At 34.7% G+C, this 1,153,433-nt stretch overlaps 1 protein-coding gene and 2 long non-coding RNA genes across 5 annotated transcripts in view; 2 read left to right on the top strand and 1 right to left on the bottom strand.

The window, feature by feature from the left end:
- NOVA1 (NOVA alternative splicing regulator 1) overlaps positions 1-148,057 on the bottom strand; it is a 156,120-nt gene extending 8,063 nt beyond the window's left edge. The window contains exons 1-4 of one of the 3 annotated variants that reach the window (XM_021099190.1): positions 147,140-148,057; positions 145,268-145,411; positions 31,052-31,218; positions 20,145-20,216 (exon numbers count right to left, since the gene is read on the bottom strand). In XM_021099190.1, the coding sequence (XP_020954849.1) occupies positions 20,145-20,216; positions 31,052-31,218; positions 145,268-145,411; positions 147,140-147,275 (519 nt within the window). In that variant the 5' untranslated portion in view covers positions 147,276-148,057. Of the gene's footprint in view, positions 1-20,144; positions 20,217-31,051; positions 31,219-145,267; positions 145,412-146,433; positions 147,027-147,139 lie in introns of those variants that run through there. The other 2 variants (XM_021099192.1, XM_021099191.1) reach the window with 2 other exon arrangements.
- Positions 148,255-173,275, top strand: LOC102166401. Its single transcript, XR_001305691.2, has 3 exons — positions 148,255-148,639; positions 164,355-164,430; positions 168,167-173,275. It is a non-coding gene; the product is annotated as an uncharacterized LOC102166401 (long non-coding RNA).
- On the top strand, positions 181,533-841,661 carry LOC106504458. Its single transcript, XR_002345877.1, has 11 exons — positions 181,533-181,803; positions 227,877-227,955; positions 361,569-361,671; positions 383,408-383,522; positions 404,774-404,861; positions 576,827-576,897; positions 635,492-635,568; positions 644,008-644,140; positions 710,568-710,622; positions 824,593-824,690; positions 841,547-841,661. It is a non-coding gene; the product is annotated as an uncharacterized LOC106504458 (long non-coding RNA).

The raw sequence follows: 1,153,433 nt of genomic DNA, 5'->3' as shown, positions 1-1,153,433 counted from the left end.
GCAAATGTGTACACAGTACTTACATCATTTACATAAGCACATTAGCTTGCCTTTCCTTTAAAATTTTTCCATTTAGTCATTTTTCTTTCTTTTAAATATTCAAAAAATTCTGAAATAATGTATATTTCAGAAGTGGTATGTAAACTTTCAATAAATGTAACTAAACATCTTCCAAAAAGTATGTATCTTTGAAAATTTATTCACATCATCTACTTTTATATTAAAGATGTCTCTACATAGTAAATATATTCCCTGAATTTTAGTTTTAACTATTTAAAATAATTTTATATAAAATACTGTCAGCCATATTTGCTGTTTTACCAAATACTGATGTAGTCCCCAAATTTTGTTGTTATAACTGACATCTGTCCACATATAACTAAATAAAAGTGTTAAGAGAAGACATTAGTGACTGCATATTAGTACTTGTAAGATGTAGCAATTTTAAATAATTCTGCTTAAAATAAATGATCTTAGAAATTATAAAATCAAAGAAAATGTAAGTTATTAACCAAATTTAATAAATACTTAGTATCCTAGCCAAAGAATGTCACACAACTTTTATTTCTGACACAAGGACATGAAAGATCTCTTAGTTTATAATGTCTTTGTTCCCTGAAAAATTTAAAATAATTCATATTTATTTGCACACCTAATATTAATCTAATATGGACACAGGAAGGAGACCCTCTGAAAAAGAGAAGTTGTGACAAAAAGAAAAATAAATTCATTTGTATAAAATCTCAGAAAGAGTAGTGTTATATTTCCATTTTATGTGTCAGATCAGAGCCAAAAAGAAAGTGAGACACAAGTGTGGAAGCTTGGAGACGGCAGCAAATGAATACTGGGTGTGGGTCAGAGAAAGAAGTGTGGAGAATTATGTGAGGTAGCCTATTTGCTTACTTCTTAGATATAGTTATCTAGCATTTACCCAAAAGGAAAGCCTATGCATTGACAGTATTTGTTTCCCCAATGAAATGACAAATTGCAAATTTTAACTGTATCTATGACTTCTTCATTTCATTAGTGAAGTCTATTAACACACTGACTTACATAATTTTATATATATATATATATATATATATATATATCTCCTTATTTCTAAAGAATTGAAAGAAAAACTGGATCTTGAAACAGCATACAACTATTTAGTGTTAACATGTATTAGCTAAATCAGATATATTCTTGACAGTTAGAAACCAGCTTCCCCTTCAGAGCTCTGACCTATAGTTGCTACCATCCACCCAATCTTTCATGGAATGCTTTCTGAGTGGCCCAGGCCCTGTGAGGAGAGCTAGAGATAAAGGACACATGTGGCACTGTTCCTGCCTTTAAGGTACTTTCAGATTAGTTGTAGAAAACCGATGTATAAATGTACCAGTGAAGTAAAGTTAAGTGCTGGTACAGAAATATATAAAGGGTACAAAGCAGACAGAAAGCCTAAATGGAAGGAACAGTGGTAGGAAAATCTTTCAGAGATGATGACCATATTTCTTTTTTGTATTATCAGTATCTTATTCTTTACTATCAGACATTCTCATGAGGTTGCTCTGTTATCCTTGTGTTGGAGAGTTACTGTTCAAATGTAAACTCATTTCAGTAGTGAGATCTGCTTGAATGTCAATATTATTTTTATTTTTATTTTGCTTTTTAGGTCCACACCCACCGCATATGGAGATTCCCAGGCTAGGGGTCTAATAGGAGCTATAGCTGCCAGCCACAGCCACAGCCACAGCCATGCAGGATCCGAGCCATGTCTGTGGCCTATACCACAGCTCGCAGCAATGCCAGATCCTTAGCCCACTGAGCGAGGCAAGGGATCGAACCTGCAACCTCATGGTTCTTAGTCGGATTCATTTCCACTGCACCAAGACAACAGAAACTCCCTAATGACAGTATTATTTTAAATTAAAAGATTTTACTTTAGTTTTCCTTATTCTTAGATTTAGAATTGTTATATTAAATAAACATGAGGTAATAATTGCACTAATTTTGCTAGCATCAACTTTTCAGAAAAAAAAGTAATGAAGTGACTTTTCTTCATTTGCAACACAAAAGAAGAACCTCTATGGGAATACTCTGAAAATAGTTAAAAATACCAAATGGATAGCCTTTAATATTGATCTGATTAAAAGTAAGCATTTAAATAACACATTTACTCCTTTGCCAAATAAAAACTCCAACTCATTACGGTCTTAAAATGGTATAAGAGTTTTTGTAGGCCTCCTATTTCTTCATTATCATGGTAGGAATATTACTGAACTATTTCGTAAAGCCATATCTTAAAGTAAATGCAAAACAAGTTCTATTATAATTTAAGATAGATCAATTAATAGTATGAACTATTTTATTTAAGACTGCCATATTACACACTAGATATGTATTGCTTTACATTTTTAAAGCAATCCCTATACCTGTTATTTCATTCAGTTAGCTGACATTGGCCTTCCTTCTAGCAAGAAACACCAAGTCTAAAGTCTAGCAAGTCTAGCCAGTTTTCCATCAGGAAATACCCTCTCTAATTCTTAGTGCATGTACTTTAGTTAAGTCTGACAACTAACCAATACCTCTAGAAATGGAAACATGACGTAAGTCTGCATATCACACTTTCCACACCTCTGGCAGATATGGATTTAGAACTGAGCACATGATTCAAGATAGTCCAGTAAGAGTTAACCTAGTCCAGTAAGAGTTAAGCTGAAGAATCTGTAAAATTGTTGGGATAGAAGTAACTGTATGCCTAATTTAGTAGAACACAAGCCTGATATTACTAGTGCTATCTTGCCACTATATAGAAAGAGGAAGAACTTGACTGAAAAAAGTTAAATAAAAGGACACTTCAGAAATAGAGAGAGGTTTCTGATAGTGTTCTGGCATCTGAATCTGTCTAAAGCCAGGACAGAATCAATATAATTTCCCTTTTTTTCTGGGGGAGGGGGTTTAAGACACTTTGAGTTGGACTTCAATGATTTGTAATCGACAAAATAGTATCTTTGAAAATACATTCTTATCATATCATGTAGTTATTTGCCTTTCTAAGAGAAATACTGACATTTTAAGTATCTCTTAATGCTCCAAAAGTCAAGATGTGTAATTCAGGTAAAGGGACACAAGTGGATTATTTAATGTATCTTTTACTAAGATTTATACCCTACATGATCTAATAGGATAAATCCCCTTCATTTCCCTAATGTATTATAGCTAAGGCTACTTTATTAATTAGTTTATTAGGCACCATTTATCAGTGTCTAATGGAGATGCATGTGTCATTGGGGGGATCGACTCTTAACTGCTAACCAAAGTAAACTGAAAAAGTGTATCTTGTCTTGTGATTACCGATTGTATATAAATAACTTCTCTTTTACAAAAAGTACCACTTTGACAACATATGTACAGTGGAGCTAAATGAATATAAGTATCCAAAAAGAATTTAAAAAGCAGCTCTTCCTAGCCTGTTTAATCTACTTAATTTTGATAACCAAATCCCAGGCAATACAGTTTTCATAAGCATGCCTTAATATCTATCATAAAATACCATGCTGTTTTTTCTCATATATCCTTACTCCCATCCACTGCCAACACAGGTTTTAAACCTGGAAGCCATCTGTGCTTTCTATTCCTCCCTAGATTTCTACATCCTGTTATGCACTGTTGATTTTTTCCCTGAAATGCTTCCTGCCAGTCCTACTGTTTTAGCCTATCTAAAGTAATGTGTAGTATAACAAAAAGAATCTAGAAGGGGCAGTTAGGACATACAGGATTTCACTCTGGCTCTTTGTGTGACCTCTGTCAAATCACTTCAGTTTCATCAGCACCTATAAAATCAGACAACTTGATAAGATTGTGGGTGAGTTTTTATTTTAGTATTATTAAAAAAAAAAAAAACATACTCAACAGCCTTCAGTGATCCCTCTCCAACAACCCACTAAATTGTCTAGACTCCTTATACAGACTTTCCAAATTCTCCACACCCTGTATCCAACTTGTCTTCCCAGTTTCATCTTCTATGACTAGATCCTAGGCTGAATCCGAACTTAATCTGCTAGTTCCTGAATATACTCTATATTAGTTGTTTTTCTAGGTCTTTGCCTTTGTTCATTCATTTGTTCCAAATGACTAAAATGTTACCTACATGCCCACACTGCTTTTCCCTCTGAACTTATACACTTTTGCTTATTGAAATCTTCATTTTTTTTGTCTTTTCTAGGGCTGCACCCACGGCATATGGAGGTTCCCAGGCTAGGGGGTCTAATAGGAGCTGTAGCCACCAGCCTACACCACAGCCACAGCAACGTGGAATTCGAGCCGTGCCTACAAACCACACCACAGCTCACGGCAACGCCGGATCCCCAACCCACTGGGCGAGGTGAGGGATCGAACCCACAACCCATGGTTTCTAGTTGGATACGTTAACCACTGAACCATGATGGGAAATCCTTTTTTTTGTTGTTGTTGTTGTTGACTTATTGAAATCTTAAATAGCTTGCAAGAGCAGGTTGAATGTAATATGCTTTGTAAACTCAATCCTGGTTCTCTAAAACCATAAGTGTTAAAAGTAATTTTCCATATTTTTTATTACATTACTCATTCTATAATATCCTTTTACATATTTGAGTGCAACAATATTTATCTTACAAATGTTATCTTCCGAAGACCAGTAGTCTTACTTAATTTTACATTTTCTCTTAACACTTGGTTGAAGTAATCGGTTAGATAGCTGTTTTAAAAAAAGCAAAAAAAATGGATTTATGTAAGAATTAAATAATAAACTATTTGAAAGATTCCATCATGGTCACATAGGTGTCTGTGTGTGTATAAAATATGACTCTGGGTTCTTAAAACAAACATAAATTTATCTCTAAAATCTAAAATTCAAAGATTATATTACAACCACACCTAAACCTACAAAAAGAAATATACAGATATTTTAATCTTGTCATAAAATAACTGAAATCAGTAACACAGAAGCAAGGTGATTTAAAAGTCCACTAAGGCACAGGGAACTATATCCAATCACTTGTGATGGAACATGATGGAAGGTAATATGAGAAAAAGAAAATATATATATATAAAACTAGGTCACTTTGCTGTACAGAAGAAATTTACAGTACATTATAAATCAACTGTAATAAATTTTTAAAAATCCAATAAGATTGTAATAATTAAATATGCACTCTATGCCTTTTTCTTAACTTTTCATCAATGTATTATGTTTTTCTTGTGTTATTTTGTTGTTTCTCATTCATTAAGCTTGTGGCTAGGCTTCTTTAGCCATAAAAACAAGTGGTCAGACTGAAAAACGTGCTCAGACTAAAGGTCTAGAATACAAACATGTTAGTATTTATTTGATTAAGTGATAAATGGATCAATTAATAAGACGACGAATGACAGTATCTACTGAATCAGAATCACAGTTCATAACTGGTACAATTACCTCCCACACCTTTTCTTGCTTCAAGCAATCCCATTTCTACCTCAAAATAATTGACTTTAAAAAGTTTTGTGGAAATTGTACTTCCATTTTTTATCTTCTTCCAAAGGGCTATACTTTATATTTCCCTCTGGCTGTAAGATATGGCAGAGAATGACAAGACAGTATATTTCTTTTTTGTGTCTCTTTGGAACAAGACAGAAAATGAATGATCATCACCACAAAATTTCTAAAAGCAAATAAGTTTAAGTGAACTATTCTTTTTAACGTAATATATTTTTCACTTGGCCCCTTGAAGCATTATTCAAAGTTTATCCCCCTCCCGCCCCCCCCTTTGGTGACTGCTGCATATTTAAAAAAATATATCATATTACATTTCATAGAGGGATCCACTTAGGAATAAGAAAAATAGGAGAAATCTGTTCTTTATAGGTTAAGAAGAAGAGAAAAAAGTATTTCAAACTATGTCTACTATGTTGGGGTGACAAGCACTCTAGACATAATTATACCAAAAAAAGAATAATCCTAGAAGTCAAGTAATTATGAAGAAACCATGAGAGCTGTAAATGATAAAATACTATAGGGACACTTACTATTTACAAATAAAATAATTTGGGGAATTATCTTCTTAATGATTATTTTGATTTTACTAAATTGAGGATAAATTTCTGGCAGTCTTATTTGTCATCACCATCCATGTGTCAATTTATCAAAGAGATCTTTGAAACTAGCTATTATTACTATTACTTTAAACCCACTCGTCTTGGCTCAGCTCTTTCAGGGCATATATAGTAAGATGTTATGTTCACCATTCTTAATGCTGATTAATGAAATAACGGTATTTTAAATATCTGGGCTTTTTATATGAAAACCAATACTTTCACTTAATATTTTAAACATTGTAATAGTCAATTTAAAAAGTGAAAAACAGCTTTGAACATGAAAGTAGGGTCTATGTTCATTGAAGCAGATGATGAAAAGGGGGTGAAAGGTAAGGCCAGAGGGAATCAAGAATTCTATTTTGAATATATTTAGTTTGAAATGCCTACCAAGCATCCAAGTGAAGATGTCAAGTAGGTGACTGGCTATGGGCCTGAAGATCAGAAGAAATTTGAGAGTTAATACAGAGATAGTATTTAAAGTCAGACAAATGGACAAAGTATTCTAGTGGAAACTAAAAGTGAACAAACACTTCACCAAAGAGTGAACCCCTAGTGTGTAGGACAAGAAAATATTTAACTTCTAAAATAACAACATTCAAAGTAGACCAGCAAAATTTATCACCAAATTAAACCAAATGTAAATGAGAGAATGGTTTATTAATTTCTTTCTTTTAAACATTATTTAGCAGTGTATATTAGCTCTTGGAAATCACCTTGTAGAATTCATTAAGTTATAAAATGAGCATAATCTTTAACTTAGTTTCTCTCCTTCTGTGATCCTTCTGGGAAATACTCCAAAACATGGTAAAGTCATACACACAGAACAGTGTAAAGACACTATATGAAACTATAAAATAATGTGGAAAATATCTATACAAAATTTAAAAATACATGTAAGTGTATTTGTAGAATTTGAATTAAACAGTGTAAAATAAAATGCAGATAAAACTGAAATAAATAAAATAACAGATTTGGTTTCAGATGAGCTACTTTTTCCTTACTATGTAAACCTTGCCTTATTTTAATTTTTAAAAAGCAATGTAACAGAAGGAAATGGAAAAATTATCATCAACTTAGGCTGCTGAATAAATAAATTTTGCAAAAACAGAATAAGCAATTGATTTAAAATAAATTTAGTACATTTCTGATATTCAATGGACAGTTATTTACTGAATGCTAGGTAGTGTTCCAGATGGTGGAGCTACAGAGTTAAATAAAAAGGATAAGATCTTGCTTTCATGAAGCTTCCAGTCATGTGGCATAATGAACAAGATAAAATATTTAAAAGCGAATAAAATGAGTTGACAAGTGATAGAAAAGCAGATTTAGAAAGCATTTTTAAGTTTTAAAACAAGAACACTTTAAATAATAGTTTTAATAAATAAGAATCATGTAATTATGCCAAATGCCTGTTTAGGAAAACCACAAAGTTAATTTAGGAATAGAAAGCTATTTAAAAGTCTGAGTTTGTTCACAGATAATTTAATATTCTATAATGTAAGCAAACCAATTTGAAAAGTTATTATTGAAAGTAAATGTCTCAACTGTGTCTGAAAATTAATCTCTATTTAAACTTATGTAAGTTGGTAATTAATTATTAAGAAAACTTCCACAATTTGGGTTCTTTTGCTTTTATAAGTAATTGATTAAGCTGTATTTACCACTAAATTAAGTATTATTATTATTAGTTAATGTCAGATTGATGTGCTATATTTTTTCATGATTTAAAATATTATTAAAATCAAATTATAGTTGCTTGTAGGTATTTTATATTTGCTAATCAAGCTACTTCAACATTTTTTATATTTTACTTTCACCAACAGTTTTTCTGAAGGTAATATTTTGTCAAAAATAATAGGTGTTTGCATTTCAGTATCTTACTAATAAAGGGAAGTTGATAATTTATTACTGAAAATGACTGTCATTAAGAAATAAAAATGCTCTGAATTATTATTATATTAATACTTGGAATAAACAAACACATACTAACATATAAAAAGCTTCAGAGTAATAACACCTGCAATTTAACAAAATGTATTAGTAGTCAAAAAACTAAGTTCTTTTCCTATATGTGGATTGAAACAGTTCACTTCTAATATTTAATGAATCACAAGTGAGAATACATTAATTTTATAACTATTATTTGGCTAAAAGCAATTTAAAGTTAGTGAATGAAAGAGATCATTTCCTTTTCCAAAAACATTTTAAAAGAATAATTGAAGGACTGTATTATCTAATTTAAGAAAAAAATAGCTAAACCAAAGACCACTAAAATAAATTACAAGGTACTAGGTTCAGAAGAAAAGGCAAGAAAGACCAACCAGAATATTACCCAAATCAAAGATAAAAAAATTAGAAAAAAACAATAAAGAGAAACAATTGTTTACAGTGAGCAGGAATCAAACTATTTAATCTGGCAAAACTCTTCTTACCTGAGAGAATATGTGAAGACATATTTTTAAGCATTTTAATTAAATTAATCAATTTATTTATTTTTGGCCATGCCCCCAGCGTGAGGAAGTTCCCAGGCCAAGACTTGATCCAGTGCCACAGCAGTGATAGAACTGAACCTTAACCTGCTAGACCACAAGGGAACTCCTCTAAGCATTTGGAAAATGAAATTAAAATGTTGAAAATAAACTTGATAACTACCCAGTTCTCCTAATTTTTTTTCTTTGCTTTTTAGGGCTGCACCTGTGGCATATGGAAGTCCCCAGGCTAGGGGTCAAATCAGAGCTGCAGCTGCTGCCCTGTGCCACAGCCACAGCAACACAGGATCTGAGTTGCATCCGGGACCTTCAGCACAGCTGGAACGTAGGATCCTTAACCTACTGAGTGAGAGTGGCCAGGGATTGAACACACATCCTCATGGATACTAGTCAGGTTCCTAACCCGCTGAGCCACAAAAGACACTGCCCAATTCTCCTATTTTATGTTTTCCATTTTATATGGCTTTATTTGAAAGATCAAAAAAAATCTGCTGAAGTGTGTATATATACATACATGGACCAAGACTAGTGCTGGTTACATAAAGGCATGTATAACTTGCCTCTGTCTTGAGAAAATGCTGTATGTGAGAACTACCAGGTCTATGATTGAAGGGAGGATGCTGATGAAACAAACCACCTTTACCAAATAGACAGTCAAGAAAGAAATATTGCATGCAAATCTGCCTACTTACCAGCCAATACTAGACAAAGTACTATGCATTTTTACTAGTGCCTTAGCCATACATGAGACGTAAAATAAGGAACATTCCATATTTCAATAACTCTCTTTCCCTGAAGTGTACCAATCTGAAAACCTGAAAAGCCCTAGGCTTTCCATAACTACAAATATATCTTCATATGAAATCATACCTTTAGAGGGGATTTTGGAAGGTCACATAACCTAACCCATTATTTACTTATCAAATGGTGTGTTATAATTCTAACCTGAAAATATTAATGGTGTGCTGCTTTTGGAAGTAATTCTTAACTTGCCTTTAGGGAGATTCTCTGATGCCCATTCCTGGGTATGAAGGACACACCATCCATAGAACAGCACACTAACAAACTCAGAAGTCTGCAGTGGAATGGGTATGGTTAGGAAGCTCTCCTCTAGCCCCTTGCCGTAATTTGTGTCAAGAATACTGCTAAACAATCTTAAAAAATACTAATGTAATCTGCATATGTAAAGATCTCCAAGGTAAGAGAACCTCTAACTGTATTTGGTAATAATAGTCAAGAGACTACAATGCTATCTGAAAAGACAATCACTTTTTGTGTAATATTTCTTCTTAGATTTAAATTGTATTAATTAGTAAACCTTTACTATTCTCAGTGATAAAAGTAACACTTGCCCTTCAACTTGTATACAAATGAAGTAATTTTTCTTTAATTTAGTGTGTGTCAATATTCAAAGTGTGCTATTTCATTTTAAAAAGTCTGGAAGTTTGTGAAGAGATAGTACTATACACAATTACATAGCTATCATTTTTAATAAACTACTGTGCATTTTTCGCATAGTAAATGGCATGTCCCAGATATCAAGAGGCTTCATGAAACATTTCTTTAACTCTTCAAATACAGATGCCTAAAGACATGTCAGCTCTATTAAATAAGAATCTCCACAGGAAATTTTGATGTGAGGCCAGAATTGAGAACCTTTGATATATTAATTAACAAAGAACAAAGAAAAAATTACAAATATTACATAATTTAATTTGGCATAACTTTAACTATAAAACAACTGCCATATCCTTTGGCAGTTAATAAGTGTCTCTTCTAGTCCTGAAGCCTCTCTTGTGACCCTTCTTGGCATTCCTCAAAAAACATCCCCAAACTAGGAAATATATGTTCAAATAGATATCTAATGTAGAAGAAAGTCCAATCTTTGTCAATCTTTTGGATAGTTCTCACTTTACATTCCTTAAAACATTGCATGTATCACAAGTGGAGTCATTTTTTTTTTCATCTTGTTTTATATTCTTTCAGTTAACATTTTAAAAACAAAGCAAAAATACGAAAAGTTAATAATGTTCATATTCCTTGTCATCACCCTGATGATATATGAATACAAGATATTTTTTGACTATTGAAAATAAGGCCCTGTATTTCTTAGTAACTTAACTTTCTTTAGTTACTATATTATGGACACTATTCTAGTCCAATTTATATGGCTCTAACTCATTATTTTTAATAGCTTTGCTGCATAGTATTCTGTAATGCCATATTTATTCAACTACCTTTTTAAAGATTGCTTTCCAACTTTTGCCACTGTGAATGATACTGCAATATATGTCTTTGTTTTAGTATTTTTTACATTGTTTTTATATTTCTATGTATTGGGGTATCACATCCTACTGGGTAGATTCTCAATAGCTATGTTATAGCATTTCTTAACGTCGACGCTGTATGAGAATGATCATTTCCCACATCCTTGCCAGTACTTTTAATTTATAAGCATGCACAGACACAGGTTAATTTCTGTATACCTCTATGTGTATTATCACACACATAAAACTGTCTATCTGGTAAAAAACATAATCTTGTGAGGTTGACTCAAATTTTTATGACAACTAGTAAGGATAAACATACTTTCATATGTTTACTGGATATTTCCTTTTCCACTTTCTATAATTTCCCTTTTATAATCTTTACCTATTTTTTTCTCCTGAGTTTTTGTTTTAGTATCAGTCTAGGAGTCCTCTGTATAGAAGAGTTTTGAATTCATTGTCATATGTCTTCAACATATTTTTTCCAAGGATATCATCTTTTGCTTATTAATGGTATATTCTACTATATCAAAATATAAAATATTTATATATTTAAATGTTTTGACCTATTCTTTTATGTTTCAGATTTCTTTCTAAGTCATCCTTACTTTATTTGACACACTACAATTTTATCAAATATCCTTACAGTTTCAATCTTTAATGCATTAAGATTTACTTTTACATATTGTACAAGGTGGAGGTCAAATTTATTTTCTTTCAGGTGGATAGTCAAGTATGCCAAAACCATTTATTAAATAAAACAACCTTTTTGAAAATGAATAAAATTACACTTAAATATTACCCTGGACTAGGCAGTGTTCTAAATTCTTTTTATGTACTGATTCATTTAAGAATCATGACAACCTTAAGAAGGTAGGCACTGTTATCATTCATTTTACAATGAGAAAACACATGGTGAAGTTAAGGATGTTTCCATCAATTGGAAATTAGGAAGTGGCAAATTTAATTGCAGTTTTCTTTCTCGTTGTTGTTGTTTGTTTGTTTTGCTTTTTAGGGGTGCACCTGTGGCATACGGAAGATCCCAGGTTAGGGTTCTAATCGAAGCTGCAGCTGTGGGCCTATGTCAGTCACAGCAACTCGGGATTCGAGCCACATCTGCCACCTACACCACAGCTCAAGGCAACACCAGATCCTTAACCCACTGAGCGAGGCCAGGGATCAAACCTGCATCCTCATGGATACTAGTCAGGTTTGTAACCCACTGAGCCACTACGGGAACACCAGGATTACAGTTTTCTTAATCCCTAAATTACACTACTTTTTAAATGTACGAGTGAATACAGTAAGTTCTCATATATGCTTGGATCTATTTCTGAAATCTCCTTTGTGTTTCACTGACCAATTACATTTGCTTGTGTTAATACAAAATTGCTTTTATGATGATAGGTTTATAGTAAGTATAGTAATATTGAGTGAGGTACTTAATCTTATATATGTATTATTATCTTGGTAACTATTTTATTAGTTATGGTAATTCTCATGCATTTATTTTTCTTGAATATTAAAATCATCTTGTCTTCTTTTACTCTCCCATAAATCTGGAAAAAAATGGAATAAAATGAAAACTGCAATAGATTAAAAGGATTGATAGTTCTATTATATTAAATATTCCCTTCCAAAATTATTGTTAAGTCTATTTATTAAGGGAATGTTTTATGCTCTAATATGAAAATTTCACATTCTTTTAATATGGATTCTGTGTTTTGGTTTAATTTATTCCTGGGAATTTCTGAAGTTTGATATGCATGCATCCTACATTGAGACATAAGAAATTCCACTCAAATATCAGCAATGTAAGGTTCATCCCAACAGTAATAAGTAAATCTAATGTGCATAAGAGTCAATAAATTCATTTAAAAAGAACATTTGAATTTCACACATTTTACAGGACTTTCTTAAATACACTTCTAAAGAACTCTAACCTCGCATGACGCACGACACTGAAGGAAATAAAAATTAATTTTTATATTTTGTTGGATAATTATGAAAATATCTGAGATAAGAGCCTGATTTTTTTTCTGCAAAAAGCAAAAGAACTTTCAAACTGCTCTGAATGCTATAAAGAGTAAAACAGAAGTCCATCAAAGAAAGCTTTATCCCTTTAACTTAACCTCTTTATACAATCAAAAGTATTCCCTTTCCTACTGGTTTACATTTTTTAGAGCGCTTCTATCCAAGATTTCATTCGAAAAAGAGATTTTCAAAAATAAAAAATGAGTTTTAAAACATAAAGCCTATAAGCCTTCCAAAAATATGTCATTCAACAAATATTGAGAACCTATTAACACTACATGATAATACTTCTAATATATCAAAGAATAAAACAAAGATCTTTGTTCTCATGTAACTTACTTTCTAGGAAAGCAAGACTGACAATACACGATAAATTTAAAACCCAAAATAAATAGTATTCTATAAGGCAATGGAAAAACAATACAGCAATATAAAGGGAATGAGGAGAACTAGGAGAAGGGGCGGGCCAGGTTGCAATGTCATGGTCAGGTATACCTTTCTCAATAGGTTATTGAGAAGGAGAATTATGAACAAAGATTGATGGCTATAAAGTTGTTAGCCAAGCAGATCTCTGAGATAAAAGAATTTCATTCAGAGAGGCAAGAGCATGCCTAGAGCATGCTTAATGTCTGCAAGGAAACACAAGCAAGTGAATTTGGCTGAGGCAGAGTAAGGAGGCAAGTTGTAGGAAATGAAGTGAAAGTGGTAATATGGTAAGTGCCAGATTTGGTAAGTTAGTGGATGTTATTTGGGGGATACTGGCTGTCACAGAGTGCAACTGTAAACTATCACAGATGTAGGTAAAGAAATTTTTTAAAAACTGACAATTTTTTTTTTTGGCTACACCCATGGCATGTGGAAGTTCCCAGGCCAGAGATCGAATCCACACCACAGCAGTGACCCCTGCCACAGCAGTGACAATGTCAGATCCTTAACCACTGAGCCACCAGGAACTCCAAAAACCAATGAGTATTCTAAAAGAAATATTCAGTCTGTTCAGTGGAAACAGACTTTGGGGAGAAAATGTACACGAAAGGGAAAACTACATGAAGGCTACTGTAATAATTCAGGCTTGGGTTAGGGTAGCAGTAGATGTAATGAGAAATGGTCAATATTCTCTCTATATTTTAATGATAGAGTCAACACTACTTATAGGAACTGGACGTAGGGTATGAAAGAAAAGAGATGAAGACCAATCTAAGATTTCTGATTTGAGCAAGTAGATGTATGGGATTGCTTCAACTGAGATGGTAAAGGTATCAGATGGATCAGGTTTGGGGTATTTTTTTGAGTTCCGAATTAAAGATGTCCCTTTGATATGCAAGCGGAAATGCTGAGTGGGAAACTGAATATAGTCTGTAGTTTCACTCTGAGACCTAGGTTAGAGATAACTGTGAACCTAAGTTACATGGAATCTGAATATTATAAAATTTTAGGGGACATCTTTGGGAAATACTACATTCAAAATTATAAACATAAAATTAGGTGGTGGTCCTAGTAATAAGCCTGTGTAAGGTGAGGAATCTTAAGGCTTAAGCTTCATTGGTTCATAGTAAACCTGTCTCTCACTGGAAACATAAATTCTGCATGTCATGTCAGAATATAGAAGCCCAGGTATCAGGAGGAGAAAGTATATACCCAGAAGGAGTTTCAAGTACTAAGACCTGGATCACTCCAACATTTAGAAAGGATGAGGGGAAGACAAAGCAAAGGATTTTGAGATGAAGTACAAGGCATGATACTGGAGGAAAACCAAGGGTGTCCAATTATATTCTGGAAGCCAAGTAAATAAAGTATACCGAGAAAGTGAAAGCGATAAATTATACAAACACTGATGATAGGTCAGGTTACATGTGGACTGAGAAAAGACAAGTGGAATTAGCTATGTGGTCATCACTGATGTCCCTAGCAAACACTGTTTTGGTAGAATGGTGGAGGCAAAAACCTGACAGGAGTGAATTTAAGAAAAAAATGGGAAGGAGTTCCTGCCATGAGGCAGTGGGTTAAAAATCCAACTGCAGCAGCTTGAGTCACTGCAGAGGTGCAGGTTTGACTCCCAGCACAGTGCAGTGGGTTAAAGGACCCAGTGTTGCTGAAGCTGTGGTGTAGGTCACAGCTGTGGCTTGGATTTAATCCTTGGTCCAGGAACTTCATATGCCATGAGTGCAGCCATAATATTTAAAAAAAGAAAAGAGGACAGAAATTGGAAAAAAGAAAGTAAAGACTTTTGTGAACTTTGATACAAAGAGGTATAAGAAATAGAACATTAGGTGGTAAGGGAAGTGGGATTCAATTTTGTTTCTGGAGCTCCCTGGTGGCCTCATGGTTAAAGATATGGCATTGTCACTGCTGTGTCTAGGGTTCAATCCTTGACCCAGAACTTCTGCATGCATGAACACAGCAAAAAATAAAAAACTAAAATAAAAATAGTTCTCTTTTGTCCTTTAAAGTGGGGGAAAACAATTTATGTATCCTATGGGAATGATCCTACAGAGATAAAAAACTTGACAGATAAAGGAAATAGAAAGCAGAACTTCTGAAGACACATCCTTGAGTAAAGCAAAATAATGAGGTTTAATGTGCAACTGAAATGACTGGTTTTAGATAGGAGCAAGGGAAGTTTATCAATAATAATAGATGAGAGGAAGAATATGTGGGTATAAATGGCATTGATATGCCTCTGTGGAAGTTTTCTTCTGACTGCTTCCATTTCTCTCAGTGAAATAGGAAGAAAGGTCATCAGCAAGAAGCGAGGATGGAGTAAGAGCTATCTGGGTCAATTCTCAGGTGGCCCCAAGATCTCTGCTTCCCTGGCGTTATACTTTGTAAAATGCCCTCCATTTAAATGTGAGTGGAAACTGTGATGTGATTCTAATCAACAGAATATGGCAAAGGGATGGAATGGCACTACTCTGATAAAGTTATATTGTGTGGCAAAGGAGGTGAGAAATCATTCTGTGTTTAGGTTCAATAAGATCCCATCTTGCTAGCACACACTGGAGAGATTTTCTTGCTGGCTCTGCAAGAAGCAAATAGCCCAAATGAAATGCCTGTAGAGATTGTCACACAGAGGGAACCTGAGCAGCCGCTAGAATCTGAGCTTCTCCTCTTGCCAACAGCCAGTGAGAAGTCAGGATACTCAGTCATACAGCTTCAAAAAACTGAATCAACCTGGATGATGAACTTAAATCAGATTAGTCTCCAGTCAATCTTCTGGATGAGACCACACCCCAGTCAATACTTTGATTGCTGTCCTGTGAGAGTATAAGCAGATGACTCAGCTAACAGTGCCAGGACTCTTCATCCATAAAAACTATAAAATGATAAAGGTGTGCTGTTCAAGCAAATAAATTTGTGGTAATCTGTTATACAGCAACAGAAAATTAATACAGGGGTTGAAAGAACAGAACTTATGAAATAGTCATCTAGAGAGTAAAAAAAAAAAAAAAAAATGACTGGGCTTATGACTGCCTGACAGAATTAAGGGTTCATTTGAGACCTATGGTCATGAAATCAAAGAGGGACCAGAGTTTTGTTTTTGTTTCTCTGTAACTATAGCAAGGGTGCTATATATGAGTTAACCTATTTTCATTTGTTTCATATATTTTGATAGATAATTTCAGATTTACTGGTACATAAATAAATATTTATGAAGCATATATTTCTGAATTATCCTTTTTATTCTTTTCTTTTCTTGAACTTTGAGAAGAATCCCAGGAGAGCTAACAATCAGGAACCTAAAATTAAGACTGGAATTTAATTTTTGACACCATTGACTGATTATCAAAACCATTTTGTTGAATTACTATTGAGGTAACTTAGAAATGATCAAATCCAAATGATTCTGGCTTTTTATCTTTTTAAAGTTTGAAAACTAATTAAAGAATCTAATTCTATTTATATCTTTATATTTGCTTCTTATTTAAATTTCCACGTGTGAAAAATGACAAACTTGCACAGTGCAATATGCAGTGCATGCAAAGAAGTGTAAGTTATAAAAATATTAGCCCTACTAACTTTTCTTTAATAGGGAAATAATAGTAATTTATTAGTTAACAAGTAACTTAGTACTCTGACTAGAGAACAAAATAACTGTAGAGTAGTTTATCTTAAAAAGCATACACTTTTGATTACAGAAATATCATAGCATTGAAAAAGCAATATGAGTATCATAATCTTTCTTTAAGGATAAAGTTCAGTTTTATTAAGCCGTTTTAAGCTATATTTCTTACCATCTTAAAGAATAATACTTTTCATTATCATTTGAAAGAAATTTTAGAAAAAAATATCTAAATAAACAAAACCCTAACATTTATATGGTGAATAGTACATTCTAGAATAGTACCGTTCTAAGAATAGTTAATGAATTTATTATCTGAATCTCACAGAAGGGGAAACAGGCCCAATTTATTCAGCAAGGGGCAGAGCAAGGATTTAATCATAGGCAATTTGGCTCCAGTCCGGACATTTAATCACCTTTCTATAAGAATTCTCATATGACAGTCCTTTAGTTTTCCAGGGGGAAATCCTTACAGATCCATAACACTACAGTTATAGTCTGTCAGACTTATCTGAAAAAAGTCTGATCTGTGGAAACATGAGGGTAGGAAAGTAAAATTTGGCATGTACTGAAATATTATAATCATTTTTAAAAGAACAGAAAATAGCTGTAAATGTTAAAGTTGCAGATAATACTTATTCATTAATGTATTTTCTGTGAGTTTTATTTTTGGGTTTTCTAAATATTAATAGTCCCTTACTTCCTTATATCACATTATTTTATAACACAAACTATTTATTCTGGAAAGAAAACTCAGTCATAACTCATGTGGCCATTATTGATGAAAATAACACAAATAGTTTTCTAAATGTGCTTTACACTGGTTTATAAAAAGTCACATGGAAAGTTTACAGTTACTTTTAACAGGATATCAGACTAGCTATAATACAAACAATAATTTGAAATATAAAATGGAATAATTCTCTGGCTTTAAAACCATTTCTGCCAGTTATGTAATTGGAGACATATCTGCTAAATTTCTGGGTAAGAATAAAGTAAACTTAAACCAGAAATGAAAGTTATATTTCTATAGATTTAAAAGTCTTTTAAAGTACAAGAGTTAAGATGATCACTTTAGAACTTATTTTTCTATCTTGGTTATTCTTAAGATATAAGTCAATATAGTAAAGCTGAATTAATTAAGACTATCCACAAGAAACAACTGTGAACTATCTAAAGACTGAATGAACAACAAAAACCAAATTATCTTCTCTCTTACAACATTAATAGAATCTACTGGGAAATACTATAGGGAATGAAATAATTACAAACTACTAATAACAGGAAGATGAAAGATAACTACAATTCCTTCAGTGAATTTAAGGATTTTGTTTTGTTCTTTTATATCTTGCCTCATGTTATCCAGGAGATGTCAAGCTTGTTTGTATGAGAACAGAAGAAAACAAAGTATAAACAACATATATTTAACAAACGTAACTGAAAAGAGTGGTCAGAGTATAAAACAACAAACGACTTGTTATTTCAAATGATAGAAATACTAGATTTTACAGAGGTGGAGGTAGTAACACATCTAGAGGGTAAAAATATTAAATTTCAACAAATAACCTTTTAAAGAAATTATTTTATAAAAATGCACATTCACATAAAAAATGAAAGAAAATACAAATCTAACTCAAAAGACAAAATTATTGAGATGGTTTTTCTTTCTAGACTCAGGATTTTTTACTTTTTATGTTGTGAAGAATCATTTGTTTTGTTTTTATTACTGCTATACTCATTTGCCTTCTTTTTATTTGGAAAAGAATGATGAAGTATGAAAGAAACATTAAAAACATAAAGTCAGCTGTTTTCACAATATTTTTCTATATATATATAATTAAACTTCATACAGGAGATAAGGTATGAGTGAAATGTATATACAATTTTTAACTTCATGCTTCACTAATATAAGCTCGGTTCTCACTTTATGTAGTACCATTACCTTCAAAGAGAAGTGCTGAGTTTCATCACTAGAGATGTTCACTTTTTTAACAAATTTATTAGGGCTAAAATTTGAGCATTATAAAGTATTTTTGTTTGAAGGAAACATGACTGCATAAAATAAAAATCAAGCTCTTATTATAGAATAACAGCCTAAATTTTTGTTTTGTTTTGAGTCATTCAAAATTTTTTCTTGAGGTTGCAAAAGTGCTAGAATTGATAAATGAGCAAAATAATTCTGATAGCCTTATATTAGATCATATTCAAAAACCACATTTAATATATTTAGCAAAAATAGTTCAAAGTTAATAATTTATTAACCACCTATACGAAAATATATTAAAAATAAGCTCTTATTTAATATTTAAATAATCCCATGAGGGCTTATACTGGTAAAAAAGTAGAAATATTAAAGAAAATAACATTTCTCACCTAAATGAAGCTCAACTCAGACAAAATGAAAACGTGTTTAATCATTTTAATAAATATAATTTTGAACATTTGTCATGTTAAAGTACAGCAAGGCTCTGTATTACATAAAATATTTTAGATGATTTCCTGAAATGTGCCAAAATAACTACATTTTAGAAGAATGTCCTACAAATGTTCAGTACCAAAACAAACATCAAATCAAACTAAGGTATATTTCTAATCGCAAAGTTTGCCACTGCAGCAAATAAAATGCTACTATTAAATTGTAAGAAATACCATTTCCTGAGTTGTTAAATAACATTAAAATTATCACAAATACCAATTTTCAGCTACTTTTAGAATGCTAGAAATGCTTTTCACTGAAAGTTTAAAATTGTTACACAGTAAGGCATATCTGAAATAAAAAGTAACTAAAAATGCATTCACATTTAAAGATACACCTTTGCTCAATAAGTCATATTTATGCATTTATTTTTACATATATGATATTCTTAACTTATATACCAAGAACCCTAGGGGGAAACAGAAAGGGAGAGTATAAACACCAACTTAATAAATAACCCCTAGAGCTCCATAAAGTTGTAATTTTAAGGGGAAGTTCCAAAATTCTAGTAGTCTACCATCTGAATATATTTTTGTTATCTAAAGCTAAAAATGCATATAAATTTTCAGGAATAATTGATATTTCTTTCCCAGGTTTCTGGAATCTGACCATGGTGCACATATGTGAATGAAAGAATACATCCTTAACCCACCATTATCTTTTTCTCCAGTATGCAGGCAATCACCCGTGAAAAGTATGGTGTAGATGACAGGATGATACTGTACCTGATTAGCTCTGGAGGTGGTCATGGGATCAGATGGAGAGGACTTGGTGGTAGTTGGGGAAGATGGCAATGTCTGGGAATAAAGCAGTTCAGGAGCAAATCAACCTTTATAAGCCTTAAACTGATTATTTAAACAAAACAAAATAAAATAAAATGTAATAGAACGAGAACAAAATCCTGTGAACAAATTTTTCTCCTATTCATTCAAATTTAATGGATTTAAGATCAATTAAGTAACTAATGCATGTAAATATGCATGCATAAGCATGTAAAAATAAACTCATGACTTGAAATCATGATGGTGACTGATAAAAATTCACATGAGTATTAAAGGTATCCTGACCATATTCATGAATAGTAGTCTCTTTTCTTTCCCTCTTGTTTTCTTGGGGGAAAAGAGATCTCAAACAAAAATTCAGGAAATTTAATGAGTAAAACTGAAAGTCATTTTCCTATCAATGAATACAGTCGGGGATTGAAAGAAGTGGTGAAATGAGGTTTACTTTGGCATAAAAGTATCCACCTACTTAATATGTTGAACATCACCAACAAGTTGATTCCACATGAATTTAGGGTTCCATACTTAAAAGCAATTAAATTTGCAGTTCTGAGTTCTTAATATCATATTATCTTCTAAAATATTAATTTTAATAAATTTAGAGCCCGTCTGAAAATGTAAACATTAACCTCATATTAATAAACAAGTAACTAACAGCATTTTAACAACTTGCCATAATAATTTATCATTTATGCTAAACACTAAACATTTATATAGATGAGGGGTATAATAGATTGTAGCATCATCAGCCTGTGTTGAAAATAAGCACAAAAAATTAGGAGTCAAATTTGTTGTTCATTTCATTTCTAAACCATATACATACTATATACTACATATAAGATACATCATATGAAACCATAATATACTTGATGAACAATTCATTAAGATAGTTTTAAAACATCTCATGTCTAACAGAATAACCTTAAAGTGTGTGTAAGATACTAAGATTTTATCTTTTTTAAAAGCTATATTTTTACCCAGCAAATATCATCGCTTAAGTAGCACCCTCAATATATAATATTTCTTAAGAGATAAAATGGGGTAGTTTTATAGTATAGGCAAAATTCCATACAGATATTATGTTTTATATTAATATATATCCATCAAAATTACTCATATATGAGCAAAAGCATAACTTTAAAGGTTCAGCAATGTCAGGAAAAGCAGATGAAAACACTTAATACAGTTACATGTATGCATTTAATATTTCAAAAGCTCTAATTTGGTTAGAATAAAGCATTTACGAGTAAAAGAAAGGATAAAAATTTCACAGGCTCTTGCTTAACTCACTGTTCTCAAGTAACAAAGTAAGACTGGTTCTAACATCAGATCATGTTTTAAATAGTCCACTCCTCTGCTGATTCTTAAATTAAAACCTAAGATACTTGGAAGAAAATTATACTTAATGTTGAGTCATACCAAGATTTTTGTTAAATCATATTTTAAAAGGGGAAAGAAGCTACATTCAGAAGTAAAACCTCATAAAAAATAAAAAAAAAACTTTGAATCCTCTGTTTTCTATTTTTGCTATTTGTAATAAATTCATTTTATAAAGTCATTTGTCCAGAGAGAGTTTCATTCTCAGTAATTAATAATTATCCTAATATCTTATTTTCCATGTAATTCTATGCAGAAACATATGCTATTGACTTTGTGTTACTCTATGTACCCTGAATTGAAGAGTAAAGGTTTTATTTTCCCACCTCTGGTTACAATTGCTACTGTACATATTTCAATGGAGTAGTTAAGATATCTTTAGTAATCACAGGTTAATTATGAGGTCACTGACTAAATAGATGTGAAATAAATCTAGGGGCCATTTATTCCAATATAGGTTAGAATTCAAGTTCATTGACCTACAGAAGCATGAGGTTTGTGTGCTGGGCTCTTCTATTTCCATCAGGATAAAATCAATTTGAAGTATCACAAGTTCATTATGACATCCATTATGCCCGGTACATGAATTTTCTTGAAATATTGCAAAGGACTATGTGAAAAAAGTAGTAATATCATGTGACTCAGAATTTGTGGTCACTCAGATTAATATTAACTTCTGTCAATTTACTTAATAACCTTCTTTTTACTTAGTTCATATATGAAATATTGGGCATATATTAATAATTTATACAACTTGTAGTCAATGTTGTCCTTAATTCTAATGCTGTTTCTCTCTCACAGAAATAAAAAGAATAATTCTAAATTTCTGGGACACAATATGTTTAAAGTCACTAAGGATTTGTTATTAAATACCATATTCTGATAAGTAAAAGTTTAATTTTTTTTTTCTTTTTAGGGCCTCACCCACGGCATATGGAGGTTCCCAGGCTAGGGGTCTAATTGGAGCTACAGCTGCCGGCCTACACCACAGCCACAGCAATGACAGATCTGAGCCACATCTGAGACATACACCACAGCTCATGGCAACGCTGGATCCTTAACCCACTAAGCAAGGCCAGGGATCGAACCTGCAACCTCATGGTTCCTAGTCGGATTCATTTCCACTGCACCATGACGGGAACTCCCAAAGTTTAATATTTTAAATAAAATGAGAGAAAATTATATAAATTTGAGCTTTAAGGGATAAGATTATTGAAATGTCATAGTAAATTGTAGCTAAATATATTTTCTTGCTTAAATTCCTAAAATTAATAAACATGTAATGAAGTAAAAAACATGATGAGTTATCTATTATTTATCTATTAATCATATATTATGCTCAAACACAAAAGCCTCCCTCCTTTACAAATTTAACTTATGGCAATAACTAGAATCCAGAAAGTTTGCATTTCAGTTGTTTTTTAAAATATTAGTTGTAAAAATTGTTCTAATATATGAGAACTGCGAATACGTTAAAGTAAGGCCATTACTTTGAAAGAGTCTATTAATTAGATTAAAAAATAGCTTTGATGGTTATTCTCAACCACACAAACAGAACAGAAAAATTCATAAGAAACACTTCAATGTATAATATATTTGTTTCTCTGGTATCCTATAAATACATTTATTCCTATTTACTATGCAGACTGAAAGTTTAAGTGGTTTCAAGAAAAAATCATTCAGTAAAATTTCTGATATATATCTTGACGGTGTAAGTAAATAAATATCTATATAGCAATAATATATTAAAATATTTGTATAAATAACATTTAAAAAGGATATATACTGTTAAAAACTCTTTGTATACTTATCAGATAGTGATTATGAAGCACACAGGTATTTTTTCACAGAATTTTATCTTTATTTTTTGGGTTTTTTTTTTTGTTTTTTTTTTTTTGTCTTTTTGCCATTTCTTGGGCCGCTCCTGCGGCATATGGAGGTTCCCAGGCTAGGGGTCTAATCGGAGCTGTAGCTGCCAGCCTACGCCAGAGCCACAGCAACGCAGGATCCGAGCCGCGTCTGCGACCTACACCACAGCTCATAGCAACGCCGGTACCTTGACCCACCGAGCAAAGGCAGGGATCGAACCCGCAACCTCATGGTTCCTAGTCGGATTCGTTAACCACTGCGCCACGACGGGAACTCCAGAATTTTATCTTTAAATATAAAAGTATAACATTTTTATTTATAGCATGAATGTCTATTTAAGAATTCTGCCTTAAATGTCGAAGGCTAAATTACTGCAAAAAATTTTGAAGTAGTTTATAATTTTAAAATAGTGGATCCTTTGGAATATAAAGTAGCTTTCTTAAAAAAAAAATTCAGGATTTGTTAATAGTCAATCAAAAGTAAATTTTACTAGGTTTTTGGAAAATAAGAACTAAAAAGTGATTACAAACTATGAAATGGATTCTTGTTAACAAGTGACAGTTTTAGAATATAATTATAAATAAACCCCATAATAAATAAACTTACCTTCAAGCAAATCTACAGTAACAGACTGTCGAGGTCTATTATATGCATAGCAAAATAGCAATGAATGACAAATTTCAAATGTAATTTGGAATCTATTATAGCTAATTGAGTGACATTACTCAAGTAATCATCTTCCCAAACCTCTGCTTTGAGTTCTATTAAATAAATATGAATACTGCTCTACAAAAAAATTAATAAACTATTTAAATATGTAATTGTCACCTCTAGTTTCACATCCTGACAAGTATCCTACCCTTCTTGTTTGAAATATATGGAACCGCAAAGCCCTAATACAAACTCATGTTCAATTTCTAAAAGGTCTTTTCCAATTGATTACTACTCCATAGCTTGCTTTCCTCATAATTGCTATTCTAATCTTTATCCTTCTCTCCAACCATTGAATCCCATGTGTATTATCTACCTTTCAATTGATAGTTTTTAATCACTTGAAAGAAATCATAATTTTCAAAAATAAGCCTACTTATCTACAAATGACTATTTCAACCTCTTCGGCTTTTAAAGCCACTCCCCCCCCCCCCCCCATATTCTCATTCTTTTCACTGTAGACAAAATCGTGATCTCCCACTCAGACTTCCTACTCTTCATGGGTTAGGACCTTAACACCCTAGACTGTTATCTTTCCATCACTCCTATGTCATTTTGTTCCCTTTAATAATCTTATCTGTATATTGCATCTACAATTTCAAGATTCTTTTTATTCTTTAACACAAGCCATTCACTCTTGAGTTGCAGGGGTTATGTGAGTCTCTTATCTAACTTATATTTTTATCCTTTATACTCCAAATTTCAAGTCAGCAGTTTCCACATTTCACATCATTTTTTTTTTTTACCTAACCAAGCTCTTTATCTTTACGAAATAATATTGCTAAGAAATAATGACTCTGATCTCAGTATACAATTGAAACTAACTTTTTAAATCTTCAGTGATTTCCCATCAAAAAATAGTTACCCTCAAATTCTTCTTTGGCTATATGATCTTTTTACCCTCTTTCCTTATACTTCCCTTATTTTCTTACAGGGAGTATTACTAATTTCCTTTTTATTTTTATGCTTAATAAATAAGGAGTACTTCTAAGCACCAGGCATAGATCTACTCAGTTAATACTCAAAATATCCTTAGGAAATAGATGATTATTACTTTCCCCATGTTATAGGTAAGATGCTGAGATACACTGAAGCAAAACAGCTTGTCCAAATGTTTACAACTGGTAAATTAAAGAGCTAGGATGAACCCTGTCAGCTCTGTTTCACTTAACCACCATACTATAAAGCTTCTGACTTTTTTTTTTAGTAACTGATTCTTTATCTCATTTGTTTGCTTTTTTTCTCTCCTACAGTGAAGGTGTTAGTGAAATTATCACCTGTACTGCGATTAAGGATCTATATTTTCAGTTTTAAATTCTCACTTATGCTTCAGTCAAAGACTACTTCAAGGAAAAAAAATCTACCTATAATTTATTCAACTTTCCTGAAACAAATATACAAAAAATATTACCTCAAATAGGTGCCTGACTAAAATTCACTAGATGCTTTCTAGAATTCAGTATTTTGCTAGGCTCAAAACCATATATAGTCACTTTTTATTCTTTCCTCACCATTTTAGAAATAGAATCAAATGTCTCAAAGTCTTAAAGATTCCACTTTGAAATATCTTTCAATTTTAAGCATTTGTCTAAACCACCAAAGGAGATTATGTTCTTCATCTTGTTCCCAAAATATTGCCTAGTCTCTTAACTTCACCCTGAAATAAAACTTTCTATTTCCAATGAGGTTCTCTTCTTGGAAATGCTTATTCAAGACTCTGAAAAGTACCAGAAGAGAGAAATGTATTGGATTTTGTTTTATCAGCATTACTCAAACTTTGAGGCCATATAGTTCAGTGTTAAGATCAATTACCAGTTACATATCCCTGGGTAAGTTACTCAATTCCTCCAAGCATCAGCTTCTATAAGTAAAACATGGACTCAGTGCTCTATTATGTGCCTCAGAGGAATTTTGTGAGGATGGCTGAAAGGTGATAACACATGCGAAGTGCATGGCACAACTGCTAGCATAGAAACAGAATAAGCGCTATATAGCATTTTTGCCACTATTACTGATCCTTCATTCTCTACCACAATTTTTTTTTTCCTGACCAAGATTAACATCTTCTGGGTTTGCTAGTATTACTTAAAAGAAGTTTTTTAAAAAATCTTATAAACCTTCATATCTAAAGATCTGCATAGTAGGTCACATAGTAGTTATCATAAGCCTTTTTTTCTCCTACCAATAGCTGTTCCTACAAATACTCTAAGAATCTGTGTGGATTTTTATCATGGAAGCAAACAAAGGGTAAAGGGACCTCCTTTTTTTCTTCCCCCACAACTTTCCAGGGAAATTAAAAGGGCTCTTTTGGGAAATATTAGGAAGAATCCATAGCCTATAGGATGCCCCTTGGCCAGACATCCAAGACTCTCTGCCACCCGGTTCCACCCAACTTCATGTAACATTATTTTCTCTAGACTACAACACCCACATCCACTTCAAGAAAATCTCTTTATTATTCAACAATTATGATATCTTTTTCCTCAAACCCATATTGCATCATATGCCTAAAATAACTTTTTCTTCTTTTTTATCCTCTAATTAGGCAATTTCTGTACAATCTTCAAGGTCTGATTCAAGTTTTCACCTATTTCACAAGACCAAATGTTACTCTAGCCTACATTTCTTTCACACTCCTCTGAACTTTTATAGCACATTGTTTATATTGTAGTTTTGGTGAGTAAATACAGTATTATACTTTTATTAGTTATTTTAAACATTTATTATCTCTCACAAACTAGTTTGACAGAGCAAGGACTACAATTTAATATATTTCACAATTTGCTATGAAGGCATTCAATACATTTATGATTGAATGAATAATGAATAAATTATGTGCTAATTTTGCCAATTTTTCACAATGAAAGTAAAATTCTTTGAGCTAAATGAAATTTTTCGTATCTTAATTTTTTAAATTTTATTTAAAAAAAATTTTTATTTTTATTCTTTCCTCACCATTTTAGAAATAGAATCAAATGATTTAAGTGTCTTTAACCACTTCTTAATGTAGCTCTTTTAAAAAAATACATTTGAAAAAATACATTTGAGTCAAAAAAGAAAGAGATGTTGAAATTGTGTAATAGACAAATGCTATTAATACTATTGATATGTTGTTTCTATCATGTTTTGGAGTTCATTATATTGACTCATAAGGTATAAACAACAATACTTTGAGGGGGATTTGAGGGACTTACAAGAGGAAGAATTTCAAAAATCCCATGAGGAAAAAAAAAGTAAAAAATACAAAATTCAGAACATAAAAGGTAGAAATGAAAATATGTATACCAAAAAATCTGGGCTAAGACATGCTCCAGGAATGAGTTCAAAGTTTCAGTCAATAAAGATCATTGAATGTCTCTGCCATTTGTGTGTCCTGAAAATAAGACATAGAATGTTCTTACGTTGCAATTAATATGTTTAATTTTGGTTTATTGGCTCTTGCTGCATATCTGTTCCTCAGTACACTGACTTGTGAAACAAGCACAGTGGTATTATGCACCTTATGATAATCTAATATTTAGGCTATAGAACAGAGGTTATATACTTTTATTATTCAATAAATATTATTATTATTGTCATTGTGAATACATAAAACATTGGAGTCCCTCTATATTAGCAAATAAATATTTGATTTAAATAAAACAAACAAAAAAGCACATTTGAGAATAAAGAACAGAATAGTTCACAACATCTAATAGCTAAAGTTGGATGTAAGGCTGTCATGCTAGATTTCATCATTATATATGAAAGACTTGTGAGACCAGTATGTACTACTTTCCTAAGAAATTACACTTGGTTAAGAATTCAGTCAATGATGTTTCAGTTGAGGAATATATTATGGTTCCTGCAATTTGCAATTTAGTCAATAACCAATTGTTATCTAGATTACATAATTCAGAGATTAATATTTTATAAAAGTCATAATATATGGTATAAAATTATCCTTTTTTTTTTTTTTTTTTTTTTTTTTTGGTCACAGCATGCAGAATTTCCTGGGCCAGGGATCAAACCCCTACCACAGCAGTAACGAGAGCCACTGCAGTAACAATGCTGGATCCTTAACCTTCTAAGCCACTAAGGAACTCTAAAAGTTATAAATTTTTATTTGTTTAAAACTAACTCTGACTTCCTATTTTAAGTCCAAGTTACACAGAAATTATTCTTTAGTAAGCAAAATCTTAAATTAACCATAAAAACAATAAACAGTAAATATGTAGTAACAAACATTAAGAGAATAAAATTTCCTTAATGTTTGTTATTATATATCCAACATTAATTCATTTCTATGAAGAAATTACATTTTCCAGCTCCAGTAATTTTTAAAACTCTATTTTACTCTGTGTAACTGTAACTAGAAGAAAAAGCTAAAAAAATGCTTTAAAGAAATTATTTTAAAGACTACCTTTAAGACTGAGGCCCAAAGGGAATGTAAATGTTATTAGCTAAGGGAAAGACTACCATTTTAAAGAAATTTTATTATGATTCTATGTACTAAAATATAAATCATATATAAACATTACATAAAATATATTTTTAATCTGTTCTAGTATTAAATGATTTATTTTAGATGTAATTATTTTCTACTGGATTACCAACATAATTTTTCAGAAATAAAATCATGGTAATTTAAATTTATACTTGACTATTTAGACAATGATCCAAAAAAAGTATTATACTGTAGAAGAGGATCCCTAGAAAGTTAGAGAACCCCAAATTTAGAACATAAATAACTCTGCTGAACTACAGTATCTTGGAAATATGCTCATCTCTCCTCTGGATTTTTTCAAGTAAATTTTTCAAATATTTTACTTACAAGAAACTTTAAGTATTAAATATATTGCCCTATTATATTTAATGTACTTTCAATAAAAATTTTAAAATTATACTCTATTTCACATTATGATTATGAAATATTAATAACAATTTTAATTTCATGAATATCTACAAAGCTTACAAATGAAGGCAAATACACAAAATTCAATCACTTTTTTTTCACCAATTATCTTGAATTTAGAAAACATTATCTGAACAAGTCAAATAAAAATAGAAATGAATCAGATATTTTAAAATACTAGTTTTCATAAATCTGTACTGCCACTGGATATATGACAACCTATAAATCTCATATTGCCATAGACAAATTAACATTTTTAACAATGACTCATAGACTGTTATTTGATGGAACTAGGTATATATATTCTAAAAATAATAAATATTCATTCATATCATTGTCCTGAATGTATTGTCAATGATCTAGTATAGTACTCTAAGAATATTTTATGTTTTACCTTAAAAAAAAAAATCAAGGTATTCACTGATATTCCTAAATGTTTGAACTTACAAGTTACAAAAGAAAAAGGAGAAGTAATAGGCTGGATTAAGGCAGAAAAATCAATAGACCCTACACTTTAGTACCAATTCTGCAAATTCTTAGCCCCAGGTGATTTTAACTAAGAGGTCTTTAAACTCATACTTTTTGAATTTATATAAAGTCATTGTACTACTTCCAAGGCATCAGTTTTTAAATCATTTTCTATATTCACTTAGCATAAATAAAAACTTCAAAATTGAAAGGTCTGTGAAGAATAAAAATATCTACTGATGTTTAGAACTTTAAAATATTTACATTCTGCTGTGTATAAATTAAAAGGTACTTCCTTGAAAAGTTATAAAAGGTTATAAACTGAACCATTTTGACACTGACAAAGAGTTTAAAAGAAATGGTTTTATATGGAATAATAGTCACCTACTCATGATTTAAACATGGAAGGACTTTTTAAAATGATAATCAAAAGAACATTGAATATTAGCCTATAATTTGATAATATATTACCTAATTATTAATTTCTACATCTGCATTTGACCAAATAGTCTTATATTTATATATGTATATAAATGAATTATATTTCATAACAATGTCTGATGTAAAATATTTTTTCAATTCAGAAACATGAAATTAATAAGATTTTGAGCTACTTTCAAATTTATTACAATGAACATAAATATTCTGTAACTTAAATACTCTGAGAATTAATGAATAATACATTTCTTTTGAAACAGTCTATTGATAACATCACAAAATAAGAAGCTAGTTATAAAAGGGCAAATGCAGAAACAATCATAAACACAAAGCATCAAATAAATTTGATGATTTAAAAGTGATTAAGGGGATGAATCCACCATATTTAATATTAAAGAATGTCATTTTTCTCTGACATTATGTCAGCCATTATTCAGCCTTAAAAACTCACATTGTCTTTTCTCAAATAAAATTTTTTTACAGAAAAGCCCACACATTAAAAATGAACAGTGGCCCTTTATGGCATATATATAAATACTACACAACTTATACAGAACATAACAGCTGATTTGTAACAAAGGACTGTTTGCTAGATACAAAAATTTACTTATACATATTTGTTGACTAAAAAAATGCTGAACATGACAATTAAATTAACAAAACAGGAGTTATGCATAATACCTACACTGAAGACTAAAAATATTACTAAAAATATGCTGTTAGGAATTTTGAGAATGAGAATATTGTTTTAATTTTTACACTTTATTTTAAAAGTGATATAATTTTAAATAGATTAAATTCCTACAAAATGATCAAATTTGTTTCTAATTTTTTTAAAGGGCACCACAAAAGAAATGAGTCACATAATTGCTCCTCAGTATAACACTAATAAATGAGAAATTCAATCAATCAATAAATCAACTGATCAATTAAAGAGACTCTGATAGTCTTTAAATAAATATATGACAACACTCTTATGTTTTAAATATTCTTATGGAAAAAAATTTCATATGCTAAAAAATACAGCTTCTTTAATATGGAATTCATACTACACTGCGGATTTTTGTCTTTGATTTCCCAACTAAACACTCACTTGTTTGATGCGATCTGGGTTAACGGTGGTCTGGGGTTGTAGAATGCTGACTGGTTCTGTCTTGGCCACATTTTGGGGCATTTCCCGAATTTTTTCTGCAATGAATCCATGAACTGCATTCAGTGCTTCAACTGTTCCCTGGATCAAGCACACTCGTTCAGTAGTACCTGTGAATAAAAGATTAATTTTCAGAAAACTTCCCTTTTTACTTTATATTTTTTTCAAAAAGCTATAAAAAGGATGATATACTAATGCCAATAAAATAATGTAAAATGTAGACTCTCAAAAAGGGCCAGCAGAGCCAGAAATCTTTAGAAGTTTTGAATGTATCATTCATTTACTGACATAACCAATACTTACTGAGCACTTATAAAAGAACTTAGGGTTAGAAACTGGCAATACACAGATAAAGATTTATGCATCCAGCTTTTAAAGAGCATACTCTTAGGAGTGAAAAATAGGCATTAAGGCAGACAATTAGAGGATATTATAATACGAAACATAATGGAAGTATCCACATAGAAGGCACACATGGATGGTCTATAGTAAAAAGAGCATTTTTACATTGGTGAAAAGGGATCTTAGAAAGTTTACCTAGTAGGTAAATTTCTGAATTTTTAGCACCCTTCATTCACTTAACCAGTTCTTCTTTTAATCACAGCAACAATGCCATCTGACATTTTATATTTGTTTATTTTTTAATTTTTCTCTTAGAAGGCAAGCTCTAAGAGGACACTGAATTAGTCTATTCTGTTTTGTGGTGTAGTTTCCCCAAAGCTTAGAGCAGTCCTTGGCACATAATAGGTAATGATAAATATTTATTGGATAAATGAATCAACGCTGCCTTTATTGATTATGCAATTTTAATAAGATAGAGTATCATAATTAAAAAATTAAACTATTTTAATTTGAAATTCATGAATAATTGATAAAGATATTAATAGTATTTACTTCAAATCTAATGAACAAAATGTAGACATATGATGTGAGACATGACTAAAATGAAACTTTATGAAAATGAAATGAAAACCCATTTTATACTTCATAGGTATATCTGAAGGCAATAAAAATAAATGATTGGTTTTTCAGACTATTTTGAGCCTCACTGCAGCAGCCTGATATTAAACTGTAATCTTCTACTCAGCAGTCCAACACAATAAACCTATAAACTTTTCAGAAGTAAGTATTCCTTAACTAAACACTTATTAACAAGTCAAAAGAATGGTTTTCACTTTACAAAATATTTTTAACCAATATGAAAACTTTCAAGTATTTAAAACATTTCCTTTTTGTGCTACAGTTTCAAAATTCTAAGCCATTCTACAAAATATTCTTAAAGTGCATTTTGAAGGAGAAAAGTGTAAAACTACACACATTAAAAAAATTGCAGGGAGTTCCCGTCGTGGCGCAGTGGTTAACGAATCCGAGTAGGAACCATGAGGTTGCGGGTTCGATCCCTGCCCTTGCTCAGTGGGTTGAGGATCCGGCGTTGCCGTGAGCTGTGGTGTAGGTCACAGACGCGGCTCGGATCCCGCGTTGCTGTAGCTCTGGCGTAGGCTGGAGGCTACAGCTCCGATTAGACCCCTAGCCTGGGAACCTCCCATATGCCGTAGGAGCGGCCCAAGAAATGGCAAAAAGACAAAAAAAAAAAAAAAATTCCAGGGCATTTATACTGCTTTAAGAATTAACTGCCATATAAATCATTTTTCTAGTAGTCTTAAATTTTTAAAAGAATAGTAAAAGATTACCATTCTTACCATTAGAAAAGAGACTTACGATCACAAGAATTTGGAGCAGAAATTAAATAATATATATGAATATACCTAAATTAAATATTCCTGTTTTAAACAATGAAGATGCAGGTTTATGAAAAGCTGCATTTCCTAATTTGTACAAAATATTTCAATAGACAGCGAGGATGTCTTTTGAAATATGGGTGGAGAGAGTCTGAAAATCATGGCATGAGTTTGAAAGCTGAATATTTTCTGTTTCTCCTAATCAGCTTTTCTCATCCTTGTCTATTCTGATGTATCTCTGCTTCTATTCTTGGGTAAAATGATCTAGTTTATAGGGACATCCCTAGGGAGTCTTTACAAGGTTGTATTAATTGTCCAATAAATGACTAGAAAGAATGAGAACTGATCAATGTAGCTCATGTAAAGTGTTCTCATCTAAATCAGAAGGCAAAACAAAGCAGATTCCTGCTTTTGGAGACAACAACAGTGTGCTCTTTTGGGGACATCAAGATAGGAAAGGAAATCAGTCAAACCTCAACAGAATTTTTTTAAAAATAAAATATGGCACTAAGTAAAGGAACTATACATATTGCTTTTAAAATGCCAATTCAATAGATACATATGGGTCAGACAACACAGTAACCTCAATACTCTTCAGACTGTATAGACTAACAGGCAGTAAATGGAAATCACTGAGCCATAAAGAAATAGGATTGTCTAAAACTAAATTTCACATAGCACATATGAGACAATTTGGAGATGGTTTAGAGGTCCAAAGCTGTAGTAAATATTCCTAGGAGATTAAATAATATCACTACCATTAGAACTAATATACAAAAAATGGTAAGAAAAAGGGAAACTGTAATTCAACTTATGGGAATTGCTGCAATCCTCAGAAGAGATGCTGTCATATTCTTCCATTGAACTATAATGGCCTTTTCCCTCAGGTAACACAAAACTATAATTTTTAGGAGAAAGTCACAAAGAAGGAAGACTGTCAGGTATATGACCAAACTGTGTTACAAAAATGAGCCTATAAATCATAAAAGTTGCAGTTTTTGTCATTTTACATGCTTTTAGGATCCATTAGTGTCTAAACTAAACTACCAGTTATTTATCATTTTATTTGTTTAACAGTAGCATTTACTTCTCTTTGCAAGAGACTAGCAAAAAAGCTGGAAAATTACATAAAAGTACATGCTTGTATTTTTTATAATGTAAAGATACAGCTGTTTAAGACACCATTAATTTAAATTTGTACTTTTAAGGGAGAAATTAGAAAAACTCTAACAAGTTGGGTCAAACATAGGCAGTGAAATTTGAAATGTCTATTTCACATGCAATATCATAAACTGAATAAGCATTTTTCTAGAATTAGGTACAATTATCAGATTCCACAGCAAAATTCTGATATAACTTTAATAAAATATACTCATTCTGTGCTACTGTAACCTTGGACAAGTCACTTAAACTGTTCCTGCTCCTACTTAAGGCATTCTTTCACCTGTGCAGTGGATCCCATCCCCTTTTAAACTTCCAAATCCAGTTTGTCCAGGGATCATAATTTTTCCTTTTCTATTAGATCATTTAAATCAACAGAAAAACATGCTATAATTTCTTCAATTGTTACAGATTTTTCCTTTATGACAGAAATAGAAAATTATCCTTTGGAAAAGCAAATTAAGTAACTGATTTAGGCAAAGATCATAAAACCAAAGACAGAAGATTAATGGTAAAATTTCGGTGGTAACATCAGGCAGTCAGCAACTGACATCACTGATCAACATTAGCATAAGTAAGAGTGTGAAAATCAAACATATGTCTCGACGTGATGCAATATGAGGTAGCAGAGGGCACCAACTAGAAAGTATCCCAAAAGCGCTGAACCTAAATCCAATTAAACATTAGCATAACATTTCATTTTACAAATAATACTGAAAACAGAGAAATTAAGTGACACCACAAGAAAGCAAAGACAGAAGTCAGGGATGTAAGATAATCTACAGGGCAATTAATCTAGATTCATCAATATAGGAAAGATTCTTCTTTACACTTAAAGAGCCTGAAGAGATACAATGATCAAATGTGAATTAGAATTTGACTGGATCCAAATTTGAACAACTTCTATTTTAAACATAACTGTGGCAATCTCTTAAGAACTGGGTACTAGATATATCAAAGAATTACTGTTAATTTTAATAGATAAGGTTATGGCATCAGATTGTGTAAAAAAAAATGACTTTTTTCTCAGATTGTGTAAGAAAATGCCTCTTCTCTTTCTCTCTCTCTCTCAGATGCATGCTGAAGTATATACAGCTAAAATGCCTAGGACTTGCTTCAAAATAATTTTGCAACAACCACAAAAAAAGTGAGCATATGAATTAGGTATGCCAAAATTTTAATATGGATAAATATTAAGGTTATAAGGAGGTTCATTCTGCTATGTATGTATGAACATTTTTTTTCTTCTTACAGCTGCACCTTTGTCATATAAAAGTTCCTGGGCCAGAGGCTGAATCAGGGCCGCCAAGTGCAGCCTACAGGACAGCCAAGGCAACACTGGATCCAAGCCTTATCTGCATCCTACACCACAGCCTGTGGCAACACCAGGTCCTTAACCCACTGAGGGGGTCCAGGGATCAAACCAACATCCTCAGAGAGACAACATCAGGTCCTTAACCTGCTGAGCTACAACTGTAACTCTTGAAATTTTTATAATAAATGAAAAATATTTCAAAGCCCTCCCTGACCACATACCCCCTCCTCTAGTTACGGCTCAGTTTCCTCATCCCCCAAATCTCCTTGGATGATATATTTTCTACTTCCTTACCACCTATTCCTTTTTTCTTGACTCTATTCCAATACAGCCTTTGTCTCACCACTCCACTGAAACCACTCCTCACAGCCATACCTTGGTAAACCCAATTTTCATGTTTCTACATTGTCTGACCCTTCAGCAGCATTTGACATAGTTATCTATTCTGTTCTAAAGTCACTTCACTTGGCTTTTGGGATACCATATGGCCTTATTTAATTCAATGCATTCATTGACAAAAATCTACTGATTCCCCACTAAATGTTGTGTTATTCTTGATATATCAAAGACCAGACAAACCCACTTGCATGGAGTTCTTATTCTAGTTCATGCAGATACTATAGAGAAAATAAACAGAATATTATAGAAAGAATATGAAACAAAATTACTTACTACGGAGAAAATTTCAGTACAATACCAGGATAAACAAACAAAAAATAAAGTATAAAAGAGACCTTGTCTGGCATGTTCACTACTGTATCCTCAGTGTCTAGAAGAGCGCCTGGCATACTGCAGATGCTCAAGAAGCATTATTTAAATAAATAAATAACTCTTGAGTCTAATTTTCTTGTCTAAATACTGAAAACATGATTGATTTTAAGACCTTTTTGCCTATAGAAGGTCTATAAAACCAGTTAAACTTCTTTAGGATCTTAATATGAGTCAATGTATGTAAAAATGAGATCTATTTTGGGACATTATTTTAAAAACTAGAATAAGTCACAAATTATAATGTCAATAAAAAGAATACTTGGTTTTAAAAGAAGCTTTTTTTTTTTTGGTCTTTTTAGGGCTGCACCTGCGGCATATGGAAGTTCCCAGGCTAGAGGTCTAATTGGATCTGTTGCCGCTGGCCTTCACCACACCCACAGCAAGGTGGGATCTGAGCCACATCTGCGACCTACACCACGGCTCACAGCAACGCCAGATCCTTAACCCACTGAACGAGGCCAGGGATCGAACCAGCAACCTCATGGTTCCTAGTTGGATTCATCTCTGCTGCGCCATGACAGGAACTCCCTTAAAAGGAGCTTTGAGGGGAGTTCTTTTGTGGTGCAGCAGTTAAAGATCTAGAATTGTCACTGCAGAGGCTTTGGATGCTGCTGTGGCACAGGTTTGATTCCTGGCCTGGGAACTGCCACATGCTGAGGGTGTGGCCAAAAAAGCCAAAATAAATAAATAAGCAAGCTCTGAGAAATAGGAAAAATAATAAATAGCTCAATGTTTTTCTTTTATTCCTAGGATAGAAAAGAATTTAAAACTCAAAAAATGTAACCTAAGAGAATAAAAGAAGGGAAAAAAGGAATACTTTCTACTGTAGTGTAAAATACAGCTTGAAATTTTTTAGATACCTGACACCTATTTCAACCACAATGAGTCAAGTTTGGAATAATGGGCATATACTAATGATCTGATCCCCCGAGTTCCAACTGTCAAGTATAATGAAAATTAGCAAACAATTTGTTTGCATGTAAGAAAATTCATCAGTTTACACTACTACTAAAAACATAACTCAGTATCTTATGATAAGAATGCAAATATATAATTCTTTAGGAATTAGCAGTGTCAGAAATTTGGTTGACATAACTCTCCCGGACTTCAAGCAATATTACAAATCCACAGTCATCAAGACAGTGTGGTACTGGTATCAAAACAGACAGACAGACCAATGGAACAGAAGAGAGAACCCAGAAATAAACCCTGACACTTATGGTCAATTAATCTTTGACAAAAGAGGCAAGAACATAAAATGGGAAAAAGACAGTCTATTCAGCAAGCATTGCTGGGAAACCTGGACAGCTTCAGGCAAATCAATGAAACTAGAACACACCCTCACACCATGCATTAAGATAAACTCAAAATGGCTGAAAGACTTAAATATAAGACAAGGCACCATCAGACTCCTGGAAGAGAACATAGGCAAAACATTCTCTGACATCAACCTTACAAACGTTTTCTCAGGCCAGTCTCCCAAAGGAACAGAAATCAAAGCAAAAATAAACCAATAGGACCTAATTAAACTGACAAGCTTTTGCACAGCAATGGAAACCAAAAAGAAAACAAAAAGACAACTTACAGAACAGGAGAAAATAGTGTCTAATGATGCAACTGACAAGGGCTTAATCTCTAAAATATACAAGCAACTTACACAACTCAGCAGCAAAAAAGCCAATCACTCAACCAAAAAATGGGCAAAAGACCTGAATAGACTGTTCTCCAAGGAAGATGTACAGATGGCCAATAAGCACATGAAAAAATGCTCAATATCACTGATTATCAGAGAAATGCAAATCAAAACTACCATGAGATACCACCTCACACCAGTCAGAATGCCATCATTAATAAGTCCACAAATAACAAAGGCTGGGCAGTGTGTGGAGAAAAGGGAACCCTCCTGCACTGTTGGTGGGAATGTAAGCTGGTACAGCCACTATGGAGAACGGTATGGAGGTACCTTAGAAATCTATACATAGAACTACCATATGACCCAGCAATCCCACTCTTGGGTATATATCCGGACAAAACTTTCCTTGAAAAAGACACATGCACCCACATGTTCATTGCAGCACTATTCACAATAGCCAAGACATGGAAACAACCCAAATGTCCATCGACAGATGACTAGATTAGGAAGATGTGGTATATATACACAATGGAATACTACTCAACTGTAGCATGCCATTTGCAGCAACATGGATGGAACTAGAGACTCTCATACTGAGTGAAGTAAATCATAAAGAGAAAGACAAATACCATATGATATCACTTATACCTGGTATCTACAATACAGAACAAATGAATGTTTCCACAGAAAAGAAAATCATGGACTTGGAGAATAGACTTGTGGTTGCCTGGGGAGAGGGGAGGAAGTGGGATGGGTTGGGAGCTTGGGATGTAAACTATTGCTTTTGGAATGGATTAACAATGAGATCCTGCTGCATAGCACTGAGAGCTCTGTCTAGATACTTACAGTGAAGCATGACAATGGGAGAAAAATTTATGTATACATGTATGCGTAACTGGGTCCCCATGCTGTACAGTGGAAAAAAAATTGTGTTGGGGTAAATAACAATTAAAAAAAAGAAATATGGTTGAGTACCAGCAAAATATCTAAAAATGAAAAATTAATATGAAAAATCTAGTAGAAAATTAATAATTCTAGGACCACTTATAAGCAACATTTTCAGCCTCAAAAAGAACTTAGAAAATGGAAGTGCCAATTAATGTTGCAATAGGCAAAAACCAAGGTTTAAAGTAAAATATGATATATAATTTTTATAGTATAAGCTAACAGTTACTTATGGCAGTGAGAAATCACTAATCATTAATATTCTAAATGGACAGGATTTCTTTCAACATAACATCTAGTTTCTATCATTTTAAGAAATATCTCTCAATTTGTTATATTTTTTCAAATATATTTAACATTTCCATAATACATGGGCAAAAGTATATAGTTCTGGACAGTAATAAAGTGGCAAACTCAGGATTTCTTTGGGTACATGTGTCTATTTATCCTTACACAAATAGTGCTCTCTGGTATTTGTTCTTTTAGTTTTCATATTCTTCCCTTACTGCTACTTATTTTCTTAGTATATCTGATTCAAGCAGGCTCCTCTCTTCTACTTTGCTGCTTCTAATCTTCAATGGCTGGATAACCAGCTAAGCAGATTGCTGAAACTATATAAACTGGCTACATAACTTACATTCAGAACAGATTCCTAGTGAAAACTATAGGTGATGTTTGATGTCTGTGAAATCTAATCTGGCTTTTTATCCCTTTATTTCTGGATGTGAGGTCAGTATCAACAGGTAAAATATTCCTTTAAATGCTTTCTTAAGGTTTAAAATTGCATGGAAGCATTTTTATTTTTATTTTATTTTTTTAAGGCCACACCCGCAGCATATGGAGGTTCCCAGGCTAGAGATCCAATCCGAGCTACAACTGCTGGCCTACGCCACAACCACAGCCACATCAGATCTGAGACATGTCTGCGACCTACAACACAGCTCACAGCAACGCTGGATCCTTTAACCCACCAAGCGAGGCCAGGGATCGAACCCACAACCTCATGGTTCCTAGTCGGATTCATTTCTGCTGAGCCACAATGGGAAGTCCCACTTTCATTTTTAAAAACTAAAACAGAGCATATCACTTTTTTAATGAATAAAGCAACTGACAGTCATTCTTTCAATATTCTCAGTCTATGATCATGGTTATCTAATTACATGAATGTCTTGGTGGTTTAAAAAAGCATAAACATTAGCTAATTAGCTTTCCTTTAACTATTTAAAATATAGAGTATCGATCATTAATAACAACATGTATTACAAATTTCAGGTCAGAATGAGATGTAAATTTTTTAAAAAGAGGAGAATAAGAGTATATATATATTACCTAAGTTAAAATACATATCTTTAATGTTTTATTAATGTTATTATGTATTATACAATATGTTATTTATAGCTCATTTAATGCTAACAATAGTCAGGGCAGACAATATTTTCTTCATCTTACAGGCAAAAAAGTATAAGCAATTGGGCCAAGGACACATAACTAACAAATGCAGAGAGAAGTAAGGTTTTGTCAAATACTATATTCTTTCCATTACAACACAAACCTTCTGAAAATGTAATGTTAGGCCAGCTAACAAATTACATCCTTTTGAGAAAGTCACATATATTTCAGCTTGATGATGGAAAAATAATTTTCACCCAAGCTTGATAATTTTTTTAAATGCATTGAGTCATACTATTAATATCACTTCACAGATTTATTTCTAATATGGCATAAAATGAAAGAAAAGATTGATCCTTCTTGCAGAGAATGGACCACCATAGGAGATGGTTAATAATTATGTGGGCTCTTAGCAAATTTTTTAGAACAAATTTTCAGATCAACAAAGGCACTTAGGAAAACTGCCATAAAGAGTAAGTTCAATTTGTAATTTCAGCTTTTATACCACTGTACAGTTTTGCACATTTGATGAAGCTTCCTCCTACCCTACAATTATTAAGGGAAAAATATACTATTTCAAGAAAAGGTTTTTTGGGGTTTTTTTTTTTTTTTTTTTTTAAAGGAAATCATAGGAATTGACATCTCATGATACAAAGTAGTAACTGCTTTTCTTTTTCAGGTGAAAAAGAACCATGTCTTTACTTCCAAACTATAAAAATTTGCAGGGGCCATTATATTCCCAATCCAATATAGTGAAGTTTGAACCTCTGTTTATAGAGCATTCTTTAACATTAAAACATACTCAAGCCAAAGGATGAAAGTATACTTTTCAATATTCATATTCTTCAAAGAACTTAAGATGAGAGAATGAATCTCAGAGCAGATATCCAGCTTCTCACTCACTCAATTTTTGTCCTATGCATGCAAAATGGCACACTCATACACATTTAAATAGCTATCCCCACAAAGTAACAACAGGAGTTTAGGAGACTCTAAATTCTGAAGAGTAGTAAGGTTTGAAAGCGGATATATCTGAAAATTCTAAACAATTGTGATTCATTTCTAGTTTTTAACTTCTAAGTTCACACAAAATATCCTACCAATAGTTATGATGATGACTAGTTGTTCATTTACCTTTAGCACAGGTTTATTTTACATTTAGAATTATAGCAATTCTAGTTTGGTATTATTACCTTCAGTTTATTTTTTTGCTTTTTAGGGCCACACGCACGGTATATGGAAATTCCCTAGCCAGGGGTCTAATACCAGCCAATACCACAGGCACAGCAACATGGGATCCGAGCCATGTTTGGAACCTATACCACAGCTCAAGGCAATGCCAGACAGATCCTTAACCCACTAAGCAGGGCCAAGGCTCAAACTTGCATCCTCTGAGCAACAATGGGAACTTCCAATATTGTTACATTTTAACTTCCATAATGGATTGATTATAGGAATATAAAATTACCATGACTAAATTTTATTTAAAATGTAAAATAGACTTCTTGACTTTGCCTCCACTCCCAATCAGTGTCAACATTTTTGACACTAACTTTTACTCTTAAACTTCTGCTATGAGAAAAATGGTGCTTGGAATTTTTCTAGCTATTCTTATGGACTAGTAGGAATTCAATTGCAAAATTTTGTGGACCACACTTGGAAGCTGGAAACACAACTTGCAACAAATGTGATATAAAATCAAGCTCAGAAACTCAAAGTGTGACCACTGGTGGCATGCAGAGCTAATCAAACCCATTCGAAAATAAGGAGCAAAACACACCACTGACATCCAGCATGGTAACAAATCTCAAGTTCACTGTTGCAATAAGCTGATAACAGAGGATGAACATCTCTGGTGATAGCCTCATTCCTATCAAAGGACCTAAGTTATCAACTTTAGACCCAATACAGATTAATGCATTAGCTAAGTTTAAGTGGTGACTTGACTTCATATTTTCTTTAAAAAGCAGAGTTATTTAGAAAATATCTCCATTTTTATCATGAGTTCATAAGTCCGATATGAAAGCAAAGCCCATATCTGCATAGATTTTAAGAGAGAATGAATTATTCAAGTCAATGAATCATAACAACTGTCATACTGTTGATCACATGCACTATATCAAAGAAACAGAGAAGAAACACAAAGAATTGTGACCCATAAGCTTGCTGAGGGAAGGTAAATTTTTAGTTTAGGGAAGTAATAAAAATTTGAAGAGTATACATAATCATTTTAAAAATTGTTTAATTAAACATATTTAAAAGGTATTGATTGTGGCACAGTTTTATACATGTTGAGGTAATATAAAATGACAAAATATTATAAATTATAGTAAGTTATACATAAAATTTGGCATTTAAATCATTTTTAACTTAGTTAATTTATTAATTTTTTTAACAGGCAGGGTGGTTCTTTTTTCATTTTTAAAAGTTTTATTGAAGTATGTCCAAGACATGTTTCTTTGAAAACTCCATCTTGTCCTTCTTTACTTTATCCCATCTTCTTGTCTTACTTTATCCCATCTTCCTGCTTGGAAAAACAGTCACAGTGGTGGTAAATGACTTAAGCTTAAGAACAAAGACCTTTAGGAATAAGTGACTTTAGGAATAAGTGACCTTTAGGAATAAGTGACTTAAGCTTAAGAACTGTTATGTGCCTAGAGGTCAGAGTAAGAGCTTAACCTTTTACCACCTAAATGGCTTTTTAAATAGTAAAAGAACTTATATAACAGTAAACAAACCCTGTATCATCCACCCATAGCCACTCCTCACTTGATCTCATCTAAAGAGCACAATAAAAGCAGTGTGGTTTCTTGAGGCAGGGCTCTTGGTCCCTGAGACCTTGAGTCCCCCAGTTCCCACCTTTACTTAAGATAAATGTCTCTGTGTCTTGTTTTATGTTAACTTTTTTTCCTTAAGTTCCACACAACCCGTTCTTCAGCCCCATCCTGCTGAGCTGGCCCCGGCAGAAGTACAGTTGATTTACGATGTCATGATAATTTCTGCTACACAACAAAGTGTTTGAGTTATACATATACACATCTCTATTCTTTTTCAGATTTTTTTCCCACATAGATTATCAGAGAATACTGGACAGAGTTCTCTGTGTTATACAGCAGGTCCCTGTTGGCCGGTCATTCCATATACCAGTGTGCATATGCTGATCCCAAAGTCCTAGTCCACCTGCTCCCCAAACCTGTCTCTTTCGTAACCAAAAGTTTGTTTTCAAAGTCTGTGAGTCTGTTTCCATTCTGCAAATATATTCATTTGTATCCTTTTTTTTAGATCCTACAAAAAATGATATCATATATGATGTTTGTCTTTCACTAATTTCATTTAGCATGATAATCTTCAGGTCCATCTATGTTGCTGCAAAATGGTATTATTTCCTTCTGTAGTATGGCTGAGCAATATTTCATTGTACCACATTTTCTTTATCCATTCCTCACTGACAGACATTTAGGTTACTTCCACATCTTGGCTGTTGTAAACAGTGCAGCAATGAATACCGGGGTGCATGTATCTTCTCAAATTATGGCTTTCTCTGGATAGATGCCGAGGAATGGAATTGCTGGATCAATTTAGTCCTATTATTAATTTTTTGAGGAACATCTATATTGTTTGTACCAATTTACATTCCCACCACTTTTCTCTGCACACTTTCCAGCATTTACTGTTTGTACACCTTTTGATGATGGCCATTTTGACTGGTATAAGGTGGTACCTTATTATAGTTTGATTTGCATTTCTCAAATAGCGATGTTAAGTATATTTTCACATGTTTTTTGGACATCTGTATGTTTTCTTTGGAGAAATGTCTATTTAGGTATTCTGCCCAACCTCTGATCAGGGTTTTTTTTTTTTTTAATATTGAGCTAAAGGAAGTGTTTGTATATACTGGAGATTAATCCCTTGTCAACTTCTTCATTTGCAAATATTTCTGCCCATTCTGTGGGTTTTTTCATTTTGCTTATGGTTTCCTTTGCTGTGTAAAAACTTTTAAGTTTAATTCGGTCCCATTTGTTTATCATACAATTCAGTGGCAATAATTACATGCACAAGGTTGTGTAAATATTATCCTATTGATTCCCCAAAATTATTTTATCACCCTAGAGAATCTTGTAATCCTTAAGAACTAAATCCCATGTCTTCCCTACATGCCCTAGTAACCTCTAATCTTTGTTTCTTTGAATTTGCCTATTGTAGATATTTTACATAATTTGAATCATACAGTATTTGTCCTTTTATATCAGGATTATTTCACTAAGCATAATATTTTCTTCCTTCATGCTGAAGTATATATCAGCACTTAACTCCTTTCTATGGCTGAATAATTTTCCACTGAGTATATAGTAAACATTTTGTTTACCCATTTATCTATTTATGGACACTTGGGTTGTTTCCACCTTTCCACTATTGTGAATAATGCTGCAATCAACATTCGTGTACAAAGATCTGCTTAGGTGTCTGCTTTCAGTTCTTTGGGGTATATATTTAGGAGTATAACTTCTGGGTAATACAGTAATTCTATATGTAGCTTTTTGAGGAGTAACTACACTGTTTTCCAGAGCAGCTACACCACCTTACATTCCCACCACCAGTATAGAAGAGCTCCAATTTTTCTTTCTCAATAACACTTGCTATTATTATTTTTAATAATAGGCATCCTAACAAATGTGAGGCAATACTTCATTGTAGTTTTGACTTGTATTTCTCTAATGACTAATGATGTTGGGTATATTTTCACTGCTTACTGGTCATTTGTATATTTTCTGTGGAACAGTATCTATTCATACCCTTTGTCCATATTTTTCTTTTGGTTGTTTGTTTTTTGCTGTTGAGTTTTATGGAAGTTCTGTACATATTCTAGATATTAAAACCTTATATATACAACTTCAAAAACCTTCAGATATATGGGCTTATTTCTGCTCTCTAAATTATGCTCCATTAGTTTATATGAATATTTTTATGTTACTACACTGTTTGATTAATGAAGCTTTGTAGTAATTTTTGAAATCAGTTAGTGTGAGTCTAACTTTGCTCTTTGTAAAGACTGCTTTGGCTATTTAGGGCCCCTTGCATTTCCATATGAATTTGAGGACTGGGTTTTCCATTTCTAAAAAAAATGTTGCTGGAATTTAAATAGGTATTTAAATGCATCTGTAGATTGCTTTTGGTGGTACCGTGATCTTAAAAATACTGCCTTTTTACCTACAAACATGGGATGCTTTTCCATTTAGGTCTTCTTTGGTCTTTCATCTCCTGCATTAAATTACTTCTAGGTATTTTTTTTTAATATATATAATGATTTTTATTTTTTTCTATTATAGCTGGTTTACAGCAATCTGTCAATTTTCTACTGTACAGCATGGTGACCCAGTTACACATACATGTATACATTCTTTTTTCTCACATTATCATGCTCCATCATAAGTGACTAGACATAGTTCCTGGTGCTACACAGCAAGACCTCATTGTTAATCCATTCCAAAGGCAAGGGTCTGTATTAACCCCAAGCTCCAAATCCATCTCATCCACCACCCCCCCACCTTTGGCAACCACAAGTCTATTCTCCAAGTCCATGATTTTCTTTTCTGTGGAAAGGTTCATTTGTGCCATATATTAGATTCCAGATATAAATGATATCACATGGTATTTGTCTTTCTCTTTCTCACTTACTTCACTCAGTGTGAGAGTCTCTAGTTCCATTCATGTTGCTGCAAATGGCATTACTTTGCTCTTTTTTTATGGCTCAGTAGAATTCCATTGTGTATATACACACCACATCTTCCTAATCCAATCATCTGCAGGTGTTTTTTTGTTTTGTTTTGTTTTGTTTTTTTTAAGATGCTACTGCAAATGAAATTGCTTTCTTAATTACTTTTGTGGATTGTTCATTGCTGGTGTATATAAATTCACAGATTTTTGTGTTGATCCTGTATCCTACAACATTCCTGAATTTGTTTATTAGTCCAAGTGGTTTCCTTATATATTCTTTAGGGTTTTCTACAAATGAGATCACGTCATCTATAAAGAGAAATAATTTTACTTCTTCCGTTCCAATCTGAATACCTTTTAAAATTTTCCTGCTCAACTATTCTGGCAAGAACTACAAGTACAATGTTAAATAGTAGTAGTGAAAGCAGGTATGTTTGTTTTGTTCTTGATCTTATTAGGGGGAAAGCTTTCAGTTTCATTACTGAGTGTGATGTTAGATATGAATTCCATAAATGCCCTTTATCACTCTGGAAAAAAATGGCAACACTTTATCAGGAAATAAAATACATACCTACCATAAATACATTTTGCTAATCTATACTCTCCTTGTGTATTATAGCTTTCTATGACCATGATGCAGAGAATAAGTAGCAAAATATCTTATTCAAATAGCTTTAGCATGTCACAATATATTCAGAGAAATATGACTTTGAGCCTGAAGCTTGTGAGACTCAGAAGTTCCCCAAAGTTCTTCTGTTCACTTGTCAGAAGTTTTTATATTCTCTGATGTGAAGAGACAATGGAGTAACTTATCACTTCATTTTTTCAATATCAAATATTAGAGAGTTATAAACTAAAGAATATCAGAGTATTTAAGAGTTATAAGAGCTAAAAGTGATATATGAAAATAGATAATAATCTAACACCATTTCAAGTGCAGCTCACAACTGGTAGCTACTGTTCAGATGAGTTTCTGAGACACTATGAACTAAATTTAATTGACTTGACTATTGTACTCTTAGTTTTAAAAATATGTCTCAGAAAATGGCAAGACTGTGTGTCTATAATAATTTTCTGTAGCTCTAGTTCTTGTTTCATATAACCCTCCCTCTTATCTTTGTCTCCATTATTTTGAATTATTAAAATATTGTGGATAATGCCTGTCAGCTGGAAGAATCCCACACTGGATGTTACCTGTAGCAGAAAGTAACCGTCATGCACTGTCAGAGTACTGCAGAACTTCTCATTGGTTTAAACATCCTGACCCTCTGGCTAGTCCTCCTGAGTTACAATCTACTTGAACACAGATCCTTGGAAACCTGGTCACCTACTGGCCTCTGATCCATGTGATAACAGATGACTGGCTCTCTGTCATCCTGTGGCCTCCTTTCCTTTAGAAGCAATCTCTGGGTCTTTGGTTTCCTGTCCAATGACTGGCATCCTGCCCTCACTCATTAACCTACCCATGTGAATAAGTCCTTGAATATCCTTCTTAGTTCACTTGAATCAACAACTGTACTCTTGACCAGCAGCTACCATAACACCTCAGTATCTCAGTATTCCTGCTCCTCCCCCATCAAAGACCACAACATCATTTTAAGGAATAGGAAAGAAAGGCCAATGGTATCATACCTTTAAAATAGTAAGCTGGACTATAACTTTAACTGTTCATCTTCCTAAAGGAGACTACCATTCTTCATATTCCTACATATCTAAGTTGCCAGCAGATGTCTAAATCTCTTAGTTACCATAATCAGATTATTATGCTCATAGTCTTCTCTACATCTCTGAATATGACCCAATCCCTATCCTCTGTCCTTATAGACCTCTTATTGTCACTTCTGTTACCTCGTTTCAACATATGCTCCAAATCCCAAACCCCCTTTATCAATGTTCCTTTTAATCTCAGCTCTTGATAAAATATGCTGTTTCCTACCTCTTCACGCCCTGTGCAGTCCTATCAACTAAGGCATTTTTTTTTTCTCTCTCAAATCCTAGGTTCCTTTGGCCACAAACTATTTAGATATTTTCCTTGCTCCATTTTGCCATTCACTTGCCCTCTTCTTTTCCTTTCAAAGTTTTGGCAACAAAGGCTGAACAGGGGTACAGGTATAAAGGTAGACAGTGAATCAAATGATAAACTTTTCAGTCAACAGGTAAGCATGATAGGGATAGCAGTAAATTATAGCAATGAAGAAAAACAGCAAGTGCCATACTACTACGTCATTTTACCTTCCTCTCCAAGTAGTAGCCTCAGTTAACCATTTCCTCCTTAAGGAAATATTTTTATCTTCTGGCTTTCTTGTTGTTACTCTCTTTGTCACAAAAGTAATTCAATTCCATGGCTGTAAATGCCATAAAAATATAATACGAACTAATTAACTTTCTACTGACACCTCCTGGTCCAAGTCATTGCTGTCTGTAAACAGGACCATACAATAGCCTGCTTCACTTCTTGCACCTCTATAATCCACTTCTTGTTTCAAGTAATTCCTTAAACATAGAAATCATATGTAATTTATCTGTTTTAAAACAATGTAATGTATTCTCAGTTTCGAGTTAAATCTAAATCTTTTACACTGGCTTTCAAAATCCATCACAATCTGGCCTCTGCTTAATTCTCAGTCCTCATCTCATATTACTCTGTTTCTTCACTCTAGGGAGCTGGGTCTTTTTTAGTATCTGGAAAGTGCCAAGCCTGTTCTCACTTAGGCCTTTTTTTCCCTACTGATGTCTATACTAAGAACACTTATCCTCTGGCTTTTCCCAGAGCAGCCTCTTTCTCATAATTAAGACCCTGGTTCAATGAGACCTCATCAGAGAAGTCCTCCTTAACACTATGAAATAGCTTGCTCTCAATCACTATCTACCACTTCATGTCTCTTTACTTTCTTCATGACTCTATCACTTTCTGAAATTAAAGTTTGTCATAATTTGTTTACTCCATTGTTTGTCTCTCCCTTATGGAACAAAATGCCCAAGAAGGCAGAAACCTTGATTATTTTGTTCCCAGCTGTATCCTCAGCTCAGTAGTTAGCAAACTGCTCATAAAGAATTAATTTAATGAATAGCCTTGGATAAGCAACATTACAATAAGACTTTATTAAAACAGCTACGTTATATTAAAATCTACTGAAAATGTCAAAAGAAGAGGAGAAATATATATATAAAGTATTCAACAGATTAACTATCAATAACACCAGGTAAACCAAGGACTATTATTTGACTATTTTATTTTAATAAGGATCATTATTGCATAATGTTTCCTAATGAAATCTACTAATGAATATATGTACCAAACAGTTCTATTTTAAAATATTATTTTCTTTCTACTAATCCCTTTAGAAATACAAGGGATGGAAGCTCAGCACAGTGCCTTCCTAATTATATGCTGATTATTCCTTCAAAAGTATGCACAACTTAACAGAGTAATTTTACAAAGGGTTTTACAAGGGGAAAAGATCCAAGTAAACCAATTCCCTACACTGGAGTAAGAAGTACAGTGAAACCACTTAATTACATTTAATCACAATATGCTAAAATATCAAGAATTTCACAACATTGCTACAGAGCAAAGCATAACATTTTAGCTTTGGCATCTACAAAATGTCAATAACTACACACTACTAAGAAAATAAATGTTTATCGATTAAATTATTTGACCGAAATCTGTTAGATTACATTAAAACTAAATCAAAGTTGTAATATATTGAATCATGACCATTTCTGTTTAAAAATTCTAAACAACATGAACTTAAATAGAGTTCACCTCTATTCAAGTGATGAAAAAAGAAGTGTTAATATGGGATACTTCTAAAGGACTGTGAAAACATTATTTATTTACTCAGTGATTCTTTAATAGGCCCAAAGAAACACTGATTTTATAAAGATCTATCATCAACTGAAATATTCTGAAAAGAAAATAAATGACAATTATTACATTAACACAAATAATTTTACCTAGAGTAAAATTATCACTACTCTTTTCCTTCTGTCAAGTCTGGATTATAGACATTTACATATGTTATGAGAAGGTACAGTGTATTACCAAGTTGAAATATCACAGAAACATAAATGAACACAACACAAATTTGACATTAAGAGTAAATTTGTCTGAATAGTTCACAAAGAATCTTATTTCTGAATAAGACCTATAAAAGACCCCTAAAGGTTAACCTTAGGAATATTATAAAATAATTTATATGAATTAATTTAAAAGGAATAAATATTTTGGAAATTTATTCTCCAGTCTTACTAATCATCTGAGCATATTTAAAATTAGAGGCCAACAATATAAAACCATAATAAAACACCAAATCAAAACTACAATGAGGTGCCAAAGAAGACATATGGATGGCCAGTAGGCACATGAAAAGATGATCAACAGCACTAATTAGAAAAATGCAAATCAAGACTATATTGAAGTACCACCTCACATTGGTCAGAATTGTCATCATTAATAAGTCTACAAATAACAAATGCTGGAGGTCTGGAGAAAAGGGAGCCCTCCTACACTGCTGGTGGAAATGTAAGTTGGTACAATCACTACGGAAAACTGTGCAGGTTCCTCAGAAAATTAAATATAGAACTACCATATGACCCAGAAATCCCACTCCTAGGCATATATTCAGAAAACACTATTAATTCAATAAAATGCATGTACTAGGTTCTACATTCACAGCAGCACTGTTCACAATAGCCATGTCATGGAAACCTAAATGTCCATTGACAGATGAATGCATTAAGAAGATGTGATACATATATACAATGGAATACTACTCAGCCATAAAAAGAACAGACTAATACCATACACAACAACATGGATGGAACTAGAATTTATCATACTAAGTGAATAAGTCAGAAAGACAAATACCATATGATAACATGTATATGTGGAATCTAAAATATGGCACAAATGAACCTATCCTACAAAACACAAACAAACTCACAGACACAGAGAACAGACTTGTGGCTGCCAAGAGGGAAAGGGGAAAGAGTAGAAGGTGCAAACTATTACATTTAGGATGGATAAAGAATAAGGTCCTACTGTACAGCAAAGGGACTACAACCAATCTCCTGGATAGACCACGATAGAAAATATTTTTTAAAAAAGTATATATGTATGACTAAGTCACTTTGCTGTACAGCAGAAATTGGTACATTATAGATCAACTACACTTTAATAATAAAAACTATAATAAAACAATATGACTGTGTAAGATATAGCAAATTGATTTTTCTTACTTTTAATAATGTAGGGGAGAAAATCCCTACTGACAGGAAACTATTAAGCTACAGGCTACTATCTATAAGTGACTCTAAAAAGAAAAATAATAAAGTTAAATGGAAACTCCAAGGATAACATTAGTATGCAGCCTATAAAAAAATTTACAAGGACTGTGACTACTTTTAGTCTAGAGAAACATACATGGACATTAAGTACTCCTGTGTTCTTAAGATGTCATGTTAGCAGAAGAGATATCCACAACCAATCTATTCCAAGATTGTTGAATTTATGGAAATCCAGGTACAGCTCCCTTTCTATTGTGTATTAAATGGCTACTGTGTGGAGAAATAAATTCAATTATGTGTTATTCACAGTTCTACAACCATAGCAGAACATCATCTTATTAAGCTAGAGTCTGTTCCAACACGGTCTCAAAGTTCAGACTTATAATCCTCAAAGTTATTGTATTTGGTAACACTATATAGAGGTATGGTAATACTATATAATTACTACACCACATAATTATCAATGTCTACTTGACTATTTCCCCGGTAATTTTATCTATTTTCACATAGATCCATCTCTGTTTCTAACTCTTTTCTTAGATGCTCAAACTGCACTCATCCCTTTACCTCTGATAGATAATAGATAACTCTATTTATCTTTCAAGTGTCTGACCAGTCATCAGTTTTCCACAGTGCTACCTGATTTCCATAGCTCCTCGTATGTGTACTCACTGCCTCTGTACCTCCTTAGAATAGCAATTATCATTGATTATTACATTTGTGTATTCACTAGCCTGCCCGGCTCACAAGAATATGAGCGCTTTGTTTATATGTTTATAAATGTTCATCCTTACACCCACAGCATCCTGACATAGTTGTGTGTGTCAAATACTTAATAAATACTTATGAATTAATAACTGACTCTATGGATGTAGAAATAGATGGCAAATATTAGCTCAATAAAACTTTACTGAGTGAGTCACACTTAATCTGAGTTCTACATCATAGGAAGCAAATATTTGTCAGCAGATGCAGTGTTAGAAGGGGGCATTTCAAGAAGAGAGAATTACATGTGTAAAGGTATGCAAGTTTGAGAAATAAGGGACTGTCAGAACCATGATGTCCTACGTAAACAGTTCCATACAGTTGGGAAAAAAAGTTCCATGGAAATATGGAAAGAGGTGAAGGTGAAAAAATAGTAAGAATGCAGGACATATGAAAAAATAGATATTATTATTATGAGTTGAATAATATGACTGTATTGGTAAAAATTTTGAAGTTGCCACTTAAAATTTAGGAATTGAGAGAAGTATTTTTTTAAAAGAAAAAAAAAAAACAGTTGTGTTATACAATCACCCCATTCTAAGATAAGTTGAAGAAAAAGATGTAACATTTTTTAAAGTATTAAAACCCCCAAATGCTAGTCTAGCACTTCTCTAAGTATATTTTACATAACACTTGCCCTACAATATGCTCCATGAAAAAAAATAAAGGAATCTCTGGTCAAATGCTTTTGAGGGGAAATACTGCACATAATATCCTCCTCTCTGAATAATTCACAACGCATATGAGCATATTAAATAAAGTCCTAAAATAAACACCATTTAACATTTTTTATAAATAAGTATAATTACTCATGACACGTTTTTGCACGTAAAACCTATTAACACTCTGCCCAAGCAGTATTTTATACAAAATATCCTAAAACTAAAATGTCACAAATAAGATTCATGTTTAAAAAACTCACAGTTTTAAGAAGGTAGCAATTCACTATTATTTGCAGAACATAAAGCTAATGTGTTAAAAAGAAAGATATAATATCACCTTAAGGTTGGGAAAAAAGTCTCCATTACCATTGTCTTGAGATGATTAAAACAGTATCATTCCTATACAGTCTATCTGAGGCCAGAGAAAATAAAGATGCTATATAATGACATACAATTGTACAAGAGCTATGCATGAGGGGCCAGATGTGGATTCAATTGCCTATGAATGGATATACAAGGCCCATATGCAAAAACATGTATGTGTACAACATACAACATTAACGGTTGATGTATGCCAATTATTGATTCTTTTTAAAGAAAAATTCACTGGAAGTATGCTTAACTAAAACCAACCAACAGATCTGATTTGAATTTAGACATAATTTTTTAGTATAGGGAAAGAAAGGCCAAATAATTCTATTTTCTTATTGTACAGCTAGGAAGTCAATTTTTAAATTATTATTTTATTAAGAAAAAGATACAGGTATTATTGGTAAATAATCAAGATACTTTCCTTTTTGTATTCAAAGTTCTTCATTCTTAGCCTTAGCAAACTTCCAGCAAAACCGAAATTATATTTGATACAATCAATTTTTTTTTTTATTTTATTTTTTTGCTTTTTAGGGTCATACCTGTGTTATATGTTACTTCCCTGGCTAGGCAGTGAATTGGAGCTGCAGTTGCTGGCCAACACCACAGTTCACAGCAATGCGGGACCCCTTAACCTACTGAGCAAGGCCAGGGATTGACCCTGCATTTTTATGGATACTAGTTGGGTTTGCTTCCACTGAGCTACAACTAGAACTCTGATACAACATATTTTAAAGTTTAATAATTGTTAAATCAGAACAAAATATTCACTAAGCTATTCTAAGACTTTTCAGCCATTAAAGTAACCAAAACTTTACTTGAAGCCCTTAACTGTAATGAATTCAAAGTATTCAATCATTTTTTTCTCATGTTTCTCATTAATAAAAACGAAAATAAAGGAAAATGGGGAGTTCCCATTGTGGCCCAGTGGAAACAAATCCGACTAGTATCCATGAGGACACAGGTTCAGTCCCTGGCCTCACTCAATGGGTCAGGGATCCAGCAGTAGCCATGAGCAATGGTGTAGGTTGCAGACAGAGTTCTGATCCAGCGTTGCTGTGGCTGTGGCGTAGGCCATCAGCTGCAGCTCCAATTTGACCCCTAGCCTGAGAAATTCCATATGCCATAGGTGTGGCCCTAAAAAAAAAAAAAAAAAAAAAAAAAAAAAGAGAGAGAGAGAGAGAAGTTGGTATTACAAAAGAACAATTTTGGCAAGGGCTGAAAAACATGTAAAAATATTTCAGATTAAAACAAAATGAGAAATTTAAAATAATTACATTAGCAGCTCACAGAAACAGAATGAACTAAATTTTTTCAATACCACTAATATAATAAAAATATACATTGTTTTTACCATTGCTCAATTTTAACAGAAACCAACTAGTTCCTTCTGCTTTTTTTCTCTTTCATCATTCTGCTTTTCTTTTACAGAACCTGCTGCTGGACTGAATTTTCTTTGCTTTACTAGTCAAGGATACTATATGGACTGTGTTCCATCTTAGAACATGAGCCTTTCTATATTTGTAAGTTTTTTGCTAACATGTCATGGAATGTAAAACCTATGGGACTTTGGGACCTTAATTTAAGCCCGTGGTGCTAAAGATGCAGCTGTTCATCTCTAAGTAATCATTCCAGCTATTAAAGGCATAGTAAAGAAAAAAAAATTAAATCCATTTTTCCATTTTTCATTGTTTTTAAGTACACAAGTCAGATTTACATAGTATTACGTTTTAACCTGCTAAGAACATTTTCAAGAGAAGACATTTAGAATATGTCTTACATGAAAATATAAATTTTGTTATGTGCTATACACATTACTGGCTTTAAAAATAATATGTTAACAGAATATTTTTTTTAAAAACTCACTATGCATACTTGACTACAAATGTAGAGTTAATTACACTGCAGAAAATGGAGAATTAAAGATTGGTTCACTCATTTAAAAATTTATGGAATATCAAAGTACAAATATAAACAACTGTGTTTCATAACTAGTTCTGAAAACAAGTTTCTTGGTAAACTTTAAAAAAACCTCATCATCTCACCTTACGTGAAATATGATATGTACAATTATTCTGACTTCAAGTTTTGAGCTATAGTTCTTATAACATTTTAGAACTATAAGAAAAATCATTTAGTTTTAATATAAAGTGCTATGCTAAAGAATGTTCTTTCTGGCTGTTTTTTGCCCTAACTGAGGATCAATCAAGAATTTAAGTCAGAGTTCCTGTGGTGGCTCAGTGGTTAACGAATCCGACTAGGAACCATGAGGTTGTGGGTTCAATCCCTGGCCCCGCTCAGTGGGTTAAGCATCCGGTGTTGCCGTGAGCTGTGGTGTAGGTCACAGAGGTGGCTCAGATCTGGCATTGCTGTGGCTCTGGCATAGGCCAGCGGCTACAGCTCTGATTAGACCCCTAGCCTGGGAATCTCCATATGCATGGGTGCGGCCCTAGAAGAGACCAAAAAAACACAAAAAAAAAAAAAAAAAAAAAAAAAAAAAAGAATTTAAGTCACATTTCTTGTCATGTCTACTTAGTCTTCCTTGGTTTCTCATCAACAATGTATACATACATTTCCATACAGGTGCTTCAAAACAGAGTTTAACTAACATATAATTTATTACTTCTGTAGATTCAAAACAAATTTAGAAGGCTAAATCAAACTGGGAGAATTTGTAATATATGTGATAATTGCTAGATTGATATCTAGTACTTACTCTATAAGATACGAAGTGCTTTAAAAAACCCTTAAGAAAAAGATAAACATCAACCAAGAACAAAATGAGCTGGAGTATAATGGCCATTTTACTCACTCTCTCATATGCACACACACCCTCACAGGCACATTCACATACACGCATGTCCAATTACACCAAACAAAGAAAGGAAAGCCAAAGGAAGGGAAGGGGTGAGGAGAGAATGACAATAATAAAATTCAAAAAAGGCAGATCAAACGACAATCACGTACCACTATAAAGCTCTGAGTGGCAAATAATTACTTAATTTGGCATGCATACATATAAACAAATACTATGATTTCACCCTGATCTGATTACAGGCTGAAAACAATAAGTTTCCTAATAAACTTTAAAAATCCTCAATATCTTTTAGTGGAGGGCCATTTAATAACAATTGTCAAAAGTATTATGACCCAGTAATCTCATTTAAAAAAATTTTTTTTTTAATTCACATGAAACAACTGGAAAAGCATACCAAAGCAAATGCTGAATTGTTCATCAAAGCACTTTTTCCTAACACTAAAAAAATTAAATCAAACTTGGTACCTCTTTAATAACATGCTTTAAAATAGCTGTTCAGGAGTTCCCACTGTGGCTCAGCAGTAATGAACTGGACTTGCATCCATGAGGATTTGGGTTTGATCCCTGGCCTCACTCAGTAGGTTAAAGATCCAGCATTGCAGGTGAGCTGTGGTATAGGTCGCAGACGCGACTCGGATCCTACATTGCTGTGGCCATGGTGTAGGCTGGCAGGTGCTGATCTGATTCGACCCCTAGCCTGGGAACTTCCATATGACATGGGGGTGGTCCTAAAAAATTTTTTTAAATTAAGAAAAAAAGATTTGTTCAATGTGTAGTGAGGGTAAATCTCTATGCTCAAATTAAGGAATTGTAAAACATGAAATTTTCTTAACCAGAACTTTATAGAAGGCATAATAACCATTTAAAAATCTAGATAAATGTGTAAGTTACTCATTACTTAAAAACAGCACTGTACCATAACTCATTCATAATATTTTAGTTGACTTTTCTAATGTTCAATTGAGTTTTCCTATGTCAGGTGAATGTCACTTACCTCATGGTCCACGGCACTGTCCATAACTTCAACATGCAGCTTACATGTGGGCACCACAAAAATATTCAACAGACTTTATTTCCATTAACTAGGTATCTATTTTAATTGTACTGGAATTGGGCATTTTTATACACATTATTTACACAACATGTGGAAACCTGAGTAATAAGAAATATATTTCTAATTTTTCCATGGTGCTTTCATATCAAACACTTCATCATATGTTTTTTTCTTAAAACCTTTAAGGCAATCTTATTGGCCTAGAATCAGGAAAAATTCTTGAATAAGGAAGATGTGCATTCTTACCAAAGCAGGTCCTCCTCATCATGTGCAGCCCCTATATACCAGCATGACACTATGCTTTTGTAAAATCTTACCTATGCTATTCATTATTTATACAATTCATTCAAGATCTTCCCTTAAGAGCAGTGACCTTGCATGACTTTTTATTGCTGTATCCCCAGTGCTTTGAAGTGTGCTCTATACACAGTATTTGTCCAATAAGTAACCGCTGAATGAACACGTGACAATGAATGGAATGGAAAAATTAAAACGCAGTTCCAAGCTCAGAAGAAAACAGAGGCTTTTAAGCAGCAAACAGAAGTACGGGAGGGAGGGAGCTAGAACACAAGATAGGGTAGTTTTTTGAACCCTGCGCAAGAGGGAAAAGGGAATTAACCCCTTGCATCCTCCCTTCCTCTACCTATAGGAAGTAGTAAACAGTTGAAAAATGGGCTTCTCATCCTGGGTGGTAACACTAACTAGAGGAACTTTGGATTGAAAGTCAGGGAGTTCTGGAGTAGCTATGCTTAGGGAAAACAGATAATTATAGGCATACTGAAGAAAGGCCTGTGGAGATTCTACTCAGGTGAAAAGGTAAGCTTATATATATAAAGATAAGTATAGAACCAAGACATCTTTATATATTTGAGGAAAATAACAACAGCTGAATAGTGTTTAAATTATACATCACATATGAATGAGATAAAGAGTAAGTGAGGTTTCTTTAATTCATCTCTATGAAGCACAATCTCATTGTATTAAAAATATACATATAAAACACACACATATATATGCATGAAAAAGCAAGAAATAATATATCTGTACCAAATTTAAAGAGTAATTATTTCTGAACAGTATGATTAGGTCTAATTTTTTATTTTTGCTCAATTGTATTTTAAAATCTTATCCTAATATAGCATAATATTCATGTGTCCTTGAAATCCCTAATAATATTAAAAAAATAAAATGACACTAGTGTAAATAATTAAAACATAGTGCTTCAAATACATGGAAGTTCTCGGGCCAGGGTTTGACATATGCCACATCTGTGTTGACATGGGATCCTTTAATCCACTGTGCCAGGCTGGGGATTGAATCCACACCTCTATAAGACCCAAGTTGCTGCAGCTGGATTCTTAACCCACTGAGCCACAGTAGGAACTCCTTCAGTGGGCTTTTAGAAGAATCTTAGCTGGTGTCCATAAAAGGAAGCAAATTCAACATCTAAGACAGATTTAGGGAACAAATTTGCTGTAAGAAATCCAAGAGATGATTGTATACAATATCTCAAGATAGGATTCATACAGAATATGGCATTGAATTAGGCAGGATCTTAAAAAAATGAGTCCATCTTGGATACTCACTGATATATATGAAAAGAATAGCAGGCAGAGAGCCTCAAACATTACATTCAAGAGTCTGAATTTAATGGTAGACAATGCAAATATAAGTATTTGAGCAGGAAAAATGGAGTAATAACTGTAAAACTTGCATAAGATATATGGAGAAAACTGAGAATGCTGATAGGGAGATTAAGAAAGTATTCAGTAATCCAGGTAAGAACAATGCAAATTACAGTCCCAGTGGGATGGAACAGATGCAAAATATATTTTAGAGGTAAAATTGTCTAAGGTTAGCAATTGATTGGATACTATAAGCAATTAAAAAAAAAAACCTAAAAATTAACCCCAAAGTTCTAAATCTTCTTGATCAGGATGATGGTAATGCTGCTGTCAGAAGAAAGCATAAGAAAGGAAGAATAAGATGGAGAAATTAAGTTTAGCTGGGTCTGCTGTGAATTTAATACATTCTCTAGATATAAAGATTAAAGATACATAGTTTTAGTGCTGGTGGTTGAAGGGTTTTATTTTTGCATATATGCTACTTAGTAAGAGCTTACAATATAGATGGAAGAGGACAGGATCAAGGCTAAATCTTTAGGAAACATGAACAAATAGAAGATTTAGAAGACAATGCAGAAAGAGGTAAAGCAGAACAAGGAGCTCCAGAAACATCCACTGAAAGCAGGAAAATACAGAAAGAAGATTAACTGTTTTGCCTTGATGTTTGATTCATTGAATGTTATTTTATTAACTTCCTACCCTGGGCCACATGAAAGAAATATAAGCTAAGCACATAATGACCTCTGTCCTCAAATAGCTCATAATCCACTTATAATCTAGTTAACTTCCCTCAGTAGTCTTGGTTGCTGGTTTTAGAATAAGATGACAGTTAAACAATAAAAGATAATAAGATTATCCACTGTTTCCAGACACCATTTCCTGGATACAAGAAATGTGAAGATCTCAGTTAATAATATAAAATGATAGATGTAAACAAAGGGAAGATTAGAATGAAATAATTGATAGAAGAAAAGTTCAAAATTATATAGATCAAAGATTCATTTTCTTTTACAAAGCTCCCACACAGTCGGCAGAAAGAAAAAAATACTAGAGAAGGTGAGTAGTATTTAAAAGCATAGATTAAGAATAAAGAAAAAAATCTAAATCAAGAGACAGCATCCACTGCTTTATCTAAACATGAACAACAAACTAATGGCAAAGCAAACTTGTGGACTTAAAGGTTTTAAATGATTCCATTAAAAATCCTCTGTTTCTTGTTACTCACACAAATACAAAATAAAGGACTACTTGGCAGAGTTATTATAGATTTATAGTTGTTCTTGAACAATGTGGCGGTCAGAGGAAGTGAACCTCCACACTGTCAAAAATTCGAGTATAACCAGTCAGTCCTCTGTAACCACAGTTTCACATCTGTGGATGTAACCAACTCTGGATTCTGTAGTACTGTAGCACTTACTTACCGAAAAAAAAATCCTCAGATAAGTGGGTTGTATTTTACATTTCATTAAGAAGACTGTAAACAGTTTTGACAAAATTACATTTTAAAATAAACATAATTTTCAAATGGCATTTCACATTAATGTATAATTATACATAGGACAAAACAGACTGGTTACCATTGGTTCAATGGTTCAATAAACAGATTATACACAGAACTATCATTTTCAGAATAAAAAAATCTAAAAGAAAATATTGTACTATCTTGCAAATATACATTTAATTAATGTTATAATATCATCCATAAGATCAAAGTCCCATGAAACTAGCATTGAGCAAAGTGCTTAGTATGTTGGAGATGCTTAATAAATACCATTGAATACATCAGTGAGAAAAGAAAGTCTCATTACAATTTATCTTTACCTAACAAAATGGTTAACACCTACAATTCTGTGCAATATGTATAGCTAAGTTGCACAGATACACAGAAAAGTATGCTAAATTAATACTATTATTATTCCAAAAAATGAGGTATTTTAAAGATTATCTGATGAAACAGCAGAAAATATACTTAGGGAAAAAGGCATACAGACCCAATAATTTCTCAATCATATGATGGTCAGTTGATAACTAAAACACATCATGCATCTATTCTGATGCAACCTCAGATACTCCTTAGATATTAATATAGTTGACACAAATTTATAGATGGAATATCCACTTAAAAAAGAGTTTCTCAAAGATATTGACAGGTTTTTAAGGTTATTTGTGAGAGAAGAGGGAAATGGAAATGGGGAAAGAGAGGGAAGATGGGAGGTGGAGAAAAACTTTTATGAGAGAAGATTTCATAGTCTTAGTAGTCTATGTTACATAGGTATAATCATCAAACAGAATTGTTTATTGGCTCTGAACATTTAGTTTAAAAATGCACACCACAAATTCTTGAGGGAAATAAACTAAATAAACCTAGCATTTCTCAAACTTGCTTAACTATAGAACACCTTTTCATGGAAGATCTCATTATGTTCCAACAGCTGTTGCACAGACTGGGACAGTCTGTACAATATAATGTAAAGACATTTAAATATATATATATATATATATATATACCAAAGCCTAAATGTGAATAGATACTTTGCTTCAAATCTATCTCACTAGGAAGTTACTTATCCTAGAATTACCAAAATATTTAGTTAAGATTACTTTGGGAAACTGTTTGGGGGGTGGGGGGATGTGCTGGGGGTGTGGGATGGAAATCCTAAAAAATTGGATTGTGATGATCATTGTACAACTATAAATAAAATAAATTATTGAGTAATAAGAAATCAAAATTAAAAAATGAAAAAAGATTTCTTTGGGAAATTGCTTTCAAGGTCAAGTATGTAAGCTGATGACAGTCAGTCCTGTTATTTTAATTATTTAGGAATGCTTTTCATACTTTTTCACAGAAGTACTTCTAACTATAAAGGATCAAGAAGTTATTAAAGTTGAACTGAAAAGGGCTTAATCTCCAAAATATACAAACACACTATACAACGCAACAACAACAAAAAGCAAACAACCTAACCGAAAAATGTGCAGAAGACCTAAATAGACATTTCTCCAAAGACGCATGGATGGTCAGTAGGTACATGAAAAGATGCTCAACCTTACTAATTATTAGAGAAATACAAATCAAGACTACAGTGAAGTATTACCTCATGATGTCCAAGTACCAATGGCCATAGTGAAAAAGAGAGAAAAAAAAATGCTGGAGAGGGTGTGGAGAAAAAGAAACACTCCTACACTGCTAGTGGGAATGTAAGTTGGTACAACCACTATGGAAAATAGCATGGCAGTACCTCAGAAAACTAAAAGTAGAACTACTGCTGTGGTCAGCAATCCCGCTTTTAGGCATATATCCTGACGAAACTGTAATTCAAAAAGACACATGTACTCCAATGTTCATAGCAGCACTATTCGCAATTGGCATGTCATGGAAACAACCTAAACGTCCACTGACAACTGAATGCATTAAGGTGTTACACATGTATTCAACGGAATACTACTCAGCCATATAAAAAAGAAGAAAATAATGCCATTTACAGCAACATGGATATAACTAGAGATTTTCACACTAACTGAAGTAAGTCAGAAAGAGAAGGACAAATACCATATTATATTACTTATATGTGGAATCTAAAATATGGCACAAATGAAACTATCTACAAAACAGAAACAGACTGGTGGTTGCTAAGGGGGAGGGGAAGGGAGTGGGATTAACTGGGAGTTTGGAATTAGTTGATGCAAACTATTACATTTAGAATGGATAAACAATAAGGTCCTACTGTATAACACAGGGAACTATATCCAATCTTCTGGGACAGAACATGATGAAAAATAATATAGAAAAAGAATGTATATATAATGTATGACTGAGATACCTTACTGTAGAGTAGAAATTGGCACAACTTCTGCTACACTAAATTGCCTATACTTTAATGAAAAATTAGGAAAAAAATTAAAAATTTAAAAAATAAAAAAGAAGTTAAAGTTGATATATAAGGGAAGAAGGCAAGTCTGAGGAAATAATCTGAAGCAGGGATCAGCAGTCCAAATTTACCTTACTGCCTATTTTGTGAATAAAGTTTTACTGAGACAGATCATATTCATTTCTAGTTATCTTCAATATTATAATGTGATATTAAAATATTTGAGATTTCTATTGGTAGTGATATCATAGATACCACGAAAGATATTATGGCTATGGCCCATACTCACAATTGATAGAAATCCTAAATTTCAAGTAGATATTAAGGAAAATAAAAATGCAATTTTTCACCGACAAGGGTTAAAAACCTTTGCTTTAGAGGATTGTGAAAAGATAAATGACACTTTTAAATAGGGTATCAGAACAGCTTGGAAAATGTAAAGCTACAAAGAAAAACACACTTAATTTTTAATTAATGAAAAATTAAAATAAAAGATATAAAATTAAATATTTTAATTCATGAGATAACCCATAGCCATTAGCCCAAGTTCCAAAAATCCTCATTTCTGTTTCCTTAAATCCACCGATGGCCACCAACCAACCACTTGTAACAATTTTCTAAATAAAGCTAGTTTTTATACTTTATAAATAACTGATTATTCCAACTGCAAATTTTTGCTCAGAAGTCATGAATAAGGTGCCAAAGCAATGCAAATTTCATTTGCCACAATAACTCATTCACTGTATCAGATAAGCAAAATAAATATAGGTGATTAGTATACTGTAAAATATGACATTCATTACAAATGTTTATATAGGGATAAATTACACAGATAACATTTTTAAAGTGCAATAAATAGCATGTATTAGGATATAATTAAATTATTAAATTTGCAGTGTTTTAAATCATGCAATATTAATTGCGTAAAAGACATTACAAACTTCACCATATTTCTTAATACCCATACTAAAGGTTTTAAATACTACAAAAAAACTATAATATACTTGCAATGAATATGACATTATAACAAATGAATTTACATAATACTCTCTAGACATGTTATGATTTATGACGCAGAGAAATATGTGTATGTAGTTCTTAAAGAAGATTTTATTCAAAGAGGCATCAAATACACAACTTCCAGTTTATATACTACACAGAAGATAGTCAAGTATATTTTAAAATATAATCACCTCATGTTAAATTCAAAGATTTATAACACTCTTTTCCATCTACTTTTATCTACATCTAATGTTTGAGTCTTATGAAAGATACTTTTTAAATGACCAATATTAAATGTAAGAGCTACTACTGTAATAGCCAGTAATGTCCACTACATATATAAAGTATACACAAAGACTAAACAATACAGATAGGTCTAAACTATCCATCGGTACAATCAATACAGTACTTTGGGATATTCACATAATTTTTTTTTTGCACTTTGCCTCCTATATTTTAGCAATTAACAGAAAATGATCCTATAATTCTCTTTATGATAATGATTTACAATTTAGTCAGAAGGGTATTTTATATTTGTTTTAAAACATAATAAGTTCAAATTTCTTCAAAGTCTAATAAAGGATATTCAATTTTAAAATTTTTTTAAGGAATTAGAAAAATTCTACAGTAATTTTCTAAAAATAAGATAGTATTTAAAAAGTATTAAATGTTACAACTGGAATTAAATTTAACTTTTTAAACAAAGCAAGAACACACTTGATTAACCAATCGGCAGCCCTTTTAAAAAATTAACATATTAATGTAGGAATTTGATTTTTAAAAATCATTTGGAAGCACGCTTGAGAAAAACTTGTTGTTATGGAAACAGCCAGTGTAAACGGCAATAAATCCAGAAGAAAATGTCAGTGCCTCTGAACAATGAATGAACACAAAAAGCTACTTCTGAAATAAAACATAATGGAAGAAAAGTACAATGTCATTTAAAATGTTTTAAAAATTTCAACTCCCTTCTATACATTTTACTCAATAAATGATATGATATTCTGCATTGCTTTTAGCCAAAATATTCTAACAATTTATTAATGTAATACTCAATAGAGAATTAAAATATTTAAGAGACTGCTCTAAATTAATACTACTGTCAATCATTTATTTTTAAAAATCTAAGCAAAACAGCTTTAAATCTGAAAATTAATGGAATCAGGATCAATTAAATATTAAATATGAAACCAAATTATATTATACCAAAATCTTAGAGCTAAAAATTTATGTTATCAGTTTAAGTACAGACAACAATGTATATATTTGAACCTTAGATTATTTATATTTTGACAAAAATAAAACCTTCATACCTACTCTGCTAAACACACTTTTTCATGCATAATATCCATAAGGAAAAACTGATTCACATGTTCACGGTTATGGTAAATATGTATTCTCACAGATTAGTATTTTATATCATTACAACAAAATGTTCAGGTTAAATAAAAGAATGTAATTCTCCAAAGACAATCATTAACTTGTTAATATACAACTAAGGAGTTAAAATGTTTAAAAAGGTGATGTTATTTATTTATAAATAGGTAATATTTAAGATTCTTTCATTATGAATAAAGGAATGTGTGTAGGTTTATAAGCACTACCTTGCCTTTTTCTTTCAAAGAATATCAAATTAAAATCAAAGCTTCCACAGAAAAATGTAAATGGGTTTTATACAAGTATGTGCTTGCTACTTAAAAACTGTCTGGTTATATTTTTTTTACCAGTTTAAATAAAGTATTTCAAAGAGCTTTAGCTGAAGAAAATCTATTCTATTACTTAAAAATAAATATGAATCGAGACAAGGGCATTATAAACTACCCCTATTTGCCTTAATTATCAATCCCCTATTATACTTCCCTGTAACTGCAAAAGCAAACTCACATCCCAACACTATATTTCTTTCATTTTCTTCTTATATTATCCTACTCTATCTTGAAATATTATTCTACTATTATTTTCATGTTTCTAATCTTTCCACTTATATCTAATAACTTCCTCCCTTTTTCTTTCCAACTATCTACTTATTCTTCTAATGTCTCTACAAACTTCTAAATAGTACTCCAAAAATAGCCAATAAAAAACAAAAATGGGTGTGTTTATTTGCTTAAAGCTATGAAAACAATCTCAAGAGAAGTTCTTATTTTATTCCTTATGTCGTTGATGGGTTCAACATTTTTGAAAACTGGCTGGTTCACTGGGCCTTTGCTTACAGCTCTAGTCCACACAGATTATGATGTGTTTCCTGGAATAGGGCAGTATAATTGCTCCGAACTTACATTTTTTTAAAGGAAAAATTATCTAAATCTAAAAGTTGCTAAAGTCAGGTGATGCTATTCAAGAAATTCCCTGAAATGTTCTACTCAAAATTGATAATAATTGTACAATATAAGCAGTACTTTCTCTCCTATTGTTCGTTAGAAGGATCCATTTGCCAGGTACAAGATACATACTCAATTATTATTCATAAATTATTCATCAACTGTATAAATGGAGATTCCATGTAAATTAGCTAATAAATGACTTGGCTCCAAGATTGGCATGTAAACTTTGTTACTAATCTATTGAAAGTTATCAGTATGTATACACTTCTATCATGGTGACTTTAACATTTTTATAAAAATATGACATCCTGGACATGCATCCTTTTTCTATTAAATGTATGATAAGGAATAAACAAAAGAAAAAAGAAATGTTGGTTAAATTATTTAGTTTTCTATGGTAAATACTAAATGCTTTATCTGTAAAGTACAACAAATCATGGCCATTTCTTGAAACATTTTACGAAGTCTATACTTTTCCCTTCTTACCTCAATAAATTTCTACAGATTATTTTATTTACTATTTACTAGGTTAAGCTTTCAAAGCTATATCCATGTAACCATCTCCCAGACTGTGAAAGCATGCACTGAAAGTTGTCTTCTTATGCCCCACTCCAATACCACCTGCTCTACCAAAGGGAGCACTATCCTGATTCCTTTTTTTTTAAATTATTTTTTTATTTATTTAGGCCAAAGCTTGCAATGGCTTCCCCTAGCCTGGGAACCTCCATATGCTGCAGGTGTAGCCATAAAAAGCCAAAAGAAAAAAAAACCTAAATGTACTATTTATTTAAATAAATGTGGATGTTTTCAAAAATCTTAATACTATCATCATAAATAATAATTTTCCCAAATAACAAATATCATACACAACAAATACTAAGAATCACTAAAATGTTTTCAAAAGTCAAATAAATGCTGCTTTCTTGAAATATGATCAAAATTGAGTAATTGAGTTTTCTCTTGTGATTCCAAATTCCAGTTGAAAAATATAGTCTAAACATTCTAAAATCTAGATACCTGACAAATTTCCAAATTCACAAGTATTAACTTAAAATAAAATTTAGAAATAAACAGAAAAAAAAATAACAAAAACCTCTCCAACTTCCCCTCTATAAGCAAGAGCTAGCCAAAAAGTAATTTACAATTTTTATAATCTAGGAAAAAGATAAACTATAATATTACATCATTATTCCTGATAGGAAGGCTAAACTCATTGCCAATTACATGGAACACAGAAAATTAAAAAAAAATTCCTACAGGGGTTGATCTTTTAAGTTGAAACGATGACTTAATGCTTATTTGGAAATCAGATATAATTCTATATTTTTTAAAAAGAATGTTATGCTATCAAATCTAAATAGGTAATAATTAGAATATTTTTGTATTTATCCACCCCCATCAACAACAACAAAACTGGATCTCCAGAAGAAACAAGGCTTGACATGTATTCTGGAAATAAAAGAATTATACGTATATAATAAGGTATTGTAAACAACTGGGATCTCAAATTATTCCTATAAAAATGAAACTGGGAAAGCAATTTTCAAAAGAAAAAAAAGTGAATTTGCTACTCACACTGTAGGGGTGTGGAAAAGGGAATAGGGAGCTTGACAAGAGCGAAGCCATTTTGTTGCCACCTTCCACCTTGGTGAACTTAAGAGGACTCATACAAGGGCTCTAAGAAAACCAAAGTCATTAGGACTTGAGAAACTCCGGCCTCGATTGCTCTAAAAATATTCTAAATATCTAGGTTGTACTTGAGGTTAATCATTAAAGTAACAATATAAGGCATTCTGTACAGCTATACATCTTTCTATAGCCTGTATGTAACTAAAGATTAACGTAGCATGTTAGACACGTAAGCAAGCACTATAAACGTATCTCCCCCTTTCTGTTCGGGGTGCATGACTGGGAAGTGATTCCCTGTGGACCCGGCTGCGTAAGCTGTTCTCCATCTTCCTTGAGCGTCCTCTGAGGTGATTTCTGGGAATTCTACAATACCAAAGGGACACACACTATATTCTACCTATATTAAAGAGTTAAAGGTTTATCTTTTGAGAAAATAATCTGGCAAAACAAGTTAGGAGCTTTAAGTTTTCTTATTATTTGGCAAACTAATCCTCCTTTTAGGAATCCATACAAAAAAACAGTCAGAAATACAAACATGTATATGTGAAGGAGTTCATAAATATTATAACAAAAATATTCTGAACAACTTTAACTTTCAACAAGAGATAAATAGTTAAAAATTATGTTCGATAAAATACTATGCATCTTATGATATGTGAATGAATCAAATGGTAATTTCCTGTGAGAATCACAAATGTTTATAGAGAAAGGGATAAGAAGCTGATGTTTCTTATTAAGAAGACAGCCAAAACTTCACCAGTATTTGTGTTGGGATTATAAGAAACGCTAATTTTCATTTACAGATTTCAATGCTGTCTAAATTTTCTATACATAAGTACACTATTAAATAACCATAATAATCATAATAAAAGCCTTTTAAAAGAACTGCCATTGTTTTTATAAATTAGATCACAAATGTCAGTTTATTTTACACAGCTCTTGTTTACTAATAACCACCTCTTTTACCACTTTTATGATGTAACAATTTGAAATTTCACTGTATTTCTTGCTTTAGAATAAAAATTGGCACAAAAAGATTAAATTTCATCTTTTCATTTGGAAATGAGGAACTATTGCTAAGATTTCTCATCTGTAAGTAAGTTACATTCTTTTTCAAGTTTGAAATCTAACATTCTATAGTTCTATGGGGTATCTATGAAAATAAATATGTACATTCAATAGTGAAATAATTTTTATTGAAATTTTGTAATGGGAAACTAACATACAAAAAACATTTTCTCCTGTAGGATATTACTTTATTTTAATGCTATATGCTTTATTCATGTCTTTCCATATAAAATTAATAGTTACATAATTTCTTAGAACATGTTATATTTAACCCAACATGACTATATAATGGAAAAATTTAGAAAGCAAAAGACACTGTCATTCCCAAGCAACCGGATAAGAATTTTCAGTTATGTTTACAAATGCAACAATCATATTACAATTTGTGAACTAAACTCTAAGTTAGATTCTGGAGGATAGCAGGAGACACCATGAGCAAAAGCAGATTGAGTATGTTCAGAGCAAGTGAGGATAAACAGTGAGAAAATCATCACAGTAGTAAAAAATAATGTGCATTAGAGAATAAAGAGGACAGATTAAGAAAAGATAGAAGAGGACCAGTTTATAAAGGGCTTTGAAAATAAGATAAAGAACACTAAATCTGATATATAAGTTCTTAGATGCATGACATCATTCAAGTTTGTTTTTTAAAAAAATCAGACTGTTAACACATATGCAGAAGGATTAGGAAAAACAAGTTCAAATAATTGAAGGAGAAAGAGGAATCATAAGTAACTCCTGCAATGATTGAACTAATGTGTCTTATTGATATGTACTCTGATATGTTTTCTTAGTAACGCTAATGGATATGCAAAACTCAATTTCTCTCCTCCTGGGTTCCTTGTGAATAATGAGAGGTATTGGTAAAATTCAGAGCCACAAAATCAACCTATGACTAGGAAAACAAAAGCTTTGTGACCTTAAGAGGAGGACCAGAAAATCAGCAGGAAAATAACTTAGGAAAACATATTTTCTAAAACATATGACAAATAGGAAAATGTTTTTTCTTAATTTATGTCCTAGCAGAATAATCTTGAAGAAAATCATAGTAAATAATCCATAAATTCAGGAAGAATGGGTAAAATTTCTCTTTATATATATATATAGTCAGTTCACATCATTTGCCATTTGCTGCAGTTATGATCGACACAGCAGTCTACACACTAACTTGGTGAACACTGAAATATAACTCCTAGAGCAAATACAGGTTTAGGTTCCTCTGAGCCTCTGGTCACATTTTCATCAGTCTCCAATGTATAACTTTGTTTCATCTGTGTTACTATTTAGTGACACCTCATTTAGTACATTTTGCTGACTCATTAACATTCAAATCATGGCCAATGGCCCTATGAGTCATTCCTGAATAAAAATTACCTATCACATATATTTTTTAAATAAAGCACATCACAACCTTCCCACAATTAGGTACGTTAGAGAGCTTAGACAGCAAGCAGTTCAACATTATGCTTAGGGGCCATTTCAAACAACAAAATCATGAACAAAATGCAAGAAAATATGAAAAATGTCTCCCTAAACTGAAAAGTACACTTGGTTAGAGTATGAGAGGCAAAACAAGAAGGCAAACCACAGCCTCATTTGACTTAAGCTGTAGATAAGCGCCAGGTGATCCCAGTTTTTCATCACCCCACCCAAGTCTTTGAACAATATCAAGACCCTGATATTTTACAAATAGATTTTAGTGGATGAGCAAATTTGCAAATATGGAACGCATGAATAATGAGGATTGACTGTGTTTAATGGAAAACTTGTAAGACCTTGATTTAATTGCTATTTTTTAAATAATTAGATACATAACCAAGAGTAAGACACAAACTTTCTTATCTGAAAAACTGAAAGGCTCTCCAAGTTTATTGACTCTTTCAGCTCAAACACTGTATAACTGCATGATGTATGGTTTACAGTTTCCTATACATTGTAAATCAAATATAATAGAAAAAATAAAAATCTTACCAAAAAAAAAAAAATTTCCTATAATGAGATTTTCAAACGTGCTCTGACAAGTTAATGTTAGACTTTAGGGTAGAGAACCTTAAAGTCTAACTTTAGATTTGGTAAATTTTATGCATATTAAAAAATAAATTGAACAAAGTTTGGTCTCAAAGTAATTCTGAGGAAAGTAGTCAAAAATACTAATCTTCCAAGAATAGGATCTGAAAATCAATGCCCATTTGAGATAGTTCAGCATGAAAATTTTGGATCATTAGCTGAAAAACGTGTAAAGAAAAAAGTGATATGCCTTCTAAATTTCCTAGTGGTAGAATTAGGTTCAAACTGCCAAGTTTGTAAACAAGCTTACCTTGAAGATACTGAAAGTTTGGACCATCTCAATAATGTGGGTCACAATTTTTTTTGTTTCCCAGTGCATGTAAAAGTTACACTACACTTTAGTCAATATCTTAAGTGTGCAACAGCATTATGCAAATACCTTATTGCTAACCATCATCCAAGCCTTCAGCTTGTTGTAATCTTTTTGCAATAGTAATACCAAAGACCATTAGATCACAGATCGCCCTAACCTATAAGCTTGAAATACTGTGAAAATTACCAAAATGTGACAAAGAGACTCAAAGTGAGCAATTGGCGCTAGGAAAATAGCACCAACATTCTTCAATACAGGTTGCTACAAGCTGTAGGAAAAAATGCAGTACCTGCGAGGCACAATAAAACATGGTACACTTGTACATTCACAGTTGCTAGGGCATTATGCTGTTCCCTATAACTTGTTCCCCTACAACTTAAACCTCTTTCATGTATTCAGATAACAAGTCTCAAGAGTATAACTGCTCAGCAGATATTTTACTTAACTGTCCTCCTAGGGGCTTAGATCAAATATGACTCCCAGAAGGGTGATCAGAAGCCCTTGGAAGACAGAACTCAGCCAAGCTCTTCATTCAAGCCATTCTAGTTAAATATGTTATTAACCTAAGCGCAGTGAGGTGTTGGCAATCACACATACACCACTGTGGCCAGCAGGGAGATTAGGACAATGTGATTTTTCATTGCCACTTGGTCTAGAGACTTTAGAATAATCAGTCATAATCTGAAAAATACACAAAAGTGTTTGTCTTCCCCTAAGTAGAAGAGTGAGACCATAGCGTACAAACAATAACAAGATTGGGCTAAATGGAATCATAGTAGTATCCAGAAAGTAATTCTTACTCTACTGCCTGCTCACTCCTAAAATCAGAAGCTTCTATAAAGTTTCTGAGAATTCATAGACTAAAATTTTTCAGTGGTTAACAGTCAAGTTGAAAGTGATGGTTGTAGTCTGGGTTACACCGGCCAGATACTCTGTGGAGAAGAGCTGAGAGAGATTAATATTTCCTCTCTCCACTCCTGGTCTGCTGGTATCTAAGGCATTCTCTTCTACAGCAAGAGTTGTTTTCCTTCCATAGCCCATAATTCTCTGCAGCATAATAAATCTTTACAGAAATCACTTCACCATTTTCCTGATTCTCCCTACATCTTTATCATACCACATGGTCTAGACTCAACCCTAGATGGCTCACCAGAAATGTGTCTAAAACATCAATGTTCAGCAGTATCCTCAAAAGGAGGGAAGGAGGTATGTGTGTATATATATATATATATATAGTCTATTTGGCAGGACTAGACAGGTCTGGTATCCCTATCTATGTGTCTCAGAGTCCCTTTTTTGCCTGGCCATTATTTGTCAGGCTTCCTTGGCCTTGTCTTTTGGCCCTGTTCTGAACCATAGATGAATACTAGGCCCTGGTCAATGGGGTATCTAGGTGGCTGTGGTTCTTATCTGGGCAGCACAGGTCTCATCAGCTTGTTGATTCTACTGACGTTCATCTTCAGAGAGTCCTTATTCATGGGCACCCACATATATCATGAACAGCAAGTATAGGTCTTGAAAAATCGGTGGCCATAGGGTTAATTTCCACAGAAACTGGGAAATGTTTATCTAATTGTTACACTGCCAGACCCCATAGCCATTGAAAATGTAATAAACTTTGGGGTGTGTTTTTCCAGAGTACCACAGATCATGACTTTACCCAATGAACAAAAGGTCCCTTTTTTTTTTTTTTGGCCACACCACTGCATGTGGAAATTCTGGATCAGGGATCAAAATTGTGCCAGAGCAGTGACCCAAGCCACTGCAGTGACATTGTGGGATCCTTCACCCCACTGCACCAGAAGAGAACTCCAACAGATGGCACATTTTCACACGTTTTAAGTAATTTTCTTTAGGACTACACAGCTGCCATGGCATAGTACACCCTACTGGATTTTAACATAATCTGTCAACTAGCCCTAGGCATTCTCTGGAACCACAAAAGACCAAAGCCCCTCAAGGTGTCCAAGCTTCCAGTACAAACTCTGTATCTCAGATAGCTACATTCTGAAAGTGACCAGCAATTTTTCCATGCAGCTGACATATCTCTGATTTTCTTTTTCTTTTCTTTTTCTTTTTGTCTCTTTAGGGCCACACTTGCAGCATATAGAAGTTCCCTGGCTAGGGGTCAAATCAGAGCTGTAGCTGCCAGCCTACATTATAGCCACAGCGAAGCGGGATCTGAGCCACATCTGTGACTTACACCACAGCTCACACATGGCAATACCGGATCCTTAACCCACTGACTAAGGCCAGGGATAGAACCCGCATCCTCATGGACACTAGTTGTGTCTGTTACTGCTGATCCACGATGGGAACTCCTGATTTTCTTAAATAACATAAAATCTATGGTTAATCATGCATTTGCAAGAGCACATTTTCTTAAAAGTAGATTTGCCTGTAAGTTATTTTTGATATCTTGAAGGCAACAGGTGTTACTGAAAAATAGTGATAAGTTGCTTTTGGTTCCATTCCCTTTTATTCCACATTCAGGGTAAATTTTAAACATACAATTTCATCACCCAATATCAGTGCTAATTTTGGATACAATGTAGCTGATTATAAAGGAATATGAGAGTAATTTCTTTTATGGTTCATTTTTTAAAAAGAGAGTAAGATATATATATTTTTGCTAACAAATTTAAATGATTTTCCATTTCTTTAAGAATTTCATAAATAGTTCTAGAGCTTTTGAACAAATGTAGGTATTTTTGGTCTAGTTTTACAGTTATCTCACTTAAAAATTATGCCAAGAATTTTTTTTATTTCCTCCTTCGAGAAGATATTAAGTATTTACTCTGGTTTCTAAGCAACATCAGCTTTGAAACTGTAAGAAGAATGTTTGAATACAAAAGCAACTGAACCAAATGTGTTATACTTTTGGAATTTAGTAATTGATGAAAAACAGAACCATGTTAGTCATCAATAACTCCACCCAATTTTCAGAGTTAAAAATACATTCTCATATTTAATATTTCTCAAATTTGAGTTGTCTACTGAGTATATTTGGGTTGATTTCTCAATTAATACTGTAAAAAAGTTTAATCTCTCATATGTTAGCATATTATGAGGAAATCTAACCACTGAGTATATATTAGCCAACAGCATTTCTTTAAAACTGAAATTTAACTTAAAAAAAGAGAACTGTCTAACATTGCCAATATGTAAAATAATTAAACTAAAATTTCCAGATAAATGCTGTCTTATAATTTAAAATTTTTTGATAACACTTTGCATTTTAGAATTTCAAGTTAAATAATGTGTATTATTGTGAATAACTACCATATTCAAATTAACCCTGAGTCAGTCCCCTGCTCTTGAAACAAATATATAAACATTTTTTTAATAGGCTTGAGAGCAGAAAAAGAGTAGAGACAAAAATGTTGGAAAAACAATGAGGGAGGCAGATTTAGATATGAGATGACTTATAAGCATAGTTTAAGTATAGTCAAGAGATTTTTTAAGATACTGATATGAACTCAAGAGAGTGAGCTTTAGACCACTTGAATATCAGAGGTTGCCAAGTACATGTTAATCCAGTAATAAAAATATGAAGTTACTAAAATGGAAGCCCATGGAACTATTTTTTAACAAAAAATGTTGTTTTAAATTTATTGATCTGTGCTGGTGTCTATGAGATATAACTGTCGTGAGTTAACCATCATACTTTGATCCCAGGTGATTGTTAATCAGCTATACATTTACTGAGAGATGCAAATAATTAAGGTAGTGTGAGTAGAAGGAGGAAGGAGGGAATGTGGATTTAATTATAAGCAGGAATGATAGTATAGTGGGAGAATGTACCTTTACTTTCAAATAACTTTACAAATAACTTTCAGATATGTAACTGTAATATGAAGTGTCTCATAGTCATTTAGTGTGTGATAAGACAGAAGCGTTTTTACAAAGATTGTCACATATCCTTTCCTGAATCTTGTTTTTTTCTTCATTGTCAATATAGTAATGGGTCATTCGAATCTTAAAACAAGACACCAAATGCCCAAATAAACTTCTTTTTTATATAGGAAATGGATGAAAAGTTAGCAAAGTTATTTGTTGATTCTAGAAAAAAGCTCTTACAGGAATTGGCCACATCTGTTTCATTGTTTGCAGCTGAGATATCCAACACAAAACAAGTTGGCTGGTAATAAAAGTACAATAATTGTTAATGTAAAACAGACAGATGTTTTTCTTATTACACAGTAAGTGGACAGATGTATTTTGGTAAAAGATTTGAAATTTTTAACAAAATTAAGCTGCTCTTGGGTCTTAGAATTTCAATGTGTTACTTTGAAATCAAGTATGTGGTAACTCATGTAAATATTTTATCTTTCCCAAAATGTAAATGTGATATGACTTTTTGTTATTTTTTTGGATTATACCTTAAAGTACTCATGGGACTAATTATAGTTAATTACATTTGAGATAATATTTCTGGTAACAAAATAATTACTAATGTACTACTCAGTTTGTAATATCCCTTTTAGACTATAAAATATTGACAATGTTTTCATTTCATGGATTTTTAAAAATACTTCCTCCACATTCAAGTTTTCACCTTTTATGCAATGACTGCCTGAGTTACGTATGTCCTTGTATGTCTTTTTGGCTCTATCATATATGTAAAACCAAAGAAAACATTTTCACTTGATTGATTCCTTCAAATTTTACATGGGAAGAAGTGTTCCAAACACACCTTGAAGAACTTATTGCATATTCTAGAACATTCTTTATTGCCATTCCAGAAGATGACCTATGATTGCTAGGTCATGTTGACTGTTTTGGTAAATGATTGAAAAAGGTCCTCCATGGAAAAAGGTCCATGGAGTTCCCTGGTGGCCTAGTGGTTAAAGGATTTGGCACTGTCACTGCGGTGCATCAGGCTCAATCCCTGGCCTAGAACTTCTGCATGCTGCAGGCGAGGCCAAAAAAAAAAAGGAAGGAAAAAAATCACATCTTCCTGTGATTTTGACAGATCTAAAACATGTATTATTTTAATATCTGACATTGCAAGATAATACACTCATTACATCACATTCCCATCACATAAGAAAGCAACAGCCAGAAAAACTTTAAATGAAGTATCTTATTCAAAAAAAAACCCACGAAGAAAATGAAGCTCCAATCAAAGTAAGTTTCTGAGTAGCTCATTTGATAGCCAAGCAAGGAAAGCACTTCCCAATGATGAGTAAATTAAGACTTGTCCAGAGAAACTTTGATTCAAGGAGTTAATGCCAGTTGTTTATTCAAGGAATGAATGTGACTTATGAATAATCTTCTATTAATAGTTGTGTGGAAAACTACAAGCAGGAATATTTTCAAAAAAATGAGAAAACAAGAATTCCTAAGTGCTGCAGAATCTGTTAGGATGAGTTACAACTGATGGTGGCAAAATTATGTGTGGGACAGAAAGAGACTTAGTTGCACAAATTTAAAAGCTTGCAAAGATGTTAAGGCATTCAGAACCTATGGTTATTCACTGTACTATTAAATCAGCAAAAACCTTTGTAAAATATATTTGAATCTATTATGTGTTACCAAACCAGTAGTTTCCAAGGTAAACGTCACTCTAATAGACTTAATCAGTCAATTCTATGAATTTTTGTCAGAAATAAAACATGAATATTCTGATTTTCCCTACCACCTAACAGTTCCATAATTCAGCAGCGATAAAGTTTATTGTGAGTATTGAGCTCAGGCCAAGCTGGAAATTTTTTTGAACGAGAACAATGACTGACTCTCAACCCATTACCAACACTAAATAGCTCTGAAAATTAGTTTTTGCTGTGGATGCGATAATGTTCATAATGAATTGAACTCAAGATACCACACAAAACAACATTTATGAGCAAGACTTAAATTGCAATAAAGTTATTTATACAACTAAGTTTTTAAATCACAAATATCTATCTTCCATGCTACCAATAATTAAAATAAGAAGTGAGAGCTCAATTCCATACCCATTTGCAGCAGGCGTATTTTCTGAGTCCAAACTACAGTTTCTACAGCATTTTTCCTTTTTCAATCCAGTGCAAAGAGATTTCCATATTTCAAAATCTACTTAGCTATGCATTTGAGGTATTTCCACCTCATCTTTAATTAGCAATGATTAATCTGTAATATAATGACACGCTAAAAGCAATTTTAAAGGAACAATCTATTAGAATTCTATTAAATGCCTCTTAAGTAATGGATATGCCCCCAAATTATCACACACTCCTACATTAATAGCAGTATTTGGCAGTACCTATCATGTGGAAACATTTTGTTTTCAAAAATAAAATACATAAAATATCATTCAAGATTGACATTAATAGATGGAAATTTAATGATGTGACAGGAATGCTGGCTTTGAGCCCTGATTAAGAAAAATGTTATTTTCTTCCTCATCCCAAATTTCATTCTTTTCACTTGAGCTCTATGTTCCATTGATGCTGGTGTTGTTACTAAGAGCAGTATTGTTACAGTTTGAATTTTGTCAAATAAAATTATAGAAATCTTTTCTCTCTTATTATATAGTACCTACATCATATCACTGATTTTACTTCTTGGTCTGCAAAGCCTAAAATATTTGCTTTCTAATTCATTACAGAAAAAGTTTGCCGACCCCTGTTCTAACATGCCTTCTTTCATTTTCTAGGGTTTTAAATAAATATTTCCATGCTACATCTTTGATTAACTATTATCTAAGACAAAAAAGACAAAGATTAAATTGAAAAGAAAGCATAATTTATAAAAGAATAAAATTATGCAAACACTGACTACTTAAAACTAAACCAAAACAAAGACAAACCTGATATACAGGGGAAAGCACCAATCTATTATCATGTAATGCAAACAAAAAAACCCAAATGCTCAGCCCAAGCCAAAAAAAACAAAATAAACAAAAAAAAAACCCACATTTTTTGAGATGTGGTTCGTGAGTCTTTTTGTTTCTGTTTCCTTCTCATAAATCCTTTGAACTATATATCATTTTAACTTTTTTATATAATTTTACATTGATACTAATTTTGCTAAAATTATTTTATAGCTTTCATATGTTAGGAAAACATTTCCAGTAAATTGATTTTAAGGCAAGCAATAAATACATCATTTAAAAAAATCTTTTCAAAAAAAGTATTCATGAATTACCCATATATAAAAGAGATCATTAAAGTAATTTTTAAAAGATTCTGCTTCCTAGATCTTACTAATTGGTACACATTAACAATTAAGCTCTCTATTGGTGGTAGGAAGGGGATGCAGAAAAAAACATAAAACTATGACCATTAGCTGTAATAAATAATAGCATGCAAAGCTTTTTCTTCTAAACATCATCCTCTCTAAACTTCCTCAAGGCAAGAATTCTGACTATAATGACATAAGCAATAACCATAATAACCAACAACATTTGCTGAATATTTTGTGCCAGACAAGTACCATGATAAGGTATTTGTATGTACACATTCATCTGAGAAAGAATGTTAACAATTTTTATTAAACACCATCACTAAAGGAAATACATTACTTTACAAGGCATCTTTTCATTTTTTGCATGGGTATAGAAGCTAAAATAGTATTTCTTACATAAATCAATACCAAATCTATCTTTAACTTCAAAGAAAATCTCTTTTTCAGACTGCTTTTAATTATGTTTATTGATAAAATTTGTTTCCACCCCACAGTCAACAATTAACTCAGGATGTAACATAAACTTAACTTCTAGAAGACAACTAGACATTAGCAAAAGTTACTTAAGACACAAAAAGCATGAAACAAAAATAAAACATTCATAAAGTGGACTTTATAAAAATTAAAATTTTATGCTCCTTGTTGGACACAAGTAAATAAAAAGGCAAGCCATAACATAGAAAAACATATCCAGTCTAGATACTCATGTTGCAACAGAAGAAAGGGTGGGGGAAAAAAACTGTAATTGCAATGTATACATCTAAGGATAACCTGACCCCCTTGCTGTACAGTGGGAAAATAAAATTAAAAAAAAATAAAAAAATAAAAAAAAAAGAAAAACATATCCACATATATCTCACAAAGGACTTGTATCTAGAATATGTAAAGAACTCTTGTAACTTAGTAAGACGGAAACAAACAACCCAGTATGAATGGTCAAAAGATCTGAAGATCGTTCACAAAAGAAAATATACAGCAATGGTCAATAAGCACAAGAAAACTCATTAGGGAAATGCAAATTAAAACCACAATAAGAAAAACTACACACAAATTATAATAGCTAAAATGTAAAAAGACGGACACCTCCAAATACTGGTAAAGATATAAACCAACTAAAATGCTCATGCACTGGTGGCAGGAATGTAAAATGGCACAACTCCTTTGGAAGACAGTAGGGTAGGTTCTTGTAAAATTAACATTCCATATGATCTAGAGATTCTATTCCTAAGTATTTAGGCATGAGAAATGAAAACATGTCTACAGATAGACTTGAACTCAAATGCTCACAATAATTTTATTCTTAAGTGTCAAAAAATGAAAACAATTTAAGCATCCATCAACAGGGGAATGAATTTTAAAAAACTACCTATTCGGACAATGAACAGTCCTCAACAATACAAAAGAATAAATTACTTATACATGCAACAACAAGGATGAATATCAAAAATATCATGCAGAGCAAAAAAGCCAGACACAAGTCTATTTATTTTATGATTCCATTTAAATAAAGCCTTAGAAAAGTCTAATTAATTTTATAGTGACAGAAAACAGACCAGTAACTGTCAGTGGCAAAAGAGGATGAAGAAGAAAGGATTTATGAGGTGAGGGGGGAAAGGAGGGTTGTCTGGCTAGCAGCACTATGGAATTTTTGGCATGACGGAAATATACCATATCTTGACAAGTGAGACCCATATGATGATAATTACATGGGCTTACAAGACTCATGTATGTAAGGCAGGTGGACAAATTTTTAAATCACCCTTATAAAACATGTCTTACAAGACTTTCAGATATACTGAGGGCAGAAAATATTTCATTTTGATATCCATCTCTCATGTACTTAGTATACATTTGCTGAGAAATTTCTTCAAGCACATGTCAATCATTATGTTTAAACTCCTCACTAAAGAATTCTTTATTTCATTTTTTCCAGATAAAGATTTACCAAAAAAATTACTATATAATATGATATTTTTAGATCATCCTTCATGCTATATGATTCAGAATTCTTTTTAGAATGTCTATTTCTTCTCTCCTGGCTAAGTAGTGGATATATACTATAGTAGATAACTTTGGTTTCTAACAAACTATTTATCATTTGGATATTGATTTACCTATTTCAACTTCTCACATTAATGACAGCCTATCTACATTATAATAAAGCCTTTCAAATGAAATCAGAGCTACAGCTTATAAAATAAAAATAAGGCAAACAATTCCTTCAACCCCAAATACATCTGACAAAATCTGGGAGCTGTCTTAACTTTTCTCTTATCTCGTATATCCAACCAGTGAAAAAATCTTTGGTGATTCTATTTCATTATCATTTTTTATCTATATTCCTTTCTTCCTTTCTATCTCTCCTTATATTTCTAGTTTAACAGGCACTTTTATATTAATGCACTGATAACCTGTTTCTAACTATCCAACTGCCTTCAGTAAAGTTCTCCATGCTACCACTGGACTAATCTTTTAAAAATGTGAATCTCTTGATGATAAACCCAGAATTAATATCACCAACGGTCTGTCTATGTCTATTGGAAGAAGTAAAAATTCAAGAACAACCTACAATACAGCTTCTAATCTCTACTTATTTCTTCCTGACCAGACCTAAATTCTCACTGTAATTTTCTACATGCAATTCTCTCAAAATCTTCCCATATTCAACCATTTTTCATGACTTGGTTCATGCTACCTGTATTTATGATGAAATCCTTATATGAATTTCTGTTCAAATGTTGATTTCTTCTTTTCTATTTCTTCTATTTTCCTCCGAGCAAAATTAACTTTCTTTTTATTACTATATGCTTTTTGAGATTAAGAATCCTATATTCTTTGTTTTTACATGTATACTACCTAGCACAATGCTTACGACTTAGTAAACATGCAACAAATGTTCCTTTAAAATCTTGATGGAATGGATAATTTGCCTGTGACAATGTAAATTTTAAAAATTGACTCAGAAATTAAATAACCAAAGAAATTTAAAAGTCTGCCAAAAATTGTACTGAAATAAGCTCTGAGCATGAATTGCTTTATATAGTCTCTCAAACTTTAAATGAGTATACAATTAATTATCAAGCTATAAAAACTATTCTAGTCTATAGAGAAATACAATACCTTTAAATTCATTTTATTAACTAGCAAACTGTGACATTCCAGTGGAAAAGGAAGTCATACACAAAACTAATCACACAAAAATGAACCACATTTACTGACATGAATATTTAAAAAATCATAAAGTACTGATAACTTAAGTTTAGCAATGTATTAAAAAACAGATACACTATAGTCAAGTACAACCTAATTCAGAAATGCAAATTCAGGTTAACATTGGGTTGTGCATACATACAACAAATATGTCAAAGGAATGGGGGATGGGAAGACATTATGAACAAATAATTTACCATGACTGGAAAAAATGCCTATCCTAAACCAACGGCAAATATGATAAATAAAACAAAAATATTTTGGGCATTTGCATTAAAAATTGAAAGTAGTAATAAGGTAGAAGTAGAAACAAGAAGCATAAAGTTACTACTGTAAAATAGAGAAACAATTATGATTACTTATTGATTTTATGACTGTGTAGGAAATAAACTAAGAACAATTAAACTTAATATAAATGTTCAATAAAATAGACAAAAGTAAAGGAGTATAGAAAATTAAGAATTTTCCCACATGTGGTAGGTTGAATTATGGCCTCTTAAACAGTACCCACATCCTAAGTCCTAGCATTATGAAGCTTCCCTCATTTGGCAAAGCAAACTTGCAGATGTGATTAAATTAAAGATCTAGAGATGGGGAGGTTATCCTAGATTATTTAGAGGGGCCCTAATCATAATCAAAAGAGTCCTTTTAAGAGGTAGACAATGTCAAAGGGGGATGTAGATGTGATGGCAGAGGAAAGAGGATATAGATGTGATTCAAGGAAGGAATCATAAGCAAGGAAAGCAGGCAGCCTCCAGAAACTAGAAAGGGCAAGGAAAAGGATTCTCCTTTACAGTTTCCAAAGGAACCAGTCCTGCAAACACCTTGATTTTAGTCCAGTAAAAGTGATTTTGGACTTCTGGTCTCCCAAACTATAAGAGACTAAATCTGTGTTGTTCCAAGACACAAAATTTGTGGTAATTGTTATAGCGACCACAGAAAACCAACTGTATGGAACTACAGCAATCAGTTACATATATAAATGAAAAAAAGATTTAAAAAGTAACTAGGAATGATCTTAAATAAAAGCTCTCTGCACATCTATACAGAGAAAAACTACTGAGAAAAGAAAAATGGTATCAGTTCCTATATGAAATCCTATATAAGAATATCTTGTCTAAACAATTTAATAGTTTTAACTCAATTTCACTAAAATAAAAAACAAGGATGGCTTATTTGGGAAGGATACTGGGGCAAAATGATTCTAGGTTCACAAGGAAAAGAAATACAATAATATACCAGGATAGTTTTTAAAATAAGGCATAATAGAATCATACAGTTACTACCCTAGTAGATAATTCAAAATAAAGAGATACTACAAAACAATAAGTAAAACAAAAACAGAACAATGGACCAGAATAAGTAACTCTTATTCCCCAAACCCTCAAATACATACAAATTTATCTTTACTCAAAAATGACATGGCTGGCATAACTTGAGAACATACAGTGAGAACTTTTCCTCCAAAATATCTTAAAATAAATTCTATATAAATGAGAGAGTTGCAACACAAAATTGAAATCACCGTGAGTGTAAATCTAAACTGAATAAAAAAAGTTATTTTAAGAAAAACATGAAGAGCAAAGAGAAAGACTGACAGAGATGACCATAAAACACTTTAAAAATTTTATACGTGAAAATAATTATAATTGTTTTATAGTTTTTTGGGGGGATGGGGTGGGAACAGATAGGAGGAAATGGGCCAAAACTTTAAAAGCACAAAATTATCAGAAATTGGAAAATATGATTAGAAACAGACATATGCATACATTACTACTAGGACTGTAAGTGAATTTCAATTTTCTGAGGTATAATTTAATAATGAAAATTCAAATTTTTAAAAATACTGCACATACTTCTATGACCCAATAAATCCATTATTCTATGTTCAGTATTTTAACACATTAGAACAATCATAAGTGAACACAGAAACTTAAACAGTAATTTGTATTATGTTTATATTAAAAAAATTAAAACAAGTCTACAGTAAGGGATTGATTAAATATATCATAACAAATGCCTAAGATGGGATATTTTGTAGACATTAAAAACATCATGCTTGTGAAGAATATGTATCATCATGGTGCAATATTTATTGAAAAAAGGTAAAAAGCTCTCTATGCAGTATGATCTCTATTTTATAAATAAATGCGTATTAAGACTAGAAGCCTAGAAATACATTAACAAGAACTATTTTATTTTTAAAACTTTCCCAAACTCATACAAACAAATGATAATTTTACATTCAAAAACATTTTAATTAGAATATAGGAAAATGGAAGATGAAATTTTTCTTTTCCTTCTAAAAGTAATGAAAAAGTCATATAAGAAAAATGTATTTGACTCCATGAAAATATGAATTTCTTCACATAAAAAATGCCATAAACGAAAAAAGACAACTGACAAAAGGAAAAAGAAAACTGACATAAGTGTATGGGACAAATGGCTGATATCCTTATTTATAATATGTATTCATTTGACAAAATCTATTACTTTTGTTTAACAATATCTATCCCCAGAGGGCATAACAGTAAACAAATCAGAGCAGATACTTGCCTCCATGGTTCTTTCATTCTCCTTGGAAAGGACAGGCAATAAGTCATGAATAACTGCAAACACTGTTAAGTGCTAAGAAGACTATAAAAGGCTGGGGAAACAAACAGAAAAATCCAAAAGGAAAAAAAAAAGAAAAGAAAAGGAGTTCCCACTGTGGCTCAAGGGGATCTTCTGTGTCCCTTCAGCACCAGGACTCAGGCTCCATCCCCACCAGGCACAGTGTGTTAAAGGATCCAGCACTGCTGCACCTGCAGAGTAGATTGCAACTACTACTCCAATGTGATTCCTGGCCAAGGAACTCCCTATGTCCCAAGATGGCCAAAAAAGAAAAAACTAAAAACAAAACAAGCAAACAAAAAAACCCCAAAAACCCAGAGGCAGTAACATGACAAAAAATAGAAAAGGGTAAGTGGGATGTTACATTAGAAAGTTGAGAACAGCACCTCTAAGGAGGAAACATTTGAACTGAAACATGAATAATAAGACAACCATATAAAAGGTTGGAGGAAGAGGGATCCAGAAAATGAATAATCCTAAATGCAAAGGCCAGGAGGCAGGCCAATGCTGGCCTGTTTGAGAAGTGGCTGAAATGCCTTGTGCATAAAGGGCAGTGGGGAGACTGAAATAAGATGTAATCAAGAAGTTTCTAAGTCAAATAAATCATGTTAGGATTTTTAAATCATCATAGGGCATTAACACGGTCTTTTAAAACAATAAGGAAAATATCAACATCTCCTACCCAAAGAAGGCTAGAAACTATTTACAACTGAAAAAATATGACTGATCAACACACACATTAAAATTTCAAACTAGCTATTAATCAAAGATAAGCAAATAAAAATAGCAAGATATAATTTTCTACCTTTCAAATTGGCAAGCCATCGCAAGTCATTATTTATACACAATGACAGTGAGGTGAGAAAATGATAAAAGATTGTTACCTATGCTAGTAAAAATGAGCAAAAACCTAAATAATCAAAAATAGAGGTGTAATTTAAGTGCATTATGATACATTTTTGCCATAGAAAGTTTATGCCCATTAAATTGTATTTTCAAAGACTAATGTTTAATAATTATGTATGTCTGATATTGTTGATTACACCATTTCTAAACCATTTGCTCCTCCAAATCATCCCACTTCTCATTTCTACTGCAAAAACCTCTAAGCTACCATAATTTCTCAAACGACTAAATTTTTTAATAATTACCTCTTTCTAGCCCCTCACTCTTTCCCCTGTTAATCTTCTATACAGCAATAAGAGTGATTACCTCAATGTTAAGAATCATAACATTCAAGTGCCTGGGATCTTCACATTTTAACTGGAATAAAATGTCCCTTACTGTGGCTGGCTTTGTCTGGCCCATAGTATCTCACCTTCTGCTACACTCTCTTCCCCTAACATGTTTAATACACACAGCATTTCTCTCTGTTCGCTGAACCTGCCAACTTCATTCAGATCCAAAGACTAATTTCCTTGCTATTCTTGATAGGAATGTATATTTCCTCCTCCTAATCATTTAGAGCTCAATTTAAATATCCCTTCTTTGAAGAGGTTTCCTCTTGCTATCCTAGATAAAACCTCAATACTTTTTATAACATGCACTTAGTTCCTTCACAGTATTTTTGCCTATCTAAAAGTATGTGTTTATTTAGTGTTATATGTCTTCCTTTTCAATAAGAATATAAGCTCCATGACAGCAGAGACCTTCTGTGTTCCCAGCATACCAGTGTCTAGAGCACAGTACTACAAAATAAACACTTTTTCAATGAATGAATGAATGAAGGATGAGAAAAGAATATTATATAAATAACAGAATGTTAATTATATTAAATTTACTAAGTGACACACAAATCATGAACAGATATCATAAAATATGTAGGATATAAAAGCAACATAAGCCAATGTTAATATAAATATGGGCAAATCTAGAAAATAAATTATCAAACACATATAGGCTTCAAATTTTATTTTTATATAAGCCAAAAGAAAATTAAAGTGACTTGATAATTTATCATTTTCAAAGAAATAATCAAGACACTAAAATAGTAAAAAGGGAATTTATAAAATTAAGCTCTTATGTATATACATGTATATGTTTGTAGATAAATGACAAAGACATACACATAACACTAAAATAAAGAGAGGAATGAAAAGAAAATAAGATTATACCAATCAAAATCTTCAAAAGTACATACTAAAAACAGTAGTTTAAGAGGACACATTTAAAAGGTCATTTTATTTCTATGTAACGCCAATAAACATTCACTCAAATAATTTTATGAAATACTAAAAAACCAGCATAAACCCATATTCAAATTCAATCTGATCTGAAATGACAGTACCTTCAAAATGAAAAATTTCAGAAACCAGTGATTATCTTCAAAGACTCTAAGAAGAAAAGGCAATGGGGAAAATGAAGCTATCTATAAAGTTTTAGCAATAGGAAGCACTAAAATAATCTACAGTAGAATGACTTTCTCAGGAGGCCACTGTATTTTATTAGGAAAAATCAGATCCACAGTGGGACTGATGGTTGGGTTGAAGACTTTTACAAGACTTCAAAAGAAGCTTGCTTCCCATTTGTATTACATATTTCTAAAAGAGCTAGGAAGGGACTAATGAAAAAAAAAAAAAAAACTAACCCATTAGTTGCCTTCTGCTAAAATTATTTTCTCAAAATGGCATATAACCTCATATTTCTAAAAGGGGATCAAAACAAGCACATGAAAAGATGTTCAACATTGGTAATTATTAGAGAAATGCAAATCAAAACTACTATGAGGTACCACCTCAAACCTGTCAGAATGGCCATCATTAACAAGCCCACAAATAACAAATGCTGGAATGGGTGTGGAGAAAAGGGTACCCTCCTGCACTGTTGGTGGGAACGTAAATTGGTACAACCACTACAGGAAATATGGAGGTACCTCAGAAAACTAAATATAGAACTACTATATGATCCAGCAATCCCATTCTTGGGCATATATCCGGACAAAACTTTCTTGAAAATGATACATGCATCCATATATTCATTGCAGCACTATTCACAATAGCCAAGACATGGAATCAACCCAAATGTCCATCGACAGATGATTGGATCAGGAAGATGTGGTATATATACACAATGGAATACTACTCAGCCATAAAAGAACAAAATAATGCCTTTTCCAGCAACAAAAATGGAACTAGAAACTCTCATACTAAGTGAAGTAAGTCAGAAAGAGAAAGACAAATACCTTATGATATCACTTATATCTGGAATCTAATATATGGCACAAATGAACCTTTCCACAGAAAAGAAAATCATGGACTTGGAGAACAGACTTGTGGTTGCCTAGGGGGAGGGGGAGGGAGTGAGACAATGGAAGCCTGGGGTTCATAGATGTGAACTATTTCATTTGGAATGGATAAGCAATGAGATCCCGCTGAATAGCATAGGGAACTATATGTAGTCATTTAGGATGGAGCAAGATGGAGGATAATGTGAGAAAAAGAATGTATATCTATGTGTGACCGGGGCACTTTGCTGTACAGTGACAGAACACTATAAACCAACTATAATGGAAAAAATTAAAATCATGAAAAAAATGGGATCAAAGATAAAAAGACTGAACAACACGGTGTATAAGTTATAATAGGAACTTACAAACTAGCATATATATACTAACAAATGGCCAGGAACATTTGTTTTCCCATAATTATTATCAAGCCAAGTGTTCTTAATAGATTGTTTTTCAGAATTCATTTACTACACTTTTGTAGTAGTATTACCTTTAATAGGAATATCACTTAGTTGGGATAATGTGTGACTGATTTTAAAATTGGCATTAGTCTGTGTTTTAGCATTCCATTCAGTGTTTTTAAGAGTTAAATACCAAGAATCAACTACCCAACTACCTCACAATAAATTGAGTGAAATTGGAAAGGACTCTTTGAGAATATTCTCCATGACAAGCACAAATGTGAATAATATGTAGTTTCTACCTGTGAGGAAAATGTAATATAACCAGAAAGACAAAACTAGTACACAAACCTTGGTAAGTGATAAATAATGCACTAAAGTTTTATCAATAAACACAGAAAGAAGCACACTGATTCAAGACATCTTAAAAGCAAAACAATTAGAATCTGGAAATAAACAGGATGATATTCAAATCAAAAGAGAGCAGAGAGCAATAATATTTTGACCCTACAAGTTTATGGTGAAGCCATAGCAAGAATGATTGAGGCTGTAAGGCAGAATGAGAATGGAGAACTAAAGATTTGGTTTGATTTCAGTCATGCTGAATCTGTCATGGCTGGCAGCAGAGTGGGAAAATGTGGAGTTAAAATTTCAAAGAGAAGCATAAAAATAAATATCAATTAATGGCCAATTTTCTTATTACTTGCATTTATTTCTGTAACATGAGTAAGGTATTTTGCATTGGGGCACTAAGAGTAAGTACAAAATAAAGAAGTAGGTTTCTGATAAATTTTAGCGTTCACTACTATTTAATTTTTAACATTTTACTTGACCCACTAAAAGAGGGTTTCTAAATTAAAGTCTTAGACAATATCACAATTTAAAAATAGGAAGACCCACTTAAAAGGAAAAAAACAATAACAGTTAAAATAGAAATATATTTCAGGTAATATGTTTTGAAAAATTATATTTTAAGAATTTTCTTATTTGATAAGTGGTGTCTATACATACCAGATGCTTCCTAAAAAACTCCTCTGGATTTTAATTTTCACAAGTATGCTCATAAAAACTTAGAAAACAGAATTTTGTTCTTTATAATATCAAACTTCCATCACATAGGATATATTCATCTTTAAGTGAAAAATACAAGAATAATTACTTTTACTAATTTTGCAAAGTAAATAGAATGTTTGAATTACTGCAATGGTCAGGAAAAGGATAAACTAACAGGAATAAATGGTTTCTTAATACCTACAAATAAGACTCACCTGTTCATATTTTATTTGTTGCTTCTTAGGAAAACAAAGATACAAAAGTCTATTGGTGTAAGAAATAAGACATCACACAAGTTATCATATTTATCACAATTTCCCACATCTATACTGTTCAAAATTCAACTGACCCTGAGATCTATCATATTTACCATTTCACCTAATATAAACCGTCAGGGCATCCAATCACCGAGATTCCTAAGCTAGTAAGTATTAATTGATAAGAATCTTAAGTATTAAAATATCACCAGCTATGTTAGTGAAACTTAGTAAATACAGTAAAAATCTTTCCTTGAAATTTTATATGAGATAGTTCATATTTAAATAACTATGTGGAAACAAGTAAAAAATTAGTGGAATATTTTACTGAAAATTGATTTGTCTTCTCTCAAATTTTAATGATCCAATTTGAAGAGAAAACTTTTTTTTGTATTTTACTTCATAGTATACTATCTATACACATTTGGAACTTTTTAGGAAAAAAAATCTTAAAAGGAATTTTTCATTTAGCTTTACTTACAATGTCATTTTGATACTGTATGTATCTAATGCCTGACTATACATATTAAAGAATCTTATTTTTGGCTAAATTTCAACAATAAAGATTGCGTTAAATTTTTATGTTGATGAATGGATAAATTCATTGCTCCATTCCAAATTGTTTAAGTCAACTGTTGTACAGCAATCACTCAAAACAACAACAGAATAAAATCTGACTGAAACAGCCCTTTATTTCCAACAAAAACGACTTAAAATTACTTTTCTATTATAGGAATACTCTCTGTCATAACCAATGTTCTTAGTAACCAATAGCTTGATTTTTCACAATTTCTGAGCATACCTGGTTATACAATCTGAAAACTTGATGAACTTAAAAAAGAAAAGAAAATCCTATGATGAAAAGAAATTGTAATTTTTTTTAAAACTTTCAACTTGAACCTGGTTATCCTTATTTAATAATCCCTGATTCCATCAACTACAATAAAACAAATGTGAAAAATAAACAAGTGGAAGAGAATTGGAAGATCAACTAAACTAAAACAGAACTAAAACCTAAAATGAACTTGTCTAAGAATGAAAGAAGGATAATACCAGTGAGTTAAAGAAAATCAGAGGCATAAAAAATAATTCTTGCACACTCAAATATTTTTGGATTAAGAATAGAAATAAATAAAAATAGAAGTATTAATTATTCAACAATAATATTATAAACTTCAATCTCAGTGTTCAGAAGAGATTCATTAATTCAACAAGTAATGTACTCAATACATAACAGAAGCACAGTAAGGAACTCACCAACGAATAAATTAGTGATTGTCTCAAACTGCTCACAATCTAGTCAGGAAGAAAGACATATTTATATGTAATATAATAACACTTTAAACAAAGTATTGGTGAGAACACAGAACGCACCAGAGAAAAGCATTTATTCTAACTGCCCAGATGCATAAAGACTATACCTAAACTGAGCATGAGGACTGGGTGAGAGTCCACCAGGAGGAAACAATAGAAAGGACATTACAAACTCACAGAATAGTCTAAGACAAGGCATGAAAATACAGAAATGGATGCACTTTCATATATGATGCCAGCTACCCGTAATGGCCTCAGTGCAGGTGATGTAATAGGATATTCCTGTTTTCTCATTTCCAGCTAAGGACCCAAAGCTGAGAAGAATAGGTTTAAAGTACCAGAGCTGAGGCGAAAGATCATCTATGCAACACTTGGAAAGACTGTGGCTATAATCTGCTCATGCATCCTTTAGTCTATCAATTACATAACAAACTAAACATCTGTTGGAGGAGGTGAGTTTATAAACTGAGGTAGAAATTGAACAATGATTCGCTCAGAGTTTCACCTACGCCCTTTAGAAAACAAGACACTTAAAGGAATGTTACAGGACTTAGATCTGTAAAAGAAAAAAACCTAAAGTCAAAAAGGCAAGATGATCTTAGTCTGGGCTACTAACTTGGAAACTGCCAGGAGTTCCATTCTAGAGTTTGCAGAGTAAAGAATTATATTTTCCTATAAGAAAGACAAGGATCCCTGGGAAAGGAACTAAAACTTAGCCATTTTTAAAAGAATTCTACCCAGAAGACTACAAAAGGAACAAATAACCCCAGAAAAACGAGGCTGGAGGTAGATTATAAAGTCAAAAGAGGAAAAATAAAGGAATCATTAGATTACAACAGGGTTATTCCCAGATAGTAGGAATCTCTGATAAACCCAAAAAAGCAAGAGAAATAAATCATTCAGAATTCTAACACACCTTTACTATCAATTAGTTCTTCTCTATTTCTAATATCAAAACTATGGAAGACCCAGGAGCAGCACAGTGATTAGGGAGGAAAAATAAGGGAGAATTAATACAAAAGTCTATTAGTTGACATGTCCTGTTCCCCCTTCCCACTCAGATTCTTAAGCTTGCTTTGAGTAAGGCTGATAAGGGAGAAATTTTACCTTGGATAAGCATTTGGAATTTTAATTTATTAGCCTGTTTGTTTATCACCTGAAAATTAAGTCTATTTTGTAATGCCACAGAGTAAGGAAAAAAAGGAATGAGAGAAAACAGAACAAGAGAGAGAGAAAAGAAAATCGCAAGTAGAAGAATAAGAGGAAGATGAAGAGGGACAAGAGCAAGGGCATAACAGAGAAAGGATAAAGACACTTGAACAGCATTTATAAAAAAAAGAAAAAATAATATTCACAGTGAGCTTTTGGAACAGTAACAGAAAAGAACAAAGTAACTTTCTGCTTGCACCCTGGTGAGTCCATTTCTTTTAATAAATGGTGGGCAAAGTTTTCTGATTATAAGACCATAATTTTCATTTAATTATTGTGACGCTTGAAACCTATTCTATAAATAAAGAATTAAAATTATTTTAAAGGAGTACTAATCATACTATTATTCATATACTGTGAGTTTGTTTAGGGAAAAGTTAGATCTATTTATAAAATGTTCACTCATGTCCTGAGTGGTGGAAACTCTGTTAAGCACTGGGGAAAAAAAGTTAAATGCAGATTCCATCCTCAATGAATTTATAGAGGAAAGAGATAAGTGTAAAGGCAGTTACATTACAACTGTTAGAACAGGAACAAGCAAAGCCTACAGGATCATATACAAAGGTCATCTGAAAAAAGTATAAAGGATTAAGAAGTAGGAAACACCTCAGTTAAGGAGAAAGTAAAGTGAGGTGAAAGATAAGGCTGAGTTACACAGATGACAGTAGCCTAGAGGGATAAAGGGGGATTGGAGTGGTTGGAAAGACTGTTGCAGGCAGACAAAGGCCTCCAAAAAGCATTCTGGGAACTGTAAAATGTTCAGTATCAATCAATCAATCTATCTATCAATACATGTAGTCTGCAAGGAAAGAAAAAGTTGAAGCAAGGAGGAGCCAGATCACATGCCTAGACAGGGAATTTGGATTTTTTTCGTAAGAACAATGGAGGCCAATGAAAGGTTTTAGTAAAACTCACTTTTCATATACTGCATATCTAGTATATGCTAAGCACTCTTTCACATGTGTTATTGTTTTTTTCCTCACAACAACCCTGTGAGGTAGGTGTAATGATTTCCAATTAACAGATTTAAAAAAAAAAAAAAAACAACTTAAATTTGTTAAGTAAGTTAACACTTAATTAAACAGCTAGGAAGTGGCAATCAGGATTCCTATCATGCTTCAGAAAATACATTAGGAAGATGATGTACAGAGACACACACACACAAACACACACACACACATTATACCCACAACACATAGAAATTTCAGAGTTAAAGAAAACGTTTAGAGTAATAATACTTGCTAATTCAGTATTAAAGATAAAAAAGATCTGTGCCATTAATATTTCCTATGCAAACTTAAATACTTAAAATTTTCAAATAATTTCATTAAGACTGAGAAATATATATAAACATTAAATATTACAAATATATATAGTATCAAATTTGTCACAACATAATTTTGCCTAAACATAATAATCAAATCAAAATTATGGTAAAACATAATTTTTAACAATCTGTTTGGGATGAATATAAAAATATGTCTCTAATTTAAAAGACAGATTATGTAGTTTGTAAAACTGAGGAGAGTACCTAAGAATTTAAAAATATGTATTGAAACTCTAAAAAGTATGTTCTTTAAAATGTGCTTAAATTAAATAAAATCTACATTCAAAGTATACTCCTTTGTCTCTTATTTTCTCACCAACTTCACTTATTTCTTTAGCTAGTCTTAAAATTTCTTTTTAAAGTCTCTAATTGAAAGCTAGATGATGGTAGAACATTATTGCTAGACATCTAAGTATATAAAATTCTTTAGAAATTCTTATTAAATATGTATGATTCATTTTTCCTATTTAAAAAAATTATGATGGAGGAGGATGAAAAAATAAAGGTTTCATTAAGATTAATTACCTTTTATCTAGTATTTATTTCTGAATTCCAAAATTATTATGAGACTATAAATTAAGTAATAAGCCTGACCATAATTTGGTCCTTCAGAATATAATGAGCCCTCCTATGGAAAACAAACAAATAGAGATATGAGGTTATCTATAAGATATTTTATGCAATGAGGATAATTTCTTAATAAACTAATGTTTCCAATTTATGACTGTACTGAAACACCAACATCATTTTGGTGTAAAAGTTCATTAAAATCAAATATTACATAAAAATACAAGTATCCATCTAATTCCCTTTGCCAAATACTATACACTGGGAGTATATTAAAGTATAAGTTCCATATGAATCTATTAAGTTGTTAAACTTCATCATGGACAAAAGGTCTAATACCTAACAATAAAGTATCTTGTATAACTGAAAAATACACACTCAGATATGGACCACAGGTGTAGTTTGTAACTTTTAGCCAAAACATTAAAATAGTATATAAAACATATGGTCTATTATATCAAATATGATTGCTTCAGTTAATAAGATGAATGATAATAAGTAATACTTAAAATTACACTGTAGAAAATGCAAAGGAATCAATTACAGCAAATTGAATATTTCTTACACTGATAAAATACCCTCTGCTAGAGATATATAAGTATATTATACCTAAACTACATTCTTTAAAATAAAGTTTACTTTATTAGTATTTTTACTACTGAGTCAAGTATTAAGTCTATGCAAATGAGGGGGAAAATCTTAAAAAGCTAGTTTTTTGGGTAACATTTAAGTAAGTTCTGCTCTGAATGTAAATAAAGCCTATTTTTTTCTAATCTACTTGGTGTTCCCTGATGAGAATCATATTGTATTTATTCCCAAAAAAAAAAAAACAATTTTCAAAACAGTAGGGATAATAACTCCATTACAAAATTAGAGACAACTGAAAATCTTTGGAGGAAATGAGACCTCCCCTCTTTTGGATTCTAAAATATCATCGCTTGGTATATAATTAGTACAAATAATACTCTAATTACAACAAAATCACTTTCACTAAAATATCTTAGTTATATAATGCAAGGTACAATTCTGAAACACTCAGAATTCTACCACTGAGTTAAACAGAAAATACTTAAAAGGTCTTTAGAAAATAATTTCTTCTGCCCACCTCACTTTACAAGTAAAAAAACTATGGCCAAGAGAGGCTTTTATCTGCTTTCATTGAGAATCTATAGGTACAGAGACAAATACAAATACCATTTAAGTTATGACACAAACTTTAAAGTTAACTAAGACAAATAACACCATATTTTATAAGACTAAGACTTTTTAAAGACTAAGACTCAAACTTCTTTCCACAGAAATGTGGATAGATGCACACACACACAACGCACACACACAAAGATAAGTAGTAAACCACACTATTGACTAAAAAAGCAAAACAATGAAATATAACATCCATAACATATTGTTTAAAAATAGACATGGTGGTTCCTAAGGTTATTTTCCTATTTTATATGGCATAACCATGCCAAACTATTACAAAAGCAGCACTCTTGTAAAACTGCTTTTACAAAAGGAAAAATAAAATTATTAAATAATGGGAAAGACAGACCAAAATACACTAAATGGAAGTTAAAATATTTACTGTTTCTTCTCTCCCATGCTTTGAAAAAAAATTTCAAACTCAATACTCCTAAAACAAAGAATCAAAACTACATTCACCATAAACTGGCTTTGTTGCAAAACTTTTACCAAAAGAAGAGGGACCAGGGAATAAAACAATGTAAGCAAAGCTAATTAGAATATTCTACTTTAAAAACTCAGCTCTAAAATCTTATATAATATTTTTTTGGTTATTTGAAAAATATTTAAAAACAAGTTGATTCTTTTAAGTTGCATTAAAAGTGAAGTATTTATAAAAGCATTTTAGTTACACTTGTTTTTAAACTAAAATAATTTCCAAGGAGTGCATTCATTTCTTTGTTATTTAATCAGTACCAATCACAAATTAGATGACCTTAAAATAAAATTTAGAGCCAGGGACAGCAGCACTAAGTTTAACTGACCTCAATACATTTTTAAATGATGCTTCTCATTTATTCGTTATTTTCTCTTATTGGGTTTTCCAGTCTAGGGCGGGTACACAAGAAACTTACAGTCTATGTAGCACTCCTAGTCAGTTTCACTCTGCAGATGGCACAGTGGAGAAATACCTTCTGTACAGGACCATGTACAATTTCTTCTACAGCTGTCAGCACCTAGGGGAAAGTGCGCTGTTAAACAGTTGCTGCGTTCCACCTCAGAAGTAGCTGCAATTCGGTGGTGGGTGAAGTGATTCCTGTACATATATACAGGGATGAAAAGTACTATAGAAAATGAAAATATTTAACAACAAAAGTGGCTGTCTGAAAACTGTGCCACAACAAAACATTATACATCATTCAGTCACAGGAGCCCTACACAATTAAAACTACCATTCATTTAAAAATTGAATGTTAAGAGAGAAGGAAACAATAGAAATACAGTTATCGAGTTCACAATATAACTATAAATTAATATAAAAACATGTTAAAAATTAAGCCCAAACATTATATACTGATTCATAACATTTCTATAGTAATTTACCTAAAACCAAGCAAATGTTTACAGTAAGATTTTTCACTCTGTTGAGCCAATTTAATACTTTCGTTTTAGATAACAATTCAAGGGGTAAAAAAGAAAATAGGTAGGTATCAAAACTGAAGTATAAGTAACACAAAAATACCTAAAAAGAACTGTAAAACAACTGTAATTATTTCATATTAAAATTTTTATAATATAACCAGTCCTCAACAACTAGCAATGATTAAATTATTTTTCATATAATAGAGCTTTAAAAGTGATTTCACTTTAAAATAACTTCTCCAAAGTTACAGCAAGTTAGAATCTAAATACAGTCTTCATCCTTAGCCCATATAAACAATGAATTAACCCATTATATGTAACTTAAATTCATTAATACAGAAGATTAATACTATATCCTTTTACTATGACAACAACATCCTTTCCACATGATTTATCTTTGATGGAATCAGAAGATAAAATCCAAAAATTATTCTCTGAGAAGTATCACTAGGCTAGGAGGTACTATCTTTCTAATCGTCCATCTCTAGGAATAACTACTATATTTATGTTAATCTGAAAAGGTAACTGATTACATTATTTAAAAATATCAAAGTTAGGTTCCTGAAGCAGACTGAGGATGCTTTGATGTGAAGTCCAACAAATCTGACCATTAAGAAGTGTCCCATCCATCAAACTTAATATGAATCTCACTTTCTATAATAGAATTTATTTATTTTGGCATATATTCAGTGAAGTTAGAGACAGCTGAGAGTTCCTTTCAGCTTTCTTAAATTCTTTCTAGAATAAGGCATAATGTAAATGAATATTACTTCCTTTAAGTGACAAGAGGTCATAAATGAAGAAAAAAGTACAGTTTTCCAGTCTCTTTACTAAGAGAGGGCGTAGATAAGGGATTCCCAATTTGGGGTCTATGCATTGGAATTAGGAAACTACAAATTCTGCAAAATTGCACACTAAAATAATGACATATTACACAGATGCCTAAGTGCATTTTTCTAGGGGAAATGGGCAATTTTCAGGTTCTCAAAAGGCTCCATGACTTTCCAAAAAAGTTTAAGGAACTAGTGGTAAATGATATAAAGATACCCAAATAAACAATAATCATTTAAATTCAATGACCAAATCTGAGCTGCTCATTCTGTAAAAGGAGTAAAACAGGAGTTCCCATGGTGGCGCAATGGTTAACAAATCCGACTAAGAACCATGAGGTTGCGGGTTCAGTCCCTGCCCTTGCTCAGTGTGTTAACGATCCGGCGTTGCCGTGAGCTGTGGTGTAGGTTGCAGATGCGGCTCAGATCCCGTGTTGCTGTGGCTCTGGTGCAGGCCGGTGGCTACAGCTCCGATTGGACCCCTAGCCTGGGAACCTCCACATGCCGCGGGAGCGGCCCAAGAAATAGCAAAAAGACAAAAAAAAAAAAAAAATGGGAGTAAAACATAGCGATGTTCCAACCACTGAACGAGATAACCCATTTAAGGCACATAATACTAACCTATTATTATCAGTAATAGTGATAATTATTTAAAAGAGCAATGTCAAACAAACAGAACTTCTTATGGGATCTCATCTTTGTTTACTGCTACATAACTTCGTAATATATTACTTTTACTTAGCTATGTCTTCTATTTCTATTTAGGTGTGTCTACTAGAAAAGACTAACATCACAAGCTACATATTTCTGTACTATTTTAGATTCAAAAATGCTAAATACAAGTTTTGGAACACTGCTACATACTCCTAGAGTCTACAGTTACTCAAAAGCCACACTGGTCCCTTCTATGACACTGCTTGCTTGGAAAAGTTTCAGATATTAAAAACATTTGGCTTCAGTTGTTTATATAAAATAATTTTTCTTCCTTTATCAGTCTCACCTTTCAAACAAACAAAAAAAAATCTGTATTAAAAATTTATCTGGAGTTCCCATCATGGCTCAGCAGAAACAAATCTGACTAGGAACCATGAGGTTGTGGGTTCGATCCCTGGTCTTGCTCAGTGGGTTAAGGCTCTGGCATTGCCATGAGCTGTGGTGTAGGTCACAGATGCAGCTCGAATCCCATGTTGCTGTGGTTGTGGCGTAGGCCAGCAGCTGTAGCTCTGATTCGACCCCTAGCCTGAGAAACTCCATATGCTGTGGGTGTGGCCCTAAAAAGCAAAAAAAAAAAAAAAAAAAAAAAAAATTAAGAATCTGTCAAGTATTCAAAGACAAATACCATATGATATCACTTATAACTGGAACCTAATATCCAGCACAAATGAACATCTCCTCAGAAAAGAAAATCATGGACTTGGAGAAGAGACTTGTGGTTGCCTGATGGAAGGGGGAGGGAGTGGGAGGGATCGGGAGCTTGGGCTTATCAGACACAACCTAGAATAGATTTACAAGGAGATCCCGCTGAATAGCATTGAGAACTATGTCTAGATACTCATGTTGCAACAGAAGAAATGGTGGGGGAAAAACTGTAATTGTAATGTATACATGTAAGGATAACCTGACCCCCTTGCTGTACAGTGGGAAAAGAAAAAAAAAAAAAGAATCTGTCAAGTATTCACATTCTCTGAAAAAGCTAAACAAATAATATTTTTACTTTTTTCTATCATTTTCTCTACTCATTTCAATTTAGTTTTTCGAAGGTAAAACAAATACTCATATGTGCACATCTTCTAAAAAGAAACCTTGAGTTACAACATGTAGATTACCCTTACCTTTAAAATGAATCACAATATTATAAACAGCATTACAAAACAGTGTTTATGGAGCTCGTTAAGATTGTGGTAACATTTAAATACCCATCGAAAACTGACAAATGAACTGTTACTATATATTAATGATGCTCAGTAAAGAAACAGGTTTGCAAATATATTTGAAATAATAGCATACAATGCAATTATATAGTTGGTTCCTAATCACTTCAAAGGTAGTTGGTTTCCAATCACTTCAAAGGTAAAGAACTTTTTCTAGAGTCTCCTCATGATAGCAGTTATATTTTATGTAATCACACCTAATAAAATATACAACAATAAGAACAAACAGTACAGGCTTTAAGTAAAGTTATAGAGGGAGAGAGAAGCATATTAAGAATTCAGAGTACTGCAATGAAAAGGACATGAGTGGAATACAGAGCACATGGAGTGGTCAGTGAGGAGAAAGACAAGAGGCACAGGCCCAATTATGTTAAGGAATTTTTGAATATTTTATTCCAAAGAGTAGCACTTTGAGAAGCACTTTATAAAAATAATTTCAACAGCAGCATATAAGATGAACTAGAGGTGTGGATGGTTCAATTGGGATGGCAACAATGAGAATATATAATTAGGAAAAATAAAATATCCATAAAAAATTTTTAAAGTATACTAATAATGTAAAACACTAGAAGGGTAAAAACTGTAAATAAGTCAAACTTCTAAATAAGTTTGAATATAGAAACTAGCATTCATTCATTCATTGATTCATCCACTCAACAGCAACAACAAAAACATCATTTGTCTCTTATGGATCAGATCCTGTTTTAGGCACTGAACAAAGGAGCCAATGACTGGCTCTCTTGAAGATTATATGCTAATGGATAAGACAGACAATAAACAAACTATTAAATATACAATACAGTGTATGAAAATGATTCTTGAATGAACTAAAAGTAGAGCAAGTTGCGGGAAAAGAGTTAACAAATATACTCTTTTCACAGAGTGTACATAGAAAACCCAAGGAAGCAGCATTATATGAATGAAGAATGAAGTGGCATAAGTCCTCAAACTATATGGTAAGAATACTGCAGACAGAACAGTAAGAGCAAAGCCCGGAGACAGGAGCAAGTGCCCAAATTTCAACCTGGGGTTATATCATTCAGGGCCTTGTAGATCATAATATAAGGACTTTGGATTCTTTTAAACTGTTAGAGAAAGCCGCCATAATATTTTGACTAGGGAAGTGACATAACCTGTTGAACCTTTTAAAAGGATCACCCAGCTGTTTTGGAACTGATGGTAGCCAGCAACAATGGAAACACTAATAAGACTATGAAAAAAATGTCCATAAGAGAATATCAGGTAGGACTTTTCCTGTTGCCAGGGATTGGCATTAGAACCCAAGACTGAAAAATAACAAGGAATCACCAATCAAATATTCCACATTCAAAGACAGCCTGAAAAAGTGAGAGGCAATTATTCTTCACAACTGAAATATCTTTACTGTCTTCAGTTCCTCGTTACCCTGGAATTGCCCAATTTGAATGAGTCAATCATCAGAGTTTGCTTCACTGACTTAATGCAGTTGGTCCAAAAGATTGGCAAGAAGGGAAGACTGGTACCTTATCCCTCAGCTGGGCTTCAGCCATGTTTTGACTTGTTTATTATCATCCCATACCCACTGCCCCTGCTCATGCCCATCCTGGAGAGAGATAAAAAGACATGGGTTGAAAAATAAGGTAGAGAGAACCGGAGTTACTATTCGTAACAACAAAGAGTGTGACCATCAAACAGCTGGACTTGAGCCTCCAGACAATGGGGATCCAGCAGCCAGAAGCTGTGGGCATACTAGTGGGTTAGAAACTGAGAAAGAAACATAACAAGACACACTAGATAACGTGACACTGTAAAAATATCTTACCCCCTCCAAAAAAGTTTCAAGCATGTTCCTCATCAGAGAATAGTATTTGTCTCTCTTTCCCAACAGAAGGCATTAGGTCTAGTCAGTGTTATTCGGGTGACCCGAAATAGAAAAAAAAAAAAAAAAAAAAAAAAAAAGAGGAGGAAAAAAGCACCACCTAAGTAGAAGAGTCTTTTCCCTTTCTCTCTCTTCTAGGCAACTGCACCCAGGTGGAAAAGCAGGAATATAAATGAAGGAGCAAATGGCTAGAATGGCTAGATCCAACTCTTTCCACACTACAGTCTTCTAGAGGAACCGAACTGGCACTGAATAGAAGGGGAAAAGCTGAGTTTTGAAATAGCCTATGAGGTTAAAATTCAAACTAGGCAGATTTAACTGTCTTTAATAAAGTTAGATTAGGAGTTCCCGTCGTGGCGCAGTGGTTAACGAATCCGACTAGGAACCATGAGGTTGCGGGTTCGGTCCCTGCCCTTGCTCAGTGGGTTAACGATCCGGCGTTGCCGTGAGCTGTGGTGTAGATTGCAGACGCGGCTCGGATCCCGCGTTGCTGTGGCTCTGGCGTAGGCCGGTGACTACAGCTCCGATTGGACCCCTAGCCTGGGAACCTCCACATGCCGCGGGAGCGGCCCAAGAAATAGCAACAACAACAACAACAACAACAACAAAAAAAAAAGACAAAAAATAAAAAATAAAAAAATAAAGTTAGATTAAACTGATTGTCTGGAGTGTCCAGCAAGCTTTGACATTTCCTTGAGATGAGTTAAGAAACAAACAAAAAACTGATTTCACCAATCACATCACAAGTCATAATGGAGAAAAATAAAAGCACTTCATGTTTGCATTTTCACTTAATTTTCCACCTCGAGTCATACACTATTATGAAATGGTTAACGGTAACTAGCTAGTAAGTGATTCTTACTTTTCATCCCTCTAAAATATTCTACAATTATCAGACTGAACACCACATTATCATATTCTTATTTCTTCTTTTTAAGAACAACTAGTAATTATATAACTATGGGAGTTTTTTTAATAAGGAATTCCTTAGAGTTCCCTGTATAAAAGTTATAGAAGTATTTTGAACATTTGTAAATAATACTAGGTCTTACTACAAATACTTAGAAATTTAAGTATTTTATACATTTGTAGAGAGTACTGGGTTGTATAGAAGCTAAAAAGTAAAATCTCCTAAATGAGACATCAAAATTAGAAAATTGCAAAACAAAAAAGGTTCTAGGAAAGAAAAAAGCAAAAAAGAACAAAACAAGTTAGAAGGTTTATTGTTTTAAAGGAACACTTTCAAAATTCATATTGGATAACTTAAAACACAATTTTACGTTGCTGTGGCTGTGGCATAGGCTGGCAGCTGTAACTCCAATTCAGCTCCAGGCCTGGGAACTTCCATATGCCACAGGTGTGGCCCTAAAAAGCCAAAAAAAAAAAAACAAAAAAAAAAACCACCATTTTAAAGAATATTCTCCCTTGATATAAGGCTTAATAACTTTGGACTTTCCCCTAAACTTAATCATGCTCTTTCCATTTGTTTAATATTTATATTAAAATTTAACAGGAATTCTCTGAAAACTCAGGTATATCTTTTTAAATAAATTAAAGTATCAGTATTTTACATAACTAAATAATATATATTATCTTTGTTTAAATGTCACACTTTTAGAGGATACAGGATCCTACTACACTGATGCTTATAACTCTTTATTAATGGTACCATTCATTTTACAATCACTGATCATCTTAAATTATGTCATGTATATAACATTTTATCAGTCAGTTCTTTTCAGAGATATAACATAATGAAGAGAAAGTAATACAAGTAAAAATTATAAAACTAAGTTTTATATTTATACCTTTTTCTAGTCTACCTTTTAATAGGATATAAGAATAACTATCAGTTATAAGTAAATTGGAAAGTGTAAGGAAAATCATACAAACTCAACTCATTCAAACCTACATGTTAATTCACTGTTAGTAAATAATGCCAACCAAACTGTCAAAACAATAATGAAGAAGAACAAAGCTGGAAAACTGACACTATCAGACTTTAAGACTTATTATAAAGATAACATTCAAGACAGTATGATATCAATGAAAGAACAGAAAAACTGAATAATAGAATAGAGCCAAGAAATAAACTCACACAAATATAATCAACTCATCTTTAACAAAGAAGCAAACAAAATTCAACAGAGAAAGGATAACTTTTCAACAAATGGTACAGGCCTAATTGAACATCCATGTCCAAAAAAAACAAAAACAAAAACAAAAACTTAGACACAGACAACAACCCTTTTATAAAAATGAGCTCAATATAGATCAACAGATAAAGCTGTAAAACTCCCAGAATATAACAGAGGAGAAAAATCTAGGTGACCTTAGAAATGATAATAACCTTTCAGAAAACATAATACTAAAAACAAAATCCATGTAAAGAAAAAAATTCATCAGTTGGTCTTCATTAAACTTAAAAACTTATGTTCTCAAAAGAAAAAAAAAAAAGCCCGTTAAAAGAAAACTACAGATAGGGAGAAAATATTTAGAAAACATATACCTGATAAAGGATTAGTAAGCTAAACATACAAAGAACTCAAATTCACCAATTATAAAACCAATAACTCAGTTAAAAAATGGGCAAAAGATAAAATGATGACATATGAGCATATGAAAAGATGCTCAACAGCAATCATATGTGTATCAGTTTGCTGTGGCTGCCATAACCAAGTAGGACAAACTAGATGATTTAAACAATATATATTCATCATCTCACAGTTTTGAAGCCCAGAGTCTGAAATCAAGGTGCTGGCAGGGCTGGTTCCTTCTGAGGGCTGTGAGGGAAGTTTCAGATGCCCGGCCTTAATCCCTGGCTTATAGACAGCAGTCTTCATGTTTTCATGGCATTCTCCGTCTATGCATATCTGTGTCCAAACTTTCCCTTTTTATAAGGCTACTAGTCATACTGGATTAGGACCCCCTGTAGTAACCTCACTTTAACTTAACTCTAAAGATTCTATCTCCATATAAGGTCATAAGGTCACATTGTAAGGTACGAGGGAGTTAGAAATTCAAGATTTGAATTTGGGGGGGACATAACACTATGCCATTAGGAAACTGCAAATTAAAACAATGAGATAACACTACATACCTAGCAGAATGACTAAAATCCCAAACACTGACAACACTCAATGTTAGTGAGGATGTAAAGCAACAGGAATTCTTATGCACTACTAGTGGAATAAAAATGGTATAGCACTGGGAACTATATCTAGTCACTTATGATGGAGCATCATGGAGGATAATGTGAGAACAAGAATGTATACATATATGTGGGACTGGGTCACCTTTCTATACAGTAGAAAATTGGCAGAACACTGTAAACCAGCTATAATGGAAAAAATAAAAATCATTTAAATTTTTTTTTTTTTTTTTTTTGTCTTTTGTCTTTTGTTGTTGTTGTTGCTATTTCTTGGGCCACTCCCGCGGCATATGGAGGTTCCCAGGCTAGGGGTCGAATCGGAGCTGTAGCCACCGGCCTACCCCAGAGCCACAGCCACGCAGGATCCGAGCCGCGTCTGCAATCTACACCACAGCTCACGGCAACGCCGGATCGTTAACCCACTGAGCAAGGGCAGGGACCGAACCGGCAACCTCATGGTTCCTAGTCGGATTCGTTAATCACTGCGCCACGACGGGAACTCCTAAAATTTTTTAAAAAAGAAAATGGTACAGCCATTTTGGAAAACAGTTTGGCAATTTCTTTGAAACTAAACATACTTTTACCAAATGACCCAGATATCACATTTTTTGGTATTTACCCAAATGAGCTGAAAACTAATGTCCACAAAAATACCTATACATAAATATTTATAGCAGCTTTAATCAAAATTGTTAAAACATGGAAGCAGCCAAGATGTTCTTCAACAGATGAATGAATACACAGTTATATAACCATATGATGGAATATTATTCAGTGATAAAAAATGAGGCATCATGCCACAAAAAGACATAAAGAAAGCTTAAATGAATATTACAAAATGAAAAAAGCTAATCTGAAAAGGCTACATATTATATGATTCCAAGTATATGACATTCTGAAAAAGGCAAAACTATAGAGACAGTTAAAAGATTAATGGTTGCCAGAGATGGGTAAGGAGGAAAGGATGGATGAAGGTGGAACATGGGATATTTAGGGCAGTGAAGTTGTTATTACAACAATGCAATGATGGATACATGTCACTATCAGATGTGAAAACACTAAAAGTGAATCTTAATGGACTATGAAACTCTGACTTGAAACTATGGACTTCGGTTAATAATAATGCATCAATTATAACAATTGTACCACACTATGGACTTCATTAATAACAATGAATCAATTATAATAACTGTACCACAGTAATGTAAGATATTAATAGGAGAAACTGTATCCTGGGAGGCAGAAGTAGGGACAAAAATGTGTACAATCAAGACTCAATATCCATGGGAAATGAGTTGCAGGATCCCCACAGATAACAAAATCCAGGGATGCTCAAGTCCCTTATATAACACCATGAAGTAATTGCATATAACCTATGCATATCCTCCCGTATGCTGAACCATCTCCAGATTACTTATAATACCTAATATAATGTAAATTCTACATAAATAGTCATTAGAACACAGAAAATTCAGGTTTTTCTTTTGGGAACTTTCAGGGATTTTTTTTCCCAAGTATCTTCAATCCTTGGTTACTTAAATGTAAGGCTGCAGAATCTGTGGATACAAAGGGTCAATTGTATGTAGCAACTCCCTTGGATTTTCTATGTTTTTCTGTAAGACCAAAACTGCTCTAAAAAGTGAAGTCTATTAATTTTAAAAAGTAGTTGTTCTATTAATAAGGTCAATAAGTTTAAAAAAAAAAAAAGTAAAAGGTTTAGATAATTACCTGGAAACAGAAATAGGCCCCCAAAATCTAAGACCAAATGAAGACATTAATTTTTCTTTTCTTTTTTTTTTTTTCTTTGTAGGGTCGCACCTGTGGCATATGGAGGTTCACAGGCTAGAGGTCGAATCAGAGCTACAGCTGCAAGCCTACACCACAGCCACAGCAATTCCAGATCCTTAATCCACTGAGCGAGGCCAGAGATCTAAGCTGCAACTTCATGCTAATTGGATTCGTTTCTGCCGTGCCATGACAGGAAATCCTATTTTTTTGGCAATAGTCATGGAAAGTAAGTTATAAAAAAGAGACAGTTTTTTGTTTGTTTATTTTTTTTGTCTTTTTGCCTTTTCTAGGGCCACTCCCGCAGCATATGGAAGTTCCCATGCTAGGGGCTGAATCAGAGCTGTAGCCGCTGGCCTACCCCAGAGCCACAGCAACTCAGGATCTGAGCCGTGTCTGTGATCTACACACCACAGCTCACGGCAACGCAGGATCCTTAACCCACTGAGCAAGGCCAGGGGTCGAACCCGCAACCTCATGGTTTCTAGTCAGATTCGTTAACCACTGAGCCACGACAGGAACTCCAAGAGATAAAGTTTTACCGGATTTTAAAATACGGTGACTTGAGTGCAATGAAGGAAGTGGTAACATTGTTATAATGGGTGATAAGCAAATGAGTTTATCAAGGTAAAGTCTTTCTGTTCTTTATTTTTCCATTGACATTCTTCTATAAAGCTACCTTTTTGTGGCTTTACCAAAAACAAAAACATATTTTCAATTTGAAGGTTTTTTTTTTTTTTTTTTTTTTTTTTTAGGCTACCTGCACACAGTTACAGAGTACAACAGGAATTTCCTATTTTCAAAATAATAAATATGCAGCAACCCAAACTTGCTTTCCTCACATGCAAGTAACATTTCAAATTTCTAGGATCACAGGGAATATTAAGCTATAGTTTATAAAGGCAAATTCTTGCCAAAAAAGTCAATAAAATTGTAATCTATATATAGGAAAGTTATAAACTGGGAAACCAGTTTTAAATAGGCCAAGACATCTTGTTAGGTTTAACAATGTGCTATTTTAATTTCAGAAACCCAGATAATGCCATGGCTATAGCAGTATCAAGGGTTTAAGAATACTGTGGTTTTTTTTCTTTTTTAGTATTTATGCTATACTTAAAACATTTGTAAAATTCCACAGCCTATCTGAATGATATTAGAATGGAACTAGGTAATATTGTTTCAGCAAACTGAAAGAGAAAAATTCTAACAAAAAGAATTCAAGGATAAGTTTTCCTCCCTGCCTACATACTCTGCATCTTACTTGGATACAAAAGAAAATTTATAGGAACAAGGACATTTTAAGTTTACTATGAAATGAATTTTCACCAAGAGAACAGTTTTCTACCCTTTAAAGTTAAAAAAGTGGTTATTTTTCTAAAGTGTGTAGATCTTCCATATTCCTGTGCAATCATTATTCTAATTTTATATTCCTCAGTATTATTTATGATCTAACGTATGTTTTCTAAAATGAGAAATAACCACCAGTCTTAAGAAAATATAAAATATCCTAGTAGCTGTGTAAACATAATTATAAAGTTTGCTTTGGAAGTAAATAATGAAGAATTCATTCTTATTAAATACTGTACTGACTACTGTATCTCTGGGAAGGATACTGAATGTTCATTTTTTCAAATATGGGACAACTATAAATTTTAATATCATTTTTATATGATGTAGACAGGTTTCTATTAGAGATCCTCTTATTATCAATTGCTGTTAACGTTTCCAAATTTAAATATCTATGAATGATATTCAAGAGAGATGATATACCATGTTTAAACTTTATAATAATATTAAAGTAAAAAATGCTTTGTCATAATTCTAAGGCCATCTCTCCACTTTAAGTTTGACAAAAATTTACATGAATTTCTCAGAACTCCTTAGGATATCTATAATACAATTTGTCATATTTAATAACACATGACCTTAAATAATAATTTCCTCAAATGAAAAAGAATGAATATTATAGTTTCTTCTACCACAAAGTTGTAGAAATTTACATTGAAATCATTCATTGTAATAATTTAGTAAAGTAAAAACTTTATTGAATGAGGAAATAGAAATTTACTGTCTATGGCATGTAAAGACACGGGGCAAAGACTGCTAACCAAAGCAATTTTCTATAAGCTCCTGAGATTTGGGGGAGATAAAATCAAGTAACAGCAGTCTTTCCCCAATTCACTGGAAATTAGATTAAGGGATGAAATTGACTAATTTTGAGATTTATCTCATTTTTAACATTTGATAATTCCTACTAGTTGCTTATATTAGAATATTCTATTAGTATAACATGGTAGTTAAGGAGTTCCCATCGTGGCACAGTGGTTAACGAATCTGACTAGGAACCATGAGGTTGCAGGTTCGATCCACGGCCTTGCTCAGTGGGTTAAGGATCTGGCATTGCCATGAGCTGTGGTGTAGGTCGCAGACACAGCTCGGATCCTGCGTTGCTATGGCTCTGGCATAGGCCGGTGGCTACAGCTCTGATTAGACCCCTCGCCTGGGAACCTCCATGTGCCACGGGAGTGGCCCTAGAAAAGGCAAAAAGACAAAAAAAAAAAAAGAAAAAAAAAGGTAGTTAAGAGGACAGACCTTGGGGGAAGCCTGTGAGCAAATCCTATCTTTGTCGCTAATTTTACAGAAAAAAAATTTACATGCATATATATGCATATATTTACATACATACATAAGTACATACACACATATATGCATATATACACATAACACATACACTACATACACATATTTGGTCACACACATACATATATATATACCATCACATACATGTCTTGGGCAAATCAATCTCATGTGCTGCCTTTTCTTCACAAAATATTGTGTGAATTAAGCTGATATTTGCAAAGCATGTAGTTATATTGTTCCTGGCTCATAGTAAGTTCCATATAACTATTAGATATTATTATTATTACCACTGCTGCTACTACTACTGTTAAGTTTAATATACCAATATTCCCAGTATCCTAAAGAATATAATTTCCACATGCTCTACCACTTTAAGTTGAATAATTTTTATGACTACCACCAATGAAAAAGATGAAAAAGTACATGGAATTTTGAAATATACTTGGGAATTATAGGAGTAAAGAAAGAAGTGAGAGCAGGGAATTATCTTTTGTCACAAAATATTTTGAACTCTCTTGAATTTAAAAATCTATTTGCATGTCATATGAGATTTGTGAGTAGAGATAACAGAAATGCATCCTATCTCAAACCCTCTATACTCTTTAGTAGCAGCAGCTGACACAGAAGAATAATTTCCTGCTTCACTGTGCTGACAGTACATCACCTAGATTCAGAAATTATATTCTCAGCAGGAAAGCAATAGGTTTCTGTCTACACTGAAAAAAATAGGGCAGAAAGATTACACAAAATAGAAATAATTTATTATTATTACAAAAGAAAAAATCAAAATTTATTGAGGAAGATTTATTTTTAATTGATGACATTCAAAGTAGAATTCATTTTATTTTAAATTTCAAGTGTTTGGCCATAATATTTTTTAAAGAAATAAAAGTTTTGTTTATTTATAATATTTCAAACAAATATTATTCCTAAAATTTTTAAACAAAGGAAACATTTTAGTAAGATCAACTAAAATTTATTAATCCCGATTTTAATTATACTAAGTGTATAAGAACACGTGGCCTAGTTCAGACAGTAAATGTCATTTAAAGCTTTTACTTAGAAGAAACATGTTAAGTGGTAATTAATAGTTTATAATCAATTTGAGTAAGAAGTAATTTTTTTGTTGTTTGTTTTTTTTTCTTTTTGCCTTTTCTAGGGCTGCTCCCACGGCATATGGAGGTTCCCAGGCTAAGGGTCTAATTGGAGCTGTAGCTGCCGGCCTACGCCAGAGCCACAGCAACTCGGGATCCGAGCTGTGTCTGCGACCTACACCACAGCTCATGGCAATGCCAGATCCTTAACCCACTGAGCAAGGCCGTGGATCGAACCTGCAACCTCATGGTTCCTAGTCAGATCCGTTAACCACTAAGCCACGACAGGAACTCCAGAAGTAATGATTTTTAAATGTGTGGCTGGTGTGTGTGATGTGTACATATGTAGCATTGAAAATCATGACCAATTTCTCCTCCTTAATTAAAATGTAGAACTTAAAGTCTATATTCAGATTACTTTAATGTATATCTAGTTTAGATATATGAAAATCTATCCATTTGTTTTATTTAAAGTGACTTTTACACTGCATGTTAAAGTAGTTCTAGAGGTCATGAAGAAGTAATGTAAACTTCTGGTGTATAATGATAAATTACCAACATCAGATTCTAGAAATAAGTCTGCAGATTCAAATCTTTCTACCATTTACTAGCCATGTGATATTGGGCAACTTACAAGTTTGTTCCCTTATCTGCAAAATGAGGATAATAGCATGTGTCCTATTGGGATCTGCAGTGGGATTTGTTTGAAGAATAAAAGATGTGGTACATATATACAATGGAACACTACTCAGCCATAAAAAAGACAAACTAATACCATTTGCAGCAACATGGGTGGATCTAGAGACTCTCATACTAAGTAAAGTAAGCAGAAAGAAAAAGATAAATACCATATGATATCACTTATTTGTGGAATCTAAAATATGGAACAGATGATCCTACCTAAAAACAATAAACAAACACAAAAACAGAAACAGATCATGGCCAAGAAGAGCAGGCTTAGGGTTCCCAAGGTGGGAAAGGGAAGGGAGTAGATGGATGGGCATTTTGGAGGCTTTTTGGATGCAAATTGTTATATTTGGAATGGAAGGGCAATGGGATCCTACCGTATACCACGGGGAAATGTGTGTGACTGGGTCACTTTGTTGTATAACAGACCTTGATGAAACACTGTAAATCAACCATACTTTAATAGTAATAATAAAATAAAAAAAGAAAATCCATATTAAAATAACAGAACAAGTCCTGCACACACTAAAGCACTATAGAAAAATGCCCATTGTTGTTATTATTATTACTATTATTGTTATGGTTAAGTATAGCAAATTAAACATGCTTCTTTCTGAAACTTCATTAAAATGACCAAAACAGTATAAGACTGAAGGACAAAAAAAATGAGAGAAAACAACAAACATGAAATTTCTGGAAAACGAAAAACTCAGACTGAAGACTAGTGACTAATTTAACACAGCAGAGGATACAGAAAACTAAGTGGAGGAAAGGAGGATAACATAAGAATCAAGATAATCTACCTAATGAAACTCCAGAAAGACTGCAGTAACATTAGCACTGAATACTGAGGGATTCTCTAGAAGTTTATGTAGAGAACATTTATACACACAGGTTAACTACCTCATTCCACGCGTCCTGTTTGGCCTTTAGAAGATCACAGTGTTGGATATCTTGAACCAGAGATGTTCCTGACTTGGAACTACCAAGCACAACACCGACAGGAGTCGAGGACAAGGTTCAGTTGGACCTGAACTGATTCCTAATTGTTGGCAGGCAATTATAAACCATCCAAGAAAATTTGAAAATTCATTGGAGAATCTCTAAGACATAAGAAAATAGACATATAGATACCAATCTGGGATCTCCCTAGAGAAATTCTGGCTCTTTGCTTCATCATCCTAATGAAGCCATCTAGGAAACGAATTTTGCCTTTAGACATACAGCTTCCAACTAGATCTGTAGCACGCATTAAATCAAGGCTTTCAGAAAAGCCTCAAACATGAAAGACTAAAACAAAAATAAATAAGTAGAAAAAAAGTACTCAGAGGAAATACAATACAAAGAGCAGAAGAAATCCTACCAAAAAATTATTACCACCCTCAGAGACTTAAGATAATCATAGCCACAAAAAAAGAAGGTACTACACGAAAAAAAAACTGAGTAATTACACAGTAAGAACTTTTATAAAATAAAACCTGTTGAAATAAAACATTCAATGAAAGAGAAAGTCTAAAAAATCTTCTATTAGGCAGAATATAAAGAAAATTTAAAAAGCAGAGAAAAGCCAGAAAATTAGCATACAAATCAAGATGAACATAGGCCCTATGATCAGAGATAGAGAACAGAAAAATGAAAGAGGAGAAAGGAGCAATGCTTTCATAATTCTAAGAAAAAAAAGTATTTTATAGCCTAAAATTATACACACAAGCTAATATTCAATCAAACATGAGGATGGTCAGAGTTCCGGTCGTGGCTCAGTGGTTAACGGACCAGACTAGGATCCATGAGGATGTTGGTTCAATCCCTGGCTTCACTCAGTGGGTTAAGGATCCAGCGTTGCCGTGAGCTGTGGTGTAGGTTGTAGACACGGCTCAAGTCTGGTGTTGCTGTGGCTGTGGTGCAGCCATCGGCTACAGCTCCAATTCAACTCCTAGCCTGGGAACCTCCATATGTCAAGGGTATAGTCATAAAAATACAAAAACCAAAAAAAAAAAAAAAATGAGGATAGGATGAAGACATTTTCAAGAAAGTAACATTTTATGACTTTCATGAAGCAGCTGAAAAATATACTTCTATGAAATAAAGAAAATGGAGAATGGGGAGTGTGGGATTCAGGAAATAAAGGATCTAGCGTAGGGCAAGTCCCAATACTATCCACTATGCATCAGGTGTAGAAAGCAAGCAATCTAGATTGTAAAACAGATCATAATGAAAAGGTAGGTGTCCGCAAAAGAAAATCAAATTTGAGACAATGTTTGATACCATGTTTGAGCCCTCTAGAAATACTGATATGCATGTTACAGATCTGTTGAAACATCTAAGAAAAAAAAAGTACACAAAGTACATAAGAAATAAAACAATAAAAATGAGGTTATTACTAATTCCTCCCCCCTCCCAGAAAACAGTCTAGGAGAAAGGAAAAAAATCACAATATACTGTGTTAGCACTGATTTAATTAAACATATTGGGTAAGTATGTTGAGAAAATGGAATGATTACTGCTTAAGCATGTTGAGAATGAGATGATTATAAATGTAAGAAGAGTAAGTTCCCAACTAATAACAGTAGGCAAATTAACAGAGAAAAAGAGACAAATCAATAAAAAGCACTTCAAAAGTTTTATTTAAAAAATATGAAAATACTGTTAAGAAACAGCTTCAGGAAAGCAAAGTGACTGCCTCTGAGATGTAGGGCTTTGGAAGATGGAAGCAATGAAACAGGGGAGTGCTTTACTTGTTTTCAAGTCTTTTACTACGCCTCTTTTTTTTTAATTCTGTGCATATATTAAGTTTTAAGAATCAATTTAAGAAAGTAAATTAGATACATTTCCTACTTCTAAAATAATGTATTTCAGGGATCATTTCTATGGTTTGTTACACTGAAATATAAAATAGTAATCAAATAACATCAATTTCTAAATTTAAACATAGTAAGACCTCAATTATCCAGCACCAGCATGGTTTCACATAAGAAAATCTGGAAACAAAATTTATACCCTCAAGTAATAAAAATTTCCTTTTTCACTAATTGTTAAAATATTTTTTAAAAATTTACCCCACACATTCTTCAATGATTAAGTATCATTCCTTATCTTCTTGATGATTATGTATTATTGTTTTGGATATCCATTATCATATTCACATCAGGACCTCTGAGGTATAAAGAATATTTCCTATCTTAGATTAAGGGCCCAAGGTCTGTCTGTCTTTATGATTTTAAAAGAAGTGTAAAAAAATAAAATAAAATGATATGGTTTATTAAGGACATTAGTTAATAAAACTGATAACTTTAAAAACTACTCAGAATGCAATACATTAATGGTAAAAAAAAAAAAAAAAAAACAGCAAGCACATTGTGCTTACTCTATGTCACTATCCTAAGCAACTTCTCATATAAATTTCAACTCTGTAAGGTAGGAATTACCCATTTTACAGATGAGAAAACAAAGGCACAGAGAGGTAGTAAATGGCTGAGCTGAGATTTTGAGCATAGGCAGTGTGATCCAGAGCCTGTGATCTTCACTGCTATGTGCTACTCAACACTATAAATCAACTGAACACAATATTGTCTTTGATTATTTGTAAAACACTTTAGAATCCTGAAGGGTCTACAGTACATAACTACAAACTATCATTATCAATGTATTTGAGATATATGAAAGTGCATTCAAAATTAACAAAAAGCTAGGCACCAAAAGATATTCACCTTATAAATTCAAAATAAAATACTTTCCCCCCCAAAATTAAAAACTTGCAAAACAACACATAAGGCTCATGTAAATTAAATATTTCCATGCATGGTTTGGCATGGTTCTATTTTTTCCCTAAAAACATTACCACTATTATATCTGGTAATTTACAAAGTCAATTAAATATAAGCAATATATAAGCACAGAGGAACAAGATAAACACTGCCTTCTAAAATACTCACAATATGAAAAGCTTACTAAATTTACCTAGCTAATAACACAATATTATATCAATTCTAAGACACATATTCTTCCACATTTTTTTTCTTGGTACATAAAGTAATGGTGTATCTTACAAATATTCGTTATTCAAATTTAATGAAATATGGTAACTAATACTTTCATACTTTTACAATATATCAGGCACTATTCCACTTGTTTTCTACATATTTACTAATTTCATCCTAACAATTCAGTGAGGTAGATACTGTTACTATCCCTATTTTACACATGAGAAAATTGAAACAGATTAAGTAAACTACTGTAGCTAATGAGTGGAAGAGTGAGGATTCCAATTTCAGGACAAAGTCTAGTTCCAGAGACTAAGCTATTATGTATTATATAGCACACCCATATCACTATATACAATTTGTCCCTTTCTCTGAGACCTGCTAATTCCTAGTGCTTTTTTCCTCTTTGCAACTGCAACTGCTTTTAGCCAGAACATTTTATGTAAACCAAACCTACTGTTTCTTTGGTGGTATAAGAATAAAGGGTAAAATTAAAAGTAGAGCTATTGGTTGCTAGTGAATAAGGAGCATAAATGGGACAACTGGTCAGCATTCATTCTTCAGTTCCCTTCTCAGCTGCTTCTCACCCCTTCTCTTGCAATCCCTTAGGATATAAACCCTCAAAATACTTTCAGTTCTGATGAAAGATGTTTAGGCAGTGAATTGGCATACATACGATATGGAATAATGGAATAACTCTTCCCTAAAAACAAAGTTCCAAAGTTTTCCACTACACAGACAATTTCAAATTCATGTTTTAAGAAATTATGTACAATGCAACTTTAATGAGTAAAGAGTGTGGAAAGAAAAAAATGTTAAAACAATTTTCTACAAATCACCTTTACTAATAATTTCTTATGTAAATCCAAGCCATTCTATTTTGGTAAATAAGGAGAACTTCAAATACTACGAAAAAAGTAAAAACAAAAAATCCAGTGCTTACGTAATTCCATAACCATATGCTGCTTCACACTGCAACAATACCATTAACTGAGAGGTTAGTCTATATTTTGATAAAGTTTTTACACACACCACCACTCATTACAATTCCTTGAGACAAATACTACAATATACACATTTATACTGGGAAATTGTAGAACAGAGAGATCCTTTTATGATATAATATATAAACAACATGGTAAAGGACTATTTTAGTTACAAAAATATGTCCATAAGGCATATCTGGTTTACTGTTTCTGTGAGATAAAAATGTTAAATCATTATTATAATGTTGTATGTCGATTATACCTCTATACAAACTACATTAATGTATGTCTGCATTTATGTGAGATGAATTAAGTCCTTTTAGAAAAAGTTATTTAAAATCATGATACGACATGTCTTTAAAAACCTTCACAATGAAACATGCTTAAAGATGCCTGCATGACACAGGAGATATCTAAGCTGATTTACGCCAGGGACTTGTTTTCTTCATGTAATGAGTACATTTTAAACATTTCTTGAATCCATGTCATTACTGTGAATATCAGTAATTACACTGTGTGGCAAGGCAGCTAAAGGTGTAGATAGTATGAGATATAATTTAAGAGCTACTGAAGTCAGTTGGAGTCCTGTAACTTTAAGAAGTCCATGCTGATAAAATTCACTGTTGTTATCAGTCTTTCTGTCTCAGAAAACCCAAAATAGTTGTTTGACTTCTGCTCTCTTATCTATACTCACTCTACTTAGACTCCTGCACTTTTCTAAGAACAAAATGTTACCTTTTTAAATATCTGTGCTATTTGACTTCTTCTCTATCCCCAATATAAAACTAGCTGAACCAGTGACTGATACGTTTTTTAACTCTTACTTGTGCTGCCCTTAAAGTCTTTTAAGCAACCTTTCCACCCTCCAAGATTGCAAAAACATTCTACTTCTGTTTCTCTGATGACTTCTCTCTGTTTTGCTGTTGTTCTAGCAGAATAGTGCTTCCATGTCTGCTTCCAAAGTTCACTACTCTCTTCCCTTCATTTTTCTCCATGTTTTTCTTTCTTGTACATCTAGTTCTTTATTATTTATTGGCTCCCATGTATAAAAGACCAAAAATGCAGTGTGACATGAGGCCAAGAAACAGCAAGAGATTGAAAAGAAAGAAAGAAAAAAGGTAGGCCATGGTTCATACATTTTTGTAATCTAGCACTGAGCACAGTTCCACAGTAAGGACCGAATAATACTGTGTAGAACTGGACAAACTTCATAATACAAACTAGTCATCAACAAATGAGATTAAGTAACTTAAAACCAGGATGACCTCATTCTATTACTGGTCTTCTTTTTAATCTTCTGTAACCCTTTACTGGTGCAAAAAAAGAGAAAAAATGTGACCAAAAAAATGGAGCATGAGAATGTAAACCAAAGGTAGAGTTCTTTTTTTTTTTGTCTTTTTGCCATTACTAGGGCCACTCCTGCGGCATATGGAGGTTCCCAGGCTAGGGGTCTAATTGGAGCTGTAGCCACCGGCCTACACCAGAGCCACAGCAACACGGGATCCGAGCCGCGTCTGCAACCTACACCACAACTCACGGCAACGCCGGATCGTTAACCCACTGAGCAAGGCCAGGGACCGAACCCGCAACCTCATGGTTCCTAGTCGGATTCGTTAACCACTGCGCCACGATGGGAACGCCCAGAAGGTAGAGTTCTTAAATCAAAAAGGACATTACAAGAGTTCCCTGGTGGCTCAATGGTTAAGGATTCAGCAATGTCACTGCTGTAGCTCAGGTTCAATCCCTGGCCTAGGAACTTCCGCATGCCACAGGTGTGCCCAAAAAACCAAAACAAAACAAATATTACGAAGTGTACTTTCGTACAGGAAAAAAAAACTTATAAAAATGATCTATGATAGGAGTTTCCGTCGTGGCTCAGTGGTTAACGAATCCGACTAGGAACCATGAGGTTGCGGGTCCGATCCCTGCCCTTGCTCAGTGGGTTAAGGATCCGGCGTTGCCGTGAGCTGTGGTGTGGGTCGCAGATAATGCTCAGATCCCTAATTGCTGTGGCTGTGGTGTAGGCCAGCAGCTGTAACTGTGATTAGACCCCTAGCCTGGGAACCTCCATATGCCTCGATATAGCCCTAGAAAAAGACAAAAAATAAAATAAATTTTAAAAATGATCTATAATAGTTCTAAGGAAATATATTTTTCTCCTCTTTTTTAGGGCTGCACCTGCAGTGCATGGAAGTTTCCGGGCTGGTGGCTGAATCAGAGCTATAGTTGCTGGACTACGCCACAGCCACAGCAACACTGGATGTGAACTACATCTGCTACCTATGCTGCAGCTTGTGACAACACCAGATCCTTAACCCACTGAGCAAGGCCAGGAATCTCCCACATCTTCACGGAGACTATGTCGGGTTCTTAATCCACTAAGCCACAATGGGAACTCCAGTTCTAAGGAAATTTAAATGAGAAGAAGAAAAGATGATACAATAAAAATACGCGAAAACATGTTGCATAGTGAGGTAGAAACATGTTGCATGGTGAAAAAAAAAGAAAAAAATATAATTTGGATAACAATACTACATGAATTACATAAATAATGAAATATTCTTTCAGGATTACTGTTAAAAAAATATTAAAAATGCCCTAAGGGATGTATAAGAAAAGAGCTTAACAAAATCTTTAAAATATGATTAAAGAATTTAAGCAACACTTTTTTCTTTTTGTCTTTTTGCCTTTTCTAGGGCCACTCCCGTGGCATATGGAAGTTCCCAGGCGAGGGGTCTAATCAGAGCTGTAGCCGCTGGCCTATGCCAGAGCCACAGCAACTCGGGATCCGAGCCGCGTCTGCGACCTACACCACAGCTCACGCCAACGCCAGATCCTTAACCCACTGAGCAAGGCCAGGGGTCAAACCCGCAACCTCATGATTCCTAGTCAGATTCGATAACCACTGCGCCACGATAGGAACTCCATAATTTAAGCAACACTTAAATTAAGGTTAGATTTACAATTTCTAAAAAAGTTTTATTTACAATTTCTAAAAAACTATCATATCCATTTTTAAGGCAATTAGCAGAACTATTTTATCTTATCACAAGCTTCAAATTCCAGGTCTAATTCATTGTCACCAATATAGGGGTTACGGTTAAAAATCAACAGTATATGCAGAGTGCTTTATACTTTATATACTTTCTAGTCTGGCCCAATGGTTACAACTAAAGAACTAGGGAAAGTGATTTAACTTTTTTATGCTGTGGTTTTCTAAGGACAGACTCTACTTCACAAAGTTATTGGGCAGATTAAATAATATATACATGTCATGCTGAATATGGACATAGTAAATGGTCAATAAATATTATTATTATAATTGACATTATTTTTTTGTTACACTGACTCCCGTATTATCTATTATCTCACAATTTAGCTAATAAGGAAATCAATCCTATAATATGGCCAAGGCTCAGGAGCAAAAATCTTAATACTCAAACTAAAATAATAGATACTGAGAAACAGGACCCACCATATTCTTTCTAACTTGGTATTTCTTATTGACACTGGCAATTTGTCATTAATAAAAATTATGAGAAAATAGGTCATCATCATAAGAGAAGTATAACTTGATGTATTTAAAGTAAAGCAAAAATAATAAATCCATTTATACATTAAAAATCTTCCTTAAGAGACCAATTTTTAGACATTCTATTTTTCTTTTCCATCTCTGTGAACAAGAACCTCTGGATATATCTTCAACAGCACTTCAAAGTACCTCTCACATAGGATGAGCTGAATAAATATCCAGAAAATGAAAAAAAAAATCCATTTCATTTCCCATAAAAACAACTGCTTTCAATTCAACTCATTTTTCCCAATGAATTTCACAAAAAGATGCCAAGTTACAATCCCAAAACCAATACATTATGGTCTATATAATCTGGGTTTCATTTTTAAATATTATTTAGCCATAAAACACAGTACAATCAATTCTGGAAGTAATGTATAAATAACGCTTTCAGAAAATTTTATTAATAGTTTCACTTATTTGCCCTATCCTATGCCATTTCCATGTCTTATCTGATTTACATAGTTTGGTAGTGGTTAAAGTAACCCAATCTAGAGAACTGTTAATAAGATCACTTCTATTTTCTTTGGCTATTCTAACCTGTTTCATTTCCACTCTTCTGCCTCATTAATTTTTCATTTTCTCAAATCTATTAAATCTGAAGTAGTTTTTTCCAAATGCAAAACATCTGATGACACAGGGATTTTTTTGTTTTCTAGCATAACAAGTTATGGTTTTTTTAAAATAGTTTTCCATTTGGTAATCAATAAAGCTCTCTATACTACTGTTATCATGGAGAAAAGCCTAACAAATATGATTTCTGCCTATATTTGAAAAACCTGGCGTCTCAACAACAAAAATACTGATAAGCTGCTAAAGGAGAAAGTCAAGAAAAAAGTTCAGTAAAAAAAAGGATCTGCTGGGATCTTGAAAAAAATTGGACGATAATGTAACATTGAGAGATTTACGTTAAAGATCTATGTCTTCCTCTAAAGTTTATAGTATCTGGCCTTACATTTAGGTCTTTAATCCATTTTGAGTTTATTTTTGTGTATGGTGCTTTTCATTCTTTTACATGTAGCAGTTCAGTTTCCCCAGCACCATTTACTGAAGAGACCATTCTTCCACTGTATGCTCTTGCCTCCTTTGTTATAGATTAGTTGACATTAGGTGCTTGGGTTTCTTTCTGGGCTTTCTATCCTGTCCCAATGATCTGTATTTCTTTAACAAATGCTGGACAGTGTGTGGAGAAAGGGTACCTTCCTTCACTATTGGTGGGAATGTAAAATGGTACAATCACTATGGAAAACAGTATGGAGGTACCTCAGAAAAAAAAATATAGAACTACCATACGATCCAGCAATCCCACTCTTGGGCATACATCCAGACAAAACTTTCACTGAAAAAGATACATGCACCCCTATGCAGCACTATTAACAATAGCCAAGACATTGAAACACCCCAAATGTCTATCGACACATGAATGGATGAAAAAGATGTGGTACATATATACAATGGGATACTATTCAGGCATAAAAAAGATAAAACTAATGCCATCTGCAGCAACATGGATGGAACTAAAGATTCTAATACTAAGTAAAGTAAGCCAGAAATAAAAAGACAAATACCATATGACATCACTTACTTGTGGAATCTAAGATATGGCACAGGTAATCCTATTCACAAAACAGAAACAGATCATAGTCAAGGAGAGCAAACTTGTGGTTCCCAGGGAGTAGCGGGGAAGGAGTGGGATGAATGGGCAGTTTGGGGTTTTCAGATGCAAACTGTTACAATTGTAATGGATGGGCAATGGGACCCTACTGTACAGCACAAGGAACTGGGTTTGATTGGGTCATTTTGTTGTACAACAGAAACTGAAGAAACACTGTAAATCAACTATACTTTAATAAAAATAAAAATAAATAAAATACATCATGAATAAAAATGAAAGCATTTACCTTGAAGATGTTGATAAACTAAGATAATCTGAGCTTCTGCCTTTTTATCTTCCTGACTATAAGGATTAGAATTAAAAGTACAATGCATGTTCAAATTGGGTAGCCTAGCAAGAGAGTGCCCAAAAACCCTAATACCCAGGAGCATGCCATCACTGCAAGAGTAAAACAAAAACATTCTCTCACTCTTTGACAATTCTCCCAACATACACACTAGGAAAGCTGAGGGGAAAAAAATCTCTGGGAACTTATATGTACCATCAAGCAAGTTTTCAGCCTGAATTCACACCTCAGCAGTTCAAATAACCTCAAGCCAAGAATTTAGTTTCCGATTGTTCCAAATGGAAGTGACCTGACAAAAATTAACGCAAAGCCACCCTGAAGAAAACCATCTTTATTCCAGGTTACAAAAAATTCCCTCAGATAAATTACTAAGAAAAATTAACAACAACAAATACACAAAACACACAAGGGAGCAGGGCTGTATGTGTGAGAACCTGCAGAAACAAGAGGTGGCAGGATTATCAGATAGGGTTTAAGTAAGGAGGCTTAATATGTTTCAAGATACAAAAAGAGTCTTGAAAACTTAAGAGCAAAGATATCTGAAAAAGAATCAAACATGCTTCAAAAATGAACACTAGAATAACCTAGCAAAGTATCTTGTATATAGAATATCATAATACATTTTAATTCATTTCTTCCTCTTTTCCCTCCCTAAAACACAAGCATTGTAATTAAATGGGGAGCAGCAAATGCAACTTATTTAAAAGCCTAATTATATTATGCACTTGTGTGCACTTTATTAAATCATATTTCTTGACATCAAACCAGACAACTAAAGTATTAACAAAGACAGAAAAGTGGCTAAGAATTTTATATTTAAATGTTAAAGAATGTTTCCAACGTAATTTTTAAAATGTGTTCCTTGCAATCTTATTTTGTTTAATTTATCTAGAAAAGTTCTGTTTATCATGGAAAGTAAGAAGATAAGCCTCAGATCTAGACATGCTAATTATCAAAAACTCAAAGGAGGAAAATTAAAGATATAAAACTTGTCCATTATTGACAAATAATAATTTCAACTACTTGAAAGCATACCCTAAAGCAATTTCATAATTGAAAAGAATTAGTCTCAGTTTGTTCAAATCTTTATTTCTTCCACAGCATACCAGTTCTTCATGCTGAGCATTCCTTTCAGCATCATAAATGAAACAATCCCAAATAATTTTTAAATTCTGACTTGATACATACTTAAACAAGAACCCAGTGTTTTTGCTACTTAGTGATGATTCTGTATCTTCCATTCTTGCCTCTTTACCTTAAAGAATCTATATAAGTAAACATCAGAGAGAATAAGAGGAAACCATTTTCGCCCTCATTCAAATTATTAAATAATTTTTAAAAATTAACTAAAATAATCCATCCTCAATATCTGTGGTTATAGCACTGTAATCTGCAATTCACAAAATTGCAGCTGTCACAATGAAATTCTCATCAAAAGAGATTAAAAAAACAAAAAGGGCTATCAATTATCTCTATCATACATGTGTATGTATGTGTCTGTGCACACACACACATGCATAGATTTTAAACCAACAGACAAAAGTTCCAGAGGCGTTTTATTCCTAAAACATCTGTCTCCTGAATCACCTCTTTCAATTCTTCAGGAAGCACTTTATAACACTGTAATGTGCTAAAACAGAATCTTCCATAAGTTTTATATTAAGCAGACATTTCATCTTTTTAAAGTATTCCAAACCAGCTGTTATTCTATTAAGTTCAATGTATTGTCACTTATATTCTCCCTTGTTTAATTTTCCCAAATTCCATTAAATGTTTCTTTTCATAGATTATAAATATGCCTGGCAAAAATATTTTCCTGGGTTAATCTACTGTACTATATATGTAGAACTGGATGGGTTACAAAATTTATTCACTCTCTTCCTCTCTACAAACCTAAAGACCTGACCTAGAGACTGTCTTTTGGGAGTCCTTCTCCCCTGTGGTGTTTCAAGACAATAGAATGATCTCTATATTCTTAGGTGATGGACAAGAAGAGACTGACTTTTCACTCTTGGCTTAGATGATTTCTTAGATATACTATGCCCAAGCAGCTAGGACATAGCAGGCTTAAAAGCGAGTTCACTAAGAATATCACACAGCTACATGTATCCCATGAGAAAGCCAACACTTGGACACCTGCAATGTAGAAGAAGGCATTAATGGCCAGTCGGTATAAACCAGAGTCAGCAAAACTTAAAAGAATATTATGATCATAAGTCTAGTTAAGTACAAGTAATGTTTTTCCCATTTCTTTCCAACTAGACCCTAAACCTAAAGGAGCTGAAACAGAAATGTGTGAGGTGAGTGGTATCTCACGTCAAGCTATGCCCCTACTGAAATCTAAAGAGAGAAAGACAGAGAATGAGAAGCTATAGACCCTAGGACCCAAAGCTGTTAGGGGAAAGGAAGAACTTTAAATCAGGTATAAGATTCAAACTTCACATTACACTAGCCTAGATGATTTTTAATGACCAAAGATGAATGGAATATTATGAAATATGCCAAGATAAGGTTTTCTACTACCGTGGTAGAGTCTATACAGAGCACAGGTGCAGGTTAAACTGCCTATCATGGAAAGATAAACAGTAAGAACATTAAGAGGAAGACTAATTCAAGGTATGAATTCAAGGGTAAAACAGACCAAGAACTGTGAGCAACTAGAGAGAAGAAAAGGAAAATAAAGAGAGTAAGATCAACAGTAACTAACTGTTCTGGTTTAGGTAATTTAAAAGTCACTGGTACTAGTAACTAAAACAGAAAACAAAAATAAAGGTAGATTTATAAAGTATGAAAATAAATACAGTTTTTGACATCCTGAGTTCTTTTTCCACTCATTCATTCATATATACAACTGGATACATACTGTGAACCTACTATGTAAAAGAACCTATTAGGGATAAACTGTAAATAAGGGTGATATGGGCTTTACTGTCATGGAGCTACTAGTCTACTGTGCTAGATGAGATCTGTAATTGGAATAAGCATGGGAAGTACAGAATGCTTCCCAAGCACAAAAGGGCACCTTAACCAGAATCAGGAAACACTCCCTAAGTGATGAGATATATAAGTTGAAACCTTAATGATATATAGGAATGGTGAGTGGATGTGTGTATGTATATTTGAGAAAGTTTAATAAAGAAAAACAACCAAATATCTCCAGAAAGAAGGGTAACAAGCCAAATTATATGAACTACATAAAGGCCTTGCTTAGTGGATTGAGGATCCGGCGTTTGCCGTGAACTGTGATGTAGGTCGCAGACGCGGCTGGGATCTGGCATTGCTGTGGCATAAGCTGGCAGCTGTAGCTCCACTTAGACACCTAGCCTGGGAACCTCCATGTGCCCAGGATGCAGCCCTAGAAAGCAAAAAATGAAAAAATAAAAATAAAAGAGTTCTGATCTGAGTATATAAACAGGAATGACTTAAATCAAGGTAATAATTCAGAGAGATCTGTAGGGACAAGGACATAACTACTCCTACACTTATGGAATGATTAAAAAAAGAAACTCAACAAAATGCTTGAGAAGGGACGTGAGAAGACAAGAAGAAACACAGAATCTTACAATGTCAAGAAAGCCAAAAAAAGCAAAGTGTTAAAAGAGAGTGGTTATCAATAAGGAATATTTCAGAAAAAGTAAAAGGGGGTGATGACTAGAAAACTGAAAATTTAGCTCAGTGAAGTTTAGGAACTAAGAGGATACCAATGAACTTTAAGAGAGTTGGAAACTTCAGGAGCAGTAGAATATTGAAAAAATAGAAGCTAAGATCACCCTTTCAAGAGGAGAGGGGGAGACTCCATAAGATAATTATCAGAATCAAAGAAGAGATTTAGTCTTTTGCAATCTAAATAAGAACTACATATTTTTCTAAGCCAAGGAGAAGGATCTACTGTAAAAACAAAAAGATCCAAAAAGAGTAAGTTAATAAAAATAAGAATCTAAAAAAGGTAAAAAGAAACAAGACAAATGATAGCCTCAAAAGAGGAAGAAAGAGTTCTCTCCCTAGAGATGTAGGCAAGGATTAAAGTTGAAATTACAGAAATATGAGAGAAGTTGATGGAGGTCCTTAAAGAGAATCTAACTGTGAAGCATGTTTATTTAGAGTGTGAAGGTACTGGGGTGAATTTCTAGGCTGAAAAGACAAAAAATGTTTGAAAAGTAGGCACAGGATAGAGAGCTCAATAGAGATTAAACAAAAGGATAATAAGAAGAGCTGCCTCAATGGGAAATGTATGTTGGACTGAGTAGTAGAATAAATTGGTCCTTTATGGAGTTCCCGACGTGGCTCAGCGGTTACCGAATCCGACTAGGAACCATGAGGTTGCGGGTTCGATCCCTGGCCTTGCTCAGTGGGTTAAGGATCCAGCATTGCCGCGAGCTGTGGTACAGGCTGCAGGCGCGGCTCGGATCCCACGTTGCTGTGGCTCTGGCGTAGATGGTCTGGCCTAGACGGTGGCTACGGCTCCAATTCAACCCCTAGCCTGGGAACCTCCATATGCCGTGAGAGCAGCCCAAGAAAATGGGAAAAAGACAATAAATAAATAAATAAATAAATAAATAAATAAATAAATAAATAAATAAAATCGGTCCTTTATCTAGGGATGCTAAGCAACGTTGGAGCAAAAGTACATTAAGTGCATGATAATAAAAGTATGAGGCTGAGCTATATCAGATCTTACATTTATATTTTAAATACTGACAATTCATGAAATCAAAGATAACACTTTTTTTTTTTTTTTTGTCTTTTTGCCATTTCTTAGGCTGCTCCCACAGCATATGAAGGTTCCCAGGCTAGGGGTCTAATCAGAGCCATAGCCACCGGCCTATGCCAGAGCTACAGCAAAGTGGGATCCGAGCCGCGTCTGCGACCTACACCACAGCTCACGCCAACGCCAGATCCTTAACCCACTGAGCAAGGCCAGGGACCGAACCCGCAACCTCATGGTTCTTAGTCAGATTCATTAACTGCTGAGCCATGACGGGAACTCCCAAAGAGAACACTTTTTAAAATATTTTTGAGAACAGAAATGGATATATTTTATTTTATTTTCTTATTTTTCTATTACAGCTGATTTACAGTGTTCTGTCAATTTTCTACTGCACAGCAAGGTGACCCAGTCACACATACATGTATACATTCTTTTTTCTCCCATTTTCATGCTCCATCACAAGTGACCAGACATAGTTTCCAGTGCTATACAGCAGGATTCCACTGTTTAAGAAATGGATACATTTTAAAATTGGAAAAAGTAAAATAGTAATAATAGTGTAACACATTCACTGCTACCCTGGAAATGTCATTCATTCTTAATTTAAAATCATTTAATTCTATTGGTTTCCATATGCATCCTTTACTTTAACAGGATCTTAATGGAAAACAAATCTCACAGCTAACAGTTTTGGGTTCCAACTTTATACAGAGCCACATAAATTAGTGGTCACTTAAATTAAAACTGAAAAATATCAACGGAAAGCACTTACTTCAAATTTTAAAACTAGTGCAAGCATAATGGCTTTTTATACTAAAAAATCTTAACTATACCATCAAATAACTTCTAAGTAAAATAATTCTCTGAAAACTATAAACACCCCTTACCATTTAGGAGTTTTGGTCATTCATGTAGGTTTGAATATATAGTTACTGGAGATTTAGAAACTCCTTTTAGAATATTGTGTATAGTCCAATTTAACATAAAGGAAAGTTCAAATTACTTGACATAGATTAAATGTCCACTATAATCTAGCTCATGCCTGACTCTCCAGCATTATCTATTTTATCATTAAGAAGAGGTTTGACCTTAAATATCTTTGTATCTTCTATACACATTAAAACACCCAGCATATAATCCACTGCTAGCTACATACATGAATAAATAAATAAATGTTAATGGAACTAGAGATCTTTATGTAACTTGGTTAACATTATATTTAAAGAAAAATACAAAAAATTATTCATCAGAAAGCATATTAAAATTCCAATTTGTATTTCTTACATATATATAACTTTCATTAAACATGATCAAGTCTATATTACTTGCTTATATATATTAACCTTAAAGCTATTTTCATGAATGAAAATTAAAAGCATGATTTGAGTTAGCTAAATCAAGCACATAATAACACTTTCAAAATAAAACATCAATAAAAAAACTTTTAAAACAAGTCAACATGGGAAAACTACTTTCATTTAAAGGAAGTTTTGGGAGTTCCCATGGTGGCACAGTGGTTAATGAATCCGACTAGGAACCATGAGGTTGTGGGTTCGATCCCCAGCCTTGTTCAGTGGGTTAAGTATCCGGTGGTGCCGTGAGCTGTGGTGTAGGTTGCAGACGCAGCTAGGTTCCCACGTTGCTGTGGCTGGCAGCTACAGCTCTGATTCGACCCCTAGACTGGGAACTTCCATATGCCGCGGGTACGGCCCTAGAAAAAGATAAAAAAAAAAAAAAAGGAAATTTTTATGTTATAATATGACATAGTAACGACCATGGGCTTTGGTGAGTCAGATAAATCTATAAAAAATTTGTCTCTATCAGCTGTGTGAAAATAGTATGATATAGATATTTCCAAAATAATATTTATGAATGATATGCAGACCTACATCTCACATAAATGACCATTAATACTATGGGATAATTTAAGAAACGTATATATAAATACTAAACACATCAAAATAAAATGTTTTAAGTCACAAACCTTAAGCCTTAACTTTGAGCCAGAAAATTTAACTAAAATTTTAAACTTTAAAATGAAACCAAATACATACCCACATGTTCTTATCCCTGTAATCCAGGAGCTACAACTACCACAGGTTTCCTTTTGACAGAACAGTAACTAAACAAATTTCCTCTACTGTATCATTTATATATTTGAAAGTGTAGAGACTTACTTGGTTTTACTCTAGCCGATTATTTCCAGAGATCTTTTACCAGTAAGACATAGCGATAAAATGTATGATTAGAAGTCAAAATTGTTATTACATAATTATTTGATTAAAAACATTATATTGGTTCCATAAAGTCAATTATTTTTTTGGCTTATATGAATAATACAATTTCCTTTAATAACTGAGTACAGAATGAAAAACATAAAATAGTAAAGCAAAAACTATTTAAAGAGAGAAATGAAATTCATCAACTAGAATAATTTTTCATGGACAATACAATGAGAAGACTCATAGTTGATAAACATAAAAGTATCTCAAAATATTCTATAGAAAAATATTTACCATTCAGATGATTTAGTTTTTTTCCAGGTGTGTAATTTCTTTAATGCCTAATCCTCAAAAAAGATGTAGTTATAGCACAAAAAAAAAAAAAAAGATGTAGTTGTGATTTAGCAAAATATCCCAAATGGTTCAGCGAACATATACATAAATATCATTCAAGTGTACATACCATCTAACATGGTTTACATTTTAAACTAATTGAATCCTCAAGGATCAATGGATTTCATTTTGATATAATCCAATGAACTGGTATTATTTACAATTTTCTTAATCCTATTGCTTCAATTTTTTCTTTAAAAATCAATTATTGGAATTCCCATTGTGGCTCAGCAGTAATGAACCTGAGTAGTATCCATGAGGATGTGGGTTCGATCCTTAACTCAGTGGGTTATGGATCTGGTATTGCTGTGGCTGTGGTGCAGGCTGGCAGCTACGGCTCTGATTCCACCCCTAGCCTGGGAACTTCCATATGCCATGGGTACAGCCCTAGAAAGACAAAAAAAAAAAAAAAAAAAAAAATCAATTCTTGCAGGCATGAAAATATTTATGATACCAAAACAAATATGCTGATATTGATACTACTCAGGTACAGACTGCTTCCTACAGACCTCCCTATAACATAAAATTAAACATGAATCTAGCTTTCCGGGTGTTTTATCTCTTTAAATTATAATTTGGGAGGCTCATTCTTGTCAAGCCAATAAGTAAGAGAGGGCTACTTGTTGCCACTTTCCAGAAAGAATTTTAACACACTGAATTCACACCCAACCATTAACTTCAGTTAATTCTTTACCCAACGAAGCAGAGCAGAATTCATGTTTGCAACATTTATTATTGTTTTTAATATTTGCTTTCAGTTTTCATTTAAGGCACATATCTTGAACATAATCAGAATCATGACTGTAAGAGAATAAAATCTGACTGAAAGAGAGAAGGTAAGGATGCTTCTAAAGTTTCTGGCCTTAGAAAACTGGGGATCAAGCTGCAATTAAGATGGAGAGGACTGTGGGAGAAATAGATTTGGAGGTTTGAGAGAAAGATCAGAATATTTAAAATCATATTTAATTCTAACATATAGAGATTAGACATTCAAGTCTAATGTCATATTAGACATTCAAGTGATATCAAGTGGGCAGCTGCATCATTAGTCTAGAGTCCAGGTGAAAGGTCCAGAATGGATATAAACATTTAGCAGTCATCAAAAAATAGACGGTTATTTTATAGAAGCCACGACAATGGATAAGATCAGCAAGGGAGCCATGACAATGGGTAAGATCAGCAAGGGAGTACACATGTATAGAAAAAAGGGGAGAGTGGTCCAAGGACTGAGCCCAGAGAAATGAGAAGAAACGAGCAAGAAAAACTCAAGGCTGCAATCAGTTAGGAAGAAGTATGCTGGATGCAAAAATGAAATGTTTCAAAGAGGAGGGAGTGATCACTGCATCAAATGCTGCTGATTATATATGAAGGACTGAGAACTCACCACTGAATGATCATTGTTAAAGTCACCAGTGACCCTGACAAGAACAGTTTAACTGGAAGGATGGGAATCAAATCCTAACTGAAATGGCTATAAAAGAAAAATGGGAAGAGAGGAACTAGAGACAGTACAAGTACAGATAGGTAATTTAAAGTATTTTACTGCTAATGGCATGGTAACTAGAACAGGCAGTAGGATAAACAGAACTTTTTTTTTTTTTTTTTTTTTTTTTTTGTCTTTTTTGTTATTTCTTGGGCTGCTCCCGCGGCATATGGAGGTTCCCAGGCTAGGGGTCGAATCAGAGCCGTAGCCACCAACCTACGCCAGAGCCACAGCAACTCTTGGGATCTGAGCCGCGTCTGCAACCTACACCACAGCTCACGGCAATGCCGGATCGTTAACCCACTGAGAAAGGGCAGGGACCGAACCCACAACCTCATGTTTCCTAGTCGGATTTGTTAACCACTGCGCCACGACGGGAACTCCCAGAATTTTTTTTTTTTTTTTTAACGTTGGGGGAAATAACAGTATGGAAATAACAGGTTAAAAAAAAAAATAGAATGGGGATATCGATAACCCAAGAAAGACAAGAAAGAATTTATAAAAGATGTCTGAGTATCTAAGAGGGAATGGGAGCTAGAATTAAAGTAGAGGATTGGCCTTTATTAGAGGCAGGAACAGTTTACTAGAATAGTAAGAGAGAATATAGACTGTATAGGTACGGATGTAGTTAGATCACTAGATCTAGTAGTGAAAACTTAGAGAAATTTCTTTTAATTACTTTTCCCCCTCAGTGAAATGGGACATAAAATCATAAATCGGGATGACAGAGGATGTTTTGTAACTGATACTTAAATTTATCATATAGCCTGCTGCCTTAGTTTCAAAGAAGAGTGAAAATGTTACAAATGAGAAGGAAGCTGGGGTTATTTTCAGCTTTCACAGCCTATTTCAAATTGCTCTGTTCCCCAAAATCATATCCTAATATAAACAAGGATAAGCCTTGGTCATCTCTACCATAGACTGATACGCATTCCTCTTTCATAAACTGCCAAGTGTCAATACTACTCTCATTTAATCAGACTTCATCATTCCTACAGATTCTAAGTATCTAAAATAAGTCCACTGCTCTAAAGATTAGGTCCATGATATTTCATCATTCTGGAATTAAATTACCTTTAGCAAAGCTTCTTATTTATTTTTTCCTACAGCATTGAGTATTTTTATATATTCAAAGGTGTAATATTCTAAACATACAAAATTGATTTTACTCAATATGGTAACAGATATTCACTAATATTTTATATTTTCTGCAAAGCAACTCCCAAGTAAGTATGATCTTAATTACATTTATTGCCCTCAAGAGAACATTCACCCAAAATAAGATAATAAAAACTTGTTTTTGCTATGGTATTACATAAATCTCAAATATTTAAGATGTAAATAACATTTACTTCTTTTTTCGGCCACTCCCACAGCACACAGCAGTTACAGGCCAGCAATCAAATCTATGCCAAGCAGTGACCCAAGGCACAGCAGTGGCAACACCAGGTCCTATAACTACGAGCCCATAAGAGAAAACCCAATATTTACTTTAATATGTAAGGAATTAGAATATAGCATTGTTTTATATTGATCATAATAAAATATCATAAAAAATAATTTTACCAAAATAGCAATCAAGAATTTTTGTGATGATTCTTGAAAGGTATGAATACTTATTAAGGAATGTAAAGCAATAAACCATGACCCCTAACAGATACACTCAGTAAAACCACATCACCAAATTTTCTTGTAATTGCATGAATTAAAAGTGTTTAAGGCCTTCACAGAAGCAGTTAAAAAATTTTAAGTGGAAAAACAAGTCTTGTGATTATCACCTATATTATTAAATATCTAACTTTATCATTCAGTACACTATGACTCCTTTTGACTAGCAGGAGAAGAATTTTCAGAAGCCTTTGTATCTCGAAAAGTATCATGAAGGCAAGTATTAAATATTCTATATGCCGCCTGATTTATTCTTATTAATGCACTGATCAATATTTTTAATGTTTCGTATTTGTATATACAAGATTGAAGAAAGGACAGATTAATGAATTATGTTAATTATGTTAATTTTCAAGTCTTAATACAAATAATACAAATAACCCATATGCTTTATCCGATATTTAATATGTTCCAATATTATAAATTCATGTCCCTAGCTTTCAACTCAGTTATACGGATAAAAAAACAAACCTCTTCATACATTCAGGAGGATCACAGAACATAGTTTTAGACTATGCACACAAAAATATCCACATAGCTAAGATTGGAAGGACACCTTAGAACATCCATATATCCATGAACCAAGAGGCTGATTTGCTGAAAAATCACTCCTATATGCAACAACAAATATTACCTGTAATTACCTACTAAAAATATGAACTTACATAAAAAGGCATTTATAAACTCTGAAAGAATACACACCATAATTATCCCAAAGGGAAAGGAGAGGCTAACTGTAACATTCTCTGTATTGCCTGCATTTTTGTAATAATCAGTTTTTATGAGAAAAAATAATTTTGAAAAATATTCTTATAGTAATGTTTCCTTTTTTATAGCCCCCACTAATGTAATCTATTTTACATTAAAATCTCTGCTGTAAATTTAGTACTATTAAATGTAACAAAACACGGGAATAAGAAGGAGATGAAAAAAGATAAGTCAAAACATTTATTGTCGGGTATTCTGTGACATGTTTTTATCTTTTTTTTTGTGATATCTAGATCAACAACTTATAACTATGAAGTACTAATCACACAAATAAGAAATCAGAGGTCCAAGAAGAGAAAATGATTTGACCAAATACATACACAGCTACTTAAGTGGCAGAGCTCCAATTCAAATTCCACTCTACCTGACACCACACGTTTTCTTGGAGTCTTATATTCCACTTCACATCCCCAGAAGACATTAAAAAGTGCTGAAATTATCTGATAATTTCTTAATAAACTTCACTGTGATAAGGTATATTATCTTCATAAAAATATTGACTATAGTAAGTACCATCACAGTGATATGAATACACCTTACTAACCTTAACAAATCTCTAGAGCAGTGATAATATTTGATTTAAAAAGTGAAAGACAAATCTTACAATGCTAAATGAAGAATTTGATGATTTTATGTAAATAGTCCCATAGATAAGGCAAAATTTCAACCTCTCTTAATGTCTTAACAGTAATATGAAGATAGGAAATACATAGACAATACCAAAATTCTATTTTTAAAGAGGTCTGGTCAGTACAGAAAACTTGTTTTGATATTTCCATTCACTGAAGTACACAGTTTTGCTTTCATTGGCAAAAATGAAACTGTGGGATTTCCATATGAATAGGAAAAATTACTAACCCATCAAAAATAGCTAATTATTTTCCCAGTAATGGACTAAACATGGCAGCTAGGTGAATCTTACCTAAATTGTGAATACTGTATTTTTGGAGGCAAATTTATAAGCAGTCTCAAGCAATGAGCTACAGAATAACAGTAAACAGGTTCATCATTAACTTGCTATGTCACAAATCATTTTAACTTTCAATGTCTTATTTTCCTCACCTGTAAAACAGATATAAAAATTCTAGCTTATACTGATATTTTAAGTGTAGAGATGTAAGATTTAATTAAGGTACAATTAATAAACTACTTTTAAGTACTGCTAACTTTTATTAAGTTTTAGTTATCTAGTTTTACATTTTTAAAAACAAGACTATCACCTTTCCCATTAATGGTGACAAAGATAGTTTAAATAGGCCTGTAAAGAAATTCAGAGCGTGGTTCTTTAAAAGATACTGAATTTAGCTGACTATTACTTGAAACATTTCTTATACCCAAAATTTCTTCAAAATTTTCCTCAAACAGAATTGTATTTCTCCTGCGTATTTTAAGTAGTCAAATAATGTACATTGTCCTTACCTGTATTATTGATCCCTTTCATTTACCTAAATTATCTCCTTCACATTGAAGTTTCTACTTACATGTAATCTGCTGAATTATTTGAAGGGCTTTCAGAAAAAATTTTTGTAATACAATTTCAAAGTTGAGTATTTTATCATAAGGGGGTAATATTTTCCTGCAATTTGCTTTAAATGGTTTTATAAATAGCATATAGACATAGAACCTCAAGGCTTTTCCTAACATATACACACTTTCTAAAAATAAAAAACCATTTTCAATTCTATTTATTTTACTAAACCATTTGTTTATACCGAATACACTAGCACTATTAGTCAACAAAAATACAACATATATGATTATTATGTACATCATAATCATCTGTCAAACTATATACTACTAATTTTTAAAGTCTCATTAATTTTCACAAAATTTAGAGAGTAAGTTAGTTACTAAGAGAGATTCCAGGCAGATAATTTTAATGGCAAAAAGATTTTTTCAAGGGCTGAAAACAAGGATTTACAAAGTAAAGGGTCTGTCAGCATTCTAAGTTCCCTAGCAAGTTGACTATAAAAGTAGCAGCTTTTTACTGTAAAATTACTAATCTTAGTAATACACAACATTAAACATGTCATTGAGATATATGCCAACCTAAACTGCCACATATGGCATATCTAGCTTATTATCACAGTTTGTGTTTTCACATGTAGAGTCATTCTAGTTTTTAAATATGATGTCAAATACCAGTATAGCTAAAATGTGAGCTTTAGCTTTGAGGAACACACCTTTCCTTAAACAGCACAGGTACATACTTTAGAAGAATCAACATCAAATACTACTTTAAAGAAAACGTGGCTAAAATTTTTCAGTTGAGAAAATACACGTAAATGTAAAATAGAATATCATTTTAAAGGTAGAATCTGTAAAAGACGTTAATAAATTTAAATAAAAGACACTTTGAAACAAGTCGCAAACTTAGTTTCTTCACAAATTTTCTCATAACTGTATTGGTTCTGTAATGTATGCAGTCCTTTTATCTAACTTATTCTGTTAAGAAGTCATGTTACTATACCATGATATGCATATCGATTTTAAGGCAATTAGGCTTCCTTTTATATACAACTGGTGTTATTGAATTATGAACAGCACTTAAATAAAGATTATACAATGAATATTTTTATTTCAAATCCCCATCTGGTGCTTAATGTCACTTCAGCTGTTCAATTTTTGAATGTTTCTCTACACAACTAGCCAATAATTTCACAAATCAGTATAAATGCTAGATAGATTTTTTAATCTAATTTTCTAAATGGAAAAACAGTGACATATTTTTCACAGTCACTTTTTTAAATTCATCTGGATTTGATAGATTATCAATTAAGACTAATTCTTATATGAAATAAATATCAGTGATGGAGAATTCTGCTAAATCTCAACAATCAATTGAAATTCCAAATAAAATAATTACACAACAGAGAATCCACTAACATGAATAATGTTTCAATTTTCATTGATATAACACACACCAATGTCTCTCACATCAAAACTTTAGTGTCTGAACATCACCAAAAACTTAAAATTCACATATTAAAAATGTATATGCTGTGCAAATCATTAATTTTCTCAAATTTAAAATGAATGTATCTATTCATATACCAAGAGAACTAGATACTAGGCCTATATATTCATATAATTTAAGAAATGAGAAAATTTTATCAAATATATGAATCTAAACAGTTATTCATTAAAGTCACTAACTTTATTTTTGTGTTTGTTTGCTTTTTTTTTTCAGTGACTATCTTTAAAGGCACTTGTGTAATCAACAGGTTGAAAATGTCAACATATGTCGAAAGCAGATTTCTATCTCCAGAGCTTTCCTTCACTGACATTCGTCAATCACTAGGTCCTACACTTTTTTTCTTCTAACCTTTGGCACATAGTTGCTTAATAAAAGATAGCTTTCAGATTTATTAGCATTTCTTTTCTGTCTTGGTTACCTCCCCTTTCCCTTAGTCTTTTGCTCTCTTTCTAAACAAATTAGTCTTCCCTTTAAGTCTACTTATATAGCCAAAGGAGAAAGCCAGACTTCTGAATTTACCACTCAACTCTGCTTTTAGGTAACTCGGACAATCCTTCCTCTAAAGTACAAATATCACCATTTACATTTATATAAATACACATATTTTAATTACAGTATCACTGTCATTCATTTACAGACATAATAGATGCATTTTTCCTTAAAAATAGTTATTGCCAATAAATATCTTCAAAATGAATATTTTTCAATCAAACTTATTTCTTTTACATCTGCAATACATTTTCCCTTATCTGTACAGATATTGATAGTATCTCCCTACTCCTACCCTTTCCCTACAGCAATTCCTCTTTTTATCCCAGTAGTACCAAACTACTTTACACCCTTGAATATACCAGGAATTTTTTTACATCTTTAAGGCTATATACATCGTCTCTGCTTCAAATGACCTTCCACTCTTGTCCACCAAGAAAATTAAAATTCAACACTCAAAACTCTGCTAGTGCCTCTTTGAAGTCTTCTTTGAGGTATACCCACTTCTCTCAAGATCTAGCCACTGACAGAAGCAGTTTCAACTTCTAGATGTAATTCTATCATTATAGAGTTATTAAGCTTTAATATAACCAGGTATTTATCTTTGTTATTTCTTATTGTTCTCTTGCTTGAGAGTAAGATCTTCAGAGAATGGTATTAGTTCTAACTCCAAAGGGAACAGATAAATGTCCATCAAAATGTTAAAAATCTGGCTATGGTGGCAAGGAAGGGCAGCCAAGTCAAGAAATATTTAAAGTAATTTTAACTCATTATTCTTCATCAGCTTTTGAAAAAATAAACTGAATTCATAAAAATGTATGGGACCAATCATGAAACTAAATATATTTATCTTATATTTAACCTTAGATGTTTCATTGGTTTATTGCAGCAAAAAAAATCAATGCGTTACTATGAGAAAAATAGTATTTCACGCATTTGTCTAAATTCTGTTTAAAAATATTTAAAAGACTTTAAAGAAGACCGAATTCAATAATTTTCCTAAAATTTTAATTTCAAATAAAGTATTCAAGTTAGTCAACCTCTAAGCATATGAATTACACTCTACTACATAGTTGATGTACTTTTTCCTTAGTAAACAAGAGAAATTAATAAACCATCTTCTAAAAGTCATAATATATTTATACATGTTAACTTACTATAGGTGAAGAAAAATACATTAAAATATATTAAAGGTAAAACATTCGCTAATCATATTTTTGATAATGTAACCTTACTTCAGTAATCTTTCATTTTCAATATATCTCATGAAAAGTCTTCAGCAGACTGTTCCCTACTGAACATGTAGCCATGGGGCAATAAGTAAACTATAATGCGATATAACTATAAAGTCTCGTAATAATGATACTTTTTATTACTTTATTAGTAAATAAACATTAATTAAGCTAACATTTAAGACAGAGTATTTTAAAAGTGATCTCCATCTGGGAGATGATGGCTTTGAAGTACTCTCCATAATACTGGCTTTCAATTTTCTTCACACAGGCAAACATGCTAAATAGAAAGCAAAACTACTCTTTGTTAAAACCCATATCTGTCTTAACACTTCTGTGATTATTCCCTGTTTGAGTTTTGAATTCATTAGTTTACTTATCCTAAATACAGATTTTAGACACACACACACATCCCAAAGTAAACCAGAAATATAATAAAAAACTAAAGATTAATTGCCTTCTATAACCATTGTATTGATATTACCCCCACTAAAGTAAACCAGAAATATAATTAAAAACTAAACATTGCCTTCTACATCCATTACATTCATAGATGAAGCCTCAGACTGGTCAGTCATTCAATCACACATTCATTCATTTAAATATCAAATGGAATGATGTTTAAAACACTGGGCTGGCTATATATTGAACATACAGCAGGCAAGAAGGATGACATAAATTACTTCATACCAATGGAGCTTAATTCTATTATTCAATTGATGTAAGTAAAGACTATGACACAAGATTTTCTGTTTTAATTTAAAGCCATGAAGGAAAAACAACTTCAAACTCAAGTTAAGTACTTTTACAATTATGTTAGAAAGTAGTCCTTAAGCCTATAACGCAATGCAAAGAACATTAGAATTCTAATTAACTGAGAAGTGGACCAATTTAATGAAATGGATAGGAAAAAAAGAGAAAATAATGTTTTTAGATTAATAATTATTATATTATGTATCTTCATTTTTACTTAGATTGCCTTACAATTAGCTTCATGCTTATTTCTTAATTATAATATTTTGTCCTTTTAAAACCAACTGTCATGAATACCTAGCCAAACATGAAATTCTTAAGGAAATTTTTGTAAGTCATAAAAATATAAAAAAATGTATATATATCCCTGAAAACAGAATTTGACTTAGAAAGTCTACATATTTTTAGCAAGGTCATTGCTCCATTGAACCAAAAATGAAGAAATTTTTAAAATGAGCCAAAAAAAAGGAAGGAAGAAAAAAAAGAGAAAAAGAAGAAAAAATATATACTTTGCAAATGTAGGAAAGTAACAAAGCTCTAGAAACCAAATCACTCTGAAAACACTGCCATTTTCAAATAGTACAATTACAATAAATCAGAAAATGACCAGGCTATATTCCTGGCATTATAATCTATCATTAGAGAGAAGTGAACACTTATTTCCTCAGGGTCATATTCAAAAAAGAAAAAAAAAGGATAAAGAAAAATAAAAAGAGAGTGAAGTACCTACTAAAATTGTACCACAGATTCAGAAAACATATTTTAAAAGTTGCATGACAATTATTGGCATGTTATTCTTGGTATCTTTGTTTTCTCTACTGTTAGGTGGAGATTCTGGAAGAGATCATACCTAAGCTTCACTTCTTTTATCTAGTTCCACAATTACAAGATTTTTCCAATCCCTTTAAGTAAAATGAAAAAAAAAAGCCTCTTCAATATTTCTAAGTGTTCTCACTAAGTCACTGACAGAGATGCCACGTCATGTAATGTAAAACATTTTTTAAAACAAAACTTAAAGATGCAATAACAAAGCCTAACACTTTAGGGTAAAACACAGCCATATTTCTTTACCAAAAAAAAAAAAAATGCTTTGTAATAATTTTATATCATGATGACTATTCGACATCTGGCCTACAGGAAGCATCTGGTAAATACATATAATAATTAAAGAAAAACTTCCAGACAGATTTCATACTTAAGGATAAAAATAGGACTCTGGTTTTTTTTAAAAAAAAGACTTTTGTGACTTAAAAAATTAGTCTTAAAAAAACTCTTCAAAACTTCAAAAGGTACACTGTTTCTCAAGAAAAGTAAGAAACACTATAGCCTAAAACTTTAAAATTACTGAGTTCAGAATAAAATTCATTGGACATTATCAATATGCTGAACATCAGTAAGACATAAAACAGGTCTTGAAATAAAAAAAACTTTAATTTTAAATATCAATTACTACATGAGTGTAAGGACGGTAAAAAAAATGTATTATTTTCCACACCAAATAATCTTACCTGAATCATTTTGTTGTTAAAAAACTCAAGATACTGATTTCATTTTTCATCTGGTCCTGTCAACGATGCTATGACAGGTCCTGCAGGAAGCAGCAAAAGATCAATGATGGAGTGCAGATATTCAGTGTTTTCATGATCAAGTTTGTTATGGAAAAGGATATCCATATAGTGGTTTGAAGCTTAGCAAATGTTGAAAATATCTCAAAAAGTTTGTCAGTGTATTTTTTTCAGTGCTGTAGTCTTTAAAATGTTTATTTTTATTTAGTACTTCTTTAACAAAACTTTCTAAATGTGAAATTTTAAAGAATATTTTATATTAATGAGAATTAATAGGAAAACAACATTCCATGATGTCAAAAATGAAAAATCGTGATTGAAAAATGAAATATGTTTAAAAGTGAGGGAATGATTCTCTCTACTTCAAGAGATGATTATTTTAATCTTATTTCCCACAGTTACCATAATTACCAATAAATTACCAATTATTCATAACCTAATTAAGATAACATTTAAAACCTTTTTCTTACAAACTTCAGAATCAAGTAGTTATTGGCAACTCTGGTAAAAATTTCTTAAAGAAAAGTATATAGGATAAAAAACTTGCAAACTCCAAAACTTAATTACTTTGGGGTAACTGACAAGTTATATTCAATGGTACCAAAAAATTCAATTTAGTAAAATTAATAAAAAGTCACAATGATAAAACTGCTTCATTAAGACTCCAAATGATATTTTTAAAATTCTGAAAATCTTTTGAAATAGTATAGCACTTTGCTGGATTTAAAGACATTTTTACCGTAAGAACTATTTTTCATTCAAAGGCAAACTAATAAACAGGACTATGATAAGATATCTACATTAAATGGGAATACTATTAGAACATATGAGAAACTTCTATATGTGTCATGGAAGTATACTGTAAGTCAGTGAAATAGAAATGAAATTTAAAACAAAAGAAATAAATGACAGACTAATTATTTGTTTTTATTTAATCAAAATTTAATTTACTTGTTATAAATTATGGTAAAGAACCATTTCAACAGCACTCCTATATTAAGCTGAAACATCCTAAAAATATTTTTAACATGCTATGTCTGTCTTATTTGTTGGAATACTTCTAGACATTCAGCAAAGTTTGCCTGTCAAAGTCCCTAACATGTGAAAAAGATACAACTTAATTTTACAGATTATTTCTCCTATAAAGTAATAAATAAATGTTAATCTAAGACAATAATTTTTTAAAAACTACAATGTAGTTTCATTTATTTCTACTCACTCATGATTTGAAAATGTACTTGTGGAATAACGAACTTTAAATACTTCTTACTTAAGATTATTTTTTTTTCTTTCTATACCTAAAGCCCCCATCTCCTTTCTATGTGGATTATATCAGATTCATAGAAATCATTTTAGTTTCAAATATTTCCATATAAAAAATGGACAAATCAATGCCATATCTTTAAAGAATAGAAAATGGGAATTTCACCAACCCAAATATCAGGAAGTACTGAAAAGCACTGCTTCATTTCTTGCGTGTTGCCTTTTATACCATGACACTTCAGTCTCTGAGGGTCAGGTAATTAAGCTCCAAAGCAGCTGCAGTGCAATGTGAGACACACACTGTTGCGGTTCCCACCAGTCCAGTCCAATTACCTGTAGTATTCCAGCACTGGACAAGTGACAACCAACCTCTTCTCTCTAGTCACTTGCTCCCACTGGTCTACTGATAGATGTTAGAACAAACTAACCTCTTTTTGGAAAAGACTGCAAAGCTGAATGCACCTGCTGCAGGCTGCAATGATGAGTCCCAGAGAGATGTTTGTCAGTCAGATCTCTGCAGATGTTGTTTAACTTTATGCTAGAGCTGCATCCAAAGATGGAAATGAGATGGCAATCAAGCACAAATCTCCCACCCTCATCCCCCTAGTATTATTCTGAAAAGCTGCACTTGCTCATAAAAGTTATCCTTTAAAACAAAGCTCCACTAAAACTGGAAACAATTAAGACTAAACTCTGTGGTAAAAAAATTATTAACTAGGTGCTGAATTTCAGTTACCAAGTGACATAGCCTTGTTCGATAAATATTTGTGACAGGTAAGAGCAAAAATTAATTCTCTTAAGCCAGAACAAAAAAAGAACAGAACTATATAAAAAGACATGTTTCTGACTGGTGGTTTGTTGCTCGGTTTTCAGTGATACCACATACTGCTCAGAGTTCCCAAGACACAGATCATTTTTCCTCTTTGTATATTATACAAAACATCTTTTTTACATAAATATTGAACTACTTCACCAATTGTATTCCCTATTTTAAAACTATTCCTAAAATCCTTTGGGGGTGATATTCGCAAGGCAGTGTTGTTATACGTACTATCTTACCCTGTAATGTTCACAAATTTTAAATGAGCTATTTTTCCCAAATCCAGAAGGCTGCAAATAGAAAAATTTCATTGTGCTATATAATTCATGACAACACCAACACTGTAAATTAATGATGTTCCATAACTTACTAAATCGATAATAGAAGATATTACATCAAGATGAAATAAAAAATCAAATGAAATGAATAGCTACACTTTTTAACTCTAACTTACTCTAAAAATCTCATACCATAAAACATTTATTTTCTGAGCAAGTATAAAGATTTTATCTTTTGTAAACTACAATTTTAACATACATGTGCTAGGCCAATAACATTCTTTCACATGTTCAGATTTCACACTGTTTAAATTGAGAAATAAAGTATTAAAAATATGTAGCAAATTTTCAGGCAGATATCAAGGTGTAAGTGAAAGTTTATTATGGTTCTTCCTACAATTGAGGATATGTAGAGAAAAAAATATAAAATAACAACAGTAGTATGACAAATATAAATATCACAACTTTAATATTTAAAGAAAAACACATATGTGTGAGCAACTCTCCGACAATACTAAAACCAAAGGTATAACACAGTATGATAAACATGCTATTAAATTTAACAATATTAGAAATTACACTTTATTTTCCATTTGTTATAATTTTATTTACCTACCAATTTCACCTTAAAATATATACCAGTAATTTCTAAGATGCTTTGCATTTTAGATCAAAGCAAAGAGTATAGACTGCAACTTTTAGAAGCTATAACAAAAGTAATCACACTGTACTATCAATACGATAATAATCTTGCTTCCACAACATAAACAAATAAGTAATTTATTTTAAACTTCATCAACTCTTCTGATTTTCAAAAGAATCATCATTCTTGTACAATCCCAATCCTAAAGGTTAAATTGGCCACTGAATATTCCCCATGTCAAAACCAGCGCAGTGTGGGGTATTCTCCCTTCACTAAAAGAAAATTTAACTTACATTCTGCTTTTTCATTATTTTTAAAGATTTCACATATAAATTAAACGGTTTGTGATTTTTTTAAAAAACCTCATCTAATTTGGACAGTGATAAAATTCAGATGCAATAAATCAAGGAATAATGAGTTTAAATTTTAACTTCAGGACCAAAAAAGGAAATAATTTACACTAAATATGATCCAGTTTTACAGCCACAAATACGAAAACAGTTTAAAATAACACACAAATATATGCCAAGATTATAGTGAAGAATTCCTATTTGATATAATGAATATTTCCAGTATCATATAGTGGAATAAATAGGTACACTCTGAAGTGTTCTAAAATCTAAGGCATAAGAAAATATTTATTTTATATATTCTTTACTATTCCCAATGAATAATGTATTTGATAATTTTTTCCACATACCTGAACTATTCATTAATTAATTTTAACAGGTAAAATAAATCCATGTATTAACAAAAGCTAAAAGACATCTTCAGGTGCCAAATAAAGGAATAAAATGATACTATCCCACTGTCATCCTGAAAATGCATACAGTAATATATTTCCCAAAATGAGAAAGCTGTTTTTCGCTACAAGACAACAACTTTTGGCAACCTAATTGTAAAAAGGCTATATACACTAATAATATTAAGTTGCTCTAATTAAGTAAGAATAAAAGGTATATTCATAAACCACAGGGAATAAGTTAGTATTTTGTAAGGTTTCAATTTTCAGTAATAGATAAATGAGTTACACATCATAGCAAAAAGTAAAATGAACCTACCTGTAGATCTTTTTTTCTGACTATAGTAATTGAAAAAGGCTCTTTACAATCCTTACCTTACTATTTCCCCAAATTATTTTATTTAATATATGACATGCTAAAATGTACAATGCAATATTCAGTTCTACAAATTCTAAATCATATAAATTAATACGCAAAAAAATGTTTTCTTCTTTTCAACCATAAATATTCAAAAACTACTCAGAAAAGCAAGGTTGCTTAAGATATTTTAAATATTCAAACTGAACAAAAAAGGAAAACAGTATGGTAAATATGAGATTATATTGGCTATAAAAAAAACAATGCACATATTATTTGAGTTGAAACTTATTAAAGTGTGCCTGTACTCTGCATTATATATCCTGAAGAAAGTTTTTCTCAAATACACGAGTATTTTAAATAAACCTTCCAAAAACAAGTATATTCTGTTTCAAAATTTAGGTAATCCGAGAAAATCCATTAAATTACAACTAAAGTTCACTTTTCCCCAAATACTGTCTTACAAATAAGAAACAAACAAAAAAAATGCTTCATGAAATAAACATCGGGCATACTCATTCTAGTGGAATATAAGAGTCATAATTACATACATGAACACAAAATAGGGTTTCTGAATTATGTCATAATCCTATAAGAAAAACCTTATAACTAGATAATGTAAATCACAGTTTTTTAATTCAGTTCATTTGAGATGAGCAAGCTAAGTATCCATTAAGTACATTTGAGTAAGAGAAGTTCAAAGTAGCTCAGAGGCTATTACAGTGAGGAATACCAGGACCTTAAATACTTCCACAGGCCTATGGTCAAGTATGAATAGAAAGACTTAAAGTCTATCAGAAGAACAGAGACGTATTCTGTCTGAACAGGTAATAACATAGTTAAAACAGTATTTGAATATGAAGTATTCAGAATTATCAAAGCTTCTTATAAATTACAGGGCTTTATTTTATCCTTAAAACTGACACCATAGTGTATGATTGGTTTCCACCTGTTAGAGGCAGAGTATAAGACTTCTTTTATCCAGACATTTCAACTCACATTTGATCAGGTTACGTCACTACACATACAAAATTTTATTCAACGCATTCCAGTTTTCCATTTTTTCCAACAGATATTCTTGCTCTATATGAATAACATGCCTCAGAACTATAAATAAAATAAGCAATTTCAATGTAATAAGAAATGCACAATTAAGTGCACTAAAAACAAAAGATCTAATTCTAGTTGTATCCTTTCCAACCCTCTGAAAACAAACTATATTCAAATGAAAAAGCATTTAATTTACTATTTGGAATATCCTTGATAAACACCAATTTTGTGTAACATCCCTGCACATCTGATACTATCTCATGTATAATGCAAAAAAGCAATTTCATTTTCAACTATTGACAGCGAATTTAATTTACCTTTGAAGCTCTTTTCCTAGAATTATAATGTTATTAATTCTGCAATCAAGCTCTTTTGAATGCTTTTATTTATACTAAGGATTTTCAAATTTCACATTGATTTTTTTCATCATAACATACCTTTAAAACATACAAATGTGAATATGTTAGCAAACTTTCTTAACGCATAAGGAAAGTTTCAGAGACAAGGAAAGCCATCTACCAAACTACACTCACAGGAAACAAACTTTCGAAGGACATCATATCTAATAGATTCCATCTTAGTTGAATAAATTTAATGTTTACCAAATACACACTTAATTATATAAGTAAATGATAGTTCCAACCATTCTAAAACCTTCTCATGTAGTATAATGGTCCATTTTCTACCGCCAAGCAATTGGCTATGAAAAAGAAATCCTCCAAATGTTTTTGCTTACATTCATGCCAGATGTCTTTGCTGTACTAAAGAACTCTTACTGAATTAGATCATTGAAAGCAAATCAGCTTTTCTTTTCTTCCAAGAAAAAAGGAAGCAGTATCAGTCCCCTCAGCACTGAATAAATATTTTTTTTATGCCAATAAAGATGAAATAACCAAAAAAATGGCAGAAGCTACATCTAGGTAAAAGCAAACCAATTAATGTTTTACTAGGATGTATACTATTCAATTAAGAGATTTTAAAAGTAAGCTTAAAATCCATATATTAAGTAGCAAAATGATTTTTTAAAAGAGAAAGAAAAATAGGCACAATTATAGAGCACTTGAAATTTTAAAAGCATACTGAAAAGTACAGAAAAAAATTATACCACCTAGGAAACTTGCCATATTCCAGTGGGCTACATTACCTATAGCACCGTACAAACTGTTAACATATTTTGATCAAATACAGCTCTTAAGCAACACAAATTCTGAAGCATTATTTTACTTCTTACATAATAATATATTTCCTTGTCAGAATTACATTAAAAACACAATATTTTAAAAATCTGAAGAGGCAGCAGTTGTCCTCTTTACTTCACTCCAGGGCCAACAAACAAAGCAATGAAGCAGAAAGAGGTACATAATGGATTTAGAAGTAAATGGTCCATTCTTTAAGAAGCCTTTCTACCCCCTCTTCTGAATTCACTCTAGACTAATTGTCATTACAATTATGTCTGAAAACTTCAGAAGAACCCTATCTCCTGATGCCAGCTGTCCAGGTTTCTATCTTTAAATTTTAGAGTTTTTTTCCTAATTACAAAGAAGTATTTAGAAATATCAAAAGATTCATCTCAAAATTGGCCTAAATTATAAACACAGTATATTGATTATAGAAACAAGACATAATCAAGAGTGAAAACACTCTTAAAAATTTTCCACAAATACTCTAATACATCAAATATATAAATTATGTCTACACTATTAAGAATTCTTTCAACACAGCACACAACACAGGTAGATCTTTTCTTTCCTTCCTTGGGGATTTATCAAACAATCTCTTCATCATTGCACCTACCTGGGTAAAAATCTTTGGACTTAGACAGCTTGATGGTGGCTCCAGTTTCTTTTTGCAACTGAACAATTGTCTGTCCTCCCTTCCCAATTATGGATCCAGCAGCATAACTAGGTATGAGAACCTTTAGAAAATACTGGCCGTCTTCTGAAAAATGCAAAGAAATATACTGCGTTAATAAGATAACTTAAAACTTTGTATTCCCCCTACCCTCAAGAAAGAAAAACATCAATTAATTGGGCATACAGCTGTAGGAAATACGGGTTTTCTGGTTTTTGTTTTTTAAGAACAAAAGTGAGCCAATTACATTGAAAAATAAATATGTACGAAATGTTTCCCATTTTGTAGGATTTATACTTTCAAACTTGGAATCAAAAGCTAAACATGTTCTATTATTTTGCAGCACTGTAGAAACTGATGACTAAATTCCAGTTGTTATTCCAAACATGGAAGTCTTCCAATTCTATCTGTGGTTACTATGGTAAAACAAAATGAAATGACCATTTAACAAAAACTTCAGCGATTTATACCATGACAAACCTTCACTTAACATGTTGCAAAATGAATAAAGGACCGTAAATAGTGATGAGCTATATTCGTTTGACATCTGCAAACACACGGGGATTACAATTAGCCACTGCCTATATCCTACTTAAAGTATGCAAAACAACCATTCTCCTACCAAATAATCCACCCAAACTGTAGGGTGTATTCCAAGCTTTCAATAACTGCCAGGAAATAACTCAAAGTGATGTGGACCGGCAAATCTAACTAATCCTGGTGTATTTCTTTAGCACTCCTTAGTCTACCATGATCTCGTTTAAGCTCATTAATTAAAGGACCTTAAGAAGAATTTTGCCAATACTAAAAAGCTTAGGAGTCATTTACATCAAATACACTTAAAAGTGACCAGATAATGTTCCTTCTCCAAAAGTACCACAATTATAAAAACGGAGGGAGTGGAGGAACCAAGAATGATTGAAATGAAATGTTTTAGAAAATAAAGCCAACTCCATAAACTTTAATTTCCGTCAAACTGATCATGTCTATTTAAAGAAACACCGCGGTAAATCCAGTTTCCTTATGTGAATGAACGTTCCAAATTTTTCGGGTGTGCCATTCGCAAGACCCCCATCCGTCTCTAATGTACATGCTGTAGATAAATTCACCTCTGCCTCGATGCATTGGGTGCATTGTTAAGATGACTCCAGTGCAAATGAAGAAGCGATACCGGTTCCGTTATAACTCATCTTCCCAGGAAGCGCAGGATGTTAACTAACAAGTCACAGTACCAGACACCCCCACCCTCGTATGCACACCCCTGAAGACAAATCAATGAGCTATTTGCACCGACAATATAAGTGCTGTAAGAGCATGCACTCATCAAGATTTTGCATACTACTTGTGGCCCAAAGCAAGGGGATGAAGAGAAAAACTCTCCGGTGCCCCAGTCATTTGCTCTCCGCTACCCAAGTGCCATTTATTTATTTATTTTATCAGACTGTTAAATGCAGCGCGCATCTTCGGGCGGCCATCACCTCACTCGGGGTCATCCTCCTCCTCCTTAACGGACCCCCTTGCCCAGGTCTAGGATATTTAAATGGACAGCCTTTCGACCGATTAAATGGAAAGATAGATCTATTCCGAAAAACCGGTCGCCATTTTGATGAATGATAAACACAGAAATGGAAATGTGTAGAGGACGGCGAGGTGCGGGGCAGGTGCAGGGGAGGGGGCGCGAGGCAGGGCGCGGGAGCCGCCGGGTTCGGGCTAGAGGTGTCCGGGCCGCGGGAGGGAGGGAGGACGGCGGGAGGGAGGGAGGCAGGGGCGGGCGGCGGGGGATGGGGCCAGCGGGGAGGTGGAAGCGATACCCACCGCCCGTATTGGTCCTCTTGGTGCTGCCGGCTTCAGGGGGGGCTTCCAGCGGCCTTTTCCGCGAGTCCGGCGGGTCCAGGTCTATGGGAACCCCAGTGTGGGTCCCGTTCTGCTGGATGGGAGCTGCCGCCATCATGTTTGCAGTTCCTGCCGCTTCTACCGGGAGAAGGTTCTCCCTTTTGTTTTGGCTTTTTCTTTTCTTTTCTTTTTTTTCTTTTTTTTTTTTTTTTTTTTTTTTTTTTTGCTTTTGGGGTTTCTTAAGGTTGGTTTGTTTTTGTTTTTGTTTTTAATCGGATCAATAGAAATCTCTTTAGGAAAAAAAAGCAATGTTGCTGGTTTGTTCTCACTGGGGAGGGGGCAGGGCTGTGGAGCAGCTGCAGTGCAGTGTCAGAAAGGAGACAGGGGAATGGAGGGGTGTGAGAGACGGAGGGTGAAAGAAGGAGAAGAAAGGAGAGAGGGGGAGAGAGTGGAGAAGGGAGAGGGGCGAGTGAATGAGCGGGAGGAGGGGAGCGGGGAGGACGGGCAGAGGGAGTGGGAAAGCGCTAGGGCTGGCGGGGCGCGGGGAGAAGCTGAGGAGGAGGGGAGAGTGAGGGAAAGAGTGAATGAGCAGGAGGAGGGGAAGGAGGTGGATGCGGAGAGAGGAGCGAGCGGCGGAGGAGGGCTAGAGCCGGGAAGGAGCGCGGCGGTCCCCGCGCCGCGCTAGCGCTGCGCTCACTCCCGCTGCTGGTGCTGCCGCCGCCGCCGCTGCCAGAGCGGTTCTGCCGTTGCCTGGGCTGCTTGGCGCTGCTGCTGCTGCTGCCGCCCGGTCTCGCTCATTATTTCTCCCGCTTTGGGGGAGGGGGGGTAACGGGGAGGGAGGGGGATGGCTACGAGGGGAGGGTAGTGAGGGGTTGAGTTCGCAGACTCCCACACACTTCGCGCTCGGGTCTCTGCCTCTCAGCAGCGCCGCCGCCTCCCGACGCCGAAGCCTCAGCCTGCGGGGGCGGGCGGGCGGCGAGGAGTGGAGGGGGGGGGCGCCAAAGGGGGAAAGTGAGCGTGTCTGCGCGGGAGTGTGCGCGCGGGGACTGAGCGCGTGCGCGGGGGCGCGCGATGGCGGCGGGGGCGAGGACGGGGGCCAGGGCGCTCCTTTGGGAAGGGGAGGGGTGAAAGGTCGCCTGTCCCCGGCAACACGGCTCAGGCAAACGTAAGCGGCTTGTCGCAGAAACCGAGGGGGTCCAAGAAGCGCGCTAGGCTGGAAGGCGGGAAGCAGAGATTACTGACAGCCGTGCCAGCCAATAATATGGAAACCTGAGAAAGGCTCTTCAGGCCCCTTCCCAATCAGAAAACTTGGGTATGAGAGAGAGTGAAGGGGCGGGATGGGATCTCGGTCCAGCCGGGACTGGAGCAGCGACAATTTTGGCTAGTCTGAGAAGGGCATTCGAGTGACCGTTGACAACGTATGGGACAGCGTCAAGGCTGAGGGAAGAACCTTGACCTCATGCTTCCAGGACTTCTAGCTAGGTACATTAGTTTTTATTTTTAAGAGTTTAAAAAACATTACTTAGCATCTCACACAAGGGCTGTTTTGTACGGCGTGATTTCATCAAGAGTATTTCTCGCACTTTGTGACTTCGTCAGAGAACTTAAAAGTATTAGTCGCCGCCTTAAATCCTTTCGGAAACAAGCCAGGATATAAATAAATACAGCTAGGTACGGATTTCCCCTTCACAAGGCGCCGAGAGGCGGACAGGCAACAGCTGAGTGTGTATCCAAAACTATATACTGAACGAATTATGAATATAGGAATAAAATTCATTGTAATGTGCACAGTTTATGATTATACAGATCTTCGATATATAACGAGCCTGAACCGCAACTCAGAACACTACAGAAAAAACAATTAATGTATCTGGAATAGACGCTGAAAGTCTGAAAAGATTCCGTCTACAGATGAGTAAACTGACTCAGTGAAGTATTTTGCTCAAGGTCATACATCAAGTTGGTAGTTTAATTAAATCTCTGTGCTAGGAAGCAGAGATAGTGGAAAAGCATGAGCTTCGGCGTCCAGAATCTTGGTTTCAAGTCCTTGCGGGCATATTCTAAAAGTGTCTTGAGCAATCCCTTAACATGTTGCTGTGTAGTAAGTGCTTACCATGTGCCACTGCAATCCACTTCACATGTGGTGCTCTTTACTTGCACTATGTCATGTAGTTATTACTATCCCATTTTATGAGGCAGTTTTAGTTTAGGTATATTAATGATTTCCCCCAAAGTCACAATAGTGAAAAAACTATAGTAATAATTCAAACTGAGGTTTTCCTGATTCCAAAGTCTGTCCTCCTGAATACTGTAGTAAAGGTTCCCTCCCACTTAAAAAAAGGATTTCAGGTCTACCTCTAACAATTTTTGAATCAAATGAGATAATGTACATGGCTATCTACTATAAGATGTAAAAATGTATAAACATATTCACTAGATTTCTGTAACAAAGATGCTCCTTCACTATACTTTCTACAGCAGCACTTCAACGTGAAAAAGGCTTTAGTATGAAGCTAGCATAGAAAGAACTTCACTGTAATTTAGTAGTATTCTAACCGAAAATACTTGCATTGCTGAGGCAATAACCAAAGGGAAGAAAATAAAATTTAATTCCTGATAGAGAAGAGAATGGAAAAGAATACTAAACCTACTCTTAGCGTCCTTTACTGGAAGGAGCATTTAGGAGGCACTGAGATTTCTGGTGCTTTTAAGTAATGAAAGATAAATGACAGTCTGCTGAATGAGGAAGAGAATAAACGTTTAGTTTTGGAATAAAAGTTCATTTGGAATATGAAAAACACATTTGCCTCAAGTCAGGGGAAAAGATATACCAAGAGCTGAAAGAAAGGGAAGGCAGTTTAGTTAGTATGAATTGGTAAAGGTCTGTGAGTCTAAGTCCATAATTTTGATCTGATGTATGATGCTTTCATCACCAAAAATAAAAAGGATTTATACACAGAATTGGATTTTTCTTTAAGGGGAGGCTGTGATGAGAGGAAAAACAGGAGGTTTGGAATAATTGGAATAAGCGGTAGTCAAGGTAGCAAAAAGGCTGATGCCAGACCTTGTACAAAGTATTCTGTGAAAAATATGTAAGGACATAGTGAAGAATTAGAAAAGGGCTGGGATTTACAACTAGATTGTTTTGAAACAGTAAAAAATGGGGGAGGGGACAAAGATATTCAAAGATAACGGTAGTTCAAAGCTCTATTACTTAAAGCTTGGGCAAAGTATTCTATAGAATGTAGTTTTAAATTGCAGAAAGACTAAGTTTTAGAATTGGAAAATCTGAGGTTCACAGATTTCTAAAAATAAAAATACTTCCAAAATAGTTTAGAAAATATTTGTCATTGCCATGTGTAAGCTGAATTCAAAATGAGCCTTCTAAGTTAAATTGCCTTATAGATATAAGCTTGCTGAAATAGTCATGGCACTGTTTTCTTATGCTATTTTTGACCCTTCTCTTATTCCTTATTTAGACTTATATTTAAAGTCTAAAGACTATCCACTAGTACATGCGGCCCAGAAGCAGAAGATATGATTTTTAATATGGATAATATATCTGATAGCAACCTACCTATGATATGCCAGGAATTACAGAGACTACCCTAGTCTCTAACCTGGTCAAATATGTAAGGACCAGTCAGCTCTGAGCTCATTTGGTCTATGAAGATTATCAGAGAATATAGTCTAATTAAGCCTCTATTCGTAGTACATAATGTGATCTTTTTAAAAAAGTATGTTTCTCCATTTCTCATTGTAAATACAATATCTCTACCATTCTGATTAAATAGATAAAAGTTTTACCTGTTGTCTTCTGTGTTTGGTACCAGCTTAATAAAACTAAAGAAATAAAAAAGTAAAGCAACTCCAAGCTTATGAATAAGCTGCAATACAGCATGCTATACTTCTTATGCTACAAATAAACTGTTTGAATGAACTTTTCAAAAAATATAATAGAAACACTTGACCTTTTAATTCTCTGAAAAGAAAGTTTATTTTTTAATTAACCAAGCAATTGGCACTGCAAATTTAGTATTTTAACATCTTAAGACACAATAGAATTTGTGTGCTTTTCATTGCTAATTAGTTGATGAGTTATGAACATAACCAGCTATGATAGAAAATGATATTAATCTGAAGAACAAAATCCCCAGTCTTTATTGGCTTTCAGTGGGTATTCTTTTCCTTCCTAAATTTTAATCTTAGTTTAAAAAAAAATCTATTTTCATTAATAATGATTGGATTTCTAGAGAACGCACAGACAGTTGAGATCCAAAAATATTCCTAAACCTATTTGTCTCCATGTTCCTGCCTGTCCTACAATCAGTCCTATTGCTAAAGAACACAAATACTGAGTGTCTCTGTAGCCTTTGCTTTGGGAAAATATTTTTTGAGTTTGTGTTCTGCTAGAAGTAGGTCCTGAGTTAAGGATTCAAGTACAAGTAGTTTATTTTTGAAGTGATTTCAGAAACACAGTAGGGTCTTGAGGAAGTGAGACAGGGAATGAAAGAAAGGCAATGAAGGGTGAATTGCCAGGCAAATTATAACTGTGAGCAAACAGAGCTTAATCTCACTGGGATTTCCTGGAAAACCATTTCAAATTGTAGTCTCAGAATTATCCTACCCAAAGCAAAAGAAAACATCAACTCCCTTCAGTCATTGGTCAAGGTCTATTTCTAGGGTGCATTTATTCAATGCATGCCGGCCAATCTTATAACTGCCAGAGCTGCATCCTTTTCTGAGCACTTTCTGTGGAGACTGGAGGCTGTTCTGCCCTTATACAGGCTGGAAAGTCTGAGGAATATCCCCCACCATTATGGAAAATCAGGCCAGAGTGCTCTCAAATGGTAAGCAGTAAGAGTTGTTACTAGTATCAGAATGAAATTAGGAAAAAAGAAAATGAAAAGGCTGTTACCACAAAGAATTGTTGGGAAAGATCAAATGAATATTAAAGAATTTGGAAAGCTTAACATACTAAAAATATATATGTAATTTTCACAATCTAAATATTGTAACCGAGCATAGATGGTAAACAGCCCAACTAATTTTTTTCTATTTTTAAAAAACACATTTTTAGTTTTTTAGACAGAATCAATGTACCTATTGTGGTTATTTTTTCACTCAATGCAGCACAAAGAATATAGGACCAAATGAATACCGAAAGAGTATATCACTTAATCCTACATCCCAGGTCTTATAGAACAAGTTTTATAAATAAACATGTTGATATTGGTTGGAAATATTTTTCAAAGTTTGCACTTAATAGAAAAATAATTTATTGAAATTTATCATCTCAAAAATTTATGTGTTTAATAATGTAAATTCACTGTTGGTGGATATGTTTATGAAAGATTTTGAAAGCTCACACTATTTTATATAGAGACATAACTGTTTTATTAGCATTATTCCAAAAGTCCCTAAATCTGAATATTACCATTGCAAATGTATCATCCTAATAGATAATGAGGTATGTTAATATTATAAATAATCCTAAATTCTTTAGCACTAGGTATGTTATGAAATGCATCTTTAGACCTATACTTTAAAGACAATAAATAACTAACACTTTCCACAGGGCAATAAAAAGAGCCTTGAGATAATCAGAACATGTTTATATATAAGGTTAATCTTAGAGGAAGCTGGAGGAAGGTATTAGGGAACTTCTATCTTTGCAGCTCTTCTTTAAGACTAAACTTATTTCAAAATAAAAAAGTTAAAAACAACAACAAAAGAAATCCTTGAACTGATGATATGATTCTGACTCTTCCACTTAGTAACAGTATGACCTAGAGTAACTAATTCACCTTATATGAGTTTGTTTCCTCATCTATAAAATAGGAGAATTGGTAAATCCTATGTAAGTCTCCAAAAACAAATTTTCTGTATCAGTGTGTTTGCTACCACTCATTAAATCATACAAAAAAAATTATCAAAATCCAAGTACATATTCTGTGCCTTAAGATGTATTTTTTTTTTCTTTTTTTTAGGCTGCACCTGCAGCATATGGAAGTTCCCTGGCTAGGGGTTGATTTGGAGCTGCAGCTACTGGCTTACTCCACAGCTACAGCAATGTGGGATCCAAGCCGCATCTGTGACCTATGCTGCAGCTCCAGGCAATGCTGGATCCTTAACCCACTGAGCAAGGCCAGGGACGGAACCCTCATTCTCATGGATACTAGTAAGGTTCTTAACCTGCTGAGTCACAACAGAAACTTACTTAAAATGTATTTTTAAATCAGTTAATAATATATATTTGGGAGATGTACTTTAGGCATAATACAAAATAATATACCAAGGAAAACAATTTTAATATTGTAAAAATATATTTAATGTTTATTCTGAATACTTTTGCATTTTAAAATAATTATTAAAATCAAATACTTGAAAGTATTTTCTTGAGATCATAATTCACATTGTGATAGTTTCACTTTTTAAGCCATTTGGATGTGAAAAATTGCTCGTGTGAAAATAGAAATGGTAAAGTTGTTAAAATAGAGCAAAAAAAGAAAAAGAACAATAAAAGTAAACTAAAAAAGGCAGTAGTTTGAGGAGTTCCTTGATGGCTCAGTGGGCTAAGAATCCAGCATTGACACATATGTGGCTCAGGTTGCTGCTGTGGTGTGGCCTGGCACCAGAACTTCCATATGATTTGGGCACAGCCAAAAAAAAAAAAAAAAAAAAAGAAGCAGCAGCAGTAGTTGGGTAGTATTAATATGTTTTAGCAACTAAGTTTAAATCACTTATCTGTTGCATCCATAAAATATCTTCAACCACATACTTTATTCTGATAATGCCTAGAGTGACTCTGAGTCTCTGTTTACCCAAAATGTTCTTAGCTTGTGCTGGATTTCCCAGAGCAGTTATCAGTACCCTCAAAATTGTCTCAATTTGGGCAATGAATTATATGATTACCCTAACAGTACACAAAAGCTTTGAATTTTTGTTTTAGCCTTGCTAATTCTAAACCATAAAATCTTTTTTATTCACCAGATTCCTTTATATGGCAACTTCCCCATGTGTAATAGCAGAAATGTTTATCATAGGTCATTCTTACATTATGTTGTGGTCTAATAAAATACTACATTCTCACATCTTCTGTTCTCCATGACATTTTATTCCATAGCTAGAACTAAGACCAAAGATCAAGAACAGAGGTAGAATAGAATTTTTAAATATATCTTCACTTTATTAAATGGAAATGATCATTTTGATAGGATGACTATTGACTTAAAAGAAATGCACAATCTAAAAATTGAGAGTTAAGTTTATTTGGGTCAAAATTAGGACTTAAGCCTGGGAGGCAGCATCTCAAGTAACCCTGCTGAGGACGTGAGCAGGGAGTTAGGATATATAGAAGTTTTTGCAGCAAAGAGCAAGTAGTAGGAACAAAAGACTACTGCTAATAATGGAAAACCAAATATTGTAAGTTAAGTAATTTAGTTTTCTGTGGGAAGATGTAAAGGTCTGGGCTCACAGAAATCATTCCTTTATTATACACCTAAGCTTTCTGGGGCCAGTATCCCTGTGTTTTCATAGCTTGAGTTTCCACAGAGCTCTCTGTTAGGAGTAGCTGAAGTTTATGGCTGCTAGATGGCAGGTATTCTTTGTTTCCTTCCCGAGTTCCCTCAGGGCTCACTGGCTCACCCTTGGAGGTGCCTGCACTAGCTGATGACTGTGACATCTTTTTTTTTTTTAAATAATTCAGGTGGCGATATTTTAGATACCTCTGAAACACTACCCCAAAGAGGCAGGGGAAATAATATCAGTGTATTTGTGATACAGGTGAATGGCGCGGGGGGCGGGGGGCGGGTGTTTGAATTCAGCCATGCACACCTTTCACAGAAGTTTGCTACTGGTCTCTTGAAGGTTACTAAAGAGGTTACTAGTCATGAGGAGCGGACATCACCATTTAGGATTTTACTGTTTTTCTAGCTGTGAAGATATGCAAGAATTGGGTTCATAAAACCTTATCCTAAAAATATCTATCTGAAGATCTGTTCTGCCAGTTTTCTCAGAGCACAGACTGCCTCACTCCTGATCGCCATCCTGAGCTCTGCTCAGGTGGTATTGCAGGTCCGAAGCTGTGGTGGCTTATGATTTAATCCATGTAGAGGCTGACGGCAAGTGCCAAACTCCAGTTCACAACCCTACTAGAGAGTACTTTATGTAGCAGGATGAAGTGAGCTGAAAAATAATAAATGAGACATTAAAAATATAATAAAATAAAATTCCACAGAGAGTATTAGAGAATTACTTATGTTATGGATTGCTCAGATTTCCTGTCTGTTTAATTCTTGCTCCTCAAGCCATCATCCTTGTTGACTTCCACACAAGTGTTTAATGTCTCTGGTCAAGACTTCTTTCTATTGTAGTTTTCTACTTTCAATGTTTGTTATAGGTCAGATAATTAAAACTTCTGTTTATTTTATAACAATGTTAGTTGCGTTTATAGGTACAAAAAGAAATTATCATCCTTATATATTAAAAAAGTTACATTACTGTAATTATCCCTAGATTCTGCCTTGCTATTTAATCTTTTGGTTTCATTATGTAAACATTTCTATAGTAGCTCAGAAGTGTTTAACTGCCATATGCAATTCTAAATTATTTTATCTGTGTCATTTCATATAATTAAGAGTATGTAGAGATTATTAAAACATACTTTTTTATGGATGTATATGTTCATATGGTATAGAAAGAGGGTGTGTGTGTGTCAGTGTGTCAGTGTGTATGATAGAGGGAGACAAGAAAAGGCTGGGTATTTTGTTCTACCTAATGTCTGTAGTGGGATAAAAAAGTAAGTACATAATTTACCTTTACTTAGGCTTTTCTTCTCAATATTAAGTATTTGTGGGCTTTTAAAATTTTTACCTTCTTTTTTTGGGGGGGGGGTTAGGGCCACACCTGCTGCATATGGAGGTTCCCAGGTCTAATTGGAGCTGTTGCCACAGGCCACAAGCCACAGCCACAGCAACACAGGATCCAAGACACGTCTGCAACCTACACCACAGCTCACAGCAACACCGGATCATTAACCCTCTGAGTGAGTCCAGGGGTCAAGCCTGCAACCTCATGGTTACTTCTTGGATTCATTTCCACTGCACCACAACAGGAACTCCTTTTACCTTCTTATTATGGAAAATTTGAAATGTATTCAAAACGAGATAAAATAGTATAATGAATCCCATGTATCGTACACCTACCCTCAGAATTAAACTCCTGACCAACATTATTTCATTTATAACCTTTTTCTTAGGATAATTTGAAGCAAATTCCAACTTCCATTCCATTTTTTATCCTTAAAAATAAGGCTTTTTAAAAATATCCAAAATATCATTATTACATTGAAAATATTTACAGAAACTTCTTAATATTGTCAAATATGTGATCTGTGTTTAAATTTCTTCAATGATCTTAAAAAGTTTTTAACATTTTGTTCGAACCTCAACCTAATTAAATATTGTTTCTGGTTCATGTATCTTTTTAATTTCTTTTAATCTGTATCAGTCAAGTTTCAACTAGAGAAGCAGACCAGTAGGATATATATTTTCAAAATTTATATGCATATATACATATATGTACATACATATATATAGTAATGTTCAGGGAATTAGCTCTAGTTAAGCAAGCCCAAAGTCCACAGATGGACAGTCAAGAAGGAAAGATATAGGGGGAAGAGAGACGAATTGCAGGCCCAACTGCTTGGAATCTCTGATTTTAAGAGACATTGTTGCTTTGATGACTACCACCTGATTAAGTCAGGCCCCACATAGGGAAATCTCCCTTTTGATTAACTCAAAATTGGAACTTTAAACGCATCTCAAAATCCCTTCACAGCAGACCTGACTATTGTTTGACTGAATAACTAGGAGAGGTTGTGTGTTTGCTACAAAGTGTCTGCTGCCTCCGCTGTTCTTCAGCTCTGGCAAGAGAATATCACTTGTAGACTACACTCACTAGAAACATACTAGACAAGGAATTCTAGGAAATCTGTTTTCATATCACAAAACCATCACATCCCACTCTTTGTCAATTTGGCACACTTTAACCATATTTAATCATCAAATAAAGACAATAACAAAATAATACTTAATGATTTATCAGAATGAAAAGTGTAAGGATGAGAACATGCTATCTTTATTCCCTGGAGGAGATACAAAATCTTTACGTAATATTATTCACGCTTCTCCTGTGATATCCCATAAATTAAATACACTGAAATATAAATTAACCATTATTAACACATTATATGGTGACAGGCAAAAAACAAATGTTTAATATATATACAAATATTCAGATGAAAATAATAAATACTCATAATGATTCCAGTCTTCATTTCTGCAGATGGTCATATAGCTGATATTTCTTACACTCTCCCACCTTTCATTTTCTTCCACTACCCTTTCCATATTCCTTTGTCTTCAGCAACAACCTCAGCTGGTTTTGGTTCTTTGCTAAATGAGATGGCCCAAACCTTAATCCCTAAAGATTAAGGCTATTAGAAAAAAGCCTTAAAGGTAGGCTATTAGAAATCCTACCTGAAGAGAATTGTGGTAGTTTTCCAGTGACTTTAATCAAAGTGCATGGGAATACAAAGAGATGCCCTAGGGGATCTCCTCTATTTCAGCCATTATCCTCTTTACCTTCATTGTATAATAGCCCCTTATTTAACCTGATAGCCAGGATCTCTCCCTGTAGCCAGCATAGTAACTCTTTTCATTTCCTGTTGATTCAGAGGCCTGAAGAGGCCAAGGTAGCCAGAGGCAGCCTCAACTTCCAATTCAATGGAATCTTTATTGTGTCCCCAGCTGATGCATTCCTTGCTTTGTAGCTGACCATTACGCCAACATACCCTAAAGTAACGGGAATGTGAAAAAAAACATCTTGCTAGTCAAGAACTTTAGAAGCAATGTGGGAGGAGCTACTCTCATTTCCAGCTCTTGGATTTACAGTGTAAGGATCTAAAAATCTTGGTCATGGGAGGAATAGCACTATATGTTCAAAGATTATTTCAAGCATTACCACATCCCGAAGGATATTGTCCCAGTCTCACAAGGTGTTGCCCCCTAGCTGGCACCATAACTGAGTTATCAAAAGGGCAATCTAGGAGTTCCCGTCGTGGCGCAGTGGTTAACGAATCCGACTAGGAACCATGAGGTTGCGGGTTCGATCCCTGCCCTTGCTCAGTGGGTTAATGATCCGGCGTTGCCGTGAGCTGTGGTGTAGGTTGCAGACGCGGCTCGGATCCCGCATTGCTGTGGCCCTGGCGTAGGCCAGTGGCTACAGCTCCAATTCGACCCCTAGCCTGGGAACCTCCATATGCTGCGGGAGCGGCCCAAAGAAATAGCAAAAAGACAAAAATAAATAAATAAAATAAAAATTAAAAAATAAAATAAAATATTAAAAAAACGGCAATCTACAATGTTATTAAGCCAGCTGTTTCAGAATGATGGAGAATATAAGACCAGGGAATACCATGAATAGGATATCACATAATATAAAAATTTCATAATCTAGAAGGTCCTTTCTCAAGGTCACCTTCCTGGATTTATAGATTGATTCAGGTCCACAGTTTGGTTGAGGGGCAATGACTTTCTATTTTGGTGATTCAGGTCAGACTTCTGGACCTGGTCTCTCGACTTAGTATTTTCCACTTACAAAGATCAAGTAACAGTTCAGGAGAATTCCCCTCTCAGATTTTGACATTTTCATCCCTAAAAGTTTTGGGTCTTTTTTATATCTTTCAAGAATCCACTTAGTATGTTGAATAGATCCTATAGATTCTTGAACAAACAGAAGACAGTTAAAATAATTATTTTAATATAACTATTTATTGATTCTATCCTGTGTCATCTCTTTTTTGCTTTGGATTTTTTTTTTTTTTCTCTGCAGAATGGTCTAGGAAATTCCTAGACCAAGGATTGAACCTGTGCTAGAGCAGTAAGCCGAGCTGCAACAGTGACAATGCAGGTCCTCAACCCACTGAGCCATCAGGGAACTCTACATCCTGTGTCATTTCTGATATGGTTTTGATCGTATGCTTCTTCTATTCAGTATGAATCATATTGTCCTACTTTTCTACAAGGCTGCTTACAAGCATTTCTAATTTTACCTTGTATGATGGATATTTTTGTGTTTTTACAAATATTCTTTTTTTTTTTTTTTTGTCTTTTTGCTATTTATTTGGGCCGCGCCCGCGTCGGCAACGGCAACGCCGGATCGTTAACCCACTGAGCAAGGGCAGGGACCGAACCCACAACCTCATGGTTCCTAGTCGGATTCGTTAACCACTGCGCCACGATGGGAACTCCCCAATATTCTTGACCTTTGTTCTTTAATGTGGTTATTGGAAATAGCCTGATATTTGGAGTTCTTGCTTTTAAACTTTATGAAGTGAGATAAGATTACCATTTAATCCAGGGCTAATCTTGCCCCCATAAATGAGGCAAACCTCTTTTAGTACTCTAACTGATGCACAGTGAATTATGAGATTCTCAATTTTGAGTAGAGGGAACAGGAAATATTTTCAGCTCTGAGGGTGTACCAGTCACTGTTAACTCTAATCTTTAGGTAGCTTCTTCTAATGCATGTGCAGATTAGCATTCAGCTGAAGACTCAAGGGGACACTTCCAGATTTCCAAAGTTCTCTGTGGAGCTCTTTTCTCTCAGTAACATGCCATCCTCTAAACTTTAGCCACCCTGTTTGGTGTTTCTCCAAAGGGTAAATATAGAATTCCCACATAACCCATAATTTCCACTTCTAGGTTTCATTCTTATCAAAAAGAATTGAAAACAACTTTCAAACAAATACTTTTACATTAATGCTGATAGAAGCATTATTCAAAATAGACAAACACAGGAAGCAACTCACATCTCCATCAACTAATAAAGGGGGAAAAATGTGGTTTATGCATACAATGTGAGTTAACCATAAAAAGAAATGAAGTACTTATACATCCTATAATGCAGATGAACAACAAAAAGATTAATTATACTAAAATATAATAAATATGTTCTCATTGAACACAAAGTATATAGCCTAGATGTTCTATGAGAACATGTTTATTACATTTATCTGGCTATTCTACAATGATAGAAGAAAGAATACACACACCGCACACACCGCACAACGTGTTCAGCTTTTAATTCTTAAATGTGTTATTTAAGAAAAATGTGTATTATATTTCCTCTCAGAAATTGCATATTTCACAGTGGGTGTAGCCTTTATAATATTCTTTGAAAGAAGTACATATTCAAGTACTTCTCCCACTTTTAAGTTGGGTTATCTTTTTGTTGTTGAATAGTAGATGTTCTTTTCATATTCTGGATACTAGTCCTTTATCAGATACATGATTTGCAGATATTTTCTCCCACTGTGTAAATTGTCCTCATTTTATTGATACTATCCTTTGAAACACAAAAGTTTTAAATCTTGATGAAGTCCAACTTGTTTATTTTTTCTTGTATTTCTCCTTCTCTTGGTGTCATTTCTAAGAATTCATTGAAAATTTAAAATCGTGAAGATTTACTCCTATGTTTCCTTCTAAGTGTTTTATGGTTTCACTTATATAATTTAGGCCATCAATCCATTTTGAGTTAATTTTGCAAGTGGTGTTATGTATTCTTTTCTGTGTGGAAATTCATTGTCCCCAGCACAATATTAACTGTTCTTGTCATGTATCAAGGAAGCCAAAGGGTCATAGTTATAACTTCCCAATAACCTAAATATTTAGCAGTACTCTTTCTTAGTCAAAATTTATGTAAGTCTATTTACTGTTACCTCAGAAGGAGGTAAAGAAGGCAGACAAACATAAAGAAGGAAATGATTCTCTTTTAGACTGAATATAGTTATTAATATCCACATCAGTGATATGTTTCAGAACCTCCAAAATGCCTGGGCACTCACACAGTGACTATAATTATGGTATATAATTTTATATACTCTCTACATCACCTGTTGTCCAGGAGCCCTACCCCCCTGTGGTGCTAAGGAGTAAATATTTTAAGTGTTCCAAACTTCCTTATTAAGCATTTTCACACCTCTGCTCCATTAGCTCATCTTGTAAAATGAATGAATGATACTTCCACCAAGCTAAGTTTCATGAACACTCAGATTGCCTTTATGCACTGGCATTGATCTAACAAAATATTTTTTCCTGTTAAACTGAAGAAAAATTGTCATTTTTCTAATAACAGTTATCTGAAAACTAAAAAAATAAAAATAAAAACAGGAAAGATAGAAAAATAAAACTTTAATCCATTCCCTGTATGCTAACAACTGAAATTTAGCCATAAATTTGTTTAGTTACTGTATGTTTATGGACTACCAAGGCTAGCATCCCCTTTTCTTACTTTAAATATGCCAGTGTGGCATGTTTATTCAGGTATTGTTAGCTAGAGATAGAGTTGGGATATCCTCATAGCTAGGTAATTCATTTCTCAGTTTCATTTCCAGTTTTATTTTCTGCTCTCCATCCCTAACTCCAGTCTCAAGCTATAACTTTTAAACTTCAACCAACCTTGTGAGCCAAAACCTTATCCCTTAACTAATTCCAAAGATTCCAATTACTTATTTTATTAATACAACCTTTCACTCCATCCGTGACCCTATCATCACATCTTTATCTTTCACCTACGTGACATATCCTTTGTTGAATCATTTTTACGGGATTGGCTATGAAAGTTCTACTTTAAGTGAAACGTCTTCCTTTATCTAAATTTGTGAGTTAGGAGATATTGAGCTTTTATCTGGAGGAAAAATTCCACCTAAGAGTTTTTGAAGCATGAGTGGCTCATCCAGAATAAGAAGATAGATGTTGGTATTGAGGTGGAGAAGAAGAAAGTGATTTTACCTAAGAAACAGAATTATAAAATGTCAGAGTCTACTTGCATGCAGCTGACCTTAATGGTGAATGTGGTGATGTTGTGAAAAACCAACCACAGCATTGCAGCCTAGAAATCAGTATGTTAGGTCTCTGAGGCCAAGCCCGCACTGCACGAGTGACATCACCAAGGCAGAATTACCGAGCATTCAGTGTTCAACATAAAGGAGAAGATGACTGTAAAAATGGCATTATGGAGCATAAGGAGATAATAACTGCCATAAAGACCACCTCTCCCCACTCCATTTTTTGGACCATTACCAACTACACTTCTTCCAGATCATTGTGTATGTCTAAGGAGGAAAATAGCCCCATTTATTAAATACAACAAATGTAATTTTTTACAACCCTAGATGGTGGATATTTGGAATGTGATTTGGTTCATTTTTAGAACAAATAAAGAAGGCTACTTAGTATGGGGAGAAAATTCGTACTGGCTATATTAATAAGTCCTGGTCTTTCAAGCAGCTCTGTGGTTCTGATAGAAAATGCCATCATTCCCTGCTGGAACATCTGAGTCCTGTCAACTCTTCTGAAAGTAAGAAGCAGAGTTTTCATATTTTACTCTTTCTAAAATTCTTTTTGTATTGAACTGCCCACTAAATGCCTATTTTTCTGTCCATGAGAAATCTCTGATTTCTCAGCTTATTTGCAAAGCAGGAATGAATGACAAACACTAAGTTTAATTACTATTAAATCTTAGGACACCAGCTCTGTCTACTGGCACAAGCCTCTTTGAAAATCCCCCAAAATGCTCATGAAAGATACCATCCAGAATTCTTTCACTCTAAGTTTATAGATTGAAAACTGCTTTACCAACCATAAAAATTTTAATGAATATACATTTAAAGTAAAGATAAAGCTATTTAGTTAGACCTCCTAGGAAAATTTACTCATGTCAATATCTATGTCATTTCTATATTTTTATATTAATTTACTGTATATTATACATTTTCTTACATGCTATCTTTGTACTTCTTTTCATAATCTCAGTTTAGAATATTTAACATTACTTCTCAACTTTATGTTGTTTGAAATATCAGTTCTGTGGCTAGCTATTTCTGTGATACTGGATGAACAGTTAGTACTTAGAAAGGTACTCCATTACTAAGTAAATACTCAGTAAATAGCAGCTGTTATTATCCTATCTCTAAACCTTACCTTAAAGCAGCTCAACCCTCTGCCTCAAAGATGCCTTCCTTTTCTTGAACTCATAGCTATATAAAAGCATCCCATCTCTTAAAGTTTGTCTTTACCTATGTTTTTCTCTTTGATTAATTTTATATCATGTATCATATACAATTTAATTTCCCTTATAAAATTGTATATTCCATAAGAAAAAAAATAATTTTCTTTCTTTGTATCCAATTCAATGCTTAGCACATAGTACATACTCAATAAATATGTAATGTATAATTCAATTTTTACCCCAAAAACTAAAAAGATACAGCACACAAAAAAATTAAGTTGTTTTTATCACCTAAATGGTCTTTAATCATTTTTAAGATTTTATTGCTTCTTATAGATTGCAAGATTTTTTGCAGTTTCATTATCCAAAAGTTACAAAAATATTTTTTATTTTATTTTACAACATGTAAGAAGCAATAAAATATTATGTGTGTGAAAGCTCAGAAACATCAAGAGATTATCATCTGAACTAATTGCTAATATATACTTTATAGACTTTCAATCATTACCCATTTGTTTGCATTTATATATCATTATTAGTTATGTTTATCACAGCATAACCTTTAAAAGGAGAACAAAAAAACCACTGCAGGGAGTTTCTGCTGTAGCATAGTGGGTTAAGAACTGACTCCAGTGGCTCACGTCACTGCAGAGGCTTGGATTCAATACCCGGCCTGGCTCAGTTTGTTAAAGGATCTGGTGTTGCTGCAGTTGCGGCATAGGTCACAGCTGTGGCTCAGATTCAATCCCTGGCTTGTGAACTCTTCCATAAACAAACCAAAAAAAAAAAAAAAAAAGAGAGAGAGAGGAAGAAAATGCTCTACTCATTGGTATTCTCAAGGAAATAAATTGCCTTAACACAAGTACACAACTCTCAGGATTTTAGGGTCAAGACTTGTCCTTGGTAATATTCCCAAATCTACCACTTTATCCATGAGGAAACAGTGAACCGATTTCTTCTTTTTGAATATAGAAAAAAGCCAGCAAAATGTCCATTGCTTTCTTCTTTTTGCTGTTTTGGGCTCTTCTCATCCCTATACTCCCCTCATTGTCCCATTTTACCTCCTTCCTCTAGTTCAGCATTCTCCAGCCTTACCTCCTTCCTTTTTTACCTTCTTCACCAGATACCCACAGAGATGCAACAAGATGTTCATTATCTCAAAGCTTCCTGTACTGTCTTCATCTTAGTCACAACTAAAGGTGAGCTAAGTATTGACTGAAAAGGAGGGAAATAAATGTTAATATATGCGTATTTGTGTGCATACATATAAACATATGAATAAAATTTCTTAATATTAAGAAATGTTTGTGTTCATAAGTTATCATGGTCTATAAGTTTTAGTTCTCTTAATATCTTGTATGGATTTAGTAGCAAGGTAATACTGGCCTCATAAAATGTGTTAGAAAGTGTTGTATACTTTCTTGTCTATGGTTTGAAAGAGACTATGTATGATGGGTATTTTTTTCTTTCTGAGATGGTTGACAGAATTCATCTGTAAAAGCCATCTAAGCCTGGAGGTTTCTTTGTAGAAAGATTGTTAATTACCTTTTAGAAGCTCTAGAGCTGTTCAGACTTTTAAATTTTATTGTAATATCATATTTGGAATTGTATCTTTCAAGAAATTTGGAGTTCCCATTATTGCTCAATAGTTAACAAACCCGACTAGCATCCATGAGGGCACGGGTTCGATCCCTGGCCTCATTCAGTGGGTTAAGGATCCGGCATTGCCATGAGCTGTGGTGTAGTTTGCAGACATGGCTCAGACCTGGTGTTGGTGTGGCTGTGGTGTGGGCCAGCAGCTACAGCTCTGATTCAACCCCTATCCTGTGAACTTCAGATGCAATGAGTGTAGCCTAAGAAGATTTAAAAAAAAAGAAAGAAAGAAAGAAATTTGACTGTTTTGTTTATGTTGTTGAATTTATTGACATGAAATTGTTCATAATATTTGCTTACTATCCTGTTAATGTCCTTAGGACCTATGGTGGCGTTTCCTCTTTCACTGTTGATAATGATCATTTGTGTCTTCCTTATTTTGCTTCTTGCAAATCTACTTACAGATTTATCAGTTTTACTGATCTTTTCAAAGTATAGCTTTTGATTTCATTTATTTTTCCTGTGCCTTGTTTCATTGAGTTTCATTCTTATTTTTATTATTTCCCTTCTTATATTTTGTTTTCGTTTTATTTGCTTTATTACCTAGTTCATGAAGTGGAAACTTAAACCACTGATTTTTAGACTTTTTTTTTTTTTGCTAAAATAAATAGTTAAAATCATTAATTTCACTGTAGACACTTCATTAGCTGCATCCTGCAAATTTTTTTTTTTTTTTGTCTTTTGTTGTTGTTGTTTTGTTGTTGTTGTTGTTGCTATCTCTTGGCTGCTCCCGTGGCATATGGAGGTTCCCAGGCTAGGGGTCGAATCGGAGCTGTAGCCACCGGCCTACGCCAGAGCCACAGCAACGCGGGATCCGAGCCGCGTCTGCAACCTACACCACAGCTCACAGCAAGGCCGGATCGTTAACCCACTGAGCAAGGGCAGGGACCGAACCCACAACCTCATGGTTTCTAGTCGGATTCGTTAACCACTGCGCCACGACGGGAACTCCAGCATCCTGCAAATTTTGATATGTTGTTTTTTTATTACAGTTCAGCTGAAAATTATTTACCATGTGACTGTTTTCCTTTCACCCTTGGGTTCTTTAGACATGTGTTTCCTAATTTTCTTTACATACATGTTTCTTTAGATTTGTGTTTCTTTATTTCTAGACTTTTTAAAAATTGATTTATAAGTTACTATTATAATGAGTAGAGATATTTGTAAGATTTCAAAACCTATTGAGACTTGTTTAGTGGACCAGTATACTGTCTTGGTGAACACTCCATGTACATTTTTTTAAAAAGTATTTTTTGCAGGTGTTCCCTTACGGCTCAGTGGGTTAAGGATCCTGCATTGTTACTCCCATAGTTCCTGTTACTGCTATGGTACAGTTTTGATCCCTGGCCAAGAACTTCTACATGCCATGGTTGTAGGCAAATATATATATGTTTTCTGCAGTTCTTAGATGATGTATTTTTTTGAATGTCAATTAAGATGATTGATATCATTATTCAGATTTCCCACATCCTTAAAGATTGTCTAAATCAATGCTCTTGAAGAAAGTTATCTGTGGATAATAGAATTCTTCCATGTGCTGGATAACTAGCCACACATAGCTATTGAATACTTGGCATTTTCTATTTTATTGAATTCATTCTTTTTTTTTTTTTCTTCTCTTTTTGTCTTTTTACGGCCACACCCGTGGCATGTAGAGTTTCCCAGGGTAGGGGTCTAGTCAGAGCTGTAGCCGCCAGCCTGCACCACAGCCACAGCAATGTGGGATCTGAGCCGTGTCTGTGACCTACACCACAGCTCATGGCAATGCCAGATCCTTAACCCACTGAGCAAGGCCAGGGATCAAACCCACATCCTCATGGATGCTAGGTGGGTTCATTAAACACTGAGCCACAATAGGAACTCCAGGGTACATTTTTTATTATCTCCTTTCTTATATACAGGTTTGGTTTAACTTGTTTTGTTTCCTAGCTGCTTAAAGTAGCAACCTAGACATTTAGGCAAAAAATTTAAGAGGTGGAGATGTGTCACCTCTGGTAGAGCTATTGCATACACACTATGACGGCATTCCCTTTTCCCCTCTGCTGAGACTGGCAATGATCCATAGAGGGGAACAGAGCATCAGCCAACCTTCAACTGACATGATTTTAAAGGAGAAATAACATTTATTTTCAAAATATTTTATTTTATTTTTCATTGTTACCATGGGATAGTCTAGTTCAGAGTTTCTCAGCCTCAGCATTGTTGATGAGGCGAGGAATATTTCTTTAATGTGTCTTGTGAATTGTAGGATTTTTTTTTTATCAGCATCTCTGGCCTCTATTCACTCAGTGCCAGAAGCACCCTCTTTGGTATTGTCACAAATAGAATTGTTTCAGACATTGTCAAATGTCCCCTGGCTGAGGGCCACCAGTAATCTACCCTCACTCATATATAACCATGCATACGGAAATAAAGTGAAAGTGGAGCTCTACATCACACTATACGTGAAAATTCCAAGTGGATGAAAGGCATGTATATGAGAGACAAAACTATGAAACATTTAGAATGTCATAAGGAAGAATATCTTTATTTCTTTAGGTAGGAGAAGATTTCCTAAATAAGACATGAAAAACAAAAACAATAAAACAAAGTATTAATAAATTTGATTGTCTTCAAATTTACATCAAAACATACTTCAAAGAAAGTGAAATAAGCCACAGAGTTTAAGAAATTATTTGCTGCTCATAAAGCCAATGTGGAATTATTATCCAGATTATGTAACTCCTACTCCAAATCACCATTTAAAAAACTTTGAATTAATAAAAAAATGGACAAAATAATGAGTAATTTCACAAAAGAAGAAAATTTTTAAGTATAAATATATAGCTATGAAAATATGTTCAATCTCATTATTAATTAAGAAGATGAAAATTAAAACCACAGCGAGATAGGTCATATCCATAAGATTAAAAAGTATTAATATCTGGCAATATCAAATTTAGTAGGAATTCTTACTATCTCTTGTAGGTGTGCAAATTGGAGCAATCACTTTGAAAATAGTGTGTAGTCATCATTAGCAGATATTCAGGCTATTGACATATATTTCTTATCCTTCTCCCGAACGTGTGCTAAAATTGCACCATCCTTGTTGAAGTTATACAACCCACATCATTTTAAAGTTGGAGGCTTTAAGACCTGAGAGTGACTGACCATGGTGACTGGTAATAATCCCTAAGGAGGATACTATGGAAGACTCTACTCACTCAATCCTCTTTTTAAGATGAATAAATAACATCAGTAACTAATAAACCTTTGATTTTTTTTTCTTTTTTTTCTTTTTAGGGCCATACCTGTGGCACACAGAACTTCTTGGACTAGGAGTCAAATTGGAGCTGCAGTTGCTGGCCTATGTCACAGCCTTAGCCATGGCAATATTAGATCCAAGCCACATCTGAGACCTACACTGCATGCTGCAGCAACGCCAGATCCTTAAACCAATGAGCAATGCCAGGGATCGAAGCCGCATTCTCATGGATGCTATGTTGGGTTCTTAACCTGCTACGCTACAATGGGAACTCCCAAAGCTTTGATTTTTAACCTCTAAAATTTTAGAGGTTGTTCTGGCTCATTATGACTGTTATAGTATTACTAAGTAAAGTTGAATGTGCCTGTATTTATTAGTCAGCAATTCAAGTAATTGGAATTTGGCCTGTTGACTCTGCATGAACAAACCATTTAGAAGAATGCTTTACAAGAGTCTTTCAGCAGTAGCAAAATACTGGAAAAAAATGGACTATCTAGCAGAGAAAATTAATGAAACAGAGCCAAATATATCAATATAGATAAATCTCAGAATATATTGTTCAGTGTAAGAAGTAAGTGAGGATAGATAACAGTAAGATTCCATTTATGTTAAGTGGAAAGTGTGAAGAGTTCATGAAAGTTGTATATTGTGTTAGAATTCATACATAAATTGTAAAAATATAGAGAAACCTAGGAAATGATTAATAGAAAATTCAGGAGAGTGGTTTTTCTCTGCATAGTGGGAGAGAAAGAAAAATGTATGCAAGGAGATGCAATTGAGGGCTTTTGACTGGTAATATTTTATTTCCTAACTTGCGTGATGGATAGATGGGTGTTGATGTTACTATTATACTATAATCTCTCCTTCTACATTTTGTTTACTCTTTCCACATGGTCTATATTTCACAGACAAAAATATTTTAAAGCCATCTACAATAATTCTGATATGCAATGGCCCATAAAATAGGTTGAATCATATTTTGATACGTAGCCTACAAAGCTCTTTAAGAAAAGTCTAATTTTATTTTCCAAGGACACAGATGGAGATGAAATTGATGATATCCCAATTCTGCTTTGTTTTTTGTGAGATGTTGAGCAATTCACTTATTAGCTATTTCCACTTTTATGTTTATGGAATAGCAGTGATATACTGGTTTATTAAAATATTGATGTTTATAAAACATATACCTGAAATAGTATCATATCCTATATTAAAATATTATAGTACCATTTAAAATAATATATTAAAAATACACCTAGGTTTCTGACCTAATGGAAGTTCTTGAATGAATAATGGGAATATTGGCAATGCAGATCATCACTGGCTTGGTTATAAGTGATGATATGAAACATTTCACTTAATGGAAGTGATTAAAAATGATAGCAATTAAACAGATTTTTGACAGCTGAAAGTTCAAACACATACCAAACTATGAAAACACTTTAATAACATTTTTTGTAAGATGAAAAAATCTGTCAGGGGCATACAAATACATAGGAAGAGTGTTTTGAACAGAGTACAAAAATGCAACCTTCTTAGGATGTTAGCACTAAATGTCAAAATACCATGCTGCTAGCTTTTGGTGTTAACTTTTGAAGATGACAGGTACTATCCATACAATGTTAGATTTTCAAATGGTCATGAAAAAATTTTGTCACTGCCAAAAGCACAGCTAAATTATCAGTTTTCCAATTTTCTAAAGTACATGAGGTCTAGTATAGCACTTTCTTCAGACAGGTTATTAAAGGGAAGAGATTAAGTCAGACCTGAATGAAGCAGGTGTTAGAGTTCGGATTCCAATGTCCGTGACCACAGATGCAGTGTTTGAGGCAACATGACAATATCTGGTAGGATCTGAGTTAGAACACCATCTCTGATCTGATGGGTGGAAGAACTCCAGTAGTAATATCTAGACAACGGTCCCATTTAACATCAAAGAAAATCATCCATGTTCATAAAGAACCTCAGTGAAAGCCAGGCGTATAGTTAAAGGGCCCTGTCTCTACAAAGAGAAGTTGCAGATTAACTGGGCAGGCCGAAAGTGTTTTCTAACAAGGAAACCTACATTGGAATATAGATGTGAACCCAAAGAAGTCTACTACTCATGAAGAAAAGATATAAAATGTGGCTGTTTTCTCTAGCTGTGTTAATGTAGCTAGATGTCTGGGGGGGTTACATTAAGGGCATTTACTTTCATTCTTAACCCTTCTTGAATAGGAATAGATATTTGAATGTAGGCCAAACTAATGTAATTTCCAACTTTTGTACCATATAGAGTTAAAACTTCAAGATGAAGGACTTCTGTCCTAGCAATTGGTCAGACTGAAAAGGAAGGGACTGGTTTTAAAAGCCATTCTCTTCATTCAGCTATTTTTAGAGCTAATTGAAAACTTTCTGATTATATAAATCTTTACTGTAAGATATCATTCTCCTGGGAGTGTTTATACCCTATATTTCAGAACCGTGTTGGGTATTTTCTATTTGCCCTTCTATTTTTATTTTAACTTGTTCAAAATCATCTCTGTGTCCCAGAAGGCTGACATCTAGGAACTGGTTCAATGGACAGCCTTGCTCTCCGGCTTTTGACTGGAAAAATTGGAAGCTCCTACAACAGTTTAGAAGGCAGGAGGAGAATGACATTTGGTATTCATTTCCAGTACTAGCTAGTCTATAACAGTTCCTCTCTTCTTTATACATACATGCCACTTCACATTAAGAGATGGAACTTACTTCCGCTGTCCTTGAATCTGGGCTGGCCTATGACTAACTTTTATAAATAGAATGCAGCATAAGGACCTTCTTGGACTTCAAACCCCAGGCTAAGAGAAATGGAAGCTTCTACTGGCTGCCTCTTGGAATCATCTTCTGTGCTGTGAGAAGCTCAAGGTAAATGGAAGAACCTCAAAAATGAGAACCAACAATTTCTAGCTACTTTAAAAATTAATTGATAGCTATGTGAGCGAGTCATTGTGGTAGCCATTCTCCAATATGGCACCCAATGAAAGTCACTTTCCATTATTCACATTCTGTATGTAGTCCCACACTGCGGCAGTATTGGTTTGTATGACCAATTGAATACCACAGAGGTGATGATATGTAACTCCCAATATTAAATCATAATTGTCCTGTGACTTTCATCATGATGGACTTCTTTCAGATCACCTGGGAAGCCAGGTGTCGATGTTATGAGGACATTCAGACAGCCTGTGGAGAGGCCTTTGTGGTGAGTAATTGAGGCTTGCTTACAAATACATGGAGTGGAGTAACCAAATTTCAGATTAGTGCAATTCAGTCAATATCTTGACTCCAGCATTAGAAAAAACCCTGAGCCAGAACCACCCAACTAAGCTGCTACCAGATTCTTAACACAAAAACTGCAAGATAATACATTTTTGTGGTCATAAGTTATACTTAGCAGCTTAATTTATATATACATGTACATATATGTATATAATGTTATATATTACACAGCAGCAAATAGCTAATGCATCCATCCTAAGCATTTGCAGTTCATTTAAACCACCAGATGACTGTAGCACTGGCTGATATAAAAGGCAGGAGAGATCATCTGACCAAGATTAGCATATAGAATTGTTAAAAGTAATACAATGATTATTATTTTAAACCATCAAACTTTGGAATGTTTGTTTTGCAGCAATAGATAATCAAAATATAAATTGACACCTAGAAGTAAGGTGCTGGTGAAACAAAAATCTAAACCATGTGGCATTGACTTTGGGTCTAGGCAATGGGTATAGGCCAGAAGAGCCTCAAGGAGACAGACAATGGAGGCTGAAAAGACAGTGAGGAAATAGTTATTTGATCCTGCAGCAAAGGAGAGTTTTTACCCTGTTGTGTAGAGACAGGATGTTTGACAATGCTGTAATTTGTGGCAATATGAAAAATAGAAAATATATCTAATGAACTTGTATATGGTTAAGGAGGTTTCTAGATGGAATGTGTGCCAACTTGTTTATTTTAGGTGTATATGATCTTTAGTAGGGTGAAATGAACTAAAGAAGAAAGCATTCAATTTTCAAGCAGAATCTAGAGTACAGGTCAGCAAATATTTTCTATAATGGGCCAAATAGTAAATATTTTAGCCTTTTCAGATTGCTGAATGTTGTCTCTAGCAATTACTCATCTTTGCAGTTGTAGCAATAAAGTAGACATGGATGATACGTAAATGAATGGGATTGGCTGTGCTTCAATAAAAAAGGTTGACTGACAAAGGCTGGTGATAGTCTGGATTTGTCCTATAGGCCATAGTCAGTTAACATCTGATCTAAAGAAACACTTTCAATTAGGGATTTGCTAGAGTGGAACAGAAATTATTCTCATATTTAACCCTTTCAGCCCACAGAAAAATTTCAGAGTAAATTAAAACCTGGGGGCAAAGATCAAATCCAGGATACTTCCAGAAAAAACAGATACAGCAGGAGGATCACTTCAAGAGTACATTTGAAAGACTCTTTGTTCAACACTTAGAAAGATTAAGAATTTGCTCCTTAGACTCTCTCAGCCAAACAACAGAACTTTTAAGACTCTAAGGGCTTGCCCTGTTGACCTTCTCAGCTAGACAATAGAGTTTCCTAGAATCTTAAGGGAGTTCCTTAAGCGCTTTTGGCTAGGAAAAAAAGGGTTTTCAAGAATCTTAGAGGTATTGTCCTCATTCTAAGGCTGAAGTAGAGAGGAGTGTGCCTTCATAAGTCTGTCTTAAAATATGTTGTAGGTATATAGGAAGTTCAAAATTTTCAATAAAAATGTTAACAGCTTCGACTAAAAATGATAGAGATAGTTCAGAATGAAAAAAGACTCCTGTATTACTAATCTCTTATGAAAAGGATGCAGGCTGAGAAAACTACTTAGCTACAAACATATTCTACGTCTTATGGAAAACTAAGAATGATATAGGAGGCACAGCCGTGGAAAGCCATTCTCAGGGAGCAGAAATGAGCCCTAATGAAGGATCATTCTCTGTGCCTGGAGATGGAGGAAATGGTGAAATATTCTGTTAAATTTCAGAATTGCCATGAACTAGTATCCTGTTTTGCGTCTCTTGTTTCACCCTTTTAGAATGAAGGTTTCTATTGTGGCTGCCATGTCCCTTCCTCATTATTGTATGACTACTGTTCACAGGGCAGATAATAAACTGGGGGGGGGGGGCGCGGAGATTATTTTCTAGTTTACAGATGCTCCCGAGGAGCTTGAGGAGTCCACACCATCCATATCTGGCTTTAACATAGGTGATAAAAGCCTTGCATATGAGGTGATGCCATAAAGAAATGGGACTTTTCCTGGGGTCTTGGGAGGTTGTGATGTACTTTGTGAATTGTTATAGCCAGATGGCAGCTTCTGGAATGCTTTTCCAAATTCTTCCCCTATGTATGTCAGAAGCCCTTAGCCTCCAAGTAGGACATTTTCCTAAGGTTCTGTCATAACAAGAAGTATTTGACAATACGACATGTTTTGAGTACAACTTGAAAAATGTGGCCTTAATCAAAAGGCACTTATATTTAATGGAAGCTTTCTTTTTACGGAACTTGTTAGGTGGTTAAGTTTGGAGCAAGGAAACCTTTAAGGATTTCTGATGTATTTTTTAATTGTTCCATAAAATTAAAAAAATTGCTATCTGTCTTATATTTAGTTTCCCATCCTTTATTAACAAGCTAAGATCAATTTGCTCTTCTAATTTTTAACTTTAAACTGAGTGAATATCAACAGTTTGGTATTAAATAAGTGATTTATTAAGTTATCTACTAAAAATGATAGATCATTATATTTGTGCCAGTTAATGGTAGGTATTTCATAAAATTTTGAATACTTTTGGCAATGTTTGACTCAGAGGTTTTAAATTTTAAAGTTTAACTCCATTTCCAGGTTTGCCTAGAACAGACTCAGTTTATGCTCATTGTCTAATTATTATTATTATTATTGCCCTCTCTTATTCACAAATCTGTGCTTCTTTTGATGATAAGTTTTATGGTTACCTTATCTCAGGCAGTGGCTATATCTAAGACAAAACTATGAATATCTATATTAGAAAAGGTTATTAGAATTGCTTAAATATTTCAAAGGCTAGTTTTTGGGAGGGACCAAATAATAGGATAAAAATATCTTTAAGTGTATTTTAAATCTTAAAAAGGCTAGCATGAATTTTTAAAAGAATCTATATAAATTTAGACCTAATTGGTTTAAAATACATTTTCTCAAGTTGAAATAAGCTTAATAGTAAAACTATATTTCATAAATTGACTTTTACAACTTTTATCTATGGAATATTTCCCTATTTCTTGTAAGAAGACAAATGAGGCTTGAAACCACAAAGTAAGTTAAGAGTTCTCTTGATCAGTAGTAACATATATTAGAGGGAATGCCAGTTGTACATTAATATTTAAAAATAAGTTAATTAAATTTTGATTGAAAGCCTGTTTGTTTACATATTATGTAAATTGATTTTGAATTAAAGTTTATAGATTTAGTTGATGTTTATGTCAGTTCCCAGGTTTACTTATGCCATATAAATTTGGGTGCCTAAATAGTAGCCCCTAAATAAGTTTGAATTTGGGGGAAAGTAACAAAATAGTCAGATTAGTGATTAGGGAGTTTTTCAAAATTAAATTTTAACCTTTTTTATTCCATCAGTTTTATTCTTTTGTAATTTAAAATAAAAATAAAGATATATGTACTAACATTAAAACAATTTATATAATTTTTGTTCTCTCTTTTGGAATGCTGTTTTCCAGTCCTACCCCCTACTCATATCCATTTTCTGATCTTTACCTTGTGAGTCTTATCCCTGTGAACTGCACCACTCAGTCTCTCTTGCCCTGCATCTCAAAGGCTTATCTCTAAAATATATGAATAAATCTTAAAACTCAATTATAAGAAAAAAATCCATTTAAAAAACAGGAAAATATCTAGATACCTCACCAAAGAATATATATAGATGGCAAATAAGCATATCAAAGATACTCCATATCATAGGTCATCAGGGTAATACAAATTAAAACAATGAGATACCACTACACACCTATTAGAAAGGACAAAATCTAAAACACTGACAACAAATACTGGTGACAGTGTGGAGCAACAGTAACTCTTACTCATTGCTGGTGGAAGTAGAAAATGGTACAGTCACTTTGGAAGATATTTTGGCAGTTTTTTTTAAAACAAAGCTAAACATGGTCTTGCTACACATAACATTTCAACTTCTAGGCAATTACTTAACTGATTTGAAAAATTACATCACAAAAAATTTAGGTGAATGTTTATAGTAGCTTTATTCATAATTACTCCAAATTGTAACTAACAAAGATATCCTTCAATAGATGAATGAATAACCAAATTGTGATACATCCAATGGAATGTTATTCCAAGGTAAAATAAATGAGCTATAACCCAAGAAAAGACATGGATCATTCTTAAAAGTATATTGTTAACTGAAAGAAGATAGTTTGAAAACATTAAAACTATTATGATTCCAATTATATGATATCCTGGAAAAGTTAAAACAATAGAGACAGTGAAAATTTAGTGGTTGTCAGAAGTTCAGGAAGAGGAATGTAAAAAATATGTTTTTTATTTGATGGGGTAAAACTATCCTATGTGAGACTGTAATGATGGAAACATATTATGCATAATAGGCATTTGCCAAAAACCTATAGAACTCTATAGTACAAAGAGTGGAATTTAATGCATGAAAATATTAAAAAAATTATCTATGAGATTGGAGAATCTCAGAATGAAACGCATACTGCGACAAAAGAATCAGACTATGTTACAAATATATGGAAAAAACCTCAGTGAAGAAGCTAGGGAGGAAAGATGCTAATGCAGATAACTTTGAAAATTAGTAGAGCAAAAGCCTATAATGCTTACAGCAAAAGGAACTGCAGTTGATAGTTCACTGTACTGTAATAGATGAAGCTGTTTCCCATGGGGGTAGGAGTTAACAATGGTAATACTGGTGTGTGTGTGCATGTGTGTGTGTGTGTGTATGTGTGTGTGCTTATGTGTATTTGAATTAAACAATTAACTAAATGAACAGAGAGGTGAAAACCAGTTTTCTCACTGTTAGAATGTAGGTGATAGATAAGCAAGGAAAAGGAAGAGCTAGAATTTCCAGGTGGTAAAGGATTGGAGCTCAAGATGTCAGTATGAACTCATGTTTAGCTTAATATAGAATAGATGGTCCATACAGAAATATTCAAAGGTACGTGTATATACATAGGTTATTATACACAATTATATTTCCTTACTCTGTCAATTGAGAGGTCCTAGAAGCAATAACACCATAGTAGCAATAAGCACATCCAGCACCCAGATTTTGATTTCTAATACCATTCTCGAATAAGTGGAACCAGGGCTTCTTGGATAAATTGTTCATTCTAGGACTGGACCAGGAAATATATATGAGTCTGGAGCATCATGTAGTACTAGAAGGTAGAAAAGAAATGTTATAAACTAAATGTTTCCCCACCTCCTGCCTAAATTCGTGTATTGAAATCCAGTCCTCAATGAGATGGTATTTCGAGGTAGAGAATTTGGGAATTACTGAGGTCATGAGGGTGGAGCCCTTATCAATGGGTTTTGTGCACTTAAAAGAGGCAAGAGAGGTAGCATTTCTGCCATCTGAGTATAAAATGATAAGTTGGCAGTCTAAAACCCAGAAGAGGGTCCCAGAACACAACCATGCTTATACTCTGATCTTGGACTTTCAGCCTCAAGAACTATAAGAAATAAATTTCTGGAGTTCCTGTCATGGCTCAGTGGTTAATGAATCCAACTAGGAACCATGAGGTTGTGGGTTCGATCCCTGGCCTTGCTCAGTGGGTCAAGGATCCAGCGTTGCCATGAGCTGTGGTGTAGGTTGCAGACGCGGCTCGGATCCCATGTTGCTGTGGCCCTGGTGTAGGCCGGTGGCTACGCTCCGATTCGACCCCTAGCCTGGGAACCTCCATATGCAGCAGAAGTGGCCCTAGAAATGGCAAAAAGACAAAAAAAAAAAAAAAAAGATTCTGTTTTTTATAAGTCACCTAATCTGTGTACTTTACTATAGCAGCCTGAACTAAGACAGGAAGTATTTAAAACAAAACAATAAAATAAAATCCCACATTGATGGGTATACTGAAGGAATAACAGAGCCAAATGAAGGAATTGCAAATGGCCAAAAATGGAAAAATTTGAGTAAGAAAATAAAGAAGGATTGGATTATAAATAAAAATATTAAATACCTATGAATTTGTGATGATGTAAAAAAAAGATTGGATAAATAAATAAATGAGAGCAGACATATAATTCCTTGTAGAAGAATTACAAATAATTTATGTAGTACATTGCCTTTGTGGAAGGGGAGCATTACTTCATGGAAGGGGAGCATCCTTAAGTGTGGAGTGTGTATAGAAGACAACTTGTAAAAAGGGGTGGGAGGACTCAATGAGAAAGCCTGACAGACACAGCCTCAGTCAGGTATGATCAAAGTCGATATCAACTTCAATAATAATACCACTAATCAAGTTAATAGCATGAGCTCTTGATGTGATGTTATAAAATGGCACTTTACTTCCCTGGTTTTCCTCCTTAAAATCCATAACTCCAGTCTATCTGTGAGGGGGAAAAAAAAAGGACAAATTTCAACTGAGCTGCATTCAACAAAATACCTGACATGTATTCCTCAAAACTGTTAAGATCATCAAAAAAATAGGAAAAAATCTGAAAAACCATCACAGCCAAGAAGAGCCTAAGGAGATACAACACCTAAATACCATGTAGTATGCTGGATGGGACCCTAGAACAAAAAAGAATATAAGGTAATAACTAAGAAAACTTGAATAATGTATGGAGTTTAGTTAAGTATAGTGATTTAGCAGTGGCTCATCACTTGTAACAAACATACAGTATCTGTACAACTAATATCAGATGCTGATAATGGGGAAACTGTGTTCAGGGTACAAATGAAGTCTGTATTATCATCTCTTTTTTTCTGTTAATCTAAAATTGTTCTAAAAAGTATCATAGAGACTGGCATATAGTAGGCTGATAATACAATGTTAAGAAAAGTTAAGAGTTAAGAAAGGAAGAGGATAAAAGAAACCTCAACAATTACGACACTTTACTGTTGAAGAAAAGCTTCAATAAACTTAGAAATAGGTCATAAGTATAAATGTCTAAAGAAAGAATCATGCCAATCAGGTTTTCAATATTTTTAAAAACTTCCTTGTTGGAGTTCCCGTCTTGGCACAGTGGTTAACGAATCTGACTAGGAACCATGAGGTTGTGGGTTCGATCCCTGGCCTTGCTTAGTGGGTTAAGGATCCGGCATTGGCGTGAGCTGTGGTGTAGGTTGCAGATGCGGCTTAGATCCTGCATTGCTGTGGCTCTGGTGTAGGCCTGTGGCCACAGCTCTGATTAGACCCCTAGCCTGGGAATCTCCATATGCCGCAGGAGCAGCCCTAGAAAAGGCCAAAAGACACAAACAAACAAACAAAAAAACTTCCCTGTTGTAGGAGTTATTTTTATTCTACGATTTTGATCATTCAAACTTTTTTTTATTTTTGTACTTTTAGGGCCACACCCATAGCATATGGAGGTTCCCAGGCTAGGAGTCAAATTGGAGTTGTAGTCACTGTCCTATGCCACAGCCATAGCAATGCCAGATCCAAGCCATGTTTGTGACTAATACCAAAGCTCATGGCAACACCAGATCCTTAACCCACTGAGCAAGGACAGAGATCGAGCCTGAATCCTCATGAATGCTAGTCAGATTCATTTCGGCTGAGCCATGATGGAAACTCAGGTCATTCAAAGTTTTTACTTACACTCTGAATGCACCTATAATTCAAGCTAAATATGTGTTATATTTTACACAGTTTATTGAAGTAACTCTCTATAGCTCATAAAATAACAGTTTTAAAAGAAAGTCAAAAGACTGTGAAGCCATATTTATAACATGCTATTACATCTTTACCCCACAGATTGTCATCCAGATAAACAAAAAACAAACAAAAAATCTTTTACAGAATGGAAATAACTCAATATATAGGAATTTAAATTATTTTCCAGTTACTCAACTTCATTTTTTTTTATTTTATGTATGTATGTATGTATGTATGTATGTATTTTGTCTTATTAGGAGACAATAAGACAATATCCTGTTGCATATGGAGGTTCCCAGGCTAGGGGTAGAATCATAGCTATAGTTGCTGGCCTACACCACAGCCACAGCAATGCCAGATCTGAGCTGCATCTGTGACCTACACTACAGCACATCACAATGCTGGATCCTTAAGCCACTGAGCGAGGACAGGGATTGAACTTGTGTCCTCATGGCTGCTAGTCAGATTTGTTTGTGCTGAGCCATGATGGGAATTCCTGTCTTATGCTTTTTAAACTATTAGGTTATTCCACTGTATTTAAATGATATACTCTGTTAAATACTTACCATGATTACTTCAAACTCTCCTTGTCAAATTATTTATTCTGTAGCTCAATTAATAAATGTTTCAAATAAATTAATTGTATATTGAAAGAACACACCTAGAAATAATGATCTGCCATCTTGCATTGTAAAGATAAGCAGGTTTCTGCTAAGACTCTTAGTGCCTTGATTGCAGAAGGCTAGTTTGCTCCAGCTCAAGGGGCTGCAGGAGGAGCCAGTTGAGGGTTTCCAGTTCACATGGACAAAGGTGACCAATCCAACTGGGAGGTGAGCATGTTTGGGCTCCTCAGTACCTCCTATTGTTGCTAAAACTCGGTCTCTGTCCACAAGTGCCAAATAGAAATGTAGAGACAGAGTTTTGGGTGAAGGAGAAAAAATAGTTTTTGTTGCTTTGCTAGGCAAAAGAAGCCACAGCAGGCTAATGCCTTTAAGAATCTGACCCTCTTTGGGGTAGAAATGCAGAGAGTTTTATAGTCTAAAAGGAGAAAAACAGGGTTTCACATAAGAATCAGGATTGGGGGAGTTCCCATTGTGGCTCGGCAGTAATGAAGTACCCAAGAGGACATGGATTTGATCCCTGGGCTTGTTTAGTGGGTTAAAGATCTGGCATTGCCACAAGCTGTGGTGTACATTGCAGATGCGGCCCGCACCCCAAGTTGCTGTGGCTATGGCATAGGGCAGCAGTGCAGCTCTGATTCAGCTCCTAGCCTGGGAACTTCTATGTGTCACAGGTGCAGCCCTAAAAAGATCAAAAAAGAAAAAAAAAAAAAAAAAAAGAAAAGAAAAACAGGATTGGGGCAAACATGCACATTTTTCTTTCTTTGGGGAATCTTAGTCATTGAAGCTGACATCAAGAGCTCTCAGAGTGATCCTGGTGATGGTCTTCTGGGTTATTGCCTAGACTAACAGTACTTGTGAAAAAGCCATTTTAATCAGAAATTAGAACAAACTAGGAAAGTTCCTGAAAAACATCATGTGCTAATAATCTTTAACCCACAGGCAATTGAGCTCAGGGTGCCTAATCTTTTAGCTTACATGTGATTGTGTTTAGTGTCCAATCAAATGAAGGAGAAGCACAAGGAAGGGCTCCAAGCTGTTCAATTTTAAAATATTCATTTCTAAAAGAATAATAAGGAATATAAAATTTCTCTTAGATGTATAAGATTCCTATGTCATTATGTGTTTCCCCTGAGAGGAACCAGGATCCTGTCCCAAGGCTGTGCTATCCTTTCTTGACTGTTGCTCCCTTGTCTTTTTATCCCCTTCCTTCCCTGATCAGCACTATCTGAACGTGCCCCTTTGAACTCAAGGAAAGCTATGGAGACTGAATGAGGCCCATTTCCTAAAATCGAGAAATGGGGGACACAGAAAGGCTTCTGGGCTTAGAAGCCCCACAGGGCCCTGCTCAGTTACACTATGAAGGGAGCTACTTCAAGACATGCACCTTCCTCATCAACTGCCCTTACTCCCCACTGGCTTTTCAGTTATCCCAAATATATGATGTGGCACCCCAAAATCTACCAGAAGAGAAGGGAGATGTGTGCATCTCCATCCTCCACAATACCTCCTACTCAGTGGTAGAACCCAAGGGGGAGCTGCCCTCAGGGCTGTGGAATCCCACCTAGAATGTCAGTGACAACCTAGAATAGATTTACAAGGAGATCCTGCTGAATAGCATTGAGAACTATGTCTAGATACTCATGTTGCAACAGAAGAAAGGGTGGGGGAAAAACTGTAATTGCAATGTACACATGTAAGGATAACCTGACCCCCTTGCTGTACAGTGGGAAAATTAAAAAAAAAATAAATAAAAAAAAAAAAGAATGTCAGTGACTATCCTTGGCTTGCTCTTCAGCACACCCAACACTTTCCCAGCCACCAACATGGAAGCCTCCAGGAGCTACAGGAAGTGGAGAGAAAGCAAAGGTGAGGACCTGGGTTACACAGACACCTTCCGGAAGCAAAGCCTGCTGGGCGTGGAGCTTCCCGCCCCTGCGCTGGCAGATCGCCACAGACCACAGACCTTGTGAAGACCGAAGCCTTGGCGCCGGCGCTGCGGGCTCAAAGCTCTTCCGCGAGTATGACTGTGGCAACCCTGAGGCCGCAGCCGATAACTTTGAACACAAGGACTCCTGACTGCATCCCCACTGCATAAATTTACAAATTTCACTTTACCAGGCCCAGACAGTGCGGGCTCGTGGGAGCACCTCTGGACGCCAAACTACCTCTGGAAAGGTTTGTGCTGCCTTTCTCCTCGTTTGTTTTGTTTTAGCCCTCGATTTTTTTTTTTTTTTTTTTCTCCTTATTTGTTCTGGGTTTTCCTTTGCTCCCTGGTGAAGGGGCTGCCCGCTGTCCTCCCCTCTCAGGCTCCAGCTGGGGCCCTCCCACGGGGAGCGGTTTTCAGGTCTGCGGAGGCCTGAGAGGCCCCGACCCTGGTCCTGCCTGCAAGTCCTTTTGGTTGGAGCCAGGGACTTGGGGTTCCCATCTCGTGAGTGACAGGGTAACTGTGGTCTCCTCTTTCCTCTTTTTTTGTTTGTTTGGAATCTAAATAAAGAGACTATATGGGGGAAAAAAAAGTCACCTCCACCAGCGGGGCTTTGGAGAGAGAGAACATGGGAGGATATGACCCGTGTTATTAAGATCTCTTTGGCCAGGGTCAAGGAAATTATACTTTATTTACTGGTATTATTTTGTCTTGTTGATCAAACTACAGTATACTAAATCAGAGAATTGTCAGTGTTGTTGCTTAGTTACAATGAATTTTCCTTCTCAGTAATTCTTCAACAAGTAGAAAAGGAAACGTTTGCCTTTGGGGGGGGGGCTTTTTTTTCCTTAAAATATCGTCTCTTGAAATCAACTCTGATTATCCCTTTATATTTTTTCCCCTTTATCCATTTTTGTTTTTGCTTTTTTCTCCAATAACTGCCTTTCCTCATTCTAAAGTTAGTTCTTCTAAACTTGAATATCTTATGCCAAAATACTTTCTGGCAAGCTGCCAATGTTTTCAGCACTGATATGTGTCAGCTTTCAGGATTTTTCAGTCTGTTGGTTTGTTTCTCTTTGAATCCATCTTCTCTCCCCTTTCCACTAGTTCCTGTATTGCAAATTTCAGCTTGTTTTTTTTTTACTGTGAAGGAAGCAACATTCCCTACTTTAGCAGATAAATTAGAGAATACCTTCATCCCCAGAAGCCAGAAAGATCAAGGTACAGTCACAGGAGTTTGATCATCACCTAAACTTGGGGGCAAACAAACTGAGCAGAAAAAAGCTTGCTAGTTCCATTAAATTTTATTCTTGCACACTCAATGAACCAAGAAGATCATTTAAAATTTATCCAACTTTTTTATTATTTGCAAAAGCTCCAATTTAAAGTCTTGATTGAAGGTTTTTTAATTCTCCCACAAACCACAAAACGGAATTTTGTAGCAATAGTAGCAGTAACAACAGTGAGATCTCAGAAATTTCCCAGCTGTTTTGATGATGAAGTCAACAACTTGACATTGTAGTTCATTACTAATAGACCCCCAGGACTGCATTAGATTTGCTCATATATTTTTGTATATTTTGTATATATCCTGACATAGCTAACTAAGGTGGGTTATACTATCATAAAGGCCTAGGGGGGTATAATATCCAGTTTGTTCTTTGCCATTGTCTCATGGGTATAAACCAGTTACTATATCCTCTCTTATAATTTATTCTAGTGTTGAAGAACACTTTCCCATTAGATATTATATTTCTTATGTCTGAAGAACATTTTCTCTTAATTAGTATTTGGAGACAGCATGGCATAGTTCAGAAGCCACTATACTGAGTATTACAAGACCTGGGTTCAGATAAGAACCTTGTTATGTCATGACTCATTTATCGTACTTTTGTATTATGTAGGTTGCTTTTGTTAAGGAATAGAAGCCCCCACCCCTCCCCAGCTCATGTTGGTAGAAAATAATTTCTTGGGAGGGTATAGAGAGATATAAGGATAGCTTATTTTAAAGAAAACCTGAAAAAAATCTAAAACATATGAATTATGGTAACTTTTGGAATGCTGGTAGTAACAAGATACAGTTGTTACAATAGTGACAACAGTCTCATCAGGTGCTGCTGCTGATCATCTTCATTTCTTCTTCCCTACCCCCACACACACTACAAGAGATTCCATAAAGGATCTCTCTATTGGTCTAAATTGAAGAATATGGAGGAAAACAGATTCTCTTGATTGATCTAACCAGATTGTATTTAATGGGGAAAAAAAACCATGTCGTTGAAAGCAAAACTCAGGTGGTGTTAATAGAACAAAAAAGGTGTTAGCAAAATAACAAAATCCAAAAGGATACGGAAACATTAACACATTGCTCGCTCAGTCTTTATGCTTCCAAAGATATCACCCCATATTGTTATAGAGTTTTATATGACACATTAGAGAGGCAATAATTCAACTGCATAATTATATTTATAACTGGGGCCTTTCCCCAACCTTTCTGTCCTCTGCTTTGGGCCAGTCTCTCACCCCATCTTTACTAGCTTATTGTGGCTTCTTAACTGACTGCATGACATCTAGTTTTTTCTAATCATTTTCTTAACTGCTCCTCTGTAACTGTTAGGGTTATCTTTTTAGAATATAATTTAATCTCTTGGAAACTATCAGTATCATCTGTAAGATAATTAATACCTGTTCTTATCACCATGCTGGGCAGAGTTAGATACCTGTACTACTTAGCTATGATAGGACTTTATACATAGTTTATTTATAGTTCTTGATTCAGTGAATACTTGTTGTGACATAAGAGAAAACATCTATGTGAAACCATAAACAAAATAAATTCCAAGATAAACACATGTAGTCATGGCTGTCTTGTCACTTCTGTTTTCTAAAGGCAATTCATATCTTTTAAAAAAGACCCATATAGTATCCTCTCACTATATGTGTTTAAAGGAAAAATACCAAAATTATAAAACCTCTGTAGGTTATTCTGTGCTGTTAAAGAGTTCATACCTGGAATGAACAGTCTATAATTTAATAGGCCACTTTGATGAATTTGTATATATGCAAAACTGGCTTGAAGCTAATTTCTCTGTATAAGTGATGGGGATTTTGAATATTCTGGTGGCTACACTGGCGAGAGAGGTTTAGGGAGCCTGAGAAATAGTATGAAGAGGAAGTATGAAAGATTTTTAAGGAAAGGAGGTTATGTAACATGGAACTCCTTTTCTATAGGGGAACCTCGATTAAAACAAACAAAACAGCCAATGAGATTTTCCAAGGATGGAAATTGCTAAAAGGCTTGTAAGAATACTTGCATGCAGTATTTAATTTTAAATCTTTCAGTCTTCTATGCATTTATAGTGGGCATTGTGCCTACTCTTCCATTCTTCTCTATGTAGCAACCATTTGGTTTAGATGGAATTAGCCTTACTTCCTCCTCCATGTTATAGCAAATTGGTCTAAAAAATCAGGTAATACCATAATACCATTTAGATAGTGATTAATTTGAAAGTAATCTAGGCTTAGTCTAGTCAACATGTTTCCTGATACTTTCTGAGGTACTGTGGGTTAGTTTAGGAAAGATCCATTCAGTAGAGTCTCATGGTCTTATGGTTGTGAAAATTGCCCTGCCTGTCCTCCTGCATGTGAAGACATATTGCTCCAATTGCTGATGGTAGTTATCCTTTGCCCATATGGGGAGCTGTCCTTGGGAAGACTCTGACTGAGAATAACAGAGATTGAAAAATGGAAGAGAAAAGATAGATGAGTCTTTGATGACTTGATTTAGTCATTAAAAATCAAATGACTTACACATTGATCTTTAAGCCTCTCAAATCTTTAGTCCTTCTGGCTAGATGATCACAGAATCTGAACTGTTGAATGAAATCAAACTCTTGATTCTCCTTCTTCCAAATGTTCTTCTGCTGTGTTCTTGCTAACTTTGTTAAATGCACCTTTGTCTTTTCAGTTCTCCTCTTTGTCTTACCCATGTCTAATCCATTAGGAAATTTTGTCAGCTTTTCCATCAAAATATATCCAAAATTTCACCACTTTTTAGTATTTCCATTGCTACTGCCCTAATCTAATCCCACATGATCTCTCTCCTGGATTATAGCCATAGTGTCCCAAAGGCTCCTCTGCTTCCATTCTTGCCATCCTATTCTCTATTCATTAAACATAGTGATTCTCCGTAAATGTAACTCAGGCATGCCAGTCTCTTGTCATAACTTCCACTGTAAATAAAACCCCGCATCTTTACATTTGTGTAAGGTGCTGTCTCTCATATAGACTCCAGTTATCTTCCAGACCTCATATATTACTTTCTTGGTCTGTCACTCTGCTCAAGACACACTAGCCTCCTTTCTTTACTTCACACATGCCATGTTCAGCATCTCTGCACTTGCTGTTCCCTCTGTCTAGAACTCTGGTCTTTCAGAAGCCCACATAGCTCACTTTCATAGTTTTTAAGGTTGCTTATTAAATTCCATCTTTGTAATGAGTTTCCTTGACTTCTCTATCTAAAAGATTAACTATATCTTGTGTAATTTACTAATCCTCTCTAGTATGATCATTATGCATACATATTTATTTATTTACTTGCCTATTTTTCTCCACCAGAAAAATTCACCTCCCTAAGAACAGGGATTTTTGACTATTTTTCATTGCGAATTCCCCAATGCCTGGGCCAATAGCTAAGTATCTATTGAATGAATGTATAGCTTAGGAGTGTTTGATATTTTTTGCTTTTATTGATTACTTCCAAAAATCCTGAGGGCTACAGTTCTGATATAATACCCATTCACTGTACCCAACTCTTTAGGAAATTAAGTTAAATATTAAGGGCTTGCATTTATGGGTGCTTTGGGAAATCTGAGATAAATTATCTGTATTCCCTTATTAAAGTGATTTGGTCACAAAAGATGAACATAAGTATGAATATTTATCTGTTGCTTTGAAGTCTCCTCAGGAGCTTCCCAGATATAATATGAAACTGGTCCCCTTACTCAGAGGACAGAGAGAGACCAAGGAAAGAGGCAGACTGCTTCATATTGATAGGTGGCCAGTTTAATTAAGGACACCTTGACTCTTGTCTTGCATGGCCATAACTTGAATAGATTTCCATACTTTTCTACCACAGTCTCTTAACTGGGTTCAGTCACATATACCATCCAGATGGTCTTAATACCACATTACTATCTCAAAGTTGTGTCTTCGGGCATCTTCTAGCCTGGGGAAGCCAAGGAGAGCACACATTCCAGGGACAGGGGAGGAGTGAGGGACCTCTAATTGCCTAGGTCTAGCTCACAGGTCAGCTGGAAGTTATGTCCTCTGATGATCCACCCAACACCAGAAAAGCAGGAAACTGTAGTAGAAGTTCAGTAGGAGAAACATGAACCTTCAGAGAAGTTAATAGATAGGAAAGAAAGCAATGATTTCCAACATATGTGTGATAGGAGCTTAAGGGAGTTCATTTTAAATATTACAGGGAGTGTGGTAACCCAAAGCCAAGGCAGTTGATATTTGGGTTATGTTATTTGCATGTGTATTTTTCTATTTGTACTGTGGGATCTTGGGGAACAAGATCCTTCCACTTATCATTGCTGTAGTACTCAGAGAAGTGTTCCATAGATAGCTGTTGTGTGAATGAAATAGCAGTGGAGAAGATTTTTAGAGTTGGTAATGACAGTAACTAGATATTAGACATGTTATTTAGTCTGCCTTTGCTAGGCCTTAGTATCTTCATCTATAAAGTAAAAGTGCTGGAATTCATAATTAAGTTCTTTCCAACTATAAAATATTCTATAATTTTGTCTGCTTATGTATGAGTGGAGACATGCACATACTTTTATCTAATGGAAATAAAGATATACTTCTTAAAGATTTCCTTTGCAAATATATTTTGGTTAATATAGCTGCCATCAATTTGGCTTATGAAATAGTGTTTTCAATGATCTTTTAGCATGATAGATTAACTTTTATGTTCCTAAAGCCATTTCCTCTGAATGCTGCTGAATTCACACTTCACTAATGGCAAGGATCTGATTAGAACGAATTTCATAGTGATTCTTTGACATTTTCAAACATAGAAATGTGTGTGCTTTTCTGAATAAAAGTCAGGACATATAAATTCTAAGAGTTACTATTAAAATTCAGTCTAGAACGATAGTTATGAAAGGCTAAACTCTTGCAAAATAAACGTCCCTTACATTTTCCTGTCCCTCCATTTCTTTTACTTTCATCTCCCATAGCCTCCACATTGGGATACACTGGAACTCTTTCTCTGAGTTTTGGTCTTTCTCATCAGCCACTTCATCAGTTTTTTAGCTTCATGATTTGGTAGAACTTAAAAGTAGAGAAGCTGATAGTGTCAAACAGAGAGCATACTGCAAAAAATCAGCTCATCTAGTGGAAATCAAGGCAGAAATTTAAACCTGTCTACAGAGTCAGCATAGAAGGGAACAGAGACTTTCTATGACTTCCAAGTGACATAGGTATTAGCATTTTGTCCCCAGGTACCAAAGTAATGGATGTGAAAGGTAACAAGGAAATTTGGGGGAGCAACACAGTAACTTGACATTTGTGACTGGACCATGAGGTTCCATCATTAGGAGTAGTACTTAATTTTAGATTTGCTTTAAATGATAGAATTGGTGCTGCCTGAAGACTTTTGCCCTTGGCTGGGCCTAATTCAAAAACTAAACAACAATCTTGTTCTACAATTGGGACTCATTAACAGAAGCCAGAGAAAGTAAAGGCAGGAGGAGGAAGTAGGGAGCTAAAACTGCCTTCATTTTTAGAGAAGGGAACCAGTTAAGGAGATCCAAGAAGAAACAGTAAGAATAAAAGAAAACCCAGATAAGACTACATTGTTGAGGCTAAGGAAGGAAGTGATTTAATAAAGCATATAGTTAATTATACAGTGAATATTTTTTTAAGGCTACACTTATGGTATATGGAAGTTCCTAGGCTAGGGTCAAATTAGGGCTGCAGCTGCCAGCCTTCACCACAGCCACAACAACATGGGATCCAAGCTTCATCTGTGACCTACAACACAGCTCCCAGCAATGCCAAATTCTCAACCCACTGAGCGAGGCCAGGGATCGAATCTGCGTCCTCATGGATACTAGTTGGTTTCATTACCATTGAGCCTCAACCGGAACCCCTACAGTGAATTTTCATCTTACTCAGGGGTTTGATTCTTAATTCATGATATAAGTTGAAAATGACATAAGGTCAAAACTGTTTTATAAAAGCTACTATAAAAGTTCCTTATTAGAAGAGTTCCCTGGTGGCTTAGTGGATTAAGAATCTGGTGTTGTCACTGCTATGGTTCAGGTTGCTGCTGTGGCTGTATTTCAGTCCCTGGCCCAGGAACTTCACCATGCTGTGGGCATGGCCAAAAATAAAAAGGTGCCTTATTAGATAGTGACACAGAGTTTTTCTATAAAGATTCAGCACAAGTTTTTTTTTTTTCCCCAAATTGGAATAAATCCATAAATCCTTCCTTCCTTTATTCCTTCTTTCCTTTCCAGTGCCATAAGACATGGTTAAATTTCATGTAGGGACCATGTTAAATGTAAAAGAGTTTTCAACACTGGATTCACTCAGTGAGCAAGTAGCTTACACTATGAGAGACCTCTTGAGAAGGTGATTGGTTCAAGTATCCCATGTGATGCCTGTTTTGAAGCAGCAGTTCAATGACTAGATTAGTGCATAAATCACCTGCCTGTGTTATTTTCTTTCCTTTGTCTTTGCCCCTAAGTGTGCATTACTGAAATTTTAGAAATTCAGTGTTTTATGATGTGACTAATTCTTTTATGCTTCAGAGAGGTCAGGGAGAGTAGGGACTGGGAAAAGACCATTTTAGTGCCCACTTAGGGGATTCTAAGTGAAATTTATAGTAATATTTATAAATGATGGAGGAATGGGAGCCAATTTAAGAGACACCTAAGAGGAAGTTTTGGCTCTATTAGAAAAAGAAGCAATTATTGATGAATATTGTCAAGAGCAGCGTTTCTAAAACCTTGGTATGCCTATAAAAGTATTTGGAGGATTATTGTACAAATATAGATTCTGGACCTCATTTCAGATATTCTGAGTCAGTAATATCAAGGTGGAGACAAGAAAAGAGAACTTTAAATAAGCAAAAGATGTTTCAGATGCCAGTGTCTTCAGATCATGTGTTGAAGTACTCAGGTTCTAGACAGGGAGAGGAGAAGGGAAGACAAAGATCATTCACTGGGGTTACCTTTGACAAGAAAAGAGGTGTGTTTTTTCCTAAGGGCTAAGGGAAGGTAAAAAATTTGAGTATCAAGAAAGAGCTAAATTGAGGCAGAGTGAAGATAATGGTTTCAGTTTGAGGGCGACAAGGTGATATTTCAGGAGGCAAAGAAGAGGAGACAGGAGAGAGGGAAGAAGAAGCTTGAAAAGCATGGAAAAGGTTTGAAATACCTCCTAGAGCTGAGTGACTGTGACAAGTCTCTGAATCTGGGATGCCATGATTTCTTTGTTAAATGGTGTGACTGAGCATCATGAATTTTGAGACTCTTTCCAGCTAACAACTCAAGATTCACATATACAAGTAATCTCAGGAGTTCCTGTCATGGCTCAGTGGTTAACGAATCCGACTAGGAACCATGAGATTGCGGGTTCGATCCCTGGCCTTGCTCAGTGGGTTAAGGATCTTGTGTTGCCGTGAGCTGTGGTGTAGGTTGTAGATGCGGCTCGGATCCTGCATGGCTCTGGTGCAGGCCGGCAGCAACAGCTCCGATTCGACCCCTAGCCTGGGAACCTCCATATGCTGTGGGAGCGGCCCTAAAAAAAAAAAAAGTAATCTCAGACTTTCGTCTGCATATCATCTCTGAGGGATATGATATATCCCTGTCTTTAACAGTTATTAGAGTTTGTGTTTTTCCTAGGAAGTGCAATTCCTCCAAAGATAGTTTATTTTCATCTTGAGGAAAAATGGTTTCAACTACACTCTCTCTCCTCCTTAACCTCCCTCTTGACCCTGAGAATTATTTTCATAAGGAATGAATAGTAAATTAAAGATGAAATTTCTAAACAGCAGTAATTATCTAGTTTAAATTTAGGCAGTGTAAATTTTTATAAAACTGAGTCTTTAAGATTCTATGGCTGTGTCCTATTTCAAGAAGAAAATCAATTAGTAATTTGTAAGCCAAAGGCCAAGATTTACTTCAAAATATCTTTTTGTTTTCTCCTTATACTGGGTTTTTTTTCCCATTATAGGCATTCTTTTTCCTGTCAAATTATTTTTTAACTAGACTAGTTGGTCTTATTGATGTTACCTGTGAATCTTAGGAAACTGATGATACATGATATCCTTCTTGTACAGAGATGAAGAGATCCAGGCAAGCTTTTGGAGGACATAAGGTTAAAGAGATTGCAATACATTTTACTTTGAGCAGACTATGGTAGGTGTACCCTCTCAGATCTGAAGCCAAAGGGTAGGCTAAAATGTACAAATACAGAGCTAATATTTGGTGAATGTTTACTGTGAGTCAGGATACTATTATTGAAAGAGTGCTCAGAGGGAGTTCCTTGGTGGTTCAGCATATTGAAGATCTGGTAATTGTCACAGCTATGGCTTGGGTCACTGCTGTGGTGCAGGTTTGATCCCTGGCCCAGGAAATTCCACATGCCAAGGGAGCAGCTAAAAAGAAGAAAAAAAAAAAGGAGAGTGCTCGAAAAGGTTCCCTTGGGTATAGAAGGTGTGATGGTTAATTTTGTATGTCAACTTGGCTGAGTCATGGTAGCCAATTTTTGATCAAGTATCTGTCTAGATGTTGCTATAAAGGCATTTTTGTGTGACTAACATTTAAATCAGTAGACTTTAAGTGAAGAAAAATCATCTTCATAATGTGGCTGGGTCTTATCCAATCAGTTCAAGGCCTTAAGAGAAAATATTGAGGTCCCCTGAAGAAAAAGAAATGCTGCTTTTAGACTGCCTTTGCATTCAAGATTGCAATATTACCAGAATATCTAGCCTGACTGCCTGACCTGACTAGCCCCCATAATTACATGAGCCAGTTGCTTAAAATCTCTCTCTCACTCATTCTCTTTCTGTGTGTTCTGCTTCTCTGAAGAACTCTGGAAGGAAATTGGTGAAAGTTGGTTCTTCTTAATGGTTCAGTGGTTCACCTATTTGGAATAAAGAATATGGTTAAGACTCAATGAATAGCCCAAACTCTACCCAGGAGAATATGTATACATGCACATTTGTATAAAATTTTGAATATGTATGCAAGGTATCCAGGGAATAATAACCATTGTTCTGGGTTTGGGTGTCAAACTGATCTGTAAGTAAAACACAGTGAAGACTTTCTAGGTTGGAGGTCTCATTGAATTTTACTAATGAGGAAGGTTGTAGGGAGGAATTGAAGGCGAAAAGTACGGTAGGCAGACAAGAGATATGATTTGTGTTCTGAATTTTCTGAAAAGGCCTAAGACCTAAAAAATGCTTCTGTTGATGTGTTTTTGAAGGACACTAAAACTGCAGTGTATACTCATGCCTTGAGGCAGTTGGCTTGCCCATATAGGGTCTGAAGCCAGAAAGTTAACAGGCAGAGAGGACTTCTGAATGGCCGTTGAATTGGCATGATGATTTACCAAATTTACCCAGAAACTCAGCTATGGGGGGAAAACAGAAAATAAGTAGAAAGGCAAAGATTCCTTACAGACACTGATTTTCAATCCCAAACCATCTATAGAAGATTGTTTAAGTCACTACAAAAATCTAGAATGTGCTTGTTCCTTATTATTACATGAAAAATTCTTTTTCTCCAGATGGTTTCATGGATATTTTACAGTGAATTTTAGAGTTGATGTTCAAAGTGCTACTTTCTCAGGTAATGATCTGTGACCCATAATTATGAGCAAAGAGTGGCTGTTAGGGATTAGTACAAAGAGGACTCAAATTCTGAATAAGTTAGTAAAAATTTAATGGAGTATAACTTTAACTATAAAATAAAGCAGTACCAAATATCAAGGATTGAAAACATCAGAGACTATCAGTTAACTTGCTTTTGCCAGGTTAACTCATTTTTTACATAACTGATTTTTTATAGAAAAAGCTTATTCTGTCGTCTCAATGCATATATTTAAATTTTTTCATTGAATCATAGCAATATAATTTAACGTTGCACTGGTACCAAAAAGATTCAGATCCCTGCATGCCAAGAACTGTAAACTTAAAGGGAGAATACTATTATAGCATATTGGTATGTTTTTTGCACTCAATTTAATGCTAGTTAAGGCTCAGGTATATCTAGTAGTGCAGACTGAAGTCATAGGTAATATTTTGTTGTGGAGTGGCAAATAATGATATAAAAAGTTCTGTGTATAACATGGTGTGATGATTAATTTTATGTGTCAACTTGACTGTGCACAGTCAAGTGCCCAGATGTTTAGTCAGACACTATCCTGGGTGTTTCTGTGAGGGTATTTTTGGATGAGGTTACTTTTTTTCCTTTTTTCAGGGAAAGCTTTTTGTTTTTTAAATTTTTTTTGAATTTATTACATTTATACTTGTACAATGATCATTGCAATCCAATTTTATAGCATTTCCATTCTAAACCCCCAGCCTATCCCCCTACCCCCCAAACTATCTCCTTTGGAAACCAAGAGTTTTTCGAAGTCTGTGAGTCAGTATCTGTTCTGCAAAGAAGTTCATTGCTTTGGATGAGATTACATTTCAATGGGCAGACTGAGTAAAGCAGATCACCCTCTATAATGTGAGTGGATCTCATTCATTCATTTGAAGGCCTGACTCAAACTAAAACAGCTCTTCCAGTGTATCTAGCCAGCCTGTCTTCAGGCTGGAACTACACTATCAGCTCTTCTGAGTCTCAAGCTTGCCAACTCACCCTGAAGATATTTGGACTTGTCAGACTCCATAATTACATCAGTTCCTTATAATCTACCTCTATCTCTATTTTTATCTCTATCTGTGCATCATCCAGTGTTCTCTTGGGGCTCAGTGGGTTAAGGATCCAGTGTTGTCATTGCCATGGCTTGGGTTGCTTCGATGGTGCAAGTTTGATCCCTGGCCAGGAACTTCCACATGCTGTGGATATGGCCAAAACAAACAAACAAACAAACAAAATCATCCTATTGATTGACTTCTTCTGGAGAACTTGAATACATGTAGTATTACAATAGTTTTAGCACTTATTTTAAATTTTGGATTCTTATATTACTGTTTTTAGTAGTAGTATAACTTTTGTATTTTTGCATAACTTTTACATTTATACTATTATCTTTTCAAGTATATTAAAATTAATTTTAAAGCTAAAATTATTGGTAAAAGAGTTCCTCTTCTTGCTCATTGTGTAAGGACCCAACGTTGTATCTGTGAGGATGGGGTTTGATCCCTGGCCTTGCTCAATGGGGTAAGGATCTGGTGTTGCTGTAAGTTGCTGGCATAGGTTGCAGATGTGATTTGGATACGGTGTTGCTGTGGCTGTGGTGTAGGCTGCAGCTGTGGCTCTGATTCATCTCCTGGCCTGGGAACTTCCATATGCCACAGATGTGGCCATAAAAAGAAAAGAAAATATTGGTTAAAAAATGGAAAATTTAGAAAGAATCTAGTGATGAGATTGGTCTGGTTTAAAATGAAATCACATGTATTATGTTACAATTGCTAAACTGATGTCACTCACATTAACAAAAATATAGAAAAATAAAACATTATGCCAGAAATTCTTCCTCTAAGTCTCTAGAAATTTAAAGATACACAAATTCCTTGTAATAGAAAATGTGACAAGAAAGTTAAAGAGAAGTTATTTTTGTTTAGGATCATTTTTATGGCAATTAAAATTACTCAAATCCTCAGTGTGTTTATGCAGTGAAATTTTGAAAAGATTTCCACAGTCTCTGCCAAGTTACAACATCATTTGAAACAAAACAAAGTGAGCATAAAAATAAGGCTTTCAGATTCTTTCAGAATAAATGAAACAACTTAGTATTATTGAAAATGCATGCAAACACAATTTGAATCTGATGCTGAAAATGCATTTATTAAATGACATTCTATTATATTACAACAATTAGATTAGCAGGCAGCAAGGAAAATAAATTAGTACATTGTCTGAAAAATAAAGCTGAGAGAATACAAGAATGTGCATACAAGTTACTTGACTAATTAGTTTATAGGCCAACATATATGAAATCTTTCAATTCAACTGGAAGGAGAAAACGTTTTAGAGCTCCCCATTTGCTTGTTTTTGTGCTGAATGTGACTATAAGAGCATTTATTACTTTGTAAATCACTTGAAATAGAAGATACCTGTTTTGAAATTTTGAGGAAAAATTTAACAAAATTTAGCATGTTATCTGAACTTTAACAAATGACAACTTAATATTTCATTATAAAGATTTAAATTTAAGAGTGCATATATACACAGTTTTTAAAAATTAACACAATTTTAATTATATGCCATACTTTAAGCAAATCCATTTATATATATCATTTTACTAAATATCCTGTGAGGTAGATGTGATTGCTATTTCTAATTCACATCTGAGGAAAAAGGTTGAAGGTGAAAATGGTAAAATAGGGGAGGCAGAACTCTAGTCCCAGTTCTTTCAGACCTTAAACATTATGCTCCTAATCACTATTATATTGAATAATTTCCCAGGAGTCCTCTTTCATGTTTGTGGATTAGTCATGATCAAGTGTGTCATGAGATTGCAAGGCAGGCCATTCAGAGCTATTGCATTTAGAAACTAATTTTCTGTGTGAATCAGGATTTTCTTATAAATGTAAATAAAAATAAAATTAAAAAATTAATAGAATTTTGAGATTAAAATTACTGCGACTCATCCATAACTGTAGTTTAAAAATATAGAGGAACACTGTCATTGTTCTTAATTGCTTTATATTTACTATTTTAAATTTAAACTTACTAAATATGGTCATATTTTAATTTCTTATTCTTCTGTATACTGGAATTTAGTTAATATTTGACTTGAAAAATGACAGATTTTATACAACTCAAATGTTAATAGTTATTGTCAAATTCTGTACTGTCTTATTTTCATAACAAAAACTAGTTTACAACCAGAAAACTTCTCAAGCCCAGGTCTTCAAACTGAATTCTGGATTCTTATCAATGAACCATGCTGTTAACAGAAAATATCACCTCAGTATATCAAAAATATTTAAACAAATTTTTAAAAAGAAACCAAAGAAGATCAGCAGTTTTCGAGAAAAAGTAAATTTCCTGTCCATAAGTAATAGTATGTGAATTATTCATTAGTCAATAATTTCCTTAATCATCAAAAATAAAGATTTCTCTTATTGGTTTTTAACTTCCTATCGTGTGTGTGTGTATGCACATGCACATACATACATATACTGCATTTCCATTTTGCTGAAATCATATCTAGATAAAACTTTAAAAATTTTTTCCTTATTTGATAGATTCATTTTATGAAATTTTTGTTACCTAATTTGATGCATGTGTCATTACTTTTTCCATAGGACTGAATCAATCTCTATTTCAAAAATAGCTTCTTTTCTGTAATCTATCCTTTCACAACATTATTTGGAATTTTATACTTTTGAATGAAATTATTTTCTCGTGTTTCAATCAAAATATAAAACATTTACTCTTCAAATTGTATTTTGTCTTTTTAGGGCCACACTTACGGCACATGGAGATTCCCAGGCCAGGGGTCAAATCAGAGCCATAGCCACTGGCCTACCCCACAGCCACAGCAATGCCAGATCTAAGCCGCATCTGCAACTTATTCCATAGCTCATGGCAGCGCTGGATCCTTAACCCACTGAGCAAGGCCAGAGATTGAACCAGCATCCTCATAGACACTAGTCAGATTTGTTTACGCTGAGCCACGACGGGAACTCCTACTCTTAAAAATTTTTAATCATTAGCATGTTATGAAAATAAAACAATTTTCAGTTATTAGTAGGTATCAAATTTAAACAGCAAAATAAGTACAGCAATTTTTGTTTTTATCTTCCTAATGCTGCATGGCCAATTTCACATTCAACTATGTCAAAATTAGCTGTAACCAAAATATGCACAGCATCAATTTGCAATGGCTTGTAAATGTAGGCCTACATGTTGTGGGATTAATATTTTCCATGCACAGCGAATTAGAACATTCTTTTCAGTCATGTCAGACCTTGACACTGTCATATTCCATATGAAATTTTTGTTGTGCTTCACAACCAAGACCAAGAAATTTTTGTTGTGCTTCACAACCAAGACCAAGAAATTCACAGTTTGTGAAAAAAATGATATGATAAATGACAGAAGCTGACAAGCTCTAGCTTTAGATATCCATTTTATTTTGTTTATTTTTTTTCTTTTTGGCCACTCTGCAGCATATGGAGTTCCTGGGCCAGGGACCAGATCCGAGCTGCAGTTGTGATCTGTGCCATAGATGTGGTAATGCCAGGTCCTTTAACTCACTGCACTGGGCTGGGGATTGAACATGTGTCCTGGAGCTGCAGAGACACTGCTAATCCTATTGTGCCACAGTGGGAACTCCTAGATATCCATTTTAGAGATTACAAATTTATGATCTATGTGAAAAACATGTCTTGAAATATATAAATTAGTGGATCCAAAATTATATTTTGTTATGTAGTAGTAGAATATGCATGTCCTTTGAAATAATAAAAAATTGAATACAGATTCCTCTTTCCCTACCGTAATAGTTAACATTTCAGGAATTTAGTTATATAACTTAAGCATTTATTAATAATAAAAACTCAGTCAGACACATGCTTTGAGCAAGAAAAAAAGTATGGAAAGAGAATATCTTAGGGCTAGATAGACCAGATAATTTTTTGAGAATTTTGTTAAACCTTTAAATGGCAGTTTTTTATCATCTAAAATATGAAGTTATTAAGAGCTACTGCACAAGTTTTTGGGGATTAATTTTAAATCAGTGTAAAATTAACTGTAGAGTCCTCCTGTAAAGTAAGTTACTCTGAAAACCTTTCTTCTCAATTCTCTTTTCAATCAATGTCTTTTTTTTTCCTCAGAAATGATCTAAAATTGCATTGTTTAACATGGCAGCCATAAGCCAAATGAGGCTGTTGAGCATTTGAAATGTGGCTACTCTGAACTGAAATGTGATGTAAGTGTAAAATACATACCAGGTTTTTGAAGACTATCATAAAGAATAATGCATAATATCTTATTTAATAATTATACTTATGACATGTTTAAATGGTGCTATTTTAGATATATTAGGGTGCATAAGTATATTATTAGATGAATTTTTTGTTTCCTTTAAATTTTTTATGTACTTACACAAAAGCTTAAATTATATATGTACTTGTATTTCACATTATCTCTCTAATGAATAGTCCTGATCTAGAAATGAGAAACCTCAGGAAATCTAAAATTCTTATAAATTCTTAGTCCATTAAAGGTTTTACTGTGTTTTTATACTTTAGAATCCTTATAGAGAGGACTCCTATTTTATTACAATCTTGTAAAAAGCAAATTATAACAGCTAGCAAGCATTTTTGATTAGTCTCTTTAGAGTACAATGTGAAAAGGATTTTCTTGATTTGTCTACTATAATTTTAAAAACTAGAATAAAGTGAAAAAATTATATTGTATTCCCTATTTTCTCTGCCTTACAAGTAATGACTGCATTGGGCAGTACTCAAACACATAATCCTTACAGCTAATGGAGCCAAGTGTCTCCCAAGATTTATTGATGTCTTGACCAGGCAGATTCCTTAACCTCGGAGGATCATAGCCAATTTCTCAGAAGATAGAGTGGCAAGAGGAACTGCTAGTATTAGTGGTTTGACCAACTTTGCCACATTGTAATAAAGCATACTATCTAAAAGGCAATTCTTATGTCTTTTCTCTTAAAATCTTTGCTTTAAATCTTCAATTATTTTGTGTAGGTTTTGGAAGGCTATGTTCTTGACCAGAAGTTTCCATTGTTGCATGCAAAGCTCTCTTCTCTCCTGGTCCCTACAAATATGTAGAGCACTAAAGGGGTAACAGTTGCACTCTGCTGCATGTCTGCTATTGGGTATGCAGTCTAGGCACATTTCTCCTGGGATAACAAAAAGGTTGGAATAATATTTTCTTTGCTATTCCTCCCCTTGCAAGTCCCCCCCCCCACCCTGCCCCAATACTCCTAGTCTTTCTCTCCCTCTTGGAATTAATATTACAGTGGAGAGGCAGGTAATAAATATTTTATATATATATATATGTAAAATATTTTTATATATATATATAGAATATTAGAATATTAGATGGTGTAAACTTCTAAGAAAAAGCAAATATTGAAAGGGATATACCTGTTGGATTTTAAGTGGAGTGGCCATGGAAAACCTCATAGAGAAAGGGACATTTGAGAAAAGGTATGACAGAAATGCTGTTATCCTGTGGCCTTATTCTATGCCTTTGTAGTTTGGAATATCTCTTGTCAGAGTTTCAACCTTTGCTCCATAGACTCAGTATGAGTAAATATAGGAAAATGCTGAAAGTATAAGTAAATATGGCAAAATGCTAAGCAGGGCAGAAGACATAGATGAGGCCTGTCAAGAGGTTGAGGGAAATGCAAATGACCCCCTTGAGACAAGGGGAATGCCTTTTACTCTGCATGTATTTTATCTTCAAGCATGTTTGTGGTCTCTGGCTCAGAATTTTTCCAAACATGAATATGCTCTTAATTTAATGGATGGCCATGAGATTAGTTTAGTATGTAGTAATTAACAGCAAAAAAAGTAGAATATAAAATAATATTATTTGCTTCAGTGAGAATAGGAATTATTTTAAACACATACATGCACATTGACCTGTACATTTGCTGACATTGATATGAAACGTATTTCTTACAATGGGTGACGGATAAAAGCATTTGAAAAATACTGTGCTAAGTATGAGAATTTCTCAAATGGTGTCTCTTAAAGAGGGGTTAAGACAATGAATAAGGCAAAAAGGAAGGCATAATGGATTCTTATCACCAGGAAAAATAAAATCATAGGGCTAAATGAATACAATCAGACATTATTTACCTTATCTGTTGAATTAGAGATTAAAAACTTAATGTAATGGCTTGTTTCTCATTCTTTTTATTTTTTTTGAGTATTTTTTTATTTTTGGAAGTATAGTTGATTTACAGTATTATATTAGTTTCAGGTTTACAACATAGTGATTACTATTTTCACAGATTATACAACATTAAAAATTATTATAAAATAATGGCTATAATTCCCTTGCTATAAAATATATCCTTTTTGCTTATATATTTTATACATTGTAGTTTGTATTTCTTAATCCCATACTCCTATCTTGTGCCTTCTGCTTTTCCTCTCCCCACTGGTAACCACTAATTTATTTTCTATATCCATGAGTCTGTTTCTGTTTTGCTGGGTACCTTCATTTGTTTTATTTTTTTAGATTCCAAATATAAATTGTGTCATATAGTATTTGTGTTTCTCCATCTGACTTATTTCAGTAAGCATGATATTCTCTAAGTCCATCCACGTTCTTGAAAATGGCAAAATGAATTTCATTCTTTTTATGGTAGACTAATATTCAATCATATAAAAATTTTTCCCCGGATATATACCCAGGAATAAAATTGCTGGATCATATAGTAGTTCTATTTTAAGTTTTTGAGGAAACTCCTTAGTGTTTTCCATAATGGCTACACCATTTTACATTCCAACCAACAGTATACCAGGAAGGGTATCCTTTTCTCCACATCCTCACCAACATTTTTTATTGTAGACTTTTTTGATGATAGCCATTCTGACAAGTGTGAGGTGATAGCTCATTGTAGTTTTGATTTGCATTTCTGTAATGATTAGTGATGTCGAATATATTTTCATGTATCTGTTAGCCATCTGCATGTCTTCTTTGGAAAAATGTCTATTAAGATCTTTTGCTAATTTTTTGATAGTTTTTTCTTATGATGCTAAGATGTATGAGCTGTTTATATATTCTGGATATTAACCCTTGGTGGTTATATCATTTGCAGATATTTTCTTCCATTCTGTAGATTGTCTTTTTTTTTTTTTTTTTTTTTTTTTTTTTTTTTTTTTTAATCAGAGACAGTGTTGGAGCCTTTCTTTCTCTTTCTTTTTTTTTTGTCTTTTGTCTTTTGTTGTTGTTGTTGTTGTTGCTATTTCTTGGCCGCTCCCATGGCATATGGAGGTTCCCAGGCTAGGGGTTGAATTGGAGCTGTAGCTACCGGCCTACGCCAGAGCCACAGCAATGTGGGATCCGAGCCGTGTCTGCAACCTACACCACAGCTCACAGCAACGCCGGATCGTTAACCCACTGAGCAAGGGCAGGGACCGAACCCGCAACCTCATGGTTCCTAGTCGGATTCGTTAACCACTGCGCCACGATGGGACTCCTGTCTTTTTGTCTTGTCAGTGATTTCCTTTGCTGTGCAAAAGTTTTTCATGTTAGATTCCATTTTTAATTTTTGCTTTTATTTCTTTTGCTCTAGGATGTGAATCCAAAAAAAAATATTGCTGAAATTTATGTCAGTGAGTGTTCTGCCTAAGTCCTCTTTGAGGAGTTTTATGGTTTCAGGTATGACATTTAGGTATTTAACCCATTTTCTGTTTATTTTTAAATTTTTTTTGTCTTTTTCAGGGCTACGCTTGTGGCATATGGAGGTTCTCAGGCCAGGGGGTGAATCAGACCTGTAGCTATTGGCCTATACCACAGCCACAGCCACACCAGATCTGAGATGCATCTGTGAACTACACCACAGCTCATGGCAATGCCGGATCCCTAACCCACTGAGTGAGGCCAGGGATCAAACCTGCGTCCTCATGGATACTAGTCAGATTCAGTTCCTCTGAGCCGCGATGGGAACTTCTTGTGTTTATTTTTTGTATTTAGTTTGAGGAAATGCTCCCTTCATATTGTTTAACATGTAGCTGTCCAGTTTTCCCAGCACCACTTACTTAAGAGATTGTCTTTTCTCCGTTGGCTATTCTTCGGCCATTTTAGATTAATTGGCTGTCAGTGTGTGGTTTTATTTTTGGGCTCTCTATTCTGTTCTGCTGATTTATGTGTCTGTTTTTGTGCAAGTACCATACTGTTTTGATTATTGTAGCTTTGTATTATAGTCTGAATTCTGGGAGGGTGATACCTTCAGCTTTGTTCTTTTGTCTCAAGATTGCTTTGACAATTTGGTGTCTGTTGTGGCATATGAATTTTATTGTATTTAATTTTTAAATTTTTTATTTTATTTTATTTTATTTTTAGGGCTGCACCTGCAGCATATGGAGGTTCCCAGACTAGGGGTCTAATTGGAGCCACAGCTGCTGGCCTGTGCTACAGCCACAGCAGCATCAGATATGAGCTGCGTCTGCAACCCACACCACAGCTCATGGCAATGCTGGATCCTTAACCATATGAATTTTAGTATTATTTGTTTTAGTTCTGTAAAAATGTCATGGGTGTTTTGATAAGGATCACATTAAATCTGTGGATCGCATTTTAACAATATTAATTCTTCTAATCCAAGAGTATAGGATAACTTTCCATTTCATTGTGTCATCTTCAATTTTCTTCTTCAGTGTTTTATTGTTTTTAGACTGTAGGTCTTTCACCTCCTTGGTTAAGTTTATTCCTAGATATTTTATTCTTTTTGATGCGATTTTTTATTTTGATGTGATTGTTCATTATTGGTATACAGAAAAGCAATAGATTTCTGTATATTAATCTTTTATCCTTCAACTTTCCTAATACATTTCTTATTTCTCGTAGTTTTTACATGGATACTTTAGGGTTTTCTATGTAATATATTATGTCATCTGCAAATAGTGACAGTTTTACTTGTCCCCTTCTAATTTGAATGCATTTGATTTCATTTTCTTGTCTGGTTGCTGTGGCTAAGACTTCTAATACTGTGTTAAATACAAGTGTTAAGAGAGGGAACCATTGTATTGTTCCTTAATTTAAAAAAAGGCTTTCAGCTTTTCACTGTGGAGTATGATGCTAGCTGTGTATTTGTCATAAATGGATTTTATTATGTTAATATATGTTCCCTCTATACCTACTTTGATTAGTTTTAATCATAATTGAATGTTGAGTTTCATCATATGCTTTTTCTGTTTCTGTTGAGATGATCATGTAAATGTTGAAGCATCCTTGTATTCCTGGAATGAATCCAACTTGATCATGGTGTATGATCCTTTTTGTATTTTGTAGGATTGGATTTGCTAATATTTTGTTGAGGGATTTTGCACATATATTCATAAAAAATATTGGTCTGTAATTTTGTTCTTGTTTTTCTCTTTGGCCTTGCAGAATGAATTTGGGAGTGTTCCACCCTCTTCAATTTTTAGAATAGTTTGAGAAAGATAGATATTGGCTCTTTATAGGTTTAGTTGAATTCCTCTGTGAAACCATCTAATTTTGGACTTTTGCTGGAGGTTTTTTCTTTTTTTCTTTTCTAATCACAAATTAAGTTTTATTGCTAGTGACCAATCTGTATAAATTGTCTATATCTTCTTGATTTAGTCTTGACAGATTGTATGTTTTAAGAAATTTGTCCAGTTCTTCTAAGTTGTCCAGTTTGTTGGCATAAGATGGTTCATAGTATTCTCTTATAGTTTTTTATCCTCTGTGTTTTTATCCTCAGTTGTTATTTTTTTCTCTTTCATTTCTTATTTTGTTTATTTGAATCCTCTCTTCTTTTTGGTGAGCCTGGCTAAAGGTCTATAAAGTTTATCTTTTCAAAAAAACAGCTCTTGGTTTCATTGATCTACCTGTTGTATTTTTTGTCTCTGTTATTTTTTTCTCTCTGATCTTTATTATTTTCTTTTTTCTATTGACTTTGGGCTTTTTTTTTTAGGAAGTAGGTAGGTTGTTTATTTGAGATCTTTCTTTCTTTTTTCCTTTCCTTTTTTTTTTTTTAAGCAAGGCCTGTACTGCTGTAGCTTCTCTCTTTTGATCTTAAACTTTTGCCTCATTCCATAGATTCTGCAAAATTGTTTTCAATTTCATTAGTCTTGAAATATTTTCTGATTTCCTCATTGATGCATTAAGTTTTTTCAAAATCCCCATTGAATTTTTAGTAATATGTTGTTTAGTCTCTCCATATTTGTTCTTTTCCCATTTTTCTTTCCATGGTTGATTTTTAGCTTCCTACTATTGTGGTCAGAAAAAATGCTTAATATAATTTCTGTCCTCTTAAATTTGATGAGACTTGCTTTTTGGCCTAGATGTTATCTATCCTGGAGAACATTCCATGTGCACTTGAAAAGAATTTGTAGTCTGATGGTTTTGGATGTAATGTCCTGCAGATATCTATGGGTGATCTGCCCATTGGTATATGTAGAGTATTAAAGTTCTCCACTTTTATTGTATTATTGTCAGTCTCTCTTTATATCAGTAAGTATTTGCTTTATGTATTTAGGTAGTCCTGTATTGGATGCATCTTATGTACTCCTGTGTTGGATGCACATGTGTTAATGAGTATAATATACTCTTACATTGATCCCTTTATCATTATATAATTCCCTTCTTTGTATTTTATAGCCTTTGTTTTCTATTTTTCTCTGAGTATTGATACCTCCACTTACTTATAGTTTTGGTTTTCCAAATATTTTTTCCACCCCCTCACTTTCAGTCTCTGTGTGTCCTTAGTTCTTCAGTGAATCTCTTGTAGTCAGCATATAGACAGAGTTTGTTTTGTTTTATACAGGCAGCCATCCAATGTCATTTGATTAGAGCCTTTCACCAATTGATATTTAAAGTAATTATGGATAGATATATACTTACTGTCTTTTTTATTACTAATTTTTCAGTTGGATTTGTAGTTCTCTCAATTTCTTTTTCTTTTTTTTCTTCTCTTTTGTTTGATTTTTTTTTAATAGTAGGCTTATGTTTCTTTATTTTTTGTATATCTATTATAGGTTTTCGATTTGTGGTTACCATGAGGTTCATATATGTTGACTTGTAACTATATCTACTTGTTGTTAAAAATTTTTTATTGAAGTATAGTTAATTTACAATGTTGTGTTAGTTTCAGATGTATAGCAAAGTGATTTAGTTATATATGTGTGTGTATATTCTTCTTAAGATTTTTTCTTTTATAGGTTATTACAAAACATTGAATATAGTTCCTTGTGCTATACAGTAGGTTCTTGTTGGTTATCTGTTTTATATGTAGTACTGTGTATATTTTAATCCCAAACTCCCAATTTATCCCTCCCTGTATCTACTTGTTGAACTGGTAGTCATTTAAGTTGAAACACATTCTAAATAATCTATGTTTTTTAGTTCCCATCCCACACATTTTTTTTGATGTTGTGTTGTACATGTTCATGTTTATTCCTGAACTATTTATTGTAGTTATATTTGCTTTTATAGTGTTTGGTCTTTTAATCTTTGTGCTGGGTTATTTAAGTGTTGATCCTCAGTCCTTACTATACGTTTGCCTTTCCTAGTTGTATTTTTTTTTGGCACATGAAAGTTCCCCAGGCCAGGGATCAAACCCACACCACAGCAGCAACCTTGGCTACAGTAGTGGCAACACTGTATCCTTAACCCACTGAGCCACCAGGGAACTCAGTGGGTTAAGGGATCAAACCCCTGCCTTGGTAGCAACCTGAACCCCTGCAGTGACAGGGGTTTTCTGTAGATCCTTGCTTCTTTTCCCTACATAAGACCATTTAACATTTCCTCTTTTAGAGTAGGTTTAGTGTTGATGAACTCCTAGTTTTTGCTCATCTGTGAAGTTCTTTATCACTCCCTTTTTCTAGCTGATAATATTTCTGGGTAGAGTGTCCTGGGTTGCAGGCTTTTCTCTTTCAGCACTTTGAATATATCATGCCACTCCTTTCTGGCATGCAAAGTTTCTGCTAAGAAATTAACTGATAACCTTATGAGGATCCCTTTGGATATGACTCTTTTTCTTTTTTTTCCCCTTCTCTTGTGGCCTTTAGAATTCTCTCTTTAACTTTTGTCATTTTAATTATGATATGTCTTGGTGTGGGTCTGTTTGGATTTGTCTTGTTTGATAACCTCTGTGTTTCATACCTGGATATCTGTTTCCTTCTTCAGATTTGGAAAGTTTTCAGCCATAATTTCTTCATTAATTTTCTATCCCTTTTTATTTTCATTTTCTGGGCTCTAAAGATGTGAATATTTTCCCTAGATTGTGGATATTTTCATGCTTAATGGTATTTCAGAGATCTCCTAAACTGTTTTTTCCTAATTCAGTTATTCAGTTAACATTTTTATTAATAATGCCTTGGATTCTTTATCTGGTAAATTGTTTCTTTCTTTTCCATTTTTTTTCAGAGATTTTCTCCTGCCCTTTCAATTGGGAGCAGTTCCTCTGCCTTTTCAGTTGCTTAATTTTCTCTATCTCTATGAATTTAAGTGATACAGTACTTATAGTAGTTTTGAACTGGTGTTCTTATGTGGGAGCATCCCTTTGCAGACTGTATGTACCCATTGCCATTGGTGGGGTGGCTGGATTTGCCATGGATGAAAGTCACTTCTTTTCTTAGTGTTTTCTGGCAGCAATCAATTGGTAGGTGATGAGGCCAGAGAGGGAAGTCTAGAGCTGAAGCTGGTTGTGAGGCACGACTTCTCCACTCAGTGACTGTCATTGCCCTGTAGGGAGTGTGGTCTGATCCTGTTATTAGTGCATAAGATCTGAAGGTCAGACTGGAGCTGGCTGTTTCCTTTGAGTGCATCTTTTCTTCTCCCCCTGCACCAGGAAATCCTTGCCTCAGATGGGGGAGTGCTGAATAAGTGGGGCTCATGTGGATTCTCATTGGCTGAAGACAGAAGTCTGATCTATCTCCAGTGCTATCCTTCATTACAGGTCTTTTTTGTTACTTCCCATAGCCTCTTCTGCCCCTGTCCTGTTGTATAGCCACACTGTAGAGCTTGCAGGACCTGGTGGCCTCTCTGTATGCATCCTGAGGTGAACTGCGTTGGAGTAGCCATTGTCAGAGATCTTGGCTGCTTCTGATGTGCTGCTTAAGTAAACATCAACAATGGCTGCTCCCCTGTCCTGCTCTGTGATGAGATTGCCTCTTTGTCCCATCGTTGAGTCTTTTTTTCCAGTCATGGCTTCCTCAGATGTAGTGCTGCATTCTGAAATGAACTGAGCAATGCTGGAATGTTTGCTTGGCTTGGGCTAGGGCATGCACTGAGATGGTAGTGGGAAACCTGGCAGCTGTTAGAACAGACCTCTTGCCTCTCTGTTTTGGGAGCAGGTCAATGTGTGTGCTGCTCACAAGTATGGTCCAGGCTTCCCACCACCCTTCTGTTATTCCTAGTGGTCCTCAAGTCAGACAAGAGGACTTGTCTCCTCTTTGTAGGATGGACCACAGGAGTAGGGCATCCAATATGTGGCTCCCATCACTCACTCCTTAGTGCCGGTGTCCACCTGTGTATTCCTTTTCTTCTGAGTCTCATCACCAGGGCACAGGTTCCAACTTGATTGCTTTTTTTCCCCTTCCTACCTGATTATGTGTCTATCTTAAAGCCTTGGTTGAATTAGAGTACTCCTGCCAGTTTTCTGTGAGAATTGTTCTGCATGTAGATGTATTTTTGCTGTGTTTGTGGGGAAGGTGAGCTCTATGTCCTCTTCCTTACCATCTTGATTGATCTACCTGTTTTTTTTTGATATCCCTCATGAGTTCATATATGCATGTATACATTTGTATTTATGTGTATGTTTCTGGTTTACTGTAATGGTAACTAGAAAGACTCTGAAGAGAAAAGATAAAGAACTTATATTCTTATCTTAAAAGAAATTCAAGAAAGTTAGTGAGACTGTGATACTCTATATTCATGTCTGTGCTGACATGAAAAGACTCCCAAGGGCTGAAATGGTGGTGAAAACTACCAAATGAAGAATGCTGAATCTGTGGGAAGTTCTACAAAGGAAATATGAAATGAACATGGGAAGCTAGTAGAGACCTATGGAAAGTTCTAAAAACTGAGCTGTAGCAATACTCAGATAGGTCCCCAAACCCAGGCTGTACTCACATTTTGGAGGATTCAATCTTGGCCCTTTGATAATTCTTTCTATACTCCTTCCCTTATTAAATCTATCTCTTCTGTCAGTTAATAATTCAATACAGGTGATTCTTAAGTTTTTATCTATAAGCAGAGTTTCTCCTGAATTCCAATCCAGTATATTCAAATACCTTTTGAGCAGTTCTTCTTTGAGTATCTCTCTCATTCTGCTTTCTTCTTCCCAGCCTAAGAGCTTAAACTGAATTCAGAGGTGTCCATATATATTTGGAGAGCTAGGTCTAGCACATTAGGGACATATGTGAATGATTAAATAAAGCACCTTTTGGTCTTTCCTAATGACATACCTATCAGAAAGTCAAACTCCAGCCAGTTGCTTAAAAAAAATAAGAAGATAAAGACCTCTACAGTCAAGCTGGTGAGCCACACTCTTGCAGATCAAGAAGGGCATCCTGCGAAAAAATGGATCCATCCTTTACATCCAGCACAAGAAAGGGAGGGAAGGGAATCTTGAGGAGGTTTTCTGATAGAAGAAAAGAAGCTTGTTTCTTTAATTCAATGGTATGTGTATATATGGAGGTGCTTATGTTTTCTCTAAAGCAGTACCTATATTTTTACACTATTTCTGTGACCCTTTTTCTATTGATTAAATGCATCCTATGGAGAAACATGAACTCTTTTTAGATTAATACAGCTGCAAAGATATTGACATCTTCATTTGCATAGTTTTTATCTTTTTCATTTAGATTTACTGATGTCCTTTAGTTCTGTGAAAGTTACATTTATGATGTTATTTTTTTTTCCATTGAACAGAGCTTGAAGTTGTATCAGACTGTCAAACTCATAATCTAGAGCTTCAAACTTGACTTTCCTTATAGCCAAAATGAAGTCCAGTAACCCATGTGTATGCCCTAGGTACCAAAAGAGTAGGTTTTCCCTCAGATCTAATTGGTCATTTAATACCATATTAGAAGGAAGGCTTGGCAAAGCCAACAGGGAGCCCTTGAGCTAAAGTCTCATGTCAGAGGAATCCCACATTTTCTAGTTACAGGCTTGGTTTAATATCCCTACCAGGCTGAGTGGTTGATTGAGAATAGCCTTGAGAAACATAGACTCAGCGCAGTACAGTTGAATATCAGTACAGAGTTGAAGCCTTTGGTTAACTATGCTCCCTGTATTTGGTCTCTGAGGTATGTTCTCATGGCCTCCAACCACCACTGCTTTTCTCTGTCCAGTCAAGTCTTATGTAATATTTTTCTTAGATATATTTGATGAGAACAGAGTCTAGGACAAAATCTTGTTCCACTAAAAATGTCCTTCCAGATTGTATTGAACAATATATTTTTAGTGCTACCATTTAAACCATTAACAAGTTGTAGTAGAATTGAATGGTTTTTTTTTTCTGCATGAATATATCATCCAAGATTGTATCCAATGGATAATTGGTCTAAATTGGTATTTGTGTCTAGAAATCATGTGGTATATAGTGGGCTAAATCTGTTAAAGTAATGAAGGAAGGTATATGTTATTTATTTTTAGTGAACCCATGTTAATTCCTACTGGTCATTTGTTTCTAATTGTTCATAAATCATATTGTAAAATAATTTCTAAAACTTTCTATCAAATTAATTTCAAACTCTCTAGTATATTATAGACTCCTTTTCTTTTTAATTTAAAAAGGAATTATAACTTTTTTCCCTTATCTAGTATTTTGGTTATCTTTCTGATTATTCACAATGCCTCACAAAATTATTCAATGGTATAGAAATTTTATTTGAAAGTACATTTTATAACTTGGGGTATACTTCATCTGAGACAGAGTTTTAAAGTCATTTAGGGAAATACTTGCTTTCTTACAATCTCACATTTCTTGGGCTTCAGTTTCTTCTCACCAACATTATTTTTGCTATCTTTGACAGAGAAGATGGAAATAAAGTAAAACTTGAGTGGTATGGCTTTTTATTTGCCATGTGTTATAAAAATGTTACTCTGAAGCAACATGTTTATTTTCTCTGAACGTAACTTCAAAACCCTATTTTTTTGTGTCTTTAGAACTTTTGGCAAGCCTCATGCATTCTGATCATTGGCCTTTGATAAACCATTCTTATACTTCTTAGCTACTCTTAAATACTTGTTCTTTGTTACACTCCATTCTTCTCTCTTTTGTGCATGTTCTCTTTTGTAGATTAATTCTGCTACCTTTTGTCCCTTTCATAGTCCAGTGATTTTTGTGGCCATCAATTATGAATTATGATCATCAACTCTATGCTCTGTGTTCGTGTTCCTATGGCAAAATAGGAGACAGGAGAAGAGAAGGAGAGAGAGAGAGATTTTTTTCATCAGAATCTATAATTTCAATTTATTTCTGGATATCTGTCTTTGTCCTAATTTTCCTTCATTTAAAAAGTTGTATTCTCTATGGAAATAACCTCGTATTTCTTTTGCCATATTAATGTTAATTTTTAAACTATTTTATGTATTTTTTGATAATGTGGATTTTGATTATAGTTCTAGTAAGATTGAATTAGATTTGGTTCATTATCCAGTGAAACTGAATTATTAAATTATGGTATAAAGATAATATTTAATATGGTAGTAACAACACAGGAAAACTATATAGTTCCATGTTGCTTAGGAAGTTCTAAGAAAAATGAAGGCACAGTGAAGATGATTTAGACATACACCTGCTATTTCCATTATATTGTTAAGAAGTCAAGAATCAAAAAATTTAAACACTGATTTGTCCATGAGAATTGGGTAGTCTTTACGCTCTTCAGGAATTTGTTCATGGAAGTCAGTAGCCAGCCTCCTTGGGAACCTTTTTTTTTTTTTTTTTTCTTCAAGGGCTCATGGCATATGAAGGTTTCCAGGCTAGGGGTCAAATTGGAGCTACAGCTGCCAGCCTATGCCACAGCAAAGTGGGATCCGACCTGCATCTGTGACCTATACCACAGCTCATGGCAACACCAGATCCTTAACTCACTGAGTGAGGCCAGGGATCGAACCTGCAACCTCATGGTTCCTAGTTGGATTTGTTTCCACTGTGTCACAACGGAAACTCTGGGAACTCTTCTTAATTCCAAGCCATTGTACCTTTGCTTCTTTTTGTCTTCCCACAGTTCCAAAGGATTTAGTCTATCTATTTTCTCTAAATCTCTCTCTCTCTGTCTACTTTTTTTTTCCTACCAGGGTTCTTCCCATTGAAAGATAAGAGTTCTAGAATTAGACCTGAGGTAAAGTGAATGGCACTTACTTACACAAGTCACATAAACTTTCCAAATACTTTTCTGGACTTGGGGGATTAAATGTATTGGTTAAAAAAAAAAAAATATATATATATATATATATGTATATATATATATATATATATATAAATCACTTCAAACAAACATAAACTATTTTTATTGGATTATCCAGGAGCGTAGGCTGTACCTGAACCAAGTTGCTAGCACACAAAAATGCTAAAGAAGATTTTTAAAGTTAAAATAGTAGAAAACCAACATGTTCAGAAAGCCTGAAACTCGTATTGGCTAAGGTAGCCAAAAAGTAAGTTATGAGACTGAAAAAACTGAAAAGGGGAATGATTAAATAATTCACCTGCTGATGAGAGTTATTGATTAACCCAATTTTTTAAAAAAAACTGTATGGAGTTTGCTTTTCTTTTCTCTCTCTCTTTCTTGATCTTGCCTTGATCTTTCTTTATAAACAGTGGTAACTTGCTTAGCACAGAAGAAATGCCAAAAAATGCCCACTGGGGATCATAGAGAAAGAATAAAATGCATTTTAATTATATTATGACTTAAATCACCTAAGAATCTAAAGCTCCAGAGATGAGCACACTCTTTATAAAATGGTTTTACCCCTGAAATATTAGCTGTCATTGGTTTCATTTTTAACAGAATAGTAGTCCTTCAGTTATGTCCCAATGTCAAATAGCACTTTTGGCCTACCATTCTTTGGTCCAGAAGCTAAATTAATGTATTACATGTAAACTGTGGCACTAAATCAAAAATATTATTTAACACTTATAAACACTCCTAGTATGATATGTACTGCTATTTACAGGATCATAAAAATGAAATCTACAGTTTAACAAAATTTCATGAGACAACATACTCTTCTGCTCTGTGGATAGAGGAAAAAAATAAAACCCCAAACACATTATATCTACTTAGATTTTTTTAAAAGCTCATTAATGTACTCTTAAACTAGTGTTGTATTAAAGTTAAAATTCAGCATTAAAGAAAGTGCTCTGTTGTAAGTTTTATCCTTGTGAAGTTCATTAAATCTCCTTAATGCATCCGTTATAAGTCCTCTACATCAGGCATAAATTAGTATAAAGAGTTTTAAATCATGTTCATCCTCCTCTCAAAGTGGTTTAAAATATGCTTATGTACAGTTACTAAGTATGATCAAGTATTTTTATTGTAATAAGTAATTTAAAAAATTCCCATTATAAATTATCTAAAAACATTTTTGCTGAAAACAACTTACCATGAGTTTGAAAATGTACTTTTGCTTTTCAGATTCTTAGTCTTATATTTTGATTTAGATTTTTAATCACATATATTTCGATAGATCAAAACTTACCTCAGTCCTGACTAAGGTTATGCAGTTTAACAGAGGATAGCATTTTGTACTCTGCAAATTTTACATGATAGAACAAAAAACATGTTTGTGGATTAATGATGTAGTATTGTTTATGATTAAATTTTCAAATGAAGAGTTGCAGCATGAAGTAGTGAAAATAACACTGGAACTGGAGTTCGGAGAATTGAATCTGAACTCGTTTATGGATTGAGTAACATTGAGAAGTCATTTGCTCTCTATGAGGCTATTTTTCTCCTCAGTCTAGGGGATGATAAAATCCAACTCATAGCATCATTGAGAGGCAACTTTGCAAAAACCCACAGTTCAGTGTGAGGCTTCTAGTAGTTAGTCAATAAACGTTTGTTTATTTTTTGTTTTTATAAGAAAGAGGGAGGGTTTCATCCTCTAATGAGGTATATCAAAGCCTTAATTATCATATAACTTTAATATTTAGCAATTTAACATTAAGAGGTCTAATTTGCTCATTAAATGACAATATGAGTTTAGATTTGGGTTGACTACTGCATTTATTTGAGAGAATGACCCTAATTTTATTGTTTTACTTGGTGACAAATAAAATAATATGCATGGCCACTTCGTATAGCCAGGTTTAGTACCTAAACAAAAATCTACAGGTTTATAGAACCTCTAAAATTTTAGATGTTCTTTGTTTCAGCTGAGAAGAAAATTTTAACTTGAATTTATTTTCTTTCCAGCTAATCTAAAACAGTTCAGCAACTCTATAACTGTAAATATCTACTTTGGGGTTGCTTGGGGAATTGGTAGAAATCATATGGAAAAATCTAGCTTGTAGTTAAACATCCAGGTTTCATTTTCCTAGCTGCTGGAAGAGGAATACATTTGGGAAGCAATGTATTTAAGCTCCGGGAGATTAGGATATGGGTATGAGCCAAGACATTTTTGGTTGCTGCTTAATGATGTAACTTGTTTGTGGAATGGGACAGGCCACTGTATTGGAAGCTGGGTGATCTCAGCCCAAGGCATAGTGTTATACAGGTAGACATGTGCAAAAAGATTAATGGGAAACTAGGCTTAACAGAGTGTTGAAGTGTTAAAGAGGGAACTCAAAGACCTTGTCCCTCTGGATTGACCTTCAGGTTGAATGTAGGTAAAGCCAAGTGCACTACATGCTGTTTGCCTTGGAGTGCTCCTCAGTCACACAGAAATATAATTTTTTTCTGATTTGAACTCTTCAACGTGAAATGTTAACAAAAACATCTAGCCTAGGGTTTAAAAATGTATTCAGCAAAGAAAGTATTGAAAATATTTAATGCTTCAAATAATTTTCCCTAGCCTTTGAGATATCTTGCACTAAAAATGTCTTTTTGCTGAAGCATTTTCTAAAATATTAGTTTCCACTTTTACTTTCTGCTCCCAGGATAACTATTCCTCTGAACCAAAACAGCTCCTTTATTTTATTTTTTCCTTTTTCATTTTTTTTTCTCTTTCTGAAATAACCTGTCCTGAAGACATAAACAACTTACCTTGATGGCTTGCCAAGACTCTGTCCTGCCACAGATCTCCTCCTCATCTTTCATTTTTTACCCCAAGGAACAGTAAACATGAATCCTGACCCACCAATGCAGCCCCAGAAGTGATGAGAGATACACTGTAGCTAAATGGTAGGTAGAAATAAAAACAGTGCTTCAATTTGATAATATTAAATGTGCTGGGAAGACAGTCTCCAAGAGAAAGGATAAATAACCTACATAATGAAGAATTAGTTAGCAGTGTTATGTAAATATTGTAGCAGCATCAATGAGGAGGTAAGCAGAAGTATTTTAAGACACTATATTATACAATACACTGTGCACTGTTTCCTGGTGATAAGGTTTTTAAAGCATCTTTATAAGCTCCTCTTCTCTGTTGTGACAGGATTATTTTTGCACCTTTGGAAAGCAACTGAAAGAGGAAGCTTGGAAAAAATCCTGCCTAACAAAGCAGCCATACTCAAATAGCTTAAACTATAAGAAAGAACTGATTCAAGATATAAGAACAGATTTAAGATGTAAGATTAAAACATACGTATAAATGATATTCTCATTTTTTCAGTGCTTTTTATTCTTGTCAGTGCAGTGAAATGTGAAAATGTCAAAGGATGAAATTGTTTTTGATTATTATTCCACTAAATTTTAAATGGTCACTGAGGCAGATATTTCATGTAAAAACATCCAGAAACAATAATATTTGTAGTGGATAAAATTGTGGGTGGATAATGTAATGTACAAATTATCCAGAAGGAAATCACACTAGTTTAAGAAAATGTTTTAGCTACTGACATTAATAAATTGACCACCCAGTACACTTCAGAAAAAGCTGACAATACATTTTCTCCTCTTTCCACCCTTGAAAAGCTCAGTTTTATAATGACAGAATATTTAAATACTTTGAGACTATCTAGATTTAAAATTTTTCTTCAGAGTGTTGATTCTTGATTTGACAGTGGTGGCCAAAATCACTGAAATTATGAGTTCTAAGTCTCATATTAGACAGCTTAAGAAACATTAAAGTTTGATTTAGTGAAATGGTAAAAAGTAGAAAAAACAAAGAAATTGAAGCATCTTAGATAATCAAAAAAATGAATACTTATAATTAATCAACCCCTTTGTATAACCAAGTTTTGATTGTCTAGCTGTGTTTGTATCATTGTAGACTCTCTACAGAGAATGTTTAATTGTAGGATACCTTCTCCCTATATTCTTTCTGTTGCCATTAGTTGTTGTATACTCAGCAAAGGTAAAGACATTTTAATATTAGTTATGTTTTAGTCAAGAGGCCACCAGAACAGGGATATGTCTGGAAATAGAAGCCAGAGGCCTAAGGGCACTAATTGAAAGTAGATAAACACAGATACAATGAAAATTTTTAGGTTGAAATCAAGTTAAAAAAAAGCAAATTAGTTAAAATACAGAAATGCAGGCATAGGCTAGAATATAGGAGTTGCATCCAGGTAACCAATGGGGCAGATGAGAACAGAGTGCCTTTAGCAGTGGTGATCCGGTGTCTAGAAATGAGTCAAACCTCTGGGGACCTAGAGAACAAGGGCAATGTCAAGGGTTTATAGAAAAATATTCTTTCATATTGGAAAAGCCCTTCTTCAGATGATATTTATAATTCCAGACCTAAGAGCTGTTGAATTCAGTTTATCAGTGGCCAAGCCAGGTTAAATCAGTCTCTCAAATTGCAGCTGGGTTTCTCTTATTACGTTTTTTACTAAAAGCACTGTAAAAGACAATGAAGAGCATTTGCTTTGTAAAATCTCTCATCTCTTCCCACCATCAAGCATTTATCAGACCTGATTACAGTGTAAATACATGAACAGTTAAGGCATTACAGGAAAATCAGGAGAAAAAGGGATTGGTGAATTGCGAAAGTGGGCTAGAGGTGGTATATTTGGAATTGAGATGCCATTGAACCACCTGAGTTACACTTTAACTGAGGTAGGATATAGAATTGGAACTGGGAACAAGGTTTGAAAGTTTGTTTTCCTGAGTTATGAATTAGGATTTTGGGGATGTTTATGAGGAGCACTCTTCTTAAATCTTCAGAAATAACTGAATTTAAGGTTAATTTTACTTTATAACCCTTCTTTTCATGTTCACTGGGATCTAATTGAACAGAAGAGACACTATCAGAATAAGCCTGTTACAATAAACATTTTATGAAAGAAAACCCCAAGGAAGTGAATATGGAAACGGCTAAAGAAGATGAGATTTTTCTTAAAATCTAAATACTTACTGTAGTGTTGGGTTTTGAAATGTCGTATAAGGCAAGGACTGTTAATTAATTTGGGCCAAATTCCACACCTGCAAGATATCCATTTGTGGGAAATAAGATTTTAGAAACCTGTATTATCCATGGAATGTATGGTAACTATTTAATATTTCATTTAAGGTTTTATCTCATAAATAACATCATTTTGCTTTATGTTGTTTTACATGAAGATCATTTTAAATACAACTTACTATTAATACTTTGAAATCTAACCCATGGTTGATTGTCAGATAAATCAATCAGTCAAAGCTCTACAGAATGATTATAGCCTCAAAATGAAAAAAAAAAAAAGGTTAAAATCTAACAGACAGTGCAGAATGGAGAAAATATAGTTAATAATAGAAGACAATGTCAACCATATTTAGCTTTAAAGAAACCCATTCCTGAAGTACTTAGTGTTATCTGACTTGCTAACCTAATCTACATCTTCATTATCAGATTCCAGATTATCCTTACAAATAACTTCTTTCTTATTTGCTAATTAACATATAACTTTAGTCCTAGGAGTTTTGTTTTGAAAACATTTTCTATTAAGTGTATTATTCGTCACAATTAACCAAGTTAAATATACTAGTCAAATTATTATCTTCCCACATTTCCTTCCCAACATCTTTTTTTCTTTCTCTGCTCTGCTTATTTGGGAGCACTTTCTCTACCAGCTGAGGTTATGATGGAACTCCCACTGATTTGACTTAGAGATGTGCACGTTATGTAAGCTGGGTCAATGAGATTACTCATTGGGATTTATGTAGAGGTGTTGGGAAATAAATGTTTGTACTCGGGTGTTGCTAACCTAGGATTTGTAAGCTTAGTGTCAGTAGCACTAATACTTATAAGAATCAAATCATTTGTAAGAAAAAGTGAGGGGAAAAAATACAGATGAACAAAGATAGGGAGAACAGAAGAATGTGGGAGAGAAAGAGAGGGAGAAAGAAGGTATTAAGGTTGAGGACAAAGGAAAGGGAAAAAGAACCTACACCTGTTCTTTCTAGCAAATGGTATAAATCACCCAACTCCTTTTATCTTCCTTAAATTAGTTTGAGTTGGGATTCTGTCATTTGGCATTCTAAGTGTCCCAACTAATATGCTTTTCAAATAAATATTTCCCTAATATGAAGTGTGCCTAAGTTTTACCAACTTTAAGTTTTTGGTGTTTACTTAAAAAACTCTTGAGTGAACTGAATGGCTTAATTTTAAGATCTGTGCTTTTTAGAAATTAATTTAAACAAATAATGTTGTTGATAGTACCCGAAATTTAAGTCCTTTAGGGTCATTATTATGGAGTTTTAGGAATTGAACTAATCTAAATACACTAAACTAATTATTTCTGTTCGCCTTTTCTGTGGTCTCCAATATTCATTCAAGGATTTGTTGTGATGCTGGACTTTGCAAAGAATAATTAAAAGTCAGATATGTTTAGAATTCTAAATATGTTATATAAAAAAAATACCCTCCCTCAAAGCCCTGATCTAACCTATGTTGCAGCTTAATTTTTTTTTTTTTTTAAATTTTGTGACTACCCCACAGCATATAGAGTTCCTAGGCCAGGGAACTTGTGACCCACTCCTTAGCTGTGGCAATGCTGGGTCCTTAACCCAGTGTGCTGCGCTGGGGGTCCAACCATCAAACTTGTGTCCCAGTGCTCCAGAGATGGTGCTGATCCCATTGTGCCAGAGCAGGAACCCCAGTTGCAGCTTAATTGTGATTATTATTATTTAAATGTGCTTCTGAGGTTCAGGCAAATGAAATCATATATTTTTTTTCTAAAAAGTATATATATACTTTTTAAATCAAGTGCTTTTTAATTTTTTAATTTTTTTTTATTTTTTGCTTTTCAGGGCCACATGTGTGGCATATGGAAGTTTCCAGGCTAGGGGTTGAATTGGAGCTACAGCTGCCGGCCTACACCACAGCCACAGCCATGCAGGATCTGGGCTCCATCTGCAGCCTACACAACACCTCATGGTAATGCTGGATCCTCAACCCACTGAGCGAGGCCAGGGATTGAACCTGTGCCCTCATGGATACTAGTCCCACTGAGCAAGGCCAGGGACTGAACCTACGCCCTCATGGGTGCTAGTAGGGTTTGTAACCCACTGAGCCACAACAGGAACTCCCTTGAACTACATTTCAAACCGTAGGGATACTAGGTGGGTTTTTAACCTATTGAGCCTCAATGAGAACTCCTTAAATCAAGTACTTTTAAAAAATATGTATTTTTGTTTTTAGACGACTTTTTAGGTTCATAGAAAAATGGAATAGAAGGTACAGATGCTTTTTATATACCTGCTGCCCCCATGAATAACCAGCTTCCTTCACTATCAAAATCCTGCCCTAGGGTGATACATTTGTTAGAACTGATGAACCTAAACTGATATATCACTGTCACCCAAAGCCCATAGTTTACATTAGGGTTCACCCCTTGTGTATTATACATTGTATAGGTTTGGCAAATGAATAATAGTAGTATTGTGTATTATGTATCATACAGAATAGTTTATTTTATTATTATTATTATTTTTTTGTCTTTTTACCGTTTTCTTGGGCCGCTCCCATGGCATATGGAGGTTCCCAGGCTAGGGGTCCAATTGGAGCTGTAGGCCGGCCTATGCCAGAGCCACAGCAACGCGGGATCTGAGCCATGTCTGCGACCTACACCACAGCTCACAGCAATGCCGGATCCTGAACCCACTGAGCAAGGCCAGGGATCGAACCCACAATCTCATGGTTCCTAGTCAGATTCGTTAACCACTGAGCCACGATGGAACTCCTAGTTTATTTTTTTAAGTAAAAAAAAGTATGTAAAATTTTAATACAATTTTAAAGGTTACTTTTCATTTATAGTTATTCAAAACTATTGGCTATATTCCCTGTGTTGTGCAATATATCTTTGAGCCTTACACTCAGTAGTTAGTACCTTCTTCTCCCCAACCCCTGTATTTCCCCGTCTTCCCACCACTGGTAACCACTAGTTTGTTCTCTTTATCTGTGAATTTGCTTGTTTTTTGTTATATTCACTAGTTTTCTGTGTTTTTTAGGTTCCATGTCTGAGTAATATCATACATTATCTGTCTTTGTATGACTTATTTCACTTAGCAAAATGCCCTCCAAGTCCAACTATGTTGCTGCAAATGGCAAAGTTTCATTCTCTTTGTGGCTAAGTAGTATTCTATTTGTGTGTGTGTGTGTGTGTGTGTGTGTGTGTGTGTGTGTGTGTGTGTGTATCAAACCACATCTTCTTTATTCATTCATCTGTTGATGGACACTTGGGTTTCCATATTTTGGCTATTGTGATAATGCTTTAAAAAGGCTTTTAAAGTATATTAGGTCCCATTTGTTTCTTCCTGTTTTTTTGGTTCCTTTTCTTTAGCAGACAGATCCAAAAATTATTGCTGTGATTTATATCAAAGAGCATTTTGCTTATATTTTCCTCTAGGAGTTTTATTGTATCTGGTCTTACATTCAGGTCTTTAATCTATTTTGTGTTTATTTTTGTGTATGGTGTAGAGAATGTTTGAATTTCATTCTTTTACTTGTGGCCATCCAGTTTTCCCAGCACCACTTATTGAAGAGACTGTCTTTATTCCATTGTATATTCTTGCCTCTTTTGTCATAGATTAATTGATCATAATTGTCTGGATTAATTCTGGACTCAGCTGTCTATTCTGTTCTGTTGATCTGTCTGTTTTTGTGCTAGTGCCATCCTGCTTTTTTTACTCCAGCTTTGTAGTATACCCTAAAGTCAGGGAGTGTGATTCCTCCAGCTCTGTTCTTTCTCAAGATTGTTTTGGGTATTCAGTGTCTTTTGTGCTTCCATACAAATTTTAAAGTTCTTCTGTCTAGTTCTCTGAAAAATGCCTTTCTCAATTTGGCAGGGATTGCATTGAATCTGTAGATTGCCTTGGGTAGTATGGTCATTTTAACAATATTTATTCTTACAACCTAATAACATAGTATATCTTTTCATTTGTTTATGTCATCTATACATTCTTTCATCAGTATCTTATAGGCTTATTATTAGGTATTTAAGGTACCTAGGTTTATTCCTAAGTATTTTATTCTTTATGATGCAGTGGTAAATGGGATTGTTTCTTTCATTTATCTTTCTGATGTTTCATTGTTAGTGTATAGAAATGTAACAGATTTCTGAATATTAATTTTGTATCCTGCAGCTTTACGGAATTCACTGATCATCAGTGGTAGTTTTCTTATGGTGTCCTTAGGATTTTCTTTGTAGAGTATCATAACATCTGCAAACAGTGAGAGTTTAATTTCTTCCTTTTTAATTTGGGTCCCTTACCTCGTTTTCTTCTCTGATTGTCATTGCTGGCACTTCCAAAACTATGTCGAATAAAAGTGGTGAGAGTGGGCATCCTTGTCTTGTGCTTGATCTTGGAGGAAATGCTTTCAGCTTTACATCATCGATTAGGTGTTAGCTGTGGGTTTGTCATATATAGCCTTTGTTATGTTGAAGTATGTTTTATCTGTGAGTGCTTCCTGAAGACTTTTTATCATAAACAGATGCTGAATTTTGCCAAAATCTTTTTCTGCAATAGATGAGATGATTGTATGATCTTTATTTTCAGTGAACTTTATTTTCAATTTATTAATGTGGTTTACCACATTGATTGATTGGTGGATATTGAAGAATCCTTGCATCCTTGGAATAAATCCCACTTGATCATGGATCATGGTGTATAATTCTTTCTTTCTTTCTTTCTTTCTTTCTTTCTTTCTTTCTTTCTTTCTTTCTTTCTTTCTTTCTTTTTCTCTTTCTCTCTTTCTTTCTCTCTTTCTTTCATCTCTCTCTCTCTCTATCTATCTGGCTTTTTTAGGGTCACACCTGCAGCATATGGAAGTTCCCAGGCTAGGGGTTGAATCAGAGCTGCAGCTTCTGGCCTATGCCATAGTCACAGCAATGTCAGATCTGAGCCACATCTGCAACCTACACCAGAGCTCATGATGGTGCTGGATCCTTAACCCATTGAATGGAGCCATAGATCAAACCTGCATGCTCATAGATCCTAGTCAGGTTCGTTACTGCTAAGCCACAGCACAGAACATTTTCTTTGTTCTTCTTTCTCTTACTGCTTTAGGTGTAAGTTTAGGTTGTTTATTTGAAATTTTTCTTGTTTCCTGATGTATAAAGTTGTGTTACTGTACACTTTCTTCTTAGAATTGCTTTGCTGCACCCCATAGGTTTTGGATTATTGAATTATTGCTTTCATTTATCTTTAGGTATTTTTGAGGGCCCCTTTAATTTCTTCTTTGATGATAAGTTGTTTAGTAGAATGTTGTTTTGCTACCACGTATTTCTGTTTTTTTGAAGTTTTTTCCCGCATGTATTTGATTTCTGGTCTCATAGTGTTGTGTTCAGAAGAGATGCTTGATATTATGTCAGTTTTCTTAAATTTACTGAGACTTGTTTTGTGGCCTAGCATTTGATGTATCTTGGAGAATGTCCCATGTGCACTTGAAGAGAATATATATTCTGCTGCTTTTAGATGAAATGCTCTATAAATATAATTTAAGTCCATTTGGTATAATGTGTTAATTAGGTATTATTATGTTTCCTTTTTGAATTACTGTCTGGATGATCTGTCCTTTGATGTAACTGGGGCATTAAAGTCCTCTACTGCTTTTTTTTTTTTTTTTTTTTTTTTTTACTGTTGTTTTCTCCTTTTATGCCTGTTAATATTTGAGTTATATATTAAGGTGCTCCTACTTAGTGGATGCATATATATTTACATTTCTTCTTGGATGAATCCCTTGTTCATTATGTAGTGCTCTTCTTTGTCTTTTGTAGCAGTCGTTTTTAAAAATTAATTATTGGAGTTCCCGTTGTGGCGCAGTGGTTAACAAATCTGACTAGGAACCATGAGGTTGCGGGTTCGGTCCCTGCCCTTGTTCAGTGGGTTAACGATCCGGCGTTGCTGTGAGCTGTGGTGTAGGTTGCAGACGTGGCTCGGATTCCGAGTTGCTGTGGCTCTGGCGTAGGTCGGTGGCTACAGCTCCAATTAGACCCCTAGCCTGGGAATCTCCATATGCCGCAGGAGCGGCCCTAGAAATGGCAAAAAGCCAAAAAGCCAAAAAAAAAATTAATTATTTATTTTTGCTTTTTTTTTAAATTACTCAAATGAATTTATCACATCTGTAGTTGTATAATGATCATAACAATCTGATTTCACAGGATTTCCATCCCACAGCCCAAGCACATTGCTCCACTCCCCAAACTGTCTCCTCCAGAGACCATAAGTTTTTCAATGTCTGTGAGTCAGCATCTGTTCTGCAAAGAAGTTCAGTCTGTCCATTTTTCAGATTCCACATGTCAGTGAAAGCATTTGGTGTTGCTGTCTCATTGTCTGACTGACTTCACTTAGCATGATGATTTCTAGGTCCATCCATGTTGCTAAAAATGCCTGTATTTCATTCTTTTTAATGGCTGAGTGATATTCCATTGTGTATGTGTACCACATCTTCTGGATCCACTCCTCTGTCAATGGACATTTAGGTTGTTTCCATGTTTTGGCTATTGTAAATAGTGCTGCAATGAACACTGGAGTATATATGTCTTTGTGAGTTGTGGTTTTCTCTGGATAGATGCCCAGGAGTGGGATTGCTGGATCAAAGGGTAGTTTCATTTTTAGTTTTCTGAGGAATCTCCATACTATTTTCCACAGTGGTTGCACCAATTTACAATCCCACCCTCAGTGTACTAGGGTTCCTTTTTCTCCACACCCTCTCTAGCACTTGTTTGTAGACTTTTGGATGATGGCCATTCTGGCTGGTGTAAGGTGGTACCTCAGAGTGGTTTTGATTTGCATTTCTCAAACCATGAGTGATGTTGAACATCTTCTCATGTGTTTTTTGGCCATCTGTATGTCTTCTTTGGAGAATTGTCTGTTTAGATCTTCTGCCCAATTTTGATGGGGTTGTTTGGTTTTTTTTGGTGTGGAGGTGCAGAAGGTGTTTATAAATCTTGGAGATTAATCCCTTGTCAGTTGATTCACTTGCAAAGATTTTCTCCCCTTCTGTGGGTTTTCTTTTCATGTTGTTTAGGTTTCCTTTGCTGTGCAGAAACTTTTCAGTTTGATTAGGTCCCATTTGTTTATTTTTATTTTTATTGTCAATACTCTAAGAGGTGGATCTGAGAAGATGTTGCTGTCATTTATGTCAGAGAGTGTTTGGCCTCTAAGAATTTGATAGTGTCTGGTCTTATATGTAGGTCTTTCATCCATTTGGAGTTTATTTTTGTGTATGGTGTTAGGGAGTGTTCTAATTTCATTCTTTGACATGTGGCTGTCCAGTTTTCCCAGCACCACTTATTCAACAAGCTGTCCTTTCTCCATTGTATATCCTTGCCTCCTTTGTCATAGATGAGTTGGCTGTAGGTGCGTGGGTTGAATTCTGGGCTTTCTATCCTGTTCCACTGATCTATATGTCTGTCTTTGTGCCAGTAGTGTATGGTTTTGAAGATTGTTGCTTTGTAGTATAGTCTGAAGTCAGGGAGGCTGATTCCTCCAGCTCCCTTTTTCTTTTTCCATGTATCTTTGGCTATTCTGGGTCTTTTGTGCTTCCAAACAAACTTTAAAATATTTTGTTCAAGTTCTGTGAAAAATGTCCTTGGTCATTTGATAGGATTGCATTGAATCTGTAGATTGCCTTAGGTAGTATAGTCATTTTGATGATATTAACTCTTCCAATCCACAAGCATGGTACATCTTTCCATCTATTTGTGTCATCTTTGATTTCTTTCATCAGTGGCTTATAGTTTTCAGAATACAGGTCTTTTGTCTCTTTAGGGAGGTTTACTCCTAGGTATTTGATTCTTTTGGATGCGATGGTAAACGGGATTGCTTCCCTGATTTCTCTTTCTGACCTTTCATTGTTTGTGTATAGAAATGCTGTCGATTTCTGTGTATTAATTTTGTATCCTGTGACTTTGCCAAATTTGTGGATGAGCTCTAACAGTTTTCTGGTAGAGTCTTTAGGATTCTCTAGGTATAGTATCATGTCGTCTGCAAATAGTGATAGTTTTACTTCTTCCTTTCCAATTTGGATTCCTTTTATCTCTTTTACTTCTCTGATTGTTGTGGCTAGGACTTCCAAAACTACGTTGAAGAGTAGTGGCGAGAATGGACATCCTTGTCTTGTTCCTGATCACAGCAGGAATTCTTTCAGCTTTTCACCATTGAGAATGATGTTTGCTGTGGGTTTGTCGTATATGGCCTTTATCATGTTGAGGTAGGTTCCCGCTATGCCCACTATCTGAAGGGTTTTTATCAGAAATGGGTGTTGGATTTTGTTAAAGGCTTTTTCCGCATCTATTGAGAGGATCATATGGTTTTTATTGTTCAGTTTGTTAATGTGGTGTATCACACTGATGGATTTGCAGATATTGAAGAACCCTTGCATCCCTGGATAAATCCCACTTGATCACCATGTGCAGTCCTTTTAATGTATTGTTGGATGCGATTTGCTAGTATTTTGTTGAGGATTTTTGCATCTATATTCAACAGTGAAATTGGCCTGTAGTTTTATTTTTTTGTGGTATCTTTGTCTGGTTTTGGCATCAGGGTGATGGTGGCCTCATCAAATGAGTTTGGGAGTATCCCTTCCTCTGCAAATTTTGAAATAGTTTCAGAAGGATAGGTGTTAGCTCTTCACTAAATGTTTGATAGAATTCGCCTGTGAAGCCATCTGGTCCTGGACTTTTGTTTGTTGGAAGCTTTTTAATCACAGTTTCAATTTCAGTTCTTCTTTTCTATTTCATCTTGGTTTAGTCTTGGAAGATTGTACTTTTCTAAGAATTTGTCCATTTCTTCTAGGTTTTCCATTTTATTGGCATATAGTTGCATATAGTAGTCTCTTATGATTCTTTGTATTTCTGTGATGTCTGTCGTTACTTCTTTTTCATTTCTAATTTTATTGATTTGAGTCCTCTCTATTTTTTGCTTGATATGTCTGGCTAGGGGTTTATCAATTTTGTTGATCTTTTCAAAGAACCAGCTTTTCGTTTCATTGATCTTTTCTATGGTTTTCTTTGTTTCTATTTCATTGATTTCTGCTCTGATCATTATGATTTCTTTCCTTCTACTAACTTTAGGTCTTGTCTGTTCTTCTCTCTCAAGCTGCTTTAGATGTAAAGTTGGCTTGTTTATTTGAGCTTTTTCTTGTTTCCTGAGGTGGGCTTGTATTGCTATAAACTTTCCTGTTAGTATGGCTTTTGCTGCATCCCATAGGTTTTGGAGTGTCGTATCTTCGTTGTCATTTGCTGCTAGGTATTTTTTAGTTTCCTCTTTGATTTCTTCAGTGATCCATTGGTTGTTTAGTAGCATGTTGTTTAGGCTCCACGTGTTTGTGTTTTTTGCAGTTTTTTTCTTCTTGTTGATTTCCAGTCATATAGCATTGTGGTGGGAACAGAGGCTTGATGTGATTTCAATTTTCTTAAAGTTACCAAGGTTGGATTTGTAGCCCAGGATATGATCAATCTTAGAGAATGTTCCATGTGCACTTGAGAAGAATGTGTATTCTGTTGCTTTTGGATGAAATGTCCTATAAATATCTATTAGGTCCACCTGGTTTAATGCTTCATTCAGGGTCTGTGTTTCCTTATTGATTTTCTGTCTGGTTTATATGTCCATTGTTGTAAGTGGGGTGTTAAAGTCCCCCACTATGATTGTGTTATTGTTGATTTCTCCTTTTAAGGTTGTTAGCAGTTGCCTTATATATTGTGGTGCGTAGATATTTAAAATTGTTATATTTTCTTCTTGGATTGATCCTTTGATCATTATGTAATGTCCTTCTTTGTCCCTTAAAATATTCTTCATTTTAAAGTCTGTTTTGTCTGATATGAGTATTGCTATGCCAGCTTTCTTTTGATCCCCGTTTGCGCAAAATACTTCCTTCCATCCTCTGATTTTCAATTTGTATGTGTCCCTAGAAGTGAAGTGGATCTCTTGAAGACAGCATATATATGGGTCTTGCTTTTGTATCCATTCAGCCAGTCTGTCTTTTGGTTGGGGTCTTTAGTCCATTAACACTTAAGGTAATTATTCATATGTATGTTCTTATTGCCATTGTATTAATTGCTTTGGATTTGTTTTTGTTGCTCTTTTTCTTTCCTTCTTCTCTTGTTCTTTTCTGCCTATAGAAGTTCCTTTAGTATTTGTTGTAAGGCTGGTTTAGTGTTGCTGAATTCTCTCAACTTTTGCTTATCTGTGAAGATTTTGATTTCTCCTTCAAATCTGAACGAGAGCCTTGCTGGATAGAGTAATCTTGGTTGGAGGTTTTTGCCTTTCATCCCGTTAAGTATATCATGCCACTCCCTTCTGGCCTGCAGAGTTTCTGTTGAAAAATCTGCTGATAACTTTATTGGGGTTCACTTGCATGTTATTTGTTTCTTTTCCCTAGCTGCTTTCAAGATTTTCTCTTTGTGTTTAATTTTGGTCAGTTTGATTAGTATGTGTCTCGGGGTGTTCCTCCTTGGGTTTATTTTGTATGGTACTCATTATGCTTTCTGGATTTGAGTGAGTGATTCCTTCCCCATGTTAGGGAAGTTTTTGGCTATTATCTCTTTGAATATTTTTTCCGTCTCCTTCTCTCTCTCTTCTTCCTCTGGTACCCCTATAATGCGGATGTTGGTGCGTTTAACATTGTCCCAGAGTTCTGAGACTCTCTTCATTTCTTTTCAATCTTTTTTCTCTTTTCTCTTCTGCATCCGTAATTTCCACTAATCTGTCCTCCATCTCGCTTATTTGTTCTTCTGCCTCCTGTATTCTGCTGTTGGCTGCTTGTAGTGAATTTTTTATTTCCGTTATTGTATTTTGCATCTCTTCTTGTTTAAGTTCTATATCTTGTATCTCTTTGCTCACTGTTTCCTGTAAGTTATCCATGTTTGCCTCCAGTTTATTTCCAATGTCTTGCATCATCTTTAGCATCAACAGTCTAAAGTCTTTTTCCTGGAGGCTAAGAATCTCCTCCTTGCTTAGCTGATTTTCTAGGGTTTTTCCTTTCTCCCTCATCTGAGTTGTAGTTCTCTGTCTTTTCATTTTTATATGTTTTTGGTGTGGTGACCTTTTTACACATAATAGAGTTGTAGCCTCTGTTATTTCTGATGTCTGCCCCCTGTGGCTGAATTTGTTATGGGGGTTTTGCTGTAGGCTTCCTGATGGGAGGGGTTGATGCTTGCCCCCTGGTAGGTGGAGCTGATTCTAATCCCTCTGGCAGGTGGTGCCTAGTTTCTGGATGGGATTAGAGGCAGCTGTGTGCCTGAGGGGTCTTTAGGTAGCCTGTTTACTGAGGGGCCGGGCTGTGATCCCACCTGGGTTATTGTTTGCTCTGGGGTTTCTCAGCAGCTGGCTGATGGGTGGGACCAGATTTTCCCAAAATGGCCACCTCCAGAGAAAGGCACTGCTTCTGAATATTCCGGAGAGCTTTGCTTTCAATGTCCTTCCCTCACAACAAGCCGCATTCACCCCTGTTTTCCCAGGATGTCAAATCTGCAGTCAGGTTTGACCCAGATTCCCATGGAGACTTTGCTTTGCCCTGGGTCCCAGTGCATGTGAAAGTCTGTGTGCGCCTTTTAAGAATGGGGTCTCCATTTCCCCCAGTCCTGTTGAGCTCCTGTGCACAAGCCCCACTGGCCTTCAATGCCAGATGCTCCAGGGGCTCTTTCTCCCCATGCCAGATCCCCGCAGGTGAGGCTTTGATGCGGGGGTCAGAACTCTCACTCCTGTAGGTGAATCTCTGAACCATTTAGTTTCCAGTCTGTGGGGCTTCCCACACAGGAGGTATGGGGTTGTTTATATTGTAAAATCACCCCTCCTACCTCTTGATGTGTCCTCCCCTTTTTCTTCTGGAGTAGGGTATCTTTTTTAAGGTTTCCAGTCCATTTGGGTGAAGAGTGCTCCGTCTTTAATTGTGAATTTTGTTGTTTTTAGGAGAGAAGTCGAGCTCCAGTCCTTCTATTCCACCATCTTAATCCCCTGTAGCAGTCTTTAAAGTCCTTTTTCTCCTACTGTAAGTATTGCCACTCAATCTTTATTTTGATTTCCATTTGCATGGCATATCTTTTTCTATCCACTTATTTTCAGTCTTGTGTGTTTCTTGATCTCAAATGAGTCTTCTGGTAGGCAGAATATATATGGCTTTTGTTTGTGTATCCATTCAGCCACTGTGTGTCTTTTAGTTGGAGCATTTAGTCCATTTACATTGAAGGTAATTACTAATATGTATTGTCATTTTTTTAATTGTTTTGTATTTGTTTTTGTAAGTCTTTTTTTTTTGCCTTCTTCTTAGCTCTCTTCTCTTGTGATTTAATAGTTATTGTTAGTATTATATTTGGATTCCTTTTTCTTTTTGTGTATATATATTATAAATTTTTGATTTGCAGTCACCATGCTGTTTTGATAAATCAGCATATACATATATATGTTATTATTTTAAGTTTCTGATGTCTTAATTTCAAATACATTAAAAAAACCCTGCATTTGTACTTTGTTCTCCTCATAATTACTGTTGGTTTTTGTTTTTTTTTTTTGTATTTTTTCCTTTTTAGGGCCGCACATGCAGCATATGGAGGTTCCCAAGCTAGGGTCTAATCGGAGCTATAGCTGCCGGCCTATGCCAGAGCCAGAGCAAGCCAGATCAAGCCACGTCTGTGACCTACATCATAGCTCATGGCAATTCCGGATCCTTAACCCACTAGGCAAGGCCAGGGATTGAATCCATAGCCTCATGTTCCTAGTCATATTTCTTTCCACTGCACCACCATGGGAACTCCACAATTACTGTTTTTAATATCATATCTTACATCTAATTGTTTCGTGTATCTCATGTGCTTATTGTGGTTATAGTTAATTTTACTATCTTTGTCCTTTAACCTCCTTCCTCCTACATTTTTGTGAGCATGATTTCCTACCTTTACTTTATGTTTGCTTTTACCTGTGAGATTTTTCATTACATAATTTTCTTGTTTCATTTTTTCCATCTAGAGAAGTTCAGTTAACATTTCTTATAAAGCTTAGTTTGTTCGTGCTAACTCTTAACTTTTCCTTTTCTGTAAAGCTTTTGACTTCTCCATCATATCTGAATGACAACCATGCTGTGTAGAGTCTTCTTGGTTGTAGGTTTTCCCCTTCATCGTTTTATTTTTATTATTTATTTATTTTTTATTTTATAATGATTTTTATTTTTTCCATTATAGCTGGTTTACAGTGTTCTGTCAGTTTTTTACTCTACAGCATGGTGACCCAGTTACATATCCATGTACACATTCTTTTTTCTTGCGTTATCATGCTCCATCATAAGTGGCTTGATCTAGTAGTTCCCAGTGGATCTCATTGCTAATCCATTCCAAAGGCAATAGTTTGCATCTGTTAACCCCAATTCCCTATCCATCCCACTCCCTCCCCTTGGCAACCACAAGTCTGTTCTCCATGTCCACAATTTTCTTTTCTGTGGAAAGAGAAAATCAACAAATAACATACCAGGTAACAATCATAGGGCTAACACCTGTCTTTTCAGCAGAAACTCTGCTGAACTGAAGGAAGTGACACAATATATTTAAAATGATGTTGTGTCATTTCCTTCGGGCCTGCAGAGTTTTTGCTGAAAGACAGCTGATAGCCTTATGATTGTTCCCTTGTATGTTATTTGTTGGTTTTCTCTTGCTACTTTTAATAGTCTCACTTTACCATTAATTTTTGTCATTTTTAATTACAGTGTGTATTGGTGTGTTCATCTTTGAGTTCGTTCTGTTTGGGACTTTCTACACTTCCTGAATTTAAGTGACTCTTTCCATTTCTAGGCTAGGGAATTTTTCAGGTAATAATAGTAATAATAATTATATTTGTCTTCAAATATATTTTCAGTTCCTTTCTCTCTCATTGCTCTTCTGGGACCCCTATAAATTAAATATTAGTGTTCCTGATGTTGCCTCAGTGGCCTCTTAAACTGTTTTCATTTTTTTATCTCTTTTTTTTGTTCTACAGCAGTGATTTTTTGCTCCTCTGTCTTCCAGCTCACTGATCCATTCTTCTGTATCATTTAGTCTGCTATTAATTCCTTTTAGTATATTTTTCATTTTCCTTATTACAGTCTTCATCTTTGGTCATTCTTTATATTTTCTATCTCTTTTAAAAACTTCCAACCTCTCACTTTTTCATCCATTCTTCTCCCAAGTTCTTTGGTCATCTTTACAGTCATTCCTCGGAACTCTTTCTTGGATAGATTCCCTTGCTCATTTCACTTATTTCCTCTTCTGGTGTTATATTTGTTTCTTTGTCTAGAACATGTTCCTCTACCATTTTTTTTTTGTTTTGTTTTTTCCTGAGTTACTCTTTGTATTTTTATGTATATGGTAGATTATTTATATTTCTCAGCCTGTAGAAATGGCCCTCTAGGAGATATCCTATATGTCTCAGCAGTGTATTCTACTGTTAACACCCAAGCTATATACTCTTTGGGTTCCCCCTAAAAGGGCTGTGTTTTCCTTCTCTCATGGCAGGCTGACTATGTGGGAGTTCTGGCAAGCTTTGTTGGTCCCTAGCCTAGTTGGTTGCCAGGATCTTCCTTGTGCAGATACTGCTGGCTACTCTTTAGTGGGGCTTGGTCTTGAGGCAGCTGGTTTCAGAACTCTAGAGGGCCCCAAATCTTGTGCTGGCTCACTGATAGGTGGATTATGGGTCCAAAGTCTCTGGGGCTGTTGCCCAACTACTCGAAGGTAAACCAAGTCCTGAGGTTACTGCCAGACTCTAGAAGGCAGAGCCAGTTCCTTAGTCTGGCTGAAGGACCCAGGGATCCCAGAGCTTGTTTCAGTTCATTTTGGTGGGGGACTGCTTCCTGATTCAGTTGAATATGAGGTCCAGGGTATCCAAAAACTTGAGTTGGTCTGCTAGTATACAGGGCTAAGGCCTAGCTGGTTCCAGGGTAGAGTCTGCTCTGTGTTTCAGGATTGTAATTTTCTTACATCTTTTGTCTGTCCTCTGGTGGATGACGCTGGTCTAGAGACTAGTGCAGGCTTCCTGGAAGGAAGGGCCAGTGCCTACTCCTGGTGGGGAGCTGGTTCTTGACCCTCTGGTTGGCAAGCTGTATCTAGGGGCATGCTGTTTTGCTCAGGAGTCTTTAGGCAGCCTGTCTGCTGATGGATAGGGCTTTGTCTCTGCCTAATTTATTGTTTGGCCTATGGTATCCCATTACTGGTGCCTACAGGCTGCTGAGTAGGACCAAGCTTGGTGCTGATGAGCCAGAATGACAGCTGTCAGCAGCAGTGTTCACAGTATAGGATGTCTCCCAGTATGCCTGCCAATGTTGTCTATATCCCCATGGTGAACGTAGGCAACTCCCACCTCTCTGGGGAACTCTCCAAGACCAGCATGTAGGTTTGGCCCAGGATCTTATCAAATTACTCCTTTTTCCCTGGGTCACAAGTGTATGTGAGATTTCATGTACACCCTTTAAGAAATCTCTATTTCCCTTAGTTCTCTGGGGCTCTCAAAATTAAGCCCCACTGTCCTTCAATGCAAAATGCTCTGGGGCATGTATTGCCAGTACAGGACCCTCAGTCTGGGGAGCCTGAAGTGAGATCAGAACTCTTAGTCTTTGTGGAGAACTTCTGCAATATATTTATTCTTCAGTTTGTGGATCACCCACGTGGGGGTATAGGATTTGATTATATTACAGATCCACCCCTCCTAATCATCTCATTGTAGTTCCCTTGTTATGTCCTTAGTTGTAGAAGATCTTTTCTGGTATGTTTCAGTATTTTTCTTGGATTGTTCTTCTTCAGATAGTTGTGATTTGGGGGTGCTTGTGAGAGAAGGTGAGGTAAAGGTCTTTATACTCCACCATCTTGGCTGCTCTCCCAGAATAGTTTCATTGTCCCAAAAATTCTCTGTGCTCTTCCCATTCATCTCTCTTCCTCTCCCTCCTAGGCCCTGGCAACTATTGATTCTTTTTCTCTCCCTATAGTTTTGCCTTTTTTAGAGTATCATATACTTGGAATCATGCTATATATAGACTTTTTGGTTCACTTCTTTCACTTAGTAATATACATTAAAAAAAAAAAGAATAAAAAAAAGGTGTAGAGATTCACAAGTAGGTATTTGTGTGGACACAAATTTCAAATTTTCAACTCTTCAGTAAATACTAAGAAGCACAGTAGCTGGATCATATGGTGAGACTAAGTGTAGTATTGTAAGAGACTACTAATTTGGCTTCAAAAGTAGCTATTTTACATTCTCATCAGCAGTGAATGAAAATTTCTGTTATTCAACATCTTGCCAGCATTTGGTATTGTGTTTTAGATTTTTACCATTCTAATAGTAGATGTGTATTAATATCTCATTTTAATTTGCAGTTCTCTAATGGCATATGGTGGTGAGAATCTTGTCATATGATTATTTGCCACCAGTACATCTTCTTTGGTGAAGTGTCTGTATGGATCTTTTCCCCATTATTAATTTTTTTTATTACGGTCGAGTTCAACTACTTTTTAGCAGTATAGTAATTCATTCTTGAAATATGTTATTTCTAAAATAGATCTATGAGAAAGTGCAATATACTTCTATCAGGAATTGTAGGGTATGTATAATACATATATATATTTCCAAGTCCTGGAAATATTCTTTCTCTCCTAAGAGTTCTATGAAAGCTTATCCTATTAAGAAATAATCATTCTAATATCATTTACCTATTTAGGTGCTTTATAATTTTCAAAGCATGTCTACATAGTGTTGCCATGAAATTAAATGAGACAGCCTATTTTTACCAGCATTTATTCCCCCTATTTTTTAAAGTAGAGAAGCAGAGGTTCAAAGGTTATATTGTTTACCCAAAGTTCCAAAGTTGGTATGCAGAGATGCAACTTCACCTCAGACCTCTGACTCAGGGTCTAACTTTTAGAAGAAGTTTAAAGAGGTTTACTTTTTTCCTTTACAAGGAAGGAGAGACTACATTTCGTGAAGAATATGTAAGGTTTATTTTAGTGTTGTGAGTAGGGATTCTTCACTAAGAAGGCAATGGCAGGTTTGAAAATCACCAAATCAGTACTCACCATTTACTAAAATATGTGATTTTTATTTTTTACATAAATAAGTGGCTTGTCTTAGTTTTTCAGATGAGGCCTGTGATTATCTGCACAACACTAGCTATGCAGGTATGTCAGTTATTTAACCAAATCTTTACTAGTGCCTTTGAAAAGTATGCTTTATCACAAACATCATTTCTAAAAATACTTGTTTTTCTTCAGTGGCACATCATTCTGGTTATTGATTCCTAGACCAAGCTGACACCATTCTAATTATTATAATTTCAAAATTCATATTAAAAGAATATGTGTTCATATGCTGTAGAAATATATCAGTAGTTATAAAGAGTTAATTTCCAAATCCTTCTATTTATTTTGCCTTTGTATGAAATAATGTGTTTCTGTAACTATTTCTGTATTGCAAAATTTTAGTATTAAAATCTTCTGTTGAGGGACATTTAGGTTGTTTCCATGTCTTGGTTTTCGTAAATAGTGCTGCAGTGAACATGCAGGTGCATGTCTCTTTTTCAAGGAAAGTTTTGTCTGGATATATACCCAAGAGTGGGATTGCTGGGTCATATGGTAGTTCTATGTATAGTTTTCTGAGGTACCTTCATACTGTTTTCCATAGTGGTTGTGCCAATTTACATTCACATCATTAGTGCAGGAGGGTTCCCTTTTCTCCATACCCTCTCCAGAATTTTGTTATTTGAGGACTTATTAATGATGGCCATTCTGACTGGTGTGAGGTGGTACCTCATAGTAGTTTTGATTTGCATTTCTCTGATAATCAGTGATGCTGAGCATTTTTTCATGTGTTTGTTGGCCATCTGTATACCTTCTTTGGAGAAATGTCTCTTCAGATCTCTTGCCCATTTTTCAATTGGGTTGTTGGCTTTTTTGCTGTTGAGTTGTGTAAATTGCTTGTATATTTTAGAGATTAAGTCCTTGTCAGTTGCATCATTTGAAACTATTTTCTCCCATTCTTTAAGTTGTCTTTTTGTTTTCTTTTTTGTTTCCTTTGCTGTGTGAAAGATGGTCAGTTTGATTAGGTCTCATTGGTTTATTTTTGCTTTTATTTATGTTGCTTTGGGAGACTGACCTAAGAAAACATTTGTAAGGTTGATAATCAGAGAATGTTTTGCCTATGTTCTCTTCCAGGAGTTTGATGGTGTCTTGTCTTATATTGAAGTCTTTCAGCCATTTTGAGTTTATTTTTGTGCATGGTGTGAGGGTGTGTTCCAGTTCCATTGATTTACATGAGACTGTCCAGTTTTCCCAGCACCGCTTGCTTTTTTCCCGTTTTATGTTCTTGACTCCTTTATCAAAGATTAATTGACTGTAGTTTTCTGGGTTTATTTCAGGGTTCTCTATTCTGTCCCATTGGTCTGTATGTCCCTTTTTCTACCAGTATCACACTGTCTTGATTACTGTAGCTTTGTAATATTGCCTGAAGTTTGGGAGAGTTATGCCTCCTGCTTGGTTTTTGTTCCTCAGAATTGCCAGTTTGGACTATTGTTTTCTGGACCTGCTGAACAACCATTATCCATCATATACTGGATTATTTTTACCTCATTCCTGATTTGCATCATCTTTTTCCTGGACCCTATGCCTTTTTTGAAAATTTTTCTGTTGTCTATGTGTTTTGTTTGGGGAAATTACCATGCTAGGAATTTTGACATCAACTCTCTGTCTCTCTGTCTATGGCTCTTTTGACATTGTTGATCACTGAATTTATGCTTCTAAGATATTGAAAATATAGATAAAATTTTGTGCAGCAAAAGGTATTGAGCTGCAAAAGAAAAAAATGGGTAGGTATACAAACATAGCTATTTTTTTAATATCTTACATGACTAAACATGATATTTTGACTTCCATTTTTGAAGTGATATTTTGGCTAGGTAACAAATTATAGATTGGCATTCATTTTGCCTTAGAATTTTGAAGGCATTGCTCCAATGTCTTCAATCTTTAATATTCCTGCTGCTGAGAGTGATTTTATTCCAAAGGTTGAGTCTTTGTATGTGACTCTGTTACATCTACAAGCTTCTAGTATCTTTTCTATCTCCTTTTTATTTTGATACTTTGCAGCATTGTGCTTTATGCGTCTTTTTTTCATTGTTTTTTTCAATCTCATTTTTTAACTCAGAAACTTCGGTTTTTCAATTTTAAATCATTTTTTGGATATTGTTTCTTTGAAAATTCCTTTCTCTTTGTTTTATTCTTTATCTTTGTGGAACTCCCATTAGGAGGTTAGGTCTGCTTCTAATTTTCTTTCTTATTTTACATTTTCCATTTCTTTGTCTTTTTGTTTAAAAATAAAAACCTCTGTCTTTTTCTGTTTATTTTCTAGGAGATTAGCTTTATTTTACCTTTCAACTCTTCTATTAAATTTTTAAAATTTCTTTTTTGATAGTGGTAATATTTACCAGCTCCTATTTTGTTGATTTGTTATATATTCTTTTTTCATTTCTTCTGGATATTATTTTTTCTCTATCTCTTTTTTTGGCTATGCCTGCAGCATATGGAAATTCTTAGGCCAGGGGTCAAACCTGTACCACAGCAGCAACATAAGCCACTGCAGGAACAGTGCTCTATCCTTAATCCGCTGCTCCACAAGAGAACTCCTTGATACTATTGCCTTGATTCAATGTCTTTATGATCTCTTTGATTTCATTAGTTGCTTATATTTGTAAAGGCTATGTCTTCCTTAAAGTTCCTTTTGCTCTTTGTTTATTTTAGCCTGTTTTTCATGTTAGAGGCTTCTCTTGACTATCTAATGATGCTAAACTTAAAATTTTAAGAGTGAGGCTCTTTGAAGAGTGAAGCTGTTTGAAATTTGTATATATGGCTGAGATTTGTCATTATATAGCTGCAATATAGGATTATTAGCTAAGAAGTAGACTTTCTCATTGGAAAATCTCTAAATGTTAGCATGCATATATATATATATATATCTTTTCTCTTTGATTATTTTTTAGAGACAAAGACATCCTTATTATGAATATACTTTTGCTGAAATGTATCAATGGAATTGTGGTGCTAGATGGTACTCTTCGTCGAAAATAAACCTTTACCATCAAGTGTTTTATATATATATATATATATACATATATATATATGTATATATATATATATATATATACATGTCTTTTCTCTGTAATTATTTTTTAGAGACACAGCCTCCATTCTTTTTTCTGGGGATTTGTCTGGCTATCAGTTGATTGGGTCCACATTGTGGGTTCTCTTGTTTCACATCATAGGCTGCAGTTTTGCCTTCATCTCTGGGTCCATAACTCTTGTTCAAAGTTTCTCTAGGTTAACTTGATCTGTTCCTCCTAGGAGAGGGAGAAGCAGTTTCAGAAAGATGGAGGGGATCTAGTTTTAAACTTCTGAAGAAAATTATCCATCCAACCTCCTGTTTTCAAACTCATCTTTTGCTTGGGGCTTTAAGAGATATCTGGTGTTTCAGAATTATGAACTTTTCCAGGGTTTTGCTACCAAAATGAAATTTTCAATCAGTCAAGTTGATTCTTATTGGTATCATCCTTTTGCAGACAGTTTTAATCTTTTTTCCCCCATCTATAAGTGTATCATAACTTTTCATATGTGGTTTATAAATCACAGAGTCCCCTGAAAATTAAATTAAAAAAAGACAGTAACATTTTAGTGGTTATATTAGGCAGTAGTACTTCATTTTAGTTACCTGTCCCATCTAAATTTTTCTAGGTTTGTTTGGATTCATTTTAGAATTTAGACAAGTAAGTACTTATTGTCCAGGTTTAATGGTATTTTAATTGGACAGCAGTAATTTTTTATATAATTTTCAGATTTTATCTTAGCTCTTAAACAATCGTTATTCTGAATATACTCCTTAGCTGAAATGCATCAATAGAATTGTGGTGCTAGATGGTACTCTTTGAGCATAAACCTTTACTATCGTGTCATAATGTTACAAACTGTTATTTTTAATTTTAATTGCTTAGAGAGTTTCCATTGTGGCACAGTGGGTTAAGAATCCAGTGTTGCTGCTGCTGTGGCATAAATCATAGCTGTGGCTCAGATTCAGTCATTGGCCCTGGAACTTCTATATGCTATGGGTGTGGCCGGGGAAAAAAATTAATTGCTTAAATTTTACAGCCTGGTCACTAAACCTAAATTTCACCAGAAAAAGACCTTAGACATGTAGTTTTAAAATCAGTGGAGTAATGGGAGTTCCCATTGTGGCTCAGTGGAAATGAATCTAACTAGTATCCATGCGGATGCAGATTCAGTCCCTTACCTTGCTCAGTGGGTTAAGAATCCAGCATTGCCATAAGCTGTGGTGTAGATTGCAGACATGGCTGGGATCCTGAGTTGCTGTGGCTGTGGTGTAGGCCAGCAGCTGCAGTTCTGATTTAACCCCTAGTCTGGGAACTTTCATATGCCATGGGTGTGGCCTAAAAAGAAAAAAAAAATCAATGGAATAAGATAAGGGAGTAAGAAAATAATCCATTGTCTGATATATAGTGTAGGATTTAAAGCAATTGATAATATGAATTGAGAGTTACAACCTTCAGCAAACTCAGGAACTAGCATTTTTCATCTATTTCACTTGAATTAATCCTTTCCAAAAATACTTTGCAGCAATTCAGAGGAGCTTCCTCAGAGGACCCAGTTATGATTAGTTGTTTCTGGTCTAGTTAAATCTTGGGCATGCTTTCTTCAAAACAATCTCATTAATTGTCATAGTGCTCACAGACACAGTATTATAGGTGTGGAATAAAAACTATGATTTTACTTTGTTCAATCTGTTTTGCTTTTTAGGACCACACATGTGGCATATGGAAGTTACCAGGCTAGGGGTTGAATTGGAGCTATAGCTGCCGGCCTATGCCACAGCCATGGCCACAGCCATGCAGGATCCGAGCTGCATCTGTGACCTACACCACAGGTCATGGCAACGCCAGGGAGGCCAGGGATCGAACCCACATCCTCATGGATACTAATCAGATTCATTACTGCTGAGCCACAATGAGAACACCCATTTTGTTCAGTCTTTTAAGGCTTATCTTACTGAGGTAGTTTTATAGCTAATCTACAAAGTATATAGTCTTAAAAGCCAGCAGTGCTTTTTCTTAATAATCATTAAGTAATTAGTATTCTTTTTCCCTATTATTAATAATTGTCACACTGTTACAATAAATAAAATTTGTGTCATATATAGCTTTTAATTTATCTATATTTTCTAATATCTGAGTAAAGAGACAAAGTAATATCCAGTTTGGAGTTTGAAGTAGATAGGGAGTCAATAAAATTGAAGATTTCAGCTGATCTTGCAGAGATAAATAAGATTAAATCAGACACAGCCAGTGGAATACAAAAATGTTTAAAAGACTCTTGGACAAGCATTGCTTGTTTTCTATGCAGTACCTATTCTCCCTTTGCTTAATAACAGAGTCCAATATAGTTAAATATTTATATTTCAGCCTCCCTTGCCATTAGTGACGATTATGTGACATAATTCTGGCTGATGATATATATTCAGGGTTTCTGTGTTTTGGAGAAGAGGCTTCTGAGGAAAGGGACAGGTGTGCTTGCTTTTTTTCCCTTTTTTTTTTTTTTTTTTTTTTTTTATTTTGTCCTTTTTCCTTCCACTTTCTTCCTGCTTAGAAAATAGATATCCTGGGTGGAGTGGTCATATTTTGGTATGAGAAGAGACCCTAGAACCAGGAATACTTTCTATTAAGAAAATGTTTTTAAACACTTCTCTAAGTACACTACAGAAGAGCTGTCACATTCATTCCCTGAGTAACACACCTCTCAAATATCCTGCACTTATAACTCTTATAAACATCTTTATTACATGTGTTTTAAAATATTGCTCTAAATACATTACAGAAGAGCTATCACATCCATTCCCTGAAGTAATACAATTGTCAGAGTACCTTGTACAGGATGTTCATATGACCATTGTTAGTACATGTGTTCTTAAACATTTCTCTTAATGAATTACAGAATGGCTAACATATTCCTTCACTTAAAAAAAACCGTTCTCGGAGTTCCCATCGTGGCTCAGCAGTTGACGAATTTGAATAGCATCCATGATGATGCAGGTGAGACGCTGGCCTTGCTCTGTGGGTTAAGGATCCAGCATTGCCATGAGCTGTGGTGTAGGCCGCAGACACGGCTGGGATCCTGCATTTCTGTGGCTGTGATAATTATGCATGTGATATAAGGTATATAATAATTCAGTATTGTGATCAGTCTCCATTAGTTGTATTACCTTTTTAAGACAAACTTGATCTTAAAATCTAACAGGCTTTAAAGATAACTTTTAGAGTAACATATAGATTAATAGTAATTCAGGTGTACCAAGCTTAGCACTATGAATACATACAGGAAATGGCAGTGTTAAAGGAGTCACTGCTATCACAATCAGCTTGGCATGGTCCCTACAGAATTGTATCCCCAACATCATTAATCATTATTTGAATTAATCACATACAATAAGGTGTTTATTGGTTGATGATTTTATGTTTCTCTATCCTCTTTAGAATTGTTCTAAAGGTGGGTTTTGCTAGGGTTGGCATATTATTTATCTCAATCTAAGAATTCATTTGCTAGACTCATAGTAAACCTGGCATTTTAGTAAAAGCCATACTGTAAGCCATGCTTGTTTAAAATACTCAGTGTGTCTTCAGATGATATATGTAATAGCACTAAAAGGGACTTTTGTGGGGTAAACAAAATAAAGAGATTAGAAACTGCTATGAAAATGGAGGAAAACACAGTAAAAGGGCTAAACATTTATTTGCAGGAGAGCAAATTCTGCCATACTGGCTGATCAGTGCTATGAAGAATCATTACTTGTAGCTGTGCTAAATAAAGTATTCCTATGGTCATTCAAATTCACTTAAATAGTTTAAAAAGCCTTTTATCATCCATTTTGCTTTCTAAGACTCTTTAAAAATTCCAAATATGTGCACTTCAATTTAATTTATGTTGAGTCTATCTGACTGTATTTTAACATGTTAAATTAATTTTACCATTTAAAACAGACTTGATTATTCCTCTTCTAGCTATGACAGAATAACTGGTGGCAAAATTATTCTTCTGTTGTAAACAACCACAAAACTGAACAAAATATATAATGCACATATTTTCTGGGATTGGACTATAGACAATGCAGATTTTGAAAGGAGGAAAACCTGCCAAGTGCACCCCAGTTTCATGGTGTCTTTCTGCCTGGAGCACTTTAACTATCACAGAACATCAACAGGTTCCCCTAGCAGAGCCACAGTGTCACTAAGCTGAATAGGTAGAGATCAGAACTGGGATGGCTCAAGTGGCTGAAATTTGTTAGGAGAAGAGGAGCTTAATGGAGGGAAGCTCCAGAAATCTGCATGGGGGTCTCTGGGGCCTCACTGTTGCCTATGTGCAGGGCAAGACTCTGAGGCCTAGCAGAGAGCACCTGCTTAGGGCTGAAAGCTAAAGGGAGGTATCAGAGGTCATGCAATGCTAAGGGTGTTTGTGTTCATGGCCAGGCAGGGTAGGCAGGCCTTCATGAACACCTCAGCCTTTTAGCTGGAACTCTATGGAGGCCATGTTTTAGGAATAAATGCTGGAAAATAAAATAAAGGCCACATTCCAGAACCAAAATAGACCCTCTTTAACAAAAGCATAAAACAAACACTAAAGGAACAAGAAACTCTGCCAGAGTTGAACTGGCTAATATCAGAACTCAGTACCCTTTAAAGGAAGACAATATAATGCAAACAATTCAGCCCAAACTCATGAAGCAGTTCTGAGTGATAAAAGTAGCTTGGAACCAGGAGGAATCAGAGCTTGAACAAAGAAGTGGCCCAATGCGAGGCCTTCTTCCAGTGGAAGAAGATGATTAAAGGGCATGACACAACAGAGACCCAAGGAAGGTGACTGATAGGGAAGTGACCCGCACCAGCCATTCCATGAAGAGGATTGAGGAGAAATGACAGTTAGGTGCAACATGTGATTTTGTACGGACAATTTTACAGAGGATATTACTGGAATGGTTGATGAAACTTGAAAGGGACTTCTGAGTAAAACACATATGGCAGTTCTTGCAACTTTTCTGTGCATTTAATTTTAAGTTAAAAAAGGTGAAATAAAGACAGAGATATTTTTGAAAAAAAAAAAAAAAAGAAGGCTTACCTTTTTGATAGTACTAGATTGGATGCAAAACAATGGAATAAAATTTGCCAGCCATCAAGCTTTCTTCTTGTCTTATGCCATCATGTTATAAAATAGCATAATGTACTATGTGCACTTATTCTCAATGAATATTAATTTTAATTTTTAGGTCCTAGAAATATATTACTGTTGTATAGGTGTAAGAACCCTGGCTAATACATATAGATAGGAATATTTGCTCTAAATAGTAGTTAATAAAGGCAATAATTTATTCAGGGCTAGAACTTGGAAGCTATATAAATCTGTAACTAAAATGAAGGCTTATTTAATGACCAGCAGTATGGAAAATGAACATGTATCCTCCAATTTCATAGTGGATTGATACCCAGCTGCATATTGATGCATTGTAAGCAAAGCTGGCAAATGCTAAAGACATTTTTCTTAGAGGTTTCTAAGGCCTTGGAAGGTGTTCCAAAACTTGACTCAAGTCACTGGCAGGAAGGACAAGCTCTCAAAAACTACTTGCTGTTGCTCCAAGGGCCACTTTTTGGGTTATTGGGGCTTATCCAGAATATTCTCCTGAAGTTACCTATAAGATACACAGAGCCCTACATCACCCTTCCTGTTCAGCTTTCTCCTGCACAGAAGATCTTGTGTCACCTGACAATGTAGAGGTAATAGTGGTGGCTGAGGTGGCTGTGTGTGTGTGTGGACAGAGACTCTGTAGGATGTGGTGGAACACTGTAATTTGATTAGTATTACTGAGTCATGGTCTGCCTTTGCTAGCACATAGCAGATAGAAGCTTTGTGTCCAGGAGCCTTAAGTCCTCCCTAGATGACTTCTTAATCTTTCTTTATGTCTGAGACCTGCTACACTGTTGCCACTTATACTGTTTAAGGAGCTCTATGATTTTGATTTCCTGACTGAGTAGATGGTGATGTCATTCCTTGAAATAGCACCTTAGGAAGTAAAGAAAGTCTCTGTAATAATTGTGGATAAGGTGATTAAAAATATGTAATACTTCTGTTACAGGTATTGTGAGAACAAAGACCTTTGTGATTCTGTGTGTGTGTGTGTGTGTGTGTGTGTGTGTGAATAGCAGACACATTGAACTAATTTCTTGCTATTTAATGTTACTTTATGGAGATATCTGAAGCATTTGTCTAAATCTCGGGAAGGTCTAGTTTCTTATAATAGTTTCCTGATAGTGTTAAGCTAAAAGCTGTGACCAGTGAATGGAAGGTATCAAGTAGGAAATAAACCCCAAACCTGGTTAACAGCATAATGACATCTTACTTGAGTCTAAACTATATTGCCCTTAAGAGAGTGAGACACAAATTTTGTATGTCATAATGTATTACTGAAGATAGTTTCTAGTCTCATCTTCCAGGTATTTTTGTCTCAGTCCTTGTAGTTCTGGTAAAGCTGAAAGGTTGTATATATTAGACATTCTAGTTAGTATTAAGATCATGTATGTAACTGAGACCAAAGGTATAAGGGATTCATTCACCTTGGCGGAGAACAAGACCTGCCCTGGATTGCTTTTAGTGCTTTTTGGCTATGCTAGTAGCTTCTGCAGTGAGGTGGGGAGAAGCTCCAGAAGGTATGGTGGCAGCACCAGCAGCAGAACCCAGTTGGTGCAGGTATCATTTCCCTTGATACCTGGAAGGAGACACCTTGGCACATACTGGCAGGTATCATACACAGTGCAGGCAATGGAAGAGTGGCTTGGCTAGACATAGCAGTGCTGTCACACCGTTACCACTAATCTCTGCGGGAGTTTGAGCCAGAGAGGGAAAAATGGCTAACTACATGGTGGTTGAGAAGAGATTGTTAACGAGTACATCCTATCTCTTTCCTGATGATATTTTTCTGGTGATTTTTTTTACATGGGATTGAGGATTGTGGCTGTGCTTAGTTTTCTTCTATAGATAAAAGCTGGCTTATTATTGCTAAGCACAAGAAGTAACATAAAGTTGGAACACTTGGTATCCTCTTATTCTTTGGATACTATTGAGCTAGTTTGTGATTGAAGCCATAGGGGAAAATTGAAACAATGTCTTTAAGAGATGATATCACACATATCAGACTTGCTGACATTTCCTCCTGAAGTAGGAGCAATTCCTAACTGTGTCATTTTCCTTCCAGTATACAGTTAGATGACATTATTATTATTTTTCTGTTCTCCCAATCCTTTGTTTTCTTAATTTATGTGCACACTAAAACTATCAAATGTTTTAATATTTGAGTCACTTTAAGAAATATCAATAGCCATAGATATTTCTAAATGGTGAGGATTTTCTTCACCGAAAAAGCCTTTGGCTAGGAGGAAAAAAAAAATCCCAACTTTGTTTATCGTGCCCCAATGAAGCATAAATAGGCATGACTACTTATCTGGGTTTCCTCCTTTGAAGAAGTCACATTGTTATGACTTCTCATTGCTTTTGACATGAGAATGCACTGGTGTCAAAGAGCTAGCCAGCAGTTTTGATAAGAATCTTGTTTACTGTTAGAAAACATACCATTTCCTTAAGGTCAGGTTTTAAATTCACTATCTTTCTAAGAAATTTTGTCACAAATTCAAGCATAACAAAGTTTTTGAGTAACAAGAAGTTTGTCCCCTTTTTAAGTGTTGACTTAACTTTAAAGCGGAAGTTTAATTTCTTTTGAGAGACTAGGAAAGCCCAGTTGCAGAAAAGCTTGACAGGGAGAAATGAATTTATGAATTGGCTCACTTGGCAGATATTTTGCTCCAATGAGTAAGGCAAATCTTCTGATTTAAGGCCCTTCCATTGCTTGTGAATGCTGTTGAAAAGCAGGAGATCTTTTGGCTAAGTTTTCATTTTACGAGAGGAGAATGGGAGCTGACAAATATACACACTTTCCAATTTCAGGCAAAGTGCTACTAAAGCCTGGAGTTGAGAGTGACAGTCTTGTCATTTCATCCATTGGCAGAAATCTTTGGATATATCAAAGTAGTAAAAAAGTTTTTTGAAAGTTACCTCTGTGCTGGTGACCTTAACATCGAAATATGGATTTATTTTATTTTCTTGCTGAAATAGACAGGATCAGTGATGCAGTACTTGCCAAAGGTGACCTTATTGACTGGAGGAAATGATGTGACTAGAATTTTTCCAAAGGGTCTAGGAGAATGTTTGTTTTTTCACACAATCATGTCCTTGACTGGCAGAGAGAGTAATGGTTATTCTAATGCCATATAATATGGCAGTGCCATCTTATATAGCGATCTAGGTTTGTTTGTTTTTTAACTATCTTTTGCCTCCAAATTGCAATAGTCATAAATCTATTGAATATCTTGTATACTGCTATGTTAGAGTAAGTTGAAACTTTAAAATTATTGAAATTTACTATTCAGCCAGATTAGTTTTCTTTTAATTTCCAAAATGCAGTTCATTCATTTTATTTCAGAAAGGGACTTTTAGTTTTTTTCCTGAAAAATGGGTGAGATTTACTTCTTCACAAAGGTTTTTTTTTTTTTTTTTTTTTTTTTTTTAATATCTATCTTTCCTATATGGAGAAAATCAGTCCCTAGTGAAATAAAAAATATATATGCAAAAGTTATATATACATTCTCATGTTTACTATATTGAGGAAGGGGCTTTGGCTCTTATGAATTTTACAGAGAAGTGTAGTGACACTCACAAAAATGAAAAACTTAAATGATTTCTAAGACATTTACAGCTTTAATATCCTGTGATTTTGTTTCAGAATATAGAATCAGAACAAGACTTCCATAGCACTGAATTTTTGTTTGGTCTAATACCAAAACAAGTACGTATTGTATTGGTACAGCTGCTCTAACAAAATACCACTGACTGGGTGGCTTAAATGTTGGATTTTATTTTCTCACAGTTTGCAGGCCAGCTAGTCCATGATCAAGATGTTGGCAGGTTTGGTTTCATTCTGAGACCTCTCTGTTTGGCTTGCTGTATTCTTACCCATCCTTTCCACTATGCTTGCATGGTCGTGATGTTTCTCTGGATGTCTGAATTTCTTCTTATGACCCCAGTAAGATTAGATTAGGGCTCGCCCCCCAAAAAAGTTCCCATTTTAACTTGATCATCTCTTTAAAGATCCTATCTCTAAATGCAGTAACATCCTTAGGAACTTAACACAGGAAATTGTGGGGACGTAATTCATCTCATAATAAGTTTTCTCAGTGCAAGGTGGGGAAGGCTTTGGTAGAGAGGGAAAAAAATTGAGGTCAATTCCCTGAATAGAAAAGAAGTGCATATGTGGTATGATAAGGATGAGATATATATCTGTATATCTATATATCTAATATGAGGATGATATATATATAATAAGGGATATATATATACATATAATATGAGGATTATATATGTGTGTATATATATACACACATATATATGTAATATGAGGTCCAAGAAAGTTATAGGAGTGAATAAAATAGAGACCTTCAAGAGGGAGGGTTTAATTAGCCATGTAAAATAATGGGATGTTAGGTAAACTAGGGGTAACAGTTGTCTATTTTCTGAGAAATGTCATAATAAATAGCACATTTTAAAACAGTATTAATTTCAAAACAACTTACTTTTTCCCTTTTTTATCTAACATTATGGAGGGAATTTATAATGACATTCAGATTTCTTAAATTTCTCACTTTCTCATTTATTTAGTTTAACTGCCCTTTGGACACTCTTAAAAAAAAAATTCTCCCTAATTTCCTCCACCATCTTTAACTATTTGCTTTTTATCTTAAGCATTTACCTCTTACTTCCTGACCCTTCATCATAAAATTCCAAAGAAATCCATTTGGCAGTGGGTTCCCTCTTTAGAGGGAAATAAGAGAAAAGAGATGGCAGAACTAGAAAACTTTGGTTGGGGAGGAAGAAAACCTGATAATAATTACAAATTAATTGTTTTGGATTTTTCCATGAGGAATATAGATTTTGTAAATGTAAAGTTTGTTGCTGATCTTCCCAAGAATGGACAGAGGCTACATTAGAATGACTAGAGCTATACTGGAACTGAGGCAGTGAAAAAGAGCACAAGTTACCCTTTGAAAATGATAACTCCAGAGGGATAAACAAATAGAGCAGTAACCACAGGGAAGCTAGAGGGATATGTAGTGTACAAGCTTTTTATGATTAGAAAACTTTGAGCAGATTTGCATTCTGAAGAAAAGAGTCCATTGAGAAGGTGAGGATGTATGTTTGGGTAGGAAGAGAAAACTTGATGGATCACTGTCCTGAGAAGGAGATGAGACAAGATATAGCTAATCTGGGAAGAGCTTTGATACAGATATATTTTAAGCAAGACAATGAGGCACTTGATGTCTGGTTGAATGTATTTTTCAGGGGAGTAGGAAAAAAAATGTTTCTTTAGAGGTAGGAGGAGTAAAAGAGTGGCAAAATTTGGGGATACTTAGGGAAACCAATAAGAGAGGGAATCAAAAATTTGGGCTCTGAAGAATTTTAGTTTTGAAAGTAGAAAAGGAAATGATTTCAACAATTTTAGTGCAAGAATTGCTTCTCTGGTTCTGTAATTAGAAAATGATTGTAAAATAAATGAACAAGATGAACTACATTTTCATCATGAAGATGTATTTTCAATGTATAGTTTCTCAAATTAAATCATTTCAATTTGAAAAGCAAGGAGGTATCCTAAGGCTCAAGAGATCTCCCTCTGCTTTTTTTTCCCTTTGTTGTAAAGTACCAAATGTAGTAACATTATCTACCATAACAATTGTGAGAGCTTCTCATTTCCTTCAAGTATAGGCAAATGGAGGATGTGTGCTATATTTTATTTTTATGGTCATACTTTCAGAGAGTGTCAGCTGTTTTTAGATTGACAATAAAAATCCTTATTGCTGGGAGAATTATATTTCACAAGTTTCTTCCCTCAGTTTTTCGATTTTCCTTTGTAGAGCTGTTTGGCAAGGATACACACACATACAAACACACAGAGAGAAAGAGGGAGAGAGTGCTCCACTGGAATTTAAGCATCTAATGTCAGCAGTGGCGAGTTGGATGCAGACTGCAGAATCAAATTAATTTTTTATTCTTTTTATTGATTTTTCAGTGTTGAAAGAAATATTTCTGAAGAGTTGTTTATTTTCATAATTACTGATATGAGTAATGCTCTCCTATAAAACCCTCAAGCATGGCTATGCTTTTTTAATGTATAATTTCTTTATTTTTTGGCATAAAGGATAGTGTTAGATATGTAATGTCTTCACCTATTTAGGGTTTTTTGGAATCTCAGGCAATATACCTGAAATTACCAGTGTGTTACATCATTCCCCCATCAGTTGATCTAACCATCAGCACCTGGTTCTTGAGTGCTTGCTGTATGCTAGGTCTTAAGCTGGAGTCTTGAAGATATAGAGGTGAATGCATGCAGCTGATCCCTACTCTCATGGTGCTTATAATTTAGCCACCATTTTCTCCAAAGAATAGCTATTCAATTATATGTGTAACTCAGATTTGATATATCCAGTTAACCTGGGGAAGCAAATCAAGAGTCTTCTATGTGTCAACATAGAACCAGCCCAAATGTCCCAGGAGAAGGAATAGGGCTGTAATAATTAAAATGGCTACACTTATAAAATTGCATACACTGAGCAAGATGCTGTTCTTGGTACTTCATATAAACAGATCCCTTCTTGAACACTTTGAGGTAGGTATTGCTATTATCATTCTATAGATGGATCAAGTAAGTTGTCAGAGGTAAATTCTAATTGGTAAAGAGAGATTTCATCCAGGTACTCTGACTTCAGACACCATGCTCTTTACTGCTGTATTACTTTGGCATATTAAACACATAAAATTATTGAATGAAAATATTTACAAGTAGCAGGACAGTGCTGCTCAATTGGGTAAGATTGTTCTCTATAGGAATTTGGCAATGTCTGGAGACATTTTTGGTTGTCATTCTGCAGAAGTGTGACTTATTTGGTGAGTAGAGGCCAAGAATGCTTCTAAACATTCTACAATACACAGAAATGCCCCTATAACACAGAAGTATCTGGCTCAAAATGTAAATAGTGCTAAGGTTGAGAAACTCTGCCTGAGAGAGGACAACTTGGAAACTACCCCCCAGAGAGGAAACATGACCTCCTAGAATTACCAGATCATTTTGAGGTCTCCCGATTCCCAATCCAGTCACCTACCCCACCCCTTGTTGGTTTTGTTCCACCACAGTGCATTTCAAGGGTACCAGGTGCTGGGTTCTTGACAAATGTTCAGTAAGTGCTGTTCTTCCTTTAATGCAGGGAGAGGTCTAGGCTAGTATTAGTAGAATCTGAAGTTCATGCCCTCCCACCTACCTTTCTATTTTCTTTTTCCTTCTGATTGTCTGCAGTTCTCTCTTCACATATATGCTTTGCTATTTCTTGTGGCTACCCAGTACCCTATGTGTGTGCCCTCCTTTCTCTATAGTGCTGCCAATCTAAAATTACATTTTCTTTTCTCAGTCTTTTCATCAGAAATCTCTCAGTGAACTTTAGCTAACAATGAGGAAGAAATATGACTAATCATAATTAACCTAAATTGGAATGTTTGGTAACTACTTTACATACTGCCCCCTTATCCTTTCCTGGAATGTTTACCTTCAATTTAATGCTTATTTGAATTAGTGCGAGGAAAACATTGTAGTTGGGAAGCCTTCCTGTTGCCCTCTGAATTATACTACATGATTGTGTCATCCATAGGTAACATTTGCTTCGTAAGAAAGCACTGGTTGTTTTGCCAGTTCTCCCAGGACTAAGCAACTCTGCTTTCCTTTCCAGTCTCTCTTTAATCCAAAAACATTTTGTGTCTCTGGAAATCACTGATCAGTATGCGGTGTCTTGTTTATAATACATTCCAACAGAATATTTGCTTCCTTCTCCTGCTCCCTAAATTTACATGTTTAAGCCTTTTCCCCCACTCTAATGGTATTTGGAGGTGGTACCTTTGGGAGGTAATTAGATCTGTATGAAATCATGAATGTGAGGCCATCATGAGGGGTAGTGTCCTTATAAAAAGAGGAAAAGACCAGAGCTTACTCTATCTCTGTGAGAAGATGGCTGTCTGCAAACCAGGAAGAGGTCTCTCAATAGAACATGAGTCTGTTGGTGCTTTAATATTGGACTGCTCATTCTCCAGAAACATGAAAAATATATATCTGTCATTTAAGGCAACACAGTCTATACTTATAGCAGCTTGAGCTGACTAATACATTATCCAAGAAGTTTATTTACCTTAAGGAATAGGTAGTGGTATCTAGAGGTATCAGGAGACTGAGTTACTTACATTCCCTGGTGTATGTACCTAGGTAACTTTTGAAAGACTTTTAAGTGTCCTTTACCTGGTGAGCCACAAGTGATTAATTTCTCAATCTGTTTGTTTTCATGAGTTGTCCTGTGACTAAATAGGTGAACATTGACTTGACTTTCTGATTTCCTGGGCGAAATGTCCAAGTGAGGTGCAGCCCTGGCAGAGAAACCTCTTGTATTGGCACCGCTCTCAATGAGCTAACCAGATCCAAGAGTTAGATTTTGGGGGCAAGATCAGAGTAATGGGACCATCATCAGGGCAAATGGCTTCTTTCTGAGAAGACAGAGATTTACTTTTAGTACACCTCTTGAGTCAGTTATGTCTTAAGTATCAGGTAGTATTACTAGTATATTATTTTAGCTTTGTTTAATTTTGTTTAATTTAATTATAAATTTCAGCTGGGTTAATGTAATTAATTGTTATATTATTTTGCTTGTATGCCATGATCATCTGAATTCTCACAGATAAAATATCTTAGAGGGGATATGACATTAATATACTATTTTCTTTTAAAATTCAGTATTTGCATCTGGAACTTAGAACTGTAAGGCAGATAGATAACATGTGTTCTGTGATGCTGATGTGGAGGCTGAGAAGTTTTAAAGATAAGGAATTGCCTGCAAAAGAAAATAGTGATACCAATAAACATTGGCTGGATGAAGTTCCTGCTTCAAGTACTTAATAAATATTTGGTTTTGAATGAGATGCACAATCAATTGGTAGATGTAATGCTTTCTATACTCCTTTGAATGGCATTTCGATTACAGTTAAAGTTTTAAAACTGCTCTATTTTACTGTATACTTGAGCAAATCAGGCTTGAGCCTCAGTTTCTTCTTTTTAAAGAGAGTTTGGACAAGAGGAAATTAAGTTTTTTTTTTTCTTTCCCCCAAAACATATATGTCCCAATGTTCTATGTTTTACTTTTTATTGAAAACTTAATATCATATATAGATGTGAAGTTTTGCTAATATAATAGGCACAAAAAGTGAACTCTGTAATCATCATGCCAAAAAATACAAAGTTCCATTCATAGAGATCTCTAGGATTTATATTATGGTTATTTGACTCTTTTAACTTTTTTCTTAGCTGTTTTTCAAATGGAAGAGTATTATGTTCAATATAATCCTGCATATTAATGCATGTAAATAGGGAATAAACCCAAGCCTTTTTTTTCATACCGTGGATACTGGTTAAGCTCAGTAATCTGAGCTTTAGTACTAGTTCTGTTGTTAACTAGCTGTGAGACTTGGAGCAAGTCATTTTACCTCTCTGCTTCTTGATTCCATATGTCCAATATGATATTTGGTTTCTTTTTATTTTTTATTCTATCTATAGAAAGGTAAATGTGTGCTCATTATAGAAAATTGAAATAATAGCAAAAGGTATAAAAAGGAAGAAAAAAATTTCACACACTCATGCCTATAAACATATATATATATATGTAAACATGTGTGTGTGTGTGTGTGTGTGTATGTATATATATAGAGAGAGAGAGAGAGAAAGAGAGAGAGTGTTTTATTTTTCTTAAAAATATCTCCAGGGATATGTCAATGAATAAGGCATCTACTTTGTTAAAGGATGCCAACTATCCCAATTAATGAAGTTTAATTTCAGTAATGAAACATTTAAGATTTTTTTTGCTATTATAAACAACACTGCTCTGAATATAGCTCTATCCATAATATAATCTCTATTTAGAATGAACTCCTAAGAACAAGGTTGTTGATCAAAGAATATTTACATTTAACACTTCATGCCTGTCATCATGTTGTTCTTGACAAAGATGTTCATATTTTGCTCTTTCACCAACTCTGCCTTAGAGTACCTGTTGTCCTCACACTTGTCTACTGTAGATATTGGCAATATTTTTGCCTTGGTCAGTCTAAGACAAAAGTATCTCACTATTACTTGTTATTACACTTGTTTGAAGTATAAGATATTATTTTGAAAATATATAGTGATATGTTTATGATGGTTTGTATTTTTAACTTTAGTGGATGATGAGACTCATCTTAGATTGGAGTTTTTGGGATAGAACTTTATTTTGTTTCTTTGTAAATTACTTTCAAAGGCATATATCCTAGCAGTTTTCTTTTAATTCTTTCCAGGGTTTTAAAAATGCATTTGCTTCCTTCTGTATATGGCACACAAGTTCAAAGTCTTTTCCAAAATGTATTTTCACATTGCCTCATGGTGTCATAGCACCACATGATTAGGTTGTATTCCTAAAGAGATAATGTCATACAATCTGTACCGTGATCTGTGGAAAAAACAGATACTGCTTGCTTAAGTGCCCCTTTTTTTTTTGTTTGTTAGCCTATAAAAGCATAAAATAAAATGTTCTTTTCAGCTTTAACAATATCTAATTAGTGACATTTCCTTCACCAAAGTTTCTTTCTTTTTTATTGTCTCTAGTCAAACTGTTTTATACATCCTACAAAATGTCTTATCTTTTTTATTTCTTTTAAACTTCATTATCTTTTTGATGACACAGTAATTTTCTTTTCATTTTTATCTCCCTTTAGCTGACATCCTCACTTTGTCTTTCTTTACAACTATGCAAGTTCTTATCCATTTGTTTTGGTATCTTTTAATAGAAAACTCTATTTCTGTGAACTATATGCTATTATTTTTAGAAGTACTTAATTAAGTTCTTTAAAGGTTAGGTGAGCAGATTAAACAAAAAATGTGTAAATGTGCATGACAGCTTACTCATGGGAATCCATCAGGGAGGATTTGGGGTGAATAGTGATGAATTATATTAAACTGACATTCTATTTTTCATTAATGTCTTTCCAAGAAAGGTTCAGGGAATCTGTTATATGCTCTTTAAGTTTGAGATTCAGAAATATTTATGCATATTGAAGTAAAGTAGGCTGTTAAAGTAAACAGAAAAAAGATGAACAAAATTGAGAAATGGAAGAGTTCAGAACTCTGGAAGCATATTGGTTTCACAAACAATAATTAAGCATCTTTGCAAATAATTTTGCAGAAATTTGAGACCTATTAAAAACACATTTCCTCTGTACAGTTAGTTGTTCTGGTTTACTAAACACCTTGATCTTGTGGGAAGTATATTGTATTGAGAGCTAGGAAAATAGTATAAGTCATCACTAATCTGTATTTTTTCTTCCAGAGGTACAGTTCTGTGAGTCATCTTTTTCACTGTTTGATTCTTCTCTTTCCCTCTAATTAGGGTCATACCATTTTCAAAAGAGAAGGCAATCATATTTGTTGGTTCAGTTGGCAAATATAATGTTCCAGAAATGCACAGTTCTTATTAAATTTAAACCAAAAGAGAATATAAAGGAAAAGATAAATAGGTGTACAATCTATTTTTTTTATGATGGCACTATTTAATATATTTTGTAAGCCTCAGACCTTTTGGAATAAGGATGGAGACAGATCGGGGGGATCAAGATGGCAGAGGAGTAAGAGGTCACACTCATCTTCTCCCACAAACACATAAAAAAACCACGTCTACATGTAAAATGACTCACACAGAACATCTACTGAATGCTGGCAGAAGAACTTAAACCTCCAAAAAAGGAAAGAAACTCTTTATGTAACTGGGTAGAACAAAAGTGGAAAAAAAAGAGAGAGTGAAAAGGAATTGAGATGGGACTAGCATTCCTGAGAGGGAGCTGAGAAGGAGAAACGGAACCCACCTAACTGACAGGGAGATCAGCCGAGATGGAGGGACCTCAAAGTTGCTGAGAAAAGTGCAGTAGCTGGGCTGAGGAGGGCAAAGTTGAGTGAGAGCCGCACAGATCAACTGCACCACCGCCCTGGACCTACAGCCTAAGATGCTTGGGTGGGGGCTGGGCACTGAGACTGAGGCTCCAGAGGTCAGTTTCAAGGGGAGGACTAGGGCTGGCTGTGTGGGGATTCCTGAAAGGCTAAGGAGTGGTATGCTATGGGCTGGGGAGTGTAATGCCATGGCAGAGGGAATCCAGGAGAAGGTCTGAGCCTGTTGGAGAAGCAAGGTGCCATTGTTGGGGAGGGCGAGAGGAGGAAGGGCGGACTGCCATAGGAATCTCCCTGTGCACAAGCTCATGGGCTCTCAGAGGGCAGGATGCCTCTGGAACAGGCTATGGGTGGCGAGAAGCCACTTGCTTGACTACGGGAGACTGGGTACTTCTTGTGCCGGCTACGGGTGGCTGGGCACCTCTTGTGTGGGCTAAGGGCAGTGCGGGGGCTAAGTGTGATGTGGTGCCTCTCACGTGATCTATAGGCAGCAGGGGCAGACTGCAGTGGTATCTCAGAGGCCAGAGGGAGGCGTGGCCTACAACCACTGAGGGCCTGTGAGTGGGCTCCACCTGTGTTCCCAGTCACCTCGGGTTGCCAAAAAAAAAAAAAACCCCAAAAAACAAAAAAACAAAAAGGGGGAGTTCCTGTTTTGGCGCAATGGTTAACGATTCCGACTAGGAACCATGAGGTTGCGGGTTCGGTCCCTGCCCTTGCTCAGTGGGTTAACGATCCGGCGTTGCCGTGAGCTGTGGTGTAGGTTGCAGACGCGGCTCGGATCCTGCGTTGCTGTGGCTAAGACCAAAAAAAAAAAAAAGGGCACTGCAACCAAGCACCACACATTGGTGCTCTCACTCCTCTAGGAACACACCTGCCCTGCAGCTGCCACTGCCAAATGCTCTGGGCAGCACCCAGACACTTGACAGCTGTCCTTTACCAAGACCCTACAACTAGGAGCAGCTGGTGCAGCACCTCTTCTGTGGGCTGAGTGGGATGGGGTGCTTCTTGTGTGGTCTATAGGTGGTGGGGACAAACCACCACAGTTATCTCTGACTCCAGAGGTGGGCTTAGCCCGCCACCACTCGGGATCCCTGAATAAGAACCATTTGCAGCCCCAGCAACCTCAGAGGGCACCCCAGAGGAGGACATTGCAGTGGAACACCACTTCTTGATCTCACTCCCCTGGAGGCACACCTGCTCTGCTGCTGCCACTGTAAATGCTCTGGGAAGTTCCCAGATGCTTGATCACTTTTCCATCCAAGGAAGCTATAAGCAGGAGCAGCTGGTGCAGCACCTCCTGTGGGGTCTAAGAGGGATGAGGTGCTTCTTGCATGGTCTACAGGTGGTGGGGGCAAACCACCGCATTTACCTCTGACTTCAGAGGTGTACATGGCCTGCCACCCCTTGGGGTCCATGAACAGGTAACACTTGCAGCCCCAATCACCTCAGGGGAACCGCAGAGGAGGGCTTTGTGACCGAACACCATCTGTTGTCGCTCTCGCACATCTGGGAGCACACCAGCCCTGCTGCTGCCACTGCTGAATGCTCTGGGTGATACCCACATGCTTGATCTCTGTCACTTCCCAGGATCCTGCAACTAGGAGTAGCCTGTGAGCACCTCCTGTGTGGGCTAAGTATGATGGGGTGCTTCTTGCATGGTCTGCAGGTTGTAGGGGCAAACCACTGCAGTTATCACTGACTCCAGAGGTGGGCATGGCCTGCTACCACTAGGGTTCCCTGAACGGGCACCACTTGTGGCTCCAGTCACCTCAGAGCAGGGTGTTGCAATTGAACACTACCTGTTGTGGCTCTCACTCCCCTGGGAACTCCAGACACCCAGCTGCTGCCACTGCCAAATGCTCTAGGCATCTTGTAAATCTGCCTAAGGCTCGTTACCACTTCCCAGGGCCCTGCAACTAGGAGTAGCCTGAGCCACTTTCCTTTAGGTCCTAGCTGCTGTTAAGAGCCCAGCAACAAGACACAAACTACTAGCTCTACCCATTGCCTCCATCTCCATGGAAACACACCCAGCACACTGGATTTAACAGCTTGCTCACACTGAAGAAAGGGACAGCAAATATTAAAACTCCCACACCAAAAACACATAGTAACCCCCACAAAATACAAAGGGGTGCTCTTGCATAGAATTAGCCCTCCAAGACTACAAGTTGGCTTCCCTAAACTCTCAAAAAAAGAAAAACATAAGCAATATGAACTAGCTCAGAAACCATTCCCAGTTAAAGGAACAGGAGAATTCACACAAAGCAGCAAATAATGAAACAGACTTTTGCAGTCTGACAGACATTGAGTTCAAAAGGGAGATAGTGAAAATACTGAAGGAATTAAGGTTGAACATCAAGGAATTAAGAGTGAATATGAACAGTAATGCAATTCCTTTAGAAAGGAACTAGAAAATATAAGGAGGAACATAGGAAAATTAGAAAATTCTTTTGCAGAGACACAGACTGAGCTAAAGGCACTAAAGAGGAGAATGAAATAATGTAGAGGAATGAATTAGTGACTTGGAAGATAGACTAATGGAAATCACCCAATCTGACAGCAGACAGAAAACCAAATGAAAAAATGTGAAAACAGTATAAGAGATTTATGGGATAATATAAAGTGGGCCAAACTGTGCATAATAGGAATTACAGAAGGAGAAGAAAAAAGGGGATTGAAAATATATTTGAAGAAATTATGTCTGAAAACTTTCCCAATCTATAGGAACCTGATATCAAGATACAGCAAGCACAGAGGGCCCCAAACACATTGAACCCAAATAGGCTCACACCAAGACATATTATAATCAAAATGGCAAAAGTTAAAGAGAGGATTTTAAAGGCAACAAGGGAAAAACAAAGCATTAATTATAAAGGAACCGCTGTAAGGCTATCAGCTGATTTCTCTACAGAAACACTACAGGACAGAAGGGAGTGGCTATTTAATGTTCTGAAAGGAAAAAAATTTGCAGCCTTTTCATCAAGAATATCATTTAAAATGGAAGGGTAAATAAAGAATTTCTTCAAAAAACAAAAGCTAAAAGAGTACAGCAATACTAAACCCATTTTAAAAGAAATACTGAAAGGCCTTCTCAAAAAAAAAAAAAAAGGATGGAGGAAACCACAGTTGGAACACAGTCACTTAAATAAGGCAGAATACAGATCTAAAAGAGGAAAAAAAAATACTGTAAAGGTGATGATAAACACAAAGAACAAACATGAAGATGTTAAGAAAGGATTTCCAAGTCATAGAATATGGGGAAGGAAAGTAAGAAAATAGACTTTTTTTTTATATGCACTAATGTGTTTGAGGCTGTATGACTATCAGGCTAAAACAAGCAGATACAGCAAGCAGATACCTAAAAAAGAGGGCAAATCAAAACCAAATGTTTCAAAAAAACTAAAAAAAAGTACTCAAGCATAAAATAAATGGAAATCATCCAACCAAAAAAAGCAAGCAAGAAAGGAGAAACTAGAATCAACTGGAAAACAAGGTTTAAAATGGCAATAAATACATATTATCAATAATTACCTTAAACGTCAGTGGACTGAATGCTCCAATCAAAAGACACAGAGTGGCAGATTGGATAAAAAAGCAAAAATCTACAGTCTGCTCTCTACAAGAGACTCACCTTACAGCAAATATAGATTGAAAGTGAGGGAATGGGAAAAGATATTTCATGACAATGGACAAGACAGGAAAACAGGAGTTGCAATACTCATATCAGACAGCACAGACTTTAAAATGAAGGCCATAAAGAAAGACAAAAAGGATGCTATTTAATGGTAAAAGGATCCATGCAAGAAGAGGATATTACAATTGTCAATATATATATGCCCCTATTATAGGAGCACCTGGTTACCTACAACAAATACTAACAGACATAAAAGGAGAAATTGGTAGGAATACAATCATAGTAGGAGACTTTAACACCCCACTCACATCAAAGGACAGATCCTCTAGACAGAAATTCAATAAGGCAACAGAGATCCTAAAGGACACAATAGAAAAGTTAGATTTAATTGACATTTTTAGGACATTACATCCCAAAAAATCAGAATATACATTCTTTCTGAATGCACATGGAAGATTCTCATGGATTGATCACATACTGGGGCACAAAGCTAACCTCAAAAAATTTAAGAGTATAGAAATTATGTCAAGTATCTTCTCTGACCACAATGTCATGAAAGTAGAAATCAACCACAGGAAAAGAAATGAGGAAAAACCTACTACATGGAGACTAAACAACATGCTACTAAAAAACCAATGGGTCAATGAGGAAATCAAGAAGGAAATTTAAAAATACCTTGATACAAATGATAATGAGGACACAACAACCCAAAATCTATGGGATGCAGCAAAAGCAGTGCATGGGGGGAATTCGTATCAGAATAGGCCTTCCTCAAAAAAGAAGAAAAATCTCAAACTGACAACTTAACCCACCACCTAAATGAATTACAAAAAGAAGAACAAATGAAACCTAAAGGCAGAAGGAAGGAAATCATAAAGATCAAAGAGGAAATCATTAAAGATTCAAAATACAATGGAAAAAGTCAGTTAAACCAAGAGCTTTTTTTTTGGAAAAGGTAAACAAAATTGAAAAACCTCTGGCCAGGCCTACTAAGAAGAGGAGAGAAAAAACCCAAATAAACAAAATAAGAAATAAAAAAGGAGAAATCACAAGGACACTGCAGAAATACAAAAAACCATGAGAGAATACTATGAAAAACTGTATGCCAACAAATTTGACAACTTAGAAGAATGGAAAACTTTCTAGAGACTTACAGCCTGCCAAAACTGAATCAAGAAGAAATAGAACAACTTAACAGACCAATCACTAGAAATGAAATTGAATATGTCATAAAAACTCTCCCTACAAATGAAAGTTCCAGGACCAGATGGTTTCACAGGTGAATTCTACCAAACATATGAAGAGGAAGTTTTACGCATTTTTCTTAAACTTTTTCAAAAGGTTGAAGAAGAAGGAATACTCCCAATGACATTCTGTGATGCCACCATCACCCTAATACCAAAACCAAAGATACCACCAAAAAAGCAAACTATAGCCAATATCTTTGATGAATATAGATGCAAAAATTCTCAACAAAATTTTGGCCAACCAAATCCAACAACACATAAAAAAAGATCATACACCACAACCAAGTGGGATTCATCTCAGGTTCACAAGGATGGTTCAACATATGCAAATCAATCAACATCATACACCACATTAAGAAAAGTCAAAAGCCACATGATCATCTCAATAGATGCAGAAAAAGCCTTTGACAAAGTCCAACATCCATTCATGATCAAAACTCTTAGCAAAGTATATAGGGAACACATCTTAACATAATAAAAGCCATTTACAACAAACCCACAGCCAATATAATACTCAATGGAGAAAAGCTGAATGCCATCCCACTAAAATCTGGAACAAGACAAGAATGCCTACTCTCACCACTGCTATTCAACATAGTACTGGAAGTCCTAGCCACAGCAATCAGACAAACAAAAGAAATAAAAGGCATCCATATAGGAAGAGAAGAGATAAACTGTCACTGTATGCAGATGACATGATACTATAGATAGAAAACCCTAAGGACTCAATTGGAAAACTACTAGAACTGATCAACAAATTCAGGAAAGTAGCAGGATATAAGATTAACATTCAGAAATCAGTCGCATTTCTGTATACTAACAATGAAATATTAGAAAAGGAATACAAAAATACAATACCTTTTAAAATTGCACCTCACAAAATCAAATACCTCGGAATACACCTGACCAAGGAGGTAAAGGACTTATATGCTGAGAACTGTAAAACATTAACGAAATTAAAGAGGATTCAAAGAAATGGAAAAATAGTCTATGCTCCTAGGTTGAAAAAAATAATATTATAATAATGGCCATACTACCCAAAGCAATCTACAGATTCAATGCAATCCCTATCAAATTACCCATGACATTTTTCACAGAACTAGAACAAACAATCCAAAAATTGATATGGAACTACAAAAGACCCAGAATTGCCAAAGCAATCCTGAGGAACAAAAACCAAGCATGAGACCAAAAAACCTCCCAGACTTCAAGCAATATTACAGAGCCACAGTCATCAAGACAGTGTGTTACTGATACCAAAACAGACATACAGAACAATGAAATGGAACCGAGAAATAAACAGAAACAATGAAATGGAGCCCAGAAATTAATTGACAGCTATGGTCAATTAATCTTGGACAAAGGAGGCAAGAATGTAAAATGGGAAAAAGGCAGTCTTTTCAGCAAGAATTTCTGGGAAACCTGGACAGCTGCAGTGAAAACTAGAACACACCCTCACACCATGCACAAAAATAAACTCAAAATGGCTGAAAGACTTAAATGTAAGAGAAGACACCATCAAAATCTTAGAACATAGGTAAAACATTCTCTGATATCAACCTTACAAATATTTTCTCAGGTCATTTTCCCAAAGCAATAGAAAAAGAAAAATATGCTAATGAGACCTAATCAAACTGACAAGCCTTTTGCACAGCAAAGGGAACCATAAAAAAACCAAAAAGACCACTTAGAGAATGAGAGAAAATAGTTTTAAACAATGCAACTGACAAGGGCTTAATCTCTAAAATATATAAACAAACAACTTATACATCTCAACAGCAAAAAAGGCAAGAACCCAATTGAAAAGTGGGCAAAAGACCTGGATAGACATTTCTCCATAGAAGATATATGAATGGTCAACAAGCACATGAAAAAAAGCTCAAAATCACTGATTATTAGAGAAACACAAATCAAACTACTATGAGGTACCACCTTACACCAATCTGAATGGCCATCATTAATAAATCCACAAATAACAAAGGCTGTAGAAAGTGTGGAGAAAAGGGAATCCTCCTGCACTGTTGGTGGGAATATAAGCTGGTACAGCCACTATGGAGAAGAATATGGAGGTATCTTAGAAATCTATATGTAGAGTTACCATTTGACCCAGCAATTCCACTCTTGGGTATGTATCAGGACAAAAGTTTCCTTGAAAAAGACACATGCACCCGCATGTTCATTGCAGCACTATTCACAGTAGCCAAGACATGGAAACAAGCTAAATGTCCATTGAAAGAAGAATAGATTTGGAAAATGTGGTACATATACATAATGGAATACTACTCAGCCATAAAAAAGAATAAAATAAAAGAATAAAATATTGCAGCAAGACTGATGGAACTCGAGACTATCATACTGAGTGAAGTAAGTCAGAAAGAGAAAGACAAATACCATGTATCACTTATCTGAAATCTCTTATACGGCAGAAACAAACCTTTCCACAGAAAAGAAAATCACTGCCATGGATGATAGACTTGTGGTTGCCAAGAGGGAGGGGGAGGGAGTGGGATGGACTGGGAATTTGGGGTTAATAGATGTAGACTATTGCCTTTAGAATGCATAAGCAATAAGTTCCTGCTGTATAGCACTGGGAACTATATCTAGTCACTTAGGATGCAGCATGATAATGTGAGAAGAAAAATTGCATACAAATATGTGTGACTTGGTCACCTTGCTTTACAGTAGAAAATTGACAGAACACTGTAAACCATCTATAATCAAAAAATGAATATCATTATTAAACTACAAAAAAAAACATAAAAATAAATAAATCCATGGTGGAAAAAAAAAAAGATGGAGATGTAAATAACTGAAGTGGGAGAGAGGAAGCACAAGTGAACCCAGATATGATTTGTAACCAAATAGGGAACTGTTTATTGAGCTTGTCACCACCAGTGATAAATTGTGGAAGAACTTTGATAACATTATTGTTAAGAGTTTTAGTTCTAAATTTGGAAAGACCTTGTTTTGAAAATGGCTTTTCCATTTACTTCACCTGTCTGAGCACCAGTATTCTCACTTATAAAATGCAGATAATAATAGCACTTATCTCATAGGGTATTGAGAGAATAAAATGAAATAGCACATGTAAATTGCTTAACATGGTGACTGATACATATTAGTACTGCTGATAACAAACATTCGTTTGTTGATGTTGATCAATTTTCTAAGGACTTTTATGTACTAATTTACTAAATAGTTAATATCCTAATTCCTATACTTTTTAGGAAATAACTATGAATAATAATATGTATAATTTATTACAGTGACTCCCAAACTTTCATCTTTTATATATATTAAATATATATTTTTATGATTATATGTGAATCAAATGTATGTGCATATATATATATTTATGTGCACATATATATTTGAAAAAATTTAAAAGCAAAGAAAACCTGAAGTTCCCTAAAATAATAGAAATGCTATTGTATATCAGTTATTTAAAAAAATTTTTATTAAAGTATAGTTGACTTACAATTTTGTGTTTCAGATGTACTGCACAGTGATTCAGTTCTGCATATATATTTTTATATATACTATATACTATAATATTTATATTTCTTTCACTCTATATATGTTCTTTTTCAGCTTCTTTTCCCTTATAGGTTATTACAAAATATTGAATACAGTTCTCTTGTTGGTTATATAATTTATATATAGTAGTACATATATGTTAATTCCATCTTCCTAATTTATCTTTTCCCCCTTTATGCTTTTGGTAACCATAAATTTATTTCCTTTGTGTATCTATATCTGTTTTCTATATAAGTTCTTTTGTATCTTTTTAAAATTCTATATATAGGCAATATAATATGGTATTTATGTTTGGTTTACTTAGTATAACAATCTCTAGATTCATCCATGTTGCTGCAAACAGCATTATTTAATTATTTTTATGGCTGAGATATTCCATTGTGTGTGTGAAATATATATATCATATCTTCTTTATCCATTCTTCTGTCAATATTTAAGTTATATCTGTTCTTTATTAATTTTCATATTTAACCATCTTGATATAATATTTTCACAGCCTGAAGTAGACTTAAAGCAAGCATCTGTAAATGTTCTTCGTAAATGCTTACAATTTTCACTATTTTATCAAATATAGCTTACACCTTAATATCTTTTAAGTCAAGATAATTTTAAGATTTTATTTTTGGGAGTTCCCATCATGGTTTAGTGGGTTAAGAACCCAACTAATATCCATGAGCATGTGGGTTCCATCCCTGGCCCTGCTCATTGCCTTAAGGATCTGGCATTGTGGTGAGCTGTGGTGTAGGCTGGAGGCTACAGCTCTGATTTGACCCCTAGCCTGGGAATTTCCATATACCATATACCACTGGTGTGGCCATAAAAATAAAAATTAAAAAAAAAAAAGATTTTATTTTTGAACCAAGACATAGAAGTACTCTTGAAAGGAAACCTAATGTTTATGCAGATACTTAACTGTACTCCCTGTCACCTAGGTTTTATGATTTTAGTCTAATCCAAAGAGGCTGATAACAACAATAGATACATGCTTGAATTTAAAACAGGCATCAGGCATCTGCTTAAAAGTAAATTCAGAATCCTGAGTATAATACCCTGTATTTCTAAACCTGGAATTTATTACTATCCACCACATGTCAGTATAGATAGTTATCTAATGTGTGTTTTCAACAGTGCCCCAAAATAGTGTTATGTTTTGTTTCCACCCTGAGTCTTGATTCCAAAGAAGGTGTTAAGGTATATTTCTTTCTATCTCAACCTTCTGGAAGAATGTGGTGGTGTAATTGAAGATACATGGAGCTACTACAAATACAGCATATCTTTCCAGAGTATCACTTTACCAGATAGTAGATGTAGATGTATTAGTTTTCTAGGACTTCGATAACAAAATACCACATGCTGGGTGACTTAAGCAACAGAAATTTATTTACTTACAGTTCTGTGGGCTAGAAGTCTGAGATCAAGGTATAAGCAGAATTAGTTCCTTCCAAGTGACTCTTTCCTTAGCTTGGAGATGGCCAATACCTTCTTCCAGTATTCACTTGATATCTCTGTATTTATGCTTAGTCCCAATCTCCTCCTGTAAGTATATCAAGTCCTATTAAATTAAGGCCCACTTCAATGACTTCATTTAGCCTTAATTACTTTTTTATAGAACCTATCTCCAAATAGGTCACATTCTGAAGTACTGGATATTAGGACTTCAACATGTGAATTTTGAGGGGACACCATTCAGCCCATAACAGTAGCTAAGGAAAATAATTGTTTTTATTTAAAATTAAAATGCAAACATTATGAATAAAATACAAAATTTGCATGATTTAAAAATATACAAGTATTACACTTCTATGTTTATATATTCTATGTATTTCAAAACCTTTATCTACTTAAGTTAAAAACAGTTCATGCAAACATATGTACACTTATTTTAATTACTGCCAAACAGCACAGAACATTTCATCTAATAACTAATTTTATGTTTTTCTGTTCTAACTTCAGTGACCATATGTACTGGCTTTGTGACAAAGCATTTTGAATATATGTGGTGACATATAAAAAGAGACCTAGTAAATAGAAAAGATAATGAATAGGAGAAATATACTGAATTGGAATAATGTTCAGTGTTATTAAAATAAGTCAAATATTAGAGCAGCAATATGAGATATATTTCATTTGGATATTTTAAGGAAGTACTCACAAAATATGGATGTAAATTTGTCAGCACTTCTCCATAACAGAGTGAAAAACTAACTTTCCTGTAGGCTTGGGGAATTATTCAGAATATAAATATAGCAATTCATTTATTGACTTTGCATCCTAGGAAATATCAAGAAGAATTGTCTGATATGAGTGTAGACCTTGGGCCTGTGAAAATCAATATTTATCTCTCAGGTCAATCAATTTATTGATATTCATCTCTGTGAGAAGTCAAGTATGTGTGTAATATCACTGTGGACTGAATTTCAGCATAGAAATGTTATAATCTTGAATTGAGTGTTTCTTCCTTGAGAATCTTATCTTCTTCTAACTTTAAATGGTTTCTATAAGGTCCAAAAAAAGAGTTTATATCTATTAAATATTTTATAATTTTTGCTTCTCATACCATTTGGTAAAAGCAAAAGATATTGCCTGTAAATTGTTTAAAATGACAACATCCAGAGTAAATTCTTGCCAACTTACTTTCTCATTGTGAAATATTTATGAAGTGCATAGAAATTATTTAAAACAATGAAGTGTAATTAAAGATTTTCCTAAGAAATGATGTCATGATTTTATAATCAGTACCCGCAAGAAGGGTAGTAAGTACAGGTGAAAGCTCTTAAAAATACTTCTTTCATTTGGCAATCATAAACTGATAATTTGGAGTTCCTGTCATGGCTCAGTAGAAATGAATCTGACTAACATCCATGAGGATTCAGGTTTGATCCCTGGCCTCTGCTCAGTGAGTTAGGTATTTGGCATTCCTGTGAGCTGTGGTGTAGGTAGCAGATGCAGCTCAGAACTGACGTTGCTGTGGCTGTGGTGTAAGTTGGCAGCTGTAGCTCCAATTTGATTCCTAGCCTGGGAGTCTCCATGTGCAGTGGTTGTGGCCCTAAAAGACAAAAAAAAAAAAAAAAAAAAAAAAAAAAAAAAAATGTATAAATTGATAATGTTATAATGTAAAAAAAATACACATCACAAGCTAATGATACAAGCTTTCATAGAAAGGAGCAAATTTTCAGTACATCTATTTTAAATAGTTTTTGTTTGGCTAATAATTTTTACTTTGAAGCTGATGCCTGTCTTCATTAAGGCAACTGGTGCTTATCTTTCTTTGTATTTGTTTCCCCAATAAAGTTAAGTTGCCCTATATTTTTCATTTTATAGTAGTGAAAAAGTATTTTGCATATTTTTATATACTCTTCTTACAACTAATATGTGTCTTGCCTAAAGTACACTTGATAATGATAATGAGACATAATCATACTGATTCATTAATTACCTATTATATTTTTCTTTGCGGTGGATAGTGGCCTCAGTTCAATTGTTAACTGTAACATACCCATCAAAATTTTACTATTTCACTTTTTTCTATGAAATGATGTTAGCTGCTAGAAAATCAAAAAAAAAGTTTTATAAAAGTAAATCCACTCTTAAGAGAGTGTACATACTTGATATACCAGGAGTCATGACTATCAAGGCCTTTGTGTGAGTGCAATGAGTTTGGCTTTTTTTTTTTTTTTTTTTTTTGCATATTTCAAGTCAAGTGGCAGCGAAGACATCTACCAAGTTAAGTCAGGTCCTAAAGTTTCTCTTTTCTTGCTCTGAGCTGTGAGTCTCAACCATGGCTTATTGCCTGACTTAGCCCAACCCCTGAAGTTTGGCAATCTAAATAAAGGAAAATCAATCTTCTTGACTTAATTATCAAACTCATATCTCATTTTATCTTATTGTTTTATTGTTTTTTAATCACTAGATTTGTCCAGTCTTTTTTTTTTTTAAAACTTTTTCTATTTCACATCACATTCCAAAACCTGTATATCCATAGTTTTCCAACTCTTCTCTTTGAATGTTTTGGCAGTGATATTTTTATTGGTCTTGTAGACTAATTATAATTAACCTTCCCATATTATATCAGCAAGAATTGCTAAGAAGCTTTCCCTGACACTTCAGACAACATTATAACAATATCTGCATGACAGATGTTATACAAAATAACTGTAATTAGTTGCCCTTTTGATTCTAATCTAAAGTCTTTTTTCTTTAAGGTTGTAGACTTGGTTATTGTAGATTTAGGCTGTATCTTCTTCACAGACTAGTTCAATAAATTTAGTTAAAACATGCTACACTCATTTAAAATCTGTTTTCATTATTACTGACTTTTTAAATGGAGTTTACTGCTTTTTAGTTGATCAACTTGTTTTTCCTTTGGAACAGTCTTAGAATCCAAGAAAAGATTTTTAGAATCCAAGTGCAGAAATTCTGGTAAGTATATAATGTGCGGTAAAACACTTAAAATAGTAATGTTTGAATTCACTGGGAATAAATAAATTTTGGATGGCCATTTTTATAAAATTAATATTTATATTATTAAAATATCAGGATTTTTATAGGTCCACTTAGGTGTTAGTTCTTCAGAGTCTGACCCCTACCTCCACATTGGATGTGATTATTCACATCATTCTATTTTCTAGCTCCTTGCTATTTTCTTTCAATGAAATTATCAGTTTGTAGTCAGATGTTTATATTTTTATTTCTTCAACATTTTCCTTCTGAAACAGAGGCTTGAGCTATTGAGCTTTGCAAACTTTGTGCTTTCGTAAGATCAAAGAGCTCGGGAATCATGTATACAGGCATACCTCAGAGATGTTGTGGTCTGATTCTAGACCACTTTCAGTAATGTGAATATCTCAGTAAAGCAAGTCACATTAATTTTTTGGCTTTCCAGTGCATATAAAAGTTATGTGTACACTATATTGTAGTAGTCTGTTAAGTGTACAATAGTATTATGTGTAACAAAACAATGTACATGCCTTGATTAAAAAATACTTTAATGCTGAAAATGCTTACCATCATCTGAGCCTTTAACAAATCCTAATCTTTTTGCAGTAGTAACATCAAAAACCACTAATCGCAGATCACTGTAAAAAATATACTAATAATGTAAAAGTTGGAAATATTGCAAAAGTTATTGAAATGTGACAGAGACATGAGATGTATAGACACTGTTGGAAAAATGGTGCCAATAAATTTTCTTGATGTGGAGTTGCCATAGAACTTCAATTCGTGAAAAGTATTAATATCTGTAAGGCAAAACAAAGTGAAGTGAAATGAAATGAGGTATGCTGGAATTTTGTTCATCAGTAAATTCCAGGCCATAGTAGAATATCTGGCATGTGGTGAATGTTCAGTGAATACTTGTTGAAGGAATTAATAGTTATAGTGACGTAGAAGAAAGATGAGGAAGAGGATAAAGTGGATAAACGGAAGCTGAAGGAGGAGTATAGCTAGAGGAGGAAGACAAAAGACACTAGTTTTATGGATTCTCATTATGTACTCTTATTATTCTATCCTCATAACAAACCTATCAGATTGGTCTCATTGAAGAAAAATAGGCACAGAGGTTATGTAATGTACTTGTGGTAATAGTTACACCAAAAATTGCAGAGTTGGTTTTGAAACCAGGCAATACAACCAGAGTCTAGCGAGTTGTGTCCCATTCTGAGTAGAAAAGCTAGCATTTCCCTTAGTTGCTCATCTCACATAGAAAAATACGCCATCTTTTTTCTAAGGCAATTGGTGTATGTGAAAGTAGCTTTTTATTTATGATTTTTATTTTTTTAAAGTACACTTCTTTTATTTAAATTTTGAAAAAATTGTTATTTACCCAGTACAATTTTTTTCCTACTGTACATCATGGTGACCCACTTACACATATACATTCTTTTTTCTCACATTATCATGCTCCATCATAAGTGACTAGACAGTTCCCAGGGCTACACAGCAGGATGTCATTGCTAATCCATTCCTAGAGCAAGAATTTGCATCCGTTAACCCCAAGCTCCTGGTCCCTCCCACTCCCTCACCCTCCCCCTTGGCAACCCTAAGTCTCTTCTCCACGTCCATGATTTTCTTTTCTGTGGAAAGGTTCATTTGTGCCCTGTATTAGATTCCAGATATAAGTGATAGCATATGGTATTTGTCTTTCTCTTTCTGACTTACTTCACTCAGTATGAGAGTCTCTAGTTCCATCCATGTTGCTACAAATGGCATTATTTTGTTCTTTTTATGGCTGAGTAGTATTCCATTGTGTAGCTATACCACATCTTCCTAATCCAATCATCTGTCGATGGACATTTGGGTTGTTTCCATGTCTTGGCTGTTGTGAACAGAGCTGCAATGAACATGCAGGTGCATGTGTCTTTTTTCAGGAGAGTTTTGTCCGGATATATGATGCCCAAGCGTGGGACTGCTGGGTCATATGGTAGGTCTATGTATAGATTTCTAAGGTACCTCCATACCGTTCTCCATAGTGGCTGTACCAGCTTACATTTCCCCCAACAGAGCAGGAGGGCTCCCTTTTCTCCACACCCTGCCCAGCCTTTGTTATTTGTGGACTTGTTAATGACAGCCATTCTGACTGGTGTGAGGTGGTATCGCATGGTAGTTTTGATGTACATTTCTCTAATAGTCAGTGATGTTGAGCATTTTTTCATGTGCTTGTTGGCCGTCTGTATAACTTCCTTGGAGAAATGTCTCTTCAGGTCTTTTGCCCATTTTTTGGTTGGGTTGTTGGTTTTTCTGCTATTGAGTTGTATAAGTTGCTTGTATATTTTAGAGATTAAGCCCTTGTCAGTTGCATCATTTGACACTATTTTCTCCTATTCTGTAAGTTGTCTTTTTGTTTTCTTTTTGGTTTCCTTTGATGGGCAACAGCTTGTCAGTTTAATTAGGTCCTATTAGTTTATTTTTGCTTTCATTTCTGTTCCTTTGGGAGACTGACCTGAGAAAACGTTTGTAAGGTTGATGTCAGAGAATGTTTTGCCTATGTTCTCTTCCAGGAGTCTGATGGTGCCTTGTCTTTTATTTAAATCTTTCAGCCATTTTGAGTTTATTTTTGTGCATGTTGTGAGGGTGTGTTCTAGTTTCATTGATTTGCCTGAAGCTGTCCAGGTTTCCCAGAAATTCCTGCTGAAAAGACTTTCTTGTTCCCATTTTATGTTCTTGCCTCCTTTGTCAAAGATTAATTGACCATAAGTGTCAGGGTTTATTTCTGGGTTCTCTCTTCTGTTCCATTGGTCTGTCTGTCTGTTTTGATACCAGTACCACACTGTCTTGATGACTGTGGATTTGTAGTATTTCTTGAAGTCTGGGAGAGTTATGCCTCCTGCTTGGTTTTTGTTTCTCAGGATTGCTTTGGCAATTCTGGGTCTTTTGTGGTTCCATATCAGTTTTTGGATTGTTTGTTCTAGTTCTGTGAAAAATGTCATGGGTAATTTGATAGGGATTGCATTGAATCTGTAGATTGCTTTGGGTAGTATGGCCATTATTATAATATTATTTTTTTCAACCTAGGAGCATAGACTATTTTTCCATTTCTTTGAATCCTCTTTAATTTCGTTAATGTTTTACAGTTCTCAGCATATAAGTCCTTTACCTCCTTGGTCAGGTGTATTCCGAGGTATTTGATTTTGTGAGGTGCAATTTTAAAAGGTATTGTATTTTTGTATTCCTTTTCTAATATTTCATTGTTAGTATACAGAAATGCGACTGATTTCTGAATGTTAATCTTATATCCTGCTACTTTCCTGAATTTGTTGATCAGTTCTAGTAGTTTTCCAATTGAGTCCTTAGGGTTTTCTATCTATAGTATCATGTCATCTGCATACAGTGACAGTTTATCTCTTCTCTTCCTATATGGATGCCTTTTATTTCTTTTGTTTGTCTGATTGCTGTGGCTAGGACTTCCAGTACTATGTTGAATAGCAGTGGTGAGAGTAGGCATTCTTGTCTTGTTCCAGATTTTAGTGGGATGGCATTCAGCTTTTCTCCATTGAGTATTATATTGGCTGTGGGTTTGTTGTAAATGGCTTTTATTATGTTAAGATGTGTTCCCTATATACTTTGCTAAGAGTTTTGATCATGAATGGATGTTGGACTTTGTCAAAGGCTTTTTCTGCATCTATTGAGATGATCATGTGGCTTTTGACTTTTCTTAATGTGGTGTATGATGTTGATTGATTTGCATATGTTGAACCATCCTTGTGAACCTGAGATGAATCCCACTTGGTTGTGGTGTATGATCTTTTTTTATGTGTTGTTGGATTTGGTTGGCCAAAATTTTGTTGAGAATTTTTGCATCTATATTCATCAAAGATATTGGCCTATGGTGGTATCTTTGTCTCGTTTTGGAATTAGGGTTATGGTGCAGATCCTCTAGGCAGAAAACCAAAAAAGCAACAGAGATCCTAAATGACACAATAGAAAAATTAGACTTAATTGACATCTTCAGTACACTACATCCAAAAAAATCAGAATACACATTCTTCTCAAGTGCACGTGGAAGATTTTCACGAATTGATCACGTTTGGGGCACAAAGATAACCTCAACAAATGTAGGAATATAGAAATTATTTCAGGTATCTACTCTGACCACAATGGTATGAAACTAAAAATCAACCACAGGAAAAGAAATGAGAAAAAAACTACTACATGGAAACTAAACAACATGCTACTAAAAAACCTATGGATCTGGAGTTCCCAATGTGGCTCAGTGGTTAACGAATCCAACTAAAACCATGAGGTTGCAGGTTTGACCCCTGGCCTTGCTCAGTGGGTTAAGGATCCGGCTTTGCCGTGAGCTGTGGTGTAGGTTGCAGACGCGGCTCGGATCCCATGTTGCTGTGGCTCTGGCGTAGCCTGGCAGCTACAGCTCTGATTTGACCCGTAGCCTGGGAATCTCCATATACTACGGGAGTGGCCCAAGAAATGGCAAAAAGATTAAAAAAAAGACAAAACCCAGTGCTGCAAAAGCAGTGCTCAGAGGGAAATACATTGCAATACATGCCTTCCTCAAAAACGAAGAAGAATCTCAAATTGACAGCTTAACCCTCCAACTAAATGAACTAGAAAAAGAACAAGAAAACCTAAAGTCAGCAGAAGGAAGGAAATTATAAAGATCAAAGAGGAAGTCAATAAAATAGAGACTCAAAAAACAAGGGAAAAAAAATCAATCAAACCAAGAGCTGGTTCTTTGAAAACGTAAACAAAATTGACAAACCTCTGGATAGACTCACTCAGAAGAGGAGAGAAAGAACCCAAATAAAGGAAATAAGATATGAAAAAGGAGAAATCACAATGGACACTGCAGAAATACACAAAAAATAAGAGAATACTATCAACAATTATATGCCAACAAATTTGACAGTCTAGAGTCTTACAGCCTGCCAAAACTGAATCAAGAAGAATTAGACCAGCTGAACAGACTGGTCGTTAGAAATGAAATTGAATACATCATAAAAACACTCCCTACAAATAAAAGCCCAGCACCAGATGGTTTTCATAGGCGAATTCTACCAAACATATAAAGAGGATCTGGTAGCCATCCTCCTTAAACTTTTTCAAAAGGTTGAAGAAGGAACACTCCCAAAGACATTCTATGATGCCACCAAGTCTCTTCTTATAAGGACACTAACACCATTCATGAAATCTCTGCCCTCATGACATAATAAACTCCCAACGGCCCCATATTCTAATATCATCACATTGGGGGTTATAATTTTAGCATATGAACTTCGGAGGGAATAAAACATTCAGTCCAAAACAGAGACAAAATAAAATAATAAAAGAAGATAGGCATGGGCAAGGGAGTGTGTACCATAATGTGGTCAAGGACCCAAGAAGGAAATACTTGAGTAAATACCTGAAGGAATTGAAGGAGAGAAATTGGAGGATATCTGGGAAAGGGCATTGTGGGCAGGGGAAACGCAAGGGCAAAGGCCCTAAAGAAGCTTTGCTAGATACTGAGAAGATGTAAATATTCAACTGTAATGGGAAAGGAGAGGTCTTGCTTCCATAGTTCTTCTAGTCTAGTTAGAAAAAAGAAAAAAGGATAGTTAGAAGCGAAAAATAACATGCTGACTTTGGAGAACCAGAAATGTTCAGTGGAGCTAGAGAAGAGAGCTGAGACTCAGGGAGTAAAATGAACTCAGAGTTAAGTAGAAGAGTTCTCACTGCAGTGCAGAGAGTTAAGGATCTAGCCTTATCTCTGTGGTAGCACAGGTTCGATCCTCAGCCCAGTGCAGTGGGATAAGGGTCTAGTACTGTAGTTCGGATTTAATCCCCGGCCCAGAAACTTTCACATGTCATGAGCCAAAAAAAAGAAAAAAAGAAAAAGAAAAAGAAAAAAGAGCCAAGTAGAGATTTATGAAATTCTTTTAATGTCATGAAAATATTTAAAACAAGAAATTAGGGAGTTCCCTAGTGGCACAGCGGATTAAAGATTGGCATTGTTAGTGCAGTGGCTTGGGTTACTGCTGTGGCCTAGGTTAATGCCCTGGCCCAGGAACTTCCACATACCACAGGTATGGCCCTCCCCCCCCAAAAGAAGTTAATATGACAAAACCTCTTACTGACATGATGTGATAAGTGATTGTAGGGTAGCAAGGAAAATTAGTTATGAGACTATTGTGAGACATGTTTTCTTATCTTAGACTAATGTCTTAAAAACAGTATTGAAAAAGGCAAATTCAGAGAAAGCAAAAAGGGTTGGGAGTTTATGAAATGTGGAGGAGAGTGAAAAAAGTTAAAGATGATTGCCAGGTTTTGACTTAGACATCTGAGAAAATGGTGACATTTCTAACATAGCTAACAAAAGAGGACAACTAGATACTGTAAAAAAGATAATCGCCTTAATTTGGATGCCATGCACTTGAAGTGCCTACAGGAGATCCAACAGAAAAATAAATAGAATGAAATATTAAAATAATACCAGAAAAGGGTTCTTTGGTCAGATGTAGCTGGGAAATACTATACATTCTACCCTGCTCTTGAAGTTAGTTATTTATTCATTCAACCTGTATTTTGTAGTTCTTACTTTGTGCTATAAACTATGTTTCATTCTGGAATACATAGTAAAGATGAACATGTTTACCTGGCTTCAAGGATCTTACAGCCTAGGGAAAGCCATAAATTAAACAAATAATTATAATTGAGATTTTCATCAAATGAGGAGTATAAAGTTTTAAGACTATGGAAAACATATGGAAGCTTAAGAACCGACCCCCTCCCATATTACTGCCACATTCATGTATTTAAATATTACTATAATAAAATACCTCAGAATTATTTAGATAAGAATTTCTTAGATTTTTTTTTTTTTTTTTTTTTTTTTTTTTTGTCTTTTTGTCTTTTTAGGGCTGCACCAGCAGCATATGGCGGTTCCCATGCTAGGGGTCTAATCCGTGCTGTTGCTGCCGGCCTACGCCACAGCCACAGCAACACCAGATCTGAGCCGCGTCTGCGACCTACACCCCAGCTCACAGCAACACCGGATCCTTAACCCACTGAACGAGGCTAGGTATCGAACCCTCAACCGCATGGTTCCTATTCAGATTCGTTTCCACCACGCCATGACAGGAATTCCTCTTAGATTTTTTTTTAAGCATGGAAATTGTTTTCTTTCCAATGCAAAAATGACTATTCCATGTAAAAAGCAAATCTTGGAATGCAGTTTAGAAAACTCCCAGGAAGAAACCAAGGAAAAATGTGACAAGTAGCTGATCTTCATTGCTAGAATGCAGTTAAATTTTCTGCAAAGAAAGAACAGGATGAAAGGTGTGAAGGAAGGACATACAAGCAAGCTTGGAATACAGGAAATACAGTAGCCTGATTAGATAAGTAGCAGGCCCAGCTAAAACAATTTTTTCAGTTGGGCACTAGAAGAGAAACTATAGGTTACTCGAGTCTGACCACCCAATTTGTCTGGATTTCATACTTCACATACTAAAAATGATATTCATTTTTCTCTTTCCTCCCATTCTAGGGACACAGCAAGGCTGTCATAGCTGTGTTTAATGAATGAAAGAATGAATGAACTCTGATCTCTTTAGTATGTGTAATGAATAAAATATTATTGGTATTAATAATGAAATACAGTTATTTAACATTCGACTAGCGCAGATTGAAATTTCATTTCTAGTATCTGGAACTATGCTTTGAGTCATCAAAGGACTTTAAATAAGCTGAATGTTCAGGCTGAATATATTTTTATTATAGACTTTTCCCCCTTTTTTTGGTGTGTGAGTCAAGGATATTGAATCTAGAAATATGCCCTGGGAGGATGTGGGATTTAGTGTGTCCTATCAAATTCTTTCTTTTTCCCTGATGCTCTTGTCCTCCCAAGTACACTCTACTAAATTCCTGGCCAAAATTTTTACAAGGTAATTTATCTGGGATCAATTATATCTAGCATTCATGGATTCACTAAATAAACTAGAGTAAATCACTGTAATTAGATAATATACAATGATTAAAAACAATATTGCATTCTAATGGTTGTAGGAAGATATTAAAAATATGCTACACATAAAAATACATACAAAAATTAAATTTAGTTTAAGCTCCCATTTCTGTTTTAAAAATGCATATGTGGGAGTTCCTGTCATGGTTCAGTGGAAACGAATCTGACTAGCATCCATGAGGATGCAAGTTTGATCCCTGGCCTTGCTCAGTGGGTTGGGGATTTGGCATTGCCATGAGCTATGGTGTAGGTTGCAGACAGAGCTTAGATCCTGCGTTGCTATGGTTATGGCTATGGCTCCAATTTGACCCCTAGCCTGGGACCCTCCACATGCCATGAGTGCAGCCCTAAAAAGACTAAATAATTAAATAAATAAATAAAAATGCATATGTGCAGATACAGAGTGTTACTTCCTTATGATTAGAATTTTTCATATTTTTATTCACCTTTATTTTCAAACTTTTCTATTGCTTGTTTTAATAAACAACTAATGTTAGACCCTTTCAGACAAACAGTTTGAAGGGATACATATAATTTTATCAGTAATTGTCATTGTTAGAGTTACAAGGATGTTTGAGTTTTATTCACTTTTAGATTTATGTTTTCAAAAGTTTTTCTGACATTAGGTAAATATTCTCTTCAGTAGTCTTTCTATTACCTTTCCAAACACCCTACTCCCACTAGTTTCACTATACACTAGCAATGAATAAGCAGCATTATCCACCATTTACTAAGTTACAGTTATTCAAGTAGTTAAGTTCATCAAGAATAATCAGCTGCAGTCTGCAAATTCTGAAAGAAATGATCTAGGTGAAGAGCCCTGAGCAGTGAAACCCAGTTAATATGTGAGTATCAAGCACTTTACACATGCTCTTGTAAAGGGAGATATGAACAGAGCCTTTTTCAATGACTAATTTGGCCTTTTTGGCAAACTATATTTTGTTCTATATAAAATAATTCCTGCATGAAGAAAGTGAGACATTAAAGTGCCACTGACTTTCATCAATCTATGAAGTCTCATAACTTCACAGTAAAATTCCAGAAATTTTTAATGAACACTATGTACAAATAAGAGTGAAAAAAAGAAAGAGCATGCATGGTAGGTATGAGGTAAGGAATGCTAATTCTGTAATGAGTATAAAAAGTAAAACACCATATTAAAAGGCTAAAGACAGAGATACCAATTAGAAAGCTGCTGGAATATTCTAGGTGTGAAATGATGTCACTGCCTGCACTATAAAAGGAACTATGAAATTAAATGACAAACTAATGAGGCACCACAGTGCAGTCAGAACAAATAGTAATTTATCAGTGGCAGTGTTGAGGACAAGGAAAAACACAACAATCATCAACAGATGATTGGATTAGGAAGATGTGGTATAGCTACACAATGGAATACTACTCAGCCATAAAAAGAACAAAATAATGCCATTTGTAGCAACATGGATGGAACTAGAGACTCTCATACTGAGTGAAGTAAGTCAGAAAGAGAAAGACAAATATCATATGCTATCACTTATATCTGGAATCTAATACAGGGCACAAATGAACCTTTCCACAGAAAAGAAAATCATGGACGTGGAGAAGAGACTTGGGGTTGCCAAGGGGGAGGGTGAGGGAGTGGGAGGGACCAGGAGCTTGGGGTTAACGGATGCAAATTCTTGCTCTAGGAATGGATTAGCAATGACATCCTGCTATGTAGCACTGAGAACTATGTCTAGATAATTGCACTGAAACATGATAATGGGAGGAGAAATTATGTGTGCATGTATGTGTAACTTGGTCCCCATGCTGTGCAGTGGAAAAAAAAAACAAATGAATAAAATTAAAAAAAAAGTGAAGCATGGAAGAGATGATTTTATTCTTTGCCACATGAGCTTATACTAAGATGACCATCTGTAAATGAGGAAGAATGCTTTTTACCAAGAACCAGTTCATGCTGGCACCTTGATTTTAGACTTCCAGCCTCCAAAATAATGAAAAGTAAATATCTGTTGTTTAAGCCATCCTAGTCTCTGGTATTCTGTTACAGGAGTTGGATACGCTCCCTGGACTTCAGCTGATCTGGAGATAGCTGAGTTGTCAGGTATCAGAGTAGCCAAGTAGGACTACACGCCAAGATGAAAGTAACAGTCAAACCTTTAATCACTTAATGCTATTGCATAAGCAAGAAGCTAAACTGGAGAAAGCATGGACTCCCCTCTGTTCCATTTTCCCCATGGAAAATGCACTACTCTAGCGTCAGATATATCGGCACAGATATGGAGGTTATTTCATTGCTGAGGGAGCCATAAACAAAAGGTTCATGCATTTTATGAGTTTGGAGGGAAGATGGAATGCGGTTGGAAAAAACTTAAGACTGGGAAAGTAGTAAGTACTCATTCAGGGTGAAGAAAAGTGTCTTTGAATCCCCTTCCTCCATTTCCAATTAGGAGTTGTAGGCAGAGGAGCATGGTGAAAGCCTTGTCTGCAGATTCCTAATAAAAGAACCTTGAATGGAAGGTTCCTGGGCTAGGAACAGAGATATGCATGGCTGGCCAAGGGGGCCTGAGACCTTGAATGCAACTCCTTTCTGACCACAGTGCATTAGCCGTACACCAAGTCTGGGGTAGGCAGGACAGATTTCCCCCACAAGGCCTGCCATTTCAAGACTTTATAATTGCCTGTAAAAAAAAATGACACATGGGTTTTTAACCAGGAGCCAGACATCTCGGTTTCCCTAGAAGTTACCACTTTTAACAGCCTATATGTTACAATTTTGTGTTTTAATTATTTCTGTATAATTAAAATAAGCTTCATGGGGGCAGGGGAGTTTTCTTGTTTGGAGTGTATTACTAATGTATGGAAAAATACCCTTTTATATATAATTAACAATTATTTGTTCAGTGAAAGAATTAGTGTTATTAATACCTGCATTTTCCCCTCCCAATTAAACTAAATTTCCTTGAGGATTGAGACCTTGACACATATTTCTTTCTTTAACATGTATCTTCTTCTCATCTAAATTAAGTTGTATAGTTGTAAAAAAATATTCTTCTTTCTTTAACATGTATCTTCTTCTCATCTAAATTAAGTTGTATAGTTGTAAAAAAAATATTCTTCTCTATACATTTGTTTATTTTTTTACCCTGTATCTTAACATAACACTTTAGAATTATAATGCCTGAGTTTAAATACCACTTTATTTTAAAATTTGACATATCTTAAAACAGGTGTCCCATAGCTTCCTAGATTTTTTCTTTTCCATGTTATATATCTCTTTTCCTTTTAAACATTTATCATGTGGCAGTGAAGTTGTGGTTGGTTATTTTTACATGTCAACTTTGCTAGGGCATGTTGCCTAAATATTTGGTCAAACATTAATCTAGATGTTTCTAGAACATATTTTTAAGATGATATTTACATATAAATCATTAGACTTTAAGTAAAATTGATTGCCCCTCATAATGTGGGTAGGCCTCATCCAATCAGTTTAAGGCCTTAAGGAAAAAACTGACCTTTACCAAGGAAGAGGGAATTCTACCAGCAGATTTCCTTCAGACTTGAACAGCAGTATCAACTCTGTCCTGAATCTCCAGTCTGCCAACCTACTGTAGATTTTTCTAGTTCCCACAATTGTGTGATTATATGCGCCAGTTTCTTAAAATCACTTACTCTCTTTCTGTACATATAGATTAGCTATAGATATAAATACATGCATCCTATTCATTCTGTTCCTCTGGAGAACTTTGAGTAATACATGAGTCTTGTTCATTTTGTTTGTTTTTGTTTCTACCATATTGTTTATTTTCTTCCAAAATCACTACCATTTATCAGTGTTCCACTTATTTAATATATGACTCCCAAGCAGATATAATGCTCCACTTATGTACTTAACAATGAATGCGGGAATATTGTAGACTCCCTTGCTCAATACTGTAAATACAAATGTACACTTATTTATTCACTCCTGTTAAATCTATTATTAATTTAAAAATTTGTCTAACTTTAGCATCTGTCTTGTTCCAGGAATTGTCTTAGGAACTGTGAATGTTGAGCTGAAAGATGTAATCCGATTCCTCAAAGAACGTGAATATTTCTTTTCTATTTACAATCTTTACTATCCTGTATTTTTTAAGTTTACTTTTTATTTATTATCTTTTTTATTTTTGTCTTTTTGCCATTTATTGGGCTATTCTCGTGGCATATGGAGGTTCCCAGGCTAGGGGTCGAATTGGAGCTGTAGCTGCCAGCCTTCAGCAGAGCCACAGGAACGTGGGATCCTAGCCGTGTCTGCAGCCTACAACACAGCTCATGGCCAATGCCAGATCCTTAACCCACTGAGCAAGGCCAGGGATCAAACCTGCAACCTCATGGTTCCTAGTCAGATTCGCTAACCACTGAGCCATGACGGGAACTCCAGAAGTTTACTTTTTAAACTCAAGTATTAGACTTTATAATTATCTTCTAGAATTACTCCTTGCTCAATTTTATCTGTTGTTATAAACCTTAAAATGAAAAAAATATATTTATTTATTCTGTTATTCAGTATTTAGCTATTTTTCCAAATTGATGCACCTTTTTTTTCCATGTATACACTCATTTTTTTAAACTCAAAATTGTAAATAAGGCTTACAAGTTAAAAAATAAGCCATATAATTCTCATCATTTGAGAATAATCTCATTCTCTAACACATATCCATGTAATTTACCAACGACCTCTCCACATCTATCTTGTACAAAAAGACATCAACAAAACACTGCATTAAATACCTCATTGAAATGCAGTTTCACTATGTCTCTATAATTTAATTAATTTGGTATAATTTATTCTTAGTGAACTTAATGTGGCTCTTGGTGATTGCCACTTCCTTTTCTAGGTGTTCATGAGCCATCTGTCTAATTATATGTCTTGGAATTTTGCTCAGAATTGACGGAATGCTTCATGATGTGTAATTTGAATATGTACATTAAATTTTACATAGAAATCAGAGAAATGTTGACCTCTGTATCATTTTCTACCACTTTTCCCATTCACCATGTTCATATAGAGACATCTTACATTGGTAATGTAATTATATGCAGAATAAGGATAGTCCTGTGGTACCCAAGCCTGGAGGTATTGGTATTTGTGAACCACATATTAGTGCATTTGAAAGAACCAAAATAAGTCCTTTCACTTGCTCGCATTATCTGTTTGCCTCTTCATGTGACCTTTTTTCTTTGCTTTCTTTTCTTATTCCTCTTTTTGGGGGAAGGGGGCAGAGATTATTTCTGTCTTTCTTAGTTAACAACTAGATAATGGCTACTACCAACTACTACCAATAACTCTCAGGTTTATGTCCTCTCTGTTTCAGAAAGTAGCCTATTTTAAGCTGAAATCTCTTTTCCCATATGCTATGCAGAAGGGGTTGTTTCACTTGGTTAAGGTTTACATGTCTGGATTAATCACTTTTAAAAAGTTATATTGTATGAAAACCACTACCTTGTTAATCATGTGGATTGTAGGAGTTAGTGTTTCCAGAACTAGCAGTGATGTACAGACAATTCAGTAGCTATCAATTACACATTGTGTCTCATTTAGGTATCCTAAGGTGAGAAACTGAGGACAGCTTGGACACATGAATCCTGCAATTTTAGAATGACAGTAACTAAGGCCACCCCCTGTCATTCCTGAGCTATCTGGTCTCTCATTTACACTTTTCTCTATAAGCATATCTCATATTCTTGATGGTCTCAGAATAGTTATATACTTTGGCTATTCATGGCCTTTGTCCTTCCAGTAACATCAGGGTGCAGATGGCTTACACTTGGCAAAATGCTGACAGTGACCTGATTTAAAATGACTCTTCATTCCTAGTACTTACTTTTATTCTGAGTAGTTACTGTTTCTGAGTGTCTCACTTTATAATATTAAAGAGAGATTATTGACTTAGCTACTGGTTGCCAGTGGATTGGCTGTTTTTTGTTTTTTTGGTTTTTTCCCTTAAAAGCCCAATAAAAAGGACAAAGGCAGGACAAACATATTGACAGATGTTTTCGTTTATATAGAATGTAATTTACCTATTCATGGACACTTAAATTTACCTCTTATTATAGACATAACCATCTGGTATCTTTTATTTGCATGTGCTTTATCCTTACTAGTAAAAGAATAATATTTTCATCATAGAGGATGTAAGCATTAACTACTTATGCATATTTACTATTTAATATGAAATGATCAGCATCAAGTACTAAAATTAACCATTAAAAATACTCTACACATAACAGCCAGGTCTTTTTATTATGTTTAGTTATATTAATAACTCTATATGGACTTTATATTTTTGGATTCTCCTTAATCTTCTTGAGGCTTATTTTCCTGATCAGCAAAATGGTTATAGAAACACCTCTGTGTGAAGAACTTATCTTGTTTCTATATAAAAGATATTCAAAATATAACCCTTTCCCTTTCCCTCTGTTACAGGTATATTAGTTTCCTTTATTTAGCTTTCCCTTTTTTGTCTGCTTTGCTATAGCTATTTATAATTTTCTTATCAGAATTTATTTTTCCAGGGCTCCAATCCTTTTAAAAGACTAAGGTCATGGAATCACTCAGATCTCCTCTCTACAATTTTTGAAATCTGCTTTTCTAAAGTTCCAGATACCTGTCAGACTGTGCTGAGTGTTTTATTTCTTGGCTATTTCAAGCACGAAGATGACAAGTTGACTTTCTCCCAAGGTTCCTGTCAGTTGAATTTCATGAACCAGTTCTTTCTTTTTGGTCAAAATTAAATCCAGAGAAATAGTCTCTCATTGCTTCATCAAATTGCCAAGAAAAGAAATTTCCAGCAAAATGGTACTTCTAGCAGATGTATGATTCGACATCTCAACTTTAACCTGTCTAACCTAGTTCATTCTCACATCAGAATTCTTTCTGCCTCTCAGTCCTTTAATTCTTAGTATGGTGTAGTGCATTCTTTCTTAAGCTGGTCTGAAGATGCAATTTCATAATTTATGAGCACTTCATAGAATTGTTAAATTTCGTGTTTCAATAATACCCTAGAAGTTAGTAGAATCATATTCTGGATTATGATTTAACTTCCTGGATTCACATACATATTTATGATTTTATAGATGTCAGGTGATCACCTAATTGACCCTATTTGATATTAGTGTGATATAAAATAAGTAGGGATGCTACTAAGATGGTATCTCTTGCTATCAAAATAAGAACAATAATCATAAATGTTATTTTAAAATTATTTTATCTATTATAAATACATGATTTATCTTCTTGCAAAATAAATTTGCAAAATGACTTTTTATGAATGAAAATTTAGTTTAAGTTTTTTAGTAGATTAAAACTTTGTTTTGACCGCATCCATTGATTTGACATCATACAGTATTAATTCAGTTTTCACTGGCTAATGAAGACAGAGATGGATTTAGCAGATAAATAATACATCCTCAACAAATGAAGGCCGTTCTGCTCATTTCATGGGGATAAATGTTCTGAAGAATTTGAAGAGAAAAATGGAGGAAGGATTGAATCATCACATGGCACATATAAAATAACCAGAAGTATAACAATACATTTCATATCACCTTGATTTATTTAAAGAAAAACAAACATCCCATTAAATAATGCTAAATGTTGGTGGTGATACTGCCCATTGTTTTAATTTAGACTAAACTTTATACATTTATAATTGTGCTAGAATTGGAATAGGTATTGGAGCTTAAGTGATGAGAATAAGGAGTTCTTAGTCCCTATTCTAGTAGAGATTTTTTTTTTTTTTTTGCAAAGTCAGGAACATTATTCAAGCATGTGACTACTTTCCATGTTTCTTCTTACCCCATGATATAGTGCTCTCTCCTGAGATGATAGGTGAATAAGCAACATCTTTCTATTCCTTTACCACCACTTATACAGCTGCTCTGCTCTAAGCCCTCTAATATCAACTTTGTGTTTAATAGTTAAAGGGTTCAAATAGAAACATAGTACCCCTGAGTATAGGTTTGTTTAATAAAGAGTTTTAAAGGAGCCCATCTGTATGTGATCTCATATTGTGTGTGTGAGGATCAGGGAAGAAGGTGAGGTAAAGGTAGAGACATAAAAGATGTGGCTGGAAGAAAAGGAAGAATAGGAAGGAGAAAAGAAAGGAAAAAGAAGATGAGAAAAATAAAGGGGGAAAGAAGTGAAAAATAAAAAGAGAATGCAAATTCAATATAAAATTGAGATTAATATTGTAATCTAAAATAATTCTAAAATTACATTGTTAATTAAACCAAGATAGAATATATACTTTATTATTTTCTAACATTTTATTTTCTTACAACTCCTTGTCTTTCCTCATAATTGAAAAATATATTGCCAGTAATTCATTTCTTAAGATATTTAGATTATGAGGTGATCATTACACTTCATGGTGTGTACAGATACTAGTTAAAATTTCAAGAGTAACACATTTAGCAGTAAAGCTTAATGAAGTAAGGTGCTAATTAGATAATTATTCCTCTTCAGGACAAAAGTTTAAAAATTCAAACCATTTTATTTTTGGATAAGTTATGCTGTCTAGTAAAATTTTTCCTTAATTTATAATTTGAACCAGAATATTATGGTTCCTGAAATTTCCATATGCAATATGATTTTTAAATTTCGTAACAAATAAGAGTCTTTAGTCATTATTGCCTTGTCATTTCTTTCTTTCTTTCCCTTTCTTCCTTCCTGTCTCCCTCCTTCCCTCCCTCCCCTTTTTTCTTTCTTTCTTCCTTTCTTGGGCTGCACCTACAGCATATGAAAGTTCCCAGGCTAGGTGTCAAATCGGAGCTGCATCTGCTGGCCACAGCCACAGCCATAGCAACCAGATCTGAGCTGTGTCTGCAATTTAACCACAGCTCATGTTTGGGTCCTTTACCCACTGACTAAGGCCAGGGATTGAAACCGCATCCTAATGAATACTAGTCGGGTTCGTAACTCGCTGAGCCACGATGGAAACTTGTCATTTCTTATTTCTTATTTCACCAGAGTTAAACATTTTAAAAATTCTTTGTAGTTTTAGTCAAAATTCAAAAATATTTTTTTTGTGGGTAGAATAGACAAAATGATTATAATATATATTTTGAAGAATAATTGCAGTAGAATACCCAAGGAAATATTTAACATTGAAATTAATAAATATATGGTGACAGAACAAGTGTATCTGTGAAAATAATAGTGCATCATATAGAACCTTGTATAAAAAGCATTTACTAATAATACTGCTATCTTAAGCAGTGTAAAAAGAAAGAATATACCAAAAATAATATTTGGGAAATAGCACATTTTAACACCTCTTATTAGCTCTGTTCTGAACATTAAACTTAGGTGAGTATAAATGATTTCTATTAAGAGCACAGTCCATGTTATAATGTTGTCATGGGCTCACAGGCTATGTCTTCATTTGTTTTACAATTGATAGTTTTATAGAGAGCATGTATGTATCAAATACATGTGTGTGCACAGGGGGTGGCACGTGGGGGCTTCGTTAGGATACACACTTGTACAATTATAAATTGGAGTCATACACGAACCTACATCTACAATGTACAGGAGCAGGAGCTCCTGTTGTGGCTCAGTGAAAATGAATCTAACTAGTATCCATGAGGGTATGGGTTTGATCCCTGGTCTTGCTCAGTGGGTTAAGGATCCAGCATTGCCATGAGGTGTGGTGTAGTTGCACATGTGGCTTGGATCTTGTGTTACTGTGGTAAGGCATAGGCTTGTAGCTGGATCTCTGATTCGATTCCTGGCGTGGGAATTTCCATATGCCACAGGTATGGCCCTAAAAGGCAAAAAAAAAAAAATAAGTTAAAAAATAATAAAACATACAGGTGCAAACCACAAGCTTCATAATCAGTGACCATATCATAAGAATTTCACTTACGTGGTTTATTTGAAGTTGCACAGCAGATGGGTTTACTTAGCTGCACTAGTACATCATCACTGGTGTTCTAATGACTTAAAACTTTAACATGTATAACAGATTTTATGTGTTTAATTAAACAAGTAATTAAAATTTTACAAGCTTCAGTATCCTCATACATGTAAGATGAATAATACAACCTTCATTATTAGAACTGAAGTTTTTTGCTTTCCTTTATATCATTAGTCTACTGTTGATTCCTTCTAGTTTATTTTTTAATTTCACTTACCATTTTCTTCAACTCTATTCGGTTCTTATATCTATTAACTCTTTTAACTTCTCACTGTACTTATCCACTCTTCTCCCAAGTCCATTGATTATCTTTATTATCACCATTGAGCTCTTTATCAGGTACATTGCTTGTCTCCACTTCATTTAATTCTTTTTCTTAAATCTTGCCTTGTCCCTTCATTTTGAACTTATTCCTCTTATTTTTTCATTTTGACTAATTCTCTGTGTTTATTTCTATCTATTGGCTAACTTGGTTATGTTTCTCAGTCTTGAAATAATGTTCTTATGTAGGAGATGTCCTTTGAGGCCCAGCAGTGCACTCCTGTCTGCTCATTAAAGCGACATGTCCTAGGGGTGCCACTGATGTGAACTGTGTAGACCCTTCTGTTGTGATGGGATGAACTGCTGTGGGTAGGTGGAACTGGTCCTTGGCCTGGTTAGCTGCTGGGCTCTGCCTCATGTTGTGACTCTTGGTTTACTTGTGGGAAGGGCTGTGGCCTGGGACAGCTACTTACAGAGTCCAGGGAGTGCTAGGACTGGGAATAGTCTACTGGTTGTTGAGTCTAGGACTCAGGACATCCTAGGACTGGTGCCAGCTCACTGGTGGGACATGTAAGCCACAAGAGCTCATATGCTACAGGGAGTAATGAAAAGAGATGCTTTATAACACTATTGGCCTTGTGGTAGAATCAGCTCCCTCAAATGGCACCCACTAGTATCTATATCCTAGGTGATTCCTAATTATCTTCTCCCTCTCCAAGAAGCTTTCCAAGATAAACAAGTTGTCTAACTTAGGCTCCTTTCACGTTGCTGCCTCAGTGCTGGGTCTCAGAGCATGTTGCATGCACCATTTTAGAGCAAAGTCTTTCTGTCTTATAGCCCTCTGGCTTTCTGGTATCTAAGCCCTTCTGACTGTCAAAATGAGATGTTCTCTGGGCTTATCTTCCTGGTGCAGGGTTCCAAAGCTCGGGAGTCAATCTGGGGCTCAGACCTCTGGCTTCTTGGGGATATCTTTGGCATCGTGATTATCCTTCCTTTTGTGGGTTGCCTACTGGGGTGGGGTTTCATTCTTGAGTATACCACATCTCCACCCTTTCTACCCATCTCGTTGGTTTCTTCTTTATCTCTTTAATTTTAATTTTTATGCTATTCTTCAAGTTGTTCTTATAGTTAATTGCTCCGTAAATATATATAATTTTGCTGTGCCTGTGGGAAGAGATGAACTTAGGGTCTTCCTACTCTACCATCTTGATCACCCCCTGTGTGTACTAATGGATTATTTTATCACCAAAGAAATTATCAACTTGTGATATTTGGAATAGATCCTAGACCAGTATGCTATTCCTTATAAACTCTAGGGAGATTCCAGAAGTATTTTGTTCAGGTATTCATGCTTTTAGTGGTAAAATTAGTACAACAGACTGAAACAAAACAAACCAATGATGCACAAATGTGGAGTATAATCTGTCAGGAAACTATATTTTAGAAATAGTAACGCTGAAAAGCTAATTGCAATTGCTCAAATCTTTGCTGAGCAAAACCTTGTCTTTAAAAGAGATTTGATTGCTTGCAGAGGAAATGATGTTTAGCTTTTCAAAACTTCAATATGTTTGATTTCTGATCTAGGAAACTGTATTAAGACATACTTTAGCAGTTCAATGATTGCAACAATTCATGAAGGAATATTAAGTGGTATTAGACTGTACCTGAGTTACCACTGGCTTTAGGTTTATGAATTAGTATTCTTAGTCACCTGTGTTTTATTCGTGTAGGAAATGAAATTGTTGAAATATTGACCCAATTTAACAGATCTTTTTTGCTAATACAGTTATATCTCAGTTTTAAACAATTGTATATAAAATTTCTTAGAAGTACTGCATTTGTATTTGTGAATTGCATTCTAACTTATTTGAAATTTTTGAAGTTGGGTGGTAAATGACAAGTTATTTGTGTGTGTGTTTGTGTTTAGCCAGGATCTATTCTTGTCGTTTTACTCTTCCATACTTAAGCAAGTTGTCACTAAAATATTGAGGCAAATTGATGAATATAGAGTTGGAAGAAATTCTACTGGATACTGAACATTTATAGTTTTAACATCAGTTAAGGAAATGACTAAGTGACAAGGCAAGTTCACTATCTCTCAAGTGCAATTTTGTATATGTTAGGTGGTCTGTAAATCATGTGATACATATTACAAAGTTACTGTTTTTCAAATAATATTCTACTGCTTTCACTGTTCACCGCATTTATTGAAGTTCAGCATTTACTAACTTTATGTTTTACAGAGAAACATTGTATGTGGATCTTGGAAGTAAAATAAATGCAACAGTAGGTTTTCTTTATGCCTTTAGAAGCTTATAGTCTAATTAATAACATTTAAAGTCCCAAAACCATTTTTTTAATTTAAATTGCTACTAGTGTGGATTATTGCAGGTTACCCTCATATTCTGCTGCTTAACCAGTGAGGAGAAGATAAGTAGTAGAGAAACACATGGTATCAATAATGAAAGGATTCTTGATGAGGAGTAGATAATATACTTTACATTGAAAATAACAGAAAATTCAAGTCCAAATGGCTTTTAAAACAAAGATTTCTTGACTCCTGTAATAGAAGAATTCAAAGGTAAAGCTGGCTTTCAAAATTAATTGATCTGGAGGTACATAATGTTTTAAGGGTCTAGTTCTGTTTCTTTGCAATCTTTTGCCCTCTTCAGCATGTTGACATTATTTTCAGACACTCCTCTTTTGGTGCCTGAAGCAATGATTTCAGAATTTTTGCCTTTATACAGCCATCTTCCTCTCTATAGTATGTTATCCCAAGGTCAGTTATGGAATTCTCGGGGTACCTCTGAATCTCTGAACCAATAACTGTAACCAGGGTGGGGGAATGAGATACATATACTCTTATCACTGCATTGGGAGAGAAATTAAATTACAAAGAGGCACCGGCATCACAGATGGTAACAAGAACCTATCAGAAAGGGAAAAGAAGTATGTGCTGAAAATGAAACCAACAAGCATTGGGCTGGTCTTGAATTATATTTTATTTTATTTTTATTTTTATTTTTTGTCTTTTCTAGGGCTGCACCCCATGGCATGTGGAGGTTCCCAGGCTAGGGGTTGAATAGGAGCTATAGTCGCCAGCATACACCAGAGCCACAGCAATGTAATATCTAAGCCATATCTGCGACCTACACCACAGCTCATGGCAATGCTGGATCCTTAACCCACTGAGTGAGGCCAGGGATCAAACCCACAACCTCATGGTTCCTAGTCAGATTTGTTAACCACTGAGCCACAATGGGAACTCCTGAGTTGAATTTTAAAGAAAAGAAAAATACAGACTTGTGGAAAAGATAGAGTAGTGTACTAAAGAGAAAGAGTTATGTGGCAATCAGCATCATGGATATTATTTTAACTAGCATGTAAAGAAATAGTAGGATATTGATGAATTACATGATAAAAAGTTCTTGGATGGTTTGAAGACTAACTTAAGGATGTTAATTTTAGAAGCTGTATTCCATGGTATATATTTTGCCCCAACTGAAACTGATCATTCCCCCCACCCCCTCTAGCTTCCCTCCATGAATATGGCAGCTTGAAAAAGAGCTGTTTCAAAGATACAAGCAAAATGATCAGCATTAGCCCTTTAGTTATGTATGAGAAAAGCTATAGTCTTAGGGAAAGTGGAAGTTACCTGAATGCAGATGACATGGACTAAGAAATTAAGTATAGTTTTTCATGGTATAAATTGTGACTTTATTGATAGTTTTCTGCTCAATTACTCAACATCCATTGGAGAAAATGTCATGGCACTTACTTCATCGTGGCATAGCCATGTATTTTTGGGTTGTTGATGTTTCATAGTTAGTGATATTTTTAAAAAACTGAAAAGTGCAGAATTTACTGATGTTAGAGTGTTCTCCAGGGTGATTATATTCTTAAAACCAAACAAGGGTATAATTCTATTGAAAGGTAGGTAGGCTTTCATTGATAAGAATGTACCTTCTTCCTGTCATTTAAGATGTTCTCTTGAAATACAGATATGTTCTAAGGAGACAACTTAAACTCTGTTGAAGGGAAAAAAAATTCTTGTTACAGCACTGCAATTGTTTCATTCTGGGTTTGGAACTATAGACATGCTCAAAGTAGTCCCAGTGAAAAAGAATTGAGGACACTTTGAGACCTTTGGGATAAAATCAAGTGTACCTCTATTTGTATTATAGAGGTCCCAGAAGAAGAAGAGATAGAGTTAGGGCAAATAATTTATTTAAAGAAATAATAGCTTCAAATTCCCTAACCTGTGAAAGGGAACTGAAATATAGGTGCAAGAAGCATAGAGTTTTCTTATACTAGATGAATCCAGAGATCTACACCATGACACATTATAATTAAAAAGACAAAAATTAAAGACAATATTTATTTATTTATTTTTAAAAAAAATTTTTTATTTTCCCACTGTACAGCAAGAGGGTCAGGTTATCCTTACATGTATACATTAAAATTACGTTTTTTTTCCCCCACCCTTTGTTCTGTTGCAACATGAGTATCTAGACAAAGTTCTCAATGCTATTCAGCAGGATCTCCTTGTAAATCTATTCTAAGTTGTGTCTGATAAGCCCAAGCTCCCCATCCCTCCCACTCCCTCCCCCTCCCATCAGGCAACCACAAGTCTCTTCTCCAAGTCCATGATTTTCTTTTCTGAGGGGATGTTCATTTGTGCTGGATATTAGATTCCAGTTCTAAGTGATATCATATGGTATTTGTCTTTGTCTTTCTGGCTCATTTCACTCAGGATGAGAGTCTCTAGTTCCATCCATGTTGCTGCAAATGGCATGATGTCATTCTTTTTTATGGCTGAGTAGTATTCCATTGTGTCTATATACCACATCTTCCGAATCCAATCATCTGTCGATGGACATTTGGGTTGGTTCCATGTCCTGGCTATTGTGAATAGTGCTGCAATGAACATGCGGGTGTATGTGTCTCTTTTAAGGAGAGTTTTGTCCGGATAGATGCCCAAGAGTGGATTGTGGGGTCATATGGAAGTTCTATGTATAGATTTCTAAGGTATCTCCAAACTGTTCTCTGTAGTGGTTGTACCAGTTTACATTTTCACCAGCAGTGCAAGAGGGTTCCCTTTTCTCCACAGCCCCTCCAGCACTTGTTATTTGTGGATTTATTAATGATGGCCATTCTGACTGGTGTGAGGTGATATCTCATGGTAGTTTTGATTTGCCTTTAAAGAGAATATTTAAAAGCAGCGTTGGACACAACAATTCAAAAATCTGTGGGACACCGCAAATGCAGTTCTTAGAGGGAAATTCATAGCAATATGGGCCTTCCTCAAAAAAGGAAAAATCTCAAATCAGCAACTTAACCTACTACCTAAAAGAATTAGAAAAATAAGAACAAACAGAACCTAAAGTCATCAGAAGGAAATTATGAAGATCAGAGAAGAAATTAAAAAAATAGAGATTCAGGAGTTACCGTCGTGGCGCAGTGGTTAACGAATCCGACTAGGAACCATGAGGTTGCGGGTTCAGTCCCTGCCCTTGCTCAGTGGGTTAAGGATCCGGCGATGCCGTGAGCTGTGGTGTAGGTTGCAGACGCGGCTCGGATCCCGCGTTGCTGTGGCTCTGGCGTAGGCTGGTGGCTATAGCTCTGATTAGACCCCTAGCCTGGGAACCTCCATATGCCGTGGGAGCGGACCAAGAAATAGCAAAAAAAAAAATATATATATATAGATTCATAAAACAATTAAAAAAAAACCCCTCAATAGGGCTGTTTCTTTGAAAGGGTAGAGAGCTGTTTCTTTGAAAGGATAAATAAAAATGACAAACCTCTGGCCAGACTCACCAACAAGAGGGGAGAAAGAACTCAAACAAAATAAGATATGAAAAAGAATAAATATCAATAGATATGGCAGAATTGCAAAAAACCCAGGAGAATACTATTAAGAATTATATGCCAACAAATTTGACAACCTAGAAGAAATGGAAAACTTTCCAGAGACATACAGCCCACCAAAACTGAATCAGGAAGAAATAGATCAACTGAACAGACCGATCACTAGAAATTAAATGGAATATGTAGTAAAAATACTCCCTACATGCAGAAGTCCAGGACCAGATGGCTTCACAAATTGTACCAAACATACAAAGAAGAATTTATACCTGTCCTTCTTAAACTTTTCCAAAATGTTGATGAAGTAATACTCCCAAACACATTCTATGAAGCCACCATCACCTTAATACCAAAACTGGACAAAGATACTACCAAAAGAAAATGATAAGCCAATATCTTTGATGAATACAGACACAAAAATTTGCATCAAAATTTTAGCCAACCAAATCCAACAACATATAAAAGAGATCATACACTACAACCAAGTTGGATTTATCCTAAGTTCACAAGGGATGATTCAACATATGCAAATCAGTCATCACCACATTAACAAAAGAAAAGTAAAAAAACACATGGTCATCTCAATACATGCAGAAAAAGCATTTGACAAAATCCAGTATCCATTCATGAAAAAACTCTTATCAAAGTGGGTATAGAGGGAACATAGCTTAACATAATAAAAGCCGTTTATGAGAAACCCACAGCCAATATAATATTCAATGGAGAAAAGCTGAAAGCCTTCCCACTAAAATCTGGAACAAGACAAGGATGCCCACTCTCACCACTGTTTTTCAACATAGTGTTGGAAGTCCTAGCCACAGCAATCAGACAAACAAAAGAAAACGTGTCCAAATTGGAAGGAAGTGGTAAAATTGTCACTCTATGCAGATGACATGGTAATTTATATAGAAAATCCTAAGGACTTCGTATAAAAACTACTTGTACTGATCAGTGAATTCAGCAAAGAAGGATACACGTATAATATTCAGTAATAACTTTCATTTCTTATACTAACAATGAAATATTAGAAAATGAGTATAAAAATACAAAATTTAAAAATCTTTTAAAAATCTCACCCCCCAAAAATTAAATATCTATGAATAAACCTGACCAAGGAGGCAAAAGACTTGGAAGTTGAGAGCTATAAAACATTGATCAAGGAAATTAAAGAGGATTCAAAGAAATGGAAAGATATTCCATATACCTGGATTGAAAGAATTAATGTTTTTAAGAATAAAATGGCCATGCTATCCAAAAATATCTATATATTTAATGCAATCCCTATCAAATTACCCATGAGATTTTTTTCACAGAACTAGAAGAAACAATCCAAAAGTTTATACAGAATCATAAAAGACCCAGAATTGCCAAAGCAATCCTGAAGAACAAAAACCAAGCAGGAGGCATAACTCACCCAGAACTCAGGCAATATTCAAAGCTACAGTCATGAAGACAGTGTGGTACTGGTACCAAAACAGACAGACATACAGACCAATGAAACAGAATAGAGAGCCCAGAAATAAACCCTAACACCTATGGTCAATTAATCCTGGACAAAGGAGGCAAGAATATAAAATGGGAAATATACAATCTTTTCATCAAGTGGTACCTGGAGAACTGGACAGCTACATGTCAGTGAACTAGATCACACCCACACACCATGCACAAAATTAAACTCAAAATGGCTTAAAGACTTAAATGTGAGATAAGACACCATCAAACTCCTAGAAGAGAACATAGGCAAAACATTCTCTGACATCAACCATACAAATATTTTCTTAGGTCAGTCTCCCAAAGGAATAGAAATAAAAACAAAAATAAACCAATGAGACCTAATCAAACTTACAAACATTTGCACAGCAAAGGAAACCATAAAAAAAGACAACCTTGGAAATAGGAGAAAAAAGTTTCAAACAATGCAACTGACAAGTGCTAAATCTCCAAAAATATTCAAACAAATTACACAGCTCAACAGAAAAAAAAATGAATTGAAAAAATGGGCAGAAGACCTGAATAGATGTTTCTTCGAAAAAGACATTGGGATGGCCAATAGGAACCTGAAAAAATACTGAACATCTCTAATTATTAGAGAAATGCAAATGAAAACTACAATCAGGTACCACTTTACACAGGTCAGAATAGTCAACATTTGTAAGTCTAAAAATAGCAAATGCTAGAGAGAGTGTGGAGAAAGGGTACCTTCCTTCACTGTTGTTGGGAATGTAAATTGGTACAACCACTGTGGAAAACATTATGGAGGTACCTCAGAAAACTAAATATGAAACTACCATATAATCCAGTAATCCCATTCCTGGGCATATATCTTGACAAAACTTTAATTGAAATAGATACATGTAATCCATATGTTCTGAGCATTACTATTCACAATAGCCCAAACATGGAAACAGTGTATATTTCCACTGACGAATGAATTAAGAAGATGTCACCATATATGCAATGGAATACTACTCAGCCTCAAAAAAAGAACAAAATACTGCTATTTAGAGCAATACAGCTGTACCTGGAGACTCTCCTATTAAGTGAAGTAAGTCAGAAAGACAAGCAGTATATCATTTAAATGTGGAATTTAATATATGGCACAATCTATCTATCTGTCTATATATATAGATTGATTTGTGTGTGTGTGTGTGTGCAATCCATTCAAATGTAGCAGAATACTTATTCTTTTCAAATGCTCATGTAACATTCCTAGGATTGATCACATGCTAGTCCACAAAAGAAACCTGTGTAAATTTAAGATACCAAGAGTCTTTTCTGACCACAGCACTATGAGACCAGAAATCAAATGCAAGAAATAAAATGAAAAATACACACTTGTGGCTAAATAACATTCTACTAAACAACCAACAGATCACTGAAAACATTAAAGAGGAAATGAAAGAATACCTGGAGAAAAATGGAAACAAAAACACACAGATCCAAAATCTGCAGGATACAGAAAAGCAGTTCTAACAGTGAAGTTTATAGTGATACAAACTTACTTCAGGAAATAGGAAAAATCTCAGGTGAAAAACCTAATGTTACACCTAAAGGCACTAGAGAAAGAAGCCAAGAAACAAAACCCAAAGTTAGTAGAAGGAAAGTAATCATGAAGATTATAGAAATAAATGAATCATGAGATTATAGAAATAAAACAATAGAAAAGATGAATGAAATTAAAAGCTGGTTGTTTGAAAAGATAAACAAAATTGGAAAACCTTTAACCAGACTATCAGAAAAAAAAAGAGAGCCCAATTCAACAACACCAGAATTGAAAAAAATTACAGTTGACACCACAGAAATACTATAAATCATAAGAGACTACTACAAATAACTATGCAAATAAAATGGATAGCCTAGAAGAAATGGACAAATTCTTTGAAATGTAAATATACCAAAACTAAATAAGGAAGGAATAGAAAGTATTAATAGACTGATTATCAGTACTGAAATTAAATCAGTAATTTTAAAACTCTTGAAAAAAAGTCCAGGACCAGATGACTTCACAGGTGAATTCCACAAAGCATTTAATGGTGTTAATACTTATCCTTCTCAAACTAACCAAAATATTGCAGAGGAAGGACTATTTCTGACTCATCTATGGGGCCTCCACCACCCTGATACCCAAACCAAAGATATCAGATAAAAAGAGAATCACATTCCAGTGTCACTGGTGAGCTTATTTTTGAAATCCCTGACAAAATATTGTCAAATTGAATCCAAAAATACATCAGAAGTTTCGTATGCCATGGTTGGGTAGAATTTATTTCAGGTATGCAAGCATTTTTCAATATCTGCAAATAAATCAATGTGATAAATCATATTAACAAATGAAGAATAAAAAACATATGGATTTCTTGTCACAGCTTAGTGATTAATGAACCTGACTAGCATCCATCAGGACCCAGGTTTGATCTCTGGGCTAGCTCAGAGGGTTAAGGATCTGGCGTTGCTGTGGTTGTGGTATAGGCTGGCAGCTACAACTCCAATTCGACCCCTAGCCTGGGAACCTCCATGTACTGCAGTTGTGGCCCTAAAAATACAAAAAGACAAAAACCAAAACAAAACCAAAACAAAATACATTTGATCATTTCAAGGGATATAGAAGAGCTTTTGGCAGAACTCAATATCCATTTATGATTATCACTCTCCAGATAGGGGGCATGGAGGGAGCATACCTCCATAAAGAAGGCCGCATATGATAAGTCCATAGCTAATATTATACTTAATATTGAAAACTTAAAGCATTTCCTCCAAAATCAGGGACAACAAGTATGCCAATATTGTGACTTTTATTCAACATAACTTTGGGAGTCCTAGCTATAGTAATAATATAAGAAAGATAAATAAAATGAATCCAGATTTAAAAGGAAGAATTAAAAAATCACTATTTGCAGGTGACATGGTGATATCTTTTGCATTTCTATACACTAACAGCAAACTATTAGAAAAATTAAGGAAACTATCCCATTTACAATTTTATCCAAAGAATTAAAGCCTAGGAATAACTTAACTAAGGAGGTAAAAGATTTGCATTCATAAAACTGTAACACACTGATGGAAGATATTGGAGACTACACACACAGATTGAAATATATACCATATTCACGGATTGGAAGATTTTTTTTTTTTTTTTTTTGACATTTCTTGCACCGCTCCCACAGCATATGGAGGTTCCCAGGCTAGGGGTCGAATCGGAGCTGTAGCCACCAGCCTAAGCCAGAGCCACAGCAACGCAGGATCCAAGCCGCGTCTGCAACCTACACCACAGCTCACGGCAACGCTGGATTGTTAACCCACTGAGCAAGGGCAGGGATTGAACCCGCAACCTCATGGTTCCTAGTCAGATTCGTTAACCACTGCGCCACGATGGGAACTCCGACGGATTGGAAGATTTAATAACATTAAAATGACCATTCTACTCACAGCAATCCACAGATTCAATGTAATCCTTTATCAAAGTATCGGCATTTTTCACAGAAGTAGATCAAATAATTTTAATATTTGCACAGAAACATAAAATACCTTGAATAGCCAAAATAATCTTGTGAAAGTAAATGGAACTGGAAGAATCTTGCTCCCTGAGTTCAGAGTATATTACAAAGTTACACTAATCAAAACAGTATAGTACTGGCACAAAAATAATGGAAGTAAAAAAGCCTAACAATAAACTCCTCCTGCATTTAAGGTAGATTAATATATGGCAAAGGAGGCAAGTATATAAAATGGGAGAAAGATAGTTTCCTTAGAAAGTGGTTCTTGTAAAACTGGACAGTTTCCTATAAAACAATGATATTAGAATACTCTCCAACATATACAAAAATAAACTCAAAATAGATTAAAGACTTAGATACAGGACCAGAAATCATAAAAGTTCTAGAAGAAATCTTAGGTGTAACACACTTTGACATAAGTCATTGCAGTAACTTCTTGGATCTGTCTCCTACGGCAAAGAAAATAAAAGCAAAAATAAATGAAACATGGTTAAACTTAAAAGCTTTTTGTACAGCAAAGGAATCCTTTGACAAGACAAAAAGTAATCCTACTGAAGGGGGGAAAATATTTGTGAATTCTCTGACAGATAAGGAGTTAATATCCAATATATATGAACAGCTCATACAACTCAAAATAAGACATCAACTAATTACCAAATAAAAAAATGGGCAGAAGACTTCAACAGACATTTTCCTAAAGAATGCGTGCAGGAGTTCCTGTCGTGGCGCAGTGGTTAACGAATCCGACTAGGAACCATGAGATTGCAGGTTCGATCCCTGCCCTTGCTCAGTGGGTTAATGATCCAGCGTTGCTGTGAGCTGTGGTGTAGGTTGCAGACGTGGCTCGGATCCCGAGTGCTGTGGCTCTGGCATAGGCTGGTGGCTACAGCTCCAATTCGACCCCTAGCCTGGGAACCTCCATATGCCGCGGGAGCAGCCCAAGAAATAGCAACAACAACAACAACAACAACACCAAAAAAAAAAGAAAGAAAGAATGCGTGCAGATGGCCAATAGGCATATAAAAGATGCTCAACAGCATTAATCGTAAGATTTGTATAAATTAAAACTATGGTGAGACACACTTCACACCTGTCAGAATGGCTATCATCAAAAAGAGAAAATAGCAAATGTTGGCCAGGATGTAGAGATAAAGGAACCTTGGTACACTGTTGGTGTGAATGTAAATTGGTGTAGCTACTGTGTAGAACAACTTGGAGCTTCCTCAAGATACTAAAAATAGTATTGTGATATGACTTAGCAATGTCACGCCTGAATATTTATCCAAAAAAAGAAAGCACTAATTCAAAAAGATAATGCACCCCAGTTTTCTTAGCACTATTTATTATTTATTTATTTAAAAAATTTTTTACTGTAGTTGATTAACAATGTTTTGTCAATTTCTGCTGTACAGCAAAGTGACAGTTATACATTTATATACATTCTTTTTTTCACAATATATTTATTATACCTAAGATATTAAAGCAGCCTAAGCATCCATAAGCAGATAAGTGGATACAGATATGCATCTTTAAAAGATAAATATATAGATAAAGATATAAAATGGATATTATATGCATATATATTATATATGTATCATATGCATGTTATATATGCAATGAAATACTGCTCAGCCATAGGAAAGAATGAAATTTTGTCATTGGCAACAACATGTATGGACTTGGAAGTTATTATGCTGAATGAAATAAGTCAGAGAAAGACAAATACTGTATGATATCACTTATATGTGGAATCTAAATAAAATCCAAATTATGGGATATAACAAAAAAGAAACAACTCACAGATAACAGAGAACAAAGCAGTAGAGAGAGGAAAGAGGAAAGGGCAAGATAAGGATAGGGAATTAAAAAATTAAAATTGTTATACGTAAAATAAGTAAGCTACCAGAATGTATAGTACAACACAGGGAATATATCCTACATTTCATGACTGTACATGGAATATAACCTTTAAAAAGTGTGAATCACGTTATGCACCTGATACTTATATTTTACATTATCTATATCTCAAATAAAAAAATTTGTAATTAAATTTAATTTCAAATAATTTAGTCACAGTGGAAAATTAAAATATATTTCCAATTAAGATAAATTTTTTTTTACAATTATAAGGGTTTTTTTAATTAGCATAAAAATATTTAAAATCTAGCCTAAAGCCATTGAGAATTTTAAATAACATTCTCCTCTCAAATTTTGCTTCTTTAGAAGAACTCAGATATATTTGGCTAAAATATCTTTATTAAAAATATAGTCTTGGAGAAGTTCCCATTGTGGTGCAGCATGTGGGAACCATGAGATTGCAGGTTCGATCCCTGGCCTCGCTCAGTGGGTTAAGGATCCTGCATTGCCATGAGCTGTGCTGTAGGTTGCAGATGGCCTGGATCCCAGGTAACTGTAGCTATAATTCCGTTTGGACCCTTGGCCTGGGAACCTTGGAGTTGTTCTCTTGTGGCACAGTGGGTTAAGGATCTGGAATTGTCATTGCAGCAGCTTGGGTCACTGCTGTGGCATGAGTTCCCTCCCTGGCACAGAAACTTCCACATGCTGTGAATGGGGCCAAAAAAATGTGTATATGTGTGTGTGTGTGTGTGTGTGTGTGTGTCATATGACACACACATATACATAAAATCTTCAAATTCTTAAAGTTTATGAAAGATGTTAAAGTTGGTTTCTTATTTTTTAAGTATGCTATATATATATTTTATATATATATATATGACACACACACATACATAAAATCTTCAAATTCTTAAAGTTGTTGAAAGATGTTACATAAATTGGTTTCTTATTTTCCAAGTATGATAAAAGATCTTTAAGGTTATTTAAACTTAAAATTTTGAATATTTGAACAGCTTGAAAACATTTTATACTCACGATAACTCTTTAAAAAACAAATTTGAAGATTTATTTTGCTAAATCTTTTTGTAGTTAACTATGTTTGGGAGATGTTTGGTAAGAAAAAGTCAATAAAAGCAAACGTTGTTTACAAGTTTTATTATGGTTTCCCAAAAAGCTTGGCAGCACAGTTACTTATTTAGAGGTAAGTTTCTTCCTCTCCTCCCCTCCTCTTTCTTCCTTCCCCTCATATCCCCTTCCCTCTCTTCTTCTTTCCTCTCTCCTTTCCTCTCCTCTCTTTCATTCTTCTTCTTCCTATTGATTGAAAATTCTCTATCGTTATTGGGAAGTGAAAATGCCTGTCATAATGTTGTAGTGTGGAGCTGTCTTAGATATCTAACAGATTTTTAGCTTCTCCCATGTGGAAATGATGAGAAGCCTGTATGGTAATTTCCTTGAGGACATTGGGATTGTCCTCTTTATTTATTATATCCCTGTGCTAACACTGAGAACATAATAGACACTTTCATTATAAATTCCAGTAAAGTGACCTTATAAAGGTGATTCTGAGCCTCACTTATTGCTGCTAGTTTATGCTTATAATAAAGTTTAGGATTTCAGTATTCCTTGATTCCTTTTATAACATTATAGTCTTTCCCTTGACCATTCATTTTAGTTTTGATATTAATTATTTCTAGTACTTTTCTGACAATAACTTTTGTCTTTTAAAAAATATAACCATGCAGTTTATATTTGCATCTGGAAATAAATTTTTAAATTTTGAGGTTTTTTTGTTTTCCTTTAAAAAGTGTTAAAGTTCAGTGTTAAGTGATATTTAATTTATTTCTGTAGCAGAAGACCAATTAAGTTGTCTGTGAGACAGTATGACTAAACAGGTTCTTCAAGTGTTATATTTTTAAAATATTGATTGTGGATGAGAGAGTGGGCATTCATTCATAACTGGCCCTGGATGTCTTAGAAGGAGGGTGAGCACTGTAGTCTTGCTGATCCTCTTTGGTCAGGGAGATAAATCCTTTCTGTATTAAGCTGCAAAGAATCATGACTGACATTAGCTACATAATGGGCTCTCATCAGATTTTGGGAAGAGTTTTTATCTTCTTAATCCTCATGTAACTCCAGATGAGAGCATGATTGTTTAAAAGTTAAACTTCAAATTTATTTCCATAGATAGTTGATAATGAACAGATGTCTATTTTGTTCTTTGTTTTGTTGAAAAAAAATAATAATCTACTCCTTTTCCTAATATTAAAAAAATTCTTTTATAGTAAGGAATCATTTAAATATCAGCTCACAAATTAATGTAGTTGACAAGTTCATCACTTGCCTTTATATAAAGTCAATTTTTCAGTAACCTAGAAAAATTTGGCACATGTATGGCACTTTTGATTCAAGAATGTTGATCTGATTCCATATTTAAAATATTAGGAAACATTTTTACTTTATTAAATTTTGTTTAATATATGTGTGTTCATAGTTGTTCAGAAGGTGTAGATATGGAGATGCTTTGATTTAAATGTTGTCAGTGTATGTTCATTTGTTATTTCTGTAGCTGGAAATTCCTAGTAAAAGAATAGTAATGATTGTGGCATTTTTTTCCCCTCAGAGCCAGAGTGAATACAGGCATGGTTATTTTGGACAGCCTTTCAGATGCCAGGGTTGTCAAACACTTGGATTTCAATTTGGGATCACTAGTATGGAAAACATTTAAAGAATATGAAAGACTGGAAAATCTTAGAAAGAGGGTGAGGTGCTGAAGGAGAAACAGTTCCCATAATTTGGAATCAGGATATAGGTTAAAATTATCACAGTTAGTATAATTATAAATATGAGAATTGTGGAGAATCTTAATTATGAGAACAAGGTCACAGAAGCATGGATTGAAAATTTAGCTCTGAAATGTTGGGAAGATAGAGTCATCTGATTTCCCTTTACCTGATCGATAGCATATGCCTCTCCAAAGACACAGTTAAATTTTTATTGACATTTTAGATTATATAGATAAAATATTGGGAGAATTGTATTCACAGATACTCAATATTTCTCATAAGAATTCAGTGCTGAGAAAGATTATTGGCCTGTCTTTTCTGTATATTTTTACACCACAAAAAGGAAGATGCTTTCATTTTATTTCATAGTTTCATGATTTAGTTTCAACTGTAGTCCCCACACCAGTTTGTCAATAGCTTGCTGTTTAAACCTAGTGCTCTTGCTTCCCATTTATCTTAGTCGAAATAGAATTATTGACAGAAATGATATCTGAAGGGAAATAAAGAATGATAATTAATGTGATACCACTTTCAGTTACTAAGTAGCATGCCAGTCTTTGTTTTGGGGGAGGTACAGTATAGTAATTCCACTCAGTTTATATGAATTGGTGTAAAATTTGGGACAAGGATTCTCAATTCATAGACCTTATTAAACATAAGGATGATACTGTGTCACTTTTAAGTAGTACCTGTTGAAAATTAACACTTAATGGTGTACAGTTACTTAACAATTTCCCAAGTGAGAAACTGCTTTATCTCTTTAATTCAATTCACTTTTCCTAGAAGAATTTAATGTATGTTATTCAGTCTCTGGCTCTAAAAAAGGCAAAAGATTTACTCATTAGAAAGTAAGTGCTTTGGAGTTCCTGTCATGGCTCAGTGGTTAACGAATCCGACTAGATACCAGTTCTAAGTGATATCATATGGTATTTGTCTTTGTCTTTCTGGCTCATTTCACTCAGGATGAGAGTCTCTAGTTCCATCCATGTTGCTGCAAATGGCATGATGTCATTCTTTTTTATGGCTGAGTAGTATTCCATTGTGTCTATATACCACATCTTCCGAATCCAATCATCTGTCGATGGACATTTGGGTTGGTTCCATGTCCTGGCTATTGTGAATAGTGCTGCAATGAACATGCGGGTGTATGTGTCTCTTTTAAGGAGAGTTTTGTCCGGATAGATGCCCAAGAGTGGATTGTGGGGTCATATGGAAGTTCTATGTATAGATTTCTAAGGTATCTCCAAACTGTTCTCTGTAGTGGTTGTACCAGTTTACATTTTCACCAGCAGTGCAAGAGGGTTCCCTTTTCTCCACAGCCCCTCCAGCACTTGTTATTTGTGGATTTATGAGTGATGGCCATTCTGACTGGTGTGAGGTGATATCTCATGGTAGTTTTGATTTGCATTTCTCTTATAATCAGTGATGTTGAGCATTTTTTCATGTGTTTGTTGGCCATCTGTATATCTTCCTTGGAGAAATGTCTATTCAGGTCTTTTGCCCATTTTCCCATTGATTGATTGGCTTTTTTGCTGTTGGGTTGTATAAGTTGTTTATATATTCTAGAGATTAAGCCCTTGTCGGTTGCATCATTTGAAACTATTTTCTCCCATTCTGTAAGTTGTCTTTTTGGTTTCTTTTGGGTTTCCTTTGCTGTGCCAAAGCTTTTCAGTTTGATGAGGTCCCATGGGTTTATTTTTGCTCTAACTTCTATTGCTTTGGGAGACTGACCTGAGAAAATATTCACGATGTTGATGTCAGAGAGTGTTTTGCCTATGTTTTCTTCTAGGAGTTTGATGGTGTCCTGTCGTATATTGAAGTCTTTCAGCCATTTGGAGTTTATTTTGGTGCATGGTGTGAGGGTGTGTTCTAGTTTCATTGCTTTGCATGCAGCTGTCCAGGTTTCCCAGCAATGCTTGCTGAATAGACTTTCTTTTTCCCATTTGATGTTCTTGCCTCCCTTGTCAAAGATTAATTAATTGACCATAGGTGTCAGAGTTTATTTCTGGGTTCTCTCTTCTGTTCCATTGGTCTGTCTGTCTGTTTTGATACCAGTACCACACTGTTTTGATGACTGTGGCTTTGTAGTATTTCTTGAAGTCTGGGAGAGTGATGCCTCCTGCTTGGTTTTTGTTTCTCAGGATTGCTTTGGCGATTCTGGGTCTTTTGTGGTTCCATATAAATGTTTGGATTGTTTGTTCTAGTTCTGTGAAAAGTGTCATGGGTAATTTGATAGGGATTGCATTGAATCTGTAGATTGCTTTGGGTAGTATGGCCATTTTTACAATACTGATTTTTCCAATCCAGGAACATGGATTATCTTTCCATTTCTTTACATCTTCTTTGATTTCTTTGATTAAAGTTTTATAGTTCTCAGCACATAGGTCCTTTACCTCCTTGGTCAGGTGTATTCCGATGTATTTGATTTTGTGAGGTGCAATTTTAAAAGGTATCATATTTTTGTATTCCTTTTCTAATGTTTCATTGCTGGTATACAGAAATGCGACTGACTTCTGAATGTTAATCTTATATCCTGCTACTTTGCTGAATTTATTAATCAGTTCAAGGAGTTTTGGGGTTGAGTCCTTCGGGTTTTCTATGTATAGTATCATGTCATCTGCATACAGTGACAGCTTTATCTCTTCTCTTCCTATATGGATGCCTTTTATTTCTTTTGTTTGTCTAATTGCTGTGGCTAGGACTTCCAAAACTATGTTGAAGAGCAGTGGTGGCAGTGGGCATCCCTGCCTTGTTTCAGATTTGAGTGAGAAGGCTTTCAGTTTTTCCCCATTGAGGATTATATTTGCTGTGGGTTTGTCATAAATGGCTTTGATTATATTCAGGAATGTTCCCTCTATACCCACTTTGGCGAGGGTCTTGATCATGAATGGATGTTGGATTTTGTCAAATGCTTTTTCTGCGTCTATTGAGATGATCGTATGATTTTTTAATTTTCTTTTGTTAATGTGGTGTATGATATTGACTGATTTGCCTATGTTGAACCATCCTTGTGAACCTGGGATGAACCCTACCTGGTCATGGCGTATATTTTTTTTGATATGTTGTTGGATTCGGTTGGCTAAGATTTTGTTGAGAATTTTTGCATCTGTATTCATCAATGATATTGGCCGATAGTTTTCTTTTTTGGTGGTATCTCTGTCTGGTTTTGGAATGAGGGTGATGGTGGCCTCATAGAATGTCTTTGGGAGTATTCCTTCTTCTTCAACCTTTTGAAAGAGTTTAAGGAGGATGGGCACCAATTCCTCTTTATATGTTTGATAGAATTCACCTGTGAAGCCATCTGGTCCTGGACTTTTATTTGTAGGGAGTGACTTTATGACCTCTTCAATTTCATTTCTAGTGATCGGTCTGTTCAGTTGGTCTGTTTCTTCTTGATTCAGTTTTGGCAGGCTGTAAGATTCTAGAAAATTGTCCATTTCTTTCAGATTGTCAAACTTGTTGGCATATAGTTGTTCATAGTATTCTCTTGTGTGTTTTTTTTTTTTTTTTTTTTGTATTTCTGCTGTATCCGTTGTGATTTTTCCTTTTTCATTTATAACTTTGGTTATTTGGGTTCTTTCTCTCCTCTTTTTAGTGAGTCTGGCCAGGGGTTTGTCAATTTTGTTCACCTTTTCAAAGAACCAGCTCTTGGTTGTATTAATTTTCTCTATTGTTTTTTGAGTCTCTATTTTATTGATTTCTTCTTCTATCTTTATAGTTTCCTTCCTTCTGCTGACTTTAGGACTTTTTTGTTCTTTTTCTAATTCGTTTAGGTGGAGGGTTAAGTTGTCAATTTGAGATCTTTCTTCTTTTTTGAGAAAGGCCTGTATTGCTATAAATTTCCCTCTGAGCACTGCTTTCGCAGCATCCCATAGATTTTGAGAGGTTGTGTCTTCATTATCATTTGTCTCAGGGTATTTTTTAATTTCCTCCTTGATTTCCTCATTGACCCATTGGTTTTTTAGTAGCATGTTGTTGAGTCTCCATGTAGTAGGTTTTTTCTCTTTCCTTTTCCCATGGTTGGTTTCTAGTTTCATGGCATTGTGGTCAGAGAAGATACTTGAGATAATTTCTACGCTCCTAAATTTATTGAGGTTAGCTTTGTGTCCCAATATGTGGTCGATTCTTGAGAATGTTCCATGAGCATTTGAGAAGAATGTGTATTCTGATGTTTTTGGATGTAGTGTCCTGAAGATATCAATGAAGTCTAACTTTTCTATTGTTTCCTTTCGGATCTCTGTTGCTTTATTGGTTTTCTGTCTAGAGGATCTGTCCATTGATGTGAGGGGGGTGTTAAAGTCTCCTACTATGATTGTATTCTCATCAATATCTCCCTTTATGTCTGTTAATATTTGTTGTATGTATCTGGGTGCTCTGTATTTGGGGCAAATATGTTGATGATAGTAACATCCTCTCCTTGGATGGATCCCTTAATCATTAAGTAGTGTCCTTCTTTGTCTTTCTTTATGTCTTTTGTTTTAAAGTCTATTTTGTCTGATATGAGCGTCGCGACTCCTGCTTTTCTGTCATGTCTATTGGCGTGAAATATTTTTCCCCACCCTTTCACTTTCAATCTATATGTATCTTTTGTCCTAAGGTGAGTTTCTTGTAGGCAGCATATTGAAGGTTTTTGCCTTTTTATCCACTCAGCCACTCTGTGTCTTTTGATTGGGGCATTCAGTCCATTGACATTTAAGGTGATAATTGATAGATGATTATTTACTGCCATTTGAACCTCCTGTTCCAGTTGATTCTATGGTTCTCCATTCTTCCTTTCTTTTTTTTTTTTTTTGGTTGGATGGTCTCCTGTTATTATCTGCTTGAGTGTATTTTTTTTTTTTCATTTTTTGCAAATGCAATATTTGCTTTTGGCTTGAGGTTGCCCTGTTTTTTAAGTGTGCTAACCCCTTCCCATAATTGTGTCTTTTAGCCTGATGGTCCTGTAAGTTCAAACACTTCATTACTATATTAAAATTAATAAAAGAAACATACAAACAAACAAAAAGGGTTATTTATTTCCTAATATCCCTTGCCCACATTTTATGGTTTTGATGACTTTTTTCTTTTTTTCTTTTTAATTTTATTTTGTGTGAAGCATGTTCATGATTAAATCTGTTTGCTGGCTTATTTGAGTGACTGCTCTCTGATTGCGGTTTCATCAGTCCTAGTTCTTCCTCTTCTTCTTTTTTTTTTTTTTCTTTTCTTTTTTCCCTTTCCTTCCTTTCTTTTTGGTTTAGAGAAGCCCTTTCAATATTTCCTTTAACCTGGGTTTTGTGTTGCTGTATTCTTTAAGTTTTTGTTTGTTGGGAAAAATTTTTATTTCCTCTTCTATTTTAAATGATATTCTTGCTGGATAGAGTATTCTAGGTTGCATAATTTTTCCTTTGAGCACTTGAAATATCTCTTGCCATTCCCTCCTGGCCTGTAGTGTTTCTGTAGAGAAATCAGCTGATATTCTTATGGAGGTTCCCTTGTAGGTAACATTCTGCTTTTTTCTTGCTGCCTTTAGGATCCTCTCTTTATCACTAACTTTTGCCATTTTTATTATGATGTGTCTTGGTGTGGGTCTGTTTGGGTTCAATTTCTTTGGGGCCCTCTGTGCTTCCTGTATCTTGAACTCAGTATCCTTTAGATTTGGGAAGTTTCCAGTGATAATTTCTTCAAATATATTTTCCATTCCCTTATCTTTTTCTACTCCTTCTGGAATTCCTATTATGTGTAGATTGGCCCGCTTTATATTATCCCATAGGTCTCTTATATTGCTTTCCAGTTTTTTGATTCGGTTTTCTATCTGCTGACCTGATTTGGTGATTTCCATTATTCTATCTTCCGTATCACTGATTCGTTCTTGTGCATTATTCATTCTGGTTTTTACTGCCCTCAGTTCAGTTTGCATCTCTGCAACTGAATGTTCTGATTTTTCTTGGCTCCTCCTAATATTTTCTAGTTCCTTTCTGAGGGTATCTGCATTACTGTTCATATATTCTCTTAATTCCTTCAGTATTTTCACTATTTCTCTTTTGAACTCCAGGTCTGTCAGACTGCAGAGATCTGTTTCATTGTTGACTGTTTTAGGTGAGTTCTCCTGTTGGTTTGACTGGGGGTGGTTTCTCAGCTTCTTCATCTTGCTTGTTGTTTTCTTTCTCCTGAGGGAGTTGTACTCTCCATGACCAGGCAGTGTTTGCCTTGTCACTGCCATGGAATGTTTCCTGAGAGCTGGCGTTGTTGGTCAGTCTTTTTTGAGGCAGTGTGGCTTTTCTGGAGTGTTGATGGGGCTACCAGTGTTTCTTTGAAGCAAAGGAGGACTTCCTGAGGGCAGACAGGTCTGGGAGGTCCACACCACGATGGTAGCAGATTTCACATGGCCAGGCAGAGCTTGCTCTGGTGTTTTTAGGCTGTGGGGTTCTTGCAGGGGTTGCGGTGTTGGGCAGCTGTTCCTCAGAAGTGCAGCACCCCCTGAGGGCTGGAGAAGCTATCTGGGTCACTGAGAACCCAATAGGCTCTTCCCTAGTGCAGCCCAACTCAGAAGGTCGGCCTGAGAATGTAGGCAGATCTTTTCACAGTCTGGCCAAGCTTAGTGTAGCTTTTCGGGGCTGCTGGGGGTCCTGCAGAGAGCTGGCAGTCCTTTGCAGCTGTTCTGCAAGAGTGTGGCACCCCCTGAGAGCTTGGGCGGCTAACTGGGCCGCTGCCAACCGAAGATGCTCCTCCCCAGGGCAGCCCGACTCAGAAGGACCGTCCGAGAATTAGGCAGATCTTTTCACGGCCCGGCCAGGCTTGTTGTAGCTTTTCTGGGCTGCAGGGTTTCCTGCCTGGAGCTGGTAGTCCTATGCAGCTGATCCACTAGGGCACCCCCTGGGGGCTTGGGTGTGTAGCAGGGCCATTGGAGACTCAAGAGGCTCCTCCTTGGGGCCGCCTGACTCAGAAAAACCGTCTGAGATCTTTTCCCGACTCGCCCAGGCTTGTTGCAGCTTTTCTGGGCTGCAGGGGGTCCTGCCTGGAGCTGGCAGTCCTATGCAGGTGATCCGCTAGATCTCGGCACCCCTTGAGGGCGTGGGCGGCTAGCTGGGCCTCTGCCAACACAAGAGGCTCCTCCCCAGGGCAGCCTGACTCAGAAAGACCGTCTGAGAATTAGGCAGATGTTTTCACGGCCTGGGTAGGCTTGTTCTAGCTTTTTTGGGCTGCAGGCCTTTTCTTGGGGGCTGGTGGTGTTCGGTGCTGCTCTGTGGGGGTGAGGCCCCTCCAAAGGGCAAGCAGGCCTGTGCAGGGACAGCCCCTGTGGTGCTAGGCTTCAGGCAATTGTTGAGGCCAGCCCTCCTGGATGGCAGGCAGCCCCAGGTCCATCGAGTGGGTAGGGGGTGGTGTTGGTGGGGGGAGGGGTTGCACTGGGAAGCACAGCTTTCTGCTAGCTAGCAGACCTGTAAGCTTGCTGTGGTGTGGGAAGTATTCTATGGGGACCCACCCCTTCTCTCCCCTCCGCAGCACGGGCGCAGACCAGGCTCTTCTCCCAGGTTCCTTCTGATGCGGCTTTCCACTTCCCCGCCCCTAGAGTATTGCTCCCTTCCTCTGCGACTGCTTTGTTTTCTAGTCTCCCAGGCAGTCTCTGCCCTGTCAAGCTTGACAGACTGGTTTCTAGACCTCCCAAGCAGTCTCTGCTCCGCCCTGCCCCCCCAGCCCTTTCCTGGGGACTAACCTCCAGAGCCGAGGTCTCGGTGCCCAGCCCCCACCCAAACATCTCAATTTTTTAGTTCAGATGGTCCGTTCGGTTCTCGATCTGCTTTTCAGTACTCCAACTTACTACTGCACTCTTCTCTGCATCTGGAGATTCCTCCAGTTCGTTTGATCTTTCCCCCGAGTAGTTGACTTTCCAGGGTGTGGGATCCCTTTCTCCCCTCCGTTCCCTATCGGGAGCGCCCATCCAGCTCGGATTCAACTTCTCCCACTCTCCTCTTTTCTCTTGTTTTACCTAGTAATGTCACGAACTTCTTGCCATTATTGGAGTTTAGGTTTTTCTGCCAGCAATTGGTTGCTGTTCTGTGCGAGTCATTTATCCTGTAGATGTGCTTTTTTTATTGTGTTTGTGGGAGAGGGCAAGCATGTCCCCCTACTCGTCTGCCATCTTGTCTCCTCCCCCAGTAATAGAAATTGGAATTTAAATAATACTTAGTTCATTAATGTCCAAATACTTTCCACCATTGTTCTCCTCTTAGACAATATGAAATTAAAAAACTAGACAATTTGATTTTTTACTTAATATACCATTCTCTGATTTACATGCTATTGATTTTGTGTGTTTTTATTGTATTTTTTAACTTCAGAAGGACACTTATCAGTGTTTTATATGGCCGTTGTTCATTTTTCACTTGCTTTTGTCTTCATTTCTAAAATCACTCTTCTGCTGTTTATAATACCTCCTTTAGAATTTCTTTTGATGTGGCAGGCATACCTTGGCTTGGGTTTAAGACAGTATGCTGGAAATGTGAATCTTGTATGCAGATATATATGGAAGCATTTTTAAATAAAATTGATGACAAGCTTTTCTGGTTGAATCTGGTGAGAAACCTAGAATCTTAGTGTCTCAATGATCTTATTTTGGCTTCAATTTTCTCATTTGTAAATTGAAGCTGCAGAACAAAATCATCATTTTCTAGTCTACAATTCTCAGTCTCTTTACTATGTTAATCTATCAGTTTTCCATTAGCCATAAACAGAATGACATGCTTTTTTTTTTCCTGTTACTTTTGTTCATATATAATTCCATTATCAGTTGTTTCTCCAAAACAATAACCACAGGGTAGAACAGAAGAGGGAATGAATGAGGCTCAGAGGATCAGAGTTAGGATGTTAACACCTTGCCAGTGACTTCTGCCCTTATTCTATGTTTATAGCCTTAATTATTTGTACTGTTAGGAGGGTGGTGCCAGTGACTTCCACACTTATTGTATGTTTATAGTCTTTATTATTTGTATGGTTAGAAGGAGGATGGTGGTAACACAGCCCCTTTGTTTGATTGAACCCCACCCTTTTGAAGAGCTCATTAATATGTCTCAAACAATGCCAGTGTGTCCCTCAACACCAGGGAGCAGCATTCACATGGTTTTCTATGTGAATAGTGCTGTCTGGAACAATAGGAACTTCAAACTAACAAACAAACAAAACAAACAAAAAACCCCCCAAAAAACTATATCCTTGCTTTTGCTGCATTTTGAATGGTAGCCATTGGAGTTGTTCAGAATAGCATCCCTGGTCTCAAGTGAGAATCCACCTATCCAAAAGTAAAACCTTGCACAAATCTTTTTCTTAATGATACCAAGAAATAAATTGAGAGGAGAAAGATTATTAAAGAAGGAACAATGTTTATGTTCGAAGAGAAGCTGAAAAATTAAAAATTTTTACTTGAAGTATAGTTGATTTACAATGGTGTGTTAATTTCTGATGTACAGCAAAGTCTCAGTTATATATATATGTATATGGTATATATACATATACACTAATAGATATGTTTTGATATATATATATTCTTTTTATGTTTTCCATTATGATTTATCATAGGACATTTAGTGTAGTTCTCTGTGTTATATAGTAGGACCTTGTTATTTATCCCTTCCATATATAACAGCTTACATCTGCTAAGCTTAACTGCCTACTCTATCCCTCTCCCAGAGAAGCCAAGAAATTTTGATTCTTGCTTATGATTCTGGTTATGAGAGCTAATTTCAAGCAATCCTGAGGTGCAATCTTAAATATATAGAAAGATAATCTCTTAAAGGCATTATAACAACATTCAAAACAATGGGCATATATTACCTGGTGCATTTATTTACTCATCTTTATTAGTTCACCTAATCCCTAAAGAGAAAAAAAATTACAGGATTTCCCTTGTGTCCTAGTGCGTTAAGGATCTAGCACTGTCACTGCTGTGGCTTGGGTCGCTGCTTTGGTGGGGGTTTGATCCCTAGCCCAAGAACTTCCACATGCTGTGGGCATGGCCAAAAAACCCCAAAACAAAAATGAATAAATAAATAAACAATATTTGCCATCCCTTTCTATCTCTTGTCAAATAATTCTCCTTTTTTGAAACAGAAAAAAAAAATTGTTGATGTAACTGTGTACTCTCATTAGATGGTACAACTGTATCCATTTTTACTAACACTTTTACTGAGGGGCATTTTTTTTGTTGTTGTTGTTGTTGTTGTTGCTGCTCCTGTGACATGTCATATTTCCCAGGCTATGGATCAAATCCATGCTACAGCAGCAGTCTAAGCCACTGCAGTGACACTACTGGATCCTTAAATGGCTGAGCCACCAAGGAATTCCCTGAGGGGCATTTTTTAAAGGATGGAGAGACATTTTCAGAATCATTCTGTTTTAATTTTCTCCTATGTTGTAGAAAAACTGTTATCCTGAAAGGCTATGTTAATTATACCCTTCTTTATTTTTTATTCTACCTATAAATTTTTTTGCTATTATGGCTTTTAGAAATACTTAAGATAATAATATATGACATTGGTTTGACTCTGTTTTTTAGTTTTGTTTTGTTTTGTTTTTTTAAGGCCGTAGCCACAGCATATGGAATTTCCCAAGCTAAGGGGTTTACTTGGAACTACAGATGCCAGCCTACATCCCAGCCACGCAACACCAGATCTGAGCCAAGTCTGTGACCTACACCACAGCTTACAGCAACAGTGGCTCCCCAACCTACTGAGTGAGGCCAGGGATCAAACCTGCATCCTTATGGATACTAGTCAGATCCATTTCCACTGCTCCATAATGGGAATTCCTGTTTGACTGTGTTTTTTTCTGAAAAATTTTCATAATCTTCTATAGAAAGAGAAGAAGGAATCTGATACATTATTAGGGAAAAATAACTTTCATATTCATCCAAAATTAATATTCCCAGCTTTTGATTCCTGTAGAAGAGTAAGGCAGCTACTTTTCTACCAGCTTTCACCTGTTGCTACATACATTTGTATCTGTTTCCATCATTAATAATACCTCATATGATTTATCATTTATTTATTTGTGGGACACTTTCAATTATTTAATTTCATGTAATGTGTTTTGCCATCTGTTTCTTCTGATTGTATACTTATATTTTTCATGTGAACAGTTACATGCAGCTAAAACTCTCATTGTGAAGTTCAAGATCAATCCCACTTGGTCATGGTATATGATATTTTTAATGTATCAGTTTGCTAAAGTTTTGAGAATTTTTGCATATATATTCATCAAAGATATTGGCCTGTAATTTTCTTTTTTGGTAGTATCTTTGTCTTATTTTGGTATTAGGGTGATGTTGGCTTCATAGAATGCGTTTGGGAGTGTTGCTTCTTCAGTCTTTTGGAAAAGTTTAAGAAGGTTGGGTATAAGTTCTTCTTTGTATGTTTGGTAGAATTCAACCATGAAGCCATCTGGTTTTGGACTTTTGTTTGTAGCGAGTGTTTTTATTATGTATTCAATTTCATTTATAGTGATCTGTTCAATTGATCTATTTCTTCCTGATTAAGTTTTGGTGGGCTCTATATCGCTAGAAAATTGTCCATTTCTTCTAGGTTGTCATACACCATGACCAAGTGGGATGCATCCCAAGTTCAAAAGGATGATTCAACATATGCAAATGAATCAACATCATACACCACATTAACAAAAGAAAAGTAAAAAACCACATGGTCATCTCAATACATGCAGAAAAAGCATTTGACAAAATCCCAAATCCAAAATTTTATTCATGATAAAAACTCTTACTAAAGTGGGTATAGAGGGAACATAACATAATAGAAGTCATTTATGACAAACCCACAGCCAATATAATACCCAAAGGAAAAAGCTGAAAGCCTTCCCATTAAAATCTCGAACAAGACTAGGATGCCCACTCTCTCCACTTTTATTCAACATAGTATTGGAAGTCCTAGCCACAGCAGTCAGACAAACAAAAGAAATAAAATGTATCTGAATTGGAAGAGAAGAGGTAAAGTTGTCACTCTATGCAGATGATATGATACTATGTATAGAAAACCCCAAGGACTCCACACAGAAAGCACTTGAACTTATCAATGAATTCAGCAAAGCTGCGGGATACAAGTATAGCATTCAGAAATAAGTTGCATTTCTTTATACTAATAATGAAATATTAGAAAACAATATAAATATATAATACCTTTTAAAACCCCACCCCCCAAAATTAAATAACCATGAATAAACCTGACCAAGGAGGTGAAAGACTTTATATGTTGAGAACTATAAAACATTAATCAAGGAAATTAAAGAGGATTCAAAGAAATGGAAAGATATTCCATGCTCCCGGATTGGAAGAATTAATATCATAAAAATGGCCATACTACCCAAAGCAATCTACAGATTCAATGCAATGCCTATCAAATTATCCATGACATTTTTCACACAACTGCTACAAATAATCCAAAAATTTATATGGAATCATAAAAGACCCATAATTGCCAGAGAAATCCCAAGGAAAAAACCCACTATTGAAAACATTATTGAGGTACCTCAAAAACACTAGTTATAGAACTACCACATGACCCAGCAATCCCACTCTTGAGCATATATCAGACAAAACTTTCACTGAAAAAGATACATGCAACTCTGTGTTCACACCAGTTCTATTCATAATAGCCAAAACATGGAAACAACCTAAATGTCCATTGACAGATGAATGGATTAAGAAGAGTGATATATGTACACAATGGAATAATACTGCTTAGCCATAAAAAAGAACAAAAATAGTGTAATTTGCAGCAACATGGATGGATCCAGAGACTCTCATACTAAGTGAAGTAAGTCAGAAAGAGGAAGACAAATACCATATGATATCACTTATATCTGGAATCTGATATATGATTCAAATGAACCTGTCTACAGAAAAGAAACAAACTCATTGACTTGGAGAACAGACTTGTGGTTGCCAAGGGGGAGGCAGAGGGAATGGGATGGACTGGGAGTTTGGGGTTAGTAGATGGAAATTGCATTTTGAGTGGATAAGCAATGAAATCCTGCTGTATAGCATATCCAGTCACTTGTGATGGAACATGATGGAGGATAATGTAAGGAAAATAATGTGTGTGTGTGTGTGTGTGTGTGTGTGTGTGTGTGTGTGTGTGAGACTGGGTCACTTTGCTGTATAGCAGAAACAGAACATTGCAAATCAACTATAATAAAAAATTTAAAAAATCTCATTCAGTCTCTAGTAAACTTAGAAAAAAATACTCTTACTATGGCTAGTATTGGTGAATAAATAAAGTGAAACATGTTTTTCATGATGTATATGCATTTAATTTGGGGGGAAGACTATATGTTTTAAAGCTGCAAGTGATGAAATGTTCTCTGTTAGCTATTTCTGTTAGTTACTGTGAAATACAACATAAACTCAGATATTTGTACAAATATCTAGATTTCCTTCATCACCTTCCCAATGTTTAAATAATATTTTTGGTGACTTATGTCTCAAAGTAATCATGTAACCCTTTAGTGCTTAAATATAAAGTGGAAATAGCTCTGTGATATCTTTAAAACTCATTAGTGTTTTCCTTTTTCCAGTAACTAAAATTTAGTTATATTTTTTCAATGCTATATATGTTCCTGCCCTTATGAAATTTCACTTCTTTACTTTTATTGAAATTAGTGCTTATTATAGATGCCTAGTGAGACATTTAATGACTGCTAATCTAAGTTATATTTCTGTGTTTTAAACATTGTCAAATATAAACTATGCATACATTTTCTTTAAAGGTTGCAATATTATTTATAATAGGGCACTAAAAAAACTCTTGTTTCATAGTGTAGCAAATATTTGTTAACTATTTTCTGGTAATTTATTTCCCCCTTCTCAGTTTCCAGTAGGCTTCAATTTCCATTCAAAGGTCTTTGAAGTTTTAGAGAACCTGCTTCCACACGAGACTCCAGAAGTGGAGTATATAGGCTTAAAATAAATGTCTCATTCCATACTCCTAATCTAATTCAGGGGTGCTATGTGATTTAATCTGTTCCAATTATGATAAATAATAAGAATTCTATTGAGAAGACTGTGATTAAGATGCTCTTCTCATTATCATTAATTTTTAAAACAAGTAATATGTATTACACAGGATTATCTGATCTGGGAGGTAGGGTGAATCACACTGAGGGCCAGTACCATATGTATTAGTCAGCTTGCATTAGATTATGTTGTATAACAAACATATCTCAAATTTAATTGATATAACAACAAAAATATATTGGTTGTTCTCATTCTATGTCAGCTTCAGGCCAGTCCTGTTTAGTGACAGCTCTGCTGTTTTTCCATTTGTCATTTTATTTTTTTTTTCATTATTTTTTATTTCATTTTTTTTAATTACTCAAATGAATTTATCACATCTGTAGTTGTATAATGATCATCACAATCCAATTTTATAGGATTTCTGGATTTAGAAGCAGTCCCAACTTGAGTATTGAAGTATTTGTGGTATAAATAAGATAGCTGATAAGTGAGCTTAAACACTCAAGTACTCAAAGCATTTTCTCTATCATATATCACATCTAGGCAACTTCAGTTAGCCAAAGCAAATCACACGGCTTCACCCAAGATTAATTTGGGCAGGGTAATTAGAATGATTACGAGTACAATCAATTTGGCTTTTGTTTAGCTGGTATAACTTTCTGGAATTTTGTACCTACCAAGAGATAAAGATTATTAAAAAGTAAAGTACACAGAGTTCCCATTGTGGCTCAGTGGATTAGGGGATACAGTGTTGTCTCTATGAGGATGCAGATTTGATCCCTGGCGTCACTCAGTGGGTTAAGGATCTGGCATTGCCACAAGCTGCAGCATAGTTCACAGATGCAGTTCAAATACCAGCATTTCCATGGTGGAGGTGTAGGCCTAGGTACCTCCATATGTCACGGGAGAGGCCCTAGAAATGGCAAAAAGACCAAAAAAAAAATTTTTATATTGTTTATATTTTTGAATCTTTATTTTTTCTTCTCCAAAATGAGACGATAAGGATAGAAAATGAATAATTTCCATGAATCATTTAATATTCAAGATATTTACACAATACTTCAAATCCTAATATGTCTTCTTTAGAAGTAAATGTGTAATTGAATGAGGTCACGTTTTGTTGGAAGGTGACACTCAGTTATTTCTAGAGGAGCTTGTATAGTTAGATATGTTGGTGAGAAATTAGATATGTAGGTAAGGTGGAGAACATTAACTTGGCGCCTCTTGGGAATGCAACTTTTTAATGAAATTTTAAAGGTGATTTAAATGGCTGCCAAGATCTGAAAGCCAGTATCAATGAAAATTGTTATTCTCAGAGAAACTGCCAGAAAAAGAGTGAGGGTAGAACCCAAGATTCCAAAAGAATTTTTCTGATGATTTTTATTTTTTCCACTATAGTTTGTTTTCAGTGTTGTCAATTTTCTACTGTACAGCAAAGTGGCCCAGTCACACATACATATATACATTCTCTCTCTCACATTATCCTCCAAAATGCTCCATCATAAGTGATTAGATATAGTTCCCAGTGCTATACATCAGAATTTCATTGCTCATCCATTCCAAAGGCAATAGTTTGCATCTATTAACACCAGATTCCCAGTCTTTTCCACTCCCTCCCCCTCCTCCTTGGCAATCACAATTCTGTTCTCCAAGTCCATGTTTCCCTGCCCCCCCTGAGGAAAGGTTTATTTGTACCATATATTAGATTCCAGATATAAGTGATATCATGGTATTTGTCTTTCTCTTTCTGACTTACTTCACTTAGTATGAGAATCTGTAGTTCCATCCATGTTGCAGCAAATGACATTCTTTTTATGGCTGAGTAGTATTATTCCATTGTGTATATATACCACATTTTCGTAATCCATTCATCTGTTGATGGACATTTGGGTTGTTTCCATGTCTTGCCTATAGTGAATAGTGCAGCAGTGAATATAAGGGTGCACGTGTCTTTTTCAATGAAAGTTTTGTCTGGCTATATGCCCAAGAGTGGGATTGCTGGGTCATATGGTAGCTCTGTATTTAGTTTTCTGAGGTAACTCCATACTTTTTTCCATAGTGGTTGTACCAATTGACATCCCCACCAACAGTGTAGGAGGGTTCCCTTTTCTCCACATCCTCTCCAGGATTTATCTGTGGACTTATTAATGATGGCCATTCTGACTGGTGTGAGGTGGTATCTCATAGTAGTTTTGATTTGAATTTCTCTAATAATCAGTGATGTTGATTGTGAGCATTTTTCATGTGCTTGTTGGCCATCTGTATATCTTCTTTGGAGAAATGTCTATTTAGGTCTTTTGCCCATTTTTCCATTGGGTGATTGGCTTTTTTGCTGTTGAGTTGTATGAGTTGCTTGTGTATTCTAGAGATTAAGCCCTTGTCGGTTGCATCATTTGAAACTATTTTCTCCCATTCCATAGATTGTCTTTTTGTTTCTTCTATGATTTCTTTTGCTGTGAAAAAGCTTGTCAACTCGATTAGGTCCCATTGGTTTATTTTTGCTTTGATTTCTGTTGCTTTGGGAGACTGACTTTAGAAAACATTTGTAAAGTTGATGTCAGAGAATGTTTTGCCTATGTTCTCTTCCAGGAGTTTGATGGTGTCTTAAGTTTAAGTCTTTTAGCCATTTGGAGTTTATTTTTGTGCATGGAGTGAGGTGTGTTCCAGTTTCATTGATTTACATGTGGCTGTCCAGTTTTCCCAGCACCAATTGCTGAAAACACTGTCTTTTTCCCATTTTATATTCTTGCCTCCTTTGTCCAGGATTAATTGACCATAGGTGTCAGGGTTTATTTCTGGGTTCTCTCTTCTGTTCCATTGGTCTGTATGTCTGTTTTGGTACCAGTACCACACTGTTTTGATTACTGTGGCTTTGTAATATTTTCTCAAGCCTGGGTGAGTTATGCCTCCTGCTTTGGTTTTTGTTCCTCAGGATTGCTTTGGCAATTCTGGGTCTTTTGTGGTTCCATATACATTTTTGGATTGTTTGTTCTAGTTCTGTGAAAAATGTCCTGGGTAATTTGATAGGGATTGCATTGAATCTGTAGATTGCTTTGGGTAGTATGGCCATTTTTATGATATTATTTTTTCTAAACCAGGAGCATGGAATATCTTTCCATTTCTTTGAGTCCTCTTTAATTTCCTTGATTAATGTTTTATTGTTCTTCCAAAAGAATTTTGAGTAATTAAGTGACAAGGAGATAATTCAAGTAGTTAGTAAATATATAATAAGATTACCTTATTAGTAATCAGGAAAATGTGATTTTGGGTCATAATGAGCTATCATTATATGCATCAAATTATCAGAAATAATAAGTATTGGTTAAGAATATGAAGCACTGTGAACTTGCAGAAATTTTTGTGGATTGTAAGGTGGTGCAGCCACTGTGAAAATTGGGTTTAACATTATTTAGGAAAATTAAGCATGTATATATCATATGATTTAGCAAACCTGCTTTGTATATTCTGGAATAGACTATGTATGTACGAATTGCATATTCCTATCAGCTTTTTAAATAAGAACCCCAAGTTGGAAATAACTTGGCTGTCCATCGGAATTTTAACATTTTCATATATTCATAAGATAAAATAGTATATGATACATCCCCTAATATGGATTAACATGTGCATTATACTGAAGGAAAGAAGAAAATCAAAAGGATAGTGCAGTAGGATTTAAATTTTATGCCTTTTTAGAATGTTGAAGAATCAAACTATTATTTAGGGATTCATAAATTGCAAAACAAGAATAAATTATTCATAGGAAAGGGAATATTGCTTATCTCCAGTTGGAAGGTAGAGAAATATAGTTAGGGAGAAACAAACAGGAGGCTTTTAAGAAAGACAGTATTCTATTTCTAAAACACATGTTATAATTGTTTTCATAATTTACTTAAAAGTTTATACACATTTTGAAATATATTTTAAAATTAAAACCATTTAAAATAAAGCTATAGAGGAAAATACAAAATTTTTTGTCTATTTGCGTCTCCATTTTTTTATTTTTTCTGTTTGGAACATTTTATTGGCAATATTGGTATCCTATATATTTAGGAAAAACAGACTTTTGTCAGACTAGGTTAGCTTGAATGACAAGTATCAGTGGTCACCTGTATTTGAAATATTGTTACAGTACCTAGAAATAATAGGCATTAAAATTCATTCCATTCACTTTAACAGACCTCTGAAGATTTCATGTCCTCAGTGGAACCAGCATACTGTGGTTGTTATTTGGAAGTAAACGTAACCTCAACAGCAACAGAGAGACAATGTAGTCCTCTCATTATGCACATACTCTAGGATCATTTATTTTAAGGCTTTCAAATAAGTATGTTCCATACAGCATCCTTCAGTAAATAAGGAGCAGCAATGTTTTTCTAGTAAATCTATTTGTAATGTGAGTTACTATGTAAAACACTACATCTTAAGTTTTTGGTCCTGAAGCATACCACATCTGTACTTAATATATCTGGCTTCTTATAGATTTAAGAAGACTGTGCCAAAATTGCCTACATGCACAAATTTTACCAGAGGTTTCCAACTATTAAATACAGCCACTAAATATTTAAAAGGCAACAGCTAAATCTATAGAGGTTCCCACCTCCTCACCCCCATTTCTGAGATAGAGATATAAATATAGAAATGTTCTCGTGAATTTCAGATCATTGGGCAGTAGGGTGGGATGCATTTTGAATACTTAGAGCAAAGCTGGCACAACATGCTACCCAGAAGGTCACGGCAGTACTATTACTGAATGGACACTGAGTACATGTGGATTTGACAACTGAAGACACTGAGCTCTAGAAGATCAAGGTGGAGGCAGCTCATTTCCAGTAGGCAGATGGCTCAGTGGTGCCTTCCTCTTCACTGTCATCTCTGTTAATGTAAATCTCCATGAGGATCCTGTCAAATTGGGTCTACTCATCCTTGTGGGGAACTGCAAGTGCTCTAAGGTTTTAAATCCAAATACAGCCTTCTGAGTCCCCAATGGCAACTTCTTTGCCAGCTTGAGCCCACCAAACATCATTTAAGGCAGATGCTCCCTTAATGGCTAACTTGCTGTTGGAAACTACGTGTCATTGTTGAGGTTCTAGAGGTCCAAGCATCCATCCTGTCCACACAGGCAAAGAATGTGGTATGCATGGGGGACCACATGACGTTGTACTCATAATCCACATTTTCTTGCAAGCAGTAGAGCAGTTTGCTTTGCTTTGTTGTCCATGGTTTAATGGTCCCATCAAATGATGATGTGACAGTATGAAAATTTGATTGGATAACTGGCCCTTGGTGACCCTTGAAGATTTCCCCAATTCCTTCTTTGCTTCCCCAACAATGGAGTGTACCCTCCTCAGTGCCAATCACAAAGTTATTTTCTCCCATTGGGCAAGCCATTCTGGTAACAGCCACAAGTTTAGACTTATGGTACTCAGTAGTTTCCTGTGGAGCGGAATTTCTCTAGGCTGCAGGAATACATTTTTATCATCAGTGGAGACAGTGACAAGGTTATGAGCATTCTGGGTTCCATCAGTACTTACACAGTACATGAGATGTGTCTTTGCAGCAGCCGACAAGGATTTGTGCTCCATCAGCGTCCTTTGATGACTGCAATTATCCTATGGGATGATCCGGCTTGAGCAAGTCCCACCAACTATCGACTTGGGATGGAAATGAGAGAGCAGACTGACATCACAGAGGAATGTTGGTTATCTGAACTTCATGGAGATCAAGTATGGCAAGCTGTGTCACTATTCCAAAAGAACTGGTACTCTCCAGTACATGTTGTATCACATTCAGTGGGTTTTGAGCCCACTTCTGGAAAAACAACTCTGGGTCTTCTGACTGTCTGCTGTAAAAATAGATCCTAGCAATGAGTGAGCTAGAAGAAATGAATGTATTGGGGTGGGGGGAGGTGGAGGTGGACTTTTCTTTGTACTGCAGTGCTCATATATGGGCATCTGGTCATATCACTGTATTAATATTCTGGTCAGGGGGTGTCAGAAGAAGAAAAGAGGTAAGTTCATCACAAGTTTGCTGGCCCTTCTAATTTTGGTGTTCTCTTACCTCCCTGCTACTCTCTACTCTTTTTAGAGTTATCAATAATCTGTTCTGTGCTTTCTGATCTTGTTTTCTACTTGTTACATTCAATGATAAAGAAGTGTGCATAGTCCATCTTACCTGGAACATAAACTCCCAAACAATAAATTGATTACTTTTGTAATTAAAAATTAATTATTTTTAAAAAAAACCATAGAACTTTCTAGAGTTATTGATACTACCAGAGAGAAGGAAATTGAAGGTATGTTGTAATTAAAAAACAGTTGAAACCTTATTTTATTCAAATGACATCCGTACTGATCCAATTTGATCAAGTAAGCACTGGATCATTTTGTGGAGAAAGGGAGCAAAATATACTCTCGTGGTAAGCCCCTTCTTAACTTAAAATTATTAAATACTAGTGAGGAGGAGCACAACTGTGTCTGAACACTGAAGCCTAAGAGTTGATAAATGTGTTGTGGAGTTTGTTTTTGCAGTAAGTCCTGTGTATTAGCCAGAGTTTTCCAGGAAAAAATATTGTGAATTGTGTGTGTGGGTCAGGGGGAAGAGAGGGAAAGCGAGAGCGAGTATAAGATTTTAAGGAATTGATTTGCATGATGGTTGAAGCTGATAAATTCAAAATCTACGAGGTAGCAGGTAGGCATGAGACTTGGGAAAGTGTTGATGTTGCAGCTTAAGTCGAAGGCAGACTCCAGATGTAATTCCACCTTCCTCTGAGGATGTCAGTCTTTTTTTCTGTCAAAGCTTTGACTAATTGGTCATATGAGGGTCACCATATCTTAGAGTTAGTCTATTTTACTAAGAGTCTATGGATTTGAACATTATTCTCAACTTCGACCAGTATATAAACTAATGTTTGACCAGAAATCTGGTACTTGCCCTAGCTAAGTTGATGTAAAAAAAAAAACCATTACATTCTGGGTGAAAATGCATTATTTAAATCCTTAGGTAATTGTCTGTTTTCTGAATAGATTCATTGTAGAGATAGTTATTTGACAATCAGACGTTCAACTGACAGACTGCTTTTTTAGGAAAACAGAATTTCTCATGGATTCTCTGTCATCTTAGATTAATTTTACTGTAATTGTATTTTAAAAATTTAAATCTAGGACTAAGTATACGTGGCTTCAGTTTTCGTTTTTGAAAATTATGTATTCATACTTCCAATTAGATAGAAATAGAACTACATTACAATAAAATTAAAAATTAATATCTATTGATAATGGTTGATGCTGTTTTGCTGAAATTAAGTGTAGAATAAATAAAAATTTAGGATTGCTATTATAATCAATTTCTGCATTCTACTTTAATGATGCTTCTTAGTAGTAGAGTTAGTATTACTGACATAGTGAGTTTGCAGTTATAACTAGAATTTCTAGGTCTTTTTCAATGTTCTAAGTCAGTATGTCTGGAATATAGCCTAGTTACATATTTTTAAAATGTTTTCTCCAGATAATATATTGTTGGTGGTCTGAGTCGAAAGGATAAACTCTACAGGAATGAATAAAAAATGTGTTTGGTGTTTGAGTAATTATCAGAATCACCTGAAATACTTTGGAAAGTATTGCCAGTGCCACATGCTACCTGTACTATATCAGAATCTCAGGATGAGCTTGAGTTTTTGTTTTTGTTTTTTGTTTTGTTTTTTTAAGTCCTTAAAGGATATCATGGTAATCTAGGTAACTTTTAACTTTTTAAAAGATTACTAGTTTCATTTAGAAGCTTGTCAATAACCGGATAAGGAAAAACTACTGTTTGAGATCACTAAGGAGTGACTGAATAACAGGTGTTTTTTATATTTAAGTGGCAGAATTGATACATTATAAATTTAATACACTATACCAGTACACATTTAGGTAGGTTAGGGAGTTCTCTGTGGCACAGTGTAGAATACGGTGTTGTCACTGCTGTAACTTGGGTTACTTCTGTGGCATGGGTTTCATCCCTGGCCTGAAAACTTCCACATGCCATGGGTGTGGCCTAAATAAATAAATAAAAAATCAAGCAAGCAAGCAAGTTTTTAAAAACCAAAACAACCCCCCCAACCCATTTACTTATATACAATGAAATCACAAAATACTGGGAAAAAAAGTTTTTCCTTAATACTTATGTAGTGGGGAAGGCTTATTAAGGCATAATATAAAACTCAGAAATGACTTTAGAAGTTAAAAATGTGACTATATGACATTTAAAAATTCTATATGACAACAACACAAAAATAAACCAAGGCCATTTTGAGACTTTGAGAAGAGTATGACAAACTTAAGACCTTTGTAATTGAAAAAACCCTTAAAAATCAGTTAAAAAAAAAAAAAAAGGCAACCCAATAGGCAAACATGAAAAAGGGAGAATTGGACAACTATTAGAAGAAACTTAAATGACTGTCAGGTTTTAAGATACAAATTCACTAATAAATTTTTCAAAACCTAAATAAAGATAAATTTTTACTTATAATGATACAAATGAAAAGATTGACAATGTTCATTTTGGGGCAAAGATGCAGTAAAATGAACATTGTAATTTAACATTGGTTGAGGTATATTATCTACCTCAGTTAAATTCAGTATAATTCAATATTATTTTTTTGGAGGGTAATTGGACAGTGTCAATTTAATCTGAAAATTTTTGTAATCTTTTACCAGTATTTCTACTTTAAGAAATGAATCCTATGTAAATTCTCTCATTCTTTCCCCCCAGATTTGTAAAGTACAATGAATATACATTGTAGTATTAATTCATTTATTTGTTTATTTGTGCCTGTACTTATGGCACATGAAAGTTCCCAGGCTAGGGGTTGACTTGGAACTACAGCTGAGGCCTACACCGCAGCTATGGCAGCACTGTATCTGAGTCACATCTTTGACCTACATGCGTATTGTGTCAATGCCAGATCCTTAACCCGCTGTGTGAGGCCAGGGATCAAACCTGTATCCTCTCAGAGAGTATGTCAGGTTCTTAACCCACTGAGCCACAGTGGGAAATCCTGGTAGTGTATTTTAAAACAGTAAAAATTTTTAAAAATTTTTTATTATTTATTTATTTTTCCACTGTTCAGCATGGGAACCCAGTTACACATATATGTATACATAATTTTTCCTCCCATTGTTGTGTTGCGATGTAAGTATCTAGACATAGCTCTCAGTGCTACACAGCATGATCTCATTGTAAATCCATTCCAGGAGCGATAGTTTGCATCCCTTAACCTCAAGCTCACGATTCCTCCCACTCCCTCCTCTTCCCCTGGGCAGCCACAAGTCTATTCTCCAAGTCTATGATTTTCTTTTCTGTGGAAACGTTCATTTGTGCCCTGTATTAGATTCCAGATATAAGTGATATCATATGGTATTTGTTTCTCTTTCTGACTTATTTCACTCAGTATGAGAGTCTCTAGTTCCATCCATGTTGCTACAAATGGTATTATGTCATTCTTTTTTACAGTTGAGTAGTATTCCATTGTGTCTATGTACCACATCTTCCTAATCCAATCATCTGTCGATGGACATTTGGGTTCTTTCCATATCTTGGCTATTGTGAATAGTGCTGCAATGAACATGTGGGTGCATGTGTGTTTTTTAAGGAAGGTTTTGTCCAGATACATACCCAAGAGTTGAGCTGCTGGGTCATGTGGTAGTTCTATGTATAGATTTCTAAGGTATCTCCATACTGATCTCCATAGTGGCTGTACCAGCTTACATTCCCACCAACAGTGCAGGAGGGTTCCCTTTTCTCCACACTACCTCCAGCTCTTCTTATTTTTGGACTTATTAATGATGGCCATTCTGACTGGTGTGAGGTGGAATCTCATGGTAGTTTTGATTTGCATTTCTCTAATAATCAGTGATGTTGAACATTTTTTCATGTGCTTATTGGCCATATGTATATCTTCCTTGGAGAATGGTCTATTCAGGTCTTTTGCCCATTTTTCCGTTGGGTGATTGGCTTTTTTGCTGTTGTGTTGTATAAGTTGCTTGTGTATTCTAGAGATTAAGCCCTTGTCAGTTGCATCATTTGACACTATTTTCTCCCATTCTGTAAGTTGTCTTTTTGTTTACTTTTTGGTTTCCATTGCTGTGCAAAAGCTTTTCAGTTTGATTAGGTCCCGTTGGTTTATTTTTGCTCTTATTTCTATTGCTTTGGGAGACTGACCTAAGAAAATATTTGTAAGGTTGATAATCAGAGAATGTTTTGCCTATGTTCTCTTCCAGGAGTTTGATGGTGTCCTGTCTTATATTTAAGTCTTTCAGCCATTTTGAGTTTATTTTTGTGCATGGTGTGAGGGTGTGTTCTAGTTTGATTGCTTTGCATGCAGCTGTCCAGGTTTCCCAGCAATGCTTGCTGAATAGACTGTCTTTTTCCCATTTGATGTTCTTGCCTCCCTTGTCAAAGATTAATTGACCATAGGTATCAGGGTTTATTTCTGGGTTCTCTCTTCTGTTCCATTGGTCTGTATGTCTGTTTTGATACTAGTACCACACTGTTTTGATGACTGTGGCTTTGTAAAGTCTGGAGGAGTTATGCCTCCTGCTTGGATTTTGTTCCTCAGGATTGCTTTGGCAATTCTGGGTCTTTTGTGGTTCCATATAAATGTTTGGATTGTTTGTTCTAGTTCTGTTGAAAATGTCAGGGGTAATTTGATAGGGATTGCATTGAATCTGTAGATTGCTTTGGGTAGTATGACCATTTTCACAATATTTATTTTTCCAACCCAGGAACATGGAATATCTTTCCATTTCTTTATGTCTTCTTTAATTTCTTTGATTAAAGTTTTATTGTCCTTGGTGTATAAGTCCTTTACCTCTTAGGTCAGGTGTATTCCCAGGTATTTGATTTTTTGGGATGCAATTTTTAAAGGTATTGCATTTTTGTTTTCCTTTTTTAATATTTCATTGTTAGTCTACAGAAATGCGACTGATTTCTGAATGTTGATCTTATATCCTGTTACTTTCCTGAATTTGTTGATCAGTTCTAGTAGTTTTTGGGTTGAGTCCTTAGGGTTTTCTATGTATAGTATCATGTCATCTGCATACAGTGACAGTTTTATCTCTTCTCTTCCTATATGGATGCCTTTTATTTCTTTTGTTTGTCTTATTGCTGTGGCTAGGACTTCCAGTACTATGTTGAAGAGCAGTGGTGGCAGTGGGCATCCCTGTCTTGTTCCAGATTTGAGTAAGAAGGCTTTCAGTTTTTCTCCATTAAGTATTATATTGGCTGTGGATTTGTTGTAAATGTCTTTTATTATGTTAAGGAATGTTCCCTCTATACCCACTTTTGTGAGAGTTTTGATCATGAATGGATGTTGGACTTTTGTCAAATGATTTTTCTGCATCTGTTGAGATGATCATATGGTTTTTGACGTTTCTTTTGTTAATTTAGTGTATGACGTTGATTGATTTGTGTAAAACAGTAAAAATTATAACTAAAGTAGGTTAATCAAAAGGAAACTGGTGAAACATATTGTGGTACAACTATAAGATGGTATATAATGCAACTGTTAAGAGGTGGCTTAGAATGTTTGGATGCTTAAAAAATAGGCCAGTTGTAATTTAAATGAAAAAAATTACGGAACAGTATTTTTAGTGTTCACCTACTTTTCAAAAAACTATAAAAATATAAAATTACAGTTAGGTTGATAGATCTATTTAGATAGATAGATATGTACCAAATATTACATGTTATTATCTCTGGAGAGTAAGTTTCCAGTGGGAGTGCTTCTATTTCTACTTTATACATTTCTGTATTAAATTTTTATAGCACACATATATTAGTTTCATAAAAAAATGTAAGAGGAAAAATAGAAAAGAAAAAGATTAATGGCTTGCTGCCATCTGTGAGTGCCACAAGGCTCTGTCATCTGCCTTCATACTGTTGAAAAATGTTATCAATTATTTGGGTGAAGTCATATATGACAAGCTTATCATATTTTCAGATGGAAAAAAATTGGGAGGGATAGTTAATAACATAGCTGATTGAATCAGGTTTCAGGCTCCCTAGAACTAGAATGTTGGGTTGAAACAAATAATAAAAAATTAACAAGGGCAAATATAATTTACTCTACTTAGGTATAAAGAATTTATAAATTGAAGTTAAGATTTTGGGATATCTGCCTTGTATTTCGTGTGAAAAAATTTTTAGTTTCCATGAGCTTAGTATGAACTGAAGATATGATACTTTTGCAATTTTAGGTTATTGGGATTTAAGGAGTTTTTGTGGTACTCCCATCTGGTTGGCCCATCTGGATTATCTTGTTCTAGTAAAAGTACTGTAATTTTTAGAGAAACATTGTAAGTGGTGTGCATACAGAGGACAGGAATCAGGATGGTGAAGAGTCTGTAAACCCTGCCACAAATTAGAGCTTTTCTACTTACAGAAGACAGAATTAAGGGGAGACAGTATGACTGTATGCAAATATTTGGAGGTTGTGTTATGACAATATTTTCCTTTTTTGCTTTTGAGAACTGAAATGGTACTGATTGGAAAACCAGGGGTTCTCAGTGTGGTAAAGTGGGTTTACCACTTTGTCTCTGCTGGGGCTGGTTTTGATGCCCGGCCAGGCACCATAGATAGGCTAAGGTCATGTTCCCAGTGTTGCTGCAGCTATGGTATAGATTGCAACTGCAACTCGGATTTGATCCCTATTCCAGGATCTTCCATATGCCATATGCTGAGGGTGTAGGAAAATAAGGAAAAGGAAATCAACAAGTGAGCTCCCCTTGTGTAATAATAAGAAACTCCCAATTCCTACATAGCTGAGCAAAAACTGGATAATGTATACAGCCACTGTGCAATGTATTCTTTACTTGGGCAGGAATATTGAACCAGATATATAGATTATTTTCTTATATAAGTAGAAAAGGTAGTTAAACTTGTAAGGATTTAAAATCCATACATTTTACAGAAATAAGAATGTATATCAGAAAATAATAATTAGACCTTTACCAAATTACAAATTTAAAATTTTTCGTTCCTGAACTTTTCAAAAATAAAGAATGAAATACAGTTGGAATAAAGTTCAGAATTTTTTAATTTATGTACATATCAGGTAGGATGAATCATAATATTTGAAGAATAAGCGCTGCATGGATCAGCACTCTCTTCTGTATCCTGCTCTGCGCAGATCCGCACTGTCTTCTGTATCTCTGTATATAGGATAGTTCCTTGGACATAGTAGGGCTCAATAAATTTTTTTGTGAGAATGAAAAAGGAGGGACCTCATTATTAGAAATTAGGGATGGAGTGGCAAAAGGACAATTTACATTTGGTGATAAGGGGCGGGAGATATCCTGGAAAGGCCAGCATTAGAAATCTTGGCACATTCATAATATTAGGTAAATAATTTTACTGGAATGTGGAAAATTGTTCATTATTTTTTAAATAAATGTAAACCGTTAAATTCAGTCCATGATGGAAAATGAAAATTAGCCGAAAATTCAGTTTAAGTGCAAATTAAGAGTATCCACTTAGCCAAGAAGAGAATAAATTTTTTTTTTTTTTTTTTTTTTTTTTTTGGCTTTTTGCCGTTTTATTGGACTGCTCCCTCGGCATATGGAGGTTCCCAGGCTAGGGGTTGAATTGGAGCTGTAGCTGCTGGCCTACACCAGAGCCACAGCAACGTGGGATCCGAGCTGTGTCTGCAACCTACAAAACAACTCACGGCAACGCTGGATCCTTAACCCACTGAGTGAGGCCAGGGATCGAACCTGCAACCTCATGGTTCCTAGTCGGATTCGTTAGCCACTGAGCCATGACAGGAACTCCGAGAAGAGAAAAAATTTTAACTGTGATGATTTAGTGTTCTGTTACCTAATGTTATGTTATGGGTTTCATCCAAAGGCTGTTTAAATTAAGGGCTGGAAAATTCAGTCACTGAGTGTTCAGAAGTACAAGGTAAAGACTAAGGCACTCAGCAACCAGGGAATGTAATACAATTAAGGTAGGCCAATATTGAAGAGGATTTCACATGAATTACTGATCTATGACTTCTTATATTGGGCCTTGTTCTAAAAATATGGGGACTGGAAAGCTGAATATTCTGGGGAGAGTTGGTAATTCTAGTGTAGAGTTAGAGGGCTGTAGGTGCAGGGAATCACACAGAGTATTATACCATCATTTTAAGTGTGGGAATTGTGATACCAAGTAAGGGTGGTTGCTTGGGCAATAATGGCTCTTGGATTTGTTTTGTTTTCAGTGTGCAAAACCTTAGAGTGTCTCACTGCAAGCTTCTTGATAGTTTTTAGAAATTGTAGTATTAATCTTTAAATACAAAAGAATTTTTAATTTAGTTTCAAGTAGTCTAATTTTTACAGAGTACTGTTAACAAACTCATTACTCCAGTGATAAGATTACTCCGATTAAATATTGAAAAAAGGAAATCAGTTTAGCTGTCAGGAGAAAGTAAGAAAGCATTTGTGACCTCTTCTCAATCCTAATAAAACGATGCTGTAATAATAAAAAATAGATCATTGAGAATTTTTCTTAAAGGAACTAAGTTATACAGTGTTTTGAGTCAAAATTTGAAAATAGGGAGTTCCCGTCGTGGCGCAGTGGTTAGCAAATCCGACTAGGAACCATGAGGTTGCAGGTTCGGTCCCTGCCCTTGCTCAGTGGGTTAACGATCCGGCGTTGCCGTGAGCTGTGGTGTAGGTTGCAGACGCGGCTCGGATCCCGCGTTGCTGTGGCCTGGCGTAGGCCGGTGGCTACAGCTCCGATTCAACCCCTAGCCTGGGAACCTCCATATGCCGCGGGAGCAGCCCAAGAAATAGCAAAAAGACAAAAAAAAAAAAAAAAAAAAAAAAAAAAATTGAAAATATACTTGAATGCTCAGAGTAATAAGTATATCTTTGTTTGAAGAACATATCCAAAGTGTAGGATTTCCAGTTGAGATTTGTTAACCATTGCAGTAGAAAAAAATCAAGGAAACTAAGAACAGATGTAGCAAAAAGACTAGATATTATAAAGAGAAAAACTTTAGAAATAAAATCCCAAATATTTGTCCTCTTAACATCACCCATGTTAATTATGGTGACTTCTTGATACTCAAAATATGATCTTCAGACCAGCAGAATTGGAATTACCTGGGAACTTATGCAGAGTTCAGACCCCATACTGGACCAATGGTTTCAGGGCCCGCATTTTAATGTGATCCTTAGATATGTGCATATTTAACTTTAAGAAGAACTGCTGTAAACAGTTTATGCCTTTTGTGAGCTCCAGATCAATTTTTGTCATCTTAGAGACGAAGTTTCACCCTTCCCATTCACAGCTCGTTATTGTCTTCTTTGGGAGCTTCTAGATAGAAAACAAACACTGCAACTTGATTAACTTTTGTATTCCCAGTTCTAATACCATGTCTGGTATATTGCAGAGCCTACTAAATTTTTTTTTTTTCGTCTTTTTTTAGGGCCACACCTGTGGCATATGGAGGCTCTCAGACCAGGGGTCGAATCCAAGCTGTAACCACTGACCTAGACCACTGCCACAGCAACACCAGATCCAAGCCCCGTCTGCGACCTGTACCACAGCTTACAGCAATGCTGGATGCTTAACCAACTGAGCGAGGTTAGGGATAAAACCTGTGTCCTCATGGATGGTAGTTAGATTCATTTCCACTGAGCCATGATGGGACTCCCACTAAATGGTTTTTGAATGATTAAATAAATAAATCAGCATTTCTTTGGAGAATCTAGCCTCTGTTGCATCTTTCGTACCTTCAGAAAACTGTAGACTTCATTGTAGAAAGCAGCACAGAGCTGATAGCCCACACCATGCAGAGAAGATGATGACACATGTTGAAGGAAGTATGAGGCTCATTTTATTCTCTCTATTGAGATATCCAAAGAGAAGTAACTCATGACTTGTACTGTCACAATGTCAGACTTAGAGGACACAGTGATGGGAAGTGTGCTAGTCTTCACCATTATTACAACTGGATCTTTAGAACAATGTTCCTAATCTCTGGGATCTAATCCTGAGGCTTTTATTTTTCTTGCTTTTTAGGGCCACACCTGAGGCATATGAAAGTTCCCAGGCTATAAATGGATTTGGATCGGTAACTTCTGACCACAGCCACACACAGCCACAGCAACACCAGATCTGAGCTGCATCTGCAACCTACAGTGTACCTCATGGCAATGCTGGATCCTTAAGCCACTGAGTGAGGCCAAGGATTGAACCCTGTATACTTGTTGGGTTCATTACTGTGGAGCCAAAACAGGAACTCCCATCCTGAGGCTTTTCTTTGCCAGATGTTAATCTCTCCATCTGAGTCCCCATTTTCCTACTGTTGATATGACAGTGTTGTCACTGTTTATCTTTATGAAAAATACTGAAAATTTCTTTAAGAATTGCCACATACCCTCTCTTCTGTTGAGTTTGCATGTTTAAAAATGCTGACTATAGTTCAATAGAAGGGGCTGTTTTGTCCTAGTCAACCTAAGGATGAAGAAAAAATGCCTTTAAGGTTTAGGGAGGCAAATGGTGTTAGTTCTTAACTCTTTCAAAATGAACATTTCCCACATGTCTGAGATTCTTTCGTACAAACAATTCAGTTCCCTGACCATATTATGTATTGAATATTTTGTGTGCAATCTTTTTTACTCTTTTCAAACTCCTAATGGTCTTCATTTCAATTATAATTTTCATCCCTCTACCATCTCTGCCAGAATATAAACATTCTCAGTTAATTTTCACTTTAGGAAAAAACACATCCTTCTCATTTTCCTTTTGCCTCACTTCAAGAAACTTGACTTTGATGGAAAAGGAACTGTAATGTAGCCTCTACTAATCTATACTTCTTCATTTTTTTTTTTTTTTGTCTTTTTTGCCATTTATTGGGCCACTCTCGCGGCATATGGAGTTCCCAGGCTAGGGGTCCAATCGGAGCTGTAGCCACCGGCCTACGCCAGAGCCACAGCAATGCGGGATCCGAGCCACATCCGCAACCTACACCACAGCTCACGGCAATGCCGGATCGTCAACCCACTGGGCAAGGCCAGGGATCGAACCTGTAACCTCATGGTTCCTAGTCGGATTCGTTAACCACTAAGCCACGAAGGGAACTCCGACCTTCATTGTTTATTCAGTCTTCTGTTCGTGTCAGTCTGAGGTCTGCTTTCACATACTCCTGAAATTCTCACTATGGAACCATATGGCCTCTAGGTGCTAAATTTGGTAGACCTTTCTTAGCTCTTTTAAATACCTTTAAAGTGCCCTTCAATTTGCATCTATAATACAACTGCTTTCATTATGTTCTCAGAATTTCTTTCATCCAGTTATACCAATAGCCGCTAACTGTTTTCTTGCTACTAGTCTTGTCACCTCCAATCTATCCTGCAAAACTCTTGCCAGAATAATCTTTGAAGACATGTTTGATCATTTCAGTACTCATTAAAAAACGTTTGATGTTTTAAGGGTAAAATTTAAGTTCTTTTGGTCAATATAATTAGTCTTTTAGTGTCTGGCCCTTTCCTTATATCTCTAATCTTATCTCTCTCTTTACCACATTGCGCACCAGCACAGATGTACCAAGCTGGCAATTCTTTATATTTGTACATCCTGTTTACTGTGCAGAGTGTTCCTCTGCTCTTTCTGTGCCTGGTTAATTCTTATGTATTGTTGAGGACTCAGGTCAACTGTCACCTCTTTTGAGAAGTCTTAATTTCCATCTATTCATATAATCCATGTAGGAAGTGAAACCTTCTCGCCTTCCAAGTTGTCATGCATACTTCCATCACAATATTTTCTGTGTTTTTGTTTGTTTATTTATTTAAGGTTTTTTTCAGTAGAGGGCAGAGATCACACTTCTTTATTTCTATGTTCCTCAGTAAGTCCTTAGGACTTGGTTATGTATGGCAGGCACAGGGACAGAGAGGAATATGGCACAATTATTTAAACTAGTGTATCAAACAGAGGATAAGTTTATTGCTATCCAGTATGAAATTATGACTACTTTAGTATTTATTGTTTGCTGTTTCTAGAGGATAATCATAGTAAAGATTGATTTGTCAATGTCCTAGTTTTATTAGGACAAACCTTTGTCCTCACCTCTAACATTTTTTGTTGTATATACCACTTCCTAAACTGCCTCCAAATTTACCATACTCTGCTGCTTAATAACATACAGCAATTCTCAGTTGCCACCTGGCTTTTCAGCTTCTGTAGTTACTGTTTGCACATCATTTAATCAAACCGCTCTCATTATGCCCTAGCATGAGCCTCTGACCCAGAAACAGAATTTATTTGAATGTGTGGTATATCACTAGGTTCAGCAGCATTAACTAAAACTCAAATTAATAGTGTCCTACAATGTTTAAAATGTGAGAAGTGTATTTCTCACATTAAAGAGCTTCACTTATGAGTTGCTTAAGACACATATGGTAGTTTCATAAAATGATTAGGAACCCAGACTGTCTTCAGTTCATGACTTCCTCATTCCTATGTTTGGCCCTAGGCAGTTACTAGAGCTCTAGCTATCACAGATATCTTTTAAACTGCAGAATGGATGCAGAATACAAGAAGACAAGATGGACATGGGCCCCCTCTCAAAAAATTCTCCTAAAAGACCCATTGGACATTCTAAATAGCTCATTGACCAGAATTTACCATGCATGATATGCAAAAAAAGTTCTCTCCAACTTGACAAAAATCCTATCCTACTAATTATGTGGCTTGAGGAAGTTACTTTTTCTCTTTAAAATCCATTTTCTTCATTTCTAAAATGTGAATGACAATGTCCATATTATAGAAATTCTGTAAATATTATACCTATGCATTTGAAACTCTAGTATAGTGATAGGCACATGGCAAGCTCTCAGTAAATACTAATTGTTGTTACTGTAGAAGAGATTATTGAGATCCAGATCCAGATATATGTAGCTCTTCCAAAGCCCCAAAGCTAGTAATGATTAAACTAATACTCAAATCAAGATTTTTCTGACTCTGAGGTACCTGTTCTTTCAAATAAAATGAAATATAGCAAGGACCAGAAGTGAGAGTCCCTATTTTCCAGTTCAAACCTCTATGTCCTGAATTGCGATATCCTTTTGGTTTGAGTTTTTAGAATCCCTGAAGATGGTATTATAATGGAAAGATCTGGTTTATTTGGTTTGATTTATCAAAACACTTGCCTTATTTTCCACTTCTTTTTATGGAGGCTTGGCTGAAATCAACAGCATTAATTGAGTGTATAATTCTGGAACCATCTAAGAAAGCTAAAATCATTTAAAATTAGTTGGGGTTTAGTAACTAGGTTGAACTTTGCCTTTGTAGAGCAGTTTCCAGCTGACTCACTGCAGCTGCAACAATTGACATCATTTTGTGCCTTTCATGCAAAGACTAATTTGGCAAGCAGCACTCCCAGTGGAGTGGGTTTCAGAGCCTCAATGAATTTCAGGGCTGGAATGGACTTTAAAGGTCACGAAATCCAAACCTTAATGTAATCATCAAATTGGATTACATCAACTTTACCAAGTGGTTTTGTAACCTACACTCGAATAAGTCCAGTGACAAAAAAATAATGAACCTGTCCTTGTGGGCCAAGTTGTGTAACCCATTCTATATTTGAATAGCTCTGACTTCCTTATATTGAGCTGAAACTTGTACTAGTTCTGTCTCTAGTACAAATACAGTCCTTTTTGGACCATATAACCTTTGAAGATCACTCTCCCACCTCATCCTTAGAATTTTCTCACTGCTAAATACCTCTGATTCCTTTAACTTTTTCTCATTCACCATGGCTTTAATTTCCTTCACAATTATGAACTCACTGCTAAATCAGTTTTAGTTTGACTAGGTTCTTCTTAAAATATTCCCCTTGTTTTCCAGTAATGAATGAAATTCTGTAGTCATAGGTTCAGGGAATTGCCTAATCAAACTGTTGTGGTAAAGTAAGAAGGGAGTTGCTTGAAAAATTATGGAGAGTGTATCTTTTTGAAATATTAATTTTGTCCAGATATATGCCCAGGAGTGGGATTGCTGGATCATGTGGCAGTTCTATATTTAGTTTTCTGAGGAAGCTCCATACTGTTTTCCATAGTTGTTGTACCAGTTTACATTCCCAGCAACAGTGTAGGAGGGTTCCCTTTCCTCCACCCCCCTCTCCAACATTTGTTATTTGTAGACTTGTTAATGACCAATATGAGGTGGTACGTCATTGTAGTTTTGATTTGCATTTCTCTAATAATTAGTGATGTTGAACATTTTTTCATGTACTTGTCTTCCATCTATATGTCTTCTTTGGAAAAATGTCTATTTAGGTCCTCTGCTCATTTTTTGATTGGGATTTTTGGTTTTGTCGTTGTTGAGTTATATGAGTTTTTTGTTTATTTTGGAGATTAAGCCATTGTCAGTTTCATCATTTGCAAATATTTTCTCCCATTCTGTAGGTTGTCTTTTTATTTTTTTATGGTTTTCTTTTCTCCACTGAGTATTATATTGGTTGTGGGTTGGTCATAAATGGCTTTTATTATGTTAAGGTATGTTCCCTCTATACCTACTTTGGTAAGAGTTTTTATCATGCATGGATGTTGGATTTTGTCAAATGCTTTTTCTGCATTTATTGAGGTGATCATGTGGTTTTTGACTTTTCTTTTGTTAATGTGGTGTATGACATTAATTGATTTGTGTATGTTGAACCATCCTTGTAAACTTGGAATGAATCCTACTTGGTCGTGGTATATGATCTTTTTGATATGTTGTTGGATTCTATTGGCTCAAATTTTGTTGAGATTTTTTGAGTCTATATTCATCAAAGATATTGGCCCATAATTTTCTTTTTTGGTGGTATCTTTGTCTGGTTTTGGTATTAAGGTGATGGTGGCTTCATAGAATGTGTTTGGGAGTGTTCCTTCTTCTTCAGCCTTTTGAAAAATTTAAGGAGGATGGGTATAAGTTCCTCTTTGTATGTTTGGTAGAATTTGCCTGTGAAGCCATCTGGTCCTGGACTTTTGTGTGTAGGGAGTGTTTTTATTATGTATTCAACTTCACTTCTAGTGATCGGTCTATTCAGCTGATCTGTATATCTTCTTGATTCAGTTTTGGTGTGCTATATGTCTCTAGAAAGTTGTCCATTTTTTTAGAATGTCACATTTGTTGGCCTACAATTGTTCATGGTATTCTCTTACTTTTTTGTACTTATGCAGTATCTATTGAGATTTCTTTTTTTTCATTTCTTATTTTGTTTATTTGGGTTTTTTCTCTCTTCTTCTTGGTGAGTCTGGTCAAAGGTTTGTCATTTTTTTTTTTTGTCTCTTTTTTTTTTTTGCCTTTTCTGGAGCCCCTCCCGTGGCATATGGACGTTCCCAGGCTAGGGGTCCAATTGGAGCTGTAGCCACCGGCCTACGCCTGAGCCACAGCAGCACAGGATCTGAGCCGCATCTGTGACCTACACCATAGCTCACAGCAATCCCAGATCCTTAACCCACTGAGCAAGGCCAGGGATCAAACACGCAACCTCATGGTTCTTAGTCAGATTTGTTAACCACTGAGCCATGATGGGAACTCCTACATACCACTTCTTTATCCATTCCTCTGTATGTGGACATATAGGTTGCTTCCATATCTTGGCTGTTGTAAATAGTGCTGCAATGAACACTGGGGTTCAGGCATCTTTTCAAATTATGGTTTTCTCCAAATAGATGCCCAGAAATGGGATAGCTAGATCATGTATATGGTAGTTCTATTTTTAGCTTTTTTTGGGGGGAACATCCATACTCTTTTCCATAGTGGTTGTACCAATTTACTTTCTCACCGACAGGGTAAGAGGCTTCCCTTTTTTTCACACCTTCTTCTGATTTTATTGTTTGTAGAATTTTGATTATGGCCATTCTCTCTAGTGTAAGGTGGTACCTCAAAGTAGTTTTGATTTGCATTTCTCTAATAATTAGTGATATTAACTACTTTTTTTTATACGGATGCCTACTGGCCATCCATATGTCTTCTTTGGTGAAATATCTACTTGGCTTTTGATGATTGTAATACACCTTTTTTTTTTAAATTTCTTTTTATGGGCACACCTGTGTCATATGGAAGTCCCCAAGCTAGATTTCGAATTGGAGCTACAGCTGCTGGCCTACACCAAAATCACAGCAACATGGGATCTGACCTGCTTGTGTGATATATGCTGCAGCTTGCGGCAATGCTGGAAACTTAACTTACTGATTGAGGCCAGGGATCTAATCCACATCATCATGGATGATATGTTAGGTGCTTAACTTGCTGAACCACAACAGGAATTCTTCCTCTTCTTGACCTAATCCTTTTATCATTAAATAATGTCCTTCTTTATGTTTTTATGGCCTCTGTTTTAAAGTCTTATTTTTTCTGATATGAGTGTTGTGACTCCTATTTACATGTCATTTCCATTTACATGAAATATTTTTTGCATCCCTTCACTTTAAATTTATGCGTTTCTTTTCCTCTAAGGTGGGTCTCTTATAGGGAGTATATTGTAGGCTCTTGCTTTTTTATGAAGTGTGCTACTCTATGTCTTTTGATTGGAACATTCAGTCCATTGACATTTAAGGTAATTATTCATAGATATGTATTTGTTGATATTTTAATCCTTTGTTTTCCAGTCGATTCTTTGTTTCTTCTTTGATTTTATGTTTGTTTGTTTTTTTCAGTTTGATGATTTCCTTTTAGTTTATGCTTACATCCTCTTCATATTGGTTTTTGTGACTCTAATCTTTGTTTTTGACTTGGTTACCCTGTTTTTTAAGTATGTTAATCTTTTCCTGTATTTGCTTGCTTTCGAGTGATAGTCATATAGGCTCAAATATATTCTTAAAAAAAGAGTCTAGATTTTGTTACTCTCCTTTCCCACATTTTATGATTTTGTTTTTCTTTTTTATACCTTAATTTTTATCCTTTTGCTGTTCCTTGTGTTTATCATCACTTCCACACATTTGTTTTTTGTTATTGTTGTTTTTGACCTGTATTCTGTCTTATTTAAGTGATTACTTTCTAATTGTAATTTCCTCCATCCTATATTTTCTTACTTATTTCCTATTTAGTGGAGACCTTTCAATATTTCTTTTAGGATAGGTTTAATATTGTTATATTCTTTTAGTTTTTTTCTTGTCTGATAAATTCTTTTTTTTTTTTTCTGTTTTTTCCTTTTTAGGACTGCACTTGTGGCATATGGAGGTTCTTGGGCTACCGGTCCTACATTATAGCCACAACACCAGATCCGAGCCACATCTGAGACCTACACCACAGCTCATGGCAACATCAGATCCTTAACCCACTGAGTGAGGCCAGAGATGAAACCTGCAACCTTATGGTTCCTAGTCAGATTTGTTTCTGCTGAATCACAACAGGAACTACAGAAATTCTTTATTTCTCCTATTTTAAACGATGATCTTGCTGGTTAGAATATTATAGGTTTCAAATTTTTCCCTTTAGAACTTATTGACTATATCTTGCAACTTCCTTCTGGCCTCTTACACTTTTGTAGAGAAATCAGCTGACAGCCTTAGGGAGGGTTTCCTTGTAATTTATTCTTTGTTTTCTTTTGATGATTTTAGGATCTTCTCCTTATCTTTAACTTCCACCATTTTTATTAAATTTCTTGGGATTATAAGCCTGGGTGTGTTTGGGATCATTATGTTGCAAACTGTACATGCTTCCTGTATCTGGATATCTATTTCCTTCTTAGATTTGGGAAATTTTCAGTCATAATTTTTTCAAATACGTTTTCAATCCCCCTTTCTTTTTCTCCTCCTTCTGGGATCTCTTTTATGTATAGATTGGCCCCTTTATATTATCCCATAGATCTCTTATGTTGTTTTCTTTTTTTTCATTTTCTGTCTGCTGATCTGATTTGGTCATTTCCATTATTCTTTCTTCTAAGTCACTTATTTGTTCCTCTGCATTATTCATTCTGCTATTTAATGCCTTTATGTCAACTTTCATCTCAGCAAATGAATTTTCTAAATTTTCGTGGCTCCTCCTTATATTTTCTAGTTCCTTTTTAGAGTAATCTGCATTAGCGTTGATAGATGTTCTTACTTCCTTCCATATTTTCATTACCTCCTTTTTGAACTCTGTGTCTGTTATACTGCAGAAGTCTTTTTCATTGTTTGCTCCTTGAAGGGGATACTTCTGTTGTTTAACTGAGATTCATTCCTGTGCTTCTTCATTTTGCCTGTATTTTTCTTATTCTGTGAGTTTAGAGGAAACAATTATCTACTGTAGTCTTGTAGGGCTATTTATATGTACAAGCACCCCGGGTTGCTTTCATGGGTTTACTATTTTTTGGTGTTAGGGCTTCTTTTGGTTTGGATGCTTTTTGTCTCTTTCCTCAGTGTGTGAAGGCCCTTCCCGTCCCGCCCCTCCCCCCCAGTTGGGGATGTGCAGATGCATGGTCTGCACATGCTTCTAGGGAGTTGGAGGTGATACATGGTGCCTGCAGGTAGCACTTGTTTGCTTGGCCTTTGTCAGTGGCAGTGATCCCCAGAGAAGTGGGAGCAGGGCCCTTGGCAGTGGCAATAGATGGACATGTGCATTCCCAAGGAGGTGGATGGTAATAGGTGGACCTCTAGGTTGTGGTGCACTGACTATTTATGTGGCTCTCTCTCTTTGTCCTCCTCAGAGATGCTGCTGTGCTTTTTTCTGAAGCTCTGAGGCTCCCCCTCTGTCCTGGCTGGTGTTACAGCCAATTAGATGGCCTCCCAGTGTACAGACTCCTTTCTTCTTTCACAGCTCTCTCTCAGGAATCTGGTTCCATTCTGATTTTCTTTTCTCTTTTCTCTTTCTTTTTTCCCCCTTTCATTCTACCCAGTTATGTGGAGGTTTTCTTGCCCTTTTTGGAAGACTCAGGTATTTTGCTGGTGTTCAATAGATATGCTGTGCAAAGCATTCTTCATGTAAATTTTTTTGATGTGTTTGTGGAAGAAGTTGAGCTCCATGTTCTACTCCTCTGCCATCTTAATCCCTCTCTTCAAAACTACTTTTTTTTTTAAATTGAATCATGTTTTTTCATATATTTACAGCTTTGAAAGTTTTGAAAATTTTTAACATTATAGTATATAATATTATATAATATTAATATAGGATAATCTTTGGGCTTACCTAAATTGTGAAAATTATTTACTGGTTAGAAATATTCTGGATTGGAGATTTGTATTGAATTGAAGTATATCATCTTAATTTCTATGTATTTTCTTTAATACAAATAAAAGAGCATTAGTATTACTTTCATTTTGTATCTGGCAGGATAATTTTTTAGTATATTAACTTCTGTTAATATATTAGCTAGAAATTTATGCTACCTGGAAGTACATTCCCCTTTGTCCAGTGTGGGATTATGAGCATCACGGTAGATTTTGAGCATCTGAAGCCTCTTTCGAGATGTAAAAACATAGTATTTTTGACCTTCAGGTATTTAAGCACAAGAACTCTGGGTATAAAGTTCATGGCATAAATAATAAATTTGGAAAAAAATGCAATATTCTTTCAGAGAAAATTCCTTCTTCATTCCGTCTCTTGCAGATCAAATGAAATTTCCATTGCCTGTTGGAGAACAGAGTGGGAGTCTATGAAGGGAGGAGCACTTAGTGGTGTGTGTGTGTGTGTGTGTGTGTGTGTGTGTGTGTGTTTAGAAGAGGGGCATTTGCCTTGATTTTCTTCTTCACACTAACCAAACTACCATAATGGATCTGGTCTCAGTATTTTTTCTTTACCACATGTAATTTGGTAATAGATAATAGTGTAGAGATGGAAACTTGGTTCTCTAAGGAGGTCAGCCTGAGGCAGCCTTAGAATTTCAAATGTTTTCTGTATGTGAAAGAAAGATCTGACATAGCTAAGAGAAACGACTTTTGTGAATGCGGGGATCTCCATAAGTGGGTTGGACAGGAAAATGAATTAGAACAGTGTGAAATTAGGAAAAGGGGCCTGTCAGCAACTTGTGGAGATTGAATATTTAATATAGAATTAAATAATAGCTATTAATAGCTAATGTGTATTGTTTACAGACAGAAGGCTAAGTATTCTAGGCATTTTCTGTGTGTTATCTCACAGATACTTTACGATAATAGTATTATGTAGGCTACAGTTTATTATTTCCATTTTCCCTAAGAGGGAACCTGAAGTATGAAGAGGTTAAGCCACTCGCCTTCACTCTTACCCACTATATCTACTGCTTACTCATGAGGAGATATACATCATGGTGAGTAGATGACAATAACCTAGGATTATTTGTCTCCCCAACAAACTCCAAGATTTGTATGACTCTAAGATCCATGGAGTATTGACTTAAGCCAGTGTGGCTCTGACATGATGGAAAATATCTATATAAAAATATTAAGTTATAGAAACTTAAAGTTATGCTTCTTGTATGCTTGTACTCTCTAGAGAATGCTATATTCCAGAAAATAGTGAAGTTTCTGTAGCAGTTTGCTATTTAAAAAGATACTCACAGAGGAGCTTGATAATTGTTACTTAAAGTGGATTCTTTCACTCAGAACAATCTCTTTAGCCATACCTTCATATGAACTTGAGTTTTGAATACTATCTGTTATGTGACCTAAGATTAAATGTCACTAAAATTAAAAATTTTATATCAGATAATCATTTGGTTACAATTATCAATCCAATTTTTCTAGGTTTGGTGTAGGTTTGCTTCATTTATAAAACCTTAGTCCCTTAATTTATTTTAGATTTAAACAGAAATACATTACTTTTTTTTTTATAGTTGAATTTATATAATCCTGGTATTGAAAGCATAAAAACCAAGTGACTTTTGTGTTTTGCTAAACTTTAAGAATTTTAAGGAAATGAGTATATTTTGACATGATCAAATGTACTTTTTTCATGAAAATATGTGTATTAATATGTTTTATAGGCAAACTTTAGGTTATATGATAATTTACTTGTATAACCATTCAGATTTTAAAAGCAAAGAGTATATCTATTATAAGAGCAAATGAACGAAGTAAAATTATTTGTTTTTTGATTAGCAGGGGCAAAAAGAATAATGAAAAATAAGCTTGCTATAAGTCAGCAATGCTTTACTTCAAAAAAAAATTATTCTCATTTCCAGCAATATTAGTGAAACAAAGATTTTGAGAATGTAATTGTTATATTTCCATAGGTGAAGGAACATCTATTAAAATAACTATTTTGATACATTAAATATTATAATCCAGACCTTTTGACTTTCTGAATTATGAATCAACTTTGTGGTAAGTAAAAATATAGAGTTGGTTTCAGAATATTTAGACTAATGAAAGGAACACAGCTCAGTCATTTACACTTTCCACTGAGTGAGTGCCATAATTGAGGGCCTGTTGTATGGTAAGCTAGGCAAGGGCACTCTCTGAAATGGTAAGTAGTGGTCAGAAATTTATCTGAAAATCAAAACTTTTTATTGTTAATGGTTAGTGATATATAGAGCAGGTGTTTAAGTTTGTTTTTGGAAATAAATTCATAGATTGTCTCTTTCAGGCTTCTAAATAATATTCAGCACTTCTCTTTAAATTTGCTAAATTGCCTGTAGGAATTGTTTGTAGGAATCGCTGTCTCTTTCCAGATCTCTTCTGGAGTGGCTGGGACATTGAAAGAGCCCACCACATTATGACAGAAAATTGCAGGGCAATTTTATTATTGCAAGATCCAAACTGCAGCCTCACTTTATCAATTTTGGTATCTCTTTGCTATAACATCAATATCGTTCTTAAAAGAATTTCAGAAGATAACAAAAGAAACGTATGATATTTACACAAATGTGTATTGCAGTGTCCTCATGTCACCTTAGAAAAGTGTTGCTTCTTAATAATTTGCCACTGTAAACAAACATTATAAAATATTGTTTTTTTTCCTAGTAAAATTTTCTATGGTAGAATTTCATATATCATGTTATTTGAATACAAATAGGGCATATTAAATGTAACTATCTCATTTTAAACTGATTATAAACATTCAGAATAGTCAGAACTACTTTTTACTCTGATTTAAGATAATGTCATTCCATACGTCTTCACAGAGAATAAATACCCATATTGGAGGTTATTTCAATGAATCTCCCCCCCCCCTTATTAAAGCAAATTGAGAAAATGAGGAGTGTAATGTCTTTCTTCTAAAGTAATGCAAGATTTTACAGACCTCAGCTCAGCATAGAAACAGCATTTTGCCAGTAGGATTATTTCTAGTAAACAAAGAAGTGAACAAGTGAAAATATCCTGACTGTTGGGAATAGACATATTGGTAAATTGTAACATCGGTAGACTATGGGATTTCCCCTGTTGTGGCATAATTTACGATTTAAAATATTTGCTTTTGTTTGTGAGGAGATTTATATTGGATTTTTCCAGTTCACTTTACGAAGATCATCTGGATTTTTTTTGTACAAGTCCACTCAAATAACAAAAATAAATACATAGAGGATTTTTTATTTTCTGTAATAGAATTGAGCTAGGAAATATGTTGGGAGGCAATATGATATAATGAGGTAATGTGGCTGTATTTCCTGATACCATGCCACTAGCCACAATATTACAGGTGAAGATGTCAGTGATGGACAAGCTATGAATATCTGTGTATACACAGGAATTTGTGTGATGCATGTCCACCCTCTTCAACCCACATATGATTCTGAGAGGTGGATTCTGAAGCACTGTCCTTCCATTTTTGTATTTGTCAATCTCAAACAACAGAAACTATACTTTTTGGTGAATTCTTCTATATTACTATTAAAAGGGGAGAAATATTATCTATCTCATAATTCAAACACACTCATACAATTGCTGTGCATTTTCCTTTGTCAACAATAAATTATATAATGAAACACTTTTCCATAGGACATGGCAGAATAAAAATGTAAAGCTTTGTGAAATATGTAATAGAAAAAAATCACTTGCAAGGCTGTCTAAATTTCAAACACTGTTGTAATTATCACAGGGAGCAAATAATATACAACCCTGTTGCTTAGGTGCATTTCAATTTTTATTCAATAAATATTTTACAGTACTTGCTATATCCTAGTCAATTTATTAAATATTGAGATATACACAGAAGTAAATAATAAACTATAGGGAAGTCCCTATCTTATAGTGGAGGAAGCAGGCAAATAAAGAAATGTTATGTGATATTGCTATGCTGGAAATTTGTGCTGTGGAAATATGGAAGCTGGAGTCTGTAGCCTCTGTGACAGGATTTCTGATCACTAAAATGATATTGGATTTAGAGCTTGGAGGATGCATTATATACACTAGGTAATGTATATTGGAAAAGGTATTTCATGTGGAAGGACAGCTTCATTAAAAAACAAAACAAAAAACAGAAAAACACCAGCATTCCTGTCATGGCTCAGTGGAAATGAATCTGACTAGCATCCATGAGGACACATGTTTGATCCCTGGTCTCGCTCAGTGCGTTAAGGATACTGCATTACCGTGAGCTGTGGTGTCGGTCACAGATGCAGCTCAGATCTGGTGTTGCTATGGCTGCGTGTAGGCCGGCAGCTGTAGCTCTGATTCAACCCCTAGCCTGGGAACCTCCATGTGCCCTGGGTGCAGCCCTAAAAACAAAACAAACAAAAACACCAACTGTGAATATGCACAGTATACTTTGGGAATGACAAATAGTTAAGAGATGAGTGTTCCAGAGGAAAACGTGTATTGGCACTGACTTTTTTTTCATGGTGTCATCTATCCTGCCTGTGGATCAAATCTTTTTTTAGAAAAATATTTGGTGACTGCTGAATTTCTCTATTTGTGAGTTCTGCTTTTAAATTAATGATGTGATTAAATTATTTATGGGAAAGCACATCTATTAATTAATAGTCTTCAAAAATTAGGCTATTTTATAAGGTTAAAATAATAGAGAGTGATATTAAATATCAGTTAAAAATAGAACATTTTTATAACTGTCATTTATTTGGACTCAATAGGTAGAAACTTATGGGATTCAATACAAGTAGTGCAAATGGGGCATGAAGGCTTCAGTATATGTGTAGAATTGGAGATGCTTTCACTTTCCATTTGATGAAATTGAATTTCTCAAAATGGACTCTATGTCTTTTTAATTCAAAGATTTTCAGCAAGTAGGAGGAAAATATCCTATAATTTATGATGATGGGCTTTTTTTATTATTTTTTATTAGGTTTTGGCTCTAGCAACTATTTTTTTTCAGTCATCTCGTTAGTGGTGATCCATATAAGGAAAGCCGCCTTTCATTTTCATCTTCCTTAGCACAGCTGGTGCTTACACTACTCTGAACATCCATTGAGTCATTTCCTGCTGATAAATGTCTATATGTAATCACAATTGTCACCTATGTATGTGATACAAAACTGTCCTCTCTTTTTAAACCGAGATAGCATTTGTACCAGCCTCTAATCTTATGTACCACTTTTTCCCCTTTCAGAACCAAGCTGGCAATTCTCATCTTGAATAGCTTTAAAATTGCTCATAGCAATCAATGACAACTGAGGCATCACTAAAGAATTTCTTTTATCTCCAAGCTCCAATTTAGATCTGTCATTAAGCTTGAGTAAGCTTGAACTGTCAGAGCATTTTCCCTCATCACATGCTCTGAGCACAAAGAGTCAACTTCAAAATCAAATTTGTTCTATCTCTTACTATACTTTGTAATGGTTTTGTGTGAACAATAAACTTCACTGAAATAGTACTGTCAATCTTTAGTAACTCAGATAACTGTGGCTTTAAAAAATAGTGAAATGCTTCCAAAACTCAAGTATGACGTATGGTAAACCATTCCTTCACATCATTTGGTTTTGCTGTGGTTTAAGGGGGACGAATCCTGATATGAGGGAAAGAACACTTAACAGTAAGGAGGTATGGACTTGTTTCCTCCTTTCGCATTAAAGATTTTGTAATCTTTGTCCAGTCACTTTCTTTCTCTAGTTGTTCATTTCATTGTCTGTAACATGAGGTGAGTTTTATTAAATTAATTCTAAGGTCCCACCCATTTCTAATACTGGCCCCAATATATGTGACTTTCCACTGTGTAGTATTATTCTTTAAGAAATGGATTAGAAACAGTTACCATTAAGAGCTGGAAATTAGCAATTAATTAGCAAGTCTGTAATCCGAACCTAGTTGCAAAAAAAGCTTCAGCTTCATCTTTTGGACCAAATCAGTGTTTTGTTTGGGTTCTGTTGGTGAACAGTAGCTATCTTTTAAAGATCACAGTTTCTATCTTGAAGATCTTTTCCACTGACAGATCCTTCAGCCTCACCCACATATTTAAATGTATTGTGATTTTTCTTTGTTTTGCAGATTTCATTTTGAAACAGTTTGTGTGAATATTAGAGGTGCCAGACTGAAACTAAAGACCACAAAAATCTGTCAGAACTACACTTGCAAAGTATTCAGTAGCTCAAGTACGTTTTATAGAGTCCTTGTTCAAAATTAGAGTGATTGTTTTTTAATAATTTCTTCACAAGTTCCTAATCAGCTTGTTATATTTTTTTCTCTTACTTGTAAAGGAAAGAAGAAGGCTGTTTTAGTACCCACTTTCTTCTTTTATAAGTACTGTAGTTTTCAAATTAAACAATTTTTCTCATCTATCTTCCTGTAAAGATATGATTGTATTAGAAATATAATCCATGTCATTATTCATGACCCATTAGAGTGAGAAAATAGTTTGGTAATCTTTTTAACCTTTAAAAGGAAGATCTTAATACAAATATTCTAGTAAATAATCACTAAGTCTGTTACCATTCTGTGATTTTTCATTCCTTTTCAGTATCAGATCATAACTGTGGCATTTCTACACTTTAGCCCAGAATCCTTATCTCTTGCTTTGCTTGGAGCTTTCTCATCGCAAACCCCTTACTAGTATCACTCTTTGATATTTCTTAGCTGACAAATTAATTGAAGTTAAACCCTGATATGAGTCTTCTTTGCAATTTTGGCCATGTTTCCTTGTTCCTGATCAGGACATGTGTAGTTCCTTAGGGAATCATTTGTTAATGTTAATAGCTAACCAGTGTTTTAGGCTATTTTATCCTAGGCTGTTAATTGCCAATAGTAGTTCAGGAATTAGATACCTCTGATAATAACAGCATTTCAATAGCAATGTCTTAACCAGGTAGACTGAGGTTAAGGTTCTGGTGGTGTTACTGCAGCGGTTTGGGTAACTGTTGTGGTACAGGTTCTAACGCTGGCCTGGGAACATACACATGACATGGACATGGCCAAAAAAATTAGATTTGTTTGTAAGTAAGCACCATACATTTCTTTTAGAGGCATACTCACCTCCAGTGTGATTTTTAAATTTGTGAAGCAGTTTTTTTTTTTTGCTTTTTTAGAACTGCACCCACAGGATATGGAAGTTCCCAGGTTAGGGGTCAAATTGGAGCTATAGCCAGCCCATACCACAGCCATAGCAACAGCAGATCCTAGCCAAGGACAGGGTTAAACCCATGCACTCCTGGATACTAGTTGGGTTTGTTTCCACTGAGCCACAATGGGAACTCCTACAAAATTGTTTTGATGTCAAAAGTAAAGTACGAAATAATTTTTTCTATCTCAAACTTAAATGTGCTTTCAGACTAAAGACTGGCCATAGGCAGATAATGACCTAAAGATCTTTTACATTTGTGCATTTATATGCTGTCACTTTCTCCTTATAAGAGAATCTTAACATGTCATAAAATTAGCGTTAGACACAGATGGAAAGATATTCCATGCTATTGGATTGGAAGAATCAACATAGTCAAAACGACTATAATACTTAGGGCAATCTACAGTTTCAGCCCAATTTCTATCAAACTACTAATGGCATTTTTCAAAGAACTAGAACAAAAAAAATAATTAAATTTGCATGCAAACACAAAAGATATGATATTATCATACTAAGTGAGGTACATCAGACAGAGAATGACAAATATCATGAGACCACTAATATGTGGAATCTAATAAAGTGATACAATAGAGTTTAAAAAACAGAAATAGACTAAAAAATTTTAAAATGAAACTTATGTTTCCCAAATGGGAGACATGGATATATTAGGTGGTTGGGATTGATACATATACACTACTAGATATAAAATAGATGGGTTACAGGGACCTACTGTACAGCACAGGGAAATTTACTCAATACTGTGTAATAACCTACATGGGAAAATAATCTGGAAAGGAATGGATATCTGTATATGTATAACTGATTTATTTTGCTATATGCCTGAAATTAACTCAACTTTATAAGTTAACTATATTCCAATAAAATTTTTGTCTTATTTTTATTTAATATATTTCTTAAAATATGTTGTTATTGCTTAATATTTAATGCTAGTTTGTCATTCATTTTTCTATATACTGTATGCTATAAGAAAAAATGAATTAAAAATATATACCTGCTTTCTCTTATATGCCAAATAACTTACATTAGTCCAAAGTGACATTGATTGTTAGATCCACAATTATTATGTATCTCTAATAAAAAGCTAAAAAATTTGTTATGAAATGTCACTGAATCTAAGTTTTATACAAATGGAGAAATATTAAAATATGAAAATATGTACACCTTAGACTCAAGGGAATATAAAAATAGGACTACCATAAACAGTAGCGAAACCTCTCTAAATCATTTGAAATACTTTTAAATATGTATCTCATTTGTTTTCACAAAACCTTTATAGTATATATTAGGACAAAACATGTTTCCCCTTTAAGGACGCTGGGGAAATTAAACAAATTTGTGAAATAGAGAGAAGCTTTTAAAACTTCATTAATAGTATGAACTAGAAGCCTCCTCTCAAACTACATTTTCTTAACTTCTATTTGTGGAGTATTGGAAATATTTCAAATTGGATTCTGTACTGGAAATATTTTCTTTTTAAAATATTTTGAATTATAGTTGATTTGTAGTGTTCTGACAATTTCTGCTGTACAGCAAAGTGACCCAGATGAACATATATATGCAGTCTTCTTACATTTACCTTCCACCATGTTCTATGACAAGTGATTGGACATAGTTCCCTGTGCTATACAGCAGGATCTCATGGCTTATCCATTCTAAATGTAATAGTTTGCAACTCTTAACCCCAAACTCCCAGTCCCTCCCAATCCCTCCTCACTCCTCCTTGGCAACCACAGATCTGTTCTCCATGTCGATGAGTATGTTTCTGTTTTGTAGATAGGTTCATCTGTGCCATATTTAGATTCCACAAATAAGTGATTCATATGGTATTTGTCTTTCTCTTTCTGACTTACTTCTCTTCTTATGAGAATCTCTAGATCCATCCAAGTTACTGCAAATGGCATTATTTTGTTCTTTTTATGGCTGAGTAGTATTCCATTGTGTATGTGTACCACATATGCTTAATCCATCCATCAATGGACATTTAGATGGTTTCCATGTCTTGGCTATTGTGAATAATGCTGCAAAGAACATAGACATGCGTGTATCTTTTTGAAAGAAAGTGTTGTCTGGATAGTTGCCCAGGAGTGGGATTGCTGGCTTATATGGTAGTTCTATATTTAGTTTTCTGAGGAAACCCCATACTGTTTTTCCTAGTGGTTGTACCAATTTACATTTCCAGCAACAGTGTAGGAGGGTTCTTTTTTCTCCACACCCTCTCTAGCATTTGTTATTTGTTTTCTTATTAACAATATCCATTCTGATCTGTGTGAAGTGGTACTTCATTGATGTTTTGATATGCATGTCTATAATAATTAGGGATGTTGAACATTTTCTTATGTGCCCGTTGGCCATCTCTATGTCTTTTTGGAAAAAATGTCTACTTAGATCTTCTGCCCATTTTTTAATTGGGTTGTTTTTTTGATGCTGAGTTGTATGAGTTTTTTGTATATTTTGGAGATTAAGCTATTGTTGGTTGCAACTATTTTCGCCCACTCTGTAGGTTATCTTTTTGATGTTGTTTTAGTAAAGGTTTCCTTTGCTATGCAAAAACTTGTAAATTTGATTAGGTCCCATTGGTTTATTTTTGTTTTTATTTTATTGTTTTGGGAGACTTACTTAAGAAAACAGTTGTAAGGTTGATGTCAGAGAATGTTTTCCCTATGTTCTCTTCTAGGAGTTTGATGGTGTCTTGTCTTATGTTTAAGTGTTTAAGCCATTTTGAATTGCTTTTTGTACATGGTGTGAGGATGTGTTTTAATTTCATTGCTTTGCATTCAGCTGTCTAGTTTGCCCAGAACCACTTGATGAGGAAACTGTCTTTTTCCCATTTTATATTCTTGCTTCCTTCATCAAAGATTAATTGACCATCGTTAATGGTGTCTGGGTTTATTTCTGGGCTCCATTCTGTTCCATTGATCTGTATGTCTGTTTTTGTGCAGTACCTCACTGTCTTGAGTATGATAGCTTTGAAATAGTGTATGAAGTCTGGGAGAATTATGCCTACTGCTTGTTTTTTTGTTTTGTTTTGTTTTGTTTTTTGTCCCCTTCAGGGTTGCTTTAGCAATTCTGGGACTTTTATGGTTCCATATAAATTTTTGGATGCTTGTTGTAGTTCTGTGAAAAAATGTCATGGGTAATTTGATAGGGATTTCATTAAATCTGTAGATTGCTTTGGGTAGCACAGCCATTTTAACAATATCAATTCTTCCAATCCAAGAGCATGGGATATCTTTCCATTTCTTTGAATGCTGTTTAATTTCCTTGATTAATGTTTTGTAGTTCCCAACATATATGTCCTTAAACTCCTTGATCAGGTTTATTCCTAGAAATTTTATTTTTGGGGGTGTGATTTTAAAAAGTATTGTTTTTGTATATTCATTTTCTAAAGGTGTATTGTTAGTATATAGAAATGCAACTGATTTCTGAATGTTAATCATGTTTTCTGCTACTTCACTGAATTCATTAATCAGTTTGAGTAGTTTTTCTGTGAAGTTCTTAGGGTTTTCTCTATATAGTATCGTATCACCTGCATAGAGTAGTAATTTTACCTCTTCTCTTCCAATTTGAATACCTTTCATTTCTTTTGTTTGATTGCTGTGTCTAAGACTTCCAATACTATGTTGAACTAAAGTGGTGAGAGTGGGGATCCTTGTTTTGTTCCAGATTTTAGCAGGAAGGCTTTCAGCTTTTCTCCATTAAGTATTATATTGGCTGTGGGTTGGTCATAAATGGCTTTATTATGTAAAAATATGTTTCCTCTATACCCACTTTAATAAGAGATTTTCTCATGAATGGTTGTTGAATTTCTTCAAATGCTTTTCCTGCATCTATTGAGATGATTATGTGGTTTTTGATGTTTCTTTTGTTAATGTGGTATATGACATTGATTGAATTGCATATGTTGAACCATCCTGTGAACCTGGGATGAATCCCATTTGGTCATGGTGTATGATCTCTTATATCTGTTGTTGGATTCTGTTGGCTAAAATTTTGTTGAGAAATTTTGCGTCTATATTCATCAAAGATATTGGCCTATAATTTTCTTTTTTTGTAGCATCTCTGTCTGGTTTGGTATTAGGGTGATGATGGCGTCATAGAATGTGTTTGGGAGTTTTCCTTCTTCTTCAGCCTTTTGCAAAAGTTTAAGAAGGGTGGGTTTAAGTTCCTCTTTGTATGTTTGGTGGAGTTTGCCTGGGAGGCCTTCTAGTTCTGGACTTTTGTTTGTGGGGAGTGTTTTTATTACACATTAAATTTCCTTTCTAGTGGTGGGTCTGTTTAAATGATCAATTTATTCTTGATTTGGTTTTGGTGGGCTGTATGTCTCTAGAAAGTTGTCTTATTTGTTGGCATATCCTTATTCATAGTATTCTTTTTTTTTTGTATTTCTGTAATATCCATTGAGTTTTCTTTTTTCATTTCATATTTTATTTGGTTCTCTCTCTCTTCTTCTTGGTGAGTCTAGCCAGAGGTTTGCTAATTTTTTATACCCTTTCAAAAAACCAGATCTTGGTTTTTATTGATTTTTTTCTGTTGTTTTTTCGAATCTCCATTTTATTGATTTCCTCTCTGATCTTTATGACTTCCTTCCTTCTGCTGACTTGAGGTTTTATTTGTTCCTCTTTTTCTAATTCTTTTAGGTGGCAGGTGCAATTGTTGATTTGAGATTTTTCTTCTTTTTTGAGGAAGGCCTGTATTATTATGAACATCCCTCTAAGCACTGCTTTTGTAGTATCCCATAGATTTTGAGTAGTTGTGTTTCCATTATCATTTGTCTTGAGGTATTTTTTTAAATTCCCTTTTGATTTCCTCATTGACCCATTGGTTTTTTAGTAGCATGTTGTTTAGTCTCCATGTAGTCAGTTTTTTCTCATGTCTTTTCCTATGGTTGATTTCTAGTTTCATGCCATCGTTGTCAGAGAAGATACTTCAAATGACTTCTAAACTCTTAAATTTGTTGAGATTAGTTTTGTGCCCCAGTATGTGATCAATCCTTGAGACTGTTACATGTGCACTTGAAAAGGATGTATATTCTGATTTTGGCAGATATAATGTCCTGAAAATATCAGTTGAGTCTAACTGTTCTGTTGTGTCATTTAGGATCTCTGTTTCCTTACTGATTTTCTGTCTAGGGGATCTGTCCATTGATGTGAGTGGGGTGTTAAAGTCTCTTGCTATTGTTTTATTCCCATCACTTTATCCTTTTATGTCCTTAGTATCTGTTGCATATATTTGGGTCCTCCTATATTAGGGGCATATATATTGAGTACCATATCCTCTTCTTGAATGGATCTTTTTTATAATTAAATTATGTCCTTCTTTGTCTTTCTTTATGGCCTTTGTTTTAACATCTATTTTTGTCTGATATGAGTATTACAACTCCTGCTTACCTGGCTTGTCCATTCACATGAAATATCTTTTTCCATCCCCTCACTTTCAATTTATACGTGTCCTTTTCTCTATGGTGAGTCTCTCATAAGCAGCATATTGTAGGGTCTTCATTTTTATCCAATCTGCCACTCTGTGTCTTTTGATTGAACATTCAGTCTATTGACATTTCAGGCTAATTATTGATAAATATGTATTTACAACTATTTTATACCTTGTTTTCCAGTAGATTCTATTTTTCACCTTTTTTCTTTCTTTTTTGGGTTGGGTGATTTCCTTGTATTTTATGCTTTTGTCCTCTTCTTTTTAGGTTTTGTCAATGCATTTTTTGGTTTTGATTTGTGTTTGCCCTCTTCTTCAACCCCTTCCTGTGTCTGCTTGCTTTAACCTTACGGCATATAGGCTAAAATACATTCTAAAAAAAAAAAGAGTCTGTATTTTCTTACTTTCCCATATGTTATGATTTCGATGTTCTTTTTTTACATGTTTATCTTTTTGCTGTTCCTTGTGTTCATCATTGATTTTACAAATAGTTTTTTTTTCTTTTAGATCTGTATATTGGCTTATTTAAGTGATTATTTTCTAGATGTGATTTCCTCCATCCTATATCTTTTTAGTTCTTTCCTGTTTAGAGGGGACCTTTCAGTATTTCTTTCATGGTTATTTATTATTTCTGTATTCTTATATTTTTTGTTTGTTGGAGAAAATCTTTATTTCTCCTTCTATTTTAAATGATAATCCTGCTGGTTAGAATATTTTAGACTGCAAATTTTTCATGTTAGAACTTTGAAGTTATCCCCAAACTCTCTTCTGGTCTGTAGTATTTCTATAGAGAAATCAGCTAATAGACTTATTAGGGTTCCCTTATAATTAATTCTTTATTTTTCTCTTGCTGCCTTTAGAATCCCCTCCTTATTTTTAGCTTTTGCCTTTTTTATTATAATGTATCTTGGTGTGGGTTTGTTTGGGTCCTACTTGTTTGTGGATCTCTCGGCTACCCTTATCTTGATATCTTTTTCCTTTAGATTTGGAAAGTTTTCAGCCATAATTTCATCAAATATGTTTTCAATTCCATTTTCTTTTTCTTCACTTTCTGAAATCCCTGTTTATAGATTGGCCTGCTTTTTATTATCCCATAGATCTCTTATATTGCTTTCATATTTTTTCATTTGGTTTTCTTTCTGGTGTCCTGATTGGATGATTTACATTATTATTTCCTCTCAGTCACTTATTCATTCCTTTTTTTTTTTTTTTTTTTGTCTTTTTACAGCCACACCCACAGCATATGGAGGTTTCCAGGCTAGGGGTCAAATCAGAGCTGTAGCTCTCAGCCTATACCACAGCCACAGCAGCACTAGATCTGAGCCACATCTGTGACCTGCATCACAGCTCATGGCAATGCCTGATTCTTGACCCACTAAGCAAAGCCAGGGATTAAACCCATGTCTTCATGATTACTGGTCAGGTTCATTAACTGCAGAGCCATGACAGGAACCCCTCTGTCTTATTGATTCTGCTCTTACATGCCTTTAACTCAGCTTGTGTCTCCTATGTTCTCCTAATTTTTCCTAATTTCCCAATTTTTCTTGACTCCTCTTCATATTTTTTAGCTCCATTCTAAAGTAATCTGAATTACTGCTCCTATCTGCCTTTAATTCCTTCAGTATTTACTCTGTCATCATTTTGAACTCAATCTGTTAGACTGCAGAAGTCTGTTTCATTTTTTGCTCCTTCAGGGAGATTGTCCTGTTCTTTTAACTGCGAATGGTTTCTGAGCTTCTCATTTTGCTTCCATTTTTCATATTCTTTCAATTTAGGGAAAACAATTCCTGCTTTCTTAGAGAGCTATATATATATATGTGAGAATGTCCATGGATTGCTTGTGAGGGTTTACTATTTTTGTTGTTATGAGGGCTGCTTTGGTTTTGATGCTTGCTGTTTATTCCCTGATAGTATGTAGATTGTTATCTCCGTCAGAGTATGTGTTCCAGCGTATGGCCTGTGCTTGCTTCCAGGGAGGCAGGGCTTATAGCCAGTGCCTGGTAGCTGGGCCTTTAACAGTGGTGAGGACCTGTGGGGAGGGTCCTAGGCAGTGGAAGTGACCCTCAGGGAGGTGTAGTAACTCCCAGAGCCTTCGGCAGCAGCAACAGCAGGGCATGTACATTCCCAGGGGAGTGAGAGTAACAGGTGGCTCTTGGTTGTAGTGCCCTCCTCTGTGGCAACCCCTGAGGCTGCAAGTGATACCTTTCACAGACCCCTAGTGGTGGCAGGCTGGGCCCACCTCTGGAGTCTGAGATGGCTACAGCAGCTTCCCCCGCCCCCCACACAGCCAGTGCAAGAGATGCCATGGCATCTGTGCACTCACACATGCACAGAGAAAGATGTGCATGTCCCACAATGGCAGTCCCATTCCTCCTCCTTTCGCCCTCCCCAACAATGGTGCCCTCCTTTATAGTGTGTGTGCCCAGGCCTCCTCCTGCACTCCCCGGGCTATGGTGCTCCACTCCCTAGCCCATGGCACCCAACTCCCTAGCCCCTTCTATTGTCTCTACACAGCCAACCCTAATCCTCTCCCTTAAACTGACCTCTGGAGCTGAGTCTCAGTGTCCAGCCCCACCCAGGCATCTCAGGCTGTAGTGTCTGGGGCCAGTGTTACCAGTGGTCTGTGCATCTGTTTTTCTGCTTTTCCCTTCTCAATCTGTCTGTTGTGTTTTTCCAAATGCTTTGAGGTTCTCCCTCTGTCTCAGCTGATTTCCCCATTAGTTAGATGCCTCCCAAGGTGTGGGTTCCTTTCCTCCTTCATAGCTCCCTCTCAGGACTGCTGGTCCTGCCCAATTCCTTTTTCCCCCACTCCTTCTCTCTCTCTCTCTCCTTACCCCTCCTTTTATTGTACCCTTTTTTTTGAGGGTTTCTTGCCCTTTTTGGAGGTTTATGTTCTTCTGCCAGCATTCAGTAGATGTTCTGTGCCAATCATTCTATATGTAGGGTTTTTTTGTGTGTGTCTTTTTGCCTTTTCTTGAGCCACTCCTGCAGCATATGGAGATTCCCAGGCTAGGGGTTGAATCAGAGCTGTGGCCCCTGGCCTACACCAGAGCCACAGCAACGTGGGATCCGAGCCGTGTCTGCAACCTACACCACAGCTCACGGCAACGCCAGATCCTTAACCCACTGAGCAAGGCCAGGAACCCGCAACCTCGTGGCTTCTAGTTGGATTCGTTAACCACTGAGCCCTGACGGGAACTCTGTTTTTGTTGTTTTTTTTTGTGTTTGTGGGACAAAGTGACCACCAGGTCTTATGCCTTATTCCTCTACCATCTTGATCCCCTGGAAATATTTTCAATTTAGCTTTGGTGACACTGAGGCAGGCATATTTTAATATTTTATATATAAGTGAGAGTTTACTTCATTTGGATTTTTATCTTTTTTAGTAATATGATTATTAACATTTCAGTTAGGAGTCTTTCATTGACCATTCATTATACTCTATATTGCTATATATTAATTTTGAGGTGTTCTTTATAAGATAGTATTATTGGTATTACTATCATTTTGAAATGGATGATTCTACTATTCTGGTTTATTAGCGTATTCATACATAGTTCCCTTTGTAAAGGGAATCTAAATAGAGGGAGAAACTATTTATCTATGTGGGGAATTTCTGAAGCATGTATTACTAAAAAATTAATTCCCCATCTGAATAAATGATATTTGATTTTCATATTAGCATACTAGTTTGAACACCTGCACAAATCTACTCAAATGAAAATTAAAAAAAACCTTTCAGGTCCAAATTTTGCTTTTAGATTATAGGTGCTGATGGTCCTAGGATATACACTTATATTTGGAGGAAGCATTATGTTTAGGATGTGAAAAGATGTAATAGTAAATACTTTTATAAATAAAAAGTTTTCATGTATATTAGATTAAAATGTTAAGAGGGAAAGAAAACTAGCCCTTCTGACCAGGATGTATGTAACAAGCAAGTCACTGGTCAAATTAGTATACCGTCAAAAACACATTGACAACTCCCTAGCCCCTTTTGTTATTTCTATATGTAAGTGTTTGAATGTGTTTTAAAGAAAAGTTGATTGTTGAAGCTGATTGCTGCAGAGAATAAAACTCTAGTCAATGTTGTTTGTCTTTCCTTTGGAGAGAAGGGAAATAGAAACATGTGGGTTGTATGAGAATTTGGCTCTAAAGATAAGAATTTCTTCTTGCCTTATATGAGTATTGCTACTCCAGCTTTCATTTTATTTTTATTTGCATTGAATATCTTCTTAAATCTCCTCACCTTCAGTCTGTATGTGTCCCTATATCTGAAGTTGGTCTTTTGTAAGCATTTATGCAGGTATTATTTTTGTATTTATTCATCCAGTCTACATCTTTTGGTTGGATAAATGAATCTATTTACATTCAAATTAATTATTGTTATATATGTACTTATGTCATTTTCTTTTCTTTTGTCTTTTTGCCTTTTCTAGAGGCACTCCCATGGCATATGGAGATTCCCAGGCTAGGGGTCGAATCAGAGCTGTAGCGCCAGCCTACACCAGAGCCACGGCAATGCAGGATCCGAGCCGTGTCTGCGACCTACACCACAGCTCACGGCAATGTTGGATCCTTAACCCACTGAGCAAGGGCAGGGATCGAACCTGCACCTCATGGTTCTTAGTCGGATTCGTTAACCACTGAGCCACAATAGGAACTCCTATGTCATTTTCTTAGTTGTTTTGGATTTGTTGATGTTGGACTGTTTTCTTCCCTTCCTCTTGTTCTCTTCTCTTTCTATCTGATGACTATCTTTGATGCATTTTGATTGCTTTTTCATTTTCATTTTCTTTCTTCTTTTTTTCTAATGTGTGTTTCTATTGCTCTTTTTTAGTTAGTGGTTCCCATGAGATTTTGATATAGAATTCTGTATATTTGCAGAATTATTTTAAGTTGCTCATTTCTTAATTTCAAATGCATTTTCAATATCCTACATTTGTACTTTCTTCTCACAGTTGCTGGCTTTAATAACGTATTTGTGTGTGCATGACTTCCTGCTTTTACTGTATATTTGCTTTTACATTACTGATTTTCTTATTTCTAGTTGTAGCTTTTTCTTTTCAACTTGTATAAGCATATTTAGCATTTGTTGTAAAGTTGGTTTGGCAGTGCTGAATTCTTTTAGCTTTTGTGTGCTTGTAAAGCTTTTGGTTTCTCCATCGTACCTGAGTGAGAGCCTTACTGGGTAGCATATTCTTGGTTCTGAGTTCCTCCCCTTCATTACCTTAAATATATCTTGCCACTCCCTTCTAGTCTGCAGAGTTTCTGCTAAAAAATCAGCTTTTTAAATGGGGGTTCCCTTGTACATTATTTGTTACTTTTTCCTTTTGCTTTTTATAGTTTTTCTTAATATTTATTTTTTTTTCATTTTGATCAGTATGTGTCTCACTGTGTTTCTCCTTGGGTTTATCCTATATGGAATTGTCTGTGATATCTTAACTTGAGGGAGTATTTCCTTTTCCATATTAGGGAATTTTTCAGCTATAAACAACTATTTTCTCTGGACCACCCTTTCTCTTCTTCTGGAATTCCTATGATGCAAATAATGGTAATGTTTTTCCAGATGCCCCTTAGACTGTCTCAATTATTTTTATTCTTTTGTCTTTATTCTTTTCTGTGGCATTGATTTCCACTACTCTGTCTTCCACTTCACTTATTTGCTCTTCTGCCTCTTTTATCCTCCATTATTTTTCATTTCAGATATTGTGCTATTCATCTTAGATTGCTTTTTCTTTAAATCTTCTTGCTCTTTATTAAACATTTCCTGTAACTTTTCTATTTGTGCCTCCATTCTTTTTCTGAGGTCTTGGATCATGTTTATTATTATCACTCTAAGTTCTTTTTCAGGTAGATTGCCTATCTCCTCTTCATTTAGTTGTTTTTGCCTTATCCCTTTGTCTGAAACATATTTCTTTGTTGTCTCATATTATCTCTGTTTCTGGTCTCCTTGACAGCAAGTGTGTAGATAACAGGTGACCAGTCCTGGAGTTATGGGGATAGTGGCAGCTCACATGTACCCAGAGCACATGATGAGACCAATGGTATTAAGCTACCTCCCCTGGAGCTAGGCATGGTTGCTAGGGATGTAGCCTGTAAGTGAGGTGGCAGTGTTTCATGGTTCATGGGACTGCTCCTCTAGCAGGGGAGAGAAGCATCTTCCCTGACCCGTCCTATTACCAGGCATCTCTCTGGATTGTTCCCTGTAGCTCGCCACATCAGCAGTTGTTCCTGCAGCCCTTCCCTTTGTCAGGTGGCTCATGGGATTGCTCTCTGTAGCTATGATGGAGGTGGTGGCTACTTCTCTCTTTACCAGGCAGCAGCTTCTCAGGCTATGTCTCCTGGAGCTGGAGCAGGCAGTGTCCTGACACCTGAGGGCACACACAGGGAACAAGGCTGTAGTAGTGGTTTCGCCCCTTTTTGCACCCCAAACAATGGAGCCTGGCCTCCATGCCTATCTGGGTTTCTTCAGCTTACACCCTCAAATGTGATTGCCCTAGACTCTAGTGACTCCAGGCTATTTCTTTTCTACCAACCCGTTTCTTCCTGCACAGCTAGTACCAGTTCTCTTCTTGAATCTTATCTCCAAAGCCTGAGTTTTAGTTCCCAGCCCCTGCCCGCACAATCAGATGGTCATTTGGGGCTGGGAAGTGCAGGATGGTAGCATTGACCATTTGTGCAAGACTATTTCTGTTTTAATTTCTTCAGACTGATTGCTGTGTTCTCCTCTGAGACTCTAAGTTTCTCCCCTGTCTTATCTGATCTCCATGCCAGAGGGTTAATTTCCCAGGGTGCAGAAAATTTTCTTCTCTTCTGCTCCCTTCTAGGGACAGAGGTCCCATCCTGCTTCCTTTCTCATTTTCTCTCTCTTTTCCTTTTTTTCTTCTTTCTTACCTCTACCCAACTATGTGAAGATTTTCTTGCTGTCTCAGAATCTTTAGGTCTTTTGCCAGTGTTTAGCAAATTTCCTGTGTGAATCATCCCATATATAGATGTGTTTTTGATGTAGTTGTTGGAATAGATGAGCTTCTTGTCCCACCACTCCACCATTTTAGGAATCCCCATAAGAGAGTTATTATAAATTATGTGATCATATATTTTATACCTAATTTTAGAAAAGAAGGCCACACTTTAGAAAGTACTAAATATTTATGCTTCTTGTGAAGTAAATAAATTCATGTTTTATAATATTATGAAGTGTTTTTTATGTAACTCATGGAAGTTGCCCTATATTTATATAATTACTCTAGGTATAGTGATGTTATGTGAAAAGATTTGAACCTCTGAATCACCTACCTTTCTCATACAGCAGTTTGTTGTCCTCCTTGCCCATCATAACAGGAGACTCACATGCACAGATATATCATTTCAGGAAAAGAAAAATAATTAACTACTCAGTTGGATTTGAAATGTTCATGTGTCCAGCTCTCTGAAGAACAAAGCTATACTTTCTAAGTATGCTTAGGACTAAGTTGGCCTAAAACAATGTTCCAAGTTAGCAGTCTGATCTTTAGTTCCCTTCTCCTTGGTTCTTCCTCTCTAGAAGAAAGAACAGTTCCTCTTCCAAAAGAGAAGGAACCTACAACCAAAAGTAATTATTAGGGTATTTCAAGAGAATAGTTATTTAAGAGAGCCAATAGTACATTATCTCAGTCCAGCTCTCTTTAAAATTCCTTTGTTCTTTCTGGCTAAAGATCCCTTCTAGTAAAAAAGCCTGATCATGTTGATTCTATTGACCATTCTTTTGTTTTTTTGTTTGAGGTGGTGGGAAGAGAAAGCCTTAAGGTCTTCCAAATAATAGTCCATGTATTCAGAACTTGTGAAAACCCATGGATAAAGTAAAATGTAAAGAAATTAAAGCCCATATTACATGCAGGAATCCAAAATTTTTGAATAGAGGATGGTATCCTAAAATATTAGAGTGGAAATAATGTCTACATGAAGGGAGATAACTGACCCAGTAATTAGCGAGTACCCATTATCTTCTAGAACGTCTGCTGGATTCTTTTCCTTCAGTGATTCTATTTACCAGACTGAACTCTCTTTACTGTAGAAAGAATTGAGGCTGCAAAAAGTAAACTTATTTCTAAGGTAATTCAGGTAGTGAATGATAGTGCTTGTATTTCAAGTCTAGTCTGTCTGAATCCAAAATCCATTGCTTTTTTGATATCTCACTCCCTTTCCAGGATGTCTACATTTGTTATTTCATCATAGAATTACATGGAAGAGACTGGAAAGATAACTCTTAAATGTCAAACCATTCTCCTATAAAGTCTTTTGCCACAGCTGTGGAAATAGGGCTTTAGGGTGTATGATAAAATGTGAACCATATCCATGTAAAATATATCTTGACTCTGTTCTTTTAATTTTTTTCCTGCTGAGCCCTAGTAGAAAATTAATGTCTATTCATTTTCTGTTGATATTCTCAGTGTCTTATTTATTGTAGGATTTTCTCATGTGAGTAAAATTTCTTTCAATTGAGAGGTATATTTTAATAGGGTTAGTTCCAAAAAGATTTTCTTTTTTAACATAACTCGAGTATGTATATGTTAAATTAGTTTGGCTGCTGCCAAAATGTGATTAGTTTTTAATGAGCGGTCTACAGATTTTCTTTTTGTTTTTAACTGAAATATTGACCTCTCATTCTCTTTCTGAAAATTAGCAAAGCTCTTCTAATTTCTTTTGCATGTTGAGAGTTTGTTATGATTTGTATTCATTTTAGCACACTAAAATACAAAGCAAATCTGTTCATTTAATCTGCTGATGCCTGAACCACAGTCTCTGCAGCAAGAGATATCATGCCTTTATGTGTGCATGTGCTTGAGAGCAGTTGTTTGATTATAGTCCTTATTAATATAAATCAAAATCTACAAAGAAAGCCTCTTCTATTCCTATAATTCATATTTATATAAATAGAAAAGTAATGGGTTTTGAAAAAGGTCCAATAGGTTTGAGCTTCTAGAATTATCCCAGGAGTATAGACAGGAATGAAATATTTCAAGGTGTTTTGGAGTGGTTGTTGATAAAATATTTCCATGTTTGCTGAGTACCTCTGAGCTGGTAGATTCATGCTAATAAAGGCAGAAGCCAGGAATAGTTATAATATGCTTAATTAACTCTAAGCTTATTTAATACCATGGTCCAGATGAACTCTAGATAGGGAGGCATAATACATATAGCTCATTAAAAAATAATTTGGAATTCTCTAATCTATATTTGCATAAAGTTCAGGTCCTTGTCCTGAAGGTATTAATTATTTTCTAATATTATTGTTGAATAATGGATGCCAATGAAAAATGGTAATTAGAAGAATACTGGCTAACATAATTCAGTTTCACATAACATACTCATGCCAGTTATACTGTGCAATTTCTTTGTCTTGAGGAAACACCCCTTTAGAAGAGTGTTTTAATGAAAAACGTGTATAAATGAGATCCTAGTTGAGAGCCATTGAAAAAATAAACAAAACCTATTTGTCTTTGTTTATATAAATTGGAAAACTACTTGCTAGAGCCTTTGGGTTTCCATAGGGAACAGTTTATTTTTTACTTTGATCATATTTTAGAACTCATTTTCTTAAGGGTAATATGTGTTATTTTGAGAAGATGTATGCAGAGAATTAAAAGAATCTGATTAACTCATATTTGATGAAATCTCATATGACATACTTCTGGAATTTTATGGTGAATTGCTAAGAGTGAACAATTCCAGAAAATCAGCATTCTAGCAAAGAAGCTATAATAGCATCCTAAATAAGAAGTGGCAACTTGAGCTGAATGTGCCATAGAAACTTCTTACTTCTAATTTTATACATGGTATTTTTAAAATTTTCTTTAGCTATTTCATGTGTATATATCAGATCTATTTTATATAAAGGCAAAGGTCGGTAGCTATATCCAATATTTTGGAATGTTTACAAACAAAATAGGAAAGATGGGAAAGTGGACAGGGAAGAGATTACAAAGAGTAGGAGTAGGAGTAGGAGTAGGGAAGCCAACATTAAAAAATTTTGACCTTCCCCCCATTCTAGGCACTGTGCTGTGTGCATAACCAGTTTTACCTGATTGCCTTGGGTGAAGAGTGTGCTTTGACCCTTTTGCTATCTGCCAGGATATGAAGAGCTGACTAAGCAGGTATGGCTTGCACTGTGTCATATTTCAAATATTCATCTACTCTCCACATTGCTGGGGATTTTATAGATTATATTTCTTAATTTATCCCTTGTTTTTAGATTATTTTTATGGAGAAAAAATAAAAACAAAAAATAGTATTTAAAAAATATTTTTGTCAATTTCTTATTATAGTACCTTCAGCTCCTCTCAAAGTTTTTCCAATTACTTTATTCCCCATATTTCTAAGGTGATATATACTACTAAAATAGTGGCTATATAGAATTTCAAAGGAACTTTAAAGGCTGCTAATTATTGCAATGGCCAGGCATTCCATATACCACTGCGCATATGCCAGTCCCAAACCCCTAATCCATTTCTTTCCCCATCTGCCCCTCGTGGTAACTGTAAGTTTGTTTTCAAAATCTGTAAATCTGTTTCTTTTCTGCACATATGTTCATTTGTATCCATTTTTCAGATTCCACATACAAGTGATATCATATTTTTCTTTCTCTCTCTTACTTCATTTAATATGATAATCTCTAGGTCTATCCATGTTGCTTCAAATGGCATTATTTTATTCTTTTTTATGGATAAATAATATTCCATTGTATATTTATATCACATCTTTCTTATCCATTCCCCCATTGATGGACTTTTAGGTTGCTTCTATGTCTTGTCCATTGTAAGTAATGCTGCAGTGAACACTGGGATGAATGTATTTTTTCAAATTATGATTTTCTCTAGATAGGTGCCCAAGAGTGGATTGCAGGATCATGTGGTAATTTCTATATTTAGTTTTTTTCTTTTTTTTTTTTCAAGGAACTTCTATACTGTTTTCCATAGTGTTTGTACCGATTTACATTCCCACCAACAGCGTAGGAGGGTAGTGTAGGTCACAAGTCACAAACACGGTTCAGATCTGGCATTGCTGTGGCTGTGGTGCAGGCTGACAGCTACAGCTCCAATTCGACCCCTAGCTTTGGAACCTCCATATGCCATGGGCAAAGCCCTAAAAAGCAAAAAAAAAAAATGAGAAGACTCATCTGTAAAGGCAAACATATAGTAAATGTAGGAAATCATCCACACACAAATATGATATTAAAACCAACAGTCATGAGAAGAGGATAGTACAGATGCAGGAAATGAATAATGGAAGTGCATTTGAAATTAAAAGACCAGCAGCTTAAAACAACCTCATGGTAACCACAAACCAAAAATCTGCAATAGATGCATACACACAAATAAAAAGCAATCCATACAAACCACTAAAGATTGTCAGCAAACCATAAGAGAAGAGAAGAAAAGAGGAAGGGAACAAAAAAATACCAAAAGAAACAAATCCAAAACAAATATCAACATGGCAATGAGAACATACTAATCAATAATTAACTTATATCTAAATGGACTAAATGCTTTAGCCAAAAGACATAGACTGGCTGTACAGATAGAAAAACAATACCCATATATGTGATGTATACAAGAGGCTCACTTGTAGGGACACGTACAGTCTGAGAGTTAGGGGAAGTAAACAGATTCTCCATGCAAATAGGAATCAAAAGAACGCTGGAATAGCAATACCCCTATCAGACAAAATAGATTTTAAAATAAATAATGTTACAAGAGACAAAGAATGACATTATGTAATGATCAAAGGATCATTCCAAGAAGAAGATATAACAATTGTAAATATATATGTGTCCAGTATAGAGTACCTCAGAAAATACGGGAATTGCTAACAGCCATAAAAGGAGGGGTCAACCATAACACAACAATAGTGGGGGACTTTAGCACCCCACTTACATCCATGGAAAGATTACCCAGACAGAAAGTCAATTAGAAAACACAGACCTTAAATGATACATTAATCCAGATGGACTTAATTGATGTTTATAGAACATCTCATCTGAAAGCATCTGAATACACATCCTTCTCTAGTGCACATGGAACATTCTCCAGTATAGATCACATTCTGTGATAGATCACTGCTCTCATGTGGCAAAACTAAAGTTATGGTTGATGCTAATAAATCTCCATTTGGTCATTCTGCCCTTTGCTTAGGGACAGAGAAGCCCTTTCTTGAATCTCTGTGTTGTACTTGGGTATGTGTGTCCAGGAGTAAAGCTTCTTCATGCTCCCAATATCCTATGGGGATTTTGGTGAAAATAGCTTTATTTTCTCTTGAAACCAATTTTTCTAGAATACAGATGTGAGACTAAGACTGGGCTGAAGAATAAATCACCTACCTGTTCTTAACTGCCTCCTCCTTCTAACTTGAAATATCATTCTCAAAGAATGAAATATCATTCTTACATACCTTCTACTGTTTTATTTTATTTTGTCTTTTTAGGACTGCGCCTGTGGCCTATGGAGGTTCCCAGGCTAGGGGGTCCATTCAGAGCTGTAGCCTCTGGTCTGTGCCACAGCCACAGCAACGTCAGATCCGAGTCGCATCAGTGACCTATGCCAGAGCTCATGGCAATGCTAGATCCTTAACCCACTGACCAAGGCCAGGGATCGAACCTGAGTCCTCATGGATGCTAGTGAGATTTGTTTTCTGCTGAGCCATGGTGGGGAGCCCCACCTTGCACTTTAGAATAAAGTATATTCTAGGTAGAGATGCCAATGCATAAATCCCTGGTGGGTTCAACTACTTCTCCAGGAAATTTCAGTAGCATCTGAATCTTTATTTGAACACAGTTTATGGCTAAGCTAAATACAAGTCCCTCCTTTCTCTCCTAATATCAAGTTCATGCATTATAAAGCTGATGAACCATACCAGATCCAGTAGTTTTCTGATAGTTCCATTTAACTAATGTTATTGTTATCAAGAATTGGGGCTTGGTCTTGTAAAAATGGGCTACATGAATAAGTTCTTATAAAATTTCCTCAGTGCATTCTGTCTAGAGACATTTCACTTTAGCTTGGGACATTTCTGGCATTTTTCTTTTTTATTTTATTTTTTTTAATTTTAATTTTAATTTTTTTTTGTCTTTTTGCTATTTCTTGGGCCACTCCTGCGGCATATGGAGGTTCCCAGGCTAGGGGTCAAATTGGAGCTGTAGCCACCCACCTATACCAGAGCCACAGCAACGTGGGATCCGAGCCGCATCTGCAGCCTACACCACAGCTCACAGCAACGCCAGATCCTTAACCTGCTGAGCCAGGCCAGGGAGCGAACCCGCAACCTCATGGTTCTTTGTTGGGTTCGTTAACCACTGAGCCACGATGGGAACTCCATCTGGCATTTTTAGGTTAGGTAGAGGATACATACTCAACTTCTAGAGAGCAGTATAGGGTATAGACAGAGGAAGGTTTAGTCATTTGAGATTTAATACTGCAACAGGTTACAGGAAGATGCCTAAGTACTGAGACAGAGGTATAAAGAAAATATCTAAGGTCGAAGCTGTGTGTACTTAAAGTCATGTAGTAGGAAGCGAAGAGTTAGAGGTACTATTCTGACTAATATGAGGTTTTTTAGACAAGCACGAGGGTGGTTGTCTGTAGAGCTCAGATAAGCAACTAATCAATATGGCAAAGGGTAGCTTATTAATAGTAACAAGTAGGATTTTTGCTGGACAGTGACACATGTGAGACTGTCAGGAGTGATGAACATGAGCCAATGCACATTGAGCTCAGTAGGAAGCTTCAGAGGAGGTGTCCTTGGCAGCAATTGAAAGAAGGTCTTTTATCTGGAGAATTGAAGGCAATTTTCATTTGTTTGTTTGTTTCTTGTTTTTCTTCTTCCCAAACACAAGTTTACCTGATGATAGTATTATATAGACCTTTAAAGAAAACATAAAATTTTATGAACTTTGAGGGAAAAGACAAATCACCTTTAGGTTTAGCACATGCATTTTCTACACCCAGAGATCAAATTTAGGAATATAATAATCAAAATATATTTACCAAATGGAGCTTTTAGATGCTGGAGTGACCAGAATGGAAATTTCTTCTACCATGAAGGAAAACATGAGGTATACAGTAATATTATTGCAGGTAAAAAAGTAAACCTCATTGTATAGGTTGCATCCTCTAGTCTGCATTTACCCCCAAAGAAGAAATATACCCCTACATTTTGTATAATGTGTTGGCACTTGGGATATCTCAGATATTTCTTGGAAAATGAAATAATCTATATAAAATATCCACTGTATTCTTAGTATTGTGCTGACAGCATAGGAATAGAGAATATGTAGAAGATATTTTGTAAAATGTATCTGGAGACTTGCAGATTCTATTATTCAAAGATTTCCAGAACCATATCTCTCATCCTGTGTAGTTTTCTGCAGTGTGACTTTAACATTTTATCATAAAGATATGGAGTCTATTTCTTTTATTTTTGTTAATGTTTTCTGTAGTTTAGTTCTTTATTTCTTGAATCTGAGAAGGCACCATTACTGCTTGGCCAGTATTATGTGGGGAAACTGATGCTGTGCGTAGTTGGTGGTCAATGGGTAACTGTTTAACCTTGTAGAAGGATGATTCTGGGAAAAGTAAAAAAAAAAATCTCTTCTTTGAACATTCTAGATTCTGTGATTGGGGGTTTTCAAAGCAGGAAATATCAACTGGTTAAAGTCTGAGAGTGAGAAAAATATTTTTGGGAGAGGTCATCTTATTTCATTTGTGTCTTAATTTGAACATTGCTTTTTTACGTTTAGTGGTTTAATATACTTATTTTGATTTACATTAATGAACTAAGAGGATGCTAGCATACCTAAGAGAGATTATTTTAAGAAATCACAATTTTCTGGTAGACTAAATTCTACTTGGGTATATTAGAGTTAACAGTGTATTAACAGTAATATGAAAGTGATGACATAGGTGAATATGATCTGAAGGTTAAGAGCCAAGAGCTTTGATTCTAGTTAGATTCCAAAGAAATATAGACTTGTAAATTCTTCTCATCACAAACACATGTATCTTCTTTATGCTTTTCAACTGCATTATTAAGGTGCTTCTGGGTCATTTAAAAAAAAAAATTTGAGTCTCCACTCATGATGTATATTCATTATAGGTTTATAAGAGAAGAAGGGAAGCCCATAAAACTACTTAAGTAACCAAGGATCCAGGCCTCAAGCAGTTCTTAGTGTGCCCCCAGAAATTTTAATTGTCCCATTAGTGACAAGGGTCCATTGTCTTCTTTTCTAGTCACTCTATTGTTCCATACATTTTTCTGCTTTAATTTATGGACATTTCCTGCTTTCTTATTTTTAGCTCCTGGCCTGTGTTTTTCTCATGGTATTACTTATTTATTTCCTTGAGTCTTGTAAATTCCTTTACTCTCTGGTCCTTCTCTAATTGGTTAGATAGTCACTGCCATTTTTTATGTCACCTTAATAAGTTCAGCATAATCAAGTCAAGATACCATCTACTCTGCTGGCCAGCTTCTGACAGCTTCATTCAATAGGAAACAGTGGGTATGGACAAAACTCTGGGTCATGATCAGCTATCTAGAACTTCACTATGCAGTTCTTTTAAAATTATTCTCAGCAGGTATATTCTGACCTTAAAGTATGCTAATGGAGTATCTATTATGTGGTGGGAAAGTTAGACAGGAACATGACCCTTCAAAGAAGTGAAACTCTTAAGCCACAAATTCAGCTTTCTTTTGCTTTGCTTAATCTGGCCATTCTTACAAGGAGGCACTGAATGGTATATGAATGTATAGCATTTAAATGAATGTGCACATTATGTTGAAGTCAATAAATATTTAATAGAGCATACTGTATCCATATATTTATTTTAAATCTCTTGCCTCCTTATGTATATTTTCTTGTTGCTAACAATATAATTCAGAGATCAAAAGGATTATCTCTGAGGGTAGAATAAAATTTTTAATTATTGGCAAACTCTTTAAGGCAAGAATATTCTTATTTTAGCACATGACTCATCTGTTATAAACTGTGCATTTGCAAGAATCAGGCCACATCAGGGTAAAGGTGACATTCTTTTTTTTTTTTTTTTTTTCTTCAAGTATAAGAAAATGAAGGAAAACACCAACATTTCCATGCTGTCACTATTGACAAATTCAATACCATCTTGACGGCTGGCTCTGGCAGTTACTCAGTTAGAACTGGCTAACCAATATCCTTTTATACATCTGGGAAGAGCTCTAAGAAGAAATTAGTGATGAAAAAGGAATGAATGTGCCAGTGGAAAAGACAGGAAAGCAGGAGTTGCAATACTCATATCAGACAAAATAGACTTTAAAATGAAGGTCTTAAAGAAAGACAAAGAAGGAGACTATTTATTGGTAAAATAATCCATTCAAGAAGAGGATATTACAATCATCAATATATATGCCCTTAATATAGAAGCACCCAGATACCTACAATAAGTACTAACAGACATAAAAGGAGAAATTATGGGAATACAATCATAGTAGGAGACTTTAACACCCCACTCACATCAATGGACACATCCTCTAGATAGGAAATCAATAAGGCAACATAGATCCTAAATGACACAGTAGAAAAGTTAGACTTAATTGACATTTTTAGGACATTACATCCAAAAAAATCAGAATATACATTCTTCTCAAGTGCACATGGAACATTGTAAAGGATCGATCACACACTGAGGCACAAAACTAACCTCAACAAATTTAAGTGTATAGCAATTATTTCAAGTATCTTCTCTGACCACAATGGCATGAAAATAGAAATCAACCACAGGAAAAGAAATGAGAAAAATCCTACTACATGGAGACTAAACAACATTCTACTAAAAAACCAATGGGTCAATGAGGAAATCAAGAAGGAAATTAAAAAATACCTCAAGACAAATGATAAGACACAATCACTCAAAATCTATGAGATGCCTCAAAAGCAGTGCTTAGAAGGAAATTCATAGCAATATAGGTCTTCCTCCAAAGAATAAAAATCTCACATCATCAATTTAACCCACCACCTAAACGAATTAGAAAAAGAAGAACAAATGAAAACTAAAGTCAGCAGAACGAAGGAAGTCATAAAGATCAGAGAGGAAGTCAATAAACTAGAGATTCAAAAAACAATAGAAAAATATTAATAAAACCAAGAGCTGGTTCTTTGAAAAGGTAAATAAAAATGACAAATGTCTGGCCAGACTCACCAAGAAGAGGAGAGAGAAAACACAAACAAAATAAGAAATGAAAAAGGAGGAGTTCCCGTTGCGGTGCAGTGGGAACGAATACAACTAGCAACTATGACGTTGTGGGTTCAATCCCTGGCCTCGCTCAGTGGGTTAAGGATCCGGCATTGCCATGAGCAGTGGTATAGGTCACAGACATGGCTCGGATCCCATGTTGCTGTGGCTGTGGTGTAGGCTGGTGGCTACAACTTCGATTGGACCCCTAGCCTGGGAACCTCCATATGCTGCAAGTGTGGCCCTGAAAAGCCAAAAAAAAAAAAAAAAAAGGGAAAAGGAGAAATCAAAAGGACACTGCAGAAATACAAAAAATCATAAGAGAATACTGTGAACCATTGTATGCCAACAAATTTGACAACCTAGAAGAAATGGACAACTTTCTAGAGACTTATAGCCTACCGAAACTGAATCAAGAAGAAATACATCAACTGAACAGACTGATCACTAGAAATGAAAGTGAAGGTGTCTCATTTTATGTTATTGCCTCCTTTGTAAAAGATTAATTGACCTTAGGTGTCTGGGTTTATTTCTGCATTTTCTATTCTGTTCCATTGGTCTGAATGTCTGTTTCGGTGCCAGTACCACAATGTCTTGATTGCTGTGGCTTTGTAACATTGCCTGAAGTCTGGGAGAGTTATGCCTCCTGTTTGGTTTTTGTTCCTCAGAATTGCCAAAGCAATTCTGGGTCTTTTGTGGTTCCATATAAATTTTGGGATTGTTTGTTCTAGTTCTGTGAAAAATGTCATGGGAAATTTGATAGGGATTGCATCGAATCTGTGGATTGCTTGGAGTAGTATAACCATTTTACAATGTTAATATTTCCAACCCAAGAGCATGGAACGTCTTTCCATTTCTTTACATCTTCTTTAATTTCCTTGATTAATGTTTTATAGTTCTCAGCACATAAGTCTTTTACCTCCTTGGTCAGGTGTATACCCAGGTATTTGAATATAAAATGGGAAAAAGTCTTTTCAGCAAGAATTTCTGGGACACCTGGACAGCTACATGCAAATCAGTGAAACTTGAACACACCATCACAAAAATAAACTCAAAATGGCTGAAAGACTTAAATATAAGACAAGACACCATAAAACGCCCGGAAGAGAACATAGGCAAAACATTCTGTGACATCAACCTTACAAATGTTTTCTCAGGTCAGTCTCCCAAAGGAACAGAAATCAAAGCAAAAATAAACCAATGGGACCTAGTCAAACTGAGAAGCTTTTGCACAGCAAAGGAAACCAAAAATAAAACAAAAAGACAACTTACAGAACGGGAGAAAATAGTTTCAATTGATGCAACTGACAAAGGCCTAATCTCTAAAATATACAAGTAACTTATACAACCCAATAGCAAAAAAGCCAACAACCCAATTAAAGAATGGGCAAAAGACATAAACAGACATTTCTCCAGGGCAGATATGCAGATGGCTAACAAGCACTTGACACATTGCTCAGTATCACTGATTATTGGAGAAATGCAAATCAAAACTACCATGCGATACCACCTCACACCAGTCAGAATGGCCATCATTAATAAGTTCACAAATAGCAAAGGCTGGAAAAGGTGTGGAGAAAAGGGAACCCTCCTACACTGTTGGTGTGAATGTAAATTGGTATAACCACTATGGAAAACAGTGTGGAGGTACCTTAGAAAACTATACTTAGAACTAACATATGACCCAGCAATCCCAATCTTGGGCATTTATCTGGACAAAACTTTCCTTGAAAAAGACACATGCACCTGCATGTTCATTGCAGCACAATAGCCAAGACATAGAAACAACCTAAATGTTCCTCAACAGAAGATTGGATTAAGAAGATGTGATATATATACACAATGGAATACTATTCAGCCATAAAAAAGAACAACATAATGCCATTTGTAGCAACATGAACAGAACTAGAGCCTCTTATACTGAGTGAAGTAAGTCAGAAAGAGACAAATACCATATAATATCACTTATATCTGGAATCTAATACATGCACAAAGGAAACTTTCCATAGAAAAGAAAATCATGGACTTGGAGAACAGACTTGTGGTTGCCAAGGGGGAGGTGGAGGGAGTCTGATTAATAGATGCAAAATCTTGCCTTTGGAATGGATATACAATGGGAAATATTTCTAGCCACTCATGATGGGGAATGATAATGTGATTAAAAAAGAATGTATATATGTATATAAGGTGACTGGATCACCTTGCTATAGCATAGAAAATTGACAGAACACTGTAAACCAGATATAATGGAAAAAATAAAAATCATTATAAATGAAAAAAAAAAAGGAATGGAGATCCTGCTGTGTAGCACTGAGAACTATGTCTAGATACAATGCAGCACAACAATGGGAAAAAAAATTATGTATACCTGTATGTGTAACTGGATCCCCATGCTATACAGTGGGGAAAAAAAAGAAAATATAATATAAAAAAATAAAAATAAAAAACTAAAATAGAGAGAGAGAGGACAAGATGGTGGAGGAGTAGGGGAACACGCTCGCCCTCTCCCACAAACACAACAAAAAAAGCACATCTACAGAATAAATGACTCGCACAGAATAGCAACCAATCACTGGCAGAGGAACCTAAACTCCAGTAACGGCAAGAAGTTTGTGACATGACTGGACAGAATGGGAGAAAAGAGGAGATTGAGAGAAGGTGAATCCGAGCGGGACGGGTGCTCCCGAAAGGGAACTGCAGAGGAGAAAGGGATCCTGCACCCTGGAAAGTCACCTACACGGGGGAAAGATCAAACGAACCGGAGGAATCTCCAGATGCAGAGAAGAGTGTAGCAGTAAGTTGGAGTACGGAAAAGCCGATCAAGAACCCAATGGACCATCTGAACTACGGGCACAGTCATCAAAAATTGAGATGCCTGGGTGGGGGCTGGGCACCAAATCCTCGGCTCCAGAGGTTAGTCCCCGTGAAAGGGCCGGGGGATGCCTGGGTGGGGGCTGGGCACCGAGACCTCGCCTCCGAAGGTTAGTCCCCAAGAAAGGGCTGGGGGACGCCTGGGTGGGGGCTGGGCACCGAGACCTCGCCTCCGAAGGTTAGTCCCTAAGAAAGGGCCGGGGAATGCCTGGGTGGGGGCTGGGAACCGAGACCTCGGCTCCAGAGGTTAGTCCCTGAGAACGGGCTGGTGGGGCGGGGTGGAGCGGAAACTGCTTGGGAGGTCTAGAAACCATTTGACGGGGCAGAGACTGCCTGGGAGACTAGAAAACAAAGCTGTCGCAGAGGAAGGGAGCAATACTCTAGGGGCGGGGAAGTGGAAAGCGGCATCAGAGGGAACCTGGGAGAAGAGCCTGGTCTGCGCCCGTGCTGGGGAGGGGAGGAAAGAAGGGGTGGGTCCCCATAGAATACCCACCACGCCACAACAAGCTTACAGGCCTGCTAGCTAGCTGAAAGCTGTGCTTCCCAGTGCATCCCCTCCCCCCACCCCCGCCACCCCCTATGCTCTCGCCGGACCTGAGGCTGCCTGCCATCCAGGAGGGCTGGCCTCAACAATTGCCTGAAGCCTACCACCGCAGGGGCTGTCCCTGCACAGGCCTGCTAGCCCTTTGGAGGGGCCTCACCCCCGCAGAGCAGCACCAAACACCACCAGCCCCCTAGAAAAGGCCTGCAGCCCAGAAAAGCTAGAACAAGCCTAGCCAGGCCGTGAATAGATCTGCCTAATTCTCGGACGGTTTTTCTGAGTTGGGCTGCACTGGGGAGGAGCCTCTTGGGTTTCCAGCGGCCCTGCTACCCGCCCAAGCCCCCAGGGGGTGCCCCACTCCCATGGAATAGCTGCTCAGCACCACCAGCCCCCTGGAGGAGCCCCTGCAGCCCAGAAAAGCTGCAACAAACTTGGCCAGACTGTGAAAAGATTCGCCTACATTCTCAGGCCGTCCTTCTGAGTTGGGCTGCCCTAGGGAAGAGCATCTTGGGTTCTCAGTGACCCAGATAGCTTCTCCAGCCCCAAGGGGCTGCTGCACTCCTGAGGAACAGCTGCCCAACACCGCCAACCCTCTGCAAGAACCCCACAGCCTTAAAACACCAGAGCAAGCTCTGCATGACCAAGTGAAATCTGCTACCATCGTGGTGTGGACCTCCCAGTCCTGTCTGCCCTCAGGAAGCCCTCCTTTGCTTCAAAGAAACACTGGTAGCCCCATCAACACTCCAGAAAAGCCACACTGCCTCAAAAAAGATTGACCAACTACTCCAGCCCTCAGGAAATATTCCACGGCAGTGACAAGGCAAACACTGCCCGATAACAGAGAGTACAACTCCCTCAGGAGAAAGAAAACAACAAGCAAGATGAAGAAGCTGAGAAACCACCCCCAGTCAAACCAACAGGAGAACTCACCTAAAACAGTCAACAATGAAACAGATCTCTGCAGTCTGACAGACCTGGAGTTCAAAAGAGAACTAGTGAAAATACTGAAGGAATTAAGAGAATATATGAACAGTAATGCAGATACCCTCAGAAAGGAACTAGAAAATATAAGGAGGAGGCAGGAAAAACTAGAACATTCATTTGCAGAGATGCAAACTGAACTAAGGGCAGTAAAAACCAGAATGAATAATGCAGAAGAATGAATCAGTGATACGGAAGATAGAATAATGGAAATCACCAAATCAGGTTAGCAGATAGAAAACCGAATCAAAAAACTGGAAAGCAATATAAGAGACCTATGGGATAATATAAAGCGGGCCAATCTACACATAATAGGAATTCCAGAAGGAGTAGAAAAAGATAAGGGGATGGAAAATATATTTGAAGAAATTATCACTGGAAACTCCCCAAATCTAAAGGATACTGAGTTCAAGATACAGGAAGCACAGAGGGCCCCAAACAAACTGAAGCCAAACAGACCCACACCAAGACACATCATAATAAAAATGGCAAAAGTTAGTGATAAAGAGAGGATCCTAAAGGCAGCAAGAGAAAAGCAGAATGTTACCTACAAGGGAACCTCCATAAGAATATCAGCTGATTTCTCTACAGAAACACTACAGGCCAGGAGGGAATGGCAAGAGATATTTCAAGTGCTCAAAGGAAAAACTATGCAACCTAGAATACTCTACCCAGCAAGAATATCATTTAAAATAGAAGGGGAAATAAAATTTTTCCCAACAAACAAAAACTTAAAGAATACAGCAACACAAAACCCAGGTTAAAGGAAATATTGAAAGGGCTTCTCTAAACCAAAAAGAAAGGAAGGAAAGGGAAAAAGAAAAGAAAAAAAAAAAAAAGAAGAAGAGGAAGAACTAGGACTGATGAAACCGCAATCAGAGAGCAGTCACTCAAATAAGCCAGCAAACAGATTTAATCATGAACATGCTTCACACAAAATAAAATTAAAAAGAAAAAAAGAAAAAAGTCATCAAAACCATAAAATGTGGGCAAGGGATATTAGGAAATAAATAACCCTTTTTGTTTGTATGTTTCTTTTATTAATTTTAATATAGTAATGAAGTGTTTGAACTTACAGGACCATCAGGCTAAAAGACACAATTATGGGAAGGGGTTAGCACACTTAAAAAACAGGGCAACCTCAAGCCAAAAGCAAATATTGCATTTGCAAAAAATGAAAAAAAAAAAAAAACACTCAAGGAGATAATAACAGGAGACCATCCAACCAAAAAAAAAAAAAAAAAAAAAAGGAAGAATGGAGAACCATAGACTCAACTGGAACAGGAGGTTCAAATGGCAATAAATAATCATCTATCAATTATCACCTTAAATGTCAATGGACTGAATGCCCCAATCAAAAGACACAGAGTGGCTGAGTGGATAAAAAGGCAAAAACCTTCAATATGCTGCCTACAAGAAACTCACCTTAGGACAAAAGATACATATAGATTGAAAGTGAAAGGGTGGGGAAAAATATTTCACGCCAATAGACATGACAGAAAAGCAGGAGTCGCGACGCTCATATCAGACAAAATAGACTTTAAAACAAAAGACATCAAGAAAGACAAAGAAGGACACTACTTAATGATTAAGGGATCCATCCAAGGAGAGGATGTTACTATCATCAACATATTTGCCCCAAATACAGGAGCACCCAGATACATACAACAAATATTAACAGACATAAAGGGAGATATTGATGAGAATACAATCATAGTAGGAGACTTTAACACCCCCCTCACATCAATGGACAGATCCTCTAGACAGAAAACCAATAAAGCAACAGAGATCCGAAAGGAAACAATAGAAAAGTTAGACTTCATTGATATCTTCAGGACACTACATCCAAAAACATCAGAATACACATTCTTCTCAAATGCTCATGGAACATTCTCAAGAATCGACCACATATTGGGACACAAAGCTAACCTCAATAAATTTAGGAGCATAGAAATTATCTCAAGTATCTTCTCTGACCACAATGCCATGAAATTAGAAACCAACCATGGGAAAAGGAAAGAGAAAAAACCTACTACATGGAGACTCAACAACATGCTACTAAAAAACCAATGGGTCAATGAGGAAATCAAGGAGGAAATTAAAAAATACCCTGAGACAAATGATAATGAAGACACAACCTCTCAAAATCTATGGGATGCTGCGAAAGCAGTGCTCAGAGGGAAATTTATAGCAATACAGGCCTTTCTCAAAAAAGAAGAAAGATCCCAAATTGACAACTTAACCCTCCACCTAAACGAATTAGAAAAAGAAGAACAAAAAGTCCTAAAGTCAGCAGAAGGAAGGAAACTATAAAGATAGAAGAAGAAATCAATAAAATAGAGACTCAAAAAACAATAGAGAAAATTAATACAACCAAGAGCTGGTTCTTTGAAAAGGTGAACAAAATTGACAAACCCCTGGCCAGACTCACTAAAAAGAGGAGAGAAAGAACCCAAATAACCAAAGTTATAAATGAAAAAGGAAAAATCACAACGGACACAGCAGAAATACAAAAAAAAAAAAAAAAAAAAGACACACAAGAGAATACTATGAACAACTATATGCCAACAAGTTTGACAATCTGGAAGAAATGGACAATTTTCTAGAATCTTACAGCCTGCCAAAACTGAATCAAGAAGAAACAGACCAACTGAACAGACCGATCACTAGAAATGAAATTGAAGAGGTCATAAAGTCACTCCCTACAAATAAAAGTCCAGGACCAGATGGCTTCACAGGTGAATTCTATCAAACATATAAAGAGGAATTGGTGCCCATCCTCCTTAAACTCTTTCAAAAGGTTGAAGAAGAAGGAATACTCCCAAAGACATTCTATGATGCCACCATTACCCTCATTCCAAAACCAGACAGAGATACCACCAAAAAAGAAAACTATCGGCCAATATCATTGATGAATACAGATGCAAAAATTCTCAACAAAATCTTAGCCAACCGAATCCAACAACATACCAAAAAATTATACACCATGACCAGGTAGGGTTCATCCCAGGTTCACAAGGATGGTTCAACATATGCAAATCAATCAGCATCATACACCACATTAACAAAAAAAAGTCAAAAATCATATGATCATCTCAATAGACACAGAAAAAGCATCTGACAAAGTCCAACATCCATTCATGATCAAGACCCTTGCCAAAGTGGGTATAGAGGGAACATTCCTGAATATAATCAAAGCCATTTATGATAAACCCACAGCAAATATAATCCTCAATGGGGAAAAACTGAAAGCCTTCTCACTCAAATCTGAAACAAGGCAGGGATGCCCACTGCCACCACTGCTCTTCAACATGGTTTTGGAAGTCCTAGCCACAGCAGTTAGACAAACAAAAGAAATAAAAAGCATCCATATAGGAAGAGAAGAAATAAAACTGTCACTGTATGCAGATGACATGATACTATACATAGAAAACCCGAAGGACTCAACCCCAAAACTCCTTGAACTGATTAATAAATTCAGCAAAGTAGCAGGATATAAGATTAACATTCAGAAGTCAGTTGCATTTCTGTATACCAGCAATGAAACATTAGAAAAGGAATACAAAAATACGATACCTTTTAAAATTGCACCTCACAAAATCAAATACCTCGGAATACACCTGACCAAGGAGGTAAAGGACCTATGTGCTGAGAACTATAAAACTTTAATCAAAGAAATCAAAGAAGATGTAAAGAAATGGAAAGATATTCCATGTTCCTGGATTGGAAAAATCAACCTTGTAAAAATGGCCATACTACCCAAAGCAATCTACAGATTCAATGCAATCCCTATCAAATTACCCATGACATTTTTCACAGAACTAGAACAAACAATCCAAACATTTATATGGAACAACAAAAGACCCAGAATCGCCAAAGCAATCCTGAGAAACAAAAACCAAGCAGGAGGCATCACTCTCCCAGACTTCAAGAAATACTACAAAGCCACAGTCATCAAAACAGTGTGGTATTGGTATCAAAACAGACAGACAGAACAATGGAACAGAATAGAGAATCTGGAAATAAACCCTGACACCTATGGTCAATTAATCTTTGACAAGGGAGGCAAGAACATCAAATGGGAAAAAGAAAGTCTATTCAGCAAGCATTGCTGGGAAACCTGGACAGCTGCATGCAAAGCAATGAAACTAGAACACACCCTCACACCATGCACCAAAATAAACTCCAAATGGCTGAAAGACTTCAATATACGACAGGACACCATCAAACTCCTAGAAGAAAACATAGGCAAAACACTCTCTGACATCAACATCATGAATATTTTCTCAGGTCAGTCTCCCAAAGCAATAGAAGTTAGAGCAAAAATAAACCCATGGGACCTCATCAAACTGAAAAGCTTTGGCACAGCAAAGGAAACCCAAAAGAAACCAAAAAGACAACTTACAGAATGGGAGAAAATAGTTTCAAATGATGCAACGGACAAGGGCTTAATCTCTAGAATATATAAACAACTTATACAACCCAACAGCAAAAAAGCCAATCAATCAATGGAAAAATGGGCAAAAGACCTGAATAGACATTTCTCCAAGGAAGATATACAGATGGCCAACAAACACATGAAAAAATGCTCAACATCGCTGATTATAAGAGAAATGCAAATCAAAACTACCATGAGATATCACCTCACACCAGTCAGAATGGCCATCACTCATAAGTCCACAAATAACAAGTGCTGGAGGGGCTGTGGAGAAGGGAACCCTCCTGCACTGTTGGTGGGAATGTAAACTGGTACAGCCACTATGGAGAACAGTTTGGAGATACCTTAGAAATCTATACATAGAACTTCCATATGACCCCGCAATCCCACTCTTGGGCATCTATCCAGACAAAACTCTCCTTAAAAGAGACACGTGCACCCGCATGTTCATGGCAGCACTATTCGCAATAGCCAGGATATGGAACCAACCCAAATGTCCATCAACAGATGATTTGATTCGGAAGATGTTGTATATAGACACAATGGAATACTACTCAGCCATAAAAAAGAATGATATCATGCCATTTGCAGCAACATGGATGGAACTAGAGACTCTCATCCTGAGTGAAATGAGCCAGAAAGACAAAGACAAATACCATATGATATCACTTATAACTGGAATCTAATACCCAGCACAAATGAACATATCTTCAGAAAAGAAAATCATGGACTTGGAGAAAAGACTTGTGGCTGCCTGATGGGAGGGGCAGGGAGTGAGAGGGATCGGGAGCTTGGGCTTATCAGACACAACTTAGAATAGATATACAAGGAGATCCTGCTGAATAGCATTGAGAACTTTGTCTAGATACTCATGTTGCAACAGAAGAAAGGGTGGGGGAAAAATGTAATTGTAATGTATACATGTAAGGATAACCTGACCCCCTTGCTGTACAGTGGGAAAATAAAAAAAAATTATAAAAAAAACTAAAATAAAATAAAATACGGAAAGGAATGAATGACATATTTCATGAGATATTTTTAATAGGATTGAGTAGGATGCCAGCTTATTCTATTTTCTTCAGTCTATTTTATTTAATATCAGGAGAGTATATTACATGCATCCTAAGTACCCTTGGAAACTTTTCCTACCACCTGTCTTTGAGCTCATTCAGAAATCAAATCTGTTATATGTTAGACTCTGGGTTAAAAAGATAAAAAGAAGTCACCAAAATAAGGTGAGAATAGTCTAAAAAAAGTACAGACAGATGTAAGTCAATAACTATATTGATCAGCTACACCTGTTATGATAAAGCTCTGCCATGAATATAGTGGTGGTATAAGGATAGAGTGGGACTCAAAGTCACTTAGGAGGAATTTCATATAAGAGAGAGTTTTTGAACTGACATCTGACAGATATGTAGAATCTATTGATTGAGAACTTATTAAATATTATGTACCATGGTAAATATTTAACCTACTAATCTCTTCCTGCCCCATCAAATGTTCTAGGAGCTGGCATTATTATATTTTTACACAAATAAATATATTGTTATTCAAATAAAGTGCTATCTTAAAAAATTTAGTTCATGTCACTAATTTACGTAGCTAGTAAATGATGTTGTCAGCGTTCTGATTTGGCTCTGATGTCATAAGTGTCATTTCATAAACTTATCTAATTATGCTGTTTCTTGCTCTCTATGATGATAAGACTAACAATAACTAAAATTTTGTATGATACTTAAAATGATTTCAAAGTACTTAGCCAGCATTTTTTTTTTTTTTTTTTTTTTTTGTCTTTTTGTCTTTTTAGGGCTGCACCCGCAGCATATGGAGGTTCCCAGGCTAGGGGTCTAGTTGGAGTTGTAGCCGCTGGCCTATGCCACAGTGGTAGCAACACCAGATCTGAGCCACATCTGTGACCCACACCACAGCTCACAGCAATGCCAGATCCTTGACCCACTGAGTGAGGCCAGGGATCGAACATGTAACTTCATAGTTCCTAGTCAGATTCGTTTCTGCTGTGCCGCCATGGGAACTCCTTAGCCAGTATTTTTATTTTATTCCTTTGCATACTGAATTAGGCAAGATGAATATTACACTCCCCTGTCCATCCTACTCCTCTCATGTAAATGAGGAAAGCAAGGGTGAAATAGTTTAAATGATGTGCACAAAGTCTCGTAATTAATACTTGACAAAATAGGAACCAGAATCCTTATTATAGCCCAGACCCCTTTCCATAACACCCTGATGCTTATTGAGTTAAATGTTAAAATTTGAAAAAAATATTATAAATACTCTTCTTTTTCTTTAGGACCTAGGTTATATTATCAAAGATGGGTAGAATAGAACTTGAGATCTATAAGCTTCTCCTTACTGGTTAGGATGAAAATAGTTTGGATGGTTTTGAATCTCAAACACTTGATATTGGTGTAGGTATATACACATGTTGGGGGAGAAGGAGCTGTAATGATAAATAGGTGATCATACCATCCAAAGTGGAATAATTTTAAGAGTTAGAGGAGGTGCTCACTGGACATGATACTGAGAAATAACAAACATAAGTTGGAACAGTCCTGGGAAAATTGGAACCTATGGTCATTCTAGGGATTGGGAAGTAGGGTTTATTAAGAAGTCCTAATTATTTATGGGAGTTGCTAAGCCTTAAGCTAGTATTTAGTTTTTGACTTTGTCTTTCCTCCCAATATCCCACACATCTTGTGGGAGAGTGATTCCATACGTAGCTATTGGTTATTGGTCAAGTTTGTACCTTGCTTGCCTATTCTCTTCTCTCAAGTAGATTATAAAAGAACATGTTTCCAGCAGACCGACCCTGCATTTTGATAGTATAAAACCAAGCAATTACTTTGATTATTATATAGTTGATTTAAAGTCTACTTTTAGTGCTTATACAATTTTCTTGTACCTTTGCAAATTTATTGTAATTTCTGGATAACCAAGAACCTTAAAGCCTTTTATCCAATCTGCTCTCAAAAAAAAAAAAAAAAAAAAAAAAGAAAAAGAAAAAAGGTATCTCGATTTTTTTCAAGATCCCTATTTTAACTTCTTGATCTCTGGGTTCTTTAACATGAGAAACTAATTGTTACATGTTTGTGTCTCCTCACCAAATTCAAATGCTAAACTCCTAACCTTAAGTACCTCTGAGTGTGACTATATTGGCAGATAAGGTCTTTAGAGAAGTGATTAAATTAAAATGATGTCTTTAGGGTAGACTGTAATCCAATCTGGTTAGTATCCTTATAAGAAAAGGAGATTTGACTACATTGAGAAACACTGGAAATGTGTGCAGGTGTGAATAGAGGAAAGACCATGTGAGTCATAATGAGAAGGCAGCCATCTGCAAACCAAGCAGAGAGGTTTCAGAATGAAACAGCCCTCTTAACTCCTGGGTCTTGGATTTCTAGCCTACAAAACTGAGAAAATAATTCTTGTTGTTTAAGTCATACACTCTGTAGTATTTTGTTATAGCATCCCTAGGAAACTAATACACAAATTATCATTCATTACTACATTAGTACAGTTTGTGTACTCTTTCTTTTCATTTCTGTAGATCCACAAATTCCTTCCTAGTGGAGTTGTTGCTAGAACAGTTCTTACTCTTTCATTCCATGTTTGCAATGTTATTAGAGTATTCCCAGCAAGAGTAAAACATTCAGCAGATTCATATGTCTGTGTATTAAACAAATAGTCCTTGAGTGCTTTCTATGATCCAGGCATTTTTCTTTTCTTTTTTGCTTTTCCTTTCTTTTTTTTTTTTTTTTTTTTTTTTTTTTCTTTTTAGGGCCACGCAGATGACAAATGGAAGTTCCCAGGCTAGGGGTCAAATCAATCAGAGCTGTAGCTGCCAGCCTATACCGCAGCCACAGGAACTCAGGATCTGAGCCTCCTCTGTTACCTACACCACAGCTCACAGCAGGGCTGCATCCTCAACCCATTGAGAGAGGCCAGGGATCAAACCCGCATCCTTATATATACTAGTCAGATTCGTTTCTGCTGAGCCAAGGCAGAAATTCCAGGTTTAGGCACTTTTCAAGCACTATGGCAAATCCCAAGATGTAATTTGACTTTCAAATCATTAAAAATAACAACAATATCTAAAAATTAGTCATGTATTAGAACTTTTTTTGACACTTTTTATTACTTAGCAAATGTTTAATTTCTTTGTGGCAACTGCATTTTAAGAGAGAAAAATTCCATGCATTTAAAACAGTGTTTACCTAAAAGGTTTAAAAATTGTTCCGAAATGCATTTTCTTTAAATATAGAAATTTCTAAATTTAATGATTCTCATGTATAAAAATTAGTCTCAGGATAGTTTGTTGTTTTATATTTTAAAAAGTCAAAATTAGAGCTTTCAAAGGTTTTGTTTCAGATATTTTTCACATGGCAAGCGCTCCCTAAATGTTGTTTGACAATATTAGCATTCTGCTGTCCATTGGCATAGCTATAATATTAAAACCTTGATGAGGCTATCAATATTTTAGTAAAAATTGTTGTAAGAACATTTTTTTCCCATGTAGCTCAAGATGACAGAATAAGCCTTGTATCTATCTGGTTTGGTAAGTTTCAGGAATACAGTGATTGTTTATTGTGGACAGAATATGAGCTAATCCTTTGGTGGTCTAGTGACACTTTCACAGTTAATGTTCTTTCTTATTAACAAATGTCAGAAACTGAGATAAGGAGGGAGTTTGAGGTTGGAATTTGCCTCCTATAGGAACACATCTTTTAGCTCTTAGGGATTTAGCCACTTTTAATATTTTAATGAAGGCTTTTTGTGTGCCTATGCTACTTAATATTCCAAATTAAGGCCAATTCTCCTGATATGCACATGTAACTCCCATTATGCACCATCAAGAGAAGTGTGGTAGAAAAGCCTCTATCTCTATGGAACAGCACATGCATTTAGTATAGAAGGTCAACAATCACACTTTAACTAAGCTAAGACTACTTAATGAGAGCTTCAGTGCTTCAGTAAAAGTGTTTTACATTTTAGTAAAAGCACCAGAGTTGGATAATGATAAGTTTCAATATGTTCTCAGTCAAAGATAATTTCATAGTTATTCGAATGTCATTCTCAGGTTCCAAAGGAATAACACGTGCAATTATGATGTGAAGGTTACCGCAGTATTTTCAGAAAAGTATAGATTTAAGCTTTAATGGCTAATATAACTTGGTTAACTGCCACAGTACTTCCATTTAGGCCCAAATATCCTGAATTCACTAGCTTCTTTTCTAAAGACTGGTGATCTGCCACTAGGAGGGAGAGATTAAAAAATCTGGAAGGAAATTATTCAGCTATCTTAACTAATACTTGATTAAATTAAAAAATAACTAGGATAAGAATTGTTTAAGGGAGAAAAACTGAGCAATATATTGCAGTTTCTAGAGATGAACAAAAGAAAGTGTTGGGGCAGGATACTATTAGAGAAAATTTAATCCTTATTAAACTTCCCAGACATTTTATTTGCCGTGCAGAGCAAATAACCAGAAATATTTCTCTACTTAACATTCTGCACATTTAAGGGTGTTAGTATGGTCCTGAAAGAACTGCTTATATACATTACTGTGAAAATGGAAAGTATTAGGATATTTCATTGAAAGAAATTAAGAGCAATTAAGGAAGAGATGTAAATGTCTACCTTTCTCTTAAGAAATGTCAAATTCATATAGTCTCTAGACCAGAATTGATCTTGGATAAAACTGATGAAGATGACAACCTTCTAATGGTATATTTGAGAAACTCTAAGCTAAATATTTAGGAATCAAATTATATCCCCACAGGTACCACCCTTGTTGCTTCATTTCTAAGTTAAGCCACTGCTCCTGAGTGCTAATAAGGCCAAAACTGAAAGGAGTCCAGGAGATTACAAAGCACATAACCTTCATTTTATAATGAGTAAGTTGGAGGCTCATGGCCTTATAATGACCTATTAGTATCTTACTGTGAAGTTTATAAGATCCTTTACAAAAGATGACTGGCTATAAATGCTTTGTTAGTGGAGAGGTTGTTTAGAAGTCCAAAGAAACAGCTACTGCCTTAGGATGTGTTCCTTCATAACAAACTACCACAAAACTTAGAAGTATAAAGCTACAACCATTTTATTATGCTCATGGAATGATTCAAGGACAGAGGTTATTCAAAAGTCTCAAGGCTGAAAGAGTTTGGGTTGGAAGATCCCCTTTTAAGATTTTTCATTTACCTACCTGACACCTACACCAGAATGACAGAAGAATGGGCATAGCTAGGAATGTTAATTGGGAGGTCTACATGATTACACTCCATCATGGCAGTCTTGAAGTTAGATTTGTGACATAGTTCCTCATGGCTACACGAGCTGACCTTCCAGTAAAGATGTAAATTACATAGTTTTTTCTTTTTTTTTTTTAAATGACTTAGCTTTGAAAGTCACATAGAGTATTATGTTGGTCAATGTAGGCACAATATTGCCCAGATTCAAGGGCGAGAACATGGGTTCCTCCTATCAATGGGAAGAGTGTTAAAGAATTTATGAATATGTTTTGAAACTGCATCAGAGTGGGAGAGAATGAAGACAGTGAGGTAGTTCAAACTCGAGATGATCAGTGATATTAATCATAAACTTTCCCTATTGCTGTCTCTACTTAAAAATTTTTTATTTAGAAGAAATAAAAGCAAAAGGAAATGTCAAGTAGATGAGATCTCTGTCTTTAAAAATTTTGTTGTATTTTTTGTTAAATAATGTTTACTCCCAGGACTTAATGTGAAAAGCTGGGGTCTAGTATCTTTCTGACAATCAGAGGTAATGACTAGAAAATGAACATTGGGGCGAGAAAAAAGGGTGCATATTTCATTCATGGTGATTGTTTAAAACTGTAACTCAAGATACCTTGCCTAAATGTTATGTTGGTGTTAAGTGAAAGTATTACAGATAGATTTTTTGCCTTTCGGGCTTGAAACTTTTAACTTTTTTCCCCCTTTCTTTCTGCTGTTTACATACAAGGTTATAAATCTCACAGTTAAGACAAAGTAAATTGACATAGCTATTTAAAGAGAATAAATGCTGAATAGGACAAAGGATTCAATTTAATTAGTCAGAGTGAATTCTTTAACCCAGTCAAGATTCCTTTTATTACTTGCTTGAGTGGGTTTGGTTGATCTGTTGGCAGTATCTGCTGAACTAGGCAGGTTTCTTGAAGTAGGAAATGTGCACCTGTAGCAAGGGTCATTTAAATGGTCAGGAAAGGCTTGAATAAAATTTGGCAAGTTAAATTTTGGTGGTTCATGTTAGCTAGGCCAAAGGCCTTAAAACTGAAATGGGTCACATGCTTTTTGAGGAAGAGCTAAACTAGGGAGCTGTGGGGAGCCGTCTTGTATTGTGAATGGGAATGAGCTGTGAGAGATGAGGATGAAATTGGGAATTGAAAAAAAGAGGTAGAGAGACAGGGAGGCAGAGATTGCCAGAAGTGCAGCCAATGTGCCGAAAACAGAGGTGAAAAAATACCTGGCTCCACAGAATTGTCAACAGGAAACCTTGTCTTTCCCAATGGCTCTCTAGTCCCTGTTTTTTGCCCTTTATTAAGCATGGACAGTAACTCTCATTTCAGTGAAACACCCATACTCCAAAAATTCATTTAAAACAAATTTAAAATTGCTTGAATATGTATTCTTTGTACCAAATAGTACTAAGACTTACTGCTTATGTTCAAAACAGTATGCTTATCATTGTGGATGGAGATGAAGTTAATAAATTTGAATTAGACATTGATCTTTTTCTAATGGAGGCCACAAATTGAGAAAGGAGGTAAAATACTATGATAGTCCCTCCATTATCAATGATTTCATTTTCCATGGTTTCAGTTTCTCATGGTCAACCATTGTATGAAAATATTAAATGGAAAATTTCAGAAAGGAATAGTTCATGAATTTTAAAGTGTATGTTGTTTGGGTATTAGGATGAAATCTTGCACTTTTCTGCTCTGTATGACCACAGAATCCCCAACCACTGATGTTGTCTGCTCTTGTTATTCAATCATCAACATTGTTATGATGTCCTTGATGGTCCAGAATCACCTGAAGTAGATGATCCTTCTTATGATTTATCTTCAGAAGTTAAGTAGTAGCCTAATGCTGTGCAGACAATACCTAAGTCATTTACATCACTTCATCTCATCACATAGGCATTATTATCACCTCTCATCATCACAAAAAGAATGGTGAGTATGGTACTAAAAGATATTTTAAGAGTGAGAAAAAAGAAAGGGAGAGAGAGACCTTATTCACATAAACTTTTATTACAGTATTTTGTCATAATTGTTCTATTTTATTACTAGTTATTGTTGTTAATCTCTTACTATGTCTAATTTACAAGCTAAACTTTATCATATGTATGTGTATTTAGGGAAGAAACAGTGTATATAAGGTTAGGTACTATTCAAAGTTTTAGACATCTACTTGAGAGTCTTGAGAACATATTCCCCCCTGGATAAGTGGGACTACTGTACACAAATAACTGCACTAGAGTGTATAATATATAAGGCATCTTAAAAGGGGGCGAGTCATTCATTTGATAATGATCTAGGGACTTGAAATATATTTGTCATCAAAACATATTAAAAGACCTTTTATTGTATATCTTATATCCTAGTGGAAAGAGATGAATAAATACACATAATGTAAGTAAGTTAGCATATTATAAGGTGACTAGTACCACAGTTAAAAAAATAGAACAGGTAGAAGATATAAAGAGTATAGGGTGAAGAGAGTTACAATTTAAAATTTGGGGTCAGAGCAGGCATCATGAAAAAGGTGGTATTTACAGAAAGGCTTGATAGAGTGAGGAAGTTAGTTATGAGAACATCATAAAGATTTTAGACAGATAAGGCAGTCACTGAAAATGCCCCATAGTGGAGTATGCCTGGCATATGTGAGGGATGGAAAAGAGATGAGTGTAGCTTCACTAGAATGAACAACGGAGAAAGGAGTAAACAATGAAATTAGATAGGTAATGAAAATGATGATTCACATAGGTCTTTGAAGATTACTTTCTACTGAATTCACAAATGGTAAGAATAAAAACTTAGTGACCAGTTAGGAGGATGTTACTAAAATCAACACAGGGAAATATTGGTGTATGAGACCAGGTGAAAGCAAAAGAATTATTAAGAAGTAGTGTAATTCTAAATGACTACATGATGGATTGGAAGGATTTGTGAAAGAAAAAGACATTTAAGAGACTATTTCTTTTTTGGTCTGAGCTGCTACAAGGGTGGTATTCTTACCTCTGAGAAGGAAGGGCAATTTTGAGTGGAAGAGCAGAAGTTCAGTTTTGGGTGTGTTATGTGAAATGCCTATTAAACTTCTCCCTAGGAGTAGGAGGGATTTTGAATGTATAAAATGGGGAGGGAAGATTGTCAAATTTATACTAAAAAGGAATGGGATGAGCAATATATGAATGAGGAACAGCAAGTATTTTACTTTGACTGTTAGTAATATATATCAGTGTTTAGCAATAGGCTGCATGGATAACATAGACACTATTATACTGCATAATAGAGAGCTAGGTAAGGATTTTGCACAAGGAGTGACAAGGTGAAATGGTGCTTTAAGAGGTTAGATTGAAAAGGGTTGAATTTTATTTAAGAAAAATGGGTTAGAGATTAAGTTATGTGATATGTAAGAAAATATATATGTGTAAAATATACACATTATATATACTCTATACACTAGACCATATACAGTGTAATTCACTCATAATTCCTCATTTGATGGTTAATTTTATGTGTCAGTTTGACTGGATCATGAGGTACCCAGATATTTAGTTAAATATTATTCTGGTTGTTTCTAGAGGGTGTTTCTGCATGAGATTAACATTTTAATTGGTAGCCTGAATGAAACAGATTGCTCTCCTAATGTGGGTGAGCCACATCCACCCAATCAGTTGAAAGCCAGGACAAGAACCAAAATGCTGATCCTCCTACAAGTAAGGGGGTCTTCCTTCTGTTATTGCCTTTTACCTATGCTATTTTTTCCAGTCTTTGGACTGGAACTACATCATTGGCTATCCTGGTTTTCAGGCTTTCAGACTCAGACTAGAATTACACCGTCAACTTTCCTGGGTTTCTAGCCTGTCAACTGCAGATCTTGAGAATTATCGTCCATAATTGTGTGAGCCAATTTCATATAAGTCAGTCAGTCAGTCTCTCTCTCCCCCACCCCTGCCCTCTCCCTTCCCTCTTCCTCCCTTCCTCCTTTCCTCCCTCCTCCTCTCTCTTTGCATACACACCTAGAAACCCTATTAATTCTACCTAGATAATTCCAATACAATGTCTAGGAAATTAGGGGAAATATTAAATAAGTGTGATTTTAAAAAATAATGAAAAAGGAAAGATGTTGTAGTGGGTTGTGGCCTTGTATTAGCTGATCATTTTTAATGCCTGTTCTAGGATGGTAACTTTCTTGTGTCAAGGCTTATATTAACAGCTGATAGCTACTAGTCTTTCCTTTTATAATTGCACAAAAGCTTGCATTTTAAAGAATACGCTCTGTTTCTACGCTCATTCTAGTCATTAACTCATGATCTACTCATCTAAAATGTGCAGTGCTGAAATAAAAGAAGTGTTGCTCTCATTCAGTGTGTGACCTCTATGACACCTGCTATTACTGAGAAATTGATTTTTCTCTAGTTTATTTTGGAACCCATCTCTCTCATACCTATGTTGTATCATGGTGGCACACAGAGTTTTTTAGATAACACCCTACTTGTTTATATTTTGTCACTTTGTCATTGTCCCTAGAATATATAATACAGGCATATAGTCTGTTTTGTCCATTACCAAGTAACTGTACCTAGCACATAGTAAGTACTCAACAAATATTTGCTGATTAAAGGACTGATTGACTGACTGAATGTTGAGAATAGTGCTTTTAAATTAAGTGTAGCTTCATAAGAGTTCTCATGCTGTGAAACTTTTTAGCCCTAAGCTACTTCTGTTTTTGCATGATAAAATGTTCCTCCTGGAGATAGCAATGATGGTTCTATTTAAACATTTTCTATCAACTTCTTTGAGACCTTGAAAATTAAGAAAAGATTAATATGTTTGTTACATGTTACAAAGGGGGGAAGTAGGAGAAAGATGAGATTTGTAAAGGCATTACAAAGAACGTTTGAATAGACTTGGGATATTTATGTCAGTATTGACAAAATCTAACAAGCAGGAGATAATGATGCCAGTGATCATGAAATGGAGTATATGAGACCTATGTGAAATATTGTAGTGGAAGTATCAACGTGGTCTCATAACTGACTATAGGCAGAGGGCAAGATAATACAGAAACTAAAAAAATGAAAAACTTGTGTCGGTGATTTCAGAAAATGGTCAAGCAACAAGCAAAAACCAGGACATAATAGAAGTCATTTAAACTAGGAGTCTGAAAATAAAAATTTTTAAAAAATTAAAAAAAAAGAAAAAGGAGTTCCCATCTTGGGGCAGTGGAAACAAATCCCACTAGGAACTATGAGGTTGTAGGTTTGATCCCTGGCTTCCCTCAGTGGGTTAAGAATCCCATGTTTCTGTGAACTATGGTGTAGTTTGCAGACGCAGCTAGGATCTGGCATTGCTGTGGCTTTGATGTAGGCCGGCACCAATAGCTCTGATTTGACCCTTACCCTGGGAACCTCCATATGCCGGGGGGTACAGCCATAAAAAGCAAAACAAACAAACAAAGAAACAGCAAACAAACTAGGAGTCTGAGTTCAGCTTTGTGAATGAAATTTTGTTATGGTCTCAATAGTTTAAGCAAATGTATAGCTAGAAATAAGGATGAAGCACTAAGGTAATATATGTAGACTAGTTGGTGGGCCACAGAGAAGTAATCTTGAAAGCCTTGAGATTTAGTGAGGGATAGCTAAGCAAAAAGAAAAAAGTAATAATAAAAGAGGAGGAAATAGAGAAAAAGGGATGAGAACAGAATTTTTGGAATGCGATTAAGGAAAATGAACCTAAAAAAGACAGTAGAAGGAGTAGTTGTAGAAGGATTTTTGGGGAATCATAAGTGATAAGGTCAGGCAGCCATAATAGAGAATATCTCTAGTGGCAGATCAAATCATCTCCATAGAAGAAGTTGAAGGAAAAAAATTAAAGGAAATAATTGTATATCATTTATCTGATAAGGGTTTAGTATCCAGAATAAAGTACTCTTACAATTCAATAACTTATCAAGCAAAAAATAGAGAGGACTCAAATCAATAAAACTAGAAATGAAAAAGGAGAAGTAACAACGGACATCACAGAATTACAAAGGATTATAAGAGACTACTATAAGCAACTATACTCCAATAAAATGGAAAACCTAGAGTAAATAGAAAAATTCTTAGAAAAATACAATCTTCCAAGACTAAACCAAGATAGAATAGAAAAGAAGAATGGACCCATCACAAGAACTGAAATTGAAACAGTGATTAAAAAGCTTCCAACAAACAAAAGTCCAGGACCAGATGGCTTCACAGGTGAATTCTATCAAACATTTAGAGAAGAGCTAACACCTCTCCTTCTGAAACTATTTCAAAAAATTGCAGAGGAAGGGATACTCCCAAACTCATTCTATGAGGTCGCTGTCACCCTGGTACCAAAACCAGACAAAGACTTCACAAAGAAAGAAAACTACAGGCCAATTTCACTGATAAACATCAATGCAAAAATCCTCAACAAAATACTAGCAAACCGCATCCAACAATACATTGAAAGGACTGCACATGGTGATCAAGTGGGATTTATCCCAGGGATGCAAGGGTTCTTCAATATCTGCAAATCCATCGGTGTGATACACCACATTAACAAACTGAAGAATAATATGATCTTCTCAATAGAGGCAGAAAAAGGCAGCCTTTGACAAAATCCAACACCCATTTCTGATAAAAATCCCTTCAGATAGTGGGCATAGTGGGAACCTACCTCAACATGATAAAGGCCATATATGACAAACCCACAGCAAACATCATTCTCAATGGTGAAAAGCTGAAAGAATTCCCACTGAGATCAGGAACAAGACAAGGATGTCCATTCTCACCACTACTCTTCAACCTAGTTTTGGAAGTCCTAGCTGTAGCAATCAGAGAAGTAAAAGAGATAAAAGGAATCCAAATTGGAAAGGAAGAAGTAAAACCATCACTCTTTGCAGACGACATGATACTATACCTAGAGAATCCTAAAGACTCTACCAGAAAACTGTTAGAGCTCATCCACAAATTTGGCAAAGTTGCAGGATACAAAATCAATATACAAAAATCGACAGCATTTCTATACACTAACAATGAAAGGTCAGAAAGAGAAATCAGGGAAGCAATCCCGTTTACCATCGCATCCAAAAGAATCAAATACCTAAGAGTAAACCTCCCTAAAGAGACAAAAGACCTGTACTCTGAAAACTATAAGACACTGATGAAAGGAATTCAAAGATGACACAAATAAATGGAAAGATGTACCATGCTTGTGGATTGGAAGAGTTAATATCATCAAAATGACTATACTACCTAAGGCAATCTACAGATTCAATGCAATCCCTATGAAATGGCCAAGGACATTTTTCACAGAACTTGAACAAAATATTTTAAAGTTTGTTTGGAAGCACAAAAGACCCAGAATAGCCAAAGACATCCTGAAAAAGAAAAACGGAGCTGGAGGAATCAGGCTCCCAGACTTCAGACTAAACTACAAAGCAACAATCATGAAAACTGTATGGTATTGGCACAAAGACAGACATGTAGATCAGTGGAACAGGATAGAAAGCCCAGAATTCAACCCACGCACCTACAGCCAACTCATCTATGACAAAGGAGGCAAGGATATACAATGGAGAAAGGACAGCTTGTTCAGTAAGTGGTGCTGGGAAAACTGGACAGCCACATGGAAAAGGATGAAATTACAACACTCCCTAACACCATACACAAAAATAAACTCAAAATGGATTAAGTACCTAGATATAAGACCAGACACTATCAAACTCTTAGAGGAAAACATAGGCCAAACACTCTCTGAAATAAACAAAAGCAACATCTTCTCAGATCCACCTCTTAGAGTATTGACAATAAAAACAAAAATAAACAAATGGACCTAATCAAACTGAAAAGTTTCTGCACAGCAAAGGAAACCCTAAACAACACAAAAAGACAACCCAGAGAGTGGGAGATTATCTTTGCAAATAAAGTGACTGACAAGGGATTAATCTCCAAAATTTATAAACACCTTCTGCTGCTCCATACCAAAAGAACAACCCCATCAAAAAATGGGCAGAAGATCTAAACAGACAGTTCTCCAAAGAAGACATGCAGATGGCCGAGAAACACATGAAAAGATGTTCAGCGTCACTCATTGTTAGAGAAATGCAAATCAAAACCACTCTGAGGTACCACCTTACACCAGCCAGAATGGCCATCATTAAAAAGTCTACAGACAATAAGTGCTGGAGAGGGTGTGGAGAAAAAGGAACCCTAGTACACTGAGGGTGGGATTGTACATTGGTGCAACCACTGTGGAAAACAGTATGGAGGTTCCTCAGAAAATGAACTACCCTTTGATCCAGCAATCCCACTCCTGGCATCTATCCAGAGAAAACCACAACTCACAAAGACACATGTACTCCAATGTTCACTGCAGGACTATTTGCAATAGCCAAGACATGGAAACAACCTAAATGTCCATTGACAGAGGAGTGGATCCAGAAGATGTGGTACATATACACAATGGAATATTACCCAGCCATTAAAAAGAATGAAATACCGGCATTTTTAGTAACGTGGATGGACCTAGAAATCATCATGCTAAGTGAAGTCAGTCATACAATGAGACAGCAACACCAAATGCTTTCACTGACATGTGGAATCTGAGAAAAGGACAGACTGAACTTCTTTGCAGAACAGATGCTGACTCACAGACATTGAAATACTTATGGTCTCTGGAGGAGACAGTTTGGGGATTGGGGGGATGTGCTTGGGCTGTGGGATGGAAATCCTGTGAAATGAGTTTGTTATGATTATTATACAACTACAGATGTGATAAATTCATTTGAATAATAATTAAAAAATGCAATAACAATGGACCAAAAATATTTTTTTTCTTGAACCAATGACTAAGTTATAGTTATACCTCAAGAGAGCAATTTAAATTCTATGGCAAGTGAGGAGTAACTCCAAACTTGAGCAGTCTCAATGATCTGTGTCACACTATGGCTGACATATTCGGCTTTTTTAGCTTTCTTCTTTGCTGTTAAGTTCAAGAATTTTTTTTCAGGAGTTCCCGTCGTGGAGCAGTGGTTAACGAATCCGACTAGGAACCATGAGGTTGCGGGTTCGGTCCCTGCCCTTGCTCAGTGGGTTAACGATCCCGCGTTGCCGTGAGATGTGGTGTAGGTTGCAGACGCGGCTCGGATCCTGCGTTGCTGTGGCTCTGGCGTAGGCTGGCGGCCACAGCTCCGATTCAACCCCTAGCCTGGGAACCTCCATATGCCGCAGGAGCGGCCCAAGAAATAGCAAAAAAAAAAAAAAGAATTTTTTTTCATATGACCACTGTCAAAAAATAGGTGATCTCATCAAATTTTGGCTTAATAAGAATTATTATATTATTGTATTACATGATAAGAGCAATAGATGTCAGAGTTCCCGTCATGGCTTAGTGGTTAACAAATCCAACTAGGAAACATGAGGTTGCAGGTTGAATCCCTGGCCTTGCTCAGTGGGTTAAGTTTCCAGCATTCCCGTGAGCTGTGGTGTAGGTCACAGATGCGGCTCAGATCCTGCATTGCTGTGGCTGTGGTGTAGGCCAGTGGCTATAGCTCCAATTTGACCCCTAGCCTGGGAACCTCCATGTGCCAAAAAAAAAAAAAAAGAAATAATGATGTCAAGACTGCTCATTCTTTGCTTTTGAGGTTAGAAAGTTTTTTTGAAAAAAATAATTTTTGATTGAAATAAGGTTGATATGCAATGTTGTTTTACTTTGTAGTCAACAGAAATATATATATACTTATATTCTTTTACATTTTAGGTAATTACAAGATATTGAATATAGGTCCCTCCGCTATAAAGTAGGGCCTATGGTTTATCTGTTTTATATATAGTAGTTTGTATCTGCTCATTGCAGACTAATTTATCCCTATCTACTCTTTCTCCTTTGATAACTATTAGTTTCTATGTATATGAGTCTGTTTCTGTTTTGTAAATAATTTCATTTGTGTCATATTTTAGATTCCACATGTAAGTGATGTCATATGATATTTGTCTGACTTAGTTCACCCAATATCATCATCTCTAGGTTCATTCATGTTGCTGCAAATGGCATTATTTCATTCTTTTTTTATGGTTGAATGATAGTCCATTGTATGTATGTACCACATCTTCTTTACCCATCTAGTTTTGATTTGCATTACTCTAATAATCACTGTTGTGAAGCATATTTTCATGTGCTTTTTGGCCATCTGTCTTCTTTGGAGAAATGCCTATTTAGTTCTTCCCATTTCTTATTTAGTTGCTTGTTTTTTGATATTGAGCTGCATTAGCTGTTTGTATATTTTGGAGATTAATCCCTGGTAAGAAATTAGAGGAAACTAAAATATACCTAGAGACAAATGAAAATGAAAACATGATGATCCAAAATCTATGGGTCACAGCAAAATCAATTCCAAGAGTGAAGTTTATAGAAAAAATTATCTTAATTCAGGAAAAAAGAAAAATCTCTTGAAACAACCTAACCCTGCAACTAAAAGCAACTCGAGAAAAAAAGCAAAATCCAAAATTAGTAGAAGGAAAGAAATCATAAAGATCAGAACAGAAATAAATGAAATAGAGGTGAATAAAACAATAGAAAAAATCAATAAAACTAAAAGCTGGTTCATTAAAAAGATCAACAAAATTGATAGACTTTTAGCCAGACTCATATAGAAGAAAAAAAATGTATAGGGCTCATATCAATAGAATTAGAAATTAAAAAGGAGAAGTTACATCTTCTTGCATTAAAAGAAGGTCTGAATTGTCATAGAATGTAAAGACACTTTGTAAATATCCAAAAATGTGCACGAATTTGTATATCAATTTATATCACCAACTAGAGTCAGAGATTCTATCAGTATCACAATGACAGGGGAATTAACACTGTGCAACATTACCTACCAACAAATTACTCTATTTGGATAAATATATCTCTTAATTAACATGAGAAATTAAACACAAAACAAACTGAGGGCCCTACTTTCACTTTCATAAGTATGTATTCTTATTTTTCTCTTGATTGATGAAATATATCTTTGAGTATTTTTTTTTCGTTTTTTTCGAAAAAGAATATACTTCTTCAGAATATGTATACCCAAGAATTCCTTCTATTTCTTTTGAAAATTATAACAACTTGACTGATAAGTAACAAAGAAATGGCTTAATGATTATGGGCCCTAAGGTGGGGTCCATGTGTCTTTCCTCACATCATTTTTAAAAGACCAAGCTAGAACTACAGCAGTTAAGGACATGGCCTTTGAAAGTGAGAAATTCCAAGGCCACTGAAGAACAGCTGGAGAAATGAGGTTAACTGCTTTGAAACTGTGGTGTTTACTTGAATTTGCTTTCCCATACTTCATTATACACTCTTCTTGGAGAGATTTACAAGGCTAAAAAAGATATATAACTTAGACTTCTTTGGATATTGTTTTCTGCAAGTGAATTACCTGCATTCATATGTATTTAGGAGATAGTAATAGCTAGCAAGTAAGTACTGACAAGAGAATTTTTGTTTCAGACAGGCTGAATGTTCTACTCCCTCATTACTAATCATCTGGGTATAAGATGAATGTGGTAGTAGGTGTGGCAATAGCAGGATTTAGCTTTGTCTTTATTGCAGCTGTGGTATTGTGTTACACAAAGCCCAACAGCAACTTCCTTAACAATGCTTCTGTCAATACCTTATTCCCTTAGGTAAACACCTAATTCCCTGTAAACATCCAGTTCCCTGTATTAAGTCTCTTTCTGCTTGGTTTCATTTTCTTGAACAAAAAACCTTAACTGATACAATGATTATAATAGAGAACTGCAGGTCTAATAAGGTGGTAAATCAATTGAAACCATAAGCTAGAGGTCTTGCTTATGACCATCAAGTTGGAAAGTTACTGTGAAAGAGTCATGTTTTTGCTAAGGATGTTCCAAAGAAAGACAACTTAGGTAGTAAATCCTATGGAAAAGGATTCCTGTTAGGGAATAGTGTTTAAAAATTCACTGGTAGATTTTGATGTAGGTAGGGAGAGGGAAGTTTCCATGGGCTAGTTCTTAGTATTTTATGATAGCACCTCCTTGTGTGAAATGGCACTTCAGAGATTATAAAGTGGAATGACCTGAGAATTGTTCAGCTAGTCTTACAGACAAATTGAGCTAAATAGGATAAATATTATCTATTTTTTAGGTACAAAAAATGAGTTTCAAACAGACTTTCATAATTCATAACTAATAGAATTTGTATAAAACTCTGTTTTTTGGTTTTTAGTATATTTTATCCAGTACAATACAACCTCTCTGCATAATAATACTCTACACAACAAAATTGTTTAAAAATGTGATTTGAACTCATAGATGAAATATTAAGATATTATACAGAAATTAGAAAAAATATAAAAACTTTTGTGTCCTATATGCAAATAAATAATAAACACAATACACTTATCATTGACCTCCCAACACAGTAACTAAAACTTGCAACAGCAGGCCTAACAGTAACCTCATTTTCTGTGTCTAATAGTTTCCTGAAGTCCATATATTATTTAATTTTTGTCTTCTAAAGATACTTAATACTTAAGTCTTATTGCCATTACCCATTTTTTCCCACTCTTGGTGGTCATCTCTCTCTATTACACATCCATTTAATAAATATTCAGTTATTGAAATTTTATAATACTGAGTATCATGCAATATTAGGCTGAAGAACTTAAAGCACCAGATGGTAACATGCACAGAAAAAAAGTCATATGTTTTACGATATATATTAGCACAAATGTGTTCTTCAAGATGAGCAACAGAATAGAAGCAAAAGACATATAGATGTGCAACCCATATTAGCACAGGCTATCTAGTATGGTCAACCCAGCCTAAATGCTTTTGATTCCAAAGTTTTAAGTGACCTGCAGTTCACATTTGTTAAATCCAAAAATTATTGTAATTTACTAAAATGTAACTAAAGTCCATATATTATACTTCTATTAAAGGAAATTTGCTGTGGAGATTACTACATTTTATATTTAGAATCATTAACATTAATATCACTGAACAGTTTTGCTCCCATGTAGTGAGCATCAAATATGTGCCAGAAATGTTATGTGCTTCACATAAATTTTCAAATTCATACTTCTTAGTAATCTTATACAATATAAAAATTCACATTTGTAGATAAACATCTCAGCAAGTTTAAGAAATGTTCTTAAGAGCACATGCCTAATAAGTGATAGTGCAAAATTTAAAATTGAAAACTCTGTTCATGTGTGACTAACCCAAACAAACTCTATAGGCTCACAATGGAAGAAATCGTTATACATTACATTGAACTAGGTCATCTCTAATCTAAAATCTCTCAGCAAAAATTTCCTGAATTTCTCCTATGTTCAAGCCTTCTAGAATAGCTATGCTTTGAAGGATGAAATAAGTGAATTAAACACAAATCCTGCTATAAAGATGCTGAAGTTGGCAGGCAGGTAAGATCCACACTAACAGTGATACAAGGGAAGTAATGTGAGCTCTAAGAAACAAAGAAATATGATTATTTAGAAGTCCACAGAAGGAATTACTTAGATGAGTCAGGAATGATTATGTGGATGTGATGGCATATGAACCAGGCCTAGAGAGATGGATGAAATTTAAAGTCATATAATAATAACTGTTGGTGCGGATGTGGGGAATAGAAAACTTCTTCATTACTTGGACATGTAAAATTGTTCAGCTGCTTTGGAAAAGAGTTAGGTAGTTCCTCAAGGATTAAACATACAGTTACTATGTGAGCCAATAATTCTACTCCTAAGTATATACCCTAGAGAAATGAACACACATATCTATATGGATACTCATATGAAAGTTTTTACAGCAGCATTATTCTACTAGCCAAAAGGTAGAAATGACCCAAAAGTCCATCAGCAAACAAAGGGATAAACAAAATGTGGTCTATCTATACAATGAAATATTATTCTGCTGTAAAAGGAAATAGAGTACTTATACAAGCAACAACACAGATAAATATTGAAAATATTGTGCTTATGTGAAAGAAGCCACTCACAAAAGTTACACATATTATACAATTCCGTTCACATGAAAGTCCATAACAAGGAAATCTATATTGATAGCAGTTGCTTAGAGCTGGGGAGGGAGGTAAGTAGATAAGCGTACAATAGCTAAAGAGTTTGGGTTTTCTTCTTGAAGTGATGCAATAGAGGGAAAATATTTTCCAACATAAGAAAGAGCATAAGACCATAAAAAATAGCAGTTTTGTTTTTGCATTGCTCTATTGCTGCTACTTTTTGTATGATGTTGTTTTAACAACATAGTGTTCATAAAAACAATGTTACTCTCCAAAAACTGACATTTTTTTCTTACTTGTATTATTAGAGCATAACCAAATTTAAAATGAACATAAATTTGCCACTTATACCTTCCCTTCCATGGGAAATTATAGTACTCTCTTGAATGTTCGTTTTCTTTCGTTTTGATTTATAATTTGTGTTCTGGTATGTAAGTTTTCTATTGCCATGTAACAGATTACCATAAATTTAAAAGCTGATAATAGCCTCTTTGTATTATCTCACAGTTCTGTAGGTCAGAAGTCTAGGCAGACATAGTAGGGTTCTCTCCCTCAGTGTTTCACAAGGCCAAAATCAGGCTATCAGCCAAGCTGGATGTTTATCTGGATGCTCTAGGAAAGAATCCACTTCTAAGCTAATTCAGGTCATTGGCAAAATTCAGTTCCTTGATGTTGTAGGACTGAAGTTCCCATTTCTTTGCTGGGTGTTGATGGGGAGTTACTCTCAGCAACTAGAGGCCACACTTTAGTACATGCACATGGTTCCTTCCATTTTCAAGGCTAGTAATACAACAGCATATCTAACATTCTTATTGTGCTTTGACTATCTCTGACTTTCCTTCTGCTGCAAGGAAAAGGATCTCCTCTTTGATTAATTCAAAGTCAACTGATTAGTAACTTTAATACATTTGAAGAATCCCCTTTTCAAGTAAAGTAACCTAATCAGTATATGCTGTGTCATCATATTCACAATCCCAGGCATTAGAGTAGGAAGTCTTGCTGGTCCGTTTGTGATTTTATTTATTATACCTGGTTAAAATGAAATTTCTGTGGCCAAGTGAACTTTGGAAATGCTGTCTAAGAAATAATAAGTAGGTTTCTTTTCTCTGTAGAGAATCTCCACATGCTTCATCAGTTTAAGTATATCATGAGTTTTTAAGAAGGGACTATTCTGTGCTGGTATTTTTCAAATTGTGAACCATGGTTTATTATATCAATTTATTTCATCATGACCATCATTGTTCATAAGAAAATGAAACAAAATACTAGAATTACTCATAAAAGTTTCAAGATTTTTTTGTGAATGATTTTTCATTCAAAATGCATTTATTTATTGCTTATTGTGTGTCAGGAAGTGTTCTAAGAAGTTTACCGATATTAACACGTGTCAATAGTAATATAGGCATACCTCAGAGATATTGTAGATTCTGTTATAGACCACTGCAATAAAGCTAATACCACAATTACTGCAATAAAGCAAGTCACATGATATTATTGGTTTCCCAGTTCATATAAAAGTTATATTTACAATATATTATAGCCTGTTTAATGTGAACAGCATTATGTCTAAAAACATTATATCTAAAATATATATACCTTAATTAAAAAATGCTTTATTGCTGGAGTTCCCATCATGGCTCAGTGGTTAACGAATCCGACTAGGAACCATGAGGTTGTGGGTTCGATCCCTGGCCTTGCTAAGCGGGTTGAGGATCTGGTGTTACTGTGGCTGGGGTGTAGGCCAGCAGCTATAGCTCCGATTTGACTCCTAGCCTGGGAACCTCCATATGCCGCAGAAGCGGCTCAAGAAATGGCAAAAAGACAAAAAAAAAAAAAAACAAAAAAAAACAACACCAAAAAACTTTATTGCTAAAAGTTTTTAACCATCATCTGACTTTCAGCAGATCATAATCTTTTTTTTTTTTTAGTGGAGGGTCATGCCTGGATGTTAATGGATGCTGACTGATCAGGGTGGTAGTTGCTGAAGTTTGGGGTGGCCTCTAGTGATTATTGAAATAGGACAATAATGAAGTTTGATTGTTCATGACCAATTTCTCTGTAGCATATAATGCAGTTTGGTAGCATTTTTCCTATAGTAGAAACTTTTTCAAAATTGGAATCAACCCTCTCAAACTCTACTCCTACTTTATGGACTAAGTTTATGTAGTATTCTAAATCCTCTGTTGTCATTTCAACAGTTAAGTTCACTATCTTTTATGTGCATGGTTGTGGAGCCCTGAAACATACAATAGTAACATCAAAGATCACTGGTCACAGATCACCATAACAAATGTAATAATAATGAAAAAGTTTGAAATATTGATAATTACCAAAATGTGACACAGAGACAGGAAGTAATAAGCAAATACATTTGGAAGGACCGTGCCAACAGACTTGCTTGATACAGGGTTGCTGCAAACCTTCAATTTGTTAAAAAAGGAAATAACTTCAAAGCATAATAAAGTGCAATAAAATCAGGTATGCCTGTATTTATGGACAAAGAAATAGAGACAACAGAAAGCCTAGCCAAAAGTGAAACAGGCAGTTAATAGTGGAAGCAGGATTTAAACCTAGGCTCCATCTGGGTATCCAAGGTCCAGCTAATCTAGGACAGTGCTCTGAAGCTCTATGTTAGTGCTCTAATTTTTACTTTTATTTCATTGGATTTTTTTTGTCTAATACATTTGGAAAAATAACATTCTATGTAATATTATTCAAATATAGATTATGTTGAGATCCTTTGTTGAGTCCATCTATCAACTCTGAGAAACATGGCTTTAGAATGTTTGTTTATAGCATAATGAAATGACAAATATCACACAAATATGTAATTTCAAAATAAATTTCAGTAAATTAAAATCAAGATCGTAATATCAGCTTTTATACAAACGTTTTAGAAATCCATATAAATTATCCCTATTGTTTTAATATTTCATGGAAAGAACTCAGATTCAGATAAACTTCAGTGATTATTTAGATTTATAAAACAGACCAGGAATTTATTGAGGTAAAGAAAGTCTCATTTCCCATATTCAATTATACTCCTGGAAGTGAGAATAAAGGTATTAAATATATACCTTAGTATATTAAACAGAATGTAGACTCAATTAACTGAATTACTTGGAGAAATACAGAAGAATCTTAAAAAGACAGTGTCAAGTTAAAAAAATAGATATGGAAAAAAAATAAAGCATTTAGGTAAAGATAAAGGGCATATGTGTATGTGGATGGACAAAAATGCCACCTCTGTTTTTCAAAAAGCATGAATGTCCACAATATGATGGGCGCAGATAAGATTCAAATTTTTTAACATATTAAATTCACCACAGGTAGCAATTTAAAAATTGTATAAGTACCACATGTTTATCCCATGGAGCCTTGCCAAGTCATGGTTCTGTTTCCTTCTGTCCCCAACTTCTGTCCTTAACCTATATATCCAATACATTAATTATTTAATTCATTAAGTTTAAGACTAGTGATTGTACCACCCTGTTTGACTGGTATGTATGTTCCTTAGAAAGTCTTTTGTATAAAACATAGGTCATATTATTATCAAATTATCATTTATAGTGATCATTTCTTCTCTAAGTTAGGCATCAAGTCTTTGGTCAGGAAAATGACCTTCTATGGTAACATGGTTTCTATAAGAGTATCATTTTAAATTGCAGCTTTTGAATTTTTTGTAGACTTAAACATAAGACATGACACAATAAAACTTACAAGCTTTTTCGCAGTATAGGAAACCATAGAAAAACCAAAAAGACAACCTACAGAATAGGAGAAAATCTTTGCAAATGATGCAATTGACAAGGGCTTAATCTCCAAAATATACAGCTTATACCACTCAACAACAACATAAACAACCCAATTGAAAAATGGGCAGAAGACCTAAACAGACATTTCTCCAAAGAAGATATATGGATGACCAGTAGGCATATAAAAAGATGCTAACATCACTAATTATTAGAGATATGCAAGTCAAAGCTACAATGAGGTTTCACCTTGCAGTGGTCAGAATGATATCATTAATATGTCTACAAATAGCAAATGCTATAGAGGATGTGGAGAAAAGGAAACCCTCCTGCACTGTTGGTGGGCATGTAAATTGATACAACCACCATGGAAAACAGAATGGAGGTTCCTCAGAAAACTAAAAATTGAATTCATATCATCCAGCAGTCCCACTGTGGGAATATATCCAGACAAGGTATAATTGAAAAAGATAATGCACCCCTATGTTCATGACAGCATTATTCACACTAGTCAAGACATGGAAGCAACCTAAATATCTATCAGCAGATGAATGCATTAAGAAAAGTGAGGTATTTTTTATATATAATGGAATACTACTTATCCATAAAAAAGAACGAAATGCCATTCACAGCAACATGGATATACCTAGAGATTATCATACTGAGTGAAGTAAGTCAGAAAGAAAAAGACAAATATCATACATATATCACTGATATATGTAATCTAAAACCTGGAGCAAGGGAACCTATCTACAGAACAGAAACAGACTCACAGACTCACAGGTACAGAGAAGAGACTTGTGGTTGTCAAGGAAGAGGAGAAAGGGAGGGGGATGGACTGGGAGTTTGGTGTTAGAAGAAGCAAAGTACTACATTTAGAATGAAAAAAAAAAAAGAGGTCCTACTGTATAGCACAGGGGATTATATCCAACCTCCTTGGATAGAACGTGATGGAAAATAATATAAAAAATAGAATATATATATATATGTATAACTGAGTCACTTTGCTGTATAGTAGACTTCTCTAGGTTGTTCTCAATGATTGAGTATGGTCGGAACATTAGTGTTGGCCCTTTCTGATAGCATATTGGACTCCTCTTTTGGGCAAGTCTGGCTTGGAAGCTCCCTATCTTTCTGGCTGAGATTTTCTTAGAACTATACTGCAGTCTGAGTCTCTACTTCCCCAACCCTCCTTCTTGCCTATCTCTCTTCAGAAATACCAGAACTGCATTTCAGTATGAAGGCTTTTGCTGCCTACTCCTGCTTCCTCTCTTTTATTCTTTGAAAGTGTTTCTCCAAGTCTCTTGAAAGACTAATCCTGTCTTGGTGTCTGCATCTCAGATGACCTGAGCAAATATAATAACTTATAAGACAATTAGATGTCTTTCGGAAGATGGTGAACATGGGATTTCCATTTCCACTGAGAATAGAAGAGAAATTAATTAAATCTAAACAGGTAAAGTTACAAGGGGCATTTTTATTTTATTCATTCATTTATTTATTTTTGTTTTTTTTTAGGGCCACATCCACAGCATATGGAAGTTCCCAGGCTAGAGGTTGAATCAGAGCTGTAGCCACCAGCCTACAGCACAGCTGCAGCAGTGCCAGATCTGAGCCACGTCTGCAACTTACACCACAGCTCAGGCCAATGCCAGATCTTTAACCCACTGAGCCAGGCTATGGGTTGAACCTGCATCCTCAAGAATACTAGTCAGGTTCCTTAGCACTGGACTATGACGTGAACTCCTAAGGGGCATTTTAAAATGTAAAGTCATATAGATACTGAGATGTGATAATACTGGAAGGCAAGTTAGAAGTATACTTTTTATAGAATTTTAAGAAGAAAGCCAACATATATATATATCTCATATAATTATACTTATATATAGAACATATAATTCTATTACATTTATATGACTAAATTGTGAACATTTTCTCTGAGTAATGGCATCTTCTTTGTTGCAGCTGAATTGTGCTATTCAAACTGTGCTATTTGAACTAATTCTCCATCCCTAATTCTAGTTTTGAACAGGTTAGCTGCATTATGGGTAAAATACACTCAAGGTTGATAATCATCATTTATTGCAGTTGTTTATAAGTAAATGCATTTTGATTTTCAAATATGGAAGAAACTTGATTGTAATACATAAAATACCTGAGTTTACTGTTATTAGTCCTGTAAATATGAAAAAGTTACCTTTGCTCTAGAGGGCCCTCCTTTCAGGGTTGTAGTATACTTAGCAAATGTGTTTGTGCTTTTCCCCACTGACCCTCCAGTATTCCCCATCATTAATTTACCTGTTTCTTTATTATGAAACCTTGGCACTTGTGCCCTTTCCCTATGATCTGCCCCTGCAGTATAGCTTGCTTAACATAGTACTTCCCCTTTTTCCAACGGTATACATTCTAGAGTGGAGCTGAATTCTTCTGTAAAGGGAATAAAACGATGCCAATAAAATGCAATAAAAACAAAAACATTCGGTTGTTCGCATTCCATATTTCACATTCTACTGTTATCTTTCAACAATAATATTACAGTGTGTGAGCTTATTCAGGATATGTGATTATTTTTCAGATATTTTGCAACTCATTCTTGCCATAAAAATAGCTTAGGAAATATTTTAAATAATTTTTTTGTGAAATTACTATAATAATCAAGCATTTAATTTGTAAAGTTTTCTATTAGATAGCAATATGTACTTTTTTTCATTGTACTTAATATAATTTCGGAGAGACATTTTTCCCCCCTAATTTTTCAGTTCATTTTGAAGCTCATCCTAGATAGGTAAATGATTCTAAGGGTAATTTCATTCATTCTGATTTTTGTGAACTTCCAGGAGCCTCAGCCTCGATATCTGTTTTCTTAGGAAGACTATATTTTTATAAATGTATTAAGCATGATTCTTTTCTGAAAGCAAATATGACTACATTTATTATTCCCAGTTTGATAATAAAACCTTAAGTCATAATCTCCACATAAAGGATGTTTCCTGTCTTGGTTCTAAATAAGAGAAAATCTGCTTCCCTGTTTGCTTAACATTTGGTCATGATGCAATAAATAAAGTTTCAGCCACAAAGTGATTGTGTCTTTCTCTGCTTTTTCTTTCTATAGGTTGTGTTTCACATGAATGTGGGTAGGATGTGCTACAGCAACATGACATTTTGATTTGGCGAATATGTCAATACCGCAGAGTTCCCAGGTGAAGACATTATATTCTTGATATTCCTAGCCTAAATGCTATCATAAATGGGCCCTGTTTTGCTTTCTTGGTGATTTTTGGTAGGCAAAATTGAATTGCAGGTACCATGGAAATCTTGTTTGTTGGTTTGTTATTTTTCTTAATGGGATTTTTAGTAAAAGTGAAATCAAGGAAATATCTAAAAGGTCATTGAGGTGAGAGCAAAGCAGTATCAAAACAGATGTTATGAGTCTCATCTTCCTTATAGTATACCCATCGTAGAGATTTAGAAAACTCCAACAGCAAACATGTCTTATGCTGAAATAGTACATTATTTACCTTTACAGAGACAACATATTGATTAATTTTATTACCCAACTGGCACATATGCAGATTTACTGATAATATATATTGATATCAAATATATAAATTTGAACACTCACTTCTATAATCTTCTTGAGTTGGATATAGTTATTAGCAATCTTCTACTGTAGCAGGTAAGGGGACTATAAGGGGAGGCTGGCAAACATCTGAATGAATACCATGTCTGACTTATGACTCAGAGGGTAAGATCTTGATTCCCTTTGGCAAATACAGGAAAATGTCCTTGAGTTTTCATATCCATGTTTATTTCTGCTGCCATTTAGACTGCTGCTACAAAATAATAAATAATAAAGCTGTAAAATTAGCCTGGTGTAGTAAAAGAATGTTGGTCTACCAGGTAATATTCCTCCATTTGAATCATGGTCTTTTTCTGACTCTGTGTGACCATTGGCAAAAACTGTCACTTTTTACAGTCATAGTTTCTTCATCTGTAAAATGAAGTGCTTCTTATGAAATGGCCCTTGGCTTTAATTCTAAGTTTGAGATTCTGTGCATTTTTAATAAATTAACTCATCTTTTAGGATTTTATTAATGACAGAGGGAGCTCTACCTGCTTTGGTTACCAAAATGATCATATTATACATAATTGAGCAAGTTGATTATGGATCTGGTAAGCATTGAGAGTAACATGATTTTTCCTGAGTCTGGAATATTTATAAATAAAACCAGAGGCTGATGAACTGCTTTTTTGATTCAAGATCAAAGTTGTTTTTTTTTTTTCCTCTTTTTATGACTTTTTTGTCTCCTTTTCAGGAGGCATGGGTGTGGATTGAATGAAATATTAAGAACCCTTCCCTTTTATGTTTTTATGAAATGTTATTTGATAAATCCATATACTGGCATTGAAATAGATGGTAACCTTTCCTGGTTTCTGTTCCTTTTTTCTCTTGCCTCGCTCTCCTAGGGAAATATTTCTTTCCTAGATGACCACGTCTTTTTGTAGTGCAGAATAATTAAAATATTCAAAAACAAAGTATCACTTGCTGCCAAGGCCTCTTAAGAATGTTCAACCATATTTTAGTTGAACTTGAAGTTTTATAAATTTTTTTTTATCTCACTCCTTGTATAACACGAATATATTAATGTAGACCATGGTGTGAATGTATTAGTTTTAGTAGGAGTACTTTCAAATGCCAAGTAATTAATCTTGTGAATTCTTGATAAAAAACACTGTCATATCTATGAGAATTTGAGAATCTTGTAACCTTTCTTCCTGTTGTAAGTGTATACGCAGGTAGCTAGAAAGAATTTTCTCTACTAGCAGTAGACTTTTTTTTAAAGTGAAAAACATGCTTATCACAAGATATTTATACTTTTATCTGGGAAATACAGAAGAAATCTGTGATGTATGTGTTACTGAGCACATCTTACGTTTTTAATGCTTATATATTTCAAATTTTATATACCTTCTCCCCAGGGTTATGAGATCCTTTCTAGAGCAAGGGTAACAAAGACTTCATTTGCCTGAGGGGGCAGAGGGGGGAACCATTTATAAGAATGAGGCAATTAAGCATTTATATAACATTTTGAAATCATTCAGTATTTCCCACCATTTAATTTTCACTTCTGGAAGGCTGCTTTTTTCATACTGGCAGATTAGGATAGTTAGATCCTCATACCACCCCTCCTCACTATCGTTATTTTTTTCTCCATGAAATTTTATCTCCTTTTACAAAACTACTTTCTAAAAAAATCAAAGCTTATATTGAATTTTGCAAATTTAACAATAGAGGATTGGAATTTTTATTGAAGTATAGTTGATTTACAATGATGTCTTAATTTCAGGTGTATAGCAAAGTACTTATATATATATATATATATATTCAGTAATCATATATATGTTTCTTTTTTCAATTTCTTTTCCACTATAGGTTATTAGAAGATATTGAATATAATTCCTTGTGCTATCCAGTGGGTCCTTATTGTTTATCTCTTTTATATGGAGTATATGTATCTGTTAATCCTAAACTCTGGATGGGGATATTTTATTTAAAAGAGTTAAGATAAAATAATTAAAAATATAATTTTGTTAAAGTATTATCACATCCAATTTTATCTTGCAAATTTTGTTCATATTATCACTATATATATTCATGTTAAGAAGCAAAAAAATTAAAGAAAACTAAAACAAAACTAGGGGAAAAGAATCTACATTAAACAATAAGAACTAAACTCTTAAGTCTGTATGGGAGGGAGGGGACAGCAGGGGGAAAAAATAAATGAATAAATACAATTTTCAGTTAATCCAAAAGTCTCATTAAAATCTATAACAGTCTCTAAAATACAAAACAATTGGTAAAAATTTTTAACAAGTGTTAACACTAACTGAGTTAAAAGATGCAACTCTCCCTTGTGCTAGTTTCCCTTCCCTGTGAATATAATTAGCAATAAAATTGAAAGCAATAGAAACAAGAAAAGAAATGAAGATCTTGGAAAATTCACTAACTAAATTATCATTCTCTAACAGTTGTTTACTAGACTTTATTTGTTGTGTGGTTGTATGGTAACATTTTTTTTCCTTGCCTTCTAGTAGGTTCGGTACTGTGTTATGTTCACTTTGGCAGAACCTAGCATCTGATAGGAATTCTAATTATAAATGATAGAATAATCTTTATTATCTTAATAGCCCTGGCAAATAACAAATAACATCATTTGAGGAAGAGAAATACAGATAGAAGGATTTTAAGTGAATGAGTTTATATAGGATGGTCACAGAATCTTTTCTAAATGAATAGACTATTAAAAGAGTTGGCAAACTTATAAAAAGAGAGTGAGAGTTCTGATGAGGAAACCTGAATTTATTTCTCAGCATTGACTATATGGACATATGTCCTTGAGGAAGTTACTGAACCCCCTTGTTTTACTTAATAGTAAAATGAGAGGATATAATTAAATGACCTCAAAGCTCCTTTTCAATTTAGGTACTCTGTGAAATTATAATGGTACCTACGACTTAATGACTTGGCATTGGGGCACTATCACTTTAAGAATTTTACATGGATTTTATAATTGTCAAACAGCCCTGTGAAGCAGGCACTATTATTAGTTGGATTTTATAAGGAAACTAAATCTTAGGGATTTAAGTATCTTAAACAATGTCACATGCTTGGGTGTAGCACAGTTGAATTTTTAAATGAGGCCATCTGTCTCCTGAGTCTACTAGCATAAGGGCCATGCTCTACATCCTCTCCTTGACATTATTCACAAGCCATTCAAGACTTAGGAAGTCATAAGTGTGTGAATCCTGCATTCTTTCCAATTCCATTGCCCCTGAGTAGATGGTTATTTGCTAAATCTGGCTTTTGCTACAGTTAAGACATACTTCCTCTTCAGTAAGCATTTTCTGTCTGAGCTCACTCTTTAGTTATAATCAAGAGAGTGGTGCCTCTTCCAATGGAATATTTCTACTGAGTATTTTCCAGAGACTGCCCATGCAGTCATTTAACATGGCTTGGAGGGAAAGTTCAAGGAAACTATAAGCGAACAGTCAAGGGAGAGTCTTTTATAGCAAAATTATAGAAGTGTCTCCTTAGGTCAAAGTCAAAGTAAGGATGAATTAACTCTCAAAGCAATTTTGAAAAGGTGAAATTCAATGATATTGCAGTTGTTGGACCAGGTGTTAAAATGTTATTGGGTGTTAATTTAATTTTCATCCTGTCAACACTCATCTGAACTGTAACAGCTGCTAAACACGGTTCCACAAGAGCAAACCATCCTCACAGAGGAAACAGCTGCTAATCAATAGGGCCAATAGAAATGTATGGCTCAGCTAAGCAACCTGCACAAGGGGGAATGAATCCCATAGGGCTCTGTTTTACCTGAATGGAAAAGAATTTTAAAGATAGTGAGACTATTCAAGCAGTAAGAACAGGAGACTGAAAGTCCTGGGTTGGCATCTTATTGACTTTTCTATCTTTCTTTCTTTTTTATTCTGCATGACCTTGGATTGGACAATGCCTTAGTTTCTCTGTCTTCCCAAAGCTTTCAGAAGTATTGAGGATGTTGTTACAAGTCTTTTTCTATCTTTGCTGCTATCATCTCACAAGTCATGTACAGTACTGAGCAAAATCAGCTGCTTCTTAACAAAAACTACTCTTCCTTTAGGTTCTAACATTAAAAAGATAATAAAGATTACGTAATAGTACTTAAGAGCTGTCCTATATTGCATCCTAGGAAAGATACCAAATAGATGACTTATAACTGGGAAAGACATTTTTGATTTGAATAATTTCTCGACTACTGTATTTTTTTTTTTTTTTTGTCTTTTTGTCTTTTTTTTGTTGTTGTTGTTGTTGTTGTTGCTATTTCTTGGGCCGCTTCCACGGCATATGGAGGTTCCCAGGCTAGGGGTTGAATCGGAGCTGTAGCCACCGGCCTACGCCAGGGCCACAGCAACGCGGGATCCGAGCCGCGTCTGCAACCTACACCACAGCTCACGGCAACGCGGGATCGTTAACCCACTGAGCAAGGGCAGGGACCGAACCCGCAACCTCATGGTTCCTAGTCGGATTCGTTAACCACTGCTCCACGACGGGAACTCCGACTACTGTACTTCTAATTTAGGGTATACAATTTCCCCTTCTGTAGATTTTCAAGCAGTTGGGTAGATTTCTATGTCTATGCCAAATGCAATTTTACCCTAGAAACTAGCATTTTACTATATAACCTCTGAAGATTGATTATGCCATGCATTTAATAATTTTTCTGTAAATTAGTATGCCTCGTCCAAAACATCATCTTTGTTTATGCCTCTCAGACTTGGCTATAAATCCTTCTGGGATTATGTGGCAGTATGCCAGGGATTCTCTAAACTCTTCTAAATAGGAGAATTATAACATCCTGGAACATCAATATTATTTGAAGGTTTGGCATTTTTTAAATGAATGAAAGCAACTGGATTTAAAGGAGTAGAAAGCAAATTTTATATGGATATTAAAAAGACACATCTTTCAAATAGTTTGAATGTTGAGAAAGATTTCTTTGGCTTATATGCAAACGCTTGACAATTGTTCTCTTTTTAGGGGTCATCAGGGAAAGTTTCACTATGGCTGCTTGTCTAGTATGTTCTCCCGGAGGGGAAATCTTCCATTTTCTGGAGTTTGTTAAATGTCAAATAAAGCAAAACAATACAAAAGTAACACCTGTCCTCTGCTTAGAATTTTACAGTGCTCATACTATTCTTTTTCTTCTGCTTTCTATTTTAGAAACTCAAAGCTTTAAGGAAATATGCAGTAGAGGTTGTTTTATCCTATGTTGGAACAGTTGACTTAACGGCCTTACTGCAAACAACAGTTAGTTTGGAGAAAATACAGTAATTGTAGCTTTGGGATGATGACCTGGACTTTTAAATTTTTTGGAGATAAGGTGAGTTATTACTGAGGAAAATTCAATTGGCTATCAGGGCACATTGAAAATTTTGTATCATCCCCCAAGTAAATGTACATAAGGCAGATAAGAGGAACTGAGCCAGGCTTTTAATAGAACAATACTTTTGAAATGGCTCTTTGGAGCTCTTAGTAGAAAACAAAAGTTAATAAAGCAGGAGTCATATTTCTTAGTATTTAATTGAAACTTAGGATAAGAGCCATTATTGGTAATACTTAGTATGACAACATACTAAAAAATTCCCATTTTGTGATAGGTATTTGAAAAGCCTAAGTCTGGTGCAGGAATAGAATATCAGGAATTTTCTTTCTTTCCTCTCTCCTCTCCCCATCTCATCTTTCTTCCTCCCATTTTACCATCATTTTTCCTACTGTAAGGAAATGAATGTAGGTGGAACATTTTGATGAATAGATTTTGTACAGTTTTAGTAGAGAAATATGTATTTACAGGTTAAATTGGCTTCCTCAGTGTGTTAAAACATTATCAGAGTCATCTATAAACTGTAATCTATGGTTATAAATGAATTTTATTATGTAATTTTTTATAAAATAGATAATAGATTAATGAATATTATTATTTCCTTACTTTCACTAATTAGGTTGTTACTAAATGAGCTCAGTTAAATTTTGAAGCTTTTAATGGAAAATTGATTTAGCTTTTGTGAACCTTAAAAATATTATTTTTTTCTCTCACAGTAGTATATATGAATTCATCATCAAAATTTGATATTTAAATCAAATTAAAGGGTATTTTTGGTGGAATGATCAGCATTATAAAATATATGAAAATAAATTTTAGAACAAAGTTCGTAGAGAAATTAATGTTTCACCTTTCCTCTCACTTAAAGAGCTTATAGCTATTTACTCTCTTTTCAGTGAATTTAATATAAAAATGGAGTTTTATTTTGACCATGCTGTCTATTAACTAGTGTAGTTGTTTGAGAGAGAGAAGTAAGTTAAAAATGAGAGACATAGGAGGAGATAGGGAGCATGCTAACAACACATTCTGTAAAAACACTGGTAAGATTTAAACATGTTTTAAATTTTAATTGGTTGGTTCATATTTCCCGCAAGAACTCTGTGGGCAAGATATTGTCATCCATGACTTCACTTATTTTTATATATAACTTTTATATGAGGTTTTGGGCTTACTGTAAATTTTATGAAATAAAGTTATAAAAATATGACTTGTGCTACTATTATCATACAAATTAATACTCTTTGGCTTTTTTTACAGAGTACCTCAAAGACTTGAAACACATCACTTTGAAAATATACTAATTTATACTTATCCTTTAAGTCTATGCTTAAAATTTAGAGAGATTTATGTTTCTTCTAGATTAGGGTAGGTCTCCACTTTTCCAGCACCTAAATTGAATTATTTAGTGTTTTTGTCTTCCTCAGTGTGCCCTTGTGCATTTCACAGTACCTGTACATGGTGAATTGAATTAAGTCTAATATAAATTCTCACACATTTCTTTATATTTGTTTAAAAGAGCTTATTTGAATTTGCCCCTTGGAAGAAACCAACACAAAGAGATTAAGATTTGTTCATGATCTCTTGAATCTCTGGAATCCTCATTTACTGAGTTTTATTCTAATACTCTTCTTAAGGTAATACTATAATCCTTAAACTTAAATGTTGCCTATGGCTAATGAAACCTGAAAGTTAAGGAATATATCTAAGCGCAAGCCTAGAATTAAAAAAAAAAATTGGATCTTACACTAATCCTGCTACTAATGAGTTCAAAAAAGTTACTTATGTAAGTATGAATATAAATAATCTCTGCGTAAGTTCTTTTCTTGCTTTGTAACTCTAAAAACATTATACTGAATTATTTTAAAATATATTTCCAAAGGATATAGTTGGAACATGATTGTTGAGAGTTTATACTTTGCTTTTTCTTCAGAGTACTAATTATCACTATACACGCACACACAAACACACACACACATATATTTTTTCTTTTGTGCATATTATTCCATCCAAAGTGAAAGCTTCTTAGGAAGAGGGACTTTGTCTAGGTTTTTCGCTACTGACTTCAAACTTGGAATGGTGCTTGGAGTAGCACTGCTGCCTGGTTGGCTTTGGATATGTCGAGTGAGTAAATGAACTACGTTTGTGGGTGATCAGCAGTGGCTCCTCAGCTGAGCTTTAGTGTGTGTGTGTGTGTGTGTGTGCGTGCGCGTGTACAGGCATGTATGTGTGCAGCCATGCCTGCGGCCTTTGGAATTTCTTGGGCCCGGAATCAAACTTGCACCACAGTTGTAACCAGAGCTGTAGCAGTGACAATTCCAAATCCTCAAGCCCCTGAGCCACAAGGGAACTCCAGTTGAACCTCAGTCTTGGTGAACTCTATGACCAATCATACTTTCTGGTAATTGTTCTGGCAATATCTTCATTATGGTTTTGAATTTGATTATTTCATTGTCTTTTTTTCTGAGTGAATTAACTGTGGAATTATGTGATGGGTAGACATTAATGTGGAATCTCCCACTCTCATTGTAGGATTTTAAGGTTGTGGCATTTGTTGTTGCTTATAAGGAATGGTTTTCATAAGACAGACCAATCAAAGATGATGTCAGAAGTTCTCATCGTGGTGCAGCAGAAACTAATCCGACTCGGAACCCTGAGGTGGTGGGTTCAATCCCTGGCCTCGCTCAATGGGTTAATAATCTGGCATTGCCGTGAGCTTTAGTGTAGGTCGAAGATGTGGCTCAGCTCTGGCATTGATGTGAATGTGATGTAGGCTGGCAGCTGTAGCTCCAATTAGACCCCTATAGACCCCTAGCCTGGGAATCTCCATGCGCAGCAATTGTGGCCCTAAAAAAAAAAAAAAGATGATGGCTTGTTAAGATACAGTGTTCAAATTCAAGAGATCTATGTCCAAGTAGATTTACTTGTATAGGCCATCTACTGGTGAGGTTTACTTCAGCCTTGAATGACTGAAATGGTACAGATGCGATATACTATTTTATACAATAAAATAATAATATAATGCACTAAATGGAGATCTCTGGGAAAGATCTACTATTTTGTGGAGCAGGAGCACTTAATGTAAATGAAATAACTTACTCTAAGCTGTAATTGCTACTTATTGTACTCTAATTTTGATTTTAAATTCCAAGCCTAAGTATCTCACTCACTCTAGACCTTCTCATAGTATCAGATGGCCCTTGGTTTTCCTAAAAAATACTTCTTTCCAAGTACATTTGTTGATTAACTTTATTAAGTAAATAGGCTAAATGAATAAAGAATTAATTTCTTTGTTTTAAAAGATAGAAACTCTTGTAAGAATAATGTAAGTACAACATGTTTCTAAGAAATGATTTGGGAGTACATTTGGCACAAAATGTATTCATAGCATGTGACTGCACTGTAAATTTTGACCTATAGTAGTAGAATTTATGTTGTTTTTCAGATGCAAGGAAGAAGGAAAAAATAACTCCCTGTGATGCTATGGTAATAATAAGTTCCTAGAGGGACAGCAGGCTAAAAATAATTTATTAAAACTGCTCTCGATTTCTAAAGACATTTCTGAGTTGCATTTAGAACATAGTCATTGATTACAAAGTGTGATTTGATAAGGCAAAAGAGGCCAATTTTCCTGCAAACAAATTAAGAGATGCATATTGACTGCAGGGAAGTATGTCATCACTGAGAAATCGAAAGCAATGGGACTTTAGGAAATCAATCAGCCGTCCAGTCAAATTAGATTTTTTTCTCATACTTAGTTGCTGGCCCCCTATGTGGAATGTACATGTTTTCAGTAGATATAAAATTTTTGCTTTTACAGCAAGTCCATGTCAATAAAATGAATAGAGATATGTTATAGGTTCCAACTCACTCATATTGCATATTTTCAGAATCCTAAAAAACCCCCAGAAATCCCTTGAAATCCTACATAAATGTATATCCTTCTCCTATTAGTTTTGTCCCAGTGACCCATTTTTCTTAGCAGTCTAGCTTGGGTCCCCTTTGGGAATGTAAGAGTCTCTAATTGGAAACCAATAACCAGCTTGTCACACTTATTTTAACAATTTGTGGAATGAGAAAAAAAACAAAAACAAAACCACAACTTTTCATTACATAAAAGGACAGTAGCACTTCATTCTAGTCAATTCTACATGGGGCTGTATGCTGTAAGATCTCATGTTTATTTTTTTCCCTTAAATAATGATAGGAAAATACTTTAAAGATAAACAAGTGGTGTGATTAGTCAGATCTCAAGCATGTAATGATTCTTTTGAGCATATGTATCTGCTCACAGACCACTGTGAAACTAGATGCTAATTATTTGTTTAAGATAATAAACCAGAGAGTTTGTAATTAACAAGTGCACAAAATGCACCATGTTTCTTATCTTCAACGTGATAATAGTTTTTTCAGAAATCTTTAAAAAATATTTTTAGAGACTTAAAATATATCCCCCAAATATACCAAACTAGGGTATATTAGGAGGTTGATAAAATGGGACTAAATTGTATAGTGAATCAGTCTCAGAATACTTGAGTTAAAGTCAATTTAAGTTTCCTATAGTACTATGTACAATGCTTTGTGCTAGCTACATTGAGTATCAAAATGCATTTGGCACAGTTTTCTCTCTCAAAGAATCATAATCTAATACTCTTTTCAATTAGTATAAAATAACCTCATAAATCAGCAGTGGCACAGATTTGATTTCTTACTAGAAAAATGTCCATATTCCTTCCATAACTGATCTTGGACAGTAAAAGTAAAACTTTTTAAAATATGTTTAGTTTTTCCTTATTTTAGAAGATATTACTAAGTCCATTAAAAACAATAACATATATTGTGGGTTTATAATTACCAAAGCAATAGGTATCAATAGCGGAAAATTTGGATAGCATGGATTAGCTCAAAAAAGAAAATAAAAAACGTTCATGATTCTATCACTCAGTTCTACCACAATTGCAACATAGAAGTAAGCTCTGACTGCTATTGATACAATATATTTACAATATTTTCTCCAGTTTTGTTTTGAGATTAACAGAATGAACATATGTTACAACCTCTTTTCCTATCTCAAAAGCTTCACAATGACAGATATAAAAATTAAAAAAAAATAGTTCTCTTGTGAAGTAGCAGGTTAGGGACCTGTTGTCACTGCAGTGGCTGAGGTCGTTGCTATGGCGCAAATTTGATCACTGGCCTGGGAATTCCCACATGCCAATATATATATAAACATACAAACACATATATATCTTTCCTTCATTTCTGGAGCAGGGGCTGAGACCCCATCACACATCCTCTATGCTCTGCATCCATGCCTCTTTTGGACATTAAAGGTTGATTGATGCAGGAAAAAACAAACAAAAAAAACCCCACACATTGGTGAACAGTGGACAATATGATTATTCCCTTGAAGAAATTTAATGGCGTTATGTTGAAGAAGGAAACATGAACATAAAAATACATGGAAGGGGACAGTTCTGAAAGTTGGGGATTGCTCAGGACCATTCCTCTAACAAGATAGTGAATAATCCTCTTCACTCCCATACTAGGAGATTTATGCTCCCCGGGGACAGCAGTGAGGGTTTGGACCAATGTTTTTCCTAAAAATATACTACAAATACACATAGTTATTTTATGTGTCCAGTGTATTTTCAAAGTAAAAAAAATCATCATTGTAACATACAGATCATTGTGCAACTAACAATGTATTTGTAGTGAAAAAAAATTTCAGTGCCTAAAAAATTATGGTCGTCAGTTGCAGTACAATTAATTTAAATATATAATTACTTTTTTTGCTTTTTGAATAATTCTGCATTGAACATCCTTATAGAAAAAAATTTAATTGATTTGATTTTTATCAATGTAGCTAGTAATCAATTTTACTATAATTTTATAAAGATAAATATAACAAAATAGTAGTAAGATTTTTTAAGATATGCTTTAAATCTATAAATTAATTTAGAAAAAAATCAAACCTTTGCAATAGTTAAACTAACCATGCTTATGCATATTATTTTACTTTATTCAAGTATTTATATTATTCAGTACTTTTGAAGTTTTCTTAATTTTAACCCTGAACAAAATTTGTGTTTTCATATTTTTCATTGTTATTATTTTTGCCATTTTTAAGACAGATATATAGAAATTTTACTGTTTTGCTTATTTTTAACTATTTTTCTTAATTCTCTAATTTTAATAAATATATTTGACTATATCAATTACAATTTGTCATGTACTTCCACAGTATTGTCTGATTGCCAAGTTTTTTTTTCTCTTAACAGGCATCCTGACTCAAGCTGTATACATTTGCAATATTTGATTTTTAACCACACACTTTTCATCCTATTGACCCAGAGTGAAAATTGATACTCTTATCTGAAGGACTGTTCCCTTGAGTGTATTTAAAGCAGACCAATCTCTGTGTTTAATCTAGGTTCATCAGGAACCATTAGCCTTGATTGGTTTGTTTTTCTCCCCCTCCATCTCAAGATTTGATTCTATTGAGTTAACAACTATTCTCCCCAGAGGATGGCTACCACAAGCATGTTTCAAGTAATTCCAATATCTTGCTTATAGAAATTGAACTGATTTTTTTTCCATTTTAGTTTTATTTGAAGAAATACTGTAATAAATCCTGTATTTGTTCAGATCTTTGAAGATCCATGAGGACACTCACACACTCACATCTCTATCATGTTAGCATGCTATTTATCATAGTTTCCATTCTTCATTGTTAAATTATTCAGGCTAGTTAAAAATAATAACCATCATTTATTGAAAACTCATACATTGGTATTCAATAAATCCTCATTAATTATGATTTGATTAAGTTGGGCTTTAGCTTATTTCACAAAAGAACTAGATATATGTTTATCTTTGCAAAACATCAGAAAAATAAATTAGTAAGCATTTTATTAGTGTAAATAAAACTGTGGAAGAATTTCTAAGAACAGATGACATTTATTTTTGAATATTCTAGAATAACACATCACTCAGAAAGTAAATCAATCTGTTGAAGCCCTCACTAATTACAATCTATGAGTCCCATCACAGCTTTTATGAGTGCTTAGTTAAGTTGTGCTGCTAATATATGGAATGCATCTCTAAGTACAGTTAAACTCTCATTCAAATTTTGCTACTCTAATTCTGAGGTAGAAAAACCATTGCATTCTAATTCAAAACATATAGTTCTAGCTCTAATTTTGAATATGTGTGACGTATGACCTCAGGTAAATAATTTGCTTCTTCTGAGTCTAATTGCTTATCACTTAAATGAAAAAATTTTTTTTTCATACCTCACAGGTTACTTATGATAGTTGAATGAGCTTGAGTCAGAAAGCCTCCTTGAAAATTATAAATCAACAAAATCTAACTACTCATTACTGTGTACTAGATAACTTTTATTATAAATTCACAAGATTTTGTCTTCAGTTTTTGAATTCTGTGTGAAAGGAGAACAATTGCTTATGTTACCTTGTCTGATAATCATAATTGGTATGAAACAGCTTTGATAATTTTTTTTTGGCTATAGCATTTTGAATAATTCTCAATTTCACTTAAAATATTTGAATGACTGGGTTATTAATAAATAAATACCACTGATATCATGGGAAAATAATAAGATTCCTCATTTAAGCTCTCACTTTCCATTCTGCAAGTTAATCACATCAGCTGCTTTCAATTCTGATAGGCACACATTTTACTTTTATATTATTATAGCAGCACACATTTTATTTGTGACAGATTTTAAATTAGCAATTTTTTCTCATATAAACAAAGGGAAAACCCTGCATAAAGCAAACTCAAACTATGTCTTTATAAGAAATATAAAGTAACATAAGAATTAATACTAAACTGTCTTTAGTTAAATGATTAATTTCAGAAAACTAACCTAAGTATTGTTGAAGACTAATATTGCAAACATTTTAAATATTAAATATTAAGTCTCCTTATAAACTGAGGTACTTTTCTTTTTCACCCTAGGTAACTGGACAACAAGTGTCCATTGTTTAGGGTGGACAATCTCAAAGAGAAGAGAACAAAGGCATAGACCTAACGTTTTTGCCTTTTATGTTTTAAAGGACACTATCCAGATATAAGACAATAAAATTAGGGGAAAATACATATCACAGAAATAGTTCTTTCCCAGACCCTCCCCAGACGAGAGAAGGATTCTTAGAGCTGCAGGAAGGAGTTTAGCAAACCAGGTGCTGGTAGGGCTTTCTTATCTCTTCCTCTTTCATTGGAATTGATTCCAAACTAATGGGGACAAAGTAGAATCCTCTCATAATTTTAGGGATCTGAAATTAAGTACAGTCTGTGTTTCTAAGATTCTATGTGTCTTCCTGGCAGAAGAGACTAGAAATGAAATGGCTAAATGGTTTCTTCATGCACCAAGACTTGCAGTATAGACAGATGGTTTCTCTAGATGATACTGGTATAGCTTTGTGAATCAAAAAAAAAAAAAAAAAAAATTGGAGGAGACATGTAGAAGCGTATGTGATATGTTTCATGTGATGAAATCACTTGAAAATGTGACCCCTCAGATAATGCCCTAGTGAGGATTTTAATTCCAGAAACTAAATTGGAGGACATACCTTCGTGGATGTTACTGTAGGTAGGTGGTGATGGAGAACAGGATATCATCTTCCATTCCACCTCACACAAAAGTGACCTATTGATTTGGACACAAAAGAAAGCAAAAGATAGGAGATATCCTTGAGTCTACCTTGAATTAACAAAATAATGTTGTTGTTTCTTCTCAGGGGCAGAATGGGATTAAGATTGAAGCTAGATTGAGTTATGGAAAATAGAGAAAATTACTGTTTTCCATAGTTGAATTTGTAAATATCACACCTACAACACTAGTTTTACTGTTAAATTGATTGAGTTCTCTTCCTAACATAGAATTTACTATAGTAACTCATTTTTATGTTTATAAAAGATAAAACATAGAAAGTTAAGGACACTGGTAAATGGCGTCAAGTTTTCTCCTTGTCTTCCTTTGGCATATGCTATGTTTATCTGCAAGGGCCAGGGTGTCAGGTAGGGAGCAAGTTCCTACTTTTTTTATACTGACGTGTTTGGATGCCAAGAAGAGTTTATTTCCTCTCTATTTATCCACTTGAAAATGATTTTTTTGGGCAAAGTTCTTACTCTATTTCAGATGAGTAGAAAGAAACTTTGTTTTTTTAATTAAAAACTTTTCTAGATAATGAAGTTTTAGTTCTAGGTAATGTTTTTTTTTATTTATCATAAGATGTCTTTAACTAATGATGGCTCCTCAGTTCCCCTCAAGGAGCTTAAATGAAGCAATCTGCCTGAAATATGGATATGTGGCTGCATTTGTAAAAATAGCACACTGACACATCTATATTATTTGGGTAGAGAACTTGGAAAATTAACAAGATTTACTTATCATCCCCCATTGAATGGTATCCCTGGATGTGGTCTTTGTAGGAAAACCTTTCACTATTAGCCTTCTTTGTGTGCTGCCTTTGGCTTATTGCTTTTATATTTTATTTAATCACTATTGTATTCTGCTTCAAATTTGGTCAAGGATTAGTTAGAAAGGATGATTCTCAGTGTTTTTATGTTGAAAAGTAGGGTCACCAAAGAAAACTGTCCATAGGAAATTCTTGGATATGGTTTATGTCTGGAAGGCTCTAGAATAAAAATAAAAATGTAAACCTTTGTTCTTTCCTTTTTATGTCCAAGCTGTTTTAAATTATGTCACAAGAGGCATTTTGGATCTGTCTTTTATTGCTCTTTAGTGTACTGTGCATTCTCTAATCCAGCTCTAACACCTCATTCTTCACTTAAATAAGACACAAACATATCAAGGTATTTAATCTTAGAGTGGCATGGTAGCATTCCCCTATTTCTGTGGTGTTTGTTTGATGTAATTCTAAATCTTGGACAGGGATATTGTAAGACCTGGAAACTGTATGACTTAATTAAGCTCATTTAATTATTCACTAAAAATACTGAGAATTTTTATCCATGTAATAGAAGGCTCACCAGCCTGTTCATTTAAAAAATATCTACGGGGAGTTCCCATCGTGGCGCAGTGGTTAACGAATCCGACTAGGAACCATGAGGTTGCGGGTTCAATCCCTGCCCTTGCTCAGTGGGTTAATGATCCGGTGTTGCCGTGAGTTGTGTAGGTCGCAGACGCGGCTCGGATTCCGCGTTGCTGTGGCTCTGGCGTAGGCTGGCAGCTACAGCTCTGATTAGATCCCTTGCCTGGGAACCTCCCATATGCTGCGGGAGTGGCCCAAGAAATGGCAAAAAAAAAAAAAAAAGACAAAAAAAAAAAGTATGAAGCACATGATGTAAGAAGGACACTTGTTCTTGACATAAGGATGTAGCCGTAAAAAACATTCACTCTCTTTCTGTATCTAGATTGAACAGATAGCCGGTAATAAGGTAAAAATAGCCCAAATCATGGTAAGTATTATGAAAAAAAAATAGGGTTTTCTGATAGAGTACCTAGGTAGTTATTTCACAGTGATAGTTGGGGAATATCCTTTTGAGAAGTTAGTACGTAAGGTGAGCCCTACATATCAAGAAGGGAATAGGTATGCGAAGATTGTGTGGGAGAGCTTTGGAGGTAAAGGGAAAACTAAGTGAGTATAAATTATAGAGTACCAAAAACTTATTGGATGAGGGTTATGGCAGCCTGAGGGAAAACAGTTTAGAGAGATAGATGTAGGGTGGTATTAATGGTATCAAGGAAATTGGATTTTATTCAACAATGATTGGAAACTAGGGTAGGGTTTAACAGAGCATTAAGTGATTCGTTTGAGGATTTAAAAACACTCCTTCCTCTGTATTATAATATCAATAATGAAATAATATGATGTCTGAAATTAGCTTAAAAAACATTTAAGGAGGTGTTGGGTGGCATCAAATGAAGTTCAGGTGAAACAAGATTAGCCACTAGTTTGGTACTTGTTGAAATTAAGTGCATGGAATTCATTATACTATTACCTCTACTTTATATGTATCTGAAAATTTTCATAATACAAAATTTAAAAAATATATAAAAACATTACTTTCCCTCCAGTGCAATAAGTAATCTAGTTCTCAGTTTGGGGCCTGTAAATACCCCTCACCAAAAGGGGAAAGTTAATAGGACAGGCTGCTAGGGAGTGGTGGTAAGAAAAGTATGGACTAGATGATGATGCCATTTATTGAGATAGGAAAGAGAAGTCAGAGGATTGTAGCTTGGACAGGGCACTGGAAATCAAAGGTTCATTTTGGATGTGGTAAGGGTGAGATGTTCACTAGACATCCAATTGCAGTTATCAAGTACTTCCATGTACATATGAACCTTAAGTTCAGAGGTTAGTGCTGTAGATAGAGTTATTTGTTGACAAAAATTTGTCCTTCTTCTCTGACATTTTGACATACTTCTCATCCCATTACCTTGGGTTTGACCACATGAATGGCTTTGGCCAATAGGATGTAAACAGAGTTGAAAGTTGCTCTAAGCAAAAACTTTAAATATACTAGCATGTTTCAGTTTTGTCTGTTTTTCCTACCCTCAACCATGAGAGTAACATGTCCCAGTGATTCTCTGATCTTCAAATCTGGGATCTGAGATAAAATGATACTGAGATGCTCTTACTCAAGCTCATCAGAGTTGTAGCACATGAGTAGTGTTACTGAAAGCTACTAAGATATTATAGTCATTGTTATCCCAGCAAAGTCGACTGATACAGTTAGGAATGGAGATGTAAATTTGGAAGTCATAGGTGCATTGATTGTTTTTAAAGCTTAGTAATGTATGAGGTGATCTGAGGGAAGTGATGGTCTCCAATTATTTTTTATGCAGAGAAATGGTCTCACCAAAACAAACCAAAACAAACAAATGACCCCTTAGAAATTTATGCCTAAAATACCTTTATTTTTTGGTTGCTATAATGTTTAGGTTAGTTTCATTTCCACAATGGGCAAGTAGATACTTTAAGACAACTTTTGAAGAAGTTTTTTTTTTTTTTTGATGAATCTGTAAATCAAACAAAATATGACATGCCCTACTCAAATTATACATCGTCATAAGAGAAATTCTTAATTTTTAAAGTTTTCACAGTGAAGTTGAAATTGGAAAAACTTATCTCTGGAAATGAGTTAATCTCCCCTTGCCTAATTAGGTCACTAGCTTTGAAACATAATAAATATGATTTTAGATTATGTTGTTTCTTGGTAAAATTTTGATCACAAATGAAAAAAAAAAAAAAAAAAAAAAAAAAAAAAAAAAAAAAAAAAAAAAAAAAAAAAAAAAAAAAAAAAAAAAAAAAAAAAAAAAAAAAAAAAAAAAAAAAAAAAAAAAAAAAAAAAAAAAAAAAAAAAAAAAAAAAAAAAAAAAATTTGATCACAAACTGTATAGACTATGTTTTAATTAAATGAAACAAGGCATTTCTAACTCACTGATAAATGTCTCTTTAAAGTGCATATGAAATTATGTTGGTGGTAATTTGTTAAGTTATTATAGAAATTTTCATTTCAACGATAATATGTTAAATTTGCATTTGGTTTAGGGAAAGTGTCCTGTTATAAACTACCCACTACATCTCCATGTCCACTTTCTTTTTTCAGCTACTCCATAACATCTATACACACTTGTATTTTTCCTAATGCTGAAGGTTCCAAACAAATTGTACTCAAGGTAGGGTGGTGGGGTTAGTAGAAAATTATTCTAGAACCAAATACATTTCTTTTATAATTATGTGTTGCATTTTTTGTTACATGTTACAATTATTCTTCTGAGTGGCTTTTCAACTCTGGTTTTAAACTTGATTATTATTAACTAGTTTTTCTTTCTAAGATATCTCCTTCCCTTACTTTTATTTAAAAAACTTAGAATTCCTTTTATATGCTTGTTTCTATACAGTTTATTAAAGTGCCAGACATAATACTGAAATGTGGTCCTATACTGCTATAATCCGTCCTATCTAAATTTATTTTATTAGTAGTAGGATTTGTCTCAATTGGTTGTAATCATATGTAAACTTTTGTCATAAGTCATTTCACTGAGTTAAGGAGAGTTTTGGGGTGACGTCATGACTTGTGTATCTTTAGCTATTCAACTAGTTAACAATACAATAATTGTCATTTTTGAGCTCATACTGTGTTTCAGATATCATTCTAAAAATATTACATAACATTTATCTCTCATACAACCCTGTAAGGTAGGTTTTGGTAATATTATCATTTAATAGATGAAGGAACAGATTAAACAACATGCTCAGTGGTTTGTAGTTAGTAAACTGTAGAGCCATGATTCCAGCTCTTCTCTGTCTGTGCTAAAGCCTGCATGCTTAATTCTGATATATACCAACCTTATTAGTCTGAGTAGGCTAAGAGCTCTGTTAAACAATCTCCAAATCAGCAGCTTAACAAAGTAAAGTTTATTTCTTGCTTATGTCACAGTTCAATCAGATTATTGGCATGCGGCCTTGGAGACTCCTTCTGTCTAGAGTCTTTGTCCTTCCCTAGAGCTACAGAGTTCAGTATAGTAATCATAAGCCAGATGACTATTAAATTTGAAGGGATTAAAATAAAAATTTCAGGTCCTCAGCTATGATATCCACATTTAAAGTGCTCACTAGCTACATTTGGCTAGTAACTATTGGGGTGTTCAGATATAGAACAGTTTTATCATCACAAAAATTCTACTGGATACCTTTGTCTGCAACCTCTGGGTCTTTCTCTGAGACTTCTGTTTCAAGCCTCACAGGTGCTTTTCAGGGAGATTGTTTTGAGCCAAGCTGAGCTTTAGGATATTACTTTGTTCCACTTTCCACTGACCAGAACTCAGACAAATGGCTGCATCTCATTGCAAGGGAAACTGGGAATCATGGTTAAGCTGTGTGTCCAAGAGCAAGATGGAAATGATTGGTGAACAACCAGCTAGGTTCTGCCTCAGTGTTGCTCTAAATCTCTCTGTTTTCTAAGCATTTGCTAAGTACTTATTAACATATTGGTCTCTAAGCATCCATTATTTAAAAACCCTCACAAGAAATTTGGGTAAGTTTAGGTTATTGCTCAGTTAATTGCATTGTGTCTCTTCTTACTACCTCTGGGGAAGAGTTTTCTTTCACATTTCCTTGATGTTGGGCCTGACATGTTATTTGTTTTGGCGACTCAAATGTGAGCTAAAGCGACATTGCCATTGTTTAGACCTGTGTCTTAAGAAGGAAAGCATTTTACTGCTTAAACCTCAGATGCTTAAGAACTGCACTATGCGGAAAACATATCTCAAGATACCACTGCCCATACAACCCAGGCACTGTAATGAGGCACGTGGAGCTAACCTAGACTTAAGCACAGGTGCACCCCCCCCAGCCAACCTGCAAAACCATAGACCTATGAGTGAGAAAATATTGCTTATGAGTCTATGCCTATGTTATTTTTATGGTTTTTGTTGTATAGCAAAAGCTAATACAAATTTTTGAAGCAGAAACTATTATAAAAAATCTGCCATCCAGAATGGGTAAGTGTTCTACATCATGTGGCTTTTGAAGGTTAGAATTGAGATTCAACCTAAGGCCCTCTGATTCCAATATACATATCTTTAACCATTATGCCATGCTATGTCCAAGATAGCATATTCTTTTCACATACAAAGATAAAGAAATAAAAAAATGCCACTGTACCCTTTAAGCTCTTTGTATCCATAAACTTAATTTATATTGTATATCTGTGTACATACATACATGTAACAGTGAAGAAAGTTTTGATGTTTCCTAAAGAACATATTTTCTTCAGGTGATTTTTAGCAGGAGCTCAGGAGAGGTATTTTTAAGACTGTTCATTTTTTCATTTGTGCAGAGCGGCTTGGTTATTACTAAAGCAGCATGTGGGTGTGAAATGAGAGGTGGGCTCTTGCTAAACTATCAAGCGTAGTTGTGGGAGTTCCCATTGTGGCACCTTGGAAAGGAATCCGACTAGGAACCATGAGGTTGTGGGTTCGATCCCTGGCTTTGCTCAGTGGGTTAAAGATCCGGCATTGCTATGAGCTGTGGTGCAGATCACAGACATGGCTCGGATCTGGCATTGCTTCAGCTCTGGCATAGGCTGGCGGCTACAGCTCTAATTAGACCCCTAGCCTGGGAACCTCCCTATTCTGCAAGTGCGGCCCTAAAAAAAAAAAAAAAAAAGTGCTTGTGGATTGTGGACACTGAAAAAAAAAAAAAGTGAGCCAAATGTAAGGAAATCTTGTGATTGCAAAAGTGTTAAAGTAATTGTGAAGTTTTAGGGTAGTTGAGAAGTGCTGGCTATTGGACAATTTTCTTGCATGGTTAGGAAACGCAAAACATCTTCAAAGTGTGTAAGAAGGTATTTGCAGAACTCTGAAGTTCTTTTATTTCCTTTTGTATGATTTTTTTTTTCTTTTCAATTGTTGCTGTTATAGGTCAATGCTGTACAGCCCTATAATCATTGATGTTAATATGAATTTTATGAAATCAAATTGAATATTACCCTAATGTGACTACAGCTTTGTATTCAAAGTGTAGTCCGTAAATCAGCAGCATTGGCAGCTCCTAAGAGGTGATTAGAAATGTAAAATTATGTCCCTACCTAAAACCAACTGAATAAAAATATTTATTTTAGCAAGATTTCAAGTTTTGATGAGAGATAATAATAGAGAAAATTAAAAGTTATTATTCAGATGTCACCAAATTGCAATCCTGTTATTAACCAGGTTGGTATTTTCTTTACACGGTAGTCAGGAAATGAATTATTTACTAAGGTCAAATGGAAAGTAAGATGAGAGGAAATGGAAAAATATTAGCTATTGTATCATGTAATATATGCCTGACTACCAGTTAATGTGCAAAATAATGTGAAGAGAGGGTCTTTTTTTTTTTTTTTTTAATGGTCCAAATGTGGAAGAAAATGTCACTATTCCATGTTTTTTTTTTCAGTTTATAATGCTATCCTCAACATAGCATACTTTTTTCTTAAGTAGTATTAAATACATAAATAAGGGAAATATTATAAACTTACTTTATTTGACTAAGCCTTTAGCCAAAGCATTATTAACAAATAAATTCATTAGCTTTGAAATCAGAACGAAATTAATATGGATGTCAATAATGTGCTAATTGTCTTTCATTCCTGTTGATTTTAGGAAGATTTGGGTCATAATATACTTATAAGAATGTGACTTAGTTTTGCTATTCAATGCTTAATTCCATATCTTTATAAGCCAAAAACATATTTATAAATAATCTTCAATTTAGAATTCATATGAATTTACATAAATTATGATAGATTTCATTTTTGTTAAAATATCTGTAATGAATCTGCAGGTAAAGTGTTTAAAATCATGGAGATTATGATGAGGTCCTTGAAATGTTTTCTTTTGGTGAGGATTTTTATAAGACGAGTTGGCATATTCCTACTGAAATGGCTTTTAATTTATTGTTTATTTTTTTAATTTTTTTTTTCCATTATAGCTGTTTTACAGTGTTCTGTCAATTTTCTACTATATAGCAAGGTGACCTCGTCACACATACATATATACATTTCTTTTCTCACATTATCATGCTCTATCGTAAGTGACTAGATAGAGTTCTCAGTGTGATACAGCAGGATCTCTTTGCTTATCCATTCCAAAGGCAATATTTTGCATCTATTAACCCCAGATTCACAGTGCATCCCACTTCCTCCCCCTCCCCCTTGGCAACCACAAGTCTGTTCTCCATATCCATGATTTTCTTTTCTGTGAAAACGTTCATTTGTGCTGTGTATTAGATTCCAGATATAAGTGATATCGTATGGTATTTGTCTTTCTCTTTCTGACTTCATTTAGTATGAGAATCTCTAGTTCCATTCATGTTGCTGCAAATGGCATTATTTTGTTCTTTTTTATGGCTGAGTAGTATTCCACTGTGTATGTATGTATGTGTGTATATGTATATATACACTACATCTTCTTTATCCATTCATCTGTCAATGGACATCTTACAGAATGGGAGAAAATATGTTTTAGCTTATTTTTAATTGATTATAGTTGAGTCAAAGAATCATCTGACAAATAATAACTTCCTAATTTATACTGCTGCTTTTTCTTTCTTATTTTTATGGGGCAGTATTAGGGACATGAGTCCTGTTATTGTTAAAATATTGTATTTGTTGCACAGAGTTCTGATTCAATATCCAGACTCAGTGTGATTCTTTGCCATTATTTCTCCTGATATATTCTTGTTTTTTGTTTTACTTTCTATAGTCATTGAAATTCAGTGAACTTAAAGAAGCTACCCGTATATGAGTACACTGGGAAAGAAAAGTGTTTTTCCAAAATAAGGGTGTAGGTGTAAGCCAATAACTATTTGGGGCCATTTGCCCAAACTTGGACACTGCCTGCAACAGTGTTGTTCAAAAATATCTTAGTGTTGGAGGCCGCCTTTATTCTTCTTTAATGCCATCACTTTAATGCCTCCTGATGCCATGATTTAAGGATATCAGAAACATCCTGTTGTTTTCCGGTGGATATTCTACTGCTTATTAGTAGATAGAAGTTAATTTTTTTTCTTTTAGTGATTTGACATTTGTCTATTTAAATGAGAGACAATACAATTAAGAATGAATCTTAGATTAGATTCCAGATGTAAGTGGTATCATTGTCTTTCTCTTTCTGACTTACTTCACTTAGTATGAGAGTCTCTACTTGCATCCATGTTGCGGCAAATGACATTATTTTGTTCCTTTTTATGGCTGAGTAGTATTCCATTGTGTATATACACCAAGTTTTCTTAATCCATTCATCTTTTGATGGACATTTAGGTTGTTTCCATGTCTTGGCTATTGTGAATAGAGCCGCAATGAACATATGGGTGCATGTATCTTTTCCAATGAAAGTTTTGTCTGGATATATGCCCAAGAGTGGGATTGCTGGGTCATATGGTAGTTATATATTTAGTTTTCTGAGGTACCTCCCTACTGTTTTCCATAGTGGTTGTATCAGTTTACATTCCCACCAACAGTGCAGGAGGGTTCCCTTTTCTCCACATCCTCTCCAGCATTTATTTGTTGACTTGTTTATGATGGCCATTCTGACTGGTGTGAGGTGGTACCTCATAGCAGTTTTGATTTTCATTTCTCTAATAATTAGAGATGTTGAGCATTTTTTCATGTGTCTGTTTACCATCTGTATATCTTCTTCGGAGAAATGTCTATTCAAGTCTTTTGCCCTTTTTTCAATTGGGTTGTTGGTTTTTTTTTGCTGTTGAGTTGTATAAGTTGTTTGTATATTTTAGAGATTAAGCCCTTAATCTCATTTGAAACAATTTTCTCCCATTCCATAGGTTGTTCTTTTTTTTTTTCTCAGAAGAAATATGTAGCATAACTTCAGAGCTTAATTAATTGAATAGGCTAAATGCTAGTAGTGGGTTAAATGGTGGATCCTAAATCCAATGACAAATATCTTTGGAAAAACAGAGAAGATTTGAGACACATTGAGATACAAGATTTGAGACACATAGAAATCAATGTGACAATGAAGGTGGAGATTGGAATCATCCTTTTAAAAGCCAAGAAATGTCAAGAGTAGCTGCAGCTATCAGATACGGGAATAGTTAGGAAAGGACACTTCCTCTAGATAGAGTCGTAGGAGGGATCATGACCATGCAAACCCCTTAATTTTGAATCTCTGGCATCTGGAACTGTGAGAGATATGTGCAAGATATAGTCTTCCTGTGTGCCAAAAAGTGCATTTGGTGAGCACAGAGTTTTTTTCTCTGCCACAGTTTGTCCTTCCAGTATGAAGTGTCTGTTTTATTCTTTCTTCTAAACATAGAAGATGTTAATGACCTTTCCAGTTAAGCAGGTAACCCAAAGTTAATCTACTTACTGCCTCCAGTTTAGAGTCAATCTCTCCATGTCTGTCTGTTTATCTAATAAATTAAGATAATTTTTTACCTTAATTAACATTTTCCGATTAACTGATCAACTTCTAGTTATTCTAGATATAAACCCAAGCCCTGCTATTCTTATGAAGTATAATTTAAGCAAATTACTTACCTTCTCTGAACATATTTTCTAGTTTATAAAATAGAAATGATTAATGGTTGGTTCCAGTCACTAGCTTTAGTTATCATAAAGCTTAAATCGGATAAGGCATGAAAAATACCTGCATTTAGTTTGTGATTTGTTAGTAGACTGTCAGTTGTTAAAGACATATTGAGCACCCCAAAATATTTACTGACTACACTTCCTTGTGTATAGCAAATAAACAAGGGGATATTTCAATATTATGGTGTTTGGGGACAATAATCAGCTTTAACTTCTAGGAAGATATTTGATGAAATACACATGTAGATGATTGCTATGAGGCAATTATTTACATTCTTTATTTGAAGTGCAAAGGATATTGTGAGATACTACCTGGAGGGCCTAAAATTCTCTGTCTCTCTTGTTTTTAAATTATTTTTAGCTTTCACATACAATAAAGCAATCTACATTTTATTTTCTGGTGAGTGTGAAAATCAATATATTTGATTTTCAAACCCTAGATTTTATAATTTTCTGACATAGACCTTTCTAGGTGTATTTTTACAGCTTTTTGAAACTATTCATTAACATTATGGGCATCCACTTATTTTACGTCAGTGAAATATCTACTCTCTTTTTAAACCAGGTAGATTCACTGGCACATGCCATTTAACTCAAAGTCTGAAAACTTTTGGATACAGGGCTGAGCAGTTTTAGATCAAATTCTATATCACGATGTTTATTATATCACATGAACATCTGTGATATGGGATCCACAAAATTATTTCAATATAATAATGTCTCTGTTTTCAAGGTATCTCAAATGAAGAGAATCTTTATGGATAACATACAAAGGAAGACAGTTATATAAAGCTTTAAGAGTCACCATGTTCTTTGCATGAAGCCTTTTTAAATTTTATTTATATGTTTTTAATTTTATTATTTATTCAGTTATTATTTATTATGAGCACTGATAGGAAAGTGTTATAAGCACCAGTCCAGGAGCGGTTTTACTGTATGGCAGAAATGTGCCAGGGAGAAAAATATTAGGGGCAGAGAGATTAGCTCCCTTTGTTTCATATTTCTTAGTCATGGGAATGTGTATTAAGGAGGGGGATTGCAAAAGCCTTTGAACAAGAAGACAGGAAGAATGACATGACTGAGCAACAGAAATGGTAAGGAGGGTTTCCTGAATGATGTGATTGGAACAGCTGGGGAGATGAGGGAAGTCTGTGACGATCCATTGCAGTCACACAGTGTGTTTCTGTGAAGTTTCTTTTACTCTAAATAAGTGTAAAGTGGAAATTAAATTGTAAGCAGGTGTTAGACATAAAAGGACTTCTGGAGTTTCCGTTGTGGTTCATTGGAAATGAATCCGACTGGGAACTATGAGGTTGCAGGTTCCACCCCTGGCCTCCCTCAGTGGGTTAAGGATCTGGCATTGTCATGAGCTATGGAGTAGGTTGCAGATGTGGCCGGATCCTGTGTTGCTGTGGCTCTGGTGTAGGTTGGCAGCTACAACTCCGATTCAACCCCTAGCCTGCGACTCTCCATATACCTTGGGTGTGGCCCTAAAAAAAAAAAAAAAAAAAAGCAAAAAAAATAGGACTTCTATTTAGGTACTCTGTAAAAATATAGAAAACCTTTTCATACAACTACAATACTGAAGGAGAAGATGATACTTTCCCTGTCTATTACACATTGACTTTCACACACACACACAGAAAAAGTATTTAAACTATCATTAAATTAATTCAGACTATCATAAAATAAGTTAATAGATTTTGATAGTCTTTGATGTGGCATATTTGAGGTCAGGAAGTTTTTCTTCAGGAAGAAAACAATCCACAGTGGCTAACTTCATTTCAAAAACTCATAATTCTGGGTCATTTTAGGTAGTCATTTATACTAGCCAGTTAAGTTTAAAATTTAATAATAGCCAATACTTCCACTTTTGGAAGAGTATAGATGTTACAGCTTGTTTAAAAGTTTTTGCCTTATTAAAAAATGCTAATTATAAGTAATGGAAGTCAAATTAGTTTCCATTTCTCAAATAACTATACTGTATTTGCAAAGAATTTTAACAAAATTGAATTAATCTAAGTTGTTTTAATTGAAATTTATTTTCATAAGAGCCAACTGACAGGTGATGCTTAATTGCTTGCTTGCTTGAATTATATCCATGGGTAATATTTTACTGTTTTTAGCTGTATACATTATTTTAGCTCAGTGACAATATTTAGACATAAAATAAAACACATAAATATTTTATGTTCCTTAAATGTTTATTCCTTAAATAGATTATTACCTGTTGGGCATGCAATTAACATCTCTGATTATCTAATACTAAATCCAAATTACCTTGAATATTCTCCATTACATTTCCTGAAAAGTTTATATTTTCCTTTAGTGAGTTGGGTTGCTACATTTAGCAAATAAAATTCATCATGGAATTATATTTTCCTATATTTTTCCCTTTCCACTGTTTCCTCAATTATAATAAGATATATTTACTTTTTTGAATGGTAGAGACTTAACAGAAAAGGAAGATTCATTTTTCAAGTCAGTTTATCAAAAAGCTTCCAAGGAACAGTTATGCTTCTTCCTAGCTTTAAAAATAGAGCCCTTACATTGGACACACTTTGAATGCTCCTAGATATGGTTTCAGGTGAAATGCAGTGAGGGAAGTGGAAGGAGGTGTAGTTATCAAGGATGAATTTCATGAGGGCCTATTACATGCCTACGGCTGGTAATCTGAAAGCTTCTCCCCACCCCCCACTTCATTTAGCTTCTCTAAAATTTCTGTCTGATGCAAAGAAAAAATGAAGTCTTAGGTTATAGGACTTAGGGAGGAGGTCTGCTGAAAGATAGTGGGATAAATCCTTTAATTTCTTTGAAGTTCAAATAGGTAATTTTGTCAATTGGCATTTAATGATTAACCATTTTCTACACTAAACTGCAAGATACTTAGAAAGACTCTATTTCCAACAGGGGATCCCAATTGCTTTCTAAGCCTAATATATGATATAATCTCAGTTCTGCCATTTATTGGTTAATGATATTGGGTGAGTGTTAGTTTCCTTATCTGTGATACTAGACTGGACTAATCTACTATTAATCAAACAGAATTAACATTTCTCACTGAATTGGAGTTGAAACATGAGGGAGTTTTTAAATGAATTATGTCAGCATTTATATCAACTTTCTCATTTTTGGATTTTCTCCTTGTCTTTTCATGTCCTTGTTTCATCTACTGACTTCAAGGTTTAACTTTGAACAGATGTTTGGATATAGAATTAATAAATATATTGTGAGATTTACTTTTCTAACAGAATAGATGTTTGGCATGTAATTTAGTAGCTCTAAGTACTTCTACAAACCTCATCCTTCTCCATCTTCTTGTTCTCCTTTTTCTTCTCTTTCTTTTCTAAACTCTTATACCCCTAAATAAGAGTTTACCAGAAAGTCAGTTGTTTTTACTATCTTTGGTAAATGTTTTATTTACTTACACATTTTCATACGTTTACTGTTAACAATGGAAAAGGAGCTCTAGTAGAGCCCCTGCTATTGGAATTTACTGTTTTAGTTATTAGGTTTTTCTTTTGAAAACATTTCATTTTGATCCTTGGATACATTTTGAAAGAATGCCACATAAGAGAAATTGGAAAAGATTAGCTAGAAAGGTATTTACTATATAAATACATTACCTGCAGACTGGTTATAACTTAATAGTGTGTGGTATTTTAACTTCAGATATATAAGGTATTGCTTAGTAGTTTAGACCTAAATTATTTTGGGGATACTTATAATAGCCAAATAAAATATTTTCTGACATTGTTTATTTCTGAAGTTGTTTCATTATTTTAACTAAATGGTTTTTTTCCTAGGAACACCACTTTTCACTCTCAGATGACCACTAACGAAAAACTCATTATTCCTTAGGAGATAGTTTGTTTCACTCTCTGAAGTTTGCTTCTGGTACTTGCAGTGAATATCAGGAATATTTTTTTTTCCAAGGACAAGCCATGTTGTGGCTGACTGCAGTGTCTTTACTCATTGGGTCAGCTAGACCCACTCCACTATCCTCTATCTTAACACAAAGTTTCAAGAACTCAGCTCTAAGCAGTATTCATCATTCCCTTGAAAAAATGGATAATGTTTAAGAATAAATATGAAATTATTGTAGGGATGGATTACTTTAATGAATGAAAATGAAAAATCTCTGGCAAAGAGAACTTTATATAAATATATTTTTTTCTAAGTTTCTTTATATATATATATAAATAAAATGATATTTATTTTTTTCCATTATAACACTTTTACAGTGTTCTGTCAACTTTCCACTGTACAGCATGGTGATCCAGTGACATTGAAGGAGTATAAGTATCACAGCCACCTGCTAATGATAATTGCCCTCCCAATAAAGGCCCTTCATAAAGGCATAGATTTCTGAGGGTTTTATTATTAATTTAATTTAATTAGATAAACAGTGATAAAGAGTAAATTTTCCTTTCACATGCCTTTTTAGGTTTTGCCACCAGTTTTCACAATCTTAGTTCACTTGAGATGCAGAAATATAATTATATGGATGTTTCATTAGAAAAAAAAGGCAATCTGTTATCATATTTCAATCTCTTTATGAATGTAGAATTAAATAGAAATCGGAAATTATAATTTTGGAATTCTGCCAAAATTCTGCTCTTGCGAAAAAATATTTGGGACCTGGGTTATCTGTATGTTATTATTCACACTCATTCCACAATTACCTTTCTGTCTACCTAATTTTTCTTGAATTAACATATATTTAAAGATACTCTATTTTACCTATAATTAAATGTTTCTTTCTTAATAGCTAGCTTGCAAAGATATAGGACTGTGACCTTAGTCATTTACTTAAAAGCCTGTCTCTGAAAATGGGCATTTTAAAATACAATAGACTACCAGTTTTCAAAAATTTACTAATTCCTGGCTATTAGGATATTCCCATTACTGGAAAAAAGGTTCTTGAATGCATTTGAGGTTTTACCAGTTTGTGTCTGACAAGAAATAGCTTGGATTGGCTATGAATGGATTGGGCCCATAACCTAGATAAACATCAGATAATATGTGAGTCCTTAAGACACTTTTGAATTATGATAAAACATGTCAAGGTGTGAAGGGGCCTATCTCTATAGCCTTCGAACCACAGAGTACTAGTTTTGAAAGATTAATCTTAATAGATTTTGAATCAATTTATGCCATTCCCACATTCAATGAGACAGCAAGGTGCTTCTCTCTATTCTATTTATATTCCCTGAAGGTTAACTTTCAAAATGTGTGTGTACTTTGCATTTGGAGAGCTGTCAGATGATTTTTAAGACTAGAAAGCAGATTAGATTTTGAGATTGAATTTCCTATCCTGCAGGGAATTTACATTTACACAGAAAGTTGGGTTTCATAGAGACAAAAAATGAAAGAAATTTCAAAATTTACTCAATATTTTTGAAAGATAAATAACAGAAATTTTGTTACTAAAGCAGAGGTTGAAAAATATTTTGAAAGTTTTAAATATATTTCAGTGTAGTTTATGTTCCCTAGTTACATTGGATGTACAATTTAAAATACAAGATTTTAAATAGTCATGAAAAATATTTTGAGATACACATTTTCATGGAAATTCTTGAACTAGTTTCTATGTCTTATGTGTGAATACTTGCAGTGGCAAGCCAAATTGACTTACGGGAAAGCATTCATTTCCCGTAAGCACCTGAGCATTTGTGTGACCTATGCTTTTGGTACAGTACTAGCTTAACTAGATGTGAGAGGGTTAGATATTTTGGGAAGTATAGTTATTAGCATAATGTAGATTCTTCTGAAGCAAGGGGAAGGGAGGTGATCTAAACACAATCAAGGTCATGAAACAGCAGCTGATGTTCAAGTCAGCTAACATTTTTTTTTGATTTAGGCCACTTCGATAGAAGGATTTTTTTCCCTAAACATGCGTAACCATGCTAAGACCATTACAAGATTATATAAAGAAAGTGATCATTATACTAGCAAATATTCCTTTGTAGAACCTATTCTGTGAATGTTTATGATTACACACATAAGCAATTAAGACGGCAAATAACCCAGCTTAAAGAAAAGGCAAATTCACCGTCACAGTATGAAGTCCGTCTTTTTAATTCATGAAATTCCTTTCTGATTGACAATTCCTAGTAATGGCAGATTAGATGTTTTTTTTTTTTTCAGAAAGAAGCAGTGACAAGATAGGATGGCAAGAGTATGATTTACAAAATTTTCTTTCTGGAGCTTTTACAGTTAATAAATAAACCTAATTATAACTCACCAACAATAAATTATGACAATATAAAGTTGATGGCTGCTAAAACTCAGAAAATTTGAATTGTTTTCCAGAAGCTATTTTGGGCTACTTTATGAAGGGTGTGAAGCAGAGATCAGTCAATCAAATCAGAATGACATTCATTTATAAGACTTTTGGAAAATACCGAAGGTATGGTTTGAAGTATAGTTCTGGGGAGTTCCTGTTGTGGCTCAGTGGATTACAAACACAACTAGTATCCATAAGGATGCAGGTTTAATCTCTGGCCTTGCTTAGTGGGTTAAGGATTCAGCATTGCCTTGAGCTGTGGTGTAGGTCATAGACACAGTTTGGATCCTGTGTTGCTGTGCCTGTGGCATAGCCTGCAGCTGCAGCTCTGATTTGATCCCAGCCTGGGAACTTCCAAATCCTGCAGATGAGGCCCCAAAAGGCAATAATAGTAATAATAATAAAGTGTAGTTCAATTATAGACTTGATTTGTAGAAATGATATGGGTCAGTCTATTCATTTTTACTTCTTATCTTGTAGGTTAGACATGGTTTTATGAGGAAGTCCAGAGTTACAACTTACCATTTAAAGAATTATTAACAGAAAATTATAAGAATAGGAAAATCCTAGTTTTGTACTTCTACCCTCTAACATTGGTCATGAGAAGAAATATAATTTGTGCCATTACGTTTAGAAAATACTGCACGATTCCATCTCAGACTCATATGAAAATTAATGATCAACATAGATAGTATATCTGAGAGGGGATTTCGGATGTCCTCTGAAGACTCTTATCTTTACAAATATTTGTTTTAGAGAAAATTCACATGTTAGTTAATATAGTTGCCTAAATGATGTAGTCTGTAGTTACACACAATTTTGTTTCTAGGTCCATGTCAATACTTTTATCCTTTTCTCATAGATCCTATTTCCTAATCATTTTCATTGACCTACTCTGGACACATTCCATGGTTTCCACACTCTCAGTAGTAGGAGCATATACACTAATAGTAATCTTTTTCTGAGCAAAGCTGAATGGAATCCCACTTGTTTTCCCCTTTAGTGCAAGGACTCTGTGGGACTGTCAAGGAGAAAATAAATATTTGTTACTTTTGGTAACAAAAAAAGTATGTATGACTCAGCAACACATGGGGAGCAGATGTGTTGAGTAAGAGCCCATTCCTATGCATCAAACCTGTCACCGAGTGAGGCTATAAAAAGAGAAAAATTAGAGAAGAATAAGCTATATCCCTGATTCTGTTCAGTCTCATTGAAACTGGAAATAGTAAAATTTGAGTTTTGAATGTAACAGTGATTCTTCTCTGTATAGATGGCTGGCCAACACATACTTACATGAGCCATTCAGCTGGAAAACAGCTGTTCCTTCACCACTCCCCCCACCATGCACAAAGGCATTCTGAACACTGAGGTTTCGTTGGATGTTAAAGCACAAAGAATTCAAACGGTGGACATCTTGCTATTGAAGTTGCCAGATTTGCTTTATTATGTTGACCATCACTGCTTTTTCCATTCTAGCAAGTGAGCTGAAATCTTATCATCCTCATCTCCGAGAAATTGAACTTGTTCTGGCACTTATCACTGGAGAGAGTACTGAGCTCCCAGTTCTCCAAGTTGACCAAATATTAAAGGAATGTTCTACTAGATAGAAATGATCCCTAGCAAATTGGTCCCATCTTTTCCCAGGCAAAATTATCCCATTTTGGGATTGACAAGAAATTTATATTTGAATTAATAACTCTAAGAATTCAAATGTGGAAAGTTAACTAAAGGCCTCTGCTTAGGCAGTTAGTACCCTTCTGCCAGGTGAGGATTCCCTAGAAATAATATATTTGTGATTTCACAATGTGACTTTATTCAAGCTCATATTAGTACATTGATTCTTTTATTAGGGAATTTTTTGGCATAACATTTGTAAAATTTAATAGGAAATATATGTTCTTATCTCTTTTTAATTTGCTGGATGTATGTTCTATAAATATTAGAACTGACTGTACAGAAGGAAGAGCAATTTGAAAGGTCATATGACAAAAGCCTATTATATTATTTGTCATCTTGAAGTCTTAGAGCCAGCTTTGGTCTTCTTTGTACATGACAGAATATTACTACATTGCTTGTAACATAATATACGCAGTGTATATTTGTCAAACAACATTAACAGTTCTCTCACAGATAGCCACTATTAGAAAGAAATTTTGAAGCTTTCTCCCAAAACCTAATTCAGGAGTGTTCTCTCTTCCAAGCTATGTCTCAGTCACTTCATGAGGAAGTTTTGTTCAGTTGTAGCCTAACAGGAAAAAATTGAGAAGGCTAAATATTAAAAAGGGTATTTTTTTGTTTATTTAAGCAGATTGCAAACTTTGTCTTTATCATTAAGTTAAAAATTTAACCTGTGACCTGACATCATATAGCATTTGTTCTGTTTCAAAGTTGAAAATAGAGCAATAGCTAGATGAAATAACCATGGTGATTATATTGTGTGATGGAACATATTCACTTTTTGAAACCAATCAATAGCTGAGACATTGCTTTGATATCTGCAATGAAAATTTGATGAGGATTTTTTCTATATTTTGCAATTTAGAAAATGCTGATTAGGAGTTCCCGTCGTGGCACAGCAGAAATGAATCCAATAGGAACCCTAAGGTTGTGGGTTCAATCCCTGGCTTTACTCAGTGGTTTAAGGATCTGGCATTGCCTTGAGATGTGGTGTTAGGTCACAACACAGCTTGTATCTGGTGTTGCTGTGGCTGTGGTATAGGCTGGAAGCTGTAGCTCCGATTCGACCCCCAGCCTGGGAACCTCCATATGCTGTGGGTGCGGTCCTAAAAAGCAAAAAAAAAAAAAAAAAAGAAAAAAAAGAAAAATGCTGATTAACTCTCATTTTATTTCAGTAGGTGTCTCAACTATAGGGTAGAATTGATTAGAGTGACATTTTTCCTTTTGCTCTCCCCTCCGTGCTTTTTCTTTTCCACTTGGTTGCCAAGACTGCTTATTCACTGAAAATTGCTAACACTTAGACCTCTTGTTTGAGAATGCCTTACTGATAGACATGAGAAGGACAGATAAGTTGCTGATGACCTAACTAAACTGCATTGCAAGGAAATCTAGCAGCCAACTTTGTCAACAGCAGATACCTGAATTATTATCCTAGAAAGAGGAGTTTTTGCTTCTGAGGCCCAAAGAAGGTAAGCATTTTATAAACTCTTTATCCAAATGCAATAAAGTTAAGGTCTGTAAACCTTCCGTTAAGCTACCACCAAGGAAATTTTTGTTTTATTATTTTTTTAGGGAAAAACAACAAAACTCTTTACAAAAATAGGCTTTCCCTCCTATGTTTGTTTTTTTTACCTGTTTTTATAGTCTTCAATTTTTTTAGTTCCTTTTTAATATCTTTAGACATCCAACCTCTCTTCTCATTCATTTTTCCTCTCTCTTTTTATCTTAGGCACAAAAATCTCCAAAATTAATATCTCTCTCCCCTAATTTAATGTACCATTCCACTGGCCTTACAAATACTCCCCTTTTTTGACTATATGGAAAAGGAATGTACCTCTCGTTGTATACTGTAATACAAAATAATTGTCCTTGTACAAATTAATTACATACCAATTAATTACATACCTTGTAGAAACTGCTTATTGGTATAAATACCTGGTTCACATCAGAAGTTTTACTTGCAATTTTAACGAGTGTTTTCTTTTACTCTTAAGAATGGATACCCTTGATTTTTCACTGCCTCATTTTTAACTAAGTTTTATTGTGAGAGGTATATATTACTAAAACTTCCTGGTAAATTCACATGTGATTTCTTTTACTTTAATATTCTGTACGGTATAATGTGTATTATCACCAGTTTCCCATTTGTCATCTGTCTTATCCCAAACCAAGTCTTGCCCATGTTAAAAATTCTATAACTGCCATCATCTTGGAAATGTCATGACATTCATGGATCAATAAAATCCTTTCCCAGAGAGGATGAGAAATATATGAAAAGAGCTTACTGAATTCAAAGGGTTTCTTTTAAAGGGTCGATGGATGAATAAGAGATTTGTATGAGGATGATTTCAGAGAGAGAGTGTTGGATGAGAGTAGGATGAAACTGACAAGGTAGGTTATCATAGTGGTAGAATGGGGGAGAGAGGAAGTTCAATTTGAGATGACTACAAGGTTTTTTCATCCTAGAGATTATTTTCTTTAGAGAAATGCAGGTGAAAGGATGAAGGACTGCAAGGTACAGAGGCTCCTCAGTAGCCATCACGTCTCTGCAGTTTACTAGGCCATACCAAGATATAATGAGGTGCTTTGTATGCGCTGTGCATGAGAGAGAAAATCAGCTCACCAAATGACTTTTTTGGGGTGATGACTTACAGTCAGGGGGCAGTTTTGTGAATTTGAGGGAATGTAAGATACTGGAAGGAGCACTGTGAGTCCAGGGAATTGAATAGAAAACAAAAAAGGATTTTGATGTCCTTGCCCTCAATGTCACCCTAGAGCAAATAAGGAAAGGGAAGAATAGTATGATAAGGCTGTGACATCAGAAGGATGAGCAAAGTAATTTTACAATTATTAGTTAGAAAATCATTAAAGTCTGATGTTTAATAGGTAACTGAAATGAAGAAGGTAATCAGAATGTCAAGGTCCTTTTAAAGAGCTTAAAGATTATGAAACAAATCAAAGGTTCTGGCAGCTTCTCAGATACTTGCAGGCTGGAAAATTCACAGAGCAACAAGATGTATGGGATTTTTCTCTTTTTCTTTTCTTAAACAAAAGCAAATTTGAGCAAAAGGGTACAGTGTGTATGGTAGCAATGCTGCCAGATATGCATGATGAGAGTTTAAACTTACCCATTTACTGAAATCAAATTTAAATATTTTGGTTTATTACTTTCCATGGATTTAAGTAGGAACAATTCAGATAATTACACTTTTTCAGATAAGTAAAAAAAAGAGTCAAGGTCAACCAAAAATATAAGGTGGTCCTAAAATCCAACAAGATATTCTACAGGAGATAAAATTAATATTCTATAATTAAAAATTACAAAACACATTTTCTCCTCCTAATATATTATTGATTAATGATATTTCACAAATTAATTTCTAGATTGTTGGAAGAATTTATAAATTTAAAAATTGAGTCAAAATTTTTAGTTTCCAAGATAACATAAATATAAACAGAAATTTTTCTTTTCTGCTATCTCATCCAGTAAGTTGGAGGTTATTTTTATTTCAGAAGCAAGCCTATTGTAAGACATGAAAGCAACTTCATATCCTTTTGCTTCTTCATTAAAAATAAAGCTGTAGGAAATTTTGTTAGCATTTTAATCCAATTTGAATCAATCTACATTATAAATGAAAAGTTGCTTATTACTATGTTATATACAGCAGAAGTATTTGACTTTAATAGGTACTGTAGTATGTTTTGCTTCTTAACTTAAGTTGGGAACTACATTTCCAGAATACCTTTCTGCATATGGGTCTGGTTCAGATATGATAGCAATAGGAAGCTATGCGAAGTTGGGAAGGTATATATGGAACAGTTGCCATTACTCTCTGAAAGTCATTTTGTGGTCATATGCCATTGCAGAAAGCTGTGAAGGTGCTCAGTAGGTTTTAGTTTGTCTTTTCTTTGTGATTCTAGGTGTCTAGCTCTTCTCAACTACTGTCCTCTTGACCAACAGTGGGTCCAGGTTTACCATCAAATGTATAACTGTGGGATAACTGAGGTGGCAGCTAAACACAATTCACAACATTACATAGATCACTCTATGAACTCTTCCTTGGTGGGCTTACTCTTAAGGTTGGAAGTGCTTGGCTTAGTAGGTTGGTAGATTGGTAACTCTTTATCTGAACATACATCTGCAATATCCAGCCTTAACTTCCCTAGCTCCTCTCATAGTTCCACACGTTATATTATAATCATATAATTAAACTCATTGGTAACTCTACTTCTCTGACTATTACAGACATTACACTATTGTTCCTTGTTGGAGGTAACTATGCAGATTGCATTATTGCTTAAAATTATTTACCTCTTTCTGTATCCAAACACTTTTCCTATATTCGAAGCCACCATTACAAAGTGACTTTGTAATTACTCCCAATAGAGACAAAGCATTGTTCCCTACTTCATGTTGGGATTGGCCAGGTACTTTGTCAAATAAAATGGTGGTGGTCCTGAAAATGTATGTTTCCAGTCTTGAGAATCCATGTGTTCCTCTTTACTCCTATTGCTGTTGCATTGAATAAAACATACTCTAGAAATATTCTCACATCCCAAAGGGTCAGTCCAGATGTTTTGCAGCACACAGCCTGAAGCAGAGCAAGAACAACTGAATCACAAATATCTGAGAATGTTAAAAAATGAAACTGAGCTTTTGTGTTATGCGGTAATAGCTAAGTAATACAACAAAGAGGAATATAAGTAGTAAATTCATTGGTTACTTTTCACAGATTTAAGACAGTTGATCATTGTGGCAGATTGTGTTTTCAAAAATGGCCGTAGCAGTATTTCTGATTCTCTAGGCTCTTTCAGAATCTTACTATGCTCCTGCCAAGATTTGGAATGTATTTGCCCTTTCTTGATAGTGGGTGGCTACCACTGTAAATTATATGGGGTTGAAGGGTTGCTCTGTGATATCCAAGACTAGGTCATAAAAAAATGGTGTGACTTCTACCTAGTCCTCTGACATTGAACTTTTCAGTTCAGCAACCATGTTCCGAGGAAGCCCTAACCACATGAAAGGCCATTTGTAGATGTTCTAATCAATAGTACTTGCTAGTTTCAGCTGATAGCCAGAATCAACTTTTAAGCCTTTGCCAACGTTAGGCTTCTACCTGAAGCCACAGATGTGCACAGAGAGAAGCCATCCTTGTGATATCTTCTTTGGTTTCCTGACCTACAGAATTTGTGAGCATAATAGAGTTATGCCACAAAGCTTTGAGGCATAATAACTGAAATAATAAAAAACTATAGGCATAATTGATATCAACAATCTAGATTTGAAGATGTGACTATTCATGGCTTTGGTGGGAAGATTGATTATTCATGTTTTTCTATGTAAAATAAACAAGTATTAATTAACTTAGCTTTTCATAACTTTTTCCTAATTTACATAAAAATATTTTACTACAATATTTTGTAGCATAAACACACATAAATTATTTTCCAAAATATTTCAGGAAATTCATGCTATATTTTGTAATGTGTATGGAGTTTTAATTATTTGACACTGAGCACCCAGTAGAAAAGCCATTATTTGCCACATCACTCTCATACTTTCATGACTTATTAAATAGAAGCATATTGGGATTATATTTGTGACAATAATTTTTTTTTCTGTAGAAAATCTATCCTTTTTTGTTTGTTAGCATTAGCATAGATCATTAAATCTTACATTGACTTCTTGTACTATTTTGTGTACATCTTTACTTCTTTTATTCATTTTAAAATAATTTTTCAAAAGGATTTTATTATTTACTAAATACCTGGGGAAAACACTAATATAGACCAAACTTCCTGCTTTCTAGAATTTTTTAATGATTTTTATTTTTCCATTATAGTTTATTTACAGTATTCTGTCAATTTCTACTGTATAGCAAAGTGACCCAGTCATACACACACATATATATGTGTGTGTATATATATACATATACACACAGATATATACTTTTTCTCACATTATCCTCCATCATGTTCCACCACAAATGACTGTATACAGTTCTCTGTTCTATACAGCAAGATCTCATTGCTTATCCACTCCAAATGCAATAGTTTACATATATTAACTCCAGACTCCAGTCCATCCCACTCCCTCCCCCCCCTAGGTTTTTCTAACAAAGGGAACAATAGAATCATACTTAACTTTAATTGAAGATGCAGATGATTGTTATGAATTCATTTCCGTAGGATTTTACTTAAAATGATTTAATAAATGTATTTATAATCTATAATTATCATTTATATATTTTTTCTATGTATTGTATATCTGACACTATACTTGGATCATGTTAATTTCTGAGGTAGGAAAACAAATCTAATCACAGACTAAAGGCTTTATGAACTAGATATCATTAGATCTGTTGTAAATGGTGATAGATAAGTGATATATGATCTCACATATGTGAAATCTAAAAAAATAAAGATTTTTTTTCTGATTCTAAAGTGGCCATTTTTGAACAAGAGAGTGACATGATCAAGAAGTATCATCAGCCAAATTTGGCAGAGTGTGTACAGTGGTTTGGAATAGAAGAAACTGAGACTTCAAAGACGGTTAAAAACCTAAAAATTTCGAATAGATTTACAAGGAGATCCTGCTGAATAGCATTGAGAACTATGTCTAGACACTCATATTGCAACAAAACAAAGGGTGGGGAAAAATGTATACATATAAGAGTAACTTGACCCCAATGCTGTACAGCGGGAAAAAATAAATAAGTAAAAAACAAACAAACAAAAAACCTAACTAACTCTAGGTGATGACGAGAGGAAAGGGCATTTTACATGCAGGGAATAACAACAGCAAGCGTTAGGAATATAGAGGTGATTTAGGGACAATTTTGATGAGTAACTTGTTTGCTATAGCAAAAAAATCCAGAGGACAATGAGAGATAATACTTAAAAGTTAGTTTAGGCTAGACCACTAGGAACCTTTAATGATGTGGTACAGACTTCATAATTGTGGTGGTAAGAGTATTGATGACTTTATAACCCTACTACAAGTCCTACATGCAAAGATTATGGGATTATCAATAGTTTGGGGAAAACATTTAATATATATTTGTAGATCCTGAGATTTAAAAAATACAGAATTGTATATTTTATAGTGCTATGATGTAAAAAGATGAATAATGTTTTCCTAAGATAATAACCATACAACTTTTAAACTAAAATTTTGCAGGGATTCAAAATCCTTTCTTTTATGAAGTTGAGTTTTTTTTCAGAGTTATTAGAAAGTTGGGAGAAAAATTTGTAAGTACTGGTATTATGTACTTCCCCTGTTTCCCAACCTACCCTTCACAAGGTTACTTAAAGTCATGTGAAAATATTTGGTTCAAATAGCAAAATACTTGTTCTTCCATCACATCTTCACCCATCAGAAGTAATATGTTTTGCCTTTGACTTCTCAATCCTTTGCAATTCCTGTAACATTTCAATTTGTACCATATTAATAGGTATTTTCTCATCATAAGGCAGATATTAAATACATAATTATTTAATTATTGCTGCATTTATTGAGAGGTCAACACCTCATTTGAAGAGTTTATTTTGCATTGATTTGTATTGACTAGTTTTTTATGCCTTGATAAAACTGAACCAGTGGGGTAATGCCCAATATAACATAATTTTTTTTCATTAATATCATCACTTGTTTTTACCACTTTTAAAGTTATAAATATTTTCCAACAATTACAAAAGTATGAAGAATAATGTAATAAATACTATATATCTTTGTATTGCATATCATCTGTATATTGTCAAATCTTAACATTAACAACATTTGCATTGGCTAGGATTTTAAATAAATAAATGTTAAGTGTGGAGATATTAGATATTTTTTCTCTTTTTGACCTTATGTTTTTTTACCAGGTTTCTTGTGGTGTCCCCCATCATATTATGCAAAATTTAGAAGTATTCATTCACCCAGTGAGCCCAGAAGAGTTTGCATTCAGGTTTTGGAGCTACTTTCCTTCTTTTCTAGAAGTTTGCTCTTCAAGTTGTAGTCAGTTTGATTGTCTCAAGTTCCAGTCTGTATTTTCTTATCCCAGAAAAATCTCTGTTTTCTTTTAAGACGATATTTTCTCCTGTGTTAGTTAACTGGAATATATCCTCAGGAAAAAAAAAAAAAAGGAAAAATATTGACCTTCTGTTGTGTCTGTGTTACATCAGGATTAATAGTCCCTCCAGTTCCTGCCCATAAGAGTTCTTCAGTGATTTGAGCATATATATCATATAGCTTTAATAATTTTGGTTGGAGATCTATTCTAGTACTATCTATTATTCTGTAATGGCCAAAATCCAAGCTAAATAGCATCTATTTTAAAATTACATTTACCCTTTGCTTGTTACCTGTTGATAGGAATTGAGTATATGAACTTTTTCATGAGTTGTTTATAGGAAAAATGAAGAACTTTCTTATTAGTTCCAATATTTTGCCTTTATGTCCTCTGGTATTTGTGTGTGTGCAACTCTTTTTTTTTTCCCTATAAATAATGGCAGCTTTATGGTTCATTTATAGTCTTTTTATTTAAATGCATTTTCCTTTCTTAATAGTTTTCTAGGATGTCTCTTTTAATGTTGAGTAGATGAATACTATCACAAGTTTCTTCTCCACCTTATTTATGATTTTAAAGGTAATGCCAATCATCCATTTTCTGGCAAAGACAAAGCTTTTACAAAACTTAAAAGATTGAGCTAATACACATTATGCTCTATGACCATGATAGTTTTAAACTATAATAATAACAAAAATTAACTACAGAACCTCTCTAGAAATAATACACTTGTAAGTAATCCATGAGTCAAAGAGGAATTCAAAGCCAAAATTTTAAATTATTTTGATCAAAATATGAATGATGATACAATATATTAAATACACATAAAAGAGAGAACAGATAAATTTACTATATTACAGCTATAAAAACATTAGTACTTCAAAAATAAAGTGAAAGAATAAATATAAGAGCAGAGGACAATCAAAGAAAAACAAATGTATAATACAGAATATCAACATATATGAAATCTAGGTCTTTGAAAAAATCAGTAAAATCAATCTAACAAGACTAAGAAGAGTATAAACATAAATCACCAATATCAAGAATTAAAGAGGAAATAACCCCAATTCTTACATCAAAAAGATAATATTATTATGAATAACTATGCACTAGTAAATTTGACAGTTGCTTGTTGAAATTCTAGAAGAAATAAAAACACATCTGTATAGTCTGATATCTATGAAATAATTGTATTTCTTAAAAATCTTTCAATGTTTTCAGAAGTAACTGGCTTTTATATACATAAGGAAAGAAATAACATTAATTTTGTACAAACTAAAAGATTAGAACAATATTGCAACCATATTAGCTTGATTCAAAAGTGTGACACATTGTGAAATGAAAATTTTAGGGCAGTCATCTCTCATAAACATATACACACCTATTTGAAGATGGCATGATTGTGCGTGTATGGAGAAATTCCTAAATACTCTGTAACTAAAACTATTACAAATGTTAGGTGAATTTAGAAAGTTTGCCCAATACAAGTCAATGTAAAAAAATTCAATTTATTTCTATATTCTAGCAACAAGTAGAAAATAAAAATTCAAAATTGTAGCATTTACCATAACATAAATACATCAGATACCTGAAAATGAATATGACCGAAATACATTAAATTATAAATTTAAATTATAAATTTAATACATTAAATTATAACTTTGAAATTATACATTAAAAACTGTGAAACAACAAATGAGAAAAAATTAAGACATAAGAAAATAAAGGATGGACCAGGTTTATGTCTTGGGAGATATTATTGTAATGGTTTTTTTTTTTTTTTTTTTTTCCCTTTTTGCCTTTTCTAGGGCCACTTCCGTGGCATGTGGAGATTCTCAGGCTAGGGGTCTAATCGGAGCTGTAGCCACCGGCCTATGCCAGAGCCACAGCAACGCGGGATCTGAGCCACGTCTGCAACCTACACCACAGTTCATGGCAACGCCAGATCCTTAACCCACTGAGCAAGGCCAGGGATTGAACCCACAACCTCATGGTTCCTAGTCGGATTCGTTAACCACTGCACCATGACGGGAATTCCTATTGTAATGATTTTTAATTTGACTATAAAACCCTTTAGAATCAATGCAGTCTCTATTCTAGCAAAATTGACAGGCTGATTCTAAAATTTACATGCAAATGCAAGCTGGAAAAGTAACCATCAAAACTTGAAAAAAGAACAGTAAAACAGTAGGACTTACACTGTGGGATACAAAGACATATTTTAAAGCTATAATAATTTAAAAGATATGTTATGGGTAAAATGATAGAGGAAATATATAATGAAATAGTAGAGTGCCTAGAATCAGTCTTGTACATATACCATTACTTGATTTATTACAAAATTAACTTTCTGATTCATTGATGTTATGTTAACCCTTCCTATATTTGCTTTCTTCAGCCTGATAATCATATAGGCTCAAGCACATTCTTAAAAAAAAAAAAGCCTAGATTTTATTACTCTCCTTTCCACATTTTATGATTTTGTTGTCCTTCTTTACCTCTTCATGTTTATCCTTTTGCTGTTCCTTGTGTTTATCATTGCTTTTAAAAATAGGCTTTTTTTTTTTTCTTTTTGATCTGTATACTGGCTTATATAAGAGATTACTTTTGAGCTGTGATATCCTCCATCCTGTATTCTTCTTCTTTGCTATTTAGAGGAGAACTTTCAGTATTTCTTTTAGAATGCGTTTAGTATCTCTGTATTGTTTTAGTTTTTGTCAGAGGAAGTATTTCTCCTTTTATTTTAAAATGGTAGTTTTTCTGGGTATAGTATTCCAGTCTGCCAATTTTTTGCTTTTAGAACTTTGAATATATCTTGCCACTCTCTTCTGGCCTGTAGTGTTTCTCTGAACCTAAATTTTAAGAGTTGAAATAAGAAAGACAAACAACTTGCTTGAGAAATATGCTGGAGTTTTTCAGGCTGTGGTGTCCTGGGCGGTCTGTGCTGCTCTCTCTCTGCTTTTCCTTCTTCTGTCAGGCTGCTACACTTTCCTCCATTCCTCCATCCCAGCTGGTCTCCCCATCAGTTATGGTGCCTCCCAGGATGTGGATTCCTTTCCTCTTTCACAGTTCCTTCTCAGAAGTGCTAGTTCTGTCACAATTCCCTTATCTCTCTTTCTGTCTTTCCTATTGTTTTACCCAGTTATGTGGAGTTTGAGGTCTTCTGCTAGCATTCAGTAGCTATTCTGTGTAAATTGTTCTAAATGTAGATTTTTTTTAATATATTTGTGGGAGAAGATGAGTGCGATATCTTACTCCTCTACCATCTTCTTCACTGATGATGTGATAGTCTTTTTAGTAAGTGGTGCTATGTCAGTCAGTATATATCTAGGAAATAATATATCTCAGTATATCTTTATCTCACACCAGACACAAAAGTTAATTCTCTATAGATTGCTAATGTAAGTGTAATCAGTAAAATAATACTTTTAGAGGAAAGCATAGAACACTTTGATGGCTTTACTGTTAACCAAGGTGTCTTCAGCATGACAAAAACATTAACCATAAAAATTGGATAAATTATAAAATGTCACAATTAAAATTTTCTATTGTTTTAAAAGTACTATTAGAGGAGTTGAAAAGCAACCCATGTAGTAGGAGAAATTATTAGCAATAGGATATATGACATGTCTATTCAGAATAGATTTTTAAAAATTGGGGAGTTTCTATCATGGCACAGTAGAAAAGAATCCAACTAGGAACCATGAGGTTTCATGTTCAATCCCTGGCCTTGCTCAGTGGGTTAAGGATCTGTCATTGCTGTGAGCTGTGGTGTTGGTTGCAGACGCAGCTCAGATCTGGCGTTGCTGTGGCTGTGACGTAGGCCGACAGCTACAGCTCCGATTAGACCCCTATCCTGGGAACCTCCATATGCTGTGGATGTGGCCCTAAAAGAAAGACAAAAAAGACAATAAAGTAAATAAATAAAAATGGAAATAAGAAAGACAAACAACTCTTGAGAAATGTAAAAGTTTTGAAGAGAGATTTTATAAAAGAGGATGTCCACATGAAGATTATATTTGGAACTTCAGAATAAGAATTTATCAAGAGAATGCAAAATAAAATTCCCATCCATTAAGATTGGAAAAAATGGACTAAAAACTATCCAATAATGAAGAAGTAGTACACCTGGAATCCACACATCCTGCTAATGAAAACGTAAATTAGTATAACCACTTTAGAAAACTGTTAGGCTATATCTGCTAAAGTTCAATATGTCCATACATTATGGCTCAGCTACTTCTATGTATTTCAAAAGGAATACATACATATAATTCCCCCAAAATGTGTGCTACACATGTTCATATCATCACACATAATCATAATAAACATGTAAACTACTTAAGTACTCATTAACAGTAGAATTGACAAGTGATGCTATAGTTACACAATAGAACATTAATGATAATGAAAGGACTATGATTACACACAATATTAAAAAAAAATTCCCAATTGATCAACTTGGTCACCCTGTGTTTCAGATTAATTTTGATGTTATTTGTAGCCTAGTTATAAGTACTTTTTATCAGATTGAGAAATTCCATTTTATTCCCAATTGTTTAAATTTGGGGGGTATGTTAACTTTTTTAAACAATTTTATTTATTTATAAGGTACATACAGTGAAGCACATTCATAGGTGTGAAGCTCAAAATTTACACTTAGTTTAAAAAACTATATAAGTAATCCCTGATTATAGAAGCATAACATAATCAGGGCTCCAATAGCTTCCCTTATGCCCTTTTTATTCCACTATCCACTACCCATCACTGCTATTCTCACTTCTAACATTGTATGCTAGTATAGTCTGTTTTTGAAATTAATATAAATGAAATAATACCATACTCATTTGTGTATGACTTCTTTTACTCAATATTATGTCTATGAGATGTATCCTCATTTTTTTATGTCAGTAGTAGTATTATGTGAGAAATTAAAATCATAATTTTTCTAATACCTATCCTTGAATTCCTAGAATACTCCTAATGCAGTTCAATGTACTTTGAACATTGAAAAAGTCCGTTTTCTAATCTTAAGAATTATTTTCATCTCAAGAAGTAACATCTACCTATATTCTTTCTCATTCTGCCCTTATATGGGTTTCACATGCTGTAATGCCAATTGCATAAAGTAAATTCTCTTTTATTTGAGTCTCTGGGTCACATGTTTTTAAGGGAGAGGTTACTGTTAATTTGTCATTTTAGAGAGTTTGTATATAAAGTTGTTTTAGGTAGTAACATTTTGAGTGTGTGTGTGTAGACCAGTTTACACTAGTGGTTCCAGGGGTTCTCAATCAGGGAGTCATTGTTTCCCCAAGGGGACATTAAGGCAACATCTGGAGACACAATGGTTAAAACTCTGAGGGTGCTATAGGCATCTAGTATTTAGAGAACAACTATGCTGCTAAATATCCAGCAATGCGTAGGACAGCCTCTTACAAATACTTTTTTGGTCGAAACTGTCAGTAGTATCAAGAAAGAGAAACACTAATGTTAAACCAAGTTGATTATTTTAATGCTTATAAGTCTTTTAATGATCCAGGTTTGCAAGTTGTATTTTTTCTAGATATGTAGCCCTTATTAAATGTTCATATCCATTGCCTAACTTTGTTCTTAGTTTTATCTTTATCTTACTGTTTTTAATCTCTGCTAGAATTATAGCTCTGTTTGCTTTTTTTTTTTTTTTTTTCTTTTTAGGGCCAAACCTGTGGCGTATGGAAGTTCCTGGGCTAGGAGTATAATCAGAGCTGCAGCTGCCAGCATACACCACCACCACAGCAACACCAGATTCAAGCCATGTCTGCAACTATAGCTACTGCAGCTTGTGGCCATTTATTGTTAATATTACCTATTTATGGACTTTTACATTGACTTACGCCATGTTCCAAAAGTATGTTAATCAAACTGGTGCTTTTATATTGATTTTGTAGCTTAACATTTATGGGATCATACAATTTGATAGTTCAACTTAGAACTTGAAATCCATGTTAGTCTCAGGCCTATTTTAAATTCTTAGGTAAAGCTTTCTTCATCCAAAGTCCAAAAGGAAACATAAGTTTATTTGTGGTCTCTTTTCCTATGTGTGTGGGTGTGTGTGTCTGTGTTATCTCCACTCTTTTACTGAGTGTGAGTGCTCAGCTTTATGATTGGTGGTGATCCCTTTTATCTCTCAGAGAGCATTATCCTCATTTGAGCATTAAAATCGAAGATCCTTCATTTGTTATGGAAAGAAATGAATGGACCCCCATTCCACCTAAGCCAAATTATCAGCTTCTGTATTTCCTCCTTTACTTTTAGTTCCTTTTCCAATTTGATCCCTGAAGATTTCTCATAATTATAATTTAAGCATTGGCTGTGTGGTTAAAAGTAGGCTTTAAAATTTTATTGCCTATCTATTTCTAGATATTTGGGATCAGGTGGATTTTCAGATTACTTAAATCATCATATTGCTGGAAACAGGAGTTATTCCACCATTTAAAAGAGATATTTGCATTTTGTAAGTTATTTAAATTTCTCATTATTTTGACTCATTTTATATTTGGCTTATTACTGCCATTTTGACGGAATTTTTTATTTCATAATGTATAACTATAATAATGAAATAAAGGAAATAATATCTATGAAGTGTTTCTTGAAGTAGGAACAATTTTTTTAATATTCTGAGACAGAGTTATTGTCAGGGTTCATTTATTTTCTTATATCAAGTCAAGAATACATGTAAGTTATTTGATGTTGAGGCATTTCTTTTTTTCTTTTTTTTTTTTTAACTCTTCTGGAGATATTCTTACTGTAGTAGTCAACCCCCTCCTCAACATGAATTTCTGTCAGTCCTGGAAAATACAAACAATGCTAGATTTGTTACTAATTAACACATTTACTCAAATATTAAAAATGGAATTCTTAAAAGGGTCCAAGTTTTTTTTATTAATCACAAAAATCTAATTTCTAACGAGAATAAATGAATGAATTTAATGACTAGGCACAACTCATTAGAATATAGGAAAAATCTGGAGTTCCCGTTGTGGCGCAGTGGTTAACAAACCTGACTAGGAACCATGAAGTTGCTGGTTCGATCCCTGGCCTTGCTCAGGAGGTTAAGGATCTGGCGTTGCCGAGAGCTGTGGTATAGGTAGCAGACACGACTCGGATCCCACATTACTATGGCTGTGGCGTAGGCCGGCAGCTATAGCTCCAATTCGACCCCTAGTCTGGGAACCTCCATATGTGATGGGAGCGGCCCTAGAAAAGGCAAAAAGACAAAAAAAAAAAAAAAGAGAATATAGGAAAAATCTGAAGAAACAGGCCTTGAAAAATCAAGAAGCACAGTAATTTTAGGTATTTTGGTTTTAAGAATTATTGTTTTAACTCTAGAATTTCTAATTTTTGTTATTCAGCTTGAGTGAAATTCTTTGGGGCAAAAGACAAATTGGTATATCTTTGGTTATATGTTCGCCTCTTATCTAGTGTGGAAGCAAAGAATCTTTATGGAAAAATCTAATAAGGACTCACAAGGAAAAGACTTGTTTTCTGTATCAGTTAAGATACAGTGTCAACCATTTGGTATAACAAACCACTGAAAAAAATCTCATTATTATATAACAATAAACAATTATTTCTTGTTTATGTCTTAGTGGGTTAGCTGGGGTTTGGTTGTTCTTGGCAGGGCTTACCTGGGCTTGGTGCCAGAACAAGTATTGTTTTAACTCTGCCTCATGTGTCTCTTATTCTTCTGGAGTCTGTGCACTGCCTGGGGAACATCTCTTCTCAAGACAATTGCTGAAGGGCACAAAGAGTCCTGAAACAAGCACATTTGAAGCCTCTGTGTCATGTCTGCTAACATTCTGTTGACCAAAGCAAATAAAATAGCCAATCCCATGTCAGTGAGGTAGGGAAGGGATACTCTGCCGACTAGTGGAAGAAGCCCCAAGGATAAGAATGCAGCGGGGGGGGGAGGGGGGAATATTGAGATTGAAAATACAATTCACTCCTGCTCCCTAAATGGTAATTTGAGTGCTTTATCAAAGATCAGCAAAAAGATACGTGTCTGGGAAAAACATCGTATGTACAACATAATATCTAAGATATGACTTTAAAAGTACACTGGATAAAGAAGTCAATGTGGGAGAAACTGGGAAAGCTAGTTTCCATTAACTATATGTTAAAAGAGAAAAAAGTTTTCTGTTAAGTGATGCATGATTTAACTTTATAATGTCAGCAGGTTCCAGTTTGTTTTTTTGGTGTGGGGAAATCTGATGATAAAATTTTCAAAGATAGGGCTGAATCTAGATATCAGAATACTTTCTGTTTTGTTTTACCCATACATTTCCTGTCCTTTGAAAACACTTATCCTAAACAAACCAGATTAAAATGTACATGATTTCAAACATAGTGGGGAAAATTAATGTTATATATGGTGGGGAATTTTGTAGTACAATCTTGGATTCTCTTCACACAATAAATTTATTCACTAATTCTACACTATGTGTTAATTTTCTAATTCATAATGGTGTATATGAATATACATATACATAATTATGAATGAATATACATTCATATACACTATTTATATTTATATATACAAACATAGAGCCATTGTAAAGAAACTGCTTGTGAAAAAATGGCAGGTTGCATTAAGGTACTATGTGAGTACCTACATCTTAACAGAAGTATTTTCAAGAGTCCAGTCCTCCTATAAGCTGAAAGGAAAAAAGTTTAAGAGGAGGAGGAAGGAAGGAAGGTATAGGAAAACACTAGGGGCATATCCCTTCAAGGAGAAAGGAAAACCTTTAAATGCAACCCTTTTAAATTCACTTGAAAGGTACCTTAATTGACTGGACTCCATACGCTTGAGATCTGTTACCTAAAGTATTTCTATATTGTGCTTGCTGTCCACCGAACACCTGCCTACATACTCTTATGATGTGGTTCTTAAATATTTCTTTGTTTTCTCTCTGCTCAGTCCTCCAATATCTGGTATCTGGACCTAATGTCCAGGATAGTGTCTAGCACACTAAGTGCACTCCCTAAATTCTAAACACAGAGGGAAAACCGAAAAGAAATTCTCCATTTTAAATGTACTCTGCCCATCTGTTGAAAACTTGGATTTTTCCAGGAGTATACAACACTATATATTGTTAGACAGTGGGGGCTTGGCAATGGATTTCCACTTTAGAGATCCAGAGTTCTTGTTTGTCATGATTGTCTCCTCTTGGGCTTGTCTGCCTCTTTGCTCTTCTAAGCATGAAAGTGATATCAGCTGAATTTGATTCCAACACTTCTGAAATTAGAAGCCTTGTATTTCCCCCTTGGCTCCAAGAATAAGATTTAAATGCTGTTTCAGCCTCTTGCTGTATGGGAACCAACAGGATAGATTCTGTCTTTGCTATGGAGAATAGGCCTTGCAACCATGTGGTAAAAAACCTAAGGGGGTTGCTTGTACACTGGAATTGGCCAGTGCAGTGAGCAGCTTGCTTCATCTCTTATTGCAAACATGTTAATTCAGGCTTAGTTATGCTAAAGCCTCGAAGGCCTGCCCTTTAAAAATGAAATCTGTTCTTTCTCATAATTATTGGCTGAATGTAAATTATACTGAGGTCCTAACTAAAGCTTTGCCACAGCTGCGAGAATAGTTAAGCACAAATTAGCTAGATTAGCCTGAAAAACTGCCCATGGCATGGGGTATGTAAAACTTTGTTCACATGTGTTTTGCTTTGCAGCATGTCAAATTGCTGGCATGGTAAAGACTGTTTCTTGAATAATAATTCAGATCTCTGGATGACTGTAGTTTGGGGGTGATCCACCTGCAAAAGACTTATCAGAGAGATTTGGGGGTCCAAATCTGTAACTTATAGTGATATAGAGTTATTTGTATGTTTGAACAAATATGATCTCCTTTGTTTGAATCTCCTCCTCTGTTTGAATTGGGGTTAACAATTTTAGTAATAAATTAATCATATGAAATTTTTATTATTCAACCATTTTTGATCTACAGAACTGGCATTTTCACATGGTTCAACCTAATAGCTTTGATTTCTGAAACCACTTGATTTCTATTTTAGTGTCCTAGATATTTTAATCACTAATTTATTGATCACTTGAAGAATATGAAAAGTGGGGAAACAGGTTCATCTTGAATTCCCTTTTGAAGCCCTAAGGCTTTGGGCTACATTTTCTCTTTGATTGATGAAGTCCTTCAGAGAGGACAGGAGTCTTCATGCTCTTCTTTATATTTACTTGGCAGATGTCTTGAGGTTTAGGAACTATGTGTTTTTCCCTTTTGCTTTGTCTGGCTTCTCTCTTTCATAAAAAGTCCTTACTCTCTTTTCTCTTCTTAATTAATAGGTTTGCATTAGATAAGGAAAAAAAATTCTTCCTCAATGTTTTGCTTGGACAGAGTACTGAAGAAGAACTTAGGCTTCTCCTTCCATAAGTCCTGGAAGCCAAAATAAGCTCAAGCAGCTGCTTCTTTCTTTTGAGGCAGTCTTCTTCCCTGGCAAGAACTGCTACTGAGTCCGACAGGGCCCTCTTTTTTACTAAGGGTGTAATATTGAATAAGTTACCTAACTTATTTGAGCATAAATTTCATCATTGGTAAATTGGGGTTAAATACCACCTACCTCACAGTACTAATAGAATTATTGAATTTGTAATGTATAAGCTATGAAGCATTGTTCTCTTTTCATAGTATGTATTTAGTAGACGTTAACTCTTTCTATTGCTCTAGATTCTTCAAACCCAAGGCAAATTTCAAGTTGAGGATTATGCAGCTGCAAACTTTCTTTCTCCTTATTTTTCTATAGCTAATGGAGGTAATTAAAGGGGAAATTACAAGTTTTATCTTATGCACTCCTTCCACTAAAGGGATTGTTCCTCTAGTAGTGCAACTCTGTTTTAAGATGGTTATGTTTTGTGGCTTTGTTGTCTTCAAGAAGATTTCCTGAAAGATTTAGAGTCGGTTGTTTTATGTTAGGGAAAAGGAAATGCCAACATGAGTTTCAAAACACAAGTTCAACATTCAAAAAGAATATGGGTGATTATGCATACCAGCTATATAAAAGCACTTTGCAATATAATAAATTATCCTATAAATTGGATCTGGTAGTAATATTCCCCAAATGTTAATTAACTCAATTGTAGATATATATGTATATTTTTTCTCTGTCATTCATTTTGAAATTCTTCTTGAGGATTATTAAAAGAGAAAGAGAACTGAAAAACTTCTCAACCAGTGACTCTGATTATAGAATGTATGAGAAATGGGAATGGTTTTGATAAATTAATTTAGCGTTTTTAGAATATCTTCTATCTACTAAGAGCCCAGCACTATGTTAGGAGTACAAAGTCTCTTGCTGTTCCTTACCCTTGTCTGTACTTAGTTGATTCCAGCCCTACTGAAAAATCTCTGAGAGACCTCTGCCAGCTTTCTGGAAAGTCTGCTCAGAAGCAGAGAGCTCTCTGTTGTATATCTTGGGAACAGAAGTGTGATAGTTGGTGGTTGAATGGGGTACAGACATAGCTATAGAGCTTAGTGAACTGCAAACTGGAAATAGATCCTTTGTAATTACAATGAACTTACTTATTTGATTGCCTTCAGCTACTAGTTTTGCTTTGGCAAAAGTCTATTCTCTTTGGAAACACAAGGTTAGAAAGGAGCCTTGGAATGCAAAATGTAGGGATAGACATATCAATGAATCTAGAACATTTATTATTGTCCAGATCATATATATTTTTTTTTTCTGCAGGCTTTGGTATTCTCAGCCCATGAGAAGAATTGAAGAGAAATAAATTTTCAATTCAAGGTTTGAGAATACATTTTATACACATCATATGTAACATTACCAGAGGTGGGATTTAAACCCTCTTGGATTTTTGTAACTGGTGTCATGGTAAATGCAGTATAGGATGTCTGTGTAATTTCAAATGTTTTTTATTTATTTATTTTTCTCTGATAATGTTGGACTCTTGTTAAAAGTTTTCTTATCAAATGAATCTTTCTATAGAATTATGCTTTCTCTCCAGACTTCCCCTAGAAAACATAGCAATTGTATCACTGTAGGAGTATGATAACCAATATATACATATTTCGTTGTTACTATTGAGTATGAGACTATATCCCTTATATTTTTCAAAAATAAATTGAGGATATCCATTTTTGTTGAACACAATTATTCAACAATTGAGCAATTGTATCACTGTAGGAGTATGATAACCACATATATATATATATATATATATATATATTTCATTGTTACTACTGAGTATGAGACTATATCCCTTATATTTTTCAAAAATAAATTGAGGATATCCATTTTTGTTGAACATAATTGTTTTACAAACATGATTAACTAAATGAATGGCAAAGAAAGAAAACGTCACATGAAAAGCAGGTGTGGGAGTTCCTGGTGTTGTATAGCAGAAATGAATCCGAATAGTAACCATGAGGTTGCGGGTTCGACCCCTGGCCTCACTCAGTAGGTTAAGGATCCAGCATTGCCGTGAGCTGTGGTATAGGTCGCAGACAGGGTTTGGATCCCTAGTTGCTGTGGCTGTGGCATAGGCCAGCGGCTACAGCTCCGATTCAACCCTTAGGTTGGGAACCTCCATATGCCATGGGTGTGGCCCTAAAAAGCAAAAAGTAAATAAAATAAAAAAATAAATGCAGGTGTATATATTTTCAAGTAAAATCCTTTATACTTTAAAAGAGTTGTATCCTGGCCAAAAGATAATTCAAACAATTGCACTATTATTTAAATAACCCAATTTGGTTTTTATTTTATTTTTTGTTTTTTAATAAATTTTATTGGTGTATAGGTGACTCATAATGTTGTGTTAGTTTCAGGTGTACAGCAAAGTGAATCAGCCATATGTATACATATATACCTATTCTTTTTCATATTTTTCCCCCATATAGGCTATCATAGAGTATTGAATAAATTGACTTGATCTATGTAGTAATTTAACCTCTTCTCTTCCAATTTGGACACCTTTTATTTCTCTTATTTGTCTGCTTTCTATGATGAGGACTTCCAATACTTTATCAAACAAAAGTGGTGAGAGTGAGCATCCTTGTGTTTTTTTCAGAGTTTAGCTTTCCTCTGTTGAGTATTACATTGACTATGGGTTTGTCATAAACGGCTTTATCTAGAGAATTTTTACTATAAGTGGGTACTGAATTTTGTCAGAAGCTGTTTATGCATCTATTGAGATGATCATATGGTTTTTATTCTTCTGTTTGTTAATGTGGTCTATTACATTGTTTGCTTTGTGGATATTGAAAAATCCTTACATCCCTGAGATAATTCCCACTTGATCATGGTATATCATCCTTACAATGTATTATTGAATTCAGTTTGCTAATACACACAACTCAGTGCCAATAAAATGGACAACCTAGAAGAAATTGACAGCTTCTTAAAAGGTACAAACTTCCAAGGCTGAAACTGGAAGAAATAGAAAATATGAATAGACCAAGTTCTGAAATTGAAACTGTGATTTTAAAAACTTCCAAAATACAAAAGTCAAAGACCAGAAGTCTTCATAGCTGAATTCTATCAAACAGTTAGAGAAGATATAACACCTATCCTTCTTAAACTCTTCCAAAACAATGCAGAGGAAGGAATACTCCCAAACTCAAACTATATGGCCACCATCAGCTTGATACCAAAACCAGACAAAGACACTACAAAAAAAACTATAGACCAATATCATTGATTAATATAGATGTAAAAATATGCAACAGAATGTTACCTATCTGTTTGTTTAGATTGATCATTTTATGTATATCATCAAGTATTCCTTTGGATTCATTTTTGTCAGTCACTCTACAGAAATTCTTGTTACCATAGCTGATCCCACTTTGTGAATGCTGCACTAAATGTATACAGAAGCTTTTACATTAGATAATTTTTGCACAGTACATTTGTGAAACAATCGTACTAGAATATTCACTGTAGTTCTATTACAGAAGTGTATATTTGGATTTCATATGATTTCTATGTTTAAATTCAATACTGAGTTTCACAAATGAAATGACAATGAATACTTGTAAAGCATGAAAGGTAATCCATTATTATCACAGATTTAAAAAATAGCACTATAAGATAAATACATAAATAGCGTTAGGATTTCTAAATTTAGATTATTTTATTGCCTCAGATTTAGGCAGTAATGTAAGACCCATAGTAAACATATCTTGATAAAGAAATGTCTATTTCTATACTAGAGCTCTCATAGATCCTCATAATTCTGAAAAGAGTTTATGTGCTTTTCTCTAAATTCAAAATTTGGACAAATCAGTAGTTTCAGAAAACTGTAGATGGAATCTAAATATCCTCAGCTTTGTTTAACAATACTGAAAGGCCAAAAGACACACCTCTTGTTGGATTTGCCTGTGGTTAACATGCTAACTCCCACCTAATCCTGAGAAAAACCAATTTATAACATGTGTAACAACCAGAGTAATGCCAATGCCATGTTCACAATGAGTTCTTAGTGAAGAGTTAATGATAAAAAAATGGAGGTGTTAATGTAATGCAGATTGTATGGAGAGCCTGTGTTCTTGATGGCATTTATTTATTTAGGCAGTTGTAATCTAACCATTGCTTTTACAAATTATTAAATCTTCATCAAGAAAGAATTGTTAAAGTTTTTCTGCCAGAGGCTTTTTATTATGAGTATTCCAATTACATGAATGAGGGCTGAAAATCTAGGAACATATTTTGAATCACTTTTATAAACTAATGTACTTACATGGGTCAAATAATTCTTATTTCCTAAAAGTTCAGATTCATTATTTTAGATTGTATTTTTAAATTATTTTGTGTTAAAGCAGCTATCAAATGAACTCAATTATTTTCTTTTAGCGGATATTTGAAAATTATTGGTTGTCTCTCAAGTAAAGTAGACATATAGGCCATAATGATGTCAGTATCATTTTAGTATTTGCATGTTTCTACTCTGGATTGAGTGTTGTTTAATAGTTTTCTGAAATCATGAATTCTGCACATGATCATCACAATCATTCATATTTATTAAATGTGTCTAAATTAGCAGACTATCTAACATCTATCTATCATCATCTCTGTGTCTATACTATCTACAAACATAATTATTAATAATATGGTTATTAATAATTATTAAAAATAATAATTATTATTCTCATATGAAATATATCAAATTAATGTTGAGAGGTTACTCAAGACTAAGAACACTATCTGTGTATGACGACAACAGAAGAGATTTCTCAGATTCCACATCCACTTCCTAAATAATTAATTCAAATAAAGGCATAAAAATCTTGACTTGATGAAGGAATAAGTTGCTCTTAATATAGGATGATTAAATTAAGATCTATCTTATAAATTAATGTAAGTTTCAAAGAGATTCTGACCTACAAACAGATGATTACATAAAAGTAATTATTTTTTATTTTTTTTGTCTTTTTTTTTGTTACTCAAATGACTTGATCACATCTGTAGTTGTATAATGATCATAACAATCTGATTTCACAGGATTTCCATCCCACAGCCCAAGCACATCCCCCCAATCCCCAAACTGTCTCCTCCAGAGACCATAAGTTTTTCAGTGTCTGTGAGTCATCATCTGTTCTGCAAAGAAGTTCAGTCTGTCCTTTTCTCAGATTCCACATGTCAGTGAAAGCATTTGGTGTTGCTGTCTCATTGTATGACTGACTTCACTTAGCATGATGATTTCTAGGTCCATCCACGTTACTAAAAATGCCGGTATTTCATTCTTTTTAATGGCTGGGTAATATTCCATTGTGTATATGTACCACATCTTCTGGATCCACTCCTCTGTCAATGGACATTTAGGTTGTTTCCATGTCTTGGCTATTGCAAATAGTCCTGCAGTGAACATTGGAGTACATGTGTCTTTGTGAGTTGTGGTTTTCTCTGGATAGATGCCCAGGAGTGGGATTGCTGGATCAAAGGGTAGTTTCATTTCTAGTTTTCTGAGGAACCTCCATACTGTTTTCCACAGTGGTTGCACCAATGTACAATCCCACCCTCAGTGTACTAGGGTTCCTTTTTCTCCACACCCTCTCCAGCACTTATTGTCTGTAGACTTTTTAATGATGGCCATTCTGGCTGGTGTAAGGTGGTACCTCAGAGTGGTTTTGATTTGCATTTCTCTAACAATGAGTGACGCTGAACATCTTTTCATGTGTTTCTCGGCCATCTGCATGTCTTCTTTGGAGAACTGTCTGTTTAGATCTTCTGCCCATTTTTTGATGGGGTTGTTCTTTTGGTATGGAGCAGCGGAAGGTGTTTATAAATTTTGGAGATTAATCCCTTGTCAGTCACTTTATTTGCAAAGATAATCTCCCACTCTCTGGGTTGTCTTTTTGTGTTGTTTAGGGTTTCCTTTGCTGTGCAGAAACTTTTCAGTTTGATTAGGTCCATTTGTTTATTTTTGTTTTTATTGTCAATACTCTAAGAGGTGGATCTGAGAAGATGTTGCTTTTGTTTATTTCAGAGAGTGTTTGGCCTATGTTTTCCTCTAAGAGTTTGATAGTGTCTGGTCTTATATCTAGGTACTTAATCCATTTTGAGTTTATTTTTGTGTATGGTGTTAGGGAGTGTTCTAATTTCATCCTTTTCCATGTGGCTGTCCAGTTTTCCCAGCACCACTTACTGAACAAGCTGTCCTTTCTCCATTGTATATCCTTGCCTCCTTTGTCATAGATGAGTTGGCTGTAGGTGCGTGGGTTGAATTCTGGGCTTTCTATCCTGTTCCACTGATCTACATGTCTGTCTTTGTGCCAATACCATACAGTTTTCATGATTGTTGCTTTGTAGTTTAGTCTGAAGTCTGGGAGCCTGATTCCTCCAGCTCCGTTTTTCTTTTTCAGGATGTCTTTGGCTATTCTGGGTCTTTTGGCTTCCAAACAAACTTTAAAATATTTTGTTCAAGTTCTGTGAAAAATGTCCTTGGTCATTTGATAGGGATTGCATTGAATCTGTAGATTGCCTTAGGTAGTATAGTCATTTTGATGATATTAACTCTTCCAATCCACAAGCATGGTACATCTTTCCTTTTATTTGTGTCATCTTTGAATTCCTTTCATCAGTGTCTTATAGTTTTCAGAGTACAGGTCTTTTTGTCTCTTTAGGGAGGTTTACTCTAAGGTATTTGATTCTTTTGGATGCGATGGTAAACAGGATAGCTTCCCTAATTTCTTTTTCTACTCTTTCATTGTTAGTGTATAGAAATGCTGTCGATTTTTGTATATTGATTTTGTATCCTGCAACTTTGCCAAATTTGTGGATGAGCTCTAACAGTTTTCTGGTAGAGTCTTTAGGATTCTCTAGGTATAGCATCATGTCATCTGCAAAGAGTGATAGTTTTACTTCTTCCTTTCCAATTTGGATTCCTTTTATCTCTTTTACTTCTCTGATTGTTGTGGGTAGGACTTCCAAAACTACGTTGAAGATTAGTGGCAAGAGCAGACATCCTTGTCTTGTTCCTGATCTCAGTGGGAATTCTTTCAGCTTTTCACCATTGAGAATGATGTTTGCTGTGGGTTTGTCATATATGGCCTTTATCATGTTGAGGTAGGTTCCCACTATGCCCACTATCGGAAGGGTTTTTATTAGAAATGCGTGTTGGATTTTGTCAAAGGATTTTTCCTCATCTATTTAGAGGATCATATAGTTTTTATTCTTCAGTTTGTTAGTGTGGTGTATCACACTGATTGAAATGCAGATATTGAAGAACCCTTGCATCCCTGGGATAAATCCCACTTGATCACCATGTGCAGTCCTTTTAATGTATTGTTGGATGCAGTTTGCTAGTATTTTGTTGAGGATTTTTGCATCTATATTCAACAGTGAAATTGGCCTGTAGTTTTCTTTTTTTTGTGGTATCTTTGCCTGGTTTTGGTATTAGGGTGATGGCGGCCTCATAGAATGAGTTTGGGAGTATCCCTTCCTCTGTAATTTCTTGAAATAGTTTCAGAAGGATAGGTATTAGCTCTTCACTAAATGTTTGATAGAATTCGCCTGTGAAGCCATCTGGTCCTGGACTTTTGTTTGTTGGAAGTTTTTTAATCACAGTTTTAATTTCAGTTCTTGTGATGGGTCCATTCTTCTTTTCTATTCTATCTGGGTTTAGTCTTGGAAGATTGTACTTTTCTAAGAATTTCTACATTTACTGTAGGTTTTCCATTTTATTGGTGTATAATTGCGTATGTTAGTCTCTTATGATCCTTTGTAATTCTGTGATGTCTGTTGTTACTTCTCCTTTTTCATTTCTAATTTTATTGATTTGAGTCCTCTCTATTTTTTGCTTGATAAGTCTGGCTAGGGTTTTATCAATTTTGTTGATCTTTTCAAAGAACCAGCTTTTCATTTCATTGATCTTTTCTATGATTTTCTTTGTTTCTATTTCATTGATTTCTGCTCTGATCATTATGATTTCTTTCCTTCTACTAACTTTAGGTCTTGTCTGTCCTCTTGCAATCTGCTTTAGATTAAAGTTAGCTTGTTTATTTGAGCTTTTCTTGTTTCCTGAGGTGGGCTTGTATTGCTATAATCTTTCCTGTTGGTATGGCTTTTTCTGCATCCCATAGGTTTTGGAATGTCGTATCTTTGTTGTCATTTGTTTCTAGGTGTTTTTTAATTTCTTCTTTGATTTCTTCAGTGATCCATTGGTTGTTTAGTAGCATGTTGTTTAGTCTCCACGTGTTTGTGTTTTTTGCAGTTTTTTTCTTGTTGTTGATTTCTAGTCATATAGCTTTGTGGTGGGAAAAGATGCTTCATATGATTTCAATTTTCTTAAAGTTACTAAGGTTGGACTTGTAGCCCAGGATGTGATCAATCTTAGAGATTGCACTTGAGAAGAATGTGTATTCTGTTGCTTTTGGATGGAATGTCCTATAAATATCTATTAGGTCCACCTGGTTTAATGCTTCATTCAGGGCCTGTGTTTCCTTGTTGATTTTCTGTTTGGTTTATATGTCCATTGCTGTAAGTGGGGTGGTAACGTCCACAACTATGATTGTGATATTTTCAATTTCTCTTTTTAAGGTGGTTAGCAGTTGCCTTATATGTTGTGGTGAACCTATGTTGGGTGTGTAGATATTTAAAATTGTTATATCTTCTTAGTGAATTGATCCTTTGATCATTATGTAATGTCCTTCTTTGTCCCTTAAAATATTCTTCATTTTAACGTCTCTTTTGTCTGATATGAGTATGGCTACTCCACCTTTCTTTTGATCCCCGTTTGCATGAAATATTTTCCTCCATCCTCTCACTTTCAATTTGAATGTGTCCCTAGCAGTGAAGTGGGTCTCTTGAAGACAGCATATATATGGGTCTTGTTTTTGTATCCATTCAGCCAGTCTGTGTCTTTTGGTTGTGGCGTTCAGTCCATTCACATTTAAGGTAATTATTGATATGTATGTTCTTATTGCCATTGTATTAATTGCTTTGGATTTGTTTTTGTTGCTCTTTTTTCTTTCCTTCTTCTCTTGTTCTTTTCTGCCTATAGAAGTTCCTTTAGTATTTGCTGTAAGGCTGGTTTAGTGTTGCTGAATTCTTTCAGCTTTTGCTTATCTGTGAAGATTTTATTTTCTCCTTCAAATCTGAATGAGAGCCTTGCTGGGTAGAGTAATTTTGGTTGGAGGTTTTTCCTTTCATCACATTAAGTATATCATACCACTCCCTTTTGGCTTGCAGAGTTTCTGCTGAAAAATCTGCCAGTAACCTTATCGGGGTTCCCTTGTATGTTATTTGTTTCTTTTCCCTGGCTGCTTTCAAGATTTCCTCTTTGTCTTTAATTTTGGTCAGTTTGATTAGTATGTGTCTTGGTGTATTCGTCCTTGGGTTTATTTTATTCGTTGTGCTTCCTGGATTTGAGTGAGTGGTCCCTTTCCCATGTTAGGGAAGTTTTTGGCTATTATCTCTTGGAATATTTTTTCTGTCTCCTTCTCTGTCTCTTCTCCTTCTGACACACCTATAATACGGATGTTGGTGTGTTTCACATTGTCTCAGAGTTCTCTGAGACTCTCTTCATTTCTTTTCAATCTTTTTTCTCTTTTCTCTTGTGCATCCCTAATTTCCACTCATCTGTCCTCCACCTCGCTTATTTGTTCTTCTGCCTCCTATATTCTGCTGTTAGCTGCTTGTAGTGAATTTTTTATTTCCGTTATTGTATTTTGCATCTCTTCTTGTTTAAGTTCTATATCTTGCATCTCTTTGCTCAGTGTTTCCTGTAAATTATCCATCTTTGCCTCCAGTTTATTTCCAATGTCTTGCATCATCTTTAGCATCATCAGTCTAAAGTCTTTTTTCTGGAGGCTGAGAATCTCTTGATCACTCTGCTGTTTTTTTTTTTTTTTTTCTCCCTCATCTGAGTTATAGTTCTCTGTCTTTTCATTTTTATAGGTTTTTGGTGTGGTGATCTTTTTACAGGTAATAGAGTTGTATCCTCTCTTACTTCTGGTGTCTGCCCCCCTTGTGGCTGAAGTTGGTAAGGGGGCTTGCTGTAGGCTTCCTGATGGGAGGGACTGATGCCTACCCCCTGGTAGGTGGAGCTGATTACAATCCCTCTGGTGGGTGGCGCTTAATCTGGATGAGATTAGAGGCAGCTCTGTTCCTGGGGGTCTCATTTAGCCTGTTTACTGAATGGTAGGGCTATGATCCCACCTGGATTATTGTTTGCCCTGGGGCTTCTCAGTACTGACTGATGGGTGGGGCCATATTTTCCCAACATGGCCACCTCCAGAGAAAGGCATGCTGCTGAATATTCCTGAGAGCTTTGCTTTTAATGTCTGTCCCTCACAACAAGCCACATTCAACCCTGTTTTCCCAGGATGTCCTCTAAGAACTGCAGTCAGGTTTGACCCAGATTCCTATGGAGACTTTGCTTTGCCCTGCGTCCCAGTGCATGTGAATGTCTGTGTGCACTTTTTAAGAATGGAGTCTCCGTTTCCCACAGTCCTGTGGAGCTCCTGTACAGAAGCCTTCAATGCCAGATGCTCCAAGGGCTCTTTTTCCCAGTTCCAGATCCCCGCATGTGAGGTGTTGATGTGGGGCTCAGAACTCTCACTCCTGTAGGTTAGCCTCTGTGAACCATTTAGTTTCCAGTCTGTGGAGCTTCCCACCCTGGAGGTATGGGTTTGTTTATATCGTGAAATCGCCCCTCCTACCTCTTGATGTGTCCTCCTCTTTTTCTTCTGGAGTAAGATATCTTTTTTAAGGTTTCCAGTCCATTTGGGTGAAGAATGCTCAGCCTTTAGTTGTGAATTTTGTTGTTTTTAGGAGAGAAGTTGAGCTCCAGTCCTTCTGTTCCACCATCTTAATCCTGTCCTGTTTTCTTTCCTTTTCTTTTTGAGCCACGCCTGTGGCATGCAGCAGTTCCTGTGTTCTGACCTTCATGGCCTCTCTACATAAAAGTAATCATAAGATAAGATCATTTCAAAAAATTTTAAAACAGAAGAATAGTGGATCATTAAGGTCTATGAGAACTGGCCTACCAAATATTGGGTTCTTTCCTTGGGAGTTAGTAATTTTTTTTTATTTTCACTGATAACTAGACAAAATAATGTGAACCAAATATGTGCAGCAATAGATTAAAAAATTGTCTTTCAAATCACTAGGAATAAAAGCAAAGAAAATATGTATTGAAAAGATTATAAAATGGAATATAATGCATAACCCCACATTTATAGAAATATTTCATACATATGTAAATATAAATTAAACAGACTTTCATTTCCCTGAAAGATAATTACATTTAGGTATTTGATGGCAGATTATTATATAATTTCCTTTGTTTTTATTTTATATAGTTTCAGGAATGACTATCAATTTTATAATGTTACAAAAAATAATGAACAATTAGTGATTTGTGTTTTACTGATACCATAAAATTTAAACTAATTTTATATGCATACAATGGCATGAGTTAATACTTCTAGAAAACTTTATCTAATAGAGTATTTTAAATGACAATGTGAAAGAGATGAATTAAACCTGATTATTTTTTAATTACTTATTTTTAGTCAGTTACTTTTTAATATATAATTAAAGTGACATTTATTAAAGAAAGAAAGGTTTTTTGGGGTATTTATCATATATCCTTGTTTATAGAGAATGGTAATTGAGAGCAGTGTATCATGAAAATAGCCAAGGTGAGGGTTAAAATGGTATTACAATATAATTCATGCACTCAACATTATCTTAAAGAAGGAAAGCCCTCAAGATGTCAACAAGTTTATATTAAAAAAAAATGTTGAAAGCAAGGCCAAAGTTAGATTTTGTTTGGTTTTAGGAGTCTTTACTTATGAAAGTTTGTAAATACTAATGAACATTTGGGATATGAACATATCTCTTTATTTAACTTTAATAATTATTTTCACAGACTAATAATTAGATGAGATGTGCTTCATAGAATTTGCTATGAAGCAAATATGAAAAAAAATAAGAGGTACCAAATGTCTCTGCACTTTTGGCAAGAGCTTATTTCCAGTTATGTGCTGATTTAAGGCTTCATTAAAGCTGATTTGTCACCTGGTTGATGGTTTTTTACTAAATAGTAGGAAGCTCATCTTAGGAGAAAAGTTAATCATTTGTACTATCTGTAATTAAAATTGGATTGAGGAATCATAATGCCTTTGTTTTTGGAAGTTATATTGCAGTAGAAACTAAGATTATGTCCCAATCTTTATAGAAGTACTTTTTAATAAAAACTTTGTATGGTAATCATTTTTTACTCCAGATTTTCCTCAGAAGAGTTAAATAGAAGAAGTCATATGAGCTAAGTGTCCCAGAATCTATTTTGGTCCATGGAAATTGCATTTGTCACCCACTTTTTTCTTTCCAATACCCACCCACCACAGGCTGACTCAATAGGTGGAGCAGGTGTCACAAATTCCAGTAAGCTCATGAAACACTGAGTATTGTTCCCATTGCAAATTACTACTGAGCTTTTATTCTTCAATCCCTGTAGCAACTCAACATTGTGTCGACTAAAATTGAGTTGACTTACATAAGAATTTAAACAAAACTTATCTTGTTTTTTGCTTATTTCTTCTTGTTCTGATTAAGGTAAATGAATCAGAGGTTAAAGGAAATGGTGATATTTTTGAGTGAAGTTCAGATACAAAAAGTCTCTTAAATTTTATTTCTTTGTTATTTTGACCAAACATACACTTTCCATTTATTAGGCTTAGTAGATTCTAAAATTGAAAGCTGTTTCTTTATAATTATATCATATATTAAATTAGTCTTTCCTATATAAAGTTCTAGGGAAGGATTGGGGAAAGTCTTTGAATATCTACTTATATTTGTAGAATATATATTTTAAATTGTCTGTAATAAGTTGTGGTGAATTCAGAATTTGAAAACCATTGATTCTTTAATTTTTTTCCTACATCATTGCTTAGTATTGTCAAGCTTTATTTTTACTCATTTTAGAGGATGTGTAGTAATGTCTCATTATGTGTTTTTTTAATTAAGTTACAGTTGATTTGCAATATTGTGCCAATTTTTTGCTGCACAGCAAAATGACTTTGTTGCCTTTTTAGGGCAGCACCTGCAGCATATGGAACTTCCCAGGCTAGGGGTTAAATTGCAGCTGCAGCTACTGGCTTATGCCACAGCCATAGCAACTTGGGCTCCCATCTGCATCTGCAACCTACACCACAGCTCAGGGCAAAGCCAGATCCTTAACCCACTGAGTGAGGCCAGGGACCAAACCCATATCCTCATGAAAACTAGTCAGTTTCGTTACTGCTGAGCCACAGTGGAGCTCCCTGAATCTCCTCTTGCTTTAATCAGTCTCCTATGCTAGTGAATTATTATCTTTAATGTGAATTAAGCATTATTATAAAACTCAATTGCATAGTTAAAAAAAAGTAAATTACAAATATCTGTATGTGTAGGTAGTGCAGTTTTGCTGCTTATCTCTAAACTTGATTTTAATCCTTGAGTCAAGCCTCATTTTACTAACTAAAATTACTGAGTTTACATTGATTGTGGAAACAGCCTGGTATAGTGGAGGAAATCTGGACTCTGGAGGAAAACTCCCCTAGTTTTAAGCCTAGCCTTCCAACTCTATCGCATATTAATAAGATATATCACTGGACAAATTAAGAACAGCTAAAAGGTTCAGATATCTCATCTACAAATGGGTAAAAAGATAAATAATGCATAGGAATATTTTGAGTATTTAATGAGGTAATATATTTTAAATGCTTAATATAATATTTAGTTCATGGTTGGTATATAACTATCTCTTCTGCTTCTAATTGTCCTTTGCTGAATGTTCTAAGCAACTGTGAAATAAATATCTCAAAGCCGGCAAAAAGAGAAGAAACATAGATAATTCACATACAAAAAAGAAACAAACAAAAGTCTCTGGATGATTAACTATAGTTGTAGTAGTTGAGACAGATACTGTCTCCTCAGTCTTTTGCAACTGAGTTTGGGAGAATTATCAATGGTTCAGAAATATGTTCACCTTCAAGTGAGTGTTCCATGGTATCTGGGGTTTATATAAATGTCCAAACTCATCAAATTTTACTTATTAATATGGGTAGTTTTTATGTGTAAACAATATCTCAGTAAAGCTAAAAAACCCAGTAAATAAATATTTGAAAAAAAATGTGGTGAAACAACGTGTTATCCAGATTGTAGAACTTAGTGTTAACTCATTTTGTTGTACCAAATTTAACTAAATTTCACAGTTCTCAGTATTTATCAAAGTAGAGCAACGTCTCATGTTAAAATATAGACAAAATACTCTTCAAAATTATATTTAGTTAAGTACTTTAAAATTATAATTGTTCACAGAAACCAGCTGAAACAGAGACTGCTGTGAATCTTTATCAGTTACTTACTTCTATAACAGTGATATGTAACAAAGAGCCCCACACTCCCTTCAACTCAGTAGCTCATAACAAGCTTATTCCCACATAAAATTGCATGCCAGTTTCTGTTCAGCTGATCTAGTCTGAGCTAAACTGAGTGGCTCTCTTTCAGGCTGGGGGTTGGCTAGGTTTGGTTTCAGACTCATATATGCTCAGGTTTTGGTCTACTTAACACATCTCTCATCCTCCTTGGGCCATGACATTCTCAAAGTTAAGGAAAGAATACCAGGGTAAACCAAAAATCTCCAAGCCCATTTAAAACTTTTACTTTTTTCACTTCCACTAACATCCTTTGAACAAAGAAAGTCATATGGCCAAAGAAAAGAAGAGTAAGTTGGAAAAATATACCCTGCTCTCTCTCCTGAGAAATGTACAGCAAAGTCATGTGACAAAGGTATGGATATGCAAAGAGAGTGAAAATGTGGTTGAAAGTGATGAATGCTGGCTCAGGCTTGGGCTCATATAAAACCTCTCATATTATCCTCCATGCTCTTTATTCACCTGATGGCTGAATGCAGAGGAGACCTAGGCCTAGAATGATATCCCTGAGTTATGTAATAGAAGGAATCTGAACTCTCATTTTATATAATAGAGTCTCTAAGTAACATCACATTGGTTTATAACATCAGGGGAAAAGAAAACACTTTTATTGTGTGAATCCTCTCAGGTTTTCAGCAATGTTGGTAATATAATATTTGACTCTACAGCTTTTAAAAATCTATTTTAAATATTCAAGTACTTAAAGTTATTTTACTCATGACTCAAATAAGAGAAAGTAATCATTCTTAACAGATCCATCAAAAATGAGGTAGATGTAGTAGGGCATATATCCAGAGGCCCTTCATTTGGCAGATTGAAGGTAGAGTGTAGTTTATAGATTTAGAAGGCTGTTATTCATAATGATAGGATGGATTTCAGTGGATGCTTATGAGTATTTAAAGTTATTTCATTACACCAACATATTTGAGATAAGTGGTTGGTGAAACATTTGAAGAGCTGTAAGTGAATTTTATTTTTAATGTAATTACTCCCCCAACCAAAATTAATACATATACATGGCAAAACATTCAGATTGCTTGGAAGGATATTAAAAGCTGTCTCTTTGTCTTCATTCCAGATATAACCAGGTTAATTATTTCCTACGTAAATTCTCAAAATATTTTTCTGTGTATATACCTTGCATATGTCTTATGATTTTTTTAATGCTAATATGAATACTGACCCCTATACATTTAAGAATTGAATGATAGACCTACAACTTTTTCATCCACCGCTGTGTGACTAATGCCAGATGGTACCTTGACAATATCTGAGGTGATGCTGTGTGACAGTACCTATTGTGGCAATCAGAATTTATGCTCCAAAGATTTTATGACTTGCAGAAGATGCCAGATTTCCATCTAACCAAAAATATTGTGTTCACTCTAAATGCAATGTTAAAATATTCAGCTTTATTTTGATTTATTTCTACTTGGGAATACAATCTAGAATTTAGGGAATTGATGTTTTCTGTAGCAAAATGATACATGATTACAGTGAAATTATGTGATATCTATGAGTAGAACAAAGATGTACAATCTGAATCTAAGCTTTTCCATTCATTTTTCTGCAAGCATGTTGGGTAAGGGCATATTTCCCTTCAAGTTACAGGGTATTTTGTACTCCTGTACTTTTGCCCTAGGAACCATTTAGGGGCCTGAGAGTCAAGTTTCCTGAAGCTGAAAAACTATACTTTGTGTGAGGAGGAATTGTGAGAGGTCATTTTACCACTGAAGTCCAGATGGCTTTAAAATTTTGAAGAAGCTTGGTGTGGAGGCTGTTTGGAATCAAGGGCAGATTTGAAACCATATGGGTCTGTTTTAGTCCAGAAAAGTTAAAATTTATAAAGATGAATGATTAAAAATAAACCCACTCTTGGGCAGTGGCTCAAGGAAGAGTAATTCCTCAGAGTTTGGAATACTGAGTTCTTGGCTTTTTGTATAAAAATGTGCATCCCACCTCCCTCCTTCACTGTCTTTGGCCTCCTGTGACCCTCCATTTGACTGTTTCCTGCTTGCTTTTTCTGGATGAGGACTTTATAATTTTATTGTTTACTGTCTGTGATGCTGGGACCGTTACTGTCAGGTCTGTTGAAAGACTGCAATGAAAAGGGTCAGTGTAGTCATTTGTTTTTTATGGAACATCTTCTCTATGCCAGCAAAGCCCTAAATCATACCCTTATTCTACTAGACAAAGTGATAGACAAAATGGGTATTTAAAACATCACTCAAAATTCCTAACAGAATTGTTTGTTTTACTCTCACCTTTAATCACAAGTAGAATTATTCTTTATTAACAAATACAGTGAATCTAAGCTTTTAGCTGAGCATTTAGTGGAACATCTACCCAGTAAGCTTTGCTTATGTTGCAGACAGCCACCCTGAGGAGTGATTTGAATTTAAATGTGATTCCCTTATTAGTTTCTGCTAACTGCAAATATCCCAGGCACTTAATTAAGTGGCTGAGTGATGTATGAATGCTCACTTCTGCTTGTCATGCAGAACAAAGTGATGTATTTATATTCCATGCACAATATGAAATTTAATGACACGGGCAACAGTAATTTAGAAAACCTTTGTTTTTATTGTCCTTGTTTTTGCTTAGGCAATTTCTCCGCTTTGTCATAGTTTGGCTAGGACAATGATATAAGACTTTGTCCAAATGTTAGGTGCTAGCAGGTGACATTTTCTAATAAACCAGAGGTTCTTCTGTGCCATCTAATGACTTAAAACTGGTGGGTTTTCATTAATAGGTTATTTTGTTTTTTGTTCCTTACCCTAATTTTTAATTTACTAGCTGAGAACAATTACTTTGCATGGCTGTTTAGTCCTTGCAACACAAAGGAAAAGGTAGCTTCTGGTAGGATTTGAAATAATATATTGGGTCTCAAAGTAAACAAATAAAAAATCACCGTACTGATTTTTTTGAGCACTAGATTATGGTGAATAAAAAATGGAGGTCAAGCCTCATGATAAGTGTTTCAGGGAACGTTTTTCACCTCTGTAGAGTTTCCAAAATTATATATATATTTTTTTATTTCAGGAATCCAAAAAGCCAAGGGATTTTTTTTTTTTTAATAATTCCAGGTCAGTCCCAAAGTCAGAATCCCAGTTTCCCTATATCACAATTTCTCTGAATATCCCTTAAGCTTACATAAAACTTCAAATATCTATAAATTAAAAGTTTATGTTTTGTCATTTTAAACTAAGCTATACATATGTGTGGTCATTTGGACAGCTGTTTGACTAGTCAGATGGTGCTCTTGTGGTGCAAGGCAGAAGGAATTCATATTCTCTCTTTTTCAGCTCCTTTTTCTCCATGTGTGGGGTTGGAAGACTCCTTTAATTAGAGTCTGAACTCTTGCTTGTGGTTCTGGAAATCTTAACCTCAATTAGTCTACTCTCCTTATTTAGACACTTTCATCTGTTTCCTAATGAAGTTAGGTGGTGGTGAATTGGGTCAAAGTTGCAGCATATTAGTCTTGGTGTAAATTTTATTTTATATCCTGAATTCTGTGCCACAAGAAAGCAGCAGTGTTCATGTGAACTATAAGTCCTGACTAGATGGGGAATTGTGTGTAAAGTATGTACTCCAGCTTTTACATACCTGCACCGTCTCTTTCCTGTCAGCTCCAGTAAAAAACTACTGATGCTCACCCTAACCAAAGCAGAATGACGTCAGGCTGCTGGGAGAAAGCTGCCATACAGTCCTGTCAGAGAAGCCCTACTGCATGTTAAATTCTTGGCAATGCTATTCCTCGGTGTCTCAATAATCATAAACTATTCTGTGTAAAATGATTATTCCACTCTGAAAAATTCATATTTTTATTTGAAATTATCTCAGTCTTCATTTTCTGCCCCTTTCTTATCAAACCCCCAATTTTAGGTGTGCTGACAGTTCACTGAGCAAGGGAGTAGGGAAATACTGGCAGCAAAAATGCCAGGAGTTGTTCTGATCTCCTAATTTCTGTGCACCTGCTTATGATGGGCTTTCTCTTACTATCTCTGAAATCAAATCAGTCTAAGCCCCTTCAGCTACTCTGACCTCACCATATGTCCCTGACTGGAGGGAAGCCCAGATTGGCTGTTTGTGATCAGAGTACACATATGTTGAGGGGAAGGACCCCGGAAGGTGGCTGACAGTAATCCTCTAGCCAGTTATCCCTCTAGGGAGAAGAAAGGTGCTCCCTTGTGCCTGCTTTTATGTTACAGTTTGTAGTTAAACCTCAGCTAAAAGTGACCAGTGCCAGTGACAGCAATTTACTGTTACTCTCCAACTTTAGGATTCATTCAGCTGGTGGATCTCATCCATCTTGGTAGAGAAATATCCTCATTTTTTTCTTTCTTTCTTTTTTTATTTTCCTTCATTGTATGAAGAACAGTGTCTCTCAATATTCAACTAATCAGCAGTGACAAGTCCCGTTTGACTGCTCACTTCTCTGGTGAGGCTTCCAGCTTTTAAGCATCAAGATTAGTGAGGCTCTCTTCTGGGTGGGCCAGTTTGTTTCTCAGTGACATACGAGCATTGCCTGGGGTGTGTACTTGGTGAGGCTTGTCAGTCAAGATATAATTTTGCTCTTTTGATGGATTTTCCAACTATTTACAATAAGCTGAATAGACTGGAAATATATATTCTGTTAGATCTCTCCTCCTAACCATATTGGATTCTTTTTTATTTGGACATCTGAGCATATATAAGAGCGGAACATCAGCATTGGAAAGATGCTTAAATGTTCAGTCCATACATCCATCTGGTGCTTAAATCCTAGCCATAGTACCTCCCTAAATGTCATGTAGTATAGGTTTGAATACTTTTAGAACCAGGAGACTCATATTCTTCAAAGGCAAACCGTTGTATTTTTGGATAATGCTGTAATTAGGATGACCCTACTCCATCACACACACACACACACACACACACACACACACACACACACACACACACACACTCTCTGAGCTCTTGCCACTAAATAATCTCTTTTCTTTCCTTGAGTTGTGTAGTGGAGTTTGGAGCGTAGATGTAAAATAAAACAAGTACTAATTCTTGCTACAGCTCAGTGTCAACTTCTCATGCCAACCTATCAAGATTTTTTTTATCCTAATATGATATCCAAGATATTTATTCTCTCTGATTTGTCATCTGCAAGTATAATTCGCACATGTATACCAAGAGGCAGTAGAGACTAATACTTATGTGGCAGTGGGGGTGTCAAAAGTCTGGGTTCTAAGCCATATATATCAAACAAAAGTTAAAATACACTAGAGGGGTTCTACTTCTGGGTGATGTAGAAGATGAATCAGCAGACTGGAAGACAAAGCAATGGAACTCAACCAACAGAAGGGCAAATCAAAAAATAATTTTAAGAAATGAAGGGACCTTTGGGGCATCAAGCAGAATAAAGTGTACATTATAAGGATCCAAGAAGGAGAAGAGAGAAAGGGCCAGAACAACTATTTCAAAAAATAGTGGCTAAAAACTTTCCTAATCTGGTGAAAAAAAAAAAAAAAAAACAGATATCCAGGCCCTTTGCTGTATATCTCTAGAAAATTGTCCATTTTTTCTAGGTTGTCAAATTTGTCAGCATATAATTGTTCACAATATTCTGTAATGGTTTTTGTATTTCCACTGGGTCCATTGAGATTTCTCCTCTTTCATTTCTTATTTTGTTTGAGTTCTTTCTCTCTTCTTGGTGAGTCTGGCCAGAGGTTTGTCAATTTTGTTTATGCATTCAGAGAAACAGCTCATTGTTTTATTGATTTTTTATACTTATTTTTATTTTTGGCTTTTTAGGGAAGCACCCATGGCACATGGAAGTTCCCAGGCTAGGGGTCAAATCAGAGCCACAGCTACCAGACTACACCACACCCACAGCAACACAGGGTCTGAGCTGCAATTATGACCTACTCCACAGATCACAGCAATGCCAGATCCTTAACCCACTGAGCAAGGCCAGGGATTGGACCTGCATCCTCATGGATACTAGTCAGATTTGTTATTACTGAGCCACGATGGGAACTCTTGTACTGCTTTTTTTAATCTCTGTTTTTTTATTTCTTCTCTAATTTTTATTACTTCTTTCCTTCTGCTGACTTTAGGTTTTGTTTGTTCTTTTTCTAATTCTTTTAAGTGGTAAGTTAAGTTGTTGATTTTATCTATCTATCTATCTATCTATCTATCTATCTATCTATATATATAGAATGATTTTTGTTTTTCCATTAGAGCTGGTTTAGAGTGTTCTGTCAATTTTCTGCTGTACAGCATGGTGACCCAGTTACATATACATATATACATTCTTTTTTTCTCACATTATCATGCTCCATTGTAAGTGACTAGACATAGTTCCCATTGCTACCATTTCAAGTATCTTCTCTGACCACAATGGCATGAAACTAGAACTCAACCACAGGAAAAGAAATGAGAAAAAACTCACTACTTGGAGAGTAAACAACACCCATTGAATTTAAGGTAATTATTGCCAAATATATATTTATTGTCATTTTAAAGCTTGTTTTCCAGTTGATTCTGTGTTTCTCCTTTGTTCCTTTCTGCTTTTTGTTGGATGACTTTCTTTTATTTTATGCTTTTTTTTTTTTTTTAGGTTTTGTGAATGACTTGTTTGGTTCTGATTTGTTGTTGCCCTCTTTTTCAAGTATGATAACCCCTTCCTATATCTGCTTGCTTTAGCCTGATAGTCATATAGCCTCAAACACATTCTCAAAAGAAAAAAAAAAGCCAAGATTTTCTTACTCTCCTTCCCCACATTTTATGATTTTGATGTCCTTTTTTAACATCTTCATGTTTATCCTTTTGCTGTTCCTTTTGTTAATCATCGCTTTTGAAATAGGTTTTTTTTTTTTTTCTTTCTTTCAGATATGTATACTGGGTTATTTAAATGGTTGCTTTCCAATTGTGATTTCCTCCATCCTATGTATTCTTGCTTCTTTCCTATTTAGAGGAAATTTTTAGAAATTCTTTTAGAATGGGTTTGGTATTGCTGTACTCTTTCCAACTTTGTTGGAGAAATTTTTTATTTCTCCTTCTAGTTTAAATGATTTTCTTGCTGGGTAGAGAATATTAGGCTGCAAATTTTACTTTTCTAGAACTTTGAATATATTTTGCCACTCTCTTCTGGCCTGTGGTATTTCTATAGAGAAGTCAGCTGATAGTCTTATGGGGTTTCCCTTATAATTAACTGTTTATTTTTCTCTTACTGCCTTTAGAATCCTCTCCTTATCTTTAACTTTTGAATTTTTATTATAATATTTCATGGTGTGGGTCTGTTTCTGTGCAACTTCTTTGGGGACATCCTGTGCTTCCTATATATTTATATCTCTTTCTTTAGATTTGGAAAGTTTTCAACCATAATTTTCTTACTTTTTCCTTCTGGAATCCCTATCATGCATAGATTAGCTTGATTTATGTTACCCAGTAGATCCCTTATATTGCCTTATTTTTTTTTCATTTTGTTTTCTTCCTGTTGTCCAACATACACGAATCAGTCTTCATATACCACATTAACAAAAAAAAAGTAAAAAAAAAAGATCATTTCAGTAGATGCAGAAAAAGCATATGACAAAATCCAACATCCATTCATAATAAAAACTCTTACCAAAGTGGTATAGAGGGAAAAATAACATAATAAAAGCCATTTATGACAAACCCATAACCAGTATATACTCAATGGAGAAAAGCTGGAACTTTCCTGCTAAAATATGAAACAAGACAAGGATGCCCACTCTCACAACTTTTATTTAACAAAGTACTGTAAGCCCTAACCACAGCAATCAGGCAAATAAAGGAAATAAAAGTTATCCACATTTGAAGAGTGGTGGTAAAACTGTCACTTTATGTAGATGACGTATTATATATTGAAGAACCTAAGGACACCACACAAAGACCACTCAAATGATCAACAAATTCAGCAAATAGCAGGATACAAGATTAACATTCAGAAATCAGTTGCATTTCTGTATACTAACAATGAAATATTAGAAAAGGAATGTAAAAATATAATGCCTTTTAAAATTGTACCCCCCCCCCAATTTAAATACCTAGGAATAAACCTGACCAAGGAGGTGAAAGATTAATATTGTGAGAACTGTAAAACATAAGGAAATAGAAGAAGATTCAAAAAAAGTAACAATTTTCCATGATCCTGGGTTGGAAGAATTAATATTGTTAAAATGGCCGTACTGCCCAAAGCAGTCTATAGATTTAATGCAATCCCTATCAAATTATCCATGACATTTTTTCACAGAACTAGAACAAATAATCCAAAAATGTATATGGGACCATAAAAAATCCAGAATTGCAAAAGCAATCCAAAGGGGGAAAAAAGTCAAGTGGGGGCATAACTCTTCCAGATTTTAGACAATGTTACAAAGCTACATTAATCAAGACAGTGTTTTATTGGTACAAAAACAAACATAAAGACCACTGGGACAAAATAGAAAGCCCAGAAATAAACCCAGACACCTGTGGTCAATTTATCTTTGACAAAGGAGACAAGGATATGAAATGAGAAAAAGACAGTGTTTTCAGCAAGTGGTGCTGGGAAAACTGGACAGCTGCATGGAAATCAGTGAAACTAGAAAACACCCTGACACCATGCAACAGAATAAACTCAAAATGGCTTAAAGACTTAAACATAAGAAAAGTCACCATCAAATTCCTAGGAGAGAACACAGGCAAAACATTCTCTGACATCAACCTTACAAATGTTTTCTTAGTCTCCCAAAGCAATAGAACTAAAAACAAAATAAACCAATGGGACCTCATTGAACTAAAACCAAAATAAACCAATGGGACCTCATCGAACTTACAAGCTTTTGCACAGCAAAGGAAACCAAGAAGAAAAAATAAGACAACCTTGGGAATGGGAGAAAATAGTTTCAGACAACACAACCAACAAGGGCTTAATCTCCAAAATATGCAAACAACTCACACAACTCAACAGGAAAAAAACAAGCAACTGAATTGAAAAATGGGCAAAAGACTTGAAGAGACGTTTCTCCAAAGAAGATATACAGATGGCCAATAGGCACATGAAAAAATGCTCAGCATCTCTAAATATTAGAGAAATGTCAATCAAAACTACAGTGAGGTACCACCTCATACCAGTCAGAATGGCCGTCATTAACAAGTCAACAAATAATAAATACTAGAGAGGGTGTGGAGAAAAGGGAACATTCCTACACTCTTGGTGGGAAGGTAAATTGGCACAACCACTTTGGAAAACAATATGGATGTACCTCAGAAAACTAAAAATAGAACTATCATATGATCCAGCAATCCCATTCCTGGGCAGCTATCTGGCAACATTTTCTTTGAAGAAGATACATAATCTGTATGTTCATTGCAACAGTATTCACAATAGCCAAGACATGGAAACAACCTAAATACCCATTGACAGATGAATGGATTAAGATATGGTACATGTATACAATGGACTACTACTCAGACTTAAAGAGAATAAAATGATGCCATTTGTAGCAACATGGATGGAACTAGAGGTTCTCATACTAAGTGAGGTATGTTAGAACGAGAAAGACAAATACCATATGATAACACTTATATATGACACAAAGAACATATCTATGGAAAATAAACAAACTCATGGACATGAAGAACAGACTGTGGTTCCCAAGGAGGGTGGGAGAGAGTGGGATGGACTGGGAGTTTGGGGTTTGATAGGTGCAAACTACCACATTTGGAGTGGATAGGTAATGAGATCCTATTGTATAGCACAGGGAACTGCATCCAGTCGCTTGTGATAGAACATGATAGAAGATAATGTGAGAAAAAATGTATGTATATGTATAGCTGAGTCACTTGCTGTACAGCAGAAATTGACAGAACATTTTAAATCAACTGATAAAAATTTTAAAAAAAATTGAAGGGGAGATTAATAGTTTTTCAGTTAGCAAAAGCTGAAGAAGTTTGGCTCACAAAACCAGCCCTGTTTAATATTATAAGCACTTCTTTAAGCTGAAAAATTAGTAATTAGCAATTAGTAATTAGTCACTAATTAGTAATAGAAAAGACTACATCAAAGAAATTTTTGCACAGCAAAGGCAAACCATTTTCAAAACAAAAAGGCAACCTATTGAATGAAAGAAGATATTTGCAGTTCATATATCAAAAAAAGTGGATAATGTCCAAAATATAGAGAGAGATCATACAGGTCAACAACAACAACATAAAAACAAACATCCAGGGAGTTCTCGTCGTGGCACAGCGGAAATGAATCCAACTAGGAACCATGAGGTTGAGGATTCCATCCCTAGCCTCGCACAGTGGCTTAAGGGTCTGGTGTTGCCGTGAGGTGTAGTATATAGGTCAAAGATACGGCTCAGATTTGGCAGTCCTGTGGCTCTGGCATAGGCCGGCAGCTGTAGCTCCAATTCGACCCCAAGCCTGGGAACCTCCATATGCCGCAGGTGCAGCCCTCAAAAGACAAAAAGACAAAAACAAACAAACAGAAATCCAGATTTAAAAGTGGGCACAGAATTTGAAGGGACATTTTTCCAAAGAAGATATTGTATGTATGTAAGTACATACATATAATGGGATATTAGTCAGACATAAAATAGAATGAAATTCTGCCATTTGTGGCACATGAATGGATCTTGAAGGTTTTATGCAGGGAAAGAAAAATACTAGACAATTTCACTCACATGGAACTATCAATAAGTGGGTAAATAGGTAAATAAATAGAAGAAACTCATTACAAATACAGAGAATAGATTTACCAAAAGGTAAGGGAGTCAGGATGGGTAAAATGGGTGAAGGAAGTTAACTGTATAGTGATGGATGGTAATTTCACTTGTGATGGTGATCACTCTGTAGTGTATACATGTATTGAACCCTCTTGGTGTACATCTTTAAGTTATGTAATAAAAAGTACACTAGTAAAATATACTGTTATTATTTGTGTACCTATAGGATCAGGATTTGCTTCTTATTTTATTATAAGTATTCCTTTTATTAAGTTCCCTGTAAGTATTTTCCAGGGTATATTTTAAGCAGTGTCTACCTATTTTTCATTTTTGTAAATGGTAAGTCTACTGCCAGTCTTCCTTTTTCTGTCATTATTAGTACCTTTCTGTGGTCACCTACCATGCCAATAATCTGTTTTGCAAATGCTTTTCTTACTCCAGTAGACATTCCTTAAGCTTTTCTTCCATGAATATTGTTTTAGGATTATAATAGTTCAGAGTTGTTAAACTAACTTGACATTGTTAAATGATGAGAGGACAGGTATAACAATTTTATCTCAAGACCCAGACTTCATGTCTCTTTGGAACCTAAGATTAAGAGATGTGATTCAGTAAAACAAATATTCAGAAATGGAAAACATATTTATGGTAGCTCAGGACACACAGGTTCAAGTACTACTTGTGAAGTATGTTCATTAACCATTGGGATGTAAAACAAAGTAAGGAAACTTTATTGAACACTATGTGCCAGGTATTGCTTAAGCCTATTTCATAAAACTTATTTTGTCTGCTTTTTAAAATAGCCTCATGATGTAGAATTAAATTATGGACATTTTATACAGAAACAAACTAAAGTCCAGAGAGATTGAAGGAACTTGCCCAAGACATTTGTTTTAGTTAAGTAGGTACCAGAGTCTAGATTCAAACTAAGGTCTCCCAGATTTCTTTTGTATATTACAGACTTGGCAAAATTATGTGCATTTTATAAATGAATCAAATACTGTATGCATGTAGAAATTTTGTATTTCATAAATTAGTATCCGTTGTTAATTTCATTTCTATTAAATGCTCTAGGAGGAAGCATACTTAACATGTGAAAGATTGCAGGTAGAAGCTACTTAGAATCTAATATAAATATACCATCAATTGGTTCTCCTTTCCTGGCTTTTTAAGATAACTCTGACTTGGAAAATTAAAATAGTGGTGGTAGCAGTAGTAGTGATAATGGTGGTTGTAAATGCTTTAGAAGAAAACCATGTATATCAGAGTTTACAAGTTTAAATCCACTTTAAGTTAATTGAAACCAACTAGACTAAACATGGTAAAAGTAAGATTGTTTAGCCTTGTGCTAATTCATAAGGTGAATGACCTTATTTTAGAGTCCATCTTCTTTGAGAGAACAGATCAAAGTCAAAATTATGAATGCCTTAAAACTAAGTACAGAAGGAAATTTATCTAAGAAGGCTGAACCTTCACTAATCTAAACTTTTTGTCTGTTGGAGAGAGAAATATGTTAAAAGGTTATCCCATCTACTAGTTCAAGTATACTTTATACCCCTCACAAGTTTCTGCAGACATGTCACTAATTGATATTGGCTAAAGAAAAAGCAATACTTACAATTATGTTTCTTTTCCTCTCTTCTCATGATGAAAAGCTTCATTTCTAGGAACATGTCTGGATGTAATCCAACTGTCTAGTCTTAGTTAACATTTATATTTATATTTAATTATTTCATAATTATTTATATTTAATTATTTCATAATTATTTTAATATACAAGATTAAAGTTGCTAATATGTATCTGGTGTTAGCAAACTAGTATGACCCTAATTCATTTTTACATGGTACAGGAATAGCCTTATCTTACTCTAGGGAAGCAAGAGCTTGCTTCTCAAGATGTGGAAGAGGCTGTGGATTTTTAAATGAATTTTGTTGTTCTCCTTGCAAAGTGAAGTACCCTTTGTGTTTCAAATTCAGTCAAATTCCAAATAAAGGCCTGTGTTATTAAAACATAAACTAGGTACATTAAATTTTTGAAAAGTTGATTTGAGCAATCATCCCTTGAAATTGTGCAGTGGTTTGGAGCACTTCCAGCAAGACAGGAGCCAAGAGAAGTTTTTATAGAGCAGACAGGGAAGCAAAGTAAGGAAATTATTTGATTGGCTATAGCTTAAACAGTTACCTTATTTGGGGAAGCCTAGTTGACTATTTGTGACTGTTTGTTCTTCAGTTTTGTATTCTCGTGTACAAGGGCATTGACTTGCCTTAAGTTTAGTTTTGCTTGCATAGGTTACCAAGGCATTCGAGCCATCCAAGTTTTATGGTCTCCTAGTTAAATTACTTTAGCAGTGTGAATCTCTGGGAGGTAGACGAGGAAAGCCTAATTTCTGCTTTACAGAGCTTTATTCTTTCACTAAGAATAATGGGAGAAGGCTAGTCAACTTATACACTTTATATTTCTTTCATAAGCGTTTCAAAGTTGTTTAATCTCTAGTTTAATAGAAATGTGCTATAGGGATGTCCTGGTCCCTGCCTTGGTCAAAGTGTCTGCATTTTGTGTGCCTATGCCATGGCCAAAGAGCTGAGCTAAAGACCAGCCTCATCTTCTAAATGGAGTTTAGAGTTCTGATCCAGTGATTTCATTGCCTACCTCCATGGCTACCAATCCTGACTGACATCAGAAACACTTGTGAACCTTTCCTTTCAAAACTGAATTCAGATTCCTATTTCTTTGAGTTTATTCTGGCACTTTGTATTTTAAAGAAAAAATTCAGTTGGTTTTGTGAGTAGACACATTTTCAACCACTATCATTGTCAGAGTTGGAAGATACCATCTCCCTAACTCTCTCTCTTTCTATCCATAAATAATTTTAAACACTTATTGTACACCAGGTACCATAATGTGAAGACTAATAAGACTCTCTCCTGACCTCAAATAAGTTATAGTCTCTTTTATACCATGTGTATTATCAACCTCTCGAAGAACTTATTTTCAGCCCTTCTGAATCTGTACTGAAAGTGACCAATAGGACATACCATTTTTATGTCAGTCAAGTCCCACCACATTCCAGTTGCTCTTTTACCAAAAACAAAAGCTCTATTGAACTTTTTAAAAGAGCTCTTTCTCAACCCTTTTATCATCTTACAGTTCTCTTTATAACCATTACTGATAAATGTGTCCATTATGTATGTTTATAATTTTATTTTTACTTTTAAAGCATAATCAACTAGAGCAGTATTAGTACATCCCCTCAATCTAAGTCACTTCATATCTGCTTTGTACTTATTTACCATGGTTATCTTTTTTTTCAAATTATTTCTCTGTTGTCCATTATATATTCAAAATCTTATTGTAAACCAACACCCACCATTTCTCATACACCACAGAGTAACTGCTATCATTAACTTAACATGTCTAGTACCTATTAGGTACTCAATTAGGCATCATGCTAGTGAGTGGAGGAATGTGTTAATGAGATGTTGCATGTACAGCATGTCAAACATGAAGTAGATTTTATAGATTAACATCACTAATAATATAACCAATTCTGTACTTCAAAATATGTTTCAAATTATACTTAGTACCTATATTATACTTGGGAAAATTGATTATCAGAGTGTTAATTTTCTTTTGACTCATAGCTAATAGTTGTTCCTCTGTAATTTGAATCCAGTCTCAGGAATTCCAAGGCCTGAGTAGCAAAATGATATATCATCTTATCATATGACTAACAATTATGACAATTATCTGCTTTTAGATTCCTTGAATTCTTGGCAGCTTTTTAATACCTAGAATTACTTTCACACATCTTTGCATTGTATTAAAAAAAGACAAAAAAGGACAACTTAGGATCTAGCCATGATTGTACCTTATGAAGTAGCAAATGAAGTAGTGATTTCTTGAAGAAATAGGGGAAATCATATAAAGATGGGAGATGTTTTCTTATTTTTAATACTGTTTATTTAACAGTGTTCATTCTCTTTATTTAAAAAATATTTCTCAGTATGTATAATAAACAATGTTATACAATGAAGTCAGTAAAGTTACTTTTTCTTTGGAAATGCATGAACCCAAACTACCTTTCTTAAACTCTTAGCATACTTATTATCAAATTATTATACTGGAAATATTTATGATTAGTCAAGTGTTGTATGAATAAAATATATACATCTTTAGGTCTGTGGCCTGCTCTCTACTACCTTGTTAACTTTTCACATATTGAGTAGATACCTACATATGTTTTTAATATAATTTGAAATAGTAAAGGAAGGCCAAATATTCCTCTCCAATATTTTTTAGAAAAGAGCAGGAGAGCTATCTTCTTTTAATCATTTATGAGCAAATCTACCTGCCAAGAGGAGATGAAATGAAAACTTTTACTGACATCATTTTCAGCCTAGGTATTATACTGCTGAACCTATTCATAATGCCCATTGCTAAAGCTCAACAGATAATCAAACATACAGGCCAGTCTGGAAACAGATATTAAAATTATCATGACCTGATTATCCACTTTTCCTCATAGTCAAATGCACACACACAAACATGCACCCTTATACACATTTTCTCTCTCCATATGTACACCCCCTCCATGCTATAAAGTAATTTGCAACACAGCTCTTGCAAAGATTGGTGGAACTCACACTCTGCATAGATTTTAATGAAATATTTTATACATAGTTACATGTTTCTTCTTAACCAATTAAGAATGCCACAGTATATTCTCTACTTCATAATTCTTCCTCAGGACAACTTGTGTCCTGAAAAGCATTCGTTTTTACCATAAATTAATTTTCTACCCTATCTTATCAAGGTGTGGCTGGCTGTAACAGAACTGCTTGATAATTCATGTGACCACTTTCATTCCTGATGTAAAACACCAAATATAATATTGAATAATTTTATTTTTGCTGATTTACTGTCACCCATATTTGAGAAGTGGTACATTTGGTGTGCCTTTAGAAATAAAACTAGCCCTCTAGCATTTATTTTATTCCATAAGAACTGAAAGATTTCTGAATATTGACTTGTAAATAGATGTTCAATTTCCCTTCACTCCCGCCACTCCCTCCCTTTTTCTGTATCTTCCTCTCTTTCCCTCTCCTCCTCTTTGTCTTTTCTACCCATCCCTCACAACCTCTCAGTTCTGATTTTCTTAACTATCAAAAGCAATTTGGAGTTCCCGTCGTGGCGCAGTGGTTAACGAATCCGACTAGGAACCATGAGGTTGCAGGTTCGGTCCCTGCCCTTGCTCAGTGGGTTGACGATCCGGCGTTGCCGAGAGCTGTGGTGTAGGTTGCAGATGCGGTTCAGATCCCATGTTGCTGTGACTCTGGCGTGGGCCGGTGGCTACAGCTCCGATTCAACCCCTAGCCTGGGAACCTCCATATGCCGCGGGAGCGGCCCAAGAAATAGCAAAAAGACAAAAAAAAAAAAAAAAAAAGTAATTTGATTATCTTGAGGGAGACTTTGTCAGTCAAAATATGCTTTAATTTAACATCAAAATCTCAAAGTTATAATTGAAAGAGTATTTCCATAATTATTAACTGCTTTTCTCACAGTAAATAAAAATACAAATATAGCTTTTAACTTAAACAAAAGAACAGCTTCATGCTCAAAGACTGTTCTGTTTTCATTAAGGTTTTCAAAAACACTTGTGAAAGATGTGGTTCTAAATTTTATTTTCTAAGGAGATATATATATATATAGTCTCATTTTTCCTTGGCTAAAAATAAGAGTATATGTGTGGGAGTGTTGAAATGTAAGCTTTTCTACTCTATTTCTAGAGAATAGAGAAATAAGTATAAACTTTGGGTACGATTCTCTTTATTTTTATTTTTTTAATTTTAATAAATTGTTATTTCCCTAATACATTCTTTTTCCTTCTTTACAGCATGGTGACCCAGTTACACATACATGTATACATTCTTTTTTCTCACACTTTCATGCTCCATCACAAGTGACTAGACATAGTTCCCAGTGCTACACAGCAGGATCTTATTGCTAATCCATTCCAAAGGCAAATAGTCTGCATCTATTAACCCCAAGCTCCCAATCCATCCCACTCCCTCCCCCTCCCCCTTGGCAACCACAAGTCTATTCTCCAAGTCCATGCTTTTCAAACCTTTCCACAGAAAAGGTTCTCTTTTAAATAAGGTTAGTTTTCTTTACAGTAAGTTTATTTTATTTAGTTTTCCTGTTTAACTCATGGCTCAAAGGTAATCATGTAGGGAGTATTTAATCAGATGTCTTGTTTTTTGTTCTCCTGGCACTGAAAGTATAAATGAAGAGCTTTCTCCTGGTAATTTCTCACCGGATATTTGAGTTCTCATGAAGGAATATTCTACATTCATTTTTTTTTTTTTTGCCTTAGAAATAGTTCAGTATAACTTTTCATTGGCCCTCCAGACCAAGCAGCAGTTTTCTCATACCATTTTCAATGATTGTTTTCCCTAATTAAATTCATATTTCTTTTTCCTGTGGAGAGATTTTATAAAATGAGTCAAAAACCTTCATAAATATTTATCATTTTTTTCATGTTAGCAAATATGAACTTATTTGAATATATTTTATTCTTATTCTATTTTACCTCTTGTGTCATCTTTGAGCTATTCCACACACTATTTAATACTCATTCTGGCTGTGTCATCTCATCACCCAAAAAGCAATTGCAAGTCTTCCTCCTTTGGGAAGGCATCTCTTCCCATTCTAGCTCTCTTTGTCGCTCCTCCTTCTTCGTATCCCTTTTGTACTAGCATTCTGAAATACAGATTCTAGTTATTTTGTGTTGTTAATGTAACTCTTGAAGTAAATATTATGATTCTGAAGGACTGAATTTCCTTTCATGTTTCTCTGATCAGGGAAGCATGTGCAATAGAATATAAACACACATGGTGATTTGAGTGTTGCTACTTTTAAATTTTATAATAGTGCCTCATATAGCTAGATATATAGAAATTTTGTTATTCTGCATTATAAAATTATTTGGAATATAATTCATTCAGTTTCATAGAGAGAGGATAATTGGGCCATGGAGGAACTGATTGTTAAAATTCCTTACTTTCTCTGATTACTGCCATGCTTTTTATAATACCTATTTACTTTTAAATTGTATCTTCAAATTTTGTATTTTACATCAGTTCCAATATATCTAAAGGCTTTGCTATTTTGAAAAGTATTTGCTGCCTGGGAGTCATTACATGTAAATAAAAAGTATTTTTCCTTACATAAAATTAAAGTTACCATATACCAAGTTAAGTATGCTAACTGTAAGTTAAGTATAACTGTAAGTTAAATATGCTATACTATAATAAATCTTGAGAGTCTTCTTTATTCAGATTCAGGAGTTTTATGGAGTAAGTTGAAATCCTATTATGAGTAATAAAATACATTTATTAATTATTTCTTCTTCCACCTCTCCACATAACACTACACAATTTAACAGTTGGAATTAAGACATAGTTTCTTGGATCTTTTAGTGTCATCTATGTCAGTTGAAGTTTCAGAGAAAAGGTCCTAAATTAGATAACCATTCTTAACTTTACTCAAATTTAGACTTTTCTGAAAATTACTTCAAAAAAGTTAGCAGTTTCCTTGTAGTCACATGATATTCTGTATGTGTGCTAGTGTAAAATGAAAGATAGTACACATCCAATTTACTAACTAATTAAAACATTGTGATTCTAAGTAGTAATAATGAGAATATTTTCGTTTTAAAAACAGTTGTTTTTTGGATCTTCACTTTTTTTTTGATCTTCACATTTAATAAGAATATATAAGAAATCTCAGTTTCTGTAAGCTCTTATTCTTTAATTTATTTAGCTCCAACCTGAATTGGATCTGTATTAAGGAGAAAGAAGACGATTTTTTATGTGCAGTCTTTGCCTATCTTACTCAGACACCAAAAGGAAGGAAGTCTTGCATGTATAGAAATTTTGACCTCTAAAAATTCACTTTTCCAGATTATTTTATTTATTAAGATATTATGGGGTTGTGCAAAATCACCTACCTGAGACTGAAAAGGCTGTTGTTATGGTTTTGTCACCATACTAATATTAAGGCCAAGGTAAAATCTTTTTAAGACTCAGGTTCATAACTGTACAAGATCAATTTGAAAATTCTGTCAGAGAATATGTGTTTAGTTGTTGTGTCGGATATGATAGGGACTTGGAGCCAGGTGATCTAAAACATGCCATTTATCAATAGCAGATATATATATTTCTAAATCAGTTTTCTCTGTCTTGGAAAAAGTTCCAACACTATACTGGTATGAATGGAAATTAATTTGGTGGGAAAATAGGAGGCAAAAAATCTATTCTAATGCATCCTCAGTTAAATCTATGTTGCAGAGAGCTTTATATCATTTTTTAAAAATAGGACATTTTCTTCTTTTTATTGTTTCCCAATAGCCAACATGATAAGACTGAAGCCAGGGTAAATAAATTTTAAATACATAAGATAGAAGAGGCAATGAAGAGAAATTATAACAGAAAAAATGTTGGATTGTTGCCTGATATTGTGACAGAGTTAACTGAAATATCTTCTAGATACTAATCTTCTGCAGTATAGGATTTACAGGGTTATTACTCAAAGGAACATCCCTGTTCATTTTCTATTGACAAAATCTTTCTCTTACTTTTTATTATGGAAATTTTCAATTTCACAAACGTAGAGAGAATAGTTCAACAAACCTTCATATGTAGTGTAATAGAATATTGATTTGTTAAAACATACAGGCATTTTGGTATCATATTAACTTTTCATTCTGCAAACTCAGTGTGCATCTAGATTTTAAATTGTACATACATAAAATCAACCAATGAAACCAGGCCAATATAAGCTTTAGTAATATTTTTATTGTAGGATAGTCTCATGTTAAAGGACATAGATTGCACTGAACTATATCTAGAACTACTATTATTAATTGTTAGTTTATTACCATCACTCATTTTCTTACTAATTAACAAAAGAGAATGATTAAAAGACACAAGAGCTGAAGGTTTATTAAATGAAGCTTAGAGGATGAAAAAGTACATAGAAAAATGTAAAAGAATTTTGCTTCTGGGAAGATGGAGTAGACATAGTCTTTCCCATTACTTTCTCTGAGTATAGCTAAAAACTCTGCATATTACATATTAGAAAATATAAGACTAAGAAGAGGAGAAGGAAGGAAGACTGGCTGGGAACATAGGATCCATAATAGGTTCTCTCTGTTCTTTTGCCTCATATATCCCAGACTTGGAACAGAGGAGCTGGCAAATTGGAAACACCAATGATTATCGGCCACAAGAGAAGTGTCCCAGTGAACGCAACCCTGTTCTCTCTAGCCAAAGGGCCATGAAAATGACAACCTAGAACAGAAAAGCCATGGGCCTCATTCTCCTCAGCTCTGTGCTAACAAAGGCCATGTGGGAGTCGAGACTTCCAGTCTTATGAGCCTGTAAAGAGACATCCAACAATACACCAGGGTGGTGTCAGAGAAAGTCAAGAGTGAGATGAGATGTAAATAGCTGGTGTTATTTCCCTTATGTTCAGTAAGGAGGCTTCCTCTTCCCCTCAGTGGAGAGTCAAGGTGGTGAGCTTGAATATCCACACCACCCAGCAATAATGAGAGTGACCCTCCCTGGGGTGGGGTCAGAAGAGGCCTAATGGTGAATCTTATGCCATCATGCAGGGATAAGGGGCCATCCCTACTATGGAGTCAGTGGAGATCATTCGAGAGACTTAAATGTCCCTCCCTCACCCAGTAGTAAAGAGGAACACCTCTTTTTCAAGTGTCAGTGAATGCTGAGTAGGAAAATCAGACTTCTACCCTAACCTGGTACTAATTATATGCCTCTCTGCTTCCTTCTGTGAGAGCAGTGTACAAGAAAGTCAGTTTTATAAGGGTTATATAAGATACAGAATCTTATAAGACCAAAACATCTGGGTTTCAGTAAGAAAGTAATTCTTTGTAGCAAGAACCAGGAATATCTCAAACTGAATGAAAAAAAAAAAAGATAATCTGTAGATATCAACTCCGATAGGAAAAAATTGTTAAAATTATCTGACAAAGATTTTAAAGCAACCGTGATAAAAATGTGTCAATGAGTAATTGAAAACACACTAGAAATAAATTAAAAAAAAATAAAGCCTCAGCAAAGAAATAGAAAGTTTCAATGCTGAAAGACAAAACAGAAAGAACCAAATGGAAATTTTAGAAGTGAAAAGTAAAATAAATGAAATGAAAAGCTAAATGAATGGGTTCAGTGGAGGACTGGAGGGGACAAAGGAGAAAATCAATGAACTGGATGATAGAAAAAATAAAATGACCCAATTTTGAAAGACAGAGAGAAAATGAACTGAACAAAACATGAGAGCATGAGGAATATTAGGAACCATTAAAAAAAAAAAAGAAGAAAGAAAGAAAGAAAGAAAGAAAGAAAGAAAGAAAGAAAGAAAGAAAGAAAGAAAGAAAGAAATCATGTTATCTGAATCCCAGAAAGAGAGAAGAGGAGGACATGGTTTTAAAAAGTACTGAAAGAAAAAATAGCTGAAAAATTTCTATACTGGGCAAGAGGTGTAAACCTAAAAAATGAAAGAGTTAAGCAAACCCTGAAGATTATCCCAAACAAATCCATGCAAGACATATATATAAACTTCTGAAAACCAAACACAAAAATCTTGAAAACAGTCAGAGAAAAACAAGATGTTACCTATAGAGAAAAATCAATTAGAATGACAATTGGAGGATAGTGAAGGGAATGCAAAAGGAGGTAGGTTTTCTTAACTTCATATGAACTGGTGAAATGATGAGCTATTTTATACGTGTATGTGTATATATATACACACATGTAAATATATATCTCGGTATACATAAGCATATGTATACCAACATGTATGCATATGCATACCAAAATGTGTATTTTGGAATTTTTAGTCAATGTTATAGAGCTCTCTCGCCATGCTGAATACTACTGGATTCTAAAGTCTTTCCAAATATATTGTATTTCCATGGCTTTAATAATCTTAAGTTGTTTTAAAATTTTATGTATAAGATATTGATGGATTATGTTATATATTCATAACTTGATAAATGGAATATTTAACTCAAAAGTGAAAGAAAAGATAGCATTTTTTTAAAAAATTGAAACTGCATTTACGTCTTTATTCTGAACCTGGAACAATGAGTTTGACTGGACTATGTTTTCAAACTTTAGATCAGCCATTAGATACCATTAGAGAATTATTATGTGAATTGTCTGCTGCTTTTTCGTTTGTCTTGTTTTTGGAAGCAAGGAGTTAGGTACTATCAAAAAATGGAATCTTGAAGCAGAAGTTTGTTAAATTAATAATATTTTGCCTTCATAAGAAAAACAAAATATATTATTTTTCTAAAATTGATTCTATAGGTTCATTTATTTAGCACAGTTTTAGTTCTATTTGATTGTATATTTAAAGTTTAAAACAAAGTTGTCTATAAAATATATAACTCATTATAGAAAATGTGGAAAGTTCAGAAAAGTTTAAAGAAGCAAACCATCTTCCATATTTTCAACATCTAGAGACAGCTAATATTAGTTAATGCTTTGGCATTTTTTTTAGAAGTCTTACAATGTTATACAAAAGTGGGTTATTTAGAATTATGGATTTGGGATTTGCTAGAGATTTTTTTTTCTTGAATCCATCTAAGATGAGACTTGCTTTTGCCCCAGAATATGGCCTCTTTTGGTATATATTTAGTGTGCACTTGAAAAAGTATGTATTTTGCTGTTGTTGAGTGGTATTTTGTGAATGTCTATTTGTTGAAGTTGGTCCATAGTCTTCCATATTCTTGGTCAAGTCTTCCATATTCTTATTGATTTTATGTTAGCTTGTTCTATAAATTATTAAGGGAGGGGTATAGAAATATCCAGTTATAATTGTGGATTTGCCCATTCCTTTTTATAGTTCTGTCAGTTTTGGCTTCATGTGTTTGAAACTTTGTTATTAGATGCATAAAGCTTTGTGATTCTTATGTCCTCTTAAAAATCATCTTCTTTATTACTATTAAGTGATTTTCCTTATATATGGTAATCTTTTTTGCCCTGAAATTTACTTAGTCTGCTATTGATACAGCCTCTCTGGTTTCTAGTGCTAGCTAGATATTATGGGCTGAATTATAAGTCTATGTTATATTTAATATTTTCCTTTAAATTAATATGCTAAAATTCCAAGTCCCAATAATTCAGAACAACCCTGTATTTGTAGATGGGACCTTTACAGAGGTAATTAAGTAAAAATGAGGTCACTAGGTAGATTCTAATCTAGTATGACTTGTGTCTTTATAAGAAGAGAAAATTTGGACACACATGGGTACAGAAGTAAACCATGTGAAGACACAAGAAGAAGATGACAATACACAAGATAAAGAGAGAGAACTCAGACACCTTGATCCTGGACAGCTATCCTCCAAAACTGTGAGAAAATATATTTCTTTATTTTAGGCCATTTGGTCTGTAGTCCATTAGGCCATTTGTCTTAAAAACTAATATGCAAGGTATATCGTTTTCTATTTTAACTTTTTGACCTATTTGTGTATTTATATTTTGGTAGATAACATACAGTTAAGGATTGCTTTTTAACCAATCTGATAATCTCACCTTTTAATGGATGTTTAGCTCATCTACCTTTTGTGATTATTTATGTGGTTTGGCTGAAATCTGTCATGCTGTTAATTTTATATTTGTCACATTTTTTGTTTTTGCTTCTTTCTTCTTTCTTCATTTGGATTGAAAATTTGTATGATTTCATTTTTTCCTTGTTGGCTTTCAAATGTGACTTATTTTAATGTTTGCTCTAGGTTTTGTAGTATCTTTAACTTATTAGAGTCTAGTTTCAAGTGCTATGACTTCACAGATAATATGTCTCTTACAAAAATATACTTTCATCTTCTCCTTTATGTTCATTATAATTTTGTCATACATTTTACTTTTTCAGATTTATAAAATCATACCACACTTTAATTTTTAAAGTCAGTGATGTTTTAAAAGGTTTCTACATAACAAGTAAAATTCGTGTATGTTTACCTATGCACTTAACATTTTAAGTGCTCCTCATTCCTTTGTGTAGATTCATTTCTTAGTGTTACTGTTTTCCTTCACCTGAAGGTCTTTTTTTTTAAGTGTAGGTTCCATTGAGATGAATTCTTTCATCTTTTGTATGCCTAAAAGAATGAATTATTTTTTCATTTTCATTTTTGAAAAGTTTATTTTCGTTGTTTAATATAGGTTTCCTAACAATATTCTGAGGTGTTGCTGTCTTCTTTTTAAAAATTTTCATTAGAGATGATTTACAATGTTCTGTCAATTTCTGCTGTACAGCAAATTGACCCAGTTATACATCATATACATTTTTTTTCACATTATCCTCTATTATTGCATTCTTCTGGCAAGAAATCTGCTACCATCCCTATCTTCGACCCTCTGTGTTTCTCTGGCTGCATTTAAGATTTCTTCTTTTACATTGTGGTAAAATATACATAATGTAAAATTAACCATTTTAACCAACTTTATTTTTATTTTAATTTATTTTTTCATTATACTTTATTACAGAATATTGAATGTAATTCCTTGTGCATTACAGTAGGACTTTGTTGTTTCTTTTATTTATTTTTTTTGTATCTGTGAGTTGGATTCTTTTTTTTTATTGAGGGATAGTTGATGTACAGTAGTATATGTTTCAGGTGTACAACATAGTGATTCACAATATTTGAAGGTTATACTCCTCTTATAGTTATCGTAAACTATTGGCTATGTTCCCTGTGCTAGCTGGTATATCCTTATAGTGTACTTATTTTATACATACTAGTTTGTACCTTTTAATCCTCTACCCTTATCTTGCTCCTCCTTCTTCCCTCTCTCCACTGATATGCACTACTTTTATTTTTATATCTCTGAGTCTGTTTCTTTTTTGTTATATTTCCTGGTTTGTTTTATATTTTAGATTTCACGTAAGCTATATCATACAGTGTTTGTCTTTCTCTGTCTGACTTACTTCATTTAGCATAATACCATCCAAGTCCAAGTCCATCCCTGTTGCTGCAAATGGCAAAATTTCCATTCTTTTTTATGGCAGAATAGAATTTTATTATATATATGTACCACATCTTCTTTATCCATTCATCTATCAGTGACACTTAGGTTGCTTCCATATCTTGACTCTTGTAAACAGTGCTGCCAAAGTACATGTAGCCTTTCAAATTCATTTTATTTTCTTTGTATATTATGCAGGAGTGAGATTTCTGGGTATGATAGTTCTATAAAAACTAATTTGTGGGAGTTTCCATCATGGCTCAGCAGAAACCAATCTAACTAGTATCCATGAGGACACAGGTTCATTCCCTGGCTTCACTCACTGGGTTAAGGATCCGGCGTTGCCGTGAGCTGTGCTGTAGGTTGCAGTTGTGGCTCAGATCCTGCATTGCTGTGACTGTGACATAGGCTGGCAGCTACAGCTCCAATTAGACCTCTGGCCAGGGAACTTCCATATGTCACGGTTGTGGCCCTAAAAGGCAAAAAAAAAAAAAAAAAAAAAAAAAAAAAAAAAACCCGAAAAACAAAACTAATTTGCATCTGCTAATTCATACTCCTAATTTGTATCTTCCCCATTTCTTTTCCCTTTTGATAACCATAAATTTGTTTTCTATGAGTCTGTTTCTACTTTGTAAATAAGTTCATTTGTGTATATCTTTGTGTGTATAAGCATCTTCTTCATTCATCTTCCAGGGGACATTTAGGTTTCTTCCATGTCTTAGCTATTGTAAATAGTGCTGCTGTGAACTTTAGGGCTCATATATCTTTTTGAATTAGAGTTTTTCTGAATATATGCCCAGGTGTACAATAGCTGGATCATATAGAAATTTTATTTATTGATTTTACTAAGGAACAACCTCCATACTATTTTCCACAGAGGCAGCACCCATTTACATTACCACCAACAATGTGGGAACATTCCTTTTTCTCCACAATCTCTCCAACATTTGTTACATAGTAGATATTTTGATCATGACCATCCTGACCAGTGTTTGCTGAAAACTCATTGTAGTTTTATTTTACACTGCCCCAATAATCAGCAGTGTTGAGCATCTTTTTATGTTTCATTTGGCCATCTGTATGTCTTCTGTGAAGACATGTATATTTAGGTCTCCTGTGCATTTTTTGATTTGGTTGTTTGTTTTATTTGCTATATGCGGTGTTTTTCTATTTTGGAAATTAAGCCCTTGTCATTTGCATCATTTGCAAATATTTCCTACCAGTTCATAGATTGTCTCTTTGTTTTGTTTACAGTTGCCTTTGCTGTGAAAAAGCTTAAAGGTTTGATTAGGTCCCATTTGTTTATTTTTGCTTTTATTTCTATTCCCTTGGGAGACTGACCTAAGAAAACATTGCTTTGACTTATGTCAGAGAATGTTTTGCCTGTGTTCTCTTCTAGGAATTGTGTGATGCCCTGTCTTATATTTTAAGTTTTTGAGTCATCTGGAGTTTATTTTTGTTTTTTGGGTTTTTTTTAATGATTTTAATTTTTTCCATTATAGTGGGTTTACAGTGTTCTGTCAGTTTTCTACTGTTCAGCAAAGTGATATATTTTCTTTTTCTCTCATTATCCTCCATTGTGTTCCATCACAAGTGACTGGGTATAGTTCCCAGTGCTCTACAGCAGGGTCTTATTGCTTATTCACTCCAAATGCAATAGTTTGAATCTGTTAACCCCAAGCTTCCAGCCCATCCCACTCCCTCCCTCTTGGAAACCACAAGTCTTTTCTTCAAGTCCATGCATTTCTTTTCTGTGGAAAGATTCATTTGTGTTCTATATAAGATTCCAGATATAAGTGATATCATATGGTATTTGCCTTTCTCTTTCTGACTTACCTCACTTAGTATGAGAGTCTTTAGATCCTTCCATTGCTCCAAATGGCATTATTTTGTCCCTTTTAATGGCTGAGTAGTATTTCATTGTGTATATATATCACATCTTCTTAATCCACTCATCTTTTGATGGACATTTGGGTTGTTTCCATGTCTTGGCTATTGTGAATAGTGCTGCAATGAACATGCGAGTACATGTGTCTTTTTCAAGGAAAGTTTTGTCCAGATATATGCCCAAGAGTGGGATTGCTAGGTCATGTGGTAGTTCTACGTATAATTTTCTGAGGTACCGCCATACTGTTTTCTGTAGTGGTTGTACCAACTTACATTACCACCAACAGTGTACACTTTTCTCCACACCCTCTCCAGCATTTATTTGTTGACTTTTAATAATGGCCATTCTGACTGATGTGAGGTGGTACCTCATAGCAGATTTGATTTGCATTTCTCTAATAATTAGAAATGTTGAGCATTTTTTCATGTGCCTGTTGGCTATGTATATATCTTCTTTGGAGAAATGTCTGTTCAGGTCTTTTGCCCATTTTTCCTTTGGGTTGTTGGATTTTTTGCTGTTGAGTTGTATAAGTTGTTTGTATATTTCAAAGATTGAGTCCTTGTCAGTTGCAACTATTTTCTCCAGTTTGAAAATATTTTCTCCCATTCCACAGGTTGTCTTTTTTTTTATGGTTTCCTTTGCTTTGCAAAAGCTTGTCAGTTTGTTTAGTTTCCATTGGTTTACTTTTGCTTTTATTTCTGTTGCCTCGAGAGAGTGACCTAAGAAAACATTTATACATGTTGATGTTAGAGAATGTTTTGCCTATGTTCTTTTTTAGGAGTTTGTATGTATATTGTGTGAGGGAATGTTCTAACTTCATTGATTTACATGAGGCTGTCCATCTTTCCCAATACCACTTCCTGAAGAGACTGTTTTCTCTCCATTGTATATTCTTGCATCCTTTGTGGAAGATTAATTTACTTTAGGTATTATTGACCTTAGGTATTAATTGATCTTAGGTTTATTTATGAGCTCTCTATTTCGTTCCATTGATCTATGTCTATTTTTGTGCCAGTATCATGGGGTTTTTATTTGTTTCGCTTTGTAGTATTATCTGAAGTCTGAGAGGGTTATGCTTCCACCTGTATTCATTTTCCTCAGGATTTCTTTGGCAATTCTGGGTCTTTTTAAATTCCATATAAATTTTAGGATTATTTGTTCTATTGTGAAAAATTTTATGGGTAATTTTATAGGAAGCACATTAAATCTGGTATTGGGGTATTATGGCTGTTTTAACAATATTAATTCTCCAGTCCAAGAGCATGGTATAGCTTTCCCTTTGTTTGAATCATCTTCATTTTCCTTTTTATTGCTCAGTATATAAGCATTTTACCTCCTTTGTCAGATTTGTTCCTAAGTAATTTTTGGTATGATTTTAAAAAGGATTGTTTTTTATTTTCCCTTTCTGATATTTCATTGTTGGTGTAAATAATTGAAACAGATTTCTGCATATTAATCTGAATGTTAATCTTCTATGTTGCTATCAGTTCTAGTAGTTTTTATGTGGAGTCTTTAGGGTTTTCCATATGTAGTATCATGCCATCTGCATTTAGTGATAATTTTACAGCCTGTCCAATTTGAATACTTTTTTATTTCTCTCTCTTTCCTGATTGCTGTGGCTAGGAATTCCAATACTATGTTGAATAGAATTAATGAGTTGGGCAACCTTGTCTTCCTTAAGATTTTAGTGAGAGGACTTTAAACTTTTCACTACTGAGTATTATATTGGCTGTGGATATGAATAGCTTTTATTATGTTGAGTTATGTTCCCTCTGTACCTACTTTGGTAAGAGTTTTTTTCTTTTTTTTTAAGTCATGAACCAGTGTTGAATTTTATTAAATGCTTTTTTATGCCTCTATTGAGATGATCATGTAGTTTTTGTCTTTGGTTGATATGATGTATCACACTGATGATTTGCAGACATTGAACAATCCTTGTAACCTTAGGATGAATCACACTTGGCCGCGGCATATGTTCTTTTTTATATGTTGTTGGATTTCGTTTGCTACTATTTTGTTGAGAATTTTTCCATCTATATTCATCAAAGATATTGGTCTGTAATTTTCTCTTTTGGTACTGTCTTTGATTTTGTTATTGGAATGATCATGGCTTCATAGAGTAAAGCATCCTATCCTCTTCAGTGTTTGGGAAGAGTTTGAGAAGGGTCAATACAAGTTCCTTGTATATTTGGTGGAAATATCCAGTGAAGCCATATGGTCCTATACTTTTATTTTTAGGGTATCAGTTGTTATTTATTCTCTTTAACTGCCTATTTTATTTATTTGAGGCCTCTCTCCTTTCTTATGGATGAGCATGATTTGTCAATTTTGTTTTCTTCTTCAAAGAACTTGCTCTTAGTTTGATTTTTTCTATTTTTAGAAAATCTCTTATTTATTTTTTTCTCTGGTCTTTTTAATTGCTTTCCTTCTGTTGACTTTAGGGGTTTTTCTTTTGTTTTTCCTTTTCTAATTCTTTTAAGCGGTAGCTTAGGTTGTTTATTTGGCATTTTTTCTTATTTTTTGAGGAAGGCCTGTATTGGTATGAACTTCCTCTAAAGGACTGCTTTTATTGCATCTTGTTGATTTTTGTATGGTTGTATATTAATTGTCATTTGTGTCAAGGTATTTTAAAATTTTCTCTTTGATTTTCATTGACCCATTGGTTTTTAATTAGAATGTTATTTAGTCTCCATTTTTTCTCATTTATCTTTATGTGATTGATTTCTAGTTTCCTGCTTCTCTGGTCAGAGAAGATGCTCAAAATAATTTCTGTCCTTTTAAATTTATTCAGGATTGTTCTGTGCCCTAGTATATGATTTATCCTAGAAAATGTTCTGTATACTCTTGAAAAGAATGTGTTTTCTCATTTTTTTGTATGTGACATCCTGAAATGTCAATTAAGTCTAACTAAAGATCATTTAGGATCTTTATTGCCTTACTGAATTTCTGCCTGGAACATTTGCTACTGATGTACTGACGTGACTATAGTTTTAAGTTCTCCTACTATTATTATTTTCCCTTCCATTTCTCCTTTTACTGTATCTGTTAAAATATTTTGATGTATTTAGGTCCTTCTATATTGGGTGCATATATGTTAATAAGTTTAATATCCTCTTCTTTTATTGATCCTTTCATCATTATGTAGTGTCATTTATCTTACTCTGTGGCCTTTGTTTTAAAACCTAGTTTGTCTGATATCAGTATTGTTACCTCTGTTTTCTTGTTATTTCCATTTGCATGAAATATCTTTTTACCACCCCCTAAAGTAGGTATCTTGTAGGCATTATATTGTAAGGCTCTTGTTTTCTTATCCAATCTGCTACTCTATGTTTTTTATTTTTATTTTTGAAATTTTATTTTATTTTTTAAAGAATAAAATACATATATTTAAACACAATTATATTCACACAGATTATTTTATCATGGATCTTAAGAAAGAGATTAAGTGACTCCCTCTGGAGAAGTGGAATGGAAAATATGCTGAGACAAATAGGAAATTTATTCTATATTTTATCCCATTTTGTATGGCTTTCATCTTTACTATTTAGTACTATCTATTACATTTCAAATTTTCTTTAAAAATTAGCATTATATTAAAATTGTGTACATTATGCAACTAAAATTTATAAAGAAAGCCTTTTAACCATTAAATATTTTATATAGCATAATAAAAAGAATAACTTAACTGTTAAGAATAACAAAAATAATACACCCTCTGAATATAAGTAAAATATAAAATGCATAAATTGGTTAAAAAACAGTGTAACTATATAAATATGTCCTCACAATTTGTTACATCGTATTGATTCTTCAATAGAGGCATTACACCATTCTAGGTGATGTGATAAGACATTATAGACCTTACATTGTACCATGAAGAGAAATGGTTATTAATAATACAATTGTAGAACTGTATTATTTAATTGTACAGTTGCATTATTTAATTGTAATTATCATAAATTCTTTGATGGAGAGGAAATCAGAATCAGATCTAAGAAGACTTCAGCATTCCAAGAATGATGTCAAATGACCCCCTTCATGGTGGATTATGCACTATTTACTATGAGGTATATTTCTTATCCAGAGATTCCTTATTTGTGTATCAATTGCAGATTTTTGGTTTGCAGTTATTCTGAAGTTTTTATGTAAGAGTCTATATGTATATATGAGATTGTTTTAAGATGTTGGTCTCTTAATTGCAAGTTCATCTCCAGTGTCTTGCATTTGTACCCAACTCTTCTCATGATTTCTGATTTTGGTGGTATACTTGTGCATGGATGATTTCGTATCTTTACTGTATATGCACCTTTACTGGTGAGCCTTGTCATTTGTGGAATTTTTGTTTCCTGTTGTTGTCTTGTCTTTTCTGCCTAGAGAAGATCCTTTAGTATTTGTTGTAAGGCTGGTTTAGTGTTGCTGAATTCTTTCAGCTTTTGCTTATCTGTGAAGATTTTAATTTCTCCTTCAAATCTGAATGAGAGCCTTGCTGGGTAGAGTAATCTTGGTTGGAGGTTTTTTCCTTTCATCACATTAAGTATATCATACCACTCCCTTCTGGCCTGCAGAGTTTCTGCTGAAAAATCTGCCAGTAACCTTATCGGGGTTCCCTTGTATGTTATTTGTTTCTTTTCCCTGGCTGCTTTCAAGATTTCCTCTTTGTCTTTAATTTTGGTCAGTTTGATTAGTATGTGTCTTGGTGTATTCGTCCTTGGGTTTATTTTATATGGTACTCGTTGTGCTTCCTGGATTTGAGTGAGTGGTCCCTTTCCCATGTTAGGGAAGTTTTTGGCTATTATCTCTTGGAATATTTTTTCTGTCTCCTTCTCTGTCTCTTCTCCTTCTGACACACCTATAATATGGATGTTGGTGTGTTTCACATTGTCTCAGAGTTCTCTGAGACTCTCTTCATTTCTTTTCAATCTTTTTTCTCTTTTCTCTTGTGCATCCCTAATTTCCACTCATCTGTCCTCCACCTCGCTTATTTGTTTTTCTGCCTCCTGTATTCTGCTGTTAGCTGCTTGTAGTGAATTTTTTATTTCCGTTATTGTATTTTGCATCTCTTCTTGTTTAAGTTCTATATCTTGCATCTCTTTGCTCAGTGTTTCCTGTAAATTATCCATCTTTGCCTCCAGTTTATTTCCAATGTCTTGCATCATCTTTAGCATCATCAGTCTAAAGTCTTTTTTCTGGAGGCTGAGAATCTCTTGATCACTCTGCTGTTTTTTTTTTTTTTTTTTCTCCCTCATCTGAGTTATAGTTCTCTGTCTTTTCATTTTTATAGGTTTTTGGTGTGGTGATCTTTTTACAGGTAATAGAGTTGTATCCTCTCTTACTTCTGGTGTCTGCCCCCCTTGTGGCTGAAGTTGGTAAGGGGGCTTGCTGTAGGCTTCCTGATGGGAGGGACTGATGCCTGCCCCCTGGTAGGTGGAGCTGATTCCAATCCCTCTGGTGGGTGGGGCTTAGTCTCTGGATGGGATTAGAGGCAGCTGTGTGCCTGAGAAGTCTTTAGGTAGCCTGTTTGCTAAGGGGCAGGGCTGTAATCCCACCTGGATTGTTGTTTGCCCTGGGGCTGATCAGTACTGACTGATATTTTCCCAACATGGCCACCTCCAGAGAAAGGCATGCTGCTGAATATTCCTGAGAGCTTTGCTTTTAATGTCTGTCCCTCACAACAAGCCACATTCACCCCTGTTTTCTCAGGATGTCCTCCAATAACTGTGGTCAGGTTTGACCCAGGTTCCTATGGAGACTTTGCTTTGCCCTGGGACCCAGTGCATATGAAAGTCCATGTGCACCTTTTAAGAATGGGATCTCCATTTTACCCATCCCATGGTGCTCTTGTGCACAAGCCCCACTGGCTTTCAATGCCAGATGCTTCAGGGGCTCTTTCTTCCAGTGCCAGATGCCTGCACGTGAGGCTTTGATGTGGGGCTTAGAACTCTCACTCCTGTAGGTGAGTCTCTGTGAACCAGTTAGTTTCCAGTCTGTGGGGCTTCCCACCCAGGAGGTATGGGGTTGTTTATATCATGAAATCACCCCTCTTGCCTCTTTATGTGTCCTCCTCTTTTTCTTCTGGAGTAGGATATCTTTTTTAAGGTTTCTGGTCCATTTGGGTGAGGAATGCTCAGCCTTTAGTTGTGAATTTTGTTGTTTTTAGGAGAGAAGTTGAGCTCCAGTCCTTCTATTCCACCATCTTAATCCTCTCTCCCTCCTCCATGTTTTTTAAATGGAGCATTTAGTCCATTGGCATTTAAGGTAGTTATCAATGGATATTAATTTATTGCAAATTAAATCTTGTTTTCCAATTGATTTTTTTTCTTCTTTGGTCATTTCTTTTTAGTTTTTCTTTTTGTGGTTTGATGGTTTTCTTTTGTTTTGTGCTTGTGTTCTCTTAGTTTTGATTTTATGAATCTATTGTATGTTTTTGATTTGTGTCATCCTGTTTTTCAACTATGTTAACCCTTTCCTATTTCTACTTGCTTTAGACCTGTAATCATATAGGCCAAACATATTCTAAAAATAAATCTACATTTTCTTCCTCTCTCCCACATTTTATGATTTTGATGTCTTCTTTTACATCTTCATATTTATCAATTTGCTCTTTTTTATTGTTATCATGGCTTTCACATGAGTTTTTTTTTCATCTTTAAAATTTTTATTGAAGTATAGTTGATTGTGATATTTTCTTCTTTACAACATGGAGATTCAGTTTTACATATAAACATAACATTTATTTTTTCAGGTACTTTTCCCATATAGGTTATCACAGAATATTGAGTAGAGTTCTCAGTGCTATACAGTTTGTCCCTTTTGACCATGTATTCCATCCCATATGCAATAGTGTATTATCTGCATACTGTTTTATATAAGGTAATTACTCTGCAGTTTTGATTAATGCTTCTTTCCATTTGAGAAAACATTTCAATATCTGTTTTAGGGTAGGTTTAATATTGTGGCTTTTTGCTTTTTGCTTGTCTGAGAAACTTTTCTCTCATTTTATTCTAAATGATCATCTTCCTGGGTAGAGAGTATTTTAGGCTGAAAGCCTTTCCTTTTCAGAACTTTGAATATATCTCTCTACTTTCCTTCTATAGGGAAATCAGCTGATAGTCTCATGATGGTTCCCTTGTGACTAGCTTTTTGTTTTTCTCTTGCTGACTTTAGAATTCTCTTCCCTTAACTTTGCCATTTTAATCATAATGTGTCTTGGGGTGCACCTGATTGAATTCATCTAGTTTGGGACTCTCTTTGCTTCCTGCATGTGAATATCTGTTTTCTTCTTTAGGTTTGGAAAATTTTCAGCCAACATTTCTTCAAATAAATTTTTGATCCCTTTTTCTCTCTCTGGGATCTTTATTATGCATAGCTTGGCAAGCCTTTTTATTATCTTGTAGGTCTTATATATTTCTTTTATTTATTTGTCCATTTGTCATTACTCTGCTACTCTAACTGGGTGGTTCCCCTTATTATATCTTCCAAATCCATTATTTGTTCTGTATTATTCACTTTATTCATTGCCTTTAGCTCAGCTTTAGTCCCAGCAATTGTTTTTTAATTTTGACTCCTTTCATAATTTCTAGTTCCTTTTTACATAAATTTGTGTTACTATTGGTAGCTTTTCTTTTTTTTGTGTGTGTTTTTTTTGGAGGGGGGACACACCTGCAGCATATGGAGGTTCACAGGCTAGGGGACTAATCAGAGCTGTTAGCTGTCAGCCTACACCATGGCCACAGCAACACCAGATCCGAGCCACATCTGCGATCTACATCTGGCAATGCCAGATCCTTAACCCACTGAGCGAGGCCCAGGGTTGAACCTGAAACCTCATGGTTCCTAGGTGGATTTGTTTCCCCTGTGCCACAGTAGGAACTCCCACTATTTATAGCTTTTCTTAATTATTCAGTATTTTTATTATCTTCTTTTTGAACTTGTCATCTGGTAGACTGGAGAGTTTCATTTCACTATTTGTTCTTTCAGATAAATTCTCTGGATATTTTAGTTAGTAGTGGTTCCTCTACTTCCTCATTTTACTTTTATTTCTCTGGGTCTATAAATTGAGGAAAAATTTTATCAACTATTGTCAGGAAGGGCTCTTTTTAAGTGAGGGCATCTACATGAGTCTAATATTTTTGGTTCAAGGACTGGTCTTGTATGGATGCTGGCCACATCTTTCTTTAGTGTGTGCTGTCTTTTATCCTCTAAATAGGAGGTGTGATTTGTGTTGTAGTGACCAGAGCCTCAGATGGATATTGAGCAGGGCCACCTCTTTGCCTTGTGGTTATCACATCCCTTTCTGGGGCAGGATCTGCTCCCTAGTTGTTAGAAAAGATACAAGATATATTTTAGAACTATGGTGTGAGGTGTGAGGTTGGCAGGACTGGTGTGCTTCCACTGGGAGACAAGCTGCTGGGTATTCTTCCTCAGGAGCTGTCCCCCAGGAGGTCTACTCTATAGTGTTGCCTGCTATCTATTGTGCAGGCTAGCAAAGAGTACACTGTTGTTGGCATTGCTCCCAGCCCTGCCTCAACTGTGGAAATACAGGCATTCAGCCCGTGTGTCCCTCTCAGATGCTGTGGTCCCAAAGCCAGCATCCCAGATTCATTTTCACTAGATCTGCTTAAATCCAGACTGCAGGAGCTAGGGAATCAGTCCAGACCTTGGTTTCACCTTCTTGTGTGAGCACCCACAACACTTGCAATTGTTAACCCTGGACCTCCCATCCATCATAGCACCAGTAATCCACTCAGATGTCCTACAGGCACAGAGATTACAAAGCTGCTGATGATGTGTAAATCTGCAGGTAGTAGAGTTGCTGGGAGATAGCTTAGATTTGTTGACTTAAAAATATGCACCACCTAAAAGTCAAGAGTTAAGTTTTATTTGGAGCAAGGTGAGGACTATAGCCTGGAAAGGCTGCATTTCGTATAGCTCTGAAAAACCACTCCAAAGAGGTAGGGGGAAATTTCAGTATATATGTGATTTTTATTAAGGGGGGTATATAAAATCAAACACATTTTACTAAACGTTGCTGCTAGTCTTGTGAAGGTTACTGCTAGTCATGAAGAGCATATGTTACCATGAAGGATTTTTAGTGCTTTTTTAGATATGAAGAGATGCAAGAATTGGGCTCATGGAATCTTCTACTGAAAATACCTATCTGAAAACGTGTTCTTCTAGTTTTCCCAGAGCACAGATTACCTCATTCCCGATCTCCACCCTGAACACATTCAGGGGATATTGAGGGTCAGCAGCTGCAGTGACTCATGATTCAATCTGTGTAGAAACATATAGTAAGTTCCAATCTCCAGTTCACAGATTTCACCCCCACTTCTGCTTGTGTTTGTGCACTCCCAGAGCTTGTAGAAGCAGAGCTGCATCTGCTATGAATACTGAGAATGCAGCTGATTTGTTGGGGCCTCACCACCTCAATGCATGTTAACAATGGGGGTTTTATGTGGGACCCAGGCTCAGTCCTGTATATACCCCCAGTTGCAGCTCAGACCACATTTTAGCCCCTTCAGGCTGGCTTTACACAGCCAACTCAAATCCTCTCCCTGTGTCTGTTCTCTGAATCCTTAGTTCACACCCAGCTTCCATGCACACCAATAGATAGGTGTCTTGGGCTGGGACTGAGGAAGCCTATTTTTATTTTTCCCTTTAATGATTTTTGGATTAGCTCTTTGCTCTTAAATTCTGAAATATCATGGAGGTATCCTTATTATGAGTCTATTTTCATCCATGGTTTGAGCATTCATTTAGTAAATGTTTTCTGTCTACAAATGCATGTTCTTCTATTTTGAGGCATTTAAAAACTTGCTTCCACAAGTTCCCTTGTGGTCTAGTGGTAGGACTCATGCTTTATTGATGCATGCCAAGTATAATCCCTTGTCTAGAAACTCAGATCTCACATTAATCTGCTATATGCCACAGCCAAAAACCAACCAACCAACCAAACAAACAAACAAAAACAAACACCATCCTTGATGATTTCCCCCTCCTTATTATTATTCTATTTTTTTCTTTTTATGGCCATACCTGCAGCATGGTTCCCAGCCTAGGAGTCAAATCAGAGCTTCAGCTGCTGGCCTATACCACAGCCACAGCAACACTGGATCTGAGCCATATCTGCAACCTGTGCCACAACTTGCAGCAACACTGAATCCTTAACCCACTGAGGGAGACCAGGGATCAAACCTACATACTATGACAGGTTCTTAACCTACTGAGCCACAGTGGGACCTCCTTAATCTATCTAAAGATTTGTTGCTTTCTATTTTAGTCCTCCTGAACTGATATGATAATTTTCATCTATTTTTATTTTTTATTTTTCATTTTTAGGTTTTTTTTTTGCTGTCCTTTTTACAAAATTATTTCAACTTAATAATTCAGTTCTAAGCTTTTCATTTCTACTATTTTTTCTTATAGTGTGTATTTATGTATTTTATGCTCTTTTAAAATAGAATTTTTAATAAAATAATATATCTTCTTACCTTTCTGCAAATATTGACAAGAATATTTTTAATTATGAGGGTAATTTTTCTGCCTAGTGTATTTTCTCTTATTGTGTATTTTTTATGTTTTTATAGTCTCTGTCTTACTTCAGAAGTTTTTACTAGATTCCTAATTGAAGTCTCTGTGTACATGGATAGAATTTAACAGTGCTTGTCTTCAGTATAGGGCAAGCTGTTCAAGCTAATTTACTGAGAAGCCTTCACTATCATTATTTTAACTTATATCTCTTATTTTGGCCATATTTCTCAGCAAACATATTAATATTTTCACAGAAGGATATAAGCCTTGTTGTGTGAATTCTAGAAGCCAAAAAGGGGACAAATGATGGAAATATCAGAATTCTGGGTGAAGACTTCAAATTCTTTGTTTTCTGTATGATTGTCATTGCTTTTAATTATGTTGGCTGTGTCCTGGTGCAGAGAGCCTCTACTGATCGAAAAAGGAAATCATAAAACTGCACACATTGGTTGAGCATATTTGGGGATTTAAACTTCTTTTAAAACAGATTTTCGCATAAGTCTTGTGTTTCAGACCTATCATCATCCACACTTCCATAAATATCTGTTTCTCAGTAAGAGAGCTTTGCTCACTGATATCTTAGGATCAAGTTTCTCAGGACCAGTAAGTTAGTTACCTCGTGTTTTTTCTGCATTCTAGCTCATGAAATTTTGTTGCTCTTTACAATCTCTCCTATATTTTAACTTGAATGCTTTTTTTAAAAAAATGTACTTGGCTCTCATTTTATTTGAAATTTGGTGAAGTGTTAAGTAAAGGCATTCAGTACTTTTCTTTTGAACTTTCTCCTTTACATTTTCTCTTGATATTAACTTTAAATATTAAAAAACCTTATTTGCAAAATATGCCTAAGTTTTATTTTATTGCCAGTTGTTTTCTCTGAAGTATGTAGAGAACATTGTTATTCTTCATTTTCAGGGTATTTTTAGGTCAGGAAATTTTGTTTCTTTATCTAATTTATTCTATGATGGTATATCATTAATTCTTGAGCTAGCTCTCTGTGTTGTTTCTTGTTGTCTCTCCCTCTTATTATACATTCTTATTTATGTTCTTTCTTTTGCAATATAAAATTTTCTCAAATCATCATTGACATCCATGATTTGCCTTTCTAAAATATAAGTTATGGGTTTTAATGCTTCCTTTGTGAATTCTAATTTTATTATTAAATATTGAGGTTTCAGCTCAGTGTGTCCACTGAAGTTCAGCATAAGGTATTTTGTCTTTCATCTTTGCCTGCTCTCTTCTTGACTTCCTATTCTTGTTTCTGCAACCTTTTTGTAATTTTCTATTAAGAGGAGCTCAGAAAAAGATAATCTGTCTTCTGTATGCAGCATATACATGTGGTTTATTTGGCACATAATGTTCTCTTGTTGTTGCCTTTCTTTTGTTGTTGGCCCATGTGTCAGGAGAGGTAAGAAAGAAGGAAGGAAACAATTAAATCCCTAAATTTCACAAATCTCAAATCCAGTGACAATGAACTCATGCTTAACCACTTTTGGATGGTGCTGATTAGCATCTGTCTCTTTAAAAACAGCCTGCATTGAGAAGAACGACTCAGTGATATGGAAGATAGAATAATGGAAATCACTCAATCCAGTCAACAGACAGAAAACCGAATCAAAAAACTGGAAAGCAAGATAAGAGACCCATGGGATAATATAAAGCGGGCCAATCTACACATAATAGGAATTCCAGAAGGAGTAGAAAAAGATAAGGGAATGGAAAATAAATTTGAAGAAATTATCGATGGAAACTTCCCAAATCTAAAGGATACTGAGTTCAAGATACAAGAAGCACAGAGGGCCCCAAACAAACTGAACCCAAACAGACCCACACCAAGACACATCATAATAAAAATGGCAAAAGTTAGTGATGAAGAGAGGATCCTAAAGGCAGCAAGAGAAAAACAGAATGTTACCTACAAGGGAACCCCCATAAGAATATCAGCTGATTTCTCTACAGAAACACTACAGGCCAGGAGGGAATGGCAAGAGATATTTCAAGTGCTCAAAGGAAAAACTATGCAACCTAGAATACTCTATCCAGCAAGAATATCATTTAAAATAGAAGGGGAAATAAAATTTTTTTCCAACAAACAAAAACTTAAAGAATACAGCAACACAAAACCCAGGTTAAAGGAAATATTGAAAGGGCTTCTCTAAACCAAAAAGAAAGGAAGGAAAGGGAAGAGAAAAGAAAAGAAAAAAAAAAAGAAGAAGAGGAAGAACTAGGACTGAGGAAACGGCAATCAGAGAGCAGTCACTCAAATAAGCCACCATACAGATTTAATCATGAACATGCTTCAAACAAAATAAAATTAAAAGAAAAAAATAAAAGAGAGTCATCAAAACCATAAAATGTGGGCAAGGGTTGTTAGGAAGTAAATAACCCTTTTTGTTTTTTTGTTTGTATGTTTCTCTTCTTAATTTTAATATAGTAATGAAGTGTTTGAACTTACAGGGCCATCAGGCTAAAACACACAATTATGGGACGGGTTTAGCATACTTAAAAAACAGGGCAACCACAAGCCAAAAGCAAATATTGCATTTGCAAAAAAAAAAAAATACACTCAAGCAGATAATAACAGGAGACCATCCAACCAAAAAAAGAGAAAGGAAAAATTGAGAACCATAGAATCAACTGGAACTCGAGGTTCAAATGGCAATAAATAATCATCTATCAATTATCACCTTAAATGTCAATGGACTGAATGCCCCAATCAAAAGACACAGAGTGGCTGAGTGGATAAAAAGGCAAAAACCTTCAATATGCTGCCTACAAGAAACTCACTTTAGGACAAAAGATACATATAGATTGAAAGTGAAAGGGTGGGGAAAAATATTTCACGCCAATAGACAAGACAGAAAAGCAGGAGTCGCAACACTCATATCAGACAAAATAGACTTTAAAACAAAAGACATCAAGAAAGACAAAGACGGACACTACTTAATGATTAAGGGATCCATCCAAGGAGAGGATGTTACTATCATCAACATATATGCCCCAAATACAGGAGCACCCAGATACATACAACAAATATTAATAGACATAAAGGGAGATATTGATGAGAATACAATCACAGTAGGAGACCTTAATACCCCCCTCACATCAATGGACAGATCCTCTAGACAGAAAACCAATAAAGCAACAGAGATCCGAAAGGAAACAATAGAAAAGTTAGACTTCATTGATATCTTCAGGACACTACATCCAAAAACATCAGAATACACATTCTTCTCAAATGCTCATGGAACATTCTCAAGAATCGACCACATATTGGGACACAAAGCTAATCTCAATAAATTTAGGAGCATAGAAATTATCTCAAGTATCTTCTCTGACCACAATGCCATGAAACTAGAAACCAACCATGGGAAAAGGAAAGAGAAAAAAACCTACTACATGGAGACTCAACAACATGCTACTAAAAAACCAATGGGTCAATGAGGAAATCAAGGAGGAAATTAAAAAATACCCTGAGACAAATGATAATGAAGACACAACCTCTCAAAATCTATGGGATGCTGCGAAAGCAGTGCTCAGAGGGAAATTTATAGCAATACAGGCCTTTCTCAAAAAAGAAGAAAGATCCCAAATTGACAACTTAACCCTCCACCTAAACGAATTAGAAAAAGAAGAACAAAAAGTCCTAAAGTCAGCAGAAGGAAGGAAACTATAAAGATAGAAGAAGAAATCAATAAAATAGAGACTCAAAAAACAATAGAGAAAATTAATACAACCAAGAGCTGGTTCTTTGAAAAGGTGAACAAAATTGACAAACCCCTGGCCAGACTCACTAAAAAGAGGAGAGAGAGAACCCAAATAACCAAAGTTATAAATGAAAAAGGAGAAGTCACAACGGATACAGCAGAAATACAAAAAAAAAAACAAAAACAAAAAAAAAAACCACAAGAGAATACTATGATCAACTATACGGCAACAAGTTTGACAATCTGGAAGAAATGGACAGTTGTCTAGAATCTTACAGCCTGCCAAAACTGAATCAAGTAGAAACAGACCAACTAAAGAGACCCATCACTAGAAATGAAATTGAAGAGGTCATAAAATCACTCCCTACAAATAAAAGTCCAGGACCAGATGGCTTCACAGGTGAATTCTATCAAACATATAAAGAGGAATTGGTGCCCATCCTCCTTAAACTCTTTCAAAAGGTTGAAGAAGAAGGAATACTCCCAAAGACATTCTATGAGGCCACCATCACCCTCATTCCAAAACCAGGCAGAGATACCACCAAAAAAGAAAACTATCGGCCAATGTCATTGATGAATACAGATGCAAAAATTCTCAACAAAATCTTAGCCAACCGAATCCAACAACATACCAAAAAAATTATACACCATGACCAGGTAGGGTTCATCCCAGGTTCACAAGGATGGTTCAACATACGCAAATCAATCAGCATCATATACCACATTAACAAAAAAAAAGTCAAAAATCATATGATCATCTCAATAGACGCAGAAAAAGCATTTGACAAAGTCCAACATCCATTCATGATCAAGACCCTTGCCAAAGTGGGTATAGAGGGAACATTCCTGAATATAATCAAAGCCATTTATGATAAACCCACAGCAAATATAATCCTCAATGGGGAAAAACTGAAAGCCTTCTCACTCAAATCTGGAACAAGACAGGGATGCCCACTCTCACCACTGCTCTTCAACATAGTTTTGGAAGTCCTAGCCACAGCAATTAGACAAACAAAAGAAATCAAAGGCATCCATATAGGAAGAGAAGAGATAAAACTGTCACTGTATGCAGATGACATGATACTATACATAGAAAACCCGAAGGACTCAACCTTAAAACTCCTTGAACTGATTAATAAATTCAGCAAAGTAGCAGGATATAAGATTAACATTCAGAAGTCAGTTGCATTTCTGTATACCAGCAATGAAACATTAGAAAAGGAATACAAAAATACAACAACTTTTAAAATTTCACCTCAAAAAATCAAATACCTCGGAATACACCTGACCAAGGAGGTAAAGGACCTATATGCCGAGAACTATAAAACTTTAATCAAAGAAATCAAAGAAGATGTAAAGAAATGGAAAGATATTCCATGTTCCTGGATTGGGAAAATCAATATTGTAAAAATGGCCATACTACCCAAAGCACTCTACAGATTCAATGCGATCCCTATCAAATTACCCATGACATTTTTCACAGAACTAGAACAAACAGTCCAAACATTTATATGGAACCACAAAAGACCCAGAATCGCCAAAGCAATCCTGAGAAACAAAAACCAAGCAGGAGGCATAACTCTCCCAGACTTCAAGAAATACTACAAAGCCACAGTCATCAAAACAGTGTGGTACTGGTATCAAAACAGACAGACAGACCAATGGAACAGAAAGAGAACCAGAAATAAACTCTGACACCTATGGTCAATTATTAATCTTTGACAAGGGAGGCAAGAACATCAAATGGGAAAAAGAAAGTCTATTCAGCAAGCATTGCTGGGAAACCTGGACAGCTGCATGCAAAGCAATGAAACTAGAACACACCCTCACACCATGCACCAAAATAAACTCCAAATGGCTGAAAGACTTCAATATATGACAGGACACCATCAAACTCCTAGAAGAAAACATAGGCAAAACACTCTCTGACATCAACATCATGAATATTTTCTCAGGTCAGTCTCCCAAAGCAATAGAAATAAGAGCAAAAATAAACCCATGGGACCTCATCAAACTGAAAAGCTTTTGCACAGCAAAGGAAACCCAAAAGAAAACAAAAAGACAACTTACAGAATGGGAGAAAATAGTTTCAAATGATGCAACTGACAAGGGCTTAATCTCTAGAATATATAAACAACTTATACAACCCAACAGCAAAAAAAACCAATCAATCAATGGAAAAATGGGCAAAAGACCTGAATAGACATTTCTCCAAAGAAGATATACAGATGGCCAACAAACACATGAAAAAATGCTCAACATCGCTGATTATAAGAGAAATGCAAATCAAAACTACCATGAGATACCACCTCACACCAGTCAGAATGGCCATCATTCATAAGTCCACAAATAACAAGTGCTGGAGGGGCTGTGGAGAAAAGGGAACCCTCCTGCACTGTTGGTGGAAATGTAAACTGGTACAGCCACTATGGAGAACAGTTTGGAGATACCTTAGAAATCTATACATAGAACTTCCATATGACCCCGCAATCCCACTCTTGGGCATCTATCCAGACAAAACTCTCCTTAAAAGAGACACATGCACCCACATGTTCATTGCAGCACTATTCACAATAGCCAGGACATGGAAACAACCTAAATGTCCATCCACAGATGATTGGATTCGGAAGATGTGGTACATAGACACAATGGAATACTACTCAGCCATAAAATGGAATGACATAATGCCATCTGCAGCAACATGGATGGAAGCAGAGACTCTCATACTGAGTGAAATGAGCCAGAAAGACAAAGACAAATACCATGTGATATCACTTATAACTGGAATCTAATATCCAGCACAAATGAACATCTCCTCAGAAAAGAAAATGATGGACTTGGAGAAGAGACTTGTGGTTGCCTGTTGGGAGGGGGATGAAGTGAGAGGGATCGGGAGCTTGGGCTTATCAGACACAACTTAGGATAGATTTACAAGGAGATGCTGCTGAATAGCATTGAGAACTTTGTCTAGATACTCATGTTGCAACAGAAGAAAGGGTGGGGGAAAAACTGTAATTGTAATGTATACATGTAAGGATAACCTGACCCCCTTGCTGTACAGTGGGAAAATTAAAAAAAAATATTAAAAAAATAAAAAATAAAAAAAATAAAAATAGCCTGCATTGACCAATTTCCCAGTTTTTAACCATACTTTATCATGTTTTGAAATCTTGATGTAATTATACTGGTCCCTGTGGATAATCAGGCAGCTGGATTTGTCCATGTAGACTACTGAATTGTTATGTATATATTTTTACTATAGTATACATATTTTTCTTTTGATTCCTACAGTTGAACAAATACTCTACTATATCTGAAGAAATATCAGATTCTTCCATTGTTTTTAAATTCAGAATCTATCCAGTCAGGATATACGGCCTTTCTCTTGATTTTGTTCACTAATACTTAAGAGATGCTAGAATTCCCTTCCCTGCTTCTAGTGTTGGTGGACTTAGTGATGAACAGTTTCTTGCCCAGTTTCTAGGATGTAGCAAACCATACTTTTCTCCTAGTCTGATATTTTCTCATGATATGACTTGATCTCTGATATCTTGGAATGTGATGAAAAAGTATAAACTCCGAAATGCACCTCTAGGAATTGTCTTATTCCTCACCTCCACCTAAAGTGCTTTATGCCTATGGTAATGTACATGAGCATTAATGTGTCCACATCTACCATACTTTTTTCTTGTTCCTTTCTTGATGTTTTAGTCTTTAAATGGATGAGAAGATATGAGGCTAAGTTGATTGAAAATAATGATTTGGTCACTTCATAAAATTTCTCTTTCATAGTTGAAGGAGGAATAGATGAGTGGTTTTCTATATAAAACTAACAAGAACAAATTGAGGGGATATATATGTAATATGCAAAAGAAAATGAGTATTCCTACCCTTTTTATCTTTTGAGGTTATTCATTTCATAAGCAATATCTGGACTTTTTTTTTTTTTTTTGTCTTTTTGTCTTTTGTTGTTGTTGTTGTTGTTGTTGTTATTGTTGCTATTTCTTGGGCTGCTCCTGCGGCATATGGAGGTTCCCAGGCTAGGGGTTGAATCGGAGCTGTAGCCACCGGCCTACGCCAGAGCCACAGCAACGCGGGATCCGAGCCGCGTCTGCAACCTACACCACAGCTCACGGCAACGCGGATCGTTAACCCACTGAGCAAGGGCAGGGACCGAACCCGCAACCTCATGGTTCCTAGTCGGATTTGTTAACCACTGCGCCACGACGGGAACTCCGACATTTTGTTTTTCTCAGTATAGATCTTTAGAATGGGTAAAACTCAAATTTTGAAAACTTTTTTGTCATCACAGTTTTGATAGTGCATGATTTTATATATTTGGTTAGTTTATATATGTGTTGATTACTAATAGTTCATAGTTTAGACTGTTAAATACATGTGCCTTAAGCTTACTAGCTTTATTTTTAGAAAAAATATTTTTATGTTCTCAATATGGTTTCTTGTTTCATCTTTGGTCATGATATACCTGGATTTTCTCAGTTTATAATTGCATGTAAAGAGACTATATCTATCAAAAATATAATTTATGTCCTATAATTTTTCCTATTATCATTTTCTATAATTTTGATATCTTCAATTACATAAAGTACATAAATAAATAATGTTTAGACACTGTTTCTTTTTCTCACATTTAGAATTAATTTGAAAATTAAAGAAATAGTATCATGACCAGGATATTTTTTAACTTAGGATCTGAGCATGAGGAGGAATAGAATTCACTCCATGTCTAACTTGGGAAATATGTAAGCTTTCTGTTAGTACTTCCTGCTGCTGGGTTTATGATGTAGGCAAGAAAAGCCTTGCAGAGATTAATGAGCAATGATCCCTGGCAACTTATTTGAAAGAAATTATTTTGCTTATTTACATTCAACAAAACCAAGTTAATCAACAAATTAAAGTAGGGAGTCTGTCATTTCCTATATTTAAATCACTGTATTTTAGCGTCATTTGCTGAAATGACCATTCACATGGAGCTGGGCAAACAAAACAAAACAAAATTGTTACATAATCACAGAGATAACTGTATTTGACAGATTTCCTTTGTTCCTTTTAACTGAATATTATAATGAATGCTTTTATTTTTAATGGAAAAATAGCTGTGATGAACAATTACTAGGTACATAAAAACTGAGTGCTTCATTTCTCTCTAAAACATCAGAAACACAAACCAAGAGTGTTGATTCTATTCCTAAAATTTCAGTTTATTAAAATATATTGATTTTCTGAGTTTACCTGTGTGTTCTCACCATTAAAAATAAAAATTACTCAAGTTATCTTTTAAAATATTAGGTAAAGAGAGAAAAATCCTCTTTGGAAAGAAGGAGAAAGAACTCACAAGAAATATTTTTTTGATCCTATTTGCAACAAGGTATGGGCTTGGCATTAAATTCTAACCAGTTATTTGAAATTTCCAGAACATGTCTTTATGGAGAAAAGTGTATTATTTCCATTCTTGCAGCATCACCTTTTTCCTTATTGAAATGCAGAATGGTTGGAGTTCAAAGTGCTGCTTTGAACAGGAAGTGGAAGGCAGGTGACGATGGTCATGGAGCTCAAAATGTGAATAACTGGTTAACTTTTGAATATTTCTCATATAATGAGGGAAATAAATTTCATTTTTTTTTAGTATTTTTTTTTGTCATTTGCATCTAAACCTATTTATGCCTGATGTAAAGTCCTTTACCTTTCATCCTATTTTTCACAACCTTATCTTACTTTTTAAATTTTTATTGAAGTATAGTTAATTTACAAGGTTATATTAATTTCTGCTGTACAACAAAATGACCTAGTCATACATATACACATATCCATTCTCTTTAAGATTCTTTTCCTGCATAGTTATCACTGAATACTGGATGGAGTTCTCTGCTATACAGCAGATACCTATTGGCCAATCATTCCATATACCTTGGTGTGCATATGCCTTATCTTATTTTCTTTGTAAAGTGTGGATAATTCAATGTTCAGTTTCCTTTAGTAAGCATTATAACTTTTCAGGTCTGACCTTTTGTTCAATCTACTCTTTCTTCACAGTAAGAGATTTTCCTTGGTCTAAAATGTTTGGATTCTTTTCTCAAGTATGTTTCAGCTTTCTTAGATCACTCTGGGGTAATCTTTCTCTAGATTCCTTTAATATCACTCTATGGATTTTTTTTTTCATAAACATATTAGGTAAGTTTCTTGAGAGATGGAACCAGTTAATTGCAACAAATATACATTGAGGACCCATTATGTGTCAGAAGTTATGCTAGAGATGACTGAGGTAGTAAGGATGCTACAGACAATGTCTTTACTTACAGAGATTGCAAATTTTGTGAAAGAAAAGGTATTTTTATAAGTAATGCTAAAACATGAATACAGCACAATGAACAACCCACATTGTAGAATTAGGAATATGGAGGTGGTTCATTCTTCTCTGATGGAATAGGAGGAAATCCCCAAATGATTTATCCAAGAGGATGATATTTTGATTGACCTCAAAGGATTGGTAATGCATTTATTTATAAGGCAGCATCAGAGGAAACTGTATGAGAAAAGCAAAAGTTGAGAAAAAGCCTCTGTGCCTTGAGAGAGCTCTGTATATACACCTGGATGCAGATGTGACTCTGTGGTGAAGAGAATTGGAAGAAGTTAATGCTCCTCTTCACTAGAAAAGGGAACAGTGGAAATGGATGTATATATGGTACAAAGGAGTAAATGCTTATTAGTGTGATTTTATATACTTCCACTTATTCTTTTTATTAGATGAATGGATGAAAAATAGATTAAATGGGGGATACTTGATGAGGATAAACCAAAGGGCATGGATCTAACACATTGGCCAGTTTGGCAACAAATGAAAAATTGCAACAGTTGAAATTGGGTCACTATAAAAGAGATTTTTGAATGAAACATAAGGAAGAGGAAAGACTGCTTTGACTAACCTCTATTTTCTTGCTAAGTTGGGGATATACTAAGTTACTAAGAAAAAATGCTATGTGATTTTGAACTTGGAAGTTGAAAATTTAGAACAGCAGCTGTGGAGAGGAATGGAGGGGGCTTCTGTGCGTATGGAGTTAAAGTAAAAAGCTAAAGTATTCATGCCTAGATTTGGAAGGAAACCAAGACCGACTTAATGGGCTGAAGAAATAACTAGAGATTTTCTTAGAGCAGATGTGGTGGTGGTATTATATTTCCTTCATAGTATATAACATAATGCCATCTATTAAGTGAGCCCTTTTAAATGCTTATTGCATTAATATACTGTAATTCGTTCCAAATTATCTTTTTATTCTTATATTTCCATTTAATCTTAGTTCTTAGGGAAGAAAGTAGGAAAGAAGTTCTGTGGAAGAGCTGTGGGATATGGTGGCAGTGGTCATATTTATCTCCATTTGTAGGTGTTCAATAAGACCTCATAGACTGAATTTACCCAAAGTAAACCTCACTGTAGCTTTCTGATAGGCTTGATATAGCTGAGTATATTTCTTATTTAGCTTTTTTCTTTTATGATGAATGAGCAGAATTTATATTTTACTTATTCTGTGAACAAAGATGAGTTATGCGGAGGAAAACATCGATATAGAGAAGCATAGCCCAAGTTCAGCATTAGATAAACAGCCCAGAGGCCCAGAGATTTGTTACAATATGTGAGGCTTCTCTGAGATCACAGCATTTCTTATTATTAGAAAAGATCTAGCATTTGTAGAAAGTGCCATTTTAAGGACTGTGTAGCTCAGAGGGAAAAAAAAGCAATATTCCAGTAGGCTGCCTTTCGAAGCAGTAAACACCTTTTATGTCATTTAATAATGGCTTGGATAGGTTTGAAGAACTATGTGTCAAGTACTCTGAAAACAAAGAAGATACATTTAGTGAACTCTTTCAGTCATTTGAATCTTAAATCAACCAGTCATGATGTCTTAAAGCAGCTTATATGATTCATTTATGCTTGCAATTACACTAGGGATAAAATTCCCAGGCCACTTGTTTAACCTGTAGTTGATGTGGAATATTAATATACAGTGCTGTTTTTGCCTTTCTAGGGCATGTAGCTAACCAATATCTGATTTTATGCGAAAAAGGCTTTTGTTTTTCCTATTTATAATGGGTAAAAAAAGCCATTTTTAAATAAACCAGAACTCATGATCCCAACTGAACTCAGTGCCAAAGACTGGCAAGTTTTTGTTTGAGCCATACATGGTTGAACATTTTTTTTAGTGTATGTTCAGAATATGTGATTCAACTCTTAATCTACAGCATCTGCTCAGATAGAAATTTATTTACAACTTTAAAAAACTTCTCGTATTTTTATTAATTTGAAAAATTATTTCTATTAAAGTACTCCCAGAATAAAAGGAGAATTATATACACCTAACTTATCTTCCAATGGTTTTAGGTTGGTGCATAATAAATAGACCATCTCCTCTCTCCCCATCTCAGCCTGCCCTTCATTTTTAAAATATTTTTATATATTTTTGAAATAATCTTATTTGTGGTATAGATTCTTTGCCTGAGAAATCCTAAGTATATCAGTCAAGCTTCATGCAATGATAATGCCATACATTGATCATTTCATAGGCAACATTCAGTATTTTTAATGTATTTTGCATCACAATAGTTAAACTATTTTTAATTGAAAATATTCAAGTTGGTTTTTAATTTCAGACTGTAAATGAAAGTTTGGATACATGAGATTACCATTAGGTTTTCAGGTTAACTCCTGTCATCAGGAATGCTGAGATATTACTTAGCCTATAACTTTACTGGATCAAGCTGAACTCTAAAAACAATCTTACAGTAGAAAATAAGGAGGTATAATTTTGTTTCATTTAAGAGTATTATAAATTTATTTGAAATATCCTTTTTAAATAATAGGTCAATGATTAATTCCTCACCTCATTTCCATTGCCATAATGTTAACCAGAGATAATTCATTTAGTATTTGTATGGAAAAACTAAACAGTATCTTATATTTTGGTCTCAAATTTGATTCTTTCTTTTACTCTTCTGTGAAACTAACATCCAACAACTAAAAGAGTAAAACTTGTACAATTACAATTGAGTTAAGAATTGTTGAGTTGTAATAAATAAAACCTCCCTATTAGCATCTCAGTTAAGAAAAAACAAGAATATATCGTCTGATACTGTGAAGATAATAAAGGAAAGGTAGAGTGTTCATGTGTGTTCACGTTTTTTCAAATATACGTTATTAATAAATTTTGAAGTGGCTTCTACATCAGTATGTATTTCATAGGGCTGGGAAAGAGTTTAAAAGTTTACCTTATATATTGTTGTAGAGAACATGACCCCATCTAAAGTATCATAGAGTGTATTGATAAGAGTCCAGTGGGCTCTGGAATGACATTTCCTGAATTTGACTCTCAGTGCTGTCACTCATTAGCTGTAGGCCTGAATAACTATTTAATATTTCTGGACCATGTTTCACAATCTATGAAAAGTACATAATTCTAGGGAAGCTGGGAATATTATATAAAACAAACCATTTATATTGTCTGTCTCCAAAATACACTCAGTAAATAAAAGCTGTTATTTTTGTTGGGGTGATATATCTTGTATAAATGCTTTAATAAAGTAGTCCCTAATACTATTCCTACTTCTTTAAGCTAAAATACTTTGTGCTGTCTAGCCTAAATTATTTTTACATAGTTGAGGTGAATACTTTTCATATGTCAATATTAAAAGAAAACCACTTTAATAGATGTTTTTCTCATCTTTCTATGTAAAAGTTATCACTGCTTCTTACATTGTAGTTTTTATTATTTTACTTCTGTATCCCTCACAAAAGTTGACTTGTTGCAGTTTTAATTTCTGTGCAATAGGAACTCAATTAATTGTAAAGTTTTGACTCTAAACAGTCATAAAACAGAAATAAGAGAATAGCTGCATGTGCATAATAACAGGCCAGATTATTTGGACACCATTCTCTTATTAGAAAAGGAAAAATTGGGGTGAAATATTTTAAAATATCTTTTGAAAACACCAAGGTATGGAGAGAATGTCATAAATTACCAGGCAATAATCTGAAAACAAATCAGGGACTAGGTAAGTGGACTGCTGGATATCTGCTGATTCCAAAGAAACTGAGCTTATCATTTGATTGCCTTTCAAGACAAAAATAAAAGGTATCAAAGCTTAGGGCCAGAAAGTCTATTAGGTAGTATTTCGTCTGAGAAACTAGAGTTCTAAAGGACTGTAATTTCCAGGGCAAGGATGTAACAAACACTCCTCACAGAAAAATAGAATGAAATATTATAGAAATTGTAACCACAAGCCTATTTAATTTATAATTATGCAGTCAAATTAGTACTACCTGAGTGAACCCAAACTTCTTGAACCAAAAATTCAGTTTAAAATGAGACCATACTGATAGCACACCAAGGTCTATGGCACAAGCAACATGAACATCTCTAGAGTGATGGAGTTCATCCTTGGCCTTAATCAATTTGCATGAAAAAATTTCTGGATAAAATTATGAAATCATAGGAAAAAAAACCCATTCATGTCAAGGCCTTGTGAGTTGGAAATCAGCAAAAAACAGCAGAATAAGACTAATAAGTCTTCAAATGCTGAAATAATCAGTACAGATAATAAACTGACAATAGTTACTATATTTAAAGAGATAAAAAAATTTCAAAATATCTAAATAAATTGTACAGTGTGATCTGAAAATACAGTAAATTAAGTTAAAAACCCAATATACATGTTTAAGGGTAGATTGGACACAGACAAAGAGAGGATTTGTGAATTGGAAGACAGATCAGAAGAAATTATTTAAAAAGAAGTATAAAAAATAAAAGTCAGTAAGAAATACGAGATAAGGTAAGCATGGAGGATAGAGAAAAATGTTTAATCAGTTATACAAAAAGAGAGGTTAGTAAAAATGTGGCAATAAACAACATTTGATCATATATTGTCTGAAAATGCCCTAGAAGTGATGGAAGTCACTGATGAATAGATGTGAAAGTCTAGAGGATCTCAAGCAGAAGAAATATAGTCATTCACACCTAGACATATTATTGTGAACCTACAGGTACAAAACATCCAGATGGGGAAAAATTACAGATGAGCTTTAAATAGCTCACTTTTCAACAACAATGTTAAATAGAAGACAGTGAAATCATTTCTGCAATGTCTGATAGAAAATAATTATCGTCATAGTTTTCTATACCTAGTTAAAGTATCCTAAAAGAATGAAAGTAAATGATCACCCACCTCTCACCCCCACCAACTAGCTGTTTTCTTATTTAGCTAATGTTTATCTACACTTTTGACTGGTGAATACTTTTATTATAAAAGTATTTGTTTTCTACCTGATTTAAATTCTGATATTACTCAAAGATATAGAAGTCTCTCTTTAATCATAGAAATTAGTGGGATACAATTTCAGTCATTATAATTTGAATTAGTTAATATTATAAAGGAAAACAAGATTCCAGAGAATAATCCGAAAAACGTGTTACTTTTCCTGACATCTGCATATCCCTGAGGAATGTTTGCTACCTCTGGTTTGTTTGATAAGCTAATTTAGGAATGATAACAATGAGATAAATATCATCAATGAAGTAAATATCATTTTCTCATCTTCAGTATAGGCCAGTAAGCTTAGTGTTCTTTTATGATAATGGACCATTACTTAATGACACCCAGAAACAAGGTATAAGAGTATAAATAAATCAGAATGAATATGTCACCACCATAGAAAAATTTATTTTAAAGGGCTGATTGCGTTGATAGAATTCATTATATCAAGGGACTAAGTGGAAAAAACAGCACCTTCTAGATCTTAGAAGACTAAGCTCTTTCTGATATTGAATCCATAAGATTTTAGACACATCTATCCTCAGTTTCCCATTCAGCAATCTGAGATGGAATATTTTAAATAGAAAATCTTCTATAACACCTTTACATTCTCTCAGGTACTTTTCATTGCTATACAAAATATTAAAATCAAAGTACAGAGTTTGAAAGTGCATCAAAGACAGTAATGAGGAAAGGGGGAAAATCTATGACTTTCAGAGGTTTCCTCTGAGACTTGTAAAATATGCATTAGAAATGAGAAATTTAAGCAGTATGAATTTTATTACCAACCCAAAAGTTATCTTGAGCCTTATATTTTAGCTGATTTACATTGATGCTGTCTTCAGGGGACAATAATGAGTTCATTCTTGCTTATATCTGGGTCTAGGTTGCATGGTGCATGCAGGAAAAGTTGCTTAGTTAAAGTAATATGAGTAGAACACTAAATTATTATTTCATAATTTCCTTTCTACTTCTAAAGAAAAATAGTTAGCAAAATGTAATGTTTTTATAAAGTTTTCCTAAGCTGATATATTCCTGTTAAGCTTTTGTTAATTTTTAACTCTGGTTTATGCTCTTTTTATATTATCATTACAATTGTCTTTTCTCTCATATTTACTTTCCCTTAAAATCAAAAGAATACCAAATTATAAATCTGTTTCATTTAATTTTTATTTTATCTGAATCTTTATCTATACTCCCATCTTTCAGTCAATCATCTATTATCATCTATCATCAACCTACCTTAAGATTGTACCTTGATTATATAATTGCTTAAAGAAAAAAGCATGTCAAACATTCTCATTTCATTATATAGTGAAAAGTTTAGTTTATATCATATATAAAAATATATATATTTCACTTATTTCTAGGAAAAACATCAAGAAAAACAAGAATCTCAATATTACACAGAATAAACAGTCCCAATTTTCTATGTCCAATAGTACATATTTGAATAACGTGCAAAACAAAAATAAAAACAAAATAAGAAGCTCTTCAAAGCTAGCTTTGTTTCCTTACCAAAAAGAAAACAGTGAATACCACTGGGGTTTTAAATTCAGCTGTCACTTTTTTACTCAACTATCTTAGATTAATAATTTAATTTTCTCATCTCAGGTCCCATAGCAAATGATGTTTTGATTCACACTGTGATGTGTATCTATAATCATTTCCAAATCCCAACTAAACTTTTCTTCAGTATCTGGCCTTGGATTTCTATGACTACTCATTTAACATTATTTTAAATATTGGGTGGTTAAGCCATAGGGTATGTCTAAGACAAACCATTCAAATATCTTTGGCAATGCATAAGCTTTAAGTAAATAATTCATTTTTAATATAGGATTTTATCTTCACTAATTTTTTTTTTTTTTGTCTTTTTGCCATTTCTTGGGCTGCTACTGCAGCATATGGTGATTCCCAGGCTAGGGGTTGAATCAGAGCTGTAGCCACTGGCCTACACCAGGGCCACAGCAAAGCAGGATCCAAGCTGCGTCTGCGACCTACACCACAGCTCACAGCAACACTGGATCCTTAACCCACTGAGTAAGGCCTGTGACTGAATCCGCAATCTCATCGTTCCTAGTCAGATTTTTAACCACTGAGCCACGATGGGAACTCTGTCTTTTCTAGTATTTTTATAAATTTTGGTACAAGGTGAATTTTATCAAAGATGATTGAAAATATATAGCATCTTCAGTGTTTAAAATTCACACTGAATTTTAAATCATATCTTTTGAGATACGTCTTTCAATCTCATTTTCCAACTGATTTGATAATGTTCTCAAAACCCAAATTTATGATTCTGGCTATAGCTTTATCCAAGAGAATAAATAATAATGTCATAAAATCCAACAAAAGTAGTAGATATGATATGTACAATGATTTATTGAAATCTCTGTCATCTAACCCTGGGCCACATAGTCTAGGAAGCACTTTATATGCATTATCTCATTTAATATTAATCTTTCCCGTAGCACCATTAATATCTACTTTGTACTAATGATGAAAATGCTAATTTAAACTGGTTATAGACCTTGCCCAAGGATATTGTATCAGCTAGTTAGTGCTAGAGACTGAATTTGAATTTGGCTGACTTCAGAGTGTGTATGTTTTTATCCTATATACTAGTCTCCCAACATGCTGTTGAGGAGTTTCCTTGTGTGATGCAATGTGTTAAGGGTCCAGTGTTGTCACTGTAATGGCTTGGGTTGCTGTTGTGGCATGGGTTCAATCCCTGGCCCAGGAGCTTCCCTGTGTTGCAAGTGTGATGAAAAAAAAAAAAAGCATGTTATTGAATATGCTAGAATGGGTTTGTATATTAAATCTGAAGACTAGGTTTTTAAGGTCATTTGATAACAAGTATAACTATTTCTCAAAGTGTCATCTCTAGTTCCCCTCTGAAATTATGCAGTACTCACCACATCTCAAATCATGACGTCTTTGGTTGGCCAACCTAACAGTTGTCAGCATCTTTGCCACATGGTTGGAGGCCAGATATTAGTTTTTAATCACATAATGTATTCTCCTATTTGGTTGGGAGCATAGAGAAGGTGCTTGGAAATCTTGCTGTTATTATTCTCTACACATGACTGGTCCATGTTCAGCTGAATTATGGTGAATATCACTTGAGAACTGCCATAATAGCTGCATTTCAAGATCTGGCTATAAGTTTGCTTACAGTTTGATATTCAGCAGAGAACCTAGATGAAATTATTAAAACTACTCAAGAAATCAAACATGCTCATATAATCTCTAAGTCTTATCATCTTATAATACTTTGTACATCAACATAATTATGAAGAAGTTTGCTTGATTTGTGGTTGGAACATAGTTGAAATATCTATTTGAGGTTTGTTGTTTTTTAAGAAATTTTGTTATTACTCAATGAATTTATTATATTTATAGTTGTACAATGATCATCACAATGTAATTTTATATGATTTCCATCCCACAACCCCAGTGCATCCCCCACCCACCAAACTGTCTTCTTTGGAAACCATAAGGTTTTCAAAGTCTGTGAGTCAGTATCTGTTCTACAAAGAAGTTGATTGTGTCCTTTTTTCAAATACCACATGTAAGTTAAAGCATTTGATGTTGGTATCTCATTGTCTGACTGCATGATGATTTCTAGGTTCATCCATGTTGCTAAAAATGCCAATATTTCATTCCTTTCTATGGCTGAATAATATTCCATTTTGTATATGTACCACATCTTCTTGATCCACTCCTCTGTCAATGGACATTTAGGTTGTTTCCATGTCTTGGCTATTGAAAATAGTCCTGCAGTGAACATCAGAGTACATGTGTCTTTGCAAGTCATGGTTTTCTCTGGGTAGATGTCCAGGAGTGGGATTGCTGGATCAAATGGTAGTTCTATGTTTAGTTTTCTGAGGACTCTCCATACTGCTTTCCACAGTGGTTACACCAATTTATAATCCCACCAACAGTGTACTAGGGTTCCTTTTTCTCCACACCCTCTCTAGCACTTATTGTTTGTAGACATTTTGATGATCTGGCTGGTATAAGGTGGTACCTCATAGTGGTTTTGATTTGCATTTCTCTAATCAGGAGTGATGTTGAACATCTTTTCATGTGTTTTTTGGCCATCTGTATGGCTTCTTTGGAGAACTGTCTGTTCTCCATTTTTGGCCCATTTTTGGATGGGATTGTTTTTGTTTTTGGTATAGAGCTGCAGAAGATGTTTATATAAATCTTGGAGATTAATCCCTTGTCAGTCGATTCATTTGCAAATATTTTCTCCCACTCTGTACGTTGTCTTTTCATTTTGTTTAGGGTTTCCTTTGCTGTGCAGAAAGTTTTAAGTTTAATTAGCCTCTCATCTGTTTATTTTTGTTTTTATTGTCATTACTCTAAGGGGTGGATCTGAGAAGATGTTGCTTTTGTTTATTTCGGAGAGTGTTTGGCCTATGTTGTCCTCTAAGAGTTTGATAGTTTCTGGTCTTATATGTAGGTCTTTCATCTATTTGGAGTTTATTTTTGTGTATGGTGTTAGGGAGTGTTCTAATTTCATTCATTGACATGTGGCTGTCCAGTTTTCCCAGCACCACGTTTTGAACAGGCTCTCTTTTCTCCATTGTATATTCTTGCCTCCATTGTCATAGATTAGTTGGCTGTAGGTCTGTAGGTTTAATTCTGCACTTTCTATCCTGTTCCGGTGATCTAGATTTCTGTCTTTGTGCCAATACCATATGGTTTTGATGATTGTTGCTTTGTAGTATAGTCTGAGTCTGGGAGCCTGCTTCCTCCAGCTCCATTTTTCTTTTTCAGGATGTCTTTGGCTATTCTGGGTCTTTTGTGCTTCCAAACAAACTTTAAAATATTTTGTTCAAGTTCTGTGAAAAATGTCCTTGGCCATTTGATAGGGATTGCATTGAATCTGTAGATTGCCTTAGGTAGTATAGTCATTTTGATGATATTAACTCTTCCAGTCCACAAGCATGGAACATCTTTCCATCTCTTTGTGTCATCCTTGAATTCTTTCATCGGTGTCTTATAGTTTTCAGAGTAGAGGTCTTTTGTCTCTTTAGGTAGGTTTATTCTTAGGTATTTTATTCTTTGGATGCAATGGTAAATGGGATTGATTCCCTAATTTATCTTTCTGCTCTTTCATTGTTAGTATGTAGAAATGCCATTGATTTCTGTGTATTAATTTTGTATCCTGAGAGTTTGCCAAATTCATTGATGAGCTCTAACAGTTTTCTGGTAGAGTCTTTAGGATTCTCTAGGTATAGCATCATGTCATCTGCAAATAGGGATAGTTTTACTTCTTCCTTTCCAATTTGGATTCCTTTTATCTCTTTTACTTCTCTGATTGCTGTGGCTAGAGCTTCCAAAACTATGTTGAAGAGTAGTGGTGAGAGCAGACATCCTTGTCTTGTTTCTCATCTCAGCAGAAGTTCTTTCAGCTTTTCACCATTGAGAATGATGTTTGCTGTGGGTTTGTCATATATGGCCTTTAGTATGTTAGGCAGGTTCCTGTTATGCCCACTTTCTGAAGGGTTTTTATCAGAAATGGGTGTTGGATTTTGTCAAAGGCTTTTTCTGCATCTATTGAGAGGATCATATGGTTTTTATTCTTCAGTTTGTTAATGTGGTGTATCACACTGATTGAATTGCACATATTGAAGAATCCTTGCATTCCTGGGATAAATCCCACTTGATCACCATGTGCAGTCCTTTTAATGTATTGTTGGATGCGGTTTGCTAGCATTTTGTTGAGGATTTTTGCATCTATATTCAACAGTGAAATGGCCTGTAGTTTTCTTTTTTTGTGGTATCTTTGTCTGGTTTTGGTATCAGGGTGATGGCGACCTCATAGAATGAGTTTGGGAGTATCCCTTCCTCTGTAATTTCTTGAAATAGTTTCAGAAGGACAGGTATTAGCTCTTCACTAAATGTTTGATAGAATTCGCCTGTGAAGCCATCTGGTCCTGGACTTTTGTTTGTTGGAAGATTTTTAATCACAGTTTTAATTCAGTTCTTGTGATTGTTCCGTTCATCTTTTCTATTCCATCTGGGTTTAGTCTAGGAAGATTGTACTTTTCTAAGAATTTGTCCATTTATTCTAGGTTTTCCATTTTATTGGTGTATAGTTGCGTATGGTAGTCTCTCATGATCCTTTGTATTTCTGTGATGTCCATTGTTACTTTTCCTTTTTCACTTCTAATTTCATTGATTTGAGTCCTCTCTATTTTTTGCTTTATAAGTCTGGCTAGGGGCTTATCAGTTTTGTTTATCTTTTCAAAGAACCAGCTTTTCATTTCATTGATCTTTTCTATGGTTTTCTTTGTTTCTATTTCATTGATTTCTGCTCTGATCATTATGATTTCTTTCCTTGTATTAAATTTAGGTCTTGTCTGTTCTCTCTTGATCTGCTTTAGATGTAAAGTTAGCTTGTTTATTTGAGCTTTTCTTGTTTCCTGAGTCAGGCTTGTATTGCTATAAACTTTCCTGTTAGTATGGCTTTTGCTGCATCCCATAGGTTTTGGAATGTCGTATCTTTGTTGTCATTTGCTTCTAGGTGTTTTTTAATTTCTTCTTTGATTTCTTCAGTGATCCATTGGTTGTTTAGTCTCCACGTGTTTGTGTTTATTGCAATTTTTTGCTTGTTGATTTCCAGTCGTATAGCATTATGGTCAGAAAAGATGGTTGATATTATTTCAATTTTCTTGAAGTTACTGAGGTTGAATTTGTAGCCCAGGATGTTATCAATCTTAGAGAATGTTCCATGTGCACTTGAGAAGAATGTGTATTCTGTTGCTTTTGGATGGAATGTCCTATAAATATCCATTAAGTCCCTCTAGACTAATTCTTCCTTCAGGGCCTGTGTTTCCTTGTTGATTTTCTGTCTGGTGGATCTGTCCATTGCTGTAAGTGGGGTGTTAATGTCCCCCATTATGATTGTGTCATTGTTGATTTGTTCTTTTAAGGTTGTTAGCAGTTGTCTTATACATTGTGGTGAACCTATATTGGGTGTGTAGTTGTTTAAAATTATTATATCTTCTTCTTGGATTGATCCTTTGATCATTATGTAGTGACCTTCCTGTCCTTTAAAATATTCTTCATTTTATTTTTTATTGTTTTGTTTTTTGTCCTTTTAGGGCTGCACCTGCAGAATATGGAGGTTCCCAGGCTAGGGGTTTAATTGGAACTGTAGCTGCTGGTCTGCTCCAGAAACACAGCAACATGGGATCTGAGCCACATTTGTGACCTACACCACAGCTCATGGCAACACCAGATCCCCAACGCACTGAGCAAGGCCAGGAATCCAACCCGCAATCTCATCGTTCTTAGTCAGATTCGTTAACCACTGAGCCACAATGGGAACTCCAAAATTCTTCATTTTAAAGTCTATTTTGTGTGTTATGAGTATTGCTACTCCAGCTTTATTTTGATTCCCATTTGCATGGAATATTTTCTTCTATCCTCTAACTTTCAATTTATATGTGTCCCTAGAAGTGAAGTGAGTCTCTTGAAGACAGTATATATATGCATCTTGTTTTTGTATCCATTCAGTCAGTCTATGTCTTTTAGTTGGGGCATTTTGTCCATTAACATTTAAGGTAATTATTGATATGTATGTTCTTATTGCCATTTTATTAATTGCTTTGGATTTGTTTTTGTTGCTCTTTTTTCTTCCCTTCTCTTGTTCTCTCCTCTTGTGCTTTGAAGGCTATCTTTAGTGTTGTATCTGAGTTGATTTTTCTTATTGTTTGTGTATCAGTTGCAGATTTTTGGTTTGCAGTTATTCTGAAGTTTTTATGTAAGAGTCTATATGTATATATGAGATTGTTTTAAGATGTTGGTCTCTTAATTGCAAGTTCATCTCCAGTGTCCTGCATTTGTACCCAACTCTTCTCATGATTTCTGATTTTGGTGGTATACTTGTGCATGGATGATTTCGTATCTTTACTGTATATGCACCTTTACTGGTGAGCCTTGTCATTTGTGGAATTTTTGTTTCCTGTTGTTGTCTTTTCTGCCTAGAGAAGATCCTTTAGTATTTGTTGTAAGGCTGGTTTAGTGTTGCTGAATTCTTTCAGCTTTTGCTTATCTGTGAAGATTTTAATTTCTCCTTCAAATCTGAATGAGAGCCTTGCTGGGTAGAGTAATCTTGGTTGGAGGTTTTTTCCTTTCATCACATTAAGTATATCATACCACTCCCTTCTGGCCTGCAGAGTTTCTGCTGAAAAATCTGCCAGTAACCTTATCGGGGTTCCCTTGTATGTTATTTGTTTCTTTTCCCTGGCTGCTTTCAAGATTTCCTCTTTGTCTTTAATTTTGGTCAGTTTGATTAGTATGTGTCTTGGTGTATTCGTCCTTGGGTTTATTTTATATGGTACTCGTTGTGCTTCCTGGATTTGAGTGAGTGGTCCCTTTCCCATGTTAGGGAAGTTTTTGGCTATTATCTCTTGGAATATTTTTTCTGTCTCCTTCTCTGTCTCTTCTCCTTCTGACACACCTATAATATGGATGTTGGTGTGTTTCACATTGTCTCAGAGTTCTCTGAGACTCTCTTCATTTCTTTTCAATCTTTTTTCTCTTTTCTCTTGTGCATCCCTAATTTCCACTCATCTGTCCTCCACCTCGCTTATTTGTTTTTCTGCCTCCTGTATTCTGCTGTTAGCTGCTTGTAGTGAATTTTTTATTTCCGTTATTGTATTTTGCATCTCTTCTTGTTTAAGTTCTATATCTTGCATCTCTTTGCTCAGTGTTTCCTGTAAATTATCCATCTTTGCCTCCAGTTTATTTCCAATGTCTTGCATCATCTTTAGCATCATCAGTCTAAAGTCTTTTTTCTGGAGGCTGAGAATCTCTTGATCACTCTGCTGTTTTTTTTTTTTTTTTTTTCTCCCTCATCTGAGTTATAGTTCTCTGTCTTTTCATTTTTATAGGTTTTTGGTGTGGTGATCTTTTTACAGGTAATAGAGTTGTATCCTCTCTTACTTCTGGTGTCTGCTCCCCTTGTGGCTGAAGTTGGTAAGGGGGCTTGCTGTAGGCTTCCTGATGGGAGGGACTGATGCCTGCCCCCTGGTAGGTGGAGCTGATTCCAATCCCTCTGGTGGGTGGGGCTTAGTCTCTGGATGGGATTAGAGGCAGCTGTGTGCCTGAGAAGTCTTTAGGTAGCCTGTTTGCTAAGGGGCAGGGCTGTAATCCCACCTGGATTGTTGTTTGCCCTGGGGCTTCTCATTGATGATGGGTGGGGCCATATTTTCCCAACATGGCCACCTCCAGAGAAAGGCATGCTGCTGAATATTCCTGAGAGCTTTTCTTCTAATGTCCTTTCCCCACAACAAGCCACATTCACCCCTGTTTTCTCAGGATGTCCTCCAATAACTGTGGTCAGGTTTGACCCAGGTTCCTATGGAGACTTTGCTTTGTCCTGGGTCCCAGCGCACTTGAAAGTCCGTGTGCACCTTTTAAGAATGTGGTCTCCATTTTACCCATCCCATGGAGCTCTTGTGCACAAGCCCCACTGGCCTTCAGTGCCGGATGCTTCAGGGGCTCTTTCTCCCAGTGCCACATCCCCACACATAGGAATTTGATGTGGGGCTCAGAACTCTCACTCCTGTAGGTGAGTCTCTGTGAACCAGTTAGTTTCCAGTCTGTGGGGCCTCCCACCCAGGAGGTATGGGGTTGCTTATATAACCATGTAATCACCCCTCCTGCCTCTTGATGTGTCCTCCTCTTTTTCTTCTGGAGTAGGGTGTCTTTTTGACGGTTTCTGGTCCATTTGGTTGAAGATTGCTCAGCATTTAGTTGTAAATTTTGTTGTTTTTAGGAGAGAAATTGAGCTCCTGTCCTTCTATTCTGCCATCTTAATCTCATCTCCCAAGGTTTGTTGTTAAGCATTGTTCTGTTTAATGTAACTTCTGATGTTTTTAATCTGCTGAGTTGTAGTTGGGAATCGCCACTTTAATTGAAATTGATAATAAAGTTTTATGTAAACAGACTTTTACAAGGCCATTTTCATTAATTCATAATATTTACATTAAACTTACAAAGAATACAAGTTTACCTTGCTTTAGCAGATGTTTTAAGTAATAATTAGTATGTGAAAATTTAAAAAGTAGAGAAGTGCTGGTAACTCTGAAAAATAATCCTCTTTTACTTAAAAACACATGTGAACATATAAATGACTTGATTGAATATATGTATTGCAAATTATTATATCATATACCTATTCTCCATAAAAGGTAAAAGTATAATGTAGATTCTGGGAACTTCCTAAAAAGGTATAGATTTTTACATTAATAGCCAAACTCAAGATGTAGATGGATTTTGATGTATTTCAGAGGCAGGTATGCCTTGAAACGAAATATGTTGAATGAAGGAAGCGTACTTAACTTATATAGTAGATAACTTTTTTTTGTTTCCAAAGCTCAGGTTTTAGTGTGATTCTGTTCATTTATTTCCCAGCAGGTGTCTCTATATAGCAGCTTTACTCAGAAAGAACAAAAAGACAAAAACTAATTGCACAAAAAGGAAAATATGAAGCAAGTATAGAAATGAACTGATTATAGTGTGTGTGTGTGTGTGTGTGTGTGTGTGTGTGTGTGTATAGACAGTATATAGTCAAAATACTTTAAAGATATGTGCTATCCATAAGTAGTTACATATTTTGGTTTATTTCCTGATTTTGTTTAAGGAAATTTTTCAAAAGAAACCTAGAAAAAGCCTTTAAAACTGTTCATGTTATGTTGAACCTAGATACAAATATAGATGTTCTATAACAGTGTATTAATTACATTTTAGCATCTTGATCCAATAACTTCTTCATTATTGTGGATGAAACATAAAAGAATTAGGGCTGAAATCTTTGTGATGATTATTAACAGTGATTTAAAATGCATAGTGGGCAGTATAGAGATTAAAAAGTGGAAAGAAGATGTAATATTATCCAAAGAAGTAATTTATCTAATTTTCCTTGATCAATGGATTACAAAAGTCATTTTGTTCTACTTAGAGTGAGATGTAAAAGAATGTACATTTTTAATGCTTAATTATCAATACTTAAACTTTTTTAACCAAACAAAATTTTTTCTTTGATAGATCTCTGTTAAATTTCTACCCTAATCTAAGTGGAATAAAAACATTTCACTTTATTTATAAAAGGAATTAAGACTATCCTACCTTTTTATTGTGGTAACAGGCAAAATGCACCACGACATTCTGAGGTGAATGACTGAGAGCAATACATACTTAAAATTCTAAGCTTTATTAAGTAAATAGCTTCTAAGGTAAACTTAAATTTTAGCATGGAGTTTCTGTTACCCAGCAACTAAAAATCTACCCAGTTTCAAATATATTAAAATAATAAATATGTAACATATAATGATGAAAACATAAATATAAAATACATTAATTTCATAATAATGTTAAAAACAGATAAAGTTTCTCACTGGATTTGTATCAAGGACAAAGTTTGCTGTATTTTTATATCTGTTGAAATTTTTAGAACATAAGTAGAAAATTTAATAACTCAGAATAAGGTATATTAAAAAATATAGTATTTTGGGCAATTTGAGAGAAGCTATGGAATAATTATATTCAATTACATACCAATTATCCTTTCACTCTAATGTTTTATTTCTTTTATTCTTACTGACTTAAGAAATAGATATGTTGATCTGTTCAGACAGCTAAAGACATCTTGCAGGGAGCCACTATAGTTTTGAAAAGGGACTGCATTTTTCTAAATCATTCTATTTTTTAAATCTACTTAGATTATCTCTTTGAAAATTATCAGATGATTTATTTTGGTTTAAGATTATGGACTAAAAAATATATTTGCCATTTTTAAATTCCAGATTCTCTTTTGAATGATGAAAACAGTATTACAAAAGTGAGTTAATAATGAATGAAAAAGTATGAGCAGAACGGAATGAGCAGATTGGGAAATCTGAGAATTCTCATAAAAAGAGAATGAATCTACTTTGGCTTTTTTTTTTTTTTTTTAAGAATACAGATTCCATAAACTATATTCCGAGAATAAACATGATTTTGCCCAAGGTAACCAAGGAGAAGCTCCAAGTTATAAGTTATCATATTGAAAGGAGTGGGTTATAAGGCAATAATAATAGAGTCCATGAGAAGAAGGAGTTTCATTTGTCTTGTTCACTGGTGTAACTCCAGAATTTAAAATTGTGCTTGACACAGAAATCAATTAGTACTTCACATAGAACTTTAATTCTTGGAGGGAAAGGAGAGCCACCTTTCTTTTGTGGTTAATTTTTTCTCTTGATGTGTGACCAAGATGGAGTAAAATGGATGCAACTAGAGCGTCTCATACTAAGTGAAGAAATAAAAATACAAAATAACTTACGTGGAATCTAAAATATGGCACAAATGAACATATCTTCAAAGCAGAAACATATTCTCAAACATAGAGAACAGACATGTGGATTGCCAAGAGGGAGGGGAGAAAGTGGGATAGACTGGGAGTTTGAGGTTAGTAGATGCAAATCCTACATTTATAATGGATGAGCATTGAGGTCCTATGTATAGCACAGGGAACTATATCCAATCTCTTGAGATAGACTATGATGGAAGATAACATAAGAAAGGGGGAATGTGTATACACATGCATATACGTGTGTGTGTGTGTGTGTGTGTGTGTGTGTGTGTGTATATATATACATATATATATATGACTGTGTCACTTTGCTGTATAGCAGAAATTGGCACAACATTGTACATAAACTATACTTTAATAAAAATAAATAAAGTTATAGAACAGGAAATACTCAGAATTTTTACTTCCTAATTGTCTTACTACATTTTATTATTTATGATTTTGAGGTTATTTAGACTTGTTTGTATTGGGGAAATCCTATTAATGTTGTAGCACTAGGCATGTCTTCCTAATTCTGTGTTCAGTGCTTGAAATTGACAATGGCAAAACTACACTATAGAAAAAAAAAAAAAAGTGCTTCACATAAGGGCTAAACTTGTCTTCCTCCCAATCTGAAGACCTAACTTTTAAGTATATACCATCATACTGCTACAAAAAGTCAATTTTTTTTTGTCTTGAGATTTTTTCCCTAGGCTTTCCTTAGGATATACCTAATGAAACTAACAGTTTTTATTTTGACAAATTTCATACTTATAGCAAGGTAGAGAGAATGATAGAATAAACTATGTACTTCTTTATCTCATTTCACTGATTATTAATATCTTGTTAGAGTTGCTTGAGTTTTCTCTCTCTGCACATTCACTGCTGTATACTACCCTTCCCCTGCCTCCTCACTGAACCCTATGAAAATAAGTTGCTGATGTATCATGGAAATTCTTCTGCATAACCATAAAAATCAAATAATTTAGCCCATCTCATAGCCAAGAAATAAAACTTTGGTACAATAACATTATCTCATATTCATTCTGTAGTTATGTTCAGAAGATGTCTAAAATGTTTTTTATATCTTTAATAGAGGTCTAATCAAGGGTCACCCACTAAATCTGGTAATCATGTCTCTTTGGTCTACTTTAATCTAGAACAGTACCCCTCCCTTTTTATATTTCTTTATTTGATCTTTCATGATACTGAACTTTTTAAAAGAACTTAGGCTAATTATTATGCTGAATTTCCCATTATCTGAATTTGATTGTTTAGACTACATTATGTGGTCTATTTCACATTGCATTATATCAGCAGACATATAATATGAGTTTGTCGTATTAAATTTAATTTTTGGTTAAGGAGGTAAACACAGTAACATCCATTGTAAAGGTGAATTTTCCCTGAAAAGAATAAATAATTATGTGGAGTAATACTTTGAAACTGTCTAAATATCTTGTTTCTTTAGTCTTTATCCCAATAGGGTTTTTTTGTTTGTTTGTTTTTTGCTTTTTTTAGGGCCACACCCACAGCATATGGAAGTTCCCTGCCTGAGGTCGAATTGGAGCCACGGCTGCTAGGCCACAGCCACAGGCACAACAGTGCAGGATCTGAGCCACAACTGCGGCCTATACCACAGCTCGCAACACTGGATATCTGACCCACTAAGTGAGGCCAGGGATCGAACCTCATCCTTATGAAGGTTCATTTCCACTGATCCATGATGGGAATTCCCTTTAATACAATAGTTTTAACATCTATTAATCTTCTTTGCCTGAATCAAAATTATTATTATGATTACCTATACAATGGTATATTAAATTCTCATTAATGTTTCAGAGTTCTAAGAATTATTTGACAAATAAAACATACATGACACAATTATAATTATAGTAATAATCAAGAATGAAGATTTTATAAATCATAACAATGTACCATTAATACATACAAAAATTTGAAATAGATGAGTGGAGAAAGAATACAGTTCTAATTACCTTAATTTTCATAGCAAGGAGTCAATTATATCAAACATTGCTGTCAAAATTATTTTAAGTATGTTATCTGAAGTGGTATAGGCAAATTCTAGAGCAAGATTTCTCAATAGCAGACATGACTGATTTTAGGATGGGATGATTCTCTGCTATGAAGGGCTGTCCTGTGCATTGTAAGATGTTTAACAGAATCCCTCATGTCTACCCATTAGATGCTAGTCACACCCTCCAATTGTTGCAAACAAAAATGTCTCCAGATTTGCCACATGTTCCCTGGAGGAAAAAATTGCCCTTATTCAGAACTACTGTACTTTATGATATAAATTTATATATCAACTAAAAGGGAGGGATGAGAGGCATAAGGTATTGTAACTGCATCATGTAATCTGTTACAGTACAAAATCATTATATACTGTCTTAACTATGATAAATTAAATAATTTTCAAAAAAAAGGAAATAATTTTCATTTGTATATCATTTAGATAATGAAGTCCATAGAATTATTAAAATAATATGGTTTCCCCATATTTTCTTCTGGAATGAGTGTTTAGAGAGAATGCTATTTCCTTCTATGTTTTATTTTTCTGTACTGTTTAATGTTTTTCTTACATGAGCATATATCATGACTTTAGTAAGTTAAACTAGAATAGGTGTGTATATATGCATAAACAAATGAATGTCAGAGAAAATAAACACTTAATTCTTAAGCAAATGGCAAGGAAATTAATTGTTTTCCTTTCCCTTCTTTTCCACATTTCCCTAATAACAGTTGACTATTGAACAACGTGGAGTTTGAATTACTCAGATCCACTTAAACTTCAATTTTCTTTAATAGTAAATACTACAGTCAGCTGTTGTTTGATTTTGCAAATGTGAAATGGTGGATATGGAGGGCCAAGTACAAATTAAACTCAGATTTTTGATTCTATGAACCTCTTCCATGTTGTTCACAGGTTAGTGGATATATCCTCTTATCCTCTTTTCCATGCTAGAGCTCTCTGTTTCCACACTAATGTTTAAAAAATCTGTTGCTAAGAAACCGTTTTTTATTCTAAGTAAATTGCTCTTCTCACACTGTACTTTAGCTCTTTTTTAGTTACTACAGTAGGATAGAATGTTGAGGATTGGTGGAAAAGGAGGGGAGAGGGGAGAATCTAGTTCTTCTCTTAAATTCTCCTCTTAAGCTAATTGATTAGATTTTTAAAGTTTTAATAGATCACTTATATTTATGGATGCCTAGGAGCTTATCTTTAAACTAAAGGCAATTAAATAAAATACCTAAAAATAAACTTTAACAAGGAGGTAAAAGAACTATACTCTGAAAACTGTAAAGCATTGATGAAGGACAATGAATATGACAAAGAAATGAAAAGATAGATCATGCTTGGAAGAATTAATATTGTTGACATTTTACATACTACCAGAAGCAATCTATAGATTTAATAGAACCCCTATCAGAATACCCATGACATTTTAAACAGAACTAGAACAAAAAGTACCAAAATGTATTTGGAACCACAAATGATTCTGAATTGAGAAAGTAATCTTTAGGAAAAAGAATAAAGATAGAGATATCATACTCCCTTTTTCAGATGTATGGCAAAACTACAGCAATCAAAACATCATGATTCTGGCACAAAAACAGACACATAGATCAATGGAACAGTATAGAAAACCCAGAAATAAGCCCACACATCTGTGACAAAGCAGGCAAAAATATGCAATTGAAAAAAGAGTCTCTTCAACAAGTGGTGCTGGGAAAACTATAGCTACATGTAAAGCAATGACAAAATATTGCCTCACACATACAAAAATGAACTCAAAATGGGTTTAAAGACCTAAATGTTAAGTCCTGAAACCATAAAACTCCTAGAGGAGAACATTAGCAGAACACTGACATGAATTGGAGAAATATTTTTGGATCTGCCTCCTAAGGCAAAAGAAATAAAAGCAAAAATAAAACAACAATGGGACCTAATTAAAATCACAAGCTTTTGCACAGCAGAGGAAATCATTGACAAAATGGAAAGACCAACTATGGAATGGGAAGAAATATTTGCAAATATGAGTGATAAGAGGTTAATATGAAAAATATAAAAACAGTCCATGTAACTCAATATTTAAAAATCAAACAACCCAATCCAAAAAAATGGGGAGATCTGAATAGCCATTTTTTTCAAAGAAGACCTATAGATGGCTAAAAATGCACAAAATGCTGCTCAGCACCATTAATTATGGATAAATGCAGATCAAAACACAATGAGATATTACCTCATACCTCAGAATGGTTATCGTCTAAAGGTCTACAAGTAATAAATGTTGGAGAAGATGTTGAGTAAAGGGAACTCTTGTACACTATTAGTTGGAATGTAAGTTGGTGCAGCCACTGTTGAAAACAGTGTGGAGGTTCCTCAAAAATCTGAGTATAGAGCTACCATATTGTCTAGTAGTTCCATTCTTGGATATATAAAACAGGATGGCAGACTAAAGAGACTCACGATCAACTTTTTTCATGGAAACACCAAAATTACAACTAACTGCTGAACAACCACCAATAAAACACACTGGAAACTACCAAAAAAGATATCCTAAGGAGAAGCCACATTGAGATGGTAGGGGGGCAATTTTGTGATATAAGCAATCCAATGCCTGCTGGGTGGGCAATATACAGACTGGAAAATAGCTATATTGCGGAGGTTCTCCCAAAGGAGTGAGAGTTCCAAACCCCATATAAGGTTCTTCAGCCTTGGGGTCTGGTATTGGGAGTAGGAGGCCACAAAGCATTTTGCATTGAAGTCCAGGGGACTTGTGTGCAGGATCTTCACTGGACTGGGGGAAAGAGTGACTCCACTCTTGGATGGTGCACATAGGGTTTCATGTGCACTGAGTCACAGGGCAGCACAGGGACTCCCTAAGAATCTTGGTCAGACCTACTTGTAGATCTGGAAAGCAGGGGGTGACTGCGGCTTACTGTGGGGGCAAGACATTGGAGGTATAGATCCCAGGTATAATCATGACATGATTCTATACCTAGAAAACCCTAAGGACTCAACCCCAAAACTCCTTGAACTGATTAATAAATTCAGCAAAGTGGCAGGATATAAGATTAACATTCAGAAGTCAGTTGCATTTCTGTATACCAGCAATGAAACATTAGAAAAGGAATACAAAAATACGATACCTTTTAAAATTGTACCACACAAAATCAAATACCTCGGAATACACCTGACCAAAGAAGTAAAGGACCTATATGCCGAGAACTATAAAACTTAATCAAAGAAATCAAAGAAGATGTAAAGAAATGGAAAGATATTCCATGTTCCTGGATTGGAAAAATCAATATTGTGAAAATGGCCATACTACCCAAAGCAATCTACAGATTCAATGCAATCCCTATCAAATTACCCATGACATTTTTCACAGAACTAGAACAAACAATCCAAACATTTATATGGAACAACAAAAGACCCAGAATCGCCAAAGCAATCCTGAGAAACAAAAACCAAGCAGGAGGCATCACTCTCCCAGACTTCAAGAAATACTACAAAGCCACAGTCATCAAAACAGTGTGGTACTGGTATCAAAACAGACAGACAGACCAATGGAACAGAATAGAGAATCCGGAAATTAACCCTGACACCTATGGTCAATTAATCTTTGACAAAGGAGGCAAGAACATAAAATGGGAAAAGGAAAGTCTATTCAGCAAGCATTGCTGGGAAACCTGGACAGCTGTATGCAAAGCAATGAAACTAGAACACACCCTCACACCATGCACCAAAATAAACTCCAAATGGCTGAAAGACTTCAATATACGACAGGACACCATCAAACTCCTAGAAGAAAACATAGGCAAAACACTCTCTGACATCAACATCATGAATATTTTCTCAGGTCAGTCTCCCAAAGCAATAGAAATGAGAGCAAAAATAAACCCATGGGACCTCATCAAACTGAAAAGCTTTTGCACAGCAAAGGAAACCCAAAAGAAAACAAAAAGACAACTTACAGAATGGGAGAAAACAGTTTCAAATGATGCAACTGACAAGGGCTTAATCTCTAGAATATATAAGCAACTTATACAACTCAACAGCAAAAAAAACCAATCAATCAATGGAAAAATGGGCAAAAGACCTGAATAGACATTTCTCCAAGGAAGATATACAGATGGCCAACAAACACATGAAAAAATGCTCAACATCGCTGATTATAAGAGAAATGCAAATCAAAACTACCATGAGATTCCACCTCACACCAGTCAGAATGGCCATCATTAATAAATCCACAAATAACAAGTGCTGGAGGGGCTGTGGAGAAAAGGGAACCCTCCTGCACTGTTGGTGGGAATGTAAACTGGTACAGCCACTATGGAGAACAGTTTGGAGATACCTTAGAAATCTATACATAGAACTTCCATATGACCCCGCAATCCCACTCTTGGGCATCTATCTGGACAAAGCTCTACTTAAAAGAGACACATGCACCCGCATGTTCATTGCAGCACTATTCACAATAGCCAGGACATGGAAACAATCCAAATGTCCATCGACAGATGATTGGATTCGGAAGATGTGGTATATATACACAATGGAATACTACTCAGCCATAAAAAAGGATGACATCATGCCATTTGCAGCAACATGGATGGAACTAGAGACTCTCATCCTGAGTGAAATGAGCCAGAAAGACAAAGACAAATACCATATGATATCACTTATAACTGGAATCTACTATCCAGCACAAATGAACATCTCCTCAGAAAAGAAATCATGGACTTGGAGAAGAGACTTGTGGTTGCCTGATGGGAGGGGGAGGGAGTGGGAGGGATTGGGAGCTTGGGCTTATCAGACACAACCTAGAATAGATTTACAAGGAGATCCCGCTGAATAGCATTGAGAACTATGTCTAGATACTCATGTTGCAACAGAAGAAATGGTGGGGGAAAAACTGTAATTGTAATGTATACATGTAAGGATAACCTGACCGCCTTGCTGTACAGTGGGAAAATAAAATAAATAAAAAAAAAAAAAAAAGAAACTCTCATGAAAAAGATTTAAGAGTAGTGATAGTAAAGATGATCCAAGATCTCAGAAAAAAACTGGAGGCAAAGATAAATATAAGAAATGTTAAACAAAGAAATAGAAGATTTAAAGATGAAACAAGCTGAAATGCAAAATACAATACCCAAAATAAACATTTCACTAGAAGGAACCAATAGCAGAGTACAGGAGGCAGTAAAATGAGTAACTGAGTAACTGAGATGGATGACAGACTGGTGGAAATCACTGACATGGAACAAACTAAAGAGAAAAGAAACAAAAGAAATGAGGACAGTTTAAGGGCATGCTGGGACAACTTTAAATATAGTAACATTTGCATTATAGGGGTGCCAGAAAAAGAGAGAGAAAGGGCTAGAGAAAATATCTGAAGCTATATTACCTGAAAACTTCCCTAACATGGGAAAGGAACCACTCACTCAAATCCAGGAAGAATAATGAATACCATGTATAAAAAATCCAAGGAGGAACACCCTGAGACACATATTAGTAAAACTCACCAAAATTAAAGACAAAAAAGAAAATATTGAAATCCGCTAGGGAAAAGCAACAAATAACATTCAAGAGAAACCTTATAAGGTTATCAACTTATTTTTCCGCAGAAACTGCAAGATAGAAGGGATTGTCACAATATACTTAAAGTGATGAAAGGGAAAATACTCCCCAACCAGGAATACCCAACAAAGCTCTCATTCAGATTTGACAGAGAAATCAAAAGCTTTACAGTCAAGCAAAAGCTCAGAGAATTTAGCACCACCAAACCAGATTTACAACAAATATAAAGGTATTTCTCTAGGTGGAAAAGAAAAGGCCACAAATAGAATAAAAAAAAAATTACAAATGAAAAAGTTCGCCAGTAAAGGCAAAGATAAAGTAAGGGAGGGAATCATCTACACATGACTGTGATACCAAAAGCATCAATCACTGAGAAGAAAAGACTACAATGCAGGATACTTGAGATGCACTTATAATTAAGAGCCCCACAACTTAAAACAATCTTGTATTTATAAAAACTTCTATACCAAAACTTCATGGTAACCACAAACTGATAATCTGCAATATATACACACACACAAATAAGAAAAAGCAATCCAAACACAAAACTAAAAGTATTCTTCAAGCCACAAGAGAAGAGAATAAGAGAAGGGAAGAAAAAAGACCAAGAAAAAAATCCAAAACAATTAACAAAAAGGCAGTAAGAACATACCTATCAATAATTACTTTAAATGTAAATTGACTAAACACTCCAACCAAAAGACATAGACTGGCTGAATGGATACAAAATCAAGAACCACATATATGATTGCTACAAAAGACTCACTTCAGTTCTAGGGACACATACAGACGGAAAGTGAGAGATTTAAGAAGTTATTCCATGTAAATAGAAATCAAAAGTAAACTGGAGTAGCAATATTCCTATCAGATAAAATAGACTTTAAAATAAAAATGTTACAAGATTCAAAGAAGGACATTACATAATGATCAAAGTATCAATCCAAGGTGAACATATAATAATTATAAATATATATGCACAAAATAATTGAGCATATCAATCTATAAGGGAACTATCAACAGCCATAAAAGGAGAAATGGACAATAACACAATAATAGTGGGGTACTTTAACACCCCACTTACATCCATGAACAGACCATTCATACAGAAAATCAACAAGGAAACAGGCCTTAAATGATACACTAGACCAGGTGTACTTAATAGATATTTATAGAATATTCCATCCAAAAGCAGAAGAATACACATTCTTCTCAAGTGATATGGAACATTCTCTAGGATATATCACATTCTGTGCCACAAATCAGGCCTTGTTTAATTTAAGAAAACTGAAATCATATCCAGCATCTTTTCTGACCACAACTCTATACGACTAGAAATCAAAGACAAGAAAAAAATTGCAAAAAAAAAAACCACGTGGAGACTAAACAATGTACTACTAAACAACAAATAGATCACTGAAGAAATCAAAGAAGAAATCAAAAATACCTAGAGAAAAATGAAAGGGAAGACACATGATCCAAAACCTATTGTCTGCAACAAAAGCAGTTCTAAGGGAGAAATTTGTAGTAATACAAGCCTACCTCAGGAAACAAGAAAAATCTCAAACAACCTAACCTTAAACCTAAGGCAACTAGAGAAAGAACAACAAACAAAACCCAAAGTAAGTAAAAGGAAAGAAATCATAAAGATCAGAGCTGAAATAAATGAAGTAGAAATGAAGAAAACAATAGAAAAGATCAATGGAATTAACAGCTGGTTCTTTGAAAGATCAACAAAATTGATATTCAGCCAGACTCATCAAGAAGGAAAGGAAGAAGACTCAGAATAGTAATGAAAAATGAGAATTTACAGTGGAACATCACAGAAGTACAAAGGATCATAAGAAATGATGAGAAGCAACTATATGCCAATACAACATATGACCTAGAAGAAATGGATAATTTCTTACAAAGGCTCAATCTTCCAAGATTAAACCTGTAAGAAACAGAAAAGATGAACAGACCTGTTCATCACACAAGTACTAAAATTGAAACTGTGAATGAAAAATTTCCAACAGGAATTCCTGTCATGGCTTAGCAGAAACGAATTCCACTAGGAACTATGAGGTCACAGGTTCGATCCCTGGCCTTGCTCACTGGGTTAAGGATCTGGCATTGCTGTGAGCTGTGATGTAGGTTGCAGACGCAATTCAGATCCCACGTTGCTGTGGCTGTGGTGTAGGCTGGCAGCTACAGCTCCAATTAGACCCCTAGCCTGGGAACCTCCTTATGCTGCCGGTGTGGCCCTAAAAAGAGAAAAAAAAAATTTCCAACAAACAAAAGTCCAGGACCAGATGGCTGCACAGGTGAATTCTCTCAAACATTTAGAGAAGAGTCAACACACCTATCCTTCTAAAACTCTTTCATAAAATTAAAGAAGGAAAGCTCCCAGACACATTCTATGAGGCAACCATCACCCTGATACCAAAACCAGACAAAGATACCACATTATAAGAAAATTACAGGCCAACATCACTGATGAACATTGATTTAAAACTCTCAACAAAATATTAGCAAACCAAATCTAGCAATACATTAAAAGGATAATGCACCATTGTCAAGTGGAATTTATCCCAAGAATGCAAGGATTTTTCAATATCTGCAAATCAATCAGTGGGATACAACACATTAGAAAATTAACAAAAACCGTATGATCTTATCAATAGATGCAGAAAAATCTTTTGACAAAATTCACAGTCATTTCTGATAAAATCCTCCAGAAAGTGGGCATAGAAAGAACCTACTTCAACATGATAAAGACCATATATGACAAACCCACAGCTAACATTATCAGTGGTGAATGGCTGAAACAATTTCTGCTAAGACTGGGATTAAGACAAGGATATCTGCCACTTTTATTCAGCATAACTGTGGAAGTCCTAGTCATGCCAATCAGAGAAGATAAAGAAATGAAAGGAAACCAAATTGGAAAGGAAGAAGTAAAACTATCACAGTTTGCAGTGACTTGATACTATATGTAGAAAATCCTAGACACTACCAGAATACTATTAGAGCTCATCAAATAATTTTTTGAAGTTGCAGGATACAAAATTAATACACATAAATCAAGTGCATTTTTATATACTAACAGTGAAAGATCAGAAAGAAATTAGGGAAACAATCTTATTTACCATCACTTCAAAAAGAATGAAATACCTAGAAATAAATTTACCTTAAGAGTCCTATGCTCTGAAATCTATAAGATGCTGATGAAATAAATCAAAAACAGATGGAAAGATATAGCATACTCTTGAATTGGAAGAATCACTATTGTCAAAATGACTATACTACCCAACGCAATCTACAGATTCATTTCAATTCCAATCAAATTACCAATCACATTTTTCACAGAACTAGAACAAAAAAAAATCTGTATGCAAAGATGAAAGACCCTGAATAGCCAAAATAATCCTGAGAATGAAAAACGGAGCTGGAGGAATCAGGCCTCCTGACCTCAGACTACAATGCAAAGCTACAATCCTCAAAATAGTATGGTACTGGCACAAAAACAAAAATATAGATCAATGAAATAGGATAAGAAGCCCATAAATAAGCCTATGTACCTTTGGTCTACTAATCTATGATGAAGGAGATACTAAGGAGAAAAAGCAGCCTCTTTAATTAGTATTGCTGGCAAAACTGAACAGGCACATGTAAAAGAATGAAATTAGAACACTGTCTAATAGCATATACAAAAATAAATTCAAAGTGGATTAAAGACATAAATATAAGACCTGATGGGCACTATAAAGCTCTTAGAGGAAAACATAGGCCAAATACTCTCTGACACATACTACAGCAATATCTTCTCAGATCCACCTCCCAAGTAATGAAATAAAAACAAAAATAAACAAGTGGGACCTAATTAAACTTAAAAGTTTTTGCACTACAAAGGTAACCATGAAAAAAAATGAAAACACAACTCACAGAATGGTAGAAAATATTTGCAAAGGAAGTGACTGACAAGGAATTAATCTCCACAATTTACAAACACCTCCTGCATCTTAATATCAAATAACAACAACAACCCCATCAAGAAATGCTCAGAAATTGTAAATAGACATTTCTACAAAGAAGTCATACAAATGGCCAAAAAACACATGAAAAGATGCTCAACATTGCTAATTATTAGAGAAATGCAAATCAAAACTGCTGTGAGATACCATCTCACACCAACAGGAATGGCCATCATCAAAAAGTCTACAAGCAGTAAATGCTGGGCAGGGTGCAGATAAAAGGGAACCCTCCTATACTGTTGTTAGGGATGTAAATTTGTACAACCACTATTGAAATAGTGTGGAGATTCCTCAAAAAAATATATATATTTATCTTATGATCCAGCAAGCCCACTCCTGGGCATCCATCTGGACAAAACCGTAATTTGAAAAGATGCATTCACCCCAAAGTTAACTGCATCACTATTTACAATAGCCAAGATATGGAAGCCACCTAAATGTCCATCAACACAAGAATGGATAGAGAAGGTGTGGTACATATGTTAAATGGAATATTACTCAGCCATAAAAAGAATGAAATAATGTCATTTGCAGCAACGTGGATGGAATTTGAGATTATCCTACCAAGTGAGGTTTGTCAGACAGTGAAAAACAAACATTTGGTATCACTTAGATGTGGCATCTAAAAAAAATATACAAATGAACATATTTGCAGAACAGAAACAGACTCACAGAGCTTGAAAAAATTATGGTTACCAGAGTACAGGCTGGGTGAGATGGATTGGGGGTCTAGGATTGGCATATGCACACTGAGGTGTATGAAGGGATTGGGCCAAAGGGGATCTGCTGCATTGCACAGAGAACTCTACCCAATACTCTTGTGATAATCTATGTGGAAAAGAATCTGAAAGAGAATGGATATATATGGATGTGTATATGTATAACTGAATCACTTTCTTGTACAGTGGAAATTTCCACAACATTGTAAATCAATTATACTTAAATAAAACTTTAAAAAAATTAAAAGTAACATGTATATATACATTTATATATGCATACACAATTTGTGGTAAATGTGGCACTGTAGTGCAAAGAGGGTAGGATGGACTCTTTAATGAAAGAAGCTTATTAGCTGAAAAAAACAGATAATATCTATTAAAATAGATGAGTATAATTTAAAAATAGAGAGTATAATTCCTTCTGCTGTACAAGGATATATTGTACAGCAGAAGGAATTCTAGCTATTACTTAGTAATAACTTTTAAGTATAATCTACAATATACTGAATAACTATGCTGTATATTTGAAATTAATGAAATATTGTAAATCAACTATTCAGTTAAAAAATAACACACAAAAAACCAAATATAAAGGCAACTGATTAAATGACTCAATTCTCTAACAGCTCTAAAATTTCAGATTTCTTGGAAAAAATAAATCAGTATTCTTTCACATCTAAAACGTATATTCAAATGGATGAAAAAATACTATTTTTGCAGAAAACAAATCTTGAATAAGAAGAATCACAGTGAATGAAGCTTCTTTTTCTCCAAGGTTAACCTATTGAAATGGTATGTTATGTAGCACTGACTGATGTATTTTGTACTGAAAGTTTTCATTTTATTTTATTTTTGCTTTTTAGGGCCACACTCATGGCTTATCGAGGTTCTCCGCCTTGGGGTCTAGTCGGAGCTCTAGATGCTGGCCTACACCACAGCTCCCACAATGCCAGATCCTTAACCCACTGAGCAAGACCAGGGATCAAACCTGTGTCCTCATGGATGCTAGTGAGATTCATTTCTGCTGAGCCATGATGGGAACTCCCTGAAAGGTTTTAAATAATGTTTACTTAGCTGCATTTATTGGATTTGAATGAGCAGGTTAATATATTTTACTTTTACCCAGTTTACAATTCTTTCTACTTTACACTAAATCTAATTTCTGACAAACACTATACTTAAAGCATAAAAATATAGATAGAACATTTTTCAGGCAATTATCTAAAAAAGATGAAAATTCTAAAACATAGACAATTGCATTTTTTCATGACACTATGTAGAAATAATTAAGAGTTATTTGAATGTACAGGAAGCCTTTTTTCTCACTGGATGGTCTTTTTTAAATTTAAAGGATGGCATAAATATGACAATAAATTTGCAAAAGTAAATTTTGATAGATTTTAATTCATAAAAGATTACTCTTTTATGAACACATAAGAAAATGAAAAGACAAGTCACAATCTTGGGGAAATATGTTCAAAACATATATGACAGAAGACTGGTAGCCATAATATATAAAAAATCCAAAATACTTAATGAGGAATACTTAATAAGAATATTTATAAGGAGTTCCCATTGTGGTGCAGTGGTTAACGAATCCGACTAGGAACGATGAGACTGTGGGTTCGATCCCTGGCCTTGCTCAGTGGGTTAAGGATCTGGTGTTGCCGTGAGCTGTGGTGTGGGTCGCAGACGTAGCTCAGATCCCACATTGCTGTGGCTCTGGTGTAGGCTGGTGGCTACAGCTCAGATTAGAACCCTAGCCTGGGAAGCTCCATATGCTGCGGGAGCAGCTCAAGAAAAGGCAAAAAGACAAAAAAAAAAAAAAAAAAAAGAATATGTATAAGAAAACAACCAAATGAATAACAGGCAAAGCATTTGACAGACATTTCACCAAAGAATTGATGATAAATAAGCATATGCAGAGATTATAAGCAAATATAATAATATGCTCAAAATAAATAGTCTTAAGGAGAATACAAATTCAAACTATGAGGTAACATTACATACCTATCATGATGGCCAAGCCAATATCAAGAGCTTTCAAGAATGCAAAGCAAGAGGAACTCTCATACACTGCTGATGGTAATAAAAGTAGTATAACCATTTTAGAAAAGTGTTTGGAAGTTCCTTACTAAGTTAAACATAAATTTATCACATGACTCAGTAATTCTATGCTTAGGTATTTACTCAAGGGAAATGAAAACTAGGGTCACAGAAAAGCCTCTATGCAAATATTTATAACGGTCTGTTTTATTAGTGTTAAAATTTGGGAAAATGTAAATGATCCTTAACTGGTGAATTAATAAATAAATGGTGATATACTTCTATAATGGAATATTCCTCAGAAGTAAGAAAGGAACAAACTAATGAAACACACAACAATGTGGATGAATCTCTAAAGCATATGGCAAATGACAGAAGAAAATAAAAATAGTGATAAAAAGTTACATGCAGTGTGATTCTATGTATATATCATTCTGGAAAAGTCAATTATAGGAACAGAAAACACATCAGGGTTGCCATGAGCTAGGATAGTAGGAGGGGATTGATTATAACGGTCATCAAGTGAAATTGTTTTAGTGTCATGTAATTTTTTTATATCTTGATTGTGGTCATGGTTATATGACTGTAAACATTAATCAAAATTCATAGGACAATGTAAAAAGGTAACATTTATTTTATGTACATCTTAAATGATTCAAATAGTAATAAAATAATAAAAATCTAGGTGAGAAACAATGCAAAAACGAGTGACATGAAGGAAATAACTATGGCATAAGTGCATATTATCTATTGGAAATTCACCTTAAATGGTATCTCCTCAGAAAGATTTCCCTGACTATTGAGTGCAAAGAGTCTATCATCTTTACCATAGCAACTTAATCTAATTTTCCACCTTGTACTTATTTCTAATTTAATTTTTCTCTTTTACTTATGTTTAAAGTTATTTTTTATTATCTGTATCCCAGTTTTAGGTTCTAAGCTTCATAAGACCAAGGACCTCTTCTGTCTTGTTCAAAACTGTGAACCTGGAACCTAGAATAATATCTGGTGTAAAGGATTAAAGACTGACTTTGTTGTCATTCATTCGATTAAACTATATATATATATGTTGTATATATGTGTTATATAAATATGTTAATATGTATCTATTAATATAATATGCATGCTATATATAGATTTTTATTAAGATATTAATGTTATATTAATATATTTAAGCTACATATAGGTATGTATAGTAATATATGTTGTATATATGTATAAGTTAATTGAATGAAGACAACAAAGTCTTTAAGGCTGGAGAGACAGATTTTTTAGTGAGGTGATTAAATAATGTAATAAGTATTGATAAAATTTAAATAATAAATGGAAATGTCCAAACACACTAGGTATTTATAAGTATTAATTTACTATTAATATTAATTGGTAAGTAAAAGTACATAGGATAAAATTAACTGAAGTATTTAATAGTAATTAGGAAAAATAGATAAATATGTAAAGTAAAAAAAATTAAAAGTCATGGTTAGAAAAGGAAAATACAGTTCAATTTAAAATCATTTGTAATATGAAAGAGACAGCTGTGGTTTCTTTTGCATAATTTGGGCAATAGCCATATCACACAGTTTGCATATACATGGAAGAAAAGCACCTAACCTGAAGGTTACCACCAAGAAAAGATTGCATATATGCTGGACAGTACAGTTTAGGACACCAATTAAGTCCCCCACACTTAAATGAAATAGCATCATATGGAATTGGTTGAATACGTCTGAAAAGGCATAAGAATGGGTGGCAATGTAGAGCAACCCAGGCAGGAGTTACTTATGTATTTATTTACTAGGGAAATTTTAAAAGGGGGCCTAAGAAATGTTGGATTTGGGTTTTGTGTAAGCATGGAAATCTAAGCTTGCTTGTTTTGAAAGACTTGTTTTTCTGTGCATGGATTTTTTTTTTTCTCAATGACCTATCTCTGTGAGTCTAATTGTGAAAAATTATAGAGAGCTGATTAATGTTGTTTTGACCCCTCAACTATCAAAATCACTGCAATGCCTGAGAGTTTATTCTCCGGCAGTTCTGGTTAGTAAATTAGGATTGTACTGATCTTGAAAACATGCTGTTGTAACTCTATGTCCAGTATTTCCATTATTATGTTTTCCTAAAAATGAGGTTAGTTAGGATTAGGAGTTAGAACAAGGGGTTTTTGATATAATTACTGTCACTTGGCCACTTAGCTGAACATGGAGATTGAGAGATTAAAATATAATAACTGTCACTTAGCCACTTAGCTGAATATGGAGATTAACTACTCTTTTCTTTTTTGTCTCTTTAGAGTCATACCTACAGCATATGGAAGGTCCCAGGCTAGGGGTGGAATCGGAGCTGCAGCTGCCAGCCTATGTCACAACCACAGCAATGCCAGATGTGAGCCACATCTGTGACCTGCACCACAGCTCACGGCAATGCCAGATCCTTAACCCACTGAGCAAGACCAGGGATCGAACCTGTGTCCTCATGGATCCTAGTCGGGTTTGTTACCACTGAGCCATGACAGGAACTCCCAGAGGTTAACTCATTTTAGGGAATTTTATATCTTTTAAGATATAAATGAACTAAAAGGCAGTGAAGAACACTTTGTACTGATATTAGCAAATGGTCTGCTTTGGATCCACCATAAAAAGTCATTTATACCCTCATCTCATTATAATTTTACTTATTCAGATGCATTTATGAAATGTCTAATGTAACTGGTCTTGTCCTGGGTACTTCTTCTCTGTCTGAGATATTTGTTGGCCAACTGGTGTCTTTGGAAATATGTATTACCATTCTTGCCATGTACTTGTTACACTTGTGATGTGACACTTTTGACAAGGCTCTGAAAGTTTATTCTTAAAAGATAATAATTTTGCAACAAGATAAAACATGAAATGCTTTGCTAAATAATTACATCAGTCTTTTTCTATGTAAAAATTAGGGATGGGACCAAAGAGCCCTCCCCCAAGAAAGTAGAAATGCTTAACTGTTAAGATGTTTTAAAGGAGAAATCTCACTAGCAGAGAGCTAAAAATATGAGTTCCATGTGAACATACGTTGGCATTATTTTAGAATAGAGAATAAAGGAGATAATTTCTTTAAGGAAGAGTTTGTTCTGTGTCTTGTGGTGTTTTAAAATGTCATGCTTAAAATGAAGAATCAGAACTAGGCCTATCCAAGAGTAGGGAGTTGTCTGTTATTTGGCAATATTCTAATAATATCTAAAGATCCCAGGATATCTCTACAAATGAAACAGCAAGAAAAAAAATAAACAATGCTTCAAGTATAATTCTTTGTGCCTCTTTATATAAGAACTACAAAAGACAAATGGGACAGTTTACTTTAGAGCTCAGGCGAATCTCCTATGTCATTGAACATAAATTTGGAGTACAAAGTAAACTTTGCAAAATATTTTGAGCAGATTAACAAGGAACGTGGTTAATTTTTTAAAAAATCATGGACTTGGAGAATAGACGTCGTTGCCAAGGGGGAGGCAAGGGAGTGGGCTGGACTGGGAGTTTAGAGTTAGTAGATGCAAAGTATTGCTTTTGGAATGGGTTAGCAATGAGATCCTGCTGTGTAACACTAGGAACTATGTCTAGTCACTTATGATGGATCATGATAATGTGAGAAAAAAGAATGTGTACATGTATGTGTAACTGGGTTACCATGCTGTACAGTAGGAAAAAAAATTGTATTGGGGAAATAACAATAAAAAAAATTACAAAAGCAGAGGAAAACAAACCAAAAACATGGAATAATGTTCATTACAGTCACTCAGCAAATAAACCAAAACAATGATGATTCACCTTTGTGGGAGAAACATTTCCTTTATATTTTTAAACAAAAAGAATTAAGAAAAAATATGTTCAGGGACAAAAGCTAAAAACAATAATAATATTCAAGAAAGAAATAACACCTAAGAATGCTTTTAATATGATTTCAGTTATTAAAATTATATAGAAAACTAGAAAACTTTGGGCTATTTAATGAGCAGCATGTATACATTGTTGTAACCACTATGCATAACTTGAGCCAAATTATTCTTCTCTCTTAACGTCATTGACCTCATCCCATAATATTATAAATTATTACAATAGCAGGCATTTATGCAGTGCTTAATATGTATATGTTCTTTTAATGAACTGCATATCAAATATTCAAATAGAGCTACTTTGGCAATTATGTGGTTAAATATGTGTTTCTTAACTAAGTATCAGAAGCTTTGGAATATGAATGGATGATATAGTAAATCTTATCGTGAATGACTAATAAGCACATGTTCAATTAAATAAATAAAATGGAATTACAAAATATGTGCCTAGTATATATATATATATATGTATATATATATATACACACACACACATATAAAGGAATTTATATATAAATTCTGCTAAAAGCTAGGCATTGATCTTAACTTTACTTCCCACTTCAGTTTCTTCTTTTCTTGACTTTTTCTATATTAGACTATTCTCCTATTTTCTGTACAGGTAAGAAAACATGTACATCAGCATATCCTATAACCACAGGATACTGAGGTTAATTTATTGGCACATTTCATGCAAAATTGATAAGAATAGAATAAAATAAAAAATGCATGTATTAAGTTTTCCTATTGGACTACTACCTGATTTTTTTTAGGTCTAGTACTATATCTCTTGAGTATAGAGTAGGGCATAAGGGCATTTTTATAGCTATTAAATATTTATATTTAAAAAAGAGAAAGTAAGTTTAAAAAAAAACACTATTAGAAATTTTATAGTTTGGAAGGAAAAAAAAAACTTTAGAAGTAAAAATTTTTGTTTTTTCTTTCAGCCTCCCAAGAGATAAATTAGATGTAGTGTGGACCTATGGAAAGAATATTGAAACAGGAATTAGCAGGCATAGGTAGGAGTTCTAAACCTTCCAGTGAACTACAGCAAATTCTTAGTCAAGATGCTTTAGTTCTCTACACCTCATAAGAATGATTATATCTACTCTGAGTATCTAAACTTATGATAACAATAATATAAATGAAAACATTCTGTACATTCTAAAGCCCAATAGTATATATGTGGTGTAAGCTGATTACACAGTTTTGCTGAGACTGGGTTTCCTGATCTAGCTATACCATTTGAGCTATCTACTCAGAGAAGCTAGAGGCAGTGTAATTAAGGGGGAATATATCACTCTTGTGGTCAAGGAGGGAAGCCAGAAGTCAAGGCCACAGAAGACATACAAAACATCATTTCCAAAATGTGAGACCAAACTGTTAACAGGAAATTATTTATAGAGTCAGAAGCAAAAAGATACAGGAATAAGACAAGAAATCTATCACCTATGTGGATGAATAGTTTTGAGTGAGGCTGTTGAAAATTGGACGGCACAAAAGACACTTTATTGTGTTTATTTTATGACCCCAAGTCTGGAGTCTGATGAATTAAAGAAGTAATACTGTTCTGGGTGACATTTAAGAGAGAGTGCCTCTAGGCAATAACTTTTCATATTAACCCTCATAAGGTTGGTGCCATTCTGTCCTTTACAGCACAAACAAGAAATATTGCAAAAAGTTGAAATAATATATCAACCTTTGCATAGATAATAGTTACAGTAATGTGGCCTATGAAACCTATGGGGGTTTTTGTTTTGTTTTGTTTTGTTTTCAGACTCTTTGGGAGGGCATGGAACAATAGAGTTCCACATAAAGTTAAGCATTATATGTATCGCACAGTTGTTAATTTAAAGCTTATTTTTCAATGTTTTAAGCTAATTAATTTAATCTTATACTATATTTGTTACAGTAAAGTGTAAAATCATCAAAAAGGCCAAATTCCTTTTTTTTAGAATCCAGTAACTATAAACTTAAACTACAAAGAAGAGTTATGAAAAAATGTTAACACTTATAGCTGTTACATTAAAATTATGTTTATTAATTATATGAAATAAAAATAAAATTAAAAAACATTAATCGAGGTAAAGAATTATATTCTACTAGGTCCTAAAGGCTATTTAAAGGCATCAGTTGCTGTTCTTATACTCAAAGAACATTTAAAAGCAGTGGAAGTTAGGAAGAACAAAGCACAAGACAATGCTGATCAATTACTTGATGAATGATACTGAAAAATCATCAGAGGTAAATAAAATCAAATAAGTACATTTTTAATCCATTGTTTAATGCTCAAAGTCATTGAAAACTGATGTTATATATAGAATCAGGATGATTCATAAGTCATTCATGAATATCTATATATTCATACTTTATTCAGTATTTATTACTTTGTTGACTGTATTTTCTTTTGTTAATGAGGACATTGTGTCTATTCCATATAGGCTGGAATAAAATATATTGGTATAACTAGGAAGAGAAATGATTTTGTGCTATTTGGCTGTCATTTTTAGTATTTTGCTTCAATTTTGAAAAAAAGAAGAAAGGGAATTTGGTAACTAGGCTTGTTCAGCTTGAGTGAGGGTCATGTTTTACTGGTGGTTTTATAATAGTAGGGTTTTAAAAGTCATCTGAGCATGCTTTAAAGTAGATTTTAAGGATAGCATAGCCATCAAATACGGTATTTTTACATGTTTTATTTATTAATGGCATCCTTACCTAAGCATAATTATGTCTTCTCATCTCTTTTCTGCATTATAATTTTATTAAACTATACATTTCCAAAAAAGCATAAACAAAATTCACAGAAGAAAAAAAACACTAATTTTATTTAGAACCACTTCTGTTGCCTGATTTGTCCTTTATCTCAATCCTAATATTGTTTCTTGCTGACCATAAGAGGTGATGAATATTCTCATAGTTCTAAACCAATTGAATATGCTGAGGCTAATGAAAATTTTTATCTTCACATATATATATAAAGAGAGAGAGGGAAGACTTTCTATCGTATCTATTAACTCATTTTTTTCTAATAGTGTTCAAAATATTTTCTGCAAAAATGTAATCATATTTAATCTTCATCTTAATTCTAAGAAAAAATTGGAAGTTAGTTGTTATCCCCATAATATATGATACATATGAAGAGGCTTATTGAATTACCCAATATCTTTTCCCCATTCTTTATATTAATAAAAGAAAAAATAAAATAAACAAAAATTTATTTTTTATTTTTGCAGATTTATTTTAAAATTTTATTGTTAGAAATTAATATAAAATAAAAGTGGAGATTTTGTGTAAAATTATATGAATTTTAACTTGTGTGTATATATTTTTCTAATAACCTTCAGGATATATATTTCCATTACTACCAAAAATTCCTTCGTAGCCACAGACTTGCTCTCTCCTGAACATTGACAACAACAATATATATTCCCCATCACTTTTCAAGAAAAGTTACCTTCTTTTTATATAGCTTTTTGAAATTGGATTTCATTCAGCACAATGCCTTAAGAGTTGTATCTAAGTTGTTTTTTGCATAGGTAATTCATTCTCTTTTATTACTAAGTAGAATTCTTAGTAGGGCTATACTCCCATTTATTTAAGCATTCACTCATAGAATGATATTTAGTTTGTTTCCAGGTATTGGTGATCATGAATAGACTTCCTGAAACATCTGTACATAGGTTTTTGGGTGAACATGATTTTTATTTCTCTAGGCTAAATACATAGGTAAGTTATCTGGGTCATATAATGTATATTGAACTTTATGAAAAACTGATGAACTATTTTTTAAAGTACCCACACTGTTTTGCATGCCCAGCAGCAATTTTTGAGAGTTCCTCATCCTTCTCATTCTCATTTGATACTGTCAATGTTTTTTATTTTAGCTATTTTTACAGATGTGTAGTGGTATCTCATTTCAGTTTTAATTTGCATTTACCTGTAATTTTTAGTGGCTGTTCTGATGTCAAACATCGTTTCCTATGTTTCTTTTCCATCAGTACATCCTTTCTAGTTATGCTGTTTAAGTCTTTGCCCATTTTAAAATTGGGTTATTTGTAGAGAGTTCTTCATACATTCTGGATAAAAGTTCATGGTCAGATATATGTTTTACAAATATATTCTCCTACTTTATAGCTTTTCTTTTAATTCTCTTGATAGTGCTTTACTTGGAAAAATGTTTTTAAATTTGATAAATTCTAATTTATCGATCTTTTCTTCTTTTATGGAATATATTTTTTTGTATCATGTCTAAGAGTTCTTATCTATCCACAGATCATGATGAATTTCTCCTATGCTTTTCTAAAACTTTTATGGTATTACATTTTATATTTAGATCTCTTGCTTTCAGTTGAGGTTCATTATTTTTTACATTGAGTATCCAATTGTTTCAACACCATTTGTTGAGGAAACTCTCCATTCGCCATTGAATTGCACCTGCACCATTGTCAGCAATCAGTTGATTTGTGTAGATCTATTTCTTGACTCTCTTTGTTTCATTGATCTATGTATCTATCCTTTAGCCAGTACCACAGAGTCTTAATTATTGTGGCATTTTGTTAAGTGATCAAGGCAGAGAATGTCATTCCTCTCACTTCATTCTTTTTTTTTTTTCAGTAGTTTTTACTATTATATCTTTTGTGCCTCTCAAGGAAACTTTAGAGTTGGCTTCACAGGTGAATTTCCTTTGAGGGTCTAGTCTAACTTTTTTTCCTTTCTAAATTTTTAGGTTTTACATTAAGTGAATTGACTAAAGAAACAAGTTAGCTGAAAACAAATCACACAGTTTCAACAATGATAGGAAGTTTCATTTCTTACTAATGAGGTAGAAGTTATGTCATATTAATAAACCTAACAATAAAAAATAAGTCAAAATGACTTTTGAGGAACACATTTAGATATTAGGATTTACCCTCTCAGATACACTACAAAGCAGTTTCCTGAAAAATGAAAGACTTGTTTTAAAAAAGGAAAAGTATGAAACAGTTATGTTAGAATTATTTTTAAAAGCAAATGGTTAATAACTGAACAAATTAATATTCTAAAAATGTTTAAAAATACTGTTAAGTGTATAGGGCGCTTATGTGTATGAGAAGAGGGGAAATAATAAGAAAGGGAGGAGCTTCCAGTAAACTGGCTAAAGGAAAAGTACTAGCTAGCAAATCTGCCAAATCAAACTGGCGTATGACGTCCAAGAACAGCTTTGGAACATTGCTCCCATTAACACACTGGAGCTCCTGAATAACTTGCAGAGGGTATATGATGTTTCTCTTCATTGCCCCCTGGAGACCTCTAAATGGAATAGCAACTTTTCTTTTGAGAAGTTTATTAATGGTAGAGAAGGGTATTTAAGACAATTAAAAACAGAAATAAAATGGCTAAGTTAATTCATATTCACTGTGTTTTTTCATCTTCTACCTATCATTCTGTTTGGTTCATGAGATAGTTTACCAGGTAGAATAGAACATCCAGAGCAGAAATATTTTAAAGAAACATGCAAGTGAATCTTCTCTGGATAATCATAATTAACAAAAGGAGTGAGCTCCTAAATATTTAAAATTTTCAGGTATAATAAAGCCCCTGTTATATTCTGTTGTAATATATCACATACTCACACAAATTTTTCTTAAGTCCAGGGCAGTATGATTTTTGATTTGTTGATTGGTAATTTTTTTCTGTATCTTGTAGGAAACAGAGGTTTTTTTTTCCTTCTTCAATTAGCACCATTGTGCATGTACAGAAATCTTCAGGCAACAGTAAACTTTATCCTTGTTTTTCTTACCCTTTCCTCTTATTTTGCAGAGATTAATTGGAAAGAAGCCCATAGCTAACTAGATTATGTTGTTAGGCGCTGCATTCCTAACAATAGTGCAAGTTTTTGCTGAACTACATAGCAAACATCAACATGGCAAACTCTGAATTGTTATCTGGCACCCTCCCACCAAAAAGGATTTCTGCCTTCTTTTCAAGATTGATTCATTTCTATTTCACGAACAATCTAGCATTGAAATATTTGACGCACTCACTCCTCTGAGGTCAATGGAAAGGAAAAGAATGAGACCACACCATATAAAAGAAAATTGTGTCACCTTCTTAGCAAATAAAAGGCTCAGTCTCAATTTCGTGCTGAAGTATGAAGTATAGTCTCTGAAGAGACAGCTAGTTTGGTTTGTTACAGTAGGATTTGAAACTGTGGAGGTGGAAAATTTTTTCTAATCTGTGAAAGATACTGTGAAACATTTACTGTGCAAAAGCTGGAATAATACCAACCAGAAGCTATAAAAATAAGAGGGAGGAGGCTTAATTTGAGAAGTTTTATGCTTTTTTTTTATAAGAACTGCTCCATTATTCTTAATACAGACAAAGGTTGAGTCAAGTTTGTGATGCAGTAAATGAAAAGTTAACAGTTCAGCTCATCACTTCAAGCAAATCCGTATAGATTCACTGCATTCGTTTCTCTCCCTGCCCTGTACTTCTTCATTTTGATTAGCTTGTTCCCTTAACTGGTGAAGCAAGCATTTGTCCTTCAAGTCCAATAAGTTCTAACTGTCATTAATCACAAGTTTCTTTGGTAAGTATTTTAAAAAGTCTAATCAGGAAAAGAAGAACACTAAAGGAAAATATACAGCACTTTCCAGTAAAGAATTTAGTGAAAGATCAAGAGCTAAGACAGCTGAGTTTTGAAGTCTTAGGTAATGTATAACCAACAAACTATGTGTCTCATAATTTTATTTTCAAATATATTTATACTTTTGAAAAACCAGTTACACCCCCTGTTGTGTATATTGAATTGCTTAAGTTCATTAATTGTATAATTGAATTATATTCCCCTTTGTGTGAATTGTGCACCATTTTTAACAGTGGTAAAGACGTTTGAGGAACATTAAATAGGCAGTTGTCTTGAGGAAGAATCAAATGTTAGAGATTCTAAGAAATAAAATGTCAAGTGAAAATTAACATACACATTTTTTGTATCTTCATAGATTATTGTTTAGTAATTGGAGTTGTATTAGTGCCTAAATATTAGAGCTGGAAATTATGCTCTAAGGAGGGCAGAGTATTATTGGAATAATGGACTATTAGAGACAGGAGTACCTCTGCTTTGGCTGGAACCTCTGTCTATGTATGAATTCCTTCTATAATACCTATGATAAATAGTTGAAGAGATATAACAGGTATTGGAATATCTAAATATCTTTACATATTTATAGTGAAGACATATTTCTGTTTCCTTAATAAGACAATCCATGTCAGCTACTTTTTCTTCCTTTCATTTTAATCATCATTTATTGAACCCTATTACATATCAGGTAATTGTCAAGCTATGCTGATAGAAGAACAAAACTGTTTTTTTTTGTTTTTGCTTTTGCTTTTGTTTTTGTTTTTTTGCCTTTTCTAGGGCCACAGCCACAGCATATGGAGGTTCCCAGGCTAGGGATCCAATCAGAGCTGTAGCTGCTAGCCTATGCCAGAGCCACAGCAACGCCAGATCCTAGCCACATCTACAACCTACACCACAGCTCATGGCAACGCTGGATCCTTAACCCACTGAGCGAGGCCAGAGATCAAACCCTCAACCTCGTGGTTCCTAGTCGGATTCGCTGACCACTCAGTCATGATGGGAACTCCTAAAACTGTTTTTATAGAATCTCAATTATTGAGAGAAAGGAGTAAAAAGCGAAACAAAGAATATTTTATTGCAATAATATAAATGTCGTCAGCGTATTGTATAGAGTAGTGTGAGAAACAGATGAGTTATAGTTAAGCTAATAAGGGAGAAGTGCTAGGAGATTCTTTGGAGGAGGTGACGTGAGTTGAACCTTAAAAGACATGGTGTTGTTTGCACCATGGTAATCAAGACCATTTTAGGCAGAGGGAAGAGTTTGGGCAAAAGATGTGATCGTGGCTTAGCACTATGTCTTCAGTGCATTTGAAGGAGTTGTAGCTAAAATGCAAGGCACACAGGAGGAGATTAAGCTAGAAAAGAAGGTAGGGGTTGCTAATGCCATGTAGATTGTCATATACATGTGGAAATTTTTAGATTTTTAGATAAACATGAGGCTTTGAAGAATATGAGGGAGATAAGTAGCATCAGATCTATTTTTTTAGATAAATCAATCTGTTGACACTGTGGAAAATACATTTTAGGGGTCTGGGATATAAAATCAATAGTATATTCAAACATTCTAATGGATTATTGGTGGAACTATAAATTGACATATGGAATTTAGGACAGAAATGGTTTTAGAAGGAATACGGATTTTATTTTAAACATTTGACTTTAAAAGACCCCTCAGATATCAAAGTGAAGATGTCCAGAAGGTTTATGTACATGTTTAATATTCTTAAGAGACATCATGGCTAATGCTATATGTAATTTTAAAAATTATACGCAATGGAATACTACTCAGCCATAAGAAAGAACAAAATAATGCCATTTGCAGCAACATGGATGGAACTAGAGACTCTCATTCTGAGTGAAATAGGTCAGAAAGCGAAAGACAAATACCATATGATACCACTTTTATCTGGAATCTAATATAAGGAACAAATGAACCTTTCCACAGAAAAGAAAATCATGGACACGCAGAATAGACTTGTGGTTGCCAACGGGGAGGGGGAGGGAGTGGGATGGATTGGGAGCTTGGGGTTAATAGATACAAACTATTGCCTTTGGAATGGATTAGCAGTGAGATCCTGCTATGTAGCACTGGGAACTATGTCTAGTCACTTATGATGGAGCATGGTAAGGTGTGAAAATAGAATGTGTACATGTATGTGTAACTGGGTCACCATTCTGTACAGTAGAAAAAAAAATTGTATTGGGGAAATAACTATTTAAAAACAATAACAAAGAATAAAATAAAATTGTAAAAGCATAGATGTAAGAGTTAAAATCATAAAAATGGTAGAAATAATTCAAGGAAAAATTTAGTATAAGCAAATTCAGTCACTAGAGAAGAATTGAGTGTGTTAGGTGAAGAAAGGTATAGTGAAGCAACAAATATTTAAAAGCAAATTATAACTTGATATTATGGAAATACTGATAGTGGAAAGTTTTAAGCAATAAAAAAGTGATCAGAATATTAAAAATTGAGTAATCAAAAATTAAGACTGAAAATGTCTGTTGCATTAAGGTGTCAGAATGTCAGGATTAGGGGTAATTTTAGGGTGTCACAAAGGAGAAAATGGTGGATTGAGGAGGAAATAGCATGAGGAAGAGGAAATGTTAAATAAGAACACATTGTCAGATGTTTAGCATAGGATGTATGATGTGTTGTCACTGATGCAAAGAAAATTAATCTATTTGTAAATTATCTTGTTTTTCTGCTAATATCCAAAATTTTATAATGTGAGTTCTGTTATTTGGTTCAAGAGTTATTCCATAAAGAGAAACCTCCCCTTCCACTAAGGGTGGGAACTACAATGAGTATAAATAATAAGTGCCATTGTATATATTTTTTTCCCCTTTTGCAAAAATTTTCGTTATTTCTGATAAAAAGGGATTGAAAAGGATTTTACAGAATTTTGATATTGTGTTTTTAAACCACTTCGGGTCATTTTTTTTTTTTTTTAATCTCAGGCTGTGGGACCAAACCTACCTTTGCTTGGTTTTAATTATTTTATTTATCTAAAATCCAAGAACTATAGCCAACTAAGTCAGACTCTCTTGGCTAATACAAAGGCAATGGGTTTGATTTTTTACAAATTTCTTGTTATTTTCACTTCAACAAGTATACTTTTGGTAGCCAGAATTAACTCCAAAGGAACAGGTTTTCTTCTCTCTCTGACTTTTAAAAGATGAAACTTTCAGGTCACCAAGTCTACAATTTATCAATACTTGATAAAACTCTACCTACTTGATTTTTTTCTTGCACAATACTATTTCTAAACAATAACATCATTCTTTGCAAACATTCGATTTAATCTTAACATTTTCCGCTATGCTTTAATTGGTGTGGTCTATTATTATTGTTATATAACATTGCTTCTATTTACCTGAATTTATTAAAAAAAAAATTAGGAGTTCCTGTTGTGGCTCAGTGGAAATGAATCTGACTAGCATCCATGAGGATGCAGGTTTGATCCCTGGCCTCACTCAGTGGGTTAAAGATCCAGCGTTGCAGTGAGTTGTGGTGTAGGTTGCAGAAAGGGTTCCGATTCTGAGTTGCTGTGGCTGAGGCGTTGGCCAGCAGCTAGAGCTCTGATTCGACCCCTCGCCTGGGAACCTCCAGATGCCACGGGTTCAGCCTTAAAAATAAAACAATAATAATAATAAAATAACTAAAAAAATTAAGGGGCTTTTTAATTCATAAAATATATTGAACATTGTCAACTTTGTACTTTATTGCCTAATTTTAAAAAAAGTTTGGGCTTGTAAAAAGAAACAAAGCAAAAAAACCTCCTAGTTTCTTTGGTTTGATGTTTACTCTTAAAACTTTTTTAAAGTTTAGATGGGAAGGGATTAACTGGGAAGGGAAATGAATGAAGTTTTTGAGAGGATGGAAATGGTCTGTGACTTCATTGTGGTGGCATTATGGATTTGTAAAACATATCAACTGTACCTTAGGAAAGGATGAAATTTATTGAATACAAGATTATACCTCAGTAAACCCAAATTCTAATAATGCCTCTTAAGCTCACATAATTAATTTGAATAATGAAAAATATGTGTGAAATATTGAGAGAGAAATTATCCTACCAAATATTCAACATATTATAAAACTGCAGTAGAAGCATATGGCTGTGGCCCATAAATCAATAGAACAATTGGCTAGGTGGATACAGAACTACCTAATGCATAAATACATAATAACAATGCATAAGAATTTAGTTCAAAATAAAAGAATAAAAGCAAATGTGCCATAGTCAATTTGCCTCTGTTAGACTCCTAGCTCCAGGATTTACCTTTGTTGTGATAAGCATTGATAAAATCAAATTGTCTGTCCCACAGTTTTATCCCCAGTTAAAAAATAATAATTCTCTTCACAGGGGTTATATAAAGATTAAATGAGGTAATTCATATAAAGCAGAGGTTCTTACATGAGATCCATGTATAGATTATGGGGCATAGAATTTGATGGAAAAATTACATCTTGATTTTGATCAAGCTGTAACTACAACATACAACTTCTTCTGATCATAAATGTAGGCAGTAAATCACGGTAGTATTAGCAGGAGCTGTGGCATCATCATTAGAAATCACAAATGTTTTTGTACCACATTGCAGTTTTGTAAATATCTCAAAATCTTTTTTACGTATATTGTTAGCCAAAAGTATGGTTTTTATTATACTCACCTTCAGGTCACTTGTTTTTGAATGCATTGGTAGAATGTCAGGCAACTCTGCACCTAGTAGTAATTCATCCACCAAGCAATGAAATCACATGGTTTCATATAAGTGTCCCAGGCACCTGTGCCGTTTTGCAGTTCTCTGTCTACTGTTGTTTATTGATTAACTCAGAAATGTGGTGAGTCGACTTTTATTGTTTGTCTATGTTTTCAAAACTGAGCAATTCGAATGAGAATTTTTAGCCCTGGTAGGGTGGTGTGTCCTTCTCTTAATATAGGCATTCTTATAAGCTACAGTATCAGTGTGTACCCTACTGCTCTGGGTTGTGATTCCTCTTCTTTTAAACTGGTTAGCATTAATGTATTATTAGTTCATTTTATGCAGTAAGGAAGGAGCTGAAGCATTAACTGAGTGTCCTATATTGTTGGATCTGGAAAATATTTCTTCGTTTTATAACAAATAATTTCTTTGCTGATTTGTGTGTGTGTATTTTTATCCATTTAAACATTTTTTAAATATACAATATCATGACTTCCCTGCCTTCCTTTGGGTCTGTTTCTTTTGATGTACGTTTCCCTTTCCATGGTCCTCTAGTCATGAAGTACTAACCTTTATGTGCTCTTTATCCCTTTGCTCAGAAAAAAATAAAATTCACAGGTGTTATCAACTTGGAATTATAGTATATTTTGTTATTTTTGTAAATCTTGAGTCTAGGAAACTGGAACTTCTAAAACTGTTATTCTTAATTTTATAAATCTAATGTTATTATAAAGAGAGTATTATTTGCCTAGAAGGCTCTTAATGACTCTGATTCACTACATCATAAGCCTAGCTTCTGGAATATTCATGTGTCTGGTAAAACTTGACAGGTACCTACTCTTCTCTACCAACATTTCCTGACAGATCCTAGCAAACCAAGATCACAATTCTCTGAGCTACCTTAAATTTTATGTCTTGTGGACCCAGCCCTTTATTGTGAGAATGTTCTGAGTCATCCCTAATCCATGGATCACAAGAAGATACTTTTTCTTGCTCTTTTAAATGGTTTTTTTTTTCCTCAGAAAAATTATGCTTTCTTGTTTCTGCTGTCTCTGCCTTTTTCATCTAAAATTTTCTAATCTATGAATTATATCCTAAGAATATTGTAAATATGTAAATAGGTTTATACACTATCTAGGCATTCTTGGTTGTCAGGAATAAAATAGCACTGATAGATATAGCACCCCACACAGGGAAAAGCATCCTTTAGTACCAAGGAAGGGTTTTACCATATGGCACTCTGCTAGGTTATGGAACTCAAAAGATCCTCCAAAGTGTTTTTTGTAATTTATATATCACCAGAAACTGATTTTTTTCCCATTTTTAATAAGAGATCTGCTTATTACTGTCTTGCTCTAGGCCTGAATCTCCTAATTTATGATATAAAGTTTGTTTTTTGTTTTTGTTTTTTGTTGTTGTTGTTGTTGTTTTGCTTTTTAGGGCTGCACCTATGGCATATGAAAGTTCCAGGCTAGGGGTTGAATCGGAGCTTTAGCTGCTGGCCTATACCACAGCCACAGCAATTCCGTATCTGAGTCATACCTGCAACCTACACCACAGCTCATGGCAATTCCAGATCCTTAACCCACTGAGCAAGGCCAGGGATCATGAATACTGGTCAGGTTCATTTCCACTGAGCCACAATGGGAACTCCAAAACATTATAAGTGCTATTACATATCTTTTCTCTACTCCAAAAAGAAACTAAAATAGATGTCCTGAACCAGTTAAGGGAATATCATGAGTAAAACCGAAAGAAATATGTAAGATGAATGGAGATTATACCAGAATGGTAACAGCCACAAGAAGGAACAAAAGGTAAAAAGCAAAAAGGTCACTGAACAAATATTTTAATAATGCTTTATTTGAAATTCCATCAGTTACACATTATTACCTTTACTATGCTACAGAAACTCAGGAAGAATAATGTGAGCAGTGCTATTTATAATACACAAACTTCAGCACCTCTAGGGCACTTGTCAGCCACCAAGCACTTTGCCATGTATTGCCTTATTTCTTGAGTTTAAGACATTGATTTTCTTCAACAGAAAGAAACCATGTGCAGAGTCCAACTAAAATAGCAAAACAGAGGGTTTCTTATTGTCAGTTCAGAACAATGAACCTCTTTATAAAAGTGCTAACATTTACTCAGTGACTCTATGCAGAGACTATATTAAGTGGTTTACATGTTTTTCCTCATTTCATTCTCACAGTAAACACTGATATAAATACCATTAACTTTTTCTAGAAGAAAAAATTAATTTACAGAGTTAAAATAACTAGACCATTATCATCTATGTGGTAACTATGCTTTTGGGATTTAAATGTGAATGCCACTGCTATATTGCCTCTCTAGCTTACCAATATTTAATTTCAGCCTTTTGTGGAAAAGTAAGGTGCAGTGACCCACTGAAGCCATTTCAAAAAGTGCAGCAGACTCTGTTAAACACCTGAGCATGTGTATTATCGAAATGGGCTGCACTGGGTTAGGACTAGACCTTGTCTCATTACTGAAAGAGTGCTCATTTGTGAGATGAGAGAGCAGGGTTTGAGAATTCAGATGCATAGAATATGCATATGTAGTTATTTTGAAATCTAAAGAGCTTTATCTTTATTCTTATCCAGTCAGTTTCCATGTTAGTTGTTCACAGCACCGATTGGCAGAGGAAGCCATAGAAAAGCACAAGAGAAAGCCTGCTCATTTTTTGTTTGACTTTTGTAATTCAGCACAACCTAACCAGGATCCTTAAAACACTGATGCTTTTATTTTACCCCTGGCAGATCAATAGCTTACTGCAGTTCAGGAGATGAAAGTGTAGGCAGGCATAAATACAGGGAAGTATTTCTTTCCATTTTTTAAATTATAAGTTTTTCATCCTTTGAAGTTCAATCCAGGCTTATGAGTTTTAGCCATAATTTATATTTTCAAAGTCTTTAACACTAGGAAATGCAGATGATGGTATATAAACTAGGTAACATAATGTTGCTAATGGGAAACTTGTGTTTGTATCAATATGTGGTCCTCTAAGGATCTCTGCCAGATCTGTTCTGTCATTGGGTTTTGTGGCTCTTAGTTATGAGAGTCGATGTCATCACAGTTCTATGCTGTCAAACAGCTTCTTTCACTGTCTTGCTATCTATGTCTGTGTGGGGGGAGAGGGTTGGGGTGGAGGAGGTGGAACCAACAAATAAGCTTTAAGACCCGTCATATTAAACCTCAGTAACTACAGGGAAATGTGAAAAATATTCAGAACCCTGAATTTTGACTTTGAATTGTCTTTAAACGCAATTTGATAATTAAAAAAAAAATCAAATGATCCCTTCATATAGGCCAAGGCAAGATAAAAATACTGAACTTTAATACAGAAAATCCTGACAGCTTTCACTTTGGTTTATATATTCAGAATCTGACTCCTTCTTCCCTTTCCCTTTTTAAGACCCTGTATGAAGCTCTTATTATCTGTGATTTGAAATACTGAACCCCATAAAACAACCAGATTGAGCTTGGTAAAGTGTAAATCTGACCTGGACCTTCCCCTCCTCAAAACCGCAGTAAATACTAATTCAAAAAAGCATATGGTTCCTTGCAGCATTATTTACAATAACCAAGATATGGAAGCAACTGGAGTAACCATTGATAGATGAGTGGTTAAAGAAGATGGGATGTGTGCGTGCGTGTGTGCGTGCATGTGTGTGTAAAATGGATTATTACTCAACCATAGAAAAGAATTAAATCTTGCTATGTGCACCCATAGCAAGAATGGACCTAGAGATTATTATGCTAATAAGTCAGAAAGAGAAACACAGATAGTGTGTGATCTCTCTTATATGTGGAATCTAAAAAAAAAAAAAAGCAAATAAATTAGAAACAAATGGATTCATAGATTCAGAAAACAAACTGGTGGTTTTCAGAAAGTAGGAGTGTGGGGGGTGTTAAAATTAGGTGAAGGGAATTAAGAGACACAAACTTCTAGTTATAAAATAAGTTATGGGGATATAGTATATGTAATAGGGAATATAGTCAATACTATTGTAATAACTAAATTTCTCATTTTTTCAGTTTTTTTGTCACTTGCATCCAAACATATCTGTCTTCACTCTTCATCCTATTTTTCATAACTTATTTTTTAAGTTTTACTGAAGTATAGTTATTTTACAAGGTTGTGACAATTTCTGTACAACAAAATGACCCAGTCATACATATATACATATCCATTCTCTCTCAGATTCTTTTATCCCATAGATTATCAGACTACTGGGTAGAATTCTCTGTGCTATGCAGCAGGTTTCCATTGGCCAATCTGTTTTATTCAGTGTGCATATGCCAGTTCCCTCATCCAGAACCAGAGATGAGAGTAGGGGGAGCCTGCCTTTAAAAGTTTAAGGAATAAAGTTTATTTGTGGGAATATCTTTCCAGGACCATCCTTCCCCACCTCCACCTGTCCCCTTTGGTAATTGTAAGTTTTTCAAATTCTGTGAGTTTGTTTCTGTTCTGCAGATAGGTTAATTGTATCCTTTTATTTTTAGATTCTACCCATAGGTGATATCATATGATGTTTGTCTTTCATTGTCTGACTAACTTCACTTAGAATGATAGTTTTTAGGTCCATCCATGTTGCAACAGATGACATTATTTCTTTTTCTTTTATGGCTGAGTAATATGTGTACCATATCTTTATCCATTCCTCTGCTGATGGACATTTGTGTTACTTCCATGTCTTGGCTATTGTAAATAGTGCTGCAATGAACACTGGGGTGCATATTCTGGATTTTTAACCTTGCCTATCCTTCTGCCAGAATACTTTTTTTTCTCAGATACCTTCAGTGAAGTGGACTCTTATTTAATTTAAAGTAGGGGCATCTCTCCTTTACTTGTTATCCCTTTTTTTTTACATATGTATTCTTAAATTTACATTCTCGAAAATTTTTAAGTAGCTTGAATTAATAGTATTAAAATTGAAATAGGTTAGTAAATATATTAACAATAGTGAGTTTCCTATTTTCACCTTTATAATCAGTAAATTAGGTGGGAGATAATTAGCATATATAATTTGAACATATTAAGTGTGATATCATGTTCAAACATAAAAATATTTTGTGATGAGAAATTAGTCATTATTTCTAGGTCTTGGGGTTTAGAGTGACCTTTCCTTCTACATCTTAATGAGTGTTAAAAGGTTTGGATTTCCTGCTGCAGTACAGTTGGTTAATGATCCAACTTACCTCTGTGAAGATACCGTACTAGTTCAATCCCCAGCCCGGCCAGGTGTGTTAAGTATCCACTGTTGCTGCAGCTGTGGTGTAGGTCACAGCTTCTGCTGGGATTTGATCACTGGCCTAGGAACTTCCATATGCCATGGGGGTGGCCCAAAAATTAAAAAAAAAAAAAAAAGGTTTGTTATAATAAACATATATTTTGTTTTTTTTCTCACATTAGGAATTTATTGTTTTCACTTTAATAAATAGAATGGTCACTTATTAAAAGTCAAATTATACTAAAAGTTTATATAATAATAAATCTCAATCCCTTGTTCTACTCTACCTCTCTCTTAAGGTTGCTCTTTAGGAGTACTGACTTACACTATTTAAAAAATTTATTTAAGTATAGTTGATTGACAATTTTGTGTTAGTTTCAGCTGTAGAGAAAGGCAATTCAGTTTTATATATACATAAAAGTTATTTATACATATGTTTTATATATATACATATGTATATAGGTAATCACATTATTTTTCATTAAAGGTTATTATAAGATGTTTAATATACTTCTCAGTGGTATATAATAAATCCTTGTTGCTTATCTATTTGGTGTATGGAAGTTTGAGTCCATTAATCCCACATTCCAGATTTATTCCCTTTCCCCCTTTCCCCCTTTGGTAACCATAAGTTTGTTTTCTATGTCTATGAGTCTGTTTCTGTTTTGTATATAGACCTGTTTGCATTATTTTTTACATTCTACATATAAGTGATGTAAGTGATATATTTGTCTTTCTCTGTCTGGCTTACTTCACTAACTATAATATTTTCTAGGTCCATCCATATTTCTACAAATGGCTGAGTAGTAGTCCATTCCATACATACCTTAAGCTAATCAACTTTTGTTGGACACTTGAGTTGTTTTCATGTCTTGGCTACTGGAAACAACAATAGCTTGGCTTTGGGGTGCATGTACCCTTTTGAATTAGAGTTTTTATCTGTTTTGGACATATACTCAGGACTGGCATTGCTAGATCATCTGGTAGCTCTATTTTTGTATATTTTGAGGAAACTCCATACTATTTTCCATAACAGTTGCACCGATATGCATTACCACCAACAGTGAGAGTTCCCTTTTCTCCACATCCTCTCCACTCTCCAACATTTATTATTTGTAGACTTTTTATTGGGCCCCGCCTGCAGCATGTGGAAGTTCCAGGCTAGGAATCAAACCTGTGTCACAGCAATGACCCAAGCCGCTATAATGGCAACACCAGATCCTAAACCTGTGGTGCCGCAAAGATACTCAAAAATATTAGCTCTTTTTGTTTGTTTTGCCACAGTGTGATGTGGTATCTCAGTACCCAGGCCAGGGACTGAATCCAGACCCAAGAGGTGAAAGCACAAAGTCCTAACTACTAGATCATTACTAGATCCTAACTACTAGATCAGGGAATTCCCTGACTTTTTAATGATGGCCATTATGACCCATGTGAAGTGGCACCTTGTTGTAGTTTTGATTTGCATTTCTCTGATAATTAGTGATGTGAAGCAACTTTTTTATGTGTCTGTTAGCCTCCTGTATTGTTTCTTTGGAGGAATGTCTATTTAAGTCTTCTATTTTGATTGGATTGATTGTGTTTTCAATATTGAATTCTGTGAGCAGTTTTTTTTTTTTTTGATTAGCTACTTAATTGTAACATCGTTTGCAATTATGCATTCAGTTTTCTAATATTTTGTTGAGAATTCCAGAATCTATATTCATCAAAGACATTGGCCTATAATTTTTTGTCTTTGTAGCATCTTTGTCTTGTTTTGGTAATCAGGGTGAATGTGATTTCATTAGAATGACTGTGGAATTATTCCATCCTCTTCAGTATTTTGTAAGACTTTGAGAAGAATCATTATAATTTCTTCCTTGTATGTTTGGTAGAAATCCCCAGTGAAGCCATCAGGTTCTGGGCTTTTATTTGCAGTGAGTCTATTTTTTTTTTTTTTTAATTACAGACTCTGTTTAACTTCCAGGGATCAGTCTGTTTAAATGATCTATTTCTTGACTCAGTTTTGGCAGGCTGTTTGTTTCCAATAGCTTGTCCACTTCATCAAGGTTGTCCAGTTTGTTTACCACGTATAACTGTTTGTAGTAGTTTTCTATGATATTTTGTATTTAGGTGGTGTAAGTTGTTATTTATCTTTTTTCATTTTTTATTTTGTTTATTTGTGTCCTTTCTCATTTATTCTGGGGGATTCTAGTTAGAGGATTGTCAACTTTGTTTATATTTTCAAAAAACCAGCTCTTGATTTTATTGATATTTTCTGTTTTTTAAACCCCTATTTTATTTCCTTTCTAATATTTACTATTTCCTCTCTTATACTGATTTCAGCGTTTTTTTGTTCTTATTTTTCTAATTCTTTTGGGTGGTAGGTTAAGTGAATTATTTGATATTTTTCTTCTTGAGGAAAGCCTTTATCATTATAAATTTCCCTGTTAGAATTGCTTTTGTTGCATCCCTTAGATTTTATAAGGTTGTATTTTCATTGTAATTTGTCTCAAATTATTTTCTAATTTTTTTATTTGATTTCATTGTTGATCCATTGATTTATTTTAGTTCCATGTTGTTTAGTCTCTCTGTGTTCATTCTTTTCCCATTTTTCTTTCTGTAATTAATTTCTAGTTTCATATTGTTATGGATGTAAAAGATGCTTAAAATAATTTCTATCCTTTTAATTCTGTTAAGGCTTAATTTGTGCCCTAGTGTGTGGTCTGTCCTAGACAATGTTTTATGTACACTTGACAATGAATATTCTGGTTTTCTTTGGAGGTAGTGTTGTAGAGATATCAATTAAGTTCAACTGCTCCATTGCGCCATTTAGAATCTCTGTTGCCTTATTGATTTTTGTTTGGATGATCTCTCCATTGAAGTTAGTAGTGTGTTAAAGTTTCCTACAATTATTGAATTCCTGTCAGTTTCTCTCTTTATGTCTGTTAATATTTGTTTTATGTATTTAGGTGCTCCTAGATAGGATGCAAATATTTTAATATGTGTAATATCCTTTTATCATATTGATCCCATTATTATTATATAACGTCCTTCTTTGTCTTTCTTTATAGACTGTTTTAAAGTCATTTTGTCTGATAGGAGTATTTCTACCCCCACTTTTTTTCTGTCATTTCCATTTGCATGAAATACCTTTTTCCACTCATCACTTTCAGTCTTTGTGTGTCCTTTGCCCTTAAGTGAGTCTCTTATAGGCAGTATTTGTAGGTTCTTGTTTTCTTATCCAAATTGCCACTTTATGTCTTTTGATTGGAGAATTTTATTAACATTTAAAGTGGTTATTGATGGTTATGTACCTATTGCTATTTTAAACCTTGTTTTCCAGGTGTTTTTTAGTTATCGTTTGTTCACTTTTTTTTTTCTTTTTTTTTAGGGCCCCACCTGTGGCAAATGAAAGTTCACAGGCTAGGGGTCAAATCAGAGCTACTACCACCATCCTACACTACAACCACAGCAATGCTATGCCACAGCTTGCAGCAATGCTGGATCCTTAACCCACTGAGTAAGGCCAGGGACTGAACTGCATCTCATGGATCCTAGTCAGGTTCTTAACCTGATAATTGACAATAGGAATTACATTTCTTCTTTCTGTTTCCCTTTTGTAGCTTGAGGATTGTCTTTTGCAGTATGCTTGAGTTCCTTTTTTGAATGTTTATGAATTTTATATTTTTGATTTGTGGTTACTATGGAGTTCAAATATGTTGACTCATAATTATATCTACTTGCTTTAAACTTATAGACAAGTGCAAATATATTCTAAAAGGTTTATGTTTTTATACTCCTCTCCACCATATTTTGTGATTTTGATGTCCTGTTTTACATGCCTGTGTTTAATTTTTTTGCTGTTAATTTTAGTTATAATTGCTTTAACTACTTTATAAAAAATTAAACCTATGTACTGGCTCATATAATTGATTTTTAATCCTTTTATATATTTGCCTTTCATACTGAGATTTTCTCTTTCCTATAGATTCTTATTTCTTTTTTATTTAGAGAAGAACTTTTAATATTTATTTTAGGATTGTTTAATCTTGCTTTATTCTTTTAGTTTTGCTTGGCTGAGAAATTCTTTCTCCTATTCTAAAGTATAGTCTTGCTGGTAAAGTATCCTGGATTTCAGATTTTTCCCTTTTATAACTTTGAATATATCATGCCACTTCTTTCTGGTATGCCACATTTTTGCAAAGAAATCAACCAGTATCCTTATGGGGATTCTCTTGTAGCTAACTTTCTGTTTTCTCTTATTGCCTTTAGAATCCTCAGTTTTCACTTTTGCTGTTTCAATAATGATATGTCTTGGCTTGGGTCTGTTTGGTTTCATCTTATTTGGGACTCTGTGCTTTCTGTACCTGAACATCTGTTTCCTTCTTTAGGTTTGGGAAATTTTCAGCCATAATTTCTTCAAAATCATTTTTGTTCCTCTTTTCTATCTCTTCTCCTTTGGGAATACCTATTATGTATAGTTTGACACACTTTCTTCTCTTCCATAGATCTTGAATGTTGCTTTCACTTTGTTTACATTTGTTTTTCTGTCTGCTGTTCTGACTGGGTGATTTCCCTTATTCTATCTTCCAGATCACTCATTGATCTTCTTTGTCATTTAGTCTGCTAGTCATTGCTTCTCGATGTTCTTTTTTTTTTTTCCCCACTGTACAGCAAGGGGATCAAGTTATCCTTACATGTTTTCCCCACCCTTTGTTCTGTTGCAACATGAGTATCTAGACATAGTTCTCAATGCTACTCAGCAGGATCTCCTTGTAAATCTATTCTAAGTTGTGTCTGATAACCCCCAAGCTCCCAATCCCTCCCACTCCCTCCCTCTCCCATCAGGCAGCCACAAGTCTATTTTCCAAGTCCATGATTTTCTTTTCTGCGGAGATGTTCATTTGCGCTGGATATTAGATTCCAAACTCCTAAAAGAAAACATAGGCAAAACACTCTCTGACATCAACATCATGAATATTTTCTCAGGTCAGTCTCCCAAAGCAATAGAAATAAGGGCAAAAATAAACCAACGGGACCTAATCAAACTGAAAAACTTTTGCACAGCAAAGGAAACCAAAAAGAAAACAAAAAGACAACTTACAGAATGGAAGAAAATAGTTTCAAATGATGCAATGGACAAGGGCTTAATCTCTAGAATATATAAGCAACTTATACAACCCAACAGCAAAAAAGCCAATCAATCAATAGAAAAATGGGCAAAAGACCTGAATAGACTGTTCTCCAAGGAAGATATACAGATAGCCAGCAAACACATGAGAAAATGCTCAACATCGCTGATCACAAGAGAAATGCAAATCAAAACTACCATGAGATACCACCTCACACCAGTCAGAATGGTCATCATTAATATGTCCACAAATAATAAATGCTGGAGGGGCTGTGGAGAAAAGGGAACCCTCCTGCACTGTTGGTGGGAATGTAAACTGGTACAGCCACTATGGAGAACAGTTTGGAGATACCTTAGAAATCAATTGGTTTTTAATCTCAGCAGTTGAATTGCTTAATTTTGATTGGTTTGTCTTTTTTTTTATTTCCCCAATACATTATTTTTTTTTCTGCTGTACAGCATGTTGACTCAGTTACACATACATGTATACATTCTTTTTTTCTCACAAAATCAGGCTCCATCATAATTGACTAGGCATGGTTCTCAGTGCTGCACAGCAGAATCTCATTGCTAATCCATTCCAAAGGCAATAGTCTGCATCTATTAACCCCAAGCTCCCAATCCATCCCACTCCCTCCCCTTCCCCCTTGGCAACCACAAGTCTATTCTGCAAGTCCATGATTTTCTTTTCTGTCAAAAGTTTCATTTGTACATTAGATTCCAGGTATAAGTGATATCATATGGTATCTGTCTTTCTCTTTCTGACTTACTTCACTCAGTATGAGAGTCTCTAGTTCCATAAAAAGAACAAAATAATGCCATTTGCTGCAACACAATTGATTTATTCAGCTTTACGGGTTCTAGTTTCTTGTTATAGCAATCTTCATTTCTCTTGATAATTTTTATAATTCCTTTTGCATTTTTTATTAATTCCCTTTTTTTTGCAGCAACATATAGATGGACCTAGAGATTATCATACTAAGTGAAATAAATCAGACAACAACAAATATTACATGTTATCATTTATATGTGGAATATGAAAAATGATACAAATGAAGTTATTTACAAAATAGAAACAGATTACCTCCCTTTTTGAACTCAGGGTCTTCTAGACTGGTGAGATCTGTTTCATTATTTTTAAGGTATTTCCTCTTATTATTTTAATTCAAGTAGTTCCTCTGCTTTTTTATATTACTTAACCTTCTCTGTCTCTATGAGTTCAGGAGAAATAGTTGTATATTATTCTCTTAAAAGATGTTTTTAGGTAGGAGTGTCCCTGTGTAAATTGCATGTGCATGGTATTTTTGGTGTGAGGGCTGGTTTTGGTATAGTTGCCAGCTGTGTCTTTCCTCAGTATGTACTGGCTGTTTTTCCCTTGATAGGAGATATGATTGGTATTACGGTGTCCAGAACCTCTGCTGGATATAAGGCAGGGCCTTCTCCTCTTTGATCCATGCCTGTTAGCACACAGTCAAGTATGAGGTTTGCTTCCTAGTTGTTGGAGTAAAGGCCCTGAGGTTCAGGTTCAGTTAGGCTCTATTGCCCTTGAATGTGGCCCCTACCCCAAAGGAGGTGACTACTGAAACAAGTGAGGGCTCTGCAGTCTCAGTAAACTTAAATACTGCCCATGCAGGTGTCTGCAGTTCCACCCAGAAGCAGCCCATGGTCTAATCTCTTTCTTCTTTGTATTTGTTACAGGTCTAATGAAAGGCTATGATGTGGAGTAGGCTGTGGCTGGTGGCTAGGGTACTGTGGTTGCAGATATTGAGGTGAGTGTGCTGCTACCTAAGACCGGAGTTGCTTTTGTGGCAGATTTCTACCAGAATCTGTTCATCTTAGATCTGGTGCCAAGCTGCTGGGATGTGGAGAGGGTGGAGAAAAGGAAATGCATTGGAAATACACCATTGTGTATGCCTGCCCAGGGCCTATGTGCCAGGGACTTAGCATCCAGGCTCTGCATATTGCTGCGGTGCTGCCCAGTGCATGTGCCAACAATGTCTGCCATGGCTGAACTCGCAATCACTGTGCACACACTGATAATGGGCTCCATGGCCAGAGCTGCTCTCACGGTGTGTGTGCTGATGGTAGGCTTCACGGATTCTTCCCTTCTTGACCCTGCTACAGGTTGTTTCTGAACAGTTAGATTGAGTTCTCTCCTAGGGCATGTCTGACCAAGATTCAGTGTTTCACTGCTGTGGCTTCTTGTAACACTGCTCTATGCACACACTGATAATATCTGCCCAGTTCACTACATTGTCCCCATGTGTGTACTAACATTGGTCTCTGCAGTTCTGCTGGGATCACATCCCAGACCCCTTGGCCTGTATTTGTGCAACTAGCCTAAATTTCTTCCCTGATCTCATGCCAGTCTTATGCCTCCTTTGGGGCATTTGCCCCTTCAGTTTGGGAAGTGCAGTGAGGTGGCAGCTGCTATCTCAGATCTCTCTTTGCCCTAATTGTTAGCAAGCTGGAAGATGAGTATTCCTTGTGAGTAAAGTCTAGACTTCTCCAGCCTATCTATCTGTCCTAGCAGGTTTCCTAGCAGGCAAGAGAGCTCCCCAGGGTGAGGGTTCATCTGTGTGGACCTTCTCTTCACTACAGATCCCTCCTAGGGGTAACTGGTCATGGTTTGATGCCTTTAAAATTTTTTTTTCCTTCCTACCCAGTTACATGGAGAGCTTTCTTGTAGCTTTGTATAAGAGCTCAGCTTCCAGTTCATTTTATGTGACAATATTTCCACGTGTAGGTATATTTTTGATGTGTTTGTGCAAGGAGTTGAGCTCCAGGTCATCCTACTCTTCCATCTTGATCTCCTGACTTACTCTTTTAGCCTTGTCTTGGTTATTTATCTCTCTTATGCAAAATAATACCTATATACTGATATTTCTTGATGCATTTTTTTCATCACTGTTTATTATTGTACTTTTATAGAAGACCAGGATTTCACTTGCTTTCATACCATATCTCAACATTCTACTATATTCCTTAAAAAATTTATTTTGATCAAATTTTCTGGGTAAATTAATTGTTAATCTTTATATTATTTGACAATATAAATGTTATTCACTGCTAACCAAAGTTATGTAAAATATGTTTTATTGTCATTCATTTTTTCTTGAAATTAATATCTGCTTCATTTTTCATTTTATTAGTTTACTATGTAACTATTTTATATGTTATTGATCTATTAACAACTTTATTTTCTGAAAGCTCTGTTCACTAAAGGCTATATAATTTCCATTTTTCCTGAAAATCATATTTTATCCTATTGTGCCAGCCTGGGACATTTACTTTCCAAGGGTACTCTGCCTTTGAGGGCTTCTATCCTTTGGAGACCCTCTTTACTTTCCTTCTCCTATTAAATCTTATTCTCTCTTGTTTATCTAGAGCACATCTTCCAGAAGCTCCATAGAAAGGAAGAATGGGCTATAAAGTTATTGATCCTTTACATGTCTAAAGAATTTATTTTAACTTTCCAATTAATTCATAAATGAACTAAATGCAAAATTATAAATTGAAACTTATGTCCTTCTAGAATTGTGATAGCTTTAGTCCATGGTTTTCTGGCTCTTGATAGAGAATTTATGTGATGCAGGATTTCTATTCCTTTGTATGGAGCCTTGTTACACTCTCTGATAATGTAGAAACTTTTAGTTTTCACTGACATGTGGAAAATTCAAGAGGGCATGCTTTGATTTAGGATTTAATTGTGCAAGATCATCTGTCAGCTCTTTATATTTATAGACATATGTCTATCATTTGTAGAAATACTGTTGTATTATTTCTTTGATACTTTTATCTTTCTATTAGTTTCATTTTATTTATATTTAATTTCTGTTACTAATACAATGGAAATCTTGAATAGTCTTTTAAAATCTTATATATATATTCTCGTTGATTTTTAATATCCATCTTTTTGTTCTAATTTCTGGGTTTTTCCTTGACTTTATCTTTAATCCACAAATTTTACAAAATTTCAATGTTATGCTTTTAATTTTCAACATTTATCTCATGTTATCTCATTGTAGTTTATTTTAGTATTATTATTCTATTAACATTTTTCTCTTCTCTTACCATGTCCCAACTAGGCTCTTCATAAAGTAGCATCAGTTTTTTGTACATCTTCCTTTTTATACTTCCAATCTTATTTTCTAAAGGCACTCCTCAGTTTCCTTTATAATAACTCATATTTGAATTTATAATTACTTAAGTTTGTACTTGTTTATTATCTCTACTTCTGGAGTGTTTTTGATGATAATTTTTTAAAATTACAGTATTTTCTTGGCTGTGTATAAATCAATTATTGGTAAGTGTTGTTGAGAAGGAAATTAAAATGATGAAGAGTAGGAGAGAATATATTAGAGGATGTCATAGCTATATAAAGTAAATGTTGTATTAGAAGTTGAATGTACTAAATGAGTAGGTATAGGAAAAACCATGATGGCCATAAGATATTATAAAGAATCAGAAAATATAAAAAATCAGAAATCCAGAATGCTTAGAATCTTTTTTTTTTTTTTTGTCTTTTTGCCTTTTCTAGGGCCACTTGTGTGGCATATGGAGGTTCCTAGGCTAGGGGTCCAATTGGAACTGTAGCTGCCAGCCTACACCAGAGCCACAGCAACTCAGGATCCGAGCCGCATCTGCAACCCACACCACAACTCACGGCAATGCTGGATCCTCAACCCACTGAGCAAGGCTAGGGATTGAACCCGCAACCTAATTGTTCCTAATCGGATCTGTTAATCACTGAGCCACAACGGGAACTCCAAAGAATGCTTAGATTTTTAACCCCTCAATAATGATGTTAAGCAAAAACACACTTATTATTTTATCAAGTAGGGCAGAGAGCCTAGTTGAAAGGAAACTGGAACAAACCTCATAGGTCCTATTCAGAATTGGCCTGGCTATAAGACCGTATTCTCATAGTAATAATATTAGGATGAAAATCCTTCCTGGAAATGAAATAAACTGTAATGAGTGTGCAATACAAAGAAATCATATGAGCATCCCCTTAGGATAACCTTTTTGGAAAAGAAATTATGAGCAGTTTTTTTTCAAATATGAGAAAATGATCTTGCTTATAGATAAAAGATATCACACCGAGCTTGCAATCCAGGGAACTTTTTGGCTACTTAGACACAGTGTAACCCCTGTGGATGCTCTCATTTTTATTTTTTTTTAATTTTATTTATTTATTTTTTATGGACACACCTGCAGCATATGGAAGTTCTCAGGACAAGGGCTGATTTCTAGCCACAGTTGCAACCTATGCTGCAGCTGGAGCAGTAGCAGATCCTTTAACCTGCTGCACTGGCTGGTGATTGAACCCACACCTCTGCAAAGACCCAAGCCATTGCAGTCAGATTCTTAACCCATTCAGCCACAATGGGAACTCCTAGATGCTCTTGAATCAGTATAAAGAAACCATATTTCTTCACCATTTTTCTTTGATTCCATCTTTCCTTTTTAAATGGGAAGAAAACCCTTGGCTGGGGGACAGTAAGACTCATTTGACTCATTCTTTAGATGGTTTTGTGAGATAGCATGGGCTAGAAGCAGTTATAATAGCTGTTTTCTTAGCAACCTGCTACCACAATGGACAGTAAACCCACATAAGGAGTTAAAAATTGTAGAAGGAGCAACTATTAAAAAGGCATTTTGACTGAATTCAGAAAGTTATATTATGCACTTTTCCAGCAGGAAGCTATGTGACCTTGTAAAGGTTATTTCAGCTCGGAGTGTATTAGTTCTCTGAGAATCATAACATTTGCAATGTGATCTATGGGGCTTTTGCAGAAAAAGTGTCATGAGGGACAATAGAGTAGAATGGATCGTTATCAAGGCAGAATATAAAAAGAAATCTTGAGATTGAACTAAATGGGTGACAGAAGGAGGTTGTGACATTATTATATTATGGTTATCATCAGGACCTAAAATACAGTAAGAGGCTCAAGAAACATTTTTGATGTAATAAAATTTCAGTGTTAAATCTATAGGAATGCTGATGATACTTTAATGTGAGGGTAGTCTTGGAATCTTCCAGTCTGAGAAGATTTTATTACAAAGGGAGTTCAAAGTGTTGTGTAGAGAGAAATTATATGAAGGAGAGAGATAAAGTTCAAAAGACAAACTTCTGACAGTCATGAAAACTATAAGGAAGTTAAAAGTAGAGATCAAAGGATAGGTTTAATTCATTAATTAGAATTAAAGTAACAAATAAATGATTACTTAGACATTTTGAAAAAGAATTATACCCTCTAGGGACCTTTTGAGGTTAAAGTTGTTTCAAAAGGAACTATTTATTTAGGAAATGATACATTCCATATTTTTATTTCTTTATTTATTTTTCTTGTTTTATTATTTAATTTTTTTCCACTGTACAGCATGGAGACCAAGTTCCTCTTACATGCATACATTTCCCCCCCCACCCTTTGTTCTGTTGCAATATAAGTATCAAGGCATAGTTCTCAATGCTACTCAGCAGGATCTCCTTGTGAATCCATTCCAAGTTGTATCCAATAACCCCAAGCTCCCAGTGCCTCCCACTTCCTCCCTCCCCCCCACCCCCGGCAGCCACAAGTCTATTCTCCAAGTCCATGATTTTCTTTTCTGTGGAAAGGTTCATTTGTGCTGTATTTTAGATACCAGATATAAGTGATATCATATGGTATTTGTCTTTGTCTTTATGACTCATTTCAGTCAGTATGAGAGTCTCTAGTTCCATCCATGTTGCTGCAAATGGCATTATGTCGTTCTTTTTTATGGCTGGGTAGTATTCCATTGTGTCTATATACCACATCTTCCGAATCCAATCATCTGTCGATGGACATTTGGGTTGGTTCCATGTCCTGGCTATTGTGAATAGTGCTGCAATGAACATGCAGGTGCATGTGTCTCTTTTAAGTAGAGTTTTGTCCACATATATGCCCAAGAGTGGGGTTGCAGGGTCATATGGAAGTTCTATGTATAGGTTTCTAAGGTATCTCCAAACTGTTCTCCATAGTGGCTGTACCAGTTTACATTTCCACCAACAGTGCAGGAGGGTTCCCTTTTCTCCACACCCCCTCCAGCACTTGTTATTTGTGGACTTATGAATGATGGCCATTCTGACTGGTGTGAGGTGGAATCTCATGGTAGTTTTGATTTGCATTTCTCTTTTAATCAGTGATGTTGAGCATTTTTTCATGTGCTTGCTGGCCATCTGTATATCTTCCTTGGAGAAATGTCTATTCAGGTCTTTTGCCCATTTTTCCATTGATTGATTGGCTTTTTTGCTGTTGGGTTGTATAAGTTATTTATATATTTTAGAGATTAAGCCCTTGTCGGTTGCATCATTTGAAACTATTTTCTTCCATTCTGTAAGTTGTCTTTTTGTTTTCTTTTTGGTTTCCATTGCTGTGCAAAAGCTTTTCAGTTTGATTAGGTCCCGTTGGTTTATTTTTGCCCTTATTTCTATTGCTTTGGGAGACTGACCTGAGAATATATTCATGATGTTGAGAGTGTTTTGCCTATGTTCTCTTCCAGGAGTTTGAAGGTGTCTTGTTTTATATTTAAGTCTTTCAGCCATTTTGAGTTTATTTTTATGCATGGTGTGAGGGTATATTCTAATTTCATTGCTTTGCATGCAGCTGTCCAGGTTTCCCAGCAATGCTTGCTGAACAGACTTTCTTTTTCCCATTTTATGTTCTTGCCTCCCTTGTCAAAGATTAATTGACTGTAGGTGTCAGGGTTTATTTCTGGGTTCTCTCTTCTGTTCCATTGGTCTGTGTATCTGTTTTGATACCAGTACCACACTGTTTTGATGACTGTGGATTTGTAATATTGCTTGAAGTCTGGAGAGTTAACCCCCTGCTTGGTTTTTGTTCCTCAGGATTGCCAAAGCAATTCTGGGTCTTTTGTTGTTCCATATACATTTTTGGATTGTTTGTTCTAGTTCTGTGAAAACTGTCATAGGTAATTTGATAGGGATTGCATTGAATCTGTAGATGGCTTTGGGTAGTATGGCCATTTTTACAATATTGATTTTTCCAATCCATGAACATGGATTATCTTTCCATTTCTTTACATCTTCTTTGATTTCTTTGATTAAAGTTTTATAGTTCTCGGCATATAGGTCCTTTACCTCCTTGGTCAGGTGTATTCCGAGGTATTTGATTTTGTGAGGTGCAATTTTAAAAGGTATCGTATTTTTGTATTCCTTTTCTAATATTTCATTGCTGGTATATAGAAATGTGACTGATTTCTGAATGTTAATCTTACATCCTACTTCTTTGCAGAATTTATTAATCAGTTCAAGTAGTTTTGGGGTTGAGTCCTTAGGGTTTTCTATGTATAGTATCATGTCATCTGCATACAGTGACAGTTTTATCACTTCTTTTCCTATATGGATGTCTTTGATTTCTTTTGTTTGTTTAATTGCTGTGGCTAGGACTTCCAAAACTATGTTGAAGAGCAGTGGTGAGAGTGGGCATCCCTGCCTTGTTCCAGATTTGAGTGAGAAGGCTTTCAGTTTTTCTCCATTGAGTATTATATTTGCTTTGGGTTTGTCATAAATGGCTTTGTATATGTTAAGGAATGTTCCCTCTATACCCACTTTGGCAAGGGTCTTGATCATGAATGGATGTTGGACTTTGTCAAATGCTTTTTCTGCATCTATTAAGATGATCATATGTTTTTTTACTTTTCATTTTTACTGTGGTGTATGATGTTGATTGATTTGCATATGTTGAAGCATCCTTGTGAACCTGGGATGAATCCCACTTGGTCATGGTGTATGATCTTTTTGATATGTTGTTGGATTCGGTTGGCTCAGATTTTGTTGAGAATTTTTGCATCTGTATTCATAAAAGATATTGGCCGATAGTTTTCTTTTTTGGTGTTATCTTTGTCTGGTTTTGGAATTAGGGTGATGGTGGCATCACAGAATGTCTTTGGGAGTGTTCATTCTTCTTCAACCTTTTGAAAAAGTTTAAGGAGGATGGGCACCAGATCCTCTTTGTATGTTTGGTAGAATTTGCCTGTGAAGCCATCTGGTCCTTGACTTTTATTTGTAGGGAGTATTTTTATGACCTCTTCAATTTCATTTCTAGTGATGGGTCTGTTCAATTGGTCTGTTTCTGCTTGATTCAGTTTTGGCAGGCTGTAAGATTCTAGAAAATTGTCCATTTCTTCCAGATTGTCAGACTTGTTGGCATATAGTTGTTCATAGTATTCTCTTAATTTTTTTGTATTTCTGCAGTATCTGTTATGATTTCTCCTTTTTCATTTATAATTTTGTTTATTTGCGTTCTTTCTCTCCTCTTCTTAGTGAATCTAGCCAGGGGTTTGTCAATTTTATTTACCTTTTCAAATAATCAGCTCTTGGTTTTACTAATTTTCTCTATTGTTTTTTGAATCTCTATTTTATTTATTTCCTCTTTGATCTTCATAATTTCCTTCCTTCTGCTGACTTTAGGTCTTTTGTTCTTCTTTTTCTAATTCATTTAGGTGAAGGGTTAAGTTGTCAATTTGAGATCTTTCTTCTTTTTTGAAGAAGGCTTTTCTCGCTATGAATTTCCCTCTGAGCACTGATTTCGCAGCATCCCATAGATTTTGAGAGGTTGTGTCTTCATTATCGTTTGTCTCAAGGTATTTTTCAATTTCCTTCTTGATTTCCTCATTGACCCATTGGTTTTTTAGTAGCATGTTGTTTAGTCTCCATGTAGTAGGTTTTTTCTCATTTCTTTTGCTGTGATTGATTTCTAGTTTCATACCATTGTGGTCAGAGAAGATACTTGAAATAATTTCTATGCTCCTAAATTTATTGAGATTAGCTTTGTGTCCCAAAATGTGGTCAATGCTTGAGAATGTTCCATGTGCACTTGAGAAGAATGTGTATTCTGATATTTTTGGATGTAGTGTCCTGAAGATATCAATTAAGTCTAACTTTTCTATTGTTTCCTTTAGGATCTCTGTTGCTTTATTGGTTTTCTGTCTAGAGGATCTGTCCATTGATGTGAGGGGGGTGTTAAAGTCTCCTACTATGATTGTATTCCCATCAATTTCTCCCTTTACGTCTGTTAATATTTGTTGTATGTATCTAGGTGCTCCTGTATTTGGGGCACATATGTTGACGATAGTAACATCCTCTCCTTGGATGGATCCCTTAATCATTAAGTAGTGTCCTTCTTTGTCTTTCTTTATGTCTTTTGTTTTAAAGTCTATTTTGTCTGATATGAGTATTGCAACTCCTGCTTTCCTGTCATGTCTATTGGCATGAAATATTTTTTTCCCACCCCTTCACTTTCAATCTATATGTGTCTCTGTCCTAAGGTGAGTTTCTGTAGGCAGCAGACTGGAGGTTTTTGCTTTTTTATCCACTCAGCCACTTTGTGTCTTTTGTTTGGAGCATTCAGTCCATTGGTATTTAGGGTGATAATTGATAGATGATTATTTATTGCCATTTTAAACCTTGTGTTCCAGTTGATTCTATGGTTCTCCATTCCTCCTTTCTTTTTTTGGTTGGATGGTCTCTGATTATTTTCTGCTTGAGTGTTTTTGTTTTGTTTTGTTTTGTTTTCATTTTTTGCGAATGCAATGTTTGGTTATGGTTTGGGGGTGCTCTGTTTTTTAAGTATTCTAACCCCTTCCTATAATCGTTTGTTTTAGCCTGATGGTCCTGTAGGTTCAAATCCTTCATTACTATACTAAAATTAAGAAGAGAAACAGACAAAAAACAAACAAACAAAAAAAACATTTAAACAAAGAGTCCATTAATTTCCTTACTTACCTTGCCCACATTTTATGATTTTGATGACTCTTTTTTTCTTTTCAATTTTATTTTGTTTGAAACATGTTCATGATTAAATCTGTATGCTGGCTTAATTGAGTGTCTGGTCTCTCATTGTGGTTTCCTCAATCACCCTTTCTTTTTGGTTTAGAGAAGCCCTTTCAATATTTCTTTTAGCCTGGGCTTTGTTTTGCTGTATTCTTTTAGCTTTTGTTTGTTGGAAAAAAAATTTATTTCCCCTTCTATTTTAAATGATATTCTTGCTGGATAGAGTATTCTAGGTTGCATATTTTTCCCTTTTAGCACTTTAAATATCTCTTGCCATTCCCTCCTGGCCTGTAGAGTTTCTGTAGAGAAATCAGCTGATAACGTTATGGGAGTTCCCTTATAGGTAACATTCTGCTTTTCTCTTGCTGCCTTTAGGATCTTCTCTTTATCATTAATTTTTGCCATTTTTATTATAATGTGTCTTGGTGTGGGTCTATTTGGGTTCAGATTGTTTGGGGCCCTCTGTGGTTCCTGCATCTTGAACTCAGTATCATTTATGTTTGAGAAGTTTCCAGCAATAATTTCTTCAAATATATTTTCCATCCCCTTATCTTTTTCTACTCCTTCTGGCATTCCTATTATGCATAGTTTGGCCTGCTTTATATTATCCCATAGGTCTGCTTTCATGTTTTTTCATTTGGTTTTCTGTCTGCTGAACTGATTGGGTGATTTCCATTATTCTATCTTCCACATCACTAATTCGTTCTTCTGCATTATTCATTCTGGTTTTTACTGCCCTTAGTTAAGTTTGTATCTCTGCCAATTAATTTTCTAATTTTTTCTTGGCTCTTCCTTATATTTTCTATTTCCTTTCTGAGGGGTCTGCATTACTGTTCATATCTCCTCTTAATTCCTTCAGTATTTTCACTATTTCCCTTTTGAACTCCAAGTCTGTCAGACTGAAGAGATCTGTTTCATTGTTGACTGCTTTAGGTGAGTTCTCCTGTTGGTTCAACTGGGAGTGGTTTCTCAGCATCTTCATCTTGCTTGTTGTTTTCTTTCCCTTGGTGGATTTGTACTCCCCATGGACTGGCAGGGTTTGCCTTGGCACTGCTATGGAATGTTTCCAGAGGGCTGGCATTGTTGGTTGGTCTTCTTTGAGGCAGAGTGACTTTTTATGAGGCTGGGCAGGGCTGACAAGGTCTCTCTGAAGTAAAGGAGGACTTCCTGAGGGCAGGCAGGACTGGGAGGTCTGCACTGAGATGGAAGCAGATTTCACATGGCCAGGCAGAGCTTGCTCTGGTGTTTTTGGTCTGTGGGGTTCTTTCAGGTGGCTGGTGGTGCTGGGCAGTTGTTCCACAGGAGTGCAGTTAGCACGCCCCTCCCAGGGTGGGAGAAGCTAGCTGGGCTACTGAGAACCCAAGGGGCTCTTCCCCAGGGCAGCTGAATTGGGAGGACTGCCTTGGAATGGAGGCAGATGTTGCACAGCTGGGCTGAGCTTGTTCTAGCTTTTCTGGGCTGCAGTTCTTTTCCAGGGGGCTGGTGGTGCTGGGTGCTGCTCTGCAGGGGTGTAGCCCCTCCAGGGGGCAGGCAGGCCAGGGCAGGGAAAGCCCCTGAAGTGGTCGGCTTCCCGCAAATTGTGAGGCCAGCCCTCTGAGATGGCAGGCAGTCCAGCGCTCGAACAAGGGGTAGGGGGTGGGGGGGATCCACTGGGAAACACAGCTTTCTGACAGCTGGCGGGCAGGTGAGCTTGCTGTGGTGTGGGGAGTATTCTATGGTGGCCCACCTCTTCTCCTCTACCCTCCCCAACACTGGCACCTTGTCTCTCCTGCAGATCCAGCTCTTCTGCCAGGTTACCTCTGATATGGCTTTCTGCTCCTCAGCCCTTAGTGTATTGCTCCCTCCACCTGCGACATTCCGCTTTCTAGACTTACAGGAAGTCTCTGCCCTGCCAATCCGACAGACTGCTTCCTAGACCCCCAGGGTGGTCTCTTCCCTGGGAACGCGACTGACCAGTTTCTAGTTCCCCAAGCAGTCTCCACACTGCCCACCCCAGCCCGTTCCCAGGGACTAACCTCTGGAGCCGAGGTCTCGTTGCCCAGCTCCCACCCAAGCGTCTCCATTTTTGGTGACTGTGCCAGTAGTTCAGATGATCTGTTTGGTTCTCACTCTGCTCTTTGGAACTCAGACTTATTGCTGTGCTCTTCTCTGCATCTGGAGATCCCTCTGATTTGGTTGATCTTTCTGTCAAGTCGGTGACTTTCCAGGGTGTGGGATCCCTTTCTCCTCCACAGTTCTCTTTCAGGAGCACCTGTCCAGCTCTGATTCCCCTTCTCTCACTCTCCTCTTTTCTCTTGTTTTACCCAGTTATGTCACAAGATTCTTGCCATTATTGGAGTTTAGGTTCTTCTGCCAGCGATTATTGCTGTTCTGTGTGAGTTGTTTCACCTGTACATGTGTTTTTTTGTTGTTGTTGTGTTTGTGGGAGAGGGTGAGTGTGGCCCCCTACTCTTCCACCATCTTGTCTCCAATCCCCATTCCATTTTTTTAGAAGGCCATTGACAAACACATGTGATAAAAGCATTTGTCCTAACAAAATATTACTTTATTATTATTCATTTTATTAACCATTTATATCCTGGGGAATTGTGTAAATATTTAGTGCTTATTCATATTTAGTATACAGCAGATGAAAAACTGTTAATTTTCTAAAGGAACTACAGTTTCTTATACTCTAATGGCCTGGAAGTTTGTATTCATATCTAGGATTCTTCTTCTTGCTCCTCTACATTCTCATCCTTTGTTTTAATTTCTTCTTCAGAATAAGGATACACCTGTAAAATATAGGTCATTAGAACTTTTCTTCTTGACAACTATTATCAACTCGTTCTAAATAAAAATTACTTAAAGAAATTACTTCTTTTAGCCTTTCTTGCCCATCTAGTTTCCAAAGCTCTTAAAACTGCCCAAGATTGTTCAAAGCCTACTTCATATTGGAGATCAATACAAAAAAAAAATCCTCGTTTAAAAATCTAGTGAGGTGTTCCACCATGGCACAGTGGGTTATGAATCTGACTGCAGTGGCTCAGGTCTTAATAGAGGCATGGGTTTGGAACCCAGCCCTGTGCAGTGGGTAAAGGATTTGGTGGTGTGGCCAGTACAGTGTAGTTTACAGCTGTGGCTCAGAATCAAGCCCTGGCCTGGAATTTCCATATGCCATTGGGGAAGCCATTAAAACAAATCAAAATGAAACAAACAGAAAAGAAAAACTAGTGATATTAACTAGGCATGATACTCTTCTTTTTCTAAGTAGAGAGTGTTTTACTATTTTGGTTTGTTTTTAATATGATCTCTTTATTGCCTTTTACCTCAAACCTCAAAAAAACCTAAGAAAATAAATTATCAGCCTAGAAATTTAATTGATAAAGGATTTACCTTTATTCATCTATCCCAAATCTAATACTATGAAAATTTCAATACCCAAATAAGTATATATTTTAGAAATTCTTCTTTTTGAAACATCCAGTATTCTGTTTGGTGAACTCTGTGTTTCCATTTTCCAAGAAAAACCTGTTTTTCCCTTTCAATACAGTATTTTTTTAAAGGGGGTGTGATGCTCTCTATGGGAAAAGGATACTAAAATTTCTGGATTTGAAAACATTTAAAAGAAACAAGTCTAAGACTATGGTCTACTCTGTAACAAGTTCAGCATTATCACAGGTTGGTCTGCCACCTGATTTTTAAGCTGTTGATATTATTTGTTTGTTTCCTTGTGGTTTTTTTTTTTTTCTTTTTCCCAGCTCATCATTTTCAGTTAAAGTCACTTTGCCCAGTTCTAGGATTTTATCTCAACTATATGCTGTGTTACTAAACCTTAGAATTTTTTGCACATGCTTTTAATACTTGGAACTCTTAACTTAAAATTCTTCAGTATTTGTTCATTCTTTATTGTTTCAGGTTAGTTATTTGTATGGCATTACTGAAAAACCCTAAGATTGTATTGTAGTGAGAGATCAGGATTAAAATACTGGATGTGAAATTTACCAGCTTTTTGAACATGGACAAATTTCTTTACCTTGTTCAATCTCAGCTTTTTTTTTTTTCATATGCAAAATGGAAAAATCAGAACATAGCTCATAGTATTGTTATGGGTAGCAAATGAAAGAACATTTATTTATAAAGGACTAAATATAGACCTGGCAATGTTTAGGCTGAAAAATGCAATTCTTCTCCTCTTAAAACTGGTTTCTTTCCTCAACTAAAATTGAGTTTCACTTTTTCAGCAGCTACTACAATATAATGCACTAGAATATGACTATGGAGCCTGAATTTTTGTTGTTGTTCTCAATGTTTTAAATAATCTAAAACTTCTGATTCTGTGAAGTGAGTTTCTTAAAATGGCAGACTCCTAATTTCAATTGATCTGCTCATTTTGGGTCATATTTTTGAAAGTTCCCTCAGAAGCCTTGAACTGACAAGATTATCTCCCCAGTAGTACCATCGGCTAGTAAAAGAAAGCAATTACAAGGAAAATGAGTAGTAGGAGATTATTATCATGTCAGATGTAAATAAATGAAAACATGTATACGTACTCTAAAGAGTAGAAAACAAAGCCTCTGTGAAAGTACACAATGCAAGACAAGTATTTGGCACGGTCATCTTATTAGATGGCACTAGTTTATACCTCCTTGCTTTGGCAAATATAAGTTTCATTTACTCTGAATTATGAAAAGGCTATTAATATACAAGACAGATTGGGGGCAGGGACACATATATATGCATATCAGATGGAAGGAAGTAATGATGACAGAAACAGTTCCTGCCTATCTACTGCTGCAAAGACATCTTAATAGAGGTAAAATAAAGATCTTTCTTTCTTTCTTTCTTTCTTTCTTTCTTTCTTTCTTTCTTTCTTTCTTTCTTTCCTCCCTCACCCCTTCTTACTTCTTTTTTTCTCTCTCTCTTTCTTTCTTTTTATAGCCACACCTGAAGCATATGGAAATTCCCCGGCCAGGAGTTGAATCAGAGCTGTAGCTGCAGCCTTCACCACAGTCATGGAAATGCCAGACCTAAGCCCCATATGCAACCTACTGTTTGGCTTGCAGAAATGCCAAAACCTTAACCCACTGAGTGAGGCCAGGGATACAAGCTGCATCCTCACAGAGAAAAAGTTGTGTCCTTAACCCACTGAGCCATAACAGAAATTACTTTTCTTTTTTACAGCCATTTAAGGAAATGGTTATAGATCACCAGGGAAGAACAGGGAGGATGATTAGGAAATACTTATGCAGAGGAAGTTTACCTATAAAAACTACAGAACATTGATCACAAGGGATTGCAGAATTAACCCGAAACCAAATCTAATTGGGGCAGGACAAAACCTACCAATGGTATGCATATTCTTGATGACATAGAACAGCCGATAAAGCTACTGGTAGAACAGAATAGTTCTTGTCTTAAGAATTTGATAATGTAATAATACAAACTTCAAGAACCAGGGCTCCCCTGGTTTAAGATGGTGGAAGAAAAGGAATGGAGCTCACCTTCTTTCATAAAAACAACAAAATTACAACCAAATACTGAACAACCCTCAACCAAATGGACTGGAAACTTTCAAAAAGATATCCTATGCCTGAAGACAAAGAGGAGGCCACATCAGGACAGTAGGGGGGGGGGATTACGTGATATAAGCAACCCCATTCCTGCCAGGTGGGCAGCCCACAGACTGGAATGTAACTGTATCATAGAGACTCACCTACGAGAGTGAGAGTTCTGAGCCCCATATCAGGTCCCCACCCCTGGGGATCTTGCATTTAGAGAAAGATCCCTTGGAGCATCTGGCATTGAGGACCAGCAGGACTTCTGTGCAGGAGCTCCACAGGACTGGGGGAAACAGAGACCCCATCTTGAAAGGTATACACAAGCTTTCATGTGCACTAGGTCCCAGGGCAAAGCAAAGACTCCATAGGAATCTGGGTCAAACCTGATTGCAGTTCTTGGAGGATCTCCTAGAAAAACAGAGGGTGACTGTGGCTTGTTGTGGGATAAAGACATTAGAGGCAAAGGTCTCGGGAATATTCGTCACTGTGTGTTCCTCTAGAGGTGGCATTTTGGGAAAATCTGGCACCACCCATCAATGCCAAGAAGCCCCAGTGGCAACAATAATCCAGGTGGGATAACAGCCCCACTCATCAGTAAACAGGCTGCCTAAAGACCCCCCAGGCACACAGCCACCTCTAAGCTTATCCAGAGACAAAACTCCACCTACCAGAGGTATAAAAATAAGCTCCATTACCAGTGGGTAGGCACCAGTCCCTCCCTTCAAGAAGCCTACAGCAAGCCCCTTATACCAATGTCAGCCGCAAGGGTTGCAGACATGATAAATAAGAGAGGCTAAAACTCTATCATCTGCAAAAAGGAGACCACACCAAAAACGTATAAAAGTGAAAAGGCAGAGAACTATAACTTAGTTAAGGGAGCAAGAAAAAACTCCAGAAAAACAGCTAAGTGATCTGGAGCCTCCAGGAAAAAACTTTAGACTGATGATGCTGAAGATTATGTAAGACATTGGATATAAGCTGGAAGCAAAGATTGATAATTTACAGCAAACATTGAGCAAAAGAATACAAGATTTAAAACTTAAGCAAGCAGAGATGCAAAACACAATAACTGAAATAAAAAATTCATTAGAAGCAACCAACAGCAGAATACATGATGCAGAAAAACTAATAAGTGAGGTACAGGCGAAACTAGTAGAAATCACTTATGCAGAACAGAAAAGAGAAAAAAAAAGATTGAAAAGAAATGAAGATGGTCTCAGAGAACTCTGGGACAACATTAAATGCACCAACATCCATACTATAGGGGTGCCAGAAGGAGAAGAGAGAGAAAAGGAGACAGAAAAAAATATTCAAAGAGATAATAGCTGAAAACTTCCCTAACATGGGAAGGAACCACTCATTCAAATCCAGGAAGCACAATGAGTACCATATAAAATAAACCAAGGAGGGATATCCTGAGACACATATTAATCAAATTGACCAAAATTAAAGACAGAGAAAACATTGAAAGCAGCCAGGGAAAAAAAACCAAATAACATATGAGGGAATCCTGATGAGGTTATTGGCAGATTTTTCAGCAGAAACTCTGCAGGCCAGAAGGGAGTGGCATGATATACTTAATGTGATGAAAGGAAAAAACCTCCAACCAAGATTACCCAGCAAGGCTCTCATTCAGATTTGAAGGAGAAATCAAAACCTTCACAGATAAGCCAAAGCTAAGAGAATTCAGCAACACTAAACCAGTCTTACAACAAATACTAAATGAACTTCTCTAGGCAGAAAAGAAAAGGCCACAACTAGAAACAAAAGTACTACAAATGACAAGGCTCACCAGAAGGCATATATATAGTAAAGGTAGGAAACCATCCATGCACAAATATGCTACCAAAATCAGAAATCCTGAGAACAGAAGAGTGGAAATACAGGACACTGGAGAGGCACTTGCGTTTAAGAGACAAACAAAACAATCAATGGATAATTGAAGAAATCAAAGAGCAAATTAAAAAATGCCCAGAAGCAAATGGGTATTTGCTTCAAAAACTATCACTATTTTCAAATGATTTGATACCTAGAAAATCCTAAAGACTCTACCAGAGTCTGTTAGAGCTCATCAATGAATTTGGCAAAGTCATAGGATACAAAATTAATACAGAGAAATTGACTGCATTTCTATATACTAACAATGAAAGATCAGAAAGAGAAAATAGGGAAAAATCCCACTTATCATCACATCAAAAAGAATAAAATACTTAGGAATAAACCTACCTAAAGAGACAAAAGACCTGTACTCTGAAAACTACACCATGCTGATGAAAAAAATCAAAGATGACACAAATAGATGGAAAGACATACCATGCTCTTGGATGGGAAGAATCAGTATTATCAAAATGACAATACTACTCAAGCCATCTACAGATTCAATGCAATCCCTATCAAATTACCAAGGATATTTTTTTGTAGAACTTGAACACAATATTTTAAAGTTTGTCTGGAAGCACAAAAGACCCAGAATAGCCAAAGGTATCCTGAGAAAGAAAAATGGAGCTGGAGCAATCAGGCTCCCTGACTTCAGACTATACCACAAAGCTACAGTCATCAAAACCATATGGTACTGGTACAAAGAGAAACATAGATCAGTGGAACAGGATTGATAAACCAGAATTAAACCCATGCACCTACAGCCAACTAATCTATGACAAAGGAGGCAAGAATATACAATGGAGAAAAGACAGTCCCTTCAATAAGTTGTGCTGGGAAAACCGTAAAGCCACATATAAAAGAGTGAAATTAGAACACTTCCTAACACCATACAAAAAAATAAACTTGAAATGGATTTAAGATCTAAATATAAGACCAGATACTATAAAACTCCTAGTGGAAAACATCAGCCAAACCCTCTCTGACATAAACCTATTCTTCTGACACTATTCCAAAAAATTGCTTCCTGAGCTAAGCTTGTATTGATATAAACTTTCCTCTTAGAATGGTTTTGGCCTCATCCCATAGGTTTTGGAGTGTTGTATTTTTGTTGTCATTTGCTTATGGGTATTTTTTAATTTGCTCTTTGGTTTCTTGAATGATCCATTGTTTGTTTGGTATCATGTTGTTTAGTCTCCACGTGTTTGTGTTTTTTTGCAGTTCATTTCTTGTTGATTTCTAGTCATATAGTATTGTGATTGGAAAAGATGCTTAATATGATTTCAATTTTCTTAAAGTTACCAAGGCTTGATTTGTGGCCCAGAATGTGATCAGTCCTAGAAAATGTTTTGTGTGCACTTGAGAAGAATGTATCTGATGCTTTTGGATGGTATGACCTATAAATATCTATCAAGTCCATCCAGTCTAATGCTTCATTTAGGGTCTGTGTTTCCTCGTTGATTTTCTGTTTGAATGATCTGTCCATTGCTGTAAGTGGAGTGTTAAAGTCCCCTGCTCTTATTTTATCACTGCCAATTTCTCCTTTTAAGGTTTTAGCAGTTGCCTTGTATATTGAGGTGATCCTATGTTGGGTGTGTATATATCTACAATTGTTATATCTTCTTCTTGGGTTTATCCTTTGGTTATTATGTAATGTCCTTATTTGTGTTTTAAAATATTATTTATTTTAAGGTCTATTTTGTCTGATATGACTATTGCTACTCCAGCTTTCTTCTGATTCCTATTTGGATGGAATATTTTCATCTGTATCTTCTCAAATCCACCTCCTATAGTAATGACAATAAAAACAAAAATAAACAAATGGGACTTAATCAAACTTAAAAGTTTCTGCACAGCAAAGAAAACTCTAAACAAAACAAAAAGACAACTCACAGAATGGGAGAAAATATTCACAAATGAAGTGACTGATAAGGGATTAATCTCCAAAATTTATAAACACATTCCAGAGCTCAATACCAAAAAAACAAATAACCCCATCAAAATATGGGCAGAAGATCTAAACAGACAATTCTCCAAAGAAGACATACGAATGGCCAAAAAACACACATGAAAAGATATTCAACATCACTCAGTATTAGAGAAATGCAAATCAAAACCACTATGAGGTATCACCTTATACCAACCAGAATGGCCATCATCAAAATGTCTACAAACAATAAATGCTGGAGAGGGTGTGGAGAAAAAGGAACCCTAGTACACTGTTGGTGGGAATGTAAATTGGTGCAACCACTATGGAAAAAAGTATGGAGATTCCTCAGAAAACTAAAATAGAATTACCCTTTGATCCAGCAATCCCACTCCTGGGCGTCTACTCAGAGAAAACCATGACTCAAAAAGATTCATGTAGTCCAATAGTCATTGCAGGACTATGTACAATTGCCAAGACATGGAAACAACCTAATGTCCTTCAACAGAGGAGTGGATAAAGATGTGGTACATATACACAATGGAATATTGCTCAGCCATTTAAAGGAAAGAAATAATGGCATTTGTAGCAATGTGGCTATACCTAGAAATTATGTTAAGTGAAGTTAGCCAAACAGTGAGATACCAACATCATATGCTATCACTTACATGTCGAATCTAAAAATGGGCACAATGAACTCCTTTATTATTTTTTTTCTACTGTACAGCATGGTGGCCCAGTTACACATTCATGTATACATTCTTTTTTCTCACATTATCATGCACCATCGTAAGTGATTAGACATAGTTCCCAGTGCCACATAGCACAATGAACTTCTTTGCAGAACAGATACTGACTCACAGACTTTGCAAAACTTATGGTTTCCAAATGAGACAGTTTGGGGGCTTGGAGGGATGCACCTGGGCTTTGGGATGGAAATGCTATAAAATTGGGTTGTGATGATTGTTGTACAACTATAAATGTAATAAATTTAATTGAGTAATTTAAAAAATTAAAATTAAAATAGAACCATAAAAAATAATAATACAAACTTCACTTTTAAATAGTAATGAAAGTATTAAGGAGCCTTAAGAGTCACAACCCGATTCTTTTTCTTGCTTAAATTACTCTCTGGTAGTAAGTCTACGCTGAGAAACTCATTCACTCTTGGAAGCTAGGAGGACACTGAAGAAGATTTATGCTATGTGCCTCTCAGTGGGATGAAAACCTGAATTTGCTTTTCTGAATCTAAGATAACTACCAACAAAGACTGTAGCACTATGTAGATGAAAATCCCTGTGAACACATGTATGTTTTCTTTGACTCAGCTTTATAGCAACAAGATCAGACAAAATTGTGAAATTTGACTACAGTAAGTTCATCTCATCCAAGCTCAACACTTCATTCTCTGAGGACAGTAGCTTCCTCCCTTGCCATCCAAAAAACTTTGAGCTAGCTGTGACATATAATGGAAGCTGATTTTTAAAAAAATCACATTAATTATTTCATTACAAACTGTTTAAGGTGTCCCTTTTCCAAAAAAGAAATTTTAGACATCAAGATAGGCTCCTGGGAAAGTATTTTCGAGAATAGCTCTGAGTCACTCTGCACAAGTATCCATCCAGAATCTTGTCAGGTGGTTGCAAACTTGAATCACTTGCCACAGCTACCGCCTATTGAGACTAGTTGGGAGGTGCTTTAGAGAAGAATTCAAATTTGAATTTGTGTCCTTAAAGGAAAAGAAAGTTTGACACAGAATGAAAAACGACCTTGTGATATTCCTCCACCAAATTGGGCCAATAATAAATACATTTATTAAATCAGTATAATCAAACAGAAATAGGTTAAATACTGTGAACAGCCCCAGTTTCTTATTCTATCATTTAATTGGAAAAGGAGGGAAATAGGAACAACTCTTAATAAAGTTAATATGGTTTGATTAATCAAGTGAAGTACCTTCAACTAAGGTAAACATTATAGTTAACTCTGAAGCATAGATTCTTGAACAAACTTTCTTCCTTGACCCATGTATCTTTTTTACCAGAACTAGTTTATATGCTTTTGTGTAGTTCAGAACCATTACTAGACCATGGCAACATTAAGTTTCAGATTCCTTAAGTTGAAACCAACTCTCTAGAAGTATACATTATTTCCCAAAGCCACAATATGAACAAATATAGGTATATTTAAAATGTGCAAACATGCATGCACACACACACAGATACACACACACAGACACACACACACACCAAGAAGCTCACTGTATAAAGGTATCCTGTTCTAGTTAATTATTACTACATGAAAAAAATCTCAAAACCTGTGACTTAAATCTATAATTTTTTTTTTTTTTTTTTTTTTTTTTTGGCTCTGAGTCTACAGTTTGGACAGGGCTTAGCTTAGCTGGGGAGTGTTTCTTTATGTTCCATATGGCTAGCCATTCCACTTGCAATAGAGTTCACTCATATATTTGGCAAAGTGGCACTTCTTTTGGCTGGGTACTCACCTGGGCCTAAGGGTCAAGGATTTCAATTCATCTTCACCTATTCTCTCTATGGGTTCCCTGGCTTACTCTTGGCATGGTGACTGAATCCCAAAAGTAAGCATCCTGCAAGACAGGAAATAGATGGTGCCAGCTTACTGAAGCTTGAATTTAGAATCTCATAATATTACTTCCTCCGTATTTTATTGGTCAAACAGCACAGATTCTGTGTTCATAAAGAAGAAATATATACTTACTCTACCTCTTGAGGGGAACGTGGTCAAGAATTTGGGGTCAATATTTTTAAATATTATATTGTTCTTTTAAAAACTTCCTTGGTAAAACTTACTACTTGATATAAAAGGAGGATTCAGTGTACAGCAGCTTTTCAGAAACCATCTACTGTCTAAAATCTAGTATGACTCTTTAGAAAATATTCATATCATATATTTATTATTTCCAATACTACATTTCCTAAAACCATCAGAGCCTAGTTGTGATTTCTCTACCTTATATACCAAAACAGAAGTCAATTCATCATGCTATGATAAATCACTCAATCTGGAAACTGATTTTATACTGGCAAACTATTTTAACAATATTTCATATTCTGTTGCAACACCCTGAAAGAGTTAACGTACCCCTGAAAGGCTAACAAAGGGACTTAGGTGCTGGATGAAAGGGACTTAGGTGCTGGATGAATTGGATTCATTATGTAAACTGGACTTTCTCCTCCTAACTCTGGGAGGATGTTCTGAAGCAAATGGAAATGTGCTTGTATTAAGTCTACTGTACAGATTACTGCAGCTGAATTTAAAATCTTGACCAAATGACTTAACAAAGAAATAAAGGGGGAAAAAAAAAATACAGAAATGCCCAAAATACCAAAAATGACAAACATATCTATTTCTTTAGTCCCATTTATAGGTTTTCCAATAATTTGAAAATAAAACCTTCTGGCTTTGCATGTCTGTGGGGAGTTTGGGGCTTTAGGTACACATACTTAAGAATTTTTTGCATAAATCTGCATATGTTTACATGCAATGACAGACATACTGCCACTTCCTAAATGTGGCTAGGGTAATTTAATCCTCTGCAACATTTTGCATAGCATATGTAGGTATAATATACTCAGAAACATTACCTGAATATATGCAAAGTACACTTAGCTCATCCTTACATAGTTCTCACATCAAAAGATGTAGTTTAGAACAGAGATAACATTTTGCAACTTTACTTCTGAACATTTAAAGAACTTAAACCAAATTATCCATAAAGTGAGCTTTTCAAAATTTAAATTAAAAATACTTCCAGAGTTGCTTAATTTGTATTTCTTTAGTTACTTTTTCTTTGCAGTTATTACATTTGGTTTTTAAGTTATTCAACATTGTGAGTTGGGGAATCATTGAAATTTCTTATAATAGGGATTATGAGAGCATTTCCTCCAAACATTAAAAGAGTAAGCAGTAAAAATAATTTAAAAAACCAGTATTGACCTAAGCATAAATTATCTGTGAGTCTATGAGACTGACACATTTTTTAAAAATGGAAAATTTTTAAATTTACAAAATTTATTGAATTGTACAGACACTATGCTTTTACATTTGTATTGTTGTAACATACCTTCTCTTTTTATAACTCTTGATTTCATTGGCTGGCTTTTTGTTGCAAATTTCTTAATTTGAATAAATATTTCATGTTTATTCATCCAGGATTGTATTTCTATTGTAGAATATTATAAAAAATACAAGCAAGCAGAAAGAACAAAAAATAGCTATAATCCTGTCATCTCAACCACTGTTAATAGTCCATCTAGATTTTTTTTCTTTCATTATCATTCCTCATTTGTACAAAATATCACATAGATTTTTCTCTACTAAACAATATACATTAATTACTTTTTCATATCTTTTAAATATTCTTTGACATCTTACTTTTTGGCTGCCAAGTTTCCAATTATCACTTTTTTGAAAGCCACTTTTTTGGATCCTCTCTTTTATGTATACCTTTTGAAATGATATCCAAATGAACATACATTTTTTAAACAAAGCATTTAAACAAATTTATAACATTTTCAGAAAAGAATTGCAAGTAGTTCCTTATCTGATCACCAGTTGCTCCCTTCCCGTCATCTCCTCTTGTGTGATTGGAGGTTACTATCATGAGTGTCCCTCATTCATTTGTGTAATTAGTCTCCATTTACATTATGATTTTTGGAATAGCACCTATGTTGAAAATAGAATGACCATTGGTGGAGCAATATTTTTCCATATTCACATAGAGCTGCATTTCTTAGGTGTATTATTTAAACTGTTACTTTTGGAATAGATGGTCAGTGGGGTCCAAACTGTACATCATAGGGAACTGTGTTTGAGTCACTTTGTAGTACAACAGATATTTATGAAACACTGTAATTCAACTATATAATTTAATTTTTAAAAAGACTAAAGACTAATGAGGCTCATATTCATGCATGGTGAAGATAAAAATTTTAAAGACCCTATCTTATATTATATATCTTAAACTCTCAAATAGTTAACACAGAATTTTTTATTCCTAGAACATCTTATTATGCTACAGCATTCTTAAAATGCCTTATCTAGCTCTGTTACTCCTGTAACTAAGGCTAAAATTTTAAGTGTGGCCCAACAGCTCTGCCATTATCACCTTCTGCCTTGCTTTTCAACTTCTCATTCCAGTATTTTCTAACTCACATTTTTTTTTCATTCACGTTGAATCAGCTGAAATAAACAGACTTTTCTTTCTGCTTGGAATGTTTTTCCTTCGGGTTTTCATTTGGCTGGTGTCTTCTCTACCATCAAGACATAGCTTATGCTTTGTCCCCCTGAGAAGCCACAGTTGACCTCCGTATTCAGAGTCAGGTTCCCTTTCTCTTTGGGCTGCAAAGCTGTATTTTAATGTTTCACCTGTTCCTTCAGCTGTAAGCTCCTTAAGGACAGAAATGAAGGAAGGAGATTAGTTTCCTTGTGCCTTTGAAAGGAATATCTTTAGACATGTTGTTATGTAGGTGGCCCTACATATGGCCCTTTGTGGGTTTTCTTTTATTTCTTCCAAGAATAAATTGTGCAAATGCAAATTTATTCTCTCTCTACAAATTGGAAAGTGTATGGATGCCAGAACCCAATGATGTCCTGCTGTTGACTATAATTTAGTCTTGGGTAATAAGTATGCTTTGTGTTATAAAAGGAATCCTCAGTTGTTTTTGTTTGTTTGTTTTCGGTAAGTGAAAGAATCCATATGTGACACTTGTTTGTGTTCCTCATTTGTTCAGGTAGTTGCCATCTATGTCAAAACTATCAGATTCCAGCCCAGTGATAAGTATTGGGGCCACAAAAACTGTCACTGTTTATGTAGAAATAACAGTCTGCCCATTGTTGGGTTTTAGATTTCTGAGGTATGCTGTTGCCCTATCACATTCTTTCCATTGTTGGCTATTTTTATTGCTGTATTATTAAACTGTGAGATACTGGGAGCTATGGAGTATAATGAAAAACATGATTCCTGCCCTTGAAATGTCTTCAAAATAAATACGGGTGGAAGGGCAAAAAGATAATGTGTATTTAAGATACAAAGATATAAAAATACTTTAAAGATTCTAGAAACATAGCAATAATATTAACTAATGCTTAATACCTACCTCATAGAGCTGTGAGAATTAAATGTATATATGTATATGTAATATTGGACAGTGTCTGGATGATTTGTAAGTGTTTGCTATTATTACCATTTACTAAGTATGTGCTAGCTACAGTTGTAAGCATTTTACATATATGAACCTTTTATAATTTTCATTTACATTCTTAAATTACTGTATGAAATTTTTGTATTACTATCATCATCCCCAGTATATAAAAGTGTAAAACAAGACTTAGAGACATAGGTAACTTAGCATAGTAACATTATCTAGAATTCAGTTCTCTACTCTTTCAATTTACTTCTCTTTTCACTGCAGAGAGCTGCCTCAAGTTTATCTAGCAGTTAGAATCCCTTTGATTCTGCTACCCTAAAATGATTTTACTTCATATTTATTGGAAGTACTAAGTGCCTCTTTGTTGTAGATAAATAGAGGGCAATGGTGTCAGTGAGACCAGAGAAAAATGTAGACCATTTTCCTTTTAATTTTCTACTCACTTAATTTTTTAACATCATATGGCTCTAGTAAAGGTCACACAGAGTTCACTGTTCAAGGGAATGGTTATTTTAAAATACTTTACTCAACATACAATTAATTTTAGATTTTGTATTGATGATTTTCCTCAGTAGAGATAAATTAATTCTTTAAATCAAAGCTATAGAAGTTGAGTATTGAATGTAGGCATCTTTAATTTCTCTCAGCAGCATCTAAAGAGTTGTAGATTTTCAAATCTATGTTTCTGTTGGTAGGGAGTTCAGTTATTTTTAAACATAATTTATAAATCTATAATTAGCTATTGAAGACAAATTTAAAAACAACTTTATTATTATCAGTGTTTTTCTAGTCACATTTTCCTACTGGAAAGACTCCATTAAAGATTATTTTAACTGCAATTTTAAGTGCTAAACTTCATATTACTTAAAAAAAAATAAGACAATTGAGAATTGAATGAAAGAGTCACATGGAGACACTAGTATCATTATTACCAGTAAAATGTGGCTTATGACTGAGACTAAAAGCTAAATCTGGTTTAGCTCTGAATTGATTTACTCATCTAGTCATTGCATGGGAAACTAGCAACTCAGTCTCATCTTTTCAAGGGGTAGGGTCTATCCAAATGGGCGTAAATTAGGGGAAGAGGAAAAGGCACATTAGTTTCAGTTAGGCAAATTCCAAGAGAGGCTGAGCTGTGCACATTCAGAGATCCTCTTCCTGTAGCCTCTTAGTAGGTCATCTCATTGCTTCTCTATTTGAGGTGGTAGGGGAGGATTGAGTAAATGATAGGTTTGGGAGGTTGGAAAGTGAAAGAGACAAATATATATATATTTTGCTTTTTAGGGCCACACACACAGCATATGAAAGTTCCCAGGCTAGGGTTGAATCGGAGCTGCAGCTGCTGACCTATGCCACAGCCACAGAAGTTGGGGATCCAAGCCATGTCTGCAACCTACACCATAGTTCACCACAATGCCAGATCCCCAACCAACTGAGCGAGGCCAGAGATCATCCTCATGGATAATAGGTTCGATACTGCTGAGGCAAAATGGGAACCCCCTCCCAATATTTCTTAGGAACTCTTATTTTACAGTCTGAGTTAAGAACATGGGAAAATAATAGTACAGTTCTCTTTTATGTATTTATATATACTTGTAAAGTTTGAAAAGACCTACTCTGAGAAATTATGGAGGGTCCCTCACCCAGCTTAGGGGCATGAAAAGCTTGGGAAGTGTTCCCAGAAGAACTATAGTACCTGAATTGTCAGTGTAGGGGATCACCAAGCGAAGAGCTGCAATGAACACAATGGTCTATGGGGGAAGGGTTCCCAGAAGAACTATAGTACCTGAATTGTCAGTGTAGGGGATCACCAAGCGAAGAGTTGCAATGAACACAATGGTCTATGGGGGAAGATATTTATAGCATTTTGGACTGAGAAGATTTGATATCCAAAGGCATCTAAGAAGAGATACTATTTAGAAAAAAACACAGCATTCAACATATAGGTCAGTGCTGGAACATGATGATAATCAAATTGGACAGGTGGGTAGCAGCCAGATAAGGCACTATATGTTTGTTGAGAAGTTCATATTTTATTGGAAATGTAGTGGGGAGTCATCTCTAGACTTAATAAGTGGGGATGGCTTAGTCATACCTGAGATCTCTTGGTATTTGTGCAGATAACCGATTGTTGGACTATGGTGAGAGAGCTAAAGAAGCTTTAAAAGATTAAAAAAATCTAGATGAGAATAAATGAAGGTGGGAAGGGAACATTTTTCAGAAATATTAAGATTGTATGATTTATGAGCTAAGTAACAGGTATCTAGGTATATATGGTAAATTATTGAATATAGGGTTAAGACAGAACATTGATCAACATGGAATGTAATACTTTGCACTTTGTAATAACGTAATTTTTGTTCCTTATATGTTTACTTTCTATACTCTCACAAGTATGTTACCAACATTTTTTCTGGGGTACAAAGAATTAAGGGATTTTAATGGTAAAACATAATGAAATATGCTAATTTAGCAGTTTCTCTAGATCTGTGTTTGCAAATGCAAGTGTGGATGAGTAGGAGAAAATATAACAATATAACAAAATGTTATAACAAAACATACAATTTTTTTTTAATCTCAAGGTCTTAAAACTTTTATGACAAATAAGAATCTTTTAGTAGCTGGTAAAAAGTCTAACTATTGAGAGGTATTTTTGTTTCAGCATCAGAATTTATATTTACAGTATTTATATTACATACAAACCAATGAAATCCCTATTTTTTCCAAAGTTACATTCTATGAGCGATGCTGAATTTTTCCTTTTGAGAACCAATGTGTTTATTTGTGGGTATACGTATAAAATTTACCTTTAGCATATGTATTATATAAATGTATTAAAGTATTTTTCTTATTCTAGTGATAACAGCATTTTGATTCATTTACATTCCTGTGCTTAGTTCCCCTCAAGAAAAAAAATAAGACAAAACAAAATGAATGCAAACAAAAAGCACCTTGTCCAAATATGTTATTGTGCAGTACAGTGTTCACCATATTTATTTGCCTGTCTGGGCACACTTTCTTTGCTCCTTCCATATTCTGTTCTGTGAACTTCCTCTGATCTTCTTCATATATAATACAATTTAACAGGGTACTAGGGGAAATAGTTGGAGGGGCACTTTACACAGCCCAGGGGGTGGCAAACTTGGGAAAGTTTCTCAGAAGAGATGATCCGTGTAGGAGAACACCATGTAGTAAAGAGTCGTGGGGGTGATAGTGGCCAGCGTGAATCCATACAGAGACAGTGGTTTCTAATTTTCCAGCTTTAAAGTCTGTATGTTTGTATTGAGTTAAATAGACTTCTTCCTTGAGAACATGGAATAGAGAATAATGTAGAGAAGTAGGGACTTGGAAGCTGTTCAGTAAACATTTTGTTCCAGGTAGTGAATAGAAAACCCTGCTTAAAAACCCGTGGAAGAATACAGCCCATCTGTGGAGAGAATCAGAGATTAGCAACAGAGAGAAGGTTTTTTCTGTGTTCTCTAGAGCACGGCCTTACCTGATTTCAGTCCATTTTTAAGATTCAGCTACATCCATGCCCTTGAGTTTTATAAGGTCCTAAATATTCTTAGAATACAAACACTGTAGCTGAGTACATTTTTTTTATTACTCCCAAATGAAAGCGTTCTACATAACACAGATGTAACAGAAAAAAAGTGTTTTTGAGCAGTTAGTAGGTGATTGGGCTGCCATAAAGGCAAAAACAAACAACCACAAAAAAAAAAAAAAACCCAAAATACTTTTTATGAGAATGTGATGTCTCTTCTTTATAACTATTTTCCTACATTTTTTGTCATTTGAAAATAATTTCACCAATGTACTGTAACTTTCAAGCTATAATATTTTTCAAGAAGAGCAAGGGGCAAAGTAGTTATGCAAAAGAATGCAGTCAGTATTTTTAGAAGAGTTGGGAATAGGATCTCAATAAAGTCATGATGAATCAAACTTTTTCAATATAGGTGTAACTACTCAACCAAAGTCAAATTTACAAGAGTGAAGGAAGGAATGGTAGTGAAACTTACACTAGTACCCAGGCAATTCCATGGAGTTTATGGAAATACTGAAACAACAGAATCCACTGCCTGGGGTGGACAAATAGGGGCAGAAATTTGAGCAATATTGGATGTTAGGTGTTCTGCAAAATCTCTCTCCAATTCAAATATACTCAGTTTTCCCCAGTTTTAGTTTCCAAGGTAACAATGGTGGACCCACCAAACTAATTATCATCAATGGGGGTTAAATGCAATGCATAATTGGTATAATTTCCAGAGCAATTCTAGTGACTATAGACAGATATACACTTCAACCAAGAATCTTTGCTAAAGTAGCAAAAATTTCAGGTATCAGGGAAAACTGATGACTAGAGGTTATGGGATCTTACACATTTTTAACTGTATGTAATTTGAGTTTCTTGAGCATAGGATAGAGATAATATTTGAGATGATGGGATCAGGAACAAAACAAACATAACAAAGCAGGACTAGCCCTTTGGGAACAATATGCCACCAGTGTTGAACATTATTCATTGCAGCTTACCCTTCCACACATATGATAAAAGAAACAGGATGTCACTTTTATCACCATCTGTTCCAGAGATATATACAAAGAGCATGGGGGGGCAGAGCAGGTTCCTTGGCTCACATCTAAAGTTTGGAGCGGATTCCAAAGATGCGCTGCTTAGGCAGAAGAGGGGCTGTGAATATAAAAATCTACCACTTTCAGATATAGGGTAAGAGGTGGGCTATGCCTTCAACCCAGAATCCTAAAACAGGAGATTACCCAAACACAGAAGATTTAGACTAAGAGCAGCCACCAAAAAATAAATAAATAAAAAGTTCTACTTTAATATCCCCTGGAGATGGGTTTGTGGATTTGGAAGGTTTATGTATGCAAGATGTTGTCATGCATCATCCCCAGTCCCTGTTTCTATAGCTAACACCGAATAAAATGAGTCTTTCTCTATCAGCTCATTTGCATTCTCCACATTGCACAGTGATTATCTAGCAACTCATCAATCCCTAATTCCCATCTTCACCTCACGTTTTAGCCACCACCACCAGCATGACTGAAACATTTTTCAGGTTGCAGATACTTGACAGATATAGGTAGTCCTTGTTTTCTTTAAAGAGTTAAATTAATGCTGAGATGAGGTTCTTGACTAGAATTTCAGTCTAAAAGAGATTTGTACCATTTTAATCACAAGATTTACATGAGAGAAAAGTTCCATAAGGAAATGGAGAAGACACAAAAGAAATGGTGATCACAAACATATAAATGGACAATTATGAAAATTACCCAGTTGGCTTGGTTTGAATCCATTTCATCACTTAAAATTGTTTGACTTTGGGTCATTTGCTTTACTTTTTCTTGCCTTAATTTCTTAATTATTACCAAATTCAGAGGATTGTTATGAGGAATAAAATAATATATATTTTTTGATTTCTTTGATATTCTCTCTGGATAAAGATTGTTTTCAAGAGATGTAGAGCAGGGAGTATGGTATACCACTGTATATAAAATGAAGGGGATAAATTGTATTCATTTTACCATATATGCATATAAATTCTGAAATTATACCCAAAAACCCTTCCAGCAATAATTATTGTGAATATAAGGGGAGTATCTGGGCAAAGGGGAAATGGCAATGAATATATTTTGTTTGATTTCTATATTTGAAGCATGAATTGCCTAGTTATAAACTAAACTTAAATTTAAAAAGAATATTAAAAGTATGTAGGAAATAGGAACTCCCTAATGACCTCATGGTTAAGGATCCAGTATTGTCACTGCTATTGCTCTGGTCACTGCCATGATGTGGGTTCAGTCCCTGGCCTGGGAACTTCCGCATGCTGTGGGTGCACAGGAAAATCTACTCAATAGTTTGTAGTAACCTATATGGGAAAAAAGAATGGATATATTTGTATGTATGACTAATTCACTTTGCTATACACCTGAAACGAATACAACATTGTAAATCAACTATATCCCAATAAAATTAAATTTTAAAAAATGTATCTTAAAAATGCAGAAAAATAAAACAAGAAAATTCTGAAAATTGTGACTTTTAGAAAGAATTAGTCTAAGAAATATTAAAAAGCAAAGTATTAAAAATTGAAGTGATGTGATAATGGTATGGCAATAGAGATGTATAAATAAAAAGATTAGGTATTCCAGAACAGACATAAATACATATGAGGATTATATGTATGTTAAAGTTAGTATCTAAAATCAGGTAGGAGAAAAGATAAGATTCTTTAGTAAATGGTATTAGATATCAACTAGGAAAGCATCTGTAAACCATAAATTTGGACCGATATTGTAAAGTTAATTAGGATATATTTCAAATAGGTAAAATATTTAAATAAAGGAAATAAAATATAAAAATGCTAGGAAAAAACATGACGTGATTCATTTATAAATTGAGAGTAGAAAGAACTTTTGGACTTGAATCAAAATCTGAAGAACATAAAAGAAATGATTGTGGAACAGAAGAAAGAGACATACAGGCAGACATAGAGAAAGATACAGAATAACAAAAAATAAATTTGAAATCATTTCATTAACAAATTTCCTACAGTTTACTCCATCAGTGTGTTATTAAACCATGGGAATATCGGTGTTTATATACATTATTGACAGTGTAACATTTGTATAGTTCTGATGGTGAATAAATTGATAAAACCTATTAAAAGGATGAGAAATATATTAAAATTATATATTCTTTGACTTAGTATTTTTACTTCTAGGAATTTATGCTAGAGTTCTACTTATCTCTGTACAAAATTGCAAATATGCAAAGCAATGTATTCCAGCACTGTTCATATTACTTTCAGCTATAGGAAATCAACATTTTATATGGCTCAAAAGTATTTGAATATTAGCAGTTTGATATGGCTCAGCCTGTAATAATAAATGATTGGAAAAAGTATTCAGTAATGGGATGTGGTTCAATAAATTATGTTGCACTGAGTTAAAGTAATAGCATGAAAATAATTAAGTTAATCTGTTCATACAACTAGGGAAAGTTTGCCAATATATGCTATTATGCAGAGAACAAAAAAACCCCCAATTTTTTAACAATGTGTACCATATACTCTATTTTGTGTAAAAATGAGGAAAATTGAGTAAGTGTTATATTTAAGTGCATAAGCTTACAAAACATTAAAATTTATAAAATGGATAGCTTTGGGGAGGAGGTAGGTCAGAGCTTCTGCATACAGACCTAATTAATATTTGGAGATGAGTAATACATGTGTGCATTTGGGAAATGTATGACCCTTTTAGGGGAGGGAGACTAGAGGTATGTATGTGTGTGTGAGTTTGCATTGGACGTATTTTAGCATATTTTGATATTTTAACTCCATGTGTGTTTTACCTATGGACAATAGAACATATCCAATATTTTCCATATAAAACAAGGAATTTCTTTATAATCCTTGGAGACCAGGCAATTTTTGTTTATTTTTGTACTTCTTATAGCCTGGTTAATAAAATATCCTGATGTACAGAGTTACCTTATAGGTATTACCAATATTTACTAGTTTAAAATAAGTTTGATAAGTACTTCTTTAACTTTTCAGAAGATGTTTCAAATAGCCTACTTTGGAACAGAGGCAGAAATAAGGATTTGTAGTCTCAGTTCTGCCACATAGATTCCTCCTATATGGTCTTCAGAAAGTCACTTAACGTCTCAAAACCTGTATTTTTTCTTACCTGCAAAACTGGAATAATAGTTTGAAATACTTTTTATAAATCAAAATATTTGTAAAATTATGAAATATAAAAATTTTTGTAAAGTAAATGTTTTTAAAAATTTGTTTTAAAGCATAAATATTCATAGTAACAGAAATTACTATTTCACTCAATAGATAAGGTGTCCAAAAGAGTTGTGCTGCATGAACTGCTATATACATGCAAAGAGTTTCTTACAGACACAGACAATGGGTGAGTGAGTAGAAAGTAGGGTAAATATGTGTGATATGTAGCATATAATGGGCCACAGTATTCTCAGGGCTGGGACAGTGTTCACCACCCCACCACTACCAACAGCAACAACAATACAAGAGTAGCTTATTTACTAAGTCCTGACTATTTGCTAGATTTGGTGTGGTACACCCCATTTAATTGTTATAAAATTCCCTTTGTACAGTTGCCCAAAATTGGGCAACAAATTAAAGTTGCATATCTAGGATTTGGAAAACCTATCTTCTTGATTGTTTTAATTAAAGTATAGTTTATTTACAATGTTATGCCAATTTCCTTTTTGTAGCAAAGTGCTCCAGGCATACATATATCAATTCTCTCTTTTTTTCCACTCATATTAGAAAACAGATCTTCTTATCCCATAGGTCATATATCTGTAGCAGTATTCCATTGAGTTTTAAACTTCAGTGGTCATTAAATATGTCAGAAGTATAGATTTCTTACCTTGCCCCAGAGATTCTGGTTTTCTGGGTTTAAGTTGCCTGCATTGTACAAATTTTTCCAGTGGCTTTGATGCTGTTGGCCAGTAGATACTGTACGTAATACCATGGTATTTCCAACTGCCTCTCATGCCTAGCAAAGAATTTTCAAATGACACTTTTAAGCAAGTAACTGTGTTTGCAGGAGAGATGGCAACCAATGGTTTCTATTATTTCTCTGTGCTCTGCTTTCAGGCTCTGGGTCACCTGGGTCAGTGTTTCACATGATGTGGTGAAAGAAAAGGGTAGTTTCTGAGGGTAGCTTCTTTGGTGAGAAGAAGAGAGAGAAGTTACAAACAAACTATAATCTGGGTTCGAAATCCACCTTTGGCGATTAGAATTCAGGTCTTAAAAGGGTTCAGATATATTCTGATAATTAGCCAAATTTGAAACAACTGGACTTAATGCTTTCAGACATTTTCCCTCTCTACTGTGTTATGTGATTAAATAATTTCTAAAGTTCTGTGCAAAGAATCAAATGGCATATCTTATGCAGTTGTACCTTGTCCTATTAAGACAGTCTTTTCTTCATATTCTTGACAAGTAATTTTTTGGATACTTCTTTGTATAAGGTACAGAGAAAGGTATAAGCATATTCCATATGAGGATGAGGTATGTCCACAAATAAAGTATATTACAAAGTAGAAAGTCTACTGAGAACCAAAATAAATGGGGAGTGCCATGAGAAATCAAAAGGAGGAGAAGGGACAGAATTTTTAGTGGGGAATTAAGGAAAACTTCACAGAGGAAATGATATTGGACCTAGGCCTTGAAGGATGGATATGACTTTAATGAGCTAATATAATGTGAAAACCACACCAGTCAGCAAAGAGCACCATGAGCCCATATGGGGAATATATTCATAGATGACCACAGCATGATTTTGAATGGTAGTAATAAACAAATGGGTCTTTATATATAATATAAATTATATATATTTTTTACCATATACAACTTAACATTGGTAAACACACTGTAGAGCATAACCTATAAAAAACTCTAGAAAAGTAAAAAATGAAACAAATTTCTCCATGTACACAGCCATTGTCTAGTAACTACAACATACTATAGGGGCTGCTATGGTAGAGGTATTTGTCAATTAAAGAGACTATTTTCAGAACTATATTCTAGATACCACAGGAGTCCTGGGGATTGTTCGTAGATACGATAGTAAGGGAAAAAATTTCCTCTGGTCTGTGAGTCTGGAAATTGCTGGTTTAAACAATTTCAATTAGTTATTTTTTTCCTTTGAGACTTTCCTAAGCCATCAATATATCATGAAGCATTTCTCCAATTTATTTGATCATGAATGATCTCTTGTTTTATATATTTAATTATTATTATTTATTTATGTATTTTTGGTAGAGTACCTATTAACATCTTCTTGAGTGCTGATGTACCACTGAATACAGTTTAGAAAACGATGAATTAGTATCTGGAGGAAGGAAAGAGTTATTTCATGAAAGTTAAAGATAGGTAAATTAAGCTATGTATATTTTAGTGGCAGTATATAATTTCAATGTGTGTATACATTTTAAATCGTGTATAATATCATGTGTTATATCTATTACGTAAAAATTAGACTGGTTTCTGTAAAATATCCCTTCTTTATATTAAGACTGCTTTTCATAATAAGAAAAAAATTCTGTTGACTGTAGTACTGCATCTAGTTTCTACTGTAAAATGTGAGCATTCATTTCATCCTAAAAGCAAGAAGCCCTACAGTCCTCATATTTATCTTGAGCCTCCTTTATTTGGACAAATCTCTCAAATATTTCTAGACTACCAAGTCAAAGAAAGACTATATTGAATATATTTTTTAAATTTTAAATTAGATTATCCTTTCATAATTAATTAAATAGTGATGTACATGGTATATTTTTAAAGTTTTTTTTTTAATTTTGTTTTTTAAGTGTATGTGGATAAGAGTGATCATAAAACTCTTCTTTTATACTTGCAGTGCTCCTTTTCTCCTGGAATTTTCAGTGTTTACACATTTTCCTTGTGGTTTTTAATTTATGTTCCCATATAATGACTAACCAAAATGTAAAAACATATGTAAACTGAGAGTTTCCTGTTAACTATGTGACTGGTAGAACATGTAGTTAATTTTGGTTGGTAGAATTATATTGCACTAATGACATGTAGCCTAGATCCAGGAGTTTCTTAAATGTAATACTACAGTTCACAATAAATATTGAGGAGGAAAAAATCAGGCCATTTTGAAAGGTAAGTAATCAAGACAAAGGCTGATTTCCTTCAATTTTGGAAAAATTCTAATTCTTGGAGTAGAATTTTTGAGCAGACTTTATTGCAGGCCAGAGAGATGAGGATATTGGCCCAAGGTTAACAAATATGTTCTTGAAAGGGCTGGAACTCAAAGGCTAATTCCCTGTCCACTGCTCTTTCTATTACATGTCTTCTGTCATCTTTCCTAATTCTTTGCCTTTAGACAGTTTATCAAAATTTGTTCTGTAAATTCTCTTGAGGGTTACATTATGCCAAAGGCTGAGTTGCTGTCATTTTCTTCATGTTCTTTCTCTGCTTATCTTGGTTACCAAAGAAAATAAAAATAAAACAATGTTTATTTAGCATTTACTTTGGACCCATCAGTACTTGAGACTAGGTTGGATATACAAGTCATATGCAGACCCACAGTTGTCTCCAGTTGTAGCGCATTTATAAGCCAAATAGTTGTTTTCATCTCAAATATTTTTAAACAGGTAATCATTTGAAAATTACTATGAAGAAATTCCGGGCTTATTTTCAGTTTCATTCATTTTGATATTTTTAAAATCAGCAACATGAGTGGGCCAAATAGGTGAAGGGGATTAAAAATTAAAAACTTCCACTTATATAATAAATAAATCATGGGAATGTATTGTATAGCATGGTAATTAATAATACTGTATTGCTATTTGAAAGTTGCTAAAAGGTAGATCTTAAAAATTTTCATCACAAGAAAAAAAACGTGTAACTATGGGTGGTGATGGATGTTAACTAGACTTATGGTGGTCATTTTGCAACATACTCAAATGTTGATTTACTACATTGTGCACCTGAAACTAATATAATACTATATGTCAATTATATCTAAAAATAAAATCACCCACATTTAATAATGTCCTATACTTGAACTTTGGCCTATATATCCAACTGGATACTTGACATCATTTCTTGGATTCTTAATAGGCATCACAAAATTAACATGCCCAAAGCCCAAATCTTCACCAGCTTGTCCATTTCCCAATGTCCCTTACTTCAGTAAATACTACTACTATTTACCCAGTTGCTCAGGCAAAAAATCTTGGATTCATTTTTGATTCTTTTCTTTTTCTTATATCCCATATCTAAATCGTCTCTGTTGGCTCTACTTTCAAAATATATTACAAGAAGTTCCCATGTGACTTAACAGGTTAAGGATACACACGGGAGTACCCACATGACTTAATGGCATTGTCACTTCAGTGGCCTGGGTTGCTGCTGTGGCGTGAGTTCAGTCTCTGGCCCTGGAATTTCACACGTCATGGATGTGGCCAGAAAAGGAATTTCTGATGAATCTAACTCTTTTACTTCCACAACCTATTCTTCACATGTGAGTTACATTAAAACTAAAATTGGATTATTATATTCCTCTCCTCAAACACCTTCCCAGCACACTCAGAATAAAATATAAATTTCAAAGTATTTTTCTTGGCTTCTAACATCCCAGATGATCTTAAACCTTTTGTCTGTTCTCATCTCATTTCCTACTTGCTCACTTACTTCTAACCACAGTGCTCTGGCTGGATTTTGAACCTGCTCAGCAGACTGATACCTCTAGACCTTTACCCTTCCCAGTCTCTCTGCTTGGGGTGATCTTTGCCCAAATATTTGTAGTTCTCTCCCCTTTACTTTATTCTCTTATTTGTTTAAATATCTATTCTTCATAAATAATTTCCTGACCATGCTACCTGATATAATACTTTCTACCTTCCCTAGCCACTTATCCTGCTTAATTTTTTTTCCTCTTAGCATAGCTTAACATTGTAATATGTATTATACTGGTGATTGTCTGCCTCCTTAGCTCCTTAGTTGCACTTGTTTTTTGCTGTATTTCAAGTGTCCAGTACAATGCATGGCTTATAGATGATACTTAATAAGTACAGTTATTTAAGTAATTTAGGTAATTATTTGCAACTGTGAAAAAAACTAGGTATACACAAATGTCAAATGGTAGTTTTGAGTTCTACAAAGGACATTTAACTGAGTCATGGAGATCTGGAAAGTCTTCCTTGAGGAAGAGTATCTCTGAGCCTAGATTTAAAGGGGACAATAAAAATTAACTAGGTAAAGAAAGGAATAGATGTCTTCTGAGTACTGCAGGGGCATGCAAAGTATGAGAATTTGAAGCAAGAAAGTCTTGTTGCTGGAGCAGAGAAAGCAGAAGTGGGCATAGGCAGAGCAGTGTTAATACAAGGAGAGATGGGAGGTAAGTAGGAACTTGATCATGCAAGGCTTGGTTGTCTATGTTGATTGTGAACTTTTTTTTTAATAGAAAGGCTTTTTGATGTTTTAAGCAGGATGGTGTCATGTCACATATATGTTTTTAAAAAGGTGTATATAATTATAGTGAAGAATTTGAAATAGGCAAAACTGGTTGAAATAATCCAGGAGAGAGATTATCAATAATTTACCAAGGTAGGGTGATGGTGGTGGTTGGAAGCTATTCTCCTTAGGTTGGGTAGTAAAGGGATACATTATACGTAGAGAATTTTAAAAGAAGAGCCAGTTAAAAGTCACACCATTTTTTAAATTATCCCTATGTGCCAGTTTTCTAAACAATATTGGTGATTGAAATAATTTATTCAGTTAATAGAATATTGGTGATGATAAATAACAACTTGGACCAGAAATTCAGCCAAGATATTCATTAAAAAATATTTTTGAGTAACATTTATGTACCAAGTGCTGTTACAGACATGATAATACATCAGTGAACCATAAGATAAAACTTTGTGTGCCCACAAAGGGCCTATATTTTTGCAAGCAACAGATTGACATTATTAAATACATATATATATATACATTCAGGTAGTGATAAGTTTTTTGATATGCCCAAGAAGAAGTATCAGTTAAGCAGGTGGCTCTCTGGGTCAGGAGCTCAGAGGAAATAGCTGGGTGTAAGATAAAATTTTGAAAGTTATTGTTGGTAGGCAGTTCTATAATCATGGGTACACAAAGGAGCTTAGGAAGTGAGTGTGAAGTGAGAAAAGAACCAGTTTAGATCCTAGCACTGAGATGCCCCAATATTTAATATCCAAGTAGAGAAAAATCATCCTTCAAAGAAAGCAGAAGAAACAGTTATTTAGACATAAGAGCATATCAAGAAGTGATTATAGGTATTATAAAATGATTCTAAGATCAATAGCTCAAAGAAAGTTAGTCACAGCGCTGGTGCTTTAAGGATGTGCTGCTTCGTAGAAAATTTTGAATAGCATGTATTGGATATTTATGTTTTCCCATTAAAAAGATCAACAGGACTCTGGGATGGCTAGTGTAATCTCCCCAGTGCAGCAATTTTTCTGTCACTCTCTTTCTAAAACATCCTTCAGTGGCTTCTTTCTCATGAAATGCAGTAGAAAGTTCAAAGACCTGTGCTCCATGATTTGGTCTCAACTTTTCAACTGTCACCTCTGTTACTCCCTCGGATGAACCTTCTGCTCTCCTACATTGACCTTCTGCTCCTAGCCATCTCACCATTTAAATGTCCCTTCAAAAGTCTGGAAAATTCATATTTGTTTCTTTGCTTATAGCATTTTATTTCTCTAGAATGTTCTCATTTCAATCAATGTTAGGCCAATTCTTGACATTTCTCTTCTAGAAAGTCTTCCCATTTTTATTCTGCGAATCATGAGAAGAATTTATCAATACTCTAGTATGATCAAGGATAGAGACTGTATATTATGTGCTAGTGTTCTAACTTACACTCTATTTGTTCAATATTAAATAGATGATTATCGAATGGCTATTATGAGCCAGGCACTGGAAAGAACCAAACAAATTACTGGTTGAACAACTGTAGTTCTTCCCTTTTAAGTGCTAGAATGAGCCTGTTTGAAGAGCAAAGAGCTCTGGTATTCAGGATGGTGTGCAAAGACAAAGATAGTACCTAAGAACCTATGGCTAATTTCATGTGTTTTTGTTTCTTACATGGCTCACATTAGTTTCCATAGTATCACTGTTTAAAAGAAAAAAGCAATCTCTTCTTTCCTTTGAAAATGATTAAACCTTATATTTAAAAGCCTCTCTGTGCAAGCTCTTGGTATGAAATATCACAACATCACATCTGATAGTTCAATTTAAGGATTAATGAAAACCTTAAGCCTTACCTGAAAGAGTTAAATTGGAATTTCAATTCTTATTTACATCCTGTGCACAAAGGAGAGAAAAAAAGGGGAAACTGTGTGTTTTAAAAAATTTGTGCATAATATTTCCCAGCAGACACACTGTTTGCAGACAGAGTAGCACAGATGTTACTTGTCTGTCACCGGGAGTGCCAGCCTATAATGAGACTCACTTGACTTGTGTGTGTGTGTGTGTGTGTGTGTGTGTGTGTGTATGAACGAACATGAGTATGACAAAGCTAACTCACTGAAAAACCCAATTGTAAGTGCCAGCCAATCTGCCTCATACATTCTGTGTTCTGTAGAACACTAGGAACAGAGATAGTGAGAAAATGAAACTTTAGTCTGTGAAATCCAGTTTAAAATGGTGCAAAACAAGTGGAATCTATAAATCTGTTTTCTGATTGATATATGATATAAAATAGTAAACATTCTCAAAGAATAATTTTATGTAATACACAAGAAAATTCTTAGGTAAATGGCAACTTGGAAAGTGTGTTTCTGTGTCTCTGTATATTCAGTCTTTTTGTGAATGCTCCCAAGAAAATATTCTTGAATTTAGCTCATTGCATTGTGTGGATGGTGATTGATCTTGTCAGGGGAAAGCCAACCACATTTAGCCCCTTGCAAAGCAAATAGCACGGCCAATATCTTAGTCAAGTTCTCTTTGCTGCTGCTTCAGCTGTCAAAGTCACTGGTGCAATGCAGCATTCAAGGTAATTTCCATTTACTGGTGAAAGCTGTTTTCTTCAATTTCTTGGCTTCTTTGTCTTTTTACTTGCCCCCTATCCATCTAATACCATTCCCGTGTCATTGGCACACTTAAATTTGCCTCACCTCACTGATTTCTCCCCACCTGCACGACTTGCCTAGAGCCCCAGTGCTCTGATGCATTATCCTTCCAGGGTTTTGTTGTGTGGTGACATTCCAGAGCAGAGCGCAGTCCACGGGCATCTGCCAGTGTGTAGGAACTTTCCTCTCCGGCAATTATTCAGTTTGATTACACACGATGATAAGCTATTAAGAGGCACTCATGCACAGCCCTTTATTTACCAACAGTTGAAATCTCCCCATTCGCCTCCACTGTGTAAGAAACTAATTGTGGTGAAGTAAACAAAAGGGAAGGGCAGTCACTGGTGGTGGGAACAGTGCTGCAAGGTAATGCATTTAAAGTCTCCCAGACACAAATGATGTCAACAAACCTGTTGGATCCATTTCTCAAACTAACACCTGTAGAGCACCCAGAAAAGAAGGATATCTAGTGCTTAAGACCACATAATCTAGTTTTTAGAACCTTTGTTCCTGTTTCTAATCATTTACATGTGCATTCTCTTAGACCATCAGCAAAATGCAGATTAGGATTTTAAAGGATGCCTGCACAGAGAATTCTTTGTAACTATAACAGCTCTCCAAAATTCCATGATTCCATTTATAATATGTAGACTTCTGCTTTATTAATTAGGTTACAAGTGAATTGGCTCAATAATAATTCACAACAAATAAGCTTTGCATAAAAATTCCTATTATCATTCTCTAACTCTTTAAAAACCTGCCTAATAGAAGATTTATGTGTTGAGCACCAGTTGTTTGTGAGTCTTTTTGCATTGTTAGATCTAAATAAGAAGCTATAAAGCAGAATAGAATCTTCCACTATGAAAAGTATATCTAATAAGGCATCTTTAATTCCCTTAAATGCAACACCTTAAATAATCATGCACATCTAGTCTAGAGACCTCCATTTTGCCTCTAACATCCTTTTTTTTTTTTTTCCTTTCCACAATCCCATTTCTCCTACCCCCAACAAGGCATTCTGGAGCCTAGAGGAAGAAAGAGGAAATTAATTTGTTTATCAGGTAGTGTTGGAAAACCTAAATGGCTTTCCTTAGAGGGTTTCCTTCCTTCTTTTTACTGCACTGAATTTAGAACCTTTCCCCCTCTACTCTTTTCTTTCCCCCAGTTCTTAATGCACTGCCTCCTCCCAGGGCAGCATCAATTAAGAGAACTGGAGATCCTGTTTTGAGTTTGTTGACTCTCAAGCACAACTGGGAGTGTGATTTCTAGCAGTATATAATGAAAACTTGCAGTTGCTGAGGATGAAAACTGTAATGCCCTATGGAGTTCACAGCAATATGACTGCATTGTGCCCATGTAAATCTATACTATACCTATTTATATATTTATAAACTATTCTCTTATGTCCATATAGGAAGTTGGTTCAATAGTATGCACAGTCCATGCATTATATATAAGAATAACTATAGAGATGATAATACTAATGTATTTTCATACACACCCACATTTACAAATAGACACTTAAGCTGGCAAGTCTATTTTCTTTTATGCATATGTTTTTCAATGATTCATCTCAGAAAGTCAGCAAGTGAGATAAATGTTTTAGATATAAATGTAACTAACTCCTAGAGGCCTAGTTAGATCTCTCAGAGAAAAAAAAATTATCTAAACACACTGACTGTATTTTCTTGGTAAGGCCATCAAATCACAACTATTTTTGAGTGGCTACAGAAAAATAAGAGACCTAATTAATATGTACAGAATGTTTGATGCCCCATGTGATATTTTTATTTTGAATTCTCTAACTCCTCAAATATAATCCCAAATTGCAAAAACATTTTTAGAAAATTATAGTTAAATTGCTATTATTTTAGAAATGCAAACATTATGAAATTAGAAAATCATTTCTGGACACCTATAAAACACTAAAACAGAAGCACTGCAAAATTTAATACTTGGAATTATTTTTGGAAATTTAAGAGATATCAAAAATAATCATTATGTTTCAAATTTCTATGATGATATAGTTGTTACCACTTATTTTTTTATTGATTCTAAACCAAGATGGAGAAAATAAACCATTGTACAAATTCCCCTTTTTCCAATCTGCTTATAGTTTCACATATTCATAAATTCTATTCATAGAGGATGGAATTTCTGATTGCGAAATGTTTTATTTATTCATTTTTCATTAAATATGACCAAATTAATTTTAAAATGCTTAAAATTTCTCAGAATAAATAGAGCTTTAAGATGGAATTAACAAATTTATTTAATTGTTACAAGAAAGAGGTGAGATCAAGATGGAGGAGAGTAAGACATGGTACTCACCTTCTCCTATAAACTCATTAAAAAAAGAAAATCTACATGTAGAATGATTCAAACAGGACAGAATGCTGGCAGATCTTAATCCTCTAAAAGGGGCAAAAAAACACTACACATAACTGTGTGGAACAAAACAAGAAAAAAAGAGAGAAAAGAATCAGGATGGGACCAGCACTCCTGAGAGGAAGCTGAGAAAGAGGAAAGGAACCAACACCCTGGGAATCCACCTAACTGACAGGGAGATCAGTCAAGATGGAGGGACCTCAAAACCACAGAGAGGAGTTCCCGTCATGGCACAGGGGTTAACAAATCTGACTAGGAACCATGAGGTTGCAGGTTCGATCCCTGGCCTTGCTCAGTGAGTTAAGGATCCTGCATTGCCATGAGTTGTGGTGTAGGTCACAGACTCAGCTCAGATCCTGCATTGCTGTGGCTCTGGCATAGGCCGGTGGCTACAGCTCTGATTAGACCCCTAGCCTGGGAACCTCCATATGCCATGGGTGTAGCCCTAGAAAAAAGCAAAAAGATGAAAAAACAGAGGAAATCACATTAGCAGTACTGAGGAGGGCAAAGCAGAGAGAAAGCCACAAAGATCATCTGTACCACCACCTGAGACACTCAGGTGGGGGCTGGGTGCTGAGACTCAGGCTCCAGAAGTCAATTCCAGGCAAAGGACTTGGGTTGGCAGTGTGGAGACAGCCCAGGGGAATGGGCAAGCAGTGCACCAAGGACTGGGGAGTGGAGTACCAGAGCAAGGGAACATGGACCGGCAGGAGAAGCAAGGCATCGTTGTTGGGGAGGGCATGAGGAGGAGGGATGGACTGCCATATTAATATCTTTCTCTGCACACAACACAGACTCTTGGAGAGCAGAGCTATGCGTGATGAGGCACTTTTTGTGCAAGCTACGGGTGGCTGCACTTCCTGTGCAGGCTAAGGATGATGTAATGATTCCCACATGGTCTACAGGTGGGGGGGGTAACTTGACTGGTAACCTGATAACCTGTCAGTTATCTCTGACTCCAGAGGTGGATGTGGTCTGCCACTACTATGGATCTGTGAACAGGCACTGCCTGCAGCCCCAGTCAACTTCAAGGTCAGCACAGAGGAGGGCACTGCAACCAGGCACCACCCATTGTTGCTCTCACTCCCCAGGAATGCACACATCCTGCTTCCACCACAGCCAAATTCTCCAGGTGCTGCCTAAACCTGCCTGAGGCTTGGTGCCACTTGTCAGGGTCCTGCAAATAGGAGTAGCCTGTGCCACTTTCCCATTGGTCCTTGCTACTGTCAAGGGCCCAGCAACCAGGCACTGGCTACTAGCCCTGACCATTACCTCCATCTTCCTGGATGCATATGCAGTACCCTATCAAGGTGATAACAGCCTAAGTACACACTGAGGAAAGAGACAGCAAGCATCCAAACCCTCAAGCCAAAAATAAATATTAAGCACTCACAAAACACCCAAGGCACTCTTGCATATATATAGCCCTCCAAGACAATAGTAGTTGGTTTCCTTAAACTCACAGAATAAGAAAAATATAAGCAAAATGAAGAAGCTTAGGAACCATTCCCAGTTAAACAAAGGAATTCACCTGAAGAAGCAAGAAATGAAACAGACCTCTACAGTCTAATAGACACAGAGTCTAAAAATGAGATAGTGAAAATACTGAAAGAATTAAGGGTGGATATGAAGGAATTGATAACAGATATGAACAGTAATGCAGATTACTTTAGAAAGAAACTAGAAAATATAAGGAGGAGCCCAGAAAAATTACAAAATTAATTTACAGAGATGCAGACTGAGTTAAAGGAATGGAAGACCAGAATGAATAATATGGAGGATAGAATAATGGAAATCAAACAATTAGGACAGCAGACAGAAAACCAAATGAAAAAACGTGAAAGCAATATAAGAATTATATGGGAAAACATAAAGCAAAAGAGTTTACACATAATAGGGATTCCAGAAGAAGAAAAAAAAAAAATGAAGGATCGAAAGTATATTTGAAGGAATTATGGCTGAAAACATTCCAAATATAAATGAAACAAATATCAAGATATAGGAAGCACAGCAGGACCCAAACAAATTGAACCCAAATAGAGCCACACAAAGACATGTTATAAGAAGAATGGCAATAGGTAAAGATAAAGAGAGGATTCTAAAGGCAGCAAGAGAAAAACAAAGAATTAATTATAAGGGAACTGCCATAAGGCTATCAGCTGATTTCTCCACAGAAACACTACAGGCCAGAAGAGAGTGGAAAGATATCTTCAAAGTCTAAAAGGGAAAATTTTCAGCCTGGAATACTCTACCCAGCAAGAATATAATTGAAAATAGGAGAAATAAAGAATTTCTCTAACAAGCAAAAACTTAAAGAGTATAGCAATATTAAACCCATTCTAAAAGAAATAAAGAGTAAAAGTAAGAAAGTAAGCACTTAAATTAGTCAGTACACAGAACTAAAAGAAATAATTATTGTACAAGTGACGATAAATACAAGATACAGCAAAAGGATAAACATGAAAATGTTTAAAAAGGACATCAAAGTCATAAAATGTGGGGAAGGGAAGTAAGAAAATCTAGACTCTTTTTTTCTAGAATGTGTTTTTGCCTATGTGACTATCAGGCTAAAGCAAGGAAATATAAGAAGGGGTTAAATACTTGAAAAACAGGGAAATAACAAATCAAAAACAAGCAATACATTCACAAAAACTAAAAAGCAGAGCACCCAAGCATAAAATAAAAGGAAATCATCCAATCAAAAAACAAACAAACACAAAGAAAGGAACAAAGGAGAGAGAGAGAGTCAACTAGAAAACAAGGTTTATAATGGCAATAAATACATATTTATCAAAAATTACCTTAGTGTCAATGGATTGAATGCTCCAGTCAAAAGTCATAGAGTGGCAGACTGGATTAAAAAAACAAACAAACAAATAAACAAAACAAGAGCCTACAATATTTTTCCTAAAAGAGACCCACCTTATGGCAAAGGACACAGATAAATTGAAAGTGAGGGGATGGAAAAAGATATTTCATGAAGATGGAAAAGACAGGAAAGCAGGAGTTGCCATACACATCTCAGGCAAAATAGATTTTAAAACAAAGGCCATACAGAAAGGCAAAGAAGGATGCTATTTAATGATAAAGGATCAATTCAAGATACAGATAATATACTCATCAATATATATGCCCCTAATATAGAAGCACCAAATAATACAACCAATACTAACAAACATAAAATGAGAAATTGTTGGGAATATAGTAGGAGACTTTAACATTGCACTCACATCAATGGACATATCTTCTAGAGAGAAAATCAGTAAGGAAACAGAGATCCTAAATGACACAATAGACCAGTTAGACTTAATCCACATTTTCAGGACATTACATCCAAAAAATAAAAAATCAAATTATACATTCCTGTAAGTGCACATGGGACATTCTCAAGGATTGACCATATCCTGGGGCACAAAATTTACCTCAGCAAATTTAAGAGTAAATAAATTATTTCAAGTATCTTCTCTAACCACAGTGGCATGAAACTAGATATCAACCACAGAAAAAGAAATGAGAAATAACTGATTACATGGAGACTAAACAACATGCTTCCAAAAAAAAAAAAAAAAATGTGGGTCAATGAGGAAATCAAAAGGGAAATTAGCAAAATACTTTGAGACAAATGATAATGAAAACAAAACCATTCAAAATCTATGGAATGCCACAAAAACAGTGATTAAAGGGAAGTTCATCATGATACAGGCCTTCCTAAAAATAGAAGAAAAATCTCAAATCAACTGAACCCACCATTTAAAAGAATTAGAAAAAGAAGTACAAACAAAACAAAACCTATAGTCAGCAGAAGAAAGGAAATCATAAAGATCAGAGGAAATCAATAAAACAGAGATTCAACAGAAAAAATCAATAAAACCATGAGCTGTTTCTTTGAAAGGGTAAACAAAATTGACAAACCTCTGACCAGACTCACCAAGAAGAGAAGAGAAAGAACTCAAATAAACAAAATAAGAAATAATAAAGGAGAAATCTCAACATATACTGCATAAGTACAAAAAATGTAAAAGAATAAATACTATGAACAATTATATGCCCACGAATTTGACATCCTAGAAGAAATGGACAACTTTCTAGAGACATACAGCTCACCAAAACCTAATCAAAAACCGAACCGAACTGAACAGACTGATTGCTAGAAACAAAGCTGAATATGTAATAAAAAACACTCCCTACAAACAAAAATCTGGGACCAGATGGCTTCACAGGTGATTTCTACCAAATGTATAAAGAAGAAGTTGCACCCATCTTTCTTAAATTTTTCCAAAATGTTGAGGAAGAAATAATCTAAGACAGTCTATGAAATTACTATGACCCTAATACCAAAACCAGACAAAGATACTACCAAAAAAGAAAATTATAGCCCAGCATTGATGATGAATATAGACACAAAAATTCTCAGCAAAAATTTAGCCACCTAAATAAATAAAGCTTCAATCATGACTACCACACTTATTTTAAAATGTATCTTATAAGGAGACCTGCATTTTCCTATGCAGTTTTTTTTTTTCTAATAATGTTCTTCCTCTTTCAAACCTACTCATTCTTCAAGAAGATCCAGCTCTTAATGGCCTATTTGTAGAACGATTTTCTGTCTATGCAAATTAGTACTCATCCTCTCAAGTGCTTCCACAGACTGTTGTCCCCAGTTCCTGTAGACCCCTGACTTTGTTATTTGGGAATCATTTCTGTATTTGCTTGTGTTCCTAACTCTACTATATGTTTTGTGAGGACAGGGATTATGTATTTTTAGCCAGAGAGCCTCAAAGAATATCTGATATATGACAGAATGTTCCAGGAAGACCTAGGCAAAGTGCTAGAGAAGTTTTTTATGTAAAAATGTACATATCATGAAGAATTCACTGCTGTACTTTCTTCTCATTGCTTTCAAGCTCTTGTTTTGTTTTGTTTGGAGGTTATTGGAGTTTTCAGGGGGAGGGGCTGGAATAAATTGCCAGCATCTGGAATAAATTGCTAGACTTTGTCTTATTTATGTCTTCTCAGAGTCCCTAATACAGGCATTCTCTGTAGTGAGCAGTCAGTGAAAATTGTAATGAGTCATTCATCTTTAAAACAGGTCATGATTTCAACTGAAAATAACTTGGGTTTATCAATTATAAGTATTATAATAAAGCTACTCTTTAAAAGTTAATTCAATGATGTTAGAAAAATAATTAAATATTATTAAAAGTGCAATTGCTATAGATGAGCCACCATTAAACAAAGCAGATTGATATGCTAACAAAGGTATTATCTCTCTATTATCTTTAAGGCATTCACTTATTCATATGTTGATTATTTTCTCATTCATTCAATAATCAGTTATTTATAGGTTACCTATTGTGTATATACAATGCTAACTTTCATGCATTTTCCAGTACAGTGTTTAAGACAAATGTTAGAGTTAATAACAAAAATCATGATAAAAATACAACTAAAAAAAGTGCCAGTTGCTACTAGAGAAAGTATAAGGGAAGCCTAATCTTGTAAAGTTTTTTTGGGGGAGAGGCATCTGGAGAGTAGAGTGGATCAAGGAAAAAAAATCATTGAGAAAATGTCAGTTAAGCAGAGTCCAGAAGCAGAAGGAAAAATTGGCAGTCAAAGGATTGAATGGAGAGAAGAGGGAATTGGGGAGCCTTTGAGGTAGTAGAGACAATGATGAAGTAGTGTTCTAATGCGTGAACGTGCATTTTACATGAGGTAAGAACAAGATTACTGGAGTGTAATGAAGGAGGAGTCAGGAGACATAAATTGAGAAGTAAATAGAAATCAGGGGAAAATAAATGATATTCATGACATTGTCAGTTTTCCTTTTAAATTAACATTTACCTTTTTAGTATTCTGAAAATATTTTAGGCAAATATCAAAAATTTTCTTATTTTCAACCCTAAAATCTTTAAATTTTGTAATTTTTCCTTTATATGAATTACCAATAACTTATTTTTAAGGGATTTGGAATTGGGAAATCTAGAATCTGGTTATTGTGGTTTGTGACTAATATAGCAGAAATGGAAGAGGAGTGTGGGTGTGATGAAAGTTTAAGGAGGTAGAACCAGGCCTAAGTAGTGGCTACTCCCAGTGCACAGTTTCCCAGACCAAAAAAAACACGTTTTATATTTGCTGTTACCGGAAAAAAAAAAAAAAAAAAAAAAGACTTAACATGGCTCAATATGTACTCTGGGCAAGTGGTGATGAGAAATGGACTCTATCAGAAGGGATGTATAGCAGAACTAACAAAATAGGAGCTTTATTTCTAAACTCCAGTCCTTAGCTTCTCTATGTAAATCACATGGGTGAAAAGCAATTGTCTTTTACTTTAGAGAAATGTGCAGCATATGTGCAACAACAGTCTAAAGCAAGATATATCACCATGACAACCATAATTCCAATCTTAACCCAGAAAATGGACATTTTGTGATGTACAGAATTTTATTGAGGTAATAGTCTTATGCAATTTTCAGGGATATGGTAGCAGAGACAAGGTGGGAGTAAAAAGTTATTATATGCTGTTGATCATACTATTATATAGGTTAGTAGGCAGCATTTCTATACAGCTCATTTCCTCTCTTATCCTGCCATTATTCAGAAATGGCTATCTCTCTGAGAAGCATGGCTATGGCATTGTGAAGAAGAATTTGGCTACTGACAAATATTTCATGATTTTGACTTTCTGTATTATTCTGATTGATTATAGGTGGCTTTTTACAGATTGCTAGGCACTATCGTGTATTTTCCTTTTCAATATTATTCTTGGAACACTTCAGGTAATAAATAAATACCCAGTTTTCATCTGTTCATGTTCATGTATGTGGTGTAGGAATCTTAACATACCTAGAAACTTGTTTTGACATATCCACATGCCATATTAATGAATTTTCTCTGTTTGGAGTTATTATAGAGATGATCAATATAGGATTAATATTTGTTAATGATAAGTTACTAGGAATCTTATGAGAAAAGAAAGAATTAAGAGCTACATTGCTAATTACACAGCCTTCTAATTTTTTTCTGCATTTTTTGTCAAGTTCAAAGAAAAAATTTGTGAAAAAGGACTTTTTTGCTTTTAATTGATGAATCTCATGTATTATGAGAATCATAACTAGGAAAACAGTATTATTTTAAACTTGTATTATGTAATATAAAATATCAAATCTTTTTTAATAGGAGAGCTTTGATTTTAAAAATATGACATTTTATATATTCACAAAAACTAACAATTCATTATTTAAAACTGAAAATTCTATTTAAACATGTGAAATAGTGAGTAGGGATATTAACCACTTTTTTCATATATGCATAGACAAAATATCTTCAATATCAATGATTTAATCTCCCAACAAGTCTGTTGTGGTGACAAAGGAAGGTTGATATGAGTGAGCATATTCTAAGTGAATGATGAGGAAAAGAATTCACTTTCAAATATTTTTCATGATTAGAAGGCCCCCCTTTTATTTACATTCAATTTGTACTTGACTCCTCATTAACATATGCCCTTATTCATCTTTTCATTAGTAGGGATTCATAGCAATGTAGAAGGAGACAGACAGACATTGTAAGCCTCCTTGCACAATAGGGTGGAGGACAAAGTTGTCTTGTTTGTATAACTTTGGCCTTTTGATATTACTGGGGAGAAATAGAGTACCCTCACAGAGAGCAACCCTGATTATAGACATGGGGATGATGAATGAGCAATTCATCCAAAGCTTCCTTTGGATAGGCAAACAGTCTTAGACCTGTGTGTGAACTACTCTCCAGGCAGCTGGGGAATAGGTCAAGTCAATGTCATTCTGTCCCTGAAAGTACTTTCTGTTCTAGGCATAGGGTCTTTTCAAGGCAGCAAAAAGTAGCACACAAATGACTCAGCGTCATGCACAGGTGCTGGCTGGATTTAGCCCTCGGACCAGGGATTATAGCCTATTCAGATCATCAGTGAGATATTACAGAATTCCAGGCAGGATGAAAAACAAAGCAAGCATTCTCCTTTTTTTTTTTCAGTCAGTTTTCTGTGATCCTTTTTAAGTATAAATTCTTTGTTTTCCTAAAGTTTATAGTCAAATACTGCCTAACATCCTGATTTATTAACTTTTCATTTCTCTTTGTATTATTACTAAAACTATCTTTTTTCATCTTTACTCATTTCATCTATAAAAATGAGAATAAGATCATCTAATTCACAATGATAGTTACTGGATTAGAGAGATAACACATGGAAAAATATTGCAAAATCTTTGGGGCATAAGAAGTCAGTCCTCTTCCAAACACATAAATCAGAGATTTAGCTCTCCTGAGCATTTTGTTCTCATTCTTCAGCTGTTTCTGGGAGATGAGCTATTAAAGATAAGAATGTAAAATCTTAACTAATATCTCTATATGAAAAAGTAGAGCTACATTAGGGAGTTTGAAACTAAGGATTTTGTGGTCTGCTCTGGCAGTTTCCTGGTTCTATATATATGCCCCCGCCCATCCCCAGATTGGTAAAGAATGTATGTCTTCATAATGATACAACAGAAATTGGAGAAGTTAGAGATAAAATGAAATCTCCAATTCTTTATCATTTGGTAACTTACCTGTGGAAGTCTCTATCCCTGTGGAGTTTAACTAGATTGTCCTGATTCTCTTTATTAAAGAGAATCAATAATTGGAAGTTGAAATAGTATTTCCAAATTCTGTCATGGGGATGCATAATCATTTAAAAGTGTAACAAAGTGCCTTTCCATGTGTAAACTCAATTTGTTTTAGAAATTGGTAGGAGAGTTCCCATTGTGGCTCAGTGGGTTAAGAACCCAGTGTAGTCTCTGTGAGGATGTGGGTTTCATCCCTGACCTTGCTCAATAGATTAAGGATCCAGTATTGTCACAAGCAAGCTGTGGCATAGGTCACAGTTGCAGCTCAGCACATTGTTGCTGTGGCTGTGTTGTAGGCCTGCATCTGCAGTTCTGATTTGACACCTGGCTATATGCCTCAGGTGCAGCCATAACAAAACAAAACACTAGGAAAAATAAATATTAAATAAAAATTATGATTTGATATAAGTTGGAGTATATTTGATATCTTAAAGGCTTTTTTTGCATAAAGACATTTTTAAGACAGTATAACCTGTGAAACATGAGAGTGAGTGTGGTCAAAAGTTTCTTGCTCAAAAATTATCCTGTAGAAATATAACCAGACATGTGATTTTAAGGGAACGGTAATCCTTTGGCTACTATTTTTTTTTATAGCAGTCTTTTTATTTTATTATTTTATTTTATTTATAATCAATTGTTATTTCCCCAATACATTTTTTTTTCTATTGTACAACATGGTGACCCAGTTACACATACATGTATACATTCTTTTTGTGGCTACTAATATTATATAAGCTTAATGCTTGCTAAATTTCCATTATATCAGGAAACCCAGAATATTTTTTTTTTCTCTTAATAGTTGTTAGGGATCTTATAGCACTAAATTCATCTAAAAATGAATTTTGAAATTTCAAATTGAAATTTCATCTGCAAATATCTTATTGGAGTAAAGAATGTGAAAACATAATTTTGGTCATAATCTCGGGTTCTAGTTTAAAAACATCTAAATAGGAGTTAATAATGTACATGGTAATCAAAGTATCACAAATTTATATAGTATGGGGTTGTAGAAACAAACGTTGTAACCACCGCCTAATGATTACCCAAATGTACTTATAAGTCAAATTCTGTTTTTTTTCTAATTTCATAGTGATCCTCAACACTTTTGCTACAATTAGTTTTTAAGTTACAGCTAAGGCTGACTATGGTCATGAAACTAAAAATCTTGGAGAAAGTATACTGGTACTTTATCAAGCATTGTATTAAAACAAATCGTATTAATAATTTCCAAGAATATGTCATTATTTTATTTCCTCCTTAATAATATTCTCAGTCTGGGAGTTCCCACTGTGGCTCAGCAGAAACAAATCAAATTGGAATCCATGAAGATGTGGGTTCCATCCCTGGCCTTGCTCAATGGGTCAAGGATCTGACATTGCCATGAGCTGTGGTGTAAGTCACAGATGCAGCTTGGATTCCATGTTGCTGTGGCTGTGGCACAGACTGGCAGCTGTAGCTCTGATCTGACCCTTAACCCAGGAATGTCCATATGCCATGAGTATATAATCTAAAATGCAATATATATATGTGTGTGTGTGTATACACACACACACACACACACACACACACACACATTTTTTTCTGAGTACCTGTTTTGGAGTGATAATGTTAGAATGTACACTCTAAGATCTACTTTGGATGGTTTAGGGTGGAAGCTGATTGAAATTTAACTGCTTTGAATTCTCATAACATACAAAGGCAAAGAAAGGGATAATCATGAAAAGAAAACATTCTGAAAATAAAGTCCTACTTAGTAACCTCTTACAGTATCTTCCTAAAATTTCACTTGTCAAGGTCAAGGAATAACTAGCCAATGAAATGAATACAACATTAGCTATATGTCTCACTAATATATAGTTTGCTAAGTAAGTTATTTATTATTCATTCAACAAACATTCACTGAGCATTATAAGATACACAGTATCATTGCTAAATGTTGAGACATTTAAAGTAACATAGTTTTACAGAGCAGGAATAACCTCAAAACTTGGGTAAAAATGTACACCAACTTTCAATAATTCAAATCAAAATAAAAATATTTGGTAATGACACAGGAGTTCAGAGAGAGGGGAAAGCAATTTGTGAAGGAAAGCCAATTAAAGATGTGTCATATAAGCAAGAGTTGAGAAGGATGGTCATGATTTGTATAGATAGAGGAAGAAGATAAAAAGAATTCTGAAATAAAAGATAACATACACACAAGTCTGAGATCAAGAAAATGCGTGTTGTATTTTAAAAGAGAATCAGAAAACTATAATGGTCTCAATGGATTATTTCTAGTAGTGTGAAAAGAGGTTAGAGTTTTGAACGCCAAGCTGAGAATTTAGAATTTATACAGTGAGCACTAAGAAATTATAAGAAGTTTTAAATGAAATTCTACCCTGCTGATGTTAGTGAAAACTTTACAATGTTTCTCAAAATTTTCATAACCTTTGACCCAAAATTGCTACTACAATGAATTTATCCTGAGGAGCAGAAATTGGAGGTGATTTTTAAAATGAGTATTCTATAATACTATTAATTATATTTAGAAACTGAATTTTGCTTAAATGTTCAACTAACAGAGATACAGTTAAATGAATTAGGATATCTCTTAGAACATGAAGTGCTCATTAAACCCTATATTTTAAAATAATATCTATGATACAAAGACGTAATGCTGTTTAATAAATTAGGTTGAAATCAGACAATAGAGGTACAGAAAAATACACAAAAAATATTAATGCTGTTTATCAAGGAATGAGGAATATTCTGAGTGATTATTTTCTTTTGTCCTTTTCTGGGCAAACTTTGTACAAGGACTATCAGTCATTCTGTAGTATATGATACTTTTAAAAAATTAATAATCATAAAATAATTTGTGACCAGTTATTGATATAAAGACTTCCATATTTTAGGAAAACCAAAGTGTGAGTGAATAGAGATAAGATATAGGGAGGGAGGAGGTATTTTTAGCTGTATATACTTGAGAAAATGATTGGAATGGAAAGAGTAGATAGGTGAAAGAAACATGATCCAGGTTTTATATTTGGTTGGATATAAAGTATAAAGGAGAAATACTGTCTTCATGTCAAGCCTAAATATTGATTGAAATGAAAATCAGGGAGTTCCCAGTGTGGCTCAGTGGTTAACAAATCCGACTAGGAACGATGATGTTGTGGGTTTGATCCCCGGCCTCACTCAGTGGGTTAAGGATCCAGTGTTGCGTGAGCTGTGGTGTAGGTCGCAGACATGGCTCAGATCCCGCGTTGCTGTGGCTGTGGTGTAGGCCAGCAGCTACAGCTCTGATTGGACCCCTCGCCTGGGAACCTCCATATGCTGCAGGAGCAGCCCTAGAAAAGACAAAAAGACAAAAAAAAAAGAAAAAAAAAGAATATCAGTACTTTCAATGATAAAATCAATGATGATTTTTGTATTGCATTATTAGATTTTATGACTATGATAGGTATCCCAACTATGAAGATGTGAAGAAGCAGCAGCTAAACTAGGCATTTAAGGATCAAGCAGTATTTTAAGCTGTTAGAGATGATTAGTTAGAAAATGAAAAGAAAGCAGAAAGTGCAGAGGCCTAAACCTGAGCTTTGGAGAATAATTAAAAAACAGAAAGGGAGGGGGATAAAATAGCAAATAAGGTACAGAAAACTGGTCCATGAGAGGAGGTAGGAGAAAGAAGTAATCCACAATGTCATTTGAAAACAAAAAAGAAAGGAGTGTTTCAATGTGACAGTTTTTAGTGTCCTCAAATAGTGTCATGTTCTGAAAAAAGGTGTTGCCAAATAAAATCACCAAAATAGAATATTAATAAAGAGATAGCCACAGAGGAAATTCATGTGCATCCTTACATTCTTAGTAACTTTAGACTTCAAGTTGGACTAGAACCTGTTACTTAAAAACTTGGTACAGCATGGAGAAGCTGTGAATATTCGAAAATTGTCTTTCACTACCTACCTATAGTCCGTGTGCACAGTGGTATCCATGGATGAACTTTTTTGTTTTCTCCACCAGGTTTATTTCAAGCAGATAACTTAGATATAATCAAGTATTTCACAAAGTAAAATTATTTTGGGAAATAATGAAATATACACAGTTAAGAATTTTCTTTAAAAAAGGACTTAATGCAACTCTTACTATTTTTGTATGCATTGTGGATTTCTGAAGAGGGGCTTTGGAACAAAATTATTTACAAAATTAATTGAGCATGGAACTCATTTTTCATGGAGCACCTCCTAGATTAGTTTTCTGTGGAGTGATAGTGGGAAATGTTGACAGATTATTACAGTCAGGATTTGGCCCCACCCACCTCCAAAGATACTCTGTTCTACTTTAGTTTTGATCCCTTTAAGCTCAGAAAAATAGATACTACTTTATTGTGCATTTATGGGGTATCCTTCTCATCTTTCTTCACAGTCTATTTGGAACTATTTAGCAAAATATTCTTATAACTGCAGCCGATATCAGACTGAACAGATGCTGATTTTTAAAAATAAAGCACAACTTTTGCTCTTTAAGTGTATTTGGTATTTCAGTGCTTTCCTTGAAGAGGAGCTATCATTTATCTATAGTAAATATTTTAGCAATAATTTGAGAAAGATTAATTTCAGGACTAAATTATTAACCTCATATTCAATATTCCTTTTCCAAGTATCCCACAAGAATAAGCTGTTTTTCAGGAACACACTTGAATTGGATAAACTTTCTCCTCTCTCTCTACTTACTGATTTTTTTCCCTAAGCATAATTTCATCACAAATACTTCTAGAATTTCTAGGCTGAAAACACCCATAGTATTTTGCACCTACTGCTATCAGAATATTTACCACTCTGCATTGTAGTTGTCTTTCTTTTCACTGAATGTGTTTTGAACCATTAAATGCATAATGCCTAGGTCATTGCTTAATAATTATTGAATAAATGACTGAATTAATGAATGAGTCTTTTATGCTTTTTGAATACTGAAACATACAAAGTAGCTAAAAGAGGTTGTAGAAAGATGAAATGATTCAGAAATACAATATGTTTTTTAGGGTTTTTTTTTTACTTCTTGAACCCTTTCCTCTGGGATTTTCTCTAATAATTATTTCAGAATTCAAAGATTTTTACTTAAAGGTTTAATTTACAAATATGAAACAAGAAATTTCTCGCAATATTTCATCTCCTTTCATCCTTATTTTTCCTAATTACTTTCTTTTTCTTCATCCTTTATGATGAACAGATGGGCTGTTCCAAAGTTTTTGCATATCTACATGCTGAACATTCTTACAGACTAAGCAACAATTAAATGAAATCCAACAGTTGTTTTACTGCTCTCCCATCAACTGGAGCAATAAAATGATTCTACAGGAGCATTCCTGCCACTAGAAATTGTGATAGTGTCATTTTGCATTTTCTTTTACTTTCACATATGATAATAGATAATTTCTTCTCATTTCTCTCTCTCCTCTTGTTCTCTTCTGCATATGCCAGTGATTTCAAACTCTTTCAGCTGCAGAAACTTTCTTTAAAGATATCTTGTGTATATTTCTAGTTACAGAAAGGTAGAACTCCTCTCTTTGACGACTGGGGAAATTGAGTAGAGGGTGAACTCCTCCACCCTCTTGTTTGAAGTCTCTGCAGTGGCCTCTGTGATGAATCCATGGGACACTATTCCTAAACCACTGGGTTGACATTTTAGCCTTTCCCCAAAGAATTCAGGACTTTATGGTTGATACTTTAATTGAACCTCTTCTATAGCAAGCCTTGCTGGGCCCCACAGTTCTGGCTTAATTCTTCAATACTAATCATCAGGTAATACAATGTTTAGAATGATTCTATAAACCCAAAACACAGAATCATATTTTTGCTTGTTTGCTTGTTTTATGGAGGGTCAATAAGCTGTGTTTTAGTCTGAATATAAAAATGTATTTTAAAAAAAAGAAATAACAGAGGCCTAGATGATTCAGAGCATAAGTACAAATGAGACATAAAAAAATAAACCTCTAGTGTAGTAATATGAAACTTTTCCAGGACAATAACAACTAAAAATTGTCACCCTCTGACAGCTGTTTAATACTTGATAGAAAATGTGGTAGGACTCCATCTAGTTCACATTATGCAGGTGTCCACATTAAAAAAAAATCATAATTGGCACTAATTGAGACCATTCTTGGCAGCTTCAGCAAAAAGGCCAGACACTGAGTAGGCAGGAAAGTCCACCTGGCCTCTCAGCCCCAGACTTTCCGACAGGTCACTGTTGAATTGCATTAACAAAGTTAAGTTATTCTTGCTCTTCTAATTCTGTAGAAAGATAAAGTTAATTTGCTATTACTAGCAAAATAAGCAATTCTAGCACATTTATTACTATACATTTATTACATATATTGCAGGTTTCAGGCTCAGGGTTGTCTTTGATAATAAAAACGGATGCATATATTATGTATCCTGTTTGTCCCCTATGAGAAGGCAATGTAGCCTATCACTGGCACAAGTTCGGCACAATTAACATCCACACACTTGACAGGAGAGTTAATTCTTATTAAGTGTGTGATGGACCCCTATCTACTCATGACCATGAAATTTGTTTTTAGGACTTGCTGCAAATACCTTTTATTATGTCCTTTGTATTTCAATGTAACATTTGCCCCCAGATAACTGTGATTTTTATCTTGTTTGCACCTATAAATAAAGTTAGCGATTAAATTTACAATCTTGGAATTCCCATCCTGAAAAGTACTTTTATAGTTGCCACAATGATAAAATTATAAGCAAGGAAGATTTGTCTCTGGTGGGTAAGAGGGTGTGAGTGTATCTATGTAGGCCAATCAATGTGAAAAGGTTCTTGGGGTTGGTTTTCTGTAAGTGTACTTACAAATTATTCAGTCTTTCAGACCCACATTCAGTTTTGCATTCAGATGCAGGCCTGGGTTGAGAATGGGAGGAAAATAAAGCTCTGAAGTGGGATACCTAATCATATGAAAGTTTGCAATTTTGTTAGGAATAATAGAGAAGCAATATTGAGAGAGCTGTGGGGTTAATGAACACGGATGTGGCTTTCATGTGCAAATTTCTTTTGATTAGATGAAACAACAATTCCCAGAGTTGGGACTGGTGTCCACACACCCAGGCCTGCATCTGCATGTAAATGGCTTCATTAGAGGCCAGATCTGTGGGCACTGATGAACTGTACAAGGCACTCAAAGAGTCTCCGCTTCATGGGCTGCTTTCTTGCTGTGTCTGTTTCCTGTTCAGAAAATAAGTGGTATATTTCTCATTTCTGCCAAGCTGATAAAAAAAAGGGGGGGGGGGAACCGCTTGAGAACACAAAGGGGTGAGGGTAGCTATTAACATGTTTGTCCTCTTTTTCTTATTCTTACAGACTGCAGATTGGAAACATATCCTTTTATATTTCCAAGTAAAATTAAACTTCCTCAAATATACCTGTCAATTATCAAGGTTAGTATTTTTGTAGTTTGTCATTTTATTCAGTGATTACAGGAGAATAGCTCTTTTGTTAGACAAGGGTATCTCTGAATATATAAAGAGCCTGCTTATCTTCTCATTCTACCTGGTCTGAATTAGACTTATAAAACTCCCTGTGTTTTTACTGTATCATTCAAGATTCATTGCTAAGGAGAAGTCTCTTTTGTGAGAGAGAAGGATGCAAGATGTTCTCAATATTTGATTAATGAAATCCTGAAGCATCATTAGTTTGGAATATTTCTAGGGAATTTTCATCAATAATCAGTTAATTTATTAATTGAACTAATTTGTCCTCATTTATAATCCATTTATTTTAGATAGAGTTCATAAGTACCTGGTTTTGGGCAATGCTAAGTTTGTGGGCTCTGAAGTATTAAGGACTGATATTATATAATAGAAAGTGTTGCCATGTCATTTCTATTAAAAATTTTAGAGGATCAATTTTAATAACTTTATTGATGTTTAATTTGCAACTGTAAAATGAACATAGTTTAAGTGCATTGAAGAATTTTGCTAAATCTGTACACAGTTATCAAAATATAGAATATCCTATAACCCCAACAGATTTCCTTGTCCCCTTTCCTACTCAGCTTTCCCCCACCCCCCAGGCTTTGATGACCATTGATCTTCTTTTGATCTATATATTAGGTTTGTCTTTCCTGCAGTTTTAAATAAATGATATAACATGTATTTTGCATCTGACTTTTTTCCTCAGCATAATGTTTTAAATATTCATTCACATCACTGCATGTGTTTGTGTTTTTTATTGCTGAGTTATAGTCTCATGGATAAACCACAATTTATTTATTACTTTACCTGTTAATGTTCTTTGGAGCTGTTTCCAATTTCTACCTGCAATGAATACAGCTGCCATAAACATTTGTGTACAGATCTTTGATTGGACTTTTATTTCTTTAGAACAAATACCTGAAAGTGTAACTGCTGGTTCATATGGTAAGGTTATGCTAAAATTTATTAGAAACTTCTGAACTGTTTGCTTATGCAGCTGTACCATTTTTCACTCTCACTAATAATGTGAGTTCTATTGTTCCCTATCCCAACCAATATTTGATATTGACAGTCCTTTTAATTTTAGCTCTTCTAATGGTTGTGAAGTGGTATTTCAATGTCATTTAACTTTGCATATTCCTGGGGACTAATGATGTTGAATATCTTTTCCTGTGTACATTGGCCATTAGAATATTTTCTTTCATGGAGTTTTGTTTCTATTTTGAATATTTTGGCCTACTTTAAATGTTTTTGTTTTCTTCTTATTGACATGACTTCATTAAAAAATTCTAGATACATGATAATTTTTAGAAATGCATGAAACTGACAGCACTAACGGCCTGAACCTAGCCCGAACACTGATTGGGTCTTGAACCCAGGTGCCGGGACTCGAACCCAGCCTAACCCCAGATTGGAACTTGAACCCATGATTTTAAATTAGAATCACTCACCGTGTGTCTGGATTCACTGAGGTTTGGGTTCTTCATGTCTCCACGCAGAAGGAATTCAGTGAAAGACAAAGTGATAGGCAAGAAATAGATTTATTAAGATAGGATGCTAGTGAGAGATGCAAGCAGACAGGCACAGAATCTCTGTCCTGAGGATCCATCTGGTGGGCTGCAGTTTTATCCTCCAAGGGGAGTGGGGGTTGAAAAAGCCCTCCTCTTCCTTTCTGGGAGCAGCAGCTCCTCCTTGGTATCCAGTAAGGTGTGTATTCAGATCAGCAGAAGGGCGGTCCTCAAACTCTTACCCTTGGTTCTGAATCTGAATGCAGGCCTCATCCCATCCCCCACCCAACGACCTGAGGCAATTCTCACACTTCCTTTAGTCAAGCAAGCCTGTCTTGTTCTGATGGCTTTTTTGGGCAATTTATTAACTTACAGGGATCTCCCAATGTCCTGTAAGTTTCCCTCGTTACCTGTGGTCTTTTATCGGGACTTCTAAAACTACCTGTGCCTACTCCATCCCTATCATGCATATCGTAAATATTTTTCCTAGTTAGTTTTATGCCTTTTAATTTTTGTGATCATGTCTTTCAAAGATAATTTTGTTTAATTTTACAGAGCTAAATTTAGTCTTTATGTTATTCCTTTTTGTGAACTCTCGAATAAATATTTTTTTCCCCAAAATCACGAAGATTTTTCTTCTATAAATTTTCAAGTTTTAACTTTTATGTTTACGTCTAGATCCTCTTCATTTTTGTGTGTAAAGTACGATTTAAGTTTATTTTTCCTACACTGATTCCGTTATTCTATCATTATTTTTTTTGAAAAATGTTATCTTTTCACCACTTAATTGCCTTAGCAACAACAAAAATCAGGCAGGTACTATTTTTTGGCTTATTTATGGAGTCTTTTTTTTTTTCTGTTCCATTGATTTATATCGCTATCTTTAAGCCAGTATCTCATTGTCTTGATATTGGAGCTTTTAGAGTGTCTTGACATCAAGCAATATACTTCTTTCACATTTGTTCTTAATTAAAATTTTAAAATTACTCTTGATTCTTTAAATTTTCTTATAAGTTTTAGAATAAGCTTATTCATTTCTACCAAAAACCTGCTCAAATTTTTATTGTAATTACGTAGAATCTAGAATTCACTTTTAGTATAATTGATATTTTGACCATATTCAATATTCTGATTTGTCAATATAGTGTATCTCTCCACTTATTTAGATCTTAATTTTTCTCAGCAATCTTTTGTTGTCTTCAGTGTGTAGGTCTTACAAAAACTTTGCTAATTTACCCATGATACTTTATGGTTTTGGATGCCATTGTAGATGTTACTGTTTTGATTTTTATTTCTAATTTTTTCTAGGATATAGAGATATAATCACTTTTGTGTGGTAACCTAGTATTCTGAAAACTAAATTCATTTATTAGCTCTTCTTTTATTATGTATTTTATTCTATTGTATTTTCCTATGCCAGATGCTGTGCTAAGCAGGGAAGAAACATTACTTTATTCCATACTTAACAATTCTTGAGATAGGTTCAATTATTATTTTTAACAGCTTTATTGAGGTATAATTGCTATACAAAGAACTGCACATATTTAATGCATAGAACTTGATGAGTTTGGATATATGCAAACCCTTGTGATACCATTTGCACAATCAGGATAGAAATACCTAACTTCTTTCCAAATTTCCTTATATCTCAATTTTGGGGGAGGAGAGCTATACTTTCAACAAATTCTGAAGTGCACAATATTGTATTTTTAATTCTAAGTGCTACTGTGTGGTAGCACAGGTCTCTAGAACTGATTTACCTGGGGTAACTGAAAAATTTTACCCAATGAGTAATACCTCCCCATTTCTCTCATCTCCCTAGCCCCTGACACCACTGTTGTTTTCTCTGCTTCTATGACTTTGTTTTAGATACTTCATATAAATAGACTCATGTGGTATTTATTCTGTTATGGTTTATTTCACTTAGCACAGAAGTGTTAGTGAGGTGAGGTAGAAATTAGAAACTTTGGTAGTCCTCACAGCAGGTTAAGGATCTGGTGTTGCCACATATGTAGTGTAGGTCACAGCTATGGTTCAGATTCAATCCCTGGCCCAGGAACTTCCATATGCCATACGTGTGGCTGAAAAAGAAAAAAAAAAACAGAAATTGGAATAATTGTATTGCACACTGTTAGTGGGAATGTGAAATGGTGCAGCAACTGTGGAAAACAGTATGGATGTTCTTCAAAAAATTAAAAATAATACTATATATATTTCAGAAATCCTACTCTGGGTATATATCCAAAATAACTGAAATCAGGATCTTGAAGAATTTTCTGTGCTCTCATGTTCATTGTAGCACTATTTACAATAACAAAGACATGGAAATAACCCAAGTGTCTGAAAACAGGTTAAGTGGGTAAAGAAAATGTGGTATATACATAGAATGAATTAATCTGTATTAAAAAGGGAGGACAGTTCTGCTGTTTATAACTTTATTTAGTAGTTCTTGGCTGATATTTTACTCTTAAACTTACATTTTGAAATAAACTTCATGATGTAATACCCTTTTTACATATTGCTGGTTTTCATTTGCTTATATTTTTGTGAAGGCTTTTTGTATTTTTAACTGTGAAGGCATTGATGGGAAGTTTTATTTTCTTATAGTATCTTTGTTTGATTTTAGTATCATGCTTTCCTTATGGAATTTACTGAGTCTTTCTTTCTCCTCAATTATCTGATAGAGTTTATGGAAAATTAATTCTTTCTGAAATATGTGATGAATTTGATTTGTATAGACAACTTGGCCTTGCCTTTCCTTTGTGGGAAAGTTTTTAACTCAAATTCAGTGTTTTTGGTAGATATTGGAATACTCAGATTTTTATTATTTCTAAATCATTTTGTAATATGTCTCTTAAGAAATTATTTCATCTGAGTTTTCAAATTTATTGACACAATTTTCATATCATTTTAACGTCTGTCTTTTTTTTTTTTTTTTTTTTTGTCTTTTTGTCTTTTCCAGGGCTACACCCATGGCATATGGAGGTTCCCAGGCTAGAGGTCTATTCAGAGCTATAGCGGCTGGCCTACACCAGAGCCACAGCAACGCAGGATCCGAGCCATGTCTGCAACCTATACCACAGCTCACTGCAACGCTGGATCCTTAACCCACTGAGTGAGGCCAGGGATCAAACTTGCAACCTCCTGGTTCCTAGTCAGATTCGTTAACCACTGAGCCATGATGGGAACTCCACATTTTAATATCTGTAAAATGTATAAAATCCTGTCTTTCCTTTCCAGTACTATTTTTGTTTTCTCTCATTCTCTTTTTTTGGATAATTCTACTGTAAGATTTACCAATGTTTGTTTACCAACATATTGATACTTTCAAGGTTTTGTTGGTTTTCTCATTCTTTGTCAATTTTCTGTTATATTTGTTTATTCTTATAGCATCAGTATTTTCTACCTTTTGCTATTATGTGTTTGATTTGCTCTTTGCTTTTAGTTTATTTAAAAACTTAGGTCATTGACTGAGAGACTTTTTTTTTTCTAAGAATTTAAAATTAAGAGGACAGTTTTCCTATACTGCTTTAGCATCATCCCACACATTTTAATATACTCTTTTCATTTTCATTCAGTACAAAATATTTCTAATTTTCTTTGCAATTTCTTTTTTGAACCATACGTTATTTAGACTTGTGTTTTAAGATATCCAGATACCAGGGATTTTCTATATATTTTTCAGTCACTGACTTCTGTTTAAATTTCAATTTGGTCAGGAAGTATGTTCTTATGATGTCAATCTTTTTAAATTTTTTGGATTTGTTTTATGGTTTCGTAGTTCTTGGTACTAATGTGTATTCTGGCGATGTAAAGTGGAGTATTCTACAATGTAAATTAGATCAAGTTGTAGACAGTGTTGTTCAGGCCTTCTATATGGTTCCTTATCTTCAATCAAGAATGTTCTGGTCTCCAACTGCAACATGGATGATTATTGCTCCTTTTAGTTCTGTTATATTTTGCTTCAAGTATTTTGAAGATTTGTTACTGGGTACATACACACTTAGAACTTTTCATTTTCTTAATGAATTGACCCTTCAATCATTATGAGTTATCCTTTTTTATCCCTCATAATATCCCTTGTTTTGAATTCTACTTTGCCTACTACTTATGGAACCCCCTCCGGCCTTCTTATGATTAATGTTTGTGAGGTCTATCTCTTTTCCAGATTTTACTTTTAAACTATTTATTTCTTTGTGTAAAAAATGGCTTTATCATAGAGAGGAAATAGGTCTTGCTTTTTTATCCAGTGTGTCAATCTTCCCACTTTAATTGGGGTTTAGATCATTTATATTTAATGTATGTATACAGTTTATTAGGTTCATATCTATACTAAGCTCTGTGTTAATAAATTTTTCTGTTCTTTTATTTTTTTTCCTGTCTTGCTTTGCATTAATTGAGGAGTATTTGGTTTTCCTATTCTAACTCACTGATTTATTTGCTACATCTCTTTTTAAATTTTTTTAGGAGTTCTCTACATTTTACGATATGCATTTTAACTTAAAGTCTACTTTCAAATGCTATTATTCTACATGTAAGACCAGTTTTCTTTTATAATTTAAGCAAGTGAGCTGACATTCACATAAGAAAAGTATAATGTAAGATGACTTTCAGGTTCTGTGTGATAGGCCTAGAGTATGGGATTTGAAATTCATATCTCAACGTATTGCTGCTTGCCTATTTTTCATAAGAAACATATTATTGCTATCCTGAAGATGTATCTTTTTGTTCTCCAAAGTACTGGGATAAGAAAGCAAGGCTGGATTGACATAGACTTTTCAAGGAACATAAGACAATTAGTCAATAGAGTTGGGAACATGGAATTTATGGGGGTGTTTTGTTTTGTTTTGTTTTGTTTTTAATCTGTGCATCCACAGAGCACAGCACAGTGTCAGGTCTGGTTCATCTAGAGTCCTGAAAATATATACAGTCAAGAACTCTAGTATATCATTAAATTATCCAGAGCACCTTTGCTACATCCTTTTGAACAGGGTCATCAGATTTATTACAATTTCATGTATCTGAAAATATTTTTTTTTTTTGTCTTTTTGCCATTTCTTGAGCTCCCGCAGCATTTGGAGGTCCCCAAGCTAAGGGTCGAATCGGAGCTGTAGCCACCGGCCTACACCAGAGCCACAGCAACACAGGATCTGAGCCGCATCTGCGACCCACACCTCAGCTCACGGCAATGCTGGATCCTTAACCCACTATGCAAGTCCAGGGATCAAACCCTCAACCTCATGGTTCCTAGTCGGATTCGCTAACCACTGAGCCATGACGGGAACTCCTGAAAATATTTTTTATGATGAGGAAAGTTAAACTTGTTAGGTAAGGTGTTTTAAAAATCTCTTCATAAAAAGCTATCAAATATACTCCTTGGGATTTAGATTATTTATTCTTTTTTTTTTTTTTTTTTTGGCTTTTTAGGGCTGCACCCACTACTTATGGTGGTTCCCAGGATAGGGGTGGAATCAGAACTGTTAGCCATTGGCCTATGCCACAGCCACAGCAATGCAGGATCCAAACTGCATTTGTGACCTACACGCAGCTCACAGCAATGCCGCAATGCTGGATCCTTAACCCACTGAGTGAAGCCAGGGATCAAACCTGCATCCTCATGGATACTAGTTGTGTTCATTAACCACTGATCCACGATGGGAACTCCCAGATTATTTATTCTTGTATGACACAGGAAGGCATCATGGGCCTGAGTGATTTTTGGAAGACATAATAAGTCAGAGTGGTCTCTATCTCTTTTCCTTTTGATTTTTTCTGAAACCCTGAGAAAGCATGGCTAATGAGGAGGCATGGAGTATTAGGAAAACGTTTGGAGGTAGAGAAATCTCAAAGGCAAGAAGATGAATTAGAATATTACTAAGAAATAATAATATTTGTGTCTATATTGTCTATGTATTTTCATATCCAGGATGTTACTTTTCTTTTAAAATTAGATGCTATTTTTTCCTTTTAATTACTTTACTTTTTTTATACTTGCATAAATGGGAAACCAATATCACCTGAAATAAATACAAAGTAATAAAAAAATAAATTCAGTAATTAATGTTTTTGAGCTTATAATATGTGACAGAAAATAAGTTTTGTTTCTTTTGTTTGTATAGATGCTATTTTTGATACAGTTTAGTGAAAGTTACCGTGTTCTATTTTTGATTGCTGTTTGTTAAATTTAATGCTAAACTTTTTACTCTTTTGAGAAGTGAGGAAAAAACTTATTTCCAAGACTTGTTTTTGTTAACATCCACAAATTATGAATTAAGATATTGTTTCCAAGAGTTATGATCATCAGTTATGTCTACTATTAGAAGTAAGGTGACATAAATTTATTGCATATCTAAAATAATCCTTTTTATATTCAGTTATTCTTTGTTACAGAAGTCAAAACATTTGTTTTTCTCTGAAATTCTTTCAAGATAATATGTCCTTATCAATTTTTTTTAATTAAATACATGTGCTTTAATAAATGCCATTATTTTTGTTTGTTTTAAAATGGAATTGTAATAAGAAGTTCTTTTACGGGAGTTCCTGTAATGGCTCAGTGGTTAATGAATCTGACTAGGAACTATGAGGTTGCAGGTTCAATCCCTGGCCTCGCTCAGTGGGTTAAGGATCCGGCATTGCCGTGAGCTGTGGTGTAGGTTGCAGATGTGGCTCGGATCCTGTGTTGCTATGGCTGTGGTGTAGGCTGGCAGCTGTAGCTCTGATTAGACCCTTAGCCTGGGAACCTCCATATGCTGCAGGGGCATCCCTAGAAAAAGGCAAAAAGACCAAAAAAAAAAAAAAAAGTTCTTTTTTTAACATACTAAGAAATAAATTTGACTCTTAGAAATATTTCTTTTCAAGTTATCATTGATGGCTGTATTCAATACCAATTTTTCAGAGTTTTCTTTGCTTCAGAGGAGCTCTTTTGAGGAGAGAGATCAAGTCACGTGGAAATTTTCTTCCCTCTCTATAACTGTAAGCTGCCAGTAACCCTTCAGAGCTCTGGGTCTCAGTGAATCATCAATTGAGAGGTAGGTAAGCTTACTTCTGGAACATCATTAAGGTACATTAATTTCATTTGAAATATTTATCAGAAATTTAAATCTCTTATATTCTTTAATTTTCATATCCTGTAATTTGTAAATCATTCAATTTATTGAAAGTCTATAATGAACAGGTGATAAGAGCATGGTTTATACCCACTTGAGGTTTAATCTAAATAGGGGAGCTGCCATAGACTGAACATTTGTGTGCCTCTCAGATTCATAGGTTGAAATCTTAATCCCCATTATGATGATATTTGAAAGTCGAAACTTTGGGATGCAATTAGGTCGTGAGGATGGAGTCCTCACAATGGGAGTAGTTCCCTTATAAGAAGAGACACAAAAGAGCTCCTTCTCTCTCTTTCTCTTTTATGTGTGAGGATACAACGAGAAAGTGGTCATCCACAAGCCGGGAAGTGGGTTCTCACCAGACACCAAATCTTCTAGTGCCTTGATCTTAGACTTTCCAGCCTCCAGAACTGTGAGAAATAAATTTTTTGTTTGTTTGTTTTTTTGTTTTGTTTTTTTGCCTTTTCTTGAGCTGCTCCCATGGCGAGGGGTCTAATTGGAGCTGTAGCCACTGGCCTATACCAGAGCAACAGCAACACAGGATCTGAGCCGCATCTGCGACCCACACCTCAGCTCACAGCAATGCCGGATCCTTAACCCACTGAGCAAGGCCAGGGATCGAACCCACAACCTCATGGTTCCTAGTCGGATTCATTAACCATTGCACCACGACGGGAACTCCCCGAGAAATAAATGTTTTTTAAACCACCCAATCTTTCGAATTTATTATGGTAGCCCCAAATGACTAAGACAGGATCTAAGACATAAACATGGAGAATTCAGTGTTTTTTTGGTGGAGGTATGGAAGCAGAAGAAAGTACCTTTGGATGGTAGATAGAGCAGAATCCTAATGACAGCAGAGTTTTGATTGACACTTTGGCTGAAAGGATAGTACACGAATTATGGCATTATGAATACAAGCATGCTGGCAGAAATACAGCTCATATTGTAGCAATGGTTTTTGTTTATTTAGGTGATGTTATGTGTCTGAAGCAGAGAAATAGGGGTTAAAGCTGAAAAGCTATACTCACACAATATTGATTTCAGAAGGTGACTACAAGATTATGTAGTCTAACCTAATTTTTAAAATGAGGAAAATGAGGGACACATTTGTTTGGTGTCCAGTATGTAGTTCATATTTTTTTGAATTCCATTTTGTCTCTTTAGAGAGGGCTATTTAGGGGTCATACTCCAGAGAGCCCTAATCACTTTGCCGTGTGTTCACATTTGATTTGGTAAAAAATGATAATCACTAAAGATTTTTGAGGATAAAGTAGCATGATCAGAGTCATACTAAGGAAAATTCCTCTGAGAACTCTTTGGAAGATGGATTTGAGTGCAGAGAGCCTGAGGATGGGAAGTAAGTTAAGAGTTGATTTAACAGGCTAGAAGAGTAAAAAGGATCCATACTATAATGATAACAGTAATAAGAAAGAGGATATGGGGATATATATTTATATAGATGCATTATTTGCTTAGTGCTACCAGTTGAATGTTTGCATCCTGTTAAAATTAATATATTGGAACTCTAATCCCTAATGTGATGGTATTTGGAGGTGGGGCCTTTGGGAGATAATTAGGTCACCAAGGTGGAGGCCTCATGAATGTCATTAGTGACCTTATATGAATGAACAGAACATGAGCGAGACTAACCCACTGACCTAATAAGAATCATGCACATATAACACAGGCAAACACAAAATCACTCTGAAAAGCTTTATTTCTATTATGGGGAAAGTATCTCTCAAAGAGCCAGAACAGCTAGACAAACTAGAAACTGTGCCATGGAAACGATTCCTCTGGAGCCATCACCCAAGAGAACCAGTTATGTAGTGGAGATATATCATACAACATGTCAGGCACTCAGAGGATGAAAGATTCTCTCTCTGTCTCTCTCTCTCTCTCTCCCAGAGCGTATTGCTCATAACAAAAAGAATTAATGAAAAAGAACCTAGGATGTATTCAAATGTGCTGAATTATTATTTTAAAAATTGGAGCTAAAAAGACCCACAGCCTAACTTCATGTTTCATATAATGGAAAGCCAAACAGATTCATGTATTTTATGTAAAATGACTGAATTTGACAAATTGGTCTATAGAGTGAAAAAAACTTGTTCTAGAACCTGTGAATCCTGATTGTCTGCCCAATTTTCTCTCCTTTGTTTTAAGAATTTTGACTAGAAACACACCAAAGGCAAAATTGTAAAGAAAAATTACATGAAATTTTAAAAACACATGAAAGTTCTAGGATAGTGTTAAGAAATTATATTAGCTACTTATGCACTAATTTCTCAAGCTACACTGAGAAACATATAACATCTTTTCTATGGTTCAACTATTCTCATTTACTCATTCTAATAGCCTCTAGTTATTTTTGCCAGCTTCCTATTCTGCTTTAAAGGCAGAAGATAAGTATCTCTATAGTCAAAGCAGCTGTGTGTTCTCCTCAAACTTCCTATCTGGGTGCCACAACTTAACAAGGCTGGCTTTGCAGTAAGGCTTTTCTCTTCTTAGTTGTATAGCCTTAGGCCAGTTACTCCCTGACTTATTTTATTCAATTATAAAACTGACATGGTAATAGTAAGATCAGATTATAAGGTCGCATTAAGACTAAAATGATTAATACATGTAAAGTACTTAGAGGAATACCTGGCATATAATGTGTTCATTTTTTTCCTCAAAGTTAGCAAATGTTATGACTTGAACAAAGCATGGCTATCCCTTCATAGTGAACTATAAGCTATTTATTTATAGCTTTGTGCATTATGCAGTTTCTTTGTGAAACCCTTTTACCAATTTGATGCCCACCCTTTCATCATTTTTTCTGCTCATATCCAAGACCATCTGATAGAAAACAGGTGCAAACAACAGAGAATAAAACCATATTTGCTATAATTGTTATGTCCCTTTTTAAGGTTTTATAAATGACTGGTTGTGGAAGCAGGTAAATTGAAAATATTCCAAAAGCATGTTGAATATTGGTATAAATCAGTCAATTTAATTAGGACACACCTTCTTATTTTCTTTTTTCCTGGACTTTAAAGCCCAGATAATTGAGATCTGGGTAAATATTCACTATTCCAAATTATAATAAATGTTGGATGTTTGATGTATTTGTAAAAAGAACTATAAAGCTAGACCTGTTCTGTGATTCATAATCCAAACTATGTGCTAAATCAGGACCGATGCTTCTTGCATGACTTCCCAAGAATTTGTTTATATAATAGCTACTTAATATGGATGTGCCAGATATAATGATGAATGAATGATACCTCCATTGAAGAAAGCTGCAGTAGTTTCCATTTACTATATACAGTGGTATATATCTATCTAAGCCTGCATATGATTTAAATATAATTCATTATTACTGAGGCAAAACCTAATACACCAGATAAGATAGCTTAATGGTGGATTGATTGTATAACAAAAGCAAACTAGTAAGGTTTTTTTTTGGTTTATTTTTTCTTTTCTTTCTTTCTTTCTTTTTTTTTTTTTACATTCTTATGTTCTTTGGGAAGAACTGTGAGAGAATAATTAAGACGCAGACATGAATTCTCTAGTGGTATCTTGACCATAGCTAAGAAACAACTTACAGCAAGATGTAATTGAAAACGATGAAAAAAAAAAAAGTCAAACATAAAACTTAGGAAAGTAAAATTTCTAGACCCTGGAATAGGACTATGGAGGCATAAGGGCAGAACCAGGTAGATTATGCTCTTTGAGTTTCAAAAACCCTTGTTTTGGTGGGGTTAATTATTCAGTAGAGAAAAAATAATGGTTTATGAGAAAATCAAACTGTACAGATAAAAGCTACTTCTTTGTTGAAGGAAATTTTACCAACAGTTGCATCTTTTGGAGGTAGATTTGAGTAGAACCAAAAGTTTCTATGTATTTTGGCCTTGGGCAGCTGAGTAGAAATTTAGCTGTTAGTAATCCACATTCACATGGGCACACACACACACCCCATCCCTATCTCAAAAACAAACACAAAAACAAACTTGTGTAAAAAGTTCCTGTGTTTTTCTTTTGTCTTTCTTGGCTCATCTTCCTTTCTTCTACCCTCCCTCTCTTCCTCTCTCCCTTCTCTCCCTTCCTTTCCCTTTCTTCATTTCATTTTCATATTCAAGTTAGAAACAACTCTTTCTACAGTGCAAAACCTTCACTGCTGTAATCATTCCACATCCATCAGCTCAGTTCATTCGTTTCAGACCATCTGCTGCCCTCTTGTGGCCATATAATCCACCGACCTATGCCCCAGCTCTAAACACTTAACGGTTTCTGTCGTTAAAGAAGCTGTTTTGTCAGTCAGAAGGGACTGACATTTCAAACTGTAACTTCCTTTTTTTCTGTCCTATATTATACCATTGTCTTCTAATGCAATTTGTAGGTAGAATTTGTAAGAATTATGTGTAAGTGGTCATTTTTTTAAAAAAACAAAGCATCATATGAAGTGATTATGTCTTCTGAGGAAGTTTGCAAGTAATGCTGTTCATTTTCTCATGTTGTGTCTTGGATAAACGATTTTATGTTAGCAGATAATGTATAAATATATAAATAACCATCACTTTACCATATAGTAAAATATATAAAGTAAAAATATTTCAAAAAACCATTGGTTAAATTATTGATCAAAGTGATTCAATTAAACCATATCTTCATATAATGTTTCAAGTAGAATTATTAATTTTAATAGGTTTCGAAAGTTTGGTTTTCTAAGAGATTCTAAATTTCAGTACCTCATAATACATGAAACAATACACTCATCTTTGAAGTCATTACACTTCATTTTAAGTCTTCTCTTTCATATCAAGATTCCAGTGTTCTTTTTGGGTCAAAAGAATAAAGCCAAAGCTAAAGCAGGGATAAAGAATCGTTTTATTAAATTTGACATGCATGTCCCTGATATTCCTCATCACATTGTCTTTTATTTTCAGCTTCTTATTATCATTTTAAATTAGGAGCAGAGATATTTAACTTACTCAATATAATGCTTTAATGAAAACTAAAGAGCTAATTCAGAGTAGCACCATATACTCAGCTGCTCTGAATGCTTAGCAAACCTAACAATTCCATTTAAGAGGAACTTTTTATTTCTTTATTTGGGCTGTTATTTAAAGACGATATCATATAGTTCAAATGTTACTATTAAAATTATTCCTAATTAAAATATTCAAGAAGGTGGGGAGAAAGGAAACAAAGATTGAATATTAAAACATGGTACTACTACACTGTTGGCATTTGAGACACTGTCACTCATAAACACCCAAGAGTCAGGTCTACTCTGTATTTAGAGCCTAGCAAACAAGGACTCTGGGTCTTCTTTGAAAACAATATGTGATTTCTTTAAAAATAAAAAATCAAAGTCCTGTGGGAAAAATCAGAATCATTGTGGTTTAGTAGTGGTCATGGTTTGACCATGCGTTGGGTGCATTCTCTTTATAAAATGTAGGGTCTCTAAAGATCTTGGAGTAGCTCTTAGCATCATCGTACCATATGATTAAACTGAGTGGAAGCAGAGAAAGCAGAATAGTGACTGAATGAGCAAAATATGGGATATTTCACATATTTCTAAACTAATGACTGTGATGTTTACTTAAGAACGAATCATTGGTTGAGATGGAAATCCTGTGAAATTAGATTGTTATGATCATTATACAACTACAGATGTGATAAATTCATTTGAGTAATAAAAAAATGATACAGAAAAAAAGAATGAATCATTGGTTATTGATCACTGCATACAACATTTTACCAAAGATACATTCCCTTTCTTTGTAAATTTCACTATCCTCATCTCTGGAATGGGAAAGATAACTGTGATAGTATATAACATGAATGATTTTATACATATATATACATTATATATATGCTAACATTTATGTATAACAGACTTTTTTGTATTAATATAAATATATATGTGTGTGTGTGTATATATACACACACACACACAATAAAGGTTTTTCTCCTTTAGAACTGAGTGAAATGGGAAGACATCTTTCATCTGGATTAAATTTGACTATTCAGTTACCATTTTAAGCTCTCCTATGACCTCTCTTCTTTACCATCAGAGCATAATTTAACCCAGAAGATAGAGCCAAAGTTATTGTCTTAGGCTGTTTTAGAGAAAAGAGTAACTTTCCCAATTAAATACTTTAAACATAGAGCATGCCTCTTTATTATATAAACACATTAAGTCTAACCTTATGTAGCATTAACTAAAAATGTTTCCATCTGAAAGATGGTTAGACTGTGCATAGTATATAAAATCTGCTCCAATTGTTTAAACAGAGTAAACATGAGATATCTATTTCTCTCTAGAAGATCATATTAGCTTATTACTTTAGTATTCAATGCCACTAACTAAAACGAAATCCATCTCCAGCCTAAAAGAAAATATTTTCTTTGCAAAGTATTTGCCTTGAAGAAATAAACAAAAGGACACTAAGCAGGAAAAATTCTAGCCCACAAACTCCAGTCTCCCCTCAAAAGGCACCCCCAGTTCAAATATGCATGTGATATCAAATAGCTAAGGTAGACCTGTTCTGTGATTCATAGCTCAAACTCTGCACTGAATCAGTATGGATGTTTCTTGAGTGACTTCCTAAGGATTTGTATTTTTAAAATGAGCTATAGCTATTTTTCCTCTACTACAGAGAAAAGATGTTATTTCTTATTGCCTATCTTCATGGTTTCCTGGGACAAAAAACAAGGAATTAAAAACAATTACATGTGAAAACAGCTATAATTTTAAAAAATTAAAAATAAATAAAAAGTTTGAGAACCAAAATAAAATAAAACAAAACAATCATGTGTGTAAAGTAGCATGTTATATGACTTGTCATAAAGGCTAAGCAAGAAATGTAATCATTGCAAGTTGGAATGTAAAATTAGAACTTTCTAACCCATTGTGTTGCACAGTTTTCAGATTTATAAAATAATAAGGATACTTGGCTTTTATTATGAATTTGGTATGATTTTTTGGAAATAAAAAGTTCAAATCATATAAAATTCTTCACAGAGTTCCCATTGTGGTTCAGCAGTTATGAACCCTACTAGTATCCATGAGGATGTGGGTTCAATCCCTGGCCTTGCTCAGTAGGTTGAGGATCCCACATTTCTATGGCTGTGCCTTAGGCTGGCTGCTACAGCTCAGATTCAACTCCTAGCCTAGGAATTTCCATATGCTGTAGGTGTAAAAAGCAAAAAAAAAAAAAAATTTTCAAATGCAAATATTTCAAAATTGTCACGTAGTTTATGGGGTAAATTAGACAGTCTCTAAAAGCCAAGCTTTTTCAAAAAACCCTTAATTTGGATTAATTAGAAATATATGCCATTAAAATATTGTTCGTTATTCAATATGCATTGGAGATTAGTTATTAGGTTTTGATTAAGCATATATTTATTAAACAATGTTATTTTTTTATGTTCAACCAGTGCTATTTTCTATGAATGAACCATAATTTGTTATCAGAAGGATCTAGCTGTAACTGTATTAGGTTAAGAAAACAAACAAGATCGCCTCCCTGTGTGCTCCCCCCTTCCTTTTCTTTCTTTCTCCTACTCTCCCTTTCCTTCTCTCATTTCATCTCTCTCCTTTTCCTTTCCTTTCTCTGTCCCATGAAATGCCCATGTGCATGGGCATGATGGATGCTTCATCCTGTGAATAAACTGGCAGTGTTGATCTACAGCTGTATGCAGACCACATCTTTCTTCTAAAGCTGCAAGGCACACATTTAAACTCAAATCTCAGAGATTGCAGCACCTAGATTGCAGTACAAATTGGTATGACCAACCAGACCCAGCAACCATCGATCTTCATTCTTCCTGCCACCCTGTAAACTGAAACCTTTTGTAGCAAGAGGTAACTAAAATTCTGAAGTCGACTTGCAATAAAGGGAAGCAACAACTTTAAGATTGGACTGAAATATCTGACAGCTCTCTGAAACAAAACAAAAACAAAATGTACCCAGGTTTCAGTTACGCTCTATTTGGTTTCTTTTCTTGTTAAATAAGCACTGGCATATAACTCATTAGACACCTTGTGGGCAGCCCCACAAAGATGTGGGCAGTTCAATTTAGAATAAGTGGGAGGTGTGTAATTCAGCGTTTATGCTTCTAGATAAATCAGGCTTCAGCATATGAGATTTTTGCCATATACCTCAAATATTCTTATTTTCCCCTAGCTGCTGGCTCATATTTGAATTTAAACAGGCACATAAACAGTACATTGGGAAAAATAACAAGTTTTTCTACAACAATTTCCATTAATAATCAAACCTTGTTTGAGGTAGTAAGGTAAAGTAAGAGAACTTGTTTTCCTGATTCATTCCTTTACTTTGAGTGGACAGGAAAACTGTGTCCAGAAGGCTCAAACCAGAAGATCATCTGTTTAATCCATTCCTAGGTTGTTCTAAAATATTTTCACTTACCCTTGGAGATATTAGGTGTTGCTCAGAGAATGCATTATTAATACAGAGCTCCAGCAGATTCTCTATCGGTATCTCATCATTTCTGCCCAGCCCATGACCTTTTGTAACACAGTGTGCCCAAACCAAGTCACCATATGTCTCCAAGAGTAAAATGACCTAAATCTGTTAAATGAGTAGATAAAGGACTAGATATGACTGCAAATTTTTCTCCTATGTTAACTCCCCCAAAAAACTAGAGTGTCTCTTATTTGAGAATTATAATCATCTCTTCTCCCTCAAAGGCAGTTAGAATGTAATTCCACAGTTATCAAAATGATGTTCACCATTAAGCATCAACAAGCAAGGTAAAACAGCGACATACTGTTATTTGCTAACCAAACTGCCAAAGATTTATAAATGAGTAACTTACTCAATGCTGGTAATGTTATGATGGTACTAACATTGCTGCTTATAGTATAATATTGGCAAAAAATGGTAAGAGCCATTATCTTATCTGAATATATACCCTTGGCTATGTGACTTTGTAACTCCTCTCATCAAGAGGTATAGTGTATTACCCTCCTATCAAATTTGGGCTGGCTTTGTGATTTGCTTTGACTAACAAAATGTGATAGAAATGATGTTTGTGACAAATATAAACACTTTTTTGTTTGCATGGAAAATCCTGAAGACTTTCTCTCTTCTGCCCTTGATTCGGTAGAGAATCACCTGTCACTGCTCCTTCAGATCACTAGTCATCACCTTACTGAGTGATGGAATCTATTATTAAACCCATTCTTATCCTTTTGATCCAGGGTAAGAATATTGTTTTCTTCTATTTTCTCTCTGAGAGATTGATTTGTCCTGCTTAATTCCATGTATACCTTATCATTGAAGTAAACATTTTGATCAAACTCTAAGTTTGTTCAGGGCTAGGCTAGGATGGAGTAAGGCAAGTGAGGCCATTGTCTCAGCTGCAAAATGGAAGGAGATATCAAGAACACATTTACCAAGAAAAATAACAGTTTAATGCAATACTTTAAAATTTTTAAATTGATGCAAAAATTCATGTTGAATAAAATATAAAAATTTTAGATAAAGACAGGATGAATGTGAGACAACAAAGCATGTTCTTTGGGCTAAGTATATCTAAATTTCATGTCTTGGTTTTGCCACTTTTACTACAAGGCCTTGAAGGATTTATTTATCCTCTCCAAATCTCAGTTTTCTCATCTGTATAATGCAACTACTAATTTCATTGGTTCATTTAAAAATTGTATAAAATGAGCCATCAGAGTGCTTAACATGTTCTTATCACATGCTACTTCTCAGTAAATTGTACTGATTTCTTACTTTTTTCTATGCATGCATTGTTCCCTTTTGAAACTTATCATTCACTGAACAATTCTTTTTGAGTACCTATCAATATTCTTGGGATTGCTTTTAGTAGTGTTTTTGAAATTATGACTATAATGGTGAGCAAAAACAGACATAGGCCTGGAGGTAAGGATCTTACTTTCCCATAGGAAAGATAGACATTAATCAGATAATTACAAATCCACATTTATAAACACAATGTGGCAAGTAAATAATGGATGAATTATACGTTATTAGTCAATACTTCCTTTGTAAGTGCCAGTCTGAGATATGTACACTAACAGTCAGGTGAAATGGATAGACATGTAGCTTTCCTAGATAGAGTATGATTCTTTGCAAATGATTGAATAAAGGAGTGTTTGAAGACATCTGGAGAGATCAACAATGTCAGTTGTTTGAAGAATGTCCATAGGATTTAGTGGCATAGATATCATCAGTTACCTTAGAGCTATGACTTTATGTTTGACCTAAATGAGGAAAGAAAGGAAGATGACAAATAGACCCATGAAGTGGCAGTACTTCTGTTACAGAGAGCATGACCCCACCCGACCCCCAGCCCCGCCAGTGTTCTGAAGAGAGATAGGATTGGGAACAAAAGGAAGGTTTTTCTTCTGTTGATTGTTTGCAGATGAAAGACTTGATAATGTTTAAAACCACAGCAGGAAGTTTTCATCGAAGAGGAGGGATTGAATACACAATAGAGAGGAAAAATAACCAATTCGGTCAAATGCTTATGAGAGGAGAACGTAGTAAGTTTCAAAGCATCATCTGTAGGTGGTGGAGAGGTATAAATCCCTAATTATGATGCAGAGAAGGATAGGCTGGGTGCAAATACAGGTGATCTGTGTTGGGTAGTACAGAGACAGAGAACAAATTTCCACCATAAAATGAGAGGTGTCCTTTTCTCATTATCACTATTCTATGATTGTATAGTGAGTGAGTTCAGTTTCAGCCCCAAGTATAAGAATGAGACCCCTCTGGCCCATACTACCAAGTGGCCAGGAGCTTCTTTTGCTCTTTGAGTCATCCAGTGGAGCTGGGAAAAAAGACTCCCCATGAATTAGTTATGGTGGCAAAGGAAAAATTCCTGGCATTTGTAGTTGTATTGGTTTTCTATTGCTGCTGTAATAATTTACTACAAATTTAATGACTTAAATAAAATAAATTTATTATTTTACTGTTCTTTAGATTAGAAGACAAAACACATATCTCAGTAGGCTAATATCAAGATGTTGTTAGGTTGCATTCCTTTCTGAATGCTCTAGGGAAGAATTTATTTCCTTGCCTTTGCCAGCTTCTAGAGGTCACCTGCTCTTCTTGCTTCATGATTCCCTTTCTCTATCTTCCAAAAGCAGTAATATTAGCCATCCTCTAAGGCTGCTGCCTCTGGTTCTTCTAATTGTCTCATCCACCTTTAAGGACTTTTTATAAAGTATAGCTGATTTACAATATTGTGTCAATTTCTGCTGTACAGCAAAGTGACTCAGTCATACATATATGCACATTATTTTTTTAAAATATTATTTTCCATCATAGTCTATCTCCTTTAATGACTCTTGTGATTACTTTGGCCTCATTTAACTAACTCAGGATAATATCCCTATTTAACATCAATTGATAAGTAACTTCACGTGTTTCTTAAGTTACTTGATTCCCCTTTGCCCGTGTAACATAACTTATCACAGGTTCTAGAGATTGATATTTGAACATTTTTTTGAGGGGGTGGCTATTCTGCCTATCACTGTAAGGTAATTATAGATGGAGACTTTGTGCTCGAACTGTGCAATATTTTCTTTGTGAGGTCTCTTGACACAGGTGCTATGAAGACAGGCTAGTTAGCTATCACAAACTCTGGCTCAATATTTCTGGGTATTTAAATGGCAAGAATTTCAGGGTCTTTAGGATCACCTATCTAGCACTTCTGAGTGGTAAACCTCTTCTCAATTCACTCTCCTGACTTGAGATTTTTGTCTCCACTATTTTTCAGAACTTCCAGCCCCTCTGTTACTCAAGAACTCTCACCCTTCTTTGGAAATCTCTATAGATTACAGATCAGACTAAATGGTACTTAAATGACTAGAAAAACTGTCCTCCTCTTTCCTGAAACCTGGGAGAGCTCAGTTTTTGAAACTCAATGATTTGGACATCCATAGCCTATAAAGGAAAAAATAGTGGTAGGACCTTGGCATTCTGATTCTGCGCTGGAGAAGTCACCATCCCTTAGACCCTTTTCACGAATGCATTGAATTGAATGAGCTGAATGACTTATTCTGAAATAGCATAAACAAATAGAAAATCCCAAAACCCAAATGTAGCATGGTTGATCTTCTACTAAGCATCTTTATTCTCTTTTTCATATATATATATACGGATTTTGGAGGCAATATGTCAGATACCAAGAGGCTACTCAAAGTCATGTTCAAGCTAAGATGATTTGTTTTTCAGTGCCAAAGTCTAATTAGGACAATTGATGCTATGCTGTGCTCTAAAACTTAAAATCATTTTTTAGGAAACAGAACCATTGGCAAATACTCCAACCTCTTGTGGAGTGTTAGACTAAATTATTCTTAGAAATCATTTTTTACAGTACATTGGGGGGAAAGGGACATTTGTTCTTCTCCCTATTAAGCCACAGACCTTGGAATAATATCCCTTACATCCTGTGATGCAAGACAGAAGTTTGATATGCTTGACTTTTAATTAAAGAGATTCTTTAAAAGGAGAGAATGAGAATATGTAATGGAAAGCACTTAGAGTTGAGAATGGGCTATAAATATGAGCTTTTGGCTTCTGAAAGCAACATCTAGAGACTGTCAGTGCTCAGGATTTGTGTATTTTTCTGTTTAGAGTTTGAGAAGCAAACATGGTCAACAGAAATCTTTGGTAGAATTGCTGTCCAGGGTCAAAAGGCAAGGTTCATTTATAGTTCTAAGGTATCAAACATTAATTTACAATATCAAAGAAATAATCATTCATTCAAAACATTTTTAGGGAAGTTCCCATCATGGTTCAGTGGTTAACAAACCCCACTAGTATCCATGAGGATGCAGGTTCAATCCCTGGTCTCCATCAGTGGGTTAAGGATCTGGTGGTGTAGGTCACAGACACGGCTTGGCTCCCATGTTGCTGTGGCCTTGGTGTAGGCCAGCAGCTGCAGTTCCAATTTGACCCCTAGCCTGGGAATCTCCATATGCCTCAGGTGCGGCCCTGGAAAAAAAAAAAAAAAAGTTTCCTATCTTGATTCAGGCATTGTGGCAAGTACATAGATATGCAAAAAAGACTGAAACATGTCTTTGAAGGTTAGTAACTTTGAAAGATAAATATGAAAATCTAAAATATCATTGTACTGAGATGTAGTCTGACAAATTTTAAAACATGAGGAGCCATTTGTCAAGCAGATAAATGGGAATGGAAATTGACCCATCCACCCATGATAGGAGGGATTAATTCCAAGCAGATTAACTGCCATTGGGAAACAAGGGGTCACTTGTGCATCATTCTACAACTTTTTTTTTTTTTTTGTCTTTTTGCTATTTCTTGGGCCGCTCCCGCGGCGTATGGAGGTTCCCAGGCTAGAGGTCGAATTGGAGCTGTAGCCGCTGGCCTATGCCAGAGCCACAGCAACGCGGGATCCAAGCCGCGTCTGCAACCCACACCACAGCTCACGGCAATGCCGGATCGTCAACCCACTGAGCAAGGGCTGGGACCAAACCTGCAACCTCATGGTTCCTAGTCGGATTCGTTAACCACTGCGCCACGACGGGAACTCCTACAACTTTAACTTATATACATAGTCAATGAATTATTTGCTTTTATACTTTAAGTCAACCCATCTTTTTAATTGCTTACATTTATTTAAAAAATTATATATTAGTCCCATAAGTAGGGAATGAGTACCTCTTGCTGTAAAATATATATGGAAAGTAAGGTCTCAAAACTCTTTAAAAAATCATCGTTAAAGGCTAGACAGATATAATTATCTACCAGTTGGAGGTTTAGGATTGAATGTAGGTGTTATGGAATTAGCTTAGCGTGATAAGAGAATCCAGTATTATGGAGAAGCTAATGAAGTCATCTTTTGGTATGATGCCTTTGAAAGACCAGTGTTTGGGCACTTAAAAAGAAGTTCATAATCAAAGACAAGCTGGAAGTTTAGCCCAGGGTCACAGCAACTTACAGAGAGAAGGTGATACTCCAAGAGGGGAGGACCATAAAGATTTGTGAAGTTTGAAAAAGTCGATGGTCAGATTCATAGCAGATTTTCTAAGTAATCAGTATTACCTAGACTGGAAAAGACCAAGGACACTGGTTTCTCATTTTTTCTTTCCTTCTCCTCCCCCCACCCATGCCCCCTCTCCATGTTCCAATTCAGAATTGACCAAAAGTGTCTTCCATCACCCAAGGGCAGAATTGATAAGAAAGATATCTTTGAGGCATGCCTTCCTAAAGTCACACTTCTACTTCACACTTCTACTTTCCTTTCTCCTTGTTTTTCTTCCTTGATGTCCCAATTTCCAAGACTGACCTCTGGCCTAGGACTTTGATATGCCTTACTTATATGTTGAAGTTGCCCTGCATGTATAGTTCTTACCCCTACAGTTCCTACCCCTGTAGGAACTGCTTTGTATTATATTTGAAAATTTGAAATGTCCTTTGCCTTTGTTACATTTCTTTAAGGCTTCACTTCCTCTAATAATTAAAAATTGATGTTCAATGGGATAAATATTTGAGAGTCATGGTAATATGATAATATATTATAAAAAGCATTTCTTACATAAGCAAGAAAGGGAAAATTTTAACAACGACTTCCTGGAAGCAGTATTTTTGCTCTTCTTATCTATGGTATTGTTGACATTAAATGCCAGTGAATTTCAAAACAAATGTGTGAGAGGTCCTGTTCTGCTCTTTTAGTCCATGGTGACAGAGAATTTCAACCCAATTTGGTGGTCATTTGAGTTGTAAGATTCTTCTCTTTGACCAAGATGGTGGTTGATGAATGTGCTGGATGTGCTTGTGATACTCATTAAAAACTTGGGACTTGCAACAGAACAACAACAGTGGAATGAACGCTTGCTATATTGAGGAGAACAATTCAGGGGATGAATTTTTCCAGACTAAAGTCAAGATTGTCAGGAAATGTAGAAATAGTATTGTCAAGTCATCCAGAAGGCTTTAGGCTGGGTGCACATGCAACATAAGTATCTAATAAAGCAGACAACTCTTATGGTAATAGAAGAGCTTCATGCTGGTGGGATTGGGCCAGATATGAGCTCTCCTACATACTGCATCCTCCCTTCTATGTTCTGCACTATTTTAATTTTGCATTTGATGTGCCCTCATTATTGGTTGCACTGAGTGTGTTCCAAACTTTACCTCACATTCTAAGATATTCTTTCCAAAGGACAATAACTGTGCCATTTTTGGTGTTCCCCCTGCAGCATTTGTTCCAGTGCCTTGTACATAGACTGCACCCATAAATTATGGTGGCTGGATGATTGAAGTAATTTTCTTTGTAAAGTACCAACAAGTCTTACCAAACACACTAAGTAGAGATGCAGATGTGAGGGAATTAGTTTGATAATAGCCAAAGCCTGTAATAAACAACATGCTTTAAAAATGTGATGCAATTGAGTTTAGAATAAATTGGGAGAAATAATTCACCTTTATTGTGGATTAAGACAGTTCTACTAATGAGACATGCAAATGTTGATGATGTTATTCTAAAGTATGATTGGATAAAAGTAATAAAGTTGGTCGATAAATCAGTTTTGAACAAGGAAGAATAACCATGAAAATTTAGTATAACATAAATTAAGTATATATCTTATTGAAAAAGATTAATTCTGAGATTATGATTAATATAGTCAATTATTTGATTTCAGGTTTCATTTTTCTCTCTATTGTTCTGGAATTAGCCAGTAGATTTCATAAAATATATATGTATTTTTATCCCAGGCAATGAAACTGCAACCTGATATCAAGAGTAGGGTTAGAGTTTAAAAACATAATAAAAAGAATCTCCAAAGACAAGAGAACTAGAGGCTAGTTCCCCCTCTTTAACAAGTGCTCTGAGCTTTGAGGCAAACTGTATTTGGTCTGGAGACTTTTAGATGTATCTTCAGTTTACTAATGCAAAAAAAAAGTATTGAGTTCCAAAAGTATTGCAGGCATATTGAGGCTGGTAGCCATCAACTTGAAATGTTTTTTAAGCTTTAAATTTTCCTTTACATATCTAGATTTATAACTTTACTACCTGTAACTATGGTTTATAATATTCTAACCTACTAAAGCTATGTTTCAAAAAAAATATGATTGCAGAATCACAATATATAAACCATATCAAAGCAGTAAGTCAGGAGTAGAGCGCTTATCTCTTTTATAATCCCTTCCAAACTTCCTCCTACACATGTCTCAAAGAACTCTACAGGATAGTCAATTACAATTTAATACAGATTTGATTGACCTAGAGTATACTCATCAATATTTAACAGAGGGGAAAAAAAGTAAATAAAGTAGATGTAATATACTTTCCCTTGCTCCAAATCTGTCAATGTTTCCACTTTGACTACATCTATTCTCCTTTCCTTTTTCTGGCCTTCAAAGGCAGTCCTTAATTTGGCCCTGCTTTCCCTGGTTTAATAGAATTTTTCGCTAATCCTCCACCCAATGCTGAAATGCTATATTGATTTTTTCAGCCTTAAAAACTCATCACTGATTCCTGCTACAATGTATATGATCAGATTAATCCATTTTTTTAATGAATGTTTCCATTCTCTTCCTAATTATTCTTCAGGATCAAGTATCTTCCCCTTCTTGACAGAATTCTTCCAACTTTACTGTATTTAAAGTTTTTAGTAAATTACCACAAATCATATATTGCTTTGTCTCACTTGCTATAATTTTATGTATATCTCTTTGAGTCCCAGATTATTTTCTTGATGGCCATGTGTAATCAACTGAGAAGAACTCTTATTTTTTTTTGTCTATCCCTTTTAAACAAATTTGTCTATGTAATCAAAACACTTTAGAATTGCCAGAGTTTACATACTGCTCAAAGCTCTATAGTACCTCCATTTTGAATAATGTTTTTTTTTTAAAGGTTTTACAGCTGACCCAAAATTGTTAAAAACATGACATAACTTGGAAGTATCTGCTTCAGCACTGTTTACATTATATTTTACCTTCAATACCATACTCTTTACTTCTTACTGGAATATGGACTAAGCTATAGATTCCTACCAAAATAGGGATATTCCATTTTCCTTCATCTTTTGCATGCATTTCCCGACTTTTAGAGAAAATTTGGGTCTCTAAATCACATTTAGTTGAAGATAGTGTTAACATCTGGGAGAACCAGATTTGATGCACAAGTCCTAAGAATGGGAATTCCTAGAGAGCAAATGGGGACAAATGAACCTAAAAAGTTTGGAGAAGATGATTGAATTGGAAGCTGGTAAGGGACAGGCAAATATCTAGGTCTCTAAACACTTAATTTAACCCCAGAAGAAGGGCATGAATGAAAACCAGAAATGAAGGTAGGAATTTATATACTTTGACTAGGAAAGGAAAGCAGAGATGTTATAGGGGCCGTGGATATAGGGGGAAGAAAGAAATTCAGGACTTAGACCTAGGAACCTTCAATGCTGGGCTTATAGTAGAATAACTGATTTAAATTACCAGGAACAGTGTCTTCTTGTTTTGTTTTGTTTTATTTTTAATAGATAATATTTTTATTTATATATTTTTGGCCTCACCCATGGCATGTGGAAGTTGCCAAGTCAGAGACTGAACCTGTGCCACAGCAGTGGCCCGGTTCACTGAAGTGACAAAATTGGCTCCTTAACGTGTTTTGCTACAAAAGAACTCCAACAGTGTCTTCTTTACACAGTTCTGGCACAATGATCAGAGCTTCTTTGAGCATGTAGTAAGCACTTGATTATTTACGGTATGTGTTGGCATTTTTAGAAACTTAAACCAGCTAATATTCTTTTTAATTTTTATCATTTCTATTATGTTTATCTTTTAATAGGGTATTTGTATTTTCATCTTAAACTTAGAAAATAGCATAATTGTTTTATTTTTTTTCTCCCATAAAGCCTACTTTTTTCATTCTCTATGTTTAGCAAATAGTATGGATAATAACTTTAGCACATTTTTCATCCATGAAAGTTATATACTGAATGCAATAGAATGAAATCCTATAAGCAATGAAGTGAATTTATTTTTTTAATGTTCTAGAATCTCTGATACTGAAAGAAGTCTAGAACAAAAGCTTCAGCAAAAGATATGTCACACTTAAATTTATTAAGAACTAGATCTTGGAATTCCTGTCGTGGCTCAGTGGTTAATGAATCCGACTAGGATCCATGAGGTTGCGGGTTTGATCCCTGGCCTTGCTCAGTGGGTTAGGGATCGGCATTGCCATGGGCTGTGGTGTGGGTCACAGATGCGGCTCGGATCTGGTGTTGCTGTGGCTCTGGAGTAGGCCCGCGACTACAGCTCCGATTAGACCCCTAGCCTGGGAACCTTCATATGCCGCGGGTGCAGCCCTAGGAAAAGACAAAAAAAGACAAAAAAAAAAAAAAAAAAAAAAAAAAAGAAGAAAGAAATCTTTAGGTAGTGAGCAGACAGTGACTCTGCAGCAAATTTCAGTAATAATATTTGTAATCTCCCAGTGTCTTACTTTTGAAAAATGTGTGCTTTATTATTGAAAGCATGTCTTATGTAGGAAATAGTGATTTTTTTTTTAAGTAGCAGAACTTTTGTTTCTGAAACATGGTAGAAACTTAGTTAAGAAATTTGTTACTATTGATGTCAATAAATTGTAAATAACTTCATTTCAGATTAAGACTATGTAGCTGTGGACAAAATGTGTTCTGTAATGCTTAGACGTGTTTTGAAGTTATTGCTGATCATCTTAGAGTTAACAGCACTGACAGAACTGGAGAAAATCTATTATTTAATAAACAAATCTAATGGTGTATTTACAAGGTCCTTTAAAATAAATGATACTTTCATTGTGTTTTTTGCACCTGAATCTCATAAAAATATGATGTAGTACATCACCCTATGTACTACAGTAACACAGAAACTGAGCTTCCAACAATTGATTTAATCGATTTGTTTCAAGGCACACATGAAATGCAGAACCTTAAATTCACATAAACTGTGGTAGTCAACTGGCAAGCATTATTGTCCTTTTCTTGTCTGATGGGGCAGAATGTTTCATATGTAATAAGGTGAAGGTTTGTGATATCCCAGTTTTCTGGGGTGTTAAATAGATCCTCTGATCAACAACATATTTTGGGTTTACTCTTTCTGCTTACAGAATACACCTTGTCATAATGCAGGTGGTCTGTAACTCACTGGGCCTAGAGAAGACAATGAGGCATGCTTCTGGTATGATAGTTACATAGATGTTTTCAGGTTGTAAAAATCTGTTAAAATGTACTCTTATATTTGCGTTTTCTGTATATATATCATGCTTTCATAACACCTTAAAAAGTCATTCAGTTTATTATGTTTGAAAGGAAATGAGCTCTATAAACAGAACATTATGCAAATTTTAGGGTTTGGACTTTTATACAATATTAGAATAGAAACCATATTGGTTGCTTGGTTATTAATACTTGAATTTATTTTAAATGCCTACATCCTTTACAAGTTACACACTGGTATAAAAATAATACAATATGATGTTTTATTGCACCACAGCAGGTTAAGGATCTGACATAACCACAGCTGTAGCACAGGCCACAACTGTGGTACAGTTTCAGTTCCCTGTCCTGGGAACCTCTACGTGCAGTGGATGCAGCCAAAACAATAATAATAATAATAATAATAATAATAAGTTATTATACACAATGCCAAAAAGATTTAGGATTGTTCTTGGCACATACCTATGTACCCTTGGCACATATCTACATATCATGGACAAATCAAGAAAATTCACAAGTTGAGCTACAAATTACAAATTCAAGGAACAATTTTAAGTTCCTAACCTGAATCAGGAGATGGAACATTCTGAATAAATGCCATGAATGTTGTAGTAGATACAGTGGTTCGATGCCTCTAGGTATAATTTAAAATGCATTCACATCTTGCTGAGATATTGTCTATTATATGTAAGAAATTTAATCCAAAATACCTTACTTACCAAAAAAACTCCTTTTGTGACAAACATAAAACCAATGTGAAAATTCAAGTTCTCAAGAAAATTTTTCTCAGTAATGAGATAGTTTGATAGTACCTATTGAAACAATTTTGATAAAAAGCTAAAGAAACAGCTTCAGTTTTGAAATCTGATGTTATTCTGAAAAAATATATAGTATAGGCAAAACTTCTGTTAATTGTAGTACTGATATGAGTTGACATTGTAATTTTAGTATCTATATCATTGATGATAAAAATTACCTCCCTTGTGTATTGGTTTGGACATAGATGTGGTACTCAGGGTGAGATTTTAACATGTAATAAAACATAGCTTTTAAATGTTATATAAGAAGCAACTGTAAGCATAAAGCCAGACTTTGTACATTTACAAAAATGGGTGATGGTCCTTTAGGTAATTCTAACCTATTTTGTTACTAAAGAAGATATTAAAAATAGGAAAATTGTTAAGGCATATAGGACCTCTCTGTACTACCTTTTCAATTTTTTTGTGACTGTAAAATAAAATTCTATTATAAAAAGTTATCATATAAAGGACTAGTATTTTAAATATACATGTCTGATGTTGCCATGACTGACCCGATGTTGCCATGAGCTGTGATGTAGGTCACAGATGCAGCTTGGATCCCACGTTGCTGTGGCTCTGGCATAGGCCAGTGGCTACAGCTACAATTGGACCCCTAGCCTGGGAATCTCCATATGCCATGGGTGTGGCTCTGAAAAGACAAAAAGACTAAAAAAAAAAAAAGAATAGATTACTCATCAAAGAAGGTACACAGATAACAAATAAGAATATGAAAAGATGCTCCTCATAATCACATCAGGGAATTGAAAATTAAAACAACAATAAGATGCCACCATACACTTATTAAAATGGCTAAAATAAAAAATACTAACAATACAAATACTGACAAGGGTGCAGAACAATAGGAACTCTCATTTTTTACTAGTGGAATTCAAAATAGTACAGCCACTTGGTACTTACCAAAAGAAGTTGACAACTTATGTCTACACAAAAACCTGCGCACAAATATTTATAGGAACTTTATTCATAATTGCCAACATTTGGAAACATTCAATAGATGAATGGACAAACTGTGACACATTCATACAATGGCATATTCTTCAGCAATAGAAGAAATGAGCTATCAACCCCCCCATCCCCACCCACACACAAAATAGTCAGGACTTTAAATGCATACTGCTAAGTGAGGGTTTTTTTTTTTAATTTAATTTAATTTAATTTAATTTAATTTAATTTTATTTTATTTGCTTTTTAGGGCTGCAGCCGAGGCATATGGAGGTTCCCAGGCTAGGAATCTAATTGGAGCTACAGCTGTGGGCCTACACCACTGCCACAACAATGCCAGATCCTACACCACAGCTCAAGGCAACACCCGATCCTTAACCCACTGAGCAAGACCAGGGATCAAACCCTCAACCTGGAAAAAGGAAAACTATGGAGCTAATAAAAAGATTAGTGGTTCCCAGGAGTTTATACCCTATGGGGAGGGAGGGAGAAATAAAAAGCACAGGGGATCCTTAGGGCAGTGCAATTACCCCATATGATACTATCATGGTGGATATATATGGAAACCCACAGACTATACATAAATAGTTAGCCCTAGTGTAAACTATGGATGTTGTTTAATAATAATGTATCAATATTATCTAATCGACTGTGTTACTCTAATGCATGTTGTCAGTACAAAGGGAAACTGTGTATGTGTATTGGGGGAACCTATTTTTCGTTAAAAAATGATTTTGTCCTATTTTACTATAACCCTAAAATTTCTCTTAAAGTCTATTAAGTCTTAAGTGGAAGCTCTGCCTGAATTATTAAATATAACCTGAAAGTATGAATTGATGAGGAAAATATTCTAAGATATAGAGAAATGTTTTTTTAATTTAACAAAAGTTAAAGAAATTTTATTTCTACCTTTTACAGATCTCTCAAAATCATCAATTTCTGGGAAAAATAAGGCACTATAAGTGTAGTTTTTTTTTAGCACACTGGGTTTGAATCATGTTTATCTTATGTGAATGTGAAAGGATCTTTTTTACATACATAGAAATCATAGAGTATAATTGGTATTTTTATGTAAAACAGTGTTGATGAAACCATTTATACTTCTCTCTGATTATAATTTTGTGTCTGCAAATAAGCCTAATTCCTTCCACACATAGTTAAAAATTTCATACATTAGTATGGAACTGTTTTATAGAAATTATTTCCATATGAGCATATTTTGTATTTATAAGAATACATAAAAGGAATGAAAACACCCAGCTAACAAATGCAGCATGCACAGATATATTTATGAAATGATAATTTACTATGTTGAAAATTTTCAAGAGCTAGAATGAGTAGTACAGAGTATGAGGATTTAGGTTTGTAGGAAAAAAATTTAGAAGAATGAATATTCATTGAAGCTTAACGTTTTTCAGCATAGACTTCATAGAAAAAGCAACTGCCCAGTAAGATCCTGACATATGAACAATAATGATGAAAAATAAAGTTAGAACAAAATAGTAATATTAAGGTAGTAATTAGTAGTGATTATTCACTGTTCACTTTCCAGCGTTTCAGCCAGGCACTTTACATTCATTATCTTTCTAAATTGTCCCTTAATGCTGTGAAACAGGTAATCCTTGCTTTGTTTTACAGATGAGGACATAAGTAAGATGTGACACTTAAGGTGCAGACAAGAAGTTATTTGCTCAAGGCCCTACAGAAGGCCTCAGAAATGGTACCCCTCAGGGTCCTAACTGCTGTGTTTTCAGAGAGGAGGGGTGGGCCATGCCAGAGTGCAGGGAAAGAACTTTTAGGGATCACCTTGCAATTTCAGTAAAGTGGATACAAAGGATTGAATGCATTCCTGTTAGAGATAAGAATTATTTTGAATGAGAGTACATCTAATTTAAATGAGCATTAGAAGAAAATGTTAGCATCTGAAAGCCATGACCCCTTCAACATTCCCCTTAGGCCTCTTTGGCCTGATTTACCCCTGTGTTATATTTTCTTCTTTCTTCTTTCAGCTCTTAGGAGTGTAGCAAATGAAAAGATAGAAAGCAAGGAGTTGTTAAAAGCCTTTCTAAACTCTTCTTCCCTCACAGACTTCTTTACCTTTGTTCTGAACTCTGTTCAAATCTATATTCAAACTCATTGACTCTTGTTTCTCAAATGGCATCATCTCCTCTGACATTTTTGGAGTAATCTAGGAAGTACATACATGCTCAAAGAGCAAGAATATTAGAGTCACACCATAGCTGAATGCTGTTAACATTTATATTATAGAACACTTAAAATTTGCCAGAACTTCTAAGGTTTTTACATGAGTGATTGTATTTAATTGCTTTCATTACATCCATTATCCTTATCTCTCATTATTCTCCATTTAATATTTGAAATTTTGAGGTTCAGAATGGTCCATTCTCTGACAGAAGTCACACAGCTAGTAAGTAAAACTAGGATTCAAACCCAGGTAACTTAATTCAAGAATTCACATATTTAGCAGATAAATGAAACTGCCCCATGCTAGCACCGTAGTTTGTTTTGTTTTTCCTTTTTTTACCTCTTCTATTCCACTTATCCACAAAAGCTTGCGCTATTATGCCTGCAGTGCTGAATCAGTTAAACTAGTGTTATCAAGTCTCCTAACTATGAATGTAGAAAAAAAATCTTAGGAAAGAACCTGCATTAGTTTTATTGATTTGCTTTTGCAGAATTGAAAACAAAAAGCCATCTTGAAGCACATCAATAGAATTATGGTTTCCCCTGTGAGAATTTACTGCATTGGCGTTCTGATTTGTTCTCTTCTAAAGAAGGAGCACAGAAAAAATTATTAGGTGCTAAAATAGGCTGGCCCTGATGAATTACTGACAGCTCCACATATCTTTCTAGTGTTTTTGTTTTCCTCAACTCATGCTAACATTACTCATCCTGCACTTTAACAAATTATAAAAGGTTTATTCAGATTTTCTTTTTTTTTTCTTCAGAGATTGAGGTCCTAGGACATCAAAGCAGCATACAAATTACAAATCATTAAGTGAGGTTCTGGGATTAATATGTATTTTATGGTATAGCTTTTCTTTTATTTTGTCTCCTCTACCTTAAATCTATCTCTGTTCATGAGAAGACTGGATATGGCTATTACATATCCAAGTTATGCAAAGGCAGCACTGAGTCTGTAAAAGTGAAAAGACTGTTATGTAAAATTACACATATTAATATGTATACTTAAATTATATGCACACATGTGAAGTATATATTTGGACTGTACATATAATTCATGTATGTGTGATATATGTGTATGTATATATATATATATACACACAGATAAACACACACAAGCATGTACATGTGCATAAGAAAGTGATTTCAGAGCCTAATCTCATGTTTACCACAAGTCCTATATCTTTGCCCGAATCAGTTTTAGTCACTTTTTTTTCTGAGAAATGAGTTTTAGGAAAGATAATAATCACAACTGCCACACACTGAAATTAATTAAATCATCTCTAAAATGTATGTTTTTTAAAAAAATTTTAAAAACCCAGCTATAGGAGTTCCCCTTGTGGCGCAGTGGTTAACGAATCTGATTAGGAACCATGAGGTTGCAGGTTCGGTCCCTGCCCTTGCTCAGTGGGTTAACGATCTGGCGTTGCCGAGAGCTGTGGTGTAGGTTGCAGACGCGGCTCAGATCCTGCGTTGCTGTGGCTCTGGCGTAGGCTGGTGGCTACGGCTCCGATTAGACCCCTAGCCTGGGAACCTCCATATGCCGCAGGAGCAGCCCAAGAAATAGCAAAAAAAGACAAAAAAAAAAAAAAAAACAAACAAAAAAACAAAAAACAAAAAAAAAAACAGCTATATTAAAAGCAACAATAGTAACTACAAAAAGCTAAATACTAAGCGTTTTTCTCTGTTGTGGTCAGCTCTGTCAAGGTCACCTTGCAGTTTGTTTGTTACATTGCTCTGTGGAAGAAAAATTAGAAGAAAGACAGCATGGCTTCAATGGTTTTCTCCTTACATGCTTTCCTATACAGCTTGTCCATCTCTTACTGCTACCTAGGGGCATTGTTTTCCTAGATAGATTCTGGAAGTCATAATTTCCATTAGGAACAAAATATTAGGCTAAGGGACAGTACAACCATTGACTGAGGACCACAAACATTCAACAAGCAGAGTGCTCCTGTTCCCACTTGATGAGGCACAAAATGCCAAAGAAAATCGAAACACCATTGCTTGTTTATAAAGTATTGCAGGAACATGAGATTTAGGGAGTTTTGCTAACAGAATTTCTTTAAAGTTTTGGCTTTCTATTTGAAATATATTTAATCCTTGATGTCAAATCAACTGTCCCATTTTAAGCATTAGAATACATTGGAAATCTTTTCTTGCTTAACTTTTTCTCTATTCCAAAGAGCCTTATGGACTACAATCGGAGAAGTTTTTGAGAAGGGGTTGTGGAATTACAAGTCCTTCTATGTTGACCTTTTTGGTGAAACAGTGATCTGATGCCACTGGTTGAAAGTAAAGCAGTTTATGCTTTGTGCTTTTAAAACGGGTTATAAATGATATGAGATTAATTTTATTAAATTACCTTTTCTTTTTTAACAAACACCATCTGTTTGGGCTTGGCAAGTCTCCCATAGGAAAAAAAAACAAACAAACAAACAAAAAAACTAATGATATCCTGAAATAGAAAAGAGAGTATAACTTTTTCCTTCATAATTGACCCTGGTAATTTTCTAAGGTTAGGTTATGCTAGCTCAGAAACACAGCTTGTAAATTTGCAGTGCTAATTTAATTATTAGCACAAATATTTGCACAGATTTTTAAAAAATTATTTGAAAGGCCATTTTATGTCTATAATCTTATTTTATTTTCTCAACAGAGGTAAAGAATAATGACTTTAACATTTTGTCCTCCCATTTGATAAATTAGGAAACAGAGGCAGAAATGCTATAGCATTTTAAAAGATGGTATAGTAAGCAAATGATAAAACTAGGTCTCAAATCAAAGTTTTGGGCTACCAATCCCATATTCTGTCCTCTTTACTCCAGTCTCTATACAAGAAAAGAAACGACATGAACTTTATTGGACATCATAAATATGAGACTTGGATGATGCGAAGTGCAGAGTTGGAATAAGAAGCATCAACTGCTCCACAACTATGGGCTGTGCAGCACTTTTTGCACTTCACTTGGGGACAGGTAGGAAAGGTGAAGGGATAATGGCTAAGCAGTCTGCCTCCAAACAGAAATTTGCTGAGGCTACTTGATGCAAATAGCCCAGCCATTTTGGGATGTTTGCAGTACCCTGGATAATCGGAGACAGGAGAGAGTCAGCAAATGTAAAAACTTCAGCTGTTCAGGATTTTGATGAGATGACTTCTTTCAGCATTGTCAGTTATTGAGGATGATCAGACTTCAATTCTGGGAAAAATAAGACTGAAACCAATGAAACTAAGAGCAGGCAAACGAACAGTTCAGATGAAAAGACTAATCCATGGTGCTATGATGATTTTGGTGACCACTTGCTATATGTATTATTATTTTTAACTTTGTAAATAGTGTAATGGTCAATGGCTTTGCCTGAGGTGCTTACAATGGCAGAGTTATATGTGAGCAGAGTTCAAAATTGATGACATGGAGGATTTCTGTCTCCAAGTTTGAAAAGTCTGATGGAGGCATAATGAGGGTGCTTTACCTTGAGATAGGACTAGAAAATCCAAAGATCCATTGGCACCCAAATTAACATTATGCTGATTCCTAATCTCTTTAAATTAAAATTGTGACAATATTTGAAATTAAATTCTCCTTTGCTCTTCTGAGTGCTGCTTCTGGAAAAATTCAAACGTGACAAAGACTAAAGTACTGGATGAACAGGGTACGGAGCGTTCATGGCAAAGATGCGTTTTGTCTGGCTCTGCTGAACATCTTCAGCAGGCTATGGTTTTAATTCTCCTGAGCATCCCTAAAGTAATCTTTCTTTAAGTCCTTTGCTCCTCTTTTTAAATTCTTTAATGAGCAACACAGAGCTCTGTAATAGTGCTTGAAATAGCTCAGAAGAAGTAAAATGGTTTATATGAGTACAACCTCAGCTTCAAGGACAAACGTATGTTAATTAATAGGAACGTATTTTAAAGTTCGCTTCCAAAGCTTGCCATTTCATTATTTCATTGGCCAAGGGACAAAGTGATGATGGCCTTTATTATTTAACCGCAACAGAGCTTCCACAAAACCTTTCCAGTATTCTTATTAAGAAAAAAAAGTAGATTATCCTGCAGTTTTATTCAGTCTGCTCTTTTGAAAGACAAAGTGTTACCCTTCCTTTCTGCTATTCATTCTCTGGTCCCTTTTCTCTATCCCCATTCTCTCTCTCCTCCCCTCTTGGTCTTCTCACTCTTACATGCTCCATTTTCTCTCTCTTGGACCTTCTTTTTCTTCTTTATATCTTTGTGATATCCACTATGCAGCACTTAGGATCTAGAAAAGGAAATGCCATGTTTTAAAACAATTACAGTATGAAGTGGAAAATAGGAAGTCGTAAAAGAAAAGCACATAGTCAGAGTTCTTTTTATAGCTTAGTGGGTTAAGGACCCCACGTAGTGTCCGTGAGGATGCGGGTTGAATCTCTGGCCTCACTTAGTGGGTTAAGGATCCAGTGTTGCCGCAAGCTGCAGCGTAGGTCACAGATGTGATTTGGATCTGACCTTGCTGTGGCTGTAGGATAGACTGCACTTGTAGCTCCAATTTGCCCTTTGGCCCAGGAACTTCCATATGCCACAGATGCAGATGCAACCATAAAAAGAAGAAAAAAGAAAAGAAAAGCACATAGAATACAATACATGTTCAGAGAAGAGAGCAATTCCCTTTATTTGGTGATGGGGAAAGGAAAGTATAGTAAAATTTGATGGGTGGAGGTTCCCTGAATTGAGTCTTAAAGTATCGTAGAATTCGGCCATGTGATCATGTCAAGGCAAAGGAACTGTATCAACAAAAGGCACAGAGGTGGGAAAAGACTCAATAGTTAAAGTAAGTTAGTCTGTTTAGTTGAATATTAAGTAAATGGGAAGAATGCGAGATGAAGATGTAAGTCAGAATCAGAAGAATTTTAAATGCTACATTGAATAATTCAGTTTTTTCCTTGAGGGAATTGGTTTTGTTTTGTTTTTTTGAGAAGATCAGTTCTGTGGCTCATGAAGATTAACAGGGAAGTGATTTGTAGGATGATTTGGAAGTGACTGTTGTCATAAGCTTTTGTTAGATTAACAAAGTATTCTTTTGGGTTTCCTGTAAAGCAGATTCAGAGATAAAGATTAGCATATAGAGATTTATTAGGGCATGCTCTTGGGATCAACACCTGTAGAAGGAAAGGGAAAGGAGAGCAATTGAACAGAGAAGTTTCCAAAAGAGATCTCAGCTAACGCCAAGGGGAGCTCTAAAGCTGACATAACTCTTTAAATTTGAGCCAGTCATTGAATATTGCTTGCCCTGGAAAGTAGCCATGGCCTCAGGCAAGGTTACTAGGCAGTGTAGGTAATTCCTGAAAAATCTTGTCAGCTGAGTGCTCTTAGTACTGAACAGTACCCACCATAGCTGAAGGAATAATTCCTTCAGTAGTGGTGGGAAACCTGGAGAGCACATCACAGAATGTTCTGCAGTTGACGGTTTTATCTCTTATGTTTAGGTATGTCCCAATAGAATTTTGAATATTATTCTTTCAGCACACTTATCATATTCAATATTTGTTACAGGCTTATGTATTTATCTTTGCCACTAGAAGGTAATCTTTGTATGGACAAGAATTGTGTTCTATGTGTCTTTGTATTCCTAGCAACTGAGATTATAGGAAATAATTGTTCAGTGGATAATTTCCGAATGAAAGAATAAAAATATGAACTGCTTTTAATTTTTTAGGGATTACTGGCTTGTTAAAGGTCATTATTTAACAATTTTTTTTTTCGTCTTTTTGCCTTTTCGAGGGCCGCTTCCCACGACATATGGAGGTTCCCAGGCTAGAGGTCGAATTGGAGCTGTAGTCACCGGCCTACGCCAGAGCCACAGTAACTCGGGATCCGAGCCATGTCTGCAACCTGCACCACAGCTCTCGGCAACGCTGGATCCTTAAGCCACTGAGCAAGGCCAGGGATCGAACCCGCAGCCTCATGGTTCATAGTCAGATTTGTTAACCATTGCGCCACGACGGGAACTCCTATTTAGCAATTTTAAATCTTTTTAGGGAAAGTCTTGGTTTAGTCAGGCTAGCTTGAAATCTACATTGGTATCAATCATGCAGTTCTAATCTCTGAAACTAATACTCTTTTGAAGTTGTTAACCAGTGTATATACACTTTTCTTTTAAGTTACTACTAAATATTTAAGTTTATCAAATGAATCAGCAAAGTTCAAGAAGGGTCCCATGCTGGAAACTATTTGAAAACACAAATGAGGCAAGGAGTGATTCCTATGTTCTTGAGTTTACAATATTGATAACTCAGAAAAATTTTTTGACTCAGGCATAACTAAAAAGCCATGTACAATGAGTACTAAGTAATGCTGAATAATTAAGGAAGAAGGAAGAATAGAAAGAAGGAATAATCAAAATGAGGATAGTTCATTGAGAAAAGATGTGCTATTTTAAACAGGGCCTCAAAATTCCTTTAACTTTTCTTGCAAAGAAAGATGGAAACTGTGTCTCCTCCCCTTGAACCTAGACAGGTTTGTTACCACTTTGATCCAAGAAAGTATAGCTAAAGCCACCATTATGTGACTTCTGAGGCTAGGTCAGAAAAGTTTATACAACTTCTTGGAGTTCCCGTCGTGGCACAGTGGTTAACGAATCTGACTAGGAACCATGAGGTTGCAGGTTTGATCCCTGGCCTTGCCCAGTGAGTTAAGGATCCAGTATTGCCATGAGCTGGGGTGTAGGTTGCAGACGTGGCTCGGATCCCACCTTGTTGTGTCTCTGGCATAGCCTGGTGGCTACAACTCCGATTGGACCCTAAGCCTGGGAACCTCCATATGCCTTGGGAGCAGCCCTAGGAAAGGCAAAAAGACCCAAAAAAAAAAAAAAAAAAAAACCAAAAAATAAGTTTATACAACTTCTACCTGGCTTTCTTGAAATACTAGCACCACAGAGGTTCCATATCAGGAAATTATCAGAACTCAGCTACCTTATGAGTTCATATTTCAGTGCTCTGGTCAATTGTCCAAATGAGTCACACTTATGAATGAAGGTGACATCTCGGAAGTGGTAGCTCTAGACAGCTGTTACAGTCTCCATCATTTGACTCTTTCCAGCTGAGTCACTAGACATTGTTAAGCAATAAGGTTAATTTTATTGTACCTTTCCAGATATTAAACCTACTGATTCTGTAAGGTTAGTTAAATGCTTATTGTTTTATACCATTAAGTTTGGGATGACTTGTTAAACAGTAAAAATAAAGGTAACAAAAGACTTTTTGAAGACTGGTTTGTTTGTTTATTTATGTATTTATTTATTTATTTTGCTTTTTAGGGCCACACCGGCAGCATATGGAAGTTCCCAGGCTAGAGCTTGAATCAGAGCTACAGATGCTGGTGGCCTATACCACAGCCACAGCAATTCAGGATCCAAGCCATGTCTGCAACCTACACCACAGCTCAGCAATGCCGGATCCTTAACCCACTGAGCAAGGCCAGGGATCAAACCCATATTCTCATGGATACTAGTCGGGTTCGTTACCACCATGCCACAACGGGAACTCCTAAAGAAGGTATTTTTAAAAAATTGTCTGTTATTGTGTTCTCAAACACTATTTAAGCTGCTTTACCACTTTTGGAAATGGCACACATTTTTAATGTCCATTGTTCAGAGAAGTAGGTGATTGCAATGGGTTGATTTACTCAGCAGAACTTCCTCATCCTGGTAGACAATTAAAGTGACAGTTATTATAATTAATCATAAATGTAATGACATTTTGAGAATTCCTTTGTGTGAGTATTGGGTAGATGCATTACATAAATTGTTAATTTATTTTTTGATTTCTATCTTATTCCTCTAAGGTAGGATCTATCACTATATTTTACCCATAAATATAGTGAGGTTTATGTACCACATAAGTCATTAGCCTGAGGACACTCATTCTTCCCACTCACAGAGAACTACAACTGAATCTAGGTTGAGTTGTTATCATAATCTCAAGTCTTAAATGCAATGAAATGTGGCCTTTATTCTTGAGATAAAGTAGGAAAACATATAAGAGGAAAATAATGTGGAATTACTTCTGGTAGTACTTCCTCACCATGGGAAAATAATGAGTGTGTCATACTATCTTTGTAACTTTTTATATTCTAATGTGGAATACAGTGCAGAAAACCCTGGCTTGATTTTTCCACAATATTTAGAGTAAGAAGAGGATCTTGAATTACTAAATGTGCTGCATAAATTCAAGAAGATGATCTGAAAAGAAATCAACCAAGCAGTGGCCCTTGAAAATAAAGATTTCTCATAAAGTAAAATGAATTATTGTCCTTGCCCATTGCACTAAAACTCTAATATGACAGTAACTAGAAAGCTGAAAAAAATCATTTCAAGTAGGCCCTGTTTTGTGGCTCTGGCCCCACAGATTGATTTTATATGCAGGTTTAGTACTCGGCAGCTGCCAAAAGGCATTGGTGCAATAGTCCATTCAGAGGAAAACAAAATTTGAAAAGAGGACAGCCGGCAAGGACATGCAGTAAAAGGCAAAGGACAGATAGGAAAAAGATCTCCTGGCCCATGCTCTCAATCTGGACATATACAATATATGAAAATACAAAAGACAGATGAAAGGCTAATATCAAATTTAAACATGAAATAGAGATCAGTTGCTCATTAAATCTTATGCTTTTCTGTGAGAACTAAGGCTGAAGAGAACCAGCTGAAATTATGTCATTTAAAGTAAGAAGTCCCATTTAGTGCAGATGATGAGATTCTAGGGACTAAATATATATGAGAAGTGATGAGATCTCACAATGATTCGAACAAAGCCCTGTTTTAGAGATGGCTTGAGTCTGTGGGAGATGATCTCTGTGGATAATTTTAACGCCTTTGTCTTGTGTTAAGATGTTAGGAAATTATGGTGTTTAGGTGTTCAAGAGTTATGAAGTACCAGTATTGAGAGGATATTATGATCTTAACTTGTAACCTAATGGGGTTTTCACTATACAAATCTTGAAATACAGCATTCCTGTATAAATTCACATCTCCTAATTTTTTATGGTAATTCTTTATGTAGCTCCAGGAAGGAGCTACCTTAAAAAAAAAAAAAAAAGGAATCTGCCATGAGATAAACATAGATTTAGATGCAAGATTTTGTAAGTAATGGAAAATTGAATATATAATTATTCAGACTTTTATTTCTATAATTGAGAAAGTATATTCCCCAATATCGTTGGTTTTATTTAACAAGACGTCAACAGTAGCTTTAAGAAGTATTTCAAAGCAAACAAGGCTCAAGATAATAGAGGACTTAGTGTGTAACTGAGCAGAGTGTCGGTGCACTGACCAGGGCTATGTGATGCTGGGACAGAGACCGCTTTCTGTGATAGGTCTGATGTTCACAATATGGCATCCCGGTGGTATACTAAAGTGGCATTAGGAAAGAGACTGTGGAGCCTCTGATATGGCTTGGATCCCACCGTGCTCTGCAGGCTTCAGTAAAGCTTGACAAAACATGCTGTCTGCATGCAGGTTCAGATGTACTTAAAGCTCTAAGTACTGTAAGCTCTGGATGACTCTATAGCAAGGTGGAGTGGGAATTTCAATTTTTCTTTTAGTGATTTCTTATTTAGAATTATTTTATGAAATCTATCTGCTCATTGCCAATCAGTTCAGAATTAGCTTAGGAGGCCAATAAGGTGTCCAAATATTTGAATCAATAAAGCATATTTATTGAATTACAGTTCTTTACAAAGAAGGTGAAAATTATGAATTTTGGGTGGTAAATAATAAATGATACTAACTTCAAACAATAGATTGTATTTGCAGGGTGGTGGTAAGGGAAGCCTCTAGCAGAAATATTGAGCTCAACACATCTCTTTTTTGTTGCAATCCTAGATCAAGGTAAGAGAAAATTCTCATAGCAGAGCAATGCATTCTAAGACTATTTATCAAATGTATACTTATCTGGCTATAAGTAATAGCCCTTATAAACATTTGACCACCAGTGAAATTTCCAGGTGGATTTCCCCCCAGATCTTTCTTAATTTTAATAAGCAAAACAAAAATGTTCTTTACCAGTGTCTGACAACTCTTTGATAAGCTTAATGATTTAGAGGACTTTCATGAGTGGCATTTTATTCTTGTCTTCATTAATACTACTAATAATTGGGATGTTAACTCCTATTCCGCTGAGTTGAAACTGTTTCAATTTATTATAACTTCTGTGCAGAGTATTTCAGCTTATTTTAGCATTCAAGAAAGCTATGTTTTACAATTGGACAGGGAAACCATTTTCAACACCCTTATAGATTTCCTTTGGAAAGGGTTGGGTTCATAGGGATTTCACTTCAAGTAGTCACTTCAATCACCCCTTGTTTGTAGTCAGTGATTTGGAAACACAGCTTAATGACATTTCTTTAAGAATTTGAGTTCATGACTTAGGGATCTTATCCTCTGTGTTAAAATTTTGATAGGCAATCTACTTTTCCTAAAAACTGTTGCCTTCAATTTCAGTCCTTTTGTTTTTTTTCTTTGAATCCTTAGAATAGAGGGAAAAATTGCCCACCACTGTTTATACAAAATCTCATACTCTACCTGAAAAGAGAAAACACTTTGGAGGCTACTGAAGCTGAGTTTGAGCTCTGTAATAAAACTATTTCTTAACACATACACACCCTTGCTCTCTATATGTTCATTTTCATGCTTATGAGACTCTTGACAAAAGAGCCCACTTAAAGGATCGATCAGTATTGAAGAATGTGTTTAGACAATACATTTTATTTATTCACATTTGTATCCTTCATACTCAAATTTTAACTGCAAAATATCAGCAGATCAAACTTTCTAAACAATTCAATAGAGTGATCTTAAAATTTCTACAATTATATTAGCATTGTTAATACTTAGGAATTATATTCTCTTCCATGTGATAATATTGTTAACCTAAATTCTTCTTTTGCACGTTGTCGTTAAAAGATTCTAAAGCACCCTATTGCTAGTGAAAAATCCTTGATGCCAAAAGAGCTCATGTAAAACTAATTTTTTTCATTCAATGTTTTTTAATTTCAATTAATTTGTTCTGAAGAAAGCTGAAGTGCTGAAGAAGGGCTGCCCCACTCAACTTTATAAACACTAGATTGGAATTTTTCGACCCTTCATGTTTTACTAACTGAATGTAAACTTCATATGGGCAGCGCTCTCAAGTAGAATACTGATCTATCTCCAGTGCTTAACCAGTCCCCAAAATAACACAAATATTTGTTTTATAAATGTTTACTTATACTTCTTTGAGATTCCAATTATATTCCGACTTTGTGTTTTTGTTAGGCAAATACAGAGTCAAGGAATCTTCAGAGATAATGAACGCATATTCTCTCCTGCTTTAAGATGATTTCTGCATTATTTGTTATTTCAGTTCTCCACCAATCTTGGATGTTGACTTTGAACAACCACTAGTTTTTTAAATAATAATTTTGAAATCATTTTGAACTTTATGCAAACCAAATTTTACACTTTATATTAAAATTAAAGACTTTTTTTTTTTGTTTTGTTTTTCGTTTTGGTTTCTTTTTATGGCCACACCTGTGGCATAAGGAAGTTCCAGGACCAGGGGTCAAATTGGAGCTGCACCTGTGACCTACGCCGCAGCTTGTGGCAGTGCCGGACTTCTAACCCACTAAGCAAGGCCAGGGATCAGAATTAAACCCATATCCTCAGAGAGTGTTGGGTCCTTGATCTGCTGAGCCAGAGGGAAACTCCTAAAATTAAAGTCTTTTTGAGTTACCTTCTTTCTTTTCCAACATCTGTGCTGTAAACTGATGCCAATAAAGGCCAGCTTACTGTCTAATGAAGGCCAACATATTCCAAATATTTTTCAGTAATGAAACCACAGCAATTAACAAATGCTTTCAATGTTCTTGATAGAGCTGCGTAGAACTTAGCAGATGCCTTTTAACTTGCTCCTCTTCAGAATTAATGACTTTGGTTTTAAAAGGCAATATGTATATTTTTTTCTCTGCTTTAAACTCTTGAGTAGGAAATTCATCACACCCAGAAGGATAATTGTGCAGTGTCAGTGGAGGAATATCAACATTCCCCATATTCTTCATTACCGAATATGCCTAAGACATGTCAAATTAAAAATGTACTCTAGGTAAAAAGAGGGCACTTACCATGCAATTATAGTTTCAAACACACTTTCTAGAACTTCTTTTACAACTGAGATTTCCCTGCCTAAGTTCTTGTTTCGAAATTCTGAAGTTGCCATTGTGAAGTATGTATAGGAATTGTGCGGTCAGTGATTTATAATAATAATAATTATGTACTTATTTGAGCTAAGCATTATACAAAGCAACTAACATATATAATCACTTTAAACTGTGTGGTGATCTTTAGAGATAAGTAGTATTTTCCCATTTTAACTGCATAAATTGAGACTTAGAAAGGCAAAGTATAACTTGCCATAGGTCATAGAATTATTGTGTCACAACTAGTGGCTGGAATTGGAAGACAGGTCTGCCTTGCAGTAAGTCTGTGCATCTTGTTCAAAAATATTATATTGAAAAAAAAAAAAAAACAAAAATATTATATTGCCTCTCTCTGTTCTGGGCAGTTATTTTATGCATCACTAACAAGGGAGTGCAAAAACATACATATTGCTCCATTACTTGATTGGAGAAGGAAATTGGATAGACAAATATTAGAGATATTTAATGTTTTATCTCTCAAAAAAGAAGCATCATCTAACATATAATTAAAGGTTATTTGAATAGTAGCATAGATTTAAGCAATTTTAGAGATTGGAAAATGATTATAGTTATTTATTCAGTCATTCAATCAGTAGATAGTTTGAGTGCCTCTTAGGTACAACCACTGAAACAAAGCAATGGACATAGGGTAGGGTATGCTCAAATCAGAGGTTTCTTTAGTAAAAATTATTTTAAAAAGTCATATAAAGCAGCACATTACCAATTTATGTGCAGAGACTGATAGAAATGTAGGATTAAAGCTTTCATTGCAATTTTACAAAACATTGTGGAATTATGTGTTGCTAATGAGGGACAATGCATCGAATATATCATATAATATCACCGAAATTATTGTGTCTTGCATTGTTATATCAATATATAATTTGTTACATGTATTTATGTGTGTTTTCAGATTTTATGGGCAATCCTCATGTTCAAAAATTTTACTAAATTCACTATTAATTCTAATAAAGTATAAATGATGTTTATACTTTAAAGTATAAATGATGTTTTTTGATACAATGACAATTTTAAGTCTTACGTCTGAAATCTTGTACCTTTTATTCTTGTACTTCAGCAATAACTAGGACATTTAGTACTGTGTTCAATAAAAAGGGATAAGAGCAGTCATTGTTGTTTCATTCCTAATATCAGAAGTAGATATTTTAACTTTTCACTATTAACTAAAATGTTTGCTGTGGGATATTTGTAGGTACCATTTACCAGAAATTCTCTTCTTTTCTTAGTTTGCTGAGTTTTAATCATGGACCATTTTTTTCCATTAGTGTATTTGTTCTCTATACCCAACAATCAGTTTTACATATGTGAAACAAACTGGACTTTTTTATAGTTTAAATGCTTTTTAATCTTATAAGATTCAGTTTGCTGATATTCAATTTGTTTTTTTTTAATTTAAAACATATATAGCATTGTAAACAATTAACATTTACAACATATTGATTTGATAAACATATATGTTTATAATATGATTTCCATTTTAGTGACAATTAGCACCTCTGTCACATCATATAATTATCATATCCTTCTAGTAGTTGAATAATTAATATCTACTTTCTTACCAAGTTTGATGTTTATAGTATGATATTGTTGACTGTATTCACTATACTGTGCATTAGATCTGTAGGACTTACTTACCACTCATTGCGAGATAGTACCCTTCAACAATATCTCTTCTGTCTCCCCATCCCACCCACCCCATCCAGCCCCTGGTAACCACCATTTTACTCTTTATTTTTACAAGTGTGGCTTTTTTAGTTTCCTTATATAAGTGTTGTCATATAGTAATTATCTTTGTATAATTTATCTCTCTAAGCATAACGTCCTCAAGGACAGTCTGTGTTGTTGCAAATGGCAGAATGTCATTCTTTCTCATTACTGAATAATATTCCATCAGTCTCATCTGAAGAATGATTGTTTTCTACATCTCAACTATTGTGAATAATGCTGCAGTAAACATGACAGTGCATATATCTCTTCAATATCATATTTTCATTCCCTTTAGGTTTTTACACTCAAGTGGAATTATTAAATCATACAGTGTTTCTATTTTTAATTTTTGGAGGAACGTCCAAGTTTTTTCATAGTTACTGACCAAATTACATTTCCACCAAGGTTAGACCAACTTACATTTCCCACCAACAGTATACAAGTTTCCCTTTTCTTCGCATCCTTGCCAAAACTTGTTATCTCTTATCTTTTCGATGATAGACATTCTAACAGGTGTGTGGTGATATTTCATTTGGTTCTGATTTACATTTCCCTAATAATTAGTGATACCGAGCATCTTTTCACATACTTATTGGCCATTTGTGTAAATTCAAATGCAATGATCAGAGCAGAAATAAATGAAAGAGAGAATAAACGATAATAGACAATGATGATAGACTAAAAGATTAATTGATAAAAGTAAGAGTACATTTTTTGAAAAGATAAAATAGACAAACATTTTACCTGTACTTTCCAAGGAAAAAAGATAGGACTCAAATAAATAAAATTAGAAGTAACAGAGGACACATTACAACTTATACCACAGATATACAAAGAATCATAAGAAAACTATGAAAATTATATGCCAACAAAATGGACAACCTAGAGAAAATGGAAAAATTCCTAAAAACATAAAACCTATCAAGGCTGAATCAAAAAAATATAAAATCTGAACAGACCAATTACTAGTAAGGAGACAGAATCAGTAATAAAAAACATTTCAACATAGAAAACTCTAGAACCATATGTCCTCACAGGAAAATTCTACAAAACATATAAAATGAATTAATATAAATCATTCTCAAACTCTTCCAAAAAATAGAAGTAGAGAGAAGATTTTCCAAACTCATTTTTGAGGTCAGCATTAGGTCCAAATCTAGTAGACAAGCACAAACAAGAAAAAAAAAAAAAAAAGACAGGATAGTATTGCTGATAAACATAGATACAAAGATCCTCAACAAAATATTAGGAAACCAAATTCAACAATACTTTTAAAGGATTAAATACCATGATGACAGATGCAAGGATGTATCTATATCTGCAAATCAAACAGTATAACACATCACATTAACAAAATGAAGGACAAAAAAACATGATCATTTCAATAGAAGCAGGAAAAGCCTTTGACAAAATTCAGCATCCATTTATGATAAAAAGTCTCAACAAGTTCATACTTCAAAATAATAAATGTCGTGTTTGACAAGCCAGCAATTACTGTAATACTCAAAAGTAAGAATCGGAAAGTTTTTTCTCTAAGATCTGGAGCAAGAAAATAATGCCCACTTTTACCAAAAGTCCTAGGAATTAAGGAAACAATCCCCTTTACTATCACATCAACAAGAATACAATAGCTAGGAATAAACCTACCTAAGGAGGCAAAAGATTTAAACTCTAAAAATTAGAAGATACTGTTGGAAGAAATTAAATATGACACAAACAAATGGAAAGATGTGCCATGCTTTGTATTGGAAGAATAAATGTCTTCAAACTGACTATACCACACAAGGCAAGCTATAGATTCAGTGCAAAGAAGTAAAATTATCACTCTATGCAGATGACATGATATTTTATATAGAAAGCCCTAAGGATTCCACACATAAACTACTTGAACTAATCAATGAATTCAGCAATGTTGCAGGATTCAAGATTAACATTCAGATATCAGTTGCATTTCTGTATACTAACAATGAAATATTAGAAAATGAATATAAAAATACAATACCTTTTAAAATTACACCCCAAAGAATTAAATACCTAGGAATAAATCTGACCAAGGAGGTGGAAGATTTACAGGCTGAGAACTGTAAAACGTTAATCACGGAAATTAAAGAGAATTCAAAGAAATAGAAAGATATTCCATGCTCCTGGATTGGAAGAATTAATATTGTTAAGATGGCCATACTACCCAAAGCAATCTACAGATTCAATGCAATTCCTGTCAAATTACCCATGATGTTTTTCACAGAACTGGAACAAATAACCCCAAAATTTATATGGAATCATAAAAAACCCAGAGTTGCCAAGGCAATACTGAGGAACACAAACAGCAGGAGGCTTAAGTCTCCCAGACTTCAGACAATATTACAAAGCTACAGTCATCAAGAGAGTGAGGTACTGGTACAAGAACAGATATACAGACCATTCGGACAGAATAGAGAACCCAGAAATAAACCCAGACACCTATGGTCATTAATTTTTGACAAAGGAAGTAAGAATAAAAATTGGGAAAAATATAGTCTTTGCAGCAAGTGGTGCTGGGAAAACTGGACAGCTGCATGTAAATCAGTGAAACTAGAACACCATGAGAAAAATAAACTCAAAATAGCTTAAAGACTTAAACATAAGGCAAGCACCATCAAACTCTTAAGAGAACATCAGAAAAACATTCTCTGACATCAACCATACATATATTTTCTATGTCAGTCTCCCAAAGCAATAGAAATAAAAACAAAAATAAACCAACGGGACCTACCTAATCAAACTTACAAGATTTTCCACAGCAAACCATTAAAAACCATTAAAAACCATTAAAAAAAAAAAGACAACCTATGGAATGGGAGAAAATAATTTCAAATGATGCAGCCAACAAGGGCTTAATCCCCTATTAAATTACCAATGGCATTTTTCCTAGAGCTAGAACAAAAAATTATAAAATTTTTATGAAAATACAAAAGACCTAAAATAACCAAAACAGTCTTGAGGAATAAAAATGGAGCTGGAGGAATTGGTGACTTAAGACTATACTACAAAGCTACAGCCATCAAAACAGTATGGTACTGACACAAAAGCAAAAATATAGATTGATGGAACAGGATAGAAAACCCAGAGATAAATCCATGCAATATGGTCAATTAATCTACAACAAAGGAGGCAAGAATATACAATGGAGAAAAATGTCTCTTCAATATCTGGTACTGGAAAACAGGGCAGCTACATGAAAAATAATGCAGTTAGAACATCCTCTAACACCATACACAAAAATAAACTAAAAATAAAGACCTAAATTTTAGACCTGATACTGTAAAACTCCTAGAGGAAAAGTTAGGCAGAACACTCTTTGACATAAATTGTAGCACTCTATTTTTTGATCCACCTCCTAGAGTAATGAAAATAAAAACAAAAACAAATGGGACCTAATTAAACTTAAAAGCTTTTGCACAGCACAGAAAACCGTTAACAAAACAAACAAACAAAAAACCACACAGAATGGGAGAATATCTGCAAAGGAAGCAACTGACAAGGATTAATTTCCAAAATATACAAATATCTCATACAGCTTTATATCATGAAACAAAAAACCCAATTAAAAAATTGTCAGACTATATAGACATACTTTTCTCCAATGAAGACAGACAGCCAAAAATCACAGGAAAATGTGCTCAACATTACTAATTAGAGAAATTGCAAGTCAAAACTACAGTGAGGTTATTACCTCACACCGGTCAGAATCATCATCATCAATGACCCATCAATGGATCAAGAAGATGTGAAATATATTAAGATGTATTTTTTTCCAGCCATGAGAAAGACATCATCCTTTAATAGTATGGATGTGCCTTGAGAGCATTATTCCAGTGAAATAAGCCAGAAAGAAAGAGGCATATATATTGCATGGTATTTCTTGAGAAATAAAAAAAAAAAAAAGTCAAACTCTTAGAATGTGGAAAAGTAGTTGACAGGGCCTGGAAATTGGGATAAATAAGAGATTGATGAAGGGGTATAAACTTCTAGCTCTAAGGTGCATAGGTTCTGAGGATCTAATGTAAAACATGGTTACTGTAGTTAACTTTGTATTATCTAACTGAAATTTGTAAGATAATAGAACTAAATGTTTCCACCAAAAAAAAAAAAAAAAGGATAAATATGTGAGCTGATGGATATGCTGATTAATTACATGGTGGGGATACTTTCACAATGTATCTAAATACCAAATCACCATGATACATACTTTAAATATCTTACAATTTTGTTTGTGAGTTATACTTCAATAAAGCTGAAAAATACTTCAATGAATGGTTTTATCAGCAAATTAGAGTAGAAACAAAATTAGTTAACTGTAAGGGAAAATAATAGAAAATGTCTATATTAACTGACAACAGAGAGAAAAATAATGGGAAGTAAAGGAAGGCAGTATAAGACACAGGGTTTCCATTGTCCTGTACAATATTAATTAGAGTTATAGAACTAGAGGTGACAGAGAACAGTGCAAAACAATATTTGAAACAAAGTGGTAAAACAAAGCTGATAAAATTTGACCTTTAAGAGAAATAATGAAGCCCACGAGAAAATGGAAAAGTGTCTAAAGTATGGGAGCTTGCAATTATATACTTTAAAATATTCTCCTTTAAAAATAAAGGTAAAGTTATGTTCAACAACAAGAAGAGGAAGAAATGAGGAATTTGTCATCAGAGAACATGAAATAATAATAATAAAGGGAATTAGGTATAAGAAAAATAATAATGAGTGGAAAAACTGAAATTTAGATAAAAACAAAGAGTAGAAATATTAACTTTATGGCTAAATCAAAACAAATGCTTATTAATAACAGTTGTTTCAGAATTTAAAATAAATATTAAATTATTACAAAAGTCAAAAGAAGTTAAATGGCTTAAAATGTCCTAAGGTTCTAGCATTACTTGAAAGTGGTAAAACAAATAATTTGTATTGGATTGCAATAAATCAAAGATGCACTGAATATATAGGGTGATCATTAAAAGAAAAATAGTATGAAAATTGTTGACCAAGGAAAAACATGTCATAATCAAAAATGTTTGACTACTCCAGATAAAGGACAAAAAGAAAAATAATAAAACATGTAATAGGTGAAATATATAAAGCACATTTTAACACTGTACACATATATATATGTTGAAAATTTTACAGTATGTTTATGTCTATTCATATGTACATGAACATGCATGCATACATATGTACATTATTACATTTATGTTATAATATATTTGTGTTTATCCCGATATTTATTTTTTTTGCTCTTTATTTCTTTATGGCTCCTTTCTTGCCTTTTTTGGTTTTAATCAAATAGGCATTTTCAAATACATCTTTATCTTTTGTTATCTTTTTGTTTTACATTTGCTATTATTCTTTTAGTTATTACTATAGAACTTAGAAAGATTACATATATGTGTGTATGTATGTAAAGATTATATATAAAGATTACATAAGGTAGATTAAGAATAGTAAATTATGGATGAACCTATGATACCACCCAAAATCATTAAGTACCTTGGGAAAAATATAGGAAAATAAGTTCAGAGTTCAACACTGGAAGCCTTAAAGATACTTAAGGGAAATTTTCAAAGATCTAAATAATCAAAGAGATTTGCTGTGTTCATATATTGGACAACTTGATTTTATAAAGATGTCAACTTTTCTGAAATGTATACAGTTTCACTGTAATTTCAATAACATACATTTAACAGCTCTATGTTTAAAATGTATCTAGAATTTGCCTCCTTAACACCACCTACTCTGCTTATACATGTTAGTTGATGTACTATTTAGTCCACCATCATATTTTGCTCGGACTGTTGAATTGACCCCTTAACTTATCTTGTTTTGTTGTTTCTGCTCATGTTGTTCTACAGTATAGTCTCATCACAGGATCTACAGTGATGTGTCTCTTTCTTTGTAAAACACTCCAATACTTTCCAAATTGTTCAGATTGAAAATCAGTATTTATAAGAATCTACAATGTCTTTCTTGATCTACCCCATTCCTGCTACCTCAGATTTCATGCTCTACTACCCTCTTCCTGTCTCACTGCAGCAGCCCAAACTGTCCTTCCTCTGTATCTTGACCATTGGTGACACAATCCACATCCTTCTCTTTGGTCTTGCAAAGTACATTTACCCTTTGGCTAGTTGCTTTTTCCCTAGTTAGCCACAAGCTTGCCCCTTACTTTCCTCAGGCAATTAGTGACTTCAAGCCTGCCTGATAAAAAGAAAGCTTTTAAAAATGCAACTTTCAACAGCAGGATTTAGAAAAGAGCCTGAAACACAGTAGCAGTCATTCATTAATGTATTCAGTAAATATTTATTGAACATATTTGATATACCTGGGCTTCACAGATACCAACATTGAAAAGTTCAATCTTTGCTTCAAAGTAAGTGTCAAGTGGGGATATAAGCATAACATAACTAACATTTATATAGAAGCTGTAATTTACAAAATATCTACAGTACACTCGTCTTTCATTTGAGTCTCCCAAGCAACACTGTGTTGTAGAGAGAGCAGGTGTTTCACAGATGTAAACTTGGAGAGGTTAAATCATTTGTTCAAGTGGGAAAGCCATATCTCAAAGCCTGAATTTCTGACTTTAATTTTTTTTTCTTTTGTCACACAAGACTGCATTCTCTTTGGACTTTGGGGAATACAATAGAATAGTAAAATAAAATCTATGCCAATAATAAATTTGAAATCTTTGTGGGTCATAGCTGTGGCATGGGAAACAAAATGAATCCCATGACACTCAGTTTCCTAGAGTTAGTTTATAATCTGTAAAGTGGAAATCATGCATGCACAATTACCTTAGGGGACACTGAGAAAATTAATGAGGTTATGTTTATGAAAAAAAATTTAAATTGTATAGAGAAAAGCATTATCTTCAGAAAAGGAACTACTAATAATCCATATTTTTTCTTATACACAAACTTAGCATATGGCTTGTGAAAAGAAATCTATGGCTGTTTAACTGAGTTTGAAACTTTCTATTCTTTAAAAAGTAATGTGTGATCTGATTTCTAAATATTGCATAAGTTCTTTAATAAAACAAGGGAAGATAACACTTTCCAATGGAGTTAAAAAATAGAGACCGTTCATCCTACTACTAGGAGACTGAAAAAAATTAAGAACCTCTAAGTTTCTAAACTCTGTGTGGCAGCTGAACTTTCGAAAGAAATGTTAAGAATGATATAAGGGAGAAAAATTAAAACAACATTGAACAAAAGAATTAAAAGAGAACTATTTTATTTCTAATCTCAGCTGGAGAAATTTAAGGTTAAAAAGATTATTAAGGGAGTTCCCGTCGTGGCGCAGTGGTTAACGAATCCGATTAGGAACCATGAGGTTACGGGTTCGGTCCCTGCCCTTGCTCAGTGGGTTAAGGATCCGGCGTTGCCGTGAGCTGTGGTGTAGGTTGCAGACGCGGCTCGGATCCAGCGTTGCTGTGGCTCTGGCATAGGCCGGTGGCTACAGCTCCGATTAGACCCCTGGCCTGGGAACCTCCATATGCCGCGGGTGCGGCCCAAGAAATAGCAACAACAACAACAACAACAACAAAAAGACAAAAAAAAAAAAAAAAAAAAAAGATTATTAATATATGAGAAATGACAGCTTAGTTAATAAAAACCATAAAGTGACTCAGAAATTCATCTCCTTAGGCATATTAATTTCATTATGACTGTGCTGTTTTAAGTAGATTTCTAAAAAAGTGATAAAATAGTATTTATATAAAAATAAAAATATTTTCTAACCTAGAACACTGCACAAAATACTAGGGAAATGTTTACTGAAGTAATTCTTAATAAGGTTTAAAATAATAACAATTAGATGAATATTGGCTTATTAAAATATGTGTGCTTTGTAAGGGAAACATTGATTTGATAATATTCAAAACTGATACTTCATACATGGCCACTACAGCTTTTTTTTTTTTTTTTTTTTGGTCTTTTTAGGGCCTGTGGCATAAGGAAGTTCTTGAGCTAGGGGTCACATTAGAGCTGCAGCTGCCGGCCTTCGCCACAGCCACAGCATGCCAGATCTGAGCCACATCCACATCATATGCTGCAGCTTGCGGTGATGCCGGATTCTTAACCCACTGAGTGAGGCCAGAGATTGAGCCTGCATCCTCATGGATAAACTAGTCAGTTTCTTAACCCACTGAACCACAGTGGGAACTCCAATAACCACTACAATCTACTTTTGTAAAATGTATGGAAAAGTAAGATAATGAGAAGAATATAGAATATTCAGTGTTTAAAAAAATATATATGTAAATATATATATATATATATATATATATATTTGCAAATTTAAGTTGGCTTTTGAGGGCATTTCATAATGAAGTTAATTTACCTCTCCTACAGGAGTTTTCTCTTTGGGAAATATTGCTAGTCATTTGTCACTTTGATGCATTTGCTTAAAATATAGTTTAATAATATTTAATATTCTAAAATAATGTTTTAGAAATTATAGTCATACTTTCAGAATACACAGCTCACCAAATATTTCATATTACTATATTTTTATGATAGATAAGAATGCAATACAATTCAAAGTAAATAGTTTCTGGGCATTTGAAATGGCAAAGAAGGAACTTGTGACAAAGGAAAGTGTGAATTTTAACTATGTGTAAACTTGACTATATAATGGTGCCTAGTTGTTTGGTCAAAGACCAGTATTCATGTTGCTATGAAGTCATTCTTTAGAAATGATTAATATGTGAATAAGTAGACTTTGAATACAGTAGATTATCATCCATAATGTGTGTAGGTCTCATCCAATCAATTGAAGGACTTAAGAGAAAAGACTAAGGTCCTGAAAAGAGGAAGGAATTCTGTCTCCAGACTGCCTTTAAACTCAACTGAAACATCAACTCGTACCAGTGTTTCTAGGCTATAGACCTGTCCTGCAAATTTCAAACTTGCCAGCCCCTACAGTCACATGAAGTAATTCCTTAATTACATATATACCCATATGTATTTATGTAGCATACATATGTACATAATATATCCTATTGGTTCTGTTTCGATAACCCTGACTGGTACAGAGTTCTTACCCCGCCCCCCCCTAATTTCTATAGAAACTATCCTGATTTAAGAACAAACAACAGAACTTTAGATAGAATTAAATCAACTGTAGGGAAAAGCACATGGCTGTTCTCCATTCCTGAATTTTGTTTTTAACTGGAGTAAAAGCTTTGATATATCATGCTTAAAATTTTACTTGAAAAAATTAATTGGATTTGGCTGGCTTGAAAATAATTACATCATAAGTACTAAAAACTGGCTTAAGACCATGGCTTAGGAGTTCCCATCCTGGCTCAGTGGAAATGAATCTGACTAGAATCCATGAGGACAGAGATTCAATCCATGGCCTCACTCAGTGGCCTAAGGATCTGGCGTTGCCAGTGAGCTGTGGTGTATGTTGCAGGTTTGGCTCAGATGTGGTGTTACTGTGGCTGTGGCGTAGGCTGGTGGTTACATCTCCAATTTGATCCCTGGTAGCCTGGGAACCTCCATATGCCACAGTGCATCCCTAAAAAAAACCAAAACAAAACAAAATAAAAAGACCATGGCTTAAAATAGAAAAAAAAATCAAAATATATTTAGTGAGTTAGAAAATTTAAATAATATTGAAAACAGAAAAGAGACTGAAAGTCATTGGTATTTTTATGAGTAAGATTTGATCTCTCAGGAAAGAAGGTAATAAAGTCTTTTCAACATGATTTCAGAGATAGATGGTTGGAATCCCAGAAATGTTTATGCAAAATGGAAGGTGGTGTTCTAAGCAGAATGTATGTAGTTTGGATTTTATGAGTTGAAGCTACTGTAAGAGACCAGCTCTAATTAAATATTTCTTACTCCTCCACACAAAGAAGAAACATAAAAGTCTATAGACAAAGCACTTGAGAAATACTTAAAGGAGGATGAAACCTACTATAAGTTCTCTAGATTTCTGCCATGGCATCTTAATATCATTCTTTCTGTTCATTCTTGAAGATGTCCACTCAAGAATGAACTTGAATATTTAGCTTTGATAGCTCATCACTTAAAATCATAATTAAAGTCACCAAATGAACTTTACAATGGAAGCAATACTGTGAAAAGTATGGTGAGCAGATCACTGAACACTAGAAAATGTGATCAGACTTTAAATAAACATATTCTTTAGAATCATTTCTGGCTGAGAATGCTTTGGAACAGAGGTGGATGAAAATTCTTCAAATTTTTATTTTCCTGGTAATTCCCATATTGATCCCTTGCATATTTTGTCACTTGTCTATTTTTCCAATTACCTTGCTTTGCTCTGTATCACACATTTTCATGTCTATAGACTTCTGGATACATGCAGCATTTAGGCATTGATGGGTGTGAGAAGGGGATGAATCAGGGCATTTCTTCCACTCTTGCTCTGCCTATGGTACCTTTTCTAGCAGTCTTTGTTTATGTCCATTATATAAAACCACTGTTCTGCACTTCCGGGTCCTGCCTGCCAAGCAGTAAATTCTAATGCCCATCAGACAACCCTTCTTGCTCTTATTGTCCCTTTTCACCTAGGTATAGTTGGTATCTTCTTGTCATTACTTCATGATAGTCAGTTTGGATATTCAACTTTTTTTAATCACTTGCCTATTCAATTGTCTATGTTAAAATTCCTCGGTATGGAAGAACTAAATGGATGTGTTTTTCCTACTTCATTCAGTTCTTAAAAGTAGTCACATAATGCTCTCCTAAGAGAACAGAATTTCTCCAAAGTCATTTTAGGTATGGCCTCATATGAAGGCATAAAATTGAGCTTTCTGACTTCTCAACATCTTTCCAAAAATTGTCATAATATTTTGCACTTTAGGTTGTTAAGGGCAATCCAGAGAATTTATATTCTTGTTGTGCATAACATTTTGCATTCCATCACTTCCAAAAGAAATACTTGAACATTGCTCCCCATAAAATACTTTTTTCCCCCTTCATCCAAAAATTTATTGACAACAACATGTGATAGGCATTTACCAGTAGACTTTTTTATATTATTTCAGTTATTGAAGAAGTATACTCACAACTGTGATCTTTCTGTTTTTGCTATGGATCTTAGCTATTTTAAAACTAATTTTGTTTTTGGTGTAACTAATTACTTTGGAAATATCCCTAGGCTAAGTGTAAATGCCAGTGTTTAGGAGAAAGTTTATATAGACATGATGTCTTCCAACTGAGTTCTGTCAAACAATATTTTACTAGACACCAAGTAAACATATTTCAGATTTCTTACTACACTGGCCTTGAGATATTTGCCATGAGTCTCACCTTGGAGCTAAGATTGAAAATGATCACCATATTCTAACAATTAAGTCACTTGAATCATTGCACATTATTTTATTTAGAGGTTTACTTAGGTCATATCTACAGAAAGGCTTTTGTTTGTGTGGGAAGTTCTAGGATTTATTCCCTTGTTCTTTATGTAGCTCTTTACCCATATTTTAAACATTAGTGTAGCCTACAGTATCCTCAAAAGTGTCAGAAGTCTGGCCACTGTGCTGAACTGGAGTTGAAATGTAACCTGGTGAGACCCGAGGGAGAGAGTGAATATTAAAAGCAGCGTGAACTAAAAAAAAGTCCACTGGGAGAAAAGCAACATTCTGTTCTGCCTGGATCTTAGCTCAGTGACCCAGATGGCGCAGAGTGACCTAAGAACTCCCAAAACAATTCTCTAACTTCCAGAGTGAATGGCAGCTAGGACTTCAAACTCACAAAATCATAGTTTATGTGTGCAGAAAATGCTAAATGTTGGCAAATAACATAAAGAATATATGTGTAATGAATGTATTTAAACATATGCTTGAAAATTTAAATTTAAAACAAATTATAGGAGTTCCCGTCATGGCACAGCGGAAACAAATCCGTCTAGGAACCATGCTTTGAGGTTGCAGGTTCGATCCCTGGACTCACTCAGTGGGTTAAGGATCCAGCATTGCCATGAGCCATGGTGTAGGTCACAGATGCGGCTCAGATCTTATGTTGCTGTGGCTGTGGTGTAGGCTGGCAGCTTTAGCTCTAATTGGACCTGTATCCTGGGAACCTCCATATGCTCTGGGTGCAGACCTAAAAAGCAGACAACAACAACAACAACAAAAACAAATTACAGTAAGAAAGTCGAGAACATATATATGTATGTATATATGCATATACTTATATATGCATATATCCTTATGTGTTCATATCAATTTACCTTTGATTTAACCTCAGTATAGCCTCAATATTTGAGAATTATCTCAATATGTTTATGACATACTCAGATAGTTCAACCAAATATAGCATATGTCAGAAGGTTGTAAGTTGACTCCATGTGAAACCCCAAGGAATTGTCATGTTTTTCTTCAAGTGGTCGGAGTCCTTCTTTTGGTACTTATTTACTCTTTATTATGTACCAGAATTCTTAACAAGGTAGCTGAGAATATCCAGACTTTTATAAAAAAAAAAAGTACTTCAGATATGATATTTCTTTTATATAACAAAAAGAATCAATAAGAGTCAGCTCTTTAGGATTAGGAGATTCACCAAATACTGAGGGATTTAAAGGAGAGATTTTTGTTCCATTCTGCCTGCCAGAAGGTCAGATTCAATTTGATGCCACACTTTTGTTTTTGTTGTTATGGTTATTTTAAAGCTTTCAAATATTTGTAACTCTGAAGTAGAATTCCAAACAGCAAATGAAAGGGGAAAAAAGTTTTAAAAGAGTTTTAAGGGTTTCTATGAAGAAAGATTTCTCCAAAATAAAAATAAAAAATAAAAAGTGAAACTAGGGTAAAAGAATTTTGAAAGTTTTAGTTTTTGAGATTTAAGCACCACAGGGAAAAAATATTTTGTCAATCTTGATCTAAATTTAACAGGCAATATGCAGGTGGTAAAGCATTTTGTCAACTACTTGTGGGTAATGAGGCTTCTCTTGACTACTTATGAATTTGCAGAGCTCTAATTATATATGCCAGAAATTTTATACCTAAATGGGAACTAATATCTGTTATTTTACTTGTCATCAGTGATAGTTCAGAAACTAAACCTTAAGGAGGAATTTACCTATATTATAAAAAGTGGCATACAATTGTTAAAGTATTTCTTTTTTGTCTTTTAGGGCCACACCCGCAGGATATGGAGGTTCCCAGTCTAAGGACTGGATCTGAGCTGTAGCCGCTGACCTACACCATAGCCACAGCAATGCCAGATCCAAGCTGCAACTGTAGTCTACGCCACAGCTCACTGCAAGGGCAGATCCTTAACCCACTGAGCGAGGCCAGGGATCGAACTGGCAACCTCATGGTTCCTAGTTGGATTCGTTAACCACTGAGCCATGATGGAAACCCCCCCTTTTTTTTAAAGTATTTTTTTTTAATTTATAAAAAACAGGTAATATAGAATCAGATAATTTTGTTACTACAGGGGTTTACTTAGTATTCTATTGACCCCTTAGGATAATTATATTGAAGAGATTTCAGTAACACTGCTGGAATTCCCGGCATGGCTCAGAGGTTAATGAACCCAACTAGTATCTACGAGGATGTGGGTTTGATCCCCGGCCTTGCTTGGTGGGTTAAGGATCTGGCATTGCCATGAGCTGTGGTGTAGGTTGCAGATGTGACTCAGATCTGTTGTGGCTGTGGCTGTGATGTAGGCCAGTGGCTACAGCTCCTATTCAACCCCTAGCCTGGGAACATCCATATGCCATGGGTGTGGCCCCTAAAAAGACAAAAAGACAAAAAAAAAAAAATAACACTGCTTTTGGTTTGATGTTTTTTAAAACTATATTTTTATGACAGCCACATGGCATGACTGTCCCTAGGGAATTAGTTCTCTCTCTAATTCCTTTATGAATTGCTGTAGTTTAGTGATAGTTAAATAATATTACAGTTCTCAGCACATCATAAAAAGTCAAGATGTCTTACTGACTCAAACAATAATGTTGTGGTAACTAGTTTTGTTATTTGTCAGGGTCAGCCTTGCTGTACAGAGCATCATTGTTACCACCTCTTCCTAATATTGTCCTTTAGGCTTTATAACCTTTGCACCTCTTCACAGCCCCATTGCCTCTACTTTTCCTTTGTCAAATAGTCTTATCTTTGGATTCATAGTTTTATGTGTAGTTTATTCTATTTTTTCTAAAATCTATTACTTTATGACGTCTCTGCTATTATGAGACATTTGCTCACTGCTGTCCTGTATTGCTATTGTCCTTCTTTAATTGAACTCTGCATTTAAGACTAGCATTGAACTCATGACCAAGTAGGATTCATACCAGGGTCACAAGGATGTTTCAACATACACAAATCAATCAATGTTATACACCACATTAACAAAAAAAAAGTCAAAAACCACATGATCATCTCAATAGTTGTAGAAAAAGCATTTGATGAAGTCCAATGTCCATTCATGATAAAAACTCACCAAAGTGGGTGTAGAGGGAACATTCCTTAACATAATTAAAGCCATTTATGACAAACCCACAACAAATATAATACTCAATGGAGAAAAGCTGAAAGCTATCCCACTAAAATCTGGAACAAGACAAGGATGCCCACTCTCACCACTTTAATTCAACATATTACTGGAAATCCTAGCCACAGCAATCAGACAAACAAAAGAAATAAAAGGCTTCCCGAATTGGAAGAGAAGAGGTAAAATTGTCACTGTACGTAGATAACATGATACTATATATATAAAACCCTAAAGTCTCCACATGAAAACTAGTAGAACTGATCAACAAATTCAGCAATGTTGCAGGATACAAGATTACCATTCAGAAATCAGTTGTATTTCTGTATACTAACAATGAAATATTAGAAAATGAATATAAAAATACAATACCTTTTAAAATTACACCCCAAAGAATTAAATACCTAGGAATAAACCTGACCAAGGAGGTGAAAGACTTAAAGCTTGAGAACTCTAAAACATTAATCAAGGAAATCAAAGAAGATTGAAAGATATTCCATGTTACTAGGTTGGAAGAATTAATATTGTAAAAATGGCCATACTACCCAAAGCCATCTATAGATTTGATGCAATCCCTATCAAATTTCCTGTGACGTTTTTCACAGAACTAGAACAAACAATCTAAAAATGTATATGGAACCATAAAAGATCCAGAATTGCCAAAGCAATCCTGAGGAACACAAACCAAGCAGGAGGCATAAGTCTCCCAGACTTCAGGCAATATTATAAAGCTACAGTAATCAAGACAGTGTGGTTCTGGTACAAAAATAGGCATACAGACCAGTGGGATCTATGACCTGTGCAACAGATTGTGGCAATGTTCAATCCTTAACCCACAGAGCTAGGTTAAGGATCAAACTGACATCTTTCTGGATACTAGTTGGGTTCTTATCCTGCTGAGCCATAATGGAAATTCCCTTATTAAGTATGTTTTCATGTGCCTGTTAGCCATCTATATGTTATCTTTGGAAAAATGTCTATTCAGGTGTTCTGCCCATTTTTTTTGATTGAAGTGTTTTTTTTTTCTCTTTTATATTGAGTTGTATGAGCTATTTATATATTTTTGATATTAATCTCTTGTGAGTCATATCATTTGCAAATATTTTATCCAATTTATTATGTTATCTTTTCATAATGTCAGTGGTTTCCTTTGCTGTGCAAAAGCTTTTAAATTTAATTAGGTCTCATTTATTTATTTTTGCTTTTATTTCTTTTCCCTAGGAGAGAGATGCAAAGATATATTGCTACAATTTATATCAGAGTGTCCTATTTGTGTTCTCTTCTAGGACTTTTATGCTTTCGTGTCTAACATTTAGGTCTTTAATCAATTTTGAATTTATTTTTGTGTATGGTGTAAGGAAATGTTCCAATCTCATTGTTTTACATGTAGCTGTCCAGTTTTCCTAGCACCATTTGTTGAAGAAACTTTCTCCAGTGTATATTTTTGCCTCCTTTCTTGTGCATTAGTTGATCATAGGTGCATGGGTTTACTTCTGTTCCATTGATCTATGTGTCTGTTTTTGTGTCAGTACCATGTTCTTTTGGTTACTGTAGCTTTGTAGTGCAATCTAAACCCTGATTCCTCCAGGTTTTTTCCGTTTTTCAAAGATTGCTTTGGCAATTAACCTTTTTTTTTCACTTCATATTAATTTTAGAATTATTTATTTTAGTTCTGTTAAAAATATCATGGGCATTTTGATAGGATCTATATTAAATCTGGAGATTGGTTTGGGTATTATGGCCATTTTAACAACAGTAATTCTATCAAGCCAGGAGCACAGGATATATTTCCATTTCTTTATACCATCTTCAATTTCCTTCATGAATATTCCATAGTTTTCAGATTATAGGTTTATTCCTAGGTTTTATTCTTTTTAGTGTGATTTTAAACAGGATTTTTTTTTAATGTTCTCTTTCTGATAGTTAATCATTAGTGTACATAAAAGCCACAGATTTCTGTATATGAATCTTGTATCCTGCAAATTTGCCAAATTAATTTATTAGTTATATAATGGTCCTTGTTTGGAGAATTTAGAGATTTCTACACAAAGTACTGTGTCATCTTCCAATAGAGTTTTACTGTATCACTTCCTATTTGGGTGCATTTTATTTCTTTTTCTTGTCTGAATGCTGTGGCTAGGGCTTCCACTATTATTTTTTTTAGTCCCATTTTTATTTTTATTGAAGTATAGTTGATCTACAATATTGTATTAGTTTCTGGTGTAAAGCAAAGTGTCAATCCAATTTTTATAACGTAATTAAGAAAATAAATTCTGTTTAATTCTGAAAATTCAAATGGTGTATACCAATCCCTGGAAGCCTAGTGGTTAGGATTCAGCACTCTCAAATAATGTGTGCCAAAATACAAATGACAGTGCTTTTCTTTGAGTGATGGACATAAGGATGAACTATTTCGATTGCTATATTTTTTGTGTTTTTTTTTTAAATTTAATTTTACTGGCGTATAGTTGACTGACAGTTTTGTATTAGTTTCAGGTGTACAGAAAAATGAATCAGTCATACATATAAAGATATCCATTCTTTTTTACTTACACATGCTTAAAAACTATTGTATAGATTTTCTGGTGCTATACAGTATGTTCTTGTTAATCATTCATTTTATACAGTAGTGTGTATATTTTATTCCCACCCTCCCAACTCTTCCCTCCCTTTAACAGTTTTACTCTCTTTACCCCTAAGATTGGTTTTGAAATCTGTTTCTTTTTTACAAATAAGTTATTTTATATCATTTTTATTATTTTCCACATATAAGTGATACAATATGATATTTGTTTTTATCTGACTTACTTTACTTAACATAATAATCTCTAGGTCCATCCATATTGCTGCAAATGGCATTGTTTCATTCTTCTTGTGGCTGAATAATATTCCATTTTATATATGTAACACATTTTTATCCATCCCTCTGTTGATGGATATTTAGATTGCATCCATGTCTTGGCCACAATGAACTTTGAAGTGTATGTATCTTTTTGAATTATGGTTTTCTCTGGATAGATGCCCAGGAGTGGGATTGCCAGATCATATGGTAGGTCTATCTTTAGTTTTTTAAGGAACCCCCATAGTGTTCTTCATAGTAGTTGTTCCAAATGACATTCCCACCAACAGTTTAGGAGGGTTCATTTTCTCTGCAACCTCTCCAGCATTTATTGCTTGCAGACTTTTTGATGATGGCCATTCTGACTCGTGTGAGGTGATTCCTTATGGTAGTTTTGACTTATATTTCTCTAATAATTGGTGATGTTGAATACTATATTAAATAGAAGTGGCAAGAGTGGGCATCCTGGTCTTGTCCCTGAATTTAGAGAAAAGGACTTCAGCTTTTCAACATGACTGTGATGTCAGCTGTGGGTTTGACCTTAATAATTATGTGGAGATATGTTCCCTCTATATCCATTTTGATGATAGTCCTTATATGAATGTATATTGAATTTTGTCAAATGCTTATACCCCTTCTATTGAGATGATCATGTAATTTTTATCTTCTCTTTTGTTAATGTGGTGTATCACAGATTGATTTACAGATATTTGAATCATTCTTGCATCCCTAGGATAAATCCAACTTGATAATGGTGTATGATTCTTTTTATACATTGTTGGATTCAGTTTTCTAATATTGTGCTATGGATTTTTGCCTCTATATTCATCAAAGAGGAAGAAGGAGGACAAGATAGAGGAGTAAAATACCTTGAGCTCACACCCTCCCACGAGAACACCAAAATCACAACTAGCTGCTGAACAACCATCAGTAAAAAAAGACTGGAACCTATAAAAAGATATATATTCAAAAACAAAGAAGAAATCACAAATGAGATGGTAAGAAAGGCATATTCACAATGTAATCAGATCCCATACCCCCCTGAGTGAGTGACCCACAAAGTGGGGAATAATTATATTGCAGAAGTTCTCCCATGAGAGTGAGAGTTCTGAGGTTTATGTCAGGCTTCCTAGCCTGGCAGTTTGGCATTGGGAGGAGCTGCCAGAGCATTTGACTTTGAAGTCCATCAAGTCTTGACCACAGAAGCACCACAAGACTGGAGAAAATAGACATTCCACTCTTGGAGGATGAAAACAAGTTCTTGTGAGCACTGAGACCCAAGGCAAAAGCAGTGATTTCATAGGTGCCTTGGCCAGACATACCTATTACTTATGGAGGGTCTTCTGGGGAGGTGAAGGACAGCAGTGGCTCTCTTTGGGCACAAAATATGGTAGTGAGCATACCAGGATTACTCATCTGAAGGCTAACATCTTGGTTGGGACATTAGTACCAAGAACTGGCTCCACCCAGCAGTGTGTAGGCTCCAGGGCTGGGAATGCCTTAGGCTAAACAACAAATAGGGTGAGAATATAGTCCCAACCATCAACAGACAGGCTGCCTAAATACTTTCTGAGCCCACAGCTACCTCTAGACATGCCCCTTTACATGGTCTTCCCACCAGAGAACCAAGACCCAACTTCACCCACAAGTGGGCAGGCACTCGCACCTCCTACCAAGAAGTCTACACAAGGCTCTAGTCCAGCCTTACCTACTAGGAGGCAGAAACCAGAAGCTATAAATACACAGTCATCCTCACATTCTGTGGAACTGAGTCCACAGGCACAGGTCAGAACTTACCCTGGGACAAACTGGTCCCTGGCCATTGGGTGATGAGAAGGGAATGTACTGCTGGGACACATAGGACATCCCCTATAGAGGGCCATTTCTTCAAGACTGAGAAATGTAAGTAGCCTTACATTTATACAAAAATACAAATAGAAATTTAGACAAAATTAGGCAACAGAGGAGTATGTTCTAGACAAAGGAATAAGATAAAACCCTAAAGAACAAATAAGTGATTTTGAGAGAGTCTCTACAAGAAATAATTCAATGTAATGACTGTAAAAATGATCAAGGAACTTGGGAAAAGAATAGATGAACAGAGTAAGTTACAAGAAATTTTAACAAATAATTAGAAAAAATAAAAAACAATAAAGGAATACAGTAACTGAAATGAAAAAATACACTAGATGGGATCAATAGCAGAATAAATGAGCCAGAAGAATGGATGAGGGAACTGGAAGACAGAATGTTGGAAATCACAAACGTGGAACAAAATGAAGAAAAAAGAATGAAAAGCAAGGACTCTTAAGAGTCCTCTGGGAGAACATAAAATTCACCAACATTCACAATAGGTGGATTCCAGAAGAAGAATATAAAGGGCCTGAGAAGCAGTCACCCAAGTCCAGGAAGCACGGAGAGTACCATACAGGAGCAAGCCAAGGAGGAACATGCTGAGAAATATAGTAATCAAATTGATGAAAATTAAAAATAAAAATGAAATATTAAAAGCAATGAGATAAAAACAGCAAATAACATGCAAGGGAACCCCCATAAGGTTATCAGCTGATTTTTCATCACAAACTCTACAGGCCAGAAAGGAGTGGCCTGTAGCTTTGACTAAAGTCAGGGAGAGTTATGCCTCCTGTTTAGTTTTTGTTCCTCAGGATTGCTTTGGCAATTCTGGGTCTTTTATGGTTCCATATAAATTTTGGGGGTTGTCTGTTCTAGTTCTGTCAAAAATGTCATGGGTAATTTGGTAGTGATCACAATGAATGTGTAGATTGCTTTGGGAAGTATGGCCATTTTAATGATATTATTTCTTCCAATTCAGGAGCATGGAATATCTTTCCATTTCTTTGAATCCCCTTTAATTTCCTTGATTAATATTTTATAGTTCTCAGCATATAAGTCTTTGACATCCTTGGTCAGGTTTACTCCTAAGTATTTAACTTTAAGGGGTGTGATTTTAAAAAGTATTGTATTTTTGTATTCCTTTCCTAATATTTGTTTCTTTCTTCAGATTTGGGAAGTATCAAGTTTCAGTATAATTTCCTTATATTTTTATCTCTTTCTCTCTCTTCTCCTGAGACCTCTGTAATGTGAATATTGGTATGCTTAATGTTACACAAGAGAGCCCTTAGACTGTTTTTTTTTCTTTTTTTTTAAATTTGATTTTCTTTTTGCTGTTCTGATTGGATAATATCCATTTTTTATCTTCCAGATTACTTAAGCATTCTTCTGCATCACTTAATCTACTATTCCTTTCTTCTATTGTATTTTTTAATTTTTTGTTATTATTTTTATTTTTTTAATAGTTATTTCCCCAATACAATTTTTTCCCTACTATACGGCATGGTGACTCAGTTACACATACATGTACACATTCTATTTTCTCACATTATCATGCTCCATCATAAGTGACTAGACATAGTTCTCTATTGTATTTTTATTTCAACTATTGAATTCTTCATTTCTGATTAGATCTTTTTTTATTTTCTAGTTACTTTTTAATATTTACTGTGGGCATATTCTTTTTCCTAATTCTTTTGACATGTCTATTACCAATGCTTTGAATTACTTATCAGGTATATTGTTTATTTCTGTTTTATTTTTTTTCAGGGATTTTTCTCTTGCTCTTTCAATTGAAAGTAGTTCTTTAGTCTTCATTTTGTTAAACTTTCTCTACCTGTATGAATATAGGTGAAACAATCACTTTTTGCAATCAAGAAGGACTCATATGGGAGCATCCCTGTACAAACTACATATGCCCAATGCCTCTGGTGGAAAAGCTGAATTTGACATAGATTCAGGTCATATCTTTCCTCAGGGTGTGCTGGCAGCTCTCACCTTAGTAAGTGGTAGAACTGGAGATTGAGGTGCTAGAGCTAGCACTGGGCGTGATCTGGGTTTTCCTCTCTATTCAGTGCCCGTCACCACCCTATCAGGATTGGGGTCTGTTCCCAAATTTTTGATGCAGAAGAAGCCCTGAGGATTGGACCCAAGCTGTCTCTGTTCCCATTAAGTATGTGTTTTTCTCTCTTCCCACATGTGACCCTAATCTTAGAGTAGTGGAGAACTGAAGTAATGTGGGTTCTTAGCTTGTGTAGGCCACAGACAGAGTTCTGATGTACTGCTTGTCCAGGCATCTCTAGCTCTGCTCAGAGGTAGTCTTAGGAGCAAGTTCCATTTTCCCCTCACAGTAGACCACTGCACCAACCTCCAGTACCCCCACCCTGTTGTAAAATTGCTCTGCATGGCAGGTGGGCCTACAAGGTCTCTTGGCATGTATGGGGGCAAGTTGTGATGGAGTGGTTGCCATCAAATATAGGTTATTTCTGTTGTGATGCTTGTGCAAGTGCCAGCAATGGCCACGACTATCCCACCCAGGCTCCACTCTGGGACCGGGTTGCCTCTGGGTCCCACAATTGAATCTTCTCTCCAGTCATGGCCATCCCAAATCTGGTGGTGCCACACCTATGTGGAGTGAGCAGGGCTCAGCTCAGCTCAGCTCAGTCTGAGATGTGCACTGAGGTGGTTGTAGGAAATCAGGAAATCAACCAGTTGAACAGATTTCTTTCCTTCATGCCTTCAGGCAAGCCAGTAGGCAAGACTTCCTCACAGGTGGCTTCTAGGCTACTCACAGCTGTTCTCTTTGTCTTAGTGGCTCTCCAACCAGACAAGGGATCTTGTCTCTCTCATGTAGGACCTGAGGCCTGGGGTCCCAATCTGTGGTTTGGACTTCTTACTCCCTATGGCAGATGTCTTCCCATGTAATCTTCCCTTTCCTCTGACTCCCCCCAAGGGCACATGTCCTGATGTGATCACTTTTCTTCCCTTCCTCCCCAATTACGTGTGGATCTTTCTTATAGGCTTGGTTGTATAAGAATGCTTCTGCCAGTTTCTAGTTAGTTTTCAATTAGCATTGTTCCACAAGTAGATGTATTTTTGATGCATTCATGGTGGGAGGTTAGTTCTATATTCTATTATTATTCTATTATTCCTTCATCTTGATCTGAACCCCTGTTTTCACCTCATTTTTTTTTCCTTTTTAGGACTGCACCCATGGCATATGGAGGTTCCCAGGCTAGGGGTTGAATCAGAGCTACAGCTGCTGGCCTAAGCACAGCCACAGCAATGCCAGATCCAAGCCGCATCTGTGACCTACACCACAGCTCACGGCAATGCATGATCCTTAACCCACTTAGCAAGCAAGGGATTGAACCTGCAACCTCATGGTTCCTAGTTGGATTCATTTACACCATGCCACGACAGGAACTCCTCATCTCATTTTTAATCACACTGAATAGTCACACTGTGGAGAGGTATGTGTTTTTTTTTTTTTTTTCTGCAGACAAATAATACTAGCCTTCCTTCTAGGAAGAATTCTCTCTGGAGCTCCATTTAACCTTGTGCTTTTCATCAGGATGCTATGAAGACCTATTAGGGCCGAGGGTACAACAAATTGGGCATAATCACCTCAAGCTCTACTGCTTACAGTAAGGACATGCCTCTTTGTTAGTCTGTTGGGAATGATAAAATGTCTTTGGTGTTTGAAAGTAAAGAAAGAAAGAAGAAAAGAAAAGAATCCCTCTTACTTTTGCATAGTATGTCACTAAGTCAAAGTGATAGAATATCTCCCATCTTCCACACAAATGTTCTTTGCCTGATTTTATTGACTTTTCACCTTCAAGATTATTAAACTCAATTTAACTTGCTATAAAATTCTGCCACTGCAAAAGAGTTCATTCTTAGTCAGGTTTTTTGAGGCCCTGAAACTCTTGGGGGATTTTGTATCTAATAAGAATATCCATTAAATATGTTTAATGAAAGTTGACAGTTAAGTATGATATATAAAGCACAATTTTTTTCCCTCCTAAGGAAATGATCCAAGATTGGCACAAAGTAGCTCTCCAGGGTTAATCTTCAGAAAAATTCTCAAAGACTAACAGAAGACTCCACCAATGCTAGTATGTCATAAGGATATGATTTTAATAAAATAATGATAGTCGAAATGCCATTGTCTTAATAAATTTAGAACAAACCGAGACATTGAAAGCCTCTTTTTGTTTTTCTCTTGTATCTGAAGAACAGGCATGTAAATCTCTACAGGTTTCTGCAGATCATTTTCAAGAGAAATTTAACATGAAGAAACACATAGCAAGCAGAATTTAAGATCAGGAAAGCAACTTTTATGAACCTAATAATGTCTTCATTTGTTTGAAAACAAGTTGTTCATTTTCTGTTGCATAGATTTTATTCTGACCTTAATAAGAAAATAGCATATTCCTCTGTATGTGTTTTCTTCTCTGAAGCTGTAATATTAAAAAAGCATAAATCAAAGTTGTTTTGACAGATGAACAACACAATTCTGTAACAAGATAGAAACTAAAAAAAGGAAAGAAAGACTGAATAGCTGATAAAAGATGAGTTGAACTAGGAGGATTGATGTTAGAACTGAAGGCAGCATTAGAGATTAGATGCTCATTGCCTTTTCAGCAAGCCTGGTGACTCATCTACATAAATGAAGTTTGTGATATGTAATGAAAAGCTTTCTATCTTCACTGCAAGCAAATTAGCAGATATTTTGTGGCAGGATTGTTAACGTTATCTTGCATTTGTTTCTGAGCAGGAACACATTACCAGAGCAGGCTTGAAAAGAATTTCACTTTTATAACATCAGGTGCTGAAGGTATTAGAACAAGGTCACCTCTGTAAAGTAATGAGCGAAAATTAGGTTATAAACATGCAGTGCCTAAAAATATATTCAGTGTGCTCTGCAGAGTGAATACAATATAGAATTGTCCCAAATTGCTAATTTTCTTTTACTCCAAATTACACTCAGGCCAAAAACTAAATCCAAGGTGTCAAATAATAAAGTAAGAAAGGGTAGGGGAGTATTACTGGGGCTCATAATAGTCAACCAATCCAAAGCAGTAGTGTTCAAATATCTGTCCATATATACAACTCAGTTCAGAATTTATAAATTAGGACATTTGGAATGTTTATGCAAGAACCTAGAGGTCCACATTATCTGTTTAGCAAAGAAAGACAAATGAAAGAGAAAGATGAAACATTGATTATTTGGGGTAACCTTTAAAACATAAGAGAAAGTTGAGTGGTTGCTGGGTATACTATCACAATTAAGAGAGGGGAGCTAGAAGATAAAATGACAATAAAATTCTTGAAAAGTGGGATAATGGAAGTGTGAATGATTCTATTCCTGTTATGAATACATTCAAGAGACAGGATTGGATAATGTGTATGCATAAGTAAGTCCCACCAGATCTGGGTAATCGGGTCTTGGGCAGGATATCATCTTTTGGGATGGACCATTAAGGCACCAAAGATCTGACTTTTGAGATTTAGGTAATCCTACTTGCAGCTTTTCCTGGACTAGAAATAGACATGCTGATGTAGTTTTTCATCTTGAGCTAAATATTATCAGCCCTCATGCCTCCTATCTCCTGGGCCATAATTTTGCCTTATTATTCATTTCTGCAACTAAATTAAAGCTTGGTATAGTTCATTTCATTCTGCCTAAATATGGTGAGACTATAGGGTGATTAAAATAGAAGAAACCAACTCTGACCTCCATCTATAAAAATCCTTTGGAGTAATAAAAGAAACAACTTAATTACTTAATTAAGCAATTACCTATAGGTGGAACAGTTAGAGTATTTTGAATAACTGTTAATAAATTTTTTGTTGAATTAAAATTTTATTTTAGTAAGAAATTAATTGTAAATGAGAATGAATTATTGATTAGGAGAGCCACTTCTTAAAAAAAAAAAAAAATCCATGGTCAAGAATCAGTGACTTGTTCATAGTGGTTGTATCCAAATGGAATTTAGATTAAATTTGTTGGCCTAATAAAGGATTAACTCATCTCAAAACTTTATTTTACAGGTTAGACTTTACAATCTTAGACTTTGAAAGTTGAAAAGACTCACCCAAATTCACAAGGTTATAAAAGACTTGGACGTAGGTCTTTAGATTTCTGTTTTGTTAAAAACAAAACAATAGGAGTTCCTATTGTGGCACAGCGGAAACAAATCCAACTAGGATCCATGAGAATATGGGTTCGATCCCTGACCTCACTCAGTGGGTTATGGATCTGGCATTGCTGTGGCTGTGGCATAGGCCTGCAGCCGTAGCTCCGATTCCACTGCTAGCCTGGGAACCTCCATATGCTGCAGATGCGGCCCTACAAAGACAAAATAAATAGATAAATAAATAAATCTATTTATTTGATTGATTAATGTGGCATGCTTCTCAAGCCTAGCTGATTCGTGGTTTCATTACTGTTTAGGCACTACTCCAGGACAAATTCAATTTAGAATCTCTGGAGCTAGGTGCACTATGCAAATTTTTATAGCTCTTTTTGTGATGTAATGCAGAGCTAGGACTGAAAAACACTGAGCCCTTTGGAGATGTCATTAGAAAATATTTGCAATTCCTTTAGCCTAGGACTAGAGTGCTATTCTACCCAAAGTAATTTTGAGAGGAAAAACTTATCAGGGTCCATTTAATGATTAGCATAGAGAGTACCCTGTGTATATCTCCAATGTTTCTGTCATGTATTCAGTTAACAGCAGGACATGTATCAAGGAAAGAGCCAGTGTTAAGATAACATAGACCTCATTTTTGAAGCAATCTTTAAAACGAGAGGTCTGGCAGAATGAAAGTCAGAAAATAAATCAATGCTTGTCTAAAGGTTGTAGAGTAACTTGGGAACTATTTGAGCTCTAGTGATTACAAGATCAGAAGATTAAAAAATAACCCTGAGGGTGTGCTTTAGGAACCATTCCTCTGAAGATATGTGGGAGATTTATGATTGAGTTAAAATAATTTCTGATTGGAAATAACTCCAACTCAGGAAGAACATTAGAGTAAAGTAGAAATGGTGAGAAGAACATTATCAGAGAGAATATGATCTTTATTCACATTCTAAAGGCTAACCATTTACCACTGAAAGGATAGGAACCACCTAATAACTTAATACAACAACTGATGGGAAACCTAGCAACTGAAAAATGCTTTCTATAATCAAGACAGTTTAAGGCATAGAATCAGACCACAAAGAAGATCAAGTAGTCCCAGAACTCAAAGGCTTAGATATGACTTAAATATGGCAAATGTTTGAAAAGTTGAGTAGCAAAAGGAGAGAGAATTTACACTCTGATGCTATAATAGATGATCAATTAGAAGGCACTTATATAGTCAAATGAATGTTTAGAAGATAAGTACTTTAGGGGGTTCAGAGGCAAAGAGAACAAAGGTTCCAAATGACTATCTTCCAGATAAAATCTAAATACCATATAACATGGAGAATGTGTATAGGTTCCTATTCATCTTTCCACTGTCCGTTTGTTTGTTTTTTGGTTTTATTGTTTAGTATTTCCCACTTAATGTAGCATGTGCTTGCCTCTGTATTTATTATATCTACCAATGTAACTTCCTTGCCCTGTTTTGTTTGATTAAAAACTTCCACTATATGAGATGATGAATGCTAACTAAACTTATTGTGGTAATCATTCCACAATATACATAAGTCAAATCATTATGCTATGCATCTTAAATTTATACAGTGATACCTGTCAATTATATATCAATAAAACCAGAAAAAAAATTAAAACTCTAAAAGGGGTTTAAATTATTTCAAACAATTATAAATATGATTATATTTAAAAGATAGTTATTATTTAAAAGTTTCAGAATTTTGTCCTTAGAGGATTCCTAGAGAAGGTAGTGGTGAATAGAGAGGAATATAATGTGATAGTATGTATGTAAACACTGAATTATATGGCTCTTTATTTGTTTATTCATTTATTCTGCAAGTCAATCTATAAAAGTGAATTAAATACAGTAAGTACTTCTATGAGCCAGGTATGATAATGGCTTTAGGGTAAAGATGAAACTATCCCTCACTGAAGAGAGCAATAGTATAGTCATTGGGAATGATACAGGCCTAGAACCAAGTAAAATGCAAGACACAGACTTAGTGTCATAGAAGAGGAAAATAATATTCAGCATCTATCAGACCTGGTCCTTTTTCAGTGTTCCTTATTAGAGAGAATAGGAATCATTCAGTTTTGTGTATCAAATATATAGAAAGTAGCATTAATGTCCCAATATACCTCAACTTTAGTTCTTAGCCATTGGCAAGTTTTCTATAATTCATATTCAGTTTTTTTCTATTCTTATGACTTTACTCCATCTCATGTATTTCTGTTCAAGTTAAACTTGGATTCATCTCTCACCAGCACCATTATAATAGTCTCCTAATTAGTCTCCCTACATATGCTCCAAAGAGAGTAATCTTTTCAAAATGCAAATCTGGTTATATCACTACTCTTCTTAAACTTCATGAGGGTAGAGTTTCTGCCTCTGTGGTTCATTATATCTCTAGCAGCTAACATATTGTCAGACACAAAGTAGATGTTCAGTAAATAATTTCAATAAGTAAATGAATTGTAAAGTTGAGAGAAGTATTTTGATATCAGAGTTCTCAAATATCATGAAAATTTAGCCCAACTGAAAGACACTATTCTGCCCACACTAGAAGGTGTTGATCACATAGAGAGGCTTGAAGAACTTAGATTAACTGACAAAATATCATTAATAGTTTGTAATATGTCCTAAGCATATAATGCTTATTTTTAAAATATGTGATATATAGATATATCTGTAAGGATAATATTTTCTAAATATATATGCACATTTTGATCCAAAGTCCACTTAAAGGGTGGAAGATGAAAATTATGTCACAAAGAATGCCACTGGTACTATAGTAAACCCCTAGTAAAACAAGAAAGAAGTTTTCCTTTTTAAATGTAGTAGTCATTTACAGTTTTGGCCATTTATTATACATATTTCCCATTTAGCTCCCAAATGGTACACCAGTTTCAGTGAACCACTCTTCTGCCCCTTTCAGCCCTTACTGTTTTGATGGCTATTGACTCCTTTCCCCTTTCTGAAATTAGGCATTGAATTTTTTTGGCCAGAGCAACTGTTTCGGGGAGGGACAACTGACACGGTCAGAGCTAGTGAGTGTAATGAGTTATCTGCTGGGACTATAGATATAAAGGTGAAGCCATTTCATTCTTTTTGGCAATGTGAAGAGAATTCCTATCAAAGAGTGGAACCAACGTAAAGAATGCAGAGCCAAGTGTTTGAAAGAGACAAGCTGACTTTATGTGAGCTCCAAGATCTTGGCAAGTCTGAGCCAGGATTGTTGTATGTGAACTAGTAAAGATGTTTTTGAATAAACTTGTTTGGGCTGATTTTCTGCCATTGGTAAACAAGAGATAATCATAGTATCAGGTAGCTTCCATATTCCCTGGGTGGCTGGGATGTAACAGTTCATCCTAGGCAATTGGCTTCATCCTTGAAATGTGATAGATTGTATTCTGGCCTGGGTCAGGGTTTCTTAGTGAGTCAGATAGGCTAAAGAAGTGTAGTCTGTAACTGAAAAAATGAAACTAGCCTCTACCCTACAGGATATTCAGTGACACATCTAGTTTCACTGATAATAGTTTGCACCTGTTACTAAGAATGTCTCATGGCCAAAGAGATCTCCAAAGTGATCACCTGCTCAAGACAAAAAAAAAAAAAAAAAGAGAGAGAGAGAGAGAAAAAGTCCAAATTGACAAAGCATAATTCTGCTTAACTGAAACCACTGATTTTGTGACTTTTATTGAGTAAACTCTCAAAGTCGGGCCTCTGTACACATTCAGCAACAATTTGAGAAACAGAGACAAGTTTTAGAACAAAGAGTTTTAACATTTAATGATGTATTATTTTAGGTAAAAATCCGACTCCTTTTTTAATTCTCTAATTCATTATTTCTATTATTAGTTTACCTACTGAATATTTTCCTTGGTCTTGTAGAGAAAGAGGTGCCAGCTGGGGGCAGCCCATTCTATAACATGAGGACCAGAGGAAGGTAAGAAATGATCTGACAGCTACTGAGCTGTCAGCTGCTTTTGACACTCAAAATGGTGAAAAGATCAGGACAGTAGTTATGTCACCATATCTGCCTGTAGTTGGTCGTTTATGGGTGAAATGTTATCTAAAGAGGGCCGCTTGATCAAAGGAATCTTGAACAGGGGTGGATGAGGAAGAAACCAGAGGCTGGTGAAAGAGTAGAAGCCAGAAGTTTGGCTGTTTATTAACTACTCTGTCAAGCTGCAGTGCCTTCTCAGAGAAGCTCCTGCCAATGTACCTTTCATGCTGCTATCAGCATGGACTTTGGAAATCATATGCCTGACAATATATCTGATCTACTCAAAGTAGTGGGGATAAGCGGAATGATAGACATTCTTACTATCCTCATTCTCAAAATGTAAATCATAATAAAAAATAACCTGAACCATGGCCAAGTGTAAAATACAGGAAATATATGATATAAAATCTGGAAAGTTGGTTTTTCAATTTGGGAATTTTTCATGAAAGAGTTTAGATCTAAACTGTGTCTTAAAAGAAGGTTGGGGATTAAGTATGTGGAGAAGAGAGAAAAGGATTTCTGGCTGATTCCTTGCATAAACAAAGCTCAGGGGAAAACAAGTAAAATGTTTATCAAATGGGGCACGTCAAGAAAATAATTTGTGAAATAATACCTGTTTACCACATTTATAGTGTCTTTTGGGAAGACTCACATAAGGGTTTTACTGCTATGATTCAACCTCACAGTAATAATTTCTTATAAACAAATTACCTTAGGGAAAATATATGTTTTTAATTCACACTTAGATATTTTTAGAAATTAAAGTATGGAGTTAGCTTATCATTTTTGATGATCTGTTAAACTTACCAGACCCAGAGGAATTCCAATTATTCTATTAAATTGCTCTGTAATTGAACTAACATCTCCTCTCTCAATAAAACAGGTTCTAATGTCCAAAGCAGTGTGTGAGCTATTGCAGAGTGTCTTAATGGCTCCTATGTTTGCCTACATACTCTCATACTAGTCTCCAACTAATTACTTTGTAAAGCACTTTGGGATAATTTGGTTGTGAATAGTATTATATAAAGCAAACACATTTCTTTTCTCAAACATTGGCTCATGTTGGGAGCTGAAGAGCTACAAGTAGGGTTTGTTTGTTTGTGTATCTGTCTTGCCTTAGCAGTAGATAATTTATATTAGGCATGAACACATTTTCAGATCTTCTTTTAAAATGATGTATTTTCAAGTATAGGGTAAAAAGATTTTTCTAGAGAAGATAGAGAATTTTAGAGAACAAAGCATATAAAACAAAAGTGAAAAAAATCTATCTTATATAATATAATTAATGGAACTATTCCTGCTGCTATTGCCGTAAAACAAAATATTTGTTTGTTGTAAAGTGCTTTATTAATGACTGTGAAGTATTTTTTAAGTAGTCTCTTGAAATAATTTTCCTTTTAATATTTATTACCTTTACATGGAATAACTTTAAAAGAAAGGAAAAGTCTTCCATCACAAAATAAATGTCAACAAAGTAATTTTTCCAAAAGTTATTTAAAAAATTACTAACTATGGAGTTCTGGTCACGGCTCAGTGGAAATGAATCTTGCTAGTATCCATGAGGATGCAGGTTCGAACCCTGGCCTCCTTCTGCAGATGTGGCTCGGATCCCATGTTGCTGAGGCATAGGCTGGCAGCTACAGCTTGGATTCAGCCCCTAGTCTGGGAACCTCTGTATACTGCAGGTGTGGCCCTAAAAAGACAACAAATAAATAGACATTACTAACTAGTGAACTATGTCTCATCCTGTGCCTTCTTCAAGAATCAGTGGCACTCTTATTCCAGGCATATGCATATCTTTTCACTGATAATCTTCTTTTCCAAGTCCTGGAAATGGGATTTAGAATCTGTGCCTAGAATTGGCTGTTGAGTACTAACACAAGGAAATAACTTGTGTCCTTATAGCTATGTATTTCCTATGGAACCCACTCTGGTTCTGGATTAATTATAGCATGCTCCAGTATTTTCTGTATGGCTGTCATCTCCTTATCAAATGCTGAAGGTTCTTTACCACTCTTCCACTACTAATATTCAATATTATGATCTGTATTTCAATTTTCCTGTGGAAAAATTATGATTTATAATCTGCAAGAAATACTGGCATATTTCTTTAACCATATCTGAAAGTACAGGGAAGTATTTAACACTCTTAAAATTTTTAGTTATTCTTGAGTGCATATGATTTATTGATAAAGGTTTGGTAATATTATCTTCCTACAAGCAAACCTAGACTTCAAGTACTAAAGAAACTACAGCAGAATGTAAATTGTGCCCTTTAAATGGAATGGTCATTACTTATGCTCAATGATCAAGATTCATGTGCATATACATATCTTCCTCATCTGAATGACAGATTTGAGAATCTTCATGCCCTATGAGTCCATTTGCAGATGGAATTAACATTTTTGTCCCTTTGATAAACTGCTAACTGCCTTAAATGAAGTTTAATGATCCTTAGTGAGTTATTAGGGGATTGTTCCATGGTGTAATGGTTGCATTAGTGAAATTCACAATAGTGTAGTAACTGTAGCCAGAGGAATCTGGAAAGTGATGCATCTTTACAAAAGGAAGTGATTTCTTTATTCTTCCCAATGTGTCTCATTATGTTCTTTTCCTTTTTAACGTACCTACCATTATTAAGAGAATATGAGAGTATTATCTGAATTTCAAATGGACTACTCCATGTTAATTGTTTCAGGATATGTGCTTATGTTATTCTGGAGAATAATTAGACAGAATTCTCAAGTGTCTTGTGTACTTGATGTTAAAACCATTTAAGATTAAAATTTTAAAATCCAGTCTTATTTTATGAGGTTTTCCATTTGTGGAAGTAAGGGAATTCTCAGTGATATTTCTTTTGCAGCAATTGGTGTTTGGGTACCTTACAAATACATGATAACTAATATTGAGGGATGTTAATTGACTTCAAATTGCCTGCAAACCAAGTCGTCACACCAGCCCCTACACTATGTATGTGATTTGGAATTAAGGTGTCATATCGTGCCAGTGAAGTTATATAGTGCAGTCAAGGAGATTCATTTATTAACGTTTATGGTTATCTTTGAATATCTTAATTTTGAAACATGAAATTTCAAGGGATATTTTATTTCTATATATTGCTACAAGTTTGGATATTGATAAGTAAAAAAACATATTAGTTAGAGATGACAATCAAAGGCAATGAATTAAAAGAGAAAGTTCAAGGATTCTCTTCTTTATTCATTACACAATAGCCTAGAGACTGAACTGCAGTGCTGAGAGGCAAGTTGGGATTTTAACTCAGTATGCCAATATGGAAAATGTCCAGACCATGATCACAAAACAGCTGTTTTCCTCCATAACAGGGTGAATTATAGTACATAGTGGAGCCAAGAAACCTCTTAGCATTTGTGCAAAAGGTTCTTTTGCCAGCCAGAGAGCAAGCATCAACAAGCATTGGCTTTTAAAGATTTGGCATCTATTTTATTATTTCTCCATGACAAAAGTCTTTCCTACAAGTTTAGTTAAATATTTCCTTAAAGATTTAAGATTGTGATGAGAAAGAGAGCATCATAAGTGAAAACAGGGATGGCATTTTCACAAAATGCCTTTACATAACACTATTTTTTGAAATATTTATTTATGTAATCTAAATGCAATTTTCAAAAGTAACAACATTAGTGTCTTAAATATTTTATATGCATTAATATAATCAAATTTGAAAACTGGGAAGCCAATTGAAGACATTTTCACCAAAATCCAAAAATTTGAAGATTACATGAAATTATACTTTATCTCTGAGGATACTCAGTGATCTTCCATAAAATACTAATAAGATGCAGAAATCATGCTGATAACACTCCAGAAACATAAAACAAATCACAGTAAAATCAAATAAAAATTTTGGTTACTAATTGCAGAAAATTTCAAAGAATGAGGGAAATAGACATTTAAATATGGAGAAAATATTTTTCCTATAGAAAACTCTGTGAAGGAGAGTTAAGAATATGACCTCAAAATGGGAAAAATCAAAGGTGAGCATTATACCTTTGCTTTTGATGAAGTATACATTAAGAACTCCTTAAGCAGGGGTGATGGGTTATATTTTTATATCCCTAGTCACAATAACCAGTGTTCCTTGAATTGACATTCCTAAGTATGTGTACATATATACATACACAACACATGTATACTTTCTGATAACACTTTTCAATTTGTGATGTTGACACAAAATCCCAAAGCGAATATTCTAATAAAGATAGAATTGGCACGACCAATATTTTTCTTAATAATCTTTTACTTGTAAACTTTTAGTTTTTTGGCAATCTGTTAAACTATTCAAAAGCATATATGGCTGGTTCTTATCCTCTGAATATTCTAATTTAGAAATTTGCGGATAGAATGATTTTTCTCTATTTTAAAAAAGTTAACATAATTTTAAGAAATACTGCATTAAATGATCCCTGAATTGAAAAGATTCCATATTTTCCTTTGAAAACTCAAAGGATTTGTTTTGCATGCTGATCTGTATAAGAGCATCTTGCAAACTCCGTGACAATTGCACATGGCTATGTTCATTTTATCTCATATTTGCCTTTATTTTTTTTAATATATATTTTTTTTATTTTCCCACTGTACAGCAAGGGGGTCAGGTTATCCTTACATGTATACATTACAATTACATTTTTCCCCCACCCTTTCTTCTGTTGCAACATGATTATCTAGACACAGTTCTCAATGCTATTCAGCAGGATCTCCTTGTATATCTATTCTAAGTTGTGTCTGATAAGTCCAAGCTCCCGATCCCTCCCACTCCCTCCCCCTCCCATCAGGCAACCACAAGTCTCTTCTCCGAGTCCATGATTTTCTTTTCTGAGGAGATGTTCATTTGTGCTGGATATTAGATTCCAGTTCTAAGTGATATCATATGGTATTTGTCTTTCTGGCTCATTTCACTCAGGATGAGAGTCTCTAGTTCCATCCATGTTCCTGCAAATGGCATTATGTCATTCCTTTTTATGGCTGAGTAGTATTCCATTGTGTCTATATACCACATCTTCCGAATCCAATCATCTGTGGATGGACATTTGGATTGTTCCCATGTCCTGGCTATTGTGAATAGTGCTGCCATGAACATGCGGGTGCATGTGTCTCTTTTCAGTAGAGTTTTGTCCGGATAGATGCCCAAGAGTGGGATTGCGGGGTCATATGGAAGTTCTATGTATAGATTTCTAAGGTATCTCCAAACTGTTCTCCATAGTGGCTGTACCAGTTTACATTCCCACCAACAGTGCAGGAGGGTTCCCTTTTCTCCACAGCCCCTCCAGCACTTGTTACTTGTGGACTTATGAATGATGGCCATTCTGACTGGTGTGAGGTGGAATCTCATGGTAGTTTTGATTTGCATTTCTCTTATAATCAGGGATGTTGAGCATTTTTTCATGTGTTTGTTGGCCATCTGTATATCTTCTTTGGAGAAATGTCTATTCAGGTCTTTTGCCCATTTTTCCATTGGTTGATTGGCTTTTTTGCTGTTGGGTTGTATAAGTTGTTTATATATTCTAGAGATTAAGCCCTTGTCAGTTGCATCATTTGAAACTATTTTCTCCCATTCTGTAAGTTGTCTTTTTGGTTTCTTTTGGGTTTCCTTTGCTGTGCCAAAGCTTTTCAGTTTGATGAGGTCCCATGGGTTTATTTTTGCTCTAATTTCTATTGCTTTGGGAGACTGACCTGAGAAAATATTCATGATGTTGATGTCAGAGAGTGTTTTGCCTATGTTTTCTTCTAGGAGTTTGATGGTGTCCTGTCGTATATTTAAGTCTTTCAGCCATTTTGAGTGTATTTTTGTGCATGGTGTGAGGGTGTGTTCTAGTTTCATTGCTTTGCATGCTGCTGTCCAGGTTTCCCAGCAATGCTTGCTGAATAGACTTTCCTTTTCCCATTTGATGTTCCTGCCTCCCTTGTCAAAGATTAATTGACCATAGGTGTCAGGGTTTATTTCCGGATTCTCTATTCTGTTCCATTGGTCTGTCTGTCTGTTTTGATACCAGTACCACACTGTTTTGATGACTGTGGCTTTGTAGTATTTCTTGAAGTCTGGGAGAGTTATGCCTCCTGCTTGGTTTTTGTTTCTCAGGATTGCTTTGGCGATTCTGGGTCTTTTGTGGTTCCATATAAATGTTTGGATTGTTTGTTCTAGTTCTGTGAAAAATGTCATGGGTAATTTGATAGGGATTGCATTGAATCTGTAGATTGCTTTGGGTAGTTCATATTTGTCTTTAACTGAAGTGTCCTTCAAAACCTGTTTTGACTGCTCCATTGCATTCTTGTTCAGTTCATCTGACAACCTATTGAGTATAGTCTCTTAGCTCAGTAACTAGTAATTTACCTATCCTTTCTGGTTATTCTAATTTCCTCTTGAGATATAGTACCTGTTATCATTCCTGGTTAGATAGTCTTGATATAGTGTCTAAGTAACAGACTCTTTTATGTTTACTAGAACTAAGGGAAAATGTAAAATTATTTATGGTAGTCTCTTATTATCCTTTGCATGTGGTATCAGTTATAACATTTCCTCTTTCATTTATTGTTTTATTTATTTATGTTCTCTACTCTTCTTCCTGCTCTATTTTTTAAATTTCTTTATTCTACTAACTTTGGAGTGTATTCTTCTTTTTCTAATTTTTTGAAGTGCTATTTATTTGGTTATTTCTTGAGGTAGGCATTTATTGCCATGTACTTCCTTCTTAGAATATTCTCCTATTTTATTAAAAAAATTGGAGGGTTGTAACCCATTAATGGGTTGAGACCTCTAGCTCAATAAACACTCTTACAAGGTACCAAAAAAGCGGGGGGGAGCAAAGCGTTTCATCTATTAATTCATTATAGCACCTAGAACAAGTGTAAGTGTAGTGTCTTAAACGGCGTTTCCCCAAATTTCACATCTCTGGAACCTCAAAACATCACCTAATTTGGAAATAGGTTTTTGAAGATATAACTAGTAGAAGATCTCAATATGAAATCAACCTGAATTTAGGGTGGGCCTTAATTTGAACACTGATATCTTGCAAGAAGAGGAAAGGACACAGAAATAGAGGAGGAAATGAGACAAGGACAGCAGCAGAGATTGAGGTGATGTGTCTACAAGTTAGGGAATGCCAAGACTCACCAGAAGATGGTAGTGGCAAAGAAAAATTTGTCACTAGAGTCTGCAGCAGTGGTGTGGCCCTGCCAACTTCTTGATTTCAGATTTCTGGCCTCCAGAACTCTGAGAGAATACATTTCTATTGTGTTAAGTCATCTAGTTTGTGATGCTTCGTTACAGTAGCCCTAGAAAACTAATACAGTGAGTGTTCAGTAAATATTTGTCGAATAATTATAAATGGTGAATAAATTCTGAAATCTTTATGTTCATCATGAAGACTAACCTCCTCTGTAGGGATAGTTCTGGGAGGAATTTGCAATATTACAGTACTTTACTTTTCATGCAGTATGTTGTGACCCAATATCAGATACTTCAATGGATTTTTGCTCAATATTTTAAAATACAATAGAGTAAAATATTGCAGAGTTCAGTATCATAGGAAGTATTGATGTGGCACACTTTTTTTTTTTTAGCTTTTTTTTTTTTTTATTTTCCCACTGTACAGCAAGGGGGTCAGGTTATCCTTACATGTATACATTACAATTACAGTTTTTCCCCCACCCTTTGTGGCACACATTTTTAAGGTAAATGTGTGAAAATTTTGTCTTAGTTGTGTGCGTGGGTGCGTGTGTGTGTGTGTGTGTGTGTATGTGTGTACTGTGATGCAATGCCAAAATTATTTCTTACTTTGGCTACAGTAAAATAAAAATATTTGAAAACCAATGATCCAGTGACATCTTATTCACATATTTAGTTGAGCCAGAAAGTTGTCTTTAATATTAGAATATAAAAATATATCATTTTTCCTGTTTTAGCACTGCAAATATATTGTCTTTATAAATTATCAGGAATACATATTGGAAAAGAAAGGAGTAAAACTTTGAGAATGAAATAACTTGTACATACAAATAAGAATTTTTTGAAAAATACCAGAAATTATTTTCAAGGTTGCATGATATAAGGTCAACATACAGAGGTATATTGTAGTTTTATATCATAGGAAAAAACAGTTGAGAATCAAAATTTTTAAAAATACTATTTAAGGAGTGCCAACTGTGACTCAGTGGGTTAAGGATCTGGTGTTGCTGCAGGCTGTGGCATAGGCCACAGCTGCAGCTCTGATTTGACTCCTGGTCTGGGATCTTCCGTATGCTGCAGGTGCAGCAGTAAAAAGAAAAAGAAAAATACTGTTTAAAATAGTATCTAAAAGCATGAAATAAGTAGGAAGTAAATCCCAAATATACTCAATATATGTCCTGTTTTATTTGAGATGTAATTGACATTAACATTGTATTAGTTTAAGGTAAATGACATAATATTTGATACATGTGTTACAAAGTGAATACCAACTTCTAATTTCATCATCTATAATTTATGTTTTTATATTGACTAATTTTTTTTCTTATTTATTTTTCCTTGATATACATAGTAATTTTTGATTGAATGCTGAACATTGTGATCTTTCTTGTTAAATATTAGATTTTGTTGTATTCTTCTAAAGACTGTTGGACATTATTCTGGCAGTCAGTTAAATTGTGGACTACTTTGATAATTGTGAGGTTTGTTAAGCTTTTTTAGGGTAAGTTTAATGGAAATATAATTATAAGGCAAATTTAGCTTCACTACTAAGTCATGGGCCTTCATGGCCCTCATTATTTCTGGTACTTTTTAAAAAAATTCTTATTCGTATGTACAAGTTATTTCATTCTCAAAGTTTTTATTCCTTTCTTTTCCAATATGTATTCCTGATAATTTATAAAGATAATATATTTGCAGTACTAAAACAGGAAAAATGAGATATTTTTATATTCTAATATTAAAGACAAACTTCTGGCTCAACATGTGAATAAGATGTCACTGGATCATTGATTTTCAAATATTTTTATTCAGTTTATCCTGAATATTTCAAGTATTCAAGAAGGCTTCTCCATTGTAGTTAATAAGAATTCAAACTATATCTTGTTCTGTATGAGTTCTGGAAATTGTTTGAATTACATGCTATTATATACAATTAATAAATCATATTAATAATTATTAATACTATCAGAATCATTAATTCTGATAGTTATTCTTTCCCAATCATGGTATTTAACCCTATACATATGCTAATAGCTGTTCAGTTAAGAATGGTAGGAAACTTGATTTAGATATCTGGAATTTTTCTCTGTATAGTTTCTTCATCTTGGGTGGTGTATTCTTCAAATTATAATTACAGTGATCTCCTTAAACTTCAGTCTCTCTCCTTAACTCAAGGAGAAATCTGGACTCTGTTTGGGTCCCACATCCTTGTACTTAAATCTAGAACTTGCCTCCAAACAGAAACCCTGGCCTTTTATGGGGCTACCATGCTTAGTTATTCTTTTGGGAAGGGTTATTATCCTACATTGCCTGAAAATTGTTCATATATTTTGTTGAGTATTGTATGTGTTAACAGTGGGAGAATAATTCTGGACAGTTCATGGTCAAAGTAGAACTCAGGATATGTTTTTTCCGATAACAATTTTTAATTATTTTATCCCTTTATTGAAGAGATTATTTCCTCATTGCACTGTAGTGTAGTCTTTATCATAAATCAGGTGACTATGTATGTGTTAGTCTGTTTTCAGAATGACTCTTCTGTTTTAGTTTGTCCATTTTTACACCAGCATCATAAGTTCTAACTTATTCTAGCTTTCTAAGAATTCTTGATATATAGTAGTCTAAGTTCTCAATAGCAAATCCTTCAGGAATGCTGTGTATATACTTGGCCATTTGTATTTCCTATGAGTTTTAAAATCAGTTTATTTCTTTTATAAAAATAACTAATGAAATATCACTAAATATTCATTTAATATATAAATTATTTTGAATAGATTTTTATTTTAATATTAGTATTCCAATTCAGGAACATAGCACATCACTCCATCTATAAAGTTATCCTTTAATTTCTATCAGTAATATTTTACATTTTCTAGTGTTGAGGTCTGTTAATCGTGTATTAAATTTATTTCTGGTAGTTAACATTTTTCAGGATATTATTTTATAATTTCACTGTGTTTACTGCCAAAATATAGTAATTCATTTTTTCATAATTACTTGTATTTTGCAATATTATAATATTTTAAAATTTTTATTTTATTTTTTTATTACTGAATGAATTTATTACATTTATAGTTGTACAGCAATCATCACAATCTAATTTTATAGGAATTCCATCCCACAACCCCAGTGCATTCCCCTACCCCCTGAACTGTCTCCTTTGGAAACCATAAGTTTTTCAAAGTCTGTGAGTCAGTGTCTGTTCTGCAAAGAAGTTCAGTCTGTCCTTTTTTCAGATTCCACATGTCAGTGAAAGCATTTGATGCTGCTGTCTCATTGTATGACTGACTTCACTTAGCATGATAATTTCTAGGTCCATCCATGTTGCTAAAAATGCCAGTATTTCATTCCTTTTAATGGCTGAGTAATATTCCATTGTGTATGTATACCACTCCTCTGTCGATGGATATTGAGGTTGTTTCCATGTCTTGGCTATTGAAAATAGTGCTGCAGTGAACACTGGAGTACATGTATCTTTGTGAGTCATGGTTTTCTCTGTGTAGATGCCCAGGAGTGGGATTGCTGGATCAAATGGTGGTCCTATTTTTAGTTTTCTGAGAAATCTCCATACTGTTTTCCATGGTGGTTGCATCAATTTACATTCCCACCAACAGTGTACTAGGGTTCCTTTTTCTCCACGCCCTCTCTAGCACTTATTGTTTGTAGACTTTTTGATGATGGCCATTCTGGCTGGTGTAAGGTGGTACCCTATAGTGGTTTTGATTTGCATTTCTCTAATAATGAGTGATGTTGAACAACTTTTCATGTGTTTTTTGGCCAATTGTATGTCTTTGGAGAATTGTCTGTTTAGATCTTCTGCCCATTTTTTGATGTTTTTTTTTTTTTGGTATGGAGCTGCAGAAGGTGTTTATAAATTTTGGAGATTAATCCCTCATCAGTCGCTTTATTTGCAAAGATTATCTTCCATTCTGTGGGTTTTCTTTTCGTTTTGTTTAGGGTTTCCTTTGCTGTGCAGAAACTTTTCAGTTTGATTAGATCCCATTTGTTTATTTTTGTATTTGCTGTCATTACTCTAGGAGGTGGAACTGAGATGATGTTTCTGTCGTTTATATCAAAGAGTGTTTGGCCTATGTTTTCCTCTAAGAGTTTGATAGTGTCTGGTCTTATATGTAGGTCTTTCATCCATTTCGAGTTTATTTTTGTGTATGGTGTTAGGGGGTGTTCTAATTTCATTCTTTGACATGTAGCTGTCCAGTTTTCCCAGCACCACGTATTGAACAGGCTCTCTTTTCTCCCTTGTATATTCTTGCCTCCTTTGTCATAGATGAGTTGACTGTAGGTGAGTGGGTTGAATTCTGGGCTTTCTATCCTGTTCCACTGATCTATATGTCTGTCTTTGTGCCAGTACCATACATTTTTGGTGATTGTTGCTTTGTAGTATAGACTGAAGTCCGGGAATCTGATTCCTCCAGTTCCGTTTTTCCTTTTCAAGATATCTTTGGCTATTCTGGGTCTTTTGTGCTTCCAAACAAACTTTAAAATATTTTGTTTGAGTTCTGTGAAAAACGTCCTTGATCATTTGATAGGAATTGCATTGAATGTGTAGATTGCCTTGGGTAGTATAATCATTTTGATAATATTGACTCTTCAAATCCAAGAACATGGTATGCCTTTCCATCTATTTGTGTCATCTTTGATTTCTTTCATCACTGTCTTATAGTTAAAGACCTCAGAGTATAGGTTTTTTGTCTCTTAAGGTAGGTTTACTCCTAGGTATTTTATTCTTTTGGATGCAATGATAAATGGGATTGCTTCCCTAATTTCTTTTTCTGATCTTTCATTGTTAGTATGTAGAAATGCCATTGATTTCTGTGCATTAATTTTGTATCCTGCGACTTTGCCAAATTCGTGGATCAGCTCCAGCAGTTTTCTGGTAGAGTCTTTAAGATTCTCTAGGTATAGTATCATGTCATCTGCAAAGAGTGATAGTTTTACTTCTTCCTTTCCAGTTTGGATTCCTTCTATCTCTTTTACTTCTCTGATTGCTGTGGCTAGGACTTCCAAAACTATATTGAAGAGTAGTGATGAGAATGGAGATCCTTGTCTTGTTCCTGATCTCAGTGGGAATTCTTTCAGTTTTTCACCACTGAGAATGATGTTAGCTGTAGGTTTGTCATATATGGGCTTTATTATGTTGAGTAGGTTCCCTCTATGCCCACTTTCTGAAGGGTTTTTATCAGAAATGGGTGTTGGATTTTGTCAAAGGCTTTTTCTGCCTCTATTGAGAGGATCAAATGGTTTTTCTTCTTCAGTTTGTTAATGTTAAGAACCCTTGCATCCCTGGGATAAATCCCCCTTGATCATGATGTACAATCCTTTTAATGCATTGTTGGATGCGATTTGCTAGTATTTTGTTGAGGATTTTTACATTGATGTTTATCAGTGAAATTGGCCTGTAGTTGTATTTTTTTGTGGGATCTTTGCCTGGTTTTGGTATTAGGGTGATGGTGGCCTCATAGAATGAGTTTGGGAGAATCCCTTCATCTGCAACTTTTTGGAATAGTTTCAGAAGGGTAGGTATTAGCTCTTCTCTAAATGTTTGATAGAATTTGCCTATGAAGCCATCTGGTCCTGGACTTTGGTTTGTTGGAAGTGTTTTAATCACAGTTTCAATTTTGGTTCTTGTGATTGTTCTGTTCATCTTTTCTATTCCACCTTGGTTTAGTCTTGGAAGATTGTACCTTTCTAAGAATTTGTCCATTTCTTCTAGGTTTTCCATTTTATTGGTGTATAGTTGCCAGTGGGCAGGCATCAGTCCCTCCCATTAGGAAGCCTACAGCAAGCCCCTGTACCAACTTCAGTATGCTATTGAAAAAAAGAAACACATAGATTAATGGGGCAAAATAGAGAGCCCAGAAATAAACCCATACATTATAATCAATTAATTTAAGACAAATGAGCCAAGAATATACAATAGGAAAGGATAGTCTCTTCAATAAATTGTGTAGGGAAAACTCGAAAGCCACATGCAAAAGAATGAAACTAGACTACTATCTCACAATATACACAAAAATCAATTGAAAATGGATTAGGGACTTGAACATAAGCCCTGAAACCTTAAAACCCCTGGAAGCAATCATAAGTGGCAAGCTCCTTGACATCAGTCTTGACTGTATATATATTTGGTTTGACACCAAAGTCAATGGCAACATAAGCAAAAATAAACAAGTGGGACTGCATCAAATTTAAAAGCTTATTCATTACAGAGTAAACCATCAATAAAATGAAAAGAAAGGCAGCCTATGACATGGGAGAAAATATTTGCAGACTATATATCTGATCAGAGGTTAATATTCAGATAAATAAAACTTCTGCAACTCCATAACAAAAACACATTTCAATTAAAAAGTGAACAGAAAAAATAAATAAATAAAAAGTGAACAGAGGAAATGAATAGACATTTATCCAAAGACTTACAAATGGCCAGTTTTTACATGAAAAGATGCTAAACATCACCAATTATCATGAAAATGAAGTATACTGCTTGGGCCATTTGTTTAAATACAATGTGTCACTGCTACAGTCATTCCTTGATCATAACAAAACACATCTCTGCTGCAGGAAAAATGCACTCATCCTCTCTCCCAAGGCCCTGCAGATACTCAACTCATTAGAGCCTGAGGCTCAGGCTTATGGTCATTATCTAAATAAAATGTTGGTGGAGATAATATGTGAATCCTCCATTACAGCTTTTCAATTAGCTTCTGTCTGAAGTTGTGGGAACTAAAGGGATAAGTTAGATCTTAATCATACCCAAATATAGTGGTGAGGCAAACAGATAATGGAGAAGTAAGATTAACCATTTTTTACTTCTCATTGAAAAATTGGATAATTCTTGGCTCCAACCTCCAGAATTGCCTTTTTGCCCTCCAAGTCTTCCTCCCTGTTTCAACAGAAATGATGCAGCTAATGAAAAAATAAAAATCATTATTAAAAAAAAAGTTGGCAGCTGAGTAGTTTCCTCAGCCTGCTATCTGATCATAAAAGTTGAGGAACCAATGTCTTCCTTTTGTAAAATCTGTCCAATTCACACAAGAGTATTATTTTTCCCCTCATAGAATTATCTGTGAAATTCTATGATTTTCCTATGAATGTTCCTGGGATTCAGTTAATTGGACAAAATCTCTATTGACAAATCTCATTGAGATAAACCCTTCCTTTAAGTTTGCTGTGGGAAACCCTCTTTAAGATTCTTATAAGCATCCCCTCCTTTTAAAGATTTGTAAATAACTTTATTTGGAGCTTACTTTTCATTAATACATTATTGATTTTTCCTTCCATACGGGAGCATGTGAAAGAATGCATTTCATACAAGTTTCAGGTTCTGTATCATGCAAGATATTAACCACAATTTCTTACTTTATTTTAGAACCTGAAACTTGTATATACTGCAGAAACCTATTTTTCTAGAACTGCATATTTTAATTACTAAAATGATACATTCTGAAAAAACTTTTATTATGAATATTGTCAAATAGTCTATAATTCATAAAGTCAGAGCAAATAGTATAACAAACCTGCCTGTACCCATCACCCAACTTCAACATTGAACAATGCTAATGTTAGCAATGACAAAAATTTGAGTGTCATGCAGGTGAAAAAACTCCAATAAAACTGAGTTGATATATTCAGCTCTAAAAAAAAAAATCCAAATAATACATAAATGTGTGAATTTCAAACATACTATCCATATTTCCAGTCTTTTTATTTTTTATTTTTTTTTATATTTTTGCGTTTTTTAGGGCCACAGCTGTGGCATATGGAGGTTCCCAGATGAGCGTTCTAATTAGAGCTACAGATGCTGGCCTACACCACAGCCATAGCAATGAAGGATCTGAGCTGCATCTGTGACCTACACCACAGCTCATGGCAAGGCTGGATCCTTAACCCACTGAGTGAGGGCAGGGATTGAACCCACAACCTCATGGTTCCTAGGCAGATTTGCTTCTTCTGTGCCATGATGGGAACTCCATTCCAGTCTTTCTAAAATAATTCCTTTAGTGAGGATGCTGTATCAGTCAGATTTTATAAGTCACAAAGTATCATAATTAAATGAATTATTGATTAAAAAATCTGGTTAAATCCTCACTGGGGATAATTCTAAAATATCACTTAGAAAATCTGATCCTTTCAGAGTAAAGCCATTTAGCTACCTTTTTTTTTTTCTTTTGAGATCATCCTAATTCACTTTTTTCCTTGATAGATACTGATTACAAATTCTAAATGTTTCTGCTCTTGTTTTTATGGCCACAGAGGGAAATAAAAACAGGCATAAATAGCAAAATAAATAACACTGTATTATGGAATACTTATATTCTAATGGTGTTTTGGGTGAGCGATTACAAACTTGAGGTAAAGAAAGTTCATTATTTTCTGATTAGGTTCAACCCTCTCCCCTTTTAAAGGAGGAAATTTGTGAGGCATGCCTTTAAGATCTTTAGAGGGCCATCTGTATGACTGAGTAGTTCTCTGAGACATTGCCTTATGTCTTTCTGTGATCACTGCCAAGAACCTTATTGCCTCTCTGGATTGATTTTTTCCTTTGAAGTCCCTTCTTAATTTGAGAAACTTGAGGCTAAAAATGTGAAGTAGTTTTGTTTTCAAGCCCAATAAGTCTTGGCTCCTTTATATTCACTTAACGAGGTTCTTTCTCTCACCTTCTAACATAGCAATTAGCTGGAAGGTGACTGTCTCCAATATTCTGCTTTCCCTAGATCATTCAGCTCATTGGTACATTTCCCACTATCCATATTACTTCAGGAAAGAGTTTTGGTAAACTTTTCTCCACTATATAAAATGCCCCCTTTTCTCCAGTTTTCAATATTCTTCACTTTGCTTTAAGCCCTCACCTGCAGACTCATTCATTGGGTTTCTGCTAGCACTTACTTCACAGACATTCCAACTCACCTCCCACTTCTGAAGCCATTTGTTCTGGGTTTTGTTTTAGTGACATTCTTCTTATATAGCAGAATCTGATCCAGTTATCTATTTCTGCATAAGAAACAACCCCATAGTTTAATACATCTAAGCATGACAGCAGTTATTTTATTCATTAATCTCCAATTTGGACAGGGCTCAGCAAGGTTGGTCTGGGACAACTTACTTCTGTTTCATTCTTTTATTTTTTTATTTTTTTAAAATTAAATTGATTTTTATATAACATGTAGTTGATTTACAGTGTTGAGTTAATTTCTGGTGTACAGCATATTGATTCTGATATATATATGTGTGTGTGTATATATGTATGTATGTATAACATTCATATATATATATACACATTCTCTTGTTATGTTCCATTATGGTCTATTCCAAGAGACTGGATATAGCTCCTTGTGCTATACAGTAGGCTGTCATTGCTTATCTATTCTAAATGTAATTCTTGAAAGCTGGGCAGTGCAAAGGCTGGAGTCAAGAGAAGCCTTGTTCATTTGTATGTCTGGGGGGTTGATGATAGTTTTTGGCTGGGACTTTAGCTAAAATTAAACATCTACATGTGTCTTAGGCTATTTTATAATATGATGAATGTGTCTCAGTGATAAGCATCTCAAGGTGGTGAGAACGAAACAGGCAAAAGGTGTATAACCAGTTAGGACTAGATCCTGAAAGTCACACATCATTACTTCTGTCATTATCTAAATATTGAGAAAGTCACAAAGTTCAGAAAAGTGTTAATCAGCTCCATCTATTGATGAGAACATGGCACATTTCTGGAAGAGCATGTGGTCTTAGAAATATTGCTATAGCCATTTTTGAGAAATATAATTTGCTACATTCACATGTGTCTATAGCTGATCACATCCCTTATATATAAATGTAACCACTATGATTTTGTTTTTGTTTTCGCTTTTGCACTCTTTACTTGTTTCTTTAGTTTACCGCATGCGTGCTTTCTCTGAAATGTATTATTTACTTGTTCAAGGTTTTAAATTTTATATATGTTAAATTATGCTTAATGTATTCTAACATTTGCTTTAGTAATTCAATATTTTTCCTTTTGAGAACATTCCAAGTTGATGGTGTAGCTGTAATTTATCCATTTGTACAGCTCTAAGGTGTTTATTTATGCCAGTAACACAATTTGCCTACTGTATTATTGATGAACATTTAGGTAATTTCCAATTTTTTGCTCTTATGAATAATACTCATATCATATTCTTGTATATATCTCCTAGGTACATAGGGAAGCATTTTTCTAGGTTATATGTCTATGAGCAAAATTGTTGGGTCATACATATATATGCACTCAATTTATTAGCTAGTCACAAATTGTTTTCCTTTGGGTGGTGTCAATTTATATAACAATCAAGAGTGTAAGAATCTTTTTTTAGATTTATTCTTGCTAATCTGGAAGATGTGAGTGGTATATCACGGTAGTTATATTCTCTGCTTAGTGAGGATTTTGAGAATTTGCCTAATATATATATTTTTTTCTCACAGTTTGTATATGCATGTCTTTTACATGTGTTTCTTATGTACTGTTGATCTTTTTTTTTTTTTTCCTTTTCAGGGCTACACCTGCACATATGAAAATTCCCAGGATAAGGGTCATATTGGAGTTGCAGCTGCCAGCGTACACCACAGCCACAGCAATACCAGATCCAACCCACATCTGTGACCTACACCACAGCTTGCAGCAATGTCAGATCCTTAAATCACAGAGCAAGGCCAGGGATCAAACCTGCATCCTTGTGGGTACTAGTCAGGATATTAACCCGCTGAGCCACCATGGGAACTCTTGTATTGTTGATCTTTTTGTAAATGATAGATTGGGATTTTTAAATGTATATTATATATACAATTTTTGTCAGTGTAATTATGACAAATATCTTGTTATTGAGCTGTCTTTTCATTTTCTTTACTATGTTCTTGATATATACAATGACATAATTCCAGTTCAGTTTTGTGATTAATCACTCTTTTTTATAGCTTGTGCTTGGATTGCCTTTAAAAAAATTCTCTATACTAAATTTTTAAGGATATTATCACACTGTAACTTTTTAAAGTTTTAAAATATTGCTCTTTACATTTACCAATTTATCTGATGGGAATTGATATTTTAAAAAATATGTTAGGAGTGTAGCTAATTTTATGTGTCAGCTTGATTAAGCTAAGGTTTGCCCAGGTAGCTGGTAACATTGTTTGTGGATGTATCCATGAGAGTTTCTGGAATATTAGGATTTGATTCAGGCAGGCACCATCCAATCTGTTGAGGGTCCAAATGGAACAAAAAAATGAAAGAAGGAAAAATTTCATCTCTCTTTTTGAACTGGAACATTCATCTTTTCCTGCCACTGTACATTGGTGCTATTAGCTCTAGGGCCTTTGGACTCCAGGATTTATAACAGCAGCGCCCTGGTTCTCAGGCCTTTGGATTTGGACTGAATTATACCACCAACTTCACTGGTTCTCCAGCTTGCCAAAGGTGACTATATAAATCAAGTCCTATAATAGATCCCAACTCACCACCCACTTCCCTTCCTCCCTCTACACACACACACACACACACACACACACACACACACACACACGGGTCTTTTCTCAGAAGAATCCTGACTAATACCAAAAGTATATTCAGTTTTTCTCCCACATGTTCTTGAAAAGAATCCATGGGACAGCACTGGGTACAGTGTTTTCTATACATCTATTAGCTTAAATTTGTTAATTTTTATCATCATAGTCATCTATAAAATTACAAATTACTTTACCAATCGAAAATATGTTAAAGTGTCTCTCACTCAACTTAAAATTTCTCATTTTATGGTTTTAGTTTGGATACTTTTTGCTTTATGTTTTGAAGCCTGGTAATTAGACAAAATAAGTTTGTTATAACTTTCAAATGAATTTAATCTTTCATCTAAATTGTGCATGCTACGGAAAGAATTTTTTCCTCTCTATAACATTATTTTTAGTGATTTTTATTTTTTCTATTATAGCTGGTTTACAGTGTTCTGTCAATTTTCTACTGTACAGCAAGGTGACCCAGTTACACATACACATATACATTATATTTTTTTTCACATTATCATGATACATTATAAGTGACTAGATATAGTTCCCAGTGCTATGCAGCAGGATCTCGTTGCCTATCCATTACAAAGGCAATAGTTTGCATCTATTAAACCCAAATTCTTAGTCTATCCCACTCTCTCTGCCTCACCCTTGGCAACCATAAGTCTGTTCTCCATGTCCATGATTTTCTTTTCTGTGGAAAGATTCATTTGTGCTGTATATTACATTCCAGATATGTGATATCATATGATATTTGTCTTTCTCTTTTTGACTGACTTCACTTAGTATGAGAGTCTCTAGTTCCATCCCTGTTTCTGCCAGTGACATTATTTTGTTCTTTTTTCATGGCTGAGTAGTATTCCATTGTGTATGTATACCACATCTTTTTAATCCATTCTATGTGTCGATGGACATTTGGGTTGTTTCCATGTCTTGGCTATTGTGAATAGGCTGCAATGAACATGAGGGTGCATGTGTCTTTTTCAGGGAAAGTTTTGTCCAGATATGTGCCCAAGAGTGGGATTGTTGGGTCATATGGTAGTTCTATACATAGATTTCTTAAGTCTCTCCATACTGTTTTCAATAGTGGTTGTACCAATTTATATTCCCACCAACAATGTAGGAGGGCTCCCTTTTCTTCACATCCTCTCCAGCATTTGTTATTTGTGGATTTATTAATGATGAACCTTCTGACTGCTGTGAGATGGTACCTCATGGTAGTTTTGATTTGCATTTCTCTAATAATCAGTGATGTGCATTTTTTCATGTGCCTGTTGGCCATCTGTATATCTTCTTTGGAGGAATGTCCATTCAGGTCTTTTGCCCATTTTCCTTTGGGTTGTTGGATTTTTTGCTGTTGAGTTGTATAAATTGTTTGTGTATTTTAGAGATTAAGCCTTTGTCAATTGCATCATTTGAAACTATTTTCTCCCATTCTTTAAGTTGTCTTTTCGGCTTTTTTTCGTGGTTTCCTTTGCTGTGCAAAAGCTTATCAGTTTGATTAGGTTCCATTGATTTATTTTTGCTTTTGTTTCTGTTGCCTTGGGAGACTGACCTACAAAAACGTTTGTAAGGTTGATGTCAGAGAATGTTTTGCCTATGTTCTCTTCTAAGAATTTGATGGTGTCTTGTCTTATGTTTAAGTCTTTAAGCCATTTTGAGTTTATTTTTGTGCATGGTGTGAGAGTGTGTTCTAGTTTCATTAATTTACATGTGGCTGTCCAGTTTTCCCAGCACCATTTGCTGAAAAGACTGTCTTTATCCCACTTTATATTCTTGCCTCCTTTGTCAAGATTAATTGACCACAGGTGTTTGGGTTTATTTCTGGGTTCTCTCTTCTGTTCCATTTTTCTATGTGTATGTTTTGGTACCAGTACCATACTGTCTTGATATCTGTAGCTTTGTAATATTGTCTGAAGTCTGGGAGAGTTATGTCTCCTTCTTGGTTTTTGTTCCTCAGAATTGCTCTGGCAATTCTGGGTTTTTTGTGGTTCATATAAATTTTTTGATTGTTTGTTCTAGTTCTGTGAAAAATGTCATGGACAATTTGATAGGAATTGCATTGAATCTATAGATTGCTTTGGGTAGTATGGCCACTTTTACAATATTAAGTTTTCCAACCCAGTGACATGGAATATCTTTCCATTTCTTTGAATTCTCTTTAATCTCCTTGATTCATGTTTTATAGTTCTCAGACTATAAGTCTTTCACCTCCTTGGTCAGGTTTATCCCCAGGTATTTGATTCTTTTGGGTGCAATTTTAAAAGATATTGTATTTTCATATTCTTTTTCTAATATTTCATTGTTATTATACAGAAATGTGACTGATTTCTGAATGTTAATCCTTTATCCTGCTACTTTGCTGAATTCGTTGATCAGTTCAAGTAATTTTGAGTTGAGTTGTTAGGGTTTTCTATATATAGTACCATGTCATCTGTATACCACTTCTCTTCCAATTTGGATGCCTTTTATTTCTTTTGTTTGTCTGATGCCTTTGTCTAGGACTTCCAGTACTATGCTGAAAGAAGTGGTGAGAGTGGGCATCCTTGTCTTGTTCCAGATTTTAGTGGGAAGGCTTTCAGCTTTTTTCTTTTGAGTATTATATTGTCTGTGGGTTTTTAATAAATGGCTTTTTTTATGTTAAGATATGTTCCCTCTGTGTTCCCACTTTGGTAAGAGTTTTTATCATGACTGGATGTTGGACTTTGTCAAATGCTTTTTCTGCATCTATTGAGATGATCATGTGGTGTTTGACTTTTATTTTGTTAATGAGGTGTATGATGTTGATTGATTTGCATATGCTGAACCATCCTTGTGAACCTGGGATGAATCCCACTTGGTTGTGGTGTATGATCTTTTTTATATATTGTTGGATTCAGTTGGTTAAAATTTTGTTGAGTATTTTTGCATCTATAGTCTTCAAAAATATTGGACTATAGTTTTCTTTTTTGGTAATATCTTTTGTTTTGGTATTAGGGTGATGGTGGCTCCATGGAATATTTTTGGGAGTTTTCCTTCTTCTTCAACCTTTTGAAAAAGTTTAAGGAGGATGGGTATAAGTTCTTTGTTGTATGTTTGGTAGAATTTGCCTGTGAAGCCATCTGGTCCTGGACTTTTATTTGTAGGGAGTGTTTTTATTTCATATTCAATTTCATTTCTAGTGATCGGTCTGTTCAGTTGATCTATTTCTTCTTGATTCAATTTTGGCAGGCTGTAAATCTCTAGTAAGTTGTCCATTTCTTCCAGGTTATCAAATTTGTTGGCATATAATTGTTCATAGTATTCTCTCTCTCTCTTTTTTTTTTTTGGTATTTCTGCAGTATCCTTTGAGATTTCTCCTTTTTCATTTCTTATTTTGTTTATGTGGGTTTTTTCTCTCCTCTTCTTGGTGAGTCTGGCCAGAGGTTTGTCAATTTTGTTTACCTTTTCAAAGAACCAGCTCTTGGTTTTATTGTTTTTTTTAATCTCTATTTTATTGATTTTCTCTCTGATCTTTATGATTTCCTTCCTTCTGCTGACTTTAGGTTTCATTTGTTCTTTTTCTAATTCATTTAGGTGGTGGGTTAAGTTGTTGATTTGAGATTTTTCTTTTTTGAGGAAGGCCTGTATTGCTATGAATTTCCCTCTGAGCACTGCTTTTCAGCATCCCATAGATTTTGAATGGTTGTGTCATTATCATTTGTCTCAAGGTAATTTTTTAATTTCCTTCTTGATTTCCTTTCCGACCCATTGGTTTTTTTAGTAGCATGTTGTTTAGTCTCCATGTGGTTACTTTTTCTCATTTATTTTCCCGTGGTTTATTTCTAGTTTCATGCCATTGTGGTCAGAGAAGATACTTGAAATAATTTCTATGCTCTTAAATTTGTTGAGGTTAGTTTTGTGCCCCAGTATATGATCAATCCTTGAAATATTCCTTGTGCACTTGAGAATGTATATTCTGATTTTTTTGGATGTAATGTCCTGAAAATGTTGATTAAGTCTAACTTTTCTATTGTGTCCTTTAATATCTCTGTTGCCTTATTGATTTTCCATCTAGAGGATCTGTCCATTGATGTGAATGGGGTGTTAAAGTCTCCTACTATGATTGAATTCCCATTAATTTCTCCTTTTATGTCTGTTAGTATTTGTTGTAGGTAACTGGGTGCTCCTAATTAGGGGCATATATATGGAAGATTATAATATCCTCTTCTTGAATTTATCTTTTCATCATTTAATAGTGTCCTCCTTTGTGTTTCTTTATGGCCTTCATTCTAAAGCATATTTTGTCTGATATGGGTATTGCAACTCCTACTTTCCTGTCTTGTCCATTGGCACGAAATATCTTTTCCCATCCCCTCACTTTCAATCTATATGTGTCCTTTGCCCCAAGGTGAGTCTCTTGTAGACAGCAGATTGTAGGTTTTTGCCTTTTTATCCTATCAGCCACTCTGTGTCTTTTGATTGGAGTATTCAGTCCATTGACATGTAAGGTAATTATTGATAAATATGTATTTATTGCAATTTTAATCCTTGTTTTCTTGTTGATTCTACATTCTTCCTTTCTTTTTTTGGTTCAAAGATTTCCATATATTTTATGCTCGAGTACTTTTTTTTTAGTTTTTGTGAATGTGATATTTTGGTTTTGATTTATGGTTCTCTGGTTTTTAAGTATGTTAACCCCTTCCTGTATCTGCTTGCTTTAGCCTGATAGTTATATAGTCTCAAACACACTATTAAAAATAAAAGAGTCTAGATATTCTTACTTTTCTTCCTCATATTCTATGATTTTGAAGTCCTTTTTTAACATCTTCATGTTTGTTCTTTTGCTGCTCCTGTGTTTATCATCACTTTTACTTTTACAGCAAGGTTTTTTTTTTGTTTTCGTTTTTTTTTTTTTTTTTCCCTTTTAGATATGTATTCTGGCTTATTTAAGTGATTGCTTTCCAATTGTGGTTTCCTCCATCCTATTTCTTCTTAATTCTTCTTTTTTTTTTTTTTTATTTAGAGAAGCTCTTTCAGTATTCCTGTTAGAATGGGTTTAGTATTGCTGTACTCTTTTAGCCTTTGTTTGTTGGAGAAATTCTTTATTTCCCCTTCTATTTTAAATGATATTCTTGCTTGATAGAGTATTCTGGGCTGCAATTTTTTTCCTTTCAGAACTTTGAATATATCTTGCCACTCTCTTTTGGCCTGTAGTGTTTCTGTAGAGAAATCAGCTGACAGCCTTATGGGGGTCCCCTTATAGTTAATGCTTTGTTTTGCTCTTCCTGCCTTTTGAATCCTCTCTTTATCTTATCTATTGCCACTTTTATTATAATGTGTCTTGGAGTGGGCCTGTTTGGGTTCAGCTTGTTTGGGGCCCTCTGTGCTTCCTGTATCTGGATATCAGTTTCCTTAGATTTGGAAAGTTTTCAGACATAATTTCTTCAAATATATTTTTAACTCCCCTTTCTTTTTCTTCTCATTCTGGAATTCTTATTATGCATAGATTGGCCCACTTTATATTATCCCATAGATCTGTTATATTGCTTTCATGTTATTTTCATTTGGTTTTCTCTCTGCTGTCCTAATTGAGTGATTTCTATTATTCCATCTTCCAAGTCAGTAATTCGTTCCTCTGTATTATTCATTCTTGTCTTTAGTGCCTTTAGCTCAGTTTGCTTCTCTGAAAATGAATTTTTTAATTTTTCAATGTTCCTCTTTATATTTTCTAGTTCCTTTCCAAAATAATCTGCAAATCTGCTCTTAATTCCTAGATAGCCAGCCTTAACTCCTTCAGTATTTTCATTTTTTTCCCATTTTGAACTCAGTGTCTGTAATTCTGCAGAGGTCTGTTTCATTGTTTGCTGCTTCAGGTGATTTCTGCTATTCTTTTAACTGGGAATGGTTCCTGAGCTTCTTCATCTTGCTTATGTTTTTCTTTTTCTGTGAGTTTAGGGAAGCCAAACTATTGTCTTGGGGGGCTACTTCTATAAAAGAGCACCCCTTTGTATTTTGTGGGGGGTTGCTATTTATTTTTGGTGTGGGAGTTTACATATTTGCTATGTATTTCTTCAGTGTGAGCAGGCTGTTATCCCTAGGGTGCTAAGTGTGTTTCCAGGGATAAGGAGGCAATGGGTAGGGCTAGTAGTCAGTGCCTGGTTGCTGGGCTCTTAGCAGCAAGGACCTGCAGGAAGGTGACACAGGTTACTCCTAGTTGCAGGGCCCTAAGAAGTGGTAATGAGCCTTAGGTAGATTTACAAGGTGCCCAGAGCATTTGGCAGTGGCAGTGGCAGGGTGTGTGAGTTCCCAGGGGAGTGAGAGCAACAACAAGTAGTGTGTGATCGCAATACCCTCCTCTGAGGTGATTGGTGTCACAATGCTGCCTGTGGTAGCAGGCCATGCCCACCTCCGAAGTCAGTAATAACTGCACTGGTTTGCCCTTGCCACATAGACCAAGCAAGAAGCATTCAGTCCCACTTAGCCCACCTAGGAGGTGCTGCACAGGCTGTTCCTAGTTGCAGGATCCTGGGAAGTGCAGTGATCAAGTGTGTGGGCAATGTCCAGAGCTTTTGGCATTGGCAGCAGCAAGGCAGGTATGCTCCCAGGAGAGTGAGAGCAACAAGTGGTGTTCTGTCACAAAGCCCTCCTCTGTGGTGCCCTTGAAGTGATTGAGGCTGCAAGTGGTGCTGTTCATGGACCCCTGGAGGTGGCAGCCGCACCCACCTCTGGAGTCAGAGATGACTGTGGTGGTTTGCCCCCACCCCTGCAGACCACGCAAGAAGCAGCCTGTCCCACTTAGCACATGCAGGAGGTGCTGCACCAGCTGCTCCTGGTTGTTGGGTCTTGGGAAGGGACAGTGATCAAGCATCTGGGTGTTACCCAGAGCATTTGGCAGTGGCAGCAGCAGAAAGGGTGTGATCCCAGGGGAGTTTGAGCCCAACAAGGGGTAGTGCTCAGTTGCACTGCCCCCTTTTTTTTTTTTTGCCATCCCCTAAGGTGCCTGGAACCACAGGTGGACCCCAATCACAAGCCCCCAGAGATGGCAGGCCACACCTCCCTCTGGCCTCTGAGACAACCACCTTGGTCCATCCTTGCTGCCTGTAGATCATGCAAGGGGCACTACATCAAACTTAGTCCCCCACTGCCGTTAGCCCACACAAGAGATGCCTGGCTACCTGTAGCCTGCACAAGAAGCACCCAGTCTCCCATATCCTGAGCAAGTGGGATCTTGCCACTCATAGACTTTCCAGAGGCACCCCACCTTCTGAGAGCCCAGTCATATTCAGGGATATTCCTCTGGCAGTCAACCCCTCCTGTTCTCATCCTCCCCAACAATGGCACCTTACTTCTCCTGCAGACCCAGACCTCCTCCTGAGTTCCCTCTGCTGTGTCATTCCACTCCCCAGCCTATATCACACTTCTCCTTAGCCCTCAGGCTGTCCCCAGACAGCCAACCCTATTCCTCTCCCTGGAACTGACCTCCAAAGCCTGAGTCTCAGTGCCCGCCCCTGCCTGAGTGTCTCAGGCTATGGTGTCTTGGGCAGTGGTGCAGATGATCTGTGTGGCTCTCACTCTACTTTGCCCTCCACAGTCCAGCTGCTGCACTTTTCTCAGTGACTTTGAAGTCTCTCCATCTTGGCTGATCTCCTCTTTGGTTAGGTGGCTTCCCAGGATGTGTGTTCCTTTTTTCTTTCACAGCTCCCTCTTGGAATGCTACTCCTGTCCTGATTCCTTCTCTCTCTCTCTCTTTTTCTTTTGCTCTACCCAGTTATGTCAAGAGTTTCTTGCCCTTTTTCGAGGTTTAAGTTCTTCTGCCAGCATTCAGTATATGTTCTGTGTGAATTGTTCTACATGTAGATGTGTCTTTTTGATGTGTTCGTTGGAGAAGTTGAGTTCAATGTCTTAGTCCTCCATCATCTTGATCCTTCCCCCCATTAGAATTTCAAATACAGTTTACTCCCAAATTAAATAATCATGTCCTTCTTAAACTGCTCTCTTTATATTTTGTCTCTTTCCTTTATAGTGCCATTTTGTGCAAGACACTCATGCTTACAAAGTGACTTTTCCCCTCCCCCTTGTGTTATACTTGTATATGCAATTTAGTTGTCAAGTACTGTAGATTCTACCTCTGCAGCCAGCATGGTCATGATCAGTCCATACACACCACAACAATTGAAGGTTCTCATTACTCTCTTTGGTTTTTGTTGGTGGTGTTATTTTCATTTTAAAAAAAGTTTATTGAAGTATCATTGTTTTACAATGTTGTGTACATTTCTGCTATACAGCAAAGTGATTCAGTTATACATATAAACATATCCATTATTTTTCAGATTATTTTCCCATAAAGCTTATCTCAGAATATTAAGTATAGTTCCCTGTGCTATTTAGCAGGTCCCACTGACCATCCATTCCATATATAATAGTATATGTATACAAATCCCAAACTCCCAATCCATCTCTCTCCCCTGTACCTTTTCCTCTGGTAACCGTAAGTTTGTTTTTGAAGTCTTGGTGAGCCTAGCCAAAAGTATATCAGTTTTGTTTATCTTTTTAAAAAATTAGTTCTTTGCTATTATCTTAATTGTCTCTATTTTATTTCCTCTCTGATCCTTATTACTTATTTATTTAAATTTTATTGGAATATAGTTAACTTACAAAATTTTGTTAAATTTAGGTTACAGCAAAGTAGATCAGTTATACATACACATATATAGATTCCTTTTCAGATTCATTTCACATATAGGTTATTACATAGTATTGAGTAAATTTTCCCATGCCATGCAGTAGGTCCTTGTTAACTACCTATTTTAAATATAGTCATGTATATGTATCAATTCCAACCTACAGATTTATTCCCTTGCTCCACGTTTCACCTTTGGTAAACATAAGTTTGGTCTCAAAATATTTCAGTTTGCTTCTGTTTTATAAGTTCTTTTGTATCATTTTTTAAGATCCAAATATGAGTGATATCATATGATATTTATCTTTCTCTGTCTGATTTACATCACGTAGTATGATAATCTCTAGGTCTGTCCATGTTATTGCAAATGGCATTATTTCATTATTTTTTATGGCCAAGTAATATTCCAGTGTATATATGCACCACATCTTTATCCATTTCTCTGTCAGTGGACATTTGTGTTGTTTCCATGTCTTAGCTATTGTAAATAGTGCAGCAATGAACATTAGGGTGCATGTATCTTTTTGAATTATGGTTTTCTCTGGATAGGTGCCCAGAAGTGGGATTGCTGGATCATATGGTAGTTCCATCTTTAGTTTTTTTAAGGAACCCCCATAGTGTTCTCCATGGTAGTTGTTCCAAATGACATTCCCACCAACAATTTAGGAGGTTTCCTTTTTATCTGCAATATTGCCAGCATTTACTGTTTGTAGACTTTTTGATGATGACTATTCTGACTGGTGTGAGGTGATACATCACTGTAATTTTGGTTTGCATTTTCAATAATTAGTGATGTTGAGCATCTTTTCATGTGTTTTTGGCCATCCGTATGTCTTCTTTGTAGAAATGTCTGTTTATATCTTCTGCCCATTTTTTGACTGGGTTTTTCTGTTTTTGATAATACTGCACTACATGAGTTTTTTGTAAATTTTGGAGATTAACCCTTGCTGGTTGCTTTGTTTGCAAAGATTTTCTCCCATTCCTTGAGTTGTCTTTTTGTTTTGTTTATAGTTTCCTTTGCTATACAAAAGCTTTTAAATGTAATCAGGTCCTATTTATCTATTTTTGCTTTTATTTTCATTACTCTAGAAGGAGGAACTGAAAAGATATTGCTGCTGTTATGGTAAAGTGTGTTCTGCCTATGTATTCCTCTCAGAATTTTATAATATCTGGTTGCAAATTTAGCTCTTTATTTTGAGTGTATTTTTGTGTATGGCATTAGGAAATGTTCTAATATCATTCTTTTACATGTGTCTGTCCAGTTTTCCCAGCACCACTTATTGAAGAGATTGTCTTTTATCCATTGTATATTCTTGCCTCATGACACTCCAAGACCCACAGGTAGGTCTGGCCCAGACTTATATGGAGTCACTACTTTGCCCTGGGATACAGTGCATGTGAAACCTTGTGTGTACCCTCCAGTAGTGCAGTTCTGTTTCCTCCAGTTCTGTGGAGCTCCTACACTCAAGCCACAATGGCCTCCCAAGCCATATGTTCTGGGGGCTCTTCCTCCTTATTCCAGACCCCTGAGCTGGAGGACCTAACATGGTGTTTGGAACTCTCACTCCTATGTGAGAGTCTCTGTGATACAGTTATTGTCCAGTTTGTGGGTTGTCCACCCAGTGGGTCTGGGATTCACTTATATGAAAGTGCTTCTCCTTCCATCTCATTGTGGCTTCTTTGTCTTTTGGTGTAGAATACCCTTTTTTGGTGGTTTCCAGTCTTTTTGTCAATGGTTGTTCACTTATTAGTTGTGATATTGGTGTATTTGTGAGAGGAGATATGCTCAAGTCCTACTCTGACATCATGAGCCACTATGTGACTCAGTCTGTTTTTGATCATTACAAATCAAAATGATTTACTCAATTCCAGTATCAATTCCATTCTATGTTTTCATACATTAGCTTGCAGATAAAATTTTCTTTCTTTTTTTTTTTTTTTTGTCTTTTTGCCTTTTCTAGGGCTGCTTCCGTGGCATATGGAGGTTCCCAGGCTAGGGGTCTAATCGGAGCTGTAGCCACTGGCCTATGCCAGAGCCACAGCAATGCGGGATCTGAGCTGCATCTGCAACCTACACCACAGCTCAAAGCAATGCCAGATTCTTAACCCACTGAGCAAGGCCAGGGATCGAACCCAAAACCTCATGGTTCCTAGTTGGATTCGTTAACCACTGTGCCACAACGGGAACTCCGCAGGTATAATTTTCTAAACAAATATTCATGTATCATTAGTATTACTTTTAAAAATTGTTTAACAACATAGAGATTAAAAATATGGCTTTGGTCCCTGATGATCTTCTTGCACTGAATATCTTCTCTGCTTTGTATTATTTCCAGTTCCACTCTATTCATTTCCACCTTGTTTTAGCCTGCATCAAGAGGCTGAATTCTCATGAACTACATTCATGTCTTTCTTGTTCTTTAGCGTCTTGTGGATTGTGGAATTTTTTCTGCCTTGTCCTTAGAGTCTTGGACTGGCTGTGTTCTACTATAGTTGCCATAAATGCAGTTTTCTCCATATATTGCTCTGCTTCCAGTTTTTGGTAACGGTTTCTTTTCCATAGCCCTTCAGGTGTTGGGGTAGAATTATCCTCTCCCCCAACCCTCTACTAACACTGGGTCATTGTGCTATCCCTAGTAGTTTTTCTAGTGATATCTTCATAGATAATCTCTTCTTTAACTCCCCTCCCCCCCCCAATTATACTCATTTCATTGTACCATGTTTTTCCTGACTGGAAACTCCTTATGTTCTCACTTTGCCATTTGCTACTGGATAAACTTGGACAATTCATTTAGTCCTGTTGCATCTTATTTTGATTCTCAGAAAAGTGGATGAAATAATAGTATCTAGAAAAGTTGTTTTGGCATATATCTCAATAAATAATTTATTATAATTTATAAAATAAATTTACTCTTTTTTTTTTTTTTTTTTTTTGGTCCTTTGGTCTTTTCTAGGGCTGCACTAGAGGCATATGAAAGTTCCCAGACTAGGGGTCTAATCAGAGCTGTAGCCGCCGGCCTACACCAGAGCCACAGCAGCGCGGGATCTGAGCCACGTCTGTGACCTACACCACAGCTCATGGCAATGCCAGATCCTTAACCCACTGAGTGAGGCCAGGGATCAAACCTGCAACCTTATGGTTCCTAGTCAGATTCGTTAACCACTGAGCCACACTGGGGACTCCAAAATAAATTTACTCTTTAACTTGGAATTAAAGACATGTTAGAGGTAGTAGAAAGTCAAAAATAATCTTTTCTATATAACAGGAAGACAATTCTGGAATTCATTCTCCACAAATATCCAAATCTTCTCCAGTAGAATTGAACCACAGTTGTTTATGATGAAAACCAGCTCAACAGAGCATCTTCGAATTGGCTGTTCCTGTTTGCATGCTTCTCTATTCTGTCCCCCCACTCCTGTATACTAGATCACTTCCACAAATGCTTTATATCTGAAACCTTATTTCAGTTTTTTTCACAAGAAAATTCTAAACTAACACAAAGTTACTGGGAATAATTTTGGGGTAGTCAAAGATTTTTTGGTTGTAAAGATTAAGTTTTAGTCACTAATACATAGTGTCTGAGAATTGCTGAAGCTAATATTTTAAACTTTTCTGCAAAAACATTTCTTCTTCCTTAAACATTTATCACCAACAATTTATTGACATTTATCAGCAACTTTTGGGACCAGAAGAAAATGAAAAACCATGTACATCTCTATGTAATGGTATTGACTCTGTGATAAAGGTAGTAATGATATAAAACTAAATTCATTTTTGTATGAATTTTTATATACACTAAAAACCAGAGGGCTCTAAATTATAGAAAAAAAATTCCATAATAAAATATTACTTTTCTTAGAATTTATACCTTGTATTTGCTAATTTTGACCAGATTACACTCTCATATGCATTCATGTAATTTAACAAATATTCACAGAGTAACAGTGCAGTGTAACTGGATGCTCATACTTCAACAATTCTTTATCCCTAAACCCAATAGCTGGTTTGTGAAGACTGAGTATCTGATTTAAAAATACCACTGAAGGAGTTCCCGTCATGGTGCAGTAGTTAGCAAATCCGACTAGGAACCATGAGGTTTTGGGTTCGATCCCTGGCCTTGCTCAGTGGGTTAAGGATCCAGCATTGCTTTGAGCTGTGGTGTAGGTTGCAGATGCGGCTTGGATCCCGCGTTGCTGTGGCTTTGGTATAGGCTAGTGGCTACGGCTCTGATTAGACCCCTAGCCTGGGAATCTCCATATTCCACAGGAGCGGCCCTCGAAAAGGCAAAAGACCAAAAAAAAAAAAAAAAAAAATACCACTGAAGTTTGGAAAACATAAGGCTTTAACAGGTCAAGGCCTAGTTTTCTTGAAATCTGATGATATAGTAATGTGAGAATATCCTTGTGACACAGGAAAAACAAACAAACAAGAAAAAATCCTTTTAATATGTCAGGTAAACCTCAAGGACTTACATATTTTTACTCTAGGTTTAATGATATAAAGCACTCTGGGATTGTCCACTGTGGCAAGTATCCCATTCTGCATGGACTACATTTCTCACTAAACTATTAATGCACACACAGTCACTTAGACAGGCATTGAGAAGCTATGCTTATTACTCATTTCTAGCCTTTTCTATTTTTTTTTTCTCACTGCATGTTTGCTGGTTCAATAAAAATTCACAGTGAAAGCAATAAGTGGTCTTCCCTACTAGTTTTTAGATTTATGGTTACTTCTGGAGAGGGAGAGAGGAAAATATGATGCTTGAAAGAAAATAAATCAATTTTATCCATAATATTTATTTTGTTAAAAACAAAGGTTGTTAAAAAACAAATACGGTAAAATTAATGTTTAAAAATGTATTATTGGATATATAGAGGTAAAAGTTAGGATATAAGCTAATTACATGACAAATGGATCCCAAATACAGAAGCTAAAAATAAGATGAAAGCTTATCTTCACTGTACTGCATGGTAGTGTAGAGGTAGAGTTCTGCTTCACAAAGGCAAGAAGGAATCTGACTTCCTTCTGTTTGAAGCTCTACCATTCAAATGGGCATTTGCCTGAATTGTGTAGTTGGAGCTGGTGCAATAGCAGCACTTCTGACTCTAGCCTAAAAGAAAAGAACTAGAGAGGCAGTGGAAAGCAAACAATATTTTTCTGGAGAGATAATGTGGAGGTTGTACATGTCACTTCTACTCATATTCCATTTGTAAAGATTGAGTCCTTGTCCACATGAAGTACAAGGAGACTATGAAAAATGATCTTTAACTGGGCAGCAACATGCCTTGCTAAGGCTCTGAAAACATGAGTTGGTTTCTATTACAAAATGGAAAGGAGCCAGAATGAAATTTAGGGTGAATTTAGTTACTACTAAAATACATGTTCATTACATTATGTGTTATGTAATTCATTTTTCTCTATTTCCCCTGTTTAAAATTTAAAATTTAAAAACAAAAGAAAAATACTTTGTTAATCACTTAAAGAGTTGAATGAATTTAGTTAAGAAAAAATCTTGTCATCTAATATACTTAATGGCAGTTTCTTTCCTTTAGTAAAGTGATAGAAATGTAAACAGTGCAAATATACTATATCTGGATTTCTGTAAGGCACTAAGCAAATTCTGCTGCAATATTATTTTTTAAAATATGAGAGACTATAGACTGAATTATAGGTTGGCATATAAGAGTTAATTAATTACCAATCCAAAGTATATCTTTAATAGATCATGGTTAATATAAAGGCAATGATTGGTAGTGTCTTAGAGATTTTCATGTTGAATTATGCAATAAATGCTGCAAGAGGTGAAAGTGAGGTGGGGATAGGAACGTGAACTGATAGGTATTAAGGGTCTGCTATGTAGGTAATCCTGAATTTTAAGTGTGTAATTTAATTTATTAAATTTCATTATGAAAGACAGACATGTTATTATCACAATTTGCAGATAAAAGTGATAACATAACTCACGTGAAAGATGTTTATTGAATGTTTGCAAGACAAATTTTGATAGCCAAAATATTTAATGCATGATCAGAATTATGAATTAAAAAGTATATGAATATATATGTAGAGAATTATACACTACATTTATATAAAAATCCTTATGTAAAAAAACTTATGCAAATAGGATTTTGAAATATTTATTTTGGGAACAAAAGTGTAAAGTTTAAATCAGTCTTAGTTTATAGTTAAGTTTTGTTTGCCAATAACAAAAGCTATTACAAATTTTTTCAGTAGAAACCCTGATACTGTATGGAACATGGGAGTAATATCTTCGTAATATTCTGTGTTAGCACCTGTTGTGTTCATTTTGAGGGTCTGCATATTAAGAGGCACATTGACCTTGTGCATCGTGTCTGAGGTAAAGGGATCAAAATTTGAAAATTGTGCTATATGTAGAATGGTAGAAGGGACTGAGAATATTTAATATGTTAAAGGCTTGCTGCCTTAAAATGTTGAAGGATTTTACTGGGAAATATAGAGTATATTATATTTGTATACTATGTCATTCAGATGTCAAAATTAAAACCATTGCTTTATAGGTAAGCAGATAATGACTTCTATAAGGAAAACACTTTTAACAACTTTAATAATTATGGTTGGTCAGAAGTGTAATGTTACTTACTTCCTGTCAAGACAAGAGATTAAGCAGATTCATCTCTAAAGTGTATCTGAATTTACTGAGAATTTACTGAGAGATGAGAATGGTAGTATGTGTCCTTTTTAACTTTAAGTTATATGAACTATTCCTACCCCATTCCATTTTTCTGTTATCTACTACTTCTTATTATTATCATGAATTAATGATATATACATATAAAATATAAATGATATATAATAAATGCACTTATCCCTCTATAAAATTTATATTTTAGATAATTTTGCAGAAGGGAATAATGGACAAGAATGATTATAGGAAATAATATAGCATTTTTCCAACAAAACTTGAGGACATAAAAGCAGAATTTTTCTCTTTTCCTTTTTTTTTTCCTCCAAACTTTTTGATATGGGAGGAATTCTCTCATATCAAACTAGGACCATTGGTCTTAAACTAGGACATCTGTGAATGCAAAAAATGTGTTGCACAATGACCAAAAGATGGTATTGGAATTCATTTGTAGGTATTAGGAACGCTAATAGTGCTACCCAATCAATTAAGAAATGCTATAGAGATACTCCACTTTGGGAATGGACTTTTGCTTCATGTAGTCATTTAGGAATAATAATGTTGTCAGGTTTTGTTCCAGTTATGTACTGATAAGCAAGCAAGCCCATAGCCAGTGTCGGAGACAGATGCAGTGAGGGTAGAGAAAACTCAGGAGCAAAACAATAAAAATACACTGTCAAAGCTGACTTTCTCCTATCCAGTGAAAAGTGTCCTTCATGTGGATGGATTTGTCAACACCTCTATGATTCCTTGGGGAACTTTGGGAAGACTTTGAAATTTGCCCTTCACCTGGTAGTATGCTGCATCAACTGCTTATCCATTCAGTGATCTCTCTAAAATTCTTTATCCATTCCCTTAAAAATGCATATCTCTAATTGTGTCAATTGGTGTTGTTCCATTATTACATCATTGTCTGTTTGGATAACCTAAATCACTCAGGATAAGAATTAACAGAATTAATCCAAAGGCCTTTAAAAGGCAATGTTTTCTGTAAAAAAACAGGTGAAACTATTATTGTAAATATTATTTTAGTAAATTCTGATTATTCATTCTACCTTGTTGTTCAGTTGAATAGAGACCAAGGCTGAGATTCAAAAGAAATATATTATATCACTATCAATTTGCTCTCTGGAAAAGTATTTTAATATCTCTTTGACTTAGTCATATAATTGTGATGTAGAGATAATAATTGTTAAATATTGATTTTATAAAAATCAAGATATTTTATGAAGGAATTTTTAATGCTATACAAAAAGTAATACTTTTTATTAAAGACCATTTTAGATTGTTCAGAATAACTTAACAGGTGTTTGGTGGTTGTACTTTCTCATTTCAAGATGCCAAACTTGTAAGTAAAATTCTTCAGGATTGTGGGATTATCCTATAATAATTTCAGATATTGTTGTAAAAAAAGCACTGTCTCTAATAACACACACAAACTAAGCCAGTAAAAGAAAGTAAAGAATAGTACATCTTAAACCCACTAAACCTGGGCTTTTTCTTCTCACAAGCAACACACACACACACACCCCTACATACAGCTTGTGACACTTTAAAACTCTCATTGAAATTCAAATTATGATAGTAAACCATACAGAATAAACCAATGAAATCCATTCAGAGCACATAAAGAACAAATAAACAAAACACCAGGCTTCAGCATTGTCAAAACTGTACTGCTGAGTTAAGAAGTCAGGCAAGAAAATCAATTTTCTCTAATGCATGAATTAAATGAATAAAAACTCAGTATGAAGAGAGGAGAAATAACCCAGCATTTCTAAATCAACCTAAAAATGTCAATACAAAAGGGGGGAGAAACAGTGTTCATCTGCATGTTTTTACTTATTTATTCAATAGACATTTATTAGGCAGCTACTAATGACTAGAAACAGCATTGGACATTTGAAATTCAGAGCTACCTCTACTAGAAGTGTAAACATATGAACAAATACAATACGACAAAGGTTTTGAAAAGGGATAAAATTCATAGAAAATAGTTTTAAAAGGCACTTAATGCAGATTGGGGAGGTCTGGGGAAGGTTTCTTGGAAGAAGTGACATCTATATTAAGTCATGAAAGTGAAGAATGTATCAGTTAGGTGAGGTGGTATGAGCATCAAGCAGAAAAAAATGTACAGGTGGGAGGTGAGAGCCTGAGCTGGCTTGTAATGCAAATTTGAAACAATATAGTGGATGGACGCCTAGCAAGAGATGAGGCTAAAAGTGTCCACAGATCATGATGTGTGCCTTTCTAAGTATTGTGAGGGTGATGTCCAGTAAGCATTTAAGGATCTTTAGCAAGGAACTGACCTTGTTTCATGAAGCACTAGTCACCGTATTGGTACAATTGATATGAGAATTTTTCTAGGTGTTGTATGCAACTCCCATGTACAATAAGAATAATACTAAATAGAAGAGTTTAAAGCTCTATTATATTACCTATGTTTTTATTAAAGGCATAATATAAAATTGGAAACCAAGATCTTCCGATTTTCCTATATACTGGTACCACTAATGCGAGCCATGAGGTGATGGGAAAGGTTTTACTTTGGATTACTAATCCCCTTTTCTATACCATCTCATTGCCAGAAAAACTTGCAATTCCACATATAAAATTTCAGAGAGTCATAGCTACTCTATCATGCTAAAGAAGTAATAAGATTAAAATGAAAATGATTAGACTAGCTAGCAGTCATAAATATACATGTCAGAACTGAGCAGCAACTCGTTTACTGAGATAGATGTAGAATATTGTTAACCTAACAACTAAGTGGATGTTATTAGGTATACAAATATAACCTATTTTTACATAAGGTTATGTAAAAATAACCTTCTACAAATTAGGTAGAATACATAAGAAACTATGTGTGCCTGTTTTGAAGGCAGTGATCTACAATGATAAGGATCTTGCATATGTTTCTTTGAAATCCTGAATAAAATTTTCTGACCACTGTGTCTGTGACAAGATCTTTGCAGTTAGACCAAATTGCTGAAACTACATGAATACCTCAAATAATAAAAATTATATATATATTGGTCTTTTTTTAGGGCCTCACCCACAGCATATGGAGGTTCCCAGGCTTGGGGTCTAATCGGAGCTGTTGCTGCCGGCCTACACTAGAGCCACAGCAAGGCCAGATCCAAGCCATGTCTGCTACTTACACCACAGCTCACGGCAATGCCGAATCCTTAACCCACTCAGCGAGGCGAGGGATCGAACCCGCAATCTCATAGCATCTAGTCGGATTCATTTCCACTGTGCCACAATGGGAATGCCAAGAAATTATATTTGAAGAAAAAATTTAATAGCTAGAAATTTTAAAAAAAAAGCAAAACAAACACAGTCTGTAAATTCACCTCAGCCTACTGATCTCCTTACAGGTGTGTATTTTCTCTCACATCAAGACTTTTCCATGTGTCTGCTATGCCTGGCCCATTCATCTTCATGTCCTCTTTCCCCTATCTGTGTAGTTACTCCAGAAGGCTTTGTTTTATTCTGCAAGACACCATTGGATGCTCTTTTTCTTGTCTTTGTTTTCTTATTGGACTTATCTCTCTTCCCTCTTTAGATCATGAGCTTCTTAAGAAGCTTGTTCATTGTGAAAGAAAGAATAACCAGAACATGTGGACACTGCCAGCAGTGTTCCTCCTTGCCATGTTATCAGACAAACCACAACTTGTCAGTGTTTAAAACGTATAATGAGAGGCTCAATTCCCTTACCTCTAACTACTATTTTGCCATTTTAAAGAAAATTTTATGCTTTGAAAGAAACATGCAACATGCAGTAAATAATAGTTAACCAGAATATTTTAAATAAATGATTTAAATTGTTGGAATTTCTAATTTTTCCATTCCCAAGTGATATACATTCCCCTGCCTCCCCCAAATCAGTATTTTTATTTAAAGCCTTATTTCAAATGGTTTGAATTTTTCTGTCAACACTTCAGGTTCAGTCTACATAGGATAGGAGTGCTATGACTATGGAGTGGAACCATATTTGTCTCTTCACCATCTGGTAAGTTTCATAGTCATAGTCATACCGAGATTTGGCTAAATCAAACTAAATCTAAGACATACCTGAATCCTTCTTTTTAAGGTGAGTGTTATTGATTTTGTTGCCATTCATTTGTTTAACTTTAGCTGTCATTATTCTCTACAAATTTTAAGTAGTAATATGTGGGTTTTAAGTATGTTTGCTGCTATGCTGTATTGGTTTTCTACTGCAAATAATAGAAACACAGCTTGCCTGTCTATAGAACAAATTTAAAGATAGTGTGATAGTCATCTGTCAGAATTGCAAATGGTAATCCTTTATTTTTTATTTATTTAGTTACTTAATTTCCCCAATACATTATTTTTTTTCTACTGTACAGCATGGTGACCCAGTTACACATACATGTATACATTCTTTTTTCTCACATTATCATGCTCCATCATAAGTGACTAGACACGGTTCCCAGTGCTACACAGCAGGATCTCATTGCTAATCCATTCCAAAGGCAATAGTCTGCATCTGTTAAACCCAAGCTCCCAATCCATCCATCTCCCTCCCCCTCAGCAACCACAAGTCTGTTTTCCAAGTCCATGATTTTCTTTTCTGTGGAAAGGTTCATTTGTGCTGTATATTAGATTCCAGATATCAGTGATATCATATGATGTTTGTCTTTCTCCTTCTGACTTACTTCACTCAGTATGAGTCTCTAGTTCCACCCATGTTGCTGCCAGTGGCATTATTTTGTTCTTTTTTATGGCTGAGTAGTATTCCATTGTGTATATATACCACATCTTCCTAATCCAATCATCTGTTGATGGACATTTGGGTTGTTTCCATGTCTTGGCTATTGTGAAAAGTGCTGCAATGAACGTGCAGGTGCATGTGTCTTTTTCAAGGAAAGTTTTTTCTGGATACATGCCCAAGAGTGGGATTGCTGGGTCATATGGTAGTTCTATGTATAGATTTCTAAGGTACCTCCATACTTTTCTCTATAGTAGTTGTACCAGTTTACATTCCTACCAACAGTGTAGGACAGTTCCCCTTTCTCCATCCCCCTCCAGCATTTATTTGTAATGTAATCCTTTAAAGTAAATAGATGGTTTGCTTTCATAGCTCTCTGTCTGTTAAGAGGTAAATCTTCCACTAAGTTTGAAAACTGTCTTTACTCTATCAGAAGAAGGGTACTTCTGGGACGGTCTTTGTGGAATAAAAGGGATTATACTTCCTCTTTAGAAAGGACAACTTTTGAATTAGCTACAAAATCCTCTCCAAAAACTTCCTGCCTTGAGAGTGCTGACACAGAGTACAGAACCTCTACATGCTTACTGTGTGTGATCTTCTGGTCTCCCCATGTGCTATTGACTTATGCATTTGCAAGCATTTTGGAGCAAGTTGAGTACTTTTCATGGAAATGTAGTTTATTTACAATCATCAACACTGTTGCTGTGGTGTCTAATATCATTTTATAACACTTTTATGCATATTTTCATTCCGACCAGTTGGAAACAGATCTTCCCATTACACTGGTACTTTGCCATCATTATTTAACTTAAAAATAAGCAAAGGAAATGAAAAAAAGAAAGAAAAAAATTTTAGGTCAAATAAAACCAGAGAATCTTATAATCTTAAAGTTATATAAAAATGGCAGTAGGGTTTTTGAGAACAAATTATTTTTCTTTCTTTGCAGACAATGACTAATAGTTTTAAAACCTTCCTAGATAGAAACATTCTTTGTCCATCCCTGCCTTTTTGGGGAGCCTATCCATAGATAGAATATTACTTCCTATAGTATTTCTTACGTGTACATGTGCTAAATGATGCAGTGCCTTATGTCAAAAGATAATAATATAGATTTAGAGCTGAGAAGAGAAATAATTTAAATAAGCAAATTTAGTATTTTTTAAGGAAAAGAGAATCATGCCTCTATCCTAAAACTAGTTCATCATGAAAAATGTGAGCTTTTTTACCTTGCTCACATAAACAAATTTTATCATTCATAATAAAATATGCAGAAAATGTATGATGAGAGCTGGTCCATTTTGATAGAGCAATAAATAACCTAACATTGTGCAATAAAAAAAAATGAGGATAGTTCATCAGGAAGAGATACTTTCAATGGCATATTGTGGAAAACAAACAAACTTGTTTTCTAAAGCTACTCCACATGCTACAGACTAATTTATGATTACATTATTATTTCTCCCTAGAATTTAAAATAGCATGGTTGGAAGAGATTTTATACTTATCAGGAGTTCTAAATCCTTAAATTTTCAGTGCTTTGCATTTTCAATTCTTTATATACTAAGAGGAATAAAATGTTCAGAGCTCTCTCCTTATTTTTATTTCTGTTCAGAGATGCTGCAGGAGCTGTCACAAAGAGGATTATCCAAACATGTGCTGAATTTAAAGCATGTATATGGATAGAGAAATATATGATTCAGGAGGAAGAACAATACCTCCTGTATGAATATGTTTTTATCACTATAACTGATTCCATGCAATCATTATAATGCAGATGAGTTGGACGCAACTAAATATTGTGAGCTTCAAGCACCACATAATTAAATAAACACATTGTCCTTTGTGTTTCCAGGAAAGTGGCTGTAGAACTGCAGCCTTTGGCAGTTTTCCAGGGCTAGTGGGCATCTGTGGCAGGTTATTTTTGTTCTCTAATGAATGAAAACTACATTTGACAAATGGTCTCACACTCTGAAGTGTGAGGGGAAAGGAAAAAGATATGGGTCAATGTGCATTAGTTCAAATTAGTTCTTTATAAAACATTGATATGTTATCCCAACAATATTTTGTGAAATACCCCAGCTGTATAATGAGGCACATATTTCTTACTGTCACACTATATCGCAGGCTATGGCAAGAACACAGTACAAAAGTGTGTCCAGATCGAAGTCATTTGCTAGTATCTGAAAGTGCAATAATTGGGCAGAGTGTGAGGTTAGGTAAAAAGAGATGAAGTGGGGCTGTGTTAGAAGCAGGAGGCAAACTGTAAAGTAGGTATGATTTTGTAGGAAGAGAGCAGATTGAATTCCAGAGAGATATCAACAAAATGACCAAAACGTGCATCTGTCTTCAGACAAGAGGCAAGAGAGAACAAATATTCTAAGTGATAACCAAAAAGCCACATGAATACAAAGTTGTTTCTCAGTGATTTATGTGATGACATCCAAACATGACATAAACCAACTAAGAATAACTCTAAATACATGGGAATGGTAAGTTCTCTACCCACTCTTCAATATTCTTATGACTCTGACCACTTTAACAATTACTTAGAAGAGAGATTCTTAACCTTGGTGGTATTGACACTTTGGGCTGGATAATTCCTTCTTATGAGGGCTGTCCTCTGTATTCTTGGATGTTTATTACCATCGATGTTGTCTACCCACTAAGTGACAGTAGCACAACCCCTAATTATGACAACAAAAATGTCTGCAGACATTGCTAAATGTCACTGGAGGGCAACTTCCTGTTGAGAAACACTGATTTAGAGTCTCTATCTGCCTCAAATATTACACCATTCCTAGGACAGAAAGGCTTAAGGAATTGTACATTAGCATTATTGGTTTTAGCATTAAATCTTGCTTCTCATAGATTACGCTTGAGCCTAAGTTCATGAAAATCAGATTCTAACCTGTGCTTCATTTTCATAAAAAGTGGACTTCTCCAGTATTACTCATGCCTGTGTCTCTATACTATTAACCTGAAAATGATGCCACCATTCTGGTAAATAAATCAGTTCCTTTCTTCTACCAGGTGTTATTCTTCTTTCTTTCCAAGAATTTAGTAGTTTTACTCCCCATTGTACTAATAATTGCCATTTAGATATTCAAGATGAATTTAGCTGATATTGCTGTCTTCTTTACCTAAAATACAAAGTAGGATACATATATATTTCACAATATGACTGTGGATAGAGTTTTATGTATTCTCCAATGAGAAAAATAGAAAGACTTATTGTCAAGAACCAAGTTAAGAATGAGACTATCTACATCTAGCCTGACCAAGCAGTCATAATGCTCTCCATACTGTTTTCCATAGTGGCTCCATTGATATCATCTCATCTTTCCCTTATGTTATATTCCTGTCACTTTCTTTACTTTGCCCTGCACTGGCGACCAAACTTTGTACTCAATTGAGAAATTAGATCTAATCAGACCTTCTCAAAACATGACCTCTGTGATTAGCCACTTCTCTCCTCTTCCTCCAGGGAGGAAAAAACAGCCTTAACTAAGATTATCCAGGGAACCACAAAGAATGAGCAGATGAAAGGAGCAGATGAAAGATGTGGTGGAGGCACATCAATAGGAATTATTAATTTATCTCATTTGGAATTTAAAGGAGAAGAATATAGTGAAGATCAGTACTAAACAAGTAGAGAGATACCATGGATTAGACTTGGACAAAGAGATGGACCATTAATCTTATGATATATGATTGATACACACACACACACACACACACACACACACACACACACACACACAATTACTATCTATCTTTCCCATGTGGAAAAAGTCTTTGTATCTTTTAACGTATTTAAGAGCTTTCTAATACATCTGTGAATTGTAACATCTGTGAATTGTAACATTTCCAATAATGTTACTTTTGGAAGGATCTTTTACTGCTCCTACCTGTGGCAGAACCTTTGTCATAGTCTATTTAAAACTGTGAAAAAAATGCTCATTATCACTAATTAGAGAATTGCAGGTCAAAACAACAATGAAGTACTACCTCACACTTGTGAGAATGGCCATCATCAATATGTCTACAAATAACAAATGCTAGAGAGGAGAAAAGGGAAACTTCCTACACTGTTGGTGGGAATATAAATTGGTACAACCACTGTTATAAACAGTATGAACGTTCCTCAGAAAACTAAATATAGAACTATCTTATTATCCAGGAATCCCACTCCTGCACATTTGTCTGAACAAAATGACAATTCAAAAAGATACATGTTAATTGCAGCATTATTCACAATAGCCAAGACATGGTAACTGTCTCTAACTGTCCATTGAAAGATTAATGGATTAAGAAGAAATGGTACGTGTATATAATGGAATACTAACTCAGCCATAAAAAAGAATGAAATAATGCCATTTGCAGCAACATGGATGCAACTAGAGAGTCTCACACTAAGTGGGAGGAAATCAAAAAGAGAAAGACAAATACCGTAGGATATCACTTATATGTGGACTCTAAAATATGACATAAATGAATCTATCTCAAAAGAGAAATAGACTCACAGACATAAAGAACATACTTATGGTTGGCAAGGGGGAGGGGGAAGGGAGTGGGATGTACTAGGTTAGAAGATGCAAACTATTACATTTAGAATGTATAAGCAATGAGGTCCTACTGTATAGCACAGGGAACTATATCCAGGCTCTTGGGATAGACCATGATGGAAGATATTATAAGAAAGGGAAGGTATAGATATAAGTGACTCTCACTTTGCTGTACAGCAAAATTGGCACAACATTGTAAATAAACTATACTTTAATAAAAAAATTTAAAAATAAACTAAAACTGTGCTCTATGCATAAGGGTAGTTCATATATTAACCTTGGCAATGAAATCTCTGTTTTTCTCTTTATGATGGTAGTGGCTGTATTTTCTTATACTATGTTATAATAATTCTAAGGGCTTTGGAGGAAGAAATATTTTTAAAAATCTAACCTGAACATGTTATAATCATAATTAAGTTTCATATATTCCAATGATTATTAACTCTCCCAGTGTAGAGTTTGATAACGTTTATTCCCTCCCCATGGAGTTATTATATCAAAATGTTAAACTTGTTTTCCATTTTCCTAGATTGTTTTTTTTTTTTCTTGGACAGAATTCTCTTCCCAGTGCCTAAGTTTTATTTAAAAAGTTCAATGTGTTATAACCAATTTAATTTACTTGGTTCTTTTATAAAATTTATAGATAGATCTATAATAATATTCTTTGTACTTTTATATAATTTTCATTTCATCTCTCTCCAGATGTATTTTATTTAGCTTTTTTTTTTTTTTTTTTTTTTTTTTTCCTTTATATGGCTGTACCTTTGGCACATGGAAGTTCCCAGGCTAGGGGTCGAATCAGTGCTGTAGCTGAGGCCTACACCACTGCTGTAGCAATGCTGGATCCAGGCTGCATTTGTGACCTATGCTTCAGCTTGCAGCAATGCTGCATATGTAACCCGCTGAGCAAGGCCAGGAATGAAACTGCATCCTTACAGAGAAAACTTCGGTCCTCAACCCACTGAGCCACAATGGGAGCTCCCAGATGTGTTTTAGACATTGGACATATTTTAGGAGTGGTTTTATTTGTTTGATTTTGGCATTGCTCTTGTGGCACACAAAGTAGTATTCTAATTGTCTTGGAAAGGATAATAATGCATCTTCCAAAAATAAGAACCAAGTTTATACATGAGTATGGTTGGCTTTTTTAGAAAAAGTAAAATCATTTCAGAGGTTGCTAGACAAACCCTTAAACTCAGCACCTTTCTGAAATTCAGCCAACATTTTAAAATAAATGTACTTAACTAAAATTTGAAAATATTTGAATCTCCATTAAATTAATAATCTATAGAATTTTTAAACATAGCCTCTGTTATTTTGCTCTATTATATGTGATGCAATACTTTCAGCCTTACTTTATACTCTCAGGATAATGAGTTACATCTTTTTAAATTTACCTCAGTTCTTACCTTTTTATAGGAATTTATTATTTTCATTACAATTTGAGAGAGCCATTATTTACTAAAATGCAGCTATCTGATATTTATTGAAATAAACATCTATTTCTGATACTGTTTGTCAGTATCTAAGAAAAAGAATTGCTATCATTCTCTGTCTTTGCCCTTTCCTTTTGTGTTGGTTTTTAATTATTCTAACTTTTGCCTTCAGGCATGTTTTCTCATTTTAAAATTAGTTTTTAATGTTTATTTATTGAAAATACTAATACACAGAAACAGCATTTTGCAAAAATATTCAGCAAATAGTGAAAAGTCCTGGAAAGTTAATAGTTAGAAATAAAAAAACAGACCCTACAAGTAACAAGCACTTTTCCTATTTCTACTATACCTGAGAGAAGATTTCATTTTATATGTATAAAACAGTCTATTGTATGCATTAAACCAACTTTATGACCACAGGGAATCTCTGTAGGCTTAAAAAGTCATCAATAAAATATTTATAAGAAGAAATAGCTAGTGAGAAATTTACTCTCTGGTTCATCCCATGTTATAGGTGATGACTTCAGCCATTTTCAAGTTGCAAAATACAGTTTATTACCATAAAACCTTCCTCATCATAAAGTGAAGTGCTTTCCAAATTGATACCTGTTATTGCCCTGCAAGGATGTAATGCCCATCTCCACTCAGATCTCAAACAGTTAATGTTCACCATTTGGGACCAATTTGGCTGACATGAAAGAGTCCCTGGAGTGATAACTGCTCCTTTCCAGTGATCTGTATATCACTGCATTTAAGTTCTAGAATGCCAGGAGTGCTTCAGACTTGAATTTATTTTGTTACTGGGCTTAATGCACCCACTTGAATATTTAGATGAATCGCTTTTCTGTCAAACAAATTTGTCTTTTGAATATCAGGCACTTAAATATAATGCTGATAAATAGGCAAGAGATAAAATTATGTTCTGCTTGATCAGAATTTTTATTTTTTCCACTTATTCTGGAACCACTAAAATTTGAATAATTCTTCAAATCTTTATTGGAGTGGAAAAAGTATAGATAAATATGAAGTCAACCTTGATTTTCCATAGCTGGGTTTCTGTGGCTGTCATATATGGCCGTGGAGCTCAAGCACTATATAACTTTAAGGAAGACTGGTGACTTCTGCTCTTTACAAAGGATGTCCCCTGCATCTAGATAATGCAGAACTGGCACAAAAGTACATGGAGGCACTGCTGCAGATAGATAAGAAGCAAGTAAGAAGTTTGATTAAACCATCACTCTAAATTTCATGGTTGGTTAAATGGGTAAATCAGGCCTTTACCTTCTTTGATTTGCCTTCTCAATGGCATCTGTTCCTAGGCTAAAAAAGCCAGAAATACTTTGAGTTCCTCTAGTTAAATCCCCTTACCATGTAGGAGTAAACTCAAGTCCCTACTCATCAAGGGGCTGAACTAAGTCCTATAAGTAATTTAATGGTTTTCAAAACCAGACCTAAAACCCAGCCTATAGTCTTCTTTTCCAATGATTTGTTTTCAAAACTCTCTTCATCTTATTAATATGTTGATAGCCTACTCTCCCTTGATTATAAGAGACATCACAGGGAAGTGACCTTACAATAATAGAGTTGTGGTTTTAGTCTCTATTGAAGTCCATTCTGCTATAGGGATTCCACAGTTTTGATCTTGGCTTGTTAACCTCATTAGCATTGATTCTCAACACCTGCGCCTGTGGTTAGTTGGGGACCTATGGTGTGTGACATCTTTGTGCCACAGCCCACTATCAATAATCATTTCCCCCATGATCTAATGGAATATAAAAAGTTAGAAATAGTAAACCCATAATCATGCATGGATGTTGAACGTGTTATAAAGACAATTTACATACACAATTTATAATATTTCATATAATAGAGATTTTGGACAATAGGTGAAGTAATGGTAAATAAAGTTAATTCTCTTTTTCCTTTTTTCATAGTGAGGTTGAGGGGGTTTTGTTTATTTTCCTAATGAGATGGTGATTTACACGTTTTAGAGAACTGCTTACTCTGTGCCCTCAGTGCATGGTTTCAGCCTTGAACTGGAGGCGTGCATGAGTCCAGAGCAGTTGTGCGCATCTAGGCAAACCTTTTTGCCATTGCTCTTCCTTGGAATGATAATCCACATGCCGGGATTTCAAATGAGTTGAATACACATTTTCTTGATTAATGGAAAATGGCAGAGTGTAGGAGACTGAAACAGTTCGTGCTTTGCTTGATTAATTAATAAGGGACTCTCTTTTCCCAGCTTTGACTCATTATGCTAATGAAGTGTCATCAATTAAGGCTTTCCCTTGATTATTGAATCTGTCAGGTAGTGCTCAGTGAAAATGCTGCATTCCTTTGCTGTCTGGGTGGAATTGCCACTACAGCTTTTTATGAACTGCTCCTTCCATTAGCTGCTATTTGTTCTATTTTCTCATTATTTTATCTTTTTCTTGACCTTAAGAGAGGTGACTATGGAAAGCTTGGAATGAGCTGGAAAATGTTATCTCTGGAAATATGGGTCAATAAATAGTATTAACAGAAAGAAATACACCACTCTTCAATCAGAACTCATTTGTAATTATTAATGATATAGTAAAAAATTAATCAAAAGAAAATGTTGAACTTTCTGAAGTAAGTCTTTGGCATTGTCATTAGATTAGATAAGCAGTTCAGAAATACTCAATCATTAACCATTTCTACCTTACTATTCAAATTAAATCTTAAGAGAAAGGGTTTTTGTTTTTGTTTTTTTTCTGAAGAAATATCTTGAGAACAAAAGAGTGCATATTTAAATGCTTTGTTGTCTTAGATAAAATTCTAATTTGTTTACACATATTACTTAGATTTGGATCCACTTAAAAATGACAAAAATGTGAAGAGAGTAGAGTATAACCAAGTACAGCCTCTAGATTAGGTTTAGGAAACACTTTTATTTGTCTTAGTGGCTTTTGCTCCTCAGCACTGAAGCTTTTGATATGGACCAATTTTGTACACTCATGTTATCTAATTCACTTTTTAGGGAGCACGTACTTTAAGATTAGGTAGTCCCCATTAAGGAGGGACTATTAAGCCATCTATAGAGATTGTAAGTAGTAGAATACCTGAATAAGACACTTGTAAACACTCTCTCATCCACTTTTGTTAACTGACAACATGGGGGAGCAATAATAATGAATTTGGTTAATTTTTCATTTCACGTCACCTAACATTAAAAATATCTTTAGAGTTTTATAATCTCCGGCCTTGAAAAAAAATTTTCAATTAATGATGTCATCTGTTTAAATAGTTCAACAATTTCTTAGTTTCTGTAACTGTAGAATGAGGAGATAGTAATCACATATAGCTATTTTTCTGGAGATATGGGATGTAAATACATGGAAAAATAAATGGAATACTCTACTACTTCCTTTTAGAGAAGACATTTTTATTCTGCTGCTATGAGTTTTAAAATTAGAGGAAGACATTTGATGGAGCTCATTGCTGAATATATTGATGCTTTGTTACCTCCATCAGTTATACTAAAGTTTATTTCTCTTTACAGAGAGCACTCCTTTTCTTTGCTTTGAGGAATAATGTTTTCTTTTTCTCCACATCCTAGATGCGCTCTGTCTTTGGGTCACATCTTTAACTGTTTCTCTGTATCCTAAATTTGTAACAGCACTAAAGAAAGACTGGTACATAAAAAGAACTAAGTGTGCTGCTGTGCAGAGATAGTACTCACAGCCTCAACATGGAACACCTGTATTATCTTCTCAGAAGGATCTTGGTGAGAGATAAATCTAAGAAGTCTAAGGGTGGACAAGTGGGGGGTTGGTAATCATCAGAATTCAGGCCTGAAATTTTAACAATACTATTCCTTTATGGGACTAATCACAAGCAGAAGATTCTCTGCATGTGGCCATGCACAGGGGCAATCCACTCAACCCTTGGAGCCAGTACTCCATTTCATAGTCATACTTGCATTTGTGCCATATGATGTGGAGAAGTGATAAATAACCTCCTAAAACAGAAAGTGGTGGAAGATCTAATAACCCAGCTAAAGAAAAAAAATAGTTTAAGCTTTATAAACTGCAATGGATGCATTCATTGTATTCATTTTAGTCTATTTGTTTGGTTTCTGACATCAAAACCATGAAACTAGATAGGATAAGATGGGATGAATTTTTTTTTTTTATAATCAAGTTTCTCTAAGTTTCTTCTTTTTAACAGTAAAACTTTACTTTCATAGTAGAAAACAGCTTCTGCTCAATTTTTCACCAAAGTGTACATGTTCCTGCTGTCATTAAATTTGAAGTTGTAGGACTGTTATATTTATAACACTGCAGTGTTGTTTGAGTAAGAGAAATAGAAGTGTACCATAGATTTGAGAATATGAGATATGATTCTGTCATTCATAACTAAAGTCATGCCTGCTGTATAACAATGTCATTGTATCCTGCCTGGTTTGAAATACAGAATATAATGTGTGTAGAAAGGAATGCTATATTTATACAATTGATTAATTTTAATTATTCCTAGCAAAATAGACTTTAAGGCCTGACCTGAATTATATATGAAGTATGCAGAACAACAGATTAAAAAAGCATTTTTCAAATGGACAATATCATGTATTTAGCCAGTAACCAAGAGTTAACTAAAAAGGAAATAGGATATAATCAGTTTAACAAACATGTATCACAAGACAACATTTTGCCCTGCTTGATACCAAATGGTCAGTTATTCCTCTAATAAACTTCCTTCTTGGTAGGAAGTGACCATTTTGTTATATGCTGCATAAAGCAGTTAAATAGACAGATCCTGGAGCCAAATAACCTGAGTATGAGTCCTAGCCCTTCTCCCCCTTAGCTTTGTGAATATGAGCAATCTATTTAGTATTTCCATGCTTCATTGCAACTTCCATAGTTAAAGTAATACCTACCCCATTCAGTTGTTGCAAGGATTAAAGGAGTTATTGGATATAAAGTTCATAGAAGTATGCTAGCATTGATTAAATGCTATAAAATTTTGCTATTAGAATATATGGCATTATATTACATTGAAAATTTTTACTGAGTTTTAAGATCAGATGGATGGGTGTTCATATTCTATATTATTATTTTTTTTGTTTTTATTTATTTATTTATTTGTCTTTTTAGGGCCACATCCATAGCATATGGAGGTTCCCAGGCTAGGAATTAAATTGGGACTGTGGCCGCTGGCTTATGCCACAGCCACAACAAGGCCAGATCCGAGCCACGTCTGTGACCTGCACCATAGATCACAGCAATGCCAGATCCTTAACCCACTGAGCAGGGCCAGGGATTTAACCTGTGTCCTCATGGATACTAGTAGGGCTTGTTACCACTGAGCCATGACAGGGACTCCTATTTGTTTGTTTTTAGATCTTGGATAAGTAATAAGATTATTGAGCCTCAATTTTCTTATCTGTCATAATAAAACAGGTCAATAGGGACCTGCACAGGGAACTCTACACAATATTCTGTGATAATTTATATGGGAAAATAATCTGGAAAAGAATGGATATGTGTATGTGTATAATTGAATCACTTTGTTGTACAGCAGAAATTATCACAACATTGTTAATCAGCTATACTTCAATAAAACTTAAAAAAATAGAAAACCAAAAAAAAAAAGGCATAATGATAGGACTTACCTAAATTAATTTTTTTAATTAATTTATTTTTTATTACTCAACGAATTTATTACATTTATAGTTGTACAGTGATCATCATGATGCAATTTTATAGGATTTCCATCCCACAACCCCAGTGCATCCCCCCACCCCCTGAACTGTCTCCTTTGGAAACCATAAGTTTTTCAAAGTCTGTGAGTCAGTGTCTGTTCTGCAAAGGAGTTCAGTCTGTCATTTTTCAGATTCCACATGTCAGTGAAAGCATTTGATGTTGCTGTCTCATTGTGTGACTGACTTCACTTAGCATGATAATTTCTAGGTCCATCCATGTTGCTAAAAATGCCAGTAATATTCCATTGTGTATGTGTACCACATCTTCTTAATCCACTCCTCTGTTGATGGACATTGAGGTTGTTTCCATGTCTTGGCTATTGAAAATAGTGCTGCAGTGAACACTGGAGTACATGTGTTTTTGTGAGTCGTGGTTTTCTCTGTGTAGATGCCCAGGAGTGGGATTGCTGGATCAAATGGTGGTCCTATTTTTAGTTTTCTGAGAAATCTCCATACTGTTTTCCACAGTGGTTGCACCAATTTACAATCCCACCAACTGTGTACTAGGGTTCCTTTTTCTCCACGCCCTCTCTAGCACTTATTGTTTGTAGACTTTTGATGATGGCCATTCTAGCTGGTGTTAAGGTGGTACCTCATAGTGGTTTTGATTTGCATCTCTCTAATCATGAGTGATGTTGAACATCTTTTCATGTGTTTTTTGGCCATCTGTATGTCTTCTTTGGAGAACTGTCTTTTTAGATCTTCTGCCCATTTTTGATGGGGTTGTTTTTTTAATATTGAGCTGCAGAAGGTGTTTATAAATTTTGGAGATTAATCCCTTGTCAGTCGATTCATTTGCAAAGATTATCTCCCACTCTGTACTTTGTCTTTTCATTTTGTTTAGGGTTTCCTTTGCTATGCAGAAACTTTTAAGTTTGATTAAGTCCCATTTGTTTATTTTTGTTTTTACTGTCATTACTCTAGGAGGTGGATCTGAGAAGATATTGCTGCGGTTTATATCAAAGAGTGTTTGGCCTGTGTTTTTCTCTAAGAGTTTTTCTTAAAGTTCTGATACATAATCAATGCTTAATAAAATAATCATCTTTAACTTTTTTCCTTCTTTTTAAGGCTGCATCTGCAGACTTATGGAAGTTTCCAGGTGAGGAGTCAAATCGGAGCTGCAGCTGCTGGCCTACACCACAGCCACAGCAATGCCACATCTGAGCAGCATCTGCAACCTATGACATTGTGGCAAGGCTTGATCCTTAAACTACTGAGCAAGGCCAGGGATCGAACTCACATCCTCATGGATACTAGTTGGGTTTTTAACCTGCTGATCCAGAACAGGATACTTTAATTTTTATTAATTTAATTTTTATTTACACAGAATACTTTTTTTCTCCATTAATATAGTTTATTGTCCTTGACCAAATTCAGGATATATTAAAATACCTTTGTTACAGATGTATAGTCTAGAAAGAGATAATTTAAAAATATACTCTAGATTCAGTATTAAAAATACATTGTTGAGCAACTATTTTATAGTTCATTTTTCTCTCTTGCCAGAGCAAAATACTGAACTGTATTAAAAAAACAAACATGACAACTTTAATAGGAATGAATTATGTAGCATAAAAAATCCTTTCTACTGTTAAAATATATTGTTTATTTTTTAAAGGAAAGTCATATCTGCCTTTTGACTGATGTAATTATATCTAAGTCACAGAGTGATTAGTAATTATGGCTTTATTGAAACTTGAAAGTTTATTCCATTTTCTGCTTTTTTTTTTGTCCAAATGCACATTACTCTATGAAAAAAAAATAAAACTTTATAACCTGATTTTAAATTTATCATCACCAGCATCAAAACATGTACAAGGTGACAGTGATTAGGGGAATTCATATATTCATTCAAGGAAATTAAGGAAGAAGTTTTCCTCTAACTTTATAAAATGTAAATTATGAAATTACTACAAATTCAGTGGTTATTTTTTCTTTGTCCTTTGAACGTATTTTATTATACTTTTCTTTTCCCTTGTCTAATATTCCATTTTCATATTATACTTGTTTCTTCATGAATTATGGAACCACTTTTGAAAAAATTCATAAGTGAGTTGACCATGACCTACCCACTTGCCATTTTTTCCTGGCCACAGAAATTAAGGCAATATTTGTGACTTTCCTTGCATATTGTTGTGTCCATGTGGTCAAGCCTTCTCTATCGGTATGTGAGAAAAAGCGATGTGCATATTTCTAGTCCTGTGCTATAAAAATCATCCAAGAGTACTCCTTCATTTGTTTTTCCTTTCCTTCTTCTCTAAATAGAAACTCCTAGAGTGCCCTTACTCTATCCAGATGCTTGGTCATTGGCTTGGACTTTCCCAGGACAGTTGCATGAGAATGATACTTGCTTGAATCATTATACGTTTAGTCCCATTGTCTGTAGTCCAGTTTATACTACCTAGTAGAAAAAAAAATTAAGATTTTGAAATGAAGTGCTTCTGTAAAAGATTTAAATGTGTTAAAACATAAATGTTTGCTCTAACAACAACAAAAAAACCAAATAGAGGTCATGTAATAGATGGTGAGAAAAATATATATGGCAAGGGGCAAAGTGGAGATGTAGGCTATGCAGTAGCAAAAAGCTCTGAGTACGCTCATCTGCAGTTTCTTGGAAGGTAAACAAAGTATCTACTAAACCTATAGCCCTAGGAAAAGTGATGAGAAAAAGTCAAAATGTTGATAAATGTGTGACTGTTATTTGCTGCATTGAGCCATATGTTGTGAGAAAGAGCTGAGGCCAGGCAAGAATTAGCTCCTTTCAAACAGAGATTGAAAGAAATAGAGAAACCAGATTAAAAGCATTATAGGGTTGGAAAATGAAACTGCTCTGAACCCTTTACCATAGGAGATAAGACTGAAAAAGGCGCTAAGAACCAAGGACACAATCAAAGGGCTTCATCTGGTGCAAAAAGCATCTTGAAAAAGGTGTCTTCTCATTCAGTCCTACTGTTTCAGATGGCCTTAAAGAAATATCAGTAAGGGGTGGGGAGTAGCCCAGTGAGGACAGGGAGAAAGAAGAAAGGAGGGAGGAAGGGAGGGAGCAGGTGTGAAGGAAGAAGAACAAAGAAATAAAGCTAACTTGATGAGAGCTGACTTAAAAACTACAGCTAGGAAAAAAACTTTGGCTTAACTAGATTACAGAAATGACTGGAACACGTAACTTATCATAAGCACATTTGTTTTAATGGAATTGTATTACCTTGGAAACCACAAGCCCATAAAATCATTAATAACTTGGGAATTTCAGTGATATTGAAATGGAGATTTTGGCATTATTCTTGCAATGTTTCTGTAAGTCTGATATTTATTAAAATGAAAAGTTAAGAAGAAGTCCTCATCTGCCAATAGAGAATGTAGTCATCAACCAATAGAGGCCAGGAATTCACCAGCAGGAAAATAGCTGTCCATACTGTGAAGTCTCCAGGGAGGTCATCCATCCAGCCAGCCATTTCATATGTGGCCACTGAAGATGTGATGTGATTTATAATAAGAAATGTATTTTTTATCTTCATCATTTCTGGCACATAGCTCTTAAAACTCTAGGAACTTTCTAACTGATGAGAGAGATAAAAGTGTCTTTTGTTATGTAATGGAGGTGACTTTTGGACTACACCTAAGGATGAGGGCTGATTGCCTGGAGAATCAACCATGTTATTAGAGGGTTGGAAGTTTCACTCCAACCCCTGACTTCTGGGGAGAGGAGAGAGGCTGGTGTTCAGTCACCAATGGGCAGTAATTTAATCAACTGTGCCTATGTAATGAAGCCTCTATAAAAACCCAAAAGGAAGGGGTTCTGAGAGCTGCTGGGCTGGAACTATGATCCCCCTGGCAGTCTTGGAAATTGCAAACTGATGTTAAATGAAATGTGCTCAGTTTTGATTTTCAAATATTTTGGGATGGAGACACTCCTCATACCCTGTAAACTTGGAAATTCCATGGATTATGGAAGCAAGAAATAACTTTTCATTGTGCTGATCTCTTACATATTTGGTCCAGTTGCTTTTTGTCTTTTTTTTTTTTTTTTTGCGATTTCTTGGGATGGAGGTTCCCAGGCTAGGGATCGAATCAGAGCTGTAGCCACTGGCCTACGCCAGAGCCACGGCAACGTGGGATCCGAGCGAGGTCAGGGATTGAAACTGCAACCTCATGGTTCCTAGTCAGATTCATTAACCACTGAGCCATGACGGGAACTCTGGTCCAGTTGCTTTTTAGTCTCTTCTTGAGTTTGTCTTTGTCCTAATTTTGAAAAAGAAAGGCTAAAAGTATTTGCAAATAAATTTATGAAGCTGTATCTAGAGTGAGTGGAAAACACTATTACTACTTATCACTTTGCTATTATATTTTAGGATACTGAAGTGTGAGAAAGAAGTCTGTTATGATGTCATTTAAAAAATAAGAGTTCCTGGAGTTCCCGTCGTGGCTCAGCGGTTAACGAATCTGACTAGGAACCATGAGGTTGCGGGTTCGGTCCCTGCCCTTGCTCAGTGGGTTAACGATCCGACGTTGCGGTGAGCTGTGGTGTAGGTCACAGACGCAGCTCGGATCCCCTGTTGCTGTGGTTCTGGCGTAGGCCGGCGGCTACAGCTCCGATTCGACCCCTAGCCTGGGAACCTCCATATGCCGTGGGAGCGGCCCAAGAAAAGGAAAAAAGACAAAAAAAAAAAATAAATAAATAAATAAGAGTTCCTTTTGCAGCTCAGCGGAAACGAATTTGACTATTATCCATGAGGACATAGATTCCCTTCCTGGCCTCACTCAGTGGGTTAAGGATCCGGCATTGCTGTGAGCTGTGGTGTAGGTCTCAGGCGTGGCTCGGATCTGGCATTGCTGTGGCTGTGGCATGAGACAGCAGTTACAGCTCCAATTTAGTCCCTAGCCTGGGGACCTCCATTATGCCACAGGTGCAGCCCTAAAAAGACAATAAATAAACAAATAAATACATAAATAATAAAATAAATAATCTTTCACTATTGAATCTTCATATCCCTGGAAGCAAAGTTATGTTACTTTGATTCAGAATGCATGTTAGCAAAAGTTTAAAAAAAAAACCCAAAACAATAGTATTTATCATTAATATTCCTTCCAGCTAGAAACAGTTTTCCCTTATAAACCTCATTATAGAAAATCAATAACATGGAAAGAAGATACGTGTACCCAAATATCAGCTGTTATTCTAATACAGAAATAAAAATATTTTAAATTAATAGTTTTATGTGAGCACCATACACTTTTGTAATTTCAATTTCTGACATGTTAAAATTGTCTTTGTTTTCATGGAAACTTTTACATTCCCATTGTATTTTTAGGTAATCATCTAAATTAGAGTCTCAGGTGCCAGGTTTTTTTTTTTTTTTTTAAACTCATTTTCTTTTTCTCGATACATCCAGGAAAGTGAAAAGTAAAACAGGAAACATAATGTTCTGATAAAAAAACAAAAACAAAACAAGCTTCTTGTGCTGAGGTAAGTGCAAGCAGTAATTCTGCTCTGCAGTTATTACTGCGGAATCAATAAGTATGGAACTAAAAAACAAATGTATCTTGCTGAAGGTTTAATCAACCAGCAATCTTTGGTAGTGCCCGTCTGTGAAACAGTGTCATCCTTATAAAGAATTTATTCACTTACATTTTATTTTTAAATCATTGCATTCAAGAGCAATGTCATTATTTAATAATCACATCATGCTAATTTCTGTACAAATCATGTTCTAAAGGTACATCTAGGGATGAGAGGACAAAATGGAAAGGGGCCAGACTGCCCCCAAATAAAATATTTATTAAATGTTACAATTAGAGCTGCTAAACAATTAAAATTTCTCTTCTAAACAATTAAAATATGATAAATTATGTAATAAAATGCATGTCCTAGAAGTTTACATGTTTTTTTTTTAAATAATGAAACTAATACATATTCATCCTAGGAAGACAAAAAGAAGAAAATAAAATTTACCCATAATTCTGCCAAGGAATAATCAATTTTCTAACTCCTTCCTTCCATCTATCTAATCATCTGTTTCATTTGTCTTTTCGGACTTTCTAAGTTGTATGTATATGCACTATATGTGTTTTCTTTGTTTTTTTAATTTTTAAACATAGCCTTTAACTGAAGATCAAAGGGAAATTAATATACATATTTTGCCTTTTTTATTTTAGTTGTTTTGTGTTGCTATTTCACTGCATCATTCAAAGGAAGCTTCAAATAGCAATTTATATACAAATTAAAATTGTCTTTTTTCTGTAATGTACAACTAGATGTAACAAAATACCATCAAGAATATTTTTCCTCACTAAAAACATGTTTTTCATTTAATAAAACAGAAATTATCTAAGTTAGACCTTAATAAACTAGAGTGCAGAATTAATTATTCATCTGCAGGATGCACCATTTAAAATTTCATTACCAGTTTTAAAGGTCTGTATATGCAAATTGATTTTGTAAATTTTAAAGAGGGTAATTCTTAATCTATCTAAAATAAACTATTTTGAGAATTTTAGAAATACAATTTACATGCAAATATATTATGTGCTAAGCTCAGCTATTTCTTATCTGTTTAATAAGCAAGTCTGACAAAAGAAGCCTACTCAGCAACACTGTTAGCTGCTAGTTTGGTATATACTATCGATTGTATTTCTAAATCAATTATACTCTTATAAAACACAACAAATATGATGGAACATATCCAAGTAAGTGTTATCTTCTTTAATACTATATTTCGGAAAGTTTCTATGCTGACTCTAATCATACTACCACTAAAACCTTTTAAAATCTTCTTTGCAACTCTTGTCTCTTGTTCTAAAATAAACTTTTGAATATCTTATTAGTTGCAATTATATTTTGATTTTGTAAATCACAGAAATTTGGTACCAAATAGTTGTATTAGGATGTATGAATGCTGTTTAAATGCTATCCTAAATAGGTACCACATGAGCAAATAACTTGATGAAAAATATTGTCATTTGACTTTCATATACACTCCATTAATTTATATCAAATATGATCTTCCACATTTCTCAAAATTTAAACTTTAAAAAGCTGAATGGGTCACTTAATTTTTTCAACTTTTTTGGTGGAATAATTGACAAATAGGATTGTAAATACTTAGGATGTACATTTTGATGATTTGATATTTGTACCTATTGCAAAAGATCACTATGATCAAGCTAATTAATATATCCATTACTTCACATAATTACCCTTTAGCAAATTTCAAGAACACAGTATAGTATTGCTAATATTCACCATGTTGTACATTAAATCTTCAGAATTTATTAATCTTGCCCAACTGAAACTTCGTACTCCTTTGACCAACTTCACCCCAATCTCCCAACCCCCAATCTTTGGCAACCTCCATTATAATCTCTGCTTTTATGAATTTGACTATTTTAGATTCTGTATATAATTGAAATCATGCAGTATTTGTCTTTCTGTGTATAGCTTATTTCACTTAGAATCATAATGTACTTTGGGTTTATTCATGTTATCACAAGTGCAAGAATTTTCTTTTTTAAGATCGACTAAATTTTCATTATACATACACACACATGTAAAATGAAACACAGATATCAATCACATTTTGTATATACACACATATATCAATCACATTTTCTTTATCCAAACATAGTTTTGCTATATGAATAATTAATGGTGTTGTGAGCATGAGATTTCTTTTTTTCTTTTCTTTTTTCTTTCTTTTGTCTTTTTAGGGCAGCACCTATGGCATATGGGTGGTTCCCAGTCTAGGGGTCTAATCGGAGCTGTTGCTGCCAGCCTACACCAGAGCCACAGCAATGCCAGATCCGAGCCACATCTGTGACCTACACCACAGCTCACAGCAATGCTGGATTCTTAACCCACTGAGCGAGGCCAGGGATCGAACCTGAAACCTCATGGTTCCTAATTGATTCGTTTCCCTTGTGCCAAGATGGGAACTCCCAGATATCTTCCCATGATTCTGATTTCAGTTCTTTTTTTTTTTTCTTTTTAGGGCCCCACCCCTGGCATATGGAGGTTCCCAGGCTAGGGGTCGAATTGGACCTGCAGCTGCCGGCCGACACCACAGCCATAACAACATTGGACCTGGGTCGTGTCTGCGATTTACACCACAGCATTAACCCACTGAGTGAGGCCAGAGATCGAACCCACATCCTCATGAATCTTAGTCGTGTTCGTCAAATGCTGAGCCATGAAGGGAACACCCTGATTTCAATTTTTTTTTTGAAAAAATATACCCAGAAATGAGGTTGTTAGCTCATATAGTAGTTCAGTTTTCACTTTTTTGAGGAAACTCCATACTGTTTTTCACAGCAGCTGCACAATTTTGCATTCCCATAAATAGTGCATAAGGGTTTTAATTTCTCCACATCCCACCAATATTTGTTACATTTTGTGTTTTTGATTATAGTCATCCTTATAGATGTGAAGTAGTATCTCATTTTAATTTTGATTTGCATATCCAGGAACTGTTGATCCTTGTTTTTGCTCTCTGTTTAAAACATACATAGCAATCTTAGAAGAATCTTTATGCTTACTCAAATAAGTTTACTTCCACATGTTTATATTCTGCCTTTTCTGCCAAATTTAGTTTAAAATACATAACAGCGTAGTTTAAAAAGTGAAATAAAATAAGATTGACTCTTTCTAGTGGATGTAGAAGTATTTGGTGATACTTGACTAAAGAGTTGCTTTTATGTAATTTAGTGATTTGGCAGCAGCATTTAAATATACTAATTTAAAAAATGATGAAATTAATTATCAGTTAATTACCAATTATTTGCTTAGACATATAGGTAGAACTAAAGATTGAAAAGTTGCCTTAGGAATGTGCAAATCAGAAATGTCTCATAATTCAATAATCTCATTTCTTAGGTTGGATAGCTTTACATATTTATCACTCATCAGGAAGATAAAGATATGGTATTATCATAGGAAAGAATACATATTTAGAGTGTTGTACTCATATTTTCCCCAAGATGACTCTAATAAAAAGAGTAATACTAATATGTGAAAAATACCAAATGGAATCCTCAAAGACCACTAATGGTCTTGATGATACCAGAGTAGTGGAGTTGTAGGTGAGAAAAACAGTTGATCATTTATTTTCCTTAACCAACAATTACACCATTAATGTTTCCTAGGACTCAGTCATAGTTCTTTTTCCTTTTTTTAAAAAATATTCCATGCTTTATATAAAATCTCTACCTAATCTTCTTCTTATCCATTATCTAAAATTTCTCTCTGGGCTTATTGCAATTGTCTTTTAACTGGTGACCCTGCTTCTTGCTCTCTAATCAGTTTAATATCTGTATTTAGTTATGTTTCTGACATACAAATAAAATTGTGCCATTTCTATGCTTTAATTGCTTAAGTGGCCCTTTAGCTCAATTTGACAAATTAGAAATTTAATGACATATTGCAGAGAAGTGTTGTCTCAACTAGGCACTCTGCTCTCCCACTTTACCAAAATAGCTGCTCTGTTCTAAAATTGTCAGCTTTCTCATTCCACTTTGATTTTGTGCATGCCTTTCCCCATGCCTGAAAAGCTCTCTGATGTTTGTCCTTTTTTTCTCTGTTCCCTGCCTCTTGGCAGCCACAAGTCTGTTCTCTATGTCTGTGAGTCTGTTTCTGTTTTGTAGATAGGTTCATTTATTTGTGCCATATTTTAGATTTCAAATATAAATTATATCCTAAGGTATTTGTCTTTCTCTTTCTGACTTACTTCACTTAGTATGAGAATCTCTAGTTGCATCCGTGTTGCTGCAAATGGCATTATTTAATTCTTTTTTATAGCTGAGTAGTATTCTGTTGTGTATATGAACCACATATTCTTAATCCATTCTTCTGTCAATGGACATTTAGGTTGTTTCTATGTCTTGGCTATTGTGAATAGTGCTGCAGTGAAAATAGGGGTGCATGTATCTTTTTCAATGAAAGTGTTGGATAGCTTCCGAGGAGTGTGATTGCTTGATCACATGGTAATTCTATATTCAGTTTTCTGAGGAACCTCTGTACTGTTTACAATAGTGGTTTAACCAATTTACATTCACCTGTAGGAGGGTTCCCTTTTCTCCACAACCTCTCCAGCATTTTTTATTTGTAGCTTTATTAATAGTAGCTATTCTGACCAGTGTAAGATGGTATCTCATTGTAGTTTTGATTTGTATTTCTCTAATAATTAGTGATGTTGAGCATTTTTTTCACATGTCTGCTGGACATCCGTATGTCTTTGGAGAAATATCTATTTAGGTCTTCTGTTCATCTATAGATTGGGTTATTTGTTTTTGTGTTGTTGAGTTTTATGTGTTTGTATATTTTTCAGATTAAGTCCTTGTTGGTTGCATTGTTTGCAACTATTTTCTTCCATTCCATAGGTTATCTTTTTTGTTTTTTTAAATGTCTTTCTTTGCTGTGCAAAAACCTCTAAGTTTGATTACATCCCATTTGTTTATTTTCTGTCTTCAATACTTTTCTGACAAGGGATTCAATATATATACACACACACATATATATATATATATATATATTTTTTTTTTAGGGCCACACTTGTGGCATATGGAGGTTCCCAGGCTAGGGATCTAATTGAAGCTACAGCTGCCGGCCTATGCCACAGCCACAGCGACACAGGATCCAAGCCATGTCTGTGTCCTACACCACAGTTCACGGCAACGCCAGATCCTTAACCCCCTGAGCGAGGCCAGGGGTCAAACCCGCAACTTCATGGTTCCTAGTCCGATTCGTTTTCACTGTGCCACAATGGGAACTCCAATAAATATATATATATTTTTAATGTCAATTGAAACTGATTGTCTGACTCCTCATGGTAAACTTATGCTCCCCTTCTACACACAAAAGTTGGCACTAATTGCACTAGATCAACCATTAACTTAAGTTTTGATTTCTCCCTTTTCTTTTCTCTTGATTTAAACTGTTTTGAAGTAAAAGATTATGTTTTTGTTATCTTATATTTGCATCAGTAAGCATTGTACTTAGCCTGTGGCATATTCTAGTGCAGTGATATCCAATCTCTTTGGGGGCCACCATGAAGCTGAATATTTTCACATTGGTAGTGGGCTCTGATTCATACAGATTCATTTTGAAAAAGTGCCTGTGTATCTGCTTTGCATATTGATCTATAACATAATACTTTGGGGAAGAAAAACTATTTATAGATACTAAGAATCACACCATAGAGTTGCTCAGTAATTTTTGTCATTAATATCAATGGAGAGATCTAAGAAAAAAATTATTCTCTCTTTGAATATTTGGTTAAGCAAATTTGAATGTTAAATTTTCTATAGAATTTTTAGTGTCACTTAAAATAATGTAAAAAATTCTGTGAATTTCTAATATAGGCTAATTTCATGAAGTATTTTCCCAGGAGATTTTATTGCAGAATTTTTCTTAGTTATTTTTCACAGAACTACTATTAAAATTTCATTGAACACTATTTTTCTGTGACTCAGTCATTAAGATTGAGTTGGAAAGTCATATTTAACTCCATAATTTATCTTTAAGTGAAATATAAAATACAGTATTCCACTATGAGTACTATAGAAACAGAAAAGAGTTTAGGTAATATTCCTGGTCATCTTCCTAGCACTGCAAAGTAAAACTTTCTGTGATAATGAAAGTGGTCTATAAACTATGCTGTCCAGTACTGAAGCCACTAGCATCATGCAGCTATTAAGAACTTGAAACGTGTATACTGCAATTGAAGAACTGAATATTTATTTCATTGTTTTAAATGATTTAAGTTTAAATAGCCATATGTGGCTGATGACTTTTTCTTAGTCACCTTAGTTCTAAGCAATTATTCTATTGTGAACAATTACCACAAGTTCCACAAGTTACCTGTCATTAAGTGGTATGGATTAATTTTCCTGGCTTTAACCTGAACACTGAATCATGCCCCAGTTTTTCTTAGTAACTTTTTATAGTTCTTTCATTCATCAATTTGATGAAAGTCATTTTGAATCCAGTTTAATTTCCTGCCACTGCCACTTCTTGGAACAAATAGTTCTTTAAGCTTATTATCCACTATGAATAAGGGCTTCCTGATCTTTATTCTAAGATAACTTTGCCCAGTTTCAGTATTTTGCCTCTTATCTGCTATATCAAGTTTAGGCAAATAAATCTATTGGAATTTATCTATTATATTCATGGCTACATAGATCGTGATCCTATTTATTCTATACCTTTACCTTCTTGAATTAAAAAATTATCATCATGTGAATGTGTTATATGAGTCTACATAACATTTTAGAAGCACATTATTTTGTATTGATTCAGGACACTGTACTTTGGTTTTTGCCTATAACTGTCATTAAAATGCATAGGAATTTGGTAAATATTTTGGTTATACCAGCAAGGGTGAAAAGCCTGGGGTTTGGGAGAAGGATGGCAAATGAAAACAAATAGCAACAGCCATTAAATCTCCTATTATTATCCCTCTTTTATTCTGGGTTATAGATAATAATACATAATTTTAATTTTGTACTTTCATAATCTTTTTTTTGAACTTCCCTACTTTATGTTGTGGCTTCCACTTTTCTACTTAAAACTTGAGACCTTCTAATTTATTCCATCAATGTTTCTACTTGTCAAAAAATTTGACATTATCTGGTCATTTGAAGATTTCAAATCAGAGACTTTATGGGTTGAAAAGATTATGATACACCCAATTCTCCATATGCAATCCTAAATAAAAGCAAAAAAAAAAAAGTTAAGTGGCTCTAAGTCCAAAGTTCAAAAATCTTGATTTCTTTTCAATCATTCAATAATCTCTTAAAAGACTTTTAAATTAATTTTTGTAAATAATTTAAGAAATCTAGTAGTTTACATTGACCTCTTTCCCTATGATCATTTCTTCACTCGAATAACTATAATAAATTAATCCTACACAGTACTTAGATGTTGCTAAGGACTACATATTTTGCTTTATGTCACACTCCATAACCAATTCTAAAACTCATCTGTGTTTGGTTCTCCTCTTTTTCTAGGCATATTCCTAACCCTTCAGAGTAAGGCGCCAACTAAGAGTTCATATTTTGCTTGCATTTTGCAGTTACTGCTAACCTTGAATTATTACTCTATTTTCAGACTGGGCCATATCTCTGATATCTAGAGTCTCATTTAGCTCTCCTACACTGTGTATCATCTTAGTTAACAAACAAGGAATTAAACACCATGCTCTAGGTTTGTTCCACTTTAATGGATAATGCCAAACAGTTTTCACTAATTGATTTTATCATCTCACACTCTCACTAGCAGTCCATGAGAGTTCTACTTGCTTCACATTCTCACAACACTTGGTTTTGTCAATTAAAAGAATTAATTACCATAATCAGTTTGCAATGATATGGCATTTATTTGTAAGCCTATTTGTGATTCAGATACCCTTTTTTGAGAATTATCTATGTCTTTTTCTTTTTTCCTTTAATTATGTTGTCTTTTTTGTTAATTTAATAGATTTTTTTTAAAAAAGATATATAGATATACATCTATTATGGGATACAGGCATTGAAAAAAGTATCTTCTCCTAATTTGTGAAGTCCTTTTCTACTGTCATAAAGGTATTTCTTTATAATGTTAATGAAGCCCGGTTAAAAATCATTTTAACGTTATGTGTAGTGGCTTTTTTTAATTGTTATTTCCCCAATACAATTTTTTTTTCTCTGTACAGCATGGTGACCCAGTTACACATACATGCATACATTCTTTTTTTCTCCCATTATCATGCTCTGTCATAAGTAATTAGATGTATTTTTCAGTGCTACACAGCAGGATCTCATTGCTAATCCATTCCAAAGGCAATAGTTTGCATCCATTAACCCCAAGCTCCCAATCCATCCATCTCCCTCCCCCTCCACCTAGGCAACCACAAGTCTGTTCTCCAAGTCCATGATTTTCTTTTCTGTGGAAAGGTTCATTTGTGCTGTGTATCAGATGCCATATATAAGTGATATCATATGATGTTTGTTTTTCTCTTTCTGACTTACTTCACTCAGTATGACAGTCTCTAGTTCCATCCATGTTGCTGCAAATGGCATGATTTTGTTCTTTTTTATGGCTGAGTAGTATTCCATTGTGTATATATACCACATCTTCCTAATCCAATCATCTGTTGATGGACATTTGGGTTGTTTCCATGTCTTGGCTATTGTGAATAGAGCTGCAATGAACGTGCAGGTGCATGTGTTTTTTTTAAGGAAAGTTTTGTCTGGATATATGCCTAAGAGTAGGGTTTCTGGGTCATATGATAGTTCTATGTATAGTTTTCTAAGGTACCTCCATACTGTTATCCGTAGTGGTTATATCAGCTTACATTCCCACCAACAGTGCAGGAGGGTTGCCTTTTCTCCACACCCCCTCTAGCATTTGTTATTTGTGGACTTATTAATGATGGCCTTTCTGACTGGTGTGAGGTGGTATCTCATGATAGTTTTGATTTTGGGTAGTGTTTTCAATGCTTTTTAAAGAAATATTCAGCTACTCCAAGGTCGTAAAGATTTTATCCTATAATAAATTATTATTTTCTAATATATACATCTAAATCATGCTTTAGCTTTATCACAGTTTTAGATAAATTTAGTTTCCACTATTATTCATTCCATATCATATCATTCCAATTTAAGTATTATAGTAATTAGGGGGTTAATATAGGCATTAGAAGCCAGATATGGAAAGAGATGGAGGAGTTAAAGCACAGAATGCTGCAATTGAGGTATAGAAGAAATAGCACTAAATGACTTCCATCTAGATATATTCGTCAAAGGAAATAAAAAAGGCTTCATATTCAGCTGTTGAAATAGGACTTTAAAGAGAAGTTAATAGGGAGATCTATGAATACTACTGTGAAGGCAAAATGAAGCTTGTGTGAGTACCTGCAAAAAGTGATGGTTTCTGGTAGCTTTTTCTCTTTGCCTTCAATAAAAACTATAGCTGGTAAGAGGTTTTTGGCTGTAAAGTAACCCCAAACCAAACTAAGTTTTATGGAGTCTGAGTCATTAGAAGTTCTTTGGAGGCCATTAGCACTTGTATTTGTATTGGTTATTGCAGTTTTACTTTAAATTTAACCACATGACATCAGAGTATTAGAAGAATTCTCAGGAAATGGGCTCCAGACAAATTCCTTTCTGCATATGTTGTCTAGTGGCAACCCAGTTTCCTCTTGGTATTCCCATTCAGTATATCAAGACATTTGGGAGCATTTAGCCACCAGCATCCCAACAAGTGAGGGCATGAGTGTTTTAGTGCAGAAGGAATGAACTAAGCACCACACATCATCGATTATTTTCCAACTCATGCTACTCTCACCTACTTATTACATATCATAAGTTCTGTGATTAGTTCTGCTATGATTTTGGTTGGGTTTTTTCCTTGGAGAATAAGAAGGTTAGTAAGAACCACACAACCTGCCACATCCAGTGTTGGGAGTGAAATTGATATGTGTTATTTTCATTTGCTACTGTCCCTTTGAGATTCCCTCTTTGAATAGCATTTCTGCCAGTATAGGGTATTTACTAAGACCCTTATTCCTTAGAAGTCTTAACATCTTCTCAAGTCATTGTTGTATTTGCTCCATTTACTTTCCAAAATGGTCACACACATATCAAAGCACATGTAAATGTTCCTCCTCCTAAATAAACAAGTACTAAGTAAAGGTTCTAAGACCGTTGTCTCTGGTTACAAAACCCATGTTTTATCTTATCTGTTGTAGACATAGGAGAATTAACTGTTCATTGATTTAGCCTAAAATGAATATTGAAAAAGGTCTGCCCATTTATTGTCAGCTATCACATCCAAGCTGATGTATTTTCAATGTATCTTCAGAAGGCATTTCCATCACTCTGTCAAAATAACAACTTCTCGGCAGTGAAATGGATAATAGGAACAGTGGATCATCTCTATAAAGGTTACATTTCATACCTTCTTTTCTACAAAGTGGAGTTATGTCATGCGGGATCAGGAATAAGTGGATCGAGCCAGATAGGATTCTGTCTGAAGCCTTGCAGGGAGTAAAGTGCACCGTATTAGATGTGTGTATTGACTCTACTCAAGATAAATCACTGCCCTTTCCAAGATGTAAGGCATCTAATGTAATTACTTGCCATCAAGTAACAAATTGTCTCTTCAAGGAATGGTATTATATCAGGAGCTCAGAATTAGTTTCTATTGCTGACTGTGTCAACAGTAGTGCATAAGTAAACTTTGGAGGTTGGAGACTATACAGTTGGACCCATGTATAGTATTTATTGTTGTCTCTATGGCTGCTGCATTTGTAAGCCTGTTGTGCCAGTAGCGTGGACTATGACAGGCCGGCTGCTATTGACGGACATAATATAACGTATCTTCTAAAGTAGATGTTCTTTGGTGGATATTTTCACATAATAAGCTCTTCATACTAAGTGCCTTCTTTTCATAGATGCGTCCATGTACATCTTCCTAATATTTCCTTTTTTCCTATCTTCCAACATTTCTCCTTCCAAGTTATGTTCAATCAGTCAAGCCATTTGACCTTGTCCATAAGTCCATAGTTATTCTTCCCTTCCCATACAAACTGGCTGATCATTTGCCTTAAGAAAAGCTCTTCCATTATTGGGAGTGCTATGGGTGGTGGGATTCATTCATTTCTGTCTTTTGGACTACTCCAAATGGGGCTGTAGACTTTAGCAGTCCATTTTAATATATCATGCACATTCATCTCTAATCCACATTTAGACTCAGTTGGGTAGTCCTAAATTATTACCCTTCCCTCCCATGAGATTATAGGTATTAGCTAGAGAGAGGCTCCAGTGCAATGGGGTTGGCTGTCTTGGAACTCTGGATCACTTTCTTTGCGGCTTGCCTGGGTCCTCTGTTTCTGCTTTCGTCCAATTTATCTTGCAGTGTTGCTAGACTATCCATCCTTATGACTTGGTAGGTCTGATAATTATGGGGATAATTATGGGAAGTTTTTCTGCATGATCTCTTAATGCATAATCTCATAATCCCTTTTGTGCCCTGCATCCAATTCAAAAACTGTCAGCCTTTATGACATTAGGTACATTAGTTGACTTGGTATGCCCAAGTATGAAGTATGCTGCATCTAGAACCTACAGAAGTTTTCTTCTAAGTGGTAGAATGCATAAATGTCAATAATTTAGTTCTGACTTTGGATTAATTTATAAAGTATGCCCTAGGTCACTGAACACCTGAATACTTTACTGATCTAATGGGTCTTAAAATTAATGTAATTTTTTTTCTGCAGTGCATGTGTCTTACTAAAGCCATCAGTGTACTTAACACTTCTTGTTTATCTGGTCTGATTAACATAATGTCCTTAATAGAGGGAATCTGTGTGATCTGACAGTGTGACCCACACCCCATTTCAATAATCCTCAAAATGTTGGACAACTTTTTCTTCAACCGTATCTCAGAAAGTGTCTTAGGTCCCTTCAACATTTAGCTACATATCTTTAGTTTCTTTTTTGAATTTTTAGATTGAACATTTTCTTTATCAACAGCTCATTTGTGTGTGCCTAGGGACATAGTAATCTATTAACCATTCCCTTAGAAATCCCCTCAAGAGAGCATGTCCTTTTGGCTGCCATTTTGACTTTCATACTCATTTAAGTACTGCCATCTGGCTTCTATTACTTAAGGCTCTTATCATCCCCATTGCTATGTTCTGAAACAGCATCTCCTATTATGTCCTACACCAGTGAGTCACACTGAGCTTCTCAGTGTTAGTTAGTGCCCCTTTTCCTATAATATTCCTTAATGTTTTCATTAAGAAAAGAAAGTATCTTTTGAGCCCTCTATAAAACTTAGACAGTTAGTGAGTTATTTGACCTTAGCTAGCATAGCTACTCAAATATATACATTTCTCTAAGAATTTGAATCTCTTATTCCACTTTCATGGAAAGTCTATAATAGCTATTTATTTACTATTATCCATCATTTCCTTTAACTTCCAAGTGCCATCCTTAACAGGAAGTTATTACCATATTCTAGAGGTCTTGCTAAAATGATAAACCTTGTATCATGGGATAGTCTCATCATTAAGCTCCCCATTATTCAACTTTACGTTCTTCCATTATTTATTCAGACCATGTACCCTCCCTAGGATCTTGTCAGTTTATGATGACTACATCTCGAATCTTCTTTCAGCTATGCTCTTTTTCCTCTCTTAATACCCCTGGTCATGATCTTTTAGAGCTTAATCGTACTTACAAGCCTCAGCCATAGGAGTAGTGAGGATAGATCCTGAGGAAGAGGAATGCTTTCTTGCAGCTCAGAGCTATCCACATCATCTTCAACCAGAGGGTGCACTCACCTTTAAGAAAGAGTAGTGGGCCATTTCTGAGCACCACGGGTTCAAAAGGATCTGGAGGTTCAGGATTTTTGAAAACATCAGTCAAGTTATCTCCATCTCATTTCTTAATGTTCCTCTCTCTCCTACCCTGAACTTGGTGCATATAACAGGCTAAATGAAGTTGAGAATTCACACTCTTTTCTAACTCCTATAATAAATAAATTTATAGATAATTTTTGGACCAAATATTTATTTTCTCATGTCCTCTGGTTGTTAAAGATGAGAGTATACTTACATGTTGAAAGTTCTTTATCTCAAACAAAGATTTTAATTGACAAGTAATCAACTTCAGCTTTTCATCAAGTTTATTCAGTACATTAGAGCACCTACAGAAAGCCATTCAATCCCATAAATACTATGATTTTTACTTGTCCAAATGTCTTAAATGCCAGTTTATTGCCCCCCCACCATAAATCATAAAACACCTAGAAGAAAACATAGGCAGAACAATTTTGACATATATTCCAACCAATTTTTTTGATCTGTCTCCTAATGCAAAGGAAACAATAGCAAAAATAAATAAATAAGACCTTATTAAACTTAAAAACTTTTACATATTAAAGGAAACCATCGATGAAATGAAAAGATAGCCTACTGAATGGGAGAAAATATTTGCAAATTATATGACCCTTAAGGAGTGCATTTAATATCTAAAATACATAAATAATTCATACAACCCAATGTCAAAAATAACACCATTAAAAATGGGCAGGAAATATGAACATTTTCCAAAGAAAATATGTATATGACCAATAGGTATATGAAAAGATGTTTAGCATAGCTAATCATCAGAGAAATACAAATCAAAAGCAGAGTGAAATATCACCCCACACCTGTTAGAATGGTCAAAAAACCCACAAATAACAAATGTTGGCCAGGTTGTGGAAAAAAGGTAAAACTTGTACACTTTTGGTGGGAATATAAATTGGTATAGTCACTATGGGAAACATTATGGAAGTTCCTTAAAAAACTAAAAGTAGAACTACCATATGATCCAGCAGTTCCACTATAGGGTATTTATCCAATGAAAACAAAAAGACAAATTCAAAGAGATATACGTACCCCAGTGTTCATTGCAGCATTATTTATAACAGTTAAGATATGGAAGCAACCTAAATGTGCATAAACAGATGGATGGCTAAAGAATATGTTGTCTCTGTGTATATGAAATGGAATATTACTCAGCCATAAAAGATAATGGAATTTTGTTATTTGAACCAAAATGGTGTTATGCTTAGCAAAATGTCAGACAGAGAAAGACATATACTTTATGTTATCACTTGTATGTGGAATTAAAAAAGTAAATCAAACAAATGAATACAACAAATCAGAAATAAACTCACAGATGTAGAGACAAACTAGTGGTTACCAGTGGAGAGAGGGAAGTGTGGAGGAATGAGATATAGGAAGGAGATTAAGAGGTATAAACTACTTTTTATAAAATATACAAGCTACAAAAATATATTGTATAGCACAAGAAATATAGCCAATATTTTATAAGAACTTTAAATGGAGTATAACGTAAAAATAGTGAATTATTATGTTGTACACCTTAACTAATATAATATTATAAATTAACTATACTTCAATTTGAAACATAAAATAAAATAAAATCCTAATAAAAGATGACAGAAATAAGAATGAGGGGAATCAAAAAAAAAAAAAAGAATGAGGGAAATCAGAATTGTATAAGAACATTGTTTAGTTTCTATTCCAGGGTTTCTCTTATGACATGGATATTCAAGTATTCATGTGCATCTCACTTTGTAAAAATAAACAGGTCCAGGGGAAACCCTCAAAGAAGGTGGAAACAATGGATAAATACTTCTTACTGTTGATTCTCAGGTGAATAATTTTGAGAGACATTATATATGCTTTTTGGAAGGTTTCAGATAGACATAAGTCACATAATGGCACTCTTGATAAAGCACTCTTTTATTAGCTTTCTCTCCTTATCTCAATCTCTATATTCTTACTTCTCCTTGGAATTACCTCCCAAATAAACTACTTGCACAGAGGTAATTGTCTCAGGCCAGGATACCTAATTAAAGTATCCTGGAGTATTAAAAAGAAAGGGCTAAATGTATAGTGAGTTTTACTTCCACCAGTGGAAAGAAAAACATATGATTTTTTTCGCCTTTTTTTTTTTTCCTTTTTTTAGTCTTTTTAGGGCTGCACGTGTGGCATATAGAAGTTCCCAGGCTAGGGATCAAATTGAAGCTGTAGCTGCTGGCCTAGGCCACAGCCCAGCAACACCAGATCTGAGCTAAGTTTGTGACTTACACCACAGCTCATGGCAACACGGGATCCTTAACCTGCTGATCAAGGCCAGGGATTGAACCTGTGTCCTCATGGATATTAGTCAATTTCCTTACTGCTGAGCCATGACAGGAACTCCCAGATTTTTTTTTTTTCATTCTTAAGCAAATTATTGAAGCAACTGCTTTCTGGTTGTTGAGTTAGGGACTTCCCAAGATGGATACTTTGGGGCAAATGTTGTGTGAGATGGCAAGCATCAAGGTACAGGGTGTTATTATTGGCTATTACTGATCACCATTACAAATACCTATTTAGGCTAAGATTCTTTTTCAGTGAGAATAAATTATGGCCCTGTCCAATGTAAATGATCCAACAATTTCAACATGCCATCAGGTGGCAGAAAGATTTCCTACTCTTAATGCCATATGGGGAGGTCACATTTGTATTTACTCAAAACAGAGTATGATGAGGACAATTCTATGTTGAATTATTCAGTGAAGGGGATTCTATTTTATTCAGCTTGTTCATAACCTCCATGTTTGCCACCATGAAATTTTATATTTGTGTTCATTAAGTAAGAAGCAGGATACCTGGTAAAAGAGATAGTCTGTTATGTATATATTGTGTCATTTCACCCACCTGATTATGAAAAGCCTTCTCTGCAGTAGTTCTTTTTGGTGAATATTCATATGAGAAACAAATATTTTTATAGACTCTGCTTATTTTGAGCAGTATACAATCATGCCCCTATTCTAGGCTTTTTCTGTTCTCCTTATTCCAAACATATTCTATACCTTTTCCTGAGAAAGTTTTTAAAAATGTTAAACACTGCAATATATATACTATCTTTATACAAAAAGTGGACAATCAGAAATGTCAAATATTGTATTTTGTCCACCTATGTGGTCTCTCTTCACCACTTTATTTCTTGGTCATGTAGAAGAATGTGGTGGCAGTGTATTATGTGTAATCGTGTAAATCAGACCTTGTTTTTCACTCCATAGACTTGTCATTGAGAGCTCTTCATGGAACCATGAATTGTAAGATGAAGGCAAGATTGCAATACTATAGAGTCTAAGCCAAATGCAATTAGCTCTGACTTCTTTAGCTACTCAAGTCTAATCTCATACCATGTACTTATAATAATGGATATTTCTATATATACCCAGTTTTATATCCGTAGAATAGAACACTATAAGCTCATGATAGCTAATTTTTCAAATAAGAAGCAAAAAAAAATCAATTTACAGTAAAATAATAATACTTCAATATGTAAAAACTCAGGCACAATTGGACTAGGAGATATAACAGAAGTAGAGGCATTCTACTGTGTGTTTGCTATACAACTAAATTAATCCAGTTGAACTGTGGCGATGACTTAAAAACTACAAGCAAAATTACCATTAGTAAAGAAATTTTCTGAAGTAGTAAGAACTCTTGGTACATTCAGAGCAAAATAATGTACAATCTTATGATTTATTTTTGTGATTTAAAAAGTGTAATTAGGTTTTACATCTAGTTTTTAATCAACTGTTGAACATTGAGGACTATCAAGGAATTAAAAAATTAGTATTGGAGTTGGGAGAAATTTGAGAAAGGAATCCATGTATCAATAAACAGGTGTGCTTGAGAAACTAATATTTTCAGGACAGTGTACCAAAGCCTGTTATTTATGAACCTAATTCTTTTGATGCAAAAATCTTTGTTAGTTAGCCACAGGTTCACAAAACATCATAGTATCTGGAGTCCAAGGAGCATATAAATTATTACTTTAAGTCATTTGTGATAATTACATTTTTCTTGCCAGGAATTAGTTTAAGATAGAAAATGGGACCATTATTGGCCAATGAAAAGTATTTGAAATTTCTCAAACTGGGAGTTTCTAGTGGTATAAAAAAAGAGTCAAGGAAGTTTCCATTGTGGCTGAACAGTAACAAGCCTGACTTATTATCCATGAGGATGCCGGTTCAATCCCTGGCCTTGCTCAGTGGGTTAGGATCTGGCATTGCTCTGAGCCATGGTATAGGTTACAGACAAGGCTAGGATTCCAAGTTTCTGTGACTGTGGTGTAGGCCAGCAGCTGTAGCTCCGATTTGACCCTAGTCTGGGAACTTCCATATGCCGTGAGTGTGGCCCTAAAAAGCAAAAAAAAAAAAAAAAAAGTCAAGAAGAAATATCTCTTCTCAATTTATCGGATGTTTATGGGGTTGGAGTAGTCATCACGTGATCATTAAGAACATGTCAAAACAAAAAGATGTAAGAAACATGGATCCTTGATCCTAATAGTGAGTATAAATTAACTAAGAATGTAATATTCTGATATCTGAACTTGTTTCCTGAGATTATATCCATTTATTATTTAGATATATATCCATTTATATATCCATTTATTATTTAGGCCATTTTCATTGGAACTTCTGTATGTTACAAGTGATGTCATTGTAATTGGTATTGCAAGTTTTTTTTTTTTTTTTTTTTTTCTTTTTAGGGCTGCAGCTATGGCATATGGAAGTTCCCAGACTAAGGCTTGAATAGGAGCTACAGTTGCCGGCCATGTCGCAGCCACTGCAACATGAGATCTGAGCCATGTTTGTGACCTACACCATAGATCATGGCAATGCTGGATCCTTAACTCACTGAGCAAGGTCAGGGATTGTACTTGCCTCTTCATGGATTCTAGTCGGGTTCATTAGTGCTGAGCCACAACAGGAATTCCTGGTCTCACAAGTTTTGAAGAGTTGTTTTAGCATTATATTTATCTTCAGTGTCTAAAATCTAACATCAAAAGTTGCTAAACATGTATTTAATTTTAGCATTATATTTATCTTCAGTGTTAAAATCTAACATCAAAAGTTGCTAAACATGTATTTAAATTAACCAATACATGAAATATTTTCACTACTGAACCTAAGCAATCACCCTGTTTTATTAACAGGTATATGAAAAAGGCATTTTTACTTCTTTTGTTCCCAGAAACACTCGATAATCCATAGGAAAAAGAGGGTAGCCTATTCTATTTAATATCTCTAAGATTAAATACTTTTCTAGTATAAAGGTGATTGGAAAATCATTTCTACGTTATTCACAATGCATATGTAATGCTATTTTAGAGTGCTGTTAATGAAGATGACATATTAGGATTTTATTTAAGGCTTTACATAGCATTAGATTACACACCTAGTGATAGTGAAGATTGATTTTACAGCTTTTCAAGAGGATTTGTTTAAAAAAAAAATAAAAGTCCACATTTTTAGTTGAATTTTATTTTTTGGTGGAAAAAAAAATCTTAGTGGGCTACTTTAAAAGTTATCCTTGGTGGTCTTATATTAATTTTCTGGTTGGTGGGCCAATTTAAAGAATTTGTAGAAAACATGATTAAAGAATAAAGGAGTAAGGGTTTTATAAGGCTCTACTTGGAACTGTTGTTACTCTTGCCTACTGTAGGATGACCTGTAAATGTTTTTATCAAAGGAATTGTATGAATATTTACTCTATATACTGAAAATTATTATTGGCTTTACTGTTTACATGAAATGCTAAGCAAAGCAGGAAAAAATTGAAGAAAGAACTCAAGATTTCCCTCAAAGAAGACTTTCATAAAAAAATTAGAATTGGCCTGTTCTGAGTCTAATGACAGAGGATGCCCAAGGCATAAGGAAAAGTTCTTCTCTATTGTATGATCCAGTTCTATGTTTATCCAGAAGTGTTAAAGCAATAAAGACAAAAATATGTTTTCATACTATAATTACTAATGACATGTTTTAAGCGCCAGCACCCTGTCAAACTTGGCATTGTCCCTTATGCTGGATGAATGCAGCTTATTTCTTGGATTCATTTCATGTGCTTCTTTTTGGAAATAATATTAATATTCCCCAAAGAACTTGGAAAATGGATTTTGTATGATGATTAGGAAAAAACATAAGCATCAGGATACAGATTTTCCAAAGGACTTTTGTTTTTGATGTAAGTATGAATCAGGCATAAAGTTTAAATGCATGCTCTTAAAAACTTGTAGAATCATCTATGAAAGAAACTACAGCAACAACAACAGTAGTAACAAAATTGGCCATATCTTCTAAGGACATTGGGGTTTAAACATGAACAGTTCAGGATATTAATGGGCCTTCTAAAAAAGTAACTTTTTCAAGCTTAATGAGCCATCTTGTGTTGGAAATGAGGGAGATGATATCTTGTCCATCTTTTAATTTTTTAAAAAATAATTTATTTTTGAAGTTTTCTTGCATCCTGCTAAAATCTATTCTCTCTCTCTATTTCTCCAGTTAAGATCATAAGTAGTAAACAAGGATGTTAAAATGAGTACTCATAGAAAACACAGGATAAATTTATGTGAAGTTTCTACATGATTTTTGTTTTGTTTAAGAGCGAAGAATTTGTAACACTTCGGATGACCTTGTATGATTGCTAATTGCTATGTCAATATAAAATAAGTAGAAACTGACTTACCAAACTGACATTGCCTATATTTCTCTATATTATCATTGCCAGTTATTAGTTCCAGCAGAAGGTTGGGAGCTTCTATTTTTAATTGAAATAATTATATTTAATGTAATAATTAAAGAATGTCTCTTATAGATCTAAACTTCTCACTACAAAATATAAATATATAAAAAATTCATAAGTATAATATGTATGTGTATATAATCTCAATCACTCTTACCTATTTCTTCATTTCCTAATTTTTCATTTTTCTATTTAGAATGAAAATGCTTAGAAATTGAAAAAAAATTGAATGAAGCTCCTTCTCTTTTGATCTCATATAATGATCTGAAATTCAATCTTAAAATTGCAAAGATATATCACTACATATCATAAATATATTAAATGGTAATAAGGGAAATCTTAATGTCAATAAATTTGACAAGTTGATGCAGTGCACTTTTTTTTTATGGCTGCACTTGCAGCATATGGAATTTCCCAGACAAGGAACTGAATCAGGCACAGCTGCAACCAATGCTGCATCTACAGCAATGCCAGATCCTTTAACACACTGCAGTGGGCAGACAATTAAACCTACATCTCCACAGAGACCGGCACCATTGTAGTCAGGTTCTTAATCCAATGCACCGTAGCAGCAACTGCACACATTTTTTTAAAAATACAGCTTACAAAAACTGATACGGGATGAAAGGTGAAATCAGAATAGTTAAATATCTATGATAAATATTGAATTCATTATCAAAAAGCTTTCTACAGAGAACTGCAGGCTTTCCCTGATGAACTGTGGAGGACATTTAAGGAATATATAATACCAATTTTACACAATCTTTTTCAAAAAATGGAGAAGGGAACACTTTTCAACTTGTTTTATGAGGCCAGTGGAACTCTCATATCAAAACATGACAAAGATTTTGAAAATTTAAGACTATCTGTGCCAAAACAGCAGAATGGAGGAGTCAATTATAATACTAAGTAAAATCTAATTTTTCTAAAAATGTACTTCTACGACCCATGACATGATTAAAATTATTTAAAAAATCCGCTGACATTTTATTATTCAATATGTAAATATTTAGTAAAAAAGAAAAATGAGAATTTTGATAAACCTTTATGAAAGTATAAATTCTTTGTAGTCTTTTAGTTCTGCTGCTTTAAATGAGCATTGAGCATTTGTAGCTCTCTAACCTTAGGAAAAAAGTACAGGACATATATATAAGCCAATCACCATACAATGTCATTATTTTTATATTTTAAAGTGTGTAATCAGAAGCTTCCTATCTAGAAGTTATTGCAGATCAACTTAATTCAGAGAATAACTTCCACCTTGAAATATGTAAAAAGCCTTTCTAACAGGACAGGACCATTTCGTGTAGTTAAGGAGGGCTAAAGAAAGATATATACCTAGATGTTGGATTTCTGGGTCTTATGATAGTTCTATTTTTAGTTTTTGAGAAACCTCTATACTGTTTTCCATAGTAGCTGTACCACTTTATATTCCCATCAACAGTGCACAACACTTTTTTCGCCATCTTTACCAATACTTATAATTTCTTGTTTTTTGATGATAGCCACGCTAACAAGTGTGAAGGTGATATCTCGTCCTGGTTTTGATTTGCATTTCCCTGATGATTAGTGATGTCGAACACCTTTTCATATCTTGTTGAAAATGTGTATATCTTCTTTGGGAAAATGTCTGTTGAGTTCCTCTACGCATTTTGAATTATATTTTTCTCTTGCTATTGAGTTGTATGAGTTCTTTTTTTTTTTTTAATCTTTTTTAGGGCTGCACCCATAGCATATGGAGGTTCCCAGGCTAGGGGTCGAATCAGAGCTATAGCCATTGGCCTGTGCCATAGCCACAGCAACACCAAATCCGAACCTTGTCTATGACCTACACCACAGCTCAAGGCAATGCCAGGCAGTAAGGTCAGGGGTTGAACTTGCATCCTCATGGACAGTAGTCAGATTCTTTTCTGTTGAGCCACAGCGGGAACTCCAAGATGTATGAATTCTTTATCAGTTTTGGATGTTATCCAATATGTAGTTAGCAAATGTTTTTTCCTGTTGTGTATGTTGCCTTTTAATTTTGTTGATGGTTTCCTTTGCAGTCCAGAAGGTTTTCAGTTTGATGTATTGTCTATTTGTTTATTTGGAGTATATTTCAAACAGAACATTAACTAGGATATTCTTATGGGTATTCTGTAGGCCTATATATTTGTGAGGTGGTGATTATTTTGATCATGGTGAACTGATTCACCAATAAATGATGAAATTGACATTATAGCATTTTCTGTAATGTAGAGGAACTACCTGATAATATTTTAGAAAGATTTGCTTCCAATTAACCATTATTTTTACTCTTTTGGTTTTAGGCAAACATTAAAAATCTGACTGTGTACTTTCACGACAATTTTTGGCAATGACAAGTAGAAGATGTATTTGGTTTTTAATTTGTCGATCAATGTGTATGTGTACGTGTGTGTGTGTCATTAGCTCACATGTATATACTTATTTGTTTTTGACAATTTTAACTATCTTTAACCTAATGATACTTGAGACAGTGACATTAAAAATCAGCTCAAATACCCTATGTATTAACTTCTAGCCTGGAAGGGTAACTGAACAGCTTGTTAAGTGTCAGAGTGTATTTATACTGATTTAAACTTCCAAGATTACAAATAATTTTACAAATAGATGCATGTTAATTTTAACTTCACAAAGAGAATTCCATATTAATCTTACATTCTAATGGGTAATAACTGAAAGCAAATAGATTTTAAATTGTTTCCATATGCTTCTCCTCTGATCAAAATTCTCCAGTGTTTACAGAGAAAGTTTAACATTCTCTACAAAATTTTTAAGTTTTCTACCATATTCCAGCCCCACACTTGTGAATAATTTTAATCTTCATGTCCTTAAAACATTTAGAAAAAATATATATACACATATAAAAACATACATATATATGTTTTATCATTATATATAGCATTATAGCTGATGCTGTTCCTATTGTGTCTGAATTACATCCAGAACATATTTACCTTTCAAATTATTCTTTTATGATTTAAAGAAAAATTCCCTGATTACTACAACCCACATTGATCTAATATTACTCAAACTTCTCTGATTATATCTCTTACTTAATGATATACTGTCTCATTGGAATTATGACAAATATGATCTATTTCTAATTAAAATGTACTTCAATGTTTTATAATAATACAGCATACACAAAATAACGTGCAATATATGTGTAACATATAAAGAATAAAGATTTAAAAAGCATTCATGGGAATTTCCGTGTTGGAGCAGTGGAAACAAATCTGACTAGGAACCATGAAGTTGTGTGTTCGATCCCTGGCCTCGCTCAGTGTGTTAAGGATCCAGTGTTGCTGTGAGCTGTGGTGTAGGTTCCAGACTCGGCTCAGATCTGGCATTGCTGTGGCTGTGGCGAAGGCCAGCCACTGTAGCTCCGATTCGACCCCTAGCCTGGGAACCTCCATATGTCGAGGGTATGGCCCTAAAATGACAAAAGACAAAACAAAACAAACAAACAAACAAAAAACAACAAAAAAAAAAACAAGAGGAGTTCCCGTCGTGGCTCAGTGCTTAAGGAATCTGACTAGGAACCATGAGGTTGCTGGTTCCATCCCTGGCCTCCTCCTGTGGCTTAAAGATCCCGTGTTGCAGTGAGCTGTGGTGTAGGTGGCTGACAAGGCTCGGATCCTGTGTTGCTGTGGCTGTGGCATACGCCAGTGGCTACAACTCCCATTAGACTCCTAGCCTGGGAACCTCCATATGCTGCAGGTGCAGCCCTAGAAAAGAAGAAAAAAGAAAAAAAATCACTCATGTATCCACACATTAATTTAAAGAGAAAAAAAAAACACACATTGCAATTATCTTTAAAATCCTTTAGGAAACTATCTCCAATTGTACCAAGAAGTAATTACCCTGAAATTTTGTGTTTTCCATTCCCTTTCGTCACTCTGTAGCCCCCATCTTTCTTTTCTTGTTCCCAGTCTTAGAGGAAAAACATTTGGTGTTTCACCATTAAGAATGATTTTAACTCTAGATTTTTGTATAGTTTTAATCAGGTTGAAGAAATTCACTTCTACCCTAATTTTGCTGTAATTTTTTATCAATAAAGAATGTGTTGGCTTTAGTTAAATGTTTTTTCTGTGTCTATTGAAATGTAATGTAGTTTTCCTTTTATTTTTGTTAATAGAGTGAATTATATTAAGTTTTGGCTACAAAATCAAAGTTGCATTCTTATCAACTTTATTGAGATATGATTTATAAACAATGATATGTAGTTCCTTTATGTGAACAGTTCAATGAGTTTTTCAAATGTATTACTGCCTTGTAATTACAACCAGAATCAAATTTTAGAGTATTTCTATTATCTTTAAAGTTCCTTCTTGTGTCTTTGCAGTTATCCCTCCAACAGTTAACCTTTGCCAGTGCAATGCAATCTCTAGTCTGATTATTATTATTATAGATTCGTTTTACCTGTCCTGAAAATTCATGTAAAGAGAACCATACAATTTGTACTCTTTTGTATTTTGTTTCTTTCAGTACACATAACATTTTGGAAGCTGTTTTTGTTATCATTTATTGTTACCATATATAATTTTATTATATGGTTATGCCATAATTTGCTTATCATTTTACCTGCTGACAACATTTTGTGTTGTTTCCATTTAGGGTAATAATTGTTGAAATTGTTATGTACATTTGATGTCGAAGACTTTGCATGGATATATATTTTTATTTTTTCTTGGAGAAACACTCAAGAGTGGAATTTCTAGTTTGTATGTGATTTGTATATTAAGTAAATGTTAATTTTATAATAAACTTTTAATGGTTATATTTAATATTTTTACTAGCAACTTATGAAAGTTTTAGTTGTTTTACATCTACACTGGTTATTGTCAATCATTTTAATTCTAGATATTCTAATGAGCATGTAGAAGAATCATGTCATGATTTTAATTTGGATTTCTCTGATATCTAAGAATGTTGAGGGTTTTAATACCTACTTATTGGCTCTCTCTCTATATATATATATACATATATATATAATTTTTGGATTATATGTTTAAATGTTTTATTTGTCATTGGACAGTTTGTCTCATTATTTAGTAGAAATGTTTTTCATGTATTATGATTACATTCCTTTTATCAGACATTTCTATTGTATTTTCTCCCAGTCTGTGGATTGCATTTTCATTATTTCAGTGTGTTTTGAAACACATTTTCAATTAATTCCAAATTATCATTTTTTCTTGTGATTTATGTACTCTTAAAAATATTGTCCTACCACAAGATAAAAAAAGAATTTCTCCTATTTACTTCTATATATTTATTTTTGTCACTTATCAAATTCCATTTGGATGAAATTTTTATTGACTGAATAAATGGTCTATAAATTCACTGAAGATATATTAGCCACCTGGCTTTTCTTAGTTTTAGATTTAATTGATTTCCTTTTCTGATACTGTGTTCCATTTTTTTCATTTTTGGTATGTCATGACCTTTTGTATTGTCTCTGGAACATTGTGAATATTACATTGTATGGATTCTGTTATTATCCCCCAATGATGATTATTTTATTTCTTTTAATAAGTGTTTTTCTTGGCTCTTCTTGATCTTTAAATGTTGTTTCTTGCAGAGTGAAGCAAATCTAATCCTAGTTCAGATCTCTTTTCTCCTTGAACCTGTTCCACACATATGTATTTGAGGGGTCAGTTAGAGATATGGGCAGAAATTTGGAATATTCCCCTCTTTGGCTCTTTCCCATTAATAATTCCCCTACTATCTTTGTAGTTCATGGCTTCCTTGCTTCATTTTTCAGTTTTCCCAGGCCAGAAAAAAAAAAACTATAGTTTTTTGCACATGTGCCCCTTGCTCCCAGTAGGCATATCTTGCAGACCATACTTAAGACTGCAAATTGTAACTGTATAAGCACCTATATTCCACTCTATAAGAAAGTATGCCCTCCTAACCATAGTCTTTTTGCTTCTGTCCATCCTGCATGGCAAGTAAATAGTTCCTTTTTGCATTATATCTATGTTTTTATAATGTTTTCTGCTTTGGGAGTCATCTGAGAGAGTCTTACTAGTGATAATCTGATTATTTTTGAATTCTTTATAAAACCAGTAGATATTATGATCTGTTACTACTTCCAATAACCCATCTGAAAACAATTGAAAAATTGCATAGAGAATTATATTATCTGGAGTAAAGTTGTATTTATTCTCATCAATATTTACATCTTTAAATTTTTAAGCCATTCTTCAATTAGTAAGTACTTCAATAAAATGTTGAATAAAAGTGGATACAGTGAACATTCTTGTTCTACATCATACTATTGGATATAATGCTTACTATATTTTTTAAAAATAACTTTTTAAAGATTAAGAAAGATCCTGCAATTCTTAGTTTGCTATTTTTAAATATTTATTTATTTATTTTTAATTTTTTTTTTTTTTTTTTTTGCCATGCCCACAGCATGCAGAAGTTCCTAGGCCAGGAATCACACCAGCACCATAGCAGTGACCCAAGCTACAGCAGTGATAATACCAGATCTTTAACCCCTGGCCACTAGGAAACTCCAGTTTGCTATTTTTGTAAAATCATGAGTGTATATTGTGCTTCACCAGATTTTTATATTAATGTTTGGTGATATGATTTTTATTTTTGTTCATATTGCAGAGTATACTGTTTGGTATCTAATTCTATCTTTGCATTCATCATATAAAGTTTAGTATTCCTTTATATGTAACCAATATTAATTTGTTATTAGCTTATATATGAATTTTGCATGTAAATGTATAAGTGAGATTTGCCTGTAATTATTTTCTTTGTTAGGTTTTGCGAGCTTCCCAAAAATGAGTGGAGGAATTTATGCCTTTTATGTGTGCTGGTAGTTTGTGAAATTGAAATTGCTTATTCTTTGACTCTTTGGCCATTGCAGTTTGTTTTATATTTGGTAGTTTATTTATTCATTCATTTATTAGTTATAACTGAAAATGTACCCTTTGACCAGCATCTTCCTATTTTCCTCACCCCCAGTGTCATTCTTCTTTCTGTTTCTATGAATTTGTCTTTATTTTTTTTATGATTTCACATACATAATCATACAATATTTTCTTTGGCTTATTTCACTTAGCATAATGGTCTCTAGCTTTATCCACATTGTTGTTTTAAACGGAAGGATATTTTTTTCCTTCTCATGGATAAATCACATTCTGTTGTGTATATACATGCCACATTTTGTTTATCCATTCATCTGTCAGTAGACATTTAAATAGTTTCCATACTTTGGCTTTGGTGAATAGTGCTGCAGTGAACATGGGGATGCAGATATCTCTTTGAAATAGTGATTTAATTTTGTTTGTTTCAATCCCAGAAGTGGGATTGGTGGATAATATAGTAGCTTTATTTTTAATTTTTTAAAGAAACCTCCATACTGTTTTCCATACTTGCTGTACCAGTTTGCATTTCCATCAACAGTGTACCAGGATTCTCTTTTCTCTACATTCTCACCAATAGTTATTATCTCTTTTCTTTTGATAATGCCCATTCTAACAGATGTGAAGTGACATTTCATTGTGGTTTTGATTTGCATTTCCCTGATGGCCTCAATACACCTTGAAGGAAAAAAAAAGTTATATATTATTGTGGGCTTTTTTGCCAGGCCCACAGCTGTGGAAAATATAAATGAAACAGACATTGCATCTGCTCTTAAGGGATTACCTTTATATGTTTGCTGTCCTAGAATAAATTTTAAGGTAGTTGAGCATTAGAACATAAAGAAATTATTTATAGATATTACCAATGAAAGAATAAACCTTGAAAATAGAGTAAATGAATTTTTCCTGAAGATAAGTTGCATTTTCTTTTTGTTTTTGTATGGATTCATCCAACTTTTACAGGGTCAGAAAGTCCAATGGATGTAGAACCAATCCATGATGAGGTACTTTCACCACTGAGATAGACGTGTAATCATTCTCTCTTCTCTTATGGAATTATAGTAGATAACTATAGATTGGGGTGACTAGAGTGGGAGATACTACTTAAGATGCAATATGGTACTAAAGAAGAAAAGATGCGTAGATAATTTCTTTTTCTGCGGCTTTGTCAGATTTGCGATTACACTATCTTGTCCTCAGCTGTAACATTTTCTTCTGTGGGTGTGAATTTTCATCATTTTATTATGGGCCAATCATCCTCTTATTTAGAAATAGATAGAATATTTCTTTATTTTTCTTAAAGTTATCCTGAGGCCTGAACAGTTTTGTAATTATAAAATTACCTGGTATTATTTTAATCTTTATTGTCAATTTTACGGTGATTGTAATTCCACTTATTGATCCTTCTGAATTGGTTTGTCTGGTATAAGGTAAGTACACGTATATTTATGTAAGCATTTTCATTTTTCCTTGTTTTCCACAAAACACATTTTTAATGAGGATAGATATCTTTATTAGTTCTCCCTTTCCATTCCTTTAATTTTCCAGTTGCCATTCTTTTTCATTTTCTATGTTAAATTATATGAATAATTAAAGTTGGACTTTTAATTTTCTTTTCTGGGCATGATTCCATTGTTTTATTTTATGAATATTCTTAGTGGTAAATATGGGGAAAATATCCCTAGAGTCTGAAAATTAAAATCAGACAAATCCTATTTATCTTGTGCTCTAATCAAGCCTCAAACTCTAGCAATTTGCTCCCTCATACCAGCAGCCTGTGTTATACTAGAGGTACTATATATTTGCTCTCTTTTTTAACTTTGATGACTCTGTGTTTTGACAGATAACCAAACTGTGAATTTATGTTTTCAGCAAATGATGTACTCTTGTAGGAGCCACTCAAAAATTGACAGGTATTGTATCACATGATAATTTCTACCTAAAGTATAAACACAGTGTAATTGTTCAAGGAAAATCTAACCATTTGATTCTATACAAACCCATTCAAAACACTGTGAAGTATTTCAAAAGCAATATTGTCCCATATGAAGTCACCAAAATGTATTAAAAACTACTGTTTGAGTATTAAGATTGACATTCACTCCTTGTATTTATTGATCACAGTTGAAGTAAATTGAAATTTTGCAAAAAGGCCATAAAATTATCTGCTGTAATATCTGTACATGAAAAGCAGTACAGGCCTCCAGTGAAATACTGAATACCACTGGATACATAGGGGAGAATAAAATTTAATTTAAATTTGAAACAATTATAAATGGAACATTTTCAGGGATAATAAACAGGTGACTTGAGTGACTAATCATACATAAAATATAACTTTAAAAAAATATTTAGCAAAGATAATATACTGCAGTCGTAGCTGCAAGATTCTTCAATCATATCGAATGAACTTAAACATCAGCATCATTTTTTTCTAAGACTTTATTTTAAACTTAAACATAAGCTTCAGCTGACTGAACTTAAACATCAGCATCATTTTTTTTTTCTAAGACTTTATTTTCCAACAGATTTTTTTTTTCCATTCTTGATGTTGCACATTCTATGAGTTTGGACAAATGTATGATAGGTATCTACCATTATAGCCTTATACAGAACAGTTTCTCTGCCCTGAAAATCCTAAGTGCTCTGCCTAGTTATCCCTCCTTCCCTCCTATACCCTGGAAACCACTGATTTGTATTATTTACATAGTTTTGACTTTTCCAGAATATCATATACTTGGAATCATACAGAATGTAGCCTTTTTTTTTAGTACTAAACATCCATTGTTTGGATGTACCACCATTTATTTATGCATTCACCTACTGAAGGACATCTTGGTTTGTCCAAGTTTTGGCAGTTATTAATAGAACTAAAGTGAACATTCTTGTGCAGGGTTTTGTGTTGACATAAATTTTGAACTCCTTTGGGCGAATAAACACCAAAGAAGTACAATTGCTGTATTACATGACAAGAATATGTTGAGCTTTGTAAGAAACAGCCAAACTGTTTTCCAAAGTAGCTGAGGCATTTTGCATTCCTACCAGCAATGAATGCGTTTCTGTTGTTTCACATCCTCACCAAAATTTGATATTTTCAGTATCTGGATTTTTGCCATTCTAGCAAGTGAATTGCAGTGCTTTGTCATTGTTGTTTTAATTAGCATTTTCCTGACAACATATGATGTGGAAAATCTTTTCTTATGCTTATTTGCCATCTTTGTATCTTCTTTGGTAAGATGTCTGCTAAAGTCTTTGACCCATTTTTTTAATCAGATTTTTTTATTGTTGAATTTTAAGAGCTCTTTGTATAGTTTGGATAACAGTCCTTTAACAGAAGTGTCTTTTCCAAGTATTTTCTTCCAGTATGTGGCTTGTATTTCATTCTCTTCACAGTGTCTTTTGCAGAGCTGAAAATTTTAATTTCAATCATCAGAGTCTCAATTTTAAGTAGAAGCACAAGGAAAGTTCAAATTAGAAAGTTCAAATTCAAATGTTCAGTACAATTAAATATATTATTGCTTTATTTCTCTGTGTTATTTGAGAGTATATTCCTAGAGTAAACCCTCAATTACCTAAACACTATTTCTAAAATTAAATGATTTTTTTTAACTTTTGGAAAAAGGTTAAAGGCATAAAATTAGCTGATATAATATATTTATATTTTAAAATAAACTTTGTTTTAATTTGCATATGATAAAATGCACCCATTTTAATTAAACAGTTTGATCTTATATATATATGTATATACATATATACATATATATATAAACTATTTAATTACCATCTTGATCAATATCTAGATAATGTCCACCATCCCCAAAGGCTTCACCTCATACCTTAACTATCTCTCTGTTCTCATTTCCCCACCCTCTTCTACCCTAGACAGCCATTCATCTGATTTCTAAGACTATAGAAACTACATAGTTTTACTTATTCTAGCTAGTTACATAAGTGAAATTGTAATGTTGTGATTTGTGTGTCCCTGCTTTCAGTTAGCATGATGTTTTGAAGATTCATACATGTTTTTCATGCATTCAAATTCCAGCTAAAATTACCTCATCAGGGAGACTTTTACTGAGTTTACGGGCTAGATGAATATCTCTTACTAAAGGTCACCTCTCATCCTGCATCCTGCGTTTTTTCCATCCCATCTTTTGACCTTTATTCAATTATTAATGCATTTGTTTAATGTCAGTGTCTTTATATAGATGTCTTTATAAGGGGAGATGCCATGTTCATTTCATTCATTGCTGTATTCATAGCACCTAATAAAGTATAAAGTATTTTAGGTTCTTAACAACTTTTTATTGACTTAACTGTGATGGAAATGAGTATTTGCAATTGAGTATATCAGAGATCTGGACAGAGAGAACAAAGAACAAGAAAAAGAAGCAAGACCGGGAAATAGGGAGAGGAATGCAGAGAGACCAGGACTTATGGAGGTGGAGAAGAAAATATTCTCCTGCCCTAAAAAAATTCATACTAATTTGTTAATACACTCAAAGAATATAGTCCAAAGCAACTACATCAAAGCACCCCAAAAATCCTTTTCCTAATAAAGGTAAACAAATAGGATATTTAAAAAACAATAATATAGGATTTTAATATTAGAAAATTATGAAATAATTATTCATGCCCTGAATAAAACACAAACATTATCCTATTTTGAACACTAAAAACTAGAATGGACCAGCACATTGGCTATTTTTGACCTATGGCTCTAATAAGCATTTTTACCTTGAGAAGCGTCTAAGTTTTTACTCTGCTACTTTTAACTATGTGATCTAGGATAGTTATTTAAACTTATCCTGGCCTCAGTTTCTTGATTTGTATTATATTTATTTCATAGCATTGTTATGAGGATTAGATGAAGTCACACATTATCATTAAGCCCACACCATAGGGATTTTCACATACATATTTGGAAACTCAAGGCCATTATCATTGTTATTGTATTTTTGTAATGTTCTTATTCTGTCATCAGCACTGCCATTATCACTAGAAGAACATTTGACTAAGGGTGAGGAAATTGTGTTATTTCTCAATAATGGAAAGAAGAATCTTTGGGCAAATGGATTAATAATCAAATTCAATGATATGCTCTCAAAAAATGGCATAGTGGTATTTACCTTGTCAACAGGAAAGGGTTCTTGTGAGACCCAAATGAGTAAATGAATGTGAAGGCAGTTTGAACATTGTGAGTTACCAGTGTTAAGATTCTACCCTAACGTGGAAGCACTGATTTGAAGCAAAGCTCTGGTGAGGACAAGTTTATACATTTAATTCCTTTATGCAAAAATTTTGTTCAATGGCCCAGAAAGGTGTTACCTCCAGGGGACTAGCCAGTGCTTGTATATTCTTTCTAGACTATGGAGCAAAGGTGATAATTAAAAAATGCATGATTTGTTCAGCCAGCCACACAACCATTTAAGCAAAAACTACCTTCCAATTAGAGATCTGAAAGTATTTAGTCTCTGTGGCTTTAGTGTGCTAATTTGATCACCTGCATTATTTTATGTGAATTTTCTTGTGTTGTCTTGTGTTGTCATCTCTACCCATTCCCCATGTTTGTCAGTCCACCTTTGGCCTGTGACCACTGCTTTGTCACCCTCCTGACTGATACTTTTGAAAATGTGTCAACAATTACTGTGTTTTACATTTTAACATACTACTCTACATTGCATAACATTTAGACTGCCTTTACATAGAGTTTTTTCTTGTGGAAAATAAAAAAAAGTTTGGTTTAGTTAAGATCGTTCAGAATTTAGTAAGTTTCACACAGAACCTCTTCATTTATGTATTCATTAGAGACAATGTAATGCAATATGGACCTTGATGTCAAGGAAACTTGGATTTGAGTGCTAACTATGTCACTGAATGGTTTTTTTGACCTTAAGGAAATTATCTATGCTTTTTAAGCTTCTGATCCTTTTTCTGTAGTATGAAGATAACACTAGCCACTTTATACATGGATATTGTGGAAATAAATGAGATAATATAAGACACAAATGTTAGTGTGTACAAGAACAAAAACTACTGAGAGATCAAGAGAATCAGATTCCAGTTCATCCTTATTCCAAGTTACATAAGTACAGGAAGGTATGGGACTAATATTACTCCCCTTCCCACCACCGTCCTCATTTACTCGTAGAGCAATTCAATGCAATCAAAACGGGGATTGTCTGTTTAGTTCTGGGGATAAGGGAAGGACCTGTCACTTTACAGAGCACAGATGAATCCACAGTGCAGGAAGATATGTGTCAACTGCTATGCATACAAGTTATCTGAATGTAAACCAGTCAGCTGGACTGCTTGATCTATGTAAATTAATTTTCATATAGAGATTATTTGGGCATGTGCGGTCTTAGAGTTTGAATCTGAAATTTAGAAGATTTTGGCAACTTACTCTCTCTGAATGGAAGGAGTCTAATCATTTTTAGAACTGTACCCTGTTGTGACAAGACCCACCTGCTCATTGTAGTTAGGTAAATGTTAGAAAAATTCCTGTCTTATTTGTGAGGGGAGCAGTGAAAAGAAATCCATTCTGTAGTTTGGCAGTTGGTCAGCTCTATAGATACTTTTGGAGGATACTATATTTGGAACTTCATATATAGTGATGCTGTTACCTCATTTTCCAAAAGGCTTCTGAGAGTAATTGTATCAGTATCCACTCCATTTATACTTAGGAATGTGCCAGGGTCTATGCAAAATATGTTTCATGAATTGTATGATTTATAAACTCATAAGGCTTTATTATACCATTTTTATAGAAGTATAAACTAAGGCTCAGATGAGCTCAATAATTTACCCAAGATTCACATGGTAAAAAACTGGTGGAGCCAATTTTTTTTTTTTTTAGGGCCACTCCTGTGGCATATGGACACTTCCAGGCTATGGGTCGGATCGGAGCTGCAGCTGCTGGCCTACATCATAGCCACAGTAACACCAGATCAGAGCCACATCTGCAACCTACTCCATAGCTCACAGAAACAACACCAGATCCATAACCCACTGAGCGAGGCCAGGGATAGAACCCGCATCCTCATGTATACTAGTCAGGTTTGTAACCCACTGAGCTACAATGGGAATTTCTGGTGGAGCCAAAATTTAAACTCAAACATGCTTACATAAGATTCCTTTCTCTTGTGCATGGCTGGCAGGGAAGGAGTCAAGGCGATGTAAAAGGAAAAATCATAAGGAAAGACAAAAATAGTCTGACTAGGTATAAAACAAGCTACAAAGATATATTGTACAGAATAGAGAAAATAGCAAATATTTTATAATACCTTTAAATGGAGTATAACCTATGAAAATATTGAATCACCATGAAATTAATATAATATCATAAATCAACTATACATCAGTTTAAGAATGTGGACTGGGATTAACATCAGGACTTAACTGTTTCTGGACACATTTTAAGTGGTAATTTAAATATGTTCTAGAATATTTATATACCAGAATATGATACCAAGTATTTATACGTTGATATGGAACAATATGCAATCTATACTTTTCAAGAAAAGAATACAAGATTTTGTTTCATGTTGAAATTTCTATAAAGCAATATTTGTGTACCATAGAATATTTCTGGAAGTTCATACATGAAACTGATCTGGTTACTTGCGTGTCGCAGTACTGAACGGATAGTAGTGATGGGATAGGAGGCACTGACTTTTCTCAGATTATTTTTCATACTTAAAATGGTTCAACTTAAAGTAGTTTATCAAAGAAAAATGTTTATCCAGGCCTTTGCCCATTTTTCAATTGGGTTGTTGGCTTTTTTTGCTGTTGATTTGTATAAATTGCTTCTATATTCTAGAGATTAAGTCCTTGTCAGTTGCATCATTTGAAATAATTTTCTCCCATTCTGTAAGTTGTCTTTTTATTTTCTTTTTGGTTTCCTTTGCTTTGCAAAGCTTTGTCAGTTTGATTAGGTCCCATTGGTTTATTTTTGATTTTATTTCTGTTGTTTTGGGAGACTGACCTGAGAAAAAACATTCATAAGATTGATGTCAGAGAATATTTTGCCCATGTTCTCTTCCAGGAGTTTGATGGTGTCTTGTCTTATAATAAAGGAAGATGTACAGATGGCCAACAAGCACATGAAAAAATGCTCAACATCACTGATTATTAGAGAAATGCAAGTCAAAACTACCATGAGATACCACCTCACACCAGTCAGAATGGCCATCATTAATAAGTCCACAAATAACAAATGCTAGAGGGGGTATGGAGGAAAGGGAACCCTCCTGCATTGTTGGTAGAAATGTAAGTTGGTAGAACCACTATGGAGAACGGTATGGAGCCACCTTAGAAATCTATCCATAGAACTATCATATGACCCAGCAATCCCACTCTTGGGCATGTATCCAGAAAAAACTTTCTTTAAAAAAGACACATGCACCTACATGTTCATTGCAGCACTTTTCACAATAGCCAAGACATGGAAACAACCCAAATGTCCATCGATAGATGATTGGATTCGGAAGATGTGGTATATATACACAATGGAATACTACTCAGCCAAAAAAGAGAAAAAAATAATGCCATTTTCAGCAACATGGATGGAACTAGAAACTCTCATACTGAGTGAAGTAAGTCAGAAAGAGAAAGAGAAACACCATATGATTTCACTGATATCTGGAATCTAATATAAAGCACAAAAAGAACCTTTCCACAGAAAATAAAATCATGAACTTGCAGAATAGACTTGTGATTGTCAAGGGGGAGAGGGAGGGAGTGGGATGGATTGGGAGCTTGGGGTTAATAAATGCAAACTATTGCCTTTGGAATGGACTAGCAATGAAATCCTGCTGTGTAGCACTGGGAACTATGTCTAGTCACTTGTGATGGAGCATGATAATGTGAGAAAAAAGAATGTATACATGTATGTGTAACTGGGTCACCATGCTGTACAGTAGAAAAAAATGTATTCAGGAAATAACAATTAAAAAATATAAAAAAAAAGTAGTTTAGCAAAGAAACTTACATTTGAAGATTGAGAGAGCACTTTAAATATCTGAAAGTGGTCTACATGTTTTCAAAAAACTTTGTGTTTTATGCCTGAAAGAAGATTAGTAATATAGGTACAGGCAATATTGGTTTATGCATAACACTCTCTCCTTAGTATTCCAGATAATCTCCTGGTTTATTCCATCTTTGTCAGCAAAAAGTATGATTAGCATTTAGTGAAGGTATTATTTGTCATTCACATTTACAATTTAGGAATTGGAAATGTGAATTCTTTAAAAAAAGGAAAGGACAGAGCATTTACCTATTTTACTTAAGCAATTTACACTTTCAAAATGGTGAAGAGGCCAGATTGATAACATTGAACTGGCACATCAAAATAATTAAGCTTTAATCTCTGATTCAAAAACTTCAATTTAAGGGTCAAGAAAGCTTTTTCTCTTTAATCAGTCTGAGATGATTAGTAACTTTGTGGAATGATCGTTTTCCAAGTACAGCAATGTAGTGTTGTTATAAAATAGGTGGAAAAGATTAAGGAGTTTAATTTACTTGGCATGTTATAACTATGTTTATTAAAACACTAAGAAGTACAGCAAAATTTATTATTTGTTAATATTACTTTTGCCTCAATGGGGGTTATATTGAGAAAGCAATATGCTAGACATAAAGGCAACTGCCAAGTTGTATTTTTTAAAAAAATATTTTTCTACTTTCTTGTAAAATAACCCCGTGGGTACTTAAAATGAAATCTATTTCTTTGTTGGAATGTAATTCCTCCCCCTCCCTCAATAAGCTTTCCATCTCTGGTTTATTGTTGCAATGTTGTTCAAATAAAAAGACAGGTTCAGAATACTGATATATTAATCAGCATGCCTGTTACCACAAGAAATAGGATAAAGGGGGCTGTGTATTATTTCTCAACAAAGGTTTTGTTTACATAGTGTCATATGTGGAATCTTCCTTCTGGTTTCATCATGAAATTAATTGAATTCAGTAAATATATGCAAAAGCTGTATTAAATGCAGAAAATCCATGTCAAATAAAAATAGAATATAAGCTTTTATAAAGAGATCAGTGATTTTTAACTTATTAGGTCCTATAACTTTTGCCTGTTTTAGTAGTCAGAGAGTCTTTTTCAGAATCAGTAGCTAATCTTGGACTTCCAAGAATGAAAGGTGATGGAAAGTGGGTTTCGGGAGGGTTGAAATGTGCAAAATAAATACTAAGAAAATATAGGCAGTTTTCTAAGCATTTATCATGACAGTGGTATATTATTTAATAGTGCCTTATGATGGAAAACATCATTGCTATGATAAAAATGGTATATTTAGAAAAGACAAGAATATATTTATCAGGGCCTGAATAATATTTGTTAGGGTTTTCTGAGAGTTTAAAGAAAAGAATGTACTAAAAATGATGATGAAGATGTATGCTGTGCTTCCAAACAACAGTTTGTCTTACTAATCTGCTCTTGAGATCTATGTCCTTTGTAGTAGGATCTGCAATGTTTTTGCCATAGTGAGAAGTTTATGTCATGTACAAAGTCTATGTACTTTTTGTGGACTAATTACTGTGTGTGAGAACTTTCTGAACTCCCTACCCATAGATTCATGGACTCCTTTACAGACTGCAAAGAACCATGCAGCACATAAGACTAAGATATGGTTATATAAGGAATGTTGCTTAAATTGTCTATTTGCTTTACTTATAAGATTCATAAATAATTGTGATTTGGAATCTAACAGATCCAGAAAAAAGCTTTAAACAAACAAAAAAATGGTTTCTTTATCTTCACAATTATGAAGATGTCAGAAGGATTATATAAATATCACTAAAGTTACATCATAATAAGATCAATTTACTATAAACCATCTCTCAGCTTAATATAATTCCTATGAATACATTTATAAAATGTAAATACTACATAGCTTATATATAGAAGTTATAAATATATATAAGTGTGTGTATGTATGTATACATACTTTCTGAGGGATAACCATTTTCCCTTTTTAATTTTCTTGATTACTCTAATATCTCTATATAATTTAGTTATATTACTATTTCTCTCAAATATAAACATCTAAATAATAATAAAAATATTATTATGATATTTCTATAGCAGTTTTCCTGCTCTCCAGTTCTATAATTGCTAATGGTTAATAATTTAAGTAGTACATTTTAAAATCCCCCTATTAATTTTTATTGACACATTTTAAATGTATGTAAAATAAGATTCACTCATTATGTTACTGAACTCAAGTTTGGTTGCTCACCATTTGAAAATCAATACTCCAGAGAAGTGCAGATAGCAATAGAACGTTTGTGTTATTCAGGAGGCAGGCAACCTGGGGAGAAGGGGGACTTCTGTCCTGTCCCAGAACCAACTCTGAAGATTCTCCTGGGCCACGAAAGTTCTTAAAGGGAAAAAGTGAAGTAATCTCAGTTAATTATTGAGTTAGGGGGTCAGATTCTTTGCTGTCTCCCACAGTGTGCAGGCTTGTTGACTTAATGTGACCTTTAAATGCTATCTTGTTCGCACCACCTGCTTGCAAGATTACTGAAGTAGGAACTGGGGAAAAGATCTAGTCATCTGTCAATTACTTATTCTTCATTTCTACTTATTTAATCTAAGAAAAGAATCAATGATTAGGCAAGGCATTGTGTGATCAAAAGATTTGAAAGGTATACTTGGGTGGGAGGTTAGTTAAGCATGAGGGCATCTGGTGTAAAGGTTAGTTAAAGTACAGCTTTGCTAAAGTGATGAGATGAAAGGGGCCTCCTACAGAGAGCCTCTTCCTGCAGAGAATTGCCTGCAAAGAGCTACCTACAAATCCCCACTGTGAGAAATCATTCCATGTCTATTGGATTATGAGCAAAGGACCCTCTTCTCTAACTTCATGCCATATAGGGTGCCATATTCTTAGTGTGGAAGATGTTGACATGGGTCTATAGGATGTCTGTCTTGAAAATTTTAGTTAGCTGCTCCTATAAATGGACCGAATAAGCCACAATTATTTTGATGCCCACAAAAGTGCAGATTATTATAAGCAGTAGTATTATCCTTTTCTCTTGAGGCTGGTTCTTGGAATTGTGCTAGCCATAGATTCAGTACTGTTCAAGACAGAACACTTTATGTCATAGTCTGCTATAGTCTGGTCACCACACAGTTAGCTTTTTCCCTCTGGTGACAGTTATAGTATCAGTAAAGCAACTCAGGAATGTGTATCACACCAAAAGATTCTGTGACTGCATTGTCCTAATCACTAGTTATTTTGAGCCTACTCTTTTATGACTGAGAGGAGGCTTGAAAGACTTCAGCATTTCTATAAACAAGGGACAGAACAGGAAGGAGCCTTTGTATTTGGGAAGGCCACACAATATTCTACTTGGTTTCAGTTCTGTTATACAGTACTCCTTGAGTTTTGACTAATGCATGGATTGTATAACTACCACAGTGAGCAAGGTATGGGGCAATTCCATCACCCAGAATATTCCCCAGTGCCGCCCTTATTAATCAACCCCTTTCTTCATCCCTAAAACCTGGCATCTACCGTCTGATTTCATTCTCTATAGTTTTGCCTTTTCCAGTATGTCATATAAATGAAATCAGGAAGCACATAACTTTTGAGCATGGCATCATTCATTTATTATAATGCCTTTGAAATATGTTATGTATTGTTGCTTATATAAGTAATCTGTTCCTTCTTATTGCTGAGTAATATTGTATTGTATGAATTTAGCAAACTGTTTATCCTTTCACCAACTGAAGGGTATTTTTTTTTTCCAGTTTTTAGAGTGGAGGAGTAAAACTACTGTGGACATTCATGTATAGGATTTTTATAACCATAAGTTTTGTTTCTCTTGGGTAAATACCTAGGAGGTAGATTATTGGGTTATATGGTAAGTATGAGTTTAATTTTATAAGAAAATGCCATATTCTTGGCTCTACTGTTTTTACATTGCTACCAGCAACATGTGAAATTTACGGTTCCTCTACAAACTTGCCAGCACATGTGGCTTCATCAAGTTGTTGTTGTGGTTGTTGTTTGCTGATTGAATAATGTGCAGTGGTTTTAATTCGCATTATCCCTAATGACTAATGATATTGAATAGTTTTACACACACCATTTTGCCACTGGTGTATCTTCTTTGGTGAAGTGTCTTTTCAAATATTCTTATTTTTTAATTCTTATTTTTGAGGATTTTTTTTTTTTTTTGGCCACCCCAAGACACGTGAAGTTCCCAGGCTAGGGACCAGATCCTCAGATGCAAGCCATAGCAGCACTAATAAGGATGAATAACCACTCTTTTAAAAATTTTTTTAACGATTCACTTTTTTTTTTTTTTTTTTTTTGCCATGCCCATGGTATGCAGAAATTCCCAGGCCAGATATGAAACTCATTCCACGGTGGCAACCCAACCACTGCAGTGACAATGCCAGATACTTAACCCAGTGTGCCACAAGGGAACTCCCTTAACCACTCTTTAATAAGGAATTAGTGAAACTCCTTGGTGAAGTTTGGCAAATGAATCATCTCTGGGTGGGGAGACTTTCCTAAACTTTCCTGTTAATTTAATAATTTTTTTTCTTTCTTTTTAGGGCCACACCTGTGGCATATGGAAGTTCCCAGGCTAGGGGTCAAATCAGAGCTGTAGCTGCCAGCCTAGACCACAGCCACAGGAATGCCAGATCCTAGCAGTCTGTGGCCTACACCACAGCTCACGGCGAAGCTGGATCCTTAACCCGCTGAGTGACGCCAGGGATTGAACCTGTGTTCTCATGGATACTAGTTGGGTTTATTACCACTGAGCCATGATGGGAACTCCTATATTAATTTTCTTTCTGTGTCTCTCATTTTTCCAGTTTCCTACCTGTCAGACTTGTATATTGATTGTGTTCATTCTTCCTATCAGGATTTCTATAACTAATTGCACAAATGTTTAATACTATTTCTAGTTATCATTTCTTAATGTTCTCAAAGTAACATATTTGCTTTTTAATTATCTCAAAATATTTGCACTGATATGGAATGAAGCAGTGACATTAATCAGACTACTTAGAGCAGAAAGTTAACTTAGAGCCAATTGATAAACTTGGAGCTTGCATCAATAATCATTATTGTGGATGGTTTTCCTTTAAATAATTTTAATATTTAAAAAGAGTTAATTTTTCTGCCAAGTTACCTGTCTTCAATTAGACAATAGTTTAAGGACAGGGAGAGGTCACTTCAATCCATAGACTCCTATATTTTCAGAACTGGAGAGTACAATGGTATAGCTCTAGCTCAGCCTCTCTCTCACACACTAAAAATCCTGGAGTTAATGATATGTTGATAAATTTAATAAGTGGAAGAACTATTACAAAGTTTCTCTTTCTCATACCCATTGTTTTCCTAAAACTTCTATTTTCTTAACCTCCTTTAGAATACCACTGATACCAAAACAGTCCATATTCTTTTAGTCTCACCTGTCCTTTGCTATATTCTGTGTTGATGTACAAATGCCAGATCTATTACCTATTCAAGGGAAGCTGACTAAATTCAGGTGCATATCATATCACATGCAGTAAATTAGTATATAAAATGCCGACTTACATTTACATAAAATATTCCTGATCCAGTGGTTTTCTGAAGAGCATTAGAATCTGTGTCACGTTTACATGTTTTAGGCTTTATGAATATGTTATTTGCAAATGTTTGAGCAATAAGATAATAAAATTATGAAATACCTTCTGTCAGAATCCTCAAAGCACTATGTATATATAATAATTACAACATTATAAAATTATAATAAGCAATCACCCACTAAGATAAATTTAGGGAGAAAAAGTTTAGAATAGTGTTATATAAATGTAAAGAGGATTAATTGTAAATTCAAAAAAAGACTGCAAACATGATTAAATGCAAAGACAAACACAAATCAAGCTGAACACATTTGTCTTTGGGAAAGAAATTATAAAAATGTTTGGCAGTAAAATGAAACTACTTATAAGTCATTTCAAAATAATAATACACCCTGGATGATTTTATTGGTTTTATAACTTTAAAGCTGTGACCCACTGCCTTATGTGTGCTTTCTTGTAAAGTTATAATCTAATTATGAACTGACCAAATATTAAAGAGCTGCTGTGAATCTGCTTCTGCCTCCTATGTTAGTTTTGATGTTTAAAACTCTTCTAATAGATAATTGCATGCACTATCAATAGAAAAAGATTAAATACCATGGTGCAGTGAAGTGAAACAGAGATTGGTTTTTCTCCCTGTTAAGATATTATTGGATTGTTGTAAAATTAATATTTGTACCAAAAGAAAATAATTTTTTTCTTTAAATATACATAACAATAATAGAATAGACAAAATTTTTCCTGGAGGTGAAAGGGTATTTTGAAACCATTAGAAATAGTTGTATATTGCATCTTTCCTTCTACTCTAAATATCCCTTTACCTCAACCCCAGCTCTGCTCTTATTTTATGAAAACAATATGCAGTGCTCCAGGGGAAAAAAATAGGTTTCTCAACTGCAGAAACTTACTGGGAAATTTTTTTGTACCTCTGTTTCTATTTAGACGTGTGTGTGTGTGTGTGTGTGTGTGTGTGTGTGTGTGTGTGTGTGTTTGTGTGCTTAGTATTTGAGTTATTGATTAAAGAAAGAACATCTGAGGTCTGGTTAACTTAGCTCATTACTACATTACTATCATTCACAACCTGTAGAAAGCTGCTTATGGTTCTTCAGTGTCTTTGTCCCATGCATTCTTCTACTTTCTAGCATCCCTTTCCAGTATGCCACATTTGCCATATCCCATTTAGGCCACTCTTTAGTTTTCCCCTGGGAAATATTCTCTCCATGTTATAAAATTACACTGTCATTCTAGATTTTCCTTTTCATCTCTAAAATTCTTATTCCTTAAGGCAAATTTCAGTTTTTGAAAATTAAAATTCTTACTAAACTCACACTGAAATGTGACTGTGAATAATGACTATATTGTCATGTTTAGGAATAGTAATCTAATACAAGTCTACTTATATATTCAAACAAATATATATTAGATGATTAAATTTCAGGCAAGATGTGTATGGCAGGTAAATTTGGCTCCTGATAAGATTCTACACACTAAAAAAAAAAAAAAAAAAAAGATTCTACACATTGATAACTAGGCCGTGAATGTGTTAATATGTCTAAAAAAACTTTGTAGATGTATTTAAATTTACCAATCAGTTGAGTTTAAAACAGGATGATTACCCAATATTATCCAGCAGCAGGGGCCCAGTATAATCACAGGATCCATTAAAAGCACAAGGCAGGCTTAAAAGGGAATTTCGATAAATTCCAAGCACGAGAAGAACTCAGTGCTCCTTTATTTGCTTGAATTTAAAGAGAATAATGTATTAAGAGAATAGTGACTTCAGTTGTACAAGCACAAGAAACTGAGTTCTGTCAACGACTTTGGAAGAGGCTAATATTGTGCCCCCAAAGCAAATTACTGCCCTGGCAGATATCCTAATATCTTCAATATTACCATGTCATTCATCCATTACAAAATATTGCTTATTATTTTTTAATATGATGGAATGGCTGAAAGACAGTTTTTTCATAAAACAGGGATGAATAAATTCTTCTGAGACTTCAGAAAAGTGAATTATTGCTTAAAATTGGAATATGTTGCAAGACTTGGAGTAATTGGCATCTAGGCTGAGTTGACTCAAATTTCACCATTTTATTTTGAGAAGCAATTGAAAATGTTAACTTCTATATCATTGACTCATCGAAGATCAGTTTTATTGAGTATTTATGTTTATTGAGTATTTATGTTTATTATTTTTATTTTTGTATACATTAGGCTTCTATTTCTGCCCTAAAATAATATTCTATAATTTACTACATTCTGTAATATTTTAAACACATGTACACATTAACAGGGACAATATTGTCCCTGTTAATGTGTACATGTGTTTAAAATATTACAGAATGTAGTAAAGTTCTAGAGAAGTGGTGGGATACATAGCCATATATCTTGTTTTTAGCATTGAGTTGGTAAAACAAGATATTTTGATATATTAGTGTTTCATGGTATTTTATACAAAACATTTACAATAAAAGTGATGTAAATAAATGATACTATTTTAAAAGGACAACTGGTTCATGGTGTATGAACTGAAAAAGAAAATCATTCATGTTATAGTTCTAAGTTTTTTTTTTCTTTTTATGGCTGCACCTGTGGCATATGGTAGTCTCCAGGCTAAGGGTTGAATCTGAGCTATAGCTGCCAGCCTATGCCACAGCCATGGCAACACAGGATCCAAGCTGCATCTATAATCTACACAACAACTTGTGGCAATCCTGGATCCTTAACCTACTGAGCAAGGCAGGGAATAAAACACTCATCTCATGGAGACTACATCCTTAACCGGGTCCTTAACCTGCTGAGCCACAATGGGAACTCCCTAGATTTTTTAATGGATTAATATTCTCTCCAAGGGATATAGTACAATCAATTATTATTCAGTAATTGGGATTTAACTGGGTGTAATAGTGCTGGTTGAAACCATAAACAGAAGAAGGTACATTAGCAAATTCATGATTTGTATTTTTTTAATAGAGCAAATTTGCAAAGCTTCTCAGGCCCAAAGATAAGCACATCCAGGTGACTCTCCTGGATGGTCTCCCTTACATTTCTAACTCCTTCTTTATCTGCCAGGTAAGATAGGCAAAGATACCTTGGTTTTATCTCTAAATTTGTCTCTAGCTTGTTTTCATGTGCCAACATTTATATTTGTGTCTTGTTTTTCAGCATTATCCTGGCCAATGTGCTTATTTAATTCTGTTATGTACAATGAAACATCTAAATGCTGAGCATTTATGCCAACTTGTGATGGCTAATCTATTTATTTTCTGGCATCCTTATATACTCTTTCAGAACTTTGTCACTTCTCTATTTAGCTAAAAAGACTTATAAACAAAACCTAAAGAAGACTGATATTTACAGAACAGAGGGTTTTCATACTATCCATCTCCCTGGCTGCATATTTTCAAATTTTATGCCTCATCTGCTAAAATGTCTTTCAGCACAAATCCCAACTGTGCAGCTGTGTAAATCATGCATTCCTGAGGCCAGGTGTGCCAAGGATGACTGTAGAGATACCTCTGTTAAGTAATCCTCCCAATACTGAGGAGATAGTGATAACACTGATTTTCAGATGTTGACGGGCTGGTTGGCTTAGAAGCCAGAGAGTTCAAGATTGTTCCAGAATATTTTCATTTGAGGCACGATGACTAACAGTGTGTTTTAAAGTTTAGGAACAGTAGGAGCACCTTCTTTGGGCTAATAATTTCTGAAAAGCATTGACTTTTGCAGACTTCAGGAATCCTTAACATGTAGGCTGCATCTACCCTGCTAAGACCTTTCTGGTTTCTTTCTGTTGATGCTAAAAAGTAATAATACAAATTAGAGTTTTTTGTCTAACAAGCATCAATTACTCAGCAAAATCCAAAGAAGACATTCTTTTTTAAATCTATCTCTATATCTCTTCCTTCCTTTCTTCCTCTTTCTCCCCTCTTCCCTCCTTCTCTCTTTCCTTTCTACCTTCCTCCATCCTTCCTTTCTTCCTTTCTCTTTCTTTTTTTTCTTTCTTTCTTTTCTTCCTTCCTTCCTTCCTTCTTTCCTTCCTTCCTCTCTTTCTTTCTTTCATCATGGAGCTATCTTGAGGCCATCAGTCTTTGTGCAAGTTGTGCTATGTATTTATTTAGTTTTGCAACTTGACTCTTGAGAGATGGCTACCTTGAGTGTACATGTGATGGCCACAATGAAGCAAAGTGACACTGTTTTACTGGCTTGAGTTGAGAAGAAATCACTGACTTGTATTACGAGAGAATAATTTATGCTAATGTTCTTGTTCATTGAAGATATAATATGAAAATAGTGTTGGGGGAATATTTTAATTCATTGTCACAGGTCGGTGTATATTATTCTGTTGTTTGATGTTTTAGACATATATCACATATTTTCCTTTCCAAAAAGTTGAAAAGTAATGATATTCTTTGTTTCATTTTCTGGATTTTCCTAGCCTCTTATGGTAGCATTGTTGCTTGTGTCTCTTGTAATGTTATTTACTCTAAAGTCCTAAGAAGTTAAAGAGAAATAATGGTTTTCATTGGGAGTATTTTTTGGTATTGTTGTTCAAAAACAACAGACACCAGCAACTAGTGAAGTGTTAAGCCAGTTAAATAGGGGAAGAAATTTTAAAACTTTCATATTGGTAATGCAAGCTAGGAACTAAATTAGATTATTGCATTAAAATTTGTGATTGTTTATATTATGACGTTTCTGAGAAAGTCACTGAATTGCTTTTGAAATTGCAAATTTTTAGCCACTATTAAGCAGGAATAATACCATCTGTTTCTAATCCATACCAGAGATCAATTGTTATGTGGATTAATGCAATAGTTTCTACCCACACATTTGGTATATATAAAATGGGCTGGGTAAACACAAGATACTGCTATTGTTTGTCATGAAATTGTTCTTGTTTTGAGAAGTTCTTGTTTTGGGTTCTTTCTTTCTTTCTTTCTTTTAGTTTATTTGAATCCAATTCCTTTTAAATTCCTCCCTTTTCATTTCCTTAAATTAGCTGCTTCTTGACTCCCTGACTCAATATTAGACTAGATTTTTCTGCCTGTGTCTGTTTCTGTTTTTCTACCCATCATCTCTTGAAATAATTCTCATTCTGTGAGCATCAAAGTGTTGCATCTGAAGCTTAGAAAAACCTTTTCCTGCAGGTGTTTTTGTTTGTTTGTTTTTATTGTTGATGTGGCATATGGAAGTTCCATATGGTATGGTGGGGTTGAATCACACCATACCAACCACACAAACACTAGAGCCAGGCTGCATCTGCAACCTATGTCATAGCTTGCAGCAACACCAGATCCCTAGCCCACTGAGCTAGGCCAGAGATTGAACCTGCATCCTCACGAACACTATGTCAAATTCTTAACCCACTGACTCACAATAGGAACTCCTCCCTGTGGCTTTAACACAATGAAAAGCATTTGGAATTTAAATCATGTCCAACAACCTATTGTATAGAAACATACATTTAAACTTGTATTAAAAAAAGCTATTGGTAATTTCTTTTTATTTTCTTTTTTTGTCTTTTGAGGGCCACACCCATGGCATATGGAGGTTCCCAGGCTAAGGGTAAAATCAGAGCTGTAGCTGCTGGCCTATGCCACAGCCACAGCAATGCAGGACAGGAGCCACATCTGCAACCTACACCACAGCTCATGGAAACACTGGATCCTTAACCCACTGAGCAAGGCCAGGGATCGAACCTGCATCTTCACGGATACTAGTCAGGTTTGTTAACCACTGAGCCACAAGAGGAACTCCTGCCGGTAATTTCTGAAGCTATAAAATCTCTCAATTTCATTTTGAGAATTTCTAGTGTAATGGTCAAGGCCTGTACATTCTGCTTCATATTTATAAACCTATGTCTTAATTTTACCTATTTATACTCTTGATTATAGTTCACATTGATAAATAACAGATTTTCTTATTTTAATATTTTGTTCTTGTTCATGTGTTCCAAACTGGATATTACAGACTATTCCACTGGAAATTACAAGCCACTTCTAGGATTCTGTACATTGTCGTAGTATAGCTATGTTAAACAATTTATTGTTTTCTATATCTGTGTATTTGTCTACTAGTTTTGAGAGTTGGTTAGGGGAGATACAATTTATTACATATGTTCTTACAATGAACAACTAAGAGGTGATCTCATTCATTCTTTCAAAAATATTAAGTATTTTTTGTATATCTTTTACATTTAAGAAAATCACTTAATTTATTCATCATATTTATACTTTATAAAAGGATTTATGTAATAGTAAGCAAAATTCTTGAATGTGGTCCTTTTATTCAAAAATATTGAGATTTATAAAAGATTCCCATGTATCATTTTATTAATTAAAACAGATGACAAACTATGGCTTGCCAACCATGTGATACACTAAAAATTTCAAGTTATTAAGACTTTATATAAACATTAAGGATGATATAATTGTATTGTCCTTTTGCCATTATTTCACTTTAAAGCCTAGACTTGTTTGCTTAATAGATATGTGAATAGATAAGAATAAAAGAAGCAGAGAATTGAAGTACTCAAAGTTACACTATGCTGATGAGCATATTATGAGACTAGAACAGACCAGACCATTTGAATTTTTTACCTAAATTTATATACATTAATATTTAACATGTAACACATAAACATAATGCTTCCTTATGATGATAGGTTAACAATGGCAATGATGATTTCTTAGCACTTAGTAGTGCTAACCTTTGGAAGCTACCTTCAAGTTCATCTATTTCAACCTCTCAGGCACTGCAAAATGTCTTTAACATCTCAAATAGTTTATTTATATTTTTGGCTATTTCTGTAAATAGGAACTCACCATCTGCAGAAAAAGGAAAAAAAAAGATTTTTTTTTTAATTATTGTGACAAAAGACATACCCTTATACTTACCATCAGTTTAAAAAAATTTTTCCATTGGGAAAGATTTACAATTATTATATATGCATAAAACTGATTAAACTAAAAAGAACTTAAATGGCTAGGGTAATATTTGTCTGTCTCGTACATTTTCTGTTTTTCATTAGACCCAAAATATAGTGAAGTGATTCTTGATGATTCTGCAATGATAAAACTTTTTTTTTTCTTTTTCAGTTCTCTGTTATATAACTAACTGTGGCATAGATTTATAAACTAAGTATGAAGGTGATCTTTTACTATGTTCTTCTCTATCTTGGAATTGTCTATTTTTCATGTTTGTTTTGCTTTTTTGAGTATAGTTCTTTTGGAGAAGATTCAGTAACTTTCTCCTTTCTTTGTCCTTATACTGAGAAAAGGTGGGGTATGCCTTTTGTTGTCCTGGCTTTTCAAATACGAGTTGACTTATTCTATAACATAAAAACTAATTTCTGCTTCTGATTTTGTGCCTTGGATGACATGATAAGACTTTAGAAGTTTTAGATTCTCCCTAAGATGAGCCCATACCTCATGCCAATTGTGTAAAGCTGCTTTTATTTCTTTTTTCTATGATATGTTTCTGTTTGTCAATAAATTTCAATTTTTGAAAAAAAAAATGTTATGGCTACATCCATGGCATATGGAAGTTCCCAGGCCAGAGATTTAATCTGAACTGTAGCTATAGCAGTGCTGGATCCTTAAACACAATGCACCTGGCCAGGGATCAAACCTGTTCCTCCGCAGCAACCTGAGCTGCTCCAGTTGGATACTTAACCGACTGTGCCACAACAGGAACTCCCCTTTGTGAATAACTTGACCCAGATTTTTATCGTAAACTTCAGTCTAAAATGGCTATCTACAGCCTGGCAAGATTGGATAGAGCCACTTAAGATACGATGCCTTGAGGGAGTTCCTGTTGTGGCTCAGTGGAAACAAACCCAACTAGTATCCATGAAGATGCAGGTTTGAGCCCTGGCCTCACTTAGTGGATCAAAAATCTACTGTTGCTATGAGCTGTGGTGTAGGTTACAGACGAGGCTCAGATGCAGCATTGCTGTGGTGGCGGCTATGATCAGAAGATGGAGCTCCAATTCAACCCTAGCCTGGGAACTTCCATGTACTGTACCTATGGCCCTAAGAAGCAAAAAAATCTGATGCCTTGACTTTAGGCAAATGTATTAATTGCCAAAGCAGAAATTACATGAGAAGAGAGAAAAATGAGGAGACCTCATTTGGGGGGCACTATTCTAGATGTCTTTGATCTCTGACAAATTCTTGGTCTCCATTGATGCCACAACTAAACATGCTTCAATTTCTGCTTCCTGCACAGGTACATGATCACACTAGGTACCAGATGGCTGGTTTCCTTTCTTCCTTTTCATGGGTGGCAACGATTCTTTGTCCTTATCTTCATCTGCAAGTAATTTCAAGTCTGGCTATTATTCCCTAATTTCACTTATTAGAAGAATCACTTAGGGCACTGGTTTGCAATTCTTTAATGTTTATTTTAAGCATGTAAAAATCTCTCAATCATGTCTACTGAGGAGCAAAGAAGGCTCAAGATTATGTAAAATCTGTATCTTTCTTTTTCTTTATTGTTTTCATCAGAATAATCTTTTTAACTTTTCATGTGTAATCTCATTTATCATATTAGGATCTCTTCATTCTCTCATAATCAACTGAGGAACAGACATGTCCCTTAAAGCCGTTCACTTCCCATATCAGAGTGACCAGTTTGTGTTCATAGCACACATCATCAGTACCTACCTTCAACAGGAAGGGTTGATGCAGTAGGTACCTTGAAGATCAATGGAATGATAATCTCACTGTTTTCCTATGAGTAAGATCAAAGCTACAGTCTTTTGGCTTCTAGAACTCCCAGGGAACATTTTTTCCTAAATCCTGTCATAGCAACTTACTTATTTACTTCAACTGTTTACTGGAGGCTCTTTGGCACACTGCTTTTTCCCTGCTCTGATCATTTTTTTTTCCTTTTCCTATTAACTCTGTTAATCCCATATATCTTAGCAGTTTGCAGCCATTTGCCTAGCCAGACATTATTAGTTAGGATTCTTTAATATATATAGAATACAAAAAGATAAAGACTGAACTATAAGCCTTTCTTTGTGCCAAATGAACAATGAATTAGGGTTCTGTCTGTTACCCAGGTCATGCTGCTTACTCTTTCTCATTCTCAAGCTCTATGCAGGTAAGAAGAGTGGAACTGTATAATTCCCAGGCATGTAGTATAATGGAAATTCAAATACTATGGATATGTATACCTGAGCATAACTTGTTGGTGCCATTTATGAATTGTGTGGTCAAAGGAAACTTGATTGATAGTAATATTTATGTCATAAATAATAGAATTAACCAGAATAATATCTTCAAAGTTTGCAGTTACTGGCTCATGTAATACATTAATAAAATAGTATAATTATCCTTACTCTCCCCTATAGCTCAATGTATTTCTTGGTATTCACTTATTCATGTATTTGAGAGTTGACTATGCAACAGCCACTGTGCCAAATCCCTTCCATAGGAGGTAATAACAAATATTTAAATGAAGTGATTGAATATATTGTGGTAAATCCTATTATAGAGGTATATACTGATGCACATGGAAGTACAATTGACTCTTGAACAATGCAGGGTGAGACCTTCTACAAATAAGAAATCAAAGAACAACTTATAATTAGGCCTCCATGTCCATGGTTATTCCTTATCCACAGTTTCACAGCTGAGAATTCAACCAGTTGCTAAACATGTAGTACTGTAGTATTGACTATTGAAAAAAAATCCTTACATAAGTAGACTTGTGCCATTAAAACCCATGTTGTTCAGTTTCAATGGTATATACATTTCCTCAATATTTTAATAATTGACCATTATATTGACTTATAAAGGATAGATGTGGCTTATTAAAACTAATCTGAAAGTTAGCATCCTAATGTTCAATCTCCAAGGCTTAATACCACATTCTGCTTCTATTTATGGTGCCATCACATCCTTTTTTCTATACAACATATTTTGTTTAATAATTGTGATATAGTCATATCTAATTTAGTTTATGAATGTGAAGTAGACATATTTTTGTTCATGTTCTGTAAACAGTCACATTTGAGAGATCTTGATATAATCATCTATGTTGTGATTAGTTATTATTTATCTTTAGAGATTATTTAAAACAGACCCGAGTTTAATGGTCTTAGAGGAATTACATTCAGTACCTTGTCTTTGTTTTGTTCTTTTGAGTATAAATTCAAAAGAGTGAATTCATTTTTGCAGTGTAATTCATTTTGTAGTATGATATCCCCCTCTTTTAATAATTAACAACTTATTTTCTTCTCTAACTAAATGTGCCCCAGACTGTTTACACACATATCTTACAAAAATTTCAGTTTCTCTATGAAATATTTTAATGTATCAAGTTAGAGTCTTTGTTTTATCTTAAAAAATAATTTTTAGAGCAGTTTTATATTCACATGAAAATTGAGTGAAAAATATAGAGAGTTCCCACACACTCCCTGACTCTCCCCCAGCTCCCCGCTACACTTCCCCGATATCACCATTCACCACTCCAGTGGTACATTTATTACAAATGATGAACTACAATGACAAATCATTGTTATCTGAAATCCATAGTTTATATTAGTGTTCACTCTTGGGGTTGTACATTCTATGAGTATTAACAAATGTATAATTACATTTATCCTACCATTATAGTGTCAACAAAATAGTTTCTCTGTACTTAAAATTATGCGCGACCTGCCTTCACTAATCAAGGTCATTTTAAGACTTGTAGATCCTCCAAGCAGCTAGTAGCCTAAACAATAAGACAACTGCCTGAGTTGTTTTCCAGAAACTTGGAGTCAGCTGTGTCTAGTTGAAGCTGAGCTGGTTAAGACTGCTTCAAAACACTGACCCTTCAAGTAGGCCTCTAGGTGACGTTTTGAATGCACAGAACTACAATCACCACATCTTTTATCCAATCATTTTTTCCCATGCTCCCCAAGCTCCCCATGCCTCTTACTACCCTGCTTCTTTGTTATTTATCCATAAATACCCTGAGCTCCTTGCCTTCAGAGAAACAAATCTGAGACTAGTTCTCCAGTCTCCTCGCTTGGCCACCTTACAGGTAAACATTCTCTTTGCTACAAACCTCAGTGCTTGCTGTTTTGGCTTGCTGTGCATTGGGCAAGACCAACCTCGTTCAGTAACATACTGTTAATTGTTTCTTTTTGTTTAATTTCTGTATTCAAAATACTACTGTGTCCTGCATGTTTTTCTTATAATTTAAACTTAGTTTAAACTCACTAGTGCATTAGCAGTAACTATCCAAATAGAAACAATTCAGTTCTTTACTTTTTCTGTCATTCTAAGTTCACTGCTTTTAGGTTCAATACAGCAGTTAACTAATGGAAGTAGAAGATAACCATGCCTAAAAAGGGAAGAATCTTATTTTTCAATGAAGATGCAAATATTGATTATGATTTTGAAGTAAAACAATATTTCTGAACTGAAACTACTCTATAATCTGAAATGACTGATCAATATCTGATACTGAGGAATGAACTAAAATTATGAGCATTACTGTTAATTACAATGGTGAGGGTTACTGTTAATTACATGCATTTTAAATTGGCACTGGGGGACCAAACACACTGATATTTTGATATCATTCAATGCAAAATGCTTGTTCAACATTGCGGTAGTAAACTAAATGTGGTAATTTCAAAGTAAACAAAGTCGGATATGGTATTGGGAATAGGGAAAGTGAAAGAGAGAGAATGCATTTTCAAGACTGTTAAAAATAAAAGTAAAATTAATGAAATATAATGTGGAAAAAAGATCAACACACTTATGTTCTAGAACCAGTTTGCTATCACTTAAAATTATCTGTCTCCTATTCTTCAACCATGACATGGAGATTGAATAAGTAGGTTTTTCTTTTTCTTTTTTTTTTTTTTTGTCTTCTTCAACTTTAAAATTCTAACCTGTTGGGACAGGAAAAGTCAAACATCTAGTTCAACCGGGCACCTTTAGTAAGTAACTTAAACACATGTTTACTTAAATGCATTTCAATACAAACATATGTAAGAAATTTAGACCTTAAGTGGAGTATTAAACGTAACTTCCCACTATTTTTCTTTTAAAATAAAATCAGTAAACATATGCCAGTGATTGGAATGATTTGATTGTTCCACAGATTTGTGATTTTATATTCTGCATTTAGTTTTGAAATCCAAGTACTTGGAATTATAGGATTTTAGAATTAACAGAGGTATTTTAATTCCATGCCTATCCCAACCTCAATTTAGGATAAGAGTAAAAACTGTGGTCCCAAGAACTTAAATGATTTGTACAGGGTCACATAGCTAATTTATGGCAAAGCTGGAAGAACAAGCTAGATTTCCTGATCTTCAGCCCAGTGACCTTTCCACAATAAGTTTAAAGTCCTTAGCAATTAGTATTGCTTCAGTAATCCATTGATAAGACATTTAATGCTTTATTTGACAGAAATAAGTTTTGACATCCATTAATTCATTTTATTCTTTCAACATCCCTGCAAGGGTATTATCATTCTCATTTTTCTATACACATTAGAACAGATTAAGTAATATGCCCAAGGTCATATAACTAATAAGGAATGAAGTGTGAATTTGAAGCATCACTTTTGCTTGACTTTAGATCCCAACCTCTTCACAGCATCATGTTAACTTCTTCAAGTTTCCATTGAGCGTTAGTATTACAATCATTCTGAAGGGCACCTTAACTTAATCTTTCACATTAGTCTTTATCAGGGCTTAATAATAATCCAAATTTATGATTATTTTCTGGTATTGCTCTATCTCAAGGCTTTGCTTAAAGTGAGGTTCACCTTAAGATATGTTTAATAGTAAATGGGATGCATGTATAGGTAATCAACTAACGTTTATGGCTGATTACTTTAGAAGTGATTCACTCATGTCATGCTATAAATATATTTTTATTGTATTTGAGTGTTGCACACACCTACAAGAATTGTATTGATCATCTTCTTTTTACTCTATCAAGATGGTCTTAATGCTGATCCAAGGTCTAATGTATAACTTTTCTGGGAATCTTAGCATCAACTTTCAGAGTAAAAAGTTGTCACTAGAGGTTTCTCAATGCCTTTCTACTGAATTTCTGAATTAACAACAAATGCAGATTTGTCTTTGATGGCTCTTTTATAGCTGCACGCAGCTGGAGAAAAACCAACTGCCAAGGGAACTCAATTTTCTTTATCATCAGTTTGACATTGGTTAACAGATGGCTTCTGGATACCATGGTAGTCTTCTTAATTTGTCTTTTTATGTAGTGCTGCAAATACTCTTGGTTTATTGCCTGATTATTACATTTACTTCTTTGTCAACAATATACCTCATTGTTTTGGAACATATCCTAGGAGATAGGTTATAAAAGGCAGATATTTGAAGGCTGAACTGCTACCATGCTTTTGAAGCATAAAGCAGGATACATAAAGGTAGGGAAATATGTTAAAATATTTCCTGTCTTAAAATACAGGACACTTTCTCTGAAATATGCCATTTCTCCAGAATACAGTGGATTCTCCATAGCTAATGTTATACAAAATATAGAAGAGAAAAGCCTACCAAAAAAAAAAAAAGAAAGAAAAAAGAAAGAAAGAAAACAAATACAGAGAAACTTTAAGGTAAAACATCTTTCCGGTTGAACATTAACCTAAAGTTAACTGCAACTGAACTCTTTTTCTCTTCTTTTAGAATTTATGTAATTAGAATTTAAGTTTTACACTTGGGAGAGTGAAAAAAATTTCCATTGTTTCAAAGGGTATGTAAAAATCAGCTTACAGTTGATTGAATCTTTAGCATTCCTTAAAATGCAAATGTGAACCCTTTTTCTGAGTGCTTTGAAAAATTCAAAGAAATGAGCAAACTTTTAAAATACATACAGTTCAAGAGAGCTGATTCAATCAGAAAATATGCATACAGTATTACACATACACACTTTTTCACACATATACAGAAAGAATTCTATGCATCATAAGAGAATTTGCTAATCATTATAGTATGACTATGTTGTCAGTTGTGACAGTAGTATATTGACCACTCAGATATACCAATTAAAGTTATTAATTTTTTAAACTTTAATCTTAGTTTTTAATTTTCATTTATGTAAAAATTAAAATTTAAAAATTTAATTTTTTAAATTTTAATCTTAGTTTTTAATTTTCATTTATGTAAAATTAGTTAAATAGTAATGATTAGGAGTTCCCCGTCATGGCTCAGTAGTTAATGAACCCAACTAGTATCCATGAGGATGCAGTTTCAATCCCTGGCCTTGCTCTGTGGGTTAAGGATCCGGCGTTACCATAAGCTGTGGTGTAGGTGGCAGATGCAGCTCAGATCCCACATTGCTGTGGCTGTAGAGTAGGCCCACAGCAGCTACAGCTCCCATTCGACTCCTAGGCTGGCAATCTCCATATGCGGCGGGTACGTCCTAAAAAGACAAAAGACAAAAAAATAAGAAGAAAAGCTTTCACACAAAAGGTGCAGAATTACACTGTTACTTACAATTATACTTTAACAAAATAAATGACTCATTTCCTTCTTTAATTCTAAAGTAGATTCAAAAGATGTAATGGAGTCAGAAAACTCCCAAAATAGTACTTTGCCATTATGATAGAAGATCTGAACTAATATGGATAGTAATGAATATTCTATTGACATTCATGCTGCCACCTATGGGAAATGAAAATTCTTAGCAATTAATCTAAAATGCAGAAATTGCTATTGCCAATTATGAAAAAAATTATAAGTGGATTTTATTACTATTTAACTTTCAAAGAAGGGTCCATTTGGAAAAACTGTAAATTCTTTAGCTATTCCTTAGAAAACCTGGATTTGGTCTAATCCATTAGACTCATTTCTAAGGAATGTCTTCAGTGTCAAAGTTGTGTATTTGTAATTAAATAATTAAAAATAATACAAAGTGGATTAATTCTAGTATTGTGAAGTCATATGCTAATTGATTTAATAATGCTTCTATTTTTTCATATCCCTTTTCACTTCTGCCCTTTAAACATGTACTATCTTGTTCAAAGTGGTGAGCAAATGAAACTTTTATAACCTCTAGCCTGCCAACATAGTAATGTATTAAAGTGAAAAGAGAAAAACTTTGATTAAGGCACATCTTTGGTTAAAATTCATGTCCTAATACTTGTTATTTGTGTCATACCAAGAAAATAACTGATTTGTCATCAGAAAATTGCACTGGTAGTAACTGCTTTATAGGAATTCCATAAGAAATACTATATGCAAATAGTTTATAGTGCTTAGCAAAGTACCTGACACAATACTGAGTGTCAATAAATAAGTTCTTTCCTTCTAAAATAGTCTCTGTTATGTCAACAAGATCTAAAAAAAAAAAAAGCTAAGTCATGACTCATCCTGTGACTATCTTTTAATCAATGGAATATGGGAAAGGTAATGGGATGTCTCTCCCATGATTGTGTTATGTGTAACTCTCTTGATGACTTTGAAGTAAATAACTATTTTACGAAGCTCAGTTGGCAAGAAACTGAGGGAGGCTTTTAGGAGCTGAAGGCAGCTTCCAACCATGAGACAAAAATTAGGGCCCTTAGTCTATCAGTCCAAGTGAGTCTGGAAACAGAATCTTCCCTAGTCTATCTTCCACATGAGAACCCAGGTTTGGCTATTATTGCAGAGTACCCAGTTAAGATACCCCTAGATTCTGACTCACAGACACTGTGGGATAATAAATTTATGTTTTTTTTAAGCTGCTACCTTTATGCTAATTTGTTATGAAGCTATAAGAAAACTAATCTAGTAAGTTTTCTTGGATAGATTATAGTTTCTTTTTTCTGTACACCTTTTAAAATGTGAAAACCAAATTTATGAATCTTAATTTTTGAAAAGTTAAAATAGCAAAACTTTATACAACATGAGTATCCCTCCCAATCTACATATATATTATCACTTTCATCATACTCCCTAGAGGCAACCACCATCTACTGCTTCATGTTTTTACCGCTGGTGAAATGGTCTTCCAAATTCATAAATTAAAATTTAATTTTAAGGTTTTTCTAATATTATGTGCAAAAGTGAAATGTTTTATTTGTCCTTGGAGATTTTATTGGTCCTTTAAGATTTTAAAGCTAATGCAAGAAACTGATGTACCATCAATCATTACATCTTAAATTTCATAATATCTGTGTGAACTGAAGAGAAAGGGAAGCAGAGGGCTCAACCAATACACTATATTAATAAACCTGGATTCTTATGCAGTATCGCTATTAACTGGACATATATTACAGAAAACATTTCCTCTTTCTATATCCTTAATTCACTCATTTCAGATTTCATATCACATTTTTTAAAGCATATGCACTTTATGGTTTGTGTGTGTTTTGTCTTTCATAATGGTGCCTGATCATTTTCAAACATGGCTGATCATAAAAATCATACTCCAAGTTTATTATTGTTGTTGTTATTTTCATCATTATCATCAACTAGTCATCTCTGGATATTCTGAATTCAGTAAATTTGAAATGTGGTTATGAAATCTGTATGTTACAGATCAACTTGATTTGGAAACAATTTAGGTATTTTATTTATACACATATAACACTGTAAGATAATGGTCTGCAAGCTACTTTAAGCTACATGATAGAGATAGCAATCACTCTAGTTGTAAAAAAAAAGGGATTGCAAATGAAAACAGTTTAAGAAATCTTTATTTAACATTTGATTCTCCTTTCTCATTTGTTCTATTTTTTATTCTTGCTCTGGAAGTTACTCTTGTATCTTTAACAAACCACATCTCCTCCTTGTCTCCTATCCAGAAAGAAATCCTCCTTCTTCCCTTAGAAGTTCTGATGCTGGGGAAACCTGAGTGTTCTTTGGAAATGTTTAAGCTCACCAGCCAAGTTGGAGCATGCAGGTAAGTGTTTCCAGTCTTCCTTTCTTGTTGGCTTCCTTTCTCCTTAGTGGATCAAACCAGGGAGCTGACAGTTTCTTCCGGTATCCTAATGTAATTAGCAGTATTTCCTATTCAAAAGTTGATTTTGACTTATACATTGTTAACTTATGACATTACATCCTTCAGACATAGCAAATAGTGTCTGTATTTTGTTATAAATATGCAGTGTGTTAATTATACATAACCAGGAAGTTAAGATAGTAGCGGTTCTATAGGTGGAGACTGAACAATCATAGGAGGATCTAACCTCAAATATAAGAACTGGAGCTGCCTTCCTCTCATCTTTCCCAGTTCTTTTAAATAGGTAGATAGCTGGCTAGAATTCACATACCATAACATTTGCCCTTTCAAAGTGCACAATTTATTGTTTTTTAGTGTATACACAAGGTTTTGCAACTAACACTGCTATCTAATTTTGGAACATTTTTATCATCCCCCAAATAAACTCCAGATCCATTAGCACTCCCTTTTTACCCATTTCCCTCAGCCTTGGCCACTAAGCTACTATCTATAGATTTAACTCTCCTGGAAATTTCATATAAATTAAATCATACAACACATGATCTGTTGTGACTGGCTTATTCCACATAAGCTGTTTTCACCTATATTTTAGGTCCTTCATTCCTTTTTATGGCAGAATAAAATTACATTGTATGAGTATATATTTTTTTCCATTCATTAGTTGATGGGCTTAAGGCTTTTCCATTTTTAGACCATTGTAAACAATGCTAATATGAACAGTCCTATACATGGTTTTTAGTATACATATTTTTTTCGTTTATCTTGGGTGTATATCTAGGAGTGAAATTGCTGGGTTATATGTTATATGCTAACTCTATGTCTAACATTTTGAAGAAATGCCAAGCTATTTTCCAAAGTAGCTCTACCATTTTATATTCTCGTCGGCAATGTATGAAGTTTGCAATTTTTCTACATTCTTGTTTACACTTATTGCCTATCTTTTTGATTTTTATTTATTTATTTTTGCTTTCTAGGGGCCACCTGTGGCACATGAAAGTCCCAGGCTAGAGGTTGAATTGGGGCTACAGTTACCGGCCTGTGCCACAGCCACAGCAACACCAGTTTGAACTGTGTCTGTGACCTATACCACAACTCAAGGCAACACCAGATCCTTAACCCATTGAGCTAGGCCAGCAATTGAAACTGCATCTTCATGGATACTAGTCAGGTTTGTAACCCCCTGAGCCACAATAGGAACTCCCCCTTTTAAATTATATTTATTTTATATTTTTGACCATACCTGTAGTATGTGGAAGTTCTCAGGCCAGGGATCAAACCTGTGGCACAACAGCAGCCTGAGCCTCTGCAGTGACACTGCCAGATCCTTAACCTGTTGTGCCACAAGGGGAGTCCTGTCTTTTTTATTTCAACTATTTTAGTGGATATCTTGTGGATTTCATTTGCAATTCCCTAATGATTAATGATATTAATCATCTTTTATGTAGTTATTGACCATTTGTCTATCTTTGAAGGAACATCTGTTTAAAACTTTTGCCCATTTTCTTAAATGAGTTGTCTTTGTATTGCTGAGTATAAGTGTTCTTTTTACATTCTGGATATACATTTCTTATCAGATTCTCAATGGTATCCTTTGAATCAGAAAAAAAATTTTAATTTTGATTAAATCTAATTTATTTATATTTTCTTTTGTTACTTGTGCTTTTGGTATCATATCTAAGAAATCATTGCCTAATTCACAATCAAAAAGATATAAGCTTATGGTTTCTTTTAAGAGCTTTGTAGTTTAAGCTCTTTCATTTAGGCCATTGATCCATTTATAGGTAATTAATACTTTATATGGTCTGAGGTAAGTGGTCGGATTCATTTTTTGCGTGTTGGTATGCACTTATCCTCACACAATTCAATAGTTAAAAAATCTGCTCTTTCCCTCACTGAATTGTCTCAGAACCTCAAAAATCAATTAACCATAAATTTATGTTACCCTTTCTGTATTTACTACTCATATGTACTTTTTGTATGTACCACCTTTATAGTAGGTTTTAAAGTCAGAGTGAGTCCTCCAGTTCTCTTCTTCAAGATGATTTTGGCTTTTCTGGGCCCCTTGAATTTCCATATAAATATTAGGATTAATTTGTCAATTCTTAAAAAAGTGCAGCTAAGATTTTGATAAGAATAGCTTTGAATGTATAGATGGAGTTGGGAAGAATTGATTCATCAGACTTGGGTTACTTCATCCATAAATATGAGTTATCTTATTCATTTAGATCTTCATGATTTCTTTCCTCAGTTTTCTGCATACACATACTATGCATACTTTGTTAGACTTACACTGAAGTATTGTATTTTTTAATGCTATTATGGCTGATTTTTTAAAAATTTCTAATTCCAATTACTCATTGTTGGCATATATGAAAGCAAAGGAGTGTTGTTTCAGACCTTGCATCCTGGGACTTGCTATATTCACTTAGCTCTAAGAGCTGTTTGAGGATTCTTTGGAATTTTCCACATAGACAATCATGTTATTTGCAGATAAAGACTTTTATTTCTTCCTTTTCAATCTGTATATTTAAAAGTTATTTTTAATAGTCTTAACTGCAATAGCTAGGACTTGTAGCACAATACTGAATAGGAATGGAGAGAGAGGTTGACTATTGAATTGTTCTCTAAAGGGGAAAGTCTCTTATCATCAAGTAAAATGTTAGCTGTATTGTTTGTTGTTAGTTTTGTAATTGGTTTATATGTTGCTGAATTTTGTTTGCTAGTATTTTATTGAGGATTTTGGCATTCCTGTTCACAAGAATATTGATGTATAGCTTCTTTTTTTCTTGTGATATATAGCTTTTTTAAAAATTTTTCTTGTGAGGTTTTAGTAGGGCATATTGAATAAATTAGGAAACATATATCCCTCTTCTTTTATTTGGGAAATTATGTGAAGAATTGGTATTGATTTTTCTTTAAATGTTTGATTAGATTTACCAGTGAACTGCCTTGATTTGGGCTTTTCTCTCTGGAAAGTTTTTAAATTACAGATTTGATTTATTTACTTGTTAGAGTTTTTTCAGGTCTTATGTCTTATACTGAGTCATTTTCAGTAGCCTGTTTATTTCTAGAAAAATTTCCATTCTACTTTGTTGGCATAGATTTGGTCATAGTATTCTCATAACACTTTTACCATTATAAAATCAGTAGTGACAACTACTTTCTAACTACTGATTTTAGTAATTTGATTTCTCTTTCCTATTCTTTCTTTCTCTCTCTCTGGTTCAGTCTAATAATAGATTAGTGAACCACCTTTTGATTTTGTTGATTTTCTCTATTTTTTTTCTATTTTCTAATTTATTTCCACTCTAATTTCTATTATTTCTTCCCTTGTCCTTGCTTTGGGGTTATTTTGCTTTTTCACTAGTTTCTTAATGTAGAAGATTATTCTTTCTAATGTCCTTTCTACTCTTCTTTTCTAGAATCTTCTTCTTGACTACCATTATGCATACTTTTGTACATTTGAAGGTGTCCAAGAGTTCTTTGAAACTTGTTAGTTTTATGTATTCTCTTTTCATTCTGTTTCGCAGAAATAATTGAAAACTCTTAATTGACTTATCTTCCAATTTGTTGATTATTTCTCTTGTCAGCTCAAATCTGCTTTGAACATTTCTAGTGAATTTTCATTTTGATAATTCTACTTTGAGCTAAAGAATGTCTATTTAGTACTTAATTGTTTTTGTCTCTTGATAGTCTCTAAACAGTAAGATATTGTTCTCATACTTTTATTCTTCAGATATGACTTCCTTTAGTTTTTGAAAATATTTACAATAGCATATTTACTTTTTTCTGGTAAGTCCAACACCTAGTTTTCCTAAGGGATGGTTTTTCACTGGATTCATTTTTTTCTTCTTTCTTGTATGTGAGCTATATTTTTGCTTCTTTGTATATATATCATGATATTTTTTATAGAAAATTGAACATTTGAAATAATGTGGATACTCTGGAAATTAGACTCCTATTCATCACCACATTTTTTGTTGCTATTATTGGTATTATTGGTATTATTGGTATTTGTCTAGTGATTCTCCTGGGCTGATTTTGTAAATTTGATATTATTTGTTATATGTGGCGACCAAAGTTTTTGCTTCAGTTAACTTAGTGGTCAACTAACATTTGAACAGAGTTTTCATTAAATGCTTTCAACCAGTGAGTCTCCCAGCCTTTGCAGAGAGGCTTTCTGTATATGATGGTATGTGATTTCAAGTCTCCAGGAATTTATATATATAGTTATGCCTTATCTTCATTTCTAGATTGTGCAGATCCTAGATCTCAACTAGAGGTGAGAGATGGTAATTTTGTGGTATTCTAGGACACATACCCAGGAATATTTTTGAGCCTATCAAAGCCCAATATAAACATCTCATAACATACATTTTTCTTTTAAGTTTTTTGGCTACACTCTGGTTTAAACAAACTGGTATCACTGAGTCTGGGAGCTTCAAGAGTAAATAATTTATGCTGATTGTTTTTAACAAACACCTGGGGTAAGGCTTTCCTGCTATGCAAGCCCTGATTCAGGTCAGATGAAAATAATTTCAGGGAGTCCTTTTCCAGAGATCTGCTAGAGAGTTCAGATGGTGACAATTCCCTGGGTCTTTTACGGCAGCTCCAAAGCCATTCTTTCCCTTCCAGTGGCTATTAGGTTGTGCACCACTCTAACATACTAAGAAAATTAAATATAAATTAAGAGAAAATATTTTGATCTTACCCCAAATTCAGCTATTAATAATATACTAACAACATGTACATCATTATGTTCTGCAATTGAAAACTTTATGAATTTTTGATTGATATTGTCTTTTCTATAAGAGTAAAGAATAGAATATAATATCAGAATTAGCATTGTATGATAATGGGAATACTCCATATTACATCCCATGGCTATAAAAAGGAGGTGTTGTTGAATATATGAAATAGATATCGTTTGAAGGAAAGCACAAGGTATAAAAAAAATGATTTTTATGTTTAAGGATCAAGAATGTCTTAGTCCTTGTTTACAGAACAAAAACAGAGTCACAAACTTAGAAAACAGACTTATGATTACCAAAGAGGAAAGGTATGAAGGAGGAAAAATTATGAGTTTGGGATTAATGTATATACTACTCTATATAAATTAGGTAATCAACAAGGATCTACTGTTTAGCACAGGAAACTCTGCTCAATATTCTATAATAACCTACGTGGGAAAAGAATCTGAAAAAATATGTATATATAACCAAATCAATTTGCAGTACATCTGAAGCTAACACAATATTGCCAATCGACTATACACTAATATAAAATAAAAAGAACATCTTCATCAACTTAGGCTGCTATTACGAAATACAGTGGATAGACTAAGAGGCTAAAATAATAGATATTTATTTCTCACAGTTCTAGAGGCTAAGTCTAAGATCAAACTGCTGACAGATTCAATTCCTGGTGAGAGTCTTCTTCCTTGTTTGCAGATAACTGTCTTCTAGCTGTATCTTCACCTGGCAGAGAGAAATATTTTTTTAGTTTATATTTAATAACTTTAACTTTATTCTTCCAAGGATACTTATTCCACATTGGGTCCCTACCTTCATGACTGCATCTAAACCTAATTACCTCCCAAGGGCTCTATCTCCAAATACTATCACAGTGGGGGTTAGAGCTTCAACATGTAAATTTTGGGGGACACAAACATTTGATCAATAAGAAAGCATAATGTAAACAAACATCTAGTTTTCTAACTGAGTGCAGAGGATAATTCTTGATATTTAATATTTTATAAGCCATTGAGGAGAAAAAGATAATCAGACAAGCAAGTGAAAGACATTGATTTGGTCCTCGAGTTCAGTTTCCAGTTTAGTGTCCAGATAGAGATATAGAACAGTCACAGAATACAGCATTATATACATTTCACAGTAGCAGCCTTGTGATGTGAGGATATGCTGGAGACCACTTTTGGATTACCTTTGATATTTTGAGAAAATCCTTTCTTTCTTTCTTTTTTTTTTTTTGTCTTTTTGTCTTTTCCTGGGCCTCACCTGTGGCATATGGAGCTTCCCAGGCTGGGTTGAATCAGAGCTGTAGCTGCTGGCCTGCACCACAGCCATAGCAACGCCAGATCCGAGCTGCATCTGCAACCCACACCACAGCTCCTGGCAACGCCGGATCCTCAACCCACTGAATGAGGCCAAGGATCGAACCCACAACCTCATGGTTCCTAGTTGCATTCATTAACCACTGAGCCACGACGGAAACTCCAGGAAATCCTTTCCAACTGTTCTCCCCTCCCACATGCAAACACCTTCTCTTAAAAACAAATTTCTGTGCTTTCAAGAGAACATATTTTCCAAATGAATTAGCAAATACTTTCCAAATATCAAGGCTAAAGAATGTTTGTTTGCAGTTTTGTTTTATGTAGGTTTTAATAATTTTTTTGTTTATCACTTTACAAAACTGCTTAATTTGACTTTTTATTACCATATAATCCTCATGTTCTCTGAATAATATCATAAAATACAAAACCATATTTGTGTATTAATAAAGTATATTTCCCCTTTGATATTTAACATATGCTTTATTGTAGGTCTCTCATGGTATCTCTCATGTATTTATGTTTATGCAACCTTAGCATAAAGGGAGTTTCTATAAGAATATTTAAAATACAGACGCTCAGCAAAATTCCTTCTTCATTAGCTCCCTTTTGAGGCAATAGAAAACAAAATATTTTAAGTAGAGCAGTTTAAAATCTCACATTTTATTTATATCAGGATTTTCTTTGATGTGATACCTCTACATTTTTTATGTAAATAAATACAATCCAGGGATTGATGATATGCCGTTGGGTTTTCTTGATGTAAAGTCATAGAATATTTAAGATGTTTAAGACCACACTTGTTTAACTAATTATTGGATCCATCTTTGAAACCAAGTTAGCCATAAACTCTATCTTCCAACACTGAAAAAATCGAAGACATGCTGTGAACGCCTTCATTTTACATGATTCCTTTGAAATTAATACTACAGGCTTCTATTAACTAGGCATTGTGGAAAGAATACTTTAAAGAATTATAGTGGAGGAAAGTCATAGAATTTGATACTACTACTTATTAGTTGCTCTAGGAGATGAGTGTGAAACTTAATTTGTCTTAATCAACGTGAGGTGAAGAGAGCACAAATTAATTTGACATGCAGATTTTGTGCTTTCATAATGATGCTAAAAGTATTCTGTTCCCAAGAAAAAATATATTCATCACATAGGTCAATGTTGCCTGTAGAAACATTGTGCACATCCTTCTGAATTGGGTAAAATCTCTAATCTAGCCCTATTGGTCTTCTTGCTAATAAACTGATAAAGCAAAACTGACTGCTTTCCTCAAAGCCATTCTGACTAAGCAAGGCATACCACAATGCAGGGTCGGGGAACAACATGTTTAATTTTGAGAAAAACTTGAAAATGGTAACTTTACTTTAGCTAGTAACAGTCCTCAAACAAAACTTTGAACTTTCACTGAGTCCCTAGTGAAAGCAAAGAAATCTCTAACTTCTGCAATTCTGATATCTGCAGGTATGATAAACATGATAAAACTGTTACTTTCCCACCATGAACAGCCTTTTAAATTAGTAACTACATATGTGTGGTTCTGTTAAGAAAAAGTTACTGTGAATTGTCTTCAGAAAACTCAGTACTTTGAAATCTGTACTCACTTAAAATATTGCAGGTATTTTATTATCTATGACTTTGTCTTCCCTTTCAGAAAAATATACATGTAAGGATAACCTGACCCCCTTGCTGTACAGTGGGAAAATAAAAAAATTATAAAAAAAATAAAGTTTAAGAATACCAAATCTGAAAAAAAAAAAAAGAAAAATATACATAGCTAAAAATAGAGGAGGAAAACAGACCTACGTAACATAATGCCTGCTCAGGTAACAACTATTTACCATAATAACTCTTGAATATTTTTGCTATGTTTTCAACAAAATCTTCTTTTGTTCCAGTGTGATGACTTTTCAGTTAAAAGCACACTAAATTAATATGCTATAAAAAGTAAAACTTTGACATTTTAATTTCAGGCAAAGACATACTCAATAATTTACTTGACAAAACAAATCCTAGAAAAATAATAGAAAAAAAATAATTGAATTGTGTCCAACGTCTGGATGAGCCCAAAATGTTTTTCTTTTGTGTATATGTCAGTAAAAGGGATGGATAAATAGCATCTTCTTTTTTACTCTTGCATCTCTTGTGCACATGAACAATTTCCAAGTATTCTGAAGTACTCTTGTGTTTGACTGGCTTTTCTGTTTTGCTCTAATTGTATTAAGTGAATTTTGAATGCAGGGTAACCATGAGCTACAGAGAAGCTGAAAAAGTGGTTATGAAAATGGTGCAGAAAAAGAATGCACCATCCAAAAAAAAATGACTGCTTCTCATATCTTTTCTGCAACTACTGTCAAGTCTTTTCATTCTTAATAACAGTAAATTTATGTTATATAACTTTTATTTAAAATCTGTATTTTTTTGCCTATTGTTTTCCTTATATAAGCATTTTTATTATCAATTGATATGTTTTTCTATCTCTGAATATATTAGTATATCTATATATGAAAATTTTCAATACTTTTCACTTAGTGGTGAGGTTTCCAGCAATGAATTCAGGCTTTTAAGGAACAGATGGATAAATTTCCAGTGGTCATTGCAAAGAATATTTTTATTCCTTTTGATCTAGAATCATACTTTGATTCATAGACTGAAACACCCTTTATGAATAATTTCTGAATATGCATGCCATTTTACATGGAATTATCTAGATGCATCATTTTTGATTGGCCAAACAGAAGGCAGAAAACAATTTAAACATGTTTAAATGATACTTTAAGTCCTTTGCTTTTTAAAATCAAAGTAGTTTATAAGAAGCAAATAAGGAGTCTTAAAAAGAAAATTTGCATTCAGCCATAAGAGTTCAATGTTCATACTTTGTCCTCTGAAGACCAGCACTTGTCCTTTCAATATATAGCACTTATAGAAGATGGTTTACAGAGTCAGGACATCATCTCTTTGCATAAAGTGGCAGTAACCATGTTGGAAAATCCAGTGACACTCTACTATGTTCCAATGTGATGAGATATATCAGAGCTTAAAGACACAGTTATCACTTCAGAAGTGTTTTGTGAATATGTTTGTTTTACTAAACATTGAAACCAACATTGTCAGTACCAGCTCTGTAATGCAAAATTTATCTTTATATACAATGCACAGTTATTTGGGCCTGTCAGTATGATTGCCATGGTGATTGTCTCCTTGATGAAAATACTAAAAGAAACACTATGAGTGTTCAGTAGGTACAACTGTCTGACTTTTAGAACTGACAAATTATTAAATATCTTGGTAAAATAATATCATTTCATAAAAGGAGGATATAATTATATCACAGTGACTTGAGGAGCATTTAAAATACCTAACATATAATGTGCATTCCTGTATTCCAGATGCAAAGCATATGTGTATTATTATCTAATTTATCCTCAAAAAATGGTGTGAAGGTGTTATATGTTTTCTGTGAATAAGAAAACGGGGGCTCACAATGATCAGGTTCATTGTACAATATACTACAGCTGATGCACTGTGGAGCCAGTACCAAAGTCATTGTTTAAAATTTATTTCAGGGGCCTGGCTGTAAACTTATATACCATACCTATGTCTTTAAAGAATGAGATATTCCATCCAATTCTGCTCCCAATATTTCTGATGAAATCCTTTCATGTGAATTCTTCTTACTTTTGTAAACCCTTTCAACCACTTCATCATCCATACCAAGATTTATAGCACCTATGAAATCTTAATTCCAATAATTATTCAGATATTCAAAAATAACTATTGAACACTCTTGCTGTGCCAGTAACCACTCTAAGTGGTGGGGATACATCAGGAAATGAGACAAAAAAGATCTCAGACCTCAAAAACAAGAACATACCAAGTATTAATAGGTGCTAAAAACAACACAGTGGTGTGAGAGAGAATAACTGTGTGTGAGAGCGGTTAACTTCTAGTCATACTATCCTAGCGTTCCAACTTTCTCACTTTATTTTCATCACTTTGATCACATCAGGATTTTCATTTCCTAGATTTTTTCATTCTCACATTGTGTAGCCCCACACCATTTATCCAATTTCACTTACTTTCTTATATAGTAGAGCTTCTGTAATTCAATATGTCAACCACTTTCTAGCTAACTTTTTCATTTCCCTTATTTTTATTTTGCCTTTGCCCTACTGACATACAACCTTGAGTTAAAACTATCAACTACTTTCTATAGGAGAATTATGCTATGTTGCTTGAGCCATTAAAATGTATTGTCTCTATCTTCTGTTAGACCTTTAGCATTTCTCACCTATTTTTGTGTTTGTCACAGACCAGCTTTTTGTTCTTTGTTCCTATGTAGCTATTGAACAACATTATTGCTTTCTCATAGTCTCTACCCCTGCTTCTCAAAGTAACAGGTTATTTGCTTACTTTACTCTTAAAAAAATTAGATATATCAACTTTCTCAGTGGCATGCTCTAATGTCGATGGCATTTTCAGTTACTTTTCATTTCCTTTGTTCTGCCTTCCCTGCACATTTTAGAGGAAGTATTGGCCTTCCTTCAGTTTACTTATACTATATTCATAGATTCTTCTTTCTTCCCATGGGCCTTTATCTATCCATTATGCAGCTTTGTCTTCTAAGCAAGTTCATACACTTATGCCACTCTCAAAACATGAATAATAATGATTTAATCCTCAACATTTATTCCTATTTCATTTTAATCTCTTTCCTTCTTCATTTCTCCTTTGAATTAAATGTAATTTGGAGGAGTGTTTGTTTAGTGACCTTAATGCTTGAGGCTGCAGGGTGCTGAAAGCCAGATGATTCTGTGGTCACTGTAGGGTGGAGGCTTTCAGGCTGACCAGAAACTTGTGTCTGCTGGCCAGCACCCACCTCCCCTGGGCTATGCTAGAAGAAAACAGAGTAACCCTTATTTTTTTGGCTGAACCTTTTATAACCCCACCCCTTTTCCAATAGCATAATCCTGCATAGTTTGAATCCTCACTAAACTAACTTAGGTATTCCTAAATGTCCAGGCTCATATTTATAGATAATTACCTTATTTTTATTTATAAATATCCATAGTTCTGCATAAAAACTATATTGATACTTTAAGCTCTAGTTTTGGGGGGTTTTTACTTTTTATTTTTACAGCTATATAGTATATTAGCCATGTATTCAAATACTTATTTACTAAATTTCCTGATGGTGGACATTTAGAATATCTTTAATAAAGATACTGAGTAATAAAACCACTCAGTTATAAAGATTCTTGTTTATAAACCCTTGTATTAAAGATCTATTTTCATTATAGTATTTTATTTGTGGATAATGTATCTTTTCCCTTCAACTGCATTCAAATTTTGCCATTGTCATTGTCATTTGTCATTGTCTTTCATTTTCATAGTTTTATATATATAGTCATATATATATAGACTTTTTAGGGCTGCACCCACAGTATATGGAAGTTCCCAGACTAAAGGTTGAACTGGAATTGCAGCTGCCAGCCTATACCACAGCCACGGCAATGCCAGATCTGAGCTGCCTCTGTGAACTACACCACAGCTCATGATAATACCTGATCCCACTGAGCAAGGCCAGGGATTGAACCCACAACCTCATTGATACTAGTTGGGTTCATTACTCCTGAGCAACAAGGGGAACTCCATCTAGTTATATTGATATCTGTCTAGATATCTATCCTGCTACATGTTTGTTTCTCAAATGTAAGAATTCATGTTTTTCTTCAATTATGGAAAATCCTTAGCCATTACTTCTAAAAATATTTTTATCTCAGTCTTTTTGTTCTCCAGAATTTCTCTTTAGATCTTCTCATTCTGTTTTTCATGTTTCTTAATCTCTTTTGTAATTTGGTTAGTCTATATCTCAATGTTAGATTCTAGAAATTTTCTTAAGATTTGTCTCTTTATTATTTATATTTTTAGTTATCTCTATTTTGCTGCTCCACTCAGCTATCCAGTTTAAAAATTTTTAATTTTTCATGTCTATATTTTTATTTTGCTTCTTCTGAAAGTTCTAAAACTGAAGGTACTCTGACTTTCTAACTTCCTGCTCTAAACCATGGAGAAATATATCTATATATTTATATAAATATGAATATATATCTATCTATAGATTGATTTGGAGAAATATATCTATATTTTAAAATTTTTCTCCCTTGCATCATAGATGGCAGGTATAATTTCTGGAATTCATTTCTATAAATCTCAATTTTTTTTACTACACCCATGACATATGAAAGTTCTCTGGCCCGTGCCACAGTTGTGGCAACACCAGATCCTTAATGTGCTATGCCACAAGGGAACTTTCTTATTTTTTAAATTATATTGATCATTTTGGGTTTTTTCATCTTGTTTTTCCAGAGGCTGCCATTTAAATCTTCTAAATTACTAATCTTTTTCAGCTGTGCCTAAGGTATTTATATGCAAATGGCTTTGCTTTTAGTTCTAAAGTCCAAAATTTTTTTAGAACTATAGTATCACGGATTTAATTTTCTTTTTAACCCACCAGATGTATTATTTAGAGTTTTTACATTTTTGTTATTGTTCTAATAACTGTTTTCTGTTACTTCTTCTTATTGAGTTTGGTGTTCCCCTAATGATAATTTTATAACTTAACTTATATGCTCATCTTTGTTTTTGAGTTTCACCCTAGTTATTTTTTGATGCTCTACTAGTTTTTCATATCCTGACTCAATGGGTCATGGGTTAGGGTGAGATCTGCTACCAGACACTAGAATTTTGACTTCAGGTTATAAGACCTCTTTGCTTTTCCAGAGTCTTGCCAGTGGCCTGTCACTTCAGTTAAAATTGCTTAACTATTGCTCCAGGGTCAAAAGCAAGTTGCCAACACTTAAATAAGATGTTCAGAAAGGGTTTGACCTACTCAGCTCATAAGGCTTCCCAAACTCTTTAGTCTTCTGATAGTACTTTGCTTGTTTGTATTTCGGAGTTATTACAGATTTTTTTAAACAAAAAATATGTACTTTTGAAGCAAGAGATTTAAGAGTATGCTTTCATAATCATTTTGCCATTTTAGTCTTTTATTATGTTTTCATCACAATATCACTAAGGATAATTAATCCTTTTCTTCTATAACACAATTGATTTAAGGCCTCTTAAACTGTCTTCTAATTTCTAAATCTTCTTTAGTCCTTGTTTCCTTCCTTCGACTCATGTGACTTTTGAATTCTTCTTCCCTAATTCTTTTGTAGTTGGGATTTGTATGTTTTATTTCTGACTAAATTATTTCTATTTTTTTTTTTGCTTTCTAGTAAATTTTATTTTATTTAATTATTTTTTTGAACATGTAAAGAACTGAACATATTTGAGGTATATGACTAACTCAGTAAGTTTTGGGATCAGTATACACCAATGAAAACACCACCATTAGGGCCATAGACATATCCATCAACTATCAAAGTTTCCCCCCACCCCCTTTATTATTATTAGTTTTTCCCCATGAAGATAATACTCCATATAATCCCATTTACAATTTCATGAAAAAGAATAAAATACCTATGAACAAGTTTAACCAACAACATGAAAGATCAGTATATTGAAAACTATAACTATATTGGAGTTCATGTCGTGGCTCAGCAGAAACAAATCTGATGAGGAACCATGAGGTTGCAGGTTTGATCCCTGACCTTGCTTAGTAGGTTAAGGATCCAGCATTGGCATGAAATGTTGTATAGGTCATAGACATGGCTCAGATCTAGCGTTGCTGTGGCTCTGGCATAGGCCAGCAGCTACAGCTCCAATTAGAACTCTAGCCTGGGAACCTCCATATGCTGCAGGTGTGGCCCTAAAAAAAAAGACCAAAAAAAAAAAAAAAAAGCTATAACTATGATGAAATATATTGAGGAAAACACATATAAATGGAAAGATACTCTATAGTCATGGATTCAAATAGTATTGTTAAAATGTCCATACTGATAAAAGTGATTTATAGACTGAACCCCTATCAAAATTCCAGTGATGTTTTTCAGAGATGAAGAAATCCTCCTAAAATTCATGTGGAACCACAAAAGACCCTGAGTAGTGGAAGCAATCTTGAGCAAAGAACAAAACTGGAGGTGTAATACTTCCTGATTTCAAATTATATCACAAAGCTATAACATTGAAAACTGTATGGTACTGGCATAAGACCTGACAATAGACTAATGGAATAGAAGAGAGCTTAGATAAAAATTCACAGCTGTATAGTTAACTAACTTTTGGCAATGTCTCCAAGAATATAAAGTGGGAAAAGGATAGTTTCTTCAATAAATAGTGCTGTAAAAACTGGATATCCATTTGTGAAAGAATGAAGCTGGACCCATATCTTATACTACACAAAAATCAACTCAAATTGGATTAAATGTAAGACCTGAAATCATAAAACACCTTGAAGGAAACAAAGGAAAAAATCTCCTTGACACTGGTTTTGTCAATGATTTTTTTGGATGTGATACCAAAAGCACAGATAACAAACACAAATATCAGACAGGACTACATCAAAATAAAAAACAAACAAACAAAAAACTTAGCAGCAAAGGAAACAATCACAGAATGAATAGGCAGTCTACATAATATGAGAAATTATTTGCAAACCTGACAAGCAGTTAATATCTAAAATATATAAGAAATGCCTATAACCCAACAGCAAAAGAAAGAAAGAAAGAAAGAAAGAGCATTGCAAAAATCGGGGAAAGGTCTCAAATAGACATTTGTCCAAAGAAGACATACAAAGAACAATTATATGAAAATATGTTCAGTATCAGTAATATTAGGAAAATGCCAGTCACAACTACAATGAGATATCACTTCATACTTTTACAAACGGCTATTATTTTTTAAAGAAAAGATTACAATTGTTAGTGTTGGAGAAGATGTGGAGCAGAAAAAAACATTTTATGCTGTTCATGGGAATGTATATTGTTACAGCTGTTATTAAAAACAATAGAGAAGTCCCTTAAAAAAATGAAAAATAGAACTGTCACATGATCCAGCAACCCCACTTATGTGTTTGTATCTAGAGATGAAGTCAGAATACTGAAGAAATATCTGCCCTTCCATGTCCACTATAGCATTATTCACACTAGCCAAGAGATGGAAACAACCTACATTTCCATCAATGGATGAAAGGATAAAGATGATGTAATATATACAGGGGAATATTATTCAGCCTTAAAAAAGTAAAGAGATCCTGCCATTTGCAATAACATGGATGGACCTGGAGAGCATTATGCTAAGTGAAATAAGATGCAGAGAGATAAATACTGTACGATTTTTTAAAAATGTGGAATCTAAAATAGTCGAATTCAGAAGCAGAGAATAGAATTGTGATTTCCAGGGTTTGATGGAGAGGGAGTAATGGGGAGATGATGATCAAAGAATATACAGTGACACAGTTTCTGAATCATGCATTTTTTTCTTAGAGAAACTTCTGTGTTAGTAAATGATAAAAATTCCCAGAGTGTTAGTCCTCAATTGAGCATCAGTGTTTTCCATACTCAACAATCATCCATGGTAGCTTTCTCGTATAAATGAACTACCACCTAAACCTAGATCTTGTCTAATACATTTAAAAGCACCTAAATTTTTTATTCTCAGTATACACTCTAAATTGTTAGCCATTAATCTTGTGAATTTATTTTAAATATGTGATTGCATGACAACTTTGTCATTCCTGAACTTTTCTTAGAATCTTAGATTGCAAGAATTTCTCTATAAATACTAATAACATCATAAAAAAGCAATAGCAACAAAAAATAAAAAACATGTTATAACAGTTTATATCTGAGAAGTTCATGAAATCTGAGTTTTGTCTGGAGGCAAATTGACTTACTGCACACCATAGATTATTCCAAAATATTTTTGTTCTTCATTTTCCATAATGGAAACTACTCTTATAATATTCCAGGCACAAAACACCTGCAAAAAACCATGGTTATTAAAATCAAATATTATTCTAAATAGCAAATGCCACACCACATTTTCTCCAACTATTTGAATTTTACCTGAAGGAAATGTTAATTTGGAGAGATTGGTATACTGCAGATAGTTTGCCAGGTGTGTATGACAAATTATGCCTTGCTGATGCTACTGGTCTCTCATCCAGAATGCTATCCAAAATATTCATCACTAATGATCATGTATTCCTTGCATACAATTCTGGCAACTGAGTAGAATATTCCGGGTGGGGTTTTCAGGAACAGAATATTTGCATTCTTGATATGAGAGACACTTCTTTCATTTCTGAGTCTCTTTGGTTTTCTCTTCTCTGTCATCATAAGCTCTTTGCAATGTCTTTGGGCATTGAGCCATTTTGGTGTGATATATAATTTGTTTTGTTTGGTGGTTTCTTATCATGCATAGATGAAATGACTTTTTTATCACTCATTTAAGTTATTGTTTTTCTCTTGTGATGGATTTTTGCAGCTTCTGTATTTACTTTATTACTTATCACTAAGGCATGTTTTCTCATCAGGAACCCAGAAGAGGCTTGCATTTAGTATTACTTCATCATCATTCAGCAGCATTCTAACAATATCTCTACTCAAAGAAAGAGGCAAAAGTCTATGTATTAGTTTTAGTGAAATAACTCCTTCCTTCCTCATAGCATCAGCCTGCATTACAAATTATTTTCAACTGCTATAGACTATATTAACATAGTTAATTTATTTCCCGTGCCCTATATTTTATACGGTTATGATTTTATCTTGAACAGAATGGAAGAAGCAATAAAGTGACATGAGCAAGGAGCAGTTTTCTTCTCATCTTTCCAAACTCAAATGTGGATCTAAATTTTATATGGAAAGCTAAACTTATCCCTGAAGATTAAAGTAAGTAAACTATGATCAAATTTTTGAAAATTTCTCTAATGTAATGGGGATCTTACATCATTCACCAAAAAAAGAAAGATAAAGAAAATAACCCATTAAAATGTTGAGATATATTCTTAGTATTCCTTAGTATCTATATTTCTTCTAAATTTTTTACTTAGTTAATTTCAATGGAGCTGAGTTTCATCATTCATTCATGAAGTTAAATAATTGGGAAGAAGTTTTAAGTACTTTTATTTATTTATTTATTTATTTTTTATCTTAACCATGTTTTATTTTTAATTTTTTTATATAATTTTTTTATTTTCCCACTGTACAGCAAGGGGGTCAAGTTATCCTTACATGTATACATTACAATTACATTTTTCCCCCACCCTTTGTTCTGTTGCAACATGAGTATCTAGACAAAGTTCTCAATGCTATTCAGCAGGATCTCCTTGTAAATCTATTCTAAGTTGTGTCTGATAAGCCCAAGCTCCCGATCCCTCCCACTCCCTCCCCCTCCCATCAGGCAGCCACAAGTCTCTTCTCCAAGTCCATGATTTTCTTTTCTGAGGAGATGTTCATTTGTGCTGGATATTAGATTCCAATTATAAGGGATATCATATGGTATTTGTCTTTGTCTTTCTGGCTCATTTCACTCAGTATGAGATTCTCTAGTTCCATCCATGTTGCTGCAAATGGCATTATGCCATTCTTTTTTATGGCTGAGTAGTATTCCATTGTGAATATATACCACATCTTCCGAATCCAATCATCTGTGGATGGACATTTGGGTTGTTTCCATGTCCTGGCTCTTGTGAATAGTGCTGCAATGAACATGCGGGTGCATGTGTCTCTTTTCAGTAGAGTTTTGTCCGGATAGATGCCCAATAGTGGGATTGTGGGGTCATATGGAAGTTCTATGTATAGATTTCTAAGGTATCTCCAAACTGTTCTCCATAGTGGCTGTACCAGTTTACATTCCCACCAACAGTGCAGGAGGGTTCCCTTTTCTCCACAGCCCCTTAAGTACTTTTAAATTGTCGTAGAGATTACACATCTATCCTGTTTGTTAAGATCCTCCGAAAAGTCCACTTCCTTCCTTAACAACTACTCTACATCTCTCATCTCTCACTGTCAGTATTTTCTAAGGCCTAACTAAAATTCTGATAATGATTTAAGTGTATTTCATTTGTTCATTCAGAAGCAAATATAACAATTCTTTTCAGCAAGTCACAGTGTTAGTCTCTGTAAAGCATGTGTATTTGAGTGAGATACTGATCTTGCTCTTTAGTCCCCTTATTGATAAGTAATTAAACAACTGAGGAAACTAATGACAGAAAACATTCACATTGTGACATTATTCAGAAAATATTCAGTTTCTTTCAGCTGGAGGGATAAGTATATACTCTTGAGAAAAGCTGAGCTGAAGATGTGTCAGTGCTTAAAGAGTTCTACTGAACAGTTGTCCAAGGCATTAGGACATATTATTTAAGAATAAGATGCCAAGAGAAAGAAGTTAAGAGTTTATTCTGGTAGGAGCAGAGCAAAAGTTTGTTTGTATCCAAGTTCTCTCTTATGGTTTCTGGCAATCTACAGAAACATTTCTAAGCCTCAGTTTCTCAATAAGATAATGAAAATAGCATATAGATTTTAATATATTTGTGAGGACAAATGAGATATTATAGTTTTTGGCAATAAAAAGTGATTGGTAAAAACAAAGCCAATATCAATAATGATGATATTATAATTATGGTGGCAATAGGGAACAATCAAGAAATTTTGAGCAGTGGAGTGTGATTATAGCCATATTTCAAGAAAATTAATTCAGGAATTGCATGTAGAAGTAACTAACACAAGGGCAATATAGGAAGCAAGGATATTAGTTTTATAAAAAAAATATGTATTCTAGATTTTTTTAAGACTCAGTTAAGGATAGTGACAGTAATGAAGAATGGATATGAGGAAGGTTATGGAGAAATAATTAAATAATGGAGAAATTTTTTAAAAATTCTAAGCACTTTAGGATTTTATATATTTAATTAGTCTTTATTAAAAAAAAACCCATTGCTTTTGCTTACTATTTATATTTTACAAACTCTGGTAACTGCCGAGACTCTTGCCATGTCTCTCTTGTACTACAGATTAAAATACTTAAAACCTTCATCTCAATCAATTTCCATAAAGCTTTTCATAGATTTGCATTTGGCAAGTAATAACCTTATCACTTGAATAATTGAATTATATAAAATTTAATTTAGGACACATATTAAACTAGTAAATAGATCATAATAAATTATAATTTTACTTTCCTTTCATTCCTTCAAGAAATAGTCATTTCTGGCAACTGAGTGGCAGGAGGAATTTGTCTTGGGAAATTCTTCTGTAGCAGAGTAGTGTAAACTTAAGGAATTTTGGTAAATATATTTCATGGCACTTGAGAATTTATCCTCAGGAATTAAATGACCTTTTTTAATTCAAACATGATCATTTACTTGGGCAAATTACTTTTTCATCTAAGTCTTAGCTCTTTATAGGATAGAGATAATAAGAGAACTCAAGCCATAAGTTTGTTAAGAGTAAATAAAATATATATTTACCACATTGTCTGCTCCTCAAATAAACATTACAATTGCTATTATTATCATTAACATTGTTTCAGTGGAAAGTAGATAATCTCCATTTGTTGCCCCTGAATTGTTCATGGTCTTATTGTGCTCTATTTACTTCAATTCTTAAACATAAACTGATAAAGGAATGAGAAATAAATTAGTTTTTATTACTGAGTTTGTTTTTAAAAGCCTCAGCTTTAAGGGCATATGTTATGTGTTGTCAAGATGCAAGATCTGTTGTAGTATTGCTCAAATATTCTGAGTTCATGAATCAAATTTCTTCCATATTGCTGGCCAGGAAGGAGAGTTAACCTCCAAATAATCTTGGAGTCAATTGTTTAAAAAAATTGAGTTTTAAGACATGATCTCGGTTGATTTTGGACTCAACTCCTATTCTGCTTCCTGAGGGCAAATATGAAATCATAATTATTGTTTTGAAATATATCACTTTTCTCCCTCCTCTGACTGATTAAATCTTACACTGGTTTGGTTTTAGTTCATCTGCACTCAAGAAATTTTGTTTCTATGTTATATACAAATAGTCAGAGAGTAACAAGGCATGAGGAACCCTGAAACAGATCTGTATCTAAAGAGTTTCAAGCACATGTCAGAGACTGCATAATTTCCTTTGGTGGTCTGCTGATGTGCTTATATTCCCTTATTTTCTGAAGATTATGTCTATCCTTGATCCTTCTGGCTGAACTTCAAGCTGATTTAATCTCATTCTTTCCAATGTAGACATCAAGAACATCTGGTTACCATTTCCTCCTTACTAATTTTTTACACATTTGAAAACTATTAATACATTCACCGCTAAATTTTCTCTTCTGCCAACTAAATTATTTCAATTTCTTTAATCTTATCATTACTCAAAAGGCCAGTGTGCCAACTCCTTAATCATGTGTGTGGCTTGTGTATAGCTTCTTGTTTACTTCTGCAAACCCACTGAAAATTAGGCACTTTAAAAAGATAGGATGGGGATTAAGATGGCGGAATAAGAGGACTGGAGCTCAACTTCTCTCCTAAAAACAACAAAATTCACAACTAAAGACTGAGCACACTTCACCAAAATGGACCGGAAACTTAAAAAAGATACCCTACTCCAGAAGAAAAAGAGGAGGCCACATCAAGAGGTAGGAGGGGCGATTTCACGATATAAACAACCCCATACCTCCTGGGTGGGAAACTCCACAGACTGGAAGCTAATGGGTTCACAGAGACTCACCTACAGGAGTGAGAGTTCTGAGCCATACATCAAACTCTCACGTGTGGGGATCTGGCACAGGGAGAAAGAGCCCTGGAGCATCTGGCATTGAAAGCCAGTGGGGCTTGTGCACAAGAGCTCCACAGGACTGGGGGAAACCAAGACCCCATTCTTAAAAGGTGCACATGAACTTTCACGTGCACTGGGTCCCAGGGCAAAGCAAAGTCTCCAAGGGAATCTGGGTCAAACCTGACTGCAGTTCTTGGAGGACATCCTGGGAAAACAGGGCTGAATGTGGCTTGTTGTGAGGGAGGGGCATTGAAGGCAAAGCTCTCAGGAATATTCAGCAGCAGTGCCTTTCTCTGGAGGTGGCCATTTTGGGAAAATCTGGCCCCTCCCGTCAGCCAGCCGGCTGAGAAGCCCCAGGGCAAACAACAACCCAGGTGGGATCACAGCCCCACCCCTCAGTAAACAGGCTACCTAAAGATCCCTCAGGCACACAGCTGCCTCTAATCCCATCCAGAGACTAAGCCCCACCCACCAGAGGGATTAGAATTGGCTCCACCTACCAGGGGACAGGCATAGCTCCTCCCATCAGGAAGCCTACACCAAGCCCCCATACTGACTTCAGCCACAGGTGGGCAGACATCAGAAGTAAGAGAGGCTACAACTCTATTACATGTAAGGTCACCACACCAAAAACCTATAAAAATGAAAAGACAGAGAACTATAACTCAGATGAGGGAGAAAGGAAAAACCCCAGAAAATCAGCTAAGCGAGGAGGAGATTCTCAGCCTCAAGGAAAAAGACTTTAAACTGTTGATGCTGAAGAAGATGCAAGACATTGGAAATAAACTGGAGGCAAAGATGGATAATTTACAGGAAACACTGAGCAAAGAGATGCAAGATATAAAACTTAAACAAGAAGAGATGCAAAATACAATAACTGAAATAAAAAATTCACTATAAGCAGCTAACAGCAGAATACAGGAGGCAGAAGAATGAATAAGCAAGGTGGAGGACAGATTAGTGGAAATTACGGATGTGGAACAGAAAAGAGGAAAAAAGATTGAAAACAAATGAAGAGAGTCTCAGAGAACTCTGGGACAACGTGAAACGCACCAACATCCGTATTATAGGGGTGCCAGAAGGAGAAGAGAGAGAGAAGGAGACAGAAAAAATATTCCAAGAGATAATAGCCGAAAACTTCCCTACCATGGAAAAGGAACCACTCACTCAAATCCAGGAAGCACAACAAGTATCATACAAAATAAACCCAAGGAGGAACACCCTGAGACACATACTAATCAAACTGACCAAAATTAAAGACAAAGAGAAAATCTTGAAAGCAGCTAGGAAAAAGACACAAATAACATACAAGGGAACCCCGATAAGGCTATCAGCAGATTTTTCAACAGAAAATCTGCAGGCCAGAAGGGAGTGGCATGATATACTCAATGTGATGAGAGGAAAAAACCTCCAACCAAGATTACTCTACCCAGCAATGCTCTCATTCAGATTTGAAGGAGAAATCAAAACCTTCACAGATAAGCAAAAGCTGAAAGAATTCAGCAACACTAAACCAGCCTTACAGCAAATAAAGGAACTAAAGGAACTTCTATAGGCAGAAAAGAACAAGAGAAGAAGGAAAAAGAGCAGCAAAAACAAATCCAAAGTAATAAATAAAATGGCAATAAGAACATACATATCAATAATTACCATAAATGTGAATGGACTGAACGCCACAACCAAAAGACACAGACTGGCTGAATGGATACAAAAACAAGACCCATATATGTGCTGTCTTCAAGAGACCCACTTCACTTCTAGGGACACATACAAATTGAAAGTGAGAGGATGGAAGAAAATATTTCATGCAAACGGGGATCAAAAGAAAGGTGGAGTAGCCATACTCATATCAGACAAAAGAGACTTTAAAATGAAGAATATTTTAAGGGACAAAGAAAGACATTACATAATGATCAAAGGATCAATCCAAGAAGAAAATATAACAGTTTTAAGTATCTATGCACCCAACACAGGTTCACCACAATATATAAGGCAACTGCTAACAACCTTAAAAGGAGAAATTGACAATTACACAATCATAGTGGGGGACTTTAACACCCCACTTACAGCAATGGACAGATCAACCAGGCAGAAAATCAATAAGAAAACAAAGGCCCTGAATGAAACATTAAAACAGATGGACCTAATAGATATTTATAGGACATTCCATCCAAAAGCAACAGAATACACATTCTTCTCAAGTGCACATGGAACATTCTCTAAGATTGACCATATCCTGGGCTACAAATCCAACCTCAGTAACTTTAAGAAAACTGAAATCATATCAAGCATCTTTTCTGACCACAATGCTATATGACTGGAAATCAACAACAAGAAAAAAACTGCAAAAAACACAAACACGTGGAGACTAAACAACATGCTACTAAACAACCAATGGATCACTGAAGAAATCAAAGAGGAAATTAAAAAATACCTAGCATCAAATGACATTGAAGATACAACACTCCAAAACCTATGGGATACAGGAAAAGCCGTTCTAAGAGGAAAGTTTATAGCAATACAAGCCCACCTCAGGAAACAAGAAAAAGCCCAAATAAACTTCTAAAGCAGCTTGAGAGAGAAGAACAGACAAGACCTAAAGTTAGTAGAAGGAAAGAAATCATAAAGATCAGAGCAGAAATCAATGAAATAGAAACAAAGAAAACCATAGAAAAGATCAATGAAATGAAAAGTTGGTTCTTTGAAAAGATCAACAAAATTGATAAACCCCTAGCCAGACTTATCAAGCAAAAAAAGAGAGAGGACTCAAATCAATAAAATTAGAAATGAAAAAGGAGAAGTAACAACGGACATCACAGAAATACAAAGGATCATAAGAGACTACTATATGCAACTATATGCCAATAAAATGGAAAATCTAGAAGAAATGGACAAATTCTTAGAAAAGTACAATCTTCCAAGACTAAACCCAGATGGAATAGAAAAGATGAATGGACCCATCACAAGAACTGAAATTGAAACTATGATTAAAAAACTTCCAACACAGAGTTCCTGTCATGGCGCAGTGGTTAACGAATCTGACTAGGAACCATGAGGTTGCGGGTTCAGTCCCTGCCCTTGCTCAGTGGGTTAGTGATCCGGCGTTGCCGTGAGCTGTGGCATAGGTTGCAGATGCAACTTGGATCCTGTGTTGCTGTGGCTCTGGCGTAGGCCGGAGGCTACAGCTCCAATTTGACCCCTAGCCTGGGAACCTCCATATGCCATGGGAGCGGCCCAAGAAATAGCAAAAAAAAAAAAAAAAAAAAGTCCAACAAACAAAATTCCAGGACCAGATGGCTTCACAGGCGAATTCTATCAAACATTTAGAGAAGAGCTAACACCTCTCCTTCTGAAACTATTTCAAAAAATTGCAGAAGAAGGGATACTCCCATACTCATTCTATGAGGCCACTGTCACCCTGGTACCAAAACCAGACAAAGACTCCACAAAAAAAGAAAACTACAGGCCAATATCACTGATGAACATCGATGCAAAACTCTTCAACAAAATACTAGCAAACTGTATACAAAAATACATTAAAAGGATTGTACATCATAATGAAGGGGGATTTATCCCAGGGATGCAAGGGTTCTACAATATCCACAAATGTATCAGTGTGATACACCACATTAACAAACTGAAGAATAAAAACCATTTGATCCTCTCAATAGACGCAGAAAAAGCCTTTTACAAAATTCAACACCCATTTCTGAAAAAACCTTTTACAAAATTCAACACCCATTTCTGAAAAAACCTTTTACAAAATTCAACACCCATTTCTGAAAAAACCCTTCAGAAAGTGGGCATAATGGGAACCTACCTCAACATGATAAAGGACATATATGACAAACCCACAGCTAACATCATTCTCAATGGTGAAAAGCTGAAAGAATTCCCGCTGAGATCAGGAACAAGACAAGGATGTCCATTCTCGTCACTACTCTTCAACATAGTTCTGGAAGTCCTAGCCACAGCAATCAGAGAAGTAAAAGAAATAAAAGGAATCCAAATTGGAAAGGAAGAAGTAAAAGTATTGCTATTTGCAGATAACATGATACTATACCTAGAGAATCCTAAAGACTCTACCTGAAAACTGTTAGAGCTCATCCACGAATTGGCAAAGTCGCAGGATGCAAAATCAATACACAGAAATCAACAGCGTTTCTATGTACTAACAACAAAAAGCAGAAAAGGAAATTAGGGAAGCAATCCCCTTTACCATCACATCCAAAAGAATCAAAAACCTAGGAGTAAACCTACCTAAAGAAACAAATGACCTGTACTCTGAAAACTACAAGCCACTGATGAAAGAAATCAAAGATGACACAAATAAATGGAAAGATGTACCATGCTCGTGGATTGGAAGAGTTAATATTATCAAAATATTATTAGAACACTCCCTAACACCTATGCTACCCAAGGCAATCTACAGATTCAATGCAATCCCTATCAAATTACCAAGGACATTTTTCACAGAACTTGAACAAAATATTTTAAAGTTTGTTTGGAAGTACAAAAGACCCAGAATAGCCAAAGACATCCTTAAAAAGAAAAATGGAGCTGGATGAATCAGACTCCTGGCCTTCAGACTATACTACAAAGCAACAGTCATCAAAACTGCATGGTACTGGCACAAAGACAGAAATACAGATCAGTGGAACAGGATAGAAAGCCCAGAATTAAACCCATGCACTTACAGCCAACTAACCTATGACAAAGGAAGCAAGATTATACAATGGAGAAAAGACAGCTTGTTCAATAAGTGGTGCTGGGAAAACTGGACAGCCACATGGAAAAGAATGAAATTAGAACACTCCCTAACACCATACACAAAAATAAACTCAAAATGGATGAAAGACCTAGATATAAGACCAGACACTATCAGACTCCTAGAGGAAAACATAGGCCAAACACTCTCTGACATAAACGACAGCAACATCTTCTCAGATCCACCTATCAGAGTATTGACAATAAAAACAAAAATAAACAAATGGGACCTAATCAAACTTAAAAGTTGCTGCACAGCAAAGGAAACCCTAAACAACACAAAAAGACAACCCACAGAATGGGAGAAAATCTTTGCAAGTGAATCGACTGACAAGGGATTAATCTCCAAAATTTATAAACACCTTCTGCAGCTCCATACCAAAAAAACGAATAACCCCATGCAAAAATGGACAGAAGATCTAAACAGACAATTCTCCAAAGAAGACATACAGATGGCTGAGAAACATATGAAAAGATGTTCAACGTCACTCATTATTAGAGAAATGCAAATCAAAACCACTATGAGGTACACCACCTTACACTAGCCAGAATGGCCATTGTCAAAAAGTCTACAAACAAGAAGTGCTGGAGAGGGCGTGGAGAAAAAGGAACCCTAATACACTGTGGGTGGGATTGTAAATTGGTGCAACCACTGTGGAAAACAGTATGGAGATTCCTCAGAAAACTGAACATAGAACTACCATTTGATCCAGCAATCCCACTCCTGGGCATCTATCCAGAGAAAACCACAACTCACAAGGACACATGTATTCCAGTGTTCACTGCAGCACTATTTGCAACAGCCAAGACATGGAAATAACCTAAATGTCCATTGACAGAGGAGTGGATCCAGAAGATGTGGTAAATGTACACAATGGAATATTACTCAGCCATTAAAAAGAACAAAATACCAGCATTTTTAGCAACATTGATGGACCTAGAAATTATCATGCTAAGTGAAGTCAGCCATACAATGAGATGGCAACATCAAATGCTTTCACTGACAGACTGAACTTCTTTGCAGAACAGATGCTGACTCACAGACATTGAAAAACTTATGGTCTCCGGAAGAGACAGTTTGGGGGTTGGGGGGATGTGCTTGGGCTGTGGGATGGAAATCCTGTGGAACCAGATTGTTGTGATCATTGTACAACTACAGATGTGATAAATTCATTTGAGTAATAAAAAAAAAGATAGGATTTTCTGAAAATGATAAGCATCACTCACGAACAGGTAGAGAAATTATGCTTTCTAGAGTTTATTTTCAGAAAAATTTTAAACTGTGACCTAAAATATGCTAAATCACTTCTAGGATAATTCTTTCTAGCACGAGCTTAAAAAACTCTCTACTTCTATTATTTGTCTTCTCCCGTTAAATTCCATAAACTATAATCCCATACACAGTCTTCAAAATGAATTACCCGCTTAAAGGAAAGACTGTTTTATCTAGAAATTTAAGATGTTTCTATCAAAATATGAGTTTTATAATAATCGTAGAGTAAGAAATAGAAAACATCACTAAGTGAAATTTTGGTTAAAATTTTTTTAATATAAAATATATTAAGTACAGAAACATTTATGAATAAATCTTTCTCTATATCTGTTCCCCTGATGTCTAACCTTTAAAATTTTTCATAGAAGCCTATGCTTGTATTTATAGAATTCATCACAGTTTGGAATGTTATATTTCTTTAAGTAGTTAACATCTAGTCTTCCACCATACTTTAATCTCCCTGAGAGAAGGTGTCTTGGCTATTATTCTTGAACTTGCGTCTCTGGTATTTAATGCGTATTAGGTAATGTTAGAAATATTTGTTGATCGCATAATTAATGATGTGTTATTTGGCCTTGCATTTGAAGATTCAGATACACAGTTGATATTTTCCTATTAAGTCTGATTTGCTATTTTTATTTATTCCATTAAAATACATGATTAAAAGGAAACATGATCTAGGAGGAGATAATATGTCATTATTGAATGTTAACATATTAACCCAATTTTATTGACCTATTTTTAAGAAGAAAGAAAATTCCTCAAAAAGTAGGAGTTAGCAGAGAGCATTTTTGATGCTGGGCTTTTCCAGGAAGCCCATATGTCTTAATTTGTTTACTTCTTGTTTCTGTAGGCTAGAAATGTAATTTTCAGTAATGTTTTCATAATATTGTAGCATAAATATACTAAAAATATTTTTAAAAATAAGATAAACTAATAAAAATAATATAAAAAATTATTAGATTCTAGATCCATAATCATGCAACTTGAAAGAATTTACTGTATCAATAAAATGTAAATTATTATTAAAATATATATAGGTATATATAATACAGTATGTCATGGAAATGACATAAAACTGGTGTAGTATTACACTAAGAATTAGAAAATGAATTTAGGAGTTCCTGTCGTGGCGCAGTGATTAATGAATCCGACTAGGAACCATGAGGTTGCTGGTTCAATCCCTGCCCTCATTCAGTGGGTTGATGATCCGGCATTGCCATGAGCTGTGGCATAGGTTGCAGACGTGGCTCGGATCCGGTGTTGCTGTGGCTCTGGTGTAGGCTGGCAGCTACAGCCCCAGTTAGACCCCTGGCCTGGGAACCTCCATATGCCGCGGGAGCGGCCCAAGAAATGGCAAAAAGACAAAAAAAAAAAAAAAAAAAGAAAAAAAAGAAAAAAGAAAATGAATTTAGTCAAGGCTGTGTCACTGATGCTTTGTAAAGTTGAACACATTTCTAACCTTTCCTATGTTTTAGTTTTCAAATCAGGAAACTGGCCTTATACATACTTTTTAAAACTTTCTTAGACAGCAAAATGTGTAATCTTTACTCTTCTCTATCCTTCAACATCTGTGTAAAATGGCATCCTAGTCCCATATGGAAATATCTCCTCTACTCTTTCCTTGTTTCTATCAGTCTACAAATACAAGCTCTAGTTCTATTTCATATGCGACTAAGGCATTGTTTTAAGTCATTCTCTCGCCTCCTTCCACGATTGCCTCTCTTTTCCATATCACTGCTGCCAAACTCAGTTTTATGAAGCACTGGTTCTCTGCCAAATTGCCTTGTTATGGAACTTATGATAGTTCATTACTATTTATCATGATGCATCTTTTTAACTTTTAGAAACCTTTTGGACCTGTCTTAAGTGGATTTTGTATGTTGCTTTCCAAATATACAATTCCCCCTTACTCCTTCTTCTCTGATGCATAAGTATGCCACTGTAGACAGCTCAAAATGAAACAGAACATGTTTTTCCAGGTCCCTTGTACACAGAGGTGACCATGTGGCATGATTTTGGATAACAGGAGGTTTTGCCTAACAGCAGGATTTTACTAGAAGCTTTTAGGAAAAGTAGCTTTCTCTTTGCCTTTCATCTCTTTGCCTACTCTGCTGACAATACAGAAACTTAAGTTGTAACCAGAAGCATAAATAAAGGTGGTAAGACTGGCTGAACAAAAGAAAGGATTCAGGATCTAATAGTGCCTTAGAGCTTCCATACTGTCCCCGAGCTGTCTACCTCCAGATTCCTTGCTTCATGGGAAAAACATAATCTCTTCTTTGGTTAAGCCACTGACATTAAGTCTCTTACATGCAACTAAATATAATAAACAGATACTGTTTCTACTAATTCAGCCTCATTCCCATTGGCTCCCCTAACTCATCTTTGTGTTATGCCCTTGGACTTCCCTTCTGTCAATTTTTATGTTTTGGGTTATATAATTTCACCTTTTACTACCCACTCTGAAGAAAGGTTCTTTCTATTGACAATTAGCCTTTCCGTATCATAGACATTTCTTTAATACAGCTGAATTCTCACCTTTTCTGTGAAGCCTCCTTTAACAAACCAACCAGTCTTTGAACTGCTACAGCACATATGCTTTCTACTATACTAAATTAAGCTATTATTTGTTCTATAATTTTGTTCACTTGTGTTAACTTTAACACTCTGATAATTATGCATTCTTTAAGGGCTGGGGTTATTCCTAAATTTATTAGGGTATATATTCCGAAAGGCAGAGGCAAATATTATATCCAAATCTATTCACCATTTTTCTCTTCTTCCTGCACCACTTATATGTCACAAATTATCAAACATAGGCTTCAGAAATATTAAATACATATGTGTACATCTATATCTATCTATCTATCTATCATCTATATATCTATCATCTATCCCTGAGTACCAACGTATATAGCAGAAAATTAAAAACAAAACAAAAGCTTTGTATTCACGTTCCTCTTTTCTCACCTATTGTAATTGTGTAAAAATTTTGTGAGGGATTATTTATAAGATTAAAAAACATAGCTATTTATTGCCCAAATTCAGAAAAACGTAATGCAAAAATAATAAAATAACATGTTTGTTTACACTTCTGTCCTCAATTACATTTGAATGAAGGGATACCAAACCTTTGAAGGGTGAAATAGGTTCAACTTAAAGATTTTCTGACATCTTAAATCCTTCTAGCAAAGAATCTTGTATATTATTTTAAAACTCTAATCACTCTCGCCTAGGTCTGGGAGAACAGATTGTGTTAGTATTAAAATCACAGCAGTCATTCCAACATAAAAATCACCAAGGGAAAAATGAAGATATGAATGCAGTAGGATTTTTTCACACTCTATAAAGTTTTCCTCTTGTTAAGCTTTAAAGATTTTCTAGTGTGTGTTCATATTAGCACTATTTCTAAATATCTGACAGTTGTTAGACCACCTATAATAAATGAACTAGTATTGAAGATAAAAATGTGCCTACACTAACCATTTCAAATAAAGTACTTTGGAGAAAGTGAAATAGCTTCCATCCTAAGAAAACCTTTGCGGTCTATGTAGGCACTTACTGTTTCATGTGTGTTGTATTGTGCAAGTTTGGAAATATTCTTTCCCTTCAGTTCTCTTAATTTTCCAAAGCATACTCCTGCTCTTGTTGGAAGAATATGGTTTGAACTCTATGGTAGTGCTAACGCAAGCTTCCATCAACATTACTTTGGGCCTTACCTGCTGTCTTGACGAATCACTTTAAATGCCAATTCATGTATCTCCTCCCTACTCCTACCAGTTTCTCTACCTCACCTTTCATATTTGTGGTAGATTAGGTCCACACTAGGAATTAGTATTACATTGTTAGCCTGACATTTAAACTTGTAACTTTCTGGAAGAAGGTCTTTTGTGTTCTGTAAGTGGGTGGGGAACCGGGAAATTAGAAAAACTTTTCCCTGGCACAATATGCCAAAGGCAAGTGGAGGCAGAGATCAAGTATAGATCCTTCCTGCTTAAAACTGGCTGTCTATGGCACTTCCATGGCTCCATGGCTTCATGATCTTTTTGAAGATCAGGAGGCAGATGTGTCTACATGATCCTCTTCAGTTTGTATAGCAGCTCTGATTGGCTGAAGCTTCTTATTAGGTGTCTTTGCTTTAGAACAATGATATTAATCATGTATCTATTCAAAGTTTAAGCTATACCCCCCTTTTAAAGCAATCTTCTCCTCCATATAATTAAAAAGATAACCCTTGTATTGATACTGTCAGAGTATGAATTTAGGAAATAAGGCCATCTTTAGGCTAATTAAATTTTCTAAATTTAAAATACTCAAAGGTCCATATGATTTACTCATTACTGTGGCCATTGTTGATCAGTAAGAAGTCATTAAGAATCTCATAACAAGTGATACTTACAGATCCTTATAGAATTAAGAAGATTTAGGCCATTCGGAAGTTCTGGCCATACAGCCAGAGTCATATGCAGGGCCAGTCCTTGAAGTGACCTCATTTGGAACACAAAACCCCACTGCAGAAAAACCTGGTATTTGGTGGGTTATCAGATCAATTACTCAAGTATGAGAACCTGATACACTGGAAGGGGATTTTTTTTTTTTTTTTCAGTATATGCCCAGAGCCTTAAGTCAGGTCAGATTAGCCCCAAAGAGACTTCAATTTTGAAAGAGTTAAATAAATTCATCCATATTATAAGCATGACTGATTTGTGAGTGTACATTGGGATCAAGGTGATGAGAGATTCAATGGCTAAAACTAGGTGTTTATATATGTGTGTTTACGTCCATATTGAAATATTGTGCACGCTTAAGCTTTTGATTGCTTCCATTCCCCACCGAATATTCAGCTAGATAATAGAGTTATATTTTTCAAAGATGTATACCTTTTACATATCTACTTGATAGTATTGTACTTGGAAATAACCTTAATTTTCTGAAAATATAAACTATTTGTGTGAAACTCAGTAAGTTTTCCTTTGTTTTTTAAGTGTGTATAAATCATTATTATTATCTCTAAAAAGTGGTTCTCAGGATCAAATTCTGCCAGCAGCACAAGAGAGATAGAGTGCATGGTAAATACACCTGTAGTCCTGAAACCACATAGATCTCTAATGCTTTCGTTTGCACTTTTGTTGGTGACCAGTGTTGGAGGAAGGTGATTGCTTTCTTTCTTTTATCAGTTTCTATTTGTGTGGTGAACTTTGCTTTCTTATCTTTCCTAATTTACTAATCACAATGAGTTTAGTTTACTTGCTGAGGTTTGCACACATTTCTTACTTCCTATAGTGCTCTCTGTGATAACAGGGATAATCATGAAGATCTGAAGGTGCTTTCTATCATTTGAAAACAAAAACAAATCTTTAGTTGTCCTGTTAATTGAGGGTTTTACAACTCATCAAACTTTCTCTGACTTTGTTTCTTCCATATCCCCGAAGTCTATACAGTGCCATCCATAAGGTTTTAAAAGTTTTAAATTGTATTTGCTTTACATATGAAACTCATCATCACTAAATTGTAAACATCTCAAAGTTAAAAATGTTTTGATATGAGGGGGTAAGATTATGTCCACATATGTTGGTGTTTTAAGACCTAAAGTCTAACCCTCTCCAAAGGAAGTAAACAAGAGGGTACTAAAATGTTGTGAGAAATCAAAAGTCAAATAAGCTATTGTTCTTTCATTGTTCACTGTTGTTTGATAATCCCACTGTGGATTGCTAAATTATCTGTCAAAAATCATCTCCTTGGAACAAATCTAGTTCATATTTTCTATATCCATGCATAGCACATGGATCTATTCAATACCTGCCTGTTGACTTTAAATATAAATTATCTCTCTGAAAACAAAATAAAAACAATGATGTCACTTTTGTTTTTCTAGCAAATCAGTAAAATTGAAAAGTTTAATGACATTTATTTTTTAAAAGAGTGGGGAGCAGTAAGTAGTCCAGTATAGTATTGAAAAGTATATATGTTGGAACAATATTTTAAAAGTCTGTATTTATCTATAAAGTTTTCCCAAACTTTATGCCCCAGTAATTCTAAGAAAATGCAAAAAAAAAGCATTAAAAATAAAAAATAAAAATATAGAAAAATACGTGTTGTGGCATTTGCTGCAGAGTTGTTTTTAATAAAAAATGGAATTTGCCTACATTGATTTTAGTAGAAAATTGGTTGAATAAGATATGAACATACATGCAACATATTATATCAATTGAAAGGAATAAATATATATATATAGACACTAATATGAAGATATACACAACAATTTTAGCTTCAAAAAGCATCAAGGAATTGTTTGATTCCATTGTGTTGAAAATTTTGAAAAAGTGTATATATATATGTATATATACACACACACACACACACACACACACACACACAAACTTACATATGTATATTTGTATATACATGCAAATTTTTGAATATCTGACTTTACAAATATATAAGAAATACAAATTTTATAGGCCTAGAGAAAAATAAGAATAATGTATATCCAAAACTTAAAATTTGTTCCTTTGATGGAGAAACACCAATTCAAATTTCAGTTTCTTCTTTTATTTACAATAGGTAATTTTTACTTTTGCAGGCATTTTAGTGTGTGTGTTGGGGGGGGTTCATTTTCAAGTAAAAAATAATAATAATAAATACTACCAATTTCGTACTCCTTAAAAGGGTAAACATACCTCTCTTTCAGTATTTGTATGAGCAAAAGCAATTACATATGTAAAATGCATGGCGTATATTTAGCTTTCAGATTCACAAATGCATTATTATCAAGCTGTCGTGCTCAATATTGTTATGATGAGGACAATCTTATAATCAGTTTGCTGTTCAAATTGTTCACAATTATTCTCAAATATCCACATTACAAAATTCTTTTGTAATTCTTAAAACGATTACTTGAACCTTCCCTCATCTTTCTTAGGACTTCAGTAGTTTATAAAATCTATTGTTCTGAGAGTGTGTCCTGAGCCTATACTGGAGAATTATCATGCATCTATTCTGACCCTTTGACCTCCTGATTCCCACTGGCAACCTTCATATACACTTCTAAGAGTGTCTGTTAACTATGACAAATTCAATTGACTTTAGCTATATCCAATTTGTGAGAATTATTTAGCAGAATTTCAAGTATCTGTTTTCCTTGAACTTTATCTCTCACAGAACCTGAGTCCTCACTAAATATTCATTACATTTATTCAATCAGTTATGCATACAATCATTCATCTTGTCATTCATATCTTTATTCCTTCACCAATGAAAGATAAGGCATAAATGCAAAACTGTAGTGGGAAGAGGTTGATAATAGAATCAAAATACATTTCACTGATGAGGAAATTAAGGTAAAAAACTTGAGGACTAAACTCAAGATATGTGGACATTTCTGTGTAAATGTCATTTTCTCAGTGTTAGTATATTTTTGAAAAGTTGTCACACTTGGTATTTAGCATAATACACATTAAAGATCAGTTAATTCAGCTTACTTAGAAATAGTCCAATGACATTTTAATTTTTTTAAGTTGCTTTTTCATAACTATAAACCAGGTTCAGTCGTCCTTGTCAATGCGCCAATGTAGATGCTTTAGTAGAGATAATGCATTAACCCAAGGCATAGAAATAGTTTGTAGGAACATGCTTTTATTTGTTAAGAATAGAGCAACTTCAATGAGAAAGGCTACACTGGTAGAATTTTTTAATTGAGTACCTTTTTTTGTTAGTTTAATCTACTTTCCTTTACTGATTATTCTCTATACTTGTGGATCCAGAATAGCACTGTTAGCTGAAATTATTGATAAAATATTGTATAATATTTAAGTTCATCCTTATGTTCACATAATCTTTGGTTAGTGGGTGATATTTAACATATTAGAGGCCTTAAAAACTATGGAGCCAATTGGATAGTTAGTAACTGAGTTCCCATCATCATCTAGCTCCAGGTTTGAAATATTAGAGAGCTGACTATCTTTTTAGTTAGTCCACTTCAACCTTGGAATGGGCATACTTTGCTCACTGCTTGGAACCACACTTTAAGTTGAATATTGATAAACTGAAATGTGTAAAGAAGCCAAGATGGTCAAAAATAAGAGTAAGAGATAAAGATGCAAGGAATAATTAAGGGGAAAAAAAAAACTGAATGTGAATATTGTATTTTTCCTCAAACATTCAAAGGGATGTTACATAATAATAAAAGAAAGATTGAAAGTATTCTGTGCACTTCCAGATGATTAAACTGGGATCCAAAGATAAAAATTTCAGAAAGACCTTGTGGTAAGGAAATTCTTCCTAGCTAGTAATGCACTGTTTCCTTTGAGAGATGATAGATGTTCTACCAATAATACCTATGTCACTATCTGGATTTCTTGTTTAATCCTTAAAATAGGTTAGTGAGCTTCTATAGCACATCACTAGAGAAAATCTCTTAATTTGACATTATTACCAATTAACAGTTATATATCTACAGAACTTTAATGTCCCCTAACTTATATTTTTCCCAGTTATGTACATTGTAAGATTTTGAATGCCCTGTGGAAGTTCAGAAATCTGTCCTTGGAAATTTTACATGATCCATATAGGAAATTAGTTAAATCTGGCTATACGTGTTATTAATGAATGGATGCTAATTACAAGTGATTCTTTTTTTCTCATAAGTGAAAATCAGTACATTAAAAAATATATTACATAACTTTTCCTGGGATTCTTGTAACACTTATTTATCTTTAGTTTTCAGAATTGAATATATTTTTGTTTGTGAAAGCCAGGACTTTTTTCACCTTTTCTTTTTGACCCTTTTCCAGTTCTCTGCTCAGGATCTTTGCAGAGAAAGAACATTGCTAGTGAAGAGTAATTCTAAAGTAAGACTGTTTCAGAATTAGCAAGTATTTCTTACGCCTTTCTTCTTCGCCTCCCCTCCTCTTCCTTTTCCTCCCTCCCTCATTTCCTTTCTTCCTCCTTCTCTCCCTTCCTCTCCTCCTGTAAGTTTCTGCAAAAAGCCTAGCTCCTGTTTCCCCCTAGGTTTCAGCTTAGAGAGTCACTTCCTCACAGAGACTTTCCCTAACTCTAAACAAAGTATCTGATCATTCCAACCTCATTTATTGATTAATTTTATTTTGTTGAACTTATAAAAAGCTGTGATTTTTTTTTTTGGTCTTTTAAAAATATGCATTTATAATTTGTCATCCTCACTAGAATGTAAGTTCCGTCATAGCCAAGATAATGTCTATCTCATTCATCACTGTGTTCTCTGCATTTTAGCACAGTTCTTATTTTATATGCAGAGGTATATTTGAATATATATGCATATTTGGATAAATATTGGGCATATGTGTCACAAAATATTTTTTTCACTTATTCAGTGAACACATGCTCATTGAGACTCTGTAGATTCAAAATCTTCTAGATCCAACTAGGGTGGTCATTCAAATATGAGTGAGAAATGGAATTTTATTGATGGATTATGCCAAAGTTGAAACTGAATTTTTTACTCTCTAATCAAACTCATTACTTTTTCCCCAAAGGTATCTGAGGTATCCTTTATTATTCTCAGCTTGAGACTTAATATAAAATATCTAAAACCTAGGTCATAATTTTATTTTGTTTTTATCACTATGAATATTTATTAGGAACAGTGGCATACCAAGTTAAATTTCCTGCTTGAAGCAAAGATAAAACCTCTATGAAAGATCTGTGAGAAATACAATTTTTAAAGAGAGCATAAGGATTTTTCATGTATACCTCAAAACAGTTAATTACCTGTCTCAGATGCTTGTTTTATGCTAAAGCTTCAAAATTGAGAGTAACTGTTAGACAGTGACTGACTGAGAACTTTTCTTGTTTCTCAGCCTTTTTTCTTTACAATAATAGGCTTAGGGGGATCTCTCTTGTTTTAATGAGAGAAAAACTGACTTTGGTCTAGATTAGAGTCAATAAAACAGATTAAAAAGAAATCCTCCAAGTCTCACAAATATTTTATTTGGGAGACATATCTTACATAGCCTGGAATTTTTCTGTCTTTCCAAAAGGAAATTTTGAATGAAAAAGGCAATAGATGCCTACTGACTAATGTAGGAAGAGTACCTTCAGCATATATTTCATGTGATAATTGCTCTCCTTTTGCATTTAGGAACTACAGGCAAAAGTGAGAAAAATGTAGCTAGTTTTATTACCCAAAGGAAAAGCAATCATTATGCTTGTCAGGTCTATCTATGAACATTTCTCCCATCCTGGGAAATCTTTGAAAAATAAAATCATGTCAGTGGCTATCTTGCAGTGCACTCAATTAAAGTTAAGTTGTTAGATTTTTCCCTAAGAAATGTCAGCCCCTGCCATTACCAAGTATCTGACCAGGTCACGTGGAAAATAAACATGTTCACACTATACTATCTACATTTGTTAGGAACTGAACTAAAAAGAAAGACCGATGAGTAACTAGGATATTCATTCTAGTTTTACTTAGGGCAAATTATATTCATCCTGCAAACTCTTTGACCACAAATTGTTCTCCTTTGCTGAATTCATTTACCTCTAAAATTTAGCACAATACAAAATTTTAAAATTTAAAAGTGTAGATCAAATGCAACTGGTTTGTTCATAGGCGGGATGGAAATGTGAAGAAATCTGCTTCATCAAACATTAATTGAAAGTGGATGCTGTTAGAGACTGGCTGCCCCGTTGAGACTATAACAAAACCTCTGATTTTACTTCCAGTAAAGGAGAGCAATAGAAAGAAAGAATAAGTGGATAACAATGTAATTGGGTTTCTCAGATTGTTCTATTTTGAAAATGTCACATTTCAGAGATTTTGCTGCCTTTCTTTTCAGGAGAGAAGGTTAGATTCAGGAAAGCTTGTGTGGATATAGAAGGGGCGAATTGCCTCATCAGTCATCCACCCCATCTTCAGCCACTCTAATAACTCTCATTCCATTACTCAGCTGAGCCACAGACCCAAGGCCAGAGTCTACCGCTGACATATGTGAACAGTGGTGTATGTATTTTAGGCCAACGAATTCAGAAAAAAAAACAAAAGCTACTATTTTAGCTTGATTTCAGAATGAATTTCTCATGCATTTTCTTAATCCAGATCCTTATGTGTCAGTGTCTCTCTTTTGCTATTGAGTTTTCTCTAATTTAGCCATTTGCAATATGTGATACTGTTTCCAGTTATTTCAAAGATCTGAAAATTGCCAAAGATATCCAAGGAACATTTCTATAATTATTTATTGAATATTTATTACATGCTTTTATTACTAAAAAATTCATATCCCAAGAAGGAATTATTCTATCGTTAGTTTGTCCACTCATGTTTTCAAATGACTCTGGGCTCAAGGACTATCCAATATAATTAGTTTTACAATTATTACGATTCAGTTTTTACACTACTTTATATTATCCTATTGACATTTCAATTGTTTACAATATTTTACTTAACAGAGGTTTCATTTGTGTAAGAGACAAAAAAAAATTTGCACGAAGTGACATCCTTGCCAAATCTGATTATGTTAAATTCATTGAACAAAGAAAGTGGTAGTGACCAAAAGACAACAACGTTGAAAACAAGGAAAAGTTCGTTATTTTCTTCCTTTCAAATAAGCAAGTCTTACTTGTTACTTTTGATTTGTTTCTTGAGGTTTTTTAAAAGCTCCATATGGGAATGCATTTTAACTGAGGCTACTTCATTTCACTGTGACTGAAAGCATAACCTGTTTCAGCCAGGCGATATAGCATCAATGCCAAAACAACATGAACACATAGACTCTTGAAGAAGAAACTAGCTTAAGCAAAGGAGTCTCATAATAATGGTACACATTCAAGTTACTTAACAAACATAGAACTTGTATGACTCAGGAAACTTTGCATTTTAAACACTGAATATGAGCAATACAAGTATTTGTGGGGAAAAAAAATGAGGCTCTGGATTCCAGATGAGAAATGGCACTGTAGCTTAGTAAAGGTCCTTGTAAGTAATGGCTGAAATTAATAGTATGGAATAAGGAGCTAAAATGTCTAATTGTGAATTATATCTTCTGGTTTCAAAAGATTAACTACAAATTATGATGATTTTCAGCTTTGCTTATTACTCCTTTTTAATGCATTTTTTGCAGTTTTAAAAATATGTAATCAGAGAATTACAGAAAGTTAAAGCTGAAATTGTACTATGATTTATCAAATCAAGTGTGTTCATTCTGGAGAAAAACACACACTGACACTTCACCTATGTTTAATTCTGCAAATGTCAAATATGATTTCAGACACTCTTCAAATATATGTTTATTTATCCATTAAATATATATAATTCTGTTTCAAACTTACATTGCACATATCTTTCTAACACTGTAGTGTTTATTTGTTTTATGTCAAAGGCAATCTCCAAATATTTCCATTGTCCTTGTTAAATAGTGACATGACTACACACGGGGGAAAGATGGATAGTGTGGGTAAGTAACTTGCCTTCTAAAAACAGATAAATCTAATTTCCATATCTCACACCAAGCCTACATTAGTCTTCAGGTAATATTTTATTAGAAAATATTAAAGAATTTGCCTTGTAGTGTAACCACAGAAACTAAGACAGAACTCTGCTTAGATAACTGTCTATGCATGCTGCCAGTTTGAAGAAGGGCCATTTGGGGAAAATGACTGTATGGAAGAAATAAGAGTGGGAGAGAATACCTTATTGTTTTATTCATAGGATTTATTTTAGAGATGAGTTGTACAAAAACGGAAGAGATGTTGGTAAGCAATTGGTAAGCAAAAGCACCCAAAATACTTTGAGATATATATATACACATATTTTACTCAATGAATTTTATTATAGTTATAATTATAGAATGATCATCACAACCAAATTTTATAGCATTTCCATTCCCAACCCCTAATGCATCCCCCACACCCAAATCTGTCTCATTTGGAAACCATAATTTTTTCAAAGTCTCTGAGTCTGTGTCTGTTCTGCAAAGAGGTTCATTGTATCCTTTTTTTAGATTCCACATGTGATAGCACTTGATGTTGGTGTGTCACCGTCTGATTGACTTAACTTAGCATGATAATTTCTAGGTCTATCCATGTTGCTGCAAATGCCATTATTTCTTTCCTTTTAATGGCTGAGTAATACCCCATTTTGTACATGTACCCTATCTTATTCTTTTTTTTTTTTTTTTTTTTTGTCTTTTTTTGTCTTTGTAGGGCCACACCCATGGGATATGGAAGTTTCCAGACTAGGTCTAATCAGAGCTGTAGCTGCTGGATCACACCACAGCCACAGCAATGCGGGATCCAAGCCGCATCTGTGATTGATACCACAGCTCATGGCAATGCCAGATCCTTAACCCACTGAGTAAGGCCAGGGATCATACCCACAACCTCATGGTTCCTAGTCAGACTCATTTCCATTATGCCATGACAGGAACTCCCCTATCTTCTTTATCCACTCCTCAGTTGATGGACTTTTAGGTTGTTTCCATGTTTTGGCTATAGTATATAGTGCTGAAATGAACATTGGAGTACATGTGTATTTTTGAGTGATGGTTTTCTCTGGACAGATGACCCGGAGTAGGATTGCTGGATCAAATGGTAATTCTATTTTTAGTTTTCTGAGAAATCTCCATACTGTGTTCCACAGTGGTTGCACCAATGTACATTCCCACCAACAGTGTAATATGGTCCCCTTGGCTCCACGCCCTCTCCAGCATTTATTGTTTGTAGACTTTTTGATGATGGCCATTCTGGTGGGCATAAGGTGGTACCTTAGAGTGGATTTAAATTGCATTTCTCTAATAATGAGTGATGTTGAACATCTTTTCATGTGTGTTTTTTGGCCATCTTCTTTGGAACTTGTATGTCTTCTTTGGAACTTCTGCCCATTTATTGATGTGGTTGTTTGTTTTTTTGGTATTGAGCTGCAGAAGGTGTTTATAAATTTTGGAGATTAATCCCTTGTCAGTCGCTTCATTTGCAAGTATTTTCTCCCATTCTATGGGTTGTCTTTTTGTGTTGTTTAGGGTTTCCTTTGCTGTGCAGAAACTTTTAAGTTCCATTTGTTTATTTTTGTTTTTACTGTCATTACTCTAAGAGGTGGATCTGAGATGTTGCTGTCATTTATGTCAGAGAGTGTTTGGCGTATGTTTTCCTCTAAGAGTTTTTGTAGTATCTGGCCTTATGTTTAGGTCTTTAATCCATTTTGAGTTTATTTTTGTGTATGGTGTTAGGGAGTGTTCTAATTTCATTCTTTGACATATGGTTTTCCAGTTTTCCCAGCACCACCTATTGAACAGGCTGTCTTTTCTCCTTTGTATATTCTTGCCTACTTTGTCATAGATTAGTTGACTGTAGGTATGTGGGTTTAATTCTGGGCTACCTGTCCTGTTCCACTGAGCTTTATTTCTGTCTTTGTGTCAGTACCATATAGTTTTGATGACTGTAGCTTTGTACTATAGTCTTAAATCAGGGAGCCTGATTGCTCCAGCTCCATTTTTCTTTTTCAGGATGTCTTTGGGTATTCTGGGTCTTTTGTGCTTCCAAAAACTTTAAGATAAATAAAGTTTGTTTGTTCTAGTTCTGTGAAAAATGTCCTCAGTAATTTGATAGGGATTGCATTGAATCTGTAGATTGCCTTGGATAATGTAGTCATTTTGATAATATTGATTCTTCCAATCCAAGAACATGGTATGTCTTTCTAACTGTTTGTGTTGTCTTTGATTTCTTTCATCAGCATCTTATAGTTTCCAGAGTGCAGGTCTTTTTTCCCTTTAGGTAGGTTTATTCCTAAGATTTTATTCTTTTTGATGCAATGTTAAATGGGTTGTTTCCCTAATTTCTCTTTCTGAATTTTTGTTGTTAGTATATAGAAATGCTGTCAATTTCTGTGTATTAATTTTTTATCCTGCCACTTGCCAAATTCATTGATGAGCTCTAACAGTTTTCTGGTAGCGTCTTTAGGATTTTCTAGATATAGTATCATGTCATCTGCAAATAGTGATAGTTTTTCTTCCTTTCTAATTTGGATTCATTTTATTTCTTTTTCTTCTCTGATTGTTGTGGCTAGGAGTTCCAAAACTATGTTAAATAGTAGTGGTGAGAGCAGACATCCTTGTCTTTTCCTGATCTCAGCAGGAATTCTTTTAGGTTTTCACCATTAAGAAGGATATTAGCTGTGCATTTGTCATATATGGCTTTTATTATGTTAAGATTGGTTCCCATTTTCTGAAGGGTTTTTATCAGAAATGGGTGTTGGATTTTGTCAAAGGCTTTTTCTGCATCTATTGAAAGGATCATATGATCTTTATTCTTCAGTTTTTTAATGTGGTGTATCATACTGATTGATTTGCAGATATTGAAGAATCCTTGCATCCCTGGGATAAATCCCACTTGATTATGATGTACAATCCTTTTAATGTTTTGTTGAATTTGGTCTGCTGGTATTTTGTTAAGGATTTTTGCATCTATATTCATCATTGAAATTGGCCTGTAGTTTTCTTTTTTTGTGGTATCTTTGTCTGGTTTTGGTATCAGGGTGATAGTGGCCTCATAGAATGGGCTTGGGAGTATTCCTTCCTCTGCAAATTTTTGGAATAGTTTCAGAATGATAGCTCTTAGCCCTTCTCTAAATGTTTGATAAAATTTGCCTGTGAAGCCATCTGGTCCTGGACTTTTGTTTCTTGGAAGTTTTTTGATCAGGGTTTCAATTTCAGTACTCCTGATTGGTCTGTGCATCTTTTCTATTTCATCTTGGTTTAGTCTTGGAAGATTGTACTTTTCTAAGAATTTGTCCATTTCTTCTAGGTTTTCCATTTTATTGGCTTATAGTTCCATGTAGTCTCTTATGATCCTTTGTATTTCTGTGATGTCCATTGTAACTTCTCTATTTTCATTTCTAATTTTATTGATTTGAGTCCTCTCTCTTTTTTTCTTGATAAATCTGGCTAAGGATTTGTCAATATTGTTGATCTTTTCAAAGAACCAGCTTTAAGTTTCATTGATGTTTTTTATGGTTTTCTTCATTTCTATTTCACTTATGTCTGCTCTGATCTTTATGATTTCTTTCCTTCTCTTAACTTTAGGTCTTGTCTGTTCTTCTCTCTCTAGCTGCTTTACATGTAAAGTTAGCTTGTTTATTTGAGCTTTTTCTTGTTTTCTGAGTTAGGCTTGTATTTCTTATTTCCTCTTAGAACTGCTTTTGCAGCATCCCATAGGTTTTGGAGTATTGTGTCTTTGTGGTCATTTGCTTCTAGGTATTTTTTAATTTCTTCCTTGAATTCTTCTGTGATCCATTGATTGTTTAGTAGCATGTTGTTTGGCCTCCATGTGTTTGTGTTTTTTGTAGTTTTTTCTTGTTGTCTATTTCCAGTCATATAGCATTGTGGTTGGAAAAGATGTTTGATGTGAATTCAATTTTTTTAAAGTTACCAAGGCTTGATTTGTATCCCAGAATGTGATCAATCCTAGAGAATGTTCTGTGTGCAATCGAGAAGAATGTGTATTCTGCTGCTTTTTGGATGGAATGTCCTATAAATATCTATTAAGTCCATGTGGTCTAATGCTTCATTAGGGTCTGTGTTTCCTCATTGATTTTCTGTTTGGATGATCTGTCCATTGCTGTAAGTGGAGTGTTAGAGTCCTCTGCTATTATTGTATCACTATCAATTTCTCCTTTTAAGGTTATTAACAGTTGCCTTATATATTGAGGTGATCCTATATCAGGAACATATGTATCAACAATTGTTATATCTTCTTCTTGGGTTGATCCTTTGATCATTATGTAATGTCCTTCTTTGTGTCTTATAATATTTTTTATTTTAAGGTCTATTTTGTCTGACTATTGCTACTCCAGCTTTCTTCTGTTTCCCATTTGGATGGAATATTTTCATCTATCCTTTTACTTTCAATTTGTATGTGTCCCTAGAAGTGAAGTGAGTCTCTTGAAGACAGCATATATATGGATCTTTTTTTTTTTTGTATCCATTCAGTCAGTCTGTGTCTTTGGGTTGGTGCAATTAGTTCACTTACATTTAAGGTAATTATTGATATGTATGTACTTATTGCCATTTTATTAACTGTTTTGGATTTATTTTTATTGCTTTTTTTTTTCTTCCCTTCTCTTGTTCTCTCCTCTTGTGGTTTGATGACTATCTTTAGTGTTGTATTTGAGTTGATTTTTCTTATTTGTTTGTGTATTGATTGTAGATTTTTGGTTTGCAGTTATCCTGAAGTTGTGAAATAGGGGTTTCTCTCTCTCTCTCTCTCTCTCTCTCTCTCTATATATATATATATATATATATATATAGTTTTAAGCTGTTGGCCTCTTAATTGCAAGTGCATCTTCAGTGTCCTGCATTTGTACCCCCTTCTTCTTATGATTTCTGATTTTGGTAGCATCATTGTGCATGGATGATTTCCTATCTTTACTGGTGAGCCTTGCCATTTATGGGATTTTTGTTTCTGGTTGTGGCCATTTCTTTTCTGCCTAGAGAAGTTCCTTTAGTATTTGTTGCTGGCTGGTTTAGTGTTGCTGAATTCTCTTAGCTTTTGCTCATCTGTAAAGCTTTTGCTTTCTCCTTCAAATCTGAATGAGAGGCTTGCTGGGTAGAGTAATCTTGGCTGGACGTTTTTCTCTTTCATTACATTAAGTATATTGTAATGGCCTGCAGTTTCTGCTGAAAAATCTGCTGATAACCTTATCAGGGTTCCCTTGTATTTTATTTGTTTCTTTTCCCTAGCTGCTTTCAATATTTTCTCTTTGTCTTTAATTTTGGTCAGTTTGAGTAATATGTGTCTTAGAGCATTCCTCCTTTGGTTTATTTCATATGATACTCATTGTGCTTCCTGGAGTTGAGTGAGTGGTTTCTTTCCCATGTTAGGGAAATTTTCAGCTCTTATCTCTTCAAATATTTTTTCCTTCCCTTTCTCTCTCTCTTCTCCTCCTGGCACCCCTATAATACAGAAGTTGGTGAGCTATATTTTTTGTTATTATACTAAGTCTTTATTTCTTTTCCTCAGATAATATCTTGAGAGAGTTTAAACATGTATTTCATACTGGTATTGTATATACCAAGTAAAAAAACCTTTGCTGTATATATAAAATATGTATAAGTGTAAAAGAACACGTTTTGGAAGACTCCTTTTTTTTTTTTTTCTTGATACCTTATCAGTGAGCTTCTCCTAAAGGTTGATATGTACAGTGAATGTAATTATTCTTTGCCAAGGGCCATGGAAAACAGAGATTTTAATTCTGTAGATACCTGCCCACCTCCAAACTCCTCCTCAGCTACCTCCAAAGGTATTGTCAATATGCATGAATTTCCATCAACTGATTAAAAGGAATCTCCTTCTTCAGCAAAATTACTACTTTTTCCAGCTACACAGTATATAGTACTACTATATATTTTACTTTTCATCCCACCACTTTTCACATTCTGTTCATAGATTTCTAGTTTATTCCCAATAAAAATTATATTTGTATATAAATATTCAATTGTATGAATTAAGGTAAAAATGCTCACTAGCTGATTCAGCTCTTTTTTATTTTTTTTCTAGTAGAAACACCTTGTTCTGCCTCTGAGCTAAGGTAATTGCTCAGATTTATTTTGGATGCTATTGTATAGTCCTAGATTTCAATATGAAAAAAGTGTGTGTAAGTGAGTCACCACTGGTGATTGGAATGGAAATATGGAACTTTACCTAGTTTATGATTAGTGAAAAAGAGAATATCAATTTAACTACCTTTTATCTCATAGGCCAAGGAAAATACTCCTTAATTAGAAGAATATGAACTCCACTATCTCTAGCATATTTTCTAAAATATATGCTAACTTACTGAAAACTTTGTCACTTTCCTGTTTTTGAATGTTAATGTTTATGTGAAGAACAAATAACACAGAACTAAAGGCACATACTTGAGATTTCAGGGAGTCTTGAATACTAGAGCATTCTTATCTCTACCTAGTCTTTCCTACTAAAGATAACTACCTCTATTTCTTTTTAATAAACTCACATGGTATATTATTATAAAGAAAGGTACAACAAAAGACTTACACCAATATTACACATCAAATTCCTTTTTAATCCATGGAAAAGCAGATTTTTCTCTTTACTTTTAGGTTAAGTCATGCAAATTTCTATAGCACATTTTAAAACTTGTTAATTCTTGACAGAGAAATGCTTGTAGCCCTTTAAATATTAGAGCTGTGCCCAAATGCCCATAAATAATTTTACTCTCCCACAAACCAGAGTGCTAGGAAATGTGCAAACACTGCAGATTTTTACTGTTTTCTCCATTTGCATTCATATTACAATAAATGAGAATAGATTTCTAACATCCATTTCTATTACATGCACTAACTGAAACTATGGGAATAAAATGAAAATTTTCTTATGATTTGAGGCACTGTAGAAGCCTATATGCTTATGCGTGGTCAGAACATTCAGTATTTTTTTTTTTTAAGAACAGCTTAAAATATTCTAGGGATTCCTAAAAGTACAGAACCTTCAAGCACTATTTTATTAGTTTAATTGTAAACATTTCCACTAATATTTTGGGAAGGTTGAACCAGTTTCAAGCAAAAAACTTGAACTGAGAGAAAAATTAAGCCAAACTGAAATATACATGAATGAATTTAGAGTGTGCACTTTTTGGCATTATTTATTTCCAATGGATAATTAACACGAAAATTCACTGTAAGACATAATAATAAAGAAGTTGTCTTTCTGTCCACAGTTGAAATTAAAATATGATATTTAAAACAACATTTTTTTTATAAATATTGATTTGTCTATGTCTAAATTGATTTCTTTCCTGTGGAGGAGTGTAAAGATATAACTTTCTCCTGCAAATGCTTTTTGGTGGAATATATACCTTTATAATCTATTATTTGGCAATAATACACTATAGATACTTGCCAAAAAGAAATTAGAAAAATCAATGACAAAGTTGTAATGTAGTCTCTGGAGACTTAATGGAATACCACAAGAGACATAAAAGTTGTTTTCCTGCTGTTCACATCTGGTGCCTCCTGGGGGAGAAAAAAAATAAAGGAAAAAACAAAAATGTTATGTGAGGAGCTGACTCTTTCTGATTTGTGCTGATGATAGCTGAAGCTGCAGTCTTGGCATCTTCCACCATACATTGTCGTCAGCAAGGTGGAAACACATCCCTGAATTAAATTAGAATTCAATGTGAAAATCTGAACTGTTTGACAGAAATTCACTTTCTAGTCTAACCTATAGAAATGCAAGTGTTTTTAAAAGTTACTACAACAATATTTGAAAATATTACTAAAGGTATCCACCTACAAAAAATAATTTGGGGAAAGTTTCCTCAAAGAGAGGGAAAGAAATCATGAATATCATGTGGAAATTAAGGCCACAGTCAAGGCAAGGAATAATCCTGGTCACAGCCCTAAAGGCATGATGAAGGAACATAGTAAAATGTCTAATAAACCTTGAGTTTACAATCATTTATAACACACTAATTTTTTTCTTTCTTTATCTCTTTTCCTTCTATTTAGCTTTTTTTCATTTACGAATATCTTTGCTAGTCTTCTACTTCCTTAAGAATAAAAGTAGTAGTGTTAGTGTCAAGAAATATGCTAAAAATATTACATGTGTTATATCAGTTATCTTTATCCTATGATTTAGATACTGTTATCTCCACATTACAGGTTAAGAAACTGAGGCTTAAAGAGATTAAATAAATTGCTTAAGTATTCCACTAATTGGTGTAGAGCTGAGATGTCTTTCTCAAGACAGAGTGTTAAAGCATCAGCTGTGGGAATGGAAAGGAGTAAATATAGAGAAAAGACACATTTCTGTGAAGACATATTTCCTATAAAGAGAGATGTGGAAAAAAAGCATGCACACAAAATCTCTGGAATGATCCCCTTCTCTAGAATTTCTATAACAGGATATAGAACAAAGAATTTTGGATAAAATGGTGAATTAAGGATAAAGATTGAGACAACCAAATTCTCACCCAAAGATCTTGGAAAAGCTCCTTACCTTGAGATATAGACAAGAGACTATATAAAATGTAGGTGGTGGTTTGAGCTGAAGGATAGGTGAGGTCATTTAGCAAATACATATATACATGTATACATAAATACATAATAAATAAAGATAAAGCGATTAAGTAGAGAAGAAAAAGAACCTTCAAAGATGCTGAGAACAAATAATTATAGTGGCAGGAAAAGAATTAGCATCCTAAAAGTTATGAAGTGAGAATTTAAAGTAAACAGGGAATGGCTACTATTGTTAAATGCCACAGAGAAATCAAAGAAATCAAAGTGAGAGCTGAAAAGTGGCTATCTGATTTGAATATTACCAGCTTATTAGATAATTATTGAGGAGCAAAGTGAATTAGGAGATTTTCGGGATAGAGGAATTAAATGAATATTAATTGAGCAATTAAAATAATGAGTATATACTCTTAGCAAATTTGGACATAGAGAAGTGAATGTTAAGGACAATGGATTTAAAGATGATATTTCTCAACATATCATCCATATAGACTGCTTGAAAAGAAGACACGTAGAGGAGGGATTTAAAATCTTGAACCTGAGAAAGTATATGCAACAAGCTATTCATTTCAATGACTTGAAATATAGGTGTTATATTTTTATTCCTGCTTGAGGTTGTTATCAATTAGTGAACTTGGAAGGAAGCTTGTTTTGATAGAAAACAAATTTAAAAGGTAACAAGTTAAGTTCCTAGACCAGATACAAAAATAATTCAGGATGAAATCCAGGAAGAATGCCAAAAAAGTTAATGATAGTCTTCAGCAGCATGGCAGATGAAAAACTTTGAGAAAAGATGGAAACAAAAGAGTCAAGAACTAGTATGATTTCCTCACAAATTATAAGATGTTTTCAAAATTAAGAAGAAATAGCCTTTCAGTTTCTAATGGAACAATAATGAGGTTTTGCAGTCATGAGAAAGTTGAAAGAATGATGTTGTTAACCTCAGGAAGAAAAGAGAATTTGTGATTGTTGGTTGCAAAGGAAGACATAGAGACACTTCCCTGAGGTGGAATTAAGGTTGAGGGCATGTGCCTGGCAAACAGAGGGCATCCTCAAGTTCATTAATTCTCTTTTGTTTATTTGTTTATCTAAGCTTTTGCTTTTATCAGTTATCCTTGCTCATGGTAAAAAGCATCAAGTATTTCTAAAGGTTAACTTTGAGAAACAGCATCCCACTACCATTTCTCAGCACCAATTGCTTCTATTTCTTTAGCTATTTATTTTGAAAATGAACTCGGTGTCTCTAGATAATGGCCTTTTATTATTAGTTCTCGTTTAATACTGTTTGTTTTTCTGTTTAGTTTTAGTTTTGCAGTATTATGTTTTGACTTCTAACTGTAGAAAAGAAGGGCTTAGCTTTTTTCTTTCCTGTTTACTCTTTGATTTTTTTTTTCTGGAGTTGGTTTATCTTTCTTGTTTGTTTAGTTCTCATATATGCATGTCTCTAACTCAGTGCAAATTTTTGCATATTACCTAGGTCATCCATCTCTCAAGACATTTTGGTGCAGCATGTATTCTGAAGATTAAATCTTTATGATTAAACTCTCTTTTAGAATCATCTCACTTGTTACAATCTGGATACAGCTATCATCCTGGAATCTTCTTACCACATCATCCTGAGGGTTCCTGTATCATACTGCTTTTTCTCTTTAATTTATTCATGTATTAATTTATTCACCTATTCATATTTATTGACTGGGTAATTTGTTAGGCACTATATACCAGCGGGGAGGGAGAAGGAAAATTCATAGCTTTCATTGGCAGTATATTATAATTATAATCAAAAGAGAATTCTCAATAATATTCTCCACGCCTACATGGATGCCTAATAACCAAATAAAGAAAAAATAAAGGAGACTCATACTCATGGCATTTTGCAGAGAAATAAGTGTTTCATTATGACCAGAGCTTATCATGCACTGTCTGAAAGACAATTTGAGAAATCCAACAGATCTTCTTTACTTTCTATCTTACTAGTCCTTTCCAGAATTTATTCCACCACTCAAAATAGTGTTTGGGAGGCCTGAAAGGTAAAACCTCTTTCAAAAATTTGGGAACTGAGAGTAAGATTCTGCTACAAAAAAGCATTAATGAACTTTTCTAATTACTAAAAAAAAGAGTTATGTGAACTTCGAGGATCATGGGAAACATATATTTACTTGAAAAAATTGTATTTAAATGTATTTACTAAAGTGAAAAAATTACAAGATAAACAGAAAAAGAAAAACACAAAAAAGCAAAGTGCCGTTAATACTACCTTCACTTTCGAGTATTCTTGAAATCAAAATCAAAACAGCAAAGCTAGATATAAATTTGGATTAAAGAGAATGGTACTATATCTTACATGCTTAATTTTTTTCCTAAGTAATATTCTGGAGTATAATATTAGTAATTGACGCTTTTTTCCCAGGTAGATCCCTGACTCTTTCTGAGAAATGGTTTCTGTAGGTAAACTTTTACAACTTTGTACATATTAAAATATATTTATTTTCCAGAGACATTTAATTGATAAGTTGGGTCATTATAGAATTTTAGATAGGAAAGGCCTTTTTTCATATACCATTTCTATAGATGTAGAGGAGTGATGTCATTTTGGTTCCTGATATTTTGCTTAGGACTTATTTTCTTTCTCTACAATCTTTTAGAAAATTCTCTTTGCCCCCAGTTTTCAAAAATTCCTGAATGGTGTTTGGATTTGTCTTCCCAAAGCAGAGCAAATTGTTGGGCTCCTTCAATCTGAACCTTATGTCCTAGAGTTCTGGGAAATTATCTTTATGAATATTAATACTGTACTCCCTTAATAGTTTTTTAAAAAATGTTCTATTAAGAAATATGGTTATTTGGACATTATTTGGGCCTTTTAGTAAGACCTCCTTATGTTTTGCTCTTTTCTCTCCTGCATTTCATCTCCTTCTCTCTTTCTCATAATACCTAGGAGATATCTTTAGCATTTTCTTGCAACACTTATTATTGATATTTTTTTTAGCACTGACACAAAAATTAATGCCCAAATCTTTCTTTTATATCTCCTGAATGTTTTTGTTGTGAAGAGGCACCTTTCTTGTTTCACAGTTCCTGTATCTGTCTTTCTGATATATTTTACTTTTGCATTTTCTTTCCTCTATATATTGTAATTTTTTCAAATATTTTCTTTCTTTTTGTTTTGATCAGTAACTTTCATGTTAGTATCTAATTTTTCTACTTACCCTGTGTTGTGTTCTCATATTTAAGACTGTAGCACTATAAAGCTTGTGAAAACACTGAGCATGTAAGTAGAATGCGCAGATATAAACTTTACTATGGAGTGATCTAACTGGATATTTTAGTTGAAGATGTTCTATTGTGGGCTATCTTTTCTTTTCCTTTCCCTCCCTTCTGTCCAGTTTTGTCCCATTCCTTTTCTTCTATTAGGCTATTTGGATTCCTTTTAGAAGACTCTTCAGATATTTTTCTTAGAGAATAAAGACCTGGCTTCAGTGTTTTGATCATCCAAGGAACCCAGTGGAAGAAGGGTGCTAGGTGTAAGTCAGCACCCTTTATATGCATGCTCCTATTTTGTTCAGTCTGAAGTTTAGTACCTAGTTTTTCTATAATGAGACTATACCACTGCTTATTCTTTTTAACTTTTTCACCCACAGACTAAACATCTGCTTATTTGCACAATGGAGGTGAAGAAATCACCTTGTTAATTAAGCAAAGCAGAGAAAGGAATTTGGATTCTAGAGTGATTCTTGAACAGGTTTTCAGCTAGTTTTCCTTAGTCTAGCCTTGTTGTCCTTCAGTCCACATTCAGGATTGCCTAGTGACTTTGAGGAATCTATGGAAAAAATTAAATTTGTTCTGAATCAAACCTTTATGCATATATGATCCATATGTCTTGACTGTGTTAGATAGTTCAACTTATTTTTATGCTTTCTTGCTTCCACAATTGTGATGTTATTGCCTTTTTTTCTTCTTTTTCATTTTGGTATGTTAATGACTTAAAAATTCACATTATTGTTAGTTTGGTAGTTTCTTTAGATAACAAAATAATTGTGTTCATTTAATCAAGTATCCTTACTTTAATTTCTACTCACCTTCACTTTCATGGAAATATATTTGGAATATTATATTAACTAACACCATTACAGTGTCTGGCACAGAGTTAATACTCAATACACAATTGCTAAATTATCCAATACATGAAGAATGAATGAAGAAATGAATAAAGAAAACTTGACTGTCTTCTTAGTGATATTGATGAGCAAATTAGTAAATATAATAGTAAATAGAAGCATTGGGGTGAACATATGTAGACTATTCACCACTTGCAATTGAAGGTTAAAATTTGAAAGAACACATTTATGAGCAGTGAACAGATGGCTGTAGAGATGAAGTTAAAAATAGGACTTTAAAATTCTTATTTTGAAGACATTGGCTCTTATAGTACTCAGAATAATGTAGTTAGCAAAACATTCTTGTCTGATCAAAATAATTTAAACTGAAATATCAGAGGAGGGAATTCTCAAAACACAAACTAGATTTTGTGAAAGAAATAATTATGTCAGATAAATGACCATTGTAGAGAGGATGCATAGGAAGTACATATAGAGATATAAAGCTGTTGATATAGAGATTCAGTAACTGTTTACCAAAACTATGCAAAATAAGGACCAGATATTTTAATAAGAGTAGGTGGCTATGTTCTCATGTTTGTACCAGGAATTCAGTAGACTAGAACTCATAATTAGAATATGGCTATTGCTTTTAAGAAATAATTCTAGTCAGAGAAGCTGTATGTAAGGAACTACATAATGCAAAGTAATCCACAAACCCAGATAGGCTCAGTGCTACTCACCAGATATCCAATTTATATTCCAGTTCTTATAATTAGGCAAGATTAACTATATGCCTAGATCTGAGCAATAAATTATGGGCAGAAGCGATGTGTACTACTTCTGAAGCAGAGCACTGAAAATATGCACATGACTTTCTAGCTGGCTGGCACAGTCAATCAGTGAATCGTGAAATTCTAAGTAGTAGAGATCCTAGGACCTTGAATAACTACATGGGACAGAGGAGTCTCCACACTACCAGGCCTACTTTGTCATATATCATGAGCAAGAAATAAACTTTCTATGTTGTTGTGTGTAAGCAATTTACATGTTATGGTTAATTTACATGTTATGGTTGATTAGGTGGTTATGGTGCATCATAACCACCTAATCAAGGTAAATACATTAATGAACTTAGTGATGATTATTAGAGTGATAGAAAGCACAGTTTAGCAAAATTTTAGCAAAGAAGGAAAATATACACGTGAAATGAGAAAATGCTATACACGCTTTGACTGGAAATTGTATTCAGTTAAAACAGAATAATTGATCCATTTGTATTTGCCAGGCTGAAAAGTCAGGAATATGAAGATCTGTTCTGCCTTATTAATGAACTATTACAAAAGGGTAGTTAGAGTAGTACTAAATTATTGGCACAAAGTGATCATGATTAAAAAATATAAATAGAAATTAGGATGTATAATCAGTTATGTGAACTTCAGGAAATATGTTAAGAACTTCACAGAAATAAAAGGCATCATACTATGTTTTGAAATAATAAAAAATAAACTGAAGATAGGAAATGCTTGTAAAAAAGGTAAAAATATTAAAATATCTAAGAAATATGAAAAAGAACCAAACAGCTAAAAAATTACCATAAGTAGAGTATTATTATATCAGTGCAGATTTTTAAAGGATCAGAAAACATGGAAGCAAATAAAGAATACTGACTTAAACCTCAAAGGACATTGACAATGGGATTAGACTAGAAATGACACAATCAGAAACAAAAGGTTATCAAATTTCAGTCATAAAAAGAGAAACACAATTGAGACAATGTTTACTGAAAATAAAATAAAACAGAACTCAATTTTATTTTGCTGCACTAAAGATGATGGACTTGAAACTGAGAAACATAACATCTTGCTTCAATGAAAAAAATAAATGAGATAGTTAAGGGTGTATGAAGAGGCTATGTATGTAATTTAATTTCATCATAAGCACTGGGCTTATATAAATTAACTGATAGAACAGTGTAAGAAATATATGTTTAGATCTATATCTGTACCTCTCTTTCTCTCACATCATAGAGCAGTTGTTGGGAATATTAGAGAAATCATGGAAAATAGGAATAGAACCAAAAAATTAAGATGCGCTAAGATTGTGATTTTCAAAAAAATATGTATTTCAAGAATTTAAACTAAGTCTAAGGAGAATCTCCAGAAAAAATGGTGGAAAAGGCACTATTAGACAAAGGTATTGGAGTAATCAAAAAGGAGTTTTAGAGGTACTATGAACCAGAACTAATTCAATATTAAAAATGTTGCTGAACTAATTTTACTTATTTATTGGGACTATATTCCTGAGTTTTAGAAAAGTTTAATGTATTCTCATATTACATTACAAAATTATATAGATAGATAAATAGATGATGGATAGATAGATAGAATAGTGGCACAATTATTTAAAAAGTTGATGATTAGATAGTGTCACAAGCATTCTGAGCTCTTTGCCATATACTAGTGAGAGTAATGGATAGATGTTTGTTGCCCTATTCTATAGGTGGACCCCTCAAAATTCAAAATTTTTATCATGATTTTGATGAATCATAAAGGAAGAATGCTTATTCAGTCTGATAATAATACAACTCAGAAATCATGCTTATACTTTGAAATAATGAATCCCCCTATTTGAATAAATTTCAAAGGACTAAAGTAAAGTTAAGTAACAGGAAAAATCAGTAGTTTTTTAGGTGACTCAAATTTACAAAATAGAAGCATAGTGAACATAGGAAGGGAATTTTACTTCTACTCTGTGTGATTTGAAGATGTCATTCGTTCAGTAGATATTTGTAACTGCCTACTATGTGCCAGGAACTTTGTACACTGAGGGTCTGTCAAATGATAAATGAGATCTTAATCTTGGGGAAGAAAGAAACCTATAAAAATTTAAAATATTTCGGGATGTGTAAGTCAGAAGGGAGATTATACTTTCCTTTATTTCTAAGAGATGAGAACCAGCGGCCTAAAACATAGGTATTCAATATAGACAAGTCCTTTCTCTTTGTTGAAACTGCTCCTCAACAGAAGAGGATGCTTGGTAGAGTTTGTGCCCTGCCTTTTTCTGACAGATTCTTTTTTTTTTTTGTCTTTTTGTCTTTTGTTGTTGTTGTTGTTGCTATTTCTTGGGCCGCTCCCGGGGCATATGGAGGTTCCCAGGCTAGGGGTTGAATCGGAGCTGTAGCCACCGGCCTATGCTACAGACAGAGCAGCGTGGGATCTGAGCCGCGTCTGCAACCTACACCACAGCTCACGGCAACGCCGGATCGTTAACCCACTGAGCAAGGGCAGGGACCAAACCCGCAACCTCATGGTTCCTAGTCGGATTCGTTAACCACTGCGCCATGACGGGAACTCCTCTGACAGATTCTTATCTGATGTGAATGTTTATCTGGTGTGAAGGATGCTACTTGAGTTCCTCAAAAGATGACCTCTATTATACCTCCCAAGATTCTATAGTTTTATCATTCTTAGGCATGTATTGAAATATATAGCATGGATACTTTTATTTCTGTAAAAAATCAGTTCACGGCTAGCAGAAAGTTGGGAAGAGAGGGTTATAGTGTATACAGGAAGTTAAAGTAACTTGGGTTTCCATTATACACACACAAAACCCCACAACTGAGGAGATGTGAGAAATAAACCAAGGACTGCAGGAAAGTATTAAAATTAGCATAGTTTTATACAACACTGAGGTATTATTGTCACATCTTATTCCACTGCAAGGTATGCATTTAAAGAAAGACACATAAATTAGGCTAAGCTCAAGGTACAGGGTTTTCACTTATGTTTTCTCATAAAATACCCTATCTTTAAATGGCAGTCCATCAGAACATGAATAAGTTACTTGTTTTAGTTAAGGGAGAAATCTGCCATAGAAAGGGAGTTAGATGTATGATTTTGATTCCCTGCAGGATAGAAGAGTTGGTATCATTAGTATTAAAAACCCATCAATGCCCAGCATGTCATTGAGACTGTGGTTGGAAACGCTAAGTGAAACTGACACACAAATATTTTCAGGGTCATTTGCAGAAAGAGTGTAGAGTCAGAACTAGACACTATTAAACTTGCAGAACGGAAAAGAAATTTGAAAAACAAAATAGTTGAGTTTGCAAGGGTATAGTCCTATTTTAAGGCTATGGTTAAAGAACTGACACTAACTCTACACCTTTCCCTACTTAAAAAAAGCACAGGAGAGACATGAAGTGTGTTAGCTGTTTACTCTGCTAAAAGTTTAGCCAGTTGATTCCATCGAGGTTCTGGCTTAAAAGGTTAGAAAAATCTTGCTACTCTAATTCTTATTTCCCAGGGTGACCACTATAAGATTAAGGTGAAAAAGAGCAACAATGAAAAAGAGAGCACAGAAAATCGGAGCAATAATTCCACTTTAATTAGACAAATTTATATTTGAAACAGAAAATCCAAAGGGAGAATGAAACTCACTCTACAACAGTTTATATTATTTTTAAGTTCATACATTTTAATGGTAACTCCTTTAAAAAGCATGCCAATAGTGATTTAATTAATTTAATCCTAAATCATTTAAAGGGAAAGTTCCTAGATAGGTATTTTGGATGGTTTCATTTACTATGTTAATATCTTATGTTTATACTTCTCTTTGCAGTTTTCCAACCCCCATGGTTTTCAAAACTGTGAAGTGGAGCAGAATTTGCCTCCCTGAAATATATCTCTGTCATAAGGCTGGTTTGAGCTGGTTATTTTTAAAAAGGAGCAGACATGGGAGAAGCTATGAAAACCAAGTAGAAGTTATCCTTTTGTAAAAGAGATTATAAAGGAAATCTCCATTTGTAAGGGTTTCTTCTTATCTGTACCAAGAAGGGGAGGGTGGCTAAGTCTTCAGCAACTTATCAGAGAAGGCAAGGACTTAAAATCTGCATAACAACAATATCCATGTTGATTGCGTTTTACCTGATACATCCAGTAACTGGCTCCTCCACCCCCAGCTTCTTTTGTCTTTAGCTGGAGATGGTGTTTAAGGTGTTGGCTTGGGCTATTTTAGAGGGTTACTCAGTTTTCCAGAGTATCTCCCACTTATTCAGGAAGTATACCTGTTATTAAACTTCTGATTTTTTTTTCTCCTGTTAATCTGTCTTTTAGTATAGGATTGTCTCAGCAAGAATCAGAAGGGAAATTATTTTTCTTCCCCTGCAACTGCCTTTAGCATTCCTCCTTATGACTCATTCATGAAAAGAATAGAGAAACTAAATGGAGCACACTTTTGAAATTTCAAACTACCAGTGCCATTCAGTGGCATGTATTACCCCAAGTGCAGAATAGCTTAACTTCTTTCCCTTTGTTCATTTCTTTGGTGATAAGAATAGCAAGTACTTGCCCAATAATTTAATAAGCCTTTAAAGTTTGAAATTGAGGATTTATCACTGTACTTAAGTTCAGGCATAAATACATTTTATTTTGACAATCTCAAACTTTACAAATGATAAGGAAAAAGAAAAGCTCCAAACAACTCAGCAGTAAGTTCATCAGTTTAGCTTCTCATTCTCCTTTTCTTTCCTAGCTAAGCCAACAAAACCATTGTTGCCATAACTCAAGCAGAGGAAAATTAAGAAAAGTTGGAGAAGCTGAAATGGATATATACATATTCATTTCTGTCTTTTGTAGTCTAAGCAAAAGATTTTTTCCTCAATCATTAATATGCATAGGAATCACATGGGGATTCTGTTAAAATGCAGATTCTGATTCAGTAATTCTGGGTTGTGGGGCCTAAGATTTTCATTTCTAATTAAATCCTAGGTTCTGGTGATATTTCTGGGCCTAGATCACACTTATAATAACAAGGGTCTTCAATCTAAATGTCTTTATTCTTCTCTTGATGTTGTTGACTTAATGAAAAGCATACAATATAGTGTTGTGAATTTAAGTTTTATTCAGGAGCCTTACTGAGGACCACAGCCTGAGAAACAGGCTCTCAGAACCTCTAAGGAAACTGCTCCAAAGAGGTAAAGGGAGAAGCCTACCTTATGTAAGATTTTTGGCTAGGGAATACATGCAGTCAGCATACATCGTGATAAAAGATTACTGCTGCTCACAAGCAACAGATAACAATGATTTTAGTACTTTTGTATATATGGAAAGGTATGAGAATCTGGGTTCATTAAAATTTTTCCTGAGATACACATCCAAGAGGCCTGTTTTCTCAAAGCACAAAGTCCCTCATCCTATTTTTCATCCCAAATTCCTCTCACGGTGCCCTTTTGGTCAATGACTGCAGTGGCTAATGACTTAGAGCTGGGTGCTAAGCAATACTATTTGTTCTTTTTGGTTTACAGTGTCTTCCTAACATTATTGTTTGAACTATTCTCATTTGAGTTTTCTCAGAATCGCCTAGTTTACATTGATGTTTCTATGTTAAATATGTTTATTTATCTTTTTACAAAAAATGCTCTAATCCTTAATTTTTTGAAACTAACTCAAATTGTGGTATTAATGGGGAGGAGTGTAGAGTATGACACAATATACTTAACTGCATAATTAAGTATTAATTATAGGGTTTCAGAAGAGGACTCCCCCAAATGTGCCAATTTGGCATGTGGATTATTTTCATCTAAGGCAGTCGAGATCCTGTGGCTCAATAAAAACTATTGCTCCTCCCTTAACTACCTAGAAGACTTTCTTTCTTTCTTTCTTTCTTTCTTTCTTTCTTTCTTTCTTTCTTTCTTTCTTTCTTTCTTTCTTTCTTTCTTTTCTTGGCCACATCCATGGCATATGGAAGTTCCTAGGCTAGGGGTCGAATCGGAGCTACAGCTGCTGGCCCAAGCCATGGCCATAGCAACACTGGATCTGTAACTCACCTGAACAAGGCCAGGGATCAAACCCTCATCCTCAAGGATACTAGTCAAGATTCGTTTCCACTGAGCCAACTCCTAGAAGAATTTAAATTGGGGATTTTTCCCTACAAAATGTTATTATCAGAATTAATTTTATCTAAGTGGCCTTATCTATATACGGCAGGGCAAACATTTAATTACAAACATCTGTTCTTCTTACTACCTTCTTGTGAATAACTCCTCCTGTCCTTGGAAGCCATAGGGCTCATCCCATTCTTTAGCTCAGGATGGCACATATACCTCATTTTAACTTTCTTTGAACCTCCCATGTATGGGTGGCTTCCTAGTGATGTGTCTCATGTCATTTTAATTCTTAGACCAGCCAGAAGAACCTAAAGGGATAGAGGCAATGTTCTTTCTCTCTGACATTGTCATAGGTAAAGCCTATAAGTGAATATGGCATGAGGTTTGCAGAAAGCTCCAGAGCAGAGGGCAGAAGGGAGGGACACTACTGGGTTTCAGCTTTCACTGTGTATTTTGGGTAGCAGATCAAGATAAGTAGCTCTGGCTTCTATTCATTGAACATCTCTATTCCATGTCTCAGTTTCACCCTTTTAAGAATATTTGTTTTTAAATATTTTAGTTAACTTAAGTCTATTATCCTTGTTTTATAGATAAGAAAAGATCATTAACCCTATTTATAAGATGGGATTTAATAAGTTTGTACAAACCTAAATAAACACTTCTCATCTCAATTTTTGAGGCCAGTATTACCCTATTTCCAAAACCAGGTTAGAGAGCACAAAAAAGAAAAAGTAAAAATTACAGACCAAAATCTCTCATAAACCTCAATGGTAAAATCACCAACAAAAATGTTAGCAAATTGAATCCAGCAATGTAGAGAAAAAAAATATACCCAACAACCAAGTGAAATTTATTCTGGATATATAAGACTGGTTCAGTGTATGAAACCCTATCAATGTAATTGATCATATTAGTAAAATAAGGAAGAAAATCTCATGATCATGTCAATTGATGGAGAAAAAGTATTTGACAAAAATCAGTATCATTAATGATAAAAACTATTAGCAAACAAGAGAGAGGGAACATTCCTCAATTTAATAAATGCATCTGCAAATAAAATCTACAGGGGAGTTCTCGTCATGGTGCAGTGAAAAGGAATACTATGACTGGGAACCATGAGGTTGCTGGTTCCATCCCTGGCCTCACTCAGTGTGTTATAAGGATCTGGCATTGCCGTGAGCTGTGGTGTAAGTTGCAGACGCCACTCGGATCTGGCATTGCTGTGCTGTGGCATAGGCCAGCAGCTACAGAACTGATTAGATCCCTAGCCTGGGAACCTCCATGTGACACTGGGTGCAGCCCTAAAAAAAAAAGAAGCCCCAAAAACCCCCAACCGCAAACAAATGAAACAAAACAATTAAAATCTATAGCTGATATCATAGGTGATGGTAAAAGACTAATTGCTTTCCATATAAGATTCTGAGGATTGCAAAGATGTTCATTCTCACTGCTCTTATTCAACATTGTATTGAAAGTTATGGATTATACAATAAGGAAAGAAAAAAAAATGAAGAAGGAAAGGAAATAAAGTCACAGTTTGGAAAGGAAGCAATATAGCTGTCCTTATAGATAGAAAATCTAAAAAGTCTTAAAAAAAATACACTAAAATATGTTCAACAAGATTGCTGAATACAAGAGCAGCATACCAAAAAAAAAAAAAAAGAAATTACATTTCTATATATTAATAAGGAATACATTAAACTTACATAAAAATATAGTACTATGTATGAATTCTCCAAAGGATATGAATGCTCAGATATAAATCTAAAAAACATATATAAGAGCTATATACTGCAATTAATAAAATGTTGATGAAAGAAATAAAAGAAGATCTGAGTAAATGGAAAGACATAGCATTATGCTCAAGGATTGGAAGATTCAACATAAGAAATATAAACTTAATGCAATTCCTATCAAATTTCCAGCATGCTGTGGGCATGGACAAAAAAAAAAAAAAATTAAAATTAAATGTTAAGTATATGTAAAATGAAAGGCCTTAGAGTACCCAAAAATTTTTGGAAAAGAAAAATAAATTGGGAGAAATCACTCTTTCTGGTATTAAGTCTTACTGTATAGTTATATAACAGAGTGAAATAGACAATGTAATACTGTTACAGAGAAAGTTACATACATCAGTGAAACTGAATAGAGTAGTGAGAAATGAATCCATACAAGTATACTCAATTGATTTTTGACAAAGTTACATAAGCAATTTTTGAGCAATTTTATATACAAAGACATTAAAAACAAAACCCTCTACTTAATTCTCACATCTTAAAAAAAGATTAATGTAAAATGAGTAACAGATTTAAATATAGAAGTATGAAATTTTAGGGGAAAAAAGGAGAAAATTTTTATTACCTAGAACTAAGTGAAGATTTCTCAAACTTGACACCAAAAACATGTTAATAAAGAAAAATTAATAAATTGGGCCTCATCAAATATACAAATGTTTGCTCTGCTCTGCTAATGATCCTGTTAAGAGGATGAAAAGAAAAATTACAGATTGGGAGAAAATATTTGCAAATTACATATTCAACAGAGTAATTTTATCTAGATTACATGAAGAACTTTCAAAAGTCAATATTTAAAAAACAAATAATCCCATTAGCAAAAGATATAAACATTTCACCAAAGATATACAGACATCGAATAATCTTGTGAAAATGTTCAGCCTCATTAATCACTCTAGGGAAATGCAATTAAAACCACAATGAGATAACAATACATACCTGGCCAAAGACTAAAATAATAAAAAAAAAAATGCTGATAACCTCAAATACAGGTAAAGATGTGGATAAACTAGATCATCCTTGCATTGCTGGTAAGAATGTAAAATTGCACAGCTATTCTTGTTTGGCAGTTTCTTTTAAAACTGAAAATGAACACTATATAGATGCAGAAGTCATACTCTTAAACATTTATTCCAGATAAATGAAAACTTGTCACACAGAAATTTATATACAAATGTCCCTAGTAACTTCATTTGTAATAGACCCAAAGTGGAAATTACCTAAATGCCCTTTAGCGGGTTAAACAATATGTGGCATAACAGTACCACCATGGAATACTACTCAGCAGGTAAAAGGAACAAGTTATTGATACTTGTAATGACTTGGATAAAACTTAAAGAAATTATCCTGAGTGAAAAATATAGTATATAAAAGTTTAATATCATAGATAGATAGAGATGTAATATATGTATACATAGTACATATAGACTTATAAAAAATCTAACCTGAACATGATTTCATTTGTAAAATATTCTTGAAATATTTTTTCCCACTATCGTTTATTACACAATATTTTTTGTCTTGTCTTTTTTTTTAGAGCCAAACTGTGGCATACGGGACTTCCCAGGCTAGGGGTAGAATCAGAGCTGTAACCACTCTCCTATACCACAGCCACAGCAATGCTAGATCCTTAACCCACTGAATGAGGCCAGAGATCAAACCTGCGTCCTCATGTATACTAGTCAGATTCCTTTCTGCTGAGCCACCACAGGACCTCCTATTACATGATATTAATATAGTTTCCTTTGCTATACAATAGGTTCTTATTGTTTATCACTTTAATATACAGTCATGTGTAGTCCCAAATTCCTAATTTATCCCTCCCTACTCCATTCCCTTTTGGTAACCAGAGGTTTGTTTTCTATGTCTGTGAGTCTATTTTCTGTTTTGTAAATAAGTCCATTTGTGTCATTTTTTTTTTAAGATTCCACATATAAGTGATATCAAATCGTATTTGTCTTTCACTGACTTTAGTATGATAATCTCTAGGTCCACCCATGTTGCTGCAAATGACATTATTTCATTATTTTTATGTCTGTGGTGTATTTTTACATATATACATCACATCTTATTTATCCATTCCTCTGTTCATGGACATTTAGGTTGTTTCTATGTCTTGGCTATTATAAATAGTGCTGCTGTGAATATTGGATTACATATATCTCTTTGGATTTTTTATATATTATTTAGAATTTTTATCAAACTATTTTAGAACTTTTGCTTTTCTGGGTATCTGGCCAGGAATTAGATTGCTTGATCATGTGGTAGCTCTGTTCTTAGTATATAAAGGAAATTCTATACTGTTTTCCATAGTAGCTGCACCAGTTTACATTCCTACCAACAGTGTAGGAGGGTTCCCTTTCTCTGCACCCTCTAGCATTTACTATTTGTAGACTTAACTTATATTTTCTGTGCTCACTAGGCATAAAATCAGTTGAGATGGAATTCTAGGGGAAAACCTCCAAAGTACTTGTTTGTACCTCTCTTTCTTAAAGATTACACTCTATTGTCTTGAAAGGTTTTTAAAGGTCAGAACTATATTCCTGACTCCAGTTACAATCTTAAGCAATCATTATTGTAAAAATCTTCCTCTGGCTTAATTTTAGTTATTTTCCATTCTAAAATGTTTAAAGTTGGCTCTCCCTCCCTAAGTGAATTTTTTTCCAAATTTCCAGTTCTGGGTTGGGTTTTTTGTTTTGTTTTTGTGTTTTCCCTTCTCTCTGTTTTAAGCATATAGAATCACATCTGCTTAACTCAGGGATTGTTGAGATTTCATGGGGATTTGGGGAGTAGGAGGCATCTTGGCAAGGAGATCATTATTACTTTTTGATCCTCCTCCAGTAAGCATTCTAACAATTCCTCCCACACCTTCCACTAAAAGTTTTCTCCTCAGGCTAATTGACTGTTAATGGAAGATAAGTAAGGCATTTAAACATCCACCTCTTATCAGTGTACAGGATTTATATCACCCTCTTAAAAAACAGGATTTACGTAGCAGTTGTCCTGCTTTTTCTTTTTCTTTTTTTTATCCTGTCACATCAGAAACTGTGTTTCTAGGATGGATTGGGAGACAGATTTTATTTTCCACTTGAGTTCTTCCAGGGCCAGTAGTGAACTGCTAAAGCAAAAGTTATAGGAGTATAAACGTTAGCTTTTAATGTAACTAAGGTATATTTTAAGTTTATTTGAAAATATATTTTCATTTGAAAATAGAGTGCTAGCAACCTGAATATCACTTCTTTTCTGTGGAAATTTACTTCTGATTAAGATTTGGGTAGATGAGAGTCTATGGACATAGCATCTAATCTTTAAACCAGCTTTTGGCCTCTTCAGCACAGCAACAAATTCAAAATTACAAATTAGACCCTTTAGTTTTTACTGGCTAAATAAATAAATAAAGATAAGGTCATTTAATTAGACTTCAGACCTGCTATGGAAATAGGTAGTCATTATTGAAAAAATGAAGTAAAATCTCTGGAGTAGAATTTGCTCTGACTGTGCATGATTCACTGATGGCGATTGTTACAAGATGGACCAAAAAAAGAATGAGTGACTCTCCCAAGAGAAATACATTATATGCACAAAGTTATTTGAGCCAGTCATTTGAAAACAAACATTTTATGAAATACAAATTATTCAGTTAATTCCAGGAAGCAGTCCCTTATCCTGTAACTCTCTTGAAACTGTTTCTTCTCCAAAGTTACACTTATTGTTCAAGCATCAGTCATTTCTTACAATAACCTTCAACCTGCCCTTCCTAATTTCCACAAATGCAAGTTGTACTCATTATTATCCCCAGAGTTAACTTTCTCAAATGCAGATCTTACTATGATATGCTTTTTAAGAATATCTCACCATGTTTCAGCCTTGTTTTCTATGCCACAGGTAGCTTGCTCAGAGATTACTCTGTAAGTTATGAACTATATGTGAAACCAAGTTATAAGCAATTGTACCTATCTGAGAATGGGAGATTTTCTTAAAAGTTATGTGAACTCTTTAAATAAAAGGAATAGTGATTTATTATAGAATAGCATGAAATTCCATGGAATTTTACAGTAAAATAAGAAACCTCAAAGAAATGTCATGCTTGTAAAATCAATCTTCTTTGGATTTTGTGTTTAAACTCCTTATCATAACATATAATTCTTTTAACAATTGGACACCAGCTAATACCATATCCTGTGACTCCTTACTAACTTAAATTCTCATGAGATATCTCTGATGGACTACTAGTACCATTCCCCAAGCTTGCCATGCTCTCCATGCATCTCTGAATTCTTTCATGTAGTCCTCTCTGCCTAAAATACCATTTCCCAGTTTCTCTGAACTGACTGAACTGTGAATTGCTATTCATCCTCAAAGTTTACAAACTCATCCAAACTGCATAAATGTATTATTCCTTCCTCTGTATCTAAAAAAATATTTACCATAAATCTACTCAAATATATTTTATGTTGTATCATGCTTATTTTATGTATTTGTTACTTTTACTAGTTATGATAGCTTTAAAGTAAAAGGATATGTCTTATTCATTTTTTTTCTTCCTGCAGTGTTTTATAATATGGCTACAAATCAAATACTTAAAACACTTTCCTTCCAAAGATTGAGTTTAGATCCTCTTTTCTTGAGTGTAGGTTGTACTTTATGACCCAATTCTAGCCAAGAGAATGTAGTGGAAATCACAGAGTATAACATCCAAGACTAGATCATCAACACAAAAGTTAGTACCTGGACGTGATACATCACACTGCCATGACAGAGATGTAAAATCTCTTTGGTACTGGACAGTAAATAAAACTGGTAAAATTTTGAAAAGGAAAGTAGTAAAGATTTAAAAGGCCTTGGAAAAAACTCTATGTAGAAGAATGATGACAATTCAGAGGCTATGTATGAGGGTTAAAATAAAGTTATCAGTGTCTTACTGGACCCTGGAGGAAAGGGGTACTTTGATGTAGTAGTAAAAAGTTAAGCCACAGTGGTTCCTGCAAAAACAGAAAGTGTAAGATGTATCCAATGAGCTAGAGATATAGCTATGAAGTTTTCTAGATGAGTGTTGAAGATGCCACCTGATTTCTTTTTGATCCTTATAATAAAATGTGAGAAAATAGAAATGAACTAAAAAAGAAGTATTGTTAAACACAAAGAATCAAGAATTGATTTCTTTGAAAATTCTCAACCACTCCAGGTAGCAAACACTGCCAAGAAAACATGCTGTACAGATGAAGTCAAGTTGGTTCTATAAAATCTTTGTTAAGATCTCATAAAACTCTAAGGCGAAGGCTCAGAATACCATTCAGTCAGAAAAAGATCCTCTAAAGTTTTTAAGGCTATGCCTCAACAGATCCTCTAAATCAAACGGTAGAGGCTCTAAGAAGCTTAAGGACATTGCCCATCAGCAAAAGTCTAAAGTAGAAAAGGGCATATATCAAAGAGGTTTGTCAGTGTGACTTTTGGCACATTAAGATTAGCAGGAGATCAAACAGTTTTAAAAAAATTATTTTGGTGGAAACGATGTCATCTTGGACTGAAAGGGACATTTTAAACTAGCAGTAATTTTGCCAATATAATTTTGATCCTTAGAGTCCTTATATGCATTGATTAAACTACCTAACATGTCGTAAAGACATTCCAGCAACTATATATAGACCACATTTTGAGGAACTGACATCTACCAATAACCAGTGAGAAAGTGAAGTCTTTAGCCAATGGCTGTGTGATTGAGTCAACTTGGTAGTGTGTCCTCTAGTCTAGGTAAATCAGAGTGACTGAAGCTCCAGCTAATATTTTGACTCTAAAATCATGAGAGACTCCAAACAAGACTACCTAGGAGTTCCCCTTTGGCTCAGCAGGTAAAGGATCTAGCATTGTCACTGCAGGGGCTCAAGTTGCTATTATGGTACAGGTTCAATCCCTATCCCGGAAACTTACACATGCTGCTGGCATGGCCAAAAAAAGAACCATCCAGTAAGTTGCTCTTGTATATCATATTTCTGGTTCTTAGAAACATGGATGTAAGTGTTATTGTTGTATGTCATTAAATTTGGGTTAGTTTGTTACACATCAAACAATAACTAAAACAATTCCTTTTATCCTCTACTATATTGTTTGGTGTATAGTTGTCAGTTATCGAATATTTGCTGGAAAAGAAAAGGAGAGAAAAGATGACGACATAGTGAGTTAAATATAAAATAGGAAAAAAAAGTGGAGAGAAATCATGATATTTAAATTAACTTAAACATTTCTCAATGAAAATTTTGATCATGATATATGTTAATATTTATTTGGCTTTAAAGATAAAAATGTCTGAATTTACATCAACAAATTAAGACAGAAGTGGTGGGCACTAATATTTATTGGACTTTTCTACACATCAGATAAGTATTCTGTTATGATCTTCATTAAAATTTGTCATTTAATCTTAGCAAAACTTCTGGAAGTTAGGTATTAACTCCAATTTACATATGAGAAAGCAGCCTTAAAATTATAACTTGTTAAGTCATGTATTCAATAAGTAGCAGAGGCAGAATCTGATCCCACATCTATCTGATTCCAAATTTTCTACTGTTTTTACTGTTCTATGAAACATATATTATTAAAGATGTCTAGTGGATCTAGAATAATAAAGAACATTTTTTCATGTATCCATTATTAAATTCAGGTTATTTACTAAGAAACTAAAATTATTAGAATATTTGGGGATACTATGGAGTCAGTTATATTCAACTTTATTTGCACATAAGATTTGCCTAAGGAGGCTGTTTTGAAAAATATAAGTGTGGGGACTCAACATAAGCAGGTCTAGTAATCTGCATTTTTATAACATCCATAGAAAACAGAGTAAGGAAAAATTGTTCCAGACACCAAAACTGGACAATTTTGACTTTCCTTCTCTTCAAACTCATGTTGGTGTTTCCACTTTGCCTTCTCCTTCCTTCCTTCTTTCTTTCAAAAACTTTATTGATTGTCTCTTGGATGTTTCACATTTTAATAATAAATTCTGCATATAACTAAGAAGTAGAAGAATTAGATCATGCATTGAATAGAATTCTGAGATCTTTAATGAAAATAATCCTGACTCTGGTCTATGATGACGATACTGGAAATAAAGGGTTATACTGGTGGTAATGCACATATGAAACAATCTGAAAATTGATTATTTGCTTCTTAATTAGAGTTTCTCCTGCATTCAGCTCTTCAGTATTTACCACAAAATTTACATCCAATAAATTATTTTTTTCTATACGCCTGTATACTTTAACAGGAGTAAGTATGTTTAAAGACATGCTAAATTTATCTGTAACGTTTAAAACTTTATGAAATATTGTATACATTTGCTCATTCACTTAAGAACAATCATTTCACTTTGTGGACTTTTATCAGTTTTGGGTTTTTGGTTTTCTGTATGTATATGAGCTTTAAAAATTTCTAAGTTTGAAAAGTTCTTTTAGGTCACCCAAGTAATTGCTGATTATGTGATTCTGGCCAGTGGGATTGTGAAAGAATGTTGATGATACCAAACAAGAAAAAATAATCACTTCTATTCCTAGAGCCCTGAAAATGTTACTTTGTCCTTCTGCTGACATTCTCTATGACTGTTCTGACTCCATGGTTTGCATTTGAGCTGCTTTCACTGTGGCAAGAGCCCAGGATTCCCTTCAATCTAATAAAGTCCAATTAAGATCTGCTAGTTCCTGAGCTGCATACCCTAAGGACACATGTTAATGATGAGTTTCAAATGGTGTCCTATTACAGACTTAGAGAGTGCTAGCCACCTTAGCAATTCATTTTTAAAATGAGTGATAATTGGTAAGGCTTTCACATTCCTGTTTAAAAAAGAAGGAATTACAGTTTCAGGGAACCATCAGGACTTCATCAAGGTTATCCAGACAAGCCATATTTAGAACTACTTAGATTACGAACAGGTTAAATAATTTTTTTATGCTTTTTTTTTTAGGGTCACACCCATGGCATATGGAGATTCCCAGGCTAGAGGGCAAATAGGAACTATAGCTGCTGGGCTACACCACAGCCAAAGCAACACAGGATCCCAGCTGCATCTGCAACCTACACCACAGCTCACAGCAACGCCGTATCCTTAACCCCCTGAGCAAGGCCAGGGATCGAACCCTCAACCTCATGGTTCCTAGTCAGATTCATTTCTGCTGTGCCACAATGGGAACTCCTGAATAGATTAAAAAACAGAAGTAAGATCTTCTATTTCAACATGACCCAGAGATTTAGATATATAGATATATGTGTATATATATGTGTGAGTGTATATATGGATTTGGGAAAGAGGATGTATCAAGTTTTGCCTCCATTTTAAAGATCTGTCCAGATTTTTATGTAATGGAGTTTACTGGAATACTGACAGAAATTTCATTTTGGGCTGTGGAATAGTGCAGCAAAATCTGGGGCCTTGTGCTATAATTTGCAGCTATGATGAAGATTGTTCTTCATGAAACTTTTGAACTGTAAGGTTATACAGAAGAAAGAGAGAAACTATGTGGTCACCATCACCACATTCTTGGAAATGAAAGTGTAGCTTGTACATTTGACACCTCACGCCCTTCTTCCACACCCTGCCTCTATGGGGCCTTTTCCATGTGTGTAATAATACATGAATAGGCCAGAAATTAGAACAGTTAATCTTTTCCATGCTCCAGGCTACTAAATCCTCTGCTAGCACAATTCTTGCTTAAGCATAGAAAGAAAATGCCCTGAACATATCCTGGTGATTATATTTTCTTTTGAATCTGAACCTAAGTATCATTTATATAGGCACCATAAGATTAAATAGGAAAACATCTAAATACCACAGGCAGAATTTAGATGCAAAGCATTGAGGGATAGAAAGGGATCTTAAAATATATTTAACAAAGCCTATTATATGTACCTAGTTTTTATTTAAAGTATAGTTTTTTTGTTTTCCATATTGTTCTCCATAGTGGCTATACCAATTTACATCCCACTAACAGTGTAAAAAGATTCTTTTTTTTCCGCATAACCGCTTCAGCATTTATTTTTTTATAGACTTTCTATGATGGCCCTTCTGACTAGTATGAGCTGGTACCTCATTGAAGTTCTTATTTGCATTTCTCAAATAATTAGCAATGTTGAGCACCTTTACATGTGACTTGTGGCCATAGTCTTTGGAGAAATCTATTTAAATATTTCGATTTTTTTTTTTTTTGTCATTTTAGGGCCACACACGTGGCATATGGAAATGCCCAGGCTAGGGGTTGAATCGGAGCTGTACCTGCCATCCTACACTACAGCTGCAGCAATGCGGAATCCTTAACCCACTGAGCAGCGCCAGGGATGAAACCCATGTCCTCATAGATACTAGTCAGGTTCATTACCGCTGAGCCACAATGGGCACTCCTAACCATTTTTTAATTGGGTTGTATATCATCAAAATCCATCAGCAGATGAATGGATAAAGAAGATGTAGTACATATATACAATGGAATATTACTCAGCCATAGAGGAGAATGAAATAATGCCACATGCAGCAACTTGGATGAAACTAGAGATTGTCATACTAAATGAAGTAATCCAGACAGAAAAATATAAAAATCATATGATATCGCTTATATGTGGAATTTAAAAAATGAAAATATGAATGAACTTGTATATAAAAAGAAAGAGAGCCATATACATAGAATACAAACTCTTGGCTGCCAAAAAGGAAAGAGAGAGGGATAAATTAAGAGCCTGTGATTAGCAAATGCACACTACTATATAAAAAATAGACAACCAACAAGAACCTACTGTATTGCACTGGGAACTAAATATTTTGTCATTACCTATACGAGAAAAGAATCTGAAAAAAAAATATATCTATGTAGGTATAACTGAATCTTTTTGGTATATTCCTAAAACCAACTCAGCAATGTAAATTAACTATACTTCAATTTAAATAAATAAATAAAAATATAAATAAATAAAATTTAGATTCCTGTCTTTTGAACAAGAAAACATCCTAAATGCCACAATATATTTAAATAAATATGTCATAAATGATATTAATTCTTTGTGAAAAAAATTGGAGTATATCTGATGATAATACAGTAATTGGAAGGGAAGTTCTTCCAAGAAATGAACCAAAGGATAGTGCAAAAACATTATCATAATGAGAAGTGAAAGAGCACACCAGAGATTAGAAACAGACTTTAACTCTTACACACACACACACACACACACACACACATATAATAACTTCAAAATGAAATCATATGACAGCATATGTGTTTAAGTATACAAAATGTTCTTTAACTCGGAATTCCTGTTGTGGCTCAGTGGTAATGAACCCGACTAGTATCCATGAGGATGTGGGTTTGATCCCTGGCCTTGCTCAGTGGGTTAAGGATCTGGCATTGCCATGAGCTGTGGTATAGGTCACAGATACTGCACAGATCCTGTGTTCCTCTCTGGCTGTGGTATAAGCCAGCAGCTGCAGCGTTGATCCAACCTCTAGCCTAGGAAATTCCATATGCCACAGGTGTGGCCCTAAAAAAGCAAATGAAAAAACAAAAAAAATTCTCTAATTCATATCTATGATCAGCTTAGCCTTGAAGATGGAGTAGGGTCAGATGTGGGTAGTTTTAATGGCATTAGCTTTCAAGAATCCATGAAGATTTCACTAGGTTTTCTTCACTTTGGGGCCATAGTTATTTATATGTTACAGATTACCTGTTTACCAGAAATATATTTTAGCAATTTGTCTGGAGAAGAGACGGATTGTAATCCAAGTCATATGTTAAGTACTAGAGTTTAGTCGAGAAGCATCAAAACAAACAAACAAACAAACAAACAAACAAACAAAAAAACGTTCCCGTCGTGGAGTAGTGGAAACAAATCCAACTAGGAAACATGAGGTTGTGGGTTTGATCCCTGGCCTTGCTCAGGGGTTTAGAATCTGGTGTTGCCATGAGCTGTAGTTCGCAGACGCAGCTTGGCTCTGGTGTTGCTCTGGCTCTGGCATAGGCTGGCTGCAGTGTAGGTCACAGACACAGCTTGGATCTGGTATTGCTATGGCTGTGGCATAGGCCAGTGGCTATAGCTCCAATTCAGCCCCTAGCCTGGGAACCTCCATACGCTGCAAGTGTGACCCAAAAAAGCAAAAATAAAATAAATTAAAAAAAGCATCAGTGGGAAAGTACCCATCCGTAGTCTCTTAGGTATATTATTCTTTCATGGAATTTTCACTTCCCCCTTATTGCTTGCCCCCACTCCCAGAATAGTGATTATGTCTTATCTGCATCTTATAAACTCCACAGTGGCAAATTTCAAACTCTATCAGTTGTTTGTTCAATAAGTAGTAGCACTGACAGTGAGGTTTACCAGATCCTTGTATCAAACTTCATCAATTGTTTTGAAGTTGCAGAGTGAGCATAATGTTAAGATCTCAGAATCATACCTCTGCCTGACTTTCACATAGGGATAAACAATAGATGGTGCGAATTTAAATTTTTAAAATTAAATTAGAGCTACTCTATAATTTTGGGGACATCCTAAGGTGATTTGAAACAATTTCTGTGATAAACAACTGTGATTAACTCCTCCATTTTGTATTTCTATTAGATTTATAAAAAAAATTTAAGGTAAAAAATTAAAGAAACTTGGAGTTCCCATAGTGGCACAGTGGAGACGAATCCCACTAGGAGCTATGAGGTTGTGGGTTTGATCCTTGGCTTCGCTACGTGGGTTAAGGAGCTGCGTTGCTGTGAGCTGTGGTGTAGCTCACAGATGTGGCTCGGATCCTGCATTGCTGTGGCTGTGGCTTAGGGCAGCAGCCATAGTTCTGATTAGACCCCTAGCCTAGGAATCCCCATATGCTGCAGGTGCGACCCTAAAAAACAAAAACAAAAACAAAAAAATTAAAGAAACTTGTGCTATATTTTTATCCACATCATATTTCACTTATTCTTGGAATAAATACACAATTTGTTCAGGCTTTTCCTTAATACTCGTCTCTTTTTAGGGAATATTCGCTAAAGTAATGATTTTTTTAGAGATGTTTCTTTTCCTATTTGTTTTATGAGGTAGGTATTTGATGAAAATAGGAAATGTGAATTCGTCATTTTAGATTTTCACCCTGGAAAGTATTTTGTTTGATAATACTGTAAATTATATTGTCCTATCTTTATAGTAATTAACATTCTTACATGTTTATAGTTTATCTGGTACTGAAAGTTAATGTATCCTCTTTTAGACAAAGTGTACATGACTTTTTATTCCAATCTGGAAACTTTAATAGTTACCAAAATTTATTGATTAAGATGTGTTCATAATGTATCGGTTTCCAGAGGACATCACCTGAAGTTCAGCTCTTTACCTGAAAATTAATTTAAAAAAATTACATTTAGAAAGATGGTATTTTAAACCTGTAATTTTAAGTAGCAGGATTGCCACCTAAATCTTTGAAAAGCAAGCAATACTGAGAAAGACGATATGGTTAAGAGGTTAAATGAAATATTTGAAAATAAGAATAAAGAGTCTTCTTCTCCTGACTCTCTGTTGACTCATGGACTTTGGTTTCTGTTTTACTCTGTGCATTTTTTTTTTTGGGGGGGGGGAGCTGTGCCCATAGCAGGTAGAAATTCCCAAGCCAGGGATCAAACCTGTTCCACAGCAGTTACTCAGCCCACTCTAGTGACAATGCCAGATCCTTAACCCACTGTGCCATAAGGGAACTCCTGCTATGCAATGTTTACCGTCACAGGCAGTGAACAGATTTCATGTATTAAATGTTTAATGTTTCTACTGTTTTTCAACAAAACTGAAATGCTTCAAAAAGTAGATAAGTATGATTTTATCTTGGTGAGTACAATTGTACTAATAAGATGTCTAGTTAGGACAAAGAATGTTTATAAAGACCTACCAAAAGCCTATGATTAAATTTGTGCCACAGAGAAGCAAATTTGTTTATTCTGAAATTTACTTGCTTATGTGAACTTGCTCAGCATCTTTTCCATTTTGGTCCTGTGTAGCTACTTTAGCCTTTTTTTCTGCTACCATGAGGTTAGTTTCAATAGTTGCCATGGGATAAAGGAGTTTGAATATTTAATAATTATGAGAATTCCCACAAGATCATTCACCACTTACTCCACCTTTTTGTCTTGGGTTTTGTTTGCTACTCTGTGCATGGTGTTTTTTCCAACAGACAATGTCAGAACAGAATTATTCCTCACTCTCTCTTATTCTCTTGAGTGTGAGTCACAATATAATAGAACTCATAATCCATTACCTTTGCCTAACAATTAGAAAAATAACTCTGGTAAGCCTCTATCAGTCTGTGCTCCCTCCCCCTACTTCCTCACCAAAAATATATTACAGCAATTGGAAAGAACAGTTTGTCTCCTTGAAAGCAGAGGACAAACAATGATACTAGCTCCTATATGCCTATCTTTTAGCTTACAACTGAATAAATATGAAGAAATAAAAAAGATAAAAGGCAGTAAGTACATGTAACCACCCTAATTTGAAATAATATTTTACCAAATGATAGTGTTTTTTTCTATAAGAGGTTACTTTATTTCCATACCTGTTATCTTATTTAATGTTGCAACTTCCTTTTGAGAAAACAAAAGATATGACACTATTTGCACCCCATTGCCCACATGAGGAAGCAGAAGCACAGACTGATAAGGAACTCACTCGAGTATGCATACGACAATGACAAAGGAGAGATTCAGACCTTTGCAGATCCGACTTGTTTGTCTTAGGAGGCCATTTTGCCTCCTAATACATATTTTTTTCCACAATCCAGGAAAACAGCAGCAATGTCTTCAGTGAGCTAGTAATATAAGAATTTAATAAAGGTCTAAAGAGGTTAAACTGCAGTAGTGGCACAGAATAGAATATCTAACTTAACCTTTTGTTAGCTTATTTCCAAAGGCAGAGACATGCTTTATAAACTAGAACAACTGTGCATACAAAGGAATGACTTTAATTCACCTCACTGCAAATGGAAATATAATCTGCTAGTATTTCTTTATTTGTATTTTTTCTGTAGTTATAAACTCAGCTTCAAAACCTTATTAAAGTGAAATATTAGAATATACTGAGAAAATATTAGATGCATATATTTGACTATCAAATTTATGTACATAAAATGACCAAAATCTGAATGATGAAATTAATGTAAATGATTTCTTCTGAGTAAAACCTGAAGATATATTCAGAACCAGTTAAGTTTAAATTTATGTATGGAAGCAAACATGGAGATCTAGTACAAACATTTCATTTCATTTGATAGAAGAGAAAAATAAGGAGTTCCTGTCATAGCTCAGTGATTAACGAATCCACCTAGGAACCATGAGGTTGAGGGTTAGATCCCTGGCCTCGCTCAGTGGGTTAAGGATCCGGCATTTCGGTGAGCTGTGGTGTAGGTTGCAAACGCAGCTTGGATCCCACGTTGCTGTGGCTGTGGTATAGGCCAGCAGCTACAGCTCCGATTAGACCCCTAGCCTGGGAAACTCCATATGCCGCAGGAGCAGCCCCAGAAAAGGCAAAACAAAAACAAAAAAAAAAAAAAAAAAAAAAAAAAAAAAAAAAAAGAAGAGAAAAATAAGGTCCAGAAAAGTGCAATGAGTACCAAAGATATTGCATATATACATACGTGTGTGTGTATACAAATATATATATGTATATATATATGTCATAGATGTAATTTATTTCTTTTAATTTTTACTACCTTTTTTTTTTTTTTTTTGTCTTTTGTCTTTTCTAGGGCTACACCCGTGGCATATGGAGGTCCCAGGCTAGGGGTCTAATTGGAGCTGTAGCTGCCAGCCTACGGCAGAGCCGCAGCAACGCCAGATCCTTAACCACAGCTCACGGCAATGCTGGATCCTTAACCCATTGAGCAAGGCCAGGGATCGAACCTGCAACCTCATGGTTCCTAGTTGGATTCATTTCTGCTGCACCATGACAGGAACTCCATGCACCTGTATTTTAAAGGTAAGAAGACTTGAGTTTCTGAGAAGAGCTGATAAATGGTAGTGTAGAAATTTCTCATTCAATTTTTGGAGATGATTACTTCTGGGACATATTTTTCTTTGTAAGTAGCAGGAAAAACACGGCTTTAATTTCTTCCTTTCTGTGTGAGCAAGAGCACATATATGTGCTTGTATGGATGGATGGATGGATAGATAGAGAGCACATATTAAAGTCTTACAGATCATTAGGAACATTGTATTGAAAGACACATTTTAGTTAAGTGTTGCAGAGTAAATAGATGATTCCAGATGGAATAATTAAGAGAAGAAATACAAACATGAGGCAGTGATATGTAAAAGCTACAAACATTTAAAAATAGTAGTTTATTCAAGGTATTCAAAACAGAAGGTTATTGTTTAAAATGTCAGGTAAAATAAGAGACAGTGAAATTAAAGAAGTAGTTTAAAGGCAGATAATGAAAGATCTTTTATGAAAAGTAATGGATTTGAAATTTATAGCCAGAAATACAGTAGAGTTAGATTAGGTTTTAAACTGAGATTATTCTAGCATCAGTTAGGGGAAAGACCAGAAAGGGAAATATTGACAACAGGAAGTTCAAAAGGAAAGTTGTTATAATGATTGAGACAAGAAGTGATAAGAATAGGAAGAAAGTAGCAGTGGGGACAAAAGATGGTAAATAGAAATGAGATATTTTAATGTTTGAGTGTGTAAGACTTTTTTGCTGATATTATATCATCTATGAAGAGCATAAAAACATCAAAGATGACATCATAATGTCTAGCTGGACATCTGAACATCAATAACTGAGAAAATAATATAGGACAGACAAATTAATGTGAGAATGAAGATACTACATACTATATTTACTGTCTTAAGTTTTAGTTGGCAATGGATTATTGAATTGGAGGTGGCCCAATGCAGAGACTCGATTGGGAACTCAGAAGAGCAAACAAAAAAAGAGGTAAAATCTCAGAGTCACTAGTCACACTTTGGTAGACACAATCTTATGAAATTATCCTGTGGAGTGTTTATAGAGAAATCTAAGAAGGCCAAGGAAAAAGTCTCAGAGAATACTAAAATGTGGTAATGCATGCTGAAAGTAGAGCCTATAAATGAAAAAGAAATAGTGTTTTCAGATAGACAGGAAGTAATCTAGGCAAACACCATGTCCAAGATTCACAGAAGAGGATTTTAAAAAGTCAGGATGGTGAACAAGGACAATTGTGTTAAGAAAGGTCAAATAGATTAATGATGAAATATAGAGCATTAGATTTGTCAGTTTGGGGGTTATCATAAAGTTTGTAAAAGCATTTCCAGACTGGAAGGAAGGAAAAAAAAGGTTGTAATGAATTAAAATTATTAGCATATAAAGTATATAAAGCTAGATTTCCAATAATATTAATCACAATGTAAAAATAATGAGTTAGTTAAATTTTCTTTTTATTTATTATAGTGATTATTGTATGAATGAAGCAATAAATCAAAAAATTAGTGGTTAAGAGACATTCCCACAAATTAATTTTCTATGCGAAGTTGGATATTATAAATAAAAAGAACTGGCTGACAACTTTGTTGGTAGGTTAAAACTGATTAATATGTCTATAATAGAAAATATCATAGTTATATTTAAAAAAAGCAAAGATTTCTCCTTAGGGAGAAGGTAATATTTGTTTCATTTGTTTGTTTCTAATGGTCTATAAATGGAGTGGCATCGCTAGAGAAAATAGCTGAAAGCAATCTTCTCAATCCACTCAGTTATTTTTGCCTTATGTTGTATATGTTTGAGGTCTGTGTGTGTCTCATGTAGAGTAAGAAAAATAAGAATTTTGAGATTTATGAGATTTACAGGTTCTTTTTTTCTGGATCACCTTTGGCACAGGAAGGCAGATTAGAGAATGGGCCAAATCAGGAACTAATGTTCCACACTGGAGGTAAAAATTATTTTCTTTGCCATAGAAATCTACATGGCTTTCACAAAATTGGCAACTTTCTAAAAATATGGTAAACATAGATAAATTATTCTTTCTTAAACTAAGGAGAGAGACCAAACAACAATAAGCCATTTTAATTTCAGTGCATGAATAATTGTCATAGTAAAACATTGTTAATAAAGCATTCCATATCCTATGAATGCTAATTTGTTGGAGGATACATTGTATCATTGAGATAGCATTAGATAATAATTAAGCAATTTGGACCTTAGCCTTAATTCTGTCCAAATTCTGAATAGAGAGGAGATTTTAATATTTTAAATCCTGGCCTTGCTCAGTGGGTTAAGGATCCAGTGTTACCATGAGCTGTGGTTTAGGTTACAGATGCTGCTCGTTTGGATCCCTCATTGCTGTGGCTCTGGCTTAGGCAGGCAGCTGTAGGTCCTATTTGACCCCTAGACAGGGAACATATGCCATGGGTGTGGCTCTAAAACAAAAGAAAACTGCTTCTTCCTTTTTACATATTCCTACTCACCTCCCATCCTACTCCAAGCAATCACTTATCTTCTGTATCACTATTTAATTTTGAGTATTCCAGGTCTTCATATAAATAGAAAAATATCATTTGTATTCTTCTGTCTCTGGCTTCTTTCACAGGATATACTGTTTTTGAGATTCATTCATCCTTATACTATATTTCTTAGTAGTCTATCCCTTTTGCTGAATACCATACCATCGGTAAGAACCATACCACAATTTGTTTTTCATTGTCCTATTGATGGAAATTAGGATTGGTTCTAGGTTAAGTCTTCCCTTTTTTGAGTTTATGTTTCATTACTCTTGTTTAAAATACCTAGGGTTCAAATTACTAAAATATTTCCCAGCATTGATGAATCTTCTAGTTGTACCACATGTTTGAGCCAGAACTTAATTTCAAATTGCCATTAAATTAGTAAATGGTCACAATCATTTTAAGATTTAACCATTCTAGTGAGTGTAAAATAATATTCTCAGAATGAATTTATCTTACATTTCTATGATGACTGAGGTTGAGCATATTTGCATGTGCTTAGTGCCGTTAATGAAATGTATGTTCAAACATTTTGTCCATTGTTTTACTTGGTTGTCTTATTATTGAGTTTCTAATTATTCCTTATGAATTGTTGGTACAATTCTGTATGTGTGTATACATATATTACAGATACATATGTTCATAAATATATATTTATTCTAATCTTTGGTTTGTATTTTTAATTTTGTAATAGTATCTTTAAAAAAACATAGCTTTTATTTTAGATTAAACATATTTAACTCTCTAATGGTAATTACTAACCTCAGTGGTATTTGTCTAATGGTAATTACTAACCTCAGTGGTATTTGTCTCCTGCTTATGTTATGCAATGTTTGCCTACCTCAAGTTTATGAAGATTTTCTCTTTTCTTATCCATTTCAAATTAATTTTGATAATGATCAAGTTAGGCATTGAGGTTCATTTTTTTTTTAAGTGTGGATATTCAGTTACTCTGGAGCCCCTTTACAAAAAGACTAGTCTTTCCATCTTCAATTACTGTGTAATCATTGTCAAAAATCAATTGATAGTATTTTTAAATGGTTTAATTGACCAATACTTCTGATGGAACACAAAATCTTGACTATCTTATTTTTGTAATCTTAAAATAAGTATGGGAATTAGGTTTATACCTAATTCCTTAATTTTGTCCTTATTCAAAATGCTTGCTAGTCTATGTTCTTTGTATTTCCGTGTAAGTTTTAGAGTCAGTTTGTCAATTTCTATAATATCTGCTGATATTTTGACTGTTCTTTTGTTGAATCCATACAAAAATTAGGGCTTGTGAATATCATAAAAAAGAATATATTTTCAATACATGAATATGGTGTATCTTTCCATTTATTTAGATCTTTTTAAATTTCCCTCGACAATGTTTAGTAATTTTTAGTATAAAGATCTTCTATTTTAGTAATTTGACCCATAACAGTTTATATATTTGATGGTATTGACTTTCCAAAATTTTATTTTCCAATTTCTCTTTATTAGTATTCAGAAATAAAATTGATATTGCATTTATATTGAATCCTGTGGTGTTGCTAAATTCAAAAAATGTTTTCTTATATTCCTTAAGATATCCTACTTGGATGTATATTTTCATTCATTTCTGAATATTTTTTCATTTACTTTGGAATTTCTTCTTTGACCTATAGTTTATTTCAAATTAATTTACAAATATCTCTTTCTTATTGTTTTGCTAATACAATTTTATTGTGATGAAAAAGAATGCTTTATAGCATGTAACCTTTAAAATACATTTAGACTAATTCACTGGACTAGCACATGTTCTATCTTGGTGATGTGCCAAGTGTATTTGATTTGATGTGTGTGTGTGTGTGTGTGTGTGTGTGTGTGTGTGTGTGTTCTCTGGAGGTGTAGTATTCGGTAAATGTCAATTAATTCCAGTTAATTTTTAACGTTGTTCAGACTTTCTATACACCCGCTGATTCTTGGCTGCAATAGGGTAGGTATTGCCAAGAGGTTTTGTTATTAGACTGCCCTTTTGCCTGTCTTTTGGCTGAGGGGAAGCGGCTTTTCTTGGATTGTTTTATTTGTTCCTCTTGGTAAGTCCAGGTTAGAGGCCTCTCCTCCCCCCAGGCCAGGATGTAGGGGAAGCGACAAGGAAACCTAGAGAAGGAACCACCAAGGTTCTGGGAAGCCTATCTTCTACTTTTACCTTTCAAAGTGTTCCTCTGTTTATTTGATATTATGCCAGGGTTTTTCAGTCATCTGAAGGAGATCCAAGGAGAAATGAGGTCTATCTTGGTCAATCAGAAGTCCAATAATTCTTTTTAATTCTGGTCTCCAGCTGCCACACCCTGAAGGCTAGAAATTCCCCTTCACTCCCTACACAGTTTTGGTGGGCAAACAGGGAGCTTATTTTCCATGCCCCACTCAAAGCAGGCAGTGTCCCTATTTCTCTTCCAATGCAGTGTTTGTTGGGCCGAGGAGGAAGGTAAACCCCATTCTCTTCTCTGACTAAACAGATTGTGCCCCAATTTAGCATCAGTGGGTCTAACAGTGATCTGAACTCCCCCTTCGTTTGATAACAATATGACTAAATAAGGCAGCTGGTTGCAGGGCTGGTTAGCACCCCATCCCTGGAGTCTCTGTGCCCAGCAGGAGCTAATCTTCAATAGAGGAATGGTTAAACTAATTTGTTCATGTTATAAAATTGCATAGAACTAAAACAGACACACACACAGGTGCATACAAACTAGAGAAATCTGAGTAAGATATGTGGATTTTTATCCACATCAATTCCTTAGTTGTGGTATTATATGACAGATATAACTAATAGGGAAACCAATAGAGTTTCCAAAATCTCTTTGTATTATTTTTTTTACAATTGCAGATGAACCTATAATTATGTTAAGATACAAAGTTAAAAAAAAATAAATATTCTTATTATCATACCCAACAACAACAGAGTATCGCTAAAATCTCTCTACTGCCTCTGGGTCAGAATTCCATCTGCCTGCAGTGCTTGTCTTCTAATGGCTCTGTTCTGTTCTCAACTCTGTAGCATCTGCTTTCTGGTAACCTTTTTATAATCTCACCCTGTGTGTCCACAGCCCAGTCCACAGCCCAGGTTCCTAGGAGACCTCCTCACATGAATTTCTGTGGCTACAGTACTGTGCCTCCCTCCTCTTCTGAAGATAAAGTCTGTGCTATGTTCACCTCTGAATTCCCTTCTCCCAGTGACCAGAGTGTTTATTTACCTGTAATCCAGTATCTAAAAACAACTGGCTCATAAGTTTTTCCACTTTTATGATTGTTTTTTGTAAGAAGGCTTGTCCAGTAGTAGTATTTTGCAATTGTAGATGGCAGCAGAAAATTCCAGGTTAGTTTTTTTTCCCACCCCGACCCAGGTTAGTTCTTAAACAATTTTCTAGCACCAGTTGATGTTATGAGTTTGGACATATCAATTGAGTTTCAATTTCCTCAGTTATAAAATAATCCAAAAATTTCTTTAAAAATCAATTTCTTTATCATATAAATGAGCTAACATTCCTACTAAATACTACCCTTATAACTTTCGTTGTGTGATTCACATTTTATAGAAGATGAATAAACTATTTGGGAGATTTAATTGGGCAACTCTAAACTGGAGGTTAAGCTAGATTATACGAGTCATAACATCTATATTTTCAAAATGTGTCATGAACTTCCCTGATGCATGGATTTATTCTCTTAATAGCAATAATGTTTCACAAAGTTACATTGTCACTAAGAAAACTTAAAGCATCACCACATATTATAATGCTGTAATTTAACAAAAAGAACTCTGAAGTCCTCCATTATAATGACACATTTGAGAGAAACTGCATTTTTATATGAATCATCCCACCAACACAAAAGAAGTTCTATAAACAAAGATTACTTCTCTTGTTCTTCTGTGAGATATTAATACAAATTTGAAGGAAAATTATTAGTTTGTTCTGACAGTCTAAAAACATATTTCTCCAGAAAAAAAAATAAGGCTTAACCAATGCTTTTCTCAAATCAAATTTATTTCAAATACAGTTATTCAATGAGAGTTATTTGGGATCATTAAATTCCTGCTTCAAAGTTACAAGATCAAAAGGGAAAAAAAAATCTCAGATACAAACAAATTCTAAATTATAGATTATCAGGTTGAAAACCTGACTATATTGAATCTCACTGGGCTGAAAATGCTTCCTTCTTAGTTGAATATTTATAGTTACCTTGATTTCTCCAGAATCCAATGGGTGTGCTGGGCTGAGCACCGTGGTAGATACAATTGCTATAGTAATTAGTACCTGTCCTTAGGTAGTTATAGTTTCATTAATGACAACAATGAAAAAGACACGCTTACTTAAAAAATTACATATTAGACAGCAGATGTCATAGGGAAAGAGCATGTTTAATGCTAAGTGTGTTGTACAGGCAACAAGTGCTGTATCTTCAACGTTTATATCTACAGCTGTTACCTTGACCTTAAATTTTCTCAAACTGTTTAACCATATGACCTTCATTCCTCTTCAGTTTAGTCATTTAGCAGCAGATTCAAAGTGGCAGCCTATCTACATATGGAACTTTTCAACACATAAAATTTGAATTTGCAATATCTTTATTCTGTTTTTGTTCTTACCATATCTTTACTTTCTCTCTGATCTGTCTGCCTCTTCCTGACTACATGAATTCTATTGTTCCTGGATCTCATCATCAGGTAAATAAGTCTATTCAAAAGTGAGTTTTCTGCTTGCTGCTGAGACCAGAAACAGTTTCTTTTATATTCTGTATGACTTGGCTTTTACACCAAAAATAAATACATGAATAGATTCACAAACTTTGGCTAAACTGCCAACTAGGCCTTCAGAGACTGGATTGCCCTGAGAGGAGTCACTCAACACATTAAATATCAACCTAAAAGCATTGAGGCCTAAATGCAAATGCCTTTGTCATTATGTATTATAGCATGTTTAATATCTAAGACTTAGGTTTCAGCTACTTTAGAAGACAGCCTTTAGGCAAAGGAAAAAATTCTCACTTTTAAGATGCATTCGCTGGAGAGCCTTAGACAACAAAAAGGAGACTGATTGTTTGCATGATCTCCTTACCAGTTCAAGCAGCTTTGTCATTCATTCATTTATTCAGCAAAACTCTTTTACCTTCTTTCGGGTATCAGCCACTACATAAATCACACACATTGCAAAAACCACAAATCTATTGTAAAACCTTAAAATAAATTTGTTAAATGGTTGAACAATCACATACAGATTTAAAAAGATTATATGCTCTGAAATCACAATAACTGATTTCAAACCCCAGCCCTACCTTGGTCAAATTAATGTATCTGTCTGTACCTCTGCTTCTTCAACTCTGTACATTGACAATAACCATATATACCTGTTAATACTGCACAGAGAAAATGAGAACATATGTATATTATTAGAATGCTGCCTGTACTATATACAGTACTTAATGTATTTTTAACTGTAATTATCATCATCATTATTTTTCTAATATAATGTTACATAAATAATAATTTACTAGATACAGGGAGAAATAGATATATTTCCTCTGGAGTCAATAAGCTTCTCAGAGAACATGGTGCTAGAGCTGAGACTTGAAAGATGTATAGGAGGTTTTCAGATGGAGGAATAGAGAGAAGACAAGAATAAGCCAGAAGGGCAGCTAGGAGCCCATCATAGCATGTATAGAGGAAAGGTGAAATGTTCCTAAAATAAAGAGCAGAGGAGACAAATTATATATTTATTATGCATATTAATATGTTGTAGGGTTGATAAGATGCTGGAATAAGTAAATGGAAGCAAAATCCAAGGCCCCTGTTTTTTTGCTTAAGTAATATGAAGAGTATTTTTCTTCATTGCAATATGATACACAGGCAAGGAGAACATTGATGAGAAAACTAGACGAGAAATGAATAATATAGTCTGTATCAGATTGGGTTATGTATCTGCAGTCTGTTTTGCTTCAGATATTTAATGACAGACTTACTGGGACCAGGCAGGTGAGGGAGATGGAGTTTGTCTGATTGTGCCAAGCTGGGCAACATGTGCTCCTCTACAGGGAACGGATATAACTCTGCTCCAACTGATCACTGCCATGCTAGAATGTGGAGTCAATGCTACTAGGTTTTTCCATTTTTTTCAAGAGAATTTATCATATGAGTTTAAAAAATTCTAAATATTGGTATGCAGTATACATTTAAATTATGTGACCCCTCAAATGTCCATGGTTTACATGCATGACAATGGTTTCTAGATTGTGACAGATTCATCCATCCATCCATGTATTTATTCATCCATCCACTCATGTATTTATTCAAAATATATTAATGAAACACTTCCTTAGCATCATGAGCTCTTATAGGTGTTAGCTATACATGAATCATTTATCTAAGGATATGTGGTAGTTAACATCGTTGCCCCAAAAAATTACCTAAGAAAAAGAAATAAATGGTATGATTAGGTGCCTGGGGAAATACCAAATGAGAATATTATCGAGAGAAGTCTTATAAAACAGGAAGAGAGTCAAGAGGAATTTGCATGATAGAAAATGATAATCTATTTTTAAGAAAGATGCCATGGTTAACAGAGGCAAAAGCTATAAAAATACAAGTATAATTGGGATTAAAACATATGCATAGTTGATTTAGTAATAAGTGTATTGATGGGATCTTTAGAGAAAACAGTTCAGAAAAATAATGGGCCCAGAAGCCATATTTTAGTAATTGGAGAATGAATAGAAGGTGGAGAAGTAGACACACAGTATAGTTTATTATTTCTAGAAGCTTGACTAGGAAAGGAAGCATGGGAATAGTGCAGAAGGTAGTTGGAAATGTGGATTAAAGGAAGAATACTTTTGTGAGATATAAGAAACTAGAGCATATTTTATACAAAGTCAGTAAAAAGAGAAGGGTAATTATATAATAAAGTTAAAAAAAAAAAAAACCCTTAAGAACTAGAATTCTAGAAGAAACTACTTTGTAACAACCAAAGGATCCTTTCCTCTTAACCTTCTCTATGACCACCAAATTTTAGCTTACTGGGTACCTTATTGCCACTTCTACTCCTGATTACCTTCTCTAGAACTATTCAGTTTTGCTAAAGAAAGTTGAAAATGTCACAGTATGGACAAATGATAGGTACAGTTATGGATATTTACAGAGGAGGAAACAGAAATTATGCAACCTGCCCCAAATTATAAGCCTGACAGAAACCAACTGGGGAGACATATATAGTTTTATAAAATTTTATCTGAATTTGTACCATGAAATTATACCTCAGTTTCAATCTGTACATGGTAATAGAGCCACGAAAATATCACTTGTGAGGTATTGCAGCAGCCTTTCAGCTGGACTTTCTCAGTGTTTCATCCATCCATCTGTCCATCCATCCAGCCAGCTATCCTCAAAACATTTTTTTTTTTTTAACAACTCTGTCTGATTCTAAGCTGAGGGGTGATTGAATATAGATTGAATATAGACTAGGATCTACCTGCAACAAGCTGCTTTGACAGCAAATCCAAAAACTTCATTTTACCACCAGATTGTGAGATCCCTTAGGGCAAAAATCATGTCTTATTTGTATTTCTGTATGCGATCCCTGGCATAAAGTAGGCCTTAGGTAAATTTCATTTTGCTGTATGATCTGGCTCCTGTCTTCCTGTCCAGCTTTATTTATCACCAGTCTGCCTCTTAATCAGTAGTCTTCAGCTCCTTGGATCTCCATTTTGCTTCTGGAACATGCCAAGCTTTGCCTAGTACCTCAGCAGTTGTTCTTTCCTTTGACTTCATTATTCCTCCCAGAAATCCTATTAGTTGGCTAAGTCATATATATTATTTCTTAGCTCCAATATGAATCCTCAGAATTGCTTTTCTTGACCACACTGTATAAAAGGAGATATCTTTACACTCTCCAAGATATTATTTTGTCTATTTCCTTATAAACTCCTCTATAAATTGCAAACTCATCTTATGCAGTCCTGTCTTCCTAGTATCAGTGCATCTCCAGAATCTGTCTGCATTGTTTGCTCTCTAGAGACTTAAGCTAGTTTTGTTTTATTTTGTTTTTTTTTTTTTTTTTTTTTTTTTTTTTTTTTTGCTATTTCCTCCGGCATATGAGTTAGCTAGGTCGAATCGACTTACCACCTACGCCAGACCACAGCAACGCAATCCAACGCGTCTGACTACACCACAGCTCACCAACGCCAATCGTAACCACTGAGCAAGGCAATCGAACCGCAACCTCATGTTCTAGTCGATTCGTTAACCACTGCCACAATAACTCTGTTTATTTTTTTAACCTTGTCCTAAGTTTATAACCATAATAGGCAGAAGGGTTGATATCCTAGAAACTTATTATCACATTTTGATTTATTTAATTTTGGAAATATTCTGCATCACTAGAAAAGTGCATTTTTAGGCAATTCTTTAAAATGACATTAAAAGTTTACATTTTTTTAGTCTTTTTTTTTTTCCTTTTTTTTTAGGGCCACACCTGTGGCATATGGAAATTCCCAGATAGGGGTCGAATCAGAGCTTTGGCTACTGGCCTACACCACAGCCAGAGCAATGTGGGATCTAAGACACCTCTGTGACTTACACCACAGCTCATGGCAACGCTGGACCTTAACCCCCTGAGCAAGGCAAAGGATCAAACCACATCCTCATGGATCATAGTTGGGTTCAATGCCACTGAGCCATGATGGGAACTCCCAAAAGTTTACATTTTTAATAATAGTCTTCAAAATAAAAAATGTTGAAATCTATTTCTTGCTCACATTCTGCCAGTAGGCTGCTGATACATATATTTTTTTTCAAATTTCAATTGCTATCTCAACTCAATTAATAAAGCTTTTAAATCTGGCTAAGAAACTTACAGGGAGAGTCTTAAGCACCAGGAGTATCTGACTCATGACTGAAAGACGGCAAGGACTCTGCAAAGCAATACAGGTCCCACACTTTCAATGTTTGAGCTTAACAATTTTCTTAATCAAGAAAACTGTCCTGTCTATAACCCATTTTTCTTTTTCTTAATTACATTTTTATATTCCAAACTTACAAAAATGATTAGTGCATATTATGAGGTAATTACTTTCCAACTTCATTTTAATTAACCATGCTATTTTTGGAAATACCAGAGCAGTGACACACATAACTCACAGAGCTTCAATATTTATATTTGTGCTACTCTCTTTTTAACTCAAATGACTATTTTATTCCCTTCAAATTTATCAAAATCAGAGCTCCCCTGGGCTCCAACTTAGTATGCTAAGCTTTATTTTAGAGGAAATTTTTGTAGTGGAGAACATTAGGGGCTTATAATGGCTAAGTCAGCAGACCTTTAACTATAGTTATAATAAAGGGCATCTCAAGCGGAGAGATCATGCTCTCACAAAAATCTCCACAGTAATATCTCCAAGCTAAAGAGGAACAAGAGCCCCTGATTGGCACTTTGTTACTTGAATGGTCCCCCACTGATGAGGCAGAAAGGACATTAAGGATGATTTTAGCACAATCTAAAATCTCGCTGATGCCAAACTTAAAGCGGTGAAAGCCATAATGCCATTTTAAAAATATGCTCTGGAATCATGAAAGCTTTGCTTTCCAAGACACCCAGGACTTATTCTTCTTTCTACTTATTACTTGTAAAAGGCCTTCTTCATCATTATGTCTCCTGTCTTCCACTGCTCAAGACAAAATAGGGAACCATCTTCATTTATATGCAGCACATTCTTTCTTCTGCTGGTACCACAATATAAATGTGTTTTATTAAAAATTAAAAATATTGGTTTTACTTTCCATCAGGATGAAAAGTGAAGTCTCATTCTCATTTCCAGTCTTGTTTTCTCACTCCCGTCCTTCTTGAATTGTACCTTGGGACACTGCTATTAACAGATAGGCCACATTCCCAAAGACCTTAAATTATGTCAGCCTTTCCTGAACTCTCAGTCATGAGACAATAACAGAAGGCAAAGGACTTTTCAAAGGATAGGTAAGGAGATGCCATGCTCCACTGGGATTAAACCTTTTTCTTGATCTTGTGTCAGAATGATGCTGAGAAAAATATATGTAGTGTCTTATCATCTTACAGCACATGGCTCTTAAAAGTTGAAAAGGCTATTATACATTGAGGAAAGTTAAAGGTCCAGAGAATTACTCCACAGTATTCAACTCCCTTTGAAAAATAAAAATAACAAGGTATATTCTGGATGGTGTTCCCATGAACATTCGTCTCCTACATCGCATGCTTGTTTCCCTTTTGTAATGTTAACTTTCAGGCTCCTGTTGGTATTTTTGGAAAGCAGAGAAGCATGTATTTTGTTAGTTGCCAAAATTGGCTTCGCAGAGCAGCATGCTTTGCAATTTGAAGGTTAAATTCCTTTCAAAGAGACTTGTTGGAACTGCTCTTCTCACTCCTATTAACTAGTGGAACTGTCTGACCTTTATAAGTGCAAGTCAATATTCACACTGTCAGAAGAGTATCAGTGGGAGTAATCTTTTCAGTCCCAGAGAGAAGCAGTTTGCCACAGGCAGATCATGACTAGAGAAGGGGAGTTGGTGAGCAGTGACATAAAACACTTTTAAGTGAATTCAAACAATGTCTTTGACACAGCTTGGAATTTTATTCCATTTTAGTTATAACAGTGCCTACTGGTCCCTCTAAACTGCAAAGGTGTCATTTTGAAATAATAAAGACATAGAATGTGAAATGAAGCTTGTTAAACGAGCTCATCCCTTTTTAACCATACCTTTGAGAACACAGGTGGCTCTTTCCCCAAAAATATACATTTCTGAAAACCATTCAGAAGTGAACATTATTATTTTTAATGAACACCAATGATCCTTTTCACCTCCATGCAAGACCTGATGCTGGGTTGATATTTTAATAAACTTGGGAGAGAGAATTATAATTTTTTTGCCTTTTGTACCTCAAATTGCCATGAGAGTTTAACTTTGAAGTCTTTTTTTTTTTTTTTTTTTTTTTTTTTTGAGAAGTCTTTCTCCAATGTGATATTCACAAAGTAAAACTAAGGAAAGGAGCATTTTAAGTTTGTTTAAATTTCACTTGGCTTTCTTTTAATCAATATATCATTATAATTGCATGTGTGATCAAGTCTGCTATTACAGGGCTTATTTTAATAAAAGCATCTATCAGTAGGCTTATTTTTTGAAGACAGTGAAATACTCAGTTACTATCACTAAATAGAACATATTTTAAGAATGAAAAGAAATCTGCAGTATTATTACTTCAGTGTGTTATTGTTAGTGGAATTAGTGCAATATGTTTAAAACTATTTCATTTATATAATCAAATTGAACAAATGACTAAATATATTAATACCAGTGGGAATTAATAAGTTCCTCACTGTGGAAAAAAAGAAAATATACTAGGAAAAGAAAGGAAAATGAAAACCTTGTTTTTCATCTGAATTAGAGACAGAATAATCATAATTATATGTATGTATAATACATATAGGCACATACACATGCATACATAATGCTAAACATATATGAATGTAATTTTATAGTTATGTAGGAAAACACTGACAGGAATGAATTGACAAAGCAAAAATGTGAAAAGGACTCTCTCTGGCCAAATTTAGGATATGCTAAGTAAGAAAATAAACAATAATAAAAATAGATTATGATACTGAATTATAATCAATCCATTAATTTATATTGCTAGATATTTAAAAAACTAAAAATTTAGGGTAATAGATAAATTTCTAATTTACAAAAAATAAGGTAAAATAAACTATTAAATATAGAAGAAATTATAGAGATGGCTTACACTGTTTTACAACCACCATATAGCAATAATAGATTCAGAAAAAAGTCATCATTAGATGATAAAAACACTGGGTAAGATATCTTCAAGAAACAGGATATTTATGCAGTCTTGATGGATTATTTTATAAATTAGTTATTAATTACAAAGGGAAAAAGTACCTTTTCAACAGATATATCTGGTGAAGACCACTTTAATCACATGACTAAACTTAATATCAACAATAATACAAATTGACACCATGTCCTTTGCAAGATAATGATCTAATCACCCAGGTAGTACTTCCAGCTAAATTTATTAACCTGAATCTAATCCGGAAAATAAAGAAGAAATGATTAAAAAAGACAAATTAAAGAATGTTCTGTGAAACAATTTAGAATAGACTATCTAAAAATGTCAATATTCGGTAGTATTTAAAAAAGAAAGAAGTCTGTAGGAAGTTTGCAGTTTAAAGGAAACTAAAGACTATGGCAACTGCATGAAATGTGCAAACCTTATTTGCATTTTGGATCTTAAAAAAAGTTTATAAAACACATTATTGGGATAATTGATAGTGGATAGAATTTAATATAGGCTGCTTATTAGATAATAGTATTGTATCAATGTTAAGTGTCCTCTTCTGTGACAATTTTATTATGGTTATGTAAGAGACTGTTCCTATTCTTAGATGATTAATATTTCATGCTGAATTAATTAGAGATGAAGTGTCACAATATTGCAACTAATCTTAAAATGGTTTATTAAAAGAATAAGAGAGAGAAACTGAAAGAGAGAGAGGAGAGAATAAGAGTGAGAGAAATTAAAGGAAAAATATTAACGATTTACATTTGTATGGAAAGAACGTTTACTGTTCTTCAAACATCAAAGAGTTCCTGCAACTTTTTGACTACAATATAAACTTTGTGAAAAAATTAAAAAGCACAGCGATGTCTTTACTCTTATAAATCCCCATAAAAGAATAAAAAGGAGAGTTATGTATTACATTGTATCTTAGTATGACTTCTAAGATGTCTAACAATAAATTCCTTATAAAATATAGTAATTTATGTAGACAGTTCAAATATTCACAGAAATTTAGAGCTGCAAAGATTTTGAGAGCCAGAAAAAGTTATAGAATCATAAATTCCCACTTCCTGTATGTTAATCTTTTGGCTGGGTTTTCTTTTTCCTGTATTTAAATTTCTCCATTTTTTTCCAATTAGCATTTAACATGCTCTAGTTTCCCTCAAATTAAAAAATAAAAACAGCCTCCCTTTCTAAATCCAAAGCCTGCCTCCAGATACCACTTATGCTGCTCTCCTCCTTCACATCTAAACCTTCTGTTCACTCTCCTCACCTGAGATCCTTCCCACACACACAACTCACTCTACTGACACAACTCTTGTCAAGGACACCAATGACTTGTTTGTTGTTTTAGCCAGTGGATACTCTGCAGTTCTTTTCATTTTCTTGCTCACCTTCTAGAGATCATTTAACAAGGGTAATTTCTTTATCTTTCAGGAGGGAAAAATCAAGGAAAAAACAAAAAAATTCTCCTAGTTTCCACATTTCTGTCACTATTTTAGGTCTTGATTTTTATCAGTCTCCTTTGTGAATTCCTTAAATCTTTGTAATTGACAGTTGTCTATCCTAGTGGTGTTTTTTTTTTCCTCATAGTATCTATCAAATATTTTATCTGACATGTTTTCAATAATCATCTATATGCTGGAGGCTATGAAATCTAAGCAGAACAAACATCTGTACTAATTCAAAACTTAAATTTCCTGTTTACGCTAAGCTATTTAATTTTGGATATCTTACAGATATCTGAAATTGAATATGTTCAGATTTTGTAATTCCATTAATGTACTCTATGCTAATGTAACATTTCTTATTCAAAAATATATATAAAATGCCTACTATACACCAGGTTCTTTCCTAGGAGTTTGTATTTGTTAGGCAACAACAACAAAAAAAAGAGATTCTTGACCTGGTAGATCTTACATTTAGTTGTCCAGGCCAGAAATCTGAATGGTATCTTTAATGTAATCCTCTGCTTCACTGCCCCATCAAATCATATATGCCCTCAATTCACTTTAAATATTTTCATATCTCTTTGAGAATAAAATATTCCTATTCTCCTTTGTCTATAATATTATGTAATCAATAGAATCAGTTTTAAACCCATGTCAACTTTAAACCCATGCTAACTGATCAAATATAACTTCATGTGAGTAGCTCACTTCTTCCCCTTCCCTGCCACCCCACCAAAGTCTGACAAGTTCTGAACATTTTATTTTGCTCCATTTTTGTTTCTCAAAGCCTATGTAAGATCAGGAATTTGTCTTGAGAGATACTGTGTCTTACATGCACAGCTCTCCCTTGATTACCACAAAAAATTTCAGCTTTTATTTCTGGTATTAAATGATGATATCTTCTTTCCACATTTCTCCTCTCATTATCATACTAAGCTGTATGTTAATCGTATCCATCTGAGTTATTGCAACAGCTCCTTCATTGTTCTACCCAGCACTATCTTTTTCTCGTCAAGTCATTCTTTGAACCTCAAACAATTAATTCTTTGAGGCCAGTATTACCTTCATGCCAAAATTAGGCAGACAACCACATACACACATACATACAAAATGCCCTAATGCCCTTATGAATATCGAAGCAGACATCCTTAACAAAATACTAGTGCACTGAATCCAACAACATATAGAAAGGATTATATACATCATGACCAAGTAGTTTATATACCTTGAAAGGGTGGATTGGTTTAGCATATGATATCAACAAAGGTAGCCCATATTAATAGAATAAAGGACAAAAAATATGGTCATCTCAACTGATTCAGAGAAAGAATTCAACAAAATCCAACACTTGTTCATGATAAAAACACTTGACAATCTAGAAATAGAGGGGAACTTCCTCAAATTTACAAGGGCGCCTATGGAAAACCCACAAATAACACTATGCTTAATATGAAAGAGCAAATACTTTCCCTCTAAGATCAGAAAAAGTAAAAGATATTCACTCTTGCTACTTTTACTTAATATTGTATTGGATTTTTAAGCAGAGCAGTTTGTTAAGAAGAAAAAATAAACAGCATTAAGATTAGAAAGGGGAAGTAAAACTACATTTATATTACCAATTGAGGTCTTTAGAAATGTTTTAGAAATTGGTAAGAGTGTAGATGAATTCAGGCAAGGCTTTACTGGGGCTTGTACTACAGCACAAGGGACCAAAAACAAATGAGTGCCATTGCTTGCTCCCCTAGTGGGGCAAGCTGGTCTCTCAAGTGGATGACGATGGAGTGGGTTGGTGGCTTAGGCTGGAGGGGTGACTAAGGTGGTCTGCTCAGCCCCTTGGTGGTGCTGTATGCAGGGATCAAGCACAACACCCTGTTTTTGCTCCTAGCACCTCAGAAGTGGCAGTTGGGTTTTGGTCTTTTTGTATACTGTTCATATTTGCCCAGATTTCACATTTGTGCAGTTATTTTTAGTCCCTTATAGTTTCTTTGTGTTCTGTTGCTCAAGGAGACATTTGTCCAAGTCCAAATACTTTAACAAAGGGTCCCAGGTCCAAGCCTGTCTTATTTATACATCACAAATGTCACACTTTGTATATGTAAAATCCAAGGTAATTAGTTAAACAAAATTTAGAACTAATCAATGAGTTCAGCAAGGTCCTAGGATATAAGATCAATATAGAGAAGTTCATTGTATTTCTATATACTAGAATTAACAATTTGAAAATTATATTAATAAAACAATTTCACTTACAAAAGCATCCCAAACAGTTAAAAACTTAGGGATATATTTAACAAAAGCAATGTATGACTTGTATATTCCAAATTACAAAACATCTTTGAAAGAAAATAAAGAAACCCTAAATAAATGGAAAAAATATCTTATATTTATAAAACAGGAGACTTACTATTGTTAAGAGAGCAACAACCCAGATCGCTCTACAGATTTTCTGTAAAAAATCCCAGTTTCTTCTTTTGGCAGAAATTGACGTGCTGATTCTACTGGCCAAAACCATCCTAAAAAGAACAAAGTTGAAGGACTTGCACTTCCTGTTTTCAAAACTTATTGCAAAGTTTCAGCAATCAAAACACCAAGGAACTGGTAGAAGAACAGACATACAAAGCAATGGAATATAACTGAGATTCCAAAAATAAACCCATACAATATGACAGATTATTTTCAACAAGCGTTCTGAAACCACTTCATGGGGGAAACCGGTCCCTTCAAAAAATAGTGCTGGAATAATAGAATATCTACATGCCAGAGAATTATGTTAGACCCTTATCTCACTCAATATACCAATATCAATTCAGAATGGATTAAAAAAAGACTAATAATAAGAGCTAAAACTATAAAACTCAGAATAAAACATATTGTGCATATCATTCATTGGGAATATCATTGTGAACTTGGATCATGCAATGATTTCCCATATATGGTAATAAAAGGATAAGTGACAAAAGAAAATATCAAACGGACTTCATTATGATCAAAAAGTTTTATTTTTCAAAGGACACAAGAGATTTGAATCCAGAATATCTAAAGAGATCTTTCATTTCAATAATAAAAAAATAAATAATCCAATTTTAAAATAAGCTAAAATTTGAAAAGGTATTTCTCAAAGAAAATATAAAAATGATGAAAAGAACATCAATGATGTTCAATATGATTAGTTATCAGGGAAATCTGAATCAAAAATCGCAATGAAATATGACATTTTGAGACATCACACAATGATATAACAACCCCTAAGACAGTTTAAAATTTTTCCTTGAAGATATACAATTAACAAGGCTGGCAAGACTGTGGAGAAAATGGTAACCCTCATACATTGCTGGTAGGGGGATAAAATAATGAGCCATTTCAAGGCAGTTTGTTCCACAACTTGTTTAATCTATAGCTATCATATAAACCAACAAATCCACCACTAGGTACCTACCCAAGAGAAATGAAAACACATGTCGACATAAAGTCTTGTATGTTAGATATCAAATGGCATTATTATGACAGCCAAAAATAAAAATGGGAAATTCCTATCAATTGATGAATGGATAAACAAATGTGATCTATTATTCAGCCATACAAAGGAAGGAAGTAATGATACATGCAACAACATAAATGGGTCTTGAAAACGTGACACTAGGTAAAATAATCCAGTCATAATAAACCAGTTATTGCATAAGTCCATGTATATGAAATGTCCAGTTGAGGCAAGTGCATACAGACAGAAATAGATTAATGGTTTAAGGTAGAGGAATAAATGCAGGATGAGTGCTAATGAGCATGAGGTTTCTTTTTTAGGACGATGAAAAATTCTGTAACTAGTGATGATGGTTAAACAGCTCTGAATTTCCTAAAAAACAGTTAATTGTACATTTTAAAGAGTGAATTTTATGGGATGTGATTTATTTCTCAATAAACTGTCATAAAAATAAAAACAAGTCAAAGTAATCATTTAAATTGAAAATCTAGCCTTATTTTAAAACTTTCCAATGTTGTCTTCTTGTCCACCAAGTATAGATATACCAATCTCTATGGTTCTGTCATATTAAACCTCCTTCAAGTTTGTACCTCTAGAACTCTGAGTTCTTTATGTTCAGTTCTTCGAACAACCCTTCTCCGTCTCTTACTCTGCTATGAAACCTTCCTTTTCCTATCACTTATTATTAAGAAGTTAAGTATACTTGTTTAATTATTCCAGAAGATACTGATAGGTACTATTCTTGACTGTAATTGCTTGTTTAATTTTTTACCTCTCCAACTGGACTGGGAAATCTGTGAAGGTAGAAATTACATCTCTTCTGGTCCACTTTTCACTGACAGTGTGCAAAGAAACAAAACACATATTTGTTGAATGAATGCATCAGTGAATGAGCTCACTCTAGTGTTATTTTCTGAACAATCTTTTGGATGATGGCTTTAGTAATAATTCTAATTGATGAGGCTGGCCTTTTTTCTATAAAATATTAAGTTTTCCTTATAGAAATTTTATCTAAATGTGTATTCCATATTTAAGATGTTGCAAAACTGATACTTCAACAGGCATTATAATAGGACCGTTCCTATAGGTACATTTCTAACTACTGAATATGTGTCTTCACAGGCATCCTTACCCTTAATTCAAATAATGTTTAATCATCTGAATAATTGGTTTTACTTAATAAAATTAATATTAATGTTAATATTAATTTCCACAGCATCATATAGCTTGAAGGATGAACAAGAATTTGAGTTTGGTTTAAAAAAACTATATTCTTCCCTTCTAACATCAAAAGCTTATATTGGTCAGACAAGTAAGATTCCAAAAGCCTGTGACTGCTCAAACTCAGCTATGCAGAGATCAAGATTCCATAGTCTTCCTGCAGGTTTCCAGTTCAGCTCTGCCCAGTTGTAATTAAAGCACTTGTGTTGACTTACATCTTCAGGTGGGTGATATTATTAAAACATACATCCACAGGGATAATAGAATGCTCATTTAAAAACAACACTGATGGAGTTCCCATAATGGTGCAGTGGAAACAAATCTGACTAGGGACCATGATGTTGCGGGTTCGAACCCTGGCCTCGCTCAGTAGGTTAAGGATCCGTTGTTGCCATGACCTGTGGTGTAGGTCGCAGATGTGACTGGGATCCTGCATTGCTATGGCTATGGCACAGGCCGGCAGCTGTAGCTCTGACTGAACCCCTAGCCTGGGAACCTCCATATTCCACGGGTGCAGCCCTAATAAAAAGCAAAGATAAATAAAATAAATAAAAACAACACTGATGATGTTTTCCAGCTAAATAATGATATTTATTTGATAATACTTGAGTAATTAGTGATTTGTTAGATAATGCTTGGTTGGAGATTAATGTATCATGTGCAGCTTCATAGGTGTATTAATCAGGACTCTTCAGAGAAACAGAGCCAATACCATGTAGAAGTCAGAGAAGAGAGGGAAGGAGAGAGAGATTGATTGATTATAAGGAATTGGCTTATGTGGTTGTAGAAGTTGATAGGTTCTAAGATTGGTAGTTTACCAGCTTCAGACACAGGAGAGCTGGTAGTATGGTTCTAGTGTGAAGGCCTGGGGGTGAGACTCAGAAGAGCCAGTGTTTCAGTATGAGTTAGAAGGCAGGAAAAACAAAAACAAAACAAACTATGGCCCAACTCAAAAGCAGTCAGGCAGGAGGAATTCACCCTTATTTGGGAGAGGGTGAACCTTTTGTTTTATTTTAGGCCTTCACATTAATTGGATGAGGCCTACTCACATTAGGGAAGGAAATCTCTTATGCAAATTTTATTAATATGAATATTAAATTCATCCAAAAACACTCTCACAGAAACACCTGTAATAGTGACTGACTAGATATCTGGGCACCCCATGGTTCAGTCAAGCTAGCACATAAGCATAATCATTACAACAGGCATTTATTATATGCATCCATTAGGTACTTTCCTTTCTGTTTGTTTGTTTTTCTTTAGGGTTTTGAAGAGATGATAATAGATGGAATTCCTATGCTCCAGTTTTTAAATTTGTGTTTGTCGTAGGCAGAATTCTAAAATAATCCCCAATGAGTCATGCCATTGTGTAATCACCTTGAGTGTGAATTGAACTTGTGATTCACTTCTAACCAATAGAATATGGTTGTGAATTGACCTTGAGTGTGATTAACCTTGAGTGTGAATTGAACTTGTGTGTGAATTGAACTTGTGACTTGCTTCTAGCTAATAGAGTATGGCAAAGGTAATGGGAAAATAATTCCCTTGTTATACTCTGTGCTAGTCTGTCTTAGACTGGAATAAGAGTTTCCCCTGCTGGCTTTGAAGAAATAAGCTGCAATATTATGTAAGCACAAAGTAGCAAGAAACTGCCAGAGCCTTGAGCTACTGAGAGTGGCACCTGGATAACAGCTAGCAAGGAAGCAGTGACCTCATGATCCATGAAAACTGTGAGATAATATGTATGCTGTTCTAAGCCTCTAAATTTGTAATAATTTGTTAAGCAGGAATACAGATAATTGATGCAGCAACTCTGCTGCAAAACTCTTCTCAATCTCAATATTAAAAACTATTCTAGGCGTATTTTGAAAAGTGGATGAGCAAATTGCACTTAATTACAACTTAATAGAGCAGACATAGAAGGCTCAAAAATTGGGTTGAGAGTTGAGACCTCTGCAAAAGGAGGGCTAAAAGAAATTCCGGTTGGATAAACAGTAGAGATTTGACTAAGAAATTTTGCGTGGAGTAAAAGCATGTTGGCAACAAGTGCAAAATGTGTTCAAGTATAGTATGGGGGATAAGAGAGTAGGCATATTTTTGTATCTAAGCAGACTATTTATGTTGCCAAGTTTGTAAAATCATAGCAGGGGTTTGGCTTTGAGGCATAACACTCAAATATCTAAGAAGAAAAACTACACAAAATCAAAGCTCTGCTCTAATGAAAGCCAGCAGCCTGAGCAAGCAGGAACAGGATGTAGGGCTGCTAATAAGACAACTGCTCACTTATGAGAACTGGATAAAACATAACAAATTCTGAAACTCTAGTATCTATACTAGACCTTTGTACTAAGGTTCATAGTAGAATGCAAATACACACATGCATATGTACATAAAATGACCCTTTTATTCCTCAGAGAAACCCACAAGTCTTATAGAATGAGAACTTCCCTGAGAGGTTCTAAATGCCTGATTATCACCGAGTACCCGCAGTGTGTGTCAGGGTTGGGGAAGGAGGATTCCACTTAAAAGACAGATTTGGGGATCAAGCCCATGCCTCTGATAATGTTCCGAAAGCATCCACAGCAATAATCCAAACTATTCTCACAGGATGATTTAATGAAAAGTATTAGCAGTTGGTCACTGCTTACCTCATTCCAAACTGAATCAGTCCATGAAATATTTGGACTGATTTAACTTTTTTTTAACATTTTTTAACATTTTTTTTTAACATTTAACATTTTTTTAACATTTTTTTTTTCATTTATCTAGCAAATTCCTTTATCTCTCTTTAGCTTTATTCCATGAGCAATGTTAGACTTTCTTTGTTACTCTTAGATGCACATTTACCTCATAAGGGATTGTAAGAAATAGTATTATAAGTTACTAAATGTTTGCAGAGGAATTCTCAATATAAGCTCATTTTCAAATCATCTTTTAATATCAAGAAAGTACATAAACAATGCAAGCATGCAGGCACATCTGGATGGAAAAAAACAACCTAAGATTATTTTGTCACATTAGAACGCCCTGTCTCAGGTCACACTGGTCCTAGGGAAGAAATGAACATGTTAAATGACTGTAGTTTAGAATAAAAGGAATATAGAGTCTAATAATGAGGCTCCAAACAAGATGACCAAAGCCAGCTTTCTTTAAAACCAGTGGAGTTCAACTAAAATTCTAATTTAGATTTGGACAAAATTCTAAAATCTTAGGCATCATATTTCCAATTCCCCATGACCTGGACAAACTGTATATCTCTAATTTAAGTATTATTTTTGACTCGTAGTCCAGTCAAAAATAGATACTTTTCATTTTAGTCGAGGCTATGCTATCCTTTCTGACCCCTTTATATGTACTCTCTGTTCTTTTTGTTTGGAATGCCTTTTAACTGATATTACTTGTTGGAATACTTTAGTTTTCCTTAAATTTTACTTATATTCTGCCTAAAATCATGGTAAACTGTTTTTGTCCTGAAATACATTCTAAATGCTGTTCTCGCTTTACATTATTTCCCTATCCTTCTTTTAGTTATGCCAAAAATCATCTTCTAATATCACTGCTAGCAATATACTTGCCTAGATAGCCTAGAAAAAAAAATCCCTAAAGATGCTAAGTAAAATGTAACCACCAACCGTGTGCTCTTAAGAAAGTAAGTGAAGTCTACAAGTGGTGAGGGTGATAAAGTAGAAAATAAGCTTGTTACAAGGATGTTGAAACCACAGGTGCCTTGAAGCTGTTTACAGATTTTATTAACCAAGAATCTTGGGAAAATAAAATTTTTCTGAAATTTCACATGTGAAGGTCTTTCTCCTTTCAATGGGATTGAAATTTGTTAGTTATATGTCCTATATGGTCCAAGAAACTCTAAGATGAAACATTAATTTAAAAATTGTTATTGCCTACTGGTGCCTAGCAGGAAGAAATACAAATATTCTCTGAAGGGATTCAGCCTCAATTCAGGACACATAGATTCCCACATGTAAAACCCTGCCAAAGTTGAGCTCACAATATGAAATTTCCAAATGTGAAAATAAACAAGCCATCACAACTAAGAATTATTAGAAATAACAAGTAGCAAAATAAAAAACTTGAAAACTATAGATACTGAAAATTTGGAAAAAGAATATAAGCTAAAGTATTTAAAAGATCTAATTAAACAGAAGAGTTGAGTAAAGAAGTAAGAAACTTTGAAAACATACCTAGCGTTATCTGATGAAAAAGAAAATTGCATCCAAACACCAGAAAAATATTCCAACTGGAACAAATATTTCCATGTAAAATATGAAATAATGAATGTACTAGGAGGAATCATGGAAGAGTATTTTATAACATCTGAGTGTCTAAATTTTTTCTGAAAATAAAAAATTCCAAAAATAATTAGAGAAAGGACTGAAAAATTCCTCTATGTAAAAGTAAAAAAAATTCTGCTTAGATTTCCCGTCGTGGCTCTGCAAAAACAAATCCTGCTGGTATCCATAAGGATGAGGGTTCAATCCCTGGCCTTACTCAGTGGGTTAAGGATTGGGTGTTGCCTTGAGCTGTGGTGTAGGTCACAGACGCGGCTTGGATCCCTTGGATCCCGCGTTGCTCTGGCTGTGGTGTAGGCTGGAAGCTAAAGCTCCATGCAACCCCCAGCCTGGGAATTTCCATATGCTGTGGGTGTGACCCTAAAAAGAAAAAAAAAAAAATTCTGCTTGGTAACATCCAACAACAACAAAGTGAAAAGAAAAATGACAAAATGGAGGAAAATTGTAACTTCTCACAAAGAAAAAACAAAAGGTAACATAGCCTCTCTTACATTAATAAAGTACGCCTACAAATTCAAAATAAAAGACTAAAACTCAATATAATATGGGATATGAACATGTAGTTCTAAGTAACAGAAATATTTATAAATAACTTTTAAACATGAAAATGTCTTTCAAACACCAATATAAAAGCAATGCTGATTAAAACAACTAGGAAAGAGCATATCTCACAGATTAATAACATTGTAAACATCTGATGACACAATACTATTTAGTCTGCAATTTACTAGACTATCATACATTGCAGATTGGGCAGCAAATGGCTGCAATCTTTAGAGAATGAAGTTTGACAGAATTATTAAGACAATGGATTCACATAACTTTGCCCATAAAATCCATATGAACTTTGATTTATACATTGTTATTTATTGAAAGATTTCCGGTAAAAACATGAAATAAACAAAAATATGTAATCATTATTAGAGGTCTGAAAAACAGACATGTATATTCATAATATCTGTTAGATGTATCTATTAGATATCACAATGAGAAAGCTCCCTGTGTACTGACAGAACCACCACCTTGGTATATTATTAAGTAAAAAAAAAAAGTTGAACAGTGACTGTTGCATATTGATATTGTGTATTGTATATGTAAATAGTGATAAATGCTTATCACCATTTGTAGTAAAACAGGATGCGAACACATAGTTTAACTGCTTCAGTAAATAAAAAAATCTCTATACTAGCTCTAAGTAGTGTTAAAAATATTGTATTATTAGTAGATAATGAGAATCAGGTAAATTGGGTTCAGAAAAGAGTGTTCATAGTATATATTTGTATCATTCAAGGTCATGTCAGGAAAGCAAATTCAATAGATGGTTAAACTGAATATGTTTTTAACCAAGAGATTTTAACTAAGTATTAGGCAAGGTTGAAGATATTAACAAGAGAGGTTGAGCCATATAGAGACTAGCAGCAATAGGAAGCCATTATCATACCTGTTACCCATAGAAAAGGGAATTCAGTGAGAACCCCTGTAAGAAAAGACCACCTGATCAGATCTGTAGTTGTAGTGGGACTCAGCAACCGGCAGAATTACTGTGCCAGTAAAGAGGAAAGGGGGAAGACATATTCATATTTCTCTTCCCTTTAGCCCTCTCATCTCCCTATGCCTTTCTTAGGCAGATTCAACCAGAAGCCAGATTAGCAAGGGACCCAGGAGTGCAGTCCATAAGGGTGGGACTTTTGGAGCATAGAGCAGGAGAAAGGAAAGTAAGAATATATTCTTATCATATGCAATTAATATCAAAATTAGATTTCACATGGGATAAAGATGAAAATACTTGAATCTGACAACTCTTTGTTAACAAGACTTTGACTCAAAAGCAATTCTTGTACCAGTGGATATGAAAATTCATAGACCCTGCAGAAAACAATTCCACAATATTTAAAGTTGAAGATGTACAGTCTCATGAACCAGGAATTTCATCCTAGGGAAATTTAACTCATTTTCTCCTGGAGATAATGCACAGAATGTTCACCACAGTTTCTCTGTAACAGTATAGTATAAGTGATGACTCATCACTTGAGTGCCCATTACAAAGGCAATGGAAATTTGTGCCATATTCATTTCATACAACAAAAGGCCAGACAGCCGTGAAAATTAATGATTTAGAGCTATATCTATCACACGTGAAAAAGACAAATTGCTGCTGAGATTTTTATATAAAGTTTAGCAGCATGCTTAATATTGTTAAGGGATAATAATAAGGATAATTCCATATTCAGAATAGAGGTTAAATCTGAGGCAGGGCAGATGAGTATATAGAAGATTTTACCATTTGAAAAATGTTTCTTTTCTCTTAAACTACAAAGTAGGTATGATAGTGTTCATTTTATTCCAATAAATTCTTAGGCATAACTAAAATATAACAAAATTTAAGAATATGTTAAATAGGACCAAAGTGGTTATATATCTATGTAGAAAGGATACATGTGTTATGAACTGAATTGTATCACCCAAAATTCCTATGTTGAAGCCCTAACTTCCAAATGGCACTTGGAGGTAGGGCCTTTAAAGAAGCAATTAAGTTTAAATGAGTTCATAAGAGTAGCACTCTAATCCAAGAGCTCTAGGGTCCTTATAAGAACAGAGAGAGACATGTTGGGTGTGGTGGTGAGAATGCACAGAAAAATAGGACATATGAAGTCACAGAAAGAAGGCAGCTATTTGAAAGCCAAGGAGAGAAGAATCGAGAGAAACCACACCTGTCAACATTTTGAGCTTAGACTTCTAGCTTCCAAAACTATGAGAAAATAAATTCTGTTATTTTAGCTACCCAAACCGTGGTATTTTATTATAGCAGCTCTAGAAAACTAATACAGCATGCAATTTATTTTTTGATGTCCATAGACATTACCTCTGAAATTCTGATATTTCTCTGCCTTTCTATTGACTCCTTTCATAATGCACACAGGAACAACTTCCTAATAGTAAAATTCAATGGTCCTTTAAGCTTTTTATATGCCTCAATGTATCTCTGAAGAAATGACTGCTATTATCCCTTCTTTTATATTCTCTTTTCTTTCTTCCCTTTTTAAAAATCACATTGAGTTTTATGTCTCTCCTCCAAAATCTACATTCTGTTATTTACCCCCACATACTTTCTCCATCTGCTGTAAGGTAACTTCTCCCAAGTCTATGTCTTGCCTCTCTTGGGTCTTTCCACTTCCCTCTATGGAGTATCATTCAAATAAGTTTATTTTCATTTTCAGAGTTACCCTCATGTAAATAATTCCCAAAGGTATATTTGAAAGCCTTTTCTCTCTCTTATTTTCAAGGATAGAAACTAACTTCCACTGCCTACTGGATATTAGATCATTTTATCACTGACATATAGTCACTTAGTATCTACAACTACTCTAGGAATGCCATGCCCTTAGTTACTGCTATTATAGTAGCAATGATTGATATATTGTCATGAATAATGTAGTTTAACCAAAAAGAAAAATAATCCCAATAATAAGACAAACACAGAAAGGATTTGAGCTAACCACATGTAGAAATGTGTTTCAAACTATACCTTTTTGAAGGCACACTTTCGCTGTTGATTCTCAAACCTTGCTTATAATTTCCCATCTCCACCTTCCATTAATACATCTAAAATATATTTTTAAAACTGAATTTATTATTTTGTTCTCATATCTATTTTTCTATTTCCTTTACCACCTTTCATATTTCCATTGTCATTTTCTGAGTCTCTCAAGCATAAAACCTTTCCATTGTTTCTAATTCCTTTTCCTCGTTCTCACCCTCCACATGCAGTTAAGTTACTTCCACAAGCCCCTTATATCCATTGCCATCTTCTGCTTATTGGTATCATTTCTTATAAGGCTGTTGAAGTCATATTTTAACTGGATCTTTTCTTTCTAGTTCTCTTCATCCAGTAGCTTAATTAGCATAGTAATCTTGAAACCTAAGTATAGTAGTACCAAACCCCTGATGTAAAATTTCTATTTCAACTCTAATACATTTCCAGTACTCAGGAAAAATGTCTTGTAAGGATTTGCCATGATTTCTTGACTGTCTTACCAACCCATTGTGTTTTTTTACATTCATTTTCATATTAGTTCCTGCTTTGTTTCCCAATGGCCTTGAATTTCCATTTTTGAATGCCATTTGTGTCCTGGCTAAAGCATGTCCTTGATTTATGATTTATTATAAAACATGACTGAATTGCTATCTTCAGATTTTGAGTATTAAAGTATTTTTGGCTTGAACTCAACCACATATTTGTAACATCTCTTCAGTCACTGAGAAATTTTTCTAGCTTGTTTATCCACTTGACTATTTGAGGAAGACTCAACTGTTGGTTTTGGATTGCAATCTGTGATCAGCAAAAACAGGTCCTTCACAGAACAGTTATAGTAAACCTTAATATTTTCTCCAACTCTTCCCTCTTATGTACATAATTCTCCAACTTTCTATAACATAGCACAAGCAGAAAATTATATTTGTGTTTATATGGACTCATGTCGTAAATGAAGGCAGATGCTGCAAAAATGACAGTCTGCAGGCTCCTGCTCATCCAGACAAATTAGATGCACATTTTGACACATAATTAATTAATTCAAGATATGCACCTGGATTTCTAAAGTTCACCAGTTAGAAAGATTTGCTTTATATAACATATTGATTATTGAAACTCTATATATAATCATTTAATTTAAAAAAGAAAAAGTCACAAAATCCTTTATATTTTGCCATTTTTGATGTTTGTGACACCTACACCAGAACTATCAATATTCAACAGCATTAATTTCTCCCAAGCTCTTAAGTACGGGAACAATGCTATTATCTACCCACTTAATTAGTTGTCAATGAGATTGTTCCCATATACCATGTTTTGTTCATTTTAAGAAGTCAGTGATTGTAGGACACTCTATCTCTTTAGCAATAGCATGTTGGTGTAATATAAAGAAACATTATATTAAGCCCATTTATTGATTGTCTGCTACTTCTCAATGCCGTAACTGTTTAAATAAAAAGTTATATCTATTTTATAATCAAGGAAGTACAGTGTTTAGGAGTTATCCAGTTATTTGAGGAAAAATGTATTTTTACATCTTTGTTTCCAGGTGACATTTTCTGGTGGACAGAAGCTTTTAATTATCTTTGTAACTGACAAACCTGGAAGGGGTGGTAACCATATATTTAACTAGCTCTATGTATTGGCTTTTTGAGCCTTTTGTGTGACACATACACTTTCTTTGTAGCAATAGGAAAATTAAAGTAGATCTCCAAATGGCTGTTAAAAGCCATGTATGAAATACTCAAGGATACAGGACAGGACAGGATAGGATCCCTTCCTGATCATAGTACATATGATTGCCCCTCTTTCACATTTGTGATCTCTATTTGAAGAATGGTAGGTACATGTGTGTGTGTGTACCAGCACTAGGGCTCTAGTTGCGAAAAGTAGTTTATCTGTACAATACATGTACATTATCATATATGGTTTCAAAATTTCTCATTAATGTTAGTGGCAAGATATTTTTTTCGTTGGTTTGTTTTTTGATAGGTAAGAAGAAGTAGATTTATTGAGAGAGATAGAGAGTGTGGGCCATCTCAGAAGGCAAGAGAAACATTGATTTTTACGCTACTTTTTTCCCCCTAAGGGCTTGCTGGCTGGGGTTGCTTCACTGAGAATTCCAGATGGAAAAGAACTGCTTTCTGGCTCATGCATGGAAGCCCGCCAAAGAGGGAGAGGTTGTAGTTTAATTTAATCTTCAAGTGGGGGTGGGGAAGACCTCCAGAGTCCCCTGGAGGATTTGAAAAACATATTTACACCTCCTGCTTTGCCAGCAGCGACAGCAAAACAAATCATTGCTCTGTACAGACAGCATGATGGAAGCATATTTAACTGAGGGGAAGTTAAAAACAACAATTGCTCAGATTACCTCAGAACAAGGCATTTCAATAAGGCACTCCTTTGTTTTTGTTGTTGTTGTTTTTTTTCTGTTCCCTAGTTTTTTTAGAGATAACAGAATATTCTTCACCTTATTCTCCCCCCTCCCGTGTTCTAATCTAAATGATATTCTGAGCTCAGAAAGGCTCTTTCCTAATACTTTTTCCCTAGTCTTTCCAAATAAGTGAAAACCTAGTGTTTACAATTCCATAGCAAATATATCGTTGACATAGTAGAATTATCAAAGGGGTAAAGACTTGAAGTTTGCTTCTATAATGTGTTTGGCTCTTAATCCAAGGTTATCAGAGGCGGTTCTGAGCCCATGGAGATGTTATTGGGAAGAGCAATGATGACACATCCCTCTTCCCTGTCCTTGTTTTCTACATTTAGTTTCTTGGTGTGGGATGGTAAGGAATGTGTCAAAAGTTCAGGAAAATGGTCCATGCATTTTATTTATCTTTTCCCTACTTAAACCCATTTAAGTATATATTTGACTCTTATGTTGTATTTCACGTTGCAAACATGCCAACCTGGCCTCTTAAATCCTCAGAAAGCCAATCTACATGACTATTTTGTGAATTTCAACAGTGCTGTAGACATCTGTGATATTACTACACTTGTGAACACAGTATCACACCCAATTCTGTGGAAGTGAAAACCTACATTCCATTATACAAAGTTTCCTTTTGTTTAAATATTGCCCTAAAACTATGTCAACACATAGTTCTGATAGAACCATTCAGTTTTCAAAATGGAAGCACCCTTACTAACCTCATGTTTTTTTTTTTTTTCCAAAATAAGAGATTTAGCTCTCTTAAATTGCCCAAAGTCACTTGGCTGGTTAGTGACAAATCAATATAGTTCAGCTTTCCTGACTTTTAATCAAGTGCTTTGCCAACACTAACCTTGATTTGGGATACACTTGATATTTTTCAGGTGCCCCCCCTCCCAGTTATCATTTATCAGTTTTGAGAAATATTCATCCTGAAATGATGAAAACATAATGTAAATATTCAAAGTATACCAGGTAGCCAGAATAAATTCTAGATGATGGAAATAACCATTTCAAACCTGGACTTAGGAGAATTCTTTGCAGCAATTAGTGATAGAGTCAACTCATGAAGTGACAAAGAGAAGAGGCTGCCAAATACTGCTGGGAAAAAAAAAAATCAAGTCCTCATGCAAACATACACTTATGCCAAACATTCTGTATACCCACCCACCTTTTATAACAGAGATTGTACAGCACACCCTCCTACTCTCTTGTGTATTGCCAGGCTGTATGATGACTGTAACATATTTTCTCATTAAGGGGTATCCTTTATCTTGATTTAAACTTTGGGGTCATAAAATTTTTGTAGTCCCATGTTCAGAGTATGAATGTATAATCAGACATTCCCAGTAGTGTAAATAATTGTCCATAAAGAATAATGTACATTAATCATGTACATTATGATTAATAATGGAAAATATCTATTTAAAAATTCATTACCACAGGCCTTAAATAACCCTTTTTCAATAATTGTTTGAAAAATGAAAACTTTTTGGAAATATATTTGTTATTTAAAGTGTCACTAGGATTATATTTAAAGTAGAGGATTAATCCATTAAAAATAGCCCTGAAAAAATTAATATACCATCTTAACCTATTTCACCACCTGAGTTACTCCATTTGGACAAGAACTGAGTGTTAAACACTTTCAGAGTTCCAAGGGAAATGGAGAAGACTTGGTATAAATGTATAAGGACAGATACTTTCTTCTAAAATATAACAGTGAAAAGGAAATATAGGTATACCTTGTTTCATCATGCTTCACTTTATTGTTTTGTAGATACTGCATTTTTCACAAATTTAAGATTCTAGGCAACCCTACTATGAGCAAGTCTGTTGGCACCATTTTCCCAACAGCATTTGTTCATTTTGTGTCTCTGTCATGTTTGGTAATTCTTGAAATATTTTACTTTTTCATTATTACTATATCTGTTGTGGTGATCTGTGGTCAGTGGTCTTTGAGATTACTATTATAACTAGGGGTATCATGAACACAACTCAACTTTGAAAGCAACCTGTACATAATGCCCCTGAGAAGGAAGGGTGCAAAATGGAGATGGGGAAGATAAAGAACATAGTACTTGAACTGGGTACCTCTTTGTACTCTGTCCTGGATAACAAATGTTAGGGGCAAGTCTGAATACCTACTAAAGGACTATAATATAGATATTTTCTGAGTGTTATGAGAGTACAGGAGAGAGTCATGACAGCAAAAGCTGGCCAAGATGTATTTGAGAAAAAAGATGACATTATATCTAACTTTAAAAGACTATTCATAGTTATGTGACCAAAGTTATGAATTTCTTAGAATGTGTGGCATGTGAAAAGAAAGGCAAATATATATTTATCTGCTGTTGTATGACATTCATAAAGATCTAGAGAGGGACTTTATGCATGACACAAAATCAGTTCATGTGAGTGGATGCTATAGGTTTCATCTTCTTCTGATACCAACAGTGGGCTAAAATATTCCCTTTCCTTCTAATCTGTGTCCTAATAAGTTTTCTAACACTCCTCGTTGATAATTAGCAAGGAGTAAAACATATTCAACTATTCAGAATATTTGACAATTATTATTGGAAAGATACTCCATTCATCAAAACTTTCCTCTGGAGATTAGTTATTTATGGACTAGTTATTTCATTTTCTATCGGTGTGAACATAAGAGCACCGCAAGGAGTGATAGTCTGCATACAATAAGATAGAGTTTCAATTAATGAAGATTTACATAAACATTAGGGGCATCCAGTTAAATATGGTGGATTTGTCACATACATGATCTTTAATTCCCTCATGAAACACAATAAATTTACAACTAAGGAATTTATGAAAATACTTAAGCCAAAAAAGGCAGATGATAGAATATAATTCAATGTTAAAAAAAAGTGGGAACCAGATACATACATGGTGTGACATTTAATTTTATGTGTCCACTTGCCTGGGCCCAGATGCCCAGATATCTGATCCAATATTTCTGGGTGTGTCTCTGAGAGTAATTCTGGAAGAAATAGCAACTCAATGAAGCAACTGCCCTTCCTAAGTTAGATGGGCATCATCCAGTTTGCTGAGGACCTGAGTAGAACAAAAGGGTGGAGGAAGGGAGAATCCCTCTCCTTGTGTGACTGCTAGAGCAGGAACATTGGTCTTCTCCTGCCCTTGGATTGTAATTTATACCATCTATGCTGCTGCTTCTCAGGCCTTTGAACTCAAACTAGAACTACTCCTGCATTTCTGTCTTGCAGAGGCAGATTATGGGACTTCTCAACCTCCATAACTACATGGGCAGCATTATAGATCTCATAATCAATCAGTAAATCTTTATCTCCATGTGTGTATATATAGAGAGAGTTCTATTTCTCAGAACTCTAATACATATGACAAATGACATTAGAAACCTATGAAAGATGATTTCTGCCTAGCAATGAGCAAAGCTGATTTAAAAAAAAATCTGATATACTATGGAACCATCAAAAGGGACACCAGGTGCCTTTTGTAGTAGGAGAAAATGTAAAACCAAAATACAAAGATCGTTGCAACTTTGATATTTAAACTTGGACTTCTTCCATCGGTTGTGAGCCAGTACTCAGATGTCAATACTACTTACATATTTATGAATTGCATATGGGGAGAATTTATGTAACCTAAATGACAATGACAATATAACTATATTAGGAGGATGAGGTTTTAGGAAGTGTGCATGGGTATAGGGGAGGGGTGGTTAGGAGTGGTGGTAGTATTCAGAAAACATATAGATCCTCAATTTTATGGAAGGATGTCAACAGAGAATGCCTAGAAAGCAGAAATTTTTAAATAAAAATAAATATAAGTGTTTATGTAGACATGTATGGTAAATTGAAATGGGGATTAGTGGACTGTATATTTTTGCCATAAGTCGTATAGTATTATTTGAGCTTTATATGCAACTATTACTTAAAAGTGAAATAAAAAAAAATAGTATCTAGGTCCCATAATTTTTTTTTTTTTTTTTTTTTTTTTTTGCTTTTTAGGGCTGCACTCACAGCATATGGAGGTTTCCAGGCTAGGGGTTGAACTGGAGCTTTAGCTCCCGGCCTACACCACAGCCACTGCAACATGGGATCCAAGCCACATCTGTGACCTACACCACAGGTCACAGCAACGCTGGATCCTTAACGCAGTGAGCAAGGCCAGAGATCGAACCTGCTACCTCATGGTTCCTAGTCAGATTCACTTCTGATGAACCACAACAAGAAATTCAAGGTCCCATAAATTTTATATTCTCCCAGAAGAGTATTGGAAGTGCTAATATTCCACGTTGCATTTTAATTGTAACCTTATATCCTTAATAATTAAATGAGCTGGAGGTACATTTTTTTGCCTTTATTTTTATACAGTTGGGTACAGTCTTATAGTCCTTGCATGCATGTTCAAGGGTACTTGACGTAACACAGGATAGAAATATAATCTATTTAGATTGACTGTAAGTAATTTAAATTTTATGTATCATTCGATCAATGTTGAGAGTAGAAATAAATGTGACCATTGGAGGTTAATGACTTGCATGAGAAATTTCTACTAGCAAATAATCATAATGATAGGAGAATCGTTTAGTATGATCATGCACTTAACAGAGTAATCCAATTATAATATTTTTATTCCCTCGTTAATATTCATACAAAAATAGGAGCTATACTTAATTTGTTTTTTTTTTTTTTTTTTTTTTAGGGCCATACTCACAGCATATGGAGGTTCCCAGGCTAGGGGTCGAATTGATCTACAGTTGCCATCCTATGCCAAAGCCACAGCAACACCAGATCCGAGCCACATCTGTGACCATGTAGCTCATGGCAACACCGGCTCCCCAACCCAATAGGCAACGCCAGGGATTGAACCCGCAACCGCATGGTTCCTAGTCAGATTCGCTTCCGCTGCGCCACAATGGGAACTCTGGGCTATACTTAAATTTTAATTCAGAAGGCTTTCACAAAAAAACTGAAGCAGTATCTCCATAGAAATATCCTGGAATATTTTGTAAATATATCATACCACATGATAGTTCCATTAATTTAATTTGAAAGTGGAAGTGTCAGCACAAAAAAAAATCTTTGATTCATAAAGAATTTTAGAAAATATCTATGACATAGATTTTTGTTTTATTTTGTCATGTCATTGTTACATTAATCTATCAGTATGTAGTCTAGATGACTGCAGTCAACACAGCTGACCAGCCAAAGACCATCTTTGATCTTCTTACATCCATGCTACAGAACACTTTCCTTATCACCAGCTCCAGAAAAATGCTATTTATCAAGGCTCCCAGGCAAAGCCTCCCTAGAATAAGGTGAATTCCAGAGTCAACTTTAATAGTACAGGAGAAATCTAGTTGAAATAAATACTGAGGAGAAATTCAAACAAAGAAATAAATCTCAAAAGCGCTGATGTACAAAAACGAGGGACTCTAAGGAATCTAAGTGTCCTTTTGTATACTTCAGGTCTTTTTAATTTTTCATTCATTGCAGAGGGAAATTCAAGTGTCTCTAAGCCGTTTACTCTCTCATAGATATATCGGTTATTGGTAAGAATGTTTATTTTTACTGAAGAATACAATTTCCTCTTGACAAAATTAGGTTACTGTAAATCCTCAGTATTTCTATCAGATGATTCAATCAAGTTTTTTTTTTAAATAATAAGACATATTAAGTAGACAGTACTTACTATTAGAAGTAAAGATTAGCTTAGATCAAGGTATTTAATCTCTTTCTGTAAAGGATCAGATAGTAAATATTTTCAGCTTTGCAGACCGGTACAGTCTCTTTGACAACTACTCAGCTCTGCCATTGTAGCATGAAAGCAGTCAGAAATGATACACAAATGAATGGGCAAGGCTATGTTCCAATAAACCTTTATCTACAAAACAGGCAGCCAATGGAATTGGTCTTATGGGCAGGAATTTGCTGACGCCCTGGATTAGATGGTATTATAGCCATGCAATCAGAGAGGAATGAATCTTGCCATAAATATTCCCAAGAAGTCCCCAAAAAGAATATACACAGTAATAGTAGTCACATGGGAAACTAAACACCAATTTAGCACAGTGGAAGTCAGGCAACTTCCAATGTAGAGCTATGCATCTGCCTGGTTGAATCACATGAATAAGTATATGAGCCAAAATGGGGGTTTCTTTTCTATCTACATCAAAAGAAAATCTGACTCTTTGAATATTTTTGATCTCCTTCTGGTGACAGGCCACAAAAAATAGAAACAGTGGCAATCATGCAGAAGTAAAGAATGCTGGTGTGGCTCCTGAAGGCAGTTGAGCACTCACGAAGCCACCATGCTGAATATAGTACGGGTGAGTGGAATAATGTAGCTCCAACTGCAGAACTGGACATATTTAGTTTACTGAGATGGCTAGTTATCTAGAGAAAGTATAAACTAAAAGAGAGGAGTCCCCATTGTGGCTCAGTGGGCTAAGAACCCAACTTAGTCTCCATGAGGATGTGGGTTTGATCCCTGTTAAAGATCCAGTTGCTATAAGCTGCATCGTAGGTCACAGATGCAGCTTGGATCTGGAATTGTTGTGGCTGTGGCATAGGCCAGCAGCTACAACTCCTATTTGACCCCTAGCTTGGGAACTTCCATATGCCACAGGTGTGGCCGTAAAAAGAAAAAACAAAAGCTAAGAGAGATCATCCATGGATTAGTGTGAATATGCTTTTCAGAAAATGGTGAATATAATTATTAGTAGTGAATATAGAATAATAGATCATTAGTTGCTAATCATTCAGATTACTCTTTCTTCTTCTCTGAATTGGGAGCCAAAGAGTAGAATAAAATGGGAGAGAGAAAAGTTTAAATAAGATAAAAATAATCTTTCAAAGCACTTCCTAACACTTGATAATCCCTCAGTAATTATTTACATCTCCCTAAGATCTAGCCTAGGACCTTCCACCAATTAGCTGCATATATGGCAAATTTATAAATGTTCCTAGGCCCTAGTTTTGTTATCTAAAAGATATGACAATATTAAATCAGCCTTACTCAAGCCTGTTCCTGACCTCAGCCTTGTCAGGAAAACCTGATGTGATTTCGTCCTGACTTAGGGAAATCAGCCTAATATGCATTTGCTCCATCTACACAGTATCATGGACCTCTCCTTTATTATCACGCAGTTATCACCATGTTGTTTAATATTCATTTATGTGGTTATTTGATTAACCTCTCTCTCCTCACTAAACTATAGGTCCACTGTGGTAGATACCTTAGTCACTCCCTAGCACAGATTTTGGAACTCTTCTCTATTAGTAATTCTAAGGAATATGCACTCAAATACAAATCTATGTTTCTGTGATTCTCAGAAATCTTATAATATTACCCATTCATTCGTTTACTCACCCTTATATCGATTCATCATGAAGTCGCTCCCATTTTATGACCATGCATCGTGCTAGGTCCTGGTGGGGCAGGCATGGAGTGGTAGAAAGGACCACTGCCTCAAGGAGCATGGAGTTAACAGATTCGACCCAGTCTGGGAGTGATGTGAGTAGGCTTTAAAGAAGAAGTGACATTTAAGCTTATACTTGAAAGATGAATGCGTAAGTGAAAAGACATTAGGCAGATTAAACACACACATGGAGTCTATAAGGCAGTTCATGATAAATGCATATACCATGGTGTTGTAACTGTAGATTTAAAAATAAAAGAATGGGAAGTTTCCCTTTTGTGCCCTGGGTTAAGGATCCAGTGTCGTCAATGCAATGGCCCCAGTCTCTGCTGCGATGCAGGTTCAGTTCCCAGCCTGTAAACTTCCATATGCTGCAGGCACAGCCTCCCCCCTCCAAAAAAAAAAAAAAGAAAGAAAGAAAAGAACAGAAATGGTCTAAGCTCAGATTTGAGCCATGATTTGTTTCACACCAAGGCGAAGAGTTAGGGTCAGAATATAACTCTGGTAATGAATTTAAAGGCATCCAGATTAGCATGACATCTTGTTCTCTCTTGCTCTTGTTATCGCTCTCTCTGTGTGTATACATGCATACACACATGCACACACATATATACACATTTACCACAACTCAGTATGGAAAGTCTAAAGTACTATACATTTTTTTTTGTTTTTTGTCCTTTTTTAGGGCCGCACCAGCGGCATATGGAGGTTCCAAGGCCAGGGGTCTAATCGGAGTTGTTGCTGTCCGCCGACCCTAGAGCCACAGCAATGCCAGATCCCAGTCGCGACTGCAACCTACACCACAGCTCATGGCAAGGTTGGATCCTTAACTCACTGAGTGAGGCCAGGGATCAAATCCGCAAACTCATGGTTCCTAGTCTGATTTGTTTCCACTGCGCCACGACGGGAACTCCTAAAGTACTATACCTAACGAAAATAAAATTTCTCAGATAATTTGAGATTCTACTGATATGTAAAATACCTTATTCATTTTCAGATATAGCTTAATTTTTTTTCAATTCCCAATTTTACAACCTTTATTGTATAAGAACTGATCTACATTGTCTTCTCTCTGAATTTTAATAAGGGATAATTTAAGACACAAGTATTCTCCTTTCCTGCCTTAGATTTTTTTCAAGGATAATTAAAGTAAATGGAGCATAATAAAGTATATTAGCTTTCAACCAAGAGTTTCTAAAATAAAAAAAACAACAACTAAATACTTTGGACTAATAGAAGGCCAGTCTAAATTGCAAACTATTGTATATATATCTATATATATATATCTCTTATTTTAACTACATTCAGTAACCAAAATTGGATATCAGAACTATGTGTTGAAAATTGCTTTATGGAACAGATAAGAATAATTTATAAGTAGATATACTGATAAGCTAAAAATTACTTTTAAAGACTAGAGAGTAGTTAAAAATAGATCTCCAAATAACAGACTATTTTGATCTAATATTGTAACAATTTTTTTTACTATCATAAATACCAAAATTTTTCTTCATAATTACTGAAAAGATCATTGTTAACTCATTTAATCATCTGACATTATAAAGGAATGAGGTTTCCTCTTTGTAATTTTATCTTTATGCTATAAATCTGTGGTATTCCTCTAGGCATGACACCATCTCTAATATGTTCAAAAATAAACATGAGCAATTTTAACGCATGCACAACTTTCACCAACTCTAATAATAAAAATTCAAAATGTTTAGCAGTTTTCTTGTTTTGTTTAACTCGGCTCCAAACATGGAGATTATTTGATTGCTGAACGGTCAGATGATTTTTTTTCTCCTTTTAAACAAGAGGATGAGTCATTGACTGAGAAATCTAATTTTACACTTATTTTAAGGGATCCCTTTGTGGGTTTTAAAAACAAACCTTGGGGAAAGAAAGAGACCCTTGGGTGCTGAGCTGTCAATCCAAAGATAATAATAACACATGTTTTTGGAATACTGCTGGCTCAGAGATGTTATAATGTGTCAGAAGCAAACAGCCCCACTCATTCTGGTAGTTTTATTGCTTCTGGCGTGTTATGATTAGAGATGTGTGTGGTTTTAAAACTACAAAGATTAAATTGCCTAACACACCATGTATTGGAAGGCCTGGACCAAATGGAAGCTTAATCAGCATTTTTCTTCCTTCTAAATGTAAATGGTATGATGCAGTGTCCTGTAAATGATGCTGTTTATCATATACTGTCAGAAGATGCTGCTGAAAGATGCATTTCCATTTGTTTCCTTACTTGAGTTTGATTCGTAAAATCAGATTTAAACAGTGAATGAAATTGAATCCAAATTTCAAGGACAGACAACCTAATGATATTTATCATAACTGGAACCAAGTCTTGAAATGGTTATTCTAGGTCCAGTTTCTTGCATTTGAAACAATGCATCTTTATTTTTACCTCTAAAATAATTTGTTCAAATGTAATTGATTTTATGATAATTATATGCATTAGAATTGGAAACCTAATCTCAGCCAAAACATTTGTGTGCACACTGCATTTTATATATTGGGCTGCTAGAGACCTCTTTTTTCTTACACATTTACAGTACCACAAATGATTTTAAAATGTAACTGAGACATTGATTTATAAGTATGTTTGTAATTATAGTTATTCTTGTGTGAATTCTTTACTAGCTGGGAAAACACATGCAATGCATGTATACATATCTTTTTGAAAATATTCTTGTGCTTAAAAACTTTAGAAAATCTTGTGAGTTCCTGTCATGGCTTAGCAGTAACGAACCTGACTAGTATCCATGAGGATGTAGGTTCAATCCCTGGCCTTGTTCATTGGATTAAGGATCCAGTGTTGCCATGAGCTATGGTATAGGTGGCAGAGGTGGCTTGGATCTGGCATTGCTGTGACTGTGGCATAGGCCAGCAGCTACAGCTCTGATTCAACCCTTAGCCTGGGAATTTTCATATGTCATAGGTGCAGCCCTAAAAAAAAAAAAAAAAAAAAAAAGGTTAGAAAATCTCAATTTACCTTATCTATGTTCTCAGCTGAGTATACCCAGTCTGAAAGCAATGTCAATCCTCCAGACCTGCCAAAAGCCTTCATTTAAAACATCATTATGAATATTGTTATAATATGTATATTTCAAGATTGCAAATTTTAGAAATAAGCCCAGTGCCATTCTTATTAGGCATCAGGAACAACACGCTTTAAAGATCCTCTGCAAATCACAAACACTGCAATACAAAGACATTTTTTCCTGTTGTGCCCAAAGAGAAAAATATTTAATGTTTGCTGACAAATTCCAATTTTGGTAAAGAGTCACTCAAACCATATTAGCGTCCACGGGCAAGATGATGAGGGAAGGCTACATTGTTGAATTCTATATTGTACACATTTTCAGGACTTTGAGGAACAGTAGTCCATTAAATTCAATACCAATTGCTTGGAAAAAAAAATAGCAATGCAAACAATTATAAAAACAAAATTTGTGGAGTTCTCTCTGCCAGGCACAATGGAATTGGGGCAGCTGTGAAGTGTCAGGACTCATGTTTGACCCCTGGCCTGGAACAGTGAGTTAAAGGATTTGGTGTTGCAAAAGCTTTATAGGTAGCAACTGTAGCTTGGATCTAATCCCTGGCCTGGGAGCTCCATATTTCATGGGGTGGTCAAAAACACCCCACAGGCTGTCTATAAAAATTTCAACATGATATGTACTTAAAATGGGAAAATATAGAAATGCTACTTTTCCCCCAGCACTTCTTTTTTTCATAAAATCTATGTTTTTGAAAATTTTAGAAATCAAGGAATGTTTTAATAGATATTTCCCTGATTTCTGTGTAAAAGCCATTAATAACATGATTTATATCATGCACTTTAAAATGACATAGAGAAGTCTTGATTTGATGGTTTAGAACATAGTGAAGAAAGTGTTTGATGTACAGTTTATTCCAAAAGCACGTGATAAGTGTCTATATTTATACCAGACAACATAACAGGGACTAAAGAAAATTTGAGGAGGTTTATTTTTAGGGATAGTATTTTTGGAAGAGAGACACATTTGTAATTAGATAATTCTGCCCCAAAGTATAGATGAGACAATGTTGAACAGAGAAAAGGGCTTTGGAAATTTGTAGAAAGGAGTGACAAACTCTGCTCCGAGGAATCCAGAAAGATATTCTGTTTGTTGTTCAGGGAGCTAGAGGTCAGGGATAAAGGGCAGTTTGCAAGGCTAGGAAAAGAGGAAGATTTCTATGGAACTGTAGTTCTAAAAGTCAAGCTACAACAACAGAGTGTTAGGGAATTGAGTAATTTCACTTGTTTGGGCATAGAGCTAGGTGAGGATGACTAAACTGTAGTAGGCATCGGCCAAATGTGAAGAGGACAAAGTTGGCAGGGTAGGTAGAGATCTGAAAGAGTATCTAAGGCAAGTCAAGTTGTATGTTTAGCTTTTCCCATAAGCCTTTAGAATTTGGGAAAACTTTTCACACAATGGAGAATATGCCTAAATGTTAATGTATACATGTATGTCATACATATATGTGAAAAGTAATCTTGGCAAAGTATAGACTATTGACTGTGGTGGGGACAAAGAGGACTAGCGAATAGGTTTATGTTGATATATCGGGAAGAGGTTCTGAAGACCTGAATTTGAGCAGTGGCAATGGATGTGGGGAAGAATGTAATATTTCATTCATTTACTCAAAATTATGTATTGAGAGTGAGTCTAGTATGAACTGTTCATTGAGTGGGCAATAGAGTAGAATTTTGAATGCAATACACAAGTTATATTGTGTAGGTAGAACTTTCAGATCCTATGGGGTGGGAGGAGGAATGGAAAAGAAAACAGTAATAATTTATGATTAAATATGTCAGGATTTTCCTTTGGAACACATACTTTTTAGCAATGTACAAGTGATAAAACATGAGTTTTTAGAAGACAGAACAGTCGACTTAGACATGTGTTTAATATGTCTGTGTGACACATGTAGAAGTGTCATTCTATGATGCAACAATGGATGCCAGTTTCTAGCCCAAAAAAATAAGTGGAGATAATTTAGATTTGGGAGTTAATAGTTTAAAGATTATGTGCTGAATTATGGGAATAGAGGGAAATCCCTTTGGGGGAAGTGTAGAAGGAAAAAACCTGAGGGGTATAAGCAAACTCCCAAGGAATATCATCAATGAGGGAGGATGTGCTAGAGAGGGAGAGGGAGAAAAAAAATGTGCAAAATGGTAAGAAATAGCCCCAAAGATTATTACGACAGAAGTCTAGGAAAGAATTTAAGAAATATGAAATTTATTCATTAGAGACCAATGTGAGAATGAGGAATAGTGCAATAAGGAAAAAAGTAAGATTACTCTTCTGGGCATTTAAGAAACCCTTGGTTACTTTTGCAAAAGCACATTCAGAATTAAAGAAAGTGTGGAAGAACTCAGAATTTAATTTGTTGAGGCATCAATGAGCACTGAGGCAAATTGGAAGAGAAAGGAATACATAATTAAGGTAGCAGATTAGGAATCAAGGGGGTGTTTTGTTTGTTTTGTTTTTATTTTAACAGAATTCAGCTTGTTTTTTATATTTTATTTTATTTTATTTTATTTTATTTTATTTTATTTTATTTTATTTTATTTTATTTTATATCTCTCCCAGAGGAGATTTGCAGCTATCAAAAAGAGAGGGTATAATTAACTGGGCAAGATATCAGAGGGAAGGCTGGGGGGAATAAAGCCCAATGAAAAGGTTATCAGGAAGAGAAAGGAGGAAAATCACCTTTTATTTGACAAAAGGAAGCATTAGGCATAGATCATTCTAGTCCCATTTTAATCTAAAATTCATAGAAACATTACTGAGAGAAAAACAAATTGCCTTTTTTTAAAATGTTCATAGGCTGCTGACATCCTATTCCCGCTATATAATTAAATTACATTTATAACAATGGACATAGGCTAAGGCTATGCTGAGACCTTACATATGCTCTCCCAAATATAGAGATTTTTTTTTAATACATACAGAATAGAACTCCATATAAGCAGAGATTTCATTAGCTGCTAATGAGAATTTATGTCCACACCTCCCACATACTACCTTAAAGTATACAATAATATTAGTACTAATGGGAGAGTGGGAGGAATATACAATATGTTCATGCTATTTTGTATCCTCCAGTGTAGCAACAGCAGAGATAGGAACTCAGATGCTCATGTATTTAATGAAGTCTTGTGGAACACCTCTCCCAAATATTAATTGCACTTTTTAGACGTGGCAATAAGAACACAAATCTTATCCTGTTTTGTTTGTTTTTTTGTTTGTTTGTCTTTCCTAGGGCCACACCCGAGGCATATGGAGGTTCCCAGGCTAAGGGTCTAATCGGAGCTGTAGCCTCTTGCCTATGCCAGAGTCACAGCAATGCGGGAACCCAGCTGCATCTGCAACCTACACCACAGATCACGGCAATGCCAGATCCTTAACCTACTGAGCAAGGCCAAGGATCGAACCTGCAACCTCATGGTTCCTAGTCGGATTTGTTAACCACTGAGTCACGATGGGAATTCCCAAATCTTATCCTGTTATAACAAAACTAAATTTCCACAAATTTCAGAAGTTTGATATTAATAAAGTATCTGTGAACATTAGCCACTTTAGTAATGGCTTCTGTACAGATTTATTGCACCTGTTTTTCTTTATTTTTCTTTTCTTTTTTTCTTATTTGTCTTATTTTATTGCATCCACTTTATGGCCTAAGCACATTTTTTAAACTAGTCAAATATATAAATGAATAAAATAACAAGTCAATATCAGAGTTTTACTTTATTCACCTTATGGATGAAGATTAATTCATTTATTCATTCTAAGGAAAATAAAAATTTAGACATTTCTAACATTATAAATAATGCTGCTGAGAAAATTTTGTTCATATATCATGTATACATAAACACACTTTTGGTATATGTAATTTTGACATCACTAGAAATGTCTATCCTGCTTTCAAACATAACTATACCACCTATAGGAATGAGTATTCCTAATAGTCTACATCCTTCCTATTCTCGATATTGTATTTCTTCTTAATTTATATTAAGTTTGTTGTATTGTAATGTTTCATTGGAGCTGTAATGTTCATTGTAGCATTGAAATATTTCTGGCCCCCTCAGCACCGCTGATGGTTATGGAGGGCAATGGTTATGGTTAGGAAGGCCCCTTTGATACTGCAAATTGGGCATTTCCCCCATGAGAATATGAGGTTTTTATCTCATCAGTACCAGAGAACATATTGGGCATTGATTTCCTACAAGGTCAAACTTTGCAAAACTCTATTGGTGAAATCTTTCTCCTGGTTAGAATAATCAAACCTGTACTGAGGGGAAAAGCCACCTGGGAGCCAGTAAGTTTACCACCCCTGGAAGAGTGGTAACTCTAAAATGATATAAATCATCTGAGAGACATAAGAAAATAATTCCTCCTTATAGACTGTTCCAAGTGGGTATTATACCACCCCACCTCTCCCCCATCCATAATGCTTTCAACATCCTCAGATGGCCAGTAAAAAAGCCACATGGCTCTTAGCAGCTGGCTGTAGATTACCAATCATTGAATAAGGTAGTGCCTTCCATTGGTGCAACTGTGACAACATTGTAACAACCATTTTAGATGCCTTGGCCATGGTCCTAGCAGTGCACTGCACAGTACTGGACTTAGCAAAAGATTTTTCAATATCCCCCAGCTGTTGAGTCACAAGATCAATTTGCTTTCACGTGGGATGGACAACAATGCACCCTTTCAAGTGCTTCACCAGGGTTTCCTACACAGATGCAAGATAGGTCATCAAATGGTGTGCATGTTCTCTTTCCCCACATCAGTAAAATGAGCTCATTGCATTGATGATACATTGTTGGCATGTGAAGATATGTTTTTGCTGCAAGACACAGAAGATTTTGCTGGAACACCTGTGAGCAAGAGGATGGGCAATGAACCTGCAGAAAACTAAAGGTTCAGTCACTGCTATAAATGTTCTCGGGAATCATATGGTTGGGTGAGACCAGCATTGTCTCAGAGGCTGTCATTGACAATGGGAAGGTCTATCCAAACCCTAAGAATGTGAAAGAGGTACAAGCTTTGAGGGGCTTTGGAATATTTGGAGCTTTTACTTCTCACCTATACAGCTTTTATCTGTCCCTTACACTGCCTGGTAAATAAAGGACACATAGGAGATCGGAACAACAAGCTGCCTTTGAGAAAGCAAAAATCCTAGTGGGTTGAAGCTCTGGGCATCTCCCAAACAGGACTACCATTTGAGCTAAATGTGTCTATGACTCTGGAAGGTGTGGGTTAGGCTCTTTAGCAGAGACAATGGAAGAAAAGAGAACCCTTAGGATTTTGGTCCCAAATCTGCAAGGGGGCAGAAACCTGATATACTCCTGTAGAGCAACTGTACCTCACAGTGTACACAGCACCCCTCCAGGTAGAACCTCTGGTAAAGGAACAGTGTATCATAGTGAGAATTTCCCTTCCTATCAAGGGGTGGATGGAGAATTTTTCCATCAACCCACCTCTGCCTTTGCTCACATTCTCACTTCTACTAAGTCATATGCCTGTTTGCATCAGAGGAGTACCCTGTCTGCCAGCCAACTGTCTCAAGAAGTGCAGGTTCTACCAGGCCCTGTAGAATATATATATTCTTCAAATGCCCTCACCCCTATTCCTATGGCCACCTGCATGGACTCTAGAGAGAGAAAGGAAATTCCCCCTGATGCCTGGTAAACAGGTCTAGTCAGGGTAACCCACCCACAGGGACTGCAGTCACTATTCAGCCCAACACTGACACCATCTGGATGAAAACAGGAATGAACTGAAATAGCCAGTAAGCTGAACTCAGAGAGGTTTGACTGGTGCTCACTCATGAGCCTTGGCCATAACACTTTGCAATGATAGTTGGGCTATTCTAGACAATGGGAAGCCCAGGTATGGATGATACCAAAGTGTGAATAAGCCTTTACAATGTCAGGATATGCAGAAATTGTGGGTATGTGGAAAATGTGGATATGCAGGTTTGCCTGCAAGAGCCTGAGGCAGTCCTCCTAAGGTGATGATACCCACTGGCAATCAGGACGTTAGTGTCCTAACCAGGTATGAGCCTAGCAACCAACCCTTAAGTAGATACAGCAGACTGGGTGCACAGGAAGGGCAACTAGTATCAGGGTGGGATGGTGTATTGCCAAGGATGCCTGATTGCTCTTGAAATACAGTGGCTTAATTAATGCCGCAACAGCATGCTTTGTGTATGCTAAATAATGCCCAAGGCAACTGCCAAAGGAGTCCTGGGAACATCCACTAGAGTTCCCAACCAGTATGAGACTGACAAATTGGTTGTGTTGGTCCTCTCCTTTTTGTTGTTTTCTTTCTTTCTTTCTTTCTTTTTTTTTTTGGTCTCACCCACAGCATATGGAAGTTCCCAGACCAGGAACTGAATCCAAGCAGCAGCTGCAACCTGCAACCTACATCACAGCTATGTCAGTGCCAGGTCCTTAACTCATTGTGCCACAGAGGGAACTCCTTGGTTTCCTCTTTTTGAGTGAGGATTCTAAATATGCCTTGGCTTGTATGCAAACTGCATCTAGCATAATCCAAGCTCTCCCCATCACCACCCAAGCCAGACTGCCACCATTAGGGGATTAGAGGAGCTGAGTACTACATACAGATACCCTCTTGAATAGACAGTGATTGGAGATCATATTTCATATTTCAAAGGTCATGATATACAATAGTGGACAAAAGAACTTGACATTGAATGGAGGTTCCATTCCCCTACAACCTATAAGCAGCAGTGTTGGTAGAAAGGAAGAATGGAATATTAGAGCATAAAATTAAATTATAGCTAAGATCACCTTGGCTGGGTGGTTTAAGTACAGCTTTAATATATTTAAATGATCGAACAGTAGAGCCTGTCATCCCATATCCCAGAATGGGGACCCCTATACCCTATAACATAAGGATATAGAGTCTTGGGAGATGGCTGTTGCCCCGAATCAAACTGTGGACCAATGTTCTATGCTACTGAGAACACTCAGTTCCATCATACCTGGGAAGGGTAATCTGCTGGAACTTGCAATGTGTGAGTTTCTTGACACCCTTAGATAAAGGGGAATTCCTCAGTCTCCACTCAGATCCCATTGTCATGTTGCAAGCTGAACTACTTAAAATGTACTCTATCTGGAATGGAACATACACTATTGAAAGTGGGAAGAAGGTGAGGTTCCTGGCCTGGTTATCCCACCCCCAGTTTATCTCTATGCCTAGCACTGCTGTTTCCCCCAGCCAACATATATGGTATACACGACCAAGTCAGATTCATAAAGCTGCTTCCACATTAACATCTCAGGATAGGGCCACAAGTGTAATTCCTTTTATTATTATTTTTTTAGGGGCCACATCTGTGTCATATGGAAGTTCCCAGGCTAGGAGTTGAATCTGACCTGCAGCTGCTGGCCTACACCACAGTCACAGCAATGCTGGATCCTTAACCCACTGAGCAAGGCCAGGGATTGAACTCTCATCTTCACAGACAAGTGTAATTCTTATAGAAGGAGAAGATCTTCCTACAAGTTCCTACTAAATATGTGTCTGGTCATGGTATGGGCACCCAATGGTAATATCTTTCTATGGTGGGCCTCCTCAATAGTAAGCCTGGCAAAGGAATCAACTCAGCTGTTGTGTATGTGGGCAGCTGCCCCTCACTAGCTTATCAGGATCACCATTGTGGCTATCAGCAACCCAGGAAGGAGATCAGAAAGCACTAAAACAGTAAATTAAGAAATAATAAGCTAGGATTATAATTTTTCATTCATATGAAATTACTAACACTTATCCCCAAGCCTGGCCTGCACCACACACTATCAATAATGCTAGACATTGGTATTCTTTTTCTGTCAGTCAAGCTGCATTAGCAGCCCATCAAATAGCTGACCGAAGGTCCTAAGAATACCACCATCAGAGCCGTAGGTAGCTACACTCAGATTTGGGATGGACATATGTGGCTTACTCTGGGTTATGGACATTTTAACACACTTGCATCATTATGTTGGGAACAGAAAAATCACTCTAAAGAGAACCAACCCATTGAACTAGGCAGATGAGATGAACATCACCATAACTGCTGTCATTCTGTCACATTAAAGGATGGCAACTGGTCCCACTGCCCAAGTATTTATTGGGTAGCTCCAAATGGGACCCAGTAGTTGTGTGGCATGAATCTTTGGGCTGCTGCACTCTGGGTTTTCCCTGGGCACAGGAGAGAATCCACCCCATAGTAACAAAATTTGCTAAATATTACTTCCTCAAGGCCAGATGGGCAAGTTCTGTTTTCTACTGGCATAATCATTTGGCTGCCATCTTTATTCCCACAATTGGCCTAAAGGACATTAATAGCCCTGACTAAATGTACCCATCAAGACTTAAATAATAGTTAACAAAGCCTGTTTTTACTGAACACTAAAGTATCTCTAAAAGGAGAAAATCTGTCCTCCAAAATAGGATGGACTGGAACATTGTTACTCCCTCACAGTGAGGCACCTGTGCCTTTATCCAAACATGTTGTTATATTCATGCTTGATGAATCTAGTAATATGTCAACTTTATTAACTCACATGAGAACATAAGTGAAACTATGAATTTTATGACCCCCCCCAGCCCAGGTAACTTAAAAATCAATGGTTCAGATTCTGGTGGAAACAATTTTTGCTTTTGGGGGGAATTCTTGTCTTAATCTGGGTTTTTTCTTACATTTTCCTGTATTGTTGCCATGGTATCTATCTGAAGGATAGGCAGATAGCTGCCAAATGAGCTACCTCCATGCTAATGAAACCTGCTGACTGCTCAGGGCACATTATGGAAAGGGCAGGGCATGTAAGCTTGTAAGACCTCATCATGAGGGGTATATGTTGGAGGAGATAATTGAGAAAACATGACCCAGTGGTTGACTCTTGAGCTAGACTTGGGCAATTGGAGGCTACTTAACCTTCGTCCTTAAAATGCATGTTCGTGAACCAGGACCTACTTCAAGGACACAGTCCTGAGAGGATACTATGCTACTGAGATCATTTGGAGTCATCCAAGACTGTTTACAAGGCTGAATCCTATTAGGGCCTTCATGTAAACTCCTAAGATTCTGGCAGGCAGGTGCAGGGATCTACTCATCTTGTAGCAGCCCAAGACTAGCCTCATATGTAGGTTCCCTTGCTTATTAAAATTGCCATATATCTACCAACTGGAGTGGCCCACCTCTTCCTCCAGTCTCTCCTTGCCTTCCACATAATGGTTCAGTTTTGATTTCACCCAGAAAATTCAAAGGTTTTGGAACTCCACTGGGTCAAAGCTGTACATGGCTCCCTTCACTTCCTCACTCTGAGGATATTATAAACACAGTCTAAAAAAAGCCCCTTGAATAGAGAATGGTAAACAGCACTGAAGCAATGGCCCCAGTGGTCATGGCCTTAGTATTGGAATGCTTCTACATCTTTAGGCTTACTTTAATCACCCTCATCAGCATAATAGTCTCCAAGAAAACTGCTACATCCAGGCACCATTTTGTTTGTTAATTTGTAACATTTGGGGCTGTTCCAGGAATGAACTGAAAACCCTTCTCTTAGTCAAGTATCAGAAGCAACAATTGAAAATCTTCCCCAGCAGTTGCCAATACTGTTGAAAACTCAGGTGGAAAAGCACAGTTGTGATGGGCCTGAAGGGTTCTCGGACTTCAAAGAGGAGCCAGAGCTGTGTGGAGGGAGGGCAATACCATGCCAGGCTCTGGCTCCTGCTGTCTGGCTGGAGCCCAACCCAGAGCCACTTCGGGCTTCTTTCAACCTTCTCTGGAAAATCTGAATGACCTCAAATAACAACGCCCCACATTTCCATGTGGTATTCATTAATGAAAATGCCTGCTCACCAGGATTTGGTGGTAAGTCATGCATATGTATTCAGAATTTTCAGTCAATATTTTGGTTACCTGATTTTATTTAAGGAAAACCTCTGCTGTGAAGGTTAAATTCATCATGCCTGGAGTGTTTTGGTGAAGTAAGAGATGTACCAAGACAGAGTTGGTTCCTAGTCAAGGTATGAATTATATTGGTTAATAGTGTTGCTTTTCAACCAAGGGGTTACAAATGGCTTTCTGGTGGTTTGTAGCAGCTTGTGAGCATTGTTTGTTGGTAACAGTGAGAGGATGGTTTATATCTGGTTTGAGGGTTCTACCTTTGTGATTAGTTACTTCACAAGAATATGCCTGCGTTAGGTCCCCTGATTTTCAGTTGTTCTGTGCATATCTTGGTGGTTTTTGATTTGAGAAAGTGTGTCCACTGCAGTCCTACAGATGGAGGCCAGTCAGAGCTAGCTCCTGGCTTCTCCTGATCTGTGCTGTGAGGTAGCCTTTGGTTGAGATGCTTTTCCTCAATCTGATACTCCTGCTATTTTGTATTCTTTTCTAGCTATGACTGTAGATTCCTAAGCATTGTAATTTTGAGTTCTGAGAGAGCTCTTTAGCAATTGAAACATGCCTGACTGCCATTATTTGTGAAGCCTCCAACAAGAAAAACAAAGAATAAAACAAATGAATGAGCCAAATAAGTCAGAAGAAACTGAGGGAATCCAAAGAAGAGGAAAAACAATAAAAATTAAAAAAATCTCTAACTCTTATCCTCAGGAAGAGAATGTGTTTATTGCATCCAAAACAATAGACTTAGGGGTTATTTGAAAAAATTTGTACAAAGTTTGGAAGATAGAGGAAATCTAAAAGGTGGGGTGGGGGTAAGGCAAAGAAATAGAATAAGTAGTGGAGAAAAGATCCATATGTTAAAATATTTTCTAATTGAATTTCTAAAATATCAAAGTGGGGTGGGAAAAATTAAAAAAAAAATTCATGAGAGTCTTGAGAACGGGGGGTGGGGGGGGGAGACACCATATTGAAAAGTCATTCCCTAAGAGTCCAATGAATTAAAATGGTCCAAACCAAGATACACCATTATGCAATTTTGTAACATTAGAAATAAAAAGGTTTCAGAGGTGATAAATGAAGACACACGAAAACACAGGATTGTATAATTATAGAATTCTAGCAATACAGAGAAAAATCTAAAATATATCTGGGAAAATATTTTAAGTGTTATTTACAATGAATGTCTTAAAAACAATAAAATTAGAAAAATATAAAAACTTCAGAATATGCCTATGTTGGTAAGTCTTGAACATAAGCATATGACTCCAGAAATGTACCATAATTTTTATTCATGACATGGATGGGGCAAGGTCTTGTTTCTGTGTGTGTGTGTAATGCCTCATGAATTTGCATGTGATTTTTGTGCAGGGGACATGCTAACCTTTTCTGTATCATACCAATTTTAGCATTTTGCTGCTGAGGCAAGAACTGATTTAGGATTTTGATTAATATAAACTAAAATAATCATAAAATTATTTTACGTGCTACAAATAGTGATGACATATTACCTTGTGAACAGTAGATTGGCACTTGCCATCAGCCTCTGCACAGATTGACTCATGAGCCACTGCAGTTGATACCCCTCAATGCCTCCTGAAAGGAGCTCAGGGTGGGAATTAGGAGTGAGGCACTCGGACCTCTGGGAAAACTGGCAGAACAGGTCTTCAGATAGTTAGGTATTTTCAGGAGATTTTATGTGTCCAATTCTTGCATCTCCTCATATCTAGAAAAGCACTAAAATTCTTCATGGTGATGTCTGCTCCTCCTGACTAGCAGCAGACTTCTGTTAAAATGTGTGCTTGGTTGCATGTACCTTCCCCCTTCACCAAAATGACCTATATATTGACACTCCCCCTGTCTCTTTGGAGTGGTATTTCAGAGCTATCTGAAATGCTGCCTCCCAGGTTATAGTCCTCATTTTGTCCCAAATAAAACTTGACTATCAAGTTTTAGGTTGTGCATGTTTTTTAAGTTAACCTCAATAGGAGAGACAACAAATCTTCATAAATTTACTAATTACTAGGTCCTTAGTAGGCTGGACCTAAGGACGCTAGAAAGTAAAATGTTTTGACAATTGTTAGATGTTTAGAAAATATTTTAATTTAATAAAGGTAAATTATGGAAATGTATCATCTTGATCACTGAAACACAGGATAGTACTGGATATCATCCCTGATAATCATGGGTTTCTAGATAACAGTGGAATACAATCACTGAAGAATAGCCATCACAGCAAGCAGAACTTGGAAAAAAGGGTATTTACTGTGTATTACTCGATTTATTCCTATGTTAGGCAGTCTCAGCACCAGATAATTTAGCCTGTGTCAGAAAATTTAGCCTCTACATTTCCAAAAAGCATTTTGAAAGGCACTACCTGGATTTTATTCCTTCTCAAATAAGTCATCTCTTTCCTTTTCCTCTCTCTTATATTGCAGATATGCACCTCGAAAACAGAATAGAGAGGAGAAATGTTTCACTGCCATTAAAATACAGAGACTTTTATAAACAATGTGTTTCTATGGCCATAGTGTTTATGCTTTCACCAGTGTAGATGTGTTAACCTCATCAGTGTCTAATCCTTGACTGAACTATAGATTATTTGCCACAGGCTTTCTTTTTATAACCTCATAGAAGTGATTTTTGAAAGAGGAATAATTTTTGTTGTGTTATTACTGCATGCAGTACAGCTCAGTAAATAAACTGTACACAGATATATTTTATTGTATCATGGAGAATCTCTCTCCAATAAAGATGACTACACATGTGTGCTCAGCACTAATCCCTCATGCTTTTTGTTTTTGTGCCAAAGTACTTTTGGTAATATTAATTACGAGGGAACCACGTGGTATTTTAAATAGAGTCATGGGAATTTTTCCCATTATACAGTTGAGTAACTATTCAAAACATCCATCAGTACTGACCACAACATTGAATATTGCATTGTGGCATCAACCCAAGACATTACATTTATCTAATCATTGACTTTACATTTATCTCAATCTATTTCAAGACGAGAAATGAAATGCTTGCTGCAGAATTACATTTTCAGCAATTTCTGATAAAGAAAGGAGATGAACTTTGAATGGAACGGTTGTTTTCTAAATGGATTTTTAAGGCATAGTATATTGGGTCTTGGGTTCATTGATTTGTATTGGACCAAAAGGCACAGGTTGAAAGGGGACAGGGGACATCTCTCCAGTAGAAGAGAAAGTTGGAAGGAGATTGCTTATTCCCTGAATCACAGGCCTCAAGCCAAATTTAAAAACCTGCTCACAGAGCAAATTTCTTTTGATTCCTTAAAATAAAATTTCAAAACCCTATAAGCACAGTGACATCTTATATCTTTTGGGACATTTTAAAGAGAAAAATGCATTACTTCAGTAGATAGCTCAAAGAATTGGTAATGGGATGTAGGACCTTTAACCTGTGACTTACCATTTGATGAATGCTACCCAGGTTTAAAGAAATCATAATTCTTTATATTGTGTAGCACTATGGTCTTTGAAGAAAGAGTTATAGGATTTTCATCAAGATACACACTCTTGGATTCTTGGATAGATCATTTAATTTGACTTCCAAAGCTGAAAAAAAAAAGCTATGCTATTTTTTTTGTGAAAATATACTGACCAGAATAAAAAAGCAAAAGTTCTCCCCAGCTTAGCATTTAAATTTTATTACTGAAGCATGTATGCACAAAACTTTTAATTGTTTTATCCCCAGCTAAAATAACTACAGATTCTCTTTCCATTTCCTAAATCAAATCCATTTTTTAATGCCACTAAACTATTTCAGTATTATCCTATGGTTGAATTAATAAAACAAAGTTTAATTCTTTTCTCTTAGTACCATTAACTGTTTTTCTCATCCTTTTAGTAGATAAAAGGTAAATAAGAAGGCAAATAAGAATATACATATAGCATTTTCTCTTCCCCTTTCATAATTTTGGTAGTTATATTTCTCCACCATTAAGGTAAATTAATTTGCTGGCTTTTGGTTTTAGTTAAGTGCTTCCCTTTGGAATTTAATTTAAAAACATTTAACAGTGTAAAACATGGCCACACATTGACATAGAAATTCCAAACTATTTCAAAAAGAACCTTAGGGATTCTCGTGTAGTCAATAACTGGTCTTATCTCTTTCTTTCAAGCTATTGACTTCAGGAAATGTTTATGTCCCAAGAATCTCACATCAAGGGATCTTGGTTATAATGGCATCTGATGGGACTGTTCAGTGATCCTGCAGTTGCCTTCTGGTAGAGAACCAAATCATGCCCTACTCTGGCACAAAACTATTTTTCTAGAGGAAGAATATTAGAAAAGAAATGCTAAAAAATTCAATCTTTGCCTTGTGAATAAATCTAGGGTTATTCATTTGATTTTGAATTCAAGACGTCATGTTCAAAAACTGTTTTGTCTTTGTTTGTTTTTAAATTTCCCCATTTCTGTCTTGGAATTATAGATAAAATAGCTAGCTGGCTTTAAAATGGAAAATAGGTGTTCTTATTGTGGCTCTGGAGTTCCCGTCATGGCTCAGTGGTTAACAAATCTGACTAGAAACCATGAGGTTGCAGGTTCGATCCCTGGCCTTGCTCAGTGGATTAAGGATCTGGTGTTGCCCTGAGCTGTGGTTTAGGTCACAGACATGGCTAGGATCTGGCATTGCTGTGGCTGTGGCATAGGCCTGCGGCCACAGCTCTAATTAGACCCTTAGCCTGGGAACCTCCATATGCCGCGGGAGCGGCCCTAGAAAAGGCAAAAAAAAAAAAAGAAAGAAAAAGACAAATAAATAAATAATAAATAAAATGAAAAATAAATTGTTATTGGCCATTTCAGACTTATAAACAATCCACTCAAAGGCTTACAAATGGATGGCATGCCAATTCCAAGCTTTTTCAAAGAGAACCTGAGGATATTTTAATAATTTATAATGGAAACTGGTGAAATGATATGTTTAAAATGTATCTAAGCCTCTCAGTTTTTCAGTCTTCAGTGTTCAGACCTTCTCTCATTATCTTTCCTGTCATTGTTTTCTTTCCCTCCCTCTTTCTGATTCTCTTTTTGATGCCTAAAAGGAAATCAGAATGTTATGCTTCTGACTTTTCCATTATTGTTTCAGTTTTATGAGGAGACTAGATAATATATATCCTTCTTATTGCAAAAATAGAATTTAAACATGAGAGTTACAAGCAGGTTGACGTCAATAAATTATATTACTGAAGAGCCTAAGCACATAAAAAATTAGAGTATTAAACAAATTTTAATAAAGGTATTGAATTTTATACTTAATGGTGGAACTGTTCCCAAAGGGAAGGTTCTTGTCTAGTGGCAGAAGGAATTCAGAAACTAGACGGAAATTGAGAAAGAAAAATGAGGATTAATTTAAGAGAAATACACCTCTTAAAGAGAGGCAGGCAGAGAGGCAAACAACTGCCCTGTATTTTTCTGGCACACTGATTATAAGGGACATCCAATTGCATGGGTGGAATATTCACTTGGATTGAGAAGTTTGGGGATCCAATTCCCTACTTTTCATTTCAGCTCCACCTTCCCAAAGGGAGGAAGAATTTTTGTCTTTATTTATCTTTGATAGGAAGTATTATGTCATCGGTGCATGATGGGTACTTCCTATCTGCACAGCTAATTTATTATAATTTTATTGTAATGAGGGGATTACAATCAACAGGCTACATACTGAATCTGGATATTAGCGCCCTTTTTGACCTTTCTTTGTCTGCCTCCAGGGCACTTATCATCCCCAAATTTGTGGTTTCCTGTCAGTCTGTAAGTTCCCACTTTTGTCTGCCCATGGACCCTGCTGGTTATGATGCCTGGTTTCTTGCCATCTGGCCCCATGCCTCCCTTTCTCTGCTTATACCTACCTATCTATCTGCTGTAATAGTCATAAGTTTGAAACTGATAAAACTTATAAATTGAATGTGGTGATTTCAATGTATAATTCATCAATTTATATTCTGCCATCAAACCCACATCCCAAAAGACATTCTATATCTATGGGAAGACATATTATTAATGAATAAATATGAAATTAGATTATCAGAGACTTCATTATACAATATGAAGCCATCTATAAATAATTAATTATATACTATATGAAATGTACTTTCTTCAAGTTCTTCAATTTTGATTGAGACTATATAGGATATATAAAAATATTTATTATTGTTACCTGCAAATAACTGTCTAGAAATACTTTTTATCATGTTCCATATGTGGAGTTATTTTTGTGGTGGTTTTTGTTTGTGAATTTTGTTTTCATTTAAATGAGTTTAGCTCTTAGCTATTGGCACTCTACCTTAGATTATCCATGATATTGACCCAAATCCTTATTTTACATTGTGCAAAATAAATCAATGACAATTTACACTCACATCTGCCTCAAGGTTAAGGTAATTACCTTGTGGCTTACATCATCATAATAATCTCTGGTTCAAAGTTTCTCCTTCAATACAATAATTTCAGGGATCAACTCAGTATCCTATCCACTCCACACACAAATTGGATGCAAACTGTCCACTTACGAAACTACACTCACAGTCCCATGAGGTGTTTGTGTGTACTGAATAATTTACTAACAATTTGGGAAGTGGTAACAATCAGCATCCTCCAAATTGTCTATTTCTGACTAAATAAGAGAACTTGTTCTAAAAGTAGGTTTTTTTTCAAGTTTTCCCTGGTAATTACTCATTCACCATGCTGCTCAAATAATGTCTGTCCTCAGGACACCTTTTTAATTGTTTTTCCTTTCTTTCCTCGTCTTCATTTTCATCGTGGAGAAATCATTATGGAAGCAAACAAAGGGATTCTACATATTTCTTATGTGAAGAAATTTAGTATTTTCCCCTTTCTATCCAGAATGTGGCAATAACCCTTTTCTCTATCAAAGGTGCTTCTATGCAAGGACAGTTAACCCTCACAACAAATTCTTGTTCTGTTTTTCAATGCTACAATTTCTATTTATATAGACAAAATGTGAGACAGTAGAATGTGTTACCCATATACAATCCAGTTTTTCAAGATCTTATATTCTTCCAAGAATATAGGAAGCTGATAACCACTCAGCAGTTTGTCATGATTGGTCCCTAACCGAACAGCATATAGTTAATTATTAGCCTGAAATCAATTTTCTTCTAACCCCTAGTATATGGGAATACCACCAATGGAATCTTAATTAAATTCACACATTAGGATACTGATGACTTTAGTGCTACATTTTTTAAAAAACTTAGCTCCTACTATGTGCTGGCTAAAATATGAGATTCTGATGTTATAGTGTGTATATAAGAGGCACAGAACATCTCTCATAGAGCTCAATAGCAGATAATGTAGATCTTTCTCAAAGCTGTAGCTTTCCAGTGATTTAGCTTCTCGTGTCCTAAAATCAATGATTCTAGGGCTAGTGAGGTTCATGCCATTTTAATATAGCTTGTGGATATTTCTCAACACCAGTCGAATATAAATAAGTAAATAATAATACTGCTAAATACACCACTGGTATCAATACATTAACTGTATGATGAACTCCCCAAAATACCACCAGAAAAATATATTGAAGTCTAATGAAGTCTAAGTTTATTTACATTTACTGCAGTAAGGTAGAACACAATTTTTTTTTTTTTTCCTTTGAGGGCTACACTCATGGCATATGGAAGTTCCCAGGCTAGGGGTTTGAATAGGAGCTACAGCTGCTCACCTATACCACAGCCACAGCAATGCCGTATCTGAGCCACATCTGCAACCTACACCACAGCTCAGAGCAATGCTAGATCCTTAACCCACTGATCAGGACCAGGGATCGAACCCACATCTTCATGGATACTAGTTGGATTTGTTTCCCCTGTGCCATACTGGGAACTCCAAAACACAATTTTGATAGAGTTTTAGTATGTCTCAGTGGAGGGAATTCAGAAGAGGATATTTATAGGATTTTTAAAGTCTGGGCTTGATGATTACCTGCTGACTCTTCTAAGTTGGGAAGCTGATTGTTATTGATAAGAGTTTGTCAGGTAATATCTTTGGATTGGAGAGCAAGTGTCTTTGAGCAGGACTTGAAAAGTTAGATTTTATAAGTAAGTTATTTCAGTTGCTTCACATTTTTCCAGGAGTGTGTATTTCATGGAGCAAGTAGGTATGTTATTTTTTGTTATTTTTGGTTTCCTTTACATAAGAAAAGGAGTGTATATCCAATATCAGCTTTGTATAATATAGGACTCAGAAATTATGTTGTTTCAGTTTTTGGTTCACTTTAGGAAAATAACATATTAGAATGTTCTTAGAATATTTGTATACATTTTTAGTGAGGCATATTCATAAAATTTTCATCACAATAAGATTTTACTTTTGTTGAGACTTTTTGCTATATATTTTAGTGATAAAAGACCTAAAATCAACACTATTTCCTTCAGTTGGGGAAATACTATGTATACACCCACACATGTAATATTATATTATACATAATGTATAATATGTTTAATATATTTCTATATTAAATATGATTTTTTATTGTTTTTACTTCTTTGATGGTGGGGGGGTCTTTCTGCAGTATGGAATCAAAGATCCTGCTGCATCACTACTATCAAATTATTTTTTATGATTAATCCTTCATGTTTCATCTGTGTGGAGCCATTTCTGAAAAATAACTTGTTTGTGAAAAATGCCTTCAAAAATTTCTTACAATGACTTCTGGTTTACTCTAGGCACCACCTAAAATTTTGGCAAGCTCTTTGATAGCTGAATCCATTGTGACCCAACATCTTTTGTCTCATAATTTGCTGCTTTCCTTACTATCCCACTGGGTGCCACACTGAACCCTACATTACTGAATACATTTTTACCTATGTTTTTCCCTCTGCATGAAGTGCCCTTCTTTTTCTGTGTGCCTAGTTCCTGTTATGTCAACCTTTAAGACTTATTACAAGCATTTCATTCTTAGGGAAATTTTCTATAACGGCTTAAGGCAAAATTAATTATCCCTGATTAAATAATGCAGTATAAACAGTTTTGGAAAATTCATAGTTTCCTAAGGAAAAAGGTCCCTAACTAAATGAGTAATAACCATGAGAAACATTTATGTTGGTAATACAAATAATGTCAAAAAGTGTTTTTAAAAATTTGTTTATTCATTCATCAAAGATAAAACAAAGTAGAGGTAGTCTCATGGAAGCAAAGATAGAATGCTACACTGGGACAAGTGAAACTTAAAGAAGACAAACCTATTTACAAAGTGTCAAAAATGCAGGATAGAAATGTACAATGACAGCGAATTGAGCATAAAATTTAGAAGTTTGAGATAATACCACGTTTGTTAAAGAAGCTTAAATGTAAAGATAGAGATAAAAATCAGATTTAGAGGGCTGAGGTGTAGTCAAGAAAAGAGGAACAAGTACAGACCACACTCTAAAGGTTGGGTGTGATAATAGAGATTAGGCAGAAGGACCCATAGTTGGGGCTAGGAGCTCTTTTACTTTGCAGGATAGCAAAACAACAGATGAAACATTTATAACTGGGGAGAAAAAGAAGGTAAAATAATTATACCCAAATCCAAAAAAGATAATGAGGAGGTAGTAATTAGGTAAAACATGAGTAGTAGTGTTACTCATGGACTAAAATAGTGGCAGAAAATGCAGAGATGGGAAGAAGGAGGGAAAGAATGGCTGCCAGTGTAAATAAGTGCCTGAATCAAGGTTAATACATATGTGAAGACGGACAAGGCAACTGGAGTAAGAAGGGTGTGCTGGCTCAGTAGGAGAATTGAGGGGAGGTCTGGAATAGTAATTGAAGATAATAGAAGTTGCTGATTGAAGACAATTAAAACAATTGGTAAATTGCTTTGAGAGGTCAGCTGGGTTTGGAAACTGAGAATTTATAATGTCAACAAAAGTATGCATTTCTGTAAATGATCAGAAGCTCTTACAACATGAATTGATTTTAGTTAGGGAAAAGCATGTTTTAGGATGGAGACCTTTTGAGGACTTTTTTTTTTTTTTTTCAGCTTGTGAGGCAGAAAATCATGGGAAAAGAGAGTTAGGATGTGACAAAAGGTATTTGGCCAGTGGGGCTCAATTTGGGAATGAGGGTGTGTTTTCCCTGTGGCAATAAACAGCCTTAAAATCTTAGTGGATAATGGCAACAAGCTTTTAAGGCTTGCTGACAGATCTGTAGGTCAGCATTGGTTTGGTTCTGTTCTACTCTTTAAAATTCTTTTAAAAATAAAAGAATCTTCTCTAGCATCGCACTTGTCATGACCACTGACATCTCATTGGCCAAAGCAGGCTATTTCACATGGTCGAGTCTGACCATGAGAGAGAGGAATATACACATCCTATAGGGAGGCCTGGCAAATTTAAGATACATAAAACTCTACAGGGAAGGGAGTGGATACTTAAGAAGAATATTAAATGTATCACATTGAACAGGAAAGATGTGAGGCTTAATGGTAATTTACATGGTTAAAATAAAATGAAGTGGAGAAAGGGACTAAAGGTAAAAATAAAACAGTAATGTGTTTAAAAAGAACAAAGAAATGAGGCAGATCAGAGATTTATGTGAGGATGGTAGCTAGAGTTTCTGAGGTAGACTATATTCTAGACCTTTTCATTGATGCTAAGTAGTCTACTTTAGAAATTTTACCTGCCATTCAACAAAAGGTCTAAAATGTGGTCATGATAAAAATGTTGCTGAAGTAGTAGGATGGCGGTGGATTTTATTAAAGCTGTGGAGGGTGAGTAATTTAGTAGAATTTAGGATTGTCAGCATATGAATTTTGACAACATCTTAAAATAAGAGTAGTAGGGGAAAATAAGTCGGTGAAATTCCTGAACCTCCAGGAAAATGGAGGAGGAGCCTGGAGGGGGAGATAATCATCTAAATGTAGTAGGTGCTGAAGACTTCCAGTTTTCAGTTCCCAAGTAAGGAGCTTGAAAGTCTGCACTTTATTCTAACAGAAAATAAAAAGCTAAACAGAATGAAAAAATCAATAGCTCTCCTTAGATCCTTAAGAGAGGGGAGGACACAAGGCAAACTGCTGCCCTGAGAATGGGGAAACAGACCAATGAATACAAGTAGTCTCACCTTATGAGTAGAAACTGCTGTGGAAACCAGTGCCTGGGTGAGAAACATAGAACTATAATTGAATTATTGAAAGTTATGTGTGGACAAATCTGAGAGAGTTAAAAAATTCATGGGGACCCAGTGATAGGCAGTGCCCGCAGTCTCGTGAGGTTTACCTCTAGGAGCTCAATGAGATTCCTACAATAAATATTGGAAAAAATCCCCTCAAACCTCCTGCTGGGCAAAGGGAAAAGGAACCATTCTGAAATAAGCCAGAGACCTCATCTCTTCTCAACATGACCTACCCTCAGGAAAAATAGGTTAACCAGAATCTAACTGTCTAAAACCTAGTTTTTTTTTTTTTTTTTTTTTGGTCTTTTTAAGGACGCACCTGTGGCGTATAGAAATTACCAGGTTAGGGGGTTGGATCAGAGCTTTAGCTGCCAGCTTGCACCACAGAAACAGCAACACAGGATCCAAGTCATGTCTGTGACACACACCACAGCCCACAGCAATACCAGATCCTTAGCCCACTGTACAAGGCCAGGGATCTAACCCTCATGGATACTAATTGGGTTTGTTAGTACTGAGCTATAATGGGAATCTTAAAGACTAACTTACCTGGGGAAGGAAAATACTAACTCTATCCCATTCTAGCAATTATCTCCCATGTAAAGGAGGAGAGAAAAATTTAATCACTTGTGAGGTTCATAGGCTCACTAAGACTGAGACCTAATCACAGGACTATAGAGCTCTTCCTCTGCCCCTCCATTTTACCTCTATATTACTAAAGATCTATTTATAGCAGTTCTTTTCAACCAGTATATCATGTCCAGCTATCAAGAAAAGGTAGCAAAATATATGGAAAGTCAAAACAAACAAACACAATGTGAAGAGACAGAGTAAGCGTCAGAACCAGGACATAGCAGGGATGTTGAAATTATCAGACTAGGAATTTAACATAACTGATTAATATGAAGGCTGTAATGGATAAAGTACACAGTGTGCAAGAACAGATGAGTAATATAAACAGAGATGGGAAAGTCTAAAAAAATTAAGAAATAAAAAAATACTAGAAGAAATCTTAGTATTACAGAATATGCAAGGGTCAGAAAAGGATGATAATTAATTGGGAAATTATTACATACACAGATACATTTTATATGTGAAATATACATCAGGTGGATAGAAAACCCAAATATTAAAAGGTAGCAAAACCTATTTAATTCAGCTTGTTAGTTGTATTAACATTGGATCAAGTTTAGATTTATTTCTCCTTTACTTACTTTCTGGTTGGCCTAAAATATACGCAGATGGATATGCTGGAAGGGAATAGTCATAAAAGTAGTTTCTGAGACAGGACATGTGCTGTTTCAAATAGGATGCATGGTTGTGATAACAGAAAGGAGTTTAATACAGATGACCATTATAGAACCTGTCCAAGTCAAGTCTATCTCTGGGTGAAAATCTGCCTCAGAGAGATACTCTTGTTTGAAATTATTCATTGTTTGAATGTACTTAGGAAATCAAGGCAACTTTTAGAGTTTTTCTCAATATTTTTATTAACTTCCTGACGTTATTTTATATCAAAATGAGTTTCGGCTCTCAGTGCTCTTTTATAAGTTCAGCAAACATTGCTATGTGTGTCTTGGAAAACTTTCAAAGTCCTATCCAAGCCTACTGCTATCTAGACAGGTCATGAGCTTTTAACATTGCAAATTATATACCTTTGTGTTTTAAGGAAAAGAAAGTCTTAGTATTACAAATCTATTGGTTTGGTTCTGTTAAATTTTTATAAAACTTCTTCAAAATATTTGTTACATACTCATAAAAAATCAGTTCTAGAGAAGTAACCAAAAGTAAAAGAAATGACAGATATCTGTTGTTGCTTAAAAAATCATACCAGAGATTAATGGCTTAAAACAACTTATTTATTATCATAGTTTCTGTGTTTTAGGCATCCAGGCTAAGTGGGTCCTTGACTTTCATCTCACACAAAGTTGTAATGAAGGTATTAGCTAAAGTCCATGGCTAGAAAAGGATCCAAAGTCAAGCTCACACTGAGGTTGTTGGCAGCCTTCAGTTCTTGAGGGTTGCAGGACTAGGGACCTGGGTTCCTCAATGGCTGTTGGTCAATGCCTCTGAAGTTCATCACTTCATTTCCGTTTGGGTCTCTTCTTTTGACCACCTTCACCCAATTATCACAGCTCCATTCCCCATACACATACATAAACCTGCCTCTGACATCTACCAATCTGCTATTTCCAAAAGTTTAGTGCTTTTTTTTAAAATTTAGATTCCATATAAATGAGACTATACAGTATTTTTCTTTTTCTAACTTATTTCACTTAGCATGATGCCCTCAATGCTATCCATGTTGTGGCAAATGGAAGGACTTCCTTCTTTTTGTGGTTGAATAATATTCCATTGCATATACACCATATTTTCTTCATTCATTCATCTGACAACTTAGATTGTGTCCACATCCTGGCTATTGTGAATAATGTTTCAATAAACAAGGAAGCCAAGGAAACCATTATCTTTTGAGATAATGGTTTTGCTTCCTTTGGTTATATATCCAAAAGTGGAATATCTAGTTCATGTAGTAGTTCTATATTTAAATTTTTGAGGAATATCCACAGTCTTTTCAGTAATGGCTGCACCAATTTATATTCACACCAACAGTCAAAAAGGTTTCCTTTCCTCTGTATCCTCATCAGCACTGGTTATCTCTTGACTTTTTTTTATAATATCCACTGTGACAGGTGGGAGGTGATAATTAGCTCATTATGATTTTGATATTTCTTTCATGATGATTAATGATGTTGAACATCTTTTCTTGTACTTTTTGGCCATCTGTATGTTTTTAGAAAAATGTATATTCAGATATTTCATCCATTTTTAATTGGATTTTTGTTTGTCTTGCTATTAAGTTGTATGGGTTTCTTACATATTTTGGAGATTAACACCTTACCTACCATGTGATTTGCAAATATTTTCTCCCCCTTCATAGGTTGCCTTTTTACTTCATTGGTCATTTATTTTGCTCTATAGAAGTTTTTAATTCGATGTAGCTCTAAGTGTTTCTACTCTTGTTTGTGTTTTTGGTGTCATATCCATAAAATCATTGTCAAGGCCATTGTCAAAGAGGTTCTCCCCTCTGTTTTCTTCTGGAAGTTATATGGTTACAGCTCTTACATTTCAATCTTCAATCCATTTCATGTTAATGTTTGTAAGTGGTTTAAGATCAGGGCCTAATTTCATTCTTTTGCATGATATCCAGTTTTCCCAATCCCATTTACCAAAGATAATTATCCTTTCCCCATTGTGTATTCTTGACACCCTTGCTGAAAATCAGTTGACTGTGCAATCATGAGTTTATTTTGGGTTCTATATTTCTTCCACTGATTGATATGTATCTTTGTATGCCAGTACGAAACTGTTTTGAACACTGTAGTTCATAAGAGTTTGAAATCAGGGAATGCAATGTTCATAGGCTTAGTGCGGAACCTATAGCTTTATCACCATGATTTTTGTTCAACATTAGCAAATGTTATTATTTAACATTTGCTATTAATAGACCCAATTTATTACTACATTGAGAGCAATGTCTTTGGATTATGTCTTCTGGATTCCAGAAAGGAACATGTTTCAGTAATGATCACTTAGTGATGAACTGCTTCTTGAACAACCTGGCCTATCTCACCTAGGCCATTATTGTCAACAGTTTCTGAAAATTCAGTTTTAAAATGCAATATGTTTGGACAACAGATCAAAGAAAAATACACAAACAAGCAAGCAACTATCGTCTAAGAATTTGATCTCGATTAATTTACTCTATTCTAAATACTCTATTAAATGCCAACATTGCAACTTATATTGACTTTCCTTTTTGTCCAGATTCTCCTGAAAATTTCATAACTTCATTGATATAACTTCTAAAACAATTTCTAATATAACTTTTGATTACAAATAACAAAAACAAGCAGTTAATGCAAGCTAGAATTATAAATGTTTGCTTTTATCAAGTAAATAGGGAAGGAATCTCTGATAAGCTTTGTGTAAAAGCACTCCCTGGAACTTTGTCTTAATAGGATCTTACAAAGAATCAGGAACTTTTATATACATTATCTCACTTAATTCATTACATGAATATACAATAAAAACAAATTGCATAAGGTGAGGATTTTAATTAAGAAAAAATAGCTAAGGATCAATATTGGAACAGAAGGCTTTGAAACATTTGTATACCGGAAAGTAAGTCTCTTTTCTAGTTCAAAATCCTTGATGTATGGCATTAAAGGTAAATGCAGAGAATAATTACAATAAAGCACTTCTGTAAAGCACCATTCATATGAATAGCTCAAAGCGCTTTTTATTGCATTACCTCATTAATCTTCCTAGTATCCCTACTGAGTGTGGGTGGCAGGAATTTTATTCTCTTATACATATTTTTTTTTTAAAGTGAAACAAGGACTTTAACTTCCAGCTGCTTTCTCCATAGTATATCCATGACTGCTTGAACTAAAAAGTGGTAGGCTTAAACATATTCCAAAATAATTCATTAATTTATTAAATCATACTTTCAGCTAGTAGTTATTAAGTACAAATGTACATTATGTGATTATTAAAATGAAGACTCTGAAAGAAACTAATCTGACAGAGAAGGCCTTAAATATTAGGCTCAGTGTTTTCCAATGGATCTCAGTGTTTTCTAATGGGGACCCTAGAAGGGCTTAAATTGGGGGTGACATAGTAAAAGCTGCAAGCTAAAATTATAAATGTTCACTTTTATCAAGTAAATAGGGAAGTAATCTCTGATAAGCTTTGTGAAAAAGCACTCCCTGGAACTTTGACTTAACAACCTCTATCCAAGATTTATAGCTAGGCAAAACTCAAGGAGATTTGGTCTGTCATCTTCATTCAAGACATATTTAGCAAGCCCCTATCATGGCCAAGGTGCCAAATATAAAAGTGAGAAAGTGTCCATTCCTAGAAAACATTCAGTCCCATAGGAAGGATGAAACAAATTCTTAAATATCCATACTATGTGGCAGATTATAAACATCATTAGAGAGGTAAAACAAGGTGCTATTTAGATACAAAGGAGAAAGAAAACTCATTTACTGGGGGCAAGTCAAGAGATTTCAGAAAGATTACAGTTGTCCCAGTATGATATATACAGCTATAGATGAAGCATTTGTCTATATTTTGCCCACAGTGATCTGAATAAAAAAATTTCAGCAATCTCAAAAGGACATGGATGTGCTCTCAATGGAAACAATATTTTTTTAAAGGGCAAGAATAAAGATTTACCATGTAGCAATTACTAGTCATGTAATTTATCTTGAGAGCAAATAACAGTAGAGAGGATCTATTACCATCAAGAAAAGATGATTTTTGGAAGGCTTTTAATACAAAAATTACTTTTCCTATGTTATGATAATTGATATATGGTTCATCACAAAGCAAAGTTATAATTAACATTATGTTAAATGATTTTATTTTTTGTAATGATCCCTTCATAATTTGTAATTGCTCAATTTTGTTTTGTATTGCATTTTCAGTCATTGTTACCCTAATGCTCTTCTAACATGTCAGCTTTACTATCAAGATACTATTTCTCCTGATGAGTTGCAAGGTTTTACTTTGGAGGCTTAGGGCATAACCAGCATCTTTCACTTCACTTTACTTTCCTCCTGGCTAGTATCTTTCCTGGATAGCCCATCTTCTTCCTTTTTGATTCATTCTTTTGGTTTGCTGGTATACATCTCCAAGTAACTGCCCAGGTAAGGATGGGTGAAAAAAAATTTCTTATGTTTAATTCTATACTCAATGCTTTCAAATTTTATTTTAGCGGACATATAACTCATAGAGAAAATTACTTCCATTTAAAACTTTGGAGTCAGTTTCCATTGTCTATTGTCTTTCAGCATGCACATTTTCTGATGTAGACTCTGATTCTATTCTAATTTTTGTTCACTTTGTGTTTTCTATTTTGACACTAATTTTTGTGTTGTTGTTTCTTTCCTTTCTATAAGCTATTTGTTATTTTCTTTATCTCTGTTTTATGGGAAAAAATCACTGTGAGATGTTTAAATGAAGTCACTGTGTCCATGCATGTTTGTGTGTGTGAGTGTGTACGTGCACACTTAATCCTTTTCTATGCTTAGCAGGCCCTAACAATTTTAAGGCTCCTGTCACTTTGTATTGCTATGAAATTTTCTGCTATTAGTTTCTTACAATCTATCCAATATTTTTCTTTTTTCAATATTTCCATTATTAGTCTATTTGACAACATGGAATATACCTTTATGTGGTTCAAATTTTCAATTTCTTAATTGTTTTGCTCTAAATTCTACAAATTTTCCTCAGTTCTTGTATCACATTTACAGCACTCCTAATTTTCAAGAGCTACTTTTGTGTCTCATTTTTTTTTTCTGATTCTTAACTTTCCAGTCTGTTTTTTATGAATACAAAATCTAAAATTGTTCTACGGTACCAGTTAGATACAGGTTTTTATTCAGCAGTGTTTGAAATATTCTTTCACCTGGGATCCAGTGTTAGCTTTCTTACTTGTATCAAAAGCTTTTTTCACATGTTTTATAAACCTTGAATATCCACTCATTTCTTTTTTTTTTTTTTTTTTTTTTTTGTCTTTTTGCTATTTCTTTGGGCGGCTCCCGTGCATATGGAGGTTCCCAGGCTAGGGGTCTAATCGGAGCTGTAGCCACCGGCCTACACCACAGCCACAGCAACACGGGATCCGAGCCGTGTCTGCAACCTACACCACAGCTCAGGGCAACGCCAGATCGTTAACCCACTGAGCAAGGGCAGGGATCAAACCCGCAACCTCATGGTTCCTAGTCGGATTCGTTAACCACTGCACCACGACGGGAACTCCTCCACTCATTTCTTATAGTGGGTGGGACTGTCGGGCTGGTAGACTTTAGCTAAGAATGTGCTGACAAGAATTTAGCTATTTTGCAGTATTATGCATATATCCCTAAACCCATAAGATTAAAAATGCATGGAGATTATATCACTGTGACAGGTATCCCATTATTCTATTTTTTTAAGACTGTTCAAACTCTTTCGAGATGACTTATTTTGGGATCAAGGGTGAGTATACCACTGCAGCTATGTGCACTTAATACCTCCAGTTTCTCCCCGCCCCCTACTCAAACCTACCTCTGCTCTCACTCTTTTCATGGAGTCCAGCATTCCTTGATATTCTTAAGGGTCAGTTGACTACCATTAAATTTAACTTTCTCTGCTGCTAACATTTTTAAAGCTTTTGTTTTTATTTTATCAATCCATTCATCTTTGTCTATTTTTTGTCTTCTAGTGGAGTGTTGGAATTTCTTACCCTCACCCTACATACACACTGTTTATAGATATATATACCTTTCTATTTTACTCTTATTTTAGTGTGTTCTTAAGTGTTAGAGATTATAAACATGTTTTTGATCTGCCTTCTTAAATCATAAGTTGACGCCATTGTTTTTCTTTTTGAATCAGGGAAGTGATTATGATCTGAGCTGTGTTTTAGAAAAATAACACAATATTGTGTAATGTGGATTGGGGTGAGTATATAAAATAGAGATTTTGAGGTCATATCTAGTCAGTGTATCAAAAGAGATAAAATAAGGATGGGTGCTGTAGAAATGGAAAGATAGAGCTTTTTAGGGTAGAATTGTAGAACCTATCAACATTACAAATGTGCTATGAACCAAATTTTGCTGCTCTTGAATGCTGAAAGTTAAAGAAAAAGCAACATATCAATGCCACATAGGATAAAATAGAAAAAAAAAACTACATGATTAAAAATCTGATTTTTTAAAAAATATTTTATTGTGAAAACATGTATATACAGAAAACTGTATGAACCTGTTAGTACGGTTTAAAAAAATTTGTTATAAAATGACCATATGTTCCAGTTACTATGGAAACATAATAAGCCCAAAACCTGTAGCATAAAGCATCCACTATTATGCTTATGAATTCTGTGAGCAAGGAAAGTGGAGGCACCAGGTGACACTTCTCTCTTCTCCACTGTGTCTGACTTCAGCTAAAAGGCTAGAAGGATTATTTTCTCATGAGTCTGGCGGTTTACACTGATAGGTAAGCTAGAGGCCTCAGTTCTCCTCTAATGAGGCCTCTGCATTTATTTTCTTCATGAGGTATTTTTTATGGGCTAATTTGGACATCCTCGCACCCTAGTAGCTGGGTTCTAAGTTAACTGGGTCCTGATAGTGAGAGCAAGAAAGAAGTATTAGCCTATTTATGACTTAACTCACTCCACATGCTACTTGCCTGATCAGTCACAGTACCCACTGTCTAGTGAGAGTGTTACTCACAGTGGAAGGTGTATGGTCAAGCCACACAAGACGGCTGTTCTCTTGCTCTCTGCACATCCCTTGCTCAACCAGTGCCTGCTTCACTTACACCCTGCTCATAACCTTCTTATACTTTCCCCAGGCCTCTGCTAGTGATTGTTCTTATCAAAGGAGTGGTGGGGGCCTGAGTGTCCTTCTGCTGGTTTCCCTAGTAACTAATGAGCCAACTGATGTAATTTCCCCTATAACTGGCAATCCTCACCCCTGCCAGCTGAAGCCTACCCTGTATCCTGCCTGCCATTTGCTGCACAGGTGGGGTGTTGCTCTGGGATCTTGCTTCAGACATGTAAGCTCACCCTATCCGTTAAACCATGGATGTCTCTGTTGCTGACTCTGGGGTCTTCCTTTGGTCTTAAAACTGGGCAAGTGCAGGCCTTGTAGGCTTGCAGGATGCAGCCCAACAGAAGGTCCTGGAGGTTAGTGTTGCCATCTGTGGAAAACACTACCCAAATGAAACATTAAATTATTGCTAACAGTGTAATCTACTTGTGTATCTTTCTTAATCCCAAATTTCTGCATTGCCTTGGAGGTAATTACTGTCTTGATTTTTATAGTGGTCACTTATTTGTGTTTCCTTAAAATTTTTCCACCTTGTGTTAATCAATAAATGAATATTTTAGTTTTGGTTAACTTTTGAACTGTTTGTGTAAAATCATACCTCATACTGCAGATATTCCTTTGTGTTTTGACTTTTTCAATCAACATTATGTGTGTGAGATCCATGTTTTTACATGGAGGTTATTCTGAGAGTTACCAAGTGTTAGAGTACATTCAGCTCCAGTATTAACCAGAGTTTTCACCTTTTGTTTATTTTTGGGGGACTAGAAAATGGTGAGTTCACCATGAGGCCTCTGATTGTCCACAACTACTCTCAGCTGGAGGTGATCTTGGCCTGCATCTTATACCTGGAGCATGAGAGGCATCTAGCCAAAAAAGACTGTATTCCTGAGGCCACCTGCTGGAGCAGATGGGGTGGTATGGGCAGGTCTGAACTGTTGTTTGGGTTGTAACACTTCCCATAGGCTAGCCAATACAGCACTGGGTTGCCGGTTTATCTTTTCAGGTTTATTCCCAGGAGCAATGAGATCAAACCACATTTACTTCTGGATTGCTTTTACCTGACCTTTTACAGCCAGTTGAGATAGGCTTTTGCCTTCTCAACATCCCTCTGTGTCTTAGGTCTTTCCCATGGTTGCTTGTACCCATTCTGAGGATTTGTCCGTTTCCCTGAGATCAGCAGTGAATTTCCCAATATCATAACTGTCTTGTCCCACAACTGGGCTCAGCATGGATATCAGTGTCCTATTCCAGGTATTGGGATATAATGGAGTATCCTGGCTTTCATTCCTGTAGTGAATGTGGCCCAATGAGGGCCTTCAGAGACAACAGATTGTCTGTCTTATTCCAAAGTCTCTAAGAATTTCTTGTGCCTCCTCTATAGATTTCTGGGGTTCAACATGTCTGGGGACATCCCTGGTCATTGGGCCAAGCGAGAGTAATCCAATCTATAAGGGAAAGAGTCCCTTGAACTCTCTGAATGTCATAAAAGTGTGCTGGAGGTGCTGCTGGAGGGAAGGGTGTGTGGTGATGTTGCTCACTCTCTGTCTTCTGTCCAGGTGGAGAAATGCCACAGCTCCCTATATGTCACAGCTGTGCTAGTCATACCTGGTATTTCTCTGGGTTTTTGTTGGCACTTGGCACCCATATCAATAAGCTCAGCAACCTTATATTCTATCATCATGAATGTTTCCTGAATAAGTGGCTGCCCCACTGACTGGGATTGTTGCTGGGTTTTTGCTTTCCTTCATATTAGGATCAGATGATATGGAATGATTTTTTTAAATTAGTCAATGAATTTATTACATATATAGTTGTACATACATGATCATCACAGCCCAATTTTATAGCATTTATTTCACTGTCAGTCACCACAACATCCTTCTCTTCTCTTGTCATGAGACATGTTTCTACAATATAGACTCTTTGCTTCTATTTTCTATGCTGAAAACTCCGTCTTGTCCTGCCTTACTTTATCCCATATTCCTGCTTGAAAAACAGTCACAGTGCTGGTTTGCACAGCATATGTCCTCGAAAGAGGAAGAGGAAGATGAGCCTCATGTCCCCAAGGGGTTTATGAGGGGTTGTTAACAGGATATGCATTAGCAAAGAGAACTGAGGTGCAAACCTAGGCACACCAGGTTGCTGCAGATAGGCACACCACAGTCTGCAGAAGCACAGTGGTGATTCTCTAGAATGCTATGCATAGACAGCTGATGCCAAGCTTCCTCAATGCTAATGATTGTTAAATGCCTAAAGGTCAGAATAAAAGTTAATCAGCTACCAGCTATGTGACTTTTAAAATAATTAAAAAAACCCCTATATCCCGCACCTACAACTCCCTCCTCACTTGATATAATCCTAAAGAGCACAGTAAAACCAGTGTGGTTTCTTGAGGTGGCACTCTTGGTCTCTGAGTCCTTGAGTCCCTTGGTTCCCACCTTTACTTAAGATAAATGTCTCTGTGTCTTTTTTTATGCTAACTTTTTCCTTAAGTTTCACAGCACCTGTTCTTCATCCCTAACCTGCATTTCCACCTTTAGTGTCACAATTAGGCTTTGCCAATAGTTCTTGGACCTTAATCCTAGGCAGTTCGCACCCTCCTAGCTTTCCAAAATGATTCATTGAATTCTCCAAGTTATTATCCTGCTGTCTCACTTTGTCTTCCAGCTTGAAGCCAATAGAGTAGTGGACGACCTCAAGTCTTCTAACTTGAGCTTTAGCCTCACATTGGACATCAGCTCTGTCCAGCTGAACTCCCCATGGTGGATGCCTGCCCACTGTGGCAGTTATAGGTTATGCTTCTTTGTATAATGTGCTATGTGCAGTTTTTGAAACAAATGTATTAAGCCAGCTGGCATTTGAGGGGCATCTCCAAAGTCACATGGTGGTTCATGAACATGTATCATTCAGGCCACCCCTCCCCACATAACAGGTCAGTGGCCAACTCAGGATGTCCCCCATCTGTTGCATCTTTCCGAAGACCCGTTTCTTCCATTTCCTGGCTAGCTTACCAATTATTGTTCAAAACTCCAGGAGTTCCTTGAGGGAAATTCAACAATGGCCCCCATACAGCAAGAGACCAAAGAAAGAGGCAGACCATTCCAGATTGACTTGTGGCAGTTTTAATAAGAAAGGGAACTTACAAATGAGGTTTGTCTTGTGTGACCATAAGACAAGTAAATCTCTGCATCCTCCCATCAGAATCTTAAGAGTTTTATACAAAGACCTTTGTGGGATTCAGTCACATACACAGTCCAGATGTTTTCAATAACAACAGAATACAGTCCAGTTCTCTCAAGGCTGTATCCGTGAAGTAGCTCCTAGTGTAGGAACAGTATGCAGAACATACATTCCAAGGAAAGGGAGGGGACGAGGGGCCTCTGCTTGTTGGGTCCAGCTAGAGGGTCATCTGGGAGTCACATCCTCTCAATGCTCTCCTTCCAGCAGAATCCTAGAAGAGAGATTCATTCCTTCAAGTCTGGAGGCTCAGCAGATGTCACTCTACAGCCCCTGCTTGACAACCAGGTTCATCCTAAGAACATGCATACCATGCAGCATATCCCACTGTCCTTAGAGCTGGGTGGCTGGAGAGACATTTTCATTTCTGCAACTGAGAGGGATGTGCCCACCAGGGACTCCCTAAGAATCTGAGTTGTGACCAAAGAGGGCATCAGGAAGGAGACTGTTCCCCTCAGCAAGGATTTATTTATGTGCTGTTACCATAAATCAATTCAGAACTGGTTAAGGATGAATTTCAGAGTTCCCATTGTGGCTCAGTGGATTAAGAACCTAACATAGTCTCTGTGAGGATGAGGGTTCGATCCCTGGCCTAGCTCAGTGGGTTAAGTATCCTATGTTGCCGCAAGCTACAGGACAGGTCATAGATGTAGCTCGGATCCTATTTGGCTGTGGCATAGGCCTGCAGCTGTAGTACCAAATAACCCCTAGCCTGGGAACTTCCATATGCTGTAGGTACAGCTGTAAAAGGAAAAGAGAGGAAAAAAAAAAAAAAAAAAGAAAAAACTGGTTAAGAAATACTTTATTAAAAAAATAAAAGCTTAAGTACTCATTTTATTACAAACAACAGCAACAAATATATGTAAAATCTCCCTACCTAGGTATATTAGCCTGGATTGATGTTTTTAGCAGAGGACAGGGAAAGCGATTGGGAAACTCTCCATGTGCTGTGTGGAGAATTGCACTATCAATGTCCCTTTGTTGCTTTTATCCCTTTTTTAGGCAAACCTCAGTTTGGATCTTTCTAGTTCATTTATTTAGATCGAAAGTTGGCAAACTGTTTCTGTAAAGGGCCAAATAGTACATAATTTTGGTTTTGTGGAACACATTCTCTCTGTTACAACCACAGTTGACCCATGAACAATATGGGTTTGAACTGCAGTGGTCCCCTTATATGAAGTTTTGTTTGTTTGTTTGTTTGTTTTTAATGGTAAATATCACAGTGCTACGTGATCCATGGGTGGTTGATGTGAAGCCATAGAATACAGAGGAACTGTGGATACAGAGGGCTGACTATAATTTATATGTGGATTTTTGACTGCACAGAATGTCAGAATCCCAAACCCCTGCATTGTTGAAGAGTCAGCTGTACTTAGCTCCACACACAAACAACCTTAGATAACATGTAAAGGAATAGGCATAGCAATGTTTCATTAGATACTTAAAAATAAGTGGCAGGATGGATATTACCAGCAGGCTGCAGTTTTCTGACTGTATCTACAGTGCAGAACTCAAGTTTTCTCATGGTGAGAGAGAAATAGTATATGGAATGTAGATGGAAGGTTAACTTCTTTTTAACATTCTACTTAAAATCTGAATTTTAACCGCAAGCTCACTACTACTTTCCTACACTTCCTGAGCATCTGTGAGATTCTGTAAGGAAATTTGTTTACTTCCTATCAGTTTATGCCCATGTAGGAACTTAAGTATTCTAAAAAGTTGTGAGAAATTATTTGTGAAAAGTCAGTGATTTCCTTATATACCTATTTTCAGTCTTTGTAAAAGGCGAAGGATAAAAACAAAAAGAAAAAACAGACTACTTTTATTGACTCTTTGCATTTTATATCTTGCCTTTACCCTTTTGAATTTGTACTTTATACCCATGCTGCATTTTACTGGAGTAATCAAAAAGAAGAAGGAAAGGCATGGCTTTAGCTGCTAGTATTCTGCCAGGAGCTGGCCTCCTCTTCTTTTGAATCCAGATTTCTGCTGGTTAACTTTCTAAAACTTTCTAACTTTTAATTTTATCATGGTGATAACTATTTAAAGATAATTGAATCTCTCTATGAAGCACTTTTTTTTTTTCAGTGAAATTGTGTTGAATGCATGGTGAGCATGTTATTAGTGACTACTTGTTGTAATTGAATCATGAATGTTGACATTGTTTCTTATGCAGAAGTTTGTTTTAATTTTCTTTTCTAAAATGGGATGGATAAATAGGAGTTCCCACTGTGGCACAGTGAGTTAATGATCCAGCTTATCTCTGTGGAATCGATGGTTCCATCCCCAGCTCTGCACAGTAGGTTAAAGATTCAGCATTGCTGTAGCTGTGGCTTGGTTGCAGATCTGGTTCAGATTAAGTCCCTGGCCTGGGAACTTACATATGCTGCAGGGGCAGCTGAAAAAGAAAAAAAAATTAAGTGGGATAAATATAGTAAACCTGAGTAATAACTAGAGATTGAGGCATTTTTTTTTCTATGTAGTAAAGGAAGATAAATTATTATAGCTATAGATTTATTATTAATCAAACCATTAAAGGATCAAGATGAAAGAGGAGTAAGATGTTGCACTAACATTCTCCCACAAACACATCAAAAAAAAAAAAAACCTACATTTAGAAAGATTTGCATAGAACATCTACTGAAGGCTGGAAGAAGACCTTAACCTTCAAAAAAAGGGCAAAAAACCCTCTATATAACTGAATAGAACAAAAGGAAAAAAAGAGAGAAAAAAGGATCAGGACAGCACTAGCACTCCCGAGAGCGAGCTGCTAATGAGAGAAGGAACCCACACCCTGAGAAGCCACCTAACTGACAGGAGATCAGCCAAGACAGAGGGACCTCAAAGTCACAGAGAAAAGTGCAGCAGCTGGACAGAGGAGGGCAAAGCAGAGTGATGGCTGCATAGATTATCTGCACCACTGCCCTGGACACCACAGCCTGAGACACTCAGGCAGGGGCTGGACCCTGAGACTGAGGCTCTGAGGTCAGGTTGAGGGAGAGGACAACAGTTGGCTGTGCAGAGATAGCCTGAGGGGCTTGGGAGAAGAATGTCACAGCTGAGGGAAACTAGAAGGAGGTCTGGGTCTGTAATAGAAGCAAGGAGCTGTTGTTGGGGAGGTGGAGAGAAGGAGTGATGGATCTCACCACAGGAATCTCTTTCCCTGCAGGTGCATGGACTCACAGAGGGTGGGGTGCCTCTGTCACAGGCTATGGGTGGTGAGGCACCACTTGCTCAGGCTATGGAAGACCAGGTGCCTCTTGTGCAGGCAGTGTGTGGCTGGGTATCTCTTCTGTGGGCTAAGGGCGGCAGGGGGCTAAGTGCAAAGTGGCACATATTGGGTGATCAATAGGCAATGGGAAAAAATCACAGCAGACATCTTGGAAACCAGAGGAGGGTATGGCCCACCAACACTAGGGTTTAGTGAACAGGCTCCACCTGCAGCCCTGGTCACTTTAGAAGTTGGTAAAAAAGAGGGCACTGCAACCAAAGACCGCATGTTGCTATTCTCATTCCCCTGGGAACACACCTACTTTGCTGCTGCCACTGCCAAGTGCTCCAGGCACTGCCTACACATGCCTGATCACTGTCACTTCCCAGGACCCTGCAACTAGGAGCAGCCTGTGCAGCACCTCCTGTGTGGGCTAAGTGGGATGGGGTACTTCGTGCATGGCCTACAGGTGGTGTAGACAATCCACCAGTTACCACTGACTCCAGAGGTGGGCGTGGCCTGCCACCACTAGGGGTCCATGCACAAGCACCACTTTCACCCCCAATCACCTCAGAGGGCACCATAAAGGAGGGCATTGTGATCCAAAAATACCCATTGTTACTCTCCCTTGGGAACTCACACACCCTGCTGTTGGCACTGCCAAATGCTCAAGGTACCACCTAAATCTGCCTGAGGCTCATTACCACCTGCTAGGGACCTGCAACTAGGAGTAGCCTGTGCCACTTTCCAAAGGCTCCTTGTTAGTCTCAAGAGCCCAGAAACTAGGCACTAACTACTAGCCCTGCCTTCTCCTTGGAAACACATGGAAAACCCCATCAAGGGGATAACAGCCTGCTCATACCAAGGAAAGAAACAGCAAATATCCAAACTTGCATGACAAAAATAAACAGCAAGCCCCCACAAAATACAAAGAGGCACTCTTGCATAGAAATAGTCCTCTAAGACAACAGTAGTTGGTTTCCCTAAACTCACAGAATAAGAAAAATATAAGCAAAATGAAGAAGTTCATGAACCATTCACAGTTAAAAGAACAGGAAAATTCACCTGATGCAGCAAACAGTGAAACAAACCTCTGTAGTCTAATAGACACTGAGTTCAAAAAGAAGGCAGTGAAAATACTTAAAGAATTAAGGGTGAATATGAAGGAATTAAGACCAGATATGAACAATAATACAGATAGCTTTAGCAAGAAAGTATAAAATATAAGGAGGAGCCAAGGAAAATTAGAAAATTCCTTTGCATAGATGCAAACTGAATTAAAGGTTACTAAAAAGCAGAATGAATAATGCAGAGGAACGAATTAGTGACTTGGAATATAGAATAATAGAAATCACCCAAACAGGGCGGCAGACAGAAAACCAAATGAAAAAATATGAAAGCAATATAAGAGATATATGGGAAAATATGAAGCAGACAATCTGCTTAATAGAGATTCCAGAAGGAGAAGAAAAAGAAAAGAGAATTGAAAATGTATTTGAGAACATTTTCAGACATAATTTCTTCAATCTAAAGGAAACAGATATTAAGCTATAAGAAGCATAGGGAACCCCAAACAAGTTGAACCCATGTAGGCCACACCAAGACATATTATAATAAAAATGACCAAAGTTAAAGGCAGCAAGAGAAACACAAAGCATTAATTATAAGGGAACTCCCATAAGCCTATCAGCTGACTTCACTAAGGAAATAATACAGGTCAGAAGACAGTGGCAAGGTATATTCAAAGTTCTAAAATGGAAAAATTTACATCTTGGAATACTCTACCCAGAAAGAATATCATTTAAATTAGAAGGAGAAATAAAGAATTTCTCCAAAAAATAAAAAACTAAAAGAAATGGTAATACTAACAAATTCTGAAAGGGTTTCTCTAAATAAAAAAGAAGAGAAGTAAGAAATAGTATGGAGGAAATCACAATTGGAAAACAATCACTTAAATAAGCCAGGATACAGATCTAAAAAAAAAAAAAACAAACAGAAACAACTATTATAAAAGTGACCATAAACACAAGGAACAGCAAAAGCACAAATATGAAGATGTTAAAAAGGGACTTCAAGAATCATAAAAGGTGGGGAAGGAAAGTAAGAAAATCTAGTCTCTCTCTCTCTCTCTCTTTTTTTTTTTTTTTTTTAAAGAATGTGTTTGAGCCTATATGACTATTAAGCTAAAGCAAGCATATATAGGAAGGGGTTAACAATACTTGAAAAACAGGGCAAGCACAAATCAAAACCAAACATTACATTCACAAAAACTAAAAAGAAAAGAACACAAGCATAAAAAAGAAAATCATCCAAGCAAAAAAAAAAAAAAAGAAAGAAAGGAACAAAGGAGAAACATAGAATCAACTAGAAAACAAGGTTTAAAATGGCAATGGACTGAATACTCCAATCAAAAGACATAGACTGGCAGATTGTATAAAAAACCAAGTGCCTACAATATGCTGTCTACAAGAGACTCACCTTATGGCAAAGGGCATATATAAAATTGAAAGCAAGGTCATGGAAAGAGATATTTCATGCTGATGAAAAAGACAGGAATGTAGGAGTTGCAATGCTCATATCAGACAAAATACACTTTAAAACAAAAGCCAAAAAGAAAGAAAAAGAAGGACACTATTTAATGATAAAAGAATCCATTCAAGAATAGAATATTAGAATCATCAATAAATATGCTGCTAATATAGGACACCCAGATACATACAACAAATACTAACTGACATAAAAGGTGAAACTGATGGGAATACAATAATAGTATGAGACTTTAACAGCCAACTCACATCAATGGACAGATCCTCTAGACAGAAATCAATAAGGCAATAGGACCTTAATTTACAAAACAGAAAATTTAAACTGAATTTATATTTTTAGGACATTACATCCAAAAAAATCAGAATACACATTCTTTTCAAGTGCACATGGAACATTCTCAAGGATTGACCACATAATAGGGCACAAAACTAACCTCAACAAATTTAAGAGTATAGAAATTATTTCAAGTATCTTCTCTGAGCACAATGGCATGAAACTAGATATAAATAACAGGAAAAGAGAGGAAAAAAAAAACTGACTACATGGAGACTAAATAACATGCTACTAAAAAAAAACAGTGGGTCAATGAGGAAATCAAAAAGGAAATTAAAAAATACCTTGAGACAAATGGTAATGAATACAGAACCATTCAAAACCTCTGGATGCTGCAAAAGCAGTGCATAGAGGGAAGTTCATAGAGTTAAAGGTCTTCCTCAGAAAAGAAGAAAAATCTCAAATAAACAACATAACCTACCAATTAAAAGAATTAGAAAAAGATCAAAGAAAACCCAAAGTCAGCAGAAGGTAGGAAATCATGAAGATCAGAGAGGAAATCAATAAAATAGAGATTCAAAAAAACAATAGAAAAAAACCCCAATAAAACCAAGAGCTGGTTCTTTGAAAGGGTAAAAAAAAAAAAAAAAAAAAAATGATGACTCTCTGGCCAGACTCAACCAAGAAGAGGAGAGAAAGAACTCAACAAAATATGAAAAGAAAAAAGGAGAAATCTCAATGGATACTGCAGAAATACAAAAAAATAAATAAATAAATAAGAGAATACTATGAACAATTATATCCCAACAAATTTAACAACCTAGAAGAAATGGACAACTTTCTAGAGACATACAGCCTGCCACATCTGAATCAAGAAGAAATAGATTGAGCAGACCAATGACTAGAAATGAAATTCAATACATAATAAAAACATTCCGTACAAACAAAAGTCCAGGACCAAATGTTTTCACAAATAAATTCTGAAAAACATACAAACAACTTAAACTCATTCTCCTTAAACTTTTCCAAAAGGTTGAAGAAGGAACACTCCCAAAGACATTCTATGAAGTCACCATCACCCTAATACCCAAACCAGACAAAGATACTACAAAAAAATAAAATTATAGGCTGATATCTTTGATGAATATAGATGCAAAAATTCTCAACAAAATTTTAGCCAACTGAACCCAACAACATATAAAAAAGATCATACACAACAACCAAGTAAGATTCATCCCAAGTTCACAAGGATGGTTCAACATATGCAAATCAGTCAACCTCATACACCACATTAACAAAAGAAAATTCAAACACCACATGATCATCTCAATAGATTCAGAAAAAGCATTTGACCATGTCCAACATCCATTCATGATAAAAACTCTAACCAAAGTGGGTATAGAGGAAACCTACCTTAAGATAATAAAAGCCATGTAAGAGAAACCCACAGCCAATATAATACTCAATAGAGAAAAGCTGAAAGCTTCCTGCTAAAATCTGGAACAAGAAAAGGATGCCCATGCTCACCACTTTTATTTAACATAGTATTTGAAGTCCTAGCCACAGCAATCAGACAAAAGAAAAATGTATCAAAATTGGAAGAAAAGAGGTAAAATTGTCACTTTAAGCAGATGACATGACACTATATATGGAAAACCATAAGGTTTCCACACAAAAACTACTAGAACTGATCAATGAATTCCACAATGTAGCAGGATACAAGATTAACATTCAGTAATTGGCTGCATTTCTGTGTAATAAAAATTCAATATTAGAAAAAGAATATAAAATACCTTTTAAAATTACACTGCAAAGAATTAAATACCTAGGAATAAACCTGACCAAGGAGGTGAAAGACTTATAGTCTGAGAACTATGAAACATTAATCAAGTAAATTAAAGAGGATTCAAAGGAATGGAAAGATATTCCATGCTCCTGGATTGGAAAATTAATATTGTGAAAATGGCCATACTGCCCAAAGCAATCTATAGATTTAGTGCAATCCCTATGAAATTACCCATGACATTTTTCATAGAAATAGAACAAATAACCCCCCAATTTATATGGAACCACAAAAGACCCAAAATTACCAAAGCAATCCTGAGGAAGAAAAACCAAGCAGGAGACATAACTCTCCCAGACTTTAGACAATATTACAAAGCTACAGTCAAGAGACACATGCACCCGCATGTTCATTGCAGCACTATTCACAATAGCCAGGACATGGAAACAACCCAAATGTCCATCAACAGATCATTGGATTAGGAAGATGTGGTATATATACACAAAGGAATACTACTCAGCCATAAAAAAGAATGACATGATGCCATTTGCAGCAACCTGGATGGAACTAGAGAATCTCATCCTGAGTGAAATGAGCCAGAAAGACAAATACCATATGATATCACTTAGAACTGGAATCTAATATCCAGCACAAATGAACATCTCCTCAGAAAAGAAAATCATGGACTTGGAGAAAAGACTTGTGGCTGCCTGATGGGAGAGGGAGGGAGTGGGAGGGATCGGGAGCTTGGGCTTATCAGACACAACTTAGAATAGATTTACAAGGACATCCTGCTGAGTAGCATTGAGAACTTTGTCTAGATACTCATGTTGCAATAGAACAAAGGGTGGGGAAAAAAATGTAATTGTAATGTATACATGTAAGGATAACTTGATCCCCTTGCTGTACAGTGGGGAAAGAAAAAAAAAGTGAAAAAAAAAAACAAAAAAAAATACCCCAAAGCTACAGTCATCAAGGCAGTGATGTATTGGTACAAAAACAGACATACAGACCAGTGGAGCAGAATAGAGAACCCAGAGATAAACCCAGACACCTATAGTCAATTAATCTTTGACGAAGGTGGCAAGAATATAAAATTGGTAAAAACAGTCTTTAGCAAGTGGTGCTGAGAAAACTGGACAGCTGAATGTAAATCAGTAAAACTGGAACACACCCTCACACCATTCACAAAAATGTATTCAAACTAGCTTAAAGACTTAAACATAATATAAAGACAACATAAAACTCCAAGAAGAGAACATAGGCAAAACATTCTCTGACATCAACCATACAAATCTTTTCTTAGGTTAGTCTCCCAAGGCAACAGAAATAAAAGCAAAAATAAACTAATGGGATCTCAAAATCTTTTGCACAGCAAAGGAAACCATAAAAAAAATACAACCTACTGAAGGGGAGAAAATAATTTCAAATGATGTGAATGACAAGGACTTAATCTCGAAAATATCCAAACAACTTATACAACTCAACAGCAAAAACAAACAAAACCCCACCAACCCAAAAGACTGAATAGATGTTTCTCCAAAGATATATAGATGGCCAACAGGTACATGAAAAAATGCTCAACATCACTATTAGAGAAATGAAAATCAAAACTACAATGAGGTACCACCTTACACCAGTCAGAATGGCCGTCATTAACAAGTCCACAAATAACCAATGCGGGAGAAGGTGAGGAGAAAAGGGAACCCTCCTACACCATTGGTGGGCACGCAAATTGGTACAACCACTATGGAAAACAGTATGGAGGCACCTCAGCAAACTACATAGAACTACCATATGACCCAGCAATCCCACTGTTGAGCATATATCTGGATATACGTTCATTGGAAAAGATACATGCACCCATTCACAATAGCCGAGATATGGAAACAATATAAATGTCCATTGACAGATTAATGGACTAGATTTACATATATATATATGTGTATATATATATATATATGTGTGTGTGTGTATACATATATATATATACACACACACACACACACACACACACACACACACACACACACACAATGGAATACTACTCAGTCATAAAAAAGAACAAAATAATGCCATTTGTAGCAACATGGATGCAATTAGAGACTCTCATACTGAGTGAAGTAAGTCAGTAAGTCACAAATACCATGTGATACCACTTATATCTGGCACAAATGAACTTTTACACAGAAAAGACACTAATGGACTTGGAGAGCAGACTTGTGTTTGCTGAGGGGGAGGGAGTATGGGGTTAATAGATGCAAAATACTGCATCTAGAGTGGTAAGCAATGAGATCCTGCTGTATAGCACAGGGAACTATGGTCACTTGTGATGCACCATGATGAAGAATAATGTGAGAGAAAGAATATGTGTGTGTGTGTATGTGTGTATGACTGGGTCACTTTGCTGTACAGTAGAAATTGACAGAACACCGTAAATCAACTATAATGGAAAAAATAAAAATCTTTAAAAAATAAACCAATTTGAGAAAATTTAATTACTAACATAACTGAAAATTTCTAATTTACTTAATTTTTTGGCATCATGTATATCATATTTTGTCTTAGTTTTTAAAATCAAATATTTTGTATTGCTCATCTTGACTATCATTATGAAATGATGTTTATATAGTGAAGGTTGTGTATTAATTTGATAATTCTGCTATAATAATTAATGAAATGTTTTATTTATTTTTTATTACTCAATGAATTTATCACACCTGTAGTTGTATAATGATCATCACAATCCAATTTCACAGGATTTCCATCCCACAACCCAAGCATATCCCCCCACCCACCAAACTGTCTCCTCCAGAGACTGTAAGTTTTTCAATGTCTGTGAGTCAGCATCTGTTCTGCAAAGAAGTTCAGTCTGTCTTTTTTTCAGACTCCACATGTCAGTGAAAGCATTTGATGTTGCTGTCTCATTGTATGGCTGACTTCTCTTAGCATGATAATTTTTAGGTCCATCCATGTTGCTAAAAATGCTGGTGTTTCGTTCCTTTTAATGGCTGAGTAATATTCCATTGTGTATATGTACCACATCTTCAGGATCCACTCCTCTGTCAATGGACATTTAGGTTGTTTCCATGTCTTGGCTATTGCAAATAGTCTTGTAGTGAACATTGGAGTACATGTGTCTTTGCGAGTCATGGTTTTCTCTGGATAGATGCCCAGGAGTGGGATTGCTGGATCAAATGATAGTTCTATGTTCAGTTTTCTGAGGAATCTCCATACTGTTTTCCACAGTGGTTGCATCAATTTACAATCCCACCCACAGTGTATTAGGGTTCCTTTTTCTCCACCCCGTCTCCAGCACTTCTTGTTTGTAGACTTTTTGACGATGGCCATTCTGGCTAGTGTAAGGTGGTACCTCATAGTGGTTTTGATTTGCATTTCTCTAATAATGAGTGATGTTGAACAACTTTTCATGTGTTTTTTGGCCACCTGTATGTCTTCTTTGGAGAACTGTCTGTTTAGATCTTCTGTCCATTTTTGCATGGGGTTGTTTGTTTTTTTGGTATGGAGCTGCAGAAGGTGTTTATAAATTTTGGAGATTAATCCCTTGTCAGTCGATTCACTTGCAAAGATTTTCTCCCATTCTGTGGGCTGTCTTTTTGTGTTGTTTAGGGTTTCCTTTTCTGTGCAGCAACTTTTAAGTTTGATTAGGTCCCATTTGTTTGTTTTTGTTTTTACTGTCATTATTCTAAGAGGTGGATCTGAGAAGATGTTGCTGTTGTTTATGTCAGAGTGTTTGGCCTATGTTTTCCTCTAAGTTTTATAGTGTCTGGTCTTATATCTAGGTCTTTAATCCATTTGGAGTTTATTTTTGTGTGTGGTGTTAGGGAATGTTCTAATTTCATTCTTTGACATGTGGCTGTCCAGTTTTCCCCGCACCACATATTCAACAGGCTGTCTTTTCTCCATTGTATATTCTTGCCTACTTTGTCATAGGTTAGTTGACTGTAGGTGTGTGGGTTTAATTCTGGGCTTTCTATCCTGTTTCACTCACTATATTTCTGTCTTTGTGTCAGTACCATATATTTTTGATGATTATCGCTTTGTAGTACAGTCTGAAGTCCAGGAGCCTGATTCCTCCAGCTCCATTTTTCTTTTTCAGGATATCTTTGGCTATTCTGGGTCTTTTGTTCTTTCAAACAGACTTTAAAATATTTTGTTCGAGGAGTTCCCATCATGGCACAGCGGAAACAAATCCAACTAGAAACCATGAGGTTGTGGGTTCGATCCCTGGCCTTGCTCAGTGGGTTAAGGATCTGGTGTTGCCATGAGCTGTGGTGTAGGTCACAGACGTGGCTCGGATCTGGCATTGCTATGGCTCTGGTGTAGGCCGGTGGCTATAGCTCTGATTATTTGCCTAGCCTGGGAACCTCCACATGCCACAGGCATGGCCGTAAAAAACAAAAGACCAAAAAAAAGAAAAAAATATTTTGTTCAAGTTCTGTGAAACATGTCTTTGGTAATTTGATAGGGATTGTATCGAATCTGTAGATTGCCTTGGGTAGAATAGTCATTTTGATAATATTGACTCTTCCAATCCAAGAACATGGTGTGTCTTTCTATCTGTTTGTGTCATCTTGGATTTCTTTCATTAATGTCATAGTTTTCAGAGTATAGGTCTTTTGTCTCTTTAGGTAGGATTACTCCTAGGTATTTTATTCTTTTGGATGAGATGGTAAACAGGATTGCTTCCCTAATTTCTCTTTCTGATTTTTCATTGTTAGCATATAGAAATGCTGTTGATTTCTGTGTATTAATTTTGTATCCTGAGACTTTGCCAAATTCATGGATGAGCTCTAACAGTTTTCTGGCAGAGTCTTTAGGATTCTCTAGGTATAGTATCATGTCATCTGCAAATAGTGATGGTTTTACTCTTCCTTTCCAATTTGGATTCCTTTTATCTCTTTTACTTCTCTGATTGTTGTGTCTAGGACTTCCAAAACTATGTTGAATAGTAGTGGTGAGAGTAGATAACCTTGTCTAGTTCCTGATCTCAGCGGGAATTCTTTCAGCTTTTCACCATTGAGAAGGACATTAGCTATGGGTTTGTCATATATGGCCTTTATTATGTTGAGGTAGGTTCGCTCTATGCCCACTTTCTGAAAGGTTTTTATCAGAAATGGGTGTTGGATTTTGTAAAAGGATTTTTCCGCATCTATTAAGAGGATCAAATGGTTTTTATTCTTCAGTTTGATAATGTAGTGTATCACACTGATTAATTTGTGGATATTGAAGAACCCGTGCATCCCTGGGATAAATCCCACTTTGATCATGATGTACAATCCTCTTAATGTATTGTTGGATGCAGTTTGCTAGTATTTTGTTGAGGAGTTTTGCATCGATGTTCATTAGTGAGATTGGCCTGTAGTTTTATTTTTTTGTGGTATCTTTGTCTGGTTTTGGTATCAGGGTAATGGTTGCCTCATAAAATGAGTTTGGGACTATCCCTTCCTCTGCAATTTTTAAAAATATGGAATGCTTCACAAATTTGCATGTCATCCTTGCACAGGGGCCATGGTAATCTCTGTATCATTCCAATTTTAGTATATGTTCTGCTGAAGCGAGCACAAATGTTTAATTTTTATATTTTTGTAATTTATTTTGCAAATAGGCTTCTTGTGAAGCATATTAAAGAGAAACTCATATTGGATCCTTTTAATTTTTTTTACTTACCTCTAGTAAAAATAAGAGGGATAATATTTCAGAATAGGAACCAGTACCAAAGTTTAACCATCCAGAAGAGTTTATGTACATCTTGAGAGTTTTTTTTTTTTTTCAATTTAGAGCAAAAGGATAAATTAAGTTTCACCCAGTACATTTCCAATCTTTACTGGTGTGAACTAGGATGGCACAATGCATCCAGTTTTATTCTATCCATTTCACTTGGCTAAATGAGGAAAAAAACCAGCATACTTACATTAAGGTGTATTTATGATCTAAAAGGAACTTTTCCATCTCAGCAGGCTGTGGGGACTGATAAGCCCTTCAGCTGGTCACCCGTAAACCACTGAGCAGTGACAAGTTCTCTCTCAGTGAGACATTCTGTAGCATTTTACACAGAAGCCAGTGCACTATAGGAAGAACTGAGAAATGGTGAGCTCAGGCATGAGACCAATTGCTCTCATGGTAAGAATTTGAATAGATACCCTAGGACAAAATCACTGATTTTTTTTTATCTTGGCAGCACACACACACATTGATGGATGATTTACTGGCCTGCAGTATAAACTAGACATTATACCATATCCTTATCCTCTTTATGAAGAGCCTAGGGCCCAGTAAATCTCCTGTGTTATATAGATTTCTAAGAAATTTTTTCAGTGTTTTCTGTAAATCTAAGACTGGGGTATAGACAGAAGATAATAGTATCCCATACAATATTATTCCCAACCACAGAAATAATTGTAAATGAAAAATAAAAATGTAATTGCTTAACTCTTTAAGTTTCAGAAGTTTTATCAAGCAGAAACTGTTAACCTATAGGATGGTGGATTGGTCTAAAGATTTATTAATATGCTTACTGAGGGCAGAAGGATGTCCTACAAATTGCAGTATATACTTTGAGCCAGAAGCCAGAAAATAGTTTTCTTTCACCTGTAACTATAAAATATGAGTCCAGGAACCAAGGGTAAGTGTGAGAGCTCTCTATCTATTCTAATAATTACCAATGTTGATTTCCATTTCCACAAGGTTAAATACTGTTGGTCTTAATAATTTCAGTTTTCAAAGACTAATATTTCCATTAATATAAATGATGTTTTCACTAGACTGAAGACTGAGACTACCACCTGATTCCTTATAACATTGGAAGGGTACAATACTCCTCTGTACTGAAGGTCACTACTTCTTTGGAGACAGGTGATCTTACAGGTCCTTTTCAGTTTTATATTTTCCCCATTCCTTTGTCCTGTTGGCATGAGTATGGTAATAGCTCAATTGCTACTGAACCACAGATGAATGCACTATTCTATTCATAATTGTTTAGCAAGTGTAAGTATGTCTTTGTTTGTTTCAGGATATTTTGTTGAAGGATGATTACATCATAATATTGAAGAATGCTGATATTGTAATGGTTTTTATTTAGAATGTAATGTTGTTTGGAATGTAGTTATGATAGAAGGAGCTGTAGGGATACTTATAGCCAAGAAAGTGTAATGTGCTTGATTATCTTCTGGCAGCTCAGCAGCAAAGCCCCTCTTCTTCGCTCTCTACATTATGGCAAGAAATGAAAGATGGGGAACTGTGTACTCAGAGTCCTGGCTAGCAAGAATCTAGGTTCGATTCTGCAAGATACTCATTTGAGTTTTGTGAGACAGAAGAGAAGCAAAAACCATATTAGAGTAACTTCCAAAGGTGACAGGCGTGCTTTGAGCACTGGTAGACGTGCATCCTACAGGAGCTTCCTGAAGTTAGTTCTGTAGGTAATTGGTGGTTTTCCTGTGGTTATTACAACTACCTAATTTCATCAAAACTAGGTGGATTAACCTTCCTGATCTTCATTTTCTTGTCCTTTCAACATTTTTAGAAACATCTCTCTCAATTGAATTTCTTCCTGTGTGGAAGGCATAGAGTGGTTTATATTTTCCTTTTAACAGGCATATATTTATATACCTATATTCATATATATATATATACACATACGTGTGTGTGTGTGTGTGTGTGTGTGTGTGTGTGTACATCCAGAGTAAAGGTACTAAGAAAGATGAGTTATTTATACTTTCAGTTAACTCATGGTATGGTGTGAATAAAGAAAAAAATTACAATGCCATATTTAAGTATGCCTGGGTTCTGTGACTGATAAGAAATAAGATGAGTTCGAATATCCCACTTAAGGAGTACAAGGGAGGATTTATTCCAGGTGAGTTCGAGCTAAGTCTCACATACTACATACAACAGTATGACTGAGAATTAATCAGTTGGACAAGAAGCTAAAGGAAAGTCTCAGTGCAGGAACATTATGATAAGTGTGGCATTGAAGAAAGAGGAGCCTAGTGTGTGAAGACTACATGCATCTTAATATTCCAGGAACATTTTAGAGTGGTGAGAGATGAGGCTGGCCTAGGTCAGGAAGAGATATGTTGCCATTTTAAAGCTCTTGGAATTTGTCCTATACGTAATGTGAAATTAAACTGGAAGTTTTCCAGCTGGAAATGGGATAGATGGATTCAAGGCTCATGAATTTAGTATCATCACAGGTTTGTGTTACAAGCATGTCAGCAAATTGTACTGTGCTATTGTTATATTTATATTATAAAAATAATTGCTACCTGCAGGACATGTTGATTGTCTCTTAAAATGTTGCAGATTAATTTATATATGAGTAAAGGGCTCCTTCCCTAACTATACCATAAATTAGGAACTGACTCTAGTCATGAAATATGATGGCAGCACTTAGACTTTTCATTGGCTAATTAAATTTAAGTTCTATTTTTGAACTTTTGCTCTAGTTGGCCATTCATCAAAATTATAGCAAAACATTCAGAACGGAAACAGTTCTAATTTGAAAGCTCTCACAGGATACTAAGTTACATTTTTAGACATTCAGTCTACTTTGGTTGTGCATGAAGTCATTGTGAAGACTTTCTCCATCATTTAAATATTTATCACAAATATTATTCTTTCATTTTTCTTCTTTTCACTCATGGAGACAAAAACAGTCTATTTTCCACGAAATATCTAAGAAGTAAAATAAAATCTCCTTAGGACTTTAATGACTTTAAAAAAAAAATTGTCCATGAGTAAGTAGAAACACATTGTTGATTTTTCTATTACTTTTTAAGTTAAATAAGCACATAGATTTAAAGGAAGAATATTTAAAATAACAATATCAAACCTGAAAAATAAATCCCTAAGCTAAACTTACTTAAAAATCTCAGGCTATTTTTATTTGGTTATTTAAAAGCTAATCACCAAATATTTCCTAAATTGTATTTATTATTACTACTTAGCCATACTCATAAAAATTTTCATTTTCAAAAGAAATATGTAATTCAATATTTACATAATTTCTTACTGAGGTGTTTTGTTTTTAGTTGAAGATATATTAAGTTTTACTTAGTTTTCTGTAATAACCACGTGTAACTCATATGCATTTAGTTGGATAGCTGGTTCAGGATGTTAGCAGAAAACATATGGGAGGCATTTGACACCTAGTATTATGTTTGAGAGGTTGTTAACTAGTCATGTCAAAAACACAAACATGATTATAGTTTTCTAAGAATCTGATTTTATGTTCTCCTGGGAATCAATGCATGCATTAATCTACTAGAAAGATAATTGCATTTAGTAGTTTGAGATTAAAGCATAAATGATCCATTTGAGAACATTTTCAGAATAAGCATCACACTTCTTCTTTTTGACAATATACAGATTAAGCCCAAAATCTGGCCATCATCCTGCTAATTACTTCTCACTTTTAACTTTTGTCTTGGTAAATGAGTTGAACAGGTAGAAATCAACCTTCTAGTAAAACAGAGTCAGCATTAAGAACACTTTTGGAACACTTTCGGAAATTACATTTTCTAAATTCTTTCTTGGAAAGCCTGTACTTTTCTTGGAAGCAGGCAAAAGTGGTTGTGTATTAGCATGAGAGTAAAAGTGGAATGCAGAAACTAAGGTCTTTGCAGAGAACAATCAATAGAAATGAAGTAACTGAGTGCAAATCAAGGGTTTAAGCTGTCAATTCATCAGTAGATTTCCCTTGGTAGTCATGGAATTTAAAATTTTGACCTTCAATAGAAAGAGATATTGTTCCAAATTGTTCCAAATTAAGAGTTGAAATCTGAGATTAGAAAAAAAATTCTTTTACCTCCTGTATTAAAAACACATATACACACAAACTAACAGTATCTTAAACTAGTTATATGAACAACTAAATTGGCTATTATATAATTTTGCTTTATCAATAGAATAAAGGGCCAAAGTCCAGATAAGGAAAAACACAAAATATAAATATTTTTTGTGTGTGTGTGTGAAGTAATAATAAAACTTCTTTTACCTTCCAACCCCATTACAATATCATCTTTAACTTTGTGAGGAAAATGTTTCATTTTCTACAATTGAGTTAATGTACTAGTATATGTCTTATTCTAGTTTCTTCAATGTACTAGTATATGTCTTATCCTAGTTTATATTAGAAAGCATTCAGGGAGTTCCCATTGTGGTGCAGTGGTTAACGAATCCGAAGGAACCATGAGGTTGCGGGTTTGATTCATGCCTTGCTCAGTGGGTTAAGGATCCGGTGTTGCTGTGAGCTGTGGTGTAGGTTGCAGATGTGGCTTGGATCCTGAGTTGCTGTGGCTCTGGCATAGGCTGGCGGCTACAACTCTTAGACCCCTAGCCTGGGAACCTCCATATGCCACAAGAGCAGCCCAAGAAATCACAAAAAGCCAAAAACAAACAAACAAACAAAAAAACCAAACAAACAAAAAGAAAGCATCCATGGAAGAGTTTCTCTAATTAAATAAATCTTATTGAGATAACTTCATTTGGGGGAATAGGCTTTTCCTCCTTCCTGAAAGCACTGTATTTACTCAAATATTTAAACTATCTAATGTGCCTCTGACTTGTGGAGTGAAATATAGGATGATATTTCTTCTACACAAATGTTTCTCCATTTTAGCTGTAGTAGTCAGATATAGCAGTTCTGAAATCTAAAGATTCAGAAACAGCACTTTAAGAGGTGCAAACTGATTTATTAAATGTCCACATTACTATGTTCTGTGCATCTTTAACTCTTTTGTCAAGATCTTAGACCTATTGCTATGAAAATGTATTGCTGATAGGATTTCTAGTAAATGGCCAATCCACCTGTGTGCTAATGCTCATGACTCAGGTGGAAGCACCACCTTATGATGCTCTCTCTTGATTCCCTAGCCCAATGTATCAGAAAATACATGTAGATAAAATTAAACTGTGCCATACATTTAGACATACTTATTCAATGTTATTAGTCATCCATTTATATAAACAATTTATTGTGATTAATACTCAGTTACTTTCAGAATTTTTGAGAGCTAAATGTGGTCTGATGCCTCAAAGCACATTTGCAATATTTTTTAGATGCAAGACAGAACTCAAAACAATGAGAAGTTAGTAGAAAGTTTAAAACAACATTTCTGGAGATGATAATATTTATTACGGTAGAGGCTTTCACATGACACACCTAACACATGATTATAAAGAAATTCTGTAAAACATGAATGTATTTGTAAGTCAAATTTTTAAAAGTTGTGATAGCTCAAGCTATAATACTTAGGTTTCTATCTCTTTAAGATGACCATAATTATGTTTAAAAGCTAAGAATGATTCTGATGTGAATTTCTAGTTTTGTCATTTTATAAAAATTATTTAAAACACTAGCATAGGAGTAGCATGGAAATAGCATTTCATCACTTGAGGTCCTCTGTGTTCTGCTCATTAGCTTCTGAGAGTCCTGAGATGTTGTGTACACTCTTCATGAAGGTAAAGCCATATATGTCTGGTTCATTGTTGACTCTCTAGGACTTGATAGGAAATCTGAAATACAGACTTCACTTAGTAAATATAGTTGAGTGAATAAATTCAAATATGGAAGTGAGTGCCACTTATATTGAAAGCATATCCTCAGTCATTAGATCTGTAATTACACAAAAATTATTAAGTACTGGTATTTCTAAGGAATTTTAGTTAATCTCTGCAAAATACATGCTACTGCATATTTAATATATAAGTTATGGTTGTATTTTCTGTCTTTGTGCCAGGAATTAGTAAATAAGTTTAAATATGTTATATTCTTTGGTCAGAGCTTGACACATATTTTAATTGTTGCTTTTTAGTAATTGTCTTTGACCTGAACATACTGGGTCCCATGTTTATGCACAGTGATGAAGGAGTAGAGGATTGCTTTATTTTTTGTTTAAAAAAGAATAAGTTCCTGAATGGAGTCTGATCGGAAAATGGATTGAATATTCGGTAAATCATGGATTCTATGAACCTTTATTTTGCTCATTGAAGTCAATATTTGTGTTTTTATTTTTATTTTTATTTTTAGTGTAAAGATAGTTGCTGCTGCTTTGTATTGAGTAACTGATGCATTACATTGCACTAGCAATGGGCATCTTGTGTAGAATGAAGACTTACTTCCCCAGAAGGGATTCTTATACTAACCACTTTTTCATGTCATGGCATCAATGACCAATTCATTCTCTAACAGCATTATAGTGCAGTACTCAGGATAGCAGTCCATATTATAACCTTTGGTTACTTTGAAGTACCCTTATCTACTTCAGATAAATTAGTCTGGATTCTATTTGGAGGGGAAAAAAATGGAGCTTGTAGACTCTCAAGCTCATTCCCATCTTGTCATTCTGTGATAAATCATGTTGGTTACAAAGCCAGTTGTCCTCTGGGGGCAAATATAAAATTGCTGTACAAATATATCTGAGCCATGTATCTCATGCTTCCAGTAAATGTCTGCTTTTTAAACTCAGTCTCAATGTTGATGTTTTTTGGAGATTCAAAGCAACATATATGTGTGCAGAGATGCAAAGCAATCTTTGTGTGTATATTAGTTTTTAAAAAATTACCTCTACTTTTTATTCCTTTAATAATAGACATTAAGTAGTATAACTAGGGCATTAAAAAAAAAAAACCCTGCATATTCTTTTTTTAAACAGAGCCTTCAGTCTCAGCCAATGTATTTGAAATTAACCTGTTTCTTTTATCTATCCTTACTGCCTTCAAAGAAAATCAAATTCTTGTTCTGCAAACCACATTACCAAATTAAAAAAATCAAAACAAAAACAAAACCTCAGGCTTTAGTTCTCTTTACTTAAATAAGAACACCGATTAGTAACTTTAGCTGATATGGCTCAGTTGTAAGGCATGGCTAATGTACTCTAAAATTATCTTTAATAACTCCAACAATGGTATATAATTCTGTGAATAAAAAGGAAATTTTTTTTTACCTATGTTGATTTTCTAATATCTCTGTAGGCAGTGCTGATTTTCTAATATCTATGTAGGCAGTGCTTTGGTTTTAGAATGACAGAAATACATATTTCTACCCTAGTTTCAATATACTAGCTATGTGACTTATAATAAGTTTGTGAAAATTAAGATAAAATACCCTAAATTGCCTGACATACTGTTTTTCACGCTTTAGTTTAAAAACTATTGTTATAATTATTCTTGCCAATTATTGAAGCCATACTCTTTCTCTATAGCCACAATGATATCAATAAGAAAGTACTAAGATATCTTGTATTTTCTAGCTTTCAGTGAAGCAAGTGTCACTAAGAATAATGCCCAAGAAATACAAAGTTCAGTCAATGCTCTCAATAAATCTATAATCCAGTCAGGACAAAAGTAAATATCTGTATGTCAAGGGACACAGGAAACAACAAACACAGAGATTAAGTGAGGGAAATAGATCATTGTGAACCTGAAGAGTAAGATGATAATAATAGCTAGCATTGAAGGTTTTCTATATGTTACCACATTTAAAACAAAGAACCAAAGATAAAAAGCTGAAATATTAGTTCTCATTTTACAGGATTGGAAATTGAGGCTTAGCAAGGCTAATTTTCTTTTGCAAAGTCACTCAGTACTGAGAAAGATTTAGAATACTTCAGAGTCCAACTTAAAACTTAAATTCTTAATAATCACAAAATAGATCTTTTTTTGGTTTCAAGATTTTTAGGCAATGAAGGAGGTTTCAGCCTAATCTACATATAGCAAAGAGTCAAACAAAGCACTAGTGTGATTGAGCACATGATTTTGGGGAAACAGCAAAGTCTTGTCGAGTGAAAGGGGAGGTTTTAGATTGGGTTACTCAAGATCAGAATGGTAGAAATGAGATACTCCGGAGACATCTTTTTTTTTTTTTTCCTAATGAATTGCATTATATTTATAGTTGTACAACCATCATTGCAACCAAATTTTACAACATTTCCATCCCAAACCCCCAGCCCACCCCACACAAACCCTGCAACCTGTCTCCTTTGGCAACTGTAAGTTTTGTAAAGTCTGTGAGTCAGTTTCTTTTCCGCAAAGAATTCCACTGTTTCCTGTTTTTAAATTCCACATACAAGTGACAGCACATGACGTTTGGTCTCATTGTCTGACTAACTTCACTTAGCATGATAATTTCTAGGTCCATCCATGTTGCTGGAGACATCTTTGAATTCAGACAATAGTTCCAGCCTCAACCAAAAATGTGCATGCACGTATTTACCTTTTCAGAAATTCTGATGGATAATATACAGAATTGTTTTGTCTATCTACTACTTTTACATCATCTTTCTCTTACTGAAGATTAGCTGGAAAAGGAATGTTTATGTGTATATGTATAACTGAATCACTTTGTTGTACAGCAGAAATTAGCACAGCATTTAAAATCAACTATACCTCAATATTTTTTTAAATGAATTTTGTTACTTTTATAGTTGAACAAAGATCATCACAACCCAATTTTATAGCATTTCCATTTCATAACCCCCTACTCCCCAACCTGTCTAATTTGGAAACCATATGTTTTTCAAAGTCTGTGAGTTAGTATCTGTTCTGCAAAGAAGTTCATTATGTCCTTTTTTAAGATTCCACATGTAAGTGATAGCATATGCCATTATTTCTTTCCTTTTAATGGCTGAGCAATACTCCATTGTGTATATGTACCACATCTTCTTTATCCACTTCTCTGTCGATGGACATTTAGGTTGGTTCCATATATTGGCTATTGAAAATAGTGCTGCAGTGAACATTGAAGTACATGAATCTTTTCAAGTCCTGGTTTTCTCTGGATAGATGCCCAGGGATGGGATTGCTGGATCAAATGGTAATTCTATTTTTATTTTTCTGAGGAATCTCCATACTGTTTTCCATGGTGGTTGCACCAATGTACCTTCCCACCAGCAGTGTAATAGGGTTCCCTCTTCTCCACATCCTCTCCAGCATTTATTGTTGGTAGACTTTTTGATGATGGCCATTCTGGCTGGTGTTAAGTATTACCTCGTAGTGGTTTTGATATGCATTTCTCTAATAATGAGTGATGTTGAACATCTTTTCATGTGTGTTTTTTGGCCATCTGTATGTCTTCTTTGGAGAATTGTCTGCTTAGATCTTCTGCCCATTTTTTATGGGGTTGTTTTTTTGTTATTGAGTTGCATAAGGTGTTTATAAATTTTGGCGATCAATCCCTTGTCAGTCGCTTCATTTGCAAGTATTTTCTCCCACTCTGTGGGTTGTCTTTTCATTTTGTTTAGGGTTTCCTTTGCTGTGCAGAAACTTTTAAGCTTAATTAAGTCCCATTTTTTTATTTTTGTTTTTATTGTTATTACTCTAGGAGGTGGATCTGAGAAGATACTGCTGTGGTTTTAATCAAAGAGTGTTTGGCCTATGTTTTTCTCTAAGAGTTTTTATAGTATCTGACCTTGTATGTAAGTCTTTAATACATTTTGAGTTTATTTTTGTGTATGGTGTTAGGGAGTGTTCTAATTTCATTCTTTGACATGTGGCTGTCCAGTTTTCCCAGCACCACTTATTGAAGGGGTTCTTTTCTCCATCGTATATTCTTGCCTCCTTTGTCATAGATTAGTTGGCTATAGGCCTGTGGGTTTAATTTTGCACTTTCTATCCTTGTTCCACTAATCTATATCTCTGTCTTTATGCCAGTACCATAAGGTTTTTATGACTGTAGCCTTGTACTAAATCTGAGGTCAGGGAGCCTGGTTCCTCCAGCTCCATTTTTCTGTCTCAGGATGGTTTTGGTTATTCTGGGGCTTTTGTGCTTCCAAACAAACTTTAAAATATTTTGTTCAAGTTCTGTGAAACATGTCCTTGGTAACTTGATAGGGATTACATTGAATCTGTAGATGGCCTTAGGTAGTATAGTCATTTTGATAATATTGATTTTTCCAATCCAAGAGCATGGTATGTCTTTCTATCTTTTTGTGTCATCTTTGATTTCTTTCATCATTGTCTTATAGTTTTCAGAGTACAGTTTCTTTGTCCTTTTAGGTAGGTTTATGCCTAAGTATTTTATTCTTTTTGATGCAGTATTAAATGTGTTTTTCCCTAATTTCTCTTTCTGATCTTTCATGGTTAGTATATAGAAATATGGCCAATTCCTGTGTATTAATTTTGTATCCTGTGACTTTGCCAAATTCATGGATGAGCTCTAACAGTTTTCTAGTAGAGTCTTTAGGATTTTCTAGGTATAGTATCATGTCATCTGCAAATAGTGATAGTTTTTCTTTTCCCTTCCCAATTTGGATTCCTTGTATTTCTTTTACTTTGACTGCTATGGCTAGGACTTCCAAAATTATGTTGAATAGTAGTGGTTAGAGCAGACATCCTTTATTATGTAATGTCCTTTATTATGTAATATCTTTCCTTGTCACTTATAATATTCTTTATTTTAAGGTCTATTTTGTCTGATATGGGTATTGCTACTCCAGCTTTCTTTTGATTCCCATTTGCATGGAATATTTTCTTCCTTCCTCTCACTTAGAATTTGTATATGTCCCTAGAAGTGAAGTGGGTCTCTTGAAGATGGCATATATGTGGTTCTTGTTTTTAATATCCATTCAGCCAGTCTATGTCTTTTGGTTGGAACATTTAGTCCATTTACATTTAAGGTAATTATTGATGTGTAGGTTCTTATTGCCATTTTATTAATGTTTTGGATTTGTTTTTGTTGCTCTTTTTTTTTTTTTTAACCTTCTTCTCTTGTTCTCTCCTCTTATGGTTTGATGACTGTCTTTAGTGTTGTATTTGAGTTGATTTTTCTTATTTGTGTGTGTATCAATTGTACAATTTTGGTTTGCAGTTACCCTGAAGTTTTGATATAGGAGTCTGTAAATATACGAGATTGTTTTAAGTTGTTAGTCTCTTAATTGCAAGTGCATCTTCAGTGTCCTGCATTTGTATTCTCCTCTTGTCACGATTTCTGATTTTGATAGCATATTTGTGTGTGGATGTTTTCCTACCTTTACTGTATATATGCCTTTACTGGTGAGCCTTAGTCATTTGTGGTACTTTTGTTTCTAGTTGTGGCCTTTTCTTTTCTGCCTAGAGAAGTTCCTTCGGTATTTGTTGTAAATCTGATATAGTGTTTCTAAATTCGCTTAGTGTTTGCTTATCTGTAACGCTTTTGATTTCTCCTTCAAATTTGAATGAATGCCTTGCTGGGTAAAGTATGAAAGCCTTGCTGGGTAAAGTAATCTTTGTTAGAGGTTTTGTTTCCTTTCATCACTTTAAGTATATCATGCCACTCCCTTCATGCCTGAAGAGTTCCTGCTGAAAAATCTGCTGATAATTTTATCATGGTTCCCTTTTATGTTATTTTTTTCTTTTCCTTAGCTGCTTTCAATATTTTCTCTGTCTTTAATTTTGGTCACTTTGATTAACATGTGCCTTAGGGTGTTCCTTTTTGGGTTTATTTTATATTGCACTTGTTGTGGTTCCTGGATTTGAATGAGTGCTTTCTTTCCGATATTAGGGACGTTTTTGGCTATTGTCTCTTGGAATATTTTTTCTGTCCGTGTATTGCTCTCTTCTCCTTCTGGCACCCCTATAATATGGATGTTGGTGCATTTAATGTTGTCCCAGAGTTCTCTTAGACTGTCTTTGTTTCTTTTTCATCTTTTTTCTCTTTTCTGTTCTGCATCAGTGATTTCCACTAGTTGGTCCTCCACCTCACTTATTTGTTCTTCTGCTTCCTGTATTCTGCTGTTGGGTGCTTCTAATGATTTTTTTTTTATTTTAGTTATTGTATTTTGCATCTCTGCTTGATTAAGTTTTAAATCTTGCATTTCCTTGCTCAGTGTTTGCTGTAAATTATCAATCTTTGCCTCCAGTTTATTTCCAATGTCTTATATTATCTTCATTTCATCAGTCTAAAGTCTTTTTCCTGGAGGCTGATAATCTTCAGATCACTTAGCTGGTTTTCTGTTTTTCTTTCTTTTTTTTTTTTTTCTTGCTCCCTTATCTGAGTTGTAGTTCTCTGCCTTTTAAATTTTATAGGTTTTTGTTGCGGTCTCCTTTTTGCAGACAATAGAGTTGTAGCCTCTGTTACTTCTGATATCTGCCCCTCTTATGGCTGAGGTTGGTACAGGAACTTACTGCAGGTTTCCTGATGGGATGGTCTGGTGCCTGCCCACTGGTGGGTGGGGCTGATTCTCATCCCTCTGGTGGTCGGGGCTTTGTCTCTTGGTGAGCTTAGAGGCAGCTGTGTGTCTGGGGGCATCTTCATCAGCCTATTTACTAATGGGTGGAGCTGTGATCCTGCCTGAAATATTGTTCGACCTGGGGCTTCTCAGCACTGATGGGTGGTGCCAGATTTTCCCAAAATGGCCACCTCCAGAGGAACACATGCTGATTAATATTCCTGAGACCTTTGCCTCTAGTGTCCTTCCCCCACAATGAGCCACAGTCATCCCCTGTTTTCCCTAGCGATCTTCCAAGAACTGCAGTCAGGTTTGACCCAGATTCCTATGGAGTCTGCTTTGCCCCGGGATCCAGTGCACATGAAATTCTGTGTATGCCTTTCAAGAATGGGGTCTCATTTCCCCCAGTCCTGTGGAGCTCCTGCATACAAGCTCCACTGGCCTTTAATGCCAGATGCTCTGGGGGCTCTTTCTCCCAATCTCAGGTCCCTTGGCATGGGAACTTGACATGGGGTTCAGAACTCTCTGTCCTCTTGGTGAGTCTCTGTGATACAGTTACTTTCCAGTCTGTGGGCTGCCCACCTGGTGGGTATGGGGTTGCTTATATCATATAATCGCCACTCCTACCATCTTGATGTGGCTTCCTCTTTGTCTTCTGGAGTAGGATTACCTTTTGAAAGTTTCCAGTCCATTTGGTTGAAGGTTATTCAGCAGTTGGTTATAATTTTGTTGTTTTTTTGAGAGAAGGTGAGCTACAGTCCTTCTATTCTACCATCTTAATACCATATCTCCTCAATAACATTTTTTAAAATGAAAAAAAAAATGGCTTGAAGTATCCATCATTCACTACAATTAACCCAATATGGCCATAATAGATTTAGGGCTTATTTTAATATAGGACCTAGAATAAATGAAAATTGACCTTTAGTATTGATAAGAGATTATCAGTGACTCTGAGGCAAAGCAATATCATAAAGTTTCACTTAAACCTATGGAAAAGATTTTATAACTTAGTAATGTGCTACTCTTTAAAGAAAATTGTTTTCTATTGGTAGAGTATTGCATAAGACTTGTAATAAACACCTTTTAAAATTAATATTTGAAACATAGCATTTACAGACATGTTAACTATAGTGTTTTGTTGTTGAGATGATAAGAGAGTTGGAGTGGAGAAGGAAGTCTTTCCTATAACTATTAATTTCTTGATGTCATAGAGTATAGTGGGTGGTGTTAATATAAATAGTGGACAGTTTAGACAGGAGTTTTCAAAGAAATAACCTTGAGTTACACTCAGAATACCCTCCAGATTTAATATTATCATATGTAATTTGAAAATATGTTAACTGTATTTTCAGTGTATAGTGACTTCATTTTCATGAACTATTCTTGTATTGCCTTCACTGTGTACCATCAGTGATTTTAGTTGGATATAATTAATAATGCTCTCTGCTAGTCTACTGTGCATTGAGAGGAAGGGGGAGAACACAGGAAGGAGAGGGAGGGAAGACTCCATAGGATTCAGTTTTTATCAAAGTAGATTCTTCTTTCCTTTTTCAATGCACGATTATCAAGCTTTTTAGCACTTATTAATGCCTATGATTTTATCCTATCTTATACTCTTGGCTTTTAAGTGATAAATCTATAAAATTCTATCAAGCTTACTTAGAGCCCTTCTTTGCAGCACCTATTATCTTTGATACTTCTATGGAGTTTTATATTTTCTGTAAATTATCAAACCAAATTACATAAACACATCTGCTCATCTAAGATTCTTCATAAACAATAATGATGTTTATAATAGGATGGATAATTTCCCAACATTAATTTTGGAATAGTCTGATTTTAGAGCATAAGAACAAGATTATACTTTCCTATAGGAAGTAATTTGAAAGTATTTGCAGAGCAGCTTTACTCTTTGTTTCAGTCTTTTAACAGCAATATATTAGATTATAACTGACTGATTCTTAATGCAAAAGCAAAATATGAAAATCTAATTTACATGTCAAAGCAAAGACAAGATGGGAAGAGGGGTTGGAAGGCTAAATTAATCATTTTATATTTATAATTAGAATGTGTCTGTACCTATAATACATGACAATATGCATACTTTTATATGAAAATAGTGATTATATCAAATCATGAGTTTGCTTTTCTTCCAGTGAAGGGGTTTCCCTTCATTGACTTCATGTTATTTTCACTAATGAAGGAAGACATTATTGATGTCTTTCAGAGGAACTTTCTTCAAAACCAACTCCTTGAAATTTGAAACTTATCTAATCAAAATATTCCACTTTAGAAGCAATACCCACTCACTTTATTACTATAAGCTTAATGGTTCTAGAGGAATTGCATTTAATATTCCCTTTGAATCTGATTTTTCAAAATCAATTAATTCTTAATTCTAATTTCAGTTCTTCTGGGCCATTGATTCTTTTCCTCATTAGGCTCTTTTAATCACTTGACTTCCTCAAAAAGCAATGGTTCAAGTTTCTTAGAGAAAAGTTTCCTGTGAAAAAAATTAAATGAATATAAATGTATAAACCTAAATATGCCTTCATGACTAATGCTTTTTTCTCTGTGTTTGTAATGTGAAAAAGTGTACAGCAGACAAACTGAGTAATATCTCTAATTCCCTTTACACACATATCTTCAACCTTTGCTAGTGTTCTTGGAGCCACCTGGCACTTTACAAGAGTGCAATATTAATTTTGTACTATATCCTATAATGGGTGTGGTATTTTTTTTAAAACATTAAACAGAATAGAAAAAAATTATTTTCATACACTATCAATGCATGAATGACTATTTTCTTAAATGTTTGTGGTCTCAATGTGGATTGCATGAGTGTGTGTGTGTGTGTAAATTTTTGTTACCACCTTTTTGGGGCATATACTTACCCTTGTTATTTTTGCTATATCTCCCCAAAAATTTCTATCTTGAAAAGTGTTCCTTTTTTGAGAAGTTTATTTTACAAAGGTTTTTCTAGTGTTCCAGAGTCTGTTGGATTTAATTCAACACTCTTTCAATTCACAAAACTACCTGAGATTTCGGGACAAGTAATTATTGGTCAGGCTTAATGAGACTGACAAAGTCAATGCCAGGTGACTCAGAGCACTCACTTACTCATTGATTCATTATTTCAAAAGTGTGAGCATCTACTATGAATGGAGCAAATGGTTGGGATCTTTGTATGACCTTGTAGAGTCCAATAGCTCATGTTAATGACATTCAAAATCTGGAGCAGCCAAAGCAGTATTTCTCTTCCCATTCTTCTTTCTTATCTTCTTCTCTCCCTGTAAACTCTTTTCTTAATTTGTTGAGTCATAAAAAGAAATGGAAATTATTTGATGGGGATTTAGTCCTCTGATTGGTGAATGTCACTATCAATTTTTCTTTCTTCTACCATGGTATACTGCTGATACTTCTATATAAAGTGTTGGTTCATATTCCTTTATATTATCATCATATTTTTGTCACTAATTAGTTTAATGCTGACCCTCTCCCACCAATTATAATGAAAGCTCTCTGAAGACAGGGTATTTTTCAAATCCAATTTAGTTCTAATATTTGGCATTACCAAAGGGTCCCAGATGAAATGGAGGCTTGCCAAAGAAGAGTCAAGGACATAATGAAAATGAGTAATACCAAATATATTCAAATTGCTTCAAGAACACTTTCTTTGTAGGCCTAATTTCTATAAATGTAACTTTAAAAACAAATATAATGCTTGCCTTTTCTCAAGTCATTTCTTTGCTTTAGTACCATTTCAATTTCTGTTCCTAGGAGGCCATAGGAGGCCAGTGGCCACATACTTTCCTCAATATTTTTTTCTCTCAAGGACTATTCTCAAGATCATATCCTAAAGGAACACGGAGGCACTGTTGGAAGGCAATACACTGTTGATAAGGATAATGTGTAACTATTCTAAAGCAGATGTAAAACTCAGGCAGGGAGTATTTCCTTCACTGTAAGCATAGGCCTCCAATTTTATAATTTTCAACATAGACATACTAGTGTGAGATGTATTCTTAAGTCATAATACCAATTTGGTACCCTTGATTTTATATAAAACTACCTAATTTTGTTGAACAACTTTAAGATAGAGTGATTATTGACTTATGCAAATTATTTCATATAATCCTAGACCAAATACCTTTCTTATAGTATATGTCAAATTTCTGGAAGAAACTGACATCAAAGAGGTTAAGGAATTTGCCTGAGGCCACACAGTAAATAACTAAAGTATTCCTATTAGAACATAGCTATTTTATTTTCCCCTCCAAATCTACATTCTTTCCACTGATTTGCATGTTTACTGGATTCAGACAATTTCTTTCTAAAAATGAGTTAGATGATAATCCAGAAAAAAGAGGAGTTGTTGATGTTATTATAAAAACATATACAATTTTCAAGTTTATTGCTGAAATTTTGACTTACAGAAAGGTATATTTATTCAAAAGCAAGCAAACCAACCAAAGACTATAACTTCACCTCATATATCAGTGGTTCTTAACAATCACTGTGAGCTAGAGTTACTTTAAGATTTGAAAAATCTAGTTTCTTAGGCTCAGAACCATGCTTTCTTAATTGAGTTGAGAGGCTTGCATATCTATATATCTATCTATCTATCTATAATCCATCTATCTATCTAAAATATTCAATTCCTAGGATTGAGAACCACTGTATATGTAGTACAAACTTGCACATAATGTAATGTGAAAAGAACCCTTTTATAAAAATGACTGATGTGTATGCTCAGAGTAGATTTTCCAAAATGTTGATTAGTTATCAGCAGGCACAATAAATATAAACAGCATATGTTGAATCTCCCTATGGTCTAAAAGCTCAGAACCTAAATATATCAGAGTAGGCCAGGATATTCTGTGATAACAAACAACCTCAATGTCTAAGCAGCTGAACACAGCAGTTCATTTCTCACAGGTGCAAGATACTTTCCAAGATTTTATGTAATAACAAAATGATCCTTATCACTTCTTTTAGCCTTTTTCAGTCACTGTGATGATGGAAGAAATCATAAGGAGAGCTGAGCTCCGCTATTTGTCAGAATGGATGCATATTAATCATAGCTCATTTGTTAGAACTATTCAGAAATCCTCAGATAATTTCAGAGATGTTGGGTAATGAGTGGAGCCCATGGAATATGTGCTTGACAGTATGGTCTCTGCCACACTAACTGAACTAAAGGGACAGGGTCACTTAATTTTAATTAGAGAGAGACAGAGAGAGTATGCAGGAGGGGAGCTAGGTATATATTGAGGTGCTGGAAGGCTGTGGATAGTAATATAGGCAGTGGAATTTGAAATATCTTCTCCAGTTTCACTCTCCTGAAGGTGCAGGTTTTCAGAAGAAGTTTTTGTTTTTTTTGCCTGAATAGGATGCAATTTCTGTTTGTTTTCCTTCTTGAAAAATTAACTCCTGAAAAATTTTAGAATTGTATTCATATTAGAGTAAAATTAAAGCAAGAAGTTTCCTCTTAGCCTTGGCAACACCGTCCAGCAAATACAGTGCGAGTCAGTTGGCAAAAACTATTGTATGCTGGACACCTGAGAATGAAAGTCATGTTGTTTATTTGACCTTGTTCCAGTGTGACTGCCAAAATACTAGAGTTGAGTTAGTTTTGATCGTCTATTTAGTACCCATTAGATGAAGATAAAAAGTTCCAAACACATGGAACATTTGTATTTTTCCTATTCTGGTTACTTTAGCGCATACCTATGAAAATATGTCGAGACATGTGATTCATCTCAGAAATGTGATTTTAAGAGCACCTCTAGGTTACTTCTGGTATGTACTGGTTAATTATAGTTTTTAACTTTTGCTGAAAGTCACAAATGGAGAACCTTTGGCTAATCTATGGAAGAACATCATTTTGCACAATAAGTGGAAGAACATAATGTTTTTCAGTGTCAGATAGTCAAAGTTTGTTGTTTTATCTATTAGCAATTTTATCTGCTACGGTTAGCTGTGATTTAGGGAATAGTTTATTCTAGGAGTTTTTCTCTTTTTACAAGAATCTTAGCTTACATTTATTCCTTATTTTTATCTCTTGGTCTTCTATTCAAATTCTAACATCCCTCCAAATTGTTCAGCCTAATTCTTAAGCAAGTATCTAACCTAGATTGCTGTTGTTACACAAAGCTTAACCAGAGAGGCTTCTTCACCTTGATGGCTGATAATCAATGGATGAAGAAAGACAATATGTTTAGTGTCATGTAGGAATACATATATTCTGTCTGGTAACATAGAGGCTGAGAAAAAACATTTGGTAGGAGCTATTAAGTTACTGAAAGGCATATTGGCATGCAAGCTAAATTTTAATGGATGGTGAGATTTTTCACAACTGGAGGTAAGGACCAGGAGAATTACTTGGAGCAGTAGTAAGGTAAGTAATTGTGTAAGTGTGGAGAAATGTTTAGAATGTTGGGAAGATTAAGTGATCTAATATAGGTCAACAAAGTCTGCATGAGCAGACAAATTTTCTGAGAAGTGTTTGCTGTAGCCCATTCAGGAAGGATCTGTAACTTTCATTCTAAAGGTTAAGCTCATCCTGTAAGCAGTCAATGAATCTTGGACTAGGGTTGATATTGATCATGCCAGGTTTTGTGGAAATTAATTAAATATGGATAAGAAATTTAATAAGGAAAACATATAAGAGAAATTTAATAAGGAAACATCATTTCTTGTGAGAAATTATGAGACATGAAATTAAATCAATAACATAAAGGAGAGGGGATGAATGCCAAAGATGTTTGTGGGTAGATGCCCATTCTGTTTACTCTAGAAGGGTATGAGGAATTGAAAGAATTGTTGATTTAATATAAATGATCAGGCATTTTTGGTGGCTTTGTCAATGGCAAAGCTAAAAGCACAAATAGATTACATTTTGTGGATGAATATAGACTTTAACTTTGCATATTTCAGAATATTGGTTTGGAAAAGAGAATTACTTCAGTTCAGCAGACTGGACTTGCTATTACCTGATTAGCCATACTCAGTGAATCTTATTCCAGCAGGACGTAAAAATTCTCTCCATGTGTGAGCTCAGATTTTTCTTTAACCAGAGGTCCTCTAATCTTTTGTGTGCTGTATCTGATTTTCTTGTCCAAAACCTTATCTGACTGATCAGATTGATTTCCGTCTTAGGCATACTTCTTGATATCTGATTGTTAGATGGTTTTTGAGCAATGTTTCCTTTATGACCTCTACTTTTTTCAAACTTCCTAATAATGTCGCATCCTACTGACATGCCATTTACTCTCTGAAACGTGTCTGAATTGTTCTGATTCTGAATTTCATCCTTTTATCTTTAACCTATCTCTGCCTCTGACCCTGAAACGGGGCTTATACCTCACTCATAGATAATTCTACTTTTATCTTCTTTATTATGTATTATATTAAGATATAAACAGGCTTTCAGGATAATTCTATAAGGCCAATTCACTTCTTGGTAAATTTTTAGTGTGTAAATGGAAGCTATGAGTGAACATTTTTGGGGATAGAATTGTCTGTAAGAGTCAAGAACTAATTTAGTGCTTAGTGTAGATAAGGGATAAGGGTGAACATCAGGGGAAACTTAGTTATATAAAAGTTAACTCTCTAGTCCATATCCTAGCCAGTCACTGAAGGCAACTAATATTAATTGTCAAGGGACAATCTAACAGTATCATTTGATGCAATTACTGGAAATCAATGTATACCAGAATAGATAGACTCATAGCACATTGAAGTTGCAATGGTGCGTATATGTGATCTAATCCCATAATTTATTGAGGATAAGATGGCCATTTTTACCTTTGAGTTCTGCTGCATTGTCTGCTGATGTATATAAAATCAAGAGTTAAGGGAGTTCTCGTTGTGGCTCACTGGGTTAAGAAGTTCACATAGTGTCTGTGAGGATGCGGGTTTGATCCCTGGCCTCATTCAGTAGGTTAGGGATCCAGTACTTCTGCAAGCTGCAGTGTGGATTGCAGATGTGGCTCAAAACCAGCATTCCTGTGGCTGTGGCACAGGCCAGCAGTTGCAGCTCCAATATGACCTCCTAGCCCAAGAACTTCCACATGCCACACACAGGTGCAGCCATAAAAAGAAAAGAAAAGAAAACAAAACAAAACCAAAAACAATGAGAACTTAGGGATTGGGTCCTAAGTGCGACTTTTATCAATGAGATGAATATATATATTCAATAAGACTTTACCATATAGTTTTTCATTTTTAAAGATTTTGTTGAAGTATAGTCAATTTATAATGTGTTAATTTCTGCTATACAGCGAAGTTATTCAGTTATACATATACACTTAGCTATTCTTTTTCAGATTCTTTTCCCATAGAGTTTATCACAGAATATTGAGTAGGGTTCCCTGTACTATACAGAAGGTTCCATGTGCAATAGTGTGCATATGCCAGTTCTGAACCTCCAATCCATCCCTCTGCCTCCCCCAACCCATACCTTTCTCCTCTGATAATCATAAATTTGTTTTCCAAGTCCATGAGTCTGTTTCTGTTTGTAAACATGTTCATTTGTATCTTTCTTTTAGATTACACATATAAGCGGTATCATGTTTTTTGTCTTGCCCATACTTATTTTTTGATGAGTTTAAAATGAACTGAATCATTTGAAAGGTAGCATTTCTCTCCATGCAGCACATACAATTCTGGGAGGATGGTATTTATGTTTCTTTGAATGGCAGTCAACACTGTAGAAATTTAGTTAGAAGAATTGTAGGTCAAAGATCTTGGATATGAATGACATTGGCAGCATAAAGAAATGATAAGGGAATAAGTTTTTCTGAACTTTGTCAGTCAATTTTTAAACGTCAGAAATCTTAGAAAAGTTTGTCAAATGCGGTTATATTCTAGAAAAATGGAAACAATATGAAGTAAGACAGAAACAAAAGGCAAGCTGAACTTCAAGTCACAATTAGTCATAATGATTAATTTGGTTATGTTTTTGTTTTTACTTTCTATTTTGAAATAATTTTAGATTTGCCGAAGGTTTGCCAAATTAGTACAGAGTGTTGCCATATGCTCTCTGTCCACCCATCCCTAATGTCAATGCTCATGTAATCTGGTACATTTATCAAAAATAAGAAATTAACATTAATGCAATACTGTTAACTAACATGAACCTGTATTTCACAAGTGTTTTCAGTAATATCCTTTTCCTTATCTAGGATTCAATACAGGATACAATGATTATTTAATCATTGTTAGTCTCCTTCAATCTGTGATTGCTTTTCAGTCTTTTTTTTTTCTCATTTATTAATTTTTACCTCTACACTTTTAAAGTATACTGGTATGGGTGGAATGTCTCTCAGTGTGGGTTTATTTAATGTGTCTCATAATTAACTGGGTTTATGTTTGGGGGGGAAGGATACAGCAGAGACTAGTGACCTTTCTTATATCACAGGTACATAATATAAACAGGAATTATCATTGTTCATTTTAACCTTTATCATTTGGTGAAGACGATGATATTTCCAGGTTTTTCATTCCCAGTATTACCTTTTTAAGTCTTTTTTTGCTGTTTAGGGCCACACTCACGGCATAGTTCCCAGGACAGGGGTCAGATTTGAGGTACAGCTGCTGGCCAGGCCACAGCCATAGCCACACGGGGTCCAAGACATATCTGAGATCTATACCAGAGCTCAGTACAATGCGGGGTCCTTAACCCACTGATCAGGACCAGGGATTGAATCCGCATCCTCATGAATCCTAGTCAGGTTCGTTAACCGCTGAGCAATGAAGGGAACTCCCACCTTTTAAGCTTTTAAAAAGATAAATTGTATGTCCAGATCTTTGGCAGAATTACATAGCATACTTTGCAGGTACATCTGGTCTAAAATTGCATTTTATCAGACAACAAGAAATAGATTAACTTGTAAAAATGCTGCATTATTTTTAGTGCTAGTATTTATGTTTCGGTGATATGTTTCACTGATTGAAATAATAAAGGTTACTATTCATTGGTCATCTAACTAATTTTAATCTACCAAGCAACCCCAGAAGTTAACACATCATTGCCTTTACTTTGAGAGATAAGAGGATCAGACTGTTTGAAATTAAAAGACTTAAAATACCACTGGTAAATCTTAGTTGACCATCAGCTTCTTCCATTGCTTCTCACTTTTTTCTCATGAGGCAGTGTTCATTTATTTATTTCAACTTTTTTTTTAATTTTTATGTGAGACAATAACTCTGATCAGGAATTTCTAGAAAGGAGAGGGGATTAAACTCCAAGATAAAGTTCAGACCCACCCTAGTAACTTATGTTCAGAACTCTATATTCTAAAATTTAACCTGTGAAAAAATAAATACATAAAAAAGAAGCTGCTGTCATGGCTCACCAGTAGTGAACACGACTAGTATCCATGAGGATGCTGATTTGACCCTGGCCTCGCTCAGCTGTGTTAAGGATCCTACATTACCGTGAGCCGTGAGGTAGGTTGGAGAGGAGCCTCAGATCGTCTGTGCTGTGGCTGAGCGACAGGCCAGCAACTGTAGCCCTGATTCAACCCCAAGCCTGGGAACTTCCATATGCTATGGGAGTGGCCCCAAAAAACAAGTAATAAATAAGTTAATAAAAAAATAAAATAAAAAATAAAATTTAACCCATGCATTATTATCCCTGTTACTGTTTGTCAACAACGTTTCCAAATTCTGCAATATAACCCACCAAATATAGAATTGTTGAACTACTTATTTTGATTTTTTACAATAGTGTATTCTCATCAGTTATGTTTTATTAGGTCCTTATAGGAAAAATTTATAGAAGGTGACTTGACAGGGTGTGGGGGAGTATTCTAGTTCGACTTTGAAATGATTGGTATAAATGTCCTTGTGAGTAACATTTATCTATGTTCCATGAAAATACAAATTGTTGTATCTAATTGGAAAATTTGTGTGAGTGCTAAATGTGATAGTAGAGGTTTATAGTGGGTGAACCTTTCTAATCTCAATTTAAGTGAAATTTAATTCATTGCCCCTCATAAAAATGCATTCCAACCTTTCAGTCCTGTAAAAACATATGAAACTTATATAGTACATTGTGGCCATCTCAAAATCTATACTAAAATTAGTTCTACTATACAATGTAATGAATTATTTAGTAAGACATAAGCAAAGTCAAATTCAGGAGAGGATGAGTTAGGAAATTAGGTAATTTTCCATTTCTTCTATTTCACTCTTTTGTGTTGTCTATGAGGGTTTTCTTTTTGCATATTGTCTATTTATATGTTTTTTTCCTTGTAAAAGTAACTGAAGAAAATAAATAATTTTTAAAAGTAAATAATATCTCAAACAAGTGGTATGACATTTTCCACAAAACTTGTTTTGTGTATATCTTCATCTAGTTTATGGGTTCCAGGAAGGCAAAATTCAAAGAAATTTTTTATGCTTTTGTTATTAATTTCATTGTGCCAATTTTACTTGACTTTACAACCCAGAATGTTCTTTTTAACATTAAGTAGATTTTTAAAGATATTTGTAGAAACCACCAATGTTATTTAGTTTTCCTTTCACTTATTCCTGCTTCTGGTTCACTTGCACTACTAAAATAGTCAGGTTAAAATACGATAATTGGGTTCAATTGGCTTTTTTATAAAAATTACCTTATCGTATCAGTAATTGCACTTATTATACAAGGCTGGTCTTATCAAATTTCTTCATTTGATCTTGATATAATACCTGAGAAAATTTTTTGTTTCCATGAAAAACAAATATCAGTGCCTATAGATAATCTATACATTCAAGGAAATTGATTCAATAAAATATTTATGGCATGTTTGCCTTACCCAAATTGGCTCACTTGGTGCTATGGATGTAGTAATAAACAAAACAGACCTGTTCCGTGCCTTTGTGGAAGTTAACATTCTATTCTAGTGAGTAAGCTAGATATTTAATAAGCAATTAAATATTCACTAAAGTATAATTGTGATCATAGACTAGCCTGACTTCCTGTCAAAGAAGATCTGATATATCTAGGGAAGTCTGGTAAATCTTCATTGAGTAAATGATATTTATTTCAATCTCTGAAACAAGACTTAATGGATAATACTGAGGATTGTGTTGTCCAAGCCACCTTCCACCTTCCTTGTAGAGTGTTGTTATTTATTAAACAAAAAATAGAGAGCCAATGCTACATTCCATGGACCTTATTGTAATATGTGTTTAGATGCAAACTGGTTCCCCCTATTAAGTGAACTCATATAAGATTTGGAATTCCTCAGCTTATTGAGAGTCAGAGCCATTTGCAGTGGAGGTAATTAGTTTAAGAACTAAACTAATTCTTTTGTTGTTGTTGTTGTTGTTCTTTTTAGGCTGCACATGCGGCATACAGAAGTTCCTAGACTAGGGGTCGAATTGGAGCTGCAAGTGCCAGCCTATGCCACAGACACAGCAGTACACGATCTGAGCTGCATCTGCAGCCTACACCACAGCTCAAGGCAATGCTGGATACTGAACCCACTGAGCGAGGCCAGGGATCAAACCAACATCCTCATGAAAACTAGTTAGTTTCTTTTCTGTTGAGCCGCAGCTGGAATTCCCATGAACTGAACTAATTCTTAAGGACAATGTTTAAGCTCTTCTTTCCAAGACTGCCCTCAAAGGAAGGAGCTTTCCTAATGGGTTGATTCTGTTTTGTTCTGAGAGGTTTTACTCCATGGCCACATTTTGAAACTCCTGTTCTTTCAACTACTCTCACAGATATTTAATTACTTATTGATACAGATACCCAGGGAAGTTCCTGTTATCAGCAATAAATCTTGGTAGCTATGGTTGATTAATACAAAATCAATTTTATAGCATTTTAGACAATGAAAAAATTAATGCAAAGGCCCAGAAGCAAAAAAGAGCATAGCTTATGTTGGAAACAAGTAAACAGTGCCTATGTGGCTGAAGTGCAGAGAGATACGTGAATGTACCATTCCAGGAGATGAATGAGGAAATGTGATTGTCCAGGGTTGTATTTTGATCCTTATGTCAAGTGAAGTGTCAAACATAAAAGTTGGTAAGCCTGGGAATAACAGATTTTTTTTTTGAGGACCATTCTAACGCTTGTTTAAAACATGAGTTTGAAGTTTTAGAAAAGTGCTGGATTTAGGTTGAATCTTTTGCAAATAAGGACTTAAGAAACATTGCACATATCCTAGGATGTTACCAATAAAGATCGAAGAAATTCTATGGTTTAAAGAGATAATTAAGATTTAACATTCCCAGGACTAATAGTTGAATAGCCATGGGAATTAAAGGAAAATGGTATTAAAAAATTGGTAAAATTGAATGGAAGGCAGTGACTTCAATGGAGACATGGATCACTAAAGTACAAGGATTAAAAATTCAGATTTGATCATATTGGATTTGAGTTGCCTTTGGGAAATTTAACAAAGAGGCTGAATTTTTAAACATTGCTGCATCTACAAATCAAAGCAATGGAGATAAATGGTGAAACAACATAAACATCAATAACTGTCATCCTAATTGGATTATTAAATTTTTATCATGAATAGTAAAATCAAATTAAATTCTTAAAAATCTAAATTCTGTATTTCAGGTATCAGGAGGTAAAAATGTAGGTAAAATAAAATTATTAATTCAAAATTTAAAAATTATAAACCAGTTTAATTAATATCTTCCATGAAATAAAGTAGTGTTTTTCAGAAAATAGTGAAGATTTACACATGAATTTTAGTCTAGGAATATGTATATCCTGAAAAAAGGAACGCACATACAGAGTTCAAAAGTGTCTAAAAACAGAACACTATAAGGTGTTTTTAGGAATATAATTAAACAATAAGGGGCACTAGTTGGATTAGTTTCTAGCTGGAAAATACTTAGACTATTTCTTTAATTTATAATCAAATAGCTATCATTAAAACTCAAACTGAATCTTGGTACAAAAACTTATGATTAAGGTAAAAAATGTAAAACTGGTAGAGTCACGGTTTCCTTGGTCCCCATGTTTCCTTCCATAGCAAAGCATCAGAGAAGGAGATTTTTACAAACTTATTAAGGTGAAAGTACATTTTTCAGAGAGAGAGAGAGAGAACTTTCATGCACTGAGGTGCAAAAGAGGGCTCGACTCCTCTGCAACTGTATTTATACCCCACAACACAGACCTGCATGGAGATGCAATTTCTCCTGCCCCAGCCCTCTACACCTTGCATAAGGGCTGAGTGTTGTTTGATCTTGTATGGGGTGTATTCGATATTCTGATTGGTCTTGGACAGGATACCTTATTTGCATGGGGAACAGGTTATATAGTGGTGGGGTGAGGTATGGGAAAACTTTTTTTAGTAAGGAGTGAGCAGCCGAGGCTGGTCAAGGTGTGGAACGGGGCATTACAATGAGACATGGCCAGAGGCTTTTGGGTTTAATCTTTTTGAAGGGGACTTGAATCCTATGACAAAACTACTGAAAGGACTAAAGGTAAAATGAAATTAATTCTTTAAGGGACATAAAGATAATTTCTTTTCATTAGTTGGTTTGTATTTGGCCTTTTTATGTCTTTCATTCTCTTGGCAGCACAATAAAATGCCTTGATATCCCCTGGGCTTAATAAGATGTATACATCAACACCTAACATTTCCAGTAGTATTTCTCATCTTTCAGAATGTAATGTTTTAATTATAAAGGAATAATAGAATGAGGGAAAGTATAATATCATATAGGATGAGATGACTCATTAATTCTAACACACCAATAATTTATATAAATCAAGGTGAATGAATATAAACTACATAAAATAACTGAGAGGCTTAAGAGAATTTAGAGTACCTTACTTGAAGTCTAATGAATTTTTAATTCATGCAAGTTTTAATAGAGGGAGCATAGAAAAATTATTTCAAAATTTATGTTGAGATACACTCAATTTAAATTAATTCACTGCATCACTGGAGCAAAAAACAGTTGGCTTTATGAATTTTAGGAATACTGTCTGATTGGGTAATATCATATATGTTATATTTGACTTCTGTTACATTGCGAAGCAGGATGGAAATAAAATGAATTCAGATCCAACATAAAATACTGTAACTATATGTACAATGCACATTTTGATGCAACTTTAAAGCACTGTATTTTGTTTAATGGCATCTTAATTTCTGTCAGTTTGTTTTGCTTTATGCTAAAAATCATTTGAAAGTAAAAAAATGAAATAATTGTGTATCTTAACCTATAAACATGAATTTAAAGGTGAGAAAATACTTTTTCTTAAAAAAATTATTGGTGTTTCAATACTTTAAATACTGTGTAATTAATGAGCATTTTAATCTATTGATGTTGGTTTGCATATTTTATAAACTTACTGCACTAATACTGATTGTGGTGAATTTGAAATGTTTGAGACTGTACTCTAATATTTGTTACATTAAGTTGAATTTCTGTTGGCATAGAGGTGAAACAGGGTTTTGCAAAAAACAAAACAAAACAAAAAAAAACCCTGGCTTTTCTTGGTTATATTTCATAAATTTTACATTGGTATGTTAAAGATTATCCTGCTTTTGAGAAGAATTACACAAATGCATGTTTTTCAGATATCTCAAAAGAAATGGATAAAAATATTTATTAAGGAATAAAGCTAGATATTTTCCTTTCTTTAATATAGCTAATTATTTCTTTGCTTCTGTATATCCATATCCTGTATTGCTCTTGAAATGAATGATAAAAGGAATTTATTGAACACCTACTGAGTTTATCACCATTAATTTAGGTGATATAATAATTTATAAAGCATTGAAAATTGTTTTCCGGGCCTTATGCACTCAATATGCGAGGTCATATAAGTCTTACTGTTTATTTCTTTATTCCTTCCTTGAGTGCCAAATGAATAAACAGGGCCAAAAATTAAGCTAACTTCTGGAAAAAGTTTATATATATATTTTTTGCAAGCACTGTCTCATCTATTAGATGCTCCTTTATGAAAGCTTACAACTGTTTCCAAGGACCTACTTCCTTTTAGAGCTCAAATATCACTGCATATTCATCCTACTCAAAACTACCTTCCCAAGCTAATTTCTAATAGTCTTTTAAATAGATATATTTTTCATCAAAATCTGTTACCATGCTTATATTTAGAATGTGTCCATGGACAGTGGCTTTCAGAAGCCCTTTAAGGGTCATGTCACTGAAATCTTTTTCCCATCCAGAGGTGATCGCCTCCCTCTCGAACTGCCACAGTTCTTCCAGGCTATCATCTTAAGATGTTTGAATTAACAATTATTTATGTACATGGACTCATAGTAAATTAGAGTTTACAGAAATATTAGAGCCTTTCTGTGCAATCCTCTCACTTTGCAGTGTGGAAACTTACATTTTCAGAGGTAGAGTGACTTTGAAATAGTGGTTTAGAAGTTTGCTTTATCTGACTATCCATGTAACGAATAAAACCTTAAAAACTCAAGGCAAGTTTCCTCATGGTACCTGACATCTCTTAATGGCAAAGGGTTTCATCAGCTGTCAGGAGTTCTATGTCACTTGGTCAGTAGTGGGGCCACACCTGCTCAGAACCAGTTCATGTTTGCATTCCTTTGAGTCACAATGCTTTTTAATAATTACTAATTAGTTGGAGAAGATTTACTGATTTCTTTGTAAAATGAGAGAATAATGCTGCATTTCTCTTAAAGCTCAATGTAAATGTGTATGGTTCAATATTCTAAGAAAAAAAACAAAAAAACAAAAAACCAAACACCCTAAAGGCATGAGTTTCATGGATAGTACCTAAAAGCACCTCAATCCTTCTTAACATCAGGAGCTTTTAAGATACTGCAAATGTGGCATTAATTAAACAACTCAGTCATGATTTACTTAAAAGTTGGTATTCCTAGCTGATGAATCCATTTTATTTTATTTTATTTTATTTTATTTTTGGCTTTTTTGGGGGGTGGGGGGAGCCATACCCAGGACATATGGAAGTTCCCAGGCTTGGGGTCAGTTGAAACTATAGCTGCCAGCCAATGCCACAGCCAAAGAAATGTGGGATCTGAGTCGTATCTGTGTCTTACACCACACCTCTTGGCAGTGCCAGATCACCAATCCACTGAGCGAGGCAGGGATCAAACCCACATCCTCATGGATACTAGTCAGATTTGTTTTTGCTGCACCACAACGGGAATTCCCAATGAATCCATTAACTTCTAGTGTATATGCTTCCTCTGTGTAAGGGAATGTTATATTCATTTTAAAATCTTTTATTACAGGGAACAGTATTGCTTTTAAAAAGTCAACTATCACTAAGATATGCATTAGATATAAGATGACATAGGACAACAAATGGAATGTTAAAAGGAATAATATATAGATAATTTCTAGATCTATACATAGAGTATAATATGCAACAGTTTATGCACAATGACTGATTTAAGAGGATAAATTTATCCTCATGAGATATTGTAAATTACTGGAAGAACTGATAGGCATCCACTTAATTAAATACTTTTACAAGCAATAAAATATTCCAGTAACTGAAAATAATAGACCACTATTTCCACATTCCAGGAATGTAGATGGACAATGAAGTTTTGGAAGACATGAGTGAGGTTGTTGTAGGAGGATGTGACATATACAGGAAATCAATGTTGAAGGCATATATTCACCTGGTATGAGAAAGTACAGATCTGTAGACTATATTCATGAATCATGAAATCACGGATGTTTAGAGCTGTAAGGAACTTTAGAAGCCACCTAGTATGAAGGTAAAACAGACCTCTGAAATTGTAGAAGCAAAAGTATATGTTTCCTCATTTCTTATGGGAGCTTGTTCAGATACTCAAGTGATGTGTATATATGAGAAGGAGGACCAGTGAATAGTTCAATATCTCTGTTTTATGCAGGGCAGATTTGAGTTGAAAATAGTGAATTGCCCATTTTGGTGTGTATATGTATGTCTGTATGTGTAAATACACAAATTTGATGAAGTTATTGACCATGTGTCCAGGAAACTTAATGCATTCATATATTAGTTAAAATCTGCTTTGGGTTTTCTACATGAACAAAATTGCTTCTTATGGAAGATGGTGATTTTTATTTATTCTTTTTCATTTCATATTTAATTTTTTCTTACATTATAACTCTTTCTGGTATTTCCCAAGACAGTGTTAAATATTAGTGGAGATTCTGACATTCTCATATTACTTACGGAAAAGCTTTTCAAAATTCACCAAGTAAATGTAAATTTGACATAAGCATTTTTATGGTTATTCTTTTCAGTTTAAAGAAGTACCATTTTACTATAATTGACTAAAAGTTTCTTATCATTAATGTGTTGACTTTTACCATATGCCTTTTCTGTGTCTATTAAAATTATGTTTTTATCATATAAAAAATTAATATGTCAAATTATTTGGTTTTCAATCTTGCCGCTTGGGCAGAAAATTTACCATATCATGATATATTATTCTCTTCAGAGCTACTGGAATTATTTTTATATTTTTATAATTTTTCTTATATATTCATGATAGTGATTAAACTGACTTTTCTTTATTGTGATAATCTTATGAATTTTGTTAGTGTTATCTCCTTCATAAAATAACTGGGAAATATTCCACATTTTTCAATATTAGAGGAGAATTTTTATATGGTTTTTCTTATTTCGTAAATACTTTTAAGAAAACATTAGTAAAGACATTTGGGGCTAAGAGATTTTGTGGATATCTTTAAAATTATTTACAAATTTATTTTTACAACTAGATATAGAATTATTCAGATTGTCTCTTCTTTAAGGAACTTTAGATTTTCCTGGGACATTTTCCAATTTTATAAAATGTTCTTAATATTGTTACAACTTTTAATTATGTAGAATATATTATAGTGTTTCTTTTTTTATTCCTCATATTAGAAATTTTTCCCTCCTCACCCTCTTTCCCTTTTAACAATTATACTTGCAAATAGTTTATTTGATGTATTAGTATTCTCAGCAAACAACGTTTTGGTTTAACTTATTAATATTATATGTTTTATTATTTTATTATTGTCAGCTACTATTTGTTTCTATACTTTGTCTTCAATAAGTTATTCCTTTTCTAATTTCATGAAATATCATTTATTGCATCCTTTTATTTTTGCCTACTTTTAAGGCTATAAATTGTCCTTATCATAGCTTTGATATAATCAGTAAATCTTATATTATATTTTAATTATTATTCTTTACATTATATCTTATAATTGCCATTAAAATTTTTTTTCATCCAAGGCTTATTTTAAAATATGTTGCTACTTCCCTTCTTTTGGGGATTTTCTAGTTTTCTTTTTGTTGGTGATTTCAATTTTTAATTGCAGCTTTTGGAGATCTGCTTTGTAGCTTCTATATAGTCAATTTATCATGCACACTTTAAAAGAATGAACATCATATCTTTTTTGCTATTCAGATTTATGTATAACAAATAGGTCAAATTTGGTAATTGCATTGTTCAGTTCTTTTATATATTCAATTCTTTTATATATATTTGCATATTTTTGTTTACATGTTCTAACAGTTGTTTAGAAAGTAATCTTAAAGTTTCTTACTGTAATTTGGATTTGGAATTATTTTCATATTTTTCAGTTTTAAGTTCATATAGTTTGAATAGATATTATTTCACAATTTCAACTTTATAATGGTTATAAATTCCTCTTATTTTCTGTTATTAACCCATTTATCATATGTAATTTCCTTCTTTTTAAATTACTTTCTTTTGTTTAGTGTACCTATAATGTGCATTTTTTATCCTTATATTTTAATTTTCTTACACTAAATGTGTCATTTTAGTAAGCACTATAGGAATTATTTTTCTTTGTTTCTACTGAAGTATAGTTGCTTTACAACAGTAAAGCATAGTGATCCAGTATTTTTCCCACTTATGTTCTATTAAAATTTATTTCAGAATAATGGCTGACAGAATTCCTGTCATGGCTCAGCGGTAATGAACCTGACTAGGATCCATGAGGATGTGGGTTCAAGCCCTAGCCTTGCTCAGTGGGTTAAGGGATCTGGCATTGCTGTGAGGGGCATGTAGGTTGCAGCTGCAGCTGGGATCTGTCATTGTTGGGGCTAGGGCATGGGCTGTCAATGGTAGTTTCAATTTGATGCCTAGTCTGGGAATTTCCATATGCTGTACCTGTGGCCCTAAAAAGCAAAATAATAATAATAGAAATAATGGCTGTAATTGCCTGTGCTATATGATATATCCTTGTTGGTTATCTAAGTTTTACATAGATAAATCTAATTCCCACATCCCTAACATGCCCCTTCACCCTTCTTCTCCCCACTACTAACCACTAGTTTGTTTTCAATGTCTGTATGTTTCTGTTTCGCCATATGCTTTTATATTATTTTTTGGATTCCATGTGTAAGTTATATTGTACAGTATTTGCCTTTCTCTGACTTATTTAACTAAGCATAATATTCTCTAGATAAGTACATGCCTGCAAATGGCCTAATTTCATGCTTTTTATGGCCGAGTAATATTCCATTGCATATGTATATATCCGTATATCTATCATCTATCTATCTATCCATCTATCTGTATATATATGTATTTATACTCCACTTCATCTTTATCCATTTTTCTGTGGATGAGTATTTAGGTTTCTTCCATATTTTTTGCTATTTTAAATTGTGCTACTCTGAATGTTGGGGTGCCGTTATCTTTTTGAATTAGAGGGTTTTCATTTTTTTCTGAATATAACTTGAGTGGAAATGCTTTATCATATGATATTTCAATTTTAGTTTTTTTGAGGAACCTCTATACTGTTTTCCATAGTGGCTGTACCAGTTTACATTCCCACTAACAATGTACAAGAGTTCCCTTTTCTCCTTATCCTCACCAAAATTTGTTATTTGTAGACTTTTTGATGTAGTCATTCTGACAGTTGTGAAGTAATGTCTCATCATAATTTTGATTTGCAATTCTCTAATAATTAGCAGTGTAGAACATCTTTTCCTGTGCCTGATCATCATCCATCTCTTCTTTGGTAAAATGTTCAGTCATATCTTATGCTTATTTTTTTGACTGTTTTTATGTTTTTGTTTTTGATATTGAGTTGTTGGAGCTGTTTATATATTTTGGATATTAGCACCCTGCTTGTCATATCATTTGCAAATATTTTCTCCCATTGCATAAGTTGACTTATTTTGTTGGTTTTATTTGCTGTGCAAAACTTTGAGCTTAAGTAGCTCCCATTTGTTTATTTTTGCTTTATTTCTTTTGTCTTTAGAGACTAATAAAAAAAAGTCACTATGATTTATGTTTTTGTACCTACTGTTTTGGTTACCATACCTTTGTAAATATGAAGTCTTGGAGGGTTATGCCTCCTCCTTTATGTTTTTTTTTTTTTTTTCCTCAATATTGCTTTGGCAATTCAGGGTATTTTGTGGTTCCATATGAATTTTTATCATTGAATCTAGTTCTGTGAAGAGTGTCATGGGTATTTTGATAGGGATTACATTAAATCTGTACATTGCTTTGGGTAGTATGGCTGTTTTAACAATATTTCTTCCAATTCAAGAACACAGAATATCTTCCCATTTTTTGTATCATCCTTGGTTTTCTTTCTGAAATTTTTACAGTTTTCAGAGATTAGGTGTTTCACCTCTTTGCATAAGTTTATTGCTAGATATTTTATTCTTTCGTTGTGATTTTATGTATTTTTTCACTTTATCTTTCTGATAATTCATTACTAATGTATAGAAATGTAACACATTTCTGTATATCAATCTTGTATTTTGCAATGTTACTGAATTTATTAGTTACAATAGTTTTGGAGTAGAAACTTTGTTTCTAGAAATTTGTCCATTGCTTCTAGGTTGTCCAATTTGTTGGGATATAACTGTTTATATTCTCTTATGTTTTTGTTTGTTTGTTTTTGTATATCTGTAGTATTTCAGTTGCTCTATTTCCTTTTTCATTTCTTATTTTATTTTGGGGGAGGTCCTTTTTTTTCTTGGAGAGGCTGACTAGCAGTTTATCAATTTAACTTATCTTTTCAAAAATTCAGCTCTTGCTGTCATGACCTTTTCTATTGTTTTTTGACCTCTATTTTATTTATTTCCTCACTGATCATTACTATTTCCTTCCATTTTCTGGTTTTCTTGTTGTTGTTGTTGTTGTTCTTTTTCTAATTCCTTTAGGAGGTAGGCTAGGTTGTTTGAGAATTTTTTCTGTTTCTTGAGGAAGGTCTTTATAACTATGAACTTCCCTCTTTGAATTTCTTTTTCTGCATCCCATATATTTTGGAGTGTTGTGTTTCCATTTTCCTTTGTCATAGGTATTTTCAGAAAGCCTCTTTGACTTCTTCATTGACCCATTTTTCTTTAGTAGTATTTTGCTCTCCAGTCTTCAGATGCTACATGTACTTTTCCTATTTTTCCTTCAGTAGTCGATTTCTAGCTCCATAACTTTGTAGTCAGAAAAAAAATGCTTGATATAATTTCTATAACGCTGGAGTTCCCATCATGTCTCAATGGTTAGCAAACCCAACTAGCACCCATGAGGACATGGGTTCAATCCCTGGCCTCACCCAGTGGGTTAAGGTTCCAGTGCTGCCATTAGCTATGGTGTAGGTCACAGATGCGGCTCAGATTCTGCATTTCTGTGGCTGTGGCACAGGCCAGCAGCTACAGCTCCAATTGGACCCCTAGCCTGGGAATCTCCATATGCTGTAGGTGTGGCCCTAAAAAGACAAAAAGACAAAAAAATAATAATATCTATCACCCTACATTTGTTGAGACTCGTTTTGTGGCCTATCATGTGATCTACCCCAGAGAACATTCCATGTGCACTTGAAACAAATGTGTATTCCATTGTTTTTGAATGGAATGTCCTATAGATATCTATTAAGTTCTACTGTCTATTATGTTATTTAAGATCACTGTTGCCTTACTGATTTTCTGTCTGGATGATATGTCCATTGATGTAAGTGGGCTGTTAAATTCCCCTGTTATTATTGTATTATTGTCAATTTCTCCCTTTATGTCTGCTAATATTTGCTTTATATATTTAGATTCTCCTGTATTGTGTGCACATATATTAATGAGTATAATATCCTTTTTTTTTTGGATTGAGCTCTTTTTCATTGTATAATGCCTTTGTCTTTGATTTTCTTTTAAAGCATATTTTATCTGATATTGAGTGTTGCAATCCCCACTTTCTTGCTATTTCTCTTTGCATGAAATATCTTTTCACTCTCCTCACTTTCAGTCTTTGTATCTTTTGTGCTGAAGTGACTCTCTTGTAGACAATTTATAGCAGGTTCTTGTTTTTTTCTTCCAATCATCTACCCTATGTTCTTTGAATAAAACATTTTGTCCATCGACCTTTAAAGTAGTCATTGATAGGTATGTACTTACTGCCATTTTATTTCTTGTTAGCTGGTTATTTTTGTACTTCTCTGTTCATGTTTTTGTTTTGTTTCTTCTTTGTCATTTGATTTTTTGTGGTAGTGTGCTTGTGATTCTTTTTAGTTTTTGTGTATCTATTATAGGTCTTTGATTTCCTGTTACCATAGATCTCATATATATGTAACCATTTCTATTTATTTTAAACTGGCAGACATTTAAGTAAAAAATACATGCTATAAAATATTCTCTCCCCTACACTTTGTTTTTGATGTCATAATTTACATCTTCATGCTTATCCCTTTACTGTGTATTTTTGTTATAGTTAATTTTACATGTTTTTTCAAATTTATTTTTAAAGCTATGTGCTGGCTTATTTAAGTGATCTTCAATCTTTAGTTTGTATTTGCCATTCCTCTCACAACTTCTCCTTTCCTATACATTCTTGCTTCTTTTCCATTTAGAGAAGTATTGTCAATATTTCTTTTAGAGAAGGTTTTTTTTTCTTGTTGTGTTCTTTTAGTTTTTGCTAGCTTGATAAATTATTTATCTCTCCTTCAATTCTAAATAATAATATTCCTGGGTAGAGCATCCTAGTTTTCAGATTTTCCTCCCTTAGAGAGTATATCATGACACTCCCTCTGGCTTGAAAAATTGTTGCAGGAAAATCAGTTGATAGACTTGCAGGGATTCCCTTGTATATGACTCTTGATTTTTCTCTTGCTGCCTGTAGAATTCTCTCTTTTGCTGCTTATAGAATTCTCTCTTTAACTCTTGCCATTTAAATTATGATATGTCTTGGCATGGGTCTCTTTGGATTCATTTTGTTTGGTACTCTCTGTGCTTGTTGGACTTAGATACCTGTTTCTTCAGAGTTTGGAAGCTCAGCTGTAATACTTTCAAGTATGTTTTTAAGCTCCTTATCTCTCTCTCTTCTCCTTCTGGAATTCCTATAATGTGAATATTGATATGCTTACTCTTGTCCCAGAGATCTCAGACTATTGTCTTTTTTTTAAAATTTGATTTTCTTTTGGTTGTTCTGAATGGATGATTTCCATTATTCTATCGTCCACATATTTATGCATTCTTCTGTATCACTTAATCTGCTATTCATTCCTTCTCAAGTGTTTTTCATTTCTGCTATTCATTCCTAATTGGGTCTTTTTAAATGTTTTCTAGTTCCTTAACAAGTTTGCTGTACATCAATTCTTTTCCCTAATTCAGTTAACATTTCCATTACCAATGCTTTGAATTCCTTATCTGGTAAGTTTTATTTCTGTTTCATTATTTCTTTAGGGGTTTCTTCTTGTTCTTTCAGCAGAGAGTAGTTCCTCTGCCTTTTCATTTTGCTTAACTTTCTCTGCCTTTATGAATTTTTGTGAAACATTTACCTATTGTGATCTTGAAGGGGTGATTTTTATGTGGAAGCATCCTTATATAGACTTCAGGTTCTCAGTGCCTTTGGAGGGAGAGCTGGATTTTACTTGGATACAAGTCACATTTTCCCCCAGAATGTGCTGTTACCTCTCACCTTGGTATGAGGTAGAGCTGGAGATGGAGGGGCTAGTGCTCTTTCTCAGTGTGAGGCAGGACCTCCACTCAGCTCAGTGGCCAGCACTGCCTTCTAGGGAATGAGATTTGATTCCAAGTTGTTGGGGCAGAAACCCTGAGAATAAGGCTCTAGCTGCTCTATTCCTTTAAGTGCATGTTTTCCACTTTCACACATAAGGACCTTGTCCCAAAGAGGGGGAGTGAAAGTGTGGCTTGTGTAGGCTCTTGGTTCATGTCTGCCAAAGACAATTCTGATGAATTTTCTGTGCAGTCATTCAGAACTCTGCTCAGTTTCAGGCTTTGGTATATGTTCCCTTTGTTACCCACAGCTGATTACTACTCACAGCCTAGGCTGCCCCTGTTCTGAGTTGGAATCTCTGTGCAGTGCAGGCAGGCCCAGCATGGCCTCTCAATATGTGTCAGGGCTGAGCTGAAGTAGAGTGGCCAATATCAGAAATTTGGACTTCTTCTGAGGAGCTGCTACCTTAATTGGTTTTGTCTCTTGGTGACTATCGAGCCAAACCCACAACCAAAGCAAAGATTGGGAGAAAGAAGGATTTATTACTCGCAACAAGTAAGGAAAACACTGGGGGTCTTTCCCAAAGCAGTGTCTCCATGAACAGCAAAATGTGGGAAATTTTAAGCCAAGGGTGCATTCATGAAGTGACTTGGATGGTTGATACAGCCCAAGCTTTATTTGATTGAAGTCACAAGGGTCAGAAAATCTCAACAATATCCCTTAGCTTCCAACTCATCTGGTGGTTGAATCCTTCAGGCTAATCTACCATTGAAAGAGAACTGGGAGTCTTTACAACTGATATATTATCATTGCTATTGTTATTTCTCTTGCCTGATAACAGTTCTTTGCTTCTGCATTCTTTTGTCCTCTTAAGATAATTCACTAATTAGGCCTGTTCAAGGGCAGGCACTAAGGTCAGTCTTAGACAAAAAAATGGCCTATATAAATAAATTCATGCCTAGTTTTCAATCCCCAGTGTCCCCCCTACCCTGTGTGGTTACAGAGCTGCTTCAGTAAGTGTCACCCACCTATCCCTCTGCCCCCTCAGACTCTGCCCTGGGATTGGGTTATCTCTGTGTCCCTGAGCTAAGTTTTTTCCCTGATCTTGGCTGCCCCAGACCCAGTGCCACCCTGGACAGAGAATGAGTGGGTCTAGAGAATTTGCTTGGCTTGGGCTGGGGCAAGCTCTGAGGCAGTCACAGGAAACCCTGCAGCTGATAGAGCAGATCTACCTCCACCTTGCCTTGGGGCCAAGTCTGTGTGTGCTCCTCAAAAGCAAGGTTCAAACTTCCCTTTCTATTAATCCCAGTGATCCTCCAACCAGTCAAGGGGATTTATCTCCCCTACGTAGGACCTCATGACTGAGGTACCCCATCTTTGGCTTGAACTGCTTACTTCCCAGAGTGGTGTCCACTCTTATCATCTCGCTTTTCCTCAGTCCCCTTCCTGGGGCACAGGTCCTGACCTATGGGCTTTTCTTTCCTTCCTACTCATTATGTGTAACTTTCTTATAGCCTTGTTGTGCAGGGGTCCTTCTGTTAGTTTGCTTTTGGTGAGAATTGTTCCACAGGTGTATTTTTGATTGTGTTCGTGGAGAGAGGTGAGCTCCATGTCTTCTTACTCTGCCATCTTGATCTGTGACTTATAGGTATTGTTATTTTCTAACTCACTTTATAAGTTTTGCCTAAATATTTAGCCTATTTGCATTTAATCCAATTACTTATTACTTTGGGCTTATATCTACTATTTTAGGATTAGTTTATTCTTTGTCCCACTGAATTTCCCCCATCTTTTTCTCTCTGTGCAGTCTTCTCCATGAATTGCAAATTTTAATATTCAGCTTGTTACTATTCTTTTCATAGTTGTAAGTATAAAATTAACTAAACTTTCTTTTTATATGGAAAATTGACCTCGGGTTAACTTTCACGTAACTGTTTTTCACTTAGCAAAGCCCTATGATAGCAATATTTTAATTGTCATACTATTTAGTAACCCCCAGCAGCTAGATAGGGGATTGGGACCTATGGGTTAATTATAAATACCAGGTTGGAAGATACAGCTGTGTGTTTCCTTCTGTGTAGAATGACTTATGAAGAGATTTTTTTGTTTGTTTTGTTTTGTGTTTTTGCAGGGATCTGGAAGTTATGCCCAAGTCTTCATATATGGAGCCTATGGCTTCTAAGATAAAGTTGTTTACATACTCTGATACATTTATTGCCTCAAACCTAAGCTTTCACATGGTAGGCCAAGAATTGTCCCCTAATTTTTGTAAAAATCCCACTGAAGAGATATGACTGATGCTGCCTCATAGACTTTTTTTTTTTTTTGCTGCAACTGTGGCATATGGAAGTTCTTGGGCCAGGATTGAACCCCACACAACAGTTGCAGTCTGCACTACAAATGCAGCAATGCTCGATCCTTAACCCACTGTGCCACAAGGGAACTTACCCTATTGGCATTCAGAGTCTTCTGTCATCTATCTTTCTTTAAAGCTGAGTAAACTGAGCTAGGACAGTCTATTCACATCTAGAGTATAAAAGATCTTGCTAATGCTACTCTAGCAGCATATTGCAGTAGTTACCCCATGTATTACAATTTGCAGCCTTAACTTATAACAATGTAATTACTCCACTTATCAAATAATGCCATGGCCTTAGAACATTTTAATCAATTTACCTTGACTTTATCTTTTTGCTATTTTTTCCATGCATTAAGTTATGCAAATATTTTAAACATTGTTATATTTGTTATTTATAGTTAGTATTATTTCCTTTTGCTTGTTATTTACTTCCTGCAATTTTACATTTCACTCTGGGATTATTGCCCTTCTGTGTGAAGATGTCGATTTAGTATCTGTGTAGTATCAGGTTTATGGTAGTGAATTATCTAAGTTTTAATCACCTACAAATATTTTTATTTAATTTTCACTTTTAAAGGATATTTTTACTGGATATAGAAATCTGTATTTGCAATGATTTTATTTCAGTATTGTAAATCTGTTACACCATTGTTTCCTAGATTTGAGTCTTACTCTTAAAAGTTAACTCTAAGTCTATTTTTGCATGATTGTTATTGCATCTGGTTTTCTGCATACATCCTGATCATGGGCTTTAGCTTATTGCTTTGTACAAAGAATCATTAAATGCAGAGAGGAATATCAGCTAACCTCCCTGTAGTTGATTTTTCACTCTTTGATTTTGGCCTCTCATTTCTGATGGCCTCAACCCTCTCAGATATTTCTTTTTGTTTGTTTCACAAGTTTTTACTTTTTCTAGCTGATAGTTTTGGTCTGAAGCAAGATAATTCTTCATTTATCATACTTGAAAGTGGAAATCTATACTCAATGATAAGTGACTTTAAAACAAATTCTGTACTCATTTTTTTCCCTACTTTGCCACTTAACTTTATAGTTAGTTGAAAGAGTACTTGACTAAGGGAACAAATGGAGACACTAGCATATTCTTTGCCTTGCTATAACTGCTATTTCAAAGAATGGAAATAATGTGCTAAATCATTTGCATTAGGTCTTTCATTGATACAAACTTCCAAATTTATACATTGAGTCTATCACTTGGTAGCTCTATGACCCTGATCAACTTGCTAAATGCATCTCAGATTACTCATATGTTAATTAGGGATAATAATAGTTTTTACATATTGTTGTTTTTATGATACATTATTTAATCTATATTAACTATTATTATGATGGTGATATTATAATTACAGTATTCACTGCTGTTTATTACATACGTAAAACTAAAGTTAATATTATCCTTTAGGAGATAGTTATATATCCCTCACTACTAAGTACAGGTGTCAATACTAGCACAGGTGTTATAGCAGCTAATTCCTGTAGATAACTTTTCTAATACACCCATAGATATAAATATACACTTTCATCCCAACTGAAGTTTTATGCTAATATTTCCATTCATCATTTACTAGTTTAAATCTATTTTTGATCTGATACAGAACTACTTTTAGTAATATTACTGTTGGATTGATTATTAATTATATACATCTAGAAGAAGAAATCTTATAATAACGTGAAACTTTTATAATAAAAACACCTAGTTTTGTATTCCTTCTATATATTCGCTAACAACATTTCTCTCATTTAGTTGTTTTCTTCATTCAGTAGTAGTTGTTTAAGAAGTACTAAGCTGTGAATTACATTCTTTGGTATCTTTGTGAACTTATGTGGTATGAGAATATCAATCCACTGCAGTACTTATATAATTTCTATGCATTGAGCATGAAGTAGCTGCTTTCATTAGCAGATTTTCACAGTCAAAACTGTTATTTCTCTACCAACATCTCTAATTCAAAATGAAAGCTGCTTATTTGCAAACAGAGAAATTGGAACTTGCCAATTATGTTAATCATCAGTTATAAAAATCTCCTGAATGTCTCATGATCTAAAGAGCAACTGAAAATTCCCTTTTTTATGAATTATCTAAAATTATATATTTATCATACTTTCCAGTCATTTTGATTGAATTACAAAGGCATTTTTAGAGCCATTATTTTCAGTCAATTAATATATAGTTTTAACTTTTAGGGATTTAGCTGGGTTTTGCCCCTGAATCAATTACTTTAAGGTTCTTGTAAATAAGTAGAAATGATGGATTATTCTAGGGAAACTTAGATTACTCTTTGCCAGCCTCTGTAATGTCTGGGTCAAGAAATTTGGGATTCATAACTTAAACTTTTAAGATGTTTAAGTCACTAATTCAGTGCCATATTGTGGAAGTTTTACATTGTTATTCTTTTTATAAGGTCATGATAACACGAAAATCTATCAATTATTAATACTAATGATATTACCTAATATTTGTTATACGTTAAATATCACTAGAAAATAAACTACTTTGTTTTCTCATTATATCAAATTAGTTTTATAGCTATTGTTTATCTTTTAAAAACGTTATCTTTGACAGAGCAAAATATATACATGTGATACAATGTGATATTTTATTAGGTCAATGCCAATGTTATTCTTTGAATCAAAGTTATAGTAAGTATGAATAATTTTATATTTTTAATATTTGCTGCTTTCCTAAAATAAAACACACTTAGAAAAATAAAACAAATTTGAAATGAAACATTTTTTATATTTCTTCCTATTTCTTTGTTTAAAAAAACTTTTTCTACTTTTCAGAATTTTCTATAATCACTGCATTACTTTGAGTGATCTTTAAATGTTAATATCAAGCAAGTAAAGTTTATTGTATGGACTTTAAAATGATATATCATTCATATCATTTTCAGGGTAATTCAGAAAATTAGTATATAATTCAGTGTATGATGTGAAAGAATATTAATATTACAATAGTAATAATCTCATGCATAATATAAATGAAGCAATACATGCTGATTTCAATGTATGATAGATTTGCTACAATAGGGATAAAACTAGTCCTCGGTACATTTAGGATTCTGGCTTAGAGCCCAATGGAAAATGCAATATTATTTTCCTCTCCTTATAGTAGTAATACTCAGTCCTGTGTCCCATCACTTGTGAAAAACTCAGAAGGGGATTTAGAAACTGGTGCACATTTTAGTGAAGGGTTATTTGGAACTACAGTCCTTTTACCTGGAGATCCCAGAGAGTTTGGCCTGTTTTGCGGATTCTATACATTTAGAATGGCGTCCCTTAAAAAGGCTCTAAGATCAGTGTACATATGATTCACTGTGAATAGCAATAAGTAAAGCCAAAGATTGGCTGTTATCATTTACAGACCTTATGGCAAGAGAAATAAGCAATGATTCTAGGCTAGGTAAGTTTCCAAAGAGATACTGGGTCTATGAGTATAATACATGACAATTCTTTATTGTCTATTAAAGTGTGTCCCAAATATTTCTATAGAGGTTGAAAAAGAAAAGTTAGATATGCCATTCTAAAAATTAGAGAATATTCTACTAGAACTCTATAATATGAATATGCTGGAAACTTGGAGTTGCACACATAAAAATAATACTGTTTTACTATTGTCGAATTGTCAACCCTAAAATGTCCTTCAATTCTGCTGTACCTCCATTCCTCCATTTGTAAAATGTCAGTCTCTCATATAACTGTAAAACACTTATTCCCACTGTGTGACAAAATTGGTAGTAGACATATAAATACAGTAAAGAAAATCAGACCTTAAGAAGTGAGAAAAACACTGAGTATCTTTAGCGGTGGTGTGTGGGTGGGTGTGTGTGTTAAGCAAAGGAAGGTCAGGAGGAAATGTAAATACAACTTCAAAAATATTTGTTATATGGTAGCTTCCTATAGATATAATATTTTATCAACAATAAATGTTATAGGATTAAATATCCTCATCTTGCTTATGGAACAGAAATGAGAAAAAGAAATTTTTTACTACTCTTTCCTGCTTTCAGCTTAGAAATAATAGCCTACCGTAAGAAATCATGATATTATACCCTCACAATACATGCATTTGGACACAAAATTATAGATACAGGGAGGTAGTAAGATTTTAGGAAGGCCATCAGTATAACGGATGTATGAATTAAACTATAATCACACGGCAAATGGTAATGATAGAGACAGGCAACTTCCTTAGGAGGCTAAATAGTGCCAAGACCAGATAGGGAAATATGTAGGTCCAATTTTAATAGGCTTATTAATACATCTAAAGAAAGATTATATAGAACGAGGGCGGGGGGGAGCATGCTGATGTAAAAGCTTTGGTGAAAAAAAAAAAGACTTTTTCAGTGTCTTTAGGAGTGCTTTTCCAACTGTCCATGACTGAGAGTTCTCTATCCCAAGAGCTAGTTGTATCTCATATCAAAAGCTAGTATTCCAAATGTCATTGATGTGTGCAAGTCTGGTGCACTAAAATACCAATTCCCCTTACTCTGGCCCATGCTTAAATCAGGAGACTGCCAGGTTATAATTTGGTTATCCTAGTGCCTATTTAAACAGGCTATTAATTCTCTTTAGAAGATAGATTCAGAGTTCTGCTGTGGCCCAATGGGATTGGTGGGCCTCTGCAGCACCAGGATGCAGGTTCAATCCCTGGCCTGGAACAGTAGGAGAAAGGATCTGGTGTTACTGCAGCTGTGGCATAAGTTGCAACTATGGCTCATATCTGATCCTTGACTTGGGAACTCCGTATGCCACAGGGTGCCAAAAAAGGAAAACAAAAGAAAAAAAAATAGAATGTGGATTTTAAAGTATAAATCATGACCAGTGTTATACATTTCAGCTTCTGTTACTAACAGCATGAGTAAACTTTGCAGGAATAGTCAAGTCTAGAGCTTGATAGCATTATGTCTAGACCAGTTGAACACGTTAATAATCAATTCAAGCAAAAATATATATATTGGCTGTCTAATGTGTATGTGATACTAGAGATAAAGATGAGAGAAAATATTCAAGGGAAGTTTATTTTTTTGTGTCCTTGTATTTCTGTTTCGTGTTCAGAATCCTTCCAAAAATTAGAATTTCTTGAAAAATTAAAACTATATTCTGATCTTAACATCATGGATTCATTTTTTTTTAATTGTGCATTGTAGTCAGGAAATACTATTATATTCAGTAAGAATTTTTGCAAGGAAAGATCATAAGACATGCCACAGTGAGTGGAGATAAGAGTAACATTATGTTCCAAGTCATCAAACCTTTTAATTCTTTAGGACAGGTTTATAGCTCACAAGTCATAGTGAATCCTTAGAAAGTCGATAAAGATTTATAGAAAATCACTACCTAAGCAGAGGTGCTCCAGTGTAAAAAATATCATTTTACTTTACTACAAATCAGACCCACTGGTATTCTGCCTCCTTATTATTTTGTGTGTGTGTAGTTTTTTTTTTTTTAAGGCCTATACTGACTTAATCTTGTTCAGAAAGGAAATCTAAATCTCACTGTACTTTCATGTCACTAGAAAGTATCTAGAAGAAAGTATCTAGATGTTCTCCAGAGTACAAGACAGGTGAGTATCAGTAGATTTCCTTTAAACGAAAATAGTCTGTATGTGAGAATTTTACTGAAATACAGCAAATTTATTGCGTTTTCCCATGTTTACACTAGCTTATATATAATGTCATTTAACAGACATGGTTCTACCTTTGAAAATTATGCAGGTCCTTTATATTATCAAAGGTAAAGGGATTTACTTCAAAATAAGAAAGGAACATGGACAATATGTATAACTACCCAAATTAGTTTTGAGCTCTTTTGTTTGTTGGCATTAAAAACATTAAGTTCTGTGAAAAATGCCCTCTCAGAAATATTTTCATATAAAGTGTATAGTGCAGAGTGAGACAAAGTCTATATGCAGATGCACAATAAACTGCATTATGATTGATTTTCTATTTTTAGTGAAAATGACAGTTGTTTTATGCCTTAAAACTGAAATAATCAGAATGTATGCTAATACTTTGACAATACTTACAGTGCAGCAAGAAAGTGACACGATACATAAGACTACGATAAAACCCACCCCATAAATACATGGTAGTTTGGGGCTAATTAATCCCCCTACAGAGGCTGGTGCTTATAATCAGTAGCTCCAAGGCACAAATTACTGGGACATAGTAGTGGGCTCCACTGTAATTCAAGTAATCATAAACAGCTTTAGGATTTATTCAGGGTGTAAGAGTAGTCAGAGTAGAAGAAAATCCATGATTCTATCAAATACTGAACAACTAGGTAGGTAGCATTCAGGATTCTGAGAGATATTTGCATAAGCAGTAGGAGCAGATTCAGGCACGTGGGATGCTGGAGCCGCCAAAGCCAAAGGGCCGGGCAAGAACTAGCTAGTTTGCCAGGGTCTAACCAGGTGTGCAGTGCTGAGGGCTGAGTGTTAGCCATAGTGGGGAACTATGGTATTAGCCCAGAAATAGGGACAATTACAGTTAGGGTTAACCACTGAGGGAAAGGCTGAAAGCAACGGGAGAAATGTTTTGCCTCAGAATCTGTTCATGAGCCTCAGGCTACCACCTGGGTGATGGATCCCCCATCTTGTTTCAAATAAAAATGATTTAACTAAGAAAAGGTAAAGGACATTTTAAGTTTTCGATAGGCCAGGTAATACTAGAGACCCTCAGGATGCAGAAGGACTGTGCCCCCCCTTTTCTAAAATACAGCCAAAAAAAAAAAAATTTGATGGTAATATTGATCCAGTGTATTATATGCTCAGGTCAGTCAATTTAACAAGAGGTGAAATTGTTAATGGAATGTCTTACTTCCCATCCACCATGACACTAAAGTTCTTGGTGAACTATTAATTGTTAATAAAATTTTACTCTAAACATTTAACTAAGTGGTTAAAATGCATTAACATTACTTGGTGACAGACTTCGATATAGTCAGTCTAACAATTTAGTTGATGTAGGAAGATAACCTCATCCTTTTACTGAACTTTTAAATTTTCACTATATAATCACTACTGGATGGCTCTGTAGTTAACATGGCTTGGGGAAAAAATAGTGAAAAGGTCCAGATACAACTATTTTCTCTAGATTGCTTTACAAATCATTACTACAACAGAGTTTAAAATCTATTCTTGTAAAGCTTTTTTTTTTTTTTTTTTTTTTTTTGTCTTTTTGCCATTTCTAGGGCCGCTTCCACAGCATATGGAGATTCCCAGGCTAGGGGTCTAATCAGAGCTGTAGCCGCCAGCCTACACTAGAGACACAGCAACGCGGGATCCGAGCCGCGTCTGCAACCTACACCACAGCTCACAGCATTGCCGGATCCTTAACCCTCTGAGCAAGGCCAGGCATCGAACCCGCAATGTCACGGTTCCGAGTTGGATTCGTTAACCACTGAGCCACAACGGGAACTCCAATTCTTGTAAAGTTTTAAGTAAACTTTAGAAATGTGATTTGAACAATACTCAGGGTTGGGGGTGGGCGTTCCAAATGATGGATAGCTTTTGAAAAGACTAAAACTATTAAGTATATCCTTGGAAAGAATCATTCATAGAAGTTGCTAATTTTTAATCTAGTTCCTCTACTCACTAGTTTATAAATATTATTATGAATTGTTGGAGGAAAATAAAGCTTTTTAAACTAAAATATGATAAGAATTAATTGTATTTTTAAATGTTTCTAATGTGCAATGTTTCTCTTTCAAGGAGTAAATATCATTTAATTTACAAAAAATAATAATAATTTAAAGGTCACAGACTCTTCTTTTTTTTCTCTTTGACACCTTTGTGCATTCATTTCATTGTTTGACTGTTTACCTCATGCATTCAGTAATATAAATTCCTTGGCATTTAGCTGGATCTTTTTTTCCCCTTGTGGTTTGAAGTTCTTTCCCTTTTTTAATTAGATTGACCTTTTGGTTCACATGAATGCCCTCAAACTGACAAAGAATAACTGTTTTCTTCTGAGGCAACCAGAAATGAACAGAGAAAGAGTGAAAACACTGACATAAAATGAAAATTTTTGATGCAGTGATCTGGGTTTTATAATTGTGTAGTGGTTACTTTGCATAGTCACTAACATAGAGAAATACCTGGCTCTGCACAATTCTAAGGGCTTTAATGTGATAAACTGCTTCTTATCTTCCCAAGAGAATACTTGTATAATGTTACTTAAAACTAATGTCATTAAAGTGTTTTTAAATATCTAATAACAACTGCTAACCCGCCTTACCTTTGTAAAATCCAATGAGTTGTCTTGAATAAATAAAAAATGTGACTGGTCTTCATTGTCAGTCTGTGTATGTGTATTATATATGTGTTGGCACATGCACATGTGTATGTGTGTGTGCCAACAGATTTTATATCTATATTATATAAACATATTTTCTTTTAAAAAGTAAATTTTAAAAAACATTTAGAACTATAGTGATCTGTTGAGATTGAATCCATACTGCCTAACTATTTAACACACTATAAGATTGAAATATTGGAGTTTCTGGCCTCGCTCAGTGGGTTAAATATCCATCATTGCCACAAGCGACATCATAGGTCGCAGATGAGGCTTGGCTCCTGTGGCACTTGGCTGTGGCATATACCCCCAGCCCAGGAACTTCCATATACTCCAGGTGTGGCCCTAAAAAATATATATATATATATATATAAATTCAAATATTTATTGCATGTATTTCCACACATGACTCATAATGTGTAACTCATATGAAGTTATGAGATTAGGGAATAACCACTCCACTTAGACTTGTCTCTGTGTGTTAAAGCTTGAGACATAAAGTAGATAAGAATTTACTCTGAAAACTGATGAATACGTCAGAGTCATAGTAATACTACACAAGTTACTTCTAATATTCTAAGATGTCATTTTTCAGTCCCCTCACATAAAAAGATGACTTTAAAAATGTATTAGATTGGCATGAAGTGATGCACACTTATTTCTGAGTTATTAATTGACAGTATGGGTAGTTGGTTGGTCAACTTGGCTTAATACAAGAAAACATGATAATTGAATCTTAAGATAAATAAAGCAAGTATAAAAGAACAGCAAGATAAAGACATCTTGTTCACATTTCTAGGCTTTATGAAATTATGTTTGGGATATGGAACTGAAGATCAAAGAAATATCCAAAAAATAGAGAAGCAATCTGTTTTAAAAGACACAGATACCATAGAAATACTCTATAATAAAATTAATAAAATTGTATTGCAAACTCCATATTATAAACACTGTGAAGCTGCAAAAACAATGACTACCAGTGACATGGAAATACATTAATACTTTATTTTTGAGTTAAGAGAATATAAGGATATGCAGCAGTATATCCTTTTATGTATATGGTATATAGTATTAAGATTCCTGTGTGTGTATGTATGTTTCCAGGCATGTACATAATTCAGGAATTTATTCCACTATTATTTATAATTTGTGTAAAACAAGTTTAAATACTTAGGGAACAGTATTTCTGTATGAATAACTTTTGATTATAAAAGAATTATAAATCAAAGATTATAGTAGTTCTGTAAGAAAATTGAGTAGGTGACAGGTGTTTGAATGGCTTTGCACTTTTTAAACAGAAACAAGGGATGACAACACTAATGAGTCTATGATGTCCCTGTGCCAACAGAAGATAGGATACCATATGATAACAAAAGCTGGGTGTAATAATAATAAGAGCAATTCTAATAACAACATCAATAGCCACAAGAAAAATATGTGCTTGTTTACTTTAAAGGTAAATAAAGATGTATGCCAATGATGCCAAGGCAATTCTATAGAGACGTTAGGCTACTTAGTGGAGAAAGGATTGTCTTTTTAAGAAAGTGCTGAGAAATTCAGATAACCACTCAGCATACACTAAAATTAACTAAAATGAAAGATAGAACTAAATGTAAGAGTTAAAACTGCTAAGTTCTTAGAAGACAACACAGGAGTAATTTTTGTGAACCTGAAATAAGCAAATACTTCTTAACCCCAACAACAAAACTATAATCTATAAAAAAAAATAAATTGGACTTCTTGAAAATTAAAACTTGTGTACTTTATAAGACACCAATGTAGGAGTTCCTTCATGACACAGCCAGTTAAGGATATAGTGTAATTACTGCTGTGGCATGAGTTTGATCCCTGGCCTAGGAACTTCTGTATGCCATGGATGCAGCCAAAAAAACAAAACAATGACAATAAAAAAATACCCCTGAACCAGTAAGTCTATGAGAAGACAAGCCAGACTTTGAGAAAATAATCACAGTTCTATGTCTGGAAAGGATATATGTCTCAGAAATTTAAATAACTCTTACAATTCAATATAATAAATGATCCAAGTAAAAAAGTAAAGATTTAAAAATTCAAAGATTTTAATAAGAGATTTCATCAGCAAAGGTATTCAAATGGTAAATAAAGACATGTTGATATAAAAAATAGTCAACACCATTAATTAATAGGGAAATGGTTAACACTATTAATTATTAGGGAAATTAAATAAACCACAATGAGATACCACTTACAAGTGAATACTGGTCAGATTGTGAAGAAATTGGAATTCTCATCCTTTCCTATGGGAACATCAAATGTGTCAGGTACTTTTGAACATAATTTGGCAGTTTCATGGAAAGGTAAATGTAAACTTATCCTATGCATAAGCAATTCTCATCTAAGTATTTATCCAAGAGAAAGCATATATCAACACAAACTCTTGTGTGTAAATTTTCATAGCAACATTATTCATAATAATAAAACTGCAAACACTCCATATGTATATAAATTGGTGAAAGGATAAACAAAATAGGGTATATTGATATACCAGCAAGTTATTCAATGACATAAAAGAAAAAATATGGCTATATTCCATATGGTGGATGAACTTCAAAAACATAATGTTATCTGAAAGAAGTCAGATACCAGATATGACATATGGTATGATTTCTTAATATGAAATGTCCAGAAAAGGCAATCTGTAGAGTCATAATGTAAACTAGTGGCTGATGCTGGGATTGGAGAAATGGATCTGAGGGATCTTTGGGGGTCAACAGGAATATTCTAAAGTTGGAATATGGTTATGGTTACACAACTCTGCAAATTTTTGAAAATCCATTGCCTTGTACAATTTAATGTGATATTGTAGTGTTTAAATTATTCCTAAATAGAGCTTTAAAAGAGTGAACCACTTAAGATTTTTTCTGTTAGTTCCCATGATAATGATAACTTGTATTACCACTTTTATACCACATTGTAACGAAGTTATAATAATTGCAGTGAGGCAAGAAAAATAAAAATAAAACATAAGGGCTCAAAAGGAATACATATAATATCTACTATTTAAAAAATGACATGATTAAAGTTACATCAGTGCAAATGATAGACTTTGGAATTCTAAAACTCTGTGCCTCCACAAAAGCAAAAAATAAGCTGACAACATCGTCAGAATAAACTTTTTGATTCTGGCATCTAATCAGAAACCTCACACAATCAAGGGAATGCTTAACAAAGAAAAAAATAGCTGAATTATGATGAGATCTCTTTTGATTTTAACATACTCTATTACCATCTCTCAGTCCCCATCTTGGAGAAACCTTGATGATAGCAGCATCCATTCCTGCTAGAGGACAGAGGGAATAACAGATCTTATTGTTCAAAAATTGAGGTAGTGTCTTGTGACCTGTCTATTGATTCCCTGAAGGGTTTATCTTTATTTTGTCTGCCTTGGACCTTACCCAGAGCTGAGATCACTTCCAGGGAAGCTTGTTGAAAGCATTTAAAGACAAACGAAATTAGTCACTAACACCTGGGGCTTGATAATATTTGGAGCAAACAGCAGCCAGAACAAAATGTTTGAATAGGAAGAGGCTTGGGAAGAAGATAGACAGGAGATTTGAGCTTTGAAAAACTCCCACAGATTATGTGGAATTTAGAAGGCCATGCATAAATCTGGACACCTGCTCAGAAAAGACCCAAGAACACCACCCTATGTTTCCAACTTTGTCCTGAAGAAATAGTGGATGACATCTTTAAAGTCCTGACAAAGAAAAATTTTTAAATAAGAATTCTGTATCTTGCAAAAAAAAATCCCCAAAATGAAGGAGAAATTAAGACATTCTAGCTAAACAGAGAGAGAGGGAATTCATTGTTTGTAAATCTTTCTTATGAGAAATGCCAAAGAGAATCCTTCATGCTAAAATGAAAGGATAGTAGAGAGTAATTTGAAGTCATATGAAGAAATAAAGAATGCCATAAAAGATAACTTCATAGGTAAATATAAAATCCAGTATTGTTGAATCTTTGATTTGTAATTTCTCTTTTTAATCTATATGGTTTAAAAGAGGCATAAAAAATTTATTACAAAGCCACTTCGAAGGGCTCACAACCCTTATAAGTGTAATTTGTGACAATAACACAATAGTATGTAGGGGGTATGAAGCTATATATGAGCTAATTTTGTATATTATTGAAACTCAATTGGTATAAATGTAAACAAGATTATTATAATTTAAGATAATTATAACCCCCAGGGTAACCACTAAGAAAATAACTAAAAATTACACAGTAAAAGAAATAGTAAGGGAATCAAAATGGTGTGCACAAAAGAGCAATTAAACAAAAAGAAAACATTAATAGAGAAATTGAGTGGCAATAACAAAAAAGATATAAACATATAGAAAACAAATGGTAAAATGGCAGAAGTGCTTCTTTTTTTTTTTTTTTTTCTTTTTTTTTTAATTTTATTTTCCCACTGTACAGCAAGGGGGTCAGGTTATCCTTACATGTATACATTACAATTACAGTTTTTCCCCCACCATTTCTTCTGTTGCAACATGAGTATCTAGACATAGTTCTCAATGCTATTCAGCGGGATCTCCTTGTAAATCTATTCTAGGTTGTTTCTGATAAGCCCAAGCTCCCGATCCCTCCCACTCCCTCTCCCTCCCATCAGGCAACCACAAGTCTCTTCTCCAAGTCCATGATTTTCTCTTCTGAGGAGATGTTCATTTGTGCTGGATATTAGATTCCAGTTATAAGTGATATCATATGGTATTTGTCTTTATCTTTCTGGCTCATTTCACTCAGTATGAGATTCTCTAGTTCCATCCATGTTGCTGCAAATGGCATGATGTCATCCTTTTTTATGGCTGAGTAGTATTCCATTGTGTATATATACCACTTCTTCCGAATCCAATCCTCTGTCGATGGACATTTGGGTTGTTTCCATGTCCTGGCTATTGTGAATAGTGCTGCAATGAACATGCGGGTGCATGTGTCTCTTTTAAGTAGAGCTTTGTCCGGATAGATGCCAAAGAGTGGGATTGCAGGGTCATATGGAAGTTCTATGTATAGATTTCTAAGGTATCTCCAAACTGTTCTCCATAGTGGCTGTACCAGTTTACATTCCCACCAGCAGTGCAGGAGGGTTCCCTTTTCTCCACAGCCCCTCCAGCCCTTGTTATTTGTGGATTTATTAATGATGGCCATTCTGACTGGTGTGAGGTGGTATCTCATGGTAGTTTTGATTTGCATTTCTCTTATAATCAGGGATGTTGAGCATTTTTTCATGTGTTTGCTGGCCATCTGTGTATCTTCTTTGGAGAAATGTCTATTCAGGTCTTTTGCCCATTTTTCCATTGATTGATTGGCTTTTTTGCTGTTGAGTTGTATAAGTTGCTTATATATTCTAGAGATTAAGCCCTTGTCAGTTGCATCATTTGAAACTATTTTCTCCCATTCTGTAAGCTGTCTTTTTGTTTTCTTTTGGGTTTCCTTTGCTGTGCAAAAGCTTTTCAGTTTGATGAGGTCCCATGGGTTTATTTTTGCTCTCATTTCTTTTGCTTTGGGAGACTGACCTGAGAAAATATTCATGATGTTGATGTCAGAGAGTGTTTTGCCTATGTTTTCTTCTAGGAGTTTGATGGTGTTCTGTCGTATATTTAAGTCTTTCAGCCATTTGGAGTTTATTTTGGTGCATGGTGTGAGGGTGTGTTCTAGTTTCATTGCTTTGCATGCAGCTGTCCAGGTTTCCCAGCAATGCTTGCTGAATAGACTTTCCTTTTCCCATTTTATGTTCTTGCCTCCCTTGTCAAAGATTAATTGACCATAGGTGTCAGGGTTTATTTCCGGATTCTCTATTCTGTTCCATTGGTCTGTCTGTCTGTTTTCATACCAGTACCACACTGTTTTGATGACTGTGGCTTTGTAGTATTTCTTGAAGTCTGGGAGAGTTATGCCTCCTGCTTGGTTTTTGTTTCTCAGGATTGCTTTGGCGATTCTGGGTCTTTTGTTGTTCCATATAAATGTTTGGATTGTTTGTTCTAGTTCTGTGAAAAATGTCATGGGTAATTTGATAGGGATTGCTTTGAATCTGTAGATTGCTTTGGGTAGGATGGCCATTTTCACAATATTGATTTTTCCAATCCAGGAACATGGAATATCTTTCCATTTCTTTACATCTTCTTTGATTTCTTTGATTAAGGTTTTATAGTTCTCGGCATATAGGTCCTTTACCTCTTTGGTCAGGTGTATTCCGAGGTATTTGATTTTGTGAGGTACAATTTTAAAAGGTATTGTATTTTTGTATTCCTTTTCTAATGTTTCATTGCTGGTATACAGAAATGCAACTGACTTCTGAATGTTAATCTTATATCCTGCCACTTTGCTGAATTTATTAATCAGTTCAAGGAGTTTTGGGGTTGAGTCCTTAGGGTTTTCTAGGTATAGAATCATGTCATCTGCATACAGTGACAGTTTGATCTCTTCTCTTCCTATATGGATGCCTTTGATTTCTTTTGTTTGTCTAATTGCTGTGCCTAAGACTTCCAAAACGATGTTGAAGAGCAGTGGTGAGAGTGGGCATCCCTGTCTTGTTCCAGATTTGAGTGAGAAGGCTTTCAGTTTTTCCCCATTGAGGATTATATTTGCTGTGGGTTTATCATAAATGGCTTTGATTATATTCAGGAATGTTCCCTCTATACCCACTTTGGCGAGGGTCTTGATCATGAATGGATGTTGAACTTTGTCAAATGCTTTTTCTGCGTCTATTGAGATGATCATATGATTTTTGACTTTTCTTTTGTTAATGTGGTGTATGATGTTGATTGATTTGCGTATGTTGAACCATCCTTGTGAACCTGGGATTAACCCTACCTGGTCATGGTGTATAATTTTTTTGATATGTTGTTGGATTCGGTTGGCTAAGATTTTGTTGAGAATTTTTGCATCTATATTCATCAAAGATATTGGGCGATAGTTTTCTTTTTTGGTGGTATCTCTGCCTGGTTTTGGAATGAGGGTGATGGTGGCCTCATAAAATGTCTTTGGGAGTATTCCTTCTTCTTCAACCTTTTGAAAGAGTTTAAGGAGGATGGGCACCAATTCCTCTTTATATGTTTGATAAAATTCACCTGTGAAGCCATCTGGTCCTGGACTTTTATTTGTAGGGAGTGATTTTATGACCTCTTCAATTTCATTTCTAGTGATCGGTCTGTTCAGTTGGTCTGTTTCTGCTTGATTCAGTTTTGGCAGGCTGTAAGATTCTAGAAAATTGTCCATTTCTTCCAGATTGTCAAACTTATTGCCATATAGTTGTTCATAGTATTCTATTATGGTTTTTTGTATTTCTGCTGTATCCGTTGTGATTTCTCCTTTTTCATTTATAATTTTGGTGATTTGGGTTCTTTCTCTCCTCTTTTTAGTGAGTCTGGCCAGGGGTTTATCAATTTTGTTCACCTTTTCAAAGAACCAGCTCTTGGTTTTATTAATTTTCTCTATTGTTTTTTGAGTCTCTATTTTATTGATTTCTTCTTTGATCTTTATAATTTCCTTCCTTCTGCTGACTTTAGGACTTCTTTGTTCTTCTTTTTCTAATTCATTTAGGTGGAGGGTTAAGTTGTCAATTTGGGATCTTTCTTCTTTTTTGAGAAAGGCCTGTATTGCTATAAATTTCCCTCTGAGCACTGTTTTCCCAGCATCCCATAGATTTTGAGAGGTTGTGTCTTCATTATCATTTGTTTCAAGGTAGTTTTTAATTTCCTTCTTGATTTCCTCATTCACCCATTGGTTTTTTAGTAGCATGTTGTTTAGTCTCCATGGAGTAGGTTTTTTCTCTTTGCTTTTCCCGTGGTTGACTTCTAATTTCATGGCATTGTGGTCAGAGAAGATACTTGAGATAATTTCTATGCTCCTAAATTTATTGAGATTCGCTTTGTGTCCCAATATGTGGTCGATTCTTGAGAATGTTCCATGAGCATTTGAGAAGAATGTGTATTCTGATTTTTTTGGATGTAGTGTCCTGAAGATATCAATTAAGTTTAACTTTTCTATTGTTTCCTTTAGGATCTCTGTTGCTTTATTGGTTTTCTGTCTAGAGGATCTGTCCATTGATGTGAGGGGGGTATTAAGGTCTCCTACTATGATTGTATTCTCATCAATATCTCCCTTTATGTCTGTTAATATTTGTTGTATGTATCTGGGTGCTCCTATGTTTGGGGCATATATGTTGATGATAGTAACATCCTCTCCTTGGATGGATCCCTTAATCATTAAATAGTGTCCTTCTTTGTCTTTCTTTATGCCTTTTGTTTTAAAGTCTATTTTGTCTGATATGAGCGTTGCAACTCCTGCTTTTCTGTCATGTCTATTGGCATGAAATACTTTTCCCCAGCCTTTCACTTTCAATCTATATGTATCTTTTGTCCTAAGGTGAGTTTCTTGTAGGCAGCATATTGAAGGTTTTTGCCTTTTTATCCACTCAGCCATTCTGTGTCTTTTGATTGGGGCATTCAGTCCATTGACATTTAAGGTGATAATTGATAGATGATTATTTATTGCCATTTGATCCTCGTGTTCCAGTTGATTCTATGGTTCTCCATTCTTCTTCTTTTTTTTTTTTTTTGGTTGGATGGTCTCCTGTTATTATCTGCTTGAGTGTATTATTTTTTTTTTCATTTTTTGCAAATGCAATATTTGGTTTTGGCTTGTGGTTGCCCTGTTTTTTAAGTATGCTAACCCCTTCCCATAATTGTGTGTTTTAGCCTGATGGTCCTGTAAGTTCAAACACTTCATTATTATATTAAAATTAAGAAGAGAGACATACATACAAACAAAAAGGATTATTTACCTCCTAACATCCCTTGCCCACATTTTATGGTTTTGATGACTCTTTTATTTTTTTCTTTTTAATTTTATTTTGTTTGAAGCATGTTCATGATTAAATCTGTATGCTGGCTTATTTGAGTGACTGCTCTCTGATTGCGGTTTCCTCAGTCCTAGTTCTTTCTTCTTTTTTTTTTTCTTTTCTTTTTTCTTCCCTTTCCTTCCTTTCTTTTTGGTTTAGAGAAGCCCTTTCAATATTTCCTTTAACCTGGGTTTTGTGTTGCTGTATTCTTTAAGATTTTGTTTGTTGGGAAAAATTTTTATTTCCCCTTCTATTTTAAATGATATTCTTGCTGGATAAAGTATTCTAGGTTGCATATTTTTTCCTTTTAGCACTTTAAATATCTCTTGCCATTCCCTTCTGGCCTGTAGTGTTTCTGTAGAGAAATCAGCTGATATTCTTATGGGGGTTCCCTTGTAGGTAACATTCTGTTTTTCTCTTGCTGCCTTTAGGATCTTCTCTTTATCACTAACTTTTGCCATTTTTATTATGATGTGTCTTGGTGTGGGTCTGTTTGGGTTCAGTTTGTTTGGGGCCCTCTGTGCTTCTTGTATCTTGAATCCAGTATCCTTTAGATTTGGGAAGTTTCCAGCGATAATTTCTTCAAATATATTTTCCATTCCCTTATCTTTTTCTACTCCTTCTGGAATTCCTATTATGCGTAGATTGGCCCGCTTTATATTATCCCATGGGTCTCTTATATTGCTTTCCAGTTTTTTGATTCGGTTTTCTGTCTGTTGACCAGATTGAGTGATTTCCATTATTCTATCTTCCATATCAGTGATTCGTTCTTCTGCATTATTCATTCTGGTTTTTACTGCCCCTAGTTCAGTTTGCATCTCTGCAAATGAATGTTCTAGTTTTTCTTGGCTCCTCCTTATATTTTCTAGCTCCTTTCTGAGGGTATCTGCATTACTGTTCATATCTTCTCTTAATTCCTTCAGTATTTTCAGTATTTCTCTTTTGAATTCCAGGTCTGTCTGACTGCAGAGATCTGTTTCATTGTTGACTGTTTTAGGTGAGTTCTCCTGTTGGTTTGACTGGGGGTGGTTTCTCAGCTTCTTCATCTTGCTTGTTGTCTTCTTTCTCCTGAGGGAGTTGTACTCTCCGTTATCGGGTAGTGTTTGCCTTGTCACTGCCGTGGAATATTTCCTGAGGGCTGGCGTTGTTGGTCAATCTTTTTTGAGGCAGTGTGGCTTTTCTGGAGTGTTGATGGGACTAACAGTGTTTCTTTGAAGCAAAGGAGGACTTCCTGAGGGCAGACAGGACTGGGAGGTCCACCCCACGATGGTAGCAGATTTCACTTGGTTCTCAGCACCCCCTGGGGTCTTGGGCGGGTAGCAGGGCCTTTGGAGACTCAAGAGGCTCCTCCCCAGGGCAGCCCAGTTCAGAAAGACCGTCTGAGATCTTTTCCCAACTCGGCCAGGCTTGTTGCAGCTTTTCTGGGCTGCAGGGGGTCCTGCCTGGAGCTGGCAGTCCTATGCAGCTGATCCACTAGGTCTCAGCATTCCCTGGGGTCTTGGGCGGGTAGCAGGGCCCTTGGAGACTCAAGCGGCTCCTCCCCAGGGCAGCCCGATTCAGAAAGACCGTCTGAGATCTTTTCCCAACTCGGCCAGGCTTGTTGCAGCTTTTCTGGGCTGCAGGGGGTCCTGCCTGGAGCTGGCAGTCCTATGCAGCTGGTCCACTAGGTCTCAGCACCCCTTGGGGTCTTGGGCGGGTAGCAGGGCCCTTGGAGACTCAAGAGGCTCCTCCCCAGGGCAGCCCAGTTCAGAAAGACCGTCTGAGATCTTTTCCCAACTCGGCCAGGCTTGTTGCAGCTTTTCTGGGCTGCAGGGGGTCCTGCCTGGAGCTGGCAGTCCTATGCAGCTGGTCCACTAGGTCTCAGCATTCCCTGGGGGCTTGGGCGGGTAGCAGGGCCCTTGGAGACTCAAGCGGCTCCTCCCCAGGGCAGCCCGATTCAGAAAGACCGTCTGAGATCTTTTCCCAACTCGGCCAGGCTTGTTGCAGCTTTTCTGGGCTGCAGGGGGTCCTGCCTGGAGCTGGCAGTCCTATGCAGCTGGTCCACTAGGTCTCAGCACCCCTTGGGGTCTTGGGCGGGTAGCAGGGCCCTTGGAGACTCAAGAGGCTCCTCCCCAGGGCAGCCCAGTTCAGAAAGACCGTCTGAGATCTTTTCCCAACTCAGCCAGGCTTGTTGCAGCTTTTCTGGGCTGCAGGGGGTCCTGCCTGGAGCTGGCAGTCCTATGCAGCTGGTCCACTAGGTCTCAGCACCCCTTGGGGTCTTGGGCTGGTAGCAGGGCCCTTGGAGACTCAAGAGGCTCCTCCCCAGGGCAGCCCGACTCAGAAAAACCGTCGGAGAATTAGGCCGATCTATTCACGGCCTGGCTAGGCTTGTTCTAGCTTTTCTGGGCTGCAGGCCTTTTCTAGGGGGCTGGTGGTGTTTGGTGCTGCTCTGTGGAAGTGTAGCCCCTCCAAAGGGCAAGCAGGCCTGTGCAGGGAGAGCCCCTGCGGTGGTAGGCTTCAGGCAATTGTTGAGGCCAGCCCTCCTGGATGGCAGGCAGCCCCAGGTTCCGCGAGAGCGTAGGGGGTGGCGGGGGTGGGGGGAGGGAATGCACTGGGAAGCACAGCTTTCTGCTAGCTAGCGGGCCTGTAAGCTTGCTGTGGCGTGGGGGGTATTCTATGGGAACCCACCCCTTCTTCTCTCCCCTCCCCAGCACGGGCGCAGACCAGGCTCTTCTCCCAGGTTCCCTCTGAGGCGGCTTTCCACTTCCCCGCCCCTAGAGTATTGCTCCCTTCCTCTGCGACAGCTTTGTTTTCTAGTCTCCCAGGCAGTCTCTGCCCTGTCAAATGGTTTAGAGACCTCCCAAGCAGTTTCCGCTCTTCCCCGCCCCCCTAGCCCGGGGACTAATCTCTGGAGCCGAGGTCTCGGTGCCCAGCCCCCACCCAGGCTTCCCCCGGCCCTTTCCCGGGGACTAACCTCTGGAGCCGAGGATTCGGTGCCCAGCCCCCACCCAGGTGTCTCAATTTTTGGTGACTGTGCCCGTAGTTCAGATGGTCCGTTGGGTTCTTGATCCGTTTTTCCGTACTCCGACTTACTGCTACACTCTTCTCTGCATCTGGGGATTCCTCCGGTTCATTTGATCTTTCGCCAGGTAGGTGACTTTCCAGGGTGCGGGATCCCTTTCTCCTCCGCAGTTCCCTTTCGGGAGTGCCCGTCCCGCTGGGATTCACCTTCTCTCACTCTCCTCTTTTCTCCCGTTCTACCCAATAATGTCACGAACTTCTTGCCGTTATTGGAGTTTAGGTTCCTCTGCCAGCGATTGGTTGCTGTTCTGTGCGAGTCATTTCTTCTGTAGATGTGCTTTTTTTGTTGTGTTTGTGGGAGAGGGCGAGCGTGTCCCCCTACTCCTCCGCCATCTTGTCCTCCCTAGAAGTGCTTCTTTATCAATAGTCACATTAAATGTAAATAAATTCTCCCCTGAAAAGGCAGAAGGTGATATATCAGAAAGCAAAACAAACAAACAAACAAACAAACAAACAAAACTATTGCTCTCTATAAGACATCCACTTAAAATTGAAACACAAATACTTTGGGAATAAAGTGTGGAAAAAGACATTCCACACAAACATACAAAATATATTTTACAAGACAAACTTGATGTAATTAATCCATCTAGAGCATATATGAATTATAAATGTAAAACCATCTAATAACACAGTCTCCTACTATATGAAATAAAAATTGATGGAATTGAAGGGATAGATAGATTGTTTTGCAATAATAGTTGGAGACTTGAGGATTCCACTTTCAGTAATGGATAGAATAACTAAATAGAGTAGCAACTAGAGAATAGAAAACTTGAACACTATAAACCAAATAGACATATATGGGACACTCTACCAAACAGATTATGCATTCTTCTCAAGTACACATGAAACATTATCTAGGAGAGACCATATATTAAGTCACAAAAAAGTCTCAATAAATAATAAAAGAAATTATACAAAGTTTCTTTCCAACCACAATGGAATGAAGCTAGAAATTGATAACAGAAGGAAACCTGGAAAATAATAATTAAAAAAAAAAAACAACTGAAGCATCAAAGGAGGAATCACAAAGAAAATTAGATGAGTGGAAATAAAACATACCAAAACTTAGAGAAAAATGTATAGTTATAAATGTCTACAGTAACAAAGGAAGATGTCAATAAACTAACTTTCCATCTATACATAGAACTTCCATATGACCCCACAATCCCACTCTTGGGCATCTATCTGGACAAAACTCTACTTAAAAAGAGATACATGCACCCACATGTTCATTGCAGCACTATTCACAATAGCCAGGGCATGGAACCAACCCAAATGTCCATCCACAGATGATTGGATTAGGAAGATGTGGTATATATACACAAAGGAATACTACTCAGCCATAAAAAAGAATGACATAATGCCATTTGCAGCAACATGGATGGAACTAGAGACTCTCATCCTGAGTGAAATGAGCCAGAAAGACAAAGACAAATACCATATGATATCACTTAGAACTGGACTCTAATATCCAGCACAAATGAACATCTCCTCAGAAAAGAAAACCATGGACTTGGAGAATAGACTTGTGGCTGCCTGATGGGAGGGGGAGGGAGTGGGAGGGATCAGGAGCTTGGGGTTATCAGATTCAACTTAGAATAGATTTACAAGGACATCCTGCTGAGTAGCATTGAGAACTATGTCTAGATACTCATATTGCAAAAGAACAAAGCGGGGGGGAATAAATGTATACATGTAAGAGTAACTTGATCCCCATGCTGTACAGTGGGAAAAAATAAAATAAAATAAAATTAAAAAATTAAAAAAGAAAACTAACTTTCCAAAGGAAAAAAAGAACAAATTAAACACAGTGCAAGCCAAATAAAATAAAGATGGAGATCAATGAAACAGAGAATGCAAAGCAATAGTAAGTATAATACATACAACCAAAATTAGTTCTTTAAAAAGATAAAATAATTTGATAATTTTTAGCTGGACTGACCAAAAACAAAAGAGGCAAAACTGAAAAAAACTAAATCAGAAATAAAATCGGGGACATAAATTTAAAGAAAATAATTTTTAGATAATAGTACTGTGAACAATTATATAGCAATAAATTATCAACATGAAACAGACTTATTCCTAGAACCACAAAGAATACTGAAACTGAATAAATAAAAATTAGAAAGTCTGAATAGTTATATAATAACAGAAGAGATTGAATATGTAAAACTTCCCAATCAAGAAAAACGCAGTGATATGAATCCATTGATTTATTATACCAAACATTTAAAAGAATTAACAATACTCCTTCTTAAAATATAGCAAAAAGTAGGAAAGAATACTTCCTAACTCCTTATTTTGGCAATGAAGTGATTACAGGAATCCAGTGTTGAAGGAATTATAAGAAATAAATCTCTCATCTTTTCACTAACTTTTATGAATATAGATGCAAAAGTCCTCAATGAAATACTACCAAACCAAATGGAGCAACATAATAAAAGAATCCATACTATGACCATTTGGAAATTATTCCAAAAATGCAAGGGCAATTCAGAGTATGTAAAATAATAAATGTAGAATGAAAGGATGACAAAAATGCATGATCATCATGATAATCTTAACTAATTTGAAAAGGTATGGAGCATGATAATGTGAGAAAAAAAATGTATACATGTATATGTGTGACTGGGTCACCTTGCTGTACAGTAGAAAACTGACAGAATACTGTAAACCAGCTGTAATAGAAAAAATAAAAATCATTATATTTTAAGACAAAAAAGGAAAGGTATGTCACGAAATCTAAAACTCTTCCATGATTTACAAAATTAAAACAGCAAAACACTCAGAAAACTAGGAGAAAAAGAGAATTTCTCAACGTGATTTCATGAAATCACGTTTCATGAAAAAAAAAAAAAAAAAAAAAAGAGTTTCATGAAAAATCTACAGTGACTCACTGGTGAAAAAATGAAAACTTTCCCTCTAAGATTAGGGAAAAGACAAAGATACCACATTCACCTCTGATGTACAACATTTCACTGGAATTTCCATCCAAAGCAATTAGGCTAGAAAAAGAAAGTCATCCCAACTGTAAAGGAAGATGTAAAATTAGTCTCAGATAGCATGATATATATGTATAAAATACTACAGATTCCATAAAAAATAATTCTAGAATTAATAAGTAAATCCAACAAAGTTGCTGGATACTAGGTCAACATACATAAAGTAGTTGTATTTATATACAATAGCAGGGAACAAACTGAAAAGAAATGTTAAAACCAATTCATTTAACAATAGCATCAGAGAGAATAAAATGCTTAAGGATAAATTTAACCTATGAGGTATAAGACCTTTACACTGAGGGGAGGATTTAAGATGGCAGAGGAGTAAGACACAGTGCTCACCTCTTCTACAAACACATCAAAAAAGAAAAAAAAAAGAATCTACATGTTAAGAAACATCAAAGCCTTGGAGAAAAGTGAAGCAGCTGGATTGAAAAAAGCAAAGCAGAGAGAGAGCTGCACAAACCATCAGTACCACTGCCCTCCAGACACAAGAACCTGAGATGCTCAGGCAGGGGCTGAGCACTGAGATTCAGATTCTGAAGGTCAGTTCCAGGGAGAAGACTAGGGTTGGCTGTGTGGAGACAGCTGAAAGGCTCTGGAGCAGCACACCATGGACTGGGGAGTAGAGCACCATAGCTGAGGGACTTTGGGAGGAGGCCTGGGCCTGTAGGATAAGCAAGTCACCATTTGGGGGAAGGCAAGAGGGGAAGGAGGGGACTCATAGGAATATCTTTCTCTATACACAAGCAGACTCTCAAGTGCAGGCTCTCAGATGGCAAGCCACCTCTTGCCTGGACTATGGGGGGCAGAGGCAAACTGCCTCAGCCATTTCAGACTCCAGAGGTAGATGTGGCCTCCTACCACTAAGGGTCTGTGCACAGGCACCATCTGTGGCCCCAGTCATCTCGGGAGTCAGAGGAGTACACTTTAACCAAGCACCATCCATTGTTGCTCTCACTCCCCTGGGAACACACATACCTTGCTGTTGCTACTGCCAAAGGTTCTGGGCACTGCATACAGCTGCCTGAGGTTCACTGGTAGGTCCCAGTGCCCTGTAACCATGAGCAGCCTGCACCTCCTCCCTTCAGGTCCTTGACACTGTCAAGGGCCCAAAAATCAGGCACTGGCTACAGGCTCTGGCCATTGCTTCCATCACTGTGGAAGCATGAACAGGTGTACAGCAGCACAATACCTATCAAGGGGATAACAGACTGTACACACTGAGGAAAGAGACAGCAAACAGCCAAAGAAGAAGAAACACTCCCATAGACATTCTGTGAATCCACCATCATTGTAATACCAAAACCAGACAAAAATGCTACCAAAAAGGAAAATTATAGGCCGATATCTTTGATGAATATAGATGCAAAAATTCTGAACAAAATTTTAGCCAACCAAATCCAACAACACATAAAAAAATCATACATTACGACTAAGTAGGATTCATCCCAAGATCACAAGGATGGTTCAACATACACAAATCAATCAATGTCATACACCATATTAACAAAAGTCAAATCCACATAATCATACCAATAGGTGCAGAAAAAGCTTTTGAGAGAGTCCAACATCCATTCATGATAAAAACTCTTACCAAAGTGGGTATAGAGGGAACATAACCTAATAAAAGTCATTTATGAAAGACCCACAGCCAATGTAATACTCAACAGAGAAAAGCTGAAATCCTTCCCTCTAAAATCTGGAACAAGACAAGATGCTCATTCTCACCACTTTCATTCAACATAGTATTGGCCGTCCTAACCATAGGAATCAGACAAAAGAAATAAAAGGTATCAAAACTGGAAAAGAAGATCTAAAATTGTCACCATATGTAGATGACATGATATATAGAAAACCCTAAGTTCACTACACGAAAACTACTAGAACTGATCAATGACTTCAGCAATGTAGCAAGCAGGATACAAGATTACAATTTAGAAATTGGTTGCATTTCTCTATAATAAACAATTCACTATTAGAAAATTAATATAAAAATACAACGTCTTTTAAAATTACAACCCAAAGAATTAAATTCCTAGGAATAAACCTGGCCAAGGAGGTGAAGGACTTATAAGCTGAGGACTACAAACCATTGATCAAGGAAATTAATGAGGAGTCAAAGAAATGGAGAGATACTCCATTCTCCTGGATTGGAAAAATTAATATTGTGAAAATGGCCATACTACCCAAAGCAATCTACAGATTTAATGCAACCTCTATCAAATTACTCATAATATTTTTCAAATAACTAAAACAAACAATCCAGAAATTAATATGAGACCATAAAATACCCAGAGTTGCCAAAGCAATCCTGAGGAACACAAACCAAGCAGGAGGCATAACTCTCCCAGATTTCAGACAATTTTACAAAACTACAGTGGTCAAGACAGTCTACTACTGGTACAAAAAAACAGACATACAAACCAACGGAACAGAATAGAGAACCCCAAGATAAACCAGACTCTTCTGATTAATTCTTTGACAAAGGAGGCAAAGATATAAAATGGGAAAAATACAGTCTTTTCAGCAAGTGGTGCTGGGAAAAATGGACAGCTGCATGGAAATCAATGAAACTAGAACACACCCTCACACCATGCACAAAAATAAACTCAAAATGGCCCTAAATACTTAAACATAAGGCTAGATACCATCAAACTCCAAGAAGAGAACACACACAAAACATTCTCTGACATTAACCGTACATATCAGTCTTCTAAGGCAATAGAACTAAAACCAAAGATAAATCAATGGGACTTAACCAGACTTATCTTTTGCACAGCAAAGGAAACCATAAAACAAAATCAAAAATACAACCTATGGAATGGGAGAAAATAGTTACAAATAATGCAAGCAACAAGGGTTTAATCTCCAAAATATAAACAATTCATACAACTCAACAGCAAAAAAAAAAAAAAAAAAAAAAAAATACAATTGAAAAATGGGCAGAAGACCTAAATAGACATTTCTCCAAAGAAGACATATGGATGGACAACAGGCACATGAAAATGTTCAAAATCACTAATTATTAGAGAAACGCAAATCAAAATTGCAATGAGGTACCATCTCACACCAGTCAGAATGGCTGTCATTAATAAGTCTACAAATTAAAAATGCTGGATAGGGTATGGAGAAAAGGGAACTCTCCTACACTGTTGTTGGGAATATAAATTGATACAATCACTATGGAAAACATTATGGAGGTACCTCACAAAACTAAAGATATAACTACCATATGATCCAGCAATCCCACTCCTGGGCATATATTTGGACAAAACTTTCATTGAAAAAGATATATGCACCCCTATATTCATTGAAGCACTATTCGCAATAGCCAAAACATTGAAACAACCTAAATGTCCATCAACAGATGAATGGATTAAAATGAAGTGGTACATATCACAATGGAATACTACTCAGCCATGAGGAAACCAACAATGCCATTTGCAGCAGTATGGATGAAACTGGAGATTGTCATACTAACTGAAGTTAGTTAGAAAGACAAATACTATATTTATCACTTATATGTGGAATCTAAAATATGGCATAAATCAATCTGTCTGCAGAACAGGAACAAACTCATTGACATAGAGAACAGACTTGTGGTTGCCAAGGCAGAGGGTGAGGGAATGGAATGGACTGGGGGTTAGGGGTTAGTAGATACAAAGTATTGGAATTGGGGTGGATAAGAAATGAGATCCTGCTGTGTGGTACAAGGAACTATGTCCAATCACTTGTTGAACATGATGAAAGATGAGAAAAATATTTATATATATGTATAACTGGGTCACTTTGTTGTACAGCAGAAATTGATAAAACGTTGTAAATCAACTCTAATAAAAATTTTTTTAAAAAAGATTTGTACACTGAAACTATAAAGCACTGCTGAAAAAATTAAAGATTTAAATAAATGGAAAGATCTTGTATTCATGGATCAAATCACTTAAATATTGTTAGATGGCATACTCTCTGAAAGTGATTTCCAGATTCACTTCAGTCCCTATGAATATTCTAATGTATTTTGTTGCAGAATTGGAAAAGCCGATTTTAAAATTCATTGGAAATGTAGGGTGATGGATGTGTTTGTTATCGTGTTGATGGTGATAGTACACATATTTATTTTTACCCAATCATATCTAAATAAAGCTGTTAAAAGTGAACACATTTTTTCCGATGTGCCCTAAAACGCGGGAATAACGTAGTAGAGCATTGACTTGAGCATCATGACACCATTTTTACTGGAGACCCCTCTGATTTCTTGCAGTGCTGTGTTCCTGTTACTTTATCATTGTTTTAAATGTTTTGAAATCCTCAAGGGAGATACATATTTTGCATAATTTATGCTTGAATATATTGATATTTTTTAAATGTTAACTCTTTCAGTAATGTGTTCTGAATGTTACACCACAATCACTAGTTGATATTCCACTACAGTTTTCAGTCCTTTCTCTACTAGAGTCACTTTGACTGATTTATTTGTATTAGGACTCATTCTCTCTGTTATCTTTTAATGGATATGCTAACATTTGTCAAAAGGACCAAAAGTTAGGAAAGAGAGTAATAGAACAGAAACAAAGAGGCCCAGGCTGTGCCCATGGTTGGTCTATTTTTCTTGAATAACCAATGATTAACTATGGTCAGAGCAATTATAATACTAGCATAGCAGTATCAAACTAGTGAACTTTTTAAAATCACCTTTGCCAAGATAAAACCAGTGTTACTTAGTGCTGTTTTTTCTTTACTTTTGCATAAATAATCATTTAATCTAAGGCTGATACTGTATATGGTATTTTAGGTTCTCTGCTGAATATAAAGTTTTTTGTTGTTTTATAGCGTCTGTGTAATTTACTGCTGCAAGACTCAGCAGTTATCAGAATGAGGTATAAATGGTAATGATGGTGATTAACTTCCATGCTTATATATACTGAGGTTTTAGTATCATGCTAGGATGCTTTTCATAATATTCTTGACTACAAAGAACACATTTTAATTGTACTTTACATTTAATTTCAGCTAAATTCATTAGTAGAATATTAGTTCATTTAGAGAAAAAAGACATAAAAAAGTAGAACCTTTATTTTGGAATCATAAGAAATTTATTATCATTTTAAAGTCACCTTAAAAGAAAGATTGCCACATTCTGTGTCACATTTTAATACTTTTCTTGGATATATTATCTGTATCTGTCTATATTTTCCCAGGACAAAAAAACACTTCATTGTTATAATTTTGTCCTATAAAATTGTTTCTTTCCACTTTTGTAATTTTACAGACTGACCATCTTTTTTTGATAGCTTTCCCTGTCATGCCCTCTGCTTCTTGCACAACCCTGTCCAAACATCCAGCCTAGAATATCTTTAATTTTAAAAGGGAAGAAAATGGTTCATCGAAATTACAAGGTAAAAGTTGTGTAATACATTGGGAGAAATAAAAAACACAATGTGCTTTTTAAATTAATGTTTTATTTTCAAACATGTAAAGTGCTAGAATTAATCATTTTAATTTTTAAAATATTTATTTCCCTCAGTACCTTACTTTTCTCTTTTTTCAGGTCACTAATTCTGACACTGCTTGCTACCTACCTAGTTTTAACCCCCCAAATCATTTCTTCCTTCCTGTAAGAAAACTGATTTGTTTTATCCCTTTTTCTCCTTATAGCTTATACCTCAGGGGAGACTGGCACAATTCTTTCATCTTGGAGTAGATCCTGGCTGCTCTAAGCTAATCATGGTGGTCCCTTTCTTAGTGAATTTACTAGTGAATGGTTAAACTGTAGGCATATGGTATCACTCCAGGTGATGAAACGTGACTGGCCTTCTGCTTCAAAGAGAAGCATATAAATTAAACCTATTTCTGTTTTTAATGGGTTTTTTCCCTGTTTCTGGAAGGGACACACAGATTTGCCATAGTTGTTGAGTCTGAGGGAATACCTAGGATTCTAAAATGAACACAACCCAGAGCCTTCAGGATATGTTTGAGGGCTGAGTTAAATGAAGTCTATATTCTTCCCTATGCTGGACCTTCCTATCATGTGAGGCAATAAATTTCCTATTGTTAAAAGTTTGAATCCTTAGTCATTGTTTCTTGCAACAGAATGTGTCCTAACTAGTAGACATCTACTAAATATTTTGTTAATTATAATAATAATAGCTACTCCAGGCAATTAGAATATTTTTGCTGAAAAAGATCACTCTGATAGGTAAAGAAAAATATGAATCCACACTCCAAATATGTCTGTGTAAATATATCATTTGATTAGCGTTTCACTAAGCATTTATAGGACATCCATTGATTGGTAATAAAATTATTCCCTAATCGAGACAGGTTCAATATTATTGGCAACTAAAGTGTGTATGAAAAGACAGACGCAAAAAATGGAAAACTGTAAAAAGCAAATTTATCATATCAGTTGCTACAAAGGAACATATGGTGTTTGGAATGAAAAGGAGATTGAGGTAGACTATTCATGATAATCAATGGGTATCTTCCAGGTAATGGAATTGGGGAGGTATGTGGATAATTTCAGATTGAGGGGATAGGATCCTTGAAGGCCTTGAGATCAGAAGGATCATGGCATACTCAAGACATTTTTTTAAAAGTTTGCCAGATTTTAGATTGGTGGCAATCTGGCCACATGAAGTGGAGGAATCACATCCTGTGCCTTTCAATGCAGCAATCTCTCTCAAATTCAACACACACTTTCATGAACCCAAGTGGTTCCAATCATACCCCACTCTGAGAAGTGAAACAATTTAATATAGTTTTATCAAAAATATCCTATAAAAGCCTATAGTGTTTAAAGAATGTAAGGCAGAAGTGGTCTGAATATACTTGACCAAAAGTCAGTGCATGCTTGTCTGCAGAACTGCAGCTAACAGGGAGAAGAACAGAAAAAAAATGGGTCAGTGTGGATCTGGCAAGTGACTTCACTGCTGCTCTACTGATATGTGCTCTTTCTCTTCTTGTTGATAGAACATTGTGTAATTTCTTAGGAATTGGATATAGCATGTGAGTAAGCCAAGTATTTCAATTATATGATTTTAAAGTTAAATTAATTTTAATACATTCAATATTAATATACCAAATTTATCTTATGCTAGAACAATTTTATTATTTTACTAGAAATTAACTTTGATTAAAATATTGAATGCTTTAATGAAAATTAGTTTTAAAACCATTCTGTTGAGCTAAATAATGTCTTTTGATTGGACTGTTTGTTCAACTAAAATGTGATATACACCCATATTCTGTACATGGGCAGTTATATATTTGTCTTAAATACATATATACAAATATTTTTAAATGCTTGTGTATATTTATAATTTAAAAGAGATGTGAAATCAGCTAGTTTAAAAGAAAACAGTTTCAGTGGCAGTGTCTTCAGTGGGTAATTTGATGTGTGATTTGTTTCTGCTTGATTTCCAAGAAACCTATCCACTATCAAGATAAAACAAGTCCATTAATTGGACAGGTATCTCAGAAGAAATTCTTTGGTCCTCACATCACCATGCTTGGAAAAAGCACTTTGTATTGTCTCTGACACAGCATAGTTAAGGGTGTCATTTATCAGATGTACACAATGGGTTCAAACAAAGGATAAATAGATGGATAGGATCTTTTGTAAGTCCTATTAAACAAGCCAGTCAGATTCGAGAATAGGAATGTGGTGGCAATGAGTAGCCTTGATGGACTGAATCAAGGGCATTTTTAACACCATTAGAAGTTCTCTGTTCAAAATTGTTAGCTTGAGGATGCAGTGTTTTTTAGAGTAAGAAGCACAGTTGTAAAAGTATCATGACACTTTCTGAGAGGTATTTACTATGAAACATGGCATCTCAAGAATCAGTGAGAAGAATAAAATACGGTCTCTGTGTCTTGGGCAATGAGAATGAAATCCTCGAATCTCTAAACTATGTTTCAGAGGTCACACCTGGGTACTCTTCAAAAAAACACTTTTTAGTTTGATATAAAAAACAAAACATTTGTTTCCCTGTTTCACTGCTGCCTGAAATATCAAGATAATATCTGGGAAATTTTCCATTTTGTTAAGTCAGCTAAGAATTATAAGACTTCAATATATCTCTTAGAAGCACATTATTAAAGGGCAGCTAAAATGGGGTTTTCCATTTGGGTTCCTATTACCTTATCTTTGGAAATCACTTTAAGCAATATGAAAAAGTTGCTAAACACCTTTTTTCAGGAGGAGCTGAAGTTTATGGGAGAACATGAACTGATAAGAAGAGGTAAATATAACTTTAAATTAATAAATTTTTAAATGAAAGTAAGAATTTATTCTAAAATACCCAGCAGATAAAAGAGACCAAATTTATTCTTCAGCTCTGACTAGTAAATTAAATTCTGATAGAAAAATATAATGTATTCTTCTGTAAAATGATCATTTGAATTGGAGAAAGTAGCATGTCTGAAGGCATTAGTTTATTCTTAATTATGTCTGGAATGCAATCGCTTGGAAAGCTTGCAATGATATCAGAGCAATGATATTTTATATATTGTGACAGACTGAACAACCAGCAGGATGCTGAGCAAAACAGTGTAGAACCAATTTTGCCACTGAACCAATGCAAAATCTATGGAAATAATTATTTCTTTAAAATAGTAATTCCTAGCCCAAAGTTTTGTTTCCTCTTTAAAGTGAAGAGACATTTTAATCTTGCTCTTACCTTATCTGATGTAATGAGAATGCAGAAGATGCTCAGTGAAATGCATCATTGCTTAGAGAGTTTAAAATTCATAGAAGAGAATGTAACAGATAGTTGTGATTCCTTTATGAAATGCATTTGTGCAACCATCCAAGTGGAGAACTAGATGTTTTCTATATATTTATTAGAGCTGTGGAAGTTAGGGTTTTAATCTATAAATTTGAGTAATTTCATCAGAGACAAGTAGAATCACCCCAAACCTCAGGCTCTGTGAATGCATGTATGTGTATGCATACATTTACATTATTTCTTAAATGATTCTGAAATCCTTTAAGTCTCATGTATCTGTGTACTAAGCAGTTTAAAGATCCTAGGTATTAACCAATAATAACAAAGCTAGTAAATTTTTGAAGTGGACTCAGCAAGAGAATAACATTTAAAATAACCTAGTATAAATGAGACAAGTCATTTCAAGTGAAAAATACCATAACATTAACTCTAAAAATGAGAACAAGACTTTACAACATGAGTGGTTTAATATTGCTTTTTAAAACTGATGTCTGAATATTTGAGTAATTTTAATTATTATGCTTAAAGAAGCATCAATATTTAAAAGATTAATATCAATGCATCATTAACAAAAGGGCATGACAGAGAAAATCAAATGCTAATAATTTTTTAAAACCATTAGCAATGAAATCTAAGTTTCCGAAGATTACCTAATGATATAGGTTTTTTTCATGAATACTCATTAAAATAATTATGATAGGATTGTATTTCTTAAAATTTTATCTCATTTATGTTTTAAGCTAGGCCCCAAGAGCCATTTTCTTTAAGAATATTGTTTTATTTTATTAGCATATAAGTGAAAAAACCCATAAAGCCAAACTTTAATTAGGTTTTATATGTACTATTTACCCCGTATAAGCCATAGAAATGAGAACAAGAATGTGCATTCTAGTTGTTTTACGCTTGTACAGTATTTTTGCAAATCGAACTCCTTTAGATGATGAAAAAAAGTTGTAAACTATAGTAGTTTTTTTAAAATATATCTTAGCTTCTTTTATCAGGCACTGGCCTTTGTTGTAGTTTTTGACATCTTTTCTGTCACGGATAACTTTGCACCATTTTCTATCCTCTTTAATTATTCTCTCTGTCTTAAAGCATAATCAGCATTAAACCAGCTGTACAACCTTGAATGAATACCATTTCAATAAAACATTGATTTTTTTTAAATCACAAGATGGCTATTAATTTTGCTTGAAACACTCCCTCCTGACTATTGTCTGTATACAGTTTTGGAAGCTGACTGTATTGCTGCTAAGTGGTACTATCCCTATAATACTCAATATGCCAATGGATACTCTCAGAGTTTGACACTATGCCTGGCCAGACAACTGTTAACAGCCAGGAAAGACACTTTTTGGGGAGAAGGCATCCTTATTATTATGAGGGACCAAATCATGGAAAATCTTTCTAGTAGCACAAGAAACAGACCAATTTATGGAGAGATGAAATGTTTTTTTTTTTTTTCTGTAAATCCTTTCTATTAAGATATAAGTTATCTATATATTAAGATGAGCTGCATGTGAAGCATCCAGTTCTGATAGAGAGGCGTGATCATTCATTCAATCAATATCACAGTTAGATTGCTGGCAGAAAAGGCATTAAATACTCCCCAAAGAAGCACATTAATCATGAACATGTAGCATCTAAGTCTGAATCTTAGCCAGTGATGAAGCATAGGACTTACAGTAAATGAATTACATGGGTTTTGGCATGAATTCTAAATATTAAATTTCACCTTGGGTGACCCATGCAGCTTTATAGAATTATGAAGTTCTGAAAAAATGATTGTTTGCCACCATTTTATCCCAGAGAGCATGTCATAAAATCATTGGTTATTAATGCTGGAAAGAACCTTGGTGATTCAGTCCAATTCTTTAATTAACCAATGAACAAACAAACAAACTAGCAGAGCTCAAGTGAATCACTAATATGCAAAGCCAATTTCTTTTTGTGACTTTTTTTCCTTATCATTATCATCATTACTACTATTATTTTGAACTTAGGATGTGGTTATATATTGTCACATATGTATGATTTATTTTCACAATATGGATCTTTATTAGTTAGCATAAATAACATTTACTTCTTTAATAACCTCCAAATCTCTGTCCCTCAATACAGAGCGGGTTCATTTTTTTCTTTATAAAAAATGCAACCTTAGATATTTCTTGTCAGATGGCAATATTCATCCTGTGTTTAGGATCCAAGACTTGTTCAAGCTTGTGGATTCACTAGGGAGCCTTGTCTTTTGCTGGATCATCTGTAATAGGCAGTATGTGGAGGGACAGAGTGTGGAGGAACATGCAGAGGAGTTGTGTTCACTGGGCCTGGGGACTGGTTCTATCCATTGGTCATGTAGCTATACCTGACTGAGAACTGGCAGAGTAGTAAATGTCATTTTGCTTTCTATCTTGTAGAAGATGTTGTCCTTCAGATTCCCCTTCAGGACCAAGGTGCTTATTTGTCTAGCTGCTTGAAGTTCTGGTAGGAGATAACTTTCAACTAATTCCTTCTTCATAAATTACCCTCAGTGGTGAAGAGATCTGGCAAAGCTGCTCCTCACCTTATTATTGGAGGCAGCTCACTTCTTGAGTGGTCAACATGAGCTTTAAGACCTGACTGGCTGGCCACGGGCAGGACAACTATGAAGGGCCTTGACATTTCCATTATTTCCTCTGGGGTCACAGAGGCCTTTGTGGTGGATTCATAAAAGTCCAACTCCTTCCTTTATAGAATCCTATTTTCTCCACTCGTATGCACAGGCACCTGTAAATCTGCATCTCAGAGTCTGCTTGGGGTGGGGGACACTCCACCTTGGACAGGAAAGTGGCAAGAAAAGCAATTTATGCATAGTTTGTCTAACTTTTAATCAAAAAATGTCTGTTTTACACTTTCCCCTACACAGAGGGCACACTAATGCTGGAAGACAATCCAGCATCCCATCTAGTTGTTTCCTCCACCCCAGTGCTTTTCTGGTGATATTGTGTCCTCAGCCATATTCTTCTGGCCCAGACAACAACAGACTGGAAAAGACAAGTTATATGCCCCTAATACATCAAATATAAGAAAATATGGACATTAAAATATAGAGCATCACAGATATATTTCAATGTTTGCTATCCTTCTAGGTATATTTTATGAAGACAACTTTGTGGTGGAGGTTGTGAGGAAAATTCCTTCATTAAATTCTGATTTTGATTTTGGTCAAAACATCTTTATTATCTCTTTCTGTCGTTTTCTGAAGGACTTAGCTGCACCATGTGTGGGGCCTTTCTTGTTATCCTCTGCGATTATATCTTATGTGAATAAACTATGTCCTGATTAAGGTGTGCATGTTCTCGCAGTTTACTTACTGGCAGGGATTTTTTTGTTGTTTTGTTTTTTTGTTTTTTTGTTTCTTTTTATTTTTTAAAGCTTGAGACCCACAGGCATTTTTATATGGTACTCTGTTTTGGCTATGTATTTCCCACAAATATTTGCTAATCTTCTAATATCTTATCATCTAACCAGTTCCCTAAACCAATAAGAATACCCTAAATTCTTTCCCAGACAATACTTTTAAATACTCTTTAGTTTTGAGTTTCCTAACTGTCTTACTCTCTTGACTATTTAATTCTACCTGTTTAATTTTCACTGAAATGTTTTTGTTCAAGTTTTTTTCCCCATAGTTAGCACTTTCTAGAGGAGAGTCTAGAACAGTTGCTTTTCCCATCCTTAATGGCTTTTAATCCCTGGACATTCTCCAACTATTTTTAAACTTTGTAACATCCTTTTCTAGGACAATTTGGCAAAGGCAGCTGATAGTAACCAATACATCTTTTTATTCTGTCTTCTCTCAATCACTTTCTCTAGAGCAATCATCTCATTATGGGTATGACTTGACTTCTAATTTATAGCAGATGGAAGTTTTGTTACAGCTCAACACAAATCTCTAGATTTTCAAGCCTACTGCATCTGTTTTCTTGTTGTCCATTCCTTAACTATTAAAAAATGCCACACAGTTCTAAGTTTGATAATGGTAGCACACCAATTTAGGGTAAATAATTTTTTATGGTAAGTGGGTAAATATAACAAATACTTAAAAATTTCAATGGTTTAACATGATATGTTTATTTCTCTCACAAAGTACAATGTAGATATTTCCAGTCTTTATACAGTGTTAGACGTGGTCAACTAGGCATTTATACTCCTTTTATGTTTTGCATGAGACATTCTCAAGGATTCAGAGGTTTTCTGATGGGTTTTCTGCCTCTGGCTGGCAGTTAGGGAGAGAGAAGATATGGACATTTCTTAGAGGCGTTCTTTATGGGCCAGGCCTAATAGTGGTTTATTTCCAGGACAATCCTTTGGCCACAACTCAGTAGGATAGCCATATCTAAGTGTAAGAGAAGCTAGGAAGTATAGTCTGGTTTCCCCAGCAGGCAGTACAAACACATTTCTTAAACACAGACTATCTGCTACAGAGTCTGACTTTATATGTATTATCAAATATGTATGATAAAGAACATTGTAATATAAAAACTGTGTAACAAAGATCATCATGTGGCACCACTATCATGGACAATTTCTTAAGCACCCAAGGATAATCATTTTATTCCTCAGCTGCAATATTATTATACTTTAAGATATGCAAACATATTTAAAAAGTTATATCATGTTAAATTCTTCTGGGGCAACTGTGAAACTTTATCAGTTGGTTAAGGACAGGGACAAGCAGTGTACTCATATCCAAACAAAATGACTTTTGGAAAATAACTATTAACTCCTAGAGTATATAGATATGCAAACCAAAATTTCACTTTGTTTCCATTCTCCTGAAATGCACCCTATAATTACATTTAATAGTCCCTAAGTAAATATCATGTAAACTGGAGTCTTCTTTAAAGGAGAGAAGCAATCACATATTCACACTGTAATGATGGGGTATTTACATGGCAATTACCAAGCCATTATATTGTCTTTCCTTTAATTTAGTCAACTCCATCTCCTGAATCTTGTTAGGCAAAATGGTTGAGCTAAATAACTTTTAACTACCAAAGTATATATTTCTTAAAGCAGTTGTCATTGACATTTTTGTAGTTATTTTGTATGTTTGCTTTTCTTAATAATTTGGGAAAAGAACATTTTAGACATCTGTTAAGCATTTATGCAAATCTATCAAATTGGTCATTTAAAAATATCCTAATCATAATAATTATTCACATTCACTATGGAAAATTGAATTAAATTGCATGTAACAAGTATAAGAGAAAATTCCAAAATACAAATTTTACATAAAAGTAAAATTAAAGATTAAATTACTAAAATATAATTTCAGTTATGTATCTGAGTGACACATAAACTAAACCTTAAATTGAAATATGGATATGAAAATGCACAATTTATAATTGTATAGCTTGAGGAACTTTCATAAATTGAACTTAACCATGTAATATTTCCTCTTATCACAGAAACCTCTTTAATGCCTTATTCAATCATTATCTTCCTAAAATTAACTTCTATCTTGATTTATGTTTCTGGAGATTAATTTTACCAATTTTAAAACTGTAAAACTTTGTAATTATACAAACTGTAATATAATGGATTCCGGGCTGTTCTATTCAAATCTCCCTTCTGGACTAAGGCTTTTATTCTCATGGCTGCCAGGAATATTGGCTGCTGACAGTTCACATATGTGTTCCTTTCAGAGAACTGTCCTTGGCAGAAAGAAGCTACATCACCCAACATTTCACATCCTCCTGGGAGGCAACCTGCATCTAATATCATGTGGGGTATAATAACCAAGCCTCCTTACCTCAATTTGGGACCAATATAAAAGGCCAACTCAGCTCCAGAGTTCTCACTGGAATCATCAGTGATTGCTGGTGGAACATATTGCGGTTGAACATCTTCCTAGACTCAAATTAGCCACCTTCAATCCCTTCAAACATTGTTTCTGAAATCACCCTCCAAGAAACGTTTGTCCTAAAAATCTTTACTTCAGAGATTGCTCCGGAGAACACATCTATGAGAGCTGGTGATCGGAATGTTTCCAAGAAGAAGGCTCTAAACTGGGCTTTTGTTTTTTGGCTTTCTTAGGGCTGCACCCAGGGTTTATGGAGGTTCCCAGGCTAGGGGTTGAATGGGAGCTGTAGCCCCTGGCCTACACCACAGCAACGCCAGATCAGAGCTGCATCTGCGACCTACACCACAGTTCGCAGCAACAACCTGCATCCTCATGGATGCTAGTCAGGTTCATTTCCACTGAGTCATGATGGGAACTCCAAAATTGAGCTTTTGAAGCTGAATTACCTGCTATCAGGCTGAAAGTAAGAGCCATTATTGAAAATAGGGGGAATACTGATAACTCCTGGCATACATTGATGTGAAATGAATTGTCAAAACTCCCATCAGTGGTGAATGGGGATAGGAGAGAATGTACTAGCTATGCAATGCCTGGTGTGTTAGGAAAGGAGAAAGGAGGACTAATTTGAAGTATTCTGGAACTGAACTGCCCTTGCTGACTAATCTCACGGCACTGAAGACAATGAAAGTCTGAGTTGATTAATCACCAATTAAAGCTAAAATTGAGAGCCAGAGGGCCTATTTGGCAGCTTGGAGACTCATCTCTCGCAGCTGGATGCAGAAAGAGCTGAGGTTGAGACATAACGCTTAATAGAAAGAGAAACAGAACTCCAGGTAGGGTGAATTCTCAACCTGAGTAGATCTCCTGTTCCAAGGTTAAGTCCCCTTAATTAGGAAGAATGGGGACCAGGGCATTTAGAATGAAACATCTGAGTCAGTGCACTTGACAACTTCAAAATGCTAAATCCTCATTATTCTTTAGGTCTTATTACATTTGATGTCATAATCAGCTTATCCAGATATGAGATATAAAGGCTTCAAATCTATGAGTACACATTAAAAAATTCAGGATCTTTATTAAAAATATTGAACTTATTCATTGTTGATTATTTGCTATTTTTAATGTCCATGTTTGATTTGAAGAATACTTGGGACATCTATGTGTTATTAGCTGATTTTGTAGTCTAAGACTCACTTACAACCTTTGTATAATTTGATCACTGCCTGTTTTGCCCAGTTAAATAGTATAGTCTTCAAGAGCTTTTGACTGACCCTGTAGTATTTTCAAGGGTTTCTTTCTGATCTCCTATTTTTGTCACTTCTGAATGGTGAAACTGCTAAAAATTCACTGGCTTTCATTGTATTTATATTTGTTTTGATATTTAGAATATGAAATTCTGAATATACAAAGATTGGTTGGTCTTTGCTTACTTAGAATTTGGGAAATGCTTTATGGAAAAAGCACCAAAATAAAGGACTCATGCTTCTGTGCCCCTTCTTCTCTTTGTGATCTTTACCCCATATGTACCAGATGCTTTTGTAGCCCAGAACTCTATTTTTTGCCTTCCAAGTCTTCCAAGGCTACAGAAAACTGCTGGTTCATTTTTTTCCCTCAGCAGTAGCCTTCTGCTTAGACTGCCAAAAAACAGGCCACTGCCCTTGAAGTAAAACTGAGTGACTTCTGTTTTATTTCCTTTTTTCCCCGAGATCTTGGCACTTAAAATTTTTGCCTTCTCAGCGGATCTCCAAGACCTTTATTCTATCTTAATATCTATCTCTATATCTATGTATATTCAAATATCAACCTGAATTTCAGTGGGAGTATTGCACTTCTGCAAGTGCCATTTTAGCTGGAAAAGAAAGTCCCTCATTGACATTTTGAAATTAAAATTCCACATTTTCTATTTAAGCATAGACTCAGAACTATAAAGACATATTAAGTGGCTAAAAATAAATATGTGAAGTCAAATGCAATTTATATAAAATGCTATGTTAAGTTTGGGCAATTGTGAATTTTAAGGCAGTGCCATCCTTTTTCTATTTGATATTGTAGTTCTACCTATTTTGTAAATAAATTTCTTTCCCATAACAAATGATTTCAGATAATCATGATGATTCTATTGGATGAGTTCAGTTCTAACTTTTTCAATCCAAGCCTTTATATTTTAGCATTATTTTCAGTCAGATGGATATTTAGGGTGTTTTTACACTATGTTTTATTATCCTGAATGTCAGTTACTATATTCACCTAATGTTAAAAATGGTGTTTATATTGTCAACACTATAAATTATTTTTTATTTACTATTTAGTAAAACATTTTGCAAGTAGAATCTTTTCGTTAAACTTGAAATATATTTTACATTTATAACTCTAACAGTTGCTTTTTCTATCTATAGAGTCACATCAACTACTTAAAAAAACCCTTTCAATTCATGTGCAATTTTTTTTTCTTTTTTTTTTTTTTTTTTGTCTTTTGTTGTTGTTGTTGTTGCTATTTCTTGGGCCGCTCCCATGGCATATGGAGGTTCCCAGGCTAGGGCTTGAATCGGAGCTGTAGCCACCGGCCTACGCCAGAGCCACAGCAACGCGGGATCCGAGCTGCGTCTGCAACCTACACCACAGCTCACGGCAACGCCGGATCCTTAACCCACTGAGCAAGGGCAGGGACCGAACCCGCAACCTCATGGTTCCTAGTCGGATTCGTTAACCACTGCACCAGGACGGGAACTCCCATGTGCAATTTTTTGTGTGTTCCTCTAGAGAATGTTAGATCTTGTTAAGAGTCAGCTGTCAATTTCAGCAGAAAAAATGTTTATTGTGATCTTTTTTTATATTGAAAATCAGTGTCATGATATAGCACTAATGCGGGGATATAGGGACATTCTGTGTGCATTATGGGTGTTTTGGGGTAAAAACATGCCTAAAATTATCTGATACATTTTAGACTTTATACCTTTTTTGCTCAAGACACATCAATATATTTATTATCTTAAGGTCTTAAGTATATACTATTTTTAAATTTTGTAGGTTTATAGCACATATATTTTAAAGATTAGAAAACCTCAGTGAGAGCAGTGAGTGAGATTCTAGGGATTGTTTTTATTCTTGTTTTTGTATTTCCTCTTCAATTATTTGTAGTTATTTTATTTTTGCTGTTGAAATCGAGGCACAGGTGTTTTGTTCCTGTTATTACACCTAGAAAATTAAGCTTTGCTTTTTGGCCTTGAAAATAAAGTGGGAATGGAGCAAATTTAAAAGCTGCAGGATATCATTAGAAATAAACAGAGGAATGTGAAATGTTGATTAAAGATCAAAGAATAGTAGCAGAATTAATTATGTGGAAGCTGTGAAATCACTTATAAACTACATAAAGCCAAGACAAGGGAATTGAAAACTTATTACTAATTACTTCTTGTAATACATTAATAAAACCAACAAGGTACATCTTCCTTTTTGGTGGAAATTTGGCTGTAGTATCCAAATTCATTTCTGAAAAGTATATGATTCAATTGTTTAAACCCTAAAACCTGGCTTCAGGACATGCACATCCAAATGGAAGACATGTTCCAATACTAGTGTAAATGCTACTGAGTTACTAGGTCTGGGATTATGTGGGGATTTAAATAATACGGATGCAATAGCATCGTTATAATGAAGTGTGCCAATTCCAATAACTCTATGGGGAAAGTAAAGTAATTCAAACCTAACCACTGATTACAGAGCAAATGATATAGGACAAAATGAGAGGCACTTAAAAAAAATTTACAGCCAATGTGTTACCATGCATTTAGAGGCTTTAAACAGCTCCTTTCATTCTATATTGTTCAAAAATCTTAACAAGTATTTATAAAGTATGCTTTCTGCTGTGTGATTTAATATATCAAGCACAAAAATTATTTATATAGTTAGCTAGTTTCTGATTCCTGAACTTTACTCTGATAAAGAGATTATAGGAGTTCACACTGTGGTGCAGCAAAAATGAATCCGAGTAGTATACATGAGTATGTGGGTTTGATCCCCGGCTCAGTGGGTTAAGGATCTGGCATTGCCATGAGCTGTGGTGTAGGTCACAGATGCAGCTTGGATACTGTGTTGTTGTGGTTGTGGTGTAGCCCGGCAGCTACAGCTCTGATTTGGCCTCTAATCTGGGAACTTCTGATGTAGGTGAGGCCCTAAAAAAAAAAAAAAAAAAGAGAGAGAGCACGATATTGTAAATAGTTATACTTCAAATTTATTGTTCATTAATTTTTTAATATTAGAAATATTATGCATATTTTATAGATTATTAAGTTCGACTCTACTGGAATGGTTTTTATTTTTATTTATTTTTTATGTACCCTTTAGTTTCTTTTTTATTTATAATTTTATTTTCCCACTGTACAGCAAGGGGGTCAGGTTATCCTTACATGTATACATTACAATTACATTTTTTCCCCCACCCTTTGTTCTGTTGCAACATGAGTATCTAGACAAAGTTCTCAATGCTATTCAGCAGGATCTCCTTATAAATCTATTCTAAGTTGTGTCTGATAAGCCCAAGCTCCCGATCCCTCCCACTCCCTCCCCCTCCCATCAGGCAGCCACAAGTCTCTTCTCCAAGTCCATGATTTTCTTTTCTGAGGAGATGTTCATTTGTGCTGGATATTAGATTCCAGTTATAAGTGATATCATATGGTATTTGTCTTTGTCTTTCTGGCTCATTTCACTCAGGATGAGATTCTCTAGTTCCATCCATGTTGCTGCAAATGGCATGATGTCATTCTTTTTTATGGCTGAGTAGTATTCCATTGTGAATATATACCACATCTTCCAAATCCAATCATCTCTCGATGGACATTTGGGTTGTTTCCATGTCCTGGCTATTGTGAATAGTGCTGCAATGAACATGCGGGTGCACGTGTCTCTTTTAAGTAGAGTTTTGTCCGCATAGATGCCCAAGAGTGGGATTGCGGGGTCCTATGGAAGTTCTATGTATAGATTTCTAGGGTATCTACAAACTGTTCTCCATAGTGGCTGTACCAGTTTACATTCTCACCAACAGTGCAGGAGGGTTCCCTTTTCTCTACAGCCCCTCCAGCACTTGTTATTTGTGGACTTATGAATGATGGCCATTCTGACTGGTGTGAGGTGGTATCTCATGGTAGTTTTGATTTGCATTTCTCTTATAATCAGCGATGCTGAGCATTTTTTCATGTGTTTGTTGGCCATCTGTATATCTTCTTTGGAGAAATGTCTATTCAGGTCTTTTGCCCATTTTTCCATTGATTGATTGGCTTTTTTGCTGTTGGGTTGTATAAATTGTTTATATATTCTGGAGATTAAGCCCTTGTCAGTTGCATCATTTGAAACTATTTTCTCCCATTCTGAAAGTTGTCTTTTTGTTTTCTTTTGGGTTTCCTTTGCTGTGCCAAAGCTTTTCAGTTTGATGAGGTCCCATGGGTTTATTTTTGCTCTCATTTCTATTGCTTTGGGAGACTGACCTAAGAAAATATTCATGATGTTGATGTCAGAGAGTGCTTTGCCTATGTTTTCTTCTAGGAGTTTGATGGTGTCCTGTCGTATATTTAAGTCTTTCAGCCATTTTGAGTTTATTTTTGTGCATGGTATGATGGTGTGTTCTAGTTTCATTGCTTTGCATGCAGCTGTCCAGGTTGGAATGGTTTTTAGACCCTGTATTTCAATAGCACCATTTTTTTTTCATATGGCTGGACCTTGGCAAATTTTGTAGAAATAGACTTTGGAGACTTTCTGTTACTTAATAAATATATTTGAATGCATATGTAAAAGTTTCTTCTGAAGTTCTAAGAGCTCGAAAGCAATTGTAAACATGCAATTAATATTTTGAAAAATCTCAACAATAATGATCCTCATTTAACAATAATTTGAAAGATTCACAAAAATATATAATTTAGTAGTTGTCCAAAGTTTTGTTGAGTGCTTGAAATATCAATAAATAAGATATTTTCCCTTATAGAATACTTTATGGATTGAATCTACTGGAAACCTCTTGGAGTCAAACCATATCTAGATGTCAAGTATTAAAACTCTGTTTTGTGGGGAGATGGTGGGATGGTAGCATGGGAAGCAGTTTTCTCTTCCCGTCAGTGGTGAGAATTGTAGAGTGAACAGTATGGGGTTGTATACCAAGACATATCTAGGAGCAAAATGGAGGTGATTACTTGGGAAAATAATAAAATAAAAGTTTTTACATCCTGAAATGGAAAATCAGTGTCATGTGACATTTATACAAAGTATATAGAAATAGCCTATAATCAGGGAAGCTGCAGGTTACCATACTAGAAATATAAAATATAGAAATTATATTTGTTCATTTGATGAAATATTATTTTTGCACATAACCTTTAAATTCATTATGCTTTTCTCATGATACATGCAGGGATGGGTAATAAAATTTTTTTTTCCTGTGAGAATGAGGCATTTAAAATATTTTAGCCAATAAGCAGTTATTGAGCTATTCTATGCCAGATATTGTTCTGGGTACTAAGTTTCAGTGGTGAAAAAACAGTAAAAGTCCCCACTATTACAGACAATGCAATCTAGTATGAAGACAAATAGTAAACACATAAGAATAAATGTATAAGCAAATTTAGATATTGGTAAGTATTACCGGAAAATAAAAAGGAGATATGATAGAGAATGTCAGAATATCCTCAATAAGTAGACACCTCTATAGGCCTGGTTATAACATAGTAACAAAATTCCCTGAGGAAGTAAAGAGATACAGAGGCAGAGAGGCTTCAGTGTCTTTCATAACAGTTGTTTAATCACTTCTGCCATATCCTATTGGTCACATAGACCACCTGTTAAAATCAAAATTATAAATGCCAGCTGACAGCGATCATGCAAGCTGGCGGCCAATACAGGGGAGGTCCAGAAAAACGGAAAGTGCAAAAAAAATCTGGGAATCTTTTGATAATTTGGTTTTATTTCTGAAATGTGGCTATGTCAGACGAGAGACTAAATTAAGAGGGAATTGACCTGTGATCAAGAAATAGAAACAATGTATATAAAATTTGAAAGGGAGAGTTGAAACAAGTGGTAACTGAAAAGTAGGTAGAAAGAAAACCTGAAAATCTGAAACTACATAAATAAAAGTCACTGGAGAGCAATAGATTAAAAAGATTTGTGAGAAGGAAAGGTGAGGGAGCTAGGTGTGGAGCAGGGAGACAATTCAAGAGAACACAGAAGTAAAATATTTAGGCATGGGCGGAAAGATGGATACTACTCCCTATGTGAATGCAGGGATTATCAAAGGGTAGATACAGAGACTAAGATGTTTCAACATGGAAAACCAGATTTATGCAAGAATTCATATGCTGTGATTTTCAAGTGAAATAAGAGCTTTCAGAGTAAGAACCTTCTAAACCTGAGTTCCAGACTTAATATCAACAGCAGCATTTTTTCCCCAGGACTACCATTAGTCTCAACATCAAGTTTATCCTTAAGCTCTGACTAGTGCAAGCATTGAATTAAAACATCTTTTTTAACCATTAATATTTTAATATTCCTTGACCTTACTGTAGAAAAGTGTACAATCTTGAGACTAGAGCTATAAAGCCATACTTTCCAGACATACCTGGGATCTAAGTCAGAGATCTTTGCAGTGCCCTAGAGTGTAAAACCCATTGACACCATTTCTAAGTCTGTGGAAACACTGCTTCTCTCCTGTAAAGGCAGTATTCACACCTCATATTTTAGAGATTAAAAATAATATCAGAAAAAACCCATGATTTCCATCCCCTTTACGTTCTAATCATACCAATTCTACCTTTCCATTCTGTCATAGAGACTATATTATCTTGCATTTTTCAAAGTTCACGGCTCTCTTTTTTCCTTCTGCCTCCTACAAATCTTTGTCAGGAAACTTATACCTCTAACTACCTCCATTATTCCATTATTCCTTCATTTGCATGCTTTCATTCAGTCATTCATTCTCTCTTTCACTCCCTTTCTCTCTCTCTCCTTTCCCCTCTGTTGTTCTCATTCCTTCTTCCTCTCTTTGATCTTGTTCTCTTTTTGTCCCAATTTTTGTCTGCATAAGCATTCTTTCGTAATGAAAATAACCAATTGACCAAGAAAAAGCTTATCAAAATCCAATTTTATAGAAAATTCATCTTTCCTTTACCACAATATCATCTGGAAATAAGGTTCTTTGCTTATTTTCTTAACTTTCTCAAATTGCTCAAAGGCAAACATTTCTTAAGGACATTAGTGTCTGACCATTACACAAACTGTTTTACTCAGTCCCTTATAAATTATATTCAATATCAACTTATAGTTGATGGCTTTTACAAAATTATACATTTGGCTTGTAGAAAATTATTACCACATTTTATCTCTGCTGTGTTCGATAGTGTTGTCTGTGTGCTGAGTTCTACATGTTCTCCCTTGGCTTCTGCAATTCATTTCTTCTGGAAGCAGCTAATTCTCCTACTACAGTTCTGACATTTCCTGACTTTTCAGTCATCCTCCCCTATACCAACACATTAACTGATGGGCTTCCTAGTATTTTCAATGTGATTACTTTACAATTTTACTTAAACTATTACTTGACTATTAATTCTAATAATTTGACTTATCATTTCAAAGCTGAACACTCTCAAGTCACTATCTCTTTCTCTAAACTATACTGAATTTCAGAATGACCTATTGAAAGTTCACAGAAATATTTCCATAGGAATTTCCATTCAGAAATGTTTTAATTCATGGCATACCCTCTCAAGATATTATATAAAAAAGGTAAATTCTCTTGTCAACAAGTTCTATTACCATTTATTCTTGTTTCCTTTTTTATCATAGTCCAACCTCATTGACATTGTATAGTCATTTTTATCAAATCCATTAATGAATTTGCTCTTTTTTTTCTGTCTTTTTGCCTTTTCCAGGGCCACCCCCATGGCATATTGAGGTTCTCAGGCTAGGGGTTGTGTCAGAGCGGTAGCCACCGGCCTACGCCACAGCCACAGCAACGTGGGATCCCCAACCCACTGAGCAAGGCCAGGGATCGAACCCGCAACCTCATGGTTCCTAGTCAGATTCGTTAACCATTGAGCCACAATGGGAACTCCGAATTTGCTCTTGAATATAGATTCTCCCCGTGTACTTCGTTGCCACTTTTAAAATAATCACCAATTAGCCTTTACTTGGATTATTCCACGAGAATTATCAGGTCTCTCTACCTACATTCTCTTCAAAATGAGCTACCTTATACTGTATTGCCAGACTGCGTCTTTAAAGAAAATAACAACAAAAACTAGTGTGTGTATACCAACCAGATTTAGCTTATACAATTATGTATGCCATGAAAGATAACATCAGTTTTTTCAGCTTAGTCAAGATGTCCTACATCATGTCTCTTCTAATTTACTCCCATACCTTACCCTCTTTTATACCTTGCAATCTTCAAAAATGTTTCTGGTATGTAAAAAGCTCTTTAATGATTTTGTGTTTCTGGTCTCTCTTTTTGAATGTTCTTGATTTGGCTTTCAACTTGGAAAATTTTTGCATGTCCCAAATTCTTATTCAAATGTTTTTTTCTCTGTTATTTACCAAAACATAAGTTTTTCTATTTTCTTTACAACAATTGCATTTTACTTTTCTTGTCTCGTAAGACACCTGATTGAAAAATAGAAATATTTCCTGTATGATTTATACTGGGCATGTCTGAAGAATTGGTGGGATAAGTTTTGCAGGATTCTTACATGAGGACTTTTTTGAGGGCTTTGAGCCTTGTGAAATACAATAAATATGAAATTTATTTTAAAGGAAAGAGTTCTGTACATTTATTTATTATTTTTTTGTTTTTCCATAGACTTTTATTTTATTTTTTTTATTTCCCCAATACATTATTTTTTTTCTACTGTGCAGCAAGGAGACCCAGTTACACATACATGTATACATTCTTTTTTCTCACATTATTATGCTCCATCATAAGTGACTAGACATAGTTCCCAGTGCTACACAGCAGGATCTCATTTCTAATCCATTCCAAAGGCAATAATCTGCATCTATTAACCCCAAGCTCCCAATCCATCCCATTCCCTCCCCCTCAGCAACCACAAGTCTGTCCTCCAAGTCCATGATTTTCTTTTCTGTGGAAAGGTTCATTTGTGCTGTGTATTAGATTCCAGATATAAGTGATATCACATGGTATTTGTCTTTCTCTTTCTGACTTACTTCTGTACATTTAGAGTACTATGCCATATATTTTTCCAATTCCACATTAATTGCAAACCATGGCTATGAGTTAGGGGTCCGTGCTGCATGTTGCAGAAAAAAATATTACCTGTCTGTTTGGAACATTCTTTAGTTCCATTTGTCCTACAGTTGCACATTTTGGAAGTATGTTCCTTATTTCTTATTGATTCCATTCTATTTTCCAATTTCCTTTATCATATTATCTTTAGGAAGATCATTGCTCTAGATAGACTTTGCTTATCTAAATATTGATAATAATAAAGATAGCACAGCATGAAATTCACCCATTAATAGGTTAGCAGAGACGATAAATATAGTGCACTAATAGTAGATAAATGGCAAAAATAAGATGCAAGGAATTTTTATAGTAAAAGAATCAGATGAATACTACTTCCTGTCATAAAATAGAGAACATAACTCTTAAAAAAATAAAAGCAATGAAAAATAACCAAGAAGAAAGAATATGATATCAGGAGGTAATAAATGTTTTTACTTTTATGAAAGGTACCTAATGTTTAAATAAAGACATAAAATAGGTAAAACAATGTAGAGCAATAAAGATTAGAAAGGACACAACTTAAAAGTGAGGTTGGGAAATGAATGTCAAGTTTGAAAAATCATACAATTTGTAGTAAATATTGAATTAAACCTAAGAGATGGTGATGTATAAAGAAGTTAGGAACAAAGTGATATAACTTAGACATAATTGATGCACCTGAAAATTACTAACACTAAAAAAGGGTAGTATAGTCATTAGATAAAAATCCAAATCTCCAGATCAAGTGGTATATTGATCCAAGAGGAACAGATAGAGTGCTGTAAATATTTATTATATCCTTATATAGTATTGAACTAATGTAGTAAAAAAATGTATTCCATGGAAAATGGGGTGGGGAATTTCAGTTATAACCAAGATAAAGTTCTATGGGTATTCGGGAAAAGACATATTATAAAAGAAAAAAAAATCTAGTTTGTCTCGATATTTTGCACTAAAACATTCAGCATAAGATGACTGAGGAAAAATGTCTTACAAATCTTGAGAAAATAAGCATAAACCAAAAATTCCTTTTTTTGTCCCCCTTTGATATAGCCAAGTTCTTATTCAAATATAAAAAAGACATAGAATCTCAAACACATAAAGCACTTGGAGATGATAGCATCCAAGCTTTCCTGAAAAAATTGAAAATGTTAAAATTCAGTCATTTGATGTAACATAAGTTAAAATAAATGGTATGAAAGGATTTTCAGTAAGCATTGAATACATTTAAATATATGACAGAATGAAGTATGTAGCCTAGGAATGGAAACTAGTTAAATAAAATATGACATAATGAAATATTATGCAACCTTTACAACAAGGAAAAATTTTTTTTCACACCAGTATGGAAAGATATTTAAGATGAATTGCTAAGCATAATTTCTTATCTATAACCTATGAGTGAGTCTGAAATTCCATCATATGATCTTTATCAGCATTTGTATTAAAGTGACATAATCTACTTAGTGAAACATATTAGTCCAAAAAGTGGATAATGAACCAAACAGAACACGACAGACTTTCTGTGTAACTGCCCAAAGACAGGTATTTGAAGTCAACAGAAAGGGCCCTTCTCTACTTGGTCACTCAGGGAGGCAGGCTAGTGGAATCGTTACCTTCCTCAGTGTGGTCTCCTTGGTCAGTGGGGCACAAGAAAAATAGCAGAGAGGAAACCACATGGTTTTATGGTTTATGGCCTGAAAGTGACAAAGAACACTTCCCCTACAATTTATTAATGGTAATAATTCTTGTGGCTGTATACCCACAACAGAGGCTGGGATACACACCTAAGTGGAGAACATAGCAGAACATGAAAGTTTCTTCCATAGCATTCAGGACAAGAAAATAAAATATCTTGAAGATTAAACTATTAAGATATTGGTACCTGAGCAAAATATGTTTATCAGCTTTCCTTTTTATGAGTAGAGGAGAAGAGAAGAGTAAGGCCCAAAGATACCTGAGGAGTACTGTTCTGGGGGACGTGATAGACACATGAGAAGGAAAATTTGAATAAATACTTCAATTAAAATTTTACCTATTTTGGGTTTTGCTGATGTTGTTGCTGACATGGGGAGACATACCTGTCTTAGTCAACCACACACTGTATTTTTCCACATGATTATCAACAATGAGCCCCTGGAAAGTGTCTCCAAAGCCTCAAAGTTTTTGAGAATTTTGTCCTCAAAGAAGCTCAAAGGAGCACTTTTGTGCTCTGAGCAATGGGGAGCAAGGATTTAGTTATAAAGATTCCTGCTTTCACAGAATTATTCTGGAGTCTATTTGCCAGGGTAGTGGCTTCCCATGCTATACTGGCACTGATGCCAAGTCTACCTGTGGGGTGAAGACTTTCATCTTGAAGAACATGGGCCCTGGTATCTTGTCCATGGAAAATACTTGGTCCAAAATGAACAGTCCCCATTTTTTATTTGCATTGCCAAAACTGAGTAGTTGAATAACAAACATGGTCTTTGGCAAAGGGCATAAATGCTTCAGAAGTCATGGAGCATTTCGAGTCCAGGAATGGCAAGACCAGCATGATCACCCAGTATGGACAACTCTAAAAACTTTGACTTAGGTTTTATCTCTGTTACCACATCATTTATTTTTTAAGCTCAGGAGAGAATCCCTCCACCTACATCTGCTTTCATTGTCCTGTAATCTTTGTGTTCTTGCTATAATTCCTTGGGTTCCATATTTTCTTCACTCTCCTCCAAGACTATTTAGATTGAAGAGTTAAGTTTGTGATTATAAAGTAAGAACAACTTAAAAAGTTTGACCTATTCTGAAGTTTTATCCAAATCTGATCTAAGAATAAAGACATCTTTTGGGAATTCCCCACTAGTTTCTCTGGTTCGATCCCTGGACTGGGAACTTCCACATGCCACAGGCATAGCCAAAAAAAAAAAAAAAAAAAAAAAAAAAGAAACTTTCAAATACCTTAGACCTTTTTATATACATAACTTTGTGAATGAGCTCAAATGTTTTGTTATATGAGGAAGAGAGTTGCTGATCCTGTGCAAAATACAAAAATTCTGAAATGAAAAAAATTGGAATTTATCCAAATTGCTGTCAAAATTCAAATGATAAAGGTCCCTTGATATTTACATTTGATTTTCCTCTGTGGATTTTTTTTTCCCAAATGTTGTATTTACATATCAGGTTTGATCCTTTACTAAACTGGGACTTAACTTGCAGGGAAATGATTTCTTTCTTTCTCTTTAGCTCTCCTTCTGGTAGTATATTGTCACTGCTGTCAGAATATTTGATGCTTAAAATCCCCATTTCCTTACTCCTTTCTTTGTCAATTATTTCACATACCCAAGAAAGAAACATTATTGAATAAGATAATTTTGAGCCCTGTCGATTTAAATGGAAGAAACCCTTTCTGAAAAATATGATTTAAGGTAAGCCACTGACTAGAGATTTAACAAAAACATTAATGCATATTACATTTTATCATGTTTTATTACTGCCTAGCACCTTATTTACAATAAAAAATAATGAGTTGTAGAGATATCTATTAAGGGATTTTGTGAGAAATGACTTCATTCTCACTGTGAGACTAAATGTAGGCAGCAGCACAGTATTGTTCAGTATAAATGACTGTTTGAGAGGATGATTATACCAGGAGGAATAACCTCTGTGGTGCACAGAGATTCTCAGGCTAGAAATCCAGCCAAATATAAGTAGGAATATCCCTGAGAGACCTTTCCTGGCAATGGATGAAAGCTTTTTCCTTTAGGACATTCAGAGGTCAGTGCTTACAATTTCACTGGTAACCAATGTCTATTTAAAGTGTCCCTTGTTAGAGGAATGATGGGGATACAGATTCTCCTCAAATTTAATTCCAAAAGATAGGAATCACTGTCAAGAACAAGTAAAAAAGAATGTGGCAAATGTATATGACAGTATAAAACTAGCACAAGTTCTTCTTCTGTATACCTAGAACACTTCACAAATAAAAATGAATATGGTAGTCAAGTAGAAATCGGGTCTTAGAGTTTTAAACCAAAAATATCCTGTGAGCTAAGAATCATCTCCACCCTTTCATTTCTAGAAGTGGTCATCCATGTGTCATAACTCAGGGATTATTTTTCAAGTCTCCCTCTTTGTTCTCTTAATCTAGATGTTGGGCTATTGAGGGATAGTATTGGTGATGAGTAAGAGAATAAATATAGAGCAAACCTAGGTAACACAAACTCTTGTATAATAATGATGTGGAAAAATCTTATGATTCCCAAGATTCACATGAATATATAACCCATATTATTTTGAGAGTCACTTAGCTTGCTTATACAACTTGGAGAATTCTGGGATAAAAATGAATATTTTCCTGAAGTTTATTAGATGTTTTATGTGCTTTGGGGGAGCTGAAGATAAGGGAGAGGGCTAGGTAAGGAGTGAAGTGAATTTGGAGTTGTCTTTAAAGCGTTCTATGTATATTAGCTTGATTATTGCAACAGTGAGTTCACATTCTATGCTGCAGAAAATTTGGACAGTCTCTTCAGGAAATGTAAAGAGGCCGTTTTAGTTGAGGGCTCCATTTTTCTTACTGCTACACAGGTGATATATGCATTATTTATACATAATATATAGAGTGACCTGTTAATTTTTAAGTGCCTGATAATTGAAAAAATTTAGTGAACAAAAATATGTGTGTGTGTGTCAGGTTCTCCAAAATCATTAAGAAAAGACATTTTGAATTGAATATAATTATCTGTGGTACTTGATAGAATAATAATTTCTTAACCATCATTCCTCAAATCCATGTTTTCTTCACCTCTGGAATTATTACAAATAAGATATTTTATATTGTCTTCTTCCTGCTTCCATGCTGAGAACTGAATGAACATTTGCCAAGTAGCAGCTGAATCTTATATTTTTCAACACAGATATCCTTACATTTATCTATGATAGTTCAAAAATCTTTTACCCAGTTTACTGGCTGCAGTTATAAAACTTCAATTGTACATTCTCTCTCTCATTTTCATGTTCACCCCTTATTGACATCATGCATTCTCATACTCCAAGTGAATCTATATTAAATTCTTGGGCCAAGCACATTTTCAAGCTGTTGATTCTCTGTTCTATTCACGTAGAACAAGCAACATAGGCACATTGTCTGCCCATAAAAAATAGGGTTAAATCAAAATGATTCCTTTGTAAAAGACTTATTTATTCAATGAGACATGGTCCTTGTTGGTCAGAAGGACCGAGAAATCCCACAGAATCAGTAATTCTTCAGAGAATTCCAAACTCTTTTATACGTCAGCACATGTGTGAGGTCTAGAACACTTGGATCTCCAGCTCAAGAAAGAAGACTATTTCAGACACCTCTGAACTATTGAGTGATGATGATTCTTTAAAATAATAAGTGTGGGGAAATTTTAAAATTTCTACCAGCTTAATTAAGATATCTTTCCTTACTCAAGAGCTAAATACATATTTGCAAGAGGTGCACTTTCTATTGGGAATTTAGACAGTCAGTAACTCTCATAAATCCTTTCAAGATTTTATTTTCAGAGTAAGGTCTTATAAATAAATGCACACCATTTTCTCAAACCTTATATAGTCATAATTGTTGTAAAATGTTATTACAAGTTTTCTAATTTGTTCTTCAAAGGCTTGGGGTATGGCAAGGCAAATGTTATTCTTTCTCTTTTACAGATTAAAATCATGAGACATTGCCAGATTATCACTGGTCATTTCTAGGAAGTACCTATCCTAATTTCTATTCTCTGTTATTAACCAAGTAGTTACTTTTATTTCATATTCTGGGATCTCATTTATTTGGATTTACCCATGCCTATTTTTCTTTTAGAAAATTTATGCAAAGTCAGAAAGAGAAAGACAAAGGAAACATAATTTAAAAGGCATTTAGTAACTTAAAAACATCTATTTAAGTGCCTCCTGTATATGCGGAATCATGAATATGTATAGGAATAAAACATATAAGATATATTTCAGTTAAAGACAGAGGACCTTTTAGGAAAGTTTTAACAAATTTTTACCCTACCTACACTAGCAGAATATTCCATAATTTGCAATATGATACATGCCTTGTTTGAGGCCTTCCTAGTAATAAACAGCAGCAGAGTGTGTTTTGGATGTGGTTCAGTCTCAGACTAAACTTCTTTGCTTAGAGAGATTGATTTTATCTGTTCTTTTGTTCGTTTGCTTTATGGACTCTTTGTACTACTTGTTTATCATTTAAAATCTTGAAGGTTTAAAAATACGTGAACCCATTTTGAACATTTCAGCATTACTCAAGTTCTGAAGCTTTTAGTCATGTCATCTTGTCCGTGAAATATTTGATAGATGTGCTCTTTCCTCGAGCATCATATTTGCTTTCACAAACATATCTCAAAGTATATGGAATTGGTAATTTTCATCATAACTGACAGGACTGGCAGACACACTCCTCTCAATTGACCTAGTGCATGCATGTTTTGATATACATAAATTATGAAAGCAGCATTTATTTCTTTATAATTTTTAAATTCTCAAGCAGCAAAACAGATTACAACATAGACTTGTTCAAAATTAAGTGAAAATGATATTTAAATTATTTTAGAATGCAATACTGCATTTTACTGTAGAGAGTTAAATGTACTTGAAGCAACAAAAATGATGTCGGTTAGTAGAAATGCAAAACTGGCAAACACTGTAAGTTAAACACAATTTGTGCTAATGTTAGTGCACACACTGCTCTCAATACACTGTGCTGAGCTGCCTTAACATCAAAGAGTATTCTGCTTTGTAGATGTAAGGTAATAAACTACTTTATGTTTCAAGTTTCGGCTTGATGCGAATTGAATCGGCTGAGTTGCAAAATCAGATTTATCATAAAAGTGGTAACTGACCATTAACTACTATGGAATGTGTAAACATGACCCTATTGTGAAACTACAAGACAGCCTGTTCTAGAACATGACAAACAGTTAGGAGGAACAGGAAAAGTCAGTGTATTTGTCACTAGAAACAAGAAAGATAAAAGGAACATGATCTTGGGCTGTTTTCATTGTTTGCTTCACAGTTTTAAGACACGCACTATGCTCTTAATGGCAAATGCCTAGAGGAATGGCACCTTCATTTTAAATTACAGCTATGTATGTTTAAGAGATTGTATCGGCATTTTCAAGTTGCTTCTCTATATTAGATATTTTGTTTTAAGTGCAGCAAAAGGCCAAGCTCAAATTCATTCCTAATGAGCCATGTGTTAATGTCAAAGTCTCTGCTGTCCACTCAAATGCCAAAGAACACATCTGACTTTATAATGAGCCAAACAGTTGTCTCTTCATAATCTCAGTTAGCCGTCTGTTAGATAGCTGCATCCAAAATTTATAACACAGTGGTGGAGGTTGTTGCTGGGATGGCGGAAATCCAATCAAAGATGTAAAACTTCTCATATTCTGTCAATATTATTGCCAAGTCTTTACCATTCGATCTCCACGTTGAATAAACTGACCGAACAAATTCCAGATGGAATGTTGCCTGAATTTGATCTACCCTGTACACTAGTCTTGGAGAGATCAAAACCAAACCGGATGACAGGCGTCAAGGCAATCAGCCAGGGGCAGGGTGGTTGGAATGTGGGTAAAAGTTTGAAATGGTATGGCCAAACTTTTCCTAGAGGACACTCTTTCCAGTTAACCACCTAATTCCTCATACTTCTAGGTTTTCAACTTTGGTGTCTGATTTGACACTTGCTGACATTCAAAAAGTTTAATGTTTATTTGGCTCTTCTCTGGATAATAAGTTATACCTCCTTAACATGAAAATGGATGCCTTCACATTGCCATGGTTGATGAAAAGGATATCTAGAAATAAAGGGGTTTTAGGATGTTTTGGATAAAGGGTTATACATACACATTATAATTGAAACCAGACAAATAATTCAGGGGTATCCATAAAACTGAAGGATATTTACATTTTTGTTTCATTTCCTAGTGAGTTTGTTCATATAAATTCCCAGATTGATTTTTTCAGGTATTACTCTTAAATGTAATAGAGAAGTTATAATATACATTAAGTTGAAAATTATTTTAGTTTATTAGTGATAGAAATACAATAAAATATAAGTAAAGGAACAGATAAGTAGAAAAATAATATTAGAAAGAAATACAGTTAAATATTACTCTCTTTGATCAGATTATAAAAGAATTGTTATCTACTTTCTTGGATTTTCCAAATCGTCTGTAGTGAGACTGCATATTTCACTGCAGTTGAAGTAGATAAATATCCAGTTTCTGACATCACACAAATTAAGCCTGGGAGTGTACTATGCTTAGTGAAAAAAGGGGGAAGCATATTAAAATAATGTCACTCTTTGAATATTTTTGCTACATACTTTATTGTCTTAATTTTTGTTTTTTTTTGCTTGTGTTTTAAACTAGCTTTCTTTAAACATCTTTTAGTTATAGACTAGCAACTACAGGGATAGTTTAAATAAATATAATTTATTTTAATGTGTTGATAAAATATATAATTTTAAAAATATCAAATATATACAGTGCCTAGGAATTAATACAATAAAATATGTGCAAAACCTACACAGTAAATTTGTATAAGTTGGCAAACTAATTCTAAAGTTGGTGTGGAATTGCAAAGGAAGAAACCAGTAAATGTGGCTTTGAAAAAGGCAAAAACTGGAGGACTTACACTGTCAGATACCAAAACTAATTATAAAACTATTGTAATTAAGACAGTGTTGAAAAAGAAAAGAATATAATCATTGAAAATATCAATTTACTTTAAATTTAAAAGTGGAAGATGGCCTAGGGATGCAGCTCCATATGAAGAAGGAAGAGGGAGAGAAAGCCAGAGCAAGAGAGAGCCTCCCAAACCTATGTCTTTGGTTCTAACTTCTTTCAGCAAATACAGATGCAAATGTCCAACTATATGTTTTGCCACATTATTTACCTCAAATTTAGCATGTTTTAATCAGAATTTTTGATCTCTTCTACTCTTTTTCCAAATGAATTAACTGTCTGTTAGTAAATGGTTTCACAGTCTAACAAAAATATGGGTATTATCCTTATTTCATTTACTATCCTAAATCCATCCTCTGTCTAGCTCTGTCCGGCTCTGTCCGCTCTTTCACTGCCAATGTAGTCAAAATTACATTTATCTCTTGCATAAAAAAAAGTAGTAGTTTCCCAGTTGATTTCCTGATTCCACTCTTGTGCACATCTTCACAATTTACTCTCAGCATAACAGATTCACATTTAAAAACATAAATCACAGAGTTCCTGTCGTGGCACAGCGGAAATGAATCCAACTAGGAACCATGAATTTGTGGGTTCGATCCCTGGGCCTTGCTCAGTGGGTTAAGGATCCGGCGTTGCCGTTGAGCTGTGGTGTAGATCGCAGATGTGGCTCGGATCTGGCGTTGCAGTGGCTCTGAAGTTGCAGTGGCTCTGGCATAGGCCAGCGGCAACAACTCCGATTAGACCCCTAGCCTGGGAACCTCCATATGCATGGGTGTGGCCCCAAAAAGACAAAATAAATAAAGAAATAAATAAAAACATGAATCACACTTATGTACAAAAATATGACTAACAATCACCATTAGAAAATAAAAAATAATTGTCAACTTCAAGTTCCCATCATGGCTCAATTGTAATGAATCCTACTAGTATCCATGAGGACGTGGGGTTCAATCCCTGGCCTTGCTCAGTGGATTAAGGAACCGGTGTTGCCATGAGCCGTGGTGTAGGTCGCAGACTTGGCTTGGTTCTGGTGTTGCTGTGGTGTAGGCCAGCAGTTACAGCTCCAATTTAAAACTTGGCCTGGGAACTTCCATATGCCGTGGGTGCGGCCCTAAAAAAATGCTAAAAAAAAAAAAAAAAGAAAAGAATTGCCAGTTTCCAACCTCTGTACAGGTGTTTCTTTTACCTAGTATACTGCTATTCCTAGATTCACTGAATTTTTTATTCTTTTTCTAATTCCAGGAAGGTTTCTACCTTAAGTCCTTTGAACCACCTGTATATTTTACCTGGAATGTCCTTTACCTTGATCATTGCTCAACTGTATCCTTACTGTTATGACCACAGTACATGTTACTTTCTCTTCCTGCAATCCATTTAAAGAACATAATCTGATATCTAGCTACTTCTTTCTATGACATACAATAGAATGTAAACTCCTCATAAACAGGACCCTTCTTCTTAGCTGTGTCCCTGGCACCAATAGTAGTGCCTGTCCTGTGAAAGTTTTTTTTTATATTTATTGTTAAACTTGAATGAATGATAGGTTGCAGTGAAAAGATATACTTTGACATGACCAATGATTGTATTAGGGCTGGATCTTTAGTCCTGGAGTAAATGGGAAAAAGAATCAAAAGCAAGGTAAAATATTAGAATCGCCACACCAAGAACTAGTGAATAATCACAGGCGGCAGATATGTGTAATAAGAATATACAGTTTTCTCACTCCATCTATAAAAGGAAGATTATTTTCCTTTTTCTAGTACTAATACAGAAAAGCAAGAGTATGTGGACACTATTTCACTGGTATGCAAACTGCAGACCTAATATTGGTGCCTGTATTTATATCTTCTAAACCTCTACATGTGCTAGAACCTTAGTGACCTTGGTCTTGCTGAAGTATTGGATGATGTCATGAGTGAGGTCCGTAAATTAGCTAAATACATTATTTTTAAGGGAAGTAATGCAAGGCCAAGAATATGAAAAATTTAAACATTTAAATTGAAGAATACAGTGTTAATGAGGCCATAATGTTTCCATATACTGGATAGGAAACTAAAGTATTTCAAATGTTAAGTGTGAGGTTTAGTTTTATAAAATACACTGCTTTCAATACACAGTGCTGAGCTTCCTTAACTTCAAAGAGTATTATGCTTTGTGGATTCAAGGTAGTAAACTGTATGTTTCAAGTTTCAGCTTGACGCAAATTGAATCAGCTGAGTTTCAAGTTTTTTTTTTTAAACAAAACCAATATTTTATTTATATTGACTATAAATTTTCAAGATTTTTCTTTGTTGTGGTCCCAGACCTTTAGAATAGTGCCTGGTATTTAGTAGGTAGTCCATAATTGTTTATCAGGTGATTTATCTGCTTTCAGAATGAATCCAAACTGCTAGACATGTAACTGTAAAATTATATTTGATGATGGACAAACTTCTCAGAAGTTTGTTATATTACTTGATTCATTCCCCTTTCTCAGCTTCCTTATAGGGAAGAAAAAGCACAGGGGGGTGGAGATTATGCCAATAATGTTGAAATTCTCTTAGGTAGGTGAGTAGTTGCAGAATCTGTTATGAGCCCAGGGTCTGTTGCTGTTTCATAGATGCCAGCAGAAAACACAAGATAACTTTGAAGGGCCAAAATCCTGTAAAAGGCTTTATGTTTTGTACAATGTGGTAGAGGGCAACACTAAGCCAAATACAGAAATGACTAGTAGGCCACTGGGTTGAGTATCAGTATTTCACAAAATTACGTAGGGAGTTGTATTTTGATATCTTGCTCAGATCAGTTTTAACATCTCATCATGAAATTCTGATATATATGTAATTAATGAAATAAAGTAGAATTCACCATGACTTTTTTGCTCCTTGATATTTTCTCTGCACAGGGAGATGACAAGAGGGAAACTTTTTCTTTTTATATATATATTTTTTTATTTTCCCACTGTACAGCAAGGGGGTCAGGTTATCCTTACATGTATACATTACAATTACATTTTTCCCCCACCCTTTGTTCTGTTGCAACATGAGTATCTAGACAAAGTTCTCAATGCTATTCAGCAGGATCTCCTTGTAAATCTATTCTAAGTTGTGTCTGATAAGCCCAAGCTCCCGATCCCTCCCACTCCCTCCCCCTCCCATCAGGCAGCCACAAGTCTCTTCTCCAAGTCCATGATTTTCTTTTCTGAGGAGATGTTCATTTGTGCTGGATATTAGATTCCAGTTATAAGTGATATCATATGGTATTTGTCTTTGTCTTTCTGGCTCATTTCACTCAGGATGAGATTCTCTAGTTCCATCCATGTTGCTGCAAATGGCATGATGTCATTCTTTTTTATGGCTGAGTAGTATTCCATTGTGAATATATACCACATCTTCTAAATCCAATCATCTCTCGATGGACATTTGGGTTGTTTCCATGTCCTGGCTATTGTGAATAGTGCTGCAATGAACATGCGGGTGCACGTGTCTCTTTTAAGTAGAGTTTTGTCCGCATAGATGCCCAAGAGTGGGATTGCGGGGTCCTATGGAAGTTCTATGTATAGATTTCTAGGGTATCTACAAACTGTTCTCCATAGTGGCTGTACCAGTTTACATTCCCACCAACAGTGCAGGAGGGTTCCCTTTTCTCCACAGCCCCTCCAGCACTTGTTATTTGTGGACTTCTTAATGATGGCCATTCTGACTGGTGTGAGGTGGTATCTCATGGTAGTTTTGATTTGCATTTCTCTTATAATCAGCGATGTTGAGCATTTTTTCATGTGTTTGTTGGCCATCTGTATATCTTCCTTGAATAAATGTCTATTCATGTCTTTTGCCCATTTTTCCATTGATTGATTGGCTTTTTTGCTGTTGGGTTGTATAAGTTGTTTATATATTCTAGAGATTAAGCCCTTGTCAGTTGCATCATTTGAAACTGTTTTCTCCCATTCTGTAAGTTGTCTTTTTGGTTTCTTTTGGGTTTCCTTTGCTGTGCCAAAGCTTTTCAGTTTGATGAGGTCCCATGGGTTTATTTTTGCTCTCATTTCTATTGCTTTGGGAGACTGACCTGAGAAAATATTCATGATGTTGATGTCAGAGAGTGTTTTGCCTATGTTTCCTTCTAGGAGTTTGATGGTGTCCTGTCGTATATTTAAGTCTTTCAGCCATTTGGAGTTTATTTTGGTGCATGGTGTGAGGGTGTGTTCTAGTTTCCTTGCTTTGCATGCAGCTGTCCAGGTTTCCCAGCAATGCTTGCTGAATAGACTTTCCTTTTCCCATTTGATGTTCTTGCCTCCCTTGTCAAAGAGTAATTGACCATAGGTGTCAGGGTTTATTTCTGGGTTCTCTAGTCTGTTCCATTGGTCTGTCTGTCTGTTTTGATACCAGTACCACACTGTTTTGATGACTGTGGCTTTGTAGTATTTCTTGAAGTCTGGGAGAGTGATGCCTCCTGCTTGGTTTTTGTTTCTCAGGATTGCTTTGGCGATTCTGGGTCTTTTGTTGTTCCATATAAATGTTTGGGTTGTTTGTTCTAGTTCTGTGAAAAATGTCACGGAAAATTTGATAGGGATTGTATCGAATCTGTAGATTGCTTTGGGTAGTATGGCCATTTTTACAATATTGATTTTCCCAATCCAGGAACATGGAATATCTTTCCATTTCTTTACATCTTCTTTGATTTCTTTGATTAAAGTTTTATAGTTTTCAGCATATAGGTCCTTTACCTCTTTGGTCAGGTATATTCCGAGGTATTTGATTTTGTGAGGTGCAATTTTAAAAGGTACTGTATTTTTGTATTCCTTTTCTAATATTTCATTGCTGGTATACAGAAATGCAACTGACTTCTGAATGTTAACCTTATATCCTGCTACTTTGCTGAATTTATTAATCAGTTCAAGGAGTTTTAAGGTTGAGTCCTTAGGGTTTTCTATGTATAGTATCATGTCATCTTCATACAGTGACAGTTTTATCTCTTCTCTTCCTATATGGATGCCTTTTATTTCTTTTTTTTGTCTAATTGCTGTGGCTAGGACTTCCAAAACTATGTTGAAGAGCAGTGGTGAGAGTGGGCATCCCTGTCTTGTTCCAGATTTGAGTGAGAAGGCTTTCAGTTTTTCCCCATTGAGGATTATATTTGCTGTGGCTTTGTCATAAATGGCTTTGATTATATTCAGGAATGTTCCCTCTATAGCTACTCTGGCGAGGGTCTTGATCATGAATGCATGTTGCACTTTGTCAAATGCTTTTTCTGCGTCTATTGAGATGATCATATGATTTTTGACTTTTTTTTTGTTAATGCTGATTGATTTGCATATGTTGAACCATCGTTGTGAACCTAGAATGAACCCATCCTGGTCATGGTGTATAATTTTTTTGGTATGTTGTTGGATTCGGTTGGCTAAGATTTTGTTGAGAATTTTTGCATCTATATTCATCAATGACATTGGCCGATAGTTTTCTTTTTTGGTGGTATCTCTGTCTGGTTTTGGAATGAGGGTAATGGTGGCATCATAGAATGTCTTTGGGAGTATTCCTTCTCCCTCAACCTTTTGAAAAAGTTTAAGGAGGATGGGCACCAATTCCTCTTTATATGTTTGATAAAATTCACCTGTGAAGCCATCTGGTCCTGGACGTTTATTTGAAGGGAGTGTTTTTATGACCTCTTCAATTTCATTTCTAGTGATTGGTCTGTTCAGTTGGTCTGTTTCTACTTGATTCAGTTTTGGCAGGCTGTAAGATTCTAGAAAATTGTCCATTTCTTCCAGATTGTCAAACTTGTTGCCATACAGTTGTTCATAGTATTCTCTTATGGTTTTTTGTATTTCTGCTGTATCTGCTGTGATTTCTCCTTTTTCATTTCTAATTTTGGTTATTTGGGTTCTTTCTCTCCTCTTTTTAGTGAGTCTGGCCAGGGGTTTGTCAATTTTGTTCACCTTTTCAAAGAACCAGCTCTTGGTTTTATTAATTTTCTCTATTGTTTTTTGAGTCTCTATTTTATTGATTTCTTCTTTGATCTTTATAATTTCCTTCCTTCTGCTGACTTTAGGACTTTTTTGTTCTTCTTTTTCTAATTCGTTTAGGTGGAGGGTTAAGTTGTCAATTTGGGATCTTTCTTCTTTTTTTAGAAAGGCCTGTATCACTATAAATTTCCCTCTGAGCACTGCTTTCGCAGCATCCCATAGATTTTGAGAGGTTGTGTCTTCATTGTCCTTTGTCTCAGGGTATTTTTTAATTTCCTTCTTGATTTCCTCATTGACCCATTGGTTTTTTAGTAGCATGTTGTTTAGTCTCCATGCAGTAGGTTTTTTCTCTTTCCTTTTCCCATGGTTGGTTTCTAATTTCATGGCATTGTGGTCAGAGAAGATACTTGAGATAATTTCTATGCTCCTAAATTTGTTGAGATTCGCTTTGTGTCCCAATATGTGGTCAATTCTTGAGAATGTTCCATGAGCATTTGAGAAGAATGTGTATTCTGATGTTTTTGGATGTAGTGTCCTGAAGATATCAATTAAGTTTAACTTTTCTATTGTTTCCTTTAGGATCTCTGTTGCTTTATTGGTTTTCTGTCTAAAGGATCTGTCCATTGATGTGAGTGGGGTGTTAAAGTCTTCTACTATGATTGTATTCTCATCAATATCTCCCTTTATGTCTGTTAATATTTGTTGTATGTATCTGGGTGCTCCTATATTTGGGGCATATATGTTGATGATAGTGACATCCTCTCCTTGGATGGATCCCTTAATCATTAAATAGTGTCCTTCTTTGTCTTTCTTTATGTCTTTTAGTTTAAAGTCTATTTTGTCTGATATGAGTGTTGCGACTCCTGCTTTTCTGTCTTGTCTATTGGCGTGAAATATTTTTCCCCACCCTTTCACTTTCAATCTATATGTATCTTTTGTCCTAAGGTGAGTTTCTTGTAGGCAGCATACTGAATGTTTTTGCCTTTTTATCCACTCAGCCACTCTGTGTCTTTTGATTGGGGCATTCAGTCCATTGACATTTAAGGTGATAATTGATAGATGATTATTTATTGCCATTTGAACCTCGTGTTCCAGTTGATTCTATGTTTCTCCATTCTTCCTTTCTTTTTCTTTTTTTTTTTTTGGTTGGATGGTCTCCTGTTATTATCTGCTTGAGTGTATTTTTTTTTCATTTTTTTCAAATGCAATATTTGGTTTTGGCTTATGGTTGCCCTGTTTTTTAAGTATGCTAACCCCTTCCCATAATTGTGTGTATTAGCCTGATGGTCCTGTAAGTTCAAACACTTCATTACTATATTAAAATTAAGAAGAGAAACATACAAACAAACAAACAAAAAGGGTTATTTACCTCTTGACATCCCTTGCCCACATTTTATGGTTTTGATGACTCTTTTTTATTTTTTTCTTTTTAATTTTATTTTGTTTGAAGCATGTTCATGATTAAATCTGTATGCTGGCTTATTTGAGTGACTGCTCTCTGATTGTGGTTTCCTCAGTCCTAGTTCTTCCTCTTCTTTTTTTTCTTTTTCTTTTCTTTTTTCTTCCCTTTCCTTCCTTTCTTTTTGGGTTTTATGTTGCTGTATTCTTTAAGTTTTTGTTTGTTGGGAAAAATTTTTATTTCCCCTTCTATTTTAAATGATATTCTTGCTGGATAGAGTATTCTAGATTGCATATTTTTTCCTTTGAGCAGTTGAAATATCTCTTGCCATTCCCTCCTGGCCTGTAGTGTTTCTGTAGAGAAATCAGCTGATATTCTTATGGGGGTTCCCTTGTAGGTAACATTCTGTTTTTCTCTTGCTGCCTTTAGGATCCTCTCTTCATCACTAACTTTTGCCATTTTTATTATGATGTGTCTTGGTGTGGGTCTAATTGGCTTCAACTTGTTTGGGGCCCTCTGTGCTTCTTGTATCTTGAATCCAGTATCCTTTAGATTTGGGAAGTTTCCAGCGATAATTTCTTCAAATATATTTTCCGTCCCCTTATCTTTTTCCACTCCTTCTGGCATTCCTATTATGCATAGTTTGGCCCGCTTTATATTATCCCATGGGTCTCTTATATTGCTTTCCAGTTTTTTAATTCGGTTTTCCATCTATTTACTGGATTGAGTGATTTCCATTTTTCTATCTTCCATATCACTGATTCGTTCTTCTGCATTATTCATTCTGCTTTTTACTGCCCTTAGTTCAGTTTGCATCTCTGCAAATGAATGTTCTAGTTTTTCTTGGCTCCTCCTTATATTTTCTAGTTCCTTTCTGAGGGTATCTGCATTACTGTTCATATCTTCTCTTAATTCCTTCAGTATTTTCACTAGTTCTCTTTTGAACTCCAGGTCTGTCAGACTGCAGAGATCTGTTTCATTGTTGACTGTTTTAGGTGAGTTCTCCTGTTGGTTTGACTGGGGGTGGTTTCTCAGCTTCTTCATCTTGCTTGTTGTTTTCTTTCTCCTGAGAGAGTTGTACTCTCCGTTATTGGGCAGTGTTTGCCTTGTCACTGCCGTGGAATATTTCCTGAGGGCTGGCGTTGTTGGTCAATCTCTTTTGAGGCAGTGTGGCTTTTCTGGATTGTTTATGGGGCTAACAGCGTTTCTTTGAAGCAAAGGAGGACTTCCTGAGGGCAGACAGGACTGGGAGGTCCACACCACGATGATAGCAGATTTCACTTGGTCATACAGAGCTTGCTCTGGTGTTTTTAGGCTGTGGGGTTCTTGCAGGGGGTTGGTGGTGTTGGGCAGCTGTTCCTCAGGAGTGCAGCACCCCCTGGGGGCTGGAGCAGCTATCTGGGTCACTGAGAACCTAAGAGGCTCTTCCCTAGGGCAGCCCAACTCAGAAGGATGGCCTGAGAATGTCGGCGGATCTTTTTACAGTCCGGCCAAGCTTGTTGCAGCTTTTCTGGGCTGCAGGGGCTCTTTCAGGGGGCTGGTGGTGCTGAGCAGCTATTCCATGGGAGTGGGGCACCCCCTGGGGGCTTGGGCGGGTAGCAGGGCCGCTGGAAACCCAAGAGGCTCCTCCCCAGGGCAGCCTGACTCAGAAAGACCGTCTGAGATCTTTTCCCAGCTCGGCCAAGCTTGTTGCAGCTTTTCTGGGCTGCAGGGGGTCCTGCCTGGAGCTGGCAGTCCTATGCAGCTGATCCTCTAGAGCTTGGCACCCCCTGGGGGCTTGGGTGGGTAGCAAGGCCGCTGGAAATCCAAGACGCTCCTCCCTGGGGCAGCCCGACTCAGAAAAACTGTCCGAGAATTAGGCAGATCTATTCACGGCCTGGCTAGGCTTGTTCTAGCTTTTCTGGGCTTCAGGCCTTTTCTCGGGGGCTGGTGGTATTTGGTGCTACTCCACGGAAGTGTAGCCCAAGAGGGAAACTTCTATTTTAGAAAGTTGTCTCAAATAGTAACAAAATAATTACAATATTTTCACATATTTTGAGTAGCTGCATTGGTATAGGACCTTGATACCTGTAGTTTTTACCATCATACTAACCCGATTCACTTGTATTGGGATCCTGGTTTAGTGTTTTGTTCAAATCTAAGCAGATGTAATAAATACCTGCTGTTGATTCTACCTGGAACTTGATATTCAGAATTCCTTGCTTTATTGAAGCTCCTTTGCAACTACAGTGATGAAAAATAGTCTAAAGTAAATTCTCCTTATTTTCTTTTTATTATAAAAATTTCTTCAAACAACATACATTTATTTATTGCTTATATTGCCACTAATTTATTCTAAGACTTGCTGATAAACCAGTATTAAAGCAACAGAGGAATAAATGTTTCAGGATAAGCAGCATTCTAACTGAGTCAGAATTATGATTTCATGTCCATAAACTAAACTTTTCCCTGTAGGAAAAAAAGGGTTGTGTTGTGTTACGACGTTGCAGTGTAAATGACATTAAATATATGGTTTAGATTTATGTTCTAGAGAATCACTTGTAATAGAAGACAATTAGACAATTCAAGAAAATGCTTAGTTTCAGTTGTAAAAGTATAGGAAAGATAAATAATTAACAAGTACATATAAATATGTACAATATTTCATCTAGGACTACATTTGAGGATATGGTGATACTATTAATCATAACAAGAGTTGTAAATTGCTGTCTTAGCTTTTTTCTTTTTTACTTTTTGCCTAAGTTTTGTTTTTGTATTCATATTTTGTTTTATTTTCCATATGGAGGTACTTTAATATGAATTTCTCTTCTCATATGAAAGATATAAATATTTGTTAAGAAATAAGCGGTGAAATAACCAGCTGTTGCATAATACTCATATAAGTATGTGGATATGAATTTATTTAATTACCATAAATATTTATGTTTTTACCATATACCCTTAAACCAAGATTCATGTACATTTTCAAAATATCAATATAGTTTTATAATTATTTCCTCTTTAAACTAGAGTACTTGGAACAACTTTATTCTTAGATATACTCATTGATTAGTTAATATTAACTGAGCAAAATAATGATATTGTTTTTTGTATTTAATGCTGTTAAAATTGAAATATAATGTATTTCAATAAATAAACTAAATTTCATATTTTAAGGCACAACTACATGATGATATTGCTTTTACAAAGCATTAACATTCAGTCTAACCACTTTATGAGATGAATTAATCTCTTAAGGACCATGATTTGGAATATCATCCAAATATTCTTCTTCCTTAGAAACAAAGGATCAGCCTTGGCAGAAATATATTAGATCATATCTGACAAATATCTGATATTTAAATTTGTGACTGCCATATATAGTTAATAAATCCTGACATGTTTAATAAGTTTCTCTTCCTAGATATCAATTTATGGCATAAAGAATAACAATATAGGGAATTAGAGGCATCCATTTGCCTTACAATTGGCCCCAGACTTAAAAGTTCCTTGTCATTTCCTGATAAATTTATATAATAACTGAAGAAAAGAAAAATAACCTGCTACATATTTTTTCTTCCTTTCCTCAGAGACATGTATCAGTTTCCTATAGAATGAGCCTTAAAGTTTGGCATTGAACTATCAATATCTAAATTCGATTTGCTATGGGATTGTTGGATAGTTCTTCTAAACCCATTCCAATCACTGACAACCTCTTCTGAGCTGTGTTTTTGAACTCTGTCTCAGCCAATGCCCTGTCTATTCCCTGAATTACCCTGGTTGAAAGCTGAAAGCCTGGATTAGACATCCCTTATTCAAATCTCTGCTCTGCCTCTTAACAGCTATTTGACTATTAGTATTTTACTTAATTTCTCTGCATCTCAGCTTTATTATTTATAAGAAGGAAATGACAGTGGTATCTAGTTACCATATTTGAATGTCTGTGTCTCCCTCAAAATTCATGTGTCGAAATCTAACCCCCAAAGATGATAGTATTCGAAGGTGGTGCCTTTGAGGTCATGATGTTGGAACCCTCATGGATAGGATTAATGCCTTATAAAGAAGGATCCAGTAGGATCCCTTACCACTTCTACCATATGGGGACACAGTGAGAAGGCAATAAACCAGGAAGAGGGCTCTCTCCAGAAGGCAGCCATGCTGGTAAATTGATCTTGGATTTCTTAGACCCCAGAACTTTGAGCAATACATTACTGTTGTTTATAAGATACCTAGTCAATGATATTTTGTTATAGCAGTCCTAATGGACTCAGATACTAGTAGGTTGATTACGAACATTAAATGAATCAATAGGTCTAAAGTGCCCAGCATATACTAAGCACTCAGTAAATGTTATTATTATCCTCTGCTCCATTTCCAGCTGCTTGCTAAATAAAGATTCTTGGTCAGCATAATCACAACCATATAATGATACTTGATAGTATATCATGTATTATTTACTCTCTTGTATAGTTCTTCACTCCAAAAGATTTAGCCTTTATAGCTCTGTCAAAATTTGCTTCTCTCTCATTAAATTGTACAAACTTTGAGGGCAGAACTCATGCCTTATTTATTTTTATCCTCTCTATTGGAAAACAAGCTTTTTTTGATTTATTTTTTTGCAAGAAGAAATATAAATGAATAGATCCTAATTATGATGAACATTGTTTTTAATGATCAATATTAACTTACTGAAGTGGATGTATATCTGTAGGCCAGAATTTCCTAAAATTTGATCTCTTTATAAGAACTAGTAAATTTTAATTATGTATTGTAAAAAAGATAGAAAAATAGAAATATACAAAAATATAGATTATATGCATGAGTTATTATATATTCACATATTTAATAGCTCTGTTCATTAAGAGAGAATAGAAACAGTGATACCACAGTAATAATGACTCTACTTAGGCCCTACATCTTAATTTCTAAACACCATTCGTCAGTAAAAGGAACAAGGTACTTTGGAAAAATGGTAAATTGCAGTTGTTAATTTCTAGAGCAGAGAAAATACTAGATGAACCTGGAATTTCTTATAGTGTCAAAAAGTAAGGACATGTTTAAAAGAAAAAAAGATGGGCTGGAATAAATTAAGCTCAAAACATGATGATATGATCAAATTATAATCCCTTGTATAAAGTAAATATCCATAAGTACATACATAAAGTGCATCATTAACCCTATAATATGATGGATTTAAAAAGATACAATATAATTTCTGTGTTATTCTTGCCCCAAATTCATATTTACTTCAACTGTGAAAAAAAATCAAACCCATATTGAGACATTTCTACATAATAACTGAAATATATTCTTCAGAAGCATCATGAAAAAGAAGGAAAGACTGGACCTGTTTCAGACTGTAAGAAATTAAGGAAAATAACAATTTAATCCATTGTGGGGCCTTAAATAGAATCCTGAAACAGTAAAACGCCCTTTGTGGAATAATTTTGTAAAATTTGAATAAATTAAAAGTTTAGTTAGTAGTATTGCACCAAGGTTAATTCTCTGTTTGTGATAATTATACTCTGATTTTATAAAATGATAATATTCTGATGGTAACATAAAAAATCTGTATTATTTTTGTAGCTTTTTGTATGTCTAAAGTTATGTATACAAGTTTTCTGGTACAGTTCCTTACATAAATTAATAATTTATTATTTAATAAATTGAGGAAACATTGTCTAGACACATAGTTGCACCAGGGTTAGGGTTAGTATTAAGCTCTTCAATCAGTAGTCCCTGATCTGTGAAAAAAGCCATAGGTGCTTATATCCTGTTATTTCTCGTTTCCTTTCTGTAAGGGAATTTGTGTTTGTATTTTGGAGGTAATGGTAGAATATATATATATATATAATATATATATATATGTCTCTGGACATGGAGAAAGAACATGAGTGCCAGTTGAAAATCCATATTCTTCCATATTATTGGAGAATAAAGATCATAAAACCCTACAAAGAGAAGATGGTATCTCACAAAGGATGAAGGAATGCACTTTGTTTACCCTGTCTTTGGAACTGGCAGATAGCATGAGAGTCTTAAAAAAATTTATCAAACTGAGTGAGTGTTAGATCTAGATAAATTCTCATTCCTATCATATTTTTAAGCTATAGGCCATTCTATATTCTGTCAGATAAAAAAAATCTATCTTAATTTGTATTACTCTAGGACCTTAGGATCTATAATTTGTGTATGATAAGGTATTTTTATGTCTGAGGCATCAGCTCATTGATTTCCTGGATATACATTGCATTTAGGAGATTGAAACCTGAACAGAAAATTTTATAGAACACAAATGTACAAAGTTCAAATGTACTTTGAACTTTGTACTTTGTGAGAATACATGGATATAAAGAAGCAAATATGTCTATTTATTCTCTATGGTTACTAACTTATTCAGCAATTAGTTTTTGACCATCTGTTATGTGCCAGGCACTGTTGAATATACTGCAGATACATCTGGAAATAACACCAATCAAAACAAGCTTCCTATCTTCTTGGAAAAGAGAGATAATAAGTACATAAGCATATCATAAATAAGATTGTTTCAGAGAGTGACAAGTGCTATGAAAAATTTCAGAGAGGGTGATCAGATAGGGAGAGAGTGAAAGGAGAGTTATCTCTAAGAAAGTTTAGGTCAGGCTTCTTTGAGAAGATGACATTTGAACTGAAAACTGATTAATGAGATGGGTCCAGTCATGTGAAGATCTGGAGAAGAGCATTCCAGGCAAAGGAACACTTATTAATGCTAGTGAGATAAAAATGACCTTATCTGGATAAGGAGTAGAAAGAAGCTCTTTGTTCAGTGTAGCTGGAACAAAATGAGGGAAGAAAATCTTGGCAGGAGATGAAATTAGAGGGGTAGGAAGGACATATTTTGAAAAGTTGTCTTAGCTGTGATGAGGTGTTTGGGTTTATTTCTAACTATAAGAATATCTTAATTCCCTTGAACCTCATAGATAGATATATAGGTTGATAGATTGATAGAGAAATGATAGATAGATAAATAGTAGATAATAGATAAATACAATTTTAATGAAAATAAGTAACATGATACAAAATGCTTTTATTTATTTATTTGTTTTTTTAGGGTTGCACCCACAACATACGGAGGTTTCTAGGCTAGGGGTCGAATCAGAGCTTACATATTAATAGAATAAAACATCTGGATAATAATTCTTTGCTCTACTGTTACTCACTATTGAATAGTATTGACTAAAACAGATATGACTTAAAAATTTGTACTAGGAGCCAACAATATCCATGTACCATTGTTGTAAGCACCTTAGTGTATTCCAATACTTTATCCTAAAAATGAAGGCTCCCTCCCTGCCCAAAGGAGGGCATATGGTTTTCATAAAAGTCAGTGGTATTAGATGCTGCGCTACTAAGTCATTGTTTTATTCTTTCAATAGGCACTTATTATAGCTAAACATATATAATATAATACATCCTCTAAAATATTATAATGTGTAAGAAGAAATAACAATAAGTTGCAAAGTAAATTAGGTGTGGAGAAAATATGTGGCCAATTACATAATAAAGATACCTACAAATTCTATGAGGACATAAAACATAAATAATATCTGGTGCTATTGATTAACTTATAATTTTTCATCTGGCTTCATAAATTACTTCTTTGAGAATTTTATTTCTGCTACAGCACATGGGAACTCCAGATATCTGTCTTTTTTGGGCTATTTTTTTTTTTCTTTTCGCCTGAAACTGCAGCATATAGAAATTCCCTGGGCCAGAGATCGAACTGAGGCCACCACAGAGATAAGCCAGATCATTACCGCACTGCACCACAGCAGGAACTGTACAAGCCACTATTAATTAGACTATTTAAGATTTGATTCTTTTCTGTTAACATTTAGCTATACTTATATGATATATATAATTCTAGTACAAAGTAAAACTTTAATTCTGTAGTTTTATTTCCTCTATTTTAATTAAAATTTTGTTTTACTTCATTATTCCTATCTATGGAGATCCTCATTATAGCACTTAACTATTATTGTTAAGTCATCTGTTATATATCAATATTCAACCATAGATTGTGAGGATGTTAATAATAATCGCTCATCCATTCTAGTTGTACCACTACAGAATGTTATGTTTTTCCAGAACATAAAATGTGCTCAGTAAATGTTGTTCAAAGACATGGATGAATGAAAAAAATGTATTAAAACTTCTATCAGGAGTTCCTGTCACGGTGCAGCGGAAGCGAATCTGACTAGGAACAATGAGGTTGCAAGTTCTATCCCTGGCCTTGCTCAGTGGGTTAAGGATCTGGTGTTGCCGTGAGCTGTGTTGTAGGTCACAGATACAGCTCAGATCTGGCATTGCTGTGGCTCTGGCGTAGGCTGGAGGCTACAGATCTGAAGACCCCTAGCCTGGGAACCTCCATATACTGTGGGTGTGGCCCTAAAAAGACAAAAGACCAAAAAATAAAAATAAAAATAAAAACCTTCTATCAATATCTGTAACAAAGTAATATGAAATTATATCCTTAAAAATAACATTCTTTTCAGAACTTCAAAGATAATAACTTTGTAAAGACTAGGCAATGAATTACTTTCTAATCTTTCATGAAAACTGGTATTTTCAACTATTCATTGCATGTCTTTGTCAATGACTCCACTAACTTACACTTAAATTCTCTTAGGATTTTTGGATAAATAGCATCTGGTGCTATTGATTAACTATAATTTTTCATCTGGCTTCATAAATTACTTCTTTGAGAACTTTGACTTTGCCAATTGCATTTTAAGATTTTCCTTAGTATATGCTTTTGGCATAATGATTGCTCTCTTTTGTATTACTTTAAAATATAAGATGCATATGCAATACATTTTTCTATAGTCTCAATTCTCACCATTTTTGATGTATCAGAGAATAAATAAAACATCACTTTCTATATTATTTCTGCTTATATATAGTTGTTCTTTATGAATATAATGTTAAAATTCTTTGAGAAATTTTCTCCTTTATTCTGTATGTTGATTTACCTATTTGTTTTCTTGATTTGTAAATATCGTAAACATATTTGTACTTGTCTTTGTTTTTTAAACAATCTTTCTCTTCAAGTTGTTATGCATAATTTGTGTATGAGAAAATTTTTTTTACCTTGTAAATGATTTATTTTTAAGCTTTTAAGTCCCATGAAAAGCTATCACTTTCTTATTCTGCCAGTTTTCTAATTTTCCTTAAAAAAAAGGGAAATCAAAAAATTTGTATGACTTTTTCCACCATCACTTGAGATTCTCAAGAATAGCTTACTCCACAATAACTTATTTTGACCCTGAAACACCTTTAAGGATAAGAAAGAAATTTTTGACATCCTTTTCTCACTGTTTATTTTTGTTGTCATGACAACTATGTGCTTATTGTTTTTTTATTTACCCTTTTCCCTTTCTAATTAGTATGGTTAAAACAACTATGGAAAATAGTTTTGATTAAATTTTAAAAATGGGTTGGTTTCGCAACCCAAATGTCCATCAACAGATGATTGGATTCGGAAGATGTGGTATATAGACACAATGGAATACTACTCAGCCATAAAAAAGAATGACATAATGCCATTTGCAGCAACATGGATGGAACTAGAGACTCTCATACTGAGTGAAATGAGCCAGAAAGACAAAGACAAATACCATATGATATCACTTAGAACTGGACTCTAATATCCAGCACAAATGAACATCTCTTCAGAAAAGAAAATCATGGACTTGGAGAAGAGACTTGTGGCTGCCTGATCGGGAGCTTGGGCTTATCAGACACAACTTAGAATAGATTTACAAGGAGATCCTGCTGAATAGCATTGAGAACTCATGTTGCAACAGAACAAAGGGTGGGGGAAAAAAGGTAATTGTAATGTATACATGTAAGGATAACCTGACCCCCTTGCTGTACAGTAGGAAAATAAAATAAAAAATATTTAAAAAAAATGGGTTGGTTTCGGTAAATATAATGTAGTATAAAATCACATATTAACTAATATTCGACATTCTCCAAGTCAGGCTATTGCTTTATCAGCCTTATCCTATCATGTAATTTCCCCTAAACATTTTCTAGGATGATTTGGAGTCAATGCTCATATAACTATCAAACCAAGAAACAAAATTCTAATGATGAATGTTCCAACTTTTGAACATTTTAGACTTTCTCCACCAAAATATTTGAGCTTGTCTTTTATTATTTAATGATGACAAGAGTAGTTTCTTTGTCATTTACAGCCATGAACATCATGCCTACCTCAGATATTGTTATGTATTAGCTGTTAAATAAAAGTTTTGAATAATGAATAATAGGTATTAAAAAATGCTTTAAAAATCAGAATTTTTTCAATTTCAAGAATTTAATCAGGCTTATAAGTGTAAGAAACCATTCTATAACTTGTCTATTGCTGTATCTTCTATGATTTAAAATCAGTAAGTATGAAACCAAATTAAAATATATGATTTTAGTTATCCTTTTACATCCTAGAATCTTCAAAAGATGTAAAGTTCTGTGTTCCTTAACAAGTCTACTATGGGTTTAGTTGAACACTTTATACAGGAAATTAAAAACAAAAACAAAAACAAAACAAACAAACAAACCAGGGCATTCCTGGACTTATTTCTCAAGATGCTCAGGGAGATAAGTTATCTTTCTTTTTATTTTCCAGTTTTATTGAGATATAATTGACACACAGCACGGCATAAGTTTATATGTATAGCATAATGATTTTTTTTCTTTTTCTTTTTTGTTTTTTAGGGTTGTGCCCATGCATATGCAAGTACCCAGGCTAGAGGTCCAATCAGAGCTGCAGCTTCTGGTCTATGCCATAGCCACAGCAATGCTAGATCTGATCTGCATCTGTGACTTAAACCACAGTTCACAGCAACAACGGATCCTTTAACCCACTGAGTGGGACCAGGGATCAAACCTGCGTCCTCATGAATATTAGTCAGGTTTGTCTCTACTGATCCACAATGGAAACTCCTAGCATAATGATTAAACCTGAATATATCATGAAATTATTATAAGAGGTTTAATGAACAGTCTGATATTGATCCAACATGAAAGAAATAGAAAAAAAATATTTTTCCTTGTAGTGAGAACTCCTAGGTTTTATTCTCTTAACAACTTTTGTATATAAAATACAGCAGTGTTAATTATATTCCTCTCATTATACATTAAATCCTTAGTATTTATTTATCTTATAGTGGGAGGTTTCTTTCTTTTGACTTACCTTCATCCAATTTCCCCTCTCTCTACCCCCCACCTCTAGTAATCACAAATATGATCTCATTTTCTATGAGTTTGCTTGTTTGTTTATTTTTTAAGTGTAATTGACCTACACTATGTTAGTTCTTGGTACAAAATATAGTGATTTGATATTCTGTATATTTCAAAATGATCACTGTGATAAGTCTAATTTCTATCTGCCTCACCATACAAATGTATTTCATAACAAAAAATGTTACCCACTACTGTACATCTCATACTTCTGACTCATTTATTTTGTAACAATGTTTGTACCTCTTAATGTCCCTCACCAGGTTCTTTTCTTCCCCACCTCCTCCCCTGTGGCAACTGCCTATTTGTTCTCTTTATTTACGGCTCAGTTTCTGTTTAGTTATATTTGTTCATTTGTTTTTAAATTCCACATATAAGTGAATCATACAAAATTTGCCTTTCTCTGTCTGATTTCTTCCACTTTGAGTAATACTCCCTATGCCCTAAGTAAATAAATCAGAAATGAAAACAAAGTTAACAACTGACCACAGAAATACAAAGGATTTCAAGAGATTACTATGAACAACTGTATACAAATAAAATGGATAACCTAGAAGAAATGTTCAGATTCCTAAAAAAGTGCATCTCCCAAGACATAACCAGGAAGAAGTAGAAAATGTGAACAGAATAGTTACCAGTAATGAAATTGAATGAATAATTTAAAAAACTTTCAACAAACTAAAAGGCCAAGACCAGATGTCTTCACATGTGAATTCTACCAAACATTTAAAGAAGTGTTAACCCCTCTTATTCTCAAACTATTCCAAAAATTCCAGAAAAAGGAATGCTTCTGAACTCATTCTACACAGCCATCATTACCCTGATATCCAAACAATACAAAGATAACACAGAAAAGGGAAAGTACAAGTCTGTGTCACTGATGAATATAGATGCAAAAATCCCCAACAAAATTAGCACACCCAATTCAACAATATATAAAAGGGATCATACAGCATGATGAAGTAGAATTTATCCCAGATATGCAAGGTTGGTTAAATGTCCATAAATCAATCAGTGTGATACATTGTATTAACATATTGAAGAATAAAAATTGTATGTAGTCTCACTAAATGCAGAGAAAGCTTTTGACAAAATTAAACATTCAATTAAGAAAAAAATTCTCAACAATATGGATATAAGGAAAACATAACTCAACATAATAAAGATCATACACAACAAATTCACAGCTGACATTATAGACATTATACTTAACGATGAAAAGCTGAAAGCATTTCCTCTAAGATCAGCAATAAGGCAATGATGCCCATTCTCTCACTTTAGTCAACATAGTATTGGAAGTTCTAGCCACAGCAAACAAGAAAAGAAATAAAAGGAATCTAGATTGTAAAGAAAGAAGTAATACTGTCACTGTTGGAAGATGACTTGATACCATACATAAAAAATCTTAAATATACCACCAAAAATACTACTGTAACTCAACAATAAATTTGGTAAAGTTGTAGGATACAAAATTAGTATACACAACTCTGTTGACTTTCTATACACTAACAAGGAACAATCAGACGACGGTTCTTTTTAAAGTTTATTTAACTTTAACTTTCTCTTTTAAGTTTATTTATAACTTTGCTTTGCATATATCAACTATTTTGGTTTTCGTAGTCATTTTGTATCATGCTATAGAATGTTTCCCTTGACCATTTCATGTAGACTGGTATTAAAGTATCATTTATTTAAAAATACAAGAGTGTCTGTTAAGACATGGTTCAAATACTGTAAATGGACATAATTTAAATCTAATTTGATTAAAAATAAAAGAAAATAAAGCACACATAAGTGAAATTTGATGTTCACGTACTCCCTGAGCCTAATAAGTCTTTTAAAAATGATAATTGAAAAATTAAGTGTAGAAAATCAAAGTAAATTTTATGAATAATTAGAAATAAAGGTTGTAAAAAATAAAGTTTTAGTCAAGTGAGATTGAAGATAAAATATTGTTTTCCTGTATAAAAGAAGTTGAAATTTTAGGTACAGTTTTTTAAATGTGACATTTTAGCATAAGACATCCTAAATTTTATATCCCAAAGAAAGGATAAAATTTAATGTGGACAAAGTTGTAGCATCACATAGTAATTATGTTATAGGAATTATAGTATATATTATAGAAGAGTCAATATTTTATATGAAGAAGTATGTATATGTGATTAATAGTATAATGAAAAATTATGCCGTTTATACTAGTAACTCATTTAAGGCTAAGTGCAAAAGCATACCACAGAGTTTTAAAAACAAAGATCTTCATTATTTAACTATAGAGTTTAAAACACAAAATGAAGTATTTTGCAAATTCCATATCTTCTGAATCTTTGTGATTACTCAAATACCACCTATATTCTAGGAAGATGATATATAAACATAGAAACACCTTCTTCCAGAATTCTAAGTCGTAGAGGTGAATTTGTTGACTATAGTATATTTAACATGATTTTGTTGAAAACAAATAGATATTTTAACAATGATAAAAATATGTGCATGGGAATTATGTTTCAAGCACAAAATGCTAAGATATTTGTCTCCTTAAATTCTCCTTTTTTCCATGCTTAAAATTATAACATTGAATTTAATTCTATACCTTGATATCATTAAATTAATACTTTTTTTTAGAAATTCAAAAGACTTAGAAAGTTCTGAAGAAAAATCTGTCAGTTGTTTTCACTCTTTTTCCAACCCACCCACCCTTCATCTCCCAATATGCTTCTAATGGAGTCATTCTTTATCTGATTTATATAATTCTATATTTTTCAACTGTACAAACATCTACAAACATTTATGTACGTGATGTTTAATTATAATATACCTATTTTCAAACAATAATATGTAATACTCAGAAGTAAACACCTATTGCCATGGCAATAGTTACAATAGAAGTCTGTATTTTGAATTCAAAAAACATTATTTCCCAGTTGCACTCCCAATAATTCCTTGTTAACAGCCAGGATGAATACCTACAATTTATTACTTCTACATAAATGACTTCTTCTGTTAGAGAATATAAAAAATAATATATTTAAATCATAGGCATGCTGGTGCATTGATGAAAGTTTGAGGACAAAATTTAAAATCACAAAAGCAGAAAATAGAAAAATTAAAGCTTAGTTACCATGGTTATCAACATTACAGGTACTATAAAATAAAGTTTTTACTTGAAGATATTGAATTGCTGAGCAATATTGCATATGCAGTTCTTCCAAATTCAAAGTAACTATATAAAGATGAATTTACAAAAAGAATGAGAATTTCTTTAGAAGATTTGTGATTAGATTTTAGACAACAAAATGGTTATAAACTTGTTCTTTGTAGCTATTAAGGTAATGTTTTTTAATGTAGCGAGTGCATGGGAAAATAATACATTTTCCAGTATTTCCTGTTATTATTTTATTTAGAGTTTTAGAATTTCAAAATAACAACCATGCATTAGGGAAAAATCTAGTTAATATTTAAGTGCTTTGAAATGAATAAACATTTTTAAATTGTTTAAATATGTACATAGAGATTAAAAATAACTATATTGAAAAATTTATCACCATCCCTAATTGAATACCTTTTTGGAATAATACAAATTATTAGAGATTAAAAAAAGAAATGCCTTTTCTGGTTCTGTAACTCTAAAATGACTGAAGAAACTACTTTGGGAATTCCTAACCCAAAGTAGACTTTATTTTCATAAATCTTCAGGAAACTTCCTTTTAGAAAAGAAGTATGCACAGAAATCATAAAAGCTAAATAAACATGTACATGTAATTAACTAAATAACTTCACTGAACAATTATTTACCTAACAAGCACTGTCTGCCAAGTATTGAAGAATGTACAGGATAATGTTGGGGACAAGGAAGAGGGTCTAGGTTTGGAAAGCTTACAAAATATTGGGGCATATGGATGGAAATGAACAAAGTATGTAAAGCTTTGAAAACCCTGATTTTGAGGTAATCCTCCATCTAATGAAGTATTATTGTTAATATTACACAACACTGGGGAAATGTTGTGTGCCTTTTTCTTTATAGACCTTTCAGAACCCATTTTTGTCAGTCATTATATGGAAGAGAGCATGTCCCAGGAATATGATACAACCATGTCTCACTGCTAAAGAAAACTTGTGCAGTGAATATATCAAAAAAACATGTTTGACATAAAATTGCCTTTATTTTCCAATTCTCAATATTCAGCATCTTTTCTACCCAATCAATTGGTGCTTTCTCTTTCTAATAAACTCATTTTTTTATAAGATGTAAGATGCTTCCATCCAGGGACATTTCTATTTTAAAAATAAGAAAAACTTAAAAGGATAGTTCCAAATAACTTAAAATTCAGAGAAAAAAGTGTTCTTCATTTTCCTGTTGGCCACATTTCTACAAGTTTCTATATTATAAACTTTCTCAACCAAATTTTGAAATAACCTGAGTTATTCCTATCAAACAAACTTTACTAATGCATAAACACATCTAACAGTAGATTACAAGCTTTTATGCAGTTAAATATGTACAAGAAGATCTCTTTACAGAATCCCACAAATCAAGTCTGAAAGACTGATAATTCTACAAACTAATAGGTCAGTCCATCATGTTTCCTTTTGAGGGGTGGGTCATAAAACAAAAAAGGACATTCTAGTCTAACCCATCAACTTCAACTGGCTTGATAGACCCTAACCAGAGTTCAAATATATCAATAGTTAAAGAAGAAATCTTCCAAATTTATTTTGGAAAAAATAATGAAAGGTCTTCATTACTGAATTTGTCCAGGGAATGAAGTGGCTCCATTCTTTTCCTTCTTGTACCAGATAATAATTATGCTGGGAAAGGGTGTAAGTGGGCTTAGAGAGAAATGGTATTAAGATGTCTCACTAACTCTATGTGTGCTTTAAAAAAATAAAAATATGAATCACTTTCTTTTATTATAAAACATATTACTAGGAAATAAATGAGTTATGTTGTAGCCACAGAAAGCTTATGTCTTAGTGAGAGAAGAATTTTCAAATTAAATATTTACAATTTTACCTTCCAGTTGTTTTCTTAAATAGGAAAAGATATGTCATAATAATGACTGATTTCATTTTCAGAGTAGTAGAACTGAAGTTTTCTGAAGTTAGTCATATAATTAACATTTTATACCAGCCATACTGCTGTGTTTATATAGCTCACTAGGTGGATACCGGGAAAGAAAGAATAGATTAATAGGTACATGTGTAGATCAATTCTAGTATTCACTGAGGTTTCAACACATGCTAGCCCTATGGCAGAAACCTCAGAAGGTGTGTAACAGGTAGGTGGGACATAAAAATGATTAAAATGAAATTTCTTTTTTCCATTTTTTAATTTTTATTATAGTTGATTTACAGCATTCTGTCAATTTCTACTATACAGCAAAGTGACCCAGTTATACACTTACATACATTCTTTTTCTCACATTATGCTCCAATATGTTCCATCACAAGTGGTTGGATATAGTTCCCTGTATACCGCAGGATCTCATTGCTTATCCCCTCCAAATGCAATAGTTTAAATCTACTAACCCCAACTTCCTAGCCCATCCCACTCGCTCCCTACTCTTCCTTGGCAACCACAAGTCTGTTCTCCAAGTCCATGAGTTTTGTTTCTTTTCTGTAGATAGGTTCGTTTGTGACATATATTTGATTCCAGATATAAGTGATATAATATGGTATTTGTCTTTCTCTTCCTGACTTATTTTGCTTAGTATGAGAGTATCTATTTCCATCAATATTGTTGCAAATGGCATTATATTGTTCTTTTTATGGCTGAGTAGTATTCCATTGTGTATATGTATCACATCTTAATCCATCCATCTGTCGATGAACAGTTAGGTTGTTTCCATGTCTTGGCTATTATGAATAGTGCTGCTATGAACATAGGAGTGCGTGTATCTTTTTTTCTGCTATCAGAGAACTTTTGGTTTAATCCAGTAATAGATACATACAAATATGCAAGCAGGTGAAGTACAGAGGAGGGAGAGATGCTATAGCATAATGTCAATAACAGACCTAAACAACCACCAAGGTCCCAGATTGGAACAATAGCTCTAGAGCATGTGCCACTTTATATTCACTCCCTGACATGTGTATTGTGTTAATAAGTTCTACGCAATCTTGAAATAGAGCTATAAAAGTATTAAAGGTCATGAGAGATAATGAGTAGTAGCAGTGGTGGTAATAATAATAGCAATTCTTCATGACACTTACAACAAGATAGGCTTTGTTCTAGGTAGTTGTCATATATTAACTCATTTAGTCCTGCCCTATGGGCTGATCACTATTATTATACCCTTTTTCCCATGAAGGGACTTAGGTAGAAGTAACAACAACAACAGCAAAAACCTCATGCAGGATTACAATCCTGAGATTCAAGCACAAGTAGTAGGGCTCCAGTGTGTATACTATCAACCACTCTTGTAGACCTCTACTTAGTAAAATAATTGGAGCAGCTATATTTAATATTCAAACATCTTGAGTAAGCATATCTTAATGCCCTTAAATAAATTATTTTAAGCATAATTTATACTAGTTATTAGTAGATAAAATACCATTATATTTCACAGCCAGTCCATTTTGTGTCCATTTACCTCCTGGGCTACATGAGCTTTGAACATTACTTTTGTTCAGGTTTGTTTCTTGCATATGGTTCTGTTCTTCAATAATTGATTGAGGATTCACAACATTAGAAATGCTGTGTTGTATACTAGTGAGCAAGGCAGACAATCCCTGCTCTCAAGGAGTTAACAGTCCAAGACAAAGCAGTAAGAAAAAAATGTAGCTAGATGCCAGTTTGCCATATGCAATGATGAGAGTATAGACAGAGGTTATCACACCCAGCATGGTTTATTTAGAGCTTGGTTTGGTATAAAGGACTATTCGTGCTTGAATTTTTCTCAGAAAGTTAATATTTGAGCTAAGGTTTGAATGCCTATAGGATATAAGTGGGTATGGAATGGGTGATAAAATGAAAAATAGAGAGTAAGAAAAGCCAGCAGGAAGAGGGTCATGAGAATTTAAAATCTTAGAAATAAGAGAGATCATGATGTATTTAAGAGATTCTAGGACTATAAAGTACATGGTAAGGCTCTGAGATACTCCTATGGTATAAAATAAGGAAATTCTTGAAAATGATAGAGGCCCACCAAAAAGACACAAGAGCCAGCTTGAAGGGGATCCCATTAGCTAAATCTCAGACAACTGTGATGGGAGAAAACATGGATTTTTTTATATATGATTATAACTGTAATAAAGGATTATAAAAGATAATAATAACCTTATAAAGGATTTAACCATAGAATAAAATAAGAATCCCTGACACTATAATGATATATATTAATGAATAAATAAATGAAGGGAAAACTTTTCTTATTATCATTTCCTTATTATCCTTTTTCCTTATTATCATTTCAAATAATAAATGTAGAAAGCACAATGGAATTAGGAAAATCCCTATTTAGGAAGTGTCATAACAAGACTCATTTCAGGCAAGATTAATCAATTGATATTGCATTTAATAAGCAAAAATATCATATACCTATTCTCAAAGTGTGTCCACATAAGGTATTTATTAATTCAAAGTGAAAAAGAAAGGAGCTGGGCAGATAATACCGCAACACAGCGAGCAGTATGTATCTCACCTGCAGTGGGACAGATCAGTGTTCTGTGCCTCTTGATATGATGCACCTCAACAGATATGATATTACTTCTGTGCTCTACCTGCCAGAAATCTGTAGCCTATACCAAATCATGAGGAAACAACAGACAAATCCAAAATAAGGGACATTTTCCAAAATGGCCTACACTTTTTAAGTGTCAAAGTCACAAAGCATACCTAAGGAACTATTCCAGTTTAAGGAATAATAGAGACATGAAAACTATGTACCAAGTGTAATTCTGGATTGAATTCCAACCAGGTCTTGTTTCTTTTTTCTTTTGCTGTGTAGGATATTAGTTAATTCTTGTTATTTGATTAAGATTTATATTGCATCAATGTTAATTTCTTGATTTTGATAATTATATTATTAAGTTATATAAGAGAACATCACAGCTTTTAGGAAACACATTTTGAAGTATTTGCAAGTTAAAAAGGATTATGCTGGAAACCCATTTTCAACCATTTCAGGAAAAAATAGAATGATGAAGCAAAAGTGGCACATATTAACATTTGGCAAGTCTGAATAATTATAACAAGAATTCTTAGGGCAATTTTGCTTTGGGTTTTTGTAACTAAAATTATTTCAAAATAATTGTAGCTATTGTTTACAATGAGCATTGGCTCTTTGCTTAAAATTAATGTCTTTAAGATCATTTGCAATACCAAAGTTTTATGTTTTTTCCTGTTAAAGGAAACTTTAATATTTCTTACATGTTAAGCTATTGTAATTTCTTATTTTACTTTTGCTGCCTATTTTCTCCATCATTGCTTTATAAATCAAAAAAGTATATCTAATAGTGTTTATAATAAGATAACAAGTTACATATTTCACATATAGACTTTTGAACATTTTATACATATACTACCTGCATAACTTTATGTCTTATATATGCATATGTACATTATACATTAAAAATTATCATCAGCCAAGGGAGGAGTGAGGAATCTAAAAAGATGCCTAATGTAAGATTATGTAATTAATGATTAAAGGAAAATAATGTATATATAATAACTACAGTTGATTGATATTGAAAAGAGAGAATAGTTAAAAAAGAAAGTAAATAAGAGTTCCCACTGTGGTGCAGTGGGTTAAGATTCTGACTGCAGTAGTTCAGGTTACTGCATAGGCACAGGTACATGTGTAGCTTGGATTCAATCTCTGGCACAGGAACGTCCATATGCTGCAGGTGGTGTGGCCATTAAAAAAAAAAAGAATGAAAGAAAGAAAAAATAATTAAAGGGTTTGTGACTACCATAGTTAATAAGCTATAGTTCCATTATTAAAATAATACAGATCTTAGAGACCCACAGTTTAGTTTTTTATGATTATATGACCAGGGATGTAAGTTTCTTTCAAAATCAGTACTCGTACATTATTCTTTCCCTTTACTAAAGCAGTATATTAGAAGAGGAATGTTAGAATTTATAAAGTATTAGACTGAAATTTAATATACTGCAGTTATACTAAATGCAAGTCCTGGAACATAAGAATGTACAATTTTATAAATAGTTCATTTCTCTGTAGGAACAGAAAAATCTATCAAAGATATTTCATCCTATATATGCCTAGGGTGCTACTTTTCCAATCCAATTTGATGTTTTGAGAATTTAAGAATATAGCATCAATTAGAAAAAAAGGAAGAAACATAGAATTTTTTCTAAAACATATGCATTGTTTTAAATCCCCACATTTCTCTATGGTACCACAATAATTAAATTGCTACTCTTATTTTCATTTTAGCTTGGATTATGTATGCAAAGCAACATTTAAAAAAAAATAGACTGGAGTTCCCATGGCGGTGCAGTGGTTAACAAATCCGACTAGGAAACATGAGGTTGCGGGTTCGATCCCGGGCCTTGCTCAGTGGCTTAAGGATCCAGCATTGCTGTGAGCTGTGGTTGTAGGTCGCAGACGCGGCCTGGATCTGGCTTTGCTATGGCCCTGGTGTAGGTCAGCAGCTGCAGCTCCGATTGGACCCCTAGCCTGGGAACCTCCATATGCCGCAGAGAGTGGCCCTAGAAAAGGCAAAAAGACAAAAAAAAAAAAAAAAATAGACTGAATCATTGTAATGGACTCTGTGTGTGTGTGTGTGTGTGTGTGTGTGTGTGTGTGTGTGTGTGTGTGTGTGTGTGCATGTGCATTTATATATACTTACACGCATGTGCTGCATATCATTGATTCAGAATAAAATAAGATAAACTTTTTGGGTAATTTGAGTTTTTTTAAATTTTTTATTTATAAAATAGTTTATTACAAAAAGTTTATTTACAATGTTCTTTTAATTTCTGCTGTACAGCAAGGTGACCCAGTCTCACACACACACACACACACACACACACACACACACACACTCTTTTTCTCCTGCTATCCTCTATCATGTTCCAACACAAGTGGCTGAATTTAGTTCACTGTCCTATATAGCAGGATCTCATTCCTTACCCACCCCAAATGCAAGAGGTTGAATCTACTAATCCCAAACTCCCAGCCCATCCCACTCCCTCCCCACTCCCCCTTGGCAACCACAAGTCTGTTTTCCATGTCTATGAGTTTATTTCTTTTCTGCAGATAGGTTCATATATTAGAACCTATATATAGGTGACATAGATTACATCCCAAATATAAGTGATATCATGTAGTATTTGTCCTCTTTCTGGTTTACTTCATTTAGCATGAGAGTCTCTATTTCCATCTATGTTGCCACATATGGCATTATTGTATTCTTTTTTATGGCTGAGTAGTGTTCCATTGTGTATATGTACCACATCTTCTTAATCCATCCATTTGTTGATGGAATTTAGGCTATTTCCATGTCTTGGCTATTGCGAATAATGCTGTAATAAATATAGGGGTGCATATATCTTTTTCAGTGAAAGTTTTGTCTGAATACATACTCAGGAGTGGAATTGCTAGATCATATGGTAGTTCTATATTTAATTTTCTGAGGTACCTCCATACTGTTCTCCATAGTGGTTGTACCAATTTACATTTTCATCAACAGTGTAGGAGGATTTCCTTTTCTCCATACCCTCTACAGCATTTTTTTACTTGTAGACTTATCAATGACAGCCATTCTGACTGGTGTGAGGTGGTACCTCATTGTAATTTTGATTTGCATTTCTCTAATAATCACTAATAATCAGTGATGTTGCGCATGAGCATTTTTTCATATGCCTGTTGACCATCTGTACATTTTCTTTGGAGAAATATCCAAGTATTTTGCCCATTTTTCAATTGATTTGTTAATTTTTTTGATGCTGAGTAGTATGTCTTGTTTGTATATTTTGGAGATTAAGCCCTTGTTGGTTGCATCATTTGCAACCATTTTCTCTCATTCCATATGTTGTCATTTTGGTTTTGTTTTATGGTTTCCATTTCTGTGCCAAAGCTTGTAAGTTTGATTAGGTCTCATTGGTTTATTTTTTGTTTTTAATTCTATTGCCTTGGGAGACTGACCTAAGAAAACATTTGTAAGGTTGATATCAGAGAATCTATGTTCTTTTCTGAAAGTTTGATGGTGTCTTATTTTATGTTCAATCTTTAAGCCATTTTGATTTTATTTTTCTGCATGGTGTGAGGGTATATTCTAGTTTCATTGATTTCCATGCACCTATCCAGTTTTCCCAGTACGACTTACAGAAAAGACTGTCTTTTTCCCTATTTTATATTCTTGCTTCCTTTGTCAAAGATTAATAGACTGTAGGTGTCTGGCTTTATTTTGGGGTTCTCTCTTCTGATCAATTGGGCTGTATATCTGCTTTTGTATCAGTACTAGACTATCTTGACCACTGTAGCTTTGTAATATTGTCTGAAGTTTGGGAGAGTTATGCTTCCTGCTTGGCAAATCTGAGTCTTTTATGGTTCCATATAAATTTCTGGGTTGTTTGTTATAGTTCTGTGAAAAATATTATGGGTAATTTGATAGGAATTGCAGTGAATCAGTAGATTTCTTGGGTAGAATTACCATTTTCACAATATTAATTCTTCCAACATGGGAGCAAGGAATATCTTTCCATTTCTTTGAATCCTCCTTAATTTCCTTGATTAATGTTTTGTAGTTCTCAACCTATAAGTCTTTCACCTCCTTGGTCAAGTTTATTCCTAGGTATTTAATTCTTTGGGGTATAATTTTAAAAGGCATTGTATTTTTATATTCCTTTTCTAATATTTAATTGTTAGTATACAGAAATGTAACATTTCTGAATGGTAATTTTGTATCCTGCTACATTGCTGAAGTCATTGATCAGTTCTAGTAGTTTTTTGTGAAGATGATAGAGTTTTCTATATGCAGTACCATGTCATTTACATGAAGTGACAATTTTACCTCTTCTCTTCCAATTTGGATACATTTTATTTCTTTTGTTTGTCTGATTGCTATGGTTAGGACTGCCAATCCTATGTTGAATGAAAGTGGTGAGAATGGGCATCTTGTCTTTTTCCAGATTTAGGAGAGAAGGATTCCAGCTTTTCTCTGTTGAGCATTACATTGGCTGTGGGTTTTTCATAAATGACTTTTTTTGGGTTATGTTCCCTCTGTACCCGTTTTGGGAGGAGTTTTTATCATGAATGGATATTGGATTTTGTCAAATGCTTTTTCTATACCTATTGAGATGATTGTGTGCATTTGACTTCTCGTTTGTTAATATGGTATATGATGTTGGTTGATTTGTGTATGTTGAACCATCCTTGTTAACTTGGGATGAAACCCACTTGGTCATGATATATATGATCTTTTTAATGTATTATTGGATTTGGTTGGCTGAAATTTTTTGAGAACTTGCATATATATTCATCAAAGATATTGACCTATAATCTTCTTTTTTTGGTGGTATCTATTTTTTTGGTATTAAGGTGATGGTGTCTTCATAGAATGTCTTTGGGATTATTCCTTCTTCTTCAACATTTTGGAAAAGTTTAAGAAGGATGGCTTGGGTCTGAGTTCTTTGTATATTTTGTAGAATTCACCTTTGAAGATATATGGTCCTGGACTTTTACTCATAGGAAATGTTTTTATTATATATTCAATCTCTTTTCTAGTGATGAGTCTGTTAGTTGATCTATTTATTCTTGATTCAGTAATCTGCATTACTATTCATATCTGCTTTTAATTCCTTCACATTTGCTCTTAATTCCTTCAATATTTTCAGTATCTCCTTTTTGAACTTGGTGTCTGTTACACTGTAGTGGTCTGTTTCTTTGTTTGCTCTTTCAGGGGAATTCTGTACTTTTAACTGGGAATTATTCCTGAGCTTCTTCATTTGCTTATATTTTTCTTATGCTTTGAGTTTAGGGAAAACAACCAACATAGTCTGGGAGGGCGATTTATATTAAAGAGCACCCCTGGGTAGTTTTTAAGGGTTTATTGTTGTTGTTATTGTTGTTGTTATTATTTTTGGTGTGAGGGTTGCTTTTTGTTTGGAGGCTTTCTGTCTCTTTCCTCACTGTGTGCAGGCTGTTATCCTTCTGCTATTGTATGGCCTGCACTTGCTTCTAGGGAGATGGATTCAATGTGCATGGCTAGTAGCCTGTGCTGGTTGATGGGCCCTTGGCATTGGCAAGGACCTGTGGGGAGGTGACACAGGCTATTCCTGGTTGCATGGCCCTTAGAAGTGGCAGTGACCCTCAGGCAGGTGTAGGCAGTGCCCAGAGCATTTGGTAGTGGCAACAGTAGTGCATGTGCATTCCCAGAGGAGTGAGAGCAGCAATGGGTGGTGCTCAGTTGCAGTGCTCTCCTCTGAGAGGACTGTGGTCACAAGTGGAGCCTGTTCATGGACCCATAGTGGTGGCAGGCCATGCCCACCTCTATCGTCTTAGTGGCTATGATGCTTTTCCCCTCACCATCTGTAGCCCATCATGCAGGTTGTGCCCAACCCATCTTAGCTTATGCAAGAGGCACCTCACTGCTGGAGATCCCATGCCTTCACAGAAAAAGATATTCCTATGGCGGCCTGCCCCTCCTCCTCTTGCCCTCTCCAACAATGGCCTCTTACTTCTCTTGAAGACCCCAACCTCTTCCTGGGTTCCCTTGGCAGTGGCGCTGCACTCCCCAGCCCATGGTGCTAGCTCCCTAGCCTCTCAGGCTATCTCTACATAGCCAACCCTAGTCTTCTCCTGGTAACTGAGGATTTCAGGCTGTGGTGTCCAGGGGTGGTGGTACTGATGGTTTGTACAGTTCTCTCTCTCTTCTTTGCCCTTCTCAGTCTGCCTGCTGTGCTTTTCTCCAAGGTCTTGAGGTTCCTCCCATCTCAGCTGATCCTCCGCATCAGTTAGGTGCCTTCCCAGTGTGTAGATTCCTTTCCTCTCTCACAGCTCCCACTCAGGAATGCTGTTCCTATCCATATTTCTTTCCCCCCCTTCTCTCCTTTTTTTTTCTTTTTGTTCTATCAAGTTAGTTGGAGAGTTTCTTGCCCTTTTTGGAGGTATAATGTCTTCTGCCAGCGTTCAGTAGATACTCTGTGTGAATCATTCCACATGCAGATTTTTTTTGATGTCTTTGTGTGAGAATGTGAGTGCAACCTCTTATTCCTCTGCCACTTTGATCCCCCCAATGAGATAATTTATTGCTGAGAAGAACTTTTTGTAACAGTATCAATTTTGAACTGCTCATATTTGGATTTAATCTTGACAACACAGTAACTCAAGCCATGTCCAAGACAAAGATGGTTAGATAGGAGACACAGACATTGAAATATTCTTTCAGGGAGTTCCCGTCGTGGTACAGTGGTTAACGAATCCGACTAGGAACCATGAGGTTGCGGGTTCGGTCCCTGCCCTTGCTCAGTGGGTTAACGATCTGGCGTTGCCGTGAGCTGTGGTGTAGGTTGCGGACGCGGCTCAGATCCTGCATTGCTGTGGCTCTGGCGTAGGCTGGTGGCTACAGCTCCGATTGGACCCCTAGCCTTGGAACCTCCATATGCCGTGGGAGCGGCCCAAGAAATGCCAAAAAAAAAAAAAGAAATATTCTTTCATATTCAGGTAATTTATCCAAATATCATAGTGTTTTAAAAATTGTGATGATATAATATACTCCCTACTCTACTATTTACTAATGAGGTTTGGGGGAGCAAATCACTTAACCTCTCAACCTCAGCTTTCACATCAATGAATTTGTCATAATAATAGTTTCAGTCTCATAAGGTGTAGTGTGGAGTTAAGGAGATATCTAACAAACAATACAGTAAATGTACTGAGAAAAATACTGGCACATAATCTGTTTTGTCTCTTTTCTTACCCTACACATACACAGTGAATGTGTATGTGCATACAAACATACATACATATACCCAGTTGCTTTTAGGTTCCTAAACTGATAAAGTAATGCTTAATAATTATTTTTAACTGGTATAATGCATATAACTTAAAACCCGTCACTTACAACCATATTCATATCTCTGTAAGTGGGTAGAAATGATCAAATGAAAGCAATAGTTTTGTCTGATAAGGGAGAGTAGGGATGGGAAAACTTTGATTTTCTTTTGGATCCCAGACTAAAAGAAAATACTAATTTTAGGGTTGCAAAAATAAAAACATTGTGTGAGTAGGCATTATCTTTAATGGGTTAATTGCCTGAATAGTAAGGCCTGTATCCAGCTTTGATTCATTGGCAAATGGTTTGAATAAGTACTGAGAAAACTAAATAGAAGACAACCTGAAAAGAATACAGGAACTTGAAGTCACAAACACCTGTTAACTACTCTGAGCATCTTCAATGCTGATTATGTCATTTGGTTTGGCACCCTTTGAATACATGGCATAGAAACGGTTTCCTGCCAAGCGATCAAGTTAAATGAGTGTACTGTGTTTTCTATCCCAATTAAAAGGGAAGGATTGGTGGCATTTTTATATCCTTATGGAGCACTTCCTTTTTTATTTAAATACCTAAAATTGAATCCTGTCTTTCTCTCATCAAAAAAACCTTAAACACAGTATCTGAAGCCAACACCTTTGCTTCCTTTTCTCCTCTGACCACCTGCCTGACCTATTTTCTTATTATTGAATATTTGTTATTCAGTTAAGGAGGATTGTTAGCAGTGCAGCTCAGGAACACTTGGTTCTATTTAAAACAAAAGCCTACTGTTGAATTCAATGTCAGAGCTGAGGTTTATAGCATTGAAGAATTGCCTTGATAAATGGCCCTGACATTATAGTTTCCATGACTCCACCTTCAATGTCATCACAACGTAGCGTAAGTGTTAAAGTATGGCCATTGCTGCCTCCCCAAAACGTATTAACTTGATGCTTACTCTATCTCTGGATCCCATAGGCACAATAAATGGAGAAAATAACACATTTACAAACTGATAAAACCCAGCAAAGCTAATAAAATCAGACACTTTATAGCTCAGCTAATCGTGTCCTTTGAAGGGCATCAAATAACACATCATGTACTGCTCAGGGGGAAATCAAATTAGGTGAAGCAATGTCCCTTCAGAACTAACATATTTGAATAGACAGGCGCTATTGTAGCTAATCAACTGGTATTGTGGATTCTTTTTTATTAATACAGTGTTTATGTTAAGTGGGCATTATGCAGTCTTCGTATGAAAAGGAAGAAAAGTATTCCTTAAATCATTGTTCAAGTTGCATTCTGAATCTTTTAGGTTTTTTGTTTGTTTTGTTTTGATTTGATTTTTAATAAATGGGTGTGTCACAACATGGTATGAACCCTTGCAAATAGTGCCAAAAAATCACTTAGCCCATTAGGAACTGACAAAGTTACTTAATTTTCAGAGACATAGTGTCTTCCATTTACCCCCTTTTTACTCCCTGACTTTAAATGATCACTGTATTCTTGGTTTAGGAAAACATGAAGGAATGCTTGTAACAAATAAAGCCAAGTATCTTGTCCTAGAATGTTAACCATGTCTTAAACCAAAGGCTATGAAGGCAAAGAATTTATATTCTTTATCCTCTAAGTTCCTGAATTCAAAGTTAGTATTCTTTCAGTCAGGTGCCACTTCTCTTCCATTAAGGCTTTAAATTACACATGAAAAATAAAAATGCCTATTTATAAGGAAGACAATTAAGAACCCACAAGATGATAATGTACTCTAGAAAGAGGTCATTAGAGCTTTGGAAGAGGATCTAGGAGTAAAAGTCTTAGATACATTAAATTAATGTTCTAAGGCAGGCATTAGCCATTTATGGCCTCTGAACCAAATCTGTTCTGCCTGCTATTCTAAATAAAGTTTTACTGGACAGAGCCGCAGTTAATCTGCTTTTAACGTGTTGTCTGTGGCTGCTTTTGCAAAGTTGTTATTGAGACCATGTGACCTGCAAAACCAAAAATATTAATATTTAAACCCTGACAGAAAATTATCTACTCAATTTTGAGGACAAGACTTTCTAGATCTTATAAAAGAAAAATGGATGAAAGAAAATGAATAAGTTCCCTAGTGAAAATAAGGTCTATATATTTAAGGGAAAGCAAATAAAATCTTTGTCACAAAAAACCCAAGAACTAATGAGTCCATAATGATATAAATAAATTATTTGATAAATGAGTGAAGAGAATAGACAGATCTCCTGGGCAGAAGAATTCCAAATGGTTTAGGTAGGTAGATGCTTTGCCCTTAAGGAGATGAGACACTTGGTTCCATTCCTTAGCTGTGAGCACTGTATAGAAACTTCCTTCCAAAGAGTATAATATTAAAAGAAGGGGGGAGGGAAGAGTAACTTTACAGTGAGAAACCTGACAAACACTACTTCATCCAGGTGATGAAGGTCAATATCAGTGGGGCTAGGTCATGTTGATAGTTTGTACCCATGATATGATGTGATGAAAGTGACATTTTATTTCTCTGGTCTTCCTCTCAAAAACACATAACCCCAGGCTGATCATGAGAAAAACATCAGACAAATCCCAGTTGTGGTATATTCTACAAAAATACCTGAACAGTACCCTTCAAAAGTGTCAAGGTCATTAAAACAAGAAAAATCAAAGAAACTCTCACAGTCATGAAGAAACTGAGACATGAAAACTAAATGTAATGTGGTATCCTAGAATGGATCCTGGAACAGAGAAAGGATAAGACCAGAAATTAGAAAATCTGAATAAAATATAGACTCTGCTAAATGTATCAGTATTGGTTCATTAATTATAACACATAGTCCATATCTATGTAAGTTGCTAATAAGAGGGGAAACTGGGTGTGACATATATGGGAACTCCACTTACTATCTTTGTAATTTTTCCAGAAATCTAAATATTGCTAAATTTTTTAAAGTATATTTTTAAATGTATGGAAACTATGATGATATTTGATCATTTTCTGTCTCCAGATCTTTTCTATAGCTTTGAACCCAAGTAAATATATAAGGAAGATTATAAAGAAAGCACAAACAAGGAACAATATGAAGTTTCTTTATGAAATTGCTTCATTATTGTAAAATCTTCATTATTGTAAAACAAAAGTTAATTTTATATGGAGTACTGCATACCTGGAGTCCAGAATAAATTTCAGTTTCTGTAGTACTATTCTATGTTCACCATACTAAGAAGCTGCTAACAGGTTTCAATGACTTGACCAATTCCTCACAACTGTTTTCTAAACACAATCACTCACGAGGACCTATATCTTAACTAAAGCCTAGAGAGTGAAGTGACTGAATCTCTCGATTCTCTTTGTTTCCCTTCCCTCTCTCTTCCCTGTACTTAGCATCAAACTCTGCTCTTATCAGCACTAGGGAGTTGCAGTCCTGGTAGCTCTAGCTGGAGGAGTGATAAAGTTATACTTTATATATTCCATGGTATGATTGCCTTTGTAGGAATTCAGCAGAACATTGCAACCATTGGAAATGCATATACCAAGATTACAAAATTTATTTATTAAAGTACATTACCTGTTGTACTCATTCTCAGTCATCAAAAAAGAAATACTAGAAGAAGTTGCTTTGCTCTTTTATACTTCATGCTGCTTTTAAGTTTATAAAACTTATTTATGTTCATATTTCTGGGAACCTGTTCATTAGATGTGCACAGCTAATGTATATCAGGCTTCAAGTTGTGCATCTATCATTTTTTTCTAGCTATATGATCTTTTGAAAGTTACTTGAATTTGTTCAGTGTTCTCACCTTCAAAATAGGTATAAAGATCTTAATGATATCACTAGTAATATTAAATCATTATGGTATAATGAAAGTATACTTTCTGACACCTAGGAAATGGATAATAGATGACAGCTATAATTAATGAAAATAGTATAGCTGTTGTTTTCATTCTGTGGTTAGTCGATTGTGATTCAAAAACATTATATGACTTGCTGATTACAACTAGCAAGTGGAACAATTAAGCTATTATAGCCTTTGAAATACAATTCATGTAGTTACTTATACAAGAAATATTTATTTATGACCTATTATCAGTAACTATTGTAGGTCCTGAAGCTTAGATTCATTCATGTAAGAAGAGAGGAAATAATAAAAGGTAGGATAAAATATAGAGAAAATAATTTAGAAAGTGGCACATATAAGAAGAGGGACAGGAATGATGGGAGGCAAAAAAGAAATATTTTGACACCATAGTTATGAATAAACTGAGATAGTTCAACAAGAATAAAGACACACATGACCAAAATAAAGGATATAGAACTTTTTATAAAAAATTAAAGCCTTGTGTCTTTCATATCCATTTCTTAGTGCTTAAAACATTTTCTTACTGTAAATACCCTCTTAATATAATATAGACAAAGCATTGTGTATATACTTGAAAATTTCAGAGATGAAGTCACAGGAAATGCACTGGTCATTAGAATGCATTGCTCTACTGATAGAGACATAGTTTATTTTTTTTCCCTAGTGATTACATGTTTTATTTCAAGTAATGGACAACCTTCTTGGAATAATTTTGTTTTTATGCTCTGAAATGTTTTCTGGCCTAACCCTGTCTAGTTGCTAGATGGTAACATCTAAATTATTCAGAAACAAGAGTTGAATATTATTATTTCAAAGATAGTTGACCATTGGAGAAAAAATAAAGGAGAAAAACAGCAAGCAGCCTTTAGGTATATTTCAAAAGTATGTTGTATTTGAAAAGCATATGAATTAATTTGCAGAAGCTGGTTCCTACTGGTGTCAGCAGCTCTGAAAAGCTATCAGATCTGGACATATTAGCAAAAAATAATTTAAAAACAAATTAAAAATTAAAATGCGGAGTTCCCGTCGTGGCGCAGTGGTTAACGAATCCGACTAGGAACCATGAGGTTGCGGGTTCGGTCCCTGCCCTTGCTCAGTGGGTTAACGATCCGGCGTTGCCGTGAGCTGTGGTGTAGGTCGCAGACGTGGCTCAGATCCTGCGTTGCTGTGGCTCTTGTGTAGGCCGGTGGCTACAGCTCCGATTGGACCCCTAGCCTGGGAACCTCCATATGCCGCGGGAGCGGCCCAAAGAAATAGCAAAAAGACAAAAAAAAAAAAATTAAAATGCTGTATCATTCAATCAACCATCATGGGTTATGTTACTAAAGATTTTGCCTCTATTAGTTATACCAGGAACCACAAATTTAGAATGTCACTATTTTTAGCGTGTGTATAAGTATTCTAAGCAAGAGTGCTGTCCAGAAATGGAAATAGTGATGCATTAGTACCACAGATTTGTTTTATCTCCTGTCCCTAGAAACATTATCCCCAATTCCTTATTATAGATTATAAGAAAAAAGCAAAAACTTAATTCCAGAGTATAGGAAAATATAGATTCCTCAGAAGGAGTTTCTTGAAATGATGTATTTCCCTCAGAATTTTTACCACTCCATTATAAGGTTCTTTATTTTCATTTAGATCTACTAAGAATCAGAGAGAAAAGTATCCATAAAATCTAAAGAATTATTAATATTCTTATCTTCTATATCCTGCTAAGATGAAGTAGGTTTATTTTTCACAAAAACATGTAAAGGCTCTTACTTCTCCCTTGTAACTAATGTTCATTGTCATCTCATTTCTCTTTAGCAACTCAGTGGACATTACTTGAGGTTAAAAATCAAATCAATTAATCAGGATCTTCAGCTGGTTACAGAGAATGAAAGTTTTCTGCTTGCCAGAACACCTGCGCTTGTCAAGTGGCCTTGGAGCTTAATTGTTTCCAGGTGCAGCACATGCTCGTTCTGGTTCTGGGCTAACTCAGAACTGTGGATTTCTGCTGCCAGAGGACACACTCTGGAAGTTGGAGTTAACTGAGAAGAGAATTAACCCTCAGTTAGGAGAGGTAGATGTGCTGCTAATCATTAAAATGGAAATTTGCAGAATATTCTTCGATATTCAATTAAGTAACAATCTTTTCTTGTTTAACTAACAGACCTTATCCTTAATAACAGACCCTCATCCTTACCTAAGTGGTGATCATTTTGTGAAATTCACTCTATAAATATTCACTGAGCACCCTCTATGTTTCAGAAACTTGAAATACAGCAGTGAGCTGAACAAAGATCTTTCATGGAGGTTATATACTACTTTAAAGGGAGATCTTTAATTTATTTATTTATTTTTCTCCCTTCCTTTCTCTCTCTTTCCACCTATTTGGAACATCTTTAAGTTGGGCAAACATCTCTTTCCCAGAGGTTTCTAGTCTCCATGAAATAACTGCACTAGTTTTATGCTGGCTTTGGAGCTTAGAAATGAAAGGATAATCAGTTTGGTCTTGCTCCAGTTTAACTTATTTTCAGTTCAGGGAACCAGAGAATAAGAAACCCTACTTTATAACCTTGTTTCTCTCATATTTTCTTTTTTTTCCTCAAAAGCAATGAATATTTATTACCATAAAATAGGGAATTACAAGGAACAAGACCCACAATTCCATTTACCCAGAGGTATACACTATATTGATTTATTGTACCTGAAGTTAACTTTTTTTTTTTTCCTTTTTAGGGCCACACCAGCGGCACATGGAGGTTCCCAGTCTAGGGGTTGAATCAGAGCTGTAGCCTCCGGCCTACACCAGAGCCACAGCAATGCCAGATCCGAGCCACGAATGCCACCTACACCACAGCCACGCCATGCTGGATCCTTAACTCACTGAGCAAGGCCAGGGATTGAACCCGCAACCTCATGGTTCCTAGTCAGATTCGTTTCCACTGTGCCACGATGGAAACTCCAACTTCTAAACAAATCATTTGTTTTTGTTTTTTATTAATATTAAAAAATCAATCATGCTCACTATACACAGTCTAAAGAATATTGAAAGTTACAAATAAGAAGGTTATTTGCCATCCAAGGGCAGCTATTGAGTAATACTTTTTTTCCTCATATTTTCTTATCTGATTTTATCAGTACTAAAACTCATACTCTGTTTTAGTGGCCATCTTAAATTTATTTCCCAATAAATTTGGAATTGGAAAGATAATGTATCATTATTAACTAATCTAGTCCCCTGTGATTTCACTTTATTTTTTTCCCTGGAAATTGGTAGCCAAATTATACTCACATTTTAGAGGGTCAGTATTTATACCTTCTTTTAAGAATGTGTGGTTACTACCTCAAAGCAATAGCTTTAACAACAGAATCTTTGGAGAAATTTTGAGCTCAGACTCCTTTATTTCATTTTTTTTTTTTTTCCTGCCAGATAGTATTGCTAGGATATATCCTCTGAGGGGAGATAAAACAGGAAAAGGAAGTATAGTTTTTGGCGGTCATAGAGTCCATTTGATCTACATTCATGAGGAGTATTGCTGATAAAAGATTCTGATTCTCTGCTCATCTATTTTTCTTTTTAATTTCTTGCTAGGTGAGTATGTGTCTCCTAGCTTGTTTATAACTAGAAAAAGATCAGAAAACTGGAAATAATATTATCTCTGATTAAGCTGGAAACAGAAATAGTGTAGGATTACTTCCCTGTTGGTGAGAGGTCTTGATTATGCTAAAACAGTTCTTCCCTTCTAGCTAGTTCTATATGAATTAGGATATGAGAAAGGAGGGCTGTGATGGCAAATTATGTATCTCATTGTAAGGCTAAAAACCAATTAGTCGTGAGCTGCATTGCTATAAACCTATGATTATTTTAATAACTCTTTTAAATACTCCCAAAAATAGTTGTTGGTTTTATTGTGCTGTGCCAATGCTTACTGGTATGAGTTACTTTCAAAAGGCCGTGGAACTGTTTGTTTGTCTCAGGTAGAAAGATTTCTGTTATTTTTTTAATGTATTTTTTTTTCCTAGTGTATCTTCTTTGGTTTAAGTGTTCACTGTTCACTGTATTTTCAGTTCTAAAATATGTTAATATTTAACTTAAACTGATTAATTCCTAGAGATTTATTCAAGTCAGTTATATCTCTTCCTCTGCCTCTTTTTTTTTTTTTTAATACTATGTAATTTATCTCCCCTGGCTTTTTCCAAATTGTGTTTCATAGAACACCAGTGTCTTGTGGGATATTAACTGCTAGTACCCCAAAAGGAATTGATGCTTTACCAAAAATGATGCCTGTTCTTGGTTTTAATAGCTATCTGACATTTATTTTCCCAACTGACTAGGTCTTTGGAATGACAGTGGGTGACACAAACATTGTTGTCCAATATATGTTCAGTATCCATCCTGCCTTCTATACTGAAAGAACTCTGAATTTCCCCCAAATGTCTGCTCTCATTTCCCAAATGTGTCAAAAATAGTTCAGGAGAGGCTTACCCCAGATTGGCCTAATGCAATTGTGGTGGTCCCATTGTCATTGCTTAGTCATCCTTTTGTGATAAAATTCTGGCAGTGATGAATGAGGAGAAATGTATTCTTGCCTCTAAGACACAGAGGAAATGACCTTTTTTGCCCTTGAACTTTGTCATATCTGAGTATTGTTTTTACAATTGTTGAAACTCTCTTTCAAACAAGTTTACAAAAAATTATGTAGTGGTGCCTTTCTTAATGATTGCTACTACAAAGGATACAAAGGAGTGGGGTGGAAGTTTATAAGAAGAGTGAAGAAGATGGAAGAAAAATCGGGATGCTGATGAGAAAGATCCAGTAGAGAGGAAAATAAAGAAAAGAGTTGGGAGGATTGCTGAAGTATACTTTTGAACATGTAAGAAGGTAAGAGGGAACAAATGAAGAGAGAAACTTAGAAGCACAGGTAATCCATGTATGTTTTCAGGAGGTTGGGAAGGATTTGTAGATATGGTAAAATTAGGTGAAATTATATAGAGGTGAGAAGGTTGATAGCTTTCTTCTAATTGTTTCAATTTCTGAAGTATTATATTTTCATAATTTGCTCAAGGCCACATCACTCATAAAGGAAAGAAACAGATTCAAAACACAGGAGTCTGTGTTCATGTTTTTCCTAGAAGCATCATAGCACCTGAGGCTAGGCAAGTGTTAAGGACAGTGTTGCCAAAGAAAGATCAGAAACACCTCCTTTATTAACAGAAACTCAGTTATTGTGTGATGCAAATGTAAACAAATCTAGGCATTCAACTGCAGCTGATCTAAAAAGATTGTAACAATTATCTTTACTTTCCCAGCATCACTTTCAGATATGAGTAGTGCAATTCTGGAAAATGAAACACAAGTTTGTTATGAATGTCCCTGAAAGATGTTTCTTTCCCAATTAAAAGAGACTAATGTGGTTACCACTATCATATTTCCCTCATATCTACATTGAACACTCATGAATCATGGCTGGAGCTACAGCAATCATCTTGCCATTATTACAAAAGGAAAAAAAAAAGGAAGAAAAAAAAGGCTTTACTTCAAGGTTGGTAGATTAAAAAGAAAGATAAAAGTATAGATTCATTATGGTATCATAAGACAACTGAACTACTTGTAGAAAAATAAATGTGGCAATTTAAGTTACTATTATTTAGGAGCTACAAATGTAATTCTAAATGATATGGCCAGAATTCTACCATTCCTTAACTTTTTGGAAAAAAATAAAAAGAACCTAAAACTGTCAATTATGATAGAACTCTCAAAATATAGAATATTAATTATGAAACACTGATCTCATGATTCTGCTGTGTTCTAAGAAATGCAAAATTACTTGTAAATTTTTAACCAAGATAGAAGATAAATCCTATCACTAAATGTTTAAGTAATGCTTGCCCCTGGTCATTTAGATACGTTATTCATTTCATGTACAGCTGACACAGTATATTTTAAAATTCCTTAACAAAATTATATTTGCTTGAATTACAATAAATTAGACTTCAAATTAAAAGTTTGAAAATTAAGACATGTGTCTAAATTAAATGCATTTTTTAAAATGGAAAATTTCCCTTAATACCATTTTATAGAATTACATAGGTCAATTGGCATGTCAAGAAAACTTATTTCCAAGCATATTTTGATATAAGATTTTATGGTATAAAATTGAAAAATAATTAAAAAGTTGCTGCTGGCAAAGTGGAAAGAAGAAAGATTCTGAGTACTTCATAATTGAGTTGATCCGTGAATTACCCAATTCAGAAACTAATTTACTTATGATTTCTTATTATGCAAGATGATAAGTGCCCACATTGGTTAAACCTCTTTGAGTTGAATTTGCTTTTACCTCTAGCCAGTGTCCTAACTGATATAATATTCTAACATCTCTGGGAAACAGTAGATTTAACAATATTAAAGAATCTTTTTTGTTTGAAGGGTTAGTTCTAGCTTGTTTTTTGTTTTTTGTTTACTACAGAACTTCACTAAGCCTTTAATTATAGTAAGTACATATTGAATCCCCTAAGCAAATAGTAGAGGTAGGCATTGTTTTGTAAATTTATTTGACCCTAGAAATTGTTTTCTTAGAAGCTTTTCTCCCTACAGACACTCCCTAAATCGCACATTAAATGGATCTAGCATTCAGAGAATCAACATTTTGGCCTGGAAACACAAGAAAGGGAAAAAAACCAAAGCCTCTAAAAACCCAGGCATGAACTTAAAACTGGTCTTGCAATAATAGTCCTGTTTCTTTAGATAAGCAACCTGACTTCTCCCAGGCTCTGTTTCTTTGTCCTTAAACTGGGGGAAATAATAGTACTTATGTAAGAGTACTTCTGAGAGAATTCACGCATTGAAACATTATCTAGAACATACTGAGTACTTAATCACTGATGGTATTCATACCAATTGCTTTATTAGTACTACCAGCAATGTTAATGGATAGTAAAGTTATGTTTTAACATTAGTTTATATTTCATTTATGCTGTACCTTATCCTGAGGGGCCAATGCATGACCCCTGCTGTCTTTGATGATTAGTTTACTTATACAGTATATTATATATCAGAGATTTATTGAAGTTATGCCATGGTAGAAACAAACAATTAACAATATTCAAAAGTTAATTTTTTCTGAATTATCCAAATTTTAAGAGTGAGAAATTCCTTGGATCTTTTATATTTATAAAGAACGTCAGTTGGGTTGCAGGATTATAGTTATTTGTCTAGCATTCAGTGCAGAACATGCTATTTTTTTCTAACCTAAGTAAATAGAGATATAGAGTCAATTTATTCTTTATTGATAGGAAAATATAGAAGGTAGTATCAGAGGATTCTACTGGCTTTCCCCACCATGCTATCTCTCACTTCACAGACCAAGGAATCAGTGTGGGTGTCACTCCCATTTCCATGTATGTCCATCAAAATTTGCCCTCACAGATTGGGAAAATATCCACTGGGAAAGTTTGTGGAGTCAGTTGCAGCATTTTAAACTGGATTTTCCCAAGCACCACTTAGTACCCCCACCCCACACACCTATTTACCACTAGATCCCTATGTTCCTATATGTGCTCCATCTCAACTGGGGAGCCAGGATGATACTTCTGATCTCTGGGCATCAATATCAACTGAGCTGCTGTGCTCAGTAGTCCTCAGAATATCAAAGCATTCCCCTTTTTCTACTGTACCACTACCAAAGTGGCCAGAGACAACTCTGGGAACAGACAGGGAAATCATAATTGCCATGGTGTTGCAGGATCCACTTCTTTAAGTTTATTCCAGATCTTGACTCAGATTTGGGGAACTGAGCAATGTATTTTATCTGCACAATCACGCTCAGCTCTCTGTATTTTCATCTGTGTAGTTTTATTGTGGACATAAGGAAACACCTTCATTGGCTATCCATCTATTTCCCTCCTAGCATTACCATGTTTATATCCCCCCGAGGGTTTAGTCCTATTGGCAACCCTTCCATCCTTGCCCTCTTGTCTTTACAGTAATTTCAGTCTCCTTGATTCTTATGTTTAAGCACCACCACCTGGCCTTTATTATTTCAATGTCCCATTGTCCCCATTTCTTCACTGAGACCACCTCTATTATGGCTAAGTTAGTTCTGGACTGCAGGAGAGAGTGATGCCAAATTTCTTATTGATGCAAGTGCTTCTCTCAACAGCACAGTACTGATTGTTTTGGGTGAATGATGTGTACTCTGAACTCTCCTGTGAGAGTTCGTGGGTCTTCTGGCCTCATCATCATGTATCCTTTTCAGTATGCCCTCCTTTCTTTACCTTATTTCTTTTACTATGATCACAAAGAAAAAAAAATTAAGCATTTCTATTTCACTTATTATGGGCCATTCTTATTCCAGCTTCTAGAGTCATCCTGGCATCAAATTTGTCCTTTACCCTGGGGTCCTTGTCAAGTGTTAACATCTTGTATTTTCAGAAAGTGCTCCCAAATTAATAACATTTTAAATATTCCATCTTACTCTATGGCCCCTTTGATGAAAAACCTTCCAAATCAATCTTAAGGTACTCTCTAGGCCCTTACCTGTGCATGCTAACTAATACTTGCATCGTCTTCAGAGTGTAATCTCTTCCTTCCTATTAGACCCAGCATATTTTCAGCTGAGAAGTGCTGAGCTAGAATCAGCAGAATTAGATAACTGATATTAGGTAACAGGAACAAATATTCATTGTTTTCTGCTTTCCTTCAATATATACTGATATTGATACACTTATTAATTGTTCTTTTTAATTGGGTTCACTTGTGTATTCCAGTTTTGTCTTACCTTTCTAAAAATATAATTCATTTTTTGTTAATATCTACTGTCATGATAAGGAAAAAATTCTTATTTTGTTAATCAAGAAACATTAATATAAATGCTTTTAGAAATTTATAGTATCTCTTAAATGATGATATATTGTATGTCTTACTAATTGTTCAAACATGATTGGTTAAGAGGGAGTATGATACTATTGACCATGGTCTGGAGGCTCTGTGGTCAATTTGAACTCAAACCCTGGATTTGTTGCTTATTAGCTCTGTGACTTAGATATATTATAAAAACCCTAACATAGCATCCACATCTACATGAGGGGACTATTTATGTTATCTACCTCATAGGGCTGATGTGGTAATTTATGAACTAATTAGTACATTAAATGCATTTAGCAGGGAACTATACTCAATATTTTATAGTAACCTATAAGGGAAAAATTCTTTATAACTAAATCACTTTGTTATACACCTGAAACTAACACAACATTGTAAATCAGCTATACTTCAATAAAAATATATTAAAAATTACCTATACCTGGGTAGTTCCTGTTGTGGTGCAGTGGTTAACAAATCCAACTAGGAACCATGAGGTTGTGGTTCGACCCCTGGCCTTGCTCAGTGGGTTAAGGATCCGGCATTGCCATGAGCTGTGGTGTAGGTCACAGATGCAGCTCGGATCCTACGTTGCTTTGGCTCTGGTGTAGGCCAGTGGCTACAGCTCCAATTAGACCCCTATCCTGGGAACCTCCATATACTGTGGCAGCAGTCCTAGAAAAGGAAAAAACAAACAAACAAACAAAAAACTATACCCAATGATCTGTCATTAAGATATGTTGAGAAAATTTTACTTTCATTGAAAGTATCCTGTAGGTGAGAATAAAATAATCTTTTTTTATTATTATTATTTCCCCAACACAAAATTTTTTTTTCCACTGTACAGCATACAGACCCAGTTACTACCATATGATCCAGCAGTCCCACTCCTGGGCATATATCCAGACAAAACTTCCCTTAAATAAAATAATCTTGATAGCAAAAAAAAGCATTTAGCAAAAGACTTGGCATAAAGTAAGCACGCACCAAGTAGTACCTACTGGAGGATTATAATGAGATGTCCCATTCTTTCTTAATTATTCCCATTTCAGCATATATTTTACCCTCACATCTTAGCTCAATTTTACCTTATTCATAAAATATTCACATATAATTGTAGCTAAAATAATCTTTATTTTACTGAACATCAGAGCGACTTTGCTGTGCTTTGCTTAGGTTACTTGTACACTTATTTCTCATATTTTGATATTCATAAAGTACCTTGTATCCTAGAATGTCATAGGCAGTTTTGGAATAGGCATTCTGTTTTTTTTTTTTTTTTTTTTTTTTTTGGTCTTTTGTCTTTTTGTTGTTGTTGCTATTTCTTGGGCAGCTCCCGCGGCATATGGAGATTCCCAGGCTAGGGGTTTGAATCGGAGCTGTAGCCACCGGCCTACGTCAGAGCCACAGCAACGCGGGATCCGAGCCGCGTCTGCAACCTACACCACAGCTCACAGCAACGCCGGATCGTTAACCCACTGAGCAAGGGCAGGGACCGAACCTGCAACCTCATGGTTCCTAGTCGGATTCGTTAACCACTGCGCCACGACGGGAACTCCCTGTTTTGAATATTATATTACCCTTCTACCTTATTTCCTATAGTATCTTGCATATATCTAGTGTTTGAAATATCTGTTCTAAAAGAATTAAAGGAGTTCCCATTGTGCCTCGGCAGAAACGAACCCGATTAGTACTCATGAGGATATAGGTTCAATCGCTGGCCCTCCCTGCTCATTGGGTTAAAGGATCCGGCTTTGCTGTGAGCTGTGGTGTAGGTCCCAGACACAGCTCAGATCCTACATTGCTGTGGCTGTGGTGTAGGCTGGCAGCTACAGTTCCAATCTGACTCCTAGCCTGTGAACTTCCATATGCCGTGGGAGGGGCCCAGCAAAGAAAAAAAAAAAATTGAAGAGCTGGTTTTATCAACAATAAAATAGTTATAACTACTGTCTACTCACCATGGTCTTATAATGAAAAAGTGAAATACAAAAGTAAAAAGTGAAATGGGAAAAAAGTTAAAGCAAACTTACAAATTAGGGTAAAATTATCATGTGCATTTGTCTTGAGTTTTCAGATTCTTTATAATAGTTAGGTAATGAGTTTCATAACTTTCAAGGACAAAGATGAATAAGATTATAGTGTTGAATAATGCTATATCTAGTCAGCCCTGAGACACAAGTGTATGATATATTGCATATTCTTGTTTTTGAATGAATTAGGAAAAAGACGTTTTTTTTTTCAGCTTCTTCCTTCTTTTTTTCATCTCTTCTTGTCTTTGTCTTATTTCAAAGCATAAGTGAATCAAAAGAAAAAAACCGTGTTTTGTTCTCAACTTTATGGGCTCTTTACAGCTTTATAAGACCTTTAATTAGCTTCTCCTCTAAATAGGAAATTTTTATATATATAAATCCCTTATATGTCTAACTTTCGGTGGGTGATGTGAATGAACATGGCTTCATTACTCTTCCTTTTTTCCACACAGCTTAATATGTGTATATTTAAGTACAGATGAATATACATTTTAATTATATATGAAAAGAGCTTGAGAACTATTATTTTAGACATTCCCTGGATATTTGTCCCCTTCTAAAATTAATTGTTACTTCTCTTTTTATATTTGCAAGCTACTGTGAAGTGGGAATGAGAAAATATTATTGACCCCACCTCCCACTTGTTTTTGAAGAATCTGAGAAAAGGTAATTTAATGGGTTTCCTGGATAAAATATAGCATATTCATATTAAAAATGAAATCAATCAAGTAGTACCATATCCATTTCACACATACACATGCAAAGTATTGACAAAGATTCATTTTTTGAGGTATAGTGTTTGGATTTATAATTAATGATAACTCATAAATAAACTGAAGTGTAGTTTGGAATTGGGTTCGTTATTGGTTACCAATTAATGTTTCCAAAATGTATTTTCTTGGGTGTTTTGGCATTTCTGTTCTGGTAATAATTACAAGAACATTTTACCAAGGTTATCAATAATTTATTTATAATTAGTTTGAAGTAATAGAGGATTTTACCCTATTACTTTGTGAGTAAATACCTAGTTTCAGAAAATTCATAGGAATTCTTAATTGGTAGGTGCAGATTTTAAAAATGTATATCAGTGTCTGCCTAATTTAATAGTTTACTTAATATATAACTCCTCTTTTATAAGAACAATAACAATTTTAATCCCTCTAGGAAAAAGCATAATGGCTAAAAGAATTTATGTAAAGTTCAACAATAAAGGGATTTTTAAATTATCATTTAATGTCATTGATATATCTGTGATCAGTAGTAGGAAGTAAGACTAGCAGTAAAAGAACGGAATGGAAAAGAGTCATTAAATGGCAGGGATTCACAATACTGGTAGATGCTATGCTTAGTTGAATTAAATTGTCCTCTGATTACTTTTCTGCTTATCCCTTTCTATCAAGAGACTAAAGATCCAATTGACTATCCTAGGAAAATTCAGTCCTTTCAGGTTACAGAATTAAATTACCATTACTACATTTAGTCCTCATCACCATACTACTTTATTTCATGACTTAATATAAAGCAATGGTAATTATGACAGACTGGTATTGATGTAGATATATACATAGAGATCAATGGAAAAGAACAGAAAGTTCACAAATAAACATATACATATATGATCAATCAATTTTTTAATTTTTATTTTTATGTTTGCATATGTTTGTGACATATGGAATTTCCCAGGCCAGGGGTTGATTTGGAGATGAAGCTGCTGGCCTACTCCACAGCAATGGCAACAGTGGATCCAAGCTGCATCTGCGACCTACATGGCAACTTGAGGCACCAATAGATCCTTAACCCTCTGAGCGAGGCCAGAGATTGAACACGCATCCTCACAGATATAATGTTGGGCTCTAAATGTACTGAGCCACAATGGGAACTCTACAGTCAGTTGATTTTTGACAAAAGTGCCAAAGTAATTCAATAAGGGAAGTATAGGTGTACAGGCCTTGAGAAACCCAGTTCTGGAGTGAACTACATGCCTAAATGATTGACTCAGTAAAAGTTTGAGTACACTTCCCTGTTTGGCAAAACTACACAAGTGTTTTCTCATGTCCTTGCTGGGAGAATTAACAAATCCCTTTGTGACTCTACTGGGATGGGATACCTGGAAGCTTGTACCTGGTTTCTTCAGCCTCTATTCCATGTGCCTTTTCCATTTGCTGATTTTAATCTGTACCCTTTCACTATCATAAACCATAACAGTGAGTATAACAGCCTTTCTGAGTCTTCTAGCAAATCATCCAGGTTGCTGGTAGCTTTAGTGATCTTTGACCCGATAGCCTTTTCATCAGATGGTATAGAATTTCTGAATCTGTATGTGGAACCCAAACCAAAAACTTAACCTTTGCCTCACACTATAATCAAAATTCAATTGGGAATGGATCAGAGACCTAAATATTTAAGCTTAATATAAATATATAAAACTGTAAACCTTTTCAGAAGTATTAATAGAAATTGTTTACTAACTTGGGATAGGCAGACATTTCTTTTACGGGATTCAGAAAGCAAAAATTAGGCAAGAAAAATTGATAAATTTTACATTATTCAAGTGTAGAAGCTTATCCTTGAAAAGACATAGTTAAGAAAATGAAAATTAAAGTGAGGACTAAGAGAAAATGTTTATAAAACATATATAATCTGTTATGGACTGAACTGTGTTCCCCAAAATTCATATGTTGAAGACTTAACTCTCAATATGACTGTATTTGGAGATAGAGTCTATAACGAGGTAACTATGGTTAAATGTGTTCATAGGATTTAGGCCTTGATCCATTAGGATTAGTGTCTTTATAAGAAGAAAACACCAGTAAGCTCACTCTTTCTCTCTCTGCTGTATGAAACACAGCAGAAAGACAGTCACTGAAAGCCAGGAAGTCAGCTGTCACTAGGAATCCAATCAGCCAGTACCTTGATTTTTGATTTCCCAGCCTCCGTAACTGTGAGAAAATAGAAACCTGTAGTTTAAACCATGCAGTCTTTGGTATTTTGTTGTAACTGCCTGAGTTGACTAATATAGATGACAGAGAAGTTTTAACCAGAATAAAGAAAGGGAACCCAATAACAACACAGTAAGAAAAGAAACCCTGAAAAGGGGCAATTTGTTTGGACAGACACTTCATTAAAGACAAAATAAAACAAGACAAAGCAAAACAAATGGCCAGTGAGCTCATTAAAAGATTTTGAACATCATTAGTTAAGGAAATGCAAATTAATACTACAATGAGATACCAACAAATAATCACTAGAAAGTTTTTTAAAAATATTATTAACAAGAGATGGAGAGAGTACATAACTTTAGCCTCCTAATTGCTATTGTGGATTTAAATAATACGGCTACTTTCAAAGATATTTGGCAATTTTATTTTTTCTTTTTAGGGCCACACCTAAGGGATATGGAAGTTCACAGGCCAGGGGTTGAATCCGGGCTGAGGCTGCCAGTCTATACCACAGTCACAGCAATGCCAGATCAAAGTCGCATCTGTGACCTACACCACAGCTAAGGGCAACACTAAAACCTTAACCCACTGAATAAGGCCAGGGATGAAACCCACATCCTCATGGATACTAGTCAGATTCATTACCCCTGAGCCACAATGGGAACTCCTGATAATTTCATATGGACTTTATTATATACTTACTCTATAACTTAGGAATTCTATTTCTAAAAATTTATTCAAGGAAGATGAAAACATGTCCACAGGAAAACTTATATGTGAATGCTCATAGTGGCTTTATATACATGAACAAAAACTTCGAATAATATAAATGCTTATCAATAGGTGAACAGATAATATTCTATCTAGATATAATTAGCAATATAAAGGAAAAAACAGTGCATAAAAACTATATGGATACAAGTCAGAAATATTACAAAGGAAGAAAAAATTCAGGCACAAAAAGTATATATGCTGTATGATTCCATTCATATAAAATTCTAGAAATGAAAAATCTTATCATGGCAGAAAAAAATTAATGGTTTCTGGTATGACAAGAGAGTGTAGTGCTGATTGCAAAATGGCACAGATGGACTTTTGGTGACGATGAAAATATTCTGTATCTTCAATACAGTGGTTTATACATTTGTCATATTTCACTGAAGTTTAAAGTTAACTGGGTGATTATATTGTTAGTAAATTATATCTTAATAAATTTAATTTTATAAAGAGGGAGTATAATGTGAAGCATTTATGTATTTGATTTGCATGTGAATCTAACATCCCTGTTAACACATGAGAAACTGCAAACATTGGTTGCTCCTGTAGAGGGCAATGTTTTGAGGTATATTTTATGGTGTATCTTGGTAAGCCTATTGAATTCTGAATTAAGTTAACTTTTTTTTTTTTTTTCATTTTCCCACTGTACAGCAAGGGGATCAAGTTATCCTTACATGTATACATTACAATTACATTTTTTTCCCCACCCTTTGTTCTGTTGCAACGTGAGTATCTAGACATAGTTCTCAATGCTACTCAGCAGGATGTCCTTGTAAATCTATTCTAAGTTGTGTCTGATAAGCCAAGCTCCCCATCCCTCCCACTCCCTCCCCCTCCCATCAGGCAGCCACAAGTCTTTTCTCCAAGTCCATGATTTTATTTTCTGTGGAGATGTTCATTTGTGCTGGATATTAGATTCCAGTTATAAGTGACATCATATGGTATTTGTCTTTGTCTTTCTGGCTCATTTCACTCAGGATGAGATTCTCTAGTTCCATCCAGGTTGCTGCAAATGGCATTATGTCATTCTTTTTTATGGCTGAGTAGTATTCCATTGTGTATGTATACCACTTCTTCCGAACCCAATCATCTGTTGATGGACATTTGGGTTGTTTCCATGTCCTGGCTATTGTGAATAGTGCTGCAATGAACATGCGGGTGCACGTGTCTCTTTTAAGTAGAGTTTTGTCCGCATAGATGCCCAAGAGTGGGATTGCGGGGTCCTATGGAAGTTCTATGTATAGATTTCTAGGGTATCTACAAACTGTTCTCCATAGTGGCTGTACCAGTTTACATTCCCACCAACAGTGCAGGAGGGTTCCCTTTTCTCCACAGCCCCTCCAGCACTTGTTATTTGTGGACTTCTTAATGATGGCCATTCTGACTGGTGTGAGGTGGTATCTCATGGTAGTTTTGATTTGCATTTCTCTTATAATCAGCGATGTTGAGCATTTTTTCATGTGTTTGCTGGCCATCTGTATATCTTCCTTGAAGAAATGTCTATTCATGTCTTTTGCCCATTTTTCCATTGATTGATTGGCTTTTTTGCTGTTGAGTTGTATAAGTTGCTTATATATTCCAGTGATTAAGCCCTTGTCGGTTGCATCATTTGAAACTATTTTCTCCCATTCTGTAAGTTGTCTTTTTGGTTTCTTTTGGGTTTCCTTTGCTGTGCAAAAGCTTTTCAGTTTGATGAGGTCCCACGGGTTTATTTTTGCTCTCATTTCTATTGCTTTGGGAGACTGACCTAAGAAAATATTCATGATGTTGATGTCAGAGAGTGTTTTGCCTATGTTTCCTTCTAGGAGTTTGATGGTGTCCTGTTGTATATTTAAGTCTTTCAGCCATTTGGAGTTTATTTTTGTGCATGGTGTGAGGGTGTGTTCTAGTTTCATTGCTTTGCATGCAGCTGTCCAGGTTTCCCAGCAATGCTTGCTGAATAGACTTTCCTTTTCCCATTTGATGTTCTTGCCTCCCTTGTCAAAGATTAATTGACCATAGGTGTCAGGGTTTATTTCCGGGTTATCTCTTCTGTTCCATTGCTCTGTCTGTCTGTTTTGATACCAGTACCACACTGTTTTGATGACTGTGGCTTTGTAGTATTTCTTGAAGTCTGGGAGAGTGATGCCTCCTGCTTGGTTTTTGTTTCTCAGGATTGCTTTGGCGATTCTGGGTCTTTTGTTGTTCCATATAAATGTTTGGGTTGTTTGTTCTAGTTCTGTGAAAAATGTCACGGAAAATTTGATAGGGATTGTATCGAATCTGTAGATTGCTTTGGGTAGTATGGCCATTTTTACAATATTGATTTTCCCAATCCAGGAACATGGAATATCTTTCCATTTCTTTACATCTTCTTTGATTTCTTTGATTAAAGTTTTATAGTTCTCGGCATATAGGTCCTTTACCTCTTTGGTCAGGTGTCTTCCAAGGTATTTGGTTGTGTGAGGTGCAATTTTAAAAGGTATTATATTTTTGTATTCATTTTCTAATATTTCATTGCTGGTGTACAGAAATGCGACTGACTTCTGAATGTTAACATAATATCCTGCTACTTTGCTGCTTTCCTTGATCAGTTCAAGGAGTTTTGAGGTTGAGTACTTAGGGTTTTCTATGTATAGTATCATGTCATCTGCATACAGTGACAGTTTTCTCTCTTCTCTTCCTATATTTATTTTATTCCTTTTATTTCTTTTGTTTGTCTAATGCTGTGGCTAGGACTTCCAAAACTATGTTGAAGAGCAGTGGTAAGAGTGGGCATCCCTGTCTTGTTCCAGATTTGAGTGAGAAGGCTTTCAGTTTTTCTCCATTGAGTATTATATCCGCTGTGGGCTTGTCATAAATGGCTTTGATTATGTTCAGGAATGTTCCCTCTATACCCACTGGGGCGAGGGTCTTGATCATGAATGGATGTTGGACTTTGTCAAATGCTTTTTCTGTGTCTATTGAGATGATCATATGATTTTTGACTTTTCTTTTGTTAATGTGGTGTATGAGGTTGATTGATTTGCTTATGTTGGACCATCCTTGTGAACCTGGGATGAACCCTACCTGGTCATGGTATATAATCTTTTCGATATGTTGTTGAATTCAGTTGGCTAAGGTTTTGTTGAGAATCTTTGCATCTATATTCATCAAAGATATTGGGTGATAGTTTTCTTTTTTGGTGTTATTTTTGTCTGGTTTTGGAATTAGGGTGATGGTGGCATCATAGAATGTCTTTGGGAGTATTCTTTCTTCTTCAACCTTTTGAAAAAGTTTAAGGAAGATGGGCACCAGATCCTCTTTGTATGTTTGGCAGAATTATCCTGTGAAACCATCTGGTACTGGACTTTTATTTGTAGGGAGTGTTTTTATGACATTTTCTATTTCATTTCTAGTGTTCGGTCTGTTCAGTTGGTCTGTTTCTTCTTGATTCAGTTTTTGCAGGCTGTAAGTCTCTAGAAAATTGTCCATTTCTTCCAGATTGTCAAACTTGTTGGCATATAGTTGTTCATAGTATTCTCTTGTGGTTTTTTTGTATTTCTGCAGTATCCATTGTGATTTCTCCTTTTTCATTTATAATTTTGTTTATTAGAGTTCTTTCTCTCCTCTTCTTAGTGAGTCTGGCCAGGGGTTTGTCAATTTTGTTCACCTTTTCAAAGAACCAGCTCTTGGTTGTATTAATTTTCTCTATTGTTTTTTGAGTCTCTATTTTATCGATTTCTTCTTTGATCTTTATAATTTCCTTCCTTCTGCTGACTTTAGGACTTTTTTGTTCTTCTTTTTCTAATTCGTTTAGGTGGAGGGTTAAGTTGTCAATTTGGGATCTTTCTTCTTTTTTGAGAAAGGCCTGTATCACTATGAATTTCCCTCTGAGCACTGCTTTCGCAGCATCCCATAGATTTTGAGAGGTTGTGTCTTCATTATCCTTTTTCTCAGGGTATTTTTTAATTTCCTTCTTGATTTCCTCATTGACCCATTGGTTTATTAGTAGCATGTTTTTTAGTCTCCATGTAGTAGGTTTTTTCTCATTTCTTTTTGTGTAGTTGAATTCTAGTTTCATGGCATTGTGGTCAGAGAAGATACTTGAGATAATTTCTATGCTCCTAAATTTATTGAGGTTAGCTTTGTGTCCCAATATGTGGTCGATTCTTGAGAATGTTCCATGAGCATTTGAGAAGAATGTGTATTCTGTTGTTTTTGGTTGTAGTGTCCTGAAGATGTCAATTAAGTCTAACTTTTCTATTGTTTCCTTTAGGATCTCTGTTGCTTTATTGGTTTTCTGTCTAGAGAATCTGTCCATTGATGTGAGGGGGGTATTAAGGTCTCCCACTATGATTGTATTCCCATCAATTTCTCCCTTTATGTCTGTTAATATTTGTTGTTTGTATCTGGGTGCTGCTGTATTTGGGGCATATATGTTGACGGTAGTAACATCCTCTCCTTGGATGGATCATTAAATTAAATGGATCATTAAATAGTGTCCCTCTTTGTCTTTATTTCTTTTAAAGTCTATTTTGTCTGATATGAGCGTCGCGACTCCTGCTTTTCTGTCATGTCTATTGGCATGAAATATTTTCCCCACCCTTTCACTTTCAATCTATATGTATCCTTTGTCCTAAGGTGAGTTTCTTGTAGGCAGCATATTGAATGTTTTTGCCTTTTTATCCACTCAGCCACTCTGTGTCTTTTGATTGGGGCATTCAGTCCATTGACATTTAAGGTGATAATTGATAGATGATTATTTATTGCCATTTTGAACCTCGTGTTGCAGTTGATTCTATGGTTCTCCATTCTTCCTTTCTTTTTTTTTTTTTTGGTTGGATGGTCTCCTGTTATTATCTGCTTGAGTGTTTTTTTTTTTTTTTTCCATTTTTTTCGAATGCAGTATTTGGTTTTGGCTTGTGGTTGCCCTGTTTTTTTAAGTATGCTAACCTCTTCCTATAATTGTATGTTTTAGCCTGATGGTCCTGTAGGTTCAAACACTTCATTACTATATTAAAATTAAGAAAAGAAACATACAAACAAACAAAATGGTCTATTTATTTCCTCACACCCCTTGCCCACATTTTATGATTTTGATGACTCTTTTTTTTTTCTTTTTAATTTTATTTTGTTTGAAGCATGTTCATGATTAAATCTGTATGCTGGCTTATTTGAGTGACTGCTCTCTGATTGCGGTTTCCTCAGTCCTAGTTCTTACTCTTCTTCTTTTTTTTTTTTTTTTCTTTTCTTTTTTCTTCCCTTTCCTTCCTTTCTTTTTGGTTTAGAGAAGCCCTTTCAGTATTTCTTTTAGCCTAGGTTTTGTGTTACTGTATTCTTTTAGTTTTTGTTTATTGGAAAAAATTTTTATTTCCCCTACTATTTTAAATGATATTCTTGCTGGATTGAGTATTCTAGGTTGCATAGTTTTTCCTTTTAGCACTTTAACTATCTCTTGCCATTCCCTCCTGGCCTGTAGTGTTTCTGTAGAGAAATCAGCTGATATTCTTATGGGGGTTCCCTTGTAGGTAACATTCTGCTTTTCTCTTGCTGCCTTTAGGATCCTCTCTTTATCACTAACTTTTGCTATTTTTATTATGATGTGTCCTTGGTGTGGGTCTATTTAGGTTCAACTTGTTTGGGGCCCTCTGTGCTTCCTGTATCTTGAGATCTAACTTTTTTTTTAATTGCACATTTTCTTTACATCCCAGAACCTAGTACCATTCCTGGAACACAGTAGCCACCCAGGAAATTTATAGTTAAAACTAAGGCTATGAACTGAATCATGACTCATAGTTTACCACATATTAAACACACAGAGATAACTTTCAAACTATTTCAGTACAAAAATGATTTACTGGACCATATTTCAAGGAAATAATATTTTAGGATAATAATGGAAGAAAATTTCACCAAATATTGTTTGTTCTTTCAATACTCTATAAGCTATTTCAAAGGGATCAGCGGTGATGAATCTTAATACAATAAAAATGTTTAAAACATTGGTATAGCTTCTAGCTGATCAGAAGCTCCGAGAATAAATAAAACAGAACATCTACTTAAGTCAAGGCATACAACAGATAGTGGTAAAAATTAGATTATTTTCATAGAAATCTGTAATAAAATGAAAAACCAATATGTAATTTATGACAGCATTTCTGAGGGCTAGTGAATTCAATTCTTCCCTTCAGATACACCTTTCTGTTTTAGTTGTTATTATTTTATTTTCATTTTCTTTTTCGATTACAGAAACAATTATTATATATCTACAATATGCAAAGGTTCTTTTACATCAAGAATTGTCTTGATCCTATAATTATAGTGGTTAGTAAATCAAATTATACTAGAAAGAAATTTAATAGTTTTTTTTTCTATTTCAAAATTATGATTTTAGAAATTTCAATGTTAGAAAATTTACTTTTAAAACATAAATTTGAGACATCTTGGAAGTTCGTGATTCTGTTTATTCTGTTATTCATTTGTGTCTTTGAATTTGTGCTATAACTGCAATATTGTGGAGGTTTTTTTTTTTTTTTTTCCTTCTCACTGTGCACTTTACAAGGGAAACTAACAAAATGTAATGTGTAAAAAAGACAGCAACCTGTATAATTAGTGGATACAAAGCTATGTTGCTAATAGTCAATTCTCTTAAAGATCACAGAAAAACAACTTGTGGATATGGCAAAGCTGAAGTTATTAGACTAACTCCTGGAAGGGTGAACCATCCTCAAGAACACCTTAACAGTGTCTCAAAATAGGAAAATTAGTTGGGGGCAGGCGCATGTCTATATCATTTTAAGACACGGATTCAGTGATTTTTAGGGTAGCAAACAGGTAGGATGGGCAGGGTTTATAACAAGTTATCTTTGTATTAGTAGACAGGATTTAGAGATGGTCTTGAAAAGAGCCTTGATCAGCAAAGTTTTGTCTCAATAAGAGAGCCATTTATCTTGGTTCACAGCCTTGTTTACCATAGGAAAGGGCAAATCTATTTTGTCTCAGAATTATTTAGCACAAGGACAGAACATATATTGGTTTTAGTTCTCTATGTCAGAGGAATGGCAATTTAAAAAACTGGGGCTGATTATTATAAATAAAAAAAATTAGAATTCCCAGGTTGAAGTAAAGAAAAATTATGCTGATCATTAACTTCTCAAATAACAATTGCTATAAAAATTCTCCAAGAGGTATGGGACAATCATGATAGTGGCCCTAAAGTGATAGTCCCAGTTAAGTTTCTTGGTGTCCTAAAGAAAAGAAAAGTTCAAACATGGTAAGTACAATAAATGTAAAAAACATGCAGAGTCAGCTGTATAATTATAAAAGAGTACTAATTGAAATGTGTGTCAATATAAAATCAAGTTTTCAATCATTGTTTTTGTTTGCTTTACTTTCCCATAATAATATCAGATATTGAAAATATTCAACATTTAACTGGTTTATGGTTTAGAATGTTTTCAAAGAACTTTTGTGCCCTATAGGAAAAATAACCATGGTGTTTTTTTAAATTGGAATTTTTGACATGCTATGTGACATGTACTTAGTGAAAATCTAGTCCTCTTTGGTGTATAAGAAAAAGCATTTCGCTGAAGTTAGAGCACTTAGATTCTGATCTCTGCTTTGGCAATTAATTCTAGCTGTGTAAACTGGATGAAGTCATTAACATCATTGACCTCAGTGGCTCACTACTAAAACCATTCTAATAATATAAGAAAGAAATTACATAGCATTTTTGAAACCCTGTTATAAAGTAGAATACAATTCATAGGTGAGCTAGTATCTTTTTTCTTTAAACTTAAAAGAAGCTCATTCTGGAGATGTCTTGCGTTTTTGTGATCTCATATCTAGCATTGCTTAGACTTCTACATTCCATTGTTCAGGGAGTACAACCAATTCTTTGACTTCCTTTTTTTAATAAATGAAATGGTGTATTTAAAAGCCAAAATAATGCAGAAGCTGTTGTACAAGAAAGCATATCTCAATAGTCTTTGTGTTTTTGTACTTTCTTGTCCCCATCAAATGTAAGCCATTGAGTTAAATAACTGTTGAGTTTCACAGTTCCCCAAGGTATTTCAATTTGCACAAAGGAAAAAATGCTTTCTGTGGAATATGACTATTAATTTGCATGTGGGGCTTCTCTGGGGGTGAATGGGGAAAAACACTTAATATTATAAATATTATTATCCTTGCTATTTTATTAACATGAGCTATTTCATGTTAATATCTGGCTAGTTGTATTTAGCTAGAAATTCTTTGACAAATATATGCATGTGTGTGTGTGTGTGTGTGTGTGTGTGTGTGTGTGTGTAAGACTTTACCACCTTTCCATCTGTTATCTGAATAATTGTTTTCCATAATCATTTTTCTGCCTCATGTATAGTATATCTTTAAGTTTTAATTTTATTTAAAATTTTGTACAGAGAATTATTTATTTTCTGTCTTGCTAAGTGGGAGAAGTAAGAGAAATAGCACTAAGAAACTACTACTTAAAAAAAATGAATCTGCAGATTTGAAATGCAATAACAAAAGAGCTAACAAATAGACTCTGAATTTAGTTTACCTGGGTTTGATTCTCTTACTCCACAGTGTGGGTCATATTTGGCATTATTTAATTTTAAACTCAGCTTCCTTAATCAGTAAAATAAGGATAATTACCTAACTTTCATAGAAAGATTAAAATATGCAATAGATATGGAACATCTCAGTGCCTAGCACACAGTGGATCAAAATCAAATATTATTTTTATCATTGGAGGTTTCTTTTCTTTTGTATTCCAGATAGCTCTGTATACCCAGAGGTACAAAAGTGCACATGTACAGTTTTATCATCCACATTTAGCTTTTGACCTATGAAACTCTAGCTGAGAAGCTTAGATTTAATTTGGTAGTTGGAGGAAAATTTTTTTCCTTAGACTTCAATAAGTGACTTGTTCAAGGACTTGTTTAGAACTTTCATTTTGGGATTGCTGACAGGAATAGGTTACAAATGCACAGCAGAAACAGCTAAATATTATAGTCTAGAGAACTGATTCAGCATACCTTCCTAAAATGCAGTACAGTCTCTTAATGGTAAATTAAAATATTGGTTCAGTTAGGAGCTTACTCTCTGTGAAGTTAGAAACCTGTGCTTAATGCTCTCTCTAAGGAGAACTAACTTTAAATTTTCTACTACTTCAGAGTTGTGGAGTGCTATACTGAAAGCGAATAAAAAGTTTCAAACTAAAAAGTAGAAGGAAACAAGTATTCGTCCTTTACCAGAAGTTATCTGACCGGCATGTTAAGTTTAGAAAATAGGAGGTCTGAAATCTAAAATAGAATAAATATCATTTTCAAATCAAATTAAATTTTGATTAAAATTAAGTGTAAGTATAAACACAGATTATTTTCATATAATATACTTTGTTGAATAATCAGAAATAGAAAAATGTTAATGAAGGCAAATATTACATATTCTTGAATTTGTTTATATCTGTCTTCCTACCTTTCTTCTCTTTTCAAATATAAGTTTTCTATACTTCTAATATAAATTTCAGTACACTACCTTCATAAAATAAATCAAGAGGCAAACTTTAGGAAAACTAAACTTCACAAAATTTTGCTATCCATTAACATTTTTTTTTTTGTAATTTGTACCAAGCTTCTTTAATTTGTTGACTTTATAGTTCCTTTGCCGCACATACGTGGAAAGTTCTTGACCTTTCTTTAACCAGGTCACAATGAGTCCATCAATAGAATTTTAGCAACCAGCCATTGCGAAGAGTATATCCTTAAAAGTATGACTTGCACTGATATATTTGAGTCAACTGAATAGCGCTGTACAATCAAAGTTGCTGAAGTTCTTCAAATAATTCATTTTCCTCAATGTCAGTTAACTTGATGGGAAATAATAGCTCCTTTGATGTAGCCAGGGGATGTGTAACTCCTTCACTGAGGTTATTAGAATCTCTTTGCTAGATTCCAATTTGAAATATAAGAACACACCACTGATATATGTTATATAGAAGAATTTCAAATGCATTTTGCAGATTATCTTATTGTATCAGGGATGTGTGCTCCATTTGATAAACTTATCTTGCCAGTTTCTTGACATATTTACAATTCTACGTTTATTAAGAGTACTTCTGGTGTTCATGTGTGGTTCAGTGGATTAAGGATCCAGCATTGTCACTGAAGCAGCTTGGATCACTGCTATGGTGCAGTTTTGATTCCTGGCCCAGGAACTTCTGCATGCCATAGGTCAAACAAAAACAAAAAGAACAAAACAAAACAATTCTTCCACAGCTATTCTAAGGAGCAAATACTGCATTCAGTTATTAAACAGTTACAATATTTAATATATTTGCTATAAAATAATTTCTGACATTTAATTAAAATCTTCCCTAGTTTATATTTGTTCTTTAAATAGACCTCATCTTGATTTGCATCAAAAGCCATGTAAGACTCAGATCTTCATTCATATGCATAGAATTTTATATCATTGTTCATTTCCAAAAATTACTGTGTTCATAATGTTGTTCTTCCTTTGTGCGATGGAAGATTACAGATTATCTCCTCTCTGAGTCTCTGTACTGTATTTCATTTGCAGAGATCATTGTTTGCAATTTATTTGCCAAAAGAGTGAATAAAGACTGTCAGATATAATGATAAAAATCATAGGCTCTGGAGTCAAACTGCCTGTATTCAATCCCTAGTCTCACTGCCTAGTAAATATATGGCCCTGAATGATTGTTTTTGAGCCTCTCTAAGTTCAGTTTACTTTTCTGTAAAATATTCATCTCAAATTCCTTTGACCATCAACATTGTGCTTCTACTGTTAACTTTTGGTATTCCTAAGCACATGTAACATGTTGGGCAAAGGTAAAACTTTTTCATGTATTAACTCATAAATCCTTTAAATCACCCTATGAGATTATTATCACAAGTATTTAATTTAAAATGAGACATTTTGAAAACTGAGGGAAGAAATAATGACCCCAAGGTCATAAACTTTGAATCAGGTAATGGTGAGTATATCTTAATCATCAAAAAAAAAAAAATACTGATTCTCACAGTCTCACCATGAGATATGCCACTTGGTAGAATGATTTACTACATGGTATAAGTTCCAAATATCTATTCACTGATTTTTCATGAGCTGCCGACTAAGCTTAGCAACCTAACTAAGTAGTAGCATTCTCCTTCTTCCTTGCAATGTTAGGTACCCTCTGCAAACTTTATATACAGTTGAAATGTCAAAAATACAAAATTATAGTTCTAGGCATATAAATCCTTCACCTCCTTGGTCAGGTGTATTCCAAGGTATTTGATTTTTTGAGGTGCAATTTTAAAAGGTATTGTATTTTTGTATTCATTTTCTAATACTTCATTGTTAGTATACAGAAATGCGACTGATTTCTGAGTGTTAATCTTATATCCTGCTACTTTGCTGCTTTCCTTGATCAGTTCAAGTAGTTTTGGGGTTGAGTCCTTAGGGTTTTCTATGTATAGTATCATGTCATCTGCATACAGTGACAGTTTTCTCTCTTCTCTTCCTATATGGATGCCTTTGATTTCTTTTGTTTCTCTAATTGCTGTGGCTAGGACTTCCAAACTATGTTGAAGAGCAATGGTGAGAGCGGGCATCCCTGTCTTGTTCCAGATTTGAGTGAGAAGGCTTTCAGTTTTTCTCCATTGAGTATTATATCCGCTGTGGGCTTGTCATAAATGGCTTTGATTATGTTCAGGAATGTTCCCTCTATACCCACTGGGGCGAGGGTCTTGATCATGAATGGATGTTGGACTTTGTCAAATGCTTTTTCTGTGTCTATTGAGATGATCATATGATTTTTGACTTTTCTTTTGTTAATGTGGTGTATGAGGTTGATTGATTTGCTTATGTTGGACCATCCTTGTGAACCTGGGATGAACCCTACCTGGTCATGGTATATAATCTTTTCGATATGTTGTTGAATTCAGTTGGCTAAGGTTTTGTTGAGAATCTTTGCATCTATATTCATCAAAGATATTGGGTGATAGTTTTCTTTTTTGGTGTTATTTTTGTCTGGTTTTGGAATTAGGGTGATGGTGGCATCATAGAATGTCTTTGGGAGTATTCTTTCTTCTTCAACCTTTTGAAAAAGTTTAAGGAAGATGGGCACCAGATCCTCTTTGTATGTTTGGCAGAATTATCCTGTGAAACCATCTGGTACTGGACTTTTATTTGTAGGGAGTGTTTTTATGACATTTTCTATTTCATTTCTAGTGTTCGGTCTGTTCAGTTGGTCTGTTTCTTCTTGATTCAGTTTTTGCAGGCTGTAAGTCTCTAGAAAATTGTCCATTTCTTCCAGATTGTCAAACTTGTTGGCATATAGTTGTTCATAGTATTCTCTTGTGGTTTTTTTGTATTTCTGCAGTATCCATTGTGATTTCTCCTTTTTCATTTATAATTTTGTTTATTAGAGTTCTTTCTCTCCTCTTCTTAGTGAGTCTGGCCAGGGGTTTGTCAATTTTGTTCACCTTTTCAAAGAACCAGCTCTTGGTTGTATTAATTTTCTCTATTGTTTTTTGAGTCTCTATTTTATCGATTTCTTCTTTGATCTTTATAATTTCCTTCCTTCTGCTGACTTTAGGACTTTTTTGTTCTTCTTTTTCTAATTCGTTTAGGTGGAGGGTTAAGTTGTCAATTTGGGATCTTTCTTCTTTTTTGAGAAAGGCCTGTATCACTATGAATTTCCCTCTGAGCACTGCTTTCGCAGCATCCCATAGATTTTGAGAGGTTGTGTCTTTTGTTTGTTGGAAAAAATTATTTCCCCTTCTATTTTAAACAATATTCTTGCTGGAAAGAGTATTCTAGGTTGCATATTTTTTTCCTTTTAGCACTTTAAATATCTCTTGACATTCCCTCCTGGCCTGTAGAGTTTCTGTAGAGAAATCAGCTGATAACCTTATGGGGGTACCCTTACTGGTAAAATTTTGCTTTTCACTTGCTGCCTTTAGGATCCTCTCTTTATCATTAACTTTTGCCATTTTTATTATAATGTGTCTTGATGTGGGTCTATTTGGGTTCAACTTGTTTGGGGCCCTCTGTGCTTCCTGTATCTGGAACTCAGTATCCTTTATATTTGGGAAGTTTTCAGTGATAATTTCCTCAAATATATTTTCCATCCCCTTATCTCTTTCTACTCCTTCTGGAATTCCTATTTTGCATAGATTGGCCTGCTTTATATTGTCCCATAGGCCTCATATTGTTTTCACGTTTTTTGATTTGGTTTTCTGTCTGCTGACCTGATTGGGTGATTTCCATTATTCTATCTTCCATATCACTATTCCTTCTTCTGCATTATTCATTCTGGTTTTTACTGCCCTTAGCGCAGTTTGTATCTCTGCAAATGAATTTTCTAGCTTTTCTTGGCTCCTCCTAATATTTTCTAGTTCCTTTCTGAGGGCATCTGCATTACTGTTCATATCTTCTCTTAATTCCTTCAGTATTTTCACTCTTTCTCTTTTGAACTGCAGGTCTGTCAGACTGCAGAGATCTGTTTCATTGTTGACTGCTTTAGGTGAGTTCTCCTGTTGGGTTAACTGGGGGATGGTTTCTCAGCTTCTTCATCTTGCTTGTTGTTTTCTTTTTCCTGGTGGAGTTTTACTCTCCGTAGCTGGGCAGTGTTTGCCTTGCTTGTCACTGCCATGGAATGTTTCCTGAGGGCTGGCATTTTTGATCGGTCTTCTTTGAGGCAGCATGGCTTTTCCTGAGGGTGGGTGGGGCTGACAGGTTCTCTCTGAAGCAAAGGAGGACTTCGTGAGGGCAGACAGGACTGGGAGGTCCGCACTGCGATGGAAGCAGATTTCACACAGCTGGGCAGAGCTTGCTCTAGCTTTTCTGGGCTCAGGCCTTTTCCAGGGGGCTGTTGGTGCTGGGCAGCTCTTCCACAGAAGTGCAGCACCCCCTGAGGGTGGAAGCAGGTAGCTAGGCCACTGAGAATCCAAGGGGTTCTTCCCCAGGGCAGCCAGAACTGGCAGGACCACACCGCAATGGAAGCAGACTTTGCATGGCTGGACTGAGCTTGTTCTAGCTTTTCTAGGCTTCAGGCCTTTTCCAGGGGGCTGGCAGTGCTGGGTAGCTATTCCACGGGAGTATAGCACCCCGTGAGGGTGAGTTCAGCTAGCTGGGCTGCTGAGAACCCAAGGGCCTCTTCTCCAGGGCAGCCAGAACTGGAAGGACTGCCCCACAATGGAAGTAGATTTTGCATTGCCTGGCTGAGCTTGCTGTAGCTTTTCTGGGCTGCAGACCTTTTCCAGGGGGCTGGTGGTACTGGGTGCTGCTCTTTGGGGGTGTAGCCCCTCCAGAGGGCAGGCAGGCCAGGGCAGGGAAATCCCCTGTGGTGGTCAGATTCCCACAAATGGTGAGGCCAGCCCTCCAGGATGGCTGGCATCCTCAGGTCTGGCATGCACGCATGGGGTAGGGGAAGGGGAGATGAACTGAGAAGCACAGTTTTCTGATAGCTGGCGGGCAAGTAAGCTTGCTGCAGCATAGCAAGTATTCTATGGAAGCCCATCCCCCCTCCTTTATCCTCCCCAACACTGGCACCTTGTCTCTCCTACAGATCCAGCTCTTCTCCCAGGTTCCCTCTGATGTGTCTTTCCACTTCCCAGCCCTTAGCGTATTGCTCCCTCCACAAGTGATGCTCTGCTTTCTAGTCTCCCAGGCAGTCTCTTCCTCGCCAACCTGACAAACCAGTTCCTAGTCCCTCAGGAAGTCTCCACACTGCCCACCCCAGCCTGTTCCCAGGGACTAACCTCCAGAGCTGAGGTCTCAGTGCCCAGCCCCCACCCAAGCATCTTGGTTTTTGGTGACTGTGCCACTAGTCCAGATGATCTGTTCAGTTCTCACTCTGCTCTTCAGATCTCAGACTTACTGCTGCACTCTTCTCTGCATCTGGAGATCCTTCAGATTCGGTTGATCTTTCTGCCGAGTAGGTGACTTTCCAGGGTGTGGAATCCCTTTCTCCTCCACAGTTCCCTTTCGGGAGCATCCATCAAGCCCTGATTCCCCTTCTCTCACTCTCCTCTTTTCTCTTGTTTTACCCAGTTATGTCACGAGATTCTTGCCGTTATTGGAGTTTAGGTTCTACCAGCGATTAATTGATGTTCTGTGCAAGTCATTTAACCTGTAGATGTGTTTTGTGTGTGTGTGTTTGTGGGAGAGGGCGAGAATGTCCCCCTACTCTTCCGCCATCTTGCCTTCCCCCTGCTTATCCATTCTAAATGCAATACTTTACATCTACCAACCCCAAACTTCCAGTCCATCTCCTCCACACCCTTCTCCAACCTGGCAACCCTAACTCTGTTCTCTGTGTCAGTGAGTCAGTTTCTGTTCTGTATATAGGTTCATTTGTGCTGTATTTTAGATTCCATATATGTGATACCATATGATATTTGTATTTCTCTTTCTGACTTCACTTACTATGAGAATCTTTAATTACATCCATGTTTCTGCAAATGACATTATTTAATTTTTTTCATGGCTTAGTAGTATTCCATTGTTTTACATTATCTCTAAGGTACTTAGTTGAATTTAGAAATATGTAATAGGGGAAAGTGGTTTCTATGCAATTTTATCTCACAATTAGAAGTTCAAAGCATGTATTTTTAATTGTTTTCTGTAATTGATTTTTCTTTTAGTTTTATTAAATCTTTTTTTTCTCTACATTACTTAGGTTTATTCCTTTGCTCTTCTTTTAAATTACCTACTCTAATGCCTACTATATTCAGTTAAATCTTCTTTATTTTCTAATAGAGTCAGCTTTACAAATTTTTATTTTTCACAGAAAACAAGAAATCACATCTCAAGCATTTTTATGTGCACTGCTTTCACTGACTTTTGAAAAGAGAAGGCTAGTTTACCAACTGAACTACAAGTCCCATTTTTCCATTGGTGGAATTCACTGGAGAGGCAGCCAGTCAGGAACTGCTTTCACAGTCTTTTTTCTTCACAGTGGCCCTGTGACTATTTCCAGCCAGTAGAATGTGAACAGAGGCTCTTGTGCCACATAAAGGACTAATCAGTGAAAACCTTCAGCACATGAGAAAAAGTGGCATCCTATTACCCCAGCTACTTGAACAACTCTTTGAAAGTTGACTTCATCTGTTTGTATACTCAGTACTATTATCTGAAAACTTTCACCATATACATGGTTAGATCTGTAGTGATATCTCATTGTGGTTCTAATTTTCATTTTTCTAATGACTAGGGATGTTGGGATACCTTTCAGGTACCTATTAGCCTTTCATAGATCTTCTTTAAAAAATGTCTATTCAGATAATTTGCTCATTTTTAAATTGGTTTATTTGACTTACAGCATTGAGTTGCATGAGTTCTTTACATATTTTGCTATTACCCTCTTATCAGACATATAATTTGCAAATATTTTCCCCACCCTTTATGTTGTCTTTTCACTTCTTATATAGTCTCTTTTGCTATTCAAATGCTTTTTATTTTGATGTAGTCCTACCTGTTAGTTTTTTTGTTTTTTGCTTGTGCTTTATGCGTCACATCCAAAAATCATTACTAATGGGAGTTTCCGTCATGGCGCAGTGGTTAACGAATCCGACTAGGAACCATGAGGTTGCAGGTTCAGTCCCTGCCCTTGCTCAGTGGGTTAACAATCCGGCGTTGCCGTGAGCTGTGGTGTAGGTTGCAGACACGGCTCGGATCCCGCATTGCTGTGGCTCTGGTGTAGGTCAGTGGCTGCAGTTCTGATTCGACCCCAGCCTGGGAACCTCCAGATGCCGTGGGAGTGGCCCAAAGAAATAGCAAAAAGAAAAAAAAAAAAAGCAAAAATCATTACTAAGACCTGTGTCAGAAAACTTTATTCCTATGTTTTCTTCTAGGAGTGTCATAGTTTCAGGTTTTACATTTAAGTATTTAATCTATTTTCAGTTAATTTTTATGAGCAGCATGAGATATTGGTCTAGTTTGAGTCTTTTACATGTGACTATCCAATTATCCCAGAACCATTTACTGAAAAGACTATCTTTTCTCCATTAAGTATTCCTGGCTCCTTTGTCAGATATTAGTTGACTATATATGTTTGGGCTTATTTCTGGCATTTTCATTGTGTTCCATTTACCTATTTGTCTGCTTTTATGCCAGTACCATACTGTTTTGATGATTGTAGCTTTATAGTAGAGCCTGATGTAAGGAAGTGTTATGCCTCCTACTTTGCTCAATTGTATCAAAAACAAAAACAACAAAA

The sequence above is a fragment of the Sus scrofa genome, chromosome 7 (genome assembly GCF_000003025.6).
Source record: "Sus scrofa isolate TJ Tabasco breed Duroc chromosome 7, Sscrofa11.1, whole genome shotgun sequence".
NCBI lineage: Eukaryota > Metazoa > Chordata > Mammalia > Artiodactyla > Suidae > Sus > Sus scrofa.
The sequence above is the reverse complement of the archived record's forward strand: the minus strand, read 5'-3'. Positions and strand labels throughout refer to the sequence as shown.